This window comes from Natator depressus, chromosome 4 (assembly GCF_965152275.1).
Source record: "Natator depressus isolate rNatDep1 chromosome 4, rNatDep2.hap1, whole genome shotgun sequence".
In the NCBI taxonomy this organism is placed as follows: domain Eukaryota; kingdom Metazoa; phylum Chordata; order Testudines; family Cheloniidae; genus Natator; species Natator depressus.
The window spans coordinates 101,816,143-102,958,585 of record NC_134237.1 but is presented as its reverse complement, the minus strand read 5'-3'; the positions used below and the strand labels follow the sequence as shown (position 1 = coordinate 102,958,585).

General features: G+C 40.7%; 1 protein-coding gene across 7 annotated transcripts; it reads left to right on the top strand.

The window, feature by feature from the left end:
* The first annotated feature begins 325,688 nt into the window (after window positions 1–325,688).
* On the top strand, window positions 325,689–929,061 carry PCDH7 (protocadherin 7). Of its 7 annotated transcripts, none has more exons than XM_074951571.1 (4): window positions 325,689–330,796; window positions 495,363–495,471; window positions 552,724–552,780; window positions 928,919–929,061. In XM_074951571.1, exons 1-4 carry the CDS (start codon window positions 327,632–327,634, stop codon window positions 928,999–929,001), a joined length of 3,414 nt encoding a protein of 1,137 aa, XP_074807672.1. In that variant the 5' UTR covers window positions 325,689–327,631; the 3' UTR covers window positions 929,002–929,061. The 7 variants fall into 7 exon arrangements, with proteins under 7 accessions (XP_074807672.1, XP_074807674.1, XP_074807673.1 ...); XM_074951569.1 differs by lacking the exon at window positions 928,919–929,061 and adding an exon at window positions 707,470–711,741 and having other exon boundaries at window positions 325,691–330,796; XM_074951570.1 differs by lacking the exons at window positions 552,724–552,780; window positions 928,919–929,061 and adding an exon at window positions 707,470–711,741 and having other exon boundaries at window positions 325,692–330,796.
* Window positions 929,062–1,142,443: the final 213,382 nt, after the last annotated feature.

The window sequence follows — 1,142,443 nt, the reverse complement described above, 5'->3', positions numbered from 1 at the left end:
ATATGCATGCACAGGAAATGTAGTTGAGTAATTTTAATTAATAGTTAACTAAGTTTTGTATGAGTGTTAAATAGCCTGCCTGCCAAAACATGCTGTGCCCTATTAATTGCAACGGCATCACTGTGAACTTGTAACCCATTTGGCACTAACATGAATAGAATGTGATAGGCAGCTTGGAGGAGCTTAAAAATCATGAGATAATTACTGTTTTGCAATAGTTTCAATAAATGAATGGCAGTGCCATGTGCTTAGAGATACTTTGGTGATAGATTAGGACGGTTGATAGCCCCTTAGCTCAGCAATAAGAGTACTGGTGTAGAAATATTTTTTACAGGAAATAATATTACAGGATTTGTAGCATTAAATACATGCATAATATTCATCCAAGTAAAACTGCATGGTACACTGTACCATAAGTCACCTTCAGTAAGAGTCAATAATTTTTGCATAAAATACCAATATAAAAAATAAAATTTATGAAACCTATATGCTCAAGATGTAGTAAAACTATCTATAGGAAATGCAAGCATTTTTGAACCTGTTGGTTGCCATGGCAGCAAACAATTTGTATATTAGCTAGTATTTTAAGCATTTTGGTTTGCATTGTTCCAAGATATTTAGTGACAATCATTACTTCTTTTGAACAGTGAACTTTTTTCAGTCTTATTATATAACAATGTGTGATTTTTAATAAAAGGTTTTATAATCATTCCATCTTTCTTTCTTTCTTTCCTGCTTTTGTCTCTCCATGTATATATATGAGAGAGAGATGTTTTTTTCCGATAGAAGAAGCACTAAAATGTCAGTTATCTGCTTCCACTAACAGGCATTCCACTAATATTCAAGCTACTGTATCTAGGGAAAAAGGTAAGAAGAATAATAGTAATTAAGAAGCTGGATTTGTATATGTGCAAGATTATCTGATTTATAGGAAACCATCAAGAAAATATAAGTTTGGTTAAAGTCATCTCCATATAAGGTTGAGGGGGAGAAGACGCAAGGAGCCTGCTCAGAGATTGTCATGAAAAATTAATCCAGCACTTGAGTTCATGCTAGGGTACAAAGAAAAGGAGTACTTGTGGCACCTAACAAATTTATTTGAGCATAAGCTTTCGTGAGCTACAGCTCACTTCATCGGAGGCATTCAGTGGAAAATACAGTGGGGAGTTTTATATACACAGAGAACATGAAACAATGGGTGTTATCATACACACTGTAAGGAGAGTGATCACTTAAGATGAGCTAATACCAGCAGGAAAGCGGGGTGGGCGGGGGGGGGAGAAAACCTTTTGTAGTGATAATCAATGTGAGCAATTTCCAGCAGTTGACAAGAACGTCTGAGGAATAGGGCCGGGGGGGGGGGGGGAATAGTTTTACTTTGTGTAATGACCCATCCACTCCCAGTCTCTATTCAAGCCCAAGTGAGGAAGAAACTGATTGGAGCCATAACTCCAGTCTACTTTGCCCTGTTTGGTAGAGATTGCTCTGCATTGGGAGGGGAGAGGGATATCCTATCAAATGAAAGACACAATTTGATGCTATGTTATTTGCATATATTTATACAAATTCCTTTCTTATACTTTGTGATGTAAAACTTTATATCAGGTCAGAATACATATCCCACTAATATAAGGATGGCAGTGGTTAGTACCTATGATTTGGTTTCAACCGTGGGATCTGGCAGCCAATATAATTTTACATTGGCAGGAATGATTTGCTGCTGGTAGAGTCACCGTCGGAGACAGATCTTAGAGTTGAATGTTGTGTACACTTCCGTAGCCTCATTAATGTTCAGTTGAAAAGTAAATAGAAAGAACAGGTTGTTGTTTTTTTCTTCCTGGGGCTAAAACACAGATTCAGAAGTTCTTAGTATGAAAGGTACAGTTAGAAGCACCACAATTTTGCAGTACTAACCAGAAGTCTTATTCACATAAAAGGTCTATATGTGATGTATACAAACTCTGAATGAATCTCTACCATGGAGATTCACTGTATGTATCTTTAACAACAATGAGAAGTTATGTAAATACTTGATGATATGCCTGTATATAGTTGTATATTGTATAGCTTCCATTTAAAAAATATATTCTTATATATGCAGTAGTGGTTTCTTTGGAAGGCTTTATTACATGGGCAGGAGGTGTAATTAAAGTAAATCCTTCATTAATAAGAGTAATAATCACAATTTGCTACATTCCTAGGAAATGTGCATCACAAAAAGAAACTGGCATATGTAATTTTTCTCTTTTGCTTTGTTTTGGTAAACTGTTGTAGAGAAATAAATGACACTGGAAAGAGAAGTATAGCTGATATTTAACAAAACATGACAAGAAAAAACCTTGATCAAAAGAGCAATAAGCCTAAAAAAAAAGAAGTAAGTCACTATAATGAAGTGAGCTGTAGCTCACGAAAGCTTATGCTCAAATAAATTGGTTAGTCTCTAAGGTGCCACAAGTACTCCTTTTCTTTTTGCGAATACAGACTAACATGGCTGCTACTCTGAAACCTATAATTTAGTCGTTGCAAAGAGGAAGAAATTGTTCTGATAAAAACATAGGATGAACGTGCCGTTTTTTAAAAAGTAGAATAGTATAGGAAGCAGGAATATTAAAATTGAAACTTTTAGTTTTAAAAGATGCTGCTAGGGCTTTGGAAATCTAGTTATTTCTTTTTTTGAAAGTTTGATTTAAAAAAACAACAACAACTTTGTAGCCTCTGTTTTCCAAGTTACTGCAAGTTTTGGGTGCACAGAGAAAGCAGAACTAGGCCTTTGACTGTCATATTGTTACAGAAAACTTACCAAAACAGGTTAATTTGTTCCAATTCTTAAGGTGGCAGTCTGAATATGGACTTTCCACATTCGCATTGACTGGAGTCTTTAATATGTCTTTCTAGTGTATAACAAAATTCACACACTCTTTGCCCTGAGCATTTGACCCTTTCCTGCCACATCCTTCATTTTGCTGAGGCACCTTAGTATGGCATCTTTGGTTTTCCATCACCAACCCACTGTGCTCCACTCCTTGACAGAGAACACTAAACCCAGGATCATACTGTGACGGGTTCCCCCCGAGGTACCACCTGGAACTGGGGTAACACTGAGCCCCCCTGACCCACCGGCCTGGACTCCCTCTCACACCATGCTGCTGTGACAAGTTGCAAAGCTCTCCAAGCTTGCTTTTTCACCAGCATACACACACAGGTAGGGACACAACCAGCTGCAATACTTACAGGCTGCTGTAATCGTATCTGCATGGGGAGGCTATGGCTAAGGATCTGCCCAGAAGCTAAAGAGCACACCCCACTCCGGAGGGTAAACACAAAATTATACTGTCTTTCACTGCACAGAGATCTGTACAACGTAAGCTCATGAAATTTCCCCCCTCCCTCAATGTGGAGAGGAAATATACGACAGCTTTTTACCCCAAGTTATAACTCCCACACAATGGTTTGTGATAAAGCAAAAACAAATTTATTAACTACAAAGAATAGATTTTAAGCAATTATAAGGGATAGCAAACAGATCAAAGCAGGTTACCCAGCAAAGAAACAAAACACAATCTAAGCTTAATATACTAAAGAGATTGGATATGAGTACCAAATTTTCACCCTAAATGATGATTTAAGCCGGTTGCAGAGATTCGTAAAGGGCCAGCTGCACTTGCTTGCAGCTTAAAACCCCCAGGTATTCCTTTCACAGGCTAGAGATCCCCCTAGCCTGGGTCCAGCACTTCCCCCCAGTTCAGTCCTTGTTCCTCAGCTGTTTCCAAGCGTCTACTCTGGATGGGGAGTCAGTGAAGAACCAGGATGATGTCGCTCTCCTGACTTAAAGAGCTTTTGCATGTGGCAGGAACTCTTTATCTCCAAGCTTGGTTCCCATGCCTTTCAGTGGAAAAACACTCATATTCCAAGATGGAGTCCAGTACCAAGTGATCTGGTCACATGCCTCTGTAGTGTCATAGCAGCCATGACTTGGAGGCTGGTTGTAGCATCCTCAGGAAGGTGCTGCAGGAAGGCTCCCCGGTGAGAGATTAGCTTCTTCTAAGACCTATTGTTCTCCTCAAAGGTCCATTGACTTGAATGGGCCCTTCTCAGTCAGTCATTTAGCCAGAGAGTCTTTTGACTCATGCGCGTTGCCCAGGAATAACTACATGAAATACAGATTCACAGTCAATATTCCTAAGTTCAGATACAAAAATGATACATGCACACAAGTAGGATAATTTTATTCAGTAAATCATAACCTTTTCAATGATATCTTACATGACCTATCTTGCATAAAATACATCATAATTATGCCTTACTCATATCATAATAATATTACTATAAAGAACATGGGGTGTACTGTCACACATACCTGAAGTGTATATAATATATACATTGAATTATAATATGGTATATGGATATTAAACCTTTTGCTGGATATGAGGACAATTCCATGGATTAGGGTGTCTATATCATGACCTGATGAAGCAAAGAACTTAAGCATGTGCTTAAATCCCATTGATTTGGTCTTAAGCACATGCTTAAAGTCAAGAATATGCTTAAATACTTTGCAGAATTTGGGACTAAATTAGTCAACCTCAATATTTTGGCATTAGATTTATATTTCTTTGAGAAAAGGGAAAAATACAATTATATTTGTGCTTCCATACTATGTACAGTCCTCTTTAGCCCATCCCTTTTTGCTGAGGCAGGATCAACTATACCTAGACCATCCCTGAGAGGTGTTGGTCTAACCCATTCTTATGAACCTTCAGTGACAGAGATTTCACAACCTCCCTTGGTAACCTATTCCAGTATTTAACTATCCTTAAAATTATTTTTCTTAATATCTATCCTAAATCTCCCTTGTTTCAAAGGAAGACAATTACTTCTTGTCCTACTTACAGGGATGTGGAGAACAAGTGATCACTGTCATCCATCAAGCTCTATATTTTTATAGGCAAAAAGTCCTTGTCCTATGGACCTTAAAATCCAAATAATCATTAGGATACTATCACTGTAATCACAACCCATAGAGAAACAGCTAGTATCCCTCTTAATTACAAAATAGTGTTTATTCCAATCTAAAATATCCTTACAACAGAGAATTGTTATGCTCGAAGTCCAGCAGAGGTTTAGTAGTACTGAAGTTTGTTCCTTGCTAATCTTGGTATTCATCCAACATGCTGCCAATAAACAGTGGTACTAATGCTGTGCTACATAGACTGCAAAATTAGATGGTATTGTCTTCATAACTGTTGTCCAGCAATTACAATATATGACAACACTGTTAAATTAGTTAATTAATTTAGAAGATTGTGTCATTCCCTTTGATTCTCCACTAAATAGCCCCCTTGTTTATATTGGTCTTGTAAGAAGAGATGTAAAAATTGGCCTTTCTCTGAAAGGAACCAAATTGTTAAAAGTTACTGCTTTTTTTATTAATAGGAATAAACTTTAAGATTGCAAGAGTCTCTCCCCTGTGTTAGATAGAAAACATTTATCTAATTGCTATTCCCCCACCAAATACCTACCAAATGTCCCTGTCCCCATCTCTGCTGGTGAATGTTATATAAGCAGATAAAAGAAACACAGTTGGCCAAGACCAATAGCAACATCAAACAGGCACAGGAAATTGAAAACCTTGGCCATTTTTCTTTAGTTTGTATTCATCCTATTTTGGAAAGTCTGAAAAGTGGGTTTTCTTCTGTCAGAGAATTCACTAGAGCTCAATGCTCAGAACTAACCAAAATAGAAAGACAAAAGAAGAAGAAATAGCAAACCAAAAGACAGAAAAGAGTAAAGAGAAAAATACAGGCCAAATCTTAAGCATAAGGGATTCTTCCTGTAGATCCACAAATGGAACCCCAATGAAGTTTTGAAGCCTTTACTGAGGCTAGATTCATCACTGCTTTCAGGCAAGTCTAGCTATTGTATTGCAACCAAAGGTTGTGCATTTTTGTAAAGCTAAATAGGTAGCAAATTCAGCTGTGTATCCCCTGAACTAGAGGATATGCCAAATGCTACCCTAGGTTATACCTTTCCAATCCCACTGAAATGAACAGGCTCGTTCAGGGAAAATCCCTATTTCTTACTGAGGCCAAGCCACCTTTTTACAGTACTCCTGAATTTGCATGTGTGTAAAAGATCTGCAGCTGGAATGTCCAGCATTATGTAGCTAAGTAGTTCATTTTTTTCATCTATTTATCATATGTTATTTCATATCTAATCAATGTATGCTAAATAGATTTGCACTGTAGGATTATAGAAGTATAGGACTGATAACTATTTAGGAGTAATGAGTGTGTATTAGGAATTAGTAAAGCATGGCTGAAACACAAGGCCTTCAGGCTGAGACCTGTAAGATTTTAACTTAGCCAGACTAGCACATAGTCTTAAGAATACTTGACATGAGTGAGTGACCTAGGAATAATCCTATGCCACGAGGTCACAAGGTTACTGCATACGATGTTCAAATAGGTAAGGTTACGGAAAAAATGGATTGCAATAAACTGCAATGTATTGTCCAAAACCACGAGACACCTGATTGTAATACCTTTGAATGTCTGTTTGACTAAGAGGTACATGTCATGCATGAATGCTAATGAGAATAAGAGGAACTAAGAACAAGCTATGAAAAACAGGGCACCCCAAAATTCATGGGGTGTGGAAGTACTGATAAGGAAAAGAGGGTTAATACTCTCATGCATTATAAGGTGTTAGGTATAGTGAAGATTACAATACAAAAGGGGGCTCCCTGTCTGGGTAAAAGTAGGAAGAGCCAAGGAACAACACCACAGGAAATGCCAGCAGTAACCATCCCTCTAGTGATGATCGTCTATTGAGAGGTCCGTCAAACCCTAGAATATCATTGAGGTCCTGAGTATGACTACAGTTACAATTATTGCATATGTTTTTATAGGATTTCTATATGCATAGGTAATTGTAACTTTATTTATTGCATTAATAAAGCTGATAGTACAGATAAAACATTGCACTTGTGATTGTTTCTGTGGTCATTATCCTTTGACTTCATGTGTTCCTAAAGCCTCCAAATTTAAGAAAAGCACTAGAGACAATTTCATTCTGTTGAGCTTGAAACTGTAACAACTGGAGCCGAACCCAGGGTGGTGTAATACAACATCACTAAATTCACTTTAAATGAAATAAAAAGCTACAATTGCTGAGGATGGGTTAGGTGAGCTACAGATGTCAATTCAAAACTGCATATTCCAGTTTAAAATTTTGATTCATTTTAAATTGACATTCTGTCTTCAGAAGTCATCTAAGGGAAAATGTTGATACAAAATGCATTTTTGGAACATTTTATTCCTTGAAAAATGTCATTATTTTGACTTTTTGTCCCAATTTATGATAAAATAAAGATTCACCTCCAATTAAAATATTGTTAATAATAGATGCTGGACTGATGTTAGAGTAATTGTTTAGTGTTTCTGTTTTGAAAATTAAGATATTTTGCAAAGATGAATAAAATCACAATAATAAATATTAATAATAATAATGAATGAGTGATATTAACTTTTTAAAAGGCAGAAAATTCAGCAGGTAAAAATAAAGTAATATTTAAAAATCAGTGTAAGCTATTTAAAAAGAATATGGCTTCTGTTACTTTGTTCTAAACCAAAATTCTGTGGCAATTCAAATGGAAATATCAAATTTACAACCCCTTGAAAGTGTTGCAAAATGGGAACTCTAACAGACTTTTGCTGTAATGATATTATTTTATGGCACTATTAAATTTAGGGGAAAATTCTTTTATACACCCTGATTTTGAGAGTAACTTAAATTCTGTGTAAACATTTACTCTGGACTGAATTTGCATAGGAAATTGCAATCTAGGACAAAATTTTATATGTCAAAATGTGAAATATAAGCCTGCTGTACAATGATAAATGTTACTTTCAGGTTTTTGATGATATGGAGATTCACATATAATACATACAAAAAGAACAATCTTACTTTTCAAAAACTTTGAGAGTGAAATTCACACCACTCACATAAAACCAAAGGATACATTGACCATGCCTCACAGAACCTTATTCACTTTTGAGGCTACATTGGCAGTCCTCAGCAGTAGTGAGAGTGTGGGTGTATATCCTCTTTCTTAGTGGACTTTCCACCACTTGCCATTCTGTGTCCTAAATGGTATCAGTCAAAGCCAGGATAACCTTGAGGGGGGGGGGGAAGGGGTGGAATTAAGTGCTCTATATGCAGTAAATGCCAAGACATTGCCCTAAGAATTTGAGAGTGAGACTCTGACCAGAAAGGAACGGCCATACAGGGTCAGACCAAAGGTCCATCAATCCCAGTATCCTGTCATCTGACAGTGGCCAATGGCAGGTTCTCCAAAGGGAATGAACAGACAGGTTATCATCAACTGATCCATGCCCTATCACCCAATCCCAGTTTCTGGCAAACAGAGGCTAGGGACACCATTCCTGTCCATCCTGAGTAATGGTCTATCCATGGCTATCTTCCATGAATCTGTCTAGCTCCCTGTTGAACCCCGTTATAGTATTGGCCTTCACAACACCCTCTGGCAAGGAGTTCCAGAGGTTGAAAGTGTGTTGCATGAAAAAATACTTTCTTGTATTTGTTTTAAACCTGCTACCTATTGATTTCATTCAGTGGCCCCTTGTTCTTGTATTATGAGAAGGAGTAAATAACACTTCCTTATTTACTTTCTCTACACCACTCATGATTTTATAGACCTCTATCATAGCCCCCCTTAGTCGCCTCTTTTCCAAGCTGAAAAGTCCCGATCTTATTAATCTCTCCTCATACAGAAGCCGTTCCATACCCCTAATCATTTTTGTTTCCCTTTTCTGAACCTTTTCCAATTCCAATATATCTTTTTTGAGGTGGGGCGACCACATCTGAATGCAGTATTCAAGGTGTGGGCGTACCATGGATTTATATAGAGGCAATATGATATTTTCTGTCTTATTATCTATCCCTTTCTTGATGATTGCCAACATTCTGTTCACTTTTTTGACTGCCGCTGCACATTGAGTGGATGTTTTCAGAGAACAATCCACAATGACTCCAAGATCTCTTTCTTGGGTGATAACAGCTAATTTAGGCCCCATCATTGCATATGTGTAGTTAGGATTATGTTTTCCAATGTGCATTACTTTTCATTTATCAACATTAAATTTCATCTGCCATTTTGTTGCCCAGTCACCCAGTTTTGACAGATCCTTTTGTAGCTCTTCGCAGTCTGCCTGGGACTTAACTATTTTGAGTAGTTTTGTATCATCTGCAAATTTTGCCACCTCACTGTTTACCCCTTTCTCCAAATCATTTATGAATATGTTGAATAGCACTAATCCAAATACAGACCCCTGGGGGACACCACTATTTACCTCTCGCCATTCTGAAAACTGACCATTTATTCTTACCCTTTGTTTCCTATCTTTTAACCAGTTACTAATCCATGAGAGAACCTTCCCTCTTATCCCATGACTGCTTATTTTGCTTAAGAGCCTTTGCTGAGGGACCTTATCAAAGGCTTTCTGAAAATCTAAATACACCAAATCCATTGGATCTCCTTTGTCTGCATGCTTGTTGATTCCCTCAAAGAATTCTAATAGATTAGTGAGGCATGATTTCCTTTTACTAAAACTATGTTGACTATTTTCCAACAAATTATGTTCATCTATGTGTCTGACAATTTTGTGCTTTATGATAGTTTCAACCAATTTGCCATGTACTGAAGTGAGGCTTACTGGCCTGTAATTGCTAGGATCACCTCTGGAGCCCTTTTTAAAAATTGGTGTCACATTAGCTATCCTCCAGTCATTTGGTACAGAAGTTGATTTAAATGATAGGTTACAGATGACAGTTAGTAGTCCTGCAATTTCACATTTGAGTTCCTTCAGAACTCTTGGGTGAATACCATCAGGTCCTGGAGACTTATTACTGTTTAGTTTATCAATTTGTTCCAAAACCTCCTCTAATGACACCTCAATTTGGGACAGTTCCTCAGATCTGTCACCCAAAAAGAATGGCTCAGGTTTGGGAATCTCCCTCACATCCTCAACAGTGAAGACCAATGCAAAGAATTCATTTAGTGTCTCCGCAATGGCCTTATCATCTTTGAGTGCTCCTTTAGCATCTCGATCATCCAGTGGCCCCACTGGTTGTTTAGCAGGCTTTCTAACAGCCATCAACACTTCCCCCACACTACCTCTGTGGAACTACAGGAAGCATTCTCAGAACAGTCTTTGCACAGTAAGGGTCCCCACAATACAAGGTACTCCCTGCTGATGTAAGAAGAAGAGAGCCTTCTGTGCTGAGTATTCAGTTGCTAGATTAGGGCCAGATTCTCAGATGGTGTTGATCAGCATAGCTCCACTGAAGTCAGTGTAACGATACTAATTTACATCAGATAGTCTTAGGGTTAGAATCTATCATATTTTGCAATTAACACCGAATGATTAAAACCCCAGTTTCTGGTAGCAATAGGGAATAAACATTATCCAAGTGTTCCCTTTTGTGCCTAGTTATGAAATGTTTGCTCTGATAGCAGTGGATGTCCTTGCTTTTGTGGGTATAAAATGAAATCCTTTTCACATACTTTTCAGTTGAATCCAGGACACAATTCTGGTCTTCAAACCATGTGCTTCAGAACCAGGCACAACCTGAATGTTTCTTGGATGGGGTCACTTATGGAGGAAAAGTAAACTGAAGATTAGACTAGTCCCTTCTTGTTTTTATAATTTCTCATACACTGTGCAAACTAATGAAGAGTAGCTTGAAGGGGGAAAAATAAAACAAAACAAAAATCAGAAACTACAGAACAGCTAGAAGCAACACCTTAGTCACAGGAGGCTGTTCTCCTTTTTTCCTTACAAACAAAAAATCATCTTTCTGTAATTTCTGTCACTGTATCTTACTCAGTCCAGTCAGTGCCTCATATCTTTTCACGCTCACTGGTAATGTGTATTTGCATTTAGCAGCTCTACTTTTAGACTTCACAATACATGTAATTGAGATATTCCAGGATGCCCTTCCCTCCCACGGATCAGACCAGAACTTTAACACTAATTTTATTGCACAAGTTTAATCTCTTTTAGCATTTGCATGGTATGATAGTTTTAGGTTGTTTTAATTTTCTTTTGTTTGTTTTGGGTTTAAGGAACTTCATTTTGTCAGGAGTGTGCTTTTTTATGTACACAGTTCATAACATTTTATATGAACAGTTCTTTGCTAATTAATCTTATAATTAGATGTACTAGTCAGAAGTTCTAAAGAGAGTTCCATTCTCACCAAAGGTAACAGAATGTCCTGTAAAAAAAATTAATAATAATATCACCTAGCTCTGATCATCCATATCATATCATCTAACACCTAGCATTTTTCATACATAGATCTCAATGTGCTTTACAAAGGAGGTCAATAACATTACAAGGGGAGTGGGGGGGGGAGGGACTTGCACAAGGGACTTGCCCAGTAAAGCACTGGCAGAGCCCAGGTTTCCTGAATCCCTGTCCAGTGCCCTATCTGCTAGGCCAAATGCCTCTCCTAGGATGTGGTCTTAAGACATGTTCCCAAGTCTCTTGTCTTTCACATTAAAATTAAATTTAAAGAATAAATTGTCTCATACAGAAAAATTCACATCTGGATCTGTATTGAGATCCCAATTCCTCTAACATTCAGGATGTTTGGATCCAGAGTTTTGGTTTGGTGTCATTACAATCAAAAAGTGGAGATTCTCTACTGGAGGCTGTCATGAAAAGTGCATATTTTCTTAGAGAATAATCCTTTCCCTTGTCTAAAATGGTTATGTTTACTTTCTGGAGTAAACATGCAATATGCAAATCCTGCATATGCAAATCCTCTGATTTTTCATTAAAAAAGCTTGAATAAGCAAAGCACATTGCAAAAGATTTTACAATTTATTTGTTGCTATATTTATTGCCTGATCTTGTCATTCTGGGTCCAAAAAACGCCTATTGATTGCATGCAGGCTTTTGCCTCAAGAAAGGCTAAAAGATGGAATATGTAGCAGCATTGAATAAATTTGTAAAATGTTCCAGAACTGCCAATAAAACAGCTACAGTATGTGAGAATGAAAGACAATCAAAGGTAATGTGCAAGGATGAAGAAGTTATAAACATGCTAATAATTTAACTTGCTATATAGTATTACTCTCAATTACCCTTAGATCTGTACCTACTCTTCACATTTGTTAGCAGACATAAAAAACAAAATGGTGAAACTTTCTTTTTGTAATTTGTTTCCTCCACAATAACAAGAAGGGACCAAACTGGCAAAATATTCCTTCCTCTTTCCCTGTATGTGGCAGTAAGGCCTTCTAACCACTTGCAGTTACAGGATGCATCAGCGGGTGTTTATATTTGAGAGAAGGTGATAGCCTTCTTGAAGTCTACAGGCTAGATTCAGATCTCAGTTACACCATTGTGAAGCAATTGTAATTTCACTGAGCACTGAGGTCTGAATCTGGCCCCATGTCTTCACCCCTTATGTGGAAGCATCTGCACCAACACTGAGAGCCAGACATTTTTTCTTATTCTTCCCTGCCATAAGATAGTGGCAATCTCTCTTTCTTTCTCTGCTCCAATAAAAGCAGAAAAGAAATGGAAAATGATAATGCTCTCCAAATGTAATATTTGTTACTATTTTTAGGTGATCATTTCTGAATCATAAGGGGAGGAGCATAATGCAAGCCACTTATATGGGAATGACATGTCACTATAAATGGGATAACAAGCTCCACTATAAGCAGGGAAATATTCCGTTGAAATATACTTAAACAATTCAGAAATTTCACTTCTCCATAAGCAAATCTAATTCTAACTTTAAGACTGAGTGAGCTTTCATGTAGAGGGGAATTCCCAGTTAATTGAAATTCCTCCGATATGTTGCAGACATTTTGGATTTTGTTTCATTGTAAAGAAATAAGTTGTTCAGCCCACTAATTGCAGTTTAATAATGATCTTCATGGGTGTAGTGTATTTTTACTGTATTCTGGGTTCTAGTTGGTTTAAGCATTTCATTCTTGTGAGGTCATGTATATTGTTTCTTTAAATATGTATCAGGAAGCCACGCAGGAGGGAAGCTGGGGGAGAGAGAGAGAGAGAGGATTTTTTTTTTAAATATTGTTTTCTTCATTCTATGAATGTCTTTGTTCAATGTTAAAAGAAAGTGACTCTTTCTGTCATTCTTTTCTATTGCTATCTGATCATTTCAGCTGACTCCATAAGGCCATGTAGCTGAAGGAAAGGGTGCCTGAGGCTGATTAGTTTACCTACATGCACACTGCCCAGAGGGGAGACTTGCCCCAGGTTCCCCATCCTGGTCAGCCTTGAAAACTTGCCATCATTAAACGGGGCTTCCTCACTGGAGCATGGCCCCTTGTGAGTCTTCAGAGATGGTGAACTGAACTCTTAGACATAGCTTTTTAGTGCAAATACTCACATTTATGAATTCCAGATTTGCTCTCTACTAATATCTTCCAATGTTTGTTTAAAATTTGCTGTTTAAGTGAACATTTCTGCCAGCATAGAATTGCTAGACTATCAATGGAAAACTAGCATAAAAGGTTCTGAGTATGCTTGAAGCAAATGCATTTAAAAATTTGAGCTAATATTTGCAGAAAACCATTTTGCAGCATTTACTCAGCTCCACTATTTAATATGTGTGATTTTTATTTTTTAAATTTGTTTCTCCTTCCTTAACAGTTTATATGTTCTTATTAGAGGGCATGTTCTCTTGTGCTCAGTCCTTTCTTAAATGATAAATTAAGTGCCACGGTGAAGAGATGAAATAGATTCTTGATACCTCTTGATACCTGTGGGTACCTAACCATTTCCTGTTTTTGGCAAGTAACCTGAAAATTAAAATGAAATAACCAAGTCTATTCTTATCTGACTAGGCTGAACCAAACATTGTCTTACAAACTTCATCTTTCAGCACAACTGAAATTAAGTTACTTAAAAAAGGGAGCCTCAAGGGGAAAGATAAAATGACATCTATAAAGAGAGACATTTTCATTAATATCTAATGCCCAAGTCCATCCTAAGTAAAGAAGAGAGAATTATACGTAGACTGATTGGCCAGTGCACAAACACAGATGTAGGTATAAGCCACTTGGTATTAGATTTTGTTTTCACTTGCTAAAAGATATCAGAAAAAAATAGATATTGGTTCATTCTTCTTCAGCAGCAGAGGGTTAGAAGGTTTTCCCAGAGACAACACACTCAAAATGTGTGTGAGAGAGTAGCACGAATTCTCCTTATTACTTCCTGCACAGTGTTCTCCTTCAGGATTAGTTAGAGTGGCTAATCAATATGCTTGGAACTTGTCCGGGTTTATTTTTTAGAAAATAAGGTAGTGAAAACCCATCTAAACTAAGCAAGGACCTTGATTGTTTGCAGCATCACTGAGGCTGTCTTCTGTATACAACCTGATGAGTTGTCAACTGAGGTAGAGAACAACTCTTTTGCCAGAGCAGTGTAGAGCGAACGTCAATTTTTTTTTAGACTTTTTATCACACATTTATTATCCTCACAGATATAAATGTAGATTGGCACCATTCTCGAAGCAAGCTAATGCCTGGTCTATTTGCAAAAGTACCAAGCTATCCATGTGAGAATAACATACAGCTCTTTTCATTATTGTAATACAAAGTGTTTCACTGTGACTTTTATTGCTCCACTAGTTCCTTTTACCCTCTTGGATGTTTAAAGGCATTTACATTCTGTTTCATGGGCTGTGTTTGGTTTACACATAGGACTTCAGAAGAAGAAGTTGAAGCATGATTATGACATGTCCTATACAAGTTTATGAAAACATCCTTCATATAATCTGTGGATCTGATTCTGTGAGTGTCTGAAAGTTGTGGGCATCAGCACTTCAGAGGATCAAACCCTTTTTTTGCCTGAACTAGAAATATAGTTTCAATTCTGCCACTGCAATGTAGATCAAATAGTTTTTGCATACCCACATTCTTCAAAAATATCACTAATTCTGGAGTCTGTGGACAACCTCAAAATAGATTAGTCACTGTTGCAATGTCTGATTCTTGTAAAATTTGTTTTGAATTTTTTTTCCCCAAAATTGTTCTGTCAATTCATCAAGAGACAGGTTTAGACCTGCATTAGTGCGGATGACGTCCACCTGACAATTTAAGAGCATAATACTGCATTGTTTGAAGTAATTGGTGAAGACAACATACTGTGAACTTTTTCAGATTTTATTTATTTATTTATTTATTTTTATTAAAGCAAAAGAGGGAACACCCATCTTAACACTACAAGTGTTTTACAATGTCACTAGCAGCACAGCAAGTGATTTCAGCAGGGCAATGCTGATTTATACCAGCTGATCATTTGGACGGATATCTATAAACTGACCCACTTACCAACTGCTGTTTGAATCTTAACTTTTGCATTTCCTGAAATGTTGTGAATTGAATGGTGAAATTTTAGTACCTAGTTGATTAAAACATTTTTATAAATTAATTTCTTGGTCCCTTGAGAAATAAAAGGAAGGGGAAAAGATTTTAAAAAGGAAAAGAAAAATCTGGTATCATCTGGCTAGCAGAGTTTGCAAGACAGAGCTCATCAGTGGAGTTTGTAAGGAAAGCTGAGTGAATAGTTGATTTTTTAGGTTTAGGAGCCAAAGAAAAAAAAAATCCTTTACAAAAAAAAAGGAGGGGGGCAGATGGGAGGATTCAAATTGAACAGAAACCATTTTTTCCCAGTTGTTCTCACCAAAACCAAAAACTGTTTGTTTCAAGTCATCCAAAACACTTCATGTGTCCTGAAACAATTTTTTCTTCAGGTTTTATTTCCCTTTCTGATGGTTTTCATATGTTTTTACCTAAAAAAAAAAAAAGAAGGGGAAAAAAAAGCTAAATTCTGAAAAAAACCCACCATTTCAAAACAAAAAGTTGAAACATTTTGTTTTAAAATGATAAAAATGGAACATTTAGACTTATTTTTTCACCACTTTTTTTCAGCGGAAACTAGTAGTTGTATTCACCCTGAACTAACAAATAGTTTCAGTGCCCTGAAAAATGTTTGTTTGTTTGTTTGTTGGCAATTTTACTATTTGTGGTAAAATTTTACACTGCTCTACTTGTAAGGTCTTTTCTCAAGACTTACTCTGTTTGCAAAGCCTTTGTTTTAAGCTCTTTGGCTGAAGGATTTCACTGATCTCAATGAAAACAGTCTAGTCTAGTCTAGTCTATATAGGCTCTGGTACTTCCCTCATCACTATAGTATTGGAGTGTCTGCCAGTAGTGCATTATGTGATCTGACTAACATCTGTCATGTGTAGTTCATTTTCTTTGTCATCCCTCCATCTTGCATTTGACTTGATATGGCTTCCATGCCATCCTCCCTCCACTGAAACTCCACAAGTAGAATAAATTATTTTTAAACCATCCTAATCCTTTAGAATGCTTTAAATGACTCTGACAGGTTAAAGCAATTAACCTGCTCATGCCTTATAAGGCTACAGAACAATCCACTTCAACCTTTACAGCAGTTAGAATACGCTTCTTGAAGCTGATTGTTTGGGATTGCTTTAACCAGGTCACCTTGTGTGGATTGTGCCTCATCTATCTTTAAATGCACAACTAAAAGATAAACATTTTTTTCTACTTCACCTGATCTCTCTTGCATTTTGAAATGCTTATTACTGGTTATTTTAAACCATTTCCCCCACAAAGAAGTAACTGCTTTGCAACCTTAACTTTCCTGGTCATAGGCAAAAAGACAATAAAATAAATATAAAGCTTTTTTTGTTTTCTTCACATTTTCAGTGCTTTATATCATGACATCCCAATCTTTAATGTGTCATGTTATGTCATGGGCATGAAGTGGTACAGACAAGTCTAACTAAGTAACACTGTGACCTTAGAGAATGTGAGATGTGGTAAATTCAATAAAACCTGTCTCAGTATCACTAGCATCACTAGTTTGCTCGTAATTCAGACTGACAGGTGTTTGCTAACTGAAGCTGGGACAAAAATAAACAGTCAGATTTCCAAAACATCTCAGCATGCTGGCTGATGAGCACTTACAAAAAATGTTCATGTATTAGGCACCTAAATTGGACATGACCTCTTTTAAAAATCTGGTCCCATGCCCACCCTTTTTCCATTACCTGACATTGTCTGTACAACCTATCCATATGTATATCATTTTCTTCCCTGATAACAATGAAGATAAATGTGCACCATGTGGAAGAAGATAGAGCAGGGCATGGATTTGGAAAGGGAATAAATATAGGATTGGGGTAAACTATAATTTAGAGGATCAAGAGGCTTAATAAGTTTATGTACTATAATGTAAAATGATGGAAATTAATTTTATGTCTATTTAATTAAGCAAAAAGTTCTGACCCCTTGGAAAAACTCCTTATTCAGTCTCCTCTTCAAATCTGAATCTATAGTGCAGCAGTGCTGTTTGTTCTCTTTGAAAGTCACAGAGACTGGATAGTGGGTTTATTACAGAATGTCTTGACTGTTAGACTTATAGCAGTTCCTGTTCATTATCTTGATCACATTGTTTTATACAGTGACCCAAGAAATCTGATTTATTTTTTTCTGTTCAGTGACTAAAAAGAACTTAAGAAAACATCTGCTATGTCTAATAATTCTGTCTTATCAGACAATTCAATCTACAATGACTAATTTATCTTGAGATGGGACGAGGGTTTCTGGAGGAAGGGAGCCTAGATTATTTTTCCAAACAATGGGAATTCAGTGAAATTCAAGGCTTCATTAGTGCACTTTTCACTGCAAATGCAATCCTCTGTTTCTGGTGGTTAAACTAATATTTCAGACATGTAAATGTACTATTTTCCATTTTGTTGCACACTCTTTTATTCTTACTTGTGTCAGTGCTAGGCTGTTCCTTTATTCTTTCCCTTCTGTTTGCATATTTCTCTTCCTCATTCTTCTCCACTCTTGCTTTTTTCCCCCCTTCCCTTTGCTCCTACATAATATTTTCTCCCAAACTTGAGTTAATTATTTGGCTTGCCCTTACCACTCCCCCTGGGACTGATAAGAAGCATGACTTTCAGCAGGACTGATGGAGCAGCTGACAAAGCTGACACAGCAGGAGGAGCAAAAGCATTATCCAAAATTAAATTAACAGGCCTTTCTTAGCAACCTAATGTTAGCATTTTGCTGTGCAATTACTGGTAAGAGACTCAGGATCAATCCCTTGTTGCCAGGCAAGTAGAAACTATGGGAACTGCAAGGCCAGGATTTTCAGCCCATGGAGTAAGCAAGCAGGTACATTGTTTCTTTGTAGTTATTCCTCTGGATGGTAGAAAAGTTCGATTCATGAACTCCGGAGGGTGTTGTAATCTGCCTTCCTTGGCCGGATATATAGTCAGCACAAAATAGAACATGTGGAGGTTAGGGGGAGTTTAGAGAAAAGTGGAAGACCCAGGGGTAGAAGAAGAAGAAGAAGAAGAAGAAGAAGAAGAATTGTAAATGAATTTGACCAAATTTGCATGCAGTCCCATTGAAACCATTGCTGCTGTAGTTCTCCAAAGAATACAATGTATACATTTTCAAAGCGCTTTACAGCATTTACAAATTAACCCACACAATCCTTAATAATTGTGGAAATTTAGACACAAGGGGAAAGCTGCTAAGTGAAGGGCCAGCTTTATGAAGGTATTTAGGTGCCTAAAGATGTAGATAAGCTCCTACCTCCCATGGTTTCAATGACTAAGTCCCCTTTGTGAATCTAGCCCTATTCCTCTAGAGTTATGGGTACACCTCACTCACTTTATAAAATACAAAGGATTCCACTAACCTTCTTCTGGATAAAGATGATCAGAGAGAGTAAAATTAAATAAATGACAAAATACATTATTTGCGTTACAGTGGGTAATCCATCCATTAGAATAGTCTGACCTTCATTATAGCAACTCAATTTTTTAACTGGATTCTCAGATTAGAAGAGGAGCATATGTTGCTCATCCACCTATGACATTCGAATAGGAGTTGCCTTCACTCATTGAGAGATAGTTAATAATCATAACATATATGTAGTGCCTCTTGTCCAAAAAGAATCCAATTACTTTACAAGCACAGGAATAAATTATGACTTTAAACCGGGGTGGGCAAACTTTTTGGCCCGAGGGCCACATCGGGGTGTGGAACTGTATGGAGGGCTGGGTAGGGAAGGCTGTGCCCCACAAACAGCCTGCCCCCCACCCCCATCTGCCCCCTCCCACTTCCCGCCACGGCGTGGGAGGGGAACAGCGTGGGAGGGGCCGGGGGCGAGCCTCCCGGCCAGGATCTCAGGGGCCGGGCAGGAGGGTCCCGCGGGCCGTATGTGGCCTGCGGGCCATAGTTTGCCCACCTCTGCTTTAAGCCATAGAGCTCAGCAGGGGGCAGTGTGGAGGTACATTGCCTTGGCAGGAGCTTCTGGAGTCACTGTGGCTGAAGCAAGCTCAATGAAACTGGGAATGCCTAATAAATTCTACACCCTTTGAAAGGAGGCTTGAGTTAAATTACCTTCATTCACAGGGGGGATTGAACTATAATCTCATCTGCTTCCCACCTCTTCCCTCCATTACTTCAAGGAAGCAAGTGCCAACTGTGTCCAGTGCTATGCAGGTGCATAAAGGTGTGGAAATCATCTTGTTTATTCTCCCTGTTACTTCCCCTTGTGCATCCAATAGGGCCCTTAACAAAAGGATAATCAAACTATCTAGGGAACACTTCACTCACCAGTGAAATACAGCACCATCTGGTGTGAAATAGTGTGGAGCAACATTACACAACAATTTAGGGAAGGTAGCAAAGAAAATAATATCCCATTGTAACTATAAGGTGATGTAAATGAAAAGCTGGGAAATAGTAAGTAGCTATTCATCCATATATGGGTGACTTTTAAGCAGAATTTTTTGAGCATTTTTATACCCTTTTATTTGCTTTTTCTGAACTGGTGTATTGGCAAAGGTTTGCTTCTACGACTGTTCTCAAAAAGCAAATGAACTATTGGCCCAGCTCTCAGGATTACCCCTGTGAAAAATTGACATGGACATCAGAGTTAAAAACTCCTACTTTTGTGAAAAGTGCTGTGGGATTATAACACACTGCTGGGGATACCCAGAGTTGTGAGCCTCTGTGTTACCTCTCTGCCTTAGCAAAAGTTAGTTTTGCTGGTGATTAGTCTGTATCAGCTCCCTGCTACACCAGTCTGTGGTCCTCACCAGTAAACTTCTCAAGACTCCTGGCCAAACCTCCCCTAGCAAATAACGATCAGTAACCTGCAGGCCCTGAGCTCCTCCGAGATGTTTCTCTGCAATGCACAAGCCCCCACCACTGTGCATTCACAGAAGATATTAAGTTCACTGCTCCGTTAAAGAGTCAGTACATCACAGCTTTTTAATTTAATTGGGGTAAATACACCCTTCTCTTCTAACACAACATGGCTAATAAAATGCTAATAACAGTAAAACAAATTCATTAACAAAATAGCATAGATTAAGTGATACCATGTGAAAGAGATAAAAGCAGAGATTGTTACAAGCAAATAAAAGTGAAAACATGCATCTAAAAATCTAAAACTTTATCTATCAAGATACAGTCTTAGTCAAGATGGTTTCTTTTACCCTCAGCCTCCTTTCCAGCTTTTTACTGGCTAGCCAGGCCAGGCAATATCACAGAGGTCAAATCACTTGGTTTATTTGTCTCAAGGAGAAGGAAAAAGATGTAGTCTCTCTCTCTCTCTCTCTCTCTCTCTCTTCCTTATATTTCCAAAAGGATTTCTTTGTCTTACAAGCAAGGAAGACCTCCTAGGGATATAGTCTCCTGTGTGTAGGAGCCATGTTAATTCTCTGTCTCTCAGATTCAGGCTCAGGATAACCCTGCCAGTTTAGCTTAGGGTGACCATATTTCCCTATGCTGAATACGGGACATCTGTTAAAATTACTCATATTCAAGCGAGTTCAATGGCAATCAGTCAGAACTATGCAGTACAAAATTTCAAATTAACATCAAGTTGACTGAGCCCCTGTTAAAAAGAAATCCTGCATAACTGGATTCTTTTTATTTACCTTCTTATCTTTAAGGCTTTAGGGTTCACATGGGGAGGTGACACACACTCTCCCATACACCTCTCTCACACATGAGAGGTGACTGTCTGACCCCCTCCCCTCTCCCACCCCCCCCGCCTGGTGCTCTCCACCTCCCATGCTTCGCTGGGCTCTTGGGAGAGACCCGCCTCATCTGGTACCCGCACCTCGTGTTCCCAAGGCAACACTGGTTGGGGCGGGGGGAGCACGCAGAGTCACATGTTCCCATCCCCAGTTTTCTGCCAGGGTTCACACCAGAATATGACCAGCAGCAGCCTTTCAGCACTTTGCAGGAGAGACGGGATGGGAGCTGCTTCCAGCTTCGGGCAGGAGGGAGAAGGGATGACCTGGCCCACGTCTTTGCAGAACTCATCTCTTCCCACCTCCCCTGCTCCCTTGTGGCTGGAAGCAGCTTCTCTCTTCCTGCTTGCACAGTGTTGAAAGGCAGCTAACACCTCCAGGCTGCTGCTGACCATCGACATAACCCAGCCACCATCTGTCCCCCGACTACGGCGCAGGCAGGAAGGGGTTGAGCCCTAAGGATGCATTGTGCACCAGGGCCCAGAGAACCTGACCGCAGGGGCTTCGGTGAACCTGGCCAGAGAGATGGCTCAGCAGGGGAGGATGCCTAAGGGATGGAGCGGGTGAAGAGGGTGCTAAGCCACTGCCCAGGGGGCTGCCGTGGAGCCTGCAGGGTCGGGGCACAAACCGGCTAGAAAGCATTTTCTCCCCCAAACTCCACAGCTTAGCTGAGGGGTGGAGAGGCTTCCCCATGCCAGCGCCGTGTGGGGCTCTAGCACATGCAGGGCTTGGCGCCTCCTGGGCAGTGTCCTGGGCCATAGGGTGTTGGGCTTTCCTGGGGTGCTAGCCCAGCCAGAGGCAGTGAGGGAAGGAAGGAGTCTGCCACCCAGGCTGTTAGTGAGCTGAGCACTTCAACCAGGGGCTGGTTCTCTGCACAGCGCTGGGAGCAGGATGTGCCCCACCGAGGGAGGAGCAGCAGGGCTGGGGGTTGAGGGGATGAAGGGGCAAAGCAGAGAGAGGACTGTGAGAGGGGGAGCATATAAAGAGCCCATGAGTGAGCAGCAGAGGCAATATGTAACCGGCCGCCTACCCGCACTCACCAGCCCCCACACCTCACAGCCAGTGCCGTCTGGAAATGGGACAGGGGCTGAGGCTCTACTGGCCAAGAGCGAGCACGCAGCAGGGTCTGTGCTGACAGACTAGCAGTGGGAGCAGCCGTCCCCGCCTGCTGCAGCTTTGCTTTGCCACCAGCCTTGTACACCCACCCCCATTGTTGGACATTGGACCCCACCACTCATTGCTAGTGGGTGGGCAGAAGGCAAGCAGAGAACTGGCCAGCAGCAGGACCTGCCAGTACTGATGGGGGACAGACAGAATATATGGGACAAATTGCCCATTTTTACGAAAAAGTCAGGACACCTGCAGGAAGGCTTAAATACGGGAATGTCCCTTTAAAAACAGGATGTCTGGTCACCCTAGTTTAGCTTGACATTAGCCAAAAACAAAGCCATGTAAACTGAGGTAAACCCCCATTGCTTTGCTTAGGATAGACATGTTATCGTTACCTAGGCTAGATATCTGGTCTGGAACATGTTCTAGTAAAAGTATGCTGAGGGAATTCATAACTTCACATATAATGTTAGCACATGCATTTTACAAAGATATTATAATATTATAATATCTATCTATAATATTATAATATCTATCTATAATATTATAATAATCACTGTGTTTTAGCATTCATATGATACCTCACAAGGCATATTTTGTACAAATATTATGGCAGTAGTGAGTCAGGTATCAATACAGGGTTGCCTAGTGTCACAGGGATCTTTAATGAGTATAGGAAAGAATCATAGAATATCAGGGTTGGAAGGGACCTCAGGAAGTCACCTAGTCCAACCCCCTGCTCAAGGCAGGACCAATCCCCAACCAAATCATCCCAGCCAGGGCTTTGTCAAGCCTGACCTTAAAAACCTCCAAGGAAGAAGATTCCACCACCTCCCTAGGTAATCCATTCCAGTGCTTCACCACCCTCCTTGTGAAAAAGTTTTTCCTAATATCCAACCTAAACCGCCCCCACTGCAACTTGAGACCATTACTCCTTGTTCTGTCATCTGCTACCTCTGAGAACAGTCTAGATCCATCCTCTTTGGAATCCCCTTTCAGGTAGTTGAAAGCAGCTATCAAATCCCCCCTTATTCTTCTCTTCTACGGACTAAAAAATCCCAGTTCCCTCAGCCTCTCCTCATAAGTCATGTGTTCCAGTCCCCTAATCATTTTTGTTGCACTGCGCTGGACTCTTTGCAATCTTTCCACATCCTTCTTATAGTGTGGGGCCCAAAACTGGACACAGTACTCCAGATGAGGCCCCACCAATGCTGAATAGAGGTGAATGATCATGTCCCTGGATCTTCTGGCAATGCTCCTACTTATACAGTCCAAAATGCCGTTAGCTTTCTTGGCAACAAGGGCACAATGTTGACTCATATCCAGCTTCTTGTCCACTGTAACCCCTAGGTCCTTTTCCACAGAACTGCTGCCTAGCCACTCGTTGCCTAGTCTGTAGCAGTTCATGGGATTCTTCCATCTTAAGTGCAGGACTCTACACTTGTCCTTGTTGAGACTTTGTTTTTACTTCTTAGCCAGAATATGGCATTCCCAGCAGCACAGTGACCCATATCACTGTTCTGGGGAACCGGTTCAGAATTTGCTCACAAGCAAGAATTTCAACTTGCAGCATCTTGTCACTTCCACTTTTGTATTCTGGGTAGATTCAGATCTGGCCTGACCCTTCTTAGTTTGAGATCTGAGGTGATCACAGCTGGAGTTTGTAATCTGTTCTCCCTTTTTTGCATACGTATAGACACCATTAATATAATATCAATTTACGTGCACTCAGAAAGTGGAGAATAGACCCTTTCTATTTCATGCTCAAGTAATAATATTATGGATTGATTTCTCTGCTGAAACATTTATGGAGAAAATCCACATTACTTACTATTAATGAGCACCATTTTAGTTATTTGCTTTTGCAGGTTCTGATTAACGTCAAACAAATTGAATTACTGTGAAAATGGTTTTGCTTAAAACAAAATTAAGAATCCACACATAGTGTACAAATAGTGAAATTTCATTTCATTTCTTAACATTAATCTAACTGGTATGCTATCGTGAACTACTCAAGTGATAAGATTTTTCTCATATCTACCAGTGCCCACCAATTATACAGCTTGCTCGGTTTCCCGCAATTCTCTTGCATGCTCAATAAAAATTGATATGACTGAAAGTATATGAAATCACTACTAACACAGCTGAAAGGAAAAAAATGTTAATTTAACATATCCTTCAGCAGCCTGTCATAAGCAAATTAAAAAGAACCTTAATGTAAAGTTCTGTAGCGCAGCACTTGGCAAACATACTCTTCCAGCTTTAGATGAATCAACTCATGTAAGCCTTGAAGAATTCAGATATAAAAAAAATTATTCATATCAGAATGGTATAAAAGGTCCCTAGTGGCATGTGTTTCCTTGTTTCGGTTCAGTTCCTTGTGAAGTAAAGAATACGTTGTGAACTGAGTGTCATATTATGATCTGAAAGCAACCCTGTTTGAAGTGTCCAGAGCTATGTGCATGTATTTGGGGACAAAATTTGGCTGGTACTATGTATTTGGCTGTAGCAATTTGTATTCCAAAGAACCACTGTGGGCCAAATTCATTGATTTTTTGTTTTGTATGCAGACAATAAAAATACAAACAAAATCCTGTACCTTGACAGTTAGGACAAGGGCATGAGGTTGAAAGTCTTGTTCTTTGGGTGAGGGGCTTGTAGGCTCCCTCTTTCTACAACTCTTCCAGAGTTCTCTCTTCACTGCAGAGACATCCAGGGCTTGTGTTCACCAGGAAATTACATAGTGTCAGAACACAACCTTGAGGAGCCAGGATGCCAATTATGACTTTGCAGTTCAACATCCTGTCAACTGGCTGTGAGTAATCCTTACCAGGCCCATGTAATTTTCTAGAGAAGATAAGTCCCCAGTGACTCTTCCCTAACCCAGGGCCAGATTTGACCACTCTTCGACTGACTGATAGTGCTTTACTCTGGGAGCAGTCCAAGTAGGAAAGAAAGCTAAGCAAACAAAGAAATCCCTGGTCACATGTCACACTGCTGACTACACTACACAGGTGAATAGTAATCTCCAAGCAGATGGAAGTGATTTGACTAGCAACTAGAGAAAAGAATATTTTTTCAAATATTAGACTATCTCTATTATGCCCTGTACAATGGCTACTCTATGGTAGGGATCGGCAACCTTTGGCCCGTGGCCCGTCAGGGAAATCCGCTGGCAGGCCGGGATGGTTTACTTACCTGCAGCCTCGGCAGGTTTGGCAGATTGCAGCTCCTACCTGCGGCAGTTTGCCGTTCCAGGCCAATAGGGGCTGCGGGAAGCGGAAGCCAACACATCCCTCGGACCACGCCGCTTCCTGCAGCCCCCATTGGCCTGGAATGGTGAACCGCGGCCAGTGGGAGCTGCAATCGGCCCAACCTGCCAATGGTGCAGGTAAACAAACCATCCCGGCCCGCCAGCGTATTTCCCTGATGGGCCGCCTGCCAAAGGTTGCTGATCCCTGTAGTACTTCCTATTAAATATTCCTATTAAATATATATACAATATATACAATAAAATTAAATACAATCCTTTGAATTATGCAATTTTATCACGTCAGACGTGACCTGATATGGCACAAATCTGCAGAATGTCTGCAATAAAAAAAATTACTTCTTCAGATGACACACTCAGCATTGTCATTTGATTAGCAAATACTTCATGCTATTCTGTAGGAGATTACTTTTCCTTTAATTACCCATGGGTTCACTATTTGAGGTACCTCATTACTTTCACGTTTCTAACTGCATCAATCACTCCTATTACACCTTTTCAATTACAACGAAAATGATATAAAATTTAATTATTATATTACAAATTAGAATGTGAATATAACAATTAATCTTCTCCTAAGCCTTTACAACCAACTAGACAGATAATATGAGGGAATTTTTTCACTAAATAATTCCTTTTATTTATTAATTGCAACTTTTCCCCTCCTTTTGGGGGGTGAGTGGGAGTGGTGCAGGAAAAATTCTCTCTCTTTAATTTTCTAACTACAATATGCCTTCCTGAAACCTGATGTTGTGTATCCTCTTCTCACCATCACCTGGGAACTAGGCCTCAATTCCACATCTGGCAGGTTGGCAAAGATGCTGTTTGTGGACTTACCTTAGGAGACCTACATTTTCAGAACTGCTTAATGCTTTTGAATGCCTCAGTGTTTGGGTGCCCAACTCGACATATGATGAAGGTGCCTGCTTTTCAGAAGGTGGCTCCTCAGCACTTTCTGAAAATCCTCTTTAAGGATATCTCACATTGGTTTCCTGAAAATTGAGGCATCCTGAATCATTTTGAACATATAGGACAATGGTCATGATCCTTCCACTAACTCCATGTAGATGTAACCCTGCCCCTGGATGAGGCTCATTGACTTTAGTTGCAGGATTAAAGCCGAATGCCAGATTCTTCCTTTGCATGAACAGTCTTTACCACCTTCCACCTTCCTGTTCCTAATCCCCAGCACAAAACCATCTCACAATACGTTATGGAAACAATTATTAGTACAGTGCTCTGAAAAAACAGAAATTCAGAAATATTGTCTCCTTTTCTGGTTCATAATTTCCCCCCTTATACACTTATCTCACCCAGCGCTGGTGGAAAAATATAAGGGGTGAAATCCTGGTGACTTTGAAGTAAATGGCAAAATTCCCACTGACTTCAATGAGGCCAAGATTTTGTCCGAGATGTTTATCATGGCAAATATCACTGTTCTGATCAGTGTTAGGAAAACTGGTCTTTTCTTGCCACTAATCTTAAATAACATTTACATAACAACAAATTTCAGTTCTGTGAGTATATGGTTCATTCATATATGGTTATTTAATGTGTTAAACTGGAATACCTCCATATTTGCGTGCATAGACGTCTTCTCTCCTCCCTTCCCCCTCCTTTTTAACCACAGGACATTTTTGTTGCTTCTTCAATGTTGCTCTATAGTGGGTTTTTTAGTTGTTTTTTTTTTTGCCATCCCATACTTACTGCTACAATTCTTTTTTAGAAGTGTTTTTCCATAATCAAAGCTCAAATGTATAGTCTCAGTCCCAATAACTTTCTGACCCAGATTAAAGAAATAACAAAACAAGAAAGACAAAACGTGAGGCAGCTCAAGATATCTCTTGTGACAGACCCAGACCAGTGGGGTACAGGAGTCTGGTCCTATTGGGATCCAGGAAGTGGGCGGGTGGAGCCCGCCCACTGATAAAGGACCCCCCCTCAGCCTAAGGGGAGGATCCACAGGACCTGGAAACAAAATGATTCTGGGGGACAACAAATGAAATAACAGGGACAGGAGTGCAGTCAAAGGGTCAAACGAAGGGAACCTGATGGGGACACTGAGCAGAGAGCCCTGGACAGTGCCCACTGCTCCTCGAAGGCATCAAGGGAGTCAGTGGACGCCGCCCAGAGGAACTCTGCCCAGATGCGTGAATGGGCAGAGGATCAGAAATAGGCCCCACAGTCACAGGAGATCCCATTGGCCAATGTCCTCTCCCTGGTTTTATAGATGACCATTTTAGTCAGGGCTAGGAGGAGGTTGACCAGGAGGTCCAGTGACTTTATGGGGCCACGGATAGGGAGTGCATAGATAAGAAGGTGAGGGGAAAAGTGCAACCAAAAATGTAACAGGATGTCTAAGAGGAACCGGAATAGGGGCTGCAACCTGGCACACTCCAGGTAAACGTGCGCCAGGGTCTCCCTTATGCCACAGAAGGAGCAGGTGTCCGGGACGGGGGTAAACCACACCAAGTACACGCCCATGCTCACGGCCCTGTTATCCCCAACTTATATCCCCAGCGGGCCTTGAGACCAGGGTGGAATATAGGCTGGCCCACTGGGCTCCTCACGCTCCAGAGGTGGCAGGAGGTCCTGCCACTTTGTGTTGGGGCGGGATGAGAGGATGAGGAAGTGAAGGGTGTGGAGCACGAGCGTGTATAGATGTTTCCTTGGCATGGTCTGAAAATGAACTGGCTGCAAATCGTGCAGCCGGCTCACGGTGAAGGGGGAACCGGTCGGGTCCATGGGGCAGGGGCCTGATGAAAAGGTCCGGAGGGCCTGGGGTGGAGGGTGGGAAGGGCATGCCATCTTGCAGGACCTGGCCGAGGAAGGCCCAAGCAGCGGGTGGTAAAGTGGCCCTCACCTTCTGAAGTACGCGCCGGGGAGTACGAGGTCTGGAGAGCCCCATGCGCCAAGCGAGCTTCAGGGGATCCAGCCAGTCTCCCCGGTAGTATTCCAGGAGGTCTCCGACTCTGGTGGCTTCTGCCAGGACCAACCTCTGGCGCACCCGGGGGACTCTGCCATCTGCACATGGAGCTGGGGGTTGTGTAGCAGGGGCTCCGCAAGGAGATCTGCCCCCCTTGGTGGCTGCCACGGACCTGGTTGCTGAGAACAGTTTCCAGGTCTGGAAGAGGTCCTGGCAGAAGACTGGCAGCCCAGAGAGGTCTCGCGGAAGACCTCTCGGATGGACATAAAGGATCTTCCGGTCATATCAGAGCCCTCGGAAGGGGCACAGGAAGGCGTGCGCCAGTTCTCTCCACGCCGGACTACCTGCACTATAAAGGAACCTCTGTAGGGCCTGGAGGTGGAAGACATGGACCTGAGTGTGTAGGCACTTCAGGCCCTGCCCTCCCTCCTCCAGGGGGGCAGGTGGAGGACCTCTGCAGAGACCCAGTGCACTCCTGGCCAAAAGAACTCCAGAATCGCCATCCAGAGGTTGGCCAGGAAACCCGGGGCTAGAACCAGGGCTTTGAGCCAGTATCAGAGCATGGACAGGACTAGTTGATTAAGCACCAGTGCCCTCCCTCAAAGAGAGAGGCACTGGAATAGTCCTGTCCATTTCTGGAGCTGCTCTGTCACTCTGCCCTCTAAACCGTACCAGTTCTCCGGCGAAGACGGATGGGTGGCAGAAAGGAAAACGCCAAGATAGAGCAGTGGACCTGCACTCCACCAGGTGGCCTGAAGTGCGGGTGGGAGCTCGCTCACATGCCACCCATTCCCAACCACCAGGCCAGAGCTCTTCACCCAGTTGACCCGGGTGGAGGAGGCAGCAAAGTAGACGGCCTGGCAAGCCTCCACCCGCGCCAAGTAGTACGAGTGCTGCACCATGAGGAGCATATCATCGGTATACTCCGACAGGACCAGCCACAGCTCCAGCTCTCGTAGCACCAACCCAATCAACCTCCGACGGAGGAGACAGACGAAGGGCTCAGAGATGGATTGCCAGAGCATACAGCTGGTCTGAGAGGGGGCACCCTGCCATATTCCCCGCCCAAAGCTGACCGGCTCAGTCAGAGTCCAGTTGAGCCTGACTAGCACTCTGAAGAGGCATACAGCACCTGAAGAAAACCCACAAACGGGTCCTAAGCCTACCGCTCGCAGAGTGCCCAGGAGATACCCATGGTCCACCCTGTTGAACGCCTTCTCCTGATTCAGAGACAGGAGGGTGAATGACAGACTATCCCTACACCCAAGCTCCAAGAGGTCCCAGACCAGATACGGTTGCCAAGGATGGTGCAGCCCGAGACAGCGTAGGTCTGGTCTGGGTGGACCATGTCCGCCAGCATGGACCCTAGCCGCAGCGAGATGGCTTTCACTATGACTTTGTAGTCCGTGCTGAGGAGAGAGATGGGACACCAATTTCGTAAATCGCAGAGCTCCCCCTTCTTCGGCAATAAGGTGAGCATGGCTCACCTGTACGAAAGAGGGAGGACCCCACTCTGTAAAGACTTGGCCCAGACGGTGACTAGGTCTGGGCAGAGGACGTCCCAGAACACGCGGTAGAACTCCACGGTTCACCCGTCCATGCAAGGAGATTTATTGGTGGGCATGAGGTGGAGTGCTTCTGAGAACTCAGCCAGAGTGAGAGGGAGCTCTAGCCGGTCTTGGTCACCCACGCTGACTGTAGGGAGCTCGTCCCAGAGCACTCTGCAAGCGTTAGGATCGGTTGGATCTGGGGAGAAAAGGCTTGCGTAGAAGGCCCTAGCCCTCCCGCGCATCTCCACCGGATCTGTGAGGGGGGTGCCATCTTCTGCTAGAAGGCAGGTGATGTGCTTCTTGGCCCCCCTCCTTTTCTCCAGGGCATAGAAGAAGCAGGAGCTGTGATCCATCTCCTGAAGGAGACAGATGCGGGATCGAACAAAGGCACCCTGGGCCCAATAATCTTCGAGGGCCCGGAGCTCCTCCTGCTTCTCCCGGCATGCTCCGCAGAAGGGTGGATCCTTGGGGCTGGCAGCCAGACGCCTCTCCAGCTCTAAGACCTCCTGTTCCAACTACTCTATCACTGCATCCCTCCGTCGGCTGGCGCCCCGGGTGTAGTCACGGCAGAAGAGCCGGGCACGAACCTTCCCCAGGTCCCACCACCGCCACGCCGAGGGAAAGGCATGCCGCTGCCCTCGCCAGGCCACCCACAAATCCAAGAAGGATGCCATGGAGCCCACATCCTCCAACAAGCTGTTGCTGAAATGCCAATAGGCCGGCCCCGGCCTCTCAGCGCAGAGAGAGGCCGTCACGGTGGCTAGATGGTGATCCAAAAACAGGGCCATCCGGATGCTGGAGGAGTGGGCCCGTGAAAGGTGGAAGCGTGACAAGTAGATGCAGTCCAACTGGGAGTGACGTGACGAATAGGCCTCCACCTGGACAAAGGTGAACGTCGAGATGTCATCCAGGTGACGGTCGCGCCAGACGTCCACCAGGGAGTGATGTTAGACTATCTCCCGGAGGACATCCGTGGTGGCCGGGCACTGCTCAGTCCCCAAGCGGTCCCACTCCTCGAGGGTGGTGTTAAAGTCCCCACCCAGGACCAGGCATTCGTGAGGATCCAAGGTACCGAGGAAGGCAGATGCCTGCTGATAGAATCGCAGCCGCTCCAGGCCCGATGTTGGGGCATAGACGTTAACGAGGTTGACCATGAGCCCCTCCATATGGACCCGGACATGCAGCAGGCAGCCCAGCACAGCCTCGACTGCCCCCAGCACCTTGGATCATAGGTCGGGGGAGAACAGAGCAGCCACTCCAGCTGTAGAAACTGTGAGATGGCTAACGTAGACCCTGTCCCCCATTCCAGCTGTCAGCTTTCTTCGGTGGCCGGATCCATATGGGTCTCCTGCAGGAAAACTACAGAGTACCCCCCTCCCGAAGGAAGGAGAGCACCTGACACCTGCGGAGACCCATCCTACAGCCCCGGGTGTTCAATATTGCAAGGATGATGGGTGCCATTAGGAGGGCTGGGGGGATCCTCGCCGGCAGGGAAGCTCACGGTCCCCATTGGGCTGCGCAGCAAACCTTGACCTACCCCATAGGTAAGCAAGGAGTCACGGCAGCCACGGACCCACTGGTAGGCCTGCTTCCCAGTCTTTTCACCCTCCCCCATAAGGGCCCTCACGGCTTGGAGGATTTGATGAAAGTCCCCCCATCGCTGGAAAGCAAGCTGCACCTTGTTGCAGGAGTCACGGACATCTTCAAGAAACTCCCGCAGCTCTTCTCTCAGAGTATGGGTGGCTGGACTCCTGGCACAGCCCATGGCCCACTGAGATGGGCAGACATGGGGCGGACCTCCGACTTGGCGCCTGACAGGCTGGCGCCACATGGCCCGCCTCAGACCCCGGCTCAATGGGGGGCAGTGGAGGGAAGATAGCAGCTGCTAGTGGGTCAGGACAGGGAAACACTAAGGCCGCTCCCTGGGGATCATCCTCTGGGAAAGGGAATGAGATGGCCCCACGGGCAGCAATAGCATCACGGGAAGTGGAGGGGATGGGGATGGGGTCAGGATCAGGGGCAGGACAGGGGTCAGGAGTAGGGGCAGGGCAGGGGTCAGGAACAGGGTCAGGAAGAGGGACAGAGACGGGATCCTGGGCCCCAGTAGCCGGGCCACTGGGAGGTGGCCCCTCTCGGTCTGGCTCAGGGGTTTGCGGGGTGGGAAGGGGGTCCCCCATCCCCAGTGATGCCAGGCTCAGGCTCTATGGCGGGTGTGACAGTCACGGCATCAGGAGGTGGACGATCTTTGGTGGGGCCCCCGCCTAGGAAAGAGGTTGGTGGCCCCGCACCAATGAAGGATGCCCCTGGTGACTTGGGTCCTGGCTGTGAGGCACTGGCCATTGCCTCAGTAGGCTCGGCGGGCATCAGCGGTGTGCTACCTGTGGCCAGGCAGATAGAAGAATCCAGGGGACCTTTTGAGGTGGGAGTGGAAGTAGCGGTTAGGGGAAGGGAGCATGGGGAAAGGGGATCCCGGACTTTCCTGCACCGGAGGATCAGAATCCAGGGCCTAGTATCAACAGCTTCAGCAAGGGGGCCCAGTCAAGTCATCAAGGGCAGCTATCAAATGGCTCTACTGGTTACATTATAGAAGAATACCAAACCTGAAGGAGCAGACAGGCCATATCTGGCCAAGGAGAAGAGCTGGACCCAACTACATAATATCTGTCTGGAAGAGAGGAGCCACACCAACCAGAAGAGGACAGAGTAGAAGAAAGCAGACCAGACTAAATTTCCTCAGAGGAAGGGCATCAGGGCAGACACATGCAGAGAAAAGGCAACAGGTCAGAATCATCTAGACCAGTGGTTCCCAAACTTGTTCCTCCACTTGTGCAGGGAAAGCCCCTGGCGGGCCGGGCCAGTTTGTTTACCTACTGCATCTGCAGGTTCGGCCAATCGCGGCTCCCAGTGGCCGCAGTTCACTGCTCCAGGCCAATGGGAGCTGCTGGAAGTGGTGGCCAGTACATCCCTCGGCCCGCACCACTTCCAGCAGCTCCCATTGGCCTGGAGCAGCAAACCACGGCCACTGGGAGCTGCGATCAGCCGAACCTGTGGACGCAGCAGGTAAACAAACTGGCCCAACCCACCAGGGGCTTTCCCTGCATAAGCGGAGGAACAAGTTTGGGAACCACTGATCTAGACCTTACTAGATCTGCAAGGGTCATTCGCTACCTCACAGCCCAAGACTACGCTAGGAGGCAACTGTGAATGTTCACAAAAAGAAGGGATTTACTCTCGAGGATATTGGGGAGGTCACTCCCAGTGACCTTCTTTAGTAGTACTTTGGGACAGCGTGAACTTCATTCATAAAAGATAAAGCAAGTATAGGAGAAATGTGGTTTATCACACATTGGGCAGATTACAAATTTCTCTCCAAGTGCTTTATGAAATGTACTGTGTATGGCCCAGTATCTTCATAAGGATAGAAGATATCAAGCAGATAAGGTGATATAATAAATATTTTTATAGGAGTGACTATGCTAAGACCTATGTTAAATCTGACTTCACTGGGGTCAGGATTTCACCCATTATGATCATTTAGTCTGACCTCCTGCAGCTGTAGAATTTTACCAGTAAATTCAGGAATTTCTCGTTGAGTTAAAGCATCCATTAAAGCAAGAGCATGTCTTTGTGTATGAGATGTGAAATGTAAAGCTGAGGTCTGTTTTTCAAGGTATTGTCTTCTTTTTCCTGTTTTGCAACCTACTTATTTCCCCTCAAACAACTGAGCAAAATGGAAGCAGTTTGAACAAACTTCCTGGTACTGTCAGGTCTAGTATTTTCCAATTCATACAGTATCCTGAATATCAATAAGAAGGTACAGGGACATTATGGTTTCTGCTCCACCCTGGTATTACCAACTTAGCATTTTACATGCTCTGCAGCTCCTAGTGAACTCTGGGGTATACAGCCATTGTGCTAACATCCATTTTCAACTGTATGTTCCTGTGTTCATTTCATTCAAATTCTCTATTATATTATGGCTGCCAACTTAACAAATCAGTTCATATATTACCTGTATGGTTTTAGTAACTTTTTCTTCATTTGTACATTTATTTTTAAAGTAATTAGAATACAAATGAATATTTACTAGCACCAATATATTTCTAAGAACCTCTAATTAGCACAGGACAATTGTTTACTGCACACATTTCTATTTTCTACAAGGACTGTGAATTATCATGTGTCTATTGCTCATCTTTAGTGATCAGTTAATGTATTTATAATTGCTAGTAGTAGAATTTATAACATTAATCTTGAAACTTGAGATGGTCAGGAATGTGTTGACAAAAGCTTTTTTCATTGGAATGTGCTGATTTGCCAAAACCAAAACTTACTCTGGGAAGTGTCAGTTTTGACATGGTGTTCATTTTTGGGGTGGGGGGAGTAAAAAAAAAAAAAGCTTTGAAAATGTCATGAGACATTTTGATATTTTCTAAACATTTCCAATATTTTGAAAATGAACAACATGTTGAAACTGACATGTCCTGCAGGGAAGTTTTGGTGTTGCTGAATCAGCATTTTCCAATGGAAAAATGTTTGTCAAAAAATTCCTGACCACCTCGAGTTTCAAGATTAATATCATAAACTCTGTCTATTTTGACATTTTTGGAATAGAATGGTTCAATTTTCAGTTCAAAATTATTTTTTGTTTTAAAATTGTAGTAATTTTTTAGCTATTTTATTTTTTAAAAGTTGAAATTGAAATAAATGTTTCAAAATTATCAAAATGCAACATTTAGCTCAACATGCATTGAATATTATTTGTGGTTTTCTGTTCATGAAAATGAGCTCTTCAAAATTTTTGTGGGACAAGAAAACTTGTTTCCTGCACACTTCTACTTGCAACCTTAGTCAACAGGCTAATGTTTAATGCATGGATACTAGGTATCTTTTGCAATCCATACAGGGCCTTCCTAAAACCTTGGTCTTAATGTTAAAACATAGTGCTGAAAAAAAGAAGTTGTTTTATATGCCATCTTTATATGCCAATTATCTTCAGCCATTAGAAAACAATGTTCTGGAGAAGGATGCTCTTTTTTTTAGAATTTCTCTTTATTTTTTAATACAAGCTGTAAACTCATCTAGCACGCATATTTCATGTGTCTGACAAGAGAACAGCTTTTTTTTTCTTTGATTTTTTTTAAAGCTGTGAAATAGCCTGTTTTATTGATCCTCCAACTGATCTGACTCTTTAGAGAGCTTCTCACAGCCTTACATTTGTGTTCCTTAGGGATGTCAAGTGCTTTTATGATTTAATAATTTAAGACACTGATTATTAAAGGAATGTATTACAAACGGTAATATTTGAGTGGTTGTGTTCATGAGTAAAGGTATTGGGGTTTACTGACCATGACATGCAAGAAGTCTTTGAAAATGTTAGAGGCAGCAGACTGAGGTCCCCTATGATTTTTTGGAAGACCCCAGTGACTAGAAAATCCAACGCAATAGTGAACCTTACATACACTGAGAGAGCCTGTTCCTGTTCTGTGGCCCACTCCAGGTTCAGCTTTAGCTCATCAGACAGATTCATCAGGGCTTCAGAGGTTGTCTTTATGTCCACAACTCTGTGAGTTTGAGGAAGATCCTGTAGAACTCGTTCTTGGCAGTGTAGTATCACCATCATCATCTCCTCCTCTCTTTCTACCTTCAACATCTATGTCCAATCTGTTTGGTATTCTTTTAATCCATGTCTAATGGGCACTGTGGCACTTATGTGAGCTAATAAGTATCTGTGCGAGATAAGTCCATAAACGTCTGTAATGCTGACGGACCTCGGTGGGCGGAATCGAACCTGGGACCTCTGGAGCTTATTGCATGAGCCTCCGCTGCATGAGCTAAAAGCCAACTGCCTGTTAGTTAAGGCTGTAGAGTAAACTCATTAATCTCTAAAAAAAGAAAAGGAGTACTAGTGACACCTTAGAGACTAACCAATTTATTTGAGCATAAGCTTTCGTGAGCTACAGCTCACTTCATCGGATGCATTCAGTGGAAAATACAGTGAGGAGATTTGTATACACACAGAACATGAAAAAATGGGTGTTGTCATACACACTGTAAGGAGAGTGATGAGCTTAAGATGAGCTATTACCAGCAGGAGAGCCGGGGGAGAAACCTTTTGTAGTAATAATCAAGGTGGGCCATTTCCAGCAGTTAACAGGAACGTCTGAGGAACGGGGTGGGGGGGAGGGAATAAACATGGGGAAATAGTTTTACTTTGTGTAATGACACATCCATTCCCAGTCTCTATTCAAGCCTAAGTTAATTGTATCCAGTTTCCAAATTAATTCCAACTCAGCAGTCTCTCGTTGGAGTCTGTTTTTGAAGTCTTTTTGTTTTAATATTGCGACCTTTAGGTCTGAGATCGAGTGACCAGAGAGATTGAAGTGTTCTCCGACTGGTTTTTGAATGTTATAATTCTTGACATCTGATTTGTGTCCATTTATTCTTTTACATAGAGACTGTCCAGTTTGACCAATGTACATGGCAGAGGGGCATTGCTGGCACATGATGGCATATATCACATTGGTAGATGTGCAGGTGAACGAGCCTCTGATAGTGTGGCTGATGTGATTAGGCCCTATGATGGTGTCCCCTGAATAGCTATATGGACACAGTTGGCAACGGGCTTTGTTGCAAGGATAGGTTCCTGGGTTAGTGGTTCTGTTGTGTGGTTGCTGGTGAGTATTTGCTTCAGGTTGGGGGGCTGTCTGTAAGCAAGGACTGGCCTGTCTCCCAAGATCTGTGAGAGTGATGGGTCGTCCTTCAGATAGGTTGTAGATCCTTGATGATGCGTTGGAGAGGTTTTAGCTGGGGGCTGAAGGTGATGGCTAGTGGCGTTCTGTTATTTTCTTTGTTGGGCCTGTCCTGTAGTAGGTGACTTCTGGGTACTCTTCTGGCTCTGTCAATTTGTTCTTCACTTCAGCAGGTGGGTATTGTAGTTGTAAGAATGCCTGATAGAGATCTTGTAGGTGTTTGTCTCTGTCTGAGGGGTTGGAGCAAATTCGGTTGTATCGTAGAGCTTGGCTGTAGACGATGGATCGTGTGGTGTGATGTGGTCTGGGTGAAAGCTGGAGGCATGTAGGTAGGAACAGCGGTTAGTAGGTTTCCAGTATAGGGTGGTGTTTATGTGACCATTGCTTATTAGCACCGTAGTGTCCAGGAAGTGGATCTCTTGTGTGGACTGGTCCAGGCTGAGGTTGATGTTAGGATGGAAATTGTTGAAATCATGGTGGAATTCCTCAAGGGCTTCTTTTCCATGGGTCCAGATGATGAAGATGTCATCAATATAGCTGAAGTAGAGTAGGGGCATTAGGAGATGAGAGCTGAGGAAGCGTTGTTCTAAGTCAGCCATAAAAATGTTGGCATACTGTGGGGCCATGCAGGTACCCATAGCAGTGTCGCTGATTTGAAGGTATACATTGTCCCCAAATGTGAAATAGTTATGGGTGAGAACAAATCACTCTCCTTACAGTATGTATGATAACACCCATTTTTTCATGTTCTGTATGTATATAAATCTCCTCACTGTGTTTTCCACTGAATGCATCCGATGAAGAGAGCTGCAGCTCATGAAAGCTTATGCTCAAATAAATTGGTTAGTCTCTAAGTATCTCCTCCAGTACTCCTTTTCTTTTTGTGAATACAGACTAACATGGCTGCTACTCTGAAACCTGTCATTAATCTCTCTCTCTCTCTAAGTGGTCTCTGTGCCACTATATAGGACAGAACACCACACCCAGAAGGTGTGTGGATTACACTTGCACCAACTATTAGTTATTCCTAAAGCATGACCAGGGGAGCATCACCTATCTGAGAAAGTGGGAGGCCTGTTAAGCCTTCTGCAAATATAAGAGGCCCTTAATGACACTCTCTTCCCACCCTGTTTATTTCACACTTCAACCTGGATGTTATGAGCCCTTTGTATCCATTGACAGTCCATTTACGAAAGTATTCTGTGAAGCCTGAGGAATTAAAAAACTTACTTTTAGCTATTTAACTGCCAGTTTCTTCTTCACAAGCTTCTGCAAATTCTGGTCTATTAGTACAGCTTAGTTTCTGCATGCCATTGAATAAATACCATCAAATTGCCAGTGTGCAGATATGAAGGGAATACAAGATGATAGTAAGTCACTTTCCTGCACTGCGCAAATGAACAAAGTATTAATATGGTACAATAGTCTTAAACATAGTTACTTGTAAAACAAGAAACATCTCCATTGTGCATATAAATGGTGGTATTTAGAAACTATTTGTCATTTTGATACTATGGTGACGGAAGCCCTAGAAATGCCTCCGGTTAGCAGGTAGATTCCTGAACTTCATGTAGTGTATTTACAAGAAAAAATTGAAGAAAATAATTATAATTACAGATATTTAATTTATAGTCAACTTACAGTCAATGCCTGCTTAAGTTCAGGAGACAGGACAACAGCAGAGCATCAAATGATCATAGAAAAATGTGCACCATAAAATAGTTTTACTGTTACACTTCAACTATTATGCAGTCTTAGTGTAAATTAATCATTTCTGCAGAAATATCACTTAATAAAATTGTACATTTTTGCCTACAGTCATTTTCTTCACTGTCTGTATTTTCCTCTTTTTATCTCTTTTATGCGTAGTATCTCCTCCATTACTTAATATACAGTTATTTATTACCGCCAATTACGTATTTTTACAATATATATTTCATTAAAATGACTCTGTTGCCTGGCTCTCAAAGATCTCTCTGCCTCTTTGAGTGGTCAAAGTTTGCACTGTCCCATACTCCATTTACCAGCTGGCCAGCCTAGTTGAAATATTATTCCCCACATTACTATATACAAGAAGGGTTTACTTTGAGAAATGGCAATCATTGTAATATGGGATTGTCATAAACATACAGCTAAGGGTAGCATAAAATCCCTCCTTTGCCTGTAACGGGTTAAGAAGCTCAGATAGCCTGGTTGGTACCTGACCAAAAGGACCAATAAGGGAGAAGATACTTTCAAATCTGTGGGGGAAGGTTTTTGTTTTATGCTTCTTTTTTTTTGTTGTTGTTTCTCTCTGGGACAGCGAGGAACCAGGGCAAGGAAAATACATCTCCTAAAGCCATACCTGAACTAAGCATCTAAGATTACAAATTGTAATAGGAAGGGAATGCGTTAGATTATCATTTGTTTTAGCTTGTGAATTTTCCCTAGGCTAAGAGGGAGGTTTAGTCCTGTTTTTTTTTTTTTTTGTAACTTTAAAGTTTTGCCTAGAGGGCAATCTTCTGTGTTTTGAATCTGATTACCCTGTAAAATTACCTTCCATCCTGATTTTGCAGAGGTGCTTCTTTTACTTTTTCTTTATAATAAAGTTCTGCTTTTAAGAACCTGATTGGTTTTTAGTGTCCTAAAAACCCAAAGGGCTGATCTGTGCTCATCTTGTTTACTCTCAAGCCTCCCCAGGAAAGGGAGTGAAGGGACTGGGGGGGATATTTTGGGGAAACAGGAACTCCAAGTGGTCCTTTTCCTAAATCTTTGTCTAACGCACTTGGTGGTGCCAGCGATACCGTTCCAAGGACAAGGAAGAATTTGTGCCTTGGGGAAGTTTTTAACCTAAGCTAGTAGAGATAAGCTTAGGGGGTCTTTCATGGGGGTCCCCACTTCTGTACCCTAGAGATCAGAGTGGGGAGGGAACCCTGACAGGGATGTTGTGTAGTTCCTCTGACAAATAATAAATGGGTTAGGCAGCAACACATTTGCAGTAATCCTAGACTGATAGATATTCTTTCTTTCGATGGTGTATTAACACACATTGAGATGCTTGGTTGCTTAATAGAATTCTACTAAATATTCATGGAAGAGAAACAGAAGTCAGTCCTATGAAGTTTACATGTTCTATCCAGGAAATGGATAATGAAGGAATAAGAAATGTGGAGACTAATACAGGGAATCATCATTTCCACTATGAAAAGTAGTTTTTAAAGGTTACCATCCCGAAACCAAAAATATCAGCCTTCTCTTCTCCAAAGAGATTAACTGTACAGCTGTATGATCAGTAAAACTGGATAAATTATTCATCATAAATAATGTATTGATTAATTTTATTGTAGCATATATTTCTGTTCACAGGATGTCTGCAAGGAGATGGCAATTTTTTTTTTAAAAAAGTATTTGGTGCAAACTTATTTCAGTCAATGGACTGATTGTGAACTTTTTGCTCCAAGTGTTTGACATTCACAATTAGGAATTTATATTGGTAGGATGGCTCTTGCAATTGCTGACAGTCTGCATGACAGCCTGGTGTACGATCGTGAGTTTTGGAAGAATGCTATAAAAGTTGCCAACGCCAAATAGGGAAGTGGCAAGAAAGAGAAAGAAGAATTTAAACTCTGCAATTGGTCATCTAAATCATAGAGAATTGTTTCTGTTCTCTGATTGGCTGACTATAATTCTTATTAAGCAGGAGATGGGCTTAATTACACTTCTGGGAAGTTCTGATTCTCTCAAGAAGAGAGTGTTTGCAATGGAAAGGAACAGAAAGAGAGAAAGTGAAAGCCATTGTAGAGAGTTGCAAAAAAAGCAAATATCATTCTGGGATATATTAGCAGGAGTGTTGTAAGCAAGAGAGAAGAAGTAATTTTTCCACTCTACTCCATGCTGATTAGGCCTCAACTGGAATAGTTTGTCCAGCTCTGGGCACCACATTTCAAGAAAGATGTGGACAAAGGGAAGAACAATAAAAATGATTAAAGGTCTAGAAAATATGACCTATAAGGGAAGATTGAAAAAAATGGCTTTGTTTAGTCTTGAGAAGAGAAGGCTAAAGGGAGACATGATAAGTTTTCAAGTACATAAAAGGTTGTTACAAGGATGAGGGAGAAAAATTGTTCTCATCAACCACTGAGGATAGGACAAGAAGCAATGCGGTTGGTTTGACAAGGTGGACTAGGTCTGGAGGCACTCTGCTGGAGGCCTCATGGCCCTGTCACATCCCACCCAAGAAAAGGACAGTAGAGGGCCTCCAAACTGCCTAGAGTGGCTGTGTGGGAAGCAGCCAATCAGGGCCCAGCAGGCTAGTATAAGAAGAGCTGCAAGGCCAGAATGAGATAAGTTCCTTGCTAGACTTGCAAGAGAGTGGATGGTATGCCTGGCTGGCTGAGGGAGCTACAGGACCTCAGACAGAGCAGCACTGGCAGAGGTTGAGGGGAATGTGAAGGAACTCAGTGCTGACTGCAGGGACTCCACCAGGACAAGGCCCTGAGGTAAGGGTGAAGAATGTGCTGGAGCCACGGGGAAGTATCCCAGGGGATTGGAGCAGCAGTGTGGCTTAGATAAAGGGACATAACATGGCTGCTGTCTACAGGGTCCCTTGAACTTTTTGGGGCCCAGCTGAAGAGCTGGGGCTGGAAAGGCCCTGAGAGGGTGAAGGCATTGCATTCAGAGAGGGAGCCCTGGGGCACTGCTCTATACCAGAGCAGGGACAGCTTAAAAGAGACATTACAGAGGGCACTGAGAGAGGCTCCTGTTGAACTTGTATGCCACAAAGGGTTTCTTTACTTTTACCTCACAGACAGACTGTGTATGACTTGTCCAGATAGCTAAGTCAGTGAAGACCCACCACAAACACCCAGAGGAAGGGGGTGCTCATGAGAGGTGAGTGCACTCCATTACAGTTGGACGTTAGGAAAACCTTCTTAGCTGTCAGGGTGGTTAAGAATGGAATTAATTGCCAAGGGAGGTTGCGGATCCATCATTGCAGATTTTTATGAGCAGGTTAGGCAAACTCCTGTCAGGAATGGTCTAGATAATACTTAGTCCTGCCATGAGTGTAGGGTACTGGACTAGAAGACCTCTGGTGTCCCTTCTAGTCCTTTGATTGTAAAGACACTGGAGAAGTAGAAAGTGTGGACATAAACACAAAGAGCCATACTTTAAGCAACAACTAGAGAACCCCATAACCAGAAAGATCCTACCTTTATTAAGCTTCCCACTGCAACACATCCTGGTCCTCTCTTCTAACTTTAGAGGATCAGGAACTCTAACTACTCCATAGAGTTCACAGACACCTCAATTACCAAAAATACTGCCCAACCTGCATTTTGTCCAACTATGTGACCTTGTCTTCATTACACAAGCACTGACAAAGCACTGTGGGTCCAATTGCTGTAAGATCTAACAGGCACAGAAATGGTTTAAGAACTCTATGATGGCTCTATCTTACCTCAGTGTAGGGGTTCCATTAGCAGGTGGGGAATAAAGAGGGAGGAGTGAAGGTCAGGTTTGGAGAGGAGTATGGCTCAAACATACCATTCTATGACAATTCTCTGCTTCCCATAAGGGCCTACCAAAAGCCAAGCATAAGTTAGAACAGATTCAGGGCTTCTCTAACTTATTCCAGGAGCCATATAGTCCCCTGACTCCAAGAATACAGGGAGTACCAATGTGACTGAAAGTAAATTCTCCCCACACTCTACCCTCTCTTTTCTCTATTGCTGTTGTGACGACCCATCACTCTCAAAGATCTTGGGAGACAGGCCAGTCCTTGCTTACAGACAGCCCCCCAACCTGAAGCAAATACTCACCAGCAACCACACAACAGAACCACTAACCCAGGAACCTATATCCTTGCAACAAAGCCCGTTACCAACTGTGTCCACATATCTGTTCAGGGGACACCATCATAGGGCATAATCACATCAGCCACACTATCAGAGGCACATCTACCAATGGGATATATCTCATCATGTGCCAACAATGCCCCCCTGCCATGTACATTGGTCAAACTGGACAGTCTCTATGTAAAAGAATAAATGGACACAAATCAGACCTCAAGAATTATAACATTCAAAAACCGGTTGGAGAACACTTCAATCTCTTTGGTCACCCATTACAGACCTAAAAGTTGCAATTCTTCAACAAAAAAACTTCAAAAACAGACTCCAAGGAGAGACTGCTGAATTGGAATTAATTTGCAAACTGGATACAATTAACTTAGGCTTGAATAAAGACTGGGAGTGGATGGGTCATTACACAAAGTAAAACTATTTCCCCATGTTTATTTCCTCCCTCCCCCGCCACTGTTCCTCATACGTTCTTCTCTACTGCTGGAAATGGCCCACCTTGATTATCACTACAAAAGGTTTCTCCCCGCCCCGCCCCCCTGGCTCTCCTGCTGGTAATAGCTCACCTTAAGTGATCACTCTCATTACAGTGTGTCTGGTAACACCCATTGTTTCATGTTTTCTGTGTATATAAATCTCCCCACTGTATTTTCCACTGAATGCATCCGATGAAATGAGCTGTAACTCACAAAAGTTTATGCTCAGATACATTTGTTAGTCTCTAACGTGCCACAAGTACTCCTTTTCTTTATGCAAAAAAAGTGTCTTTAAATATGTGTTAACTAATGTGTTAATATCTGGCAGGAGTAGGGGATAATAACTAGCCTGCTTACCTGCTAGCTTACTCCTCAGCAGTCTAATGAGCACAGCTGGGCCCCAAAGAGCCACCCGATTGGCCAAACTGCCTGACTGGCTGAGGGAGATCAGCAGACCTGCTTTTAAGACCATGAGCATCAGGATATTAGCTGCTCAAAGCATTTTCCTGAGCCTGTGTTAGCTTCAGCAGCTGCCTTTCCTGACTCCAGATAACCTGGTTCTGATCCTGGTTTCTGACTCTGATTCTGACCACTCATGTCCCAGTCCATAACAAAATCCCAGTGTAGCCTAGGCAAGTTGTAGCTTTAATATTTGTTACCTTTCTGAGTAAACCCTACATGTTAAAACTATAACTTGCCTTGTCTGCGCTATGATTTTAACATCTGTTAGGTAGTGTCACACTGTCTGGAGTGCTTCACAACAGTGAGTGCCAGCCTTGGGGCAGACTGTCAAAAGAAGGGTTGACTCTTGAAACTGGTGGCAGGTTCTATAATTAGATTTCACCAACACAGTACCAAATGTGAACTCCTAAAGTACTACAATAATCTTATAGCGGAGTCACAGACAGCTGCCTTACACACTCCAGTTTATCTTGCCATCCAGGCAAGATGGACTATGTGCTAAATGGTCATTTACACCAAAAATCATAAAATATTCCAGGTTACACCCAATACCAAGAGACCAGTCACTCACCGAGGTTGAGTTGTATCCTTGATCCCACACCAAAGACAATGCTGGTAGCCAATTATATAGGAAACTAATTTTTATTAGCTAGGAAAAAATAAATGAGTTGCAGAGAAGTTAAAACAGGTAAAATATATGTCCAGATGAGTCACAGTCCATAATTCCAAATGATAGCAGAGATATAGTAATCTGCCAGTTTCCCAAAAGTATTTTAGTTCTACCCAGGGTAACTCTGGGGATCTCCATCTTCTCATTCAGTTATTCTGCCCCATTAGGATCCAAACAGTCCAGAGACAAAATTTCTCCTTGTGTCCATACTTACAGGTTCTTGTCCCCAGAAAACAAGATGACAGGGTCACCATGCACATGGGCTTTTTCTCTGATGATGGAGAGAGAGGAAAGCATCTCAAATCTTTGACCTGTGATCATCTCACACAATGACCACGTGCTTCAAATGCACAAGAATTAATACTTTCCTGTTAAAGTTCTTCATCTGCATTACACAAGGATTTTTTTCTCATTTGATGGGTTATTTAGTTACAGGGGTATGTTCAATGTGAATGTCTTCTATTACATTCTAACAAGATATAGATGCATTAAAACAATGCTTTCAGCATCCCATTAGTTTTTGTGACGTTTAAACACCAAATACGTTCTTATACATGTAACAATCACTTTAATCTATACTAATACACAAGTGAATTGGCCCGGGGCTTTGGCATGAGCTGGCATCTGGTCTGCCAGCACCACAGGTATCATATATTAAAAAGACATTTTTATTCCAAGTGTGGATATAGTCTCTGGGTATGTCTACACAGGAGTTTTTCACACGACAATTAATGTCAGTTATCTAGAGGTAGTTAACACCTTTGTAATATCTAGTCACAACACTCTCCAAACATCAGGAAAGTTATCTAGATTTTTTTAAAAAAAATATGGGGTAGCCATTCATTCATTCATTCATTCCCACAACAGCACATATAACACATAACAATTTAGTGTCCTGAGAGCTGTTATACTTCGGTCTAATTTCAGTTGTTGGATTTAGTGTGCAGGTGCTAGGTAGAGTCTGGTGGCCTGTCATATACAGGAGGTCAGACTAGATGATCTGGTGGTGCCTTCTGGCCTAAAGTTTATGACTTTATGACTCTATTGACCAAAATCTTTTGTCCAAGTTTTCAAACATTACTAGTAATTTTGGATGCCTCAGTTGTAGGAATTTTAGAAATTCCTACAACTGAGGCATCCCAAATTACATTACAACTGAGAAATTGTAGAAATGTGTGAATTTAATTTTTTGTTTACCATATGCAATGCTCTCCCCACTTTTATTTGCCTAATTACAGGTTTGGCCACATCATTCACTACAAATAGTTCACCCAGTTATAATAACGTTATAAATACTTATGTGCAATTAATCCTTTACTAAAACAGTCATTCAGCCAACATGCTGCACCACCAGTAAGCAATGAACATTATTCCTGAGGGAATTCTGTGCCATAAAATTAAAAATTCTGCCCACAATATTTTAAAATTCAGCATATATTATTTATCAAAATAACACAATATAATCATACCAGTTTCAATTATTTTGGTAATTTTTTTCAAAATACAGGTCAGAAAGTATGTCTGTAACAATACAGATGACAAAAAATATTCAGAAAGTGTTTTTTTACAAATAGATTCCTTACTAGACATATTAATACAGATCTTTGAATAATAATTCATTTAAACTACATTACAGAAATCTAGTTCCTGTATCCCTCAGAAGCAGTGCAAAGGCTTGGGAGAATCAGGGATAACAGAGGAGCTAAGGGAGAGGGAAGTAATTGCTGGGAAGGAGCCTGGAAGTGAACCTGGACAGTTTCTGGATGTGGGTGGGAGAAGTATGGAATAGTTTTGGCTATTTTTTGGCAGGGAGGAATTGTTCGGGAGCTTCCCCCATCCAAACATACAGACCCTGGCTGACCCCTCACCTCTCCCATTCAGTCAGTCATATCTGCCCCTGTCTCCATGTGTCTCTGAACCCCCATTCTCCATTCAGCCTAGCATAGCTGCCCCTGTTTCCATGTGGCTGTCCACCCCTACTCCCATTACATCTCTAGCTCAATGTTATCATCCCACTAGTTCTTGTGTCTCCACCCCAGTCTGTCCTTCGGAACTAGCCCTTCTGAACCCCAGTCGGTGTGACCTATGTGAAGCCCTGTGTGCCCTGCTCTTTTCATCCCCCTCCCCCCCATATCCTGTGCTTCCTCACCTGGCCCTGTGGGCAGGACACTGTGAGGAAGACAGCCTCTGCCTCCTCCCTCTCCATGGTTGGCTGCTCCAGTCGTGAGCCAGCAGCCTCCTCTTCCTCCTCTACCACATCATAGAATATCAGGGTTGGAAGGGACCCCAGAAGGTCATCTAGTCCAATCATCAGCCCCTGGTGGGTGAAATGTGTAATTGCAGATTACCTTTTGCCTCCCCATCAGAATCAATTAGTCTGTAGGGGGCAGTGAAAGAAGATCTGCAGGGGACATTAATTCTGCACTTGCACAATGGCACAGAATTTCCCCAGGAGTAGAACATGTTGTGCAACCCATATCATGAAGTGTCTGAATTTCATATGAGAGAGTCACACAGCAACTTTTTGTTCTTTGTGGCAGACCAAAATTAAAAGTAACAGGTAAGTCTCAAAACAAGGCATCAGTCGTAGGGGCAGTTTCTGAACTTTGCTCTTTGCTTAGCAAAGATCTATGTCTGACATATGTCATCTGTATGACTCACAAATTCCCCTTCGTTTGACACCTATCTTTTCTAAAACAAAGCTTGTATATTCACCATAAGTGTAGTTACTAACATCTACAGATGTGTCAGTAATGGCTCCATAGTTACAACTGCACTGAGTTTTGCACTTAAAATAGGATTAGAATCCCTCTGTTTCACACTTCAGTGGTTATATTTAGCCTGCAAATCTGGCACAGGAACTTTTTATAGGACAATTGCAATTTCTCTGTAAATATTTTAGTAACTTTTCCAGAGGAAATATTTTGAAATACTACCTTTCTGGTTTGCCTCATATTTCTTGGGATTCCTCAGTGGAAATATGCTCACTATCCTGCAGCTCTACGTGACATCTTGGTCCCATTGAAGATAATGACAAAACTTTGATTGCAATGGGGCCAGGATTTTATGCCTTAACTTTTCCACGAAAGGATGCTGCTAGTCCCTTAAAACACACACATATTCTACGTTTAAGGGAGCTGTGTATATGCAGATCTTATGTCAGGATCCTGCCTTTACTTTGCAGCTCGTAAACATATATTGGCTTTTTTAAGGTCAATATTAAGCTTATTGACCTGAGACTTTAATATTTACAGTATTTTGCCAGAATCAATACTTTGACCTTAAGGGTTAAAAAAAAGAAGAAGAAAAATCTTTGAGTCAACTAAAAAACATCATTTTGCTAACTTCTCAAGCTAGAGATCTTTAGGAGAGGCAGGTGTCAGGCACACTGTGGGTACAGTTACACAGCTCATTCTGCAGCTCCTGAAACTACTCGCTTTTCCTTTTATGAAATGTTATAGTGAAATAATATTACTTTTTAAATGCTGGGTATCACTTCCCACTGTCTCATGCTTGGGATCCCTTTCTTTAAAAACACTGACATTATTTGTGAGCGGCCTGGTTTTTTTTTCTTTTTTCTTTAAATTTCTGTTCTGCTGATTTACATGTAAAAGTGCTTCTTTTACTTTAGTCACTACTGCAAATCAGACTCTCCTCAGAGTAAGTGGAATTTTAGTTTTAGTATGTTAATCTAACATTTAAGCTAAATAATTTAAATTGCTTTTGATAGCACAGAGTGATGACTATGAGACATACTTGTCAATTTTCCTCTTATTGGCAGCACAGTTCTGGTTTTTAGGGTCATCCTTCTAAGTCTATTTGGAAAAAATGAAGAAACAATTATTTTAAATTCTGCCTAACAGATATCCTCTTGAATTGAGTTAGCAGTGGTCATTTACATGCTGTCCTGAGGTCAAACACAATGTATTAATGATGGATATTTCGCAAAAAGGCCAAGAAATCTGAGTAACTGTGACAACTACATTTATTATTAATCATATAATAGTAGCACTTAGGTATCAATGTGTAAAGATTAACTAACCCACAACACACCTTTCTGGTAGGTAAGAATTTATTTTTATTTATTTAATTAATTTGTTTAGGGTAAAGAGGTTATTTAGGTCTAAATTTTCAAAAGTATCCTCTGACTGGGTTTATTGATCTTGGGGTGCACAATTTTTAGACATCTTTACTCTAATTTTTAGAGGTCTTTGTAATGCTACTTAGAGTGATTCAAGCACATGAGTACAAACCTCAGGTCAGACTGTTGGGAATCAGGGCAAACCCCAAATTGGTTGCAAATTTGATTGCAAATTGGATGATCAAGGTGCTAAAGGAGCACTCAAGGACGATAAGGATATTGTGGAGAAACTAAATTAATTCTTTGCATCGGTCTTCACAGCTTAGGATGTGCGGGAGATTCCCAAACCTGAGCCATTCTTTTTAGGTGACAGATCTGAGGAACTGTCCCAGATTGAGGTATCATTAGAGGAGGTTTTGGAACAAATTGATAAATTAAACAGCAATAAGTCACCAGGACCAGATGGTATTCACCCAAGAGTTCTGAAGGAACTCAAATGTGAAATTGAAGAACTACTATCTGTAGTCTGTGACCTATCATTTAAATCAGCTTCTGTACCAGATGACTGAAGAATAGCTAATGTGACACCAATTTTTAAAAAGTGCTTCAGAGGTGATCCTGGAAGCCTGACTTCAGTAGCGGGTAAACTGGTTGAAACTATAATAAAGAATAATATTGTCAGACATATAGATGAACATAATTTGTTGAGGAAGAGTCAACATGGTTTTAGTGAAGGGAAATCATGCCTCACCAATCTACTAAAATTCTCTGAGGGGTGAAGAAGCATGTGGACCAAGGGGATCCAGTGGATATAGTGTACTTAGATTTTCAGAAAGCCTTTGACAAAGTTGCTCACCAAAGGCCCTTATGCAAAGTAAGCTGCCATGGGATAAGAGAGAAGGTGCTCTCATGGATTGGTAACTGGTTAAAAGATAGAAAACAAAGAGTAGGTATAAATGGTCAGTTTTCAGAATGGAGAGAGGTAAATAGTGGTGTCCCCCAGGGGTCTGTTCTGGGAGCAGTCCTATTCAACATATTCATAAATGATCAGAAACAAAGGTAAACAGTGAGGTGGCAAAAATTGCAGATGATAGAAAACTACTCAAGATAGTTAAGTCCCAGGCAGACTGTGAAGAGCTACAAAAGGATCTCTCAAAACTAGGTAACTGGGCAACAAAATGGCAGATGCAATTCAACGTTGATAAATGCAAAGTAATGCACATTGGAAACATAATCCCAACTATACATATAAAATGATGGGATCTAAATTAGCCGTTACCACTCAAAGTCATTGTGGATAGTTCTCTGACAACATCCAATCATTGGGCACCAGCAGTCAAAAATGCAAACAGAATGCTGGGAATAATTAAGAAAGGGATAGATAATAGGACAGAAAATATCATGTTGCCGCTATATAAATCCAAGGTAGGCCCCCATCTTGAATACAGTGTGCAAATGTGGTCGCCCCATCTCAAAAAAGATATATTGGAAAAGGTTCAGAAAAGGGCAACAAAAATTATTAGGGGTATGGAATGGCTTCCATATGAGGATAGATTAATAAGACTGGGACTTTTCAGCTTGGAAAAGAGATGGCAAAAGGGAGATATGATTGAGGTCTATAGAATCATTACTGGTGTAGAGAAAGTAGATAAGGAACTGTTGTTTGCTACTTCTCATAGCACAAGAACTAGGGCTCACCAAATGAAATTAATAGGCCATCCCTGACACCCACTGTGGGGAAGTTGGAAAAACCCCCACTCCACTGAACCCAATATGGTGGTGAGGGAAAAAATTCCTTCCCACCCCCTATAAAGGAGTGACTAGCGCAATGCCACAGCAGGTCCTAACCTATCTGAATATTAGCACTTTGAGGGGAGAGAGTGTGGGTGCTGCCTTGCCTACTGCATGGAGGAAGGGCTTCCAATGCTCGGGGTTGCCCTTTTAAAGCCTTCCGCCCTCACATTCCAGGGGGTGAGTCAGTGCCGCAAAGCTGACCACCACCCATCTTTTTGCAGCCATTTCCAAACTCCTTCTTGCCCCGCCCCCACCATAAAGCACTACTGCCTTCCTCCGGCAAGCCCTGACAATTCCCCCCACCCCACCGCTTTTGGTGTGGTGTGGTCATTTATTTCAAAAGGTGCAGAATCAGGTACTATAGTTGTGTTTAATGCCAAATATAAGCAAATACTAATTTGTCTCTGTGTTAAAAATACTTCCCATGTTTTAAAACACTTAAATTGTTGAAGCACTGCTCTCAATATCTTCAATTTAAAAAAAAACATTTCATCCAAGTTGCAAATGGCAACTTTTCTATTTGTGGAGCCAAAAGATCTTCTAACGTGAAAAGGGCTTCAAATGGTGCACTCTGTGGAGTTCTGAGAGCTTATTTACTCTGAATAAAAATGAAAAGGAAACAGAGAAGGAAGCTGTAACAATCCATGGTACATGTGCTGTTGCTGATCTACACAGTATTTCATAGGAAGAAGACGTTCACCAGTATGTAATATGAATTTTTCCTCTTTGAATTGTAAGAAGAAAAAAATGTGTTGCTCATTTTTACACCTTTATTTTTTCCCTATGGAAACCAGGGTCTTTTTGCCTTATACTCTTGTCTAAAGAATGATGTAATGTAATTCAGTAATAAAACTGACTGTGGTCAGAGAGACTAAGGAACAAAAAACCTTTCAAAATGCATGTGTTACTTTCTGTCCTACGTTCACTGAGGACAATGACAAAGCTCTCGTTGGTACAGGATCATTGCTTAACCAGCCACAGAGCTTTTAAGCATTTTCCTCCTTTCACTCTCCAAGTTGCCTTTGCTTTGCTTGTATCCATGCGTGTACTGAGGGCTAGAGTCTGCCACCTTTACTCATGTTGATTAATACCTTACATTGACTTTGGTGGGACTATGTGACGAGCATATACAACATGAACAAGGATGATAGATTCTGGCACTTGTTTTATTAGCTCTTCAGAGCAGGGTTTGTATCTTTTACTACTTCTGAGGGCATTCTGCACCAAAAAATTAAAAATTCTGCACACAATATTTTAAAATTCTGAAAATTTTATTTGTCAAATAAATGTGGAGGCTCCAGCATTGCATTGGGGAGCACAGACCACTGGTTAGACAGAGGTAGAAGTTGACTGTGCAGTTCCCCTGCAAGACACAGACTCAGTAGTGAGGTTGCAGCCAACCTTTACACAGCACAATGACCAGGCCTGATCCAGAAACACCCCAGGGCCCTGCCCCTCCGTGCCAGGTGCACCAGGTGTGGGCAGGCAGGCTCAGCAAGGCAGGATCCAAGTGTGGAGGGCCTTAGTGTGGGGGGATCCAGGTGTGGGTTGAGAGGGTTCTGTGTGGGCCAATCTGGGTGAGAGTGGCTCAGTGGGGGATCTGGGTGTGGGGGATCTGGATGCACGGGGATCTGGATGCAACAGTAATGGGATTCTGCAGGGGGGTCCAGGTGAAGGTAGTTGGGGCTCAGCGGGTGGGGAGGGGTCTGGGTGTGTGTGGGGATAGAGCTTGGCAGGGGAGTTGGGGGGCTCGGCAAGGGGTCCAGATGCTGGGGTAGTGGGGCTCAGTAGGGGGTGAGGATTCAGGTGTTGGAGCCACCATCTGGGTCATCCCCAGTCCTGCTCCCTGCCCCACATGCTTAATAATCTCATATCAGTAACTGATCATAATAAACAGGTCTCAGGGTTTCTCTTATGCTTATTTAGTCTTTGTTTTATGTTGCTCAGAAATGCATAAGAGCTGTGTGGAGCTATAAAATATTCCTGGGGGAATTCTGTGCCACTGCCCATGAGCAGAATACATGCCCCCCACAGATTTCTATGCTTCCCCAGAGAAAAATGATTTTCTGAAGGGGAAGCAAAGGGAAGCCACAAGAGCAGTCATCTGATCCTCCCCAGCAGTATGTTTCAGGTGCCCAGGGCAGTGGGCAGAGAGGTAAATCACTATGGAGCAAGGGGTGGGACTGGGGAAGACCCAGATGGTGGCTCCTACCCTGTGCCAGGCTCAGCTGCTAGTCCTGGCTGGGTTGGGGAGGATGGGACTTCCTCTTCCCCTGCATGGCATCCGGGGCCAGGTCAGACCCACCCCAAGGGGAGCATAAAAAAGATGGAGGAAAAAATCAAGCCCCCGAATTGATTTTCTTTGGTTTTTTAGCAAAAAAATAATATTTTTAACTAAAACAAATGTTTTCCATGACATAGTTTTTGCTACAGTCAAAAAGCACCCCCCCCACAAAAAAAACCCACCAAAAAATGTAAATAGAAAAAAATATCACAGATACTGGAAATATAGTGATTTTTTTCCCCTATTTACTTTTTTTTTTCTTGCTTGACTGCCTTGATATTTTTGCACGTAATGTCCCATGTGATATACAGTATTTATGTAATGGGAGTACAAAAACCTCAGGACAGTGGGATGTTTTGGTAAAAAAGCCACAATCTCAGTGCACACACTAAATCTGTTTCCCTGTCACTTGTAGGGTTTTTTCCCTCATATTTCCTTTTAAAAAGAAATTAACTTATTTGCTGTATGCTTTGGTGCTGAGTCTCTTCCTGCCCGTTAGCTTGGGTCAACAAAATATAAACAGCAGATTGCAATCTGTGCCAGAGCACTGAGAACAGAATTTGTTGAAATTTTTTGTCAACTTTTTTTCTAGAAAAATGGCTTTTCGACTGTAGCAAAAACTATGATAAAGAAGTGAAAAGAAGAAAAAGCAAAATTGCTAAAATCTAGAACTTTCGGGGGAGGGGTTAAACCAAAAATTGTTTCAGTTTTCATTTAGCCTGGAAAAGAAAGAAACAAGAGTTTTCATTTGAAACTTCCTTTTCATTTGAATTATTTTCTGGGAAATAGATATCATTTTTCAGAAATCTTTAACCAAGAACTGTCCTCTGTACATATTGCATATATCTCATTGTAAATCAAGCTTTTTAAAAATTATATTAAATATACAACATAGATTTCACCACAGTGTCTGGCTATCTATTCTCATTAAGATCTGTGTTTTCTAATGGTCCATGTTAAAGTCCATGTGTTAAAAATATGGCCACAGAAGGATGTCCATGTTTTGGAGAGCACTTTGCACGGTTATACTGAGGATGTTGTTCAAAGTCTCAGTCTGAGAAACATTTTGTTTAGATTCAAGGAGCAGTTGTCACACATACTCCCCTTCACTTTGCTTCATATACTCATGTGTCTAAACTGGATTATCATTCACTGTTCTTTGTCAACAGTATTTAACAATGAATCCTGTAAAGGTTTTATCAAGGATATATTTTAAAAACAAATGTAAATAAAGTAAAAAATTGAATTTGAATTGTTTTAAATTTTTGGAATCCTCTGATCCTTGTTACACTGATAAATGGCCGTCCACCTAAATTCTATTGGTTCATCAATCAACATCATATAATATACTGTACTAATATAATTGGGTGTGAGGTATAATAGTGATGTTTTGCAGCTCAAGGAAATCTTAAAATGATATGTTCAGTGAACACTATGATCTGAAGCAAATGCTCATTAAAAACCAAGTTGCATTTTACTCTGTTACTGCTGCCTCCTAGTACGGTATAATATAACTTTTTATTTCAGAATATTTGTTTCATATGTTTGCCACATTTGCCAGTTTTCTGACAGCTCACATGTGCAAATCTAAATCTGAATGTAATTTAATTAAACCCCAAAATCTCTTAATATAACATTAAATTTATGACATAACCAAAAATCAAATAATCATAAAACACATTTAAAATGTTCTCTATTGCCAGGCTATTCTTAAATCTGTTTTGTGTTTACAGCGATACAACATTAGTTCAATGTAGGTTTCTAAAAGGCTCTTTTTCCATTGACTGGCTGTGTAACAACAAGAACTCATACAGCACCTCAATTGCGATTCATCCCTGGGCAGTGGACTAGCACAAGGCCTGTGCAACTCTAGATCCCACTTAAGTCTCTGCATGGGGTGAATTTCACCCAATTGCTTAAACTAGTAATAATAATAATAATTACTACTTATATAGCATTGTATTTCTTCAAAACTCTGTGCACATGTTAACCATTCAAAAAGTAGCATTTTTGGGCCACAGAAAATTATCTAGATTGCCAGAAACTAGATAGATCCACATGAGGCCTGATCTAAAGCCCATTACAATAAATGGGTGTGTTTCCATTGACATCAATAGGCTATGGATCAGGCTCAGAGATATTGCTGAAAGCTTGGTCTTCAAACCTGATAGAAACATTTGACCACCCTGAACAGGGATGTAGCTGAATCTGTGGAGCCAGAAACACCCTTCCAGGCAAATCAGGGTGAAGGATTAGTTATCTGACACCCACCCTTTTCCATTATAGTCCAAAACCTGCATTCTTTATTCAGGCAAATCTCTCACTGAAGTCAAACCATGCAAAATGAACTGACAAAACAGTTATTGTCATTAAAATATTACAAAACATCACTAAGTTTCAACTAAAATCAAGATGTATTCCTTTCTTTGTGTTTATTCTCTCTCTCTCTCTCTATATATATATATATATTAGGCAGATCCCAAGAAGTGCTGAGCATCCACATCTCCTAGTAAAGTTAATAGGTGTTGCAGGTACTCAGCTTTAGAGCTGGCCAGGAAATTGTTTTACTTTCATATGTAAATTTTTGAGAAATCTAAAAGTTTTCCCATTTCATTTCAGGGGAAAAAAGTCAAAATCTCAAATTGCTGTGAACCACAAAATCTGGGGGAAAAAAATCAGTTTGGGTGAATATGAACATTTCATTTTGATTTCAAAATGTTTAATTTCTCTTTTGACCTTTTTACATTTATTTTTCTACTATAATTAACTTATATTTCATAACAAAAAGTCATTTGAAACCAGAAAAAAGGATTCTTTTTGTTTCAAAAATGTAAAAACAAAACATTTTGACAGTCTCAAAACTTTTTTTCTTTTAGTGGGAAAAAAAGTGCCAAAACAAAGCCTTTCCTGCAAAAAGGTTGGATGCTGCATTAAAACTGAAACTTTTCTGGCAGAAGAATGCTTTGTCAAAAATTTCCCAACCAGCCCTACTCAGTGTGCAGGTGGGATCAGGAAAATTACTTGCTTGTCTGCCTGCAGACAGAGTGAGTTAAGACTATTGCTTAGTAGTACTGTAAGTGTAGCCGATATGTGGGAATATGGGCCTGAACAAACTGAATAATACATGTCTTATTTTAGAGGGGCGTAAAATGTGCATAGAGACTTATGCAGTCCTCTGCAGTAGGATAATTTTCACCCTTTGCTAATCCCTAGTTTTAATCACCTGATTTGTCTCTGCTAATTTAGGGATATTTAAACAGGTGAATATCATCCTAAGAAATGGAAAAACAAAAAGACACACACAAAAAAGGCAAAACAAAGGAATCAGAAGATATCGTCATCACAAATTAAGCAGTTGCACTGTTGGGGAAGGGGAATGGGAATAAAAACTATAACTACCTATTCTAAACAAAGAATAGAGTGGCTATTTTTCACAAATAAATATCAGCTGATTTCTTTTTTCAGAATATTATATAGTCATTAAAGGTTAACTGGCTGAAAATGTTTCTCTTTAAAACAAGCCTTTTTTTAAAAAAGCTACAGCTTGATAAATGTCTGAGACCATGTTAAGTATATTCCCCTCCTACACCCTTTCTGCTACATATCGTAAAAAATGTAATGTATATATTTATCATTTTAGCAAAACGGATTTATAGGATGGCTGACAACTTGAAAACCAAACTTCAGACTGATGCAATTTAAAAAACAGCCAAGAAATAAATCTCTGAATGCAGTTTTTTTAATGGAAATTCAATCTGAACCTTAATTATGCCACTACAACCAGCTCTACTCTAACTGTGCCACTCCTTTAATTAAAATAACAGATGCAGGAATTTTTGTGAATGTTGAATTGTTTCTTATAATTGATTTTTAAGGGATTCTTTAAGATACCTTTTAACCTCTCCACCATCAAGCATGACCTTTACAATATGTTTACCTAGAATATCACAGTCACCTCTGGTGCTGACTACTGAAATGCCAGAGATAATGAGATATTGAGGTTACAGTACATAAAGACTTAATGCACTGAGTGGGAATATATTTACAGAAATACCAAACTAATGGAATAGTGAATCCATGGAGGAAAAATAGAATGTGACATGGTTTTTCACAAAGAGAGAAATTTATCAGAACAGGTTGTGGCCATTGTTTATTGCTATTAAAAACAGACAGATGGTTGCATTTTTTGTTGTTTACATGGTGAAAATAGGAAGAGATATGGCTGAAAAGATCTGTATTGTTATATTTTTTGAATCATAGGAGGAATATGCAAATACATCTATATTAGAAATAACAGAATTGATGCCCTCACTTTCAAAGAAGCTTAGTACTTAGATTCACTGATCGTCTAACTAAATGCTGAGTTATTTTTATATCTCATTCACAGTTCATGTTCACAAAAAGAATTCACTATATTTTATCATTGTTCCCAGTAAGATGCAATGGGCTAAGTGAACAGAATGAGAACCTCAAACAGCTACTCTATTCTGTTGTTCAGTCTTAAAATTCCCTTTCACCAAATTCTACAAAAGCATATCCTAATTTATGAATTCTAATTGACACTGCTCCATTTATTAATTTTTACCACTCAGTGATGAATTTTGGAAGAGACTGCACTCAGCATTATGTGATGTTCATTCCACACTCTAATAAACTCTTTGTGCTGACAAAGATTTTACCAGAAATATATTGAGCAGCATAGTTCCATTTTGTCAGTTAATGTAGACTTTGGCTCATTGTTCAAATTGAGTATTTGGCAAAATACAAGGAAATGGGAGAAATGCACAGTGCACACAGTACATAACTAAGAATAAAGGCATCACTCAAAATAAAAACAATAGGGACCTGTGCTAGCTTTGTTCAAGTTAGCATCTAAAAAAATAGCAGTGTGTCTGTGATGGTATGGGTGGCCACTTGGGCTAGCCATCTGGAGTACAATCCAACCCAATCTCATGGGTATATATTCACTCAGCTGGTCCGAGCCACAACCAGTGCTACTGTAGACATACTTCTATTTTTAGGTGCTAGCCTGGGCAGAGTTAGTGTGAGTATGTCTGAGAGCTGGGAATCATGCCTTCCAGCTCAAAAATACACATACTCTTTGTGGTTCCTGTGAGGGTTGCCGCCCTTTAGGATGCCACCCAATGTACTGGGATTTCACTGAGCCCCTCTGTTCTGCCAGTCTGGGCCACCTTTATCCTGTGTTGCTGAGCCAGGCTTTTAAGCCTCCTCAAACACACACACAGGCAGGGCCACACCCAGCTGCAGAAAGACACAGACACTGAGATCAAGAGTGATGTAGTGGCGGGAGTCTGCTATAGACCACCGGACCAGGGGGATGAGGTGGATGAGGCTTTCTTCCGGCAACTCGCAGAAGCTACTAGATCGCACGCCCTGGTTCTCATGGGTGACTTTAATTTTCCTGATATCTGCTGGGAGAGCAATACAGCGGTGCATAGATAATCCAGGAAGTTTTTGGAAAGCATAGGGGACAATTTCCTGGTGCAAGTGCTAGAGGAGCCAACTGGGGGGGGAGCTTTTCTTGACCTGCTGCTCACAAACTGGGAAGAATTAGTGGGGGAAGCAAAAGTGGATGGGAATCTGGGGGGCAGTGACCATGAGTTGGTCGAGTTCAGGATCCTGATGCAGGGAAGAAAGGTTCGCACCAGGATACGGACCCTGGACTTCAGGAAAGCAGACTTCGACTCCCTCAGGGAACTGATGGGCAGGATCCCCTGGGGGACTAACATGAAGGGGAAAGGAGTCCAGGAGAGCTGGCTGTATTTCAAGGAATCCCTGTTGAGGTTACAGGGACAAACCATCCCGATGAGTCGAAAGAATAGTAAATATGGCAGGCGACCAGCTTGGCTTAACGGTGAAATCCTAGAGGATCTTAAACATAAAAAAGAAGCTTACAAGAAGTGGAAGGTTGGACATATGACCAGGGATGAGTATAAAAATATTGCTCGGGCATGTAGGAATGAAATCAGGAGGGCCAAATCGCACCTGGAGCTGCAGCTAGCAAGAGATGTCAAGAGTAACAAGAAGGGTTTCTTCAGGTATGTTGGCAACAAGAAGAAAACCAAGGAAAGTGTGGGCCCCTTACTGAATGAGGGAGGCAACCTAGTGACAGAGGATGTGGAAAAAGCTAATGTACTCAATGCTTTTTTTGCCTCTGTCTTCACGAACAAGGTCAGCTCCCAGACTGCTGCGCTGGGCATCACAACATGGGGAGTAGATGGCCAGCCCTCAGTGGAGAAAGAGGTGGTTAGGGACTATTTAGAAAAGCTGGACGTGCACAAGTCCATGGGGCCGGACGAGTTGCATCCGAGAGTGCTAAAGGAATTGGCGGATGTGATTGCAGAGCCATTGGCCATTATCTTTGAAAACTCGTGGCGAACGGGGGAAGTCCCAGATGACTGGAAAAAGGCTAATGTAGTGCCAATCTTTAAAAAAGGGAAGAGGAGGATCCTGGGAACTACAGGCCAGTCAGCCTCACCTCAGTCCCCGGAAAAATCATGGAGCAGGTCCTCAAGGAATCAATCCTGGAGCACTTACACGAGAGGAAAGTGATCAGGAACAGTCAGCATGGATTCACCAAGGGTAGGTCATGCCTGACTAATCTAATCGCCTTCTATGATGAGATTACTGATTCTGTGGATGAAGGGAAAGCAGTGGATGTATTGTTTCTTGACTTTAGCAAAGCTTTTGACACGGTCTCCTACAGTACTCTTGTCAGCAAGTTAAAGAAGTATGGGCTGGATGAATGCACTATAAGGTGGGTAGAAAGTTGGCTAGATTGTCGGGCTCAACGGGTAGTGATCAATGGCTCCATGTCTAGTTGGCAGCCGGTGTCAAGTGGAGTGCCCCAGGGGTCGGTCCTGGGGCCGGTTTTGTTCAATATCTTCATAAATGATCTGGAGGATGGTGTGGATTGCACTCTCAGCAAATTTGCGGACGATACTAAACTGGGAGGAGTGGTAGATACGCTGGAGGGCAGGAATAGGATACAGAGGGACCTAGACAAATTGGAGGATTGGGCCAAAAGAAACCTGATGAGGTTCAATAAGGATAAGTGCAGGGTCCTGCACTTAGGACGGAAGAACCCAATGCACCGCTACAGACTAGGGACCGAATGGTTAGGCAGCAGTTCTGCGGAAAAGGACCTAGGGGTGACAGTGGACGAGAAGCTGGATATGAGTCAGCAGTGTGCCCTTGTTGCCAAGAAGGCCAATGGCATTTTGGGATGTATAAGTAGGGGCATAGCGAGCAGATCGAGGGACGTGATCGTTCCCCTCTATTCGACATTGGTGAGGCCTCATCTGGAGTACTGTGTCCAGTTTTGGGCCCCACACTACAAGAAGGATGTGGATAAATTGGAGAGAGTCCAGCGAAGGGCAACAAAAATGATTAGGGGTCTGGAACACATGACTTATGAGGAGAGGCTGGGGGAACTGGGAATGTTTAGTCTACGGAAGAGAAGAATGAGGGGGGATTTGATAGCTGCTTTCAACTACCTGAGAGGTGGTTCCAGAGACGATGGTTCTAGACTATTCTCAGTGGTAGAAGAGGACAGGACAAGGAGTAATGGTCTCAAGTTGCAGTGGGGGACGTTTAGGTTGGATATTAGGAAAAACTTTTTCACTAGGAGGGTGGTGAAACACTGGAATGCATTACCTAGGGAGGTGATAGAATCTCCTTCCTTGGAAGTTTTTAAGGTCAGGCTTGACAAAGCCCTGGCTGGGATGATTTGATTGGGGATTGGTCCTGCTTTGAGCAGGAGGGTGGACTAGATGACCTCCTGAGGTCCCTTCCAACCCTGATATTCTATGATTCTATGATTCTATCAGCTCTGGGAAGACTCATCTTAAGGGACTTGCCCCAGCACTCAGATGCCCACCTCCCTTGGAGTGCGGACCAAAAGGTATATTGTTTTGTGCTGTATAGAAAGATCTGCACAGTGCAAGCTCATAAAAATTTGCCCTCTCACTCAATGTGAAGAGAGAGATGCACAACTCCCCCCCCACACTCCGTCCCAGATATGAATTGCACAAACTGGGTTATGTTATAAACAAGCAATACGTTTATTAACTACAAAAGACAGATTTTAAGTATAAGGGATAGCAAACAGAACAAAGCAGATTTTTAAGCAAATAAAACAAAACACGCATACTAAGCTTGATTCACTAAAGAAACAGGTTACAAAATGTAATTTCTCACCCTAAATGTTGAATTAGGCAGGATGCAGAGTTTCTGTAGCTCAGAGTTCCAGTTATTTCTTCTCACAGACTGGACCCCTGTCTCAGTCTGGACTCAGCCCTGCCTTTCCTTTCAAGTTAGTTCCTTTGTCCCGTCAAGTTATTTCAGCAGTCCTTCTTGGGAGGCAATAGAGGAGAGTCCAGATCAACCCCCTCCCCAGCCTTAAAATGATTTACCTAAGGTGGGAATCCTTTGTTTGATCCCCATCCCCCTACAGTAGAAAAGCACCAGCAGTGTCCAAGGGATATTTTGCATCAGGTGTCATTATCACCTGACCTTGTAGTGTCACAGCTATGTTCCAGGACACCTCTCAGGAAGGAGAGAGATTAGTATCTTCAGAGTTCTACTGTCCTTCTTAAATGGATCATTCAGGAGGATTGCCTACTGTCTGGTGGGCACTCCCCCCGAGTACACACACAGTTGTAATTGTTACATAGCCAATATTCCTAACTTTAGATACAGAAATGATACGTGCATACAAATTGGATAATCACATTCAGTAAATCCTAGGCTTTCCAATAATATCTTACATGAGCCATTTTGCATAAACTATATTTTAGATATGCCATATTCATATCATAACCATATTTTATGATGAATATGGGGAGTAAGTTACAGTTCCCTTGTATTCTTAATGTTCTTAATGTCTTTGTATAAAGAGCAAAGATACAAAAATTACATTTTTTTAGAAAAAATAAGATGAAGAAGAAAAAAAATGCAAAACAGTGGTTCTGCATCCTTCAAGCCAAAGGATTGATCAGGGCTGGAATCAGCAGTAGTCTAAGTCTGTTATACTGAGACCAAAATAATATGCTTTTGTAGAATTTGGTGAAAGGGAGAGGCTGAGGCTGGGGGAGGTTTAGGTTGGATATTAGGAAAAACTTTTCACTAGGAGGGTGGTGAAACACTGGAATGCGTTACCTAGGGAGATGGTAGAATCTCCTTCCTTAGAAGTTTTTAAGGTCAGGCTTGACAAAGCCCTGGCTGGGATGATTTGATTGGGGATTGGTCCTGCTTTGAGCAGGGGGTTGGACTAAATGACCTCCTGAGGTCCCTTCCAACCCTGATATTCTATGATTCTATGAGGCTAACACAAAGAAATAAAGAACTGATGTTGCTTGAATGCCACCAAAGCCCAGGCCCATTCACTGCAATGCTTTGTTCTGCAATGATTCCAGACTACTTGCTACTGGCTTGGTGTGGTAAAAGTGTCCTACCATGGAGGACGGAATAAGGCTGACCTCCCCAGAAACCTTCTGCAAAGGCTTTTAGAGTACCTCCAGGAGAGCTTCATGGAGATGTCCCTGGAGGATTTCCGCCCCATCCCCAGATACGTTAACAGACTTTTCCAGTAGCTATACTGGCCACGAATGCATCCCAAGTCTTCAGGGCAAATTAATCATTAAACATGCTTGCTTTTAAATCCTGTATTATATTTACAAAGGTACACTCACCAGAGGGGCCTTCTCCGGCTTCATGGTCTGGGAGCCCGCTTTGGGAGGGTTGGGAGAGTATTGGCTCCAGGGTGATGAACGGTTCCTGGCTGCCGGGGAGAAGGGATTCTCAGCTTGCCTGCTGTGAACTATCCTCAACCTCCTCCTCCTCCTCCTCATCTTCCTTATCCACAAAATCCTCATTCCTGTTGCATGAGACTCCCCCCTTGCAGGTGTCCACGGACCGTGGTGGGGTAGTGGTAGGGGTGCTCCCTAGAATTTCATGCAGCTCATCATAGAAGTGGCATGTATGGGGCTCTGACCCGGAGTGACAGTTTGCATCCTTTTTTTTTTAGTAGGCTTGCCTCAGCTTCTTAACTTTCACATGGCACTGATGTGTGTCCCTGTTGTAGCCTCTATCCATCATGCCCTTGGAGATTTTGGCAAATACATTGGCATTTCATCTTTTGGAAAGAAGTTCTGCCTGCATGGATTCTTCTCCCCATACAGCGATCAGATCCAGTACCTCCCATTCAGTTCATGCTGGAGCTCTTTTGCGATTCTGGGACTCCATGGTCACCTGTGCTGATCAGCTCGCCACGCTGCCCAAACAGGTAATGAAATTCAAAAGTTCCTGGGGCTTTTCCTGTCTACCTGGCCAGTGCATCTGAGTTGAGAGTGCTGTCCAGAGCGGTCACAATGGAGCACTCTGGGATAGCTCCCGGAGCCCAATACTGTCGAATTGCATCCACACTACCCCAAAATCGACCCAGCGAGGTCACCGGGGAGGAGTACAGAAATCAATTTTAAGAGCCCTTTAAGTTGACAAAACAGGCTTAGTCGTGTGGACAGGTGCAGGGTTAAATCGACCTAATGCTGCTAAATTCGACCTAAACTCGTAGTGTAGACCAGGGCTAAGAGGCGTATGGCTTTTAGCTCATGCTCTACAGGCATGTACACTAAGCCTCAGAGGTCCCAGGTTTAATCCCACCTGCCACTGACTGGGGTCTGTCAGTGTTAAACAATCCCACTGTTGTTTTGAGCACAATAGCTTGAGCAGAGCTATCATATGTCTGTCTACCCATGCTGAGAAGCAGGCTCCCAGCTGCTGTGGAGACGTACCCTAAATTTCACAGGAGTCTCTATTTAGTCTGAGCTTTTTGTAGGGCTGTGCTGCTGAGGAGGGCTAGACAGCATGGCCCCTTGGGAGAGCCTATTTTTTTCCATGACCTCCAGCCACACCTCACTCCACTCATGTCCTAGTGCCTCCCCCCACAATGCCCTATTCCTCCATACCTGCTACAGTCTTGCTCCCCCCAGTGTCCCCTGACAGAGACTTGCTGCCAATATGACCTAATACTCTTCCCCATGCTACCCTACAACACTTCCTTGGACCCCTAGAAAAATCTCATTCAGAACTCTAACTCTGACCTGAGAACCATTTGTATAGCTTCCTAATAGATTTTTATTTCAAAAGATTGGCATGTGCTATTACTGCCTAATACCATTGCAGTAAACTGTGTGTGTGAGTCTGATTTTGAAAAATTGGATATGTGCATCCTGGATGACTGCTGTATGTTGCAAGTGAAAAGGAGTTTGTTGCTGAATTGAGCAATATGTGCGAGCATTTTGGGTATTATGAAAGACAGTTACCTTTTCCATAACTGATGTTCTTCGAGATGTGTTGCTCATGTCCATTCCATATCAGGTGTCTGTGCCCGCCACATGCACCAGTGCCGGAAGTTTTTCTCTCAGTGGTATCCATAGGGGACCAGCTCTGGTGCCACCCGGAGTGGTGCACACATGCCTCAGGATAAGGGGCGCTGTTTTTTGTTTTATGTTTGAAAGAACCATATTTGAACTATACAAGTGCGTACTGCATTGTGTTCCTCCTAGTCACTTTACCACATGTTGGATATAATTATCTTGGAGAGGCTGCAGTTTAGGGTGACAAATATTATACCAGATGAGAGGAATATAAATTATGAGAGAACGATAAGGGAATTGGGCTTATTCAAATTGGAAAAAGAAGAGACTTCAAGAAGGTCTATGGTGAAAGATGTTTTCCAGAATTAGTAACAGGAATTAATCAATAGGGATGTGATTTTTACACTGATGAATAGTTTGCAAGCTATGGGACATAATCTTAACATGATTTCTTAACCCTACTCCCAGCTAAATCAAAAGCAACACTACCACTGACTATTATGAAGTAGAAAACTCAGATTATAATAAATCACTAAGCTGGGTAAACTATCTATCTGTTCAGTGACATGCAAAAGCTAAAGGTGTAGCAACAGCTGACAGGAAAGAAAACAAAAAGATCTGTTCAAATATCAGACAGATCTAGTGAGGCTGGGAGATAGGCCAGAGAATAAAGCCAGAGTTGCAGGTCAAAAGCTGGAAATTAGGTAGGAAGCTGGGAGGAAGGACTAACACCAGTCAAAGGAATATTTGTATCATCATAAACAAATCTCCAAGGATCTCCTGCCTCATTAATCCCTCCTTCCTTTCCCATTGCTCTGACCTTGTCCAACATTCTTTAGCAAGAGCTCAACTCCTTTGCTTAGTTATTTTGGGCCTTATAAAGGTCTGCTCTGAACAAGGTCCTGTCCTAAACCTTGGTGAGAACATAGAAACTAGAGCTGGGTGAAATTTTTAGTACAAACTTTTTTGGGGTAAAAAATGCAGATTTAGTGAATCAGAAACCATGTTACAAATTTATGTCCATTTTGCCAAATCGTTTTGGTTAAAAAAACAAACTTTTCTAAATCAATATATTTTGTTTTGACAGTTCTGAATCATTTTTTTAGTGCAAAACTATTGTTTCAACATGTTCTTTCATTTCATTTAAAAACAATGATGATATTTAAAAGTGATCAAAATATAAATGAAATATTTCAAATTTAATAAAAAGAAATGTTTAATTTGACCATATCTAACTTTTTTAATTCACCAACCATTAAAAAAAGTATTCATTTTCAGTTTAACCTGAAACCATTTTTTTTATTTTTCAGAATTGCTAGTGACTCAAAAATTCCTTTATTCACATAACTCTGCTACAGACCAGGCTTAGCACCTGGCTGCACCTTCCTTTTTCTTCACCCTATTGGTTTCCTGCACCTTTTTGTGCACTTTCTTTGCAGGTAGATTTGCATGTGCGTTGTCGGGTTTTAATCATTTAAACTACTATTTAACCCATCAGCTTCCTCTGACCAGTAGGAACCAATGGGCCACCAGCATCATCCATCTATAAAGACAAAAAAAGCAGAGGAAAGAAAAATACAGAAACAAACCATACAAGGTGGTATTTACAGTCTTCCATTCATCTGCAATGGAAGGCTGCAATACTATATTTATGCCTCTGTGTCATGGTTTGTGAGGCTATAACTCATCTACCAGGCAATGGGGTAATTTTGCTTATGTTGAGGAGGAGAGAACATAAACCCTCCTTGACAGTACCTCAGGACCCCATCCCGAGCAGGTTTCTAGGATCAGATGTTCCCTCCTACATGTGCGCAAATGCACACGCACACACACACACACACAGACACCCCTTCCACCTTATGAGGCTTTCAGAACTTACATTGGTACTTTGACCCAACTTTGGCCTGCTTCAGACTCCCCAGCTGTCTTTCACCAGGTTGCCTCCTGTGCTTCTCTATGTTTCCATTGCAGCAAACTCTGACTGGCATTTCTGACTCTCCCAAGGACCTCTCTTCTCCATCATCAGAAATTACTTTTTTCTCTGCCCTTAATCTGTCCTCTACCTGCAAAACCCTCTTCAAAGTTTCCTTCACTCTTTCTATCCTCTCAAAACACTCTTTCACTCACCATCCTCCATTAATCTCTTCTACATTTATACAACGTCCTTTTCTCTACCCCCACCAAATCCTCCAATCCCTCCTATATTCCCTTCAAGCCACCTCACGCTCTCCTCCCTCCACACCAAGGCTCCAGACTCTGCTACTCTCCCTTAAAACTTTGTCTTGCAAATCAAGTTACAATGAGCCAGTAAGTTAATTTAATCATTCCCCAACCCAGCAAAAATAAACCAAAATCCCTCACCCATTCAAATCCAACTCAACTATCACCCAAAAAACACCTGAAGAACTAGATAGCTCTTGCTCTGTGTTCCAGACTTCAAGAATCTCACCCTCTGGTGGACCACATGTGGGGATGTAATTATTTTTGATCAAAGTAATGTAATTTAAAGTAATGTTTTAATTTAAAGAATTAGTCAATAGAAATCTTTTTTAAAATAATCTACAAATGAAAACACTAATGCATTTGCTATTAACAGCAGACCTTGGAGAGAGTTCATTTAATGCCAAAAGTTAATGACAATTTTGTTCTAAGAAATTGCTGTGGAGTGATGCCTTAAAACTAGCTTTGTAATCAGTCGGAACACATTTAAAAAGGATTTTATTTGCAAGGTTTAGTCATCAATCTTGCCTTAAATCTATAATCTCTGGTGGGTTGGTCACTTCGTCAGCCAAGAAGAGTAATTTCTACAACAGCTATTCACCCTTTGCCAAAGCGATGTAAACTGATTGATCTATCCCAGTTTACACCCTCAGGACAAAGTTGGTCTATTGGCCTCTATAATCCTGAATGACAGCATGGATTACATGATGCACAGCATCTAAATTCACTGGGATTTGCATTCTGGTGACTATGTTTTCAAACTTTTTACTAAATAATTATTATCCCTACCTACTGTAGGCATAGCACTTTACAGTAAAAAAGTCAATAGACATGGCACCTGTCCCGAGGAGTTTACAGTCTAAAGGCCCACTCCTCTCAGTGATACTACTAATGGCTCTAAATTCAATATAACTTCAATAAGAACTGATGAGAATAATGGGGGGTGGGTGGGGAGGAGAGAGAAAGGACCTGTATACAGGAGGGTAAGAGTTATGTTTAGCCATTACCATCATGTGATTAGAAAATGCCTTCCTGGATACACCTAGATTTTTAATAATTGATTGTATTTATTAAAAATATTTTATAAATATTGAAAGTGTTTCTTCATTATGCAATGGAATAAATCTATGTGAACTTATTACTTTGTATCATACCACAGCAATAGCATAGAACACTGAACATTTTTGGTTAGATCTGGAGTTTTTTAGCCCTGTACTAATGCAAGAGCTGTGGGCTGGCCTCATTAAAAACCTAAATTTAGCAGGAATCTATGTTATTGGTGATATAAGGATCAGTTCTTTTCCAATTCTTTATTAATAAAAATGTGGAAAGATCAGGCTAATGTGTGGTAAAATGGCTTTTCATTGATAGTTCAGCAACAGCTTTTAGCAAGTACGCATATTCCTATACAGCCTGATCCCAATGCAACGAAAGGCAATAAGACTCTTTCTGCTAATTTAATGGACTGTGGATCAGGCCCATCAGCATTAAGGGCCAGAGTTTTACAAGATACTTAGACACCTAAAGATGAATATAGCCACTGAGTGGGATTTTCAAAAACATATAGGTACCTAACTCCCATTTCCACTCGGCATATATATATATATATATATATATATATATATATATATATATATATATATATATGCCTCTTTATGCACTGAAATACCTTTAAAAAAATCTGTTTCTAAGGCCCACAGTTTTAAAAGGGTATACACAAAAAACCTGGTGAGCATGTGGAAGTTGGGGATATGCACACATCTTGCATCTAAACTGGGTTATTGTGAACATAATACAAACTGTGTCCAAGCTTTTAAGGTCAAATCCTACAGACTTTACTCAGACAAAAATTCCCTTTGAGTTGAATGGGGGATTTTTGCCTAAACACTGTAATTTAGGTTAATTTAAATTAATTTAATTTAAATTACTATACCTGAACTATACTATACCTGAACATGTAATATATGTGTAACCTGGCTTCTAAAGAAACATTCACAATAGATTATTGCTGGGGAATTTTTTTCTGGTCAGGAAACAGTTATATTTTTGGTAAAATGTGAAGTTTTCAAATTTTAAATTTTGCTCATTGTCATTTCTCTACTTGAACAGAAACACATTTTGCTCTGAATTTATTACAAATGCATAGCCTATTTGTTTTCAAGTTCATTTCCCCTGGGATAAAGTGGTAGTAAATGGATAATCCATGGCTTGATTTCACACAGTTGGGTATCCCAGCATGCAATGGGAATACAGCAAACGAAAGAATCGGAACATTTATAACAGAGCTCCCTGCAGACTCGTTATTGGCAGTGCCACAAACCATTACAAAACTACAGACCTGAAAGCTCAAAAGGCAAGCTGTGGGGAACAGAGTTTTCTGAAATATTCAACAACAATATATGGGTTAAATAGCTAGAAATTGCATTATACCTTACTATGAGTTGTGCTAATTTAGCTTCTTATGTAAAAGACCCATACCTGTATCTTTTTATTACAAATATCTTAGCTTATATGGATGTAGTAACATTGCATCTTTGAAAATGCACCTAGAAAGGTAAAATTGTGGGTGATATGATTTTCACCCTTTTAGGCTCTACACCTCTGTTTTGGAAGAAAGGAACTGAGAAATGAACAGCTATACAGCTTTATTACAGATCAGGATGTTGTAATTCAATAATGAGATCTAAATCGACAAAACAGCTCTATGTAGCTGTCAGTCTTGGTTGCATACTCTGCTTCAATTTTTGGAAATATTTATTCTAGCTGTGCTGCGTATAGAAATACCCAGAATACTTTTCCTGTTCATCTTTCTTTCATAGCCATCCCAGTGTCTGAAATCTCATAATAAACCAAAACATTTTATAATATCAAGGTTCTAAAATAGTTTTTATAATTTAAAGTTATGTATTCTGAAATTATATTTTCTCATTTTTAAAATAGACATGATTGTAATAAATTAAGACCTCACAAAAGTAGTTTTTGAATGTATCTATAAAATCTAAAGTCCAAAGCATCCCTTTAATCTGTGTATTTCCAAAGGGACAAAAGTTTTATATTTTTGCAAAATCAGAAGTGACCTATTGAAGAAAGTGATATTACTTACAAAAGATTTTATGTAAACTGACTTAAGAACTGCGAGTGGAAAAGTTGCTGGTTATGCTGTACATGACTTCATGACTTTTTCATTATCAGTTATGACATTTTAAAGACTCAAACAAATCTTCATTTCTTACTTGTGTACCTTACCATAAGAATATAAGAATGGACAAACTGCTCACACCAAAGGTCCATCTAGCTCAGTATCCTGTCTTCTAACAGTGGCCAATGCCAGGTGCCCCAGAGGGAATGAAACAAACAGGTAATCATCAAGTGATCCATCCCCTGTTGCCCATTCCCAGCTTCTGGCAAACAGAGGCTAAGGACACCATCCCTGCCCATCCTGACTAACAGCCATTGATGGACCTATCCTCCTTGAATTTATCTAGTGTTTTTTTTTAACCCTGGCCTTCACAACACCCTCTGGCAAAGAGTTCCACAGGTTGACTGTGTTGTGTGAAGAAATACTTCCTTTTGTTTGTTTTAAACCTGTTGCCTATTAATTTCACTTGGTGACCCCTAGTTGCGTAAAGAGAAGGAGTAAATATTTACTTTCTCCCTATTTACTTTCTCCACACCAGTCATGATTTTATAGACTTCTATGGTCTCCCCCCTTAGCCGTCTCTTTTCCAAGATGAAAAGTCCCAATCTTATTAATCTCTCCTCATATGGAAACTGTTCCATACCCCTCATCATTTTTGTTGCCCTTTTCTGAACCTTTTCCAATTCCAATCTATCTTTTTTGAGATGGGGTGACCAGATCTGCACACAGTATTCAAGATGTGGGCATACAATAGATTTATATAGAGGCAATATGATATTTTCTGTCCTATTATCTATCCCTTTCTTAATGTTTCCCAACATTCTGTTAGCTTTTTTGACTGCCGCTGCACATTGATTGGATGTTTTCAGAGAACCATACATGACACCAATATCTCTTTCTTGAGTGGTAACAACCAATTTAGACACTATCATTTTATATGTACAGTTGTGATTATGTTTTCCAATGTGCATTACTTTGCATTTATCAACATTGAATTTCATCTGCCATTTTGTTGCCCAGTCACCCAGTTTTGTGAGATCCCTTTGTAGCACTTTGTAGTCTGCTTTGGACTTAACTATCTTGAGTAGTTTTGTATCATCTGCAAATTTTGCCACCTCACTGTTTACCCCTTTTTCCTGATCATTTATGAATATGTTGAATAGCACTGGTACCAGTACAGACCCCTGGGATACACCATTTACCTCTCTGCCTTCTGAAAACTGACCATTTATTCTTACTCTTTGTTTCTGATCTTTTAACCAGTTACAGATCCATGAGAGGACCTTCCCTCTTATCCCATGACAGCTTACTTTTCTTAAGAGGCTTTGGTGGGCGACTTTGTCAAAGGCTTTCTGAAAAATTAAGTACACTATATCCACTGGATCACCCTTGTCCACATGCTAGTAGATTGGTGCAGCATGTTTTCCCTTTAAAAAAAATGTTGACTTTTGTCCAACTAATTATGTTCATCCATGTGTCTGACAATTTTGTTCTTTACTACAGTTTCAACCAGTTTGCCCAGTACTGAAATCAGGCTTACTGGCCTGTAATTGCCAGGATCACCTCTGGAGCACTTTTAAAAAATTGGTGTCACATTAGCTATCCTCCAGTCATTTGGTACAGAAGCTAATTTAAATGATAGATCACAGACTACAGATAGTAGTTCTTCAATTTCACATTTCAGTTCCTTCAGAACTCTTGGGTGAATACCATCTGGTCCAGGTGACTTATTACTGTTTAATTTATCAATTTGTTCCAAAACTTCCTCTAATGACACCTCAATCTGGTACAGTTCCTTATATTTGTCACCTAAAAAGAATGGCTCAGGTTTGGGAAACTTCATCACATCCTCAGCTGTGAAGACCAATGCAAAGAATTCATTTAGTTTCTTCACAATGGCCTTATCGTCCTTGAGTGCTCCTTTAGCATCTTGATCATCCAGTGGCCCCACTGGTTGTTTAGCAGGCATCCTGCTTCTACAGTACTTATATTTTATTTATTTATTTTTTACTATTACTTTTTGAATCTTTGGCTGGCTGTTCTTCAAATTCTTTGTTGGCCTTCCTAATGATGTTTTTACACTTCACTTGCCAGAGTTTATGCTCCTTTCTATTTTCGTCACTAGGATTTAACTTCCACTTTTTAAAGGGTGCCTTTTTGCCTGTCACTGCTTCTTTTACTTTTGTTGCTTAGCTATGGTTGCACTTTTTTGGTTCTCTTACTATGTTTTTTTAATTTTCGGTATACATTTAAGTTGAGCCTCTATTATGGTGTCTTTAAAAAGTTTCCACGCAGCTTGCAGGGATTTCACTTTGGGCATTGTGCCTTTTAATTTCTGTTTAACTAACTTCCTCATTTTTGTGTAGTTCTCCTTTCTGAAATGAAATGCTACCACGTTGGGCTGCTGTGGTATTTTTCCTGCCACAGGGATGTTAAATTTAGTTATATTATGTTGTTGTTATACATATTGTCATGTGACATTTAGCAGTTAGTGCATGTAGCTGTTTCTTGTTTTTAGGATCTGATCCTGCATTTTTTTTGCACACTGAGAACTTCCATTGACTTCAGTGGGAACTGCAGGCATGGTTAGCATGCAGAATCAGGGCCCTAAGTGTTCACTTTTAGGTACTGCTTTTAAATTCACAAGGATTAATTGTTCACCACCTGACTTGTTTGACTGGCACATCCATTTTTTAAATGTGAAATCCAGTTGAGTACATACCAAATAGTAATTGTAAAATAAATATTCTATACAATATTTTAATATATATTAAAATGCCTTTTATCTAGAGTAGTCTATAAACACACACACACTTTACCACCTTATATGAAAGGCATCTCTCAGTCTTTTTTATTTCATTATTTTATTTATTATGTATTCATCTTTTATTATTTATTTTCAAAGTATTCCCAAGTCTCAGTCAGTGACAGTATAGCCAAAGTTTCCATGGAAAATAGTAGTAGGAGGCAACATTTTGTGTTAGGGGTGTTGTAACAATTATTATAAAAATATCTAGCCTAAAATTCCCCCACCTACACTCCTGATAACTTTGGCATCTTCTAAAAATCACAAATTTACCTGAAGAAAATGACCCTCTTAATCTGCCCCCAATCAGATGGTCTATGATGGACACACCCTAGGGTCAGCTGATTGAGGCTTTATTAAAAGTGTTATGTGAGTTCCTGTGTCAAGGGACCTTCTTGGAGAACATTTTATTAGCAAACTGTTCTGTGTTATCTGAGTCAGCTCAAATTCAAGCATTTTTCCTAACTGTACACTATGGTGCTAATAAGCAATGGTCACATAAACACCACCCTCTACCGGAAACCTACTGACTGCTTTTCCTACCTACATGCCTCCAGCTTTCATCCAGACCACACCACATGATCCATTGTCTATAGACAAGCTCTACGATACAACCACATTTGCTCCAACTACTCAGACAGAGACAAACACCTACAAGATCTCTATCAAGCATTCTTACAACCACCTGCTGAAGTGAAGAAACAGCTTGACAGAGCCAGAAGAGTACCCAGAAGTCACCTACTACAGGACAGGCCCAACAAAGAAAATAACAGAACGCCACTAGCCATCACCTTCAGCCCCCAACTAAAACCTCTCCAATGCATCATCAAGGATCTACAACCTATCCTGAAGGACGACCCATCACTCTCACAGATCTTGGGAGACAGGCCAGTCCTTGCTTACAGACAGCCCCCCCCCAACCTGAAGCAAATACTCACCAGCAACCACACACCACACAACAGAACCACTAACCCAGGAACCTATCCTTGCAATAAAGCCTGTTGCCAACTGTGTCCACATATCTATTCAGGGGACACCATCATAGGGCCTAATCACATCAGCCACATTATCAGAGGCTCGTTCACCTGCACATCTACCAATGTGATATATGCCATCATGTGCCAGCAATGCCCCTCTGCTATGGACATTGGTCAAACTGGACTGTCTCTACGTAAAAGAATAAATGGACACAAATCAGACGTCAAGAATTATAACATTCAAAAACCAGTTGGAGAACACTTCAATCTCTTTGGTCACTCGATTACAGACCTAAAAGTTGCGATTCTTCAACAAAAAACTTCAAAACCAGACTCCAAGGAGAGACTGCTGAATTGGAATTAATTTGCAAACTGGACACAATTAACTTAGGCTTGAATAGAGACTGGGAGTGGATGGGTCATTACACAAAGTAAAACTATTTCCCCATGTTTAGTCCGTCCCCCCACTCCCCACTGTTCCTCAGACGTTCTTGTCAACTGCTGGAAATGGCCCACCTTGATTATCACTACAAAAGGTTTCCCCCACCCCCCGCTCTCCTGCTGTTAATAGCTCACCTTAAGTGATCACTCTTGTTACAGTGTGTATGGTAACACCCATTGTTTCATGTTCTCTATGTATATAAATCTCCCCACTGTATTTTCCACTGAATGCATCCGATGAAGTGAGCTGTAGCTCACGAAAGCTTATACTCAAATAAATTTGTTAGTCTCTAAGGTGCCACAAGTACTCCTTTTCTTTTCACAGTAGTATAGTAAAGGAAGAGAGAGAGAGCCATTTAGGCAATGTTCCACTTAGTGCTACAAGACTTAAGTGACTTAGGAACCTAAGTCTTATTTTAAAGTGCCCTAAGCACGGACATTCCTAAGTCTCATTGACTTTCAAAGAGATTTAGCCTCCTAAGTGTATAAGACACATTTGAAAATGAAACTTAGGAGCCTAAGTCAGGTGTTTTAATGCTGAGCAGACAAATACTTAGGGCTAGTCTACACTACCATGCTACATCAGCGTAGCTGCATTGATGCAGCTGCGCCACTGTAGCGCCTGGTGAAGATGCTCTATGCCAATGGGAGAGCACTCTCCTGTCAGCATAATTACTCAACCAGAGGTGGAAGCAGGACTATGTTGGCAGGAGAGCATTTCACATCAACTTAGCGCGGTGTGGATATCGCTTTAAGTTGATGTAGCTTGCGTAACTCAGAAGGGTGACTTTTTTACTCCCGAGTGACGTAAGGTACATCAACTTAAGCAACAGTGCAGACTTGCCCTTAATGTACCTTTAACAAGTCTAGACCTTAGGGTTTTATAGGTCAAAACCAACATCTTAAAATCTATCCTGAAACCAACAGGGCAGATCATAGAACACCATTTAAAAGCTTCAGTTTCTGGATGGATTTAAGATTTAGTCTGACGTAAAGTGCATTGCAGTAATACAATTTAGAAGTGATGAAGGCATGGATAGCAATAGCAATGTATGCATCCAAAAGAAAGGGTTACAACAAGTGATGAGCTGCCAAAATCTTAACAACCGGTTCCGTATAAAAAGTTCTTATTGAAGGGATGTGCCAAGAGGTGGGGGTGTAGTGGCAGGGAATAGATTGCACAGATGCAAAAGGGGATCATTGCAGGGGGTGCAGTGGCAGGAAGGGAAGTGGCACAAGGGAGAAGTGGGCAGGAGGGGGTTGTTGCAAGGGGCTGGCAGGCGGGGGTGTGTATGTACCTGGGGTTGTTGCAGGGGGGTGAAGGTGGCAGGGAGGGGTTTGCACAAGGGAGGAATGGGCAGGAGGGAGATGGCAGGCGGGTGTGTGTGTGTCCTGAGGTTGATGCAGGGGTGAAGGTGACCGTGGCTGGCTGGGGGGGGGTTGCCCGTTGGAGGTTGCCCAGAGGCAAAAGTGGCAGGACAGGGTGGGTTGTTGGGGCGGGGGGTGCACAGGGGAGAAGGTAGCTGGTCGGTGGATGTTGGAGGGGGTGGCACTGGCTGGGGGAGGGGTGCCCGGGTTGCTCCCACATACACCATTCCCCAGGCCAGGGACTGGACCTGCCCAACCACTGGCACTCCGTGGGCCCGTGCAGTTCCCCACGGCCCGGCTAGATACCTTGCAGGCAGAGTAGACACCCAGCTTCTCTGCCCAAAGAGCAGAGTGCAGCTGCTCCTTCTTCCCCGCGGCGTGGGCCGAGCCGGGCTCCTCGCCGCCCCCGGGCGGGCAGCCCCCACCGCACCCGAGCCGGGCTCCCCCCCCCCCGGGGCTCTCATGAGAGCCCCAGGGGCAGAGGGGAGCCTGGCTCGGCCCGTGGCACAGGGAAGAAGGCGCAGCTGATAGAGCTAGACCCTCCCCTTCCCACTCCACTGCCGGCTGCTCCTCTGGGGGGAGGGACTGGCCGCATAGTGTTATAGCTGTTATGGACCAGGATGAAGGCTGTCTTGTCTAGTAGTCAGAGCAGGAGTCAGATCTAGTGGGCAGAGCAGGTATCCAGGTTGGGAACAAAGCCAAGGTTCAGCACCAGAGTCATCTTCAATTGCCACAGTCAGGGGTCATGCCAGAGTCAGAACCAGGAATCAAAGCTGTGTCAGAGCCAAGGTCAGACACCAAATGCCAGAGCCAAGGGTCAAGCCAAAGTCAGGAGACAAGGGTTGGAGCCAGGACTGGTAACTGATCATTGGAGGTGAAGTGTAAGGGCAGAAACTGGAGGAGAGACACAAACCAAGCGTGGAGCAGGAGCATGGTGGAAACAGGAATGAAGGCATGGGCCATTGACAAGGTTAGGTGAAGGAGGCAGGCACATATAGAGTCCAACACAGGCATCACTCAAAATCACCTTGTTGCTTGGACAAACTTCCTGTGCCTCCCTCTAGCTTAAATAGTGGGGCTGGACCAACTGGTGGAGCTCAGCAATCCTCCAATCAGGGCTCCTGTGGTGGTGTGTTGGCTGAGGCTACAGTCCTACTGTCTTCTCAGCCCACCCCATTTCAGCAGACGTTGGGTGAAGGCCAGAATGCAGCAGCTTTCTGGGGTGGCCCAGCCCTGGGTTGAAGACCTGGGACATCACAGATGCCAAATAAAGGTACCTAAGTGATGAATTATGCAATGGAGAAGAGGGTCTCAGGGGATCCCAACACATAGTAAATACAGGCCCATCATTTTGGGTATCTAGGTCAAGGGTTTTGTTCTTTAAATGAGTACATAAAACGCCCAGAACCCAATACCATCACATGTGAAAATAAGTTAACCTATAAAACTTTGCATACAAGATTTTTATTGCAAGACTATTATCCTATCTTCAGGTTAAGGTGACCAGGTGCCCCAACACTACAAAATGTTTCAAATAATAACTCTACTATGTTAATTCCCCAATACCCATTAAAGCTTTTGTTTTCTTCAAATGCAGCCAAATCTCCTTCAGACTGTATCTCCCAGTAGTGATTCCTCTTAAAATTCAATAATACCTTTAAATGAGGGACAATGTCTCAGCATTTAAGGCCATAAGGAACCACCAGATCATCTACTTTGACTACCTGTATGTCACAAGCAACACCATCCAGCACCTGCAAACTAAACCCAACAACCAAAAATAGACCAAAGTATTACAGGCCACTACCCCTTCTCCCTCCACCCTGCCCCAATTTTTTCCCACTTAGTGTTTACAATAAAATAAAATAAAATAAATAAAGCATTACCCTAACTTGTGCTTCTTTTGAAAGCCAACTTCTAGATTAGGGTTTCACAAACAGGAAACAATAAGGATTTAACCTCCCACAAAGACAGAGCATTCCCTCTGTGATCATCAGGTTCCCTGGTTCAGTGTACAACTGAGCAACCTATAAACACTGCCACTAGCTTTCTGTGCTGAGGGGAGTAGGCTGCTTCCAGCACTGCCCTTCCTACCCTTCACTAGACTGGGAAGAGGAGGTGTGATGCGAGAGGCAGAACTGATCCACGTTTCACCTTCCTTTCTCTTTACAGGAACAGAAGGAGGCAGAGCTAGTCTTTCTCCCCTCAGCACAAAGAGCCAATGACAGCCATGTTTGCAGACTCTTCAGCTGCACTGAACTAGGAGGTCCTATCCATACTATGGGTGAGACTGCAGAACTGGGAACACAACCAGGACTAGTGGACAGGAATGATAAAGCTGGGTTCATGAGAAGGGGGCAGACTTGGAGCTGTAGGGAAAGCAGGAGAGGATTTATCTGGGGCAGGAGGAGTGAACTGGGAAGGGGGAATGAGGAGCGGAGCAAGAGATTAAGTGGGATGGGGAAGGAGATTTTTGGAGATGAGAAAACAGGAGACAGAAGCAGACACTGACAGGGGTCAGAAGCGAGTTAAGACATGGGGAAGGAGGGATAACATAATAGAAGGAAAGGAAAGGAAGGGAACAGTGGAGGTAGAGGGATGGAAAGGAATTCTGGGATATATGGAAAGAGAAAGAGACACAACACAACAGAAGGAAAGAAAAAGTGGTGTGGAAGAATGGAAAGTAAAAAGGGGTAGGCTGAAGGTACCAATAGATGTAGCAAATGAAACTTTTAAGAACTATATCACTGAGCTGAGTGTCAAAATATTGCAATGAAATAATGTAAATGTTAGTGTAAGTGCCCCCACACACACACATACAGAGTCCAGATTGTGGGGGATTTTCCTGCCACTGGTATAATTCATCCCTGCTTCCAGATACTGCCGTGCTAAATAGTCCTTCCAGAGCTGATGTTTATCCCTAGATCTTAGATTCTTCAGAAAAAGTGATTGATTTATTCATTTTGCCTTTGGAACAGACCAAACTGCACAAAAGAGACTAAAAACTAAACATGCAGGGAATACCTCTGAACCCCTTTACAAAAGATTTATTCCCTTTCTGTGTGGCCATTTCCACACAGTACCTTAAGTTCACCATCACCTTAGACTATATTTTAGGTTGGTCAAAAGATGTCATCTGGGTCATTGTGCAGCTGTCACAGAAATCCTATCAGAACTTGAATCTGCACACCAGCACCAGCAAAGACTGGAAGGGACAGGGATAAAAATGTATCCGTATTTGGCAGAGAGGCATCTTCCAAAATTTAGTAAGGGGTCCCCAGAATCAAGTAGTGTGGGCGCCACTGTTATAGAGGTCATTAAATGATGATTCAGGGGCCTCATTAGCTACATTTGAAAAGCCACTGACTTTGAATAACACAGTACTGTAAATTCCCATCTTTGATACTGAGTGAAATAGAAATATCCTTTTGATACTTTGTAGGTAACAGCCTGGCAATTTTCTTTACATACTGTGATTGCTTTATGGGAAGATAATGTCATTTGCATTACATTTTAGTGGGGATTTCATGTTATTATGTTAGTGTGCTTCATTTCACTAGCATCTGCGCTTCGGTAGTGCACAACTTGGTTGACTTGATTCACATGTTAAAATGTGAATGCAGCCTTTTCTTCTTCATTGTGCATTCTGCCCATGTAATGATCAAAATGATGAAATTCACAAAAGTCATACAGCAGCAATTCCAGATTAAAACATTGTCTTGTCTTTAAAGCCTTCGTCAAACTCCCTATCAGTCAATATGATCTGCTTTATTTTTATTTTATCAGTCAATCCATTATCAATATGATCTCCTATTCAAGTAGCACAATTATTTTAGGGATTATATTTGTCCAAACAACAGTCCTATATTACATGTCTTAATTCTGTTCCATTCCCATTTCTGGTATCTTCTTGCCTGTGTCATACTGAGCAGTTGACTTTTCAGCCTTCAGCTCAGTTATACTGCTCAGAGTAGCTTCCTCAGTTTGTGCTCCTTTAAATTCTTCTCATCTAACAGGAGGTGGTTGTGCTGTAAATATTACCTATACTTCCTCTCCCATTACTCTTTGGGTACCTGGGAAAGCAAAGTTTCAACCCGTCCTGGGTTTGCATGCAAGAGCTGTGACAGGGCTGGAATGCTCTTGTGAAACCCATCCCTCAGTATTCCCTGCTGTTCATGAAAGACAACCAGCACTGATGTTGGCTTTTCCAGGAAGATACCAGATGCTTGAATTTAAATATGCTGATTCTGATATCCTGTGACGTTTAGCTTTCCCAGAGATATAAAATACTCATTTTAGATAGTAAAGTGGAGGGTATAACACAGATGGTCCCTAAATGCCCTGTTTTAGTGCTAGGACATCTACTCCTGCATCAAGTGCAGAGGACAGATCACTTCTGCCTGTATTAGTGTATCTGACCTCATAGGCTATTAGTCACTATTTTTGCCCTTATCACTGATGCAATACTGTTTCTTTTGGCTGAAGCATCAAACTGGAACCCCAGGAGATTATTGTAAATGCCTGATACTTGTTGCAATCTGGTCAATTTCCAAGGCAAGGGAATCATCCACTCTTCGGTTTTGTGCACTAATTTTAGCATGGTCTCCAGGAAGCCCGGAAGAGCTCCCTCCACCACTCCACTATTATTAAACGAGGTCCCCTCATCTCATTTCAGTTTACCTGCACACATGACCTCTTCTCTCATTTTGTGTTCAATACCCACTGGCCAACAGAACATCTAAAGTTTTACATTGACTTCTAAGCCAAAGATTTAAAGTTCAGTTAAACTATATTGAACATTTCAGTATAACAATATTTATTTAGTATTCAATATTAATGCTGAGAAATATGATTTCGGTCTGTCAGAGCCAAAGACACGCATGTTTGGGGCACTGTATGCTTTGGTTCAAGTTGTTGTTATTATACATAGTGACTAATGGATACATAAAATCTCTCCTTACATGATTTTGCCCTGTGGAACTTAACTGTAACCTGGAGACACAATGACATAATTAAATATAGAATACTGAGGAAGTTGTTTTTAGATAGTGTCTTATTACGAGTAAAAGCTTCAGACAACTGTACTTGAGATACTATCTTATCTTGGACTATGAGATTGACTTAGGAAACCTGCAAGTAGTACCCATCTCAAGTGGCATTTAGAGCACTGAATTCTCCCAATGGGATTTTTGAGGTCAACATTCAAATCTAAGTGGACTATTTTCTCCTTGCTAAGAAGAATTCACCTTAATAAGAGTGAGACACAAATATCCAGGGAAGATTTGATCCCATAAATCATGTTTAACTTGAGCTAACTAGCTAATCATTATCCAATGTGTCTGTTTTTATAGCTATCACATCTGCATATGGCTGAACTGTTTTTTCCCTCTCTAAGTTGGTTTTATTATAGATGAAAAACTTTGCATCAGATTGAAAAATAGAGTATCTTAAGCATGGCTTGTAAATCTCAAATATTTCAAGAATCTCCCTTGAATCCTAAACTCCAAAGGAATCAGACATCTCAAGTTTTGGGGCTTATTTTTTATACAGTGAAAGGTAAAGATGAAAGCATTTGAAGGCACTGTTTTGTGTTGAGACCATGTCAAAGCTGTATAGATGCTTCTTGGCTTCAAGGGTCATCTAGAAAACAGGAGTGTCAATACATCCCTAGCACCATCTCCAAACACCACAATGCCTTCAAATATGCCTCCGTTAATGGAAATTAAAAAAAGATTTGTTTGTAGTTTGTAGGTTGTAGTTCAAATCCAGAGGAAATTTTTCAAATATATCAATTTTCCAGCTGTTGTACTTGAATGATATACTATTTTCTATTTGAAATGTTTTCATGTGTATCCTGAGTCCAAACAAGCAAGAAGATTTAAAATACGCTATAGTACATAGAAAAGTCCCAGAAGTCAACTTTGATATGGTATAAGCTTCTCAAAGTCCAATAGATAACTGGCTGTGAGCAGCTTAAGACCATTACCATATTCTTTAAAATAGTCTTACAGTTCTGGTTTTCACTACATATGAGTGCTCACAACTTTTATGGAGTTCGGTTTTTAATTGATTCTAATCTCCTGTGTGCAGTTAGTTATATTAGGACCCACTCCTGCAACAACTTATGCAAGTGTTTAACTTCAAGCATGTGACTTATTTCAATAACTTCAATGGAACTATTGAGGAGCTTCAAGTTAAGTACTTGCAACTTTGCAACCTTCGAGCCTTAGGCCAAGCTTTTAAAAGGTGTGTTCAGCATTTAAGTGCCTAACTGATGAAGGAGGCTAAATAACATTTTCAAAAGTGATTTAGGCACTCGGGAGCCTAAATCCTGATGAGATTTTGGCTCCTATGTGCCTAAATCACTTTTGAAAATTATATTTAGGCTCCTAAATGTTGCAATGCTGAGCATAGCAATGACTAATACCCTTAAAAATCCAGGTCTTAGTTCTAAAAACACTTCTAACTTTTTTGCTACATATAGCATCCATTTTTAAACTGCTTAAACTGAAAAGTGAATCTGAGTCAAACAGGGATCTGAATTTTAAAAAGGAATATGGATCTTGATGTTTTTTACATTTCTGTCAGTCTCAGTTCCAGACATCAGCTTCTCAGTCAAAATCTTCCTCCATTCTCCTCATGCATTCTAACATAAAATTGTAGGTGTCATTTATCATTTCAATCAACCACACAGACCCAAGGTATAACAATTAATTCTATATAATAGTGTACTTGTGTTTTGGATGTTGAGTGCTATAATTAGTGGGGGAAATGTTTACCTATTAGATCTGTTTGGATGTCTTGGATAATGACCAACTCAAATACAAAAGTTATATTAATACATATCCCATGAACACTCAGAGCAACCTTTGGTTAAACACTGCTTTTTGTAAGACAGAGTTTGGCACCCCCACTGATGTTCCATTACATCGGTTTGTTAGCTCAGTTATCAGAGTTCCAGCAGATTAACTGAATGATCAGCAGCAAAGGCAGTAATGCTAATCTAAGACAGTGATTTACAGGCACACTATTGACCACAGATAACAAAATCATACTACCACCAAATGCTCATAGCACAAGACTGGTAGCCTGTTTACTTTGGTATCCTGGATGAATGCCCAGGACAAACTATCTTAGCATGCAGAAACTATGCAAATAATACATAAATGTAATAATAATAATAATGTCAGAGCTGTCACTAGCTCATTAGGCTGGTTTCATGGTATTCCAGCTGCTTTCATAACTAGCTGAAATATTGCAAGATAGAATTATTGTTACACTATTTTCAGTATCTAAATGAAAAAAAATATATACCATATATTTGGGTTAGATTAGAGCACCTAACTGACACTAGTTAAGATAAGCATCCAAACACTTCAACAACGTTTTAAAAGAAAAAAAGGCTATATAACAATTACTTGAAATTGTCCTTGCACTTTGCTGTATTTTAAACAATGGGTCAAATCCATATCTTTCTTATGCAATTCCATACGGTATTAGCTAGAGGTCCCAACTTTGATTAGGGTCCCATGGTGCCAGATGCTGTACATACATATAGGAAGAGACCATTTTCTACAGTGATGCGTTTATATATAAAATTATTATTTGCAAATAGACTGGAATATTCTACCTTTTTGTTTTAAATGGTATTTGGCAATGGATTAGGATAATGAGAGAAGTCCTATACTGTGTTGCAATATTTGTGTATTTTTGATGGTTCTCTAATGTAAAAATGACCTTGCAACACATCTACTTATAATGCATCATTTCAGGGTTATGTAGGTTCCATATAATATAAATGTTTGTATGTCACACTGTATGACATAGGACATTAAACTTGGCAGTGTGTTCATAATGTGCTCAATGTGGTTTGAGATTATATGCAACATAGACTTTTTGCACAACATTAACATCCTTAAACCCATGCTAACAGTAGACTTCCTTTTGATTTGCGCCTGCACAGCAGACTTAGTAATAAATTGCCTAAGCTATTAATACGTTTTCATTGTACAACTGATCTGTAAAATTTAAGGAATGCAGGTAAGAAATTAAAACATGCATTAATCTGTGAACAAGCAGGTTTCCGATGCCATCACAATTAAAAATAGATGAATGAACAGTTTTGAAAAATGTCTAACTGTGCTGTTGAGGTGGCCACGCTTAATACAAATCTTTCAAATGGTTCTAGTGAGCTCAAAGAAATAAGCATACAATTAAACTTTCAGAAAGCCTTTCACAAAGTCCCTCACCAAAGGCTCTTAAGCAAAGTAAGCTGTCATGGGATAAGAGGAAAGGTCCTCTCATGGATTGGTAACTGGCTAAAAGATAGGAAACAAAGGGTAGGAATAAATCATCAGTTTTTAGAATGGAGAGAGGTAAATAGTGGTGTCCCCCCAGGGTCTGTACTGGGACCAATCCTATTCAACATATTTATAAATGATCTGGAAAAAGGGGTGTCATAAATATAAAGGGAAGGGTAACAACCTTCCTGTATAAAGTACTATAAAATCCCTCCTGGCCAAAGGCACAAAATCCTTTTACCTGTAAAGGTTTAAGAAGCTCAGGTAACCTGGCTGGCACCTGACCAAAAGGACCAATAAGGGCACAAGATACTTTCAAATCTGGGGGGAGTGGGGGAGGGAGGGTTTTAGTCTGTCTGTTCTGTGTGCTTGCTGGACACAGGTCAAGGAAGCAAGCAATCCAACTCCATTAGAATTAGTAAGTACTAGCAAGGGAATGTGTTAGCTTATTTTTGTTTGGGCTTGTGATTTTCTCTGTGCTGAGAGGAAGGTGTATTCCTGGTTTTCTTTTTGTAACTTTAAAGTTTGGCCCAGAGGGAAATCCTCTGTGTTTTTTAATCTGATTGCCCTGTAAGATTATCCTCCATTCTAATTTTACAGAGGTGCTTCTTTTATCTTTTTTCTTTATAATAAAGTTCTGTTTCTTTTAGAAACTGATAGGGTTTCTTTTAGTGTCCTAATAAACCCCAAGGTTGGTCTGTGCTCATCTTGTTTATTCTCAAGCCTCCACAGGAAAGGCGGTGTGGGGGCTTGGGGGATATTAGTGAGGAATAGGAACTCCAAGTGGTCCTTTCCCTGAGTTTGTCTAACTCACTTGGTGGTGGCAGCGTTACCTAATCCAAGGTACAAGGGAGAATTTGTGCCTTGGGGAGTTTTTAACCTAAGCTGGTAGACATAAGCTTAGGGGGTCTTTCATGCAGGACCCCACGTCTGTACCCTAGAGTTCAGAATGGAGAGGGAACCCTGACAAGGGGTAAACAGTGAGGTGACAAAATTTGCAGATGATACAAATCTACTCAAGATAGTTAAGTCCAAAGCAGATCGCAAAGAGTTACAAAGGGATCTCACAAAAATGTGTGACTGGGCAACAAAATGGCAGATGAAATTCAATGTTGATAAATGCAAAGTAATGCACATTGGAAAACATAATCCCATTATACATATAAAATGATGGGGTCTAAATAAGCTATTACCACTCAAGAGAGAGAGAGATCTTGGAGTCATTGTGAATAGTTCTCTGAAAACATCCACTCAATATGTGGTGGCAGTCAAAAAATCAAACAGAATGTTGGGAATCATTAAGAAAGGGATAGATAAGAAGACAGAAAATATCATATTGCCTCTATATCAGGCCTGGGTGGCCAACCTGTGGCTCCGGAGTCACATGAGGCTCTTCAGAAGTTAATATGTGGCTCCTTGTATAGGCACCGACTCTGGGGCTGAAGCTACAGGTGCCAACTTTCCAATGTGCTGGGGGGTGCTCACTGCTCACTAGCTCTGGCACAGATGCCGAAAGATGCATCCGATGAAGTGAGCTTTGGCTCAAGAAAGCTTATGCTCAAATAAATTTGTTAGTCCCTAAGGTGCCACAAGTACTCCTTTTCTTTCTGCAGATACAGACTAACACGGCTGCTACTCTGAAACCTGTCATTATACAAGGCACTGAATTTAGCCGTATAGAGTGGAAATCTATCAACTTCATGAAAAAACTCGTACAGATACAGACAGACATCATCTTCCTTTCCAAATGCAAACAGAGGGACATCATAACAAAAGGACTGAAGGTAAAAAAATCCATTACAATCTACATACCACACAGATTATGCTGACAGATTGTGCCACACACTCTCAGAGAAACTGCGGAACCACCTGATCAACATCCTCTACAACAAACAGGGAAAGATTAAGAATGAGCTCTCAAAACTGGATACTCCACAGCATGCATCAGGTGAAGTGAGCTGTAGCTCACGAAAACTTATGCTCAAATAAATTTGTTAGTCTCTAAGGTGCCACAGGTACTTCTTTTCTTTTTACTAGTACACTAGTAAGTGTGCTCAGAGCATGCCTAACACCTAATACCTGCCAGCCCCTGCAGCAGGAGAACTGGATGCAGGCCACCGATAGGTGGAGTGGCAAGACAACACTTGCATAAAGAGCGCTTTGGTGACACTCCAAAAAGTAGGGTGAGTGTCAGAGAAATATTGAGTATGAGCAGGAGTCAAAGACAGATGTTCTTGGGGAGACCGGAAAGACTTGGTAGAAGTAGAGAAAGTTAGTAGAGTAGCTGGTCAGGGATTGGGTTAGTGCAGCAGTGAGTTGGTTAGAGGGTGCCCATCACAGTGATGACAGAGAAGGTGTTGCCTGCCACTCTCAGATGTTTGGGAACTAGGCCACCTATGCCTTCCCCCTGTGTAGCCCCACCTTCCTCCTGGCAATCATCTGCAAGCCCACCTTCACCTGTGTCCACAGCAGCCACCACCTTTTTATAGCTTCCATCTCCCACAGCATTCACCTGCTCCCTGAGCTCTCCCCACTGCCTATTCCTTTCAGCGGGGGTAATTTTTGACAGCCAGATGCCTGTTAAATAGCTGGCATTGTCACTCATGTACAAATAGATGGTCTCAATTTCAACATCTGGAAATTTTGCCCTTCAGTGAGTATGCTGTGCCTCCCTTGTGAGCACCCCTCAAGTGATCCCTCACTTCTCAGATGTAGTACCTGCCATGGTGCTGGGGCACAGACCAAATGGCAGCCCTGGTGATAATTATGTACATTTCCAAAAATGGTGCTTCTTTGTGACCGTAAGAGAAATGGGTCTTGGAGCAGCCAGCATTCAATCCCCACTGGGGCTGTGCTTCCATGTAGGCACCTAAGTCCATCAAATTCAATTTAGTTGTGAATCACGAGTTCAGGGAAGCACCTGCTTGGGTCTGCCCAGCATGCCAAGTTAGGTACCTAACTCTGATGTCATGCTGCTCACCAGCACAGCCATGTGATTATCAGTGTGTTGCACAGCAACCCGCTGTTGGCACTTTTCCCTGAGTTCATGCTAAGGGGCCGGAGCCCGGCCGAGGGGTGTGTGGGACAGCTTGCAACTTTCAAAACAAAGCCGAGCTGCTTCCTTAGCTCCTGGATTTCTGGGAGTGATCTCTCTGAAATTGATCATTGGCTACCTATTTTCTTATCCCTGTCTGTGTGTGCCCATCTAGAGCTGTGTGGCTGATCCGTGAAGGACTGTTGCCATTCTGGCACAGACAGGATCTTTGTTGGGCTGCCACAGCATCTCTCTCTAAGACTTCTTTGGTTGTCCTATCTGTAGAACTAATGAGTGTGGCTGGTGGTGCCTGTACTTTGCCCTGTTCCTGGTGAGCTGTGTGAGTGGAGATGTGTTGGTGTGGGAGCATGGAGAGGGAGTGAAGGAGAGTCTAGTGCTGGAGGGGTACAAGGACAGAAGGGTGGTTGGGATGTGCTCTCTTATCTTCCTCAGCAGGGCTGCTATATTAGGTAGAGCTGTCAGTAAGTCAGCAAAAGTTGTTTATTGCTGACTTTTCTTCCTTACTGGGCTTCAGGTACCCTGGCAAACTTCTCCAGCACGAGGTCCTGGATGGTAATGATCAGCCCAATTAACAGAGCTCCTCTGTTTCTTCCCCTGTGAATGAGACTGCTCTTTTCCATAACTGGATTACCTCTGGGGACACTAGGCATTGGAATAAGTCTAGAGCATAAACCCAGGGCACCCTGTCTGCCATTAGATGCAAACCATTCCTGATACGGTTTGGAACATGACTTCTGGGTCTGTGCCCCATGCCTAAGGCCTGTCAATGTGTTGAGTCTGTGGAAGAGGGATGAGGCATTTGTGTGTGTTTGCTCTGTGTGTGTGTGTAGAATTGCAGCTCTTCTCCCCCATCCCATTCCCTTTGCAGGAGCCCTTCTTTCCCCCCCTGCCCCCGATGTGGGATCACATGTCCCCTCCACTGTCTTCTGGTGGTTTCTTCAACTTATCACCTGTTGTGGCTGTTGCCTGGATATGAAGAATCTGGAGCATGCTGTGCTGGCTGTGTCCAATTCAAAGTGGCATTGTGGGGAGAGTTCTGCGAGAGTTTGAGGGGAGATGGGTTGGAGTCTTGCCTTGTATCCTTCTTCTGTATTTCACTATGTAGTGCATGTGTCCTTGTGCTTTCAACATTAGCAGCTCGTTAGAGCTGATCTTGACCGAGGCAATTGTTTGCCTGGCTGCTTCAAAGCTGTCATGTGGGGGGGATTCCTCTAAGGAAATGTGATCTACATGAAAGTACTACAAGTTGGGTGCACAACTGGTTGAAAGACCGTACTCAAAGATTAGTTATCAATAGTTCGTTGTCAAAAATTGAGAGGGTGTACTTAGTGAGGTCCCACAGGGATCAGTCCTGGGTGCAGTACTATTCAATATTTTCATTAATGACTTGGATAATGGAGTATAAAGTTTACAGATGACACCAAGCTGGGAGGAGTTGCAAGTATTTTGGAGGACAGGATTAGAATTCAAATCAACCTTGATAAATTGGAGAATTGGTATGAATTGAACAAGATGAAAGATAAGTGCAAAGTACTTCAGTTGGGGAGGAAAAAGCAAATGCACAGCTACAAAATGGGGAATAACTGGTTAAGTAGTACTGCTGAAAAGGATCTGGGGGTTCTAGTGGATCACAAATTGAATGAGTCAAAAATGTGATGCAGTTGCAAAAAAGGCTAATATCACTGTGGAGTGTATTAACAGAGTTTTGAATGTAAGACATGGGAGATAATTGTCGCTCACTATTTGGCACTGCAGAGGCCTCAGCTGGAGTACTGATTCTGATTCTGTGTGCCATACTTTAGGAAAGATGTGGACAAATAGGAGAGAGTCCAGAGGAACAAAAATGATAAAATGTGTACAAAAACTGACCTAGAGGAAAGGTTAACAAAGCTGGTCATGTTTAGTCTTGAGAAAAGGAGACTGAGGGACAGTCTTCAGATAGGTTAAGGGCTGTTATAAAGAGGACTGTAATCAGTTGTTCTCCATGTCCATTGAAGGTAGGGCATGAAGAAATGTGCTTAATCTGCAGCATGGGAGATTTAGATTAGATATTGTGAAAATCTTTCTAAATATAAGGGTAGCAAACATCTGGAATAGGCTTCCAAGAGAGGTTGTGGAATCCCCATCTTTGGAGGTTTTTAAGAACAAGTTGGTTAAATGCTGACAGGAATAGTTCAGGTTTACTTGGTCATTTCTCAGCGCAGGGCACTGGACTAGCTGACTTCTCAAGGCTCCTTCCATCCCTACATTTCTTTGATCTTCTGGCTAGCTTAGGCACCTCTTTGCTCATCTTGCTGGCTTTTTTAAAAATCCTACTTCTAGGGGTCTAACACTCGTCATGCATTGTAGGTCAGGGTTGTGAATTCTGCTGTTCAAAAAGGCATCTAGCATTGTCATGACCAGCTCCTAAATATTGTAGTGCCTAAATCCCTCTTGTGAATCCCACCCACAGAGAAAGGCCCCAAGCACAATAGGTGCCCTGTAAGGGCATTTAGTAAATACAAATTGTACTGCAATTTGCAACTAAATTTCAGATAACATGATGATTTTTGTGATGCAGAGACACTGCTTTGAGAATTTTCCCCATTTGTATGTGTTTATACAATTTAAAACCAAATCTGTACACAAGAATATTAATAAAATATGAATAAAAGTGTGTACTCATAAGACAATTGCATATGCTGATGGTTAAGATATAATTATTGCTGTGTATAGCTTGTCAATTTATTCTTTATTGTAAATTTAACTACTGACAGTTATTAACCTACATTTATAACAGTGAGATGGAAAATACTTTTGCAACACTTTTACAGATAAATAAATAATCCCTTTAAAGACTAGACAGGTTATCACTGTGGTTTATGCAACAGTTACATCTACACCAAGCAACTGTTTATCTACTTCGGCAGTAGTAATGATAATCTGCTTGCAAACTCCTAGGAACAAATTGTAACGGTGCTAGTTTATTTTGATAGTGCTAACAAGTACTGTGCCATTCCCTTAAAAAAAAAGATTAACAACAAGAGCATCTTCAACTGTTTGTTGATAACTTAAAGTACAAGATGTATCTGAAATGACTGGCGATAAAAATTGCACATGCAAAGTAAATATATTTTATATATATATATATATATATGAAATCTTCAACCTAACAATTAAATTATTCTGAGACGTGGCAATTGTACCAGAAAATTTCATCAGCCAATTAGAAATGAGGGGCTGGGCAGCAGACAATTATGTTCTCACAAATCTTATCAAAATACAGATACACTGTGTTATTTAGTATTGACTATTCTTTATTTGTACTATGAAGTCCCACAATGCAGCAGGCACTGTCCAGACATATAGTAAGAAACAGCCTTTGTCCTTGAAACTAGCCAGATCACTCTCCCCAACACAATTTAAGCCATTAAATATTTTGTTCACTTTGAAACGCTGTCTTTAATCTTATCCATTCAAGTCCCAGAGCCAGTTTACATCAAAACTGAATCAAAACCTTTGTTTCTAAGTGCTTACATGATGACATTAAATCCATAAACCCTGTTCCAATTGAAGTCAGTGGAAGAACTCTCACTAGCTTCAATGGAAGCAAGGCAGCCTATATTTCAGATATTTTTTCTTCTCCTATATAACATACTTTTGTTCATTTTCTTCTCCAGAGCACCTGAGCACACCCAGTATAAACAACAGTGTTGTGTGGTTATGGGTAATATATTGGCAATGAACTGTTATGGATAATATATTCACAAACCTTACTTTGGAAACCTAAACATTTAGACAAGGTTTACTTTAACTAGAAAGCTACAAGTGGGAACAGAATTCCTCTCAGAATTCAGTGAGAAGCAATGGTATAGTAGACCAATGGAACAGACCACAGGATTCAGCCCCTGCCATTTTGACCAGGTTATGCGTTGGACTTGTATAAATGAGGGACAAATTTGCACTTTATCTGAGCATGATACACCAAGTAGTGTCAAAAGCAATTCCTTCACCATCGCTTTTCCCTGGAAAATAGCTCATCGGGAGAAGAAGGCACCATAGAGGTTTTCACCAAAATCAGGGCTCTGTTATGCTAGGCACTATGCAGGCACATAGAAGTCATAGTCCTCTCTGTAAAATTTAACAGGGATTAATTATTAACACTTTTCTATATTTTGATGAGGAAAAATTACCTAATTTGTTAAACTACAGATGATTTGTTTGTCATAGCAAGTGAGTTCATGAGAACTTGCAAATTTATCTTAAACAATTTAAACAAGATAAACAAAAGAAACTATTTTTCAATTCTCCTCATACAAGTCCACTCAGTCCTACTTCTTGTTCAGCCAATCGCTAAGACAAACAATTTTGTTTACATTTACAGAAGAAAATGCTGCCCGCTTCTTATTTACAATGTCATCTGAAAGTGAGAATAGGAATTCACATGCCACTGTTGCAACATTGCAAGGTATTTAAATGCCAGATATGCTAAACATTTGTATGCCCCTGCATGCTTCAACTTGTAGGCTCTAAAGTTTTACATTGTTTTGTTTAGAGTGCAGTTACGTACAAAAATAATAATAATTCTGCATTTGTAAATTGCATTTTTGTGATAAAGAGATTACACTACAATACTTGCATGAGAAGTATTGAAAAATACTGTTTCTTTTGTTTACCTGGTATACAGTGCAAGTATTTGTAATCATAATAATAATACAATGTGAGTACTGTACACTTTGTATTCTCTGTTGTAATTGAAATCAATATATCTGAAAATGTAGAAAAAATATCCAAAATATTTATAATAAATTTTAATTGGTATTCTATTATTGTTTAACCGTGCAATTAAAACTGCGATTAATAATTATTTTTTTAATCTCGTGATTATTTGTGATTATTTGTTTTAATAATTTGACAGTCCTAGTTCTCACAAAAAGTTTGGATTTTGACAAATCAGCATTTTCTAGGGGTGACCAGACAGCAAATGTGAAAAATTGGGACTGAGGGTAGGGGGTAATAGGAGCCTATATAAGAAAAAGACCCAAAAATCGGGACTGTCCCTATAAAATAGGGACATCGGGTCACCCTAGCATCTTCAGGCAAAAAAGGTATCCTTGAAAAAATTCCAGCTAATTCTACATGTCAGCATTAGCTTCACCATTATTTCAGCAGCTCCTGCTGTTAGGGTTGGCACTTTACACAAAGAAGAAATTTACCAGTTTACACCCCCATCCTTCAATCAGATGACAATGGATGGAAATCATGTGCCCAATCTGTTTACAGATTCATAGTTTCCAAAGCCAGAAGGGACAATTGTGATCATATAGTCTGACCTCCTATGTAACATGGGCCATAGAACTTCCTTCCAAAATAATTCCTAGATCATATCTTTAAGAAAAAAATCAATCTTTATTTAAAAATTTTCAGTGATGAAGAAAATTCACTGACACTTGATATTTTTTCCAATGGTTAATAATCCTCACTGTCAAAATTTACACCTTATTTCCAGTCTGAACTTGTCTGGCTTCAACTTACAGCCACTGGATCATGTTATATCTCTCTCTGCGAAATTGAAAAGCCCATTATTAAATATTTCTTCTCTGTTTAGATACTTATAAGAGTAACAAAATCACCCTTTAACCTGCTCTTTGTTAACCTAAATAGATTGATCTCCTTGAGTCTATCACTATAAGTCTATCACTATAAGAGTCTATCTTATCCTTTACTCATTCTTGTGGCTCTTCTTTGAACCCTCTCCAATTTATCAACTTCCTTCTCAAATGCTGGGGATAGTATTCCCCAGTGGGTGCACTAGTGCCAAATATAGAGGAAAAATAATCTCTGACCACCTGCGCAAGATTCCCCTGTTTATACATCCCAGGATTGCATTAGTTCTTTTGGCCACAGCATCACATTGGGAGCTCATATTCAGCTGAGGCCCGCACATTTTTCCGAGTCACTGCTCCCCAGGATAGATTTCTCCATCCTGTAATTATAGCCTCTTCGTTCCTAGGTGTATATATTTACATTTAGATCATATTAAAATGCATATTATTTGCTTGTGCCCAGTTTACAAAGAGATCCAGATCACTCTGAATCAGTGACCTGTCGTCTTCATTATTTACCGCTGCCCCAATTTTTGTGTCATCTGCAAATTTCATCAGTGCTGATTTTACCTTTTCTTCCAGGTCATTGAGAAAAATGTTTAATAGTGTAAGGCCAAGAACCGATCTCTGCCTGCCCGTTGACGGGTCCCCATTTACAATTACATTTTGAGACTCTCTTGGGAGCCAGTTTTTAATCCATTTAATGTGTGCCATGTTAATTTTATATTGTTGTAGTTTTTATTGTGGACAAATGGCTCTGATTGCAGGATTGCAGTCACAGTATGTATCTAAAGTTTTCCACACCAGTTCATCCAACCTATTGCTGAATCTTTAGGATGCTGTGGCTGGGTGGTCCCCCCGCCATGCCTTGAAGGGCTTAAAACAGCCCTGGGAGAGGGCTGAGAGGGAAAAATCTGGGCTGTTTGGGAAAACAGCCACAGCTGTAGCCTGTGTAATTAGGGCCCAGCTGACCCTTATAAGAGGGCAGTGGGCCAGAAGGTGGGACACTCTCTCTAGCTACATGGAGAGAGGAGGACCTGGCTGCCTGGGAAGCTGAGGAGGGTACTTAGGGCAGTGCTGGGGAAGGGCAGAGGGAGCTGGGGAGCTCCAGCCTAGCAGAACCCCAGGCTGCAGGGCAAGGTAAAGGCCCATAAAAGAGTACTAAGGCTGCAGAGGAGCAGCCCAGACCTAGACAGAGGCAGCTGGTCCAACCCCCCCTTCCCAATGATGAGGGTGGCACAGACTGCAGTCTGTCCCAGGGGGCAGGGTCTAGACAGTGACTGACAGTAGCCACTGAGGCAAGGGAGGGATAGGGGGTGTCAAAGTTCCTTCCCCACCCTGAACTCTAGGGTACAGATGTGGGGACCTGCATGAAAACCTCCTAAACTTACTTTTACCAGCTTAGGTTAAAACTTCCCCAAGGTACAAACTATTTTACCCTTTGCCCTTTGTCCACTGCCACCACCAAACTTTATCTGGGTTCCCAAGAAAATGTAGTTTGGAAACATCTTTCCCCCCAAAATCCTCCCAAACCTTGCACCCCACTTCCTGGGGAAGGTTTGGTAAAAATCCTCACCAATTTGCATAGGTGACCACAGACCCAAACCCTTGGATCTTGGAACAATGAAAAAGCATTCAGTTTTCTTACAAGAAGACTTTTAATAGAAGTAAAAAAGAATCACCTCTGTAAAATCAGGATGGTAAATACCTACCAGGGTAATTAGATTCAAAACATAGAGAATCCCTCTAGGCAAAACCTTAAGTTACAAAAAAGAGACACAGACAGGAATATTCATTCTATTCAGCACAGCTATTTTCCCAGCCATTTAAAGAAATCATAATCTAACACAGGGAGTTGCGGGTTCCCATGAGAGGGGAGACCCAGACTGAGGGGGTACTGCCAGGGGGCAGAACCCTAATCTAGAAGGGCACCAGGGTCCGGGAGGGGCACAGGGCCAGCAGCAGGTGAGACACCGACCGGCAGAGGGTGCTCCTGGCTGAAAAGAGCTGATTCCCTGGACAACCAGCAGGAGGTGCTGCAACGGTGAGTCCTTGCCCCGCGACAGATGCACTGGTGCAAAATCCTGATCTCCCTCAATTCGCATTGACGTCCTGATACTTTATAACATAATCCAGAATCCCCTCACTCCAACAGAGGTCTTGTGAATGAAATTAATGAGTAGAAAAAAGCATACCAGGAAGTGGGAGTGTGTGATGAACTTTAATAAAGCTAGGAACTAAAGCGATTCTTATAAAAAAGATAATTATTTATAACATTATATGCACTTAGACAATTTATTTAAATAGTTACTCTTAGTGCACCAATTTATGAACTATACCATTAAGACTCGTTTTTTATCTTAATTTTAGAAAATTATTTCATAATATGTATTGTAGCAAAAATGTTCCTTGCAAGATAATTATTGTAAAAATATCTATTTAGGATAATTTTGTTAGAGTAACAGTGTGTGTGAGAATAATAATGATTGGGGGGGGAGGAATCTTTTCTTTTCTAGAAAGTATTCCAAAGACTCTGAATAAATAAATAAAAATGAAACATTTCTATCAGGATTCTTACTAGCAACAGCTTAAATGAACCACTATTTTTGTTACTGTGAAAACAACTGTGTGAACAAAAAATATCGGTTATACTCTTAAGTGTAATTTACGTGGAGGGTACAATCAAGTAGAATCACAGAGTCAAAAGGTTAGAAGGGACCACAAGGGTCATCTAGTCTAACTCCCTGCCACGATGCAAGATTTGTTGTATACAAACCATCCAAGACAGATCCAGTCACCTTTTGAAAACCTCCAGTGAAGAAGCTTCTACAATCTCTCAAGGCAATCTGTTTCTTTGTCCTACTGTTCTTACAGTTAGGAAGCTTTTTCCTGAGATTTAATCTAAATCTGCTGTGCTGTAGTTTGATTCCATTACCTCTTGTCCTGCCCTCTTTGGCAAAAGAGAACAACTTTTCTCCATCTTTTTTATGGCAAAGTTTCAAGTATCTGAAGACCACTATCATATCCCCACTTAATCTCTTTTCCAAACTAAATAGACCCAATTCCTACAGCATTTGCTCATATGGCTTGCATTTCATCCTTCTGATCATCTGTGTTACCCGTCTCTGGATCCTTCCCACTTTCTCTACATCCTTTTTATACATTGTTGATCAAAATTGGACACGGTACTCCAGCTGAGGCCTAACCAGAGCTGAGTAGAGTGGTACTATCACCTCCCGTGACTTGCATGTTATGCCTCAGCTAATACAACCTAATATTTCATTTGCTGGTTTTGCAACAGCATCACATTGCTGACTCATGTTGAGGTTGCAACCTATCACCACTCCCAGATCCTTCTCAGCAGTGTTTCTGCCAGGCCAGTTTTCTCCCATTATGAATTTGTGCATTTGGTTTTTCTTCCTGAGTGTAGAAAGTATTGAAGAAATTTTGAAGTTAAAAACAGCAATCTAGCTAATCTTCCATGATAATGAGCCTCCATTTCATTCTTCTCCAGGTTACAAATGTGTTTACTGACCCAAGCCAAAAGAATTAAAAATCTGCAATAGATTTCTGATTTAGAAAGCATTATTTTAAAAAGGAGAAATATGTCATTTTGGATATTTGAGTTAATGGAAAAAATAATAATCCTTTTCTCACTTTCTCCTATTGACCTTATATCACTGCTCTAGACTAAGAAATTCAATAAAGTAATCTAGAGACTAATTTTTGATTTGTGTGAAAACCCAAAGTAATTATGATCACAAAGCTAATGTCAATCCCACTATTTGTAAGGAAAGCCATAATATAATACAGTCAAACTAATAGTGGTGGCATATCAGGAAAATTGTGTGTCTGTGCAGTGTTGTTTGCAGCTGGGACAGATATCCAATAGTCCTGGATACCATACCTAAAAGGAAAACTACATTGATACAGCAATATGTTTTCTATCAAAGACTCTCGTGTCCAAAATTAAAAATCACCATTTTCTGGGCTCTCTTCCTCACTAGCAACAGAGCTAAGTATATGTTTATATCAAACTTCAACCTGAGCCTGCTCTGGAGGTTTGGTAGATTCTTTGAACCTGGGTGAAAGATATTATCACAGCTGGAAAACCCATTAATGCCTTTCTCCAACAACCTAACTCAAGGCCCCATGATAAGCTTAATATCAGTCTTCAAGTGGATCTGGAGGCCTCCTTCTTTTCCCCTTTACTGCCTCCTTGTATAGGGTGGCTCTCTCTCTAGGGCTTTAGGCAATGGGAACTGCAGAGTTGGCTCTCAGGACAGGGCAGTGTGCGGAGATCCTTGCCTCCCCCCTAGGGGCTGCAGGGACATTCTGGTGCAGGCAAGGAGCCTGCCTTAGTCCTGCTGAGCCACTGGACTTTTAGCGGCCTAAAATCCCCCTGGTTGGCTTCAGTAGCCTCCAGGAGATAGACCCCAATTCTGGGAGGCTCCTGATGAAACCGGGATGGTTGGCAACCCTATCTGTGACAACAAGGCTCATTGGTTGGTTCACTTCTCAGTGCCAGCAAGTCTTTTTAGGCCTTACATCTCACTACACCTAACATATTGTTGTCATGATGTATAACCGAAAGGTGGCATATAATAAATCACTGGAAAATTAATAACTCATTGATTATGAGTGTTCTTGTGTGATGTATTCTGGTAGTTGTGTACAAAGAGTTATAAATATATGCTAGAATGATGTTCTTAAATGTGTTTGGCATGCAATGCATAAGCATACTATGCTTTCAATAAAGGAAAATATATTTGCATGTCTGACCAGACTGGTTGTCAGGTGGGGAAAATGAAGGTACATTTACATAAAAGATAACCAAAACCATCAAACGAATGGATCAGGGAGATAGCCTCTTAACTACAAGGACCAGGGAGTCTGAACTTCAAATGATAAGCAAGTGAATCAATTGTTTGTATACAATATTACAATATTATAAAAGTGTATAAATTAAGGTCTTTAAGGAAAGTCTGTGACGCACTGGTGATTAATATCACATTGTGAAATGTCTTCATTAACACTATATGAGGAATTATGGATAATCACTGATATTATTATTTAAAGTCTGTGACCAAAAACAAGTTTTACCTGCCTATGTCCAATGTAAATTAAACAGTGTGAGATCAAAACAATGGAAGCCCCATTTACCTACAAATCAGTAGGGTGAAGGGAGACTGCACCCCCAGGAAGCCTTCCTGCCTCTTGAAGCATGGTCAATGAACTTTGGAAAGACAGCATGATATCTCTCAAACTCTCAGGAGAGAGATTTGCCTGGGCTTATTTTCAAATACATTTGAAAGGTTTACTGGACTATAAAAAGAAAATAGAGGTGGCCCCTTGGCAGGACTGAAAGGGCTGGAGCTCTTGAAATCACAGAACTTCACAGTCTCTGGGAACTGAGTTTAGATGAGAAACCTGGTTAAGCACAGATTATGATGTTCTGAAATTAAATTTTAGTCTTAGAAATGTATTTTTACTTTTGTTTTCTTGTAAACTTTTCTACCTTTATTCCTTCTACTTGGTGTCCCTTAAAGCTATGACTTTTTGCTTTTTATTATACTTGTTTTACTTTCACTATAAAGAAATTCAGTGCCGTATTTGAAATAAGTTTGTCACACTCCATTTAAATGATCTGCAGTATATCATCTCTTTAAAGGAGAAATAAACTGAATAACTTCTGAGAGTGTACCAGGAGATGGTTGGACACTGCAAGAGATATCTCTGGGGAACTCAGGAGTTGGGATTCACTGATTGTTACCTGCAAGGTTTGGACTGGCAGAGGCCTGAAGAGTTTGCTGGCAAGGCAAACAAGCTGGTGTGTCAGGAAGTTGTTACACAGCATAGCGGTAGAAAAACTCTCACTTGCTGGGGCTGAGACAGGTAATGCGGTGACTCACAATTCCAGGAACCTCTGCAGATTGTCACATTGTCCAATGATTTTGGGAAAATACAGATGGGAGGTTGTTGGGGTCACTCTGCAAAAACTAACTGGGTAGTGGAAGCCAGTGTGTGATCTGCAAACTTGTAGGCTGGCTGTTGGTGGCAGGGCTGTGAGCAGAATAGCATCGAAGCGACAACAGAATAGCATCGAAGGCACCCAGAGTTGCAGTTGCGGCTGTGGTGACACAGCTCCTTATTGGTCTGGGTTGAACCCCTAAGCATCACAGAGGGGTAGCGTTTATGTATTGTTAATTTTGTCTTTTATTATCCAAATCCCTTTTCCAATTGTCACCTATCCTGAGTTCCCCACACCTAATAAAGCCCCAGTTATGGTTTTACTACTCTGGGAATTGTGATAGCTGCTTTATTTTATTGTGCTCCAACAATCCTGCGTATGAAAGTAGGTGTTGGATATTTTCCCAAGGGACAGGCCCTCTGTTTTCTCTGCATTAGGAGAAAGTATTCCAAAGACACTGGAATACAGACACCAGGAATGTACAGACGCCAGGAACCCTTATAAATGAACCCTTCAGGAGAATGTTGCAGCCATGCCTCAGGGCTGGGTTACATTTTATATGTATGTACGGAACTTAGCACACTGGGGCTTTGATCCCTGTAGGATTCATAAAGGTTTATGCGCTTGGCAACATTCAGGGCACACCCGGAGTGTTGTGTAGGAGTAGTGCACACACAGCTCCTTTCAAGGGCATCAACCTTGGAATCTCGCCAAGATGATATGAACCATGGGAAGCCTCCCAGGACTGGGCTCAAGGCCCGAGAGCAAAGAATGCGGTAGATAGAAATTGGTAAATAAGGATGTTAAACAAAGCCAATGTATTCCTTTTTATCTGTTGGAGAATGTAATGCGCGGGGGGAGAGAGAGAGAATAAAGGGGAAGGTGGAAAGCTGACAGGCAGAAGCCCATTAGCAGAGACCAGCCTGCTTGCTTGCTAAAAGCTGTGTTCTGTCTTGTCATTGAACCGCCACAACTGGCGCCCAAACGTGGGGCCCTCAGCACTCACCTCGCCCGGCAAGGGTTTCAGACGCGTCACTCATCCGCTTCGTGGATCCTGGTGAGTATTTTTCGTTGTGGTAAGTATGGGAAGCTCCCTCTCTGCTTTGCAAGTGCAACACCGCAATGAGCTACAGTATTTGCTGCGTAAGGCTCAGCATGACTGCCCCACTCGAGAACTCACTCTCCTGCTACAGGAGGTGAGTGCCCAATGCCCATGGTACCCTGAAGCCGGAACCCTTAAGCTAGCGGACTGGGAGCGGTTGGGCCAGACATTGCATGAAGAGCCTCGGGCGCCCGTACAGGCTTTACATGCCTGGCACCTCTGCCGCGATGCGATACATCGTGTCGCCCCGGACAGGCCCTCCCTCGCGAGGCTGGTGATCTCGCCACGCCCGTCCGCTCCTGCAGCCACCCCCACTCCTACCGATGCAACACGGTGTGTCACCTCAGAAAGACCCTCTCCCGCGCCAACAGAGGGGCTGCCGATCCCGCCACCCCCGTCCGCTCCTGCAACCATCCCTCCCCCTGCTTCGCCCCCAGTGCCTCTATTACCACTGCCTCCCTGGCCTTCCCCACCGGAGCCGGTGTGTGATCGCCCTCCGCCTGTGGGGCCCCATGCTCCGGGGCCCCCCAGGGGGTCGTCTGCGTCTGCTCAGAGGCTTTCGCTGGTGCAACAAATGGTTCACGCAGCGAAGACTCGCTCAGATCTTACAGCAGAGGAGCTGGCTGATCTGGTCTCAGTTTGTCCGATGACCTGGCAGGATGATGGCCAGGGCAACCAGGTTGCAGACTGGGTCAGTTTGCCTTACTTGGTGATCAGAGAGGTAAAGAAAGCGATTCGCGAGTTCGGCCTGACTAGCACGTATGTGCGTGGTCTCATTGAAGGGCTAGGTAGTGGGTACTCCCTGATCCCTGAAGATTGGAAGGCGCTGTTGCGCATGATGCTGACACCCAGTCAGTATGTTATTTGGCTTAGTGAGTATCGGCAGATGGCGGAACGCCAAGCCCAGGTATATAGAGAGCAAGGTGTCATTTATGAGCAGTTGGCAGGGGAGGGCCAGTTTGCTACTGTTCAGCTGCAGTCTCAACTCCCTCAGGCCGTCTTCCCCATTATTTCCACCTGCGCCCAGCATGCTTTCCGGAAGGTCCCGGATTCAGGCAAGCCTACCAAAAGCTTTGCCAGTATCCGTCAGGGTGCATCAGAGTCCTTTATGGATTTTACCAACAGATTGCAGGAGGCTATCCTCCGACAGGTGGATAACCCTGCGGCAGCTCAGGAGATCCTGTTAAAAATGGCGGTTGAAAATGCGAACGAGGATTGCCGCCGTGCTCTCCAGGCTGCACAAGCCTCTGGAATTCTAGAGCTGTCGGACATGCTGCGGGCGTGCCAAAACATCGGAACTCAAGCACATAAAGCTGGAGTTCTGGCTGCCGCCCTGCGGAAAAGCGGGAAGGAGGGGAAGCGTTGTTACCGCTGTGGTAAGGAGGGTCACTTTCAGTGGGAGTGCCGCTCATCGACGGCGCCCGCCCGCCCCTCAAAGAAGTGCCCCAAGTGTCGGAAGGGCTATCACTGGGCTAATCAGTGTCATAGCAGGTCGGGAAACCGCACGACGGGTCCCCCCCGAACCCAGGGCCAAACGGGGGTGTTTCCCACTCAGACAACTGTTCCTCTGCCTTACAATCCATAGATTCCATGAGGGCGGCGACTGCCGGAAGTGCAGGGCTTGATTTGATTATGCAGGAGGACGCTGATTTTCAGTTGCCAGGGGAGGTCTGCGCCATACCTACACAGGTGACGGGACCTCTCCCTGCCGGATTTGTGGGTCTGGTTCTCCCTCGCTCACACGCTGGGAAACAGGGTTTTTTTGTCATCCCAGGAGTCATCGATGCTGATTACACTGGTGTTATTAAGGTTCAGGTGTGGACCCATCTTCCGCAATCGCTCCCGCGTGGACGGTCAATTGCACAATTGATTTTAGTCCCCTATCAGGTGCCAGCCGCAGAGGATCGAACCCGGGGCGGGAACGGCTTTGGATCGACGCTGTCTCAGTCGCCGTCTCACAATACGTCCTCTCCACTTGTTGCTCTGACAATGTCGGTCTGCCCCTCAAAACCTCAGTTAACACTTTTCTTAAATAATGTTCCTTTTACAGGGTTGGTGGACACTGGAGCTGACGTTACGGTGATTCGTGATCCGGAGTGGCCAGTCGGTTGGCCAACAGTTCCTTCTAAAGAGTTGTGGGGGATCGGGGGTAGCAAACCCGGGTGCCAAAGTTTGTCTTGGGTCACGGTCTCTAAACCAGGAGGCTGTGCCCTTGCTACAATCCGCCCTTTTGTACTCCCTGTCCACCTCAATATTTGGGGCCGCGATTTACTTACAAAGCTGGACACCACCCTCGATATTAATATATAATGGCCCAAAATCCTCCCTCACCCACCTTGCCATCCGCATTACCATTGGTATGGCAATCCTTAGAGCCCATATGGATTGACCAGTGGCTCTAGGCTCCCTCTAGAAAAGCTGAAAGCGCTTCATTCACTTGTACAACAATATTTGCATGCACAGCGCTTGGAGAGCTTTACTAGTCCTTGGAATTAGCTGCTGTTATTTTGGCCTTTCAATTTTTTGCTGATTGTTCCTTTAATTTGATTGTGGACACGCATTATGTTTATCAGGTAATTGATCATTTACCCCTTGCCCTCATTACCCCTCAGGTCGATGCGGACCTTCTTCGCCTGTTTTTGTCCTTACAGTATTTCATCACCACTCGTAATTTCCCTTATTTTGTTGCTCATATTTGCAGTCATACCCCTCTGCTTGGGCTACTCATTGAAGGCAATGCGCGCGCCGATCGCGCGTTACGTGGTCAGGTAAATTCCCTTTTTTCTGACCCCATTGAAAGCCATTCCTTTTTTCATCAGTCTGCCTCTGTTTTGGCCCGACAGTTTCATATTCCTGCTGATCATGCACGTTCTATTGTTCATTCCTGCCCCCACTGTGCCGCTGCTGCCCCTACCTTTTTTTTATGCCGTTAACCCTAGAGGTACCGCAGCGAATCAGCTGTGGCAAATGGACGTCACTCACGTGCCACAATTCCACCCCTATTTGTTTTTACATGTTTTCATTGATACCTATTCAGGATTCCTTTGGGCAACCCCACAGCGTGGGGAAGCCACTCCCAAAGTTATTCACCATTTGCTAGCCTGTTTTGCTGTTATGGGTCACCCGAGCCAGAAAAAAATGGATAATGCCCCAGCCTATTGCTCCACAGCACTTTTCACCTTTTTTGCCCAATGGGACGTCCGTCTCAAACACGGGATCCCTTATAATTCCACAGGCCAAGCTATTGTTGAACGTGCAAATCGCATGCTAAAAATCTTGCTCGACAAACAATTAAAACAAGGGGAGCTGCGTCTCCGAATCTTAGGAGACATTCAGCAACAACTGCATATCCTTTTGTTTACTTTAAATAATTTAACGCTGAACGCAGATCAGCAGACCCCCACGGATCGGCATTTTCACAAATGGAAAGACCGCGTGTCTATTACCATCAGCTGCCCGATCCGCAATGGTTGGGCCCAGTGCCTTTAATTACTTGGGGTCGGGGATATGCTGCTGTGTTTCTCCCTACAGGACCGTTGTGGGTTCCAGCCCGGTCTGTGCGACCGGCACTGAAACAGCACGGCATGGCACCAGGGGCTGTCGAACCCCATACCGGAGTTTCAGCTAACCTTGGAGGAGAATGCAGTGCCTCCCGGGTTGACAACGACGGGACGGAAACGGAGGAGACGTAGCGTCCCAAGCCAGCTCCGTGACATGGGGAGCAGTAAAAGCATTGGTCGCCGCGGCTCAACGAAGACTGGCAGCAAACCAACAGCCAGAGACTCCTGAGACTTTGTTTGTGGCGATTCTCGCCCAAATTATTGCTAATTCTGTACTGATTGTATGCCTTTTGTGCCTGCTATTTCCTGGAGGGGTTGACTCGGAGCGCTTCCTCCGTTATGGGCCTGAATGACATATAACCTATGGGAAAGATTGGCTTCAATAGCAAATGTTACCCACTTTTGTTTATTTGATTTTGTAGCAGCTGAAGAATTGTTAGGTACATGCCTTATTTTAGTATGTCATCACCCTGAGGAAATTGGGAATGAGATGATGCTCGCCGCTTACTCGAACCTCTCTTCCCAGTTCTCTAACATGGCTAATTGGGGCCCGGCCAATTACACTTTACCTTCTTAAGCTTATTTTTTGCTGCTGCTGTGTACAATGTATTCCCTTTTTGTTAAGGCTTTGTCGAGACCCGCCCTGGCAGGCTCCACGAGTTATGACCTTGCCTGTCCGGGAGTTAATTGGCTTGCAAATGCAAATTGATGGCTACCATGAGATGGCCGAGCACAAATAAACAAAAAAGGAGGGGATGTAGGATTCATAAAGGTTTATGCGCTTGGCAACATTCAGGGCACACCCGGAGTGTTGTGTAGGAGTAGTGCACACACAGCTCCTTTCAAGGGCATCAACCTTGGAATCTCGCCAAGATGATATGAACCATGGGAAGCCTCCCAGGACTGGGCTCAAGGCCCGAGAGCAAGGAATGCGGTAGATAGAAATTGGTAAATAAGAATGTTAAACAAAGCCAATGTATTCCTTTTATCTGTTGGAGAATGTAATGCGCGGGGGGAGAGAGAGAGAATAAAGGGGAAGGTGGAAAGCTGACAGGCAGAAGCCCGTTAGCAGAGACCAGCCTGCTTGCTTGCTAAAAGCTGTGTTCTGTCTTGTCATTGAACCGCCACAGATCCCCAGTTGGGACCATTAGGTGCTACTATAAAACAAACAGTAAACACTAATAAATAGCACCTGCGTTCACTTCTGCCTCAGCTGTGGGTTGGTCCAGATAGTTCATTTCCTCTCCTAATTTAATTTTCCATTCTGAAGATTCAGTGTCTGCTACAGCACAACTTAGATATTCTTTTTTAAAATGCCCCTAACATTTTTACTAGTTGCTTCTGGCTCATTAGTCAAAGCTTTCTGGCCCTCCTTCTCCATTCAGTCCTGATTGCTGTAATCATAGTTTTATGGTTTTGCTTTTGTGATCCTCTGAATTAATAATTTCCCTGCTTTTCCCTGCTGTAGTAACAGTGTTCTGTAGACCAGTGAAAGAAATGTACTATCTAATTGATTTTTCCTAAAAGTTATTCTCCACAGTTTGCTTTTGTAGATTCTGTTTGCAGGTGCATTTCTAAGTCTAAAGCTCTCTTCCAGCTCTTTTCTCATTAGCTAACATTCATGATACCAAACAGTAGTTATAACGATATTCATAGATTCACACACACCGTTTTGTGCAACAAAGGCTGATACTCAAATGGAATCACCCTGCTCCTTATTGTCCTCCAAACATTTAAGGATTCAGTGTTTGAGTTAGGTTCTATTTTTGTGCTGTATGCTTTTCTCTTCCTTATTCAAGAGCTCTTGAGTTTACCTCGCATCCTCACTAGCCTTTTAAATATATCTGAATATTTTTACTTTACTTTCCAACCTGCTCAAACTCCTTTGGTGTAAATCAGAGATGCTGATGTGATTGAACCTAAGAACTGAAACATACAGCTTGGCTCAGGAAACAAAAGTTTAGGAGTCTGATCCTTCGAGATGCTGGATAATCCTGTGCAGTGCTGAGCACCCTCATTCCCAGTGAGTCAGTGGGAGATGAGAATGCTCCACATCAGAGGATGCTCAGTATCTTGCATCATCAGGCACAAAATGTAGCAAACAGAAACAATATATAGCTCTTTGCTGGCATGAGCATTCATACTTGTTTGGTTCCTGAAGATAGTGCTCATAATTCCAGGTCTTTATTGACTGGCTCATTTAGTCCCTCCAGTTTATAGTCTTGTTTTGATCAGTAGTGTGCATATTAAGGAGTGGCCCCTTGAGTCGGTAGGCACTATAGGAAATCATGCGCTCAGATAAAATAGGAAGATAGATCATTAAAGAATTGGGAAATATGGTCTTTCCCTCATTTCGGAGACCTCAAACACTTCCTTTAACAATATATTTGGAACAAACTAATTAAATCCAAATGTTCCTTCCTAGAATCCTGTGTATATAGCCCACCCTAACTCAGTCATGGTCTGATTGCATTAGCTGACCTTCTTTCTTTCCTTGCCCACTTTAAAATCATGCCGAGCCCAAGAGCCTCTCCCTTAGAAGGGGTTTGGGATACGGACTTTATAGGTTCTTATTTTTAATTTATTTTATTGGCCATTTCCAATGTTGGGTAGAGCTGATTTTCCAAAAGCTCAGTAAGATGAGACCCCCATTTAACTGAGCTAGACTCATTGTCATGATATTTCATGTCATGCTCCTGTTCTGCACACTCTCTGCTGACTATTTGAGGCCTCAGACATCAACCTGGATGTTATGAGTCTCAGGCCTCGTGGTGCGCAGCCACCAAATGCTTTTTCCATATTATTAGGTGGGAAGGGTATCCCAGTTAAATCCCAGCTATTTGGGAGGCAGCTCCAGGTTGGAAAAAAAAAAAAGTAAAATACTACCCAAGAAGGTTTAATGTCTTTACAATTTGGTCTAGTCTGCTTGCTCAGTCACTTGGCAGAGGCCAGCTACTACATGGAAAACTGAAAGTTGAGATTGTAAGCATCTAACACTGAGATCCTCTTTCTAAATGTCTCCTCAGTATACTGTCTCTGAAGCTTCATCTACATGAGAGTTAGGTGTTTTTATTATATTTCTTTATTTTTAAATCTAGTAAAAAAAATAAGACAAATTAAAAAATCCCACTTTTTCAGGTTTTTAAATGAAAAATTGAAAGTGGAAACCAAAAAATTTTCATTTTCCACAAATTTTGTTTTTGAAAACTATTTTTTTTCTGATAGGATCAGTTTTGGCTTCCATTCTTTTGTGCGAGGGGAAAAAATAAATTCATTTTGGTCATCTTAAAAAAAAAAGTATCAATTTATTCTACATTTCTATGATTCCATGATTTTTTTTGTAATCCTCCTTTAGCACATCATGAACAGCTTTCTACTTCCTGTCCTTCTTCCCAAACCAGCTGGACTTCTACATATTTTTGTACAGATACAAATTCAAACATCCTTCTCTAAGCGGGGCATGAAAAGTAAACTTCAGCAAGGTAAACATTCTGATTTCATGGGCCCCTTAATGGTCACGTGGGAGTATAACAGAAAGTTATCCTAATCCATCTGTGCCTTCACTCTCTGGGTATAACTTTAAATTTGTTAGTCTCTAAGATGCCACAAGTACTCTTTTTCTTTTTTTAAAATAAATGTTTTTTCTTCTCATTTCTCCCTCTTGTCAAATCTTCCTGCTGCTTCTTCAGGTGGGAAGAAGGGGAGGGGAAGAACTAAATTGGTTGGAGTGGCTTCCTGCTGTCTCTCCTGCTCCACTGCACAACTGCCTCAGGAAGGAGTCCTAGACCTGCTTATTATTGACTAGTTCTCCCTTAAGAGAATCAAAGCCCCACTGACCTATTCAGGCTTTCCTCTTATTTGTAAATACTAATCATCAATCAGTGAATAGAAATACTGTGACATAGGGGATAAACCATTTAATATAAAATTGAGACTATTGTACAATCACAACAATCCTTAAAGCAAAGTTTTGAGCATTCCATGGGCTCAAATACATCTACATGTAGCATTCATTGAATAAACATGAATGCACACACATTAAAATTTTATATTTGCACACATATACAAACACGTGTGCACACACATCCATTACAGTTACATACATATGTTACATATCTATGTCTATCTAGCTACATACCTACACACTCATATATACTATACAACTTGGTAGTTTCAAGGAAAAAATTTCTATTTCTTTTAATTGGTATCACTCACCCTGTTCTAATCTGTATGCCTCCCACTTTCAAATAGTTTCTTTTTCCTGATACTGACCTACTCTAAACATTGTTAAAAAAACCCATCAATATGGGACTCCTTGTGATGCACTGCATCCTGATTAGAAGTTATTGAGCCATTTCTTCAATAAGGCTGCTGTACTTTGCCTCCAAAATCCATTGACATTAACTCTGTATACCCCCCAATTTTAAACTTTAGATCTCAGATGCCATGTGTGCTGTGCTATGTCTGGCTACACTGCATTTAATACTGGCTGTCTCTTGATTAAATATAATCTGGTGAGCAGTAAATTTAAAGATGCGTTGTGCTGGCATGAATAGAAGTGAGCCAGGAACTGTGAGAAACAGCTATTTTAAAACATTGTCCAGAAGATGTTTTCTAGTAGCTGGTGCTGAATCCTCATGCATGTCTAGTCATATATACACTTGAGAACCGGGAGTAAACTGAGGGGGGGAAAATGCCCAGAATTGATATATCTCCTGCAAACTCTGCTTCTGGGCAGAACAAATTCACTAGAGATGAGAAACCTCAGACTTGATCATTGAGGCCAATTAAATGAATTACTGTAGAAGAACAGAAGATAATTCATGAGTGACATCTAATCTATTCTAATTTAATTGCACAAAAACTTAATGTGGGTAGTTTCAGTGTCTGTAGTGTAATTGTGTGATTTTATTTGGAGCAGCACCCTTTTTGGAAAGCTTTTCTGGGGACCTACAGTAATTTCTGAATTTGGTTGTGGGTGTGTAATCTATTGTTTTCCATTAGAAACCAAGTTATTAAAGAATTGTAATGAAAACCCCAATAGAGATAATTGCCATTTTGCCACATGTACATTTCTTAAAGGGATACAAAGGGTCCTTCTGACCTGCAGGCATAAATTATAACTTATTGTCAAGAGTAATTTTACCAGAAATAAATCTGTTAGTTTATGTCAGTTTAAAATGATATGTCACCAACGAGAGAGGCAAATGATTTAATTTCTTTTCACTGAAGTAACATATCTACCAAACCAGGTTTTAAAGAAAAAACAATGTGAACATTCTAAGATGGATACATAGTATTTAAAATGCAAGTACAGTCAGGTCATGAGGCTTATTATGTGGCAGACAGTGGCCTGGCTTGTGTACTTCAACAATGGGTCAAGGGGGTGTGAGGCACCACCTACCTTCCTTGCAGCAATTACCTGGATAGTGGGTATCAATGCAAGGAGGAGAGCAACTTCTGAGGTGTTCCTACCTTTCTCCCTGCATTCTGAAAGTGGGTGTGATGAGATGGGAAGTGGGCAAGGCCTCAACTCTCTTCAATGAGCCAGCTATCATACCTATGCCAATGCACTGGGGCAGGTATGCTGTACCAGATAGAGGCCTCACACAGGATACTTGCACCATGAAGCGGAGAGGATCTGCTGTTGAGGTTGCTCCTGGGGTAGTGCATTTCACTGCTCCTTGCTCACAGAAAGCCCCAATATTTTCCATCTTTCTTAAATCTCAGGCAGAGTGTCTTTCTAATACAGACTTCCTCTTTATGTTACGCTTAGACATACATTAATCCTGCCTGACAAGGAATATATAATTAATATCTCTCAGGTGAGTGTTGTCACTCAAGTCTCAGCCATTTTCTTTTGTATGACACTTAGCAAACCACTTAAAATGTCTAGAGTAATATCCTTTAAAATATTATTCAGAATTGTCTTACATCTTCTTCAAAGGGGTATATTCAAAATTGTTACAGCCAGATGGTATAATGATCTTTATGGATTATCACCATGTTTGTCTATAAAGCTAGCTGGAGACAGAAAGAAATTGCTTCCCTTGATTGTCCCCTGCATTTGAAAACTCACAGAGAGGACTTGAAATGATTTACCCAGTCTCTAACATTGTACCTTTCACCATGGCACCTGAGTTTCTCTGTGAGGTTCCCACTGCAGAGTTTCCTTTAAGAGAGTGGTCAAGGTTTACTCACCACCACGACCTCTCCCTTCTGTTGGAATGGGCAGGGGATAGGCTGTGAATCCACAGATTTCAAGGGAAAGTCCCATACGAATCAACCAAAAATGATACACTTTTTATAGATGTTTGGAACCATGCTACAGAAAATGACAGAGAATGATATTCCTGATATAGATTTCTATTGATGGATCAAACAACCTACAGAAAGAATATATACTGTCTTAGAATCTATACATTTATAGAGTAACCTTTATAGTATCCTGCTGATTTCATATTCATTACATTCTTTAGGGCTTTTCTATATGCGCAAAGGCCACAGCTGCCCACAGAGACTCCCTGTCTCCAGGATCCTCTGCCTTTTATTAGATACAGGGCAGAAAACATGCAACCTTAACCCTACTCAAAACACAGCAATATAATACCTCTTCACATCACCCATGTAACATTACCACAAACAGTTCAAACAATGTCTGTAACATGAAGATTAGTGATTGTAGGGTAGGAAGCACTGCCTCTTTCCTGCATCTCACCAATGATGGTAACAATACCCTTTAATTATTATAGCCACTCAGTGCTGCAGAACATCAAACCTAGAGTTACTAATTTTCAGGTTCCAAAAAAGAAGGCACTGACAGAGAGGGAGAGGCAGGGGAGAAGGAGAGCTGGAGAGGGAGGGTATAGTTTGGGGTGCTGGAGGAGGTACCCGAGATGGAGGTACTCACTGGAGGTGGTGGTCGGTGGGTGTCAGGGTGGTAGGGTGGCTGGCACAAGCCCAAGATGCAGCGACAGCTGTCAGAACCTCTTTGTGGGACCCCCTCCCCAGGGCTGGGAGCCAGGGCCTGGGTGCGCAGGATCTGGCAGCTGTGGCTTGCAGGAGAATGGACAAATCAGTTGTGGATGCAGCTGATGTGGGACCAATCAGGAAGTGGATAAATTGGGACTCTTTCTGAGCTGCACTTTGTTTGCTCTGCAAAAATCCCAGACATTTCCTGTTATTTGAAAAATACGTCTGGACAGAGAAAGGAAGATCAAAAAAGAGGCAATGCTGGGAAAACCTGGCTGTATGGTAACCTCAAACCTCCAAAGACCTAGTAGTGTGCTTCTCGCAGCCCCTCTCTTATTGGCTGTTTTCTGCGCAGCCTTCCTAGGGCTACATTAACCCCTTACAGGCCAGTCTGGGGCAGATGCCCCATCACAGGGAGGAAAAAGGCAAAAAACGTATTGCAGCAGGGGAAAGCTAAGGTCTATATTATTTGCATCTGGATTTTTTCAGCTTGTGTCACAACCTTCGTATTATTAAATTAGGGTTTTTTGTTTTTAAAACAACAGAAATTTAATCTAAAAATAAACACACCTTTCAAGAATGGTTATAAAATTGATGTTGTTCAAGCTGAGAGGACAGCATGGCTGCTTCCTGAGGCATTTTCATCTCCTGAGCAAGTAGGATTTTACAGCATACATAAAAATGTATCTATAAATTAGAAGAAATACAACTGTCAGAAACAACATCTTCTTATTCTATTTCTTTTTTTAAATAGAGTTTGGAGTCTTCCTTTCTGTCAGAACCAGCTAGTTCCATCCAGCTACATAAGTGGAGGGTGGGGAAAGTAGTTGGAAACGACTACGGGGAAAATAGAGAGACGGGAGACGAGCCTTTACTACATGATCCCCGGGGTCTTGCAGAAACCACAATACCCAGTATGGAATGGTTAAGATTCAGCCACTCTTCATAGCATGCTCTGTTCCTAACTAGATACATATCTGAGGGTATGTCTACACTTGCTGGTAGATTGGCACTGCTGCAATCGATGCAGCGAGTGTTGATTTAGCAGGTCTTGTGAAGACACACAAAATCGATGGAAAAGCACTCTCCCATCGATCTATGTACTCCACCTTCCCGAGAAGTGTAAAGGAAGTTGACGGGAGACACTCTCCCGTCAACACAGCGCAGTGTAGCCAACGCAGTAAGTGGATCTAACAACGTTGACTTCAGTTATGTTATTCATGTACCGATTTACCACGGTAGTTATTTACCACAGTAGTGTAGACCAGCCCTAAGTGTATATCTACATGAAAATTAATGCTGTTCACAGGAATATACGGCCTAACTCAACTCAAAAGAAATCAACAAAGATTTCAGTGGCAGTTGGATTAGAATTATAGACTCATAGAAATGTAAGGTTGGAAGGGACTCAAGATGTCATGAACTCTAGCCCCCTGCACTGAGGTAGGACCAAATAAACCTACACTATCAACAACGGGTATTAGACCAATGGTCCCCAAACTTTTGAGGGACCTCTGTGTGCACCCCCCACTAATTCCCCTCTGGAGCTGGGGCCAGGAGTGGGGATGCGGATCCGGGGTGGGGTGGGGGTGGGGATGCAGACAGAGGTAAGAGGGTCACAGTTGGGGCCGCAGCTGGGGTGGGTCTGTGGCAGGGAGCAGTGCCGCAGCCAGGGGCCGTGGCTGGGGGTGGGAGTGGAGTCACAGCCGGGCTGCAGTGGGGGCTGGCAGCTGGGCCCAAGCCAGGTGCGGCTCTGCTCTTGGCTTAGTCCCCACCTTTGTCCCTGGGCTGGGAACAGAGCCATGGCCAAGGCTGGGGGCTGGCGTGGGGCCAGAAGTGGAGCTGTACTGAGGCTGAGGCCGGGTCCAGGTGCAGGGCCAGAAGCTGGGGACGTAGCTGGGGGCAGGACCAGAGCAGAGCTGGGCGAGGGGAGAGACTGGGTGGTGCTCCCTTCCTGCCCCCTGTGAGGGGTGGCCTGGGCCGCGACGCACTCCCCCGAATGTTCCTGCTCGCCCCCCTAGGGTGCGTGCCCCACAGTTTGATAACCTCTGTGTTAGACCAACCTGTTCTTAAAAACCTTCCCTTGGAAGACTATTCCAGAGCCTAACTACCTTATATTTAGAAAACTTTTCTGAATATCTAACCTAAATATCCCTTGCTGCAGATTAAGCCCATTACTTCTTGTCCTACCTGCAATGGATATACAAAACAACTGATCACTGACCTCTTTATAACAGCCCTTATACATTTGAAGACTGTTATCAGGTGTCTCCAGCACAGTCTTCTTTTGGGCCTATAGTGCACAAACAAGGACAGAGGAGCCAGTAGATTAAAAGGAGTTTAAACAGCATGTGGAGAGGATCAGCAAGCAGGAGAGAAGCTGAATCCTTTCCCTGGGTATTACCAAGCGCTGTGTGGTTTGTATGCTACATCCTCTGCCACATTCTCCTTACAGTGACCTCTTGTTGGAAGCTGCATAATGGGAAGTGCATGAAGTTTCCTCTACCCCTCTCCTGTGTATGTTACTGACAGGAGTGAACTGTGGCCAGGAAATATACATTTTGGGAACTTACTAAATGTATTCCTTCAGTTATTTATGAAAAATAGTTAACATGCTGCTCAGTTCCTTGTATGCTGAATTTTAGCCTGACATGGATTTTTATGGCTGAGTAATACATTGCTGAAAATACAGGGCTATAGTAGAAATACTGACATAATCTTGACTTGAGCAACACAGACTTACCGTTATAGGTCATATTCTGATTCCCTGACCGTACGGTTGAAATAGCATTCATAAATATGAACCAATTTCCACTGAAGTCAATAGAGTTACTCCAGGAGAAAATTTGGCCCCATATTCTAGAGTGCAATTTTGCTAAAGACTAGTTGGATATAATGGTTGAAATTTCGTATTGACTTCAGTGGGGTCAGGATTTCACCCAATAGGCTCTTTCCATTTCTAATATTTTCTGTAGTATCTGGCTGGTGAATCTTGCTCATATGCTTAGGGTTTAGCTGATTGCCATATTTGGGGTCGGGAAGGAATTTTCCTCCAGGGCAGATTGGAAGAGGCCCTGGAGGTTTTTCTCCTTCCTCTGTAGCATGGGGCACAGGTCACTTGCTGGAAGATTCTCTGCTCCTTGAAGTCTTTAAACCATGATTTGAGGACTTCAATAGCTCAGACACAAGTGAGAGGTTTTTCACAGGAGTGGGTGGGTGAAATTCTGTGGCCTCCGTTGTGCAGGAGGTCAGACTAGATGATCATAATGGTCCCTTCTGGCCTTAGTATCTATGAATCTAATGTCTATGGTTCTCACTCTCCTGTGTCTCATTTCTATTGTCACTGATAGTACATGTATTTCTGTCTGCCTTGCTTCCAGTATATGTTCAAGAATGCCTATAACAATACAGTCAGATTCATGAGACTATTATTCCCTATTACTTCAGGTACTGCCCTGCATTTGGCTGAGACACTTACTGTATCCCATTCTAAATTAAAGTAATTAGAGAACTAAAGCCCTGGGAAGGGAGCCAGAACATGGGAATAGCAGAGATGCTTGTGATCAATAAATGAAGGCAAAGAATACACACCTCTTCTATTATGTAATGTGTACACAATTTTCACATGGATTTGCTTTTGTTTATTCAAGAGACAAAGAGCTGCTATTGTGTAGCAATGAGATAGCATTGTATGTCACGCTCTCATTATGTGATGTTCAATCTTTTCCTATCAAGTCAAGATGCCATCCTGTCAAACTCAATTACTCTCCCAGAGATTCCACCAGGTTACAGCCCTGACACATTACCATTTTTATTCATGGCTGATGTTCTGTGGAAACAGAAACACAATGAAAGAATTAGCCTATGATTGCAGAACATTGGTGTTACCAGCATTGGTGTCAGCCCAGCATTAAAACCTGATGTCTCTTCTTTGAGTAAAACAATAGCTAGACAAACATATATAGGAAGGAGAGGCAATTAAAATATTAAATGGGCGGGAGCTGAGGGAACTCTTCCCCAGAAGATTTTGAAATACCTGGGTCTGCAATTTCTGACATTTAAGAAGATTGTAAAGCATTTTACATGCACTCTGTAGATATTTAGCTACATATCAAGTCGACTGCTCCACTGAGTATTTTTAAGAATTGTTAATGAGAATAACATAACAATGACTATACTGGGCCAGACCAATGGTCCATCTATCACAGTATCCTGTCTTCTGACAGGGGCCATGCCTGATGCTAGAGAGTGAATATACAGAATACAGCAATTCTGAGTGATTCATCCCTTGTCATCTAGTCCCAGAATTGGCAGTTGGAGTTTAGGGACACCTGGAGCATGACGTTGTATCCCTGACCATCTTGGCTAATAGCCATTGATGAACCTATCCTCCATGAACTTCTTATTCTTTTTTTAATCCATTTATACTTTAGGCCTTCACAACATCCCAGGGCAACGAGTTCCAAGGGCTGACTGTGTGTTGTGTGAAGAAGTACTTCCTTTTGTTTGTTTTAAATCTGTTGCCTATTAATTTCATCATGTGACCCCTAGTTTTTGTATTACGTGACGGGGCAAATAACATTAACTTATGCACTTTCTACATATCATTCATGATTTTATGGACGTCAATCATATTCCTCCTGTGAGTGATCTCTTTTCTAGGCTGAACAGTCCCAGTCATTTTAATCTCTCCTGATATTGAAATTGTTCCATACCCCTCACCATTTTTGTTGCATTTCTCTGTGCCTTTTCCACTTCTAATAGATCTTTTTAGATGGGGTGACCAGAATTGCATGCAGTATTCAAAGTGTGGGCATATCATGGATTTAAAAAGTGACATTATGATATTTTCTGTTTTATTATCTATCCCTTTCCTAATGGTTCCTAATACTCTGGTAGCTTTTTGACTCCTGCTGCATATTGAGCAGGTATTTCCAGAGAACTATTCACAGTAACTTCAAGATATTTTTCTTGAGTGCAACAGTTAATTTATACCCCATCATTTTGTATGTAAAATTGGAATATTTTTTCCAATGTGCCCAGTTACAAAGGGATCTCATAAAACTGGGTAACTCTTTGCAGTTAGATCATTTGTGAGTATGTTGAACAGCACTGGTCTCAGTACAGATCCTTGTGGGACCCCTCTATTTGCTAAAGAGAAAACGGGACTCCATGTGGGGCTAGCCTGAGCACCCCCCCAGCCACTTGTCCTAGCCTCTCCCCCCAGCAGGTGGAGCTGGTCCGAGCCCCCATCCTCATGTGGAGCTGGCTCTGCACCAGGCTGGGGCTGGTGTTGCTGCTCGCCCCCCTACACATTCCTCCACACCACACTTTTTTGACAAAAGCGGGCATTTGTTCTGTTTGCTCTTGCCAACTGATAAAGTTGGCAAGAAAAACATGGGACAAATGCCAACTTTTCCAAAAGATTCAGGACAGCCGGGACAGGGGTTAAAAAAGGGACTGTCCCGGCCAAAACGGGACGTATGGTCACCCTATATTTGCCTCTCTCCATTGTAAAAACTGACCGTTTATTCGTACACTTTCCTATCTTTTATACAGTTACTGATCCACGAGAGGACCTTTCCTTTCGTGCCATGACTGCTTAGTTCACTTAAGAGTCTTTGGTGTGGGACCTTGTCGAAGTCCAAGTACACTGTATCGACTGGATCACCCTTGTTCATATGCTTGTTGGCACCCTCAAAGAATTCTAATAGATTGCTGAGGCATGATTTCCTTACAAAAAAAGCCATGTTGACTCTTCCCTATTTGTATTATATTTGCTTATTGATGTGTCTGCTAAATCTGTTCTTTACTATAGTTTCAACCAATGAGCCTGGTACTGAAATTAGGCATACTGGCCTGTAATTGCCAGGATGGCCTCTGGAGCCTTTTTAAAAAATTGGCTTACATTAACTACCCTCCATTCAACTGGTACAGAGGCTGAACTGAGCAATTTGTTACATACCATAGTTAGTAGTTCTGCAGTTTCCTACCTGAGTTCCTTCAGGACTCTTGGTGAATACTGTCTGGTCCTGGTGACTTATTGCTGTATAATTTATCAATTTGTTCCAAAACCTTATCTTCTGACACCTCAATCTAAGGCAGTTCCTAAAATTTGTCACCTAAAAGAATGGCTCGTGGGTAGGGATCACATTCACATCCTCTGCAGTGCAGATTGATACAAAGAATTGACTTAACTTCTCTGCAACAGCTTTGTCTTCCTTGAATTCTCCTTTAGCAACTTAATCATCCAGTGGCCCCACTGTCTGTTTGGCAGGCTTCCTGCTTCTGACTTACTTAAAAAAATGCTATTTACTTTTGTGTCTTTAGCTGTTTGCTCTTCAAGTTGTTTTTTGGCCTGCATTATTATACTTTTACACGTGACTTGCTAGAATTTATGCACCTTTCCATTTTTCTCAGTGGGATTTGAATTCCAATTTTTAAAGGATGCCTTTTTTTGCCTCTGTCTCCTTTGCTCTGCTTTTTAGCCATGGTGGCATTTTTTGTCCTCTTATTATTTCTTTTTATTTGGGGTATACATTTAGCTTGAGCCACTGTTATGGTGTTTTTAAATAGTATCCATGTATTTTGTAGGCATTTCACCCCTGTGACTGCTCCTTTTAATTTCCACTTAACTACCTTCCTCGCTTTTGTGTACGTCAACTTTTTGAAGCGAAATGCTATTATAGTGAGGTTTCTTTGCATTTTACCCCTTACAAGATATTAAATTGAATTGTATTATAGACTCATAGGCCTTAAGGAACCATCATGATCATGCAGTCTGACCTCCTGTACATTGCAGGACACAGAACATCACCCACCCACTCCTGTAATCATAGAATATCAGGGTTGGAAGGGACCTCAGGAGGTCATCTAGTCCAACCCCCTGCTCAAAGCAGGACCAAGCCCCAGTTTTTGCCCCAGATCCCTAAATGGCCCCCTCAAGGATTGAACTCATAACCCTAGGTTTAGCAGGCCAATGCTCGAACACTGAGCTATCCCTCCCCCCAACACTCTAACTTCTACCTGAGTTACTGAAGTCCTCAAATCTTGATTTAAAGATTTCAAGTTACAGAGAATCCACCATTTACACTAGCTTAAAGTGTACAAGTGACCCATGCCACATGCTACAGAGGAAGGGAAAAAAAACCCAGGGTCTCTGCCAATCTGACCGGGAGGAAAATTCCTTCCCAACTCCAAATATGTCAATCAGTTCGACCCTGAGCATGTCGGCAAGATCCACCAGGGAAAGAATTCTTTGTAATAACTCAGAACCTTCCCCACTCTAGTGTCCCATCTGCAGTTGTTGGAGATATTTAGTAACAGCAGTCACGGGTGGGTCATATGCCATTGTAGGCAATGTCATAATACCATCCCCTCCTAAATTTATCATTCTCAGCCTTACCATAAGTAAGTTCTTTTGCCCCCACTACTCCCTTTGGAAGGCTGTTCCAGGACTGTACTCCTGATAGAAACCTTTGTGTAATTTCAAGCTTAAACTTAGACATGGCCAGTTTATTTCCGTTTCTTCTTGTGCCAAAATTGGTCCTTAACTTAAATAATCCCTCTCCTTCCCTGGTGTTTATCCCTCTGATGTATTTATAGAAAGCAATCACATTTCCCTCATCCTTTGTTTTGTTAGACTAAACCAGCCAAGCTGCTTGAGTCTCCTTTCGTAAGGTAGAGTGTCCATACCTCTGATCATCCTAGTAACTTTTCTTTGCACCAGTTCCAGCTTGAATTCTTAAACATGGGAGACCGGAACTGCACACAGTATTCCAGATAAGGTCTCACCAGTGCCTTGTATAATGGTAATAATACTTCTCTATCACTACTGGAAATACCTTGCCTGATGTGTTTTAGGATTGTATTAACCTTTTTTACAGCCACATCACATTGGTGGCTCATAGTCATCCTGTCATCAACTAGTAGACCCAGACCTTTATCCTCCTCTGTCACTTCCAACTGATAAGTACTCAGCTTATAGCAAAATGTATAGTTAGTCCCTAAGTGCATGACCTTTCCCTTTGTACTTTTTCATCCCATTTTCTATTACTCCAGTTTTCAAGGTTGCTCTTATGGAGCAGTTCAGCTATATTCGTCTTCTGGATCTATATTCATCTTCTGTGCTCCACTTTGGTCTAAATCAAGAACTGCCTCTCCACTTGTGAGTTCCAGGACAAGATGCTCCAAGAAACAATCATGTTTGGTGTCTAGAAATTTCATCTCTGCATTCCTTTCTGAGTTGATATATACCCAGTCAATATGATTATAGTTGAAATCTTCCATTATTATTGTGTTTTCTGTCTTTGTTGCCTATCTAATCTCCTTCACAATCACCGTCACTATCCTGGGTGGGTGGTTAGTAGTATATTCCTACTGCTATACTTTTAATCATCAAGAATGGAGTTTCTATCCATAGATATTCTATGGTACAGTTTCATTCATTTAAGATTTTTACTTTATTTGACTCTATGCTTTCACATATAGTGTCCCTTTCCCACCAGTATGACCTACTCTGCCATTCCTATATATTTTGTGCCCTCCTATTACCAGGTCCCACTGATTATCCTCATTTCACCATATGTCTATAATGTCTATTATATCAATATTGTCTAGGGCTGTCAAGTGATTAAAAAATTAATCGTGATAAATTTCACTGCTAAACAATAATAGAATACTATTTATTTAAATATTTTTGGATGTTTTCTACATTTTCAAATACATTGATTTCATTTACAACACAGAACACTGATGCTGGTGACGGGTTCTATTCAATAACAATCCAAAGCAGTGCAGACTGATGCATTTTCATTATCTGAGTCAGATGCCACCAGCAGAAGGTTGATTTTCTTTCTTGGTGGTTTGGGTTCTGTCCTTTCCACGTTGGAATGTTGCTCTTTTAAGACTTCTGAAAGCATGCTCCACACCTTGTCCCTCTCAGATTTTGGAAGGCACTTCAGATTCTTAAACCTTTGGTCCAGTGCTGTAGCTATTTTTAGAAATCTCACATTGGTACCTTCTTTGCATTTTGCCAAACCTTCAGTGAAAGTGTTCTTAAAATTAACATGTGCTGGATCATCATCTGAGACTGCTATAGCATGAAATATATGGCATAATCAGGTAAAAAAGAGCAGGGAACATACAATTCTCCCCCAAGGAATTCAGTCACAAATTTAATTAACACATTATTTTTTTAACAAGCATCATCAGCATGGAAACATGTCCTCTGGAATGGTGGCTGAAGCATGAAGGGGCATATAAATGTTTAGCATATCTGGCACATAAATACCTTGTAATGCCAGCTACAAAAGTGCCATACAAATGCCTTTTCTCACTTTCAGGTGACATTGTAAATAAAAAGAAGGCAGCATTATCTCCTGTAAATGTAAACAAACTTGTTTGTCTTCGTGTTTGGCTGAACAAGAAGTAGGACTCAGTGGACTTGTAGGCGCTAAAGTTTTACATTGTTATGTTTTTGAGAGTAGTTATGTAACAAACAAAAAAAATCTACATTTGTAAGTTGCACTTTCATGACAAAGATTCTACTATAGTACTTATGAGGTAAATTTAAAAATTCTATTTCTTTTGTTTATCATTTTATAGTGCAAATATTTATAATCAAAATAATATACACTTTGATTTGAACACAGAATACAATATACGTGAAAATGTAGAAAAACATCCAAAATATTTAATAAATTTCCATTGGTATTCTATTGTTTAACAGTGTGATTAATCGCGATTAATTTTTTTAAATGTGATTAATTTTTTTTGAGTTAATCACGTGAGTTAACTGTGATTAATTGACAGCCCTAATATTCTCATTTAATGCCAGGCACTCTAGTTTGTCCATCTGAGTATAGGCACTTGTACATTTTGTCAATATTCAGTTGCTGACTTCATGTGTTATATTTAAATGGGATTCTCTTACATTTGACTGTTCTTCACTAGCTCCTATCTGTACTTAACCAACTTCTTACCTTTCCTCTTTACTAGGATATAGTTCCCCCTTTAATAAATTCACCCCTAAGTGATGTCTCCTTTTGAACTGTGTGTTCTTCTGTGCCTGTCAGCTTTCCCTCAGCCCTTAGTTAAAAAATTATCTAACAACCTTATAACTTGCCAATAAGCTATTATTATTAATTATTATTATTATTATTATATCACAGAGGTGGGCAAACTACGGCCCGTGGGCCACATGTGGCCCACAGGACCATCCTGCCCAGTTCCTGAGCTCCCAGCCAGGGAGGCTAGCCCCCGGGCCCTACCCCGCTGTCCACCCTCCCCCGCAGCCTTGCCGCCACACGGGCAGCACGGCTTGCACCTGCCCACCTCCCAGGCTTTCCAATAAACCTGTCCTGCCGCTCTGAGCAGCATGGTAAGAGGGCAGGGAGGGGGCTGGATAAGGGGCAGGAGGTCCCAGGGGGCAGTCAGGGGATATGGGGCAGTTGGATGGGGTGGAGGTTCGGGGTGGTGGTCAGGAGACAGGGAGCGGGGGGGTTGGGTAGGCGGTAGGGGAGTCCTGGTGGGGGGGAGGGGGCAGTGAACAGGGGAGGTTGGATGGGGGTGGGGTCCTGGTGGGACAATTAGGGACAAGGGTCCCGGAAGGGGGCGGTCAGGGAACAAGGAGTGGGGGGGGTTGGATGGGTCAGGGGTCCCGGGGGGTCCTGTCAGGGGACAGGGGTGTGGCTAGGGGTTGGGGCAGTCAGGGGACAGGGAGCAGGGGGGTTGGATAGGGGGTAGAGTCCTGGGGGGGCAGTTAGGGGTGGGGGTCCTGGGAGGGAGTGGTCAGGGGACAAGGAGCAGGGGGGGTTGGTCAGGGGTTCTGAGGGGGCGCAGTCAGGGGGTGGGAAGTGGGTGGATAGGGGCCAGGGGCCAGGCTGTTTGCGGAAGAACAGCCTTCCCTACCTGGCCCTCCATACCATTTTGCAACCCTAATGTGGCCCTCGGGCCAAAAAGTTTGCCCACCCCTGTTATATCACCTTAGCAGCCAGAAGCCAAAATTGTGTTCAATAGCTAGAATAAGCTTCAGGGTGGATATCAGTGATGTAATGCTGCAAAGGTAAAATGGTGCTAGTTAAATTAGATATATGCTACCTATGAAATAGCAAAAAGGATCCCATGTTCAGCTATTCATAAGTAGTATTAGGAATGAAAGTCATTCAGGCAAGCTGGATAGACTGCATAGACTGTCGGTCCTTCATCAGTTGAGACTGAGCCGATCACAACACGTCTTCCTATCTTTTCTCGCTCTGGCTATTCTTTGCCATGCTTGTCCATATCTCCTTGTTAGGAAATCATCCCACCTCTCTGGAGGCCAACTGCGTGGCCATTTCTGTTCTCACGGATACCACTCGGATATAGCTGCGGTCCATCTGTTGTCACTAAGTCAGGCCACATGTCCCACCCACCACATTTTGCTGAGCCTGCTTTCAACAACAACGTCTCGCACTCCAGACTGCTGCCTAATTATTTCACTGGGGATGTGATCGCGGAGCAAAATGCCCAAAAATGTTCGTTCCATCACCCTCTGTGTGACAGACAGTTGAAGTTCTTCAATCTTTGTCAGCGACCATGTTTCGCTGCCATATAAATCACTGGAAGCACGGTCGAGTTAAAAAAAGATTTGCACTAGTTGTTTTGCTGATCTTTCCTTGGAGGATGTCCTTGATGTCATTGAATGCGCACCATCCAGCTTTTTTTCCTGTGCAACAGTTCGCCTTTCTAATTGTGGCGCATGTTGACTTCCTGGCCCAAATAAACGTATTTGTCAACCTCTTGAATCTGCTCTCCTCCAAGAGTTATTTGGGTTCTTGGCAGAACATCTGATCTCATGTATTTCGTTTTCGATTGGTTCATTTTTAATCCGACTTGACTACTTTTCGCGTTCAGTTCTTTAAGGATCTCTCAAGCTGGGCTGTATTTTTGACTATCAGCACAATATCATCTGTGAACCTGAGATGGTTTAGCTGCTTGCCATTGATATTCATCCCGCCTTTCAAGGCTGCTCGTCAAAAAACCAATTCAAGACAGGCTGTGAATAGTTTTGGTGAAATTGTATCTCCTTGTTTCACACCATTTTCGATGGGGATTTGGAGGAGAGTATCAAACAGTGATATGTCCATGCTGCAGCCAGAGTTCGCCTCCTTTAGTAATATGATATATTTCGCGCTGACGCCCTGTTCTGAAAGAGCTTCAAGAATGGTGTTAGTCTCTACGCTGTTGAACACCTTCTCGTAGTCCATGAAGACAATGCACAAAGAGAACTTTTATTCCCTTGAACACTCTAGTAGTTGGTTAGAGTGAAGATGTGATCTATCATACTATAATTCCTTCGAAAGCCAGCCTGCTCTCTAGGTTGCTGTTCATCCAGATTTGGCAACAGTCAATTTGTTATTATTCTAGTGAACAACTTATATGTGAAAGCAGGCAGATCAGGCAATAGTTCTTTAGATTATCTCAATCGCCTTCCTTATGCGGCAAGATGGTATTGGACTGTGCACCGCTACAGACTAGGGACCGAATGGCTAGGCAGCAGTTCTGCGGAAAAGGACCTAGGGGTGACAGTGGACGAGAAGCTGGATATGAGTCAACAGTGTGCCCTTGTTGCCAAGAAGGCCAATGGCATTTTGGGATGTATAAGTAGGGGCATAGCGAGCAGATCAAGGGACGTGATCGTTCCCCTCTATTCGACAATGGTGAGGCCTCATCTGGAGTACTGTGTCCAGTTTTGGGCCCCACACTACAAGAAGGATGTGGATAAATTGGAGAGAGTCCAGCGAAGGGCAACAAAAATGATTAGGGGTCTAGAGCACATGACTTATGAGGAGAGGCTGAGGGAGCTGGGATTGTTTAGTCTGCAGAAGAGAAGAATGAGGGGGGATTTGATAGCTGCTTTCAACTACCTGAAAGGGGGTTCCAAAGAGGATGGCTCTAGACTGTTCTCAATGGTAGCAGATGACAGAACGAGGAGTAATGGTCTCAAGTTGCAATGGGGGAGGTTTAGATTGGATATTAGGAAAAACTTTTTCACTAAGAGGGTGGTGAAACACTGGAATGCGTTACCTAGGGAGGTGGTAGAATCTCCTTCCTTAGAGGTTTTTAAGGTCAGGCTTGACAAAGCCCTGGCTGGGATGATTTAACTGGGAATTGGTCCTGCTTCGAGCAGGGGGTTGGACTAGATGACCTTCTGGGGTCCCTTCCAACCCTGATATTCTATGATTCTATGATTCTATGACTCTTTCCAACTCGATTGGATAGACTGATAGAGTGCTAATACCTCACTGACTTACTATGAAAAATATTTAGACATATTTCCCTTTATGTTACCACCAATTCAGCATAGCACTTAATTTTGAATACTTGTGTCGCACACTTGTATTCAATGGGATTACTCAGATGCTTAAAGTTAACCAAATGCATATGTGTTATGTATTTCTTTCCCAAACTTTTATTATTCCTAAGAACATTTCCATGCTCTTTGTTTCTTAAGAAATCTGTTATTGCTGTTTATTGAAGCCAGCAAGGTAAGAGGATGTTGAAATAAAGTATGATAGAATTGTCTGATGAAAGCTTTTTTCTGAGTAGATAGGAAGAATCAGACATCACCAAGACCCTATTCTTAATGGCCATTGTCTTTCAAGCATGTGGTTCTGAACAGGTTAATAGTTAAGAATTGTTACAAGTGCTTTTACTAGCCAATTAGATTTTCTCTCATTTTTAAATGTTCAACTGTAGAAGAGAGTGGCTTAAAAGTGGGAAAAGGTAAGAATTAAATAATTTAATACTTTTGTATGCACTTGCAGAGGGTAGCCAAAATATTGCAACTTAGATGAATTTAGAATGCTCTAAGAAAGAAAAGGGAGTACTTGTGGCACCTTAGAGACTAACAAATTTATTTGCGCATAAGCTTTCGTGAGCTACAGCTCACTTCATCGGATGCTCTAGTGTTTTGATTGATTCTCTCTTTTTTGTAGTTTTATACTGGATAATGCTAATAATAAATATCACACTTATTTATAGGCACCCTGAACAGTCTCCATAACGATGTTTACACACCACCTTACATGAAATTAAATATTGTTGCGTGTGAAATAATTCCACCCAAAGGAAGATTTGTTAGAACTGTTTAAAGAACATGTTTTTTATTTAGTTCAGAAAACTATTTGCAAGCTAAAAGGAAGAGCACACATTGGTGTAAAAATTAGATTCTGTACATGTTGTTCTTATACTTTTGGACACATGGATCAATAGTCTCTCCTCCAATCTACCTTTTAGAAATGTAAGAATTACAATATAACAAATCATTTTCTGACAAGCAAATCATTATTGCATTATCCTCCCAGGAATATACCTTTATTATTTGTTTTTCTTTCTTTCTTGACAAGGAAATAGTAATAACCCATGGATGAACATAGCCATTTTATCCCATCAAGAACATGTCTGGAATATTTTCCTGACAGGAAAAATCTTTTTATTATTATTATAATTATTATTATTATCTGCACAGAAAATAGTGCTATCATTTCCCTCACAGGGAAACAATTACTTTGATAGGAACTTTTCATTTGTACTGTCCTAAAAAGAACTTCATTTTTACCTGGGTATAAAAATGTTTTAAATGAAAGTTGTTGGTTGTTTTTTTGTTTTTTTTTTAATTCCAGGTGCTGTTTCTTTGATTTACAGATGAAAATACAAAAGAAAATTAAGGGAATCAAAAAATGCAAATAAAAGCTACAGTAGATAAAATCAAGTATAAACTATAAAGTGATTGATAATCATAACAAACTGACCACTGGGCTTCCCATTGGGATATGTCTCAAAGAAAATTCCCCCACTTCCCCAAATCTCACAAAGTGCCTGCATATGTATTTAAATACATTGGTTATTGCCAGATTTCTTACTTGATTAGGGAGGAAGGTTAGAACAGTGTTTAGGAGCACTAGCCTGGGATCTAAGAGACCAAGCTTCAGTTCCCTGCTCTGCCATAGATTTCCCATGTGACCTTTGAAAATCATATAGGGCCAGATTTTTAAAGATGTAGATAGGCAACTAGTGGGATTCTCAGAAGCCACTGGATGCCAAACTCCCATTGAAACAGAAGTTAGGTGCCTCAATGCTTTTGAAAATTTCCTGGACATCTATCTGCATCTTTAGGTGCCTAAATACTTTTCAAAAATCTCATCCTTAGTCTGTGTCTCAGTTTCCCCATATGTATAATGGGATTGTCATAAATATAAAGGGAAGGGTAACAACCTTCCTGTATACAGTACTATAAAATCCCTCCTGGCCAGAGGCACAAAATCCTTTTACCTGTAAAGGGTTAAGAAGCTCAGGTAACCTGGCTGGCACCTGACCAAAAGAACCAATAAGGGGACAAGATACTTTCAAATCTAGGGTGCGGGGGTGGGTGGGGGAAGGTTTTGGTCTGTCTGTTCTGTGTGCTTGCCAGACACAGGTCAAGGAAGCAAGCAATCCAACTCCATTAGAATTAGTAAGTGCTAGCAAGGGAATGTGTTAGCTTCTTTCTGTTTTGGCTTGTGTTTTTCTCTCTGTGCTGAGAGAAAGGTGTATTCTTGGTTTTCTTTTCGTAACTTTAAAGTTTGGCCCAGAGGGAAATCCTCCGTGTTTTTGAATCTGATTGCCCTGTAAGATTATCTTCCATTCTAATTTTATAGAGGTGCTTCTTTTACCTTTTTTCTTTATAAAAATTTCTGTTTCTTTTAGAATCTGACTGGGGTTCTTTTTAGTGTCCTAAAAAAACCCAAGGTTGGTCTGTGCTCATCTTGTTTATTCTCAAGCCTCCACAGGAAAGCGGGTATGGAGGCTTGGGGGGATATTAGGGGGAGTAGGAACTCCAAGTGGTCCTTTCCCTGAGTTTGTCTAAATCACTTGGTGGTGGCAGCATTACCTAATCCAAGGTACAAGGGAGAATTTGTGCCTTGGGGAGTTTTTAACCTAAGCTGGTAGAAATAAGCTTAGGGGGTCTCTCATGCGGGTCCCCACATCTGTATCCTAGAGTTCAGAGTGGGGTGGGAACCCTGACAGGTATAATAGCACTACCCTATACCACATGGATGTTGTGAAGATAAATACATTAAAGATTGTGAGGTATTGAGATACTGTGGTCATGGGTGTAATACAAGTATTATACATAAAATTCACTGGTATCCTAGAAAGATAGTGACAAATTGGAAGCAGTTCAGAAAATTGTGATGGATGTTGTCAGAGCCATCATTGGTGCAGCTGCTAGAGTAGACAGGGCTCAGGAATTTTACTGTTGTGTCATGAAAATCTGCAGACCTCTGTCCACACTAGCTCTCATACTGTTGCTATCATGGTGCACTAGCTGGAACACAGGGAGTAATAATTTCCTAGTACACACAATGTCATAATGAACAAATGGCAATAAAAGCATGTACATCACAAATGTGTCTTTCCAGGGTAAGGAAAACAAGAGCAAGAATGCAGAATGGAGTGGAAATCTGGCAACCTCTCAGATCACTGAAAAAAAAATTCTGACAACAACATGTAGAAATGATGTTTTCCAGATCATAGGGAGGAAAATCTGAAGATGAAAAGTACAGCTACATGGATTGGCGAAAGTGCATCACGTTAACGCTATAATTTTTGGAACAGATACTAAACGTCATTAAGGACTTAAGCCAGTCTAACCACTGGAGATCAGAATGAGACCTAATATGGTGGCATATTATCCCACATTTGCTTACTGTAGGATTGTTACACATTCCTTTAAAGCAGAAATCAGTGGCCACTGTCAGAGACAGGATACTAGACCAGATTGACCTTTGAGTCTGAGTAAGCATGGAAATTCTTATGTTCCTATATTGAACATCCTTGAACATTACTGCATTGGATGCTAAAGTACTGAACTTATTCTGATACATATGAAGTATGTGTTACTCCAAAATAGAAAGTCAAGTTTTTGCTAGATGCAAAAATATAAGAAAAAGCACCAGGATTCACTGAGATTTTAAACAGTTTTAGACTGCAATTTCAAATAGGTCAAGGAAGCTAGATGCCCAATTTCCTTGGCCTGAAGCTGGTGAAAAGATGGTTTTCCCACAGAAAATTTTGATTAAAAAAAATCATGTTTGTCAACATTTTCACTGGAGAGTTTCACCTGTTTGTCAAAAAAAAAGCAATAAAACAAAAAACAAAACAAACAAAGGAACAAGATGTTTTGAAAATCCCAACCTTAAAGCTGCCATTTAAAGATTGTGGTTATATGGACCATGATTAAATGCTAAGAGGTGGTATAGTTTTGATACAAGGTTTACCTGGGTTAGAAAAAATGAATAGATAGAGCAGGTGTACAAAAACTCATGTAAAATCCAGTGCATTTAGTGGTGAAAGGCTACATTAATCTTGGCAAACACACATACCAAAATGAAGAGAGAGAAAGACATAGATAAAATCCACATTGAAAAGCAACTTTACATACCCAAAGTGTAGAAATTGTTCAGAAACTCTGGAGGAATATATACTAGTGCTCACATTTGGTCAGCAAGAGGTCATGGCTCTGCATTATATAATGACTGTAATCACTTTCTCAAGGGATGAAAATCTGACCCCCAAAGCCATGAATACTATTGATCAGCAGGTGACAAAACAATGTTTTTCATCAGAATGAGCTTTTTATTGACAAGGTCAATGTTAATGATGCTCAAAAAACAAAAACCCCAAGTAGATCATGCACACAAGTGAAACATTTGCTAGTTTCTTATTAGGGTCACAGATACTCAGATTGTTAGATTTAAACTTGATACTAGAGCTCAAGCAAGCACTGTACCAGATAAAATATTATGTACATTCAAATCTCATATTCCATTCCACTCTAACAAATATCTATCTGTGTATAGTGAACAGTGTAAAGTATGAGGTCCATGAAAACTGCAAAAAAAGATAGAGAGCATGATTAGGCTTGAATTTTATGTTGTGAGCACTCAGTTATGGGAAACATTTAAATATTGAACTTAAACTGCTACTATCTATAGCTACAAGTGAGACTAGACAACCTGATAATCATACAAAATATGGAAGTATCTTCAAGGCAGTTGGACAATGTCCAGGAAAATGTTCTTTTCTTCTTAAGCGAACAGTCACCCCCTTTTGTTAACACTCTCAGAAAGGTACCATTTTCGTTCCATGATTACTTGCAGCAGGAATTAGTTTCTAGTGTAGTACAGAAACCAATCTTCAGATTGGTACTGAACCAATTAGTTGGTATATTAAAGACTCATACATGAACATTCAAAATCTGACTGGATATCTGAAATATTAAACAGGCAATACAAAAATAATATTGCCCTTTAATATTCTTTGTAGTGAGTGGTTTAAATTCACCTCTGGTGGAACCCCATTAATTTTTTAATACACTACTCCACCAACCTGAACTGTTCCTTTGTAGAGGAATTACTTTTTTAAAAGTATGCTCCAATCAACTGAATCCTTATCGTATGATTAAAATAAAACATGGAATACTATGACCCTGTTTGCTTTCTTTATTTAAATGGGTCACAGCAATGTTTACTTTGTGCACAACCTCCCACTTCATGGTCTTGTCCTTTTTCTCCCATCCCTTCTGACCCCTCCTGTTTCCAACTTTCTGGTTTATCTTTTTTCTCCCTCTTGCCAGTCTGTTTCTTTCTCATCCAGAGGAGTCCTTATGGTTCTTAAGAAGCACAAGAGTAAATTTTACCATGACACTGACCTGCTTAGATACATTTCACTTTTCCATAGGTGTAACAGAATAGAAACAGTGAAATTTAAAGCTGGTCAGTTTCACTTTGAGGTCAGTGGTTCTGACGCAAACGGAGCACAAAATGGGCTCTGCTGGGACATCTTCTGATAGGGCAGCAGGAGTTGATGGGAGATAAGGGGAGGCATGGTGGGGAATAAGAAAAAAGTCCCTAATATGGAACTCTGCTGTATCAAGAGACACAGTTTGACATGCCTGCATGCCAGCCCTGGTGGCAGAGGCCCTTTCTGGACTTCAGAGATATTGTGGTGGTCCCCCACTCTCAGGAGGCTAAGGATTATGAAGAATGGCACTCTGAAGCTTATAAGTATTTTTCAGCCTCCTTCTCTCAGTATTAGTTCTGAATAAAAGCAAGGGTAGACCCTTCCTTCCTTCTACTGCACTAGTGTACTGACCACTTCAGACATGTAGAATTTGCTATCCCATAAGATACAGGTTGTCTGAACCTCACCCTGCCTCCCAGAAGACCATCCAAAACCATGCTCTGAAGTGTCCCTAGCCTCTCTTTGCCAGAAGCTGGGAATGGATCACTTGAGGATTACCTGTTCTGTTCATTTCCTCTGAAGCATCTGGCATTGGCCACTGTTGAAATACAGGAAACTGAACTAGATGGACCATTGGTCTGACCCAGTATGGCCGTTCTTATGTTCTTACACACTTTGTATATTTGTAGACACTGATTCAGAGGTTAATGGCATGAAAGGTTATACTGAGGCAGAGTAGTGCACAGTACAGTATGCCACTTTGGTAATATAAGATTGTCACCTTTTACTTTTACACGTGTGCATGTGCACGCACACACACACACACACACACACACACATAAAATACAAATCCCTTTATTGCTATCAATATTTTTTTACAGTTTAAGTCCTTGATATTTGGTTTTTCAGTTACAGAATATAGTAAAGACAAGATACAGGTGGCTAATTTCATCATAGGCGAAACAACTCGAAGGGAGAGAAAAAAATGAAACAAGGGAGCAGAGAATGCAAATGTGCTAGAATTTTTATTTTTAGTGAATATTACTGGTCAAATAATATAATTATAAATCTTTGAATAACTTAAAGAAATTTTGTGAAGAATAGTGCTGCAAGAATATGCTAAGAAGTGTGTTGAATAATGAATTAATTATGAACTCGTAGCCTCATGTGGTTAATTTCCAGCTTCCCTACCAGATACAGTATCACTGATTTGACTATACTGCAGTTTATTATAGAAGTTTTCCTTTATCCTTCCTAGGTGGTAGCTGCCAGAAGCATATATTTGTATATGTATGGATTATTTCTGTTTTCACATTCCAGACACCTATGGAGCTCCTTCCAATCAGACAGTACAAATGAAATGCTGGGCCTGTGGAGATTATTTACAAAGCTCAGTGGTCTCTCCACATGAAGACCCAAAGGAGGGTGCAGTATAGAGAAGAAAAATCTATGATGAGAGTCTCATTGAACAATTTTCCAAAAGATTCCTTCAAGCTGAAATTTGCTCTCCTCTTCCTTCCGTGCCTCAAGAGGAAAAAACAGAGGTTTAAGTGAATCTCTGTTCTTTCAGAGACCCTGCACCTCTGTAGTGGCCTCTGACTAACTGCAGTCATGCCCTCAGGTCCCTTCCTTTAAAGGAATTTCCCCTACTCACAAGGACTCCACAAGGAAATGTACACAACTTCCTGGTATTTATCCCTGTGTCTACCATCCTAAGACATAGAAGGTCTGAATTTCATAGGGTGAAGATAAAATCCTGCTTACTGACTTCAGTGACCCTACTTGCTTGTGCCTTGGAAGGAGGAGTATGCTATTAGTTTGGGAGTCATTTCTCGATCAGTCTATCAGAAATATGGCTTAGGGCAAAAGTGAAATAGATTAGAGTTTTTTGGCCTAGTGTATCTTTGTTTCTGTTACATACACAGACATATTAAAGCTCAGGAAAGGTCTGAAACAGGAATCTCAGAGGTAATGAAGGCTATGGTCCAGCATTCTTGTAGCTGACAGAGGAACAATGTATACCCAAACTCTCAAAAAGTCTTGTGTTGTATATAACAATTTGGAGTGTATTGTCTAAAATATTGACGACTGAAATACAAAATTAGAGCAGAACAAATTAGCAGCAACATTATTCAGTCAGTGGAAAGTTGTCCAGAAGAAACCACCAGAGCCTCTGAGATCAGTCAATTTAAGGATTTGTCAATGATCCTGAATATCATAAGGCAACATGGGGTAAGAGATTGAACAAATTATGCCCTATCAAGTCTGACAGCAGTAAAATAATTATGGATCATGATTGTGTTAGGTCATATGCTGCTTGATAGCACTGAGAGAAATTCCACAAACATGAGGATATTATTTATGGTTTCCCACGGGGGAAGGGGTCCACAGTGGAAACATCATAGAGATCAAATTGTAGGCCCCATATAACAATCAATTGACTGACAATCACAGGGTAGGTACACCCCCATCATGAGTTTGGGGTCACATGTGGTCAAAAGAAAGGGCAGAGGCAGTACCGCAGCAGGTTAGGACCCATGCTGATGGCCCGTACTATAAAACGGTATTATGGCCTAGTGGCCAGAGTCAATAGCGCAGCCCTGCTGCTCAGGGCAGCATGGCCCAATAGCCAGAGTCAATAAAGTCTCACTACTCTGTCAGATTGTGTGACCGATTGGCCCCTTGGGGAAGTGGGTGTGTGGAACCCAGGTTGTGGGGAGACTCAGACCATCCCTGCTCCTCTGAGCCCCAGCCCAGGGCCTTGGCGGTGGCAGGGTTAGTCACCACCAAGACAACGTTGATCCTCCTGAAACACACTGACTAGTTCCCTGGTTCACCCACCAGAGCAAAGGAAGTCCCCATGGCTGGTTCCTACACTGTCTTCACCAGCAATGGTCCACAGTTCCTGCAGGTCTCTGGGGTCCTCTGGCGGTGAAGCTCCTGACAGCATGGCCTCCTCTCTGGGTTCATCAGGCAGCCTGGAATCCATCGAGGGCTGCGTGCTTTGGCTCTGGGCCTGTAGCAGCTCTCTGAAGAGAGACTGTAGTTTGCATCCTCTCCTTTCAGCAGCCTGCCCAGACTGAGCTGGCTGCTTCCTTTTATATATTGCCTCCAGGCTGAGCATGCCCAGCAGAGGCAAAGGGGTGTGGCTTCCTCAGCATTCAATGCACAGCTAACCCCTGTGGGGAGAGGGCAGAGTAGGTACACTCCAGCACACCATCAAATGGTCAAAATGCATTTATGGCTAGTTTGGGAGGACTTCTGGCTTTTCAAAAGAAAATGTTTGTTATGTTTTCTAAGCTGAAAAATGTTTTTGTGCAAAAAATGTATTTGCTTTGGTTACACTACTCTGTCCCTTATTAATGGTTTAAGTTTAAGAGAACCGCTCAAAATTAAATTAAAAAATCCTCCAGTAGGGTCAACTGCTGGCTAAATCTTACCTTTATGGTCTCAAGAAAATCTCTATGAGGCTAATACATAAAATTATGCTCTTGATGAGCTTCTTAACTGTACAACCACATTTGATGCTGATCTCATGTGTGCTGCTGTTCACATTAATCTCTGGTATGTTGGACAAATGAGAAATCTAGCCTGAAGTAACGATACTGTACTGTGCCTGGACATGGGCCACAGCCCAATAACACTGGCAGTAGAGGCTAACTGCAGATTTGGACATGAAAATGAACAATGAGCTGGTTTGGATGAGGCTAAGGAAGTCCTTGATCCTGCAAACATTTACAAATGTACTTATCTTTAAACATACACTTAGTCCTACTAACTTTGATGGGACTATTTTGTCAGTGTTGCTTAACTAAAATCCTACACGATTCACTATAGGATAATGCCATGGTCAAGCTAGATCAAGGGCCCATTCCTACTGAACTTGACAAATATGAATAGTCCCACTGTAGTCAATTGAACTGCTTATATCCATACAATTAAGCATGTGCATAAGTGCTTTGCAGGATTGGAACCCAAATCATGTATGATGGAAGGTTGAGTGACTGCTTCTCTAGACAAAGGCCCTCACAGAATGGCTTCTGTTACTTGCGACCAGATGGAACAGGGGATAGACTGCAGAATTGCACCATCACCAGGAAAAGGCAGGTCTATGTGATTGGGGACTCATTACTGAGAAGAATAGACAGACCTGTAGCAAGAGCTGATCCAGAGAACAGAAGGGTGTGCTGTCTGCCGGGTGCTAAGATATGGGATGTGGACTTGAGGCTGAAGGGGATCCTAATGGGAACGGGAAAGAATCCACTGATTATCCTTCATGTGGGAAAAAATGATATGGTTAGATTCTCACTGGAATATATCAAGGGAGACTATGCCAGGCTGGGGAAGACGCTTAAGGAAATCAAGGCTCAGGTGATCTTCAGTGGGATTCTGCCTGTTCCGAGAGAAGGGCAACAAAGGTGTGACAAGATTATGATGCTCAACAGATGGATCAGGCACTGGTGCTATAAGGAGGGCTTTGGGATGTATGGCCACTGGGAAGCATTCATGGACAGAGGACTGTTCTCTTGGGATGGACTTCACCTGAGTAAGGAGGGAAATAGACTTCTAGGAGGGAGGATGGCACAACTGATCAAGAGAGCTTTAAACTAGGAATTTGGGGGAGATGGTTGGGAGATGTCCAGGTAATCTCCACTCCGGATTTTAACATTGAGAGGGAAGAAAACAAAGTAAGAGAGAATACAGTCATGGGTAGGAGAATGGACATAAGGAGGAAGGGTAGTGTACATACCAGTCTAATAGGTGATACCTGTGGTAGAATGTCTGTGCCTAATCAGGTAAAGAATGTGAGCGAAGCGAAACAGCAAAAATTAAGATGTTTGGACACCAATGCAAGGAGCCTAGGTAACAAAATGGAGGAACTAGAGCTACTGGTGCAGGAAGTGAAACCAGATATTATAGGGATAACAGAAACATGGTGCAATAGTAGTCATGACTGGAGTACGGATATTGAAGGGCATGTGCTGTTTAGGAAAGACAGAAATAAAGGCAAAGGTGGTAGAGCAGCACTGTATATCAATGATGAGGTGGACTGCAAAGAAATAAGAAGTGATGGAATGGATAAGACAGAGTCTGTCTGGGCAAAAATCACATTGGGGAAGAAAGCTACTCGAGCCTCCCCTGGGATAGTGCTTCGGGTGTGCTATAGACCGCTGGGATCTGATTTGGATATGGATAGAGACCTCTTTAATGTTTTTAAAGAAGTAAATACTCATGGGAATTGTGTGATCATGGGAGACTTTAACTTCCCAGGTATAGACTGGAGGACAAGTGCTAGTAATAATAATAGGGCTCAGGTTTTCCTGGATATGATAGCTGATGGATTCCTTCACCAAGTAGTTGCTGAACCGACAAGAGGGGATGGCATTTTAGATTTGGTTTTGGTGAGCAGTGAGGACCTCATAGAAGAAATGGTTGTAGGGGACAACCTTAGTTCGAGTGATCATGAGCTAATTCAGTTCAAACTAAATGGAAGAATAAAACAAAAATAGATCAGTGACTAGGGTTTTTTATTTCAAAAATGCAAACTTTAAAAAAAATTAAGGAAATTAGTTAGGGAAGTGGATTGGACTGAAAAACTTGTGGATCTAAAGGTGGAGGAGGCCTGGAATTACTTCAAGTCAAAGTTGCAGAAACTATCAGAAGCCTGCATCCCAAGAAAGGGGAAAAAATTCATAGGCAGGAGTTGTAGACCAAGCTGGATGAGCAAGCATCTCAGAGAGGTGATTAAGAAAAAGCAGAAAGCCTACAAGGAGTGGAAGATGGGAGGGATGAGCAAGGAAAGCTACCTTACTGAGGTGAGAACATGTAGGGATGAAGTGAGAAAGGTCAAAAGCCATGTAGAGTTGGACCTTGCAAAAGGAATTAAAAGCAATAGTAAAAGGTTCTATAGCCATATAAATAAGAAGAAAACAAAGAAAGAAGAAGTGGGACCGCTAAACACTGAGAATGGAGTGGAGGTTAAGGATAATCTAGGTATGACCCAATATCTAAACAAATACTTTGCCTCAGTCTTTAATGAGGCTAATGAGGAGATAAGAGATAAGGAGATCAGGGATAAGGGTAGGATGATAAATGGGAATGAGGATATGGAGGTAGATATTACTGCATCCGAGGTAGAAGCCAAACTCAAACAGCATAATGGGACTAAATTAGGGGGCCCGGATAATCTTCATCCAAGAATATTAAAGGAACTGGCACATGAAATTTCAAGCCCGTTAGCAAGAATTTTTAATGAATCTGTAAACTTCGGGGTTGTACCGTATGACTGGAGAATTGCTAACATAGTTCCTTTTTTTAAGAAAGGTAAAAAAAGTGATCCGGGTAATTCCAGGCCTGTTAGTTTGACATCTGTAGTATGCAAGGTCTTGGAAAAAATTTTGAAGGAGAAAGTAGTTAAAGACATTGAGGTCAATGGTAAAATGGAACAAAATACAACACAGTTTTACAAAAGGTAGATTGTGCCAAACCAACCTGATCTCCTTCTTTGAGAAAGTAACAGAATTTTTAGACAAAGGAAATGCAGTGGATCTAATTTACCTCGATTTCAGTAAGGCATTAGATACAGTTCCACATGGAGAATTATTAGCTAAATTAGAAAAGATGGGGATCAATATGAAAATTGAAAGGTGGATAAGGAATTGGTTAAAGGGGAGACTACAGCGGGTCACAGTGAAAGGCGAACTGTCAGGCTGGAAGGAGGTTACTGGTGGAGTTCCTCAAGGATCGGTTTGGGGACCAATCTTATTTAATCTTTTTATTACTGACCTTGGCACAAAAAGCGGGAATGTGTTAATAAAGTTTGCAGATGACACAAAGCTGGGAGGTATTGCCAATAGAGAGAAGGACCGGGATATCATACAGGAAAATCTGGATGATCTTGGCAACTGGAGTAATAGGATGAAATTTAATTTTGAGAAGTGCAAGGTCATGCATTTAGGGATTAATAACAAGAATTTTAGTTATAAGCTTGGGATGCATCACTGGGAAGTAACAGAGGAGGAGAAGGACCTCAGAGTGTTGGTTGATCACAGGATGACTATGAGCCGCCAATGTGATATGGCTGTGAAAAAAGCTAATGCGGTCTTGGGATGCATCAGGCGAGGTATTTCCAGTAGAGATAAGGAGATGTTAGTACTGTTACACAAGGCACTGGTGAGACCTCATCTGGAATATTGTGTGCAGTTCTGGTTTCCCATGTTTAAGAAGGATGAATTCAAACTGGAACTGGTACAGAGAAGGGCTACTAGGATGATCCGAGGAATGGAAAACCTGTCTTATGAAAGGAAACTAAAAGAGCTTGTCTTGTTTAGCCTAACCAAAAGAATGCTGAGAGGAGATATGATTGCTATCTATAAGTATATCAGAAGGATAAATACCGGAGAGGGAGAGGAATTATTTAAGTTCAGTACCAATGTGGACACAAGAACAAATGGATATAAACTGGCCATCAGGAAGTTTGGACTTGAGATTAGACGAAGGTTTCTAACCATCAGAGGAGTGAAGTTCTGGAACAGCCTTCCAAGGGAAGCAGTGGGGGCAAAATACATATCTGGCTTCAAGCCTGAGCTTGATAAGTTTATGGAGGAGATGATATGGTGGGATAGCTTAAATTTGGCAATTAATTGGTCTTCAACTATTAGTGGTAGATATGCCCAATGGCCTGTGATGGGATGTTAGATGGGGTGGGATGTGAGTTACTACAGAGAATTCTTTCCTGGGTGTCTGGCTGGTGAGTCTTGCCCACATCCTCAGGGTTTAGCTGACTGCCATATTTGGGATCGGGAAGGAATTTTCCTCCAAGACAGATTGGCAGAGGCCATGGGGGTTTTTCGCCTTCCTCTGCAGCGTGGGACACGGGTCACTTGCTGGAGAATTCTCTGCACCTTGAAGTCTTTAAACCACAATTTGAGGACTTCAATAGCTCAGACATAAGTTAGGGGTTTGTTACGGGAGTTGGTGGGTGAGATTCTGTGGCTTGCGTTGTGCAGGAGGTCAGACTAGATGATCATAATGGTCCCTTCTGACCTTAAAATCTATGATTCTATGATTTCAGTACACTCACTTGACTTGGGCCACTAATATTTTCCCAGGAAACAGCTAGAAAATAGATATTGCTCAAGCAAAACAAAACAAAAACCCCTTTCCCCTCATTTTGGCATATTTGCAAAACTGAGCAGATTTTTTATAAAATACCTGCAAAGTAAAACTGACTCATTTTGTACAGTTCTGAACTAGAAACAAGGCTTTTCAAAGCACCCAATGTGCTTGTGTTGGAAGATTTATTAGCATCTATTAAATATTTTCTTGATAACTCAGAGAGGAGAAAAAGGAAAGCAATTAGAAGTTAAAACATTTTTCTGAACTTGATGTAGATTTTCTCTTTAATGAATTACTTACTAACCTTCCTTAAACTGCAAAGCTGTTGTGTGCTTGTTGGCTATAGGAGCAGGGTCTCCTACAAACCACCAACATTGAGGTAAAAAGATGTGTCCTTTTTCCCAGTTTCCACCTTCTCAGTTTTAGGTTTAGTCACAATTGTTGCACAGCTAATTATGAAAAGAGAGGAAATGGAAAGAAAGAAGAATATCTAATTCTACGAAAAGGGCTAAGCTGGAGGGACTAACATCACTTTTTGCCCTTCATTATCAGTAATGCTGGTTGGATATTTTCTGTTGAAATGATTTTCAGAAGGAAAACAAACTTGCTGCATAATTAAAATTTTCCACAGGAAAACTGAATTTCTTCATCAGAATATTGTCTTATGGAAGTTGTAGTTCAGCTTCTCATTATCTCCTAGGGGCCTCTCTCACTGGAAAACTACATCTCCCATAATGCCATTTGGCTTTCCCTCTGACCAAGCTGTGTGGTGCATCATGGGATATATAGTCTGGCTCATTGGGGAATCATGCTCCTAAACTACAATCCAAGGAGGCAATGCAGCACAATGGGAAAATACAATTTAATGTTGATCTGATCTTAATATGGCTAAATGCATACATATACATCTACAAACAAAGAATGTAGATAGTACTTACATGATGGGGGATTCTATCCTGGTAAGCAGTGACTACGGAAAAAGTTGGAGGGTTGTGATGAATAATCAGGTGAACATCAGCTCCCATTGCAGTGCTGTAGCCAAAAGAGCTACTGTAATCCTGGGATCATAAACAGAGGACTCTCAAGTAGGAATAGAGAGGTTATTTTTCCTCTGCTTTTGGCACTGGTGCAACTGCTGCTGGAATACTGTATTCAGTTCTGGTGCCCACAGTTCAAGAAGGATATTGATAAATTGGAGAGTGTTCTAAGAGGAGCCACAAGAATGTGTAAGAGATTAGAAAACATTCCTTATAATGACAGACTCAAGCAGCTCAATCTATTTAGCTTAATGAAGAGCAGGTTAAAGGGTGACTTGATTTCAGTCTGTGAGTATCTCCAACTATTTAATAATGGGCTCTTCAGTCCAGCAAACAAGGTATAACGGGATCCAGTGATTTGAAGTTGAAGCTAGATAAATTCAAACTGGATAAATTTTTAACAGGTGTAAATTGTTAACAGTGAGAGTAATTAACCATTGGAAAAACTTAAAAGGGTTGTGGTTGTTTCTCCATCACTGACCATTTTAAAATGAATATTGGATGTTTTTCTAAAAAAAAATTGAGGTAGGAATTATTTTGGGGAAGTTCAATAGCCTGTATTACACAGGATGGCGTCAGACTAAATGGTCACAGCGGTCCCTTTTGGTCTGGGAATCTGTTAAAATAAATAGTTTGAGGCTAACTGAGCAAACTAAAACGAAACATTTAGATTTAGGGAATATAGGAAAAAAAATTTATCAAAATTGTTGAAACATTTCTGAATTTAAATTTTTCAGAATTTCCATTACATACAAAAAATGAAATTTCATCTTTTCAGCCAAATTTGGGATGAAAACTAATGTTGAAATGTCATCATATGCTCTGGTAGGAAATTCTGAATTTTGCTTAGCTTTAATGATCAGTTCTATTATTTTAAAAGTGACTCAAGGCCAGTTTTCAAACCAGATACAGGCTGCAAGTTTTTTTGTCTTGATACCTCCCATGGAAACCACAGGTTGCAACATGTGATGATTTACTTGATTAGAGTGACCCAACATGTAGATTTCATTATAGGAGAACCTTCTTCCCAGGATTTACAAGTTTACTATCAGGATGATTATGTGAAAGACACGGGGCTGCTCTGTATTAATTTATGAATGCATATTAATATATTACTACATCTTGGTAAATATTTACTATATACTATACTGGAATGCTTACTGTATGCATTGGAGGTTTAGTTTAATAGCCAAGCTGTTAGGAAACAAGCAGGAAGGCAACACAACAAATCCATATAAAACACCTCCTAGTAAACAGGTAAGGAAGTTAAGAAGTAACACCTGAGCTATTAGTTGTGAACATGCTACTTTCATGCTCCAGACAAAGTTACACAGCTGTCTTGACAAGGCTGGAAACAATCAGATTAAAAGACTGAACCAGTTAAAAAGTGACTTGGAAGCGGGGAGCAATTATCTGGGAGGATAATCTGCTGAGGAACAGACTGACGCAGAGAAATGCCTACTTGGAGCCCTGAAGAAGTAAAATCTTTCCTAAGCTTCCAGGGGGTGGTAAGTCTTAAGTAAGATTGATATACTGAAGAGAGAGGACCAGCTTGTATTGTCATCCTAGTCACCAAGTCATTGGTTGCATTAGTATAGGACAGTAATGTTATTCAAGTTCAACATTTGTAATCGAGGTTATCAATGCTTCCTTTTTGACCTAACAGCCAATATTTACAATACTTAATGAAAGCCACAGTCTTTAGATATGCAGTTATTTTCAAATTACTTCAAAGGTGCCCTTTTAACCTTTCTGTATACCCCTTTGTCAGAGTGATGGCCATTCATTCACATATAGTTCCATCCCCTGGGGATCCTTTGCTGTATTTGCCTTGAGCAAAGAGCTGTAAAACATTTCAACAAGAAGGAATCATCTGTATTTTAGAGAAGTGCAAACATTCAGCCACAATCTTGGGTACGTCTAAACTGTAGTAAGGAGGGGTGACTGCAGCATGAACAGGTATACCCAAGCAAGCTTTGATTAAACTAGCTTGCTAAAAATAGCAGAGAAGTCGTAGCAGCATGGGTGGTGCATGGGTCAGCAGCCTGAGTACATACCCATGGTCCTGGGTGAGCTTATACTCAGTCAACCAGCCCATGATGCTGCAGCTTCACTGCTATTTTTAGCGACCTAGCTGGATCACAGGTAGCTTGGGTATTCCTCCGTGTGCTGCAATCACACCTCCTGATTGCAGTTTAGGCATATCTATAGAGGCCACATAGGCCGGAGATGATGACAACAACAATAATATATAAACAATAGTTTTGGCAGCCCAGCCCTTCTGAATTTTGATCCCTCCTCCGTCAATGAATGAATTCCATACTTTACATTTAAATAATTTTGCAAATGTTAGTTGGGCCTCTCAACACCGGTGTGAAACAAAGGTATGTAGATTAGGCCTAGGATAGGACAGTTGGCTTTTAAACATAGTTCTGAAACAGTCTGCTGTGACCATTGGGCAAGTTTCTGAGCCGCAATGAAGAGAATGATATTTACCTGCTTCAAAGAGATGTGATCATTTAACCCAATAACGTTTGTGAAGTGCTGCTCAGTTGAAAAATATTGTTAAGATCACCTCTTGACAGAACCTGGGAATCTCTGACTCCCATCCTGCACTCACTTCTCTAAACCACGTGGTGTCAGAGGGATCCTTTCCCTTATCATCTGGGGCTGAAGCTTGCCATGCTTTGTCTCACCCTAGAAGTCCTTTTTTGTTTTGAAAGCTTAAGTGATCTTCAACCACTTCTGAGCTGCATTTTTCACCTTCTTTCTAACTGCTTGTTTTTCTATTCATGCAAAATGCTGAAAAATGGATTAACTTTAAATGTACAACCGTAGCATACATACGAGTGCTCAAGTGTGGTTTTGTCTCGTAAAGTACGGCGGTTTTCCCCAGGCACAGTAAATTCCCTCAAATTTAAAGCTGTGCACTAACAAAGTGCATACATTTCCAGCTAAGTTTGGTGCACAGTACATGGGCAAACCCAATTAAGGGCTTGTCCACACGGTAGGGTATTGCGCTCTATGGGGTGTGTGATTTCTAAGCGTACAAATGTGTTGCATATTAATTGGTCTGTGTGGACCCTGCAGGTGTGCTTTAATGTGGTGCTGTTTGAAACAGTACATTCTAAAGGGCAGTAGGGGATCTTTAGTTTGCACCATCAGGGTTTTCACAAACAAATGAATGTGCAACACATTAGTTCACTTTAGAAATCACACTCCTGTAGACTGCATTACCACATCGTGTAGAAAGACCCTTTGTGTGCAGTTTCTGCTGATGGTTAAGAAGTACCAGATGGATGATTCATGTGTCACTTCACACTCACTACCCAGCACATTTCCTTGGTCTTGCCTTCTCCAACAAGAATATATTTTAAAATAAACCAAACTTTAAATCCTAACAAAACAAGACACTCCACGGGACACGTCTCGCTCTGGGGAGAGGATGAGAGAACAAACAACAAATGACAGATAGTTAGTCACACTGCTTAAAGCACTAATGGAAGGATTTCAGATATTATGGTGTTGAGTACCTGTATAGACCTATACATAACAGAATAGGATCCAAGGATTAAAACCACCCTTGCTCCTCCCACATGCATTCCAGTGCCAATCATAGCTGAGCTAGATCACTGAATCTGGCTCCCAACCTTCTGATTCCTATACTATTGCTAATCCAGCAGACAACATGCCCTTCTGCACACCATCACCACCACGCAAGTCACTTAACTCTTTGGTACTTCATTTTCCCCTTATCTGTGAAATAAGGATGATGCCCATGTCTGTGACACGGGGGTACAGAGAGCAATCCTCTGAATGAGGCATACTTATTGACATAGGTGCAGGAACTAGGAGTGCTGGGGGTGCTGCTGCACCTCCTGGGTTGAAGTGCAGGGTTTACAGTTTGATTCAGTGACTCTCAGCACCTCCCCCCCCTCCCGAAATTGTTCCAACACCCACACCTATTGACTGCAATGAGAGTTACTCCTGCATAGTGCTTGCAATAATGGGCTCTTAATTAATGTTGGTAAAGTGCTTTGATATCCCTGGATGGTAGGTAAATCAAATAGGCTTACCATAGTAGGACAGGCATGTTCTTATTTATATTCTAAAATCCAACTGTGGTAAAATCCTTTTAGCCTGGCAGTATTCTCCTTAGATCAAACGGCTGGTTGTTCTGACAAGCTTCTATGGGCTCAACAACTTTCTGTAATTTCCATGTGCAAATTGTTAAGAAATATACTTAGTAGCCTGAAATTGTCTCTGCATGATTGGGAAGCAAAGGACCAACGAATTAATCTTTGCTTAGAGAGAACTCAGTCAAAAAAATACATTTCTGTAAGATGCTACAGATGGGGAAACTGAAGGCCATAAAGAGAAAAGAATGAACTGAAGTCAGATAATCTTGCTTTTTGCTGTTACTCTACTTGTTTTCTGAAAAGCCATTTTCAAATATTTCCAGGGGGAAAAGTGTTGATTTTTTTAAATGAAATGAATCTCATTATGTAATGAAAGATCCCTTGTGTTTTAGCTTATCTGATAAACTTTGTTTAAACACATGCATGTCATACTGAAGTAAACAAGTTTCAGAGAAAAATATACTAGTAACCTGATTTCTTTCCAATGACAGATAATCTGGCATAATACATGCAATTCATATTGATGTGCTGTATATTTCCAGCAAGAAAACAAAAACCACAAAAATTAATAAGCATATGGGGCCGAGCCAACTCCATTCAAGTCAGTGGGAATCTGCCCTTGACTGTAATGGGAGTTAGATTGGGCCCTCATTGACTTCTTTTAAAGTGTTTAGCACCATTTATTTGCCCCAAAAGGTAAATAATTACCTGAGGAGAGATTATCTCAATAGCTACCTTGAAGCGTTGTAAACATCGATATTTACTGAATATATAAGCATTGATACATTCTGGCTGTTTTTTCCTCAGAAACATCTCACAATCTCTTTGTGGCCATGAATTTCAAAACTATAGAAGTTTTTGGGTTTTTTGACAAATGTTGTAAGAAAGAAATTCAAATAGACATCCAAATAGTGCTATTTACCTCTAGAAGTTAACAGGAGCTCCTCAACACCTCAGGATTTAGATACCAAACTTTACATATTAGTGTTTGAAAACTTTGGCTTATGTGACTTGCCAAATACCACTGAGGGGGTCAGAGTCAAAGTTAGGATATGTCCCTTGTTCCCAGTCCTTTCTTTGGGCCACTATTTCTCAAGTTATTGAGCTGTTCTTCCTTGTGTACAGAGATCACTGCAACTGTTCAGAGGGGCTCTCTCAACCATGGGTGGGGAGTTTGCATTAACACTAGTATCATCAAAAGGAGCCTGAGAGGCATTCCTCCCTACATCTGTGATTTGATCCGTGACCTTCCAAAAAATCAAGCTACTTAGAGCTATCTGGTTGATTGCTTGGCTGGTTTTTGTTTGGTGGGTTTGTTGTTGTTGTTGTTTTTGTGGATTTTTTGGTTTTTTGTTTGTTTGTTTTTTTGGTGGGGGAGGGCTATAGGAGACTATGACTATTTTCTTATCTTCAGGAAAAATCACTGATAACCTTTCATCCCTAGTGATTGGTTTACATTAGTTTATGCTTTCCAGGCTATCCTCCCAAAGAAAATGGTTAGAAATTATTTTTAAATTAAAGCTAATATTCTCTTTTACATTTCTATGTCCCTCAAACTAGGTGACCCACAGAAATGGGCATCAGGGATCATAATAAGCTGATACTAGTATTAGGAGGCAGAAAAAGAATAGGAGAATGGTGGGGGGAAGGGAGGAACCACACCACATTAATAATCATTCAGCACGAATGGCAAACTCAGGAAATACACTTGGTAGATATGTGAAATATGGTGGTGCATAGGATGGGATTCTTAGCCTGACTTCATTTCAAAAACAAAACCCTGATATTAATGATGAGCTCAGTACAATGAAATGGACAGTGACATATGAGTTCATCCTTTACAAACACATTACCTACATACACATGGTTAACAGCTGTAATGAATGGTTGGTGAATGATAATGTGACATAGAATGGATACTAGTGGATGCCCACAGTGCACTTAACATAATGGTGTGTTGTGTCAAATATGTGATAGGAGTGAACATTTCATTTGAGACTGGGAGATAAAAGGTTATTGCTCAACAGCATGCATAAGCAATTTTACAAGGGGAGCCACTTAAATTCAAGCGTACTGTGGAAAGTGCCTTTAGTTTATATCAAAGTTGGATCCATTGTAAGTAAACCAGTGTGAAATTTCTTCAGGATTTTTTATTTAGCTTAAAATAAGGTTCAGGTTTTTTAATGCATGCATAGTTGTTCATCTTAGGTGTGTGTACACAGTTACCCCAAAAGCACATGAAAATTGAATATCATTGCACACAAAATTTTAATAAAACACATCTTTACATTTTTCTTTTGTAACTTAATTATATGATGTGAATACCAAACATCTTTAGCTAGTTCTTAGTAATGCATTTTTTTCTGAGTAGCCTGCCTTTATTTTCACAGTTCCCCATTATATATGTTTGGCCTTATGAAGAGTATAGTATAATTGCTGTAACTATGTTGCTCCTTGTCTACATCATATTTCAAGTGTTCAATCTGTGTCTCTCATGTTACCATAGAATACTATTCATTTATGGTTGATGTTTATTCCTCATCAGCTGAGACACAAAAGAAGAGCGACTTTGGATTGCAACCTGTGTGCACATGGAGACTCCCGTGTTTAAGTGGAAGATAGCTCAGGGAACCTACATCTCTATGGAGGGTCCTGGACACCCATTAAAAGTTTCAGCTTCCAGCAGGAGTAGAGATTACACTAGACAATCTGGGAGAGAAGAATGCATTAATGATCAGCCAATTAGTATTAATTATTCACATCTTGCAAAAAAAGAATACTCAGACATCTGTTCCATTTCAAAGAGGATTAAGTCATTTTCACATGTATTAACCAGCAGATTATTACAGAATAAAATGGGTCATCTATACTGCTATCCCTATTATTTGGCAAAGATGCTATCTGGTTTCTAGTTCTACATGTAGCAGGACAAGTCTTTTGAAATAACAAGTAAGGTTTCTTGCTTCTCAGGAGTATAATACAGATCAGAAGAGACAGAGACAGAAAAGGCCTAGTAAATCTTCTTATCCATCTCCCTACCAATACAGGACTGTTCCCTATTGCACATTTACTAGAGGTTTTTCCATTTTGATTTTAAATGTGGCAAGGGTGGCTTCTAACAGTGCCCTTGGGAATTATTTCATAGTCATATTTCACAAACTGGTTTTATCTGTTTCAGGTCCCTTAATTCTTCTTTAAATGTATAATAACCTTGTTTAACTCACAGCTTTTTCAGTGGAAGAAGGTAAGTAACCCTTTGACACTGGGTTTTTCACCATGCACTTAGTATGGATGTGCCACACAAGCTTCTAGATTGCCAGAGTTAATTATTTTATTGCAAAGACAACTGATCTCATTGGACATATCTGTTGTTTTAGACTACAGCTATTCCATCTGTATAATAAGTGGTTCCCTTCTTCCCTTGATTATGATTTCCCTGCCCTCACAAGTTAAGAACCTAGTTTTGAGCCCTTCTCTGCCTTATTTTTAAACCAAACTCTTCAGCAGCCATTTCCTGTTCAAGGGCCACTGCCTGGAATCACTTGTCATGAGATTCAGCTGATAGCCTGCTTCTTGTCATTTGGTTCTGAAGAACACATCTTCCATCTCTTCGCTCAAAATCTTTTAAAATGCTTTTCCAGGAAATTCATGATTAAAATCATTATTTTGAGGAGAAAACTGCTATTAAACATTCCTCAACCAACATACTGGTGAAAGGACTTCTACCATGCACTGTATAAGCTATATTAGTCTAATCAATATTTGTAGAATTAAAAAAAATACTTATCACTTTTCCAGATTCTAAAAAAAAATAAAAAAATAAAAAAAATGGTTGCTGAATTGGTGTCTCTTCTGGCTGTACAGAGAAAGCCAGTGTAAAAAACAAAAAACAGTCATCTATATTATGATTGTACTCTAAGGTGGAATTTTTAAAGGCACCTAAGGAATAGCGGTTTTTTTATTCCCTCTCTGTGAAACCCGTGGCCAGATTGCTCATCAACATTTCTATCACAGGCTACTTGTATCAATTTAATTATAACAGTAATAATACCAAGGATATTTTTTTTTGTCACATGAACGGTAACCGCTTCATGTTCCTAATGGTAAATACAGTACAATGTGGCATGAAAGCTGAGTTAAAATGACTGGTTTTAATCAATGAATAGCTTCCCAAGGGTGGAGAGGAAGGAAGGAAGAAAGAAAGAAAACATGATAAAGGAGGGTGAAAGTAACCAGGAGGGATTCCTCCAAATGGCACCAAGTGAGTCATACTTTTTTCTAAAACTTAAAAAAAAAAAGTCATAGTTCATATTTTTAGCTATTTTGGTCTCTTTTCCCCCTCCTCTATTTGACTATTACTATTGATGGAAGAGGTTCTTTCTTTCATTCTCACTAACCATCTTTGACATGCAATTGGCAGCTTTCTTTGTTCTCAGAAAAAGTTAGCCTTTTTTCCACAGATGAAAGATAGCACAATGCATTGGGGAAAGAAATGTAGACAGGATGCACTTCATTGATTCTTATGACAGAGCTCAACATGGCCCTCTCTACTTAACACAAAAGGCCAAATCATGAAAATTGTCTTAACCCAGCTTGTACATCTGAATATTTTTAACTATTTCAAACAAGTTTTCGGGTACAAATTTTTGCATGTTTCAAAACTGGTAAACACTAATCAGTAGACGGATATCTAACAAAATCTAGGCTTTGGGGTAGAAACTTGCATATCCCAGGTTATGTGCCCCAGAACTTACGTGCACAATTTTAATGTAACTATAGTTCCCTGGTGGCCAGAGATGGAGTCTGCTTTGGGGGAGACACCAGCCAAGAAAAGGAACATGCAGTAACACAGCAGGGAAACTCTCTTCCATCCCCGGGGCACCTGTGGTAAACCCCCAAAGTAACACACCCACACACACACAGAGGAATAGTAAAACAAATATAGGAAAGGGAAATATTTATTTACACATTAATGAATGGAGAAGAACAACAGGGGTAGAAGATAGTAAGAGCAGCAAAACAGGGTTACATACAACATGAGGGCCCATTGGCACCATAGTATAAAAGGATAGATGCCCAGCACTATGTCTGAACTCAGAGTTCATCCTGGGCAGAGATCCAATCCAGCAGTGAGTTTTAGGTGCTGCTGGTCATCTTCAGCACCACTAAACTTTCCCCTACAAGCTCTTCCAGTGCCCTCTTCTGTCACTCTCTGCAAACGCATTCAGAACCACCACCTCCCCACTTAACTAGCTAAACCTTCTCTCCTATTCCCAATGCAAAAACACAAGCTCTAGTATTCATGGGCCCATACTATTCTGGGTGATGGTGATACTGGGTCCAGCTCTGGTTTGGCCTTCTTAGATGATTCCTTCCTGGCACAGTGCTCCTCCTGGATCCCAACCTTGGACATCTCCAGGCATCTGCTCTGCCTCTCCCAGACTTCGGGCTTGTTCTCAAAGGCTTTGCTCACTGTAGGCCCTCTTCTCTGGAGCTACACACATGCCACTCTTGCTCTCTCCCTCCCCTTTACCTGGAACAACCAGCATTTCCTCTCTCTCTCGGGATGAGGTTTTAAAGGGGACATGCTCTCTAAACCCCTTTAGGGCATTACATGAAAAATTGGCTATTTGAAGCAGCCAGGTCAGAAAGGACCTAATGTGGCTTATTGATTTTCCTGCTTCTTAGTGGACTGCAATTCAATGTCCCTGAAACCACATGAAATTAAAGAATTATTTGTGTTAAGAAATTATTATTAATGTGTGTTACAGTAGCACCTACAGTCTCCACTTAAGTTCTGGGCCCCATTATGCTGGGTGCTGCACAAAGACATAGGAAGGGTGTGATGGGGTATACAAACCCCTGAGAACAAGGAAATAAGGAGCAGCTCTGGGCACAGGCAGTTTTACCCTGCTGCACCTGTAAAGCCTGTTCAAGTTTTAAAAGGGAAACAGAGCTGTCCAAAGGATGCAGACAGGAAGGGAGCAGACTTCTGCTGTGAGCTTGGGGAAGTATGAGCTAGGAGCTCTCATTGCCTGAGACCTAGAAACACAGAATTCTGACAGACTGCCAAGGAGAGCCTGGTGACTGATTGCAAAGGTCAGAAACTTGATTTTCCATTCTTTAATTTACCCTGTCAGGGGAAAGGGGACTTAGATAGGAAATGATCCAGGGAAGCAACTACTTAGCACCCCAAGGTGTGACTGGGAACTGTGACCTGTCTGGGGAAGGGACTGATGGGAAAGACCCCACAAGACAGAACTATATTTGAAAAAAAGTGACTACAGGGAGGGAGACAACCTGCCTGGCAACCAGGCAGCACTGATGGTGAATGTTTCCCTTTACAAAGAGACATTCCAGGATCTGAAGAGCTTACAATCTAAACAGACAAGAGATGGGAGAAAGGAAGTACTAATGTCCCCATTTTACAGACGAGGAACAGCTAGACTGACTTGCCCAAGATCATATAAAAAGTGAAGTAGATGTGGGAATTGAACTCCTACCTCTTGAGCCCTAGAGCACAGCTTTAGACACAAAACCATCCAGCTTGTCTCGTAAGTCTACCATCATTTACGTGGTCTAAAATATGATTCCATAGTTCTAAGGGAAAGAGAGTCATGTTGTTCACATTTCCTGTTTTATCTCATTTATGTTCGTAGTTTATTATGGGAACTTGGTGAAGTTATCTTGGAAGTGGTCAGATTGTTTCTTGGAGAGAGAAAGAAAAAAATTGAAAATGTATTATTTGGATCCTTGATTTTCTAGATTATATCTTTAAGATATCATTACTAGTTCTTCTAAGCACACTAGTACATGGTTATTAAAAAGGTGTTTCTTTTGTCATTTTGAGGACTTAAGTGACAGTTCATTCAGAGGTAGTTTGGAATAGTATTATCTAGAGCACATCATCCACCTCCCACATTCGAGCTAGTGAACAGGGGAATTTGAGAGGGAGTTTGTAAGAGGGAGTCTTAATATAATTGATATGGTTAGGAAAAGCTGCATCACCAGTGCCAACGCTGCTCCTGTCTCCTCTTCACCTGTATCCAGATAGAGAACCTGACCATGGATGCCTCTACCCAGATCCTGGTATGGATTTGCAGATACTGTGGCCTGCATTTCCCATTCTTAGAAAGCCAGGATCGGGGGCCCGTCCAGTGTGAAAGGTGTGTGCTAGTGGAATCTCTCGGGAAGCAGGTGGGAGAGCTATAGGAGGAGGTGGCTAGGCTAAGGAGCATTCATATAGCTTCCAAAGCTGAGGAAGTTATCTAGCTGGAGAGGACTGTTGTCATGCCACAGGGGGAGGATGATATGGCTCTGCCACAGGGAGGACACTGGTTGCTAGTTACTTCTGGCAGTGGGCAGTGCTCTACCCCTACTCCCAACACATCCACCAGAGTGATGAAGAACCGTTATGCTGTCCTGGCAACAAGCAATGAGGAATCACCCCCAAAGGTAGAGAAGGATAAGCCATGTACTCCCAAGGCTGGGAGGATCTCAGCCACAGTCCCAGGAGGAACCATACGGTGGTGGTGGTTGGTGACTCTTCTGAGGGGAATGGTGGCACCCATCTGTCAGTCTGACATGGCATCCCGGGAGGTATGCTGGCTACCAGGGGCCTGAATCCGAGACTTTATGGAGGAATTGTTGAGGGACATCCAGCCCTCTGAGTACTACCCCATGCTACTTATTCATGTGGGCAATAATGATACTGTAAGGTATTACCCTGAGCAGATAAGAAGTGACTACAGGGCTCTGGGAGTAAAGATGAAGGAGTTGGGGGCACAGGTAATGTTCTCTTCAATCCTTCCTGTCAAGGACCCAGACAGGGACAGATGCATCCTGGAGATGAATGCATGGTGTTGCCAGGAGAGCTTCAGCTTCCTTGACCATGGGATGCTGTTCTGTGAAGGAGGACTGCTAAGCAAAGATGGGGTCCACTGATCAAGTAAGGGGAAGAGCATATTTGGATACTGTGATAAATGAAGGGGGAGTAGCTCGCTTTTGTGGACACCCAGCCAGCCAGTAGCTATAAAATCCCTCTTAGTAGCTGTTCTCTAATTGTTCTACCTGTAAAGCATTAAAAAGTCTCACTGCTATGCATAGGTAAAAGGAAGTGAGTGGGCACCTGGCCAAAAGAGCCAATGGGAAGGCTAGAACTTTTTAAAATTGAAAAAAGACTCCCCTTTTGTCTGTCTGTTGTTGTTCTCCCAGTGAAAGGCAGACAGGGCAATAGCTATGCTGTAAGAAGCTTTGGGCGAGGTATGAAAAAATCATCAGTATCATACCAAGAAACTACTCATTTAATACCCCAGATATGTAAGTAGATCAGGAAATGTCTAGGAAGACGCAATTAGGTTTATCCTTTTTATTTCGTTATGGCTTGTAGATTCCTCTGTACTAACCCCAGGGTGCTTTTGTTTTGCTTGTAACCTTTAAGCTGGACTGCAGGAAAGGTATTCTTGGTACTTAATCCTTGTAGTTGCTCTTTTAAACTCTAGCAATAGCCTGAGTTCCCAGATGTATTTTCTTTCTTTTTTTTTATTAATAGAATTTACCTTTTTTAAGAACAAAATTGATTTTTTTTGTCATAAGAGTTTTGTGCATGTGTTTAATTAGCTGGTGGCAACACCTGATTTTTTCTTTCTCAGCTCTTCATGGAGTGGGGGAGGGGGGTGAAAGGGCTTGAGGGTACTTCACAGGAAGGCATTCCCAAGTGTACCTTTCTGGGCTCTCAAAGGGGTTCTGTACTTGGGTGGTGGCAGCATCTTCCAATCCAAGATCAGAGAAAAGCTGTAACCTTGGGAGTTTAATACAAGCCTGGAGTGGCCCGTATTAATTTTTAGAATCCTTGCAGGCCCCCACCTTCTCTACTCAAAGTGCCAGAGTGGAGAATTAGCCCTGACAGATACAGACTGCCTAACCTAGTGAAGAGGGCTTTAAACTGGGTTCAGCATGGGCAGGTGACAAAAGGCTACAGGTAAGTCCAAAACATGGAGACTTGGGAGAATGCTTGAAATCTAGTGGTGGGGATTGTGGGGGGAGCATGGGCCATTATAGCAGGGATAAGTGAGAGACAAAAGAGAACATAGAAGGGAAATAACCATTCCCAGAGAGTTGTTATCAGTGGTTCACAGTCATGCTGGAAGGGCATATCGAGTGGAGTCCCACAAGGATCAGTTTTGGGTCCAGTTCTGTTCAATATTTTCATCAATGATTTAGATAATGGCATAAAAAGTACACTAATAAAGTTTGTGGACAATATCATGCTGGGAGGGGTTGCAAGTGGTTTGGAGAATAGGATTAAAATTCCAAATGATCTGGACAAACTGGAGAAATGGTCTGAAGTAAATAAGATGAAATTCAATAAGGACAAATGCAAAGTACTCCACTTAGGAAGGAACAATCAGTTGCACACATACAAAATGAGAAATGACTGCCTAAGAAGGAGTACTGTGGAAAGGGATGTGGGGGTCATAGTGGATCACAAGCTAAATATGAGCTGGATGGCAGGAGAGAGATCACTAACAGTGTAACACTGTTGCAAAAAAAGGAAACATCATTCTGGGGTGTATTAGTGTTATAAGCAAGACATGAAACATAATACTTCTGCTCTACTCCATGCTGATTAGGCCTCACCTGGAGTATTGTGTCCCGTTCTGGGCATCACATTTCAAGAAAGATGTGGTCAAATTGGACAAAGTCCTGAGAAGAGCAACAAAAATTATTAAAGTTCTAGAAAACACGAGGGATGATTGAAAAATTTGGGTTTGTTTAATCTGGAGATGAGAAGACTGAGGGGGAACATGATAACAGTTTTCAAGTACATAAAAAGTTGTTACAAGGAGGAGGCAGAAAAATTGTTCTCCTGAACCTTTGAGGATAGAACAAGAAGCAATAGGTTTAAATTGCAGCAAGGGCGGTTTAGGTTGGACATTAGGAAAAACTTCCTCACTGTCAGGGTGCTTAAGCAGTGAAATAAATTGCCCAGGAAGGTTGTGGAATCTCCATCATTGGAGATTTTTAAGAGCAGGTTAGACAAACACCTTTCAGGGATGGTGTAGATAATATTTAGTCCTGGCATGAGTGCAGGAGACTGGACTAGATGACCTCTTGAGGTCCGTTCAGTCGTACGAGTCTATGATTCTCTGGACATGTCCTCATGATAAAGGAATTGGATAATACTGGAAGCAATGCATGAGTATGTATTTATTTGTTCTCTGTAAATGTGGACAGATAGTACCTGTCAAACATTCTAGGTACCCCTTAATACATAGAGTTGTCTAATCACCTTGGGTTCACAACTTTAAAATTGAATGGCACTTGCTTCTAATGTCCCTTCATCCATCCATCCCTCCCCCAAGTATTCAAATATATGACCATTTAAATTTACAACTACTGCTTGTTTTTGTTTTGTTTGTTAAAACCCACTGGTAATAGAAGATTAGAGAGCTAGTTAAATTCATGGGACGATCAGATGTCTATATATAAAGCAAAAAATGTAGTCAATTTACAATCAAGTTTGTTAGCAAATAATCCAAAGAGAAGAGGAATTACCTGGAGTCTTCTGTATTGAAAAAGAGTTCTTCATATTTTATTTCCAGCTGAGAACAACATACAGACACATGCCATGGTCGCTAATCTAATTTCACCAAAGGTACTGTGAAAACATCGTTAGTTACTTCAAAAGCCTCCTGTATACACCACATTTTGTTCTCTGGCAGGTAAATGAAGGGATTGATTTCTGTGAGACCAACCTCATTGCTGCTTATCACTAAGGTGGCCTTCTCAAAAGGTGTCAGTAAAATGATTTACAGACATCCTATGGTTCATTAAGCAGGTGTTATCTACAGAGATGTATTACCATCCTGCAGGACTTCAAAGTCATTGATGTCTTTGTACTGATCAGCCATTCAAGTATAAAGCTGGTCAGTAAGGTACCTCTTATTGGAGTTGGTGCAGGGGTAGTCTGAAAAGAAAGTGATCTGTAGATGAAGCCATTTTAACTGTGCAGCAACTAAGAACATAATTTTCAGAAGTCTACACTGATGCAAGTGGCCTGTTGTGTATTGCAGTAGGCTCCTTGCAGCTTTGGGAATGCAACACATTTTCGGAAGTGTTTAATTTGCTGAGCATTTTCCAAGTGGTTGGGGCTAGGTTAAAGGTCTAGGCACTCATTTGGCGAATTACAAAGCACTACAAGGTTCCCCACACACTTAGCCAAGTGCTGATAACTTCATACCAGTGGCCTGATTAAATTAGCAGATGTGAATTAATCCATTTGTGAATTCATGCCTAATAATATCTTAGCTGTCTACTTATCCCCTTTCTGCTTAGTGTTTAATAGTATTTCCAGTTTCTACATCTTCAGAATCTTCACTAGATAGCATCCATACTTAAAGAAGCTATATCAGCATCTTCCTAATCCATTGGTAAGAATTACTTTTTTCCCCAAAATAAATGTTAAATATGTGCCAAAGGTACCCTGCTCTCTGTTTCTGCTTTCTTCAATATTCTGGAACTGCTCCCATACTGGCACAGATTTTTGTCTGCATTCAGATATTTCAGTTTTGTTATCACAGGTCCTATCTAATGTAATCTCTGGTTTATTTCACTAGTTTTTCATCCTTCCCTGAGAACTGAATGCCTGTTCTGGTATCTGTGCCTCATTCTCCTTATGAAAACTATGGCAAAGAATGTATTGAAATTTATTTCTGCAATCTATACATTTTGTGTTTGATAAATCACCTTTGTCATTGCTTAAGGGTCCTTGTGGCTTTCTCTAACCTCATGTTCCCAACAAAATGTACTTGGAAAATGTCCAATTATATATCAAAATTTTTGTGTGGTCTTCATCTTACTCTATAACTTTTCTTTTCTTATCATTCACTTGCACTCCTGTGACATAGAGAAGTCAGAAAATATAGTTTAAATATTATCTGATATATTATACTTTGTTTGCACACTATATCCCTGTTTCTTTCCTCTGGTTAATGTTTGCATCTTATTCAGCCACAATGATTTGACTCCTCCCCGCTTTGCTTATTACAAGATGAAAAGGAGTGCTAGTGGCACCTTAGAGACTAACCAATTTATTTGAGCAGAAGCTTCCGTGAGCTACAGCTCACTTCATCGGATGCTGTAGCTCACGAAAGCTTATGCTCAAATAAATTGGTTAGTCCCTAAGGTGCCACTAGTACTCCTTTTCTTTTTGCGAATACAGACTAACATGGTTGCTACTCTGAAACCTGTCATTATTACAAGATGTTATGCATAACCATTATACATATGTGAAATTATTTCTGTAAATATTTTTCGCCTTCATTGCTTTATTCTCATTCAGTGTCACCAAATAATTTTCATATTCTCCCCGCACACCACCACCTCCTTTTGGCTTTCACTTTTTGGTTCAAATTCCAAGCTTAGGAGCTGATCATACAGTGACTGCAGTGAAGGAGAGCAGGACTTAATCCTCAGATAGAATACTGCCATTCCTCTTTAAATATTCTTGGTTTATGTCTCTCCAGGTAGTCCCTCAAAAATCATGTATTTTTAATTAAGAATGAGTGCTGCCTTACATTCTGTGGCATATAAGTTTGCATTTTGTGCATCTTGATACTAAATATGATCAGAATCCCCCTGCATAGGAAAGCAAAGCCTAAATTGCACATTCCCTGCTGCAGATATGTGCCATTCAGTCAAGAAAGCAATAGATTGGTGAGGTTGATGTAACATGAAAAAAATGGTATGTTCTTACAGAGAAGTTGGAAGAAATGCGATAACAGCTTCTCTAACTATATGCTCTCCCACTAGACTGGCAAGGTTTTGCACAGAGGAAATCAGTGAGCTCATGTTGGCAACATTTCCAGTCGCTCTTATGAGAGGTTTTCCATAGCCTTAATTATTCTCATCACCTATCTCTGAATCCTCTCAAAATCTGCTATAGCCTTTTTTGAGATGGGGTAACCAGAACTGAACATAGTATACTAGGTGAGAGCCATTGATTTAGATAATGACATGATATTTTCTTTATTATTTTCCATTCTGTTCCTTATGAACTGTAAAATTTTCTCTATTTTTTTGACCACTGGTGCACATTGAGCAAACCTCTTCATTCAGGTGTCCACAATGGTGCACAAGTCTTTTTCCTGAGATGATACAATTAATTTAGAAGCCAGTGAGATGCCTGAGAAGTTCCCATTATTTCCTCCAATATGCAATACTTTGAATTGCATCTGTTGTCATGTGTCTCATTCACCTAGTTTCATAAATCCTTCTGACATTCCTCACAATGCTGGGGGGGGGGGGTTTGGTTAATCTAAATAATTCTGTTTTCCAACATTACTGCTCCAGCCTTTTCCAGATGCCTAATAAACTATGATTAAACACTGGTCCTAAGACAGAACCTTGAGGCTCCCTGCTGCTAAACCTCTTGCCATGATGAGATTTGACCATTTATTCCTACTCTTTGTTTTCCGTCTTATCCCATGTCTGACAATACCTGCTTCTCATATTGTGATTACTTACTTTCTTCAGTAGCTTTTGTGAAGGGTTTTGCCAAAAACCTTTATAAAATCAAAATAAAGTATGTCAACTAGTTCTGTATTATCCACTATTTTATTGACACGGAGATAGTGCTGCTTCCTTTAATGGAGGCAATATGGGCAGTAAGAGCAAGGAAGCATATGGATTAGGTACACATAAACCGGCATCTACAGGATTGAGGCTGTTCTCACTTTCACATCCACAGCCTATACATCTCTTTTAGACTGTACCCTTACCATCTATACCACTATCTGCTCTGTTTTCTATATTGTGTAAAAGAGCTGCTTATATATGCTGTCAGCAAATGCTTGATGCATCATTTTTTTCTATTTAACGTGCTGCAGTTTAGGACAAAATAGCTGAAAACTCCATTTACTAGTATTTATGGACATAGTCGTGGCTGAAAGGCTGTCACACAGGGGTAATTCATAAAGACACCCATGTAAAAAGAAGGAAAATGGCTGAGAACTTAAAAATTGGATGGTAACTAACCATGAATCCTAGTGTTGATTGAACCTGGTGATATTCTCATCAAAAGGGACTCTCAGCCATGCCTGTAGCTGTATCCATCGCTGTATCCATCTGTATAGCTGTATCCATCCATCCATCCATCCATCATGATAACTCCACAGACATTCTCGGCTCCAGAAGGATGTTTAGGTTTGTTGTGTGGGTGATTGTGTTGATTTGTGTGTGGGTTGTGTTTGTTCTGGTAGAGTTGTATGGGTGGCGAATGAGGGGTATGTGCTGTGGTGAGGGTCTGTGTGTGTTTGGGTTATTGTTTGTGCTGGTTGTGTTTATGTGAGGGTGGTTGTGTTGATTTTGTGTCTTAGGGAGCTGTGCTGGAACATTTGTGTTGATTTGTGAGGGTGGCAATTGGATGCATCTGTGTAGCTGTTGGTCCAAATAGTCTACCATCTGTGTAGTCTCCCTCATATGCTCACTGAAATTGTTGCTGGCGTTAGCTGTATAGTAAGAGTGGTGATTGGTTGAGTTACTTGTCATATCACAATGATCTAGGACTCTTGGTGTGGTATAGATACATGCTTTACAGTAACTGTACATTCCACAAGTATAATCTAGAAAGTTAAAATGGTTGAGAACTTAAAAATTGGACAATAACAGATCATGAAATCCAGTGATGATTCAACCTGGTGATAATCTGAACAAAAAGAGCTCTCAAACATGCTTGTAGCTGCTTCCATCGCTTCACACTGACTTAGCAGACATTTTAGGATTCAGAGTGCCACCTGTGTGTAACATAACTGGGATCTTATTACATAAATATTGCTCCTTTCATACCCTACTACTTTCCATACCACCTTTAGTTTTTAAGAATAGAACTTCTACTCCACAAATAGTTGTGTTTTTCTTTTGTTTTTTGTTTTGTCTTAAGATCTCCTAACTTTGTTGAATCTAAATTTTCCTTTAAGGCTTGCAATATTTACCCATCCAATGATTTTTTTATCACATCCCATAAAGCTGAAATCTAGTGTGTGCATATATATTTGCAGTCTTTACTCCATTATCTTTTTTTATAAATCACTGCATCTGTGTCCGTGTTTCCTCTTGTTTCTCTCTGTGCCTTGATGTTAATTTCTTCACCACTCATCCGTTTCTATGGGTAACTTTTTTTCCTCAACTGACTTCTGTATAGACTGTCTATTTAAATATGACAACCCTTTTCACATGTCCATTAGTTCAAATAGAATGATTGATAAGTAATCCGTTTTCTGACTTGTTATTCAGCCTATACTACTTTATTACTAAATCTAGCATACATTACATGGTTAGCTATGTTACTATGATCAGGGATATTCTACTGGTGTTGTATTCATTGACCTGTCAAAGCTTGTGCTTTGGTTAAGTGCTTGAGAAACTAAGAATCTAGGGTTTGTGATCAAGTGGCAAATTTGTTTTCTAGTTATTTTTCAGTAAACAGATGGTAAAACTTCAAGGTACCTTATTGCAGTCTCTTAAGATTACTTTTCAGAGTACTACAAGGTTCTCTATCAGCTTTTTCTTACTTAATAGTTCTGTGAATGACCAGTCATATATTACTGTATTCAGATACCTATTCAATGACATATGCTACTACAGTTCATTGCAATAGAGAAATTAGTAAATATGACCCCATATTCAAATGCACATAGTATGTTTGAAACATATAATATGTGCTGAGATGATCTTAGAAAGACAGAGGTTTTGCTTCTAGGATAGTTTTAAACCTTATTACTGTATACAATCAAAATGTTGCCATGCTATGGTGTATTGCAATTTAGTGTTCCCTCATTTTAAGACTATTTATTATGAAGTTCCTCTGACATAGCTATTGGGGCGGTCAAACTTGCAAATCAGTTGATTGCATTTCAGCTGTTCTGTCACAACCTGGACATTATTGGAATATGTGAAAAACATGACCCTCAAAACATTCTTAACATTGTAATGTATTATTGGAGCTTAGGATGTAGTATGGGAAGAGTAAGATATTGATCCATATTAAACATTATTTACTGACCTTCCATCACTGATTAATCTACATAAACATTATGTTAAGAAATTATTCATGTTTAATGCACAAGAACTGAAAAGTCAGGAAATGCCAAAGTTAATGTTCCCCATGCAACCTTAACTCCGTTCCTTTATGCTTTATAATATAGTCTTTGATTACATGATCACATATGTTCTCAAATAATATCATTTAATTTCACAATATAATATTATATAATTTTTCCACAATCTTAGCTATAGAATGTGCAGAGGCTGGTAATATTGTTCATTCTTTTAGACTTGTGCGACTCTCATTGTCTTCATGGTCCAGTATATCTTTATCAATATACTGTTTTAATATGATACTAAAGTGAAGCTAGATGATACTCATAGCATGCCTATAGCTGGGGTGATACATAGGAGCACCCCCCAGTGAGAGTACCAAGATGCATTAAATCATACTAAAAGAGTGGTTATCAATGGTTCTCTGTCAAATTGGAAGGATGTATCTAGTGGGGTCCTGCAGGTGTCTGTCCTGGGTCTGGTAATATTTAATATTTTCTTTAATGATTTGGATAATGGAGTGGATAATATACGTATAAAATTTGCAGATGATACCAAGCTGGGAGGGGTTTCAAGCACATTGGAGACAGAATTAGAATTCAACTTGATTAATTGGAGAACTGATCCGAAATCTACAAGATGAAAGTCAATCAAGACAAGTGCAAATTACTACACTTATGAAGAAAAAATCAAATGAACAACTGCAAAATAGGGACTAAATGACTAGGTGGCAGTAGTGAAGAAAAGGATTTTAAGGTTATAGTGGATCACAAATTGCATATGAGTCAACGGAATGATGCAGTTGTGAAAAAGGTAATAACATTCTGGGGTATAGTAACAGGATTATCATGTGAGATTGTGACACTGTATCTCAAAGAGGCACCCTGGAACCCCTATATTCATATGATTATGGTGGTTTATAATGTACACATTAGGAAATAAATTATATAACAAAGAGTAAATATGTTTTCTTATATATGGCATGCCAGGGAACACAATGTGGAATGTGACTGCATGTCTGATTAAAATGACACAAGTGGCATAGAGAATCTATTAAAACACAGCTAAGAGAGCTTTTCTTTTGTCTCTAAATATAGTAACGTAACATGGTGGTGCAGCATCCAAAAATATTTGTCACCCTTTTGCATAGGGCTCATCTCTTTTGCCTACAATGAAAGGCTATAGCAAAATGAACTAACATAAAATACCTGCTGCTGTGTGAACTGAAACTGCTGATGGAAAAAAGGATAGAAAAATATTTTTGAAGCACAATTTTATCTACATTTTTCCCCTGTTGTTTCAATCACGACTGGAAGATTCTTCAGCAAAAAGAAAAAAACAAGAGATTTTCTTTGCAAACAAAAACAAACTCATTAGAAGACTTGGTGTTATACTTCTAAGCATATCCTGTTGTTAGGGTAACAAAAGTTCTAAAAATAATTTAAATAAAAGGACATCACTTTAAGAGCTGCTTCAAGTAGTCATAGCAACTGGATTCTTTTTTTAAAAAAAGTAACTGTGGGTAATAGAGCTTTTTCCTCCTGACCTAAAGCTTTCCAAAAATATTATTTTACTGTCTACTTTTATACAAAGTATATTTGTTTCTTTAAGATCAGATAAAGTCTAAATGAGGGATGTGCAAAACTATCCTAAACTGTTTTCTGACAAGAAACTTTACCTAGTGACCAGCTGAAGAGTAGAGCTGGGCGAAATTTTTCAGCCCAAAGTTTTTTCAATTTAAAAATAACGATTTGGGTTTTGAACAAAATATTTCATTAATTCATGTCAATTTCAGTTAATTGTTTTGGTTGAAGGAAAAAAAATAGAAATGTCAACAGTTCTTTTTGACAATGAAGCATTTTGATTTTTTGGAGCTAGATTCACAAGGTGACTTAGGTGCCATTCACAAAACTAAGGAGGAGAGGGTGTCAGCTGCCCCTTATGCCCAGTAGCCCATATTAGAGAAGCCCATATTAGAGACCTAGGTTCACATCCCCCATATCCCCAGGTGAGTGCTTTACCATTCAGTATAAGGGGAGGTCCTGCCTCTTTAGTTTTGTTAAGAGTGCCTGAGTCCCCTTATGAATCTAGCACTTCATTTCCTCTGCTTTTTAACAACCAAACTTCCCCCAAAACAACCAGTTATTGATGACCAAAAATGAAATAAAACATTGTATTTGACCCAAAACAAAAAAATCCAATTTTTGATTCACTAAAAATTCTGAAAAAAAATTGTTCTGGGTGGAAACAAAATGATTTTTTTCTTTTTCTTTTTTTGGAACCACCAGTAAACTTTAACTATCACTTATTAGCACAACTCTATTTAAGAATATTTCAGTGTTTATACTCCTTCCATCTGAATCAGAGAGGGTGTACACTCCTACTGAAGATTGTTACAAATACTGGCACTGAAAAGCACTTTCAATTAATTTAAGATTCACTGTAATGCATTATATAGCAATGCATATGTATTTTAAAGGGCAATTTTTTCAAACATTCATATCCATTATGTGTTTATCAGGTGGCATAGCTACAATTTGCTTCAGGGCCCAATTTTTGTTTACCAGAAGCTACCATAATTTCATTCCCTTTCCAGTGTTAAAAAGGATCTATTTCTAGCCTGAATAAGTTGAGGCTTACTGGACCTTAAAATGCAGTTGTGCTGTGAACAGTGACTTTGTAAAAACAGGACCTTCTTACAAAATAGGAGCCTGATTCACCACTCTGACACACTGCTTCTATGTTAGTGTGATTACAGTGTGGAAAAGCCGGCTCTAGATCTGTTCCCTGCACATATTTAGAAAGTTACCTGTTCACATTAATGAAAAAATTTATTCATTAATACTTTTAATTCCCGTTATTAGTGCAGGAGCCAACACAGCTAAGAGGGAATGAGCTGGATATTATTCCTTCTGGTACATTATTAACATAATTGTTAATTCATGGCCTGATGCAAAGACACTTTGGATATGTCTACACTGCAATTCAACACCCATGGTTGGCCTATGTCAGCTGAGTTGAGCTAAGGCTATGGGACTGTTTAATAGTGGTGTAGACATTTGGCCTCGGGCTGCATTCCAGGCTCTGGGACCCTCCACCCTCTCCCATGCTCCGAAAGCCTAAGTCAGTTGACATGGGCCAGCTTCCTGTATTTAACTGCAGTGTAGACATACTCACATTCACTTCAATAGACTTTGGATCAGGCCTTAAGTTCCATTCAGATACAGGTGTATCAACCCACTGAAGGCCATGAGGTTATGCAGATGTCAATGAGGGCATGATCTGAAGGTAATGGTGTTGTACCAACATAATCAAGGGCCTATTTTGGACTGTAAAATACTTATTACTGGGGAAGACCTATACAAAGGGAAGAATACATCTTGAGCCCATCTTGTGGGGCTGGCAGTTGTAAATATAGCACACTGAATATGGAAATGTATTGAGGGACATTAAACATGAACGTCACGAGGCCATTTTAATAGCAGCTGTTTAAAATTGGGACATATTCTAAATCCATCACTAGATTAGAACTGAATATTGCCCAACCTGAGCCAATGACAGTAGAATTCTGAGGGCTGAAAACCTTTGGAGCAAAGATGGAAACATTTTTATGGCAGGTTGATTTTTTTTATTTATATATAGGCATCTATTTTAAGGTCTAATGTTATAAAAAGTCAACGAGAGAACTGTATTAGCAGTGTGAAGGAATGAAGGAACTGATCTGTAAAGGAAGTGCTTAAGAAGTTGGAGGAAATGAGTGCTGTGCTTTCTCCTCCACTGTTAAAGAATGCATTTATATCAGACAGGCTAGAAAACTGAAACTGGCTGGCAGCCTACAGAAGCTCTATTGGCCTCTTGAAATCTGGGACTGTAGAAGTTATTCCCAGTTCTACCAGAGAGTGTCCATCACCCACTCCCTCCCTACACACACACCGTGGCTACTGAATGATGGATAAGACATTCCACGTCACTACCTTTTCAAGAAAAATCTACAACTTCAACCCTGACTGTGATGCTGTGGAAAATGACAGTGAACATGCTCAGAGAGTCTCTAATCTGAGGTAACAAATTCCCTAGGTGAAGGAATATCAGGCAGCTGGGAAAATAATGTAAAGATGACACAGTCTGGAAATATTGCACCTTCCTCATTGACAGCTCCATTCTGGATGTCAGCCACAGAACAACTCAGAAGTCATGGGACCTCTGGCTATCTATCTGTTGAGTAAACCAGCAGGGTCTCAAATAATTTTGTTTTCAAATCATTCCAAGACCATAGGGTGAGCCTTGTGTGCATCTCTTCCCCTTCCCAAAAAAGACAGATATCACAGTCCTTGACTGTAAAACTTCTACCTCTACTTATTTCATGCACATGCTTGTGGACAATATGTAAAATCAGGAATACTTAATAAAGGAGATAGGAAGTAGGCAGGTGAGGGGGGACTTGGCATCCATATAAAGACACAGTCTGTTACATAGGTCAGTTTGCTGAGACACCAAGATCTTCAACCTTCTGGGGCCTGTGTCGCTCTGAAATCTGCGGTTATTTTGTGCTGGATGGGATGCAGAATGAGCAAACAGAATACCGCCTAATGGAATGATTAAATGTTTAAACTGATATTTTAATTCACTCAATTGAAAGCATAAACAGCATGAGTTTGACTGAATCAGTTTAAAGAATTACACAGAAGCCAATGTACTTGTCAGCAAGGGTGAAAAATTCATGTATCACTGCCACACAGTTTGAATATTGTATCTCTCAATTAGATATAAAAACACACTTTTACTCTGTCACAAAAGGATAGCTCTTGAGTAGGAATAAAATATGGTCCAGCTTTTGAAACATTTGTAATTACTTAAAATTTAGGAATCCAGCAACCATTGTCAAATATTTAATAAACATGACAGCTTGATTAGTCATTATTTTTTTTTGTTTTCCATAAGCAAATCTAAGTAAAGAAACACCTAATAGATTAAGATTTAAATATGCTTTCAATAGGAAAAAAACCTCTTAGCATAATAGATTAATGGAAACACCTGCCTTTAAAGAAAAAATGTCACTTCCACATCTTGTGGAAGAATTCATAAAACACAATAAATTAGAAAGAACAGTAAACATTTAACTGCAGTTAGTTGTCTATAGAATACTTAAGAGACAACGAAATGAAAGCAAACGTATAAAAAACATCAAAGTAAAATCCTACTGCAAAATTGCTTTCACGCTGTTCTAAACATATTTGTTGTTTTGAAAAATAAAGTATAAATTAATATTAGGGGTAGCATTTGAAAAGTCCTTAGAATTGCCTAACTCTGCTTCCATTAAAGTTAATGTGAAAAATCAGGCTCCTTTAAGGTATCTCAAGTTGGGAGGCTTAAAATATAAAAAGTACAAAAATAAAGTTTATTATTGTAATGCATGCATCTACAGTGCTGTAAAGCCAAATTCACTGTTGGTGTAAATTAAGAAACTTCCATTGACTTCAGGAACTGGATCAGTTTACACTAGCTGAGAATTTTGCTTGCATTGACTTTAGAATCATAGAAGATTGGAATTGGAAGAGACCTCAGAAGATCATCTAGTCCAACCTCCTGCTCAAAACAGAACGAACCCCAACTAGGTTTTAGGTTTTATTGTAGTCAAGAAAATAAGTTACACTGATAATATAACTAAAATCAAACCATTTTCTACAGATGGTTTAATCCTGCTTTTAAACCTATGTTGTATCACTGATTCAGTTACATATAGTCAGAACTTTCATTTTTAAAACAGTATCCATCTTTAAAGTGAATGTACAGAAGTACAACTAAAAATAAATAAATAAATAAAACTAAGAACTAAATTCTTAGCTTTTGTCTTTTTTTACTTTGTACTCTTATTCACCAGGCTTTGTTCCAGTAGTCCAGCAAGTTTAGAAAAATAAAATGAAGAATATTAATTACCCTGACTGAGATTGTTTATATCTCATATGCAGCAATTTACAGCTTCACCTCAGGGTGATCTTGATGTTAATGTTGTAATAAGAATGTGTAGCCCTTGATCTCCCAAAAGGACTGAACTACTAAACATAATTTAATTAATTCAAAATAAAAACTAAAAATGACTGTACCTAAAACATGAGATGTTTGAAAGTAAAAGTAGGGAAACTAAAAATCCTGTCTTTCAAAGGATCTTGACATAAAAGGCATTTTTGAAACATGGTGGAGTGACATAAACCAATGGGATATTGTATTACTTGGGTATAATATGTAGGAAGGATACATTAGAGGCTAAGGGCTTGTCTTCACTACATGAATAACGTAGCTGGAGTCGATGTAGCTTAAGTCAACCTAACCCAGTTGTGACGTTGTGCTCCATATAATTTTATGAAAATATGCTAATGAGTGTGAATATAATGTAACTGGAATATTCTTCATGCCAAAGGTCTCTTGTAAGGTATCATTACAAAGCTTATAATCTACTGAGTGTGGTCATCCTATTTATATAAATGTATCATTCTTGTATATGAAACTAGGAATATGAAATATAACTCTGGGGTCCTATTGTAATTATGCAAAGTGTGGGCCATTAATGGTGGTTTGGAATCTTGATGGCTCCCATCAACTAGGACAATTGGTTGTATATGGCTCTGTTTACTTGCAAGCCTTCCTGTGAGTCAGGCCAGGAAGAATGAAGGCTTGGGGTCTCACAGAACATGTGACCATGTCACCAGATACTGGAATCCATCTTAAACCTGGTATAAGGGGGTAGAACAGAACAAAGCAGTCATGAGAAATCCCCTAGCTACCACCTGAGCTGGAACAAGGACTGTAACAAGAGAAAGGATTGGGCCCAGACTAGAAAGGAGTCTAGTCTGTGAAAGAAGCTTATTGGAACATCTCTGAGGGTGAGATTTTCCTGTATTCAATTTATTAAATATATTAGGCTTAGACTTGCATGTTTTGTTTTATTTTGCTTGGTAACTTACTTTGTTCTGTCTGTTATTACTTGGAACCACTTAAGTCCTACTTGTTACACTTAATAAAATCACTTTTGCTTATTAATTAACCCAGAGTAAGCAATTAATACCTGGGGGGACAAACAGCTGTGCATATCTCTCTATCAGTGTTATAGAGGCTTGAAAATTTATGAGTTTACCCTGTATAAGCTTTATACAGAGTAAAACAGATTTATTTGGGGTTTGGATGCCAAATTTGTAAACAGTCTGTGTATATATATATATATTTGGCAAAAGCATATAAGGCTAAAACTATACTCCAAAATTTAAGAAAAATGTTTCTTTTAAAACATTAAATAAGCGTTGTTTTCCTATATAAAGTCTAATGCTACAAGTTTTCTGCATGTTTTCTTTTCAACTTTTGATCTGCAGTTTTCTCATCATAAAGCAAGTAAAAAAGGGCACATAAGAATTAGCCTCAAGTAATTCTGAAGGACCTCAAGTTCTAATGCGCCAAATATCTTGGATCACGTGATACTATAAAGTGTATAATTGCACATAATGAAGCTGATGGAAATAATTTTTAGTTAGAATAAAGGTCATCATGGCACTGCAGATAGTAAAGGGGATTTTTTCCAGACCGATTAAGGTCCTTGAAGGATTAGTTGATCAAGCACTAATACCATTAAGTGCCCCAAAGTGGTTAGTTATCAAAATAATTTATATTTAGACATACTGTATATGGTGTCTAAAATATGTGCTGTTGCTGTTGCCCGATATTGAGTAGAATATCGTTTATCTGAGTCATCCATAATGTGAGGGCCCAATCCAGCCTAATCAGTCTCCATCTGCTGGCCAGTTAAAGCTCTCTATTTATATTATGTTGTATTCATGCCTGTAAGTGCTGATCCAGAGCTCTAGATGCAAAACAATTAATTATACATACACACAAAATCTCATGAGAGCAAAAAAGACCTCTAAACTTACTAAAATAAGACACTCTCCATAATCCTTCCCTTCATCACCAACCAAATTCTACCCTTATTTGAGTCTCCTGTGCTCCCTCAAAAGTCTGGGAAAATAAGCAAATCTTGCAGCATTCCCTGAAGGTCATCAATACTCTGCTGAACAATGACAGGAAGTAAGTTTCATTGCAAGAGACCCTCACTGGGAACATCCTGCCATTAGCACCTGCTAGTTTAAACCAAGAGCCTATAAACCTCCAGGGCCTAATTCTGATCACTGTTATGCCATTTTAAAACAAGAGTAACTCCAGTGAACTAAATGGAATTGTGTCAAATTTACAGTTATGGAACTGAGATCAGAATCTGGCTTGAACTCTTTAGCCAATGGAAGTCTCCGAGGTAATCCAACTCCAGATCTTGAGTGTCTTCTGTTCAGTGCTCTGCAATGAAAGAGTCTGCTCTGGAGTCTGAAGGGAAAATCTCCACTTTCCAGGCTAAATCTAAATTAGACACTTTAAACTCTTCTTAGCTTGTAAATTCTTCAGGGCAGGGACTGTTTTTTTCTTTGTATAAGAAAGGGACTGTTTGTATAACATCTCGCCCAATGGCATCAATCCTGATTGATGTTTTAGTACTGTGCATATATAAATATGCAAAGTTCTGATATTCCACAAGGATGCAGCATTTCATCTCCAGTGATATATAGTTATTTTTATTGGTCTAATCTCATGGCATTTTAGCTGCTAAATTCTGCCACTACTATAAAACTCTGATTTTAATTATTTACATACAGATATTTCTTTTTTGTTTGCTTGTTTCCATTTATGAAAGTGCATGAGTGCTAAAGGAAGCTATATGGATTTTAAAGATTTGTCTAATGGGCAAAGAAAAGAGCTATCAATACATTTTATGTACCAGTAAAGATGCTACTGAATTGTGGTATTCCACGCTTACAGTGATACAGTTCCACTGTACATTTCATTTCTCAGCTACCTCACCAAAATGAAGAAAAATGTTAGGAAAGAGCTTTTATTCATTGAAGTGCTAATGATTGTTTCTTGAAATTATTCTTCTGTAAGTTTTCACTTACTGTTGAAAATTTTCTGTACATTTGCAGAAGTTGTGCATGTGTTTCATTTTGCTGAATAATATCTATGCTGTGTATTATCTATTTATGATTTAAGAGGAAGTAAGGATAGGTCTCCTTCCCCATGGACTGCACCTTGATGTGGTAGGAAGGCTTCCATGCTGTCATAGTCCTGAGAGCTGTGTGGGCAGGAGTATAACTAGTAATGCCAGTCATGACACAGAAGTCGAAGGGTAGGAGCCAGGCCACAGGCAGTCCACCAGTCCTCCTGATAGGAAGTTGAGAGTGGGCTAATGACCCACCCCTGTAAGAAACAAAGATTTTACAGGAACCTACACTACTGTTCAGCTCAAGGCAGTGGTGAAGGTCCTATGTTCTCCGTGGAATAAGTCAGTCAAATCAAGGATAGGAGTAAAAATGTTTTTTAACATTATAATTGTCACTTTAGCTTCTGCTTAACTTTTATATGTCAAATCATGTCAGTTAAGTGACAGCTCCTTTCCCTCCCTTTTCCTACCTACTTTAGAGGTCTACTGACAAAGTTAATAAGTTTTGAACCCAGGTGGTCAATACACCTTTTACTTAAATGGTAATCTTCTAAACCAAACAGTCTCATAATAGAAGGTATTCCAATGCTCCCTGAATACAAAGTCTTTCTCCCTGCACCACCAGTCACTCTATCATTTGGTCTTCAGTGTCAATCTTCTTCACTTGTGGTTAGCATCAGAAGAACCTTTGAGAAGATCACTGGCTCTTCCCTTCTTAGTTATCTTCCAGATTCCTGGAAGTCTTTCACAGTCATATACAATCTTTCTTTTTGGTGTTATTTGTTCCCATGTAACATATAATCAGTGAAATCCAGCATTCTGTATTACATTTGGCACTTGTAGTTTATATTATTTCTTCTAGTATCTAGGAAGTACCATTCCATCCCATATTCATGATCAAGGCCATACTTGTTTTGTTTGGTTGTAGCTTCCTCCTTAAGGAATCACCTCACAGGATCATTTGCCTCTTTCTTTGAGGTGGCTCATTTTCATGCCATTCTTCTTGACCATAGGTCAGGTTTCTATCTGTCTTTTGCCTGTTCTCAGTGTGCTTCACCTCCCCTCCTTCTCAAGGGCAGTACATTTATTGTTGGAGACTCACTTGAAAGTCTTCATAAACATTTACTGTTTTCTCTTTTTACTGTTCCTAGTTGCCACATTTTCCCATCTCTTTCCTTGCTCTTTCATTACTGTTCTGTGTGCAATAGCTTGGATAGTTCCTTCCTTTATGCAACATCTGATTTTGCTTCCTTGATTTCTCTTGGGTATGAGTTTGTCACCATGTGGATTCCTGCTGTATAGAGACCCACTTGTCTTGCCCCTTTCTCATCTACACACTGCACCCTGCCATGGAAGCTGTGGAGATTGGCCACAGAGGCTCTGCAGAGCACATGGTAGAGTCCTCTTGCATGATATGAATACTGCTTTAGCCACCAACTCATCAAAATTCCTGTGAAGCTTTTAAAATACCTGTGACCTTTACACATGATACCCATCTAAGGTGTTTTAGAGTTCAGCCATATAGGAGTTTTGCCTGAGATCACAGGATCAGGTAATTGAATAAGATTAAGGTTTCTTGTTTGCTTAATACAGGTAGTTCTGAATTCCCACTGTTGTAAGAATAGACCAGCTATAATTTGGAAATCTCTTTGTGTAACATAAAGTAAATTTCAGTCTTGGATTTATCACTTCTCCACTCAATAAATATGGTGCTCACAGCAAACTTTACAACAGTTAAATAAAAGGTTTGTTCAATAACTTTGTACTTAGGATCTCCGTAGTTTCGTTAATTTGCAAGATTAGATATAGTTACACACAGTAAATGTATAAAGGAGAGAATTTAAACTCTCCTTCCTGATAGTCTTTCATCCCCCCAAGAACATATCTGAGACCCCATGTCATGCCATCTTTGGTTGAATTTTGCAGCCTGCATTGGAATGGTACCTTCTGGCCTTACTCTCACTACAGCTAAATTGCATGTCCTTCCTTAAATCCCCCCAAAACGTTGATTTCCCCAAATCTGATGTAGTGCTTAAAACAATATATTCCCTTTATAAATTTCCTTTCTTGGGCTTTTCCAGTTATCCTTAGAATTTATTCTTAATTAAAATTTAAAAAAATATCTTCCAGTCTACAATACTTATCTCTTAAGTGTACGGATTTCCTATATGAAGCAAGTACACAATATGCAAGAGACACTGCACTTCAGATAAGAGATCAATAATATAAACTAGAGAGGAAAATTCTGCCTCAAGTACAGAACAAACAAGTACAGCAATGGTAATAAAAAAACATGCTTACGAAAATAACCTGTGGTTTCAAATACCTGTAAGCATTAAAATTTCCCAGGAACTGGATTCACCAAACATATTTTTTCTTTTAATGTTTTTTTTTATTATTTTTAAAGACATAAATAGGTTATAAAAAGACCCTAAAATAAATGCATATGAATGTTAGTCACCAAATGTAAACACCTTTCCATTAAATTCACACAGGAAGAATTCACTGTAGGGGATGATTGTAGACAAGCTATCAAAGTGAGTTTTAGATTTCAATAAAATTCTGATAGCCTTAAAAAGTCAACACAACAACTTTCCATGGACTGACCACTGTTTTCATAGTTAAAAGAAGAAAATAAACATTTAATAAATCCTTGTGAGAAGAAAAATTGAAATAAACATGACAAAAACCAAATGGCAATGGCATTTTTCTTTATAAAATGCATAATTATGACTGCACTTAGTTGGGACAAACTGCATTATGCAGGATTCCAGCAGTTCTGTTATATGTACTTGTCCAAGTTCCATTCTCAGATCACAGTAGGGGAAATGTTTATAGATTTAACACTTAAACTATAGAGAAAGATTTTGTATGGGGAAGGAAGCATATTCTTTATAAGCTGTAGACATGCTCTTTGGTGATGAAGAATATTTTTCTAGCAAATAAAATATGCAATGGCGCTCATCAGAATAAACAAATATATCATTTGAATTTGTTTCTATTGCACCCATATTAGGACAAGAAGCAATGGGCTTAAATTGTAGCAAGGGAGGTTTAGGTTGGACATTAGGAAAAACTTCAGGGTGGTTAAGTACTGGAATAAATAGCCTAGGGAAGTTGTGGAAACGCCATCATTGGAGATTTTTAAAAGCAGGTTAGACAAACACCTGTCGGGGTGGTCTACATAATACTTAGTCCTGCCATGAGTGCAGGGGACTGGACTAGATAACCTCTTGAGGTCCCTTCCAGTCCTATGATTCTATATTGCCAAGGTTTAGAACTTAAATGATCTGATTGTTATGGGGCTTGATCCCGGGATGTGTGATCTAGATAGAAAATATATATGTACATATGTGCACGTATACATATGTGCATCCATCTGAAAATGCTGCCACTTATTTGTGACAACCTGCATAATACATTAATGACTTTACTATGTGCAAGTAATGCAGCTGTACCAAGCTCATGATGATAAAAGCCTTCTACTGCATCATAATATACTCTACATATGCCTCATAGATAACAAGAAACCCATTTTAAGCTTAATATAAAGAATTGTAACAGTTCTTAAAGGGACTATGTTTTGCATCCCTCCTCCTGTAAATCCAGACATGTTGGTTACCATGAGTCTAAATGTAGCTGACATCGCTCTTCTATACTAAACAATGTCATGATTTTAAAGTCCAAAATCTTACAGCCTTTCTGGGTCAGAAGTGAGTGCTGGGACCTATTGAGAAGCTGGCAATTTTCCATTTCCAGCCCTCTGATGACACAAGATAACTGACCTTAAAATCATAATAATTTTAGGTATAGACAAGATGTCTTTGATACAGGATATTCTAGACCTAGGGCACATTTTCATAGAAAAACACTGCATCTGAAAAAGTGCTTTTTTACCCACGAAAGCTTATGCCCAAATAAATCTGTTAGTCTTTAAGGTGCCACCGGACTCCTTGTTGTCTTCCTGTCATGTAAGCATCCAGGCAGCATATCTTCCTGGTGAACAAAAATATCCTCAGTGGTACACAAAACTAATGTGCTAGGGTGTATAGCTCACACCCAGGGGCTTGGGGAAACTGAAAAAAAAGTTGAATCTAGCCCCAAAGCCTGCATAAGAAGCTATCACCAGCAAGTGCTGATGACAGCAAGCCAGCATGATCAGAGGAGCTGCAAAGGGAGGCCTGTTCTGCATTCTTGCAGTGACTTGCTGCACAGAATCCTGCCGTGCACCAGGGTTTCTTTGACAGAGGATGCAGCTGGCAGTGGCTTTGCTCATCTCTGCTGGACTGGCAAGATCTGACCCATAATCTTGTTACGTTATTCATTGAAGGAACATATTCAGTACATGATGCTTTTTAAGGTGCTTTAATTATACTGATTTTTTTAAAGAATGTTTCTCTTCTAAATATTTGCAATTATATGATGCCCTTTATGATCCATAGAGAATTTGTTTGCTAAGCAGATAATCTTGCATTGTTATCATTTATTTCATATAAGAACTCCATGTATAAATACCACAGGAGATAGCTATTATCAGTTATAAGAGACCCTACTCAGGATGACATTGCTGATCAAAGCTACAGTATTAGCAGTGCTCTGCTGGCACAAGGGAACCCCCGCATTGAATATCAGCATGGCTATAGTCACAACACATATTCAGAAGGCTGGAAGTTAACATCACATACTGGCTGAGTATTTGATTAGGGATGTCACTGAGTCTCATGGGTTTCTAAGAGGTGCACCAATGCATTAAATCTTAGTCACTTCAACAGCCCTGGCATATGCAGAACAAACTCCTGCTAGCACTGAACAGGGTGCTGGCCTGGATAAACCCTTGAGGTACGAATGTAAGAATCTGATAAGAAAAATATATTCCATATAATTCTTTCTGTAATTTTCTTCCTTACACAGAGGAACTGCCCTTACTGAGGCCCAGAACAGATAAGGAAGAGAACCTAGTGGAAAGGAAAAGTCCAAAGAAGCAATTAATTCCTGGATGAAGCTTTCTTAATTTTCAGCAAGGGAGGAAGCATATTCTGTGCCTAAAGCATAAGAAAACTGAATTCTATTCCTCACTCAGCCATAGACTCCCTATGTGACCTTGATAGAGTTACTCAAGGATTCTGTGCCTCAATTTCCCCATATATAAAAGCAGTGATAATACATGCCTACATCTCAGGAGTGTTGCAAGGCTAAGTTAATTACTATTTGTATAACGTTTTGAAACATTCAGATGGGAAATATTATAGAAGTGCAATTTACTATTTCAAAATTACTATCTCAGATGCTATGTTATTATTAAAAGAACAAAAGTAAAAGTTAATGATGATTAATTAATTAATGGTCACCCCTCCATTTTCCACATAGCAAAGGAAATGCAGACAATGGACAAAATGCTTATTTAAGACTTTCAATATTCTGCTCTCCCTGCATGTGTGAAAATCTCCTATGCTGTCCTTTGTGGATAGTTTGTCCTTAATTTGGAAGGCCAGGTTGTCTGTAATGGAGAAACCATCACCTAGATGCAAGACTTCAGGGTAATTATGTACAGGCTAACAAAATTCCTGACAAATCTTAATGAACGGTCATCAACATACATGAAGGTATGAGATCCTTCTCATATGGGGTAACGTTTGGAGTTTATTGAAAAATGCAAAGGGCAAAAATATAATGAAATGCTTAAACACGCTGTGGCTCACACATTTTCTCACCAACCCCTCCAAGGCCTGATCCTGTTAGCAATAAGTGGTCTGATTCATCATTGCTCTGCAAAACAGAATGGTAGTATTTGAAACCCACTTTGCACTGTTGGAAATGGCTATACAAGGTGCAAGACAATGATAAATCAGGCCCAGAGTGAATGGGAGTTATTTATTTCAATGGGAGCAACACTGTGGTCATCATGACAACATTATAAGAAATGCACAGGAAATCAAACACTCCTATGTGAGTTATAGGACAGAGAGCCAATGGGATTACACAGATGTACCTCAGAGTTTTAGGCTAACAGCCAAATACAGCTATATCTATGCAGGTGTACATACCTGAGTACTGGAACATGCACAGCTTCCCATTCCTGCCCCTAGTATCCACATTATGCTGTGCTGGACACAGGTATAATGCTGTGTACAGGTGTGCACCCATATCGCTGCTGTTGTTATAAGATGTTAGTGCTTCCAGGTGGTATCCTGGGGTTTTGTACGGACAGGGAGACAGTCTAGGAATGACTTTGCTGCATGTTGTTGGTACTGTCCCCCATACATCTGCTGATGGCAGTTCCTGATCACGTTGACCCTCACTGTTATTACCTGCAAAAGTGGATGGGATGATGCACTGGTTCTGCTCCTGCTCTTTATTGCAGGACAAATGTTTGTTCAGTGGAGTAGGTGATCAGTGAGATGCTGGGCATAACTTTGGGTAGAACTTGGGCAGAACTTTGACACATCATAGCTGACCTTGAGATTCAATAGCAATTCATTCAGCTCAGATGGTACAGAGATGGTGAATGCCAGTATTGTCAAGGTATGTCCCTGGGTGGACCATTGCTTCTGGTGCAGGAGAACCAGCATGGTTTGGTGGGATCACAACATTTTGGAAACCTGGAATGACCACCCATGTCTTCAGAACTTCCAAATGAGGCAACCAACCTTCTTGGAGTTGCATGAGGAGTTTGTACCAAACCTCTAGTGCCAGAACATTCAATTCAGGGAAGCCAATCAGTTCAGAAGTGGATGGCTATTGCTCTATGGAAGCTAGCTGCATCAGACAGCTGTCTGGGCATTGCACACCACTGTGGGGTTAGAAAGGCTACTGTCAGCATCATGGTTGTGCAGGTTTGTGAGGCACTTAACACTGATCTACCCATGTGTGGCTACCACAGGAAAAGTTCCAGAAATAATAGCTAAATTTGAGAGGATGCAGTTGCCAAGCTGAGTGGGCCATCACTGGCTCCTACATCCCAATATTTTGCCCACCAAAAGGGGCAAGTGAGTATGTGAACCCAAAATGTTACTAATCCTTTGTTCTGAAAGGCTTGGTGGACCACAGAGGTAGATTCATGAACACAAATGTGGGAAACATTGGAAAGGTTCATGATGGTAGTGTGCTGAGGAGATCAGGATTGTACTTGAAGGCAACAGAAGGGACTTTATTCCCCAGAAAATGATATTGTTCTGTATAGTGGTCTTTACCAACTGGTATTTGGGGGGACCCCACCTAGCCACTCCCAGTTTGGCTCATGAAACTGTACCCAGATAACACTGACCCTCAAAAAAGGGAATTAAATTACAAGCTCTGTAACTGCAGAATGGTCGTGGAGTGGGCATTTGGCAATCTTATTGTTGCTACTTACACACTCATCTGGATATCAGTGTGCCAAACACTGTTTGCACAGTTGTCGCCTGCTGTGCACTTCATAGCATTTCTGAGTGTAATGGGAAGAGCTTCCATCCTAAATGGGCTCAGGACAAGTCTGGTTTACAAACTTTGATTGGGCAGTCAGATCCCACCCATGTGCACCTGGTCCTGGTTCCCAGCGGACAAGGGAAATAAGGGATGCCATATGTGCATACATCTTGGCATGGCACCAAGGCAGCAGATGATACCTGCCTGTGTTGAAGGACACCTTCACGTGCTGTACAGCTGCTGGAAATGCACATGAAGACACATCAGCCCCACAAATATATGCCACATAGCTTTGTGAGGGTTTTGTTAAACTGTTCATTGTCACCCATGCTAACCACACTTCACAGTTGTTATAGACCCCTCATCCCTACTATGGTTGAATATGATTCTGGTTCAGTAAGCTTCTCCATTAGGGAATGCTCCCAATCACTTTGGTGTGCCTGCTGCTCCATAAACCAGATCAATATCTCTTTCTGATGAAGAGACCACTGACCCCGTGACCTGAGAAATTCAAACTGCTCTGGGTTGGGTTTCTCCTGTCTATCCTTGTGAGCAGCTATTCCTGGGTCCTTCTCCATCTGCCCCTGATGTCTCTGGTGTGTTGCTAGCACGTTTTCCCTTTTGGGAGCTCAAGGTCCTGTCAGTTCAAAGGCAAGAGTAGCATTATATATTTTTTCCTGTGGAAGAAACATAACTTTGCTGAAGATGGCCACAATTTTGATACTTGTCAGCATTCTAGGAATGGGACTGTTTATCCTTGGTTCTCAGACAACTTTTGCAGCCCATGAAGAAGGAGCAGAGGCGACTAATAGTAAGATACATTAATTGATATTTTTAAACATTCAAAATGCAGTTTTCACGGTACCAAAAGGGAAAAGAAAAGTGGCTTTCCAGTCCTGTGTAGGAGATCTAGCAGAAACCTCTCTCTGGCATAGATTGCTGATGGTCACCCTTCTACATACGGCTGAATGGAGGAGTTTGATCAGTTATGAAGGTGGGCAAAACAGTTTTGCACTGCCACGCAACCTCAAGTCCCAGTGGGAGTTTCTGCTGCACTAGAAATTTGCTGAAATATGTTTAAAGGACTGGGAGGCACTTTGACTAGAAATTGACTACACCGTCATCTAGTACACAGAGTTTCTATAAAAATGGATATGTGAATCATGAACACCGCCCACGCAACCTGACCCCTGGTAGTACCAGAAAATCTTGCCCCTGTGCCTGCTTAACACCAGTGAAATGGACAGAAAAAGAAAAAAGCTGCAGCTTTTTTTTTCCCCCTGAAGATTCAGATCGGCACCACAAGCCCCCATCTGTCCATTGCAAAGGGACACTGCACCATGTTTATTGAACCACCAGACTGGATCTTCCCTATGAATTCCCCCCAGAATATGCAGCATGGCTCAGTAAAGGGAGCAGCCAGATACCAGGGTCAGAAATAATTTTGTAATCTTCCAAGGGAGAAAGGACTGATGTGATTAACTTTTTCTTACACAACCAAAATGGTCTACAACTCTGTTGTGTTCCCTTCCCCATTCCACACTTACTCACCCCCCTCCACCTGGAACATCCACCCCCATTCCTTGCAACTCTTGTTTGTAAGGGGACAGGAAGATTGGGAATAGGGGGCGTGAGAAGCACTGAAACTGTGTAATCTTCCATGGGACAACAGCCAGCTGTTACTAAGATTAGACAACCAACTATAAGTTTTTTACAACTGTCCCAACCCAACAGGGACCTTTCTAACCCACCCCATCCCCATCCCTAAATCCATGTGGTGCTGGGAGCATCACTGCCTAACTGCTGGCCAAGAAATGCACAGACACTGGGTCATAATGATTTTTTCATAAATAATTTGTTTCGAAGACATAGCTTTAGCCTTATGCAGAACAGTGTTTCATCAGAAATCAAATAGTTGATTTATAACATTGTCTTGCTTAGGAACCATTTCAGGGTGAAGTGGAGTCGGAGCTGGATGGAAGTAGGAAAGTTGGATGGGTTTGGTAAGGGGATGATGCATGAAAATGCTGTGACTTCAGCAATGCAGTTCAAACTCCCAGAGACATAGCAATGCATGGAATGTTATCCGGGGAGGAAAAGTCAGTGCACAGTACTTCAATCGATCTTAAAATTGAGAATTTAGCATGAGAGCGAAAGGGGATACTGGTGGGGAGTCCACTGTAACTTACTAGCCTCAGGTTCTGGTTTGTGCCACAGCGTGGGTTCTTCCTTGAGTTTGTTGGTGGAGCTTTCTCACCTTGTTCCTCCAAGCAGAGATACAGAAGCACATGCTCTTTGTCCTCGGGGTATCCCGTACCATTGCTTTGCCTCCTTGCCCTGGACCTTATCAGCATCCTAGTGGAAAACAAAGCTGCTAGAGTTAAGGACGGGCTTCTGAGCCAATTCAAGGCTCTGAGCTGGGAGTCCTTGACAGCAACTGGTCAAGCTCTTTGTAGAAGGGACAGTTACAAAAAAACTCTCCCAGAGAAACTATTGGAGCATTTTGCCTTCCTGTATAGAAGCCTCAAGTGCTTTGTGTGTTCCTGGCACTGGGTCGAAGTCCACCCAATCCTAGCCTGCTCCAGGATCCAGGAAATTTTCTGGTACAGATGAAAATTCCTGCTATTCCAGGTGAAGTTCTGGAGGACAGTATACCTTGATCAGCACCCTGGTGTGGTCATTGGGCCAGGTGGCTGCTTTTGGAGCAGGATTCAGGTTCACCTGTATTGATGTGTAAAGAATGCAGTAGAAAGTTGTTCTGATGTGGTCAGCACAGCTCACTATTACCAATGTAAACGAGGGGAAAGGAACATTTATAGATCAGGTATGTCCACACTGCAAAATGGGACCATGCCATAACCTAAGATGAGTATTTATCCATATCCCTCAAGTGTGCTAGCTTACTTGCCGTCTACTTGTCTTCAGACACTTGCTTCTGGGGTTTAAGTGTGAAAAATAGAAGTGTTATGGCACAAGAATGCCCACAGACACATTTATAGTCGCTAGTGTAGACGTATCCTAAGGAAAGTGTTAGAAGCTGGTACTCCTATATTATTTGCTTGTTACTGATTCTTAACTGAAGTGGACCATCCTCATTGATGTTTAAAATAATGAAGGGCCACATTGCAGAAATACTAATATGTATGCCACTCCAGCCATTTTTGCGGTATCTCTGTCTTAAAAACAAGGGTGATTTTCTGGACCCAGGGAAATCAATGACAAATATCCCCTTGACTTTAAGGGGACCAAGATTTTACCACTGATTTTTTTGGTTGGATTTTAAAATAATTCAAATAAGTATTTCCCTCCCCACCAACTCCAGCTCAAGAACAGTTTAAGGAACTTTGCCAAAACATTCTTTTAAAAAAATCTTCAAAAAATAACAAGTATGGAAAAATTTCAGACTCCAAAATCAATGTTTGAGAACACTATGAGCATATGAAAATTGGAGTTCCAGTTGAAATAATTCTGCAGACTTAACTACTGAGAATGCTACCATGAACCTGCTATAGTCTTAGCTATTTTATGCTTGTTTTTTGTCGGTCTGTTTCAAATCAGAGCTTATTTACCATTGCAAGCAACTCTGGTGGTGTGAAACAACCCCCACCTCATAACAGAATATCAGAAAAGAACACTGAATTCTTTTGGGAAATTTGCAAAATATATATTTAAAGCAAAAAGATATAGACGTGTGTGTATATATGTTACTTTACCCAATAGATTGCAACTCTGCCTCAGGTTTAAAAAAAAAGTACATGTATTACCTTCCATATAAGAATTGTTTTCTAGCTTCTGTCAGTTTCTTGTGACACAAATTTACCAAAGGCAAGAAATTCAAGATGATCACTGCACAGTTTCATCTTTTTTGCCTTTCCAGAAGTGTGAGGGTTAAGAATGGATTTTCACTTTTAAGGCTTTTGTCAGTTTGTGTCACAGCTTCTAACCATAGTTTGTTTTTTTCTGTTATTTAATTATTTGGAGGAAGGAGGTAACTCAGAAATTGTAGCTTCTCCTTGAAAGCATCACTCTTTCAATTCCTACCGAGCAATCACTGGGTAGCCATTTATTTTCTGAGTGCTACAGGTCAATTCTTAAGCCCCCAGAGTACTAAAGAAAAAATAAAAAGCACAGTTGGTTCTTGTACAGCAAAAATTGAACATTTTCTTTTTTGACAGCAAGGTTTTTAAATGGATCTAAAGTTTTTGGTGTTTCAGTATTAAACTGTTTGGGCCTGATTCTCAGGCTATGTCTACACTTAAAATGCTACAGCTGCAAAGCTACAGCACTGCAGTGTATACACTCACTTCAGCGAATGGACGGGTTCTCTCATTGCTGTAGTTAATTCACCTCCCCTAGAGGTAGTAACTAGTCAACGTAAAAATTCTTCCATTGACCTAGTGCTGTCCAGGCTGGGTCAGTATAACTACGACTCTCAGATGGGTGGATTTTTCACAACCCTGAGAGACATAGCTATTCTGATGTAAACGTGCAGGGTGGATCAACCTTAAGTTACACTAAGGTCCCTATGCTGTGCCGGCAGCCTATACAATATAAAAAGGATGGGGGGAGCTTTAAAATAGGAAGAAATGGCTTCCTAAGAATAATCCCTGCCAGCTGGTGTGAAATATCCTGCATCAGCCTTACTCCTAGCCCCCAGAGATAGCTCAAGGATGCGGCCAGAATGCACTACACTATAGATATTCTGTGTTTCCCATGTCCCTATGGGCCCTATGAAACAGAGCACAGGTTAGGGGAACACTGAGGCTGCTCTTACTTACATGAGGTTCTGGGTAGTCCAAAAGTTCCACAGTCCTAGAAGATAGGGAGCAAACAAGTGATTTAAAGCCACATTTGCTTTCTTCTCCGCACCCATGCCCCACACACCAGAATGGAGTAATTGAGAATCAGATCCTTGATATCTCATCTGAGGGGGGACAGTATTAGGACCTCCTCTTCACTCTTTCCTGGGTCCCTGGGGGTGGGAGGTGGGCAAGAATGTAGAGAGGAACCAACTAGAAACTCCAGCTGGCAGGAATAGGAGCAGCCAAATCAGGGACCTTTTCACCTTTGGATTTTCCAGTCAAAACTGCGAAAAGTTATCTGACTTTCTCTGCCCTTTGCTGATTGTGAGGGAGAGGTTGCAGCAGTCAGTTACTTCACCTTAGCTTCACTCCACACTTGCCCCTCCTTATTCTGTTCTCCCTTGCCCTGACTCTCTCTCTCCCCTCCCCTTACTTTGGAGGGGATCAGCTAAAGGGAAAAGAACATACCCACATACAAATAAAACCCCAAACAAACCATGGAACTATCTCACCATTTGCAGTCATCACATTCTTCATTCTGCTTGTATGTTCTACCCCTTCTCCCCTGCTGTGAGTGTTTTGTCTGTTTAGATAGCTCTTTGGGGCAGGGACGTTGTTTGCACAGTGCCTAGCACAATGGGGGTCCATTCTTGATTGGCCCTTAAGCACCACCATTAAGAAACATGATTAATAATGTAATTCTCCATTGTCTTGCATCTGGCTTAGTCATTTACTACTGTGCCAAGGGAATTAAAATGCTACCATTCTGATTTGATATTCTTTGATGCCCACTTGGGACAGGTGTGAATGCCTAACTCAGATGCAAGGCAGTGGTGACTCAGGCCAAGAGTCTCAAATGACATAGCTTTGCCATGTAGGATGAAGAGGAAGCTGAATTCTAGATTAATTTTAAAAAGTAGATAGTAAAGAGGATACCCCAAAAGGTTGCAGAAGGTTTTTAAATGATTATTTTCTTCAAGAACAAGACCCAGAATTGAAAGATCCAGCCCTAACAAACTCATTCATCCTCCTATTCTCTTTCTGTCTGCTTTGTATGAAAAAAACTTGGTACCACTGACCACTTATGCTATAAGACCTGCAGGAGACCAGTTTTTAAACAGAGGTGGAGAAGAATGCTCCTGAAGCCACTCTGCAAACCCAGAACATCCTTCTACCCCCTTTTCTGCAAGCTTAATTTGGACTATCCTGCCTTCCAGCTTCTCTGTTCCCCTCTCCTCCTCAGAGTATTGTAGTAGAATATATGAAAATAAAAAATTTACTTTAAAGGTGCAAGTTCTTATTCTTTTTCTTCTTCCAGTTCTCAATTCATATATTTTATTCTCTGCTAAGGTTGTATTTTCCCTTTATTTCACTCCTTCCATCTCTTACTTTTATTTTCCTCTCTCTCTCTCTCTCTCTCTCTCATTTTTGTGCTTCCCCATGTTATTCTTCCTCTGACCCTCTTCTGTCTAGTTATTTCAAACATGCCTATTAACATGGTTTCTAAGTTACAAAAATCTCAGTCTTTCTCCTCCTCTTTCCCCGATCATTTCTCTTTTTTCAGCCACGTGTGCATATGTTTCCCCCTCCTTTTCTGCCTTCTCCCACACCCTTTGCAGGTTGCGTACATTCTTCTTTTCTTTTCCCCAGTGCCTCTGTATATGTGTCGTTCCTTTCTTGTCACTCACCATTCATGTGATACTCTCTCTGCTCTCCCACCTCTCTTTGTCAGTCTGACCAGCACCTTTCACAAGACATCTTTTTTAAAAAAAATACACTTCAACATCACAATTCCTACCAGTTGCCATGGTTGCTGCCTGCAGCCTTAATAAACTTTTTAAAGTGTTTTGAAAAGTGCACTAAAAGGCTGTCCGGGGCAAGCTGCTAGCTGGAAGGATATTGTAAGATAGTGCAGTTGCTCACCAGGTGTTTCCCATAATATCTATCCAGCTGGCTGCCTGCCCTGCTACACAGGGGCCTCCAGAAGGGCACAGCAGTACCTGTTTCTGACAAATTTAACAGCATCCTAGGGGCATGCAGGCCCCAGGGAAGTATTTTACACAATTTCTTCAAGCCAGGGACTCCAATGTTTGGCAGAAAAACTACACAATAGCCAAACACAAGGATGTTGCGAGTGCAGAATCTTGCCATTTTTCTACAAAAATCTTGCAAAGTGAGTCACAATTTTCTCACATCCCTAGTACCACAGCAAAACATTACCACATCTGCAGGTACAGCACACCAGACACTTAAATATAAATCTGATGTTGCTTGCCTGAGTTAGGACCATTGGACCTCAACAATGGTCCTTAACAGACCCCAGCCAGCCTACAGAGTTCTAACTGGGATGCATGTCCATGGAGTAAGGCAAATATTTGGCTTAAAGTGTTCTGTGTTTAAACACAAAAGGAAGAGGTGTTCATATGTAATTTGGGCAATTTTGAAAATAAGTTCTGTTGAAAATAAGTGGGACTTACGCTTATAAGTCACTTAGCAACTTTTCAAAATCTCACTCTAAAACTAAAAGGAGAACTGACGTTGGCTGGCTTCTCTGTGCATTCTCACAGTTCTTGATTGCCTTTAGAGTAGAATTCATGACACAAGAGAGAACTTCTGAGGGTAAGACTTTTCATAGGTTCCAATTCAGGACTGTCCCACTCTATAAGCAGAACATATGACTGGCTGGAGCAGTAGAAGGCAACCTTTCAGTGCCTCCCTCCTACTGGCTGGTGGAGGCAGGAGTCTTGGTCCTGACTGGTTGTGAAGCTGGATGCTCCAGGAGTAAGGAACTCATGGATGGGCTAACCCACCAAAACCTGAAGTGCAAATTATTGAATGCTTACAACAAAGTGCTTGTAGATGGTATTTATAGTATAAAACAATTATCTGACTAGTTCTGAATAGCTAATAAACTCAAGAAAGTTACCAATTCAACTAGATTTAGGACTCAAAACCTTCAGTAAATTAATATCCTCCCCCTTTACTTTTCCTTCTCATAATGATTCCATTCTGAATCATATGTATGGCCAGAAAACCTTTTTGGTTTTTTTAGTGCTTATTTCCTTCACTGATTCTTTACGTCAGAGCCAGCATTAGCCCCCACTCCCCCAAGTATAAATGATTTCTGTCTACCATGCACTGGTCTAAGGTTTCTAAGGCGATGTAGAGAGAGAGATTATTTGTGAGGAGGATATAGTCTGAACTTAACACTGTTATTTATATGTACATGTAGGTTCTCTGTGACCTTCATCATGCAATGCATTGCACATAGGCAAAATCTTGCACCTGCCAGAATCCCCAAGAAATCATGTGGGGTTCATGTGACTGCAGGGGTTCACCTGTGCAAAATACCTTGCAAACCTGGTGCCTAAGTGTTCCCAAGCCACTGACTACAGAAAGTGGAGTACACCTATTTGCTCTTTTCTATCTTAACATCTTCTCAAGGGAAAAGGAACTAGAAACTTATATCAGAAAGGAAAAAAAGAAATCAAAAGCTGAGAATTTATATACATTCAGGGCCAGATCCTGCAACTGGACTGGGGCAGGTACAGCAGGGCCACCTGATTAGATATAGTTGCAGGATCAGGTTCCCCAAATTAAGATACCTGTAGCTGCCAGCCCAAAGGTGCCCAAATCCTGCCTCTGTGTGATGTATTATGACATCTTAATTTTATTTCCAAAAAGGTTTTTTTCCTGCTTGTTCTTGTGTGAGGGTCTCCTACTTTGTAGCTTCTGTAGAGCCAGGGCAAGCAGGGAGCCTGCCTTAGCCCCATTGCACCACCGATCGGACTTTTAACGGTATTCTGGTCGAAAACCGGATGCCTGGCAAATCCTGACCCTGAATAGCTCTCTCATCTGTGGCTGTTGAATAAAGCTTGGGTGTTGCTTTCATTCTGGCTGGTAACCTGCCAACTTTTCAGTGAGAATGCAGGCTAAACCATCCAAGTACTGGTAGGCCTCCAGTGCCTTCCCACAATTTCCCTCTTCATGCCCAGAAGGACAGACAGATTCTCCCACAATTCACTGTGAAAGAATCACAGAGCAGCTCAGCTTGCTGCAGTGCAAAGAACCAAGGGATCTGCCCACAGAAGTCCTAATGATGCACACACGTGAGTGCAGCACTAGTAAGCACACAGTACCCAGGGTATAACTATGCAGTGTGGCTGCTCACAAACCTGGGCTAAGCTAACCTGGCTGTCAGTCACCTATGTTAACCCTGCAGCAAAAACATACCCGTACTTATTCATTTATAAATATGAAACAATGTCTTAGAAACATCAGGACATGTACACTGTTAGTCTATGTGACCACCTATCCTTACCACTGTTATCCTTGTCCTCCCTCCCCCATTCTCCCTCCTGTTTTTTGCGCTCATCTAGTTTTATATTAGATTTTAATCTCTGTGGAGCAGGGACTGTGCCCTGGTCCTGACTGGAGACTCTGGGCACCACTGAAGCCCACTAGTCAGTGCATGTTACTCATGCCCCTCTGTGTCATAGAATCATAGAAGATTAGGGTTGGAAGAAACCTCAGGAGGTCATCTAGTCAAATGCCCTGCTCAAAGCAGGACCAATCTCCAACTAAATCATCCCAGCCAGGGCTTTGTCAAGCCTGACCTTAAAAACCTCTAAGGAAGGAGATTCCACCACCTCCCTAGATAACCTATTCCAGTGCTTCACCACCCTCTCAGTGAAAAAGTTTTTCCTAATATCCAACCTAAACCTCCCACGCTGCAACTTGAGACCATTACTCCTTGCTCTGTCCACAGACGATGGGAATCTTACAGCTCTGAGCTTCAGCTAAAGAGCTGGGCTTGAAAGTCTGGCTCTTCAGCTCAGGATTCAGAATGGCTTTTAACTCAGGAGGTCCCCAGTTCAATCCTTGGCATATTAACCAAAATGATGGTCATCATACTACCAGAATACAAATAGTAATAAGCTGCTATGGAGTGGTTGCAGATATCTGGTGATTCTCTTTCAGGGTGCAGGTAGATGCCTCTCACATTATGGGATTTCTCTCTCCCTGCTGTATGGATACTGCATGGATCCATTGAATGGATAGTGTATGGGAAAGAGAGAAGGAGGGAAAATGCATGTGAATAGGATGTTAAAAGACTGTCACATTTCCAAGGAGTAACCCAATTACTCAACCTTTCTAAGCATTTATTTTGTACCAAACTGTGAGAAAGGACACCACTGGCACAACTCTTCTAGTCCTGAGTACTGCAGTGTGAGGTAGAAAGATCATAAGCCAACAATCAGAGGAGTCCTCCTGACCTGACTGTTTTGTGTCACAGCATTACCCTAGGGGTTGCCAAAGATGGGGACAGGCATTGCACCTGTGCATAGAATGAGAAAAAAGCAATCTTTAATATGTATCAAACTCCTGAGTTAATTCTCTGATGGGCTCTGTGTTTATAATTCTTAAATATAAAATAAAAGAAGAAAGGACTCTTTCCTAAAACCAACAGAGCCAGAAATGCTTTACTGGCAGAATGTGCTACGAAGAATAATGATTGTATATATCAGCTTCCTTAAAAAACACATCTGAAACTGTTAGATTCTAAAATGATGAACAAATCAAAGAATAATGTTATAAATCATGCAGACTCAGCAACAAATTATGTCTAATAACCAATACCAAAATAATTATCCCACCCATATCATCAGGCAGAAGGGAGAAAATGTCTGTCAGTGTCAGAATATAGATTCTGTAACAATAGAGCTTATTGAGGTGATCTGTATGGGTACTTTTCATCTTCACTATGTTGCATAGTTTTATACTAATTATAGGCAGATTAACTTAAAACAAGTCAGTTAAAGTTTAATAAATTATTAATGATGGTTCTTTCAGGCAGTCTCTTTTGATAATCATCTTTTTCCACATTTCTATTTATTCAACCATTAAAACAATATATTTAATTTACTTTAATCTCTTTGCTTATTAATCTGCATGTCCTCACACCTAAACATTCATTTAATATTGACTCTATTTTATTCATTTCAGAAGAATTTTTGAGTAGATATTTTCAGGGAGTTGATAATATTGCTACAGTACATCTATTATAGATATAAATATATATAATTATAGTTTTCTCACACAGCAAATACTGTAAAGTTGAGAAGGGGGTTTCATACTAATTCCCCTTTTTCATACTAATTCCCCTTACTCAAATCAATTTTTTTTTTGTTTAAATATTTCAATGTTTGTTTTTAACCATAAGGTTGGGGAGGGAGCTAATGGGGAAGGAGGGAGGAGGGTGAGCTAAATCTGTGTAGCTATTTTGGAGTTACAGGAGGGTGATCTAAAAAAAAAAAGTCTTACTTTTTGTTTAAACTTCTTATAACTGAAAAATGGCAGAAGCCACAGTTATCAACATCAAACTAGGCATAGTTATAGGAAGGAAAGATGGATTTAGTATTTTTAAAGTAATAAAGATTTTTAAAATGTTTGCTGTGCATTGAATGAGATATGGTTCCTGTGCCGGAAAAAACACTACAAGCCATATGATCATGTAATTAAAGACTATGATAAGTGTATATGCACAAGGAGGCTGAATTAAGCTTGCACAGGCTTTAAGGCTGGCATTTCCTAACTTTTGATTTTTCAACCTGTATGTTAAAAGAATGTTACAGTTGCAAAGTCAAGCAATCAATAGTTAAAAAATAGTTCAGCCTAAATTCTGCACTGTGGTGTGCATACATTATATTATGGCAGCTTTTGTCTCAAAAGATGATGGTCTAAGTGCCAGAACAGTTCAGTTACCGCTTGTCCTGCTGCAGCATCAGAAGTGGCTAAAAGTCCAGTTCTCAAACAATAGTCCTTGCCATGGTTAATGCAGGTGAAAAGCACAGGGACAGAAGTTGAAGCCGCATACTACTAGCACTTGAGACCTGCTCCTCTTTCCTGCTTTGCTCTCTTCACTTTCCTGTCTCTCAACTACTTCTCTTCAGCCTCTTTGAACCCCTGGTCCAGCGAAGCCCTCCAGTTTGTGGTGTTGATATTGCAAGTTTTCAAGTCCCTCTTCCAAACATCCTTGAAGGTTGGTCCAGTAGCCTCAGAGCATCCACAAGTTCTCCATATAGGAGATATTTTGGAATGTGTCCATCGTCCATCCAGTGCAGGTGACCAAGCCAACAGAGACATTTGTGTTTGAGAAAGAGTGTTTAGACTTGGTAATTTCATTTTCTCAAGTACTTTGATCTCAAGGACTTTGTTTTCTCACTTTGGTTTTAGATTACAGTGAAGACAGCAGATGTGGAAGGTGTTTAGCTTTATCTCATGACTGCTGTAGGCAGTCCAGGTCTTGCCACAATACACCAGTGTGTTCAAAACACATGTCTGATAGACCTATATATTGGTGTTCAGTGTCAGTTTCCTGTTATCGCACACACACTTGGTCAGTTGGCCAAATGTGGTGGCTGCCTTTCCAGTGCAAGAATTAAGCTTATCATCCAGAGATACGTTAAATGCAGTTGTTCCTAAATAGCAGAACGTGCACACAACTGCACAAAATGAGGAAGCTAATAAAATGGACATTAAAAGGAACAGTCACAAGGGTGAAATGCCTGTGAGCTGCATGGAGACTATTTAAAAAAAACATACTAGAAACTCAAACCCTATTTACCCCAAATTAAAAAAAAACAAAAAACAGAAAGAATAACAATAATAGTAACCATAAAAATGCCACCATAGCTAAACAAAAGAGTAAAAGAGGCAGTTAGAGGCAAAAAGGCATTCTTTAAATCTGAAAGTCAAATCCCAGTGAGGAAAATAGAAGGAGCATAAATCCTGGCAAGTCTAGTGTAAAAGTATAATAAGGAAGACTAAGAAATAATTGAAGACCAACTAAATAAAGACACAGAAACTAACAGCAAAAAAATTAAAGCCATCAGAAGCAGGAAAAATGCCCGTTAGTGGGGCCACTGGACAACTGATGTGCTAAAGGATCACCAAGGGATGTTGCGAAGGCCAAAAGTATAACTGGGTTCAAAAAAGAATTAGGTAGGTTTATGGAAGATACATCCATCAATGGTTATAAGCCAAGATGGTCAGTGATGCAATCCCATATTCCACGTGTCCCTAAACCTCCAACTGTCTGAAGCTGGTTCTGGACAACAGGAGATGGATCACAGAAAATTGCCCGGTTCTGTTCATTCCCTCTGAAGCATCTGGCACTGGCCAGTATTGGAAAGACAGTATACTGGGCCAGATGGACCACTGGTCTGACCCAGTATGGCCATTCTTATGCCCAGATAAATTAACTGATCTATTTTATTGATGGTTTTTTTTCTTCTAATATGATGTCACTCCTCCTCACCTGGGTTTCAATGATTTTTTTTGTTTAATTATTTTTTTAGGTGTAATTGATTTTGAGCACTGTTTGGCCAGCTGTTTTTTGTTTGTTTGTTTGTTTGTTTGTTTGTTTGTTTTGCAAATCACTCAATTGCACAATATCATCAGCAAAGTGTAGGTCTTCTAGGCATTTGCCATCCAACCATGCTACCCCAGTGTTTGTATTGCTAATACACCTCTTCATTATCTATTCTACTGCAATGCCAAACAACAGCAGAGAGAGATTTCAGCCCTATTTCACACTAGTGTCCACACTAAATCACTCTGTTACCTGGTTGTTCACTCTTACAGTGCACTTTGCATCACTATACACAACCTTGATGATGTTGATAACTTTAGTTGTAATTCCATAATGCTGAAGAATGTTTAACAATGTATGCCTATGCAGTCTATCAAATGCATTTTGGAAAATCAACAAAATTGATAAAGGGAGCCTGCCATCCTATACATTCTTCTATGATGGCCCTTAGTGTGAATGTTTGATCTATATAGGATCTCTTGGCCTGAATTCAGACTGTTCTTTCCTAAGCTTTGCATCTACTGCCTCTTTAATCCCATGCAGTATCACACTGTGACAGGACCCCAGGGTACAACCTGGAACTGGGATACCACTGTGCCCCCTTAACTCTCCAGCCTGGGCTGTCTCTCATGATGCTTTGCTAGTGCCAAGCAGCAAATCCCTCCAGATGCTGTTATCACTCAGCCACCAGCATACAGAGACACACCCAGCTAAATTGCATAAATGCTCTCTAAGCCATTAATGAACTATACAGAGGGAGATGCAAGAAAATTCCCCCCAGCCCCCAGCCTTGCACCCCAGAAATATACCATCTAACTGCTCAAGATACTGCTAGCTCATTAATTAGTTCGCCACTTCGCCAAAGGATAGTGGGAATGCACCAGCCTTTGTAATCTGAGCAGATTCCCCAAGCACTTTAGACAAACTCCTTGGTAAGGATAAACCATTAAAATAAGTTTATTAACTACAGAAAGACAGATTTTAAGTGATTATAAGTGGTAGGCACAAAGGTCAGACAGAGTTACCTAAGAAATAAAAAACAAACACACATTCTAAATCCTAAATTTTACCAGACACAGTAAGATTTTAATCAAACAGCTTTTCTCACTCCACTGGATGTTGCAGGTAGCTTACAGTTCTTAATACACAGGCTGAATTCCTTCTCAGCCAGGAACCAATCTCCTCAATGCAAAGTCTTTGTCTTCCCAGGGTTCTTGTTGCCTTTGGAGTAGGTGGGAGAGGAGATAGGTGGCCTCATCATGCCACTGTGCCTTATTTTATACTCTCAATTCATGTGCCAGGAAAGTTACTATCCCAGATGTGTCCTGGTGGGCCTTGCTGAGCCATAGATTTGAGCAATCCTCATTGTGTGGAGCTTGAACAACTGTCTCTTACAGAATTGTAAATCTCTTGCTTACAATTTCTCTGCTGGTCAATGGCTCATGATGGTCACTTAAGGCCCATTTGGGTGCGATCACCTCCTTTGTTGCCACTGAAGAGCTAGCTGTGGGCATCTCCCAGACACACAACATATTTCAATGACAACCATATAGCAGAATATCATAATTCCATATACAATTATGATACACATATCTTGACAGAACAATGAGTTTCAGCAGATCATAATGATTCATCTGATACCTTTCAAGGCATGCCTTGTATGAAATATAACAACCACATACCAATGATGAATATGGGGACTACTGGGGGCTACTTTGAGGTAAAGTGTGTCATACTGACTACAGACTTTCCCAAAAACACAGAGCTGTGTGACTCATCTCCAATTGTTACTGTCAGTAAGATTACCCTTTTGGGGACTTTAATATATATATAAAATGTATATATCACAGAGGGATTACACCTTTTTTATGGCCTAACTATCACAACCTCTGGTTTGAAGAGAGGACATACTTTTTTCCCTGCCCATTTTATTTGTCCATTCATGGAGAATAATGGACCAGATTCTGTAGCAGACATTGCTAAGGGAGAGTTCCTTACAGTTTGTATAAATGGATGTAAGTGACATTTAACCATATCATATCCTCTACCATTGATCCAGTAGCTCCTAAATGTCCCTTCCATAGACATCACCTCTGTTGGTCACTTAAATGAAACATATGTTATTGATAACAAGAATATCTCCAGTTACAATAGTAAATGTTAAAAGAATAAACAAGAATTTTGTAGGGGCCCTCATGTTGAGCACTTAAGCCCACCTCTAAGAATTGAGTGATTTGGAGGAAATTTTCTCTGAGACAGGTTATCCCATAACTGTTCACTGAAGTGTGTCTTGCATTTTCCTGTGAGACATCTGGTACTGATGGAGAGTGAAAATTGCACTAAATGAACCACTGTGCTAATACAATACAACGTTTTCTATGTTCTTATGTGGGATAGCGGTTAAAGTGTCAGTTGCTGTTATCCTATTCTAAGACCAACAGATTGCAGCACAGAGAAATTTTGAACTTGGGTAGTACAGTTTTTGTGCAGGAGAAAAAGGGACTTCTTTGTCTCCACTGTTGAGGCTTTCCCTGTGGAACTGATCAACATAAAGGTTATCTGTGGTTAACTGGAATTATCAGGTTGTGGTCAATTGGAATTATTAGTGAACTCTCACTTTCAGTCCCTAGATTTGAATGTCCAGGGACAGGGCTGTTTCATTGGATGGCCTTAAACTCTGGAATTTACTTCCCCTTTTGGTCCAACAGTGCCTGAATTTACTGATCACTGGATCATGATGTGCACTCCCTCTGTTGACTTGAGGCTGCACGGTATGAAGTATTGATGGTGTGCTATATTTATGTCTACAGCTGGAGATTTGGGTCTCAGTTCATTAATATTTGACATTTGTAAACTATTTATGTATATTCCTCAATGAAATTGTGCACTTATGTCAAGAGGTGGTGAATTTTTAAAAAAACAAAAAAGAAATGCTAAACTAACATGAGTTTTTGCATTCAATACACTGCAAATCCACATTCTGCATTTAGTAGCAGTGTCAGCAGAGAGACAAAGAACTTTAGGGCACTGAAACTGAACTCATTCAATCTCAGAAACAGAAGTGATGTCACCTTGAGAGGAAGGCTAAGGAATCTTGCACTGCCTCAGTGCATATTGTACCTGTTTTGTTGGGAAAACAAAAGTCCTCACTCTTTCGGGCCAGCAGTTCAAGACTCTTTGGGCAGCATAGCCATCACATAACTAGTTCAATGTGCATTCATAAAGTAATTCTGGTGTCAAATGAAACATTGTTGCTTACATAAAAATCATGAATCTTTTTACACCTCAGGCACTTACAGTACTTCTATAACTCACTCAAACAAATAAAATAAGAAGCTGGAAAACCATAAAATGGGAATCTTGTGAGATAAAATGGATGAACCTGGCAATTAACGTTCACAAATCTGGAGGGTGGTGGGAAATCTGTTTCAATGTGGACCTAATCCAAAGCCTACTGAAGTCTATGGGAAGATTTTAATTGATTTCAGTGGGCTTTGGAGCACGCATCAGATGATCAAACTATATCTAAATTTAAAAAAAAAAGTTTCCCTATTCTACAGTCACATGAAAGATGCTTTCCATTTATTTTTTATTATAGTATATGATGTATTTATGTGATTTATTGATCTGATACTTTTGGTGTACACAATGTTGTGTAACAGGAGGAGTGTGCCAGACAAATAACAGGTCACTGCCCCAAGGAGCTTATAGTCTAAACATGCACAAGGAAAACACAAGCCATCAAAAAGTTGACATTTGCTAACTATTAACACCCGATCACCATGGATAACTCCTCTTCTAAGGAAAGGGAAAATTGTATTAACTATTGGTTGAGTCTTCACATTTTTAATGGCAGCCACTTTACAAAACAACATTGGCATTGGAAGGACACAAAAGTGTACGTGAGGAGTAGAGAGTGTCAAGCAATCAAATCTGTGTCGCGTTGTGACCACATGCATCAGCTCACAATGCCACTCACACAAATTTGGCCTATCTAACCATCCATTATGCCAGCAGGGAAAATGCTCTACCCGTTACACACACCCCACTCTGTCCTTACACCCCTTGTCTCTGAGCTTTCAATAGTCCTTACTCTGAAATCAGATAGTTTCATGCCACCTTCCATGGTGGCCAATAGGGGAACCCAGGCCCTCCCTCTACTCAGGATTCCAATCCCGAGACCCTGTAGAGAACAACTACAGTGTGCTTCCTCAGAGTCTTGTTGGCTGTTTCTCCTCATAACACTTCATACCTTAGCCTGTTTCTAGGCTTTCTTCCCAATCCTTTCCAACTCTGGCAGAAAGCAATGTCTCCAAGGAACAGGGCTGGATTAACAATCCTGTGGGCCCGGGGCTATTAGATTTTGTGGGGGCCCTGTATACAAGTCTTTTTCCTAATTAAAACAAAATGATCACAATGATGGCATCGAGACAATTAACACTATACTAAACTTGCCTTTGAATTAACATAAATCCATTCTGTGGTTACATTTCAGAACATGTAGAATATAGTTAAGTTAATTCAAAATAGCCTACTTCTTACCTTAGAACAGCTGTTTCTGTGAAGGAGTTTGGGTGCAGGAAGGGGCTCAAAGCTGGGACAGAGTGTTGGGGTGCAGGAGAGGGTGCAGGGTGCGGGCTTTGGGAGAGATTTTGGTGCAGGAGGGGATTCTGACCTGGGGCAGGGGTTGGGGTGCAGGAGTGGGTACTAGGTGTAGGATCTGGCGGGGAGGCGCTTACCACAGGTGGCTCCCAGCCAGTGGCGCGGCAGGGCTTCGGCAGGCTGACTGCATGCACGCCATAGCCCCACGCCGCTCCCGGAAGTGGCAGGCTGCTGGCACATCTCCGCACGCCCCTGGAGGGAAGGAGACAGCGTGTCTCTGTGTGCTGCCAGGAGTGGCATGGGGCTACGGCATGCAGGCAGCCTGCCTGAGTCCTGCTGCGCCGCTGGACTTTTAGTGGCCCAGAGATCGCGATCGATTGGCAGAGGCTCCAGGATTGACCAGTCAATCGCAATCTACAGGTTGGTGACCACTGATTGTATATGATTATGGATTTATTTCTGCAAGGCCCCCCTTAGCCTGAGGCCCTGGGCTGCAACCCCTAAAGCCCCTGCATTAATCCAGCCCTGCCAAGGAGGCCCAGTTCTTGCTCTTTAGTCAAGAGTCATCATAGGATATCACTCCACCTATGTGCCTTCTCAGGGTCTTGCCTGGCCTTTTGCCAGTGTGCCTCTCTTGGGAGATGATCCCAAGACCTAATCTTCCTCTCCCAACTGTCAAGGCTTCCAACCCTCCTTCTGTCCTGAAGCCCAGCTCCTCCCTGGCTGGGTCTCATTGATTAGCCTTATACACACACACTCAAACACACTACAGTTGCTACCACATGTCCTAATTGAGCTCTCCAGCTAACTTTAGCCCTACCAGCATCAGTGTCAGGTATTTAAACTCCATCACAGCATTTTATTTACTTTATATTAGTGTTATGCCCCTGTTGTATTGGATAACTTCTCTAATAGTTGACATTCTTTTAAAGTCCCTCAATGACAACATAGGTGTGAAAAATGTGACTATACTATTTCACTGGCTGGCAAAGGGATTGGTTTTAGTAATGTGAATATAAATATATATAACAACATATGTTTCAGACACAATACCTGTGAGATATAACTTTATAGATAGTCACACAAACAATTTTTGCTTTATCTAGAGTTTGATTTATTTGCTAGAAAAAATATGTCTTTCCAGCAATAAGATCAGTTCAATAGCACAATATAAAAAATAAAATTGGAGTAAAGTGTGTCTCAGGACACCATATTCATTCAAATTTAATTAAGATATATTCCTAGCCTGTGGTAACATAGGATTTGTTTGCGAGGAATGTAACTCATAAACAGCTGTATCAAAACTATCACATACAATGCATTTCAGTAATATACAGTGAGTTTGTTTTAAACAGTTGCAGAATATGTTAGAGGAATATTACTTTATATTGGTGGAATATCTCTTTTAGTGCTGTATCAATAGAAAGCCCTTCTGGTAATACTCTAAATGATTCACAGTACAGCATATTTATTGGTTGTAAAAGTATGTTCAAGGGATTAACTTTACGACCTTAATGGAACAATAATTTAGAGGCTGCTCAAGCCTGGGAAATAATTCATAGCTTGAGCCAGATTAAAGCAACAATTGATATTGAGAACCCCTGGTAAAATCCCAGAACAATTACTGATTGCAGATATCTGGAAGAGATCATGCCAATGTTTGTGGATACAAACATAAAACAATGGTTGTTTTCTTTTCTACATCTACTAAATGTACGAGTCCACAAAACCCTGTAGTGAGTTTAACTTTATTGAGTGCATAGTGAATATATAAACCTATATAACTTAGTTATAAATAACACTCAGTTTGTCATAGATACAGACGGCAAGATCCTTATCTGGTGTAAATATTTGTAGCACAATAGATTTCATTGGAGTTATTCTAATTTATGCCTGCTGGGGACCTGGCCCATTCCATATCTAATATTTATATTGTTTCTAACCTGTAGCTATCCCAAACTGTTTTCACTTAATATTGGTTTATTTTTACTGATGTGTTAGGATTTCTTTAGGGATAGATCTGATGTTCAAGATCATCCATGATTATTTGCTCTTGCATTTTAGCCTTCTGTAGTTAATATTAAAAGGATATGCAGGTACTTTCTAATGTTTCCTTTTTCTCTATTTTCAAATGAAAATGCATGAAAGATTAACATCTGATTAAAAGAACTGGGGAAGAGTGATTCAGTATTTAGGGATACATGTATATTCTAATCTCAGACATAAGGATTTAGATGGAAATAGTGTTACCACTCAGAGCTTCATGGCATAGAAAATGCACATGGAGAAAGTGTAACAAAACAGTAGAGTATTCAGATATAATGTGCATCTTTTAGATTAATCCACTGAGCCAAGGAGTCCCACCTTCTCCCCTCCATATGCCTACAGGAAGAGGAGGGAAAACGGGAAGGCAATCATTACGGGGACCTGAGGATTTTCTTTCTCCTGCTGGCCCAGAAAAAGTCTCCCTATTCCGAGTCTATGATGGGGTGGACATTAAATTAAAAAATGCTGGAAAATTTGGGGTCTTTGCAACTGCAGAGAACTAGCCATTCCTATAATGACAAAATAATTCACACACAACCCCCCATGAGGCTATTATAATACTAAGCAGTTTCATATATAGTAACTTTCATACAATCTTAGAAGTCAGAGGTGGAAAGGATCAGTTAGATCATCAAACCACCCCTCTGCCCAGGAAGAATTGTTCCTTGTGTTCTTAAACTGTATTTAAAGGGTGGGGAATCCCTGAAAAGATAGACAAATTAGACTGACCTGTCTATTCTGTTCTCCATCAAGGTACTTACACCGTTCTCATCACCACTGCATCTGACAGCTTCACAGTTTATTAATGAATGTATCCTCATAACACGCCTCTGTGTTAGAAAGCTGCTATTATCTCTGTTTTACAGATTGAAAATTGAGGCATGGAGAGATTAAGGTCTTGATCGTGCAAATGGATCCCTGCAGGTACACTCCAATTCATTGAAGTCACACAGCGTGTTGGCACAAAGGGCTGCCCTCCACGAGGCAGTTGTAGACTTAGTCCCTAACAATGGGATTTTCAAAAGCACCTAGGCACCTAACACCCACCGAAAGGTCATACAAGAAGTGTGTAGCAGAGCATGGAAGCAAACCCAGATCTCTGGGTATGTTTATACCAGGGCTGGATGATGTAATGTCCAGATCAAGCAGATATACTCACTTGTTCTGATCAAGCCACTGCACTAAAAATAGCAGTGGAGCAGCAGTGCAAGTGGTGGGATGGGCTAGCCACCTCGAGTACAAAGCTAGGAGCTCACACAGGATCATACTCAGGGTCAGCCAGCCTGCCTGCCGCTTGTGCTGCCACAGCTACACTTCAGTTTTTAGAACATTAGCTTGATCAGAGCTAGCACAGGTATGTCTCCTCAAATTGGTAATTACAGTGTCCAGCTCCAGTGTAGACAAACCCTGAGTCTTACTCCAGTGCCTTAAACACAAGATATTTCACTGCCAAGAAGGATTTACTGATATTAAGCCTATATTTTCTTTTTCTTAATTTCATTCTATTACTCTTTCTTATACTACCTTGTATTACACCAAATTATTCCTTTTCTTCCTTGATATTTACATCTTTCAAATATTTGTAACCCGTTACCTCATCCTGTCCTGAATCATTCTGAGACAAGCTATATATATTTAGCTCTATTAATCTTTCTTCGTAAATCAGTCGGTCCAACTCCTTGATCATTAGAACTCCCTCCAGTTTGTTAATATATTTCTTGTTGTGTGGTGTCCAACACTGAATGCAGTATTTCAGGTGCAGTCATGCGTGCATATGAAATACCGCATTTCAGTCATACCAGGGCATAACAAAAAAAGGACAGTTACCTCCCTGATTATTACCAAATTCTTTTGTGTCTTCCTGCCCCTTTGCACAGGCTATGTCACATATATGGAAGCTGGAAGGCCCCTCCAGGAGGGGGCTCTCCAGACAAGTGTATAGCTGGCTACAGTCCATCCCCATCCTACTAGGAGCCTATACAGGTTCCTGTACATGAAGTCCACATTAGAGGAGACCTCAGAACTACTTTCATCTACATCAGAGAATGAAACAGACAGCAGCATCACCATAGCTCATTGTCTTCCCTCTCAGTCCCTTTGCCAGGTTCAGCTCCAGAGCAAGGATGAATCAGGACCATGATGCCTTTGCACATACAGCCCAAAATGCCATGGACTTTTTGCAGCTCTTTCACACTGCAAATTCTTTCTCTTCAAAGCACTTTATAAACACTAACTAATTTATCTTAACGACATTTCTGTGAGATAGGTAAATACTAATATTTCCATGTAACAGACAAACTGAGGCAGAGAGGACAAAAGTCACAAAGGGAGTCAGTAGAAGAGTTTGGATTGACACTCCAGAGTTCCTGGCTCCAGGTCCTGCATGTAGACTTCTGAAGCACCTCTCTCTCTGATTTATTATGTAAAAAAAATGCAATAAAAATTGAATTACGATAAATACATAAATAACATGCTTTTATTTTCTGACACTAATTCACCACCTGTTGTAAAACAGAAAGAAAACCTTGATGCAATTGAATAAGTGCTGGGAAGCACTGATTTATTCAGTGGTATTAACAAGGTAATTCAAAAGTTAACGTATGTTATCGCTTTTAGCAGTAATACAAAGTATTAATCATGGTAAAGGCTCCTTCTGTTGCGTGAGCTGCACAAGGACACTAGGAAATGAACTCTTATCTGTCTGCTAAGCAGACTTAGAATATTCCGCAGACTCATGCTTTCTGCCTATATGTCTGCCTCAGCCTCAGCCCCCAGTCAGGCTAGGGAGTGTGATGGAGGTAGCAATTCCCTGCCTGAATTTCTACGTCTCTGAGACTGATGTAAAGAGAAAAATCTCCCTCTCTGAATTTTCTATCAAATATCCATGTGCATGGAGATGCCAGACACACCTGGACAGGTCAGGGAAATTAGGGGTTTGTGGAACTCAATTGGAGCTCCAATAGAGGAGAATCCTCCATCAAGTCCCACATACACCTGGTCAGAATTTTTTAACTTTTTCTTTTGCAAAATGTTTAATTAAAAAATGTTGTTATTTTTACTAGCTGATAAAGTGGTTAAGATATTTTTAAATTTAAAAATGTGCCCAAAACATTTTCATGAAAAAGTTTGAAAATTTTCCATGAACATTTTTTGACTAGCTCTAGCACATCTCTGCCTGTCTCTCTAATGTCCCCTCCTGGATGCCTTGTTTCCCGCTTAAATTTGAAATGAACAAAAATCAAAATCATAGTTTTTCCTCCTATCCCTTCTCCTCATTTCTCATGCTGCCACCTTTGAACACATCCCCATATTCTTTGTTACCCGATGACTACCTTTCACTGTTTTCTTTCCTTGGTCTTACATATCTAAACTGTGTTCAGATCTTGCTGCTTCTTCCTAGAAATTTCTATGACCTTTTCTATGTCTGTGCAGTCTGGATCCACCCCATGAGGTAGGAGGTTGAAATTTCTGCATCAGTGTGTCAAGATAAAGAGCACCCCCTGTGACGTTATTGACATGAACTGTGACCATATAGATCATTGTTGCAACCAGGGTCCCATGGTTGCACCAGGTCTTGTACAGAGGAGGTCAAGTGGGGTGTCTATGGAAAGGTTGTAGTTTGCTGATTATGATTATGCTGTCTGTATGTATGCATCATTTTTGTATTTGACGTTATGAATATTGGCTATGTACTTGTATCTCAATGTGTCAGATTCTCAGTAGCCTCAGTGAAGCATTTGGTCAGCTTCTTGAGAAAGGACTATTCTCAGTAAGTGCCCAATCAAGAAACACTTAACTGACAATGGACTTTGGGAGACGCCAATCCACATCTGAGCTTTCCTGGGAACGTTCAAACTAGCATGTAAACAATGGCATTGGCCTGCAAAAAGCTGAATCATTCATGGACATGTGACTTGCCTGGTGGCCACAAATTCCATCTTGTTGCTGTGACTTTGCACAGAAGAACAAAGGGGTTTCCACTCACAAGAGAGAGGATATAAAAGGCCCTGGAAGCCTCTCACTTTTGTCTTCAGCTGGCTCAGGAGATGGCCTCTCCAAAGAGATGCCTGAAAGAAACTGGAACAAAGAACAGTAACTACAGGGGTGTGAGTGATTGCTGGACCCAGACTAGGAAGGAGTCCAGTCTGTGAAAGAAGCTTATTGGAACATCTCTGGGGGTGAGATTTCATCTGTAATCAGTTTCTTAATGTATTAGGCTTAGACTTGAGTGTTTTGTTTCATTTTGCTTGGTAACTTACTTTGTTCTGTCGGTTATTACTTGGAACCACTTAAATCCTACTTGTTATACTTAATAAAGTCACTTTTGTTTATTAATTAACCCAGAGTAAGCAATTAATACCTGGGGGAGTACACAGCTGTGCATATCTCTATATCAGTGTTATAGACGGCAGACAATTTATGAGTTTACTCTGTATAAGCTTTATACAGAGTAAAACAGATTTATTTGGGGTTTGGACCCCATTGGGAACTGGGTAGCTAGGTGCTGGAGAAAAGAGCACTTCTTAAGCTGTTTTCAGTTAAGTCTGCAGCTTTGGGGCAGGTGGTTCAAACCGTGGGTCTGTGCTGGAGCAGACTGGTGTGTCTGGCTCAACAAGGCAGGGTTCTGGAGGCCCAAAATGGCAGAGAAAAATGTGGTCAGAGGTAGTCTCAGCACAACAGGTGGCAGTGCCAAAGGGGTCTCTCTGACCAAACCCGTCACACCTCCATATTCTGAATTATCTGTTAGATGTATCTGCCATTCCTAGTCTGGATATGGGGATCTGTGGAGTTTACTGTAAATTCATAATTGAGATTCAACATAGATGGATGTCTGGAGATGAACTACATCTGTGTCTATTTCAGAGAGATGACTGTTGCATTTATTGTTGTTGCTTTTTAATAGTTGCTGACTTTGCTGTTGTATCTCCTGCAACTAGAAATATGTTACAAAGACAGATAAGCTTTGGAACAATGGGAAATATGCTTTAAATATACGTCACTACTACTATGTTATTTCATATTACATTCTGTTGAGGAAAATAAAACATTAAAAATAGAGCCACTTCCTTCTCTCTCTGTACTGAGTCTGCTTCCAATTTGGATTTGTATCTGTTTAATGATAGTATGACAGAAAAGAATTTTCTGTGGACTCAGCGGAAATGCCTTACCCTTAGCTTGTATTACTTCTTTGCTACTATTTTACTAAAGCCCTGTGTTTCTTTATTTCCCACCTGGAATCAGCTGCAGTATGTGCATATACATCAAACACAATGACAAAGAGGTATTCTTGTTGGGCTAAAGAAAGACTAGGAATTTAAATTTGTCCTTGCTCTCAGATAAGTTTTTTTGGAAACAAATGTTATAAGTACAGTAGAAACCCAGAGTTATGAACATCTTGGGAATTAAGGTTGTTCGTTACTCTGAAATGTTCGTAACTCTGAAAAAAACTGTTATGGTTGTTCTTTCAAAAGTTTACATCTGAACTTTGACTTAATACTGCTTTGACACTTTACTATGCAGAAGAAAAATGCTGCTTTTAATGACCTTAATTTAAATGAAACAAGTACAGAAACAATTTCCTTACCTTGTCAAATCTTTTTTTTAAACTTTCCCTTTATGTTTAAGTAGTTTACATTTAACACAGTAGTGTACGGTATTTTTTTTTGTCTCTGCTGCTCCTGATTATGTACTTCCTGTTCCAAATGAGGTGTGTGGTTGACCGGTCAGTTCGTAACTCTGGTGTCCATAACTCTGAGGTTCTACTGCAATATTAGGACAGCAGGAATCTGTCACAGTATCCTTTTGTACTAAAACAGAAGCACCAATGTACTAAAAAAAAAAACCTGTTTGCAATTGCAAGGAATATGAAAAACAAAGAGAAATAGCAGTGAACATTAGCTACAGACCAATAGGGCTGCAAGACAGCAAGAATGCAAACATACCTGGATCAGCTTTACAAACCAAATACCCATGTGGGATTTTAATTTGGAAGATAATTACTGGTTAACAACTACAGACAAGTCTAATAAAATAGAATATTTGCATGCAAGTCAACATTTTGCTTTATGATATAGACAGAAGATTCTTAAGCCAGAATAGAAGCCATCCTTAATCTAAGGAAGAACTCATTGACAATATTCATGAATCTTGGAATTACTGACTACAAATTGATTCACAGAACACAGTAGCACAAGTGTACAGGTTTAATAGGGAGGAGGAGAGGAGAGACTCTAGAGATAGGAGATGATTTCCAGTAATAATAGAGAAGGTGGTAATAGAGAAGGGCCTTGCTAACTTGTCTGAGTCAGGTTGCTTGAATGGGAGAGACTATGCAAATTAGATTATATAATGTTATTAAGGAAGTAGCTAGCATATTAGTACGACAATGCTTGTGTTAAGTCTTTGAGCATACTCAGTGTGAACTAGATATTTTCAGACACTGACCAGACCTAGACTGAGCAATGTTCTCATGCAGCTAATAAAGAGCTGATTTTTCTTTTCTGCCAAATCCCAGACTTCTGAGGCATTACAAGTACCTTTCTCCTCTTCACCCTCTTAATCATGTGGAAATAAAATTGATAACCTCAGCAAAGGTGGTTTGCCTACACCAGCAAAAAGCTCTACAAATCAACCATGGGCTTTGCCTTTTCTCTTCCTGAAATATACCATATGCAGCTGATGCTAAAAGGACTTGGAAGTGCTACAAGCAGTTTCTTGGGTGTTCCAGACTCTTGTGATGGCACAACGATGGCACTCAGATGCCCTGATAATGTGTATATTATGAGAACCTGAGGAGTACATGCTAATTTTCCACACTGTTTCCCCACTCTTTTTTACACTGCATTTAGATTCCTTAATAACTGCACTTGCATTCCCTCCACGTATACACGAGAAAAATCTCAATACTCGTATCAGAGGGGTTAAAAATTAACTTCTTTTTGTCCTAATTTTGGAGAAATCCTACTCAGGTGGTCTAAAAGAACAACTCCTGCCAAGGCATACTGATAGGTATAACGAAAGCAACATTAAATTGAAGCAGGCTAGGGTATGGCGCATAGGCTGTTGAAATAATAGTACAGGGAGCATGATAATCAGCTGCAGATAAAGTAGCTCAAAGGGAAAGCACTGCATTAAGACTCCTGCAACTATGCAGCAAGGGGATGGGGTCAAATATATTGCCTTTTTAAAAAAAGTCATTTGGAGACAAAGCTGCTTCTGTAGTTTCACTTTAAGGTACTGTACTTAAATGGAAGCAAACAGGTAAAGGTTAAAGTGCTACAAAAATTGGAAAAGGGGAAAAGAAAATGGTGTCTCATCTTTTTCTCCTTCCCTCCCTTTCCTAATGTAAATTGTCTAATTGCATTGTAAGGTCTTCAGGTCAAGGACCTATGTCTGTAAAGCAGCTATCACACTTTCAGGAATCCTATGCGAATCCCGCACAAAAAGACGCTGTTAAAGGTTGCTAGACTGTATATCCCACCTACACAAACTGTAAAAATGAAATCTGGCCCCACTGAAGTTAATGGCAACTATTAGGACAATGGCAATTATCAGGATTTCACTCCAACTATGTAAGTCTTATTTAAATAAGGGATTTATTATATATTTTCCCTGCAGATGTTAGTATTTTTCCATAAAAGTTCATTTGTCCTCTCAAGAGTTTTGCATAATTTTGAGACTAAATTCAAACATGCTTTAAGTGCAACCTTAACTATTGACACTCTCATAATGATAATAAATGCAAACCTTTGTGTCATTAGTTTCAGCCCATCACTGACTGAGTGTGCCTCAACATTTCCATCTATACAATGGGGCTGATAAACTACCAGATATTGAACAGGCCAACTTCATTGTATTTCACTAGATCTGAGATTTCTCAACCTGGGGTATGAACCCTTCTCTGTGGTCCATAGTATGAAATATTTTTAGACCCATGCAATGATGAAGGGTGGGTATTGAGAAGGGAAGGAGAATCACAAGACGACATTTCTCTTGTGAACTAGTCCACATAGTGAAAAGACTGCAGAGTTCCTGCAGTCAATCGTTTTTCCACTGAGACTTGGAAATAACCATGGCCATTTGCCTGTGGTGTTTGATGACAGAACATTATCTTTTTCTGAGGCAGCTTGAAAACTTAAAATCTTAATACTTTATTTTCATCTCTTCATATCTGAATGCACTCTTTTTCAGCTTCACTGCACCAAACTCACAAGCTTCATTAGGATACAACCGCCTTCATACAAAACTTTTCTTCCTCACAGCCTTCTGTCAATTAAATTGCAAGCAAAGCAAAGGAGAATTAGATTGAATATGTGTTCAGCAGTCAAATGCTGTCTCCCGGATATATAAAGGATGAATTAAATCACTGAGATCTCATGAAATGGTAGCCTCTGTGCCAAGTAGAAGCAGATTTGTGGGCTTTGCAAGTGGGTTGATTTCTGGATGGAAGAGAAATGGTGAATTGGTGACAAAGCTCAGGGTTATTCCTAGTGTAATTTATTCACTTACAAGTTGTACAGAAGTACTGTTTATCTTCAATAAGTCTGCAAAAGTGCATACAGACAATTACATTTCTAGACACACCATTTAAAATACCACTTGGTCAAGCCCCATTATATAGAAAAATGTCTCTCCATTTCCCTTGTTTTTAATCTCTTTACTTTTAGCAAACTGCCTGTTCCTTTTTCCTATTTTTGCCTGGTGCTTGTCACTTTGGCCACATAGAGCATGTGTTCCAAAAATTAAGCATGAACTAATTCAGGCAGGCCTGAGCATTAACTCTCCTTTTGTGCAAGTACTATGCAATGCAAAAGACTCTTAGACAGGTTAGACTGCACTCAGTATCTACTACAGCTGATCCTTCTTTAAATCCCCATCCAGACAAATGAGACACACACCCCACCTCCCCAGAATTTCCTTAATAACTATCTGGATTCACAGATTCCAAGGCCAGAAAGGACCATTTTGATAATCTAGTCTGATCTCTTGGATAAGCACTGGCTATAGAATTTTCCCAAAATAATTGCTATAGCATATATTTTAGAAAAAACATCCAATCTTGATTTTTAAAATTGTCAGTGATGGAGAATTCACCATGACCGCTGCTAAAATGTCCAAGTAGTTAATTACCCTCACTGTCAAAAATTTATTACTTATTTGCAGTCTAAATTTATGTAGCTTCAGCTTCCTGCCACTAGATTTCTCTTCTAGATTGAAGATCCATTCTTAAATATTTGTTGCCCATGTACCCCTTAACCTGCTCTTTGATAAACTAAATAGATAAACTTAAAGGTTCACAATCATTATAAGGCAGGTTTACTAATCATCTGCTCATTCTTGTGGCTTTTCTCAAAATCCTCTCCAATTTAATAACATTGTTCTTGAATTGTGGACACCAGAACTGGACACACCATTCCAGCAGCAGTCATGCCAGTGCCAAAGAGGTAAAATAATCTTTCTACTCCTACTCAAGATTCCCCTATTTATGCATCCAAGGATCTCATTAGCCCTTTTGGCTACAGCATTATACTGTGTGCTCATGTGCAGCTTAATATCCACCATCCCCCCTGTCATAAATATAAAGGGAAGGGTAAACACCTTTAAAAACACCTACTGCTGTTGCAGACATTGGCCTGGGGTCCGGGTCCATCACCTCTGACTGGGTCCTGATAGAAGTTTCCGGAACAGAGCTAGACGTCACGGCTGGTTTAGTCTGGCTGCGGGTGACCATTCCCACCCTCTTGGCCCGCTTCACATGATTGGCCAAGTCTTCCCCCAACAGCATGGGGATGGGATAATCATCATAGACTGCAAAAGTCCATGTTCCTGAGCAGCCCTGGTACTGGACAGGCAACTTGGCTGTAGGCAAATTGAAAGAGTTGGACTTGAAAGGTTGAATCGTCACTTGGATCTCTGGGTTGATTAAATTGGGGTCCACTAAAGAAGCAAGGATAGCTGACACTTGTGCCCCGGTGTCCCTCCACGCGGTGACCTTCTTCCCACCCACACTCACAGTTTCCTTCCGCTCTAAGGGTATCTGGGAGGTATCTGGGCCTGAGGACCTCTGGTGTGACTCCAGTGCAATGAACTGTAATCTGTTGGGGTTCTTGGGGCAGTTGGCCTTTACATGCCCCAGCTCGTTACATTTAAAACATCGTCCAGCTGACGGGTCACTGGGGTGAGGTGGGTTGCTGGAGAACGGTGTGACGAGACGATAAGGTGGCTGGAGGGTTCCTTGGGGGGTAGGTGGGGCCTTGGGCGGCCACCGGTAATAGGGTGTGGTCTGAGGTTGTCCCTTCTGATATCCGCTCCAACTGCGACCAGATTTTTTCCTCTCTGCCACCTCCACCCATTTGGCTCCAATCTCCCCCGCCTCGATTACAGTTTTGGGTTTCCCATCTAGGATGTATCTTTCTATTTCCTCAGGAACCCCCTCTAAGAAATGTTCCATTTGCATTAGGAAGAGCAAATCTACTGGAGATTCAACACTTGCCCCTGATATCCAGGCATCCCAATGTTTCACAATGTGGTAGGCATGTCGAGTAAATGACACGTCTGGTTTCATAGAATCATAGAATCATAGAATATCAGGGTTGGAAGGGACCCCAGAAGGTCATCTAGTCCAACCCCCTGCTTGAAGCAGGACCAATTCCCAGTTAAATCATCCCAGCCAGGGCTTTGTCAAGCCTGACCTTAAAAACCTCTAAGGAAGGAGATTCTACCACCTCCCTAGGTAACGCATTCCAGTGTTTCACCACCCTCTTAGTGAAAAAGTTTTTCCTAATATCCAATCTAAACCTCCCCCATTGCAACTTGAGACCATTACTCCTCGTTCTGTCATCTGCTACCATTGAGAACAGTCTAGAGCCATCCTCTTTGGAACCCCCTTTCAGGTAGTTGAAAGCAGCTATCAAATCCCCCCTCATTCTTCTCTTCTGCAGACTAAACAATCCCAGCTCCCTCAGCCTCTCTTCATAAGTCATGTGCTCTAGACCCCTAATCATTTTTGTTGCCCTTCGCTGGACTCTCTCCAATTTATCCACATCCTTCTTGTAGTGTGGGGCCCAAAACTGGACACAGTACTCCAGATGAGGCCTCACCAGTGTCGAATAGAGGGGAACGATCACATCCCTCGATCTGCTCGCTATGCCCCTACTTATACATCCCAAAATGCCATTGGCCTTCTTGGCAACAAGGGCACACTGTTGACTCATATCCAGCTTCTCGTCCACTGTCACCCCTAGGTCCTTTTCCGCAGAACTGCTGCCTAGCCATTCGGTCCCTAGTCTGTAGCGGTGCATTGGATTCTTCCATCCTAAGTGCAGGACCCTGCACTTATCCTTATTGAACCTCATCAGATTTCTTTTGGCCCAATCCTCCAATTTGTCTAGGTCCTTCTGTATCCTATCCCTCCCCTCCAGCGTATCTACCACTCCTCCCAGTTTAGTATCATCTGCAAATTTGCTGAGAGTGCAATCCACACCATCCTCCAGATCATTTATGAAGATATTGAACAAAACTGGCCCCAGGACCGACCCCTGGGGCACTCCACTTGACACCGGCTGCCAACTAGACATGGAGCCATTGATCACTACCCGTTGAGCCCGACAATCTAGCCAGCTTTCTACCCACCTTATAGTGCATTCATCCAGCCCATACTTCCTTAACTTGCTGACAAGAATACTGTGGGAGACCGTGTCAAAAGCTTTGCTAAAGTCAAGAAACAATACATCCACTGCTTTCCCTTCATCCACAGAACCAGTAATCTCATCATAAAAGGCGATTAGATTAGTCAGGCATGACCTTCCCTTGGTGAATCCATGCTGACTGTTCCTGATCACTTTCCTCTCCTCTAAGTGCTTCAGAATTGATTCTTTGAGGACCTGCTCCATGATTTTTCCAGGGACTGAGGTGAGGCTGACTGGCCTGTAGTTCCCAGGATCCTCCTTCTTCCCTTTTTTAAAGATTGGCACTACATTAGCCTTTTTCCAGTCATCCGGGACTTCCCCCGTTCGCCACGAGTTTTCAAAGATAATGGCCAAGGGCTCTGCAATCACAGCCGCCAATTCCTTCAGCACTCTCGGATGTAACTCGTCCGGCCCCATGGACTTGTGCACGTCCAGCTTTTCTAAATAGTCCCTAACCACCTCTATCTCCACAGAGGGCTGGCCATCTCTTCCCCATTCTGTGATGCCCAGCGCAGCAGTCTGGGAGCTGACCTTGTTAGTGAAAACAGAGGCAAAAAAAGCATTGAGTACATTAGCTTTTTCCACATCCTCTGTCACTAGGTTGCCTCCCTCATTCAGTAAGGGGCCCACACTTTCCACCTTAGGGCTCTGAATCACTGACGGGAATGCTTGGGTGTTAGCCCCATTCTGACTCTTGCCTTGGTTTTAAACAGTTCATACTGGTTCATTTGTGCCTTACGCATTTCAGCCGCCACCTCAGCTAAGGGTCCACTGAGCTGCTGCCTCAGCTCTACCATGTATTGGTCTGTAGCGATGCTGTACCCAAGGCAGGCCCTTTCGAAGTTTTCTAAGAAGGCCTCGGTATCATGGCCTGCCTTGTAGGTGGGGAACTTTCTGGGATGGGAAGTGGTACCTGGAGAAGGATTGATAGGGTTTGTTGGTATATTCTGCTGAGCCCTTGCCTTCTCCATCTCCAGTTCATGCTTCCTCTCTTTTTCCTTCTCCTCCAGTTCTTTGTCCCTTGCTTCCATAGCTCTCTTGTGAGCAGCTGCTTGGCGTTGTTCTGCCTCTTTTGCTGCCTCCCTTTCTTTGTTCTTTGCCTCCATTTCTCTCCTGTGAGCAGCTTCTAGGGCTTTTTCAGCTTCTTTCACTGCCTCCAGTTTGGCTAACTCCAATTTGTGTTGTGTCTTGGTGTCTGTCATCTTTACCTCTCTGTTTTTAACTAACTTTACACCCGAGGGTTAGAAATAAAACAAACAAAACTTGGCTTGTAAAATTTTGCTGTGCTGTAATAGGATACCTATATTCTCTGATAGTGATTGTCAGCCTACAGCAAAATCAAAAAAACAAAAACAAAAACAAAAAACCTTAACAACTTTGTCTCCAGGCAAATAGGTAGAAAACCCCTCTAGTTGCTCTTAGGAAAAAAAACAACTTCAGGTCTGTGAAGACTTGTGAATTTCCCTACAGGAGGTTAACTACTTTGCCTTTAGGTAGAGAAAACTGCAATTCCCTTTTGTCTCTGCTCTGGCCCCAAAGCAAAGCAAAAAAAAAAAAAAAAAAAGCTTCCAACTATTGCCAGTTGGAGACCTGCTTTCTAGCAGCCCAAAGGATTTTAAAAGTTTCCTTTTAAAATCTGTTTTTCTGGTTCAAAAAATCTCAAATTGATCTCAAAAGGATTTCAAGTTAATCCCACCGCTCTGCCACCATGTCAAGGTTCCTTCCCCACTCTGAACTCTAGGGTACAGATGTGGGGACCTGCATGAAAACCTCCTAAGCTTACTTTTATCAGCTTAGGTTAAAACTTCCCCAAGGTACAAACTATTTTATCCTTTGCCCTTGGACTTCCACTGCCACCACCAAACATTTATCTGGGTTTATTGAGAAAATGTTGTTTGGAAACATGTTTCCCCACAAAATCCTCCCAACCCTTGCACCCCACTTCCTGGGGAAGGTTTGGTAAAAATCCTCACCAATTTGCCATCTGTGGCAAATAGGTGAGCACAGACCCAAACCCTTGGATCTTAGAACAATGAAAAAAACATTCATTTCTTGAAAAGAAACATTTTAATAGAAGAAAGAGTAAAAAGAATCACCTCTGTAAAATCAGGATGGTAAATACCTTACAGGGTAATTAGATTCAAAACATAGAGAATCCCTCTAGGCAAAACCTTAAGTTACAAAAAGACACACAGACAGGAATATTCATTCTATTCAGCACAACTTAATTTCTCAGCCATTTAAAGAAATCATAATCTAACGCATATCTAGCTAGATTACTTACTAAGTTCTAAGACTCCATTCCTGTTCTGTCCCTGGCAAAAGCATCACACAGACAGACACAGACCCTTTGTTTTTCTCCCTCCTCCCAGTTTTTGAAAGTATCTTGTCTCCTCATTGGTCATTTTGGTCAGGTGCCAGCGAGGTTACCTTTAGCTTAACTCTTTACAGGTGAAAGGATTTTTCCTCTGACCAGGAGGGATTTTAAAGGTGTTTACCCTTCCCTTTATATTTATGACACCCCCAAAATCTTTTTCAGCATCACTGCTTCCCAAGACAGAGGTCCCCATCGTGTCATGCTTACATTCTTTGTTCCCAGATGTGTACATTTACATTTAGCTGTATTAAAATGCATATTGCTTGTTTGTGCCCAGTTTGCCAAGTGATCCAGATTGCTCTGAATCAGTGACCTGTCCTTTTCATTATTTACTCTGCCCAATTTTTGTGTCATCTGCAAACTTTGTCAGTGACGATTTTATGTTTTCTTCCAAGTCACTGATCAAAAAAGTTATAGCATAGTGCCTTGAACCAATCCCTGCAGAACCAAACACACCTGCTCGATGATTCCCCGTTTACAGTTATGTTTTGAAACCTGTCAGTTAGATAGTTTTTAATCCATTTAATAATGTGCCATATTACCTTTGTACTGTTCTAGTATTTTTTTTAATCAAAATGTCAGGCAATACCAAGTCAAATACATTTCAGATGTCTAAGTATATTACATCAGTATTATTACCTTTATGAATCTTGTTGTAATGGAGCACTGTGACTGGGTGTATCTACCCCACACTGACCCAGCTGAGGTTAACTGTACATTATGCAAGAGGCCACACACCCCTCGGTCCTACTGGGCATGCACAACCTGGAGACAGGATATAAAAGGGAGTGGCCCAACTCAGTTTGGGCTGGTGGAGAAGGAGAGCAGATGCAAACTGCAGGCACCTGTCAGGGAGTTGCTGGTGTCACAGATCATAGAGGCCAAGCCAGTGGGATCTGCACCAGAACCCACACTGACCCTGGGAGATGAGAGTGAGCCAGAAGGCTGAAACCCCAGGAGAATTGACAGAACAGGAACCAAGAGTAGGAAGTGACCCAGGAACATCACTCTTAAAACAGGAAACCAAGCCAAACCATGGACTATCAGTTTCATAGGCCCTGAGTCAGAACCCAGTAGAAAAGGGTGGGCCTAGATCCCCCTACCCTGCCCTACAGCCACTGCAGAGTGTGGGCGCTGCTCAAGGACTCTGGCCATTAAGCCATGCTTCCTGAGAGCCTGGGCAACCCCCGGGACTCTGGCTGCTAAGCCAAATTGCCCTGAGAACAAGGGCAGTTCCAAGGACTCTGGCTGCTAGGACAGGCTGCCCTGATTTATAAACTAGGATAGCCACATCTTCTCTAGCTACTTAAGCTGTAACCCCTTATTTGTCACACATAACATGACACCCCATGATGAGATGCATCTACCCCATGACAGGCACTCCTCTCATGCTAACCATGGAAGGGTGAAGAGAAGCAAGGGAGGCCAGTTAGCCCTAAGCTGCACCTGGAGGGGAGGTAGGATAGAATGAGCTTTAACTGAAGATAAAGCTCACCTGGGCAGAAACAACCAGGGCTTCTATCAAGCCAGGGAGCTGGCAATAGAGAGACAGCTGCAGTGAGGAGGCTGCAGTCTCGCTGCCTGATACACCCGGGGGTGGGGGTGGGGGGAGGGAGTAGAAGCCTGTAATAGAAGTGTAGGAAGCAGTCCAGGGAAGGAGAAGAAAGGGCTAAGAGAACAGATCTGAACTGCTGGTTCGAGGGTCCCTGAATTGGAACCCAGTGGAGAGGGCAGACCTGGGCTCCCCTACAAGCCACTGTGGTAGCAGCATGGTCAGTGCAGTGAATATGGAGACTGCCTGAAACTGTGTGGAGAGAGACTCTTGTAAGACCCGGGAAGGGGAGGATGATTAGCACTTGGCTAGAGGGCTAAGCCATGAAGGAGAGGTACTACAGCTCGTGACCAGCAAGATGGGGGCTGCAGAACAAGTGACTGTGGCAAGGCTGAGTGACTGCTAGACAGTGGCAAGCTAATTCCCCAGATGAAGCATGAGGAAGCGCTGCTTCCATTACACTTATCTCATTTAGAAAAGCATGTTGATTGGCACTAATTATAATACCTTCCTTTAAATTCTTTATTAATCAATCACTCCATTACTTTGCCCAGGTCTAAGTCAGACTGATAGACCTGTAATTATTTGTGTCATCCCATTTCCCCTTTTTAAATATTGGCACAATGTTAGCAGTCTTCCAGTCTTCTGGAACTTCCCCAGTGTTTGGAGATTTTTTTGAAAAATCAGCATTAATGGTGCAGCAAGCTCCTCAACCAGGTCTTTAAAAACTCTTGGTTGAGAGTTATGAAGACCTGACAAATTTAAAATGTCTAACGTTTGTAGCTACTATAAAAGATCCTCCCAAAATATGAGTGGAATGGAAAGTGTGTTGTAGTCATGCTATTTCCCCCCTCCCAAAATACAGAACTGAAATATTTATTGAACACTTCTGCCTTTTCAGCATTATAATTGATAATGCTAACATTTCTATCTAGTAATGGACCAATACCATTGTTAGGATTCCTTTTCTTCATAATATACTTAAACTCCTTATTGTCCTTAATTCTGCTGGCCATAGATTTCTCCTTCTGTGTTCCTTTGCTTCTCTTATTAATTTCTACAGTTCCTATTTTACAACTTATTTTCATCATTATCAACTTCTCCTTTCTTCCATTTGTTATATACTGTTTTTATAACTGCCTTTATTGTCCCTCTATCCCAGGGTTTGGATTTTTTTTTAAGCCAGTACAGATTTCTTACTCAGTTGTGGGATTGAGGCATCTTGTAAAGTGTTTTTAAACAATTTCACATTTTTCTGATAAAATTCTTCTTTGCAACTGATTTGGCTCAAGTGTTTTCAGCTTTGTTAAACTGGCCCTTCTAAAGCACCAAGTATATTTATTACTGGTTTGGACTTAACTCTGTTTGCAGATGTGGTTGTTGTAACTATTTGGATGGGATTGTTCTGATTGTTGTCCTTCCATGCTTAACCCTTTCTAAGGAAATTTTAATATCAAGTATTTATAGCAATGCTGCATTAGTACCTTTTCCCTAACAATATGTAACCATCCTACAACTCCACTACTTCATTCTGCTCCCTTCGTCTTTGAAAGAAACATTTTTTTTATTATCTACAAAACCAATTGCCTTCATGAAATAGACACAATCAGGGAAAAGTGTTATCAAAATCATCATCCAGGCAAATCCCAAAGGGATGTGGCCTCCTTTCAGAATGACCACCACCAAAATTGATCTCTGACTAGGTCCTCAAGGTGCCGCCACTGGCAATTTTACTGCACCACTGAAGCTTTTGGTGTCCACGTGATTGCTGGCCATGTAGTAGCATTCCTTGGTAACCACACTTTGTAATTTGTTGGTTTTCCATTTTACTAATACCTCCCTACCAAAAAAGCTAACAAAACTGAAATAGTGCTGAATGAGGTGGTTGCTCGGTTCACCTTTGAATATCCTTTTTTCTCATTATGTCCTGCCACTTAATACGGAGGGGGGGAAATGACAAAAAATGCCCAAAAAATGAGAACTGAAAGCTACAATCTGGTGTTCTTCAGCCTTCCTCAGACCCAAATTTCACTTCTGTACAACAGATATTTTATACATCCACAGCTTTGTTTCAAGCTTGATGTCACAATGTCACTGCAGAGCCTTTGAAAGGCCTGAAGCATGGTAGCAACTTCTGCTATACAAGTGTCCACATATTTTAAGCATCTTTCAGCACTGTCTATGATGCTGCCCAAGTATTTGAGAGTTACCATAAGCTCAGTGCCCCATCTGGAGAGATTAACACTAAACTGTTTCTAATCTGGAGCTGGTGGCTGCTTGATGGATTTAGTTTTCACTGGCCTAATAACCTGACCAATGCATGCAGATTCTTTCCCGACCAGATTGGCCATTAGCTGCAGAAATTCACAACTTAGCCAACAAATAATGTCATCAACACATTAGAGCTCTCAAAGCAGATTAGTATTCAATTCAACATACCACCAACTGTCTTCACAAACTTCTCTATCAGTGCTGATATTGAACAATGTGACAGAACACAGCTGTGCCAAACTCCCATGGAGACAGGAAACCAGGCTCTGCATCTGCCATTGACTTAAACCTGGTTTTCTATTGCAGTATACGGCTCTTCTATCAATGACATTATCTTCCCAGAGACACTGAATCATTTCATCAGATCCTAAAAATGTGTGATGGACTGAATCAAATTATGATGGAAGTTTATAAGAAGGCTACACACAGCTAGTTACATTCAGACATCTTCTCAAAAAGATGTCTCAAGATAAAGATCTGGCCAACAGTGGGATGTCCAGGTCTAAAGCTGCACTGAGTATTTTGGCCTTTCCCATGAAGTGCATTGTTGAATTGAGATATTAACATGGAAGCAAAGACAACAGCATAACGTCTCTGTAGTTGCAACATTCAGCCTTATCACCCTTTTTGGACAGAGGTCCTTCTTTCAGTCATCACAGACAATATTAGTGTGCCAGATGGTCTGGAAAAGCCTGTGCAGTCAATCAGAAGGTCTGGTATTCCCAAACAAATACCTTTGAATTTGCAGGTACCCAATAATTTACAGGAAGAGTTCAGTTTTTTGGCTGAATCACTGCAGTGCAGAGAGAACAACAATAATCTCACCTGTCTTCAGCAGTTCAGGGGTAATGTTCACTGTTCCCTCTAAGCTGTGTGCGTGTGCATGCACACACAGACCCTAAACCCCGCGCACATGGCGAAACATCGCGCTCACCAAAACTGAAATGATACATCGGAGCCAGGCCGAAATATCATTTATGGGCGACTTTTGACATTGTTCGCCCGCCATTTATCAACACAGCCAGATTCTACGAGCTGGCAAGGGGTGGGAAAGGGAAAGGAGAGCAATGAATCATACCCCTCCCTGCCAGCATTTCGAACGTGGAACGTTGATCACATCGGGACGGTTGGGACCCACACATCTCCTTGTAGTCTGTTCATTTGGCTGTGTACAAACTCAAGTACGTACGAATAAGTCAAAATGCCTGGCCATAGTTGCTAAGGAACGGCAAAGATTTCCCAGAAATGAACAAAGGTAAGTGTTGTTTTCGTGACTGAAATCTTTCAAAGGCATTAGACTTCATACATTTACTCATGATGTTTTACCATTTTCCCATGGTTTTTTTGCAGCAGATGCATGGACGTGATCGGAGCTATGCACAAACTTCCGGTATCCTGATCTGAATGATCTCCCCTTTTCCCTTTTGTTGAGTCATGCTGTTAAGTGCATTGAAATAGTAGCCATATAATAAAAGTATTAATTTTAAATAAACCATCTGGTAAAAAAATCAATCCCAAAATGTCACTGTTTAGAGGTCTAAAGTGTAAAAGAACAGCTACTTCATTTAAATCTGGATGGCTGGATGAGACTATAGAGATGGTTACACCGAAGTCACATAGTGTAATGCTTGTTAAACTTCGTGAAATATTCACATATGATGAGCACAACGGAGTGCTTTGTGTATATTGTCGAGATGCCAGAGCTTAGGGAGAATTTTCAACAGGAAGAATGTGGAAGTTGGATTTCTTAAAGCGTCATCTGTCAAGTAAGTCTCATATAGATGGTGTAACAAGACTTAGAAACAAAAACCCTTCCTTACAGAGCGGATTGCTTAGCATGATTCTTGAAAGTCCAGCTGAAAAGCAGAGGAGGCAAATTAATCTTGAATGCAAGTGCTCAACCCCAGAAGAAATCAAGGTACTTATTGGCAGTGTGTTGTTGGCTGTTAAAATAAACAGCTCAGTGCTTTCTGTTCAGGATATTAATGACCATATGGAAAAGTATGTGCAGATACCAGCAAGCTGGAGAAGTAAAAATTATGCTTTTGAATTTCTTGAATTTCTGCGTTGTCCAAAAGGACCTCATGCATGAAATAGCATCAGCAATGTTTCATACTCTAGCTGTTGCTGAAAGGACTGATATATCTATTAACAGATACTTGATACTCTAATATAGATCCATAAATTTCTGCAGAATATAAAACTTCGTTTGGTGGACTATTACGATTGCAAGAATGTGATGCTGTTTCAATAGTGTCTGCAATCAAAGAGTTTTATAAAAAACACCAACTTGATCTAATGAAAGTGGTGATGTTCACATCTGATGGTGCCTCCGTGATGTTGGGCAAACTCAATGGCATGGCGGCTCAGATGAAACATGATATTCCACACTTAGTCCACCAACATTGCGTTGCACACCAGGAAGACTTGGGGATTTCCGATGCATGGAAAGAGGTCAAGCTGATAAGAGACATCGAAACCTTAATGAGAACTGTCTACACGGTGCTGTCGGTCATCCAGGAGAAAACCCAAATTTCAGAAAATAGTGGATGCTTCTGAATGTGAGTCAGTGGCTTTCAGGCCACTCAATGAAGTGCTCTGGTTATCTAGGCATTTTGCATTTCGAGCAATTATTTGCAACTACAATCCTCTTCTGGAATAGTTTGAGCAAGACAAAGATACTGATCCAGTTTCTAAATACTGCCACAAGAAGCTGAATACCATGGAATACCGAACAACATTAGAAGTTTTGAATGCTGTTTTGTAGGAGCTGGCTTCACTATCCACCCTGCTCCAGAAATGGAGCGTTACACCTCTTGAAGCAGTTAACCTTGCATGAGGTAAATTGAACAAGTTCAGAAGACAGTACCTTGGACATTCAGTCTAATGGAGTGACTTAGTTAAGGCTTTCTTAGATATGAGCTCTCAAGAAAATAATCAATCAGAGGGGTAGCCATGTTAGTCTGGATCTGTAAAAGCGGCAAAGAGTCCTGTGGCACCTTATAGACTAACAGACGTATTGGAGCATAAGCTTTTATGGGTGAATACCCACTTCGTCAGATGCATGTCAAGAAAATAATGAAATTGATACCAGTTCCATAATAACTTTCATAAACATCTTATGTGCACATTTGGCAGACAGGTTTCCAGAGGATGAAGTCCAGGAGTGGTCCTCTTTTGATTGTGCAGCAATAGTTAATTGTGACTTCAATTTTGGAATTCATCAGGTCAAATCCCTATTTTCAAAATACAAAGACTTTTTTGCTGAAGGGATTGTTATAGTCAGTCAGTACAATGACTTCAAGTTTTCAGTAGCTGAAAGAATCAAAAGCCAATTGGTTTTAAGTTTCCCGGATATGGTGACATTTGCTCACCAGAACGAACAGTTTCAGGATCTTGCAAAGTTGATGGATATTGAAGGAGCATTCCAAGCATCAAGTGCAGACTGTGAGTGTGGCTTTAGCTTAATGAACACTCTAAAAAGCAAACTACGGAATCGTTTACAAGTAGATCATTTGGACATGCTGATGTGTATTAAGAGTTAGCAGCTGGATGGAGGACTGATAGATCTGACAGAGTTTATATTGAACGGGCAAATGAAAAAGATTGCAGGGAAAAACAGTAAGGTTAGTTTAGCAGTCTTTGACATTTTGACCAATAAGGAAATTAAAATGCATTTGTAATTATATATCTTATTCTTGACTGATCATTTCTTGATATTTTTTAGGAAAATTTTAAATTTAAAACTCAAACTCTTGTTTTTCTTTTTTTAAACTTATGATGTCTCTATCTGAAAACCCATATAAATTGACATAATGGCATACTTATTAAATTGTCTTTATTATGTGTTTATCAAAATCTTTTCAGACATGCATATAGAATGAGAGGTGAAAGTGGACACCAATGGGCAGAAGCCTATGGACTGATAATGATCATGATTAATATGTGCTTGATATATGCTCATGATTGTCTATGAAAAAGATCATAAAGCGTAATGCTTAAAACTAACTTCTGCTTCATGAAGAATGGTTAAATTTCCTTTTTCTAAGTATTTAAAAATGACATTTATAAAATAACATGGTGTAAAACTATTATTATCGCAAATTGAAAATTAAATCTTTTAAAATGTATAAGCATTTTACTTGCTTGGGTGCATTTGCCTCATGGCACACAAATTTGAACTCTGCTTCAAAAATTTGCACAGAAGAAATTTTTTGTGCACACGGCCTGTCAAAAATTAAAGGGAACATTGGTAATGTTACAAACCTCTAGTGCCTTCCCAGGCTTCAGGTAATGGACTGTGATCCATATCTCTTCCTGGTTGAAGGAAGATGACTCTATTGGAACTTCCTTCCCCATCTCATTTGTAGAGGGAATGTGGATGGAGGACAAGTGAGAAATGTCTTGAAATGGTTTTCCTATTGATGCAACTGATCTTGCAGATTGTAGCTGATGCTGCCATTCCTATTCTTTACTAGACAATCTGGTGCCTCCTTCCCTCACAAACACTGCAAAAGCTAAAAAGAGGATGAAGTGCTTGTGCCAGGTGGCAACCTGTTCTAAATTGGCTGCTTGAGTCTACCACCAAGATTTCGTATCTATATTACCCAATGACTGGATGACGGTCCCAAAGTCAACCCCCTTCAGTCTTTGCTTTTGCTCTTGACAAAGGTGTCCTTGAAGATTCAGATCATCACCTGTTTTTTCCTCTTAGCTCCAACTGCAATGGGCATCTTCTCACTGATCCACAGATGATATTTGAGGGTCTGGGGCACCAGCACTGAATTTGCAGTAGTCGACACTGTTGACTTAAAACAATTCAATTCCTCATCAGAAGAGGGAGGAAATGAAACATCAGTTTATAATGTGTCAATAGGCTTAAGCAGTTCAGTAGACAAAGCTGCCAGATAGCTTCCTTGTAGTAAGAGCTTTTGGTTGCATTGGTCTAATTTTTGGCCCATTAACTCTCTGTTTGAAGCTAGAGATGTCCTTGAATCAGCAGAAGCTGATGATCAGTGTCAAGGTCACCACCTCTACGAACTTGAACTTCTATGGCTGTTGACCATGAATGATTGTTAATGAGGACATAATTAATAACTGTTCTAGTGAAACCATTTGGGCTGTACCAGGTCTGTTGGTGAATCTTCAGGTGACAGAATAGCATAGGGAGGACATTTGTCCAGCTGAAAGCCAGACAGTCCTAGTTTTGCGAAGCACTGTCCCTGTCCAGTAGGGACTTAGGGCTGGACATGAGTTGTCTGATGAAAATAAGAGGAGGAGACTGTGTATGCAGGAGAAGCCAGTGGAGGCGGAAGTGGGGGTGATGCTTGTGTGTGGAGAGGAGCAGGACAGGCGTGTCTTGTATTCTGGGAATGCACAATTGGTTACCTTAGAGCAAGTCAGCTATAATGATGTCATTGACAGCTGCACATTCCAGCCTGTTCCTGTTCTTCTGCCCAATACTAAACGTCAAGCATTTGTGCCCAGTTGTCATTATCTTTTTCTAAGTGGACATTAAACTCACCTCCAGGTTCAGTATGTTTGCACCGTCATGGTGATTTTACTGAAGCTGACCACCTGCAACAGTTTAGTCAATTGTCCTTGTAGCTGAAACAACCATGCGTTTCTCAGCCACTAAGGTGAAACCAACCAATAAAACCTTATAACAAGGCCATTCCACTGTCCTGATGGCAAATGTAAAATTTATTTTGGAACATTGAAATAGTGTCCACAAAAGCTAAAGCCATCCTCCTCATCAGGCAGTTGAAAAGACTGAACATTCATTTCTGTGCTTTGTTTGAAGTGAGCTAGCCAAGAAATGATGAAAAAGTTGGCGATCATATAGCTTTATTCTTATGGTCACCCCAAAGAGTTGCTCCAGCAATGAGTGGCCATTGAACTTTCACCCAGTGCCCAATGGGCATTGTATAGTTGGCTGGTGATAAATTAATGACTTATCAATGTCCAATTCTGTACTGGCTGTGGGCATCTTATCATAGTGCATGACTCCACCAACAGAAAAGCCAACGATGTGGCTGAAAATAGATTTACCAGCCACTGCATTCAAAGTTGTAATGAAACTCTAAAAAGACAAGTCATCATGATCTACTCTTTACCCTGCACATTAAAGAAAACTTGTATGAAAATATGGCTGAAAGAGTATTGAATAGACCTTGAGTAAGTCTTGTATTTTGAAATAGGTGAGTGAACAACTCATGGAATCATAGGCTTCATGGGCAACTCCTCAGATGGTGTAAACTGGCATAAATCCCACTCTTACAATAGAGCTATGCCAAATTGCACCAGATGAGGATATGACCCACGTGTGCATCTGTTTTTTTACATCTATTCTAGATATTTCCAGGATGCCCAACCCCATTGCATGGGAGTGTTATGTGCAGTAATTAAGGTTTACATAGGTGTCTGTAGTAGAATCTGAGGTGGATTTTATGACACCAGTGTTAATCAGTTTTTGCTTACTGTGGGCCTAATTCTGCCACCCCACCCCCTGGGCACAAGGAGCAGTACCCAAGTATGTAAGTAGTCCCACAATGTGAGTAACGGTTGCAAAATGTATATGTTGTCTATGTCTGTGTCTATGTTACTGCTGTAGTTCCCTCTCATCAGCTATTCCAATGTCTTTTGCAAAAGTCTTGCAGCATTCACTGAAAACAGTCTCAGGCAGAATAGCTGCACATTTTCTAAAAAACAGAATTGTCCCCAGTTGTACAATTGATAGCATTTTATCTAGTCCAGTTGGGAAATATATTGAATTGGCTACTAGACCTCATTGGCTGAATGGTAAGTCAAACATCCTGGGAGTTTCCCCTTTTTAATTTCCTTAATTCTAATTAGAACCCATTTTATTATGCTGAATAATTCCTCTCCCTCCTTGGTGTTTGTCTTAAAATATTTGTAGAATGTTATCATATATATCCTCTTCGCTGTTATTTAGCTAAGCTATGCATATGTAACTCATTTAATCTTTACACACAAGTGTACCAGCTACCTAACCATTTCTGCTGCTCTTCTCTGAATTCCTTTCAAATTGTTGTCCTCTTTATAGAAAAGAGGGGCCCAGAATGAAACAGTATTCCCAATGCAGTTGCAGCAGATCTATATATACTTGTCCTGTGATGCTCTTTGCGTAGCTTTTTTTGCTACCAAATCACATTGAAAACTGGAAAGCTGCCCTGGGTATAGGAAAGACCCAAGCATAGCCAGTGGGGGATGGGATCACCTGAGTTATGGCCCAACCACGTTTTGGCCAGGCCAAACTTGAATGGTGCTGTGATCCTGCACACCAAGTTTGGCCCAGCTGCCCTGCAGCCATGATGGAAGGGTGTCTATGACAGATTTGAGTCAGTGGGGGTGTTTTGGTTGGCTAGCTCCCAGTACTAAAAAGGGGGAAGGGTCGATGCGGAATCAGGACCCTGAGACTGACAATGACTCCCCCAGGAACAATGGGGAGAGGCCAGTGCTCCAGGTCAGCCTGAATGACAGGGCGAGCAGGCTAATCAGGGAGTCAGGAGGCCAGGGAGGTCCTGTCCTCCGTGTGAGCTGGAATTGCCTGGGTCAGACAGAGTGAGGCCGAGCTAAGAAGAAAGCAGGGGACCAAGCTAAGCTGGGGAGCAGAGCTGGGCCAGATCCAGAGGGACCAGAAAAGCAGCCCAGAGAGAGCAGACCCTGTCCTGGGAGCAGAGCTGCAGCTCCAAATCCAGAGGCACAGCCCAGAGAGAGCAGACTTGCCCTGGGAGCAGAGCTGCAGCAACCAGAGCCAGAGGGGCCAGAAAAGCAGCCCAGGAAGCAGGTCAGTGCTGGGAGCAGAGTCACAGAAGCAGCCTGCAGAGCAGATCTGTCCTGGGAACAGAGCTGTAGCAACCAGAGGCAGAGGGGCCAAAGAAACAGCCCAAGGAGCTGGAGGCAGAACAGCAGCAGCAGTGCTGAGACAGAGTGGTGCAGCTGGGGCTGGAGCAGTCCGGAGCTGGGTGCGGTGAGCAGCTGGGGAGAGGGGGACCCTGGGCAGAGCCCAGCACAGGAAGACGCCTCAGCCAAGAGGCTCTGCAGGCCAGGCTTGGATCATAATCCCGACAGGGCGGGGGCGACACTGGGAAGAAGGGTCCTACCACTTAGAGCCTGAGAGTGTGTGGCCACCACCAGAGCAAGTGTCCAACCCACAGCATCCCTGCAGCACAGCCAGGGCCTGAGAAGAAGGACTGGGACTTACAAGGAACAGACTGTGAATTGCCCTGACATTCCAGAGACACTGTTTGTGATGTTCCCTGCCAAGAGCGGGTTGATGTGTTTCCTTTAACCTTTCCCATTTTTCATTATTCTTTTTAAAATTAATTGTTGATTAAATAATTTGCATTCACTATAACTTGTATGTAATGGTCAGTGGGTCAGAAAAGTGCCCAGTGCAAAGAGAGTACCCCGGAGTGAGGACACTCTAGCCCCTGTCCTAGGTGACCACAGCAGGGTTGGGGGTCGAGCCCCCCCAAGAATCCTGGGCCCAGCCTTGTTGGGGTTACAAGGACTCTGCCAGACAGGAGAGTGGAAGGGGAGTCCTCAAGGGCAGGGAGGCCACTGGATAAAGGAAGTGGGAGCGAGGACTCAGATCCTTTCGCTAGCCCACTTCACCGGGGTAGTGCAGAAGCCAGGAAAGTTCCCCACAAGAGCGGGACTATTGCCCCGCTTACATTAAGCATAAGTAGCTAACCAAGTCATAAGCTATCACAAGATAGAATGCTGTAATAAAGAAAATGAATAAGTAACAATGAGATGCTGGTGTAGAGAAGCTTGGTATATTCTTAGTTAGAGACATCAGCAGATGTCTGACTACAAGGATGCCATGGTAACTAATTGGCATATATGCTAATAAACTGAGGTAAAACGATTAATAACCTATGGGAGAAAGGCAACCCAAGGGTGAGGAACTACAAATAAGGAAGAGGGGCTGAAACCTTTACTGAATATGCATTAGGCATAGTGGCATCAGCATAATACATTATAAAAGTTGTACCCAGCCTATGTGCTTTGAGAGGAAGAGATACAACTCTTCGGACAGGCCAGGATGATGATCACTGATGATGGTGGTGGGAATGATGAGGAAGATAACTAAAACTTCAGATTGTTTTGCAAGGGATGAGGTAAGTATATGGATGTTCCGTTCATTCTATGTTATCTTTGCCTGCCTTGCTGAGTTGGAGAGTTTAATGCATTTGCTAACTGTGTTAATGAAACAATTATAAATATATTTCATAAGTGTGAGTGTTGCAACCATGCTCACAGGGGCTCCTAACTGAACAGTAATTCTGATACTACTGGGCCTGATCTTGGGACAAAAACCTACCACACTTCAGAATGCTAACTTGGGGAAACTAAATCAGTATAAGTGGCAAAGAGTCCTGTGGCACCTTATAGACTAACAGAGGTATTGGAGCATAAGCTTTCGTGGGTGAATACCCACTTCGTCAGATGTGTGTAGTGGAAATACCCAGAGGCAGCTATAAATATGCAAGCAAGAATCAGACTAGGGATAACAAGGTTAGTTCAATCAGGGAGGATGAGGCCCTCTTCTAGCAGTTGAGGTGTGAACACCAAGGGAGGAGAAACTGCTTTTGTAGTTGGCTAGCCATTCACAGTCTTTGTTTAATCCTGAGCAGATGGTGTCAAATTTGCAAATGAACTGAAGCTCAGCAGTTTCTCGTTGAAGTCTGGTCCTGAACTTTTTTTGCTGCAGGGTGGCTACATTTAAATCTGCTATTGTGTGTCCAGCGAGGTTGAAGTGTTCTCCTACAGGTTTTTGTATATTGCCATTCCTAATATCTGATTTGTGTCCATTTATCCTTTTATGTAGGGACTGTCCAGTTTGGCCGATGTACATGGCAAAGGGGCATTGTTGGCACATGATGGCGTATATTACATTGGTGGACGTGCAGGTGAAAGAGCCAGTGATGGTGTGGCTGATCTGGTTAGGTCCTGTGATGGTGTCGCTGGTGTAGATATGTGGGCAGAGTTGGCATCGAGGTTTGTTGCATGGATTGGTTCCTGAGCTAGAGTTACTATGGTGCGGTGTATAGTTGCTGGTGAGAATATGCTTCAGGTTGGCAGGCTGTCTGTGGGGAAGGACTGGCCTGCCTCCCAAGGCCTGTGAAAGTGAGGGATTGTTGTCCAGGATGGGTTGTAGATCACTGATGATGCATTGGAGAGGTTTTAGCTGAGGACTGTATGTGATGGCCAGTGGAGTTCTGTTGGTTTCTTTCTTGGGCTTGTCTTGCAGCAGGAGGCTTTTGGGTACACATCTGGCTCTGTTGATCTGTTTCCTTATTTCCTTGTGTGGGTATCATAGTTTTGAGAATGCTTGGTGAAGATCTTGTAAGTGTTGGTCTCTGTCTGAGGGGTTGGAGCAAATGCGGTTGTACCTCAGCACTTGGCCGTAGACAATGGATTGTGTGGTGCGTCCAGGATGGAAGCTGGAGGCATGAAGATAGGCATAGCGGTTGGTGGGTTTTCGGTATAGGGTGGTGTTAACATGACCGTCACTTATTTGCACCATGGTGTCTAGGAAGTGGACCTCCCGTGTAGATTGGTCCAGGCTGAGGTTGATGGTGGGGTGGAAGCTGTTGAAATCGTGGTGGAATTCTTCCAGGGTTTCCTTCCCATGAGAAAGGAGACTCCAGAAAGTCCAGAGACTCCAGAAGGCAGGAGTAAATGCATCCAAAGCAGAGTTGTCCAGACATTCTAGTCAAAACTGTAGAAAGTTCTGACTTTCTCTGCCCTGTGCCAATTGTTTGCTCCAACCCTCTCTCTTCACCTCAGCCTCATTCCACATCTTACCCTCTTCTCTCCTGGCCCTGTCCTGTTCTCCCCAGTCCTTTTTCTTTCCATTTAGTTGATCTCCCAATAATCCCTCCCCAAACAAATGATTGTTGAACCAACATGTGGTTTGCCACCATCGCATGGTTCACTCTGCTTGTGTGTTAGACACCTTCTCCAATTCTGTGTCTGTTATGTCTACAGAGACAATATTGTCATTGTTTCCTGGTACTCCCCCATCTGTCTGTATCCATCTGTTACATTCTAAGGGTATGTCTACACTATGGAATAAGGTCGAATTTATAGAAGTCGGTTTTTTAGAAATCGGTTTTATATATTCGAGTGTGTGTGTCCCCACAGAAAATGCTCTAAGTGCATTAAGTGCATTAACTCGGCGGAGTGCTTCCACAGTACCGAGGCTAGAGTCGACTTCCGGAGCATTGCACTGTGGGTAGCTATCCCACAGTTCCCAAAGTCTCCGCTGCCCATTGGAATTCTGGGTTGAGATCCCAATGCCTGATGGGGCTAAAACATTGTCGCAGGTGGTTCTGGGTACATATCGTCAGGCCCCCCTTCCCTCCTTCCCTCCGTGAAAGCAAGGGCAGACAATTGTTTCACGCCTTTTTTCCTGAGTTACCTGTGCAGACGCCATACCACAGCAAGCATGGAGCCCGCTCAGGTAACCGTCACCGTATGTCTCCTGGGTGCTGGCAGACGCGGTACGGCATTGCTACACAGTAACAGCAACCCATTGCCTTCTGGCAGCGGACGGTGCAATACGACTGGTAGCCGTCATCGTCGTGTCCAAGGTGCTCCTGGCTACGTCGGCTGGGAGCACCTGGGCAGACATGGGCGCAGGGACTAAATTTGGAGTGACTTGACCAGGTCATTCTCTTTAGTCCTGCAGTCAGTCCTATTGAACCGTCTTATGGTGAGCAGGCAGGCAATACGGATTGCTAGCAGTCGTACTGTACCATCTTCTGCCGGGCAGGCAAGAGATGAGGATGGCTAGCAGTCGTATTGTACCATCTTCTGCCGGGGCAGGCAAGAGATGAGGATGGCTAGCAGTCGTATTGCACCATCTTCTGCCGAGCAGCCATGAGATGTGGATGGCATGCAGTCCTTCTGCAACATCTGCTGCCACCCAAAGATGTAAAAGATAGATGGAGTGGATCAAAACAAGAAATAGACCAGATTTGTTTTGTACTCATTTGCCTCCTCCCCTGTCTAGGGGACTCATTCCTCTAGGTCACACTGTAGTCACTCACAGAGAAGGTGCAGCGAGGTAAATCTAGCCATGTATCAATCAGAGGCCAGGCTAACCTCCTTGTTCCGATAAGAACAATAACTTAGGTGCACCATTTCTTATTGGAACCCTCCGTGAAGTCCTGCCTGAAATACTCCTTGATGTAAAGCCACCCCCTTTGTTGATTTTAGCTCCCTGAAGCCAACCCTGTAAGCCGTGTCGTCAGTCGGGCATCAGCCCTCCATCAGAGCAACGGCAGACAATCGTTCCGCACCTTTTTTCTGTGCGGACGCCATACCAAGGCAAGCATGGAGGCTGCTCAGCTCACTTTGGCAATTAGGAGCACATTAAACACCACACGCATTATCCAGCAGTATATGCAGCACCAGAACCTGGCAGAGCGATACCGGGCGAGGAGGCGACGTCAGCGCGGTCACGTGAGTGATCAGGACATGGACACAGATTTCTCTGAAAGCATGGGCCCTGCCAATGCATGCATCATGGTGCTAATGGGGCAGGTTCATGCTGTGGAATGCCGATTCTCGGCTCGGGAAACAAGCACAGACTGGTGGGACCGCATAGTGTTGCAGGTCTGGGACGATTCCCAGTGGCTGCGAAACTTTTGCATGCGTAAGGGCACCTTCATGGAACTTTGTGACTTGCTTTCCCCTGCCCTGAAGCGCATGAATACCAAGATGAGAGCAGCCCTCACAGTTGAGAAGCGAGTGGCGATAGCCCTGTGGAAGCTTGCAACGCCAGACAGCTACCGGTCAGTTGGGAATCAATTTGGAGTGGGCAAATCTACTGTTGGGGCTGCTGTGATGCAAGTAGCCCACGCAATCAAAGATCTGCTGATATCAAGGGTAGTGACCCTGGGAAATGTGCAGGTCATAGTGAATGGCTTTGCTGCAATGGGATTCCCTAACTGTGGTGGGGCCATAGACGGAACCCATATCCCTATCTTGGCACTGGAGCACCAAGCCGCCGAGTACATAAACCGCAAGGGGTACTTTTCAATAGTGCTGCAAGCACTGGTGGATCACAAGGGACGTTTCACCAACATCAACGTGGGATGGCCGGGAAAGGTACATGACTCTCGCATCTTCAGGAACTCTGGTCTGTTTCAAAAGCTGCAGGAAGGGACTTTATTCCCAGACCAGAAAATAACTGTTGGGGATGTTGAAATGCCTATATGTATCCTTGGGGACCCAGCCTACCCCTTAATGCCATGGCTCATGAAGCCGTACACAGGCAGCCTGGACAGTAGTCAGGAGCTGTTCAACTACAGGCTGAGCAAGTGCAGAATGGTGGTAGAATGTGCATTTGGACGTTTAAATGCGCGCTGGCGCAGTTTACTGACTCGCTCAGACCTCAGCGAAACCAATATTCCCACTGTTATTACTGCTTGCTGTGTGCTCCACAATATCTGTGAGAGTAAGGGGGAGACGTTTATGGCAGGGTGGGAGGTTGAGGCAAATCGCCTGGCTGCTGGTTACGTGCAGCCAGACACCAGGGCGGTCAGAAGAGCACAGGAGGGCGCAGTACGCATCAGATAAGCTTTGAAAACCAGTTTCATGACTGGCCAGGCTACGGTGTGAAAGTTCTGTTTGTTTCTCCTTGATGAAACCCCCCGCCCCTTGGTTCACTCTACTTCCCTGTAAGCTAACCACCCTCCCCTCCTCCCTTCGATCACCGCTTGCAGAGGCAATAAAGTCATTGTTGCTTCACATTCATGCATTCTTTATTCATTCATCACACAAATAGGGGGATGACTACCAAGGTAGCCCAGGAGGGGTGGTGGAGGAGGGAAGGAAAATGCCACACAGCACTTTAAAAGTTCACAACTTTAAAATTTATTGAATGCCAGCCTTCTTTTTTTGGGGCAATCCTCTGTGGCGGAGTGGCTGGTTGGCCGGTGGCCCCCCCACCGCGTTCTTGGGCGTCTGTGTGTGGAGGCTATGGAACTTGGGGAGGAGGGCGGTTGGTTACACAGGGGCTGTAGTGGCAGTCTGTGCTCCAGCTGCCTTTGCTGCAGCTCAACCATACACTGGAGCATACTGGTTTGGTCCTCCAGCAGCCTCAGCATTGAATCCTGCCTCCTCTCATCACGCTGCCACCACATTTGAGCTTCAGCCCTGTCTTCAGCCCACCACTTACTCTCTTCAGTCCGCCACCTCTCCTCCGGGTCATTTTATGCTTTCCTGCACTCTGACATTATTTGCCTCCACGCATTCGTCTGTGCTCTGTCAGTGTGGGAGGACAGCATGAGCTCGGAGAACATTTCATCTCGAGTGTGTTTTTTTTTCTTTCTAATCTTCACTAGCCTCTGGGAAGGAGAAGATCCTGTGATCATTGAAACACATGCAGCTGGTGGAGAAAAAAAAAAGGGACAGCGGTATTCAAAAAGACACATTTTATAAAACAGTGGCTACACTCTTTCAGGGTAAACCTTGCTGTTACCATTACATACATAGCACATGTGCTTTCATTACAAGGTCGCATTTTTCCTCCCCCCACCGCGTGGCTACCCCCTCAGCCCTCTCCCCTCCCCGTGGCTAACAGCGGGGAACATTTCTGTTTAGCCACAGGCAAACAGCCCAGCAGGAACGGGCTCCTCTGAGTGTCCCCTGAAGAAAAGCACTCTATTTCAACCAGGTGACCATGAATTATATCTCACTCTCCTGAGGATAACACAGAGAGATAAAGAACGGATGTTGTTTGAACGCCAGCAAACATACACTGCAATGCTTTGTTGTACAGTGATTCCCGAGTACATGTTACTGGCCTGGAGTGGTAAAGTGTCCTACCATGAAGGACGCAATAAGGCTGCCGTCCCTAGAAACCTTTTGCAAAGGCTTTGGGAGTACATCCAGGAGAGCGGTGAATGCCAGGGCAAAGTAATCCTTTCACATGCTTCCTTTTAAACCATATATAGTATTTTAAAAGGTACACTCACCAGAGGTCCCTTCTCCACCTGCCGGGTCCAGGAGGCAGCCTTGGGTGGGTTCAGGGGGTACTGGCTCCAGGTCCAGGGTGAGAAACAGTTCCTGGCTGTCAAGAAAACCGGTTTCTCCGCTTGCTTGCTGTGAGCTATCTACAACCTCATCATCATCATCATCATCTTCTTCGTCCCCAAAACCTGCTTCCATGTTGCCTCCATCTCCATTGAAGGAGTCAAACAACACGGCTAGGGTAGTGGTGGCTGAACCCCCTAAAATGGCATGCAGCTCATCATAGAAGCGGCATGTTTGGGGCTCTGACCCGGAGCGGCCATTCGCCTCTCTGGTTTTCTGGTAGGCTTGCCTCAGCTCCTTCAGTTTCACGCGGCACTGCTTCGGGTCCCTGTTATGGCCTCTGTCCTTCATGCCCTGGGAGATTTTGACGAAGGTTTTGGCATTTCGAAAACTGGAATGGAGTTCTGATAGCACGGATTCCTCTCCCTACACAGCGATCAGATCCCGTACCTCCCGTTCGGTCCATCCTGGAGCTCTTTTGAGATTCTGGGACTCCATCATGGTCACCTCTGCTGATGAGCTCTGCATGGTCACCTGCAGCTTGCCACGCTGGCCAAACAGGAAATGAGATTCAAAAGTTCGCGGTTCTTTTCCTGTCTACCTGGCCAGTGCATCTGAGTTGAGAGTGCTGTCCAGAGCGGTCACAATGGAGCACTCTGGGATAGCTCCCGGAGGCCAATACTGTCGAATTGTGTCCACAGTACCCCAAATTCGAGCTGGCAAGGCCGATTTAAGCGCTAATCCACTTGTCGGGGTGGAGTAAGGAAATCGATTCTAAGAGCCCTTTAAGTCGAAATAAAGGGTTTCATCGTGTGGACGGGTGCAGGTTTACATCGATTTAACGCTGCTAAATTAGACCTAAAGTCCTAGTGTAGACCAGGGCTATGTATAAAACACAAGATAAGTCATTTGGGACAAGGGTTGTCTGTTTATTCTGTGTTTGTACAGCATTAACACAAGGGGGTCCTTGTCCATGACTGGGACTTCTTAGCACCATGGTAATATAAATAAATAATATATCCCTGTGGCTCCTTTGCAAATCCCAGCTTCCATACAGATCACTGTACAGAGGATTTATATCTCCACCAAACTTATTTCTATTCTTCAGCACTACTGCAAAGAAACATCCATCACGTACTTCCAATATAAATATATTACATAGAGCTACAGGGGTGTCTTGTGCTATGAAATGAGTATCTCCTGCTCACAGATGACGGGTTTGTTGTTGTGGTGGGGTTTCTTTGTGAAAGTGAGAACAAGCATTCACATGGCACTGTTGTTTCCAGCGTCACAAGATATTTACATGCCAGATGTGCTAAAGATTCATATGTCCCTTCATGCTTCAACCACCATTCCAGATGACAAGTGTCCATGCTGATGACAAGTTGTCAAGGTTCCTTCCTCACTCTGAACTCTAGGGTACAGATGTGGGGACCTGGGTGATAGACCCCCTAATCTTATTCTTACCATCTTAAGTTAAAAACTTCCCCAAGGTACAAACTTTGCCTTGTCCTTGAACTGTTTGCTGCCACCACCAAGCATCTTACACAAAGACCAGGGAAAGAGCCCACTTGGAGACGTCTTCCCCCAAAATATCCCCCCAATCCCTACACTCCCTTTCCTGGAGAAGGCTTGATAAGAATCCTCACCAATTTGTACACGTTTACACAGACCCAAACCCTTGGATCTTAAGAACAATGAAAAATCAATCAGGATCTTAAAGGAAGAATTTTAATTAAAGAAAAGATAAAAGAATCACCTCTGTAAAATCAGGATGGTAAATACCTTGCAGGGAAATCAGATTCAAAACACAGAATCCCTCTAGCAAAACCTTAAGTTACAAAAAGACACAAAAACAGGAATATACATTCCATTCAGCACAGCTTATTTTACCAGCCATTAAACAAAAGGAAATCCAATGCATTTCTAGCTAGATTACTTACTAATTTAACAGAAGTTCTGAGGCTGCATTCCTGATCTGTTCCCAGCAAAAGCATCACACAGACAGACGAACCCTTTGTTTTCTCCCCCTCCAGATTTGAAAGTATTTTGTCTCCTCATTGATCATTTTGGTTAGGTGCCAGCTAGGTTACCTTAGCTTCTTAACCCTTTACGGGTGAAAGGGTTTTGTCTCTGGCCAGGAGGGATTTTATAGCACTGTATACAGAAAGGTGGTTACCCTTGCCTTTATATTTATGACACAAGTTCTGCTTGATAATGTTCCAAAGCAGTGCAGCCTGACGAATGTTCATGTTCATAATCTGAGTCAGATCCCACCAGCAGAAGGTTGATTTTCTTTTTTGGGGGTTCGGGTTCTGTAGTTTTAGTATCAGAGTGTTGCTTTTTTAAGACTTTTGAAAGCATGCTCCACATCTTGTCCGTCTCAGATTTTGGAAGGCACTTCAGATTCTTAAACCTTGGGTCGAGTACTGTAGCTATGTTTAGAAATCTCACATTGGTATCTTCTTTGCATTTTGTCAAATCTGCAGCGCAAGTGGTCTTAAAACTAACAATATGTGCAGGGTTATCATCCGAGACTGCTGTAACATGAAATATGGCAGAATGTGGGTAAAACAGAGAAGGAGACATACAATTCTTCCCCAAGGAGTTCAGTCACAAATTATTTAACACATTAATTTTTTAACGAGTGTCATCAGCATGATCTCTGGAATGGTGGCCGAAGCATGAAGGGGCATACGAAAGTTTAGCATATCTGGCATGTAAATACTTTGCAATGCCAGCTACAAAAGTGCCATGAGAACGCTTGTTCTCACTTTCAGGTCACATTGTAAATAAGGAGGGAGCAGCATATCTCCCATAAATTTAAACAAACTTTTTTCTCTTAGTGATTGGCTGAATAAGTAGGACTGAGTGGACTTGTCCCTCTAAAGTTTTAGATTGTTTTGTTTGAGTGCAGTTATGTAACAAAACAACCAACATCTACATTTATAAGTTGCGCTTTCACGAAAAAGATTGCACTACAGTACTTGTATGAGGTAAATTGAAAAATACTATTTCTTTTGGTTATCATTTTTACAGTGCAAATATTTGTAATAAAATATAAAGTGAACATTGTACACTTTGTATTCTGTGTTGTAATTGAAATAAATATACTTGAAAATGTAGAAAATAGCCAAAAATACTTAAATAGAACAATTATTGAAATTTATTAACAGAGTGATTAAAACTGCAATTAATTGCAATTATTTTTTTATTCTCAATCAATTTGAGTTAATCGCATGAATTAACTATGATTAAATCGACAGCCCTACTGTCTACATAGGTACGAACTGGCCTACGGTAGGTAACTATGCACTTGGACGGGATTCCATAAGGCTCTTATCTTTCCACTTCCCCCATGGCCAATCTTCTGTTTCTGCCAGCACTTAAGAGATAGCATACCAGTTTTATCAAAGTGAATACTTTTGAATGCATGTTACTTGCCTTATTGAGGGGGTCACTTACCACTTGATGACTGAGAGACTTTTGTAGTTGGGAGATGGTCAGGATGGAGTGGGTCGTTTGTCAATGAAGGACAGCAGAAAGGTTCGTGAGGATGGGCAGCTTGTCAGTGGGGAAAACTAGCAAATAGAGGGCTGGGAGTATCATAGCTCTTGTCCATGATGAGATTATTTGGCAGCTGGGAAAGAGAGTCTAGGACATTTGTCATAAGTGAAAGCTGGCTTAGAAGACTATTATTTTGTGTGTGTCATGTTTTTTGAGAGAAACCCTAATATGGGCTTTTGGAGAAGGACAATCATTTAGATAAGTGCAACCAATTGTAGTGACCCCTCCACCAATTCCTTCCTATTCTGTTCTGTTTATCCTTTTAAGGCTAATACATTCTCAGTCATAGCCAGCATCCCAACATATTAAGGCAGATTGTTCCACAACTAGCTCGGTCATCCTTTCATCCATTTACAGGATGTGGTCCCAGTGCAGGGCTCTTTGCCTTCAGCTTCTTCATGTGGTCCACCTTCTTTCTCTTCTGCATATCTTTTACCAGTGTGTCATTGCCATTTTTCATGCACAAACATGTATCCTCTTTGCTCACACAAGCCTCAGACTTGAATTAAATAGTATGTTTGCCATAAGTGAGTAGTGTCTGGTATGCTAACATCATCATGACTATCAGTGATTAAGGCTCATGCAAAGGTTCCTTATTTTCTTGGAGGAGGGGGAAAAAAGCAGCAGCACTTAAATAAAGGACTATTTGAAAAGGGCATGATTTGTATAATAATGTAAGTAGTCTCAAGTGGCTGATCTGATTGCAAGAAAGGTTATACAATAGTTCATCTGTTGCAATACAAACCTCTTCCTTTTTATATAGTCTACTACAAAAAAAAACACATCTAGTTTCTGATCAGCAATATCCTAGCTTTCACATTTAAAATAATGCAATTGTGCTAGTTCCTAAGGGTTCAGATTCCATCATGCTTAATAGGTTTTTTTTAAAAAATCTAGCTAACTAAAATCCTAAAGAACTGTTTTCTGAAAAGTTTGTGGTAGCTTTAGTCAAACAACTAAAGCTTGTTTATAGTTCAGCCTCCTGATAGCATTATTCTCAAAGGCTATTCAGTATGAATCAATACAGTATGGCAGAGGTTCTCAGCTAATGGGTATGACCCTGAAATTTTTGTGGGCTTGTGAGAGTGCTTACTGTCACCTTTTGGGATACTACTAAACTGCATTCTTAGATCTCTGTATGCTATTAGACTGTAAGTGGAAAGCCACTTGCAGGAGGTAATCACAGTACAAACTACCACAGGCTAGCCCAGCACCTTCATGGCACTGCAGAACTTTTCCCAACCTAACACTGTAACCTAAACACATTACACAGAGGAAACAGACACATGGAATTCCACCACCATCATAGCAGCGAGGAAGTGCTAGAAAGAGGAACTAGCCCCTCCAATTTAGGCAGAATGAAGAAAGATGAAGGACAGAAGAAACCTCTCCCTCCTAGCAGCAAGGAAGGACAGAGAGAGAGAGAGAGAGAGAGAGAGTGAATAGAGCTCCACTCCAAACAGGAGTCCTTTAAAGTGATTGAAACTACCACAGAAAGTCTTGGGACATCGTGTCAGAAGTAGAAATAAAAGTGACTAAATCTTGGTCAAGGGGGAAAAAGTGTTAAGAACTGATGTAAAGAGCTGCAGAAAAAGCCAGTTGGAGGTACAAGTTAGTAGTCCTTTAGAACACAGAAACTAAACTACACATTCCTAGGCAACATTTTCTGGCATCTTATCTATTAGCTAATTACATACAAACAGACAACAAAAGATCTGAGAACAACTGCAATACATAACTGTCATGGGGTCCTACCCCAGAGTGACCCCCAACTCATGAACAGAAGCAACCCATCAGTTTTGAGTTTCCTAGCTTCTTGGGCTTGGTCACCTGTGTTCCTAGTTCAGGCAACCATCCCAGCCCCCTTTCTGGAGCTAGGCTTGCACTTCAAATGGTCTCACCTTTATCAGGAATAACCAGCTCTCCTCCCTCAGATGTGAATTGTGAATTATCCAGCTGCAGGGCCTTAGCCAGATTCTCCCTCAGCTAGCCCCTCTTCCCAATGAATCCTCTTGATCACTGCATTCAGCTGACCAGCATTATAATGCTGATGTCTGCCTTGCTATGAGGGAAGAGGCAATATTTATGCTGGTCCCCCTCTCCCAGCTCATCCCCAATTGGTCCGGTGAGAGGAGATCCTTGCCCCTACCCTTTCTGCCAGGCTCCTGGCTCCAGAGCCTTAGAGCTATAGTGATTGGATTTTTCTCCCAAGCACCACTTATTCCCAGGACCACTTCCTCTCTGTCAATATCCTCTATATTATTGAAAGGGTGTATATAATCTTATATGATCTTTCAAAACATTAAAGAGTCATGCTGATCAGCGGGTTGGCTGATCACTAGGCACCAAGTATCCTTATGGGCAGACTACTGGAGTTGTGGGAGGATTTTAAACAAAAGTTTGATTTTGTTACCTGGTAGACATACTGTAGTCAGTGTGAGGTAGGTGGATTATTAACATGCTCAGTAGAAACAAGTGGCCAGATTCTGAACTCCATTACACTGGGTTAAATCCAAATTAAACTCACTAGCACCTAATAGAGTTACTCCGGTGTGACTGAGATTAGGTGGCCATATCTTTATCTGGTGTAAATCAATGGATCCAGTTTATACCATCTGAGGATCTGGCCTAGAGTACAGTCCAAAGAATTAGATTTAAGCCAGACCACAATAGTAGCAGCAAGAAGGTATATTCAGTCTATGCAGATATGTATTCAGTGCATTAGGCCTCTGTGTTCTTTGCTGTCATACTTATAGATTCATAGATTTCAAGGCCAGAAATCTGTGATCAAGTCTGACCTCCTTCATAACACAGGCTATAGAACTTCCCCACAATAATTCCTAGAGCAGATCTTTTAGAAAAACATCCGACCTTGATTTAAAAATTGTCAGTGGTGCCACATGCACCATGACCCTTGGTAAATTTATCTTTGGTAAATTATTCTACTTTTTAAAATTTTCATCTTATTACCATTCTAAATTTGTCTAGCTTACACTTCAAAAAATTGGATAGTATAAACTTTCTCTGCTAAATTGAAAAGTCCATTCTTAAATATTTGTTCTGCAGGTACTAACAGACTGAAATCAAGTCACCCCTTGACCTGCACTTTAAGATAAATAGATTAAACTCCTTGAATCTATCACTGTAAGGCAGGTTTTCTAATCCTTTAATCATTCTCATGATCTTCTCTGAACCCTCTCCAATTTGTCAACATCCTTCTTGAATTGTGGACACCAGCAATACAGCAGGGGTCACACTAGTGCCAAATACAGAGGGAAAATAACCTCTCTACGCTTCCTTGAAAAAAGAAAAGGAGTACTTGTGGCACCTTAGAGACTAACAAATTTATTTGAGCATAAGCTTTTGTGAGCTTCAGCTCACTTCATCGGATGCATGCAGTGGAAAATACAGTGGGGAGATCTTATATACACAGAGAACATGAAACAATGGGTGTTACCATACACACTGTAACGAGAGAGATCAGGTAAGGTGAGCTATTACCAGCAGGAGAGAAAAAAAACCTTTTGTAGTGATAATCAAGGTGGGCCATTTCCAGCAGCTAACAAGAATGTGCGAGGAACAGTGTGTGTGTGTGTGTGTGTGTGGCGAGGGGGGTAAATAAACATGGGGAAATAGTTTTACTTTGTGTAATGACACATCCACTCCCAGTCTTTATTCAAGCCTAAGTTAATGGTGTTCAGTTTGCAAATTAATTCCAATTCAGTAGTCTCTCGTTAGAGTCTGTTTTTGAAGTTTTTTGTTGAAGAATTGCCACTTTTAGGTCTGCAATCGAGTGACCAGAGAGATTGAAGTGTTCTCCGACTGGTTTTTGAATGTTATAATTCTTGACGTCTGATTTGTGTCCATTTATTCTTTTATGTAGAGACTGTCCAGTTTGGCCAATGTACATGGCAGAGGGACACTGCTGGCACATGATGGCATATATCATACTGGTAGATGTGCAGGTGAACGAGCCTCTGATAGTGTGGCTGATGTGATTAGGCCCTGTGATGGTGTCCCCTGAATAGATATGTGCCCACATGTCAAGACATCTAAGGTTCCACAAGTACTCCTTTTCTTTTTGCGGATACAGACTACCACGGCTGCTACTCTGAAACCTCCGCTTACTTGAAATTCTCCTATTTATGCATCCCAGGATTGCATTAGGTCTTTTGGCCAGAGCATCACATTAGGAGCTCATCTTCAGCTGATTCTCCAAATGTTTTTCAGAGTCACTGCTTAAAAGGATTTAGAGCCCCCACCCTGTCAGTATGGCCTGCATTCTTTGTTCCTAGATATATAGTTTTTTTTCATTTACGCATATTGTTTACTTGCACCCATCTTACCAAGTGACCCAGCTTGCTCTGTATTAGTGACCCTATCCTCTTCATCATTTATCATTACCCCAGTTTTAGGACCATCTGCAAACAACATCAGTGATGTTTTTGTGTTTTCTTCCAGGTTATTGAGAAAATTCTTAAATAACATAGGTTTAAGAACAGAATTCTGTGGGATCCCACTAGAAACACATGCACTCAGTGATGATTTCCCATTTACAATTACATTTTGAGACCTATCAGTTAGCCAGCTTTTAATCCATTTAATATGTGACATGTTAATTTTATATTGGTCTAGGCTTTTTTTAATCAAAATGTTGTGTGGTTCCAAATCAAACCCTTCACAGAAGTCTCAGTATATTAAATAAACACCATTACTTTTATCAACCAATCTTGTAATTTCAGCAAAAAGAGTTAAATTATATTAAATTACAGCAGGTTGTTCAGTTGCTTTTCCAAATGGTTATAACACATCCAGTGCCAGAAGTAAAGGGGGAAGGAACAGAATGAAGACAAAATAGTCACAGGTATTTTTAAATGATCTTCTGAAAAGCAAAATAAATTGTGGTTCACGCACTAAGTGATTCACTAGTAACTTGAGTACAGCGGTTTTTCATTCACTAGACTGCAAATCAGTGTCTGCAATTAAAAATATGTGATCTATGCTGAATAATTCCCTTTCATCCCCTAGTTCTTCAAACAGTGTTTTTCATGTTCATTGTTATACAAATGAAACAATATCCCTGCTGGCAAATTCTTTTATTTTCTAATCTTCTCTCTTGTTCTAACTTTTTTCTTTTAAATAACCAGGTATTTCTCAGGAATGTAAGTGGGGAAAAGCTTCATCTTTGACTGTGGGTATTGAAAGGGCTTCTGCCCAGTACAGGAAAGTGAGAAACAGATAATCAGCAAGGTATCAGTCTTCTGCTGATCAGCACAAGGAACGAGATTCTGCTACCCTCCCTTTTACTCCAAACCTTTTACTCAAAACATTGATGCAATAAGACCACACAAAGGGAGGGATTACTTAGCATGAGTAAGGGTGGAAGAACTGAGCCTTTAGTAAAGAGCCATCTCTTCCTAATGGTGAAATTTGCTCCCAGAGCAAAGCCTGAGTAACTGGATTTTGTTGTCTACAGCCAAGGTCTACGGTACAACTGCATTTGCTCCAACCCCTCAGACAGAGACAAACATCTACAAGATCTCTATCAAGCATTCTTACAACTACAATACCCACCTGCTGAAGTGAAGAAACAGATTGACAGAGCCAGAAGAGTACCCAGAAGTCACCTACTACAGGACAGGCCCAACAAAGAAAATAACAGAACGCCATTAGCCATCACCTTCAGCCCCCAACTAAAACTTCTCCAACGCATCATCAAGGATCTACAACCTATCCTGAAGGACAACCCATCACTCTCACAGATCTTGGGAGACAGGCCAGTCCTTGCTTACAGACAGCCCCCCAACCTGAAGCAAATACTCACCAGCAACCACACACCACACAACAGAACCACTAACCCAGGAACCTATCCTTGCAACAAAGCCTGTTGCCAACTGTGTCCACATATCTATTCAGGGGACACCATCATAGGGCCTAATCACATCAGCCACACTATCAGAGGCTCGTTCACCTGCACATCTACCAATGTGATATATGCCATCATGTGCCAGCAATGCCCCTCTTGTCACGTACATTGGTCAAACTGGACAGTGTCTATATAAAAGAATAAATGGACACAAATCAGACGTCAAGAATTATAACATTCAAAAACCAGTCGGAGAACACTTCAATCTCTCTGGTCACTCGATTGCAGACCTAAAAGTGGCAATACTTCAACAAAAAACTTCAAAAACAGACTCTAACGAGAGACTGCTGAATTGGAATTAATTTGCAAACTGGATACAATTAACTTAGGCTTGAATAAAGACTGGGAGTGGATTTGTCATTACACAAAGTAAAACTATTTCCCCTTGTTTATTCCCCCGCCCACCCCCCACTGTTCCTCAGATGTTCTTGTCAACTGCTGGAAATGGCCCACCTTGATTATCACTACAAAAGGTTCCCTACCTCCCTTTGCTGGTAATAGCTCACCTTAAGTGATCACTCTCATTACAGTGTGTATGGTAACACCCATTGTTTCATGTTCTCTATGTATATAAATCTCCCCACTGTATTTTCCACTGAATGCATCCGATGAAGTGAGCTGTAGCTCACGAAAGCTTATGCTCAAATAAATTTGTTAGTCTCTAAGGTGCCACAAGAACTCCTTTTCTTTTTGCGAATAAAGACTAACACGGCTGCTACTCTGAAACCTGGGTTTTGTGGGGCTACTCTGGGTTTTCATCAGACCATGAACCAACATGTGGTTTCAAGCTGTGGTCAAGGAGCTGGGCTGTATACTAGGCTGGAATAGCACCCACAATCCCTCTGTGACCCTATCCAGGAGTTTAGGGCCATTGGGTCTGCACAAGCAATGATGCAGTAGTCCCTCCCCTAATGGCCTCCTTTGATCCAGCCTTTTTAGGTCTAATTCACAGGACCCCTCTCTGGTATGGAAGTTGTACAGAGGCTTCTCTCCAGGTCTCTTCTGGTTATTCTGCTGCCTGCATGGAGAATTGATGATTAGCTTAATGATGCAGAGAACTTTGCAAGAGTTGAGAGAATCCTTCTAGTCTGACCTCCAGCATAACACAGGACATTGGATTTCAGTCAGTAATTCCTGTTCAAACAGAAGTTATGTATTTGAGGCAACAGCATATATTTTAGAAACACGGCCATCTTGATTAAAGGAGGATTCTCTGCTCCTTGAAGTCTTTAAACCACGATTTGAGGACTTCAATAGCTCAGACATAAGTGAGAGGTTTTTCGCAGGAGTGGGTGGGTGAGATTCTGTGGCCTGCATTGTCCAGGAGGTCAGACTAGATGATCATAATGGTCCCTTCTGACCTTAATATCTATGAATCTATGAAAAGACTTCAAGTGATGGAGAACACCATGTCTCTTGGTAAATTGTTCCAATGGTCAATTATAGCCACTGCAAAATATTTGCACCTTACTTCTATTTGGAATTTGTCTAACTTCAGCTTCCAGCTATTAGCTCTTGTTGTGCCTCTGTCCACTAGATTAGCAAACCCTATCTTCTCCCAGTTCTTCTTCTTAGTATGGCTGATGTAGATGTACAGCAGTAGTCACCAACTAGTTGATCACAATCTCTGGTGGCGCAGTGTGGCTGCTGCTAAGGCAGGCTCCTTGCCTGCCTCAGCCCTACACACCACTCCCAGAAGTGGCCAGTGCGGCTCAGCAGCCCCGGGGCTGAGGGGGGGATCTCCCTACGTGTGCTGCTCTTCCCTGCAAGCACCACCCCCACAGCTTCCATTGGCCGGGAATGGGGAGTTGTGGCCTATGGAAGCTGTGAGGGTGGTGCTTGCGGAGAGGGGCAGCATGTGGAGCCACATGCCCACCACTCCCCCGCAGGAGCTGCAGGGGTGCATTGTCCCCTTCTGGGAGCAGCGTGGGGCCGGGGTAGACAGGGAGCCAGCATTAGCAGCAGCCATGCTCTGCCACCAACCAGGAACCACCGGAGGTAAGTGCTGTCTGGCAGGAGGCCACACCCCAGCCCCTAGCCCTGAGCCCCCTCCTGGAGCCAGCACCCAATACCCCCTCCTGCACCCTGAACCCTCTCTTGCACCCCAAGCCCCAGCCCTGAGCCCCCGCTGGAAGCCAGCACCCAGTACCCTCTCCTCCACCCCAACACTCTGCCCCAGCCTGGAGCCCCCTCCTGCACCCAAACTGCCTCACAGAGGTTGCACCTCTCATCCCTCCTGCACCCCAAACCCCTGCCCGAGGCTCGGCCCAAAGCACTCTCCCACACTGCAAACCCCTCTGCCCGAGCCCAGAGACTGCACCCCATCCCGAACCCCAACCCCCTACCCCAGACCGGTAAAAGTGAGTGAGGGTGGAAGAAAGCAAGTGACGGGGGGGGGGGAAGGAGTGAGCAGGGTGGAGCTTTGGGGAAGGAGAAAGGCCTCGAGGAAGGGGCAGGGTAGACCCTGGGTTGTCCTTAAATTCAAAAAGTGATCTTGAGTGTAAAAAGATTGGAAACTACTGATGTACAACAAGAACTATAAAATTTTACATTTAGATGGTTAAGCCAGATTATTGAGTCAAGAGTAGCAGAGCGTACCACTGTGATACCTCCTTCATATTTGTGAATCGGGCATCGAGTCATTATGTGTTCCATGGTCTGTTCTGGGTGACCACAGTTGCATGCTGGAGAGCTTTTAATTTTCTATTTGTGCATCAAGTATCTACATCTGCCATAGTTTGTGTGGATGTGATTTAGGGTTGCCCATAAGCTTTGCAGAAGATCGAAGCCAGGGATCTTCCTCATCGGGGCTTTTACAAGGTGTTTGTGACTTCTTGTGAGCACCATTTGGCTTTTCAAGCTTCATCGTGGGTTGAAGTCACATTCTTGAAGTTTAAGAACGTGGGTCCAAAAGGGCTTGCATGACTTTAAGTGATACTGAGCTTTGTCATTGAGGTCCTGGTGGATGGGGAGGCATTCGTTTTCCTTGATTTGCTGGACTTCCTGGAGGGTTGCAACATCGCAGTGAATGGATAAGGGAATGATGTGAGACAGCATGGGCAGCCAGGGTGTTGGGATCCATGTGAGGGTTTAGTTGAACATAAACAAGTCAAGCGTGGCTACTTCTGGTCCATACCAGTGCACAGTACTCGGCTTTTGAGTCCACAAGGGCTATCACTGATGTCTGTAGCATTGATGCTGATGCTCCCCAGCTTGTGCCTGTCAATATATAGACTAAGTTGGCCATTGTGTTTGTCTTGGCAGCTACCTTCTTCAGGTGGAAGTGGAAGGTTAGCGTGTGGTCCAGCTTCACTCTAAGATAGCTCAGAGTGAGTTCATGTCGTACACTGTTGCCGCAGAAGATCACTTTCAGGGTCAGCATTCCTGTTATCAGGATGGAATGTAGTGACTGTTTTGTGGAGGTTTGTCTTGAGCCTCCATTTCCAGAAATATTCCTTCATGGGGATTAGGTTCCCATTCAAGGTGGACTCGATGTTGCTGAAGGTGGCTGCTTGTGTTGCCAGGGAAAAGTCATCTGCATATGCAAATTTGCACAACTTTATTGGTGGCATGTTGCTCGTGTAGACTTTAAAAAGTGTTGGTGCGAGTACTGAGCCTTGTTGCAATCCATTGTTGAGGAGCCAGGGCGAGCTGACTTTGTCAGCCAAATGGGCATGAAGCCATCTATTGCTTAGCATCATCCATAGCAGGCATAGTGTTTTGAAGAAAAGGATGATTCTTTCAAGCTTCATCATCAGGCCTTTAATCCAGACTATGTCAAAGGTAGGGTGACCAGACAGCAAGTGTGAAAAATCAGGACAGGGAGTGGGGGGTAATAGGTGACTATATAAGAAAAAGCCCCAAATATCGGGACTGTCACTATAAAATCAGGACATCTGGTCACCCTAGTCATAGGCCAATGACAAATCTACAAAGGCTGTGCTGGTCTTGGATTTCCTCTTGAACCCAGCCTCAGTGTGCACTGCAAGGGCCAAAATGTTGTCACAGCAACTGTGTTTAGGCCAAAATCCCACTTGTTCTTCGGCACTCAACGAGAGAGCTGATTCGCCGGAGGATGATACTTAAGAGTTTGTAGGTTGTACACAGGAGTGATAGCGGCCTATAGCTTCCTAGGTTGTCAGTCAGCTTGCCCAGTTTGAGTATGGCAATGACAATCACCTCCTGCCATGCTTTTCGAATGCATCCAGATTCCATGGTTTTGGTACAATTTCACCAGCCACTGGAGTCCCTTAGGGCATAGCTGATGAAGAAATTCTGGGGGGATTCCATCTCTACCAGCTACCTTTCCTTTCTTCATTATGGCTAAATCCTCCTTTACTTCATCAGTGCTGATGGCAGTGGGGTCTTGTCGGGGGACTGAGGTCATTGTCCAGTGTAATTGATGATGGATCTCTTGCTTGGGGTTTTTATCAAGTGGTCCTTTTGTGCTCTCCACCAATTTGATTAGAATACGCTGGTGAAAGAGGAAGAGATCAAACATGTACTTAAACTACACAAAGCAAAATTCAATTCTTTTTGTGAAATACCTTCTGGTTTTTGGCTTAGGCTCATAGCAGAAGTCTTTTATTTGTTGCAGCAAGAAATGAAAGGGAGTCTCAGTTCAATCTCTGATCAAACTCCAGTTACCACATATTTATATGAAAAAAAACTCATCTCACGGACATCAAAGATTTACCAGAGGACGAATGTTCAGTGAATCTGTCAATGTGGTTAAGGAAATTTGACTAGGGAGGCTCGAATATCAAAAGGTCCCTAATATTAACATAAACAGTTTGACAGGGCTTGTTTTTATATAAGAACGGTGAAAGATGAAAGTGCACAAAAAATATTTAGGTTTCAGAGTAACAGCCATGTTAGTCTGTATTCGCAAAAAGAAAAGGAGTACTTGTGGCACCTTAGAGACTAACCAATTTATTTGAGCATAAGCTTTCGTGAGCTACAGCCCACTTCATCGGATGCATACTGTGGAAACTGCCTCACAGTATGCATCCGATGAAGTGGGCTGTAGCTCACGAAAGCTTATGCTCAAATAAATTGGTTAGTCTCTAAGGTGCCACAAGTACTCCTTTTCTTTTTGCAAAAAATATTTGTAACTCTTGCTGGAATTTTTACCAGGGAAGCAAACAGTAGAAATCCCAAATACAATTCTGCTCTTCTTTACCCATGCAATCAATCTACTGAACAAGAATTTGTCTCCTTTGTATAGTGTTTCTCTTTTTGCTCACAGATCTGCAAAGCACTGAGGATACTGACAAGTGGTAATGATATGTAGGGCCAAATGCTGATGTACATATGTGACTGTATAAACCATCACTGGACGATGGGACTCTCTCTTGTTGAAGGCATTCCACTTTAATTACATAATTGAATAATTACATATTAATTGGGCCAAAGAAAGTGAGAATAACTTTATAGTCCAGTGGTTAGGGCACTTTCCTGAGAGGTGGGAAATCCCTGCTCAAATCCCTTTTCCTCATGAGGCAAGGGCAGAATTGAACTAGTGTCTCCCACATCCTAGGTGAATACCTTATCAGTGGGCTAAGTGTTATAAGGGAAGCTGCCTCCTGTTGCTGTTTTGTGTGGAGTTAGGTGCCTGCTGCCCTCCTTCCCACAAGAAACAACTTAGGTGCCTAAGCCATCTCACCCCAGCAGAGGTGTGCCCGGCTGTGTATCACAAGCAGAAATAGGCCCCACCTGCAGCCTGACTTAAGCACTAAACTCCATTGCAAGAGCAAGGCTTAGGACACTGCCTGTTTGTCAACATCCGCCATTGGCTAGCTTAGGCAACTGCCCACCTAAAATATGTCTACACAGCAATTAACCCCCCGCAGCTGGCCCAGGTCAGCTGACTCAGTCTCACAGGTCTCAGACTGCAGGGCTGTGAAATTCCTGGGTAAACATTCTGGCTCAGGCTTGAGCCTGAGCTCTGGGACCCACTGAGTGGGGAGGCCCAAACATCTGCATAGCAATTTTTAGCCCTGCAGCCCAAGCCACGCGAGCCAGAATCAGCTGAATTGGGCCAGCCATGGCCATGCTGCAAGTCTTTTATTCCAGCGTAGATGTACTCCTAGAGTGCTGACTTTTGTGGATCTTATTCACAGGCACCTATATCTCCCCATTCATTGCACAGGGAGCTTAAGTGTCTAACTCAGACTCCATGGATCCCATTATTGTTCCAGTGATTTTTTTAGGTGCCTAAAAGTTAGCCATTGCAATGTCTAAGTCCCTTTGTTGGTCTTCACCTGTGATCTTAACATACTAATTAGCTCCCTGCATGTCCTTGTCTACATTTAGGAGTCAGGACTATAGAAATGACAATGATTGTCAGCCACTAACTGCTGATTTGGGGCAATCTTCAAATGCATACAAGGCCTGGGACTACTGCATTGATCGTAATGGAGTCATTACAGATTTACACCAGTGTAACTGAAATCAGAATGGTCTCTTTCTTTGGAATTTGTACAAAGTTAAGGAATTACAGAATTAAAGTGTATATTATAGAAATCATTTTTATTTACTGGATTCTATTCAAGTAAGTGTGCATTATCATTATTTATTAAAAGGAGAAACTATCCAAAATTCTAGGCACACAGGCAATAATTTCAAAAACAAAAATTAAATTACTCACAACAGAAATGGATCCAGTACTTCCCCATTGGTCTTTGTCAACCAGGAATGACATTGATCCAAATTTCCCACAGGTAGTGGGACAGAGCCACCCCAAATATTTGTAGAACCTTTGTCAATGTCAGTGGACTAAAATGAACAAGGGAAGACCTAGAATTTGTCCTCTCAAGATTTCTTTCCACAACTAGGGGGATCTTATATTATGCTTATTATATAAGGTACTCTCATTTCCATATAATCTGGAATCTGTGAATCAGATTTTATTTGTGTTTAATAATCTATGTGACATGGACGGACCAGCCAACTTGTATATAATGCATAACCATTTAAGAGGCATTACAATTGTATCCAGACAACTCACTTGTATGTGAATTTCAAAGAGATGTACTAGATCAGCAATCATTAACCCATTCATTTGCAGTGATAGAAATCAAGGCTTGACGGTAAGTATATTTGTCTGTGTTTACATATATCCTGTTAGAAGTTTATCAATGTAACCAAATTAGCTTTTAGATGCTAAATGTTTTTCATGTCTTAATTGGACCTGTTTGCTAGATGGATCCAAGGGCTGGAATGCCTAAAGGAGACTGTGTTTGGCTTCTGGGTTAAACAGTGTGGTACTACAGAATCTCTTTTGTTACTAGCATGGTGAATCTAATTATAGAATAAATCACCAGTTTTGGAGATTGTCTGCCCTCTTACAATCTGCCCTGAGTGTGGCATTTTCCGTGTGGCCCATCCAGGCACCCAGTCACAATCTATATGGTACATTGCAGCCAGAAAGTGGACACCATATACTTCTTCTAAACATTACATTCCTTTTACTTGAGTATTGCTAACTTATTAAAATAATATCCAGTTCTTCAGTAGTCAGATAAGTAACAGAAACAATTTTCCTCCATCCAATATTAACGAATGGTAAAATAATACAAACTGCTACAGTTTGGTTGAAAAGTATTTTTAAATCCATGCCAAGGCAAACCACTAGAAGCAATTATTTTCTAGGTCTTATAAGCATCTGATTGCTTGCAGGCTCATATCTCCAGATGCCTGTAATTATCCATAATAATTTGTTAGTTAATTTGATTAATTCAGAAGGAGCTTCTGCTTCTCCTTGTATTAAATATATAATGGTATGGACCTCTATTACCTACCTGTCATAAATATAAAGGGAAGGGTAAACCCCTTTAAAATCCCTCCTGGCCAGAGGAAAAATCCTCTTACCTGTAAAGGGTTAAGAAGCTAAAGGTAACCTCGCTGGCACCTGACCAAAATGACCAATGAGGAGACAAGATACTTTCAAAAGCTGGGAGGAGGGAGAGAAACAAAGGGTCTGTGTCTGTCTGCATGCTGCTTTTGCCAGGGATAGACCAGGAATGGAGTCTTAGAACTTTTAGTAAGTAATCTAGCTAGGTATGTGTTAGATTATGATTTCTTTAAATGGCTGAGAAGAGTTGTGCTGAATAGAATGACTATTCTTGTCTGTGTGTCTTTTTTGTAACTTAAGGTTTTGCCTAGAGGGATTCTCTATGTTTTGAATCTAATTACCCTGTAAGGTATCTACCATCCTGATTTTACAGAGGTGATTCCTTTACTTCTATTAAAAGTCTTCTGGTAAGAAAACTGAATGCTTTTTCATTGTTCTAAGATCCAAGGGTTTGTGGTCACCTATGCGAATTGGTGAGGATTTTTACCAAACCTTCCCCAGGAAGTGGGGTGCAAGGGTTGGGAGGATTTTGGGGAGAAAGACGTGTCCAAACCACATTTCCCAGTAAACCCAGTTAAAGTTTGGTGGTGGCAGTGGAAATTCCAAGGGCAAAGGGTAAAATTAATTTGTACCTTGGGGAAGTTTTAACCTAAGCTGGTAAAAGTAAGCTTAGGAGGTTTTCATGCAGGTCCCCACCTCTGTACCCTAGAGTTCAGAGTGGGGAAGGAACCTTGACACTACCACATTGTACTAATTGCTAAATTTTATTTTATTTAACAGTGTAAAGACATTTGAAGGTTTAGTAAAGAGATTAACTCTCACAGTCCAAAGACAGAATAATTAGTCTTGCAAATTAACTTCCCCCCTCTCCCATGAGCAAAGAACCCTTATAATTTATGGTCAGTTTATATACAAAAGTTGACAGACTCTTCAACCCCAATCTGAGGATGTTTGTAGCAGCTAATACCATTTATCTGAATTTTAAATACAAAATGATTTCACTAACACCACAGAACCTATTAAACATTCCATTCAAAAACCATGATGTATGGGAGGTCCTGTTAGGAGTATAATTCATAGTGAGAAATATATACACACGATATATCACATGATGAAATTATATACATGATATAATTAAATACATATACATCATACTGAAATATTTATGGCTACAAACACATCAGTAGAAGGTGTTATAGATGCTGATATGCCAGGGTTATAAGCAACCTTAGAGACTTTGTAATAAGGGACTCTGTATATGTTATCTGTAAATGGTATCTTAATATAAAGTATTATCAAGAAATTACTGTAGACTTGTGGGAATCACAAATAGAGCTGGGTGGGAAAATTCTGATGAGAATTTGAATTCTTTCGTAAGAATCTGACAATTTGTCAAAATCTATACGTATGTCAGAAATTGTTTGACTTTGAAAACTTCTGACGGAACCGTGCCTACCAGGTTCCTGTCTCCCTTTGAAACTGCCAGGCAGGCAGCCTGGGACCCAGTGCTTCCCAGGCTTCCAGCCTCCCTATGTCCCTGTCAGCCATTAGGCTGGCCGCCATGGAGCTGGTGACCCTGGAGGCTGCACACATAAAGGGACATGATTGTTGTCAGTTTCACTGTTGCCCACCACTGAATAGCAGTGATTAAACTGTACAGACTCTTGTTAACTTGACAACTCCTTTAGGTTGACCACAGGATGACTATGAGCTGCCAATGTGATATGGCCATGAAAAAAGCTAATGCGGTCTTGAGATGCATCAGGCGAGGTATTTCCAGTAAAGATAAGGAGGTGTTAGTACCGTTAAACAAGGCACTGGTGAGACCTCACCTGGAATACTGCGTGCAGTTCTGGTATCCCATGTTTAAGAAGGATGAATTCAAACTTGAACAGGCACAGAGAAGGGCTACTAGGATGATCCGAGGAATGGAAAACCTGTCTTATGAAAGGAGACTCAAGGAGCTTGGCTTGTTTAGCCTAACCAAAAGAAGGTTGAGGGGAGATATGATTGCTCTCTATAAATATATCAGAGGGATAAATACCGGAGAGGGAGAGGAATTTTTTAAGCTCAGTACTAATGTGGACACGAGAACAAATGGATATAAACTGGCCATCGGGAAGTTTAGACTTGAAATTAGATGGAGGTTTCTAACCATCAGAGGAGTGAAGTTCTGGAGCAGCCTTCCAAGGGTAGCAGTGGGGGCAAAAGACTTATCTGGCTTCAAGATTAAACTCGATAAGTTTATGGAGGAGATGGTATGATGGGATAACATGATTCTGGCAATTAATTGATCTTTAACTATTCATGGTAAATAGGCCCAATGGCCTGTGATGGGATGTTAGATGGGGTGGGATCTGAGTTACTACAGAGAATTCTTTCCTGGGTATCTGGCTGGTGACTCTTGCGCACATGCTCAGGGTTCAGCTAATCACCATATTTGGGGTTGGGAAGGAGTTTTCCTCCAGGGCAGATTGGAAGAGGCCCTGGGGTTTTTTTGCCTTCCTCTGTAGCATGGGGCAAGGGTCACTTGCTGGAGGATTCTCTGCACCTTGAAGTCTTTAAATCATGATTTGAGGATTTCAATAGCCCAGACATAGGTGACAGATTTCTTGCAGGAGTGGGTGGGTGAGATTCTGTGGCCTGCATTGTGCAGGAGGTCAGACTAGATGATCATAATGGTCCCTTCTGACCTTAATATCTATGAGTCTATGAGGTCTCTTTGTAAACCCCAGCATTAATTATCTGTTAAATGTTGGCCCAGCTTTGCAGGGAGCTTCCCCACTTAGCTAGCTGTCTCCTAAATATCTCAGCTGAGGATGCATTGGATGGGGATAAAAGTCATCCAGTGATAAACTGATACCAGCAGAAAGAAGAGAGAAAATTTGCCTAGGTCTGGATAGAAAAGAGAGATGGTACCCGAGGAATTCATATAAAAATTTCAGTGTTTTGGAAATGTAGATAAATATTATCCTAATTTTACAGATGGGGGAATGGAGGCACAGAGAATAAGGCCATAATTCAGCAATGCACTTAAGTATGTGGTCAAACTTTACTGCTTTGCTAAAGCAGGGCCTAAATAACTTGTCCAAGACCAAAAAAAGAAATCATGAATAAAACTCAACAATTCTGATTCCGAGTTCTCTGCACTAAACACCTTGCCTTTCAAGGTTTCTCCAAGCTTATAGTATTAGCTCTATTGTGGTCTTTAAAGGATATGCATTTCTTCCCTGAAGAAATCACACCTGATTGCACTTTTTTCATTCATTACACAATTTATGCTGTTTCTGAAAACAAGTCTTAGCCACTGACGCTTTCAGTTCTTACCTTTGTAAACAACGCTGTGGTTGTAATGCATGTCAGAAGGTTCAAACCACTTCAGTACTCAAACTACTTTGGATAAAATGATCTAATAATTGAATGTCATCCAGGGCTATGATTTCTAAAGTGATTTGTAAAAATGATTTTTGATGAGGTAGGGGGTATTTAGAGAAACCAGATTCAGAAGGAATTTTTTCAGTTGAGATGTTAACAACTTAGATTTTAACCTGGCTTTTTCTGATCTCATGAATTCCATGTGTGAGTAATAAGCACATTTGTATTATCTGGAGGGATGGGGTGGGGAGGGCAATGGTTTCAAATGTTTGATGGTTAACATTTTCTAAAGACAGTGAAAATTATCATTTTAATTAATTTATTTTTGAATTTAAAGAAGATTTTATTTGCTAGGCTAAGAACTCTTTCTAAGCCTAAATGCTGATAATTTTTGCAAACAAAAAACAGATTTTATATGCCACCACATCTAGATTAACATGGTAGCAAACATGTTTCTAAACTAATCCTTCTTTACAGCAGGCAGTATAGTTCAATAGATAGGGCAGGGGCTTTATCACTGGCTTACTGGATGAGGATGGGCAAGTCACTTCACCTCTGTGTGCCTTGGTTCCTCCATCTGGAAAATGGGGGAGCTATTCAAGTGATTTTCCAAAAGTGAATGTCCTGTTAAATTAAAACAAAGACAAAAAAATTGAAAGCGGTCCAGCAGCTATACATTACTTTCTTCAAACAGATTTAATAATGTAGCAGTGAGCTTTGCTATGGAAAAATCTGCCTAGGTATGTAAATATGGCTGTCTTAACTGCTTTCATAAAGCATGCTGATTATTTTATGCATGACTTACAACCCTTATTTTACAATAATTGTTCTTCCTCTGAATCCTGTGCATCACTTTATATCTACAATGATGAAAACTACTACCAACACCAGTGATGAAATGCAATGCGTCTAATCATATAAAACTTTACCCATGTGATGACAATGACATGTAAACACATAAACATAGAAATAGTCCAGTAGGAACTAAGTTGCCAAGATATACATATAGCATATTCAAGTCAAGCAAAGTGGATCTGTGATAGTTTTCCTTTACTGGAGATGATTATCAGTTAAACAAAGAATTACCCAACACTCTGTTTAACTTCCAAGAGAGCCTTCTTTCAGAAACATTTGTGTTTCAAAGCCAAATTTCTGGCTGGCCCAGCAGTCTAAAGGCAATATAATATACTGGAAGGAAAGAAAGCTGCTATCTTGTTTGCTATCAAATTTGGAAGCAGAGTATAAGCTCTCTCTTGTTGGCAAACTGGTACTGGGAAAACTATAAAGTCACACCCTGGTGGAGAAGAGTGACTATTCTTGCTCTCCAGAAAACATTCTGATGGATGAAAGGACAGAAATTGAAATGTTCTGAAAGCTATCCAAATCCAAAACCAAATCCAGCCCTCCTCCTCTGTAGAGAGGATCCCAGCAATATGGTGCCTTTCAGAAGGGTAAAGCAAACAGAGGGGGTGGAGGGTGTTGTCCATCACTCTCTGAGAGGTGCCAAGAGAAATATCAACTGAGTGGAGGTGGCACAATATCCCTAGCCTAATCACCCAGACTAACTACTGTATTTTAGGTGACAGCAATAAGCTATGATGGAGTATGCATTAGGATGTTATGGGCATACACCGTTGTTGCACTGGGAGCATCAAGGCAGAACACCAACAGGTGACAATTCACTTCTCATGGCTTATTGTCATTGAATAATAATGCCTTAAAAATTACAATTTTCATTTCAATTACAAAAAAATACAAATTTATTTTTAGAGATCAGTTTTGTGGGGCCTATGACATATCCTTCCACTATGAAAAGTAATCCCTGAGTCAGGATCTTGACTGATATGCGAGGAGAACCAAACACTAGCCCAGAAGAGATGGTATATGACTAGGACTCCCCAGACATGTGCCCTGGGCCTGGACAAACACACAGTATATCGGAGAATAGGTATTTATAAAATTTTCCTCTTATGTTTTGAATATATTTCTCTGCTTACTTTTTTTTTTTTGAGCCCTTCTTCTCTTGTTTTAAGATTTCATTTACTATACAGACCCTATCCCATTGCTTCTCTAAATCGCAGCAGCCTGATTCCCCTTGTGATCCAGCAGGCAATTTCCTTTTATAAATACTAAATTTGGAATATTTAATGAGTTCCCTTGATTTGATAGATAAGTAGGTAGATAGATAGATATAAACATTAAAATTTGTTACTATAATGGAAGATTGTATCTCTCCTTTAAGAAGGTACCAGGGATGAACCTGGGCATAAAAGCTTTATTTCATTCCTAGGTAAAATGGGTTGAAACCATTGTTAAAAATTAAATTATAAACCACCTACATTAACTTGATATGAGAGGGACAAACCCACATGGCTCTGTAAAGTCATTCACCATAGGCTTTTAAGGTATTTAAGTGGTCATGACATGAGAGCTAAAGTACTGTAATGGATTCGAAACTGGCTAAGATAGAAAACCAAGAGTAGGAATAAATGATCAATTTTCAGCATGAGCAAAGGTTAACAGGGTGCCCCAAGGTTCTGCACTAGGATTGCACTAATGATTTTGAAAAGAAGGTGACGATCTAGGTAGCAATATTTGTCAATGGCACCAAATTATTTAGGTTAGTCAAGTCTAGAGAAAGTTGAGAAACTTCGGAGAAAACTAATAAAGGTCGGTGGCTAGTATGATGACATGAAATTCAGCATTGACAAATGCTGGGTTCTAATTTCATCAAGAAAAAAAAGAGGTAGCTATCACTGTGGATTGTTCCATGAAAATTTCTGCTCAGTGGGCAGTGGTGGTTAAACAAACAAAATTATAGTAGGATGCGTATATATATACACACATATATATGGCATGTCCTCACCTGAAATACTTCTGGTTACACCAGCTCAAAAAAAGATATCACAGAAAAAAAAGAGGCTCAATTTACTGACTAAGATTTGGATGGGTCTCTGTGAGAAACAGAGTTTAGAAGTCAGGAAGCTGGATTAGGCAGAATTAGGAAATGGAAGCTGATGATGGGTATTGACAAATCCACTGAGTTTTCATAGCATATGACAGACAAGGGTACATGTATGTTTTCTATTCAACTACAAGACTTTCAAAGTTGCCTGTGTCCAGTCTATGATGATGTGTTTAGTTTTGAATTTGTGGTGCCTGTAGTTGTTTAACTAAGGGCAGGGAAATAAAAATGAGAGTTGCCCGGTCAAGTTCAAAAAGTGCATGATTTTTAATTATTTTATCTGGAAAAATTAATAGCTATGAAAACCTAAAAAATAAATGTCAGAAAATATTGAAGAGTGAATATGTAAAATTTGGAGACTAAATTCAGCATAGTGTGAAATACGGGGATATTAATCTTGCTGTAAGTAAAAAGCTGAACACACATTAACTTTGCTGTAGTTGCTACTGATGCTCCCTTTTTAATATAAATACATATAACATAATACGTGTGTGTGTGTGTGTGTGTGTGTTTCAGTTATGAGTTTTGTGGCATGACATTCTCCTGCACTTTATCCTGTGAAGGTATTAGCCTACATGTGTCTGTTTATCTGCTCCAATTAATTGGCCATTTATAAGTGTGAGTGAAGTGAATTATTAATCGTATTGATTGCTCATTGGCTTTTTGATCTGGCTATTGTTCTTAAGTGGAAGCAATTAAACGACAGTCAGCTATACCCTTTCATGTTTTAAAGCTTCTGCTATTGCTAGCCATTGCTAGAGTCTATTAGTATAGTTCATCCAATGGGAGATATGCATTGTGCATTGTTAGGTTATCCTAAACAACACTATGGAAAATTGCATTAATGAAAATGCATGTATGGATGATAAAGAAAATCACTACAGACTTCAAATAGGACAGGTTAAAAAAAGTCTCTTTTATTAGTATATAAAGGAACATTGCACATGTTTTGCTCAGATCAAGAGTCTAAAAGTTTACATGAGGAAAAGTGTATCTCAACATGAGTAAATTGCAAAATTATATTTTTTGAGATTTTTAATTAGCAGTGAGCCTGTTGATCATTTGTCAAAATCCCCTGTTTCTGGAAGAGTACTCCACATTTGGGCCACTATCTCCTAGATCACTTCTCAATCATGGATCACACAGTATTCATCATCTGTGTCCTCGGCTCACTGCATTGACTCCCCATAGAATATAGGATCAAGATCATGGTCTAATTGACCATGGTCTATTTTCAATGTTTCTAATAACCTCCTTTCACTCCTCTGGCAAAATAGAATAGTCTCTAGCTAGTGTGAAATGCATTTGCATAGAAGAGAGAATATTTTCAAAGGCTGGTCCAAGATTGTGAAACTCACATACACAGAAACTAAGAACTACCTCAAATTTCATTACTTTCTCTTCCTAGTGCAAAGCTCACAACTTTAATTCATCCTTCACCAAAAAAAAAAAAAAAGCTCATAAAACATCATTTAAACTCCCTCTACATTTTCCCATGGAGGAAAGGAATGGAGAAGAAACCACATATGAGAGACGCTACTCACACTGCTTTATGCATCCCTGAAAGAATTCAGATAACATGGTGTGACAGTGCGCACTGACCTCTTGTGAGTGCCTCCTGTCAGGTAAGTGTGAGCCTGCATTCTCTTTCTCTCTTCACAGTGCCCCCTGTTCGCTGTTGCCCTCATCAGTGAATCTTCAGTGACTCAGGTCTCCGGCTAAGACAAACAAAAACTAAAATGGATGAACCCCTTCTGGGGTAATACAGTCCAAAAAATGGTTGGCCATTTCCAGGGTCTTCTGTCTCATCTGTGGGCTGGTTTAAATTCTAGTCCCTTTCTTGGACTTTTAGTGCTGAGTTTTATCCCCTTCTTTGGGGCTTAGGCCACTTCTCCAGTGGCCAGTGGAGGGGTCTTGGCCTGCCCACTACTCCAGGTCCCAACCCAGGGACCCTGTAGAGAGCGGACACATATTACTTCCTCTTCTTGGTTGTTGCTGCTATTCCATGGGCCACTTCACACTCAGTCCTATCACCTTTACCTTGACCTCAGAGCTGAAGTTCTCAAATCCTCTCCCTCCTTACTGCATGCAAGTACCTCCAGAATCTTCCTTCTGGTTCTCTTCTTGAGCACTTGTGACCAGCCACAAGCACTGATCCTTACTGCTCTGGTCCCAGCCAGAAACTGCTCATCTTAGCCCCTCGAGCTCCTTTTATCTGAGCCTACTGTGCAGTGATTGGTTGCTTCCCTCCAGTCTTTCTAGGCGGGACTGGAGAACCTACCCTCACTGCTCCTTTTCTGCGGGAGGGTGTGATAGGACCGCGAGGCCTCCCGCAGGGGGCCTCGAAGGGTGTGGTACATCCCATCACATATGGTGAAGAATGTGGTATAAGAATCTGAATAGAGCATTATTCACTAGAATGCTAGCCAGTTTCCCTTTGTGGCCTGCTGCATGTGTAAAGAACGTGATGTAGACAGAAACCTATCAGTGAGTGTAATGCCTGTAGAAGAAATATTTGTTCCAAACAATAAATAGCTGGCAACTTGGCTGGAAAGCAGGGCACCTTCTGTAACTGGACTATACCTAAGTCTTATTTTCATAAATTCATAGTTTCCAAGGCCAGAAGAGATCATTGTGATCATCTAATCTGCTATCCTGTACAACATGGGCATAGAAGTTCCCCAAAATAATTCCTAGAACACATTTAAAAAAAAATCCAATCTTGATTTAAAAATTGCCAGTGATGGAGAATCCACCATGACTCCTAGTAAATTGTTCCAATGGTTAATTACCCTTAGTGTTAAATATTTTCCATGTTAAAGAAAACCCTGTCCTTATGCTTTAGAATGATGCCACTGCATCTCACCTTCTGGGTCGATTCTTTTCAATTTCTTGTGAATGTGAATAAGCCAGTCTTACCAATGTATTTCCTTTTTTCCAAAGATTTAATTTACTAATATGTATTCAATTAGAAAGCTCTGCCCTTCTCTTGCTTTACATCAGTGGCAGTGTTAATGTTATCTTTATACTGAGTTCATTTTTTTTTTTCTTAAAAGGTATTGACATCCACTGTCTGACAGCACCTGGCTTAATCATGCAGTGCTGGTAATGATTTCCTTAGATACCATGTTAGATGTGTAGAGAGGGGAAAACCAAACCAGCTATCAGATTCTGATGAATGCAGGTTAGTGTAACATCTACCTTGTCTATTTTTTACTTGTTTCTGTATTCATGCATAACATTCTTCTGGTTCAAAAGTTACTCAAGCATACAAGTACAGTTCCAATAAGCTGAATCTTCTTTCTGCAGCTGATGTTGTGGCAAATTGTTCTCCTGTTGTTGCAGCCACTTACACAGGACTTTTCTTAGCTTTCTTAGAGTGACTAAAGTAGCCAGAGATTGTGCGCATCATTTCTACCGTTACAGTTCTCAGGTTAAGGTGCAGGATGTCAGTGATAATAAGCAAGTTTAAGCCATTTGCAGAGCATGATACCTATGCCCTCTTATAAAAAATGATATTATCTAACAGATCTTTCAATTTGTACAGCAGTTTCTTTGCTCTTGTTTCACTTTTACTTTGCTGTCGGCAATGAATTTTTAAGATACCTTTTTTTAATTCTCTTTTATAATAGGCAGCAACTAGAATTCAACTTGTACATGTACTAAACCCTATTCCCATCCATAGGAGAACTTTTGATAGACTTCAAGAACGCCAGACTCCGCAAAAGCACCCGTCTCTGTACCTGCAGGCTGCAGCAATATCAGTTCATATTTCACCTTCAGTACTGCGGAGACTAGTAGAAGTTTTGAGCAACGTAGAAGCAAAATTGGAAATTATGTTGCTATAGTGAATGATATTTGATATCTAGTTACACTAACAGCTTTTTATTAAATTGGTTAGTCTCTAAGGTGCCACAAGTACTCCTGTTCTTTTTGCGTATACAGACTAACACAGTTGCTACCCTGAAAGCTTTTTATTAGTCACACTGCATTTGTTTAGTTTTGTATTTTTCATTTGTTTTAATGATCTGCTCAAGGAAATAGGCAGAGTTAGAGTTAAAGGATAGGCAGAAAAGTAATTTAGATATGTCAGAGAAGTCAGTACTAAGAGCCAGTAACAGACACAGAGCAACACTAAGTACACTTGTGAAATATGTATTGGTATGGCAAGATTTGGGTGGATGAGACGCTTAGTACGTGGCCAGACAGGGTTTTTGGTCTGTGGTTCAAATCCAGCTCAGGCTGGTGATCAAACTCATTATTATCTGATGGTTTATATGAAAGGAGTGGGCTGTTTCTGTTGTGTAAAGCCTACGCTCAATCCAGTAGAATGCAATTGTAAGATTTCTAACTTTTCAATCATTGTTAGTATGATCATTAAGTTCTGTAAACTTTTGCAAACTTTGTAACTTTTAGTCATCGTTAGCATAGCCTTTTAAAGTTTGTAACTTTTGCAAGCTTTGTAACCTTTTCAGTTACCACTTGCATAACCTCCAAGCTTTGCAACATTCCATCACGCAGTCAGGGAGAGTGTGAACAAGGGAGGGTGTGTGGGAGATAAGGGAGTGTGAACAAGGGACAGGAGTGTATGTGGGACTGGGCAGAGAGGAACTGCAAGGAGAAAAGAGCCAGGAGCCAGGTGTGTCTGATGTAATCTGCCCTGAGAAGGCAATCCTGGGGTGCTGAAAAGAAGAACCTGGTATGCATGAAAAGAACAAGGTCTGGGAATGCTTCTTGGTGATGGACACAGAAGAAAAACTCAGTGTACGTGACAGGAGCCGCCCTGTTCCAATAAAAGGAAGAAAGCATGCTCACAAGCTTTCTTCTTCTTGACGTGCTCGCCGGCCCGGACGCATGACTGCAGGCAGACACACCAGATCTACTATGCTTTGGCTTCTCGGCTTTCTCTGCTGTCTCCGGTAACTCTCCGCCTGTATGAGTGTGTGGGTGCATGAGGGTATGAATGCGTTCAATGTGTGCGTGCATGAATAAGCTCCATCCCTTTTCTGTTTGGTCCAATAGCAGCATTTAATAAAACCAATATAAGTGTAACCCTGGGTTGGTTTGTAGTGAAATTGAGGTAACAGTTTCAGTCTTCTTCTTACTGGGCAGGTATCCACGCTACTAAAACCATTACCTCAGTTGGCACTAATAGACACTATTGGCACGCTGATCAATGAAGCCAAGGCCTGAATGAGCTTGGAGACTGAATTTCCTAGGGTTGACCATTCCAAGTTAGGGATAAACCATATAAGTGGGGGGGAAGTTAAGAAACTGAGAAAAATATTATATGATTCTGAACCATCTAGCTATGCATATTCCTACCCTGTTCTTATTGCTATAACTCTCATCCTCTCTCCTCCTTGTTCATTATACTCACTTTTTTGTCTTGTCTTGAATGAAATGATAAGCTATTCAGAGCCGGGACCTTTTCCAATGTCCTGACTGGGGCTTCTAGGCACTAATCCTATACAAATATTAACTAATAGGTATTTCTACATCAAACTAATCATAATAAATACTAAGAATAATGCTATTGCACTGCTTTGTAGACATTGTCCTTCAGTTTCAGATTGGCACCTCCCAAAAGTATCTTAAAAATCCTAACATGATCAGACAACAGCCTCATAGATAGAAAACACCAAAAGTGATGTAAAAAGACTAATAAGGTTCAGCGTATATAGTGACTACAAGAAGGAAATGAGGAGAAATATTGACTTTGTGTCAGGATATGTTGATGGTAACAGCTTGGTGATGCATCTGACACAGTTTTGGACTCTGAAGTCAAAGGCAAATACCAAAACAAAACCATAGTTGGCAAGAGTATTGATTTTGACACTTGACCATAATGGTCTCTTGTTGGAGAAGCAGAAAGGACAGTAACAAAATAGGCTTGGAAAGTGAATTGACCTCATCTCTATGGGTGGTTGCTTCCAGGCAGAGCTGAGGCACATTGCTTTCATTAATGTATCTGGTGCTTAACAAATATAGACAAAACTGTTCTCCCCCCACCCCCCACCCCCGAGTAAAAAAAATCTTTTTTCTATCTCTGTTTCCTTTTCTTCTACTCTGCAACACTAGATAAACAGAACATATATAAACCAGTGGTATGCCTTTACCTGGAATACTTGCTGGCATTCTGGTCATCCTGTGTAAAAGAAGGATATAGAAGAAACAGAGGGGGTTCATAAATGGGTGATAAGAATGGAGAGATATTGAAAGAACTGGGATTATGTACCCCAGAGAGGCAATAAATAATAGAGAACATGATAAGAGTATACAAAATAATTTATGGCATAAAAAAGGTTGGTCAGGAACTTCTGCTCACTATCTCTAATAATACAATATTAAAAGGACATTCAATACAATGGAAAGGTGGCAAATTTAATAATTAACCTGTGGAACTCATTGCCACAAGATATAGTTGCGGTCAAAGGTTTAATGCATTTTTTAAAATTGGACATTTATATGAATAACAAGACAACCCAGAATTATAATAGCAAGAGTGTTGGAAGGGAAATGAACCCTCATGCTTCAGGGCATAAACCAGCCTCTAATGAATAGGAATTAAGAAGATACTGTGATGTACTGGACCCCCCTTTTGGGGTGCCATCAGACGTCCTGGGGTCCCACTGAGTCCACCTGCCCAACCAGCCTGGGCTCCCCCTACTCCATGCTGCTGTGAAAAGCTCTCAAGCCCCTTTCCAGCACACACATAAGTAGGGACACACCCGCCTGTAGAATCACACAGAGTCTGCTATCAGCTCTGTGTGAGAGGACTCAGAGAGTGTAAACCCAAAATTATATTGTCTCGGGCCACATAGAGATCTATACAGCATAAGCTCATGAAAATCACTCCGTCTCTCAATGTGGACGAAAATATGCACAGCTTTTTGTTCCCCTCCCCCATTTATGAATTGCACAAACTGCATTTTGGAATAAACAAAGAACAAGTTTACTAACTACTAAAAGTAAATTTTAAGTGACTATAAGAGATACCAAACAGAACAAAGCAGATTACTACCCGATGTGAAAACCAATGCTCTATACTACTGCTGGAAACTGAATGAAGACTTCGGAGCCAAGAAATTTGACATACTGATTTTATTTCTCTGCTGCTAGTTAAGTCCCCTAGTAAGCAGGTTGGTGTAGGGAATGCTAAAGATCACAGCTGGATAGAAAGCTAAATTATGTTACCTTTTTACAACAAATTAATGAATGATTACATGGGGTTGCACAGTAACAAGTTATATACATGTTTACTCAAAATGGCAAAATGTGTCAGTTTCTGTCAATTCCAATGAGCAACTGTCAAAATGATTAAAATGAAATTAAAACCCTTAAGAATGATCATGTTTAAAAAATCCATTAAACTTTTCTTTGTTTTCCCACAGTATTTATTTACTATTTAGGCAGCACTTCCCTCTTTCCCTACTCCCTGTGCAAGGACCTGCTCTGATGGCTGGCCTGGATGGGCAGGAGCCAAAGGGCATAGGAAAGTAGTTGTCACCAAGCACTGGAGCAGCTAATAGCCCTTGTTCAGAGCACACAAAGGAGGGGAAAAGCTCTTTGCAGCAAACCTTAGTCACTCCACAAAGGCCAAGGACAATTTGTACTTAATCAACATATCTCACAAGGATGTTGTGAGGATTAAAATAGTGTTATCTTCATTCTATTCTACAGTGATTTAATGGAAGACTACAGAGCAGGTGAATAGCTGACAGAGCTGTGATCAGAGCTTGGTGATTCCTCCCTGCTTCCTGCTCAATGCACTGGGGAGTGCTGTGTTTCAATAGTTTTTTGTACAGTGCTCATCACTGTTGTATCAGAGCACATGTAGACTCAGCTCCCTCCTTATTTTAACAAAGATTTCCTCAACTGCTGCTGCCCATCATCTTCAGTATCAAGCAATGAAATCATAATGAATATGTGAAGGCACAGTCACTTCCAGGGCAACAAAGATGTCATAAACACTGAATTATTACAAGTGGGTGCCACCTATTATTAAGGTTGTCCTACACTTCCCATTATAAGACCTTATTTTCAGTTGCTTATAACTTTGCTAAACTTTAACTGATTGGGCTAAAATTTTCCATGATGGATATCTGTCTCAGCAATTTTTTTTTTTTATTTCAGCCAAAAAGCATCAGTCCTTTCAAGAAGGCTAGTGAAAAATACATTGGTATGATTATACTGAAAAAAAAAATTGTTGACCTTTTATTTTAGAAGCTGTAGCATCCCCAAGTTTTGGCAGATGGACTTGAAATTTGAGAGGAGGATGGCCGTTTTATCATAGATGGGCCTTCCTCTATTCCTGTGAAAATCTGCCCATATTTACCTAAGTTATAAGCCTTTGAAAAATTATAGTTTGCACATGCTCAGTACAGATTTTCTAGAAATCAGTTGCTAAAAACTTCATAGACTGAACAGGACTTTCCCTCTGATTGCACCTGTGGCTTCTGTTGGCCGGGCTCGAGCCACACACTGTAACTGAGGACAGGTAGCATGTCTATCCTGTGCTCTCAATGCTCCCTTATTAAGCCCAAGCAGCATGAAAGGGGAAACTACCTGATTCAACTGCAGAGGGGACAAGAGCTGGACCTAGGGGAGATGGGGAATAGATTGGGAAAGAAGAGTGGGGTAAGGAGTGGGAGACTGGGACTGGAGCCAATAGAGGACTGGACAGATTAAACAGGGAACGTAAGGAAGGGAGAGATTGGGGCAGGGCAGGGAATCCAGAAGGTAAGACTAGGATTAGCCAGTGAGACTGAAACTGGGACGAGAAGCTTGAGGAGTCAAGACTGGACTGGCAAGGGAGAAGAATGGGAGAGAGCCGAGAAGCCAGGGGAGGGGAAGAGACAGGAATGAGACAGGGACAGGTTAGAAGGATTGGGGCAGAGAGGTCAAGCTTGAGGGGAAAAAAGGAAGAAGAGTCTGTACTTTCTAGAGCACACATGCCTTCAGAGTCTGGAATGGAACCCAAGATTTCCGAGCATCACCATTCCTCTGCTTTCAGCAGTGTCTGTGAAGCCGACTGCCAAAGTACTCCATCCCCCTCTAGTGCTGGCCCACAAAGAGAATGACAACTTACTCCTGCTATAAGTTACTCCATTAGCTCAAGTGACATAGGTCTGTGTGGTGGATCTAAAGGTTCCAACCGTGCTGATGACCCATGTGAGTGTCAATATGATTACACATGATGGAATTCCTGGGATCTTTTCAATATGCTTTTTTTAAAAAATCAGGAAATTACAGACACATAATTACATTGAAAGACCATTATCAAGGTTGCAAAGTCAAGCATAATAGTATGTGACCAAGCAAAATAGTTTGTAATGATTATTTCATGATACATACACACAAGGGAGAGGAATTAAGGTTGCTTAGGCAACTTTACTGGCATTTCTTAACTTCTGAGTGCTTGATTTTGCAACCTTAGTAATGTTCTTTTAACATTGTTTGTTTGTTTTGTTTGTGTAACTGGAAAAGAAGCTTAGTTGTAAAGGAGAAAATTTCTATACAGATATAAAGTGCCTTCAGTGTTTAAAAATACTGTTGGAATAAAGAGAGCTAAAAAAAACTGCATATAAAAAAAGTTGCTTTACATTTAAATATTCTCTTTTTCAAAGTTTGCCTGAGTGGGAAAGTTCATCTTTTAGCATGAAAGCCATTAATATAATTAGCATTAACCTCTTAAAGGTTTTTTCAAGTTGTTTACAAATGTCAGAACTAATGCCATATTCTTACTTACGTAATGTCACTTTCCTGAAGCATCACTCTGGTTTAATTCTTTTCACTTTGGAGTTTTCTTCTTTCCAGAAGGTTATTAGAATTGTTCTTGCTGCATTAAACCCAGATCCTTGGCAATATTTAGGCACATATCTGCCTTTTTAGACACCTAAGCCCACCATTTAGGTGCCACTGACATTTTCAAAGCCTCCACACAGCTGTCACCTAACACAGTAGATCCTAAGTCCTCCAGATGCCCATGTTTGAACTGGTCAGCATTCACAAAGTTGCCTAGTACACCCCACAGCTAACAAGTCACTCAGAGCCCTAACGCAAGAGGAAGCCCCGGGGGCCCTGAAGTGAGATTCTCAAGCTAAGCAGGGAAATGCCTATATCATTAGCAATGCCTGATCCCTCAGCATGCTCTGACCACACCTGATGCCTACCACACCCCATAGCAGGCCACTGATAGGTGGGGGACGAGCACAGCACCCACACAAAAGACAGCTGGGAGCACATGGAAATGTAGAGCAAGAGAGAGGTGGGTTTGACTGACGTGGTGTAGCTCTCTAATTTCAGGAGAGTGTCCATGGCTAACGATCCTGAGTGGAGGGATGTTCCTATCTTTGGTCCGTCAGTCAGGTGCACATGGGCAGCCAGGTAGGTACCTGGGGCCCTCTCCTCCCCTCTCTCTACTCTTGTCCTCAGCATTTCACTCCTGGCTAGCTTAAGTGGGCATTCTCGGTTTGCTGGTTTCTGAGGATCACTTTCTAAGGGAGTTTCTTTCCCTAACTCTCTCTATGTGTTGGATGGGGAGTCTGGGTACTTAGTTCAGGGCTGAGGCCACCACTGGGTGGCAGGCCATGTCCGGGTTAAACATTGCAACACTGAGCAGAACAACACCTAAGTACCTTTTGAGGACCTGGGCTCTAGTATATCTGAATTAAATTCCTTAATTAAAATTAAATTAAATTTGATAACAAAATTCATTGCAATTGAAGACCTCAGTGCTTGTTGTGAAATAGAGGGATCAGAAGAAGCAAGGAGTTATTCACCCTGGGGGCTAGAGAAGATCGGGCTAAGTGCTCAGTATAAAAACCTATTGACTTAGAAGGGCTATCGCCGTCATAATATTGGATTTATTTCCACACAGCAACTGATAAACATTATATTATCAACGACCCTCTGCTCAACTTTTGTTCCTTCCCTTGCTTCTGCCCAAGTGTTTCTGGAGCATAGTACGGAGTTATTTATTAACAGTGCTCTCAGACACTGTGGCAAGGCAGCTCACAATAATGTGTTAAAATCTGGTAAGCACCAACATACTATTGTGTAAGAAGCAATGGACACATTTAATTTGGACGAGGCGTGATTGATTTACAAGACAAAAATGCCAACATCTTTGCAGATATATGCTCTCCCTTCTTTTGTAGTCAATGGGAAGGGTGAGTGAGAGAGCTAGAGAGGCAAAATCTGGCACTGTGTGGGTCAAATTCACAGCCAACATCTATGCCTCAATATACTAAAGGACAGATTCCTCCTCCCCCCCCACCCACACACCCCACAGACACCCGCTGCAAGAAGGTGAAAATTGCATCTCCCTGAACTAGTGCAGGCTGTTGCACCGGGGGGAGTCACTTTCAAGGCAAGATGCATTTCATTTAGGGGAGCGCAGCATTAATCTTCACCAGAAGTTCTACAGGAGCAGCCCGACTTGAGGCTGCAATGGTGATGCACTCATTCAGCATCTTTCTTGGCCTTGCCCTTTTCCCCAGCTTGTACTCACCCTGGTAGAGGGAAGATCACAGGTCTTTGGAGGCATTTTCTCCTTCCTCTGCTACGTGGGTCATGGGTCACTGGATATATCTCACCAATTCAGTTCCTTCCCTCTGCAACGGCCTAGGTGCACTTCAGACGTTCCTGTTCTCTGCCTGTGTCACCAATAGTTTAGCCTCCAAAGGGCTGTAATACTTTGGTCTAATTCTAGTTGCTGGCCTTTCGGGGTGGCTGAGTGGGGCTTGGTGGCATGTGGCTTGAAGGTCAGATTAGATGATCTGCTGGTCTCTTCTGTCCTTAAACTCTATGTTGTAACCTTGTACCTGCTGTTACCAGGGGCCCCCCTCCCTGCACAGGCCTGGAATGAATCTGGTCAGTGGTGAGCTGGAGCCGGTTCGCGCGAACCGGTTGTTAACTTTTGAAGTAGTTTTAGAACTGGTTGTTAACCCGCTTCCCTGCAGGGGGCGCTGAGGCTTTGATGGGCTCCAGCCTGGAAGTGATGTAATTCCTCCTCTGACTGCCGGGGGCGCTGCACTGCAGGAGCCATGTGGGCTGCCGCCTGGCTCTGGGCTCGAGCCGTGGTGCTGCTGCTGCTCCCCCCTGGCCCTGGGGCTCCTGTTGCTGCCTGGTGGGTCCCTGGCTGCTCTGCTGGGCCTGGGCTGTGTCCTGCTGCTCTCCCTGTGAATACCCACCACCCTGCCCGCAGCCAGCCCCTGTCTCCAGCCACCCCCGCACTCACTGCCCGCAGCCAGCCCCTGCCGCACCCCCTGCCCTGCCCGCAGCCAGCCCCTGTCTCCAGCCAGCCCCACACCTCCCTGCCCTGTCTCCAGCCAGCCCCGCACCTCCCTGCCCTGCCCGCAGCCAGCCCCGCACTCTCCTGTCTCTAGCCAACTCCGCACCCCTGCCCTGCCTCCAGCTAGCCCTGCCCCACACCCCTGTCTGCAGCTGGCCCCACGTCCACTGGTGCCCTGCAGCCTGGAGGGTCCCCGGCTGCTCTGCTGGGCCTGGGATGTGTCCTGCTGCTCTCCCCGTGAGTACCTACCACCCTGCCCACAGCCAGCCCCTGTCTCCAGCCACCCCCACACCCACTGTCCGCAGCCAGCCCCTGCCGCACCCCCTGCCCTGCCCGCAGCCAGCCCCTGTCTCCAGCCACCCCCTCACCCCCTGCCCACAGCCAGCCCCCATCTCCAGCCACCCCCGCACCCCCTGCCCGCAGCCAGCCCCTGCCACACCCCCTGCCCTGCCCGCAGCCAGCCCCTGTCTCCAGCCAGCCCCGCACCTCCCTGCCCTGTCTCCAGCCAGCCCCGCACCTCCCTGCCCTGCCCGCAGCCAGCCCCGCACTCTCCTGTCTCCAGCCAAGTCCGCACCCCCTGCCCTGCCTCCAGCTAGCCCTGCCCCACGCCCCTGCCTCCAGCTAGCCCTGCCCCACGCCCCTGTCTGCAGCTGGCCCCACGTCCACTGGTGCCCTGCAGTTCCCAGGGCAGTAACCCTGCACACCTCGCATACCTGCACACCTCACAATGAGGGGGGCAGGAACAGCTGGGACCCACACATGTGCACACCCTAGGGTGACCAGACAGCAAGCGTGAAAAATCAGGACAGGGGGTAGGGGGTAATAGGGGCCTATATACGAAAAAGACCCCAAAATCGGGACTGTCCCTATAAAATCGGGACATCTGGTCACCCTAGCACACCCCCAGGGAGTGGCAGGGACCTACACATGTGAAACGGAGCTCATTTCTAGTTCAGGCCCATCTTTTAAAAAAAGAGCTTTAGGCAGGGTTAACATATATCCATATTTTCCCGGACAGGTCAGGCTTTTTGGTTCTTAAATCGCTGTCTGGGAGGAATTTTTAAAATTTAAAAATTAAAAAATGTCCGGGAAAATACGGACATATGGTAACCCTGTTGGTACAAAAAATACATACTGGGGCACATCCCTTAAACCAGAACTTTTTATAGGGAACTGGTTGTTAAGATTTTGGCAGCTCATCACTGAATCTGGTCCTAAGTCTTTATGTGAAATGTTACCCATTATTGAATTTTTATCTTTGCTGATAATTATTTGTGTTCAATAATATTAACAAAAGAGAGATTTCTACATGCATTAAGAAAACACTGGCTTATTGTTAGCTGTAAACAGCAGGCCCGCTGACAGGGAGGGGCAAAAGGGGCAATTGCCCAGGGGGCCAGGCGATTTAAAAGGGCCTGGGGGCCCCAGCCTCTGCTGCTGCCGCAGTAGCAGCAGCGGCAGCCGGGAGCCTGAGCCCTTTTAAATCGCCCACGCACTACAGGGCTCCTAGGAATAGGCACAGGCGGGCCCCTTCTCACCCACAGTGCCTCCTGCCAGCGGTGGGCCCCACCAGTTCCCATTCCCCCCCAGTGCCCCCTGGCCGCCGCAGTCAGCTGTTTGGTGGTGTGCCGGAGGTGCTGGGGAGAGTGGGGAGTGCGAAGAGGTGGGGCAGGCCTGGGCGATGCATGGCCCAGATGCCGGGAATGGAAGGGGTGGGACCAGTCTCTTCCAGCCACTGAGACACTGCTCTGCAGTCCTGACCAACAGCCTGAGAGGGCCTGGCTGGGGAAGTGACTTCCGCTCCCTACCCCAGCTTGGGTGCCAGGGTCCCTGGCAGCCGAGCTGGTGAAGAGCACAAGCCACCTCCTCCCCATCCAGTCTCTGTCAGGCAGCTGCCAGGTAGGGCTGCAGAGCAGCAACCGGGAGGGGCCAGTGTTAAAAGAGGATCCCTCCTGCTCCCCGCCGGAGTTCCTGCCTGCCAGGGAGAGCAGCAAAATGTGCTCGGGTAGGGGGTCAGGTGCAGTGCGAGGACAAAGCTCCCCACCCCCCAGCAGGTAACATGGGGTGAGGAGAGCATGGTGGCCCTGGGCTGGGCACGGGTGGGGGGACACCTGATCTGCCTTTTAGATTGTTCCCTGCCCCCATGGGGAGGCACCAATTGTTTATGGGGCACCCTCGGGGAAGGGGGTGGAACAGGGGTGGGAAGAGGTGGGGTGGGGGTGGGACATTGGGGAAGGGGCCTAGGAGGGAGCAGGGGATTGAAACCCCCCCGGGAAATCTGGAAGTCAGCGCCTATGCTCCTAAGTGGGCACGAGATGGTACCAGTGGCAGCGAAGGCAGCCAGGCGGGCATGTGGAAGCCCTGGCTGTGCCAGAGGAGTGCGCCCAGCAGCACAGCCAGCAGCTGTCTGGGCACCAGCGGGGTCCCATTGACTGTTTTGCCCTGGATCCCGGAATTGCTGTCAGCAGATCTGGTAAACAGTGATGCAGTGAATCAGTGTGTTTCCAATATTTACCTGCTCATAGGTGAACAGTACCAAGGTCTTAAACATTTTTATCTGATTTAGGCTGCAGATGAAAATGAGGGTGTCCTGGCTGACTGTAGATGAGTTCAGCAACACTTACCCCCTCAGGTTAATAAATCTTGTCATTCAACTCAATAGACATCAATATATGCTTATTATAACCTTCTTAACTTTAAAGTATTTAAATCTGAACTGGAGTTGACAGGTGCTTTACGACAACATATATCAGAAAACGGAACCAAAACAGAAGAAAAAAGGGAAAATAAATAATTTTCTTGGCTGTAGGGTGTGTAATGGAAGTCATACAATATATGAACTGTATTTCATTAGAGTTCATGTCTGTGTAGGAGATCTGTGTGGTTAAGACACTGGACTTTATATCAGGAATTTGTGGATCTATTCCTGGCTCTGCCACAGACTTCCTTTGTGACCGTGGGAACTTCATAAAACCTTTTATGGGTCTGGATCAGTTCCTCTTCTACAGAATGTGAGGCTAAATGAATGTAAGGTTGGTGAGACTCTCAGATATTATAATAGGAAGACCAATAAATAAATATAAATACAAATCTGAGATGGCCCAAAACCGAGTCTCAAGACTTTAGGAAAGTTCCCATCTGAATCCAGAACCTGGGCCAAAATCACTTTCTTAACTGCTAACATTGCTCTTAGAAGCCATTAGTAGTTGTTGCCCTTCATTTGGGAGGTGTAATATAGTATGGCACACCCCAATCTATTTGTATATACTATAGAGCAACATTCACTTTACAAGGTGCTGCCCAGAAAGGATGTACCTTAGGACATTGCAATAGTAAAGGCATAAGCAGTTTTCTTGTGCTTTTCCCAAATTCATCCAAAGATGAGAGATTCAGTATTTTTGTAGTCTTCATACATTCAGTTTAATGTCTTCAGGTATGGAGGTGTCTGGTGCCTTATTATTTAGTATTATAGTCATTGTTGTTTATTATTGTAGTACAGTAGTACCCACAGACCCCAGTCAAGGTTATTCCCCCTTTAACTGGAACTGTACAAACCCACCCACTTATGTAAGCAGTCTAAGGTCCAGATACTGTTAGCTTCTCAGAGTGAATAAACCCTTGCCCCTATACTCAGCCCTGTGACAGATTACATAGAAGTCCACCTGTACAGAGCAGCTTTAGACTGGATTCTACATCAAGACAAGATGCAACAAGTAGTTGTAATAGTTAACTGGAGAGCATGCACACGGGGAAGAGCAAAGAGACAAGAGATAGGAACCCATGGCTACACTGATTAGTTTGTGACAGCAGGTTTTATGACAAAATAATATTTTGTCAAATATAAATAAACCAGAAATATTCATGACCTCAGTAATCCCTACTGGCCTCTTGCCTAACCTCTATCAGCTGGCAATTTGGCAATCACAATTAAATTGTCTTAATATTTTCATTAAGAACCCAGACTTAAGATGGAATTTTTACCTTTATGTTCTGTTTCTATCCTACTTTCAAACCTGTATTAGAGACTTCTGACTTATTTAAGATGAAGTATGTTGGTTTTTTGCAGTGCTTTCTTCGTCTAATTTCTGCCTGATTTCCCCTAAACAGCTCCTTCTTTGTCAATATTTATCAAATCCGTGGCAATCTATATTCTAATTGCAGTTTTTGGAAAGTTTGTGTTGCTCTATTTGCTAACATGACTCATGGATGCAGTACCCTTAAGTCTCAACCAGTTGTGCCATATGAAGAGAACCTTTACTGCCCACAACCTGCATAGATCCAAAAGTGGTCAAAAGAACAAAGAAAGGTGGGTTTGGAATATTTTTGTAGCCAAACTTCACATGTTATCAGGCCCTTATCTTGCAGATAAACATGTTCTTAACTTTACGCATGTGAATAGTCCTATTGACTTCAGTGAAACTACTCAAGTGAGTAAAGGTTAGTATATGTGGTGTGATATGCAGGATTGGGGCCTTTCTGTTTACCCTAGTGAAGTTGAAATCAGCTTTCTGGGCTTTAGGAGGTATGCATCTTGTTTCTGCTTGTGATCATTCTGCTTTTCTTCAGTCATTTATGAATTGTCATATCATTGTTTGACACAGGTAGTATAGGCATAGAGTTTAGGAAGATCCATATCTTCCTATTTAAAAGGAACTTGACACTTTGAGAAATCCTAGGTTACTCACTGTCTGTATAAAGTTTAGTTCATTTGAAGATAACATCAGGATCATCTAGAGGGTTCCTGGATGTTCATGCTGTTTTCATTTTCAGTTTATTCACCTTTCTACACAGAGTAAGAACTCTGCATGTTTCCATCAATCTATAGGTTTCCATGAAGCTTTCAAATAAGCAAATTATTCTTATGTGTTTCAGATGTTAAAATTAGTAACAAACTTTCATGCAGATATACTTCCTAATAACATTAATTTGCTATCATAAGTGTATAATGAGATACATCAACATGGTCATAACAATCCTAACTTTTCAAGCATGGAAAACAATTTGTAAGAAGATGTATCATTAACTAATTAATTTTACAGTTGGTAATGTGAATGTTATAGAAGCCTTTTAGTCGTACAGTATCAGAAAAATATTTTATAAAGGATAAAACAATATATAAATTGCATCTAATTATTTTAGTACAAGGTATATATCACTCTTGACTTTAAATGTATATATCTATAGACATATTAAGCCTGTACAAAGTGCACATCACTTTGTAGATTCCTGGATCCATTTTAAAAGAAAATTAAAAGCAATTTTTTTCAGGCTTTAGTAGTGCAATTAACTGATTACTAAGAGTGATTATTTATATATAAATGTGGGGTGGGTTTTTTCTTTTTTTTTAGTTTACCAGTTTGCCTTGAAAAGTAGTAAATTGCATAAATTAAGTTCTGTCTTGAAGTTGACCTAAACCACAAAAACAAGAAAATTCAGAGCTGAGTTTGAAACACCTTATTCCATTTCATTATGTTAGTTTATAATATAGTATAAAATATTTATTTCTATTTATGGGGTAAGCAAGGGTAGCCCTCAGGAAGCACTAGTACACATAGTTTGTATTCTCTGAATCTTTATTTTGTTTGGTTTTGGGGTTCTGATTGTTTTTTAAGGTTTAGCAATGATATGTCTTCATTGATATATTTTTTGCAATCCCAAGAAGTGAATTTCTTAGTGGAATACTTAGGAGCACAGCAAAATAATCAAAAGTTTTCTTATTTTAGACACTCAATTCTATTCACAGCCTGGGATTGCCAAAATAGGTTGCTTCATTCAGGAAGCTAATTGGATAACTCAAGTTCCCAAGGTTAAATTGAATAGACAACATTAAGGGTCTCATTCTGCAGGCAACAGGACTTTTTCTAAGTAAGGACTGAGTGAAGACTGCAGGACTGGACCATAAATCTGTTGGATCACAAAACTGATAAGTTCAGTACCAGCACAGACAGTGCACAGAAAAGAGTGGAGGCTGTGGAAAAGAAAAGCATGCTCTTTGGATAAGAAAGGTGCGCAAACCCAGGGATTCCTTTACAAAACTCAAGGAAAACAGCATAATTTAAAAAAGAACCTGAACAGATGGACAAGTAAAAAAATTGGGCTTTCAGTTAAGGGGCTCTGCAACTATATTTAATATAACTAATCAACTATTGAAATAGCCAGATTTTTATTTGTTTTTTAAATTATTTTACTATTTTTTTGAGTTCATACTTTGGAATATGTTACCAAGTTTAAATGAGGAGTGAAATTTATAGTTTCCTGACATTAAAGAGTCTCTAAAGGAATGGCTAGCACAGCCATAATTATAATGGTTCTAACATGCTCCACTGTCAAGTGTTAATTATTTTTATTCACACCTGGTTCACAACTGATTTTAAAAAACCCTATTAAGACCTACCTTTGAAGACCTTATTATTGACATGTTTGCAGCTGTTGTTGGTTTGTTTGTTTGTTTGTTTTCAAATTAGCACATTTTGTGTGAAAACCAAAAGGGGGGGGGAACAGCTGCCATGTCTGAGTGCCTTGTGTTCATCAAAACACCATCTAACTTTATTACCAAATGAAAGGAGAATTAAATTCAGCATTAACTCAGCACTACTTGGCTAGCTCAGTTATCTATCAGTAGCAAGATGCACGGCTAGATTGGAGAATTTTCAAATTCATAGAATCATAGAAGATTAGGGTTGGAAGAGACCTCAGGAGGTCATCTAGTCCAACCCCCTGCTCAAAGCAGGACCGACACCGAATTCAGAGTTCAAACTCAGCCTTTTCATGCTGGGTCAGCACATACCATGGGCAAACATCACATCACTTTACAGTGACTTCCCAGCCTGGCTCAGGAATAGTGTTTACAGATTTCATGGGGACCTGACTTCATTCTGCTTGCCTGGATGGATAGTCAACTCTACATTAGGTCCTTAAGTGTGGGAGCTGAGAATAGAATGAAAATAGGAGGCTCCCTAAGGCTTAGCGTGAGTTGTCTGGGGGAAAAAAAACACTATTGTATATCCCTCATATTGGTATACTAGCTTAATAGCTGATATGTACAATTGCCCCATTTCTACCTGAGCAGCTAGTCAAATTTTGGGATTCTGGGGAATGTTACAGCTAGAAATAGAAGTTGATGGAGTCAGATATAGTCTTTGTTTATTTGCAAGAAATGTACAAAGTCCTGCTTCTCTGAATGCAGGAGGAACCAAGAACAAAAGGAGCAATTTCTTAGCTTACAGACCCAGGCCTTTTTATCCAACACCGGTTGGCTAAAAGAGCTTCCTCTCTTGCCTTTCCCAGGGTCACACTGCACTCACAGACTGTTGCTTGACTTTCTTGCTTTCTGCCTCTCAGTCTCTCCCTGTTCTTGTCTGTTCTCAGTTTCTGCATGCTCTCCCACACACGCCACTCACGGTTTGTCACACTACCCAGTGGAACCTTCCGCCCTCATGGTGCTAGTTTCTGGATAGGATCTGATAGGCTTTGTTTTAGGCTATGTCTACACTACACACTTTTTAGCGACACAGCTGTGCCACTACAGCCATGCCGCTAAAAAGGTGCACAGTGTAGCAGCTGTTTGTCAGCAGGACAGAGCTCCGACAGACAAAAAACTTCCAAACCCAATGAGCAGCAGTAACTTTGTCGGCAGGAGAGCTCTCCAGCTGACAAAACGCTCTTCACACCGGCAGTTTTCATCAGCAAAACTTTTATCATTCGTGGTATATTTTTTTCACACCTGAATGACAAAAGTTTTGTCATCCAGTGTAGACAAAGCCTTAGGTGTGGCCCCTTAACTGTCTCTTACAACTATCTTAAATGAAGGTCCCATTCACACATCAGTATTAAACCCACAACAGGGTTTAATAAAAATATTATATGATTTCATACTAGCAGACTTTGCAATACAGACTATTAATTAGGTGGTCACTGCAACCCTGTGACCATAATTTGTGACCATTTGACCAATATTATGAACATCACTGTTGCTAGATAAAGTTAATATGCCAGCTTGGCACAAAGCTAGCATAAAGTTTGTGTAATCTTCTGTGATGACCGTGCGTGATCAGTAGTCATTCATATGTGTCCCGTGCTGTCACCCTGAGGTCTTTCTCTGGTAATAACAACTGTATTGTGGTTTAATCAGGAGCAAATTCATTGCACAGGGAGGGAGGTATATACGGTTACAATTGAAATAATTGCTGTATAAGTAATAACTAGGGCTGTCAATTAATCACAGTTAACTCACACTATTAACTCAAAAAAATTAATTGTGATTAATTGCAGTTTTAATTGCACTGTTAAACAATAGAATACCAATTGAAATTTATTAAATATTTTTGGATTTTTTTTACATTTTCAAATATATTGATTTCAAGTACAACACAGAATACAAAGTGTACAGTGTTCACTTAATATTATTTTTATTACAAATATTTGCACTGTAAAAATGATAAACAAGAGAAATAGTATTTTTTAATTTACCTCATACCTCATAATTTACCTTAATGCAATCTCTTTATTATGAAAGTGCAACTTACAAATGTAGATTTTTGTTACGTAACTGCACTCAGACACAAAAAAATGTAAAACTTTAGAGCCTACAAGTCCACTCAGTCCTACTTCTTGTTCAGCTAGTCGCTAAGACAAACAAGTTTGTTTACATTTATGGGAGATAATGTTGCTGGCTTCTCATTTACAATGTCACCTGAAAGTGAGAACAGGCATTTGCATGTCACTTTTGTAGCCAACATTGCAAGGTATTTACATGCCAGATATGCTAAACATTCTTATATCCCTCCATGCTTCGGCCACCATTCCAGAGATCATGCTTCCATGCTAAAGACACTCATTAAAAAAAATGCATTAATTACATTTTTGACTGAACTCCTAGGGGGGAGACTAGTATGTCTCCTGCTCTGTTTTTCTCGCATTCTGCCGTATATTTCATATTATAGCAGTCTCGGATGATGACCCAGCACATGTTGTTCATTTTAAAAACACTTTCACTGCAGATTTGACAAAATGCAAAGAAGGTATCAATGTGAGATTTCTAAGGATAGCTATAGTACTGGACCCAAGGTTTAAGAATGTGAAGTGCCTTCCAAAATATGAGTGGGATGAGGTGTGGAGCATGCGTTCAGAAGTCTTAAAAGAGTAACACTTTGATGTGGAAACTATAGAAACCGAACCACCAAAAAGAAAATCAACCTTCTTGTGGTGGCATCTGACTCAGATTATGAAAATGAATGTATTGTCCTGCAGTTCTTTGGATCGTTATTGAGCAGAACCCGTCATCAGCATGGATGCATGTCCTCTGGAATGGTGGTTGAAGCGTGAAGGGACATATGAATATTTAGTGTATCTGGCATGTAAATATCTTGAAACACTGGCTACAACAGTGCCATGCAAATGTCTGTTCTCACTTGCAGGTGGCATTGTAAACAAGAAGTGGGCAGCATTATCTCCTGGAAATGTAAAGAAACTTGTTTGTCTGAGCAACTGGCTGAACAAGAAGTAGGACCAAGTGGGCTCGTAGAGCAAATTCTTCCTGGGCCCATGGTGGGGAGGGTGGGGGTGAAGAAAGTGAGCTCCTCCCCTGCCATGGCCCTGACTATTATTGGGGGGAGGGTGTGCCCCTGCTTGCCCCCCTTGGCCCTGAGTGAATGAGATGGTAGATTATTTCTGTAGAGATATGTTGGTAGTAGATTATAATTTAGAGACTGTCTCTCATAAGGGACAATATTATGAACATAGGAGTTTGGAGATGTGCACTGAATGTGGGGGTTGGGAACACTGCACTGTTATGTGCAGCAGTTCACCAGAGATGCTCTCCAGTTTGTTTTATTGAAGTTTTATTTCTTTCTCATTCACTGGTTAGTTATTTCATGAACCCCAAGATCATTACATGGTGTCAGAAGTGCCGAATGAGAAGGAAAGTGCAGTTATTTTGAATTTAACTCCTCTGTTTGCAACTGAAAGCAGAGACAAAGGGAGGCCCCCCAGAGAAGCACATGGAACACCAGGCACAAAGGCTTTTCAGTGTATTTGGTGAGCACAATAGTAGCTTGACTAGCATAAAAATGGGCAGGGGGAGCCAGAAGTGGATGTGTTGCAACCTCCTTCCAGTCCGAAATTGTCAGGCAACATTACAGAGAACTGGAAAATATTCAGACAGAGATCTGAATTGTGTTTAGCAGCCACAGGGGCAGAGGAAAAAAATGACAAAATGAAATCCTCAATCTTTGTTGTTGGGGAGGAAACATTGGATATTTATAATAACTTTAAGTTTGAAGAAGGTGAAAGCATTAAGTAAAATATTGACTAAATTTGAGGAATGCCAAAAAGGAATGAAACCTTTGAGAGACACCATAGAGCAATATGTCACAGAATTAAGGAAACTCAATAAAGCCTGTGACATTGGTGAGCTGATGGAGTCTCTGGTCATAGATAGAATCATATGTGGCATTAAAGACAAAGTGTTAATAAAGAGACTGCTCTGTGAAGGAGACTTAACTTTAGAAAAAACCTCTCCAAAGATGCAAGGCAGAAGAAATTGTGAAAGTCCAAGGCAACCAAAGAGCTGAATTCACCAGAAGAGTTTATCCATGTAGTAAGTACAAAAGAACATTGCCAGAATAGGTCAAATCAAAGAGTGGGATCACTTGCGATGAAGACCACAGGTAGGGGGAAGACTGGGTACAGACAATCATGTGGAAGGTGTGGATCACAGCATGGCTACAAACAGTGGGTTGCCTTTGGGAAACTCTGTCATAAATGAGGGGAAAATAATCGTTTTGCAAAATGCTTCAGATCCCAAATTCAGAAAATCCAAGTGTTGGAAATCATTAAGAAAGGGATAGATAAAAAGATAGAAAATCCTCAATCTGTATAAGGAGAGATTAATAAGACTGAGACTTTTCAGTCTGGAAAAGAGATGACTAAGGGGGGATATGATTGAGGTCTATAATATCATGACTGGTGTAGAGAAAGTAAATAAGGAAATGCTATTTACTCCTTCTCATAACAAGAACTAGGGGTCACCAAATGAAATTAATAGTCAGCAGGTTTAAAACAAACAAAAGGAAGTATTTCTTCACACAATGCACAGTCAACCTGTGGAACTCTTTGCCAGAGGATGTTGTGAAGGCCAAGACTATAACAGGGTTCAAAAAAGAACTAGATAAGTTCATGGAGGATAGGTCCATCAATGGCTATTAGCCAGGATGGGCAGGGATGGTGTCCCTAGCCTCTCTTTGCCAGAAGCTGGGAATGAGTGACAGGAAATGGATTACTTGATGATTACCTGTTCTGTTCATTCCCTCTGGGGCACCTGGCATTGGCCACTGTCGGAAGACAGGATACTGGGCTTGATGGACCTTTGTTCTGACCCAGTATAGCTGTTCTTATGTTCTTATTCAGTTAAAGACAATCTGGTTGAGGAGTTTTTCATAGACGTAGACATACAATGATCTAGCAAGCCCGATGAGAGGGACTGAATACTGCCTATGACAGTGAATGGAACTGAAACTGAAACTGGACATAGGAGCGCAGGTTAATATTTTGTCTGAATAAGATTATGAGAGACTAAAAATAAGACCAAAACTGGGACCAACAAAAGTAAAAGTTACTGGTTATTCTGGAACAAATATAGCAGTGAAGGGGAGGTGCATTGCTAGCATTAGCCATGAAAACACCATGTACAGGCTCCTGTTCTTTGTAGTGCCAAAAGAGGTGACACCAATTTTAGGCTTTGCTGAATATGAGAAATTCAGTCTGGTAAAATGGGTGCTCTCACGACACGATCCTACTAAACCTGGATATGAGGCATCCTTTTGGGAATATCATGACCTGTCACACGGGTTGGGTTTCTTGCAGGATGAACATATAATCCAGATAACAAGTAGGTCCTCCAGTTATCCATCTATATAAGAAGGTGCTATTTGCACTCCATGATAAACTCAAGGATGAGCTTGCAAGGATGGCAGCAATGCAAGTAATACAAAAAATTGAGGAGCCAACAGAATGGGTGAGCTCTCTAGTTATCAGAAAAGTAGTGGCCAGCTATGCATATGCTTAGATCCCAGAGACTTCAACAAGGCTATAAAAAGAGAACATTTCAAACTACCAATCAGAAAAGAGATTATGACTCAGTTTGCAAATGCTCAATATTTCATTCAATTGGATACATCCTCCATTTTTAGCAGCTAAAATGAACTGTCAAAAGCTCAAAGCTATGTACATTTAATACCCCATTTGGAAGATACAGGTTCTTACACTTACCCTTCATCATAGCTTCAGCCCCAGAAGTGTACCACAAAACCATACATATGATCTATAAATATATCAATGGTTTTGACACCTCAATGGATGACATCATCATCTGGGACTCCACAAAAGAGGAGCATGATCATAGATGCAAGTCCTGGATGCAACTAGAGCTGCAAACCTCAAACTAACTAGGGAGAACTGTGTTTTAGGGGTTACAGAACTGACTTTTGTTGGGGACATTATTTCCAACAAAGATGTAAAACTGAAAGAGGAAGATTTCAGCCACTGAAATGATGCAGTCAAAGAAAGATGTTCAACGGTTCCTGGGAATAGTTAATTATCTTGGAAAATTCATACCTAATCTATCTACCAAAGCAGCAGCTTTGAGAACACTCCTAGAGAATAAAAATGAATGGCATTGGGGTGCAGAATGGGAGAAATCGTGGTAAGGTTTAAAACAACTGATACAAGAACCAGTGTTGAAGTTCTATGCACCAGGAAGACTTATTAAAATCTCAGCAGATGTTTCAGTCTGGGTTAGATGCAGTGATTTTTACATAAGCATGAAGCTTGTTGGCAACCAATGGCATTTACATCCAAATCACTGACTGAGGCAGAAACCAGATATGCACAGATTGAAAAGAAGCTTTTAGGAATATCGTTTGCCTATGAGAGATTCAATCAGTATATTTATGGACAGACAGGGGAAGTTAAAACAGACCACAAGCCCCGATAGCATTATTTAGCAAACCGTTAAATGACTGTACCTTAAAGATTCAAAGAATGATGCTAAAGGTGCAAAAGTATGATTTGTTTGTGACTTACATGCCTGGTAAACTCATGTGCACTGCAGATGCACTTTCCAGAGCAGTAGCTCCCACGAAACCAGAGAAGAAACAGAGATGCAAGCCTATGTAGATCTTACTGTGAAGTCAACAGGAAACTGCAACAAATAAGTGAAGAAACAGACAATGATGAATCGCTGGGAATCCTTAAAGAACTGATAATTAAAGGGTGGCCTAAAGAAATAAGCAGTTTATGTCCAAGTATAAGAGACCATTGGAACTGCAGATAAGAACTTACTGTGATAGATGGGGTGATTTTCAAGGACAGTAAGGTTGTAATTCCAATGAGCCTCCGAAAAGAAATGCTACAGAAGATCTACAAGGGTCATTTAGGAATTGAGTAGTGCAAACAACGAGCACAAGAGCTTGTGTATTGGCTGCAGATTTATCACGACATTACTAATGTGGTACGAAACTGCTTTTCATGCTTGAAATACAAGTCATGCCAACAGGCAGAGACACTGAGATCTCATCCAGTTCCACGAAAGCCTTATGAGAAAGTAGGCGCTGTCTTATTTACCTGGCAATCAAAGGATTAGTTAATAGTCACAAATTATTATGTTCTGCATCCCAAAATTTGCACACTGCACAGTACTAATAGCAAGTCACTGATAGCCGGCATGAAGGGAATCTTCTCCAAATGGAATTCCAGATGGACTCTTCAGCGATAATGGGCTGCAATTTTCCAGTGCAGATTTTAGGCAATTTGTCATAGATTGGGATTTTCATCACAAAACATCAAGTTCAAATTACCCTCAAATCAAATGGACTTGTGGAAAGGTCTATACAGACAGTAAAGAACCTCATGAAAGACTTTTTACAGCAGGGGTGATTTGTATAAAATGTTATTGGTTTACCAAGTACACCCCTGGAGAATGGGTTTTCTCCAGCTCAGCTATTAATGGGTTGAGAATTTAATGCATGTGTTATTAGATAGGTGTTAGCTGTTTTATGTATGTGTATATGAGTTAATTTGTTTTTCTTTTAAGAGGGAATTTGTAGAGATGCTCCCTCATAAGGGACATTATTATGAACATAGGAATTTGGAGATGTGCCCTGAAGGCAGGGATTGGGAACAGCACATGGCTGTGTGCAGCAATTCACCAGAGACACTCTCTCCAGTTTGTTTTATTGACATTTTATATTCATTTTATTCCATGTGACACTGCGCTTGGTTATGTCACCATAAATAACCTCCAAGAGGTGTCCCACAATGCTCATTGTGACTCTGGTCAACAGTTCGAACACCGCTACACAGGCATCTGCCCCTCCCCCCTTAAAGGACCAGGAATTTTTGAAATTTCACTTCCTGTTTGCTCACTGTGGAGCGCTCACATCCCATCTTCCTAGTGACCATGGCGGCTCTATGCAGCAAACACTCTTCCACTTTGAGCACACCAGAGTTATTGGATCTGCTGGGTCTGTGGGGAGAGAAGGCTGTGCAGTCCCAGCTCTGCTCCAGCTGTAGGAATTTCAGTACATACAATCATATTTCTCATGGCATGTTGGATAAGGGCTATGAACAAGACATGTGTCAGCACTTTGAGAAGATAAAGGAGCTGAGACAGGTGTACCAGAAGGTAAGGGTGTCACACCGTCGATCTGCTACTGTGCCGAAGACCTGCCACTTCTATAAGGAGCTGGATGCCATCCTCTGCGGCGACGCCCCCTCCACCAACAAACAACCCATGGATACTTCGGGGGGCTGGAGACAGTGGTCAGTGGATTCAACCCCAAGGATGAAGGAATGAGGAAGTGGAGTTGGAGGATGAGATGGGACAGGCGACCAGGTCATCCAGTACCGTGAGCCAGGACCTCTTGTCAACGCTGGAGGGTTCAAGCCAGCACTCCATCTCTGGCACACATGATGCAGGACTGGAGAGCTCTGGTAAGTGCTCATTTTGAGTTGGTGCCGCTTGGTTACATGAGGCAGGGCTGTCCTTTCCTTTGTTAGATGCTAGAAGTGAGTTAAGGAATAGAAACATACAAGACTAGCTGTGTTTGTATCTGCTTCATATTCCCCTGTGCAGCTATGCAGTGGGGCCCTGTGGAACCAAGTGTTAATGCATACTGAGATTTCACGGGAATCCTCCAGAGAGATCTTTAGGAAACTTTCCCATGCCAGTTGGCAATCATTTGTGCAGGGACCAAAGCGACACACAGGTGAGCAGCATAGGGACCCTGTCCTACCCCATTCCTCCACCACCATCCCCGGCTGAATTCACCATGTTTAGGGCATTTGTCGAGCTTTGTGCTTCACAAGAGACAATGAGAAAGAGGTGCATTTTACTATTATGATTTGATGCTGGAGTGCACTAACAATCATGCTTCTGTTTATTGTGTCTTGTGCTTCTGCAGATGTGGCCTTCAGGGGAACCCCCTTCACACCAGCAGAGCACCTCCACCAGATAAGGAAGTGACCGAGGAGGAGCAAGGAGGACATGTTTCTGGGGTGCTCCAATCCTCTGATGTGGCAGAACAAGAACACAGAGCATGGAGAGAGACAGTTAATGAAAATTTTAAAATAACTAGGCAGGAGAGGAAACAGGGTCAAGAGCGAATTTTAGTGGGCCAGGAGCAGATGATAAAAGTGATGGAGGAGCAACCAGATATGCTGAAGTCCCTAATCATGCTGCAGGCATAACACATGCATGTTCTCCTCCCGCCCTCTCCTCTGCAGCCCATACAGAACTGCTTGCCATGTCCCCTCAAACTTCTCCCACACCCCTCTAATAGCCCTGCTGCTGTGATAGCTGGCTGCTTGAAATCAACCACCGGTTGATCCGCCTCCACACGCTACCCCCTGGAGAATCTTTTCACCCTTAAACTCACAAATATTATGCAGTGCACAGCAGGCTGCTATGACCATGGGAATATTTTCCTCATTTAGGTCTAACATATCATAAAGGCAGCACCAGCGATCCTTTAGTCTGCCAAATGCACATACAATGGTCATTTTTCACCTGCTCAGCCTATTGTTGAAGTGCTCCTTGCTGCTGTCCAGGTTTTCTGTTTAAGGCTTCATTAGCCATGGGAGTAATGGTATGCTGGGACTCCCAGGATCACTATGGGCATTTCAACATCCCACACTGGAATCTTCTGGTCTGGAAAGAAAGTCACTGCTTGCAGCTTTCTGTACAGGCCAGTGTTCCTGAAGATGAATGTGTCATGCACCTTCTCGGACCACCCCAAGTTGATATCCTTGAAACGACCCTGGTGATCCACAAGTGACTGCAATACTCCCTTTTTATTGATTTATTTCATCGCAAGTCTTAACTCTGTAGTGTAGACACAGCTTAAGTCACAGATACAGACACATACCAGAAACACACACACACACACACACACACACACACACACATGCAGCAGTGAAACCTTCTCTCTCCCATTGCATTCCTCTGCATTATGTCATAGGAGCTGCTAATGCTTTGTGACAATGATACAAAATCACAGAAAGTCACATTCTTCCAATACTGAACAAAAAGCCTTATTAGAATAAGAAGAAAAATACTGTCTCTAATGCTACTCTGTCTCTCTCCTTCAATGCAGAGATTCTGCACACAATGTTCCCCAGCTCCTCCTGCCTGATTTCCTGCTACAGCTTTAAAGAAACTTACCTTTACAGGTAGCAACACAGAAGGGTAATTCTAGTAGCTAGCTCACCCTCAGGTGTTGTCTTTATACACTTCTTCTCCCCACTTTTCTAAGTAAATGAGTTGTTTGTAAATGTATTCTCCAAAGAAGACTTCCCAAGCACACTGCCACACTCGAAGGAGATCAGAGGTCTCTCTACCCCCTTGACCTCTCAAATTTTTTCTTTTGCATTCCCAGTCTCTCTCAGGATCAAGAATATGGAGGATGGGCACATAGCTCCTTTTTTTCTAACTGTACATGTTAGAACTTAATGTCAAAGGGTACCTACAAGATCACCCAAAGTTCTGTGATGTGGACAATGGTGGACAACTCCACTTCTCTAGTCCAATGAAACTTTCTACAACAAGGAAGTGTGTTTGTGTGGGAAAGCTTTCTATGGGACCAGACTAAGACTGGAACAAACTCCCGTAGAGTCTATGAACCATCACAAACCTCACCACTTTTCCTTACAAGTACAAGGCATACTTCTTCAAATAAACACAAACAAATGAAATCCCTATGCAATCTCATCCCAGGGAATAGGAAGATAGAAAGAAGGAACCACAAATGGCAGATGCTAATCACATAACATAATGCACTACTGGAAGGCACTCTGTTACCAATGAGTCTGAATGCAGCCACTCATGTGTTTAAAGTTATACATGTGCTTAATTACCTTGCTGAACCAAGACCATAATAAATTACTGTCTTTCACATCGACCTTTATAAAAATACTTTCAAAAGATGTACTACCAAATTAGAATTTCCTGCACTGAAAGCACATAGCTTTGATTGTTAAGCAGCAGTATTTCCTCCTTTTTGTTTTGCATTCAATGGTTATATGATTTCTAAAAGAGAGCTCATTTTTAAACGTCATGGCTTTTAACACAAGAATGATATTTGAAATCACCAAAGATTGCATAGGAAGCTAGAATGTCTACATTACAGTAAACATGTGTTTATTATTAAATAAAATAGAAAATAAATATTTTCTAATGCTGAAAACTTTATTCATGATATTAAACTACAAAATAAACCCAACCAAATCCTGTGTTTCTATTCTTCAGTCTAGATTGGGTTGCAGGCAAGAACAAAGAAATATAATCCAATTTCTAGGTATCATCAGGCTGTGAGCACCATGAGATTAAACATTTTTTGTGGTTCAAAATTGTACTGAGGTAGTGGGTTTTTTGTAAATGATTTTTTTTTTTGCTGTCTGTAGCCAAATGCCAGTAGCCCTGCACAGCATTAGAGCCAAGAAATGATGCACAGCTTGTATAATACTGTAAGTGCTATCTCTACTTCAGGATGTCCCTCCTGTGATATTTAAGTGCCAAAAAAAGATGATCTGCAAAGTGAAGACAAGTACATAAGAGTTCCTGAGTATCTGAGACTGCCAAGAAGACAAATTGTTTTTGTAGTAGGTGCCTAGGAAACCCATTAATACCACTTCCTCTTGGAAATCAAAATGAATGCAACATTAGAATGCAGTCTGCTTGTAAGGCAAGCCTATGGCAGACAATGGCATTGTTGGCAACTGAAGCACAGAGGAGTAAATTGTGTAAATCCCTCCTGGTTGTGAAGATAACTGATTCAGTATTATTAAAGAGAGCTGCATCCATGGCTGGATTAAGTTTTACAAATACATAGACACACATACAGGTACTTCAAAGTGCACAGCAAGAGTCCAATCCTGAGAGCATAGCACTTTTACCCACATTTTTAAAGGCAGGTATCTCAGTTATTGGCATTCACAATAGCAGGCAGAAGTAGTTGTCTCCATTATTGGCATTCAGGACAGTAGCTGAGAATCAAATATGTTACTTACATTTTCAAAACTTGTAGCTTTTTTTCTTGTGCAACATCCTTTCAAATGAATGGAATGTCAGGATGCAAAAAGTACATCCTGCTCCAATGGACAAATGCCTCAGCTTGATGTGTCTCATACAAGGATCAGCTGTGAAATGGTTAATGTGGAATGTAAAAACTTCATATTCCTCTTAGAATTTTATGCCATTTATTATTTTTTCTGTTTTGTTAAATGTTAATCACAACATTCGTGCATATTTAATAGTGATTAAGAACCAAACCCTGAAGTCTTTACTTAAATGTCTTTGGGAGTTTTGCCTGAATGAGGCCTGCACAAATCATCCCTTTTCTCTCTTATTTGTTTTGTCATAAGGAGCCCAGATTACTTTATATAAATTGCATTAGCATTGCTGTTGTTTCAGCTGGTCTGGCTGCAACTGAAAAAGGATTCTGTACAACCACTGTTTACATTCAGAAATTATCTTCACAGCCAGGAGGGTTAGACAGATTCTCCAGACAGGGTAGATTTTCCTAATGCCAAACTCCCTGTTCAAGTATCAGATCCTTCATTTTTTAATTTTAAATTGCAAGCTTATCCTCAAGCTGTGGTTGTTCACCACGGCTGAAAATCAGGCTGTTTACTTAGACACCCAAGTTTGAAATGTTTGGCGTTGCATTTGAGAGGTGGGGGACCAATAAAATCTGCAAAAAGACCCGGACTCCACAAAATTTGCAAATTTTTGACATACAGGGGTTGCTTTTGTCCCTACTTAGGATTTCTTCCATTGCTTCCATTTCTACTCCCTGCACTAATAATAATTTTCTCTTCTTTAGTGCCTAGGATCTCAAAGCATTTGAGAAACTTTAATGAGCTAAACCTGTGTAATGCCTGGGAGGAAGGTATGTGTGTGACATCCTGTAACCCATCCGTACCCCATCTTCACCACTTTTGTATGGTTATGATATATTTTGTATAAAGCATGCCTTGTGCGTATCAACTGAAAACATGTGATCTACTGAACATCATTGTCCTGTTAATATGTGTGTATCATCATTGTATATGGAGTTATGAGATTTTGCTATATATTTGTTACTGAAACATGTTGTGAGTCTGGGGAACACCCACAGGCTAGGTACTTAGAAATAACAAAATGACTGTAAAACAAAGGCTTTGCATTTTATCCCCGAAGACGCTTCAAACATCACATACACAGAAGGTGTGAGCAAGAAATTTACAATTCACCTGAAAGATGCTTCGAATCTCACGTACACCATAGATCGATTGTCTGCACACCAGCGAGAGAAAGGGGGTATTCCTCATGGAGAGGAGGAGGGTATAAAATGAGATACAATGGCTTCCTTATGACCTCTCTTCTCCCCAATTTCTACACGTCAGCAAGAGCATTTGGAAGACAAAAGGAACCATCATTGTACAGTGGGATGGGTGGTCCCAGGCTGAAAAGAGACAGCCTTTGTAATGTATTGCAGCTTATGGTGAGATGAGCTATTTTTCTTTTAGAAGCATTAGCCATGGTAAAGTTTAGGAATTGGATTGTGATTTTATCATTTTACTTCCTTTTGTAACTAATTCTGATTTCTATGCTTTTATCACTTATAATCACTTAAAATCTATCTTTCTCTAGTTAATAAACGTGGTTTAATATTTTACCTAAACCAGTGTGTTTTGACTGAAGTTTCTTGGAGAATCTCTATTCAGGCTAATAAAGGCTGTAGCATGATCATTTCCTTTGATGAAACGATGAACTAATTGATCAGTTTGCTCAAGGCCTCCTTGATTGGAGTAATGTAAAACACACATTTCTGGGATGCAAGGTTGTGCTGAAGGATTTGCAGGTGTTACCCTGCAGACAGTTCCTGAATAGCTGGGAGAGCATTCATGTAACTTTGCTGGGTGTTTCTATACTTGCTTATGGTTGTGTGAGCAAAACCTGGAAAGGCTGCTTTTCACTAGCAGAGCAGTGTAAGAGACACACTGGGCTGGAGAATTAAGGGGACACCACTGTTCCATAGTCCAGCTAGTACCCTGGTGGATGTCACAACGTGTACCTTCTCCATGTCACAGATGATAACATTGAAGCAGAGGCAATAACTGACTTGCCCAAAGTCACAGAGCAAATTTGTAGTACAGTAGGATAGAACCCAGACTCCTGATTCTCAGTCCTTTATTTTAACAACTAGATCAAGCATTACATAGTAAACCTTGGTGTGGCATAAATGATACCACAAATACACAAAAACAGTGCACTGTTGCTTTATACAGAATAGAATGTGCCTTTCCTGAGTGGTTTTCTGAGCCTTGAAGCAAAACACCATTTTCTTTTTGTTTCTAATGTGTAAATGTCTGAGAAGCCAGAGAGGAGGCTGTTGTAGTAGCTGAGAGAAGAAATAATCAGGGCTAAGACAAAGATCTTCATACTGGGGATGGATCACATGGTGTGTGCTAAGAGGGAGAAAGAGAAATTGGGTTTAAATTAAAATTACAGGACCCATCTTTGTCATCAACTATCCCACTACATCCCTGTTGAAATAAATAGAGTTACATATCTGTAAATTAGATTAGAATCCTTAAAATCACATCTTAGTGTTTGATCTCCAGACAGGGTTGGTAAAATCACCAGCCAGGATTTCACTCTTTTTTTATTATATTTTCTTGGACTAATATTTCTCTCAGTAAGTTCAGCAGAAGTAGCGTTACAGTAGAGGCTGAGAGAGGAACGTGAGAGAACCAGACACTAACTCCACCTTCAGGAAAAAAACACTGTACATCCTCCTCATCTAACTCCATTAAAAAGCAACCCATCATAAACACACAAAGGCAAACACAATATTCATAAAAATAAATCAGATATTTCCCAGTTCTTCACATCCTGGAAATGGGAAAATGTTCTAGGATGAATGATGCCAGTATAATAAAACATTTAGTAATGTTAATAACAACTTCTTTATTTTATGCCAATGGTAATTACAATTAACTGAAAACAAATAAACTTCCAAAAGTAAAATATTACATAATTTATTCTATCTCATTAAAAAGATTTTCTCAAGAAAAAAGACTCATACAAACAATTATTAGTGCAATGAATAGGTCTCAGTTTTAATTAAACAGTGATGATCCAGTAAAACTGGAAGATAATTGCATATCTTGATTAATATAGCACAATTAAATATAGTTAAGCTTATATGGAAGGGAAATATTTAATTGTGCATATCTCTAAGCATAAAACATTGCGCTTACTCATAGGATAACATATGTATTTTGTACCTGGACTGTACGCTACGTAAAAGTAGGCTATCTTTAGAAGTTTTAGTAATGTTTTAAAAAAAACTATTACAAAATTTAAATCATCAACAGAATGTACATGCATATTTCTAGGGTAGAAGTAAATATTATGATACTAACAATTACAGATAATGTTATTCTGCTAAGCTCTGAATTCAGGAATCTTTGTTTCCTGGTAATGACTGGTATCAGTTAAATAAAAGCAAGGCAAGGGATGACAATAGAAAACTTCCTAGTTCAGTTTTTCGTTTTTCAAAGATATGCAAAACAATTGTCATGTGCAGTTTTAAAACTGGACATGATTAGACACAATACATTTTGGGCCAGACTCTGCCACCTTTGCTTATGTTGAGTAGGATTTTACTCCACAAGTAGGCCCATTGACTTCAGCTAAACTACACATGGAAAAAGGTACTAATCAATGTGAGTAAAAATGGCAGAAACGATCTATCAATGTCATGCTCACTACCTAATATCTGAATGCCTTTTCCCATCCCAAGTACTTCACTGTACAGATTCCACACCCAATTTCCCCTGAATTTTCTATTTAGGGATTGATATAGATCCCTGGTGAGGACCTACAGAATAGATTTTTAAAGGCTCTCCCTATGAGCTCTTTTTTCCTTTTAACTACGATTAATAAAAGGAAATTAGTATAGAAAAATACATTAATGTTGTTGTAATGGTTTGACTTAAACCCAAGAAAGTAAGAAAATTCAGTGATAAGGCTTCCAATTAATCTTTAACTCATAACATAAAAGCATTGATCTCTAGCCTTTGCAACTCTGCAATTACTGAGGCACAGGGGAATGTGCTGTGGACAGAACTCAAGTCTTAATCCTAAATGTCTTTGGCTTTGTTGAGTTTATCAGAGCCTTACAATTTAACATAATTTCTGTATGTGTTATAAACATATGTGTTCTTGACCCACTTTGGAAAACAGCCACCAATGAAATACTGGTTGCATAAATAATTCAAGAGCTCTGTAAAAATTGCTTCTCAGGAGAACTGTTTTCTATTGAAGTTCACACCATTTGGTTTAGTTTCTCCATTACTTTTTACTTGTTTGTCTAAGCATTAGCTTTAGAACTTATTCCCATTATTTCATACTGAAAGTGTATAGTGTAATCCTGAAGAGCAAAATATATTTGTATTTATATATACGCTTTTAACCACGCCTACTTATAAAAATACCATAAGAACTGACTCTTTATACTCTGTACAAATAGTAAAGTAAATCCAATAACAACTGAACACAGGTAATCCCCCTCCAGAGTCGACAGAACTTTATGTGGGAACAAAAGTCCACACTAGAGGCTCCCTTTGCAGGATCAGAGCCTAATATAGTTTTATATGTGTACAGCTTAATTAGATTTTCTTTATGAACATGTAATATTAGAAAAATGCAAAGACTTTTTGAGACTGAAGCCTCATTTTACTACACTCTGTAAAAAACGTAGTGAGAGACAGTCCTTGTCTCTAAGAGTTTACAATCTAAATAGACATGACAAAGGGTCGGAGGTGAAAAAAGGAACACAATGGTGAAGTAAGTTGTCAGAGGTTGCATAACAGGCTAAGCAGACAATCAAACCTATGTCTCTTGGCACACTAGCCTATGCCCTAGACCACACTGCCTTTTATAGCCAGACGTTATTATCAAAGTTTATTTGATATATGTGAAATATTACCCCACCACCACAGAGAGAGAGAGAGAGAATGGGAGAGAGAGAGCTTTGGCTACTTGATGGCTAGTCTAGTATTTGCATACAGCATAAAGATTTTCTTCGTATGTAATCTGCTTCCAGTAGATTGAGGTTGAAAAGAGAACTCCACTCTGGAGTAAAGGTCCATGCTTGAGAAACCTCACAGACAGCTGCAGCGGCACAGGAGCCAGCAAACAGAGCTGTAAACATGGAAGTTGGAGTGGGAGTTTGCAAGGGGAGTTTGGGGGAAGACTAAGAGAGCCAGGCAGAGGAACAGACAGGCTAAGGAAGGGAGTGTGTGGTGGTCTGGCAGTGTTTTGGTGCTCGATGGGGGTTTGTTTTGCTGTGGGTGGGTGTTTTGGTTTGGTTTGTGTTTCCCAGACTAACAGGACTGAGGTGAGAAGGTTATGACAGATATAGAGGCAGCAGTGGTAGTGACCCAAATAGTGGAAGACACAATGAAGATGACTGGATGTAGAAGCTGCAGCATGTACATGATCCTGGAGCGGGTACCTGAAAAGAATTTTGTCTGCATGAAGTGCCACCTGATAGAGCTGATGGAAGAAAAGATCAGAGGATTGGAGATGCAGGTGGAAACTCTGGTCGAGCTTAGAAAGAAGTTCGAGCGGATGATGGAGCAAAGACATGAGGAGGCTGAAGGGAAAAGCTCAGACTTGCAGATGGAAGCAGGAACGAAGAACTCTGAGGGGAGACTGCTGGGTGAAGAAAGTGGACAGTGGAAGCATGTGACTAAGAGAACCAGGCAGAGGAAAAGATGGGCTAGTGAAGGAGAAATAGAGCTCAGGAACAAGTTTGCGGAATTGGGAAATGAAGAAGGGGCACAGCAAGTGGTCACTCAAGGTGAGACGGCAAAGAAGAAGAGAATAGCAGCTAGTCCTATAGGAAGAGGGCAAGAGTCAATGGAGATAACAACACCAAATATGAGCCCCAGGAGGATATGGGATGGGTTACAGAGGATTGCAAGGGACAATAGGAATCGAGAGGACTTGCAGCCAGAGGGAACAGGGGATAGACTGGAGAATCACACCATCACCAGGAAAAGGCAGGTCTACGTGTTTGGGGACTCCTTACTGAGTAGAATAGACAGGCCCGTAACAAGAGCTGATCCAGAGAATAGAAGGGTGTGCTGTCTGCCGGGTGCTAAGATATGGGATGTGGACCTGAGGCTGAAGAGGATCCTAACGGGAGCGGGAAAGAATCCATTGATCGTCCTTCATGTGCGAACAAATGATACGGCTAGATTCTCGCTAGAACATATCAAGGGAGACTATGCCAGGCTGGGGAAGACGCTTAAGGAAATCAAGGCTCAGGTGATCTTCAGTGAGATACTGCCTGTTCCTAGAGAAGGGCAACAAAGGTGTGACAAGATTATGATGCTCAACACATGGATTAGGCACTGGTGCTATAAGGAGGGCTTTGGGATGTATGGCCACTGGGAAACATTCATGGACAGAGGACTGTTCTCTCAGGGTGGACTTCACCTGAGTAAGGAGGGAAATAGACTTCTAGGATGGAGGATGGCACAACTGATCAAGAGAGCTTTAAACTAGGAATTTGGGGGAGATGGTTGGGAGATGTCCAGGTAATCTCCACGCCGGATTTTAACATTGAGAGGGAAGAAAACGAAGTAAGAGAGAATACAGTCATGGGTAGGAGAATGGACATAAGGAGGAAGGGTAGTGTACATACCAGTCTAATAGGTGATACCTGTGGTAGAATGTCTGTGCCAAATCAGGTAAAGAATGTGAGCGAAGTGAAACAGCAAAAATTAAGATGTTTGGACACCAATGCAAGGAGCCTAGGTAACAAAATGGAGGAACTAGAGCTACTGGTGCAGGAAGTGAAACCAGATATTATAGGGATAACAGAAACATGGTGCAATGGTAGTAATGGCTGGAGTACAGGTATTGAAAGGTATGTGCTATTTAAGAAAGAAAGAAAGAAAGAAAGAAAGAAAGAAAGAAAGAAAGAAAGAAAGAAAGAAAGAAAGAAAGAAAAGGTGATGGAGTAGCATTGTATATCAATGATGAGATATGATAGAGACCTCTTTAATGTTTTTAATGAAGTAAATACTAATAGGAATTGTATGATCACGGGAGACTTTAACTTCCCAGATATAGACCGGAGGACAAGTGCTAGTAATAATAATAGGGCTCAGATTTTCCTGGATGCGATAGCTGATGGATTCCTTCACCAAGTAGTTGCTGAACTGACAAGAGGGGATGTCATTTTAGATTTGGTTTTGGTGAGCAGTGAGGACCTCATAGAAGAAATGGTTGTAGAGGACAACCTTGGTTCGAGCAATCATGAGCTAATTCAGTTCAGAATAAATGGAAGGATAAACAAAAATAGATCTGTGACTAGGGTTTTTTATTTCAAAAGGGCTGATTTTCAAAAATTAAAGAAATTAGTTTGGGAAGTGGATTGGACTGAAGAACTTGTGGATCTAAAGGTGGAGGAGGCCGGGAATTACTTCAAGTCAAAGTTGCAGAAACTATCAGAAGCCTGCATCCCAAGAAAGGGGAAAAAATTCATAGGCAGGAGTTGTAGACCAAGCTGGATGAGCAAGCATCTCAGAGAGGTAATTAAGAAAAAGCAGAAAGCCTACAAGGAGTAGAAGATGGGAGGGATTAGCAAGGAAAGCTACCTTATTGAGGTGAGAACATATAGGGATAAAGTGAGAAAGGCCAAAAGCCATGTAGAGTTGGACCTTGCAAAGGGAATTAAAAGCAATAGTAAAAGGTTCTATAGCCATATAGTCATGCTCAGGGTTTAGCTGATCATCATATTTGGGGTCAGGAAGGAATTTTCCTCCAGGGCAGATTGGCAGAGGCCCTGGGGTTTTTTTGCCTTCCTCTGCAGCATGGGGCACGGGTCACTTGCTGGAGGATTCTCTGCACGTTGAAGTCTTTAAACCACGATTTGAGGGCTTCAGTAGCTCAGACATAGGTTAGGGGTTTGTTACAGGAGTGGGTGGGTGAGATTCTGTGGCCTGCGTTGTGCAGGAGGTCAGACTAGACGATCATAATGGTCCCTTCTGACCTTAAAGTCTATGATTCTATGATTGTGGCCTGAAAATAGACTGTCTCATTTACCTTTTCTTTTATGTGGATAGAAAAATAATTTTTTAGGAATTCACCTACTCCTTGTTTATAGCCTTTGGAGATCCCTGAAAGAAAAAAAAAAAGTGTTCTCCCCACTATGTCTGTCTAAGGGGATTAGGCTATGAGTAAGCCATCGTGATAGTACTATAGGGCCTTAGGACTCATGAGTTAAGGAGTGTCATTTCACATAACTTTGTAATGTTTCTATTGTATTTTGTAGGAATGCTACCTTCATTGCTATACAGATTTGTTTATTATGCCTTCAACTTGATATATAGATCTGATGCTCAATTTTCCAGGGCATTCCTGCAATGTTTGATTAATTAGAGCTCCTTATTTCAGCACCTCTTTCTAGAAGGTTCTAAAGCATACCCCAAAAGTACAAATATGCAGAGACAATACGTTTGAACTAAGTTACTAGGGTATAACATTCATTTGTCATAAGCTATAATTCACAAACACACACGCATACATGCACACACACCAATATAAATATAATTGTTCTAATTTTTCTAAAATATCTATCCTGAGATTTTGATTAGAAATGCACTTACCACTCAATGCCTGATTTATGTCACATGCCCTGTAAATAAATATACATGGAAAAAATGTAATAATTGCTAATTATATTATACATAATATTTATTCATAAAAGCCAGCTGTGCTTTTATGTCAGACAAATGCTATGTCTTTAAAATTCTACTCACACTTTTAGGATTACATGTATTCTTGGGAAATAAACCTTAAGCCCAAACTAGTTAACTGATTTTTCCTCTACAGAGATATAGCAATGCAAACAGAGTATACTGAAGTCATAAGGATAGCTAAGTGGGATTTCCAAAAGTACTCAGTGTTGGCCTAACTCTTCTCCCATTGAATCAATACCATTAAAGTCAATACCATGGACTTCAATAGGAGCCGAATTAGACCAATGCTGAGCATTTTTGAAATCCACTCTCTGTGTTTTGCTGCCTATTTGTGCAACAAAGGGTATAATCAGGCTGACACCTCAACATTTGTGTTAGATAAGAACATGATGCTTGATCTTTGGAACTAAATATTAGAAGTTCATCCTGTTCACTTAATAGAAAATCAGGTAAATAAGCCAGAAAGGGTAGATGGTGCAGAAAAATTTAAATTAAATATAAAAAATTTAAATGGTCAGGCATAAGGCTTTGCTATTAACCTTGATTTAATGAAGCTGTGCCTTGAGAAGGGCCTCTAACGTGTCAATTATTTCAATATTAGTTGAGTACATTTCATAAAAGAAGTTGCCCATTTTAGAGGGTTTTTTTCAGTGCTCAGTAGAATCCAAAATGTATTTGCCCCCCAAGCTATGGAAAATTATTACAGATGGGGCTCAATACTTTCCATTTTACAACCCTGTTTTCAATTGTTTATAACTTTTCCAAACTCTAACCATTTGGGCTGAAATTTCCCATGCTGGGTGTCAGCCTCAGGCTGAATTTTGTCAGAAAATTTCAGAAACATTGGTTCAGTTGTTTCCAGGAATGAGGTGAGGGAAAAAAACATGTTTTTCCCATGTTAAAAAATAATCTTTAGACCTTTTCTTTTAAATGCTTTTGATCCTCCTCCCATGGAACAGGGACCTAAAATTTGGCAGGGGCTGGCCTTTGTGTCAGGAAGGTGCCTTTTGCTGTCCCTGTGAAAATCTGCCCAAACGTGCCAAGTCAGGCAGGGATTCCACAGATAATAGGCTCCTGTTTAAGCAACCCCAATTCATCTCCAGAGCAGATCCATCCTGTGCACTGAAAGAAGCAGGGGTCCTGTGGAAGAAATAGTATGTGGTCATGCAACGAAGAACTGTATCATAATGCATACACACAAGTTGTCTAATTATGGTTTCATTGGAAATCTGAATTCTGGCATTGAGTGCTTGACTAATTATTGAGTGCTTGACTTTGCAACCTTATTAATGTTCTTACACCATTTTGTGTGTGTGTGCAATTTAAATATGGAGACAGGCCATATTAAGATACAGTATGATCAAGTGTTAATAATAAAAAATGCATTTTTTTCCATTTTTGGCATGCTCTATTATAAAGCAAATTTTGTAGTGAAATCATGCAGCTTTGTTATAAATTATGACATATGAGACATTCAATGTAAACCATCATAAACTAGTTGGCTCAAATTCATCTCCAACGTGTCTCCCTGGGTTTCAGAGGACATAAGAACATAAGAATGGCCATACTGGGTCAGACCAAAGGTTCATCTAGCCCAGTATGCTCTCTTCCAACAGTGACCAATGCCAGGTACCCCAGAGGGAATGAACAGAACAGGTAATCGTCAAGTGACCCATCCCCGGTTGCTCATTCCCAGCTTCTGGAAAACAGGAGTTAGGGACACCATCCCTGCCCATCCTGGCTAATAGCCATTGATCAACCTATCCTCCATGAACTTATCTAGTTCTTTTTTGAACCCTGTTATAGTCTTGGCTTTCACAACAACCTCTGGCAAAGAGTTCCACAGGTTGACTGTGTGTTGTATGAAGAAATACTTCCTTTTGTTTGTTTTAAACCTGCTGCCTATTAATTTCATTTGATGACCCCTACTTCTTGTGTTATGAGAAGGAGTAAATAACACTTCCTTATTTACTTTCTCCATACACATCATGATTGTATAGACATCAATCATATCCTCCATTAGTCATCTGTTTTCCAAGCTGAAAAGTCCCAGTCTTATAAATCTCTCCTCAGACGGAAGCTGTTCCATACCCCTAATAATTTTTGTTGCCCTTTTCTGAACCTTTTCAAATTCCAATATATCTTTTTTGAGATGGGGTGACCACATCTGCATGCAGTATTCAAGATGTGGGCATACCATGGATTCATATAGAGGCAATATGATATTTGATATGATATGATATTTTCTGGAGAATAACTACGGATGGTATCTGACCTTCCATGTTTAAATGAAAACTGTATAACTAACTCATTTAGGCCAAAAGTTGTTCTTGTACCCCCATGACATGAATTGGGGTGAAGCAGAGAATTAGAAGTTAAGTGATGGGATCCTGAGCCATGCTGCTTGTGCAGGGTAACATGGCTCAGATGTTTAGGGGAGCTCACTCTACAATGTCCCCTACTGCTGCTCGATAAAATACACATAGTGCACTGCCCCAACATTTGTTGAATGGTGGCAGCACGTGTGCAGGAGGGTCAATGGTCTTGCCAAGAGGTATATGTCCCCTCAACATTATGAAGTACATTAGTCAGGCATACAGCCTCATACTCAAGGGATAGCACTAAATCATGCCTAGTCCGGTTCTCGCAGAGGTGAATTGAAGAAGTTCTCTGCACCATCTTCTCCAGACAGGGCAGAATTTTGCTATTTGCTAATTCTGTCATCAGTGAGTGCCAACACTTTTGCCCTAGAGTTATATTCATCTTAAAGAAAAAATAGTGGCCATTGTGAATGCCATTTTAGCCCTGGTTTTGAGCTTCATGCCATTAAAAAGAGAGAGGTCTTGACTAATAAGAATTAGCAGTGCTGGTACCAGAATTCACTTAACCTGATGTTATCCCTTCAGTACCTGAGTAAGCAGAGTTACTAGCACTCTTACTTTAAACTGCAGTGACAAAACAGCTAAGGCTCTTGCCCAAGATAATGACCCCCCAAAAGATAACCTCACAGTAAAATCAGTGACATTTGTTTGCCTACTTTGCCAGTTGTAATGAAATATGCCATTATTACCTGATTTTAGATTATGAAGAATACTGTTTAAGTGATATTTACTTCTTTTGGAAAGGTTCTCAGTTACATAATGAGACAAACAAGATGTTTATCTTTTGTGGCTGCTGCAAACCTCCTGCACGCAACACATTCCCTTTTGTCTTTTTCAAAGTCAAATACTAAGGAAAATACTACTTTCTGACTCCATTAGAGTGTGAGCACATGATTCAACTTCCAAATCTGAAGCCATAAATACAGGGTTCATTTAGTATTAAGAAAGAAAGAAAGAAAGAAAGAAAGAAAGAAAGAAAGAAAGAAAGAAAGAAAGAAAGAAAGAAAGAAAGAAAGAAAGAAATTGCCTAGGGTTACCAACTCTGAAGCAGCGAAAAATAGGACAAATGTGAGATTCATCAAATGGAAATTGTTCACTGGGAAAAGAAATTAAGCTGGCTACTTTGAAGAAATAGCCATCCATCATAGGATCATGGGATCATTTTGATCCTGAAATGGGGAAAATGGGAAATATTCTGTTTAAATTGTTATTATAGTATTTTTCCATACTTGGAGAGCAACTACATACTGTACTTTAAGATAGAGCCAACTTTATTTTATACGAAGGCAACAAAAATATAAAGAACTAACATAAGGTCCATATGAGAAACTCACAATGTGTATGTGTCTCCTCTGAAGGCTGCATATGAACACAAAATGGCTGTTTCTTTCCATTTAAAGGTGCAGTCTAGAAGAAACACATCATAATATATATCAGTTACTTGCGCAATTACTGAAGGATATAGAATACAGAAGGAAAATTATGTTGCCTCCCTCCAAACAAAACCCTGACTTTTCGTTACACATAAGAAAAAGAATTGCTTAGGTGATCCCTTCCTTCCTCTGCTTCTCAGAGAACTGGTCATCAGAAATGTTGCAGCAATTTTCTGTTTGCAAGCTATATATTAGTGCTGTGTGAAATATTCACTGCTAAAGGGAAAGATTCAAAAATTTCCCCTTTTTACTTTCATGGAGCTCCAACATTAGAGTTAGTCAAAAATTTCTTTTGTCCACTGAAATTCACAGAAGAAGAATATATTTCATATACACATTCAGAATTTTCTTTTGACCTTAGAGAAGTTTTGAACATGGACATAGATTCCTTTTAGAAAACTACTTTTTCCTCTCCCAGATAAGAACTGATTTTGACTTTCAGGAAGGAAGACAGATTGCTGAACTAACTGGACAGAATGACAGATGTTATTCTTCAAAATCAGAAAACCCTCTGGGGAACCCTGGGATGAATTTTGCATAATTTCAGTTTTTTTTAAAGAAAACTAAGAAAAGAAACATGATATTAGCATTAAAGGCCTGATCCAAAGTCTGTTGAAGTCAATGAGATCAAGCCCTAAATCATGTTGAAAAGGAAATAAAAGAACAGAAGAAAATGAAAGAAAACAGAAAAATAAAGTTTAACAGTTGGTTGTAAAGATATTTGGGACCAAAAAACTAGCTCATTGGTGGAGAGGGGTTTGTTTCTATAAAACAAGGACAGTCAAATAATCCATTAGCATGAAAGAAGGAGAATAGGGATGAAAGAGAGAGTGAGGATGAAAGACAGAATGAAGGATTCTAGAATAGACCTGGGGAAAAACGGGAGAATTTCAATGCATATTGTAATAGCCATCTACTTGCTCACCTGCATATGACTCCCCTCTGTGCATACATATTTCCATGCTTTCACTTTGTTGCAGTATCTGGTCCTCTGTTTGATAAGGAAATACATTAGAGATCCAATTAAAAAGGGAGGCATATTCCTCTGTCATTCCTATACCATTGAGTCAGCAAAGAAAATGAATGAATGACAAAAGTGTCAGCAGTAAACCATATTTTATTAAATATTTCTACTTGACAGTAATTTAAATATGCACCTTTTTTAATAAAAACAAAACCTGCAGAGTTCTACTTTATCATGCAGTAAGTTCCAAACGTAATAGATAAATAAAATTTGTGTACTTGAGTTATATATAAATTTAAATTAAATATTATATATATATGTATTAGTGCTCCAAAGTGACCTACATGCTTTTGAAAATCTCACCTAATATTTTACTGTTGTTGTTAACAACAAATGTGAGGTTGAAAGTGTGTTTCACTGGAGTACAGCCAACTCTGACAATAGATATTACACTTTCTTTGAAAAAATTCTACTCCTGTTAAAAAAAATGCCAAATTTTAGCATGTCTGATAATGAAGAGCTACAGGATACAGCCAGTTCCCTGCTGCCATATAAACCTTCATCACCTTCCATCGCATGCCTCACTTATGCCCCTAAAATGTGTAAAAATGTACACAAAAGTCACAATAACAACTTACGAGGAGATTGATGGCTTGAAATGTAACCTGAGAATGGAAAATGGTTTTTTATCATCCCCCAGGGATAGATTGTAACCTTAAAATCAAGTTTGAGGCAGGGACAATGCTGCGCCAGGAGCAAGGCAGGAATCAGACTGACTTTGCCTGTGTGTCAACACTTCAGTTAAACACCTGTGGCTGGCCCATATCAGCTGATTCAGGCTCGAGCTGGGAGGCTGTAAGATTGTAGTGACTGTAGATGTTTGGGCTTGAGCCCAGGTTCTAGGACCGCACGAGAAGGGAGGGTACCAGAGCCCAGGCTCCAGCCTGAGCCCAAATGTTTACACTGCAATGTTACCACCCCACAGCCCAGGCTCCCCAAGCCTGAGTCAGCGGGTGTTTAACTGAACTATAGACATACCCTGAGTATCACAATCAGCTTCCTGCTTCCCTATTGCTCCCTTTTGCTAGTTCAGTTTACTTTACCCTCTGCTCTGGTGAACATGTTTGGTGGGAGGCAGAGCCAAGGCCCCCACCTTCCCCCTTCCTCCTTAAGGCTCTGGTGTTGTGGGCAGCCTGGTCCGAGGAGTAGGGGGATCCCTATATTCCCTTACCCATTGTATGGACACAAAGCCAGGCTCACTACTGAGCAGGAGCTAATTTGTTATTTTGACATTTGGGTATGTGACCCTGTCTTCCATATGCACAACAGTATCCATTATTACAAGATGACACAAATATGTATTTTTTTTTTGGAGGGGCGGGTGTTTGATATTATACTGGATTACCTGAGAATACCTGTCATTGATCACTAACAGACAGACTGGGGCTGAGGCTGTGTACCAGTACAGGGGGATAATGTCCCCGCAAGGCCTCTACTGACCTTAGGTCTGGGTCTGTAGTGATACGCTGGTGGTGCATGCCCTCTACTGTCCTCCCTTTCCCAAAACAGTGGGTAAGAGGGGTGGGGATGATAATGTTGGCTAGAAGCAAATTATTATGCTTCTTTGGTAAGTGAGGTGGCACACAATATGCTGTCCCATAGCCAGGGCTTATGGTAAAACCACAATTTAGCCCTAAATCATACTAAATACACAAAGGAGGGAAGAGTTAATATTATTGTTGCAATCTTAATTGAATGCTGAATGCTGAATGTTGAATACTTCACTTTGCAACCATAACATTATTTTAATGTTATATTTTGTATGAAATTTTCTGTTATTGTTTTAAAGAAAATTAAACCACAAATTCCATCAGGTACAACTGTTGGTAATCAATGGATCAGAAATCCTGTTTCTTCCCCTATTTACTTTTGCTCTTTGAATAAAAAGAGACAGGACTTCAAGTCCTGTGTCCCGCCCAATGCATATTTACTTATGGTATAAACTACACAGCCTTCCCTACACATCTTCACATTTTGTATAGAAATTGGAAACACTACTTATAAACACTCTCTGTAAACTTCCCTAACTTGTCCATGCATGTGCATTGCCTGTGGAACATTGACAAACAGATACTTGATCATAGTTAAAAAGACAATGTGCATATATAAAATATGTGTTTGGAACCTTTTTTTTTTTTTAACTTTCACAGATCACAATTAGTTCTTACGAAACCCCAGACACTATTTTGTTCAAAATATGTATATTTGGGGGAAATGCATTCTCTCTGTCTCTCTCTCTCTCTCTCTCTCTTCAGTTTTTAAAATGGCTGAACTAATTTTGTCAAACTTTTATTTAAAAAAAATCTCCTGGACTGAAAACAAATGTGCTCAGTTTCAACCTGAAAGGTAAAAAATTAAGAAAGCTTCAGAGTTAGCAACACTTTCTTTCTTTCTTTCTTTCTTTCTTTCTTTCTTTCTTTCTTTCTTTCTTTGTTAGAACAGAAACACCCAAGCAAACTTAACTCCTTAACTATAGGTGCCACAATGTGCCATCAAATTATTTTACTCTTTCACTGCCTCTAATTTTTCTCTTTCTTTTTTTTTAATATTTAGCTTTTTGCTTACTGAATCAATAGCCTCATATCTTTATATTTTTTCTAGCCACAGTGCTAGTTACTAATCAAAGATGATATTTGACTAACAATAGGATTTTGATTAGTGGTTAGTAAGAGTTACTCTATCAAAGTTCTGTTTTCACTTTCCAAAATACTGTTTTTCACGTACTTTTATGTTTGCTTGTATGCATGTAAGTAGCATACTGTACTTTGCAATCAAGAGAACAAAAGAAAATCAAAGAAATGCCCACCTTACTCAGTGTGGCTTTTTCAATTTTTATGTTACACATATCTCCCACTATGGTTCTGATTGATAGATTTTGAACCTAAGAGATTGACAGCATGTAGGATGTAATCAGTAGGAAGAAGAGTGGAGTGTTCAGCTTACAGAAGAGTGGCCTGCCTGCACAATAGCACTAGGAGTTGTCACAGCTGCCTGCCTGTTAGTGCACTTGAAGGAGAAAATGATAAACAGTGGCTGTGAAACAGATCCAAAAAAGTGATGTAAGTGCTGCCTTTTTAAAATTATGATTTGCAATGTGGGGTCCTGCCTTCAGGAGCTTGATTTCTTCGCTTTAATGTTGCATTAAATGCTAGTTTCTTACATGAGATGGGTGGGCAGATAGGGATGGAGACAACATTGTTATGGCTTCTGAGCAGGCAGGAAGTTCAGGCCCCAAGAGTGGATTTTTTCCTTGCTGGGAGAGAAACAAGTTAGAGCTAAATTGTTCTTGCTCAATTCCTAAGCAAGGGACGACATACACTTAAGCTGCTCTTGAATACACCAACAGCTTGCCTACACACACAGTGGAACTGAAAGACGCACGTATGTAAACCAATTGTATTTAAATTGAAATAGGACACTCTGATTCCCGGGTAAGGAGTGTCCATACTCAGACTTGCACCAAAATAACTAAAGATGTGCACTGCAACCAGTTTAGTTATTTCAATTCCTCTGTGTATAGATAAGCCCCAGAAAACAGATTGTGATTCAAGCCACATTTTGCTCCCCAGTATTCTCCCTTGCTCCATGTGAGGAAGTATTCTCTGCCAGCTCTGTACCTAAAGCCGATTATTTCTCCTGTTGCACCTGTTCAGCTGGAGAGAAAGCAAAAACTCCCTCCATTCCCTGCTCCTGTTTGTGTACCCTTTACCCGCCTGTGCGGGAGTAGGACTGACAGTCCCACAGACGCTGTTCTCTTTCCATTCTACTAATTGCAATACAGGCAGCAAGTACAGGAAGTAAAGGTGCACCTATCACCCCCTGACTTCCTGGCATGGATGCATAGGCAGGATCACAATCTGTCCCTTAATCAAGTGACACATTCTAATATAATGTAATTTATTTATAGACATATGTAGAGGCTTGAACAGGGATATCATCTTGAACAGAAGGCACCTACCCTAGTCCACAAATGAGGAATGCCACTTTCAGAACTCCAGCAACCATGTGTATCAAGACCTGCACTATATATCTGTAAGACCCGAGTGCCAAAGCCACACCTCCTATTCACACAGGTTTTGCTGCTTTCCAACGCAAAAGGAAGTGCATCTGAATTCAGATTATTAGTTATCATTTTTATTATTATATTTTATTTTTATCTTTACAACTCCCAAAAATGCCCCCAGGCACTTTACAGAATAAATAGGCTAAACCCCTATCCCAAAGAATTTACAATCTGATTTTAGATATGTTGTGGCAAGTCCAAATTAAAAAAAAAAACAGTAAATAAGGGTATGATACCAGGCTGCCAAAATAAGATTAAGGTTAGGCATGTGCATGGATCTCAGGAATTCAGGGGTAAACCTCTGCACTTAAAACAAGGCTCCAGTGTCTGCTTTGATAGCATATCAAGTTTGGAGTCACCATTTGTCGTCTATGGCTAAGTGAATTTATTATGGAGAGGTTGTTCAGTCCAGTCCCCAGCACCCATGACACAACTAAGTATTATCTAGAGTAGACCATCCTTGACAGGTGTGTTTGTTTAACCTACTCTTACAAATCTGCAATGATGGAGATTCCACAACCTCCTTAGGCAATTTATTCCAGTACTTAACTACCCTGGCAGTCAGAAAGTTTTTCCTAATGTCCAACCTAAACCTCCCTTGCTGCCCGTTTAAGCTCATTGCTTCTTGTCCAGTTGTCAGACGTTAACAAGAACAATTTTTCTCCCTCCTCCTCATAACAATCTTCTATGTACTTGAAAACTGCTATCATGTCACCTCTCAGTCTTCTCTTCTCCAGACTAAACAAACCCAATTTTTTCAATCTTCTTTCAAACTCATGTTTTCTAGACCTTTAATTATTTTTGTTGCTCTTCTCTGGACTTTCTCCAATTTGTCCACATCTTTCCTGAAATGTAGCACCCAAAAATGGACACAATACTCCAGTTGAGGCCTACTCAGCGTGGAGTAGATTGGAAGAATTACTTCTTGTGTCTTGCTTACAACACTCCTGCCAATACATTCCAGAACGATGTTTGCCTTTTTTTGCAACAGTATTACACTGTTCACTCATATTTATCTTGTGATCCACTATGACCCCAGATCCCTTTCCACAGTACTCCTTCCTAGGCAGTCATTTCCCATTTTGTTTGTGTGCAACTGATTGTTCCTTCCTAAGTGGAATACTTTGCATTTGTCCTTAATTAATTTCATCCTATAATGAGGATAAGTCTCTTCCTCATCTTATGGAGTGCACTCCAGTGCATTGGCATTACTATTGAAAGGCCTAACTTCTGTCAGGCTTCTTAGTATTGATACCTGAGTTGTATTAGAGACAATGTACTGTGTGATTGTAGTTGTCATGGTGGTTCTCTGGAGGAGAGGTGGATCTTGATATAGTAGTTCCCCTTTTAATGGGTTATTAGGCATGTAACGAGCTGAAGCAGATTCTTAGCAGTTGTTAAAATTCTACCCTCAAAATAAGGGGAGGATGGGAGAGTTGATAAGGTTGGAGAATCTCATGGAGTTCATGCTCATCCTTCTTCTCTGTGCACCTCCAGCACATAGGGTCAATCAGGGGCTGATGGGGTCACATGGTGTATTCATCACACTGTCTTCTTAAGTATGTTATGATTATACTTTGTCCATATGCAGCGTGGAGATGCTTATCTTTGACATGAAATTCTGTGTTAGTCAGTAGTATGAATCTGATATGATAGCAATATTGATATCACTTTTTAAAAGTATAGTTGATTTTAAACATTGACAGTTGAGCCATTCCATTATTATTATTATTTTATAAATGGCCAAGACAGGTTACTTCACATTATGAACTAAGGGCAAATTTCTGCTCTCTGGATTTCAACTCTGTTATTGGCCACTGACAGGAGATCCATGTATGAAGTTTGTGTGGGAACTCCTTGTTAAAATATTTGCACTGCATCATTACTGCCAATTCCCTCATACAGTCTCAACAAGTTTGTCTGCTGTCAATAAATCTTGAGCAATCTGGAGCACGTAGAAAAATCCCAGAAGGCACTGTGTTCTTCTGATTCTAGAAAAACCTTTGATTGCATGAAATTTAAAGTTTACAAGACCTGCTAAATTGCCCCATCTGCACTAAGAACTGACCTCAGTGAATTGTTGCTGAACTGGTGTTGGAACCAGTTTAGCTGCCAGTGTACACAGGACAATTCAACAAATTTATTGAAAATGTGAATTCTACCACAAAACCAATCACCCTTGCTATAATGGTGTCAAAAAACATGTTCTCCTGTCTTCCCTAGCAGCTATACGCTGATTCAGGAGGACCAGTTGCTGACAATTGTTGTCAGTAACAGGACAATTTCCAAGCAAAGATAGGATTTCAGATGGATTTTGTGGGATATTAGAGAAGATAAATACTGGTGTGATGATTTATTTTTTCCACATTGCTTTGCCCATTCAATTTGAAACAGCTGAGTTCCAAATGTCTGATAAATGTTGGTTGTAATGACAATATGTACAGACTTGTAAAGTTGAACTATAGTGTGACTGTTGGATGCTGCTATATTACCAATGTTACTCAGCACTACAGGCAACATTGGTAGATTCTCAGCTACAAGCGAAATAGGTTCTGTGTTTCAACAAACTCCTTATCTGCTATTGCAGCTCACATCTCTAAAACTTCCTTCCTTGTCAGGAAGTTCTTTCGAATGGTTTTGAAATCACTGACTTTGTTCAATGGGGTGTTATCAGTTCCTTTCCAATCCTGTCACAGAAAGTGCCTGGAGAATAGACTAATTTCCTACTTATCTGACTACTGTTTTTTACAAAGACTCTGAACTGTAATCTATTTTGTGGCTAATCCTTTAGTTTAAGTCCCTATTTATGGGCATAGTCAATGAGATAGAAGTAGCAAAATAGCAATCTAACCCCCTCACACCATAGAGGGACAGAGGAAGAGAAATTGCCAGAGCGTGCAGATTTCATCTACATTCTCTTTGATACTGAGATTCTTCTGGCACTGTTATTAGGGGTTTGTCAGCATTTTCATCTGAAACTTTGATTTTTCAAGACTTTTTTTATTGCACAGGCTGGTGACAAAGCTTTTGACTTCAATGGGAAGTTGATCCCTATTTCCTGCGTCAGTCTGGCAGATTTAAAAAATCTCTTGCCTCTGCCTTTGTGCCACCTATCTTCACTGTAATGAAATGCCATGAGTCAAAACACAGCTCATGTCTGTCTACGAGAATTCAGTATGAAACTGTGCTAGCAGCCCCAACAGCCACTGCAATGTGCAATGTAGAGGAGATGGGTTAGCCCAAACCTCTGAGCTACAGCTTTTGGGTTTTGAAACATTGTTTCAACATCTGCTTGCCTTGGTTTTATTCATACTTTCCTACCGTGGTAAAGAACTTGGAGATCCTTGGAATAAAGGCACTTTATAAAGGTTAGATTGAGACTTGGGTGACATACCCGTGCAGGGGAGAAAGGGTGAGTAAGAACCAAACTACCAACACCACACATTGATAAAACAGTGAGCAGGAGTAAGTAGATGCTACACACCCTCTGACTCTCTTCCCAGAGCAGATTGGTGGGGAGGAGTGGAGAATGGATAGGGCCTTGGTTACAACCCTGTTCACTGTCCAGCATGGCTGAGCCAGTGCAAGAGTGGGATGGAGGGTTGCAATCTGCTGCTGGCATAGGCCAGTAAGAAATTTCTATCTCCTTTAAAGCAAAGTATAAACAGAGTATTGACTGAGGCTTCCTAGAGCCACAATTCATTCCCCGGGATGCTGCTGGTGTGCAGGAGCTTCTCACCTTCCTTTACTAGGGATGTGTCTGAGAGAGACAATGTACAGTAGAACCTCAAAGTTATGAACACCAGAGTTACGAACTGACCGGTCAACCACACATTTGGAACCAGAAGTATGCAATCAGGCAGCAGAGACCAAAAAAAAAAAAAAAAAAGAACTAATACTGTACAGTATTTTGTTAAAGATAAACTACGAAGCAAATGAAGGGAAAGTTTAAAAAAAAAGATTTGACAAAGTAAGGAAATTGTTTCTGTGCCTGTTTCATTTAAATTAAGATGGTTAAGAGCAGCATTTTTCTTCTGCATAGTAAAGTTGCAAAGCTGTATTAAGTCAACGTTCAGTTGTAAACTTTTGAAAGAACTACCATAACTTTTTGTTAAGAGGTACGAACATTTCAGAGTTAGGAACAAACTCCATTCTCAAGGTGTTCATAATTCTGCGGTTCTACTGTAGACCTAAATGAGCAGTTATTTATGTTTTTGAAATGACACTGTTTCTCTATACTAAAATTTATATAGAATGAATATAAATGCTTCAGAGTATTTTTTGAATCAATAACAAGTTGTTTTTAATTATTAAAACATTTCCCTGCAATGCTGAATTGCCAGATGCAAGCAAAATTGAACATGAACAAAAGGGGTAATTTACCAGACTTGTTTCACTGTCTGAATGAAAAGATGCAAAAAGTAAACAGTGTGTGTGTGTGTGTGTGTGTGTGTGTGTGTGTATATATATATGTCTTAATCTAAAGAATCCTTAGTAACACAGGTAAGGATTATCTCTAAATGTGATTTTTATCTTTAGGGCCCCTTTTCATTTGCATCTTAATGTGTTTCCACTTTGCAATAATACATAAAACAGCTGTTGAAAGGTTTAATTTATTTTATATATCTTAATTCTAAGGATTTTTTGTTTCTACAATTTGTATGTATATTTTATAGTCCAAATTTTCAAATCTGGGTCTCTAAAGTTAGGCTCCTACATTTATATGTAGGCATCTAAACAAAAATGGCCTGATTTTCAGAAGGTCTGAGCACTGTATGCTTATTGCATGCAAAGATAAACCTTTTATTTTTTTTAAGATAATGCAGAAAGAGAAACTGGCCGTTCCCTGTCTTCCTAGTGGAGAAGTAAATGGTTGATGGCAACCAACAGTAGAGAATCTTTAAAAGATACGGTTGCATGTCTATCCCATTAACAAGTTAAGAGTAGAGGTAATGGTGAAGACATTTTTAAATTGTAACAATCCATTGGAAAACATGTAGTTGGACACTGATCAAATCTTGCAAGCAACAAGATGGATTTAGTAATTCTTTAAAATTTCATATTTATAGCATAATCCTTCAGTGCAAGCAACTTAAAATCCTTGCCAAATCGTTCTTTTAGCAACTGAATAGACTATGAAAAAGGTGTCTCATTAATACAGAATGTATGGTTCTCAGCATTTATTTTTCACTATGACAAAAGTACCAAAGTAAAAGAAGATCCCCAAGTAATACATGGTAGTCTGTGATACAGAAATAGGCAAAGTGGTGAAATATGTGTGTGCCAGATGGCTATGTTTGTCAAGTACCCATGAGAGTGTCAGAATTCCATTCTTCATTTCACTCTTTATTACATGATGGAGAGGCACCAAAACAGAATACATGGGAACTTGGTACCTTACTGAAGAAATCTGAAGGTTCATATGATATTAACTATCAAAGCTGCTCCAATAATACTATGAAGAATATAGTGTAAAAAGATAAACAGAGAAGCCCTTCTAGAATATTTAATATTTCAAATCAAGTTCTTCAAAGACAAGAGCCAATGTTCCTTCTGTTATACTACAAAAATGCTTTCTTCTGTATAAGAAAAAGAGAGACAGAATTCATAATGGCATGTTTACCAATTCCTACTACAAGCCTTGCTTTTTTCCCAGTAGCACTAGTTAATTTCTACAAAGCTAATATATCAAATGCTGTTTCTTACAAGGTAGTTATGATTCAGACCACAGAAGATGAATACCCATGCCAATCAGCTGCTATTTTCTGTTAGTTTTGATGGAGATAAACTTTCTGAGGAGACTTTTGGAAAAGGTGGTGGTGACTGGACAAAACAAGAAACAAGCTAGAGGTTTTGGCAAAAGTATGGGAAAAGACAACCTCAAAAAGGTATGTTGCAAATTATCAGATGTGTAATCACAAAGTCAACACTGAGGTTCTTGCTTGATCAGAGGACACACAAATAGGCTTTGAAAACAATACCCACCTCTCTGAAGAACAAGCTTCAGTAGAAGAGGGTCTCCTGGTGTTATATTTGATTTTCTCTGTAGTAACAGAGAAACATTTCAAAATGGAAAAATCAAAACTATACTGAACCTAAAGGGCTGAACAAATATTTGAGAAGTGATAGATTTTGCCACTCAGATTGTCTTCAGTAAAACACAAGGTATATGACAGGGTTGGACGAGGGGGGAAAGGCTGTGTGTGAGAGAGAGGTCAGGGGTGGCAGTGGAGATTTTGTGCATCCACATGAAGTGGTAGAAATTTGAAGTTTGGCAGGGACCTAGTTCCTTGTTCATAGATGTGTTTTTTGATGGATCTGTGAAAAATGGCTCTGAACAAGTTATAAAAGGTTGAGAGCTGACGATTGCGCATATACATGGCTTTTTTTCACATAACACACTAAAGATTCGCCAGTGTTCTATTGGCAATGCAAATGCTACCTATGTAAGAGGAGTAGAAATTTCCTTTTAAGCTGTCACCATTCTATTGCAGTTGCACTGCACGCCTAAGCAAGTGGAATGGAATTTAATTTTTAATTTGTAGGTGCCTGTGAAATATGATCTGATGTGTGTGGAATGAAGGGGCTGCAAAGGAACTTTGCTTCGTTTCATATAATATACAAAGTTTCTTATGGAATGAGGCAAAGTAGTAGAGGGAACGAAGCTGTAGCACGCCTGCCTTATTCATTCCAGAAGTTGAACTGTGTGTAATAAACAAAGCACTTGTTCACAGGAGCCTTCTCATTTAATCTAGGGTTTATGTACTGCACAGTGTACAAAGCATAAGGTCACAAACTTAGCAATAAGAATAAATATATTGAACAGCTGTCTCATTCACTGAGCACTGTCTCTCGGAGTTAAGAATGTGCATTGAATTAGCAGGCATCCTGTGGAAGAAATAGTATGTAATCATTTAATTAAATACTGTATCAAAAGGCAAACACACAAGGGGCTGAATCAAAATTGTGGGGGCATTTCTTGACCTATGAGTGGTTCACTTGGAAACCTTAATGTTATTTTAATGTTGTGGGATTTTTAAATTGTTTGGGGTTTTTTTTAAATGGACACCATCAGACTTTCTGCCAATAGAAATGAAAATCCTGATACCTATCTGAACTGGAGACTCTTATTTTTATAACAAGTATTGTATATTTCATAAGGATAAGGTGGCATTACAGAAAACAGCATTATTTATGTCCAAGGTCCAAGAATTAGGTTTCCTTTCATTTTACCAATATCCCTCACATAAAAAGGAAATAACTTGAAACTAGTCAGATGTCTAGAGAGCTGCCAAAATTTACCTCAAAGGAACCAAAAATCAGCACCATTATTCATCTCTCTTCATCCATGCTGTAGGGAAAGAAAGCCTATATGATCTAGAGAGCAAAGCAGATCAGGAGACACATATAAATCAAGAGAAGTTGCTCCACCTCATGGGAATAAAACCTGCTCTACTAGGGTAACAGCATCTTTATGCTGTGCTTGACATGAAGGGCATGTGAGTTGGATAAAGAAAAATATCAGGCAACATGTTTGACAACCACTATAAGCTGGACATATTGCCTTCTTTGGGTAGAAAAGTTCTCTGAACTCTCTTAGAAGGCTGAAAGCTAACTCCTTCCCTCTCTCCCCCATCTATTTTAATAGTATTTAAATAAATAGTTTTATTTTCTCCATGGAGTTACTGTAATCCTCACTGCTAGTATTATCCCTTTTGTGATGATTTGCAGACATGTTTTGGAAAGAGAAAACTTATCTGTGCTTGTTAATTTCTTTTCTTGGAGAAAGCATTGTCCACTAATTTACCCCACCTGGAGAATTAGTTTTGGGTCATTGGATGTTTCATATAAAAAATTGCTAACTATATTCAGGTTAGACTTTCTGATTCAGTTATGTTTACCAATACATACTAACCTACAGTACTAATGAATTACATCTCAGAGAAAAGTGAAAGTTCTGGGGAAAGCTATCAATTTCTAATAACACAAATGCAGGTAAATTGAGAACTGGACATTTCCAAACCTTGACATAAAAATGGTTTGTTTCCAGGTACTAAGTATTTAAGTGTATTAAATAGTGACGGTGTGTCTGCATTAAGATGTACTCATGAAGCACCGTTAATAGTGAAGTAGGTTTTGAAAGGGTTAATGTAGTAACCCTCTATGCCAAAACATTTTCACTTGTTTCAGTTATTCTGTGTTGTTCATTGTCATTATGATTTCCAAGTATGGTTTGTGTATGGTGTGTGTATATTCAGATAAATGACTTTTCTTGACTTTGTCTGAAATACATGGAGTAATATTAATGGATGCTACATATGTATCTAAGTTGGTAGAAAAAAGTATGATATATGGTATTTAAGAAATGGCATGTGATTATGTAATTAAAGAAGGTGTCCAAATGCATCCACATGAGTGTCAGAGTTAAGGTTGTGCATAAATTTTAGTGTTTGTGGCATTTTAGTATTTAGCCTTGCAGCTTTAACATTGCATGAATGTAGATCTTTTGCATTTAATATTCTAGAGTTTTCTTAATGAAAAAAGAGGGATGAGAGTGGGAAGGGACATAAACCTCCAAAGAAGTCCTCATGGTTTTGAATTTCTGGTTTGTACCCAGGATGCTGCATAACAGTGTGGGGAGTGGAATTTTTGTACAATGACACCAGCACAAGTCGCTGCTCTTCAGAAGCGCCTTAAGGCTTTGTGACTATGGCTGGGCACAATTTTTTAGCCAAAACTTTTTTCAGCCAAAAATGCAGATTTGGGTTGACCAAAATATTTTGTAAATTTGGGTTGAAACCAAACCAAAACAACAAATTCTGAAAAAAAATGAAAACATTTCATTTGAACAATTTTGAAATGAAATATTTTGACTTTTTATTCAAAATGATTTTTTTCTTTGAACTTCATTTCAATTTTATATTTTTTTAAAGATTAAAAACATTCAAACAAAACAAAACTGGAGTACTGTGTCCAGTTTTGGGCCCCACACAACAAAAAGAATGTGGAAAAATTGGAAAGAGTCCAGCGGAAGGCAACAAAAATGATTAGGGGGGTGGAGCACAGGATTTATGAGGAGAAGCTGAGGGAACTGGGATTATTTAGTCTGCAGAAGAGAAGAATGAGGGGGGATTTGAGAGCTGCTTTCAACTACCTGAAAGGGGGTTCCAAAGAGGATGGAGCTAGACTGTTCTCCATGGTAGCAGATGACAGAACAAGGAGTAATGGTCAGTCTCAAGTTGCAGTGGGGGAGGTTTAGGTTGGATATTAGGAAAAACTTTTTCACAAGGAGGGTGGTGAAGCACTGGAATGGGTTACCTAGGGAGGTGGTGGAATCAGGGGGAGGGATAGCTCAGTGGTTTGAGCTATTGGCCTGCTAAACCCAGGGTTGTGAGTTCAATCCTTGAGGGGGCCATTTAAGGATCTGGGGCAAAAATTGGGGACTGGTCCTGCTTTGAGCAGCAGGTTGGACTAGATGAGCTCCTGAGGTCCCTTCCAACCATGATATTCTATGAATCTCCTTCCTTAGAGATTTTTAAGGTCAGGCTTGACAAAGCCCTGGCTGGGATGATTTAGTTGGGGATTGGTCCTGCTTTGAGCAGGGGGTTGGACTAGATGACTTCCTGAGATCTCTTCCAGCCCTAATCTTCTATGATTCTATGATTTTATTCCAGGTTGAACTAAAATTTATTGTGATCAAAAATTAATTAATTAATTTATGCATTTATCTTACTTTTTCAGTTTACTGAATCATTTCCATTCCAGGTCAACCCCAAACTATTTTTGTTAATGTTTTGGTTCAGCCACTGATCCAAAAAATCAGTTATTCACATAGCTCTATTTGTGATATCTTCACACAGCCGATGCAGCTTCAGTTTTTGAGGTCTGATCTGAAAAATCCACACAGTGATATCAGTGTCTACAGTGATATCAGTGTTTCCATCTTGATGAAGGTATGAGCCAACTCTGCCTTGATTTGAATCACTGGCTCAGGGAAAGTAAACATTTCCACTATGTTTAGATTAGTAAACCATTCCCTCCAGGAGAGCCTGAAAGCTCCATTCCTGCTGTGAGTACCTTCTCTTTCAATTTCCTTTGAAATCAGCTTCTCCCTCTATAGAAAATATGCAGCTGAATATTCCTCCCTGTTAAATAAGAATGGTGAAGAGCAAATAATTATTAAGATCAGTTAGTGGAAGAACTGGGAATAAAATTTAAAGACTCTAGACTTCAAGCCTATTTCGGGTTCCCTGAGGCTAAGGGAAGAATTATGGAAAACAAGGTTTCTTCTACCAGGCACCCACTATAATAATTACACAAGAAGGTTCCTTTCAGGAATATTTATGATAATACTATTTCTTTGTTTGGCAATGCCAAGATAGAAGCATCTTTTTTTAAAAAAAATGGAAGAAATAAGAAACTAATTTATATTTTATGCATCTTACAGTCTAGATCCATATAAAAAATTAACTATGTTTACTGTACCATCTGGTTGATTTGAAGGGGGGAGCGGAATTACTGAAACTAAGAAATCCAGTGAGATAACCTGTCTCAAAAACTAGCACAAGTACTTTCTGAATTACTTGTGTTGACACTCTAATGATGAGATTTGAAAGAAGCTCTCTTGTGATCAGAAAACTGATTTTTTTTTAATATCAATTTATCAGTGGGAAGTGTATGAGGTTTGCTATATTCTGTATTCAATACAATCTTTCCCAACAAAAATTGTTACAACTTTAGTGCATCAGGAATAAAAAGAAAAAGAAAGTGACAGAGGAGACTCTTGCCAAAGCAGCAGCTGCTTCTGATCATTCATACTTAGCACACAAAGCTATTCACCTTCAAGAGATTTTGGCTCAACCTAGAAAACATTATAAAGCATTAGATACAGAAGCAGTTTAGTGACTGTGTCATATTTTATATTTTCTTCCTTCTTTTTTATTATCAGAGATATTTATATTAATATGTAAACCATGTGGCCTGAAGCTATAAAGGGTAAGGAGCTCACCATCTGTTGATGAACAGGGGAAAGAATGAATCAGAATTCCAGAGGGAAAGGATCTTTCTGCCACTAACTACTGTTGAACAGGAGTAAGAGTGACCAAAAGTTTGCTAAGCTGATTACCTAGAATGCCAGATAAACAGCTCTATAGGGATGGAACTCTCAACTACCACCTACTGGAGAACAGGGGGAAATATTACTACAGAGAGTTTTCGTTTGCATAAGTTTTCCACTCAGAAAGCCACCAAGTGACACTTTTGGGGCTCAACAGAACTGTACATGATCTCCAAATTGGTGAGGTAATGGAACTGAACTAAGAGAGAAGAGAGAGAAAAAGAACGGTTACCCTGTGCCAAAGACTCTGCTTGAGAGTTCTATATATTACTGATTCTTCTTCACTAAAAACTTTATGAAGGGATTATGCAGAGGAGATGACACAAGGGAAGCTTTGTGGTGAGAGGGCAGCAGCTCTGTTAGGTGTTGGAGCCTCAGGACCAGGCCAAGCAGCCCTTTCCCTACAGGCTGGAGGCAGGCCTGCTTGAGCACACTTCAAGACTCTGGGACTATGCTGTCCACTGACACCACACTCTGAGTGGGGTTAGTGGAGGGGATGGGGAATAACGTAAAGGGACATTTCCGTGTCAGATGGTCACACAGTTGGTGGGGAGCTAAGTTTAAGGACTTTTGCCAAAAAACACTTTAGGGTGCGGAGTTACTTATTATTTGTATAAGCATATTCCTGATTTCTTTTGGTGACGTTTATCCCAAGTTGATGCTGTGTTCCTTTGCCCCTAATGAAGATTTCCCTCCATGTTATACACAGACTCATTGCTTATGAGTGGGTAAATATTGTCTGTTTAGGGCACCCAGGGAAGATATTTACTTTTTATTTGGTCAGGGCTCAATCTGGTGGTGTTTGTTGGTTTTAAGAGGAGCTCCTAGACACTTGAACCCTAGCCCTTGCTGCTACCACCAACACCTATCAGAAGGGTTATAAATACAAACTCTTGGTACCCAAAATAAACTCACATACAAAATCCCCATTAAAATTAAGCTATTCACTTTCCTTCAGCTCTTTTTCCAATGGTTTTTTTCTCTCCCCATGCCCTTTTCATTTCAGGTCTATCAAGCTCAATGTTATCAGAGCTACTTATTCTTGTTCTGGCTCAGGGTGGCAACACTAAATAGCTTGGATTTGTTAAGAGTAGTGCAGTGAATCCATACATCTCCTTTTGGTTTTTAATGAAGTCTAATTGGGGGGTTGTTTTGCATTTCCCAGATGGACAGAACCATCATTCTCACAGGATCCATCTGAAAGTTCTCTTCTGTTAAAATATATTTTAAAATTACTCTATTATATTCAATATGCTCTGCCCGTTTTAAGCGCATAGTTGAAACTGAACTGAGAGGTAGCTTACGTGGTGTTAGACCTACTTTCTTTGGGGAAGGGAAATGAAAGGTGCTGCAGGGGATGAACGCAGCATTCTGGGGTGGAGTTGGGAGAACCAGGTGCAATGCTGCAGCTGTGATGCCTGTTGCTCCTATATTGCATGCGTGTGCAGTGAAACAGTGCAAGCTCCAGGAAGATGATCTCACAATAATACTGCCAATGCCTGTGGAGTGTCAACAACATTTTTGTGTGTGGACATGTGTGTCAGTCCTCAGCTGCAGTCAAAATACACTTAGCTTAACTGGGTGGAGAGGCTCAAAGGAAGATTCATGTCACCTTTGCAGATCAGTGATCCTGGAGCTGGCAGGGTACCATCCTGACCACCATCATCATTTAGGACACCCTCAAGGATGCGGCAAATTATATCCAACAGCCAGGGATAGCTGGAGCAGAGTGGTATTCTGGCTGTAGCCCCTTTCTCTCAGCTATACACCTACCCCGGGGGCTCTGAAGGCAGTTCTGGGCCACCCAGCTCCTCAGAGGAGTTCTTGGGAATCTAGATCCACTAGGTTACTAGGTTTCTTGTGTTACCAAGCAGCATAAAGCAGATGGAATGGTGGGCCAAGTACCTGGTTCAAAGATTCACTGCAGGCATTGAAACCTACAATGACTTTTATTTCTAGTGTAAATAGTCTACTGCTGTATTCCTCTTCTACTCCAATATCCACCCTCTACCGTATTCCTCTTCTCCTACTCCAATACCCACCCTCTAGCAGTCTCTTTCACTGTGTTGTACCTTTTGCCTCCTCCCCTTTGTTTCAGTCTCTTCCATTTTTTTGTTTGAGCCCCCCACCCTTCTTTTTGTGTGTGTGGGGGCTGTCTTTGAGGATCCTCATTTCATTCCTCTCCCACTTCTACATCCCACAACACTGTAACCCTCCCACTGATTGAGAATGGCTGGATCTGGCTCCTTTCATAGATTGTCAATTACTAGTAGTGCAGTTGGCCAGAAGGGGTGTCTAGAGAGCAATGCTTCCCCTCACTGGGTAAGCGTACCCCACATAGCTCCTAGCCTCTGCTTGTTCAGGGAATGAGTGACTGAACCAAGTGGTGCAGTTTCACCTCCTTTTGTCACTCTTCTTTTTCCTCCTGCTGTTTTGCTTCCTCCTACTCCCCCAGGATTGTATCTGTGCTGCTATTTCTGAGCATAGCCCTTCCCAGATCCTAGTAGGAGCAGCTACCGATTGAAACTGATGCAATTCTTGTCGATCTCATTATAACCCCTTGTTGGGAAAGTGCTAGGTGGTATAAGCCAGACACATATGTGTTGCTTTGGCAGCGACAGTGTCTGGTGAGAATTTAAATACCACCACAGTACTCTCCCATCAGCAGTGGAGGATTGTACTGTGTATTTCCCCAGGAACAGCAGCAGAGTGAAATTGCTGAACAACCAGTTGCTTTCTGCTCTTACTGATGCTGGCAGAGCACTAAGAGTGGGAGCTGAGGTGTAATTCTCCAAGAGAAGTATTAATAAGACAACGTGAGGGTAGGTAATGAGGAAAATATGAGATTTAAACCCCGTTATAAACTGCACTGTCTTTAAATAGAATATTCTTCAAGTCTACTGTGAGACACCAGAGGGTTTTAAAGTCTTGCAACCATACTCATTAACCACATTAAAGTGAAAGAAGGTCTCATGATTTTATAACACATTTTTAACATTTATAACCAGTTGGCTCTAGAATGCCTTTAAAATAGTATTCAGGTTTTTTTCTAAAGACTGGAGGAGTCTACTTAGAGACAGAAAAGAGGGAACAAGGCCTTCTCAAGAGGGAGCAGGATATCATAATCCAGCCAGCTTCTTGCCTTATTATAAATGTACAGCAAATCTGAAAGGTTGGCATCTCCCACATCTTCATTTAAAATGGAAATGTGTCCTGTTTTAGGCATCTATGCTTTTTCATTGTACAAACATCTCAATTCTTGGTAAACCAACTGTGAGAGCAGGGTGTTTTTAGAGACTGTAGTTTTCAGTCAACAACTGGAATCTGAGCATTTTACAAGGGGGTCAAGAGTAGCAATTGAAAAGCTTTTTTTCCTCAGAAAGAAGAAAGGATTGCTTTAAAGCAGTGTTTTGTGACTGGTTAGTTCCAGGTCTAATCTAGAACTCAGAGTTTTTCTAGTCAGCAACTCAGATGTCACAGAGAACCCAAGTTATGATTTTGATGGGACTACCTGCATGATCAGTAAGCACTACTCACACGAGAAAAGGTTTGCAGGTTCAGAACTTTACCTTTCAATTTGCCTGAAGAAAACTAAAAATGCTTGAACTCTTGAGTGGGCTCAAAATGGAGGGTAGAAGCAGACTACTCCTTCTTCCTAGTTAAAAACAAAGCTGTTTTTATTGAGTTATTGAGCATATATTAAAAGTATATATTCTTGTCAGATTCCAGTTGCTGAATGACTAAAAACTGGAGAGCTCTAAAAGAAGACAATGAAGGAAGGTAAATGTATAGTCTAGACTCAGCTACCCAGTTCCCACATTTGCAGTACCCATGCATCATCCCTCACCCTACTAAACAATCCTTAACAGCAAACCCTGCAGCAAACTCTAGTATCCTACTATTTAATATCTCCCACACAGCACTCCCTCAACCTTCCATTTAGCATCTCTCCACCTTCAGCATTGCTCACCCCTCAACATGGAGTACATTCTCACCAGCACCACCCAGGTCCCCATGACATAGTATACCAAATCCAGCTGTTGCTACCCACCACCCTCCATCCATCAGCACCACAGCGTTGTTTCTTGCTGTTACCACATCCAGCAAAGGATTGTTGGGTGCAGCCAAAAGAACAATGAGAGTGGAGTCAAGGCCAGAACAATAGTTCGTTTTGGGAGATTGAAAATCCCTAGGCAGGAGTAAAAAGTGCAATAGCTCTTCCATTCCAGTGTTCTCAGTGTTCCTCTCCCACTCTTGTCTTTGTGCCTTTCTCTATACAGTACCCTTTGCTTGAAATTCACTTCATGCCACACCACCATCCTGTCATCTTCCCACTCCCTCCTCCAAATCACACTTCTTCTGTGAAGCCTATAAACCCTAGGCATACCCTTTAAGAAACTGTATTGCACATTTAGTAAAAGGTGTATAAAACACCAAAACCCTTGGGAACTTCTACCACCTGTATGTCACCTACTAAAGCTTATTGGATTTACCTTCATCCTCTATTTTGCCCTCCTCCAGCCCTTGTATCCACAATTGCATCTCAGTTTAGATTGTATACCCTTTAGGGCAGGGATCCTGTCTTTCATCTGTCTGTTAAGCACTATGGACTGTAAGCTACATAAATAATTACAAACACAAAAATACATTAAAAGATGCCCAGTCATCCTTAATTTTGGTATTTCTTTTGAGTGATTGACTTTTCAATAATAATGTTCTTTTAACATAGTTTTATGTGGAAGTACCTAGGGTTTGCTTTTTTTTAAACATACTGAAAAAACAGTAATTCTATCATGTGTCATCATATCGATATCCATGTTTGTCATCAACAGTGCTGGAAACTTTAGATCAACCACACAGATCTCTGCTACTTGAACTAATGGCATACCTGATAGCAATAGTGGGTCATCATCCAAATGAAGAGCAACACTTCTCCAGTGGGTTTCACAGATGTTTGCTGATGGACGAGAAATGGTGAAATTCAGGAATTTTTGGTTTAATTCCAGACTGTGGAGGTCAGTGAGCTCTAGTGGGCAGAGTCTTCTGTCCGTTCCTCCCACCATAACCTCTTCTGCCCTTCCCTTCCAAACTGTCCTTATCCCAGTCACCCTTCCCCTGACTTCTGGTCCCAGAACTATTCTTAAATCCTACCTGGTCCCAGTCACCACCTCACAGGTTTCTCATCCCAGTTTCTCATGCCCAGTAAGTCCTAGTCTCTCACCACATTCCCATTTCCTATTTCCATGCTCAGCCATTCCCAGTTTCCCCCCTCCTGGCTTCAATATATCTCTTTCCCCCTCCATAGCCTCCAGGCACCTCCCCTCCCCTGTTTCCCTCCCTCCACTGGCTTTCAGTTCCAACCTCCCTCACTGGGCTCCTTGTCCAGTCTCAGTTTTCCTCTTCCCCAGCTACTTCACCCTTTATCCAAATCACTCCCAGTTCTTTCCCTGCACACTGGCTCCTCAAGTCTTTCCCCCGACCGCTGGTTCTCAGTCAGTCTCCTTGCCCAGGCAGTTTCAATCTCCCCACAGGCTCCTCATCCAACCTCAGTCTCCCGCCACATGTGACTTTTAATCCCCTCTGGTGCCCAGTTTCCAGTCTCCTTGTCCAACCCACAATTCCCAGTTCCAGTTTCCCTATCCCCCACATCCAGCCTCTGTCCTAGTCTCAGCCCACAAACTCCTTGTCCCAACCTACTCTTCCCATTTCCTCCTCCTCGCAGATCTGTCTTTTGTCCCCTCTTCATTCAAATCAGGAAATTAGGCAGCTTCCTCCTCTGTTCTGCCTGGGCCCAGCTGAGGGAGGGAATAGGGGAGTGTCACTGAGTGTATAGGAGAGACAGGCTCTCTGCTCACAGTTTAAGTCCCTGGACCCAACCCTACCTGCAACATATCAGAACTACACTTGCAGAGAAAGTCCTTATCAGCCCCAGAATGGGCTGACCCACTGTGGATAGAATCTTTGGGGACTATAGCTGCTAAAATCTGAGACTTCTCTACAGAGCATGTGTAAACTGAGATTTTTCAAAGACTTATAAATTGGTCACATTTGGATGAATTTTCAAGACACGCCCTTTTATGCTAAATAATTGAGAATGGAACCTCCTTCTCTCACTCAATCATGTCTTGGTTCTTCTCTTGCCTTAGCATGAAAACCTTTGCATCCAGCCTCATCCTTTCTGCTAGTGACTCCTCCCTCCTTGTTTTAGTTGATCTTTGACATTCTGGATAATTCTTTCCTCCTGAAATGCCACAGCTATGCATCTTTCTCTTCTCCCTTCCCTTCTCATAGAATATCAGGGTTGGAAGGGACCTCAGGAGGTCATCTAGTCTAACCCCCTGCTCAAAGCAGGACCAATCTCCAATTTTTGCCCCAGATCCCTAAATGGCCCCCTCAATGATTCAACTCACACCCCTGGGTTTAGCAGGCCAATGCTCAAACCACTGAGCAATCCCTCCCCCCCCACCGCCCGCATAAACAGGTTCTATCTCAACCTATCTAATTATTGACATTCTTTAGAGGTATCACTTCCCTTTTACCAAGACCCCTCTTCTTTTGATCCTGAAGTTGCCCTGTGTCTACCTACCATCTCTCTCTCACTCCTTCTCTGCTTGTGAAGCACTTAGTTGTGAAAGTAATGGATACTGCATACAGTAGGTAGATACTCTCAGCGAATATACATCTTGGGTCTTAGTCAATGGACAATGACGCTACCAGGGCAATGGGTTGGCTTTATAAAGGCATGCTTTAAGCAAATAAATGCCATCCCTATGGAAAAATCATAAAGTAATGTTTATACTCCAAATGATTTAATTTTATTTAGTTTTATTAAAATTAACTTCATTTATTGTTTTCACGCTTGTGATTGTGATTGTCCTGCAAGCTTTGTCCATCGTTCACTCACTGTGGACCTGATGCAAAGCCCTTTGAAGTCAATGGAAAGACTCCCACTGACTTGCATAGACTTTGAATCAGACCCCAAATCCTTATGTATCAACTAGCTGCTACGATCTTCCTATTTTATTACATTGCATTTCTCCTTTCTTCATGATCTTACAAGGCAAAGAAAGGTGTATGCCTTTGGTTGCTCTGTGTGTTCTTGAATGCACATAGATTGCAGTTATGTCCTGCCTAGTCCTGGACGATTTTTAATTTGTTGAAGAGCAGCTCACAGAATGAACATACAGGAACAGATGTCAGCCTTATATCAGAAGAAGAAAAATGTGTAAACTTATCAGTAAGTATCTCTCTTCCTCTGGATATACTGCAGGTCATAAACACTATGTACCGTACTTATTACTGTTAAAGTGCGTTATAAATGTAACTGAGTCCCAGAAAATTTGGAAATAAGTTAACAGAGAGTTAAACCGGACATTTTAAAGTGTGTGCACCTGTGCAGGGGAAAGAGGGGACTCATTCAAGGATTTTTTTTTGTACATTTACAATCCACCCAGCATAAGGGGCAATGTATAACTCCCGCATGGGCCCACCCTCTTGGCTCTGACCCATAATGATCCCCCACTTGGAGTTTTGGTAGCAGGGGGAACACCTCCCAGAGTTGCAGGGTGGGGGCAGCCTTGGGCCTCCTTCTTTTCCAAGAGCAGTAGCGGTGACCCTGTCACCCTCATGGAGAGGCAAAAGTGGCAGTCAGGGGCCCCCAGTACTTACCTCAGTAGCCAGAGTGTATCTATTTGGATGAGTCTGCTGCACTTTTTGCTTGACATACACAGAATCCTATTTCAGGGTCCTATTGGAAGGGCCCCTCACTACTTCTGGGTGTAGTTTATACCCCACTGAGATAAACGGGGAAGTTCACCCCTCAGAGCTATTGTATCTTTTGTCTGCAGACTTGGGCAGATGTTGCTGCATCATTTACACCGAGATCATTTTTTCAAACTTTTCTTCTTAACCACAGTGGCTAGAAATTTACTTCATTTCAAATTAAAACTGAGGTTCTGATCAAATCACTTGACTCCAGAAACTTTGGGTCCCAGGCAGAGGTCTATAGTGCTTTATGCTTTAATCAGGCCTTGAATAGGAGCAGAACCAAGGTCCCTCCCACTCCCTGCCTCTCATACCTATCCTTGCGTACCTGTTAATAGTCAGTGCCATCAGGTGAGTTGCCCTTGCTTGCCCTATTGTATGCAGTCACATTCTGATCGGGTCAAATACAGGAGTAGGGTCAGGACCTTACTCTCCCTTACTCCACTGCATGGCTAAATAAGGGTTGTGACAATCTAGTCCTTAATGGTTCTAATATTGGAGTTTCCATATGAACAGTGAAGCAGAATATAGGGTTATAAGACACATAGTAAAATAGTTTTGATCACTGAAGAGCGCAGCCAAGCAGGCTGTCTAAGAAGCAATTAACAATTTGGCCTTACTTTAACTTTTTTCTCTTGTTGTCACATTTGCTTTCTTAATTTACAACAAGAAATGTATGTTTATATTTCCCTTATTTCAGCAGGAGAGCAATAATTACTTTTGACAGGTGAACTACAAATATTTTTGTAAAGAGAAAGCAAAGGGAGACCCCTAAAGTTCCCAAATAAGTAAGGGAAAATAGGTGTAGGCCTAAAAATAGCATATTAAGAGCACAGCCAATAACACATATTGACGAGACCATTCACAGGAGACTGGAGCTCCAGAAAACATAGTCTATAAACTGGTTGCTGTAACAGCATTAGAATTTTAAAATCAACCCCCCTCCCCCCTCTCTCTGCAGAGATGCTATCTTTTTTATATATATATTCTTTCCTTCTATCCAACAGGCAACAGACACAGTGGATTCAGGCAGACATGCCAAATCTTTTGCTGCCATCCTGAATGATGTTGATCATAAATTAAGCACTGCACGGGATGCAACAGGACATCAGACAAGAAGTTTTATGATATGCTAGTCTAATTTGAAACAAACAAAACAAAAACTTTAACTCACAGCAAAACTATTTTTAGCCTCTCAAAAAGACAGTAAAATTATGGAATACAAAGTCGACAGCCTTGGACAAACATGAGGCTGAGAAGCCTTGCAGCGGGAGTGGAGACAAATGATCTTACAGTGTTTGTGTTTGATTCTGGATGTAAGAGATAGCTGGTAGAAATGTCACTTGAGAATAACTTTATTGCAATAAGACCGGAACAATCATAGTAATTTCTGCTGTTGCCCCTCAGGTTTCTTGGTGCAGGACTTTCCTTTGTGTACAGAGCTCTTCTGAACCCCAATTTGCTCTGAACCTTCCTTGGACTGACCCTCCTTGCACTGTTGGCCTTTCCAACCGGTCATCAATTAAAGAGGAAAAGTCTCCTAGATGCTTCCTCACTAAATTCTCCATCCTGCTCCCTATTTTTTTTCTTTCTGAGGCAGCTTGTTCTGCCCCCATTCACTCTTCTACATCCTAGACTGGCACTGCTAGTCTTCCAGATGGGAACCACAAGGAACAACTGCGCTCTAAAATTTTCTTCCATGCTAAGAAATGTTAGTGGTTCTAGTGGAATTCTCCATTTAAGGATAGGGAATATTTCTCAAATCAGTAAAAACTTAAAAAATGTATTAAAAAATTCAATGGTGACCATTATATAACTTTTTTTTAATGGAATAAAGATCTCCAAAGAGAGCTCTTAAAGAGAACCCACTCTATATTAAGGAAGCATACCAGTGGAAGACAGTGTGGGCTAGTGGACAGAACAGTGGAGTGACACTCAGGAGATCTGGGTTTTATTCCCTGCATTGCCTCTGGCTTTCTGGGTGACCTTGGGCAAGTCACTTCACATCTCTCTTTCTCAAGGGGATAATGATACTTACCTCCTTTGTAAAATGCTTTGAGATCTGCTGATGAAAAGTGATGTCTAATTTCTAGGTATTACTATAATTACTAATTTACAAGAAGATTCATGCCAAAAATTAGGATCTGAATTCCCAGTATAACCATCATCTTAATACTTTGAGACATTAGTGATATGGTCACAGGCAGAAAACTTCAAAATATTGCCTGGAAAACAAACAAACAAACAAAAAACAGTTCCTCTTTCCTTCAAACAAACTCTCCTTGCCTTGCTCACCCCAAGAAGTCCCAATGAAGTTAATGGGTAGGGCCCTACCAAATTCATGGCCATGAAAAATGTGTCATGGACCATGAAATCTGGTCTCTCCTCATGAAATCTGATCTTTAGTGTGCTTTTACCCTATACTATACAGATTTCACAGGGGAGACCAGCGTTTCTCAAACTGGGGGTCCTGCCCAAAAGGGAGTTTCAGGGAGGTCACAAGATTATATTAGGGATGTCATGGTATTGTCTTCTGCGCTGCCTTCAGAGCTCGGCAGCTGGAGACAGGGGACTGTTGGTGGGGAGCCCAGCTCTGAAAGTAGCGTCCCACCAGCAGCACCACAGAAGTAAGGATCACATCCTTACTCCTGCACTGCCAGTGGCGGTGGCTCTGCCTTCAGAGCTAGACTCCCGGCCACCAGCCACTGCTTTCTAGCTGCCCAGCTCTGAAGGCAGCGCTGCCGCAAGCAGCAGCACAAAAGTAAGGGTACCAGTACCGCAACCCCCCGCCCCCACAATAACTTTGTGACCCTCCCCCCCACGCACACAACTGCTTTTTGGGTCAGGACCCCTACAATTACAACACCATGACATTTCAGATTTAAATAGCTGAAATCATGAAATTTACTAATTTTAAAATCCTATGACCTTGAAATTGACCAAAATGGACCATGAATTTGGTAGGGCCCTATTAATGGGACTACATATATGGGTAAATCAAGCAATATTTTGCCCATAATATACCTTTTGTATTTGGCATCATTTTTTGGGAAACATGGAATCCTAAACTCAAGACTCAATGAGAAAGTAAAATAAGTGAATTGATTTTTAAACATTTGAAAATGCATTTGTAGTTGATATGTTTGCACCTATAGTATGTTACAATTTGTGATCTTACACAACTATTTGTTTTGTCATTTACAAAAGCTTTGTTAGATAATCCTGGATTCTCAGACAGCAGGGGAAAATCATCAGAGTGTATCTGACTTTAAAAAGATTCACTGAGTGCTCAGCTGTTGTTTTACTCAAATATTCTTTAGGATGCTGATGCACATTTCTATCACCTACTTAAAAAAAAAATCCAAATGTTGAATAGTGCTAGTACACTGAATGGTTTCTAGTTCTTGTGAAAATCCACATTCTAAAACAATGTACAATGTAAAGCATAATATATCTACTTACAAATAAGGAAACTCCTTTGACTGCTATAAATGCCATGCAAATCATTATAACATGAACAAGTAATTTTAAAACTTTAATATTCATTTCTTACTGATAAGATCACCATCATAGCAACATTTGACAGATTATACCATCAAAGGACCTACATTATCTAAGTTCTTTCCCAAAACGAAAGCAACACTATGAAGTATTCCTATGGTAATGGTATTAGCATATATGCAAACTGTCCCCATTTATTATTTTTATGAAATATTTATCTTTTTTTCATTCTGTTTCTCCAAAATTATATTTTAGTCTCCGGTATTTTATTTAAATCCTACCCTGTTTATCTCTTTGATATGTCCTTATGATTTATTTCATATGTAGAGTACTAATAATTCTGAAATCTCTTCCAGTTTTGACATGGAGATACTTATAGGTTTGTATCAGTCTAATTTGTCCTCTTCAATGCCGTTTTCCTATAACTTATTTTGGATTTCCAGGAATGGAAATGTAGTTTAATTAAAAATAAGAATATAAAATAATGGGCCAAATTCAGCCTTTGCAACTCCAGTGAAGTCAATAGGTTGCATATGAAGTGTAAACCAAGGCAAAATCTGGCCCACTATGTAAACCCATTTACAGTTAAAAAAAAACAACCAAACAAAAAAAAAAACCCACCTTTTAGTAATGGCCTTGAGATTTTAAAGAAAATCTACCTGTATCTCTTGCAGCTTAGCTAAACAAATTAGACTTCTTCTTTTTTCAAATAATAGGCAAATTTCACTGCCTCTCTATGGATGACATTTTAAAACCAATACTATATGGAAAGATTTTTATTTAGGAAATTATCTTCAGGCTAAATCATTGTGATTTGTAAAGAATAATAATAATAACCGTCAAAATCTTGCTAAACACAAATAGACTGGGAAACCACTTTTTGCTAAATGTTATTCTAAATCTCAAAGCAATCTCTATAAATCTGAAATTCAGAAAGGGCAATGGGATGACCCCTGGATGAAAACCATTTTTTATTCCTTTTAATGAGACAAGTTCAAATTTTGTCCTCGGGATGTAAAGTTTTAATTAAACACTTACACAGTTTAACTACAGCTATCAATTCCCTGCTGCAAACAGCCAACTATTATTGTTCTATCTAGTAATATTTTTTTAGTTCTAGTCTTTCCAGCATATAAGAAACAATGATAGAGAATTGTCTGATTTAAACAAGCTGCTTTATGTTTGGCTAGTGCCCAATTAAATAACCAGGAAAGCAAGCAATTATGAGCTGTTTAAAAGGAAATCTGTGGTTTCCTTATTTAAATTCTTAAGTTTTACTGTCCATCACAAAGGCTATTATTGCAATTAATAATTTAATCACTTCAGTCTATTATATGTTACTATACTGCAAACATGGTTTCAAGGCTGTGAAAGACACTGGCAAGTGTCAGCACTTGTTCCAACCCAACCCAACTATGTCCTAGTATATTCACTTTCACAAACTAAGGAAGCTTTGGAAGGGGGAGAGGGTGTTGCAGGAAGAGAGGTGGGAGATCAGGACACAAAGGCAAAAAATCAGCGAGACACTTTTAAAAGATGAAAGGTCAACACAGATTTGGTGCTGTCGTGGTGTCATTTCATCTCTTTGTCCCTTGGTGGAGTTCTTGAGTCAGTTTCTCCTTTCCCATCAAACTGCTTTACCTGCTTTATATTTTTTCCCTAGAATTGGCTATCATGTTTACTGTATTTAACCTTTCCCTTATATTATTGTGAATATGCCACCTCCTTTCAGTGAAAACCCACCTAAGATTCTGCCTTCAGGATCTACTTTGTTTTCCGGGCACTGGACCCCCTCCTCCCCCTTTTAAAATTTTTGGTCACTCTTTTCTTCGAGACTGGACTCCATTGCGGATCCTAAATGCTATTTTCCAGTGTGAGACACCGACATTCCCGAACCGCAAAAAAAAAACAAATTGTGCTGGGGGGAGGAGGAGGAGGAGTATAGCCAACTCCAGCGGAGAGTTAGTAGGTACGAAAGATGAAATCGGGCTCCGCCGAGAAATTGAAATAAGCTAACGATTCATTATATTTGCATATTTACCAAAGGACTTTAACTATTCTAATCAACAGATACAATTACAAAATCTGTAAACTACCGAAGAGGGAACCCTAGAGCTGCAGGGGAGAGGAGAGAAAAGCCCGGTGATGGCTTTAAAAGGATTTCCCGTGCATAATAAAGGCTAGAAATGCCAGATGGACGTCCCCACACACAAGCTGCCATCTCGCCAGTATGATCCGATGTTCCCTTTAAAGACACAAGCTCTCATTTTAGTGCTTTAGTGGGAATCTAGTGCTTCTTTTAGTGTTGGTCGCCAGCATCTTGGGCTATTTTATTAATTGCAGCCCATGACACGTGCGATCCTACTTCCCCAGACGCAACCTCCGAATGTGTCGCGGCGGGGACTCCCTCGCTCACCAGTCTTGGCCAAAGGGGCAAACCTCCACCGTCTGCCCTAGCCGGACTTGGTCCCGCTGAGAGTGAAGCGGTGGGGCCCGAACACCCCGAGCTGGGGTACGAGGCAGGGAGCGGAAGCAAGGGGCTCCGATTTCCCTCTTCCCCCAGGCAAACGGGCAGTACACACAACCTGGACCCGACTTCCTTCCCCTCCCCCCCGTAGCCAGGGCACGAGGCCCAAAGGCAGCGCTGCCCATCCACCATGCAGAGCACGTCAGATCCATTTCCCACGCCGGCCGCCCGCGTAGGAGAGAGAAGGGGAGGGGGGCCGTTACCTCTGCTCCGAAAGAGGAACCAGTCCGCTGTGAAGGACGTTGCGCTCCCGAGCAGGCAGGCTTTGCACACTCGGAAACATTGCACGTGCAGGGGGAGGAGAGAGAGAGGCTGCATGGGGGAATAAGGCACGTTGTGTGTGCGTGTCTCTGTGTGTGCATAGGGCAGGCTGCACCGGGCAAGAGAAAGAACCCGCTTATTCGTTTGAAACCCAGGCTTCCCCGCAAACCAGACCGCGGGAGCAGTGTGCCCGTGAGACAGGGGAGCTCTGAAGACACGATCACGATGCGGCGGGGGGGGGGGGGGGGAGTTGTGCTGTGCAAATGTTTCCACACACAAGGAAGCCGAGTAAAGTTTATGGCGGGGAGGTTAAAAGGTTTTTCGCCTCACCCCTCCCACAAGGGAACGCATTAAGTTTTCCGGCTGCGTTTAAAAGCAGGGAGGGAGGCAGCGGCGGATGGAAATATGTAGCATGTGCCGGGACCAGGGCAATGCAGCGTGCCGCCGGTATTCCGATTGGGACGGCGGGATTAGTGTGGACACGATTCCTCCTCCCGGACAGCGAGGGGGAATTTCGAGACAGTCAAGTTGCTTGGCAAATATAATGGGGATTTCGTATTAATCCCACTTAACCCTATGCGAAGATGCCGAGCTCCTGGAGCCCCCTCCCGCAGCCCGGACTGCGGCGGTGAGCACTGAGCCTGCGCCAAGCTGGGCTTTCTAGCTGATGCTGCAGATATCAAGCTGAGCGGCTCCCGGCTTCAGCACAGCGGGAGGAGGAGTCCCAGAGCTGGGCCAGCCAGTGAGAGACGCAGGAGCTGTAGCGTCCACCTACACAGGAAAACGACTCCTCTCTAGCCCTGGCACGGCAGGGAGTGGGGAACACTCAGGCACTCATTCCCCAGCTCACACTCCGCAGATACACATACTGTCCCTGTGTGTGCCTACAGTTCGCACAGGCAAGAGGTGGAAACCTCGCTTTCTCCTCCCCACATGAAATAGACAGCAAGCTAGATTCACTGTGATCATTGGTCTGAATCATCTGAGCACATCCGGCTGCTTTAGCTCAAATGTGCCATCGGCATAAAGAAAGACGTTTGGACATATTTGTCTGCATGTTTTTCTTTAAAAATAAAAACCGCTGGGGCTTGTTCTGAACGTCTGTGCAAGTGAGTGACTGGGAAAGCGGGATTCCCCACTGTCTGCCCCATGCCTTCGTGCCCTGGTCCGTTCTCTCCCACCAGCCTGAGTCTCTCTCGCTGCTCGATTGCATGCGAATGGAAGGGACAAGTCTGAGAGTCAGACATCAACCAAAAGAGCAGAGGCATGCACATGCCATGGGCCATTAAGTGGCACAAAGTCAAAAGAAGGAGAAAGTGAACTAGGGACGCAAAAATAAGCAAAGTTGTGTCGAGGTCTTTCACATTAAAGTTTATTTCTTACCTACCCTGGTAGGTGACACTACGTTTTAGCAATCACTGAAGCAGCAAGTCCCTATTCGGAAATACATCTATTACTTCTTACATGTGTTTATTTACCTAACCCTCCCCCACCCTTCGCACACACATTCTCTCTTTCTCTGAGGGTCCAATTTTCCCAAGAAACACACAGATGCCGTTGAAAATGGGCATTCAAATCACTGAAAGACGCACAATAAAGACAAAACCCCCAGCACTGGGGAACAGTCCAGCGAAAGCCTGAGCTCTCTCATGCACTCCCCTTTCCTCCCTGGAGTTTGATCCTGTTACCGTCACTGCAGCTCATCATCTGTCTCAGAGAAGCACCAGCGGACAGAAAAGGTGGGAATCTATGCAAAATGAGTTGTTTGACCAACATGATGCCACAAAATGCCGTCACCAGCGCACCCAGGGGCTCTAAAATAAAAGGAAGAACAACAATGTGCTTAACAATAATTGATCACTGAAGAGTCACAAGGTGGTGGTGGCGGCTTGAGGGGGGAGGAAATCACAGGAGACCATGGGTTAGAGAGAGCAACAGCAGCAGCGCTGTGGTGTGTACCAAGGATGGGCTTGAAGACTGGGCTGGTGTTTTGCGATCAGCAGCTATCCCACTTGCAGCTGCAGAGGGTAAGGCTGGGCTTTCTGGAGTGCAGCGCTTGGCTCGTCCTCCCTCCCTCCCTCTTTCGGCGTGTGTAGCGCAGGCGGCTCTGCTGCTGCAGCGTCAGGGAAGAGCCGCCGAGAGAGGCTCCAGCAGCTCTCACCACTTTGGGCAAACTTGCTGGTTTACTGCTTTTTTTCCGAGCGGGAAGCGGCGCCTCACTCGCCGTTCAACATTTTAAAGCAGAAGCCGCTTTGCTGCGAAAGCGCCTGAACCACACTTCTCTGAAAGGCACAAGATTTCACCCGCCGAGGCGGTGGGGTTCAGAGAAGACAATTGACTGGTATCGTTTTCTTTGCAAAGAGGACTGCATTTTTATAAATCGCACCGCGGCTCTCCTCCCCGCCCCTTTGCCATTCCGCTTATATGGATGTAATTCAGAATCTGTTAATTCACGTGGGGGATCCAGTTACATCTCGTTCCGCTCCGGGTATATTAACGAGAGAGCAAAGCAATAATCGCCTTTGGACACATAGCCTTGTTGCTAACCTTTGAACTGAAAGGATCAAGTTCAGCTCTGGTTACCTGCATTGGGACGGAAAGGAAGAGAGAGAGAGAGAGAGAGAGAGACTGACTGCAATCTCATTTGTGAATCGCTCTCACAGTGCTGCAGATCCAGATTGCTATAACACATGCAGTGCAAATGCAGGTAAGGCACACACACAAACTGCGGATGCAAAAACAAACTTGGGACTCTTGTGTGTGTGTGTGTATGTGCATTGCTCCAGCTTTGGAAATTTTGGGCAAACGGCTTCTGCAGTTTTTGTAGCGTTGCTTTGTGACTAATGACCTTGCGCAGAGTTGTTAAAAAAAAATCCTCTACGGAGAAAGAACTGAACATTTTAGGCGATCTGTGAAGATGGATTTGGGTGCTTTTCTGCTAACCGAAGGGGATTTTCTGTGGACTGCTCTGTGATACAGGGGGTTCTCGCCTACCCACTGTACAGCTACCGATATTATTGGGGATTTTTTTTATTTTGATCAGTTATTTAATTGTATTTTTTGCCCATTGCTAAGAGGATTGGGAGTTTTCCGGACACAACTCCTTTGAATAAGGCGATTCACATTTTTTTCCCTGTGCGTGCAGAGTGGGGAAAGAAAAGAGCTAATGCCTTAGTCGTAAACGGCTGAGAGAGACAGAGGGAGAAGAGTGTGAATTGTACTTAACTCTAGGAGCAAAGAAGGCGACCTGGGGAGGGGGGGCTTCGAATACCGCCGTGCTGCTCCTGCTTTTATTACAAACCTTGCAAAGTGATTACAGTAAAACCAGAGAGGAGGAGCAGGAAAATCCCGTCCTATCTGTTGAGATGAATCTTTAAAAAGCAAAATACACTGTCCCATCAACTGTAAGCATATTGCAACTGGAAGGAAGGGAGGAGAGGAGCCAACACTAGGGTTTTGATCACCGATTGCACCAGTTATGAGGCAATAAGTTTCCCGGAAGAGAAGGATTTTATAATTGATCATCCGCACGCTGAGCATTTCTGTTGGCTTGTCGGGGGAGTTGGTGGGAGAGAGGAGGGGGTTTTTGGTGAGAAGAAGATGAGGAAGATGCGGACTCTCTTTGGCTTTGTGCATTGCTGCTGCTGCTGCTTCTTGCTCCTGCTGCCTCCGCCGCTCTGGGTCAGCCTGGCCGCGGCCAAGCAGCTGCTGAGGTACCGGCTGGCCGAGGAAGGACCTGCCGACATCCGCATAGGCAACGTGGCTTCGGATCTGGGCATCGTGACTGGCTCTGGAGAGGTGACATTCAGCCTGGAGTCGGGCTCCGACTACCTGAAGATCGATAACATGACCGGGGAGCTGAGCACCACAGAGCGGCGCATAGACCGCGAGAAGCTGCCGCAGTGCCAGATGATCTTCGATGAGAACGAGTGCTTCCTGGACTTCGAGGTCTCGGTGATCGGCCCTTCGCAGAGCTGGGTGGACCTCTTCGAGGGCCGGGTCATCATCCTGGACATCAACGACAACACCCCCACCTTCCCCTCGCCCGTCCTCACCCTTACCGTGGAGGAGAACCGGCCCGTAGGGACCCTGTATCTCCTCCCCACCGCCACCGACAGAGACTTCGGCCGCAACGGCATCGAGCGCTACGAGCTGCTGCAAGAGCCCGGCGGGGACGGGGGCAGACGCGGAGGAGGGGGGTCGGCTTCTGCCGCTGAGAGCGCCCTCTACCCCGGCGGCAGTAAGAGGAGGCAGGAGCCGGACGGGGCGGCCCGCAGCAGCGTGTTCGAGCTGCAGGTGGCCGACACCCCTGACGGGGAGAAGCAGCCGCAGCTGATTGTCAAAGGGGCGCTGGACCGAGAGCAGAGGGACTCCTATGAACTGAGCCTGAGGGTGCGGGACGGCGGCGACCCGGCCCGCTCCTCCCAGGCCATCCTAAGGGTGCTGATCACCGACGTGAACGACAACAGCCCCCGCTTTGAGAAGAGCGTCTACGAGGCGGACCTGGCGGAGAACAGCAGCCCCGGGACCCCCATCCTGCAGCTGCGGGCCGCCGACCTGGACGTGGGGGTGAACGGGCAGATCGAGTACGTCTTCGGGGCGGCCACCGAGTCGGTGCGGCGCCTGCTGCGTCTGGACGAGACCTCGGGCTGGCTCAGCGTCTTGCACCGCATCGACCGGGAGGAGGTGAACCAGCTCCGCTTCACCGTCATGGCCCGGGACCGGGGCCAGCCGCCCAAGACCGACAAGGCCACGGTGGTGCTGAACATCCGCGACGAGAACGACAACGTGCCCACCATTGACATCCGCAAGATCGGCCGCATCCCGCTGCGGGACGGGGTGGCCAGCGTGGCCGAGGACGTGCTGGTGGACACCCCCATCGCCCTGGTGCAGGTGTCCGACCGCGACCAGGGCGAGAACGGCGTGGTGACCTGCACGGTGGTAGGGGACGTGCCCTTCCAGCTCAAGCCGGCCAGCGAGGGCGAGGGGGAGCCCCAGAACAAGCGCAAGTACTTCCTGCACACCTCGGCCCCGCTCGACTACGAGGCCGTCCGTGAATACAACGTGGTGATCGTGGCCGTGGACTCGGGCAGCCCCAGCCTGTCCAGCAACAACTCGCTGTTGGTGCGGGTGGCGGACACCAACGACAACCCGCCGGTGTTCGGCCAGGCCGTGCTGGAGGTCTCCTTCCCGGAGAACAACTCGCCCGGGGAGAGGGTGGCCACGGTGGCGGCCACGGACGCGGACAGCGGCAAGAACGCCGAGATCTTCTACTCGCTGGAGCCCTCGCCCCTCTCCTCGGAGGCGCCCGGCGGCATCTTCAGCATCGACCCGGACACCGGGGACGTGCTGGTGCAGGCGGTGCTGGACCGCGAGCAGCGCGACACCTACGAGTTCCAGGTGACGGCCCGGGACAAGGGGGCGCCGGCCCTGCAGGGCTCCACCACGGTGGTGGTGCGGGTGGCCGACCGCAACGACAACGAGCCGCGCTTCATGCAGGACGTGTTCACCTTCTACGTGAAGGAGAACCTGCAGCCCAACAGCCCCGTGGGCATGGTGACCGTGATGGACTCCGACCGGGGCCGCAACGCCGAGCTCAGCCTCTCCATCCAGCCCGGGGAGCAGGACCAGGCCGCCGGCATCTTCTCCATCGAGAACGACACCGGCACCATCTACTCCACCGTCTCCTTCGACCGGGAGCAGCAGACCAGCTACACCTTCAAGGTCAAGGCGCTGGACGGAGGGGAGCCGCCCCGCTCGGCCACCGCCACAGTCAATCTTTTCGTGATGGACGAGAACGACAACCCGCCCGCCGTCACTTTCCCCAGCAACAGCTCCTACACCGTGCTGCCCCCCTCCAGCAACCTGCGCACCGTGGTGGCCACCGTGCTGGCCACCGACGCGGACACGGGCCTCAACGCCGACCTCAACTTCAGCATCGTCGGGGGCAACCCCTTCAAGCTCTTCGAGATCGACCCGGCCAGCGGCGTGGTGTCCTTGGTAGGCAAGCTGGCCCCCAAGCACTACGGCCTGCACCGCCTGGTGGTGCAGGTGAACGACAGCGGCCAGCCGCCCCAGTCCACCACCGCCTTGCTCCACGTCTTCGTCAACGAGAGCCTCTCCAACGCCACCGTGGTGGAGAGCCAGGTGGCCCGCAGCCTGCACACGCCCCTGGCCCAGGACATCGCCGGCGACCCCAGCTACGAGCTGAGCAAGCAGCGGCTCAGCATCGTCATCGGGGTGGTGGCCGGCATCATGACGGTGATCCTGCTCATCCTGGTGGTGGTCATGGCCCGGTACTGCCGTTCCAAGGGCAAGCACGGCTACGAGGCGGGCAAGAAAGACCACGAGGACTTTTTCACCCCGCAGCAGCACGACAAGGCCAAGAAGCCCAAGAAGGACAAGAAAGGCAAGAAGGGCAAGCAGCCTCTCTACAGCAGCATCGTCACCGTGGAGGCCTCCAAGCCCAACGGGCAGCGCTACGACAGCGTCAACGAGAAGCTCTCCGACAGCCCCAGCATGGGCCGATACCGCTCGGTCAACGGCGGCCCGGGCAGCCCGGACCTGGCCAGGCATTACAAATCCAGCTCGCCGCTCCCCACTGTCCAGCTTCACCCGCAGTCCCCCACCGCTGGGAAAAAGCACCAGGCCGTGCAGGAACTGCCCCCGGCCAATACTTTTGTAGGGGCAGGAGACAACATCTCCATTGGATCGGATCACTGCTCCGAGTACAGCTGTCAGGCCAGCAGCAAGTACAGCAAGCAGGTAAGGGTGCTGGGGTCACCCCCTAATTACTTCCAACCGCGCTTCCACACAGCCAGCCCTCCCGACCCCCAGCAAGTAAGTGAGGGAGTTGGGGACCCTCCCAGTTACACACACACAGAGGCAGCCCACTAGCCAGCACCAAGTGTTGTAAGCTAGCGAGAGAGTCAGGGGATCCTCTTGGTACTCTCCCCTACTCCTCCCTGCAGGCAGCCAGCGTAGCCAGCTCCAAGTACAGCTGGTAAGTAAGGAAACCAAAGACACCCCATACCCTCCCTCACCCCATACAGCCTGCCAGCTAACTGGCAGTAAGTAATGAGCAGATAGAGGAGTCGGGGACTCGCCACTAACATTACTCCTCCTCCTCCCATGCCTCACAAACACAGGAGGCAGCCTGTAGCAAATACAGATTATGAGAGTGAGGGCAGAGGGCCCCCTCCCTCCAAACCAGCAATCGAGTAAATCCCTAGAAGGGAACCTGAGACGTCCTTATCAGCCCCCAGCGCACACATCCAGCCAGCAACAAGCACAACGTGGGAGCTGCAGACATTCTCCCCGTCACCACACCGCCTTCAAGCCACAGATAACCAGCCAGTAGTAAGCACAACAAGCAGTTAAGGGAAACGGAGACATCCCCATTACCCACTGCCACCAACCACCACACTCCACACATACTCAGCCAGCCACCAGAGTCCCTTTGAAACAGGCAGCCTTCAGTGTCTTTCTTTCAGAGGGAGGTGCATCCACTAGACAACAAGGTTCCATTGAGAGAGAGAGAATTCTTTCCTGCCACCCAGGCAGCAGGGTCCTACTGAGAGAGGGAGCTGTCCTCTGACTTCATTCACACCCTCTATGGCTTTGTGTGTATATGTATATGAATTTGCAGCCAAGATGTTAAAAGGTTGGGGGATCTAATTACGGGTCATTCATTAAGATTCAGATCTCTCTATAATATATGTGCCTGATTGTGATCGCGCTTATATATTTTTCTTTATACCACTAATATCATTGATTTCAGAAGATTGACTCTTGATAAGTGCAAGTGAGCTAAGAATTAGCTCCTACTTCTATAATATTTTAACTGGTTTGGAGGATATTATACTAAATTCATAAGGCCCCAGTTGTGCCACCCTCACACTGAGTGGTATGTGAATGTCAGTAGCAGTGGTACTGACTTCTGTGGTATCCCCAACTCAGTAAAATATTTCTGAACTTAAGGGTGATACAAGGGACTGATTCTGATCTTAGTTACATTGATGTGAATCAGTCATTGAAGTCAATGGAGTTCTGCCAGTATAAAAGAAAGATACCAGGGTAAGTCACAGCGCCAAATTGGTGTGACATAGTGGAGAATCAGGCCATTATTACAATTCAAACCTATATTTTTATTTTGTAAAGCATATGTTTAATTTTGAACTGAGATCATTTTCCTTGACTTACTTTGTTGGGAGCTTATATGCTGACAAAAATGTTTTGCAGTTGGTACTGTCATGGGGGGAGATCTGCATAAGATGAACATTATGAAAGTTTTCGCAGCTACTATGCACATTATGCAAGATACTATAGATAAATGAATGCAGATTTATGCAAATATGGTGCCAAGTCTGGAGCATGGAAAATCTGAAAAATTTGACAAAAAATGCTTTCTTTCCCACATATTAACATGCAGATATGGTACACAACTACATTTTTATACTTTGAGATGTCTGTTAGTATACTGAAATTGACTTTTATAATATGCAACCAGTATTTGCATTCTGCATGGTGGAATAAAATATTGTAAGTAGAAGTGAATTTCATGAGCCATTCATTCTTTCAGCTGAGCTACAAAACTGGTGTGATTGATGTAGTATTAGCTAATATTTGTGTCTGTGTGTTGTTTTACTAGTCATACTAATGTCTTACAGAACATTTGACATAGTCGTTTCTTGGAAAAACATTTCATTAACTTTCTCCCACGGAGACTATTATAAATTTACCTTTTAAAATATTGCCTATATAAAATGTACAATACTAAAAAAGTTCACAAGCTTCCATCCACTAAGGTTTATTAAAAACATATTAGATTATGCCGTTTTAGTGATCATTGTGCCAACACATGAGGTATAATCCATGCTAATCAGATACTAAATCTTTCTTGATGCCAGAATTCATCTCAAAATATGATTTAAAGACTGTCAAAAGTACAAGTTGTTTTTGGTGAAAAAATGGCTTGTGTGTTAAATGTAGGAATTGGTAAGAGATTAGACTATACAAATGACTACTTGTGCTGATAAGTGCTTTCTTTGAGGTTACTGTGCAAAAATATATTGATTGTATCTTGTTTATTAAATTATTTAGAATATTTTCCCAGGAAATATTTTTGATGTACAATACATTACGAGATGTCCTTGGAGAAGAAAATAGATTACTACACTTTGATTGTTCCATGTAAAAGTGGAAGGAACACATCAAGAAAGCCTCTTAATTTATCTACTTTAAAACAGCTCCCCTCCTCCCACCCCCAGTTTCTCGGTTAATGTCTGACAGCTTTTTGTGATAGTAGTTTGGTTATAAAGCTCCATATAATTGAGTAATGTATGGCTGATATTTTAATGTGTTAAGATAGAAATTTAAAATATACTAAAAGTTTGACATTACTTAATATTTTGGTTTAATATCTTTATAAGTATTGTAACTGAAGTTTTCTTTGGACAAAATAAATAGCTTATCGAAATGGTCAGCATACACACACACAAAAACATGCATATAAATTAAAGACAGGACACAGGGTATTGACTCAGAGGACAGTAAGAATAATGTTAAATAAAAGCTTACAGGATAGATTTTTTTTGGCAGACCTGTTCTGTTACAGCCATCCTCTGGGCACTTGCTAACTTGCTGCTGAGTGACATTTATGTGCTCTTGTGCTTTTATTTTTTTAAAGTTTTATTTTAACATAATAGTGAGCATATCAGGTGGAAGTTTATATAAATAACCTGCACTTTTCATATCTCAAACGTTACCATTTGAGCACTGACTGACTCACCAGAGTAGGTATTCATATTCTTGAACACTTAAACCAGGTGGTATTCATGCTCAGTATCTTGTTTAGAAGGCAAGGTGACACATTTAGAAATAAACTACTATCAAATAGTATTAATTTTATCATAGTTTAATTGCACACACAAGGTAAAACAAGTGGAACGTTAGCATGCATATTACAGCAAGAGTTTAGCTGAAACTTGCATGTCTTTCCTCATTTACTCATTGACAGTTGCCTTTATTCCATGGAGAGATTAGAAAGTGCATAAAGTTTTAAAGACAAGTAAATAGACAAACCAGCAAGTGCCGGTCCTGAAGTAGATGAGGGTGATATCCATTATCCATTAATGTAATTAGACTTGGTAATTGATACATCTTCATACCCACAATATTGTTGTCAGGGGAAAGGTCTCCATTTACAGGACCAAATGGTGTGCTCAAGTGAGTACACAGGTAATGCTTTTCCATTCTGATTTTGTGTTGTACTTTTTTTTCTTTAAGGCAACATATATTTAATTTTAGAGTTTAGTACCTCATATTTAGTTCTTCGGGGCATTTTGTTTGGTGCAGTACCATATGAAACACTATGAACAGAAAAAATAACAACAACAAAAACACGTCTTGGCATAAGTATTAAAAATAATAGATTTTCTAACTAAATTTTGTATTGGATACACTACTTTTAATAAAGTTTATTTAGATATTATAGCATTATGACACATATCACATTTAACCTTCACTTTGCAACAAATCTCTATATCCCCCCCCCTCCCCGAATTACCTTGAAGGAGCCTCTTTCAAGGCTGTTCTTGTCTTATTAATGTGAAGATTCTGTCAGAAATAGTATATTATTTTAGACCCTGAGTTAGCAGTCCATCCCTATTCAGCAAAGCACTTATCCACATGCTTAACTTTAAGCAAATGCGTAAGTCCCATTATCTTCAGTGGGATTTAAACATTTGCCTAAAATTAAGCATATGCATAAATGCTTTGCTGAACAGGCATGGATTTAGGCAAGTGCTTTGCTCAATTGGGGCTTGATGACCTCGTCTTCAAGGTGCTAACCACTACCTGTGAGGTGGTGAACACCCTTAACTTCCAGCAAAGGCAATAGAAGTTAAGGAAGTTCAGCACATCACAGAAGCAATCAGCAGCTTGGAGGAGATTGGCTCCCTAATCATAATGGTAAACCAGAAGTAATAATTGTCTGATATGCAGTATCTCTTGTAAATTAATCTTTGTAAGTTATATTCCACTTTGCTTTATAATGCAAAATAATAGAGAAACACATGAAAAGACATTTGGGCAGATTTCATCCACTGAAACTTTTAGGCATGCATGTGAGATTTTCATGTTAACCTCTGCTAGAGGCTCCTTAAAGGGTTTTCTTTCTTTCTTTTTTTTTTTTTTTTTTTTTTTTTGTGGTCTGTTGATGTCCACTGGTTTCTCTTTTGCTTGCTATACAAACACGATGTTTGAAAAATGAAATCTTTAAAATATTCTGGATGCCTTTTTCAAAGAAATATATGTCACCTTCAGTGTGATTAGAAAGAGCTATGTAAGAATCTGTGAATGTCATTATCTCTTTCCTTGAGATACATTGTTGCCTATCCAATTCTATAATCCTTTATGAATTATCCTCATGCTTTTGCTATTTGGAAAATGTGCTGCTTAGTGAAGAAAACTGTTATCACACCTAAGTGTGGTGACAGGCCTATCCAGTCACATCTCGATAACAATACAATTTGTAGAAATTAATTTTTAAAAAATCTTCTTAGTACGCTATTCAGTTAATTGGTTTACCCAGGTATTGTACATTAACAGTCTCTTGGATTGTGGAAACATTGTATATGGCTGCTTATCATATATGTGAGTTGTAACTATAAATTAAAAGTATCCATTCTGCCATCAGTATGCACATGTAACTCCCGTTGATGTTAATGAGAGGTTATGCCTGGTGCATCAAGGAGCAGTCAATCTTAAATGTAAAAATTAACCAGCCAAGCAAACATCCGCTTTCTTCATGATAATGTATGTAAGGCAGTTTATAAGAATTACAGACTAATCCCCGAGAGTAAAGTTGGTCATGACTTGTGCCTTGACTAATTTTCTTGAGTCTAATCAATGTTTTAAAAAAATCTTACTTTAGCACTAGCTCATTGTAGCAAAGAAGTGTGGAGCTTTGTGATGAGGTGTAACATTTTAACATTTAACATGGATGCAGTTTGGAGAGAAGTTTCCAAAAGCATAAGTAAACGTTCTATCTTCAGTTTGCAAAACAGTAAATATTCTACAGTTGGTTTTAGAAATGTTCCATATTTGTCACTTAGTAACAAATCATTTTGAAAACAGGGACTAATTAAACATGGTGATACATTTTGAAGTTTTTATTAGCTCTGCTTAACACAATGTGTTCAATTAACAAGTAAAGGCTTTATTTTCCTGTTCAGTGAAACCCTCATGTCCTATGTGCAAACAGCTAACTTGCTACTACAATCATCCCCCTCATTCCAAAGGGATGGAATCTGGGTAGAGGAGGAGTGTCATGCTTTGAAGGACTAAAGAATGCCTACTGTTGAGGACAGGCGGGAAAGCAGGCATCTTCAAAGGGATAGGGTGTGATTTACTAACTTTGACAGCTCCCTGACTGTATGTATGGATATTTGTCTAGACCAGTAAGACGTTCAGCAATTTGATTATTGCTGCATCAGTCTTTGTATCATGACCCACTGATACAAACATATTCTCAGAACTTTTATTTCCTTTTTCTTCCTGAGCACATTAAAATACTCCGAAAAATTAAATATCTGAATTAATGAAATATATATATACTAAGTGTGGAATGATTGGGTTGGAGAATATTGGTCCTTATACACCTGTGATACTGAAGCATATGTGTATATATATATGTGCTTCTTCATTTCTGCCTGCTTAGATACCTTGTGCCCCAATATTTATTGCGGTTTGACTTATTTTTGCAGACTAACTTCTGCCCTGAAATGACAGGCAAATTTAATTGTAAATTTCATGTGTGGAAGTTTTAGAATGTTTGTGCAGTTAACTTTTCAGTGTGTTGCCCTTAAATAGAAAACTTGGCCATGATTAGGTTTTGCAGTAAAACATAATAATAAATCATCAGACTTCAGAGTTCAAATCTTGTTGGTATTTTTCTTGTTAGCTAATTACCTAAATCCTTTAGAAGCACTCTAAATTCTTTACTATAATTAGTTTAAACATGCCATGTTATTTTCTTTTCCTTTTGGGAATACTTAAAGTACATCTTTGTTACACATATTTGAGAAATACAGTTCAGCATCTTACAGCCAGGCTTCTAAAGCATGTTTTCAGCATTTCTGTTTATAGTAAGTGTTAAGGAACTGTTAAAGCTATAAAATGAATTCCCTGTATTCATTCATAGGATTGGTAAAATATATTGCATATAAATTACAACACAAGCTTCTCCATATCTTTTTACTGTTTCATACTCTAACAAAGGAATATGTATGTCATATGTCTGGGAGATGTGCTCAGTATTCTTTTTATTTGGCTTGATTTCTTTTATCTAAGAGAGAGATTCTGTTGTCCCTAATTCTATCACATTTTGGACATTTCTAGTGTTACTCTAAATGTTGTATTCTGCAAATATTTTGAAATGACATTATTAAACTCAATCTTAATTATCACCTGCATTAATGAATTAATATCTAAAAGGAAACAAAGATTTACATTGCATAAATCTCTTTTGAACCAAAAGATAGTAAGAGAAAAATTCCAACTTTTACACAGAATGTAAGTGACAGCTTAATATTTATTTACCATGCCATGCAAGGTGACTTGCAAAAGTAAATTACCCAATCCATATAACTTTACCAATATGTGCTGAATGCCCCTAAAAACCAGTATAAGAAGGGCATTCAGAGTGTTATTATGCAAAAATATCATTATATTTTCTCTTTCAGATTGATCCCACAATGCCCATTCCTATCTTGCTTTGTTAACTTCCACTCTGACTTGATGCCTTAACATGTAGTATGTTGGTATGTCACATATACCACAGAACCAGTCTTGGGGTTTGTTACTATTTTGTATGATTTTTGAAATTTGCAAAATTATTTAAAACCAAATACCATCATATGTAAATTAACAGTCTGTGTCATGCAAGAGGTCAGATAAAATTATCATAATAGGCCCTTCTGACCTTAAAAATCTGAATACAAAAGAAATTTGGAAAAAACATTCTACATATGAAAAAAAAATCCACAATACTTATTTACACATCTGCACTGTGCTGGGGCAGCTGCAGGGACCAGTGTGTTTCTGAGGTCGCTATTGTATCAGTGTGATAGCATATCAGATTGGAGGGGAATCAACTGAGAGTGGTGGGGATGGATATTATGAGAATTGCATGACTGAAAGAAAATAAAGTAAGCTTTAAAGTATTTTATGTTCTTGGTTCCTTTCTCAGCCTGGGGGAAATTCAGCAAATACTGATAACATAATTTTGTAATTTACTTTTGTAGGCGACTTACAAGTATCAAAAATCCCAAACCACATTCAGTACCAAAGCACCAGTTCAGCAGGCTACTTAAACATGTCCCTAACTTTAAGTATGTGAGTAGTCCCAAGTACTTTACTGAATCAGGGACCAAATTCTTTCTTGTATTATACCAGTGCAAGTTCAGTGAAGCTGACTGATTGCCACAGTCGTATTTGAGAGTAGAGTTTGTCCCACACTTTTCAGGAAATAGGAGACATAATTTAATATAAAATGTGAACACTGAATAACCAGATTTCAGAGTAACAGCTGTGTTAGTCTGTATTCGCAAAAAGAAAAGGAGTACTTGTGGCACCTTAGAGACTAACCAATTTATTTGAGCATAAGCTTTCATGAGCTACAGCTCACTTCATCGGATGCTGTAGCTCACGAAAGCTTATGCTCAAATAAATTGGTTAGTCTCTAAGGTGCCACAAGTACTCCTTTTGAATAACCAGAGTTGCTTAAAAAGTGCAGTATTTTTTCCGTAAGGGGGGAAAAACCAACCAACAAACTAACTATCAAACAAACAAAACACTTTGAACCAGTAAAATCTTATGGATTCATGACATTGGCTATGCAAGCTTGTTTGAACAGAACAGTGCTTTTCAGTCAGATTCAGAACAGAGAGGTTTAAAAAATGATCTGATTTCTTTTTCATTGTTTTCTTCCTTTAAACCAGTCATTTCTCCACTCAGAAACTTGTTCTACTGCCATCCCTACATTAGCTTGTACAGATACTGTTGTAGCATAACTTCCAATGCATACTTTTATTATTCTCACAAAGGATCACAAATAGTACACTAATTATTATCTTATAAATGACAATTAGGAGCTCAAAACAAGCATTTTATACTCCCCCCCTCCCCCCCCCCCAAATCTTAGCTTGGTCTATCCTAACATTGGCAAGCATAATCTATTATGTAGCAAGATTTTATTTTATTGGCTCATATTCAACAGCTCAAAAAGAAATACCTCAAAAACCTCACCTTTTATATTATTAATGGTTTAGAACCTTGACTGTGTTGTTCAATATTACTTGCCTGAGTATAGTGAGCAGGATTTGGCCCTATAACAAATGCAAAATGCAGAACCATTGTTGTAACCATATTCCCAGAGTTATGTCTCTTGGATATAAGGTTCAAGAGAGTATAACTCCATTCTTAAGTAAGTTCTTGATCATACTAATTGACAGTGCTTGGCTATGTACGCTCAGACATCTTTGTTCAATCTACTGGGCAGTCCGTTGTGCATATTTGATCATGCAATGGTGTGCTATCCCCTAGTGTGCATGCAAATAAGACAGATTTGACCTAAAATGCTTGCCTACTTTTGAAATTAAAACTTTGCCACCCAGTTGAGGTCATGCATGTTGATTGAGCAAATCTGGCCTAGGCAAATCTATGTAATTTACTAAGTTTAAAACTCTAATTCTGTATGCCAAGTTTAACCCACAACAAATGTTCTCATTGGAATGTATGTCTCCTAAAATGAAGATTAAAAAGAAAAATGGAAACATGACTAATGAAGTAATAGCAGGTGGTAATATAATAGACATTTAATTTAATTGGGTTTTTTTCAGTGTTTTCACTACAATAGTGTAAGTTAATATTTTATTATTTTTACCTCCCCCAACTTTATTTTTTGCTGCTTTTAACATGCATTTGGCTTGATTCTCTAGAGTGTTACTCCAGTTTTATGCTAGTGCAATTCCATTACTTTCAGTGACATTACATGGACATAAAATTTGAATAATACAGTGGTGAATAAAGCTCCTGATCTCCCTCCAGGTGCACTAAATAGGTTGTAGTGACATTGTGTGTGTGTGTGTGTGTACTTCATTATATAAAAAAGGGAGATTTTAGTTGATGTGAAAACAAAATCACTGATACTTTATGAATATATAATTATGTTACAGTTGCCTTGTGAGTTTACCGAAAAGCAGTAATTGATTCCTTTGAAAGAAAAGTTATTTTTTCTCCAAGTAATTTTGTGAATCCTTGTTCAGTGGGAATAATTGTACTGGAAATTGCAAGACCTCTATTTAATTACGGGTCACTACATGCTCAACCAGTGACCCTCCATTCTGATCTTGGGATATAACTGTTTTACAGATTTAGAAAACCCATTCATAAGACTGATTTGAATATGTACTTGCAATTTCATTCTGCTGCCTGCCATGTAAGGGACTGAATCTGTCACCTTTACTCACATTGAGTAATATTTTACTTCACAAGTAGTTCTACTGAAATAAACTAGATTATTCATAGAGCAGGTAATGCTTATTGTATATAAATAGGATGACAAAACTGGGTCCTAAATTAAGCAACATCCATTTTCCCTATGGCTTTGAACTATCAGTAAATTCTTTCAGAAATTATAAAACATACTGTGCATCTTGTAAGTTAACAATTAATATACATTTACAAAATGGAATTTTAATCTAGAATATCTAAAGAAATATACAGATAAGAGTGCAAAATAAGGTAAATAGCTAGGCATATAACAACATATTTTAGCAGAATATGTGTTGATTTACTGTATGGATTCTTTCGACAGAGACAAAGGGGATGATTCTGATCTCACATACATCAATAACTAACTTGAACAGATGTAAAACAAGTAGAATTGAGATCAGAACCATGCCTAGTTATTCTTCTTTATGCTTATTGGCCTTTTATGAGAGCTATGAGGGATCCTACTCACATTTAAGTTAACAACAAAACTCAATGACTGATGAGAGCAGGATCACTGCTATGAAACACCAGAATATACTCTTGCTACTCTCTTGACTTCAGGGGAGTTGTTAGCATATAAAGCTGTAGTTACACAGTGGTATATCAGGTCCCAAATTTGTAATTTGTTTGCATTTTTGTAAACAGAAAAGAGTATATTATTTGAGTGGCTTTATGATATATGTTTGTCCTTTACTATATTGAATTTAGAAAAAGATGACTTGGAGGAACTCATATGTAGTCTACTAATGAGGAAAACAAATAAAAAGATTAACTGTCTTTGCAAAACTGGGATCATTCTAAATATATATTTATTAAATATGATTTAAAAGTATGCTTTTTTTTAGCACTAGTTTGTGTTCTGTGTGGAGGAGAAGATAAAGAGCAATATGAAATTCCCTGCATGTAAAACAGATTGAACAGATTTACTTAGCCTGCTTATTCAGAGTATTGCAAAATAGATTTTGACTTGTGTGGTATTCAACAGGGAGTGGGTTTTGCTATATTCCGTTGGCTGTGCAGATTTAGCTGAATATACTGGTAATTCATCTTGAACATTCTAACACTGAAATTCAGGGTGCTTCCATAGAAATCTAGTGTGCTGAATTTAGAGTGGGTGTTTTTACTTGTTCTTCATTAAGTATAGAAAGTGACTGAACTCTTCAAGTTAAATGGTAACCTCCCTGGAGAATTAATGTTACATAAATATAAAAGGGCTAGTTAAAGCTTCCCTCTATCAAATGTTTCTAAAAGGCTTTATGTATTTATAAGACTTCATGATCTACTATTGATGCAAATTACTAAGGATAAAAGAAAATCCATCTGTTATCAAAGAAAAAAAAATAAATGAAATAAGTCCAAGGATTTGAAAGACTTAGCATTAAGAACTAGGAATTCATACTTTGCGATGGGTTTATAGTAATTGACAGAAGAAAAGACTTCTTTTTAGCATTCATAATTTTTTTTTCAACTAAGGGAAAATGACTTTGCTATAAAAGCATCTCTTGTAACGTATCCTGTTTCATTTTATAATTTTGTATGCGCTACTAAAAAAATCTCAATTAAAATATGACCTAACACCACTTCATGTAGAGTTTGGACTTATTAGTTTTGTTATTACTACCCTTACATCTAATCAAATTGTCCATAGCTAAATAAGTAGCATTTCATCAAGAGACACTGGTTTCCAATCTACTAGGATTCAGATTACTAGCATGAGAATGTATCTAAAGCTAGTGTCTTCAATCTCCAACTAATTGTGCACTGATAATGGTATTGCCCACAGGCAGTTCTTTTTTGCTGTCTTGATAAATGATAGATTTTTCTGTGAGTTAATGTTAAAATCAGATGGAGACATATAATAGTGCAGTTACTACTCTTAACCTTTCTTCTTTGCTCATTTGAAATGTGCACCATTTGGAGAGATCTATGCATTTAATTTCCTTAAGAATAATCTCAGGAAAAATAATAATAATTTCAAAAAGAATCCTACTCACAGTAAAATAGAGTTAGTTTTATAGAAAACTGGTATTGTTGAAAAATCTGACATGTACGCAGAGTCCCCTGCCAAGATTTCTGGGAACAGAAGTGGGTAGCCAACAGATGAGCTCAAATTGAACCATAAAGCTTTGCATGCTGTTAGCCTATAGTGGCACATATTTGTTACTGTTACCCTATTTCTTCCTTCCTTTTCCCTCCTACTAGTTGTCAGTCACTTGTTGAGTTTTGTCTTAGGCTGTATTATAAACTGTACAGGGCAGGGACTATATATAACATTTTTACTCATGAATATCAAATCACTTTACGAAAGCGGGTTTGTGTAAGTCCTAGCACAAAGGTCATAATAACAGTAATCTGCAAAATGAGGAAAATTTTCATGTTTTAAAAATTATTAGTGCATTTGTATTATCGTACTACCTTGGATCCCTTGTCATGGACCAGGACCCCATTGTGCTAGGTGCTGTACCAACACAGAACATGTTAGATATGAATGTTAGATATGAGAGAAGCTTTTAAAGAAGGGAATGAATAAAGGTTAAAAAGAATAGTGGGGAAGCCACTGTTTTGGGCATTGAAAGAAGGCTTTGTTATGATCCATGTAATTTTGTTCCAGCACAATGATTCCAACAGTTTGAAATCTATTCTTCACCTTACTGGTTACATGTGAACAGCTCTTCGCTTTTGCACTAAAGCAAGTGGGAATTGTTCACTGTCACAAACAATAAATAACAAGAGTACCCAATCTGCACAGCATGGAAGTGATAAAAACACATGCTTATGCGTGCTTGAGATTTCACAGCTATTAATTTTGAACTTTTTGATTGCAGTTCTGTTTTACAAGAATAGATGCTGTTAGGGCTGCAGTACACCGTGACAGTGAGAAATTATGACAACATGCATTTATCATTATGAACCTGATCTATTCTGTCTGAGCTGATAAGACAGTGTCCGTAGAGCCAAAATCATAAAATGTTTCTCACCTTTATTTCATGTTTAACTCTTTTTAATACTAATAGTTGTTAAAATAGCACTGGCTAATATTAAGTACTAATTTATTCTTAGGAGAATTACTTTGTACATGATGAACATGTATAACTCATCAGTGTTAATGGAAGCTGTATGTGTACATTGAGGGCCCCCAAGTATAAGTGTATTGTATGCTACTGCTATACAACTTGTTCTCTCATTCACATATTCACAGAATAGACTCTGTCTCCTGGTTAAAATCCCTCATAATGCATTTTTGGGAAGAAAAAATCATGGACCTAAAAGGACTGTGTTCAAGCTGAAAAAAGTGTTACATTGTAACTTTAGTAAAAGACACCTTAAAATTTTGAACAGTACAATACATGAAGTCTCTAAAAAGTGTAATTTCCAAATACAGAGGTATTTTTAAAATGTTGTGGCTAATTTTATTTTCCAGTCTGTAACATGCAGTATTTACTTCACAATATAGAGCATGAATTTAGCAACCCAATTTTTATTTTTTGGACCCATTGTGGACAACGCTATTAAATATGGGTAAGGCTGTGATTATTTCATGGAGGAAACGGAAATCACAGATTCTGTGACATTCCGTAACCTCTGTAACTTCCACAGCGGCTGTGTGGTTGACTTCAGGGTCACCCAATCAGCTGGCCCCAAGCAGTGGACCTGGGGGCATCTCTGGGGGCTGCCCCAGAGCCAGCTGTACTTGCAGCTGGCTCCAGGGACCGCACAAGGAGCGGCCAGTGTGGCTGGTCCCGTGGACTGCCCAAACAGCAGTCCTGGGGGGCGGCCCCAGGGAGCATCTGAGCAGTGGTCCCGGGGGCTCCCCGGGGCCAGCCGCACCAGCCACTGCTCATGCGGCTCCAGGTAGCTGGCTCTGGGGACCACCGGAACAGTGGCTGGTGTGGGTGGCTCCAAGGAGTGCCAAAGCAGCGGTCCTGGGGGTACCCTGGGGATCGCCGGAGCAGCAGCGGTCCGAGTGCAGCTAGAGCAGCAGTCACGGGGCAGCTGGAGCCGCAGTGCCGGGGTGCCTGGAGGCCGTCTGGAGAGAGATCCCGGGAGCAGCGGCCGGGGGGCACTTAACCACCAGTACTGGAGCAGTGGGGGGCCCAGAAGTAGAGATTTAGTCAGGGATATTTTTGGTAAAATATTTGGTAAAATATTCATGGCCATGAATTTTTATTTATTGCATGTGACCTGTCCATGACTTTTACCAAAAACACCCATGACTAAATCTTAGCCTTAAATATGAGTAATTCCTGAAGCTTTCCCTGTACTGTGAAACATCAGGAATCTGAATTCTGATCATATATGGTATTTTCATACAGGGTGTGATAACACAGTCTTTACACAGACAAAACTGCCAGTGACTTCAATAAGAAATTATCCAGAGTAAAGATACATTCTGCCTCCTCCAAAACCCCTATCAAGCTGGGGTGTTTTTTTCAGCGTGCCCAGAATGTCATCAAATTCAAGAGTCCTAGAGACCTCACAGACAACACTCTCCCAGCAGTTCCCTGTCTTTATAATGAGGGCGATTCACCTGGAGCTCCTCTGCTCTAGATGATCATAATGGTCCCTTCTGACCTTTATATCAATGTATCTATGTATCTATGCTCCTGTGGCAGCATGGTACCTGGAGAAAGGTAATCCCTCAAATAGGCCATCCTAAAGCCATTTAAGGCCTTAAATGGCCAACACCTTAAACCCTACCCAGAGGCCAATAGAAACACAGTGCAGATCCTGGAGTGCTGGTTTCACATACTCCCAGTGAGATATCCTGCTCGACATGTAAGCTGCTGTGCTCTGCATCAGTTTCAGTTTCTGAATGGTTTTAAGGTGTAGCCTGTAGAACATATTGCAATAGTCTTATCTTGAGGTTAAAAAGGAACAATGTCATAGAAAAAGAGAAGTCCAAGTTATATTAGTCACATTTTTGTTCTTAATAGTTTTTTTCTATGGTAGAAAAGTGCAGATATTTATTTTCTCTTCCAGAGGAAAAGTCTAGCATTTTAGGAAGAATTTTCTTAGAGATAAAAAGGAGAGTCGTTAGAGAGAGAGTTCAGGTCCCACCCTCCTCCCCCGCCAAGAATTTTGCTACAAACTCCAAAGGAAAGGTGTGTTTGCTTTTTTTTTTTTTTAAATCATTCTAACATTGTAGTTTTTGTCCAGGTCTTTTATTAAACATTTGGAGAAAATATTTTTGGGAGGTGGGGGGACTTAGGAGAAAATGATTTTTCTTTACCTTCCTTTTCTTCAAAAGCAATACATACTAAACATGCTGGGGGATATAGATAGGAAATTTGCATCTTTTTGTGCTTTCATGATTGCCTGAATTTTTGTAAGCTTATATATGGAAAGATTTTGAAAGAATTCTAACACAAGGCATAGACTAGCAACTAGTATGAAGAAATGAAGACAATATAACATAAAGAAAACTGAAGATGGAAACAATTGTATCCAAAGATTTTTCTCATTCTCAGTTTCTTTATTTAAACACAAAGATTCTGATGAAATAAATCCATCTGGTGAGCCTTAAAATAATCATTGTATGTTGCTTTTATGGAAAGCTGTTTCAAGAACCAGATAAATTGAACATTGCTATAAGGTTTGTGTTTGGAGGGAGATATTTTTCTAGTGATGCAGTAGAACAGAGATCAAAAGCATTGTACTCATATATAGGGGAATCTTGACCTCTTGTGGCATTTCCAATGTACCCTTGGATTCTTCAGTAACTATGTATGTCAGTTCCAGGTCTTCATGGCCTGAATTTTTGGTCTTTCTTTCCCCAGTGACATCCTGAAGGTTTTTACACTTTAACTCCAGACTTCATTCTTCCCACCAAACAGGTTTAGTTTTCACACTGTCTCACTGGGAGGCAGATGTCAGTGAGCAGCAAGCAACCAAGCGATAAGAAAATTTTGAACACTGAACGTTTTTCAAGCTTCATTCTCTCTGCTGGATTATGGAAAATGTTGGAAGCTCAGCAGTACTGGACTCATTTTTTTTAACCTGAGGCTTCTTTGAAACACTAGGCATTTGAAGCTTCATGAGCAAAAGATAAGACAGGGAGAGCAAAAAAATGCTTCAGCTGCAGAGTTTCCCTAATATGTAGCACTGCAATGTCCTTATTGTCTTTCTTCCCTTTTGGACCTTGATTTCCTATAGAGGAATCCATCCTTTGTCATAATAATGGCAGAAAGATTCTCAAATTCAAGCTGATTCTGTGACTGTGGATCCACATCAGGAGTTAAAATGAGAATCAATCTAGCACGCACCTGGGTCTGACCTAACTTGTTGAAAGTAAACAATAGAAATGTCAGTATTATGACTAATCCTCTGGTTTTCATGAACCTTTTTCTTCCAAAAAAGGCTCAAGCATTTCAGACATAAATGAAATAGTACCCCTCTCCTCTACCTAGCCATAATGCAAGAGCAAGGTATCCTTTTTTGTGAGAGGCTTAGGCAGAGAGTTTCTGTATAATTGGCAGTAAAGGGGAAAAATGAGGCAAAGAAGACCTCTGCATGCTCTTTCTAAGGAAAGCAAAATATCTCTTTATGCATTAATGACCCCCAGCTCTATTTAGACTCAGGTTTCTGGCATAATTTTAAAGAGAGGAAGGGAAGGTAGAAGATATTTAGGATATAGTAGGAGCTCAAATAGGAAGTATTTAGAAAGTTAATTTCTTGGGAAGTCCTATATAAATGTCTGGCATATCTCATTGGCTTCAATAGAGTTGTAGATGTACATCATATTACAAGACTTGTGTGACAGTTTTATTTTTTTTAGTATAGACTTACTTGATGCCAAGTTGAAGGTATAAGGAGGATTTTGAGGATAAGGAATATATGAAAGAAGGAGAGAATGCACAGTAGAATCATCAGCCTTAAGAGTTTAACAGGAAACAAAAGAAGTACTAGCTGATATATTGAACACAGCTGGTCAAACAACTGAGAGAACCTGTGTCTTTCCCATAGTTCAGTTCAAGCTGCTGTGATGTAATACTATTGTGCCTGTTCCTGCATTCTGCATACCTTTTGCAAGATCATTTGAACCAATTCCCAAAATATGGTTGCTCTAATATGGTGTTGGAAAGGAATTAATTAACATTATTGTTGAAACCACATTAAACTGTTAAAATATATTCTGATTTGTGTTGAGCATGGACAAACCACATGGGAAAGGGAGCATGGTCCAGTGATTAGGGTGCTAGCCTAGGGTTTAGAAGATCTACATTCAAGTCCCTTCTCCAGCAATCCCCAGTTTGACCTTGGGAAAATTACCTAGCCTCTCTGTAAAACAAGGATAACGGTACTTCCATATCTCATGAGGGTGTTGTGATGTTCTCCAGTACTACAGTGATGTAGTACTCTCTGAGTACCTAAGATAGACAAATATTCCTTTGTCTTCATTATATTTCAAGGAAAGTTAAATAGCTTAAAGTAGTCTCATTTGGAAGCAAACTGAAAATAAATTGGAGTTAATGGAAGTCTGCCTTGCCCTAGTCTGTTTCATAGAATCATAGAATACTAGGGTTGGAAGGGACCTCAGGAGGTCATCTAGTCCAACCCCCTGCTCAAAGCAGGACTGATCCCCAATTAAATCAGCCCAGCCAGGGCTTTGTCAAACCTGACCTTAAAAAACTTCTAAGGAAGGAGATTCCACCACCTCCCTAGGTAACGCATTCCAGTGTTTCACCACCCTCCTAGTGAAAAAGTTTTTCCTAATATCCAACCTAAACCTCCCCCACTGCAACTTGAGACCATTAGTCCTTGTTCTGTCATCTGCTACCACTGAGAACAGTCTAGATCCATCCTCTTTGGAACCCCCTTTGAGGTAGTTGAAAGCAGCTCTCAACCCCCCCCTCATTCTTCTCTTCTGCAGACTAAACAATCCCAGTTCCCTCAGCCCCTCCTCATAAGTCATGTGTTCCAGTCCCCTAATCATTTTTGTTGCCCTCCGCTGGACTCTTTCCAATTTTTCCACATCCTTCTTGGAGTGTGGGACCCAAAACTGGACACAGTACTCCAGATGAGGCCTCACCAATGTCAAATGGAGGGGAACGATTACGTCCCTCGATCTGCTGGCAATGCCCCTATTTATACATTCCCAAATGCCATTGGCCTTCTTGGCAACAAGGGCACACTGTTGACTCATATCCAGCTTCTCGTCCACTGTAACCCCTAGGTCGTTTTCTGCAGAACTGCTGCCTAGCCATTCGGTCCCTAGTCTGTAGCGGTGCATGGGATTCTTCAGTCCTAAGTGCAGGACTCTGCACTTGTCTTTGTTGAACCTCATCAGATTTCTTTTGGCTCAATCTTCTAATTTGTCTAGGGCCCTCTGTATCCTATCCCTACCCTCCAGCGTATCTACCTCTCCTCCCAGTTTAGTGTTTCCTAAGAACACTGAAGAGAAATGTGATATTAAAATATTACAGCTCCATAATGGTGCCTTGTATATGGTAGATCACCCAGCCAGAACAAAAAGCATCTCTGTGTGGTCCAAAACAAATATATTTTCTGTCAATAAAAGGTTTATGACAAAAAGATATAGACATAGTGGCTACATTTTCCAACATTGTAGCCTACAGAATTTATTTGCAGCCTGAAAATACTAACTGGCATGTCTGCAACATGAATAATAATCAAAAACATTTAAGTACTAGTGACTAAATGACATGTGAGTTTGTGATTTCAGTAGGTGTTAGGTAGAACATCTTCCTATCTCTTATAACTGAAGAAAAAGCAGCTTCCAAGAACAAGAAGGGGAAAGCCAGCACCACACTCGTTAAACCACATAGGGCTAGGTTGCCACAAACCTTTACTACACTGCTCAATATTGCTCAGATTGTGACACTGGCTGCAGTAAGGTGACCATGTGCTTGCCCAGTATACTCTGTTAAAAGCAAGTGAGTGAAGAAGGGAGTGGCTTGTGGGAGGAACACTAGTTTATTCCATCTCTTTACCAGCCAGGGTAAGTGAGTGGATGTACAGGAAGAGTAAACTGCTCCATGAAAGGGGATGAAGTAATTTACTCCCTCCCCAGAGCTGGGAGGAGCAGCAGAGCAATTGGGATTCTCTATTCATTCTCTTCAGTGCTTTTGGGAGATGGGTAGCTGTGCACTTCCCCCTACCCAGGATAGGTTGTAAAATTACAGTTTAGCAAACTGAAATTTGAGAGACTTTAACCAGATAATGAGTTCTGTTTTATTCCAGATTTATGTTAGCGACTTTGATGAAGTCAATTTATATTTAATATAAATAAATAAACAAATATCATTTAACATGTTTACACTGGCGTAAATGAAGTCAGAAGTGTTACTGAGATTTACAGCAGCATAAGTTTCGTTTTCAAGGGTTCCATACAAGGTTCCTTTAAAATATTTTGTTAAGCCATGGGACTGTTGAAAGATCCTATATATGAATTTTGGGTTGGTTATCATGGTAAAAATGAGATACATAAAACAGATTTAAAAAGGTATTTAGGCACTTAAAGATTCAGATAGGCATGTGTGGGATTTTGAGACGTGCCTGGGATTTGAATGGGAGTTGACCTAGGCGCTTCTAAAAATCCCACTGGGTGCCCATCTCCATCCTTAGGCACCTAAATATCTTTAAAAATCTACATTTTTAATATGCAGCATAATCTACATTTCATAACCAAAAGCTTCTTTTTCATTTTCTTGTCTACTAAAGTAGGTACTAACTGATGAGTGTTAGAATAGGAGTTTTCTTTATAGTATTTCTGTTTATTATCATGGGTCGATAGTGCAACAATGGTTAAGTTTGTACTAGAATTTTCATTTTAACACGTGTGGAAAATGTCTATACAAAATTCTGTGGCTTCTGTCCCATGGGACCAGCTGGGCTCAGCTCTTTGCTCCAGGCATTGGGATATCTGGGGTGGCTGAGCTGCTCCAGTTTGGCTTGGCCCCCTGATGGGGGGACTGGGCAGGCCAAATTCATGTGAATGGTGGTGTGACCTGGTGCAGGGGGGTTGCAGCACCACTCACTCAAATTTGGTCTGGCCAGCCCCGTCATCGTGATGAAATGGAGGCTGGGCCAAACTTGAGTGGTGTGGCAAGCCCGTGCACCGTGTCTCAACTCCCAGAACAGGGAGCTGAGCCCAGTCACCTCATGGGATTGGAACTGCAGAAACTGCCATTACTGGGTGATTGTAGGAGAGGCTCTGGCATGCCCCCATAAGACTTCCCACCACCCCAAAGGGCAGGATCCAATCTCCTTCTGTCCCTTATGAAGGAGTGTCTCCAAATCACAATCTTTCATAAACATCTTGCCTCTTAAAGAAAAATGAATTACTCTTAAATACATGTATAAACTGTTAACAAGTGTTTAGTAACACACACATTAAATTTGCATCTAGTACATTTCCCTAAACCCAGTGTGTCACTACCTAGAGAGGAGAGGTTACCAGAACATCACTTTCAATTGAGCCTTTACCACTGACTTTCCTCAAATATCCCTTCTCCAGGAAGTTTAGCAAGTCTCTATCAGTCTTTTAGGACATTTAATCTCCCACTCTGATCTTCTCGGTATCAGCCTTTCATTAGAGTCTGAGCTGTTCTCTTGTTCCTTGACAGTTTCTCCTTTGTGCATTGATGATAAAGAATCAGTCAGATGTGAAATGCCATAGTCCACCTCAGTTGTCAATGTTTTGGAACTTTCTGGGATTACTTGTAGATTCCTTCGATTATGTTGAAATGTGTTCCCCTGGTTTGTCTGAACTACATAAGACCTTGGATGCAGCTGTTCTTTAATGGTACCCCTTTGGTCCCAATTATTAGAGGTTGATTCATCAGGCACACTCTATAACGTGGGTTAAGAGATGGGAGATCACAGGCCCTTTTGTTAAAATAATATTTCTGTTTCTGATTTTCTTTCATCTTCCATATGGTTCCATTGTGAAAAGATTTCTATAGGTTATCAGTAATTGGTAAATTAGATCTGATCCTCCTTCCCATTAACAGTTGAGCTAGAGAAAAGCCATTCTCCATGGGTGTACTTCAGTAAACCAATAAAGGTTTATACAAATCACCCCCACTATCAAAAGTCTTTTTCATAAAGTTTCTTTACTGACCATATAGATCTTTCCACATTTCCATTTGATTGGGGGTAATTTGGACTTTGTTTTGTGATGAAAATCCCAATCTATGGCTAATTGCCTAAAATCTGCATTGGAAAAACACAGCCCATTATCTCTAAAGACTTAATCTGGAATTTCATGTCTGGAGATTACCTTCATGCTGGATATCAGTGACTTACTGTCAGTACTATGCAGTATGCAAATTTCTGGATACAGAATATAATAATCTGGGACTCTTAAATAATCCTTTGATTGCCAGGTAAATAAATCAGTACCTACCTTCTCATAAGGTCTTTGTGGAACTGGATTAGGTCTCCGTGGCTCTGCCTGTTGGCATGGCTTGAATTTCAAGCATGAAAAGCTGTTTCCTACCACATTAGCAATGTCTTGATTGATCTGCGGCAAATACAGCACCTCTCGTGCTCGTCGTTTGCAATTCTCAATTCCTAAATGACCCTCATGGATCTTCTGTAGCATTTTTTTTTGGCGGCTCATTGGAATTGCAACCTTACTGCACTTGAAAATTGCCCCATCGATCACAGTAAGTTCATGTCTCCAGTTCCAATTGTCTTATACTTGGACAGCACCTGCTTATTTCTTCAGGCCACCTTTTAATTATCAGTTCTTTAAGGATTCCCAGTGATTCATCTTTCTCCATTTCCTCTCTTATTTGTTCCAGTTTCCTGTTAGTTATTGGAGTTGTCTTTACAATCAGATGTACATAGACTTGCATTTCTGTCTTTAAAGTCTTCTCTGGTTCCATGGGAGCTACTGCTCTGGAAAGTTCATCTGCAGTGAACATGAATTTTCTGGGTGTGTACGTCACAACCAAATCATACTTTTACAGCTTTAGCATCATTCTGAGAATCCTTAAGGTGCAGTCATTTAGCGGTTTGCTACATAACGTTATTTGGGGCTTGTGGTCCATTTCAGCTTCCATTGTCTTTCCATAAATATACTGATTGAATCTCTCACAGGCAAAGAACATTCCTAAAAGCTCCTTCTTGATCTGTGCATATCTGGTTTCTGCCTCAGTCAGTAATTTGGATGCATATGCCACTGGTTGCCAACAATCTTCATGCTTCTGTGAAATCACTACATCTAACCCAGATTGTGAAGCATTTGCTGAAATTTTAATAGGCCTTCCTGATGCATAAAACTTCAACACTGGCTCTTGTATCAATTGTTGTTTTAAACCTTCCCATGATTCTTCTTGTTCTGCACCACACTACTTAATGCTAAGATTTTGTCATGGTAATTTTTTAGTAAAAGTCACAGACAAGTCATGGATAATAAACAAAAATGCATGGAAGCCCATGACCTGTCCCTGACTTTTACTAAAAATAACTGTGACAAAATGGGGTATGTGGGGAGGTCCAGCACCCACTGCCGCTGCGGCTCTGAGGTCGCCCAGGCACCTCTGGTGGCTCAGAGATCCAGGGTCCTCCCACCACCCATGGCGTCTGAAAATACTGGGGTCCCCACCACCACCTGCAGTATCTGGGAACTGCAGGGTCTCCCTGCTGCCTGTGGCACCTCAGAGCTGTGGGGGGCCTAGCTGGGGCTGGCGGCTGGGAGCTGAAGGGGGCCAGCACAGCTCACGGCTGCTGAGAGCTCCACAGTCCCCCCACCACCCGCAGTGGCTGGAAGCTCCGGAGCTGGTGTCTGGGAGCTGCTAGGGCCCCACCACCTGTGGCAGCTGAGAGCTCTGGGGCCTCACTTGGTGACGGCTCCAGACCCGCTGCCTCTGGGCTGAAGTTGAAAATGTCACTGAGGTCTCTGGAAGTCATGACACCTTTCTACATGGATGGATAACTGGAGGGACCTGCTTGTATATACAGATTGTATGTTTACCCTGCAAGCAACCTAACCCTGGAAAAAGGTCATGTTATTCCAAAAAGAGTGCCTTAAAGCGAGGTTCAGTATGATATTGTAGTGAGAGCACCCGTTTTACCAGGTTTAGTTTCTCACATGCAGCTAGGCCTAGAATTGGAATTACCTCCTTTGGCTCTAAAATAGACAGGAGCCTGTACATGGTGTTTTTATGATTGATGCTAGCAATGTATCTCCCCTTCATTGGTATATTTGTTCCAGAATAACTAGTAACCTTTATTTTTGTTGGTCCCAGTTTTGATTTTCTTTTCGGTCTCTCGTAATCTTGTTCAGGCAGAATATTAACCTGAGCTCCTGTGTCCAGTTTCAGTGGCATAATTGTTCTTTTCGCTGTCATAGGCAGTATCCAGTCCTTCTCATCAGGCTTGGTAGATCCCAATAAGTCTGTGACAAACTCCTAAACCATGTTGTCTTTAACTGAATGCACTTGCATTTTCTGTATTTGGGATCTGCAGCAGTTTGCAAAATGATTCTTTCGCCCATATTTATGATAGAGTTTTCCAAAGGCAACACATTGTTTGGGGCCATGCTGTGATCCACACCTTCCACGTGACTGTCTGTACCCAGTCTTCCCCCAGCATTGTTTTTTGTAGCGAGTGGTTCCACTTTTTGATGTGATCTGTTCTGGCAAAACAACAACAACAGCGACTGTACTTAGTACATGAATAACCCCTTCTGGTTAATTCAGCTCTTTGCTGGCTTCTGTTTTCATGGTTTCTGTTGCCCTGCATATTTGGAGAGCTTTTTCTAAAGTTAAATCTCTTTCACAAAGCACTCTCTCACTTAATACATTATCTTTAATGCCTCAAAAGGTTCTCTGCCAGCTCACGGAAGTCACAGGTTTTACTGAGTTTCCTTAATTCTGTGACAAATTGTTCAATGGTTTCATCAGTTTTTTGCATGCATGTAAAAAAAATATGTCTCTCAAAGGTCTCATTCATTTTTGGCATGCAGTGTTACTCAAATGTAGTTAATATTTTATTTAACTTTATGCTTTCACCTTCTTCAAACTTAAAGTAGTTATAAATATCCAATGCTTACTCACCAACAATATGCAAAAAAGATTGATGATTTCATTTTATCATTTTTCTTCTCTGCCCCTATAGCTGCTAAATATAATTCAAATATCTGTCTGAATATTTTCCAGTTCTCTGCAACATTGCCTGACAAATGCAGGCTGGAAGGAGGTTGCAACACATCCATTTTTGGCATCACTCCCTCCTCTCCCCCGATAAGCTAGTCAAGCTACTATTGTGCTCACCAAACATGCAAAAGCCTCTGTGCCTGGTGCTTCTCTGGTGCCTCTCTTTGTCTCTGCTTTCAGTTGCAAACACAGGAGTTAACTTCAAAATCACTGCAATTTCCTTCTCATTTAGCCCTTCTGACTCGATGTAATAATCTTGGGGTCCATTAAATAACAAACCAGTGAATGAGAAAGGAATAAAACTTTAATAAAACAAATTGGAAAGCTTTTGCGGTGACCGGTTGCACACATCCATGTGGTGTTCCCAGCCCAGGCCTCCAGGGCACATCTCCAAATTTCCACTCTCACAACATTATACCTTACGAAGGAGCATCTCCAAATCACAATCTTTCATAAACATATCTCTACAATATCCATGCTTCTAAATTCAGTGAGTGGAATTGTTTAGATGGCATACAGATGTCAAAAGAAACCTATAAATGGTCTTTACCCTATTTCTGTGGGAAGTAATATGAAGTGAAAAGTTGTCTGTGTGTAACTGACTCTGTTGTGTGGTAGCACAATATAACTTTTGTTATGATTCCAGCAGATCTCTATATATTTTGTGACTTTTTAAGGACTGCTTCCTGTGTTGAAGTTTCACCACCTTTAAAAATAAATTAGTTTGTTTGAGAAAATATTAAGTTAACTGAAACCACAAATCTAGTTAATCACAATATTCAAAGCTTTCATTTGGGAAATGAAACGTATAAAATAATAGTTTTTTACATCAAATTTTTATTCTTTTGGAAAGCTTTCTGTTAAAATCAGAATCAGGTCCAGTCTCTCGATTGGTGAGTAACCACCAAGTCTTTTGGGATGGCAGAAATCAAGGGGTGGATCAGGAGTTCCAACCAGAGGAAATGAGCAGCACGCATAAGTGGATTTTTCATGAGAGTGGAAATACATTGGGCATATTTGCAATGTGAATGAATATGGGGGGCTGCCTCAATGGGAACAAAGAGGCATGTCAGGAGTTTTCAAGGAAGGGGTTCAGGACCCTTTTAATAAAGCCTCATTGGAGCCTTTAGATCTATTGTGAGTGCTGATGGGTTTCGATAAAGGAAGTGTGGGAGCTGATTGGAAGTTAGGGCAGTGTGGGAGAGCAGAGTACAGCTGCATGAAAAATGAGATTCCAGGAGGGTCCCTACAGGGCAACTAGTAGCATATGGAGTTTCTACAGTTCCAACAGTCCTTGCAAGGGTGCTAGACAGATCTTCTTCTTCAACACTTAGCCAGTCAGCCATAGCGATCGTTCGCCATTTGGTCCATTCCTGTGCAACCACGAAGGCTTGACAGCCTGACAGTCCAACATTGGAACAGACTTGATGAACCCATGTAATGGGGGTCTGCCTCTGGGCCACCTCCACCCCATGGTTGGTGGTATTTTATCCCAGATGTTACAAGCCACCCAGAAAATGGCATTCGCTGGAATGTCTTGTAGCATCCTTGCAACATGTCCGAAAAGTGTAATGCGCCACCTGCAGACAATGGCCCCGGTAGTCTGTAGATCCAAATGACCATAAACATCTGCATTACAGATGAAGTCATTCCACAGAGGCACAAAGCATCTGTAAGGGGAATGGCTGAATGGCATAGAGCCAGTCAGTAACCCTACACCTTCTTAGCCTATGGGCTGGCTTAACTGATGAGGCCCGGGAAAAAGCAGTTCAACTGGACTAGTTCCCAGAGAAAGTTAGAGTAGCCTCATACTGCTCTAATCTACACCTGGCTGCCTGTTACCGCAAGGTTCATTTTGGTTGCTGTGGGTCACTGAAGCATAGCTGTTGCTGTAACAAACTGGGGCCTGGACACATGCAGACACAAGATCAGAAGAATTTAAAGGTGGTTAAAAGCCACTTTGCCCCTCCCCCGGTCCTGTTCTGTGTTCATTTTGGACAAGGTAGAAAATCTGGGTCTAAATATTTTTATCTCCCATTTAGCAAAATCTTTAAAACAAATGAACTGAGTTCATCTGTAAACTAGTTGATATAGATTCTTTAGTCTACCTCAAATAAAAGGCTGATGTTGCACCTCCTTATGGCCATGTCTGGAGATTAGCTCTCAACCACCCTGACACATTCTCCTTTGATTGCTCACCCCTTTTCATCCTCTTCCCTCCCCTGGTCTCTCTCTCTCTCTGGACTAGATTGTTCTGTCTTTGTGACTCCAGGTGCTCCCTCTTTGTGGCTTGGTCCTCTGGCCACATCACTATAGCTTTCCTGGGGTGACAAAGTCCTTCTGGACAAACTGTCTAAGTCAGTCTTCTGCTCCACCACCCAGACCGTGCCTCTTCCCCAGTAGCTGGTAGGGAAAACTAGTCCTGCCCACTATTCCAGGTTCCATCCCGGAGACCCTATTTCTTTCAAACATGGTCTGCTTGCCTGTCGCTATCGATCTGGGCTTTTTCTTATGTTTCTTCATTATCTTCTGGCCCAATCCTGGGTGGAACCTCCTTTGTTCCCTGTGGCTACTTCACCCTGTCTTGGGTTCTTGCCAGAGTCTGTATTCCAAGGCAGGATCTCTGGGCTTAGTCTTCCCTAGGCCTCCTCCTTGTTTGCCTCCATCTTCCTTTCTAAGGAGTGACTGCAGAGCTCCTTCCTGCAGCCTCTTTTTACTTTCCCTCTATGCCTATCTCAGCTCCTCCCTCAGCTGGGCTTCATCAGCCATTAGGCCTTATCAGTCCTGACTCTCCTTCAGGCGCAGCCTATCACACGGTTAATTGGCTCTTTTTTTCTACTTAGGCCGCATGTGGGGTAGATACCTCTGCACAATAGTATCCTGTGCATATATTGCAACAGTGCATTATTTTCACTCACGTGTTTTCAAACTTTGCAAAGCTTATATTTTTCATGAAGGACTACGACATGTCAAATGTGAAAGCTTTGAAGAAAACAGTCTTTAAGCTTCCTTTAAATTAAAAAAAACAAACCCCAAACAAAAACAAAATAAGAACAAAACCCAAAACTTTGTAAATTGAGAATAAGCATGAGAAATTTAAACCCAAGAAGTATTTTAGAGGGAAAAGTGTGTAGTTGAAAAGTGGTGCAAGTACCTTCTCAACTATAGCTCTTAGTATGACTATCACTGGTACAATCATATTACATTACATTAGCATTATATTACATTAGCATGTTCAGAAACTGTTTAATAATACAGCTGTGAAAGTAAAACTTGCTTGGTTTCATAATTCCAGAGAAAGGATATCCAAATTTTTCCTGTAATTTTGTAAAGAAATTTGGGAAGGATGGGTGTGTGCGCATGCATATGTGCACACAGGCATGCTTTTTAAAACTCGAGGCCCATAAACTCGTGTTCCCCACATATATATTTTGGTTGACCCAAGGTGTGTTTGTGGCCAATGGAAATTTTTCCAGATGTGTAATCTGCCAGGGGAATACAAATTCTGTAATTCTGTGCATAATGTTCATTGTGACAACTGTGTAGTGATTTTTTCATTGGTTACTGGTAGCGTAATCTCAATACAATACATTAAAATAATTCATTACATTACTAGCAGCTATTGAGAGATGACATTCTTTGATGTTGCTTCCTTGATTTAAATTTTTGGAGAGCGGAACTTTGCTGACCTACATAAGGAGAGTTTTCAATGTAAGCTATGTAACTATATTAGCCATTTCATTCACCTATTGTGAAAAGATTGGAAGAATCTCACAGCTTTACCTACTTTATTTAGGTATCACTCTGTTGGCTATCACAAGTGATCAGTATTCATGTGATATACTCAGGAGTATCCCATTCTTCTCCAGGAATCTCAGCAGACAGAGCCCAGTAGCAGAGAATAGCAAATACAGTATCTGTGATAAGGCATTACAAATGTCAGCAGAGTCTCCTTGTAAGTTATCTCATCCCCAGAGGATGTGAGACAAGTTAGTATATTACTGGTTGCATCTCCAGCATTTATCATCTGATGAGACCTACTCGAGGATAATATTCTTTATGTATTCTGTGTGGTGTTCTATAATACAGTGTCTATTTAGAATTTTATTCTGATACTATCTAGGTAGAAGAGAACTATACATTTTCTTAATGTTTATTTCAAGTATCCTAAATCAGTGAGATCTGAAACTGTTTCCATTTTTTCTGAAATTTCTGTTCCTATAGATTAGAGCCATGTCCTTAATCTATTTATAGGATTATGAAAAATTATGTTTGTTTTAATAAAAATAAGAGAATATGCATATATTTGATACAAAAACATATGTAAATGTATGTGAAGTATATGTAAATGAGGAGTATAGACTGTATGCAAATTAGGTATGGTCCTTCGGCTACTGGCAAGTATGTAGCAAATGCAACCTTTATTGCTGCGAAGTTTGGGCATCCATTTCATTTACTGGAGGAAAGGAAATTAATTATTTTTCATTGTGTGTTTGCTTATAATGTTCTTTTTTTAAATGGAGATTTATACTGCTTTTTTTAGGCAAAAAGACATTTTGGTAGATATTTAAATTAATTTATTCACCTAACGTAAGAAGGCCCATACTGAGTCAGACCAATGGTCTGTCTAGCTCTGTTTCCTGTCTTCCTATAGTCACCAGTACCAGATGTTTCAGGGGAAATGAACAGAACAGGGTAATTAGCGAGTGATCAGTCCCCTGTTGTCCACTCCCAGCTTCTGGCAGATGGAAGTATAGGGATACCCAGAGCATGTGGTTGTGCTCCTGACCATCTTGTCTAATAGACATTGATGGACCTGTCCTCCATGAATGTATCTATTTTTTTTTCTGAACCCAGTTATACATTTGGCCTTCACAACCTCCCATGGCAAGGGGACATAAGTTGACTGTGCACCATGTGAAGAAATACTTCCTTTTGTTTCCTTTAAATGTGCTGCCCATTAATTTCATAATAACTTTGGATATACATACACGAACTTGGTAATCTGTGAAAAGAGTTTATTTTAGAGATTACTTCCTCATTTAGGACTTGATTCAGGTGGATGCATAAACATACACTTAACCTGAAGCCCATTGACTACAGGACTAATCACATGCTTAAAATTAGGGATATGCTAAGTATCTTACTAAATTGAGGCCTAAATTTTGTAGTGTGTAATTCAGAAAATAGTGACTGCAATATGTAAAAAAAAAAAATTCTAAAAATAAGCCCCACAAGTCCTTATCTATAGTTTTAAGTCTGTTGGAGTCCATTCTGAATGTTGTTAATGTATTAAAGAACTTATTTTAAAAAGGAGAAAGATTTAAGGCCGCATGCAAAAATGTGCATGTACACACATAACTTATTTCTATATAGAATTAATGTAACTGCGCATGCACATTAGGTATCTGCATGTTCAGATGGTTGTTTTCATGCACAAATATCTGATTTGTGCACACATTTGTGGTAATCATTTTTGCAAATTAGGCATGCAGTTGTGTGCATACTATTGCATGTGGCCCAAGGCTTCTGCTCATTTAAATTTCAGGCCTCAAATATTAAAATAAAACGGAAACCACCATGCCAACTTGGTATACTGTAGGAACAGTTATTTTTATCTGAAGTGAGGTTGACTTTCTGACACTCTAAGAACTAAAAAAATCTGGTTGTATTTAAAATCTTTCTAATACAAGTTCTTCATGCTCTTTGCTATACTTCTCTGATAACCGTGTGTCATAAATATAAAGGGAAGGGTAACCACCTTTCTGTATACAGAACTATAAATTCCCTCCTGGCCAGAGGCAAAACCCTTTCACCTGTAAAGGGTTAAGAAGCTAAGGTATCCTAGCTGGCACCTGACCCAAAATGACCAATGAGAGGACAAGATACTTTCAAATCTGGAGGGGGTGGGGGAACAAAGGGTCTGTCTGTCTGTGTGTTGCTTTTGCCGGGAACAGATCAGGAATGCAGCCTTACAACTCCTGTAAAGTTAGTAAGTAATCTAGCTAGAAATACGTTAGATCTCCTTTTGTTTAATGGCTGATAAAATAAGATGTGCTGGATGGAATGTATATTCCTGGTTTTGTGTCTTTTTGTAACTTAAGGTTTTGCCTAGAGGGATTCTCTATGTTTTGAATCTGATTACCCTGTAAGGTATTTGCCATCCTGATTTTACAGAGGTGATTCTTTTACCTTTTCTTTAATTAAAATTCTTCCTTTAAGATCCTGATTGATTTTTCATTGTTCTTAAGATCCAAGGGTTTGGGTCTGTGTAAACGTGTACAAATTGGTGAGGATTCTTATCAAGCCTTCTCCAGGAAAGGGAGTGTAGGGCTTGGGGGGATATTTTGGGGGAAGACGTCTCCAAGTGGGCTCTTTCCCTGGTCTTTGTGTAAGATGCTTGGTGGTGGCAGCATACAGTTCAAGGACAAGGCAAAGTTTGTACCTTGGGGAAGTTTTTAACCTAAGCTGGTAAGAATAAGCTTAGGGGGTCTTTCATGCAGGTCCCAACATCTGTACCCTAGAATTCAGAGTGGGGAAGGAACCTTGACACCGTGCTACGCCATCAAGGATTTTCCCCTATTACTGCTACACAAATATTAAACAAAATCTCATGGGAAGAATAATTCCCAGAGCATTTCTGCTAAACGTTTGAAAGCACTTTTATGGGGATAGTATGAATAGAATTATGGGCTCAAATTCTACTCTCAGTTACACATATGTAAACTTCATTTCAGCATGTTACCCTAGGTGTATGGCTACATAAACTGAAGCAGTAGTTGCACCATTATGTCTTCACCATATATCGCTTCAGACTTGTAATTCAAATATATTTTGATTTAACTCTGAAACTTAAACTCCTTACAATAGTTGTTGGAAATACCTTGGCTCAGAATGATCATGGGTTCCACAATTACCTAAAGCCACCACTCAATAAAGTATTGATAGCTAGCTATCAGCAGGCATAGAGTATGTTGGGTGAACCTCAAAAAATTCTGGCATTGTACAATTCTGAAAGACCGTTGTTCACTCCTTGAGGCAAGGATTGCAATTTCCTATTGCTATAAGCTACTAAAAATGTATTAGGGCTAACAGTGAGAACTCTGGAAAGGCTTTTGTTAACCTCTTGATGCTAGGGATCCTCATTAAAATGTGCTAATGCAGATATGGAAGCTCTGGAGGTAAGTATCAAGGGATAAAATACCACAACTGTGAACATTACAGTTTGGTGAATTCTTAAATGCTGAAGGAGCGGAAAGTACTGCACATTTTTTAAGTGCAAAAAAGCATCTAAAACACCATTCTCACATGCATGGATAATTCTCAGATGGTTGAAGGAATATTATTGCAATTTTCTAAAAAAAAAAATCTTGTGGGACAAGGTCAAGTATGAGAAGTTTTAGCACCAAAACAAAAGTATCTGAGAATTTAATAAGAAGTAGATATTTAGAAAGGAAGTGCCATTTCAGCCTTAACTATAACTTACTAAACTCATATATATATATATGACTCAGTGAAACTACTGTAGCACGTTATTCCCAGGCCTATGTTACTGAAATTCAAATTCTCCTGGTAACAATCAGTCCTTATTATCAATTTAAATGGTTAGGTTTGATCAAAACATCTGGTAATGCTTGAAAAAATGCATCAGGTTTGAGTTACTATTAGCCTATAACATAGTTCATTTGAATATGTCCTGAAATGCGTTTAGCTTCCTACAAGACAGGGTGCTGAACAGATAAGTCATCTATCAAATGGCTTGAAGATGGCTGTCATATTGCAACTGCAGTAGAGATGTGAGCAGAAATGCATCACTTCATTCTTTTTTCTGTGTGGAAAATATGATGTATTGATTAATTTCAAAGTGTTTGGGATCTGAGGTGTTTTGTGCTTGTAAAAGTTATGAATTAAAGGCCATAAAATATAAGCTTTTAATATGAATGAAATTCTCATACAGTGTAGGAACTATTAGTCTGAAACAATAAATCTTGTCAAGCTCAGGGTACTCTTGTGGCTGTAAAAAATGAAGGTCACACGATAATACTGTCCTGGGAAGTGTGTAAGACATTTAAAAAGATTGATTGTAATGAGTACTGCTCCTAAATATCTCTTCAGGAATCCTAATGTTTTTGAGGTTTTCAGTCTTAACCATTTTGTCTTTAATTACAGTAGTTTATTTTTGCCACCTGATTATTTCATTAATCTATTTGGAAGGTTGTTTCCAATTAGATTGGTTTGCTAGGTGGATTATCATTTTTTCCCTTAATTATTAAGTTTATATTTTTGGAAACTAATGTTAATGGCAATACTTAATAATTATACAGGACTTCGCAGCTTCAAAGCAGGGTAAAAAAAATTGGACCAAATTAAGTGTTATGGCTGCTTTGAATCACAGGAGCAGCGCAAAGCATCCATAGTGTACCGGCGAGTCTGCCTCAGAAACGAATAGAGGGCCTAATCTTATCCTCAGTGAAGTCATTGGGCATTTTATCATTGAGTTTATAGGCAGTGGGATCAACCCATAATTAACAATTCAGCATGAGCTTGGAGAAAGTTGTCTATGGCAGCATCCACCTAATCAGGACCATAAAAGATGAACCAGATGGTTCCTTTTTGTAATGATCACTATATTAACCTCCAGTGCATTTCTCTTTTCAGTTTGCTCAACTAGTGCTGATAGCTGCTACAGCATCGGATAATATCATATACAAGCAAATAGTTGTTTCTGAAATTATATCAAATCTCTTTTGGGGTGACTCTTTTGTAACAGAATTCTTGGAAGATTCTGAAAGAGATGAGGTTGGTCAGAGAAACATATAGCAATGATATAAAATGTATCTAGAAGACAAACAGAAACATTTTGTACCTTATTTGGAACAGCCAGTATGATGATACCTTAAAATGTCAACATGCTCTCTGCATCCTTGAAAGAGTCTACTCTAGAGTCAGGCAGCTAGATCATTTGTGAATATTTGACCTTACAGAGAATGGACTATTCAGTCATCCTAGAATGAGAACTGTTTTAGCCCTTGTGTACGCAATGGTCTAATTTGAGGAACCTGAAGCGTCTATCATTACTTGCCATTTTAAACCGCAGCTTCTAGTTCACAGCACTAATGCTATATTGTGTTTTATGGTAGATATTTCTAGATGTCTTTAATCTTAGGAATTATGCTCTTCTCTAGAAAAATATGTTGTAACATTAAACATTGGTGTCATACCAAAGGGCCATTTTTTGTGTGGTTCTGATCATTGAAGCATTGAAGTTTGTTCTATGTCTTTGTGGCTAGCACTGCCTGTGTGATACCCACTGTTGGGAGTCAACACAAACTCCTTTTGGGTTGCTGGAAATATTATAAAGCTAATAATCTCATCATACTTCTTGGATAATAGATGTAGAGTTCCATGCTCTTTTGCATCTCCTTCATGATTTATTATGGACAGTAGTTAAGGTTGTGAGCCAAATCAGTTGGCTGTAGATTGTATTGGTGGCAGTAGCTCATGGAATAGACAGGGGGGAATGGAGATATCTGGTGAAAGAATAGTGAAAGCCAAAGGATGCCCAATTGGTCTGGCTTTCTCTGTGTTATAATCACTACCTTGGGGAGATATGTAACCTCATGGCAGACATGCTTGTTAGAATTGATGACTTAAGGTAAAAACCAACACTAGGATATCAACGGCCCTTTCAAAATAACAATACTAATAATGATATTATTAATAATAATATTAATAATAATTAATAAAAGGATACAAATGGTACTGATCTTTAAGAGCTGAGTGGTGAACCTTTTCATCATACATTGATTACTTATGTTCTGGTTATATGGTACAACAGTATCTTTAGCTTTCCCTATTATTCTTTCCCATTCAGAGTGTTTTCACCTTTATTTAAGTCTCTAACTGACAGTAATACAACTATTGTTAAAAAAATCTCTTTAAATGAATTGATCTGCATACAGATAATGGCTATTAACCAAAGCAAACTAGGTTAGTGAAGCAATTAAATAAAAAAGAGAGCAGACTGGGTTGTGTGGATGGCAACTTTGGTGAGTTGCCCAACTAAAATACTGTCTGGGGTCCTAAGTGTGTACATGGACAGCTAGCTCCCCTTTATAGCCTCCTGTCTGTTATAGATGAAGCATGCCCATTAATCTGCAACTCCCCTAGACTTCTGCTGCTGTCAGGAAGGGAGAAGGAAAAAGGTTTCACTACTCTGTCTTTCCACCAGCCTTATTGGAGCCTACCGATAACCCCAGTGTCTGCCTGCCTGCCTTTGCTGCTGTTCAAGCAGGGAATGGCAGCATAGCAGAATATAACTTCTGATATGATTTCAGCAATGCTATTTGTAGCAACAGAGGCACTGGATCGGTGTCTGCAACACTGCATTATACATTCAGACCCCAGTCCAGCAAACCCTTACACATGTGATTGACTCTAAAACTTCAGTGGAGCTATGCAGATGTTTGAAGTGAAGCATATATATATATATATATATATATTTTTTTTTTTTTTCAGGAATGAGGCCTTAATTCAAATTTACATTTGAAAAGTAATCTTTACAGCCTCATTGGCTAGAAGTGTAAGTTTTCATTTTGCTTTTTAAGTAAGTACTTAACATCTGGAGAAATTGATGGCTTAGTCTTCCAAACTCACCACGAAAAGCATCCAACTAAATGTTGTTGCGTGGGTGGGTGGATTTTTCAAGTCCTGTGTATAAGATTTACAAAACAGCTTTATTTTTACAAATAAAACCCAAACATATAAATATTACATTTCTGTACCTTCTTTGTTATTTCCTTAGGATAAATACAGCCAGTAATATTATAACTCTTTTACTTTTTTCTAGTTCATTATCTGCTGAAATAACATAGCTGTGATTTGGTCAAGAAAACATGAAAATATCTGCTTTGTTTCTTCAGGGGAAATGCTTACAATTTTCTGAATAATGGTCATTTATAAAAGTTATTTACTCTTTTCGCCTTGCTACGTGATATGACTGCTTATATTGATTGTTTTTATTTTTATTCCACTTGATTGCACAAAGCCCCCTGCTTTTATTATAATGGAATATTTGTAAATCAATGGAGGCTGTTAAATTAAAATGACTTACCCGCAGAGGACATTCAAAGTCCAAAGAAAATATAATTTTGCAGGGGAAAAACCTTAGTCTTTGGCTTATTGCTATCATAGTACTGATATCATGTACTATGACCTGTTCGAGGGTCATAGTAAAAGCCACTTTGCTCTGGAAATATAAGTCAAACTGAAATTAGAAGTCACAAAAGAATGAAATAATAAAATAAAATAATAATAACAACAATAAATTATAATAAATAATAATAAATAAGAATGATATCTACAAAATAAGCTTTGTTCTGCCTAATAATTAAGAGCTTGATTTTCAGGGGAGCCAGATACTGACAACTCCCATTTAAATTGATGAAAACAGTGGCTGTTCAATGTCTCTGAAGATGTGGCCCTAAGGGTCAGTCCTGGTCCATAGTCACTGCCTGAGCAAGCGGATTGTGGAGAAAGGGCTGTGTGGGCTTCAGAGAATAAATACTTCCTTCCATGGCTGCCGTAGCCCTCACAGCTATTGTGCAACCCCTGTATATAGGGGAGTTTGGCCACTGGATCCGCACAGACAGAAATACTGCCTGAGGAATGTATTTCAAAGTGCCCGAGGGATAATTTGTTATAGCAATCTAATGAAAAGCAGGGATGAGATCCTAGAATTATTCCACAGTCATTGGATTTTGGGATCAATTTCATGTTAATCCTGTGATGCCAAAATCCTTCCTTTCTATTGGTTGAAGAAGGAGTTCAGTGTGCTGGAGCGGCTTCTTAATATGCCAGTGTTGTTGCTTGGGGAGGAGAAGAAGGTGAGTGCAGATTCCTGGCCACAGCCCAGCTGTCTGTCAAAGTTCCAGAGCATGTTCCTTTTCACTGCTGTTTGCTCTCTTCACACTTGTTAGTTCATTTCCCCAAAATCATAAAACAAGCAATGGTAAAATCTTGGGATCTGGTGATTTAAATATACTTGGGGATCCCTGGCTGGCATTCCCTAGTTGGAGATGATTGACTCAATATTTGTAATGACACACTTGAAGGCTTTTTTAAAAACGTACACAGCAAAAGCTGTTTTTCTCCAGACACTTGAATTCGCCATATAAAGCAGAAAAACTGCTCCAAAATGCCTGTTATGTAGATAAATTTTATTTATAAAGTAAAAGCTTGAAATGAAAACAAGACGTACTTTGTGCTGAAATCCAGAACATCGTGCCTAGCCTAAGTAACCAAATAGGCAGAATAACTTCTATAGCAGGGGTGGCCAGCCTGAGCCTGAGAAGGAGCCAGAATTTACCAATGTACATTGCCAAAGAGCCACAGTAATACATCAGCAGCCCCCCATCAGTTCCCCGCTGCTCCATCCCCCAGTGCCTCCCGCCCTCCAGCAGCCCCGCCAGTCAGTGCCTGCCACAATCAGCTGTTTCGCGTGTGCAGGAGTCCTGCAGGGGTGGGGGAGGGAAGTGAGTGCGTGGCAGGCTTTGGGGAAGGGGCAGGGGCCTTGGGGGAAGGAGTGGAGTGGGGACAGAGCCGGAGGCAGAGCAGAGGGTTGAGCAGTGAGCACCCCCTGGCACACTGGAAAGTTAACGTCTGCAGCTCCAGCCCCAGAGTCAGTGTCTATGCAAGGAGCCACATATTAACCTCTAAAAAGCCGCATGCGGCTCCAGAGCCACAGGTTGGCCAACCCTGTTGTATAGGCTTCTAGCCAGCCTCATTCCCCACATTGATGATGGGGGTGATGAAGGATCTTCAAAGAGCCAGCTCCTCTGCTCCTACCTTTGCCTCCTCTCTGGTCATGCTTCTCTGCTCACCACCAGCTGCTCATGGTACTCCCACAGAATTGAGTTCCATGCCTTGTGGGAGATACACATCCCTTGCATGGATCTCTACATCCAGATCCCTCACTAGCTGCAGATAGAGGAGACTGCATTTGTCCATGTTTGAATAAACATGATAAGTCAAATCCTATGGTCTGTACTTAGTTCCTTCTGATTTAACTGGGAAATTAGACCACAGGATTTGACTCAGTGCTAGGTCTGATGCATTGATGGATGGACTTGGGGAAGCTTGGGTGCAACTGAATCATAACGTCCACTCCACAACCCCTTCCCTCTCAAGATTCTTCCAAAATTCTAGTTTTCAACACCTGAAATTCAACGCTCTCTGAATCAGCAAATACATCTTTGAGATCTGATAAAATATAGGAGAAAAATAGTGTTATTCATCTGGCTAGAGTGCAAATGTGAGTGAATGTGGAGGCCTGGGAATAAGAAAATGGAGGGAGGATCAGTCTACCTTGGGTGAGGGGATTTGATGTCAGCATATTTTTAAGTCCAGGGTTTACAAGGTGTACAAGATCCAGTCCATACATTGCATTTTTTTTCAGGCGGTTATTTTCTTGGATTTTCTGAATTTGTAGAACCAAATCCAAAAGTGACTTATGAAATCTAAACCTAAGGGAATAAACTGGTGTAGCACAGAGTTTCTTCCTCTCTCAGTATACTCACTCTGCCTTTTTTAGATACAGACTCACACCCACTTAACATCCCTTTATACATCAAGATCACTTCTGAATTTGGCTGATTGAGTCTAAGGGAGTGGAAGTTGGTGTAATACACACTGATAACCTGGAAGAAAGAAGCATATCAGGAAAAACAGTAAGGTATAAGATGGTGTAAGTGAAGATAGGCCAGCCCTTAATTAAACTTACTTACACCTCTTGTTGGCTTCTTGGTGTGTAAGTACCCCTCAGTTAAATTCTCATAAAAGAATTAACACCCAGTTACGAATGTGTAACATACATCATCTTGAATTCAACCTTTAATATTTCTGTGTCATTCAGATCATATAAAAACAATAATAATCTGATGGGTTCTAGTTTTACTTATAACTGTTTGACCAGATGTAGTTTTAAATTCATATTGCTGTACAAGCCAGAAACTGTTGTGTTTTAATTTGTCTCAATTTGGAATTTTTAAAAGAGTATCTTATATCCAAACTTAAAATTATTCAGGGCTCTCCAAAGTCTTTAATCTTTAAAATCCAGGATTCTTTCCCTAAATAAATGAGAGCTCCATAAAAAATTCTAAATGCTTTTATAGTAGAGGCCTTGTTGAAGAGTTCAAAGAATCCCATGGGTGTTTAAGGAAATTATCCTTTTACAGTCTTCAGTCTGTTTAATTAGAACCTCTTTGTTCATGTTTTGTGAGAAAGTCTCTCTGTCATCTTAGGGTTAAACCATTAATGAAAAGGGTATGTTAATTAAACAACTTGTATATTTCTAATTGGCAAAAAATATCCTAACTCTCCTGATACTTACAACAGAGCAGAGCGACGTCTGCTAAGAGACACCAGTGGATTGGAAAGAGACGTCATAGAAAATATGAGAGTGTCCTGGGGAAATAGCAGTAATGAAAATCTTGTGTACTGAATGTTGCAAAGAGGGTAAACGACGTGGATATCCACATTCTCAAGAGCCCTGACATTATTTACACAAAGCAAGAGTGATATCAGAGTTACAACTGAAGTCCAATATTTGGAAACTATGACACAAACAGCAAGAAACTGGCTGTGATGCTTGAAATTTTCAGTTTGCATTGCAGCATGTGGAAACAATACCTATCTCTCCTCCTCTTTTCCTTCCTTCTTGTTTGCTGTGGCGAAAAATTGAAAGAAAAACAGACCTGGACTATGAAAAAAGCTTCTGAGATACGATGCACTGATTCACACAGTAAAGTGACAACATTACATCTGTTGTACCAGTTTTCTTCATTGACAACTTCTTTAATGCATTAATAGAAGGCCTGCTGATTATCCACTCAATTTAGGTAATGATACATGAGTGTAAAGCTGAAGTTTCATTATGATATTGTGCTGCAAGATGTGCTAGCATTGAAAATTCTGTTATCTTGATGAACTTCTGTGAAACCCAGTTATCATATTACTTAGTATAGTAGGAGTCTAAAGGAAAGAAAAATAATTACAAAATTCTACGTGTCCCCATAATGTTGTAGAAAAAAAAAGAACATAATGTTAACTTTACACGTGCTTTTTTAAAATCTTTCAGTGTTTATTATGAAATATCAAAATTAACCTGTTTCTTTACTGAAATATTAAAGTGCCCATTTAGGAAGTCCCTTTTATAAATACTTAAAATTATCCTGAAAAGTCACCTTTCTTCTATATAATTTTGCTATTTATTAGCAGATGTCATAGTAAACTAATACAGTTTTGATATTCAGTTTGGTTATTACTTCTTTATAAATGTTAGTCCACTTCATTCAATTGCCATTGAAATAAATAACATACAGTATAATTTCATATACATTTGTTACAGGTGCTCAGCACCTCCCAGGATTTGGCTTCTGTATACTTATACACTGCTACAGGCTGGGGACCAACTGGCTAAGCAGCAGTTCTGCAGAAAAGGACCTGGGGATTACAGTGAATGAGAAGCTGGATATAAGTCAGCAGTGTGCCCATGTTGCCAAGAAGGCCAACGACATATTGGGCTGTATTAGTAGGAGCATTGCCAGCAGTTTGAGGGAAGTGATTATTCCCCTCTATTCAGCACTGGTGAGGCCACACCTGGAGTTCTGTGTCCAGTTTTGGTCCCCCCACTACGGAAGGGATGCAGACAGATTGGAGAGAGTCCAGCAGAGGGCAACAAAAATGATTAAGGGGCTGGGGCACAAGACTTACAAGGAGAGGCTGAGGGAACTGGGGTTATTTAGTCTGCAGAAGAGAAGCGTGAGGGGGGTATTTGATAGCAGCCTTCAACTACCTGAAGGGGGGTTCCAAAGAGGATGGAGCTAGGCTGTTCTCAGTGGTAGCAGATGACAGAACAAGAAGCAATGGTCTCAAGTTGCAGCGGGGGAAATCTAGGTTGGATATTAGGAAACACTATTTCACTAGGAGGGTGGTGAAGCACTGGAATGGGTTACCTAAAGAGGTGGTGGAATCTCCATCCTTATAGTTTTTTAAGGCCCGGCTTGACAAAGCCTTGGCTGGGATGATTTAGTTGGTGTTGGTCCTGCTTTGAGCAGGGGATTGGACTAGATGACCTCCTGAGGTCTCTTCCAACCCTAATATTCTATGATTCTATGATTTCTCTTGCCAGGTCACATGATAAAATGTCATTTTTTTTTCTTCTAGCACAGCTAGCTAGATACTTTGCTATGCTTTGCTATATTGCTAAAAGTATATTTTTTATTATTAATTGAGAATAAATTAAACTGATCTAGGATAATATCCTTTAAATGTGATCTTTTACATAATAGACTTCTTTGGTTTGGCATTTTAGGTTTTATGTCCCAGACCTGCTATTAACTTGTTAGCTGGATACATTTTGATAACAACTTGGGATATCTTTAGTTTACAAGTTTCTTGCCCAGTTTCAGTAAATTCTGTCTTCAAATGAGTGCCAACTTGCATGTAATCTAGCTATTAGTAATTCCCAAAGTACTAGCCATGTGCTTGTAAGAGTCTGCAGTAAGTGTCTGAACAGCATTGTTTAGCCTTAGGGGTTATACTAGGTACCTAATCCTGCCTCTTTACTAACATGAGTAGTTCCACTGACTTTAATGTCACTAACTGTGTGAGTAAGGTGAACAACATTTTGACAAATCAGTATTAAGATACAAGGGGGGGAAAGAATCTAAAAATACATGATATTACCAGAAAATGGGGCTAAGCAATCAGGGCTGAATTAAGTCTCTTACAAAGCCAAACTGGGCTGTGGAGAGAGAAAGGCACATTATGCTTCCTGGAAATGTCAGGGTGGGGAGTGTGGTCGGCTTATGGACTTGCTACGCTTTAGAAAAGAGATAGTCAGAGCCCCTATGCTGGTATATAAGAAGTGCTAAATCCAATAGTGATGCACTTCCCTATATGTGTTTCAATATCATTGACAATCTCAGGAATCAGGTTGGTTCATTAATATCCAGCCATTGGTGGCTGGTTGGTTCTGCGACAGAGAACACAAAATACTGTGAAGGTCCATTAACTGAACAATGTGAGATACACTAGACGTTCTGAGGAGAAGGAAGGGAAGAAATTAGTTTCTTACTTGAAATTTTTGTTTCTCATAGTAGGTTTCTCTGTTCTTGCCTTGGCTTCTGGTCATCTGCTAAAGTAAATTGTTTGGATGCAAATACTGTGTGCAGTGAGAGGATGCTTGGGCTTTTGGCAAAACCATAGGAGAAAAATTAGCTGACTCAAATGAACATCTATATTTTTCTTGGACACACAATCACAGGGAGACCTGAAAGCTGTCTGGTTTGGGAAAATGTGCAAATGCTCATGGCTGGAAAGAACTCTGGGTTTGCTGACTCCTTGCAGAGGTAATAGTTCAGGGAAAGGTGAGCTTGGGGAACATAATGAAGAGAGACACCTCAGACATGGGCTTGAAGGGGAATTGTTCCACTGTCCATCTGACTGCAGGCCTTTCCTGGGCAACTGCTTTAAGTTACTGAGAAATATATGGATGCAAAAATTGATTGGTGTTTGAAGCCTTAGATGTTACACCTTTGAGAGCTGAGGGTTGAGGGCTGAACTTTCCGGAAACTAAGATTTAAACCTTAATGAAAACCATCTAATAAGAATTACAGGATATGGGGATATGGTCTGGTGACAGCACCAAGAAAAACAAGTTTTCCAAATACCTTTTGTTTGAACAAGTAATCAATACTCTTCTTGATTTCAGGAGAAACTTCACTAAATCATGATAATACCCATGCTAAGGTAGATTTGTCCTCTCAGGTTCCAGGTTTCTTCTGTCTTGTGTTTGGGAAATATTTCAAAGCACCCATACACTAAAATAGGTCAAAAGAGTGATGATTTTGTCAAGCATTGGGGAAAATTACTACTGTTGTATCAGAAAAGTGAATAGCTACCTCCTAAATCCTTTAGAATATGTTGCAGCATTGTTTCATTGGGGTCTGAGGCAGGGCTGGATTTCTAAATAGGCACAGTAGGCATGTGCCTCGGGGCACTGGCATTCTAGGGGTGCCTTAAATTTAAAAGCGGGTTACAAGTTTCATTTTTTATGGAAACACGAATTTCAGCTGTATGCGGGGGGTGGGAGGAGAATGCGGGGAGGTGGGGCTGAAGATGCTGTGCCTAGGGGCACGTAAGGTATAAATCCTGCCCTGGTCTGAGGATGCGTCAGAGTTTTTTCTTGGAATTCCTAAATAGCAAAATGATATCACAGGTTGCCTGGATGAGGTTACCTTTGGAAGGTTCAGTGTTCAGGTTTTGGGGCAATATGTTTCTTTGTGCTAGAGTAATTTGTTTGCTTGTTTGTTTAGTTTACTTTTGTATTTATAGATTCCTTCTTGGAGGAAGAATTGGCTTTTTTGAGGTGCTTTTGTGATGGATGAATGGATGGATGGATGGATGGGCTTGCGGGGGAGGAGCTATCAAAGGAAGTTACTGCGAGAATCCTGGCCCGGGGTAGCCTAGAGGTCGTGGGTGTGTAGCTGCATGTGGTAGGCAGTGGACCTAGTGGTCAGTATCTAGATACTCTAATGATTGGTGCTTTATAAATACCTAAAATATATAGAGTTGGAACCCAGTGTGAACACTTCTGAGGTGTCCTTCTTGCTGTCCTCATGTGAAATAGTGTCTGAACAACTTTGACCTTTATTTTGGTTCCTGTGCTGCATTGAATGTAATTTGAATGAAATCTTTTATTTGTCTAAGGCTATTTCCTGCTTAGTAAGAAACTTGAAATTGATTTTAACTTGACACTTTTCTTCTCTTAAGTAATATAAAATCTTTGTCTAATAAATATATACAAAGGCTTTGTGGGCCATCAGAGTACCATGACATTCCAGTGTATTGATTTTGCAGTGTTAAAAGGTGACGGATTTGGTGTTAACGGGCCATCAGAGAATTGGGATTCAAATTGTACGCCATAAGCTGAACTGAGTTTCCTGTAACATGACAGCCTTTCAAAAGCAGTGGAAGTAATTGTCGCCTTATGTAATTCCTTGTGTGCAAACTTGGAAGATTAATTTAAACAAGTTTCTGTGTAATCAGGCACAAAAATAAAAAAAAAGTAGAATGGTTAGAAAAGTATTAGGAAATCTATGAAAACAATTTATATTGACCCGAAACAAGTACATTTGAAAAATTGCTTTAAAACTGTTGTTTGTACACACTCTCAACATATTTTAATTTTCTTCTTAAAGATGATCCATCATTTCTATTATCCATTAACAGCTAGGATAATATACATTTATTTTATCTGAAAAATATAGCTAGTGTTGTGGTAAGAGCTCCTGACTTTTGGACAACGTAGTTCACTTTAACATACTGGGATTTCTTTATTTTTTTTCTTAGTTTTTGCTCCTTTTCATTCTTACTGTGTTTTTTGAGTTATGATACATGCAGTACAGCATGGCCAAAGGTCTACGAGTGTAATGCTGTAGCAATTTTTGTTACCCTACAAACCATCATATGTTGACAAATAAAGTATAATAACAACCACAGACGTGGACTAGAGAGAAGAACTACTGGTCATATTTCATTGTACTCTTTTTCCATTGAACTGTTATTTTTCAGTTGAATGACCTTATAGTGGATGCACTGAAAATAACATTTTCATTATATGATTGTTATGTAGAAAAAATCAAGGAGCTAAGTCCAACTGTATCTTTGGAAACTAATCATAGGGGTACTAGATTTGTGGACTTATAACCAATCTATCATAGTCAGCTTTTAATTTATTTTTGAACGTTCTTGCTATTTTGTGTGCTGGAATAAGAGTCTGACCTGTAAAGGAGTATAGAAAGCATTTTATAATATATGTTTGCTCTGTTTTATAACAACATAAGTATTTTGCTTAAGCAGATTTGCTAGGAAGTGACAGCTCTGAAAAATTGGACACACTGGTTGCTGGAAGCATTTCAGTTCTAGGCAATCTAAATAGTGCAGAAGGGGAAAATGAAATATCACTGTATTTTAAAGATGACAGTTTTGTCAAAGATTTCTTTCCACTCTTTGGCTTAAAACAAATGGAGTAAATCAAGTGTATCTATTTAAAATGCGTGTGCATTCATTGAAGAAAGCACCACCTTTTAGATGCTTTTCTGCAGAGAACATCAATGATAAAGTTGACTTAATAAATGTAAAACAGAGTGTGAAGAATATAATTCTCACAGTTTAATTACTAGTTCAAAACAGTTTCTGATCATAACAAGATTTCATAGAACATAGGTATATCTTGAGGACCTAAGTAAAGTCTGGAGAGATTAGACTACAGCTCACTATATTATTTTGCACACACCTATATAGCTGCTTAGAAATTAGGATTTTTTGTCTAATAAATGTTCAATTAAATTTCCATAACCTAGAAATAACTACATGATATTAATGAACAAAAACAGGAACGTACTTCATTTTTTTATGCTGGGATTTCTATGCCAGGATCTAGCCAGGACCTCCTTCCATTTAGCAATGTGAGAAGATCAGGATAGTTATGACTCCATGACACCTGTTCATGGCCCTCTAAGGGATTGAAATCCCCTTGAGTAGATCAGTATATTTTTCTAGAGTATATTGTGTATGCCATGTTCATATCTAGATAATTGTTATTCTGTGACTTGGCCTGCTTTGCACAGGCTGCAGTTTTCCTCTCTCTGGTAGCAATAGGCAGGGGGAAGGCAGCCAGCCAAATTGAAATACATCCATATGTCTCAGTGGCTCTTCTTATTTCACTCTTTCTCAGCTCCACAGCCTCACAGTAGTATAGAAGTGTGAAGGTGATGTGTAAGGCCCACTTGTATCCATCATCTTGAATTTTACCATGCAGCATGGATTCAGGATCAAAAGCCTTAGAAAAGCCTAACCTTAAAAAGAAAAAAAAATAACACATTATTCATCCTGCAACATCTATCTTCCCTCTTTTACTGCAGGCAGTTTTTGCTCACACTGCAATTCTTGCCATTCTGACCATCAAAAGGGGGCAGCAGTGGCCTTAGCTGCTCTTGAAATAATGTCTGTCATGCCTGCTGCAGACCCCAGCCTTTTCTGATAGAAGGAAAATGGGTAATTGCCATAGTAAATGTGGATTCAGATAGGGGAGAGGCCAATGGAAGTGTCCATCTTTCTGCCCTCTTCCTTGCAGTACTTGCCTGAATAAATCAATCCTACTTGGCAGCAGAGTCAAAGCCAAGAGTTCTTCATTCTCCCCACCCTAAACAGATCACTAAAATATAGTCAAGGATACTCTCATTGCCTTCCTCCTGTTTCCAGAGATTTGTTTGCTCATCTTAAACCCAGTAAGTCGGAGTAAAAATTCCAGAGCCTTGACTTTTTAAAGTCCTTCTCATTTTTGTCTATACGTCTAGACTCTCAGATTTGTCTTCGGAAGAAGAAGAGGTTTCCTCAAAGTCTGAGATTGAGATCTGTCCCTTGGATCCAGCCAGGAGTGTCCCTCAGGAAAACTGGATGTATCTGTTCAGAAATGTTTTTCTGCTATGTATCTTGCAGGCTCTTAGGAAAAGGGAGAATACAAAGGTCTTCCTCAGTTCCTAGGATTTGGGAACTAAGAGAGATGCTGTTGTAGGGCGTGCCTGTCCTGTAGTGCTCCCTGATGAGCACTATAGGCACTCCTGCCTCAGTTTCCCTTTTCTTAGGGCCCTTGAAGAACTCTACATGGTCAGTATAGCTGTTGACAAAATTCCCATGCTGGCTTCTACTTTTTAAATACAAATAAACTGTAACTTAAGTCTCTCTCCTTGGGTTCAGGGGTTACACAGCTCAACTCCTTTGGGCCTGCAGTTCTCAGTCCTGGCCTCCCAGGCCTGCAGTATCTCCCCTTAACTCTAGGGTTATACAGCCTTCCTCCTTAGGGCTTGTGGTTCTCAATTCTAGTTCTCAATTCTTGTGGTTCTCAATTCCTCTCCCTTAGGAGAGTTTCTTTCTGTGAGCACTCGCTTCAAATGACACTTGATGGTATTTTATCATGCCCAGGTGCTTGTTATCCAATTAACTGCCTAGATGGGCTGCTTAAATTAGGTGGCCATGGGTAGCCTTAGCTCAGACTCACCTTAAATGGGCCAGCAACCCAATCCAATGACAGAAGCCATCCTGTCCATCCCACATTGTTGAAAATAATGAAACAGCCTGTACCTTGCCTGATGCCAAACTGGCTTCCGGTAACTGCACAACAGCTATGCAAGCTTTCAGAGGAATTTTTTGAGAAATGGCTTAATTGCCCTAAAGAGGATTCTGTTATGTCTGACTCTGAAAAAAAACGGACTTGGAACTCCATTCTAAAAACAACCAGTGGTCTTCCAAATGGGAAGAGTGAAAGCTACACTAGCAGAACTGTGTATGGTCTTCGTTACATGTCTTTGCCAAGCATAGAGTTTGTGTTTTTCCTTGTCAGTTTGTGCTACCTGCAGATAATGGGTTGTTTAGAGCAGAAGCAGTGGTATAACAGAGCCCTCCTTTTATGGTGAAGGTTCTCAAGTCCTTTTATTTAATTGAGGAATATCTAGCTATCATTCAGATTGAAAATGATGTGCTGATCATGCAGGAATGGAAATTCTTACATGTTGTTTCTTTTTTCAGTATTCCAATTTGTAATGACCCACTCTCGGAAAACTCAATTCGGAATTGTTAGTTCAGATTTTCAGTAAGTTTGCTCCAACTGATTAGTTGGATTTGGAGGGGAGGGGATATTTATTTATTTGTTTATTCCTTTTGCCAGTTGTTGCACTAGGTCACAAAGTTAAACCTCTAAAACTGGCATGTTGGTGTTTCCAGAATAAATACAAGGTCTGCATTGGCTCTGGAAAAATCTATAGATCCTTGATGATGCGTTGGAGGTGGGTATTGTAGTTGTAAGAATGCTTGATAGAGATCAGCTGCTGACTGCCAGGAAATTGCAGACAGAGACAAACACCTACAAGATCTCTATCAAGCGTTCTTACAACTACAATACCCACCTGCTGAAGTGAAGAAACAGATTGACAGAGCCAGAAGAGTACCCAGAGGTCACTTACTACAGGACGGGCCCAACAAAGAAAATAACAGAATGCCACTAGCCATCACCTTCAGCCCCCAACTAAAACCTCTCCAACGCATCATCAAGGATCTACAACCTATCCTGAAGGACGATCCATCACTCTCACTGATCTTGGGAGACAGGCCAGTCCTTGCTTACAGACAGCCCCCCCAACCTGAAGCAAATCCTCACCAGCAACTACACACCACACAACAGAACCACTAACCCAGGAACCTATCCTTGCAACAAAGCCCATTGCCAACTGTGTCCACATATCTATTCAGGGGACACCATCATAGGGCCTAATCACATCAGCCACACTATCAGAGGCTCGTTCACCTGCACATCTACCAATGTGATATATGCCATCATGTGCCAGCAATGCCCCTCTGCCATGTACATTGGTCAAACTGGACAGTCTCTACGTAAAAAAATAAATGGACACAAATCAGATGTCAAGAATTATAACATTCATAAACCAGTCGGAGAACACTTCAGTCTCTTTGGTCACTTGATTACAGACCTAAAAGTTGCAATTCTTCAACAAAAAAGCTTCAAAAACAGACTCCAATGAGAGACTGCTGAATTGGAATTAATTTGCAAACTGGATACAATTAACTTAGGCTTGAATAAAGACTGGAATGGATGGGTCATTACACAAAGTAAAACTATTTCCCCATGTTTATTCTCCCACCCCTCCACCCCCCACTGTTCCTCAGACTTCTTGTCAACTGCTGGAAATGGCCCACCTTGATTATCACTGCAAAAGGTCCCCCCCCCCCCCCCGCTCTGCTGCTGGTAATAGCTCACCTTAAGTGATCACTCTGGTTACAGTGTGTATGGTAACACCCATTGTTTCATGTTCTCTATGTATATAAATCTCCCCACTGTATTTTCCACTGAATGCATCCGATGAAGTGAGCTGTAGCTCATGAAAGCTTATGCTCAAATAAATTTGTTAGTCTCTAAGGTGCCACAAGTACTCCTTTTCTTTTTGCAAATACGGACTAACATGGCTGCTACTCTGAAACCATACATATAAGGAGTTACCTCCAGGCACTTAACTCTCCTATACATTTAAAATTGGTTACTGATTCCAAAAGAAACATTATGCTATTCCGTCAGAAAGAAAGATGCTTTTCTTTCATGTGTCAATTGAGATTGTAAACTTAAGTCATCATTCCCCTGCAGCAAATCTGCACGTAATTTAACTTTTTATGAAGGTGATGAGTATCTTAGGTGAGATGCTAAGCGCCTAAAATATGTATCATATAATGTGTTAGATGTTTGGTCATAATTTTACACATACCATAACTGTTAGCAAACATCATTATTTAATCACATCAGGGTTAATCTAAATGGATGTCCAAGAAACCAAACATGAATTCATTAACTATACTTGTTTTCCTTTCTTTCTTGTTTTTTATTTATCCTGGATCATAAAATTTGCTCTGTTTCCATTAACAAAAAAGTGAGTAGAGAACAAAATGCCAATTATTTGCAGCACATAAAATCTGTGTGATAATTTGACAGACTTTAATAAAGCCAATATTTAAGTGTGCTTATAAGACAAACAGTATCCAGTAACCTTTTATTTGTTAAGAAACACCATATCACTTATTGATTAAGAACTTCAAAACCTGCAACTTATTTTAAAGCACAAGATCTAAAGTTTCTTTGAACAATGAGACATATATTCAAAATCCCTTTTGTATTGAACATAATTTTCAAGAAAATTATTAGGTGTAAAATGTAAGGGTCAAACTGGTTTGCATTGCTAATACAATAATTTCTCTGTTAAACCTCCTGGATATTACTTCACAAATATATAGCAAGGATATAAGGAACAAAACATGCATTGGGAAAGTTAATTAATTCATTCTCACAACACCTGTGTGTGAGAGGCAAATTTAAGGATACTCACTCAGATGATTACACTGAGTCACAGAGAAATTATGACTTCCTTATAATAATTCCTTTGACTGCAAATCAGTGGTAGATTTAGGAGGAACTTAAAAGCCTTGATCCAGTTCCTTGGTCTATACACTAGACTGCACTGATCTTTAAGAAAACATCATTTCTTGAATCTTTAGTTACTTATGACCATATTGTTCTTGATCTATGCACACAGTGAGAATCTGCTTATGTCAGGGGACACATATAGCTGTTAATTCTTGCACATCCTTTAAAAATTGGCATTTCCATTTGTGAGACAGATATCCATTCAATGCATTGCTGTGTCTCCTATGCCCATGAAGTGAGAGGTACTGCTTTATAGTATATGGAAAACAACAGCTGTATCATCCTTGTTCTGGCATGTCACACTAGCCTATTTGCAAATAAATTTACAGAACATTTAGTTCCATGAATATGTCTTTCTCACAAAATCACTTCTCTAGCAATCTCTGGTGACCTTGAGTATGTTGATGTAGATTGTAGTGAGCAAAAAAATTAATTGACAGACAACATTCCTTGGAGTTTTAAGTTATCCAGTTAGTAATAAGTTCCATGAAAAATGACAGAAAACATGTTTTGGCAGTTCCAATGCCTTTTAAAAATACAGTTGCATTCCCAAATATATACGTTTCAGTTCCATCTTAGTTTTTGCACGCTTTAGATTTGGAAATTTTGTCTTGTTTCAGGTTCTTTTGTTTCAATCTTACTTAGGGATAAACACTGGCTTGATAAACCACTGCTATGCTAGTGGGATATTAGGAGTGGCATAGAACAATTGGCATTGCCTCCAGAGGATACAGACAGGCAGGACATGGGGGAACATACTCCCTTTAACAGCATATAGTGAATATTCACCCAGCAGTGACCCTGGTGGGCTGGTGTGAAAAGGTTGGGGGACTGTGGTCACCTTTCATACCCTTGGGTGGAACTGTAATTCTCCCATTGTACTTCCAGAGTATGAGAGGTAGGATTTTGCATTCCTTGGAATCTGCTACAGCAGGTATGACAAGGGGGAATGTCTTCTTTCACCGTTCCCTTGTACATCCACACAAGAGAAGCCAAAAATATGGTCTGATTATCCTACTTAGATCACTCTCTTATTTCTTGTGGTATTGGCTTTTGTCACCTGCAGGTAGTTCAAACAATTAGTTGCTTTCGCTGTACCTAGAGGCATCTTAGTTCTATATGTTGTTTACAGAGAAGCACAAACCTCTCAGTATGGATGATTACAGTTTCAGAGGCATATAAGCCCTTGGTGCTTGTTGTTCATTTCCTCTTGTTCCTGTCAGGCATTTTATGTCTCTGGGATATGAATGCTGGCCAGTATTGTTACAGTTTCCAACAAAGACCATAGGATTGGAGTCTGAAGAATGTAAGGAAGATGTGTTAATTTTGTAGCATTTTTCATTCTTATTATATTCTTTCTGAGACAGGATTAATGTTTGTACCATTTTCTACTGCAGTTTTTGTCACCAGGGAGAGGTGACAGAATATTAATGTACATATTATGTAAGCATAAATATAGCAGTGAGCTCTATTTTCACCTTTCCAATAGAGCAGGGGTTCCCAAACTTGGTTCGTGGCTTGTTCAGGGTAAGCCCTGGTGGGCCGCTAGACGCTTTGTTTACCTGAGCATCCACAGGTACGGCCATGCTCAGCTCCCAGTGGCCGCGGTTCACGTTCCCGGCCAATGGCAGATGCAGGAAGTGGTGGCCTGGCCTGCCCTGCTTCCTGCAGCTCCCATTGTCCAAGAACGGTGAACCACGGCCACTGGGAGCTGCGAGCAGCCGTACCTGCAGATGCTCAGGTAAATAAAATGTCTCATGGCCCGCCAGGGCTCACCCTGAACAAGCCACGGACCAAGTTTGGGAACCCCTGCAATAGAGTCTAGTTTGGTTAGTGTGTTATTCTACTCTGACTTGCCTTTGAGAAATTATAACAAGATAAATTGTTTACAATAAATCAATGTATATAAAATGAAAACAGAGAACAATGCTATGATAATTCTCTCTTGTCATTCAGAGAGCTTTTGTAATTGATCCTTATTACATTTTAAAGTTTGTGATGTTTACATACTTTATAAATGTTTCAGTTTGCCTTCTGTGTTTTCAAATTACAGATTCCATCTCCACTTCCACCCCCCACACCCATGCTGGAGGCAACTTTCTAAGTGAGAATACTTTTTAAAGTTGTTAATTACAACCTAAGGTTAATGAGTGTATTTACCTTATAATCTGGAATGTTCTCTTAATCAACTAACAGCTTGAACGTCTAGGGCTAAGTAATCGGTTACTGATTTTCATGTAGAGTAATTAGGGATTCTGTTTGTTTGTTTGTTGGGTATTTTTGATTGTTTTGTTTATGTCTTCCTCTAGTATTATTATAAAAAACTGGTTTCTGTAGGCATGCTTAATTTTTTTATTACAAAATTTTGACCTGTAATGTTAGTGGGCCAGATGCCTGGTTTTCCATTGGAAAGTGTGATCAAAAAGAGGATCTCACAATCCAGTAACCTGGTCAGATCTACAGACTGGACATCCAAAGTCAAGTTACTGGGTGAGGGGGAGGTGGGGAGGTGCCAGGTCATCACCTGCACCAGCTCCTTCTCAGCCAGGGTCGCCTCCTATCTGCGTCAGGTGGCTGCAGCTCATAGCCCCAGCTCCACAGGTGAGTCTCTCCTGACCTGGGGGGAGGGGGTAAAGGGAAAAGCAATGAACGATTCGGGGAGAGGGGAATAGGAGTGAATGGGGACGGGGCCTTGGGGAAGGGGTGGGCTTCCAGGATGGGGCGGGGCAGGGGCAGCGCCTCAGGGAAGAGGCAAGGCAGGGGTGGGGCCTTTGGGAAGAAGTGGGGCAGGGTCTCAGAGGGGGAAGAGGTGGGATCGGAGAGGTTCTGGCACTCTTCCTGGAGTGTCCAGGTTTTAAATACAAAATTGGCAACCCTAAATGGCTTGTTTCATTAGCCCATGAGGATGACACAGTTCACTTCTGAGCAATGTCACTCAGGTTTGAGCCACTCTCTTTAGGATAAATCCACAGCATGAAGAATGTATCCTGTTTCACTACACACTATTGCAAAGTGTGACTCAAGGTGAATGACAGCAGACAGTGCGCCCGATCCTGTGAGATGCTGAGTGCCTCCTCAGAGGTGCTAAGCATTTGAAACTTGTGTAGAGTTCGTAGAGTGTGGAAGGTGCTCAGAACCTTCCGTTGGACATTTGGAATTAGACCTAGTGTGATCAGGAAGTGAATAATAAAGGAGAGCATGAACAGGGAGTGAATGATATTTAACAGAAAAACCTGAGGAGTACTTGTGGCACCTTAGAGACGAACAAATTTATTTGGGCACAAGCTTTCGTGGGCTAAAACCCACTTCATTGGATGCATGCAGTGGAAAATACAGTAGGAAGATATATATACACAGAGAACATGAAAAAATGGGTGTTGCCATTTTTTCATGTTCTCTGTGTACATATATCTTCCTACTCTATTTTCCACTGCATGTATCCGATGAAGTGCGGTTTAGCCCACGAAAGCTTGTGCCCAAATAAATTTGTTCGTCTCTAAGGTGCCACAAGTACTCCTTGGTTGTTTTTTTTGCTGATACAGACTAACACAGCTACCACTCTGAATGATATTTAAATATCCCTTTCAAGGAATATTAACCTTTCCATTTTTATGCTTTCATTTTAAGTTGGAATCTTTAGAGATAATAAACTTGATTACCTTTCACTTAACCAGTGTAAATCAGGAATAACGACATCAATTGACCAGATACTCTGTGGTGTAAATCAGCATTGAGTATAAAATGCTGATTTAAACCAGCTGGGAGTACAGCCCATTGGATTTAAACAAGTTTAAATGAGAGGTCACTCAAACCCAACTAATGTCGAAGCGCCATACCATACTTACAGTATCTCACTCTTTTGTATTTTTCTTAAAAAACAACATTTATTTATTTATTTAAGGTGTTTTAACAAGTTTACAAATCTTTGACATGTAAATATCTGAAACAAAACATTCATTACAACAGTTAGTTTTTGTTTAAAAAGACATTATACAGGAGTGCAGTCATCAGATCTTTCTGTATAACAGGGTGTTACCGTATAGCAAAGTGAGCATCATTACAACACCTATAATAAGTCATTTCTAGTGATTTTATTAAATTGAGTGAAATCTCTATAGACACATATTTAGCTGATCAGGCATGTCTATCAAAGAGTAATATTAAAAATCTAAGTGTTTTTAAATCTATTTGACATCATCAGTAAGAGTATGAATATATTTTATTATATAAAACTGGGTGGTGGCAGTCCAGCAGCCGGAGCTCCTCCACACGGGGTTGAAACATCAATTTCCCATATTCCTGTGTGTGTGCCGGTGGTTTGGTGAATCCGGAGAGCTAGATGCTTGGATAAACTGTATATATCACCATTTTTCATATCCTGTTTGCTGTTACTGTTGTAAACTCCATATGTAGTTGCATGCATTGCAGAATTTTATAAGCAAGCTTGCAGCATTTTGTGGCATATGACAGAACATACATCACAAACTACATTTTTGTCTGATTCTTGCTTTAGTGATCAACAATGAGCATGCCATGACTTCAGCTTCACTTAGCGCCACCACCCTGCATACTACAAAATTGTGTAGTTCTTTTTTCTATTTTAAATGATATTTATTATGTTAAAAGAAAAAAGAAAAGGAGTACTTGTGGCACCTTAGAGACTAACCAGTTTATTTGAGCATGAGCTTTCGTGAGCTACAGCTCACTTCATCGGATGCATAGCCACAATATGCTATGCATCCGATGAAGTGAGCTGTAGCTCACGAAAGCTCATGCTCAAATAAACTGGTTAGTCTCTAAGGTGCCACAAGTACTCCTTTTCTTTTTTCTTTTTACGAATACAGACTAACACGGCTGTTACTCTGAAACCATTTATTATGTTAATAACCATTTTTGATAGTGCTTGAGCACCCCAATCAGGGGGCAGAGCCACATTGTACTAGGTGCTGAGCAAGCAAATTACACAAAGACAAACTGTCCCAAATTACTCACAAGGAATTATTTAGATAATATACAACTGGTGAATAAAGTAACACAGGCAGGGTAGGTAGGCAGAGAGGACAAGGTAACAGTAAAGAGATGTGTGCTTGCATAAATTAATAGTTCCATGGATTGTAAAGTAGTCATGTGTGGTTGCCAGCTATCTATAATCTATTTCTGTTAAATTGTGTTCTGTTACATATTCTGTTATGAAACAATTACATGAAATAGACCTATACTTCTAACATATTCAAAGTGGTAGAAATGCTCACATGCCAATGGCAACCCACATTCCTGACAGACAGAGCTGCAAGGGTCTTGTTCTCACACTGAGCAGTCACTCTAGTGGTTGCTTTGCATGCATCTGTCTGGTTGTAGACAGAGCTGATTGAACCTTGGGCACTCTTTGCTGTTCTTGATATATGTGCCCACCCACACTGAGAAATGTGGAAGATGGGAAGATAGTAGTGTTCACTTCTCAGAAACCATAAGAGAGGGAGACTCCCTATGCCACTGTGAGCAGAGGAGAGAGAGGAAGTGCACTGCTTTCCCCACTTCCGTGAAGGAGGAGAAGAGAGAGAGAGAGAGAGAATGGAGTTTCCTACCTTTCCTAGCAGTCATTAGAGGGATTGGAGGGGAGAGGTTGAGCTCTCCACTAATGCTTTGTGCCTGGAACCTTTTGAAGGTCCCCTGAGGACCCATATTTACTCTCATTATTTATTTCATGGGTTTAGCTAGTGGATTTATGGTACAAAAAATAAGCCCTGCTTTTATTTTTATCTTGCACTGAATTATAGTTTGATGACTTTTTTAAAATTGAAGAACATCATTAACATAAAACACATCTGTCGCAGATGAATAACACTCTGCATGTGCAAGACTGGAATCAGTTCATTTTTATGGATCTCCAGTTCTCCAGAGAATCTTACAAATGCACATGACACTCAATTTTGTGTTTGCATCTTGTAGTTAACTGAAAGGTGCTTAAAATCACGAGTAGGCAGAGAGATCCCTGCTGACGACACATTGGAGGAGACTAAAATGTTTTGCTCATTCCAGCAGATACAAGAAATATCTTGTGCTCAATAAATAAACTACATTTATTCCATATGAATACGTACATAGCTGATGGGTAAGGATGAAGCTTCCAACTTCTGGGGAAAACCATGCCCTTTTGATATATCTTGATTCCACTGTTTTGGAAAGTCCTGTACTTTTGCCCATGGATGATACCTCTGACATGGGGGAAACAGCACAAAGAAACATGCTTGATAACTGGACTAATGGCAGTGAAGAGTCTTACTGAGACATTGTAAATATATTGCTGCTGAAACCAAGGCAGAATGTTTTGTATGCTTGTCCCAGATGGCTTCCTATGAGAAGATCACATTTAGATTGGGGAACAGATGTTACTTATTTGAGGACATTTGGCAGCTTTTTATGGATTATCGTCATAAAGCAAATGTTGCTTCTTAGACATACTTGATATTGTTGTCTTGTACTTGTGTAAATTAGGACTAATCTTGCATTATGTGATGGATCCGGAAGAGTTCCACAATCCATCAACCTGCTGGAGAATAAGGAACAAGCAGTGATGGGTGCAAATGAGCAAATAATGGTAATTAATAAAGTAAACAAACATTCATAAAATTACCTTATAAAACCTAACTGCCCTTTTTGTGTAACCATCTTGTACATGGCAGCATTGCAGGATTAGTATTTTCATGAACATGCATTGTTCTTGAATAATATTTTAAGAGCTGTTCTTGAACGATGTATCGGAAAGCTGCTTTCTTTTAGCATTAGGCATGAATGTATTTTTACTGCATCATTTATCTCATCAACATATTGATCACAGCACTTCAAAAAAACCATTAATGCTTCATTTTCTTTATGTCCATCCTGTAGTATAATAGTGATACTTAATAGCCAGCACTTTCACAGTCCTTTACATGTTCACAGCATTGTACAAGCAGTATCCCAGGATATTGCTGTTTTTCAGACTTTGTCTTGTACAGTTGCTTTTTTTTTTCTGTAAGAGTCCCTTTCTAGATTTTGCTAATCTAAGACAACTGGTATTATTAAGTCCGTCATTTGGGAAGAGAAAGCTGTGTTTGTCACTGATACTTGGAAGATTCGTATTGTTTCTTGTTCTATGACGAAGCATTTTCAATGACAACAACAACTAAGGATATGAAGGAATACAGATTTTAGTATATTTCTCCTATCATACACCATAAAACCAACCTAATACTGGACTTTTTGCACTTGATTTAAATTGCCAATGTATTGGTAAATAGTATACAAATTGTTATAACTGTTTTCACTGTGATATAGTTATCTTATGAAATATGCTTGGACCTAATGGAGAGAAGAGGATTCTCTCTGCTCAGGTATAAAATCCATGCTGTAGGGTTAGGTTAGCTAAGCCCTGCTCACATCCCGGTAAGCAGACATATATTTTTGTATTTTTTGTAGGTGGATACAGTGCAGACTACGCAGCCCCCTGGCCACATTGAGGAATCGTGTAAAATGAATGTATGTGCTCGTAAGTGAAACATTTATAAATAAAGCTCCAACTTTAATGTATGTTGGATCATAAAACATGTAAAACCTGCTTACTGTCATATTAAGAAATCGATTCCCAGGGGGCAGGGTGACTGCAGAACAAAGAAGATGTGCAAAGCAAAGTTCTTTTTTAAAAATAAGAATGAAAAACCCAAGAACTTTAGAATTATTCAAAACAGATAAACAAACATTGTGCAAACAAGAGATTGAAATTACCTCTTGGATGTATTTGGGAAGGCACTGAGCTGATTCAAGATTCCAAAACAGAAAAAAAGAAGGGATGTGAGAAAGGTTTTGTAAGCTGAAATCATCATCCATCGAGGAACAGGATCAAATACCTTCTTACTTAGGAGTATGAAATGGAGGACACAACCTTTTCCCCTTCAATCTGTGTTTGAGAGGACAGAAATTTTGAAACTGAATTTGATCAGATTATTGCTTCAGTTAATAACTGGGAGAGGAGTGTGGATGGGGTTGAATTTTCAATGCTTGACATAAGCAATCAGTTATATGTAGAAAAAATAACTTGAGCATGTGCTAGATGAACAAAGAACATGGAAACAATACCTCAGAATTGAATTCCTGGAAAACCAGACACAATCTCATCATTTAGAAACCTTGAGCTACTTGAGGAGGTGAGAAGACTCAGACTCCTTGGATTTTGCTGAAAAAATGACTTCATGAGGCATTTAAAGTAGATATGCAGAAGAAACCAAAATGTGTTAAATGGTCCTATCACAGAACTCAGAAATCAGCCATCAACCATCAACCTGCATATTGAAATTTTGTACTTTAATTGATAAACATAGACTAATCCAAATGGATAAGAAACTCTTAATATTTGATATGAAAGACTTCTCCTTGATTTGAATAACTGTACAAAGAAAGGCTTTTCATTTTGATTAAATAAAAACTGCATGATAGGGAGATCCCCTTTGCATTTCTAGTCCCTATTACGATAAATATATCAAATAAAAACAAAGGCTATATTTTTTGGTACCCAAGAGATTCAAAAAAATATTGGGACACCACCAAGTTAGCACATTGGTTTATGTCTTTTACAGGGTGAAGAGGCTGACTACTCTGTCCCTAAATAATATTTCATTCATATAACCCATCTTCATCATAAATAACAGAAAACAGGGATATTTAAGTATTAATGAATGTTTCAAAATGTTTGCTTAGCTGTAAGGTGTAACTTGGACTTTTTCGAATTTCTGGTCTAAATCTGGTGCAGTTGTATGCGGAAATGATATTGTATTCAATAATAAATGGTACATATAGTCTATCTCTTGCTTTCACAATATGCCTTTTCTGATATTGGAGTACAGAGCTAAAGATCACATTTTCCCTTTTGATTGCTATGCATTTAGCTCCAAATTATATCACCCTTCGTGTTTATCTTTTGGGAACTTGTGGTCTGCCTCTTTCTCCACTTGTAGTCAATTTCAAGTCTTAGAATTAATGATTTGGGAGAGGTTTTGGCCTCTTTATTGTATTAAGAATATATCATCAAACTTCAAAGTCTGTACACTTCTACTGTATTGATTATTTTCTGTGAGCAAAATCAATAGGCAAAATTAAAATTAAAAAAATCAATTTCTTCATTTTTGTTTTGCTTCATATTTTTATATACCTATTTTGTTTATTTAACCTTGAAGGGTTTTTTGTGAACTCATTGATATGGAAACACAACAAAAGCTTCAAGTAATGCTGAATAAAACATACTGATGCAAATAAGTGAAATACAAAGGGAAATACATAGTTCTTTTAGCTGGGAAGAGGAAAGATAAATGCTGAACACCTGTTACCAGATTCTGATTTCTGATACAACACTGTAAGTCTGGCATAACTCGGATGATCCCACTGGAATTATGCTGGATTTACACCACTACATCTGAGATCAAAATTTGGTCTTTGGTGTTTAATGTTCTTCTGTTTTTCTAGTCTTAATTTTTTGCTCAGGAACAATTACCAGCAGAGGAGTTCTGAAGAAATATTGCACAACTACTGTAATTTTCAGATTCACAGTGTTTAGCAGCCAAGTGCCTCACAAGGAATAAAACCACTTTTATTGTTGCCTCCTGCTACCGCTCCAATGGGGAAAGGTCAGCAAAACAGTGGGAGGCCAAATGAAGGAAGATCTTTTCCCTGTAAGACATCAACTTGCAAGACTGTGAATTTCAGAATTACAAGTGATATAGCTTTTTTACAACTGCTCCTTTCCTTCTTGCCTCCTACTGCTGCTTCATTGTTGGATAATGTCTTTTTCCTGTCAGAATGAGCAAGCAAGAGCTTATTTGTGACAAGCGAAATTCCACTTTCTACCTAGTATTGTTGCAGATAGAGGAAAAAAGAGCCTGGTTCATACCTATCTCATTTTCTAGCTTTTGAGGGTTTCAGTTAGGGCTTTTAAAGCCAAATCCAACCTGCCTTGTACACATGAGTAATCCAGTTAATGCCAGTGGGACTACTTGTATGATTAAAGTGAACAGGGTGTAGCTATACATACCGTTTTATTTGTATATTTATTTTCCCCTCAGACCATACCACTGAGGAAACATAAGTGTCACTAACAGGTTGCCACAGAAGTTGGGATACACCATTGCTACAGACATTCGAAAGTAGGTTAGATAAGCCATTAGTGGGAATGATGTAGGAAGTTGTGTTTGTTGGGGAAGTCAGGTTGGGTAGCAAAAGATTTCTTTCATGTCCCTACTAGCTATCATTCTATGGACCTTATTCTGCCCTCAGTCCACAGAGACAATCCCATTGATGCCAATGGCAATTCTGTCTGTGAATCAAGAAAATAATATGGCCTTAAGTGTAATAGTCACTTTGCCAAGCCATTCATCAAACCTAAACTAAAGAGTAAAATGAGACAGAATACCACCAACTAGACTGCATTCTAGCCTAGGAATGAACAACATAATTTAATACAAAAAATATTTTTGTGAAAGTCAATTAAATATCTGAAAAGCTCCTATTGAGATGTATCTGGTTTATTAAAAAGCCTCTGTACCAAACCCTATTGCAAGCTCCATTGTAGGAAGGAGGAAGGCACATAAGCATAGAGGCTTGGTTCAGCCACTCATCACTTACCATGCTTCAACCCAGCACTGATTTTACTTTGGGAATTGTATGGTGCACTATGTTTTGCTGAGCTAGTAAAGAATAGCTTTTCAATCTCTCATGCAGGAGCTACATTTATGCAAGATATACATGTTATGCCTACTTATGAGCTCAACATTATCTCTCTTCTCTAGAGGAGAATAACTTGAACCTATTGTACCATGACACTGACATTATATTTGACTTTTGCATTTAGGGAACATTTTCATTACATGAATAACTATTTCTAGTTTCTACACAATTCTAAATGTTAAAGGGTAACTTGCAAATATGAAAAGTCCCTAAAAATTACCACATTAATAGTATAGTACTGTATGTGATGGGTGCCCCAAATTACCCTATGCCAAACTATCAACATGCCTACACAATTTCATTGTTTAAAATTAAGCCATTTATTTCAGTTAGAACAGGTCAGAAAATATCTGAAATAACAATCAAATTACGTCATACATTGGTTTATGATTCCAGCATTGGGTTTTCCTTCGATCTGCAGCTCCCAGAGTCAGAACAAGACCTATCAATCATAGGAAAGACATTTGGCTACCAGTTTACCTCCTAGCAATTTCAGCTCATGCTTTTTGGACCTTTGCATTCTTGAGCTGCCAAACACAAGGAGATAGTTAAGTTTTCAGATTTGGCTCAACATTCCTTTCCCTTAAGCATTTTCTTCCCCTATCTGAGTACTCTTCTATGTTTAAAACACCCTCAATTTAACCTAATAACACCATGATGAATGCCAAGTTTTAGCCAGCTAAAATTGAAATAAAAAGGGTGAAAAAAAAGTTTTATGAAATTCATGCCATTAATTTTTTACCTTTAACCTCAAAAAATAAAAATATATGATGTTGGAATACAGACCCTGCATGTTTGTTTTGTATTCTACTATTAATAATAACCAGTTACCATATAACTTTTTCATTTTTCAAAGTGCTTTAAAATATCCACTGTTTAATCCTCACAACAACTATTTGATACAGGCAAGTATTTCAGATGGCGAAAATGAGACAGAGGTGTTAAGTATCTTTCTAAAGTTAGAGAGGAAATCAATGTCAGATCTGAAATTAGTAGTTCCTGGGCACCACTCTTGTACACAGGCCACGTCTCTTTCTTGCTGATAAAGCACAACATACTGGTAGTTACTAAAGGCCAAGGACACAACTGTTAATGAAATATAGCAATTCAAACTGAAAAAATTACCAGGCACCAGTATAAACTGTGTTTTATGATAAAGCTGGATGTGCCCTAGATGTAGATATGTTGCAACCTGAAACTGCAACCTCCAACCCCGAAACTATATTTATTGGGGAACATGTTTTCTTGAAAGAGGCTTGGTTCCTGTGCACAGCAGTAAGCTCCACCTGCGTATCATTTCTTCCCACCACCATTCTTATCAGATAAGTGATAAGTACTCCACACTTTTCACGTCCTCACCCTCGTGTCCTGCCCCGACACAAAGTGGCAGGACCTCTTGCCACCTCTGGAGAGTTAGGAGCCCTGGTAGGCCAGCCTATATTCCACCTGGTCCTGAGGCCTGCCAGGGACGTAAGCTAGCGGCTCCTTCACAGAACCGTGAGCACGGGCATGTACTTGGCGCGGTTCACTCCACTTCCAGACACCTGCCCCTTCTGCGGCATGAGGGAGACGGTGGCGCACGTTTATCTAAAGTGCGCCAGGTTGCAGCCCCTATTGCGGCTCCTCCTACATATATTATTATGGTTTTGGTTGCACTTTTCCCCTCACCTTCTTTTCTATTTACTCCCTATCCATGGCCCCACAAAGTCGCGGGACCTCCTTGTCAACCTCCTCCTAGCCCTGGCCAAAATGGCCATCTACAAAACCAGGGAGAGGAGGTTGGCCGACGGGGTTTCCTGCAGCTGTGGGGCCTATTTCTGCTCCTCAGTCCGTTCACACATCCGGGCCGAGTTCCTGTGGGAAGCATCCGCTGGCTCCCTTGATGCCTTCAAGGAGCAGTGGGCGCTGTCCGGGGTTCTCTGCTCGGTGTCCCTGTCCAGTTCCCTTCATTTAGCCCTGTGACCTCACTCCCGTTCCTGTTATCTCCTTAGTTGTCCCACACAATTATTTAGTATCCCAGACCTGTGGATCCTCCCCTTAGGCTGCGGGGAGGTCCTTTAGCAGTGGGCGGGCTTCTGCCCACCCACTTCCTGGATCCCAACAGGACCATTCTTATCACATATGTTCCCAAACCCATGCAAATGTTTGAGGGAAGGAGGTCATGGCAATCAGCTTTCACTGTAAGGAACTATATTCTATCTAGTTGCAATGTGAACAACAAATACCTCAGACTTAGTAGTCCATGTGCATCATAGAAGGAACATATTCTGAATTGAGCAGTAGCCCTTTAAAAACGTTAACTAGAAGGTAACCCTCCCTGTCATTCACCCTTCAGATTCTCCTGGAACAAATGAGCAAGGATCAGTAAGAATAACCTCTAGATCATGAATCATGTGGACATGATGTATCTTGACTTTAGCAAAGCTTTTGATACGGTCTCCCACAGTATTCTTGCCAGCAAGTTGAAAAAGTATGAATTGGATGAATGGACTATAAGGTGGATAGAAAGCTGGCTAGATTGTCAGGCTCAGCGGGTAGTGATCAATGGCTCAATGTCTAGTTGGCAACTGGTATCAAGTGGAGTACCCCAGGGGTCAGTCCTGGGGCCAGTTTTGTTCAACATCTTTATTAATGTTGATGATGGAATGGACTGCACCCTCAGCAAGTTCACAGATGACACTAAGATGGGGCGAGAGGTAGATTTGCTGGATGATAAGGATAGGGTCCAGAGTGACCTAGACATATTGGAGGCTTGGGCCAAAAGAAATCTGATGAGGTTAAACAAGGACAAGTGCAGAGTCCCCCTGTTAGAGAAGGGATGTGGACAAATTGGAGAGAGTCCAACGGAGGGCAACAAAAATGATTAGGGGTCTGGGGCACATGACTTACGAGGAGAGGCTGAGGGAACTGGGCTTGTTTAGTCTGCAGAAGAGTGAGGGGGCATTTGATAGCAGCCTTCAACTACCTGAAGGGGGATTCCAAAGAAGATGGAGCTCGGCTGTTCTCAGTGGTGGCAGATGACAGAACAAGGAGTAATGGTCTCAAGTTGCAGTGTGGAAGGTCTAGGTTGGATATTAGGAAACACTATTTCACTAGGAAGGTGGTGAAGGACTGGAATGGGTTACCTAGGGAGGTGGTGGAATCTCCATCCTTAGGAGGTTTTTAAGGGGGGCTTGACAAAGCCCTGGCTGGGATGATTTAGTTGGTGTCAGTCCTGCTTTGAGCAGGGTGTTGGACTAGATGACCTCCTGAGGTGTCTTCCAACCCTAATCTTCCATGATTCTATGTTAACATAGAAATGAAGTCCATTTTCAAGTCAACCTTTGGGGGGTGCATTAGAACAACTCAGGGTTTCAACAAGGAAACAGGAGTAGCCATGGATCATATTGGTAACCTCTTTTAAGGCCTGCCGGCACTTTAACTAGAAAGTAACATGAGTGTACGTGATGTTGCCGCCATCCTGTTGGTGCAATCCATTCAGGGGAGATAGAAAGGCAATCTGGTCACCATGGTCAAGTTTCCACTCAAGTTGATATTGGAGAAGCAGGCAATGAAAGAAGGACAGGCCAGGTGCAAACAACCTTTTTAGACTTCCTGGCACCTTTCCTTAGGTTACAGCAACATCACTCGCTGTGGAGGGGAGATTTTCATTTTACTGTATGAGCTATGTACTTGAAGTAAGAGGCGAATAGGAACTATAGAAATGCAGCTGAAATAATGTAATTCATCTATGAATATATGTTTCATCCAGCCAAAGTGGTCTTAAAGGATCACTTGATCAACACACAAATTAATTGACTTCCTCAAATGATTTGTATATCAAATAACATTGTAGGAACTATTTTACACAAAGGATTACTCTCAAACCATGCGGAAATGAAAGCAAACAAAAACAATAGCAAAACTAAGAGAGGCACTATCTTTTGTGCTTTAATGCCATAGAAAAATGTATTTACAAAAAAGGCTTACCAAGAAAATCCAGCATTTTAGTGGGAACATTAGTAGAGAAAGCCGAACATTTGAAATGTGTATGTGAGAAAATGTTTTGTATTTCATTTCATTGAAATAAAACTTATGTCATATAATCCATTTTATTTGGTTTAATCCTTCATTCACATGTTTCCCAATGTGCTGTGTTTATGTTCAGGAAGGTGGCAAGATGTGAAATTGGCTTATGGAACAAAAAATACTTTATTTAATTTGAAACTGTATGAGAGCAAAAATTAACGCAAATAATTTACTTCATGGATATTGAATGGACAAATTAAGGCTAGATTTTTATTTTAGGCACAGCTGTGAGCAGGGGGTGTTACACCCTCGGAGTAGCCCTGCAGGCTTTGTGAGTCAGAGATACACCTCTGCATCATGATTTCCCCCCTGCTTTTTCTTCTGGCTCCTAAAGGGGTAGTAATTTACTGTTGCATAGGCCCAAGAGTGGTGGGGAGTGGTACAGGCCAAAGAGTATAGGGTGTGGCCCCACCCTGTCTGCCCACTCCCCAGCCATCTGCTCTGGAGAATGAGTAAATGGGCGAGTAACTGCACTTAGTCATATATGCCTTCGGACTCAAGATCTGGGTAGACCACATAAAGAGTAATACCATTGTGCAGTCCTGTCATCTGAGCCACAGTCTGACCATTCCTTTTATTAGTGATTGAACCTAAAATTAAAAAGAAAAGTTCCTGTTGAAAATTTAACATCATCTAACATGGTTTATGTTGTTCGACTTGAAATATCTCACTTAATTAACTTGGAGCCACTAATGAATATCAAGAGATAAAGCATGTTCTCATTTTACTAGCATCAAAATGTGAAGACGTATAGTCTTGTGTTTACAGACACAGGGTTGGGAATCAGGAGATCTGGATTCTATTCCTGGCTCTGCCACCAATACCCACAGTGATCTTGTGCAAGTCCTCTCTTTGTGCTACAGTTTTCCCATCTGTAAAACGGAGAATAACAACACTTCCCCATTGTGAGTGTCAATCCATTACTTTTTGTGAGGGCAATGGTAATGAGGGCCATGAAAATGCCTATATATAAATAAAATAATAATATAGATTTTTTTATATCCACTGCAATGGCTTCATTTAAACTGAGGGAGATTATTGAGTCGAGTCTCACTGGCTTTCAGAGCAGGTCCTAGTTTGCTTAACATCTATAAACTGCTTCCTGGCCTAATTATTTGAAGGAATAATAGTTTGTCGTTATGTAGATGGTATAGTGATGTATATATCCTTCAGCGCACTTTCATCCAAGGCTATTGTACTGTTAAAATGCTATATTGAAGACAAATAGTTATAGATTGCCCACTTTTTTCCAACAATTTATTATTAGTGAAGAATCTGAAAGTTAAACTTTTTGGCTCGTCTCAAAGATGGTAGGTTTATTTATTTATATCTGAGTTTTTAGAGCATGCGAAAGGTGATGGAATTGACAGCACTACAGGCTGAAGTCTTCCTGCAAATGGAGAAAAAGTTCAGTAGGGAAGTAATTAATTTCTTCTTATTATTGAAGTGTTGATTATACACTCAGTGCTGTATGAGCCACAGATAAACACAGTCTCTGCCCTGAGAAGTGACATTCTAAAAGACAGACATGCCACACTAGGGGATCCAGAGGAGGGTGTTTAATTAGAATTAAAACATAATTCTATCTTACTTTCTTCTCTTCTGAAATGTTGGTTGGCGAAGACATTTGGCTCATGTGTGTTATCGTTTGCAGGGATTGTGGAAGAAATGGGTCTTAGTATCTATTAGAATAAGCAGAGTGAGATGTTTGGTGCATTGGGGTTGGGAGATCATTCCAAGTACAGGTGGAATAAAGATAGAAAGCCTCAAGATGGGAGTGGGAAAAAGACACAAATAATGTGGTGAAGAGTGCCCATGATACTCAACACCATGGTATCTCGTGCCTTGCTGTGCGTCAAATCAAAAATTACTGTTGTTGGTTTCTTAGAGGATGGAGATTGCATGATAAGATCTAAGGTAAGGAATTTAGGAGTTGGATTCAATTCATTGTCTGAAATATATTGTCTATGCATCTGATTCAGGACCTGACCCTGCAAAGATTTGCACCTATGATTATCTGTACACATTAGAATAATACTATTGAAGTCATAGTTAAGCATGTGTATCTGTCTTTGCAGGATTGAGGCCATAGACTGTAAACTTGTTGGAACAAGTTTTATGGTGTTAAGCACGTTGATAACTGTCACTAAATAATGAATAATATACAAAGAATAAAAAAAATCAAGGTTCAATATCAACAACAGCTACATTATTAAAGAAGCAGGTTTTCACTTAAGGAACATAGTATGGTTTCAGAATATGGCATTAGATTTTAACTACACTGAATTTTTAACATCATGATGTTTTATGTCATGTGTGGAGTACTGCAATGCAGTCTTCCTTTGTTTGCCTTGTTTGAATCATTCTCACTGATAACCGCACAGATTTTGACTCTGTTGAAAACATGTGATCATAGTATGATGATTTTTGTCAAATTTGCACTGTTTCTCAACATTGCAGGTTTTAGGTGAAATGGCTCCTGAGTGCTCATGAGACTGAATTTTTGGCTATAATTATAACATCAGGATGAAGGATTGCTTTCCATACATATGGCTTAAAACTGCAGGAAGTCAGGCATTAATGTCAAGGCCCCTCTTTTATGGAATTCTGTACCTTAAGTTATCAAAGAAGGTGATAAATTAGCAAGGTTTAAAATAAGACTGAAAACTTTTGAAATGCATTGAGTGTAATAATTGTCTAAAGCTCCTTTAGTTATTTCTGATCTCTGCTATATAAGTATCGATAGTTAGATTTCAATGTTAGTACTTACCTCAGTAAAATAAATTGTACTCTTGGCATCTTCAGTTAACCTATGCTTTCTTTAATTATGTAATGTAAAATATTGTGGTTTAGTATATAGAGCAGGAGAATGGGAATCTGGAATCCTGTGTTACCTTTCTAATGATGATATTGAATTGCTGTGTGATCTGGGACAAGTCACCTGAGCTTTTTGTGCCTCAATTAATCCAGCTATAAAATTGATATAAAATATTTTCTTACCTCACAAGTCATTGTGAGGATTAATTAAACAGGAACAATTCATGCTTCTTTCGAGGTCAGTCGAAGTTTTTCTATTCAAGATTAGGCCCTTAATATATGCAAAGCTCTTAGACATTATTGTTCTAAAAATATGGAGTGCTTTTGCATTTCAGAGTTCAATAATCTGGATCTAAAGCTACAGCACAATAAATTCAGCTCTGTCTTTTTCTAAATAATAAGTTCTGATTTGTCATTTATTAGAAAGAAGGGAAATGGCACAGCATGGCTGAAAAAATGGTAACAACTTCAGTTTTGTCTTACACGTCAGAAACATGGTAAAACCCCCTTGTTGCTGATTCATGTACTGAGTTCAATCCTATTGAATCTCCAGCAGAGTCTATATTGGACCATGCCAGAAAGTGATTAAAATAGCAACTGCAGTGTGCATAGGATATACGTTTAGTGTGGGATTTTCAAAGAATGCTCAGCATTGGCCTAATTCTGAGTTGGGCCAATGCTGGACACTTTTGAAAATACCATCCTTAAGTACAAGTACCATGTAGCAGATATTCAGATGACCATCTATGTCCTCTGATAACCACTGTCTAATTAGTGCAAGTGTGAATTCAGGCAGCAGGTGGGGAGGTCCTGGACATCTGTATCATCTCTCTTGCCTGTGCCGCAGAGACTGTACAGCTGCCATGGTGGCTTCCCTGCCTGCCATATCCAGGCAAGAAATTGCAATTGGAATTCTAGTCCCAGGAAGAGACATCAGTGACTGGCACCTGATCCTGAATTCCCCACTCACTGCATGTATTTTATTTTTCTGTATATCAGCAGACTTTTTAATGCGCATGCACCTAAAAACTCAATGTATGCTTTCAAAATTTCATTGCACCTGTACGTATTACTTCATTTTATTTTAGGCTTAAAACTTATTCCAAACTTTAGGCTATCAGAAAATGTATTGAATAATGATTGTTTTTTTAAAAAGAAAAACAACAGAAAAATCAATTTATCACTGCATCTTTCATAAGAAATCTTTTTATATTCAATTTTAAAATGCAATAAATTCTGTTGAAGAAATTTGGAATTGGTAAAACTGGGAGGCTGCCAATCAGCTTTCCCTCATCTATGATCTTACTCAAATTAGTACTGGCGATATTATAAGTAGCTCTAGCCCTTCCATAATCTAATAGGAGGAAAAAATGTTGTCCATATGGTAACCTGGAGGAGCAGTCTTCAATTATTTCTAGGCCAAGATCAATTATATAGCTGAGGTTTACCTATAGCCTCAGTCATGAATTGTTTTAATATAAGGATAATATCTGTTTAAATCCACATTGTCTGAGGCCATCTGTTGACTTCGTAAATCCAAAACCGCAGTTCTTGAGCTGGGCCAGCCTCCCATTCAGCCGTGTACACCTTGACCTACCTGGAGTTTAGAACATTTGAAACTTGTAATCATGAGGCAATGGTTTGGAGCATTATGGGTTAGAATAGGAGGTGTTATGGATTAGGGCCTGATCCAAAGCTCATTAAGTAAATAGAATGGCTCCCCATTAATTTCTGTTGCTTTGGATCAGTCTGGTAAAGTCTTAGTCTGGTAAACTAATTAGTAATGTAGCTGACACTATGTAAATATTAGATAGGGGCATATTTAAAAAGAGGGTAAACACTGTTCTACTTCTTTTCGGGAAGATGCTATAGACCCATTCTTTCATGTATTGACATGAAACTATTAGGAGACAAACAGTATATTCTGCATTTTTGATTGAATTTCAGGTTTTCACTAATTAAAAATGCACCTAATTTCTAGGAGACTGAAATGAAAAGTGTAATCATATTAAAAGGAAAATTCATTTAAATCTTTGGAGAGCTCAAATCAATGTCCGAAGCCATCAGTGTGATAAAAAAAAAAACCAACCAAACCTGCTACTGTTCCTGAATGAGCCATGAGGAGTAATATGCCTTAGGGTACTCATAATTTTGAATCCACTTTGTGGCTATTGATATGTCACTATATTATGCTGTCAAGGGACTACTGTAGCTCCTGAAAAAGGAATGTACTTTTTGTTGCAACAAAAAAAGCAAGTTACTCAGTAGATCTAATGACAGGAATGCAGATCTTCTAATAGCTTATTGCCAGGGCCAACTGTTGGGTCCTCTGTAACACAGAATTCCAATCAGTCTGTGTGCAGTCTTCTTTATTACAAAGAGAGGATGACATCAGTTGTCAGAAACTGCTATCTGCCAGCATGTTGAATGTACTTTTCTATAGCTGTATTAAAAAAGTAATGACAATAGTCATGAAAATATTGTCCTATAAAAGACATAAAACCTCCTCATATTACCTTTCTTCTTTGTAGCGTGCTAGGAGTTGAAAACAACATGAAAAAGTGAAATGCTTTAAACTATTTTGTTAATGTCAGTAGGTTTCCCAAAGATATCTCTATATCTCACTTAAAATGGTTGATTTGACTATTTTTATTATTGTATAGCAATTGCATTACTTTTCTTAGGACAATATATTTGATTTGGATAACATAATGGACTTCCAAAGGACTTTCAGAAACACCATTATTTTTTGCTCATTTTGTATTAAATAAGTACTAGCTTGTATGTGGGGGTTAATGTATGCATACCATTTGGAACTTACTTAGTGTCATTATGTAATTCACAGATGTTTTATTATTCATAGTACTGTGCATTCATAGTTTTCTGTTCACTGTTGTGCAAAAGCTAATGAGGGAGAGTCTGTGTAAGTCTTTTGCTGGTCTTTTACCCTGGTCAAACTCTTATTCAGTTAATTCAAGCTGCAAACAGTGGGATATGGTAAACTTTACTGGTTATTTCACTGTTTGACAGATGGAGTAGAAAGAAAATAAATATACATATTTTGATAATTTTATATTTATGTTCCATAGCTATAAATTACAGTTTTGTAGGATAAAAAGCCAAGAGCCAGACTTTCCACTGAATTTCACCTTGTGTAGTAATTTGCCCCTGTGTGAAGTGGGTGTATAACACCATCAGATCAAAATGGTATTTTTTTTTACTCCCACTTTGCACAGGTTGAAATGACGGTAGTGGAGAATCAAGCTCCAAGAATTAGAACTTAACTGAGTTATAGTGAGAGTTCCTTATATGTCCTATTTTTGGTTTTAAGACTGATGAGAGAAATTTTATGCATCCAGTTTACTGAGTCTGCCCATATTAATTTCAGCAACAGATCAGTTCTGGAGCATCATTCTGGAAGAAAGAGGAAAATAATGTTTGAGGCTGTAAATCGATTTATCACTTTCTATTAATATAAGAAATATGGGATCTTAGTAATGTTGTAATTCCACTGAGAGAATCATAAGGAGCAAAGCTAGAGTGATGTGTTAATGTCACCAGAACACTGAGATGGAATTGCATATATATGTATATAGATATATAGATAGATACAAACTGAAGTTATTAACACAAGATTATTAAAACTCTTGCCCTCTTCATACTTTGCTTTCTTGCCTTTCTGTCTCTTCTCTCCCCTCCCCCATTTCATTCTTCACCCGGTATGTTTCTTGTCACCTCACCACCACTCTGGCATTGTCTTTTGAATTTTGGAATCATGCATATTCCAATATTTAACTTCTATTACTTTCTTATCTGTTGCCACTTTCTTATATGCTATTTTATACTACTTTGTTATTATGGCACCAAGTACTATACAATAATAAGGATATTAACACTCACTTTAAAAATAAAAGTGTATAATAAACTTTAGTGTCCAACACCTTAGAGATTTTGGGTTTGCAACAGACCCTGGACAGTGAGTTCAGTGAATCACAGTTTAGTCTTTGGTCCCCCTTTTGCTCCAGGAGGGGAAGTAATTTGCACCGGACCTTTGTGTGGTGCAGATTAATTCTCTCTCTATATTTGGCCATCTGTGCTGGCTTATGTCTTGGGGCTCCTGGATTGAAGTCTCTGCCCACTCACCATTCCTGACCTGCAATGGAGGGTGAGTTGGAGTCCCATAGAGGCTGTGGTCCCATGCCAGGCTGAGACCTTTGATGATGTAGCCCATGCAGGGGAGTGTCTCATACCCCTTAATTAATTTGGTTCAAACATGAACAAAAGATGGCCATAACAGTCTTTTAAACATAATACTTTTTCCACAGGAGATTTGTAGAAGTATGTTTTTCAGTTAATCACATTCATATTGCCATTATGTTAATTGATATGTTGTTTTAGTAACTGTACAAATCACTTTCAATTGAATCTTAATCTTTCTATGAGATACCTGTGGGAGAGTGACAGAAAGCCTAGGAAAGACTGACACTACTGTGAATTCTGTCACATTTCTGGAAACTGAGATATCCATCAAATTGAAGAAGAGGAAGGGTTAGCAGCCTATAGAACAGGTAGGTGTGCAGCCTTCCAGTTCTGGTGGGTTCACAGGAAAAGGAGCCTCTGGTTCCAGGGAGGAGCTTTTCTGCCACTCAGGACTCCTCATAACGCCAGCTAAAGCTGTGTTTTCATTGACAGCTCCCCATCAGTTGCACGGAAGCAGCTGTAGTGTGGACCCAAAAGAAGTTAACACTTCTGACAAGCAACATTAAACTCTGGATTACTCAGAAATCAGCAGGGTCAGCTGGGAATGATAGAGTAATGTGGACAACTCCTCCCCCCTTTCCTCAAAATTTCCTAGAACACCAAACTCATGGAGCTTCAGCAGGGTCCCAAACACTAGGGAATGATACCCCTTCTGAGGTCACATAGAGCTCTGCCAGATCAGGGTTCCCTCTGCTCACAGAATAGCGACTTCTTTCTAAGGATGTTCTGTGCATTTATATAGATATAAAATCACAAGTGCTGAGTGAGTCACAATGCATAGTGAGTTTAGGGAATCACAGTCTTTCGTTCCCTCTTTGCTCCTGGTCTTTGTCTGGTACAGATTAATTACCCCTCTGTACTCGGTCATCTGTGCTCCCTGGTGTGCTGGGGTTTACTACAGTGAAGTCTTGCCTACTTGTCATCCCTGATGAGGATACATATGTGTGTATATGCACACACACATATTTGTGTGTGTGCTCAAACATGTACTCAGGGCCAGATCAGTATATCAGAATGGAGCTAGAGTTCCAAAGAGCAAGTGGGTGGGCCACCAGGGGCCATATTCTGCATGGGGCACAACACTTTTTCATGGATGGCCCTTGCTCGCCATGGATCCCAGGGGATCTGCAGGATGTAGGGGCGGGCTTTCTAACCTTTACTACAGGAACTTAAACCCTGCCCTCCCAACAGAATGCTGCAGGGTAGTCTCTTCATGGTAATCTTCATGGATATTTCTTCACAAAGCTTTCCCTCCAGCGGTCTGTTGAGCAGGGGATCATGATTTAGCTCATGATTGTCTTATTTGTTTTGGGGTGACAGGAGCTTTGGGTTGCTTGTTCCCTTTTTTTTTTTTTTCCATTTATGTAACAAAGATACACTGTGAAGGAATTTTAAGTTTTGGAGGGGTCCTTGTCAAGGTAAGCAATGTCAGCTACATTTCCATCTGTCTTATGTAGTACAGTCAGTGATATTTTTGGTGACATCATTGCTCGAGGATTGTGTGTTTGGTGAGTTCAGATACATGTATAAAGGATCCTATATGACCTGCACAATTGGCATCACTAAAGTCATTACTGAAAAAAATTGTCCTAATCCATTGGCTACATTTTGCCTGACAGAGAGGTTGAGGGGGTAGGTAAGTCATAAATACATATTAGTGGTAGGGTGACCTGATAGCAAGTGTGAAAAATCAGGATGGGGTGAGGGGTAATAGGCACCTATATAAGAAAAAGGCCCAAATATCGGGACTGTCCCTATAAAATTGGGACATCTGGTCAGCCTAATTAGTGGATATGAAACCACAAAATCCTAATTTTCTAGTAAGAAAATGCCCTTGTCCAAATTAAATTGTGGCCTTTCTATGTATAACAAGGTGGGAGTGCAATTAAACATCCCATACAAGCTCTCGTTACAAATCTTCTAAAAATAGAAAAACCATCATATGATATCAGTCAAGCTTCACATGAATTCATTATTGGCTAAATATGTCAAGCTACCTTTGTGCTTACAAATCATCATTCATTCCATGGTGGCAATTTATGAAAAATTTTACACCAGTAATATATTCAATTAAGAGAACTCCTTGGAAGAAATTCTCCATGTGTATTAATATACTGCCAACCACAGAACAGTCTTGATTATCCACATGTCATGGGGACATTGAATGAGTGTGGATGATCAAGCTTTTGCATAGTCAAAGGTATTTCCAGTGTAATGAATAGCTATGGGGGCTATGCCCCAGTTTTGGTAACAGGGAGACTGGGTATAATTGCAGTTTAGCTATGTACAACATATAGTTTAGATGTGCAGGGGGTCACACTGTCTTGTGTGTGAAAAATGGGAGGATGGTGTTTAACAGTCCTACCTCTAGATTTAAGGAGCAATGCATCATATTTGTTTGGTTTTTATTACAAATTGAGATTACAAAATGGGACCAAGAGATGGCTGGGAAAAAGGCATTTTCCCCTAATGGGCCCCTGCACTTTCCCAGCTGTTAGTCCACTCTGGCTCTGTCGCTAGGGGGAAACTGGTTGACACTCTGTTACTGTTACTCAGCCAGAAATGCACCATCCTATCCCCAGGCAAGAACATCAGAAGAAGCTTGTCCATCTATGATGACCACACTGCCATCTACAGCATTGGTGGCACAGTTATATATTAGGCCTCTAATTCTGTGCTCATGCAAGCAGCAGATTCAGGATTTGGCCCCAAATGAATAAAAAAGAAGAAATAGGACGGGAAGATAGACTCTATACAGTGCCCACAAGATAAATACTTAAAGCAAAATAGCTTTGGCTTGGCTTTCTGTAAAATACAAATGTAAAAGCAGCAATCTGTCTTTCTCCAGCTCCTCCTTTACCAGACTGAGAGTGAAAACCTTGTTCTTGCTTCTTAATTAATGTATCCTCTCCTATTGTAGACGATTAATGTGTGACAGCTATCTCGTTTTGAGTTCTTGCTTTCCCCTCATGTAGACAGCATCCAGAGGCAGGAACATAAGAGAAAGAAAAGGTGGAGGTATTGGAAAGATGCCACAGAACTTGAGACAGGGCTGCTCACTCTGAAATTGAAAAAGGAAGTATGAAGAAAAAAGTAGAGGTAAATTATAGGCTAAGAGTTCTGTGAGAAGGGGCATTTCAGGCATTACACAAATGGAGTCAGGTAGCGGGAAGTCTAAGTGACATCAGTAAGAGCCCAAAATAATTGTGCCAGTGAAACCACGGATACTAACAGGAATTGGTTGAGATTAAACTGAAAATGCAGCCTGTAAAGTCAAGACTCTACTTACATTTAAGTTCCTAAAAGGAACTTGGAAAGTGTCTTTTTCTGGCCGAAAACAATCACTACAAGATGCAAACTGCTTAGAAGCTAAGCTTCCTAAAGCACAAACGATCTTTTGAAATTTGTGTTTTACACTTCACCTAAGAAGCATGTCACTATTTCGCTTTTGTGTAACACCATCTCTAATATGTGTTAAATTAAAAATAGAGGCTAATAGAGGCCCTGGAAGGAAGACAAGTCTATAATTCACTTGAGCTCTGCTGCTGATATAAGCTGTAAGAGTATCACTCTGTTGTGTTTCTGAAATCACTGGAGTCATCTATTGTAGTTTTAAAACATTAACAGCTGATGATGATGCTTGAGTGGAATAATTACTAGGTGCTGACATTTAAGTATCATATTTATTTAGATATTACAAGGGAATGTCATCAGTTTTAAGAATGTTTATTGTTTTGTTTCCCCAGCAGTGTCAATGTGTTAATCTAATATATATATATATATATATATAGTAGAACGCTCCCTCCCCAACCAAAAATTCACAATTCTGAAAACCTGCTGAAGTTTGAATTGTGTTTCCTCTATATCTTACATATAATATGGGTCATTCTCTCAGTAATAATGTGGATTTTCGCCCTGTGAAATAGCATGGAATGTCCTTCTGAAGCATGTTTGCCAAGCCACCTCCCTCTCCTTATTTAAGCTCCTTCTGGAAGGTCAGTCCTGCCGCAGGACTTCTGGGAAGGGAGTTTGATCACCTCCAGGATGACTGAGATACAGTGTGATCGTTTTGTCCGTTTTTAAAAATAAAAATCTCTTCCTGACCCTCACTTCTTGTCATAATTTATGGCCAAATTCACTGCCAGTATAAATGGGTAGAGCTCCATAGAATTCACTTGTTTACATCAGCAGAGAATTTGGCCCTTCATTGTTAAAGACCTTTTGGCCATGGGATGTGTCTATTTCCTTCTTTGAAGTGCCTAGCACACTTTTAGGTGTTCAGATGATAGTAATAACTGTATAATTTGAGTTGTGGCTGATTTTTTTCTGTTGAACATTGCCTGGTGCGGTACCGGATGAGAAAAATTGCAAATTGAAGCCAATGGTTTACAACACTGGAGACAGTGTTTGGCTAAAATCAGAGATGTGATAGGCATATATTTTTATTACTAAGGCTATTAAGTTTATCACAGGGGTAACTATAGTAATGGATTTACAGTTTTGCTTTGGGACACACACACACACACACACACACACACCCTCTTTTGCTTTATATTTCTTTTGGGATCCATACTAGAGCTGGTCAGGAATTTTTTGTCAAAACACTTTCTCATTGGAAAATGCCAGTTTGTCAAAACCAGAATGAAATTTCCAGTCCAAATGAGATAGAAACTCTCTTCCAGAAGAGCCAATATCTCTTGGTTATTACAGTCACTTGATGTAGGAGATAGAGTCCAAGCCCCTACTCTGGACTTGACTCTCAGGTACCCCCATCCCAGGTGAGTGCCCTAACCACTCTACTATAGAACCAGTATTATGTTGTCTCTCAGTCTCTCCTGTTAGAGCTGCTCCATCTTGTATAAATAATTAAATATTCATTGGGCCAGGAAAAGAGGATGTCTCTTCTGCGCAATGGGCACTTATTGGGGATATAGGAAACTCAGGGTCAAGTCTGAATCAAGAAGGCCAGGAATTTACCTCTTAGGTGAATGCCTTGACCACCAGGCTATTGGCTGTTCTGGGATGGTTCTCCATGAAGAATTAGGAAAGGTCTCAGTTTGGTTCCAATGAAGAACAAAAACAAATTTTGATTTTTTTTTTGCCAAACAGAATTCTTGTTTTCTGGCCAGCCCTATCCACACAACTCTTGCAGCAGTTCTGAAGAGATTCTGTCACAACTCTTCATTCCACAGTGAATGTAAGCGGGGGAGATGGTGTCCCTTCAGCATGTCCCATACACAGGGGTGTGGGAGGCCAGCGGTAACAGACGAAGAGGAACTTGTTCCCCAGGCAAGTTAGGTCTAGGAAGGGAAATGTAGGAAAAACATTGGAGGACTCACAAATGTTGATATCACCTTCCTTTTGTCAATACTGGCCATAATTCAGATATGTTTTTTTCACCCCCAAAATTTGCTATGACAAAATAACTGCCCTAAGTATTATGAATCATTTGTGTTTTGAGACTCAAAGGAATTTACATTTGTAGTTTGGTGTAAAAAATTGATGTACACTTTAAAAGAAATGGTAAATAGAACATCCTCACAGTTCTTATGATGAAACATTCCTTGTTCACTACCTACATGACAGTTCTGGCAATGTTATAAATCTTTCTAACCTTCTCATCCCAAATTAGCTATACTTGTGAGGATATTTGTTAAGGGTATCTTAAGCATAATAGAAAACAACGATGCTAAGCAATAAAACAAATATGACAAGTACCAGTTTTTAACTACATGGATTTGAAAGGATTTATACTGTATATCAAAGGGCACCCTTTCTGTGCCTGTTTGCTGTTCAAGACAGTCACCTCTGACTTCCTTAGGATGCCAGAATTGCTCAGCTTTGCTTCAGCGCTCTTAGATCCTAGAAATGTACACAGCACTACTCTGGAATAGTTACGAAATACAGAAGTTTAGCCGTGTTGATACCTATAGGTGCACAAAATGTTTGGCAATTGGACCAGTGCAGGAATCTAGTGATACAGAGGAGTATCAATCTCATTCTTTTTCTTCTGGACCAGCAGGAAATGCTGTGGAGATAACATAAAGCTTCTAGAAATGTGGGGTGTACAGTGCTTTGTGTAGTTCTTTAGTGACCCCTATAATGACACATGAAAACAGTGGTTCCGATTGATCTGGAGAGACCCCTAGTTAGCCCCTCCCCTCATTGTTCTGATGTTAGGCTTTAAAGAAAAAGGAGATGGGGGGGGAGGGGTATTTGTTTTGTTTTTGTCTTTGTTTTTAAAGAAGTATGAGGACAGTAAAGGGAATTGAGAGTTTGGGGTGGGGGAACACTCCTGCCCCATTGAAGAAAAAAAAAGTTTAGTAACGGAAGTATATTATTGTGAAAATGAGGAATTGGTTTCTGATTTCTTAGATAGTCATTATGTGCTTATGTAAAAGGGAAAACAAATTCATTAACAGCTCAAGTGATGGTGAAATGGAGCGAGCACGGTCCCACTGTCTTTTCACAGATTAGTCCACTTGCAGGTTTTGGTTTATTGCTTTGCTGTTCAGGCCTTGTTTGAATTTTAAAATCCATCCATCTTCAAAAGAAAGGGTAGAATTTAAACAGGCATTTAGAGAAGCTTGGGCTAGTCTCCCTTCCACTGTTGATTGGCATGGTGAGGGGCAAAGAAGCAGAAAACTAGTTCAAAGGGCGTGTAACTCCTGGGCCAGGGGAAGCGGAGCTTTTGCAGTATGCTCCCCCTAAGTCTACAGAAGCCCCTCTGTGTGAACACTTCATAACTGAGGCTCCATGTGCCCGAGGGAAAGGTACACTGCCAGGGAGCAGCCTTTCTACACAGCATGCTACCCTAGCAACCTGACAGAGTTCCAGAACAAGTCTGTGTGGGAGTCAATGCTGATCTTTGCAGCATTAACTCTTTTTAAAGAGGGAATTGTGTGCAGCTACTGTGGGGCAGCTAATGCAGCATGGCTCCCGAGTGAGATACATAGGAAAAGTACCAGATTTTACCCTATCTCCTTATATGCTACACGTTTGCAAGGCTGCGCTCCTGTTCCATCTACATAGATTCAAACCCCCCTGCCTTTGGGAAGAATGGAACAGCAGTACCACAAGTTTATATTAATTATATTAATTAATTGTGCCTTTGGCCTGTCAGTCATCTTTCACGTCAGTGGTATGTAGGCTCTGAATACGTGTTTTTTCACAGGTGCACAGGATATACCCTTTGCTCATGAATTTTCCCAATTACCATGTTACCCCCTTCCCCCTGAAATGTCCATGTTTAAGCATATTTAGATATTGGTCATCATGGCCCGAAAAGTTTCGTGTTTCTTATCTTGTGCATCTGCGAATCTCAGTCAGGATTTCACTTGTGCTACCCAGTTATGCAGGGCCAGAGTGCAGGGGAGAGTGTACAAGGAGCCCATCCTGGTGTGTCCTGCACAAGGATCTGGCACAGTTGCTGAGAGCAGGCTCTGTTGCTTCAGTGCATCCCAGTGGGGATGAGTAGGGGTGATGAAGAGCAGAACTATGGCCCTAGTCCATCAGTAGCCCTGTTACACTAAATGTGTAGGAGGGGAGAAAGGAGGAAAGGGGTAGGCTACACCATTCTAAAGGAGGATTGGTACAGCCTGTGCAGTCTTTCAGCACACTGAGCCACTTCGGGAGGTATTCATGGCACAATTTCTGCCTGAGGTCCCCAGGGGAGTAGCATGGCTCCATGCACATCACAATTTGGCCCTTTGTAGTAAATTGCTAGTTAATTAGGACATTTTCAGGAAGGACTCAAAGATAAAGATGTCTTGGAAATAAATAATGTGTTGCCTCGGAACTATTTCATTATGTCAAAAAACACTCTGTGATAACTTTATTAATTAATGGAGAAAAGGCAGCTGGTATATGGCACATACAGTGTTTGTATACAATCCTGATAAAATAAATCTGCAAATTCCTCATATTAATCATCAATTACATTAATAGAATAAAGAAAACAATGAAATGAGATTCTCGACTAAACCATTTTTTAGAGGAATAAGCTTCACATATCTTAAAAGGGAAAAATTGCATTGAGTTAAGATTCTGGCTTTTGTACCTATTTAACATGGATTTGGTGGGAAGAAAAGTTGAGGGCATCTCATGAATCCGATGAAGTGAGCTTGTAGCTCACAAAAGCTTATGCTCAAATAAATTTGTTAGTCTCTAAGGTGCCACAAGTACTCCTTTTCTTTCAGTGAAAGGTGTTATCTTTCCCTCTGTTGGCATGTAAAGCCTGAGAATTTTATCAATGGATCCCAATCAGAACCCTTCTGAATTCTTTCCTTAGCTTTACCAAGGGCTAATTCTTAAAGGAAAATATTTGGCTATTTTCCATTTGGCTCTTGTCCTCTGTTAAGTTTTCTAAACTGTTTCTGCATAAATTAAGCTTGTTTACAGTTCAACACCCTTCCTCCTTCTTTCTTCGTTATATATTGAGCAATTATCTGTTACTACATAGCAAAGGGAAACTCAACAGTGAAAAGGGATAGCATCAGCTGAATTGGGGGTAAACTGGGGGTGCAATCAGAATTTTCCAGTGGAAGAGTGTAACAGTTATGGCAATTTCCTGCAATGTCTTTGGGAGATCTTACTGTGTTAATTTTATGTATTGTTGGGGGCCAGGTGTTGTATATAATTCCATCAGGGAGGAATTAAGAACAGTGGGGAAGTGATTAGACAAATTTACAAAGCTTGTAACACCTCTAGAGAGCTACCTGGAGAAAGGTGTGGAAATACTGTTTCATACTGGATTCTTCAGAGACCAACAGAGAAAGAAAGGAATTTTTGTTAAATAACCTGAGTTAAAACTGACTAAGGCTCTTCTTTCTGATTTAGCCAATGGACTGGACCTTCTGTCCATGGTGGGGTTGGGTGGGGGCAATACTTAGGGAAGGATTGGAAGGACTGACACCTTCCATAGCCTAAGGTTGGAATTGAGATGACCTCTGGTAAGCTTTTCAGCATGCTTGTAGGTTCTTTTATTGATTACAGTATGTTTCCTCTGGAATGCTTTCACCTTAAGAATAAATGTGCTTCCTTAGCAAGGGCTGTATGTTAACTCATAACTGTGGATAACTATTTAGCCTCTGGAGAGAAAGAAAAGTACAGAACCCTGGCTGTTTAGGCTGTCTGGTATGCTGGGAATATCACAGTGTAGGCAGGAAACAGTGCAGCCTGGAAAAAAGCTGGTCATGAGGAAGAGAGACACTCAGTAGGTCTCTCCCAACAGCAATGATAGCTAAGGAGCCAGGTGGGTGCAATTTCCTTGAACTGTGACTGGGACCCCAGAGTTCTCCCTCCCCTACCCATTGAAAAGCTCTCTCCCCTGCACTCCCCCCCTGCACCCAGGGCTCTTCCCCCTGCACCCAGCTCCACGCATACTCCCTTCCCGCTTCTCCAGCCCCAGCCCTGTGCTCTTCCCCCCACATTGCCCTGCACCCACCCTTGAGCTGTTCCCCCTGGACGTAGCCCTGCAGTCTCCTTGCTCCACCCCTAGTCTGAACTCTTACCCAGAAGAGTACCATCTCCACCAGTGGCCAGGCAGTTCTGAGAGCCCCAGACCCCATCCTCCTTCTGTGTCTTTGCTTTCTCAGGAAGCATCAAAAGCCTGGATCTAATCCCCTCACCCTCCTGGGTGTTGGGGGTTCCTGGTGCCAAGGGGTGCTGAATGGACTACAAAGGTGGGGGGAGCAGGTGCACCAGGTTGTGAGAGGGGCAATTAGACCAAATATAGAATCATAGAACTTGAAGGGACCTTGAGAGGTCATCTAGTCCAGTCAGCTGCACTCGGAACAGGTCTGAGTATTGTCTAGACCATCCCTGAGGTGTGTTTGTCTAACCTGCTCTTAAAAATCTCCAACGATGGAGATTTCACAACTTCCATTGGCAATTTATTCCAGTGCTTAACCACCCTGACAGGAAGTTTTTCCTAACGTCCAAATTAAAACGCCCTTGCTGAAGTTTTATGCCCATTGCTTTTTGGCTAATCCTCAGAGGTTAAGAAGAACAATTTTTCTTCCTCCTCCTTGTAACAACCTTTTATGGACTTGGAAAATGTTGTCATGTACCCCCTCCATCTTCCCTTCTCCAGACTAAACAAACCCATTTTTTTCAGTCTTCCCTCATAGGTCACGTTTTCTACACCTTTAATCAATTTTGCTGCTCTTCTTTGGATTTTATCCAATTTGTCCATATCTTTTCTGAAATGTGGCAACCAGAACTGGACACAATACTCCAGTTGAGGCCTAATCAGCATGGAGTAGAGCCTTGCTTCTGTAACCTTTCTGCCCGTCAGAGTTGGCAGCAACAAGGGCCAGGTTCACTATCTAGGGGTTCCATTCCAATAACACAATGCAAAACCGGCTCGAGCCCCCACCCAGTGACCTGGGACAAATATATACCACCCCCACTGGGCGCCTCCAAGAGGCAATACTTCCCCTCTCGCAAGCACAGAGTCTGAGTGTAGCAAAAAGCCTTTTAATAACAGAGAGAAACAATGTGGCATTATGTTGGGGAAACACCACCAACAGGATTCATAACAGAACCCATGAGCAAAAACCCACCCCAAGCAAATGGGGGCATCCCTTTCCCTTTGGTTCTTGAGTCCAGCAACTCCAAATCACCCAAAGTCCCAAAAGTCCAATGACCCAAAAGTCTCTGTCCCTGGTCAGGGCAGCCCCAGAGTTCGAAAGTTTATCTGCAGAGCTTTACTTCCCAACCTGGGTGGAGATGGGGGGGGGGGAGAGAGGTAGGGGGCATCTTACATGATCTGAAGCTGAACGCCCTGCAGCTCCATAGGCCTTCGCTTCGCTTCGCTCCGCTCCACTCCACTCCACCAGCTGCCCCACGAACTGCTTCGTTCGGCTCCGCTCCGCGGCCCACAAGCAGCTCCCGCCGTCCCATGAACTGCTCCACCAGCCGGTCCACGAACTGCTCCGCTCTGCGTCCCACAAGCAGCTCCCGTCGTCCCACGAACTGCTCCACCAGCCAGTCCATGAACTGCTCCGCGTCCCACAAGCAGCTCCCGCCATCCTATGAACTGCTCCACCAGCCTGTCCACAAGGCACACCAGCCGTCCCACAAACTGCTCCACAATATATCTTCAGGCTCCCCCACTACTTAACACAACACTCAGTGATTTCAGCTCTTAGTCAGTTCAGCTCTTTGGTGAATTCAGCTTGTAGTAGGGGAGCCTCAGTGCTGATGCACCATTAGCCCAAAGTGAGCTTAGCAGCCTTTAACTAGACTCCTAACAGAATCAAAATTAGTTCTGATATTCCACAGTGAAGAGAAGAGGAAGTGCAATTAGCATGTAAGGCCCTCACCAGGGGGCCTATGCCACCAAGTATTAATACCTGTTCCCAGCCTTTCTCAATTCACAGAGTTTTGGAACCCATGACCCTTGCCTAGCGAGTGCTACTTAGTTGATGGCGAGTCCCTCCATCATAACAAAAGGCCAAGTACAGTTCCAAGCATAGTTCCCATAATCAGGGTAATAACAATTTATTCTTCCTGCCCCAATAACAGAGACACTGGGGAGCCCACAGCAGCCAAAGTGACCATTTGGGCAGCTATGGCCTCATTCTAGGCGGGGTGGGTGTGCCTATGCAAACGAGATGGCCCCTTAAGTTCTTTTCCACAACTTGTCACACCTCACCACCAGGTGTCAGGGTGGACCTCATCCTGACTCTGCTTACACTTCTCATGCCTTGCTTACAATATTCCTGTTTATACATCCCAGAATGATGTTTGCTTTTTTTTTTTTGCAACAGTATTACACTGTTGACTCATATTTAGCTTGTGATCCACTATGACCCCTAGATCCCTTTCCGCAGTACTTATTCCTAGGCAGTCATTTCCCATTTTGTATGTGTGCAATTGATTATTCCTTCCTAAGTGGAGTACTTTGCATTTGTCCTTATTGAATTTCATCCTATTTACTTCAGACCATTTCTCCAGTTTGTCCCAATCATTTTGAATTTTAGTCCTGTCCTCCAAAAGCACTTGCAACCCCTCCCAGCTGGTATAATCCACAAACTTTGTAAGCATACTCTCTATGCCATTATCTAAATCGTAGATGAAGATATTGAACAGAACCAGACCAAGAATGAGTGAGTGGCATCGTGATCTTGTGCACTGGGTCACAGTGCATCTCAGGTTTGACCCCGCTTCCCCTCTGTTATGACAGAGGGGCAGCCAAACCAAACTTCTAGCTATGATCAGGGACCAAGGGGAATGGGGGCAGGGCCCCCACCCATATTGCACCCCCAGCTAACACTAAGGAGCACATTTTGAGGGACCTTAGCATCGGTGTGCAGGGGTGATGGGATACACATGACTCCTTCCTGTCTTGTGCATCTGCACAAAAGCCCCCTCAAATAACAGTCCTTGTGCTCCCTCTACTGTGGGTGTATAGGGCTGCTTATTCCTAGTTGGAAGAGGTTTGGGAAGAAAGGAGCAGTCTGCAATTTTATATTATTAATTATTTTAATGCAGTTGGAGGTGCTGTTTTATGAAAGGTATACTGAAATTAAATTGGTATTGCTTTGTCTCCATCTCTATCTGTCTCCTATGGTGGTAGGATTCATAAAAGTATGTAACAGATTTTTACTATAGCAGCAGACCCCCAAGCAGACCCCCCAAGTTGACTTCTAATATTTCCCAGGGGTGCTCAACTCCAGGCCAAGCCACCACTCCACCCCTTCCCCCAAGGCTCCACCCCTGCCCCACTTCTTCCCATTCCTGCTCCACCCCTGCCCCTCCTCTTCCCCGCCTCTTTCTGCCCCCTCGCCTTAGTGTGTCCTGCCCCTTCTCCTTCTCAGTGCCTCCTACACACTGCTGAACAGCTGTTCAGTGGCATGCAGGAGGCACTGGGAGGGAGGGGGAGGAGTTGATCTGCAACATGACTCGTGGACTCCCTGTGGTACCCTCATGGACCCCCAGAGGGTCTGCGGACCCCAGTTTGGGAACCACTGTACTATATTACTTTTCAGTCCAAAACGGATTTAGATGGGACATTTGTGTGATACCATAAATATCATCATGTGAAAGGAAGCCCCTCCGCTGTGAGAGCACTGCTACATGTATTTTTACATTTGTTCATGTCTGTTCATACCTATGTTTCAGAGCAGAAAACTGAAGCAGGGAAAGGGATAAAGGGACAGAGTTCAAGACCATTTTCTGTGGCAAAGGGTACTAGTACAATTTATCAGGAATATATGGTTATGGTGTGGTATGCCCACCGTACTATTAGGAAGGCAAGCCAATAGCAAAAAAAAATCAATATCTCGAAATGGAGTCAGGGTGACTGAGCCAAAATACAAATCGTATATGTTAGTAAAGGAGTTAGTAAATAGGCTGGTTGGTTGTAATCTTGACTGAGTTTTTTACTGGGTGCAGACTTTTTGCAGGGTGTGGAAGAAAAAATAGGATAGCAAATATAGATTTAGAATAATACCCTTATTTTATCTATAGCAGGGTTGTGTGGAGCACAGGACAAAAAAAAAAAAAAAAAAAAAAAGCCCATAAGAGAACCGGTTTGCAATTACAGTCACAGCAGCCAAGAACTAACAGAAGTTTGACAATGCATATTTGACCATCATGAGAGATTCAGAAATGTGTTTTTGGCAGATTCTTGACAGGCATTTACAGCAAACCTGTCACTTTTCCTGTAAAACTATAGCAGTGTTTATGACTCAATATCAGAGAGACTTTCCTTGACATCTGACATCTCTGTTCTCTTTTCTCATGCTTATTTCAGTCCAACTCATACCATCCATGTGGCCCATCTTACATACACTGGAAAGCAGAGAAGCAAAAGCCTTGTAGCAAGAGATCTGAGATTTTGCAGTCAATCTGAATTGTAATATATTGTGACCTACAGAGACTGCACTGTTGTGTATGTTTCAGTTAGTAGCACTCCTCTCTGTGGTTTGGAAGGTCGATTTTTTTTTTATACCAAGCTGCGTAATGATGACACTGTAGTGCAGAACTGTAGGTGTGTTGCCCCATGAGAAGTGCAGCAGTTCATTACATGGTGACCTGTTACACTGAGAACCCTTCTAGTTTATTCCCGTTTAGGTGGAAGCCAAGGGTCCCATGTCACTTTTCAAGAAGATTTATGATTAATCCTGGTACCTTAACAATATTCCCTCTCTTAAAACACATGCTTGTGCCCAGGGCTAGCTATGTTGAACACCCATTTATTAAGTGTCATATATAATTCTGCCATCCACTGTTACAAGTAGCTAATTCATTGCTTTGCACTGTACTTTAGGATATTTTGAGTGTTAAGAGGCTATTTAAAACAATTTTGTATTGTACTGTATTCTATTTTTCAATTGTTACCAGCTTATTTCGATTGGGGCAAGGGAAGGTGGACTAAAGGTCCAATTACACACCTCAGAGATGGGTAGTATTTCCACTGATATCAAAAAGTAAGCCAATCCCTCTCCAAGGTTCCTAGCACACAGGGGGAGTGCACACACAGCACCATCTCTGTGGATAGTGCTGCCTGCTTTCCTGAGTTTGACCAGATACACAAGCCACTGCTAAGGGGAGGCAGGCCCATGCTGCACTTGTACTCCAGGAGACCCACAGAGGGAGTAGTCCCTACGCTCCCTTATTTTTACTCATTGTGGAGAGGGCAGAGGGGGAAGTTTCTTGCGCTTTGTAATTATTTCTATACAAACTCCATGCAAGGACCAGTACTCTCCCTCCTTGCTGGTGAGCGATGGTAAAAAAATAAAGAGTTTTAAGCCATTTAGGGGCAAGAATAAGGCTAATTATTTGGCTTCGCCAGAGGCTGAGTTGATCTAAAAGTTTGCTGAAAAAAGACCTGAATAATTAAATTTTAACAATTAAGAAATTGAACTTACTTTTATTCACAATAATAGATATTACACGCAAGTGGGCCGATATTTCCCATGTAACTTGAGGCCTGATTTGTAGCCTCCCATTGCCTTCAGTGGGCTCTGAATCAGACCCTGAATGTGCAGGAATAACATTAAAGATTGGGTTCTTTGGCTTTGATCCAGTAAACCACTTAATCCTGCATTTAACTTTAAGCATTTGAGTAATCCCATTGACTTCAGTGGAACTGTTCACTTGCTTAAATTCAGCACATTCTTAACTACTGGTGCCTTACTTATTTTTATAAACTGCTGAATTACAGGGAAATGAATTATCTTATTTCTTAAACTGAGTAAACATGCACATATTAAATTCTCTAATTGTCATAAATTTAATCAAAATTTTAATTAGAAAACAAAAATGTAATGAAACAGCAAAGTTAATAAATACAGCACAAATGGTGAAGACTAATTGTAATATTGTGAAAATAAAATGCTGTTTTATATTGAATAATCTTTTCTCCACTGTACATAACTTAAATAAACACTGGGATAGGTGTGGAATGATTAGTTTTTGTTTATCCTCTGGGTTTAACACATTAAAATGTAAATTCCTTTAGAATAGTCTTTAGTCTATAAAAAGAAGCTGATTTTTTGCAGTAAGTTGCAGAATGAAAGTTTGACCAGAATCAAAAAGGAAGAGTGTAAAATGCTTCCTGTTTAAGTAAGGATATACATTTGAACATGATTTTGAGGATTTGGAATTGTAATAACAGACATGCAGATTTTACAAAAGAGACATAAACTACAGTGTTAATGGGGTAGTGACGCAGATCTCAGTTCCAAGGAAAACATGAGCCATTGAAATTTGCAAGAAGATTAAGCAAGAAGAATTAATACTTAATTTAACATGTACTGAAAAGCTTCTTGCTTCATCAAGTCTACATTAATTTTCCTGCAGCTTTGCTTTCCTACATATCCTGAGAAAAGATCTTCCATCCACACGGATTCCTACCACCTCCTCATTTAATCAGTCTCCTTTAGTTCATTTTACCCTTCATTGCATTTGTGTGTGTGTGAAATACAGTGGTAGCTTCATCTACTCTGCCCCTTCTGCTCTGAAAATAATGGTGCTTCTGCTTTTTCGCACCTACCATCCTCTGCCTGATCAAGAAACTCTCCTTTTCTACATTAGATTTTCATTTGAAATCAGACAGTTTGCAATTGTTTACGTTCATCACAAGTAGAGCTGGCTTCTCTTTTAGTTTTATGAGCTTAGAAACCATTGTGAAAATGAGTCATGGCTATTTTCAATATTTGAGGGATTTTTTTTTAAATTAAGTATATATATATATATATAAGCAATAGAGCATTTGTATTTGCATTCATACATATGGCTGAGCACGTATGTGTGGGTCTGTGCATGTGTATACATCTAGAGGTCATCTTTTAGTAACGTTATTGTTAAAGTTGTTAAGCATTTTAAGTAATGATGACACATTCTCATGACTTTCCATTCTTGGTTTCTGTCCAAAGATTTTTTTTCAAGTTGGAGAAAAAATTCCTTCAGCTGTTTTTATGTTTTGTGACAGTGGGGGGAAAAATATGTGGTATTTTTAGTTTTTTTCAGCAGAAATTTGAATGAAAAGCTAATAGAACTCACTTGATTTTCTTTTTTTTTAAGGAAAGTGTTGTTTTTAATGCTTACTTTTGGAAACACTTTTACTTGATTTGCATGTAAATAGGAAGCTCTATTTTCCGCAAAATGTTCACCTAGAAGAAATCCTCAAATACATGACCCTTAGTGAAATCTGGCTAATTTTAGAGTTTAGATTTTGAACAGGAGCATATTATATATCCTTCTTTGGCTCATAAGGCATTTGTGTGTCATTAAGAGCAAAATTCACCCCTGTGAAGAGGGCTCACCAAAGGGCTATGCACCGTTTGAGTTCCATTTAAGCCCTTAAAATATGAATTATTTGTTATTTAAGGTCAATTTCACCATAATGAAGTGTTTTATGATATCCAGAAACATAGAAAGTTGTTTTATTAGAGTATAAGAACCAGTAATAAATTGACTCTATGCCGTATATAAAGGAGAACATCATAGAATGTTACATTTATATTGAGGCTGTGATTTTGCCACCTCTAACTCCCTTAAGATTCTTCCTACTCATCCTCAGCTTTTGATGAAATTCTACATACTTAATAAGATGTTCACACACCTATCTCCCTTCTCCACAAACAGGACCACAGCTACCAATGATTTGTGGCTGGCAGAAAGGGAGGGAGAGGAAGTCTATAGTATTTTGTGGGAAAGTCACTTTTTAAATAAGGCTTTTTTTGTTTAATACTCATGTTTATTCCTCTAAATGGTTAGTTCATGCTGAATCTGCACACAATCAACTTGATGGATATGTAGACCAAACCCTGAAAATTCAACAAGGCAGCATAAAACTGAAAGCACCATGATTTTAGTGTCCTTGGCTTACGCTCCCCACTCAGCCCTCTAAATAAGATGCAGAGAAAGAGTCAGGGAAGTATGTTAAATGTGAATAATAATTGAGTGAATAAATGGAGATGAGTGAAGCTGGAGTTTGTTGTGCTGATATATTTCCTATCACAGAAGCTTAAGTGTGGAATTTTCTAAAGTCCCCAGCTGAACTGCAGTTGACATCAGTGGGGGTTTTACCATTGATTTCATTGAGGGATGAGTTACATGAATGCTTTTGAAAATCATCTGTTAAGAACTTATTAAAATCAGATTTTGTCATATGAGGGAAGACGTGATCATGAACAAGGAGCAATGGCTGTATTTCCTTTTCATGTCTTATGCTTACACCAGGAAAGTCAATGAGACTTTATCAATTGACTTCAATGGGCATAGGATATGGACCCATTACAATATGAGTGTGGCACATCTGTCTTGAGAGAGTTGTTGGACAACTCATTATGTAAAGATGAGATTGTGATCGGGTAAGCTATCCCGTGTTGAAGACATATTTTTCTAGATTTCTGATTCTTCTGAAGGAAACAGTGATGTTCTACTTAACTGTGCAAACAGATGTTATTCAACAATCAGGATGAGATCCTTGGATTTATTGCAGATAAAACAGAAAACCAACATTTTCTCTATCAGCAAAGTCCAGAAAATAAAAGGGAATGGTCAAATCCTTATTTTTTTTCATACCTTAATATAACCCATATGAATATGAGTGTATTGTCTTAGCACTGTCCACAATATTTAAAACAGGAAATAATAAATATCTGTATGCTTGCTGCTGAAAGAAAGCACATCTGTGCCTAGCAGAGAAATTGTTTAAAAACAAAAGGCGATTCTGAGATGTCATACTACTCCTAAAAGCTGCCATGGTCAATGAGACATTTATTTATCTGTTCCACACATGTGGAGTATGTAAGTTACACTAAGTAAGTTAGTGAAGGGGATTTAGGAGCTTACACTCCCAACTTTATAAAACATTCTAAAGAATTGTTCACATATCAGCTACTTTCTTATGCGTGTTGGTTCTTCACACCTTGACTATTATTGTTATCCTTCAGTGTTACATCATGGGGATTTTTTTTACACAAATAGCCTTCACAGCATATGCATAAAAAAGGAGAAAGCAACTGTCTAAAATTTAAACCCATTAGTCACTAATATATGCTGACCATGAATTGGTTTGAGTAGTCAGGAGTTCTGTTAAGCTCTCTGCAGAGATCCTTCATTTTAGGTGCTCAAATGCACTTGTTCTCCTTTGACTTTCCTTAAAATTCTCAGAATGCCTAAAAGTGCTGTCTTCTGGAAGACACTGATTGTCATGTCTTCTACTCCTCACATGCTTTTGAGATGCTCATTCAAACCTTTAAGGATTGCTCCAACTGCTCCAATGAACAAAGGCAACATCATTGTTCTAGTTTTTCATAATTGTTCCACTTCATGAGTTCTTCATACTTTGCCATTCTCTCTTCTTGTTTCTTTTTTATGTTTCTGTCTGCTGGCAATATTAATCAATATGGTCTTGCTTGTCTTCTTTTCTGCAATGATTATGTCAGGCCTGTTGGCCTGCACTCTCTGATCTGTGACAATTGCCAGAGTCCTTATAATCTTGACCTCTTCATTCTCTAGGGTGCTTTCAGTTAGGTGATTGTAATACTGCCTGGATTGTCTGAATCCGTACTTGTCACAGAGACTCCAGTGGAGACGCTTGGTGACCTCATTGTGTCTGTTCATATATTCTCCCCCAGTCAGGCTCGTGCAGGTGCTCAACACATGCCCCACCATCTCTCCCTTTTTGGAACACATTGCTTTTCAGAACTGCAGTTCGAGGTGCAGATCTGTCTGTCAATTTTGAATAATAATTAAAATTTAAGGACTGCTCTTTTGCACTTACAATGAGGAGGCATCCCTCTACAAGCCATGGGTTATGAATAGGTTCGGTCTCTCTCTACCGCTGTCAGTGCAATGATTTCTGTGTAAAGCTTTAGCATCTATCTTTATTATTGTACTTTCTCCTTTTATTCTTTCTGGGGCTGGGATACATTGCTTGGCCATCATTTGTTATTGTAGCCAGATGGACTTTTACTCTGGCTGACTCTTCATATATTTGATGTTATGTTCTTCACTGTCAGTTGCATCCTCCACAGATAGCAAACCTTTCCCTCCATCGCATTGTTTGATGTACGTCCTGTCCATGTCTTGGTTGATATTCATTCCTTTATCCATCATCAGGAGTTTCTTATTGGATATCATTTTTTCCTTCTCCTCTTGGTTCTACGTGATCACTCCAGCAGCAAACTGTTCTACTGGTATCGGCCACATATTAATGGCTTGGATAAAATTCTCTGAGTTGAGTTTTGTCTTTAGAGAAGTTCTTCCTCTGTCATATTCTTTCCTCACTTCTTTAACTTTCTTAGGTTGTACTCTGACAGTTCAGGGGCTTTGCTGAGAGTATTTTGGATAGTACCTATGTTAACTTGTATGCCATCTGAGTGTTCCAGTTTGCCCCCTTTACAGAGGTGCTTGCATATTTAGCAAAGCCAAACAATAGCTTTATATCTTTAGCAAAGCTTTTGATATGGAGTCACACAGTGTTCTTGCCAGCAAGTTAAAAAAGTATGGATTGGATGAATGGACTATAAGGTGGATAGAAAGCTGGCTAGATCGTAAGGGTCAATGGGTAGTGATCAACGGCTCGATGTCTAGTTGGCAGCCGGTATCAAGCGGAGTGCCCCAGGGGTCTGTCCCAGGGCCAGTTTTGTTCAACATCTTCATTAACGCAGATGACACTAAGCTGGGGGTGGGGGGATGCGGTTGGGGTAGATATGCTGGAGGGTAGGGATAGGGTCCAGAGTGACCTAGACAAATGAGAGGATTGGGCTAAAATAAATTTGATGAAGTTCAACAAGGACAAGTGCAGAGTCCTGCACTTAAGACGGAAGAATCCCACGCACTGCTACAGGCTAGGGACTGACTGGCAAAGAGACAATCTGCAGAAAAGGACCTGGGGAATACAGTGGATGAGAAGCTGGATATGAGTCAGCAGTGTGTCCTTTTTGCCAAGAAGCCTAATGGCATATTGGTCTACATTAGCAGGACCATTGCCAGCAGATCGAGGGAAGTGATTATTCTCCTCTATTCAGCACTGGTGAGGCCACATCTGGAGTTTTGCATCCAGTTTTGGGCCCCCCACTACAGAAAGGTTGTGGACAAATTGGAGAGAGTCCAGCAGAGGGCAACAAAAATAATTAGGGGGCTGGGGCACATGACTTATGAGGAGAGACTGAGGGAACTGGGCATATTTAGTCTGCAGAAGAGAAGAATGAGGGGGTATTTGATAGTAGGCTTCAACTATCTGAGGGCGGGGTTCCAAAGAAGATAGAGCTAGGCTCTTCTCAGCGGTAGCAGATGACAGAACAAGAAGCAATGGTCTCAAGTTGCAGTGGGGGAGGTCTAGGTTGTATATTAGGAAAAACTATTTCACTAGGAGGGTGGTGAAGAACTAGAATGGGTTACCTAGAGAGGTGGTGGAATCTTCATTCTTAGAGGTTTTTAAGGCCCAGCTTGACAAAGCCCCGTCTGGGATGATTTAGCTGGGGTTGGTCCTGCTTTAAGCAGGATGTTGGACTAGATGACCTCCTGAGGTCTCTTCCAACCCTAATCTTCTATGATTCTGTGATCTTCACCAAACTTTTCTACATGTATGATAGGGTTCACTCACCACTGTGGTGCCTCCTGCTAGCTGTACCAGGGATTAGCTCTGCTACCAGTGTGCCCTCTTCTGATGGTGTCTCGCTGCCATCACTTCTGTGCCAGGACCCACATCACTCTCAGAACCGTGGTGTCCTCTTCATGACACAACCCTCCAACCATGTCACGCTCTGTTCTTCCCCCTTCTGGAATAGTGCACCTGGATTCCCGGTGCACTATTCTGGGTCGTGGCCCAGGGACCCTGTAGATGTCCACCACATGCTCCGTCCCCTCTGACACTTCAGTTCATTTCTCTCAGCCACTTCCCCGTGGCCCCCAGCACCCTCTTCACCCTTGCCTCAGGGCCTCAGTCTGTGAATCCTTGCAGCCAACCCAGAGCCATCTTTAGCTCCTCCCCACCCCACCCCACCCCAGTCGCTGGTCTGTCCAGGGTGCTAGAGCTCCTTTCTTCTGCTAGGAGCCTGATCTTCCCTTGAGCTCCAGGCAGCTTCTGAAGCTGCTCTGCCCTGCAGCCCTTCTTATATGGGCCAGCCCTGCCCTGATGAGCTGCTCCTCGCAGCCCTTCTCTAATTGGCTGCCTCCTGCACAGTCTCCCTCGGGCCCTCTTAACCCCTTATGAGCCAGTGTGGGGCAGTCACCTCATCCAAACATGTCTTCAATTTTTGTTGTTACCCATTTCCAACCTGAGCTGGCTTTCCCAATCTGCCTGGAGAGTTTGTAGTTGCTGTTCCTACAGGGATTTCATCTCAGCCTGCCTCTCTGAGTCCTTTCTGGGAAACCTCCAGTTCTTGTTTTAGATCATGTTTAGGTCATTCTTTAAATTCCGCTGGCCATTTTAACTTGTGCAAGTACCTCCCTATTTGTCCCATCATGGTTCAACAGGGATACCAACTGACAGTTTCTCTCCTTGGAAATTGGGTCCCACTTGTGATACCAATGTTGCCCCTTTTTGACCCAATAATCTAGTGAAAGTTTGGGGGATGTTCCAGCTAGAGGTGGAAATTGATGGAATCTATTGTTTTCTTTTGATGCAGTTGAGTTTAATTACAAGGAATGTACAAAGTCCTGTGTCTCTGAACCAAAAATCACAAGGAACGGTTTTTTAGTGTACAGCCCCAAAGCCCTTCATTTAACACCAAACCCAAAAGCTCTCTCTATATATAGCTTTTTCCAGTCACACCGTGCTCACAGGCTCCTCTTTCTTGCCTCTCCTTGGCTTCGTCTACACTGCACTTTCGTCAGTAAAACTTTTGTCGTTCAGGGATGTGAAAAAAACACACACCCCTATCGACAAAAGTTTTACTGCCAGTGTGGACAGCGCTTTGTCGGTGGGAGAGCTCTCCTGCCAACAAAGCTACTGCCTCGCTCCTGCCAACAAAAAACGGCTACACTGCACACATTTTAGTGGCATGGCTGTAGCTGCATAACTGTGTCACTAAAATGTGCTTGGTGTAGACATAGCCCTTCTCTCTCTTGCTCGTCTTGCAAGTTCTCAGTTGCTGTGTGTTCTCTTTTCCTCCCCCTCCACACTCCCCTACCCAAAAACCATACTTAGCCAAAAGCTCATGGGTGGGTTCATGCAGTTCTTTTGTCTTAGGTGGGGACTTTTTCTTATAGCTGTGTTAATGAAAGGTGAGTTTACACCTATCAGTCTCAGTTTTAACTCAACCCATAATAAGGTTTCACTCACCTCCAATTATTAATTAATAATAATAATAATAAATTATTATTATTATTATTATTACACCAAATTATAGACCAGTGCCCCATTATGCTAAGCACTATGCAAAATAGCATCTTGTGGATGTGTATCCCAACATTTGATCTGGAAAAAGAAAGATCAGGCAGGTGAATTATGTAACATAAAGATTCTTACCATGTTATAGGTGATTTCATGGCTTAGTAAAGTAAGGTAACCAAAACAATAATAAACAAAACAAAAGACAATGAAAAGGCTGTTAGTTTAGTTTCTTCTATGGTGCCTCTCTTGTAAAGCATGTCCAAAAGAGATTTTATAAATGTGAGACCATTTCTGGTAGTGGACATTGTTCTTTGGATGGACTGAAATAAAGGTTAATTATTCTCAAAATGAATAGGAGAATCTTATCTATTTGGTTTAGATAATTCTAACAGTTAATCATGGTGAAGGCAAGTTTGTAAAAGGTAGGTAGCTGCTATTTGGTTTGTCATATAGAAACTAAAACAAAATATGAATGAACAAAAGTAAATGATCTTTCCAAGTATTGTGAAATTCCATAACTTGAAGTAGCTGTAATTCAATTACTTAAAGAAGCCAGTTGAAAATTCTTTATTTTTGTCATATCTTTTAACCCATTACCTTAAAGAGTGGTTTGAGACAGGCAGGTTAATAAAAATGACTATTTAAATTCATGCTAAATCCCACAGTCTCTGTCTTTCACCCTAGCCATTGTACACTTCTTCTCTGGGAGCGGATTGTCTAGCCATACAGGGCTTAACAAGTGAAGTTGTTAATAAACCTTAAGTTACAGTAACTAACCCTAACCCTAATTCTTGTTAACACTTTATCGCAACAACTGAAACTAGGGGTTTGATGGTGGCATCTTCTTGCAGAGAAGTAATTCAGTTCGGGGGCAAAGACTGAACTGATGTATTCTTGCTTGGACTTTGGCTCACTGCTAGTCTTTTAGGATGGCAATAACCTGAATAATATATGCTATATTTGAAGAATTTGTCTTTAATAATCATTTTTGCATCATATTTGAATGTTGCATCTTCACAGTTTTGCTGAATGGTCAGGGAAAATAAAAATGATTAATTTAATATTTACATGTTTTTACCCATCAAAAGACATATATATGATTTTCCCAGACTGATCATTCTTTTCTAGAGCTGCGTTGGGTGGCATGCTAAGTGACATATAAAGCCAATCAAAATGTGGGATCAAGGCTTTGTGCTGTATTGTATAATTAAACAATTTTATATGCCAATGTTTTGTAACAGTATTTGGGAAGATAGACAATACAAAGTGATTCATAACATAATCTCTAAACTTTATTGTCTTTAGATGAAAAGAAAACAACCTCGGCTAGTAAAATAATGTGTAGCAAAATTCTCCCACTCAGGTCCATGCACCAAAACTTGGTTCTGTAATTCTGCCCTTTTTATATGAGCAGAAGTTCCCATGTGTGAGGAGAACATGCCAGTCAAGGTATGTAATACAGATTTGAGTGGCGAATGTTGCCAAATGCCATTTGTTACTAGTGCTTTTATAAAGACTGTTAAATTAAATGTATTAGTTGAAGTAGTAACTCAGCAGTATATTTTTGGATTCTCTTGGGGCTCTGATGATGTTGGGGTGGAGTATATGATTAATTAAGCGTAGATGACTTTGTGGCTTATGATAGCTTCAGAATGTTAGAGGAAATTGAAATAGGCAAAATAAAAATAGAATTCTTTGACATTTTTTAAACTAAGGACTAGTTAAATGATTCATCTTCAAATTGTATGTCCCTGCCATTAAGTGAATGAGGGTGTTATGTTGTCATTGTTCCATGTATAATTAGGTTAATGTTAGTTACAAAATCTTTTGCTTTGGTTAACATTGATCATTTAATTTTCAACACATAAAAATTCCCTCTAACTAGTTACATAACTAGAAAAAGTTAGTTGTACAATACATTGTTTCAAAAATTCTGTACTATTAAGTAGTTTTTAAACCACCTTGAATAATGTATTATGTGGCATGAAAAAGCAGATGCACAACTATTCTTAACTAACTCTTAACTATGACCTATGTGATTATTTAGTCATATGCTGTTCTGAAAAATAATCCCTTGTTTGGTCTTACAGCCCTTGGTCAAAATCATTTCTGTTCTTTCATGTACATATTGAGGTGAGCAGCTCTTGTATGCAGCTCTTCAGCAACTGTGAGTGAAACGTGATTTTACAGGAATGCAGGAGAGATTCTCTTCCTGTGAAATCAAAAGTGAAGTTTTTACATTTTAGCTGTCTTGAAGGACTGTTTCCAGTTCTCTCTCATCCTTCTGATTGTACTATGCATTTAATGTAGTTGTACTGACAATATACAGTATGACAATATATTCTTTACAAAAGTCTTCATTGTGCCCTGCTCTGCCTGGTTGTGCAGTAGTGGAATGGGGCTAAGGGTGTGAGGATGCTTTTCCCGTATTGCATCTTTCCATGGAAGCTGGATATTGGTGCCTGGTTAATACACAGACTTTGTACCAGTGAACCTATTTTGGTTAGGGATGTTATTATTATTTTTTTTTTTTTACTGATATAGTTATAGTAATACAAACTCTAGTGTGGCTTCAGTTATACTAGTCTGAAGGGAGCCTTATACCACTATAATTTATTCCCCATCCCATGTGCGTATACACTATACTGGTATAGCACTTGAATACCAGTATAACTAGACCACCACTATGAGGTTAGACTGCTTTTACTATCCTGGCATAGTGAAAGAGATACAACTTTTGTGTGTAGACAAGGCCAGAGTCTTTATGCTCAAGGAACAGGAAAACCTTAATCTATGTAGCACCCTGCTTCTCCTCCACTCCAGCCAGCCGAGGCAGCCCTGAGCAAGGGCTAGAGAGGATGCTGCACCCCTAGGAAGTTGGTTTAGCAGCTTCATTCCCCCAGGAACATTCATTGGAGCAGTGGACCTTTTCCCCACTCCCAAGTCAGGTGTGTGGCTGAAGAGCTACAATTGAACCCATGACACCCAGTTTCTCAGAGACTGGTTTAAAATCGTTATCAACCATCATTAACTTCATTAAAGGGTTAATAACATGGTAGCCGTTCTCTTCATTACAATCTGCCAATTTGTATTTCTTTTGTGGGGGGGTGTTGAAAACGTAAAAGTAAAAAGCCACGAACATTTATTAAAAAATAACAAGAATGAGTGAAAAGCGGAGTCTCCAGGGTGAGCTGTTCATGTCAGCTGCATCACGGGATGTGTAGTTGTGTGTTTATATAACCCCTTTTCTTTCTAAAAGAAGCCCACAGCACTTTCAGGATTATGGCCCAAATAATCCTCGGACTAGCACAATCAGCACAGTACAAAATGATGGGTGCAAACGTGTGTGGAGTTCTCATGTCATTCTCCTCTTTCTGGATGAAATGTAAACTGGTGCTGAGAGTCTGCACAAGACCTATACACAACTTAAATCAAACTTAAGCCCCAGGGACTTGTTTTTAACTTTTTAACGGGGATGAATTTCACTCTACATCAGGTGCGTGCACCGGGGGTGGGGCAAACAGGGCCCCCCCCCGCAATCTCCATATGTTCCTGACGCCCGGGAGGGAGGAAGCATCAGGATGGCTTGCTGCCCGGATGAGCTTCTCTGCCCCCACCCCTACAGCTGCAGTTTGCTGCTTCTCCTTCCCTTCTGCTGGAGTTCCAGGTATTGCCTTTGCCTCCAGCCCCTGACTCATCTCAGAGGACGTCTGCAAAGCAGGCAGCAGCACTGGGACTCCAGCAGCAGGGAAGGAGAAGCAGCAGGCTGCAGCTGTAGGGGTGTGTCCTCTGCTCTCTACACAGACTTCCCATGGACTATCGAATCAAGCTCAAAGTTTCATTTCTTATCTTCAAAGTGCTCCATGGCCTGGGCCCAGAAACATAATTGACAGCTACACTCCTCTGGCACAATGGAATGCTCTACATTAAGAGTACAGATTGTTTGTGCAGGAGACAGAACTTTTTCTGGGGATTGTCCAAGGCTGTGGAATGAACTCCCGGAGGAACTAAGGACTCCAAGTGTAAGGCACGTTTCTGATCTGCATTTTCTAATATAATCACAGAACAAGAGAGGTGTGTATGTGTGAGTATATGTCTGTTACAGGACCAAAATAAGACACTCCACTGCACAAGCTTCCCCCCTGGGGAGAGGATGAGAGAACAAACAGCACATGATAGATGTGTGTAGTCACGTGCCTTAACACACTGCTGAAGGGCACTCAGATACTACTGTGATGAGCATGGTATAAAAACCTATATAGAATAGAATAGAATAGAATAGAACTGCTTATTAGCATAGCACAGGCATACTAAGAAGATTTCGGATTCCCAGTGTTCCTGGACAGACTCCCAGTTTTAGAAAGAGACAAGTTGACCCTTACTTTGCAAGTGGTAGCAGAAGCCTTTAAGCATAGTGTGGAAGATTAATTCTCAGTAAAAGCATCTGGATGCTTTTCATGCCTTGTAGTCATCTTGATGTGCAGTGCTTTGTATTTCACTTGTGGACTCTATCATATACTGAAGTTAAAAAACCCACAAACCTGCTGCCATCAGCATAAGACAAGCAGTGCCTCACTGGAAATTGGTTTCAAGCTGAAAATTAATACAATGACTGGTAGGGCTACAGCATGTGGTATGTACAGAGAATTAAAAAGGGGAAATTGTTCTTTCTACTGAGCAAGCTTCTTGGCATATTTTTATTCATGCATTTGATAACTCTGTTACCCTTGCTGTGTTCTGCCTCTAAAGCTTTTCCAGCTATAATATGCATGTACTCTGTTTTTTCTTTCATTGTGAAGACTCTGTCCTTCGGTATCTTTCATAGTTTGACATGCAGCAGTAATGGCTCTATTAGCTGCACTGTAGCTGCTGAGCTTGCTGTTTTCAGTGAGGATGTCGTCACTAGTGCCTTTCTGAAGTTTCCTAATTAGCATGTGCCCTTTACTGATTTTGCAGGAGCCTTCACCTAGAATTAAACATTTTCTACTAGACCTGTCCTTACTCTGTGCAAAACGATTACAGTCAGTTTTGCCACCCACTTGCTGATAGCCAAATGCCACTGAGATTGCAATAAAATTGCCCCAAGTCTAAATATGATACTAGCTTGGTGCAATGAGTGTTTGATAATAGAAGATGTTGGAATAACTATCTTTCAATACTCAGAAACTGATGAAGATCTCTTGAAAAAAACTATGGGTATTTACTATACTGATCATATCAACTGTGCTGTAATGGTCATAATAACCATAATAGTGGTAAATATAAAGCATTTAAAGTACCTGATTGCACCATTGTTAATATCATATACAGCATCATTGTTCTTTAGAAATTACAAAAATAATGTAATAGAAGAGGAGTAAATGATCTCAAATTCTTTATATTTAATTGTGCATATAATATTTTTTTGTATTTCAATTAATTGTCCTTGAATTTTTCCTAATGTAACTGCTTCTCTGTCCTTAAATATTATCAGATGCAAAACAAATATGCTAAATGTGGTAATAGGTGCCCACTTTTTAAAGCAGAACCTCCATGGTAGGTTTTCATTGTGATAATGATGTGGCTAAAGTAAATGTTTTCTTTCTTTTTGTGAGTAACTTCCCTTCCCCTCATCCACGTCCCATCCAGTCCAACATTCATAGAATCATAGAATATCAGGGTTGGAAGGGACCTCAGGAGGTCATCTAGTCCAACCCCCTGCTCAAAGCAGGACTAACTCCAACTAAATCATCCCAGCCAGGGCTTTGTCAAACCTGACCTTAAAAACCTCTAAGAAAGCAGATTCCACCACCTCCCTAGGTAACTTATTCCAGTGCTTCACCACCCTCCTAGTGAAAAAGTTTTTCCTAATATCCAACCTAAACCTCCCCTGCTGCAACTTCAGACCATTACTCCTGCTTCTGTCATCTGGTACCACTGAGAACAGCCTAGCTCCGTCCTCTTTGGAACCCCCTTTGAGGTAGTTGAAAGCAGCTCTCAAATCCCCCCTCATTCTTCTCTTCTGCAGACTAAACAATCCCAGTTCCCTCAGCCCCTCCTCATATGTCATGTGCTCCATCCCCCTAATCATTTTTGTTGCCCTCCGCTGGACTCTTTCCAATTTTTCCACATGCTTCTTGTAGTGTGGGGCCCAAAACTGGACACAGTACTCCAGATGAGGCCTCACCAATGTCGAATAGAGGGGAACGATCACGTCCCTCGATCTGCTGGCAATGCCCCTACATATACATCCCAAAATGCCATTGGCCTTCTTGGCAACAAGGGTACACTGTTGACTCATATCCAGCTTCTCGTCCACTGTAACCCCTAGGTCCTTTTCTGCAGAACTGCTGCCTAGCCATTTGGTCCCTAAACTTTAGCGATGCATGAGATTCTTGGAAACAAGCAGGGAGAACTGGAGATCCTGGTGATGTCAAGGAACTATGACGTGATTGGAATAACAGAGACTTGGTGGGATAACTCACATGACTGGAGTACAGTCATGGATGGTTATAAACTGTTCAGGAAGGACAGGCAGGGCAGAAAATGTGGGGGAGTAGCACTGTATGTAAGGGAGCAGTATGGCTGCTCAGAGCTCCGGTACGAAACTGTGGAAAAACCTGAGTGTCTCTGGATTAAGTTTAGAAGTGTGTGCAACAAGAGTGATGTAGTGGTGGGAGTCTGCTATAGACCACCGGACCAGGGGGATGAGGTGGATGAGGCTTTCTTCCGGCAACTCACGGAAGCTACTACATCGCATGCCCTGATTCTCATGGGTGACTTTAATTTTCCTGATATCTGCTGGGAGAGCAATACAGCGGTGCATAGACAATCCAGGAAGTTTTTGGAAAGCGTAGGGGACAGTTTCCTGGCACAAGTGCTAGGGGAGCCAACTAGGGGGGGCGCTTTTCTTGACCTGCTGCTCACAAACCGGGTAGAATTAGTGGGGGAAGCAAAAGTGGATGGGAATCTGGGAGGCAGTGACCATGAGTTGGTTGAGTTCAGGATCCTGACGCAGGGAAGAAAGGTAAGCAGCAGGATACGGACCCTGGACTTCAGGAAAGCAGACTTCGACTCCCTCAGGGAACGGATGGGCAGGATCCCCTGGGGGACTAACATGAAGGGGAAGGGAGTCCAGGAGAGCTGGCTGTATTTCAAGGAATCCCTGTTGAGGTTACAGGGACAAACCATCCCGATGAGTCGAAAGAATAGTAAATATGGCAGGCGACCAGCTTGGCTTAATGGTGAAATCCTAGCGGCTCTTAAACATAAAAAAGAAGCTTACAAGAAGTGGAAGGTTGGACATATGACCAGGGAAGAGTATAAAAATATTGCTCGGGCATGTAGGAAAGATATCAGGAGGGCCAAATCGCACCTGGAGCTGCAGCTAGCAAGAGATGTCAAGAGTAACAAGAAGGGTTTCTTCAGGTATGTTGGCAACAAGAAGAAAACCAAGGAAAGTGTGGGCCCCTTACTGAATGAGGGAGGCAACCTAGTGACAGAGGATGTGGAAAAAGCTAATGTACTCAATGCTTTTTTTGCCTCTGTTTTCACTAACAAGGTCAGCTTCCAGACTGCTGCGCTGGGCATCACAGAATGGGGAAGAGATGGCCAGCCCTCTGTGGAGATAGAGGTGGTTAGGGACTATTTAGAAAAGCTGGACGTGCACAAGTCCATGGGGCCGGACGAGTTGCATCCGAGAGTGCTGAAGGAATTGGCGGCTGTGATTGCAGAGCCCTTGGCCATTATCTTTGAAAACTCGTGGCGAACAGGGGAAGTCCCGGATGACTGGAAAAAGGCTAATGTAGTGCCAATCTTTAAAAAAGGGAAGAAGGAGGATCCTGGGAACTACAGGCCAGTCAGCCTCACCTCAGTCCCTGGAAAAATCATGGAGCAGGTCCTCAAGGAATCAATCCTGAAGCACTTAGACGAGAGTAAAGTGATCAGGAACAGTCAGCATGGATTCACCAAGGGAAGGTCATGCCTGACTAATCTAATCGCCTTTTATGATGAGATTACTGGTTCTGTGGATGAAGGGAAAGCAGTGGATGTATTGTTTCTTGACTTTAGCAAAGCTTTTGACACGGTCTCCCACAGTATTCTTGTCAGCAAGTTAAGGAAGTATGGGCTGGATGAATGCACTATAAGGTGGGTAGAAAGCTGGCTAGATTGTCGGGCTCAACGGGTAGTGATCAATGGCTCCATGTCCAGTTGGCAGCCGGTGTCAAGTGGAGTGCCCCAGGGGTTGGTCCTGGGGCCGGTTTTGTTCAATATCTTCATAAATGATCTGGAGGATGGTGTGGATTGCACTCTCAGCAAATTTGCGGATGATACTAAACTGGGAGGAGTGGTAGATACGCTGGAGGGGAGGGATAGGATACAGAAGGACCTAGACAAATTGGAGGATTGGGCCAAAAGAAATCTGATGAGGTTCAATAAGGATAAGTGCAGGGTCCTACACTTAGGATGGAAGAATCCAATGCACCGCTACAGACTAGGGACCGAATGGCTAGGCAGCAGTTCTGCGGAAAAGGACCTAGGGGTGACAGTGGACGAGAAGCTGGATATGAGTCAGCAGTGTGCCCTTGTTGCCAAGAAGGCCAATGGCATTTTGGGATGTATAAGTAGGGGCATAGCGAGCAGATCGAGGCCTCATCTGGAGTACTGTGTCCAGTTTTGGGCCCCACACTACAAGAAGGATGTGGATAAATTGGAGAGAGTCCAGCGAAGGGCAACAAAAATGATTAGGGGTCTAGAGCACATGACTTATGAGGAGAGGCTGAGGGAGCTGGGATTGTTTAGTCTGCAGAAGAGAAGAATGAGGGGGGATTTGATAGCTGCTTTCAACTACCTGAAAGGGGATTCCAAAGAGGATGGCTCTAGACTGTTCTCAATGGTAGCAGATGACAGAACGAGGAGTAATGGTCTCAAGTTGCAATGGGGGAGGTTTAGATTGGATATTAGGAAAAACTTTTTCACTAAGAGGGTGGTGAAACACTGGAATGCGTTACCTAGGGAGGTGGTAGAATCTCCTTCCTTAGAGGTTTTTAAGGTCAGGCTTGACAAAGCCCTGGCTGGGATGATTTAACTGGGAATTGGTCCTGCTTCGAGCAGGGGGTTGGACTAGATGACCTTCTGGGGTCCCTTCCAACCCTGATATTCTATGATTCTATGATTCTATGATTCTTCCATCCTAAGTGCAGGACTCTGCACTTGTCCTTGTTGAACCTCATCAGATTTCTTTTGGCCCAATCCTCTAATTTGTCTAGGTCCCTCTGTATCCTATCCCTCCCTTCCAGTGTATCTACCACTCCTCCCAGTTTTGTGTCATCTGCAAACTTGATAAGGGTGCAATCCATGCCATCCTCCAGATCATTTATGAAGATATTGAACAAAACCGGCCCCAGGACTGACCATTGGGGCACTCCACTTGATACCGGCTGCCAACTAGCCATGGAGCCATTGATCACTACCCGTTGAGCCTGATCATCTAGCCAGCTTTCTGTCCACCTTATAGTCCATTCATTCATCCCATACTTCTTTAAATTGCTGGCAAGAATACTGTGGGAGACCATATCAAAAGCTTTGCTAAGGTCAAGGAATAACACATCCACTGCTTTCCCCTCATCCACAGAGCCAGTTATCTCATCATAGAAGGCAATTAGGTTAGTCAGGCATGACTTGCCCTTGGTGAATCCATGCTGACTGTTCCTGATCACTTTCCTTTCCTCCAAGTGCTTCTGAATTGAATCCTTGATGACTTGAGGATATTCAAAGGCTTCACACTACATTACCTTTCATCCTGCCAGTAAGAGCCAGATGTAGCTTTCAGCAGGGTAGCGTAGACTCTTCAGCCTTAACCTACTGTGTTTTCCCTCACATACAAAACTTTCTTTTCTTAGTGCTACAAATTTACTCTGAACACATCTTTATATGCAAACTTTGCATTTTCAGGTATCATCCGTCCCTGTACAATGCCCTGAGCACTCGCATATGTTTCTCATGACTTCGCTTCCTGGTTCTGCCACTGACCCCTGTGTGACCCTGGACAAGTCATTTCCCCTCCCACACTTTGCCTTGTCTATTTAGAGTATAAGTTCTTCAGAGAAGGAGGCTCTATCTGTTATGTAAGGCCAGCACAATGGGGCTCTGATCTGGATTGGAGCCTCTAGGCAATGATACAATACAAATAATAATAATAGTAAGATGCACACCACAAATGGGTGTACTGTAACAGCAAATGCATAACCTCTGTGTGCCTGGGACACATTAAACCACCCAGAAACAGGATATCAGCTAGTACTCCTAGGCTATCTGAATGGTGATAGGAATATAGGCATTATCTTGCTTCTGGGTGGAAGGCTGTACCTGAATGATAGTCAAGCCCTCTGTCTCAGTATAGACTTCAAAAACCTGCTGCCTGTTTTACAAAGCTGATACATTTTTCCTTTATGGAACACGTTAGTGTGCCCGACCCAGAGCTCATGCTAGTGTAAATCAGGACTAACCCTGTTTAAGTCAAATAAGTGCAACTGAGATCAGACTCGGGCCTCTTATTTCTACTGAATGGCACTTTACAGATGTAAGAAGAAAAATACCTTGCCATGAAGAATTTACTGTATAAGCATATCAGCACAATTGCTAATCTATAGTTTGTAAAACTCTTTACATTGCTGAGCCTCCGGGGATGCCTTCCTCTAGCTTTCGGCTGTTATTTTTTTCATGATTTGCACATGCATGCAGCATGCAGCAGCACAAGAAAAGATAGATCACTGTCACATTAAAATTTGCCTGCCTGCTTCATAAAAAATATATGCCTCATTTACATGGAATTGTCAGTTACAAAAAAAACCAACAAAGAACCCAACTCTTTTGTGGGGCATCTATCCTTCTATCCCACCGCAGTATATGCAAGGTGCATGAAACAAAGAAGGGTGTCAGGTTGGATGAATTCCCATAAATTATTGACAGACAGGCTGAAAGTATTTTAAGTCGTTATGCTGAAAATCTCTGGAATACTTGAGACGTTTTTCTTACCTTCATGTAGCTTTTTTCTCAGCCATTTCTTCCTAAAAATGCAAGAAGTACTAGTTCAAACATTGACAGAATCATAATAGGGAATTAATGGGATGTGATTTCTATCAATCCCTCAAAGGACTATTGGGTAGCCAATTTTACTTATGTGAAGCACACAACTTACCGTTATATATTTTTTTCTTTTGGATTTGGGCTGGCTGGCAAACCTTATGATTGCTTTAATTTTCTTGCAGGTTGGCTTGTGTTCTTCCAGTTGAAACTGAAGAACCCTTTAGTCTTTTATATCCCTTTTAAAATGGAATATAAATGTCACATTCTCTCCCAAATGCTCCTATCTGTAATAGATGCAGAAGCCCCAATAAAATGCTGCTTTTTAAGGGCAAGATTCTGAGTCCTTTAGGCATATTGGCTAGCTATTGAAATCACGTTGAAGACAATGGGGCTGTCACTCTACATGAGAAACTGGGTTGAAAGATCAGGTCCTTAGGCTTTAGTATCTGATCCAGTGCTTATTGAAGTCAGTGGAAAGATTCTTGCTGATTTCAGTGAATGTTGCATCAAGCCTTTAGTGTGATATGATTGTTTTTGAACTAACAGAGCAGCACAAGTATTCATGAGGATCTTTATGAACTGCATTTTACCAAATAAATTCCTTCATTCAGAAGTCCATATAAGCTCCCCAAACCCTCAGAATGGGGCCAGGAGTCACCCAGTCAAGGGATTGGTGAACAATCATTTCCTCCTCCTCATTAATGTATAATACTGTAAGTCTGCATTAACGACTATTTTAATAGGCAGTAACTGGCAACTTTAAGTATTTCCAAGTTTTTCAATATGTTTTTTTTTCACTCTTGCATTAAAATCTAAATTGCTGATTTTTGCTGTTTGTTTAGGTGATTGCTTACGTAAATATACAACCACTTTTCATGTACAGTGAAATGAGTGTAAGAGCTAGATAAAAATCCAAAACATTAGACTTGTTTATGCCAAGCAGACAGTACTCATTCATGAATACTCTGGCATGTGGGCAGGATTTAGAAGATTACTTATTTAGAAGATTATTACAAATAATATGTGTGTTTGTATGTATTTACATATTTTTGCTTAGTTTTTCCTTGTCCCCAGTTCTTCCTGTCACTCTGTGTGACTGCCAGAACACAGTACCTGTCGCCTCTCGAGTTGGTTAATGGTGGTGTCAGCCCACTCATTTGATTGACCACAGTTGGCACAGTAAGAAAGGGTCTTCACTAGAGATGAAATGTTTGACTTCTTAGTTTATACCCCTAATCAAAGAAACAAAGAAACACTAGTCCTGAAGTCTGTTCAGACTCCCAAAGCAAAGCTTTCTTGGAGATGCAAAAAAAAAAAATGGTGGTTATGAGAGCTCTTCTATTCAGGACTTTCACTCAGTCATTTTGCAGCAGTTCTCTAGCTGTCTCCTGTACTGGCAGTAAAAAAAAAAGAAAGTAGACATTAATGTAGAGTAAAATATTTTTAAATAACATTTACGTTGCCATTTAAAATTACATCTCTGCTTATTATACCTCCTGTTTTTCCTTTAAAATACAGCCAAAAATGAAAAAGTGCATATGATGTATTGGAGTGTGTGCTTCTTTATAGCTTGCATGCTTTATGATCTGACAGTTGCTCCATTGACTTTACATTATTTATTGAATAGCAAAGTAAACAGGTTAATAAATCATTTTAGTACATCCACCCAATCAGAATTCATCCTGGCTATGGGTGTGAGGATCTCCTTTTTATTAAAAAAACCCAACAACAACCCAAAAACCTATGTACAGAGTGCCTCATGCATAAAAAAATAATTGGAGGAAAATGTGTTCAATGTCATTTAAAAAAATAAACAAATGAAAACAAAACTGCAAATGATTTATAATACACCAATAGCTTTTGTGTCTGTTGGCTGTTAAAGAAGTTTATCTCACATGTCTGCTACATGGGATTGAGTATACTAAGAATTATATTAAATTATTCCTGCCCTGGAGAAGCTTTATCCTTGTACATTTATTTGATTCTTTAGTGTTGCTGTATTCTGTTGAACAGCAGCCACATACCAATCTCGTAGATTTGCATCCACAAAGATTTTCATCCCCAACAAAATGTGCATGCAAATATTAGCATTTAGAATGAATATCTTCAGTTTTGGTGTCTAAGACTGGGCAGGGCACTTAACAATATATTTAGAGACCTAAATAAAATTGTCTGATTTTCAGAGATGCTGATCACCCACATCTCCCACTGTATTGCATAGGAGCTGTGGGGGTTAAGGAGTTGGAAAATCAGATAATGTATTTAGGTGCATTGACTTTAATGGCATGATGAATAAGCTCCTAAAACTAAGAAAAATATTTTAAAAAGTTGTCTGCTATTTAAGTAAAATGTTAAAAAAATTCTATGGATGTCAGAATGGGATTGGGTAGATTGCAAAAAGAAAAAGCAAATTTTTTTTCATTTGGATAAAAATGATAGAAATTAGTGCTCTGTTTCTCTATTTCTCTGGGAGAACACAAAAAGTTTGGTCCAAATCCTGGTGTTACATACAGTAAAAGTCAAAGAGGTTGCACTGTACGATTACCGTCATGATTTGGTCCATTTTGTGCTTGAGTGTGCACGGGATGATGAATGAATGCAAGGTCCTTCACAGTTCTCCCTTTCCCTGTTGGGCTGCTCTTGCCTTTTACCACATAGCTTCCGGCATCCTCTGCCACACCAGTTTTATCCACCTATTTGTTAGCTTTTCTTGCAACATCTCCATGGATTCTTCTGCACTGTCCAGTGCAAGGAATGTCCTACATAAACTCCTTCAAATCCTTTCCTAAGACCTATATCTGCTGCACTCACTATGACATGTCAACCAACAAATGAAGGCTTGAGGGACAGGAACTGTGACTACATTTATATTTGTAGAGTACCTAGCACAATGAGGTACCAATCAAGATATAGGCTTCTGAGCATTGCTGTAATATTAAATAATAATAGTCAGGGATCCTAGAAAGCCATTTGCCTTGGAAAAATGAGGAAAAACACCGAATTTACATTTTTACAGAGACTCTTTAGTTTTTACATTTTGTGAAAAATAAGAACATACATGGGAAAACCCCAATTATCCAATCTAATTGGGGCTGGGGCCAGTTTGGATAATCAAAAATTTGGATAATCAGGAGAACAGGCGGGGCTCCTGCTGTCAGCCCCGGGTGGCTTTGCTCGGGCTGCCAGCTTAAAAATTGTAAATATATCAGTACAACATTGTGTTCAACTGATACTTATATATATATTGTGGCTAGGGAAACTAAAGTTCAGTCTTTCATTTTGATTGTGGAAAAATGTGGATTAAGTATGTGATTATCTTTGCAAATCAGATACTCATACTTCTGAGTGATGTACATGGTGTTCACAGTTATTTGTGAGTGCAGAAAGAGAAGGCCAGATGGTAAAAATATAGCCTGTAGAGTCCATAGAGTAGAAGTCTGATTCTGCTTTCATTCACTCTGATAAAAGGCCCCAATCCTGCAAATGCTTATGTGTGTGCTTAATTTTGTGCAGGTGGGAATTCATTAAACTCAATGGGAGTATTCACCTATACGTGGCTAGCATGTGTGCAGCACTGGGACCTAAGTAAGGAATAACTCAGCTGAATTGCACTAGTGTAAAACTGAAGTGAGAATAGAGTCAAGCTCTAAAGATTTAATTCTGAACTAAAATATGTGGTTGTGCCTCACTGTGAATCTTGAAAAATATGTTATTTCACTTATGTTATTTGGAATGTTAACATTTTGGTGCCATTATTTTATAATGGCTTTTCCTACCTCAAAACATGATAAACAAAAAGACATTTTATTAATTGAATTTTGTAGTTACCTAAACTCTGCAATGATGCATGTTCTTAATCACAGAAGATGGGATTTCCCTCTCTACACGATAAATTCACGCAATAAAAAAAATGCAATAGCATATATACAGTATACAATCAGCACAATTGTATACATTAACACACTAAGGTGTGGGTCATAAATTGGCCACTTACTTGATATTAAATTTTAAGAATAACATATATTTCTATCCACTTTGTAATTGACACAAATAACAAATAATGTTCAGTGGTATTCAAAAATCCATATTCTTATAATATTTTCTCCATATAATGCACATTCTACACCCAGTAGTACTCTTCAGCATCATGTTATAGGAAGGAAAATGCAGAGGGAAGGAAACACTAATTGTGCTGAGCTATTAATACAAGAAATACCAGTGTATAAGTGGACATAATTATCAGGTCTTTTCCATTATACAGCTTGTTCAGTAGCAATGTAACAGCTTGACGGCTACACTGTGTCTATGGGTGACAGTATTGACACTAGTACAAACAAGCATACAATACATGAGAAAGCAAAGAAGAAAAGATAATTTATTCATATAGTCTTGTAGCTTCGATTTTAAAGTTGTTGTATACCTGCAAAGAATATCATTTTAATAGGTCTCATTTTGCCTAGAAGGAAATAATAATAAATAAGATGCAGAAGGCAAAGATTAAAACCAAAGGATAAATTATCACAGCAATTGTGAATTGTCATTTCTGCTCGCAGCTCCACATTTCATTTTTTGCTAGAATATTGTTTTCATTGTGAAGGCAGCCATATTGCTTTGTAAATCTGCTGATTCATAAATAAAAGGACTTATTTCAACTGACTATTATTTCAACTGTTCAACTGCTCTGTACCTTAATATGTTGAACTACCTGAAGGGCCAAATTTTGCTCTTAATTACACTGGTATAAATGCAATGTCATTCTATTGATTCTAGAGAAGGATTTGGCCCTAAGCTAACAATTTACAAAAGTTAGCACTATAAATGGAGTGACTTCATATGTGATGACTATTCAGATGCTGGCTAGCTTCCTGTTGCCTCAGTGTATGCAAACATATCAGTTTATATTCTCTTCTGTGCGCATAGCTCCTATTGGTGTATGTTAGTACAACTTATGAATATTGAAAGGAGAACTTACCTCTATGTACCTGTGGACTTTTTTGCAGTAACACCTTGCATAATTTATAGACTCTGAAAATGTTCATTTTTTTTTCTGCTATGTAAGTTGGAATTTGAATGGAAATTTGATAGGATCTGACTGGAAAGTTTCAAATATTAATGTCCAAAGGGATTTGAACCTTCTTTCTGCAGGTTGCAAGGATGCAGTAAATCACTTTGTTGTAACATGCTCACATCATCTCAAGATTGTATTATCTGCTTCCTTAAACCACCAGTGTTATAGTCAAACTGATTAATATGACCCCTTTTTATTGTTGTGTCTTTGAATAACCATCAAAAGGGCTGTGTTTTACTTCAGTAGCTGAGCTTAGTGTTTCTTGGAGCTGATTGTACCTGACATGCTCTAGGCACACTGAGTTCATCTGCGTAAGCACACTAGGACATACTTGGCTCCTTGACATACATATAAAACCTTTAAACAATAGAAAACCAGTTTTCAGTTTAATCTGTATCACAGAGAGACAGACAGATCGAATGCATTGGAAATGTTGATAATGAATCTGCGGTGCTCTCACAAGAGAATGGACAATTGTGTGGTATGTAAAGAAGAGCAGAAAGCAAAGACTATAAAAAGAAAACAAAAATGCCAGCAGGAACTTTACATTCATCTTGATGAGGTGGATTTAAAAATAATTGAAATGCTGTTGTTACTGGTGGCCACCTGCAATGTAAAGTAATGCCCTTATGGCTTCCTACCAAGGTCATTGGAAGCGCTGCTGGCCTGTCTGGTTTGACATCAGATTATATCAAGAAGAGACAGGCATGCAGAGCTGGAGAAAGCAATTAATGTAAGATAGTTTATCATCAGTGGAAGGTTTTTAAGATTGACATTGAGTATATTTAAACAGGAGGGAGGAGTAGCTGGTTAACTTTTTAAAATACATGCTTTAATTATTCCATATGATCTTTAAGCATTTCATTCTTTAAAAGCTTTGGGAGTGTTGTAAACAAATATATTTAACATTTTTTAAACTTGAATAGTTGAATGGGCTAATAAAGAAGAGGATAAAGCAGAAAATAATTGGTAAAGACTGTGTCATAAGACTTCTTTCACAACATTTGTTTAGATTTTGTAAATAATTATTTAGAAAGTTTTCTCTTTTATTTTGCTTAATTACATACTTGAGTTCCTTTTTCTTAAAAAAAAATCTACAAATTGTAAGGTATTTCCAAAACACAGACCTTTTTTTCCAAATAGGTTTTAGTGTACGTGACTTCTACCTATGACTTGATTCACTCAAAATTCTCCTCCTTGGCCATTAGGCTCTTGGAATTGGCAGCAACTTAGTCCAATGCAGAGTTGACTGTAAGGCATTACAGAGAAAATGTAAAATTATTTCACTTTCATCTGCCCATATCTCCAATATATATGATACATACCAAAGGGCACCCATGGCGTGTTCTGAGTAACCTAGACATACATTTAAAACTCAGTGTCAGACTCCCAAAAACTTGCATCCATGTCCCGCCTGGAAATTTGCAGTCTCTTTTATGTATCATCTCTGAATTTGACCAGTTGAGTAAATGAATCCAAGGGAGGGTAAATTGGCTTAAATAAACAAAACTTTATTTAATTTCTCCATTAAGAAAAATAAAATGTAGTCAGAACAGAGGAATGCGGCAAGAAATGGAAAAAAAAAACAGAAGAATTTCAGTTAAAATAAGTCACATCCTACTACCTTAACTGACAACTTCTTATACTTTCTAGTTCCCAAAGAAGTAGGTTATAACAGCTTAGACTCCCTGGGGCAGATCCTCAGCTGCTATAAATTGGTGTAGCTTGATTTCAGCTGAGCTTTACCAATTTACACCAGCTGAGAATGTGAGTTTAAATTCTTCGCAGTTACTTGAAAATAATTCAGTGCATCATCAATATCTTTCTGTTAGAAATCAAAAGAGAAAGAGTTAAAATAAAAAGATTAGAATCTCATTAAAAAACGCAGGGTTTCCAAATAAAGAATTATTGTAAATGGTCTTTCACAGCTGGCTCCTTTTCTTGGACCTACTGGGTGACTTCCTCCTGAGATGTATTGAGAAGCTCTAGAAATTGCAGCTTTTTCCCAATTCAGTCCTACCTAGTTGCAGAAGTATGGGGCGAGGGGGCAACTAACCCAATATTAAAATACGGTAAAAATTCTGGGCCTAATTCTGACACCCTTCTTCATGTTTACTCATGAGATATGAGCAGTGCCTTACTTCATAAGAAATCCTATTGGTTTCATTGGGGAATGACTAGTTGAAAAGTAACAGTCTGCAGCTCAGGTGATAGCAGATTTTTGACATATCAAAGATCAATAAGAGACTAAAAATAAATGGAAAATCTAGGAACAAACATTTCACTTATTTATTTAGATTTTGGTTTGAAAGAAAAACATACCAAGGAGCATCCATGGCGTGTTCTGAGTAACCTAGACATACATTTAAAACTCAGTGTCAGAGTCACAAGCCATAAAACTGCAAAAAGCAGTTCTCCTCCCTCCCAGCCTGCCACACCCTAGTTGTGTGACCTGTGCATCTTAAAACCTCCAGCACATTTTCCCATGAGGCAGAAAGATTACCCTTTACTGGCTCAGCCTGCCACTAGTTCAGACTCAAACAGATGGGCTCTGGGGCAGATTAGGGCTATTTCAGACTTGGCAGAGGAGCGCATTCCAGAGGAAAGCTCTCTCACAGAAAATGCTTTGCCAGCAGCCCCCACTCTTTCGAAGTAGAGTAATCAAATTTGAGGGTGTCTGCTGGTCTCAACTGTGGCAATATGAATTTTCTAGACAAATGCTGACCACAGCTCATCAGCATGTTGCAAAAAGGTGTCTTCTGTATCACTGACTCAAGACATTGGTTTGTTAGGTACCTAGAAAAATGGGCTCATCCTTTGATAATGACCCAACCAGCTGCTTTTTGATGAAAACTAATGAATTGTTCTTTTTTTTGGCTCTGTATTATTTCATATTAATTCCATGTGTTATAATGTTGAGCAGAAGTTAATGATTAATTGATTGTAACAATAAACAGTTTTACAGTTGTATTATTCACAAGAATACCATTGAGTCTGTTGATTAGCTGCATGCTTTCCAATTGTTTTCTCTACCCATTCTGCAATCTATATTCAATGGAAATTTGTCCTAATTCAGGCCCAGCAACTGTCAAATATTTACTATGTTTGCTAATTAAATCCAATATTGTTTGACAAATTGAGACTCAGATCCTGCACAGACTTACATAGGAGATTAATACTGTGCATTTGTACATAGCCATCCTGAACTCAGTCAGCTGCTCGCAGTGTAGAAAGTTTAGCATGTGTGTAAGTCTTTGCAGGATTGAGGCCTAAATCTATACCTATCTTCTTTTGACCTGATGTGTGCACAGGCTTATGTGTCTGACACTGGTAATTTGGGGAAAGTAATTGTAAAACCTTAGTGGAGTCCAATAGATATAGATATCTAGATACACATACACATACACAGACACACACACACACACACATATTACACTTTTGGGTATCTCTGCAGTCCCATAATCATCAAAACAAACCATAAAACAGCAGCATCAGATTGCCAAAATAATAAAGTTAGAAAGCCTGGAAGTGCCATCACACTAAAAGCCATCCCATATCTTGGTCCACACACAACCAACTGTTATTTGTAATGCCAAAAGGTTTGACTAGAAAGCTTAAACTCTTTAGCTCTTTTTAAAGATATAGTTATTGTATTTCTGCCTTGCACATACTGAATTAAGAATTATAAAATAGATTTTGAGTTCAAAGGAGTAAAATGCCAATAATTTTGCTATTGCATGCTTTAAAGCCGTAGGCTCACATTGTTGAAAATGGTGCTTTGTACTTAGCTTAAAAAAAAAATCATTGATGGAGTGGTAATGTACTGCAAATTGTTGAGAAACAATCATTCTCAATGGTATTGTAACCCATGCCTGCTTAGTATGGCACTCTGTCCCCCTCTAGTGTCAGCTAGACCAGCTAAAGCAGTGTCCCCAAACTTTTTACCTAGTTCCCTCCCTCTACCCCTTCCACACCACCCACCAGCCGGGGATGGGAGCAGGGCTGTGGCTCCTGCATGGATCCTTACAAGGAGGTCAAGGCTGGGGCCATAGCTGAGGATGGGCACTGAGCCCTGGGCATGGGGTTAGCAGTCAGGAACAGAGCTCCGGGCATGGGACCAGCAGCGGAGACCCTGGGCGTGGGGTCAGGAGAAGAGCCCTGGGTGCAGGGCCAGCAGCTGGGGCCGGGAGCAGAGCCCCGGGTGCAGGGCTGGCAGCCAGGATCCCATGTGCGGGTTCAGGGGTGGAGTCCCGGCGCAGGGCTGGCAGCCTGGTCCAGCAGCTGGGACTGGGGCTGGGGCTGGGACAGGAGCAGAGCTGCGTGGCGCTCCCTCTCTGCCCCCCACAGGGCCTGACTTGGGCCCCAGCTGGTCCTCCCTGAATGGTCCTCCGTATCCCTCTAGGGGGCATACCTCACAGATTGTGGACCTCTGAGCTAGAGATTGATGAGTCTGCTGTTGCATTAGCTAAGAGAGAGGTGTTTTTAGCTCATGCAGTAGAAGCTCATGCATTAAGCTCCAGAGATCCCAGGTTTGATACTAGCTGCCTACGAGTGGGGACTCATCCGGCATATCACCTGGGAAGTTTCTGAAGCTTAAGATGCACTTCCTCAGCTAGAGGAAGTATGTAATCCATGCCTGTTGTTTTGGCACTTTGTCCCCCTCTAGTAGCAGCCAGACCAATAGGGATTGATGAGTCTGCTGCAGCCTTGGCTAAGAGAGCTGTGTATTTTAATTCATGCAGTAGAAGTTCATGCATTAAGTTCGAGAGGTTCTAGGTTTGATCCCAGCTGACGAAGACTGCGGTCTATCGGAGTTACACTATCACAGTACAAAACTTAAAACAGAACCCAATGTGAGAATTTTTATTAAATGTAGAACTAGAGTTCAGATAATGAAATGAACTGTCTGATATTCTCCTGACAGTAGGTGGAAATAAAGGAAGCAAGCTCGGGACAAATCATGCCAGGGCTGGTGGAGTGAAAGGTTGGAGAAACACTGGCTGGTACACCTTATGTTACAGGAACCCTGCAGAACCGGTAGTGATTATTCATGGCATGCCTAAGTGCTGCACTGTGCAGTCCACTTCACTCTCCCTCTGAGCAGGAGCATAGTTCACATGCACACAGTTAGTGCTTCTTGTTCACTGCAGTATGTGCGCTAGCTATCTGGACAGCTGCATATACCTCCTGAAATGCAGATCATGGGTGAGATTCTCAGCTGGTGTAAATTGGCATAGTTCTATTAAAGTCAATGAAAGTGCCCTGATTAACACCAGTTGAAAATCTAGCTCTGTATTTCTTAACACAGGATTTTAGGGCCAGCACATTACCTTGTCCTTTTTCCTAGAGTATCCTAAGTGCTGTGGAGATATCCTGTCCTGCTGTTTGTTTGGGGAGGAGTGGTTTCCTATGGCCCTACCTTCCCACTCACCCTCAGTACATTAGAAAGCAGGATTTCTCTCATACAATATCCATTAGCCTGTTGGTGCACTCTCTTGTACAAGTCTGGAATTTTTAAAGATGGATATGAGAATTAGATGCTCAGATCTCATTGAAATTCAACTCTCTTCTTCTTTGAAATTCCCAGCTCAAATTCCACTGGCTTCAGTGGAAAAGAAATTGACCCAGTGTCACAGGGTCAGACAATGAAATGTATTCATCTTATCCTCTTCTTTTTTTCCCCTCCCCCTGTTTGATCGTGGCAGTAAATTTGTAGTTTACTGCTATTATCTTTATATCAGATCCACTTGTGTGGTTGATCATATTCTCTCTCTTATGTAATTTATTTGAGGAATCTTTTTTATTTCCTTCCGCACGTCCCTTTTCTTACACTTCTGTTATGGAGTCCATAAACGCTGCAAGCAAAAATTCTAAGAGAAAGTGCTTCTACTTCACTAGAAAATGTTTCCTCTACACCTCAATGATTCCTCTATGATTCCTCAAAGATTCCTCTACACCTCATATTGACCTGGACTGGGAATTAAATTGTGGTGGCTCTCAAGTTATGCCTATTAGCCTAAAATCTACCCACTGTATGAGCATAACTAGACGTTTGTCCTAAAACCATCCACAACTAAATAATTTTGACATATATGGCCATATTTTCATAAAGGAAATCAGGGATCTATATGCATTTTGTAAGCTAACTTTTGTGTGGGCAATTACCACCGCTGGTAATTTGTGCATTGAATAAATATAGTATATCCATTAATTCAGGCAACTTTACAAATGCAGGCGTGCCATTGGGTATGCAGAAATGTTCATGGAACTCAAGTATCACTGTATGAAAATTAAATTGTATCCATTAAGCTTCACAGTTAACCACACTTTAAAAAATAGGCATAGTTCACACCTTTCTTACAGAATTGTTGCGGTCTGTGTGCCTACTCAGTTATAAGAAAAGCAGAATAAGAAGCATCTCTATACTTGAAACATAATTAAAAATCAATAATAAATCCTGCAGAAACTGCTGCAGGTACTAGAAAAATGCTGGTACAATTTCATTTCAGTCCCTGACAAAAATCTCTGGAATAGCAGAATCTTTCTGCTTCCTTCACAACACAACAGGATGTACTTGAGGAAATCTGTACAGGTGGCAAAGAAGGAAAAGAAACCAACCCTGTCACAAAGGAGTTCTTTTGTTTACAAAAAAAGGAGTAGAATTGTAAAAAGAGATCCAGTAGATCTAATACTGATTCTGTATTCTCTTCCTTTAAAAGATCGAAAATGTCTAAGCTCTTGTACATATATATCAAGAAGGCTCTATGGCATGATATAGCCATTTGTCCTTGAATTCAGATTCTTAAACAAGGGCGTGTGAGACATTTGTTATCTGGAAAGGAAGCAGAGCCATTTGACTTCCAGGTCCTAGAAGTCATCATGCTGATAAACAAGATGCAGCTCAGAACTGCATTGCAATCGTGAGAATGCTGAAGCAGAACGCACTATATACAATGATTACTCTGAATGATTTTTTTTTAACTGGATGTGAGGTTGGAAGATAGACAAGCTTGTTTTTCTTTAAGAATAATTTATGTCTGCTCAGTCCTCTGGGAATTCTGGAAGAACGTATTTTTAATACAATCAGCATCAGCACAGAACATAACATTTAGTCATGCAGCCAAAGAAAGTATATCAGCATGCTTATAGTCCATGAACAAGAAGTCCAAGGCTAGCAATTATCAGTCTGTGTGGTGACCCCCAAAAGGTTCCCTATTGGGCAAAAGGGTCGGTGGTTGCAAGTTTACTCTCATTGTTGTTCTCAGTCTTCTGCTAATGTGGATTTGCCTGGTCACATCCAGTTTTTCTCAAATAGAAGAAGTGCATGATAAACCATTATGCTGATTGCCACAGCTTCTCCTTTGAAATTCCTTAGGATGTAGCAGTTCATTTGAAACACATCAGAAATGACCACACATGATTCTAATGTGCATCTGAGGCAGATTAACTGAAATGAAAAAATCATGTCCAAAACAATTTACCTTTCCATTCAGGGAAAACTTTTCTTTGGGTAGTTCTGTAGAGGGAAACAGAAACAAAAGTGACCCTTGTATAGGACCCAATTTTTTAAAATATTTTTTCTTCCTGTTCCTTTTTTTTTTTTTTTGGTTAAGAAATAAAGGTTTTAAGGGCTCCCATCCAGCTTCTTCCATACATGTGAGGGAACTCCCTGCTCCCACCTCTGTGCACCCAGAATTCCTTCCTGCCTGGTTGTGACAATGTCTCCACCACAACTCCAGGGTATGGTGAACGATGTGTGTTTGCAGATAGTCCCTAGATGTGATCAGGTGTAAGTAGCAGGGGACCAATATCTATTTGGCCATGTGTGGCCTTTGCCTGACCCATACATTGGGATCAGTGTATGCAAAGTGATGTGCTGATCTGACTTCCTGTTTGAACACAAGCTATATCTTGAATTACTTGAAAAATATGTTTTGGACCAATGGTGTCAGAGATTTAGAGGCCACAGTTTCAGCTGGCTCTGTGTAGCAAGCTGATATGCTTCTTGATGTTGAAGATAAAGTCAGTGTTGGTTGTAATAATGACCTCCTCCAAAATCTAAACACTGTACATACTAATTTTACTTGCATTCAGCATCTAATTTAGTCTCATCTCTGCATCTACTTGTTATCTTTTCTTTTTTTCTCCTTTTCCTAAGTAAGTAAATCCATTTATTCGTGTTTGAATATTGGTCACATCACAGCAGAATATTCAGAGGCCTTCACGATTCATAGCTAACTTTGAATATTTAGCAGCTGATCTTCCAGTGATTGGCCGCACACCATCCATCCATCTTCTTGCTGGTTGTCTGTTACTGTCATGACCCTCTACCATTCTTTCCATAATAACTTTCTCAAGGTTATTTCCTATGCCTAATGTGACTGAAGTACATATGTTTGCATCTGTTGATTTCCAACCTCATGGTCTGCTTTGCTCCAATAATATTTCTAATGTAGGCATTTGTCCTTTTTTTTCATTGAGGAGATACACAAGAGTCTTGGCCAGCACCACATTTCCAAAGATTCAGTTTTGTTCTTGTCAGCTGCATTAACTTTCCACAATTTACATCTATAAATCACTATAGAAAATATTAGGCTTTGCACATGTTGAGATGCCACAATTTACCACATTTCCTTAAGGCTGGCCATAGTTCAGCGAGCCATATCTAGTTTTCTTCTGATTTCTTTGGAATAGCTTCCTTGGTTGGATTTATATGATCCCAGATAATTAAATTAATCTACTGCCTCTACAGCTTATGCATTAATCATGATGCCCACTTTCATCCTGTTTTTGTTAGTCATGTCAATGTACATGCATTTAACTTTAGTTGCATTAAGGAATAATCCATATTCCTCACTAACTGTTTTTATTGTTTTTACAAACATGGTGACAAGGGTGATCCAGTGGATATAGTGTATTTTTTTTCAGAAAGCCTTTGAGAAGGTCACTCATCAAAGGCTCTTAAGCAAAGTAAACAGTCATGAGATAAGAGGGAAGGTCCTCTCATGGATCACTAACTGGATAAAAGACAGGAAACAAAGGGTAGGAATGAATGATCAGTTTTCATAAGAGGTAAACAGTGGTCTTCCCCAGGGATCTGTACTGGGACTAGTGCTGGTCCACATATTCATAAATAATCTGCAAAAGGGGGTAAACCGTTAGGTGGCAAAATTTGCAGATGATACAAAATTACTCAAGATAGTTCAATCTAAAGCAGACTGCGAAGAGTTAGAAAGGGATCTCACAAAACTGGGTGATGGAGCAACAAAATGGCAGATGAAATTCACTGTTGATAAATACAAGTAATTACTTTGGAAAACATAATCCCAACTATACATATAAAGTGACGGGATCTAAATTAGCTGTTACCACTCAGAAGGAGATCTTGGAGTCATTGTGGATAGTTCTTTGAAAACACCAACCCAATGTGTAGTGGCAGTCAAAAAAAACCCCAAACCCCCCCTTCTCCTGTGACTGTTAGGAACTATTAAGAAAGCAGGGCCGGCTTCAGGCACCAGGTTTCCAAGCAGGTGCTTGGGGCGGCATTCAGAGTGGGGCGGCAGTCCGTGTCCCGCGGTGGCAATTTGGCTTGTCTTGTAATAAATTATGCATGTATGTTAAAAGAGGCTTGGGGACAAAATACCCCTTTTCTCACCCTGTGCAGTGGAAAACCACTCACTGTTACCTACTGCTGTTTGCACCATGGTCTGTTGGTGGTGGCAGAAACCTGTGATTAGGTCAATGAGATGCTTCAGAATCCCTATATCAGCTAGTGTTCTCCAAAGATGGTTGTGTCAGATATAATCAAACCATTTTGAGTAGTCAATAAAGCACATGATGCACACTGCGTTTTTTCAATGATGTGAAAGATATTCACAATTTGGTCATGTATGCTTTGGCTCTCTCTGATCAGGTAAAAGTTTCTGTTAAGAAAAATCTAAGAAAAATCTTTCATGTAGATGTGTTCTGGCAAAAGGAAAAAACCTCCGTTCTCACCATCTCTCCTGGGAGGAAGAAGAAGGATAACCCAGTCACTCTTTCTTCCTTCCCCCAGTGAAGAAGCAACTAACACACTATACATCATGTTGTGGTAGGTCTACCATATCCCTTACTACATCATATTTAGGGCTTCTGCTTTTGAGTTTGAATTGATAACACAGATAAAACAATCCCAATAAAAATCATAAAATAAAATAAAATTAGTGTTTATCCAATAAACACTAGAAATGGTTACCTGTAACTAAGGGCTTCTCTATGTGGAGTAGTAATACAGACTGGAAGCAGAGGTGAAAGTAAGCCGGTACGCCCCAGTACAGCGTACTGGTAACAGACAGTGCGCCGTACCAGGACCGGCTTTCTGAGAGGGCAATTTAAAACCCTGGGGGGGCTGCGGCAGGGATTTAAAGGGCCCCGGAACTCCAGCCGCTGCTACCCCCCGGGGCCCTTTAAATCCCAGCCTGAGCCCTGCTGCCCGAGCCCTGGGGTAGCGGCAGCGGGGCTCCGGAGGGGATTTAAAGGGCCAAGGCGGTAGCGGCTGCTGGAGCCCCAAGCCCTTTAAATCCCCGCTTGAGCCCTGCTGCCCGAGCCTTTGGGTAGGGGTGGGGGGGCTCTTGCAGGGATTTAAAGAGCCTCGGAGCTCCAGCTACCACTACTGCCCTGGCCCTTTAAATCGCCACCAGAGCCCTACTGCCAAAACCCTGGGGTAGTGGAGGTGGGGCCCCGACGGGCATTTAAAGGGCCGGGGCGGTAGTGGCGCCTGGAGGCCCGGGGCCCTTTAAATCCCCGATGGAGCCCCACCGCCGCTACCCCAGGGCTCAGGGAGCAGGGCTCAGGCAGGGATTTAAAGGGCTCGGGGCTCCAGCGGCTGCTACCACAGAGGAGCCCCAGGCCCTTTAAAGCTCTGCCAGAGCCCAGAGCCCCGAGGTAGCAGTGGCAGCCGGAAGCCCCCAGGGCTCCTCAGTGATTTAAAGGGCCCGGGGCTCCATTGCGGTTGTGGCAGCTGGAGCCCTGGGCCTTTAAATCGCCCCCAAGCCCAGGGCTCCCAGCCGCCTCTGCAGCTGGTAGCTCAGTGGTGATTTAAAGGGCCCCGGGCTCCCAGCCACCACTACCGCCGCTGGAGCCCTGGCCCTTTAAATCAAGATTTAAAGGGTCCGGGGATTTAAGACCCTGCCTCTTCCGGTTGAGGCTACACCCCCTGCTCAGGACTCCGGCGTACCAGTAAGTCATCTAACTTACTTTCACCCCTGACTGGAGGGGTATGATTCTAGAGCACGCTAATGTGTTTCATATTAATTGGCCCATGTTGACTCTAGTGTGATTTAATATAGTGTTACATTAAAGTGCACTAGGGAACATTAAGAAGAGATTACTCATTACAGTATATACTACTGTATTGAATAATGTATATAATATACATTACTCATTACAGCATATACGAAGAGAAAGCCGTGAAAACCACGGGTTTTGGACATGGACATCTGTCAAGGTTCCTTTCCCACTCTGAACTCTAGGGTACAGATGTGGGGACCTGCATGAAAAATCCACTAAGCTTATTTTTACCAGCTTAGGTTAAAACTTTCCCAAGGTGCAAACTATTTTACCTTTTGTCCCTGGACTTTATTGCTGCCACTACCAAGCATCTAACAAATATATAACCGGGAAAGAGCCCACTTGGAAACATCTTTCCCCCCAAAATCTCCCCAAGCCCTACACCCCCTTTCCTGGGGAAGGCTTGATAAAAATCCTCACCAATTTGCATAGGTGAACACAGACCCAAACCCTTAAAAGAAGAATTTTAATTGAAGAAAAAGTAAAAGAATCACCTCTGTAATCAGGATGGTAAATACCTTATAGGGTAATCAGATTCAAAACATAGAGAATCCCTCTAGGCAAAACCTTAAGTTACAAAAAGACACAAAAACAGGAATATACATTCCATTCAGCACAACTTATTTTATCAGCCATTTAAACAAAACAGAATCTAACGCATATCTAACTAGATTGCTTATTAACCCTTTACAGGAGTTCTGACCTGCATTCCTGCTCTGGTCCTGGCAAAAAAAACACACAGACAGAGAGAACCCTTTGTTTCCTCCACCCCCCCTCCAGCTTTTAAAGTATCTTGTCTCCTCATTGGTCATTTTGGTCAGGTGCCAGTGAGGTTATCTTTAGCTCCTTAACCTTTTTCAGGTGAAAGGGTTTTTCCTTTGGCCAGGACGGATTTAAAGGTGGTTAGCCTTCCCTTTGTATTTATGACAACATCAGACTCAAAATTTGCTAAAAATAACCCCCACAAAACAAAGTCTTTAATCATATTGTTGGAGCTGGCTTTATTCAACTAACCTGCTTGAAGGATTGTTTGGGAAAACCTTATTCCATATTCAACTCATATATACAGAGAACAGGGTTGCCATTTTCTAGTTCTTTCTATGTGTTACAGTCCTCTTTTTAAAGTTATTAACAATAGTTTTGTTTGTTTGTTGGATAATATATGGCAATGTTTGAGTTGTCAGACCTTTCCTTGTCTTTTTGTAGAGTAATAAAATAACCTTCCTTGTCTTAGCTCCTGTATGATTCTGATTCACTAATTGGACCAAACACAGACCCAGCTTTCCAAAATATATTTTTTCTTCTTACATATCCCCCAGAGACAGTGTAGGATCTCCCCACTGAGTTGGAACATAGTTAGCATTTCTTGAAACCAAGGAAATTTTCCATCTCCCTTGCTAATGTTCTGTCTAGGCCTCAACCCAAAGAAATCTTCAGCAACATATACTGGGCCTGATTATTCTGTTACACTAGCTTTGTGCAGTGTAACTCCATTGAAAACAAAAGCAAGACGATTATATGAAATAATAAACATATGCCTTATTCTGAGACAGAATATTCAAGTCTTAATCAGGAGCTATAAATGATAAAGTCTTAAAATGCAAATAAAAAAGGTTTGCTTATTGTTAATTGCTAGTGTAGGTGTTCAGTCAAATGCTAAGATTAATAACTAATGCAATTTAGTTACTCATTTACATATTAATTTGATCAGAAGTAACCTTTCCAGGCAGTTATTACTGTGATCAATATTACAGAGATGTTCATGCTCACACAACATTCCTTTCAAATTCCAAACTTCCTGTGTTCATAATGAACGGTATAAACAGATATTGATGTTTATAGATTAATATATTCGGTGTTTATAGATTCATATATTCATTAAGAAATGAGTAATAGATGTTATAAGTATATTACACATATGAGTAGTATGTGGCATATGATTGACACATCAGGTGTATAAATGGTTTATGCTTATTACCTATTGACCTGTTGGACTCTGTAACAATCAATTAACCATTTATTAAACCAGCTATTAATAATTTATTATCCCTAGTAACTATTTATAAATAGATTCTTAATTTAAAGTGGGACTATATAATTAAATATTTGACAGTACTTTCACCCTTAATTCCAGTAATGTAACATATTCTTTTAGAATTTAATACCATATCAAGTTCATATAATGTCTCAGTTGCCTCTCACATGGGAGCTTTCTGACATCCATACTAGAGATAGGGTTGAGGAGAACCAGAATTCTGTCTTCAAGTAACTTCATAGACACATGACTTCTTAGGTTTCAGTTGTGCCATTCAAGTGCTGCCTTGCATTAACAGTGACATGGAGCCTCATTCTTTCAAGAGGAATTTGGGAAGAGATTGTGTTTCATGGATGCATGATCCTCCGCAGCTGCACCATCTGTTTCTTAACTTATTAGGTTGATGAGATTGTCTGGCCCAATCTATGAATCAGTATAAAGAGTTATCAGAGCCAGGGGTCCACTTTCATGTTTCTGCTTCCCACCCCACGAGCCGTACATTGCTGAAATCTCCTGAGCATTTCATGGTGGTTCTGTCCCCCACGTGGGCTAAAAGATTGGGGGAGAGGTAGGCTGCTGGGACCTGTTATGCCCAGGTGGATCCTGTGTGGTCTTCTGGTGAACCTTGAACTCCACCCGCTGTTTCCTGCTACGTATGTTGCTCCTTTGAGGAACTCCCAGGAGGGGGGCCATCTTCATGGTTCTTTTCATGGTCTGAACAATGTATGCTAATATCCAGGACTCAGGAAATTTGCCTTCTTGCAACAAACTCAGTTGAAAACTTGTGTGCTATGTTATAGACAAATACTCTGCTTTGCGTAACAAAAAAGTAGTGGATTTTTTAATGAAATCTAAAGACCATACATAGCTCAACTTTTTACTAGAGAGGTGAAATGGATTGTGGAAGAGAAATGTGAAAAATGAGATATATTTTTCCTGAAATTTCAAAATTTGATTTTTTTTACCAGCTGAGTGTGAGTCAGGTATGGATGATTTAGTTTGGAGACTGTCATGAAAACAATCACAAGAATCCTCTATTTTTGTAGAGTTGCGCTAGTAACAAGGTGACAGAAGTGGGGACTGGGGCAGTGGTGAGTTAGGGGTTGTGAAGTTTTTAGTGCTTTACTATGAGGGTAGTAAGAGGTATATAAAGGGGGAAAATAATGAGAAAAGTAGTTGGCTCTATTTGGAAAAGGTTTTATTAACACATTTGACAAATTTGTTCATACTTGTCATTCTTATGGTTATGTTGATTTTCTCCTTATTTTTACATGTTCATAGTCATAAACTCCTCCAGTATTTAAAGAATTGTGCTACCTTATCTTCTTTTGCCTTGTAATTTCTCCTCAGTTGGCACAAGAAGAGTACAGAAAACAAATCAAAGTAAACAAAAGGAAAGAGTCTATTACAACTTGGTCAAAGTACAAGCAGTAGCTTTCAGTATAGTTGGAAATAAATGCTTTAGTTCAGGTCTTTCTTTTCAGAGCTATGTTAAGACATGTCTAAAAGCTGAGTGCATAAACCAGCAGCAGCATTCAAGACAGTGGAGACAAGGTCTGTCAGCAGTTCCATTTATAACCCACCTCTGTCCCTCCACACCCTTTTAAAAGCATTTTTAGTTGATTTTTGGATATTTTATCAGCAACAGCATATCCCTGGTTACACAGAACATAAAAATAAAATTAAAACTTAATATGGTAGGTGATAAGTGAACAGTCCTTTGAACTTTACAGAATAGTGCCTTTACTCATAAGGTTTTAATAAGAGTCTTCTTAAACAGCTCTACATTTACAAAGCATCAGAGGCTTGGCAACTGTATGGAAAACTTTATTCAGGGTTAAAACATTTCAGCTGAAACTGTGCATTTAATAACATCGTTATATATGCCTTGAGGTTTCTTTCTTTTCCTCTTTTTCAACCATAGAGAGTTCAATCCTCCTGGGTGAAACTGAGGATGAGCTGTCTGAGGATTGGTGTAGTTTAGAGCAGCCCCGGGGATGTTATAAACTGTGCTGAGCTGTTTATAGCCTTTACTGAGCCATCTTCCAACCAGGATTTCCTGATGTGCATTGAAGCTTTGGCCACCAGCCCTAGCTCTAGAAAACATTTCCAGCCTGCCCCTATGCCATGGGCTGGGAGGAGGGCAGTAGAGATTCTGCAGTGCAAAAGGGCTGGAGCTAGGATCAGGAATGAGCCCATGAAGTTTTAAGGGAGGGGGAAAATGATTACATTAAGAAAAAGACATAAAGATGAATATTTATTCTGATAGAGATCAACATTGAGAGGTGTTGAAAATGCTCAATTCCTGTTGAGCTGGATTCTGGTCTTGCTTTCACTGGTGTAATTCAGGAGTAATTATTAAAGTGGATGAAGTTACACTGATGTAAAAATAATGTAAATTAGATCAAGATCATGTCCCCACATCATCAATAGGACATAGTTTTAAAATATGAATTTGGCAAGCTAATAGTCTACAATATGATTGGATTGCTTTTAGTATCTTTCATGAAAAAATAATGGCAATACTAATTTGGTGTTTAGAAAACTTACTGATCTTCTTTAGTCTTGTTGATGTGGGTTGTCACTGCACTAGGTATTTGAAGCTGGTTATGATAATATTCAGATTTGCAGAAATTATAGATAATTTAAATTAGATGGCAATAAACTGAACACATATAACTGGTTTACCACTGAGAAGTCTATTATTTCCGATAGTCACAAACTTAGTTTTCCTTGGAGGTAACACTGAAGTACCCATTATTCATAAACAGCTGACATTATAACAATTGCCATAAACCTGAGTTGGAATGTGGAGCAGTAACCTTGTTAACTAAAGAGGTAATAAAAAATATCACTTGCAGGTGAAATATGTATTTTATATAGATCACTTCTTGGTATTTAATGTTGCTTTTCTCATTGCAATAAAAATGCTAAAAAATGGTATTTCTGTCTGAAAAAGGACTGTGGTAGTCTGCATTTTTATTTGGACTTTCATGCCATTTATATTTTTTTAAATGCTACTGATAATATACCAAGTGTTTTCTGCTAATACATATCAGAATCCTTGGAGTTTCAATGAAGCTGCATGTTGGTTTTTTTAGCAGTACTTGAGAAATCAGAGATGAAGGTAAATGTTTACACAGGAAGCATTTGCATAAAACGGGTGAGAAAGTAATCATTCCACATGTGGGGAGGAATTTCAAAGGATTAGCAGCCTCCAAATGGCGAGGGGCATATATCTTCCATCATCACTGTTTCATCTAATCAGCTCCAATTCTGACATATTTCTGAGAGTATTTGAAGTACCAAACTTACTGTGAGTACAGCAGATGCAGAGTATATAGAAACAGTGTCATGCGAGAAGAACTGAGGTGACCAGTTTGATCAGTGTTACTGCTGAGAGCGAGAACAACACAGAACGGCAAAGACTCTGCTTGTAGCCAAGACATTTGACTCAGTATCAAGTATTTTTTCCTGCTCCCAATTAAAAACAAAAAACAACCAACCAACCACAAATCCACAATAACAACAAGAACTAACAAATCTTTGGTAATTCAGCCAGATTGCAAGAGTACACCTACATTTTTCTAATGTTGAATCCTATGGGTTTTAAAATCAGATTGTCATATTTCTAAATTTACAGTCCTTAACTTTTTTAATAGATATTGGATAAATGCTTTTTTTAGAAGCATAGGTTTTAACAGTCAATAATGTTGAGTTTTATTTTATTTCAATCGAGGAAAATGTCCTTCTTTCTTTGATATTCTTTGTGGGCCGATCCTTCAAGGATACACTGAGAACCCCCTATGATGTCCTAAATGTCTTTTTCTTCCAGAGATTATTTTTATTTTAACTTACATGGAGCCATATATATGCATGGCATTTTACTAAACAAATACAGACAGAGGGCGAAATCCTGGAGCTGTTGAAGTCAATGGCAAGTCTCCTTTTGTCTTCAGCAGCTCCAGGATTTCACCAAGAGTTCCTGCGCCAAAGATCTTATAATCAAAGGCTCGATCATGCATTGAGATCCATGCAGGTGGACAGACTGCTGTGCCCTCCTGGAACCCTGTAGACTTCAGTCCAGCTCTGCGGGAGTGTAGCAGTGCACTGTGTAAATCACAATGCAGGATCGGAGTCAGAGTTAAGACAAGAATAACAGGAGAAGACAACAGAAGACGGAAGTGGGGGGTAAGAGCAATGATATCATCACAGGATTGCTCGAGAGATTGATACAGGCATTCTGTGTCCAATGTAGATCTGGTTGGGAATTTTTTGACAAAACTAGTTTTGTCATAAAATGCTGATTGGTCAAAAATGAAACTATGGAAATGGGTCGATTTCAATGACTGTCTCAATTAAAAAAGTTTGTGAAAGCAAAAGATTCAAAGTTGTAAGAATGTCCTGTTTTGACATTTTAGAATCAAGAAGTTTCACTTTTTTAAATAACTTTTTGTTTAGAAACTTTTTATTTATTCTATTTTTTAAATTAAAAATTCAAACTCAAAACAAAGTATTTCAAAATTATTAAACAAAGCATCTTGATTGACCCAATCTCTCTTTTTTTTCAGATTAATTGTTTGTAAAAGTTTTAGGATAAGAAAGTATTTTGATATCTCAAAAATTGTCATGGGACAAGAAAACTATTTCCGTCCCAATTGTTGTTCAATAAAATTTGAGGACATATAACACCTTAAAGGAGGCATTCAGTCTCAGCACCCATGAGATCCTACTGACAGGTCTATGGAGAAAAACATCAGAATCAAACCATCTTTCATAAAAATAATCAAAACACATGCAGTTTCCTGAAAAGCCTGTTTTTCCCCTTGCATCTTTGAGGAAATAGATTCCTCAGAGACTAGATTAATCACATTTAAAAGCAACTATAAATTTAAATCAAACATTTAACTTTGCTCTAATTGACATTTCAAGGTAAAGGGAAATGTGATAATTGTAAATAACAATCCCATGTAGATTTTTGCAGGGTCTATTTTCATGTTATATTCTTACAGAATTGTGCAAAGTAGTAGATTGTATTTAAAATGTGCCGACATTAATAAAGACCCTGATATACTGAACTGAAATTTACACCTGCCTTCAACTTATAATAAAGGATTTAATAATGGTAAATGTCCACAAATCACTCAGCCACTTTGGCCTCTCCATATGTGCTGATGAAGTATTTTGCTTAGCTGCCTGTGCATATGCAGCAGTATTGCAGGGTAATGGAAACTCGAATTTAATCAACTTGTCTTGGTATAACTACCACATAAATCAAAGTATATTGTTCAGATAATGCTTTCTAAAGGTTTTTGATTTGTCATGGTCAGAGCAAAACCCCCAGCCTGGTTCATTTCCTCATGTATCCCTTCGTTTACTCTCATTATTTTTACAGTTGCCTTTTGTCCATTTCCTCTAGCCCAAAGTGCAGAGAGCAGTGTGACTAACATTTTTTTCTGGCCGGTGCATAGTGCTTCTATTTCTAAACAACAATACCTTTCTCCCGGAAGAGTGAGCACTTTCACGCTCCAGTATCCTTAATCATCAGTGGAATGAGCCCTTCCTGGATGTTGATTCATTTGTAACCTACAGCTACCACATCACTGTGTAGGCACCAAATGGGACTATATATTAATACACTTTTAATTGTTTTTAATCCTCTAAATAGGATGAGCTTTAGCTCCATAGTATTTGGATTATGTTGGTAGACTTGGGTATGCATCAAAGTGAGCTGCAGTGATAGGAGATCTTTAGAGCTAATCCTGCTGCTTTTCTAGTTAAAAACTAGGGAAAGGGTAATTTATTATTCACCCATTCATCCTGAATAAGTCAGAAGCAAGAAACTTCAGAATCTTTCATTTGAGACTATGAAGACAGTGAGGAGATTAAATCTACCCTGAGCTGTAATCATCTGGACAGCCCCTGCCACCAGCAGAATATCAGATCTGTCAGATTTATTAGTGTTAGGGACAAAGGCCGGATAATCACCATTTGAAAACAGTGACAAGTAATTTTGTTTAAATGTGGAGTAAAAAATGTATACAGTTTTAAAATACTTTTGTGTGTGTGCATTTATTCCTTTAGTTCCCATGTTTCAAAACTGTAAATTATTATTATAAGTATAATTATTTAATGAATGTTCCCATCTAGATTTGACATTTTTTTATTTTTTTGTTATTATTATCAGTCATACTGGCACTTATATCATGGTAATGGGAACACTAGATAGATATTTTCATTATTTTAAAATCGTTTTAATTTTTTTCAATCTAAAATAGCCCTTTGTAATTTTGAAACTGATATTTGTTTTCTTATTAAAATAGGGTTTCTTCTCTAATGTGTGTCCCCTGGTTTTGTCATTGTGCTAGCTGGTTGCTAATGAGTGTTAACATACTAGCTTGACTAGCAACTACTTCTTAATACAAAAACAAAAAGTCACTGAAGGAAACAACAGCAGTGCACACAATCAATTAAGTAGACTTTGCAAGTAAGTATGTGGAAAAAAATATATATAGATCAATTTTTGATCTTAACAACTGTGACAACATTCCAATTCAAGTACCAGAAATTATATTGGTCTGAGGATCAAGACTTGCAGTTTTAATTCTTTGGTCAGTGCCAAAATACACTTGCTGGTTCAAGGGATCGGTAACTGTTTTAATGTCTGAGAGCTTAAGAGCCATCAGGGATATAAGCAGATTACCATTATGTATAAAATTGATTTCGAATCCTGATGTTTCATGAAATGTCATTACATCTCATTATTCTGATTACCTTCAGACCCTTTCCCTTCATTTCTATGTTGAGTGGATTTTAGTGGCTATTTTGAGAGCTGCTATAATTGTATACCACCTGAGAACTTAGAACTGGAGCGATCAAGTGGTATGAGAAGAGAGGATTCCTATAATAATGCTGACATGGAGTGGGAAAGAATGAGTAAGACCACAATCAGAATAACTTGATTTCAGAACAGTTGTGTCACCAAATGTATCACTTTTTTAGTATCTTTTGATAATGAGTATTTGAAACACATGTTAATCATTTCAGAAAACACAAAAAAGTGACTATTTGTACCACCACTGTGACTTGTGCCTGCAGTTGACAAACTGTTAAGTATCCCATGCTGCTGATTTAATCATTCTTGTTTCCATTAGGTAAAGTAGAGAAAATATTGGACTTGAACTTGGTTGGGGGGAGGGTGAAGAGTCTAGTATTTTATGAATTTTAATTGTGCCATTTCAGCCCTTTTCTGAACATGAAAAGAGAAACTGCTTATGATTTGAGCAGGTGTAGAGAACTCAACAACCTTTCCTAAGTGAGGGAACCCTGGTGAAGATAAAAATATCCACTTCTTAAACGTTTGTGAACTGACTGAAGTTTTGCATTGCTAATACTCAATGGCACAGCAAAAACCTGAGGGGGGAAATGGTTCATTAATGAACACCCCCATTTTAAGCCTTTATATTTCATATCCTGCCAGAACTTAGAAACATAAAAAAATGGATAATTTGCACAAATATTTTTGGGAGAAGAAATTTTTTCTAAGTGCTAATCCTGCATTAGTGACCAAAGAGAAACATTATTGGTCCCTGCTTTAATTTAAGAAAAATGTTTGGCATGTAGCATTAAGGATGTGGTAAATGCCCAGAGGCAATATTACTAAATGAATACTAGTAGTTCAATCTTGACTGTCCCTCAGGTCATAGAGTTGCATGGGAAAGATGCAACTCTATTGAAGAACAAAATTGGCTGGGTCTTAGTCTAATTGAATCTTGGGATTCTTCTTTAATCCGGCCCCCGATGTGCAATACAAAACAAGAAATACTGAACATTAGCAGTGTTGCAGCTTCTTTTTAAATTGATTAAGCTCAGTAGGGTGTGTGATTATTTCTTAATAATCATGCGCCTAAGGTGCATGATGAGTCACAGGGTGAAGCCAAATATTTTCAGACATGCTAATCATGCAGTTGTGTATAAAACAGGTGCTAAGATACCAAGGAGACTCTTATTGAAATTATTACATAAGTAATTAAAACACCCCCACAAAAACTCTGCTGTTTGTTAATCTTTAAAACTTTATTAGACTCAAGGTGACATTCCAAACTGTAGTCTAATACCTGAGCAGATGTCATGTCAAAATAAGTGGTTTTGATTTATTCCTATATTAAAGCCATTATAAAATCCTTCTTAAAAAATAAAATTAAGCAATTTCAATTTTTCACATCTCAATCAGTGGAGAACAGATGTGGTGTTGAGTTAAAAGTGGTTGAAATTTTTCCAACAGAATATTTTTCTGGAATCAAAATGTGTTGTGGAAATGTGTCAGTGTTGATTAAATTTTCTTTTGAAAAACCAAACTGGACCATTTTAATTATTATTGGAAGGATTTTTTCATTTTGAAATACCTTTTTCATTTCATTTTTTAATAGATTCTTTTTAAAGTTGAAATTGCAATGAAAATTTGGATTTTGTTTAAATAGAATGTTCTGATTGACCCAAAATGAAAACAAAACAAAATAAAACAAAAAATGCAGAGGAAATTTCAATATATTTTCTTTACCTTTGATTCAGAATTAAATCAAATTTTGAGTTTTGCCCAGCTCTACTGTTGAATCAACATGTAGCTTGCAGAATAGAAAGAATGAGGTTAATACTATAGGCTGAAATAAGAAAACAGGAGTGGAGGTGATATTTCTGCAAAGTCTCTTCTCTCTCATTGACAAAATAAACTTTTCCTGTCACCGTTTATTTTAATAGTCCAATGGCATGCCCTTTTAACAGTGTTTTCCTTAAGCCTGTAAACAGATACTGTCACTTTGAATATTATAAATTGACTAATTTCAAAACATCAGTTTTATAAAGTGTTTTTCTGCTCCGCTGCAGAAGTTAAGACAGATATCATGGGTTGGTCCATGAGTAACATCAATAAACATGCTGGGGCTTCAGGCTGTCAAGAGACATTTGGGGCCCCAGGACATCATGTTTTCTGAAACCTCTCCCTCGTCCATTTCACTTTATTTACACAGACATTGCAGATGTTTTGGGGAGGTCCCACGCTCAGGCCCCAGGTCCAGTCCCCCCCTTCCTTTTCCTGCCCTCTCATCAGCCCATACCCCTGCTCTTCTTTTCTGTGCAAAAGCCTTCTGCTGCTGTTCACTTTCAGCATTGCTGCAGCTGTCACTGATAAACATCCTGGTGCAGGCCAGAGGAAAAAGCATGCCAGAGAGCACCCACACAGAGTAATGCAAGAAAATGATGTCCTCATTGTAGTACATGAAGTAGAAAATACAACTATCAACTAAACAGTGAAACTGAGTATATATAAATTTCTCTATAAAGAAATGAAAATTCAGTGCTGTTTTATTTACCAGTCTCAAGCGACAAATACAGCTAGGGGAAATAGTTCCAAATATATGCATAAAAACAGTTTAAATAGAGTTTTTATTTCTTACTCCATATTCTCCAGCTATACTTACTTTGATGGTGAAGTACCTCTTATTCAGTGCTTGTACAGAGTACATTAGTAAATGCACCAATTTTTCAGTGCCCTCCGTCCCTCCCCACAAGCTCCCTCCGGGACCCCACACAGAGGCTTTCTCACACATATACAGATGTTTTCTGGTATCTGAATTTTAAAATGTACGTTCAAGATTGCAGGGAATTGCATTGGCTGACGTTAATAATTAACCATGCCCCCTAAATCCCTACGAGGCACTCGCTTGTTCACTTAACAGAGGTGCCTCGCCCCCTGGAAGCACCAATTGCTGTACTTACTTACTCAGTGCTCACTACTTCACTCAGTGAAGTACACTGCTCCTATTTCTCTCTTTCTCAGATGCTGGAGAATGTGTCACTGCAGACTAAGGCCATAGAGCTATGAGAGGTTTACGTCCAATTTACAATGGCTTTAAGAGACAGCCAGCTCTGATTGGAAAGAGCATGTACTGCTACGAGCTTGCTACTGAACTGAATTGTAGGAATTTCCACCTCAGCTTTTTATTAAAATCCAGAGCTTAGAATCAGATTGAAGCACAGGCATACTTATGGACCAATCAACCCCCAGCCACTGCCCAATTTGGGATAGTTTCAAAAGTGATTAAGAACTTGTAAAAGCGATAGAGAAGCACACACAGAGACTGACAACCACAGAGAGCTTTACTTTGACAGTATCTCCGTTTCGTCAGTGGGAGTTGAGCACGTGCAGCACCTCATCTTGCAAGACTGGGCCATATCTAACTCTCTGGGCTAAAATGTGCCTGTTGGGTACAACTCAGAGTCAGAAGTGGTCCCATTTACCTATGAGGCTGGCTCTGTGGAAGAAGATCAGTGAATTAAGGATGTGGATGGAACCAGAACCTTGCCTGCGCCCCACTCCTTTGGAACACCATATAACGCCCTTGGAAGTAGGAGTGGAACAGTCCCTAAGCATCTTTTAGTCCCTATAAGGGCCACACAAAGAGGTGTGGAGAGACATCTTTTGTCTTCCCCTCCTACACTGCATACACATAGAATCATAGAATCATAGAATATAAGGGTTGGAAGGGACCTCAGGAGGTCATCTAGTCCAACCCCCTGCTCAAAGCAGGACCGATCCCCAATTAAATCATCCCAGCCAGGGCTTTGTCAAGCCTGACCTTAAAAACCTCTAAAGAAGAAGATTCCACCACCTCCCTAGGTAACGCATTCCAGTGTTTCACCACCCTCCTAGTGAAAAAGTTTTTCCTAATATCCAACCTAAACCTCCCCCACTGCAACTTGAGACCATTGCTCCTTGTTCTGTCATCTGCTACCACTGAGAACAGTCTAGTGTTGGGACCACGTAGAACATGTCTAACAAGATAGCCTCTAATCCCTTCCAAGAGAGACTATGTTTATGCAGCAGATGAAGAACCTTTTCTAGATTAAGCTCCGGATTTTGATCTCATTGTCACCAATTTCACACTGCTGTAGCTGGGAAATCAATGAAGTTACTCCTGATTTACACCAGTGTGAGATCAGAATCAGTCCCTAGGTAGACTCTGGTACTATGTTCTGTTTCTGACAGCATCCTGAAACTGCAGCCACAAAGGGATAACTTTGTTTGTTTGTTTTTTACTATAATTAATGGTGCCTCCAACAGAGCAGGAAAAGCAACGTTCTTTAGCTTTCTAAGGAAGCCCACAATCAGCGGTGAAGCTAACCTAGTGATGGCAGTGCAACATGATGTCCTCTTATGGTGCATGAATTAAACTGAATTGTAGCATCCCATGTCATTATAAAAGATCCATATAATGCCTAAAGCTGCTGTTAACTAGCTCTTAAGTTAGTTACAAAGATCAAATCTCAGTAATATATGGTACTTTATTCATTTATTCTGCAAAGTATACTTTTGTGGCAAAGGAAATTACAAATTATAGTGTGCCCTTCAAAAACATCAGGTATTGCCCAGTGTGTCAATATGCAAAGAACATATCTGGTTTATTTACTGCAGCACAGCTAGGCTTTAAAAATGGCTACATCCTGAAACACTGGACAGTAAACATGCTGCAGGGCATAAACCTTAGAATCATAGAATCATAGAATATCAGGGTTGGAAGGGACCTCAGGAGGTCATCTAGTCCAACACCCTGCTCAAAGCAGGACCAATCCCCAACTAAATCACCCCAAGACCTTAAGAAAGATGTGTCCATGCTGCCTATTTAAATGATAGCAAAAAAAAATACTATCTGTTTACAAGGTAATAACTGTATGCCAGCAAAATGGGATCTGGTTTTCACTGAGTTATCAGGGAGCACCCTCAAGTTATTGGGTAAAATACTCAGTGAATTTTCAGCCTAGGTCCCATACAAATGCTCAGTGGTTTGAGCATTGGCCTGCTAAACCCAGGGTTGTGAGTTCAATCCTTGAGGAGGCCATTTAGGGATCTGGGGCAAAAATTGGGGATTGGTCCTGCTTTGAGCAGGGGGTTGGACTAGATGACCTTCTGAGGTCCCTTCCAACCCTGATATTCTATGATTCTATGACTATAAATGGGACATAGGCCCCCAAGTCAGGTAGGCTCATTGAAACGTGCTAACATTTTCAAAATGATAATGGGTATCTTCTCATTCTTACACTCTGATTGGCTCCTGGGAATCTGTCTTCTGTGATTGCTTATTGTCTTCAGAACTCCCCATCATTCTGATGACAACAATCAATGTCTGAACTGCAAGCAACCTGCCCACCTAACCCCAGTTTTCTCTTCTCACAATACCTCTCCTTTCCTCTTGAGGAAAAGTAATCTCTCCCTCCCCTATCAAATGTAATTCATTTAAAAAAATGATATGTAATACCTGTGCTCAGGTGGAAGTTAAAGGCCCAGGATTGGGCCAAACATTGAGATGGCCATGTGGACAGATAGATGGGGTTTTCTGAGAGCAGAGCAGAGGCATAATCATATTCACTGTATGATTTTTGAGAAATAGGAGTACAGTCATTATTCAAAGTATATGTCCTCAACCAACAGCAGTACAGAGATCTGCATAAGTGAAAAATTAGTATACCCTTATGGGATAGTAACTACAGCAACCATTTGCTTTGACTAAGAGGATTCAAAATGAATATAATGCATGGAGCTTTGCATGTTTGCGCTTTTCTCTTGAGCATGTTTAGATGTATGTATACAAAGACATTCTTGGGTATTTTAAAATACATTGTGTATCTGCTGTCTGCAGAATCAACTGTTTGGTTACTAAAGTAACCTCGTTTATCACATCACTGGCAATGTTTTGTAAATATCTTGGATTTGGCATATTTATTAAGCATCCTCTAGAAAGACAAACAATATAATAAACATAAACAAAAGCCATAAACAGATGAGTGCTTGCTACGGGCTTGAGCTCTGATTTTTAGTTGCTATGCTCCCTTACCACAACTTCCCCAGGGAAAGAATATTGGCTTCACATTAACCTGGTCTTATTACTGTCCCCAATGAGTCATGTTTCCTCTCCCTATCAATTACAGAGAGATAAGGGAGCAATATCTGCTTTACAGAGAGTGCAGCCACCCTCTGTATCCCAGCTGTGCTTATTTTACTTTCCAGCCCAGGTTTCCTCAGCCCATGACACTCATTTGTCCATCCATTGGTCTAGATTTTTCAGTATAATTTTCTTTAAAATTGTTTTTAAATTTGTATTAATTATATATTAGTAGTTGTTGTGGGAGGTAGTGCAAAGGTGCCCAACTCCCACTGACTTGCAATAGAAGTTGGATGCCTAATTTCCCTTTGTGCTTTTAAAAATCTTTCCCCATTAACTCTCATTACATGGCTTTAGAAACAATGTTCTACCTGACTTTCAAATTAAGAATTTCATTGCCCCTCAGAGCTGGCAGGAATACTTTTTGACAGTAGTAAGAAAATGAAAACTCCAAAATTATTATATTACAGTTGATCTCACCATGGTTATGAATATTCTCTACTAAAATGAGAGGCAGGTTCTCATCTGCACAGCAGGCTAATTTGTGGAATTCCACAAGATTCTGTCTTGTTGCCCCTCTTATTCTATGTGAGATGGTCAGGAATAAAACTACAAAAGTCAATAAAAGGGTGATACCTAGTTATAGCTCTCCTTTTCATCAAATCTGGGTGATAAAGCTCTCCCTGTGGATGATGGAGAGAATGGAATGACCTAGATTCAAATTGGTAAAGTTAAATTTCAGTTTTGATCAAATGGAGGAGGTGTTTGTTGTCGGAGGATGCATTTCAGTGTGCTGTGGTTCCAGCTGTTGATTCGACAGCTGGTTCACTGTCTGTGGTCCTTACCAGATTTACCTCTGCCCCTTCATTCACAGGGCTAGACTTTCCTTCCTTTATTTTCATCAGGCCAACAATTTGCATTCTTAATTCCCAAACTCAGATCTCACCACATTCTGAAGACATTTGTTTGTTACTTCTAGTCTAAAATATTGTAGTGGGCTGTACTGGGCTACTGTTGGAAATCACAGAATGTGATTTACCTCCTTCTTTTAAGATGGATATTTTTAGATTATACCCATGCTCTGTAGTTTGCACTGGATGCCAGTTCACTTCCAGATACAATTTAAGATCTTGATTATTATCTGTAACATTCTAAAGGGTTATGTTAGAGACTACTTGCTCCAACTACTAAAATCGTAGTTGGAAACCTTGGAGAGACTTTGGCTGTTATTTCCTGGAGCTGAACTCATGGGAGCCATGCATATGATATCTTCAGAAGTAAAATCTTAGCTCTAGAATGTGCCTTTGAGTTCAAGCAGAGCCCGAATAGTGCCAATTGTAGAGTGTGATGGAAGTCAAATATGGTTTTGTAATCCCCTTGGCAGCTGGTGCCCTATTTGGTTGTCCCTCTAGGTCCAGTTTTTTTCAATTAATTGAATTCAATGAAGTAGATAACGGCAGAGAGTATTTTCCTAAAGTAAGAGGAAAAAACAATCTGTTATCATTTTCATTATGTAAATGATACCCAGATGTTATGGTGATAGGCCCTTTGTAAGTAGATGTAATAATAATAGCAATCAGAGCAAGGGACTGAGATTTAGAACTCCTGGGGTCTTTAGAACTCCCAGCTGCATCATTGACTTGCTGTTTGATATGGAGCAGATCACCTTACCCTTTTTGAACTTGAGCAAGTCATCATGCCTTATTGTATTCCTCTGTAAAATGGATGTAAAAATACTATCTTATCTAAGGAGATTGTGGTTTGGCTTAGTTCATTTGTGTTTGTAAAGCATTTTGAGATCCTCTGATAAAAGAACTATGTATCAGAGCAAACTCTTATTATTAGGAAATAATTGACCTTGCTTTGGCTAAATGGCCTTTCCTTCAATATGTGTAAGCTTCTAATATGGACTATTTCCTGATAAAACCCACAAAACGTCATTTGCTTTAGTCCAAAAAACCCCCAACAAAATAAACTGAGTCCAATGTTATTGTTACAGATCCTAATTTTAGCAAAAGGGTTTCTTGACTTTTTTTAAATAAAAATTTTGACCATTTGCAGAACATATTCTTGACTACGCAGATGTAATGGGGCAAGAGCATACAAAAGCTGAAGAACACCAAACCTCACTTAGTTTTGTCCTTGATGTAACAAGCTGACAAATCTGTCTATCTATGGAGAGATGGACACCAGCTTTGTAAATTCTGCCACTCCCCTATCAGCTGACCCAAAAGCTAGTATGTCAGCTACACAGAGAGATGCTTATATGCTAGGGTAAGGCTTCATGTATAGGACAAGGGCTATAGAAAGAGGGAGAAGGAAAGCAGAAACAACAGTAAAGGAGAAAAGGAAATTTTATGTGTATGACAATTTAGGAAAACCTACAAAAAACAGTTCCATCAGGTCTATCCAAATTCATATATGGACAGTATATATGGCCCACTATGTTTCAACCTACTCCTGTCAAAATCAAATAATAAAATCCTAGTCTCTCAATGATATATTTGTATAACTCCTAGAGCCTGGATGATATATAAAAATGTGAAATTTAAGACAAATGTAAATACTGTGTAATAATATATTTAGAAATTATAATAATGTTACCACAATATATAGATGTGTCTATCTCAGAGATCGGCAACCTGCAGCACACATGCCAAAGGCAGCACACAAGCCGATTTTTACCGGCACGCTGCTGCCAGCCAGGGTGAACGGAACCCCAGGCCGGCAGCGGGCTGAGCGGGGCTGGCGGCCGGGACCCCGGCTGGCAGGAGCCGGTGGACGGAACCCCAGACCGGCCCTGCCTGGGTCTGGGGTTCTGTCCGGCAGTGTAGTGTATTAACTTTCTCCCTGTACGAATGGGCTACTTGCAGAGCACCAGGACTGGCAGCCCTAAGTAGTACACCGTAAGTAGCACATTTCTACAGGGAGAAATTTAATACACTACACCAGGGTAGGGAAGGCTGTGGCTCCCCAAACAGTCGGCCCACTTCCCGCCCCCTGACTGCCCCCCTCATAACCCCGACCCATCCAACCCCCCCCTTCTCCTTGTCTCCTGACTGCCCCCTTCCAGGACCCCCCAACCCTATCCACCCCCCCCCCCCCGGAACCCCACCCCCCATCCAAGCCCCCCTGCTCCCTGTCCCCTGACTGCCCCGACCCCTATCCACACCTCCGACTTCTGACAGGCCCCCTGGGACTCCCACCCCTCTTCCCCGTCCCCTTCCCATGCTGCTCAGAGCATCAGGACTGGCAGCTGTAAGTAGTACGCCGTAAGTAGCACATTCCTATAGGGAGCAATTTAATACACTATTCCTGTCCCCGCTCAGCCCGCTGACGGTCTGGAGTCCTTAAAATATGTTCTCTCACCCCTTATAAAAAATTACACTACAATTAGCTTAAAAACTTGAAAACTTAAAAACTTTGTATATTACAGTAATGGTTAAAAATGTATAATGTTAATAAATACATAGGTTTGATGAAACAAAGTAGTTGTACTTATGTGCCTGTGCTTAATTTGTGTTTTTGATGATTTACCTCCTAAAAAAATCTTGCATGTCTCACACCCCCAGAAAGGGCATTTCGCACCAGCCGGGGGTGCGTGCGCCCCAGGTTAAGAACCACTGCACTAAACTGATAAGATTTGCATTTTAATTTAATTGTAAATTAAGCTTCTTAAACATTCTAAAAACCTTGTTTACTTTACATACAACAGTTTAGTTACATAATATAGACTTATAGAGAAAGACCTTCTAAAACATTAAAATGTACTACTGGCATGCAAAACCTTAAATTAGAGTGAATAAATGAAGACTCGGCACAACACTTCTGAAAGGTTGCCGACCCCTGGTCTATCTGTATGTAGACATGCACTCTAAAATGAAGATAAGGGAGATAAATTCATTGACTGGAAAGATATAAAGCATTCAGAACTAGGGAAGCCAATAGTTAGGGATGAGGGAGAATTTGTGTTCTTATTAAATTAATTACTGCTAACATGTGTTAAAGAGCAGGGGATGGAAACTTAACTGTATATGGGCTGAACTGGATCTTATTAAGTGTATTGTCTATCAGGAGTAGTTATCTGGACTCGGAAAAATGTAAACAAATAGAGTGGGATTTTCAAAAGAACTTAAATCCCATTGACTTTCCATGTGTCTTGTCCTCCTAACTCTCTCAGGTGCTTTTTGAAAATCCCACCCGTCATCTCTACCTGCTCTGATGTTGATAGATATACATCGGGGCCAACTTTACATAACACTGTTCATGCTTAGTGCTATTTCAGGTAATGAAATGACTCTGAATCCATTATGCTTTTGAAAACCAGAATGAGGCATTGTGCCATGTAAGGTCAAAATGTTGATCTTTGGTCTGGATGGAATAATATGCAGAAATAGAAACCATGTTTATATGTCATGTGACAGGGTCGGGCCAGATGGCTACAGGAGAGTAATAGAAGGCAGATATATTAGCCCCAGGTTAAGTAGGTCCCTTTTCCCTGGGTAGGGTAACAGGGAAGGTTCCAGAACAATCAGGAACCTTCTGGAGACAATTAAGACAGACAGGCTGATTAGAACACCTGCAGCCAATCAAGAAGCTGTTAGAATCAATTAAGACAGGCTAATGAGGGCACCTGGGTTTAAAAAGGAGCTCACTTCAGTTTGTGGTGTGCGTGTGAGGAGCTGGGAGCAAGAGGCACTAGGAGCTGAGAGTGAGAATGCGGACTGTTAGAGGACTGAGAAGTACAAGCATTATCAGACACCAGGAAGAAGGTCCTATGGTGAGAATAAAGAAGGTGTTGGGAGGAGGCCATGGGGAAGTAGCCCAGGGAGTTGTAGCTATTGCACAGCTGTTCCAGGAGGCACTCTAGACAGCTGCATTCCACAGGGTCCTGGGCTGGAACCTGGAGTAGAGGGCAGGCCCGGGTTCCCCCCAAACCTCTCAACTCCTGGTCAGAGACAGGAGGAGTTGACCTGGCCTGTGGGTTCAGAAAAACGGCCAAGCTGAGGGCTGCCGTGAAGCTCCAAGGCGAGCAAATCTGCCAATAAGCGCAAGACCCACCAAGGTAGAGGAGGAACTTTGTCACACCAGGTTCATAAGAAACTCCTCCAAAAATCCTAGAGATCAGTCAAGGTATAATTATCCTTGGGATGCACACACATCCACCAGAAATTTCATCTGAATCAAGCATAGTCTCAGAATTTGGCCTTTACTATGCAAGTTTAGACAAACTCTACTTGTAATGTCACAGTGATATGCCCCTCACCTTCAGTTCTTATTTGTGATGTGTTGTTGGCATAGTCTTCCATATGGCAAACAGTGAAAAGATTATTTCAGTGGTGATATGCAATATTGCAGAGATTATGTCAGTGTTGATTTTACATATTTATTGTACTGTTGTTGGCCAGATGTTTACATATGTTCTTGCTCCAACTTTCAAGAAGATAAATAGCAAATGAGAATCATGGAAATCAGTAATATTCCTTTAGTCTTGGGCTTTGAGGCTCATTGCAGGCTACACCAATTACTTGAGTGATTTAAAATACTAGAACATTGACCTTCTGGAGCATCTTCCACCTGAGCATCTCAAAGTTGTTTGCAAACAGTAATAAATTCAGCTGTACCATACCGTAGCAAGGTAAAAAAAAGTATTATCCCAATTTTGAATATGCAGAAATTGAGACACAGATAATCCAGACTTGCCCAAGGCAACACAATAAATTTATGCTGAGCCAGAAATACAAGCCAGATCTTTCAAACCACAGTTTTTTCTTTAAACCTTCCACCTTCCTATCAGGACAATACAATACTAAGGGATAGAATACTTTACATGCACTTTACAATACTCTACTTTCAATTATTTGTCAACTCAAATCTGAGTTATGTACCTTCTTCATCTAGTACATGTTTCAGAATAATTTAAAAAATTAGTAAAGATTCTGCTTCTTTGAATGGATGAAGTAAAGAATTCAATAAAATGTCTGTATCTGTAAACCTAGTCACTCACAGTTATGAATTAAGACTGAGAGATATATGCAGAGTACATAACAGTTCATAATGTACAGTATGTACCATAGTTTTACATATCAATAACCAAGGAGCATGCTATGAGTAAAGATATGTTAATATGTTAACATAAAATATAACAAATATTGGATAAAACCAGCATTACTTAACCAATATGAAGGTAACAGGATAAAGTCATTGAACTTTAGTTGGACAATTCACCCATATCTATTTAAAAGTAACTCTAATTGTTGAACCCTTTTTGTTTACTTTAAAGTCCTTGAATTTTTGATATCTTGCAAAGAAAATTCTGTTTGCAGAAGCCTCTTTTCCCACATCTGCACAGATTTTCTTCTTCATTTGTCCTGAACTGAAAAGAGAGAGAGAGAGAGACATCTTTTCCCACCAATTCTCTTGCTTATATTCAAGAATTTGGACACAGCTCAAATGTAAATATTTATCCTGTGAAAGTAACAGACACAAAACTGATTCAGTGCTAAATAATTTTTCTGGCCAGATGGCATAATGGCATCAAAGAAAGCAGTGAAATGGGAAACCTATATATAATTCTGGACTTTGCAATATGGGGTGGCTGATGGTGATATTGATACTTCTTTATTTTCAGAGGGCATTGACCAGAAATTTCTCTCGGAAAGGCTGCTAAGACACACGCTATCTTATCCAACAACATCCAATATTCTCTGCGACCATCAAAATGCTGTTCCCCATTATTGTAGCCTGGTATCAGAGGGAAAAAACATCTTGGTCTAAGTAGGGTAAGAACAGAAGCTCAGAATCAGACCGCAGGGCTACACTAATTGATACCAGCTGAGAATTTGGCCTGTAATCTGTAACCTTATTTACTTAAAATATTTTTTTCAAAAAGTAACACTATATCTGTGAAAGTTACAATTGTGATAAGAGTGAGGCGTCAGACATCCATCTGTCTGAAGGGAAAGGACAGGTATATTATAGGAGTAAGCATGTGCTATTCCCATCCTTATATTCTCCCCAAAAGTTAACATACTTAGAGTAGGATCAAAGCCCCCCCTTTCCTGGGGCTCATTTTTTTTTAACAAAACAGCAACATAGGCTTCAGCCCAAGTCTTCTCCCCAGGCTTTGACTGTTCCTAGGGCCTTTCCCTGTGAGAAGTGCTCAGCCCCAGACATAAGATTCCTCTGCCCATAGGACCATTCTTATTTCCCTTCTATCTGCGTTGAAGATGAAAGAGATACACCTGTCATGGTGAATCAGCAGGAATCAATATGTCACAGTGGGACTCCAACACCTGCTAACAGGGTAGATCACCAGAGGATCCCAGCTCCCTGACACACTGAGCAGTAATATCCTTCTCTAATAGTTCTGTAGCTGTTATTTTATTTTTTCAAGATTGAGTCATCCTGTAACAGATTTCAACAGCCTAAATTGTAACCCCATGAAAACAAGGATTTAGGATGAAAATTATGACACATCTTATATCTGTGTAAATAGCACCACTCAAATATTATTATTTTTTTGTATTGCTGTAATGCCTAGGAGCCCCAGGCATGGACCAGGATTGTGCTTTGCACTGAACACAGAACTAAAAGCCCCAAAGAGTTTACAGTATGTCTTTTGATACTTTATGTACATCAAAAATTAAAGTAAATCCAGTAGAAGCTCTTCCATTAGAAATAATAAAGGAAAGATCTGTTTGATTCTCAACTTTTAATTAGCATTGGTGAGTGGGGCAAAAGTATGTTACATGGTCTTATATTTCTTAACAGTAGTGCAGATGCAGATTTATTATCACATGGATAGTTTTAAAGTCTAATAACTTACTACATCAAAATTCTTTGGCGCTTGATTATAAGCATGAGTAGTTACTCTTGAGGGACCTCTGTGCCAGAAAGTTAAAAATTCTGTGCCAAAAATTAAATTTTCTGCTCAAAATATTTTAAAATTCTGCAAAATTATGGAAATTTTATTCGTGAATAAATAAACGAGGAGGCTCCATCATGGCAGTGTGGAGCACAGCTCACTGGCTGCATGGAGGTTGGAGATCACCCTGCAGCTCCCCCTCAGCCAGGGTATGGACTCAGTGGTGAGGCTGCACCCAACTCTAACATAGAGGAAGGGGTGGGCCTTCCCCAGAAACACCCTGGAGCCCTGCCCCTCTGTGCCAGGTGCACCAGGTGTGGGCAGGCAGACTCAGCCCAGAAGGATCCAAGTGTAGAGGGACTTAGTGTGGGGGATCCAGGTGTGGGATAAGAGGGTTCTGTGTGGGGCAGTCTGGGTGTGGGCAACTCACTGGGGAATCTGGATGCACAGGGAGCTCATTGGGGGGCTCTAGGGTCAGGGGCAATGGGAGTCTGCAGGGGGGGGTCCAGGTGAAGATGGTTGAGGCTGAGCAAGAGGGCTCTATATAGGGGGAAATAGTGCTTACGGGGGGTCTGGGTGGAGGGCTTAGTGGGGAGAGTCCAGGAGCTGAGGGAGTGGGGGGTGGAGGTTTGGGAGCAGGGGGCTCATTGGAATGGTCCAGATGAAGGGTGGTGGGGTGTTGGAGTGGGCGTTTGATGGGCCTGCTGCTGCTGAGGGGACCCCACATGCCAGGATCCCACTAGTTCCCAATTCCCCTTTGCTCTTTTCTTCCCCATTCCCTCCCACTTCCTCTCCCCACTATCTCCTTCCCTATCCCCATCTCACTTCCCCTATCCTCTCCCCTCATTTCTATATTCCCCTCCCCTGCCCTATCCTACTCCTTTTCCCCCATTTCCTTCCCCCACCCTGCCTTGGCCTACCCATCCCTTCCCTTTGCTTCCCCATCATTTTCTGTGAGGAAGTAAAGAAATCTGCAGGGGAACATGAATTCTGTGTACATGCAGTGTCGCAGAATTCCCCCAGGAGTGATTAGTGAGTCCACTGAATCACACTCAGAGCATTAATCCTCTAAACATTTTAAATGAATGTTTGAAATAGTGCATTAAAAGGATGGAATCACTTGTCAGTGCTGACTACTATGCATCACATATCAATCACTGTATACTTCTGTAGACCTGTGTTTTTTTCCAGGAAATTCCTCAGGCTTCAGGTTTTCTTTTCCCTGTGACCTTGAAATTTACCCATCTGATCTGTTGCTATAGAACTGAGGAATGTGTATTAAAGTTTATGGACGTGTCTGAAAAGTTTCTCAAATGTGTTCATGAGCAAAGTTGATAATGTGTTTATGGTCAAATGTCTACAAACATTTGATTGACAGTGATGGTTGCTGAATGCTTTATGATCATGAAAATATAGTCTTTGATTAACAATAATGTGAATTCATCCTTCAACAGACACATAACGCCAACTGAATCATAAATCATTCACTATCTATGGTATTCATTTGAGGCATGCAATCAAAACCAAGCTATATTAAGCTTAGAATATTTTTTGCTACTACCTTATTTTCAGAATGTTTCAAAGAGATTAAAGGAACATGAGCTGTGGCCAATGAATAGCCACTTATTCTTGGCAACCAAATTACAGCTACCTTTCTTACAAGACAGTTCCTGAGAAGTCACCATAAATACTGGTCATCATTTATCTATGTGTGTAAAGGGTCTATTTTCCCATCCTTGTGCAGGAACTTTTGCATCAGACTGTAATTAACATCAATGAGATGTGATCCATAAATCTTTCAGTCATCAATAGGAGAACAAACCCCTACATATAGTTCAACATTGTCAGCAGCAGCATTGCTATATATTGGTGGGTATTTAATATTAAAGTTTTCCTTTTTAAACCGTATTCATTGTATGATGATGTTTATATTGCATGTGCTGTCATATTTCTCGTTTGATCCGGGGTAATTTTTCATTCTTATCAATTTTAGAGTATTTCAATTATCCTCATTAGTGTGGTCATCAGCATTAACCTTCTACTTGTGGAAAAAATCCTACCAGGTTTTGATTTGGAAGACTTTCGTCTTCCAGAGTAATTTTAGATCATCCTACTTATTCCCCATAAACGATTCCTGGCTGTTTAAACACCAAAATACATGCACACTGACATTCTTTTTTCTTTATAATTTGCCTTTAGATACATATCTTCATTAATTAAACGTTCATGCCAAATTTTTAGGGACAGATTTTCAGAAAGGTGGCCTCCCTTTCTGAAAATACATGACATGAAGTGAGAGATGCAAGTGCTCTCTGATTTGAACAGTAAAAATGAAGGTGAAGCTGCCCCTACTAAAAATAGAAGCTCATGTTGGGCCTTAGGGCTTTACACATTAGAGGGTTGCAAAGCCCACTCTGTTTATTTTTTTTATCTAGTTAACAGCCTGCCTAAGAAGTCCAGTTTATATTATGGCAAGGTTGAAGCATGATAAGGTTGAAACATTAATGGGCAAACATACAGGAATGCTTTTAGTATAAAATATAATCAGATGAAACTTTACCTTTATACGCTATTATCATTAGCCTCTGGTAAACTGAAAATGTGATGCTATTCTGTTACTTTGTGAAATCCTCCAACTCAGTTAGAAATTTACAAGTTAAGGATTTCAGCCAGTCAGACTCACATAGATTTTGATCAACAATCCTGAAATCATTATTGACACAGTATGTCTCCTGTCAGTCATATTCTGTCTTTGTTGTACAGGCTACTTCCTTAAGCAATTATTCGTCTTTTAACCCAGTTCTGAAATAAGGGTTTGCTTTCTTAGCAGCCCTCAAACAGTTATTCAGCTAAGTGATTCCCCTCAAAGTGACATCAGTGGAAAGTGCAAGAAAAACAGAACTTTGAAATCTTCATGAGAAGAGGGGAAAAAACAACATGAAGTCACCAGGACTTATGAGTGACCAGCACCTTGGAAAATGAGGCCACATTTGCCTAAATATGAAGTTAGGTCTCTAATTTAGGTGCTCATATTTGAAAAAAAAAATGGTTTTAATTGTTTATAGATTTGGAAAGTATATGGAATTGGCCTCTTTTGAGATTTTAAAATTGTCCATCAAAAATATATGTTGCCTTGTACACTCATTCACCATGAACATTCTCCCATAAAGACACTGTAATTTATAATAATAATAAGTTTACAATTTCTTTTAAGGGCTTTTCCTCATTGTAAAGTAATGTGAGAGATCAAGTTATGAAAACAAAAATTACACTTTTTTGGGGGGTGTCTTTTTCTCCAAAGGATTGTCTGTCTACATATGGATCCTGAGAAGCCAGTGTCTAGACTCGGAACCGAATCCATGATTTTTTCTACAACTACTCCTCAATCATGTCCTCCTTTAAGTGCCTCCTCAAAACACATTTCTTCCAATAAAGCTATACTTCCTAGTTCTCGGGGAAATGTTCCCTACCCCTATTTTTAAGAAATAAAATTATGGAACATTACATAAGCTATATTTTTATGTTCATTCATGCTTTTTCATGACCATAATGATCATGATTATTATCATAATACCTTATGTTTCAGAAGAAAATGAAAACAAGCCATAACTTGCTAATGTTTAGGACTGTACATGAAGACATTTTTGTTTGTTCCTGACATGTTCTGAAGCCTGAGATATGACTACCTTTACTATTTTAGCTCAGATAGCTACAGATGTTATCAATGCTCATAAAATGATCTGTCTCCTTTTAAAAAAAACCTGTTTAACTTGATATATTTAATATTTGCATATTCGAGAAACATTTTTATAATTAAAAGTAAACAAACAGGGAAGACTAGATGATTCTGAAAACTAGTAGTGGCATACTGAGCCTTTCACCTCTTGTTCCCCAGCCTAGGTTGATAGCAAAAAATTATCACTCCTATTTGAGGATTGTTCATGCAATTGTTTGGTATTGCTAGACCACAAGAGAGTAGAATCTATTTATCTGTCTATCTAACTATATATCTGTATACCTGCTTCAACAGATCTTGCTCTACAGACTGTGTAAACACTGAGGCCCAGATTTTTGAAGGTATTTAGGCATTGCACAATGCATTAGGAGCCTAATCTAATTTTCACATGGGATTTAGGCACTTGGGTCTCTAAGTTCTATAGACTGTTGATAGAGTTTAGACTCCTTAGTGTCTAGAGCTCTTTTGAAAATGAGATTTAGGCTCCTAAATCAGTTACGTATTGCAACACTGAGCACAGCAGTGCTTAAATACCTTAACAAATCTGGGCCTGACTGTACCTGTCTTTTATTGAGAATAATTACTAAAAACAAAACAAACAAAAACGTCAGTGTAGAAAGTGAAATCAAGCACAAGGTGAAACTCAAGAATCAAACAGATCAGCTTTGTTGCAATGTACATATCAATAATTCAAATCTTTATTGATGCTTTATTTTTTTCCCAGTTCATCTAATGTATCTTATATTGAACACTGTGATCTAATGGCAAGAGTATTCAAAATGTCTCATCTAATCTCAGCAGCAAGAATGTTTTTCATTACTGAGAAGATGAGGTGCCCCATAGGTCATTATTTCTTGCCCTCGATAACGTGTTTAATAATTTAATTGCAAGTTTTTGTTGTTGTGGGAATTTTTTGGGGGGTGGACTGTGTGTGGGGGGGGGTGTTTTTCTCTTTTCTTTTCTTTTCTTTTCTTTTCTTTTCTTTTCTTTTCTTTTCTGTGATAACTGAGAGCTAGTAAAATAGTTATATTTCAGGTAACTTTTTGGCAGAAATGTGTGTCTATGAGTATTTGGTTTACACTTCAGCTGTACACTTTTGGCAATGCTAAGGTTCGATCCTGTAAAGAGCTCATGCAAATTTACACTCTCCAGAGACCTATTGCTTTCAGTGGGACTCTGTACAGATGTAAGGGTATGCATTGATGGATCACTTTGCAGAATCAGAGCCTAAATGTGTACTGTGAACTAATGCTACACAAAATATAAAAGAAGTATGTTTTAAATATTGTTGAATGTATGCCAAATTCTATCTGCTGGGTGGTGTTCTATAACACTACTCAGAGCAATCTCGTATTTTCTATAGAAAAATGACCAAATAATGGTCAGGTAGCTCCACTGAGTTCATTGTACTTAACTAATTGCTATATTCCCACACCCTATTCTAAAGAGAAGCTGTGTGTGTCTCCTTATGTTATTTAGAGCCTCAGAGGTACACCAGATCCCTGTGGTCCACTGTGTCAGCCAGGGATCACCAAAAAAGCAAAAACACTCCATCCACACCACCTTTCCCCCATGAATTGGCTGTGATTGATGGTGATGGCATTGAGCCAGATGTGCCAGATCCAATCCACTTGGGGATTCCTCTTCACAAAGGGAATCCCAGCAAGGCACTTAGGCCAGACCTAACTCTGTTGTTTACCTCCAGGATGGCGCACGTCTTACTTATCAGGGCTTCTCTGTCTCTGAGACCTGAAACCCTTTATCCCATAAAACACTCTCCTACAACTGTCTGTGACTGCTTTTAATGCTAACTACTAGCATATGGTTATGGTGATGATGAGGAATGAGTGACTTAGCATGACGCTTCAGCAGTATTTTTAATAAATTCATATTTTCTGTAGAATGGTGGACTATAATTCAGAATATTTGTTTATGCAGCTTTTCATTACAATATTTTTAAGATAAAAGAGATACAACCCTGCATTCAGGAGTACATGTGACTTAATTTGGAGTTACTGCTCTGAGGCCCGATTCTTCTGCCAGTACTCATCTTGAGTCATGGTCAGGAATTTTAATTTCAAATCTATTTTCTGCTTACAATGTCTTTTGTCCACTACATACCTTGTGGCTTTAGTTTCCTTCTGACCAGTTTTTATAGACCAACCTCTCTATTAGTGTATGCCAGCTCCCTCCCAGTCTTTCAGAAAACTCTTTAAAATCCTTATAGATGTAGGTGGGTTTCAGCTATAATGATTATTTAGCATACTGCCTGTTTGTTAGTGTACTAACTGTGTTGAATCCATGGTGCCTTTTGGCGATAGATTCTTGGGGTCAGGGAACTCTGCCACTTGTTTAGTTCATTTCAACTGACATCCAGTGCTGTTTCATTATATAAAACTTAATAATTGAAAACACAGGAAAAATATTCTTATGGCCAAATGGAAGAGAACAAAATTGTTCTTGTGCTATCAGAATTCACATTTCCAGGCTTTTACAAGTGTATAATATAAACGGTTTATATTATACACTTGTATATATGTGTTTTGAGAGGATATAATCTGCACAAAATTAAGCACACGATACAAGCATTAAACCATTTTCACAGGCAGGTAATTTATATATATATAGTTTCTCAAACATCATTACTATGCAAAAAATAAAAACAAAAAAAAACACTTTTTGCTCGACACTTTGAGCTTCTAAATGGCTGAACAGCCTCTGCACAAGCCAAGAAGGCTACACTCAGATGACACACTAACACTAACAAAACAGTTCCTGTGGTCTGGGGAGCACAAAGATTGATCACCCCTACAAACTATCTTGGAAAACAGGACTCCGAAAAGTGGGGGGAAGTGGACAGGGACATGGTTTTGCCCCCAGTTCCACACTGTAGAGTAAGACGGGCACACTGGGATATGCAAGCTACTGCATCTTAATGATTGCACAAAGAACAGCATTAGGAGATATTGTGCTTAGCTGAGACAAAATGTGTGTAGTGACTACATACTTGCAGCTGTGGTTTAAAAGCCACAATCTAGCTTACTGTATTTAGTCCAGATTTACCTCCTTCTTGGGATTTGGCTTTATTGGTAATTAATAACAATAAAAACATAAATGTCAATCTACTGATAAGTCTTTCCCTAACCTTTCCCTTCAGAGATCCTTTCTGTAGTAGACATGAGGGGTGAGAGCTTCACCCTTGCTCCAGCCCTTTTACACTTGTTAAAAGAGCCAGAGGATCATAAAGAGACACTAAAACCCCATGTCTGGCTAGGGGAGGGTTGCACTATGGAAAACAGTCATAAAACCATCTTCTTAGGTCTCTTCACAAGCCCTGGTGTAGGGGGCATGCTGGGGACAGGACTAAGGGGTGGGAATGGCTTGTCAGGGGCAGGATACTACACGGTACAGAATAACAGCACATAGGGCAGTCAGAGGAGTGGCTTCCATAACTTAAACAGGCCATCCGGGCTGCTCCTTTTAGAGGCGCAGCTGAGAATCCCACCTTGTTCCTTCAGCTGAAAGATCCACTCCCATGTGCTTTATTCCCAAGGTGGAGTTAACAAGCCACTTCTGCCAAAATGAATCAGTAGCAATAAATCAGCATCTCACTCCAGGATGACAGGGTGAGTCAACTTAAAAAAAGAGCTTTGCCACTTTGTTACATACGTCTTATCAGAATTTATTTTGGGTTGGTTTTTTTCCCAGCTTCCATGCATAAACCTTAACACATGATTTTCTTTTTGTTTTAGCAAGAACTAATTTATGTTGCTGTTAAAGTGATGCTGTGGGAAGTTACTAATCCAGAGTATGCAGAGTAGGTTTTCCTGTCTCAACAGTGAGTTCAATTAAAATAAATATGGATGTAGAGTGGAAAATTGGATGAAGTAGTATAAATTAGCAGAGGGGAACATATCCATAGAAAATGCCAATGTCATGCAAAATCATTAAGGGCAGAATTATTGAGTATGATATGATTAGGACAAACCAACTAGCCAAGTTGTGTCTGTCCGCCCGATGCAGTGGGCTGCATTATGACGACATGGAGGTTAAAAGGGTGTATCTTGCTCCACACTGCCATGTGACATTCTCCAGCTCCTACCAGGTGTGGACCAGGAGGGGGCATGTCCCTACTGCCACCCTTCCCACCACTCCCCTTTGAGGTTTCTAGCATTGCTGTCATTTACTGATGCTTTCTTGTACCTTGTATTTGCTGAATGCAGAAAACAGAATTCTGTGGGACAGGGGGCTACATGTATACAAAGGAGATGTGAGAGCTATTTCTTTCTTTCAGCCGTTTCCCACCTGCTTCCACACTCTTGCACAAGCAACTAGAATTTGTCTGCATGGAGGAGCTAAAATAGTAGCTATGGCAGAACTGGTGCATATGATTTATTCATAGCCACACAATGGAGTGGAAAAGCACAAGGCCCAAGACTTTGAAAGGATTTTTGTTATGAAGAATCAGAAAAGGCTACTAAGGATTGGTTAACACACAGTGAGGGGGAAAGTCCTATTATGGATTGAAAACTGGTAAGGAGTTAAAGCAGGACTAAATGGCCAAAGGTCATCATGGAAAGAGGTCAAGACTAATAAATGGATTAGTACTAGGATCAGTGCTTAATATAGTTATTAAATTATATAATTGATCACGGATGGATGTGAAGTAGAATTTTTTTCCCCAAGAACACATAATGTAGGCTACACTGTTAGAGATAGGAACTCCAGAAGACCTAGAAACTTATAGCCATTTAGAGAAGACAACGGTTGCATACAAGTGCAAGGTAATTCACACTGAAAAGAACAGTTTGAACTACACATATGCACTGATGGTTTCTCAACTAGTTGTAACCGCTCAGGAAAAATGATGTAGGCATAACTGAGGAAAGTTCAAAAATAAAGTTTTCGTCTCTACGAAAAAGTGAGTAATCTAGAAAATATTTTAGTACCACTTATATAAATTAATGCATCTCCATCACCTGGGATGCTACATTTAAGAAAGACAGGAAAGAAACAAACAAAATGTTCAGATGAATTCAATGAAAATTATTGGAAGGATGTGTGGGGAGTGGGGGTGGATTCTGTACAAGGATCTGAAGAAAATACTAGATTCGGTGAAACTGCACTTCCCTACACAAAAACCTTAGCATCATCTGGAAAGGAAAAGAGAACTATGATAAAGGTGCATGATATAAAAATGTTAAAAAAAATGATATAAAAACAGTTGGGAAGACCAATGGATTACTACTCATGTTCCCTTTCCATTAGACTTGAATAAGAGCACACTCCAGGTGCCTGGTTCTTGTAACAGCCCAAATGGTGAGACACTGAAACAACAATCTGACAGTAAATGTATTTCTGGAAGCAGGCAAAAAGAACACGAACAGTCATTTCAACCACCTCCACCACAGCTCCTCATATAGCTGTAATTGCTGTAATGGAATATCTCATATGCCCTCTGCTTCTTTGTATGCCTCTTTTCTGCTGCCGCTATCATAGGACTATCACAAAACAAGAAGATGCTTGAGCTGAAGGCAGATCTACTTAACATTCATCTTGTGGTTCTTTTTCTGCTCCCCAACTTCCCTCATGCATCTCTTGCTTTTCTGGCCAGCTGTCAGAACTTTTTAAAAGTGTTTGTCTCTCATCTGTTCCTGGAGACCACCCTCCTGGCTAAATCTAGGCATGTCTGGCAGCTGAGAGTCCTATCTTTGCTCACTCAGCATGCTCTCTGTTTCCCAGTTCCACTCCTGGCTCCAACTCAATCTCTGCATCTCACTACAAAGCTGGGGAAATTGAGGGGGTGCCGTAAGCAGAGAGCATATTTAGTGGTTAGGTGATAGTGATGCCAAATGGCAGCAATAAGCCCCCTACTCCATCTGTAATTGGTTGCAGGAGTGAGGGAAAAGAAAGTTGTAAGGCCTAAGAAAAGAGAGAGGGAGAGAGAGAAAAAAGGGCTAAACATGTCAGATAATGGGAAAGAGAAAGGTGATTTTCAGGAACGTGTGTGGGGCAAAACGAGGGGGAATCAGGAGAGAAGGAGGACTTTGAGGTTAGACAACATGGATGGGGACCCTGCTGGCTAGGATGGCTGCAGAGTGGATGGTTTGGATTCCTTTCTGGTGATATTTCAGCAAAGTGAAAGCTCACTAACCTATTCTCCACTAATCCTCAACCTTGTAATTCTCATAAAATACCGGCCATGGCTACACCATATGAGCACAGATTTAATAGCAGGGACTGTAGTGAGTTGCTGGATTACTAAGACTTCTTCTTCTTCTTTTTTTTTTACAAAATATACTACAGTATGTTTACTAGTACATTATGAAGTATGAACATAAATAATTAAAATGGAATTGCCCTTGTCAACATCAACGAACAAATGTCCCAGCTTTTCTTTTATTGTGCTTATTCACTTAGGAGCAGTCCAGCCACCAGAGTCTGAACTGCAGGGCCATATAGACAAGCCTTGAGTTTCTTTCTGATATAGGGTCTTTATAGGGTCTTTATTGCCATTTTATTCAACCATTGTATGCAATCTTCATTTGTTAATGATTGTAGCTAATAATCAAGGACTTTATTCTTGTCAAAGTATTTCTCTGCTCTCTTTTTCTGTTGTAGTACTTCTCTAAGGTGTTACAGGCTTCTCACTGAAAAAATAATGTCTGTTTAATTTTCCAGTTGTACATTAAACACAATAGGAATTTAGAATGATAGAAATGTGTGACTGTAAGGGGAAACAAAGAGTTGTGTGGGTTGAATGCATTCACGGAGAAGAGTAATTGTGCATTAATATTTTGTTTGTTAGTCTTTTAACAAGCTGCTAGCAATTAAGAATGAATACAAAGAAAAATATAATTGCATGTTTTGTCAAAAATCCAATGCTTAAAGAAACACCTTGAATTTGCGTGATTAGTTGATATTACTGTTTTTCCACTCTGCAGATCTGTCCCATACACATATCAATGCCATTATATTTATCTCACTATCATTTGACATTATTGACTCTCTGTGACTAGTGGTGATTGTCTCCTAATATCTTCATCTAGCTTTAGAGCATCATGTTCAAATATCTGTGGTTGGATAAACACCAACAGCAGTGGAAGTAATGAAGATAAGTAAAACACCAACAAAAGTGAGCAATAATCATTTTAGTACGGTGATGGTAGTGGCTGCTGTTGTCACTGAATTTAAGTGATACTAAATTTCAGTGTCAGTATCACTGTGGTTGTCTGAATTCCTACCCTTCCTTGTTAGGTCTTATGGAAAAGCAGGGAGAGTAAGAGTTGCTGGGATGTCAACAAGTGCATGAGTGTAGTTCTGATGCTGCAGACTTCATGGACCTGATTCTTGACTGCCACATACCTTGGGCCCAAATGTATTTGTGTAAATAAGGAGTAATGCAGGTGTAAAACTGGTGTAAGTTAGGGAATAATCAGAGCTCTTGTGTAGTCTAATACACCTGGGCAAAATGGGCTAGATCCTGGGTTGCATCCTAATTGTGCTTGGGGAATCTTGAGGAGTGTGAGCAAAGGTGCCTTAACCTATTCAGTGCCCCTCCTCCCAATCTTGGGTTTGTCCAGCCACCAAATTGGTCCACAAGGTAAAGTTGAGAAGTGATTTTATTTGACGAAGTTCCTCCAGAAACCAGACAGGCTTCCAATAGTCAGGCTTCCAATAGCCTGCCAGCCACATTATCTATGTCTATCATAAATATATATGAAGATTGTTCCCTGGCTTACACCAGTTTTACACCAGAGTTACTCCTTATTTACACAAATACATTCAGTCCCAAGATTATATATATATATATATATATATATATATATATATATATATAGTATAGGCAAAGCTCTGTCCTTGTCTCCGTGGGTCCCTGGAGGATTTCACTAGCTTCAGAGGCTCACTGTGACCCTCCACGTAACACTTCTCTCTCTAGAGACAAGGGTTTCAGCCAATCCCTGATTGGCTTCAGGTGTCCCAATCAACCTAGCATTCTTTCTGCCTTCTGGAAAGTTCTTAATTGGCCCCCGGTGTCTTGATTGACCTGGAGCAGCTGCCATTTAACTTATCCTGGTAGCAGGGATTTGTTTCACCTGGAGCTAATATAACCATCTCCCACTATTTTTCTATAGCCATATGGCCTTGCCCGTCACTATATATATATATATATATATATATATATATATATATATATATATATATATATATATATATATATATCTCCCTCCCCCAAATCCTGGTGTACAGTTGCAGTTGAGAGATAGGTTCTGTAACAGCAAAGAGTTGGCAATTAATTTCTGAATTACCTGGATCTCAATTAAATATAGAAAGGACTCATTCATCCACCCTTCCATTACAGTACAGGTACACCTGAAGAGGAACTTGAATCACATTGGAGTAAAAAAAGTTAGTAATAATTGATTCACAATGCTAGCAGAATCACTGGGCATTGGAAATGGTACAGCTAAAACATAAAAGCCCTTAATGATATGTTGCCATGATTGCCAAGCATTTGGAGACTCTTGTGTCAATTTGCCTGTGTAATCTCATTATGAATGTATCAGGAGCAATGCCATAGTTAAGGATATATTTATTTTTCTCCAGGTTTAAATCCCCTAGGTAGGCTTTGTAATAAAAATTGGTAATCGAAATTTTACTGCTGACATCTATGACAAAGTTTTAGTTTTTGTCCTTTCTGTGATATTTCAACTAGTGTCTGCTTTCCACCCCTCCCTCCCCCCCACCACCAGTCATTTTAATTTACAAATGGCTGTGTTTTAAAACTTCAAAGTTTAGGTAGATCTAGATCTAAGCAAGGACTCATGCTTAAATTAATGTATATGAATTGAAGTTATGAGCTTTATTTGTCATAAATATCCATATCTGCTCCACTGCAGCTGATGCATAAAAACTGTTCTTCAAGGATGCGTCAGTGTGGATGCCACAGTTGGAGCTGGCACTGGTGCCCCAATAGAAGATTGAGGCTAAAAGGAAGGGCCGAGAGGAAGTCAAACATGGCTCCTAGCGTAGAGAGGCACCACCCCACAGAGAGAAAAAATATCACTTCTCCAGGGATAGGAGTCTAAGTCCTTTGCCAAGAGAGTAGTGCTAGGTAAATAGACACAACCAGCATTGACACCAGTGAAGGCACCTGAACTGACCATGGTGCTGATTACAAGACCAAAATATGCTCTCACAGAACCACTGAGATCCTCTTTGGGGACATAATCTGTACCAATGGAACATTAGGCTGGAATCACATAAAGACATCCTTCCTTGGCAGTGCCATTTAGAGAATATTACACTTCACCACTTGTCCTACTCCACTGTCACTGGACTACTCCTTCCCAGGGTCAAACAGAGATGCCTTACTGTTACCATCTGAATGTGATCCTAGAGATCCCTCTTGCATGGTGTCACTACAAAGGATGCAGGAATAGCACTGGGCTGACCAGTCGCAACCTGGTCATTACCTGCATATTCTGGCACCCTGCCCATAGTGGGGGCTACTGGAACCGTCATTTCAAAAGTCCTGCAGATCCCTCTCCTTTACATTCTATGATTCTATGAATGTGTAAAGTGAATTTTCATGTCAGTAATATCATTAATTAAATATGTTTACTGAAAGGGTCATAATATATGTAAGTCAACATACATTCCTGGTCATTTCCAGTACTTTTAAAAAAAATATGGACACCCTACAGTTTTGTGTTTTGCATAAAGGTGAACTATATCTGCAGTCTTAATTCCAAGTGCCCCCAGTTAATGAAAGTCAGGTTTTTTTCGAAGTATGTAAAGATGTAATACTTTGGTTTTCTTAGGATTAGTAGTGTCCTGATCCAGTAGTATATAGACTATACTATTCCAGTTATATGGTGCTTGGCATCATGTTGTGGATTATTGTAAGGGTCATGGTGAACAGCATATATATGTCCAGAATTTTCTATTTTTAATGTGTACTGAATTAATCAACATCAGTGCTCCTTAATTGTTCTGATAGCAAACATATTGCCATAAATGTCTGTTTCTTTTTATCGGGGAAGTACAGGCCATGATCTTACTCCATGTGGCAAGATACATGGAACATTTTTAATACATTTGACTGTGAAGATCTGATTCTTAGAAGTCCTGCAATATAGAGTTCAGAATTCTAATGTCTGCATTGTCTCTAAATGTGTAATAAATGCTACAAAATACCAATTAACTTGCACATCGTTCTTGGAGAAAGGATTTTGCTGGAATTATATCGCACTCATTTAAATTCATTGGAATGGGCTAAATGGGCTGTACTGAACTGAATATTATGTGTGTTAATTTTGTGTCAGATAATTCCTACTCAGACTAGCACTAGAGAAAAATGGCAACATTAAAACCTGAATGTGTTTTAAAATGTTAATTTTTAATAATTCAAAAAAAGTTCCATCATATTTTTAAATGTAGAGAATAAACAGTAATAACCATACTCAGGGCTTTCAACCTTTTCCATACCACATTCCTCTTTTTCATCTCCCTTAGGATTTCCTTTCTGTCTGTCGTGACCCAGCTGGGAACTTTATTCCTTTAACAGTATGGGAAGGGCAGGGAGGTCTCAAATCCCTGATATCTATTCACATCTTCTAGGTGGAGAATGCCTCACACCTCATTAAAGGCATCACTCCACAAGACCCCAAAACCAATAAGCAATAATTTAAATGAAAAAAGAGATTTCCCTTTTTTTGTTTTTTGGGGTTTTTTTTTAGTAACAATCGGATTATTCTGGATCTTGTGATAGGGCAAAATCAGCATGGGTAGGATTTCATTGGCACAAGGTGACCCCAAAGAAGTGGTGCTAACTGGAAAAGGAGGATGCGCTGATTCATCATACCTCTGAGTAGGCCTCCCCTTTTTAAAGCAGAACCTCTAGGAGTGGATGGCAATGCAAACATTTGGGATTGAATACCCAATGTGGGAATTGCAAAGAAGTTGCCTCAAACTGGTATTTCAGTGACTTCTTCTGCCTAGTGGTAAACAGAAAAAGTGTGTGTGGCAAGGAGTTTGGGGGAGGGGGGCAAAAATCACAAAGCACACATCTTCCACCACTTTCTTGATTTACCATAACCTTATTCATACTCTCCAGTTATCGATGGTCAGAGCTGCGGATGAGTGGTTCCTGGGATGGTGGAACCTGGGATGAGGGGCATGCTCTTTGCGTTTTAGGGCCAGACCCTGCAAGGTGCTGAGCATCTCTGTGAGGTTCAGAACACCACCAACTTCAGCTAATTTGTAATTGTATTTAGCACCTTGTAGGAAGAATCAGACCTTTAGGGTATTTCTACACTGCAGAGGAGAGCATACTTCCTGGACGAGTAGACAGATGCACTCTAGCTAGCGTGCTAAATATAGCAGTGTAGCTGGGGGTAGCATGGGCAGTGGCTCAGGCTAACTGCATGAGTACATACCATGGGCATCTGGGGCAAGGTTGTACTCATTCATTAGACCAAGCTGCAGCCTTGTGCTATCCCTGGCTACACTGCCATTTTTAGCATGCTAGCTACAGCAGAGCTAGCATACGTCTGTTTACTCATGTTGGGAAGCATGCTCCCACCTGCAGTGCAGATGTATCCTAATTTGTTATGGGCCCTGATCTGATCACCCAGTCTCTCTTGCAGATAACTCCTGGTTTGATAGATTATATCCATTTTGCAGAACAGCATCTAAGTCTGAATCCAGATATATATATTTGTGGGGAGGGGTATGTAGTTAGGTCAAAATGTAGGCACATTTTTCTGCATAGTGCCATAATTTATTATTATTTGTATTGTGGTAGCACCTAATAGCTTTAGACTTGGACCAGGACCCCACTGTAATAGGCACTGTACAAACACAAAACAAAAAGATGATCCCTGCACCAAACACCTTCTAGTCTAAATAATGAGCTGAGAAGACATCTAAGGGGATTCATAAAACAGTGGTGCAGTCAGTGGGAATTTAGCTAATACATGCTACCATCGCTCCTTGAACCCTACTTTAGACAAAGCCTTTAACAGAACAGTAAGACCTATCCTCACACCTCTGTATGCTAATCATCATGCACAAAATAAAGGGCCAGTTTATCAGCTGGTGCAAATCAGCAAAGCTCCATGTCAATCAACTAAAATGAATGGAGTTGCACCAGTTTACATCATCTGGAGTTCTCCCCACCCTTTGCAGTTTTCTGTACTTGTATATATTTGTCTTGTTTGTACTTGTTAGTGTATTGTCTTTTATATGTTTTACTGTTTACTGTGGGGGTGAATATGAGTTATCCCTGCTTGCCTGGTATCTCACGTTATAGGACGTTTTCACTGCAGCATGTTACAATACACATTTTTCAAGGCAGGATGTAACCATAAGACATGCATATTTATATATTATCTCAACCAGGAAGCAGAATGCATTCCTCTTGCCAAAAAACAGATGCTTTATGTACACATGCTGTTTTGACGAAAAACAAAGCTTCTTCCCTTCCTATCTTAAAGGTTGGGGTATTTTTTACAATACTATTTACTGTAGTTTCAGGCATTCACTTTTATAGCATATTTTGCCAAATGAACATGAGGTTAAGGGGAGCGTTGGCTAGGACAGACACACTGCACCTCAGCAACACAGCTGTCGGCAAGATAACGGAATGTCTTCCTTTTTCTATGTTCATGTACTATGGACGCTACACTGAGCAGAGTTTTATCACTTATTTCAGCAGGAACAGGATTGCAACCTTTTTCTTCATTTGGGGAGTTAGGTAGGGGAAATATATTTCTCTTCAATCTTCCTCTGGTAAGTTTTCTGTATGAACTGATGGATTTAGCCAATGTGAGGTTAATGCTGTGATCTGTGACTCAGACTGTAGAGCTCTCGAGTCATTGATCACACCAAATTGCTCACAGCTATTCTGTACCTTTAGTAGTGCAGTGTGTCACATACCACCGCTCTTCACCAGGATTGGAATTTGGAATGCCTCTTCTCCCCATCCACCCGGCGGAAGCTCATTCAATGTCTCTCTGTGGGGGTTGCACTCAGCCCAGATTACATTTACTCACCTTGTGGAGGTTCTACATATTCTACTCTAAAAAGCTGCTATTTTGCTGCACTCCTGCTAAGGCAGAAGGAAAGTCGCAGTACAAAAGAAATGTGCTGTGCAGCACTGGTTCAGGTGCTCTCCACTGCATTGCTCAGTTGCTCCTGCCATCCTCTCTAAACATAATACCTCACCTGAGTAAGTGTAGTGTTGTTGTTATAAATGAAAATATAAAACCAGCTCAAGGGGGAAGGAGAAAAGTTAAGAAGTATCAGGTTACAGAATATGTAAACACTGAGTGACTTCCTACTTTTCAGTTCAGTGTGTCAGCCCTGCTCCAAAGCTAGAAATAAGAGGAGTTGAGTTATTTAAAAATAACTGCAGTGGAATCATCTTATAACTAAGTTACTTTTCCTGCCACAGAGCAACCTCAGCATAAGCACAGGTTCACTATTACCCGATTTTCAATTTGTGCCTTGCAAAGCATTGAAAAACTCAAGCCTTTCATTTTAATTGATTACGAATGGAATTTCACTGTATGCAGGCTCCAAAGTACTATTAGGAGGCCAGTTCATTGAACCCCAAACCTGTGCCCAGGACCCAGCCCGAGTAGTGATGCTGGGCACTGGGTAGATAAATTGGGGGTGGGAGGAAAGGAATCCTTCTTATAGGCCTTGGAGCAACTGTGGCGGCTATGCCATAAAGGCTTCTACAGGGCTTTACATGCCTCATCCCTTACTTTACATAGGGACAGTTCAAATAGTTGTAGTTTCTCTGGCTCTGCTTCTTTTTGTCCACCCAGGACTCTGTGCTGCAAAGAGGGTGTGCAACAAATGCAACCGGCTGCCAGGGGTCCCTCTGTAGCAGTAGGGGAGGGGCAGGATTTGTCCCTCTAAGCATAATGCTGTGTATTAAAATGAAAGAATATTGAAATTATTAGAGCTCAGAATACACTGACAGCTTTTACTTACACATCATAGTTTAACCTTATTTAAAAGAGGTCTTGATGTTTTAATTGTTTAGCTGGGAGCATCATTTTTTGTTGACACTCTCTTTTTGCTTTTCATTTCCCCTTAGAGCCATAGGAAGTTGGTCAGTTGTGTATAAAACTTAAATAGGTAAATAGACTTATTTTAAGTACATTCTGCATTTTGTGTTTCTTATTCTGAAAACCTTTATAACTGGCACAAACCTTTTCCTCCTACCCCCCTTTTAATACAACTGAGTTGTTTTCTGGGCAGTAGTATATCACCAGTTTGGAATGTTTTAGGAGATTTTAACATTCTTTATGAAATAATATGCCCATATTTTCCAAAACAAAAATAGCTCATCTTCAATGTAATAAAATCAGGCAACCAGTCACCTTACATGGTCACAAAGTGAAGAAATGAATATAGCAACCATGTCAGAACAGTGGAAATAGCCGGTGAGTTCTGTCAACGAGAAAAGCGATCTTTACTTATCCGTAACTTTCCATATAGTTCACACTTGTGTTTGAGAGTATTCTTAAATTATCTGAAAAAAGTCATGGTAGAGAAAAATGGCAGATTATCAAGAAGACATATCTGTGTTTGGCATCCATTTAAAATTCTTTAAAGTCCAAAGGAGTGAGAAAATGCACTGAGTAGAAGTGGCTCTCTTCAGTACTAAAGATAACATGATAGCTAGTTACTCAGCTCTAAAACTATAAGGACAAAGGACTTTACCATTACTTAAATACAAGGTATATGTGAGCATATGCCTACATGAGTAAATTGTTAATAGCAAATAACATAATATGTAATTTGACATGTGACATGGAATACAAATGATCCAAACATCTCACCGTTCAGAATATTAAGGGCCTTATTCTACCCTACTGTTTTAAAAGACCTGGGAAGGGCTCTAAAATTCCTGTGAGGTTCAATGAGATGATTTTCTGCAGAATGCTCCATTTAAGGAGGAGGGGCTTCTGGTCTTGTGGTGTGGCAAGGGATATAACCATCTAAATCCACCTTGCTGAGGTTCCTCAGGGGAAAAGAAGCTTAGGGCCCGGGTCCCTGTACAGAGGCTCTAACCCTCTCTATTGTTGTCTGTCCCCTTCTCCCACTTTAGTATCATTGGCTGTCCACGTCTTTTGTGGTTTATTTGCTCCATTTTGCACTGTTTACACTTTTCTCTCTTCGCATAGTGGACGTACTGTACAGCCATGAGTAAAACTGACATACCGGCATTCTATAGCAACAAATATAAGCAAACTTTAAAAGTTTGAAGATTTACCATGACAATACCACAGGTCTGTTAACCTCAAATTTTTCTTATATTAACAGCAACAATCACGTTTATAATTGGTGCTGATTTACTTGTTCCAGGAGTTGTTGTTTATTAGTTTATATCCATAATGCTACCTAGTTACCAACCTATTGAACATTAGCACTTAAATATTGCATTATACCTTCAAAGCATGCCTCAGTCAAACAAAGGGACCCATCTTTAAACCTATAGAGTCTCATTCATCTCTTTGCAGGATTGTAGCTTTTGTTAGTATTCATGTTTGCACTGTGCTTTGAAAATCCAAAGTGATAATGTCAATATGATTGTTAAGATGACAGCAAGGTGAAATTATATATATATATATATATATATATATATATATATATATATATATAATTATATATAATTAATATAAATTAATAAATAAACTGTTTTTTTAGGGCTGCAGCAAAACCTATAACACTAGAAAACTAGACTATATTTTAATCTCTAATCTATTTGCACATGGCACTCTTATTAGTGTATATTAGTAACAGTAATTATATTGCTAATATACACTAATAAACAAGAGTGTCATGTGCAAATAGATTAAAGATTAAAATATAGTCTAGTTTTCTAGTGTTATAGGTTTTGTTGCAGCCTAAAAATACAGTTTATTAATAGTAAATTAAATGTATTATTATTGTTTGTTATTACTGATACAATATTTCAAAAACCTAATATCTATTAACTTTCATTAAAATGAACTGAAATGTGTAGTATGTTTCAATGGGAGGTAGACACCTAGCTTTTTTTTTTTTAATCCCCAGTCTACGTTTAAGTGTCTTCTAAATGTTGAGAGTAGAACTCACCCACTTCTTGGTATACTCTTGAATGTCAGAATTCAATAGGTAAACTTTTACAGTGACAATTATTTCTTCTGTAATATCTGACATTTTGAATGAACACAAATCCATAATAGTCAACATTTGAATGGTCCCAGTGGAAGCATCTGGTTTCAGCTGTGCCAGTGGTACTTTAAAGGCTTTATAAAGTCAGCTGGCAGCACACCCAATCTCCAGGCATTAAATTTTATGGCAAAAGAGCTAAGAGAAACTGAACATTTCTGTTTCTGTTATCTTTCTTACGTGGATGGGCTTCCAAAACCACAGACAATGATTTTAAAAAGGTCTATGTGTGTGTTAGTGTTACCAGCTGCCACAACATAATTCAAATTTGAGCATTTATCTTGTAAATCTTGTATAGTTTCTCTCTTACCTGATATAGGTTTTTTGAAACAGATTTATTGCCAGACTGCATGAAGGTACTTGATAGTGTTGCAAACTGAAAAATCCATGACATTCCTGGTGCAATGTCAAAGACTACAAATTGTTTATTTTAAATTAGGCAAAACTTCAAAGTTTTATGTTCAGTTAGTCAACATTAAGATATTAGTATGTTTTAAGTCATGTTTTGAGAATCACTTGTTCAAAGACCTAACTTTTCAGTGACATTCAGAATCTTTTCTCTTGCAGCCATTTCGTAGAGTGACGTTTTCTGTTGTGAGTCAGCCTCAGGACCCACATCAAGGGTCATTGCAGAGTTGCTATGACAGCGGTCTGGAGGAGTCAGAAACACCAAGCAGTAAGAGTTCATCAGGGCCAAGACTGGGTGCCCTTCCACTCCCAGAGGACAACTACGAAAGGACTACGCCGGATGGCAGTGTTGGTGAGGCAGAGCATATGGAAAATGGTAGGGGCAAACACGACATTCACACACATAATCACACTAGTGAGCCCTAATAAGTAGACATGTGGAAAGGTCAGTCCAAAATAATAAAATAAAATAGCTTAAATTATAACTATTTTATTTTAAATGGTAACATTTGTTAAAATGCAGCTATACAAAATAATGGAACATAACCATACAAATAAAATCAGCAGCATTTTTTTACATTATTTTAAAATTACATTGCTGAAACAGTTAAATAATTTAAAAAATATCAGTGCAGGGGCTGGGTTCAGGAAATTAAATTGCATACACAATTTTTTTTTTAACAAAAGGAACTGATAAGGGACTGTTCTCTTTTCTACTTCCATTTTTTTTATTTATCATACAATCATTGCTTATGACATTTTCCTGAAATTGAATTTGTGCAGCATCAGCATAAAGAAAATAGGAATTAAAAATCTCCTTCTAGAGTCCTCCCTTTCCCCCAATATTATGTAACACGTTTTCAAAACAATATTGAGGTTTCTACTCCATGTTGAATTATTTAGAAAAGGAAAGCACTGTTTTATTTTTTGCTCCACGGTATATTGAGGAAAATACTTTTAGAATATATCATTTAAATTAAGGATTTTTTAGAAATATGGGGATGGGGTGGGGAATGCATCCTGATTTGCAGTATGAGTAATTCTTCAGCAATTACAAAATTATGGTAATTAAATACTTAATAGTTTGCAATTTTCTTTTGTGTCTATAATTAGAAAATAGTGGACTTTAAAATACTTTTTATAATAGATCTTAAATAAAAGTTACTGTTCCACACTTATTGACCCTTATTTAAAGCTCTGTGAAGTCAATGTACATTGACTTCGGTGAGCTTTGAGTGATACCCTTAAACTATATAGTAGATTACTTCATGTCAAAGACTACCGCATGTCAAAGAGTACATAGTGCTGACGTGTGAAATGAGGAGTTTGCTAATCAAGTTTGTATAGTAGTGTATGTGAGTGTCATCAGCTCCTCAAACCCAGTATAGATTTGGTTTGGCTTTGTGCATGACTTTAGCTTCTTTCAAAGGCTTAGATCAGCAATTAAAAACTGTTCTTGTTTTATTCCTAAAATAGACATATTGACCCAATAAAAATAGATCATTCTCTGTGGTCAGGAAATTGACATGTCTAATGTATATGAGGAAGAAAGACTGCAGCAGTCTGCATTTGCTGAAGGTCTGCATTTCAGCAATGCATGACTATTTCAAGTCATACAGATTAATGGACCCCCCCAGTGGAAATAATAATAATCATAAGTTCAGTTATCATTTGCCCATTTATAGATGTGTGTGTATTAAAATTTCTTTTTAGAAGGTAGAAAAAATGAAAGCTTTTGGGAGCCTGCTTCCTAAATTGTTATTTATTTGTATTTTTGTTAATTTAAGGGTGAAATTTAGTGCTTAGGAAAATGAGGCTAAAGCACTGGCTATATCCAGGTAGATACAGTGCAATGAAGGCAAGTATTTTTGAGATTTAATTGAATAAGTTCACAGTTCTTCAGAAACTGTCTGAGTCACAATATGTATAAAGCAATATATAAACGCAGAATCTTGGATGAACTGTAGGACTATGATTTATCCTAACTTTTGATGTACTCTTCAGTAGATAATGAAAGTGATTTTATCCAAATTTATTCTCAGAAATTCCAACATACAGTGGACTCTAGTTTGCTTAAATTTTGGAAATTGTGGGGCAACTGCCATTATAGTGCATTAATTATTAAACTTTAAAATGAAATTAGGCTATTTTTTGGACGTGGAAAGTAACTTTCTTTGTTAGGATTACATACTTACCCTTTGAAATTAGACAGATTTCAGAATAAGTAGAAGCACAACCAGATCAAACTACTAAATTTATTTATTATGTCATGAACACCTCCAAAACAAGAGTAGCATGATAAAGTCTCAAATGGTATAATGCAAGGATTACAGACAGTAAGGGAGATTTTGTGTCATATTCACAAAATCTTGAACTGAACCCCGTGAAAAGTGGGTGACATTGCAATGAAAATTATACTCTACTGACTTTTGAATTCTGCTGCCACTTTTAAAAACAGGATTTAGACAGTGGCATGTCATCTGCCTCCAGTAATTTTTGTTAGCATTAATCAATAGGTGATGACAGAACAAGATGCAATGCACTTTTGGTCGTCTATAAATGTAGCATTTGACATTTGAGTGAGTGCTTTCTCTGATCCAAATTTTAAGATGACTTGTCTAGCTACACAGAACAATTGTATTGCTCAAATTCTGGTAATTTAATCTTTAATATTAATGGATCATTCTGACATAAATACAATTGGAATTGAAACCTGTCAGGTATTCATGTGTCATATTTAACTGGAATCTCGGTAACCTGCAGTGTTTTGGTTGGTTAGGTTTTAATCAGGATTTGTATTGGATTTTCATTTGGATTTTCCATGGAAACAGCACTTTGAAAGCTATCTTAGTTTTTAATTGTTATTACTTCAAATATTTACCATTTAATTTCAACCGTTGCGAAGCAATGCAGTTATAAATAATTACTTTGGATTTACTTTCATTTTAAAGTTTGAGAAGATAATTTTCAGTGCAGTAATGTAAAACCTTCTGATACCTTTGATACAGTCTCTGTGCAAGATAGCAACACTAATGAAAATAAGGAACCTTTCATGTTTCAGCAAGTGGAAGAAGGCTGAATCTACTGCAGCCAGAGTAAATATCGGTAATGAAATGCAACTTCCCAAATTTGTGGGTTAGATGTCTCTTTCTACTTTTTCGGGTTAGCATAAAACAGAGAATTGAAACACTAGCGCAAGTGGGTTGGTTTTCTTTATAATCAACTGCACAGTATATTACCAGCCTACATGAATGTCAGATGTAGATTGAGTTTTGTTTGCATTATTAGATGTGGTGTCAGCTGTGCCGACTGGGGTGGGGTGGAAGAAAAGTTAGCAGACTAGCTATGAAAATGCAGTATGAAAAGATTTGCTAATTCATAAGATCTGGAGAACCAGAAATAACTTCTGAGTCTTTTCCCCCTGCCCTTGCAGCTTTCTTTACAAGGAAACCCTACTCATTTGTGCAATCTTGTCCAACAAACATCAATTGTTTCTCTAATGTGGTCATTAAAAAGACATTCTTTTAACAGAAATTGCACACCGCTTTTCTCAAGAGGACATATTATTTTTCTTTCCAACACGATTTTTATATTGTGACTATAGGCATTGCCATACTGGATCAGACTCCTGGTCTATCAAGCACAGTATTTTGGTTCTGACAGTGACCAGTAGGTACCAGATACTTCATAGGCATGTGCAAGAAACCACATAATAGAAAATTGTGGAATAACTTTCTCTCCGGACCTCTATTAGGCCTGGTTTACATTAGAAAATAAGATTAGTTTAAGTACATCAGTCAGGGGTGTGTAAAATCCTCACCCCTGAGCAGTGTAGTTAAGATGACCTAACTCCCTGTGTTAGGTAAGTGTTAGGTAAATGGAAGATTTTTTCTGTCAACCTAGGCACCACTTCTCGGGGAGGTGTATTACCTATGCTGATGGGAGAAACACCCCCCCCCCCTCGCATTGTTTTCTGTAGTGTCTACACTTAAGTGAAGACAAGCCCTTAGGTAGTTGTCTGCTTATGCCCTGAATCATGAAGGTTTATATTTTCTAAAAGATTATTCATCCTATCTCATTTCATTACAACTGTTGTCACTGTGCATACATGCAATTTTATGAATTCTACAAAATTATTGGCCTCAGTGATCTCTTGTGGCAGTGTGTTCCACAAGTTAATTATCAGTTGTGTAAAAACTATTCATTTTTATCAATTTTATGTTTGTTTTCTTTAAACCACACTGAATATCCCATTGTTCCTGTATTATGAGAGAGAGTAAATAAAGGTGCTCAATTTACCTTTTCTATCCTTATTTTTATACCTTTATCATGTGGCCTCATATTTATATCTTCTCTGAACTACATTCACAGCCTTTCCAATCTTTCCTCATAGATAAAGTCTTGTTGTGCATCTAATAACTTTTGTTGCCTGTCTCTGAACTTTAATATCTGCTTGATGTTTTCTGAGATGGGGGTGACCAGAACTGAACACAGTATTCCAGGTGAGGGCATCACAATATTTTCAGTGTTATTTTCTATCCCATTTTTTACATATGCTGTCATTAGGGCAATACTTTTCATTGACATGTCTGTAATGATGACCATGTCTTTTTCCATGGGGCTAATTTAGAACCCGACAGTGTGTATGATTAGTTCAAATAAATCCTTCTGATGTGCACAACCCTGCTTTTGTAAACAAAACATTTCATCTTTCATCTTGTTGTCTAGTAAAATAGCTTTGGTAGGCCCATGTGAAGTTTCTCACAGTCCTCTCTAGTCACAATTAAACAAAATAATTTATATTTATATAAAATTATAATTTGCTTTTATATATATATATATATATATATATATATATATATATATATATATATATATATATTAGCACCTTTCATCCAAGGACAAGGAAGCAAAGTATAACCATTCTTTAAGTCTCACAATGAGCTTTTCAGAGGATAGCTGTGGCCCACTGGGTTGAACATAGGACTGGGAGTTAAGAGACTTAAGTTCTGTTTCTGTCTCTACCACTGACTTAGTCTAGTCACTCAAACTCCTTGTGTCTCATTGCCAAATCTGTAAAGGTTGGAGAATAGAGATCAGCTGCCTTTATAAAGGGCTTGGATATCTATAGTTGAAAATAAAATAAATTATTTATATATCCATCATTTTAAAGAAGGGGGAAACCAAAGCAAAGGGAGTTTAAGTGACTAGCCTAGGGTTCACAGGAAGTGAGTGGTAGAGCATGGAGTAGAACTCAGAACTCCTGACCCTCATTGCTCTTTTATAGTCACTAGATAATTTCCTCCCTCCTAAAAGACAGCAGTAGTTAAATGATACTCCAATCAACAGAAGAATAGCTAAAGGACAAGAAAGAAAAATGGTATCGTCCAGTTCGAGCAATATGATTTGATTACTGCATTATTTTACCTATGGTGGTTTCAACTGTTCTTAGGTATCAAACTGGTTGTGCAAAATTAGAGATCCATGCTAACAGAGCAAGAAAGGTTAGTTGTGTATAAGGTGAGCAGCCTTTTTTTCCCCATATGAAGTGTTAGGAGATTTCAGGTTATTAGAAAATAAATACCAAGCGCAATCCAGCTTTGCAAAAAGAAAAGGAGGACTAGTGGCACCTTAGAGACTAAACCAATTTATTTGAGCATAAGCTTTCATGAATAAATTGGTTAGTCTCTGAGGTGCCACTAGTCCTCCTTTTCTTTTTGCGAATACAGACTAACGCGGCTGCTACTCTAAATCCAGCTTTGTTCATTTAGGGCTCAGTCTGCCATACTTTCTTTTGTAAAGCATTAGTCAGCTTCATGGAGTAGGGTAATAAATATGAGTAGAGGTAGGAGAATGTAGCCACACACCGTTTTACATTATTCAGAGGATATTAGTGTAAAATTGTTTTTTAGGAACATTAACCCATTGCAGGCCCAAAGTTAAGTATCTTTTATACAAACATTACCAAGCAGAAACTCATGGGGTTGTTCCTAAGAGTTACTGTACATTTTTGCACTCTTCTTCCCAGACTACTAACATATTTAAAAAAAAACAGCCAACTAACAAAACAAACAAAAACCCTGCATGAATGATCATGTTGACATTTCATTTAATTGCTTCTGAAAAATGCGGCATGCTGTTATTCACACAGATGAACTCCTGACCCAGGTGATCCTAGCATCCTGCCACAAGTGATATTTTGGATCGCAGTTACACTTTCTATGATGGAATATGCCTAGAGACAGTTAATTTTGAGAATGAGCTATTCTGAGACTTGTAAAAAGACAGCCAACTATCTGAGCGAAAGAGAAGATGATAGTTCAGTTCACATTATAGAATACATAAAAGCCTTTGGTGAAAAGGTCTCAAAGCAGCACCAGCCCCTGCCAGAATAACAGATGCAAAACCTGCAGATGTATCTCCACCTCTATAATGATCAATACCCCCCACAACCCACCTTTCAAGATATATGCGCCCTGCACATGCCTATCACAACACGTGGTGTACCTCATCCAGTGCATTATATGCCCAGATAACAACTGTGTGAGTGAAACCAGACAATCACTATGATTTCGAATGAATTCACACAGAATAAACACTGACAAAGACAAAAACACTGAACACTTTTCACAAAATGATCACTCCATATCTAACCCCTCAGTCCTCATCCTCAAAGGAAACCTGCACAACACCTTCAAAAGATGAGGCTGGGAGCTTAAATTCATAACTTTGCTAGACACAAAAAATCATGGTTTACAGTTTATTATAACCTACTATAATCCACACTGTTTTGTCCTATGACTGCAGTGGTGTTAATGGGCCACTTTGAATGCCCCCTTAGAATATGTGCAAAAAGAAAAGGAGTACTTGTGGCACCTTAGAGACTAACCAATTTATTTGAGCATGAGCTTTCGTGAGCTACAGCTCAAATTGGTTAGTCTCTAAGGTGCCACAAGTACTCCTTTTCTTTTTGCGAATACAGACTAACACGGCTGTTACTCTGAAACCTTAGAATATGTGTTAACTACTTATGCCAAACTATCTGTTCCACCTTGTAATTAGCTGTGACACTCCAAGTACCTTCCCCAGATCTGAAGAAGAGCTCTGCATAGCTAAGCTTGTGTCTTTCACCAACAGCAGCTGGACCATTACAATATATTAGCTCACTCACCTTGTCTCTCCATTATACTAATGACATCCTACTCCCAATGGGTCTATTTGGGAGTAGATTTTTTGCTCTGTTTTCTCCTTTTCTTATTTAAAAAAAACATCTTTGGAATTTTTCCCCTATACACCTGATTCTTCTGTGAGTTTCTCCACTGTATACCAGATAGTGATATATCACATTCTATTCAGCCAACAGATAATACTTCATATATATGCACGGTAGCACTTTTTACATTCAAAGCTATGTAGTGTTTGCTGTTAAATAGTTTTTGTTAGTATTTTGCACCAGAAATTAGGCAGGTGTATCTTGCTTGCTTGGTGCTAATAGCTCTTGTTCAGGGATATTACAGGATAATAGTTTATTCTATATACAATATTGTATTAGTAGAGAAACATGTCAACAAGATAAGATGGTTTTATTTTTATAAATAAATAGTGCTATGTGTTTTCATTGTACTTTATATACCTAGAATAAGATATAGGACCAAATGCAGTCTTGCAGTGTGTGGTGATCACTCTCATTAAACCCACTCTGGGGTGCTGGAACAATTTATATAGTGTGGGTGCTGAAAGCCACTGAACCAAATGGTAAACACTGTATATGATGGAAACCACTTCAAGCCAGGGGGTGCATCAGTATCCCCACGACCCCTAGTTCCAGCACCTATGAACGTGCCAGGAGTGGACTGTACATGGCTTTTGACCTGTGGAATAGTTATTTTTTTAGTTATTCTTCTTTGAGTCTCCAGAAACAGAAATATCGCTTGTGCACTGACCATTGGTAGAATGTACTTCTGAGTGGCAAAATACCATGTGAAGTGCTTTCGGATCAGTCATGGTTTTGGGTTCTCATAGAGTGCATGATTGGGTCTGCTCTTATAAAAAAATAGATCAGTCTTACTGAATTTGAAATCCACATTCATACCTATAGCTTTGTTTTAATTGGAGATAACACTGCTCTCTTTTTGGTACTTTCTGTCTATTTCTGTTCCGTTTTATTTACATTAGCTCCCTTATGTGCCTCACAAAGGAGCAGAACATTTGGCCTTTCCTTTTAAATTTAAATTATGAAAAAAAAAACAATTCTCTCCTTTCCCTGTAAGCCCCCTACTTTCTCAAAAAGAAAAATATTTACAGCAATCACTGTACTGCGCTCATAAAAGTCAGTACTATTAATGTCAAGTAATTTTTAACTCCTGGTTCACTACTCTTTAGCCTTCTTTTTATCTTTTGAAGACAAAAGACAGCCCTTTTGCAGCAGAGCTTCATATTATTACTGCATCCATTGCAGGAAAAAGACAGAACAAAGCTATGTATCCCTTGTGTATTCCCATAATCTGTGTTAGAAAGAAGTGTGTGTGTGTGTGTGTGTGTGTGTGTGTGTGTGATCATCAACTATGAGATCTAGAGAGAGCTTCTAAAATACCACTTATTTAGAATAATTTAAAATCTTTTGTCCTGCATAAAAGAGACAATAATTTATATAATCTGCATTATCCATGACTATCAAATCAGTTTACAGAGGTAACTATTAATAGTCCAAATTGAGAGATGTGGAAACTCAGTCACCAAAAGATTAAGTGACTTGTCCAGCATCATACAGTAAGTTGGTGGTTGAGTGAAAAATTGACACCAAAGTGAAATCCTGGCCCTATTGAAGTCAATGAGAGTTTTGCCATTGACTTCACAAGGACTAGGATTTCACCAAATATCCCCTGAGTCCCAGTGCACTGCACCAACAGCTAGTCCATGGTGCCTCTGACTAATGCAGATTGCATAATTCCCTTTGATGTTATTCTGAGCTCTGAACATGGATTGAAGGCAGAACATGCTCCTAAATTTCCAGACTGAAGGGAGAAGGAACTTTTTTGTCTGAAGAATAATTAACAAGCCTTGCATATAGTCCAGGTTTCCTCCAGTGAAGAGTCTAATGCAGGCAGTAAACAGAAATGTATTTTCCCTCAATTCATTGCACTCCATTCAGCATTGTCTATTTTATTGAGTCTTCCTCAGTTGTTTGAGTATTTGTATTTGATGACTGTTTTTGCAGTTTCCTGGACAACATTAGGTCTTTCAGCTCTTTCTAATCTACAAATATAATGAAGTTCCAAAATAAATCCTTTGCACTGGGCAAATCTTCTCCATTTCAGTCACAAATGAGTTTTGTTCTCCCCTGCTGGCTACCAATTCCCATTTTTACTTTTTCCACTGCAGCCTGTACACCCCCTCTGCCATCTGAAATACTTAATTAGTTTTATCTCTTGCATATAGGTACAATGGCTTTGTTTTGGGGTAAATTATCAGCAGGATTTTTCTTTTTCCTCATGGAACAAAGGTAGATAAAAGTAATAGAAGAAACCATAATTTGTTTGTGTGGGTTCATTTGGTGATTATAAAGTACGATACATTGTACTGCACAGGGAAAAAAAAAATCAGAGTACATTTTCAAAAAGATGCACCTGTTGAAAGCCCCAAATTGACAATTGCATGCCTAACTGGTCAAGTAATTGAACCTGCATGTACTTTAACATTTCCAACAGATTGTGTTTAAGTGCATACAACTATTACACACATAAATTAGAACCCCAAAACTATTAAGTATTATTACAGAAGTAGGCAGTTCTGGAAATATGCCCATCTATTTTTATAATCATTATTATTACTACTATTTGCAATTATCTCTAATCAAGATTAAGGCTCCTGTTTAGTTGGTGTGTACAAATATACAAGGAGATGTAATTATTGACCTGAATTATTTACATGCAAATACATGGTTTCAGAGTAACAGCCGTGTTAGTCTGTATTCGCAAAAAGAAAAGGAGTACTTGTGGCACCTTAGAGACTAACCAATTTATTTGAGCATGAGCTTTCGTGAGCTACGGGTGGGAGGAGGTATTATTTCATGGTCTCTGTGTATATAATGTCTTCTGCAGTTTCCACAGTATGCATCCGATGAAGTGAGCTGTAGCTCACGAAAGCTCATGCTCAAATAAATTGGTTAGTCTCTAAGGTGCCACAAGTACTCCTGTTCTTTATGCAAATACATGTTCACCTTAATTAGATGTTGTATTTGTTTGTTTTGTTTTTTTGCAAAGTGCTTTGTTTTTAACTGTTTGTTCTTAGTTTCCTTCAAATAAATTTACTGTTTTTTTAAAAGGAAGTACTATGTATTAAAGTTTTACAAAATTACAAAACAGTCACGAAAAACAACTGCTGTGACAAAATACATAAAACATACAAGAAAACAACAAGGCCCAATCTTGCATTTCTTTCTCATTCCAAACTTCCGCTGCAGTTATTGAGAATGGTAACCGTGAAACAAAGGCAGCATCAGACTTATTATGTGCAAAAAAAGAAGCAGAAGTTCCACTGCAGAACAATGCAACTCCGGCTTACCAAAAAATATAATTATAATAAACAACTTCTTTCCTTTTTTGATTCACTAACAAATACTTATTCCAGTACAAACACATTGTTCTCTGAGAAAGAGAGGTACTCAGATTCAAATTATAGTGTACAATCCACAAAATTTGAAAAGACTACCAAAAATGCCCACATAAATCCCAACAAACTTGTATGTTTTCATCATATATACGGAAAGAAATGAGAAAAGAAAAGACATTATTATTGTGCTAACGAGTTATACATAGCCACATGGGTTTAATTTTTTACTCTTACTGAGGAACAAGTCTGAGGGATGTTTCACAAACAAGATACAATTAATGTATAAAGAGCTGTCTTTTATGGACAGATATCTTGCTAATTTTTTTTTTTTTTACAGGTAATTAACATGTTGCTGTCAATATTAAACATAGGGTTTTTTTATTGCTTCTAATTTTACTTTTGGTGCCTGTCATGATTACAAGGTGGGTTGCACGTTAGATCCTTTTTAGGCCTTCTCGAGTGCCCTCAAGTGACTGGTTTTGCTATCTTCACTCCTCTCTGAGTGGAACCAGATGGCCCTACCGTTCAGATTGGGTCTCTGGGCTACAGCACCCCTGCTTACCAACTGTGATAACATAACAGCTCCAGCTGTGTTTGGCACTTATATGCTTTTTTCCTAGGGTGACCAGATGTCCCGATTTTATAGGGACAGTCCTGATATGTGGGGCTTTGTTGTATATAAGTGCCAAATACCCCCCATCTCCTGTCCCAATTTTTCACCCTTGCTATCTGGTCACCCTACCTTTTCCTGTGACCAGTGGCTGAATAAAGTGGCTCAAAAACAATGAATTCAAAATAAAGTATTATTATTCACTCAAAGGTACATAGCATTCAGAGAAGTGAGTTAAACAGCAATAGGCCTACATGCTTGTGTCTTACTTAAACATTATTCTTTCCTTTCACCCTTTTCCCCTCAGCTCAGACATCCTTATAACTGGCCTGGGAGATACAGATATCCCCCACAGCATACAGGGACTCATCTCCGGCCACCGCTGCCCACTCAGTCCTCTTTCCTCTCTAGGCAGGGGTCTTTAGTGCTTTAATGTTTTGGTGTCCCTTTGATCCTGGACTTGGACTGGGAAAAATAAACATGCTAGCCTGGCTGGAAATCAGGAGGTAAGTATTTTTCAATTAATAGCTCCCCCTTTATTCCCTTTAGGATCCTTGGTGTTCTCTCTGAAGGTACCTTATATCATAGAATCATAGAATATCAGGGTTGGAAGGGACCCCAGAAGGTCATCTAGTCCAACCCCCTGCTCGAAGCAGGACCAATTCCCAGTTAAATCATCCCAGCCAGGGCTTTGTCAAGCCTGACCTTAAAAACCTCTAAGGAAGGAGATTCTACCACCTCCCTAGGTAACGCATTCCAGTGTTTCACCACCCTCTTAGTGAAAAAGTTTTTCCTAATATCCAATCTAAACCTCCCCCATTGCAACTTGAGACCATTAGTCCTCGTTCTGTCATCTGCTACCATTGAGAACAGTCTAGAGCCATCCTCTTTGGAACCCCCTTTCAGGTAGTTGAAAGCAGCTATCAAATCCCCCCTCATTCTTCTCTTCTGCAGACTAAACAATCCCAGCTCCCTCAGCCTCTCTTCATAAGTCATGTGCTCTAGACCCCTAATCATTTTTGTTGCCCTTCGCTGGACTCTCTCCAATTTATCCACATCCTTCTTGTAGTGTGGGGCCCAAAACTGGACACAGTACTCCAGATGAGGCCTCACCAGTGTCGAATAGAGGGGAACGATCACATCCCTCGATCTGCTCGCTATGCCCCTACTTATACATCCCAAAATGCCATTGGCCTTCTTGGCAACAAAGGCACACTGTTGACTCATATCCAGCTTCTCGTCCACTGTCACCCCTAGGTCCTTTTCCGCAGAACTGCTGCCTAGCCATTCGGTCCCTAGTCTGTAGCGGTGCATTGGATTCTTCCATCCTAAGTGCAGGACCCTGCACTTATCCTTATTGAACCTCATCAGATTTCTTTTGGCCCAATCCTCCAATTTGTCTAGGTCCTTCTGTATCCTATCCCTCCCCTCCAGCGTATCTACCACTCCTCCCAGTTTAGTATCATCTGCAAATTTGCTGAGAGTGCAATCCACACCATCCTCCAGATCATTTATGAAGATATTGAACAAAACCGGCCCCAGGACCGACCTCACATGACTGTATTATATTATTGTATTATATCTGTCATTGTTTCATTTACTGTTTGTTTCCCCCAACAGCCTCCTTGATTTAACTCCATACAGTCAGGCAGGATCATTCTCCATAGTGTTAAAGGCCAGTTTTCCATGAGAAAAGGCAAGACTGAGTTTATAGAAAGAAATTTGCATATTAATGAGTTATTGAGGTTGATCAGTGTGCAGTGATGAACACATCTTTCTCTTGTGACTTCTGTAACTCTGTTTATATTTTGAAATAACGAAGATGAAATATTTTGTATCTGTCTAATGTATCTGTCTGCTTATATGGACCACTTCACTCTAAGAGTACATTTACCCTGCCATAAAAACACCAGGGCAGTGAGTCTCAGAGCCCCGATCAACTGACTCAGAGTCACAGGGCTTACACTACAAACAGCAGTCTAGACATACCTGCTCAGAATGGAGCCCAGGCTCTGAGACCCACCTCTGTCACGGGGTTTCAGAGCTCAGGCTCCAGCCCAAGCAGGAATGTTTACACTGTTATTTTTAGCCCTGTCCTGTGAGCTGTCAGTAACCCAGGCTCTGAGACTTGCTGCTGTGGTTCTTTTTTTGCAGTGAAGGTGTACCCTAACTATCTGAATACATGTCTACAATTAAAATAAGTAATAAAAACAATTCCCCTCTCTTTCTTCACCACCTATGGATGTAAAACCTTGAAGAATTATATTTTTTTAGGCATTTTGTGGCTGTGGTAGGTATGCAACAATCACCTATATACACTGCACAAGACTTGCACAAGACCTGTACTAGATTCCATAAGTTTGCTAGGAATTATACTAAATATCTGAGAGTAGGATCAAGTCCCCAGTAGGTGAAGTTTAAATGAAAATACACAAAAAAGGTCAACGTAGTTTAATGAAAATAAATTTTTAAAAATGGATTGTAGGCCAAACCCGTTAGTCCTTCTCTGTGTTCAGTTCTCAGCAAAATTAAAGGCTGTTCTTTGGAAAGACAAAAATACTATGTGAAAGATTATTCTTATATTCCAATAGTACAACAATATGCCTTCAGAAGTCAAATTCTATTACAAAATAAACAGTTATACCTCATTCAACTTAGAACATGTTATTAGAATTAAATTTGTATCAATAAGTGAATTAATTCATCTTCTAAAAGAGCTGGTCATTCCTAAATGGATTCTTAGAGTTATGAAAAACCCACTGAGAGTTCTCAGTGAACACCAGAAATTAGGCACTTAGATACATAATGTAAGTCTATGCCCTTTATCCCATGGAAAATAATTGAAACTAGGTCATATCACTGAATATGTGGCAAAACAAACAAAGAAACAGAAGAAGAAGAAGTAGAAGACCACAAAGAAGAAAAATGTGAAGCCAGTGGAGGAGGAGCTATACTTAAGGAGTTACCTTATTTTAATAGTTGCCTGATCCCTCAAAACTAAACAAACGTACCCAAACTGGTTTTCCCAACTTGCTTGTTTTAACCTGTTTTTTAGCTATATCTAAGGAACAAATCAACCCTAAAGAGCCCTGCAGGGGCACTTGTTCTTTTACTGAGCAATCTGTTCTATTTCATCAGCAAGGGAAGTGAAATCAAAGTGAATCATATCTCAACTTTCATGTAAACAAGCCATAAGACAAGCTTGTATTGAAGCTTTTTTTTTTTCCCTGTGGGGTAATGGCTGATTTGTTTTCTTGATCAAACGATTCTCCTTTCATTTTTTTTAGATTTGTAACAGTGATATAAAGACGAATGGTGTCCATGGAGAAAACCTGGTAGAGCCACTTTTTTACATTGAGTCTCCAGAAAGCAAAAGTACACAGTATTTTTATAGTGCTGTATTATTCAGGAATGTCTTTAAAATGCTCCAGCTGCTCTGTGGTTTGTTGTATGACAGAGGGTTAATTGGTTTCACAATTAGGGGTATTTTCCCCTTCCATGAGTGCATATTGCTTCTTTGAAAGGGAGACTATTTCCCTTTTTGTCAGAGTGAAATGACATTTATATGCTCCTGCAACGTTAATGTAATGTTTGCATGTGGAGTTTAACAGCACAAGCTTGCTTTAAGATGGGATGGCAATGAGATCTGATGTAATTTTCCGACTCACTGCTGTTAGCTAACAGCACACCTGATCCTTCTGTTCCCTTATCATGCAGATTATTTTATTAAGCTACTTAAAAATAACATTTCTGGTATATCATATGAAATATTAATTTTATTTGTATAGTTGCTTTTAAATCTTCTTGCTGGTGGACCCCTACCATATCTGCTGCATTCCATCATTTGTGATGGGGTTCCTTTTATGTTCTCATGTTCTGATATACTTGGTACATGTGACAGCTCTGGAAATTTATTTTGCTGGTGTCACTGATAGGCATCTTTCATGCGGGAGCATGAGGTAGTGGGGAAGAGATTAATAATATAACTGATTTATTTTGGGGTGGCAGGATGGAAAATGGACACGCAGAAGTTTTTTTGTGCATAAGTGTTGTAAGAAGGTGAGCAATAAAAGGCTCCAAGTATTACTTTTTTATGGTGGTGACTAAATTCATGCTTAAGATGCTGTACTTGGTGCAATTTTAAAAGTATGGTCACTGAGAGTTTTTAATAGCATGATTGCAGAAATAACATAAGGACTTGTAAAGCAAGTATAAGAAGGAAACTATTGCCTCTCTCAAGGGCAGGATTGTGACCAACCCATTTGGCAGTCAGCTAGACCGCCCTTTTACTCACCTTCATGAACTACCCACATTGTGGGTCACAGTGTTGAGTGGGAAAGGAGCCTCAGTGGGGTCCTGATTTCTCCCCATCAGTCCTGTGTGTAGGTAGGTGGGGAGTGAGCAGGCAGAGGAGGAGGATGGGCTGAGCTTTGGTTCCACCAGCACAAAGCACTGGCCAGTACAGCTTAGCTGGCATGGAGAAGATGCTAGGTATAGGCCAGATTATTTTTTATCCTGAAACAAGAGGGAAACTAGGAGGGGCACTGGGACTCTACAACTTTGACATTACATGCCAACCCTTATGCAGGACAGACTGAAAAAATACAGTCTATCTTGCAGCTAGGACATGGCCTGTTCTCAGTTCTTTATGTAGCTATCACCACAAAAAAAAAAAAAAAAAAAAAAGAAAAGGTCCAGATTCTTTCTTGTGCCAGGATACCCTGTGTGTGTGTTTTGGGAGACAGTGGGTGAGGGCACATTATGCCTTTCCCCGGATCAGGTGTGTAAAGGGAGAAAGCAAAATGGGTTTTCATCGCCCCCTTTTGCCTATTCACAATTCCAGACCTTGCACTAAGAGAACTAAAGGACAGCATAAAGGAGCAGGAATGGGACTGGGCCATGGCTAAGCTCAGTGGGAAGCAAAGTGGGTTGGGAGTAAAGGGGAGCAAATACTAGATCTTTATAAAGGGCAATGTACAGGACTCCAGATTCCATTCTGGAACTGTGTGCCATGCCATCCACAGTGAGGGCTATTCCTTAAAGGCAGAGCTTACTTGCCAGAAGCAGAGATATAGAAACCTTTCATACAGCCAGCTCTAAGCACCCAGTTATAAATGGGAGAATACAATAAAACTCATGTTGCCTCATAGGTGCTTATAATCCGAAAGTTTCTAGATAAATGTTATGTTATTGGACTGTCTCAACAAATGTGCTAAAACTATTTTTTAACCCTGGCATAGACAGTTTATCTCTAGCCAGTGTTTTTGTTTTTCCTGCTATTTTCTAACAGGGATTTTGGAATATGCTTTGTTATAGAGGATCTATATAAGTGACCTGTACTGGCAAGATTTATTTATTACAGTGAAGATACATTTTAAGAAAATTGAATTGATCGAAGGTCATTACTTTGCACTGGCTGCTGAGCAGTCTGTGTAAAATAAGTTAGTGATCTGACAGCAGTATCTACTGTACCGGTGCTTACATTACCAATGGTGCTAACTAGCATCCTGGTTGAAAGTGTTATCAAAGAGGCCAAGGAATGAGGACCTGGTTCAAAGTCCATTAAGCCCTGAATGGGCATGTTGACTGAGAGAGTCACTCCAGGGAGGTTTAAGGCACTTTAACAGGGCAAAAACTTGCATTTCTGCTACCCATGCTGTTTAATCTGTGGATAGAGGAATTATATCTCCTTCAATCTGGCACTGTTCTTTGCTAAAAAACATTAGAATGTTCATGTTGCATTGAATATGAATACCAAATGAAACAAGCTTTACTAAGAGAATCACAGTAATAAAAAGTGGAAAAGACCTATTAGATCATATTCTGGCTTTTTTCATAGAAAGATTGTTGCCTATAAGTATATTTTCTACTGTTTTCACCAGTGTAGTTTTAAGCATTTCAAGATCTACTACTTCAGATCTCCTCACAGAGTCATTGGGTATGTCTACACTGCAATTAGATGTCTGTGGCTGTCCCATGCCAGGCTTGCTGCACTAAGGCTAAGGGGCTGTTTAATGCGGTATAGAGGTTCCAGCTCAGGCTGCAGCCCAAGCTGTGGGACCCTCCCACCTTGCAGGGTCTTAGAGTCCAGGTTCCAGCCCAAGTCAGAACATCTACACTACAATTAAACAGTTCCTTAGCCAAAGCCCCATGCCCCTGAATCAGCTGGCATGGGCTAGCCATGGGCTTTTAATTGCAGTGTAGACATACTCAAACTCATAGACTTTAAGGCCAGAAGGAACCATCATGATCATCTAGTCTGTCCTCTTGAACCTTGTAGGATGCAGAACCTCACTACCCACTCCTGTAATAAACCCATAATCTCTGCCTGTGTTGCTGTAGTCCTCCAATCATGATTTAAAGACTTCAATTACAAAGAATCCACCATTTACTCTAGTTTAAATCTGCAAGTGACCCATGGCCTATGCTGCAGAGGAAGGTAAATATCTCCCTGGTCTCTGCCAATCTGACCTAGTGAAAAATTCCTTCCCGACCCCAAATATAGTGATTGGTTGTACCCTTAGCATTTGGGCAAGACTGACCACCCAGACACCTGGGAAGTAATTCTCTGTAGTAACTCAGAGCCCTGCCCATCTAATGTCCAATCTCTGGCTGTTGGGGATATTTGGTACTAGCAGTCACAGATGGTCCACTTGCCATTGTAGGCAGTCTCATAGAATCATAGAATATCAGGGTTGGAAGGGACCTCATATCATCCCCTCCATAAGCTTATCAAACCCAGTTAGGTTATTTTGGCCTCCACTGCTTCCCTTAGAAGGCTGTTCTAGAACTTCACTCCTCTGATGACTAAAAACCTTAATGTAATTTCAAGCCTAATCTTGCTGATGAACAGTTTATATCCATTTGTTGTTGTGTCAACATTGGCACTTAATTTAAATAACCCCACCCTGGTATTTATCCCTCTGATTTATTTCTAGAGAGCAAGCATATCTCCCCTCAACCCTCATTTAGTTAAGCTAAACAAGCCAAGTTCCTTGAGCCTCCTCTTGTAAGGTAGGTTTTCCATTCCTCTGATTATCCTAGTAGCCCTTCTCAGCACCTGTTCCAGTTTGAATTAATCTTTCCTAAACATGGAAGAACAGAATTGCACATGGTATTCCAGATGAGGTCTCACCAGTGCCTTCCCTATCTCTAATGAAGATACCTCACCTAATGTATCCTAGGATTGCATTAATCTTTTTCACAGCAGCATCACATTCGCAGCTTATAGTCACCCTGTGATTGACCAATAGCAGGTCTTTCCCCGCCTCTCTCACTTCCAACTAATAAAGCCCCAGTTTATAGCAAAAAATTATTGTTGTTAGTCCCTAAGTGCATGACCTTGCTCTTTAAACTATTAAATTTCATCCGATTTTTATTACTCCAATTTTCAAGGTCATCTAGATCTTCTTGTTAGATATTCCAGTCCTCAACCGTCCTGACAATAACTCCCAGCTTTGTGTCATCAACAAAATTTATTAGCACACTCCCACTTCTTGTGCCAAAGTCATTAATTAAAATGTTAAATAAGATTGGTCCCAAGTCCAATCCCTGAGGAAGTCCATTAGTAACCTCCCTCTAAGCCTGACTGTTCAGTGTGATCTGCTGTAGTCTCCCCTTTAACCATTTCCTTATCCACCTTTCAATTCTCATATTAATCCCCACCTTTTCCTAGTTAGCTAATAATGTCCTATGTGGAACTGTATCAAATGCCTTACTGAAATCCATTGTTTCATACAGTGTTGTTGTAGCTGTGTCAGTGCCAGGATATTAGAGAGACAACACCTGTGGTTCTGTCCTGAAGAGCTCTGTGTGACTCGAAAACATCTCCCTCTCACCAATATAAGTTGGTCCAATAGAAGTTATTACCTCACCCACCTTGTGTTGTTGAAATCCAGATATATTAGATCTACTATATTTCCTTTGTCTAAAAAAGGAGTTATTTTATCAAAGAAACAGACCAACTTAGTCTGGCACGATCTACCTTTTTTAAAACCATGTTGTATTATCCCAATTAACCTTTACCTGTATGTCCTTAACTACTTTCTCTTTCAAAATTTATTCCAAGACCTTGCATACAAATGAGGTCAAACTAACAGTCCTGTAGTTTCTCAGAACACTTCCCCCCACCCCTTCTTAAAAATAGGTACTTTATTAGCAATTTGCCAGTCATAGGATATGACCCTCGAGTTTATGGATTCATTAAAAATCCTTGTTATTGGGCTTGCAGTTTTATGGGCCAGTTCTTTAATACTCTTGGATAGAGATTATCTAGGACCCCTAATTTGGTCCCATTAAACTGTTTGCTTTTGACTTCCCCTTCAGGTGTCTACTTCCATATCCTCATTTCCATTAGCCAATCTGCCACTAAGCTCCTCGATACATTTAGTGAAAACTGAGGGAAAGTATTTGTTTAGATGTTGGGCCATGCCTAGACTATCCTTAATCTCCACCCCATCCTCAGTGCTTAACTGTCCCACTTTCTTTCTTTCTTTCTTTCTATTCATATGACTATAGAACCTTTTATGGTTGGTTTACTGTTGGTCCAACTCTGCTTGGCTTTTAGCAGTTCTCACTTTTCCCCCTTGCTTTGAAAAAATGCCGGCAATTTTCCCCCCTTGCTTTGAATGCTGGCTTCACGTAGATTCTGCAAGTAATTTCTAGCCTTCTGTATGTTCAGATCCTTGAATTTTTCAGTCCAGTCCACTTCCCTTACTGAAACCCCTTAATTATTTTTTTAAGTTTTCCCTTTTGAAATCAAGGATCCTGTAAATCAAGTTCTGTAGCATACCCCAACCACTACCCCAGTGGAGCCTCTGTTTCTTTCTTCACCAAAGTGATTTTGACCCAAACAGATTCTGTTTTATCCATTCCATCACTTCTAATTTCTTTACAGGCTACCCTATCATTAATGTACAATGCTATTCCACCACATTTAAACTTTTATTTCGGTCTTTCCTGAACAGCACATACCCTTCAATACCTGGACTCCAGTCGTGACCATTATTCCACCATGTTTCTGTTATCCTTATAAAATCTGGTTTCACTTCCTGCACCGGTAGTTCCAGTTACTCCATTTTGTTACCCACGCTCTCTGCATGGGTGTACAGATATCTTAGCTGTTTCTGTTTGACTTCACCCAGATTCCTTGATCGATTGGGTACAATCTTCTATTGCCTACTTGTCACTAACTTTCCTCTTGCGATCCATTCTCCTACTCTCTGTTCCTTTCTGTTTTACTTTCCTCCTGCTTAGACTCAGAATATTAGAATCAGGCACGGAGATTACATGAGCATTTCTCGACCATCCCCCTCAAATTCCTAGCTTAAAGCTCTTTTAATCAGTGTCTATTTAATCAAGACTATTTCCCTCCCTACTCAGGTGGAGTCCTTCTCACGAGAACAGACCTCTGTCCGTTAATGCCTCCTAGTCATCGAACATCCCCAGAAGCCCCCTTATAGCACAACTGCCTGAGCCATCTCTTGATCATCATAATCTTGTCTTGCCTTCACTCTCCTCCTCTGTGGGCAGGTAGACCTGCCTCTTCCTGGTGTTGATTTTGCAGCCTTCTTCCTTCTGTTCTTTCTGGCTGTAAGTCCTTTTGTCTTTTGTTCTACCTTGCAAACTTATGGAAGTCCTCCTCTATTCTCCTGGTGGTCTGAAGTCTGGCTATTTCCATTGACTCTTCCCTTCATCTTGTAGGACTAGCTACTCTTCTTTTCCTTGCCCTCCCACCTTCTGTTACTGCCTGCTGCAGCCCTTCTTCATTTTCCAACTCAGCTGTATTTCTCCTTCACTAACTGGTCTTTTTCTCTGCCTGGTTCTCATAGTCACATGCTTCCACTGGGCACTTTCCTCATCCAGCAGTCTACCCTACTCCAGTCAAGCTTACATCTATGAGTCTTGAGTTTTCCCTTCAGCATTCTCTTGCATTGCCTCCATCATCTGCTTGAATTACCTTCGAAATTCAACCATAATTTCTACCCGTATCTACAAACCTTAGATCTTCTCTTTCATCAGCTCTATCAGGCAGCACTTCATACAAATGGAGCTCTTTCTGGGTACTCACTCAAGGATAATATACATCCTGCAGCTTCCATATCCAGTCATCTTCACTGTCTCTTGCATTTCTTGGGTCACTACTACTGCTGTCTGTGTAGATTTCATAGCCTGCCCTCCTAAGCTCCTGTTAAGGGGACACACACACACACGCACAAAAAACAAAATACCACACACTCCCTCCCCCAAATTTCCTTTACTCAAACTCTCCTGTGTTCAGCCCTGTTTGCTGGCTCCATTTTTCCTTTGGGGAACAGTGTTGCCATATGGAAAACATTGATATTTTATAGCAGTTGAGCTTGGGGGTGTTTGCATGCTGCTCCTGAAAATGAATAAAATTGTCCTCTACCAAGGTAGCATTGCAGCATGAAACCAAACGAAGAAAAGAAAGAAAAGGAAAACATTTTTTTTCTCTTTCTCCTTGTAGATAAGCTCTTAGTACTGCAATATAGTCACTATTTTTCTGTCCTCGATTTGAAGTTAGATGTCCTTTGATAGCTTCATAGTTGCTGTTTAATCATGCAGACAACTCAGTGTTACATAGTGCAGGGCATTTCCACCTACCTTGACTAAGTGTTCTATCGTGCATAGACCATTTCTTCCCCAGAAATAAGAGCATGAGAATGGAAATATTAATTTTAAGTTAAAAAAATAAAAAGAAATGAGGATTCTGTATGAAAAGAAGCTCTTCAGTAGGAACAAGATGGAGAATTGCAGAAATAGAATAAAATCATGTCTTAATTTAAAATGGTCAGCAAACAATTAATCAATGATTTATCATCAACTTTGGTTGCCAAATACGAATCTTTATAAGAAACACTGACCGGGGGGGGGGGGGGGGGGCATCATGTTGACACAGCTAAAAATACGTCACTTCCACCTTAAAGTCCAGCTTCTGTAACTTTAAAATGTGTCCATTTTTCAATATTTAGTTTGATTAAGAAAACATTAGAAATCAAATAGAGATTATCTCGATCTACAATTCTTTACAAAGTGGATTACTTGGCATTGTCCTGAGGGAAATGATTGAGGACAGTTCTTTTTGAAAAGAGGAAAGTACATACAGTAACTCCTCGCTTAACATAGTTATGTTCCTGAAAAGTGCGACTTTAAGTGAAATGATGTTAAACGAATCCAATTTCCCCACAAGAATTAATGTAAATAGGGGGGGTTAGGTTCCAGGGATATTTTTTTCACCAGACAAAAGACTTGTATACACACACACACACACACACACACACAGAGTATAAGTTTTAAATAAACAATTTAATACTGTACACAGCAATGATGATTGTGAAGCTTGGTTGAGGTGGTGGAGTCACAGGGTAGGATATTGCCTTACTGCTAAATGATGAACTAGCACTGGGCTGAGCCCTCAAGGGATTAACACATTGTTGTTAATGTAGCCTCACACTCTGCAAGGCAGCACAAATGGAGGGAGGGGAGACTGCATGGCAGACAGAGACACACACCCTGTGTGTGAGAGAGAGATGTGCATTGCCCCTTTAAGTATGCTGACCCACTCGATGTACATTGCCTTTTTAAGTAGCTCAGCAAGTTGAGATAGCAGCTGCTGCCAGCAAGCTTTCTCGGCCTGAGCCCTGTCATGTCCCCACCCCTGCTCTATGGAGATGGGATAAGTGGGGGGCAGGAACAGAGGGGAGGGGGACACCCTGACATTAGCCCCCCTCTTCTCCCCACCCTGCACAGCAAACAGGTGGCTCGGGGAGCAGCTCCAAGGCAGAGGGACGGAGTAGCACATGGCAGTGGGGGAAGGGACAGCTGAACTGCGGGCAATTGATAGCCTGCTGGGTGGCTGCCGCACATAGCGTGACCAGATGTCCCGATTTTATAGGAACAGTCCCGATTTTTGGGTCTTTTTCTTATATAGGCTCCTATAACCCCCTATCCCATCCCGATTTTTCACACTTGCTGTCTGGTCACCCTAGCTGCACAGGGAATTTAGAGGAGCGGGGAGCTGACGGGGGCTGCTGGCCCACCCTGGCTCCAAGCCCCCACCAGCTAGCTCTAAAGGGCTGCTCTTCCTGCAAGCAGTGGACAAAGCAGGCGGCTGCCAAACAATGTTATAAAGGAGCACTGCGCAACTTTAAACAAGCATGTTCCCTAATCGATCAGCAACGAAACAACGTTAACTGGGACGACTTTAAGTGAGGAGTTACTGTATATTGGACCAAACCCCACCGGCAGAGTTCTATTGAGAACTTCATTGAGACTACTTACTCATTAGATCAAGCAGGGTTGTGTCCTTGCTAAGCCACAATTTTGCCAGGAGATCCCTTTTCTTCTAACAAGTTTTAGGTTAGCACTTGTGTAACAAATTTACAAAAAGCTTCAGGCTACTCCCTGAGATCAGCAGCCTAATGGATAAAACAATCTCCTGCCCTCTGCTGAGTTAACCCTGCCCTGGACCCCCATGAGGCACAGTGATTTTCAAGATACTCTGAATAAGCATGTGGATTTCAGAGCACTTAATAAAACTTGCTGTTAAACAGTAAGCTAGTCTCAACCTTAACTGTCATGATGCTATTACCCCATTCAAATACAGGTCATTTTGCTGGATGGTCTGATTGCTTAAGGGATGTAATTGTACTTTTTGTTATGCAAGAAGAAATAGCTAAGGCTGTGATTAAGACAATGGTGATTCATTCTTCCAGGTGTTTTCACTCCCCCCGCCCCAAGCTTTCAGACAGAAATGGCAGTCTGTTCTGTTAGAGTACTGGGTGTGATTTTAAAATCAAGAAGAAGGACCTCATATAATGTATTAGTTAAGATGCATCAAAGTGCTCCTGAAAACTAGCCTTCCATTTCAGTTTGGGTTTTAATTAGTCTAAAAATCCCAGGTCTGCTGCAGGCATTTCAGAAATGTATATTAACCAACACAGCTGCAGGGTTTTTTTAAATTATTATTTTAATTGTTTCATAAAATAAAAGAAACTACTAAAGATAATTATATGACAACAGTATAATTACCAATGTGAAAATGACTTAAACAATGAAACTTTATGGCATTAATTATAATAAATGAGAATCTTTAGCTGAAGAAAAGAACATTTTATATTTATACTGGGATTGTAGCTAATATTTTTTTCCCTACAATAATGTTTTAAAGTGTCATAAATCTAGCATTTTAAATTATTTACATGCTACATCCAATTAAAGGTTAAGTTCAGCCAGCAAAAAGTAATCAGTTTACAACAGAAAAAAATCATGTTTAATTAATTGCTTCATTATGCAAACTTTTTTTTTTAAGACAGTGACTTTCAGCAGTTTTAAATAAGTGAGTATTTTCATGGTAATATATCAAAAAATAGTTTTCACTCTCTGATGACTTTTGTGTCACATTGAATTAAATGGGCCAAATTTGGTTCTCCTTTACATGAGTACACTCTAGGCCCTGGACTTACAAACACTTGCAATACATGCTTAACTTTATATTGATTTCAGTGTAACTGTTCACAGTACTATAATTAAGCATGTGGGTAAGTGCAGGTATGAGGCCTAATAAAGAAAGTGGGGTTGCACATGTGTAACTGAAAGCAAAATTTGGTCTTAAATGTATATTTTTACCTGAAAATATTGGCTCTTGGGATTTTGCTGTCCCCATATAGATCATCCAGGTTGATATTCTGCTTTTGGCATGGGCCAGCTCCTCACTCTTTATTTCTGGTCAAAAATGAAGAACATTTTTTGTCAAGATTGAATTTTTTGAAAAAGTCTGGCTACTATGTAAGCTGATCATAAACTAGCAACAATTCCTTGTGAAAAACTTCAGGCAAAATTTGCAATATTTTTTGACCAATTCAACGCTGCAAATATGGTTGCCAACCCTCCAGGATTGTCTGGGAGTCTACCGAAATTGGCATCGATCTCCTGGTGACCATTGAAAGTGATCCAGGAGGTTTTAATGGGTACAGTACAATTAATGACATTACATCATGTTGGGGGAAAAAAATCTCCCGGAATAGCTTCAGTCACAGTTGACAACCCCAGCTGCAAAACAAGACATGCAGAAATAAAATAAAATAAATAAATACATCTCTCCAACAAAAAGAAAAGGAGTACTTGTGGCACCTTAGAGACTAACCAATTTATTTGAGCATAAGCTTTCGTGAGCTACAGCTCACTTCATCGGATGCATTCAGTTTTTCCACTGAATGCATCCGATGAAGTGAGCTGTAGCTCACGAAAGCTTATGCTCAAATAAATTGGTTAGTCTCTAAGGTGCCACAAGTACTCCTTTTCTTTTTGTGAATACAGACTAACACGGTTGCTACTCTGAAATCTCTCCAAAAGTGCATTCTGTACATTGAGCAGAGAAAATATTCCTTCCTGTTGCACTTGGGATTTGGGGTTTGTTTGATTTTTAGCCCAATGAAAGAAGGTTTTATAGTCAACATTTGCTCACATGACATTAAAGGAAATTACTTGGCTTGAAGCGTAATAAATGGCAAAATATTCAGGTATTCAATCTCATGATAATGTATTGTACAGCTTATTAGCCTGGCAAGGATACAAAAAACAGAGCTGCAACATCACTCTGTACAATAAATAGTTATATATCAGAGGTAACTGGGTTGTAATAATACGACAAAAAATATTTACTATATGAAATATGTAAAAAAAATCCTAGATTGTCCTACTTTGTATAGAACATATAAAAAGTAAAGCCTCAAACCTGTAACTAATGAGAATGGTGGTGGCTTTAGTTGGTTATGCTCATTATTCTCTTAATAAGTACAGAAATCAGAACTACTGCATTAGAAGCAGAAAGAACCTATTAGGTCATCTCGTCCATTCCTGTGCTATTGGGGGATGGTTCCCAATTGTATAATAACTGTCCACTAAGTAACACATGTTCATTTTTCTGCTTTTACAAGTCTCATGTTTGTGTTGTTAAACTATAGGGCCGCTTATATTCGCAAATTATAGGGCTATTTATCCTATTGATTTACAGATTATTGCCTGTATAAATCTTTTCTCTCATCCCTCCATCCTCCCCCAAAAGAAGTGAGAATTCTTCCCATATGTTTTAGCTTTTGGGTCGCCTATTAAATTTCTATTTGGAGTTTCTAGGGGCTATTTAAACTCCCATTCTTATTTTTTGTAGACATGTATGTTTTATGACTGAATTTTGCCCTTACTGAGAAAAGGCAGAAGGAGATTCAAATACTACTGAAGTATTTTAAACCCAAAACTGGACCTGCAACTGCTCCCTACTTTAATTATGAGCTGCATCCAAGCCCCCTATGAAATCTAGATCCAAATTTAATAGACTGAGCTGATCTCTGTGTTAATATTCATAGGCCAGGTTTTCAGAATCAGTGTAGCTCTAGTGGAGTAAAAGTTTTGGTAACATTAAATATTCATACTTTTAAAATTAGTAAACTTATCTTCAACTTAGCTTTTTTTTTTTTAATATCTTAATCAGAGCTGCAAAACAAAGATTTTAGCGCCAATCTGAGTTACACTAACCCAAACATGACCTGAGTTTGAGATAGTCAAGCCAGTGCAGTCCTTCCTCTTTCCCAAACTCAGTGTGATCCAAAACATTGTTTCAAAGTAGTCTGAAATCAAGACTTCTCAAAACTCTGAAAGCCACACCATCACAAACCAACCCTTTTTAAAAGTGAAGTTGTCCATAGCATACATAAATCTATCCTGAACTATTGGATGTACATGATTTATATGTGTACATTTATAGAACAAGTGTAAATAATTTATATCGAACAGGTAGAAAGTTAAAAAATCCAAATAGAACATATGTTTTCCAAATCTAGAAGTAACAATCTTTTGAGTTAACAATGTAGAAATAACTAATAATGACTTAAGTCAGAAGAACATTACTTCCACCCTTTGGAATTGAGATTTCTAACTGAATCAGCAAGCAACACTCTTCTGTGGTTCGTGTAAAGCAGCACTAGCTGTAAATCTTTGTAATTACAAAAACAGAAAGTGAACAGGAAAAAGAGTCTTTAATCAGTATTTAATTTCTAAGGTTTTATCATATTTTACGTATTTATTTTGTTACAATTAAGTGCCATTCCTGCAACAAGTGTTGTCATCACAAAACAACCATTACAATGATCACTAGCTGACACTGAAAGTCTCTGCAGAGTGACAAATACAGGAATAGACAGGATAACCCTTGAGGTTGTACATCCAAAACAAAGTGTAGGCCTAATAGCCATAATGATGGGTCAGAGTGCATAGTCTTTCATTGAATCTAGTTCTGCTTTTTCTTGACGGTATGGTGGTGGTAGTGTTGTCTACTGATTTTCCCTTTACATATTTTTTTTCCTTCATTTCCAGCAGTTGCCACCTACGCACTTGATGCCACCATTCCTGGGGTCTGGTTTATTAATAAAGTAATTCCAAAATAACACTGTATGATCCCTCACAGGCCAAGCCTGGGCATGGTGGGTGCTGCTGCTGGTTCTCGTGCCCTCAGAATCTATCCTAAACCTTGGGCCCTATCAGAAAGTTACTCTCACCTCTCTTACATTCAATATGGAGTCTAATAATCCATAATTGTCCCAAAGAGTCATAAGTAGTTAACCTGAAGCCCTCTGCAGGGTTCCAGCACCTATTAATAGGGAAAGAAAATGAGAGAATCCTGCTGCTATCTTATATCTCCTCATCCCTTGCTTTTGTCCTGAATAATGGATGAAAAAATCCCTTTCCCTTCATAGACAGGTGTGTGCTGGGGAGGGGCGGAAGCAGTGTCTCTCAGAGTAACTTAGGTAGCTTTTCCCTCTACTTCCTTAAGACCAAGCACACCACCCAGCTCCCAAGCATATTTAATCATGACGAGTCCAGGAGCAAGTTTCACACTGTTGCTCCTGAACCAGGGCTTCCTGCACAAAACAAATTGTACTGTTAGCGCAACCCAAGGCCTTATTCAAAAATGACAACAAGCAGGGTGATGCTTCACACTAGAAAGAATGAAAATTAATATTTAGCAAATTGCCTTGTAAAGATACACATGACTTTTCAACATACATGGATAATGCAGCCTGTATATTTGGTCTATTACCTGAATATTTATATCTTACCCTTTTTAGAGTTTCTCATTGTATTAATTAATTATTAATTATTATTATTATTGTCATTCATAGTGGTATTAATAAAAGCGGTTATCACAGTCCAGGGCAACTGCACCTGGGTTTCCTGTATGTGGTACCTCAAGGGCATGCAATAAGCTCCTGGCCACTCAGCCATCTTCTCTCTTGGGCAGAGACCCATGTCTCTCTCCCTCCTGATCAGGGTTTTTACAGGCTGCACCATGCCCTGTCTACACTTAGATATTCCCAACAAGCCAGGCTGCCTAAACAGGCCAGCACCTGTGCTTTGCTTCCTCTCTGAAGGATGGGAATGGCTGTAATTGCCAGCAGTTACAAGTTATCACACAGTTTTTTCTAGCAAGTGCATTTATCCTTAAGATGAAAGCATAACAGATAAAATATATTAAAAACAATAAAAACCTACACACATACTAAACAGCTTCCCAGAGATCACCCCAACTGCAACTTCAGGCTCTGGTAAGTGTCAGTCCTTCAAAACCCATAACTGGGTTTTCCCCATGGTTACAATTTCATAACTGTCTCATATTCACAACCAGAACAACCATGAATTGTTCAGTCTTTCCTTTATACAACTTGGGCCTTTGATGTCCAGTGACCAAGAAAGGTAATAAGCAGATAAAGAACCTCTCCTCAGGGCATAGCTTCAAAAGGCTGGGTTTCTGCATTACTAGAGGTGAGGAATTTGCATTAACTTCTCCCTAGGTATTTCCCAGGAAATCCACTTCACATATATTGCCCCAAAAGTCCATTTTTGTATGGCATAATTTTCAATATAGTCCATTGATCGTCCAGGCCTTATCTCACATTTCTTCCCTTAGAGAGGTTACATATAATCCCAGATCACAGTAATACATACCGTTTGCATTTCATACTATTGACACCCAAAGATATTTCGACTTAATTCAATGAGGTTTTTGAAGGATATTGCAGGAAACTGCCAAATCTGTCTCAGTACTTTTATGTGAAAGAGAGTCAAATGAAAAAATATACATTTAGCAACAAGGAATACAGGCCATAGCTACAGAATAGGGGACTGTATCCTGGAAGAGAGTGAATGCAAAAGATTTAGGGCTCATACTGGACAAGCAACTCAACATGAGTTCTCAGTGCATTGCTGTGACAAAAAGGACTAATGGGATCATTGGATGTATAAACTGTGGAATAGTGAGGAGGAACAGGGAGGTGATTTTACCCCAGTATGTGTCATTGGTGGGACTGATAGATATTAGAATACAAAAAGAAAAGGAGTACTTGAGGCACCTTACCAATTTATTTGAGCATAACTCCGATGAAGTGAGCTGTAGCTCACGAAAGCTTATGCTCAAATAAATTGGTTAGTCTCTAAGGTGCCACAAGTCCTCCTTTTCTTTTTGTGAATACAGACTAACACGGCTGTTACTCTGAAACCTGATATCAGAATACTTCATCCAGTTCACCCCCTCCTTTTTTTGACCACCTCTAGCCATTAACTTAATTGAGTATGTGAGGCTTTATCACCTCATGTGAAGATGGAAGAGGTGGTCTCATCACCTGATCCTTTTAATTGGAATGAAGAGTACTCCATTTCTGGTTCTCAACACAAGAGGAGATAGACATATTTTAGATCTTTGAAGCAAATGTTTTGTGGAACAGTAACTTTAATGTTTGAATGGCTCTTTTCTGATATTCTGTCAGATTGACAGCGTAACCTTTGATTTATCTGTTCCCAATTAAATGGTTAAAATAAAGAATAAAACCAAAATGAATTATTTAAGGTTCGAGCCTCCAGGGCAAATACAGATATTTTAATTTAGCGGAGCACTGTGAATGACATAATGAATAATAAAAATTAAAGACTTTAGTTAATGTAAAATAGTTAGTTAAGCAAACAGCCATTACACTATGACCTTACACCACACTGATACTCACATTCAAAGATGAAATGATACATTTAAGGATGATCAGTCCCTAAATGAGGAGAATGGGTATAATCTTTTCTCTAACACAGTGGTTTTAATCTTTTTTCATTTGCAGACCCCTAAAAATTTTTGAATGGAGTTGCGGACTCCTTTGGAAATCTTAAACATAGTATGTGGACCCCCCATGGGTCCACGGACCACAGATTGAAAACCACTATTCTATGGTAATGACAACCTTTCATGGACCCCTTAGACATAATCTGTGGACCCCCAGACATCCAGAGACCACTGGTTGAAACCCACTGCTGTAACAGTACCTTGGCGGTGGATGGGCGCGCCTAATCTAAAATTAATATGCTGCCTTTTTATAATCAATTACAATAATGTTCCTTCATTAATTAACATTAAATCCACCTTTTTACCATAATTTAAACATTTCTACTTTCTTATTGACTATTTAACATGAAGCATCATCTTAATTAATATCTGTGTAAATGCCATACCAATAACTATCAATACAAGTAGCATTTTCCAAAACATTAACGTTTTGTCTAAAATACTTGTAAAAACCTGTTAGGACAAAAACATGTTTACAGCACAACCTGGGGTTATGTCCTAATTTATCTTAAACTTGCCTCTGCATTATCTCATTTCACTTTATTCATGTTTTACCAGGCCCTGCTTGACTATCATCAAACCTATTTTTAAGAAATAGATTTTTGGGCCTACTTACATTTCAGCATTTCTTTGTAAACATAAAAACATCATTTCTGTAGGCTACAACAGTATCCTGGGTGAGCTCCACTCCCAAAGATTTATACAAAATTACCCATTTCTCTGCTTCCAAATGGAACACGATCACTCAAAGTCATATCACACACATGCAATTTTAATTTGGCAATCACTGCATTTTCTGTTTTGTTTGGCAAATGTAAAAATTCAAGATGCTTTGAAAAGAAGTCTACCAAGAATAGACTGAATATATACTAAAGTTTAGAAAAAATGCAGCTACTCTCTTGGGTCTTGTAGCTAAATAATCTGGTTGGGATAGATTATGGTTCCCAACCAGATTATTGTTTATGATAATAAATAATCTGTTTATGATCCCAACCAGATTATTGTTTATTGATTATGGTTGGGATAGATTATGGTTCTTTCTGATTATTTGAATGATATATTTGATACATCTCCTGCTTTCTAGTATGTTGCTTTATATCTTGGCCATGCTGTCCCACTACATTAAAGCTCAAATTTTCAAAGGTGGACTGAGATTTGGGATTCTTCAGTAGGTGCATAAACTTTCTATCCTTAGGGCATAATTTATGAAGGTGCAGAACATCCACACACCATTCCTTTCACTTGGGTTTGTGAAAATTATCAATTTTGAAATTCAGACACTAGCTTTCAAAAGATAAGCACCAAAAAAAGGAAGGAAACAAAGAAAGAAAAAAGAAAAGAAAAGAAATAAGGTGGGCTCAGGTTATAGCCCACTTTTGGAAATGTATCCCCTTCTGGTTCATCCTTTTCCTCCCTCTTGAATGCCCTGATATAATACAAATACACATTTCACCACACCTTGACTGTCCTATCACCTATCCTTAACATTCCTTATTGTGAGGAGAGTGTGTCTGTAACAAGCCCATTACGGCTGCTCCTTTGGGGTTGGCTTGTATACTTCTACATTGTTTCTTGGTAGGTATAAACTCTGTAGAGCTTGCATTTCAGTTTCATTTAATATGCCCTCTCCTACAGCCTGTGAAGCAAATCTCTGCAAATCCTGAGGTGGCCTCAGTGGCATAAAGAACCTTCTCATCAATGAATTAATAATTTTGTTCTCTTGGGTGTTGTGCTACCTCTCTACAGAAAATGTCTGCAGGTACCATGTCTCTAACAGTCATATGTTTAACTGAGTTTTCTAAATTTTCTTGTGTAGCTAGGTTAATTTATACTATTGTGTTTTGTTGGAATGATGTATCGTATATTCTGCATGAACCATTCAAGGACTAGGCACAATTTGGCCCATAGTAAATACAAAATGTCTTTTTTTAAATTCTGGTTATGCTCTTAATAATCAATGATATCACTGTCTTTTAACACAAAGCAATGTTGGCTGCAGTGAATCAGGATTTTAGTGAATCAATTCCTAATGGATTATGTCAAAAGATTGTCCAGTTAGTTATACAAGTTCCCTCTGAGTGAAGTTTATTGTTGGAGGCACTCACCAATGTTTGGAAGTTGAGTAATTTCCACGGAGATCGTATCAGTTTTGTTGGGTTTCCACTGATAAAAACAATAAGACAATGCCCAGGTTGCTGTTGCCAGTAATTATTCCTACTGAGAGACCTCTTCTTTAAAAGTATAATTTCTTCTTTTTCCTATTTAGTATATATAATTATTACTGAAAAATTAAAGATAACGAAAAAGCTGGTTATTTTACTAAAGATACTAATCTAGTGGAAGTCTCAGAGTTCAGCATTATACTGTGGCTCTTAAGTAACAATAATAAATAAATAAATAAATAAATAAAACCCTTCTGCTGATGTAAGAATAAATCAGATTGATGCTATTCAGAGTGACTCACCATTTCCTCTGGCTTCATGCCTAAATCTAGTCACTCAAGACTAAGACATCTGAGTATAGAACATCATGCCAGATGTTGACTAAGCTTATCTTGTAAGGCTAGAAGTCATTAGAGAGTTCATATCCCTAGTTAAATTAGCCAAGTTCTATTTTCTTTTTCTTCTACAATCTTTTAGTACCTACAGTTGATGGAGTGTATGTGTCTAACCGTTTTCTAATTAACAATATATAGACTTCATAAGGTACATATTGTTATTTTTACCCCTCATATCACATAAATTTGCTTAATTTGTTTGATAAATAGTGCTAGACATTTCTCTCATAAATCAAGCAAATATGCTTATATCAGTGTGTACTCTTATGTTAAAATTTATAAAATGTATCAGATACGAGGGGGTGAAAATAGAAAAAGAAGAAATTACACAAATTAAGAATCTATACTTATTCTTATTTCTATTATTATTTTTTTAAATCCTAGAAAAATTGGACACACAAGTTAAAGTTAAGGCAGCTTTAACTTGTACGACCTGCACTTCCTCAGCAGGTCACCCGAGGTCTCATTGACCTTGGCAGCATTACAGCCGTCATATTTTTACATGGATGAACTGTTTTTGAACAATTTCTCCAGCGTATTAGGCACAACATGCTTTTCTTCAACATCAGACATGCATGTCTTTTCTTTCTGTCTAGTTGCTTCTTCAGCAAATGTACTTATTTTGGCTTTTGCAATGAATTTCCAATTTTCCATTAATGTTTGAATTGCCTGTATATTATCTCAGGGTAATGATGAAGTACAAGATCATGCTCTGCACTTTTCTAATTGTTGTAGTTTTTTAAACCATCTCATTCAAGACTTTAGTCTAACAGGGTTATTGGTAGTGTACTCTACTGCAGTAACCATGTTGATTTTGAAGGATTGAATTTCATTATTCACAACTCTGAGTAAAAACAAAACAAACAATCCTCCCCCCTCAACCCTACAGTGTTTCCTCTTGGTCTCTCTCCCTAATGACAATTGGAAGGGACAATTCAGGGAAAGCATCTTTTAGGCATCCAAAGTGGCAACATTGAATTCTTACCATCATTTTCCCCCTACCTTTTATAATCACAGAATTTATGTTCCACATTAAAGGACTAATTTGCCATGCTTTCATACAGTGCACACACATCTAAACATGGCCTGTGTGAGGGCCAGACAAAAATGCAAGGACTGCTCCATCCTAATTCCCCAGGGGATGCCTAGTGCCCCAAAGGGGGTGGGAATTGGAGGACAGGCAGGCCATGTCTCTGGATCCTCTTTCATTGGTCTGCATAGATCTCTGTTTTTGTACAAAGCTGCACCTCATAAAGGGGTGTAACAGTGGTCTCACTACTTCGCCCATTAGGTCAAGATGCTTTATTCATACCAGTGCTCCTCCTGGGACAAGGTGACTCTGTTCTGCTCCAAATTCAGGGTGGATTCTCCAATGTGAAGTCCAGACTATAGTTACAGGGCATTAAAAGAGAAAAATCAAAAAAAGAGTGAGAAAATCCTATCAACATTGTCTAAACAAAGCACTGTTATTGTGCTTTATTACATAGACAATATTAAGTCTTGGCAACAACTTTCCAAGTGTACATAAAGTTCATAGACTTTGTAAAATTCCATACAGAAGCCTATTTACTGGAACACAAGGAGTTAGTAAATTCTAACTCTTCATCTAATCCATCAGTTTGTTCCACATATGCCAATAAAACCTCTTTTGAAGATTAAAACAACACAAAACGTTCAGAGTTGCAGCCAATAAAACATATTGTTTATCCTCCCAAGTTGTTAAAAATTTGGCAGGGAAAAATTGCTGAACCACTACCAAATTTTGCAAATCCTTCCTTAAGAAGTCTGACTGTCTATCTCCTAGCCTTATTTCCCTAACCACACCATTAACACTTGGTGACCTGAAAAAACTAAACTTTTCTGTGTGTTTTAAAAATCTGTTTCAAGCCCTAGAATTATCATTTACAAATACTGATGGTAATAATAAACAAAACAAAACACCACCCAACAAAAAAAATCCCAGAAAGCATGAATAAACCAGTCTATTTTCTGATCCCTCTTGCACTGGTAGTTTCCAGATGCCTTGCTATGGGTTAGAAACAAGGTGTCAGATGTCGCATTTAAATGCTCTTCTTGTGAAATAGGCAGAGTGATAATTCATTTATCTTCTTCACCTTCTTTCAACCTAACACACTAGAGTTGGAGGACCTAGATTTATTTTCCAGAACATCCAGCTCCAATGCGTTACATTATCTTGAATGACTGTTTTTTCCCCATGTAACAGGGTGGGCCTGTAATGGCATTGGCCTAGCCCTCCTATTCCAGTTGCACCCTAATTTGGTGTAATGAGGAGGGCAGGGCTGGCCCCAGGGCTTATAAAATGAGAGCGCTCAAGGCAAGAGTGATTTCAGAGTTAAGAGAGAAAATTCAAAACCAAGAACCCAGTGAGATTGCTCATCAGAGCAGAGCTGAGTGGAGAGCTTCAGGGAAGGGAAAGACCCCGAAGGAGGAAGCAGTGAGAGTTGCCTAGTAAGTAGTGGAGTCAAATCAGGCTAATGAAAGTAGAAGGCAGTTGGGTGATCACCTGCAAACCTACCCAGACCAGAGATCCATGGCCAGAGAGGGCCAAAGGATGAAAACAGTAGAGGGAGATGCCGTTTGGTTCTCTGTGCTAGAAAGCTAAAGCTGGAGGGTCAGAGAGGGCTGGGGAATGATGGAAGGGTGAACCTGCTGTTGTCTCTGGGTAGGAGCTAGAACCAGACCTGAGGAGGAAAGAGGATGGAAAAGCACCCCAGTGAGAGAGGCTGGGGTGAGGAGTGATGAGAGATGCCAGAGCCTTCCTGAAGAGCTGGAGTGTAGCAAGATCTGCAAGAGCTGTGCTGGAGTGCTGGCGCATGGTGAACAACGCTGGAGCTGTATCTGGTGTTGAAGGAATTTTGGGAACTGAAAGAGTGAATGTACTTTTTGGACTGTGTTGGGGAACAATGGATTATGGTCATGGGATTTTTGTTATGACTTTAGTGCATAGGATTTTTGTAATAAATTAACCCTTCCAGGACTACTTGTATGTGAAGAACTTGCATGGAATTACCAGGGTCTCTGGAAGAAAAGGGAAACCGAGGCAGACACACCAGGCATGCTGTGTCCCGCCACAGGAGTGTTCCACCATATCACATATGATAGAGAAAGGGGAGGGTAATTGGCCTCTGAGGAGAAGGGAAGTCTGAGTGCCTGAAAGAGGGAAATTGAGGCAGGGAGATGACTGCAGGGCCACCCCGAGGGGCATGTTGGAAGTGGTCACGCTGACATCCTGCAACTCTACAAATCAGTTTTAGCATGATTTTGTACTTTAAAGAGGCTTGTATGACCAATCTCAACTAATGCAGAGTTTAAACTAAATAGCATAGATACATGAATGAGTTAGAGTCTTAGGTTTCAAAAGGTAATATAGGCTTCTATAATTAGCAAGCTCTATTTGTCCTTTAAGGCTAACCCAGGCTAAGCAGCTGGGGGGTGTCTTCATTATGCCTAGATACACCTTGCCTCCAGAGTCCAAGCAGCACAGAGATCCGTAATTCCTTTGGTTTGGGGTTATCATCTTCCTCCTGCCAGTGGGGGAGTTCCCTACGGAAGTCCTGTCTCTAAATACCCCCTTCTGGGATCAATATCTCCAGTGGGTTGGGTGAAACTCACTATCTGAGAGGACTTCAGCACAGCTATAATTTTATTATAGCTAAGCAGTGCCAGTGCATCTGAAAAGGATTATTTTGTTTGTTTGTTTTTTACTCTAGAATAGTGTGCAATGTGCATATTTCACAGAGAAGCTCTCATAGGAGTTGGAGATGAGAGGCCAGTGCATATTGATTATCCAGTAGTCAAGTCCTTCATACACTGAGAGTGTGGAGGAAAAACATGATATTCCTGGATAACTTTTAAAAAAGTCCAAATAGTATGCTAATATCTACAGAGCACAAAGAAAGCAAATAAACATCTTGAATGTGCTTTTAGATTTACTGACACTAAAATGGGAGAAAAATATTCTATCATTTCTTTTTTCATTACTCTGTTAGTTGTAATGGTTAATATTTTAAAAAAACCATATCTGCGTGCAATCAATCTATAAAAGTGGATTTTCTGAAACCTCTGCACTCTGGAAACTACTGCTTAGAAACTTACAATCTGATATTAAAGATGTCAGATTTCCCTGTCCAGAACTGGAGACTTTATACAAATAGAAATATCAGATCATAGGACTGAACTTGAAGAAATGCTGTTTAAAAAAAAAGGTAAAACATAGCACAAGATCAGTATAAATCCTTCAGACTGATAGGTACAGCATAACACTGAATTTTGTAATCCAGGTGATGTAGGGACAAATCATTTTAGAGCAATGGTTAATCCTTCAGAACAGAGAAATTAATTTTACAATCACATTGCAAAAAAAAAAAAAATCAGAGGCACGCAAGATGAAATATCATCTGATTTCACAAAGGAATACTTAGAATATTTTTCAGAACCCTTCTGGTTTTGAAGCTGTACAATATGTACTATATTATTAAACAATTAAATTAATCATTCCAAACACAGAACAAGACAAACTAACATTTTAAGCAATTCTTTTTTTTCCCTAAAGAGAGATTACTTCATTTTGTGGAATAGTCACTTGCAAATGTAATGTATAAGCAATTAAAAAAAAAAATCTGCAAAGATTTTCAGTGGCAGCCAATAGCTGTTAAACAAACAAACAAACAAACATCAATTAGGTGGTGTAGGGTAAAAAGAAAGATGTTAAAAAATATTTTGTCTGAATTTGGCTCTTCCTCTTCATTTCAGCAACCCATACATTTTAGCATTGCAGAAATCACAGCTTTTTATTTTTTTTTAAGTAATTTAGGGAGAGATTTTTCTAAGTCACAAAGAGGAATTACTTACCCATCTCTCACTGAATTTTTTAAAGTACTTAGACGCCTAACTCCTATTTATTTCAGTGGGAATTAGGCACCTAATACCTTTAGCAATCTGGTCCTGTTTGCCCTAAGTATCTCCTTCCAAAGTGCCATATTGCAACACCCTACCTCTCACTGAGTAGCAGTTAAGGTCCAGATCCACAAAGGGATTAGGCACCTAAAGCCTAATTTTAGACATCACTGTGATCCATAAAATCCTGCTCAGCTGCTGCCTAACTCTGTCAGCTCTTAAACTCACTTGGTGCCTACATTTCTGTTATAAAAGTCCCCTAGTTGATTAACTTCCTGCCTCTGAAAAGGAGCACTGCTGCCCTTAGGTAGGTGACTGGGTGCCTATCTCATACTCTGAGCCTCACTGCAATCTACAAACCAGGGGAAGATCTGTTAGCCATGCTTTGAGTATGCCCAACTCTGCACAAAATGACCTGTGGGAAAGGAAAAGGGGCTTCCCTTCAGCCTAGTGGTTAGGGTACCTGAGATGAGAGAGACCCTGGTTTAGCTCAGCCCTCTTCCTGATGAGGAGAAGAGATTTGAACATGGATTTCACATCTTTCTACTGACGATCTTAACCACTAGAGTATGGATTAGTCTGATAGGGAGCTCTTGTTGAATGCCTTCCACTTAATTAAATAATTACATCTTCAATTAGGCCTGACACAGACTAAGAATCACTTTATAGTACAGTGGTTAGGGCATGCACCTAAGAAGTAGGAAACAAAAGTTCAAATCCCCTCTCCTCATCAGTTAGAGAGGGGGAATTTAACCAGGGACTTATGCATCTCAGCTGAGTAGTCTAATCACTGTGATAACTGTTCTTAGAGAGGGTGCCTCCCCACACCTTGTATGGTCTTAGGTAGCTACCTAACACGTTCTTTCAAAAAATGGTTTAGTACCTAAACTGCCTGACTCCAGCAGCAGGGTTCCCAGCTGTGGACCCGAAGCAGAGAGAAGCACCTTTCTACAGCCCAGACTTAGGCACTGAACTCTGTCAGAGGGGCAAGGCTTAGGACACAATCTTAGCCCTATAAGCTAGTTTAGGCAGCAAACTGCCTACCATGCTGGCTTGTGTGGACACCATTCTCAGGTTGCCTATCTCTTCCCATTCATTGTATAGGGAGCATAGGTACCTAACTCAGACTTTGTGCATCCCATTGTTGATCCAGGGACTTTGTTGGCACATAAAAGTTAGGTATGGTGATGCTCAGCATTGCACTACTTAAGTCTCTTTGCAGATCCAGGCCTTACTCTATAAGTGGCTATGATTAAACACAGATAAAGATACCCAGCTCATGCTAAAGGATTATAAGGAGCACTAATTATTTCGTAACCTTTAAAAATATTATTTTTTATTTGACAGGGTTCTTCTTAAATACAGTAATGTTTCATTAATATTCCACAATATGTATTTAATATCTTTCCACCAGAAATTTAAAATAATTGAAAAATATTTAGAACAATTAAATAATCCACCTAAAATACTTTCAGCAGTGGCTGAAAGGCCATCAAATTCAGGAAACTACAAAATGGTGTTTTGGTATATTCCTAACCGTATAAGACTTTGTGGAAGTTCCCTGACCCCCTACTCTTTGAATCTCCACAAAAATAAATGTGCTTTGAAATCTTGTCTCTATATTTAACATATGATAAGAGCTCACCAGCCTGTTTCTTTTTATTGTAAAGTGTCCTCATTAGCTGTTTAAACAATGTCAAGAACTGTTCACTTGTCCTTTACAATGCCTACTCTTACTCATCGAGCTCAGGAGCAATTTTTGTAATGTCAGAAAGAGATAAAGCAAGAAACAGGAGCATTGTTTAATTCTGCTTTAACATGACACTTAAAAATCTTAAGTTTAAACTTTAAATCCTCTTCAAAATTCTAGAGGCTTCAATAATGTCTACAATTTTGAACAACCAAAATTGTGCACTCAGGTATTTCCATTTAAAAAACAAGTCAAATTACATCCACAAATGACATTTTAACAAAAAAAAAGTCAATAATCTCCACTTTGTTAGTGATGTGACTGCCATTCCATTGTTTATTGTTTCCAGCAGACCCAAGTTGTGTTCTGTACAGAAACCCTTTTACTCATCTGGCACACTGATTGCTGTTTACGTGTTTAGTTTGTAATGTGAAAGTCAGGAGAGGAAAAAGAAGGACTTTCATTAGTAACTCTATCATCCTTATCTTCTTCAGTCACATCACCTGCTGATTTTTCAGTAATGTGGATTGAAGCTCAGATGAGAGGCTCTTCTTCACTGTCTACTCCTAGCTCCTCACAAACTGTTAAAGCATCATCAGCTGCAGCATATTAAGCAGCAGGTGGTGCATCAGCTTTGCACTGAAGAAAATCATCTGGTTGCTGCAATGCAGATTCTTCATCATCAGAAGGAATTTTCACAGATGTCAGCATTGCTTACTGAAAACCCACACATAGTTAATGAATCACGTTTCAATTGTCAGGGCCTCTACTACATTGCAATTTGCTTCTGTCCATTGATGCTGTCCAGCATCAATCAGGTTATGTTTTACCAGAAGAGTTGTTCTATTAACAGTGTCCATATTGACTACCAGTAAGGTCAATAGACTTTGAGAAAGAAATATTTTAAGTAGGGCTGTCAATTAATTGCAGTTAACTCATGCAATTAAAACACAAAATTGTGATTAATTGCACTGTTAAACAATAGAATACTAAATGAAATTTGTTAAATATTTTCAGATGTTTTTCTACATTTTCAAATATATTGATTTCTATTACAACACAGAATAAAGTGTACAGTGCTCACTTTGTATTTTTTTTATTACAAATATTTGAACTGTAAAAATGACAATAGTATTTTTCAATTAACCTGTACAAGCACTGTAGTGCAATCTCTTTATCATGAAAGTTGAACTTACAAATATAGAATTAGGTACAAAAAAATAACTGAACTGAAAAATAAAACTATGTAAAACTTTAGAGCCTACAAGTCCACTCAGTCCTACTTCAGCCAATCGCGCAGACAAACAAACTTGATTACAATGTGCAGGAGATAATGCTGCCTGTTTCTTATTTACAATGTCACCTGAAAGTGAGAACATGCATTTGCATAGCACTGTTGTAGCCAGCGTTGCAAGATATTTATGTGCCAGATGCACTAAAGATTCATATGTTCCTTCATCTTCAACCACCATTCCATGCCGATTCCATTCAACCACATGCATCCATGCTGATGATGGGTTCTGCTCAATAATGATCCAAAGCAGAGTGGACCGATGTATGTTCCTTTTCATCATCTGAGTCAGATGCCACAAGCAGATGGTTGATTTTCTTTTTTGGTGGTTCAGGTTCTGTAGTTTCCGCATCTGCATGTTGCTCTTTTAGCACTTCTGAAAGCATGCTCCGCACCTCGTCCCTCTCAGATTTTGAAAGGCACTTCTGCTTCTTAAACCTTGGGTTGAGTGCTGTAGCTAGTTTCAGAAATCTCACATCGGTATCTTCTTTGCGTTTTGTCAAATCTGCTATGAAAGTGTTCTTAAAACAAACATGTGCTGAGTCATCATCCAAGACTGCTATAACATGAAATAAATGGCAGAATGCAGGTAAAACAGAGCCGAAGACATACAGTTCTCCCCCCAAGGACTTCAGTCACAAATTTAATTAACACATTATTTTTTAACAAGCATCATCAGCATGGAAACATGGCCTCTGGAATGGTGGCCGAAGCATGAAGGGGCATACGAATGTGTAGCAGATCTGGCACATAAATACCTTGTAATGCCGGCTACAAAAGTGCCATACAAATGCCTGTTCTCACTTTTAGGAATAAATAAATAAGAAACAGGCAGCATTATCTCCTGCACATTGTAATCAAGTTTGTTTGTCTGCGCGATTGGCTGAAGTAGGACTGAGTGGACTTGTAGGCGCTAAAGTTTTACATAGTTTTATTTTTCAATTCAGTTATTTTTGTACCTAATTCTATATTTGTAAGTTCAACTTTCATGATAAAGAGATTGCACTACAGTGCTTGTATAGGTTAATTGAAAAATACTATTTCTTTTGGTTTTTACAGTGCAAATATTTGTAATAAAAATAAATATGTCAGCACTATACACATTGTATTCTGTGTTGTAATTTAAATCAATATATTTGAAAATGTAGAAAACATCAAAAATATTTAAATAAGTGGTATTCCATTATTGTTTAACTATGCAATTAATCGTGATTAATTTTTTTAATCACTTGATAGCCCTAATTTTAATTATCTTTATTATCTCAGCATCCATTGGTTAAAAATAAGAAAAACAGCTTACTGGCAGCTTCTCCGGTTTCACATTTGAAGAAGATACATCGGCATGAGTGGAGAACTGTCATAAGCAGGTTCACATACTTTGTGTAGCGTAATTAATGATTTAGCCAAATTAAAGTTTCCTCCAATTTTTTAACATGCCATTCTAACTTTCTTACTGTATTTTCACATAAGTAGTACATTTTGAATTACTGTAGAAAACTCAACATTTCATGACCAACAGCTTTCCCTACTGCCCAGTCTTACTACACATCCTTTGATCAAGTTTCTATTCTTGGCTTTGTTTTTGTCTCTCAAAAACAAGTTTTGGCTACAGAGTCCTGTAACATCATATTCCATATGTTCTTAGGCTGATATCCAAACAGAATCAGGAAGTCTTTCCTTTCAATAGATGATGGTCTCTTCAAACATATTTTGAGCCTCACTTGACAGTTTTGGTAGGATAGTATGGTATGATTTTCAAGAGAACTCAACATTGACCTTAGTCTGCTCCTGTTGAGGGCAGTGTGAGTTTTTACCATTAATTTCACTGGGGAGAAGTGTTAGGCCAAGAATGAGTGTTTCTGAAAAGCTCGCATATACCTCTTCACCCAGTTATCAGTCTTGATGACTGAAAACATGACTGGGAAATCTGAGGAATTCTGATAATAATCAGGAATAATGGGAGGAAATTTAGAAAAGGATAATTCAGGGTAACTCAGGGCCAGCCTTATGAGTGGGTGATGTGAGCAACAGCCTACGGTGCTGTGGTTGCAGGGGGCACCATGCTCAAGATGCTGCAGAAGAGCCGTGCCCACCCAGAAGGGGGAGATAAAGGGAACTGCAGGATGAGAGCCAGGTGCTCACACACATCCCCTCTCTGCAGTCCCAGCAGCATGATACCTGCAGTACTTAAAGGAAGTTACCCAGGGTGCCATTGTCCATAAGGCTGTCCCTGGGATAACTACTGATGAGATTTCTTCACCACTCAACCTATCCAGAGCACCTCATCCAGTTCTCTGGAATCCAAGAAACCAGTTCAACTCTGGACTCATTACTGAGGTTTCTTTAGAACATAAGAACAGCCATAGTGGGTCAGACCAAAGGTCCATCTAGCCCAATATCATGTCTTCAGACAGTGGCCAATGCCAGGTGCCCAAGAGGGAATGAACAGAAGAGGTAATTGTCAAGTGATCCATCCCCTGTTGCTCATTCCCAGCTTCTGGCAAACAGATGCTAGGGACACCATCCCTGCCCATACTGGCTAATAGGCACTGATGGACCATTCCTCCATTATCTTATCTAGTTCTTTTTTGAACCCTGTTAAACTATACTTGAGTTGATCAGACTTAGGCGTAGGGTGTGCATACAGGGTATACCAGACATCCAATGTACATAATCATGAATCAGCTTATATACACATTTACACTTAATATTATTGGTTAATATATCATGGTTGGTCTATTTTCTGTAACCCATCCCAGTTCAGATTATGAAAATGTCCACAAACTGCAAAAGTATGCTAGTAAGCAAGCTTATCATACATTACTCTTCTATTTCTTTATCTATTAACTGTTATTTTCAAGTTTACTTGTGAGTTTAGGCGTTGTCCATTATTAACCTCTTTTTCCCTACTTCTGTTTTCTTTTATGCAAGGCCTATTGCTACCAGGACATTTTTCTTATTAGTGAAAATACATGAAATAGTTTTCTGACAGAAGAGGTGGAAGCTTCATAGTTTGTCATATTTCAGTCTAGACTTGACAAAACACTACTGAGTGTGTATACAGTAAGGCACAATTTTCTACTGATAGGGAGATGGATTATTATACTTTAGTAATAGGTCCTTACCACAGCTATGTTATGATATTTTGAATACTACAGGATAATATTCTTCATATGAATATTTAAAACCTACAAAGCAAGCCAACTTTTAAGTTTCTAGCTACAGTTGCTTATGTTGCTAGAACACTACATATGAGGGAAGAATCTTGGTTTTTTTCCCCCATATCTGAAGGTCTAGCTTTAAAAAATAAATCATATTTGTGCTGAACACACAAGTAAAAGCTGCAGGTTTGTCACCTAGACACCTAGGTTTCTCCTGCTGGGCACATACACTATGCCTCACTCTAGGTGTCCAGACACCTAAGCCTCAGCAGGATCCTCAAACCAGGTAGAAATATGTATTTTCTTGCCTATCTGGCATATGGGGCCTGATTTGGCTGCTGGATAAGGGCCCATATGAAATCTGGCCAAAGGAGGAGATAGTGGTGGTGACTCCCTTACAACTTTTAGCCCATGGTCAAAGCACTCACCTGAGATGTGTGAGATCCAGATTCAGTCCCCTGATATGTCTGATAGGGAGAAAGGATCTTCTGAGAGGTGGGACATGCATATTCAAATCCTAACCACTTAAACAGTTATTGAGCCAGAGAGAGAAAGAATGAATGATTCTACAGGATGGTGTCATGGCACTCATCCGGGAGGTAGAAAACCCAGGGTCCCCTCCCCACTTCTCCACTGATTATTTAAGTATTTATTACATCAGAATTTCTTCTTACTCTAATTATTACCATATTAAGCATAATTTTCAAGTTAAGCATTGGATTTCTTGTTTTATGGAAATGGCAGATGTTCAGTTTTCCTTTAATCTGAACACCAATCCTTCCCTCAGTTACATGAACTTTTGGGACATTAAATCTTGATCACAGAACTCCTTGTTGCTAATGGATCTGCCAGCTGACTAGCTGTATTTTTGGTAATTTGATTACTTCTAAGATAAGTCATAGACTCTTATGGGTTTATTCTTAATATACACAGTTCTTCATTAAAGAAAAGAAGCCATATATGAAAATTAAATGTCTATATTCTGCTATATAAAAAAAAAATCAAGTATGGAATTTGAGCTGACCTTCCCATTAACCTTTAGCTGGAATAAAACAGAGCTAAAAGTGATCAGCATAATATACAACTAGTTTCAAATATCTGTATAACTTAATCTTAAATTTACTGTAATATGCAAAAAAGCTCAAAAATGTTAATACAGATTCCCTCTAATATTGTTCATTGACTTCAAATGGGTGTTCAGTTCCTCTGAAGATCAGACTGCTTTCCCAGGTGAATGAGTATGGATTTAGATGTTTAACTTTAGAAAAACAACCTCTAAAATGTTGGCCCTGAAAAACCAATTCTGATAATAAGGAAAGGCCAAAGTCAAAAAACCTGAGCTAGCATTCATCTGCTAATCACAACCACCTGTTCTAACACCCAGTAAAAGCTCAGTCCCTGGGAGAATTCCTTCCATTAATCACACTGCATTATCTGGCCATCTGTTATAACTGCTAGAAAAGCAGCAGTCCCTTTGGTGGCCATTATTAACAGATTTTGCACTTTATATTTTACTTGCTGAAATGTTCCACACACCCCTTATCCTCAAAAAAAGCAGGAAAATAAGTCCTAATAAACCAACAGTTATTCTGAGATTACTGGTTTGCTTGACTAGAACATGCCAGGTGGGTGTTTGCTACATGGGGGGGAACCCTAATTTTTTCTTCAATTTTGACTAGTGTTTCCAAACTTAGTAAAGAGAATGGGGTTGATTCATGCCCACTGGGAGAGAAGGGTGAAAACTGTGCATATAGGCTATATTTCTGCTGGTTCAACTTCCCGACAAAGTGTTCAGTCAATATATCCCCCCACGTGGCTTGACAGTACCCCATTGTGCTTGGGAAGGATCAATTATTTTGTGTCTGCCTGGATGTTTGCAAACTCAAAGAAAGTGGAGGTTAGAGGTAACTTGCTGTCAAGGTTCCTTCCCCACTCTGAACTCTAGGGTACAGATGTGGGGACGTGCATGTAAGACCCCCTTAGCTTAGTCTTACCAGCTTAGGTTAAAAACTTCCTCAAGGTACAAACTTTGCCTTGTCCTTGAACTCTATCCTGCCACCACCAAGCATGTTAAACAAAGAACGGGGAAAGAGCCCATTTGGAGATGTCTTCCCCCCAAGCCCTACACCCCCTTTCTTGGGGAAGGATTGATAAAAATCCTCACCAATTTGCATAGGTGAACACAGACCCAAACCCTTGGATCTTAAGAACAATGAAAAAAGCAATGAGGATCTTAAAAGAAGAATTTTAATTAAAGAAAAAGTAAAAGAATCACCTCTGTAAAATCAGGATGGTAAATACCTTACAGGGTAATCAGATTCAAAACATTAGGGGAAGAAAAAAGTTATTTAATTGTGCTATGTGTTTTGTCTGTCTAATGGATTTTCACTCCCAGCCCACCCTAAATTAAGCAACTGGGATTTGGTATGTGCTGAAAAATGAATCATCAGTGGCACGCATACAGCTGTACTGTAGTTCTCTTACACACACTAGTCTGTATTTGCCAGCTGGACAGTCAGCAGATAGACTTTGGGGCAGACCACCCACAATGGTTGCACAGATTGAGAGAATCCAGTAATATGCTAGTCCTTTTTTTATAATACAACTGTTCACTCTCATCTTTTGAACTCTGAGATTGAGAAACAAATCAGGAATGTTTTACACAGTAATTATTTTTAAAATGTACATTCTTAACAGTGGATGTGTTAGCCAGGATTCTTCAGTATCTCATAGTATCTTTGCAACAACACTGAATATGGGAAACTCAGGTGGAGAAATGCTTGGTTTTGTTTTAGCGCATCATAACTGACTTCTAATTTTATTACTAATATAAATACAGAGAGGCACATTACATCTGATTTTAGTTACAACACTTGAGGTAACTTGACTTATTTCAGTAATGACTTGGAGTAATGTCCATAACTGAGATGAGAATCCAGCTCACTGTATTTGTCTGGTCTCCTCCCACTAAACTTATTATAAAGCCCAAGCAGTAACAATTATAAACAATTTGCACTTAAGTAATTCCTTTCCTTCTATTTGGAGATCACATAGCACTTTATAAATTTCAATGAGTTGAGCCCCACGTCACCACTGTATGAGGTAGGTATCATTTTCCCCTTTCACAGTATGATCAAATTGAGGCAGAGAATGATTATGTGACTGACCAAATTGTATACATATTATTTTTTTTCACATGCTCATGTTGATTAGTATCTTTAATCCATGAGTACGTATTTATTTGGGGGTAAACAATAGATTGGTTGAGCTCTGCATGCCCTGGCAATTATTTATTCTGTACTGCTGAAAGCAGTGGAACTAGTAGTATGTTACTCAACACGAACAAGAGTGACAGAATAGAAACTCGGAAACTTTGACCTCTTCCAAAGCCTACTGAAGTCAATGGAAAGACACCCAACATCTTCAGTGGGCTTTGGATCAGGCTCTTATTGATAGGAAAGGAGCTTTTAAAGTCATCTAGTCCATCTCCTTGCTGGGAAATATTATAGTCTCCATTTTATTGTCTTAGTTTTGACCCCAGTGTTTTTATTTTCATTGTTCCATGCTAAATAATTCTTGTCCTTCCTTGGTATTCACATCCTTTAAATATTGGTACACAGTTATACTGTGTCCCTTTAGCCATCATCTAGCCTAGTTATATATGTTTAGTTCTTTTAAACCCTTGCTATAAATCATTCCTTCTGAAATAATTTTTGGTGCTCTTGCCTGCACTCCCTCTACAGACATTTGTCTATGTCTTTGTGCTAGTGAGAGTCACAAGTGAATGCACTGTTCCTGATTGCAAATTCATCAGTCAGATAAAGAAGGACTAGTCTCACCTTGCTCTGTGACATGTTACCTTTGTGTATCCACCCCCAAATCACACTGACCTTTTTTTTCCTGCCATAATGCATTGCAAATTCATACCTAATTTGCTCCCCATTGTTACCCCGGGTGTTTTATGGCATTATTTCTTTCCAGATATTTTCTTTCTATTGAATATCTTTCTTTGATTTTTTTCCCCTCGGATTATTAGTGTGCATTTTTTCAAGCTGAATCTTATTTTGCTATTTCCTGCCCATATGTCTAATCTTTCTAAGTCCCTAAGTCCCTCCTGTCCTCATTGGCCCTCTCAGCACCTCTCAATTTAATATAATTTGTGATTGCTATTAATATGCAGTCTTCTGCTTTGTTCAGATCTTATACAAAGATATTAAGAACTGACCTAACACTAGTTCTTGTAGCACTCCACTAGACACTTCACTTTAACTCAAAACTGGACAGGTAACAATATCCTCTTTGTACAATGGCTCCACATTTGGATAAGGAGGAGATATAGAGAGGTGCCTGTATCATGTTCCTGTCATTTTGGAAATTTTCAAAAAAGGTCACTTACTGGTTTATTAAAGAAAGACTCATTATTGGAACTACTAAACCTAAATCAAATGTCACCTCAGGAAACATCATTAAAGGTCATTTGTGCTGATAATTTTTTCGTAAATTCCAGACTGTACCTTGTAGTTGTTTTAAATCAGGGATGAAGAATATTCTAAATCCAAGCAGAGATTTGTTATAATACATGCTAAAAAATCTTTGTTTATAAATAAGTTTTCTATGTACTTTTTCTGGAAGTCAGTGGATAATTCCATACAACTGTGCCAAATGCCAGATATTTAGAAATCAGCAAATTAACCTCATCATACCATCTACCGCTCAGTAATTGATTACTTGTGGTGAAGAGCAGTACTGTCCAATCTATTTCACTCTATTCTTTTTGAACACTGTCTAACACGTGACCATGGGTACAGTTCAAATTCAAACAGCCACATTAATCAGAGAATGTTGAGATGACGCCTTCTTTCAATTGTTGGGTTAGTGATGGTCAGTTGTTAGGTTAATGCTGAGTGGTGTTGGTGGCCTGTGCTATAATGGAGGTCAGACTAGATGATCTCATTATCCCATCTAGCCTTAAACTGACTCTTGATTAAATAAAATAATTCATATAAACACTTTGTACAGGATTATGGCCAAATCCTATAAACTCTTACTCATTCAAACAGGTCCTGTGCCAGGACACCATTGTGCCAGGTACTCTATTTCTCTTATTCCTAATTTACATACTAACCCAACAACTGAAATGAGACCCAAGTGTTACAACCCACAGGAGATTAGGCTATTATGTGCCACAGGCAGAGACTAGAAGGGACCAAGGTGCACCAAATGCCCAAGGCCCCTACAATGGAAGGGAAATGATAATGTGAAAGAGACCCAGATAATCATGGCAAGTGAGCTGCACTCACATGCTCTAGAGGAAGGTGATCATCCCACAAGGTCACTGCCAAGCCTACCTGGGGGGAAATTCCTTCCTGACCCCATATATAGTGATCTGCTAAAATTCAGTAAGAAGGTAAAAACTGGATGGCAGACAGTATAGTGAGTCATTGTTAAGCAGAAGGCTGTGGACATTATCGTTCTATGAATATTCTAGTAAGGCCAGATGTGGAATCCAAGTAGCTGAATGGCTATTTTTAAATCTTTTGTCAAATAAGAAAATACAAGAATGATTATATCAAGTCCGTCAGTATTACAAGTTTCAATAGTGGAAAATGTAGCAATGAGGTTGCATACCACAGGGTTTTGTTGATCTGAATTCAAGCTGAAGATCTGATAGTGGCAGACCCAAACATTCATAAATCATGCCATGATTCTTCTGTCAGACTTTGAAACCTTATACAATTTACATATGAACGGCAATAAATAAAGATGTGATATAGCATTTCAGCAGCTGATTGATGAGGTCACACCACACATCTTTGCAACAAAGTCTTTTTTATACGAAATACATGGTAGCAAGCTAGGGTATGCTATTTCTATCACATAGGAATGCACAACTCTTTTATATCACAATGATTCGTTTTCATCTTCAGCATTATTCCACAGAATTCTTGTCAGCAAGTTAAGGAAGTATGGGCTAGATGAATGCACTATAAGGTGGGTAGAAAGCTGGCTAGATTGTCGGGCTCAACGGGTAGTGATAAATGGCTCCATGTCTAGTTGGCAGCCGGTGTCAAGTGGAGTGCCCCAGGGGTCGGTCCTGGGGCCGGTTTTGTTCAATATCTTCATAAATGATCTGGAGGATGGTGTGGATTGCACTCTCAGCAAATTTGCAGATGATACTAAACTGGGAGGAGTGGTAGATACGCTGGAGGGGAGGGATAGGATACAGAAGGACCTAGACAAATTGGAGGATTGGGCCAAAAGAAACCTGATGAGGTTCAATAAGGATAAGTGCAGGGTCCTACACTTAGGATGGAAGAATCCAATGCACCGCTACAGACTAGGGACCGAATGGCTAGGCAGCAGTTCTGCGGAAAAGGACCTAGGGGTGACAGTGGACGAGAAGCTGGATATGAGTCAACAGTGTGCCCTTGTTGCCAAGAAGGCCAATGGCATTTTGGGATGTATAAGTAGGGGCATAGCGAGCAGATCGAGGGACGTGATCGTTCCCCTCTATTCGACACTGGTGAGGCCTCATCTGGAGTACTGTGTCCAGTTTTGGGCCCCACACTACAAGAAGGATGTGGATAAATTGGAGAGAGTCCAGCGAAGGGCAACAAAAATGATTAGGGGTCTAGAGCACATGACTTATGAAGAGAGGCTGAGGGAGCTGGGATTGTTTAGTCTGCAGAAGAGAAGAATGAGGGGGGATTTGATAGCTGCTTTCAACTACCTGAAAGGGGGTTCCAAAGAGGATGGCTCTAGACTGTTCTCAATGGTAGCAGATGACAGAACGAGGAGTAATGGTCTCAAGTTGCAATGGGGGAGGTTTAGATTGGATATTAGGAAAAACTTTTTCACTAAGAGGGTGGTGAAACACTGGAATGCGTTACCTAGGGAGGTGGTAGAATCTCCTTCCTTAGAGGTTTTTAAGGTCAGGCTTGACAAAGCCCTGGCTGGGATGATTTAACTGGGAATTGGTCCTGCTTCGAGCAGGGGGTTGGACTAGATGACCTTCTGGGGTCCCTTCCAACCCTGATATTCTATGATTCTATGATTAGCCAACCAAACCTATAGCAGTGCATTTTTGCTCAGAGATGGGATAACATTAGGTCTTAGAGGAAGTGAAGCCAGCCCAATAAGTATAGCAGGTTAAACAGCTAACATAGAACAAAGAATATAGTTTCATTAATCTATTGAAAATTATGCAAAGGAGTTTCCTCTACATCATTCCACAAAAGTGGGATTCCTTAGATTATAATCCATTTTCTACTGAAGTACTTCGTTCCAGAGTATACATTAAACTTGCTATGTTTGCAAAACATAGCACTGGCAGAAGACAGTTAATCCTACTTTCAGAAGTAGGATAAAGTCAAAAGAATTGACACTCCAATTTCTAAAAAGCAGATTTTCTATGGAATGGAATGTTAAAGGTTTTACCTGATATAATACAGGGATCAGCATATAACAATGACATCAAACTTTTCCAAAAGGTAAATATCAAAGCAGTTTTACAATTGTTAAATAACACTGAAGATCCTGTATAGGAAAGAAAACATGAGATTTGTCCATGAGGAGGGGTTTTTTAGGGTAATTGGCTCATGTAGGTAAGTCTTTGAAAAATACCAATGTTACCTTCATTATCAGATCTGTAAAGGACATTGCATAACAATCAGCACTGGCAACACCACATTATTTCCCTTTCCCCAAAGCCTACACAGCTGATTGGTATTTTGCCAGCCACTGAAAATGCTTCATTCCTGCAGGGAAGAAGCAGGATTCTGCAAAGTGACTGGAACACATTCTGGTCTCCTGCTGCTAAGGGGTCCGTCAACAGTCTTAAGACATGGGTAATTCAGAACAAGCATTAGTGAGACACTTACCAGAGTCATTTCTGTGGTGTAGTAGACTGTGGGTTAGGGGGTTACTAGCCAGTGTTTGACTATTATTGATTTACATGACTAGGGCCAAGTAAGCATATGTGGCACTTAGAACAATGTGGAAATAGCAGGTGAGAGTTTATAGGGACTGAATAAAGTTTTGATCTAAAGTTCCCTCAAATTATTTATTACAGTATTTTTAAAATTATTATTCATACTTAAACACACACAATATTTCTCAATCCTAATGAAACCAGGAAAAGGATTCCATATTCACATGGATGTAATGTCTGTTGCATATGTATATTAAAGACTAGATTTATAAAGGTATTTAGATGCCTATAGATATGGATAGGTTACTAACTGCTTTTGAAAAGTGCCCTAAGCACATAACTTACTGCGTGCCTTGGAAGTTTTGAAAATTCCCCTAGGTGCCAATCTCTATCTTTAAGAGCCTAAAAACCCTTAAAAATCTGGACCTAAACCCATCAAGAGGGAGAACTTTCCCAGACTCCTTATAAGTCACATTTCCAACTACCCATTTTGTCATAAATAACCGCCCCCTCTCACGCACATATTTCCTAATTAGTTGTGCAGGTAAGGCTATGCAACACTGATATCAGCTTGTGATGTTCTAGGGAAATGAAATCAATTGTATCTATAAAAGTGTGCTCTGTTGCTGTGTTAGGCAACTACCCTTCTTGAATCCACACTATGTCATTAATAGACCTGTTTCATGCACCCTAGAGACTAGTATTTGATTCTTAGTTTTACAGTGGAATACCAATAGCTTTGTGTATGTGTGTGTTCGCGCTTTCTGCAAGTGCCCAGATGCAGGGATTCCAATAGAAAAAAGGTCTCTTCTATTTAGGAGTAACATCACATGTAAGGAATTCAGGTAGCCTTGAGCAAGAGTAATGATATTACGTGTTAAAAGTTTGGTTTTCACTAGACAATAATGTGTGTGTGTGTGTGTGTGTATTTTTTTTAATACTGATATGAAAGAGAGTTATGGCAAGGTAATATTGAAACACATCTGAAAGTATTCATTTTCTTTGATCAGCCAATGATATTTAATTGTTTAACATTCTGAATGTTCTGAACCTGTATTGCCATAACATCTTCTTATATCATGCAAATTGGATTTGGCCATGTCTAGTATTTAATTTAATATTCTTAAGAACTTAATTTCTGAAAAAGAGTCAACGTTACATTTAACGTGTGTGTGTATGTGTGTGTATATATACACACTCAGAGCTAGAACAGGTGTAGCCTTTTTGTTTCTGAAGACTGAAGTTCAAACATGTCTGATTAACGCTGATAAACAATTGAATATATAGCATTTATATCAGCATTTGCATTTTCAAAATGCTATATAAATGTTCGTGTTTTCCCACGTGAAGTGAGTTTGGGTATAAATATTTCTCGGTGGACACATCTCCTCTTCTACCCACCATGCAATTTGACACCAACTCCTGCTAACAACCATGCAGTTTGACATAATTTGCAGTCTTTGCTCAGGAGAGGTACCAGTATAGACCATGACTTTTGTGTAGATCAGGACAGAGTAATATTAACAGAATTCTATTGGATTTTACAGTGTACTTTCCCTTGATGTAGCCAGTGTTGTCTCATTTTCATGAATATTTAAAATCCCCAAATTAGCTCTAAATATGTAAAAAGAAGTGCCTAAAATATATTTTGGAAAACACTCCTAGTAACCCTTCATATTACCTCTAGAGCAAATTACCAGTGAATTTTAGTTCAAAAGTTAATGCAGCCTAAATTGTGTTCAAACTAGAGATGGTTGAAATGCTTTTTTATTTTAAAATAGTCTATTCTTTAAACAATATCTTTAATTTCTTTAGAAAATTTCCAGATTTTGAAAATAAATAAATAAGGTGGTGGTTCTTGAAAATTCTTTTTTTGTTTGTTTTGTTTTTCAGTTTTTATTAAAAGAATTTTGGATTTGTTTTTATCTTTTTCATTTCTTTTTAACTTTCTTTTCATAGAAATACTTATTTTCTAACCGGTTCCAAGTCATACTATTACCAGTTAATATACACTAGTTGTTCTTCTTCCCTCCCCAGATATGTAGCAGTGCATATAGTGAAAGACATGACTGAACCCTCAAATGCCTATATTTTGACATAAGCTGCATTTATTTAATTGCTACTAATATTTCTAGCTTTATTCCCAGTTCTTAAGAACAAAAGGTTAAAATATCTTAATGCTACAATGCATGGAAGACTTACACATTTAGAGAGGATTTTTGCAGTCTATATACACAATTAAGTAGGTCAATAGTTCGTATACTATATGCTTACACTCTTTTATTTATTATTTTGTTGAACGTTATATTTGACAGCTCATAACCTCCAGTAACTGTAGATGATTTTGTTTATAAATATAAATGATCTAATAAAATCAAGTAGTTGTAATCAGTATGCATTCCATGTGGAACTATAACAAAACTGACATTTTGAAATATTTAATTGTGTATTCAAAAGTGCTAGTGGATATGCCATAGCTTGAATAAAATCCTGAAACCAATTAATGTGGTTTCATTTATCAAACATGGTAGAGCTGTTATAAATACTACTAATAACATCATAACAATATATTTCCATTTGTCTGTAGATACAAAATGCTGCAGTGTTACATTATAGCCCTGAAGTACAAAAAATGCTTCTTTAGGCTTGATTCAACAAAAATGTAGCCATTTTCCATGCTCTGGAAGCTGCCAGGAAGCTGCAAAAGCCCCCAAAATACTTATCTTTACATAGTCTACCAAAGAAAATAAACGTACTCTTAGCTGATATTCCTAGTGTATCTTTTTTTCTTCTTGAAACTGACCTTTCATAACATTGAAATGGAGGGTAAAGTCAGGCATTGATGCTAAAGTTCTAAAATATATAAAATGTAGACTTTTGGTAGTGTTTTATTTTTGTTACTAGAAAGCACAAAAAGACAGTGGGCCAAATTCTGCTCTCATTTATAGCAGTTTAAGGGCCCAGTTAAACACTCATCAAAGTCAGTGGAAAGGCTACCACTGACTTCTTTAGGCAGGTCCTAAATCTGGGATAATTCCACTGATCTGAATGCTTTGGCCAAGAACCTCTAGTACATTTTAGAATTTCACATAGTTATATGTTTGCTGCAATATTTTAATTGCTGCATCCTGAAATCATAGACCCTTTTTAGTCACTTAAGGCCTGATTGTGCCTCCCTAACACTGCATAGGTCCTTACTACACAAATAGACTCAGTGATTTCAGGGGAATTATTTGTATTGCAAGATATTGTTCAAATGAGAAAAGGTTTTAGGATCTGTCCCTCTATTACTATGCATTGTAAAGGGGGAATCCAGTTTTATCATTTGCCTCTCGGGACATATGCAATACAAAATATCCCAACATTTTCAAAGCAGCCTCTAATTTTGATGTCCTACATTAGTGGAGGCCTCAAATTTTGGCCAATTTAAGGCTCCCTGGATCTGACTTTCAGAAGTGCTAAACACTCCCACTTCCAGCTGAAGTCAATGGTGACTGAGAGATTTTTTATTTTTTTATTTAAAAAAAAAAAAATCAGGCCAAGCTGTCTCAAGCTGGCCAAAAATTTAGGCCCTAAAAATCAAAGGCCTCAAAATGTTGACTTCTAAATGGGTAGGGCTATGATGGTACCATTCTAAAACTCTTAATCATTGCCAATTTACTTTAAATCCATACCATGTGGGAAAAGAACATTTAAAGTAATCCTTCCTGGTGGATGAAAATGGGAAGTCAGATAGAAGTATGTAATAAGACTTGTGAACAAAATATGGATATAAAAAGGTGAGATTATATCAACCACTGTGTATTGTTCAAAACCATACAGCATTCAGACCGCTTACAATGACACCATAGATAATAAAAGTATATATTTACTTTCTATAATGTTTCAGCTTCAGGTAATATTCAACACTCAAGTCTGAACTAGATTGAAACTGTGTTCCCAGTGAAAGGGAAACCTAACATTTTCCATATGCACTGTCATATTCCATCCCTTTTCCAATATTCATGTTTCATTAACATTCAGTATTGGATGAACCTAGGCCTGAGTTTAAAAAAATTAACAAAAATAAAATATTTCTAATTTGTTTCAATATTTGCTATCTATTTAATATTTTATGAGCTAGGCCATCTTGTTTTTTTTTTTAAAAAAAAAGCAAATTCAAAGAGGCAGATAATAAACCAAAAATCTTGACGATTTGTTTTAATATTTGATATAGAATTGTCATGAAGGGTTACTTACTTGCTGACATGGGGAGTTGGGAATTTGCAACACTAACAACTAGTGCAGCTTTGATGATTACACTACTAGAATTTAGTGTTGGGAAATCCTACCCTTGTTGCCAGGAGTTTAAGATAACAGATGAGACTGGGAATGGAAGAACTCAGTTTATCCAAAGGCTATCTACTGCAGAGGTAGTGTTAATGCATGCATATCTGTGATACCCATGAACTAATTCAGTCAATTCACAGCCTTTCCCGGGAAAACTTTTTTCAGGAAGTTACACTGATACTTTTCTTGAAAAAACAATTGCTGTTGTTGTGTTTTTGTGTTTTGTGTTTTTGTTTTTTTAATGATGATTTTACTGGACAGTTTTAGATTTTTTCCTATTTTTTTAAACTTAACCTCTCATACTTCAGATTTGCTAACATACTGTATGACTAGCAAATATATTTTATAGTAGATAGGAGACAAGATTATTGCAAATAACAATATATATTGTTTTATGAAGTCCTTTTATTAAATGCTTAGAGACATAATGACTCCTATGGAAATCAAGCATGCATCTATTACAAAAACTTGAACATGGGTGCTGTTTCAGTAAATTTGTTTGAAGTACTGAATCACAAACTTTTGACATCTCACTAAATCAGAATGTTATACTAGTATTTGGCAGCGGATTGAGTGTTTGATAGTCACTAATGAAATATTTACTCCCTTTTCTTCATCCCTGTAGACTTTTTCTTATCATGGTTGAATTTTCACTTTATTAACATGTAGTCCAGAAGAGGTCAATTTATTATTACTGCAGCTATGACTAAGGAATATCTATCACTTATAGCAGTGGCTCTCAACCTTTCCAGACTACTGTACCCCTTTCAGGAGTCTGATTTGTCTTATGTACCCCAAGTGTAACCTCCTTTAAAAACTACTTGCTTACAAAATCAGATATAAAAATAAAGTGTCAGCACACTATTACTGAAAATTTACTTACTTTCTCATTTTCCCATATAATTATAAAACAAATCAATTGGAATACAAATATTGTACAGTACTTACATTTCAGTTTATAGAATATAAAGCAGTATAAACAAGTCATTGTCTGAAATTTTAGTTTTTACTGACTTTGCTAGTGCTTTTTATGTAGCCTGTTGTAAAACATGGCAAATATCTAGATGAGTTGATGTACCCCCTGGATGACCTCTGTGTAACCCCAGGAGTATCCGTACCCCTGGTTGAGAACCACTGACTTATAGTATAGTATACCTTCAGCAGTGCATGTCCTTGGTCTGAATTATACAGAAATATTATATGTTTGTAATATGCCTGTAAATGTGAATGCTAACTAAATTTTACAGGTGCTGCTACCAGACTTGCCAACTCTCCTGATTTTATCACGAGTCTCACAGTATTTGGTGTGTGCACCTTTTGTGGTTTTTTTTCTTTTTAGTTGGCTTTTCAGTTCATTGTCAAGATTGTTGGCATTAAATGTGCACAGGAACAACACTATGATGCACAAAGCCTGAATTAAGGTCCTAAACTCCTTATACAATTAATGGGGGGAGATATTGCATGAGAATGGGATCCACAAAAGCCAGGGGAGCTGCCTATGCTAGCCAATGGGAGACACCAGCCAGAGGGGTGTGTGCTAAGCCCCAAACCTATCTCAGGCTGTGGAGTGGTGTGATCAATTAATGGAAACCCACTACTTGGAGTTAGGTGCCTACCTTGCTCCCCACAAAAGGGGCATAGTGGGGAGGAGGTGGTGGTGTTGCCCATTTTATAATGTTTAGCCCAGCGGTCATAGCACTCACCTGGGATGTTGGAGACCCAGGTTCAACTCCCCCCTCTCTACTAGAGAGAGAGAAGGAAGTTCCCCTGTTCAAATCCTAACTCTCAGGAGAGCATGTGTTAATCTCTGAGATATTCTGACGAGAGGCTCCCTCAATCTTCTATTGAAGCTGTTTCACTATGGATTAATAATGCAAGTGAGATTGGAGCAAGGGGGGAACCACATCCTGGATTCCCACCTGCCAGTTGGGTGCCCGAACCACTGGGATACAGAGTCATGAGTTCTCTCTCACACCCAGTGATGGTGCCACTGTAGATTGTCATTGGGCTGGGCTGGGCTGATTCTGTAGTCCAGTGGTTAGGGCACCCATGGGGGGCGGGAGGGTAAGGGGTCTCCATTCTCCCCCTTTGGAGGACAGGGAGGGAATTGAACATGGGTCTCCTATATCTGAGGTGAGTGCTCTCTAACCCCCGAGAAAAAAGTGACAAGGTGGGCACCACCATCTCCTCCTCCTCCATCTGAATTTTGAATGAGAACCAATCCAGGTAGTGGCCTCTGAGCAAACCTACTGGGTCAGGGTCTGTACACAAGGTGAGTGGCCAAATGCCTAAGTTCCCCTAGTTCATGAATTGCTCTGGGGCTTAAGCAGGATATATCCAAATACCTAGAGAAAAGCAGCAGTATGCAAGCCCCAAGGATTTAAATTAAGCATGTCGGAACTATTACAGTGGAAAGTTAGCCACTGAATGAGTTTAGGCACCTACAGGATTTGGTGGTAGCCAGGCAGGAATTTCGTGAATCACAGTATGTTATGCATGGGGACATAGGCACCTGGGTCTGGAGTTTTTCTTTGTGGCTCATACCCTTAGCCAAAAGGAGCATGATCAGTGATAGTTAGCACAGCTTCATAAACCTATTATGCCATAAAAGTATAAGTGCATTCTTCGCCAGTGACTGGTTGGCGGACAAAATCAATGTAGTGATTTTAATTTATCTAGACTTTAGTAACATTTCAGCCAGACCTGCACGGAAACAACCTAGAAATTAGAAAGAAGTTGGCTGCTTAAGAATTCTGCACTGTGGATACCAAATTAGCTGATGTGCTGTAAGTAAAGAATAATTATAATTTGGCTTTGGATGTGAGTTAACAGGTCAGACTCTTATATTAATAAGTTTCTGATCATTATATCAGATGTTCTGTAATTCAAATAAAGAGTAAAGAAAACAGTGATGGGAAAAATCTGTTTTCCTATAAAGTCTTCAGTTAAAACAGGAAAAAAAAAAAAGGAAATATCTGTTCAGGGAGGGGGAATGGATAGTATATATCTATAGCAGAAGCTTCTTAAATATGATAGACAGCTGTACTAGCCAAGGAATTCTCCTCTAGGGCCCCAGTATCCATTGCTGCAGACTGTTTCCCAAGCTCTAGTAACCAAGCATGAAAGGAAAGAGAAAGATGCTGAGTCTTCTTTTTCAGCGTCTCTCCTCCCCTGGGTAACAACCTTCCTAGATAGAAATGAACTTTCCAGTGTACATGCCAGCCCCTTTTTTTGTACATTTTTGGGGCTCTCCAGAAGGCACAAAAAAGATGAGTGCCATCACTATCTGCAGCTGGCATTAAGAAAGGAAAAGAAATTAAAGTGATTTAAAAACAGCTTGGAACTAAAAACTTTAAACATTCAGCATCATAGCTTCAGAGCAATCTGCTATGCTTGTATGCTTTGCAGACAAAAGGCTGAATTAAAGCTTTGTTGCTTAAGAAAAGGAATTGGTAACTGTCTCCCAATTCAGCTTTTGAAGTAAAATAAAATGTCAAAGCTACCCAAACTTTTTCTGGAGAGCAATTGAGTGCCAGGGCTGATCTGAAGGAGTAAGACAGCTTCTATTAGGTATTTCATCACTAGAAGAGTTTTAGAAACCAAAATCAAATATGATAACCCTATATCATCCTCTGCCAGGCTGGCAACCAAGATATACAGGTGCCTGGGTTACTTTTAAGTTTTATTTTTGCCTAAACAATTACATTGACATTGAATGTACAACTGTTCCCTGAAAATGACAGTAAAAAATTCCATTGTGAGCTTGAAAATTTACTGTCAATGATTCCCATATTGAATAGCCTCAGTTTATACTTAGATTTTTTTATTATTATTATTCCTAACTGCCTGGCCTAAAAACTTAGTCTGGACTCTTTTGTTCCTGTGCATTATCACCAGTAATAAAGGTTCTACAGGATGAATTATATGCACCCAATGGTTTGAAACTATGTCCTTGCTAACACATGTTCAACATCAGTGAGTGGGGTTACCCAGGTGTAACTGATTGCAATACATAGTTCTGTTGATAATGCTTAAATAAAGCACATAATTCAGCTAATTCTCTTACCTGTGCTTGCCCTGTAGGGCTAATAGGAGTAAATAGTAATGAAACCCTACCTGACAAAAATAAGTTATGTCTTCACTGCAAAGTTAAACTTGGATGATTGGCACCTGGGTTAGCCTAGCCCAGGTATGAGCATTTCCACAGCAAAGTCTTAGTCATGTTACCCCGTCCTTACTCTTTTTGCATTTGCCTGTGTGGGCGGGGCGGGGAACATCCCGTGGTTCTTTGAGCTGACACACCTGAGGATTCTTTCCCAGTGAATTGTCAATTGCATGGGAAGTTGTCGTCCTCCAGGGAGAATTGTGAAAAGGTCATTAGAGGACTACCAGCAGTATTTCCTTGAATTCTGTCTGCAAAGTGGGTATGTTCCAGCCCAAGTGAAGGCAGCACCCAAACTCTAGATGAATAAACCAGCCTGGATTTAAAGCATCTTCAGACCTGGGCAAGGGGTTTTTCTTTGGAGGGGTGGGTGGGAATAGAGCTAAAACCTGGGCAAGTACCCAGGTTAACTCTGCAGTGAAGACATACCTAAAGTGAATTAGACACTATGGGTATGTGTACACTGTATTTAAAACCTGTGGCTGGCTTGTGCCAGCTGATTCAGGCTAAGGGGCTGTTTAATTCCCATGTAGACATTTTGGGCTCAGGCTGCAGCTTGAGCTCTGGACACTCCTACCTGGCAGGGTCCCAGAGCCTGGACCACAGCCCCAACCCAAATGTTTACACCACAGTTAAACAGCCCCTTAGCCCAAGCTCCATGGGCCTTAGTCAGCTGGCATGGGCCAGCCAATGTTTTTTAAGTGCAGTGTAGACATACCCTCAGATCCTGGATACACAGACGTAGCAGATCTGTTGAATAAAATGGCATCATTTTAATTTAATCGCTTTTCAGAGTAGAGCTGAGTTTTAAAATATATTAAAGCAACAGAAAATCTCAGCTGAAGGAGGAGTATGGCTAAATCTGGTGAAAGGGCCATGAGGGGAAAAAAGAAGCAGTTTTAAACTGTCCCCCGAATTGCTCAGAACTGCCCTTTCAGCAGTAGTGTATGGATCTGAAGCCTCTTGTAATCTTCACTTTCTATTATAAAAAATTAAGGTCTTTTTTGTAGTAGTAGGGAAAAAAAGTAGACCTCCTTAAACACTTCAGTTTCTCCTATCACTGCATAAGACAAGAGTGTATGTCTGAGAGAAGAGGTAGGGGGCACATCAGGACCGGCGCTAGGCATCAGCAAAGCAAGCACTTGCTTGGGGTGGCATATTTCCAGGGGCTGCATTCCGGCCAGCCTTTTTTTGGGGGGGAGGGCAGTTGCGTTCTCAGAGCTGCGCCACTTAGACGGGGTGAGGATGCCGTGCCCCCTGCTGCAGCAGGAAGGGGAAGCCCCAGCCCCGGGATGCTGAGCTGCCAGGGCCCAGCCGCTACCTGGGGAGGAGAGGGCTAGTCCTTCCGGGGCTGCGCTGCCTTGTGCCACCCCTTATATTGGGGCTTCTCTGCGTGGCCGGGGGCTGGGGAGGGGGTAAAGCCCCTGCAGGTGCCGGGAGAAGGTGACATCACTCGCTCCACTTCCAGCGCCACCTGCGACCCCCAGCCCCACCTGAGCTTGGGGCGGCAAAAAACCTAGAGCCAGCCCTGCATATAATAAAATAAGCTGAGACAAAACACAGATGCTGTCCAAGTGCAGCAGTGTTTAATTAAATAAGAAAGTTTAATTTCTTATGTGAACTGTACCGTCTGCTTTGTATGGGCAGATTGCAGGGGTTATTACAGTGGCATCTCTTCACCTGTTCTGGTGCTTACCAGGTGTGTTTTTGCACATGAAAGTAGGCAGTCAACAGGGAAAGTATGCACACGCTTTTGCTGGAGATAGTGGTTAGAATCATAGAATCATAGAATATCAGGGTTGGAAGGGACCTCAGGAGGTCATCTAGTCCAACCCCCTGCTCAAAGCAGGACCAATCCCCAATTAAATCATCCCAGCCAGGGCTTTGTCAAGCCTGACCTTAAAAACTTCCAAGGAAGGAGATTCTACCACCTCCCTAGGTAACGCATTCCAGTGTTTCACCACCCTCCTAGTGAAAAAGTTTTTCCTAATATCCAACCTAAACCTCCCCCACTGCAACTTGAGACCATTACTCCTTGTCCTGTCCTCTTCTACCACTGAGAATAGTCGAGAACCATCCTCTCTGGAACCACCTCTCAGGTAGTTGAAAGCAGCTATCAAATCCCTTCTCATTCTTCTCTTCTGCAGACTAAACAATCCCAGTTCCCTCAGCCCCTCCTCATATGTCATGTGCTCCATCCCCCTAATCATTTTTGTTGCCCTCCGCTGGACTCTCTCCAATTTATCCACATCCTTCTTGTAGTATGGGGCCCAAAACTGGACACAGTACTCCAGATGAGGCCTCCCCAATGTCGAATAGAGGGGAACGATTACGTCCCTCGATCTGCTCGCTATGCCCCTACTTATACATCCCAAAATGCCATTGGCCGTCTTGGCAACAAGGGCACACTGCTGACTCATATCCAGCTTCTCATCCACTGTCACTCCTAGGTCCTTTTCCGCAGAACTGCTGCCTAGCCATTCGGTCCCTAGTCTGTAGCGGTGCATTGGGTTCTTCCGTCCTAAGTGCAGGACCCTGCACTTATACTTATTGAACCTCATCAGATTTCTTTTGGCCCAATTCTCCAATTTGTCTAGGTCCCTCTGTATCCTATCCCTCCCCTCCAGCGTATCTACCACTCCTCCTAGTTTAGTATCATCTGCAAATTTGCTGAGGGTGCAATCCACACCATCCTCCAGATCATTTATGAAGATATTGAACAAAACCGGCCCCAGGACCGACCCCTGGGGCACTCCACTTGACATTGGCTGCCAACTAGACATGGAGCCATTGATCACTACCCATTGAGCCCGACAATCTAGCCAACTTTCTACCCACCTTATAGTGCATTCATCCAGCCCATACTTCTTTAACTTGCTGACAAGAATACTGTGGGAGACCGTGTCAAAAGCTTTGCTAAAGTCAAGAAACAATACATCCACTGCTTTCCCTTCACCCACAGAACCAGTAATCTCATCATAGAAGGCGATTAGATTAGTCAGGCATGACCTTCCCTTGGTGAATCCATGCTGACTGTTCCTGATCATTCTTTGACTTTCTTCAACCTTTAGTGTGATACTTTTTGTCAACTAAGATGGGTTATTTCCAGAAAGTTGGAAAACTGTGTCTGTAAATATAACTCTCAGCTGAATAATGCAATTCACTTGCTTTCACTTTTTATAACTGTATATTTAGATGTAGAATAATCTTAATATTGAAAGATGTTTTAAAAATATAAATTACTTGTCAATAAGATGAAGATATTTAAACACTATGTTTATACATGGAACTTGTCTATATCGTATCGTTTACATGATTGCCTATATTTTTACAATGAAAATGACTTAACCAGAGCTGGGAAAACAGTTCAATTATTGTATACTCATGGACATAACTATATGGGCTATTAATTGCTGGAGAGGCCCAAAGTAATCATATTTGTGATCCCTAAATACACTGACATAAATGCTGGCATAGTATTTATCTGATTTATGCACATTTATACAATTATAATCAGCTTCATTTTTAAAGTGTTTGATTTATCTTTTCTTCTCTGTAATATTTTATGGGAATGCTTTAGAGATTATTGCCAGATAAAACCAGATAAAATAAAATTTTTGTTTTTGTTGATACAGACTAACACGGCTACCCCCCTGGTACCTTAGTGAATTGTTCTTTCATTATTACATTTCTAACTGCTGTTATCACAGAAAATGATGTGGCAACATCAGCACACAGCACACCTTACCTCACTGGGCAAGCTGCAGTTACGCCTTGTATGATCCACTATACAATAGGCACACGTGAACAATTCTGGCTCCTAGAAGGGAACCACAAAGTGCAATAGTTTATGACCGAAGCTTAGCTTCTACTATTCCGATAGAATTGACTCTGTATTAAAGAACATATTGGGTTTTTTTTTGCCATTTTATGGATAAACTCCAAACAGAATAAGGATTTGGTCCATAAACAAACTTGTATGATATTACTATGCACAGTATAGGTTTTCAAACGATAATACTTGCTCATTTCTGTAAAAAAAATCCTGCTTTGACTCAGAGTTTAAGGTGTTATAAATAGAAGCTTAAAATGGTTATTACATCTTAAAATACAATATCATTATAAATATTTTGCTGCTTATTTATCAACTGTGACAATTAATGCAGATAATACTAATTAAAGCTAGATGTAGGCAGTGACTTTGTTTTCTCGTTGTTAGAGAGAATTGATTCTTTTGAAGAACTAATACAGTAAGGTAAGAAATTAATGATATTGATGCATTTTAAAGCATCTAATTTAAATTGCAATTCCAAGTACAATTGTGATAGTACTGAATGTTATGGGAAAAGACTCTCCTGAAGAACTAACGCAGTGCACAAAACCCTAAAGACAAACATTGTTGCCATTTTATAATTCCTTTTGAAATAATTTGTCTATAAAATTTCAGCTACGGAGTCTGATACTCCTCCTATTGATGTCAATAGCAAAACTCCCATTGGCTTCAATAAGGAATGATCAAAACCACAGGCAAGAATTCTCCCCTTTGGTCTACACTCTTGATATCCTATTCACAGAGTAGGTTTTTGTAGTATTATGTACTTGTTTACCGCATGGAACTCCCATTGACTCAATACAAGTTCTGTGCAGTGAATAAGTGCAATATTTGTGATAGAGACCCACATTGCAGATTATAGATCAGAAGTGTGGATTAGAGAGGAGAAATTAGTTTTCCTTATATATCTTATTAGGAGAAAATTTCACAAATTTGAATTGTATATTGCATTATGTGTCTGCATCTGGCATGATGTCTTAAATACATCAGTGTTTTCATAATTCTATTTGGATTAGATTAGATAATTGAGAAGTGACTATAGATTTCTTGAGTTATTAAGGAAGCCACCTAGATTCTCCTGCTAACATGAAACTAAATAACTCCTCAATAACAACCAGTACTTTAAAATTTTAATTGTATATATAAAAGGGATGATGATGGAACATACATAGCACACTAAGCAATCTTATAAATATTTTTTGTAACCCTCCTCCACCTCCTTTAACCCTATGTACTGTTTGCTGTCATTCATTGTATTATGTTCAAATTTAGATCGTAAACTCTTCAGGGAAGGGATCATGCCTTTTTTATGTACTGGAAAGTGCACTTTGGGTGCTATATGAACCATTAACACTGTCTTGGATGCTTTAGAATCTTGTTTTCTTTCTATTGGAATTGGATGTTGAAATAGAAATGCCATTGATAGAGAAAAAGACAGGTTAGAAAGTATTAATGAGTTATGAGTGTGCTTCCTTTTTCTTGCTATCAGACACTACTTCTCAAGAACAGAACTTATTACAGTAATAAATATTTCCTTTAGCTGTGAGAGATTCCCCTCCATGCTGCTTAAAATTGAACAGTGGTGGTTTGCTTACACTCAGAGAGGGTTCAATTTTCATTGTACCCTTTAACGTGACTGATGTTATGGGGCAGTTATGAAAGTGTAAATGTGATGTGCTCAAGGATCAGATCAGGGAATAGGTCATTTTTCTGGTTACTCTTGAAGCTTTAATTCTAACAAAGCTACACATGTGATTTGATGATGTCAAACTGTATGTCATAAAAATACTTTCATTAAGAATACGGAGTCAGCTACACATGCAAGCCTGAGAGGGAGAAGTTGGTGTTGATTTGGGAATACCATTTCATCATGCTGATGTGCTTAACAAAGTAAACCCACAGAGAATTGTGTATATGTGATGGGTTGTGTTTCTATGGCAAGCCATTTTGTATGTCTGTGATATTTCCAAATTCGGTATACGCTGTCTGTGAAACAGCTGGGGAATGGAGTAAACAACTACGAACTGGGAACGTGCCTGGACAAGGACCCCTTTAACACCATGTGTACTAAACTGCTCCCTGGGAACAACAGACTAACTTAAAAGCTTGATAGTAAAGTCATTAAACTGATGGCTAAGGATGCCAGCTTCAAGAAGGTGAAATAGCGCTTATGGCACCTAGAGCAATGTGGGAAGAATGCTAAATCTCCCCCTCAATACTTAAGCAACTTGGCCTATGAGTCACCTAAAAGCAGAGCCAGTCTCTATGCTGCAGGCTGGTTGCTAGATAAGGGAACTCAGACACATTATCTGGAGGTAGAGCAAGACCAGACAGGTTAGTTGAGGGGGTGAAACAGTCTTGGTTGAACTGAACACTTTATGATTTATTATGTCTATATAAACTTTATCAGGCGCAGTAGAGAACTTCAAATCTGTGTGCTGAGATGTGTGCGAGCTTTAGACTGTGCCTAAAGTTTTGTGATTTACATTCATTTTACTGATTATCTCGTTTCTCTTTTGAACACACTTCTTTTTATTTAAGATAATTTGGAATTATTAAATAATTGCAGTATAATAGCTATGAGATGTGGGGGAAAATGTAAACAATTCTTGGACTTCATCCTGGGTTTTCAGTCTCACACTCAGACCAGAGGATCTTATCTAACAAGGTGCTGTCATCATTCTTGCTGCAGTCAGACAGAAACACAGAAAAGCCTAACTAAAAAGGAGGAAACCCAGGCTGTGAGAGAACAGGTGACAGAAATATCTTTATAAAAGTGGTTGCTGATATTATGGGAACACATGAGACTGAGAGGGAGATCATAGAAATTGGCATCTAATGTCTTTCTCTTCACCTTGACTTCTGATGTCATATTGTTATTCACAAAGCTATCAGTTACTGAGAACCCAACTAAAATGTTGCATGCTCTGACATACAGGGGAGTCAACATCCCACATTGAGCCAGACTAGGATACGGATCTGGATGTCTCATTCTGGAGTGCAGTCCATACCAGTGAGGTGTTGACACCACCAGCCCGGCAACCCTGAGCGTCTTATAGTGCTTTGCTGTTGTAGCTCCCAACCAGGGCTGCTCACCTAGATTGTGTCTGTGCTCTGGCTACAGCCCTGGCTCAGCAACGCTGACCTCAGCAACCGGTCAGTCACTCCAGTCACCATATGGCTTCCACCAGCCTTGGTGACTGCTCACAGGGTGACCCTGACATGCTCCTAGTCCTGAATTTTCCCAAAACATGTGTTCTGCATGCCCAGCGCTGTCCTGGCCAGTTCAGATATTAGGTCTGTTGCCCCTGTAAAGGGTCCGTATTCAACAGTTTGCTACTTTAACTGGAGTTACCAAACAGTTCAGTTTAAATGAAACACTGGATTAGTTTAGATTAAAAATAAAACAAGTTTCTCTCTGGAGAGAGGTTTTAAGCAAGTACAAGTATAAGGTATTAAAGTCAGAAATAGTTACAAGAGAAATGCTTTCTAGCAACTAAAACTCAACAGGCTAGACTTGATTCAAAATAAAATCCTTCCCACAGGTTTCCAGCAACATGGCTGACCAAATTCTCATGTCAGGCTCTTCCCCCAAATCAAAGGACGAGAAAGAGAGACACACACACAGACCTCACAACCTTGGGATTTTCTTCCCTGATTGTTTTTTTGTTTTTATTTTTTTTAAATAGTCCAGTTAACTTTTGAAATGAATTCTTTTGTGGGTTACCCCAAAGCAAAGTTTTCTTCAAACAGTATAGGAAGCAACATGGAGTCTATGGCGAAGGAATCGCCATGATCTTCTCACCTGTGTTTGCTGAAATGCAAACTTGCTTTGTCTCCTGCCATCTCCTTTCCCTGCTGTCCTGAGGACCCTCTTTACTACCTGTACGTAAAATGAGGTAAACACACTTCTTTATTCAGGATACTTGTGCTTGGGCAGAGCTACATGGTTTTGAACCTGTGCTAAGAACATCATACGGGGGATTTCATACATTTACATATAATGTTGCTACATACATTTCACAATGATATTATTGATCAGCAAGCTATTAGTTTTCAAATGATCTCTCACAAGGCATATTCTGTACAAAGATTATTACAATAGTGTGTAAGGTATGAATACAGGGATATATCTGGTCACAATGGAATTTTCTGGAGTGTGAGCATTTGAAACTGTTTGGTGGTAAGGTGCTCCCAGAGCCCACCACAGCTAGAATCTGAACCCTGAATTAATCTACATGTCATCTGCCCATAATGTGCCAATCACGGTAGTATCTAGACATGATATACAACACAAAGGCTAATATTTTTATATCGAAATATATAATCTCCACCCCTCCAGAGATGTTGGTGGGCCATTCAGCAGTCATGGTTATTCTTAAACAAGAAAAGGTACACGTGACATGAGTGCTATTTAATACTCTTCACTTTACTCCTCCATCTCTAGAAAGGCTGAACAAATATTTTATAAGCCATCTGGCCTTTTATTTGAAAGGAGGCGTGCTACAGTAGTAACACTTACACAGGCCATTAGGCCCATAAACGGGATTCAAAGATGCAAAGGATTTCCATTTCTGTCAAACGATCCCTTTAGCAATCAGTGCTTCTCTTAGCAGGAATTGATACATAAACTAATTGTTCCTGGCGTATTCTCCAGTTGCTGTGGAGATCTAAAGGTATATTTGTGTCTAGGATGTCAATTTTGTCTAGAAAGTCATCTCAAAATACTTTGATGTATGCATTCCTCCAATCAGTGAAGCAGTCTTCTGTTTGTAACATTGCATTTCCTATATATATATGTATTTAAATTCCAACTTTTTTCATTCTTCTTGAGGTCTATTATAATCCAAATAGTACTTGTTGAGTTAGTCTCTCTTTGATCCACAGTAGACTTATTCATACTGAAACAATTTTAAAATCTCATCTAGGTTTTTGCTTTTGTTTACTAGATTTGGATAAACATTTGAATACACAAAAACAAGTCCGCTTTTGACTTCATTGATTTCGTTGAGATGACAATAGTCTCCTGACATACCAGAAAAAGAGCACAAAAACTTGTTCTTGTGTGTAATAAAATTATGCAGGGGCAAATGCAGTCTTGTTCTTATGATGACTAGCTTTGAGTAGCTTGAGTTTTAATTTCCTTCAGTGTATTGGCTCTTCCAGCAATCTGAAGCTTTTCTTTTGATACGTTATTTATGGAGTTAACTGTCTGGCAGACTCTCCCATCAATGGAATTTAGCTTGTGGTGACAGTGATCTGAACACCTGCTCCGGTAAAGCATAAGCACTAGAGTTTTCCCTTTAGGTAACTTCCTTTCCCTATGGGGCAAGCTTTCCAGAAAGGGACCATTACCCTATTTCAGCTAACCAGAGAAATTTTAGTTATTGTGGTGGAAATTATAATATAATTACAATAAGACCAAACCTTGTTATCTGGACCTTGTAGCAGTGTATTTGAAGTATGCTGAGCCAACTTAAATGGAATAATTTAGACTGCAATGCTAAGAAGATGTGGTGTTTTTTTGTGCCTGAACTTTAGATATAAGCAGCTTTCAATTCATGAGCATTATGTTGCTGGTACAGTGTATTTCTATATAGCTCTAGATAAAACAAAGTTTAGATTAGAGATATTGTTTGCTATGGGCTCAGTTGTGCCTTAAAGACAAAAGCCTGCATTGGGTTGGTGGTGTTACTTCCACCAGTGGAATCTGCAGGTAGCCTGTGACTGAGACAGACCTGATGCCTCCTGAAGCTGTAGGGGAGGGCACTTAATGTGTTTCCTTTTAGCCAGGGCACGACTTCCTCCCTGCTCCCTTTGAGGTGACTAGTGGTATTAATCAGAGGCAGTCCTTGCACTTAAGGGAGCTGAAGAACTATGATTGTGTTCAGATATGCAATTTCATGTAGTACCTTTGGGGTCTGTTGCATTAAATCTATGAATGGTTTTATTTATGATTGGGTTCTACTCCATGGGGAAGGGTTACCACAGCTAATGGGTTACCTCTGGGAAGCTTTTTAGCATATGAATAATATTTTTGTTTTTATATTTTTTTCTGTAGTGCTTTAACTTTTTAAGAATAAATGTGCTTGCTGAGCAGGAACTGTGTGGTAACTTCACTGCTGGCAATACACTGTCCATAGCCCTCATAGAGAAAGCCAAGCACAGGTGTTGGCCTTTAGGCAGATTAGCTTGCTGGGGATATCAGTGTAAAGCAGGGCACTGTGCAGCTTTAAACCCTCCAGTCAGAAGGGAGTGGGACAATGATCCTTGCCCAGAGACAGGTGATGGCAGGAGACTTGAGGTCTGACAGCAAACTCCTGTAGTGGACCATGGTGGAGGTACAGGTGCAATTACCCTGAAAGTATGACGATGCCTACAGAAACCTGCACGATTATGTAACCCACACACCTCATGGGCGTGCTGCTCTCTCCCCCTCTAGTGGCACTGAGACCACTTAGCGATTAATGAGTCTGCTACAGCCTTAGCTAAGAGCCATAAAGCTTTTAGCTCATACAGTAGAGGCTCATGCATTTAGCTCCACAGGTCCCAGGTTTGATCCTGCCGAGCTGTCAGTGTTAACAATTGCAGCTCCTTGTGCCCTTTCTCACTGTCAGTCCTCCACAGCACCAGACACAATCTGGCCCTATCAGTATTTTAAGGCACAATGAACTGCTTAATGATAAGACACAATGTGCCAGATTGTCAGCTGATGAAATTTGGTGTCTCATCATTTGACTTCAGTAATGCTATTCAGATTTATACCAGTTGAGAATCTGGCTCTCTGTATTTCTAAAAATCCTTAAAACCAGACTAGCTGGTTGGTAGAAAGGTGAAGCCCTGAGTAGTTTTGGAGAGACATTCCTTTTGCTATCCCAATATTAGTTTGCAAAGATATCATTAAACCTATTGGTTCATAAGCAGCCTCTCTCTTTTCTATCCCAAATATTAATGGATGAAACTTGAGCATAACTAACTATATTCATTTATACTTTTTTTGTCTATATTAAATAATAAAATGATGCTGTAAATGAGCATTCACTATATTTAGATTTGATATAGCTTATGGGAAACTGCCATCAGTTGTGATTACTTAACTTTTTATTTCCAACCCATCTCCCCCATCCCTCATCTTTCTACAGCACCAGTCATCTTGGTATCTAAGCTGTGTACAGTTCAGTAATTTTAGTTTAACTCCTCAATCCTTCCAAAATTCACTTGGTGTCCTAGGCTGATCTGAACAATATCATTTAATCTCATAACTCCTGACAGGGGATTGGCAGTAAACTCTAGCAGTTGTGCAAACTCTGATGGTCGGAGCAATACAACTATGTATTACAGTGGGTGGTTCTTGGGTTTTCCAGCTATGTTATGTGGCGCAGGGAAGGGCTGGACATAAACACAAACAGTCAGCAAAGAGATTGTGGGAGGTAGCAGAAGGAGAAGTTATTAAAGCAGAATACAGAAACTCTGCATAGGAGTGAGGATAAAAAAAAGTGCATTAGCTGACTGAATTCTTTAAAACAAAATAAAACCCTAAGATGTTTACACAGTCCTGTGTTTAAAGTTTCATTTCTGTTTTTGTAGCTTTTTAGAGTTTTTCCTTTTTGCTGTTTTCCCCTCTCTTCCATGCTGTGTATTTAAAGCATTTTTGTTATGCTCTGAATTTATTATACAACACATTGGCAGCATGATTCCTTTGGGAAGCACAGATACAATCACAGTGTATTTTATAAGCACTTTTCAAACTGGTGAGCTTTTCAAATGGCCAGGAGTGGATGAGAGCCCAGAAAATGCTGAACATTTACACCAATTTTAGCCCTTCTTAGTATATTGGGGGGACGGGGCAGTGCACATGTTTCTAGAAAACAAGTAAAAATTTGTGTTAGAATATTGTTGTATTCTCCTTGTTCCCTACTTTCCCTGTCACTCCACACTTTTTGCTCTGACTCTATGGCACTGTTACACTGTGTCTGACCTTGTTTCCGATCATGTTACTCTCTGCCATAATTCTCAGTAAATAAACTGGCACTTGTTTACTAATCTTACCTCCACACTCTGCAGAGCTGCTGCATCCTGATCAATTCAGTTTTGCACAGTCCACTGCAGCTAATGCCACTAAAAAAAAATTGCTTTATTTTTTAAATTCCTCCTAGTTGATGTCTCGTCTCTTACAATTTCAAATTCTTCTCCTGACTTTTTTTCCCCTCTTGTCTCTGAGTTCTTAACTTTATTCAGTCTTGATTCTGACTGAGTTTATTGCTTCAATGTGCTTCTGTCATACAGATAATATCCTGTACTGGTGAACACATTGCCATCTCATTAGCTTGTGTCACACCCTGCAGCCCTCTTGCATTTATTCAGAAAGCCTACTAACTGTATTAATCAATTAATAATCAAGTGATTGCTAGAAATGATAAAACAAAGTAACAACAAAAATAAATTACATAGTCATGTCTATTTTAAGCATATATTAGAACAAAACAAATTATGTAGTTACTACAAAAATATGTAATTATAAATTGAAGGAAAAGCAGTATCCTATTTGGTGTACCTTTCTTTGATTATTCAAGGGATTCCCAGAGTATAAAAGTTTGATTTTTCAGAAAGTTGCAGCTTAAGGTCAATTCATAATTTGTGTGCATAGACACAGCAGTAAGAGCATACAAACTGGCCATTTGTTTGTACTCGTAAATGTTTGTGTGTTCAATTGTTGTAATTATTTGTGTAAATGTATTCAGAGTTGGGCCTTGATGTTATGAAAATGAGACCCAAAATAACCAAATTGTGTTAATAAATGGAAAAGTTATGTAATCCTGCCTGATCTAGTTCGATTGCCATATACTGAAGAATCCTGGAGCAATTCACAAATGTTTCCCATTTCATAGCACAGGTCTTTTTTCTCTGTCATCTTTCTCAAAGTACATTTTATATCTATATACTAGATGTAAATGCATATGTGTGTAACACATATGGTGGTAATATTCATGGTAAAAATGCATTTATCCTACTCCTTGACCTGCTTCACCTGCATTCTGATCAATAATTCATCTATACTGGGACCGACTAATGCTCCAAACTGCATCTAATAGCTGCCAATAAAAATTAAAAAAAAACAACAAAACGCAAATCCTGAGGATTGCCTCTGCATATTACTGTGTATTTCATGGCAACGGAGAATTGAAACCAAAGACTTTAAACAAAGACCTGGATAAACTGGTTCCACCCAGACACCTGGAACTGTGGATGGCTGGTACTAGACATCAAAAGGCAGCTACTACTAATTGTTAATGGGCTATCTTTTCCTCATTGGACAATTTCCTGATGCGTAAAGGGTGTCCCTGCTCCCAGACCCCTATTTTGTGTGTGTGAGAGAAAATAACCATATTTGGGAAAATGGGATGTGCTGAGCTTGGTTGATGGGAAATAATAAATAGGTCTAGGAGAGAGGCTAAAGATCAATCTGGATGCAGTGGTGAGAGGCTTTCACTCTGATGAGGTAGGTCAGAGACCGGACTTGCTTTTTAGAAATATAAGATTTTCCTTTGTTCTCTGTTACTAAGCTAAGGCAAAGCAAAAACCAAACTTTGCCAAGTATTAGATTAGGTATGGTGTGGGAGCCATTCATTTTATTTTGATACGGTTCCCTCTATACTTTTTAGTAAATACTGTTGCATGACTGTTTCACACACACTGCCTCTAAAAAAACCAAAATCCTGCAGTGAAAAGGAATGATACAGAGAGCAAAAAGTGTTTCTGGAGCCTACTCCCACCACATGTCAACACACACACACACACACACACACACACACACACACACAGCCTCAGACAAAAGGGCATGGGTAGAGGTTTTCTCTCCCAGTGATGTGTGTTGCAAAGGACAATGGCTGGTGCACATAAGGGGAGAAGTTGAATAACTTAAGGAAAAGACATGAGTATGAGGGGGTGAAAGTGATCATTTCCCCATGGCTCTGGGACACACATGCCAGAGAAATGAACTTCAGGAACCTTTACAAAAGCAGTGCTTCTTGGGAGGCCTCATGAGCGCTCCCTCATAGATATGATTATCTGTTGCTAATATTAGAAAAGGACAGTGCTGTCCCTTTTCATAGCTGTTACTATTGGGACCTTCTCTCCAGGCCCAGGTTGCATGTTTGTTTATTTTGGAACCCATATCTCTTCATTTGCTGTGGTTTAGTCTAGGTCATTTTCAGACATATTTTATGGAACATAAATTCCAGGACTGGCTTGAATTTCAGGTCTACAATGGCTGATCCAGATCTTAAACCCCAGAGAAAAAGCCTGGGTATAAATGATGTGTGGCATATCTCTACACTTCCTGGTATCAGATCCACACAACTGCTGTTTGATGTGTCTCAGGAAAAGCAAGTGGTGGATTAGTGTTAGATATTCCGAGACTTTACATTTCAAACCCAAATGGACAGGTATGTATGGCCTTCCTCCTCATGTAGTCCCTGTGAACCACAACTGCAGATCCACTGTCAAGTCAGGCTCAGTCTCCTGAAAGGAGAGGAGATCTTCAAAGCCTCCCAAATCAGGGAAACAGAAGGTCTCAGAGCTCCAATTACTAACAGTTCCAACTATGCTGGACTTCAATCTGTTACTGGATCAGAAACCTTTTCTTATTGAGACAACGCTAGTGAATTAATCTTTTTCTCCCTAAAGTGATAATGGCCTGGCAATATTCATCCCAGTACTATTGGTAGATTTGAGGTCCCATATAATGTACCATCAGAGTTAGGCAGGCGGTTCCTTCTCCCCTTCCCTTCCAATGAAGAGATGGTAACATCCCTTTGCAATGAGATACAAAACTTGTTTGTGGTCATGGCAGATCACAAAACATTAAATGTATTTATATTTTTTCTCCTCTTATTCAGACTAGTTGTAAGACAACCTGGCTTTACAAGCAAAATGAAAAATATTACTAATAAATACTTTTAAAAGTATCTAAAGCATTTCCAAAATAGATTTTCTATAAAAGTAGTGTCATAAATAGAATATATGACATATAAAGGTGTCATTGACACTCATTTGGGTTGACCTGCATAACTCACTTCTGGCTTCATGACTAGCAAATAATGCAGCCTTCCCAAACTTGAAATGGAGGAATTAAGAGAAATGTCACAAATCTTGGGGGAAGGTAGAGAACATTTCCGAAAGTGCCTCCTATTGAACTCAAGTGTTTTTTTTTTCTATAGAATTTTTGAACCACTTTGTAGAATTTAACAGAGATTTTTTTTTGCTTGTTCAAGCTATGTAGGCATGGACTTATGTGTTTAAAGTTAAATGTGCTTAAGTGCTATGCTGAATAAGGGGTGGTTTAAACAGTCTATAAAAATATACTCCATTAAATTCTATAAATTTTTGAATAATTGCGATATCACTCTATCAGTTCCAACCACATTAAATTCTGTAAGGCTCTCTATAAGAAAAACTGCAGGAGTGAGGAAGGAGCCTTTGGGGAGGGAAAGGAAGCAGAATCACACCTGAAAAAAATGTTCTGAGAGTTCAGGCATTATATCCCAACTTAAGGTCACTTTTTCAGCCATGAAACAGGTCATGATGATGGAACAATGAGTCAATTCAAATGACAGTTTTCCATTACGAAGCTCAACTGCAGAGTTGTGTGTGTATACAGATGCATAGCGAGACAAAATATTCAGCGTAAGAAATTAATCAAGAAGGCATTAGGAGAAATGTGCTATGTTTCTGAAAGGCAGTACCATACTTAACTGGCATTCTTTGATTCAAACCTTTTAAACTTGCACTTTATTTAGAACATTGGTAGCTAATTTTACCACTGGTACTGTATTCTTCTGATAACAGGATCATTGGCATTCTTGTAAATGACAAGAAAAATACTTTGGCAAGAAACTGTGTGGTACATAACCTTTCTGCTAAGTGCAGCTGATTATCTTTTCCCCCTTCTCATTAAGAACTCAGTAATAACATTTAGGACCCACCTGCATTGGGGGGGATGATGCAGAGAAATGAGGGAGCTGCAGTTCTGACTGAAGTTCTGCACAGATCTTGTTCAGAACATTATCTCTAAGGCAGGCTCCTTAATGGCTGTTCCCATCCCATGATGCACTGTGCCACTTAATTAGGGAGAACCTGGCCCTAAATTAATTAGATATCTCCATAGCTACCCACGTGTTGAATGAGTAAGAATAAAATCGTCTGGACAATGTTTCAATTGATGGGACACCTTGCAGAATATATTACTCACTCATCATGTGTAAAGGTAGTAAAAGGTGGCCTGTTTTAAATAGGAAGGCCTGAATAAAGAATTTAGCTCCTGGGGAGTGGGGAATTGGTGTGCTGGTTTTTGGCAGCAAGTGTCTGAAACACACAGAAAACAATGACATGTAACTTACTGTTTTCTCTTTCATCTGTTTCCCAGTAACTATCCACATCTCACTGCTGCGTATCCAACTCTGAGTACATTTCCCAGGCCTGAAGAAGAGCTCTGTGTCAGCTCAAAAGCTTGTCTTCCTCACCAACAGAAGTTGGTCCAATAAAATATATTACCTCACCTACCCACATCCCAGAAGAATCACAGTTAGTCATAAAAGTTAGATCAAGAATATGGGAACTAAGGTTAACATGCTGTTCTCTAATGGATATAGTTCTTAGTTTGGTCCGCTTTGCTGACTGCTGAAGAACGCAAGAGATCAGGGGTAAAGGCCAGTTCTCCTATCACTTACATTGGTGAAATTAGTGATGTTTTTCCTCAGTGTGAGACTTGTATGAGTAGAGAATTGAACCCCGGTATCCATTTAACTGAAAAAAGGGCCATACCCTCATTCGCATTGCTGTATATCCAGAGTACCACCTTTTTATCACTGTGGAGTTTCTCCAGATAGGATTGCCTGCACTTCTTACATTGGAGCATAAGTGTCCATAGGGTTGTGTGGCGGCAGAGAGGACTCTTGCCATATAGTACTTATCAGTTTGCTTGCAATGCATTTTGTACTATCCTCCTTTCAAGCTAACGACAATTACAGTAAAGCAATGAGACTAAAGCATGATTATTGTTACTAGAAGGGCCTGCTTTGAGGGTGTGTGTGTATTGATTTCATTTTCTGGGCATTTTATTACTGCTCTGGGAGAAAATATTAAATGTACGCACATACTGACTTAAGTAATGCCTTGCACAAATCGCAGATGTTGACCATGTGCGTTAGAAATGCCAAGAGTGGAATTTTAGACTGCAAGCCATCCAGAGGACTTTCCAAGGTTGAAGTTAAGAGTATATGGGGAAATTTCATCTTCCATCCCTTCTACTTTGCTAAGTTCCACTATGTTGTAGGGCATGGCACTTGTGATGAAGAATGTGTTCTTTGTATTCCCCAGTTATACCCTAGAAACATATATTACTTCACACAAGTGGATTTCAGACCTTGTATGGTCCTTAAAAGATCAAACAAAATTCCTCAGCAAAAATTGATACTCAGCAAAGGTATTGAGCACCTTTTGTGAAGTATTCAGCACTTTTATCTCTAGTTTCATCTTAATGGGAATTACTCATTTCATGAAAGGTGCATAGAATGTTTATCTCACTGTAATAGGTCCTTAAATCTCATCTGCATAAAGCAGAATGTTTTAGTTCAGATCCCCATCTGTTGAAAATCAGTGGTTATCTATTAACATCAAGTTCTGTGTTTTATAGAATTGTATGAATCATAAAAAATAGGATTTTTAAATCGTATCTCCTTCTGAGCCTTAAAATGTCAGTGTCTCAGTCCTTTTCCCTTGCCACTTTTGGGCCCTAGTTTAAGAGACTAGCCATGGTTGGACTGCTTTCATGTCTCAGTAACTGTTGAAGTCAATAGGGTTTTCAGAATTGTTAGTGAGATCAGAATTTAGCCTAGCTGTGCACAGGTGAAAAGAAAACTCAAAGTATTAAAGCACAAAAATTGGAACCTAGCAAATACCTTCCCGCCTCCCCCTGAAAGATATCTGCAGCCCGTGTATATTTTTCTATAAGTAAGTAAATCAATTACTTCATGTTTTAAAGTATGTTGTTGTTTCTGAAGCTAGAATATAGCAGAATAATTTGTTTTAACCCAATAAGCTTTGAGTAGAAAAGAGGAGCTCTAAAAGAAGCATTGCTTAAAAATGTTTCTGGAAGCATTATTTAATAATATTTCTTCTGCTACTAAGCTCTTTGGAGCAGAAACCTTGCCACCTTTGGTGTTTGTAAAGTGGGCACAACTGGAAAACAATATTAATGAAATGCAGTAGTATTTCTTATTTGAATTACAGTTGTACTTACAGGCTGCAGGAGTTCAGGGCCCAAGTGTGCAAGGGACTGGAAAAATATACAGTAAAAGACATTCTCTGAATTAAACAGATTTCAATCTAAGTCATCCGTGTTCACAATGATTATTGCATTACTCTGTGATGTTAATGGTAGTAAGGTGTCATTCAGTGGGAGTAAGAGGATCAAAATCTGGTCCCCAAAAACCCCTGTGGCTAAGAAACTAAAGAAAATTAAACTTTATCTGGAAATTTCTTAACTACATGTAGAAATCTGTAAAATATGGAATGTATAATATATATGGAATGTTATACATTCCAAGTGTGTGTGTGTGTGTGTGAGTATAAAAATATATTTATTCCATACATGTACACTCTTTTAGCGATATATAAAATGTCTGTAGATGCTATATTCACATTGGAAGGATCACAAATAGGAAAAAAAATGCCATACTTCTTTTTTCTTTCTTGGGAAAGCGCCTCCCTTAGCATAATGAACAATTTTATATTCATTCTATATGTGGGTGTTAATATGTTTCTGTATACGTATGTGATTACTCCGATGTGCAACTGGTAAATTATAATTGTACTGAACACAATCTTTTATAAATAATAGCTCTAACCTCATGCCCCATCTCTTGTCATCAGCAAATTGGAATGCATAAACTCTATAAAACTACCATTTGCTTTATCACGCAAATGAGTAAAGCTTAGCTGTTCTGGATTCTGGTCTGCACATTGTGATCAGACAGTGCACAGGACAGTTGTTGTGCAATATCCCCCCAACAAAAAACTTTGTTTAAAAACTCAATTGCACTTACCACAACCGTAAAAAAATCAGCTAATCATTGAAGTCTGCACCCAACCCTTGTAGTAATTATTTCCCTTCTCTATATTATCTGGCACACACTATGTGCACAAGATATAACGTGTCTCCTCCCTCCACCATCACGTTCAGCTATAAGGTGATATATATATATATATATATCACCATCAACATAAACATGGATATGTGTAATATTAGAAATCAGATGTATATTATAGCTTAAATTTGGAATGTGGTAAGTAGGGGGACCTGGTAGGGACTGAGGATGTGATTGTAAGAAGTACGAGGAGAGGAACTGTGAGGGGAGCAAGAGGGAGAAAAGGGGTAGTGTTTGGTGGAAAGAGAAGTGTGGAAAGTCTTGGGGGCAGGAACTGTTGTGGGGAGCTGGGAAATTGTGTAGGGGTATAAGAGGCATAATCGGGGAACTCCTGGTCATTGATGTGAGGGGTTATGACCAGGAAGAGGGTGCTGGTTAACAGAGCCTGGAATTGTAGTGTTGGTCTGGAATGGGTGGGAGAGCCCAGTGGTTCTGCAACACATCAGTGCTTGGGAGACCCTCCCAGTATTGGAGCCTCTGTTCCCTGACACATCAGCTCTGCAAGAAAACTTGATGTGCTGCTCCCTTGGTGAAGAGACACTTGGTTCACCTGGTGCTGCTCCTTGAAACTGCAGGGAGCCAAAGCTACTGTGCTGCAGGTGCTTTGCATATCCATCGACCCCTTCTGACCTAGCTCGCTGTATAAAAGTCTCTGCTTTTCTCCAGCCCTTTCCCACATACACATAATTGCTCAACCCCTTTGCTCTCCAAGTCCCATTCACTTGGTCTGTCCCTCAATATCTGCTCATGCCCGATAAGCCTCCCAGATCCATATATCTTCCCCACAGCATACTTCCAACTGCCCTGTTGCCCTGTCTGCATAATTGGCTCCCATGTTTTATGTTCAGATCAAAACTGCTGAGTCTTGGAAACTGGCTGCAGTGCTGGAAAATGGAAGTAGTTGTTGAACAGTGCTACTTTTTTAAAGCTAATATTGGCATATTTTAAAATGGAATCAGGAATAAGTGAAACAAATCTCGTGGGTTTTTTTTGTTTTGTTTGGTTTGGTTTTTTATTTTCAAATGTGGCTAACATCTGAGGAGTTAGCAGAATGGGTGTAAAGTTTGGAGATTGGGTTCCCTAACAAAACAGCCACTCTACTCGCAAAGGAGGTATGAAAGCAACTGAGCATAATTTCAAAAGGGAGCAGCATTTCCACTGCAAAAAAAAAAAAAGTAAATATTTGTTTTAAAAATCATATAGAAAATTCAGTTGCTGTATGAAATTTGGAGACTATATTCAACCATTATATTGTGAAACAAGGGGATTTTAGGGCCTGATCCAACTCCCATGGAGTCTTTCCATAGCCTTTAATCATTATATTGAGATTTTTACTCTCAGATCCTTAACTATTGGGCAGCTAATGATGTCATCATGTTAGCTGCTTTAAGTCTATTTCAAGTACACAAGTGCAGGTGTTTTTTTTTTAAAAACAAAAACAAAAACAAAAAACAAAAAAACCCATATGATTTAGAAGTCTTATTGTCACATATTTTTGTCAGGTAGATCTATTAACATGTAAACATAGAATCTTATCCTACTTCATATGTTCCAACTGCTATAAATATATGCAGAATTATAGTAGGAACGTAGTCTTCTGATGAGGCAATAGACAAAATATCATGTGTGCTATTTATTGTTTCCATTATAAACATCTGAGTATTTTTTCAGTGCAAGAAACATTCTTGTTTAGTAGTGTCTGAATAGAATCAAATCCAATCCTGACATAAGCAAGTTAAATGGTCATTAAAAAGTAAAATTGACCCTTAACCAATATAGAACACTTTCCATCTTCAAAGCATTGTTCAAGCATTAATGATAGTTGATAATCCTCGTTACTTATGTGGTAAGGTTGTGTGGACGATGGAAATTCTATTGTGCAAAGGATTTTTAGATTCCTATATTTGGCTTTATTCCAAATGATCATAAATGATCTGGAGGATGGTGTGGATTGCACTCTCAGCAAATTTGCGGATGATACTAAACTGGGAGGAGTGGTAGATACACTGGAGGGGAGGGATAGGATACAGAAAGACCTAGACAAATTGGAGGATTGGGCCAAAAGAAATCTGATGAGGTTCAATAAGGATAAGTGCAGGGTCCTACACTTAGGATGGAAGAATCCAATGCACCGCTACAGACTAGGGACCGAATGGCTAGGCAGCAGTTCTGCGAAAAAGGACCTAGGGGTGACAGTGGACGAGAAGCTGGATATGAGTCAGCAGTGTGCCCTTGTTGCCAAGAAGGCCAATGGCATTTTGGGATGTATAAGTAGGGGCATAGCGAGCAGATCGAGGGACGTGATTGTTCCCCTCTATTCGACATTGGTGAGGCCTCATCTGGAGTACTGTGTCCAGTTTTGGGCCCCACACTACAAGAAGGATGTGGATAAATTGGAGAGAGTCCAGCAAAGGGCAACAAAAATGATTAGGGGTCTAGAGCACATGACTTATGAAGAGAGGCTGAGGGAGCTGGGATTGTTTAGTCTGCAGAAGAGAAGAATGAGGGGGGATTTGATAGCTGCTTTCAACTACCTGAAAGGGGGTTCCAAAGAGGATGGCTCTAGACTGTTCTCAATGGTAGCAGATGACAGAACGAGGAGTAATGGTCTCAAGTTGCAATGTGGGAGGTTTAGATTGGATATTAGGAAAAACTTTTTCACTAGGAGGGTGGTGAAACACTGGAATGCGTTACCTAGGGAGGTGGTAGAATCTCCTTCCTTAGAGGTTTTTAAGGTCAGGCTTGACAAAGCCCTGGCTGGGATGATTTAACTGGGAATTGGTCCTGCTTCGAGCAGGGGGTTGGACTAGATGACCTTCTGGGGTCCCTTCCAACCCTGATATTCTATGATTCTATGAAATCAGAGTGAAAACCAAATTTTTTTTAAGTCACTGCAAAGGAAAATTCTGATTGTTTTTTTAATTTATTTAGGGTTGTTTGAAATACATCATTTAGACAAAATGTGCTTCAGTTTTTATTTTTTACTTTTTGTACATTAGAACATAAAATTACAAAAACAAAAAACTGCTAATTTCAAAACAAAAATATTGAAATGTTTCATTCCAACAACGTCTGAACAGGACAGGAGTTTGTAATAAATTCCAGTGAAATCATTCCAATCTGCCAAAGCATTTCTATTTCAATGAAACCACATTCTGATGGAATATGGTTTCATTAAAGTTTCTCCAGCCAGCTCTATTACATTGAGGGTGTTTCAAATTATTATTCGTAGTAATAATAAGTATTGTTAATGTTATTAAATACTTAGCACTTATAAAGAGTTTTACAAATGTGTCTGTGTTTTATTCTGTAAAACAGGTGACTTGCTCAAGTTTGCACAGTGATGCAGTGGCAGAGGTGAATTGGAACCCATTACACTGTAGTGTAAAAAGATGCATGTGCCAGAATATGTAAGAAGTGTAATGTTGCTCTTATAAAAGAATGCCTTGATAATTTTTGGAGACATGTTCATGTCAAAAATAGTGTGTGTAAGAGTGTCGGCCTGGCTTCATCAAGGGGACTACTCATGCTTAAAATTAGGTGCATGTTTAAGGATCTTGCTGAATCCTGGCTGCTACGTCATTCTTATTATACTTAAGGAAGGATCCAAACCCTATTGAATTCAATTACATGGAGCAACTCCAACTGGCTTCAGGGAGCTTTCAATCAGAACATTTACCGTTTTCCATCAAATGGTCTCAAGCACGTAAACAAGGAATTAAATCTCACAGCTCTCTGTGAAGTAGGGAAGTATTACCCTCATTTTAAGAAGGGAAACCCGAGCCCATACTTTTCAAACTTGTTTCCCTAAAGTAAGTGGCCTGTGTTATCTGTGGTGCTGGATATTTCGGTTTCAGGGTTAGCTGCACTTTTACCCCACCTCCATCCCCTTTTTGGCATCCTTTCAGAGCACCCATTTGGGGATTCAGGCTCACAGCTGTCACCTCTCTTCGGCAGAGACCCAGATCTCTCTCCTTCTACACCAGGGGTTCAGGCCTGCAGTCCTTGTGCACCTCACTGTGATTTCCCCAGCAGGTCTGTTCTGGGTCCATCACTCCTAGGAAGTATTGCTGATACCGATATGAGAAACCACAAATAAAAGTAACGACTTGCAAAGACTATCCCCCTCACCCCCTGTTGTTAAACTGGTATAAGTGTCACTAATATAAGGATTACAGTTAAACTGTGGGGGCCTTTTAGTAAAATCATTATGTTGTTAACATTTAACCGTTTACTGAAAAAGAATGCAAAGTATAATTTCTTTGTCTTCAAATGAATGGAAACAAATTGGGAACATTATTTATGCTGCTTTAGTCAAGTGAGCTGGAGATATTTCAGCACAGTAACCATAATATTTCAGGTTAATCTGCTGGATATAAACTCTCACTTTTAGCACAAAAGATCCAGCCCAGGACCATTCTTAGACAAAAAACAACTCTTGTTTTTGTTGATTTGAGATTTATTTTTTTTAACATAAATCAAAGCCCTTTTGTTAAGACACCATCTCTTTCAGAGAGGAAGTGTGTGGTGATGCAGAATTCTGTTAGTCAGTAGGAGGGATGGTTAAAAGAGAAGAAAACAGGTTTAGGCTTAGTTCCTGGATGTTAAGACTTCTGACCACATTAGTAGGGTGATCAGATAGCAAATGTAAAAAATCGGGGCAAGGAGTGGGGAATAATAGGTGCCTATATAAGAAAAAGCCCCCAAAATTGGGACTGTCCCTGTAAAATCGTGACATCTGGTTACCCTACACATTAGGCACTGGGAGTAAGCCACATGTACCATAGTAGATGTATAGCAATTTTGTAAAGTCTTCTGAATTATGTGATGAATGGTGGTGGATAAGCCAGAAAATTATTTGCTTACAGATTTTTTTTTCTTTTAAACAGTCCATTATATAATGCATCATTGTACTTTGCTTTTCTTTCCTTACAGTCTGGGATAGATACAATAGAAGTCTGGGATAGATACAATAGAATAGATAGAAGTTGCCAAAATACTCCATTTCAAAACAATATGACTAGTTTTTTTCACACTAACTTTTTTCCAAATCTCTTCATAACTGTATTTAATTATTCTGTAATAATACCTAGGGGGTTACATAAATAAAGCTATACACCATACAAATAAAGGGGAAGTTTCTGCCCCAGAGAGCTTGCAGTGTATGTTTATGTATGACACAATGATGCAGACAAAGTGAATAGGAAAATATTGGGAGGACAAGGAATAAAATAAATCATACCGGCCCTGATTCAACAATGTACTTGGGCACATGTGTAAGTTTAAATATAAGAATATTCCTATTGGCTTTTGTAAACTTATATACTACTCATAAGCACCTTACTAGGGCTACAGTTACTTATATTATTTACTCTGTTACTTATATTTTTTTTGAAAATGCATTCCTTAAGGATTGCTTGTTTGGGCATGTTGCTTTATTTGTTGATTATGAGTAGTTAAGGAGGAGCAGTTGTGTTCTGTTGGAGAAATCACATGGCTTTCTTAACATTCCATTAAATTGTCGTGGGTGCTGTTCTCTCCTTTCTGCTGATCTGCCTCTGTGACTTGAACTTTGCTCCTAGAGCCTGTGGGACAGAGCAGTAGTCAGAAGAATGACGCGCTGAATGGTACTCCGCTCTAGGTCCTGCCCGTGTGCTTCTAACTGAATGGGGAGTGGTGATCAAAGGGACAGCAGGAATGGGTCCTAGATGAAGCTCACTCAGCAGTACTCCAGCTCCACAGAAAGTCCTGTTTAACTGCTGGACTGTCTCAGATGGTGCAGTGCAGCAATAATTCATGCAGTGCCAAGTGAATTTGACTGATAGCTTTTTACCACAAAGGGGTGACTTTATTTGTTTTACTAATATCATGAAACAAAGTTTTGTGTCTGACTGATGGAAAAAACACTAATACAGTTTAAAAATTAAAAATTGCAGCCTGGATTTACGTAACTTATGAATCAGAAAGCTAATTTTACAAAAAATCTGAAGCAGTATCTATGATCTGAGCCTGTTCAACAATTATTTCAAAAATAACTATTTTCCCTGAACAAAATATTTGCCACTGCAGATCTGATGGCTCAGTTGTACGAAGCATTCACCTTTGTATTTTAGGGCCATATGCTGCTGCCCTTACTAGAAGAAAATTTCTAATGATTTCAATGAGAGTTTTGTTCCTATAAGTACAGTAAAACTTGGCTTTTAGATTTAGACGTCTAACATTTTGCAGCTGATTCTGCAAATTGTAGTTCATTATACACAAAAATGTGTTCATCATGCAGAGACAGGTATTTTAAAGAAAAAATAAACAAAAACTTATTCCATAACAACATTAATCTTATCAAAGATTATTTTAGTTTGCTTAGATTTCATTTCTGTGTCATCTGATATCAGAAACCTAATCCAGCTCAGATAGAATTTCACCAGAGAAAAATATACTTATATTGTTCAGGATACATTCAGTCGCATATAGGATGATTTAAAACCTTATACAAACTCTTTGTAAAAGCTGACAGTGGGTTTGCACATCCATGACATCTAGCTGTATCACCTCAATAGCAGCAACGCCTCAGATTCTACAAAATTGTACTGGAGGACTAGCTTTAGCCAGCTTTGTGATCTGCTGAGGCATAAACACTTTGCATAGCAAATTAGTATTGGTAGTTCAGTGAACACATTGTCATCCAAAGGAAGTTGTCTAATACAGTGTAAATATTTTGTGCTCTTTCCATAGCTCAGATATTCGTTACTACTGAACTAAGCATGACTTAATATCTCTATACATTGTTGATATGTATGAAAAATAGGATTTTTCACAGGGTCTTTGTAGTTGATGTTCAACATGTTTGGCAGCTGTATTTTGGCCAAGTGGTATCCCGACAATTGAGAAGTCTTAGTATCACTGCACCTTTAATATGTATATATTGTAAATCTATTTCATGCCAGCTGCCACAGGCTCCTTGTGATTTATTGTAAAGAGATCTGTTACATTTTTATACAGTATCTTGCACAGATGTATGTACACAGATAAACATATGGTCTCCTAAGCATATACAGTCCTTGCTTTCCAAAAGGAAACATCATTGTCTTCATTCCATATTTCCTGTTACTGCTCAAATACTAACCTGTAACTGCAATAGCTGACTAAGGAGAATCATAAAGGCTTGAGAATGACTACAACAGTTTTGATCTCATTTTAAAATAATAATTCTAAAATTACTGTTGAAGAATGTCATTCCTCAGTATTGCTTCTATGTGACTGTGAGGCTCTCTTGCTGTTTTGATGCGGCTTTGAATTGTTTGTGCAATGTTACTGTGTATAAAGGACCTTGAAGCAGCATCTAATCAGTAACATCACAACACCCCTTTTTATTTTGTACTTATCACAATAATTACAAAGCACAGTGACTTTGGAATTGCTGCTGATGTTCTTAAGGCATTCCCCCCCCCCCCCCCAGTCATTCTCCTTGCTCCTCAGAGCAGAATTGAAGAGCAGTGTTACAGGGAAGCTCCTTGAAGCAGCAAAGTTGAAGCATAGCTTACAATCAGACTGAAATGTTGCACTGTAATGTAGTGGTACATAGGTTAGCAACCTTTGCTTTAGGAATGGGCAGTACAATTCTGGCTACTCTTTTAACTGGGCATAGGGTGATCAGATGTCCAGTTTTTATAGGGACAGGCCCAATATTTGGGGCTTTTTTTTATATAGACTCCTATTACCCCCCACCCTCTGTCCCAATTTTTCACACTTGCTGTCTGGTCACCCTAACTGGGCAATATATCTAATTGTTGGAAACACTGACAGTGTCTTTGAGTAGAGCAAGCCTGGATGTTTTTCCCACAGCATGATCTGTGTCACAACCAGGAAAACATGGGGATTGATTTCCACAGGCTAATCATCACTTGAGATTCAAAAATTCTCAACTTGAGTATAAATTTGGTATCCCATTAGCATTTCTGAACTCATGCAGGAGATGGGTGAGAATATATAATATGGTCCCTGAAGCCCAAACATTAAGGGCTCCATTACCCCTTGTGACGGGGCAAGGCCAGATGGCTATAGAAAAGTAGTGGGAGATAGATATATTAGCTCCAGGCTAAACAAATCTCTGGTACCAGGATAAGTTAAATGGAAGCTGCTCCAGGTCAATTAAGACACCTGGGACCAATTAAGAACTTTCCAGAAGGCAGGGAGAACGCTAGGTTGATTGGGACACCTGAAGCCAATCGGGGGCTTGCTGAAACTAGTTAAAAGCCTCCCAGTTAGTCAGGTGGGGGTGGATATCAGGAGCTGAGGAAGGAAGTTGCCCTGTTGGAGAGGCTGAGTAGTACACACCATATCAGGCACAAGGAAGGAGGCCCTGAGGTAAGGGTGAAGTGGAGCTTGAGGACGTGGGGGGCTGCTAGTGGGGAAGTAGCCCAGGGAATTGTACGTGTCCTGTTTCTAAAAGGTCAGCTATCATAGCTGATACTATTAGGGTCCCTGGGATGGAGCCCGGAGTAAAGGGCAGGCCCAGGCTCTCCCCTTTTGCTCCCCGCCCCCCCCCCCGATTAATCACTGAGACTGGGAGACAACAGAGACTGTACGAGGGAGGCTAGCTTCTCCTCACTGGCTTATGATCAAAATGGATCAGTAGACTGTGACCCTTGTCTCTAGAGAGGAAATGTTACGTGGAGGGTCACAGTGAGCCTCTGAGGCCAGCAAAATCCACCAGGCAACGAGGGACCCACGGAGACGAGGACAGAGCTTTGTCACAACTGGTGTGAAAAGTGGGGTCTCGTTCACAGCGTGGCGGAAGAAAGAGGTTTAAAAAAAAAAGTGCACTGGGGTTTTGGATTTTTTTTGTTTTGTTTTGTTTGTTTTGCTTTGTACCACAATGGAGGAGGTGGTAAGAGCTCTGGTACTAGCCACGGCAGCCCAGCAGGAGGCCACCCGGATTCAGGCAACAGGAGTCTATGCCACTACAGCAGGAAACCAATCAATTATTGATGATCCAGGTGACCCAAGACCGTGCCCTCTTGAGAGAGGTGGTGGACCAGCTGAAGATCCTCACCACCCAGGCCCGGGGGTCCAATGGGACGCGAACCCTGAGGGCGACTGGTTGTCTGCCAAAGCTGATGTCAGGAGATGACATAGAGGCATATGTCCTCTCATTCGGAAGGACTGCTCAGCGTGAGGTGTGGGCCCAGGAGCAGTGGGCCAGCATTCTCACCCCTTTTTTGTGTGGAGAGGCCCAGAAGGTCTCCTTTGACTTGTCTGCCACAGCTGCCACTGACTATACCCATCTGAAGGCAGAGATCCTAGCACGATCAGGGGAAACAGCAGTAGTAAGGGCCCAGAGGTTCCATGAGTGGAAATACCAGGAGAACAAACCCCCGAGGTCCCAGCTATTCAACCTCATACACCTCGCGCAGAAGTGGTTACAGCCCGAGGTGTGCAGCCTGGAGGAGATTTTGGAGACCCTGGTCATGGACCGTTACATGCAGGGACTGCCACCAGATCTCCACAAATGGGTAGGCCAGAATGATCCGTCCACATACGACGAGATGTTCATGCTGGTAGAAAGACGGATGACAGCCAGGGAACTGACCCCACTACCCAACGAAGGCCCCTTTCGAAGCAAGCACCCAACCCCAACCCTGGAAGGTTGAGCCGCAAAACCCCCAGGGAGTCCTAGGTGGAAGAAGGGGGAGGGGGCAAAAACCAGTGGGGACCCCAGAAGGAAGGGATTGGCCTGAGTGGGGGGAACCCTGGGACTAAGCCCCCTAATCCCTGGGATAGGGGAGTGATTAAAAGCAATTATAGATATTATGCATGTGGGGAGTGGGGACACATAGCAGCACAATGTCCCAGCACCAAGGAGCCTATGCAATGTAACTTGGGGGATTGGGAGGTCCCATGCTCCCTTATCTACCTCGCGGGGGTCGCATTAGTCCCGCATAATTACACCAGCCCAGTGAGGATAAATGGAGAAGAGACTACATTGCTGGTGGATTCTGGGAGTGCTATCACCCTCATACCGAGTAAGCTGGTAAAAAGTAGTCAGCTGCTACAAGCCAAATGCTTAGCAGTGACGCGCGTGCATGGGGCCGTGAGCCATTACCCCACCATCCCGGTGGAGATAGAGGTTCAGAGGAACTCCATTGAGGTGACCATGGGTGTAGTTCCTAAACTCCCATATCCTGTCATCATTGGGAGGGACTATCCAGGGTTTGATAATTTCTCCCCCGGAGAGGCTGGAGGGAGGTGGGGACCCTGAGGACAGCAACTCGTCACCGTGGGAATGTCAACCCCCGATGTTCACTGAGATTTCTCAGGATCTGTTCTCAGCCCCCCAAAAGACCCTGAAGACAAAAAAAGAGGAAAACCGTGAAGGCCTTGGGAACCCGGATCCTGACCCAGGGCCAGAAGACCTCCCTAGTAGGCAGATGGACGCGAGCAGCCAACAGAGAAACTTCCACCACAGAAGGTGAGCCAGAGGCTGCCCCCAGCCATGACGGCGGTGAGCCATTGGAAGAAGCAGAAGCCAGCCCCTGGGAGCTTGGATAGGTTAGTCCCAGGAGAGAGACTTTCGGGTGAGACCAAGCGGAGGACCCCAGATATGATAATGCCAGGAAAAAAGGTGGCCGAGATGGATGGGATACCCATGGATGGGACGGTCCGGAGTCCCGGATCTTACTTTATAGTGAAGAAAGATCTCGTGTACCGCGTGGTGCAAATGCAGGAGCAAGAGATACAACTTCTGGTGCCACGAAAACATCAAAAAGCCACATTGAGTCTCGCCCACAGTCACCTGTTTGGAGGAGGTAGAGATAGGGGTAGAGAAAACCCAGGCACGGATCTTGGGGAGATTCTTCTGGCCAGGAGTACATGAAGATGTCCAATGATACTGCACCTCTTGTCCAGAGTGTCAGTTACATAGCCCTTGACCACACTTGCGGGATCCTTTGATACCTCTTCCAATAATAGAGGTTCCTTTTGAGCGGATAGCCATGGATCTGGTAGGGCCCCTAGAGAAGACAGCTCAGGGCCACCAACATGTGCTTGTTGTACTGGACTATGCAACCCAGTACCCGGAAGCTGTTCCCCTACGCAACACAGCTTCCAAGACAATAGTTAAGGAGCTAGTACAGATCTTTGCCTGGGTTGGGCTACCCAAGGAGATATTGATTGATCAAGGGACACCTTTTGTGTCCAAGTTGATGAAAGATCTCTGTTCTTTGCTCCATGTACAAGCCCTACGGACCTCTGTATACCACCCACAAACAGATGGCCTTGTGGAAAGTTTCAATAGGACCCTCAAGGCCATGATCAGGAAAGTGGTGAGCCGGGTTGGTAAAGATTGGGATACCCTATTGCCTTACCTCATGTTCACCACCTGGGAGATTTCGCAGGCCTCCATGGGTTTCTCTCCATTCGAACTACAATATGGGTGCCACCCCCGGGGCATATTGGATATAGCCAGAGAAGCCTGGGAAGCGGAGCCAAATCCTGGAAGGAACATAGTTGAGCATGTACTGCAGATGAGGGATCAGATAACCCTAGTTACGCCCATTGTATGGGAACACTTGGAGAGAGCACAGGAGACCCAACAAACCCATTATAACCACGAAGCGAAGCTTCGACGGTTCCAACCAGGGGATCGGGTTCTGGTACTGGTGCCCACAGCAGCCCAGTGGCAGGGACCCTACGAAGTAATTGAAGCCATGGGAGAGGTGAATTATAAGGTGTGGCAGCCGGAAATGGAAGCAAATTTACCACATCAAGATTCTAAAAACTTGGCACGATCGAGAGGCATGCTTAGTCACACAGGAGACCCTTCCCCAGGAGGATAACTTACACGAGCAAGTGAGATATCATCCGACTTGACACCGATCCAAAAGATCGAGGCAGCCGACATGATTAATCGCAACCGAGATGTGTTCTTTACAAAACTGAGACCTATCACCATATCCGCATGATCCCCAGAGCCAAGGTAACATTGAGACCCTACCGAATCCCAGCAGCCAAAAGAGAAGAAATCAAGGCCGAAGTAAAAAAAATGTTAGAATTAGGGGTTATTGAAGAATCTTACAGTCAGTGGTCCAGTCCAATTGTTCTAGTGCCAAAACCTGACAGTACCAAGAGATTCTGTAATGACTTTCGCCGACTGAATGAAATATCCCAGTTTGCTGCATACCCCATACCACGCATCAACAAACTGGTTGACTGACTGGGTAGTGCCCGATTCTTGACTACACTGAATCTGACAAAAGGGTACTGGCAGATTCCTCTGACCAAAGAAGCTAAAGAAAAGACGGCGTTCTCCACCCTGGACGGGCTATTCCAGTACACTGTCCTCCCTTTTGGGCTACATGGGGCCCCAGCCACATTCCAGGGCCTCATGGATAAGCTGCTGTGCCCCCATACTAGTTATGCAGCCGCATACCTAGATGATGCCATCATCCATATGCCAGACTGGGGAACCCACTTGGAGAAAGTTGTGCGCACCTTAAGGCGGGCTGGCCTCACTGCTAATCCTGCTAAATGCGTCATAGGGCTAGCAGAGGCTAGGTACCTGAGATATATTGTGGGAAGGGGCACAGTGAAGCCCCAAATGAATAAGCTAGAGGCAATTCAAAACTGGCCCCGGCCGACCCAAAAGGAGCAGGTACGCATGTTCCTAGGTGTGGTAGGCTACTACCGACTTTTTATTCCCCACTTCGCCACTAGAGCAAGTCCCCTAACAGACCTGGTGAAGGCCCGAGGGCCAAACATGGTAAAGTGGACCGACGCAGCAGAGGGGGCATTCACAGACCTTCAGACGGCCCTCTGTAATGACCCTGTACTTATAGCGTTGGACTTTAACAAGGAATTTATTTTACAAATAGACACTTCTGAGGTGGGGATGGGGGCAGTTCTGTCGCACATGGTGGGAGAAGAGGAACACCCAATCCTCTACCTAAGCAGAAAGCTTCTCCCAAGAGAACAGAAATACGCAGTAGTCGAGAGAGAATGCCTTGTTGTGAAATGGGCTATGGAGACACTGTGTTATTACCTCTTAGGCCGGCGGTTTACTCTTGTGACGGACTATGCGCCCTTCCAGTGGATGCAGCGGAATAAGGAAAAGAATGCAAGGGTCACCAGGTGGTTCTTATACTTCCAACCATTCCAGTTCAGCATACGGCACAGGGCAGGATGCCACCATAGCAACGCTGATGGTCTGTCACGAGCATACTGCCTGGCGTCCCAAGTTGGCCAACTCTATGGTGTTGAGCAGAGGCGGGGGATATGTGAAAGAGCAAGGCCAGATGGCTATAGAAAAGTAGTGGGAGATAGATATATTAGCTCTGGGCTAAACATATCCTTGGTACCAGGATAAGTTAAATGGCAGCTGCTACAGGTCAATTAAGACACCTGGGGCCAATTAAGAACTTTCCAGAAGGCAGGGAGAACGCTAGGTTGACTGGGACACTTGAAGCCAATCGGGGGCTGGCTGAAACTAGTTAAAAGCCTCCCAGTTAGTCAGGTGGGGGCGGATGTTAAGAACTGTGGGAGGAAGTTGCGCGGTTGGAGAGACCGAGCAGTACACACCATATCAGACACAAGGAAGGAGGCCCTGAGGTAAGGGTGAAGTGGAGCTTGAGGACATGGGGGCTGCTGTGGGGAAGTAGCCCAGTGAATTGTACGTATCCTGTTTCTAAAAGGTCAGCTACCATAGCTGATACTATTAGGGTCCCTGAGCTGGAGCCCGGAGTAGAGGGCGGGCTCGGGCTCCTCCCTTTGCCCCCCTCTGATTAATCACTGAGACTGGGAGACAACAGAGACTGTACAAGGGAGGCTAGCTTCTCCTCACCTCCTCACTGGCTTATGATGAAAATGGCTCAGTAGACTGTGACCCTTGTCTCTAGAGGGAGAAGTGTTACGTGGAGGGTCACAGTGAGCCTCTGAGGCTAGCGAAATCCACCAGGAGACGTGGGACCCACGGAGACAGAGACAGAGCTTTGTCACACCCTTTAATATGTGTGACTCTGTTTTTCAAACCCAGGGTGCGATGGACATTTGCTTCAGAGTGGAAAATAAGAATACAAATTTTGTCTTTGTGAAACAAAGACTTAAAATTTAAGAAAAAATGTCCCGGAATTAAAAAAAAAAAGAGAGAGAGAGAGAGAGAGAGAGAGAGAGAGAATATGGTGGAATAATAGGGGTAGGAGGTAGTCTTACCATCATTCATGTGCATGGATCTGTCCTGCCATTGTGTGTGTGTGCACGCGCGCGCAGACCTTGCAAATGTCATCTGACCCTTTGTCACCTCCAGATTAGACTATTGCAGTATGCTTTCTACTTAGCTGCTAGGCTGTCTGTGTCCTGCCATAGTGTCACACCTGAGATCAGCAGGGCAGCTGAGCTTTAACCCCATTCATATAAGAGAGAAAGGTAGCTGGTGTGATGTTCTCCATGACAATCCCAGAGCTTTGAAACTCACTCCCTACCTTGGTGCAAAATAGTCCTGCTCTAGCAACCTTCAGGACATGCTAAAAGAAACCTAGGCTGTCCTGAATTGGAGGAGATAGACTGAGAGGACTGTGGTGGGAGATCATAAAAATCAGTTATATGGTTTTTTCCCTGGGGATAAGGTTTATATTAATTGTTGGATTAAGGGAGTTTCCTGGTGGTCTATTTGGTATTTCTAAAAGGTATTAAGGAGCACCTACAACAATGGACAGGTTCTCCTTTTCATGGACGTATGAAATGTTGAACGTGTCCTTGTTGTTCAAAGCAGTAATGCTGTCGCAGAATATTCATTTATACTTAAAATTGTCATTTCTAATTTAATCAGAATATTCCCCTCCCTCCAGCTCTTGTACTCTGGTGATGCCAAAATATGAAAAACTGCTGTTTGGAAATAATAATATTCCTAAAACACACATTTTTCCTAAAATGTGCATGTGTGTGCAAATTTATTTAGATCTAAAGATAGTGGTGTTGAAATTGTTTTTGCCTTTTTGCACATTTGTATGTACCCAGATGCTTCACAAAACAATAAACAGGAAAACAGAAACTTTAAACTGGCAATGATAAAAATAGCTAGTATAAATGCATGAGGAGAAAAGTTAAATTTTAGGATAGTCATCATGCATATTCACATTATGTAGCAAACATTACTTCATTAATGTTTCTGAGAATTGCTGTTTTTCAGATGATCTCCTAAACAATTGTAATACAAAATGCAGGTAAATGTCAAATGAACTGATTTCACATATGTTGCACTACTGTTACATTTCTATCCAGAGTTCAGGGAATTTAATTCTCACCGGAAAACAATGCCAGTGGCAGACACTGTGAGCCAAATTAATCTCTGGTGTAAGTCTTTTGATGTCAGTGGAGTTAAATCAGAAATAGAGTCGGCCCTATGCCTTGAAGGTGTTTGTTAATGAAATATATTTTGGGGGTAGCTTTGTTTGCACAGTAAAAAGGAAGGAAAAAGTGTTTACATGTTAATCCTTCTGGAACCATTATATATGTGCCTTGCAGTTAGATAGAAAACATTAGTTATTTCTTCCTAGACTAGTACTTTGAAGATACTTAAATATGAAAAAAATACTGATGTTGAGCAAGTTAGTATTCAGATTACATCAAAATTTGATAATTGTAGTGATTGTAAGTATCCATGAATATTCCATGATAGCATTATTGCTTTGAACAACAAAGGTGCATTCATAACTGTGTGCTGTAGCCAGTACTGATTAGCCATTCAACTTCACCTGGATACACTCTCTGTTTGCAGCAGCTTTTTATTCATGTGTCCTTGCAGGATTGGTTGAAATCTTTCAGTTTTGTCTTTGTTGCATGAAGAAAATAACTCTCCAACTATATTTACTGTATATAACCAAATTATGCTTTTGATAACATGAATTTTCAAATGAGATCCTGTGGTATCTGTTCTGTAAAACTACAATAGGTATTGAATTAAAAGCAATTTAAGTGCTAAAATATATTGTGCACTTATTCAATTTTTATCATGTGTGAATGTGCTAACAAATTGACAGTGAATTTTTTTCAGTAAGACGATATAAAAGTATGATGTGTCAGTTTCACACTTACAGAAGAAACAGACGCTAACATAACCACTAGAAGTCTACTTTTGTGTTGCAAATTAATCTGGCTAGGGAAAGTTTGATGGAATTCATTCTTTGACATCACAATGCGATATTGTTATAAAAAGCAAAGCTTTTTCTGAAGAGAGGGTATTAAATATGTTTATAAAATTGCAGAAATTTAGGGCTGGAGGGGACCTTGAGAGGTCATCTCGTCCAGTCCCCTGCACTTAGGCAGGGCCAAGTATATGTAAACCATCCCTGACAGTTTGTCTAATCTGTTCTTACAAACCTCCAATGATGGGGATTCCACAATCTCCTGTGAAAACTTATTCCAGTGCTTAACTATACTTGTAGTTTGAAATCTTTTTTCCTAATATCTAACCTAAATCTTCCTTGCTGCAGATTAAGCTGATTACTACTTGATTTACCTTCAGTAGGAAAAGAGAATAATTTATAAGGTCCTTTGTCTGAAGGCTGTTACTGGTTCCCTCTTCAGTCATCTTTTCTCAGAACTAAGCATAAGGTTTTTTCGTTTTATTTGGTTTTTTTTTAACCTTTCCTAATAGGTAATGTTTTCTAGATCTTTAAAATCTATGCTCTGTACTCTCTCCAATTTATCCATATCTTTTTTTGAAGTGTGCTGCCCCAGATTTGACACACTACTGCAGCTCACCAGAGCCGAGTAAAATGAAACAATTATCTCCTGTGTCTACATACACCATACCCCAGAATATTAACGTTTTTTGCAACTGCATTATGGTGACTCTCATTCAAATTGTGAGCAATTATAACCCCCAGATTCTTTTCAGAAGTACTACTGCCTAGAAACTTATTTCCCATTTTATAGTTGTGTATTTGATTTTTCCTGCCTACGTGTAATTCTTTGCACCTGTCTTTACTGAATATCATTTTGCTGATTTCAGACCAGTTCTCCAATTTCTCAAGGACATTTTGAATGCTAATCCTATCTCCCAAGGTGCTTGCAACCCCTCCCAGCTCAGTGTTGTCTGCAAATTTTATAAGCATACTCTCCACTTCATTATCCAAGACATTAGTGAAAATATTGAATAGTATGGGACACAAGACAGACACCTGCAGTACCCCACTGAATACATCTCCCTCCTGCTCTCCCCCCCCCCAACACACACACACACCCAGTTTGACAGCAAACCATTGATAACTGCTTTTTGAGTATGGTCTATCAAGCAGTTGTGCACCCCACCTGATAGTAATTTAATCTAGATCACATTTCTTTAGCTTCATTAAGAGAATGGTATGTGAGACTGTCAACAGCCTTACTTAAATCCAGATCTATCACATCTACAGTTTCTCCCCATCCACTACACCAGCAACCCTGTCAATGAAGGAATTTAGGTTATATGTGAAAGCCTTGTATAGTGTAGGCAGGAAGCACATAGTGCTGGAAGTGGCGCGGGATGAGGGATGTGCTCGCCTCCCTTCCCGAAGCTCCCATTGGCCTGGAGCAGTGAACCGCTGCCACTGGAAGCCGTGATCGGCCGAACCTGCAGACGCGGCAGGTAAACAAACCAGCCCGGCCCGCCAGGGGCTTTCCCCGCACAAGCGGCGGAACAAGTTTGATCTAGTAAATAGACTCGTTCTATTGTCTAGAGGATAAAAAGTAGCAATGTTATGTGTGTTCATGTATTTTGTGAAATAAGGTGCATTCCAGGACTTAACTATAGGAGGACAATAGGCAGGTCAGGCTAATTCATGTCTTCGGAAATTCATCCTTTTAACCATTCCAGTTTCTTCTGCAATCCTTTTCCTGTTATTTTTGAGTTTTGTTTCCTGAAATGTGTTGAAAACCTCTTGCATAATTTAATTACGTCAAACAATGCTGTTAAGGGACTATTAGTAGATCAATACTTACAAAAGAGAATATAAAATAAGAGCAGCCAACTGTCAGGGGCAAGATTGTTATTTTTACAATCTATCTTAGCCATGGAGCAGCATGTAGTGGTGCTGCTCTGGAAACAGACCATGAAGTAGGATTCAAAGTCATGACCTGCCTCCCACATCCCCCCTGCTCTTTGGGAGCATACCTTGGGCCAGCCCTAGGCCTAGGACAGTGTACATAAGAACAGCCAGACTGGGTCAGACCAGAGGTCTATCTAGCCCAGTATCCTGTCTTCCGACAGCGGCCAATACCAGGTGCCCCAGAAGGAATGAACAGAACAGACAATCATCAAGTGATCCATCCCCTGTCTCTCGTTCCCAGCTTCTGGCAAATAGAAGCTAGGGGCACCATCCCTGCCCATCTTGGCTAATATCCTATCCTGCATGAATTTATGTAGTTCTTGTTTGAACCCTGTTATAGTCTTGGCCTTCACGAATTTCTGCTGTGCCAGTGAAGTTACACTGGCTGGTGTGTTGGAAGAGATCTGTTCCCTGTCCTTTCCTAACCATCTGCATGGGAGATGTTGAGGCTGCACTCCCTTCTGTGCTTCAACCTATATACAGTAAAAGCTGTTTTATCCGTCAGTTCACCAACTGGAAGGTCCTATAAACTGGCATTTCTCATGTTCATTGAAAGTTGGTTTATAGTCCAGATGGCACAGGGCCGGCAGGGGGATGGGGCCCAGGAGGGTCTGTGGAGTGCGGGCTCTGGGAGGGAGTTTGGATGTGGGAGGGGGCTCAGGACAGCAGGTTGGGGCACAGGAGAGGGTGTGGGTGTCACAGTCTAGCCCTCTAATGTAAGTGAAATATACAAGAGAGAAGATGATTTAAACCTATCCTATTTGAAAACAATAATGCTAGAATACCTTTTAAACAGAGTGGTTTGGAAAGATACTGGATTTTCTATCATTTTGATTTTTATATTTTTTAACATCTACCTTGAAACATAATTATACGTAAGTACTATTATTTAACTCGCCTACCCAAAAATCCATACTGATAAGGTACAAATGTATTTGATATGTGGTAAGGGAAACACTTAATTCCTGCCATTTCTTTTAAACCGCATGTACAGTACAAAGCAGTGGGGGTTAGTGAAAAATAGCAAGGCACTCATTAAAATATGGAATTCCAGAAGCAGAAGGTAAATATTCCATAAGTAGGATCAACACCATCAGGTATCGAACAAGATTTAGTTATTCTGAAAAAAATACTGTGTAATTTATTCTGTACTACTTTGCAGTAAAAGGCATTTTATCATTTGAGTTTTGTACGCTAGTTTTACTGCAGAGAAATGGAATACTGTTTATTCTAGCATGGCATGAAACAGTGGGAAGCTGAACAGATGTACAGAAAATTGAGCAAATTCCTATGTCACCTGCATTACTGTCCCTGTGGTTGGATCTGAAGCTTGAACAGCCTCTTGTAGATTTAATTTACTTTGAAAGCTGCTTCTTCCCAGAACAGCTAATTAGAGAGGATGACAGAAGCTTGGTTCTTTGTCACAGGTGCTGCTGCTTTCCATAAGTAGTTTAATGGAATGCATCCTTTCTTTTATCACTGCATGTGACTAAGATCTGATGTAACAACATTAGACCACCTTGTTTTTTAAACAAGTACTATAAAAGATAACAAGTGGTGTTTATATAGCACAACCTTTCAGCCAGAAGGATCCCAAAGTACTTCTCGTACTACACAAACGCACTTCCAGCTGTGGATTAGATATTGCCCTCTGATGTATTCATGTGCCATGGGGGCAGGAGACAGCAAGCTAGCCGGTGTATCACAATCAGCAGGATATGATGTGGAGAATATAGCATAAGCAAAACTGCCGAGGGAGTTTTAAATGAGTGGAATGTAAATTACCCACTGGAAGTTTTTCAGAACACAAGGTTTTAAGAAACTTGGTCTTCTGGAAAGTGTTCTTACATTTTTCATGCCCACAACTGGTCAGCATCATGGTTTTACACCACATGAGGAATATGAAACCTACAGCAGCATTCTACGACTGCTAGAAACATGTTGGGGCACTTGCTCAGTCATCACTCCGTGAGAAGAGTGCCGCTTACTGACTCACTAGCACCACTTCATGAAACACATAGTCTTTCTTTGGACGTCTTCCACTATGGGGCTAAGCAAGCCATACTTGGTTCTTAATGTATAAGATCAGACAGGATTACAGCTCAAAGTTCTGTAACTGCAGGCATCCAGTAGGAAACCACAGGGGAAAAAAAAACCCAAAATGTTTCTTGAGTTATATAACTTCCTCCCATTCGACGTGGCTAGCACATTAAAAAGAACAATTGAAAAATATCTGTGAACATTTCACTTTATTCCAGTTACTTACGGCTTAGCATCAGTAATTTAGAAGCTAATTTGATTAGTAATGAACTTTATCTGTTGCTAAAAGAGACAACAAACAGTATTATAATACTACTAATAGTTCCAGTGCCTCAAACGCAGGGGCTGAATGGTGCTTATCTCTGACATTATTTAGACTGATGAATATTAAATATCTATTGATCTTAGAGCGATGGAACACAAGATCTAATAGGTTAAAATTCAGTGCCATGCAGCTAAGGACTAACAGATGTTAAAGGTGTTTGGGTGTTGAACTTTTCTTCATATGAAGTGTAATGGGTAGTCAGGATGCAAATAGTATGCATGTTAAATGAAATTGCTGTTGTAGGTGGGTTTGGGGTAGCATGCAAATAGGAGGTATAGGAAACACCCCCTTTTTTCTGTGCACCTAATTGCAGGGCTGAACACGATCAGAACTGCACAACTTCTTAATGGCAAATCTGACAGATTATTTAAATAGATGAAGTATGAATTCCCTTTGTTGTAGAATTACATGCAGATATTTCCCCCCAGAAAACTAAAGCTTCTTGTAGTAGGTTTCCTGCTGGTGTTGATCTCACCTTTGTGACTAAGTGTGTATTAAATTTTTAGCTACTGCTGCTGTAATTTCACACTTTAATGACTTCCTTGCTACTGTACTTTTTAATAACCACCACTGCTGTGTATATGCAATTTAACAGGAGTACCTAGCTCCAGGTACTAAGGGTCAAGCTACAGTTTACTAGTATATACTATATATACATATTTTTAAATGTTTGGGAATATTGGGTTTAAAAATATTGTTTATAAGTGTGGGTCAGATTCACACTTAACTTCATGTTAGGCACTTAAGGCCCACAACTGAGCATCACTGGCATTCACAAAACCCATACTCAATGGTTGCCCAACTCTGGAGGTGCTTAAATTTCCTAGTGCCTAAATTTTTGCTGTGAAGGTCCAAAAGGCTCCTAAGTTTCTTCCAGTGGCCATGTGCACTGCTGCCTCAGGCAGGTGCTCAGATGTCTATCTCTTGCCTAAGAACCAGCAGGAGTCTAAAACTAGGCGTTCTACCTCCTATCTCACCTGAGGGGTCCAAAACAGTTGATGTGTGTGAGTCGAGCAGAATGAGGACCTCCCTTATAACCTTTAGCCCAGTAGCTCTCACCTGGAATGGGTAGACCCCAGTTCAATTTCCCCTGCTGCCTTCTGAGAAGGGATTTTTCCCCTCTGAGGTGAGACCGATGTGGGTTTTCCTCAATCTCTCTTGTTGAAGCTGTTCCACTATGTATAAATAATTAAATATATAGTGGATGAGTGAGAGAGACTGACTCTACAGTCCAGTAGTAATAAGGGAGCTGCTTCTCCTCCTCCTGGGTTTTGTGAATCCCAGTCTTAGGTGCCTAACTCCCTCCATGCATTGTATAGGGAGCCTCCAAACCTGACAAAGCTTTTGACATGGTCTCCCATAGTATTCTTGCCAGCAAGTTAAAGAAGTATGGGCTGGATGAATGCACTATAAGGTGGATAGAAAACTGGCTAGATCATCAGGCTCAATGTGTAGTGATCAATGGCTCCATGTCTAGTTGGCAGCCGGTATCAAGCGGAGTGCCCCAAGGATCGGTCCTGGGGCTGGTTTTGTTCAATATCTTCATTAATGATCTGGAGGATGGCGTGGATTGCACCCTCAGCAAGTTTGCAGATGACACTAAACTGGGAGGAGAGGTACATACACTGGAAGGTAGAGATAGGATACAGAGGACCCTAGACAAATTAGAGGATTGGGCCAAAAAGAAATCTGATGAGGTTCAACAAGGACAAGTGCAGAGTCGTGCACTTAGGATGGAAGAATCCCATGAACTGCTACAGATTAAGGACCAGATGGCTAGGCAGCAGTTCTGCAGAAAAGGACGTAGGGGTTACAGTGGATGAGAAGCTGGATATGAGTCAACAGTGTGCCCTTGTTGCCAAAAAGGCCAGTGACATTTTGGGCTGTATAAGTAGGGGCATTGCCAGCAGATCGAGGGACGTGATCGTTCCCCTCTATTCGACATTGGTGAGGCCTCATCTGGAGTACTGTGTCCAGTTTTGGGCCCCACACTACAAGAAGGAGGTGAAAAAATTGGAAAGCGTCCAGCAGAGGGCAACAAAAATGATTAGGGGACTGGAACACATGACTTATGAGGAGAGGCTGAGGGAACTGGGATTGTTTAGTCTGCAGAAGAGAAGAATGAGGGGGGATTTGATAGCTGCTTTCAACTACCTGAAAGGAGGTTCCAAAGAGGATGGATCTAGCCTCTTCTCAGTGGTAGCGGATGACAGAACAAGGAGTAATGGTCTCAAGTTGCAGTGGGGGAGGTTTAGGTTGGATATTAGGAAAAACTTTTTCACTAGGAGGGTGGTGAAACACTGGAATGCGTTACCTAGGGAGGTGGTGGAATCTCCTTCCTTTGATGTTTTTAAGGCCAGGCTTGATAAAGCCGTGGCTGGGATGATTTAGTTGGGGATTGGTCCTGCTTTGAGCAGGGGGTTGGACTAGATGACCTTCTGAGGTTCCTTCCAACCTGGTTATTCTATGATTCTATGACTCAGGCTTTCTGAATTCCACTGTGTGGTTAGGTCAGGTGTAGTAACACTGACCATTGCAATGCCCTAAGTCCCCTTTGTGAACCTAGCCCTACATATCAAGTAATACTGTAATACTAACTGTATCACAGCAGAGTTGTCACACAGTATGACACACCCTTCTCTTTAATGTAAATCCTGTAATTATCTAAGTATTCCTTGCAGCCACCACTCCTGTGGCTCAGATTCAGCCCTTAACTTTCCCTTCTTCTCAATAACAATGCTTTTTTTTTTTAAGCGAAGGAAAAATTGCAGTGACATTAAAATGAATGTGGAACAGTTTGTCATCTTCTTGAAAACAACTATTATCCTCCAGTAGCATTAAAGACAAAAGAACCCCACAAGGATTAGAACTCTGATCTGACCACTGTGTCCCTTTCAAAGGTCTGTGTTGTGTAACTCCTGTCCTCTTCTCTGATGTGGTCTTCTTTTGCACCATCCCCATAAAGCCACCAATCCTCTGCTAATTATGCCACACTTGATGATAACTTTCTTTTCTTTTCACAAGTCTCTTCATATCTTCTTTCAAGTGGCCCTTTATGCTTGGAACATTCTTCTATAAACTGTATGACAAGCACCTACCTTTGCAATATTCAAATTTACCCTAAAAATTAATTTCTGCTTTGCCACCTTTTCTCCTCTTTAGTTCTCATAGATAACACAACACCTGCAGCAGTAAAATCAAAACTTAATGGAATCAGTAAGACATGTACATACTTTTCTGCGTATTTGTATCACCTTGTTATTGCCACCCTTGTCTGTCTTTTTTGTCTATTTCTGAACTTCACTTATTGTCTCTTACTGAATATATATTATAAACTCTTCATGGCAGGAATGATGGCCAAATTTTCAAAAGTAATTAGTAATTTTTGGGTGCACAACTCTAAAAATCAAGCCCTTTTGAAGATGTCTTGAGTGTGGATGCTCAGCACTTTTTGAAAATGAGGCCTTCTTTAGTTGTGTCAAGTTGAACATCCAAAAACTGAGGCAGAATCACTGGTCACTTTGAAAAATATTAAGGCCTGATCTAAACTAGAACTCAGGTCAACATAACCAGGGCACTTAGAGGTGAAAAATCCACACTCCTGAGAATCGTAGCTAGGATAATCTAACCCGCACTGTAGATACAGCCAAGCTGGTGGAAGAATGTTTCTCCACTCCTAGAGGTGGAGTTTCTCTGGCAACAGAAAAACCCCTTCAGTCACTGTAGTCTGCATCTATACAGCTTGGCAATGGTGTGGTAGATATGCCTCTTTAGTGCCAGCAGTGTAGACATGATTTCAGTCTAAATCCTTACTTTTTTTTGACATTCGGAATTCTTAAAACAAACAAAAAGGTACTTGCTGCATTTCTTACACAGCATGTGAGAATACATGGGATTGTCATAGTGGTTGTCATTTTTCTTAAAAACAGTGGATGTTCAAAATACAATAGGACCATATCCTTGTCCCCGTAGTTCAATATAATCCTACAATTTATAATATGCAGGCAGACTTCAGTGGGCCTCCATAGGGCTTCCATTTTTCTCTTGTACTGAGCAGAGTTTGGAGTTTGTGCATGGAATTCCCACCCACTCACTTGGGAGTGCCCCTTGCAGTCCTGAGGTGTGTAGAAGGAGGGGTTGTATGTTGCAATGGAGAACTTTCTTCTGGTTTGTTTTTTCCATTTCTTTTGAGTAAATTTTAATTAAAATATGCAGCTTAATTCAAGAATCCAGCTCTAGTTTCTTACACAGGCTTCTCTGGCTCAGGGGCCTATTCAGCAAAAAAAATTCTGACTTCAATATTGCATGAGGCCATGGGAAATCAGTTTTTCAGGGTTTTCTCAGTGTAGAAACCAGATTAATTTTTTTGGCTGACTTGGTTGTAAGAATGCTAAATATCTGTTCAAAAGGACACGGCCTAAATTTTCAAAAGTAACTAATGTCTTTGGGTGCCCAACTAAAGGAACCCAACATTCAGGAAGCACTGAGGACCTGCCCTTTAAAAATCAGACTGCTTTTAAGATATTTCAATTTGAGCACTTCCAAAAATGAAAATTTAATGATGCCTTCTGAAAATATAGGTCTCTGCAGGACCATTCACCCTCTTCCCCCATCCCCACCCCCAAATCCTTGATATGATAGCGCTGGGGACTCTCTGCCCCCAGCCATTTTCAAAGGTGTAGTCTAGGACTGCATTATTAGCAGGTGTGAGGAGTCCCCTCTGTGCTGGTCAGCACCTTCTTGAGAGGGGTCCCAGGGGCAACCATGGGCAGGGGAGTCCTGTCAATTCAGGGCTATTAGAAAGTCCTGTGTTACGGAGCTTGGGAAGTTCACAGGGCCCTGGATCCCATGCTGTGCAACAGAGACTCCATAGGGATTTGCAGGCAGTATAGATCTTCCAAGTTACTTGATGTCCAGGGGGAAAACTCCTTACTGATTTGCAGGACAAATCCTTGCACATCCATTTTGTCAAAAGCCTGTGCTTGCAAAATGTGGACCTGAAATTCTCCACCAGTGGAGCTCTGCCTCTAGTAGTAATATTGAAGATTGTAGACAGAGCTGTTTCTTGTTTTGTATGTACAGCATTTAGCACAATGGAGCCCTACTCTTGGCTTGGGCCTCTAGGTGCTACTTTAATACAAATAATACTAACCTCTACAGTGGTAAGATTAGTGATGCTTATACCTTCCTCATGAGCAGGATTTAAAAAAAGGATTGGAGTTAGTGTTTCAGTATTATTTTTCTTCACTCAGACTTCTCTGACTTGGAGCAATTTAAGGAGCATGCTCCTTGTTTAGCATGTCGAAATCCAGTCACTACTAATTACTGTGGTTGCAATTTCCAACCTGACAAGTGAAAATCAAACCACAGTCTCTTGAGTGCTGTAGGCTGTACAACAAGCCCTTATTGTGGAGAATCCAAAGGCGCACAGAGAGAGAATATTATGTCAGTTAAAGCAACTATTAACTTGGAAATAAGTAAGTTTTAAACATGGATAAAAGCCCCAAAATATGTCACCACTTTAGCTCACGTTCACTTGGTGTACTATAAGTAGCCCCCACCCCCAAAAAAGACCAAATAATCTGTTCGTGTTTTTGTGTCTTTTCTGTGTGATCAGTATGCTCAGTCATGTTTAAGAAACAGACACATCAAGCTTAAATTTTATGATATTTTAAAAGTTATGATGTAGCCTTATATGACTTGTCACTTTTAACTAAAATATGTTTGAACACGAATAAACAAATATCTAGTAACCCACCCACCCCCCAAAAAAGGCAGAGCAACTGCCCTTCCATTCATGGAATAGGGATTGTATGTGTGTGTGTGTGTGTGTGTGTGTGTGTGTGAGAAAGAGAGAGAGAGTTGTGGCTCAACAGGGGGACAAAAAGAAACAATGGGAATGGGAAAATTAATCAAAAAGGTAATCGTGCATCCAGGCTGTGTTCCCTCTGCAGTCAGACTCTAGTTTTCCTGATCAACAGAGCAACACATACATATGGGGCACTGATGATCCAATCAGCTGTGTAGGCCTCTGCATTCTGAATTCTTGAGGAGTCTTGCAGCTTTTGCTTTTTAAAGGAAGTGCAGGTTATTTTCCTTGTTTCTTTTCTTTTCTCTCTCTTGTCTCTAGATGATGATGTGAGACAGGAGATGGAGACTGCTTGTAATGTCTGTTCTTGTTAATCAGAAGGTGATTAATTAAAATAACAGCTGTCTACTTTTGACATTACAAAGCTGACTACACCCATACTAAGATAAAAGGATCTATTCTTCTCTTGGCATGAGGACGCTACTATTAATGTTAATAGAAGTTATGCACATGTCAGGGGGTGAATAGATTCCCCCTCTCCTAAAGCATTCCTGATAAATAGCAACAGCAGACAATATGCCCACATTTCAATGGGGGGAAAACCAGTGCAGCTTTGTCTGTGTTTTGGGAGACTGGGGGAGACAGCCCTCATTCCTTTTAGCGGGGGTTGGAGACTTCTCACTTTGCATGATGGCTGTGCCTATGATAGGGGGAGAGAGAAAAATATACCTGGATATTCGTGTGCATACTAAAATCCAGGTTCTGGTCTCATTTACTCTAGTGTAACTCGAGACTAACTCCATTGATTTTACTGGCATAACTCTGAAGTTACAATGGTGTAATTGAGAACAGAACTTTATATCTTGATCACTTTAGTAGTTGCAAATTAATGAACTATTCCGGGAAGTGGACTCTCAGTGACATACTGAGATTAAAGACCTTTTTTCAAATATGAAAATTTGCTGCTGTAATTGGACAGTTACTATTACTGTATTGTATGTGAAATGACAACTAAAGACATTCCTCAGAACATTTTATAGAAACTGTTTTCATCACTAATTCCTGAAAAAACTTTTATGCATTAGGATAGAACTTAGATTAGTGCATTGAAAAGAGCAATGACCTGTTAAACTCTGGTATGTGTGCCCTTCACTCATCCTTCAAAAGTAGCCAGCCACCACCACAATCTGTCCTTTACCCTCTTGACAATAAAATTTGTTTCCCGTTCCAATCTGACTTTCTCCTTTTGGTAAACTGTACTGATACGGGCAAGGATTGCTCAGGGTTCCTAATAACACGGTTGCCTTTTATCTTCTGTCTCTTCATCCTCTTTTATCTTAGATGCATATTTCTGGCATTGTTGTTGTTAGTTAATTGCAGGTTATGTAGTACTCTTAGTATGTGACTACGCTGAAAATGGTGATTGTACAATTGCATAGGGGGTTTATGACCTATTAGTGAGCTGCTATTTTTTGCTTTTGGGTCAAAGTAAGTCAGCTAGTTGTCTTGGCCAAGTGTAACACAAGAGAGTTTGCATATTAATTATGGTGTTGAGGACATACTGCAAATGATGCTCTCTTGATTAGGCTACTGGCATATTGTGCCAGATTTTCAAAGGTGTTTAGGGACTGAAGGATGCAGATAAGCACTTAAGTGCTTTCAGAAACTTCACTAGGTGCTTATTTCTCATAGATATCAATGGGAGTTCAGTGACTGGGCAATTTTGAAGGAAAAAATTCCTAAAACTCCCATTCAAATCAATGGTGGTTAAGCATCTAAGTACTTCTGAAAATCTCACTGGGTGCCTATTTGCATCCTTAGGCTCTTCAATACCTTTAGAAATCTGGCCCACTATCTGTACCATTGTGTTGGTAGGATGAAGGTAAAAGCTTTTTAGAATCTTTGGATATGCTTACCAGTGTCCACAGGGTTAATACTCTAACTTGAAGATAATCAAATCTCTGGATTTCCAGCCTTTTGTAATGGTGCAGTATGAAACTTAAATTGAAGAAGGAAAAGTGCATACACATTGATGAAGTACTTGGGCTGCTAGGTCTCTTCTTATTCAATAAAATACCATGAGGCAGTGAGCTTCCTCTCTAGACAGGTTTCTCCTTTTCTGGAGATGATAAAATGGGTAACCTTGAATTATGAAGTCATTTTGTGTATTTTTGCAGTTTGTGGTCACTAATAAAATTAATTCTCAGTGTAAAAAAGACAAACATATTATAGTACTAATCTATAGGAGGCAGTGGAATCTTGGGGATCAGGCAGTGGACTCGGAGTCAGGAGACTTCAGATTTCTTCCTGGGTGTGCTGTGTGATCTTAGGTAAGTCCCTTCACCTTTTCATGCCTGTGTTTTCCTATTTCCTTTTGACTGGCTCTCATTGTGTGTGCTAGGGATTGTACAATCTGACCTCAGTCTTGTTTAGGGTGAGTACGTGCTATCATAGTATAAATCAGTAATCAGAAATATATGTTAAGTTCTCTATGCCTTTGGATATAATTATTTGCCCATGTGCCAAGGTCAATGTGCAACTGACTCAAATATTTCCTACCCCCAAGCCTTTATAAATTGTTTCCATAATCATCACTACCCACCTTTTCAACACTTACTTCATAAAATAACTTTGATTACAAAGACCAAAGAAAGCCTTTCAGTGTTTTATGAGAGAGATTAAAATCTCTTTGAATGTTTGCCGACTGTTGCAGTACAAAGGTAGCAAATATTCTAATACCTGGAAAACTGAATCCATACTTAATTTTGCCACTTGAGTACATGAGCTGTATTGGAAAAAAGGCATGAAAAACGGTGAACTTCTGAAATACTAAACAATTGTCTTCATTTTGTTACAGATATTTCTGCAAGAATTTAAAATTAGTTTCCCTTTTCAAATAAACTCCTGAACGTAAGATTATTAATACCCGCTGTAAAACAGAGTATCCCCGCCAGCATTGTTTGTTGTAAATAAAATACCTTTCAATAAAATTCAGTTTTTCACTATAGATAATAGAAACAATTGCAAATATTTGAAAAATCCTGGATTTGTATATAGTGGAGGGGAATTTCGTGCTACCATAATATAGCATAACTTTTTTCTGATCTCTGGTGCTTCCTGTCGAGAGATGCCAACACAGCTTTAATGTTATTTAGCATTCATTGGAAATGATGAGATGTTCATAAAAGAATTAATCTTCATTTGGACCTTTTGTTACAAATTCCTTTACACAGATCTGTTAACAGCTTTCATTGCTGCTTTATATCTACAATCTTAACAGATCTACACAAGTAGAGTGACTATCCTCTTACATGTACATACAGATACACTGAGTGACTCCATCTAAGAACAGTTGCACAATTCCAAAACTCACTGGAACATGCACACAGTAGTAATATTCACTTGGCACGCCTGTCTCTTTATCTAATCCTTGCTCCTCCAGCAGTAGAGTCGATTCATTGTCATCACACCCTAGTGTGAGATTGACAGCTTCAAGACCCATGTGCAAAACACTGTAATGTTAGCTTCTATTTGCAGCACTATTGGGTTGCTTAGCTCTTTTTTCCTGTCTAGTTTCTTGGGGGCCCTTTTTTTCAGATTCTATTGCTTTCCGTATCTTTGGGGCTGGTGTAAGTTCAGCCTGTTGCACGGGTAACTTGTCACCTTTTGGATGATGTTTCCTTTTGACTCACATAAGATAGTGAGGAAAATGTGCTTTTTGTTATATACTTCAGAGTAAAATGCAAAACATATGTGTTTTCTTCAGGTATGCTCAGTGTGTGGGTGCGGGTGTGGGTGTGGGCACATGCTCCTCTCCATGCACTGCCCTCTGAGATTTCTTAAAATGATACAGGTGTTATGCTCCAATTGTGATAACATAAACATGCCTCCTACAAATATATTTACTCTTTTTTTAGCATCCACAAATTCACATAATTTCTAGGAAACTGGGGCCCTAAATCAGGAAAGATTACCACACTATAGTTCACCTTAGTTAAGATAAAAAATTCCTAATGAATGTAACTAATAGCACTCACTATTTTACAATAAAGGATTTATGACTAGTCCTCAGGCTTGATGCCAGTAAGAATATTTCCATGCCAGTACACTAAGAGTCTAATTTGCTGTGATTATCAGGGAATTACTTTGTCAGACTTCATGTTCGCTTATGCAAGGACAGACCTGTTAATTCCAACTCATTTACTTTATGTGGAATGAAAGGTGAATTCAACAAAAGTGGTCAGAAGCCTCAAGCTTTTCATAGTAACAGTTGATGTTGGTTGTACATACTGTATGCTCAGAAGGGTAAAGCACCACATCTACACTTTAAAAAATGTCAGAGTGCTTAATACATCAAGCAAAGGCATTACTGCACTTTGGCAAAGGAAATGCATGTAGCCAAGTGCACGCTGAGCTCCTCAGCCAAAGGCCATAGCAAAACCATTAAATCAGAAGGTTGTCTTAACAAAGTATCTTCTACGTACGTCAATGCAAGAGGACAGAGTATTTCCTGAGAATTTTGAAGACGTTGGTACAGAGAAAAGACAACTGAATGCATGATGTAAGATTCAGAACAAAGCCATGGGTTTATAGAAGAAAGAAAACATGACTAAATTAAAAGGGGACAGTTCAAATATCTGCTAAGTTTAGAATTCTGGATGTCAGTAGATGAATTCCAGCTGAAGCAATGATGGGTTATTAGTAAGTGATATTGGAATTTTAAATATTGATCTATCTAGCCCATTTCTTTTTTAAATGAGATTGTCTAACATCCATGTCCAGTATAATCTAACTATTCAATTTCCTGTATTCTATACCTCATCTTTTTCAAACCATCCTGTTTTTAAAACATGCAGTCTTCTGAACCAAGTAGAAAAGTCAAATTACAATTATATCCTGCTGAAGCCTCTATAACCATGTACATTAAATCAACACAACTATTTATATGATGCAGAATATTTTTATGGTCTTCAACTTTAATTAGCACTCCACCATGGGAACAATTTTTTCTTCAAGTACTTGAGACAAATAGAATTCAAATTCATCCCTTTTTTAAAGTTAGATTCCAGTGTTTACTAGAAGCTCAGTAAACAGCAATATCCTCTATGTTCACTGGAGATTTAACACCAGACTACAGTTTACAAATAGGGATCCATGTTTTAAGATTAATTCTTACCCCCAGTTTACTAATCAAGTAGGCACTGGGTTTTAACAAGCAAATCTAAGAAGGGAACCTTACCAGAATTTCTGAAGTTTATACTTATATTTTAATGTGATTTTTAAAAAAAATAAGGAAATTTAACACCCCCTGCGATACCACCACATATCTTAATATGTAGTAATTTACTTCTATTCTTCTGTCATATTGCATTCTCCTGTCCAGAAATGCAAAATGAAGATCATGTACATATAAGCAGGATCTCTGGTTTCTGCGTGAGCTTGTCATATGCAGGTATTGATCTGAGGATGAAGTCCGGATCAGAGTAGAACTGCTCCTTGCTTTCTTCTGTGCTGGTCAGTGTAGGCACATAAGCACTGATGACTGTGACTTGCTGTAAAGGATTCAGGTGAATTGGCATTTCACGAGCCATTCATTCAGGCCAACAGGGATGTCAGAAAGTTCTTTCAGGAAAGCTGTTCTAATTTCAAATCCAACTCCATGGATACTGTCTTCATCCTCTACTTTTCCTTTCCAAAATAAAGTGTAGTTGCCTCCTTGATGGAACCCTCTCCTGTGAGTCTAGTCTTACTCAGTGCTGCAATATCAATAATATTGTAGCAGGTGAGTTCTCTGGAGACAAGAGTTGTTCTTCTCTCAGGCCTTTGTGCATCGCCTCCATACATAAGGGTGCGGACATTCCATGCTCCTAGAAGGAGTCTCTTCTTTGTTTTTTCAACTGCTGTATGATGATCTGGGAGCCACGGTAGTCTGGCCAGATGTTATGGTTCAGGCAATGCTTAGGGCACCTTTTCTAGCCCCCTCTCTTAGAAAAGAGTGAGCAGTGCTATCCTGAAAAGGGCTGCTGAGTTGCCTCATATGCTGCCAAACTTCTCCACTGACCCAGTGATGGAACTGAACAGCCACTAATCTCAAGGCCACCTGTGTGGAGGATTGTGGCTAGGACAGCCAGTAGTCATCTCCACCTGTCACTTTACCACACCCCCATCGCTGCAGGACTTGGATTAATGATGTTATGGATGATGAGATTTGATAAAATGTTAATGGGATAAGATTTGTGAAAAAACTTGCATGGGAAACTATTGAGTGAGAAAATTGCACAGGGGCAGTCCCACTCTCTCTTGGCAATAGAAGCCTGATTCCAGCGGCATGAAGGATCATTATATCTGGGGACTTCCTTAGCTATAGTGGGTGACCAAGACATCTTCAGTGCCTTGTTATGCTCTCAGCAGCACACTGCTGAACCGCCTTCATGGCTTTTGAATCACAAATTGATTTCCTCCACCCACTCTGCCGCAATAGTCTTTGCATGCTAGGGAAAGGCAATTTCCCTATCTCACTGAGGGTAAAAGACTCATCAGCTACCCCCACCTGGTTTAGCCCACTTGTTGACGTGTTTTACTGGGGTGTGGCCACTGTCACATGCAAACAGCTATTTAGAGCTACAGGTGAGAGCTGGGTGTAGGTGGGGACCAAAGGGAACTATTCCCTAAGGAGCATGACGTGTTCCTCCAACAGAGGTACTACCTCTCCCTAAATCCCTCCATACACATGTAGAGAGCCAATATAACATGGGAAATATGAGACCTCGTACTAAAGACAGTAGGGTTGTGCTACAAATATTTGAAGGGTGTAAACACTAAGGATGGACAGGAATTGCGTATATAGGAGAGTACAGACGTACTATGTGAGTATATCTTCTAAAAATGGGATGAAATTAATATGGAGAAAATTTAGTCAAGTGAATCACATAACTTCTTACTGAGACAGAAGTGGAGGAAGAACAGAGTAGACAGCACAGGAGTGAAAGTTCCTATGATGGAAAACAGTGACAAAAAAAGAGGGTTTTTTGAAAAGGTATCTGAAGGAGAAAAGTGAAGATTCCTAGCACAGAGGAAGAGGGATGCAGGGAGAAGCACAAAACAGGTACATGGGCAAAGAGGAAGGAGGAGTCAAAAGCAGCAGCTGGTAAGAGGAAGGGTGCAGGAAGTTTGAGGGGTGAAAGGTGGTGAGATGAGTCATAGCCAAGGGAATTGTTGGGCAGGGTTTTAAAGGTAATGAAAAGTGTGATTTTATTTTTTTAGATGGAAAGAGATGAACTAGTGAAAGGATTTGTGAAGAGGTGAGTGAATGATGGGTAAGAGGCTAGCACTGGATGTTAGAATCATAGAATATCAGCCCTGCTCAAAGCAGGACCGATCCCCGACTAAATGTTGTAGTGTTAACTTGACAAACTTATATAAAAATGTGACCATGAACCCAGTCAGTTACTTTATAGCTTGAATTTCTTGATATTGTGAAAAAGCCATGTTGTATAACAAGCTCTTGTACTGAATCAATACCCTATAATATTGCATGAATAGCATAAAGAAATTCTGAACAAGTGAAGACTAGTAGCACTGAGTATCTAAAGATATTTAAAAACAAAAAAACACCCACAACCTGGTAAAACACAAAGATGTGCTTAAAATTAAAAGAAACATGTTTGTTCCCAATATATTGCACACAGTTCAGAATAATTTCCTCTGTAATGGTGTCAAGGACGATGACTGTATAGATTGTTTGATTTGTAGTGGCCACTTACGTAAATTAATGTTTTAATTAAATGTAGACAATTTTCTTTCAAAATATATGCAAAAAGATTTTTTTTCCCACTCTTTCCCTTTTGTTCTTCTGTTAATCTTGCACTTCACAACCTTTTACTGCAGCACTGGGCAATCACATGCGGCCCGTCCGGGTAATCTGCTGAAGGGCTGCCAGACAGTTTGTTTACCTTTGCATAGCTGCCCGCAACTCTCAGTTCCCAGCCAATTGGAGCTGCGGGAAGGGGTGCGGGACACAGGGACATACTGGCTGCAGCTGCCATTGGCCAGGAACAGAGAACCACGGCCACTGGGAGCTGCGGGTGGCCATGCAAAGGTAAACAAACTGTCTGGCAGCCCACCAGAGGATTACCCTGATAGACTGCATGCGGGCTGCAGGTTGCCCACCACTGCTTTACTGGCTTTAACAACACTTTCTTTTTTTTTTTTTTGTTAGTCAGTCATCTTTACTCAATAGCCTATTACGTTAATTAGCTTTTACCATTAGGTAGCAGAATGGTGAGGTATACTTAATCCTAGCACTTGTATATCACATTGACATTAGAAAGAACAGCTTTGTAATATGTAGATAACTTTTTTTTTTTTACATTTTCCCCTTTACAGGGTGTCTTTCACTTGTAATAGAAATACAGGTGAGCACCAAACATTGTAATACTACACTTTTTAAAATTTCTATGGTAAATATCCTGCGATAACAATTGGTTTAACAGACACAAGACTAGTCAGTTTAATTTCTATTGTTTAGCTACTGTGATATAAATGATCAGATTACGTAGGAAATTGAGTGCATACTCATTGGCTGCATCTATGTTCCGTGAATACTGTTATTCATCTATCTGTGAGCCAATCAGATAGTATAGGCAACTCTTTGCTTGCTGATTGGATTATCAGAGAGTAAATTACTTTAGCAACAACAACAACAGTACATTCTTGATGTATGATTTGGGTGTTTTATAGGTCCCTGATTAAAAAATGTTCATATCTTGTTTCCAGAGACTCTTCATGTTTATCTCAGTGGAAATTATTGTCTATTCATTGCTGCCTTATATTAGCATTTAAACCAGAACATGTCTGAACAAAGAGAACCCAATTTTGTTTTTAGTCTCAGGACTTCATATAAAAGATCTGTCTTCCTTAGCAGATAGTATTCCCATGACATTAGGACTTACTTGAATTTAGTTCACTTAGATTTAGGAGTCATAGTCTATTATAGTCTCTATAATTTACTAGAATAAACACATGTATTAGATTTGGGTAATACTTCTATTGTGTTATTGATTTAGTCTATTTTGTTATCTTCAATTTCAGATTAGAGATTATGATTTGAATGCAATTACATCTGTTCTGGGTTCTCCTTCTGTATCTCATATTCTATGTTCTAGTCCCTAACGTCTTGTAAATTGTTTTTGCCTTTTTCCTGTTTATTAGATGTCATCTATATTGTGTCAGTCTTTTACCTTCAGATGTTTCAATTATATAGGAACAAGCTGCATTTGCCATGCGCTTTGCTGTAGCTGGTTTCCATTTGCCATCTCAGCTATGTGCAGTCACCTATTTTTAACTTCAAAAGTACTTTTGCTGATTTGTCATAATGTAGCTTTCGATTTTATCCGCCTGCTTTTACTTGATCCCTGGCTGCTACCTGTGTAGCATTAGCCGCTGTTTTGGACCACAGTGACTTGGTTTTCAGTTGCTTGTTTTATTAGTACTTACAATGGTGAGCTACATTCTATTACTGTAGGAGTATATCTGTGTTCTTTTGATTCTGAAATATAGAACATCTCTCCCATTTCCTTCCTTCTGTTTCCCCTTTAAGCGGTTTGTACTCCTGGTTTGTTTTACTAAATCATTTGCTTGCAGGTTGATACAGTATATTTCAATTCCCACTCTCATGCAAACCTTAGGGATTCTTTTAAGTTAAAATCCTCCCATCTGATCCATGTTTTGGATCAGAGATAAGAAGTTGAATTGACTACTTATCTCCGTTGCAGCAGGAAAATGTAGCTTCTCAAGATGCTTCCATAGTAGAAATAAAGAACTCTACAGTCCTCATATCATCTGTGTATACTACAGGAAGGTGCCTCTCCAATAGAAGAGCTTATTGTAGTGTCCTTCAGCACAAAAAAAAATGGATTAAACTATCTTGAAATCTGTTGACATGAAGACAGAAATTCTGTCCCAATTGATAAGTTAACTAACAATAAGTAGCTGTCTCTTCAGATGCAGCTATGTAGATACATATAAATCCACTAATGTACAGCTCCCCAGACATATCCCCAGAATATTTTACAATAATAACCAAAATACACCTCATCTTAAAATAAAGTTACTGCCAGTTTTTGCACCCTAGGGTAGTGTATCTCTTTATTTTAAATGACTGAAATTACGTAACCATTTAATGTTAATTCCGCCACATATCTGGTAAATGTTACATATCAGTGTAATAAATGGTATGGTGATGTTTGCATACATTACATTAACCAGGTTGTACCTTTATCACAGTTATCAGTGACATGGGACTACCATAAACTGTGTGTAATTATCCTTTCACTTTACTCATGTGCATGTTAATATCACATGCAACCTATCCATTACCTTTTCATGCTACAACACACTTGAGACATTTTAGGGGTTCTTAGGTTTGTACTCGCGTGGTATAGCCTGGTTGGTATTTCAAGAGTGCAACTGCATGTTTACACAATTTGCTTTGAAATTGAACATCTTGGCAACATCTACCATGACTTCAGCTGAGGAGTTATGGCACACAACGTTTGGCATCGCCATATGATCTAGACCATATCTGGAAAATAATTTTGGGGCTAAGTTGTCATGGAACAATCTGTTCAATTCAATTAAGAGCTGTCACCCTAATCCTCCAGGACAAATATAAATAATCTTAAGAAAATATTAGCTTCGAGATGTCAGTTTGTTTGTGAGTGAGAGGGCAACTAAGGGGCACACGCTCAGCTGATGTCAACTGTCATGACTCTGTTGAAGCTAATGGAACTATGACAGTTTGCACCAGCTGAAGATATGCTCCTAAAGGAAGACTTCTTTGTACGCAAGCCAGAGTAAAGCACCCTCAGAACCAAGAATGTGTGTAAATTGAGCTCCGGGTGTGGGACTAGTTAGAGGTTAATTGCAAACCATGTACGTAGAGGGTAGCTAAGGACACACTCTTTAATCTGAAGAGAAGGCAAAGGAGGCCTCAAATCTGCTGCCCTGCTCACGTACAAGGAGCTGCAGACAGCTGTGCGATTCGTCTTTAGATGCCCCAGATCAGGAAAGTCTTGATCTTAAAATGTATGGTGTATTATCTGATCTGGTCTCTCATCCTGAAATATGGTATATGCCCTGCTTTGGTGGTCTGGATTTTTATGTTGGGACACATTACACTGTTGTTCTTGATATTAATAAGTCTTATGCTATTTCTATATTCCAATTTCTATTCCATGTAAACAAGTCTGTTCACAGAATTTGACATGGTTCATCTGGTATTTCTTTGTCAGTTTCTGGCTTAGTCTCATCTAGTTTGTGATTCCTCCCTTTAAGATTTTTAACTAGCATGTGTATTTCCTCATACATTTTTAACATTTGGTGTCTGTGGGATTTTCATGAATGTTCATTACATGTTCTCCTAGTTCCAGATTTACAGTTTTTTAGTTGTGGTCTTGGCTCTGAATGTACATTTATGCTTTCTAAAGTTCACACTGTTTTGTGTGTCTGTAGTACACACGTTTTCCTTTCATATTATAGGTCCACTTTAGGCAGAAATTACTTTTCCCTCATGGAAGCCTGTGGACATTTCTGTCATGCATTAAAACAGTCTTCTGAAATAACATTTTTCATATAGTCTTTGAAATCAGAGATGGAATGATCTGTTCTTAAGTAAATTAGGGACTTGATCTTGTGTAGCTTAGAGATCTCCTGTGGAGTGTTGAGTACACAGAGCTCCAGCTGAACTCAGATGAGTTGCTCATAACTTCATAATATCAGCTGTCAAGTCTTTCCTTCTTCTTTTGCAGTATTTTCCCTATAGTACTTTTTCTACTCCTTTGTCCAGTCCAGTTGTATATGTCCCAAACAGTGGTCTTCCACAGATGTTTTAGTCAGCTTTCCTGCATTCTGTGTCTGCTTTCAGCTTTGCTATGTTTATCATTGCATCTAGATTCACAAGGCAGGAATTACGTGACTAAACCATATTGCAATACAATAAATATTTCTTTTTTAATTGTGTATCAGTAATATCTCTAAAATACTGTACCATGGCATGCATGCAGGACTTCTTAATACCACAGGACTGCACCTACATGAAATTAGAAGCATTTTCTAGCAGCTCATACTACCTGGCTCAGTTTTGGATTCTGACTAGAGCTTATTCAATTCTACTATGGACAGAAATGTTTCAGTACTTGTTTTTATTTACCTGCTCTGGGTTATGATCTCTTTTTCAATGGAGCTTGCTGTATAATTTACTAGTCAGAGTTTTCAAAGGTTGTTTTTCACTGTCTGCTGCCCTGCACAGGAGAGCTATATTGTGCTCATGTAACAATCATGGTCTTGTCTTATCAATTATTTGTCCCTCTAGAATTTTATTATGAACTGTGCCCTCTGAAAGATGTTCATGCTTGGAGGCTTTAGAGATTAATAGCTAGTTTGTTACAAACTGATCAACTATTTAATCAGCATTTTGTCTGGAGGTGCTCAACGGAAATGACTTTTTCGAGAGGGGACAGGGGAGAGTGGAGGAGAGCAATAATACTCAACCAACTTGATTTAAAAAAAAAACTTAACAAATCAATTAACTTTTCTAACATCAGATGGAAATGAACCTATAAACCAAAGCCAGTGCTCAGAATTCAGGCAGTGCAAATCTATGCAAACCAGATTTAAAAAAAAAATACTCAACGAAGCTCTAAATTAAGACCTCTTCATATAGTAGCTTGTTGCTCATCAGTAGGCAGCAAAATAGCATGTCTTCATACTACTTAAATGTCTTATCAGGTGGCATAACAATCTGTTTTGATTACTATCCGTTTTGTTGTATTTGCATGTATGTTATGCAACTTTCAGTGTAATTTGCATGAAAGTCATCTTCAATAGAAGAGACAAATGAGTAACGTTTAGAATTCTAAAGTAGCAAATTTGGGTTTATCAAATTTTAGTTAATATTTTTTGCCACCAGTGGCAGGTAAACATTATGAATGTGATCTACGAATTAGTTAGTTACAATTTGTTTGACCGTAGAACATTCCAAACATTGCTAAAGGGGGCACTTAAGTGTCCTCGGTTTTTAGTCTACAATAATACGGGGCAGGCAAAAGATTCATCAGTGACTAATGGAAATTTGAGTTCTTACTTGTGAGATGCATCATGATTGAGTGACAGTATGATGATGCAGAGGCCAAATGCTGAGAATAATTTGTTCTGATCTTTTCAAGGTGTCATCCCAGATCTTACTCCTCAAATATGCACTATTTTTTCCTCCCACTACATTCATTGCAGTTTGCCTGTCTGCTAAGGGTTACAATATAATGAGTAGTTTCTAATAACCAACAGAGAATGCTTCTTTGGAATACATAGACTACATCTGTACATGGGCCACGTCTACACTTGAAGGTGGGAGTGTGAATATCAGCTTGAGTAGAAATATGCTAGTGCACTAAGAATAGTCCAGTAGCTGCGGTAGCATGAGGTCTTGGTGGGTGTGTACTTGGGGCATCTAGCCTGTTATTAGTGCTATAGCTTGATGAGAGCTAGCATGAGTATTTCTACATGAGTTGAGAATCAGACCCCAGCTCCAGGACTGGGACCCATCCTAGTCTAGACAAGGCCAAAGTCATTTGGCTTTCACCACTGCCACCTTCTCCTTTCCTCATATCCTGCTTTTGAGACAAAGGAAGAAAAGAAAACTTTGTCAACATTTAATGAAGGGAAGGAAATGAAAATTGAACTTTGAAGACAGCAGAGGGGAGGTAGCACTGAAACACAGTACTGATTTAACTACAAAATAAATTATACATATTGTTATAAATTGTTCACATTCCTCATGTAGCTCTTGTGATTGAGACCATTCATTATATTAAAACTGTGAGCCTGGTTCTCCACTTACTTACCCCAGTTTTAGACCAATGTGCCTGCACTGACTTTCATAGTCACTCTTAATGTTCACCACTGTAAGTGAGATGGGAATCAGGCCTTGGGTCTGCAAATTTGGTTTTCTAAAGTGAAGTTTATGAGTAAACTCAAGACCATGGAGGGAATAAAAATTTATGACTACATAAATTTGTAATATCTCAGTTTTAAATTGAAGTAGTTAAAACAAAGTCATCATGCTGCAGTCTAATAAAGCCAAAGGCACAGAGGTTATTGCATTCTTAGAAGTGTGATCCCAAATCAAGCAGTTCTTTTAGAAAGGTGTCTCTCCCCCCATTCACTAGAAAAGATAACTGTATAAAATAAACCTTAGAGATTCTACTATCATCTTCTGTGAAGATCCTTTTAATAGTGATTGTAATAAATCCAATTATTAATCTACAGTTTTGTTTATTCGGGCCTCATCTGCTCACTGTCTCTTATTCTGTGTTTTGTGTAACACCAGAACAATTGGACACTATCCAGATTGGAGATGGATGTTCCCATAACACGGATAATAATAACTAAATAAATGTTGCTGTTGCCTTCAGTGGCAAAAGGATTGTCCAAAATATTTTCATACATCTTGTCCGTTTTCTTTTTGCCATAAATATAGAAACTAGCAAAATACTAATAACTAAAAGATGAGAGCCGAACTTTGCTGGCGCTCTCGAAAGCCTGTCCCTTAGTGCTGAATCAACAATTGCTTTTTATAAATGTAGTCCTCCTATTATGAGCTTCACTGCCAATGAAAATCAATAAAAACAATTTCCATCGACATTCATGATTTTGTCTTCACACTGGTGTCCCATTATTTTCTGGAGCTGTTCTATGAAAATGCTAAAGGACCAGGCAATATAGGATTTTATTTGCCCTCTGGCTAAATATATGACACCTAATTTCTTTTCCATTTTAAATGTCTTTGATGTCCGGCTTTGAGTGCATACTATATAGGAAACACTCGTATTCAGTCTTTTATGCTAAAGATTTCAGGACACCAACAGCTGGTGCTGATCATTGTAGCATAGATATAAGGCTATTGAGCTCTGGGTCAGAGGAGCCAAAAATGAGGTTAAATCAGGGCCCACATGCTTCCTAGGCTTTTAGAGTTCATTTGTGTGCCTTTCTGAAGGGAGACAGATGTACCATTATGAGAGAAAAAAGAGGCGGCAGCCTGTATTAGATGCAGTCATTTGCTAGCCTGCACAACAGAAAAGCATATTGAAAAACATTTATTGGAGGTGAACCCATAAAACACCATCAAGGTGTTTTCCATAATTGTAAAACTCATTTTCTTTATTATTATTCATTATAAATCTTTGGAAGTCTGATGCTGAAATCTGTTACTGATGATTTTTGCCTCACGTCATGTGCACGCTTCAGTTATCATGGTGGTTTCCCCCTGTTCTTCCCCAACCAAGGTACTAGACTTAATGAATTCAAAGAATGTAATAGAAAAGTCAGCAGTGGAATACTTTGGGGGCAGCAGAAAAGGGAATTAACTGTTTTTTTTTTTGCAATAAAATAAAATGATAGCTCACATGTTGAGTCTACCAACTGGAGTCTCTCTTTTAAAGCAGTCAGTATGTCAGAGAAACTAGAAACTTGACTTTTGCCACTTTCTGTAATCTTAGGCTTGTACAGTAAGCATGCTGTATATTGGTCATAAATGTTAGTTCTGCATACCAGATTCAAGCTACTGTGTTCTGTGGTTAGTCATCATACCATCCAGAAGAGCTGTCTTATGAAGCAGGATATACAGCACCTTAGTGATATACTTGGGGTGAGGGTCAGGGAAGAGTTAGAACTAGACAGATGTTGACGAGAATGTGATGGAATGTACCGTCAGCTTGGGAGAAGAATTCATTCATTGAGCTCACTCAGTCACATGAAACACCTCTTGCTGAGCAGCTGTGTTTGCTCTAACTTGCAGGATTGCTCAATAAGGAAGATTGAACAGCAAAAGAACGGACATTGTATACAGAGATTTAGAGAATGTATTGGGCCAAATTTTGTGATATTTCCTGTAGAGAACAGGAAATTTAAAACATAGCAACATTTGGTCTTATTAAAGTCGTTATAGAAACTTTGTTATCTGGGAGTTAGTCTTGTAATAAAACTCAGGTAACTGCCTAAAGCTCATACCATATCTGGATATTATGAAAAGTGGTATAACTTTAAAAAAATATTCTATATAATACAGATGATTTTCCTGTTAATTCATTCAATTTTTAGAAAGATACAAATCAGCCTTCTTTTCCCTTCTTTTTTCCAAGAAAATATTGCAATATTAATTACCAAAGGTTTCAAAACTTTACTTTAACTTGCCGAGTTCTCTTTTGAATAGTTGGAAAGAAGTGAAAAGTAAATATTAAGGAGCAGCCACCAGATACTCCCTATGTAAGATTGCAGCTAATTTTTTTTCTTTAAAACGTGTGTGTGTGTGTGTCTGCGCCAGTGTGTGCATACATGCACATAGTGTTTTAATTCAGCATATCTTTAAAAAGAATAAACTATGAGTTATATTGTATCTGGTAAGTGAAAATAATTCCTGCAGATTACAGGGGACACACTTTCTAGTGTTGGCAGAAGTACTAATTTACAGAGGTTCCATCCTCTGGTGCCAGGGTGGATAAAAATCAATTATTTTTAAAAAAAATCTTTTTTTTTTAAATCTGATTTTTTTGATAAAATGCGTTTTGAGAAAAAAAAACCTATCTTTAGATACATTACAGCTCAAAGGTATCACCTCATAGAATAGGGATTATAAATTATAATTCTATAGTATGAGACAATATATTTATGTAATGTTTAAGAAACGTTTTGTAAATGAGTTCCAATAGTTCATGGATTAGGGACCCAATTTTATGGGGTTCCACAGGCTTCTTTATAGATTATTTAGGTTAATCTTTCTATCTACTGAATGGGACTCAGTGCTCAGTCTAGAGGACACCATCAGACATGCTTAGTTTTGCAGTTCTCAAACTGTGGATTGTGTCTCCAGAGGTAACATGCTTGTTAACAGCAAAAATGTTTTTAAATAAATTAATATATAGAGGTGAGAAATAACAGACCTCAACTCTATGGTCCCTCCGCAAATTTGAGTACACAGAGTCAATCCCTTATCTCTCTCTAAAAGTGCAAAGTTTCAAAAAGTTCAGTGAATAGAAGATCGTTGGGGGCAGAATAGATCTGGACAAGGAGAAGAAGTCTGGCGATAAATGTGAGAAGCGAGGGACATGTGCTTCTTTTGTTAAAATATTATATGTTTGCCGTTTGAAGAAAAATATCGAGACTCATAATGTTGTTGTTTTAGTTAAATAAAACAATTAAAATGTCTGTCTGGTGGTGGTCTCCTCCTAAAACAGCATGGCAAGAAAATCCTCCAAATGTTAATGATAGTTCACCTCCCAATGACTTCAGAAATATCTGCTTCAATTACCTTTGGCAAATGAAATAACCAAACAATCATTCATTTTTTGATATAGCTGTAAAACTAATCTGAAAGTTTTCAGAATAAATCACTGTTTAAAAATGTATAGTGTGTACCTTCTAAAAATGAAACCTACATCTATCTGAGTTGTGAAGAATATGTATTAAGGTTATGACAACCAACAAGAATGCACTTTTATGTAGAAAACCATGAGTAAATAGAGTCTTCCTGACAAGTGATTTGAATCAAATCCACCCTGTCTGGTGCTGTGCAGTGAGAACAGTAAGTCACAAGCAGATTTCATTGACACCTTAGTGGGAAACATTACACAGGCTATGAAAATTTTCAAGATTTCTATGGGGATTCTTTACAGTAAAGTCATCTTTTTCTTGACAGTTATATCAAATGTGTAATAGAAGCGTAAGCCTACAAGAGGAGAAATGAAGCTGCTATTGAGGGTAGTGCTATTTGATATAAGAAAAGAATGCTGAAATATAGCTCCAAGGTGGAAGGGAAGAGGGCTACATGATTATCATAAACTAATATTCCTGGCGACAACTGCTCCAGGATGTTTCTTTTCCTGCCATATTATACATGATGATTCTTTTATTTCTCAACCAGATCTGGGAAAGCCACATGAATGGAGGAGGGGTAGTTCCTTAGTGAGGTTTGGGAATGGGGCTGTCATGAATCTGCCTGTGGTAGTGCCCCTTTTTGGCTATATGGGAAGTGTAAGTACATGAGTCCAATTACCCCATCATTCTAGCAGCTCTTCATGGGTGTCTTTTCAGCAGGCCACTGTTCAGCTCTCAGCCCAAGGCCTTTCAACTGTCTCGACCCCCTCAGGGTCCCAGATCCAACCATAAAATAGCCCACAATCAGCAAATGGGGTTAAACAAAAGAAAGGTAAAGAAAAACTTGTAGGCAGCTCCCACCAGGATATGCGTCTCTCTTATGTCAGAGGAGCCTTGAGAGTATCTCTGTCCCCTTCAGTGCCCCTCCTCCCCAGGATTCCAGTGCCAGTCTGAGTCCCTTTTTCCCCTTCAGCTCCAGGGTTCTGCACCCACCTGGGAGGGCAGGAGTTCTATAGGCTGTCAGTCTTCTCCTGAGGGCTGGAGAAGCTCAACAGTCTGTTCCCTTCCCAGGATTTCCCTCATGTGCATGGGGTTCCTCCTTTTAACTCCTTTAGTCCTGGCATAAGTTGCAGATGCAGTGGGGTGGATCTCCAATCCAAAGAAGTTCCTTAACCCCTTCCATGTTAGTGTTGGGTTAATGAGCCCCATGACAGGCTGGGTGGGCCAACAGGGTTGTGCTGGGAGCAGGATCAGAGGAATCTGCCTCTACGTCAGTGATCTCAAACTCAAATCACCATGAGGGCCACATGAGGACTAGTACGTTGGCCCAAGGGCCACATCACTGAAAACTTTTCATATGATGATACAAAAGTATAGTCAAAAATGGGAAAAAATGAAGAGCAATATAGTATGCTGTTAAAAGTCCCCCCAACCCCATGATATTTCTCTCTAATTCACCTTCCCTTTCCCTCCCTCCTAGTGTTAAAGGAAAAGGGCTTTTCCCAGTGACTGGCTGCTGCTGCTTTCCCAGCTCCCTTCTCCCCCAGCGTTTCACACTGTGCATGAGATCAATGGGGACAGATTTCACTGGGGGGTGTGTTTGTCCCTCTCTTGAGGGAGGGGAGATTTGAAGAGTGGCAAAGGGGCTGGCTTAGGGTTGGTGTAAGTTGGGTTATAGCTTGAGGGGAGGATTGGGGATGCAGGAAGAGCAGGGTCAATGGCTTAGTTGGTAACGAGGAGCTGCAAGGTTGTTTGTCAAGCTTGGGCAGTTTGACTCAGGTAAATTTCAGAGAACTGTGGAAACGGCCCATTGAAATGTACACAGCAGACATCCCCATCCCCAGAGCGAGAGTGACTGTAAACACTGCCTTAAACAGCAGCTCTGAGAGCCCGCCCACCTGCCTGCCTGCCCCCCTCCCCAGAGCATGTGTGTGGGAGCTGGCAGGAGCAGTGCCTGAGGTGTGTTATGTTTTGCTGATCCAGCTAACAACATCTTCCCTGCCCTGCCTCTCTCACAGCTTTCCCGCCCCTATTCCAACCCCTTCCCCAAATTCCTGCCCCAGTCCCGCCTCTTCTCCACCTCCTCCCCCTCCCATGAGCATGCCACTCCTCCCCACTCCGTCCTGGAAAGTCCTAAGAGCAGCCAAACAGCTGTTTGGCAGCAGGAAGCACTGGGAGGTAGGTGGAGGAGTGGGGACATGGCACACTGCGGGAGGGAGGAAAGGGGGGGGAATCGGTGCCTATGGCAGGCTGCAGGAAATAGCTCCATGGGCTGCATGTTTGAGACCCCTGCTCTATGTGAATCTCCCATTCTTTCCCTCTCTTTTCTCCTGATATGGGGAAGAGCCTGCTCAGCAGGAGAGTCAACTTCTGTTGTCGGGCTGAAGTGACTTCAATAGAACTGCTTTGCTTCCGCTGTGCAGCAAATGGTAGAGAATACCTCCCCATTTCCCCCCTCTGGAGATTCCCAATGTCCCGGCAATATGGCACCAAAACATTGTAATGTACTTGGGTCACCTTCTGCCCCATAGTCTATTAGTGCAGGAGCAAGTAGAAACAGGCGATTGATGACATTCTGAACCCATACCATCTGCTATGCACGTGGTCACACTTGTGAATTTATTACTGCAGTGATAAAGGGCCAACTTCCAGAAGGCAAGAGGTAGTAGAAAAGAAAATGAAAGAACAATGATCTGAGGGGATCCCAGCTGCACAGAGGAATCCCTCCTCATTGTTCCTTGCCTCCCACATTTCAGCCATGACAGCATAGTAGGATTACTAATTTTGTTGTTTTCTCAGTGCCTGAAACTGTGCTCTGTAGCTGTTGGGGAGTTACAGACTGAGGCAGCACTAAGTCTGTCCTATTGCTTTTACCTACATATGTATTTGAGCAGATGGGAGAGGTCAAAATGCTTAAACTTGCTCTTCCCTTTTCCCCTAATTCTGTTACTTTTCCTACACTCTCATTGAGATGTGCAGATACATGCACAGAGTAAGACTGAAGGCTTTGCAAAGGAAGTGAGGGCAGCATTCTGCTTAGCCATATTCCCGTTCACAGGGACCCACCAAAGTTTGTTTTTTTTTTGTTTTGTTTTTATGAATTTGCTCCTCTCTTCATTGCACAACATGGTGGAGAAAACAGATCTTTGTTGTTTTTACTCCACCCAAGCAATCCTCAGGGGTCTGGATCTGCTGCTTATCTCAGAATAATGCAAAGCAGCCAGAGCAGGAGCCAAGATCTGACTGACTTTATCCAACAGAGTGTAAATGACTACACAAAAATGCAAGGCTGTGTAAGATAGGGACTGCAAGAAGCTGTAACTGTCTATTACACAGAACTCCCTCCAGCTGTGCAGTTGTTTGTTCCTTGTTGCTACACGTAGCACTTACCGTATTTATAGACTTCATTGTTTCTTAAACTTTTTTATGGTTTGCCTGCTATATTTAATTGTGAAATTAACACAATATTTTTAAAACATAAGGGAACTAATATGTGCATAGTTCCGATGCAACATGAAAAACATGGTGCTTAAGCATAAATAACGTATTGAAAATAAATAATTTACTGAACAAATCCAGCTTGTCTCCTAGATAAAGTATGAGGAGAGCGAAATATTAAGGGCAGAATTTTCAGAAGGGCCTAGCATATATGCTCAGGGCTAGATTTTCAGAAGAGCTTAACTTCAATAGAGACACCAAAATAAGTAGCTAATATGTATGTTGGGTACTGAGCTCTTTAGAAAATCTGTCCATAAGTGTCCCAATGGAAACTGCAGTGTGCTGAGCACTTCTGAAGTGGCCCCATAGGTGTAATCTGCATCTTTGAATGACAGGCTTGTAAATTGTGTGTGTATTTAAAGCTTCTACATGTGGGAAGGTCAGAGAGGAGAGTTATGATTAGAGCTGGCTGGAAAATGGTATTTTCCATGAAAATTTTTGAAAAATGATTTTTTGTTTAAAAATATCATTTTCAAAACCCAGAAAGCTTTCTCTTTTAAGATGGAGAATTTTGAAAGAAACACAAATGCACTGCAAAATGTTTTGTTTGGAAAACAGATTAAAAAAGAAAAGCAGAAACTAGCTGTTGTGATAAGGGATACCTCATGTGGCAAGCTCTTCTAAAATTTGCTTTCTGTTGCTCATGTCTATATTAGTTTATAAATCTGTATCTTTTGCTAATTTCATATGATGCATTTTATTAAAGCAATGGTTTAGCAACCCCCTGCCTTTTACTGTTTGCTTGCCTTTGTATTTCTGCTACCTGATTAATAGACAAAGTCCAATCTGTATTGGTTGATGTTCAGCTTTAGCTCATAAGGTTCCAGGTTCTTTGTCAAACAACAAAAATCAGATAATATGGAAAGCAGGGTTCAAAAATATGTAAGGGGTGATGCTTATGTGGTATATGATTTCTGATAATACAAATAATGAATTAGATGCTAGGTAAATGATGTAGCCACTATCATGGCAGCATCTGGAGACCTCAAGTGCATCCATCCTCCGGCAAGAGGATGAATGGAGCAGTCCGTGAGTGGTGCTGTGGTTATTTAGTTGGTGGCTTTCTTCCCTCTGACGTCCCCCTGTGATTTTAGACAATACCAGGCATTGGAGTTGCAGTCTTTCATATGAGAATCCTGAGGACTTTGGGTCATTAAGGACCCTGACACCTGGTTCACCACTGTGTTGTTTGACTCTACCACTAACTTCAAAGTAGAAAATTGATGTTAATGGCACAAGCATAAAAATAAAGTATTACAGTGGTGAATCAGGCCCCTGGTTACACTTTATGCAAAATAAGAGTGTTAGTTTCAGCATCTTGATCTAATTCTAATTGGGCTAATTCTACTTTCCCTGTACAATTTCTGTTGGATATTTCAGGTAAATGGCATATTTAATTGTGTATTCTACAATACTTTTCACTCTTGTGTAGATGGTTGTGCTTCACTGGAGAGGAAATCTATATATAAATCCTGTCTATAGTGCAGAATGGGAAACCGCATTTGTGCACAAGAGTACATGTGTCCAGTGAAGGCAACAATCCATCTTTGCAGGCCAGGGTGTTGAAAATGGGGTTGGCATATTGTGTTGCAGGTCACTGTTTTTTCAGCAGAAGAATCATGCTTTCTACTGTTGCTGTTGCTTGCTGTTGATGGCAGTCTCTAAATTCACCAGACTGTACGTCAGCCATGCCTTTCATCCAAATAAGAATATCTTTGCAGTTTTGCAAACCACCTTTTGTGAGGCAGACGTAGTTGCCAGCTCACCTTGTGCTTGAAGTCAGGATGCTGGCTGCACACCTACTCTATGCGCAATGTCACTTGCATTCAGAATATTTGCTTCTTTTTTCTGTCTGACATGTCTGTGCAAAGGTGGGAGTTATCTTATGATTTGTAAAGCACTCTAAGTTCCTTCAGGCTGAAAAGTGCTATGTACTTATGAGCTAGATTCAAAAAGCATGTGAGTACTTACTGTACAGAAAATGTGCAAAATCTGAACCCAAACAAACATTAAACTACTTTGAAGTATGGTTACAAAATAGACTAAAAAAAAGGAAAGGTTGCTATGCCTTTTGCAAAAAAAAAAAAAAAAAATAGGGTGGGGGGGTCTTTTACTATACCCTCTAAAACAAACATATATTTGGTTAAAACATAGCCTATGCATGTACTGACTGAATGAGCTACAACTACATCAAAGGTCCAGTCTGACTCTCTGATTCTAGGTATTCTTTAGTATTAATTTAGCTGGTTGGGTGAGTAATTGTTCTGTCACACTAACCAAATCAGTTACCAATGTAATATTTCAGCTGTTTCATTAAAGCGAAATGACCTTAAGTATTTAAACGGACACCTAGCAATTAATGCTTTTCAAACAAGTTGTGGAATGTTCATCGCGTTCATTGATCTGGCAAGATCCAATACCCAGGGTGCCTTTCTGTGTAAATTAGGAGTCAATGCAGAATGTTCTGGTCCATTAATAGAAAGGAATTGTTTGAGTTTCACACTGATGTTTTCAATGGCATTGTCCTTGATGTGGTTAAAGCATGTGTACACACATTTGCCACAGTATAATTTGCAAGGTATTTTATTGTGTTGGCTTGTTGTTATACATTCCTGATTCGTGGTTTAGCTCTTCATTTTTGTTATTTTTGTTTATATATTCTAGAGAACCATCAGTAATAGCTAAGGTATGTTAAAGCATTTCTGTTATTGGCTGGAAAATATTGTAATAATGTATCAGTATACTAATTAAAATGTCACAATATTTAAGCTAGTTGATACCAGGGAATGACAATTTTGGGAAAAATATACAAATATGTGTTTTTCATCTGTGTCCTGAATTCAAAGGTCCTGTAGGTGTTACTCAATAAGCAAAGAAAGAGGCATCAAACAGTATTCCTTCCATATGATTGCAAACTTGACTTAAAAGAAACCTAAACAAAGGAAATTATCTAACGTTTATCTGAGTCTCTGTTAAATACTACAGCTGTCTCCTAGTCTGCCTTTCCTCTTTGAAAGAGAACCCTACTTCTATTGAAGCAAGAGAGCAGAAGCCTTTCTTGCCCTTATTTGATTTTAGAGACTTGCTCTGTCAGGTTGATAAATGGACTTTGACAGAAGCAAAGGTAATTCAAAGCCCGTTCCCAGGTAGAATGGTTTTAAACAAATTCCCACAGAACCCTCTTCCTCCATACCCCCTATTTCCTGCTGGAAAAAATACAGAAAATGTTTAGCATTAATCCAGTCTGTGTCAGTTATTCAGCCAACGTTGGAGACGCACTCAGCTCTCTGTGGAATTGTATTTTAATGATATGAACTAGGTCTAAGTGTTTTTGTTGGTTACTAACAAGATGATATATTGATTATCTGAAATGAAATTTGCATAGGTGTGAAGGAAAATCAATTATTCAGTATGATGAGATGAATTTTATAGCACAAAGTACTATACAGTATTTGTAAATAAGCACTGATCGGTTATAAGACTCGCACTGTGCACATCCTTGACAACACGATTCCATAACTGCATAGAGCCAGAGAAAACAGCTCAGAGATTTCAAGAGTCTGAGTAAATCATGCTCCTTTATGCTCTGCAATTGACAGTCTACAATCAGTGTATTAGGAATTAAAGAATATGATAGACCTCCAGGGTTAATTCAATTTATTGTCATTGTCACACTTATTAGTTCATCGTGAGGTCATAGTTAGTCCATTTGTATGTGTGCATCGTTTCCTGTTACCCTTCCTAGTTCTAAGACTCTGTGTCAGTTACATTTCCAATAGCAGGTAATTTTTTTAAATTGCATTTCATGCTTATGAACATTCCCACTTATCAGACAGTCTTTACAGTTCAAAACCAAACAACATTAATGAGGTAATAATCAACAACTGTTAATTTTGAAAACATCAGTGCAGAGTTAGGTATGCTTAGTATTATGACTTCTTTTATGTTAGCTCAATAGAAATAAAAAACAACTTTTTCTAAACTTCTCTGGTATTTATTGCCTAATTTACTCTTCCTGTCATAATCAGCAAAGTCTTTTTGCTTTAACTGGGAGTCTTTTCTGTACATAGATGTTTTATTCTTAAAACAATAAGTTTTTTTTAATTTTATGTTTAGGGCCCAATTGTACTTACTGAAGTCAGTGGCGAAACTCCTGTATACTTAAATGGGAGCGGGATTAAATATATTAAATAAATATAGAAATTAGACTTTGGACATAAGCCTCTTTGCATTCTCCTTCTGAGAGAGTTATATCTAAAGTCTATTTTATATATTTAAAGATTGCAATTCCTAAAATGTTTGCTGTGAATAGATTTTGAACTCTTAAATATTTGTTTTGACAGCACTGGTATTTGATGCCGACAATGAGTGATTTATGGTCTGACAGAAATAATACGTATCAGAAATGTTAAGAAGGAGGAAGTTGGATTTGCTTTTATGAATCTATGCAATTAAAAATTTTGTTAGCTTTCTTGTATATAGAACTCTGATACTATGGTGAAAAGGACCGCATAAGTGCATAGATAAACTATATTAGATTAGGTAGGTGCAAGTGTTTACCATAAATATAGCCCAGTTGTCCTGACATTAATCCCAGGACAAATCATTAGAATAACTACAGTAGAACTTCAGTCTTACGAAAAACCAGAGTTACAATCAACCACACACCTCATTTGGAACCAGAAGTATGCAATCAGGTAGCAGAGATCCAACCCCTCACCCTTCCCCCACACAAATACTGTACAGTAAACTACTGTGTTAAACGTAAACTACAAAAAAAATAAAGGGAAAGTTTTTTTTTTTAAATAAGGAAACTTTCCTTGCTTGTTTCATTTAAATTAAGATGGTTAAAAGCAGCATTTTTCTTCTGCAGAGTAAAGTTTCAAAGCTGCATTAAGTCAATTTTCAGTTGTAAACTTTTGAAAGGTCATAACATTTTGTTCAGAGTTGCAAACATTTCAGAGTTATGAACAATCTCCATTCCCATGGAGCGCATAACTCTGGGGTTCTGCTGTACCTAGGAACATGGTGAAATCTCCATCAGTTGAAGACTTTAAATCAATACTATGCCACAGCTCAAACAGAAGTTATGGTCTTGATGCAGAGATTAGTGACTGAGGTTCTTTGGTTTGTGTTACACAGGAAGTCACATTACATTATCATTATGGTCCCTTATGGACTTAAAATCTGTGAATTTGGAGGTAACTGCAAAAAGATAGCTACATAGTTTTGTGAGGTAGGCAAGCACTTGAAAAACCAGAGATCCTGGCTCTGCAGGAAAAGAATGGTCAAGCTTACTTTAAAACTCCCTTCCACTTTCTCTTGTCCACTAGCATCCAGCATCCAACTTCTAACATCCCACTCTTCATTATTCCCTTTCCTGGAATGGTACTTATACTGTATGTCTCAATGTGTCTGATTTCCACACACCCCCTTCCATCTGCCCCCATACACATTGTCTTTGCTGGTGCTGCATTGCATAGAAGAGTACTTACTGGGAGGGATCAGATGTGGTGTGCAGGAGGAGGGCAGCCACCATTCCGATGCCATATATGGGAGAAGCATCAAATCCTCCAGGCTCCCAAGAATTGCAATATAAGATCTCCAGTGAATCCAGTTCGAGGCATGGGGTATACCCTCAATCTCCTCACCATATTCTTTATTGGGGAGGCTTGGAAAATAACCCTTATTTTTGTTAATTGCAGATGTTTGGAGTAGAGCTGGGAATAGAGTTAGGAACTGTAGACACCCATATCTTCTTTAGACAATACTATGGTTTTAAAATTCTTCTCTGTCTGACTAAAAGTCAGGAAACTAAGGAAGAACACACATACAGTATCAAACATTTCACATAGCTTGATCACAGCTACCACTGTCTGTGGAATATGCCCTATATTATTTTATGATTTTGCCCCTGGAAGTCAATAGGTTAGTCTCTGACTAATTGATGACTGTGTCTTATGTCTGGATTTTTGAGAGTTCTTGGTCTTAAATATTAGGAAAGGGAAAATATTTATCATGTTGATTAGAAGCGTGGTAAGACTTGTAAACATTTTATATTCCATTAACTTTTCATAAGGCGTGTATATATATATATATATATATAATAAAATTTGGAGGTCATGGTGGATAATCAGCTGAACATGAGCTCCCACTGTGACACTGCAGTCAAAAAAGCAAATGCAATCCTGGGATGCATAAACAGGGGAATCTCGAGTAAGAGTAGAGAAATTTTTACCTCTATATTCTGTATCCATATGGCCACTTTTGGAACACTGTGTCCAGTTTTGGTGCCCACAGTTCAATTTATCAACAGCCTTCTTGGAAAGGGCTCACAGAAGAGCCACAAGAATGATTAAAGGATTACAAAGCATGCATTATAGGGATAGAGTCAAAGAGCTCAATCTTTTGTAGCTTAAAAAAGAGAGGGTAAAAAGGTGACTTGATTACAATCTGAGTATCTACATGAAGGAACAGATATTTAATAATGGGCTCTTCAGTCTAGCAGAAAAAGCCATAACAGTATCCAATGGCGGAAGTGGAAACTAGACAAATTTAGACTGGAAACGAGGCACAGATTTTTAACGGTGAAAGTAATTACCCATCAGAACAATATACCAAGGGTCATGATGGATTCTCCATCACTGACTATTTTTAAATCAAGATTGGATTCTGTTCTAAAAGATATGTTCTAGGAATTTTTTTTTTGTACTTTCTATGTCTTATGTTAAACAGGAGGTCAGATTAGATGTTCACAATGGTCCCTTCTGGCCGTGGAATCTTTGAATAGACATAGTGAAGGGTGGCAGAACCATTTCTTTGGAACATGACAGCACACAACTCAAAGTTGCAGAGCAAAGGATGTTAATTTGTAGACTGTTGTTCAGAATTTATTTTATCTCTTATCAAACTCATTTCAATTTACTACTGTTAATCTTGCTTTCCAAAGCAATCTATATTTTCTGATGTCTCAGAAGAAATAATTATGTAAGCAGGTAAAGAATTTGTGAATCACATTATTCATAGTATCATTTCCTTTATTGACTCTTTTTTTTTAATTCCCTAAAATAAGTAAACAAATGGTAACATATGGATTCTTGCTTCATCTAGCAAGACTTAGATTTTGTATCGAGGATTCAGTTTTTAATCATTTCATATACCATTGGAATTTGATCGGATTTCCATTGTTGTACAATGAATAAAAATGCACTAGAAAAAAAAGAGGAAAATATGTTTTTTCTTCTAGTGCATTTTTATGCATTGCACACCATTTATATATATATATATATATATATAAAAGTAAAATCCTACACACTTGTTGGCTGTAATTGGATGGTTGATTCATTTTCTAAATGATCAAAAATTAACTATAAAAATTATGGGGTAATTGCAAAGGAAGACAAGGAATAAACAATTGTCTCCCAGAAATATACAGTCTGCAAGGGAAATGCAAAATGAATAGTCATCCTCTTCAAGCAGTTTTTGTTGTGATTCAGTTGTGAAAGTAAACAATCTGTATGTAAGTATAGGGACTTGCTATTGATCTTGTTCTTGTCAAGAGACGCTTTTTCACACTTAGGAGTATTTACTTCTCTCCCTCGGAGTTTGATGTGCTTTTATTGAGAAGAATGGTAAAGTCAATCCTGGTCTTTCTGATTCTGCTAAATATTTGTATTTCAATACTAAGTTTAAGAAAGAAGCCCTTACTGCCATAAAATATTTTATTTTTGAAGGGAATGAATTAGCCTTTCGATTCTTCTGTGGTGCAATATGCCATAACATCAGTTGAAAGTAGGAGTTGATGGGGATTTCAAGAGTATTACAACAGAGTATTTTCCTTGTAATAATGGAATTGTAACTAGCTTTTGAATCTTGCTATGATGTAGGGTCTATGATATTCAGACTTTAATATCACTTTGTTTTGTTAATGACAATTAGTATTTTACTAGTGACTCTGTGCTTTCCTAGACAAAGTTGACCGTGTGTAACCTTTGAAGAAGGGACTTATTGACTGTGGTCTTCCATACCCATAGAATCTATATCCATACGTAACTTAGCAGTATTAAGAGGTTAGGAAACAAAGCAGTAGAAGCAACAAAAAGTACATTCTACGTCCGTTAATAAATGTAGGGTCGCCTTGAGAGCCAAGAGCTTGCAAGAGGAGGAGAATGCCTTTCATGCCTGAGTGCTGTGGAGAGGGGAGAGGCTGTGTACCTTTGTAAACATCATAATGCTGCCTAAGTTCTAGAGGAAGTGCCTTGGGCAGTGTCACTTGCTACATCTGTGTTATAGGTATTGTGTGACTGGTTGGTGTATGGAGAGGAGACCCCCTTCTGTTGAATACAGTGCCAGTTGCAGTGCTGGCTACACCCACCCCCCCCCCCCATCTATATTCCTGGAGCGAAGGCAGCAGCATTATGGTTGACTCATGTGCAGGTGTCACTTCATCCTTTCCCCCCATCCTCAATGCACCAGCCCAGAGCAACCATAATGGAGCTGGTAGACTCTAGAGCTAATGGTAAGCATCTAATGATTGATAAGCACCTACTTTCATTTGTGTGGGGAGCTAATTATTGTATTAGTAATTATTCCATAATTTTGTCAACGGCAACATTATCTAGTCTTTATTCATTTTTTATTTATCTCTACTTCACATGCACTTCAAAATAAATTTACCACATTGTTTGCAGAAACTAAGTGTAACAAGGAAACAAATAGCATTCATTTGTATTTTTACCTCAGGAACTTTTGTCTTAGTAATAACTTGTAACCTGAGATGTCGCCAAACTTCCATATTTTAAGATGTAAACATTTATCCGAAACTATTCTTTTTGTACATGGACACCTCTGTTTTTTGTAATTGTGGTCTGTTACATGCTCTGCTAGCATTGGATGTGCTATTTTTTCAATTAGAAAAGCATCAGTGATAAAGCATAATAAGAGCAGCTGGAAGCTGAAGTCAGTTAAGTTCAAGCTGGAAATAAGATGCACTTTTAAATAGTGAAAATAATTAGCAACATACGTCCTTTTGGCAATGGTACTTAAAGGCTATCACTATCACTTAAAGGCTTCAGCCTTTAAATCAAGATTCAATATTTTTTTCTGACAGATATGCTCTAGTTCAGCCATAAGTTATTGAGAATCAGTGGGTGAAATTCCCTCATCTATTTTATGCAGGAAGTCGGACTAGATGATCTTTTAGCCTTAAGATCTATGTATCTCTGAAGATTGTGAACCATTGTTTATTCATAGTTATCATTGTTTTACCCTCATAATACTATTTCATTATTAAGGAAACCTTTTTCCCTTCATAGAGTCAGTGTAAAATACATTATAAGTAAGGAAACTTCACTGCCTCTCATTCTGAAATTTACAAAAAAGCCATTTGTTAATGATTCAGTAAATGGGAGTGTGTGCATTCTCTGTCCAGTTAAAAACAGATATAGGCTGACTTAATTCAACATACTCTTCTCATTTGCAAAGTTTTCTTCTTAGTGACTGTTCCCTTTTTCATTACCTTTCTCTTGTTGATAAGGCATGGAATTCCCTCTTTTAGCATCAGTCTTTATTTTTACCACATGCAGCCAGTATGAAACTACAAAAAAAGAACAGGAGTACTTGTGGCACCTTAGAGACTAACAAATTTATTAGAGCATAAGCTTTCATGGGCTACAGCCCACTTCATCGGATGCACAGAATGGAACATATAGTAAGAAGATATATACACATACACAGAGAAGGTAGAAGTTGCCATACAAACTGTAAGAGGCTAATTAATTAAGATGAGCTATTATCAGCTGGAGAAAAAACTTTTGTAGTGATAATCAAGATGGCCCATTTAGACAGTTGACAAGAAGGTGTGAGGATTCAATCTAAGTATCCTCACGCCTTCTTGTCAACTGTCTAAATGGGCCATCTTGAGTATCACTATAAACGTTTTTTTTTTCTCCTGCTGATAATAGCTCATCTTAATTAATTAGTCTCTTACAGTTTGTATGGCAACTTCCACCTTCTGTGTGTGTGTGTGTGTGTGTGTGTGTATATGTGTAAAATATATAAATCTTACTATATGTTCCATTCTGTGCATCCGATGAAGTGGGCTGTAGCCCACGAAAGCTTATGCTCTAATACATTTGTTAGTCTCTAAGGTGCCACAAGTACTCCTGTTCCTTTTGCGGATACAGACTAACGCTGCTGCTACTTTGAAACCTATGAAACTACAGTGAGCTCTAGAAGACGTCTTGTACTGTCCAGACATCTGCAATTTATTTCAGCTAGAGAAGTGCAAACTTCTTTGTATCAAATCAGAATTAAACACTTGTCTAAAACTCAACACAAACTTGAAAATTACCAAAAGTGCATTTTCTTTTTCTCTTTCTGTTATTTCCACACCCCTCATAACTTCCTGACTTCCCTTGCAACCAAAAATGAAAACAGTAGAAACGACATAAGAAAAGTCTCAGAGTAACAGCCGTGTTGAGCTTATGCTCAAATAAATTGGTTAGTCTCTAAGGTGCCACAAGTACTCCTTTTCTTTTAACATAAGAAAAATGGTTCTTAGAGTATTTCTTTTCCAACCGAAACCCATTAGTACTGGAAAGCACCTGCATGATTGCATTATTCATATGAACTTTGATTTATATGTGACGTCTCATTCCTCCCCCTTGAAAAAACCTGCTCCTGCAATCCTGACACAGGCAAAACTTCTACTGAAGCCAGTTTACCAAACTGCACTGAATGTTTTCCATACATCTAAAAGGGAATTGCTTGCCTTAATCTCCAGTTTCCCGGAGAGTAGATTTGGTCTAAAATGGCGCTCTCTTCCAATTATTGAATTCACTACTCATTTTCATTCACACTTTATAATCTATAGATTTGTGTCAGCCTTCTACTATTTCTTATATTCATGCTTTTCCATTAGTGCACATGACATGGACATAACTCTTCTCTATAAACTATTTTACTCTAGCTCTGTTTCCCTGCGATCCCAATACAAGAGAGTGACCTTATGCAGTAAATATATGTATATCTAAGTGTGAATATGTTTGCACAGAAGAGCTATGTATCTGAATGCATTTGGTTTCTCTTTAAATATATAGCTCTATACAGTTTATCTGTTTCCTCTCTGTATCTCACAGCATATTCTCACCTCTCTATCTCACTCTCACCATTTCAATTTTCTGTCTAGTATTTGCATCCTGTTTGTAAAAGTGATTCACTGTCCCCTCACGATAACTTACAGTTTACTCATGCAGAGATTTAAATTAGAGGCACTGTAAAATGTTCTAACAAATATATAGGCAATTACTAGATGTGTGTGTTAATTATGCAATAACCCCAAAGTAGATTTGAAGGAATAAACAAGGTGAAAAAACAAATTCTCTGTGTCAAAGGATAAAAAATATTCAGTATGGAGTTCCTGTCTGAGCCTATTTTGCCTGCTTTTTGGTTGTTTAGACCAGTATGTTGAAGACCTTGTCTGCATAGGGATTAGAATGTCTACTGTACTGTTATTAATGACAGGTTTCAGAGTAGCAACCGTGTTATTCTGTATCCACAAAAAGAAAAGGAGGACTTGTGGCACCTTAGAGACTAATTTCCACTGAATGCATCTGATGAAGTGAGCTAAAGCTCATGAAAGCTTATGCTCAAATAAAGTTGTTAGTCTCTAGGGTGCCACAAGTACTCCTTTTCTTTTTGTACTGTTATTAGTACCTAGAAGGGGAATAAGCATAAAGCATATCAGTGTTCTGATAGCTTGAGATCTCCTTGTTGTACAGTTGTTAACATCACTGTTGTAGATTCCCTTGATATGTGTTTAAATTACAGTAATTAACCTTGTGTCCAGGATATCAGATTTTAACTTCTTGTGGGGAAAATTGTTCCCCAAAAGGGATTATTTTTATACTTTGTTTAATTGGCTTTTGTAGCTTCTCAGTATAGGGAAGGGGAACAGATGAATGGGGAGTGTATCATGCTTTTGAAAATAGGGGAAAAAATTAACCCTGAAAATACCTTTTTATTTTTTTTTCAAAAGGTAACAGTAACTCTCTGCTCTCCCTGGTGTCAGATTGATAAAAGGTTGGATCTGTGTTGTAAATTACGTTGTGTTCATATTTGGCATTTCTAAAATACAGATATTGTTAGTAATGAGTCAACAATTTTACCTGAGGAAGGAACAAAGAAGGGCTTTAAAATAAATTGGTTAGTCTCTAAGGTGCCACAAGTACTCCTTTTCTTTTTGCGAATACAGACTAACACGGCTGCTACTCTGAAACCTGGCTTTAGAATGTGGCTCAGTACTAAGTGACTACATTTTGCACTCTCAAAGACCTTTTAAATCCTCAGCTGAAAAGGACTAATGAAGTTGGAGTAAAATAATTGTCAGTTTTACAGATGGGGAAACTGAGGTAATGATCAATGATGTACCCAACTGAAGTTCATGCAGAAAGTCAATGACAGTCAGCAATTGAGCCTGGGTGTTTTGACTCTTCGTTCACTGCTATACGACACAGGAATTATACAGGGTACTTTTCAATATGATGGAGAGAAATTAGACTTATATATTCAGCTATTACTCTCCCTGCCCTAAATCACAGTATCCTGAGAGGAATTAGTGCAATGAACCATTTAGGATGAGGTTTTTCAAAGCCACCGAAGGGATTGGGATGTCCAATTCCCATTAAAATTAACAGGGATTCGGCATCCATATCCCCTAGGTGGCTTTGAAAATCTCAGCCTTGAATGAAACCACCTTTTATCTGCAGAATTAATCTATCCACTTTGTTAACACTTAGTTGGGAAAAGCTGCAGCTGCTCCTAAAAATCAGACATGATATATCTATAAATTCTATATATGGTGGTGACAAATGTCATCTATGGTATGCAAAATGTGATATAATGAACAAAGTCAATAAGAAAATAAATACATCTCTCCCTTTCACTCTTTTGTTGTTGAAATAACTTGCACCAGGAAGGTAAGACTGGAATCAGTTTGGGGAAGTGTCAGTGAACCTAGTGAACTTCAGCCACTTTAGAGAGATTGTCATTTATTGTGTTAAAAGCTGCAGTTGTATGCTAAACAACTAATTTACAAGGGTAAAGAAGTGTTGGAGGGGATTAGGGTGTCATTAACACAAATAGGAACAGGCTCCACAGAGCCATAACCCTGGAACAAGTTCAAATCTCTCCTAATAATGAATGTACATGAATGATGATATTGTCTGTGCAGGCAAAATGGCCATGAAACATACATGAAAAGGGCAGGCTGGAAACAAACAGACCTTCATATCTATGAATCTATGAAATTTTGAAATATATGGCAACAAATATTTCAGAAAATGAAAGCGTGCTACCAAAACTGAAAAGGTTTATGAAATAACAGAAATAATGTAATCATGAGCTTAAGAACCAACAGAGAATTTTGAATGATAGGGATTTACTGGCATTTCTGAAGCAGCCAGCCATGACTCCTTCCCTTCCCCGCCCCTCCTAGTGCACAGTGTTTTAAAGTCAGTAGATAGACTGCCTGTGACCTACAACATGATCTCCACTTCCCCAATCCCACACTACACAGCAGACATTGGGGGGCCTTTCTGCAGAGTGAGGATGGTGTGGGGGCATAGCATATTATTTTCTCATAAAATGACTCTGCAAACTTTATACTGAATAGAACTGTGAAATAAAAACTATTGATGGATAACAGCTAACTGGTCATACAGAAGGCTCTTTCGTACTACAGTGATGATCACAGTATAAATGTTTCAGACAAGTAGATAGGTCTAGTCCCTCCCTCAACTTGTGCAATAATGTTCCCTACGATGTAATGACTAGCATTCTTCCAAGTTCTGCTGAAAATGTTCCAATCAACCCCCCCCCCCAACCCTTTAGGTGGTTATTCCACTGTCTAGGAGATCTTAGGAAAAATATTCCATCAGTAATACTGTATTAGTACTACACAGTGCAGTGGATTAAAACCTACAGAAATTCATGACATAACTATAGCTAACTGTAATAAGCCAATATGTTTCTTCCAAAAAATAAGTACTGGAATCCTTTAGCAAATATAAACCATTTATTATTTTAAATAGTACAACAGCATAATTTCACGGACTAAGAAAGTGTTAGGAATCTGGCATGAAATGTTAATGTAAAAATATGAACTCATGATTATATACGAAGTTTCTATATCTTTGACAGTCTCCAAAATTAGTTACACAACCATAATTTTCTAGTTTGACACATTCCTGATACAGTATAAATTTCATTGAAATCTATTGCTTATATTTACTGAAAAAGTATAGATATAAAGAGGTGTTCTTTAACTTGTCCACTTTTTAAAATTTTGCCCTGTGTAATATGGTCTAATACAGGGGTGGCCAACCTGTGGCTCCAGAGCCACATGTGGCTCTTCAGAAGTTAATATGCGGCTCCTTGTATAGGCACCGACTCCGGGGCTAGAGCTATAGGCACCAACTTTCCAATGTGCCGGGGGGTGCTCACTGCTCTGCCACAGGCCTTACCCCAACTCCACCCCTTCCCTGAGCCTGCCGTGCCCTCACTCCTCCCTCCCCCCCCCCCAAGCCTCCTGCACACCATGGAACAGCTGTTCGGGAGGTGCAGGGAGGGAGGGGGAAGTGCTGATTGGCGCGGCTGCTGGTGGGTGGGAGACACTGGGAGTGGGTGGTGGGAGCTGCTGGGGGGCTGCTGACTTATTACTGTGGCTCTTTGGCAATGTACATTGGTAAATTCTGGCTCCTTCTCAGGCTCAGGTTGGTCATCCCTGGTCTAATGCATGCTATTATGTGTGACTTTACAACATGGTATCATTTAAGGGCCTGATCCTGAAGAGTACCTTAACTCATGAGATCTTTGGAATAATTTATAAAGGTTCATGCTAGATTCTCCATCCCTGACAAATTTTAAATCAAGATTGGATGTTGTTGTAAAACAGTGGTGGGCAACCTGCGGCCTGTCAGGGTAATCTGGTGGCAGGCCTCAAGACAGTTTGTTTACATTAACAGTCCTCAGGCATGGTTTCCCACAGCTCCCAGTGGCCGTGATTCACCATTCCCGGCCAATGGGAGCCACAGGAAGCGGTGCAGGCCCCAGGGACGTGCTGGCCACCACTTCCCACAGCTTCCATTGGCCAGGAACGGTCAACTGCAGCCACTGGGAGCTGCAGGCAGCTGTGCCTTCAGATGGTCAATGTAAATAACCTGTCTCATGGCCCGCCAGCAGATTACCATGACAGACCACAGGTTGCCCACCACTGTTCCAAAATATAAATTCTGGGAATTATTTTGAGGAAGTTCTATCACCTGTGTCTTACAGGAGGTCAGACTAGATTATCACAACGGTCCCTTCTTGCCTTGGAATCTATGAATGTGTTAGTGGGAGCTGATTATGGGCAACACCTTGAAGGATCATATGGTTGTATAGTACATAGTTAAGGTGCAGTATATTCTACCATATTAATGTAGTCATAGAGGCTGCTGACATGATTTATTACTACTATATTACTGTAAAATATTACATTTTAGAATGAATGAATTGTGCCAAATAAATAACTAGTCCGTGATACGAGGATTTACAGTGCCAGATCCTCTTCTGCAAGGGGATTAGTGGCAGTGGCATAAAACCTGCCTTAAAAGGAATATTGGAAAATCCTTGGGTAAAACAGAGATGTCATAGCAACTCTTTCGTTACCCTTCTCCTTGCAGCTGGTGCTAGGAGAATGGTGGGAGGATATGATGTAGTACAAAGGTAGTTTGTTTGTCTCCTGCTGAGCTACTTCAAGCTATGTAATGGCTTGTTGAATGAGACTGAAAAAATTAATTATATAATATACACTTTTACATGAAGCCTATCGACTTATTCATCACTGCTGTCCGGATCTGCAGAAGGGAAGAAAAAGCTTCCACAGTCTGTCTGGTTTGGAGGATTAAAAGTTCTGTTGGTACAAATGCCTGTTCTGTGACATACAGAAGTGCAAGTGTTCGGGTGTTTTCTGGTGAGGAGCCCACATGTGTTAGTTCTATAAAAGTTCTCCATTTTACCACTGCTTCATAGTGTTATTGGTTATTAAATAATTAATAGGTTTATGCCTTCATCTCTGAAAGATCCAGCAACTGTGCATAGCCTTCAGACCTTGTTCTGAGCTTCAGCATTTGCAAGAGGTGAGAGAGAACACAAGAAAGAATATCCATTTGATCAACATTCACTTGCTGGCTAGGAGGGGACTGACAGAGAGAAAGATTAAATGCTCAGATATGCTCCGAGAAACCAAAGTAAGTGTACAGCCAAGACTACCATCTGTTGAATATGAAATGCCTAGATCAAGACATTACAGATACACTTCCCCAAACAGCAGGGACAGTCTTTCTGGAAACAGAATTGCAACAGAGTAGAGAAGCACTAAGGCAGAGAGAAGTGAAAGTCTTTTTTCATTGAATTGTAGAGAACAAGTGTATTTATCGGTATTCTGGACCTTTATGACTATATTGTTTATACACTGCAGGACCTGAATAGGACTTTGTAAGCAGGCTGTGAATTACTCTTAGATTTTATAAAACTAAATAAGCCTCAACATCTTGAATGATTTTTCATTCCCTATTCAGGACCCAATCCTGAGCTGGACTCTATATAGCTTGAGCAAAGGCAAATGTGGCTTTTCACCATCTTTACGCCCCCAGCCTCAGAGATTGTTTCATTTCTATTTGATTCCACATTGTTCTTAAACTAGAGGATATTTGTTTGGTATAGAGACACCACAGCCACATTATCTTTCTTCAGGCAGCTCCCTAAGCTGTACAGCAGGAAATAAAGTGGTATGGGAGCTAATACAAGGACCTTTACCACCTACATGGGAAGAATCAGCAGTTGGGATAGCAGTACAACTGCTTTGCAATGCCAGAAGCGGCTAAGGATCTGCCCCTCACTTTGGCCCTTTGGAATAGGGTCTACTGCCACTTACTGCCTCAGAAGCTCCCCTTTATGACTGTGGGAGGGGACCTGCCATGTCCTGCTACTGTTTTTTGTTCCCTTCTTCGGGCTTCTTATACTCCACACGGTCAAAATAAAATTTAAATATTACCCACCTGGGGTCCAGTTTATTCAGTTCTTAGGTCCCCTGGCCTTCCAACCCCAAACTCCAGTTCAATGTCTTTCTCCTGATGATCCAGAATTTCACAAAGCCTTTGTTCAAAACAGAACACAAGCTCACACAGTCCTCAGCTGAGCACAGCCCTTCCTCCCTGAGTGTATGTCTTTCTGCCTCCAAACATCTCCCGCCTGAAGTTTGTCCTCCTATACAGGCTTTACCACTGGTGCTTTCTCTGCTGCTGACTCGGGAGCCTTTTTAGTCTTCCAGGCATATTCACTGATCCCTGGACTACTCCCTTTCCCGCAGCATCCTGGATCATCAGATTCCTCTCAGGTAAAGCTCATTCTGTAATCAGGGTTGGGTAGTCCCAACCTTCCAGGCATTAAGGGGTGAGCCACACTGTTACATCCCTATCTAGGAAAGAACTTAAGCACATAAGTTCTTAAGGGGGGAGGGATAGCTCAATGGTTTGAGCATTGACCTGCTAAACCCAGGGTTGTGAGTTCAATCCTTAAGGGGGCCATTTAGGGATCTGGGGCAAGAATTCAGGATTGGTCCTGCTTTGAGCAGGGGGTTGGACTACATGACCTCCTGAGGTCCCTTCCAACCCTGATATTCTTTGATAAGGAGGAAGAACTTAATCAGAAAAATGTGAATGGTAATTGGGAACTTGTTTAAGAAAATTTTACGAGATGCCAAAAAAGCCATAATTAAGGAAGCGAAGTCTGCCTCAAAGACCAGCTTAGTTTAGAGTGAAAGTAAAGACTGGTATTTTTTAAAAAGTGAAAGAAAGGGGAAATTAATAGTAATGAATATAAATCAGAAGCTAGGAACTGTAGAAAATTGATACAGGAAATAGAGAACCAAATAAATCTATAGTCCATAGAGTTAAGGACAATAAAAAGGAGGGGTTTCGTTTTGTTTGTTTTGGGGTTTTTTGGTTTTTTTTAAGTATAATAGGAACCAAATGTATCCTAACTCTATGGTATTGGTCCATTACTAGCTGGAAATGGAACACTTATCAATAACAATGCAGAAAAGGCAGAAATGTTCAATAAATATTTCTGTTTTGTATTTGAGGAAAAAACAGATGTTGTAGTCATATTATATGAAACCATTTTTTCAATTCCTTTCGTATCTCAGGAGGATGTTAAATAGAGCTATTAAAGTTAGATGTTTTGAACCAAGCAGGTTCAAATAAGTTGCATTCAAGAGCTATAAAAGAACTGGCTGAGGGGCTCACTGGACCAGTAAGGTGTTGTGGTGGTGTTTTTTCAATTAGTCTAGGAACATTGGGGAAATTTCAAAAAAAAGTGGAGAAAACTAATGTTGTGCCAACACTTAAAAAGTGTAAACAGGGTGACCTAGGTAATCATAGGCCTGTCAGCCTGACTCCCATTCCGGGCAAGATAATGGAGTGTCTGATATGGGACTCAATTAATAAAGAGTTAGGGGAGGATAATATAATTAATGCCAATCAACATGGGGTTATGGAAAATTGATTCTTTCAGACTGACTTGATATCTGTTTCTGATGAGATTAAAAGTTTGGTTGATTAAGGTAATAGTGTTGATGTAAAGTAGTTAGACTTCTATAAGGCACTTGACTTGGTACTGCATGACATTTTGATTAAAGAACTAGAAAGATATAAAATTAACATGGCACACATTAAAAGCTAGCTAGACTAAAAACTGATAGGACTACAAATGTAATTTTAAATGGGGAATCCTCATCAAACAGGTGGGTTTCTAGTGGGGTCCTGCAGGGATCTGTTCTTGGCCCTATGCTGTTTAACACTTTTAATTACCTAGAAGAAGACATAAAATCACCATTGATAAAGTTTACAAATGTTGCAAAAATTGTGGGAGTAGTAAATAATGAAGAAGACAGGTCACCAATAGCGTGTATTGGATTGCTTTGCAAGCTGAGCGCAAACAATATGCATTTTAATACAGCTAAATAAATATAAATTTATACATATATAAATCTCGGAATGAAGAATATAGGCCACACTTATAGGTTAAGAACATAAGAATGGCCATACTGGGTCAGACAAAGGTCCATCAAGCCCAGTATCCTGTCTTCCAACAGTGGCCAATGCCAGGTGCCCCAGAGGGAGTGAACAGAACAAGTAGTCATCAAGTGATCCATCCCCTGTCGCCCATTCTCAGCTTCTGGCAAACAGAGGCTGGGGACACCATCCCTGCCCATCCTGGCTAATAGCCATTGATGGACCTATCCTCCATTAACTTATCTAGTTCATTTTGAACCCTGTTATAGTCTTGGCCTTCACAACATCCTCTGGCAAGGAGTTCCACAGGTTGACTGTGCGTTGTGTGAAAAAATACTTCTTTTTGTTTGTTTTAAACCTGCAGCCTATTAATTTCATTGGGTCACCCCTAGTTCTTGTGTTAGGAGAAGGAGTAAATAACACTTCCTTATTTACTTTCACCACACCAGTCATGATTTTATAGACCTCTATCATATCCCCCTTTAGTCGTCTCTTTTCCAAACTGGAAAGTCCTAGTCTTATTAATCTCTCCTTATATGGAAGCCGTTCCATACCCCTAATCATTTTTGCTGCCCTTTTCGGAACCTTTTCCAATTCCAATTCCAATATATCTTTTTGTGAGATGGAGCGACCACATCTGCATGCAGTATTCAAGATGTGGGTGTACCATCGATTTATATAGAGGCAACATACTTTCAGTCATCTTATCTATCCCTTTCTTAATGAGTCCCAACATTGTTAGCTTTTTTGACTGCCTCTGTGTTGTATCAACCAGGGAAGGTACTAACAAGCTTCAACAGGACTTTATTTTCAATATGGAAACCTCTTTACCAAGCTGCTGCTGCACCCTCAGTAGCTCTCTCCCAGCCTCTCAATTCCTCCCCATTCCTTCCTGTTTCCTGTCCTTTCAGACTCCCAACAGCCAGTGCTCCCAATCCTAACAATTACAAGCAACATCTAAATACCACATTCCCTCCTCTGTTAAGAAACTCTCCCAATTAAAATAAACATTATTGTTCTAACCACAGAAACAAAACACTATATTGTTGGCAGAAATATTACACTGAAAACACTGTAGATACTACATAACATAGTCTCTAGTCCAGACAGGTGGTCATCTGGGTCTGACAGGCCGTCTCTCAAGCCCTGGTTCCAGTGCAATGCCGTGTTGATACTACGGTGAAGTCATCCAATGCAGACTGGGTGTCGGCATAATCTCCTCTTGGTGCATAGGCAGGTGCAAGATAAGAAGCATTCCGTACCCGCCCATCAGAAAGTCGATAGGTGTAAGGTCCCTTCTTCTCTATGATTTTAAGAGGAGCTGTGAATTTATGGTCCCCTTTGCGTAAAATTCCAGGTTTTCGTATTCTAATGAAGGAACCACACTTGAACTTTGGTTTCTTAGCACCCTGCCGCTTGTCTGTGAAAGCCTTAGACTTTGCTTGGTTCTGTTCAACTGTTTTTCTCACATCATCCTCCTTTGGCGCATCAGGTCATGCCTTTAACGGTCCAGCAATGTTCAGTTTAATATTCATCTGTTTCCAATGCGGTAACTCTGCGGGTGAGCTTTGCATTGTGGCATGTCGTGTAGCCCGGTATGCTTGTGAGAAATCAGTAGTGAAGGGTATCCACAATCGCCCTTCCAGTTTAGCGGTTTGCAAACTCTCTTTCAAACCTCGTTAAACCATTTGATTTCCCCATTGGCTTGAGAGTAATATAGGGATGACCTTCTGTGTCAAATGTTCCTCTGTGTTAGAAAAGTTTCAAACTCCAGGGAAGTAAATTGACTACCATTATCTGAAACCAGTTCTTTGGAGTTACCTTCCCTGCTAAAAACTGAAGAGAGGAACTTAATTGCTGTATCAGAAGAGATTTGCGATGTAAACGCTACCTCAGGCCATTTACTGAAATAGTTTATTAAAGTGATGGCATAACGGCAGTCAGTTGGAGCAGTATCAAAGGGTCCTACAATGTCAGTCTCCACTTTTTCCCATGCAAATTTAGGAAGAGGAACAGGCTGTAATGGAGGTGTACATGTCACTGCTGTCTTACCATGCATTTGGCAAGTGACACAGGATTTTATGAGTGCTTCAGTTTGAGAGTCCATCCCTGGCCACCAATACAGATCCTGTAGTCATTGTTTGGTTCAGACAATTCCTTGATGAGTATTGTGTGCCAGGTGTATGAGTTTTCACTGTAGTTCTTCTGGCACCTCGTAGCACACAGCCATTGAACAAAGAAAGTTCATCCCGAACTCTAAAATAAGGCAGCAAAACTGGATCAAGGTTTTTAGGGTGACTGGGCCATCTCTTTGTCAGAAATTCCCATAGTTTTTGTTGAATTGGACACTCTGAACAAGCAGCTTGAAATTGTTCTCTTGTAACTGCAGTGAGAGTGCTTGTAATAAGCGCAACCACTACATCCTCATCCTCCGGTGGACCATCTGGTGAAGGCAAAGGCAGGCAAGAAAAACAATCAGCGACTACATTTTGGTTTCTAGGCTTATATTCCAGTTCATAATTGAAAGAGAGTAGTCTTGCAGACCATCGAGCAATATGGTATCCTGCTCTTCCCAGTCCTTTCGTGGTGAGCAACATCGTCAAAGGGCTGTGGTCTGTGCGCAACTTGAATGTGCGGCCCCACAGGTAAGTTCTCCATTTTTCAGTAGCCCAGACACAAGCAAGTGCTTCTTTTTCGACTGTAAAATATTTTTTCTCAGCATTACTTAGTGTCCTTGAAGTAAATGCAACAGTCCTCTCTGTGTTGTCCTCATGCAGTTGTGTGAGGACAGCCCCAAGTCCATAATCAGAAACATCAGTAGTTACAATAGTGGGCAATGCAGGACTGAATAGTGCAAACACTGGACTATGTACAATCAAGTCTTTCACCATTTCAAAACTAGCTTGTGCATCCACTGTCCACACTAAGGTTGAACTTCTCTGTAGTAATTCCCATAACGGTTCAATGACAGAAGCATAATTGGGAATGAATTTTGCATACCAGGATGTAAGACCCAAGAAGGAACGTAAGGTTTGCAAATCTGTTGGAGAAGGAGCATTTGAAATTGCCAGGATATGATCTGGATCATGTTTAAGTCCAGGCTGTGAAATTGTGTGCCCCAGAAAGGAGAGTTCAGTTTGTCTAAATTTGCATTTGGACCTATTGAGCTTGAGGCCTGCTTTGCTGATGCAGTTTAGTACAGACTGCAGGTTATTGTCATGCTTCTCAGAAGTATTTCCAAACATGATAATAGCATCCAGATAGCACTGAACTCCATGTTGATTCTTCAGAATCAATGACATCATATTTTGAAACGCATTTGGGGCAGATGCGATACCGTATGGAACATGTTTAAAATGAAATAGTCCCTCATGTGTAATAAATGCTGTGAGGTCTCTGCTATCTTCATGCAACATAACCTGGTGGTATGCGCTCTGCAAATCAAGAGTAGAAAACATCTTTGCTCCACAGAGTTCTGCAAATGCTTCTTCTATGTGAGGAAGACGATGGCTGTCAATCACAATAGCTTTATTTGGCTCCCTTAAGTCCACACAAAGACGAATGCCTCCACCCTTCTTCTGCATCACTACTATAGGTGAAACCCATTCCGAGGAGTCGATCTCTTCAATAATGTTGTCAAGGTTGCTTACCCACTCTGAACTCTAGTGTACAGATGTGGGGACCTGCATGAAAAATCCCCTAAGCTTATTTTTACCAGCTTAGGTTAAAACTTCCCCAAGGTACAAACTATTTTACCTTTTGTCCCTGGAATTTTTGCTGCCACCACCAAGTGTCTAACAAATATATAACCGGGAAAGAGCCCACTTGGAAACGTCTTTCCCCCCAAAATCCCCCCAAGCACTACACCCCCTTTCCTGGGGAAGGCTTGATAAAAATCCTCACCAATTTGCATAGGTGATCACAGACCCAAACCCTTGGATCTTAAGAACAATGAAAAAGCAATCAGGTTCTTAAAAGAAGAATTTTAATTGAAGAAAAAGTAAAACAATCACCTCGTAAAATCAGGATGGTAAATACCTTACAGGGTAATCAGATTCAAAACATAGAGAATCCCTCTAGGTAAAACCTTAAGTTACAAAAAGACAAAAAACCAGGAATGTACATTCCATTCAGCACAACTTATTTTATCAGCCATTTAAACATAACAGAATCTAACGCATATCTAACTAGGTTGCTTACTGACTTTTTACAGGAGTTCTGACCTGCATTCGTGCTCTGGTCCTGGCAAAAGCAACAGACAGACAGAGAGAACACTTTGTTCCCCCTCCCCTCCAGCTTTTAAAGTATCTTGTCTCCTCATTGGTCATTTTGGTCAGGTGCCAGCGAGGTTGTTTTAGCTTCTTAACCCTTTACAGGTGAAAGGGTTTTTCCTCTGGCCAGGAGGGATTTAAAGGTGTTTACCCTTCCCTTTATATTTATGACAAATGTCCTTTTGAACAAGTTTTCTAAGTTCCTCTGAAACAGCTTCCCTGACTGAAAATGATAAGCGCTGTAACTCCTGTCGTACAGGCATCACATTATTCCGCATTTTAATTTGTGCAGAAACCCATAAGCACAGCTGAGTTTCTCCTCAACCTGGTGTTGTGTCCAAGCTGAAACTGGTGTGTGTACCGCAAGAGTGCTTTGCTGAGGAAAATCAATTCATCCATCAACTACCCTGAGATTTAAAGCAGCCAATAAATCTCTGCCGAGGATAGGAGTGCCTTTGTGGACAATGTAGAACTTTGCAGTTACACAGCAATCACCAAAAGTAACTATTACTGGCAGGCAGCTGTGTACTGGAATATGGTTTTTCAAATAGCACACCAAGTGAAGTTCGGGTTCAGTAAGAGGCACATCTTTAAAGTAATTCAGATAGATGGAATCAGGTAGTATAGATACTGCTGAGCCAGTGTCCAGCATTAGCTGAATAGAGTGTGGTTTGCCTGAGGGTATGGCAGAAACGTTTACAGTGCACTTTATCTGTTCTGGAATATGTACAGTAGTGATTTTGTCCACGCTCAGCACAGTAACATCTGGTATTGTAACTGCATGCACCTGTTGATTGAACTTTTACCAGACATCCTGTGTAGCTTGCAAGGTGTTGTGGGGAATCCACAACAAAAGCATGCTTTTACTGTATTTTGAATTTGCTGATTTGGTGGCTTTTCATCAGTTTTCCTCTTGCAATTGTGTGTCTGCAGTGGTAGTGAACTTTTCTGCAAAGGAGTCACAGCCTGGACTGTGCCTCCTGTATCCATGTTCATTATTTTGGCTTCAGCTGTAGCTGACTCAATCTGAGTAGCAATGATTATTGCTTTTTCTAGTGTAAGTTGTGGTTCTAGAAGTACGTGTTCTCTTACATAAATCACGGTTGTTTTCTCAATAGCTGGTCTCTAATAATCTCATCTGCCATATTCCCAAAGTCACAAATTACAATCAGACTCCTAAGGGAAGCAATATACTGCATTATAGTTTCCCCTGGTTTCTGCTCACGCTGGTGAAATCTGTAACGATTAGCTACTACATTCACTTTTGGCACAAAAACATTCTTTAATGCAGTGAGTGCAGTCTCATATTTATCATCTGCAAGGGGAAAAGTGTAAAATATACGCTTCCCTTCTGCTCCAAGGCAGTGGATTAGCAGAGCACACTTTCTTACTTCAGAAATCTCTGTAGCACTGATTGCAAGCAGATAAGTCTCAAACATATGGATCCAGGTAGTAAAAGCAATTGGAGGCTCACCTGGGCTTTGCAGAAAGGGTGCAGGTGGGTTCAGAGGCAGAAGATCCATCCTCGTCACCAAAATGTTGCATCAACCAGGGAAGGTACTAACAAGCTTCAACAGGACTTTGTTTTCAAAGTGGAAACCTCTTACCAAGCTGCTGCTGCACCATCAGTAGCTCTCTCTCAGCCTCTCAACTCCTCCCCGCTCCTTCCTGTTTCCTGTCCTTTCAGGCTCCCAACAGCCAGTACTCCCAATTCTAAAAATTACAAGCAACATCTAAACACCACACTCTGGACATTGAGTGGATGTTTTCAGAGAACATGACTCCACAATGACTCCACGATCTCTTTCTTGAGTGTTAGAAGCTAATTTAGACCCCATTATTTTATATGTATAGTTGGGATTATAGAGTAACAGCCGTGTTAGTCTGTATTCGCAAAAAGAAAAGGAGTACTTGTGGCACCTTAGAGACTAACCAATTTATTTGAGCATGAGCTTTCGTGAGCTACAGCTCACTTACGCGGATGCATACTATGGAAACTGCAGAAGACATTATATACACAGAGACCATGAAACAATACCTCCTCCCACCCCACTCTCCTGCTGGTAATAGCTTATCTAAAGTGATCATCAAGTTGGGCCATTTCCAGCACAAATCCAGGTTTTCTCACCCTCCGCCCCCCCCACACAAACTCACTCTCCTGCTGGTAATAGCCCATCCAAAGTGACCACTCTCTTCACAATGTGTATGATAATCAAGGTGGGCCATTTCCTGCACAAATCCAGGTTCTCTCACCCCCTCACCCCCCTCCAAAAACCACACACACAAACTCACTCTCCTGCTGGTAATAGCCTATCCAAAGTGACCACTCTCCTTACAACGTGCATGAAAATCAAGGTGGGCCATTTCCAGCACAAATCCAGGTTTTCTCACCCCCCCCCGCCCCCATACACACACAAACTCACTCTCCTGCTGGTAATAGCTCATCCAAAGTGACCACTCTCCCTACAATGTGCATGATAATCAAGGTGGGCCATTTCCAGCACAAATCCAGGTTTTCTCACCCCCCCACACACACACAAACTCACTCTCCTGCTGGCAATAGCTCATCCAAACTGACCACTCTCCCCACAATGTGCATGACAATCAAGGTGGGCCATTTCCAGCATAAATCCAAGTTTAACCAGAACGTCTGAGGGGGGGGTAGGAAAAAACAAGGGGAAATAGGCTACCTTGCATAATGACTTAGCCACTCCCAGTCTCTATTTAAGCCTAAATTAATAGTATCCAATTTGCAAATGAATTCCAATTCAGCAGTTTCTCGCTGGAGTCTGGATTTGAAGTTTTTTTGTTGTAAGATAGCGACCTTCATGTCTGTGATTGCGTGAACAGAGAGATTGAAGTGTTCTCCGACTGGTTTATGAATGTTATAATTCTTGACATCTGATTTGTGTCCATTTATTCTTTTACGTAGAGACTGTCCAGTTTGACCAATGTACATGGCAGAGGGGCATTGCTGGCACATGATGGCATATATCACATTGGTAGATGTGCAGGTGAACGAGCCTCTGATAGTGTGGCTGATGTTATTAGGCCCTGTGATGGTGTCCCCTGAATAGATATGTGGGCACAGTTGGCAACGGGCTTTGTTGCAAGGATAGGTTCCTGGGTTAGTGGTTCTGTTGTGTGGTAGGTGGTTGTTGGTGAGTATTTGCTTCAGGTTGGGGGTCTGTCTGTAGGCAAGGACTGGCGTGTCTCCCAAGATTTGTGAGAGTGTTGGGTCATCCTTCAGGATAGGTTGTAGATCCTTAATAATGCGTTGGAGGGGTTTTAGTTGGGGGCTGAAGGTGACGGCTTGTGGCGTTCTGTTATTTTCTTTGTTAGGCCTGTCCTGTAGTAGGTGACTTCTGGGAATTCTTCTGGCTCTATCAATCTGTTTCTTCACTTCCGCAGGTGGGTATTGTAGTTGTAAGAATGCTTGATAGAGATCTTGTAGGTGTTTGTCTCTGTCTGAGGGGTTGGAGCAAATGCGGTTGTATCGCAGAGCTTGGCTGTAGACGATGGATCGTGTGGTGTGGTCAGGGTGAAAGCTGGAGGCATGTAGGTAGGAATAGCGGTCAGTAGGTTTCCGGTATAGGGTGGTGTTTATGTGACCATTGTTTATTAGCACTGTAGTGTCCAGGAAGTGGATCTCTTGTGTGGACTGGACCAGGCTGAGGTTGATGGTGGGATGGAAATTGTTGAAATCATGGTGGAATTCCTCAAGGGCTTCTTTTCCATGGGTCCAGATGATGAAGATGTCATCAATATAGCGCAAGTAGAGTAGGGGCGTTAGGGGACGAGAGCTGAGGAAGCGTTGTTCTAAATCAGCCATAAAAATGTTGGCATACTGTGGGGCCATGGGGGTACCCATAGCAGTGCTGCTGATCTGAAGGTATACATTGTCCCCAAATGTAAAATAGTTATGGGTAAGGACAAAGTCACAAAGTTCAGCCACCAGGTTAGCCGTGACATTATCGGGGATAGTGTTCTTGAAGGCTTGTAGTCCATCTTTGTGTGGAATGTTGGTGTAGAGGGCTTCTACATCCATAGTGGCCAGGATGGTGTTATCAGGAAGATCACCGATGGATTGTAGTTTCCTCAGGAAGTCAGTGGTGTCTCGAAGGTAGCTGGGAGTGCTGGTAGCGTAGGGCCTGAGGAGGGAGTCTACATAGCCAGACAATCCTGCTGTCAGGATGCCAATGCCTGAGATGATGGGGCACCCAGGATTTCCAGGTTTATGGATCTTGGGTAGTAGATAGAATATCCCAGGTCGGGGTTCCAGGGGTGTGTCTGTGCGGATTTGATCTTGTGCTTTTTCAGGAAGTTTCTTGAGCAAATGCTGTAGTTGCTTTTGGTAACTCTCAGTGGGATCAGAGGGTAATGGCTTGTAGAAAGTGGTGTTGGAGAGCTGCCGAGCAGCCTCTTGTTCATATTCCGACCTATTCATGATGACAACAGCACCTCCTTTGTCAGCCTTTTTGATTATGATGTCAGAGTTGTTTCTGAGGCTGTGGATGGCATTGTGTTCCGCACGGCTGAGGTTATGGGGCAAGTGATGCTGCTTTTCCACTATTACCAGCAGGAGAGTGAGTTTGTGTGTGTGTGGGGGGGGGGGTTGGGAAAAAAAAGGGGGGGGGGTGAGAAAACCTGTATTTGTGCTGGAAATGGCCCACCTTGATTTTCATGCACGTTGTAAGGAGAGTGGTCACTTTGGATGGGCTATTACCAGCAGGAGAGTGAGTTTGTGTGGAGGGGGGCGGAGGGTGGGAAAACCTGGATTTATGCTGGAAATGGCCCAACTTGATGATCACTTTAGATAAGCTATTACCAGCAGGAGAGTGGGGTGGGAGGAGGTATTGTTTCATGGTCTCTGTGTATATAATGTCTTCTGCAGTTTCCACAGTATGCATCCGATGAAGTGAGCTGTAGCTCACGAAAGCTCATGCTCAAATAAATTGGTTAGTCTCTAAGGTGCCACAAGTACTCCTTTTCTAGTTGGGATTATGTTTTCCAATGTGCATTACTTTGAATTTATCAACATTGAATTTCATCTGCCATTTTGTTGCCAATCACCCAGTTATGAGACATCCTTTTGTAGCTCTTTGCAGTCTGCCTGGGACTTAAATATCTTGAGTAGTTTTGTTTCATCTGCAAATTTTGCCACCTAACTGTTTACCCCTTTTTCCAGATCATTTATGAATATGATGAATAGTACTGGTCCCAGTACAGACTCCTGGGGGACACCACTATTTACCTCTCTCCATTCTGAAAACTGACCATTTATTCCTACCCTTCGGTAATTGGTTAAAAGATAAGAAACAGTCTATGAGAGAACCTTCCCTCTTATCCCATGACTGCTTACTTTGCTTAAGAGCATTTGAGGGACCTTGTCAAAGGACTTCTGAAAATCTAAATACACTACATCCACTGGATCCCTCTTGTCCACATGCTTGTTGATGCCCTCAAAGAATTCTAGTAGATCGATGAGGCATGATTTCCCTTTACAAAAACCATGTTGACTATTCCTCAACAAATTATGTTAATCTATGTCTGACAATTTTGTTCTTTACTATAGTTTCAACCTGTTTGCCTGGTACTGAAGTGAGGCTTACTGACCTGTAATTGCCAGGGTCACCTCTGGAGCCCTTTTTAAAAATTGGCATCACATTAGCTATCCTCCAGTCATTTGGTACAGAAGCTGATTTAAATGATAGGTTACAGGTGACAGTTAGTAGTTCTGCAATTTCACATTTGAGTTCCTTCAGAACCCTTGGGTGAATACCATCTGGTCCTGGTGACTTATTACTGTTTAGTTTATCAGTTTGTTCCAAAACCTCCTCTAAAGACACCTCAATCTGGGACAGTTCCTCAGATTTGTCACCTCAGGTTTGGGAATCACCCTCACATCCTTAACCATGAAGACCAACACAAAGAATTCATTTGGTTTCTCCGCAATGACCTTATCATCCTTGAATGCTCCTTCAGCATCTCAATTGCCCAGTGGCCCCACTGGTTGTTTAGCAGTCTTCCTGCTTCTGATGTACTTAAAAAGATTTTTGCTATTACTTTTTGAGTCTTTGGCTAGCTGTTCTTCAAATTCTTTTTTGGCCTTCCTAATTATGTTTTTACTCTTCATTTGCCAGAGTTTATGCTCCTTTCTATTTTCTTCATTAGGATTTAACTTCCACTTTTTAAATGATGCCTTTTTGCCTCTCACTGCTTCTTTTATTTTGTTGTTGAGCCACGGTGGCTCTTTCTTGGTTCTCTTACTATGCTTTTTTTAATTTTTGGTATACATTTAAGTTGAGCCTCTATTGTGGTGTCTTTAAAAAGTTTCCATGCAGCTTGCAGGGATTTTACTTTTGGTGCTGTACCTTTTCATTTCTGTTTAACTAACCTCCTCATTTTTGTGTATTTCTGAAATTAAATGCTGCAGTGTTGGGCCGCTGTGGTGTTTTCCCCACCAAAGGAATGTTAAATTTAATTATATTATGGTCACTATTACCAGCCGGTCCAGCTATGTTCACCTTTTGGACCTGATCCTCTCCTCCACTTAGGACCAAATCAAGAATTGCCTCGCCTCTTGTGGGTCCCAGGACTAGCTGCTTCCAGAAGCAGTCATTTAAGGTGTCAATAAACTTTATCTCTGCATCTCTTTCTGAGGTGGTATGTACCCAGTTAATATGGGGATAATTTAAATCCTCTATTATTGAGTTTTTTATTTTAATAGCCTCTCTAATCTCCCTGAGCATTTCACAGTCACTATCATCATCCTGGTCAAGTGGTCTGTAATATATCCCTGCAATATTCTTATTATTCAAGCATGGGGGGTTTATCCTGTGAAGATTTGGGGGTAGTGGTGGATAATCAGCTGAGCATGAGCTCTTGGTACAACTTGTGGTCAAAAGACCTAGTGTGATTCCTGGATACATAAACAGGGGTATTTAGTTATTTTACCTGTGTATTTGGCACTGGTGCAACTGCTGCTGGAATTCTGTGTCCGGTTCTTGAATTGTGGACACCAGAAAGATGTTGATAAATTGGAAAGGGTTCAGAGAAGAGTCACAAGAATGATTTAAAGACTAGAAAACCTGCTTTATAGTGATATTTTGAGCTCTTCCAGTCTATTTTGCTTCACAAAGAGAAAAGGGGCGACTTGATTGCTATCTATAAGTACCTACATGGTGAATACATATTTGATACTGGGCCCTTCAGAAAGGTATAACATGATCCAATGGTTTGAAATTTAAAGCTAGACAAATTCTAACTGGAAATAATGTGTAAATTAACAGTGCGGTTAATTAACAATTTGAACTATATACCAAGGATCATAGTGGAGTCTCCATCACTGGCAACCTGTAAATCAAGATTTGATTTTTTTTTCCTGAAAGATCTGCTCTAGAAATTATTTTGGAGGAAGTTTTATGGCCTGTGTTATACAGAAAATCAGACTAAATGGTCCTTTTTGGTGCTGGCATCTATTATTCACTTTTAAGCATGAGTAGTCCCATTGACATCAGTAGGATCAGCATGTGCTTTTTCTGACCAAGACCTATTTTTCCTTATTCGATTAGGAATTGATAGTGAATTAAAGGGACGCTCTCTCAATTAAATTTGGTCCAAAATATATTTTTTTGTAAAAACAAGCTTCTGCAAAACCAATAGAAATGCCCCCCCACACACACACACACATGTTCTTATATTCTGGTGAATGCAGTTAGTTTTTAAAAACTAAATGTTGCCTGAAATTTTTGAAACTGTGAAAATGAAATGGCTCAGAAACAAAAGTGAAACTGACTGCAGTGATTTTCATTTTCCAAGATGAGAGAAATCAGTAGTGCCAGATCCAGGCATATTACCAAGCTAAGGTGTTAATAACATCGGTAAAGAAATGTGTGTGTTTACAATGTATACTTTTTGTTCTTACCATGCCTGACAATAAAGCTGGGTTTAAAAAAACCCCAAACAAACAAAAAACAGGAATGGATGAGTTAGGTTCTGCACTTCAGATATTCCTATGAAGTATTTTTCATTTAATTGCAGTGCTGCATCTGAAGGGAATCAAGGACTGTTTTCCCACTTCCTCTTACCTAGCAAGTTTCCTCTTCTGCTGTTGGTCTTCACCCCCTTAACTCTCTGCTATTTTTGTAGTTTTCTAAAGTTTTCTTATTTGCTACTTGTGACGGGGCAGAGTGGCCCCGCACTGGTACTGCAGGGGTTAACCCTTTCTTCCTGGCAGAGGAAGCCCCGCCCTGGAAGTCCAGCTGGGCATGCTGCTACTGGACAATAGGTATAAAAGCCTGCAAAGGTGCTCACTCTGGGCTGACCACTGGAGGAGAAGGAGGCACACTGCCAGCTCCTGGGGAGGGACAGCCAACGCTCCCGGATCCAGGGGCGAGCACAGGGAAACCGGCAATTGGGCCACACTGCAATGCCCTTACAGGACAGGCGTGGGAACGTAAGAGTGGCGAGGCCCCAACACCGCATCCACCCCTCCCACAAAGGGGCGCTGCAGTGCCGGACCCGTCACAACTGGTGGAGAATGCGGGTAGTGATTAGGGCCTGACATAAGGACCCAGATGCTCAAGATGGAACCAGAAAAGCTGCTGAAGTGGCTGCTGGACAACCAGCAGCAACAGGCTGCGCCGCAGCAGCAGCAACAAACACAGTTGCTTCAACAACTAGCAGCCCAACAGCAACTGCAGGCGGAATGGCAGCAGGAGCAACAGCAGCACCTGATTAGGAGCTGACCTCCCAACAGCAAACCAGCCAGGAGTGATTATTCCAAGAGATGACCACGCTGTTAGGACACGCACCAAGTCCTTCCTCAGGTGCTGCTGGGGGCGGGGCCGGGGAGGGCCTCGGCGGGCTACTGGTGCACTTGACCAAAATGGGGCCCGGAGACGACCCCAGGCCTTTCTCATGATGTTCAAGAGGTTTGCCACCACCGTCCAGTGGCCCCATACACATTGGGCCACTATACTAGCCCCCTATCTGACGGGCCCCGTGCAGGCCATTTATCGTAACCTTGACCCGCAGGAGGTGCTGGACTATTCCAAGGTCAAGGCGGCCATCTTAGACCAGACTGGTATCAGCCCCGAGACCTACCGCCAGCGACTCCACCAAGAACGATACGCGCCAGAGGCTAGAACACGAGTTGTGGCCCAACAAATCCATGACCTCTTCTGGGGGTGGCTCTAGCCAGAACGCCGGATGAGTCTTCAGGTTGCCGAGAAGGTGGCTCTGGAGCAGTTCCTGAAGACCCTCCCTACCGGGGGGAAGGAGTGGGTGCAGCGGCACCACTCGAAGACCCTCGCGGAGGCAACCTCACTAATGGAGGATTACCTGGCCGCAGAGGGAGAGCAGAAGGCTGGCTCGAAAGGGGGATCCCAGGTGAACGGAACCCAGCCCCAGGAAGGGGGGCCTGCAAGGCGGAGGGGGTGAGCACCCGGTCATAGGCCCAAACCCTCAGGGACCCCACCGACCTGTGCTGCAAGGGATCCCCCAGGGCAGACCCCTATGCGGAGCCAAGATGACTCACCGATAAGACAGTATCCCCCAGGACACCCCACCCAGAGAAGGAAAACGGGAGCAGTGTTATGAGTGCGGACAGGGAATGACCGTACATGGATTGTAATTATGGACAGGTTTGGGCCGCCGGTCAACGGGCCGAGAGGTAGTAACTGGGTAAGATCCTCGTTCCAGTGAGAGTGGATGGGACCCCGACCATAGCCTTGGTAGACTCCGGATGTAGCCAGTCAGTCATCCGGGCGGGGCTAGTAGAACCCACTGGCCCCGCCGGGGCCCCCATATGCCTGTAGTGTATCCATGGGAATGTGAAGCCCTATTCCACCAACTGGATGCAGCTCGGGATGGCGCAACAGGGAGGGCAGTGCCTGGTTGGAGTGGCTCCAAAGCTAGCTTACCCGGTGATTCTGGGCCGTGACTGGCCAGGCTTTGCTGAACTCCTGAAAAAATGGGGTAACCAACCGGTGCAGCCAAGAGGGGGGTTGGCCAAAAGGCCGGGGTTACTAGGCCAAGCTACACCAGACACCCCCTTGGAGGGGCCCAAGCTAGACGAAGGAGGCCAAGCCCTGGCTGAGAAACGGGTGAGGGAGAGTCAGGGATGGCTGGATATCGATGCTGATTTCCGAGAAGCACAAAAGGGGGACACCACCTTCAGCCAGGCCTGGGAGCAAGCAATGGGTGCCCCGGGGGAGGAAGACCCGCCCAGACACCAGCAGCAAGGCTCCCACTTTGAGATCCATAACTACCTACTCTATCGGGTGGTCCAGGAACTCCGGACAAAGGAAGAACTGCGCCAATTGTTGGTCCCGAGGCAGTTCCGGTGGAACTTGCTCCACTTGGGTCACTCCGTAACTTGGGCTGGGCATCTGGGGAGTGAGAAAACACTACAATGTGTGGCCCAGAAGTTCTTCTGGCTGGGCATTCCTCAAGAGGTGTGGGAGTACTGCGCCTCTTGTCCCGAGTGCCAGAAGGCCAGCCCGAAGGGGGTACCGAAAGCCCCCCTTGTGCCCATGCCGGTGATGGTAACATCTTTCAAGCAGATTTTTCTGGACTTGGTGGGACCCTTGGAAAAGAGCAGCTCAGGCCACAAGTACATCCTGAGTTGTGGTTGACTATGCAACCCGGTACCAAGAGGTGGTACCATTACGGTCCACCATGGCCCCGATCATTGCCAGCAAGCTCCTACAGATCTTCACTCGGGTTGGCCTGCTGCGGGAGATACTGACAGATCAAGGGACTAACGTGACCTCTAGATTGATGGCGGAATTATGCTGTCTGTTGAATATCCATGCGCTGAAGACCTCCGTATACCACCTATAGACGGATGGGTTGGTAGAGAGATTTAATGGCACTCTGAAAGCCATGCTGAGAAAGTTTGTGGACGACGATCCCTGGCACTGGGATAAGCTACTCCCAGCACTCCTCTTTGCCATGAGAGAGGTACCACAGGTGTCCACAGGGTTCTCCCCTTTCGAACTCCTCTACTGGAGGAGACCCCAGGGAATTTTAGATCTCCTGAAAGAAACGTGGGAAGAGCAGGAGACGTGGGTCAGAGGATCCGTTCAATATATTCTCCAACTACGGGAACTGCTACACATGTTGGGAACCTGGGCACGAGAGAACCTGGTGAAAGCCCAACATAACCAGGGGGCTCAGTATAACAAAGGAGCCAAGATGAGAAGTTTTGAGCCAGGAGACCACGTCCTCTTATTGCTACCTTCCTCGGAATCCAAGCTGTTGGCAAAGTGGCAAGACCCCTTCGAGGTAACCAGATGAATAGGGCCTGTCAACTATGAAATTCGGCTGTCGGGACGAAGGAGGGATACTCAGGTCTACCATGTGAACCTCCTCATGGCCTGGAAAGACTGCAAAGGCCTGATGATTGCCCCGTACCCGCCAGAATCCGAGTTGGGGCCATTGGCCGGGTAACCCACGGAACCAGGGGCGGCAGCCATAGGCCCAGAGTTCGACCCGCCACAGCAGGAGTATGTACAACAGTTGATATCCAACTTCCCCACAGTCCTGTCAACCTAGCCAGGGAAGACCAGGTTGACTAGCCACTATATCGCCACCATTTCCGGCCACAAAGTGAGGGAGAGCTACCTCCCGCTCCTCAAGAAGATGTGGGAGACCGTGTGAAAGGAGTTCGAGATGATGTTGGCCCTAGGAGTGGTCGTAGAGTCGAGAGGCGAATGGCAGAGCCCAATAGTACTAGTCCCCAAGCCGGATGGGGCAGTCAGGTTCTGCATTCACTTTCGCAGGGTAAACACAATCTCTCGTTTTGATGCCTATCCTATGCCCCGGGTGGATGAGTTGCTGGAATGATTGGGTAAGGCAGAATTCATCTCCACCCTAGACCTGACGAAGGGTTACTGGCAGATCCCTCTGACACCCACCTCCAGAGAAAAGACAGCTTTTCCTGCTCCATTCTGCCTCTTCCAATTCACAACCCTTTTGGGTTACACGGGGCCGCAGCCACCTTCCAGCGGCTCATGAATCAAGTGCTGAGCCCCCACAGTTCGTACACCACGGCATATATCAATGACATCGTGATTTACAGTTCCAGCTGGAGGAACATCTCCAACACCTCGCAGACATGCTGCGCACCCTGGGCATGGCGGGTCTCAACGCAAACCCGGCCAAATGCCACTTGGGCCAACAAGAAGTGATCTACCTAGGCTATACACTGGGCCAGAGGAGACTCCGCCCTTTGGTAGATAAGGTAGAGGCCTTGAAAAGCTACCCCACGCCCACCACAAAAAGACAAGTTCGGCCGTTCTTAGGGCTGGCCAGATACTACCGACGGTTTGTACCTAATTTTGGCACGCTCACAGCCCCCCTCACAGACCTGACGAGAAGCTCCCAGCTGAAGAAGGTCCAGTGGTCGAAAGCCTGTGAGGAGGCCTTCGACACCCTACACAAACGGTTGACCCGGGAGCCTATACTGAGACATCCTGACTTCTCAAAGAACTTTGTTCTTCACACCGATGCCTCCGAGGTAGGGCTGGGAGCCGTGTTGTCCCAGAAGGAGGGGGGAGAGGAGCACCCCATCTTGTATCTAAGCTGTAAGCTGTTTTCCCGAGAAACCTGGTATTCCACCATAGAGCGGGAGGTCCTTGTGGTCAAATGGGCAGTTGAGGCACTGAGGTACCACCTGTTAGGGAACACCTTCTCCTTGATGGCAGATCACGTACCCCTTAGATGGATTAACAGCATGAAGGAAGCGAATACACAGATCATGCGGTGGTATCTATCTCTCCAACCCTATTCCTTCCATGTGTCACACCGGCCGGGGAAGGCCCATGGGAATGCAGACTTCTTTTCCCACGTCAGGGAAGGGGAGGGGGAAGAAAAGTCCCAGGAACCACCAGCCCCAGCCACGGTTTTAAGGAGGGAGATGTGTGATGGGGCAGAGTGTCCCCCGCACTGGTACCACAGGGCATGGTACCACTGGTACCACCAGAAGCTGGGCATGCTGCAACTGGAGAATAGGTATAAAAGCCTGCAAAGGTGCTCAGTCTGGGCTGACCACCGGAGGAGAAGGAGGCACACCACCAGCTCCTGAGGAGGGTCAGCCAATGCTCCTGGATCCAGGGGCCAGCCAAGCCAGGACGCACCCAGTGTCCCAGATGGCAGTCTCGGCAGGAGGGGATGGACCGGAGGGACCCCTCCCCCCTGGAGTGGAGAAGACGACATTGAGGGTAGGAAGTGACCCAGGGGAACTTTAGAGACAAGCAGCGTTAAAGCTGCACTGACGCTTGGTGTGTTGCTGGCAGATCCCCGCCGAGGCAACACACCAAGCGCGAGGAGAAACCCCACTAATAGGAGAGCCCTGGGTCGGGACCCGGTGGAGAGGGCGGGCCTGGGTCCCCCTACCCTTCCGACCATTGGGCTACACTTCCCCGCCTGAGCGGGGTGAGCTATATGGACTCTGGCCGTTGGACCACACTGCCCTGATACTCGGGGCGAGTTATATGGACTCTGGCCGTTGGGCCACAATGTTCTGATACTCTGGGTTAGTTACATGGACTCTGGCTGTTGGGCCACACTGCCCTGATACTCGGGGCGAGTTATATGGACTCTGGCCATTGGGCCATGCCGCCCTGATACTTGGGGGCGCAACACATGGACTCAGACAGTTAGGTCCCGCTACCCGACCAACGGGCGAGCACGGGGAAACCGGCCATTGGGCCACATCAGAATGCCCTTACAGGACGGGTATGAGAATGTAAGAGTGGTGAGGCCCCGACACACCATCCACCCCTGCCACAAAGGGGTGCTGCAGTGCCGGACCTGTCACGCTACTGAATAGCTTCTTTCTGTGGTGTCTGCTAGTACCTGTACTGTAGAATCACCCTCTTTGTTTTGTTTCAAGTGATTGATAGCTGGAGATGCTGCTTGCAGTGCTGCCAATTCTGGAGAATAGAAGATGAGTGTAGTAGAAGTTGCTGGAGCAGAAACTGCAGAAAGATTCTATTTTTAAACAATAGCACTTTAGAAAATTAGACAGAAATCTGGGGAACGAATAATTTATCCCCATATCTTTGTGGGTTATGTTTGTTGTAAGAAATATGTTCCATTGTAGTCAGTTCTGCTGCTTGATACAGGTAAAGATCAGGGGAGGCCAAAAGGCAACAGTTTTTATATTTGGGGTGCTCCATAAATTACATAACCTATCTTCTGGTGATTCCCCCCCCCCAAGACTTTGGTAAAGGATTTAAAGAATGCATCTGTTAAAGGAGCAGAACAAGGGGGAGAGGGGTGCCTATGACTGGGAGCCAACCCACTTGCTTTATAGCCCACCCTAACCCTCATTCGAGGGGAGGTGGGATGACAAGGTCCCACCTGCAGGTTGGCTGGGGACCAAGATGGCAAAGGCAGGGCAGTGGCTGACAGAAGCCCTGAGGTAGATATTGAAATGATCATGAGTTACCTGACCTGTACACTTTTTTTAACCTACTAGGTACTCCCGGAAATCTAATAATAAAGTTGTGGCCTATTTAAACCATATCCAGCGTCTCTGGTCCTCCTTCCAATATAGCCAATTAATGCAAAGTTCTCCAAATTCTGTAATAGCAGCATTGTTTAACCATTCTCTGCAGGGACTATTTCTAGGGGCAAAACAAGAAAGCCAGTGAGGCTCTGCCTACACTGCAGCAGTGAGCAGACCAGGTAGACAGACTCTCAGCAGCGGGGCTGGAGCTAGCAAACTAAAAACAGCAATGTGGATATTGCAGCTTGGGCTGCTTTTGAGGCTGTCAAGCAAGTGCAAGTCTGGCTATGGGAGCTAGGAGACTTACTTCCAGCTGCAGCATAGACCTACCCTGAGTGCCAATTGTAGTTGTGGTGTTTGTGATGCAAATATTTAATTTTGTTCCCTCTGAAGACAAAGAAAAATAATTCATTTCACATAGGTCATCAAGTGGCCATCTAGGAGTGTGCTTTGTGGAGAAGTGTGCAACTCTCTTAAGACTTGCAAAAAGCAAAATTTATCTGCTATATTTTTAGTGAATCAGCCACTTACTAAGAATTTTGAAACATACTGGATAATGTGACCTGAAGGGGCATAAATTATGGTGTTTGTATTTTGAGGTTAGTGTTTTTTTTGTTTTTGTTTGTTTGGGGTTTGGGGTTTTTTTTACATGTATACTCTCTTAAGTGATACACTGTTCTTCTTTGTAAAGTGAACTGAAGTTTGTTTGCAGTTTATTCCAGGTCTTTTGTCATGGAAAATTAGTCAGAAACATCCACGACTGCTACTTGTTTACATTTGTTAATGAATTCCAATAATCCATCGCCCTTCTGTGTTTGAAAAGCTGACTTTACAATAGCATTCATTTTACTTTATTAACCAGGAAGTGAACGACTTACATATATAATTAGAATAATTTCCCTTACCTGGGACTTTTTTCATATTTTAAGACACACAATCCAGTCCAGGATTAAACGTAATGCTGACTGTCATGAATACGAGGACACTAGAGTAGTTACAGCTGGAGCAGAAATTGTACTAAGATGCATTTTTAAACAATAGTTTTAAGTATAGTAAGCTAGATGGAAATGTGGGGAGGGGATATTTAGGGCCTCTGAAATCCATGAGTACTTAGCTTAAGCGCTACCACTGGTCATAGTTGCAGGATTATCCTCTGGGCATGAGAATCAGGCTGTCAGTTTACAACCTATGCTTCTTTGGAGAAATCCTCAACTGGCATAAATTAATGAAACTCTTGTCAACTTTAATGGAGCTAGGTCAATTTATACTAGCTGAGAATTGGGCTCCTTGTGCCAAAAAGGGTTCCCGATCACTTCTTTGACACTACTGTACTTAAGTGTAATTTTCCTGTAAAAGACTCTTCTGATCTTATTTATGACAGCGGAAAGCTACAGTTACTCAGTGAATTCAGTGGGGCTGGAATTTATACTTGTGTAACTGAGATCTGGCCCTAAATGATGTCTTTTTATTCAAAAATATATATTAAAACCTATTATAATGTATTTTGATTCATCATTGCATTTCATTATACATTCTATTCTGTAATACAATTTAGGGCAAAATGAGCAAATTCTGTTTTGCAAGAAGAAAAGACGTTATTCCCTTGAGTGGTGCTTAACTGGTAGGTCAAATTACTTCTGATATCACAAATATCTGAGTATGACACAACTGACTCAAAGTTTTGTATATTTCACAACATCATAACTGCACTGCTTCTTCCCCCTTCCTAAAAAATCCTTTAAGGTATTTATATGGCCAGGTCAGTGCAATGTGCAGTCTGGCAGAAGACCTAGGTTTAGGAATGATTACTCAACTCCAACCCTCAGGTCAGTCTCTATAAGGTACACAGCCCTTAACAACCTGGAAACAGGGTCCAGGAAATCTTTCTACATTTTAATCTATGAGGAAAAAATAACTCTGCTTAGGATACAACATATTGTACCGTAGTAGTATGTCTATTAATTAGTTGTATAACCCTGGTACTGAGAAAATTATAAAACAATCTCTAGTTCTCATCTTCCATTTTGGCATGCATTGTTCAGTTACTGACAGAGCATCAATAATTGAAATAAACTCAATATAAAAGGATCAAACTTTCACTCTGTGAATGACTTGAAAATGCTAACAATATGGGGAATAGCTCAACAGGAGGAGACTAATAAGAGTCAGTGGGCCATAGCATTCCATCCACACTTTTTAGTGCAGAAGGGAGCCCAACATAACATAAGATCCTAAGGATCACTGCATACCCCCTCCTCATGCTTTAGAAGCTCCTTATTTGCATTGTATTAGGGCACTAGAGGATGGGGAAAATGGAGTGTCAGGTGTTGAGGTAGTGCTACAGGATGGGCATCTATGCATTAGGATTGCACTCGCAACTCTTTGACATGTTCTGGCTGTGCACCAGGGGACAGGGGTGGACAAAAGAAGGGTACAACACACAACAAAGGAGCATATTTCCTGAGACAGTAGCAGACAGTCGACCCTTCTGTACTGAGACCCCAAGATTTCTGGGGCATCAGAACATATGGAGGGCCATGTGTCCTGCACCCCACACAAATTTCAGGAAAGCAATGGACTTAATTTACTTTTTCCTTCCACTTGTTTTACGATGGTGCTACCCTGTTGATAGCACTGTAGCTTCTCTTAGCTGGGCTAAGCTCCCAAGCCTCTTCCAGTCAAGCACACAGGCAGGGCCACACCTAGCTGCACAGAGAGCCACTCTGGAAAGTTTCAGCCTTAGGGGCTTGCCCCAACACTCTGGTGCCCACTCCGTTTAAGGGGTACAAAACCAAAGGTTTTATGTCGTTTGCCCCCTCCCTCAGTGTGGAGGGAAATATGCACAACTCCTTCCCCTCTCCTCCAGTTAGAAATTACGTACACTGGGTTATATTATAAACAAGAAATAAGTTTAACAACTACAAAAGGTGAATTTTAACTGAATATAAGGGATAACAGACAGAACAAAGCAGATTACTGAGCAAATAAAGCAAAATATGCAAGTTAATCTCAATACACTTAAGAAACAGGTTACACAATATAATTTCATACCCTAAATGTTGTTTTAGGCAGGTTGCAAAGTTTTTGTGATTCAGAGTTCCAGTTATGTTTGTTTTCAGACTGGATCCCTGTCTCAGTCTGATCTCTCTCTCCCCCCCACCCCCGCCTTCCCTTCAGGTGGCTTTAGCAGTCTTTCTTCTTGGGCAGACAGGCCATGGAGAGCAGGAATCCCATTTGCCTTCCTCCCAACCCTTAAAGAGGATTTCATAAGACAGGAATACTTTGTTTCCCAAACTTGACCCTGCTTCTCTTCCAATGGAAAGTTACAAGAAGTCCCAGGTAATGTTTAGTATCAGGAGACAAGACCACCTGGCCTAGTAGTGTCGCAGTCACATCCCCAGATGCCTCTCAGGAGGGAGAAAGATGAGTATCTTCATGGTTTTGTTGTTCCTTCCTGATGACTAATCAAATTTGATGGCCTGTCATCTGACGGGTGTCTTCCTAATACACACCCAGTTGTAATGGTTACTTAGTCCATATTCCTAACTTCGGATACAGAAATGATACATGTATACAAATTGGATAATCACATTCAGTAAATTATAACTATCTTAAGACCCATCTTGCATAAAGTACATCTCAGTTATGTCATATCCATATCATAAGCATATTTCCATAAAGAATATGGAATGCAACGTCACAGGCACCAACACAAGTGAGAGGAGAGTCAGGCTCTAATGGGTCAGACCTTTATGTAAAACAGCATAGATCTATTGCAGTCCATGGAGCTACACCAATTTACACCAGCTTCAGATCTGACTATTAATTTAAACATGTGCAGTTTCCTATGTATGTTATCCCCTCCCTTGGGTAAGGAGTTCATCTGGATCAATGTTAATCATTTATTTCATTTTTGTGCATTGTTCTAGGGTGTCTGTTTCCTCTAGAATCTGTCTGGACATGGCCTCATTACATTATGTCACTGAGGCCTGCAGGCATTCATCTTAAGCCTGCAGATGGGTTGTGACCCACTAGCAGAAGTATTCTGTACCAGCCTCAGAAACAGTTACAAGTAAACAAATGCATAAAAAAATAAATTGAGAATGCATAATGCACTGCTTAGCTTATTTTCAATATGTTTTTTTCTTTCAATTTTGCATTCCAAGTAGCCTATATTGGGAGGAGTGTGCAGAAGTGATTCTTAATTCATTGTTTGAATGCTGGCTGGTACCCTTGGCTTAACTAGCAGATGTTACTACAGCCTCCCGAGCTCATACTGGAGAGAAGGGACTAAAAAGTCATGTGAATACAAGACTAAAACAGGATTTAAAAAATTAAACCATGAGCATGAAAAAGTTAATTATCATTTAGAATAATCTGATATTCTGTTTGGGTCTCTGTATAAACATTATTTTTCAGAATCTTATTAAATTTTGATCGTCTTCCCCATTTTATGAGAACTGCAAAACAGAAATCAATATTAAGCTTTTCTGTATATGGAATAGATTTTTTTTATTTTAATTATTCTGGGCCCCATTCATTCATTCCCAGAAGTATTTTACGAAGTTTATTGGTGCCTGTAAGAGATGTTCAAGGTGTTTGTTTGTTTGTTTGTTTGTTTTTTTAAATAAAATGTATTTAGTTTTGGTTTGTTTTTTGTCTCTCCACTCTGCCCCTCTAGGAGGAGCAATAAAAATCTCAGTTGCATGGCCTCCCCTAGACAAACAGAGACATTAGAACAAGGTATAGGTTTTCTACACACAATACCCAGTTCACAACAGAGAATATCTATATTCAGTAGTTTGTTCCATAGGAGCCATGGTACATAACATTCTGTCAAATAAATCACTCTTCTAGTACAAGGAGATTGCTCTTGGTAAAGTTAATTGTTTAGTACATCAGCCTCAAGATTTGTCATCTTAAGACAGAACCACAATAAATCTGTTAAAATAGTGATATAATATTTTGATATATTGAAGGAAATGAGGGGGAAAACTATGGGATTTCCCAGGTGGTTTAAGTAAAATGTTCTACTAATGTTTGCACACAAGCTTGAAATTCTTGATAGCAGTATCCTTTGGGGCTGCCTACGCATCTTTCCTATCCCCTCAGTGTCCTGCACCAGAAGCTATTTCTGAGCTCTATAGGCAGCAAGCAGGCAGATAATGGTGTCCATTGCAATGCTCATGATACCCTTTCCAGGAAACTTTTTTTTAATCGCTTTTAACTTTTTTTTTATTTAAATTACTGTTAGGCAAGATTTGACAAGTTGTTGTCTCCATGGAGTTTTTCCCACATCGAGGTGGATTTCACTCCTTTGTCTTGAGGAAGGCAGAAGTCAAGGCTAGCTTTTAGCTATGTCCTTCCTCTGATGGCATCATGTGATGGACAAGTACAATTGTGCCTATTCAGGCTGCAACCCAAACTGCAGCTCTGTGTTCTGCATCTTCTCCAGGTTGGGAGGGCCATCTCTAGCACTGTGTATTGTTCATCAGTCTACGTCTCATATGGACCCCAGCATATCATCACCATGTTGATCACTTGATGATTATCTGTTCTGTACATTCCCTTTGAAGCACCTGGCATTGGCCACTGTCAGATGAGAGGATACTGGGCCAGATGGACCTTTGGTCTCACCCAGTATGGCCATTCTTATGTTCTTATCTTTGAACTAAGCCTGCTTCACTCCCCGGTTCCAAGTATCTGGGGAATTTCATTTTGAGGTCTCTCTGTCCATTGAGTCTAGGCTCAACATATAGTTTCTGAAGCTTCTCCTCCCTAGACTCAATGCCTAGGGACTCCACAATGTTAAAGCATAAGGCAGATTCTTAACTTGAAGGGTGGCTTAGAATGACCTAAAGTTGTTTGACTGTTTAGTCTCGCCCCCAGAAGTCTGGCACTGAAGATAAGAAGGAGTAGGCTTCACTATCAAATGGCTCATCATCCACATAGCAGAGGTCTCAGGGCAGAACTGAGGTGCCTTTGAGTAATTCTGCTCTCTGGTACCACAATTCTTCATCAAAGCTGAGGACAGAGAAGCAGAGCCATAAATTCTATCCTACCCAAGACTGTGCCTAGCATGATGGTATCAAAGCTTCAGTGTTGTCTATTGTAGTCTATCTAGTTTCTTATACTGCACCTATTACCACAGTATTTGATTCCTAGGCATACTTTTAAACAGCAGTGCTTCAGACTTTCAGTGTGGGGGAACACAATTCAGGACTCCTGTTAGTCAGGTGAGACTGTTCAAGTCTGTATCCTCAGTGTATAACAGGTGCTTACTCATCACCTAAAGTGGCACCTTGAAGGGAAAAACAGTCCATGCCATAGTAACAGTGATTCTTCAAGATGACTGCTGATCTGAAGCTACACTCACCTTCCTTCCCCTCTATTTCAGATCCTATTTTATGCTCTTGGTTTACTAGAGGAAACCCAGTGGCAGCTGGAAAGCTGAGTCCCCTTATGTATCTCCAGGAAGGTAGGGGGCATGAGGTGACTATTGGGGCTGCACATATATCCCACCTGACACTGCTATTAGGGTTGCCAGGTATCTGTTTTTTGACTGGAACACCCAGTCAAAAAGGGACCCAGCCCAGTCAGTGGTGCTGACCAAAGTCCAGTCTTCAGGACAGCAGGACTAAGGCAGGCTCCCTGCCTGCCCTGGCTCTGTGAGGCTCCCAGGAAGCAGCTGGCACATCCGGCTCCTAAGCGCAGGGGCGGCCATGGGGGTTCCTCATGCTGCCTCCGCTCCAAACGTTGGCTCCGCAGCTCCCATTGGTTGGGAACCACGGCATCCGTGGAGCCAGGATTTCGCTCAAAGTAAAAGAAGCTCCAAGTCCCAAAGACATTACTATCTATAATCAATAAACAAATAAGTTTTAAAAGCCAAATTTAGGAACAAATTCTCTTTATCAACACAAAATATGAGCCCTGTGCACCTGAATGAATTTTATTCCAGTATATCCTGGTGCTCAGACAAAGCACAATTGTTGTAAAGAATGCGTATGAGAGCTGAGCCACAAAATCAAGACATCTTCGTTTCCCCAGGGTACATTTGCTTTCTGTGTTCTTATTCTCTGAGATGGTGATAGGGACATATGTACAGTCCTATAATTATCATTATATTCAACAACTGCGGAGCACAGCATACTAATGTTTCTACGTTTTGATGTTAAGGATAGAAATTATTATTACTAAAAGCTTAAAAAATAGAGCAATCTGTGCCTTTTCTTCAATTACTAATGCATCTGCTTGGCTGAATTGGACTGCTTTGTCTTAATGGGAGCTTGAACCTACATGTGTCTGCAAAAATAAAATAAATAAAATTTGCCTTCCCTTTTTGAGATGCACAGTGCAGCATTCTTAATTCCCAAAGATATCACTAAGCCATCAAAAAGGCTATTCCCTTTTTTTAAACCATGAAGGTATTTAAATGTTTCAAGCAAAAGCTTTTGTAACCATTAAAACTTGCACCTTCTTAAGCTAGAGGAAGAAAGGAAAGGTGAGTGAAAGGGTCTGAAATGAAAAATGGCAGAAGGGGAAGGTTATTTTTCAGGTAGGGGTTAGGTAGGTTTCACTACTACTCGCTTGATTAGTAAACAGACAGTAGTGATATTTTTATTCTTGTCTCCCTCTCCAGTTCAGAAAGTTTTGTGGGAGAGGGGAATCTGCAGCCATACTTCATTTCCTTCACTATCTGATCATCCATAAAAAGGTGGGGAGAGGAATTGTAAGAGCAAGTCCTTAGAGAAAGTGGAGTGCTTCACTAAACCTGGGTTCTAGCTGTAATGAGAGAAAAGTGACAAGATCTCTCCAGAGATTTTCAGTGAAGTAGGAGATGTAGAGACAGTGATGCTTATGGTAAAGATACAGCCAGACTTAAAAAATCAATAAAAACATATCAACTGTAGGCTGCCCTAGCCTTTACTTTGTCCCATTCCTGGCCATTGTTGTCAAGGGACTGGATAGGAAAAGTAGAGTATGGGACTAATAGCAGTGTGTGTTTTGACATATGCTTGCTTGGCATCTGCTATTCAGAATGTGGAGGTTGAGGACACTAGTTTGTTACATAGCTGCCACAAAGTCCTTAAACAGAGATACCAGAGGAAGCTGCTTTATCCAATAGGGAAGAACAGCAGGTCAGGTAAATGATTAAAGGCTTTGAAAGCTTACAGCTAGTGGAGAAGAGCTGAGAATCATAGGTGTTCTTTATTTCTAGGATGTGCAATTGCACAGCTAAGCAGCAGGCAAAGAGGTGGTCAGAAAGGGTGACACACAGGCAAAGTCAGCCTGATCATCAAGGTCAAAATTTTCTAACCTGCAAACCTCACATATTCAATTTAATGTTTCACAATAAAAAAAGGTTTCAACCTGAAGAAGATAGTTGTGGCTCAATACTGAAGGATGAATTATCAAAGGAGCAAAGAGAAGCCACAAGATGAATTAGTCCCCAAATAATTTGGGAGACAAGGTAAACAAAACACCTGCAGGACTGAAAAGCACCTATGTCTATTTGATGACTGGGGAATGAGTTACTTTTGCTACATGAAGTTTTTAGGAGTAATGCATTCTTTTTGTGATATGTAGTTTAAGATGAACTAAAGGCTACACTGCAGTCCACTAGCTAGCAAAATCCTGCATTAAATCCTCTTCAGTTCCTTTTAAAGGCATCTGTAGAACTGAACAGTAAACTAGATAAAAATCCTATCATGGACCTCGATATCATAGTTGGGAAAACAATGCATTCCAGAGCTTGGCCACTGGATCCTGCCCTTACAAAACATAGCCTATAAATGGTCAGTCAGAGATGCTGGCTTTAATGCTGAAATGCATTAAGTATAAGTCAAAAGAGAGTAAGATCAATACCACCAGTAGCAGAAGAATGCAGTGCCATGTTGGGATCAGAATTAAAGTCAAGTGTCAATTTGCCTTGTAATTGTGTTGCTGTTTTGAAAAGACAAAGATGGAAGTTTGTACAGTAGCTGCATAGTTGGGTAAATCAGATCACTGAGGAGTAGTGTGATTTCAAATATGCACTAATGTGCTGCACCTTAATTTGTCTACATAGACCCTACTGATGCACACTAAAGGCTTCCGAGTGTGCTTTTGCATAGTGCTAACAGTAAGGACACTGTAGTGAACACCAGCACAGTCTGCATGGACCAATTAATGCACAGCACATTTGTGCACATTACAGATCACACCCCTGTAGTCTGCATTACTTCACCATTACTTCACCATTACTTCCAGTTTCAGCTGGAGGGATGCATGTATAACAAAAGAACAAGTATGTGTTGTTTTCTGAGGCTTTTTGTTTTAGGACATTACAGTGACTTGTCAACCTAGAGTACTCAACATTCATAGGGCAGTTGGATGGCGTGTTCTCCTGGATTATATATTTGGATCAGCAATATTAACATGTTTTCTTCGAAAGGTTGTATAGTGATTACACTAAGTTTGACAGTATAGTAAAGACGCTAAATCTAATCTTTATAAGTCAATGTAACCAGGATCTAATAACTCTGGTATGGTAAATAAAAATAATAAAGTGCCTGTGTAAGAACACTGAGGCTTTGGCAGAGACAATAAGTTATGTAGATTTCAGCCAAAGCTACTGCAATAAAGCCCCTCTGTTAAGCAGCCTCACTGTTCTTCCCTTTTTTTTTTATGATTGGAGTTCAATTTTTCCCACTCCATGTAGTGCAGGATTCAAGTTGCACAACACAAAAACTATTTTGAGGTATTATGGATGTAGTGGGGTGGGAAAGGAGGGTTTGTCCATCTACTCAGAAATCTACAGTTCCCTAAGCATGCTATACATTTTCACTTCTCTTAGTCGGGGTGCACTGGAGTGTATCTAAATTTGTCAGTCATCTCATTAGATTTCAGTAGCTTTTCTTGTACTATGTTTTGTGTCTTGCAATCAACAAAGAACTAAAATATAGTATTAGAAAAATTAAAATGATTTAAAAGTCCTTTAGAAATAAAGCCTGATCCCGCTAGAGTTTGAGGCCCTTTGAGTCCCACTGAAGGACAGCAGTCCACACAAACTAATATGAAGTTGACAGTGCTTTAAAAATGTCAAAGGACACTTCACTAAGTAAGCTGGGGTAGGGCAGAGGGAGTCAGTTTGAGACAACTGGTCCACTTCCCCCAGCCACTGGAGAGTAATGTCAGCGGGAATTGACGGTTCTCAGTGCCTCCCAGGAGGCCTCAGGTCTTTGCAGTGTTATGAGGTGCTAGGGTAATAAAAATCATTGCTTGCACTGAACAGAGTAAGGAAGGAATGGGCTTGCCTGTATTGATAACTCTCATCCCCCTTTCTAGGTGCTGTCTGCTATACCATCTTTTGCCAGGAACTATTTTTATCTTAGAACTTACCACGTATCTGTCATGTCAGATAGTTTTTTTAAAAAAAATTGGGGAACCTGCTTTGCATTGCATCACTAGGTCATTTTGGTCATAGAGTAGACTTGAAGGATTTCCCTAGTGTAAGGGAGATCCTATGGTAATACTGATATTTGTAGGGGCTCTTAAACCACACCCCAGTAGCTGCTTCTGTGTGAACATGGCTATGACATGCCTAACTAAGTCCACCCTTGACTGCTGTTGAATTATCTAGGGGCTGTTAGCAGCCAGTGTATTTTTTTTTAAATCAGTTAGGCAGCAGTTATGCCTGGGGACCAGCTCTGTACTCAGTAACCCCAGGACTGGGGGAGTGCAAAGGTGAGTTTCATGCCAACTTTGCCCCACTTGGGGCTTATAGCATATGCTACTCAGCCATGTCCAAAGGTCTGACCCTTTATCTCTCTTCTCTCATGCAAATTACTCATTATACACTGGATAAAGTAGTAGATAATAGTGGCTCAGGCATAATTTAACTTGAATATTGAAAGCTCTTAATTAGGGCCATCATAATGGACAGTTACAGAAAATAATAACCCTGGGGTAATGGGAAAATTTCTAATGTGGATTAAAATCTTGTAAAATGGTGTTTGAAAAAACAAATAAATAAATAAAAGGAAAGAAAAAATAGGGAAATGTTTTTCAAAAGGGAGTGACTCATTCATAAAAACTATGACTTTTACAATATACAGTTGAAGCGGGAGGGATGGGGTGATGCTGATGAAGTTTGCTGCTGATCCTAAATTGTTTCCATTATTAAAATCTCCAGATGAATTTAATTGCATTGTGGATGGGTGGCTAGAGGAACAGTGGGAAGTACTTTACTATGATGAGCTTTTGCCCTCTCTTATTCTATTCATGTTAAGTATATTTTGTCAGAAGCTAGACCTGTTAGAATTAATTTGATTGATGGTCTTAGAATTATGGAAGGCATAACAAAACATTATCTGTCTCCTTTCACTTTGTCCCAATATATGAAAACCAAGATGACACCTGAAAAAAAAAAGTATTATGTAGAAGATATATTTGTAACTACTTGTAACTATATTTGTCTAACTGTGGAATTCAACTGCTACTGAAGTTGGATTTTTATACAGGTTGGGTAATTTCAAAAATATTCTAAATGTCAACAGTGGGCCAAATTCTATTCCCGCTGAAAACAGTGGTTAAACTCCCATTGACTTCAGTTGGAATAGGGTCCTTTCCAATACTTTTAACTGTGCTAGCTAGGAAAATAAATCATGATGATCTTGAAAGATACAAGAGGACTGAGGAAAGGTGCTTTTGTACTCTACATAAGGTATGAGACATTGAGAGAGGATGGGTGCTTATTTTGTAAAATGAACACAAGGGAATCCCAGCCTGTTGCCTTTTTATTGAGCTATGCAGTTCCTAAGGGTCACAGGAGAGAGACAATCTTTCCTGTATATCTCCAGATTATGGAATTTAGATATGATATATTACCAACTTTTTGCAATCCAGCAGACCTTTGAAATCATACAGTGGCCAGATTCTGCCACCTTTACTCACACTTTCCTTACTTCTCTTATTCCACAAGTAGTCCCACTGCAGATGACAGAATCTGATCCTTTTGTGCCCTATCTGTTTTCTGTTCTTATGCTGAGTTAACATTTTCTCCAATACAACTGATACATTGCTTTCATTTCTATGTAGGTATTCATACAAGTGAGGATTGCTACAGTTACACAGTTAAGAGGTCTACTCCAAAGAAATGCTAAGATTGCAACCACAATCTTAAATCTGCCCTTTGGGCATGTGCACTATGGGTATAATTTTCAAAACCACCGAAGTTAGTCAGAAGTCTAAGTCCCATCAAAAGTAATTTTTGTTTTCTTGAAGTTTCTAGACAAAAGTGTTGGTTTTTTCCTTTGTGTTCTCTATATTTACAAGAACAAATCAATCATTACAATGTACATGCATGTAGTAATTTGAACATCAGTAGTCAAACTACTTGGTATGTTTGGTGAAAAAATGAGAACTATAAATCTGAATTCAGAGCTAGGATAACAAACACTCATCCACTGAAGCAATGAAGCTGTGCTTACTTCCACCAAGTCCGAATATGGCCTTCAGTCAGTAAAGAAAGATAATACAAATTAGTTTTGGTCAAATAAATGTCCTTTTCCTTTCCTGTTTATGTAGCTACTGCATGTAAGACTTTTCCCCTTAATTCCATGACAGGTAGAAAGGGGATATAACTTCCAGATGGAATGTTTGTTTCAACCCTGATTGATAGGCACAGCTTCTTACAGGAATATTTGCATCAGTAAAATTAATTTTACTCACTATACCTGTGCTGGCAGTAATGAATTATAGTTTTAAGTCACAAATACATATACAAATGGCTACAGATGAGAGAAGGGAAAAAATGCATGCTCTGGTCTTCCCCAGATGTTTCAGTGTTCACTATCAGGTAGCACTAATTCCTTTCTGCATGCGTAATTCTCATTTGTATGAAAATCCAGAAAGAAATGAAAGTACTGTATTAGCTGTATTGGAGAAAATGTTAAGTCAATTATACTACTGCAAGATTTATAAGAACTAAAGCGAGTTTAAATTTGAATTGTCAAAGGAAATTTTACATGCATTAACCACTCAGTAAAATCCATCATATGTATTTAATTATGTACTGAGTTTTGAACCACCATCTCCAAAGCAGCGTAAAAAAAGAGTTTTCTTAAACTACTGTTCATAGGCATTGCTGTAAATTATACATGTAAAATACTCTGTTTTAAAGTTAAGGTCTCTCAAAAAAACTCTACTGTCCATATACTTTTATTCCTCTCCTGGCAACGCATAATGTAGTAAGATAAACTTTCCCCTGTTAATGTTCAGCTAGATGTGTGTTGCCAGTCATTTAAGGAAATGTTTGATATTTAAAAGTGTTTAATAGATGCAGAAAAATATAATTTTGATTCTAAAAATTAGATAAATCAGAAATGCGGTTTTTTAACCCTCTTTTTGCAAGGAAAAACAAATATGGTCTGATTTTAATAACCTGAATATTAAACAACAATTAGTGTGAAGCAAGGAGAGTCTTATTAATGCTTCATAAGTATTATCTGTCAATCTAATGAATAACATTTGTTCTTAAATATACTTTTCATTTGTCTTCAGCTGCTTCTGTTTGCATACATACTCCCTTGATGGTTCCAGGAAATCTTTCTGGTCTCTAAAAATAATCTGCAACATAAATGAAACTCAGCCAGCATGATAGATTCCTTTGTGTGCATGTATCTGATATGTCCCTCTTTGTGCAGGTCTTATCCCACTGCTCTATGTAATGTGAATTCTTGTGAGAAGGCAGGGTACTGCAGTGTATGTGGATTCTGCTGTTTAGAGTCCTGTTCTCCTCCAATTGACATCATGGCAAAACTCCCATTCAGTTGAAAGGGGAGCTAGATCATGTCCTTGCAGACTGGGCATCACTGTATGTTTCAAATTAATACTCTGCCTGCTCTGAGAAGTGGAACAGAAAAGCAGAGTAGCGAGACAGCCACAAAGTAAAACTGACAGACTAACTGTAGGCCTCCCAACGTTGATAGCAGTCCTTTAGACATTTTGAGAGTAGTTGATTAAGGTTCAGACAGTGAAACAGTAAATTAATGTTGATTTGGGCCACCCAAATCATAGCCAGGTACAATGCAAACTCATCCACAACAGGTAGACCCAAACAGCTCACTTTCTGAACAAGCTGTTTTGTTTGCCTGGATTTTGTAGGGTAGAAATACTCAAGTAAACTTAGCTGTCCATTATGATAACTTTTTGTGTATGGGTTCACTGGGGATTAAGCTAAGGAAATTATGTCCAGTTGTATATTTGGGTTTTTTTCCCTGTGTTCTCTGAGGATTAAATTAAGAGAAGACAGGCTTGCTTTTTCTACTAAAGGCAAATGATGTATTATTAAACTGTTATGGTGCCCAGTCCTTCTCGTTGCTGATCTCATTTATCATCCCAATGTTCCTTTACAGGAAAACATTACTATCTGTGTATAAAAATACATTACTGTGCATTCTGTCTTTGCAAAGCATTTTAAACAGCTACTTATTATGATTTAATTTGCAGGACTTCTGTGCCTAATAAGCTTTCTGTTTAAAATCCAAGCTCTGAGCTTTCTAAGAGCTACGTGGTCTACATGTTAACTCTTTGAAAATAGCATCTGAATAACAGGCAGAGACACACATTAGGAGCTGCCAGAATTGTGTTTGTTGTGGCTGCCCCGTTAGCTGATGCTTGAACAGCTTGAAGTAGAAGCGTATTGATCGATTAGTGCCAGCTCAAACAAGAACTATGCCAACCTGAAGGGGAGTTAAGGATGAATGCAGAAATGGGCTGTAAGAAGTGTGCATTTGTGGTGATGGAAGGGCAGGACAAAGCCATTTAATATGCAGTCATGAAATAAATGTTTGGTTGTGATGAATTTAGTTCACAAAGACAGTAGCAGGTTGTTAGTTTCAGGGTATGACAGTCAGATTACAGTACTCTGCTTTACATTATTTTATGGATCTTATACAAAGTTGTTGCTGTGTAAAATAGATTGTTTTCATGCATGGATTTGTAAAACATGGCATGTTTATAAAATGTTGATAAGATTAAAATATGAACGTTTCTTTTGCATATGTTTTTCCCCCCACAGAGCTAAAAATAGTGATGATGTATTGTGAATGCATAAGGCCAAATTCATCCCTGTTGTAAACTCTGTTGCTTTAAGTGGAGTTAGAGCAGTAGCTGTACTGAATGTGGACTACAGCTTCCAACATCCTTTATGTATGCGGAGAAAATCACTCTAATTAGGAAGAATGTGTAGATTCCAACTGTGGAGAACTTTTAATGGCATTTGTCTCCATAGTGCATTGTTGTGTTGGGAAACTACATGTCTCTTTCTTTTTTTTTTCATTCTGTCTTTCTTTGCCTCTAAAGGAAAACAACCAGTTACTTTTTACTCAGAGCACTTGAATTTAATCAAGCATTATTAAGTAGAGAAGGCAAAATGTTCTGTTGTTTAGAGCAGGAAAAAGAATTAAACAAGGAAATTGGCCAAAAAAAAAAGTTTGGATCTTTTGATGCAATATCCTTGAATCTGTTTGTAGTATCTACTAACATTACTTGAGTAGCATGCCTTTCATAACTAAACATCGGTAGTAAACAAATAATGACATGAATGTAGAAATGGTATAATGTGGCTTGTAGGCTAAGTGGTTATAGATCTCATATTTGTATTTTTTTTCCACATAAAGTAGCAGGAAAAAAGTATTATAGAAATATATGATGAAAGGTCCATTAGCTGGCATACAAACTGTTATAGCAGCATTTCAGAGTAACAGAATAACAGAGTTAACAGAGTAACATCGGATGCATCCAATGAAGTGAGCTGTAGCTCACGAAAGCTTATGCTCAAATAAATTGGTTAGTCTCTAAGGTGCCATAAGTACTCCTTTTCTTTTTGTTATAGCAGCATTGTTCAGATAAGAAGGGGGAAATGGCATATCATGACACGGGAAAGTTAGTTTTTATAATTAGAAGAATTTTTAAAAACAAACACACACAACCAACAACCAGTAAGAAGCAATCTCCTGAATGCCTTTGATGGTGTGGAGGGAAAATGTTAATTTTCTGCCTCAGAGAGAATATCAGTCCTATTGATAAGAGATGCCAACAGAAGATTCCGCAGGGTCAAGTGCTATTGAATTGCCCAACTCTGATTGTTTCCTAACTTCACCTACATTCTTCAAGTCTTTGAAAGTATTTGAATGTCCTAAGCAGTATTAGACCAATTTGTAAACCCTTCCGCTTGGTTAATGCAGTGTGGTACTGTGGCAAAATTGGAATTTTCTGTAATATTTATATGAATCCTAGGCATGCCTCTGTACATTGCATTGCTACCCAGGGGGTGCCAAAGTGTTAACACTGCTCCTGGAGCCACACAAGAGGCATAAAGAGTGTGTGTGTGTGTGTGTGTGTGTGTGTGTGTGTGACCTCGCTGTCTGGGAGGAATGAATAAAGTCATTTAAAGAACTGGCTCAAATCAACAGAGTCCAGCAAGATAGAGAGATGCCCCAATGACTGAAAATCAACATGTAACAACAGGAAACTCTATCAGGAACATCTTGGGAACTGAGGTGGGGAACAAGATGTCAGGTGACTGGAAGAAAGGGGCTTTTTGGAGGGACTCAGACTGGGAGAGACAAGTAGTACAGTACAGACCCGTTTACGCACAAAACCGCTTAACGCGTGATAGCGCCATGCCTCCCAGTGCTACCTGTTTAACATGCGAGACTCGTTAACACACAGTACAGGAACTTGCTATGTAGCGCTACAGATTTGCTCACTAACTCACTGACCTAGAAATCGACAGGAAGTGCGGAGCGGAAACGTGTTGTATGTCTTTACCGATATTGATAAAGAGATATCACGCGCGCTTAATCATTGTCACGCTAGAGAGATATATAATATATAGTAATATGTATACTACATTAGAAAATTTTAACCATAGGCCTAATATAATGGCAGAGGGCAAGCATCAGTGTTCCTACACTGTAGAAGAAAAGCTAGCTGCAATAGATCGAGTAAATAGCAGAGAAACCCAGGCCAAAGTTTCAAAAGATATTGGGATTGCCGAATCTACTCTCTGAGGATGGCTAAAAAATGAATCTAAACTGAATGGCTTTGTACAAAATATCGATTCTGCCGCAGGGCTTAAGCGAAAACTTGTGTGCTATTCAGCAAAACCCACAATAGACAAAGCCATGCGCACGTGGTTTGCTCAGGAAAGGCTGAAAGGAATGCCGCTAAGTGGGCCAATTCTTCAAGCCCAAGTGACAAAATTTGGAAATTTAATGGGGGACGAATCATTCCAAGCCAGCAAGGTATTTATAAGTCATTTAAAAAAGCGTCATGGCATAGTGCAAGTATCGATTTCTGGAGAAAGCCGATCAGTCAATGAATCGGCTGCGAACACGTTTCCCGCCAAGTTAAAATCTATTTTACAAAATGAAGAGTACCACGAAGAACAACTTTATAACTGTGATGAAACAGCTTTATTTGCAAAACTGCTACCTGATAAGACTTTAGCCTTTAATTACGAGATGCAGAAAACAGATGGATTTAAAAAGATAAAAGATCCTGTGACTCTTTTTTTTTGTAGTAATAAGATGGGCAGCCATAAGCTTGCCCCTCTTCTCGTTGGCCACTTCCATAACCTTCGCTGCTTTAATCACCTCAATAGAGCCAAACTGCCAGTAATATACGCCAACAGCAAAAATGCTTGGACGACGAGACACATTTTTGATGACTGGTTCCACAACAGCTTTGTTCCAGCTCTTCGTAAGCATCTGCGGTCGAAGAAACTCGAAGCCAAAGCACTTTTGGTACTTGACAATTGTCCAGCCCATCCTCCAGCCGAATCACTGGTATTGAGCAATGGAGAAATTCAAATGCTATACCTACCATTCAACACAACATCAAAAATTCAACCTTTAGACCAGGGTATTATTCAGAATTTTAAAAACAATTATCGATGGGAGCTGATTTCGGCGATCGTATCATGCACGTCTTCAAGCATTTCTGAATTCCTGAAACAGTTAAACATGAAGGGAGGAGGGGATAGCTCAGTGGTTTAAGCATTGGTTTGAGCATTGGCCTGCTAAGCCCAAGGTTGTGAGTTCAATCCTTGAGGAGGGCATTGAGGGATCTGGGGCAAAAATTGGGGATTGGTCCTGCTTTGAGTAGGGGGTTGGACTAGATGACCTCCTGAGGTCCCTTCCAACCGTGATATGCTATGATTCTATGAAGGAAATTATTTATTTAGTTAAAAAAGCTTGGGACGGAGTAAAACAAAAGTCCATTGAAAACTGCTGGATGAAAGCTCTTGGTGATGCCTTTTCTGTCAAAGACGGCTCAGACTCGGAAAACTCCAGCAGTGGCACTGATTCTGAGCCAGACTTTGAAGGATTTGTAGAAGAAGACATCCTACAAACGTGCAAAAGAGGATAAAGGTAAACTTCTCTTTCATATGATAAAAGATTTTAGTTTGGATACGTTGCCAGAAATCATTACCGAGTGGCGGGAGATGGATGAAGATTGCCCGACTTCAGAATTTCTGTCCGAGGAAGAAATATTAATGGGCTACGAGGCTACGTCAGACCGCAAAAGTGATGGTGAGGATGTCGTTGAAAAGGTCAAAATTTTGCCCACAGAAGCACTTAGTGCTGTAGAAACTGTTGTAAGATTTATGGAGGAGCAAAATGCAGAAAATATTGAAATCATTCATCTGCGGCGAATGACAGACTTCATAAGAGAGAAAAAAATGCGATCCAGAAAGAGCAGAAAATAACGGCTTTTTTTTCTACGTGAATCAGATACTTTTTTCAGCATGGCCCTCTTAACCCGCGGTCCGTTAACATGCGGTCGTGACGGCTTGACTTCCGACGTCCGCACATAAACGGGTCTGTACTGTAGTTGTCTGGCAGTAATCTAGCTTGGCTGGATTCACTGCAGGGAGCCATGGAAAGAAACAGGGATCGCTAGTGCTGAAGACCTAGTTTGAGTCTTGGAGGTCACACGCCTGCCCCTATGGAACTGTGTGGTCCTTGGGACCTGGCACACTAAAGGGGTCCCTCTCAGGAGACTGGTTACAGGCTGGGGCATAGACTAGACTCTGTGACTCCGTGACAGGGGCAGTGCAGTCCGTTCTGTTTCAGCTATGGTTACTGTTTTGGAAGGATAGAAACATGTTCCAGAAATGGTAAAATAGAGAAATTGTATTACTTGTATATAGGGAATGTAGATGACATTTACAAAATATATATTGGGCTTGCCTATAAAAGGTGTTAGTAACTTCTCATAGACAAGTTTTCAGTTGGCCGTAGTATCATAGTATAGCAGAGGTGTGCCCCAAACTGCAGTAGAGAACATACAAAAATTCTCTGGTTTATGTTGCTGATGTCAAAAGAAGTCTGACCTGGGTTTCCTTTTGATCCTTTACCCAAAATGTAACTTTTAAATCAAAATTGATAACACTTTCAAAAACACTTATGTGACTTCGATTTTTCCTGAAGTGTAAGATCCAATGGGCTTAGGCTCTGAAAGTCACTTAGAAGCTTTCAAAAATTTTTACCCAATAATATTAAAAAGAAAAGCTCATTAAAATGCTATAAAGTAAAATTTGTCATGAAATACCTTACTCTCCCAACTTGCCACACGTAGTGTTAATTATTATCACAATTAATTATTTTACAGCACTTGAAAGTGTGCTATACTATATATAAACCATAAAAAGATGCAATTCTGTCTCTAGAAGAATATACAGTCTACTGATTAAATGTGATATGAATGAGGGTATCAAATAGTAAGAGAGCAGGATAGAGACACACAACACAAAGGTTACTTGGCTTACATGTGCACTTAGTGGTAAAGTTCATTTTAATGTGTAAAAATAAAGGATAAAAGGAAATAAAAATTTTATGTTTGCTGATTTAACTGCAAAGCTCATGGAAGAAGTGAGTTTTCAGGAGGGATTTAAATAGGGTTAGGTGAGTGGTTTGATAGAATGGAATAGGAAAGGCATTGGATGTTTAGGGTCATCAAATTTAAAAGTGGGATGAGTGTGTGAGAGACAAACAATGGCATTGTTGGGGGACAGGACAAGGTGTGGACAACAAAGTAAGAGGCAGGGTAGACCAAATAGGGAGAGGTTAAAGTTTATGTGAAGCCTAGACAAATTCCATATTTATATTGGATACAGGGGAGCTGTCCTCTTCTAACACTGTTATTGTAAAGCAAGATTTTGTTAATTGTCAGATCAGGGTTTTCTAGTGCTTTGATGTTTTGGGGTTTTTGGCTATTGGGGATACTAAGCACAGGATTTATGATAGTCAGCACAGTTAGTGGCTGCTATTTCTGGGACAGATGGGCTAGGCAAAATACTTGACCTTACTCACAAGTCTCTAAATGCCCCTGGGTACGTTAGTTTCACTGAGTTGGCCTTGTCCCAATTCCCTATAAGAGGACAAAATTAACAGTGAGCTGTTAGTAATTAACTCAACAAGAAATAGCTGTGGATTAAAGTAGAGGACTAACGGATATAAGCAATGAGACAGAATTTCTTTTCACAATACATAGCTGGAATGTGGATCGAAGGTAGAGGTAGTGTCTAGAGCAAGTAGCATCAATCCATTCAAAAAGGAATTGGTCCTATTTCAGAATTCAAATGGGGTCCATTCCCTAGAGAGATTGCAGGAGTATGATTGTGCTTCACTGTACGTAACCCTGGTACAATAAGAAAAAGATCTGTTAATAGTTAGTTATTGAACCCATTTTCAAAACCACTTAATATTGTCCCCAGATGGCATGACATATTTGTTGTATTTCTGCTGAACCGCTTTTCATTTATTTAATTAAATACTGACATTATAATGAATTAGAGCAAATAAATGAATTAGTGAAAGTTCTGGATGCTTAAATATGCATTCTGAAGGATATTACTAAACTAATGCCTCAAAAATTTGAAGAGTTAAAGCATGTTATGATGCTTTTCAGTGTAATTTCTGTCTCGTGACTGAGCAGACTGATCTGAAATATAAAACTAAAATCAACCTATCCAGACTGCTTCTAATTGTCTTGTAACTCATGTTCAATCATGCTGGTTAGTGAGACATTGATTAGTGTTGAGACAAGTGATGAGCAGAATAAGAGGGGCACAATAGTGAAAGGAGTAGCAGAATAGGCATGTTGCATCTGTATCAATCATGTTGGGGACTCATTCAGATTACCTTTTGGAGACTAGCAACAAATTCGCGGGATTGGTACATCAAAGAAAAGAGTTGGTCAATAAAATGGCTAGCATTTTGTGTTACTTGTATTTATAAGTGACTGACAGCCCTTATTTGCTTATAGCTATCACATCTTGGAAACCTATGGAAGGGTTTCATTTGTGCAATTATGGAAACTAGTGGACTTGAAATGCAGTTAGAAACAAAATGGAGAGCCTTGCTGTTCAAGCTGACAGATCTGTAATCAATTATCATCTCACATTTACTTTCAAAGACTTTATTAAAGTGTACTGAATATTTTGACAGAGAATTAGAAGGCTCTGGACATCATACTATTAATCTGGTGAGAACAAGGTGATAATGAGTGAAGCTTTAATCATTTAAGGAGCAAGGATATTTATTAATACTGTATTTTTTTCAACTATATTTTTAAATCTTTCTTTATTGAAATGGTGTGGCAAAGATGTCACACCAATATCTTTAGGTTCCCATCTCAGATATTTATTTACATTTTCAGCTCAATATTTAGTAAGTGCTTTTGAATTTAATGTGTCATCAACAGAAAATCACTGCCCTTCACTTTAAGCAGGAGGAGGGAGGTTTGTCTGGCTGGCCAGGAGAAGAGGGAAATGCTTTCTGGCTTGCAGGGAGGAGGGGAGATGTAAAACTGCTGGAAAAGCAGTCAGCATGGTGGATGACTCACCACCTAGGAATGAGGGGTTTAAAAAGGTTAGTCTGGGCCTGGCCCCTCCCCTCATTCACTCGAAACAGGCATGAAACCTTGTGTTTTAAAGGGAGGATCATTTCCCCAGGGGGTTGCCACTTGTGTCATAAAGCAGCTGTAGACCCTGCCATGCCCCAAGGAAAACCGGGCATTTTGGCCTGAGCAGTGGTTTGGTTTTGACTGACACCAAACTAAGTGGCTGTGGGTAGTAATAGTGAGAGCCCTGGGCACATGGTAATAAGGGATCTAAAATATTTGGATATTAAAACTCTCATCACAGCATTTGAGGATGTGTTTGTGTGAGAAATAGTCAGATTTGAACACAGAGCTCTTTGCCCTAATCCTAGTGTGCCCTAATCCTAGTGTGCCCTAATCCTATGTGAGTTATTTTGCCATCTAATCTCCATATTCAGGAGTGTAACTGCTGTAAGTAAATTACCCTGAAACACCATATCCTGTGTCTATGCAACTGCTTTCTCTCACAACAAGGAAATAACCCTTACCCTCTTGCTGACTGTGCACAAGTTAGGACATTTTAATTGTACCTCTTGCTTTGATGTTACAATCCCAGTTTTAAAAATAAACTAGGTCAGGGTTAGGGTTAGGATTTTTATTATAATAGAGACTTAATAACGGGAACTGTCATAAATATTCTGTTGCCTGAAATGCGCTTGTACAGGTATAAGAGTATGAACGTTAAAAGTTCTGCCTGCCATTATTATGCCTAGTAGAGTTTAAGAAAAATACACTTTGATTTTGAGAAGAAGTTAAGTATTTATAGTACTAAATCACCATGACTATTCATACATAAATAAGCAGGTCTGAAAATGTCAGATATTCTCTGAATCTGTTATCTCAGTATCTAAATATTTGCACAGAAGTGTCTCTCTACTTTGGGTGTGCAGTATGAAGTCTGCTTCACCCACACTTGCCCCGTATTTTTCAGGCTCTATGTATTTTTGCCTGTGCCAGCAGACTGACAACTCAAAGAACATTTTGGTTATGAGTCAGGCATTAGAAATGTGCCCTGTATTCCAACAGACATATCTTCCTCAAAGTTCAAACTGTAGTTTAAAAATGAATAGAAATGAGTTCTGTTTTACCAATAAAAGATTAATGTTTTCCTACCAAATTTAAGATTGCGACAGCTCAGTCCTCTGCAATTGCTAATAGAGAGCAATGCAGTTTTCATGACTTTCATAAAGAGCTGCATTTTGAAATAGGTATTTTTTACCTTTAGCAATGCTTTATACATGGCTGCTACACACTGTGGGGTCTCAATCCAAGATGTCTTCTAAAACATATGAAGCAGAGCCCTTTGATGTTTATAGGGTTTAAAATAAATTGTTCAATTCTCTCTAGAATTGCTTCCTGTCGAGACGATCCTCATAATTAAAAGAGCAACTAGAATAGAATTGAAATGCAGGTATTCTGATGAACTGGATTGTTTTGAAATAAACTGACCTATAGTTATTACCAATACTTTCCTTTCTAACCAGGATTTGCATAACTACATAGAATTAGCTCATCCATATTCCTTTTTTGAAAACAGAGAATATTTAGTATGAAGGGGGTAATTATACTATTTGGGATAATAGTCAGGTTTACTGTCTCGGATAGCTATTGAGAATATTTCATTATAATTGCTTAGATCCTGTTTAGGGTAAAGCAAATTTCCTTTTAAACTTGTGTTAATGCTTTCTGTTGTTTTTTTAATAAGTAGGCATAATTTTATAAGCATGAATGCCTCATTTATGTTTATTTTAACCTTCTGTTGTTGTCTTTTAAAAAAATATGTAAAAAGTTTAACTAATAATATCCAAGTTGGACAGAAGGAATATGTTCAGAGAGGAAGAGCTTGCGATCTGTAGTGTAGGACTGAAAGTGACTATTTTGTTTTAATATACTCTTACTGTTTTGGAGAAGGCAACTATTGAAGCTCAATAGTGGTTACTGAAGTAAAACTATATATATAGTGAATTCCCACTGCACCTTTATTTTCTATGAGGGCCCACATATGATTTATATATGTTCCTGTATTTAGTTAATCCCTGTCCACATGCAGGTAGGCACATAACTTGCAACTTACATTTTAAATAGGATGTATGTTTTGCAATCTGATATTTGTGGGAAAGAGAAAGGAACCCAAATGCCTGATCCAGTTGGCATTGATTTCATATTTATTGGCATATTTATTTCACCAGTTTCACATAAGTTGATAGGCATTTTATATCTGTAACATTGCTCCATGGTTAAGGTGGCAACTGATTATAAGCTTCATTGTATCAGCTTTCAAAACTGAGTGGTTAGGCTTGTAGGCAAGGTCTGATGAACTTCCTTTGGTTCATCAGAATGGGAGTCAATGGTGGTGAACTACAGAGGAGGTTCACCAGATAGTTCTTCCCCTGTGGCACTTTCCCTATCTCCACTCCTCAGATAGCTTCAGCTCTTGGAGTACCACTCTTCTTGCTCTGTCCAGTTTCACTTGTCTCTGGTGTGAGTACCACTACTTTCAGTCTGCATTCCCTGACATTCTAATATTTGCTTTTTTGTCTTTTGACTGTATCCTGGTAAAGCACATGTTGGGGAGTGAGTCAAATATGGCAACAGACTTAGCTCCAGTTTTAACACAGATTTTTGTCTGGTGAATATCTGTCATAGTGTTGAAAATTGTGACCCCATGTACGTGAATGTTGTTGATCCATCACTTTGTCCAGGGAGTTTAGAATTTGAGATTTATAAAGCTTCATCTCCCTTGTCCATGGTAAAACTAAAACTAAAATAAATTAAATAAAAAAAAATCCAAGAGACTCAATCCTGTATTCTTTACGTACTCCAAGTTCCCAGTTGAAGACATTGGGCCCAATTCTGATCTCACATACACCAGCTGTAGTGTGTGAAACCCCCCATTGGCTTTACTGATGTTACTTCTGATTTCTACATCGTTATATTGGTGAGATACAAATCAGACCTCAGTGAATGCGTAAATAATGCAATATCAGACCGTGGTGTGCTTTTTCGTAATGTAAATGAAGTTTGTGCTTTTTCATAATGTAAATAAAGTTTGAACTGACTAGACTTCTAAACCTTGAGTACTAATGAGTTAGTGATTCTTATCAAAGCTGTGCCTTAGGTATGTATTTACTCTCCCAGAAAAGACAGATTAGGTCAGCCCTGCACCAGTGACAAAGTCTCTCAGACCTTTATAAATAAATTCATTGCTGAATTCTCTGATTATAGTTGGTCCATGGAGCTGAAGCCTTAAAAATTACAAAATGCATTTAAAAAGCTGCTTTATCCACAGAATCAAAGCAGAGGTTCCTGCAGTTAAATTCTTATAAAATAAGAGAGAAATTAATCTAGAACATCTATCAACGGAGAAAAATGATACTTAATTTTTGTAATGTCAACAAGCAATGTGTTTTTTTTCAAAAACCTGAATTCTATATAAATCTTAATACAAATTATCAACCTTACATAATTTAAAAATGTGAGTGGAGAATGATTATAATAGTTCTATCTACAGGATAGGGTTCCTAAGTAGTTTGAGACAGCTATTTTGTTGTTCTAACAGAAGATGTAATCATTATCCTAAAAAGAGTTTCAAATATAGAAAGGGTATTTTTTCTATTGAGTTTTGAACAGATGGCAATGTAAAATACATTAAATCCAAGGAATCATTGTCAGTGACAGACCAAAAATCCTTTTAATCTGTTGAAACTTAATTGGTGCGTGTGTCTCCAATGACTTTTATATTTAAGTGTTTTTAGGACATGGCATCAGTCATAAAAGTGAAGAAGTCTTGTTTCATTAATCTGTCTTTGGACATAGTATCCAGTGTTTTATAAGAGAAGCAATCATACCCATTCCAGGAAATGATCTCAGTGTAGAGTTATAAATTTACTTATGGATTTAAATAATTTTAAAGATCAGAGTTGAGCAAATTTTTATTATCATTTGACAGTTATTTGGCTGGTAGTTGCACTCTGCTAATGTTATCTGCAGGTAGATCGTGGATGTGCACTCAGTACAACAAATCCAGGGGCTAAAACATTCGTATTACGTATTATATTATATTAAAAAGTGCTGAAATATGTCAAAGATGTGATAGCAGAGTTTATCTGGGGATCATTGACATCAGAAAGAAATGCGTAGCAAACCAGAGTAAAATTCACCCTATTAAGTCTGATCCCTTAAAGGAAAATAAAGAAGATCTATCTTTCATAGACTTTACTTGAAGCATGAAAATTGTTAAAGGGCATCCTAATTTAGCCAGTTCACAAAGCTATCTGTGATGGCAGGAAAAGATTCTTCCTTGAAATGGATGCTTCATTCTCTTTCTCCCAGTAGCTATTCAGAGTCTTTTTTTCTATTTATATTCATTATTGTTGCTGTAAGAACAGTGCTGTTTTTCATTACTTCATTGGCATGAGATGTGCTGATTCAGCTTTACTGTCAGTTCTGACCTCTTTCTCTCCCTCCCCCATTTTCAATGACTAAAAACAGTGGTAAACAGAAAAAGGAATCATCATGACATGCTTATGCAGCAGCACAAAATAAGTTTAATAACACTCAAGGCACACAAAGTTGTGGTGCATGGTATAAATTTGGTAGGGGACTGCATGAGATCATTTTGTTTTTTATGACACTACCATGCAGCCACTGAGTTTTCACATACCACAAGTGTAAGTAAGGGATTTAAGAGTAAACAGAAATAATCCAATGAAAAATAAAGATTCTCAAGACACCATATGAAACATTACTCTGAAGAGCAGAACCAAATGAATTTTACATCAATAGTGACATGATCAATTTAGTGTTTCCGAATTGTAAAAGTTTTGTTGATATATGAAGCTTTCCCCTACCCCCACATAAATACATAGATATTTTCTAGGTTTCTGATATTTTGCATTACTAAGCAGCCTTTCAAAAGTGTATACATGATCCGTAAATACTTTTTGTCTGCATCTCCTGTGTGGCATTGGTCTGATGCTAATTGTGAGCTGTGATCTCAAGATAGGAAAATGAAGTATCTAATTATATTCATTATACTATAGTACCAAATAATTTTGTAAAAATGCATTTAATTTTTCAAATGGTTTGCTTTTTAAATATTCATACTGAAGATCAAAAGTATTTTTAAAGCATCTCATTGGGAGTCACTTGATTTAATTGGACTGGGAAAGCAGCTAGAATTACAAATTCCACCAACCCAAATCCAATCATCTGTCATCCACTACTATGGATTGTGATTTGATTCAACCTCAGACTAAACAGATGAGTGATGAGATGGTTTGTCTCAGTCTGATTTAGCAGATTGTTCTCTGAGGTGATTTGCTTACAAGGGGGCACTTAGTATGTTTGACAACTCTCACCGCTACTTCTTACTGTACATTGGTTCTGATACCTCTGAGGACTGTGACCTATTTGTTAGAGGCAGTTAAGAGAATTGTAAAAGAACTTCAAAACAACACGTTCCTGGAATATCAAATGGGTGAAGCGGTTGATAGTTGGACATAGTCTTTTGTCTCTAGGTCACTGCTTCAACTCTGAAATAGGTTGGTACAGACTATTCAGTGGTTTATAGGAAATATATTGATCACTGTCCGATGTTTAATATACAACTGTCTATAGTCACGAGAATTACTACCCCAACTGACACCCTTAAAGACTCTCTCTTGAAGGAGAAACAGAGACTGAAACAATGACTGCAGGAATTGAATTATCCTTTCCTTCCTCAATATGATCATTTTTAGAAGAGCTCATTTTGAGGTCTGTGAGGCTGGCCAGACAGAAGAGTGATTCCTGTTTTAAAATGTGTTTGCTGTGAGATGGGAGTTTTGTGATGAGTGGATGAACAGAGATGAGTGACTAACAGATGAGGTTTTAAATTGTTGGATTAAATTAAAGATTATGTCCCCTTTGAAATTATGTGCAATATAGTGGAATTTAAAATGTGTATCATGCAATTTGAAAGTATGCTAATTGAGAGCGTTCATTAACAGGGAACTAGATAGCAAGTTAAAGGTAGCTTGGACTCACTTGTGGGCAAAATACCGACAAACCTAATTATATGGGCTAAAATCTAATTATTTTCACAGAGTGTCCAGGGGTGAAAGTAAGTCTAGGGACTTACCGTTATGGGGCTGGGCTGGGGCTGGCTCTGGCCCCCGGAAGGGGCAGGGCCTTGGGCGGAAGGGGCGGGGCTGGGGGAGGTCAGAGCCAGCCCCAGTCCACCCTATACCGGCAAGTACCTCCTTTCCCCTCCCCGGGGTAACAGCATCAGCCGGGGGCTCTGGCAGCAGTTTAAAGGGCCCTGGGTGGTAGCGACAGAAGGAGCCCTGGGCCCTTTAAATCATCCCTGGAGCCCCACCGCTGCTTCCCCAGGGCTCTGGCAGCAGGGCTCCGGGAATGGGGCTCCAGCCGCCACTACCGCTCCAGGCCCTTGAAATCATCCACGGAGCCTGCCGGAGCCCTGGGGAAGCAGCAGCAGGGCTCGGAGACGATTTAAAGGGCCCAGGGCTTGGCCGCCACTACCGCCCCAGGCCCTTTAAATCGCCGCCCCAGCCCCGCCGCCGCTACCCAAGGGCTCCTGCAGCGGGGCTCTGGCAGCAGTTTAAAGCACCGGGGGCTCTAGCCGCTGCTGGGAGCCACAGGCCCTTTAACTTGCACCTGGGGAAGCCGATCCACCCTGGTACGGCGCACCGGCTTTTGCCGATACTCTGTACCGGGGCGTACCGGCTTACTTTCACCTCTGGGTGTGACTCAAATTGGAGGCAGTACTACCAATGAATCAGTATATTTTATCTGCTTCCATTAAAGATACTGAAGTTATGAGATTTGTCATACAATCAAGGAGGGAGTGAAATGAAAATAGGAAAAGAAAGGATCCAAAAATGTTTCTGTTGAGACAGATTGTAAGCCCCCTGTATAAAAGATTATTAAAGATGGCTAGAGACATTGAGAATCCAAAATTATATCCTGAATGGTAATTAGATTTGTGTACATAAATCATGCCCCAATATACACAACTGGGACCAAGTTCATGTAAAATAAAATAAAAAAGTCCCTATGCCCTTTATGCTAAGTATTTTAGGTTTTTTCTTCTTTCAATAAATGGGGGGATATTTAATATGTTTTCTCTATTTCCCTTTTAAAAAAAACTGTTTTAATCTACATTAATAATGTTTTATTTTCCCAATAATTAGTGGTGTCAGGTTCAAAGCAAACCAAAGCCTGTCATACCAACACACTTCTGTCTGTCCCAGTCACAATCTCTTTCTTCCCCTCTTTTGCTTCATTATGTCCCTATTCATGACTTAAATGTGACCTCTTAGCCTTAATTCTTTGGATCTCCTAGTTCAGATATAGGCTCTTAGAGGAGCAGCTGGCTTTCTTTTAGCATGGCTGAACATGGTAGCTGAGCTATGGTAGACCAAGCATGTTGAGATCCTGTGGGTTTACAGATTTGGCATAATCAAGAGGAGAATTTAATTTCTGCTGTTATACTTAAAACAAGGCACTAATATATTTATTTCCCCTTAACACCTACAACTTAAACATGTTAATGTACAATACTTCATTCTTTTATGCTATCCTAGTAGATATGGTTACTTCTTTTCCATCTACTGTCAAGTATTTGTTCTTCCAGTGCAAAGGGAGCCATTTTGAAAATTTATCCATTTTAAAATATTTCATGAACTGCACTGGAATCAGATTGACACATAAATTAGTACTGGCAAGAGATTACTCGACCTTAAAATGAAAGGGAATATGCAAGACATGAGCCAATAACTTATTCTTGGGAATGGAGAGCAATGGTCACTAAAGTAGACTATAAAGCAGTCCAATGTGTGCATGCTACACTTCTTGAGAAATCAGGGAAAGTCACCAATTGAAGCAGAATGGATTCCTCTGTGTGTGTGTGTGTGTGTGTGTGTGTGTGTGTGTTTTTTCAGTGACCCATAAAGTAGAGGACTTATGCCACCACGCTTCTGCAAAGTTCAAGATAAAACACGTAAATTATTAACTTTTACATATTTATTAGTCTACATATAAGACAGAGGGGAGGTGCTAACATTTGTGGGTTTTTTTTTCATTTTGATGATTTTGATCAGTCCCAACTCTATTTTTCCTTTTTGTGCGGGAATATCTTTCTCACTGGTAGCTGTAGGTCTGGAAGGGGCGTTGAGAGGTTTTATTCTGCACTAAGGCAGGACCAAGTATACCGAGATCATTCCTGATAGGTGTTTGGAGGTTTTTAAGAAAAGGTTGGACCATGACAGGGATGCCACAACCTCTGCTGGAAGCCTATTCAGTGATTAGCTAGCCTTATAGTTAGAAAGTTTTCCCTAAAATCTAACCTAAACCTTCGTTGTTGCAGATTGAGCTGATTACTTCTTGTTCTATCTTCAGTTCTATCTTCTATGGGGTACAATTTATCACTGTCTGTTTTATAATAGCCCTTAACATATTTGGAAACGGTTACCAGATTTCCCTCCCCGACCCAGTTTTCTTTTTTCAAGATTAAACTTGCCCAGTTTTTTTAACCCTTCCTCATAAATCAGGTTTTGTAAACCTTTTATCATTTTTGTGGCTGTCCTCTCTAATTTGTCCACATATTTCCAAAGTGTGGTGCCCCAAACTGGACACAATATTTCATCTGAGGCCTCACCAGTCCTAAATAGAGTGGGACAACTCCTTCCATTGTCTTCTCTGTGACACTCCTGTTAATATACCGAGAATGACATTAACCTTTTTCTGTTGAAAGAAGGTAAGAAACCTCCAAAACCCTTATAGGTGTCCACTCTACTTAGAGATGGGGGACGGCCCACAGCTTAGGATGTTAGCCAGAGACTTGGGTTCTATTCCCATCTCTGCCACAGACTTCTAATATGCCTTTGGCAAGTTCCCCATCTTTACAATGAGGATAATAGCACTTTCCCCACTTCACAGGGTATTAGGAGGATAAATACATGAAAGGTTGTGAGGCATTCAGATTCTGTAGCAATTGGCACCATGTAAGTACCACAGCTAGACCCCATCAGAGTCCCACACTGCCCCTTAGGATGGGCCTTACAGTCACCAAAAGCCTCAGCCAGCTTTTTGTTTTTGTATTTGGTTTTTTTTTTTCTGCCTGCCTTCTGTTTTTGTCTCAACAGATTAATCTATCTGCCCTATATTTTGAACCCAGCTCCTCTGACATTGTATCTTTTCCTTTTTCCTGTTCTGTAACAATTTGATACTCTTCCTCTTATATTTAGCAGGTGGCAGTATCCCTCTGAGCCATTTTTATGGATATGCTACAGCCTGTCTACTGAACATGAGTAAGGGGAATTAGTGTCGTGCTTAATACTTAATTACTAATGGACTATAACCCAGATGAATCTGCCATGAGTCTGTAACCATGCTGAGCTGATGTTTGTAATTAATCCACATGCTGTAATCTGTACACACAGCTGAAAATCAATACAAAGCTAATGACAAAAAACCCTTTCAATGGAGTATAAATCAAAGGAAGAGATTCATTATCTTTCTTTATTTGACTTTCCCATTTTGTGAGGTGTGAAGATTTTTCCACATATTTACTACAAAAAAAATCTGTCACCTTAGTAATAAAATAAAATTCTTAAATAATAAAACTACTGAGAGGCTCAAAAACCTTTCATGGATCTCTGTACTTTGGGACAGTAAATTTGGGGCTAGATTCCACCTTTGGGAGAAAGAGGCATGATAGAGGAGATGCAGTAGTGCTGAGCTTCGGCTTAAATCCTCAGGAGGAATTCTGGCTATTCAGCAGAATTCCTTTTGGGGCCTCCAGGGGGTGCATGCCAGAGTAAAGGCTCTGCCACACTTGGAGATAATGAACTTGCCTGCACCTCATCACTTCTTTTCCCATTTCAAGCAGTTACATATAGGGCACTAGCAGGGAGCAGGACCTGCACTCCACAGTCATATTGTGGTTTATCCCTTCATGAAGGCAAATGAGAAAAGGGTCATCTTTGTGTCCTTCCCTTTGTGCACCCACAGAAGGGTCAACCTTTAATAATCTATCTGGAGCCTTAGTTTTATCACCACACAAAACTTAATCACTGTTGGCCCAAACTTTGCCTACCAAAAGCCCTCTGTAATTTAAATGGCATATATAGCATTCTTCTCTTTCTGTCCAAACAAGTTGCTATCTACTACTAAGTATGTGTTGCATTCCATTTCTTTTGAAATTCTTTGATGGTATTCTTATAATTATTATTTATTAGTTATCAGCTTCTGACTAAGTTGTATAGAAAGGCAAGGTGGATGAGGTAATATTTTTTTTTTTTGGACCAACTTCTGTTGGAGAGAGAGAGAGAGACAGACAAGCTTTCAAGCTACACAGAGCTCTTCAGGTACCTTTCCCAGACTGGAAGAAGAGCCCTGTGTAGCTCAAGAGCTTGTGTCTCTCACCTAAAGAAGTTGGTCCAATGAGATATTACTTCACCCACCTTGTAGCCATGAAGGCTACAACATGGCATATATAAATTGTATAGCCGTATGGTGTAGCACTGAGAATGGGAATATTTCCATTTATGTGTCAGTTTCATGACTTGTTTGTTATTTATCTTGTCTGTTATGCTTAATAGTGATCAGTAACGTCTTTTTTATGTAATGTAATCAAATTCCTTTCGGACAGGCTTTTGTTAAATAATTACATTAAAACACTGTCAAGCTTGAGAAATTGCTTTTTTGTAGTACTTATCTTGATAGTATGTGCATAAGACAAGAGGCATTCTCTTTTACTGACTGCATGGATAATGTATGGCTAGTATTCTTTTTCAGTTTACCATATACCAGTGCTCTACCTAAAACCTGACCATAATTTTGAATATGTCTGATCATACTAAATCCCTATATACATTTTTGAGACACACAGGTATATCATGGGCAGATCATTAGACCTCTCTCTTACTGGACAGGATTTCACACAATTAAATGAAGCTTCTTAATATGGCATAAAGGCTAAATGAATCCCTTAGGTCATTGCTAGTTTTCATTCTGCAAGGCAACTTTTTCTTGACAGTTACTTACAAAGACAAGTAGTCTCAAGATATTTGTTTTCCCCTTCAAATTCTCATGCTGAGCCCTGCATTATTTAGAGGATCATTCGTTTGCAGAGCATGGAGAGGTTTCTTAACCCCCAATCCACCCCCATTTGAAGGTAATTTTAATACACATTAACAGGGATTCAGCACACTTTTTGTGCAAGTTTTGGACTAAACTATGTCTTGCAACAAAAATAAAATAAAAATTTGAAATCTACAGACACAGTCCAACCAAGAGATGAGTTAGAAATACTTCTGTTGGGAAATAATGGCTACTATTTTTTAATATGTCTGTTGTATAATATTTCTTAGTTCTCTCACACAAGAATAGCCTAGGATCTAAATAGTCCAGCAATAGGGAAATGAGTTGCTGTGCAATGTAAAATTATTTCAAATGTTTTACTTTTAGCGAGGAAGTGGTCATGAACAGATAAGCAGTTCGATGAATGTCAGCTAGTAAGGGTAGAAACCATCTTCAGAAGATGTCACATGCTGAAAGATGTAGAAGAAAGAATACAGTATTCTCCCTCAAAGCCAATCTGTAATATTTTTAAATGATTTGACAATGATCTGTCGTTTTACTGTTCTAATCCTTATCCATCATCATACAAGTATCAGGTCTATTATGAAAGGTCACACACATTATTTTATTCTTCATTGTAAAATCTACCTAAACACTGAATTTTACATTCCTTGAAACTAGAATTTAAAGTCTACATAAAGTATTTGTTATAGCATTTAAGCATAGGTTAAACTTACAACATAGTTAGCATACAACTTTGTTGCTCAAACTATCTCCCTATATACACAACTGTCTCACATAGTAAATGCTTTAAAAATATTTTTAAATCTATATTTCCACCTTTAATCTACCTGCCAGTAGAGGCTGCATAAACCAAACAAGATACACAGGGGGCCTAATTCTGTGAAGTGCTGAGCATCTCCAAGCAAGAATCGAGGATGCTCAGCACCTTCCACGATTTGGCCTTTAATCTCTAAATGGAAATGCTGGCTTTGTTATCATACACTATGTCTACTGGCTCTATCTATAGAGCATCACTGAGAGAAATTCCAAGAGAAAAGTTGCTTTCGTATGCAAAGAGCTTCAGAATAGCTGGCAGAACAAACAGGGTGTGGGATTTTTGTGCATGTGCACACATGCCCATGCCAAGAATGTTTTTTCCCTCCCAAGGTGCTGCACTAGCAAAGAAAATTTTAAAGCATTAGTCTGAAGATATTAAATGAACAGGGAGCATGTCCTGTAGTTGGGACAAGGTAACAATATCTGCTGGTCACTCTCTATTCCCTTCAATTTGCTGAAGTCCCATCATTTTGATATGATGATCAATGAAATGATGTTGACTGTTGAGCCCTGATTGAGACTTTTCTTAAGCTTGCTTCAGGAAGGATGACATTCTAATTGCACCAATGAATTGTTTCAGCCCAGACTTTAAGCACAGACACATTTTACTGAATAATCTAAATGTATGTAATTTGACACAGTGACAGATTAATACTTAAGCATTAGACCAGCAGAACAATTAGACAGCTAAAACGTGTCCTACATCTTAATGTCTATATGACTTCAGGAACTCATGTTAAGTCCTACTTTTCAGAAAGATCTGTCGCCACTTTAGTGATAGAAATAAATTAGACTATCAAAGGATTTAACTGGATTGCAAATGGATTTAACAATTACACTTAATTCTAGAAAATTAAAATCTAGGGAATTACTTTAAATTCTAGATGCTGTATTAAACTGAGCGTATTTAGTCCATTGTTATCACTGATGTTAGTACTTTTTAGTCTTAAACTCATTTTAAATTTGTGTTAAAAGGAATGAAATACCAAAGTCTGAGCTACAGTGGAAATATTTAAGAAAAAACATTTTAAAATACATGATATTGCTCTTTCATATTACTTAATCAGCATTATAAATTGGTGTTTATGTAGAATTAGGTTTCAGCTATGCAGAATACTGTATACAAGTCGTATTAGGTTGTCTGCTGACCACAGATGTTTAGTTTGGCCTCAATAGTGCAGAAAGGGCCCTTTGTACCCTTTTAAACAATAAATGTACTGTGCTAATATAAATAATATTTGTCATTCTCCCTGGGGAACTATGTATGCAATAGTAAGGGGCTAGTAAGAACACTAATTTAGAAAACACACATTTTCTGTATTCATTCCCTAATTAGATGAACACAAGATGATACATAACTTGCTAGGAGACAACTGTATCTGAATTTTTTAAAAAATTGCTAAAGCCATGATTTTATTACTTTGGTAATGATTCTTTGGTTTACCTGCCCAAAGGCAGGTAGATGGCTACTTAGTCTAGTCTAGCTAATTAATTAAACTAAGAAGGAAATACCTCTAAATCTAGATGAATGAAGACTCTGATACTTCCTGTAATACAGAGAAAGCTTTGCTAAGATGCCAAATAAATAAAACTAGAACAAATGTATATTAAAAAGTACATATATTAAGGATTCTCCACTCTGTAACACCAGCGGTACACCCATGTAACTTTATGGACTTCAGTAGCATTACTCCTGATTTGGAATAAGTGAGAGCAAAATCAGGTCTTAGTTGATAGATAAGGCTGTTAAGTGGAGTGGAGTTGATGGAACTCAGCTAGAGGGTACTATAAATTATTAAGTTACCATGCTGGGCCCTGAGGACATTTTGCTTAACATTACTGGCCTTTTGTTTCTGTTGTTTCTCTATTTATTTATTTGATTAACTCATGTCTTAAACGTTGGATACAAGGGGTTTTTAAACTGCATTTGTACTGGACTCTTTTTAGTGCAATGTTTGGTAGGACAGAATTTTAATCTAAATGTTATTCTAAAATGTTCTTTTAAAATTATTAAATAAGTGATCAGTAAAATAATCAGTAAAGTAGCTAAATCTTTCTAACACTATTTTCTTGAAAAGGAGGCTTTACTAATTTGCAGTAACATACACAGTCAGCCAAATCAGATCAATTCTCACTGGCTGTTATCTGAAAGTAGTTTTATTGCAGGCCCAAATTATCATTTGCCCATAAAAGGACTCTTTTATGCGCCCCTGCCACATGAGAAAGGAGAGGGAATCAGCCTTGCAGAAACCCTTGGAAGGTGCATCATGGGGCAAGGTCTGTGCTGGGGTAGTAAGTAGAGACTGGTTGGGCTAAAAGAAGGCAAGGCTGGGAGGGCACAAACATTGTCATAAGTGAGCAAGGTGGAAATGACCCAGAAAAGATTACAAACAGTAATCTTATTCTTTTCTGCAGAGAGAGCACCTATCCCCCAAAGGCCTTGGGTGCAACCATAAATAAGGGGAGATTTCCTTCCCAGAGTCTCCATCTCCAGCTTCCTTCCCAGATATGACTGCAAAGGCTAGGTCCACTATGTTTATTATTTTAGTAAAATATAGGTATGACCAGTTGCCCCCCGCACCTCCCCCCCCCGTCCAGGGTGCCACCTGATGTACTGGGGTACCACTGAGCCCGCCTGTTCCGCCAGCCTGAGCTCCCTCACCCTGTCCAGCTAAGCCAGGCCTTCTCTAGCACACACACAGGTAGGAACACACACAGTTGCAGAAAGACACAGACACTGAAATCAGTTCTGCATGGGAAGGCTTTCACCTAAGGAATTGCCCAGCGCAAAAGTACTCGCCCTCTGGAGAGTAAACCCAAAATTGTATTGTCTTGAGCTGCTAAGAGAACTGTACAGAGAACTGTACAGCATACGCTAATTGAAATTCATCCCCTCCCTCAATATGGAGAGAGAGAGACAAAATTTTTTGCCCCTCTCCCCCACCCCCACCCCAATTATGAATTACACAAACTGGGTTTAAAACGAAAACAAGTTTATTAAATACAAGAGGCACATCTTAAGTGATTAAGCCAACAGGTCAAAGCAGATTACCTTAGTAAATAAATAAAAACCATAAACTGATTTTAACACACTAGATAGGTAGGATATAAATTAGCAAATTCTCACCCTGAGTGATAAACAGGCTGGCAGACTCTTAAGGCACAAGTTGCCTTGGCTTTCCCAGGTTTTCAGACACAGGCTAAAGATCGTTTTAGCCTGGCACCATCACTTTCCACAGTTCAGTCCTTGCCCCTTAGGTGTTTCCAGGTATGTTGTGGCAGGGAGAGTGAGGACACCCCATGATGTCATTGTCCCCCTTTTATATCGTCTTTCCACTTGCTGCAAAGCTCTCTTGCTGAGACCTGGGTCAAACAGTTCCCGCTGTGTAGTGCTAGCCCTGAGAGGTTTCTATTGTACACAGTTCCTAGGGTAATCCTTGTGCTTGCGTGCATTTCCTCAATAAGCTATTAACATGGTTTGGCCTTTTTATTGTTGTACCTGAAAGGCTGCTTGTGGATGCTTTCAACCTCACAACATGTTTCAGTAACACATACGTAGCCAAACCTCATAACTTCACATACGACAATAACACATACAATCCAATGAGATATTGATGTCTAGCAGATCAAGATTTTTAGAATGATACCTCACAAGACATACTTTGTACAAAACATATCCTAATTACATGACAGTGGTGAATATTGGGGTGTCAGGGTGTCACAATAGGCATTACTGTGTTGTAGCAGACCCACAATGTAGTTACCGGTACGAGACACTTTTCCCTAAAGTGCAAGAATCCTTGACTGGTCAGTACGGGAAAGTGTCTTCCTAACCCCTTGTAGTTAATGATTGGTTTATACTTAGAAGCATGACCATTTATGTAACTGTGATATTCTCATCCATATAAACATACAGAGTGAGATTTTTTTCAAAAGTACATAAGAGAACTGGGTGTATAATTGCCATTGACTTTTAGTGAAAGATGGGTACCTAATTCCCTCAGAGGATTTTGAAAATCCCATTTTTGAATCCTTTTTTGAATCCTGCTAACCTCTGGAACTCAGTGATACCTTGTGGCAATGAGTTTCCCAGGTTAATTATGCATTGGGTAAGAAATACTTTTCATCACTTTTAAGCGGGTTGCTTTTGATTATGTGTTCCTTTCATCTTGTATTACAAGAAGGAAATAATTTGCTATCTGATATTTTATATCCTTCTCTCATACCTCCTTCCTAAACTACACAGTCTTAATCATTTCGATCTTTCTTCACATATAAGCCATGCCATGCTCTGAATCATTTCATTAATTTATTTATTAAACACTTAAAAGGACCTTGGGATTTGGCACAATATGTATGAAGTTATTTTAGTCCAAAAGCAATTAATGCATATTATTACTGTGGAGCAGTTTGCATGTCTCAAACAGAAGATTTGTGTTTGACTTTATTCAGCAAGACTGCTTTAGAGATGGCATGCGCTATCCCTAGAGAACACGATAATGCCACATTCAGAATGACAGCAGTCCAAGCCTTGGGGCAGTAAATGCTTCTTGAGATATGTTCAATTGCTGTTTAACTGTGTTTAGCCTAAGGTGCAGAGAAAGAAGTCGCTGATGCTTTCAAAAGTGTTTAAGTATTTTAATGGTGTCTTGGCATGTCAGAAAATGCCACAGTACTGACTGGGGTGCAGCTCACTGAATTGCTGCATTTAAGAGGTAGGGATTTCCAAGGCAGTAGTGCTGTGGCTACCATATATGTAGTTTGATCAGTTTTCTTAAATGTATTAGTATAGCGTGCATGATCTCAGTTACATTCTGCATTGTTTTTTCTCTAATAATATACGGTAGTTGATTCTTATTTCACAGTTTATACACCAGACTTTAATATGAAAACTATGTACATGGCTCTTGTTTAATTACACAAGCTTGGCACTCTCACATTTATGATTATAATATGCATCTCAGGTTGCAATATATTTATGCAAGGAGGGCAAGGAACACATGTTGCAGGAAAGGGACAAAAATATATATTTTGAGCCAAGCTCAAACTCGGCATGCTGTCAATGAGAGAGCAAGGAAGAAATTGGCTATTCTTTTTATGGCTTTCTGTAAACACTACAAGGACATAATTTATAGGACCTTGGCAGCTGGAACTACAGAGTGGTGTAAGAGGATGTGCTCACGCAGGGGAGGCAGCATAATCTGCTTGCTCATCTTCTGATATGCCCTTACATGGCAATGGCAACTGCTCATAACTCCACATGTACATGATTCCTGCTTTAGATATTATGGACTTAATGGTGTTATTTAGGCAAGTCCTGTGTTGCAACTAGTGCAGAGCCAAATTCTCTCGGAAGAGCTCTGGGGCAAGAATTGTGCCTCAAGGAGCAGTCTTTCCCCCCAGTATCCCAATGCACAGTGGGTATGCGCAAGCTGTACCGTACCTTTTGTGCAGATGTGGGGGTAAGAAGGCAATTACTCCGTCCATTGTGGGGTAATTTTACACCTCCAGGAGCAGGTGTAACTAGTGCATGTGAACCCTCGTGTACAGGGACTGTGACTGTCCCAGCCTTTTTGTGTGGTGTGTAAGAGAAGGGAGGTCTCCAAACATGTGCGTGAGCAAAGAATAATCTGGATTTATCTGGGGGGAAAACCGGACTGTGACTCAGAAGACCTGGGTTCTATTCCTACCTCTGTGCTGGCCTACTTGGTGACCTTGAACACATCATTTTGTCTGCCTTTATGCCTCTGTTTACCCATCTGGAAAATGGGGATAATGAAATTGACTTCCTTTGTAATGTGCTCTGTGATCGACTGATGAAAAGAGCTTCAAGAGCTAGGATTATTAATCTGGTGCTGTCTGTGAACACAGAGCTACCTAGGAAGTAATTGTGTGGGAATGGTATATCTATAGGAATGTCCACAATCTGAGTAGGTGCACATATTAATGGTACTTTTGCAGTGTGCATATCTGTGTCTTTAAAAAGAGGGTGGTATTACAGTGTGAGCTAGTTGATTTGTAGTGTGTGGGGGGTTTATGCCACTTTTTGTTGTTGCTTGCCAGAGTTTACTGCTCCATTCATGTTAACCTCCTATAAAAAACCAGAACAAAACAAAAACCAAAAAGTACTGCATCTTTTGTTTTTATCTTAATGTGAATCACACTTTCTCTCTGAAGTGTTAGGTGCCTTGGTTTCCTGATAAATAAGCAATCCTTCTAGCCCTAAAGCAACAGCCATCCACAATCTCATAAACATACACATGCATATAAATAAGTTCCCTTTATTTGCATACTCCTATACAAGGGAATCATGGAAAACACAAGACAGATATTTTAAAAAAACCTCATAAATTCAACAAAATTTTTAAAAAGTAATCAATAATTACATACATGATTATTATGCATATTGCTTTAGGGAGCACATCAGATCCCTTACCTAATTTAGACTCTCAAAATCAGTGTACCCCATACTTTTTAAACCCTCCCTTTAATGAAAATAACACTAATTCTGCCCCCCTTAACACCTCAATATGTTGTTATATGTGCATCATATGTGGCATCTCCCTCCCCCAATGGTCCTATGCACCCCTTCCCCCACCTGCACACAGAGAAACTGTGGTGTAGCTCTCCACAATGTGATATTTCATCTTTTTGCATATGCTTTGCTGAGTTGCACCATTGTTTCTATTAGCATTTAATGTATTATCATTAACAACTGAGTTATCACCTGTTGAAATGAAGGGGACCGTTCACAGCTCGAAGCTATTGTTTTAGGCTCTTGGAAAACTCAAGCAAATGACATTGTACATCATCTACACTGGCTTCCTGTTTCTAACGTTTTCTTTACAATCATGACAGCTAGAGACCTTCCCCTCTCACAACCACCCTCTACCTCCCCCCCCCCAAAGTGAGACTGCAAAACAATTGAGAGGCCTGTTTGTGCATGCCTGGCTAGTCCTACACACCCGAAACCCCTTAAATGGCACACCTTACATTTTGGAAAACACTCCTGTAAAAGTATCAACAGCAGGTCATACAAAAAGGTAATATTTTAAAAATACAAAGTACAGTTAGTGGGGAAAATGCAAACTATAGGAAAGATACATACTCCTGTTTCCTCTCCATAGTGCTGGGGACCAGGGTGATCCTAAGAGGCTGGGGAAGAGAACCTGAATTTTTTATATTTTGTGTCATAGGCAAGGAGATAAGAGACAAAGAACAGCCAAGTGGGCTAGAAACTGAGCCCCAGGGTTATATATGTCCTGCACAATGCCTCAATCTTTTAACTTCTTTGGATGTATTAGCTGCATCAGCAGATGCATGAGTTGGATAATCAATCTCCTTTTTTCAGTGCAGTTGTCGCTAGGTTGGAAAATAATAAGTAACAACTTGCTGCAGTTTAGACTTGGGCACTAAGGCTTCATGTTGTTAGAAGTGGAATATTTGACATTTTCTGGTCTCTTGCATACCCAGGTACTCACTCACCTATATTTCCAATCTCCCTAAAGCAGAAAGAATAAGTGCTAGTATTATTTTAGTTGTAACCTGGTAATTGTTACAACATGTGCTAGGTGCTTTGCAAACATTGCCCTAAAGAAGTTAGTTTCAGTCCAAGATTTTAAAATGTGGCTACTAAATTTAGGCACTCAAGTAAGTGATCTGGCTGTCTAAAACTGCAAAATTTCCAGAAGCTTCCACTGAAGTTAATGGAAACTGCTGAGTGCTCAAGAATTTTTTGAAATTTGCCTGCTTCTTTAGATGCCTAAACCTGGACACAGGAGCCTAACTTTAAGCATCTGGCTTTAAAAATTCAATGCTGAGAAGACAAGTGATATGTAAAGGTGATAGACTATCTGCAGTGCATGGGAGGATAGAGAAACTGTTTTTTTTATTTTTTAAAAAAGTGAGATTAAAATGAGTAGTATATGCACAAAATAAAAACTATAAAAATAATAATAAATAAGAAAATCCATACAAGGAGGAATACTGTCCCACAAGGATCATTCTCTTACTCATTAGCACAGTGATTTTTTTTTTTTTAATCATTGACATTTTAAAACATCTGATTGAGTCAAAGGATATTTCTGTAGTGCAAAAAAGGACCCGCAGCAGCAAGTCTTGGGGCCTGGCTCAGCTGATTCAGGCTCATGCTACGGGGCTAAAAATAACTAAGTAGATGTTCAGGTTTGGGTTGGAGCCTAGACTTTGTGGGAAGAGGATGTCTGAGCCTGGGCTCCAGCCTTAGCCCAAACGTCTACACAGCTAGTTTCGTTCCATAGTACAAGGCCGAGTTAATTGACACCAGCTCTGAGATTCACTGCTGCAGGTTTGGGTTTTTTTGGGAAGGGGGGTGGTTCAGTGTTAGACATACCTATGGAGTTTTAAGATATGGGACTATGATAGAAATCTGGTTTAGTCTTTCTTGATATTTATCTTCCAACTATGATGACAAATACTGCAATATGTCTTATCTGATTAGGCTTGTCAGTTAGCAGTGTGTAGTCTCCATTGAAGGGTTTAATTTTAAAATGAATTCTTTATTTAAAACATGTCTTGTGGCTGCAGATGTGTTTGGATGTGGATTATGCTGCAGACAAAAAGCAACTTTTATTTAAATGTAAAAAGTAGAAATTAGTCTCATCTGGGCGCTAGCAGCTCTTGATTATGAAGAGATAAAAATATAAGATCACTGCATTTCAATCTGGACCTGAAATCAGTAGGAATAGTATTAATTACTTGGTAGGTGAAATAATTTTATGTGGTGGGTTATATGGAATATAAGATTAATGAACTTCATAACGAAGAAAAATATTCCTGAAATGCAGCATAATGTTGGACACCTTTTGATATGTCACATTACAGCAGCTAAATAAACAAGGCTCAATTTCAACAAAGCACTTAAACAACTTTAAACACATAACTAATCCTATTTAGCAAGGGTGGGATTTTGAAAAGCACTCAGAACTGTCCTAGCTCTACTCCCATTGAAGCCTGCAGTTCTTCTGAAAATTCCACCCCAAGGTACTCAAGCACATGCTTAACTTTTAACGTGTCGTTCCAGCCAATGGGTGTACTTGTCTGCTTAAAATTTAAGCACATGTTTGAATGCATTGCTGGTGAGGAGGCAATTGGAGGACAACCACAGTGTCCTTATGCTACTTGAAAGAAGAGCTAGTCAAAAGGATGACTTTCAAATTACTGTATTATTATATCTCACTGTAACTTTCTGGATTTAGTAGCAAATATCATGGTTTCAGAATGAAGAAATTGAAAACAAACTTTGCATTTGCCTGAAAGGGAGGAAGGAGTGCCAAATGGAGTGCCAAACAAAATGGAAAATCCTTGAAGTGCCTTATCCAATGTCTACTTATGTTGGCAGACTCTTTGTGACTTCAGTGGGCATTGGATCAGGCCCTGTCTGATATATTAAGGATAAAACAATAACCTAAAATATGGCAGTTTACTCCGGGGTAAATGCTGCGCCATTGTGCATGTGCATAATGAATGAGCCATGCATATTTTAATTTTTTTGCACAGAAAAAAGCTTCTGCTGGAAAGTTTGTTGCAGTTCCACCTTTTACCCACCAGAGGGCGATAGGGAAGAGAGAGAGCACCTGCCTCTTTCCCAGTGCCCATCGGGCCAAGTCAGGAAATGGGCTATGGGGAGATAGTGTGGGGATGCTGGGGAGTCAGACAGGAACTCATTAGAGCTACTGGGGCAGGGGCTGAATGGGAGTGGAGGCACAGGGCCATGGGGGAGGGAGGTGCAGGGCCACATAGGAAGAGGAGTTGGCTGAGTTGGGGCACAGAGACACATGGGGACAGGGGAAGAATTTTCAATGTTTTGGCTCAAAATTCCCCAAGAGTAAGTAGTTGATTCAAAGTATTTGAAACTATGCTTTTACTTATTTATACTGCCATCTTACATGTAAACAGATCAAATACTGCCATTCAGTAGATATTTAAAACTATTGTAATAGTAATTCAAATAATATGATTATTTTGAATGGTCATTGATTTTATAATTCATTTTTAAACAATCAGAGACTTTATTAGGAGAAAAGAGAGGTAGGAATAAGTTTTGCCTTGTTCTAAATAAAAAAAAAAGATGATTTGCCTGCTTAAAAATCAGTATCATTTGGGCCTCAGTAATAAATTATTATCCTTGCTTCTTACCTTTAGGGAGTGTGAGAGTAATTCTACGCTAACCATGATGAACAGTGCAGTTTTCCTGTTATAGTCTCTGCATTCTGTGTACAACTCCCAGGCCACAGTAGTTTAAGAATTGATAGGCTGACAAATGACAATATTTCTGTTATCCATCACCAAAGAAGAAAACTGTGAGAGTCATAGCTGAGCCTAAATTGAAAAGTCTTTGAAAAGCAAAAATAAAAAAATAACCCTAACTCATTGTCAAGTACACATGAGTAACCAGGATTGACCAGTCTAGGATCCATTCCTGTTCTTATTGAAGTCACTGGGATATTGAAACGTTAAACAGTATACAACATTAGTTTAATTAGAGAATCCTCTACAGTGTAAAATATTCATGAACTGAATATATAGTGTGTCCCATGAAAATCTTGACACTTATGGCTAGATTCACAAAGGGACTTAAGTGTTTGCAATGTCTAACTTTTAGGCATTGAGAAAATCACTGGGAATCACAAACCTTAAATGTTCAGGCTTTCTATACACTGAGAGGAGGGAGATAGGTGCCTAAGAATGGGATTCACAAAAGCCAGCATGCTAGGCAGCTCCCTGCCTCAGCTAGTCACTGGGAGATGTCGAGGAGAAGAGTGTGTTCTCAGCACTAACCCACTCAGGAGTTCAGTGCCTAAATCCAGGCTGGAGGGAAGTGCCTATTGATGTTTCAGATTCTCAGTGATGGTTTAATGAGGAAAACCACCATCACCCTTTATAACCTTTAGCTTAGTGGTTAGGATAATCACTTGGGATATGGGAGACCACAGGTTCAAATTCCCCCTTTGCCTGAGTGGGAGAGAGGATTTGAACAGGGGTATGTTTTTCCATCTCTCAGATAAGTACTCTTAACTACTGAGTTATGGGATATTCTGATGTGGAGCTCTCAATCTCGCCTCTTATAGCTTTATGTAAATACTTAGTCGTTGGGACAGAGAGAACAAGAGAGAGCACATGCATGAGAGTGACTCTAACGTAGTGATTACAGCACTCATCCAGGATGTGGGTAACCTAAGATCCAGTCCCCCTGCTCCAAGGACTCTAATTATTTATACAATGTGGAACTGCTGCAGCAGGAGAGACTCAGATCTACATCAGAATACCCTATAACTAGGTTTGGAAAAATTAGATTTTTATCAGTAAATCCAGGTAAACATCCATTTCATCATACCAGTACAAACCAACAACAATATTTCTATCAATAATTGAAATTTGCAGCTGGGCAAAATTAAAAAAAATGCTGCTGGAGAATTTATTAGAGTTAGATTTAAGGATATTTACTTTGTATATTTTGACCTACTTTGACAATTTGTGTGTTAGTGATAATAAAACTGCAATTTTTTGAATCAACATCTACTCTCATTAAATAGTCCGACCCTCTCCTATTGACTGACTCCCACATAATTTCCTGAAGCTGAACATTTAAATTGATAAAAATCTAAAAAAAAAGCTGTAAAATAAATACCAATATTATCTGTCTAAAAATAACAATCAAATTCTGTCAAGCTAATGTATAGCCCTGTGGTAAGGACACTCACCTGAGTTAGGAGACTCCTGTTCAACTCTCTTATTAGGTATAAGGGGGATGTGAACCAGGGATCTCCCACATTCCAGGTGAATATCCAAACCACTGGGTTAAAGGTTATATGGGAGGTTTCTCCTCCTGAGCTATTTTGGGTGAAATTAGGTGGCCTCTGAGCCCACCTACAAGATCAAGCCCCACAGGCAAGTTAGGAGAGGAGGAACTCCTCTCTTTCCCCAGTTTGTGAATCACACAGGGGTGTAGGTGGGAGATTGGTATCCAGATGCCTAACATAAGGCAGCAATGTGCATGTTCATAGGCAGGTAAATAGGCACCTAAGGAAGTTTTACTGCAAAAACATAGGTACCATGTGAGTTTGGCACTTACAGGATCCAGGGGCAGTTGAGTGGAGGTTTTGTGAATACATGTGGTACCAAAATCTCTCTGTAAATCTAGCCCTTAGTGCTCTATGATAGTTAGTTGTAAGATGGTACAGTCTTTTCACTATTCCTCATAGGGAATTCCACAAGAAATCTTCCTCAGGTAAGCATCATGGTGGGATAACCATGAAGTGTGGGATTTCCAAAAGCACTGAGTGTTGGCGTAACTCTGCTTCCATTGAAATTGTGGACTGAGTAGGATTTTTTCCATTGATTGATGAATGAAGATTTAAGACAACACTAAGCATCTGTGAAAATCCCATACCAAAATCTTACCCACTGCGAATCTTTTCATAATGGAAAAATGGTTAGTTATGATAGAATTGAAAGTTAATTTATGTAGGGTTCTTTCTGAGTCATTAAACTGCAAAGTAATAAATATTTCCCAGTGGGATTTGATAGCAATCAAAAAGATCATAGGGCAAAAAATGTTAAGAAAGTGAAATAGTTTCAAATGACTTGCATTTTACTCTATTAAATTGTATAATAATATTTAGATAAAAACTGTGTAAAACCTACCTATTGACATAAGGCCAGATTTTGTCACTCTTCCTCATGCTGAGTAGTACCTTACTTGAATTAGACTAGTAGTAGATTGCTCACAGAGTAAAGTACTGCTCAGTGTAAACCGGGGTATCAGAATTTGGCCCAATTTTTGGAAGTGTGTGTGTGTATATATATATATATATATAATATAAAAAATAACATACTTTTCCTAATTTCAGTTGCAATTATGTAAATATCAAAATAATTTAACAACACCTGCCTCTAACGGGCTGCAGTACTGAGCCCTGTCTGAACCAAAAGCCCAGTTGATTTCAGTGAGTGGCCTATGTGTATAATAGCTGAAAGATTTTTGCTTCAGAGGTCAGGAACTACAGCACTCCACACAGCACATCGTAGTCACAAAACATTTTCCTTCAGCCAACACTTCAGCAGTCAGGTTCCTACATGAACACGCACAACACCTTTGACTGTACATATTAGACTGAAAAAGGGGGGTTGCATGCACTTATCCATTACTGGTTTTAATTTGCTTTTTTCATGTCCATGTACTTACAGCTTGGGCCCTGATCTTCAAAGGTATTTAGGCACCTAAAAGTATTTGAGGATCTGGGCCCTAGACGCCAGTCCTGAGAAGATTTATGCACATGCTTAACTTTATATCTACAGAACCCTGGTGATGACAACAGGACTTCTTGCACACAGCATATGCATAAGTGTTCGGAGGATCAGGGCCTTAGATTCTGTTAATAAGATACTGAAATGTGTTTTACAAAGAATCCAAAAGAAAGGTTTTTTGTTTAAATCAGTTAAAGAAAGTGGGCAGCACAAAATTAGGCATCTGGCTGATTATGACCGTGTGAGTATCCAGTCAAGTTAAGATTCACAAGCTAACTGGTCCCAAAAGTTGATAAAATTATGCCTAAAATAATATCATATGTCAAGAAGTGCCTTTGTGCCCACACTTCTCAGTAATTTGTGCTGCCAATGTCTGGTAGAATTGCATACCTTGGTGTTGCATATGTATTATTAAAGTTAACATGAGGTTCAGTGATTTTTAACTTTAAAGATTTTGCTAATGCAAAAACTTTAAAAAATATTTTGTTTTAAAAGTTCATTAATCACATTGAGGAAGGGAAGACATTTTCAGTACATTTTTAAAAAGGAAATTCTCTTCTGTTTTCAGACTCGAGGCCTCTACCAGATGTAGCCCTGACGGGGAAGTGTACTCGAGAGTGTGATGAATATGGCCACTCGGACTCCTGCTGGATGCCAGTTCGCACTTCGCCTGAAAGGAAGCAGAAGAGCCAGCCAAAACTCTCCACCTTCATGCCCGTTGATGAACGAGGCAGTCAGGAAAAGCTGGCCAATGGAGAAGCCTCCCTCATGGGTGATCGCAACAGAAACCTCCTGAACAAAAAGTTGACCTCATCCTATGAGACCTTCAACGCAGCTAGCTTCAGCAAAAATGAGGAAGCCAATCCAGAGGATATCCCCCTTACACAGACAGGGGAATACAAGCCATCTCCTGTCAATACTCTAACTAGAAGAGAAGTTTACCTGTAGGTTATAAAGAAGCCACAACAAGGCTCATTCATGCATAAGAAGGAAAAGGGGCAAAAAAATCTTAAAATCAAAACAGTTTAGCACGAAAAAAGGAAAAAAGAAAAAAAGAAAAAAAAAAAGAGGGGGCCACCAAAGAGACAAAAGCTTTGCCTGCCACTTCTGCCTCCATATCAGGCGTTTAATTATATAGTCTGCCTGACTATACTGTACAATGTAGAAACCATTGTTGTCCTTGCATGTCTAATCCCTCTCACTGATTTTTATTTTCTTAAATTTATGGTTGCAAATTGCTTTCATGGTAACAAGCCTGATTAAAAGAACACAACACACTGTTGTTACCCCTCTGCTGAAGCACGATTTAAGCCACTCTGATTTTGTTTGATTGTCATCTGGCTTGTTAAGGATAACAGGTCAGGGAAAATATACTCCAAGCATATCATCTGAACATTGCTGATCCCCAACAGGGATGTTCCTTCAGAAACCGTACAAATATAGAGGTAAATATAAAGGGATAACCATTAATAGGCACTTTGTGAAGATCACAGCTTTAATATTCTCACCTAAGGCTTGAAGCAAGAGAATTATACTGAGCCTGAGACTGCAGTCCAAAAGGTGGCATATTTCCCTATGAATCATGAACTCTGGGTTCTGTTTTCTCCATAGAATGAACTCTCTATCGGCTTACTTCAGCGTAACAAAATTAATGTCATATGTACCGTAGCATTCTAATGATAAACTGTTAAACTCATGTTATTTTGGACAAGACATATATCTAGTTGGGATGATCATAGTAACTAAAAAGGCCAAAGATCATGCACTATGGATCAGGGGAATTGCTAAGTATTTGGTCTTGGCTTAGAAATCCAGTGTACCCACAAACCATATGCATGCACACATAAATACACATTCAGTTACATTTTGCACAGCAGCACAGTCCACAAGCCCCGATGACCTACTACTGCTTCAATGGATTTTAGTAGAATGCCCAAAAGAACTGCTAAGATGTTTGCTGATAATGTTATAACATACAGCATCTGCTGTATGATATGATACTGCCAGTTCCAGGAATATTTTCCAAAAGATTACATTTAAAAAAGAAAATCAGAGGTGTTGATGTCACCCAGAACACTTTTCGGGGAGGGTGGATGGGGGGGAAAGTGGTGTGATGCGGTGACAAGAGTATATTGCAAGTCAAGTAAAAAATTTTCTTTTCACAGTGCAAGGTATGCTTGCTAAATCTTTTGTCATCAGTGTTGCAGATTACCAATTGTGTTTGTCAAAGGTATGATGCAGGTTTTCTTGAAACACAAGTGCATTAAAACAGTCCTGTGCAATATGAAAAAATGTCAAGACTCAACACACTTAAGGAGGGTGACAAACGGTCGGATTGACTTGAGCATTGATACAATACTTTACACGGTAGCTTGAGAGAAGTCACAAGGAATCCAAACTAATCATGATAGCAAAGAGCTATGGCCAGTGACAATTCTCACAGTGTGTACTACTTAAAGGGAATAGGAAACAAAACAGGTTTTTGTGCAATAAAAGCAACAAAATGTGCAGAACTTGAGCTAGTTGCTTCGTAGCTGATGATGTAGTAATAATTGAATACTGAACTCAGACATTCAGATGAAAATGACAATCAGTCAACACGGTGGGGACAGTTTGAGAAGGGTGCAAACATTCAAATCCCTGGGTGTTTAACCTGGCATTAAGGCATGGTTAGATGGCTGTCTAGTAGACTGTAGTCACAATGTAGCTTTGGGTAGTTTCTTCCTTTTGAAGAATTAAATAGAGAATATAACATTAAACAGCCTGAAATATAGGTTAGTAAATCAGTACAAGTCATCACAACATTTACTTTTCAAATTCTCTTCTCTATATAGAGGGGTGCCCTTTTTGGCCATTGCATTCCCCTCTTAAGTTTAGTTGTCATTTTGAGGCTAGTTTGTGTGTAGAAGTTATGATGAATGGACACATGTTATGAAGAAAAACATATTAAAACAAAGATTAATAATTGAACTTTTTTACATTTAATTATTTAAATTATGGAGAGATGCAAATTAGTACTTTATTATGAGACTGTAAAGAGCAGTGACTGCATTGTATAATCTGTAAGTACCCTGTTAAGGAAAAAAAAAGATTCTGAAGATGCTTATGTAATGTATACACAGTTTTATTGCACGCTTCAACAGAATACAAAATTGCATAACAGATGTTCAACATTTTTTTTTTTCTTTAATAGGAACTTTTTATTTAATACTACAGTTGAAAACCACTAGATGACTTGTTTCCGTATATCTTTAAACCCTTTTTCTAAAAAGCTAATAATACAGGTCATACAAGACCTTCAGATTAAATGGATCAGCAGTCACTCACCTGTTTTTGCACCACATAAGGCAGTCATGCCATTGTCATTTACTTGTGAGCAACTCCTTAGAACTAAAATGGGTGTGGAAAGAATAATTAAAAAAAAATCAGTGTACTTTAAATATTCACAGTAAATCTAGTAGAACTACCCATCATAACATGTCAATTACTATTATGACCTGGCATGACACAGAAATACATTTTGTGTTTGTAGTTTTTTTCATTTGAAATAGGTTAATCTGGTGCCACTCCATATAGAGAGTGCTTTTGTAAAAATAAACACATAAAACAAAATGAAGTAAAAAAAAAAATTAGATCGAACGCAAAATATGCAACTGTGCCTTTTATACCTGTTGTTATAGTAGAAAGGTGATTGGGTTTGGGCACTGAGGGGTAATGGGCTATTCCAAACTTTTTTGAACCTGTATATTGATCCCTGTTTATTTTCTGATAAATTATAAATAATATATTTAAAAAAATGCCTTCTGCCAAACTCAGATATTGGACCAGTCTTAAGTATCTTTGATTATGAAAACCAGATTGTAGCTTAGCTATGCACTGCTTTTTTGTTTTCCTTCCAATCTACTGCCTGGAAGGCTACAGTATAGATTACAATAGATAAATACCATATAGTTATTTAGCAGGGTGTCATAAGTTCATTTTGCCAGGAAAATTGATGATTTAGTGTCTCTTAATTGCTTTTAGCTGCCATTCCATTTTGGTTGTACAGTATAAAAAATGTCCTTTTTTTCCTTCCATGGGAAACTCAAATGAACTTTGCATGTATTTTACATTAGGACACATTTATAGATTGATGCATAACTATATAACTTTATATGTATTAGAGAAGTCTGTAGCTTCAGTCTAAAATCTAATGTTCCTTCTGAACCTCCAGATCTACTATATTATTCAATATGGTTTCTGACTGGCCTGCTGCCTGAGTTTCAGAAAAAAACCAAGGTAGACATTATTTTTATGTGAGGAAGAACTAAAATGGGATCGAAGATGCTTGGCTGAAAGGCTACCCTAGGAAATTGTCAAGTAGGAAATGTAGAGCAAGGCCAAATGAATCTGCCATAAATATTGCTGTTGCTAAAAGGCTTTTAAAGAACTTGAACAACAAAGCAGTTTATGTTATTATCAGTTATAAATATACAGTGTTTCCTTAAGAAATGAAAGACAACAGTAGAGGACAACAGTAGAAATGAGTGTAGTCCAGCAACTAAACTGAGTTGCTGCCCGAAGAGCATAACACATGGAAGAAGGCATCATTTTCCAGCTACCTGGGGTACACTTTCAAACAACTTTTTCCTAAATTTTAAAGCACTTGCATTCAGTGTGGTACGATCTGTTTGTAATATTAATCATTGACTATTGTTCTGCAACTTGGATGTTGATAGTGAAGCAGAGAACAATTGATCATTGTTTATTATGAGTCACTATGCACGCACCTATGCTAAACATGGCAAAATGTATTAAATGCTAGTCCACCTCTATTTATGAAATATTTTACATAATTTAATTTGCCTTTGTACAGTTTTATGTAAATAAATTGCTTGTCATTTTTGTCTCTGCAAATTAAAAATATAACATGTTCAAATGGTTGCCTATTTGCTAGCGTACTTTCTCTGACAGGCTCTTTCATTTTGGTAGGAAGATAGTGAACAAATTCACAGGCTAGTCTGAGCAGAACATTCCGATTTATTTCATGCATGATAAAAAAAAAAGAAAAGAAAAGAAAAAGAAGAATGCTGCTCTGGTAACTGGCCACTTCAGCTGGCAACGTAACTGTGGCATTACTTTTCTCTGTAGTGCAGTACACTGCGGATTAGTGACATTCCACACTTCAAGTTCTGACTACTTCGTGGTGTGTTTTAACTGGAGAAATAAAGTACTTGTAATAGCAGAACTTCTTTCCCCTTAACGTTGAAAGTGACCTGCCTTTTAAAAGCATTTAGAAAATACTTACATTAAAGTGGAAAAAAAAATCTAAGTAAAAGTACAGCTGTGTTTATTCACACAGTAAAACAGCAATTTCCTCTTTGGGAGTCAAAAGAGGGGCCTAGTTCTCTTTGTTAAAAAGTTCAGTTGCATTAACAATTGGCACGAAACGTCTGATCAGAAAGGATGCAGTGCCGGCGCTAACCCAAGGTTTTGCAGAGCAGTATGCAATAGCACATGCAGCTCCTTCCCACGTCTGAACCAGGTCCTTCCATCTACGCATACTCACTTAGGATCACAAACAACTCATCCTCAAGAAGGAAGAGCAGAAATGTGAGAAGAATCTGATCTTGTAGCTACCAGGATCAAACAGTCTGTGGTTAAAACAAAGGTATACTGGTAGGTCCCAACTCCTCCTCTCCCCCATTTTATTTTTGACCAATGCAACTCCCAACTATTTAACTAAAAAGTGCACTTATGTACCTGACTGAGAGGTGAATTAGTCCCCTACTATTTTTCCTCTTTTTGTTTTTCTGCCTTTGATCCTACCATACAGAAACATTGTGATTTTTTTAAAACAATGTGCTGACATTTTCCTATAAATATAATATTGCAAGGGAAAGCTTGCAAAATGTTTCTGTGGAGTTCCACCGAGCAATACAAAAAAAGTCAGATGAATCCCATTACCTTAGCTGCCGAATAGGCTTTGAGATTTTTTTAAGTCTAAATTGAATAGCACTCATAATGTTTATGGCTCATGTTGTGATTATCGACCTCTGAGATGGTACTTTCCCTAACCTTGCTTTATCTCTTCAAGTGCATATGTCAAGGAGATGTCTACCTTTTAGCAGAGATCTAAAATGTGTGTGTTTGTGAAAAGGTTTCAAACCTTAAGCTGATCCTAAGGTTCTTTCACAGCTAGTCATAACCCCCTCCAGAGGCATCATTTTAATGAGTAGCTTCAATCAGTCCTTCATGTTTACTTTATACTAATTCTATACACAAGGCATGACCTTATGTTTGTTTATTTTGTCTTTTATTTTCACTCTTCTCTAAAACTTGCTTACAAACTGCATCTAGGAAGGTGATTAAAGCAAGATAAAATACATTTCCTGATCTGCAAGGAATGGTAAGAGATGAGAATGTAAAATAGAGAAAGCTAACAATTTATGCTCTCCTTTAACCCTGGCTTCATTTCTCCCTCTTGCTTTGCAGTAAAATGTAAATCTTGCGCAGTGACTGAATTGAATATGAGTGACCTAGGCAGAAGTAATTTTATGTCCTTACACAGCTTTCTGTGGGAGTGTGTAGAAGATGCTTAATAGTTCATAAATGTGCAAGCTTGTACTGATCGATGAATCAACACCAAAATTATACCAAAGGCATGAAGATTTAGTTTGTCTAGTGAAACACACTATGATCTCAGACAGACTGCTCGTAAAATGGGAGGAGGGAAGGTCCACTTGATACGGGGGGTAGGGGGCGATTGCTTGCAATGGTATGGTAATATGTATCATATAACAGGAAAATTGGTAAAGCAAGATGTTCAGTACTTGTGCACACAGATAGGGAAAAAAGTTTGAGGCTGAGCCAGTAATGCGGAAGGAGTATGCAATCATGGGTTACAACTGGAAGAAATGTGTGGATCATCATGGATACCTTAGTATCTCAAATGTATTTAAAAACCTTGCAACAAAATTGAGAGGCCTGTGCTATAAACGACTTATTTACTATAGACCTCCCTAATTACCAGTAGAAAAGACCTTTCTAAACAGGCTCCAAGGAATGGGAAAGAAGTGGAAGTGTCTTTATTCTATCTTTGGTTGCTCTCATCAGAGAGGCAGCCACAGGCTAATATAGCCCCCACAGTGCAAATTGTAGCAACTTAGTGCTGCTGTAACTTGCACTGCCTGCAACAGTGACCTGGCAGCCAAAGGTTTCCAGAGCACAAGCAAATCCAGTGCTGTTCTCCTGACCCTGGAATATCCTGTATAATAGGGAATGACCCACAGCAGGTGCCATAAAGCCCCTATGCGAGGGAAGTTCTCAAAAGGCCATTTAACCCAGCTTTCCAGAAGGGACAGAGCAGGGCCAAAGGTCTGGTCCAATATTAGATTGGGGGGGTGTTTGTGTGTGTACACGCGTGCTTCCTTCTCTGCCTTTTCCTTTCCTTCATTGATTTTCACATCATAGATTTTTATTTTATAATTTTTCTTCCTTCCTTTTCTGGTTTTCCCCCAGATTTTGTATTCCTACAGTGTATGTTTTCTCTTTCATTCTTTTTTCCACTCTTTTTGCTTTTTCTGTGTCTGTTATTTCAGACTCTCTCCTCTTAGTCTTTCTGTGTTCATGACCCTCCCCACGAACGTCACCACTCTTCCTTTTCCACCTCCTCAGACATCCCTATCACTTACCCCATCATGTAACCCATTTTTCTAGTGCTCATCTATACACTCTGAAGAGTTACACTGTGTCCACCTGACTGACACACACACACACACACACACACACACACACACACACACACACACACAGAGTGTCTCCAAGACAATTAAATGTATTCTCTCCCCCCCCTCCCCCAGCAATCACAAACTGCCCCTCTATTCCAGCCCCATCCATATTTCTTCCTCTGACCGAGAAAAATGCTAGTGGTCAGAAGTCCTCTACTTGATCTGTTGTTCTTTTTTTGTGTTTTGTTTTTTAATCAATTGTTTAATTTTTGCAGCTCACTTAAATCTGGGAAGCTGCGCAATCTTTCTGTTTGAAGCTGTCCTAAATATGGAGCCAATGTTATGCTGTGTGTTTGAAAGTGGAACAACAGCTAATTTTGCAGAGATGACCTCTCTGAACCTTCGACCTGCTCTTGAAATAACCCGGTCCTTTCCCAGCATCAGGAAGGCTGGGAGGAACCAATGGCCAAGCTAAGGTGGTACTTTCATACAAATTATCAGAAATGTTCTACAGATTTTAAGTGATTTGGTCAGAGTGAAATAATTGTTGCACAGAGGAGAGAAAATAAGAGGCAGAGGCATGGGAGGAAAGACATCTTTTAAAATGAGATTTTGAAAGGATGGTGAGTCAGTGACATGCAGAGATACACAATGGCTCTTTCAGATGGCCAAAGACACTGAGGAAGCCCCCACCCCACCATCTCTGCAGTGGTAAGATTGCGTTAAGTAGAAAGAGAAGGTGTGTGAGGCTAGATGAGTGGAAACAGCAGTGCCAGGTGACCAGAGATTATATTTGTCAGGTGTATTGGATCGAGTCTGTGGAGAGTTAAAAAACCAAGCAAGACACTGCTCAGTGGTACTATAAACAGATGCTTGCGCAAAGACCGTGTTCATGGTGCGCTGAAGACACAGGAAGGATGAATAAGTGGAGAGCTATGTAGACTGTACAAAAACAGCTTCAGTCTCAATCCAGCCTCATTCTTCATTTCTCTTACTAATTCACTCCTATAAATAGCTGGAATGAATGTAAGAACATTTTAAACACCAGTTGACTTTTTTTTTTCCCCACTTGACATCTGCTTTGCTTTCTCCCACCTCATTCTGAAGCAGACATGAGCACCAGAACATTAGGTGATTTCATATTCTTTTCCTGTCTGACCTTTGAGTATCTGGCAGGCAGCATGTTCCTATCCTTATTTTTAAGGAGCATTAAATCATGTGAGAAGCCCTCAACCACTGCTGTAAAGGTGAATCTGAATACTAAAGGGACACTTACAGGTGGGAAAACAAAGCTGATAAATTCAGGATATTTTTATTCAAAATCACTGTCTGATAAAGAACAGACCACATGCTTGCAACCCTCTAATAGCAAAACAGTGTATGTTGCCTCTCTAATTCCTGCCCAAGTAAAGGTAAGTATAGGAACATCTTGGGTTATTGTAAAGTTGATGCACAGCCCGTAAATACGAAAAAGAAATAATCAAGTCCAGCTTAACCTGCCTGCCCACACTTTTTACCTAACACTTTTATGTGACATATGTGCCTTCCATCACTGAAAGTGTCCTTTTAATGTGAAGTAACTTGATTATTCTTATATTTAACCCCCATTTTATGGCTAATTAGGGCTCCCATGATGCACTGTAGCAGCTCAGCCAGAGAGGAGGCTGTAGGACAGCATGGGAGATGTAGTCTGGCCAAGGAGCCTCACTCACAGGAGAGAATAAGGGAACGAGGTACCCAAATTACAACCCTCATGAGTCACCATAGCAGCTCAAGCAGATACAGATTAATGGCAAACTGACAGAAAATGAAATGTCTTGATTTGGTTCAACAAACTGGAATGTTTTGATTCAGGCTGACTGACCCAAAACTAAATGATTGGCTTAGATTGTTGGGATTGGAAAACATTTTTTTTAAAACGCAGTGTAATCAACATTTCCATGTGGAAAACTCCAGTTTTGTGGAAGTCACATTTTTTGTTTAAAAATCTTTTCAGTGGAGAATTCCCAACCAGCTGCAGTTGTGCTCTGAAGGGCTAGAATTCATGAAGAGCCAATGAGATTTCTACATCCTGGAATGATGGGGTTATGAGCACTGTATCACTAAACTCATTCAGGTTCCAGCATCATCAATAGGACAAGCCAATATCCCTGGTACCTCCTAGTGAGTGTAAAGATGCGGGATGAGAATAGCTGCAGGAGAGGTAGAAAAACTGAGCTGAAAAAAATGGCAGCTCAGAAAACTGGAGTAGTGAGCAAACCTCCATGTACTTTGTCTTAATTCTGTATTATTTCAAGTTGCTCTTTGTTTGAACTTGAACAGAAAAGGAAGGTGGGAGAAGTGATCTGATTAACACAGTAGGAAATCAAAATGTAGTCAGATGGCACTTTTCATGCAGTGAGGTTTCTCAGCTTTGTGGCTAGAGTCTCTGCAGCTATGTTGGGTGTCTTGCTCTTGATAATCCTGTATTTAAAAATCAGCCAGACTGTGTAAGCATTTTAATTAGAACTTCACTTTGCATTCCCTGTGAATAAGCAATATTTTTTTCTTGGAAGAAAAATGTTTTTGCTTCAGAGAAAGCAATTTCTTATTAACAGGATTTAAATTTGGAAGAGATTAGAATCTTTCCGATTAATCTGCATTGCACACTGGTCAGATGCACATGCTCAAACTATTTTTCTTTTAAAATCTGTTGTTTTAAGATCTACTGCCAAATGGCTAATGTTACATGGCTAATGTTAATGTTAATGTTAATGGACAAACTTTTTAGTGCCCAAGTCTGCTTTAATGTATAGGACCCAAGTATAAATCAGGCGCAAACCACTGAAGTTGTTGGCATTATGCCAGTGTACAACAGAGCAGAGAAGCAAGTACCATGATGTTTGTCAGGACACATGATGACAAAGTCAGGGAAATGCAAAGCTAAAGCTGATATCTCATTTTTAACTTGTCGTGGTATGCCAAGGTACTGTATTGTAGTACATTAGGAATACTGGGCCAGTTGCTTAGCTCCTGAATATCAGCATATTCTAGCTCTATCGATGTTAATTGCGGGCAGAGGCTCTGGTGAGCTACTCCAGCTGATGATCTGCTTATATAAACATGCTCTACTACCCAGACCTATTTAACCTGATGAGTTAAAGGACACAGGATCACCTTCTGTTCTCAGTCTAAATCCATCTTTACCCCCAACACCCTCACCCACTCTCCTGTCTTGATCCACATGCATTTTGCAGGAATATAGGAGCTGGATCACTTTGAAAAGGTGCAGGTTACTGTGTAAGGTGTAAGGTGCAAGGCAGCGAAGACTCAGGCCCAAGGACTTAAATGATTAAAAGACATCAAAATCAAATAGATTCCAAAGAAAACAGAGCACTGACTTTGGCCACCTTACTGGTCTTGGAGTCACAGGCTGTTTCTTGGAAATACAGTTGATTTCTCTGCTGAATTTTAGTTTAAAGATGAAGGGAAAGGCTTTTTCCTGTCAAGCCCTGAAGTCAGTCTGATTCTTGTTCTAAATCCCTCATGCTATCATTGATAATGTCACTAAGTGCCCATTCCTGTCCCCAGTTAAGTCAATGGGAGTTCTGACATTAACTGCAATATGGAGAGGAGCAGTCCCTCTCCCCTTCATTCAAACAGCAGGGGGCACTGCATTTGCTGCAGGGCTATCACTGTTAGTTATGCAGGACAATCACAGGCTTGGTTACTCAGGTCTTCAGAGGTAACTTGATCGCATCTCAGGAACTGCCCAACTGCTGGGGAGGCTGCAGTCCTTTCACTACATCCCTTTGTGGGGTGCAACTCACTCTCATTCTCAGCCCCTCCCCGCCATGAGGGACTGAAGCCATAGCCTTGTCTCCTTCAGTCCATGCAATGTGGTGAGGTTCCACCCCCTTGCTCCATACTATGTACCTGTATAAGGAACAAGAACCATCTGGCCCTAAAGGAGGTCCTGACTATCTGTGTTTTATTAATAATTTGTTCATCTATTTGTACCAATCTGTGACACAAAAAAACACCTTGATATTAGCCTTTTAGAAAAAAAGGGCGGTTCAAGTGAGAAATCTTAAAACATTTAAAAATCCACACTAAGGCAGCAGCTCTGCTTCCAGCATGATACAGCACAGTGTTACACATACTGTAGAACTTAGAGACCAAATTCTGCTCTGTTATACCCTTGTAACCCCAACTGGTTTGCACAGGGCTAACTTGGAACAGAATGTCTTCCATTTTGTTCATTTTGCACAGAAGGAGAAGAGGCCACTTTGCTCTGAAACTAGACTGACTTGAGATCCTCAGAGGATCCACTGAAATCCAGCCTTATTTTCACTGTCTTCATGTATTAACATAAGAACGGCCATACTGGGTCAGATGAAAGGTCTATCTAGCCCAGTATCCTGTCTTCTGACAGTGGCCAATGCCAGGTGCCCCACAGGGAATGAACAAAACAGGTAATCATCAAATGACCCATCCCCTGTCGCCCATTCCCATTCTGGCAAACAGAGGCGACAGACACCATCCCTGCTAATAGCCATTAATGGACCCATCCTCCATGAACTTATCTAGTTATTTTTTGAACCCTGTTATAGTCTTGGCCTTCACAACATCCCCTGGCAAGGAGTTCCACAGGTTGATGGAGTAAAAAAAATACTTCCTTTTGTTTGTTTTAAACCTGCTGCCTATTAATTTCATTGGGTGACCCCTAGTTCTTGTGTTATAAGAAGGAGTAAATAGCACTTCCTTATTTTCTCCACATGATTTTATAGACCACTATCATATCCCCTGCTTAGTTGTCTCTTTTTCAAGATGAAAAGTCCCCGTCTTATTTATCTCTCTTCATACAGAAGCCGTTCCATACCCCTAATCATTTTTGTTTCCCTTTTCCAGTTCCAATATATCTGTTTTGAGATGTGGCGACCACATCTGCATGCAGTATTCAAGATGTGGGCGTACCATGGATTTATACAGAGATGATGATATTTTCTGTCTTCTTATCGATCCCTTTCTTAATAATTCCCAACATTGTTAGCTTTTTGGACTGCCTCTGCACATTGAGTGTATGTTTTCAGAGAACTATCCACAATGACTCCAAGATCTCATTCGTCAGTGGTAACAGACACCATCATTTTATATGTATAGTTAAATTATGGTTTCCAATGTGCATTACTTTGCATTTATCAACATTGAATTTCAGCTGCCATTTTGTTGCCCAGTCACCCAGTTTTGTTAGACACTTTTGTAGCTCTTCGCAGTCTGCCTGGGACTTAATGATCTTGAGTAGTTTTGTATCATCTGCAAATTTTGCCACCTCACTGTTTACCCCTTTTTCCAGATCATTTATGAATATGTTGAATAGGACTGGTCCCAGTACAGTCTCCTTAGGCAGTGGTGCTATAAGGAGGGCCTTGGGATGTATGGCCACTGGGAGGCATTCATGAACAGAGGACAGTTCTCTCGGGATGGACTTCATCTGAGTAGGGAAGGAAATAGACTTCTAGGATGGAGGCTGGCACAACTGATTAAGAGAGTTTTAAACTAGGAATTTGGGGGAGATGGTTGGGAGATGCCCAGGTAATCTCCACGCCGGATTTTACCACTGAGAGCGAAGAAAACAAAGTAAGAAAGGATACAGCCGTGGGTAGGAGAATGTATATAAGGAGGAAGGGCAGTGTGGATACCAGTCTAATAGGTTATACTGGCTGTAGAATGACCGTGCCTAATAAGGTACAGAATGTGAGCGAGGCCAAACAGCAAAAATTAAGATGTTTGTACACCAATGCGAGGAGCCTAGGTAACAAAATGGAGGAACTAGAGCTACTGGTGCAGGAAGTGAAACCAGATATTATAGGGATAACAGAAACATGGTGGAATAGTAGTCATGACTGGACTACAGGTATTGAAGGGTATGTGCTTTTTAGGAAAGACCGAAATAAAGGTAAAGGTGGTGGAGTAGCATTGTATATCAGTGAGGTAGAATGTAAAGAAATAAGAAGCAATGGAATGGATAAGACAGAATCCGTCTGGGCAAAAATTACATTGGGGAAGAAAACTATTAGAGCCTCCCCGGGATAGTGCTTGGAGTGTGCTCTAGACCGCCAGGATCTAATTTGGATATGGATAGAGCCCTTTGTAATGTTTTTAATAAAGTAAATACTAATGGAAACTGCATGATCATGGGAGACTTTAACTTCCCAGATATAGACTGGAGGATGAGTGCTAGTAATAATAATAGGGCTCAGATTTTCCTAGATGCGATAGCTGATGGATTCCTTCATCAAGTAGTTGCTGAACCGACTAGAGGGGATGCCATTTTAGATTTGGTTTCGGTGAGTAGTGAGGACTTCATAGAAGAAATGGTTGTAGGTGATAATCTTGGTTCAAGTGATCATGGGCTAATTCAGTTCAAACTGAACGGAAGGATTAACAAAAATAAATCTGCAGCTAGGGTTTTTGATTTCAAAAGGGCTGACTTTCAAAAATTAAGGAAATTAGTTAGGGAAGTGGATTGGACTGAAGAATTTATGGGATTACTTTAAATCAAAGCTGCAGAAGCTATCATAGAATCATAGAATATGATTCTATGAATCATAGAATATCAGGGTTGGAAGGGACCTCAGGAGGTCATCTAGTCCAACCCCCTGCTCAAAGCAGGACCAATCCCCAACTACATCATCCCAGCCAGGGCTTTGTCAAGCCTGACCTTAAAAATATCTAAGGAAGGAGATTCCACCACCTCCCTAGGTAACACATTCCAGTGTTTCACCACCCTCCTAGTGAAAAAGTTTTTTCCTAATATCCAACCTAAACCTCCCCCAATGCAACTTGAGACCATTACTCCTTGTTCTGTCATCAGCTACAGCTGAGAACAGTCTAGAGCCATCCTCTTTGGAACCCCCTTTCAGGTAGTTGAAAGCAGCTACCAAATCCTGCCTCATTCTTCTCTTCCTCAGACTAAACAATCCCAGTTCCCTCAGCCTCTCCTCATAAGTCATGTGTTCCAGTCCCCTAATCATTTTTGTTGCCCTCCGCTGGACTCTTTCCAATTTTTCCACATCCTTCTTGTAGTGTGGGGCCCAAAACTGGACACAGTACTCCAGATGAGGCCTCACCAATGTCGAATAGAGGGGAACGATCACGTCCCTCGATCTGCTGGCAATGCCCCTACCTATACATCCCAAAATGCCATTGGCCTTCTTGGCAACAAGGGCACACTGTTGACTCATATCCAGCTTCTTGTCCACTGTAACCCCTAGGTCCTTTTCTGCAGAACTGCTGCCAAGCCATTCGGTCCCTAGTCTGTAGCGGTGCATGGGATTCTTCTGTCCTAAGTGCAGGACTCTGCACTTGTCCTTGTTGAATCTCATCAGATTTCTTTTGGCCCAATCCTCTAATTTGTCTAGGTCCTCTGTATCCTATCCCTACCCTCCAGCGTATCTACCTCTCCTCCCAGTTTAGTGTCATCTGCACTATCGGAAGCCTGCATCCGAAGAAAGGGGAAAAAATTCATAGGTAGGAGTTGTAGACCAAGCTGGATGAGCAAGCATCTCAGAGAGGTGATTAAGAAAAAGCAGAATGCATACAGGGAGTGGAAGATGGGAGGGATCAGCAAGGAAAGCTACCTTATTGAGGTCAGAACATGTAGGGATAAAGTGAGACAGGCTAAAAGTCAAGTAGAGTTGGACCTTGCAAAGGGAATTAAAACCAATAGTAAAAGGTTCTATAGCCATATAAATAAGAAGAAAACAAAGAAAGAAGAAGTGGGACCTCTAAACACTGAGTATGGAGTGGAGGTTAAGGATGATCTAGGCATGGCCCAGTATCTAAACAAATACTTTGCCTCAGTTTTTAATAAGGCTAAAGAGGATCTTAGGGATAATGGTAGCATGGCAAATGGGAATGAGGATATCTGAGGTAGAAGCGAAACTCAAACAGCTTAATGAGACTAAATTGGGGGGCCCAGATAATCTTCATCCAAGAATATTAAAGGAATTGGCACCCGAAATTGCAAGCCCATTAGCAAGAATTTTTAATGAATCTGTAAACTCTCAGGAGTTGTACCGTATGATTGGAGAATTGCTAACATAGTTCCTATTTTTAAGAAAGGGAAAAAAAGTGATCCGGGTAACTACAGGCCTGTTAGTTTGACATCTGTAGTATGCAAGGTCTTGGAAAAAATTTTGAAGGAGAAAGTAGTTAAGGACATTGAAGTCAATGGTAAATGGGACAAAATACAACATGATTTTACAAAAGGTAGATCGTGCCAAACCAACCTGATCTCCTTCTTTGAGAAAGTAACAGATTTTTTAGACAAAGGAAATGCAGTGGATCTAATTTACCTTGATTTCAGTAAGGCGTTTGATACTGTGCCACATGGGGAATTATTAGTTATATTGGAAAAGATGGGAATCAATATGAACATTGAAAGGTGGATAAGGAATTGGTTAAAGGGGAGACTACAATGGGTCCTACTGAAAAGTGAACTGTCAGGCTGGAGGGAGGTTACCAGTGGAGTTCCTCAAGGATCAGTTTTGGGACCAATCTTATTTAATCTTTTTATTACTGACCTCAGCACAAAAAGTGGGAGTGTGCTAATAAAGTTTGTGGATGATACAAAGCTGGGAGGTATTGCCAATTTAGAGAAGGACTGGGATATCATACAGCAGGATCTGGATGACCTTGTAAACTGGAGTAATAGTAATATGATGAAATTTAATAGTGAGAAATGCAAGGTTATGCATTTAGGGATTAATAACTAGAATTTTAGTTATAAGCTGGGGACACATCAATTAGGAGTAATGGAGGAGGAGAAGGACCTTGGAGTATTGGTTGATCACAGGATGAATATGAGCCGCCAATGTGATATGGCTGTGAAAAAAGCTAATGCGGTCTTGGGATGCATCAGGAGAGGTATTTCCTTTAGGGATAAGGAGGTTTTAGTACCGTTATACAAGGCACTGGTGAGACCTCACCTGGAATACTGTGTGCACTTCTGGTCTTCCATGTTTAAGAAGGATGAATTCAAACTTGAACAGGTTCAGAGAAGGGCTATTAGGATGATCCGAGGAATGGAAAACTTGTCTTATGAAAGGAGACTCAAGGAGCTTGGCTTGTTTAGCCTAACTAAAAGAAGGTTGAGGGGAGCTATGATTGCTCTCTATAAATATATCAGAGGGATAACTGGAGAGGAAGAAGAATTATTTAAGCTCAGTACCAATGTGGACACAAGAACAAATGGATATAAACTGGCCACCAGGAAGTTTAGACTTGAAATTAGATGAAGGTTTCTAACCATCAGAGGAGTGAAGTTTTGGAATAGCCTTCCAAGGGAAGCAGTGAGGGCAAAAGCTCTATCTGGCTTTAAGATTAAACTCGATAAGTTTATGGAGAAGATGATGGGATAACATGATTTTGGTAATTAACTGATCTTTAAATATTCATGGTAAATAGGCCTAATGGCCTGTGATGGGATGTTAGATGGGGTGGGATCTGAGTTACCCAGGAAAGAATTTTCTGTAGTATCTGGCTGGTGAATCTTGCCCATATGCTCAGGGTTTAGCTGATTGCCATATTTGGGGTCAGGAAGGAATTTTCCTCCAGGGCAGATTGGAAGAGGCCCTGGAGGTTTTTCGCCTTCCTCTGTAGCATGGGGCATGGGTCACTTGCTGGAGGATTCTCTGTTCCTTGAAGTCTTTAAACCATGATTTGAGGACTTCAATAGCTCAGACATAGGTGAGGTTTTTCGCAGGAGTGGGTGGGTGAGATTCTGTGGCCTGTGTTGTGCAGGAGATCAGACTAGATGATCATAATGGTCCCTTTTGACCTTAGTATCTATGAATCTATGACACCACTATTTACCTCTCTCCATTCTGAAAACTGACCATTTATTCCTACTGTTTCCTTTTAACCAATTACCAATCCATGAGAGGACCTTCCATCTTATCCCATGACTGCTTACTTTGCTTAAGAACCTTTGGTGAGGGACCTTGACAAAAGCTTTCTGAAAATCTACGTACATTATATCCATTGGCTCCCCCTTGAGCACATGCTTGTTGACACCATTAAAGAATTCTAGTATTTGGTGAGGCATGATTGCCCTTTACAAAAATCATGTTGACTTTTCCCCAACAATTGTGTTCATCTATGTGTCTGACAATTTTGTTCTTTACTAGAGTTTCAACCAATTTGCCAGTTATTGAAGTCAGGCTTGCCAGCCTTTAATTGCTAGGATTACCTCTGGAGCTTTTAAAAAAAAATTGGCATCACATTAGCTATCCTCCAGTCATTAAATGATAGGTTACAAACTACAGTTAGTAGTTCTGCAATTTCACATTTGAGTTCCTTCAGAACTCTTGGGTGAGTAGCATCTGGTCCTGGTGACTTATTACTGTTTAGTTTATCAGTTTGTTCCAAAGCCTCCTCTAATGACACCTCAATCCGGGACAGTTCCTCAGGTTTGTCACCTAAAAAGAATGGCTCGGGTTTGGGAATCTCCCTCACATCTTCAGTTGTGAAGACTGATGCAAAGAATTCATTTAGCTTCTCCACAATGGCCTGATCATCCTTGAGTGCTCCTTTAGCATCTCAATTGTCCGGTGGCCCCACTGATTGTTTAGCAGGCTTCCTTCTTCTGATGTACTTAAAACGATTTTTGCTATTACTTTTTGAGTCTTTGGCTAGCTGTTCTTCGAATTCTTTTTTGGCCTTCCTAATTATGTTTTTACTCTTCATTTGCCAGAGTTTATGCTCCTTTCTATTTTCCTCACTAGGATTTAACTTCCACTTTTTAAAGGATGCCTTTTTTGCCCCTCAGTGCTTCTTTTACTGTATTGTTGAGCCATGGTTGCACTTTTTTGGTTCTCTTACTAAGTATTTTAATTTGGGGTATTTGTTTATGTTGAGCCTCTATTATGGTGTCTTTAAAAAGTTTCCATGCAGCTTGTGGGGATTTTACTTTTTGCACTGTACCTTCTAATTTCTATTTAACTCATTGTTGTGTAGTTCCCCTTTCTGGAATTAAATACTATAGTGTTGGGCGGCTGCGGTTTTCCCCACCACAGGGATGTTAAATTTAATTTTATTTTGGTCACTATTACCAAGCGATCCAGCTAGAGTGGGCTTTTTTAAGCCCTGGTCTTCCTGAGTAGCCCAGCCCCCTGGTTAAGGGTTGATGGGTGCTAAGGGATCAAAGTCTTGTTAAGAAGCTTTCAGCTTTACTATTTATCAATATGCAGTGTTCAGGCACTACTGGATGTTACCAAGAGATGCCTCATCCCAGTGGACTGAGAGAAGCAATTTTCCTTTGACAAATGTTGACAGTATCCTCTCTTGAACTTTTCCAGGACCTTCCTTGTTTTTGCTTACTGGCTTTAAAGTCACTGCAGAGCTAGTTATCCTCTTGCTCTGAGCAGCACTTAAAAAGTGCTTCCTAGGGAGAAGAAACAACAGCAGTCTGTGTTGGAGTAACACTGGGTGGGCTGGAGACACACATGGCACCAATAACTCTATAGCCTTTTTTCCCCTTCCTTGTAAAGAGATAAAAATACACAGCAACCCATCAGCAGAAGTGGTATCAATTTACTTCAAAGAAGGAAAATACTGGCCCTGAGTAATCATAAGTGCTCACAGTAGCTATTTCATTAAAACATGCTGTTTATGGATATTTGAAAGTGTTGATTTGTAACCAAGCAGAATGCAATGAGTCTTATGAAGATAACTTGGCCACATACCCCCATACTCAACTTGTACAAGTCAGCATAGCTCTGTTGAAGTCAGTGGAGTGATATGGGTTTGCATCAACTGAGGATTTGACCGACAGTGTTCAGATGCTTTTTTGCATTACTGACAACTGCAACTAAATTCCTATTTAAGAACTGTAGCAAACAGTTGGTTTGTTAGTAGATTTTATTTTTTAAAGAAGAGGATGTTCTCCCTGTTATTATTCTTGAAAATGGATTTCTTGGCGCGCATCCCTTTTTCCTAATGTTTTCAGTACACACAGTCTTAAATGTGTGCCAGTAGCATGTGCTGTCACAACATTATCAGAAAGGCTGCTATGCTCTCTCAGGTAAATGACAGAGTTTTAAACATTATGTGAACATATATATTAAACCCTTTATACTCACAGCATCAGACCTTCAGCTGATATAAATTGGCACAGCTCCACTGAAGTCAGTTTACACCAGCTGAGGTTCTGGCCCATATTATGTTTTATAATCAAGGTGGAGACATGAGGCATTTTCCAGCATTGGCCCCAAAACCAGAGGTTTGGTTTTTTACATATGTTGTGCGCCTACAGCTCCCACTGAAATCCCTCCCCGAGGAGCCAGCGCACAGGGCATTTTTCACCATTAGAACAATGCAGCTTTCTCTCCAGCTTCTGCAGAGTGCAACCAACCCACTCCCCCCCAGCCTGGCTGATGTCTGGCAGGGCCAAACCCTGCCTCTGCCTTTCTCCTCCCCATTCCTTTTGCAGCACAGAGGGAGCAATCCCTGCTCTCTGCCCGGTGTAAGATCTGCAACTATAGCAGGTGCTTCCCCTGCTCTGCACCTGAGCCAGAACTCATTAACAATCTAGACCTAAATTAAACAGATAGAATACAAGCAATTAAGGACCAAGCATAGCTGTAATTGGAAGAGAGATCAGCAATTGAAATCTAAGTGAAAGGTGCCATATCAGACACTAAGGGATGCTGGGCAGTATTTCCATATGCAGGTGCCTAACATTAAACACCTAAAACTATATTTCAGTATACAATTAAAAGTGATCTAGCCTTTAGAAGTGCTGAACATCAACAGCTCAGATTATAGTTAGTGGGCCCTGCAGAGGTTCAACACCTCTGAAAATCTGATTTTTCAAATGCAATTTGCAAAGGAAGGGAGAACTTGTGGGCATGCAGAAACACAGCCTGCATTTTCACTCACCTATGGGTAACTGCATGTTCAAAATGAGTAATTAAGCATGCAAATGGGAAATTAGGCATGCACACCAAATAAGCAGGTTCTTCGCACTATGACAATAGTGGTTACCTATAGGGAATATGGATTCTTGGCACCAGTTCTTTCATGGGGCCCTTGAAGCACTGTAAAGTGGCAGTCAGCTATCATCTTTAATTGTATCCTTCACATAGGCACTACATATAAGCCTTCTGGCCTGCTGTGGTGGGATTGCTGATCTTTGCGTCCCACTGTCGTTTTGTTGTCACTCATTTTCATGTAGCTTCTGATCAGCATATTCTGTGGCAGGTTTTATAGTCTGCTGTGGCTGATATCTTTGGCCTTCATGGAGTCTCACTGTTGTCCATTAAATGATCTGTAAACCATTTTATGGACACTCTAACTCAGAGAAATTTCAACAATCCAAATTGTCTTGTAATTGCTATCACATCATTGCAACATTGTCATTTATAATTTCATTCAAGAAAGGTTGCTTTCCAGACTGCCCTGGATTTTCTTTCTAAGGTCAATTCGCTGTTTCTCATGAATTAAGAAATAGTGCTACCATCCATCTAGCCAAATACTAGCAATTTTACTTAATTTTATTTTGTAAATTTTCTTATTCAGTAACATATCAGTATGTGATTATACATTCTAGGAGTCAGCTGAGCTCCAGCCTCTAATTTGCATCTCCCCTTGACCAATTTGTATTCTCACTTGTCATGAAATCTGTGACTTGGAGGTGAACTTTCATAGACCATTGTTCATGTTGCCAAATCATAAGCACACCTCCATCTCCATTACCATGTTATTCATCCAGTTTTTTGGAGACAGCCATTGTTCTATGCCTTCCTGCAGTCCACCAGTAGGAGTGCAATGACAGATGAAACAAGGCAAGATGAACAGAGCAGGGGCATTGCCATGAAGTCAGTAAGCACCAGACTCTCCAATAAAGAGAAGACACACATTCCCTAGCTTTTAGTTTAATATAGAATTCATCTGAATCTGCGCAGTCTGGCCTTTCTGATCCAGCATTACAGCTACTATTAGCAATAAAGTGGTCATTAGTCATTGGCCTTTATGAAGATCAGTTGATTTCTGGTGTGCTACAGCATGGGGAGATAGTTTAAAGATAATTTTATTTGACCCCGGGCAAAAGTACATTGCTCCACTTAAACTTTCTTTGACAAAACAGGAATGGTATTTTTGTTGAGGAAAGGATGTTACAATCTGTTTTTCTGTAGGGTGAGGCAAATATAGAATCCCCATATTACATCAAATACTTGTCCTAAATATATGCAGTACATTGAAATATAAGACAGTCTAAGAGTTATATAACTGGCCACATTTCTGTAACATGATCTGCCCAAGGAGTTTATAATAAAAAATTGGGGCACAGGAGATGAAATTAAACATGCTGTATTTTTGCTGACAAAACCTGCATATTTATTTTTAAAATCTCAGTCAATTTATGAAGAAGAAAGAATGCAAGTTACAGTAAGGTTGCTTAGAGACTAAATTTTCTTATGTGTAATTGGTAATTCATTCACTTTTGCTCAGATTTATCTATATAACACATGGCAACCCCTGCATAAATGGACACACATGCATCTCTCTCATATGAAACATGTTACCTCCCTGTTCCACACCCATGTCATCACAGGACATGGATAATAATACACCATGGGCCAGATCCCAGCTACTGTTCTGCTCACAGTACAAAGGGGGCAGAAAATGCCCAGATTGTCCCAGCTGGGAAGCTCATCAATGTGGGCATAAAGCTAACATAGATCGCTTCTGGGCAACCCACCACCTACCTTTGGGAGCTGATAACAGGTGATGCAATTCAGAGCAGCTCTTGGGATGTACTGATCTCCAGTGGGTCTGGAGCTGGTTAAACTAGCTCCAGAATTACAGAGCTGAAACTGGCTGCTTTTCACCTGCACTCTGAAGAGACTAGAAATAGCAAAATATCTTGATTTATGCCTAAAAATTATTCATAATTTATGTGAGTTTATAACTGCAAAATATTGTAGATGGGTTTAGAGGAACTTTATCTATCAATTAAATATATTGGGATGAAACATGTAGTCCATACATAGGGCCCTACCAAATTCACAGTCCATTTTGGTCAATTTCAAGATTATTGTAGTGGGGGTTGCTGTACTGCTACCCTTATTTCTGCTCTGCCTTCAGAACTGGGCAGCTGGAGAGCAGTGGCTGCTGGCTGGGAGCCCAGCTCTGGAGGCAGAGGATGGTATGGTATAGTATTGTCACCCTTACTTCTGCACTGCTGCCTGCAGAGCTGGGCCCTCAGTCAGCAGCCACTACTCTAAGGCCACTCAGATCTGAAGGCAGGAGAGCAAAAGTAAGGATGGATGACATGATATGGTATTTCCACCCTTTCTTCTGCACTGCTGCTGGCAGGGTGCTGCCTTCAGAGCTGGGCACCCAGCCAACAGCCACCATTTTCTGGTCACCCAGTTCTGAAGGCAAAGTAAGGGTGGCAATATCGCGACCCCCCTAAAATTACTTGACGACCCCCCTGCAACTCCCTTTTGGGTCAGGAACCCAATTGGAGAAATGCTGATCTCCCCCCATGAAATCTGGTCTGTTGTGTGCTTTTACCCTATACTATACAGATTTCATGGGGGGAGACCAAATTTCCTGGTCTGTGATGCATTTTTCATGGACGTGAATTTGGTAGGGCTCTGTCCATACGTACCATCCTAATCCACTAGGAAATAACCAGTAGGCTATCTTTTGTGTTTTAGGCACTTGACTTCTTCACAGAGGGAAAGGATTGTACATGGTATCAGTCAGTTCACCATGATCTGATATTTCACAATATTTGTAGCGAATGGTTATGGGTTGTTTGGTTTCTACTCCATTATTCATGATAATTGTAAGTATAGTGATTCCTGTTGGAGGATGACAGAGTATTATCAGATATACAATATGTATGTTTTAAAGGCCTTTTGCAAAATGAGAAAGTGTGTAGGAATGAAAACACAATCACTTCACTATGAAATATTGGCATAGATGGAGTATTCAGAATTAACATTGTGAGGTAAATTCAGACATTTTATGCCTCCAAAGAACAGAGCTCAGGAACAAAGTGAAATCATGACCACAAAAATACTCATTGATCAAAGCTGCTGGAGGAACATGTCCAGAATCCACACTACACCCAGTATTGTTATGTCCATGTCCCATAATCTGTGACATGTTCTACCACAACTAAGCAGGCATCATAAGACATAATGCACGGACAGCGAGGACAAAATAGGTTATTACTTAGTGCCAAGACACACAGTCAGATAAAATTATACACTATTTTCTGCTTTCTCAGACACTATTAGATAAATGTTCATTTGCATAAAATTATAGTAATCCTTTCCCTGACAACACATACAGAAAAAAAAAGTCAGATATCTGAGGTCATATGTGGAATTCTCAGTATTTCTGCTTATTATAAAGTGTAAAGATGTGGATGAGTTGCCACAGTTCTACACTTTTCAATGTCATTGATCAAATATAAAGTTCTTAGTGAGTTTCTAAGCTCTTAAGAGATGAAAGCTAACTAGTGAGCATGGAAGATCATGGAACATGATTGCAACCATTGTTCAAGATATTCAGATTTAACAACAACTAGCTCTGATATAAAATTTGGTGGTAAATGTGTGGAACCTCAAATTATAAACTTCTATCAAAGTGTGTCCTCACTCTAGAGGAAGGATGATTCAGTGATTAGGGAGCTAGCTGGAGGCTTGGGGAACCTGGGTTCAACTCTATATTTGGCCACAGACTATGTGGGCAAACTTGGGTGAGTCACTTCAAAAAATGACTTGAAATCTAGGTGCTTAGGCACTTTTGAAAATCTTACTATGTGTGTCTATAGGCACTTAAGTTCCTTTAAAAAAATCTGCCCAAGAGGCCTCTATGCCTCAGCTTCACATCTGTAAATGGGGATAATAGCATTGCCCTCCCCCTCAAAGGTGTTGTGAGGATAAATAAATTGAAGATTGTGAGGCACTCAGATACTATTGTAATGGGGATCAGACAATACCTACATAGATAGTCGATAGAAAGTGATGAACACATAAGACAAGATTGTATGTAACCCTGGAGAGGCACATGGGTGGAAATGGAGCAGATGCAGGATGCTTCCTCTCCCCCATATATTGCTTGATCAGGAGTCTAGCTGCACTCACAGTAACTGTGCATTTACAGCTTCTTGAGCATGCCTGACAGGCTGTAAGACACCTCAAGAGATGTAATATCAGCCACATGTCTTCCAGCATGACTGAGAATTCATACAGCACAAGGCCAGAAGGGACCACTGTGGTCATCTGCTCTGACCTCCCGTATAACACAGACCATAGAATTTACCCAAAATAATTCCTAGAGCACATCTTTTAGAACAACATGATTTCAAAATGGTCAGTGATGGAGAATAGTTGTTTACTTTCCCTGTTAAAAAGTTACAGCACTGTTTTTTTCATTGATCCCACTGGGGCAGGGTTACTTCCACTGTAGGGAAGTAGTTTAAAAACACAACTGTGTGCCTACATAAAGAACATACAAGTTTAGGTTATTTTTTCAAAGTCCTGGTCAATACCACCCCTAAGGGTGACTGAGAAAAAGGCTTAACCTGGGAAAACTTGAAGAGCAAATCTGAGAATGCCAGACATAGGGCCACACTCTCAGCTGGCGTAGACAGGCTCAGCTGTATTAGTTGAAGTGGAGCTCTGTGGCTTTACGTGAGCTGAAAATCTGACTCAATTTATTCTTTCTGAATTTCACTCCTGTACCTGATTGATCCTTCAGGGCTGCCATACACATCACTCTTGATCTCAAAGTCAGCCAAAAACAGTGTTAAAATTGCATTTGCTTCTTGAATTTTCCTTTACCACACACAAACTGTCTTGAAAATAGGCTAGGGCTGATTTTCAGGTGGTTCAAGAAGGAGCCTTCGTGCCTCTCATGCTCGAAGGTCAGATTAAAGAAAGAATTCAGCCTATCTCCCAGCTTTTGACAGCTAAAGCACAACACTGCATACATATCTCAAATCTTATCTCATTGGAGGGCTGCAGGAAAAAGGAAGATTCAAAATAACCATGTCTGGCTACTGAACCACCAAAAGAGCAGAGCCAGGTAGATCTTTTTATGCTTGTAAAGACCACAATTAGAAATTGCAAAACTAATGTAAGGGCAGGCAAAATATTTTCAAGTGAGGTACGATGAAGATGATTGCTTCAGTGATTCCAAGATGTAGACACATTTCTAAATTAAACCAGAGAGCTGCTGTGTTTGGTTTGTGTTGTTATTATAATTATTTATCATGGTAATGCCCAGAGGCACCCATCAGGCTCACAGTGTGTTAAACACTGTACAAAGAGACAGTTGTGTACTATGAATAGGCACGGAAGGATTAAATTTTTAACGGCAAGCGTTGCTTTCACCATGCACACACAAACAGACAAAAAATATTTCCCACAATAATAAACAGAGGACTCTCACGTAGGAGTAAAGATTTTTTTTTTCTGTATTTGACACTGGTGTGACTGCTGCTGGAATAGTGTGTCTAGTTCTGGTGCCCACAACTCAAGAAGGATGTTGATAATTGGAGAGGGTTCAGAGAAGAGCCATGTCAATGATTAAAAGATTAGAAAACCTGCTTATAGTGACAGACTCAAGGCACTCAACCTATTTTGTTTCACAAAGAGAAGGATAAGGAGTGACTTGGTTACAGTCTATAACAGCGGTGGCCAACCTGTGGCTCTTCAGAAGTTAATATGTGGCTTCTTGTATAGGCTCCGACTCCTGGGCAGGAGCTAAAGGCACCAACTTCAATGTGCTGAAGGGTGCTCACTGCTCAACCCCTGGCTCTCCCACAGGCCCTGCCCGCACTCCACCCCTTCCCACCCCCTCCCCTGAGCCTGCCATGCCCTTGCTCCTCCCCCTATCCCCCCAGAGCCTTCTGCACCCCACAAAACAGCTGATTGGGAGGTGCGGGGAGGGAGAGGGAGGTGCTGATCGGCGGGGCTGCCAGTGGGCAGGAGGCACTGGGAGCTGGGGCGGGGGGAACTGATGAGGGGCTGCTGACGTATTACTGTGGCTCTTTGGCAATGTACATTGGTAAATGCTGGCTCCTTCTTAGGTTCAGGTTGGCCACCCCTGGTCTATAAGTATCTACATGGGGAACAAAATATGTAAGAATGGGCTCTTCAATCTAGCAAAGAAAGCAAAATCAGTGGCTGGAAGATGCAGCTAGACAAATTCAGACTGGAAATATTTTTGATAGTGATGGTAATTAACCATGGATTGTGGTGGATTCTCCATCACTGACAATTTTTAACTCAAGATTGGATATTTTCCTAAAAGATATGGTCTAGGAATTATTTTGGGGAACTTCTATGGCCTGTGTCATAAGGAGGTCAAACTGAATAATCACAAAGGTCCCTTCTGACCTTGGAATCTATGACTGTTGTCTGACCCCCACCGTCTGCATAATTTACCAGCACTGTGAATGTTAAAATGAATAAAAATACTTAAAACCCATAATTATGTGCAATTATGAAACTTTGAATTGAGGAAAAATGCTTAAAATAAACACTGAGGTGATCCATCAAAATTTGTACATATAAATTTTGCCAAGCCAAAAACTCTGAGGGAAAGGAGGTTGAGGAGTGTTGCACAGAGGATTAGATGCCTAACCTTAATGCCTGTTAAAGATGCAGATACATGCCTCGTGACATTTTAAAAAGTGTGTAGGCCCCTACCTCCCATTGATTCTAAATATGGCTACAGTGGGTTTGGTTTTTTTATTAGTATTAATTATTTTATGATATTAACTGAATGCTGCAGATGCCCACATTGTTATATTAAAGGCATCATAATTTTGAATTCCAGGGAACTAAATTGACATGGGAACAAGTGGACTTTGTTTTTATTTTAAGGCAGCTACAACAAAATTTTGAAGCTGGTTTATACCCAGTTTAGCTTCATTGATATCAACAAGGTTTTGTAAGATGAATGAGTGAGTCCAAAATTTGACCCATAGTATATTTTCAGCAGATACTTAAATAATGTACTCGTAGAAGATACTAACCAATGACAGCTGAAGACAGAAACTAATATTTGTATGTGTTACTAGTTAAGTGAGCAGCATTTTTAGTATGAATAAGAGGCACCCCCTCACAGTTCAGTAAACTGAAGGTTGTATGGAATGAAATTATTAATTACTAAAACTGAAAAGTCATTTCTGAGATTAGCCAATCCAGTCTCCCCTCAGTTGAGTGGGGGTGGCATAAAGCCAAGACTAGCTCACTGAGAACTGGCTGGTGGCGACACCCTGTCCCTGTCTCTGACCTCAAGGAACCTTTTGCTCAAGTGGCCAAAAGCATCTCTATATTCACATCCTACACAATATTGTAATAATCTTTGTACAAAATATGCTTTGTGAGATATCATCTGAAAACTAATAACTCACTGGTCAATAATATCACAGTTAATATATATGTAGCAACATTATATGTAAAGTTATTAAATCTCCCTCTCTGGTGTTCTTAGAACACGTTCAAAACCCACACAGCCCTGCCCAGTCAGAAATATCCTGAATGAAAAAATGTTTACCTCAGTTTACATATAAGTAGTAAACAGGGTCCTCGAGCCAGCAGGAAGAAGATATGGCAGGAAACAAAGCAAATTTGCATTTCAGCAAATACAGGTGAGAAGAAAGAACTGGAGCTTCCATCACCATCAGACTCCATGTTGCCTTCTTTACTGTTTGAATAAATTTTGCTTAGAGGGGTAATCCTCAGAAGACTCCACTTCAAAGGTTACTGGACTATAAAAAAGGGTACATGATTTGCCCAGAATTATGCAGCAAGTTAGTAACAGAGATGAGGATAGATAGGATTCTTCACTCACAATTCTCTACTCTAATCAGTAGATAGCACTCCCATTCTAATCTACCTAAGGTCAGTTCTTTATTTATTCATGACCAAAATTCATTACTATATGACAGCTGTTCAGTGATCTATGGAAGTTAGTTGATAGTTTCCATCCAGTTCCTAGCCTACAGAAATCTATATCACAAAATTGTTACCACTGGCATAGAAAATAACTTGGTTAGCTTCAGCTCAACAGAAAGGTTCTTACTTTCATAGGGTATGTCTATTCTGCAATAAGAGAGCCCAAGCCCAAACATCCACACTGAAATTTTATAGCCCTGGCGCCTGAGTCCTGTGAGCTCAAGTTAGTTGACCCAGGCCACTCGGGGGTGTTAAATTGCAGTGTAGAAATACCCATAGGTTTAAGGCAGAAGGGACCATTAGATCATCTAGCCCAGTGGTTCTCAATCAGGGGTACATGTACAAATTCAGACTGGAAATAAGGTGTAATTTTTTAACTGGGAGAGTAATTAACCACTGGAACAACTTACCAGGGGTCATGGTGGATTTTCTGTCACTGGCAATTTTTAAATCAAGATTGGATGTTGTACTAAAAGCTATGCTGTAGAAATTATCTTGGGGAAGTTCTATGGCCTGTGTCATACAGGAGGTCTGACTACATGATCACACTTGTTCCTTCTGCCCTTGGAATCTATGGTTGGATGGGCAGTACCTTCTTACACCCTTAAAGAAGACTCCAGGGCATATTAGCAATGGGCAGCATGCGAAAACTGGTTTTCTTATCTGTCATACTGATCTATGAATAACTATACAGCTTCCTTCCCCAGGATGGTAAGACGGCATTGAAATGACACACTTAAAAAAACCTTATGGTTACTTAGCACATATGAGCTCCTATGAAAACATCTTGCATATTTAGACTTTTTTGAATAATAATCCTCATGCAATCTTGTGTTCCTAAGGAGCATATACATTAACTGCTTTTTAGAGGTTGAAACCTCTAACACTTCATTTTCAAAGTAACTAAAAGAGATTAATCCATATCATTAATTTACCAAACCGTACTTTATAGAGTGAAATGATGCAGTAGATGTTGACAAGTACCCACATGCATAAACATATTTTCCTTTAAAAACTTACACAATTTTTAAAATGACCCAATATTTTATATATCTATATCTATATATGGATAAAATAAATTTGGATAATTGTGGGATAACTTGCATGCCAAATTTTTGCTTCAAGCAACTACCAGGATCAACTTCCAAACCCTTAAGCATAAAGGTTTATGGAAAGTGCTGACACAGCTGAATATGTGGTTATAATAAAATCAATATTTATTTATGTGCTCTAACTATGTGGCAGAGACGGAGTCAATTGAAGTGGATAGCATACCACTGTTTATTAAAGGCTTGGGATGTTATTGTTTTTTAAATAGTGAATTAGAAATTCTCCAGAAAAATAATCTCTTGTATCATCAAATAAGACACCTTTAATTCTCTAGAAAACAGTTGTCCAAAGCCAGGAAACAAGGACATATGGATTATTATGTATTTCTGGAAATAGCAATGGCATTAAACTCACACATTTAGATGCCACTGACCCTCAGAAAGGAAGACTCAGATTTAAAGCTTAACAGTTGATGGCAATAACTGTAGCTTTCCTATATCAACACCCAGTCAGTAAAGGATGGTCTCATTCATGGGACTGGGTTTATGGAGATTTGGGCTCAATTCACACTTTTGTCATAGACATTCATGGGATCGACAGCAAGTCCCTTAATCCCTTTGTGCTCAGTTTTCCCATATAAATATCAAATTTTCATATTTTACATATAGACAAAGAGCTTGGTGAAATTTTTCAGACTAATTTTTTCCCCCAGAATTGCTGATTTGGGTCAACTAAAACATTTCATGAATTCATGTCAAATTTGCTGATCTACTTCAGCTAAATAAAAAAAAAAAAGGGGGGGGGGAATTTCCAAGAAAGTCAAAAAACATTTAAACTCAAAATGCATTTTTATTTCAAGTTTATCCTTGATTTTTGTTTAGAAAAGATTAAATACATGGAAACAAAATGAAATGTTTTATTTCAGGTCCAAAAAAATGTTTCATTCAATTTGAATGTTTGTTGAAAAAAATCAAAACCTTTATGTTATGGGTGGACATGAAACAAAGTTTATTTTCAATTATTTGGTTCAGCCACCACAAAAATATATAAAAAAAAATTTTAAAAAATTACTTATTGGCCCAGCTCAAATGAATAGATAATACAAAGAGGCAGGTAGTAACTTAAGTGACAAGAAAGAAGCTCTTGCCCAGGGCCTGCCTCCTAGAGGTCTCCCAAGCTGCAAATTTTTGCTAACAACTTGTGCCGACCCATTCATCAGTGAGTTCTACATCGAGTGCATAGATATTAGTTTCCCACTGTTGGAAAAAGCCCCCTCTATTTGTGGGCTTGGGATCTACCTCACTGGAGGAATTTATACCCCTGCATCCAAGTACATCTAAATTGGGAGAGAGCCATTCAAAAAGATCAAACCCAAAATACTTTACTTCTTGAAGAAGTGGCAACTTCTCCCCTTTGCTCTCAGCATCATGGACTTCTACCTGCCTACTGGCTCAGATCAGTAAATAGGCTGCAGAAACCACAGAATCATAGTAATGTATGCTTGGAAAGGACCTCAAGAGGTCATCTAGTCCATCCACACCCTCCCCACACACACACACACTGCAGCAGGACCATGTACACCTAGACCATTTCTGACAAGTGTTTCTCTAACCTGTTTTTGAAAACCTCCAGTGATTGGAATTCCACAACCTCCCTGGGAACCCTATTCCAATTCTTAATTACCCTTATAGTTATGTAAGCAGAGTCAGGATGAGTTCCACCCTGACATGTGGTAGTGAGGTGTGGCAAGTTGTGGAAAAGAACTTCAGGGGCTGATCTCATTTGCATAGGCACACCCACCCCACCTAGAATGAGGCCATAGCTGCCCAAATGGTCACTTTGGCTGCTGTGGGATCCCCAGTGTCTCTGTTATTGGGGCAGGAAGAATAAATTGTTATTACCCTGATTATGGGAATCAAGGACAGTGGAACTGCACTTGGCCTTTTGTTATGATGGAGGGACTCGCCATCAACTAAGTAGCACTCGCTACGCAAGGGACATGGGTTCCAAAACTCTGAATTGAGAGAGGTTGGGGACAGGTATTAATACCTGGTGGCATGGGCCCCCATGTTGAGGGCCTTATGTGCTAATTGCACTTCTGCCTCTCTCCACTGTGGAATATCAGAGCTAATTTTGATTCTATTAGGAGTCTAGTTACAGGCTGCTGAGCTGAATTCCCTTTGGGCTAATGGTGCACCAGCACTGAGGCTCCCCTACTACAAGCTGAAATCACAAAAGAGCTAAACTTACTAAGAGCTGAAATCACTGAGTGTTGTGTTAAATAGTGGGGGAGCCTGAAGATATATGGTGGAGCAGTTTGCGGGACACAGAGCCGAGCGGCTGGTGGAGCAGAGCAGTTTGTGGGACGGCGAGCAGAGTGGCTGGTGGAGCCGAGCAGTTTGTTGGATGCCTAGAGCAGCCCATGGGGTGGCTGGCAGAGCGAAGCCCCATGGAGAGATGGGGCCATCAGCTTTGGATCACGTAAGGTGCCCCTTACTCCCCCCCTTCTCCACCCAGGTTGGGAGGTAAAAATCTGCAGATAAACTTTTGAACTCTGGGGCTGCCCTGACCAGGGACAGAGACTTTTGGGTCATTGGACTTTTGGGACTTTGGGTGATTTGGGTTGCTGGACTCAAGAACCAAAGGGAAAGGACAAGTCCCAATTTGCTTGGGGTGGGATTTTTGCTCATGGGTTGCGTTATGAATCCTATTGGTGGTGTTTCCTCAACATAATGCCACATTGTTTCTCTCTGTTATTAAAAGGCTTTTTGCTACATTCAGACTATGTGCTTGCGAGAGGGGAAGTATTGCCTCTTGGAGGCGTCCAGCGGGGGTGGTATATATTTGTCCCAGGTCACTAGGTGGGGGCTCGAGCCGGTTTTGCATTGTGTTATTGGAATGGAACCCCTAGATACTGAACCTGGCCCTTGTTGCTGCCAATTCTGACAGGCAGAAGGGTTACAGTTAGAAAGTTTTTTCTAACATCTAACCTAAATCTCCCTTACTGCTGTTTGACCTGGTTACTTTGTGTCCTACCTTCAGGGGACATGGGGAGCAATTGATCACCATCCTCTTCACAAGCATTGACTTTCTGATTTCCCCAAGGGTGCGTGAACCCCACTCTGCCCCAGGCCCCGTCCTCAAATCACCACTTCCCCCAAGGCTCCACCCCCACCCCTTCCACCCCTTCCTCCAAGGCCCCCTTCCTCCCCACCTCTTCCCATCCCCACTCTGCCCTGGCCCGCCTCTTTCCACCCCGGCCCACCTCTTCCTGTCCAGTTCTGCTCCTCCCCCAAGTGTGCCCCACCCTCATTCCATCTCTTCCTGCCCCCGCTCCTCCCTCTCCCCTCCAGTGCCTCCTGCTGCTCAACAGCTGATCAGTGGTGGGCTGGAGGCACTGGGGGAGTAGGAGGGAGGAGCTGATTGGCAGGGCCCACCAGAGGGTGCAGAGCACCCACTATTTTTTTTCCCTGGGTGCTCCAGCCCTGGAGCACCGACAGAGCTGGCGCCTATGATCCTCTTCATAACAGCCCTTAACACAGTGGTCTCCAACCTTTTTTATGCACGAGATCACTTTTTGAAATTAAGATCAACTCAGGATCTACCCCACCCCTTCCCCGAGGCCCCGCTCCACTCACTCCATTCCCTCCTCCCTCCGTCGTTCGCTGTCCCCAGCCTCAGTCACTTTCACCAGGCTGGGGTAGGGGTGTGGGAGGGGATGCAGGCTCTGGGCTGGGGCCAAGGGATTCAAAGTGTGGGAGGGGGCTCCAGGCTGAGCCTGGGGCAGAGGGTTGGGGTGCAGGAGTGTGAGGTGCAAGCTCTGGGAGGGAGTTTGGGTGCAGGGGTCATATGGTCACACTGCACTTAATCTCATAGGATCCACTGGGAATTTCATGAGTTTTACTTTTTATTAGTGTAATTTGTGGTTTATAGATCCAAAATCCTTAAGGGAGTGTCAGAAATCAGTGTAACATTCTCAACTGTGGGGTGTGCATTGACTGAGCCTGGGGAAGGGGAGTGGGGTGCAAGCTCTGGGAGGGGGTTTGGGTGCAGAAGGGGGCTCCTGGCTGGGGCAGCGGTGTGAGGTGCAGGCTCTGGCCGGGAGGTGTTTACCACAGGTGGCTGCCAGTCGGCAGTGCAGCAGTGCTCAGGCAGGCTGACTGCCCTGGCCCCACGCCACTCCTGGAAGCATCCGGCTGCAGTCTCTGGGGGGTGGGAAGGGGGACGGTGCTGAAGGCAGGGGCAGCGTGCAGCTTGTGTAGTCGCGGCAGAGCACTGAGAGAGAGCTCTCCCAGCGCTCTAAAAAAACCCACCTCCCCAAGGGGTGTAGCTACTAGCACCGGGAGCACTTTTTCACACCCCTGAGCAAGAAAGTTGATGCACTGTAAAGGGCCAGTGTAGACAAGCCCTAACTCATTTTGCACCTTAGCCTTTCTGATTTTGTCCCTACATGCTTCTGCTATTCTTTTATATTCATCCTTAGAAATTTGTCCATATTTCTACTTTGAGTAGGATTTATTTTTGATTTTCAGGTCATTAAACAGCTCCTCATGGAGCCATATTGGTTTCTTACTACTCTTCCTATTTTTCCTTTGCATGAGGATTGTTTGCTGTTGTGCCTTAAATAGTGTCTCTTTGAAAACTGCCCACTCTCCTTTATTCCATTTCCCTTAGATTTTCTTCCCATGGAACCTTACCTACTTCTCCAAGTTTGTTAAAGTATGCTTTTATTGAAATTATATCAGGGAAAAATTAATTTGTAAATAAAACAGTCATAAAAATCAGTTTATTTTATTGTGTCTTTACTTTTAGGCTGCTGTATTATGTTGTGTATGCCATTTCTGTCTGTGTTAGAGTTTTTAAGGTTTCACTTGATTTAGCCAAGAATTTAAAACATGGTTTCCTGAGCTCATAACCCCAAGGTGGGGCATGAGGATAGGAAGGGGAGGAGAAGGGGGCTGTCATGGAGTTGTGGCCAAAAATCTCTTCTTTAAAAATAACTTGGGGAATTATGAAGAATATGGAGAGATAGGGTTCAGCTGCCAGGAGCCTACAAAAGGGAGAGACAGAAGGTTGACATCAGAGACCTCTGAGGAGAGAAATGGGGGCACAGTGGCCATAGATCTGTGAAGGAGGTATGTAAGAAACTTCTGGTTTTTGTCTTATTTTGAATATACCTCTAAGGATTCTGGGATACAGAGTTATGGTAGGAAGGAATAGGTAATTTTGGTGTTTATGAAAGATGTTGACAGATCTTTGCTTATTTAGAGGTGTTGTACGTTATGGAGATATGTGAACCATAGATCAAACTGGAAAGAGAAAAAAGTAGTAATATTCTTTCAGTCTTCACCCACAAACCAAACTTCAATCACAAGCCAGGCTACTTCCACATGGAATGCCAAAATGAGAGGCCATTCACAGGAGATAAAAATATGATAAAGGACACTCTGCTGGGGAACACAAAGCTCCTTGGGCTTTGCTCCCACTTAGTGGCACTCAGATACTGTGTTGGATGTTGTTAGGCCCTTTGGATTTGGTTCCAATTAAAGGAAACGTTATTTTCCAGTGTGCTGCCCACTGGTAACTCCAGAAAAAAAAAATGTTACTGATTATAGATTGTGCAGATCTTCATAAAAAGACCAATCCTCTCTTTTCTAACATCCTTTAAATCAAGAGTGAAACAAACAACAGGGCTGAGTTATCACCATTGGATATCTAAGTGAACATCTCACTGAGATCAGTGGGGCTGTGCACACCTCTCAGAGCTCTTTTTCCAGGCTCTCTGAAAACTCAGGTGGATCTCACTGCATTCTTTTCAGTTGTTTTACAACTGAAACGATTAGAAATTAGATTTTGAGCCCATGTAGCAGCCTGAGAGAGATAGAATTTCCTCTCGCCCATCATATACCAAACAATTTCAGCCCTGGTGTACACATAAATAGCACATGGAAAGAGAAGTCAATTTGTTAAAAAATAACATCTCTTGTAAATGGATATTCAGCCATGATGATATATGGTCAGTCACTTCTGCTTCATTTAACCCAATGTAAATTTGAAGTTGCTCCACTTTTAATTATTATGGATTTTCACCATTTTAATATAGGGGCAAGATTTTCAAAGATGCCTAAGGAACAGATTTTTATAAGATATATAGGCCCTGAAAGGGTCATATAGGTGCACTGAAAAATCTCACTAGGCACTGTGAGTCCATCTGCATCTTTGGGGGTCCAAAATATTTTTGAAAATCTAACCCTAAGTAACTTAGGAGCTAAGGTCCCACTGAGGTCAGAATCTAACTTTTTGCTATTGAACTGAAATAATTAAGAAATATCCTCCATGTCATGACTGAAGTATGTCTAAACAGAAATAAGAAGGGCTTTAGCTTAGGCTACTTCCTTTAATATAACCAAAGAGTGATGAGGATAAATGCAGATGAAACAATACTTTAATTATACAGACCTTCCAGGGTAAAATAAAGCTTTTTTTCTTAAAGCCAAAAAAAAAAAAGTTACTGTTGTGACAAAGTTCCTCCTCTGCCTTGGTGGGTCCTGTGTTTATTGGCAGATTTGCTTGCCTCAGAGGTTCATGGCAGCCCTCAGTCTCGCTACTTTCGTGGCTCAAATCTGCTGTTCACTCAGTTAGCCTCATCACTGGCCAACACGGAGAAAAGAAGAAGAACAATCCCCGCAGCCTCTGCTGATCCACCTAGTGGATCGGCGAACAGGCCAAAGACCTTCCCCTCTGGTGGAACCCACAGTCCAATTCAACTCCTCCAGTATCAAGTAGGGAGTTGGGGGGGGGGATGAAAGGATGGAGGGGAACCCGGGCCCGCCCTCTACTCTGGGTTCCAGTTCTCTACAGTGGCTCCTGTAACAGCTGCGTGACAGCTACAACTCGCTGGGCTACTTCCCCATGGCGTCCTCCCAACACCTTCTTTATTCTCACCACAGGACCTTCCTCCTTATGTCTGATAATGCTTGTACTTCTCAGTCTTCCAGTATACGCCTTTTCACTCTCAGCTTCTTGTGCCTCTTGCTCCCAGCTCCTCGCACGCACACCACAAACTGAAGGGAGCTTCTTTTTAAACCGAGGTGCCCTGATTAGCCTGCCTTAATTGATTCTAGCAGCTTCTTGATTGGCTGTAGGTGTTCTAATCAGCCTGTCTCCCTTAATTGTTTCCAGAAAGTTCCTGATTGTTCTGGAACCTTCCCTGTTACCTTACCCAGGGGAAAGGGACCTACTTAACCTGGGGCTAATATTTCAGCCTTCTATTACTCTCCTGTACGGGGTTCTCTGCTCGGTGTCCCCGTCCGGTTCCCTTTGTTTGACCCTTTGACCACACTCCTGTCCCTATTATTTCATTAGTTGTCCCCCGTATTTATTTGGTGTCCAGGTCCTGTGGATCTCCCTCTTAGGCTGGGGGGGATCCTTTAGCAGTGGGTAGGCTTTGCCCACCCACTTCCCGGATCCCAATAGGATCACTCTCCAGTAGCTACCTCGACCGGGTCCTGCACGAGGGCATTCCCCGTCCACCCTCCACCCCAGGCCCTCCAGACCTTCTTATCGGGCCCCTGCCCCGTGGACCCAACCGACCCCCCCGCCCCTTCACCGTGACCCGGCTGCACAATCTGCAGTCGGTCTGCTTCCAGACTGCGCCAAGGAAACATCTATACACACTCATGCTCCACACCCTTCACGTCCTCACCCTCGCATCCCTCCCTGATGCAAAATGATGGGAACTCCTGCCACCTCTGGAGGGAGAGGAGCCCCGGTGGGCCAGCCTATACTCCACCCTGGTCCCAAGGCCCGCCGGGGATATCAGTTGGTGGCTCCTTCATGGGGCCGCGAGCACGGGCGTGTACTTGGTGCGGTTCACCCCTATCCCAGACACCTGCCCCTTTTGCGGCTTGAGGGAAACCCTGGCACACATATACTTGGAGTGTGCCAGGCTGCACCCCCTATTCCGGCTCCTCATGAATATTTTGTTACATTTTTGGTTGCACTTTCCCCCTCACCTCATTATCTATACACTCCCTATCCATGGCCCCACAAAGTCACGGGACCTCCTGGTCAACCTCCTCCTGGCCCTGGCTAAAGTGGCCATCTATAAAACCAGGGTTGGGATGTTGGCCGATGGAGTCTCCTGTGACTGTGGGGCCTATTTCCGATCCTCCGTCCATTCACGTATCCGGGCAGAGTTCCTCTGGATGACGTCCACTGACTCCCTTGATGCCTTTGAGGAACAGTGGGCACTGTCTGGGGTTCTCTGCTCGGTGTCCCTGTCTGGTTTCCTTCATTTGACCCTTTGACCACACTCCTGTTCCTGTTATTTCATTAGTTGTCTCCAGTATTTATTTGGCTTCCAGGTCCAGTGGATCCCCATCTTAGGCTTGGGGGGATCCTTTAGCAGTGGGCAGACTTCACCCTCCCACTTTCCAGATCCCAATAGGATTACTCTCCTGTAGCCACCTGGCCTGACCCTGTCACACTGTCATGAAAAAAAACATAATTAATTGAAGTGTTGAAGATCTGCTTAACGTTTCTTGGCAATTGTGCTTCCATAGTCTAATGCCGTTAAATAGTGTATTTGAATACCATAGTCATGTGAAGTTTACTCAGCTGCTTTTAGTTGTGCCAGGGTGGTGAAACAGAAGGGCAGGCTGCAAGCAACACAGCAATTGACAGGAGTCTGTACCACCAAAGCATCTCAGCAGGTTTTGCTGGCATAAGACATATTGTGTATGAAAGTGTTGGTTCTTGAAACAGCAGATTCAAGAGCACAATCAATAGTACAAAAAAAGTTGGAAAAATGCAGTCAAAGTTATCTTGCAATTCAGCATTTTGCAGACAAGTACTCAGGGAAGTAGGTTTTCAACTTTAACATGTTTACCAAACATCATCAAGCCCTTCAGAAAATCCTGCTTGCTCCAGGGCTGCAGCTTGCTGTTAGTTACAAGAACTGTAACATTTTGCCCATGGTAAAAAGTGACTTGGTCTAATTATTATTGATTTTGTTATTACTACATTGCCTCCAAAATCATTAACATTTGATGGGGGGGGGGGGGGAATTGTGCAGTGATTTTTAAAAGCTCAGTCACAATGACATTTCTTAAACACAGAAAAAATGTTCAATTTCTTCACCTTAACACCAGAGACTAAATCCATTGTTTTTTTCCCTTTTCTGCTTTTGTTGCTAAAGATAGGTTACAATAAAGCTACTTCATCGCCAAATTCAGGATGAAAGGTAAATCATTTGTTACAGCGTTGAGACAATTTCCTTGCAGTTCTCTTAATCATTACTGTTTTGTTAAAAAGCTCCTCAAGCTAAGAATGTTGTGAGAAGGAGTGTGTTATTACTAAGACCTGTTATCCATCTGTTGTCTCAGAGAAAGCTTGTATAACATCAGGGAATTATTTGCAAAGATCTTTGTACAGCTCACCTTTACATTCCTGTAGTTTCCTTTTCAAATTAAAACATTCCTGCATAAAAACACCTCAAAATCTAATGTAATATTAAGTGAAATTTGTGAATTATGCTTGTGCACGAACAAGTTTGACGATCCTAGAAGCTGTGGGTAAAATTTTCAAAAGTACACAGGACCTCGGAGCCTACAGTCCATTTTCAACTTGAGACTAGATTTTTAGAGGTATCAGAGTTAGGCCCCACAAACGGCCTCGCTGCATCTTTAGGTATCTGTGGGTATGTCTACACAGCAAAAAAGAAGACCCATGGCATCAAGTATCTGAGCCCAGGTTAACTGACTTGGGCTTGTGCTGCGAAGCTAAAAATAGCATTGTAGATGTTTGGTCTTGGGCTGTAGCCCAGGCTCTGAAACCCAGCAAGGAGGGAGGGTTTCAGAGCCCAGCCCCCAATCCAAGCCCAAATGTTTACCTTGCTACTTTTAGCCCCTCTGGGCCAGCTCCATGAGTCCACATCAGTTGACTTGGGCTCAGAGGCTTGCTGTTGTGGTGTTTGTTTGCTTGCTGTGTAGCTATACCATGAACACTTTTAAAAATGTGGCCCTTTGGTTTCTATGTGCATAAATTATTTTTGAAAATTAGACTTAGGAACCTAAGTCACTTAGGTGCTTTTTAAAAATGTTACCTCATGTGATTTGGTATCCATAGAACAGCACACACAGTGGTAATGCAAACTTTCTGCAGTAGCCTACCAATGTGACAATATCCTGGAAGGACTGCCTCAGAGTGAGAATGTACTGTCCTGTTGGAGTTTTAAAATTCCACCTGGTCTGCAGGGGATTTCCTGCCCTCCAGGGTGAATTACATTAATTTAATGGGCTTCTGTTAAAGAAAAGACATTCCTTTCCTGCAGGGCAGATCCAGGATGTCTTTTCAGCTCCCAGCCCCATTCAGTCTTTAGCTTCTCTGTGGAGATTGCCTACAAGGGTGACAATTACTGCTAATTGTGGTGGTGTTCATTGTTCTGGGGACACCTGGTCCATTGGGAACTGAACTGAATTAATCAGACAGCCAGCAGATGGTAACGGATAGTTAAAACTCTTTGACTCTTTTGGCTCAGGTTCTATTTGAAATGGTGACCTAGAGGTGACAAAAACTTAATTATATTGAGATCCTCATGTGTGAATATAAAATACCACAGAACATCTAAGCTTTGAAACTTGAATGTTATGTTTTGGGTAAGATGCCAAGTAAACCAACTATAGAAAGGGTGTTTTACATTTGCTTGGCAGCTGTCCACATTGTAAATGGAATTGTTTAAATATTTCTGCATTAGCAAATAAATATGAGCAGCTCTCCAATTCAGTGCAGTTAAATTTTTCTTTTCCATGCCAAACTTTAAATATGTCCTTGGGGATTTTCTGTTGTTCATTTTCCTTTCATTTACTTGGTTTAATGTCAGTTGCCAAGCTCCCACTAAAATGCTTTGGCTCTGACCTTTGGTCCTGTTGAACTGTGCAAAGGATGAGTCAAAAGTGGCAGCTGGGGAAGATTGAGCCTTCAATATAGGTGAGAACAGCTTTGGGAGAAGGGGTGCATTAAATTATGCTGGCTGGCTAATACTTGAAGGGCTTCCATAAAAATGATGGGGAAAAGTTGTTCTCTCTTGTCACAGAGGGCAGGACCAGAGGCAATGGGTTCAAACTACAGCATAGCAGATTTAGGTTAAATATCAGCAAAACTTCCTAACTGTAAGAATATTAGGACAATGAAACAGACTGCCTTGGGAGGTTGTGCTTTCATGGGAGGTTTTCAAAAGGAGGCTGGAGAGCTATGTGTGTGGTTCAGACACAACAAATCATGTATATTGGCAGTGGGTTAGACTAGATGACCCTTGCTGTCTCTTCTAACTCTGATTCTATGAAAGCCCTCTGTTTAATTCACAGCCGTCTCCAGTCAGCTGTCTGTGAGCTACTCAGCAGCCCAGAATAGCTGTTGTGCAAAGCACTGTGCCCCAGATCCTCAAAAAGTATTTAGGTGCCTAACTCCCATTGATGTCAGTGGGAGTTAGGCCCCTAAATACCTTTGAGGTGCAGGGCCTTTTCATCAGCAGCATGAACACTTTACCCCGGTCTCACCCTAATCTGTCCATTTACTAGGAGAGCAAGAAGTGGTGCCACACAGGACTGGCCCTGTGAATCTTGCTTCACTTCTTTGAGATTCATAAAGGTAAAGCTTTATGATCAACAAAACACAAATTGTCAACATCACATGTCAAAATGTACAAAGTAAATATCCTTTAAATCCAACTCTAAGAAATTCTCAAGCAGCATGTCTCTTATTTTGCCTAATCTGTAAATTTCAGTTACAACCAATGGATTTTTTTCCAATCACTTTGTGTGTTTACAGTGAAATCAACATTTACGAATAAAAATCTAATCCTTCCAAGCCTCTCTGAAAGGGCTGGAGCAGGGGACAGAATTTGGCTGTCAAAATTTTGTCAAGTTTGTCTTAGGTTTCCAGACACAAAAAAAGATAAAGTATTGATCAGAATTGTATGACAACAAAAACTTACTTCATACTGACATCACCAAAGTTTGCCCTGCATCAGCCTTCAGTTTTAATACAAAGGTCTGTTTTCAGAGACTACAGGTCCCAGGCTGCAATATTCTGTCTTGCTCCATTGGCCATTGCATGTCTAATCCCATAATCTCTCTGGCTACAGTCAGTTCAGTGGCACACTGATTTATTTTTAATTCTTAAAAGTTCATCAGTATATCTGGGAAAATACAGAGTGGTTAAAAGAACACTAGAATTAGTTAGTATATGGTAATTAAAACTTGAAGAATGGACTCAGCCTATATCCTATTCACACTGTCAGACAAACACCTAACACCTAAGGTAGGCCTTACATTGTCCCAGAAGGTCCACAACTGAAAGAATAGATTGGAACCCCAGTATCAAATGCAGGTGAAGTGAGGCACCTCAGGTCATCAAAAAAGGAGGAGACAGAATAGATGATAGTTAGCAAGATTGTCAAATAGCAAACAAAGTTTTCTTGAGTGAGGACCAAAATAACTCATTTGAGGGATACTAGTATCCTTGGGAAGGCATCAAAATTGTCTAAGGACCCCGTACCTTTTTGTTCAGTTTTACTGAGAATGGTGGAGCCATTACTCAGTGCCTCACCTTGCACATCTTGAATCAACCCAGAAATAGACTCTAGTTTGTTCAGATCTGGTGCATCTTTTGGACTCCTGAATTTCCTACAGGGGCAAAGTTTGGGATTGCCAATATTGCTTGTTCTTGTCCTCTTCAGAGTAAAAAGGCTTTTCCAAACCTTCCTCCTCTAAGCCATGCTGCATTGTTTGGCTGTTACTCTTGGACACTATTGATGGCGAATCTGTGTCACTGACCTTACCAGGAAATTTAACATTGAATGTCATCCCAGAGGACATCATTTAGAAGTTCTCTCTGACACTTGCTGTCACTGTCACACTAACTATGAGGTAGTGATGATAAATTCTTAGAACTAATCAATGTTTAAATATCCTCCAGATACGTTGTACTGAAGGTTGCAAAGAAGGTTAGCATTTAAGAAAGACAATTAGTACGAAAGCATGTGTGTAATATACAAGAAAATAGCTGTAAAAAATGAGTTATAATGTTTCAGGTTTTACAATTAAAAAAAAAAAAAAGACTGGGCCTAACTTAAGGTACCTATATTTGAAAAGCTTGGCTCATATTATTTGTTTTTATGTTAAAAGAGGGAAAGTATCTAAGCTTAACAGGAACATCACTGGGAGTTTTGCATGGATAAAGAATGTAGGACTGTGGCTTGTTTGAGAACCAGCTTCTTTGACTTCCTGCAATAACTATTTTCCTCACCGGTGCTATGTGTGTTGCTAAGACTCCTGGGGGCAATTTCCATTGTTCTTTGTGCACAATATGCTGAGCCTTTCTATGATTCTTTCCCAGTGAATTGTGGGACAATATAGCTGTGCTTCTTGACATATGGGGTTGTGACAGTCTATACCATTATGATCACCACTTTTACAAGACTATGATACATTTTGTATCCTGTATGTCTTGTGAGGTATCATTTGAGACATCCTAATCTGCTGAACATTATTGTCCTGGTAAAATATTTGTATCAATATTGTTTGTAAAGTAACAAGATTCTCCTATATAACATTGTTATAACATGCTGCAAGGTTAAGAAAAGCAAGCCAAATTGTGTTTTCAGAGACAAAGATAAACCAGGTATTAAAGAGCTATCACCGGCTTAAGCAGCCATCATGGGTGGCATGTATAACAGCCTGCTCTGGCACAGCTGCCACCACTGGTTGCGGGTTTGGCGGGGGGAATTTTTGATTATTATGCGCCATGCAGGTTCTTGGGAAGCTGAGGAGGCAGTATCTGCTATTCAGCTTCCTGGGTTCATCAGTAATCTCCTGGGAGTCCCCAGAACCTGCATGGCACATATCAAAAGCTCTTCTTCTGGAAGAGAGAAGAGCTTTCCCAATGGGGTGGCTGGAGGGCTGGGGAGAAGAGGTATGACTGGGAGTGGGGGCCTCTGTCTGGACTCTTCTGGCCAGGACTCCTCTGGCCATGGAGGGGATGGGGGGCTGAGGGCTTCAGCTGGCCAGGCTGGGACTACTCCGGATGTTAGGGGAGTGTCATGGATCCAGCTACAGGGACAGCAGGTGGAGTGGATCCCCCATTCTCCAGCAATGGGAAGCTATGAATAAGAAATTTACATTCCATCACAGGGACGGTTCAGACCTCATGTCCACTAGAGAGCACTTGTCGCCTGCTGGGGATAATCCTCAAAGAGGGGGAGAGTGGCATAAGAATGAGAGATAGTGGCCTCCAAATGACGTCTCTCTCTCTCTCTCTCCCCATATCTGCTCAGAGCAGCTACAACTCTTGAAAGACAAAGAAATTATTATTAAACTGTAGGGAGGAGTGGTCCTGGCTAGAAGGCTTTTCAGCCAGTACAGACTGCTGTAAATATATTGTGAGACAAAACCCTTTTGCCTTTAAGTTCACTTAGCTTTTTAAGATAGTATTAGCTTGCATTTTACTCTTATTTCTTTTGTAACCAATTCTGATCTCTATGCATCATTACTTGTAATCACTGAAAATCTATCTTTCTATAGTTAATAAACTTATTTATTGCTTTATCTAACCAGTGTGTTTAGATTAAAGTGTGTGGGAAACTCCATTTGGGATAACAAAGCTGGTGCATATAAAGTCTGTCATTTCATCATAGTCCACTAGTGTACGGAGCAGTACAAGACACACATTTCTGGGGGACAAGGATGGGACTAGGAATCTGCTAATGTTCTTCTGCAGTGTAATTTATGAGTGTCTAGCTATTAGCACTCAATACTGTGCAGCTGGGAGCAAGTTACATGCTGGGGCTGTATGTAAACTGGCCAGAGTGGCTGTGCACCAGTAAAGCAATGTAAAAGGCATCCCAGGTTGGAGAACTGAGGAGACACGGCTATTCAGCAATGCAGATTGTACGCTGGGTAATGTCACAGGGAGATGTGTGGAAGGCACTAGAAGTCTGTCAGCATTCTAGTGATTCACCATACATTCTCACTGCAAAGTGAGTGGGTTACTTACCTGGGTGTAAGCAGCACCCGGTTTTTAGCCCACAGCCCGAGATAAGCCAGCTAGTTCAGGCTGAAAGCAACAAACTCAGGTCAGAGGATTTTGAGCGTGCACAGGAGTAGGGCTTGAAGTAAACAACAGCTGAGTAAAAGCCCTCGAGTTAAGACATTCCCTTAGTAGACTTTACCTTCAGCCAAAGAGCCAGTGTGCTGAACGGAGTCAAAAAGAGCCACACACTCCATGGGCAAGATTCTCTAGCTGCGATACAGCCCCTTTGCTAACCACTGAGATTACACAAAGGGGTTATAATCTGGCTGCTAATGACCAAGAGACATTGGCACATGGGAATCTTCTGCTGGCACATCTGTGCCTTGTGCCTCAGTCCCTTGCCTCCTCCGTGTACAGGTGTTTTGTGTGGTTATTTTTAAAGAAGGAAACAATTGTGTATATCAAAATAAAGAGAAAGTACACATCTACCACATGTGTGTGTGAGAGAGAGAAACTTAAACTGAACTTGACAAATACAAAAATTACAGGTTTCAGAGTAACAGCCGTGTTAGTCTGTATTCATAAAAAGAAAAAAGAAAAGGAGTACTTGTGGCACCTTAGAGACTAACCAGTTTATTTGAGCATGAGCTTTCGTGAGCTACAGCTCACTTCATCGGATGCATAGCCTGTAGCTCACGAAAGCTCATGCTCAAATAAACTGGTTAGTCTCTAAGGTGCCACAAGTACTCCTTTTCTTTTTTCTTTTTACAAAAATTACAGGATTTTTCAAATGGGAGTTACAAATTATATATCTGTATCATGTTACCAGCCAATGCAACAAGACATTTTGTCATCCAACCCCAAGTTAAGGAGCCTCAGTCAGCAGTTCTGGTTAATTGTGGGCAATGAATTGTGCTCATAAGAGTGTGCAATAATTATATTATCTCTGGGTGTTGATCAAGTTGCAGCATTTTAGCACTGGATGGTGTGTGTGTCTTTCATTGTGTTTCCATTAAACAGAATCCAAACACTGAAACATTTAAATATAATCAAATCGAGTTTATCTATGACAGTCCCACCTGAATACCATTTCTGATGTACATCTGCCACATGCAAAATTAAAAGATAAGTAACATGATTACAATCAGATTAGCGAACCGAGGCAAGGAAATGAGATTGCAGAGTTCTATGAGTGAAAAACTGCACACCCTAGTGAGACCACTTTACATCACATTAGTCTAAAATGAGTTTTCAATCTACATATAAGATAGCAAGTGACTAGAAATTCCAACTCTTGCAACTGTACTATGAGAGTCAAGAGGCTTCTCCTTTTTGTTACAGACTATGAAAGAATTATTTCCTGTCAGAACTTTTCACCTGGTACTCAGTACTAAATGAATGACTCACTGAGATTGATCTGTTGTTCACATCAGAAGAATTAGTTTTTTTAATGAGTAGAATTAAAGTGGGGAAGAAACCCAAGAAGAGACACTATTTTGCTTTCATTAGCAATTGTGAGATTGGCCAAGGGATAAATTCAAGAGAATTATAGCCAGGTATACATGCCATACATTTAATCAAAAAATTACCTGGATGGGGGCCAAGTGGCATTAACAATGAATGCATTAGCTAGAGCTGGTTTCAGATTGAGAACATTTCAGGAGCCAGAAGAGTAGGCTAGGCTCTCCCTCTTGGGCAAGAGGTTGATGTGAACTTCAGAGGATTTGGTTTCTTAGCAAGAATACAAATAGGCAGAGCTGGGCCTACCTTCAAATTTTATTGGAAACCGTTCACACATCACTAAAATTAACCCTGCACTTTTAGAGATCCCAATTCAAATCTGACTTATGTCCTATGTAAAATGATTCTGGTAGTCTTCAACATCTATTTATCCATTCACTGAAATGCCACACCACTTGGCACAATTTTATATGAAACAAGTCTCTGCTCATGTCAGCAGTGAAAAATGCTAGAAACGACTTAGAGGGAAACACCTTATGAAATGCCATCGTGTACTACAGGATATTGGGTGCAATTGTTATGAGCCCCATTCACTTTTCCACAATAAAAACAAAACAAATAATTAGCAAATACAAAAAAAGCCCACAATATTTTAGCTAAAAATGCATGTAGACATTTGAGGGCAACTCCTGCTAATGCAGATAGCCAGAATTAGACTAACAACCTGGCAAAGTAATTGCTGGGAGTTTCAAGCTGCAGCTCAACTCATCAGAATTCAGTTGTATTATGGAATGTCAGTAGATTAATACCAAGCTTAATGGGAAGCAATCATGAGCTTTCACCTTGTCTTCAAAAATAGGCAAATTCTCTCCTGAATTTTCACATATCACATCTCATTTCCAGCTAGATTTTTTTTAAATGAGTTTTAATGGTGTTTCAAAAAATGGTATTTCACTCTCCTTACAATGTGTGTGATAACCTTGATTGTGATCACTTTAGATAAGCTACTACCAACAGGAGAGTGGGTTTGTTGGGGAGGTTGGGGAGAAAACCTGGATTTGTGCTGGAAATGGCCCACCTTGATTATCATACACATTGTAAAGAGAGTGATCACTTTAGATAAGCTATTACCAGCAGGAGAGTGGGGAGGGGGGTGAGAAAACCTTTTGTAGTGATAAACACCCATTTTTTCATGGTTTGTGTGTATAAAAACATATTCCGTATTTTCCACAGTATGCATCCGATGAAGTGAGCTGTAGCTCACGAAAGCTTATGCTCAAATAAATTGGTTAGTCTCTAAGGTGCCACAAGTACTCCTTTTCTTTTTGTTAATATAAACAGTTTATGATGAGTTTACATACTCCATACTAAGATGTCATCAGTTCTTTCTTATTTTTTTCTCTCCTTCTCTGTTCACTCCTAGCAAGTTATATGATAAAAATGGACAAAGTTATTAGAATGGAGGCCTTGAAACCCTTGAGAGAACTGAAGATATCAGATGGCCACCATTATAACTTTACACTGTTTTGTCTTATTACTTTCTTGTCTTCTCTGGTTCAAGGGATCATTAATTCTGGCTTGAAACAGAAATTCTGTGCTCACCATCTCTCTGTAGTTAGCAAGCAACTTATTACTTACTGAGGAGTCTATTTACCCTTGATTTTTTGGATAAATCCAAGGTAAAATGCTTTTGTGTAAAAATGCCATGCAGGTGTTTTTTTTAAACCCACTCTTTCAAATGAAAGAAATATTTTTTATTATCTTCACCTACCTAGCCTCTTTTTATATTTGTTCTCAGATTATTACTCACTGGGGTATAGTATAGCCAGCAGCTTTTACCTTTTTTTTTTTTTTTTTTTTAAACTTCACATGCAAGAAGAGAAATCTACATCAAAACATGTGCCTGTTTCTTTTAGATATGTCATTGTTCAGACCTCCATATCCATTAAGGTTGCAGATCTATAATCTCAGTTCTATGAGAGTGGGAAAAAGAGAAGGCCCGCAAAGAGTGTAGTCCTTGTAAACATCAAGGAAAAGTGAATGCGAAATCTGATAGCTGTTAAGCTAGAAGACTGGCTACATCTCTTCAAAGATTACTTTTATGTAGACCTGATCAAGTTAGAACAAACTATATGGCCTTACATCTTTATTTATATAGATTTTCTAAGTAAATCTCCCAACTATTCAAGTATTACTTTAAGTTTTTGGCAGAGAGCATATAGAAACATGTCTGGGCCTCTAAGAATCAGTACAGTCCCAGGACAGCTTCAAAGCAGACTTGGGTAACATGAATCTGCAAAAGAGAGCTCTTATCTCATGACTGAAGATTTATATGATACCTATTTTAAAAATCAGTGTCTCTCAAGTACTGTGGAACAGGTTTACATGCTTGATATCAGAATACTCTGGGTACCTCATTCTATAGTGTTGGAAGGCCAGACTTTTTACATCACTTCACAGTGGCAGGAAAAGAACAGTGACTGGAAAAAAATACACATAACAAAAGGAACCTATTGTGGACCCATGTACAGGACTAAAGCCTAACTTCAGGGTCATGTTAATTTATTGCTAGAAAAATACAACTTTTATGTTTAAAGATAAGATCACAAAAAAAAAAAAAAAACTAGCAGGCTAGTCCCAGACTCCTATTACCTTTGTATCCCAGCAGATTTGTATATTTAGAGACTGGTGTGATTCTGTGTGTAGCCCACAATGGAGTACAATACAATTATCTTTTTACCATCCTACATCATAACTTAGACATACAAAGGCAGTCATTCGTATGCTAAAATGAACAGCAAGTATTTACATGAAATCATAAGAGGTTGTGGTTAAGAAGGAAGTTAGGACAGTTTTAGAGGTCTGAGTTCATGAAAACTTAAACCTTCAAAATGTGGAAGGGATACAAAAGTGGAAAGGCCAGCTGAGAAGGGAGGGGTGAGGAAAATGAGGTAACATGGAGGAAGGCTCTCACAGTTTTGAACACTAGGAGTACATCTTTTAACATGACTTGGAGAACCCAGGGCTAACTTCCTAGATAGTGCACTACATGATAAGGGCACATGTCTTTTCAGTGTAATAGCATTTTATTCTGAACTCCTTAGAGTCTATACAGCAGAGATTTAGGGCAAGTCTTATAGATCTCCTGCCAAGTCTGATGACTCTCTGTACTGTAAGTTACTGTGTGTAAGGATTTATGATATTCCAGGTTGCATTGTTAGACAAATTATTAATGATAAAGTATTGTTTCTTATAATAATCATATTAAGGCATGTTCAGTCGGAGTCAGGGCTAAGACAAGAAACCTCTCCTATAGGAGTATGAATGCATTCTTGGGGCAGCATTGGCTAGAAATCCCTTAAACATGCAAAATTTGAATTTGGAGACACAGGGACCTAGCGGAAAGACACTGCAGCTGCTTCTTTGGAACTTGATGTACAAAGATTGGAGGGTTAGACAGGGGAGGGAATGGGACCCTGCTACCTGTTGAGGTATTGCCTGGAGCCTGTTTAGGAGACCTGCATGGAAGGTTTAAGGAGATTGATAGAGGATCTGAAGGAGGGATAGCTGTGGAATGGTGCGAATCTATGAGATTAAGGGCACTAAAAGAAAGGGCAAATACGATCATGCTGAGCAGTAGAAAGAAAAGAAGGTAGGTGAGCAGAAGGTATCAGGGAAAACACAGTGAAGGAAGAGAAATCTGGCATCAAATGTTTGATTAAGATCTTCAGTTTAGCAAACAAACAAACATTTTAGTACTTATCCTAAGCAAATGTTAGGGGGCTTATTCCTTCACCCACTTACTTCCCTGGTTCTTCTCGCATGAACAGAGAGCAACAATACCCAAAGTCCAAAGGTGCAAACAATTCGATGTTTATTGGGGTGAACTTCCAGCAAGCATGATTCCAGTTTCCTTCCTTAGTATCCTCCTTCCCAGCTCTGACACCATAGAGCCTTATACCTGTGTCCCTGTTCCCATTTCTCCCTTTAGCCAAACAGGATTCCAGTTTCCTTACTCCCATTCCCTGTTCCCATTTCCCCCTTTAGCAAAACATGGTTCCAATTTCCTTACCCTCATTCCCTGTTCCCATTTCCCCCTTTACACACACCCACCCCCTCCCACCAAGGCCCCCCTCACTTCCTCATTGACTATAGATTATATAGTAAAACTTCAGTTCTGCTTAGCTATACCTTAACCAATCATTTTCCTGAAATTTAACTAACCAATCCTAACATATTGTAACATGATTATGTAACCAATTATATCCCACCACCTTAATTAGTTTACACCCAGCAAAATTAATTATACAGCAGACAGGAACAATCACAGAACCAGACAGAGATTATACAGACAAACAATAGCAAAGTAGGAACTATAATGACAAAACAATACAGAAGTGAGGATTTCACATCCCAGTATTGATAAGTGAGTTCTTGCCAGACAGGATGCTGTTTCCTTTTTAGGCTGTTTCCATTTTCTAGGCACTTCCCTTTCTCTGGAGGTGATAGGCATTATCAGGACAGGATTGTATTCCTAACAGCCCAATAGCACCTTCTTTCAATGTGACTAGTTTGGAATGTGAGGATGTGACCTGTCGCTTCCTAGCTTATGGCTGCCTCTGCTGCTTAGCCAAAGGCCTTAGCCTAAGCACAGGGCCTCAGACTGTCACAGTAAGAGAAGGCCCTTACACCAGCAGACCACCAGCAGTGATTTTGATTCTTTCTTTTATACTTCTAGAACTAGCCAAGTGATAAGAATACACCTAAATTCTTAAAGTACAGGCCTTTACAGACAGGCCTGAATATCTATATCCTAACAGCAAATGGAACCAAATTTCTGAATCTTTTGCATTTCACATAAAGCTACCCTTGAGGGTTTTTTTAATCCTGTTTTTTTAAATCCCTTTTAATAGGAATCACATTAGACTTTAGTTGAAAAGGTATCTTTTGAAGAAATTTTACTAGAAGGCTTCCATTTAGAGCACTCAGGAATGTATCTATAATATGTAAAATGGAAAACAGCATAAAAAAGTGTCCATTCCCTTGGTGAGGGTTACTAAATAGTTTAATAGGGTTACTGAATAGGTCAGCATGACTGGTCAGGGGAGCCAAAGTCAGGTGAAGAAAACCAATTCAGCATTTGGAGTTCATGTAAGCAAACATAACAGGGATGCTAATAGCCAGAGTTTATTAAATTAAAGTTCTTTACAGGCAGGGTTCCTCAGAATTAATCAATAGGGCTTCCTGCAGCCAAATTTCAAGTAAAAGATTAGAAGGGATTCTCACAGCCAGGATTCATTCAAAGACATGGAGAGGGGCTTCTTCCAATCAGCCCTTTCCCTCCTCTTACAGAGTATATAACTCTTTGATCACATTCAATATATTTAGAGAATTTCTGACTCTTATTCTCTTTACAGACCCTTTGGATTCATTAACTCACTTCACCTAACCCCAGTCTCATGTCCCACTTCTGTCTTATAGCAGAGCTCACTGGCAAGCTCCCCTGGCTGTTCTAGAGATAGATGCACCAGAAACAATTGTTGAAAGGGTTGAAAAACTGCTTCTTTAAACCTCACGCCATTATGCCACATGACCAATTTATATGTGGAGAGGATACTCTTTTATTAGACCTACTCCCTTGTTTTATCTTTCTCAATATTGCGCACTCAGTATCCTTTTTTTTTTCCTGACTAGGAGATTGCTAGGATGATGTCAACAGAACTACTCACATGCTTAAAGCTGAGCACTTGCTTAAGAGCTTTGCTGAACTGGCCTCTAAGATATTTACCCACCACTATACAAATTCTATGACAGAGCCAGGAATTGAGCCTAGGTCTCCTGAATCCTAATCCAATGCCTTTAGTCTCTGACATTCTACTCCCACTCAAAACCAAGCTCCCTTTCATCACAGACTCCTCTCTGCTTACTCTGTCAGAGCCCCACTTTGCCTGGAGCCTCTTTCAGGCCATAATGAGTCTTCTTTTTAGAACTCCATTGATTCCAGTCTATTTTCACAGATTTTAAGGCCAGAAGGAGCCATTATAATCATCTTGTCACACCTTCTGCCAAACACAGACCATGGAACTTCACCCAGTAGTTTGTGCATCAAACCCATAATTTTATGGTTGAGCTTCGCCCCCGCTCTGCCAGACAGACAACTAGTCTTGATGTAAAAACTTCAGGTAATAGAAACTGATGGCATGAGATGGGGATTACCTTGAGACCACCATTTTCTAGTTTGTTTTACATAAACTAACTAATTATCTGAATGGCTCCAGGAAGATTAGCAGATAGTCAGAAAATGAGAATGTCAGGGGATTGTGTGAATTTAAAATAATCCTAATTTCAAATACTTAAGGTCTGGATAACCAGAAGGAAAATGTCTTCACGTTATAGTTTAAATGTGCTTTTAAATTTTAATTAAATTTTCAAAGAAGAGGTTTTCACTTATGGATTTTTTTGGTGGAGGAGGGGAGGAGGAGGAGAGATGATATTTTGATTTAATTTTTTCCTCACACGCTCAAGGGAAGGTTTGGCAGTGGAGTCAATGGATCAGTCCTCAGCATGTTCCTCTCATAATTTAGGTCCTAATTCCAATTCCTCTGTGTAGCACCTGGCTCCACAAGTAGCTCCACTGAAGTCAGCGGGACTACGCATGGTCGATGGTGCTAGTCATCATGAATAGGTGATAATCATCTGGATCTTAAACTGCTGATGTTAGATTTACTGGAAGAAATTGCTTTTCCTTGTTGAACAGTGCGAAGTAAAACTGCACAGCACGTATTTTTTTCTTAACCTAGTCGTATGCTTTTTTAAACCCAGTTGCAACACAAGAGACAACATAAACCTCACTGGTTCTGCATTGTGTGTTCAATTTCTTATGACTGCATGGGAAGAATGATGGAATTAAAGACACTGTAAACTCTCCAACCAGAATTCAGAGCTGATTAATCCTGTTGTAAATGTAATGAGCTAAAATGATATTACTGCTTCCTGCATTCATACTTGATTTATTTTACTGTACATTCATGAGGTTAGCAAAATGAAGACACTCTTCTCAAGTAGCAGCAGTGGGGAAAACTGCCTCAATTTTCTTATCAGAAGAATTCTTGTTTTGGTATAGCCCTGCTAGCTGGAAACAGACAAGGTGTGCACTCTGCTGTGGCATGGACGCAATGACTGTCACAAATCCTGAAACCACATCTAGTCTCTTTTTCTCTGCCCCCTGTTGTTGATGAGGCAAATTCTGTTCTCAGTTTTTCTGGTGCAGTCCCAATGATTGCAGTGAGGGTTGCATATGCGTAAGTGTGAGCAAAACTTGCTATATATGTTATACTGGTATTGTTTCCCCAAGCCCTGCTGGACTGGCTAGTAGATAGGCTCGTATACTTTTTATTTTTACTTTGCCAAATGTACATTTACTGAAGGTAACAGAATCTGTGTATGCTCATATAGATACCGTTTCATTCTTTCAACTAGACTGAGCAAAACTACTCAGTGAATTCTCAAAGGAAGCCATGTAATATATAAAATATCCCTGGAGGGACGAAATAAATGCTATTTAAGATATTGAATTGTTGGAATAAAGCCAGTGATGCAATTGTTGTTGAGTTTCATTTTTAAATGAATCATCAGATCTTGAGTTAATCTCTGGCTTGGGGCTCAAGGAGTCTGTTTGTTGTAGTATCCTGAACCCATGGGGGGAAAAGTCATTTTTAAACAGTAGCATTCTTTATCCCCTTAGAAATATTAGACAGGCTTTCTCCAACTGCATGTGTTTCAAGATGTGGTGTCAGAGCTTGTACCAATGATTAACCTAGAAAGAGGAGTCAATTCTGTAATTCTATTCCCTGTTTTTTGCTTGAGGAAGCAGACATTTATTTGGCCTGACTGTATCATGAAAAATGAGAGGGTGAACAACATAAAAAACTACTGCTTAGCTTAACATTGCTAAGGAAAATGGTCCCTATAACTAATTTAAAGAAATTATGTTTGGGAAAAGGAAAGCCCAGCTCTAAAAAGAATTTATTAAAAAACATTTGGAACGTATGTTTCAATCCTTGAGAATGCTTAATTCTGTGTTGGTGTCTTTTCCATTCTGTCCAGTTGCTGTTCTGCAGTAATGCTTTGTCTTTATTTATGTGCCTACCTATTGTCTTTTAAGTCAAGCAATAGCTGCAAATCAAATAGCATCTTCTCATTCCCTGTCACATATATAGCCAGCTCCTCAATCACTAGACTAAACAGATCTGGCTTCACCAAAGTTGTTGTCAGCAATATCCTGCCTTCTGTGCCAATAAATTTACCCATTAGTGATGCAGATAATAGAATTGGTCTTTTGCTCTTCCTCCCCCGCCCCCCCACCCAACTCTATTTTTAAGGCAACAGACTGTATCAACAGACACTTACATAGAGTTAGGCTTACCGTGGAAAGAAATCAGTCTAATCCATTTGCTTTATACATGTTGCAAGGGAATGAAAAATAAATTTGCATCATTATTGTGAGAAAGGGCAAGGAAAAAGCACAACGGCGAAGAACACAAATTTCCTACAAGGAAATGACTTGGTGTTATTTCTAAAATTACTCATTTCTCCCACAAAATATAATAAAGGCCTGCTAACTAACTAAGGGGAGACTGTGGATACGTGATTTTAAAGGCCAAGATGGGAGACAGCTCTAGGGTAGATTTCCATGGTTTCAAGTAAAATGAGTTCTGCTTTTGTTAGCCAGTAGAGGTAAAGGGGGTACCTTTGCCTGGTGAATTTAACTACTAATTACCTGCCCTCAAAGTGCAAAATTTTAGCATGTGTTGCGTGGTGGTGCTGGAGCAGCACAGGGATCCCCTTTTCTTCACACACAATACTTGCAGAGGCACAAAGCGACAAGGAACATCATGCCACTTTCAGTGCTATAACAGGGTCCAGTTAATGAACTGAGCCTCAAAGCCTACTGTTGTTCATCCTGCTTGGGGAGTGGCCAAGTCACTAGCTCCTCTGTTAGCAGCATGCACAGAGAGAACACACTTATTTATTTATTGCCTTTTAGAGTGGCAGTAAAGAGAACTTTTCCAGTTCCACTCCACCTCTTGGGCCCCTAAGCCCGTGGTTTTCAAACCATCGGTTGTGACCCAGAACTGGGTCACGGAATGGAAGGGACTGGGTCGCGGTGGCTCTGGTCAGCACTGCTGACTGGGCTGTTAGAAGTCCCATTGGCAATGCTGCCCAGGTAAGGCAGGCTAGTCCCTATCTGTTCTGGCCCTGGAAGCGGCCAGCAGCAGGTCCGGCTCCTAGGTGGGAGGGTGTGGGGGGGCATGGGGCTCCATGCACTGCCCCCACCCCAAGCACCGGTTCCGCACTCCCACTGGCCAGTTCCCAGCTTGGGGGGGGGGGCAGTGCCTGCGGGCGAGAGCCACGCGGAGCCGCTTGCGCGCCTCTGCCTAGGAGCCAGACCTGCTGCTGGCCACTTCTGGGGCGCAGTGTGGTCCACAGTGCCTGGACAGGCGGGAAGTCTGCCTCTGCACCCCGGCTGCACCACTGACTGGGAGCCACCGGAGGTAAGCCAAAGCCCCAATCCTCTTCCGCAGCCCTGAGTCCCCCCCAAACCTAGAGCCCCTACCTGTACTCTAAACCCCTTATCCCTGGCCCCACCCCAGAGCCTGCAGCCCCAGCCCAGAGCCTGCAGCCCCCTGCCCCAGGCCTGAGCCTTCCCCAAACCGAGCGCCCCCTCCTTTACCCCCAACCCCTCATTCCTGTCCCGACCCCAGAGCCTGCACCCCCAACCCAGAGCGCTGACCCCCTCCTGCACCCCAATCCCCTGACCCAGCCCAGAGCCCCCTCCCTCATCCTGAATGCCTCATTCCCGGCCTCACCCCCAAACCCCTCACCCCTACACCCTGACCCTCTGCCCCAGCCCTGAGCGCCTCCCACATCCCAAACCCCTCATCCTCAGCTCCGTTGGGTAGGAGGCATCAAAGATTTTTTCAACTGGGTCACCAGAATAAAAGTTTGAAAACCACTACCCTAAGCTATCTTTCATTGACTCCAATTGCTATGTGCCCCCTGCCACTGTTACTTACATTCATGAAGCCAGAAATTTGTCTATAGGATGACACCAAACCAAAACTTTCTTTCCTTTTCCTATTTCCCATGCCCACCTCCAATTACAAAAGGAACAAAACCAAAACACCTCCAAAACAAATCTACCCATTTAGGTACATACACAGCTCCTGATACCATAGTATCTGAACACATCACAGTCTGACATATTGACCCTCACAAAACCCCTGTGGAGGATTATTATTATCCCCATTTTACAGATGGGACACCAGGGCACAGAGAGAAAAGGTGATTTGCTCAAGGTCACAAAGAAAGCCTATGGCAGAACAAAGAACCGAACCCACGTCTCTGAAGTCAAAAGTTAATGCTCTAACCTTGGACCATTCTTCCTTTCATGTGACAATTCTTTACTGTACTCATTTACATGTATTTTTTTTATCTAGGGCTGTCAATTAACCACAGTTAGCTCATGCAATTAAGTCAAAATATTAATCACAATAAAAAAAATGAATTGTGGTTAATCACAGTTTTAAATTGCACTGTTAAACAATAGAATACCAATTGAAATTTATTAAATATTTTGGATATTTTTCAACGTTTTCAAATATATTGATTTCAGTTACAACACAGAATACAAAGTGTACAGTGCTCACTTTATGCTATTTTTGATTACAAATATTTACACTGTAAAAATGATGAACAAAAATAGTATTTTTTGATTCACCTCAGACAAATACTGTAGTGTAATCTCTTTATTGTGAAAGTGCAACCTACAAATGTAGATTTGCTTTGTTACATAACTGCACTCAAAAACAAAACAATGTAAAACTTTGGAGCCTACAAGTCCTCTCACTTCTACTTCTTGTTCAGCCAACTGTTAGGACAAACAAGTTTGTTTATATATAAGGGAGATAATGCTGCCCGCTTCTTATTTACAATATCACCTGAAAGTGAGAACACGCATTTGCGTGGCACTTTTGTAGCCAGCATTGCATGGTATTTACATGCTAGATACATTAAACCTTCATATACCTCTTCATGTTTCGGTCAGCATTCCCGAGGACATGCTTCCGTGCTGATGACACTTGTTAAAAAAATGTGTTAATTAAATTTATGACTAAACTTATTGAGGGAGAATTGTATGTCTGTTTTATCTGCATTCTACCATATATTTCATGTTATAGAAGTCTTGGATGATGACCCAGCACATGTTGTTGGTTTTGAGAACGTTTTCACTGCAGAGCTGACAAAACACAAAGAAGATACTAATGTGAGATTTATAAAGATAGCTACAGCACTCGACCCAAAGTTTAAGAATCTGAAGTGCCTTCCAAAAATCTGAGAGGGAGGAAGTGTGGAGCATGCTTTCAGAAGCCTTAAAAGAGCAACACTCCAAAATGGAAACTACAGAACCTGAACCACCAAAAAAGAAAATCAACCTTCTGCTGCTGGCATCTGACTCAGATGATGAAAATGAACATGCATCGGTCCACACTGCTTTGGATAGGTATCGAGCAGAACCCATAATCACCATGAAGGCATGTCCTCTGGAATGGTGGTGGAAGCTTGAAGGGACATATGAAACTTTAGTACATCTGGCACATAAATATCTTGTGACGCGGGCTACAACAGTGACATTGTAAATAAGAAGCAGGCAGCATTCCTCATGCAAATGTAAACAAACTTGATTGTCTGAGCAATTAACTGAACAAGAAGTAGGACTGAGTGAACTTGTAAGCTCTAAAGTTTTACATTGTTTTATTTTTGAATGCTGGGTTTTTTTGTACATAATTCTACATTTGTAAGTTTCACTTTCACAATAAAGAGATTGCACTACAGTACTTGCATTAGATTAATTGAAAAATACTATTTCTTTTGTTTTTATACTGCAAATATTTGTAATAAAAATAAATATAAAGTGAGCACTGTGCACTTTGTATTCTGTGTTGTAATTGAAATCAATACATTTGAAAATGAAGGAAACATCCAAAATATTTAAATACATGGTATTCTATTATTGTTTAACAGTGCGATTAATTGTGATTAATTTTTTTAATCTCTTGACAGCCCTATTTTTATCACCATGCCCTTTTCCTTGTGTCTTTAGATTTTAAGATGTCCAGGGCAGGTACTTTTCTCTGTGGTTGTATAGCAGCCAGCACAGTGATGGCCCAATCCTGATTTGAACTTGTGGGCACTACCATAATAATAAATAAGTAAATAATTATAATAATCAAATAATTCTACAAGGTGTTTTAACTAGTATTTTGTGTGTGTTACCTGTCTTTTTAAATTAATGCATTTCACCATTATCACTACTGATGCTAAACCCAGTACAGTCTCATTGGGTCAACTGGGAAAGGTAAGCACTAAAGTGAGCACCTAGGACATCAGAGATGTAATGTGAACTCTATATTGTCTGTTAGTGCTACCAGGTCCTGCAACAAGATCCAGGATGTGGAATCCTTATGATCAGGCACAGCAAGTATTTTTTTTAAGGGACATGCAATAAGGAAGGGTACTGGACTTTTTAGGAGTAGTAGAGATAGGATATGAGTCAAGAACATGTGTAAATGAAAATTATGAACTAACTAGAGCCAGAGAGGAGAAGGGAAAAAAAACCCAAAAACCTACAGAAGAAAAGTTAGCTCTATGGACACTGATAGACAAGGATCTAAAACAGAGGTCTGCATTTCCAGCAACCCCAGTTCCAGCACCAGTGTTTATTGGATAGGCTTCCAGATAGGCCATCGCACACGCACACACAGATGACCCACTCTCCAATCTGTAAAAGCTGCAGCCAGTGCTATGACTCAGGAAACTCATTTTCTGAGTGCAGAGAAAAGTTAAACAAGTTCAAAGTCCCAACAAAGGGCCCTAAGCTACAGGGCCCAGAAAACAAGGAAGGAGACGGGGGGGAAAAAAAAGAGGAGAAACTATGTTGTAACAAGTTATCACGCACATGCAGCAGCAGCACAAGTTATGACAGACCTGTTCCTTACCAGGTTTCCACATGCACGGTTGCTAAAATAAGTAACAGTGACTGAATAAATTAAATAGAAGGCTAATTAATGCAATAAACCCATGCAAAAGAATATAGTGAAACCACTCCCACCCACCCACGTGGAAATAAATCATTTGTATTTGAAAGGCAGCCAAATGCATCAAGCAAGATCACTGAAACACTACACATAAAAGCTCATGGCTAAACGTGAAGCATTCAAAAGTTAGGAAATAGCAGAAAAAAGTTAACTGCACAACTTTAATTCAGTCTCCTTGTGCATATGCATAATGATACAGTCTAATTACATGGCCACATAGTATTTTTTCCCACAGGACACCTCTCTCTTTCGGTACACAGGTTGGATGCTGCTCAGTGGACACAGCTTTTCAGTGTTTCCTCTTAAACCTTGTAATTCAGTATGTAGCCCATGCCAGATCCACAGCACAGACTTTTATCCTTGGTTAAGACTTGAGCTAAAGGAGCAACTGAGAGCAGTAGTAGGCTGTAGTCCTCTACTCAGACCAATCACTATAGGGCAATGGTCCCCAAACTCCTCCCTAGGGGGACATGGAGAAATGTTGTGGGGGGCCCTGGCCAGCCCCCGTGGGGAGCGGGCTCCATGCAGCCCCGCCTTGCCCCCAGTCCTGCCCCCCAGCCACAGGTTGAGCCCTGGCCTCAGCCACTGGCTTCAAGCCCCACTCCCAGCTGGGACTCTGCTCCCAGCCACGGTCCCCAGCTATCAGCCCCGACTGTGGGCCCGCTCCCACTTGCAGCCCTTGGCTCCTGGCCCTGACTGCAGTCCCACTCCCAGCCAAGGCCTCAGCTCCAGTGCCAGCCTCACTCCCGACCGCAGCCCCCATCCCCGACTGTGGCCCCACTTCCAGCCCAGCTCCCAGCCATCACTCCTTGGGGGGCATGGACCACATAAGGGGGGGATGGACAAAGAAGTTTGGGGACCGCTGTTATAGGGGGACAAAACACACATTACTAGTGGGTTACACAACTGTTAGCTAGAGAAGCAGTAGAACGTTGGGAACCAGGATTTCTGGTTCTGGAAGGGGTGTATGGTCTGGAGTTTAGGCCAGCAGGTACAGACAGAATAGCCAACTATATGGCTTTGGGACATAGATTCCAAAAACTATATATAGGTTTGGGACATTGATTCCAAAAGGAAACAGCTCGTAAATGAGACTTGGATCTGCCATATTGGAGACTTGGGTTCCATTCAGACCTACCAGTGAGACATTGAGCAACTTCTCAGTTACCTTGTCTGAAAAATGGGGGAGGAAGGGTGCATATTTTCCTGACTCTTAGGATTTGTGTTTGAAACATTGTTCAATAATAAGGGTTGTGGAAAGCACTTTTTTTTTTTACACCAGTCAGTGGAAGAGGTGTTGCCTGGTGCAGTATGCTGTCCCCTAGGCTAAACTGTATTTTGATGGATGAAAACAACTAAGCTGGTCGGCACAGACAGCTCATTGTGGCTTGGCAACATTCCCACTGCAATTAGAATGATCAGAAAATTAAGGAACAAGGGTAGGAAAAATTCCACTGGTATGTAAAAGTGGCACTTTTCTGGGATTTATAACATTACCAAATCTCAACAGATTTTCACTGGGAGAGGAAAAACACACCTGTATGACCTCAGGATGATCTCCTTGACAAACTTCAATATCCTACCCAAACCACTGAAGCCCTACAGCTATTCAAAAACATTAACTCTGGGAAAACTACTTATGTTTCCATAATATTATTCTCAGAAATGGCTGAACTATTTGTGCTCAAACTTTCAAAAAAAAAAATCATCCTGATGCATGGAGCAAGCATAGACAATTTCAGCCTGAATGGTTAAAGTCACTGTAGACATGACCGTGCATGCCCACCAGCTCGAGGGACTTGGACAAATGGAGAGAGAAAGAGAGAAGAAATTGGCCAGCTATCTCTATGGTTCCCCTAAACTCCCAATAAGGTAAAAAATAATGACGACGCATTGCATGTTCTGTAAAGTGAACTGATAGCTTACCTTGTCCTCTTGAGTACTATAATTTGTGCCTTGTGCAGAGCTGATTACTTAAATTAATAAAAAAATATTATTACTTTGGGCAGAGACCTCATGATTTCAACCATCTACTCACAGTATCAACCACGTATCTAAGGTCACACAATGTAGCACATATCGGTGACTCAAGCTGATGTGACAAGGTGCTACTTGAGGTGAAAACTAAACTTCTCTCCAAAAATGTGGTGACTATAAAATTAGGGCTTGAAAAAAGAACGTATCAGTCACAATTAATAAATGGCTCTCAGTCACGTCCAATGGCAGTGCCCTGACCTGCAGGGCTCTATTCGTCACAAATAACTTCAGGATGCCTGCTTCCTGTGCCACTGCACAGCGGGCAGGCAGGGAAGGTGACACTTCTACTTAGTGAGGGATGAAGTCTTTTGAGACATCATTAACTGTTCACTAAGAAGAAGCCACAATAGTCAATTCCCTGCAATGGGGAGTTAAAAAGGGTCTTTTAAGCAATAATAATTCTACAATGAAAGAGGGGAGGTAGTGCCAGTGTACAGACTTCTGGACAACATAATTGGTAGATATGGATTGTTTTCAGTCTTCATTATCCACAAATATAAGTGGAGTGACTTTTCATTCATCTTTTCTTTCAGTCTGTGGGACAATATCTGACACAGTTATTTGAATTTATTATTAGCTATGTGGGAAGGAATATAACAAGAAGCACACACCTTCCTTGTCCATTCTTTTAGGGTTGGGTTTTTTTGGTAACATAGACAGGGCCTTATAAACAAGTTTATCCATAATCAGTTTTAATGAGTTTAGACATGGTGCCTTAACTCAGTGTAATTCAGTGTGGATGAGACCCTATCTTACCTTGGGTTATCCCTGAGATGTGTAGCTGTATTTCTTCATGCACAGGAATGGTTCCATAGGCCAATGGGCTGCTTTGAAATGATTATTTGTATAATTTCTTTAGGAAATATGGTCTTGTTGTTAAGGCATTAGTCGGAGACTGCAGAGATCTGGATATAATTATTAGCTCAGCCACAGTCTTCTTGTGTGACCTAGAACAAATCATTGAATTTCTCTGTGCCTCTGATCCTTCTGTATGAAATGGGGGGTGGGTTTTTCATCTCTTTTACCTGTCCTTACATCCTTTGAAAATACACCAGTCTTTTATGACCTTGCTCTCCTAAACTTCCAGTTCAACTTCAGCTGTCCTCAAATTCCTGTGTCACTGTGACACTGGCAGACCATTTGACAGCTCCTGCCAAAGGCCCTCACTAAACACTGACAAATGCATAGCTGGAAAACAGTCTGCACCCCTCCGCACCCCCCCCCCCCCCCCGTGTGTTAGTATTGTTAAAATAGATGCTAGGTTTACAAAAATGTGCTTAGTGTTTAGATATCATGAAATGCTTGTAGGATGCTGCATGTAGTAATTTCACTTATAACATCTGTATCCCATGGTATAAAGTTATACTGAGCATTCACATTGCAAACCCCTGTAACTATGTAACTCAACGAACAGGAGAGAACCATTAATAATGTAAAGTGCTACACACAAGAAGGCCCATTGAAACCAAATGAACCATGAAAAGGAGGCGAGTGCAAACACTCATCCATCACTTTGAACCCTGGCGGAAGGGAATAAAAATCCCTACCAGAAGGAACTGTATCATGATGTGGCTTCAAATTTGGAGAGGGCAATATATCTAAGCATAAGCAAGGGATCCCCAAGTTTGCTGTGATGTGCAAGCTTGTATAGTCCTCTAGAGCTAACCCAAATTCTATTACCTTTTGGAACCTAAGATTGTAACTCATTTGTGTGTGTGTATGTATGTTTACCTGCTTCAGCCTTGTATATAATGCATCCCTTTTTCCTAGTTAATACATTTGAGTTAGTTTATTATAGGATTGGCTGCAAGCACTGTCTTTGGTGTGGGGTCTGAGGTGTAATTGACTTGGAGTAAGTGACTGGTCCTTGGGGACTGGAAGTAACATGAATATTGTTCTAGTTTTTGATGTAAGGGGCCATCTATCACAAAGGCAAGTTTGCCTGCGTAGCAAGACAGACTGGAGTATGCAAGGGTACTGTCTGTGACTCCATGGTTAGGCTGATATAGTGCTTGAGGAGTTCACACTTGTTTCTTGGTTTGGAAATCTAAGTATAGAACTCACCACCAATTTGGAGTTTGTGCCCTGCTTCTTGACAGTCTGCCCTGAGGCTAGCAGTCACCCTCATGAGCTACTTCAGAGAACTGGACAGTAATATTCCTCCCAGTCCAGGTAGCAGGACCCTAAAGAGCCCATTTCTCATATAGCTCACAGAGTATAGGGAAAGGAGTTCCTTCTTATGGCCTCTGCTCTGTCCCCCAGCAGTCTCATCCCTCTCTTCAGGATGTTGTGATCCCATTCCTTAGGTGGTCTTCTTTCAGTCTGCTGCAGGGCAATGCTCAACCACACTCTTTTGCCTGGGCTGCAGCCTCTTAGCCCAGCAGTTGCTGGTACCAATTAACTGCAGCTGGGGAGAATTCTATTCTGCCTCTTAAGGGCTGTGGCAGAATGGGGTTTCTACGCTCTAACAGATTGGGAAATTAACACTTTCCTATCTCAGTGTTAGTGTTGATGGGATACATTAATCAGTTTTAGATGTCGTGAGATGCCCTGTAGAGGGGGCAGACACCTCTTAAGAGCCTTAGAAGTGAAGAATGTGTAAAACCAATTATGCAGAGCAAAGCATAGAAGAGCAGAACAAAACCTGTAATTCCAGCTATTAGCAGTAGTAATAAAAGCCTGTCCATCCTGTGTCTTAGAGGGACTTACAAATCAGCTAAAACAGTTTATAGGCCAGTCAGCCTTTCTCAATTGCCTAATAATTGAACAGAAGCAAGATGCCTGCTGAGTACTTACATGTTGTTTCTGCCAGAAAGGGAGCTAGATCATATAAATCTTGGACAAACTCAGTGCTACAAAGAAGGCTTTTGCAAGGAGACAGTATACATGAAGAGTCATAGGTAGAGTTAATGCTCTTTCCTCTTTAATAGCTAAGTAGAGAAAATAACGTTTCCATAATAAATATTCAGTCTACACCCCATGCTCAGAGACCTACTAATTTCCTACTCTCCATAGACCCAAACCCACACTGCATACATAGACCCACTTGTATGCCACCTTCCTCATATAATCCCACACCCTCGACCCACATACATGTGCCAAAGACTCACCTTCAAGTCCCCCTATTCGCCTCCACATACACACAAGAGTCTCAGAGTAACATACGAAGCAAGCTGTAATCCTTACTCACAACACTTCCCTTAGAAAGATCTCATTTGAGTAATTTCATAGTCACCAGGGGTAGCTTTTGTTTGTGACATACCCTGTGGAGCAGTAAGCATTGGTGGTCACAGTCCCTGGGGAGAGATCAAAAGCTATCAAGAAGCAATGAACTCCTGCTGAAGTTATTATTGTTCAGACTAGAATGGTACTTTTATGTCCAGCTAGAGGAAGGAATGAGAGAGTAGACAGTGATTTAAACCATTGTTTCTGTGAAAGTGGTAGCACCATGTCTAGAGGTGAAGCAGAAAGGGCTTTTCTGTTCAGTAGCTAGCAGCATCTATCTTACAACAAAGTGAAGTCACAATTTGCAAATTTATGGTATTACCAGAGGGGTTTCCCTATAATAATGCAGCATGTTTCTTGATGCTATCAATAAGACTGCCATTTAGTGGGTTTAACTTGAAACAAAATCTAATCTTTCAAATAACTAAAATGGGAAACATCAGCAACAAAAAAACCACATCCCTTTTCAAATTATTGCAAATGTTGGTAAGTTAAGTGGGTCACTTCTAGTTCAATCAACTTGCCTTTGTAAGTTAATGGGGTAGAATTCAGTTTATTTATATCACTAGCCATTGTTAAAGGGTATTTTCGTGGCCCTGGTAAAAATGTCCATGTCTTTTCTTCGCATGGATACCTACTAGGGTTGCCAACTTTCTATTCGCACAAAACCGAACACCCTTGCCCCACCTCCTGCCCCTCCCCTCCTTTGAGGTCCCGCCTCCTTCTCCGAGCTTCCACCCCCCCTGCTCACTCCATCCCCCCTCCCTTGTCGCTTGCTTTCCCCACCCTCACTCACTTGCTTATTTTCACCAGGCTGGGGCCAGGGTTTGGGGTGGGGAGGGTTCCAGCTGGGAGTGCAGGCTCTGGTATGGGGCTGGGGATGAGCAATTTGGGGTGGAGGAGGGGACTCTGGGCTGGGGTTGAGGGGTTCGGCGTGCAGGAGGGGGCTCTGGGCTGGAGAAGGGGGTTGGGGTACAGTGGGGGTGAGGGCTCTGGCTGGGGGTGCAGGAGGGTGCCCTGGGCTGGGATTGAGGGGTTCAGAGGGCGGGAGGGAGATCAGGGCTGGGACATGGGGCTGGGGCACAGGAGGGGGTCAGGAGTGCAGGCTCTGGGTGGCACTTACCTCAGGCAGCTCCCAGAAGCAGCGGCATATCCTCCCTCCTGCTCCTATGCAGAGGCACAGCCAGGTGGCTCTATGCACTGCCCCATCTGCAGGCACCACCCCCGCACTCTCTTTAGCTGTGGTTCCCTGCCAATGGGAGCTGCAAAACTGGTGCTTGGGGCGGGGCAGTGTACAGAGCCCCCTGGGCTGCCCCTTCATGTAGGAGCCAGAGGATGAACATGACACTGCTTCTGGGAGCTGCATAGAGCCACAGCATGCAGGGATCCAGGCTTGTCCTGCTGTGCTGCTGATCAGACTTTTAGCAGCCAGGTCAGTGGTGCTGACGGGAGCTGCCAGAGTCTCTTTTTGATCGGGCATTCCAGCTGAAAACTAGACATCTGGCAACCCTAATACCTACTGGAAGAAAGAAGCTTTATTCTCCCCTGCATTTGCCTGAGAGCATGAATTTTTCTGTGGTATGTCTTCACGACAAAGTTAACCTGAACTCGTATTCAGGTGTTGCTCCTAATCCCATTCTCTCCTCACACAAAATCCACTCACCCTAGTTTAGTGGAGCTTTCCACCTGGGCTAGCTGACTTATGTAGGGCTGTAGGTTAAAGCCCCAGTGCTGCTTTCACTCAAGCTGGTAACCTGTCCGCTTTGCAGTGAGAATGCAGGACAAATCACTAGAGTGCGAATAGCCTCCAGTGTCTTCCCACAAGTCCCCCCAGGTGCCCAGAAGCACAGACACATTGTCCCACAATTCACTGGGTGAGAATAGTAGAGCCTACTGAAGCACAAAGAACAATGGGATAGGCCCCCAGAAGTTCTAGCAACAGACATAGGCCAGTGCATCACCAGTGAGAACACATACCGTACAACAGATCTTAGCTTAAGCAGGGTTAATTTCAAATGGAGTTAAACGAGGGCTAAATTTGGCATGTAATATATTCTCTCTAACAAGTACATAAGTACTTGTCCAGGGATGGTGACATACATTGCTATTTAATATTTGTACGTTATTCATATTAGGCTGTCCTAGTATTCATGAACTATTTGGAATATTTGAATTAAAAGTCCAAGAACCTTATAATAAAGATAAAATATAAGTCACAATGGGTAGGGGAGTCAGGGTTGCAGCAACAACACAATAGTAGGAAGATGGGAGAACTAAGATTTGTTTCTTTCCCCTCTTTTTTTAAATTTGTGTTCTTCATGAGACAGCTGTATCGGGAATGGCAGAGACACAGGGAAGGCAAAGCACAGCAACAGCAAATGGGAAAAAGTAGAGGGTGGGTGGCAATGTTCTAACTAGCTGAGTAGGGGAGAGGGAGCTGAGAGCTAGATCAATCTGAAACATTTTTACTGAATCATGAACCCATTTCAGCTGGGAACCTGGGTGAGGTTCAGTATGTTTTGTGATCCTGAGGTGAGTGACTTTGCTCACTGTATACATTAAGTTATGCCAGTAGAACACCCTTCCTAAAGTTAGCTGGTCAGCCTTCATCTGTTTCCCCCAAACAATCACCCCCTTTGCCCAAGAAGCTCTATGGACCCCACTTATCACTGCATGTTCAGGGCAACACTAGGAAGATAAAATGTGTTGCCTTTCTCGTCTAATCACCATCTTATCCAAGCAAAGAATATATACTTCAGACAGAATGTGCTAGCTACTGGAAGAGAGAAGAGCAGAATACTATATGAAGACCCCTGTGGATCTAGATATGCTGATCTAGTTTATGTGAGAAGTTCTTAGATATTATAGTGTTGGGCCCTGTAGAAATCCCTAAGGTAGGGAATGAGGATCTAGCCACTGGGCCCTATCCCTCCTAGATTCATTAATCCCTACCTGATTTTTTTTTTTTTTTGAGGGGGAAGGTGCCTACTAGACACGTCTCTCATCAACCACCTTTGATGTGTCACCAGGCAGTGCCATCTGCAACTCATTTCTACTGGCCCCTACACAGGACAGAGAGTGAGAAAAGATCTCCTTCTACAGCTACACTAAGCCTCATAAGCATATGCTGAATACATAAGCACCATAAAGCCTAGTGTGGTACCCACGAGGCCCCAGAATTCTAAGCAACGGAATGTTAGAAAATCTTGTGTGTTTCCAGTTCCATAATTACCTCACTAGACCTTATGAGGTAGAAGAGAGCATATCCTGATCTATTCTGCTGCACTCTCAGCATTAGAAATACATAGTATTGTTCAAGTGGATTCTACCTTGTGTGTTTCTTGTGCTAGGAACTGGAATTGTAAGACTCAGAGTAAAATGATCAGAAGTGCCTATGACTCGGGAGCAGAAGTCACCGCTTTTTAAAAAATCCCTAGTCTTCTGTAGGAAGCATTGACAAGAGAGCAGCAAAGGGTTTCAAGCCTGAAACCGAAAATACTGAATAATAAATGCCCATGGCTGCACGTCATATTGCAGAGACAAAATCCAGCCATTGAATAATTTCATCAGTGACAGGAAGTTCCCTCTGACTCCTAGTGTGCTTTTGGTGCAAGCGCTCTTGAATATTCAGGACAAAATAGCTTTCTGTTGGTATTTAGAAATATGTGCCTTGCTGATTAGGGCCAGTGCTCATGCATTCTGTTCTGTTATACTATGCACCCTCCTTAGCAGTGGTTGTAACACATTTATAATTTTTTGCTTGCCATAGAGCATTTTCAAAATTAAAAATAAATCAAATTATATCTTCAAAATGGAGTCAGTTCTTCCATTACTTCAATGATATTGCTCAGAATTTGGCCCAATGAGAAATCCTCCTCTCACAAGTTCAGTCACGTGTTGATTGTGTTGTGCAGTCTGAATACAGAGCGAATGACACTAAACCCTTCTCAAACAATAGTGTTGTGTGGGTAAAAATCAAAGTAGCATCTGTCTCTAAATCTTATGGCATAGATCACATCACTGTGTTGTTTCATTGTAGGTGTAGGAAAATATCTTTACTTATCACAATAAAGTCAATATCATAATAAGCTAAGTGTTTACAACTGTCATATATTTACACAGAACAAGGGTACAAAATTTATTGCTCAGTAGCTACTATTAATGATATGTAATAGCCAGTCTTTATGCTAGTATTTTTTAAACATTGGAACCATGTTAATATCCTGTTTTCATAATTTCCATACAGCATAAACTAAGTGCTATTCATTTGTGCAGAAGCAAATGGTAATTGGGTACCACAAGAAATAAATCCTCCTACTATTTCTAATTACTGATTTTCCTGTAGGTTTTACCTACACCTGATGCTGTTTAATTAGAAACCTTCAAAACCTATAGATAATATTGACCAGATCAGTATGAGCTCAGAACAAAAAAGGGCTGAAATAAGCCAGGGCCTAGACTGCTGTAAATTGTGGGGCAAGAGGAGTTTAGCAGACTGTTGCCTGCCATTTGGCTCAGCCGCTGGGAGGTCTAATTAGGAGAACACACAAATGTTGTGCATTGCTTATGCTTACGGCTAAGTCTGAGTGAACTGGCAACCAGAGATTAGAATAACCTTATGTGAGATCACTTGCAAAAGTTCAACAATTTATAAAACCATGTTAAAAAAACCACAAAACTTGCCTCTGTGGGGCCATAAAATTCAAATGACTTTGAATGCTGAAACCCATGGGAATCACTGCTGTAACTACATCATGATCTTGTTTGGAATGGTACTGACAGAGTTACTCTGCCTATACTCAAAAAGAAAAGGAGTACTTGTGGCACCTTAGAGACTAACCAATTTATTTGAGCATAAGCTTTTGTGAGCTACAGCTCACTTCATCGGATGCATAAAAATGGAAAATGAAGTGAGGATGTTTTTATACACACAGATCATGAAAAAATGGGTGTTTATCACTTCAAAAGGTTTTCTCTTCCCCCACCCCACTCTCCTGCTGGTAATAGCTTATCTAAAGTGATCACTCTCCTTACAATGTGTATGATAATCAAGGTGGGCCATTTCCAGCACAAATCCAGGGTTTAACAAGAACATCTGAGGACCAGGGGTGGGGCGGGGACAGAGGGACACCAGAGAGAATCGCATGACCAGAGAGATTTTCATCCCACCATCAACCTCAGCCTGGACCGGTCCACACAAGAGATCCACTTCCTGGACACTACGGTGCTAATAAGCGATGGTCACATAAACACCACCCTATACGGGAAACCTACTGACCGCTATTCCTACCTACATGCCTCCAGCTTTCACCCAGACCACACCACATAGTCCATTGTCTACAGCCAAGCTCGACGATACAACCGCATTTGCTCCAACCCCTCAGACAGAGACAAACACCTACAAGATCTCTATCAAGCATTCTTACATCTACAATAACCACCTGCTGAAGTGAAGAAACAGATTGACAGAGCCAGAAGAGTACCCAGAAGTCACCTACCACAGGACAGGCCAAACAAAGAAAATAACAGAACGCCACTAGCCGTCACCTTCAGCCCCCAACTAAAACCTCTCCAACGCATTATCAAGGATCTACAACCTATCCTGAAGGACGACCCATCACTCTCACAAATCTTGGGAGACAGGCCAGTCCTTGCCTACAGACAGCCCCCCAACTGAAGCAAATACTCACCAGCAACCACATACCACACAACAGAACCACTAACCCAGGAACCTATCCTTGCAACAAAGCCCGTTGCCAACTGTGCCCACATATCTATTCAGGGGACACCATCACAGGGCCTAATAACGTTAGCCACACTATCAGAGGCTCGTTCACCTGCACATCCACCAATGTGATCTATGCCATCATGTGCCAGCAATGCCCCTCTGCCATGTACATTGGTCAAACCGGACAATCTCTATGTAAAAGAATAAATGGACACAAATCAGATGTCAAGAATTATAACATTCATAAACCAGTCGGAGAACACTTCAATCTCTCTGGTCACTCGATTTCTGATCTCAAAGTGACTATCCTTCAACAAAAAAACTTCGAAAACAGACTCCAGCGAGAGACTGCTGAATTGGAATTCATTTGCAAATTGGATACAATTAACTTAGGCTTGCATAGAGACTGGGAGCAGCTAAGTCATTATGCAAGGTAACCTATTTCCCCTTGTTTTTCCTACCCCCCCCCAACCCCCCGTTCCTCAGACGTTCTTTTTAAACCCTGGATTTGTGCTGGAAATGGCCCACCTTGATTATCATACACATTGTAAGGAGAGTGATCACTTTAGATAAGCTATTACCAGCAGGAGAGTGGGGTGGGGGAAGAGAAAACCTTTTGAAGTGATAAACACCCATTTTTTCATAATCTGTGTGTATTAAAACGTCCTCATTGTATTTTCCACTGAATGCATCCGATGAAGTGAGCTGTAGCTCACGAAAGCTTATGCTCAAATAAATTGGTTAGTCTCTAAGGTGCCACAAGTACTCCTTTTCTTTTTGCGAATACAAACTAAAATGGCTGCTACTCTGAAATCTGCCTATACTATACCTTGAACTTCGTTAGCAGCAATTATGCAACCATGATGGAAAATTACTTTCAATCATGGTTCTGTAATTGCTGCTCGCTAAAGCAATTTTTGCTTTTGCAAGAACTAAGTCAGCTCATACTAGGCCACAGTATACTGCCCTAAAATGTACCTAGCCACCAAGACAGTCTATGTCACAGTTTCTATACATGATTTTTTATTATGTTAGACCTCAATATTAAACATCTAACAACCATGCTTCGAAGTAACAATGGGGGCTACAACTATAAATCAGAGAGAGGGAAATAGTAGCATGTAATTGCATAAAGTGATATTCAATGCAAAAATTATGCTCACAAAAATACAACTCGCAACTGATATAACTGAAATATATTTTGAAATATTTGATTTTTTTAAGCATCGCAAAAGCACTTCAGCGTTCATTTTTGCTCTCAATAAATTAGTTTTCTATTATTTTAATGAGCTGGATCTTGCGCTATTTAAAGCGAATCTGGTCCTAAAGAAAGCAAACATTTTTATTAAGTTATAATTTAAGGTTGCTGAATGCAGGGTTGCAATCCAAAATAAGATGTGCCACTGAACACAGCCTTCATTCTGCTTTTTAGGTAGGAAGACAGATGGCAGCAAATAATACCTGCTGTGTTCTGTACTCCACACTGGCTACCCATTCACTTCTAGGTGACTAGTTACTATCTGTAAAATCCTAAGTGACAAGTTATCTCAGAACCTGCCTATGCTGCTTTATGACATCTAAGCTTAGAATGAATGCTTCAGCTATCTGCCTCCTGGGATACGGAATTTCTCAGTAGTTTGCCATTAGAACTCCATCCTGCCTGATATACATCCAGGCCCAAATGTTTTCACTAGACCTGGCTGAAAAGCAGAAAATATCCTTGCAGGTTTTTTTTTTTTTTAATGTGTACTCTTGTTTGTCAGCTTGATTTGTTACCTTTAGAATGAGAAGCAAGACATCTCTTTGTTCAGTCTTTTTTGCTAACTATAGGCATTTGAATCCCCTGACAATTAGCCTACTGACAGCTGTGCACCCACTCCGTTCCTCTCAGGGAAACGGGTTTGGTTGATTGCTGCACAGAGTCACACAATACATGCTCCTTATTTTGAGAAGGTTATTGTTTTCATTGAATCATAGAAATGTAGCTGTGCCTGGAGACCACAATGAGGAAAACCTTACAAATACCTGAATAATGCTAGATATTTAATTGGTTTCATTTCACTGTACAACAGTCTTAGGCAGCAAAAGCCTTTATGAATCTGCAATGGAAAAAAAAACAAGTAGAATGCATAAGTGATTTACATTTGCATTCTTAGAGATTTTCCATCTACTGTTTTCATGTTGTAGAATTTTTCATTATTTATTCCTGGCCTCACATGTTCTCCACTTTTTAATTCTCCATTATCTTTAATGAAGCTCTCTTGAGGTTTGTGAATTAACAGAATGTTAAAAATAGTTTGCTTACCAGACAGGTGTTTGCAATTTTTCACAATTCTATGTTTAACTCCAGTGTGTTCTCACCCCTCCCAAAAATATAAGAAATGTAGATATTTGTGCATGAGATATTTGTGCAACCTTGGAAATACATCATTCCACTGAAAACGCATTTCAGTTGACTGATCTGTTACTCCATTTGCATGTATGCAACTTTAACAAACCTGCGTCATCTCTTTTAATGAAGCAGGACTAATCGCTAATAAGAGCTTGTTGTGCCTTGGCCCAAGTGGTTTGTCAATATTTGCGGCCTTGCAGGTTTGTTTCGGTTAGGATAAGGAATTAGGGATATGAGTCATGTATATTCTTGGTGTAATCTTATTTATTTACTAAAAATTTACAAAGTCCAGTTTCCCTGGACACAGTAGAAATAAACAGCTTCCTTACTCAAAAATCCACAAGTTTAACACTCCAGCAGACTCTGTCTCTCTGCTTCTACTCAGGGTCACACCCACACCACCTTTTGCTGGTTTTTGTTTTCCAGCACACACAGCCTATAACCAATACCCTAGCCGCTGCACTTGCCACCAGGAAAATCCCTCTTAGCCTCCCTGGGCTAGCTCTTGCCTGCCATCTGGTCTGTTTCCTGGGGCAGTCACCAGTATCATGTGCATTAGTTTAAACTTGTATAAAGGGGCTTGTTTGCTCTTTTTGTTGAGCCTTTTTGGGTATGCCAAACTTTCTCCATTGACTTTAGTGAGCTCAGTGATTTTCTTTGAGCTTCTGGCAGCCATTAGCCACCTTTCAGCATAACACTATTATAAGAGACCAAGGATCCTATGTATATGGCTTTTTCAGAGGAGCCCAGCTCCCATGAATGTCTTCAGTTAAAATGTCTAACTTTTGGTAGCCATATTTGAAAATTTTGACTGAAGCTTGTCTTCAGATTCCAAATGCATAACAGGGCTCCACAATTCAACAGACATATCTGATGACAATTTTCATGAGGGACACTGATAGAACAGACAGGGCCAAAATTCATCACCGGTTTAAGTCAACGGAGAGAAACTCAGCTCATACTTTTTAAATACAAACACACAGAGAGAAGTAAATATTTACCCAGTTCTGTTTTAGAAGGTCATCAGATGCCATCTGATTTAGTGCAAAGTAGTCATGCCCTCTGGAGCTTGGAATACTTAGCAGACTAATTTTTATTTTTCAATTTCATTTCTTTAATTAATCTATGGACTGTTTGGCAGACTGTGTTCCATTCATCTGTGCTAGTTTCTCTCCCTAGGTCACGCTACTATTTTTGCTATAATTTATCCAATATTCTGGTTCAGTCATCATGCAAGACTGAATGAAACCTTGAGAATGTTCTGGTGCCCCTGCCCCAAATCTATATCAGTTCTGCTGCTGAATCTCCTCATTATCCCTCCTACCTAATCTTGTCTCACTGAGTACTTTCCCTTAAACTGGATATGAGGAAATCAAATTAAACCTCAATGATTATAAAAAAGGACATGTATCTATATAAACATTGCACAGGATGTTGAATGTAAAAGTGCAATGGTAAATAATCTTCTAAATGAAACTGCAGCAGGGTGGCTTTCATGTGAGCTAGAGAGCCTGGAGGTAAACCAATCCTGATTACAAGTCGAGCCCTTCCTGAGGGGGAATCCGGTATTTCAGATATAAAGACATTAGGAAACTGTAGGTAATCAGGATTAGAGAGAAGTAGCTGAGATTGTCAGAGGTAGAAGGCCTTGCAACAAACTAGGCAAGAGATTGTGTGGTGCTAGAACTGTTAAAAATGTTTGTTTTGGACAAGCTTTGTTGCTAGATTTGTGAAGAATGAATTAAAATGTAACCCTTCTGCCAGGCCAAGTTGATAGCAGCAAGGGCCGGGTTCAGTACACAGGGGTTCCCTCTCATCAAAGCAAATACAAAACTGGCTCGAGCCCCCACCCAGTGACCTGGGAAAATCTTACACACCCCCTGGGCGCCTCGAAGAGGCAATACTTCCCCTCTCGCAAGCACGGAGTCTCGGTGTAGTAGAGAATCTTTAATAACATGAGGTAAACGACATCAGCATTAAATTGGGAAAACACCACAACTAGTGTTCATTAACCAAACCATGAGCAAAGACCCACCCCAGAAAATTGGGCCACATCCTTTCCCTCGGGTTCTTGAGTCCCAGAACCCAAATGTTTCTTGAGTCCAGCAATCCTCAAATCACCCAAAATCCAAAAGGTCCAGCCCCAGAGTTCAAAAGTTCATCTGCAGAGTGTTACTCCCCAGTCTGGCTAAAATGTGCCTGTGTGTGGGGGAAAGAGGTAAGGGGTACCTTACGTGTCCTGAAGCTGACTGCCCCACAGGGCTCTGCTCTGCTACGCTGTCTCACGAACGGCTCCGCTCCACCACGACCGGCTCCACTCTGCACAGCTCGCCGTCTCACGAACAGCTCTGCTCAGCTTGCCGTCTCACGAACGGCTCCGCTCCACCACGACCGGCTCCGCTCGGCACAGCTCGCTGTCTCACGAACAGCTCGGCTCAGCTCGCCGTCTCACGAACACACCGCTGTCTCACGAACGGCTCCGCTCCACCACGACCGGCTCCCTCTGCACAGCTCGCCGTCTCACGAACAGCTCGGCTCAGCTCGCCGTCTCACGATCACACCGCTGTCTCACGAACGGCTCCACTCTGCACAGCTCGCCGTCCCACGAACAGCTCTGCTCAGCTCGGCGTCTCGCGAACACACCGCTGTCCCACGAACAGCTCTGCTCAGCTAGCCGTCTCGCGAACGGCTCCGCTCTGCACAGCTCGCCGTCTCACGAACAGCACCACTGCACTCTAGATCTTCCGGCTCCCCACTACTTGACACAGTGCTCAGTGATTTCAGCTCTTAGTGATTTCAGCTCTCAGTGATTTCAGCTCATAGTAGTGGGGGCCTTAGTGCTGGTGCACCATAAGGCCAAAGTGAATGCAGCACAGTACCTGTAGCAAGACTCTTAATAGACCCAACATTAGCTCTGACATTCCACAGTGGAGAGAGACAGAGGTGCAATTGGTGCTTCAGGCCCTCACAAAGGGGCCCACACCACCAGGTACTAATACCTGTCTCAAGTCTCTCTCCCTTCACAGAGTTTTGGAACCCATGTCCCTTGCCTAGCGAGTGCTACTCAGTTGATGGTGAGTCCCTCCATCATAACAAAAGGCCAAGTACAGTTCCAAGCACAGTTCCCATAATCAGGGTAATAACAATTTACTCTTCCCGCCCCAATAACAAAGACACTGGGGATCCCACAACCGCCAAAGTGACCATTTGGGCAGTTATGGCCTCATTCTAGGTGGGGTGGGTGTGCCTATGCAAATTGAGATCAGCCTCTGAAGTTCTTTTCCACTACTTGCCACACCTCACCACCAGATGTCAGGGTGGAGCCCATCCTGACTCTGCTTACATCCTCCCCCCAGCCGAGAATTTGGCGTCCCGACAAATCATACTCCCTTTATACCAACTCATTGGTTTCCTCCAAAGGGCCTCAGGAAGCCCACTTTGGCTTCCACAATCCTGTGTGCTAAATGTATTGGCTCCTCACTAGTCACCCCAGGTGCATCATAAGTCAACCGTTTTACTGGTCTTATCACCCTGTCTCGTCTATTGAGACTCTCTGTTGCCGAGGTAGGGGGAACATCCTCTTGATTGACGGATGGAGAGGCTTCCTTTGAGGGTCCCTTGGCTACTGGCGTAGGCCCCTGCACTCCTAGTTCTAACGCGGGAGGGTCCAAGGTGCCCAGGACATCCTCTACCTGTGTGTCTCCACTGGCCAATAACCTGTGTGTGTCATCACACGGGGGTCTCATCAGCGGCACAGGGGTGTCAGCAATGGGCCTAAATAATTCCGCCATGGGGTTTAGGGCGGAAGAGGGAAAACTCTCGTTTGGTTCAGCTGATCGAGACTGAAATCTTGTCTCCATCCCAGGATACACCAGGGTTGTGTCTTCCTCCTCAGACTCACTCTCAGATGTGCAGAATAGGGGTAAGTTAGCTGCACGGGGCCCGCTGTCTGTGTTGGATGGCGGCTTTGGTCTAGCCCCTCTGTTCTGCCCGGCTGCCCTGTCATGGCCCGTCTCATAAGGGATGCTTACCAATTCCCCCACAGGGAGCAAAAGGTTTCTATGCACCGTCTTTATTTGCCCTGGACCGTCTTCAGGTTTGATCTTGTAGACTGGCAGATCTCCCAGCTTTTCCATCACCAGGTAAGGTATTGCCTTCCATCTGTCAGCTATCTTGTGTTTGCCAGCAATACCCAAATTTCGCAGCAGGACTCTGTCCCCCGGCTGGAGCTCCTGCGAACGCACTCTAGCATCATATCGATGTTTGTTGCGGTCTGCGTTTTTCCGAGCTGCAGCGGTAGCTAAGCGATAAGCATCCCGCAGCTTTTCTCTTAGTTGGGATACATATTGCTGGTGAGTTTCATAGCTATCTCCATCCTCTGATACACCAAAGCACAAGTCTATGGGTAATCTTGGTTCTCGCCCAAACATCAACAGATATGGGGTGACTCCCGTAGCATCGTTCTTTGTGGCATTGTAGGCATGCACCAGAAATGCGACATGCTGGCTCCAGGTTGCCTTCTGCTCTGGTCGCAAAGTTCCCAACATATCTAATAGGGTTCGGTTGAACCTCTCTGGCTGAGGATCACCTTGGGGGTGATAAGGCGTTGTCCTAGACTTTTTAATTCCTGCTATCTTCAGCACCTCCTTCAGAAGGTGACTCTCAAAATCCCGCCCCTGATCAGAGTGTATCCGAGCCGGGAATCCATAGACTGAGAAATATTTGTCCCACAATACTCGAGCGACGGTGGTGGCCCTCTGATCACGTGTGGGATATGCCTGTGCATACCGTGTAAAATGGTCAGTCACTACTAGAATGTTCCCAACATTCCTCTTGTCTACCTCTACAGACAAGAAATCAATGCATACCAATTCCAAAGGTTTGTTGCTGGTGATGTTCTTGAGATATGCAGCCCTCGTGGGCAGAGTTTTCCTTTGAACACATCGAGCGCAAGTCTCACATTTCCTGCGAACATCTTCAGCCATTCGGGGCCAATAGAACCTACTACGAATAAGTTCCAGGGTCCTCTCCATCCCTAAATGCCCAAAGTCATCATGCAGGGCCCTCATGGCCAGGGCTCTGTACTTTTTTGGCAGCACTAGTTGTGCTCGTTGTTTTTGTAAAGAGTCGGTGGTCATTTGGTGTAGCACTCCCTGAATCAGTTGTAGTTTGGTCCATTCTCTCAATAGTAGTTTACCCTCTGGGTTAGGTGGGACAACCGCAGCTGGGCTTCGCCCCTCCCTTTTGGCAAGTAGTGTATCACGAATGTCAATATCTTGCCGCTGGGCTTCTTGCCAGTCAGCCGCATTGAGCATGGGCAAAGGAGATTGGTCCAATGCAATATAGTTCACTGAAGCAGAAGGCATGCATTCAGGGGGCAGGCCCAAAGCTTCTGCAACACATCCTTGAAGGCTCTCACGGCCCTCTGGCTCTCGGCGACTCACACTGCAAATAGCTCTCACTCCATCTGTGGGTATCACAGCAACTTCTGGAGCCTGCGGACGCCTGGACAATGCATCTGCATCTACATTGCTTCTCCCTGATCGGTACTCAATGCTGAACTCATAGCTAGCCAAGGCGGCCACCCATCTCTGCCCTGTAGCATCCAGCTTAGCACTTGTTAACACATAAGTCAGTGGATTGTTGTCTGTCCACACCTGGAACTGAGCACCATACAAGTAGTCTCGAAATTTCTCAGTGACGGCCCATTTCAGGGCCAAAAATTCCAGCTTGTGGGTGGGATAGCGAGTTTCACTATCAGACAATCCTCGGCTGGCAAAAGCTACAGGTTTACGTTTGCCTTCCACTTCCTGGTACAGGACTGCTCCCAGACCCTCCAAACTGGCATCAGTATGCAGGATAAATGGTTTGCTTGGGTCAGCAAAAACTAGGACTGGAGCATGAGTTAGACAAATAATGATTTCTCGAAAAGCCCTTTCACATCTCTCATCCCACCGTGGCCCAAATGGTTCAAATGGGCCATAGTGTCTCTGCACGGGGGGCTTTGGGGACCTCCCCTTATTCTTGGACTTAGATTTGTTCTTGCTGGACTGATGTCCCCTGGTAAGATCATTCAGAGGCTTTACAATTGTAGCATAGTTTTTCACAAATCTGCGGTAGTAGCCACTAAATCCGAGAAAGGTCTTGAGTTCTCTGTAGTTACTTGGACGTGGCCATGTAGTGAGTGCTTCTATTTTATCAGGATCAGTACTCACACCCTCTTGGGACACGATGTGACCCACATACTTCACTGAGGTTCTGCAGAACTGGCATTTGTCAATTGAAAGCTTCAGACCATAATCCTCCAACCTATCAAGCACTTTAAGAAGTCTTTCTTCATGCTCCTCTAAGGTTCTTCCAAACACAATCAGGTCATCCAAATAAACTAACACTTGCAGTAAATTCATGTCTCCCACAACTCTCTCCATGAGACGTTGAAAGGTGGCAGGTACTCCAGAAATCCCTTGGGGCATGCGTTCGAACTGATAAAACCCTAATGGGCAGATGAAGGCTGTCTTCTCCTTATCTTCTTCTCCCAGAGGGATCTGGTAGTACCCACTTCGAAGATCCAACACAGAGAACCACTGGCTTCCCAGCAAACAGTCTAAGGCATCTTGCACTCGAGGCATAGTGTACTGGTCGACCACAGTACGGCTGTTTAGGGTGCGGTAGTCAATACACATCCGGATTTTCCCATTCTTTTTACGGACTACCACAATGGGTGAGGCGTATGGGCTGCGGGACTCTGTAATGATGCCATTCGCAGCCAGCTCCTGAAGATGATGTCGCACATCTTCCATCTCAGAGAGTGCAATCTTCCTAGATCTCTCCCTGAAAGGTCGAGAGTCATGTAGTCTGATATTGTGTTCTACTCCTTTTGCACATCCCACATCCCACTCATGCAGTGAGAACACCTTGGATCTTTCACAAAGTTTCTTCCTCAGGCGATCTTTCCACTCCTCGGACACTGGTGAATCTCCAAAGTCAAACTTTGCTGGGTCTATCGTTGGAACTTGAGTTTCCCACTGGGGGGTTACAATTGACTCAGGCTCAAAGAGGTCTGCTATCTTTTGTTCTTGCTTCACAAAAATATCACGACTCGTTTCATTAGCAATCAGTATAGTCACCTCTTCCTGGGCTTCAGCAGGTAGGGTTATGACTCCACTAAGAACCAGCACTCCTTCAGGGAGCCCTCCCTCGGTCGGCTGCTCTACCACTGCTAATGTTCTCTTACTGCCTTTCAGGCAGGTACTCATGACAATCACCTCCTTTTCTGTCATTGCAGGCACCACTAAGGGGATCGGGCCTGCGTACCTCAGTGCTCCCACCGGCAAATCAGGCATCACTCTTTTTGCGTCCTCAATTTTTCTGTAGGCTGCGGCACAATGTGTGTGTATCACCAAGGTATTCAGGTATTGGTCCCCTGCTCGTTGTCTGCAGTAATCTGCAAGTACCTTAAAGAGGCTGGAGTTGGTCCCTATTAGCACGGACACATCAGAGACACCTTTAGGGTCGGGGCATATTAAAGCTGCAGTGTCCACCTCCTGTCTTACCCCAGCGATCTCTTCTGGGAATTCCAGGTGTACAATGACATACCCCTGATATGGGTATTCATCCATGCTGAGACCACATAGGCCAAGCCCTGTCAAGGGCTGTATAGGCAGATGCATAAGTATCTGCTGGTAGAAAGACTGGAATATGATAGTCACTTGGGATCCCGTGTCAAGCACTGCTCTACATTCTGTCCCTTCAACCTTTACAGTGACCTCTGCTCGAGGTCCTATCAATCCTGGGGGGATTCGGGTGGCATGGTTCTTCGCAGGGGAGCCTCCAAACCCTGCAGGCCTAGGCGGCTCCCTTCCCAGGCCCTGGGGCCGTTTCCCGACTTTCCCCAGGTGGTCCTCAGCTTTTGGTATACTAGCGGGGGATTCTCTGCATTCTGACACCTGGCAGCAATGTGCCCATCCTGGCCACACCGGTAGCAGAAGAAGGATTGCCCTTTCCCGTGTTGCCGGGGTGGCGCAGAGGTTCTAAATGTAGTCTTCTGGACCGTGGTAACGGGGGGTTCCTTGTACCTTGAAGTCTTTGCTGAATCGATAGTATTCTCTAGTTCAGCCACTTTCTGTGTCAGGACCTGCACTCGTTGGGTAAGTTCCTCTTGAGGATTCACCATCAGCGCCTTGGGTGTTCGTATGGATGTTGTGGCAGTTGCCTGGGGTGGCTGAACCTCCCAAACCTCACCAGCTGCCTGCCTCTCTTCCTCCTCTCGGACCTCTTTTATCAGTCGAGAGTAACCTGGTGGATTGTCTTGGCGCTCCCTTAATCGAAGGTGGAGAAGGATTGGGTTCTGATATTGAATTCCTCTCACAATCTGAGCCAATCTAGTCCGGTCCATTTGCTCAACCGCTACTGCTCCCCTCATGATGGCTCTCTGTAATAATTTCTCCAACCTCTGTATATAGGCAGAAACTTTCTCTCCCTTTTGTTGCCTGGCATTGAGGAACTTGCAATAAACATCCTCTGAGCCCTCGGTTCTCCCAAAGGCATGATCAAGGGCCTCTAGGCAGTCCTTTACCTTGACCCCAGGGTTACTGAGCTTCAGGGTGCGAATCACATCTAGGGCTGGCCCCCTGAGGCACTCTACTAGTCGCCTTCTCTTTTCAGCATCAGGTACTGCCCACTCCTGCAGCATTTCAGTGGTGTGTTCCAGCCAGGGTTCAAATGCTTCCTCCCCAGGTATTGGGGTGGGACCCCCAGAAAACAACCTTAGTTTACGATAGGGGTTTGCCTCAGGGTGGGGTGGCACAACCTTCTCTAATGCTTGCCCCAAAGCCTTCACCCACTCATCAGGTGATGGAGCAGCCTCCCGGGGTGGGACTCCTGGGTCAAGGCCCAACAGACCCGGCATATCAGCCAGGGTCTTCCCCTCTTTCCCCAAAAAGGCTGACATTTTCTTTAAAAACTCCACGTCAGAGGCAGGGGCTGGTGAGGGCTGGCTCCCAGTAGTTATTACCTTCCACTCACCATCTTCCACTGCTATCGTGCCTGGAACCTGTAGAGGGTCCACAGCCGACGGCAGCTCACACAGTACCGCAAAATCTCCGTCCTCCCTCACAAACATGCGCCCACGCATTTTACACTTACTCAGGTACTCAGTGGATGCCCTTAAGGTAGGCTCTATCGAGCCTTCATCGAACGCCTCCGGCACCCCGGTCACCAGGACACAGTTCCTAGGGTTAATATTCATCCCCCTGCACCAATCCTCTAGCAAATGTAGAGCCATTATACAAACTGTAATTTCTTTCCCAAATATAACAGATCAATACAACAACAACCAGATGCTGGGTTTTCCCAATTTAATGACTCACCTAAGATGTGCTTGCGAGGGGTACTGACCCAGTCTTATCCCGGACGAGCCCCCAAAAATGTAACCCTTCTGCCAGGCCAAGTTGATAGCAGCAAGGGCCGGGTTCAGTACACAGGGGTTCCCTCTCATCAAAGCAAATACAAAACTGGCTCGAGCCCCCACCCAGTGACCTGGGAAAATCTTACACACCCCCTGGGCGCCTCGAAGAGGCAATACTTCCCCTCTCGCAAGCACGGAGTCTCGGTGTAGTAGAGAATCTTTAATAACATGAGGTAAACGACATCAGCATTAAATTGGGAAAACACCACAACTAGTGTTCATTAACCAAACCATGAGCAAAGACCCACCCCAGAAAATTGGGCCACATCCTTTCCCTCGGGTTCTTGAGTCCCAGAACCCAAATGTTTCTTGAGTCCAGCAATCCTCAAATCACCCAAAATCCAAAAGGTCCAGCCCCAGAGTTCAAAAGTTCATCTGCAGAGTGTTACTCCCCAGTCTGGCTAAAATGTGCCTGTGTGTGGGGGAAAGAGGTAAGGGGTACCTTACGTGTCCTGAAGCTGACTGCCCCACAGGGCTCTGCTCTGCTACGCTGTCTCACGAACGGCTCCGCTCCACCACGACCGGCTCCACTCTGCACAGCTCGCCGTCTCACGAACAGCTCTGCTCAGCTTGCCGTCTCACGACCGGCTCCGCTCGGCACAGCTCGCTGTCTCACGAACAGCTCGGCTCAGCTCGCCGTCTCACGAACACACCGCTGTCTCACGAACGGCTCCGCTCCACCACGACCGGCTCCCTCTGCACAGCTCGCCGTCTCACGAACAGCTCGGCTCAGCTCGCCGTCTCACGATCACACCGCTGTCTCACGAACGGCTCCACTCTGCACAGCTCGCCGTCCCACGAACAGCTCTGCTCAGCTCGGCGTCTCGCGAACACACCGCTGTCCCACGAACAGCTCTGCTCAGCTAGCCGTCTCGCGAACGGCTCCGCTCTGCACAGCTCGCCGTCTCACGAACAGCACCACTGCACTCTAGATCTTCCGGCTCCCCACTACTTGACACAGTGCTCAGTGATTTCAGCTCTCAGTGATTTCAGCTCATAGTAGTGGGGGCCTTAGTGCTGGTGCACCATAAGGCCAAAGTGAATGCAGTACAGTACCTGTAGCAAGACTCTTAATAGACCCAACATTAGCTCTGACATTCCACAGTGGAGAGAGACAGAGGTGCAATTGGTGCTTCAGGCCCTCACAAAGGGGCCCACACCACCAGGTACTAATACCTGTCTCAAGTCTCTCTCCCTTCACAGAGTTTTGGAACCCATGTCCCTTGCCTAGCGAGTGCTACTCAGTTGATGGTGAGTCCCTCCATCATAACAAAAGGCCAAGTACAGTTCCAAGCACAGTTCCCATAATCAGGGTAATAACAATTTACTCTTCCCGCCCCAATAACAAAGACACTGGGGATCCCACAACCGCCAAAGTGACCATTTGGGCAGTTATGGCCTCATTCTAGGTGGGGTGGGTGTGCCTATGCAAATTGAGATCAGCCTCTGAAGTTCTTTTCCACTACTTGCCACACCTCACCACCAGATGTCAGGGTGGAGCCCATCCTGACTCTGCTTACAAAAGGATTTGGGGCTCAGAAGGTGGCTGGAATTTTTGTGAGCTCCCTGGTGAAGGGGAAAAGGAGGTGGGTGGTGGCTATGGTATGACAATGTGTATATTTGGCAGGATCTCTGAACCCCCTCTAGCTAAGAAGTCAAATAATCCCACAGAGACCAACCCTAAAAGGCTGATGATGGAAGAGTTTATTTGTCTATTAATGGAGCAGCAACAGAAAACTCAGATCTCCTCCTGCAACTATTGCAAAATTAACAGACACAACAGGAAATATAGTTTATCTCCCAACAACAGTGGCAGGAGATGCTATATCGGCAACAGGAGAAGTTGTTACAACACTTGAGCAAACAGGCCTCAGAAACTCAGGGTGGTGGGTAGGAGAAGGCAGGGAGATTGGACAAGGTAGACCTGACCCAGTACTAGTGAAGTTTGGCCTGGGGCACAACGTAGAAGTATTTCTCTGTACTTCTGAGTGGCTTGCGCAGGTTACTGGTTGCAAAGAATCTACCTAGACCACCAGACTGTACCACTTTTAACAGGAGAGGCCCAAGATGCATACAGAGCCCTGAGTGATACCCAGTCAAGCTCATATCCTGATCTAAAAGTGGCCATCTTAGATCTGCTGGGGCTTACAGTGAGGGTACCAACAGACATTTTGGACAGAGTTGTTCTTGCAAGGAGCATAGCCCTGTGCAGTAGTTGGCAACTATGGGACTGGTGGCTGAGCCTGGACATGGATTCTTTAACACCAGCAGTGGACTTACTTGTGTTAGAGAAGCTCCTGCACAATCTACCTGGGGGGACACGATCCTGGATAAAATGGTTTTGATACTCAAGGGTGGCAGAGGCCAATTTTGAGGCAAAGGGGCTGGAACAATGGGCCAGATCTGGTGTGTCTGCTATTAAAAGGAAGCCAGTACCTAGGATACTGTGAGGATAGGGAAATCAACAGAGCAAAAAGGTAGGTGCTAACCTGAACTATCATGCCTTGGATGAGCGACCACTAAAAATCTTATTTTCACTAAGGGGCAAAGTTTCCTGGTGCAGGGGGGATGGTAGAAAGGCCACACTAGTGAGCTTTTGCTGCAGAAAAGCAGAGAACATCCAAAGAAAATGTCCCTTCAGCAGCGTGAATTTGTGGGTTGCTATTTTAGCCAGGAGGGGTGGTTGGGGTCCCTTCCAGAGAGGCTATCTATATTGGGAGGGGACATGACCCCGGAGCTCTGTTTTTATTGTGGGAGAAGAGGACTAAGCAGGACTCTGGCCCTCTTATGGACTGGTCTTGTGAGGGGTAGAAACCATGAGTCAAGGACAGAAGAAAGGGTTGCATCAGGAGTGGGATGTAATCCACAGAGCAGTTCAGAGAATACTGGCATAATACTCAATTTGCTAGCAAGTATTGGTGAATTCCTATGTATCAGGAAAGGGACTGGAAGAGGGACAGGAAGAGGTTCTGGCCTACTCCATAGAGGAGGGAGAAACTTTGGGCCTACCTAGCACCCTAAATCAGTGAAACAAAGGAAGCTAAGGATGCTGGATTTACTCCAAATGGAAGGAACTCTTGGGGTGCAGGTGCTCATTTGGGAGATAGGGGAAACATAATCAGAGCCCACAAGGGAGGAAGTAGGAACCCAGCTGTTTGGATTTCAGACAATGCCCAGTGGGGTGATTGTGGGCACCCAAATGATGACCCCTGAGATGGCAAGGGAAGCATGGATAGCCCAAGCTCCTCCTCAGGGTACATGGGAGCAGCTAATGGATTAATACCAGGCACCTCTTGAAGAGCAAGATTGCTTGCATGTGATTGGTTAGTGAACTTGAGGGGAGCTGGAAACTCTGTAGACCCAGACTGTGCTTTCATGGGGCTGGTGACATAAGTAAAAGGGGTGGGAAAGGCAGGGTGAGATGGAGAAAACACATTTTTCTGTTAGAACTTGCCCTGGGGTGTGCATGGTTCTAAGGGGTGGGGATGGGGTATAATGTAATAAGGAGTCTTATCCCTGGGCTGGAGAGTAGGGTGACCCCCATCCCTTATTTCAAGATGTATTGAGGCATATGAATATTGGTAAGTACCATTTAAAACATTAAAATAAAGCTTATAGTTATTGCATTTTCTATCTGAGGGCAGTAGAAAGGTACACTCGAGAGAAAAATACATGCTATGGAAAAGGAAATGTCCCTTAAAATAAAACATTGTTCCTTATTTTTTGTGTGTGGCTTTCCCCTGCTTATTTCCATCCACCAAAGGTGTTCACCCTGCTGGACAGTGTCAGGGTAAGCCAGCACTGATTGCAAGATGAGGGGAATCAGGGGAATCAGGTATTTCAGATATAAAAGCAGGAAGGCCCAGGAGAATGGGGTTGAGAGAAGTAGCTGGAACTGCCAAAGGCAGGTGATCTGTCAGCAAGATCTCTGTTGAGCTTGGAACCGATGAAAGACTTTGTGCTTGTTTTAGGACTTTTTTGAGTTCTGTTTTGGACTAGCTCTGTTGCTAATTTGCTGAAGAATGAATTAGAAGATTTTGGGCTGAGAAAGGAACTGGAACTTTTGGGGGCTCTTAAAGGGGCCTGGGTGAATTGGGAAAATAGAGGCCGATCATCATCACGGTACTACAGAGACCTAAACTCAGGTTCCAGACACTTGTGGTAATTAAAGTTCCATGGTCTTTTTCATAAGAATAGGGTTATTAACTAGACATGAATGAATCCTGCACAGTTCAAATTGTGCAAGTGACACAATTGTCCTGTAAGGTCTATCAACAGGGGTTGGCACCTAAGGAATTGAAACAGATTAATCAGGAGATCTGGGCTGTGCAGCATTCAGATGTCTTAGAACCCCACTCCCACACCTAACACACACACACACCATGTCTTTCAGAAAATCTCTTCCAACTTTACCTGAGATGTCTTGGGGGAGGATGTTGGGTTGCCCACCTTTCCTCTTCCTGAGCCACATTGGCCACTCAGTAGGTATTTAGAAGGCCGGTAGGAAGGTGCTTCAGAGGATTTCCCCCGTTGTAGCCCCATTTTGGAACACAGATGCCATATTTTCACTTTCACTTCATCAACAATTTAATAAACCATTCATTTGCAAAAATGAAAAAATTGATCATGTATGAATGTTAATTTTATATTGGCCTCTCATTCCCCCTCCCTGTCTCTTTAACGTAAACCTTTGCCCAGGTCTTTTGGTCTTCTCACTCCATTTCAGTTGCCCCAACCGCCATCCCTCCCATTGTAGTATAGGGATGCTCCAGGTCTGACCCATCTTCTGTTTTGAAAGTCAGGGAAGATTTTTTTCCCACCGAGGCCAAACTTGGCAGAGGTCTATTAGATTTTTTTCACCTTCCTTACAGGTTGGTTGGCACAGTTAGGTTAAATAGGAGTAGAACTTAGGAGATAATGTTAGTAATTGGTAAGAATGGTTAGTTCATTGGCATTTGCAGCTAATGTACGCTATGGAAAAAAAAGGCCAAAGGGTCATCTCCCAGAATTAAGAGAGACCTGGGATTCACTGGTGGTCCTTGTGTCTCTGGGAAAAAGGAAAACTTGAAGCCGTCACAGTCTGAGATTTGTTTTTTGTTTTTTTTTTGGTGGGGGCGGGGGGAAGAAGTGATGGTTATGGAGGGAGGGTGAAAGGATTTGTTAGAGTGAGATGAATCCTATGGATAGAGTTAAGAGAGTCTATCCTGAGTTATGCGTTGTGGTGGGAGCCCTGTAGCACACCTGCACTGGATCCACTTAAATGCCTGGTACACACAAGCTGGGGGACACAGGGAAGAAAACTTAGTAACCCTCCACAAAGTTAATAAAATTGTGGCCTGCTGCTTATATCTATCACTTTATCTGTCCTTATGCAGCTGCATGTCCTGATCAAGTAGAATGTAAAAATAGAGGAAGAAAGAAAAAGTCCGAAGACATGCTGACTATCAACATTTCTCAGTCATTTACTTTTTCAGACCCCATCCCTGCTCTGTCAATTGTCCTTCCAGATGTTGCTTTGTAAAGTGGCTAGTACCTTTTGGAGACTATATAAATTAGGGTTGTCAAACAATTTAAAAAATAATTGCAATTAATTGTAAGATTTAAAGAAGTCTTGATTAATCACAGTTTTAATCACACTTTTAAACAATTATAGCATACCAATTCAAATTTATTATAAATATTTTTGGATGTTTTTTCTACATTTTCAAATATTTTGATTTTAATCACAACAAGTCCACTCATTATGGGTAGGAAATCTTCTAAATGAAACCATTAACTGGAATCTGCTAGATCTCAAGACTGGAGTAAGCTCCTTAAGATACAGAAAGCAACTGAGCTAAATCTGACTTCCAAGCCCAAGTGAGCTTCGGAGTTATGCAATATTCCCAGGCTGAAAGGAGCTCCTATGCAATATTAAGTTCCCAGTCTGGAATAAACCTTGATCACGGAAGCAGGTCTCAGCCTAGATTGCATTCCAAACCAAGTCAGAGCCTTAGAGTTAAAGCAGACACCTATCAAATAAAATTCCAAATTAGGCTGAGCCCCTTAGGGCTACAACAGACTTCATAGTTTCTGAGCCAATCCTCTAGTATGTTCTGGCCAATCGGTGCCCTTCACCTGCCTGAGAATGGATCCTCACAGCTATAAAGCCTCTCCCATGTCTACAATAGTTAGTGTACTTAAATCCCTGTTATTCAGAATCAGGTCAAGTGACACAAGGAAAGAAGAATAGGAGTACTTGTGGCACCTTAGAGACTAACCAATTTATTTGAGCGTAAGCTTTTGTGAGCTGCAGCTCACTTCATCGGATGCATACTGTGGAAAATACAGAAGATGTTTTTATACACAGACCATGAAAAAATGGTTCTCTCCCCCCACCCCACTCTCCTGCTGGTAATAGCTTATCTAAAGTGATCACTCTCCTTACAATGTGTATGATAACCAAGGTGGGCCATTTCCAGCACAAATCCAGGGTTTAACAAGAACGTCTGAGGAAAGAAGAAAAACCCTAAAAAACACATCCAGTCACTGGCCTCTACTTTCCCATTTCTTCTTAGAAATTAGAGGGCTTTGATGCAAACAACGTATTTTGTTCATTTAACTCTTTTGTAAATCAGCACCCTGAGACTCAGTACTTTCTGTGCTGGACAACTCTGTCACAATTCTGTAGGGCAAAAACCTGAGCCATAATGTCTGCCAGATTTATTGGGTAGAAAAAGCATCTAATCAATTTCTATTGTGGATGTAGTTTTCCCAGTTTTGGGTCTAATCCTGTGAAGTGTCAAATGTCTTTTGAGACGTGCTGAGCACCCACAGCTTCAATAGAAACCAAAGTATTTTTTCCTCCAAGATGTTTGGCAGCACTGCCTTGTAAACAAAATAGAAGGCAGGTGCAAATGATGGGGACTAACAAAAGCTTTGGAACATGCAGTGAAGGAGTGGTTGTGTTAAAATACCCAAATAAAGGGAGAATGAGAGTCGATCATCCAAAAGGGCAGTAATATTGGAGGTTGGATTAAAGATATTGAAGAGTAAAAGAACTTGACTTCAGTGACAGTACTCAGTTCTTGGGGTGAGGTGGTAAATACAGTATAGTTATTTTATTATTTTAAATGGTCATTGGAGATTAAAACCACAACAAATTTAACCTGTATTAAAACTGTTGTAATGCAATGGGTAAATTCTCCAAGTGATGAATATTTTACTTTAAATCTACCTCAGTTGCCAATAAATACGTTAAAAGAGCAGTAACATCAGAAGACTTTTTTGTAGACCCTGTAAAAATGCAATGTTTTGTGCTGTCTCTACTGTCATTGGAGTAGCTGTAAGATAGCAACTGACACTATTCCCAGAGCTGATATGAACCAATGGCAGTGCTGTATAAATAATGGTGTCTTGGCACAATGAAGACATAGCTAACTTAGTGCAGATGCAATTGAAGAGAAAATAACCATGTACATTTCAGCTGCGTTCCAAAATAAAACAAAACACCACCATTAAATATTGGAAAGAATGGATAATAAAGTTATATAAATTCAAGATACCTTTATAGAATCATAGAATATCCAGGTTGGAAGGGACCTTAGGAGGTCATCTAGTCCAACCCCCTGCTCAAAGCAGGACCAATCCCCTACTAAATCATCCCAGCTAGGGCTTTGTCAAGCCTGACCTTAAAAACCTCTAAGAAAGGAGATTCCACCACCTCCCTAGGTAACCCATTCCAGTGCTTCACCACCCTCCTAGTGAAAAAGTTTTTCCTAATATCCAACCTAAACCTCCCCCACTGCAACTTGAGACCATTACTCCTTGTTTTGTCATCTGCTACCACTGAGAACAGTCTAGATCCATCCTCTTTGGAACCCCCTTTCAGGTAGTTGAAAGCAGTTATCAAATGCCCCCTCATTCTTCTCTTCTGGAGACTAAATAATCCCACTTCCTCAGCCTCTCCTAATAAGTCACGTGTTCCAGTCCCCTAATCATTTTTGTTGCCCTCCACTGGACTCTTTCCAATTTTTCCACATCCTTCTTGTAGTGTGGGGCCCAAAACTGGACACAGTACTCCAGATGAGGCCACATCAATGCCAAATAGAGGGGAACAATCACGTCCCTCGATCTGCTGGCAACGGTCCTACTTATACAGCTCCAAATGCCATTAGTCTTCTTGGCAAGGTCACACTGTTGACTCAAATCCAGCTTCTTGTCCATTGTAACCCCTAGGTCCTTTTCTGCAGAACTGCTGCCTAGCCATTCAGTCCCTAGTCTGTAGCAGTGCATGGGATTCTTCCGTCCTAAGTGCAGGACTCTACACTTGTCCTTGTTGAACCTCATCAGATTTCTTTTGGCCCAATCCTCTGATTTGTCTAGGTCCCTCTTCATCCTATCCCTATCCTCCAGCGTATCTACCACTCCTCCCAGTTTAGTGTTATCTGCAAACTTGCTGAGGGTGCAATCCAGGCCATCTTTCAGATCATTAATGAAGATATTGAACAAAACCGGACCCAGGATCGACCCTTGGGGCACTCCACTTGATACTGGCTGCCAATTAGACATGGAGCCATTTATCACTACCTATTGAGCCCGATGATCTAGCCAGCTTTCTATCCACCTAATAGTCCATTCATCCAGCCCAGACTTCTTTAAGTTGCTGGCAAGAATGCTGTGGGAGACCGTATTAAAAGCTTTGCTAAAGTCAAGGAATAACATGTCCACTGCTTTTCCCTCATCCACAGAGCCAGTTATCTCATCATAGAAGGCAATTAGGTTAGTCAGGCATGACTTGCCCTTGGTGAATCCATGCTGACTGTTCCTGATCACTTTCTTCTCCTCTAAGTCCTTCAAAATTAATTCCTTGAGGATCTGCTCCATGATTTTTCCAGGGACTGAGGTGAGACTGACTGGCCTGTAGTTCCCAGGATCCTCCTTCTTCCCTTTTTTAAAGATGGGCTCTATATTAGCCTTTTTCCAGACATCCGGGATATCCCCAGATCACCATTGGTTTTCAAAGATAATGGCCAATGGCTCTGCAATCACATCCGCCAACTCCTTTAGCACCCTTGGATGCAGCGCATCCACTCCCATGGACTTGTGCTCATCCAGATTGTATAAATAGTTCCGAACCACTTCTTTCTCCACAGAGGGCTGGTCGCCTCCTCCCCATGCTGTGCTGCTCAGTGCAGTAGTCTGGGAGCTGACCTTGTTCGTGAAGACAGAGGCAAAAAAAGCATTTAGTACATTAGCTTTTTCCACATCCTCTGTCACTAGGTTGCCTCCCTCATTCAGTAAGGGGCCCACACTTTCCTTGACCTTCTTCTTGTTGCTAACATACCTTTATGCTATGGGGTAACTTATCAGAAGGGCACCGTGTCTGTTGCAGATTTAAGTTACACCTACAAATCTTGCACCTACATTTTTGCAGCTCTATTTTCACTGCAGTCACAAATCAGAGAGATGCAAAAGGAATTAGATTAGTACCATCAGTTTATCCATGGACAGATTCTGCTCAGAATTACACTAGTGCATAACTGAGTTCCTCCAAATACATATACTTGTGCAAATTAAGGCAGAAGCTAGTGCTTAGGAGGTAAAATTACACCTGAAAACAGGGAGGGAAAATGTAAAATATCTTGCAGTTAAAATAAAAATAATTGAAGCAAAGCAATAAATACTGTACGGATCTAGGCACACCCACAAGCAGTTGTAGAACTGCACGAAGTAACATAGGCTACACCATAAAAGCTTTTCTGCTTCCAGCACAACGTTCCATGGAGAAACAACCAGGTTTCTCTAACCAACCTTTTCATTGTGTGGCAAATTGCCGACACTACTTTGATGGGTCTCGCGTTTTCTCTTCTTGGGGAGGGTTCAGGGCACCGTTTCTCACCCCTGAACTGGGGTATTAACTGCCCCACTAGTGTCCTAGAGGAGGGGAGTGGAGAGGGAGGGACCCAGGCCCACCCTCTACTCCAGGTCCCAGTCCAGGGGCCTTAGGGATAGCAGTAAACTATTAAAGACTATTAAAGTAGCCCAGGGGAAGGAACTAGCGGTTCCTTCCCCTGGGCTACTTCCCTCTCCTGCCCTTCAGCTTGTGGGGCTTCCTGCCCTCCCTCTGCACAAACCAGGTGTCCCTTTACCTAGGGTCTTGGTCTTCTTAGCCCACTGCAGCACTTCTCCAGACTCTCCTCTGCTTCCCTCCGAACTGCTCTCTGCTCCAACACCAATCCACTCTGCTTCAACTCCTCCAAACTGCTCTCTGCTCCAACACCAATCCACTCTGCTTTAACTCCTCCAAACTGCTCTCTGCTCCAACACCAATCCACTCTGCTTCAACTCCTCCAAACTGCTCTCTGCTCCAACACCAATCCACTCTGCTTCAGTTGCTTTAATTAATCTATAGCAAACTTTCTTCCCTCTTCAGGGAATAAGGCTCCCTTCTAACACTCTCCTGCTGCCCTCTGGCCATGCTATATCACAATTGATTCATCCCCCACAGGAGTTGCTGTTCATGCACCACTTTTGGAAATTAGAGGCCTATAAGCATGCTAATATCCCCATCCATTAATACCATTCTTCTCCCTGGAAAGAGAAACACATATCAAATTAAATTTTATGTATCATTGCCAAATATTATACATCAATTAAATAATAAGGAACAAAGTATTTTTTTAATATCTCACAAAACACAATTGAAATCCAGGATCAGAAATGCAAAATATTTGTTATTTCTTACTCTAGAGTTCAGTGTTAAACTTTCAGTGTTCACTTCCAAAACAACTCTCCCAGGATGCATTACATTGCAAAAATCATGAACTGAAAAGTTGCTTGCAGTCTATTTCTGTAGCTTTGTATGTAACACTTTCATTTGTCACTTTGGAACCATTGTTATATACATTGTTTCCAAATCCCAGGAGCAGCATAATATACCGAACAATACCATACAGACTTTCACAGGGTTAGTATGATCCCAATCATCACAGCTGAAAGTTTCCTTCATGTTTTCTCCTGGTAACCCTTAGTTTTCAGTTTTCCCAAGACTCTCCGAAGAACAAAACACACAGAAAATGATTAATTTACAGTGGTGTAAAATCAGAAGTAAATCCACTTCTGAAACCAGAACAAAACTGGTATAGCAAAATTAGTTCCCCAATTTAAAGCACAATACAGCTACAATACTTTTAATTTACTGTAGTTATTTAGCACGTCATACAGTATTATTACTCTGCATCAAAATGTATTAGTCATTTATTTTTTTAAATGTTTTCTCTCATTTGCCAATGGCTTCACTGAAGACATTTTGGATTTACACTGGTGTAACTAAGAGCAGACTTTGCCCCTTCATTCTCCCCACAGTTGTAGTCTCTCCGATATAGCAATACACTACATCCATTTGTGTGTCAAATGGCAGTATAAATACTTTATGGATACTGCTTCCCTACATCTCACACGAGGATAAAAACCATAAATGCTTGGAAGGTGCTTAGATTTTATTGAGCTGGAGACCACAGAAGTACCTGAATAAACAGGCAAATTCTTCCTAAGGTCTCACTGTAGTGGTGCAGCTATGCCAAACACCACAATTTGACTGTATATTTTGAGAGTCAGACTGTGGCCAGGCTCTATGTTGATGTATGACTCTGAGTGGACCCAGGAAGCCCATCCTGCCCAACCCCTACTTGTGCTTCCTGTGCTGGACCCAACCACAGTTGCAATTTTTGTTCTTCTAATAGCACTTACCCCCAGGAGAATGACTTCCCAGTGAGGAGGAGATGATTGTGTCATGGAGCCTCCTCCCTCACAACCACCAATAAAGCTGGCCTGCTTCAGAGGGAAGCATAGCATTGCCTCGAAGGGGACATTTCTCCTTGCACACAAGACCACCCACAGGGCAGAACTTTGGCTTATTGTCAGAACTGCAGTTTATATATGCTGTCCAGGAGCAGAAGAATAAAAGTGGATGTGGATAGAAATCAGATCAGTTCAGGAGTTGCCAAGAAAATGAATCTATAGACCTAGAACTAGCATTTCTGGTCCCAAACAACAAACTCAACCCTTTGTTTCAGAAATTCTAACCAAATATTATCAAAACTATTTTTCCAGGACTGAAAAATTCAGTTGAATTTGTTTTTCCATTTTATGAGCCCCCAGACAAATATTTTCCACAGTATGCATCCGATGAAGTGAGCTGCAGCTGACGAAAGCTTATGCTCAAATACATTGGTTAGTCTCTAAGGTGCCACAAGTACTCCTTTTCTTTTTGCGAATACAGACTAACACGGCTGTTACTCTGAAACCTGTCATTATGAGACAGCCTAATTTAAAGGCCCAAGCTTTTTGGATAAACATCAGAAAAGAATTTAAACTGTTGGATCCTTTCCCAAACTATATCATTTGAGTTTTAGCAATCACTAATTGTAATCATGAAACTGAATAGAACAGAACACATGATACTTCCCTGACTCAATAAGTGAATGAAGTGTGCTACCATTCTATGTTAGGAAAACCTTTATACAAGTGGATGCAGTTAATTGTCAATGGTTTTTGGCTAAAGTGATCCCAAACAGCAAAGAACCCAATCCTCTGAGATACTCACGCTTATCATCTCACCGGAGAAGGCCCTAGAGGGTGAAAATCATATTGCCAGCAAGGTTGGAAATCATTACTTCACTTGATTAAGAATAATACTGGGTCTGACACCTTATCACATACTCTGCTGTTCTGCGATTCATTTCCTTGCGCCACCTGGGAGCATTTTAACTGCAGCCAGAGCAGCAGTCAGTTTGAATTTTAAGGAATATATTAAAAGGACTATAAAAGGGGCATCTTTTATTCTCATCATACTTTCTGGCTGTTTATAGGAACTAGAGTTGTGTGAAAGCAGGGAGTTCTTTTGCAAAATTTTGCTGTTCCATCACAGATTATTTTGAACCCCTAAAATGTTCCTAAATTGTGAATGTTTGGGAGTCTTTTCTTTTACATTAAAAAAAAAAAACACCTTGGGAGAAATGCAAATGCAAAAGTCCACTCTTGCTCAAAATATCAGTCTATGAAAGGCCAAATTTACTGCTCAAGCCTCTTCATTGCAGAGCAAATCCTCTCCTCAGTGACTTGCCTGGGTGGCTGGGAGGGGCACTGCACAGAGTCAGAGTCAAGCACTACCATATCCAGCTAAGGACTGTGATATGTAGGTGAAGCACATTGCTCATCCCTTGTGCAGTCCCTGGCAACCCTAGCTTCTCTTTTCACGTAGTGTAAATGCACCACTGTGCTTCCAGGAAAGACTCTGCAACTATGAATGTAGGGGCAGGATTTGTCCCTATGTAAAAAAAGCCTCTAATGGCACGAGAGATGAAAACTTTATCTCCCTGCAGGTGACTTCTCTCTATACAAAAGTATCCTGTTAATATGCAATAGATGAGGCTTAGTTCAATTCTCAAATAATGAGGTGGAAAAAAATCAGTTCCCAGACTGTACAAGTGGTGGGAATAAATGGGGCAAGTCGTGTCAGGGAATGCCTCAACAAATAGACAGACACTGATGTCACAATTCAAAGGAACAAATTCTTAGGGATCTGTTTCCTCTTTTTAAAATAGTATACAAATACCTGAGCTCCTGAGCAACCAGGATAGACTTCGACTCTAAAACTGAGTTACTTCTTAGTTGAGAGAGGAAAAAAAGTGGGTATGAACTATTTCCTAGTCTTTTGCTTGTTTTATTACAACATCCACATAGTTCCTCTTAGCATGAATAAGGACAGCTAAAAAAAAATGCAACATTAACAATAATACGGAATTAACACTCCTTTCAGAAAAACAAGCAAAAATGTCCACCAGCTTTCTCCAGCCCATTTTAATATTCCCTGTGTTTCTTAATTCCTCCCTGAACAGATTGAACTATTGTTGCTAGAAGATGTGCCTGGCTTGTCAGTCAAAATCACTACCCTACCAGACAGCTGGCATGTGTCATTTACACAGCCTCCCTGAGCTTACAGTCAGTATGTCTGTGCGTGTTGGGAAAGCATGTTGTCCTCTTTCATCCATTCTTCTCTCCCAAAGGAATCCCAATAAAATTCAGTGAACATGTCTATTAAATAAAACGCCTCAAGTGTCCTTTGATGGTTTGTCATCCTGTTAGTGAGCTAATGGTTGGGCCAGATGTTAAGCTGTGGTGAAAGGGCACATGGTGCAAGCTGAGAGGTGGGGCAGGAGTGAGTGGTGCATTAGTGTCAGAAAGCTCAACTTTGTAATTTCTTGATGCTGGGATACTGTTCAGGGCTGATTACTTTGAAAGGGCCAAAATAGCATCTAGCGAGCAGTCCAATATAAAGGCATCCCAGCTGCCCTTTCTTTTTCTCTGGCCATGCCTACTATACTGCCAGCATAGAAGAGGTGGCAGAGGAATCTTTGAAATGGTTCTACACCATAATAGGATCTCCATATACTGGGATGATCCTGTTGGATCCAGATTTGCTAACTTTCTCACAAGAACACTTCACATCACTCTGTCAGTGCACCAGAAACCGTGGTCCTGAATATGTATCTGATGAAACCGTTAGCCTCTCCTGTGAGTTCCCTGTCAAATGTGTTTTTGCAATCCTGTTATTGATTGCCTAATTGTACCACTTTTGCTACACTATTAATAGGCTTGGAAGGATTTTTTAATTGGTAAATGTCAGCAAATGTCAATTTCACTAAACCAACAGAAATATTTCCATTGATAACAGAAATTTACAAATAAGCAAAGTAAGAAAAATGATGCTCAAGAAATTAGTAGAATTTGATTTAAGGACATTTATGTTGTATATTTTGATATGTGATGTTGACAATTTGTGATTTGATCGTTATACAGTTTAACTTTTCGAATCTTTAAGTCTATTGTCATTAAATAATTATTGTCTGATTCCCCCAGAATTTCTTGCAACTGTGAATATTTAAACAGATAAAGATGGAAAAAATGCTTAAAACCCATAATTTTGAACAACAGTGAAAATTTAAATTGATAAAAACCTAAAAACATGCTTACAAATAAACATTGATGTTATCTGTCAAAATATAAAGAAATAAAAATTGAATTCTGACAAATCTAAGTATAAAATTAGTGGACTGCTTAATCGCAGATATCAGAGAACATGAGTTTGTAGGAGTTTCAGTTACAGAACTATAGAATGTCTAACATAATGGAAAGACACAAAAAAGATAGTTTTTTCGATCAAAGTGGCTTTTGATGATCCTGATGATCACATGAGCTAGGTTCAGCCAATAAAAAGAAGAAAATTATGATTTCATCCATAATCAAACTCAGCCTACATAGCCTGAAATTAAAAATGCAGTATAAGAAGTTGCACCGATTTTTTCAGTGACATTCAGGTAGTACCCCAAAATGGAATGTAAACAGACGAAAGTCTCATACAAAGAAACACTGCATTTCCAAAGAAGTGCTGCAAATATGAAATAGCATGTCTGAACATTTCAAATTTTAAACTGGAAGTCTTGCAGAGCTAAAATAGGGCCCAGTTAGATATTTCAGTGTAAAGCTGTGTAATTCTGTTTTTTTTCTTAAATCCGTATTGTGCACATACTGGTTTGTTACGTAGGGTTGCTTGTGAGTGTTGGGTTTCTGACACTGCAGGGCTTTATGAAAGAAATGAGTTCTAAAGTGTAACACTACAGACCCTGGTCATTGGCAGGTGGGATTGAACCTGGGATCTCTGGAGCTAAATACATGAGCCTCTATTGCATGAGCTAAAAGCCATATGACTGTTAGCTAAAGCTATAGCAGACTCATTAATCTCTAAGTGGTCTCAGTGCCACTAGTGGGGAAGGGGGCACCACACCCAGGAGGTGTGTGGGTTACATACTTCCCCTAACCAAGGAAACACATCCCAAGCTTTAGAGACTTCCCAGTTGAAGTCCCTGATGAGCCCCCACTTGTAATGCTGACAGATGCTGGTTGTTGGTGGGTGGGATTGAACTGGGGACCTCTGGGGCTAAATGCACGAGCCTCTACCGCAGTGGTTCACAACATGCAGCCCACAGGCTGCTTGTGGCCCAGTCAGCACAAAGCTGCTGCCCATGTAATAGCCTCAGGGCCACACAGTTAGTATTGGATGCAGCCCACAGTGGTAAATAGGTTGAGAACCACTGCTCTACTGCAAGAGCTAAAAGCCATATGGTTGTTAGCTAAGGCTGTAGCAGATTTATTAATCTCTAATTGGTATCGGTGCCACTAGAGGGGACAGAGCACTGCACCCAGGTGGTATGTGGGTTACAAAAGTATTTAACAAAAACAAGGAGGAGTCCTTGTGGCACATTAGAGACTAACAAATTTATTTGGGCATAAGTTTTCGTGGGCTAAAACCCACTTCATCAGATGCATGGAGTGGAAAATACAGTAGGCAGGTATAAATACACAGCATATGAAAAGATGGGAGTTGCCTTACCAAGTGGGGGGTCAGTGCTAACAAGCCAATTCAATTAGGGTGGAAGTGGCCTGTTCTCTACAGTTGACAAGAAGGGGTGAATACCAAGGGAGGGAAAAATCACTTTTGTAGTGCTAATGAGGTCAATGCAATCAAGGTGGCCCATTTCTAACAGTTGACAAGAAGGTGTGAGAATCAGCAGAGGGAAATTAGTTGTTGTAGTGACCCATCCACTCCCAGTCTTTATTCAGGCCTCATTTGATGGTGTCCAGTTTGCAAATTAATTCCAGTTTTGCAGTTTCTCATTGGAGTCTGGTTTTGAAGTTTTTTTTGTTGAAGAATTGCCACTTTTAAGTCTATTATTGAGTGTCCAGAGAGACTGAAGTGTTCTCCTACTGGTTTTTGAATGTTATAATTCTTGATGTCTGATTTGTGTCTATTTATTCTTTTGCATAGAGACTGTCCGGTTTGGTGGCAGATGGGCATTGCTAGCACATGATGGCATATATCACACCGGTAGATGTGCAGGTGAATGAGCCCCCAGCATTCGATTTAATATGGCTTTATGTGTAGTGGATGTAGCTTGACTTGTTTTGTTTCTTTGCAGCATACAAAGAAACAGTGAAAGAGTTAGTGCAAAGGAGGAAGAGACCCACAACTCCACTCCAACTATCACTCTAGACCTTTTGAAGAACCCAGAAGAGCAGAACAGTATCAAATTCTTCACTGAAGTGATACTGAATGAGAACAGAGAGTTAAATATAAATGGAGATTATTTGTTTATTTTTCAATGGCCAGAAGACCAGTGTACTGGCTGATTAAAATAAGAGTGAAAAGAGAAGGTGTGCATGCTCGACATTTGCGCTGTTTGAACCCAGTACACTGAGAACTTTGTCCAAGAATGTTCAACCATTTGAAAATATGACCCCTATGATGTTGCCAACATCTGTGCTAGCAGCGCAGGTTAAAGATGTACAGAAGCTGCTTATGCAGTTAATCTAAAATGTCCATGATTTCAGGAGTGTTTTGGAAAATATATTTGTGTGAACCTCTTGCTCCTCTTTTTCCATTTCCTTCATCATGCTGGGACATATGATCTCCTTTCATGTGCCTGGCAAGTTTCCACAGATACTCATGTGACTACGACTTCTGAATTAATAATGGTATTGCTGTCAGTTGGTAACGACAACAGAGGCTAATTGCTCTATGTGGTTTCACACTTTCAGAATGCATGACATCAGCTACATTCACTGATCTATGGCACTACTTGATATTACTTACCACAAACCCTGTATAACAAGTGAATGCTTATAATTTGGGAGCTAATAAATAGATCTAGTAAAATGCTGTTCATATAATAGCAATTAAAGTCACTGTGTGGATAATAAAGATGTTGACAAACAAGTAGAGTTTTTAATGAAGCACTTGACTTGTGCTTTTATTCTAGAGGTGGGATTTTCAAAAGTGCTTTGTATTGGCCAACTCTGCTCCTACTGAAGCCAATGGTGAAATTTCCACCCTTAGCTTCAGTGGGAGCAGAGTTCGGCCAATACTAACCACTTTTGAAAACCCCACCTCTAGAATAAGCATTAGTCAAGTCCTTCATTAAAAACTCTACTTGTTTGTCAACATCACTAAGATGAGTCCACTCTTTTAGATAATCATCTGTTAACTAGGCATTATTATGGTTAAACAAGACATCTGAAACACTTATTTTTCTACAGGTTTCAGAGTAACAGCCGGGTTAGTCTGTATTCGCAAAAGAAAAGGAGTACTTGTGGCACCTTAGAGACTAACCAATTTATTTGAGCATGAGCTTTCGTGAGCTACAGCTCACTTCATCGGATGCATACTGTGGAAACTGCAGAAGACATTATATACACAGAGACCATGAAACAATACCTCCTCCCACCCCACTCTCCTGCTGGTAATAGCTTATCTAAAGTGATCATCAAGTTGGGCCATTTCCAGCACAAATCCAGGTTTTCTCACCTTCCGCCCCCCCCCCCCACAAAAACTCACTCTCCTGCTGGTAATAGCCCATCCAAAGTGACCACTCTCTTCACAATGTGTATGATAATCAAGGTGGGCCATTTCCAGCACAAATCCAGGTTCTCTCACCCCCTCCAAAAACCACACACACAAACTCACTCTCCTGCTGGTAATAGCCTATCCAAAGTGACCACTCTCCTTACAACGTGCATGAAAATCAAGGTGGGCCATTTCCAGCACAAATACAGGTTTTCTCACCCCCCCCTTTTTTCCAACCCCCCCCCCCATACACACACAAACTCACTCTCCTGCTGGTAATAGCTCATCCAAAGTGACCACTCTCCCCACAATGTGCATGACAATCAAGGTGGGCCATTTCCAGCATAAATCCAAGTTTAACCAGAACGTCTGAGGGGGGGTAGGAAAAAACAAGGGGAAATAGGCTACCTTGCATAATGACTTAGCCACTCCCAGTCTCTATTTAAGCCTAAATTAATAGTATCCAATTTGCAAATAGAAAAGGAGTACCTGTGGCACCTTAGAGACTAATCAATTTATTTGAGCATGAGCTTTCGTGAGCTACATGCATCCGATGAAGTGAGCTGTAGCTCATGAAAGCTCATGCTCAAATAAATTGGTTAGTCTCTAAGGTGCCACAAGTACTCCTTTTCTTTTTGCGAATACAGACTAACACGGCTGTTACTCTGAAACCTGTCAATTTGCAAATGAATTCCAATTCAGCAGTTTCTCGCTGGAGTCTGGATTTGAAGTTTTTTTGTTGTAAGATAGCGACCTTCATGTCTGTGATTGCGTGACCAGAGAGATAGAAGTGTTCTCCGACTGGTTTATGAATGTTATAATTCTTGACATCTGACTTGTGTCCATTTATTCTTTTACGTAGAGACTGTCCAGTTTGACCAATGTACATGGCAGAGGGGCATTGCTGGCACATGATGGCATATATCACATTGGTGGATGTGCAGGTGAACGAGCCTCTGATAGTGTGGCTGATGTTATTAGGCCCTATGATGGTGTCCCCTGAATAGATATGTGGGCACAGTTGGCAACGGGCTTTGTTGCAAGGATAGGTTCCTGGGTTAGTGGTTCTGTTGTGTGGTATGTGGTTGTTGGTGAGTATTTGCTTCAGGTTGGGGTCTGTCTGTAGGCAAGGACTGGCCTGTCTCCCAAGATTTGTGAGAGTGTTGGGTCATCCTTCAGGATAGGTTGTAGATCCTTAATAATGCGTTGGAGGGGTTTTAATTGGGGGCTGAAGGTGACGGCTAGTGGCGTTCTGCTATTTTCTTTGTTAGGCCTGTCCTGTAGTAGGTGACTTCTGGGAACTCTTCTGGCTCTATCAATCTGTTTCTTCACTTCCGCAGGTGGGTACTGTAGTTGTAAGAATGCTTGATAGAGATCTTGTAGGTGTTTGTCTCTGTCTGAGGGGTTGGAGCAAATGCGGTTGTATCGCAGAGCTTGGCTGTAGACGATGGATCGTGTGGTGTGGTCAGGGTGAAAGCTGGAGGCATGTAGGTAGGAATAGCGGTCAGTAGGTTTCCGGCATAGGGTGGTGTTTATGTGACCATTGTTTACAAGAGATCCACTTCCTGGACACGACAGTGCTAATAAACAATGGGTTATTGTGCAGTTTCCACAGTATGCATCCGATGAAGTGAGCTGTAGCTCACGAAAGCTCATGCTCAAATAAATTGGTTAGTCTCTAAGGTGCCACAAATACTCCTTTTCTTTTTATTTTTCTACCTTTGCATTTAGCTATTCTATTTACTCCTGGGGGGAATTCTGTGTCAAAAATTAATAATTATGCATACAATATTTTAAAATTCTGCATATTTTTGTCAAAATAACACAATATAATCAGTTATTTTGGTAATTTATTTCCAAATACCTGTCAGCTAGTATGTCTGCAACAATACAGGCAACAAAAAAGATTTCTGCCAGGAGTAGAGAGTTAACATGACAACCCAGTTCCTGTTTCTCTGTTCTGCTTTTGTTTGGAGCCTCCTTCGAAATGTGTCACAGGTGCCAGCTGGGCACACTTTGGGGGAAAACTCTGCTCCTCTGTTTTTTTAGTCAATTCTTGTTTTTTCTCATTGTCCCCATAGGGTTACCATATAGAGGTTCCCACATAGAGGAAGGAGGGGAAGAGGGAGCTGGAGGGAGAGGTACAGTTGCGGGTGCTGGCAGGGGTAGTTGGGGTGCTGGAAGGATGTGTGTACTGGGAGGGAGTATTTGGGGGGTGCCAGAGTGGTGTGTGTGTGTGTGTGTGTGTGTGTGTGTGTGGGTGGGTTTTGGAGGAGGTATTTGGAGGGTGCTATAGGAGTCTGTGTGTACAGGGAGAGGGTACTGGGGGAGTGCTGGAGGGGGCTGCGTGGGCCCCCTCAGCCCATACACCTTCCCTCTGCCCCCCAGAGCCCAGCTGTGGGGCCAGATACCTGCCCCCCACAGCCCAGGCATCCAGAAGAAGAAACAGCCTAATGCTGGATCCCAGGCTTGTATAGCGTTTCCTGCATGCCGCCTCCTTCCTTCAGGGCATGTTGGGAACTACAGCTGCAAGGAACCCTCAATCTCCCCCTACCCCTGGCAGCGTCCTCTGTTTGTGAGCTGAGGAGCCAGGCTCTGTGGTGTCCAGCAGCCCCTGGTATCGGCCAGCAGCTCTGCAGCACCAACTCTACAGGGAAAAATGAAATTATGTGCAGAACATTAATTATATACAAATTCTGCATTGCACAGTGGTGCAGAATTCCCTCAGAAGTATATTCCTCACTATAGAACTTCAAAATAGAGACTCATTTTTTATTCTTCACTATTCAGTATGTATAGTACATACGCTTAAGTGACTGATCAATCCAAATACCAAGATATTTGAAAGATAAAACTGTCCAGAGGATAGAGCTATTAAACACGTAATGTTTAACTCTGGGTCTACTGCCAGAATTTCTATTTTATGATTAACCTGAAAATGAAAGTCTGTTTTTCGTAATGGCAGCTTATTTATTGTGCATTGCTGAAGTACCAGCATGTATGGTACCCTTCAAGATTTCAGGGTAATGCTGGTGCAAAACTGTGCGCTGATCCTATGGCCATCAAGAAAGTAATGTCATTATTGTGTATTCCATCAGGATGCAATTTAATTAAAAACAACAACAATAAAAATGTTACAGCTGAAGGTAACATTAGAAAGTGATAGCCAACAGTGCTGTCTATGAAGCCATTGTGGACATGTAAGGCATTGTTGCATAAGAAGATCTCTCTGAGCATGTGCACCTAAATATTCATTCACCAGTGGCATGCATTCAAGCATGAATCAGGAACAGAAAGCTTATAATCTTTGTAGCAGTCAACAGGCAGCAAGTGGACATCCAGATGCTTTAACATCTATGCTTTGCTAATGACAGCAAGGGGAAGTCTATGTGCAAAGATTAAAGTAAGGGGAATGTGGGGAGGAGACCAGCTTTCCTTTCTCTGCTAAAAGCAAAGGGAGAGCATCTTCTTCTCTCATTGGTTTGGCCGAGCAGCATTCCCACTCAGATCCCTCTCTTCCTTAGCTGGTCCTGTGAGAGAACAGAATCATAGAAGATTAGGGTTGGAAGAGACCTCAGGAGGTAATCTAGTCCAACTCCCTGGTCAAAGCAGGACCAAACCCAAGTAAATCATCCCAGCCAGGGCTTTATCAAGCTGGGCCTTAAAAACCTCTAAGGATGGAGATTCCACCACCTCCCTAGGTAACCCATTTCAGTGCTTCACCACCCTCCTAGTGAAATAGTGTTTCCTAATATCCAACCTAGACCTTCCCCACTGCAACTTGAGACCATTGCTCCTTGTTCTGTCATCTGCCACCACTGAGAACAGCCGAGCTCCATCCTCTTTGGAACTCCCCTTCAGGTAGTTGAAGGCTGCTATCAAATCCCCCCTCACACTTCTCTTCTGCAGACTAAATAATCCCAGTTCCCTCAGCCTCTCCTTATAAATTATGTGCCCCAGCGCCCTAATCATTTTCATTGCCCTCTGCTGGATTCTCTCGAGTTTGTCCATATCCTTTCTGTAGTGGGGGCACCAAAACTGGACACAATACTCCAGATGTGGCCTCACCAGAGCCAAATAGAGGTGAAACAATCACTTCCCTCCATCTGCTGGTAATGCTCCTACTAATCCAGCCCAATATTCCATTAGCCTTCTTGGCAAAAAGGTCACACTGTTGACTCATATCCAGCTTCTCGTCCACTGTAATCCCCAGGTCCTTTTCTGCAGAACTGCCACTTAGCCAGTCAGTCCCCAGCCTGTAGAGTGCATGGAATTCTTCCATCCTAAGTGCAGGACTCTACACTTGTCCTTGTTGAAACTCAGATTTCTTTTGGCCCAATCCTCCAATTTGTCTAGGTCACTCTGAACCCTATCCCTACCCTCCAGCGTATCTACCTCTCCCTGCAGCTTAGTGTCAACTGTGAACTTGCTGAGGGTGCAATCCGTCCCATCATCTAGATCAGTGGTTCCCAAACTTTTCCACCACTGGTGCAGGAAAAGCCCCTGGCAGGCCAGGCCAGTTTGTTTACCTGCCACGTCCACAGGTTCGGCTGAGGTTCGCTGCTCCAGGCCAATGGGAGCTGTGGGAAGCGGCGTGGGCTGAGGGACATACTGGCCGCTGGTTCCAGCAGCTCAAATTGGCCTGGAGCAGCAAACTGCAGCCACTGGGAGCCACGATTGGCTGAACCTGCGGACACAGCCAGTAAACAAACCGGCCTGCCCCGCCAGGGGCTTTCCCTGCACAAACGGCGGAACAAGTCTGGGAAACACTGGTCTAGATCATTAATGAAGATGTTGAACAAAACAGTCCCCAGGACAGACCCCTGGGGCACTCCTTTTGATACTGGCTGCCAACTAGACATTGAGCCATTGATCACTACCCGTTGAGGCTGACAATCTAACCAGCTTTCTATCCACCTTATAGTCCATTCATACAGTCCATACTTTAACTTGCTGGCAAGAATACTGTAGGAGACCATATCAAGAGCTTTGCTAAAGTCAAGATATATCACGTCCGCTGCTTTCCCCCATATCCACAGAGCCAGTTATCTCATCATAGAAGGTAATCAGGTTGGTCAGGCATGACTTGCCCTTGGTGAATCCATGTTGACTGTTCCTGATCACCTTCCTCTCCTCCAAGTGCTTCAAAATGGATTCCTTGAAGACCTGCTCCATGATTTTTCCAGGGACTGAGGTGAGGCTGACTGGTCTGAAGTTCCCCGGCTTCTCCTTCTTCCCTTTTTTAAAGATGGGCACTATATTTGACTTTTTCTGGGACCTTCCCCAGTTGCCATGAGTTTTCAAAGATAATGGCCAATGGCTCTGCAATCACATCTACCAACTCCTTTAGCACCCTCTGATGCAGCGCATCCAGTCCCATGGACTTGTGCTCATCCAGCTTGTCTAAATAGTCCCAAAACACTTCTTTCTCCACAGAGGGCTAGTCACCTCCTCCCCATGCTGTGCTGCCCAGTGGAGTAGTCTGGGAGTTGACCTTGTCTGTGAAGACTGAGACAAAAAAAGCATTGAGTACTTCAGCTTTTTCCACATCATCTGCACGAGGTTGCCTCCCCTATTCAGTAAGGGTCCCATACTTTTCCAGACCACCTTCTTGTTGCTAACATACCTGTAGAAATCTGTAGCTTCCCCTCCTGTCTGAGTCTACTTTAATCTCTGCCCCCCTCACCCACCGCAGTGGCAAACTATGCTAGCTACTCCCTCAATGACTAGGAACAAATGCTCTGCTTTTAGCCTGCATATAAAAATGTGCAAAGAAACACAGGATTTTCAAATACCATACCATGGCAAAATGTACATCACACACATCCTCTTAATGTTTCTTACCACATACCTGCCATACTGTCGGGCCACTCTGAAATGTCAAACCCAACCAGTGTTTTCTATAAATAGATCTGTTATGCCCACCTATCCGTTGAAATGGCATCATTTCTTTGCTGTGATAGGGCTCCTTCAGCAGGACATTTGAAGAATTAATGTTCTTTTATAGCCAAGCTCTACGATACAACCACATTTGCTCCAACCCCTCAGACAGAGACAAACACCTACAAGATCTCTATCAAGTGTTCTTACAACTACAATACCCACCTGCGGAAGTGAAGAAACAGATTGACAGAGCCAGAAGAGTACCCAGAAGTCACCTACTACAGGACAGGCCTAACAAAGAAAATAACAGAACGCCACTAGCCGTCACCTTCAGCCCCCAACTAAAACCTCTCCAACACATTATCAAGGATCTACAACCTATCATGAAGGACGACCCATCACTCTCACAAATCTTGGGAGACAGGCCAGTCCTTGCTTACAGTCAGCCCCCCAACCTGAAGCAAATGCTCACCAGCAACGACACACCACACGACCGAATCACTAACCCAGGAACCTATCCTTGCAACAAAGCCCGTTGCCAACTCTGTCCACATATCTATTCAGGGGACACCATCATAGGGCCTCATCACATCAGCCACACGATCAGAGGCTCGTTCACCTGCACATCTACCAATGTGATATATGCCATCATGTGCCAGCAATGCTCCTCTGCCATGTACATTGGTCAAACTGGACAGTCTCTATGTAAAAGACTAAATGGACACAAATCAGACGTCAAGAATTATAACATTCAAAAACCAGTCGGAGAACACTTCAATCTCTTTGGTCACTCGATTACAGTGGCAATTCTTCAACAAAAAAACTTCAAAAAAAGAGACTCCAAGGAGAGACTGCTGAATTGGAATTAATTTGCAAATTGGATACAATTAACTTAGGCTTGAATAAAGACTGGGAGTGGATGGGTCAATACACAAAGTAAAATTATTTCCCCATATTTATTCCCCGCCCCCCCCCGCTGTTCCTCAGAAGTACTTGTCAACTGCTGGAAATGGCCCACCTTGATTATCACTACAAGAGGTTTTTTTCCCCCCACTCTCCTGCTGGTAATAGCTCACCTTACCTGATCACTCTCATTACAGTGTGTATGGTAACACCCATTGTTTCATGTTCTCTGTGTATATAAATCTCCCCACTGTGTTATCCACTGAATGCATCTGATGAAGTGAGCTGTAGCTCACGAAAGCTTATGCTCAAATAAATTTGTTAGTCTCTAAGGTGCCACAAGTCCTCCTTTTCTTTTTGTGGATACAGACTAACAGGGCTGCTACTCTGAAACCTATTTAAATATGAGAAGATCCTGCTTCTCTATCCATTACCATGCCTAATACTAATTAGCACTTATGGAAAGTATGTGAGAGGCATGTATTAGGGTTGAAGTCATACACAACAAGGCATTATTCAGAACCTGGGCATTCTGTCAAGATGAAAAATGCTATATAAACGTGTGTTATTTATTTGAATTATTGTATGTGATATTTGCATCATAATCCTCTGTTATAATTTATCTAAAAATGTAAAAGCTAAGGCACCAGAACTGATCAGTGAGTAGGAAAAGAACACAGACAACCAAACTACACACCAGAAATAGCATTTTATATTTTTATACAGTACAGTAGAACCTCAGATTTATGAACACCAGAGTAACGAACTGACAGGTCAAACACACACCTCATTTGGAACTGGAAGTGCACAGTCAGGCAGCAGCAGAGACAAAATTAAATAAATGAATAAAAAGCAAATATAGTACAGTTCTGTGCTAAATGTAAACTATTAAGAAAATAAAGGGAAAGCAACATTTTTCTTCTGCACAGTAAAGTTTCAAAGCTGTATTAAGTCAACGTTCAGTTGTAAAATTTTGAAAGGACAACCATAATGTTTTGTTCAGAGCTATGAACATTACAGAGGTCCTACTGAAAATGAGCTGAATTTTAATTGATAAATAAACATACATCCTCATTCTACTATTGGCTATTTTTCAAAACTCATGTAATGTAACATGTTAGATTGCAGTTTGCAGTGTTGTTGTAGCCTTGTTGATCCATGGGGATATTAGAGAAACCAGGTGAGTGAGATAATGTCTTTTATTGGAACAACTTCTGTTGGTGTAAGAGATCAGCTTTTGAGCTGAGCAGAACTCTTCTTCAAGTCTGAGATATTACTTTACCCACCTTGTCCCTCTAATGTTTGATTGTAATTACAGTCACAGTGAGAGAGAGAGAGAGAGAGAGAGAGAGAGAATCACCTATAGAAACATTCCAGTGGCTAATAAGATTCAATGTCGTGTTCTTCTGTTCTGTCAGACAAAAGACCATAACTGGTAATCTTGTATTCCATCCATAGTTGTAGAAGGAAATATTCAAAGTGATTTGCTAATTAATTTAGTTATACAATATATAGCTTCAGTGACATCTGTAACTGAAGTAATATATAGGGACCTAAAAGACAAGACTGAGTGAAATCACAACACAATTGCCCCACATTTCCACACCCAAGCCAGTCACGTAACCCCCCTCCCCAAAATAATAAAAAAAAAAAAAAAATCAGGACACACAATCCAGAACACAAACACCATAAGGCTCTTCAGGCCATACATGTGTGATCCCCAGTGCTGCTGCAGGGATGCAGGGGGATCTGATGGAGTCCTGTGCCTATGAAGTTCTGGCCTCTTGAGGTAATAAGCGGGAAGGGAGGTTTGGCTAGCTTATTCCTCCTTGCATTTTGGTGTTGTAAGCAGCCTCTGTCTGGTGTTGTAAGCAGCCTTCTTGTAGCCAAGAAGGCCAATGGCATTTTGGGATGTATAAGTAGGGGCATTGCCAACAGATCAAGGGACGTGATTGTTCCCCTCTATTTGACATTGGTGAGGCCTCATCTGGAGTACTGTGTCCAGTTTTGGGCCCCATACTACAAGAAGGATATGGAAAAATTGGAAAGAGTCCAGCGGAGGGCAACAAAAATGATTAGGGGACTGGAACACTTACGAGGAGAGGCTGAGGGAACTGGGATTGTTTAGTCTACAGAAGAGAAGAATGAGGGGGGGATTTGATAGCTGCTTTCAACTACCTGAAAGGTGGTTCCAAAGAGGATGGATCTAGACTATTCTCAGTGGTAGCAGATGACAGGACAAGGAGTAATGGTCTCAAGTTGCAGTGGGGGAGATTTAGGTTGGATATTAGGAAAAACTTTTTCACTAGGAGGGTGGTGAAGCACTGGGATAGGTTACCTAGGGAGGTGGTGGAATCTCCTTCTTTAGAAGTTTGTAAGGTCAGGCTTGACAAAGCCCTGGCTGGGATGATTTAATTGGGGATTGGTCCTGCTTTGAGCAGGGGGTTGGACTAGATGACCTCCTGAGGTCCCTTCCAACCCTGATATTCTATGATTCTATGTCATTGCTTCTGCTGATTCTTTCCTTCATGGAAGATGATAGGTCCTTTTTAAAAGGCCACTCCTCCTCGGTAAAATTGTCTGGAGGACTATATCCAATAGATACTTTTAGTAAGGGAAAGGGGTGACTGCTGAGGCTGTGTGCCCCCAAAGTCCTGGCTGTGCTATGGAAAAGGGCAGCCAGGATGTTAGTGAGCAGCAGCATATCATCATCCTTTCTTCCCTCTCTCTTCTCATGTTATCAATCTGGGAAGCAGATGCTTTAATGAATTTGTGAATCAGGGCTTGTTATCATCATAAGAGGGAGAAAGCATTTGGTACCTGAAATAGGGTATGCTGCAGGACATCAAACACTTCTTTAATCATTCAAAGGTGATTTAAGGTTAACTTTCCAGAGTACTGATTTTGTTGCAACACATTAAATTAAATTACTAACCATTCAGCATAGTGACTACGGTAGACCATGAATCAGTAACAACTTTGTGGCTTTGTAAAGTAATAACTAGGAAGAAAATAAAGGTTCCTAACACAAGGATGCGATTGGCCCATCAGTTTTTATAACAGTGGGAAATGTACATTTACAAAGTAGTTTGAAGTCAACAGAGAAAGTCTTAGGAGCATTCACAATCTCCACAACAATTTGAAAGGAATAATCTTTTTTGTTCTTGGGTCTTAGCTCCTTAGTGTGAGACCTGCTGGATTTCCCCTAGACCTCAAAGATTTTTGGCCTTGAGTCACAGGCTGGTATTTCCCCTATAAATCCTCAAAATCAAGGAAGTGAATTGTTGAGCCTCAACATCATACATTTACTCAACCAATCACACAACTATCTCCCTACACATCACTGGCACTCCATCCCAGCATACACAGAGGCACAGTCTGGTGTCAGGGACGTGCCTTTTGCTGTCTGTGTGAAAATATGCCCAAAGTTGGACAAGTTACATCTGAAAAATCTCAGTTTGCATATGCACATTCGACTCCTTATTAGAATTTGGCACCTAAATCCTCTGAAGATAGTAACTCTACTAAACATTTTCAGCCCCCTCACAGCTCACGGTGCTAACTAGGCTGTGCATGTGCCGTTCTCACAGTGTGACTAAGCATGCTCTATCCCAGGGAGGAAGGGCATGAGCAGGACTTTGCCTGAAATTTCTGTTCTTGGCTGCTGCAAGCTGCTGTGGCACCAGGCCCAGAAACTGGCAGAAGTGGGGTGACCCTCCCTCTCTCTCTCATGCTCTCAGGGCTCCCCCTGGTGGTGTCCATGCAAGTGAGGGCGGGGGTGGGGTGGGGGGGAAAGCAAGCTGCATTGCAGAATGGGCAAACTGAGAACGGTTGGGCTTGGGTGTTGGGAAAACAACTGGGAGCTGACTTGTGTATGTGTGTAAAGGAGAAACTGGAAGTGCACAAGCAAACTGGAGAGGGGCCTGGCAGTGCATAAGGACCTGGCAGTGCATAAGGTCAATCATGGGGATGGACTGTGACTAACTGAGCAAAGAGACTGGGACTGAAATGAGGAACCCAGGTTGGATGGGCACTTGGACAAAGAGCCTGGAGGGAGGGGGGCATGAAGACTGGGACTGGCTGGATGAGGAGACAGGGATGGGCATAAGCTACTAGGGTTGGGGGAAGACTGGGATGAGGATCTGAGGAAAAGACAGGATTTAAATTGGGACAGGAACAGACTAAAGGGGACAGGGGCAGAAGGGTCTGTGACCATTACAGAACATTCCCTTCCAAGATTTCTAAGTCTCAGCATTCATCTGCTGTCAGCAAATTTCTGTGAAACCAACTCAGGTGTTTTGTCTCATTCCCCTCTAGTGACTAGTCCACATAGAAATAGTAGATTGTCAGCCTGTCAGTTATTCTGTTATCTTAAGTGGTAGAAGTCTGTGCTGTGGATTTAAATGTCCAGACCTTCTGATGACTCGTGGGGGACAATATTATATCACATGCTGGAATTATTCATTATTATTAATTATTAATTATTAGTTACTACTATTTTTCTTTCCTTCAGCTTGTCAAAAAACCTTGGAATGAGAAGGGGTCCTTTGAGGAAAAAATGTGATTATGTAATTAAAGGCTGAATGTATATATGCAAGCAAGCTGCATGGACAGCCTACATTCTGTCATTTATTAACTTCTGAGTGCTTGATTTTGCAACTTTAATATTCTTTTAATGTAGTGTTTGGTGTGTAATTTAATGTATATTGAAAAGTTGTGGAGTGCAGGAGGGGCAGGGTGGGTTTTTAAGCCAGTCTTTTAGGCCATGTTGCTCAGCTCTGGTTTATTACTTACTGTTTGTCCAAGTTACAAAGGTTTTTCTAGATCTCCTTGCCCATTCCCTATTCATACACTAATGTCTAAACCACCTAAAATGTAAGTGGTACTATATCTATACTTATTATAGGAACATGTTCGCCAATTTGAACATTCAAAGTAAATCTTCTCCCCTACACTATGCAAGGTTAAAAGAAAATATGCAAGCCCTGACATATGACAAGGTTTATTGTTAAAGGCATTAAGCAGTGTCTTGACAATAACTATAATTAATGTTGCCATTGCTTTGACCTGCCTAAACACTGAACAATACTACTGCCACTCTGTGACTACCTTAGGCCGGTGAGCATCTGATGATACATGATATCTTTTGGCAGCCAAGTTAATTGTAACATAGCTGAGTGCATTTCTTTAGAGGGAAAATATTTTAAAAAAAATAATGGGAGAAGGAATTGTAATGAAAGCTGTCAGAATAATTCCAAATATCACTAACAAGCATATCTAATACCTCAGAAATGTTAACTTTTCTTGAATTTTTCCCCATTACTGTGTGTTCTTATCACTTTTCTTGCAGATTATCTGAGACATTTGCAGCCAGTAGATGAACATTTACACATACTGCTACTCCTTCTGAGCTGTACAATGACAAAGGCCATACCATTTCTCAAAAGGTTCACAGGAGTTAAAGGCTGAGATTTTTAGATGCTTAGGGAATGTGGATACCAAACTCTCATTAATCTGGATGGGAACTGGACAGTCAAATCTCTTAGGTAGCATCGAGAATCTTTAGCTAAAGTGGTGGTTTCAACTCTATGTAACAAAATGCTGACATTGACATTGTAAATGTATTTCTTACACTGAAACATTAGCAGATGGATGGGTGAGGTGTGTACAAAGCAATTATACCTAGTTAGCAGTAATGAATGCCACTGTTACACTCCATTTTTTCAGGGTACTCTGTCACATTTTGACTGAGGAGGTTGAGATTTAGAAAACATACATCACACATAAGTACCATACATCATAGAGGTGTGTATCTACATGCTGATGAGCACCGAATGAAGAGAGATTGCCTCCTTATCATTGAATGTATCACAGTTAAATAGATACAGCACTTGAAGAAATATAAACTATTGTCTGTGTGGTTTTCATAAACAAAAGCTCTGCCTACAGCTTCAAGGATATAAAGTGAAAAGTCCCCTGAGGCAGATGGACAGTCTCTCTGTCTCTGTAATAATTAAGAAAAGAAGCTGTAGAAAGCTATACACAACCTTTATTAACATATTTTTGTTTGCATTTTGGTGACCATTTGGCCTTCCTTCTGCAATACTCAGTCTGTAATTCACAGTGGAACAATGAAAGGTAAGACAATCTGACAAATAAATTTACCTATTTATTTCTCAAAAGGTTAAAAATGCTTTTTGCTATGGTTCTTTTCAAAACAGTTCTGAAATAAGACCCTCAGACTCTCAAATTCCTTCCCAAAAGTTTATCCTCAAATGGAATTAGCCTGATTCTCCACTATCTTGCACCTTCTGTAGTCACTCAGACCTGTGCAATGTGGATGTGCCTTTCTGGTTGGCTAACATTGTATACCAACTTTGCACAGTTGTAAATGACTGCCCTAGCTGCAAGGCATTCGAGAATCAGGATCATTATTTTCAAGTTTCCCTCCTAGGATATTTGTTGCTCAAGACACACTTGAAAATGCCAGCATTCCTTATTGCATGGCCATTCACAGAACAAAGAGTCACTACACATTTTTCTGATCCAAGCAGTTTGCTACCATAGGCAACTGCCTGATAAGCCTGGATGCAAGAGCTAACAGTGACTTTTGTCTTTTCTTCCTTTGACAGAGGAATTGTAGGGAAATAGCATGACCCCATGCAAGTTGTGTTCCAAATTATTTATAATATATATAATAGACACATTCTAGTTTTAAATGTCCCAATGTCAGGGCTTCCCCAAGGGTTTTTTTGGGATATTGTACCATAACAGACTTCACTGTCAGGAAGTTTTTCCAGATATTCAGCCTATATCTCTTTATTTAAAATTTCATCAAATTACTCCTAGTACTATCTTCAAAAATCACTCATTTTTTGTTTAAATTATCAAATATTTGTAGACATATGTCCGTCATTTAATCTCTGTGCAGCCATAATAAATATTCTAGATAAAAACAACATTCAAATTAAATTAAAGTAGAGTTCACATCAGTAACTTAAGGGTAAAATTATTACAGGGATGTTACAATTATCCCCAAATTAGATTCATAGGCCTGGAAGTTGAAAATTAAAATTAAATTTAAAAGAAATCCAAATATGTACTCTAACTATAAGGATAGTTAAGCTCCAGAACAGGTTACCAAAGGAAGTTGTAGAATCCCTGTCACTGGTGGTTTTCAAGAATGGGTCAGACCAACACTTTTTAGGGATGATTCAAATATTCCTGTCCTGCCTCAGTGCAGGAGGATGGAGTAGATGACCTCTCAAGGTCCCTTCCAGCCCTAGGTTTTTTATGATTACATGTTAGAATATGCAAATGCAGAATTAAGGCATCCAAACAACCTTAACTCTGTCATGAATTGATGCCAATTAATAAATATGGAATTCTATGAGTGCATAACAGTATTTATAGTCCCCAACTGGTTTCTTTTCCATTGGGAACAGTAAGAGGTAGTGACTATTTTGACTTGGATCACCTTAACAACGGAGGACACCTGTGGCCTCAGTCTTATTGAAAACAATTGGAGACAGCAACCATTTTTAAAATGGCATTTTTTAATGGAATGCTTAATAGAAGAACATTATGGCCCAGTTCCTCAAAGGGAATTTGCTGAGTGCAATGTTAACTTTAGGTGCCTAGCCACCCATTGGAATTCGCAAAGTCTGAGTTAGGCACCTAGGCTTTCTATACAATGCATGGGGAGATATTTGTGCCTGAGAATGGGGTCCACAAAGACCAGCCACTAAGCAAGGAGCTGTCTAGGACAGCCAAGAGCAGGTGCCAGTGAGAAAGGGGTGTCCCTAAGTCCCACTGCTCTCCTGGAGTCAGCCACCTAAGTTATTTCTTGCAAGAATGGCAGCAGAGACTGCTTAATCACACAAAATGGCTAGGGAGGTGACCTCCCTTATAACCTTTAGCCTAGTTGTTAGAGCAGTCACCCAGAATGAGAAGAAGGGATTTGAACAGGGGTTTCCCATCTTTCATGTGAGTGTCCTAACCACTAGACTATGAGGTATTCTAATGTGGAGTGCCCTCAATCTCTCCTGTTGAAACCACTCCAAATAGTATAAATAAATATGCAGTGGACCAGATAGATTGAGAATAATTTTATAGTTTAGTGGTTAGGACACTCTCCTGAGTGAAGACAATTCAGTTTCAATAAAATTCTTCTAGAGACCTGGCTGGTTTCCTTCCAGCTCACTTGTCTATCTCCTTGGCAGCCCATTTGGCAGACTACTGAGGGGCCCAGGCTCCTAGCTGCTCCTCAGCCCGTCTGGTAGGCTGACGAGGAGCTGAGAGTCTGGGAGTCAGGGCTCCCAGATTCATGACTTCTCACAAGTTTGGACTCCTGAGACTTCCAGGTTCCTTGGCAGTCCACTTTGGGTCTGATGGCAAGCCTGTAGCCTGAAAACCCTGAGAGTCCCAGCTCCCAATCTCTCAGGCTTTTGGGTTAGGGCACCCAGCTGAGCTTGGTGGAGAATGATAATTCTATTTCATGGAGAATTTGATATTTTTTTAAATTGTGCAGAATCAGAACCAAACCAAATTTTGAAATTTTGGAATCTACCATGAAATGGGATTGCCAGTTTCCGCCCAGCTCTATTTTTTTTCTTTACTTAACAAGAAGAAATCATATAGAAAGTCAATATAGAAAATTGTTGAAAAACTTTATTTCCTGTTTGGATTGCTCAGATACTGCAGTACTAGATCCCAGTATAAGGACTAGATGGATGGGTGGATAGAGTATGAGCAGGGTTAAGTAGCTGATAATAATAGCACAGAATGAGTATATAGGCCCTCTCAAAGGTCAACAAGGACTTAAATATGCATGAATGATCCATGCAGTAAATTACATTTGGCAATAGCTTTTCTAATTTTCCTTTTAGAACCTCTTTTAGCATAATTGGCGAGAATAGTAATTCTTCCCCCCCAGTACATCTACACCACGGTCTCAAAACACTACTATTATTACAGCTAAAAAATAATTTCTATCAACTGTCAGTAGTAGCAGAATTTACTGTATATCTTCTTTCAATCCTTCAGTCTCTAAAGAGCAAAACCAGTACACACTTCTCCCATCTTCAGCAAGCCATTGGATCTGCTGAGCATAAATAAATACAGAGAGCTTTCCCAGCATAATATGAAGCTAGCGTTCATCCTAGCTACTGCATAAAAGGCTTCATCAGGCTCCACATAGGAAGGTTCAAACTGTACACACACTGCAGATCAATACAAGAAATATGACTCTTACTTGAACCATGTACTCTCCGAAGCACAATAGCAGTTGCAGCACTTGAATTAAATGAAAATGTACATTAGCTGCCAACAGTTGCAACCACTTTCAAACTTCTACTCATGAGAGGAGGGGGAAAAGTCATAACAATGCTAAGCTTACCGGCCTAAGCTTCAGTGGTGAAATCTGTTCTACTGGAGTTAATGGCAAAACTACCGTTGATTTTAGGGGGGCAAGATTTCACTACAGATTTTGAATATGGTCACTGGCTCTTGAAGATAATGGGGACTGCATTAGGTTTTGGGGAAGAATCCTGGCCTGGTCTAAAAAGATGAAAAACCCCACCTGCTAAAGGAATGATACAGGAGAAATTACATAATGGGAAGGTTGAGGGAGAGGTGGTTGAAAACTGGCAGAATTAGAAATTCTGGAATTGTTTCCATTTTTCAGGTTTTGAAATGGATAAATATTTCATTTTTGTGATTTTTCCATGCCATTTTTAGTTATTGTTTTTCTTAAAATTCTAATCAAAACAATTTTCAAAACAATAAAGTAATTACTCTTTTATCAAAATTATCTTACTGAAAACTGGCCTTTTGGCAAACAAAACATTTCTGAAATGATTGTGATAAAATACATTTTTACAATTTCAATTACAAATGTTGCAGAACACTGTGCAAAAAAATCCAAAAAATATCAATAATGTCAACAGGTTTTAATGTAAAGTTTTGTTTTTGAAAAAGGCCTTTTTTTGTGAAAAAGCAAAACAAAAGCAAAACACTTTTTGCATGAAAAATTTCATACAGCTCTATTGAGTTTTCCTCCACCTTACCTCTCTCTTAAAAGCCCATAGGACAAGGAGATCCGGTCCTTATCTGCACTGGCATGGAAAAGAAGAATCTCGAAGTTGCTCCAGATTTATGTTTTCTGTACTACATCCCTGGGCAATGACCTGAGTCACACTGAATCCTGTAATAGAAATAAATTTCATCTCATAAATATTTTAGATAATTATTTATTTTCATAGAGAGAATGAATACCGAAAGACAACTTGGTTCATTTCCACCTTAATTTGCATTGGTTTATCCTCTAAAATTGTTGGGTTTTTAATATTTGTATCTGCAGAGGCTTCTCAAGACAATCTGCTACCCCAGGCAAAACTTTAGCGTGCCCCGCCCCCCACACTTAAGAACAGAGATTCTCAACTAGAGGACGCCTCCTGCCATCAGATTTTCTGAGGGGTCCTGGTGAGCCTTCTGATCGTTTGGTGCCTATGATAGAAGTGGGGGAGCCAAGCGCCAGGTTTCAGCACCATTTACTTAGTTTTTGCCTACTTGCCCCTCCACTGTGATGGGGAAGCGACCAGGCCAAATTTGAGCGAGTGCTGCTGCAACATGGAACATTAGATTGAAGCACTGCTCAGGTTTGGCCCCATCACCCCAGGCAGAATTCGCTACTCTAGGGAGCTGCCTAATCTGACTGTAGCTAAAGCAATTGCTATATATAGGCTACAGTTCAGTGTCCCCTGTGAATGGTTTTGTATCACAAGGGTGCTGGTTTTTTTGATTAACAGACTATAGTATGACACTGAAAAGGGACTCATCCTAAAAATAATCCATAAATAGAAAAGGAGGGGGATTTTTGTCTTGACTGGTGCAGAAAGGGGGGAGTGGGGGTTCAGAGTTGGTTGCTGCATAATACTTTTCTAAAATTAAAATTATTCTTAGCGTTTGATCTTCTAACATGAGGCTGCTCATTAGAGACACCAGTACTATCATTCAGTTCATTCCTGGTTTAAAAGTTGTGACTTACTTCTGTCATCAATATTGAAATAAAAAAAATTGTACAGGAAATAATCAAACTGAATAACTCAAAGCTGGATAAAATTGGTAATTTTTTTGAAGCGACTGAAAAGTAGTAAGACCTTAATTTGTTATGGCGGGTGGGAGCGCAACCCATGTAGGGACAATTGTAGAAGGGGTGAGAAAAGGTAAACAATTTCTGCAACGCTTGATCATTTTGGGGAGAGCAATCACATCAGGCCAATAAGGTTGCATGTAGTATGAGAGAAAGCAAAATTTGTCCACTATTTTCCTTTGTAGTTATAGGGTTGATTTTATATTTAGGTAGGTTTATTTTCATATGTTTCTGAATGGTTAAAACAATTAACCCATGGCCGGGATTCATTTTAAAGCTGGTTTTATTTTGCACAACTCAAGAGAGCTATTGGCCTGATTCACCTAAGTAATCTGAATGTAACCTTGCTGCCTATTCCATGCAAAACTTTAACAAGCAGAATCTCAGCATTCAACCTGAATAACTCTAATTTATATTTCTTGTGCCAAGTTCCTCTCCCTCACTTCAGTGGAGTTATTCTCACTTCCAGGGCTCAATTTAGCACTTTGTGCTTCTAGGGTGCAATTTTCCCAGTTCAATAGGCCTCTGCAAGATCCTACGCATCACTTAATCCACAGGTCAACCCTTAAATCAGCATTGAAGTAGGATGTAAGGGGTGCACAATGCATTGTGCAGTCCACCTGCAATAGGTCATATGGGTGGTACAGTAAAGGCAAACAGGAACATGTTCATTTTGAATACCATGAATTTATTCCAAAGTAAGTAAAATTCTGTGGAATGGTAGTTTTCTATGAGAAACCATTGATGTGTGAACTATGGAAACAGGAATACACATGACAAATACATGAATAAACTAGATCTTTTCTTTGCTGATACCCACCAATGATTTTTTATTTTTTTGTACCAATGCAGAATATGTAGTATATAGTTATATATAGCATCTTTCATACAAAAAACATTTCACAATGCTTTATTAATAGCTAATTGCATATGGCAAAGGGAGGGCTTGATTAGAGATGCACACATGCAGTAAGAGGGGAAAATGATGCTGTGCTCAGACCATTTTAATAATTGGCCGCAGTGAGATAGGATTGTAGCATAGGAACATATGCCCCTCTCCCCCAACATACAAGTACTCCTGGGATAGCTGATCTCCTGATTTTCTAGACTTTTGCGTCTGTGCTACAGCAGTGACTGCTGTTAATGAATTAAATGTATATATTTCTAAACAAGCTTTTATTTGGTGTTTTGATTGTGATGTGTCATTGGGAAAAAAAAACAATGTAAAAACAAGCAGACATTCCTACAATCAAATAAGAGAAAAGTTGTGGAGTAAGTATTCTGCAAACAAAGAACCTGACCTGCTTTCATGGTAGTCAGTGCCCATATTGACCTCCATGGGAGCAGGGCTGTAATAATTTCACAAACATCTCCTAAGAAGGCTTGACACTGCCCAGAATATTTACAAGGAATATCAGGCAATAAATAAGGAGTTGCCACAGCAGCATAAAAAATTACTGTGTCTTTAACTTTATTGTAAATTATCTGACAATGTGAACTTAATAAGCATATTCAGTTTTCAAATCTTCATTACTATGTTGCAGTCCCAGCAGGTTTCTGTCATAGAAATTTTGAAGACTCATTTGCAAGTAAAATATCAGCAAATAAGGAAGCTATAAGTAGATTTAAGAAGGCCAACTGTGTATATGTTGATAAAAGCAGCAGTCAAATTTTTCATTTCCAGGCACTGCATGACACAAAGTTGGACCACTGAGAAGAATGCTTTATGCTGCCATTTCTGGTTTGGAAGACTTTTCCCTCCATATGATCAAAAAGGCAGCATGAAACTACTTTCAGCTAATTGTCAGCTGAGAGAGCTTCTTGTGATTTCTGGGGCCTGATTTTCTTCTCTATTATAACAGTATAAAAAAGCTAACTTCACTGAAGGCAACGGAGTCACACTGGTGTGGCAAGGGGATCCAGCCCATCAGTTCAGTTACACTTTCTTGATACAGGATAATAATAGCTGCAGCAGCCAACCAAACTCACAGGATCAAACCCAGTTGTTTACATCTTAAAATATGTGAAAGGGGAGGACAAATTGTGAACTACCACCAACTTAGAACCATGCTCTTGTAGGTAGGACCAACAGCAGAGTGGATATAAGAAAGGAAATGGTCAGAACAAAGATGTGATGCTGAGATTGGCAGGAAAGAAACTCATGGAGTCTTGTCCTTCTGTTTGGCACTACCCTGCCTCTCCTTGGGTCTCCTGGTAACTACCCTTTCTTTGTAGCATTGGCACATTAATCACCTGTACCTCTCACCATATGCATACAGAGAAAGGACTCCAACTTTACAATCATCTCTCTTAGTTCTGTGGGAAAGGGTTTCATCACAACATCTGTAGGAATCAAAGGTGGAAGAAGCAATTGGGCAGGCATAGCATTATCACAGAGCCACCTTTGATGTCTATGCAGCCCCTCAACAACTCTCTTGTGTAAGATTTGGCATTTTAGCTCCCCTCTGTGCTCATACCATGGTATGGTATTACCACCCTTACTTCTGTGCTGCTGCTGGCGGGGCGCTGCCTTCAGAGCTGGGTGCCCAGCCAACAGCCGCCACTCTCCAGCCACCCAGCTCTGAAGGCAGTGCAGAAGTAAGGGTGGCAATACCGTGGCCCCCCCATAATAATCTTGTAACCCCCCTGCAACTCCCTTTTGGGTCAGAACCCCCAATTTGAGAAATGCTGGTCTCCCCTGTGAAATCTGTATAGTGTAAAGTAAAAGCATACAAAAGGCCAGATTTCATGGTGGAAGACCAGATTTCACATTCTGTGATGCATATTTCTTGGCCGTGAATTTGATAGGGCTCTAATTACAGCCATGGTTTCAGCTGCAATAGAATTTCTTCCTATAGTTTCAGTTTTGCATTCTTCCCCTCATCTTTGTATTTCATTTAATATTTTATGTCTCCCTTTCTTTAACTGGGCCCCTCAAATGAAGGCAATTACATGAAGAAAAGCAATATCTGGGTAATTTTAAGGTTAAGATGACTGTAGTGAAGGGGTAGGAGCCTTGGGACTGGTATAACCACTAATGCCCCCCGCCACGCTTCCCAAGATGAATCCTGTTCTGGCAAGCCAGGGGATCCAGTCTAAAGCACAGTCAAAGCACAAAGCAAACAAACTTGAAATAAAAAGGTATATAAATATTTGATGATGTATCAGTGATAGTAACCTTTCATGATACTTAGAACTACACTACGTAAAACTTCATGGCTGTGATTCTTCTGGGACAAATTCTGCTCCAAGTCAAAAGGAGAGGCACTTCCATGTCCAAATGCAGAATTTGGCCTTTGATGTTCACTCTTCCCTATATGCCACACACATCATAATAATCTTCAAAAACTTTTATCTATTTGTTTTTTTAGAGTAATTTAGCACAAGTCACTAACGATAGGTTTCTTCTTAAGCTATGTTCTTGCAAGGCTCATAAAATGGTATTTGTTGCATATGATCTGCATGGAGGAAACAGATTTTTTTCTTCATTTTTATTGTGTACTTGTTAATCCATTCAAAAGGTATTATGCTAATTATAACAATGTGCTTCACGTTCAGCATCTGAATTGCTCATTTTCAAGTTTTTTTTTCTCCAAATTGTAATCTGTTAATTACTTGTTTAATGGAGTGTGTAATTACCTACTTTAAGTTAGGAAACTGTTTCCATTTCAAAGTGAGAAACCCATTCTCGGAATGAAAGTATGTAAATGCATTCCTTCCACATACAGTATATAGCTTTAGCTTCCCTAATGGCTTCAGTTGGGTATGAAAATAAATTGTTTCCTACCCTTTCTCTATAACTATAGTGTTCTAGTAGATTGGCTCATTACACAGGGAAGAACTATTTATTAGAAAACCTGTGAAGAGGGGTCTATAGTCAGAGAGAACACCTTTTTAATTAGAGCTAGGTAAGAAATGCTTTTCCTGCAGCATGAGAATTTGAGGTTTCTAACATATTTTCTCATATCAGATTGGGACTGAAAGGTGAAATCTCATAAATTAGCATGAACTGAAAATCTGGAAAAAATTATGATTTGTTGAATCAAAACATTTTGTTTTGCTAATTTTTATTTTATGGTTAGTACCAGACATGCCAAACCTGGGAAAAAAAACGCAGAAATTGGGCTTGTTTTTGCCTTAATTGGCTTGTGAGTTGCTTGTTGGCTAGTTTATGGCTTGTACCTTGTTTCTTTTTTTTTTGATCAGCTCGAGGCAAGCAGGGGCAAGAGGCAAGCAGGGGTGAGGGGGGAAGAGAGTCAGGGGTGCACAGCAGGCCCACCACAATCCCAGAATGCATGCCAGGGGGAGCTAGTCACGAACAGTGTTGGGGTTTGTCAAGGTTCCTTCCCCACTCTGAACTCTAGGGTACAGATGTGGGGACCTGCATGAAAACCTCCTAAGCTTACTTTTACCAGCTTAGGTTAAAACTTCCCCAAGGTACAAATTAATTTTACCCTTTGCCCTTGGAATTTCCACTGCCACCACCAAACTTTAACTGGGTTTACTGGGAAACGTAGTTTGGACACATCTTTCCCCCCAAAATCCTCCCAACCCTTGCACCCCACTTCCTGGGGAAGGTTTGGTAAAAATCCTCACCAATTTGCATAGGTGACCACAGACCCAAACCCTTGGATCTTAGAACAATGAAAAGCATTCAGTTGTCTTACAAGAAGACTTTTAATTGAAGTAAAGGAATCACCTCTGTAAAATCAGGATGGTAGATACCTTACAGGGTAATTAGATTCAAAACATAGAGAATCCCTCTTGGAGAAACCTTAAGTTACAAAAAAGACACACAGACAAAAATAGTCATTCTATTCAGCACAGCTCTTTTCTCAGCCATTTAAAGAAATCATAATCTAACGCATATCTAGCTAGATTACTTACTAAAAGTTCTAAGACTCCATTCCTGTTCTGTCCCCAGCAAAAGCAGCATACAGACAGACACAGACCCTTTGTTCTTTTACCTCCTCCCAGCTTTTGAAAATATCTTGTCTCCTCATTGGTCATTTTGGTCAGGTGCCAGCAAGGTTACCTTTAGCTTCTTAACCCTTTACGGGTGAGAGGATTTTTCCTCTGGCCAGGAGGGATTTTAAAGGGGTTTACCCTTCCCTTTATATTTATGACAGGGTTCCTAGGGATTGGCTTGTTTTGGTCTTGTTTTGAAATGGGACTAGCTTGATTTTTGGCTTATTGTGAAAGTCGGGGTGCTTATTTACCACGTGAAAGTTGGCAACTATGACTAGTATTCATTAACTTAAATTTTGAAACAGTCACTTCGAAAGGCAAAGCAGATTTTTTTTGTTTTGAAAATGTTGAAATGGGACATTGAAAATTTTGAAACTTTTTTTTCCCTCCCCTCACCCGTCCCAAAATTGGCACTTTATCAAAACTGATCCCTTCCCGCAACTGGTTTCAGTTTCAATGGATCAGTGTTTTCATGGAAAAATTACTGACCAGATCTACTTTTTAATTTCAGCATTTTCCTTCATTTGTTATGCCCCTAGGGGTTGATCATTCATCCAAACAAAGGGCACACAGTGTCTCTGTTGCCATTGCGTGGGGTTTCTACTGCCTGTAAATTGGAGGGCGAGCTTTATTTCCCAGCAGGATAAACATGATATTCACTGACAGGAGCATCTGAGGGCAGGTACTGAATTAGTACTTATCTGGCCAGGGTCCTTTTCCAGCTCACACCACCCACTTTTCAGACTGCATTGCCCCTGGCAGCCATTTTACTCCCCTGCATATCTGAGGTTGCTGCTGCTTGTGCTGTCACAACTTGGTCTCCAGGCAGAGTTTCCACCTCCAGACCTCTGCCCTGCAAAACAGTATTTTGAATTAATCTTTTTAATCTACAATTTTAATTGTAATTCTTGTTCTTCTTCACCTCTTTTCACCCCATCTCTGATCATTCAAAGACTTATAATAGAATCATAGAAGAATAGGTTTAGAAGAGACATCAGGAGGTCATCTAGTCCAACCCCCTGCTCAAAGGAGGACAAACCCTAATTAAATCATCCCAGACAGGGTTTTATCAAGCCGGGCCTTAAAAACCTCTAAGGATGGAGATTCCACCACCTCCCTAGGTAACCCATTCCAGTGCTTCACCACCCTCCTAGTGAAATAGTTTTTCCTAATATCCAACCTAAACCTCCCCCACTGCAACTTGAGACCATTGTTCCTTGTTCTGTCTTATGTGCGTGCCTACCTTTACATTCTGTAGGTAGTCCCATAATGAAGTCAGTGGGTGAAATCTTGGCCTTATTGAAGTTAACAGAAAAACTCCCACAGACTTCAGTGGAGTCCAGATTCACCCAATGTGACTACTCAGAGATTGTTATCTTAAATATGTGCTTAAGTGTCTCTTTGCTTGCTGCACCCCTCATCCTCTGGCTTGCGTCTAAAATTAGAGTGTAAGTGCCTCAGGGAAAGGAATTTGTGTTTCAGTTATTCTGTAAAATTTCTAGCAAAATAAATAGTAACACAGAAAATCCTGGAGTGTTTGTGTTGCAGTATCTGTTAGAGTAGAGATAGCCTTATAAAAGGCAAAAGAGCAATAACACGGGGTTGCAGAATTCCTTTGAGAAAGCAAGATAGCCTAAGATATCATCCCAGACATGGACGTTGCAGCCAGTAAGGAATAAACAATTATATGGTTAGAGTCCAGGTTCTCTGAAAAATATTCAGAGTGGTAGCCGTGTTAGTCTGTATCAGCAAAAAGAACGAGGAGTACTTGTGGCACCTTAGAGACTAACAAATTTATTTGGGCATAAGCTTTCGTAGGCTAAACCCCACTTCATTGGATACATGCAGTGAAAAATACAGTAGGAAGATATATATATACACAGAGAACATGAAAAAATGGGTTTGCCATACCAACTCTAACGAGACTCATCAATTAAGGTGGGCTATTATCAGCAAGAGAAAAAAAACTTTTGTAGTGATAACCAGGATGGCCCATTTCAAACAGTTGACAAGAAGGTGTGAGTAACAGTAGGGGAAAAATTACCATGGGGAAATGGTTTTTAGTTTGTGTAATGACTCATCCACTCCCAGTCTTTATTCAAGCCAAATTTAATGGTGTCCAGTTTGCAAATTAATTCCAGTTCTGCAGTTTCTCGTTGGAATCTTATGCCCTAATAAATTTGTTAGTCTCTAAGGTGCCACAAGTACTCCTCATTCTTTTTGCTGAAAAATATTATACAACTTTAAATATTTTAACTCTTGATTTCATATTATTTTTATTCTTTTGCACCCCCTTATAAACTCCTATATTGCAAGCCTTAGTAGTAAAATCTTTTTGATTGTTTCACCACGTTTTTGTGCTATCAAGTACTTCAACAGTTGAGGGAAAGTCTGATTTATGTAGATATTTGTCACCTGAATATTTTAATCTGTTAATTGTATGGCAGTCAATCACTTCTTGTGCTCTTTTGTTTCATTTTGTGCTCCAAGGTAGTTTTCTTTGTGATTCTCTTTCCCTTCTTTAAAAGCTATTATTTTTAATCCTTTATTAACCTCAGTGTCATGTTTCTCCCACACTGTAACAAGATATTTTGAGAGAAACAGCTCAAAGTTTACTGTGAAAGGCTGTTTCCTGCATTTACATAGAATCATCAAAGTGGATACAGAGTTTGACAGCTGGAATGTGGCTGAATCTATTTGTTTTGCTTTGTTGCCAGTGCTACAAAAATATCTTTAAAAAAGCACCACCAGCTTAATGAACAAGCCTTTCACCTCTGGAGGCCTAGATCCAAATCCTGTTAAGGTCACAAATGAGTGAGTTTTGGTGGTCTCTTTCTAAATCTGAGTGAATATCTGTCCACATCACTGAGCCCTGCACATGATTTAGCATGATTGGCAGTTCTGTCCAAAAGGGTCTAATACTTGGACAGCATGAGTGTTGCAGATCAGGCTGAAGGTGCATTGAAGGTATGTGGTAGTTTGCACAAGGCTTATTTGGATTCCACTTAGCTCTATTAAATCAAAGACATATGAGCAACCAAAGAGTAACTTTTTTGCTATAGGTGACCATCACAGTCACACAAAAATTAAGAAGAAGGAAAAGTATTCTGAAAGAGTAATTGGATAGAAGGCTAATATTAAAGAGTGTAACTTCCATTTAATGTCTGCACATTTGACTGAATCCTAGGTCTGTTTATAGGAATTTGTACATATATTTCTTCAACCATACATATCCATCAGCCAAAGTTCAAATGTGGGAGGAAACTCAACATTAAAAACAAATGCCCCAATTTGCTTGAGGTGGGTTTTTTGCTCATGGGTTTAAAAAAACAAAAGGACAATGGTAATAATGTGTGAATACAGGAAAGTTAGCATGATGTGGATCAAATTCTTTACCATTTTCAATAACCTCACTTTTAGGATTCAGCATTTGTGAGCATCTCTGCTAATGGTGGAAATTGAGAAGTTAGAATTTATGGGGCACAAGCCTGCAACCCCTTGTTCACACTAGCTATCCTTATGCATATGAGTAGTCTCAGAAGCATGAGCAAGGGGTTGCAGGATCATGCTGATAGTATAAACAACAATGAGATTGCATGTTCTTATTGATTACCCCTTGGCTCCCAAAGTACTTATGTTAAATTAATTCCATAAAAGTTCCATATTGATGTAAGCAGAGTCAGGATGAGCTCCACCCTGACATCTGGTGGTGAAGTGTGGCAAGTTGTGGAAAAGAACTTCAGGGGCTGATCTCATTTGCATAGGCATACCCACCCCGCCTAGAATGAGGCCATAGCTGCCCAAATGGTCACTTCGGCTGCACAGATCCCCAGTGTCTCTGTTATTGGGGCAGGAAGAATAAATTGTTATTACCCTGATTATGGGAACTGTGCTTGGAACTGTACTTGGCCTTTTGTTATGATGGAGGGACTCACCATCAACTAAGTAGCACTTGCTAGGCAAGGGTCATGGGTTCCAAAACTCTGTGAATTGAGAGAGACTGGGGACAAGTATTAATACTTACTGGTATGGGCCCCTTGGTGAGGGCCTTACATGCTAATTGTACTTCCTCTTCTCTCCACTGTGGAATATCAGAGCTAATTTTGATTCCATTAGGAATCTAGTTACAGGATGCTGAGTTCACTTTGGGCTCATGGTGCACCAGCACTGAGGCTCCCCTACTACAAGCTGAATTCACCTAAGAGCTGAAATCACTGAGCGTTGTGTTAAGTAGTGGGAGAGCCTGAAGATATATTGTGGAGCAGTTTGCAGGACGGCTGGAATGCCCTGTGGACAGGCTGGTGGAGCAGTTCATAGGACGGTGGGAGCTACTTGTGGGATGCAGAGCAGTTCGTGGGACGACGGGAGTTGCTTGTGGGATGCGGAGCGGAGCAGTTTGTGGACTGGCTGGTGGAGCAGTTCGTGGGATGGTGGGAGCTGCTTGTGGGCTGCGGAGCAGAGCCGAGCGAAGCAGTTCGTGGGGCGGCTGGTGGAGTGGAGCGGAGCGGAGCGAAGCGAAGGCCTATGGAGCTGCGGGGCGGTCAGCTTCAGATCATGTAAGGTGCCCCTTACCTCTCCCCCACCCCCACCCCCCCATCTCCACCCAGGTTGGGAGGTAAAGCTCTGCAGATAAACTTTCAAACTCTGGGGCTGCCCTGACCAGGGACAGAGACTTTTGGGTCATTGGACTTTTGGGACTTTGGGTGATTTGGGGTTGCTGGACTCAAGAACCAAAGGGAAAGGGCATGCCCCAATTTGCTTGAGGTGGGTTTTTTGTTCATGGGTTGTATTATGAATCCTGTTGGTGGTGTTTCCCCAACATAGTGCCACATTATTTCTCTCTGTTATTAAAAGGCTTTTTGCTACACTCAGACTCTGTGCTTGCGAGAGGGGAAGTATTGCCTCTTGGAGGCGCCCAGCGGGGGTGGTATATATTTGTCCCAGGTCACTGGGTGGGGGCTTGAGCCAGTTTGCATTGTGTTATTGGAATGGATCCCCTAGATATTGAATCCGGCCCTTGTTGCTGCCAACTCTGACGGGCAGAAGGGTTACATTAAAAAAGAAAAAAAAGTTTCCTTTTGTGATTAAAAATATACAATCAGGACAGTTACCAGCCCTCAGAATTAAATAAATAATGTTCAGAGGTAGAAAATGGTGATCCTGGAAACATCTTTGTGTATTTTTCTTCCTATTTTTCCACTTGAAAAAAATCACGGGGTCTTTGGGGATTTCATTCTTTTGTTCCCCTTCACAGAAATGGATGTTATCCTAAATAACCAGGCATGCAATTTGATAAAAGCAGTACATCAGTATAGCTATATTTAAAACAACTCCTGTTTAAGACCCAAATTCTGTATCATCCTTTTCTTTCCTTCTCCCCTCTCTTTCCCCCACGAAGACAAATATTTGACCTAACTGGAATCTTCTAAATAGTTTTCATCTGATAACAATAGAATTCTGGTTATTATTTAAACATAGAGGGCTAGATTCTGCCATATTTTCATGAAATGCTATCAATACACACTGTACAAGAGAGGTTTCAGAGTAGCAGCCGTGTTAGTCTGTGTCCGCAAAAAGAAAAAGAGGACTTGTGGCACCTTAGAGACTAACAAATTTATTTGAGCATAAGCTCACGCATAAGCATGTAGCTCATGAAAGCTTATGCTCAAATAAATTTGTTAGTTTCTAATGTGCCACAAATCCTCCTTTTCTTTGTACAAGACAGGCAGTGAATGAGACTCAGGAACACTGCACCCAAGACCAATTCACAACCCTCTCCGTACACAATTCCAAAGTGTGTATGGAATGAGGCAGGGGCCCGTGGAAAGAATAGTAGTATGTGACTATGTAATAAAAGACTGTATAAAATAATACATATGCACAAGTAGGGCAGAATTAAGGTTGTGCAGGCAACCTTAACTGTATCATTTCTAATTGTCCATTTTATGCAGTTTTTGCATGGACTATTTTCAAAGGTATTTAGATGCCTAAGGAGGCTGATAGGTGCTTACTTGGATTTACAAAAATAACTGTGTGAGTTAGACATCTAACGCTCATTGACTTTCAGAATTTTGTATGGACATACTGCATCAGTCAACTGTGGTAATTATGGCTTCTGAAGAAAAGGCAGGGAGGGACAGAACATGTAGAGACATTCCTGCAAACATAGTTATAATACCATAAGCCACAATTCAACAAATCACTTAAAACACATGCCTAGTTTTAAACACATGACAAGTCCTATTGTGCTCAAGTGCTTTGCTAAATCAGGGACACATATTCTGTTCACATACATACAATGAGTCAGGCAGGGGCAGAAGGGGCCAGAATGTAGGCACCGTGGGTCAGTCTCCAAAAGTGGCAAGGAGATCTGTGCTAGGTACTTCCTCAACAAGATCTCTCATTCAATTAGGGAAGAAGATGAAATGACAAGGCACTGGAAGCTGTGAAGGCAGGAGTTTCTAAGTGGGTAAAGAGAATGGCTCAAATGCAAGCCAACTCCTATTGTTTTTGTGCTCGGTTTGTTCAGCATGACAGACACCGACGAGCTCTGGGTAAGGCGGAGTGTTTTGGGGCAATTGCCCCACTCCTGGATAGAAGGGGTTAAAAGCAGCCCTGTAGAGAAGTGGGGATAGAAGATAGAAGGGGATGGCTGATTGGGGAAGCAGTCTCAGGGGGGAACTACAGGACCTGTTGGATGGCCTGCCAGCCAACCAGTCCTCCAGCTCCAGAAAGTGTTCGTCTCTCCTAGCCTATCCTCTCTTACAGAGCTGGGTCCTCACATATATCTTCCAGCTGGGAATCAAAGCCAATCATTAGCTGCTGCTTAGCTGAATCAGCTGGTTTGCAATACCTGCCTGTTAGGCTTCTCCTTAGCTGCTCTCTGGATCCACAGGCCCTGAAAGGGACAGATTGCCCTCCTACAGCTTCTGAAGTGGTTAACAGAGGCACCTTCTGCTCTTCTTCCAGTACTATTACTGGTTCTGCTATCATTAATTATAACACATCTGAACTACAGCTGGTCAAAAAATCAGAATTTCTATCCTGCAGGAAATTCTGATATTACTAAATATATTTTCATCCTGAATTGGGACAAAATGTTGAAATAATGAAGTTTTTCAACGAACTCCTAAACACATACACATGTTAATTAATACACTTTCTTTTTGACATTTGTGATTGTAACAAAACATTTTTACATTGCTCAATTGAAATGTTTTGTTTCAGGTTCGTTCAATATTAATATGTTCCTGCAAGCTGCCACAGTGCCTCATGAGAGCTGCATTTCTGGTGCCTTATGTTCCTCACCTGAACTACATCTTGCATGATGCACCATGGTCACATTACATTCTTAATGCACCTCATCAGTTCAACCAAAGGGGAGACTGCAGTGCATCATGGGAGATACAGTCCAGCCAGGAAGGCTAGTCCACAAAGAAGAATAGGGCATTGATATTGTTAATGGAAACTTTTTTTTTTTTTTGCAACATTTTTTTTTAATCCTGGAAATTTTTAATTTTGTGACAAATTATTTTCCCTCAAAAAACTGAGATTTCCTGACAAACTCGAATCTGAACCTGAAGCTTTGTCTTGAATCTGATCTGTAGCCTAAACCAAATCTCGATCCAGATCCTGACCCATTTCTTAGCCAATTTCTAAGTAAACCTGTACTTTCCCTTATGTTGCAAATCTCTCAATATTTAGAATAACGTGAGCAATGATCACTCTAAAATGAGCATTCCTTTGCTTTGCATATTACTTAAGCCCAGTAACTTCACTTCCTAAAAGAGCTGGCACATTATTGAAAATATAATGCAGTAAAATTAGCAGCCACGCATGGTTTTAAAAACGCAAGGACCCTTGGGGCTGCCAAGGTTTTCATAAACGTATGGATTTTGTATGCTCTGACATGCAATCTGAGCAATTCCTTGAACTTTTGCTGCCTCAGTAAATCATTTATTGAAGCATCTTTGTTATAAAATTCCTTAAAACTTCATAAAATATATTTACCATGAAATACTATGCAACTATCAGCAGTCTTTAAACTCACATATTCTCTGATTTACAATGAAGTGTTGCATGGCTCCATAACAGCCAGCATTAAACTAAAAGAGTTAATAGGAGATCCCAGAATGTGAAAGGTTTAGAAACAGTTTACCAACATGATATATCATGTTCTCCAGTGCTGAACACCTCTTCCCTTTATTTTTATATCATGACTGATGACCCTCAAAGGGCTCAGAAGCTTGGTTTGGATAAGTACTCAAGTCTGAACATTTCACATTTGAACTATTTTAAATGTATTATAAAATATCTATTACTTTTCACTAGAAATTTAGAATAAAATCCTCATTTTTTAAAAAAAATATGCCCCTGCTGTTTTTTCTCAATGTAAAAACTAAGCTAGGAATTTTTTTTTATTTATTTACAGAAGTATTTCTGGTAGAAAATTCAGTTTCTGATTTTTCATCGAAAAATGAACAAAATTCAACCAGAATGAACATTTCTCTAAAAAAAATTCAGTTTGGCAAAAGCCATTTTTCATCCAAAAAAATTAATGAAAATATGTTGACCAGCTTTGCCCCAAACATCATCTTTCACAATTTTTCACTGGTGCCTTGGCATGTAGATAGCATTACTCTGGTATTCACAATATTCTCTAAACTTCTTTAGACTTAATATAGGGAATACTTGAAGAATACCATGTAAATGTTATTTAATTACAAAGGCCTTTCCAATGTTTTTAGGGACCACCATTGTAATCTCATACACTTTCAAAACATGTTTGGAAATATTGTGAGAAATCTCATGTGATTTCTGGCATTTCCTACTTCTTGCAAAGTGGGAAATAAGCTGGTCCTGCATTAGTGAAGCCATGGAAGTTTTATTATTGAATCCACCAGAGAAAGGTGGTACACAAGACTGTTCTCAGTGTTTTGCTATCTGGTTCCACCTGCAGGCTTGGTGGGGTTCCAAAATAAGACATCATAATGTAGGGGGCAAACTTTAACACACACATGCAAAAGAGAGTTTGGGAGTAGAATATTTTGCTTAAGGGAGTAAGCATCTCTGCAGTAGTACTTTGATCTACTCTTAGAGGTCTCATCACAGCACCACTAGGGTCCTACATTACTTTCACCAGCCTCGCAGGAGCATAGCAACTAGAAGGCAGAGATTACAGCAGCTGCATGAAGCTCTAAGAATATTCTGCCTGGAATAGTTTCTGATATGCACTTCAGTGGAAAAGTCTTTTCCCGCCTGTACTTTATCATTTAAATTTTTTTTTAGATATTTATTTTTTTCTTTCCCCTTCCTGGGAATAGAACTAGACACCAGAGTACATTATGGTTAGAGGATGTCCTGCTCTGGAGGAAGAGAAGAGCAGGATGCTGGCAAGCTAGTTTGAGTCTTCCCAGGGACAACAGGATGCTGGTATATGGGGGTTTCCCTTGCTGGGGAAAAGAGGAGATCAAGAGCAGGGTGTCATGGTGTAATAATAGGGCCTACAAATTTATTCTAATTGTGAGTTCACCATACATAAAAAGGTAGACAAAAAACCCCTAAATTAGTCCAAACAAAAAGGCCTGCTGATATAATATAAGAACTGTGTTAAAATCACGCTTGGTAAACCAAAAAAGTGTGGAACCAAAAATCAGTAAACCAAAATTGGTGTGTCAAAAACTAGGCCTAGTTGGTAAACAAAATAATGAGAAGATGGGCTATTCCACCCACCATTCCTTTTGTGGGGAAAATGAAAGACTTTGGGGGGAAAAAATTGGCTACTGGAGCAAGCTTCACCATGATGGCTGCCACCCTCACCACCTCCTGGGACCCTGGGAATTTGTCATCCTGATCCTGAGAATATCCTGAGAAGATTGGGCCAGAGAGAGGGACCCAGATGATGTCATTGCCTCTTATTAGCTCCAGATGAATCCCAACCACTACCGGGGATGAATGGGGTCAGACTTTAATAATAGCAGCAACAACTCCTACTCCTACCCATCTCAAATAACTTCTTTTCTCCAAAAGGACAGTTATTACCATCTTTAATACCATCTAAAAAACCTGTCAGTCAAAGGGGTTTTTCCTTCTAAAAACTCTCTCCAGATAAAGGGAAAAGGAACATGGGATATTAAAATGAAAGCCTTATTTAATACTTTACATTCTAATGCTTTAACTGTTTCTCCTTTTTTACGGTGTCTTTAATACACCATTATAAGTTTTAATTGTGTGTTTGCCATGGTACTCAGCAGGCTGAGATCTCTGTATACTAACCCCAAACCTTGGTTAATACTTTTTAATGTTGGACAAGGACTGGGTCATGTTATCTCCTTTGACCCATGTATTCCATCTAAATCAATACAACAGCAGTCAGAGGGACATGTGAGATGTGCAGAACTGGTTCAGTGATAGTGAGGCTACATAAATGGTAGGCACTGCTATGATCATAGCAGTAAGAGAGAGACTTATGGTACCACTCTCATAATAAAGGACCAATGAAGCTGTACCATTTTATAGCCACTGAGCCTCTGACCCACAGGTTTAATTTATCCAGTCTGGTTTGCTCATCCCTAAGGATGTGTTACTGCTAATTTGAATAAATTACAGTGGTAGACTTCATAGACCAGGGTAGTAACTGGTACAGAAGACTATTAAAAAGTCAAAGACTAGGGGACAGATCAAAATCTGATCAAGGCCAACGGGAGCTTTGTTATTGTCTTCAATGAGAGCAGCATCAGGTCCAAATTATCTTTAACAGCAGTGCAAAGAAAGTGGGGACAAAATAATTGAAAGCATTTACATAGGATTTCAGTGAAGAGGGATGAAATAAAATTATATTTAAACAAATTCTCACTTGCCCTTTACTGAAATTAAAATGTAATTTTTTGATTGATCACTCACCATTGTTTTTGAATCTTCCTTTTTGTTTTAAACATGTTACATTTGTATATTTTTGTACAACGGGATGTGTTCCATTATGCAATGGATTTTTGAAATTCTATCTGTCATACTATGTATTGTCTTCTCTTTTTGTTGTAAATGATAATTTTTTTCTCATTATATATTACTGCTTCATTCTTTTGTTTTATACATACACACATAATTGACTTTCAGTGAGGGAAAATACAAAATGAGTTTATGAAGTAAGCTGCCCCCCAATTCATTTGTACCTTTGGACAGAAGAAAAGGGCACTCGTGCTTACACAGAAGCAAGATGCTATACAGTTTGCCTATTGCCCGAGTTGTAGTAGGGAGTTGTAAGGATAATTGGTAACTTTTTTTTTAAATAACACCTAAATGACTTAGGAGCCTAAATCCCACTAAAAGTCAATGAGACTTAGGCTTCTAAGTTATTTAGGATTTTTTACCTAGTGTTCAAAATTCAGTTTTGGGATAGATAACAACCCACAATTCCAGAACTCAGTGGTTCAGTTGTTAGAGGTCAGAAGGTTTAGCATTCCTTGGGATAGAAAAGAAGGCAAGACTTGGTTGTTCTCTCTTACTGTGTTTCAGCCTAAATAGGGTCTGCTCCTGCAAAGAGCATAGTATAGTATCTGTGTAGTGCCCTGTTGAATTAGTTGGGTTTCCCCTCAGTTACTGAAGTCTACCTATACAGTACTTATTGAAGGATAAAGGCCTGAGACTTTGGGTCAGGTATTATATAATATTATGTGTATAAAATACATGACACTAAAGGTCCCAGATCCTGACGGAGGCCTTTGGTGCTCCAAATTAAAAATGCATACATAGAACAACTAATATAAAGATGATTCTTTGTTTTAGCTGCTCAATATAGAGAAGCCCCTGTAGTCTCTCTACCTCTCTAGCTCCTTCATGAATTAATCACAGCCTCCACTATCTAATCTCAGCACATAGCCTAGTTTAAATAATCATGGAAGGGATTTCTCACTACACCACAGTGGGACAGGACAAATACCTTCTTTGGATTTGATTCATACACAGACCCATTAGTGGTTCAAAAATGTGGGTAACAGGTGATATTTACAATATTTTAGTTCAAATACAAGATTTTGGGCTTGCTGAAGGAATCAATGCGTGAAATTCTAAGGTTTATGTTATATGATGGGGGAAGTCAAACTAGATGAGCACAATATTTCCTTCTGACCTTCAAATTTGTGAGAGATGTTGACCATGGCATGACATATCCAATCTTTTAAGTCTTGCGACTAGCATCTCAACATTCCAAAACAGAGAACCAGCCAGGCAGGTGTAATGAAAGTCTGATTATTGACTCTTGTGGCTACCATTTTGTCGGAAGTCCTCCATTTTTGTTCTTTTTAAAAATGTACACACTTCTATTTGTTTGTGTTAGAGAAGGGAAGGTCTAAGAAGTGTTCCTTGCACTTGAAGCAGCATGGGGTGAGGTTTGTGATGGTCTTTACTTCCTGGGAGGCTTTGTTCCATAGTCTTGGACTGGCCCTCAGGAAAGTGCTGTCTCCTGCACAGATTAACTTAACCTGTATGATGGTAAGTTCCATTTTGTCTGAGAAGTAGAGTAGTTGATCATAGTTTTCATCCAGGGTTTTAGGTGATAAATCAGTTTTGCTGGGTCCAGGCCATTGAGCACTTTGAATAGAATGATGGAGTTCTTGAACTTCATTCAATATTCTATTGGAAACCAGAGTACAGAATGAAGGACAGGTTTTATGTGTTTACAATAGACCATATTACTGAGAACATGTGTTGCAGCATTCTGCACTTGTTGGAGTTTCCTGGGAGCTGATGACTTAATGCCCAGATATATTGCATTGCTGTAGTCTGGAAGGGAGGTTACAATGACATGTATAAACCCAGGCCAGGTCATTGTTCACTAGGATGTGATAGTCTTCTAGCCAAATTGAGATGGTAGAAAGTGGCATAATCTACATAGCTTATTCATCCTGTATACATGTCAAGGAAGCAGACATGATGAACAATTAAGAACTGCATCACCATGGAACGGTAGCCATTTCTTGGATTTGATGGAGATGAAGGTAGCAGGGCAAGTAAGGGGAACAGGAGTTCCATCTGTAGCTCCAGCATTGTTTGAGAAATCCACAGTTCAGAAGCCTCCATGAACTCTGACAGTACTTGCATTTCCATTCACCTGTACCACTCAGTCATTTTTGGAGTTGACAAGATAATTGGATAGGCGCATTATACAAAGGATAGTGTGAGCAACATTAAAAGAAAAATCATCATTATTGTTATCAGCTATTACTTTTTTGGGGGGGGTTGTATCCCTAGTATGCTAAAAGCTTTATAAACAGGCATGAAACATAATTCTTACCCCAGGAAGTTTATAATCTAAATAGAAAATATACGAACAAAAAATGGGATGGCTTACCTGACTGAAAAATTAAATTGAATGCATACCTGGCTCTTTCCACATTGTTGTATTTTGTATTATACTTTAATAACAGTGTGGTGTCTGTTTGGTTTGGCTTTGATTTTTGATTCAGAGTCATCTGATTAGTTAATATTTTTTATGTGGAGGGAGTTTAAAGTCTGGGATTACTTGAACAATCATACTTCATCAAAAATAGTTCCTGTGAGTGCCAGGTATGTTGGAGTTAACATAACACATAGTTTAATGACTAATATATGTAGTGTGGAATGCTTTGCCTCAAGAGTATGTTACAGCAGCTCTCCAGAAGAAACCTTATGGCCACAAACTGATCTGTGATTTCCACCACTCCTGCTATCCTTAGGCTGCCTGACAAATGAAGAGAATTAGTCTTGGCTGCTGCTCAGCTCATTGAGGATGTTATGGCCAGAGAATCTTCTGAGAAATAAAGTGGATCTCACCGCCTTTTTTGGATGATCTTTGTATCAACCCATTGACTCAGTTTGTGGAGTCTTACAGAGATTATAATTCAAGTCTTGGAGCCATTCCAGGATCCAGTCCATGAAACTAGCTCTAGCCAGGCCTACATTTTTGTGGTGAGCCCCTTGCCTGAACTGAGGGACTTTCTAAGAGTAAATTGTGGAATGAAGGTGTCAGAATAAAGCCTTTGGAATCTATAGCAGACAAATCCAACCATTCTAAAACAAAGCAGGGAAATACAGTTGCCTGTGTTGCTGGGCCCTCATTTAAGATACCTCATTTCTGAGACACACCATGCTGCTGTGAAGGCTGCCACACTGAAGCTAGCAGAAGAAAAACCATGAACAGAAAAATCAAGAACTGCAGAGTGTAGAATAAAACGTGGGGGTGAGGCAGAGAATTTTATAAAAGTTAGAGTACACTGGCAGTTGCTACAATGATTCTCTGACTCTGGTGAATCACAATACCATGAAGAGGAAGCTTTCCCTGTATGTATCAGAGCCATCTGTGCTCCAAAAAGTTCATGGGTAGACTGGTGAAAACAAAATGTAATCAGATTTCCATGTCTTTCTCCTTCTATGATGCCTTTCCTGGGAGCTCTGTCCAGCTGTATACTGGCTGAGTGGCTGATCATGAATATATTGCTATTCTGGTCACAGGTGCAAAACTTTGTCCTCTATCAAGCAAATCCTGCCCCACTCCCTGTATAGCCATATATGGTCCTGGACTTATTCTATGATTACATGGATCTAGTGGACTATCTCATCCTAAAGGCATTATCAGGGTGAAGGCCACTGAAGTCCTCAGTCTGTAATAACAGCCATAGCATATCATTGCTGCCATTATAGTCATTGAGGATATGTCTACACTGCAATAAAAGACCTGTGATGCTAAGTCTCAGAGCCCAGTTCAGTTGAAATCAGGAAGCCCAAATCACACCTGGAGTTGCAGCTAGCAAGTGATGTTAAGAGTAACAGGAAGGGTTTCTTCAGGTATGTTAGCAACAAGAAGAAAGTCAAGGAAAGTGTGGGCCCCTTAATGAATGAGGGAAGCAACCTAGTGACAGAGGATGTGGAAAAAGCGAATGTACTCAATGCTTTTTTTGCCTCTGTCTTCACGAACAAGGTCAGCTCCCAGACTGCTGCACTGGGCAGCACAGCATCAGGAGGAGGTGGCCAGCCCTCTGTGGAGAAAGAAGTGGTTCAGGACTATTTAGAAAAGCTGGACGAGCACAAGTCCATGGGGCCGGATGGGTTGCATCTGAGAGTGCTAAAGGAGTTGGCGGATGTGATTGCAGAGCCATTGGCCATTATCTTTGAAAACTCATGGCGATCGGGGGAAGTCCCTGACGACTGGAAAAAGGCTAATGTAGAGCCCATCTTTTAAAAAGGGAAGAAGGAGGATCCTGGGAACTACAGGCCAGTCAGCCTCACCTCAGTCCCTGGAAAAACCATGGAGCATGTCCTCAAGGAATCAATTCTGAAGCACTTAGAGGAGAGGAAAGTGATCAGGAACAGTCAGCATGGATTCACCAAGGGCAAATCATGCCTGACTAATCTAATTGCTTTCTATGACGAGATAACTGGCTCTGGATGAGAGGAAAGCAGTGGATGTGTTGTTCCTTGACTTTAGCAAAACTTTTGACACTGTCTCCCACACTATTCTTGCCAGCAAGTTAAAGAAGTATGGGCTGGATGAATGGACTATAAGGTGGATAGAAAGTTGGCTAGATTGTCGGGATCAACGGATAGTGATCAATGGCTCCATGTCTAGTTGGCAGCCGGTATCAAGTGGAGTGCCCCAAGGGTCAGTCCTCGGGCCGTTTTTGTTCAATATCTTCATAAATATCTGGAAGATGGCGTGGATTGCACCCTCAGCAAGTTTGCAGATGACCCTAAACTGGGAGGAGAGGTAGATACGCTGGAGGGTAGGGATAGGATACAGAGGGCCCTAGACAAATTAGAGGATTGGGCCAAAAAGAAATCTGATGAGGTTCAACAAGGACAAGTGCAGAGTCCTGCACTTAGGACGGAAGAATCCTATGCACCGCTACAGACTAGGGACTGAATGGCTAGGCAGCAGTTCTGCAGAAAAGGACCTAGGGGTTACAGTGGACAAGAAGCTGGATATGAGTCAACAGTGTACCCTTGTTGCCAAGAAGACCAATGGCATTTTGGGATGTATATGTAGGGGCATTGCCAGCAGATCGAGGGACGTGATTGTTCCCCTCTATTCAACATTGGTGAGGCCTCATCTGGAGTACTGTGTCCAGTTTTGGGCCCCACACTACAAGAAGGATGTGGAAAAATTGGAAAGAGTCCAGCGGAGGGCAACAAAAATGATTAGGTGACTGGAACCCATGACTTATGAGGAGAGGCTGAGGGAACTGGGATTGTTTAGTCTGCAGAAGAGAAGAATGAGGGGGGATTTGATAGCTGCTTTCAACTACCTGAAAGGGGGTTCCAAAGAGGATGGATCTAGACTGTTCTCAGTGGTAGCTGATGACAGAACAAGGAGTAATGGTCTCAAGTTGCAGTGGGGGAGGTTTAGGTTGGATATTAGGAAAAACTGTTTCACTAGGAGGGTGGTGAAACACTGGAATGTGTTACCTAGGGAGGTGGTGGAATCTCCTTCCTTAGAAGTTTTTAAGGTCAGGCTTGACAAAGCCCTGGCTGGGATGATTTAGTTGGGGATTGGTCCTGCTTTGGGCAAGGGGTTAGACTAGATGACCTCCTGAGGTCCCTTCCAACCCTGATATTCTATGATTCTATGACTTGGGTTTGTGGGGTTCAGGCTGCGGTGCTAAAAATAGCAATGTAGACATAGGGTTTGGACTGGAGCCTAGGCTTTGAGACCTGGAGAGCAGGTTCAGTCTCATAGCCCAGGCTCCGGCCTGAACGTCTGCACTGATATTTTTAGCACTGCAGTCCAAGCCCCACAAGCACAAGTCAACTGACCTGAGCTCTGAGACTTGGTGCCCTTGTGTTTTTTTTTTTTTTTTTTTTTTTAAGTGTAGACAAATGGGATTCCTCACCTGATTCCCTTGCAGTTAACCTGTACTCAGGCTTGGTGAGGGGAACAGGATTTGTACCTCAGTATCTAAGAGCATTTAGTATGGCATGCTAAATTCCTTACATAGCAGTGCCATTGACTAAAGGGGAGATTTTCAAAGGCACCAAATCGGAGTTAAGTACCAACTCCCATTGTCCTTCAATCTTTGAAAAGCTCCCCTTGAGACTGTAAAGTGCTACTCTGTAGTTTAACTGTATTATTTTTTAAAACACTGCTGGGATATGTGAAACTCTTAATTTGTAATTTTCAAAGTATGTGCATTGTGTTTTATAATCCAGCTTTGTAACTAGAATCCATGAAATGTCAGCAATGCTGGTAATTCTTTAAAAAAAAAATGGATTCAAAAGGTCCCTACATATTCTTTAATTACTTTTGCAACAAAACATCGGTGCTCAAACACACCATCAGTGGCACATCACTTGTAAAGACCAGTAATCCGATGGAAACATGATGCTTCAAAAGAAACATCTCCATGTTCTCTGCAGTGGGATGCAGCAGCAGAAGGGTTCTTTGCTGAGTATCTGGTGATCAAGGCATAAAACTAGAGTTTTTTAGACCAGTGTGAAATAATTTGTGCACTGGAATTCATATCTCTGGAGACCAGCTCAATATTCTTTGGCTGCTAGTTGTTATTGATGGCCATTTTCTCTGTCAGGTTTGCTCTCAGAAACTGCCTTTAAAGAAAGATGTATTTGGTAAAGAGAGATGGGTTTGCAGTACACAGGGAAGTGAGATCTACTTTCTTGTTCTTTGTTTCTTTCCAAGCTCAGACTTTCTACTTTCCTAATTCACCTTGGCTTATAGAACTCATTGATGTTGGCTTTCAAACTGTGTTTTTGGTTTCGCTTGTGTAATGAAAAGTGCGCCAGAGGAATGAGTGTGCATTGTGTTTGTGGAATCAGATTTTATATTTTTTTTTAAAATTCTATTTGGCAATGCAAGTCATTGCTTTAGATTAAGAATGTGTTTGTTAGCAGCTATGTTTCTGAACATTGTGCTGTACAAAAATGACCTTTCTATCATAGAGTGGGACAGTCAACAAGTTTAAACTTAAAATTAATTGTAAAAGATGTTTACTCAAACATGGGCCAGATCTTCAGCTGGTGTAAAGTCCCACTGAAAGCCCGTGGAACTTTGACCATATCTGTACTGGGAACACTGGCAAAGCATTCTTAGCATGGCTGCACTTATATGGGCAAAGCTCCACTTTTTATTGTATAGTTTGTTCCACCTCTGCTCCAAGCAAAACAAGCTATATTTATAAAAATGCAGTTTCGCTGTTTCCACTGGGGCATTTCTGTCACAGCTATGTCCGTCAGGGATCACACCTCTGACCAACATAGCTATCCCAGCAGAAGTCTTTATTGTAGATGTGGCCTTAGGCTCCTAAGTCACTTAGGTGCAGATGCTCAGAAGTATTTAGGTGTTGAATTCCCATGGAAATCAATGGGAGTTGGGTGCCTAAATTTTTTTGAGGATCCAGGCCTTAGGCAGTTTTGAAAATATTACCCAAGAACTCACACAAGTTACTGCAGACTCATTAACTTGGGTCAGTTTGCCCTGTGGGCTCATGGGAAAGAACCTTCACAGATTCTTCATATATTTGGTCACTAGCCTCATTCAGCTGACCTATTCCCCACCTGCAGATCTGGGTCTTGTAAGATTGCAGGAAAGTGAGGAATAGGATTTGAAGCTTCCTCCCTGCACTTTCTTGTCACTCTTAGCTCAAAAATGTGGAGTTCAGACTTCCACTCATAGAAATTGAAAGGAACCTGGGATCCTAAGTTTCAGTTTCCTCTTCTGTAAATTGTGGATCATAATTCTTATGTAAAGGACATGGGATTTAGTGAATATTTGTAGATCACTTTAAATTCCTTGGATGGCAGGCAGTATACAAGTGCAAAGTATTATTTTATCACATTACTATCAAAAAATGTTATACTATTTAATATAGAAGTCACCATTAGCTTCCCTTTATACAATATGAAGAGAAATACTTTTTTTCCCCATCTCACTGGATAAAGGGGAAGGTTTGTTTTTCCCAACTGTTTTTTCAACTTAAACATTCCCCTGCACTGTGAACCCAAACTACGATGACAATATTCCATAGTGTAACAACCAGAAAGAGGTACTGCTGAAACCAGTAATCTAACCATAAGACAAAGTGAAACTGAGAATCCTGTGTTCTCTGTGTAGGATGAGAGAGATTCAGAAACTAAATAAACAGCATAAATGATGAAAAATTTATCAGACTTTAAAAATTCTTTCAATTGCAATCTGATATGATTATAACCTAGTCACAGTGAACACAAAGAACTTAATATGGTTTTGATTAGTATTTCTGCTCACTGTAATCTGCTTATGTCTCTATTCCTTTTGCTATATCTTTCTGTTACCTGCTTCATTTTTGTGCACTTTCCTCTTTCTGTTTACTCAAGGATTGCTGCCCCTTCTCACTCTGCATACTGTTATTTCTCAGTCTTAAAGCAGTTTGTGCTTTTCTTAGGGAGGACACTATCTAAAAATAAATTGTATTTTGACTCTGAAATGCTGACATGTATGTTGCGAATAGAGGTTATTATACGGTCAGACAATGCATCTTAGTTATTTGCTACCTTGGATCTAGGGTCTGTACACATGTTTCAGGGGTCTATATCTGACTGTCGGAACACAGATCAGAAAAGGAAGTTGTGTTTACAAGGTAAATTTTTAAAATAGCACCTCTCAGGGGTAAAAATGAATGAACAATACACCATTTAACAAAATAATAGAAGACAACGTAACTAAACGAAACTTAACAAAACTATATAGCTGGAATTTTCCCATCAAGCATTTCTGTCAAAATTTGATTTACTTTATTGAATACATACCTGGGAGGAGAACCCACAAAACAAGGGCACAGCAAATACTGTTTGCTCAGTCTTGGATTGAGTTCTTTGGGTTGGGGAAAGAATGGTAGATATTTTTGAATCTAATGGGGCATTTCTTGATCCTTTGTATTTAAGGAAGAGAAGATCATTGAAAACTGAATTGAAGTGGTGTTACTTTGGTATGAAGAGGGGGCTTAAAGGACTGAGCAGAGCTTTGGCAGCGAAACAGCAATTGGCGCTCTCTTCAAGAGAAACACAGATATACATTCTAGTTGGAGAGATTGATAGAGTTTTGAAAATGATGTGCTCCTGCACATCAAGAGTTATAGGTATCACTTTGCTTGTTCTGTCTCAAATCACTGTTCAAAACTGTACATAATTGTAATAAGTTACCTATGATACAGTACAGTGTCAACTCAGTCATTTCTTTCCCAACAAGATGCTAAGTCACTAGGGAGAGATGAGCATGACAGGCAGGGTGCGTTGGGGGTCTAGCTTGATATTCTCTAAGAAAAGAATCTGCTCTAACAAGGCCTTCCTCTTAGGCCCATGTTTTTAAAGGTATTTAGATATTGCTCCACTCAGTGTTGCAAGGCCTAAGGGCCAGAATTTTAAAGGTACTTAAGCATTGCTGTGCTCAGCATTGCAAATGGTAACAGATTTAGGATCCCAAATCTCATTATCAAAAGGAATTTAGGAGTCTGAACTCTATTGACTATTGATGGATTTAGGCTCCTAAATCCCTTTTGAAAATGAGATTTTGGCTCCTAAGTCAGTTAGGTATTGCAATAATGAGCAGAGCCAGACCTAAATACCTTTAAAAAAACTGGTACAGATGCATATAAACTGAGTAAAAAGATTGAGTGGTTTGTTGTTTTTTTTTTAATTCAATCCAAAAATCTTCTTGACTTCTTGGAAGCTATGTCAGTACCGCTGATCAGAAGCTGGTGCATCTGTCAGAAAAATTGGTTAGAAGTCCCTTCTTGTTTGTGAGACAGCCGCCAGAATCCTGAAAATTAATTGCACTGATGTGGAAAAGCTTCTTATACACATTCTAGAATGTGTATAAACAACTTTTCATTTGTGAGATGGTATGAATGAACTAATTTTCCATCTTTCAGAATTGAAGGAAAGAAGTACCATATGTCATTAAGTAGTCAAGTAGTTAGATGTCTTTTCCTTTACACACTATTGGTTCTTTTTGTCGCATCATTAGCTCAGTTTATTTTGTTTGCACACTTTTCTATCTATTTTCCTTCACTCATTTCTCTTCAGGCTATATACAAACTCTAAATCTGAAAGTTCTATTTCCAGATGTCCCAAGCACAGTACCGGAAGAATGGAAGGTGAAATCAAGTGCTGACTTGCCAGTGTGTTAATGACAGACTAGTTTCAGCAATATTCTAAGGCGATTTGACAGACTGAGCAGAGCAGCTTGTCATTAACAAATTTCTACACACCTGTTGTGATTATTCTTTTCCATCTGCAAAGAACAGCACTATGATTTCAGTCTGAACTACCTTTATTTTATATCAAGAGCACCACAAAATACGAATGAACAAAGTAGAGCCTCCATGAGAGAGCACAGTTTGTGTGTCTCCTCTTCTCTAAGGCTGTATCTAAATGGCAGCTGCCACAGAAATAGGGAGGGAGAGTTTCTCTCCATTAAAAAGGTGCAGTTCACTGAAAACAAGTCATATAACATACATCCTGCACACACCACACCTGGGTTTTCAAACTGTCTTGATTCTGTGAGCATGTAACTAGATCTTAGTATCTGTTCTTTGAAAGGAGTGTGCTTTTGTGGTGGGGAAGGATATTAGCAAGATGATGATGATTTAATTGATACAAAGATAAAAGAACAATTTCAATGAGCTAAAGAAATGCCTTGCAAATATATGTGCAACTTTGTTTTGGAAATTAATAATGTCCCATTGTTTCTACTTAAAAAAAGAAAATAATTAGATTAGTTCTCTCTCATCTAGGTTCACAAGCACAAACTATTGGCTTCAGTGATTTAACAGGGCCTTGTTCATTCACATTTCACCGATCTGCATACCCTGTCATTCCCACCTACAAATAAAGGTCATTTCTCCAAACTTCTTAGCCAAAATTTACAGGACCATAATGTAGGCAAGTTTAATATTATCAATACTATTTCATTTTACAAACCACCCTAGAGAATATAAATATCCCACCAAATAAATAAAACTACTTATAAAGTAAATGTACAGGACATGTTGTGATCAATTATCCCTGCTATTTTTATTGTTCATTTTCTTTGGCTTCAATCAGACTCCAGTGCAAGTCCATAGGAGTTTTACCATTTATTTCAATTTGAGTTCAATTGAGTCCTCACCCTCTATGCACAAACATCCACCATTTGCAATGGGTTTACAAGTCATTAGTGTGAATTAATAAGGTTCTGTAGTATTGCAACAGAAGTAATGAATTTATGCCTTGGAGTATGCAGTTTATTGAGTAACCTTTCCCATCCTTTCTGTATCTCACATACTAACCAGTGTTTTTCTTTCTGTATTTTCTTTATTTTATCATTTGAATAACCTTGATATATACATAGAAATCATTATAATTGTGACTGACCACCTTAATGTAATTAGACATTGAGTTTTAATCAATTATATTAGGCTTGGCCTATTCTTTTTCCCTGGAAAAAGAACCAAACACTCTTATGTAAACTACTGTGCAAGATATATTTCCACCACTTGCCACATGAACAACAAAAACAATGACTATTGTTGCTCAACCTAAACATAATTTGGTGTCTTATATTTACTATACTAAACAATGTGGAATTCGTCAAAGGAGGGTGTAATTTGACCAGGACACTGAGGGATACTGGATCATGATTCAAAGGTTTCAGAGTAGCAGCCATGTTGAAGTGAGCTGTAGCTCACGAAAGCTTATGCTCAAATAAATTTGTTAGTCTCTAAGGTCCCACAAGTACTCCTTTTCTTTTTCAGGATCATCATTCATTTTCTAGTCCTCAGAGTACAGCAGGTCAACGAGCTATGCCTCTGTCTGCTGCTTATTTTTCCCCATCTGTTTTTGCTATTCCTTTCCCCAAAAGACTAAAAGACTTTTCTCTGTGCTTTCCCCTTCTAGAAACTTGCTTTCATTGCTTTGGGCACTTTACTGGCAATTCTCTACTGTCAAAGATTCTACAGACACTGACAATATGGTGGCAGAGTCATGGAAACTGAACCTGTATCTTCCCCTGTGTGGTCCCTTAAGGTTTCAGGCCCCCAGCCATTACCTCTGGTGGTTAGACACCTGCATCTCTCTCCCTACTAACTAGGGGTTTTAAGATTGCATAGCCCCTTGCCCTACACTCTGATATCCCCAGCAAGCCAATCTGCCTAAAGGCCAGTATCTGAGCTTTTCTTTTTCGGTGTGGGCTATGAACAGTGTATTGTCAGAAGTTACAATTTACCACACAGCTCTTTGTACACAAGAATGTTTATTCTTAAGGTAAAAGTATTATACAGAAAACAATTTAAAAAAATTAAAAAGATTTACACGCACTAAACATAGTCACCCATCAGCCTTATGGGACCCTAGTAGGCCAAAGTCTTTCCAAACCTTCCACAATGGTTAGGGACCCTGTAGCGGGGTCGTATTGGAAAACCTGGGAGGTGGGCGGGCACAAGCCCGCCCACTGCTAAAGGCCCCTCCCCCAGCCTAGCGGGAGGGACTACTGGACCCAGGGACCAACTGATTGCAGGGGACAATGAATGAAAAACAGGGGTCAGAGTGAAGGTCATAGGTTCAAAACGAGGATACGGGATGGGGACACCGAGCAGAGAACCCCGGACAGCGCCCACTGCTCCTCCAAGCTGTCAAGAGAGCCAGCGAACACTGCCCAGTGGAACTCTGCCCGGATGCGTGAAACTAGAGAGGAACAGAAATAGGTCCCAGAGCTGCAGAGCACCCCCTCGTCCAACATCCTCCTCCTGGTGTTTTAAATGGAAACTTTGGCCAGGGCCAGGAGGAGGTTGACAAGGAGGTCTTGCGACTTCGTGGAGCCATGGATAGGGTGTGCAAAGAGGAACAGGTGCAGGGAGAAGTGCAGCCAGAACCTCAACAAGAGGTTCTGGAGGAGCCAGAATAGGGGCTGCAACCTGGCGAATTCAAGATAGGCGTGTGCCAGGTTCTCCGTCATGCCACAAAAGGGGCAGGCCTCGGGTATAGGGGTGAACCGCACCAGGTGCATGCCTGTGCTTATGGCTCCGTGAAGGAGCCGCCAACCAATGTCCCCGGTTGGCCGTGGGACCAAGGTGGAATAAAGGCTTGCCCACTGGGGCTCCTCACCCTCTTTAGGTAGAAGATAGTCCCACCATTTGGTGTTGAGGCGGGACGCGAGAGTGAGGAAGTGCAGTGTTTGGAGCACGAGCGTGTACAGATGGTTTCTGGGCATGATTTGAAACCGGATCAGCTGCAGGGTGTGCAGCCGGCTCAGTGTGTGGGAGCGGGGAGGACGTGAGGGGCTCGCGGAACAGGGGCCGAAGAAAAATGTCCGGAGGACCAGCGTTGAGAGGTAGGTAGGGAGCGCCCTCTCGCAGGGCTCGCCGCAGGAAAACGAGAGAATCAGGTGACAAGGCAGCCTCCACCTCCTGGAGTACGCGCCTAGGGGTCGGAAGGGTGGAAAGCCCCATGCGTCGACTGAGCACGCGGGGTGCCACCCAGTTCCCCCCTGTCGTAGTCCAGGAGGTCTCCGACTCTGGTGGTTTCTGCCAGGACCAACCTCCGATGCACCGAGGGAGACTCCGCCACCTGCACGCATAGATTGAGGTTGTGTAGCAGGGGCTCTACAAGGAGGTCCGCCCCCTCAGTGGCCACAAAGGACCTGGTCACCAAAAAAAGCTTCCAGGTCCGGAGGAGGTCCTCATAGAAGACTGGCAGCTCAGAGAGGTCTTGCGGAAGACCTCTCGGATGGAGAAAAAAGAGCTGCCAGTCCTATCGGAACTCTCAGAGGCGGCGGAGGAAGGCGTGCACCAACGTGCTCCACACCGGACTACCTGCACCGTAAAGGAGCCTCTGCAGGGCCTGGAGGCAGAAGACATGGACCTGGCTGTGCAGGCAAACCAGGCCTTGTCCTCCCTCCTCCAGGGAAAGACTCAGGACCCCTGCAGAGACCCAGTGCAGCCCTGGCCAGAAGAACTCCAGAGACATCTTCTGGAACCTGGCCAGGATCCTCGGGGCCGGGCTGAGGGTGTTGAGCATGGACAGGACTAGCTGGTTCAACACCAGTGCCCTCCCTTGCAGGGAGAGACACCGGAACTGTCCTGTCCATCTCCGCAGCCGTTCACCCATCCTAGCCTCCAAATCCTGCCAGTTCTCCGGCAGAGAAGGACGCATGGTGGATAGATAAACGCCAAGATAGAGCAGCAGACCCGCTCTCCACAGGATGGCTTGAAGTGCGGGTGGGAGGGAGCTTGCCTGCCACCCGTCCCCAACCACCAGGCCAGAGCTGTTGACCTGGGGGGAGAAAGCCACCGAGTAAATGGCCTGGCAGGCCTCCACCCGCACAAAGTTGTCCGGGTCCTGGACCAGGAGGAGCACGTAGTTGGCGTACGCCGACAGGACCAGCCACAGCTCCGGCTCCCAAAGCACCAACCCCGTGAACCTCCTGTGCCGCGCTTCCCCTAGACGAGCACCCAGCCCTCTGAGGTGGAAGTGGAGGGCCGGTCAGCAGGGGCAGGGCCAGGGGGCAAGGGCGATCATTCCAGGGCTCGGGGCGGCAAGGGTGGGACACCTTAATCCTTCCCCACACACACACTCACTGTTTTTAGTTCCTGGAGGAGCTGAAAGTAACATCTCTCAGTGGAACTGCATAGAATCCCTCACCCACAGTGACTCAAACTTAATGCAATATGGTCCACAAAAACATAGCATGCAATTGCAAAATCTGTCATACTTGCCATTAGATTTAACATAGACCCAGCTACAGCAAAATAGCAAGAGTAACTCTTTTCTACTCCCCTTTGGGAGACTATTAGGTCTTTTCTTGGTCTTGCAGCCCACAAGAAACCAGTGGAATTGGGTGAGGAGTGTCCCTGCCTGACAGCACCACTAAAGTGAGAAGATGGAAGAGCAGCTATCTAGCACCTCATGAAGTCACTTGCCTGTTCTGAATGATGTCATTGGGGGATTGGTGGGCTGGGACAGGCTTCATGAAAGCGACCTTCCCTTAGAGGTTTGAATTTATGAATTCAAATCTCTAAATGTACATTAAGGAGTTAGCTCAGAGCCAACTCCTTGCAATCAGAACTGTAGAGTTTATTAATTACACTGAATCCATCAGTGTCTGAACAGTTCTGCTCCCTTCTTATACCACAAGCCTTTCAGCACCTCTTCTGAACACAGGAAAATATCAATGGAATGTGTTTATAAAATTGCAGTTCAGTTCACAACTGCATGCAGAGGGCAGGTTGGAATCAACCAGGGCATCCAGTAATGGATGGTTATTTCAGGCATGAGGCTGAGTCTCCAGACTGTTCGCAGAGTCACTCCACACCATATGAATCATAGATTCATAGATTTTAAGGTCAGAAGGGACCATTATGATCATCTAGTCTGACCTCCTGTACAACGCAGGCCACAGAATCTCACCCACCCACTCCTGTAACAAACCCCTAACTTATGTCTGAGCTATTGAAGTCCTCAAATTGTGGTTTAAAGACTTCAAGGTGCAGAGCATCCTCCAGCAAGTGACCCATGCCCCACGCTGCCGAGGAAGGCGAAAAACCCCCAGGGCCTCTGCCAATCTGTCCTGGAGGAAAATTCCTTCCCGACCCCAAATATGGCAGTCAGCTAAACCCTGAGCATGTGGGCAAGACTCACCAGCCAGACACCCAGGAAAGAATTCTCTGTAGTAACTCACATCCCACCCCATCTAACATCCCATCACAGGCCATTGGGCATATCTATCTCTAATAGTCGAAGATCAATTAATTGCCAAAATTAGGCTATCCCATCATATCATCTCCTCCATATACTTATCAAGCTCAGTCTTGAAGCCAGATATGTCTTTTGCTCCCACTGCTTCCCTTGGAAGGCTGTTCCAGAACTTCACTCCTCTGATGTTTAGAAACCTTCATCTAATTTCAAGTTTAAACTTCCCGATGGCCAGTTTATATCCATTTGTTCTTGTGTCCACATTGATACTGAGCTTAAATAATTCTTCTCCCTCCGTGGTATTTATCCCTCTGATATATTTATATATCTATCTATATATATATTTATAGATAGCAATCATATCTCCTCTCAGCCTTCTTTTGGTTAGGCTAAACAAGCCAAACTGTTTGAGTCTCCTTTCATAATACAGGTTTTCCATTCCTTGGATCATCCTAGTAGCCCTTCTCTGTACCAGTTCCAGTTTGAATTCATCCTTCTTAAACATGGGAAACCAGAACTGCACACAATATTCCAGATGAGGTCTCACCAGTGCCTTATGTAACAGTAATAACATCTCCTTATCTCTACTGGAAATACCTCGCCTGATGCATCCCAAGACCGCATTAGCTTTTTTCACAGCCATATCACATTTGCGGCTCATAGTCATCCTGTGATCAACCAACACTCTGAGGTCCTTCTCCTCCTCTGTTACTTCCCAGTGATGCATCCCAAGCTTATAACTAAAATTCTTGTTATTAATCTCTAAATGCATGACCTTGGACTTCTCACTATTAAATTTCATCCTATTACTATTACTCCAGTTTACAAGGTCATCCAGATCTTCCTGTATGATATCCCATCCTTCTCTGTATTGGCAATACCTCCCAGCTTTGTGTCATCTGCAAACTTTATTAACACATTCCCGCTTTTTGTGCCAAGGTCAGTAATAAAAAGATTAAATAAGACTGGTCCCCAAACCAATCCTTGAGGAACTCCACTAGTAACCTCCTTCCAGCCTGACAGTTCGCCTTTCATTGTGACCCACTGTAGTCTCCCCTTTAACCAGTTCCTTATCCACCTTTCAATTTTCATATTGATCCCCATCTTTTCCAATTTAGCTAATAATTCTCAATGTGGAACTGTATCAAATGCCTTATTGAAATTGAGGTAAATTAGATCCACTGTGCTCCCTTTGTCTAAAAAATCTGTTACCTTCTCAAAGAAGGAGATCAGGTTGGTTTGACACGATCTACCTTTTGTAAAGCCATGTTGTATTTTGTCCCAATTACCATTGACCTCAATGTCCTTAACTACTTTCTCCTTCAAATTTTTTTCCAAGACCTTGCATACTACAGATGTCAAACTAACAGGCCTGTAGTTACCCGGATCACTTTTTTTACCTTTCTTAAAAAAAGGAACTGTGTTAGCAATTCTCCAGTCATATGGTACAACCCCTGAGTTTACAGACTGATTAAAAAATCTTGCTAACAGGCTTGCAATTTCATGTGCCAGTTCCTTTAATATTCTTAGATGAAGATTATCCGGGCCCCCCAATTTAGTCCCATTAAGCTATTCAACTTTGGCTTCTACCTTGGATGTGGTAATATATACCTCCATATCCTCATTCCCATTGGTCGTCCTACCATTATCCCTAAGATCCTCATTATTTTCATTAAAGACTGAGGAAAAGTATTTGTTTAGACATTGGGCCATGCCTAGATTATCCTTAACCTCCACTCCATCCTCAGTGTTTAGCGGTCCCACTTCTTCTTTCTTGTTTTCTTCTTATTTATATAGCTATAGAACCTTTTACTATTGCTTTTAATTCCCTTTGCAATGTCCAACTCTACATAGCTTTTGGCCTTTCTCACTTTATCCCTACATGTTCTGACCTCAGTAAGGTAGCTTTCCTTGCGCATCCCTCCCATCTTCCACTCCTTGTAGGCTTTCTGCTTTTTCTTAATCACCTCTCTGAGATGCTTGCTCATCCAGCTTGATCTACAACTCCTGCCTATGACTTTTCCCCCCCTTTCTTGGGATGCAGGCTTCTGATAGTTTCTGCAACTTTGACTTGAAGTAATTCCAGGCCTCCTCCACCTTTAGATCCACAAGTTTTTCAGTCCAATCCACTTCCCTAACTAATTTCCTTAATTTTTTTAAGTTAACCTTTTTGAAATCAAAAACCCTAGTCACAGATCTATTTTTGTTTATCCTTCCATTTAGTTTGAACTGAATTAGCTCATGAACCAAGGTTGTCCCCTACAACCATTTCTTCTATGAGGTCCTCACTGCTCACCAAAACCAAATCGAAAATGCCATCCCCTCTTGTTGGTTCAGCAACTATTTGGTGAAGGAATCCATCAGCTATCATATCCAGGAAAACCTGAGCCCTTTTATTATTACTAGCACTTGTCCTCCAGTCTATATCTGGGAAGTTAAAGTCTCCCATGATCACACAATTCCAATTAGTATTTACTTCATTAAAAACATTAAAGAGGTCTCTATCTATATCCAAATCGGATCCCAGCAGTCTATAGCACACCCCAAGAACTATCCCAGGGGAGGCTCTAGTAGCTTTCTTCTCCAATGTGATTTTTGCCCTGACAGACTCTGTCTTATCCATTCCATCACTTCTTATTTCTTTACAGTCTACCTCATCATTGATACACAATGCTACTCCACCACCTTTGCCTTTATTTCTGTCTTTCCTAAACAGCATAAGACCTGCAGCCTGGGAAGTTGCCAGGCTGGAGCTCCCTAGCTCCTCTTGCCTTTCCCCAGCACTACTCTACCTCAGGAACCCTTCTTTCCCAGGCAGCCAGGTCTTTCTCTCTCCAGAGCTAGAGAGAGACTGCTCCAGCTCCTGGCCCCAAGCCTCCTACAACTTCCCCAATCAGCCTAGCTTGGCTGCTTTTAACCCCTGTTCTCCAGGAGTGGGGCAGCCACCCTACTACACTAACAGAATACACTATAAAATTGAATCCTAACATAAAAGGGAATGTCAGAAATTTCAAGATACTCATGCTTGAAAATTATTTCCTTTTCATTCATTGATGTGGAAAATAAACTTGGCAAGGACATTCTAATTCCAGTTTTAATCCCCATTTATTCCATCATAAGTACACACAGCCCTTTTGTCAGATGTCAATAGCAGTAAGAAGGGTCAGCATTGGTGATATTTAGGGAAACCTCTTAATTCAAATAAAATGCTGGGTTTGAGGCCCATCTAACATTTATCCACTGCCAGGTTTTAGGAATTAAAAAATTAAACACTGTGAGATACCTTTATAAGTATTTTTTCCCTACTCACAAAGCACTTGGGTGTACTTGGCAATACAAAACACAAATGCCTTTTATTTGGGAAACAAGATGAATAGCTATTTACATAGTAAAATAAAAATAGCAGAACCAGGAAGTGGGTATGGCCATCTCCATAGTCTCATTTGCTATTTATTGCCCATTTATTAGGGTCCTAGAAATCTTTTATTTACAACACTGTCCTCACCCACTTCTAGAATCATAGAAATGTAGTATTGGAAGGGACCTTCTACTCTAGTCTCCTGAGGCAGGACTAAGTGTTATCTAGAGTCTAGACCATCCTTGACTGGTGTTTGTCTAACCTGTTCTTAAACACCTTCAGTGATGGAGATTCCATAACCTCCCTAGGTAACTTGTTCCAGTGCTTAATTATCTGATTCATGAACCCAATTATATTCAGTGATGACCAATTGTCCTCAGGAGGTGGCTTTGTTCAGCCTATCTTTTCTAGCCCAGTGAAATCCACACCACTAGATTATGTTGCAACGTGATGCTGCCAGGTCAGATCCTAATTAAGCCTTGGTTTGATTAAATCAGCTCTACAAAGTCTGATAGTGCCAGGTTTAGAGTTACAAAGTCATCTCCCTAGCTCTGCTACAGTATGGTCATGATTTTCTAAAGTCAGCAGCATCAGAATCCATAACGATGAAAGGAAACCTACAGCAAGATCTTCATATAGAGTACTGCTTCTCTCATTTATTTTGGGCTCACTATCAAATCCAAACCCACCACTCATCAGCAAAGCTTTCTCTAAGGTATATCTTTCCTAGTTTATAATTTCATACATGTTGTTCCATGAACAGTTTGATATCCTTCCTAAAAACAAAATAAGCTATGAAAACAAACAACCTCCCCCTCCAAATACTGCATGGAACTGCTGGAAGGTAAAATCACAATGTATGCAAATTAAACCTCACAGTTAGCATGCTTTCTCCTTTTTCATATCTTGCATTTGAATGCAGTGAAAAATTAAAATGAAATACCGGTTAGTTACTTTCACATGTGCACAAAGAAATAGGAAGACTGCATGCGGCAACTGCTAGAAAATGTGGCAAATTATTGCTTGGCATGTCTAGTGTCGGAAACTGTATCTTTAAGTTGTTTATCTTCCCAGACAAGAAGTCAAGGGGAGAGGTGCTGCAGAAGCCTTGGTTCTTTTATGCAAAGGCAACTGGGGAACTTCATCACTGAATATAGAAGATTCCTTACAAGGACTTTGGGCCTGAGTGATTACTGAACACTACAGCATGGAGGGAAAATAATTTCATTACATGAGAAACTCACTGACCAATAGAACATAAATAGACTCATGCCCCTGGGGACAGCTACAGCTTGTAGAAAGTCCTGTTTTGACAAGGCATCTGTATTAGATTTAAAAAGAGTTACTGCAATCTATCCCATTACACAACAGGTCCAGAAGAAAATACACTGAAAGGGCTACATTGCTAATTAGTTCTGTTAGATACTGTGGATGCTGATATATAAGCTCTTTCATGGTATTTGCCTTTTATATGTGTGTGGAAAATGGCTTCCAGAAATATTTTCAGAGTGAATAATAGCTTTTAAAGTAGATAAAAACTGTCCAAGAGGGTACAACTACAATCAGGGACATAAGTGGACCATTCAACAGGACACAGATAATCATTAGACAATCATTCCCTGAAGCAATGTACAGTAAACAGTGTATAAGATTCATGGCTTGAACACAGCAAGGATTCACTTTTGTTCTATGAGACAGGTTGCCAAGAAGTCTGCCACCACCAAAAAGGGTTATTTAGCATTGAAGTCATCCATAAACTCCATAATAGCTCTCTCACAGAGCTGAAAGATACTGCAAACCTTCCAACTGAATATAATGATGATGAACCCATTGACAGGATGACATTCACTCCAGCAGCAAGCAATAATAGATGGATAGATGAGTCAGACAGATTTCTTCAGCTGACAACAGGCAAAATATGAAGTTGTAATCACTGTTTTGGAACAGACTCCCTAATTTGACACAGATGCAGAGAGGTTTCCATGCTGCTTTCCATGGGACTTTGTTGTCACATTGGCATCTCTGTGTGTAAAACATGCTGTCATGCTCAAAACCTCTATTGCTAACTGTTGACAGGACTTCACTTATTTGCAAGTCATTTTTGAACAGGAGAGACAATGCAGAAACCACATTTTCAGTTCCATCTTGAAGTGAAGTGTCAAATTCAATGAGCATTGAGCAGTCAGTTTTGGGAGCCTGAAGAAGACAAACCAATCAGAAGAAACAGCAGTCCTTCTGATCCTGACTAATAGAGAGAGAATATTTGCCCACGTGCTATTTAGTTTTCTTAGACATTATTACAACTCAATATCAGGGACAAAGACTGACATTCCTTATATAATTAAAGAATAGTTATAGTCCAGATATATTGGAATTGGAAAAGGTTCAGAAAAGGGCAACAAAAATGATTAGGGGTATGGAATGGCTTCTGTATGAGGAGAGATTAATAAGACTGGGACTTTTCAGCTTGGAAAAGAGATGGCTAAGGGGAGATGATATGATTGAGGTCTATAAAATCATGACTGGTATAGAGAAAGTAGATAAGGACGTGTTGTTTGCTACTTCTCATACCACAAGAACTAGGGGTCACCAAATGAAATTAATAGGCAGCAGGTTTAAAACAAACAAAAGGAAGTATTTCTTCATACAATGCATAGTCAACCTGTGGAACTCCTTGCCGGAGAATGTTGTGAAAGCCAAGACCATAACAGGGTACAAAAAAGAACTAGATACATTCATGGAGGATAGGTCTATCAATGGCTATTAGCAAGGATGGGCAGGAATGGTGTCCCTAGCCTCTCTTTGCCAGAAGCTGGGAATGAGTGACAGAGGATGGATCACTTGATGATTATCTCTTCTGTTCATTCCCTCTGGGGCACCTGGCACTGGCCATAGTCAGAATACAGGATATTGGACTAGACGGACCTTTGGTCTGACACAGTAGGGCCATTCTTATGTCAGAAATGTGTCTATAAAACAAGTCCCTTGTTACTACACATAAAAGTTTCCCTAAGGAATGTAGCTTCTGAGTCATATCTGCTTTACTAAGGAGGAAAAAAGTTTCATTACTGCCACCATGGCAGAGCCAATATGCAGTAGGTGTAGAAAAGCACAGTAGCTGCACAGTAGCTATATCCCGTTCATCCTTATCTCTTGACAACTGTAATAGTCAGCAGTTCTTCTTTCAGAATCTTAATACAGTACCTGCTGATTTTTAGGTGTTGGGATCGAGGCTGATGATCAGGACTTGGATACCAAGGAAAAATATGATTTTTAAAAAAACCCAAACAGAGCAATAAGAGTAGAGGTTGAGTATTATAAACTAAATTCTGTAAATATTCTTCATAGTTTTAAATGAATTCATTTTGACAATGTTTGTATCTCTTTAATGTTCACTTTCGCCAAACATGCTTGCAAATGAGGTTAGGGGCAGCAATATTCACTGAAGCAGTGAATTTTAAATGAAGGTTGCAGGGTAGTCATGGAAGGCAAATTCTGAATTTGTGATCACTGTAAACACACCACAAACCTCATTCTAAGATCCTTAGTGAGTCAGAAACAAACACACACCGTGACACTCGTGTGTTCAGTCAGAGCTTGAATTTTGAATACTAAATACTCAGAATAGCTCATAAAGCATTGTTCTTTTCAGAAATGAAGGCTCCAGGCCTGCAATTGTATCGGCAGAGTGTAGAAACCCATTGAAATAAATAGGGCTATGTGAGTACACAAGAGTCTGCCTGTGTGCTCTTGTTCTTGTCTGCACTCAGACACTAAGCAGTCCTAGGACTGGCTAGTACTTGGGACTAGAGATACCTGAGAATCTTAGGCGACATGGGAGTCTACACTTATGTGTTCAGAGGCAGGATTGGGACCTAACTGCTGAATTGTTTAGAATGATGAATACATATTAAAAACATCTGTTTGCTGAGGAGTTGTTACCAGAAAAAGAATGAAATTAATCAAATATATAATTATGTATAAATTATTCACTCAGTTGTAGATATGATGGATTTTCTGATATTATTGAGATATTCAAAAATAAAATAAAATGAAATAAAATGTTGTTTTTACTTGTTACAAATGAATCTGATATGAACAGCATTAATTCAGAATAAATGTAAGTATCTCTTCCGCATATTAAGGTAAAGTGACTTTGGAGTATTTTCAATGGTACGGTAGAGACTGACACATTATAAGTGAACTGCTGATATGGAGATGCAAGGGCCAGGGACAATCTGTCTCTACAGCATGAAGAGGTACATTTTTCTACCTGACCTCTAATTAAAATTATACAAAACTGTGTAGTACATTTTTGCACTTGCACTTTTCAGGTGCAAATACCTGCTACTGATTCCTAATACTCCATGCACATATTAAGGAATCTATCATTTGGTTCCAATAGGTCAGGTATAAATGGCATAACAGTTGTGTGTACACAGGTGATGGATTGTTTAAATGGTTAGATGGTGTACTGGAGACACAAATAGGTGCACACCCAATTTGACAAATGTACAAGGCCAAGAACTGAAGCTCCCGCCCTAAATATCCACAAAAAGGACTGTGGAAAATAAGTGGGATTGCAATTAAGGAAAATATGTTGAAAAAATGTGGTCACAAGGGTGAAAAAAGCAACTTCTTGGAATCTTGCTGAAGAAAATGAGAGAGTAGTTATTCGGAGAGAAAGGAAGAAGGATTTTTTTTTTAACCGGGGTGAAATAAATTTTAAATGAGATGGGGGAAGAGCCTACAGAGATGGAATAATTGATGACTGGTGATGAAAAGTAGAGAGGTTGAAGGGGTCTGAGGAGTTCTGTTTGTTCATGGAGGAGATGAAGTCAGTGATTATTTCAATGGAATAAAAGAGAGGAGGAAAGAGGTAAAAAATGCCCCACCTCAGAATGATCAAAGGAAAAAAATAGGTACTTGGTCCAAAACAGCAATGAAGGCATGTCTGTTTTTTAAACTTCAAGAGGATGAACATAGCAAATTTCTCACAGCGTTAAGTGAGGAAGATAGAGAAGCCTTAAGGAAGATGGATGGATTAAAGTGGAATCAAAAGACTGGAACAGATACTTTGTCACTTTGTCTAAATGAGATGAATATTAATAGTCTGCATATGGTTCACAAAATTAAAACAAAGATGAGTATACAATTGTACTAAAGTGTACATCGTATCTCATGTAACAATGTGTTGCTTAATACCTAAGCCATGGTCATTATTCTATCTTTGTTACCTTTAAGGGGTTTGTCAACTATGGGCCAAATTATGGGCGATGGAAGGACTGCAAGGGTGGGGTGGCTAAACCCTCCTCCCCCATGGCCCGAACCTCCCGGACCTCCCCACCCCAGTCTCACCTTTTCAGAGCCCCTGCCACCGCAGGACCTCCTCCCAGAGCCCCTCTCCCCCCGTCCCACCCTACTGGAGCCCCTGTCCCTCTCACCAGCCCCACCCTGCCAGAGCCTCTGCACTCCCTCTCCCTCGCCTTCTCTTACTCTCCCTCCTGACCAGCCCAAAGCTCTCAGGTGATGGATCCTTCCTGCTTCCCAGACCTGGCGGGTCCCCAGCACAGATAGGAATTTCCACTGCAATTTTGGTAGCCAATAGATGAGGGACCACCTGCCAGCATGTGTGGCTCAATGCATAGGAGGACCCAGGTGCTGGCCAACTGGGCCAGGTCAAAGTACGCTCACTCCCAGCTAGGTTTTAAGGGGTGTAGCAGAATGGCTCATTAAGTTCAGGAACCTTTTTAGAATCGGGGGGGGGGGGGGGGGAGAGGCCAAAGTGGCGGAGTAATTAATACTTAAATATCCCACAGAGAGCACATATGTTCCTTTTGTTAAAAAGCGGGGAGGCATGGCCCCCTGACCACTCCAGTTCCAGCACTGGTGGGCCAAATTCACTTGTATACTCCAGCTGCTTTGAGCTGCAGATGCAAAGCAGCTGTAACATAGCAGGGAGGCCCATATTTTTTTCACTGCAATTATTGAATCGGGAATTCTTGATTGGCAGTTTTTTAGACATGTGAATGAAAGCTTTCAAAATAAAGTCACGCTGAACCTAATTATGAACTGCTTGGAATCAGAAGTCTGGGTTCTGATCTGAAACAATAGAATCCTACCTTTCCACAACAGTTCACGACATAGCACCTGGGTGTCTTGAGCTGCAATCAAAATACAGTGTCAGAGTGATAAATTGCTGTAGAGATTACAAAATGTTTACCAATAATGATGCAGTTGCTCCAGCAATTTAGAAGTTACTGCAACCGTAAATGAGCTCATATTTTTGGATTATAACAAAATTATTTATAACTAAAAAAAGTTGTGATTCTCACTCTTTTGATTCAGTGCTTTGAATTGCACCTTCTTGTACATATCCATTAGAAGTCTTATTATGGAAAGAACAAACAGGCATCTGGGGAAAGGTGTGTGGGGAGGACAGAGGGCAGAATTACAGAGTACTCTTATTTTGAAGGAACTCTAACAGTAAGGTGGAAGGGAAGGTTTTTTTTTTTTTTTTTCAAATAGTATGGAACACTGCACAAATGGAAGAGAAATAAAAAGGGCAACAACACTCACTGATATTTTACTGAAGAACATGAAGGAATTTTCATTTAGTGGGACAAATTCAGATCAGGGTATCCATTGCCTCCAGTGGAGTTGCACCCAAACAGAATTTGGCCTGAAGTAATTGATGTAGAACCAATGGTGACAAAATTTTTAAGGCCCCTGACTCCCATTAACAGGAGCCCAATTGTCATTTATGCCCCTGAAAATCTCTCCCAGTGACATATTACGGAACGTAGGAAGAAACCTGGAGATGAAATTAGCACAGGTGAGTTTCTTGAGATCCTTCCTGTTTCAAATGGCAGTACAGTAAGGAGAAGACTAATAGAATCATAGAATCATAGAATATCAGGGTTGGAAGGGACCTCAGGAGGTCATCTAGTCCAACCCCCTGCTCAAAGCAGGATCAATCCCCAATCAAATCATCCCAGCCAGGGCTTTGTCAAGCCTGACTTAAAAACTTCCAAGGAAGGAGATTCTACCACCTCCCTAGGTAACGCATTCCAGTGTTGCACCACCCTCCTAGTGAAAAAGTTTTTCCTAATATCCAACCTAAACCTCCCCCACTGCAACTTGAGACCATTACTCCTTGTCCTGTCCTCTTCTACCACTGAGAATAGTCTAGAACCATCCTCTCTGGAACCACCTCTCAGGTAGTTGAAAGCAGCTATCAAATCCCCCCTCATTCTTCTCTTCTGCAGACTAAACAATCCCAGTTCCCTCAGCCTCTCCTCATAAGTCATGTGTTCCAGACTCCTAATCATTTTTGTTGCCCTTCGCTGGACTCTCTCCAATTTATCCACGTCCTTCTTGTAGTGTGGGGCCCAAAACTGGACACAGTACTCCAGATGAGGCCTCACCAATGTCGAATAGAGGGGAAGGATCACGTCCCTCGATCTGCTCGCTATGCCCCTACTTATACATCCCAAAATGCCATTGGCCTTCTTGGCAACAAGGGCACACTGCTGACTCATATCCAGCTTCTCGTCCACTGTAACCCCTAGGTCCTTTTCCTGCTGCCTAGCCATTCGGTCCCTAGTCTGTAGCTGTGCATTGGGTTCTTCCGTCCTAAGTGCAGGACCCTGCACTTATCCTTATTGAACCTCATCAGGTTTCTTTTGGCCCAATCCTCCAATTTGTCTAGGTCCCTCTGTATCCTATCCCTGCCCTCCAGCGTATCTACCACTCCTCCCAGTTTAGTATCATCCGCAAATTTGCTGAGAGTGCAATCCACACCATCCTCCAGATCATTTATGAAGATATTGAACAAAACCGGCCCCAGGACCGACCCCGGGGGCACTCCACTTGATACCGGCTGCCAACTAGACATGGAGCCATTGATCACTACCCATTGAGCCCGACAATCTAGCCAACTTTCTACCCACCTTATAGTGCATTCATCCAGCCCACACTTCTTTAACTTGCTGACAAGAATACTGTGGGAGACCGTGTCAAAAGCTTTGCTAAAGTCAAGGAACAATACATCCACTGCTTTCCCTTCATCCACAGAATCAGTAATCTCATCATAGAAGGCAATTAGATTAGTCAGGCATGACCTACCCTTGGTGAATCCATGCGGACTGTTCCTGATCACTTTCCTCTCGTGTAAGTGCTTCAGGATTGATTCCTTGAGGACATGATTTTTCCGGGGACTGAGGTGAGGCTGACTGGCCTGTAGTTCCCAGGATCCTCCTTCTTCCCTTTTTTAAAGATTGGCACTACATTAGCCTTTTCCCAGTCATCTGGGACTTCCCCCGTTCGCCATGAGTTTTCAAAGATAATGGCCAATGGCTCTGCAATCACATTCGCCAATTCCTTTAGCACTCTCGGATGCAACTCGTCCGGCCCCATGGACTTGTGCACGTCCAGCTTTTCTAAATAGTCCCTAACCACCTCTTTCTCCACAGAGGGCTGGCCATCTACTCCCCATGTTGTGATGCCCAGCGCAGCAGTCTGGGAGCTGTCCTTGTTAGTGAAGACAGAGGCAAAAAAAGCATTGAGCACATTAGCTTTTTCCACATCCTCTGTCACTAGGTTGCCTCCCTCATTCAGTAAGGGGCCCACACTTTCCTTGGCTTTCTTCTTGTTGCCAACATACCTGAAGAAACCCTTCTTGTTACTCTTGACATCTCTTGCTAGCTGCAGCTCCAGGTGCGATTTGGCCCTCCTGATTTCATTCCTACATGCCCGAGCAATATTTTTATACTCTTCCCTGGTCATATGTCCAACCTTCCACTTCTTGTAAGCTTCTTTTTTATGTTTAAGATCCGCTAGGATTTCACCGTTAAGCCAATCTGGTCGCCTGCCATATTTACTATTCTTTCGACTCATCGGGATGGTTTGTCCCTGTAACCTCAACAGGGATTCCTTGAAATACAGCCAGCTCTCCTGGACTCCTTTCCCCTTCATGTTAGTCCCCCAGGGGATCCTACCCATCCGTTCCCTGAGGGAGTCAAAGTCTGCTTTCCTGAAGTCCAGGGTCCGTATCCTGCTGCTTACCTTTCTTCCCTGTGTCAGGATCCTGAACTCAACCAACTCATGGTCACTGCCTCCCAGATTCCCGTCCACTTTTGCTTCCCCCACTAATTCTTCCCTGTTTGTGAGCAGCAGGTCAAGAAAAGCTCCCCCCCTAGTTGGCTCGTCTAGCACTTGCACCAGGAAATTGTCCCCTACGCTTTCCAAAATCTTCCTGGATTGTCTATGCACCGCTGTATTGCTCTCCCAGCAAATATCAGGAAAATTAAAGTCACCCATGAGAACCAGGGCGTGCGATCTAGTAGCTTCTGCGAGTTGCCGGAAGAAAGCCTCAGCCACCTCATCCCCCTGGTCCGGTGGTCTATAGCAGACTCCCACCACTACATCACTCTTGTTGCTCACACTTCTAAACTTAATCCAGAGACACTCAGGTTTTTCTGCAGTTTCGTACCGGAGCTCTGAGCAGTCATACTGCTCCCTTACATACAGTGCTACTCCCCCACCTTTTCTGCCCTGCCTGTCCTTCCTGAACAGTTTATAACCATCCATGACAGTACTCCAGTCATGTGAGTTATCCCACCAAGTCTCTGTTATTCCAATCACGTCATAATTCCTTGACATCACCAGGACCTCCAGTTCTCCCTGCTTGTTTCCAAGGCTTTGTGCATTCGTATATAAGCACTTGAGAGAACCTGCTGATCGCCCCTCATTCTCAGTATGAGGCAGGAGCCCTCCCCTCACAGACGTTCCTGCCTGTGTTTCCTCCCGGTATCCCGCTTTCCCACTTACCTCAAGGCTTTGGTCTCCTTCCCCCGGTGAACCTAGTTTAAAGCCCTCCTCACTAGGTTAGCCAGCCTGCTCGCAAAGATGCTCTTCCCTCTCTTCGTAAGATGGAGCCCGTCTCTGCCCAGCACTCTTCCTTCATGGAACACCATCCCATGGTCAAAGAATCCAAAGCCTTCTCTCCAACACCACCTGTGTAGCCATTCGTTGACTTCCACGATTCGACGGTCCCTGCCCTGGCCTTTTCCTTCCACGGGGAGGATGGACGAGAACACCACTTGCGCCTCCAACTCCTTTATCCTTCTTCCCAGAGCCACGTAGTCCGCAGTGATCCGCTCAAGGTCATTCTTGGCAGTATCATTGGTGCCCACGTGGAGAAGCAGGAAGGGGTAGCGATCCGAGGGCTTGATGAGTCTCGGCAGTCTCTCCGTCACATCACGAATCTTAGCCCCTGGCAAGCAGCAGACTTCTCGGTTTTCCCGGTCAGGGCGGCAGATAGATGACTCAGTCCCCCGGAGGAGAGAGTCCCCGACCACCACCACCCGCCTCCTTCTCTTGGGAGTGGTGGTCGTGGAACCCCCCATCTCAGGACAGTGCATCTCATGCCTTCCAACCAGCGGAGTCTCCTTCTGCTCCCTTTCCTCAGACGTATCATCTGGTCCACTCTCCGCATTAGTACCTGTGGAGAGAACATGAAAGCGGTTAGTTACCTGTGTCCGCGTTGCTGAAACCCGGACATTCCCCCTTCTTCTTCTGGAGGTCACATGTTGCCAAGCCTCTTCACTGGCCATAATACATATGCTAATATGATATAAAAGAGAAGGTCTGAATTCTTGACATGTTACAGTGTTTCCAACTGTCATGCTTTGCTTGCGAGTCTCTTTTTTTTTCTTATGGCCCCAGCAACTGAAATTAAGAGATTGCAAAAGAATCACAGCTTTCATTTTTTTAAAAACAGTAAGTTTCTAGCTTTAACGTTAGGGAAAAAAGCTTGAAAACAAGAAGTGAGCCCACCCTAATGGCTTAGTAACCAGAAGACAAATAAAAAAAGAACCTAACATTTATTGCTTATTTTTAAAAAAGTCTCATGATCTTTAAATTAATCTTATGATTTTGGGAAGGCCTGACTCATGATATTTGAATGCCTAGCACTGGCAATACCACATTAAAATTAGTTCTGATGAGTGGAGACCATTAGGATTACATACTACTTTGCTCAAGTAGATGGGTTACAAATTTGCTAGATTCAAAACCAGTAGGGATTGTTAAATAGGAATTAAAATAGTAGGAAAGACCATTTGTTTTCAAGGTGGAGACTGAGATCCATAAGGGGGCTGTAATTGGGTCCAAGGAGTTGCAATTGCAACTTCTTGCCCTCCCATTTGTTTATACCTTCAGTGACAAGACTTATTTTTTAAAAAGAAAACTATTTATTCTTGAAAATCTAATCTTTCCTAGGAGCTTCCTGCACGCCAAGTCCTCACAGTCCCCAGCTAAAGCTGAACTCCCAACACATCAGCACACACTGCTCTGAGTGCCTCCACCCAATTCGTAAAGATCTGCTCTCATTTCTCAAAATAAACAATTTATATAAGTATTAACAAAACCATACAAACAATACAAATGCAACAGAAAGTAAATATTCAACCTAGATTCAAACTTACTACAGCTGTCAATTAATCACAGTTAACTCAAATGATTAACTAAAAAAAATTAATCACAATTAAAAAAATAATTGTGATTAATCGCTGTTTTAATCTCACTGTTAAACAATAGAACACCAATTGAAATTTATTAAATATTTTGGATGTTTTTCTACATTTTCATATGTATTGTATTCTGTCTTGTAATTGAAACCAAAGTGTATATTATTTTATTACAAATATTTGCACTGTAAAAATGATAAACAAAAGAAATAGTATTTTTCATTTCACCTCATACAAGTACTCTAATGCAATCTCTTTATCGTAAGAGTGTAACCTACAAATGTAGATTTTTTTGGTTCTATAACTGCACTCAAAAACAAAACAATGTAAAACTTCAGAGCCTACACATCCGATCAGTCCTACTTCTTGTTCAGCCAATCGCTAAGACAAACAAGTTTGTGTTAATTTTCAGGAGATAATACTGCCGTCTTCTTATTTACAATGTCCCAGAAAGTGAGAACAGGTATGTGCATGGCACTTTTGTAGCTGGCATTGCATGGTATTCATGTGCCACATATGCTAAACATTTGTATATCCCTTCATGCTTCGGCCACCATTGCAGAGGACATGCTTCCATGCGGATGATGCTCATTCAAAAAAATAATGCATTAACTACATTTGGACCTGAACTTCTTGGGGGAGAATTGTATGTCTCCTGCTCTGTTTTACCTGCATTCTGCCATATATTTCATGTTATAGCAGTCTCAGATGATGACCCAGCACGCTTTCACAGCAGATTTGACAAAATGCAAAGAAGGTACCAATGTGAAATTTCTAAAGATAGCTACAGCACTCAACGCAAGGTTTAAGAATCTGATGTGAATTCCAAAATCTGAGAGAGACAAGGTGTGGAGCATGCTTTCAGAAGTCGTAAAATTGCAACACTCCAATGTGGAAACTACAGAACCCGAACCAACAAAAAAGAAAATCAACCTATGCTGGTGGCATCTGACTCAGATTATGCAAATGAACATATGTCAGTCTGCACTGCTTTGGATTGTTATCAAGCAGAACCCATCATCAGCATGGACACATGTCCCCTGAAATGGTGGTTGAAACATGAAGGGACATATGAATCTTTAGTGCATCTGACATGTACATATCTTGTGATGCCGGCTACAATAGTGCCATGCGAACGCCTGTTCTCACTTTCAGATGACATTGTAAACAAGAAGTGGGCAGCATTATCTCCTGAAAATGTAAACAAACTTGTTTGTCTGAGCGATTGGCTGAACTAGAAGTAGGACTGAGTGGACTTGCAGGCTCTAAAATTTTAGAGTGTTTTATTTTTGAATGCAGATTTTTTTAGTAAATAATTCTACATTTATAAGTTCAACTTTCATGATAAAGAAATTGCACTGCAGTACTGATATAAGGTAAATTGAAAAATACTATATATTTTGTTTTTTTATAATGCAAATACTTGCAATCAAAAATAAATATAAAGTGAGCACTGTACACTTTGTATTATGTGTTGTAACTGAAATCAATATATTTGAAAATGTAGAAATCATCAACAATATTTAAATAAATCTAATATTGTTTAACAGTGTGATTAATCATGATTTATTTTTTTAATCATGCGATTAATTGTGATAATTTTTTTTAAACGCTTGACAGCCCTAAAAATTATTACTACATATAAACCATATGAACCAGTTTCAAAAAGTATCAGTTCTTGGGTCCTCACAGTTTCTTTATGGGAAGTGGAACATGTGGTCTGTTGTAATATGGGGTCAGAGTACGCAAAAGGATGAGAATCACGGAGAAGAAGAAGAAGAATATTATTTCCTTTTAGCTGAAAACATTGAATTGAAAGGAATGGTGGTAGTGAGAGGGGAAGTATTGAAAAAGGGTGAGGAATCCATGCTAAAATTGCAAAAGTATGGGAAATAAACCAGATGAGCTACTGACCACTGCACATCCTCACATGAAGAAGGACAGAATTTCAACCTTGTGTTCAGGACAGCATCCTGGAAAGGAACTTGCTATGATGCCACGTGGCACAGTGTAACTCCAGGGGGGCATGGTCTTCTGAAAAGATGGGTAGAACCAGGTTCTCTACTGGCTGTTGCATATTTTGCACTGAGGGTGTGGCTGCCAACCCAGGGCCACCCTGCATTGCTTCAGCAAGATTCTAACTCTCTTGGCACCTTTGCACTTCCCGCCAGCAAAGGAAGGATTTTGCTTCATATAAATTTGGAGCCCTTGAAAATGAAGTGACGTGCTGATTTTCAAAACGTAACAGTGTAAACAATATAACACAAATCAATAATACCAAAAATGCAGCAAGAAATATTTTATATAACAATGTTTAGCTGTAGGCGTTGTGTATTTATATGCCTATAGGGTTCCTTATTTATGTTTGCAATGAACAATTCTATCATTCTGGTCTGATTTGGATAAGTGTGGAGTCACTTACTTAAATTCACTTTTTCCTGTAGGTGTGTACGCTATCAGAGTCCACTGGATAAAAGCTTTGCTATTCAATAAAAATAACATCTAAGAAATTGAAAGCATTTTACTCCTGAGGCACAAGTTAACTGAGGAAAATGTGGACAGATAACAGACTGTTCTAAAAAACGGAGGAGAAAATAGTAATTTTGTATTTCCTATGTGTAGCTATCTTTGCTCAAAAATAGGCCCATTTAATTAAAAAGATCTCCATGTTGGGAGGGAGAAGGTATTTGACTGATGAGAAGTTCATGAAAACAGTCCTGAGGATGGGGTTGATGGTCTGTTGCACTGGGATTTACAGTTGTTCCATGTAGCAGAGAACAAGGCATGACAATGGAAGAAGGCAATGAAAGTTGAAGTGAGGATGGCATTGCTGATGGAACAAAAGAAAGCAATAAGAAATATGGCCCATGAGATAGGTGAGAGGAAGGTGTAAAAGTCATTGGGAGGATGGTGTGGATTGCACCCTCAGCAAGTTTGCAGATGACACTAAACTGGGAGGAGTGGTAGATATGCTGGAAAGTAGAGATAGGATACAGAGGGACCTAAACAAATTAAAGGATTGGGCCACAAGAAATCTGATGAGGTTCAACAAGGACAAGTGCAGAGTCCTGCACTTAGGACGGAAGAATCCCATGCACTGCTACAGACCAGGGACCAAGCGGCTAGGCAGCAGTTCTGCAGAAAAAGACCTAGGGGTTACAGTGGATGAAAAGCTGGATATGAGTCAACAGTGTGCTCTTGTTGCCAAGAAGGCCAACGACATTTTGGTCTGTATAAGTATGAGCATTCGAGGGACGTGATCATTCCCCTCTGTTAGGCATTGATGAGGCCTCATCTGGAGTACTATGTCCAGTTTTGGGCCCCACACTACAAGAAGGATATGGAAAAATTGGAAAGAGTCCAGTGGAGGGCAACAAAAATGATTAGGGGGCTGGAGCACATGATTTATGAGGAGAGGCTGAGGGAACTGGGATTATTTAGTCTGCAGAAGAGAAGAATGAGGGGGGATTTGATAGCTGCTTTCAACTACCTGAAAGGGGGTTCCAAAGAGGATGGCTCTAGACTGTTCTCAGTGGTAGCTGATGACAGAACAAGGAGTAATGGTCTCAAGTTGCAGAGGGGGAGGTTTAGGTTGGATATTAGGAAAAACTTTTTCACTAGGAGGGTGGTGAAGCACGGGAATGGGTTACCTAAGGAAGTGGTGGAATCTCCTTTCTTAGAGGTTTTTAAGGCCCAGCTTGACAAAGCCCTGGCTGGGATGATTTAGTTGGGGATTGGTCCTGCTTTGAGCAGGGGGTTGGACTAGATGACCTCCTGAGGTCCCTTCCAACCCTGATATGCTATGATTCTATGACTGAGACAAGGTAAAGAAGTTCAGTATGACAGGTAGCAGTATGCCAGTAAGAATTCTGAAGAGTTAATAATATGGTCTGATTGACAGACAAGGAGGATAGCTATAATGGTTGTATTTTGAACAGCTGGAGAGGATGGAGAAGGGAATCAGGGAATCAGTGAGATGGGTTGCAGTAATCATAACAGAAGATAGGTAGGGTTCAGAGAAAGTCTGTGTATGTTTGGATACAAACTAAGGGCTAGATTTTCCATATGGTGTTGAGGAAGAATTGGCAAGAGTTGGAGACAACCTGGATAGGAGTAAAAGTCTCTGATAGTTTTCTAAGATTTTAACTTTTCTCCTGTGTAGTACTTATAATATAGAAAAACCTATTTTGGACTAGAAAATTCTGTCACACGGGAAGTCGTTTTGTTGCTTTTGTTCAAAACTATTTTCTCGAATACACCCAATTATTTAAAAATCTGGAAATAATTTTACAACAATCTCCCCATCTTCCCACCCCTCCATAGTTGGATCTGGTACTGAGCACAATTTGGGCAACCCTTAGATTTAGGTGCCATAAATTTAAAAACACTTCTCTGATTTTTTTTTCCAAGCCTTTCTGTATAATTCTACCTTGAAGTGAGATGTAACATGTAAAATTTCAGGAGAATATGTTTTCTGAAGCGAGGATTTGGTGTATATGCCAGAGAGAGAGAGAGAGAGAGAGAGAGAGAGAGAGAGCACACAAACAACCTTTAACCTCATATATTATGTCAATTGACTCAGTGTGCTCTGACATTTTACAACAGTTAAAGATCTTCCCTAAAGTGGTTAGAGTGCTCAGTAATACATGGCATCATGACAGGCCCCTTTGTAAATCCATGGCAAAACTCTACAGATTTCAATGGGAGTGGAAGCAAACACTATATTAGCTCTTAAATATCACAAACCTGACAGCAGGTGATAAATTAAAAAAAAAAAAAGATTCAGATGGTTTTGAGAGAGAGTGTTAGATTACAATTGTTCCCATTTACAATTTGGACAATGCACATAGCATTACAAACACAACAGAAAGAACAAAGCTTCACAAGTACTATATTTCACTTCAACGAATTTAAAAGTCTTTTAACAGTTCCATTATTCTCTCAGCGTGACCAAGCCCTATAAAAGTGTTTGATTTTAGTGAACATAATGAGAATGTTGTTAAAAAACCCAGCTATAATAAGTGGTCTACTTTACACCAGGTCACAAAGGTCTTTTGTTACTAAACAAACCTCACTGGTGTCATCCATTAATACAATTAGACAAAGTGCACTCTCCAATTTCAGATATCTATTTACTTTAAGGCACTTTCTGCCTTACTTAATCAAATTTAACTTGGGAATTTTTTTCCCAGCTACATAATCAACATGTAAATTAAATTGTGAGAGGATTTTAAAAAAAGATAATTATTTCATCCATTAATTTTTCTGTATGATCTAACTCAAGCAATGCTTAATTAAAAAAGAAAAAAACTCAACATAATATACATATTTCACAATTGTTTTTTCTCTCTCTCTTTTTCCTGAGTGTTGCTTTCATTAACATTATAATGACAACCCAGAAAATTGTTTTTTTTTTTATTTTAAAAAAAGGGCTTATATTTATTATGGGATGCCAGTATTTTAACAGGAAAAGATGATTTGATGCAGATCTTTTAGTGCTGCTAATGCTTTGCATTATATGCTTCATTAATTGTATGTGCTATGTAGCTTACATTTAAGCGTACACAATTACGTCAAGCTCATTTACTTAGCAATATGCACTGACATACTGAAGAGCTGTTATTTGTCTAATCTAAAATCTTCAGACCATTTAGTACACTGTTTAGCGCTGGATTTATACACAACCCCAGCAGCTACTGTATAGGAGATTAAAGCAGGAAAAATGAGAACTCGTATGGTATTTCATCAAGGAAGTTCAAGAACAGTTCATCTGTAGTTTAGTCCACGAACTGTTGAAGGGTAGTGATGAACACAAGACATGAGCTATTGATCTAACAGCCACACAGTCTCTTTGGGATAGTTGTGAGCAACTTTATTTACAAATATTAAAAAATGCCCTTTGCAACCCTTTGACCATATAATGTATGTTCCAAAATATGGGTATTTTTAAAGGGAAATCCTGACAGTTTTCTGCCTCACTCATTGAAAATAGTATAATTCAGTTCACTATGATTTTATGCCAGATTCTGCTATGGACTCACTATGCAAACTTGGGCAAGTCATTGAGATTGTTTTTTGTCTCCATTTCAATTATGGCTATAGTAGTCTGTTTACCTATCATAGAGCTGTGAGACTAAATTCATATTTGAGAAAAAAATGGCCTGAGAACTTTGGAAGAAAGATACAATGTCCAGTTAGTGCAATATGTATTGTTCGTATCAAGTATCGTAATTATAATTTTTTTTAAAATTGTGTTTTGTGGAATCAGCTTGAAAATGCCTATTTATGCGTTACATTACAGCCAGATGTTAAAAATACTGTGGTGTTTAAATGGGTTACTGTAATAATTTCTTCATTTACTGCACTTTGAATGGAGTCGCTTCTTGTTGAAAATAAATAAATAAAGCAGTGCATGTGGAATCCCACTGACTTCAACAAGTGGTCATGAAGGTGTATGGGGTCAGTCCCTGTAGTGCACTAATACATCTATCCCTTAGCAATGGAGGAGGGTAAATATAATTGGGTATTGCTCATTTCTCTATTTTTAAAACATTATTAAAGTGACTTTTTTTGTCTACAATCAGATAGTTCAATGTATATGGAGTAATAGATAAATGCACAAAGAGTCTGATATGTATTCTTCCCAGTGTATATTGGTTCTGAACCATGTCCACGATGCAAATTTGAGCCGATGGCTTTAAAAATGATTACACAGTAAGGGCACACAGCACAGGTGCCAGCTTCCAACTTTCCCTGGCAGTGCTCAACCCCTGCTCAACCCCAGGTCCTACCCTGACTTCACCCCTTTCCCCAACCCCCCTCCACTCCTTTCCCCAAACCACCACCCCCGCCCTGCCTCTTCCCACCCACTTCTGTCGCCTCCCTCCCAGCACCTCCTACACGCCTCAGAATAGCTGATCCGCAGTGGGTGGGAGACGCTGGGAGAGAAGGGAAGGAGTTAATCGGCGGGGCTGCCGGTGGGCGGGAGGCACTGGGGGGTAGGCGGAGCTTGGATGCCAGTGGGTGCTAAGCACCCACTAATTTTTTTCTGTGGGTGCTCCAGCCCTGAAGCACCCACAGAGTCGGCGCCTATGGCAAACAGTACATCTGTAGTGGGGGCTAGTCATAGAATCCAGATCCCAACTCCTATTCCTGCACCTTAAATATAAGAGCATCTCTCCCCCCTTAGGACCTAACCTCAAAGCTCATTGACATTAGAGAAGAATGTCTAGAAAGTTAGGATGCACAAACTGTTATAGCTAGTGCAACAGTGATACCTATAGATGAGGTTGGCTTGCACTTTCTATTATAATCCTCTCTTTTCAAAAAAAGAACAGGAGTACTTGTGGCACCTTAGAGACTAACAAATTTATTAGAGCATAAGCTTTCATGGGCTACAGCCCACTTCATTGGATGCATAGAATGGAACATATAGTAAGAAGATAGATAAATATATATATACATACAGATAAGTTGGAAGTTGCCGGACAAACTGTGAGAGGCTAATTAGTTAAGATGAGCTATTATCAGCAGGAGAAAAATTTTTTTTTGTAGTGATAATCAAGATGGCCCATTTAGACAGTTGACAAGAAGGTGTGAGGATACTTAACTTAGGGAAATAGATTCAATATGTGTAATGACCCAGCCACTCCCAGTCTTTATTCAAACCCAAGTTAATGGTATCTAGTTTGCATATTAATTCAAGCTCAGCAGTTTCTTGTTGGAGTCTGTTTTTGATGCTTTTCTGTTGCAAAATTGCCACCCTTAAATCTTTTACTGAGTGGCCAGAGAGGCTGAAGTGTTCTCCAACCGGTTTTTGAATGTTATGATTCCTGATGTCAGATTTGTGTCCATATATTCTTTTGCGTAGAGACTGTCCGGTTTGTCCAATGCACATGGCAGAGGGGCATTGCTGGCACATGATGGCATATATCACATTGGTAGATGTGCAGGTGAATGAGCCCCTGATGGTGTGGCTAATGTAATTAGGTCCTATGATGGTATCACTTGAATAAATATGTGGACAGAGTTAGCATCGGGCTTTGTCGCAAGGATAGGTTCCTGGGTTAGTGTTTTTGTTGTGTGGTGTGTGGTTGCTGAAGAGTATTTGCTGCAGGTTGGGGGGCTGTCTGTAAGCAAGGACTGGTCTGTCTCCCAAGATCTGTGGGAGTGAGGAATCATTTTTCAGGATAGGTTGTAAATCTTTGATGATGCACTGGAGAGGTTTTAGTTGGGGGCTGAAGGTGACAGCTAGTGGCGTTCTGTCCCTAAGTTAAGTATTCTCACACCTTCTTGTCAATTGTCTAAATGGACCATCTTGATTATCACTACAAAAGTTTTTTTCTCCTGCTGATAATAGCTCATCTTAACTAATTAGCCTCTCACAGTTTGTATGGCAACTTCCAATTTATCTGTATGTGCATATATATATTTTCTTACCATATGTTCCATTCTATGCATCTGATGAAGTGGGCTGTAGCCCATGAAAGCTTATGCTCTAATAAATTTGTTAGTCTCTAAGGTGCCACAAGTACTCCTGTTCTTTTTGCAGATACAGACTACACGGTTGAAACCTCTCTTTTCAGTTGTTTGGAACTTTAAAAAAACTGTAATCTTTTTGTCTGACATGTTCCATGCTTGTTTCCTTCCTCAGGTTGGATGGCAAAGTCAAATACTCAAAAGTCAGGGAATACCAGAATTAGGGGGATTGCCCACAATATTGAATACTGTCCCCTCATGTGCATGCATTATAAATTAGTCTTTAAATATTTAATGCTGATAAAATTTGCAGATGATACAAGATTGGCAGAGTGGTAAATAATGATGAAGAGAAATCAGTCACACAGAGCAATCAAGATCACATGGTAAGCTGGGCCCATCCAAACAAAATGTATTTGCTCAATGCAAAGTTATATATCTAGGAACAAACAATGCCGGCCATACCTACAGAATGGGGCAACTGTACCCTGGAAAACAGTGACATTGAAAACTATGTAGATGTCATAGTGGACAAACAACTGAATGTGAGCTCTAAGTGTGATGCTGCGGAAAAAGGGATTGATGTGATTCTTGGATGTATAAACAGGAGAGAAGTGAGTGGGTATCAGGAAGTGATTTTATTCTGTATACTTAAATAGTACATCCCATTCTGGAGACCATATTTTAAAAAGGATGTCAAAAAATGGAAAGAGTGCAGCGTATAGTCACAAAAATGAATCAAGGGCTGGAAAAAAATGTCTGATTCCAGGTTTATATTCCAAAATTTTGCTGGACAGCAAAATCTCCAGTGTGCTTCTGATGGCATAGCTGACATTGTCAAGGAGGTGGTGTTACTACACTGACCAAAAAACTCCTATTGGCATAGTCAGCATCTTCACTAAGGGCTCTGCTCGTACAGCTATACTTGTACAGCTGTGTAGGCAAAACCCAGGTAGTGTAGACTATCCCTACAGGGAAGTTAAGGAGCTCAAACTGTTTAGCTTATCAAAAAAAAAAGTGGTGTCTTGTTTACATTGTGTAAGTACCTTGAGGGGGAGAAAATAGCAGATACTACCGGGGGAGGGGGGGGGGAGAAAATAGCAGATACTTTAACTCGAACCAGTGGCTAGAAGTTAGAACCAGACAAATTCAGATTAGAAAGAAGGTACTCATTTTTAACAGTGTGAGTGAGAAAATCATTGGGAAAAACTATTAAGGGAAGAGGGAGATTCCCCATCTCTTTATATCAAGACTGGATATCTTTTTGACAGATATGCTTTTGGCAAAAACAGGTTATTGGGCTCAGTAAGAGTACCTTGGTGAAATTTTATGTCCTGTGTTATACTGGAGGTCAGATTACAAAAATCTAATTGTTCATTTTGGCCCTAAAATCTAGAAATAATCACGTGCTATTTTTTCATCTCGATCCCTGCCTCATTTACTGCGCAGAATGGATGTCAAATGAGGCTGTCATGTGAAGTTATCTGATCTCACAAAAAGATTTTAAAAAATCTTGCTACATTTGGCTTATTCCTAACAGGAAGCAGAAAAATGGCCCCTTTTGATTTTTAAATCCAGTTTGCAACCAAAACCAAAGAGATGGCATAGATTTAGGGATCTCAATCCCAAACCATCCATGCCTGACATATGAAGGTGTTTGGACCTGAGGTTTTAATTTTGGACAATCTGTAATACATCCTGTATTTTTTCATTAACATTTTCCCTCCGACTCTGGTTTTTTATTCACTCTTTTTTTTTTTGCACATGGTTTCCACTCTCCATTCTATTTTTCACACTATTCTTTCCTTGGCTCTTTTTTCTTTGTCCACTCTCTGTCCCTTTTTCACAGTTTCTTGTAAGCAGAAATGCTCTATTATATTCAAGAGGGTTTGAAATTCAGCCGGACAAATTCACCCAACCTAATGAATATATTTGCATGATGACTTACTATGAATTACTTTTTCAATTAATCAACTGAGACAGACATCAAAACATGTTTATGGCAGGCAATTATTAGTTGACCCTCATCGGTTATGGATTAAAGCATGATTGAATTAGCCCTGTGCTTGAAAGAGGGCATTCTCACCCCTTATGGTTGTTTCATCTGCCTTCCATCCAACCAATTTTTTTCCCAGTGGCATTGTTGCTGTGTTCAGCCTTAATCCATTTCTGTCCCCTAATAGTAATGACTATGTTAAAAGTGTAAAACAAATCTAAGTAACTACTACTACATTCTTTGAGAACACTCCTCAGAACTAGAGATGTGATAAGCATTGCAGGTGTTTGGTATCTGAATCCAAGTTAAATAATTGCCTTTAAATATGAAAAGAAGGCAACATTTTCTGGAATTCATGAAAATAGGACATATCTGCAAACAACCTGGCAAGGTACTAGATGACATTTCTGATCTGCAGAAAGGCAGTTGTAAAGCAACCAACAACATCTAATGATAAGGTTGTTTTGAAGTAAAAAGTTTAGAAATGGCAAGTTTGGGCATTTAAAAAATAAAGTTTCTTAAAGAAGCAAATGTAAGCAGAAAATTTCATGTCCCAGAAAAAAGGTGAAATTTCATACCAGTACTGAAGTACTGCAATTTTCTTTTCTATTTGTTCATCATTTATCCCCATAAATATTCATTTCCTTCTGAAACAACACTCATGGCTGGGAAACAACATGAAGAAGTCTTTGTTTGCAATTGTGGTTAATTGAGTAAGTCTACAAGTGCTTTGGTAGATGCAGGCGACATTAATCAATGAGTCATTTGTACAGCAGGATCCTATACAGTGCACTCACTGCCCCTTTCATTACAAGTGCTTTATTTTCAAAGATATCATGCTGGGGCCATGGTGTTAACACATAGGGTTAAACAGTGACCTTTTTCAGGAGCAAAGGAGCAGAATAAAAAAAAAAGCTTTTGTGTTATTTTTCCAAAGAAAAACACGTTACATAGCAGAGAAAATAGGCAGATTTTCTAATGATAAATGTAAGTTCAGACTTCATGGATAATTCATAAAGTGTCTTTTGCCACAATTGTTATTTTTTGGGTATTTAGCCTTAATGAAAAGCATCTTCAATATTTATTAATGCTGAATGGGAAAAATAATGGTCTGGCTGCACTTCTTAACTGAATGAGGCCTGTTATGCTTTAGATTTACAAGAATATTTGTGTAACAGTGGAAAATTTAAAACTAATTGTATAACTGTGTTGGTTTTTCATAAAGAAAAAAAACAACCTAATTGCTCCATAAGAACAGAATAACAGACCTAACTCCCCAGTGAGCAGACATTTTTTGTGCATTTTTTGTCCTTTCAGGAGGTGATTGTTCCACCTGGTCTAAAACCTGGCCCAATAGCCTTCTATAGAGTCACTCCTTCCTGGGGTTTGACCTTATTACAAACAAATGATCAATATGACAAAAACAAGTCATCTCCCTTGGTATGGTTGCTTGGGTTCCTACCTCAGAGCTGCTTACTTAAATTATTTCTCTGAGTCAATCCACAAATCTCTCACATCTCTTTTTTATTATCCTCATTTGGAATCCCTCCCCTTTCGCCACTCCACATCAGACTTGATATTACCCGCAGATGTTATGGGGTAGTCTGGTTTCAGTCCCTATCTTCAGGGCAGACCATTCTCAAAAGCAAACTGGAGAAATGTAGTCAAGATGAAAATGATTTAATGTGGGTGCATAACTGGTTGAAAGAAGTACTTGTTAGGAAGTAGAATTGCATAGAAAAAGCTCTGAGGGCTGTAGTGGATCAAAAATTCAGAATGAGCCAACAATATGATGCAGTTGCAAAAAAGGGAAATATCATTCTGGTCTGTACTAACAGGAGTGTTGTATGTAAAATGGAGGAGGTAATTGTTCCATTCTACTTTGCACTGGTGAGGCCTCCACTGGAGTACTGTGTCCAGTTCCAAGGTGTGGACAAAAGGCATAGATTAATTAGAGAGAGTCCAGAGGAGAGCAACAAAATTGATAAAAGGTTTAGAAAACGTGACCTACAAGGAAAGGTTAAAAAACTAGGTATGTTTAGTCTTGAGAAAAGCAAAACTGAGGAGGATCTGATAACAATCTTCAAATATATTAAGGCCTGCTATAAAGGGTATGGGAATCAATTGTTCTCCAGGACCAATGAAGATACGGTGAGAAACAATGAGCTTAAAGTCAGTAAATGAGATTTAGGTTAGATTTAGGATATTATATAAATATCCTAAATGACTATAAGGTGGATCGAAAGCTGGCTAGATCATTGGGCTCAATGGGTAGTGATGAATGGCTCCATGTCTAGTTGGCAGCAGGTATCAAGCAGAGTGCACCAAGGGTTGGTCCTGGGGCTGGTTTTGTTCAATATCTTCATTAATGATCTGGAGGATGGCGTGTATTGCACCCTCAGCAAGTTTGCAGATGACACTAAAGTGGGAGGAGTTGTAGATACACTGGAGGGTAGGGATAGGATACCTAGACAAATTAGAGGATTGGGCCAAAAGAAATCTGATGTGATTCAACAAGGACAAGTGCAGAGTCCTGCACTTAGGATGGAAGAATCCCATACACTGCTACAGACTAGGGACCGAGTGGATAGGCAGCAGTACTGCAGAAAAGGACCTAGGGGTTACAGTGGATGAAAAGCTGGATATGAGTCAACAGTGTGCCCTTGTTGCCAAGATGGCTAATGGCATTTTGGGCTGCATTAGTAGGAGCATTGCCAGCAGATCGAGGGACGTGATCATTCCCCTCTATTCGGCATTGGTGAGGCCTCATCTGGAGTACTGTGTCCAGTTTTGGGCCCCACACTACAAGAAGGATGTGGAAAAATTGGAAAGAGTCCAGCGGAGGGCAACAAAAATGATTAGGGGGCTGGAGCACATGATTTATGAGGAGAGGCTGAGGGAACTGGGATTATTTAGTCTGCGGAAGAGAAGAATGAGGGGGGGATCTGATAGCTGCTTTCAACTACCTTAAAGGGGGTTCCAAAGAGGATGAATCTAAACTGTTCTCAGTGGTATCAGATGAAAGAACAAGGAGTAGTGGTCTCAAGTTGCAGTGGGGGAGGTCTAGGTTGGATACTAGGAAAAACTTTTTCACTAGGAGGGTGGTGAAGCGCTGCATGGGTTACCTGAGGAGGTGGTGGAATCTCCTTTCTTAGAGGTTTTTAAGGTCAGGCTTGACAAAACCCTGGCTGGGATGATTTAGTTGGGGATTGATCCTGCTTTGAGCAGGGGGTTGGACTAGATGACCTCCTGATGTCCCTTCCAACCCTGATATTCTATGATTCTATGAATGCCTGTATGAGATTGGGAATATCCTGCCCTGTTTCTCCAGGGATCCTCTTCATTTTGTTCATGCCTTCCCTACAGGAATACACCCTAAACAACTGTTTTGCCACCTGCCCTAGGATTAGAAATGTATTTGCCAACCCTGCCACATTGATACCCAATGTGCCCCATCCCAGTAGGATGTGCCATATGGCCACCTGATCCTCTCGAGTTAAACCCTCCAGCTCCATGCTCACTTGCACAAGCCACAGCACAAGCTGATCCCAGTCATCCTGGGGTATTTTCCCCAGCTGGTTCAACAAAGCCTTATGGTACTTTAAGGGAAAGGGGCGAATCTCCACCTGTACTACTATTGGTGGGGCTTGGCCCTGTCCTCAACCACCTTTAGGGTCTACTATGCCCACCCCCTGAAGCTCCTGCTTGTCTTGCAGGAATTGTAACTGTGGATCGCTGACCTGCAACGTCTACTGGTTGTGAATTCAATATAGTCTCAGGGTAAGGGGGAGGGGATACTTCTTTAAATGCCATCGGTGGGACAGATGGTTCAGGGCCCCCTCGCCCACCACTCTCATACATAATTGCTTACATAGCGACAATCCATTCTCTAAATCTGACATTCTCCCCTCCAGTTCATTCCTCTCTTTCTGAATTCCTTACAGGACTTTTCTGCCCATGCAGTGTCCCATGTCTTTAAATCTGGCACCTCTGCTGCAAGTACAGATTTTTCTCTTAGAATTCTTTGCTGATCCACTATCTCCTCCAGAGACTTAATATGCTGGAGGAGCTCAACCTCCCGGTTTACCAGTGCACTATCCTAGTGCATAATCTTGGTAACACCATCACTTTTTTTTTAATATTCCTTTCCCTTGGAGTCCCCTAACACCTTGCCCACCTCCTTCTCAATCTCGTTCCAGGTCGACCCCTGTACCTGGTATGGGCTCTGATTCCTCCATATCTACCCATTTAAAAAATCCGTTACCCCAGCTTGTGAGAACCTGCAACTCCCTTCATGAGAGCCTGCCATACCCACATCAAACAGCTGCATGGACTGTTAACGGGGGACTTACCTGGCTGCTACTGTATTACTTACCCACCCAGCGAAATGTATCCGAGTTACGGCACCAAGATGTTGGCCGGGGTCCAGCTCCCTCCTCCCTTTTACTTCCCAGACACAGTTTGCCAGAAAATAACAGTCCAGAGTACAGTTTGCAGGCAATTTGGTGGGTTTATTGGGGCTAAACAAGCAAGCATATTCTGAAGCCCTTCACACCAGCTGGGCTATTTTATATGGTGATAGAGTATTCCTCTTCCCCTCCCACAACTACAGTTCTATACGCTGATATAACTTCCTTCTTCTCCTCCTAACCCCTAGCTTTGCACACCAACGGAGCTTCCTCTTCTGCCTCCTCTTCTTGGCAAACTTAATTATACTTGTAGTGCCCTCCCCTGGTACCACCCCTTCCAATATATGGTCATGTTCCGTTCTAGGGGTCCTGAGTCTGGAGTCGATAACTCTTTTATACCTGATGGGAGGGGTAAGGAGCGGCGTTTCTTTTGATCATGGTTACTTTTTTTGCAGACTCTGAGTCTTCTCCTTACACCCTCCCCTCTCCTCCAGCTACTTGGTAACCATTGCAACCCCTTGCTCGATTAGCCGCTTATCTTCAAGGCTACCAACTCTGAGGAAGGAGTGTGGGTACAGCCTTGTGCTTTCACTTATATTCTTTTACTTGCTTATTTAGCCTGTTTAAACTAAAAGCAAGGCCAGACGCAAGATTATTATTGTTTTGTTTTACCCTATTTACTTCACATTCTTCACTTCACATGGATTCACTTCACAATCCATGGGGCAGAGCTAGTCACTGTGGAATATAGGGTGTTAGGGTATCCTTGAATGTGGCAACAAATGTTGTACAATACTTTGACTTTTTCTGCCTCAAAATTCTAAGTAAGAGTTCAGACAATGGAGTTCTGATAGTATTGCTTATAATATGGTAGAACCTAAGAGTCCCTCTCATAGACATGGACCCCATTTTGCTATGCACAGAACAAAGGGTGTACAATCTAAATGTAAGGGAAAAGGCAACAGGTGGATACACACAGATGGGGGAGCACAAGGGAAATATGAGACAATATTGGACAGTATGAGAAGCAACAACTTCAGAACACCAGCTGCCTGACTACTGTCAATTTTTGTATGCTTTGTGGCAAATGGGAGTTTTAAAGTTTTCTTTCATGTTTCATAGGTATGATTATTCAGTGTGATCCTTAATTCACTTTTCAGCCAAGCCCATTTGCTGTGAAGAATAAGCTCACAGGGCAGGCAGTCTGTGACCTTTTCAGGACTTGTTCAGAGTTTATAGCTCTGGCATACAATTGGCGGCTGCTTTATAAAGGATGGTGATTGAGCCTTATATCCCTTGGTTTTGCAACTTATGTCACAGGGTTCATATCATGTGAATGCAGCCATTTTGAGTTAATTTATTTATAAAGTATCTAATGTCACATCCTGTCATGAGCCTGGTGGCATTTATTTATTCTGAAAGGCAGGGGTGCATATATTAATTATTGGCTCCCTCCATTCCCCAAGCATCGTGTTTTGTGTGAATATTTCAGTTTTGAGGATAATGTGACTTGAAATTCCATGCCTCGCTTTTGCTGTCCACCCTCCCAGCCCCGACCCTTACATAAGATGACAAATATGTAGTCTTCTCTTGCTGTAAGATGCCTGGCTTATCATATTTACTTCTTCGTCACTACAAATATTGAAATTCCACTTGGCACATACTGAGGTTATGAAAGGTTAAAATAAACATGCATATTTGCATCATAGTATATAAGGCTCATAAGAAGACATTTCTTTTATTGTGCCATGTAAAATTCCAGAAACAATTATGGATAATAACCGAATGTCACTAATTGCTTGACGATATTGAGGCTCAGAGGCAGAAGTGGAAGAGAGACTGCTCCCCACTCAGTGCCTAAGTGGAAACAAAACAGACAAGGAACCCCTGAGTGTATCAAGAGGATCAGCAATCCCTGGGAGGTTCATCCCTGATGATAAAGTCATTGAAGAGGCAGATTCATCTAGCAGTATCACTCACTCATTAACTCCCACTGGTCTAGTGTGCTGAGAGTCCTGCCAATGTATTTAGTATGGCCAACATTATATGGGCTGAAGAGGCCTTTGATTAGCCGGGAGTTGAGGTATGCTGAGATTGATTGATGAATTGATTGATTGGCTTCTGGCATTTGAGAGGATATTTGTACCTTCAGAATCTTGTTTGCAAATATTTCAAAGTAAATATTAGTGATACTTTAATGCAAGGAAGGACTGTCTAATTAATAAAGTAGTTCCTACAAGCTCTGCGGCAGATTAGGGCTTGTCAGAGTGTCTACAATAGTTTAAGCAATACAGTCCAAAACTCTATTATGCTTCTAGAATATCCCAAGTCTATTAGTATATTTAGAATGGCTAGTTAGTCCCACAGTAAGGTCCTTAATATTTAAAATATTTTTAGTGTCTCATTCATTTTTAGTGTCTCACTCATACTACCCCTGTATTCAGATCTTTAGCTACATGATGTGGCTGTGTAGAACGGTATAGAGAAGGAGCCTTATCCTTTTCTGCACTCTGCATAAGAGAAAACAGGTGTACTGCAGCTCTGTGTGAACATGCCAAAGGTGTTACTTTTCATTATTTTGTTGACTGCACGATTATTTGTTACTTTTGCAGCAGTGAGATTGTATTTACCCATTACTTTGCACAAATGATGAAGTTCTAGCCAAACACTTCAGCAGACATGAGCAGCACCAGTGGATTGGAAAAGCAGCTTAAAAACTGGCAAAATATTCACAGTGCCTGGAGAAAATCCAACACCAGGGTGATGACCTACCCAAATTTGCAAAATTTTAACCTTGGCAAAATGACTCAAACCACCCTCCCTCATCCAAAATTACAGCAAAGATATTTGAACAATTTGTCAGCCTTTATTTGTACTGAAAAGTGAAAAGTCATCTACTCCAGTGAATTTTTCTCCTTAATGAAGTTTTTATATCAATATTATTATAGTAGCACCTAGATGCACCAACTGAGATCAGGGCTTCCATGTACGATAAACAGCTGACATATAATCGGAGACAGTCCGTGCCCCAGAGAGCTTAGGGCCAGATTTTTAAAGGCATTTAGGCACCTAAAGATATAGATAGGTGCTACATGGAATTTTCTGAAGTACTTCAGGGCCTGAGTCCCATTGAAATCAATCAGAGTTAGGCATCTAGGGACTTTTGAAAATCCCGCTAGAGATCTATCCGCATTTTCAGGCACCTAAAAACCTTTAAAAATCTGTCCCTTACAGTCTAAATATTTATTTCGTTCCACATCTTTCTATTTGAATGTAAACTCTGAAATTGTCCTTAGTCCACATATATGAGTTAATCTTCACCATGATATATAATGCACTTAAGTGACATCATTCCCTTGTGACACTAGCTAAAAAGCAAGCAAGCTAACTGTTTGGATTCTATCTGGGTAGAAATGGGGTATGTATCTTTTAATTCCTGTCTAAAATGGTTCAGGGCAACCAATGGTCCATTTAAAACAAACAAAATCCTCATGCAGTTCTTTTCTTGATAGCTGTGGAAATTATAGTCTTCCATTAACCCACAGAGCAGGTACACACAGAAACAATGACACTTCTCTATATTCCTCATCACATGTATTCACCCTGTTCTGGAGAAACAGCATCAATTTGTTAGTTTCTTTGTGCTTTTTTTTTAAATTTAAAACAATCAGTTATCCAAGGCTTTAGGCTGGCTACTGTGAGAGGACAGTCAGTCTCCATAGTTCACTCAGTATTTTAGCATCTGATGAGAGACTGCCAACAAAAGTACAATTAGCATCATTTTTTTGCCACGGATACTTGTCCTTTAAGAGCTGCATTCAAACCAACAATTTATTGCACATAGTGCTCTAAACACAGGTGCACTGTATCCAATAATAGATATCCCATTATATAATTTCTATGCTCATAACTAATGTGTAGTTACACTTCTTATGCAGCAAGTAAACTGGTGTTCATCTCATAATATTATATCATATCAATGTGTTGCTAACATTAATTCTTTTTTAAATAAATGCTAGTAATATTACTTCTCAGTAACCAGCAGCAGCTTGCAGGTCACTGCAGACATCACAAAGAAGTTGATCTGAAGTGAAACTGGAACAGTTAAGCTGATACCAAATAAGCTACATTGCTCTCTGGCATTTTAACAGGCTAGAAAAAAGAACTATTATTTTCCTCCTTGTGGAATAAACAGAATACATAATAAGCATGTGTAACACTGTGTGGAATCGATTTAACTTGAGAACAAAGACATTTATAACTCGCTTGTGATGCTGGCTTCAGCTGAATTATGAGGTGTTCCCATTACTTTTGGAATGTGTTTGATACTCTACAAGTGACCATTCACCCTAATGTGTGTGTGCATCAAGCCCTGGTGCTTATCAAATGAAATGCCACTGATTTAGACTATAGGCTAACATGTCAGAAACACTTATTTACCCTTAAAGAGTCAAAGATTGATAACTAGTTTAGTGTACCCATGGCAAGGCCTTTATTAGATATAGTAGTAAAAGAGTAGTAGGAAATTACATATGGATATTAATATAAATAACATTTTGTGCTTGACTTTCAGTTGAGGAATTCAGGATCTCAGCACTTTGCATACTCTCTTTAACAAAGCCCTTAGGCACATGATTAATTTTAGGCACATTAGCACATCCTTTGACTTTCATGGAACGACTTACATGCTTAAAGTTAAGCACACACTTAAATGGTTTTCTGAATAAAGATGGATTTACTCGTGTGCTTAAGGTTAGCATACTTAGGTATGAATTGTACAGCCTGAAAATTCAGTTAAAATGGACAATTTGGTATAGCTTTGTGCACCCAAATATTACATATGGTGCTTAAGCACCTATCACCCATTTCATAGAATTTTCAAATAACTGAATAAAACATTCATTTAGAAGATTTGGGGGACACAATATAATCATTATTCTTGAGAACAGAGCCCTTTTCCCCTGATTCAGACCACTACTGAAACGGATTAAAAGCAATACAACCTTACAAGTTAAGAGCAAAAGCACAGTTTCTTAGCTGGTGTAAGTGGGCACAGTTCCATTGACTCAGTAGAGTTATGTCCATTTATGCCACCTGAATTCTGGCTCAAAGAAGTGCTCTTAATTTTAATGCCTTGTGCCCTTTTTGTGTTTTGCCAGTAGTTTAGTTATGTTTGTTTTTACAATTTATGATAGAACTTTGCATAGTGCCAATTTTTATTTTTTGTGTAAACCTGAGTAAATAAATAAGTAAATATCTGCTTCCTAAATATTCAAAACAAATGATGTAAGTATACAAGACACTATTTACATGTCACATTTAGTAGCTTCAAGGACGCAGACTAGTTAGAAATCATATGCTATATACTTTCCTCTGATGGAGGGAAATGTTTCATTAAAGAACAAAACAGAAGCCAAGGCCTCTCTGCAGGGAGACATAGGGCATGGTGTGAATTTACAGTGTACTCACATGATGCTTACTAACTCACCAAGCGGGCCCTGCTACTATGTATTAAATTTCAGGGCACACTAAGGAGTTTTGAGTGTGTAATAAAGGGCCCCCATGGTGAGTTAATGTGTGATATGCTAGTGCACTGTAGAGCCATGGGTTGCTGTCTACCAAATTGCCATGTAGACAAGCCTCCGAAAAAACTTTTATTGGACATATTGCATTACTAGAATATTTAAAATGTTCTTTATCTCCTCCCACATATACACTCCCGATGACCTCCATTTTAGACTCAGAATATCTTGCTTTGAGTCTTTAATTCAAACTTGGTTTTGATTTGCAGAAACACAAAAATGTGTTCTGTTTTCATTTTGTTTTCCCACTTAGCCAAGTAGTTCATAAATGATTTTTTTTTCAAACTCGGAAAAACACATTTGTTCCTCGGCTGGGACATTCCACGCAGTCCTTTGCAGCTGAGATATAAAACCTTTGAAAAATGTGAGGTTATTTCTGTAAGTGCTGACACAATCTTAACAGTAATGGCCTGAAGGCACCTCTACAATAGTTCAGATACACCAATATATTAAAGCCTTCTTTCTTATTTTACTTTTGTATGTTCTGAACAGGGTTTTTTTTTCAAACTTTACATTGCTTCCATAAATTGTCCTTTCATGTACTCTATTACTAAGAAATACCTAGGCAAATGCTATTTGTCTCAGATCTCTCACACTTTCATACAGTCAAAAGGTGTGAGTCACACTTTGATTTCAATAGAATCTCATCAGCAGCAGTGCACTGAAAACAATTTCCATAGGACTCTCTCCTTCTTGTCACTTTTCTATTTATGGCAGTTACCAATAATGTGACACAAACATAATTTTTTCTCTACAGCTGACAAAGACAGACTACTCCACAAGCAGCTAATATTCAAAGACTACGGGGAGAGGAAGAGGGAGAACTAAGGTAACACACTGAAAAGTTTTCATCCAACTGTTTGAAAAGCAAAACCGATAGAGCTAGGATGAATGCTATGCTAAACTTTAGCTTTGTGATACTGATGTGTACTTATTATACTGAACTTTTTAATAGAAATGAAAGTAAGTAGAAGCCATGATTATATCAGTGTAAATAAGAAGCAATATCATAATTATGGGCTTTGTGTCACAGAAATTACATTTCTACAGCTGCCAACCATGCAGTTTAATCCTAAAACAGGAGACTATTCAAAAATCCACTTTAAAGGAAACTACAGTTCTTGGAAAATTGGGTGCTTCAGTGTGAGGGACAATGTAGAGTTGAAATGAGGTCTAAAACAATTTTAATAGGCAAAGAGACCTGTGGTCATGTGGTTAGAGAGGCAAGAGACCAAAAGTGTGGAGAGAGTCTGGCATGTTCCTTTTCTGGATGATAAACCCAAACCTATGCCGCCCCCCCTTACTCTTTTATAAAGGTATACTTCATTTCCCCATAACCACCTTTTTTGATAGATTATATCTTCAGGACAGATATTCCATATACTTCAAATGATGAGACCTATTGGAACAATTAATATCTCTCCAAACAGAAGCAAGTTTTTAGTATGATTGGCATGTAAGTAGGTAGGTATATATATGGTTATTCAATGGGTTCATTTGTATTTCTTATTATATATATATATGGCATGTACAGTTAGGGGATGGAAAACTTCAAGACAATTATCCCATGATATAAAGAACCCTGCAATTATTAATAGCCACAAAAAGTATATACATTTTTTCCCACATGGAAAAAGTTGTGCTGGGGCGGGGGAAGAAAAAGAAACTCAGAGATTGAATTGTGGTATAATGCCTATATAAGCACCAACAGTCTACCTATCTGAGGTACATATGTGGAACTCATCATTGTAATATTTAAGGTTATGAGATGCTCTGATACATTTATCCCCACAACACCCCTGAGAGGCAGAGAAGTACTAGTATCCCATGTTACAGATGGGAAACTGAGGCATGGAGAGGCTAAGTGACTTACCCTAGGTCACACCCGAAGTCTGTAACAGATAAGGGTAATTTGAACTGACCTCTCCCAAGTCATAGGTTAGTGCCCGAACCATGGGCCCATCCTTCCTTTCTGCCAATATTTGATACTGTTTCATATTATGATGATCTTTCTGCAGCTGAGGTTTCACTTTATGATCTAGATAACAACTCCATTTGGTTGGTACCTCTATCTATATCTAAATTTCTGTTTGGTTGGGTTCTATGGCTCTTACAGCTGCCATGTTACTTTGTGAGTAGGCAAAATCCTACAGATGGATACATTCCCGAAAACAAAAAGCTACGCCAATTTCTTTCTAAGAAAGTTGAAATGGGAGTCTGTGTAAAGCTTTGGAGCCTACTGATAAAGGAAAAAGACCACTGCTGCTCTGAATGGATCTGAATTTTATTAGATAGTAAGCTCTTCCAGACTGGCACCATGCCTATCTCTAGCCTATGGATTCTGACCCTGTTCAGGCCTCTAGACACTACTGAATTATATATAAAAATAATGAACTAGGGTCTCTTGGGACAACTAAGTCTAGGAAGAAGATATGTACTGGACTTTATAATGAACCATAAAAAAACAAAAGTCAAATGCTAGGAAGTTCAGGATGTGACTTTGGCTCTATATGATCAAAGGTCATTGTCCATTTGCACTAAGGCAAGGTCCATATGCCCTGCGTAGGGTCAAAGTTGCACCCAACCCTTCCGAGGGATCACCTTCTTTATTGGATTGTAGGCTTCTAACCAACACATGCCCAATGAAATTTATGTCCAACACTTACCATTCTGGTGAACTTCAAACAGGTAGCCATTTATTACTCAGTGGTATAAGAAGACATGGACCATCCATGTGGCTCTTTATTTTAAATGGGAAAGGCACCAGTTTTATATCAGGCCTTCGAATGAACCATCAAAGCTGCTGTCCTGGACCTGTAGGGGAGCTCAGAAGAGACACAACGATAGAGGATCTGAAGTAAGAACTATTCCCTATGGGGGCAGATGTGCACACCTTCATACAGCATTTGATGAATTAGGCAACTCATTGGTTCAATCATGAGCCAAGGACAATGCGAAAACTGAACAGTACTGCCTGAGAGGGTACAGACTTGGGTGTACCAGCACTAATCATCCATACTGGCAGAGTTTGTGCAAGAGACCTGATTCCTTGAATAATCAGCTTAAAAATACCATGCCACAGTTGCAGCCAAGGACCTATTATATGAAAAAGTAAAGGGGCTTAGAGATTCCAAAAGGGAAGTTGAAAAGGACAAGACTGCTAGCCCAAGTCATATCTGGGGTTTCCACCCTTCCAGCAGTCGATGTTTCATGTGTTCAATAAATGCACATAAAGAAGGTGTGTCCCTATAGGGAGTGTGACTATAAGGAGGGATTTTGATTTTTATCATCCACAGGTTAGGTAGTTTGTAGAGGTTGGGTACCTAGTAGATTCAAGATGTGCTCAATTGTTAGTGTGATGTGGTTTAGTAAGTTCTGGTGTTATTCAAACCTTTTCATTGAATCACAGAATATCAGGGTTGGAAGGGACCTCAGAAGGTCATCTAGTCCAACCCCCTGCTGAAAGCAGGACCAATCCCCAACTAAATCATCCCAGCCAGGGCTTTGTCAAGCCTGACCTTAAAAACCTCTAAGGAAGGAGATTCCACCACCTCCCTAGGTAACGCATTCCAGTGTTTCACCACCCTCCTAGTGAAAAAGTTTTTCCTAATATCCAACCTAGACCTTCCCCACTGCAACTTGAGACCATTACTCCTTGTTCTATCATCTGGTATGTGATACAGCATGGCCAGAGGGCAGCAGGAGAGTGTTAGAAGGGAGCCTTATTCCTTGTAGAGGGAAAAAGTTTGCTACAGATTAATTAAAACACCTGAAGCCAATTAAAGCACCTGAAGCCAATTAGAGCACCTGAAGCCAGTCACCTGATAACCCCCCCTGCTCCAATCAGACAAGGGAAGGAATTGAAGCAGAGTGGATTGGTGTTGGGGGTCGGACAGCTTTCCTAAGCTGGGTGCATAAAAGCTTGGCAGAAGGGCACCCTAAGTTTAAAAAAGCACTAAAAAATTTTAAAAAATTATGTTGGTGGCCAAAAATAGCAGCTAATTTAAAGTCAGACTAGAAGCAGTGCTTAGATTGTGCTAGGGACAATCCACCTCAAAAAATTTAAAAACGTTTAATAAAACAAGCCCCACAAAAACCTCAAAAAAGTGATCTTCTTCTCAGGAATGAGGTACAATAAATAGTTGCCAGGATGCTAGTCGTTTTGTTTTTGCCTTTGTGTCACTTTATATCATGGAACTGATATCTTCATTTCTTCTTTTAGAGCAAGTTGCTAAGCTCTCTGGCCTAGATCCAACAAAATACTTAAGCATGGGATTTCAATAGCAATACTCATGGGCTTAAAGTTAAGCATGTGCTTAACTGATTTACTGGATGGGGCCATAGTGCTTACAGGATCAAGCCACTATACATTGCTTTCAAAGGCTCTGATTGCAAGCTTAACTTTATGGATGTGAATAGTCCCATTGATTTCAATGAGACTGCTCAGGTGCTTAAAGCTAAGCACATACTCCAAGGACTTTGTCAGATTTGGGCTCATGTTTTCAGCGTTTTATGACATTTAAGGCACATATTGCAATTCAACCTGTCTTTTTAGCAATAAAAGAAAAGGAGGCACTTTGGTTCTTGCTTTTCACGAATGGTTCATTGTTCATTTACTTATTTTGGCACATAAAATCTATGGGTGTGAACTAAGAGTCAGAGGGTGGATTTCCTGCTGGAGAAATAGCTGGTAGATTGAAAATACTTTAACAAAGTGACACGCTTGGGATCAGGAGAGACAGTGTATGTGAATGAAACTGTGCCTGGATGCTTGGAAGGAGAGATGTTACTGTGAAGGGAAAAAAAGATTGGACCTTGGCCCCTGCACCCTGGTGAAATAGACTAACTTTTTGGTGTGTACATAATGGATGGGCTTGAAGACAGGCAACCAAGTAGCTATGTACATGCAGTGTGTAGGACTGGATACAGCAAGGAATGTCCTCAGGCTCTTTCCTGACTTAATGGAGTCCCAGTTGTGAGATATTTTAATGGCTTTTGGTTGCAGTGTCTTATCAATAAAGAGAATCTGAAGGTGTTTCTTTGTTGCAATTGCATTTTTCAGGCAATCTGCGATCGTAGGGATGCTTTTTCATTTTCCCCTTTTTTTATAAATATACATTACTGTTTTGTTTACATGCAGTGCTAAGACTGCAGTATTATAAGCGTTGCCAAAGTGCTAACTCTATGAAGCGCTCCTGTGTGTCAGAATCATTATTCTGTGTAGGTAATGCACATTTAAACTGTAATCACTATTACTTGCTAAGAACAGGTACAGCTATTAAGAGTGTTTCAGAACACAATAACTTTCAACACATTCAAGCAATAACATAGTTTATAGCAGTATTTACAAGATTTTTAACACTCATGACTCCATTTCTTCCTTTAAATAAAAGACTCTATCTGTTTTTATACCTTGCTTGTAATCCTGGCATGAGGCACCTTCTTATTAGGAGGCCCCACTGTTCAGCTGCAGCTGAAGAATCCATGGTGTAGGACGTGTGTGTGCATGCTTGCGCATGAAAAGGGAGCTTTAAACCATTTTTATGCCCCCTCACTCCTGATCCACAGCTTAGTGCTGTAATTTACTCTGCCTGCTATTGACACCAAAGGGACATTGCACCAGTTTGAGATTGCCAGGACAAAGTCATGCCTGAACCACATTTCCTTTTCTTTGGCCACATTTTCTGTTCTGGGTGCAAGGAATAAGGTTCGTATCACTATGACAACACAGTGCTATCAGGTAACCACCTCTTCTCCTCAGCAGCTGTTATCCTCCCCAGGATGGGACATGCCATCTTTAGAGTTGATTTATGCACTCAGAGAAACACAGATAAGCCCTAAATCTACTCCAAACACATGACCTGAATATATTAACCACTGCCATAGCTCACTTATTCCTGTAGTCAGATCACTTTGCTCTGTGATTGCTCAGTGTTCTAACTATGCAGGATGAGACCTGACATATTCAATTATATGAGAGACTTTTAAAGAGAAGTTGTGATTGAGGATTCAGTAGGTGGCCCCTGAGCCAATACAACAGCATGGTGTCAGGAGAACAGTACTGTTGGAAGTGCTGCCTTTTGTATAACTGTAGTGTTCTGGCCACATGTGGCCATTAAAGTTCTTATCACACTTTTTGCAAGAGTAGGAGAATTAGCAGCAGCATTGCATTATTCTGGCTAAATTCTAATTGAGTGATTATACTCTGCCTCCCTACATTCCCCCTTCTGTTTCAACCGGATACAAATTCTTTACTTTTTGGCCTTGTGGGATGTGATTAAATTGCAGATGTTCCATACAAAAGAGGCAACTGCATTATATTGGTGGGTAAAGTGATCTTTATAATGAGATAAAGAATTTTATAGAGTACCTCTGAAACCCTGGATAAAAAGCACTCTGGTCTCTTTTTTTTTTTTTAAATATGGATTTATGTGGCTATTTAAGACAATCCTGTAAATGCCTATCATGATTATTCTTTTAAAATATGAATTAAATGATTTAATAGTCCAGTATGACAAAATGCACATGAAAGGATAGCTTCAAGTCTAGTGTTTGTGTTATTCACAGAATTTGTATTATTCATACTGGGACCACCAGATCATCCAGTCTGACTTCCTGTATATCATAGTCCACCAACAACCACCCAGCACCTGCACCCTAAATCTAACCACCAAGATAAGTCCAAAAAGTATTATAGCCCAGAATTTCTGGTAGAATTTCTTAGATTTTTTTCTGTAGTTGAAACAAGAGAGATTTAATATCTGTATACCTTTCATTTAGTGCTAATGAAAAGTGACTGATTAACAGTCATGGCAAATGAGGTTATATTTATTCACAGAACAGACACACTATGCACAGTGGCAGCTTTCTCTCACATTGCCTTACCAATATGCCTGATCCCTACTTGGAGGATACACCCGTATGGATGACTCTTATATTTCAATCTACGTGTCAATTCGACCTTTGGTAAATCTACCAATGCAGCTAATAAAGGTACAAATTAATGTAATTTCTGGTGTAACTGCTTATCTAACAATTGCACAATACAATTAAGACTATTTTAATAAACACACACAATCAGTGAGATATATAGCAAAAACTGCTTATTAGGAAAAGAGGATGTATTCAAAATAATCTAATCTGGGGAGATCATCTTAATGAAGTGACTGGTTTCATAGTGCTGGAGTTTTAGTATTACAAGAAGTTCAAATACAAACAGAAGAGGTAACAAAGTGCTTATAAGGAAAAATCAAAAAAACTCAAAGTTATTGAAAAGTGAGGTTTGAAAATCTAATGATACCAAAGTTATTATATTAAGGTTTAAGGTTTCTACATCATTCTGAATTCTGGTTTTTGCATGCATTCCAAAGATCTTTCATTACACAATATATATGGTGCCATATTCTCAGCGGGTGTAAATCAGTGTGCCTCCTGGATATCAATAGATTTGTGCCAATTTACACCAAATAAGGATCTGACCCATAGATTTCAATAATATAAACATAGAGGCAGACCAAGCCATGTTGGCCTCCACTTTATTTCTGTTTTCAAGTAGTCAAGAACATTTTCCTACGTCCCTTAGAGTATTCAATTATGCCTATAATGCAATAAGTTATTTGATTCCCAACATATTTTGAATTCATTCAGTTTCATTGCTGACTGAAAAAACAGACTGTCAAACTTTTTAGACCTTTTTAAGTTCTGGGAAAGGGATGAATAGGGGAGAGGAAGTAATTTTGGAGACTGAGAAGTAGGGGACAAGGACAAGGGAGGAAAATATGGGGAGATGAACACTGGGAGAGAGATAGTTACAAAGGGAGAATTGAAATGAAACAATTGGAACAAAATCATGCTTCATATGAACAGGGTGGGATGAGACCTAGTGTGAGACATAGCAACCCAAATAATATTTTTTTAAGAAGTTAAAAGCAACTGAAAGTAAGGGACTGATATAAAAGAAACATCTTGATGTTAACTCTAACATTGCTACTACAAGACTATAATCAATTACTTGGCAACACCATTTATGGTAGATTACATACACACATATCTGACAAAAATAAATTCCTGGTTGTTAGGAAGGTTGTGTAGTTGAGACACTAGACTGGGTGTCAGGAGATCTGGGTTTAATTCCCAGGTGTACATCAAACTTCCTGTGTGAATTTGGGCAAGTCACTTAGGGTCTGCTTTTCAGATGTGGTGAGCACTTACAGACCCCATTGTCTTCAGCTGGAGTTATCTGTGTTCAGCACTTAGAAAAATCAGGGGTGAACTCCTGGCCCCACTGAAGTCAATGGCAAAACTCCCACTGATTACTTGTCATGAAGGATACTTTACTAGGGAAATACAGGCAAGTGAGTAGTATAAACTTAAAATCTACCGGGTTTGGCTGAGCCTTTAAGGCACAGCCTGTTTTGGGAGGTGGTGCAAAGGGAACACTGCCCCAGTGGGAACATGGTGTGTATGGAGTTTCTGGCAGCCACAATGCTACCCATCACTGTGAGGTGCACAGGAAGACTATGGCCAATATGCTCATCTGTTTCAAGAATAAGTACGCTCTTCTTGCACATCCCATTCCCTGACATCTTTGGAGAGGCTAAAACTGTGGTGGATGACAGCCTCTCAGACACACACACACACACACACACATATACATCCCGGCATTCACAGAGAGCAGGGACTCTGATTATACCCAGCACCTCTATCACTAACTATGTAGAAGTGAGTGAGTGAGAGAGAGAGAGGTACTGTACTCTCATTCTCCTGAGAGGCTACAGGGGAATGTTTCTTTCCTTCCGGTTGAACCAAACATGCTAAATAGTATGGACCATATGATAAGAGAAATTTATCCTCACTTGTTATGCTTAATATCTTCATAAATCTTCCATTGTGGATTAGCTCTCATTACTGAGTGAGAGAGATAACAATATATTGCTTGGGGAGATTTTAAGAGAATTTCTTTGCTACTCCATCTAATTTAGAATGCCTTTATGCTAGGAGCAGTATGTAAGCAAATCCCTTCTGTTACACTAAGTGTTCTAAGTGCAGTACACGATAAAACTGGTAAAATAATCAAACCATAAATTTAAAAAGGCAACAGCTCCCGACAGTGGTCTCTAAGGGAAGGTATCAAACTTTTGGGTCTGCATGCTCCTGGCAACCAGAGCCAGGAGGAATCATCATTTGAAGAGTTTTTCTTACTAGTGCTTTCACCCCTATTTCAGCAAATGGGCAGACCCTCCATGAGACACTGGTGGATATTCCAAAGGTGGCTTCTGACCTACCAATGGACGACAATGATGCAGGCTTGCTGACACTGCTTATGACTCTTGGTGTAGCCACTGATGCAACTTATGTAGACCACAAGCATAGAGTGGTGGGATCACATTGTCATGCACCCAGAAGAACTTTCACATGAAGAAAGATACATTTCTGGAGCTTTGTGAGCAGCTTACTCCAACCCTCCAGTGCCACTACACATGCATGAGATGGCCACACCAGTACAGAAGTGGGTTGCTATAACAATCTGGAAACTGGCTGCACCAGACAATTATAGGTCCATTGCTAATAAGTTCATCATTGGAAAGTCAACCATGGCTAAAATGGTTCTGGGAGCAATCAGTTGTGTGATTTACCATAGGCGGTGGCCATAAACAATATCCCTGAAGTAACTGCCAGTTTTAAGAGAATGGGGTTTCCAACCCTCACTGGGGCCATTGATAGGACTCATGAGTCCTTAGTTTTCCCTCATCGAGGACCACATGAGTACACAAACTGCAATTTTATATACTTTACTCTGATACATGCCCTTGTGGACCACACTGATTTTATGCCAACATGGGCTGCACAGGAAAAGTTGCTGGAATTCAGAACCATCACAGAGGTTGAAATATCAGAGCTTGAACATCCTAAAAGCAGACATCAGACAACATTTCAGTGCTTCACAACAGATTCAGTGCATTCCCATGCAAAAGAGCTTTGTGGAATCTCAAAGCCAAAAAATGATAATTTGTGAAACTGAGCTTCAATATATACTGAGAGGAATGTTTCAGCTCCCAGAAGCACCTTGGACAAATCTCAGTTAATCACAGTGAGAAGACAACCCAGACAATGGTAAGGTACAATTTACATCTTTTAAAAAAATGGCAGAGCACCTCGGCTTTTTGGAAAGTGGGGAGAAGAGAGCACTTATGGTGACAGAGCAGCATATCTCTGAGCGGAGTGGACTGGTGACCTGCAGAAGGGGGCCTGGGAAATCTGACTGCCTATCTGGACTTCCTACTAAGGGAAAATTTTGCAGCTATCAGAGCCAGGATTGGCTCAAAATTCATGGGAGCAAGGGTGTGGCAAGGAGAACAGGATGCTATGTTAGCATCCACATGGATGACTGCATCCCTATGGCTTTCAGAGCATCCTATGTCAGGAGCATCTACCCATAGACTATATGCAAACACACGATAATATAGACTCTCAAAGAACTAAACAGTCATCCTCCCCTATCCTGGGGTGTTTCTGGACTGCAAACAACCAGCTGGACATATTCTGGACTCTAATTTTGTCACCCATGGACTATATTTAATTTTCTACATACCCTGGATAGTGTTCTGTTTGCAGGTGGATCATTATGTTGTAGTGTGCCTGACTTGTATAGCATGGCATATGAAAAGGGAAGGCAATATAAGGTTGTTACTTTAAACACCCTAGCAAATCTTTCAGAATGTGAGAGTTTCTAGTAAATTTTTTGAATTTAAGTGCTTATTTCACTGTTTGTGCTTCCCAGTCTCCATTTTGAATTCCACATTGTTGTGGTGGTGGGCAATGCCAGGATGCTGGCATACAATCTGCCATTAGCGAATACACACTCCTACCCATGGTACAATAAATTTTGCATTGCATAATAAATCAGAAATCGCTCCCATCTCTGTATTAATAACAAAAATGAAGCTAGAAACTTACCAGGCTCATGGGTTACTTCTGCCTCTTGTATTTCTGATGCTGGTTTTGTGGTGGGCAGCTCCTCCAGGCGAAGCATCAAAAAAGCTCCTTTGAGTAGGGATCCAGAATGTGCTGCAGCTGCTCCGGCAGCAAAGCCTCCTCAGGGTCCAGTCTGAATACAAGAATCACTTCAGCAGCCTCATCCAGTGCTTGTTGTCTTCCTTCCACTCCTATACAGGATTCAGAGGTAGGAAGGTCACCATCCCTGATGATGAGGCTATCATGAAGGGCTATTGGCTCAGTGCCCTGTGCAAGTTATATGCCTCGTAAAAGGGGCAGGCTGATCATGAGTTCCCATAGGTGTGGTTCTCCTCCCTTGCTTTCCAGTCATCAATTGTGAGCAGCTTAATTCATTCCCTGCACTGGTCAGTGGCCTGGTGAATCCCCCAATGCTGTCAGCTTCCTCACTATTGGCTGGTATGCATGGTCAGTCCTAATACTCTTGCTAAAATCATACAGTTAAATCTGGCTGTGCTCCTGTGATCAGCGAGCAGTCCACTTGGCAAAGGACTTTTTCATGTCAGTGACCATTACAAATGAATGAGAAGGTTCACTTTCTCGGGTGTCCATCAGCCAGTTTTAGGATAAAAAGGAGAAATAACACTGTTCCATGGGATTGTGGGATAGCATCGGTGGACTCAGGTCCTCAGTCTTGTGATACCTGGGCCCATGCTCAGTTTGCAAAACAATGGAGTTTGGGCCTGAGCCCCTGTGGGACTCAGGTTTGAAGCCTCCACCCCCATCGGGTCCAAGGGCCTGGGCTCAGATTAGTCAGAATTGTGTGTAGATCCTGTCAGCATAATTACTCCACCTCTGTGAGAGGTGGAAACAATGTTGGCAGAAAAGCATCATCCACCGACATAGCACCAGTATGGACAGCACTTAGGTCGCTGTAACTTGCATTGCTCATGGGGGTGTCTTTTTCATACCCCTGAGTGACGTAAGTTAGATTGACTTAAGCAGCAGTGTAGAGCTGCCCTCAGATACTCTGGTGTGGTAACTTTATATTTTAGAGGTGTCCACCATATGTTCAAAATTGGCTCTTCAAGTGTTAATACAATGGGCCAGCTTCTTTACTTGTGTACCTCACAGCTAGGCACAGAGAGTGCAAAATGGTTATAAATGTGCCCACATCAGAATGGTAGTATTTTACATCTTCTTTGAGCTTATTTTATCTATAAGCAGATGCTTGGTATCCTTATAACTGACCCCCATTACTATGGGAGCTTTCATGATTGTGCCAAAATTACAAGACTGGGTTTTTAACCTGAGATCTGTCAAACAAATTGAATTGTTTAATATATTTTTGACTCTCTGGATCTTTAAAAAGTAAATCTACCTTACACCTTTAATATTCTAGGAGTACAATGTGCCTCACATTTTGTAATAATTGTTTTATACATTTCTTGTCTTCCTGTAAAGGTCTTATTGACATCAAGTGCATCTGAACCTGTGCATCTGAACCTCTCTGTTCTAATAGCTGGAAGATAAAGATCAAACTTCTGTCTAAAACTTCTCTAGTTACAGTCAATATTTCTTTCACATTTAAGTTCCATGGAGAGCTTGATTTTGTTCCCAATTTCAATGCACTGCTCACTTTGAACCTCCTAGCTAAGGCAAAGGAAACAAGGATTGTCCATTAACCACTGTATAGGAGATTATGCCCATCATGAGGGAGTCCCCAGCTGACAGAGCTGGCAGAGTCCCGTACTCACCAGCACAATATGTTCTGGCAATTCCTGGTTGGCAAAAGGTCCAGGCTGCTCTAACCTGCGCCTGGGGCCTGGCAAAGAATCAGGGAGCATAACCAGTTGCATGACAGTGGCAGCTTTATGCAACAGAGACTCTGGTGCTATTATCCACAGTTCATTTCTGATACTATGTATGTATAAGGATGGAGAAGCTCATGGGAGTTTGCAAATTTCTCAAAAAAAATTAGGTTTGCAAAACTAGTTGAGTTTTGACTGTAGTTGACACATTTCCTGTAGTTTATATTCATTTTCATAAGTGAGATTCAGTTAAAGGACAAACATTTTTCCAACTCTGGGTAAGTCTATGCTTTAAAGGAAGTGTGCGTGTGTGTGTGGCGGGGGGGGGGGGGGGTGATAGATCATGGCCTCTTAAATGTGGCTTCTTTAATACTGTTGTCACTTTTTGCTGACACCATTCTGACATCAGTGTTGCTCCTTTGTTGAGCTATAGCCAGTGGCCAAGGTCTTACAGGGCACTTCCCAGTGGAGGAGAAATTTGTGATGTAAGGTGCTTTATTTCAACATCCACACCAGTTCTGGATCAGAGGTGGTCACACCGCATGCTGGGCAATCCTTTCTTCCAGGAATCTCAGCCCAACACCAATGTCTACTTTCCAAAACACAACTCTGCCTCAAAAATTGATTCTGAGCTGAGAACAAAGTAGAAACCAAATTCTCCAGCTGCTTGCACAGCTACCTCACTCCTGAAGCTGCCTCTACCCTTGTATAACCCTGCAAACCCCACAACATTCATAATTCCCAAGTGTCAAAACTTGCTTGTGCCTGCAGGAGGACTTGGAAGACTGTTATCAGTACCACCTGTTGTCGTGGGCATCACCAAAATACATAATGTACATAATGGGTTTGTTTGTTTTTAACTGGGTGTTCTCTCTAGCTCTCTGGTCCTATTCTATTGGTTCCTCTGTATTTGGTTTTCTTTCTACTCCCTCTGGGAGGAGGTCCTCAACTATAGACTGTCCTCCCACCCCCGCCACCTCTTGGTTTATCCTCATTTTTCAGATGGGGATCTCAGGAACCAAAACATTTAGTGACTTGCCCAAGACCACATAAATCTGTAATGGAGCCAAGAATTGAACTCATACCCTGAATCCCAACCCAGTGCTTTAACCCAATGAGACAATCTTTTATCTCAAATTGTAAATTTTGCATGAGATCATAGCTGTTTCAGTTTTGCACCCCTCCCCTGCCCAAATAGTGGAAATCATTGAAGATGTAGGCTATGCTACTTGTGGAGACAATTACTATTGTAATCCTTGCCTTTTGTCAGTGTGTTCTGCATATACTTTCAAAGGAAAGGAAATATAAACATGGAGAGAAAAGAAGTAATGGAATCATTTCTGTGAAACTTTTGAGAGCTTCCAATAGGAGCAATAGTACAATTTTTCACCTTTGGCAGATTTCTGTACAGATACGCACGGAATTGATTATCTTGCATTTGCATGCATACTCATACGCAACCCCTACTGCTGCGGAAAGAAAAACAAAAGGAATTTCTCTTACACGTGGAGGATGGAACTTCTCAAGACAAACTCTGTAAATGAGGAATCAAAACATTTCACATTTATCACTGTATATAATATACTCTGATACTGATAAGAAGGAATTTTTGTTCTAAACTGCCTGCAAGGCATTTTTAATAATTGAAACATTAATTGCTGTTCTGAAATTTCATATTCAACTGTGATGATTGTTTTAAAAAAAGCAAATTTAAAAAGGAGAGTATATCTTGGATTCTTCTAGCTGAGCAAATTAAGTGAGATTTAGAAACAAAATTTTGACCAAGATTAGGTTCATATGCTCTATGGGATTCACACAATTCATGGACCACTCATAATATAGTAGGACACAAAAATACATTGTGTTACTGTAATACAAATAAGTACATAGAACTGGTCAGAACATTTTTCAGTAAATGCATTTTGGTCAGAATGGGTTTTTGTTTTTGTCACAGCTGAAATGTTTCAAGGAGATGGGTGGATTTTGGTAGAAAAAAAGAGCTGAATCAAAGCCTGACCTTTTCAATCTGAAATCAGATGTTTACAGATAATTCTGTTTTGTGAAAGTGTTTGAAACTTTTGGTTTTGTTCTAGTGGAATAAAAACAAATTTTGAATCCTTGAAAGTTGTTGAGAAACAATTGTCATTCTCTGGCCAGCTCTATAAATAGATCAATATCTATCAGGTAAGAGGGCATATACTTACCTAAAACAAGGTGCTGAAGTGAGGGAGGCGTGCATGCACTGAACTCTATTACAAAAATCCAGGTAATAATGATCAAGACCTCAGTTCAGGATAGACTCAAGATGTGCTTAAATCTATCTCTATTCAGGACTGCACTCACGCATGTGCTTAACTTTACATCAGCTTAAGTCATATTGATGTTTCTGGTTGGGGTCCAAGTGCACAAAATGGATATGAGCAAACAATAGAATGGGAACAGAAGAAAAAAATCCATACACTGAAATTAGCTACATGAAGACAGAAGTAAATGAGATGCATCAAAAGAAGGAAGAAGAGTATGCACGAAAAGAAGGGCAACGTTAATGTCATCATTAAATATATCATCATATATAGTGTCTGATACAATTAACATATTGCATGACTTTTATATACTGAACTTGGTCCCAGGATTTTAGACAGACAAGATGGTTGAGGTAATATCTTTTACTGGTCTGACTTCGGTTGGTGAGAAGGACAAGCGTTCAAGCCATACAGAATTCTTCTTCACCAACAGAAATTAGTCCAATAAAAGATATTACCTCAACCACCTTGTCTAAAATCCTAGGACCGACATGGCTACACTTACACTGCATGATGTTGTCAGTCATAATGACAACAAAAGAAACATAGTGTACAGGTCTGTAGTGGATAGGAATTGGATAATATCGCTTTAATTAGTTTCCAAATCCTCTAGTGGTCCTCACTGTCATGGATGTTTCAGAAGCATCCAGAACTCTTAACACATCAGCAAGGCAATATATAGATTTTTGTACTGTATATAGTAAGTTAGGCCGTGTGGTTCCTTCATATTAAATTTGCTATGTAAAGTATAAAAGACACAAGGGACAAGTTTTCTTCACATGCAAGCATTGCATTTGCACATACAAAGAACCACAGAACACGCTTACCTGTTTGCATGCACAAAAGCTTGTTTACTCATATGTAAATACAAGACTTGCATACACAGGTGAACAGGCCATTCTGAATATTTACCCCCACAATGGTGGAGAGTAGTTGAAAGAATTTAAGAATTTTATGTTTGGATTCCACTAGTTATATCAATATTTGCATAGCCCACTAAAGTAATGGGATAGGGAGAGTTCAAGGTGATGTTTAGGGCACCCTTTACCCTTCATAATATTGGGAAAAAGTGTTGCCAACTCTCATGATTTTTTTTTAAACCAGTGACATGATTTTGGCTGGAGCAGGAGCTGATTATGTGAGAAGCTCCAGCCTTCTAGTGAATCTTAGCCCTGTGACAGGCTGCCTGCCTCACTTTCCCATTTCCTGGGGCAGAATAATCAGTCAGAGCTGCTACAGGAAAAACTCCTGCCCTCCCCATAGCAACCTAAAAACATACTCACAGGAGGGAAGGGGAGGGGAGGAGGGAATTAAAGAGCCCAGCAGTTTAAGGTAACTCTTCTCACTCCTCCACCTTCCCCTCCTGTGAGCACCAGGGAAAGGAAGATGCCTCTGTTCTTCCCCTCTCCATCCTTGCAGCATCTGGCTTAGGCAGGGGTGTGTGAAGAGCTTCCCCCATAGCTTAAAAAGTAGAGAAGGGACCCCCATTGTAGCTCTCCCAGGCCCAGGAGAGGGGCATGAAGCAATTTAGCAGGAACGGCCAAACTGATAGGTAGGGGTTGAATTTACAGGGTTGGTGGCTAGGTGGGGTCAGAATTAATTGATAGAGAGATGTGGGGGTGAGAGCTTCTTCACCAAAATGAAAAAAAAAAATCACCTCAATAAATTCAGGAGACTGAGCAACACTAATTGTCACACATTCTGGGGATGGGCAGGGAAGTTTAAAAGAAATCAAGAGAGACCATAAACTTCAATATTGTCATTTTTTTTTTAAAAAATGAAACATCTTTTTGGCTAGACTCATATTTTGGATCTCTTGAGGTTGCCAACATTGCCTAAACATACCTAGATAGATACAATTCTTTTGGAAAAGGTAGATCTTTGTTTAGATACTGAAATGTTTAATGCAACATTTTATATTTTTGTTTTACTTAAGTGGTGCATTAAAATGGCACCTCTGATGAATGAAAACGAGAAGAGAATCTGTCATGGAATTTTTAGAAATACATATACTTACTGTACCATCCAGTTCTCCAATGATATTCATTTGTTAGTCATTCGCCAATCACTTTTATTGCCAACACATTTAAAATAAATGGAGGAATAAATGGGAATTGCTTGAAATGCTAATACTACAGATGAGGCTATCAAGATAAAATGTTAATCTTATCTTCTATTGTTTTATAGGGTGCTTTTATAATCCCTGATTCAGGACAGCACTTAAGCATGTGCTTAACTGAATAGGGATGTTTTCCTTAATCAGGGCCAGAAGCTGGATTTTTCTGAGAAATACAATCAGTGAAGTAAATTAATCTGGATTTTTATTTTCAGATGAAAAAGTGAGTTCACAGCACCAATTGTTATTTTAAAAGCCCATTCCCCCCTATTTTTAATTACAGGAGAAAATGTGCATTCACACTGTGAACCTCTTGCATATTTCACCCTCCTATACCTTGAAGCTGGTCAAAATCAGCCTCTTAAAACTGTTTTTTGTTTGTTTTGTTTTGTGTGTGTGTGTGTGTGTGTGTGTGTAAAACGAGTCTTTTGTCAAGATGATTGTATAAACACTGTTTCAACATGGGTCAAATTTTGCAGGCGTATTTTGAGCTGCATAATGGCAACTCAGAATTCCAGCTATTGCTAAACAGACGTTTGTGCTGCAGCAATGTGTAATGTGTTCGATAGATAAGAGAATCAGTGGCACTGAAGCCCTTTTCAGTTTGGGAGTCCTTGAGTCCTTTAGTCTCTATCAACCTCCCAATGGAAGAAAGTGTTCAGGTCAGGATCAAGTAAAGGCCGTTTAGCCATTTCCTGTTCAGTACTTCAATCCCTCTCAATGCGGTCTGTTTTCATGAAAATTGTCAGTGCTTTGCCTCTGTTACCTTGGCTAGTAGGCTAGTCTAAATTTATAATTTGGTTAGAGAAGTCTTTGCTGATCTCTCTTCTGATTTTTCTTTATATATATATATATATTTATGATTACTACCTTTTAGTTTATCTGTGTTAAACAAATGTAGTTACTTAAGATGCAGTTACACTAAAACAGCTGACTTTTGCCATATAGAAGTATGAAGAAGCATCATAACATATATTTTTTGGCTTGCTATACAGCAATGGATCCAAACGCTAAGCTTATTTTGAAATGAAATCATTGCCCTTATGTTATGAATATTAATGCATTGTGAGATAACACATCTACTTTCTTTTTCACCTTTGGTAGTCTCTGTATAACATTCAACTCATCTGAGCTTTATGTCTCAGGCAGGTTTCCCCCCACCCCAAAAATAAAATCACCTATTCTGCTTTGCTGTGTACCTGTTGATTGATATATAACATAATTCATTGGATCAGAGAATGGTATAAGAATCTAACTTCCACAGGCTTATCTGCAGTTTTTCAGATGTGGATAATAGCATGTATATCTTGGCTTTTTAAGTTACTCCTCCATTTGGTATGCTAGTAAAGAACCATCATAACTCTGTGGTCCCGCCCAAGGAACCATTTAGTTTAGTTTATTTAGGTTATTAAAGCTAATATATGGGTAAGTCTCAGAACTAGAAGGCTTAGAGCTCATCTCCATGAACAATTAGTTCATGGGAAGCTGAGGTGTAAATCTACCCTGAACTATTTACTTTAATAAAAAAGCATAAGGTATAATTTAATAGTATGCTGCAAACAGTAAACAACAAAATACAGTCCCCACAATTCCTTTCCTAATGACTGCCAGGCTCCCATAGAAGCACTTATATAGTGTGACTTTTCCCACCCAATGTCTAATAAATCAGTACTCTTGTATATAAATTTTAGGAGCCTGATCATCCTCTCTAACATCTTTAGTGACCACACTGCTCTGGTATATATGGCTGCCCACCAGGCAGGACCCACTGTTGCCTCAAATGCTGGATGATTTTCAGGTGGAAGACTTTTCCCTCAGCAGGGAGCTACAAATGGTCACTCTCTGGGCTTCATTCTGCTTCCATTGAAGTCAATAGAAATGTTGCCACTGCTGTCAGTGTTTGCAGGATCAATCTGTCTGCTGCTACTGGTTCACAGGGAACTAGGGAAGAGACATGCCCCATACGTCTTTCTAAGTGGCTGCCAGGGAATTTGTATAGTGTAGACCAGCTCCAGGCAGGGAAAGGGCATCCTAGCAGTTCCTGTTGCCAGCCCTTCTTATGACCCTCGTAAACCCTGCCCCCAACCCTCTGGGTGGTCGCAACCCCCACATTGAGAAATACTATTGCATAGCATCTCTTTAAACATTGCTAATGCTTTGCTATTGTCCTGCTCCTAAGACATGAGTTTGGAGTTGAATTTGTTGGGGTTTAATTCATTGCTTTAGGTATACTGAATTCCAACTTACTAAGTAAGCATGAGAAACTGGCATTTAGACTCAGTACCTCCAACAGTTTCAGAATGACAAATTATTATGTATTTCCAACCAATTACTCCATGTGAGAACAATATTATCCAATTATCAAACATATATGCTTGTTCCTTGATTTTCTCAAAAGCACTCAAGTGTGACAGCTGTGATACAGACGGACAAGTTCAGTGGCCTAATTAGCAACTGATAAAGAAAAGAAAATATTGTTGAGGGCCCTCTTGACTGCAAGCTCATAAATTGAAAGTTGTAAAGATCCACTTTTGTCTCTACTAAAATATTTGTTTATTTCCAGAAAAATTCAACAGTATAACACAAGTTAATTGAGTAGGCACTTTAAAATTTCAGCAAGCTTCTTGCGAGAGTTGGCAAAAATTCGGAGTATAATAAATATTTGATGCTTTTGAATTTGATAGTATTTGCTATCCTATCGTTTGTAATAAAAATGTAAAGAGTCCATCTGAGGTGGTAATGATAGCCAGAGCCAGTGGAAAAATGAAAACAAATGTTCTAACTGGATAAAAAGTCAGGGAATGTTCTAATATTTTGTAGAATATGCTTGACATTGTGTCCTTTTTTCAGGACCACTGAGGAAGGGTTTGACACACATCATATCATTAAGTCTTCCGCAAACTGTTACATAGCTTTTATTTTTAATGTACTGTATTACTAGCTGTTGGGCAAACCTAAAATTGTAAAAGTGCTGGAAGAATTCTGCTGTGAATTTTGCTCTGATTACACAGAACTGAACAGTACATCACTGTTATGAAAACTTTAAAGACACTGATTAGTGAAATAATATCTGCTGAATTTAAGGTCCACTGGCTGCCCCTTGTTCCAGCTGGTAGTCATGATATCTCCAATATTTCTGCTGGGAAGTCCTCAGAACGATATGCCATAATGCCTATGATGCCCTGTCCAACTGACTTAAAACCATAGAGTAGCCAGCATGAAAAAATGGGTGTTTACCACTACAAAAGGAGAGTGATCACTTTAGATAAGCTATTACCAGCAGGAGAGTGGGGTGGGGGGAGAGAAAACCTTTTGTAGTGGTAAACACCCATTTTTTCATGCTTTGTGTGTATAAAAAGATCTTCTATACTTTCCACAGTATGCATCCGATGAAGTGAGCTGTAGCTCACGAAAGCTTATGCTCAAATAAATTGGTTAGTCTCTAAGGTGCCACAAGTACTCCTTTTCTTTTTGCGAATACAGACTAACATGGCTGTTACTCTGAAACTATTCTGGAACATCTCCAATTACCAAGAAGAAAGACAATAGCATTTCCCTCAAAGCTTAGATGCCAGTTGGATTGAATTTTCTCCTGTAAGAGGTCCCTTGCCATTTGACCCCACTTTCAACTGCTTAGCTGGCATCCCACCAAATCATTCAGCTGAGCTCCCCATCTAGCCAGGCCTGGTTATCGAAGATAAACATGTTGAATACAATGTCTGAAAAATGAATCCCATTGGGACAGAGCAATCCAGTATAATTACAAGTAATACCAGCCTACACCAGGGTCTCACCAATGAAATCCAGGGAACATGTTTCCATCTCATGATTTATTTTTTTCCAGAGCTTATTCTGGGTAAGTTGGCTCCCTTATACACCTGTTGTGATAACATATCTGACTAGACAGCAGAGGGAACTGAGACTATAAGCCTATTCAGGCTTTTTTTTAAAAAAATTGGACTCACTAACAAAGTCATTTCCACTGAAATATATGATAATCACACCAGATGACACAAAGCACTACCAGTACCAGGGACATAAATTGGTCCCATCCTATATTACAAAAGCTGCACCACCTAAAATGTGTACATACAAAACATGGGTAGTGTATAAACAAGTGCCTATTCTGCATGCCCAATTACTCATTTTGGTTTCCATGCACAAATCAGACACCAGTTTTGAAATTATGGCCTTTACTGTATATAGGAAAAGAAAACACTTGAAGAGCAGAAAGAAATGGAAGGGAGGATAAAAGGAAGTTATGGGTAGTTCTGATCTTCTAATAAAACAAGTTTTATTTAATGTGAGTGAATGAGATGCTTGTGACAAACAATGATTATCTGTGTCAAAATATATGTATGTGGAAGGTACAGCTACAGGGAAACCTGTGTCAGCCCTGGCACCTGGGGACACACTGAACCACAAATAAGTGAATCTGAAAAAAAGAGCAAGTCTCAAATTGTGAAATTGTTGCTTGAAGACAGCAGTTAGCCAGCAAGAGAGCATCCAATTCTTTTTCCTATGGGGCAAAAGAAAATAAAAACCTTTGTTCTCTCTGCTTGGAAACAGCCCTGATAATATAGAGGACAGGCAAAGAAGAAGAAAGAACAGAAATAGATCATCTGTGTCTTTCTACTATTGCCAATTAACTGGAGTAGATTAATAGCTTGGGCTGGGCTAAAACATTGGCCAGGCTATGGATTTTTGTTTTTAAGTGCAGCACAGTCTAGTATAAAGCAGCCTGTGCATTTCATTTTCAGGATGATGTGTTATAGTGATGTAGTAAGTCAGCTTCTAAGAGGCTTTCTGCATTAGTGGACATCACTGATCTTGCTCAGTATGAAAGTCAGAGATGGCCTTCTTTCATAAATAGATACATCGGGTGCATTGATTTTAATTCTGCATTGGTCACAGAGCTGTTGTCAAAACCCTTAACAATGTACCTTGAATAAGAGGAATATGTTCTGTGCTTTTTGAACCACCATTAAGTTACATGCACCTGAGTTCCTGCTGCCAAAAAATAGCAAATAGCTAACGATGGTCAATCTAAGAATACCATGATAATTATTGAATCAAAGATGCATTCTCTTTGTTGAGCTGTCAGAACGTTCTGGGAGAACTCCCTTTTGAAGTAAATATTTCACAAGGATGGCAATAAGTATAAGTAGTTTGAGTACAGTGCAATGGTGTTTAAATACAGGAGAAAGAAAAAAGTGTTAATAGGATAAGTACCAGAAAGGATTAACTATAGCTAAATAGCAGAGAGGATTAGCTATTATCCTGTCTATACAGACACCTAAGTTTCATATGGCCAAGTAGATAGGATGCACAAAGTCAGCACTGCAAGAATAGGGTTTTATTATTATTTCCAAGCCTGTATTGAAATCAGGTTTACTTAAGCACATAGTTAAACAGTTCACATAACCCATAAACTCTAACCTGGATAATCTATAAGAAAATTTTAAATTCTTACACCATTTTTTAGGAAATGCTTAGATAAATAATTGTTTCCAAAACACAGGTTTAATATATGCAGTTAAAATGGAGGTCTATAGAAAAAAAAATCAATCCTACCACCCATATATACCTGCTGCAATGTGCCAGCCTGAGTCACTAGACACTTAGGTGGTTGAAGAGATTTTGCTTCCTTTAATTGTGGGTTGAAGCAGGTAGTGTATCCTGCTATCAACAAATTCTACATTACAGCATAGACACTGCCAGATCAGATATCTAATACAGGCTCCAGTTACCAAAAATGGTCTGTATCAGAGACTTCAGGAGTATATATAAGAAACATAAGGGACAATTTTGCAACAAGCTTCAAATATAAGAAGTTTCTTCCTAAATCAAAAGAATTAAAGGTGGTTCAAGCTTTCATCATCACACTTTAGATAGAATAAGAATGTATGCAGGTACGTTATATGCCGTACAATTTTTTTACCCTATCTTCTTATAGCCCCAACCCTCCCATCATCTTAGTAGTTCAGTTCCTTCCAAATATATAAAAAATATCAATAAATTTTTTTCTTCTTCCCAGGCTCTAGGAAAACAGCTTGAATACTTGAGAGTTTTTGTTGTTTGTGTTTATATTATATTTATATTATATTTGTGTATATATACTTTATATATTAGGGCACTAGAATGCAGACCTCTCAAACTCCAGGCAATTCCCTGCCATACCAGAATTCCTGTTTTCCCTTGGACAAGTCACTTAGTTTCTCTAGGCCTCAATTCTCCATTTATAAATTAGGAATAACAGTACTTTCCTACATAAGTGTTGTATGTATAAATACATTAAAGGTGTTCAGATACTAGGGCAATGGGGACAAAATATGTGCCTTAGATAATATTTGAGTAAGTGTATTGTGTGAACAATGTATTGAGAGGACACTAAGACAAAGTGAGTTTTACATTTACTTCTGAAAGTGGTTAGTACTCTGGTTATTCTTATCTCTTGTGGGAGTGAGTTCCATGATCTAGGTGTCCATTCTTTCACAGGTCTTTGTCTTTCATTCAGTCTTTCCCCATATAGGCTTAGAGTTTCATTGTTCCAATACAATATAGCTACTGGCAGAAGTCAGTCACAGAAGAGACAGCAATCTTCCAGGCTACTACTGCCAATCCTTCCTTAGGCTTTGCGTATCAGGTTAGAGACCTTGAACATATCTCTATATTCAGTGAGGAGCCAGTGCAGAGAGTAGAGCGGTGATAAATTCATAACAACCTGAATGTCTAAAAAAGCAGACAGGCTGCTGTGTTTCATGTTAGACCCTCACTGGTGAGTTTGGCTTTATTCCTGGATATCACGGGTCAGATCCTCACCTGCTGTGAATTTGACATAGCTTCATAGGCTTCAGAGGAGCAAGCAGATTTACTCCAACAGAAGATCTGACCCAATGAGTGGCAATAATTAAGCCTATTGTGAACATCATGTACTTGAAGATCTTTTACAAGTGCATACTCATACCATTTCAGAATCTGAACTTGGCAGATCTTATAATCTAAGGCGGGTTAGGCCTAGGCACATACTTTGGGTTGAACCAAAAATTTTCAAAGTTTTCTGTGAATCAAAAAGTTAGTTTGAACAAAAACGGAACATCATTTGACCCCAAACAACACAATTTAGATTTCAAGCATTTTGTTTTTTACTTTTCTAAAAATAAAATTAAAGAACATTTCAAGATAAGAAGTAATTTTGAATAAAACAAATTGAAATGTTTCATTCTGAAAATATCAAGACAAAAATGTCTCATTTTTCCATATTTTTGTAGTTTTCCTCCTTTGACCAAAAGCATTGAGGTGAATGACATACATTTGCTAAATGTTTCAGTTTCACCAAATCTGCATTTTTCATGGAAAAAAAGTTTGTGTTTGAAAAATTAACCTAGCTCTAATCAATAGGTCATCCTTGTCCATCTTGTTGGTACTGAACCAATGTTTTTTGCAAAATTATAGGGGACACTGCACTGTTAGAATTGTCATTTAGATGACAAACATGCTGAAGTCCTGGGCACTTGGAGCCATAGTACTTTTTGTAAGAGAAGGTATATTAGCCCAGGTGTCCTGACCAAACTGCAATTTGGAAATTGACTATCTACATCTTCCATGCAATTTAAATGAGACAATATCCCTTCTTACTTCATCCCCTAAAATGTTGTGTAGTATTGGTGTGGACTCTGGAGAACGCTGCAGGCTGTGCAGTTCCCTTGAGCACAGAAGGATGTGGATCTGGATGTGGACACCTTTTGTGAACATGATCTCAAAATTTCAAAATGTTTCCACCAGCTCTAATTCTAAAATATAGATTCGGAGTAAGTCTGGGAGTGCTTAAATCACAGACTGGAAACCAAGAAATTTGGGTTCTAGAGCTGAGATTATTCACAATGAATAATTTATTCAATTAATTTCATCTTCTTTCTGTTCATGAATTGAGTTGTGATTTTTGTGAATTTATTATTCAAAGTTATGTGACAAATAATTATAGTGATTAACTAGAGCTTTCACAAAAGAAGCTAATTTCAAATATTTCAAACTCTGCAAGGTACTGGTCAGTTTTGTTCCTGGTTCAATCAGTAATAAAATTTTCAATATAAATATTAAGTATTGAGTTTTCTTTTCATAAATACTTGCTAATGAACACTGAGGTGGGATATTCAAAAGCATTCAGGATTGGTCTAATTCTGCTCCCAAGAAAGTCAATGGAAGTTGACCTCAATGGGAGCAGGATGGCCAATGCTGACAGCAATTGAAAATCCTTAAAAATTCTCTGCTTCTCTAAGCATTTAACTGGCATAGTCACAGAAAATGAAAGCGCCAAACATAACTGACTGTGATTTGATTTTTTTTTAAATATGAGGCATTTACTCAGTTCTACTGAGTTCTATTCCTGACTCACATTTTCTTACTGTGGGCCATTAGGCAAATAACTCCCTACACATTTGTTTCCTTACCTGTAAATGAAGATATGTTCCTCCACACAGGTGTTTTGGTAGGTTTCACTATTCTAAAGCACTTGATTCTCACTAAGTGTATATTACATAACACAACATTAAATACCAAAATTAAAAATATTGTGGTTCTGTAGTGTATAATAAATTCAAATAATCTCAGAGTCCGCCCCGTGTATCCCTATATAGGATATATTTTAGGTTAGTGGTGTCCCACCTTTTCAGCCCCAGTGTCAAAAGCAATATTTCAAAATGGGAAGGGGCCATAACTGGGATGGTAGAAGCAGTTTAAGCAGTTTAAACTTTGGTAATTCCTCTCCACCCCCCTTCATAGTTTCTTGAGAATCTGAACTGGGAGTCTAAATGCAGCTCCTAGCACATGTCCACAACCCAACTTTTAGGTTCAAAGCTACTTTTTCAGCACACCCATCTGGGATTGGGGTAAAGTGTAAAGTGGTGGATTCCTTGTTTGAGTCCTGCTTTTAGTGCTCCATTCATCTGAAACACATCTCTGCTTCCTTCAACCCATACCCTTTGGAACCACTCTTCTACAGCCTGGACCCTGTTTCCTTCTCCAGGAGCCTCTTCAATCAGCCCTCCATTCTTCTACACCCAATGCTACCAGGAATGTGCCCTGACCTCCAGATCTCTTGGTCCTTCCTCTGGCTTCATCCCAGGCTCCACAACTTCTAAAATTCCCTCCCTTCTGCACCCTTTCCCCCCAATCTATCCCTTCTCCCAAATCAAAGTTCCCCTTCCCCAAACCAATTCAAAACAATTTCTGAGGCTTCAGAATGCTCCTAAAATCAATTACAACACAGAGCAACCCACATTTAAAACCAATTTTTGCTGCAGCTTCATCCCTGTCTTTATGGTACCTCTGCTACCCTTCTCAGAGCTCTCATTTTGGAAGGCCCTACCTCCTCCTGCACCAGCTGCTTGCATGTCCTCCACCTCCCATCTCCTTTTGTGAAGAATACACAAAACCTCATCCATTTAAGGTACTTGTATAGTCCTCCACTACATTTGTACCTGAGCTCCTCGTAGTCATTGAGGTATTTATCACAACAATGCACCTGTGGGGTAGGGAACTGCTATTATCCTCATTATACATGAAGAGCTGAGACATTGAGATTAAGAGACAGGTTTTTAGAGGTATTTAGGCACCTAGAGACAGATGAGTGACTCATGGGACTTTCAAAAGCACCTAACTCCCATAGATTTCAAATCTGGCTGAATGACTCGCTCAAGGTCACAAGAAGTTTGTGGCAGACCAGGGAAGTGAACCTGGGTTTCTTGAGTTCTAGGCTATTGCAGTAACTTCTGAACAGGCCTCCCTCATTGCTTTACCTTCAGAGACAATATTTAGGCATATTTTTATTCCATTGCTTATTAATATAATTGTTTACACAATAAATGTGTATAAAACTATTAAATGAGGTGTTTGGGGGGGATTAACTTGCGTAAGTGTTTTAAAATGGATTTTTGAAATATAAATTTGGGGCATGCATTTATAGGAAGCAAGGTTAGTGCAAATGATCAGCTTTGTTCAATGAAATTTTGAAAGCCCAAATGGCACAAAAACATCAATTCTTGCACATTCTTTTAATTTTTGGTTGTATTTTCAGCTAGTTTTCATATTTCAACATATTCTGCATACCACAGAGACTTTAATAAGATACAGATTCACCATTATGACAGAGATTTAATAATATATAACAGGATACAAAATACTGTTCTTATCACACCAACTCCATTTTAACCTTATCAGGAAAAGTCAGATCAAGACAACTATTCAATGATTTGAAACACATGTAGCATACAATCGAAATACAAATTTCCTTTCAGTGACCTAGATGAATAGTACAAGGATCAGTATCTTGAGTTAGAAGTAGCAGCATTAAAGCAGTGGAAATAATATCCCATTGACTTCAAAGGAGTAGGAACTATAATATTATGTTTCTGTTCCGATATTTCATAGCAAAAAGTTCATACTGAAGTGTATAACATTTATTGACAGTGTGGCTCTTTGAAAGACACTGGGACCACTTCGCTGTTTCCATTACAGTGTGCAAGGAGAACAGAAGTGATACCAGAAAAAAAAATCTGATTCTGAGACCAGGATATGCCATTTACTTCAAAAACACTACTCTCAAATTCTCTGCCATAGTTCCGTGGACAAAAAGCACTTACGCATGAGGCAAGTTGAACTCAGGTTGAGGACATTTAGCAAGCTCAGCACAGAGACGATGGAATGTGTGAGGCTGTCACCCTTTCCTTAACTACTTGTGGCCTATCGAGTCATACCGTCCATATGATGTGCAACCCGAGAGCCCAATCTTACATTCAAAGATGCCAGTCACTTTTCTGTCTCAGTTACCTGGACAATAGGAGGTGGGGACAGGGAAGCAGTGTTGGTGTTATTTCTTTTTGCCTTTTTCCACTTGCAAAGTGTCCACACATAGACTGACTTCCTTGAATTTATTTGTTATAGATAATTTGTCACTAGGTAATTTTTCATAAGGAGCAAGTTGCAAACATTTGACAGTCAAAATTCTACATTTGAGTTGTGATTATTAGTTTTGATGGAAACTTGCTCTTTGATTGGTTTCTGATGCAAATACTCATTTATGATTCAAAAATTACTTTGAGTATTCTGCAGTATTCACTATAATTGAGTTTCTGTGAATTCTTAGTATACTTTGTTAGAATACAAACGTGAAAAGCAGATGAGGCAAAACAGTCCATTAACACATTCACTGTGATTCACAGGAATATTTGAGAAATGTTGTGCAATATTTGGTCATTTTTCAGAGAGCCTTCACTGTGAACATGACTGGTGTCTTTTTTGTCATTTATAGCTGTGAATTAAGAGATCTGATCTGCATGGCTCACAATGTGCTTGTCACTGCATTCCATATATTACAGACCTCTCTGATATTATTGGCAGTTATTGAAAATATTAGCTATTTTCCCTTTTTTTGCTGCAACTACAGTGTAAGGAAGCTAAATTGTTTAACATTTGTGCTGGCTTGGATATGTTCTTATCTGATTTTATCTGTATGAATAGTTAAGGTTAACTTCCCTGAACAATCCAGTGAATGGCTTTGCAACCTACTGTTTGCACATTGCCTGTGAAAACCTTCTCACATAACCACATCTGTGAGGTCTGTGCTCTCCTGACATCACACTGTATGAATCTCGGAGGAATTCTTTCATCATCTTGTCTATACTGTAGACAGCACCGAAGCAGTATGACCCAGCTTCTCATTGTTCCATTCCAAACTGAATGGAGGAAAGGTATGATTGAGTGCTCCCTTCTGAATGTTGCCAATTTAGACATGGTTTTCAGAGGAGTTTAAGACTTGGTTCTTTCTTTAAACTTATTTGGAAAGTGGCACATCTTATTAATAACTATGCTGGCTCTCCCCAAGTCAGCATCTGGAAAGGAATTCAACTGCTGTAAGACTAAATTTATGCCTGTGCCTGCAAGCAGCCCAGGGTAGAGAACATGAAGGGAAACCTTGAGGGCTGCCTTAACTTGCACACCTTCTGGAATGACCCTTGAGGGCTGTTGTAGTACAGCAGAATAGCCAGAGTATAGATGTACCTTGTCCATTCCCCAAATTCCCATGGAACGCCTTCAACAAAGAGTTCTAAAAGGGTTTACACTGAGCTGGCCATGCTGGCTCCTCATGTATGCAAAGGGACCACAGGGCAATTTAACTTTCAGGGACTGGTGTCAAAATACCAGGGTAAGGCATTTGAAAGTTAATCATTTTCTTCTTCCTCAAGTGGTCCTGTCAGAGAAGCAAGGACTTCTCATTCTTCCCCTGTGTACATCCCCCCTTGAGGACCCACATTAAAACCAAATACTTTTGTTTGGGGCTCTTTTCACAAGCCATAATGCCCCTTTTCATTTGACAGAGCCAAGAGATGAAAGACAACCTCTGGACCTAGAGGTGACTGAACCCCAGTGAGCAAGAGACCAGAAACAGGATTCTATACCCTCTCCCACCTATACATGACAGTACCAAGCCCTGCTGCTAATTATCCAGGATAGCAACCTGAACAAGACTGAACATTTTTTGTGTTTTCCCATTTTGCTGGATAGTTGCTTATGAACTCACCTTATAGGCTACCTGAGCCAATCAGTTACAGCAGTGTAAATCTTGAGGAATTCTGTTGACTTCATTAGTATGAATCTGGAGCTAGTCCACAATGTAACTGAGATCTGAATCTGGCCCTTTGTGTGCACCTACAGAAATTATTCTAAATATAAGTTGTCTGTCTAAGCTGAATTTGATATTTGAAGGGTGAGATAGCATCTCTCCACCATTCTAAAACAACTGCTCCTTTACAGCTTTAGCAATGCCTAGAGAAGAACAGTCTGATCTTCCCCTTCATCTTAAGGAGGTGTCATTACTCTCTTTTAAAGAGATTTTTCACTCAAACTTAAGTTTGTACTGTATCTCATTCTCAGTTGGCTAGAGGTTAATGCTGACTTAAATGCTTTAAAATGATATGCTCTCATTCTAATGCTTATGGGGAAAACTACAGTGTAATCACAGTCTCTTTTATATCTTTCCTTGTGGCAATGAAGTTTTCATTTTTAAAGTAACTGGTAATGCAGACCTTCGTGGGAAGTGTGCTCCATATTGTGCCCGTTTATGTAGCACATTTAAGGCTAGGTTCTGCTATTCGTTGTATGGGTAGCAACCTTTGTTGCCCACTGTTTTGCTATTATGGCCTACTGAGACTTAGCAGCAGATCACGCTAATGGGGAATTGCAACAAGTGGAGCCAGCCAGAATACCTTCTGGGGAGTGCCTGCTTGGCTGGCAGTGCTACCAACCTGGCAGAGGGTGTGGCATCCTCCACACTCAGTCAATTCTGCTGGTCTTTGTAGTTCTGGGAATGAAACTGTAGTTCCACCTTCACCTCCTGCATCTTGTGGAGGCTAGTGCTGTTGATAGAGTTCACTATGCATAATTCCTGCTCTCTCCACACTGAGTCATAGCTGGGCCTTACAGAGAAGGCAAAGTCCCTCCCTCTTTCCTCCTCCTCCCCCCTCTCCACATACATACAGCTGTGTAAGGCCAGCCACACTCTAGCCCCTGGTTTCATGTATGCTTTTGAGGACTTCACATTCCAATCCAAAGCCATTTAATATTAAAGCATTTTGTTTGGGTGTCTTTCCATCCTTCTCTCATCACTGTGGTATGTCAACTAGCAGTATTTAGGAGTTTGAAGACAAATTAGAAAAAATAATAGCTGAATGTTTTTAGAGAGCAGTTAGGTCCACTGAAACTGCATGGTTTAATTGGAGAGGGACGATTCCAGTCCTGTCTGGTTTCATGAAATTTTACACTCCGGATCTCCCCTGCAGGATATCTAACTACAAACATTACATCATTAATACAAAGTCTTACTGGCAGATCAGGTGCTCTGACATTGTTGCTATCTGCTAGTAGCCTTATAGGCATTAAGCCTTTCATAGATGGTGCTGCATTGGTGCAATTATATTTAGAGCCATTTATTCATCCATGATTGACTAGAGTTTACCTACAGAGAATTTGACAGAGGACTGGGTTACGTAGGCTATTTCCCTACAACTGTACTTAGCAGTGTACAATGTTGCCCCAACATCTAATTTTTCACTTTTGAGATAATACTGACTTCAATGTTCAATGCTATTTTGACATGCAGTCGTGAAGACTAAATGTGTTTTCTGTAGCTACTGATATGCTTAGCCCCAACAGACTACAAATCATTTAGCTGCTTGTACTTTGTTTTTGTTTTGTACTTTATTATTCTAGGCTTTGGTTGTACATGCCAATCAGATATTGTCTTGGGACACTTTGAAAAGGCTTTCATACTCCTCTGGGTACCATGACCAGAGAGAGAGAGGCTGGTCTTTCTGTTTCAAGATAAAATATGTGAGGTTTGATTTTTTTTGATATGATGGTTTTCCCAGTCACAGGCACTGGTTGTTTGTTTCCCCCATCCACCGTTCTTTTCTGATTATTTATTTCCCTGCCTATACCTTTTGTTATTCATCTACTACAATACGTCTATTCCCTTTTCTTGTGGCTAAGATGTGATCATCAGTTTGTTCTGTATTAAATCACCCTTATTGAATGAAATGTAAAATACTTTTCCAACTTTAAAAATTAATATTTCTCTTGCATAATTTCCATTTGATGGGATATACTGACTGATAGACAGCTGTCATCCCAATATCTCAGACTAACTTTGCAAAATATTAAAAAATACTCATCTTCTGAAACATAGAATCTTTTAAAATATTCATTCAGCCACATGTGATGAATCCTTTTAAATATTAAGGGCTACATTCTATCCTCAAATGAATACACGTTTCTCACACATACATCTGAGGGTAAAATCTGGCTCATAAACAGGTAATTCCCACTACCTTCCACAGTTCTGTTATTCAAGAGAATTAAAAGGAATGGTACCAGACAACATTCATAAGGTGTCTTGGGGGCAATGGGTGGGATTTCTGACTTCAAAAAGGAAGAGTGTTGTGGGGGGGCGTATGCAGCTCTAATTGCTCTTTGAGAGGCTGGTATAAGGGCTATAGTATAGGTGGAAGTTATTTAAAAATATGCTACACTAGCAGTTCCATACATACCTGGAGAGGGATGGAATGTTACCATGATATGTGAACGTTTATTCTGCTCATTGAATGAGCATATTTACTCAGACCCATATGCTATTTTATCATTTGGACCTGTATTTGGTGTTCCAAACTCCCTTGCAGGACATTTTATCTTGTGATACAATGTTTTTTGCAATTTCAGACCCAATGCAGCTTCATTGGCTTCACTGTTAATGTCCCAGTTCCATTGTCCACCAGAGTGTGGATATAACTTCAATCTGCTAAAAGATCCAGATGCTAACTATTAAAAAGGGGTACAGAATTTAAGATTTTTCCATGAACAAAACACAGATTATGTCTCCTTTCTCATGACTTTTTGGAAGGCATATAAAGGAAACTGATACTACGTACTTCATAGGCTATGCCCCTAAAGCACCTCCTAGGATACAAATGTGCACTTACTCTGTCTCCCACACTGGCTTTGGTAGCCAATATTACCACAGAATACTCTGCTGCAGATACATGTCCCTCCAGAAACAAGTCTTAGGAGCAGTTTCCTCCTCTTTCTGGTGTTTTTCAGTAGTCCAAATGGAAAGGGCAACAATTTGTCAGTCTCATTGTCCCCCGCTCAGTTTGACTTCACCCCATGACACTTGTAAGGCTAGGGAGAAATAGTCATTGAGCAAGGGATGGGTTGCTAATGCCTTTCTACTATGAGTGTACCAAGCTCAAAGAGAAAAGAAACAAAGTGAAGAAGGTCCCTTTACTTACCTAGAGAGTCCAGGCAGCAGATTATCCTTCAGCAGCTTTCTTAGCCAGCCATCTCCACACTCTGGCTTTTAGAATCTCTGTTCTGTAACTCTGCTTTGCTCTATGTGCTATTTCTCACTATGCTTGGATCCTCCCTTACAAAGAACCACCCCTCTTTAGATGGCCCACACATCATACATACACCCACTTTGAGCTGATTGCCACCAAAGGAGCTCATTAAACCCTTCCTGGCTGGGATGGAATCTTGTCTCATCACAAATACATATTACTAGTCTTTGTGTTAAATTGTTTAAAGGAAAGCGAGGAAGTAATTGTGGAATTAAAGGCAAAGCTCAAAACCTATTTACTGATATGACCCCCCAGGGAGCAGATAACAAAAGCAAAATTGGCCTTCAATTATTTAACAAAAAGCCAAATACTGCATGTTTGTTTTAGATAGTGTCAGTAATATTATGAACAGAGGAAGCAGATGGAAAACTACAGTACTTGCTGTTAAATTTGTTTCTTAATAATCCCTTAAGACAATCCACAATAGGAAAGTCTTGAAGGTGGATTTGTCTGTCTAAATAATTGGATATTTCAGTTCTGTGATTTTTATTTTGCCTCAATAGTTCTATCTATTGCACCTCCTGAAGCAGTAAATCATGTAACTTTCATAATTCCCCTTCCCATCCATTGAGAATTTAGACAGGAATATTTAGAAACACCCATCTCATTTGAGCAGATCAATGGATCTCTTAAAAGCTTGGATTCTAGTAAATCATCAGGGAAAGATATTTTTCCCTCCCTGTTTTATAAATTATTTGGTTTTCAAACTTGTTCTGTTTTTCAGAAGTCTCCTCCCCACCATGGTGAAGATAAAGTTTCTTAACACTTAATGAAATCAGTACTTTGTTTAATGTGCCTAAGAGACCATGATCTGAGACCTATCTCATTGATTAACTTGGAATTGAAGATTTTTCCAAAAATACTGATCTGATAGCTTACAAAAAACCCAATTCCACAGTTGATTCATTTCTGTCAGTCCAATATTGTGACTGGAAAGTCCGCAAGTAAACTATACTAGGGCAATATTCAGCTGACTACATATTAAGCAGTGTTTATCAGAGGATGCACATTATAACTCCGCTCCATAGTGTAGATTGGCTTCCAATTGGTTTCTAGATAAAGTTTTTTGGTCCAACCTACCTTAGTGACTACCACTTCCCCTAGGTAATGCCATAAGTATAAATTCTCAAGCTAATAGCCCTCTTGTTTAAATGAGAAGGGAAGGTGAGGAGTTCTCCATACTGGAACATATTGTTATATGGGTCATGGAAGCTGGTGGGCATGTGGAGAAATTGGAGAGAGTCCAGCGAAGGGCAACAAAAATGATTAGGGGTCTGGAACACATGGCTTATGAGGAGAGGCTGAGGGAACTGGGATTGTTTAGTCTATGGAAGAGAAGAATGAGGGGGGATTTGATAGCTGCTTTTAACTACCTGAAAGGTGGATCCAAAGAGGATGGATCTAGACTATTCTCAGTGATAGCAGATGACAGGACAAGGAGTAATGGTCTCAAGTTGCAGTGGGGGAGGTTTAGGTTGGATATTAGGAAAAACTTTTTCACTAGGAGGGTGGTGAAACACTGGAATGCGTTACCTAGGAAGGTGGTGGAATCCCCTTCCTTAGAAGTTTTTAAGGTCAGGCTTGACAAAGCCCTGGCTGGGATGATTTAGTTGGGATTGGTCCTGCTCTGGGCAGGAGGTTGGATTAGATGGCCTCCAGAGGTCCCTTCCAACTCTGTTATTCTATGATTCTATGATTCCTCTAGGATAAATGTAAGAAGCAGTAAAGCTCCTTTTGAAATAAGTCAGCTGAAACAATAGCAGCCAACACGCAAAATGCAGGCCACATGCAATGTTGGTCAGGAGCTGAGCTAAATGGGTGGAAGCATTACACGGGGAGCTAAATGCAAACACAGATTACTGGGTATATTTTGGTGGAGTTGTGAGTGTTTATGTCTGTGTCTGTAGCCAGAAACAACACAGAAGAAGACCAAGATGGCAAGGACAGTCAGAGAAGCACTTGTATAGTGACCCTGGAAGAAAGCTAAGAGAGAGATCTTTTTGTGTGAAGTGCTGGAAGAAAAAAAGAGGCTTTGAATACTGAGCAATACAATTGTCTCCCGTTGTTGATTCCTATGGTGTTCAGGGAAACAGGACTTTGTATAGAATACAGGGAAAATCTGAAAGATTGAAGCACAAAATGAGGCATGCCTAGCAAGGAACATAAAAGGCAATAAGAAGAGGTTCTATAAGTATATTTAGCCCTGGTCTACACTAGGAGTTTAGGTCGAATTTAGCAGCGTTAAATCGATTTAACCCTGCACCTGTCCACATGACGAAGCCCTTTTTTTCTACTTAAAGGGCTCTTAAAATCGATTTCCTTATTCCACCCCCGACAAGGGGATTAGTTCGGAAATCAGCCTTGCTGAGTCGAATTTGGGGTACTGTGGATGCAATGGTATTGACCTCCGGGAGCTATCCCAGAGTGCTCCATTGTGACCGCTCTGCACAGCACTCTCAACTCAGATGCACTGGCCAGGAAGACAGGAAAAGGCCCGCAAACTTTTGAATTTCAATTTCCTGCTTGGCCAGCGTGGCAAGCTGCAGGTGAGTGCAGAGCTCATCAGCAGAGGTAACCATGATGGAGTCCCAGAATCGCAAAAGAGCTCCAGCATGGACCGAACGGGAGGTACGGGATCTGATCACTGTATGGGGAGAGAAATCCGTGCCATCAGAACTCCGTTCCAGTTTTTGAAATGCCAAAACATTTGTCAAAATCTTCCAGGGTATGAAGGACAGAGGCCATAACAGGGACCTGAAGCAGTGCCGCATGAAACTTAAGGAGCTGAGGCAAGCCTACCAGAAAACCAGAGAGGCAAACGGCCACTCTGGGGCAGAGCCCCAAACATGCCACTTCTATGATGAGCTGCATGCCATTTTAGGGGGTTCAGCCACCACAGCCGTGTTGTTTGACTACTGGCATTCAAACAACATCCGTTCTTTATCTCTCTGTGTTATCCTCAGGAGAGTGGTATCATTCATGGTCACCTGGTTGAAATAGGGTGCTTTTCTTAAGGGGACATTCAGAAGTGCCAATTCCTGCTGGGCTGTTTGCCTGCGGCTGAACAGAAATGTTCCCCGCTGTTAGCCACGGGGAGGGGAGAAGGGTGAGGGGCTAGCCACGTGGTGGCAAAATGCGACCTTGGAATGAAAGCACATGTGTTATATATGTAATGTTAACAGCAAGGTTTACCGTGAAAGAGTGTACCCATTGTTCTATAAAATGTGTCTTTTTAAATACCACTGTCCCTTTTTTTTCCTCCACCAGCTGCATATGTTTCAAGGATCACAAGATCTTCTCCTTTCCAGAGGCTAGTGAAGATTAGAAGGAGAAAAAAAACGCACTCGTGATGAAATGTTCTCTGAGCTCATGCTGTCCTCCCACACTGACAGAGCACAGACGAATGCGTGGAGGCAGACAATGTCAGAGTGCAGGAAAGCACAAAATGACCAGGAGGAAAGGTGGCGGGCTGAAGAGAGGGCTGAAAATGAAAGGTGGCGGCAGCGTGATGAGAGGAGGCAGGATTCAATGCTGAGGCTGCTGGAGGATCAAACTAATATGCTTCAGCTGCAGGAAAGACAGCAGGAGCACAGACCGCCGCTACAGCCCCTGTATAACCAACTGCCCTCCTCCCCAAGTTCCATAGCCTCCTCACCCAGACGCCCAAGAACGCGGTGGGGGGGCCTCCGGCCACCCGGCCACTCCACCCCAGAGGGTTGCCCAAGCAACAGAAGGCTGGCATTCAATAAGTTTTAAAGTTTTAAACTTTTAAAGTGCTGTGTGGCCTTGTCCTTCCCTCCTCAACCGCCCCTCCCAGTGCTTCTCTCCTCCACCACCCCTCCCGGGCTATCTTGGCAGTTATCCCCCTATTTGTGTGATGAATTAATAAAGAATGCATGAATGTGAAGCAACAATTACTTTATTGCCTCTGCAAGCGGTGATCGAAGGGAAGAGGGGAGGGTGGTTAGCTTACAGGGAAGTAGAGTGAACCAAGGGGCGGGGGGTTTCATCAAAGAGAAACAAACAGAACTTTCACACCGTAGCCTGGCCAGTCATGAAACTGGTTTTCAAAGCTTATCTGATGCGCATCGCTCCCTCCTGTGCTCTTCTTACCACCCTGGTGTCTGGCTGCGCGTAACCAGCGGCCAGGCAATTTGCCTCAACCTCCCACCACGCCATAAACGTCTCCCCCTTACTATCACAGATATTGTGGAGCGCACAGCAAGCAGTAATAACAGTGGGAATATTGGTTTCGCTGAGGTCTAACCGACTCAGTAAACTGCTCCAGTGCGCTTTTAAACGTCCAAATGCACATTCTACCACCATTCTGCACTTGCTCAGCCTGTAGTTGAACAGCTCCTGACTACTGTCCAGGCTGCCTGTGTACGGCTTCATGAGCCATGGCATTAAGGGGTAGGCTGGGTCCCCAAGGATAATTATAGGCATTTCAACATCCCCAACGGTTATTTTCTGGTCTGGGAATAAAGTCCCTTCCTGCAGCTTTTGAAACAGACCAGAGTTCCTGAAGATGCGAGCGTCATGTACCTTTCCCAGCCATCCTACGTTGATGTTGGTGAAACGTCCCTTGTGATCCACCAGTGCTTGCAGCACTATTGAAAAGTACCCCTTGCGGTTTATGTACTCACCGGCTTGGTGCTCCGGTGCCAAGATAGGGATATGGGTTCCGTCTATGGCCCCACCACAGTTAGGGAATCCCATTGCAGCAAAGCCATCCACTATGACCTGCACATTTCCCATGGTCACTACCCTTGATATCAGCAGATCTTTGATTGCGTTGCCTACTTGCATCACAGCAGCGCCCACAGTAGATTTGCCCACTCCAAATTGATTCCCAACTGACCAGTAGCTGTCTGGCATTGCAAGCTTCCACAGGGTTATTGCCATTCACTTCTCAACTGTGAGGGCTGCTCTCATCTTGCTCTCATGCGCTTCAGGGCAGGGGAAAGCAAGTCACAAAGTTCCATGAAAGTGCCCTTACACATGCGAAAGTTTCGCAGCTACTGGGAATCGTCCCAGACCTGCAACACTATGCGGTCCCACCAGTCTGTGCTTGTTTCCCGGGCCCAGAATTGGCGTTCCACGGCATGAACTTGCCCCATTAACACCATGATGCCCACATTGCGAGGGCCCGTGCTTTGAGAGAAGTCTGTGTCCATGTCCTCCTCACTCTCGTCACCGAGTTGACATCGCCTACGCGCCCGGTTTCGCTTTGCCAGGTTCTGGTGCTGAGTATACTGCTGGATAATGCGTGTGGTGTTTAATGTGCTCCTAATTGCCAAAGTGATCTGAGCGGGCTCCATGTTTGCCATGGTATAGCATCTGCACAGAAAAAAGGCGCGGGACGATTGTCTGCCATTGCTCTGATGGAGGGAGGGGCGACCGACGACATGGCTTACAGGGTTGGCTTACAGGGAATTAAAATCAACAAAGGGGGTGGCTTTACATCAAGGAGAAACAAAAACAACTGTCACACAGAATGGCCCCCTCAAGGATTGAACTCAAAACCCTGGGTTTAGCAGGCCAATGCTCAACCCACTAAGCTATCCCTCCCTCTGGTATTTCAGGCAGGACTTCATGGAGGGAGGGAAGGAGGGGGGAGCAAATGAATACAAAACAAATCCGGTCTATTTCTTGTTTTGATCCACTCCATCTATCTTTTACATCTTCGGCTGGCAGCAGACAGTGCAGAAGGACTGCAAGCCATCCACATCTCCTGGCTGCTCGGCAGAAGATGGTACAATAGGACTGCTAGCCATCCACATCTCCTGCCTGCTCACGATAAGATGGTACAATAGGACTGCCTATAGGACTAAATAGAATGACCTGGTCGAGTCCCTCCTAATTTAGTCCCTGCACCCATATCTGCCCAGGAGCTCCTGACTGACCTTACTGAGGTGGCCAGGAGCACCTCGGACATGATGAGGATGGTTTTCAGGCCTATTGTACCATCTTCTGCCACAAGGCAATGGGTTGCTGCTGCTGTGTAGCAATGCAGTACCGCATCTGCCAGCACCCAGGAGACAAACGGTGACAGTGAGCTGAGCGGGCTCCATGCTTGCTGTGGTATGGCGTCTGCACAGGTAACTCAGGAAAAAAGGCACAAAATGATTGTCTGGTGTTGCTTTCACAGAGGGAGGGAGGGGGGGAGGGCCTGATGACATGTACCCAGAACCACCCGCGACAATGTTTTTTGCCCCATCAGGCATTGGGATCTCAACCCAGAATTCCAATGGGCAGTGGAGACTGTGGGATAGCTACCCACAGTGCAACACTCCAGAAGTCGATGCTAGTCTCAGTACTGTGGAAGCACTCTGCCGAGTTAATGCACTTAGAGCATTTTGTGTGGGGACACACACAATCGACTATATAAAAACGATTTCTAAAAAACTGACTTCTATAAATTCGACCTAATTTTGTAGTGTAGGAAGAGCAAGAGAAAATACAAAGGAAAGTATAGGTTTATACTTAGCAGGGGAGGAGAGTTAATAACAGACATCAAGAAGGCTGAAGTGTTCAATGCCTATTTTACTTCTGTCTTCACTGAAAGGTTAATGGTGACCAGACACTTAACACAATTAATATTAACAACAAAGAAAACAGGCCAAAATAGGGAAAGAACAAGCTAAAGAATATTTAGATAAGTTAGATGTATTCAAGTCAACAAGGCCTGATGAACTTAAGGAACTGTGTGAAACAATCATGGAACCATTAGCAATTATCTTTTGGAACTCCTGGAGGACAGGCAAGGTCTCAGAGGAATGAAGAAGGGCACACATGGTAAATATATTTAAAAGGGGGAACAAAGAGGACTTAGGGAATTATGAACCAGTCAGTCAACTTGGTTACCTGGAAAGATAACGGAAACAATTATTAAAAAATCAGTTTGTAAGCATCTAGAGGATAACAGAATTATAAGTAATAGTCAACAAGAAAAAAATCATGCCAAAACAACTTACATTCCTTCTTTGTCAGGGTTACTGGCCTAGTGGCTAGGAGGGAAGCTGTAGATATGATATATCTTGATTTTTGTAAGGTTTTTTTGATACCGTTTCACATGACATTCTCATAAGCAAAATAGGGAAATGTGGTCTAGATAAAATTACTAGGACATGGGTGTAACACTGCTTGAAAAACCATACTCAGGACATAGTTATCAATATTCACTATCAAACTTGAAGGACATATCTCTTGGAACCCCACAGAGGTCTGTCTTAGATCTGGTATTTTTCAATATTTTCATTAAGGACTTGGATATTGGAGTGGAGTTGTCATAAATATAAAGGGAATGCTAACCACCTTTAAATCCCTCCTGGCCAGAGGAAAAAACCCTTTCACCTGTAAAGGGTTAAGAAGCTAAAGATAACCTTGCTGGCACCTGACCAAAATGACCAATGAGGAGACAAGATAGTTTCAAAGCTGGAGGGGGGGGGGGGAACAAAGGGTTCTCTCTGTCTGTGTGTTGCCTTTGCCGGGACCAGAGCAGGAATGCAGGTCAGAACTCCTGTAAAGGGTTAATAAGCAATCTAGTTAGATATGCGGTAGATTCTGTTTTGTTTAAATGGCTGATAAAATAAGTTGTGCTGAATGGAATGTATATTCCTGTTTTTGTGTCTTTTTGTAACTTAAGGTTTTGCCCAGAGGGATTCTCTATGTTTTGAATCTGATTATCCTGTAAGGTATTTACCATCCTGATTTTACAGAGGTGATTCTTTTACTTTTTCTTCAATTAAAATTCTTCTTTTAAGAACCTGATTACTTTTTCATTGTTCTTAAGATCCAAGGGTTTGGGTCTGTGTTCACCTGTGCAAATTGGTGAGGATTTTTATCAAGCCTTCCCCAGGAAAGGGGGTGTAGGGCTTGGGGGGATTTTGGGAGGAAAGACATTTCCAAGTGGGCTGTTTCCCTGTTATATATTTGTTAGACGCTTGGTGGTGGCAGCAATAAAGTCCAGGGACAAAAGGTAAAATAGTTTGTACCTTAAGGAAGTTTTAACCTAAGCTGGTAAAAATAAGCTTAGGGGGGTTTTCATGCAGGTCCCCTCATCTGTACCCTAGAGTTCAGAGTGGGGAAGGAACCTTGACAGGAGTGTATGCTTACAGAATTTGCAGATGACACTGTGGCACTCTGTATCTCAAATCAACACCTTGGAACATCCTTAGTCGCCACTGTCATATAATTATGATATGTTTCATACAAGGTATGTCTTGTGAGGTATCATTTTAAAAGTCTTGTTTTGTTGAACATTAATATCCTGTTGGATACTATGTGCTACCATTGGATGTTAATTTATGAAGTTTGGTTGAAATGCTTGGGAAATCTCAAATCAGTTTACAAAGGCTAGTGTGTGTCCTCTCCCCATCGAGGGAGAGGTGGACTGGGTAATGAACTTACACTGGTCAGAAGCCTGACCAGTGCAGGATAGTTCTGGGGTGCAAGGCTGGGGAGCTGGGGGGAATTGGCTGGAGACGCTCTGTGGTTGGGAGAGGCTGGGAGATGCATTTATGTAACTCAGTTGGGTATATCCCTGTCTGTGGATGTCTGCGTAAGTGCAGTACCTGCCAGAGATTTGTAGCTTGGCAACAGCATCACAGAGTGAGAGGGACACCCCAGGTTGGTGGGTCAGAGGGCTCAGCAGTCTCGCAGTCTAGGTTAAAATGTAGTGTAATAGAAAACTGCTTTTGTGTATGATTTAACCTATACTTGTGTTAAATTTGCAAAAAAAATAATTTTATGCTATTCTGTGAAAGGTGTAAGTAAAGTAGGCGAAATCATAACACTTGACTCTGAAATTTAAAATGAAGTATTAAACTGAGGATACCAAGAGATACCCTAATCAGTGTACTTTCATAAGATAAACCGAGACAAGATTACCTACCGTGAGCCATTTCCATTTGCAAAGGCCTAATACAAGAATGGACAATTACTATAAAATTGGCTCCTGCTTAAGTTTTGCCATTTCAGGATCAAGAAAAGTAATTTAATTTCATGCAGTATTGATTTTGTAATTGGATATTTAGAACCTAATGATTTATTGTTTCCATTTTAATTGTGATTTTGATTTCATCATTGTATTGTTTGTTTCTAATTAGCTAAGTGATATGCTTATTTAGATCTATATTTGCTTGCTTACTCTTATAATAAAATCTGTCAAAATATACAGAGCTGGTTTATGTTATCAAAATTGCATCAGGGTCACAAAACTCTTCCTTAAAGACACAGGTGAATACATACAGTATTTTAGAGCCCTTTTTATCTTTCCTTGAATTAATACCTATGTCCCTTACACAATATTTTACCCCATTGGCTAACTGAATTCTACTTAATGATGTTCAGGGCACACTGGAAGGGCCTTCCATGAAGAAGTGAGTTGAGTAGTTTCCAAAGGGGAGACAAGTCTCTTATTAATGGAGGGTTATACGACTATTGTTCCAATATATATTTATAAAAGCACCTACTAAAATCGTATAAGTACTTTGAGTTTGTAATATTAGCATGAGAAAGAAAAAGAAAGAAAGACTAGACATTATGCGGAGCATAAGAAGCTCAGGCTGCTGTGTCATCTTCATTTCTCAGGACACAGTTTGTCCAGACAAAAGATAAATTAGGATATTTAATTTAAGGGTAGAGCTTTCTGTGTTTGTTTTGGGTCCTTTTTCCATATAGAAGATTAGACATCTATAATCTAATCTCTCTGAAGCAATCTCTCTGTAACTGATGAGCATTCCTTTTTCTTTTTTGTCACATCAGGATTGGCCTCTCTTTCATACGCAATCCTTTGAACCACTGTCTGTGACAGTTCAAAGTCCTCAATCCTATCTGGGTGAGTAACAAAAATGAATCGTCAAGTGAAGCTTGTAGCAATGATTTGGTACTGGCAGGTTGTAAATTTGTGAGAATGCAGCAACTCAGAGGAAAGCAAAATAAGAGATATAAATAAACACCAAGAACCCTTGATCGGAGAAGGTCATATAGGAAAACCAAAGTATAGGAGCTATGTTCATAGAGAAAAATCAACAAATCAGAATTAACCAGAGGATGGACAGAGTTTTATCAGAAAATGCTGATTCATAGAACCTAAAATATTTCACAGAAACATCTTGGGTTCAACAAACTTTTGGTAAATCAAAAGCGGGGTTTAATCACACCACTGCTGACTTGTTATGGAACAATATAAATATTAATTGAAAATATAAAAATACAATAAATAAGACTAAATAAATTTCAACATCAACTTTTGAGTTTTTTCAAGATGAAAAGCGTCTAAACATTTTTTTTTTGAGGGGGGAAGGGATTTTTGTTTCCTGAAAAGTTTCAAAATTATTTAATTTTGTTCCATTTTGGAACATAACCAAATTTCAAAATGTCAGAATTTCCTCACAAAACAAAAATTTGTGTTTCAACCAGTTCCAGTAATAAGACTAATGATATGGATCCTGCTCTCATCCTTGAACTTTTTCCAGGAGTTAACATTGTTTGGTCAGACATCCCTCAGCACAGGGTCTAGTCTGGAGCCATGAGCCTCTCTTTTCCCCCCCCCAGGGTGGGCAGGGCAAGGAAATATGCAAACAGGGAGGTAGCTAAATTCCTTGGGACCACAGAAGGGGCAGTAATTTCACATCCTGGCATAGTATATGGAGGAGCAGAGTCGTTTTGGGAGGATGGGGTTCATCTGTCTGACGTAGGTGCTATCATGTTCTTAACTGAAATAAAAGATGGCATTAGGAAATGTCTGGGAACCCAACTGGGTGAGGGGAGGAGGCAGCCAAGAGAATTGCTGGCACCTACTTGTGGCGGATGTCCAGTGCAAGTACTCCATAGGAAAGGTATACAGTGACCGGATAAATGGCTTGAAAAAGGGGTGTTCATTAAAGGAACGAAAGGGGTGGGGAGGGGCGGTTGGGGACTCCTATGATTGGTACAGCAGGGAGCCAACCCCCCATTCTTATAGCCCACCTTATCTCTCCTACGAGGTGGGGTGGATGATAAGGTCCCAGCAATGGATTTCCTGGATGGAAAAATTGGGAGAGCTGGTAAAAGTCCCCTGGGTAATTACAGAATAAACATGGGGTTACCTACATTATACACTTTTATCTGGCAGGTAGTCCCAGACATCTAATAATAAAGTTGCAGCCTGATTAAACCCACATCAAATGTCTCCTGCCCTTCCTTCGGCATAGCTGGACAACAAAGTAATAAACAACAAACAAAACAATACAAAACAAAAATAACAAACTATGTAGAACTGTCAATGCCTGACACAGTAATGTGAAAATGAATTTATGATTTTACTAAGGTTTTTTGCGGTTTGGTGAAGCTTTTTAAAATTTAAAATTCAACTGCATCTTTAAACTGTCTTTCTTTCAACGATACCTTGAAAGATTGGAAGATTTCTATGCTTGTGAATTTTTAAATCCATCAACAGCCCACTTGTGATCAGAAGAATAATTGCACAGAAGCCCTCCTTCCCCGGTCACTCTTCTGTTCTCCAATATATTTTGTAAATTATTTGATATTTTGTCCCAGGCTGAACTTGAATGAATAGGCCCAGATATAAAAAGCCAGTTTGTCTTCTGCTAGGGCAGATGCCAAAGGGAGCCTATATCCTCTAGATTTTGTTTAGCTGTCCTGTATCTTCTTTGTGCGATGTATGATAGAGGTTACAGACTGCAGCTGTCAAACAACTCAGTGGTAAATATCTTGAGTACCCGTAGGTTTCATTTTTGCTAGGCTGCACGTTGAAAAAAGCTTGATTTTTATTTTTAAAAAAATCCCAGCATCTGGAATATTTTTTCACTGAATTGATCCCTTTTATGTTCTCATCCTTCTTCTGTTGTAGAAAGACTTGCCTCCACTTTTCAATAAATAAATTTACTGCAGACAACTTTCTCTCAGACACAGTTGATTTCACAGATGATCATAAAATGGCCAGGAGAGGCTGGAGTAATGGAAAATATGACTGCCTGACAGAACACTATTGCTGTACTTGTTCATAAATAATAGTATATGATTAAAATGCTGTGGAGGAGATGACCACCATTACATTCAACTAGCAGAGAGCGAGTGTTACCAGAACTCATCTATATCTTTCATCTCTCATTTCTCAGATATGTCCTCTGTTTCTATACCTCCTTGGTTTCTCCGATACTTTCATTTCAGCTACACATTATAAACATTCCATGCTTTTCAAATGAAAGCACTCACCTTTTGTATTTTTTTAAAAAAAATCAATATAGTGATATTATAGAAGAAGCTTTATGTTAGAAAAATCAAGAGAAGCCTTGTAGTGAGCTGAAATAAAGAATAAATGTCCATTAACCCTTTGAGACAAGTATATGGCAAGTTGATTGCATGTCTGAACTTCACTTTGGAATAGTCACTGCTCACTGAAAGAAGCAATAGGTTGGTATTAAATTATTAGATCTGATGTTTGCAAAACTATCAACTCACAACATGAGACATTCAGTTTAATTAATATTAGACAACTCAAGTGGTGACTTTTGGTATATCCTTAATAGTTAAGAAGTAATTTTGTTCAGCACTTTAAAACTCAGCATTTACCCATACTGAGCGAGCATTTATTTGGGCTTGTATGAATTCACACAGTACAAATGTGTACACAGAACATCCATTGAACTATATGAATAACTAATAAATTAAATATAACAACTGTGTAATGTATTCATGCTTATCTTCAGTTTGTTTCCTGTTTATTTGGAATTTTTAGCAACACTAACATCTGTTATGTTAGTTTTGTATAAAGGGAATAAATGGGACAGTCAAGAAAATGCAGCACTTGGGTTCTCACCATTTACTTCCTCCTCTGAACTTGTTTAGTGTGCATTCTTGTGAAAACCATGCACTGCTTTGAGTTAAATTTTAAATAAACCTGTCCATAGATGTATGACCACCCTGCTGCTCGAGACACCTGATTCTGTGCTCAGTGAAAGTCAGTTAACTTAATTAACTTCAATCAGCGAATGAATGATCTTTAAAAGCTATATTTTGTGAATGTGAGCAAATTAATTCAATGACATTGTGACTAATATCAAAACTAATCATATCATAGTTGGAAAATATGTTCTTCACAACATTGAACTTCAGAGGTTAAGGAAAACAAGGTAAAAAAAGAAAACAAATCAGATCCAGCTACGTCTTTGAAAAAATTGTTTGAAAACCAAAACAAAGCTGAAAAGTTATATCCGTCACATCAAATGCTGACGACAGGTTTGGATATGCACAGAACAGACAGTCCATGGCCCACCTAGTCTGCAGATTTTCTAATATTTGTGTGGAAGTCCTGCAGATCTCCTTGAAGAACATTTGGCTCATCAGCCATATTTCCTGGGCTTGATCTGCCATAGTCTTCAGTTCACCCCGGTCAAACCTATTCCACACTCAGGTTTTTGAAGGCACGGAGTGAAAGTTCCTGCAAATGAAAGCTGACATCTAAAGCAATTTGTTTATTCAGGAGAGCGCCTTGTTTTTTTCCAAGAGGATAATGCTGTGGAAAGTAGCTCTCCAAACTCCATCTTTAGCCCTAAGCTTCCAAAAGCCATGCATGCTTGGCTATACAGAGTGAAATGTTGGATTTTTACTGGGTTGGAAGAATAATAGAGTATGACTTTAATTCCTCTTTTTCTGACAGGGTTTGGTCTAAAGGAATACATATTCCACTCCTTCCATTCTCTTCAGGATATATCAGAAGAAATACTTTAAAACAATATAATATCTGTATTGCATGAATCCAAAGTGTTCTTTCAAATAATAAATATTGATTGTATTTTTTAACACCTAACCCGCACGTTAATGCAGTTTTATGGTTGCACAGCTAAAACTCACAACCTTAAAACTGCCTCCTTATACACATTTATCTACTATTGTTTCAAAACTGCTTTTGCTTATGCAAAAGTTAATGACTTCCAAATTTTTATTTAGTTAAAAAACAAAAACAAAAAAAACAAAAAAAAACCCCTTCAGACTTACAGGTAATATGTAAGAGAAAAGAAATATACAGTTATATCCAATGATACATTTGCACTTTGACCAAAATTATATTGTCTGTTGAAGAGAGATGGACTATTAGACTTTGACAGAAACATATTCACTAAAAGGGAGTTGAAGAGAAGGGAGTTGAAGAGAAGGTGTTTTTGGAGACTAGATCTGAGGAAAGTCTGAAAGTGCATCTGAAGTGTGTATATGTGTGCAGGATGCAAAGAGACATGTTTAGCTACTTCAATTTAGCTGTGCATAAGAAGAATGTCTGTGTTTCATTTCCCAGTAAATCACTCTCATTCACTGTGCATTGTATCTTTTAACAGCTTTCCAATAGTGAAAAAAAGTAATAGTACACATACAAAGGTGAGGAGAAAATAGTCCCTTAAGGCTAAACTGTTCTGATCCCAATGCCAATTGCACTATAGCGATAGACACTTTTCACCTAGCAGCATAGATGATGAACTTGATTATATAACCAGTTTTAAAAGAGGCCATTTTGCAGTTACTGGGTGGCTTATCACAGATTTTTTTTTTTAAATGCTCCACTTTTAATGACAGGTTTCAGAGTAACAGCCGTGTTAGTCTGTATTCGCAAAAAGAAAAGGAGTACTTGTGGCACCTTGGAGACTAACCAATTTATTTGAGCATAAGCTTTCGTGAGCTACAGTTCACTTCATCGGATGCATACTGTGGAAACTGCCTTTTAATGCTGACCATTCAGTACATGTAATGCAAAGGAGCTGTCCTTTCAGGCCTGTTAGCTGGGGTACCTGGGGACGGCTTTTTAAAAATAAAAATAACTAAGGAATGTTCCTCTTTCAATAGTGCAGCTATACGACTCATTGCATAAGGATGTCTAGAGTGAAGTCCACTTAAAATTTGCCTAAACTGTGTGAGATTTTGTGTCCTGCAGGGTGATTTCTATTGAATTCCATTTAACTCCTGAAAGAGAAGCTCCCTTCCTGCAGGACAGATGGGATAGACATTTAAATGGGATAGACAGTACATTGTCCTAACAAAAAAAAAACCTTCCTGTCTAAGTCATAATTGGCACAGCAGCTATTTCAGGATTCTGCAAAAAAAATATGTACCTTGTCAATATGCAATATGTAAAGATGGTGGCCAAGTTAGCCACATACGTTAGCCATGAAGAAGTATGGTGGTCCAAATAAATAAAGATAGAAACTATGTGCAATGTCTGAATTTACCAGTTATCCTATAGAATAGGTGGTGTCCACCAGCTGAAATAGTCTGTTTTTTTATGCCTCTTGGAAAGAGGAAATTAGTGTATATGCTTTACTGGCCTGGTCCTGCTTCATTGAAGTCATGACTGCACAGGATCAAGCTCATTTGGTATTATAGCTAAATTGCTCGATTTAAAAAAGAGAGGCATTTTAGGATCAAAATTCTGATTTTTTAATAAAAGTTTTACAAAATTTAAGCTGAAGAAAAAATACTAAACAGGTTTCAAGTTTCATAATTTAGCCAATGCTCTGTAAAGTTCTAAAGTCAAACTTTGTACTATTGAGAATTAGAAAGTGACTATATATTGATCATAAACAAAAGTGATATTCAGCAGTCTGTTTTCATTAACCAAGCTGAATCTATTCAGCCTAATCAAATCTAACCAATGCATTATACAGTGCTCCTCAACGTGGTATCTGATGCAAAGAGTTAACTAGCAATTTAAGTAGTAAAATGTAAATTATATTTTTTAATTATTCATAATAATCTAAGGAGTTAATAGTAAGAGGTATGACATTTTTCATTTAAAAAGAGTTTTATGGCAATGGAATTCATTTTTATCATTAGGCTTTATTGTCTTCACAATTATTCCAGTGCTTCAAAATAAGGCTTTTAATTTCTAATCTAAATCAGCTCAGAACTTAAATAGACCTGAAACTAAACCTCTTTAATGGTACAGATCAGTCTGAATAAATACCCTTGTCTGTATCTGAGGCATAATGTGCTTTACCCACAACAATCTGAACTAATTGTGCAGACAAATTAATCATGAAACTTTATCAGGTTTGGACGGCTTTGCTAATCTGGCTACCATGTTGGTATCTCATGCTCTGTAGACCTTCCTTAGTATCAGATATACATCTATGCTGTAGGGAAGCCTTGGGATGCATGAAGTTTGAAACAGTTGTAGGCTTAAACTCAAGTCTTGCTGAGATCTCGCGGTGGAAATATTAACGACTATTTGAGAGCCAGAGTGAGGAAGGAAGAATAAGAATCACTTGACCTAGACCAGGGTGATCGTTCAGAGCGTTGCTTTTACAGTATGTAATGAGGAGGAAATCAGAGTTAGTGTGGATGAAAAGGAAAATATAGGTCTAGTATTTGGCCCATTAATCTGGTGATTTGGGAAGTGTTATACAAAGAGGCTGAAGTGTAAGAAAGAATCAGACCTTATTTGTGTATTCAACCAGCCACCAGTGCTCCAGGCAATGCGGTAAGGGGGAAGGGAGCGGGAGGATTGGATAGAGGGCAGGGGAGTTTGGGGTGGTGGTGGTTGGGGGTGGGGCTGTGGATTGGGGTCGGGGCAGTCAGAGGGCAGGGAACAGGGGGGTTGAATGGGGGAAGGAGTCCGGGGGGGCAGTCAGGAAGGAGTGGGGGGTTGGATGGGGCGGCAGGGGGCAGTCAGGGGCAGGGGTTCCGGAGGCAGTCAGGGAGAAGGGGTGGTTGGATGGGGCAGGGGTCCTGGGGGGGCAGTCAGGTATGAGAGGAGGGGTTGGATGGAGTGGCGGAGGGTACTCAGGGGTGGGGGTTCTGGGAGCGGTCAGGGGACAGGGAGCGGGGGGGGGTGTTGGATGGGGCAGGAGTCCCAGGGGGAGGGCGTCAAGGGGTGAGAAGCAGGGGGAGGTATAGCGGGCGGGGGCTGGGCCACACCTAACCAGACCTCCATACAATTTCCAAAACCCGATGCGGCCCTCAGGCCAAAAAGTTTGCCCGCCCCTGGTCTAAGGAATCCACTGGAGGCCAGTGATCCTACTCGGACATCCAGGCAATGTGGCTCCAACAGAACATTGCCAGGGAATGCCACTTAGGTGGTTATGGCAGGAATTTCTCCCTTTTCAGTTGGGCTTCATGCAGGGATGTGGGCAGAAAATGCGTAATTCCTCAATGTCCTGATCTAGGCCCACACTCTTCATCCCTATCTTATCGGTTGTAAGGAACAGATTCTGGATGCTCCAGACATGCTATAGGGTCCCATGAAGGTGGAACATAGTGCAAAGGAGGCAGGAGATTCTTCCCATTTTCAATGGGACTAGGTGGAGAACATTCCATGGTTCCTATCTATGTCCTGATTGGGCGGGAAGAGAAGAGTCATTTGTTGACTTTTCAATTAATTCCTTCCTGGATAAAAAAAGCTTTTAACCTGATTTCCCAGACCATTTTCACATTTCTACCGTGTTTTGTTGTATAGCATTGTAGAAATACCAATCACCATATCCGATTATTAGGTCAAAGTCCAAACAAATATTGACTGCTTCTTCTTTATGCACCGTTTTGCTAATACTCCCAAAAATTGTAATAGATTGAAGGCATGATTTTCCTCTGTAAATGTTAATATTATTGAAGTAATTATAATTGGACAATAATGTAAAGTATCATAAATTCAGAAACGAAGATGAAATTTTAGCAGGTGCTAAATTAATGTGCAAAGTTATTGAGGGCAGCATGTGGTATCTGAACTTACATGCTTATCACTGACAATGTTAAATCAATTTGATTTAAATTATGAATGCTGGTTTGTGCCTTCATATTTGTAGTCTCTTTAATGCAAGTTTCTGATAAAGCTTTGATTCATGTCAGTTGTTTTGTGTCTATTATTTCTGTCAGTATTTCTAACACAGATTTTATAGGTCTTCATTGGATTTCATGAGACTTGTTTTTCAAAAAAAACAAACCATGATCATGTGATTAGTATATGTAGATTTCAGAGTAGCAGCCGTGTTAGTCTGCATTCGCAAAAAGAAAAAGGAGTACTTTTGGCACCTTAGAGACTAACCAATTTATTTGAGCATAAGCTTTCGTGAGCTACAGCTCACTTCATCGGATGCATGCATGAAGTGAGCTGTAGCTCACGAAAGCTTATGGTCCAATAAATTGGTTGGTTTCTAAGGTGCCACAAGTACTCCTTTTCTTTTTGAGTATATGTAGAGGCATGCAAAAGCTTCCTGAGGGGAAGGTATGGAGAAAAACTGGAGATGAAGTCCTGTCCTGAGAGATTTGCCATTGACATCCTTAGGTCCAGGATTTCATCATCATATTACATAATTTAGAATGGGAGCAAGTAAAAGGCTTATGATATAGATAAATAAAATGAATAGTGTGGGAAAACTCAATAGACAACTTGTATTTTCCCCGTCCTAGCACCCCTCAAAGGGCTTGCACTACCATGTGATCCCCTAACAAAATAGGCTGTGGTTTAAAGCTACAAAATAGCTCTTAACAAGCCTGATTAAAAGACTAATCCATCCCCTACTACTGACATAATATTGTTTAATCACAGCAAATTGAATTAACAGTCATGCTGTTTTAATATTTATTCAGGATGTTAACATTTTTTGGTTTGCGTGTCTGGCTGTGTCTTTTAAACATGTGGACAAGAAACTCATTCATAATGATGTTGAAATATGACGACTGCCCGTGGTTCCTTTTGTACTTCTGCTTCTGGAGGTGAAAAATCCTGAAGGGTATATACAACCCTCTTTGTGTTCTTTCTTCCTTATTTCTTAGTCCCTGAACAATAACTATTTTTTCCCAGTAAGTTTACTTTGAACATGCTGTGGGCTTTTATCTTCAGGTATGTCTCAAGGATAACCAAACTCAGTTCTTGTTAAATATCCAAAATTATTTATACAAATTCCCTAACTCTGGCACTTTGCTCAAGGGATATATGGTTAATGATTTATACCAAATAAGTTGCGGACCCAGAAAACTGGATTAATTTCCAACTCTTATTGTATGAACAGAATTTTAAAGAGGGCTCCCTTCAACCTTAAGGTTTTTAGTGAAGTTTTGCATGTATAAACACTTACTTGTGCAAATATTCAAATTCAATTTATGCATTTATTCTTTTGTACATCTACAGAGCCTATAAACTAATCTTTAAGTACATTTTAAAATGGTATATAACCAGTGATCAACATTCACAAGTGGAAAAGATGTGAAGGCCCTTGTAAACTCATTTAAATCCACCCAGAAAACATAACCCTACCCTCTCACTCCATCGCCTCCCAAAAAGACTAAGTAAACAGAAGAGATCTGTAGTTTGCCCAAAAGGTGAACAGATTCTGAGTGATATTCTGGTTGCATTGAAATCAATGACAAAATTCGCATTGATTTCATTGGAGCCAGGTTTTTACATTCTGGTGCTAGCAGGCAAGGATAGAAATATATTCCAGAGTCAAAGGCCAAGAATTCCCAGTCTACATCTCCTAATATAAAAATGCAGGGTCTTCAAGTAATGCATCCTAATTGATCTCAGTAGATGGGTTGAAACACTGATCTTGCTAAAAGCAATATAAAATCCATTGACTACCTTGGTTTAATTATTAGGCATTAAGAGAGAATGTTTTTAGGTACTTAGGACCCAAACCATAACAGAAGTTCTAAATCAAAACTACTGCACCTGGAAATAAAAGCCATTGCTGACTATGGAGCAGTCATGTGTGAGACTCCCTGTACAGATGCATTCTGTGCTAATCGAAGGAAATGGGAAAATGGGTTCTACACTAAATGAATTTCTCAAGCAGTCTTGAAATGTAGCCCCTCTCAGAGCACTTTATGGTAATCAAAGTCAAAGATCATGTGTCAAGCTCTGGTTCAGAAAGAAATTGTTAGTCTTGTGCTACCTGTAAATAAAAACAATGCAGTGATGGGTATGGTCACATAGAGGTATCAGAGGATCCTAAATAGTGACTGAGCCATAAACATCAGGAACAGACCATCAGAAGAAGGATCATATACCCCCTCTGCCTCCTATTGTTTCCCCTAAACAAAATTTATTAGTTATGATATCTGTCTTCTCAGTAAGCAAGTACAGATCCCATTTGCAGGTATAAATTCCATTTTACTTGCTAATGACTACATACTAAATGCTGGGCATCAATTTAGAAGTAGTTTGTGGGTTTTTTTGGCCCGGGATAACTATATGATTCATACATTTTGGGCTCAAGGAAGAAACTTAACCCTTCATCCCTTATTCAAGCAGTTCAGGCCCCTCACTCCTATGATATTTATGCCAGTGTTGTCATCCACGGAAGCAGTCCTGTGCCATGCTTTCCCTTTGCTTTGCCTTCCAGCTTCTGTCGGGGTCATCAGACCCATGTAATTCCATTCAGGATCTTCTGGAAATAGCTGGCTAGCCTACACACCTATCCGGATGTTTTGTGGGGATAGGACAGATGTAGTGTTGAGGCCATGGATCATATATATACACCTGGCTTACAAGCTGAAGCACCATTTCATAGTCTATAGCCATTTTGATATTAGTAACAGAAGGAATAAGTTAACCATTTCTCACTCACTGTTTGGAAAGTTGCACTGTGACTTCACATGGCTTTGAGATACATTTAAAGTTGGTGGTTCACTAGAGGCCACCAACTCTCAAACATCTTGAGGAAAGTTTTGGTCAGGAGGGGGTATGAATGGCTGTGGCGGGGTGGGGGGAAGGGGGGGAAACCAGGTCATAAATTCAGTGGGGCCTCCACAGATGAACAGGGCCTCACAAAACCTATGGCAAGCCCTGCCCTTGTTGCTCCCACTGGGAACTCTTTGGGCAGAAAAAGGGGAGTGTGCCTCTTGTCCCGTAAGTGATTTCTCACCCTGCGGGGTGAATTCTATCGACTTTCTGTAATAAGGACATTACCTTATGTAGAACAAGTGGAATGTGGACTCTTAAGGCTCCAGGACTGTTGGTCTCCTAACTGGTTCTTAGCTACTGACAGCAATAGTTATAGCAGCATCTGCTTGCTATGTGTTTGCACTGTGCCTAGAACAATGGGGCTCTGATCCCTGATCAGAGCCCCTAGATGCCACATATATAAATATACACAGATATAAATAATAATTACGGCTGCTAATATATGCTGCCTAGCATATTGTATATATCAAATTAATAACATGCATTATCCACACCATATTATACACACACACACACACACACACACACATTAGTATGCATGAAGCACAAATATTGTAGCAGTGTAGTTGGCCTATATCATAATCCTGTTCACTTATGCCAAGCATCCCATAACGCTTTGCATTTGGTGAAAGTAAGCATTTGGCATAAGCAGATAGGAAACTTGTCAAAATCAAGACATATTTGTTCTAGGTCTTCGTACAAGCTAGGGAAATACCGTCACAGACCAATATTGGAATGTTAGCATCCAAAACAAAGATAAGGAAGGAACAGAGGAAGTTAGGGACAAACTGGCAGGTTGGATTTTAATGATGTGTAAAGAAATGTGTAACTTGTAAAATCATCATATAAATAATACCAGCTGAAGTGTGTAACTTCGGGGAACACACGTACAAAAGGCGACTGTAACATCACTGCACTAGATGGCTTCTCAGACTAGTAACATATAGAGCTTTTTCCCTGTACTATATTAATAAACCTGGTTGACATTGGTTATTTGGTCTCTTGTCTATATTTCATAACAAACCAAAGTGTGGTCAAGCAATTGACTATACAATTTAGCAACAATACCAATAATGCCAAATCATCATGAATAGCCTAACTTTTTTTTGGGGGGGGGGGGACTCTAAGATGTATAGAAGTTCAAATATGCTCCTATATATGCTCATCAGGAAATTAATTTTTTAAGTTTGTCTATTTTTATTATTTTCTTTCTTTACCTCTGAAATAATAAATCTTGTCATGCCCTGTCCAGCTAGGAGATGGACTTTCTCCCTGCATTTTGCAAAACATGTCAAACTTCTCAAATACCTCCCTTGTGGAAGAGAGTTTTCTGAAGAGAAACTAATCTTTTATTCAATATTTAATTATTCTTGATGCTCAAATAAAAGAGTTTCTGCAAGTCAGGTACTGTACAATTTATACCTCACGCGCAGATGAAAAGGCCTTAGTAAATGTCATTTGTTTCCTCAGTCTTTGTTGACGTAAGCTGAAAAAATGTGCTACTCCATTGAGGCTTCATTTTTCAGCATGATTGCTTCCCTGAGCAGGGGGTTGGACTAGATGACTTCCTGAGGTCCCTTCCAACCTTGATAGTCTATGATTCTACCAGTAGCAAGCAGCCGATATTAAATATAATCAAATGATCTTAAAAATATAGACAAAAATCTGACCAAGATAAAGAGTATTATTGCCTGCAAAAAAGTTTACATTAAATGTCCTTAAGAACCCATTTAATCCTTCCCCTTCTATTGAACTCTAATTCTTTTTTGGAATTAATTAATCATTTCATTTGTTATTATGTCTCCCAAAATAATCATTCAGTCAAATCATGCTTTTTGTGGCTCTTAAGGTATTTTCAGTGGATCAGAACAACAAAAAATAAACAATGAAGTGAAACAGTTAGGAGTAGCCCTTCCCTTTTCCCATCCAATTCCTATTTATTTCTTCATTTACAGCATCAACTATATCTCGCTCGTGTTTTTTGAACTCCACCATAAGGAATGCCCTGACTAAGGGATGGCCATAAGGTGCAATAACCACAGAAGGGGCCTGTCAAAACTCCATTGAAATCAAAGGGGACCTTGATTATTGGAACTGGTGAGCAAGTGAATTTTTTTGTCTGATCAAAAATTGGGATTCTCGGGGGGAGGGGGGAGAGGAGAAGGGAAAGACATGATACCAAATTGGGGAAAAACCTTCTCTTTTTTTAAATGAAATGAAGTTAACGTATTCAGGCAAAACTTTTTTGTTTTGTTTTTTGTAAATTTGAAACATTGTTTTGATTTTGATGTACTTTTTTAATAATGTAAACTTCAAAACAAAACATCAGTTCAAAATGAAAAATCAATACTTTTCATTCTGAAATTGTTGGAACGGAATATTTTGACACTTGAAATTTCCCATTTTTTCTTCTAAATGAAAATTTACCCAACTGACACAATTTTTCAGAAAATTTTAGTTTCTCGGATATATCTTTGTCAACAATTTTTTTCAGCTAGCTGTGATCACTACTGTCTTCAAAGCTACATAAGTCCCTAAGTGTGATTTATAAAATGCTGATTACAGGCAGTCATTAGGTACATCCATAAAAATGTAATAGTTTGAAAAAATAAATTCAGCTATTGCTACCCTTTGCATCTGATGACAAAAGTTTAAATTGAAGTATTACAAAAGAAAATGACTAGTTATACTCTCCAGTGAATGGTAATAGTGATAAATGAAATAAGATCTGACAGGTTAAATTTAATCAGTATGTCTCTGTTTTGTCCTAATAGAAGAAAATCATCCTAGGTTGAGTACTTAATTTACTATCAGCAGTAAGAGTGGGGTAATGAAAGCAGAAGTCGCTCACTAGTTGGGTGTAGAGGGTCTGGCAATTAGGGCTGCAGATAACAATTCAAATTAGATTTGAGTGGCTGTAGGCCTTGCTAATTTAGTCAAGTATAAACTTGGAAAGCACTGTAACCTCACATAACGGGTTCAGCGCTGAATATATTAGATACTCAATTGTATTTTTTCCTCTGTTCTTTTCTGGCACATGTGGCATTCTGTACTTTATTGTGAATATGAAGTACCTGCTGTGCTATGCAGTGAGGAAATACAATGTTAAGGTGTTTGTGTGTGTGTTGGGTGGGGGGTGGAGGATGGGGTTGGGGAAGAGGGAGAGAGAGAAAATAAATACCTGTCTTCCCTCTTTTTGTTGACCTAGTTTGGTTTCTAGTAGAACTCATGATTGCCATTCTGATGAAAGTCACAATTTCCTCAAGTTATTGTAGGCAAAAATGGTTACACTGCCTACAGTTAAGGTACCCACTTTAAGCCACTTCCCATCATAAGACCCTGGTTTCAGTTGCTCATCACTTTGTACCAGGAACCTTAATTTGGTTATTTTATAACTTTTGGATGCCTGATTTTATAATCTCAATGTTCTTTTAACTTAATTTTTTGTATGTAGTTACTAATATTGTGAGAGCACCCTGATCTGGGTCAGAAATTGTTTTGGGGGGTATTGTACAACAAAGCTAGATACTGTCCCTGCCAAGAAGGGAAGAGGCTGGGGGGGACGGGGGGGTGGAATCTTGATCCTTGGACATCTGAGTGTGAAAAATATCATTTTTGTGGATGTTTCAGAAATTATTGTCCAGATGTCATCATGGGGAACTAGGAGGGCCGGCCCACAACATTTTGGCATCTGAGGCGGGGAGCTCAAATGACACCCCCATCCCTCCTCGCTTGGACCAAAACTTTGAAAGGTCTCAGTTCTGCCTTCTTCCTGTTCTACTTCTCTCATGGTACTGCTCTGCTACCTTCCCCAATAAAGGAGAACTAACAACTTAAAATGCCTTGTTCAAAAATTTTAAGTAACACTTAACTTTCAAACGCCTGAACAGCAAATGTAACTTTTCTTGTCTGCATAGTAAACACTGGCATTTTTATCCATTTGAATAATCAAAGGGGTGCTTTTCGTGCCTTCTTGGTTGCAAAGATTTGAACTGCTTCCTGAAGGTCCACAGTCTGGGCCAGCTCATGCTCTGTTGAGATGGTTGCAAGGCCAACCAGCCTCTCCCGTGTCATTGTGGAGCTTAGATGTGTTTTTATTAACTTCATCTTGGAGAAATCAAGCCTGTGTCTCGTAATCAAAATGTCGTCTTCTTTGGTGACTGTTGTATTCTTGAATGGTTGGGAAAATAGCTTCAGTGTGAAGTTCCTCTGCCAACTTCTGTGCACTCTTCAGAATGTTTTGAAATCCCTCATCTGACCGGTAAGACTGTAGGTATGACTTTGCTTTGTCCAGTTGTTCCATTGCTCCACATATATCAAGGTCAACACCTTGGACTCTCTTGCTTACAACATTTATTTCAAACAGTATGTCATGCCACAACACTAAGTCACACAGAAATTTGAAGTTATGTTTGCTTCTGGTGATTCCATTTCCCTCTGCCACTGTTCTCCCACAAACAATTCCTATCATAGCATTATCCTCCATAATGGTAACTATGGCATCATCTATCTTCCCAATTTGGTGTTTGATAGGCTTTATTGCCTCCACTCGACTTTCCCATCGTGTGGCACTCACTGGTTTCAGTGTCAGAGAGGATGTTCCCAGATGTTGCTTCAAAATTTGCCATCGATGAGTTGATGCAGAGAAAAATACATAGATGCTTTGAATTACATTAAAAAATTCAGCAGCCTCACTAGAAACTGATGCTGCATCACTGACCACCAAGTTCAATGAATGAGAATGGCATGGAACAAAAAAAGCTCGAGCGTTTAACTCTCAGATCCGTGTCTGAACTCCTCTGTTCTTTCCTCTCATGTTAGCACCATTATCGTAGCCCTGACATCTCATGTCAGCTATCACAATTCCCGTATCTTCCAGCTTTTTAAGAAGCACATTTGTCATACTCCTGTAGTATCATCAATGCCAATAAATTCTAGAAAATTCTCTCTGACAGTCACCATTGCGGGGACATTTTCACTAGGTTCTGTTGTTGTTACAAAATGCACCATTAAAGTCATTTGTTACGTATGGCTGATGTCCGGTGTGCAGTCCAGAACAACAGAGTAATATCTTGCTGACTTCAGATCTGCCACAATCTTCTGTTTGACTTTTGTTGCCAGTAACTGTATGATCTCATTTTGAATTGTTTTTCCAAGGTAGTCGTGCGTGTACATTTCTTGGGTGGTGACTCTTCTTAGATGCTCCTGGAGTACAGCATCAAACTCAGCCATCAGCTCCACAATTTTAAGGAAGTTTCCATTGTTTGGCACATACAGCTGATCTGAAGTGCCACGCAGTGCTAGGTTTTGGGTAGCAAGCATTCTCACAATGGCAGTGAGCCTTTTCAGAACATTTTGTCAGTAAAGAGACTCTGATGCAATCTTCTCTTGATGCTGATCATCTATGGTGGCCTTTAACCTTAGTCTCATCTCAAGCTCTTTCCACTTACGGAATGCTCTCTGGTGATTTGCTGCCTTCTCATGGCATGCCAGATTTCTAGCCAGATTTTTCCAGTCCTTTGTTTCTGTAGAACCCAATGTGGCTGGAACATTAGACTGGAAGAGTTTGCAACAAAAACAATACGTAGCATTCTGGGGTTTTGAATATATAAGCCATGGCCTCTCCACTTTGTCACCATTGGGGATTTCATGCCAGTAATGTGTTGGATGGGAACTTCTATTTTCATTGTCTTTGGGGAACATGATGTTTTTCACTTGCTGTGGCCCGTGCAGTACAAGGAAGTCCCTCAGGCTACTGCTCAAGTGGGTCCACAGTCCTGGATCATCAAGATTTAAGGAACTAAACTCAGCAGCAGCTGTTTCCTGTGCCTTCTCTGATCTGCACTTGTCTTCAGGAATGTGCATGGTTACGTCCATTTGAGATGGAGATATGGATGCTGCAGTAGCTGCCAGGTAACCTGCACTCTGACTAACTGGAAGATCAGGCATCTCCTGACCAGTCACATCCTCACTGAGGCCAGAAAGCTCACCGTGAACATTTGTGTCTATGTATCTCAGGAGAGCTCCTTCCTGCTTAGATGGAAAAGCTTCCTTTGCTTTCTTTCTTTTTCTGAATGCTGCCCCAGAGGGGCATTTTCTTCTTTCACTCATGATTGCTATTCTGTGCCAGCTATAGTGACTCTCAACACTCACTTGAATGGGACAAATAAGCCAGCTGGTAGCAGGGCCTGAGTGAGGGACGATATCAGTGTCTTAAGGACCTAACTGGCTCCTGCTATTTCAGTCGACTGCCTGTTCTCCTCAAGTGGGTTCAGGGAAGCAGCGGGAAACAGGAAGTTCCCCGAGAAGCTAGTGTTAATCAGCCCAGGCTCCTCCTCCTCCTCTCTCTCCCTGCAGCTCCTGCTGCTTTCTGTTATTCCCTCTCACCTTTTCTCCTGCCTGCCTGTTATGTCTCTTGTGCCCTCCTTCCTTCAGCCAAGCACTCCACCATCTCTGTGCATCTCGAGCAGAGAGAATACATATGCACCAGCGCAGACACAATTTTCTACACTCTGGGTCCTAGTGGTGCCCCCTCACAGTCTGGCACCTGAGGTGGCCACCTCAGTTCACCTCATGGTAAGGCCACCCCTGGGAACTAGGAGTCAGGACCCTTTGGTTTTGCTCTCAGCTCTGCCAGTGACTTGTGTGACCTTGGGCAAGTCACTTAACTTCTTGATACCACAGTTTACCCATGTGGGAAGCGAATATAATCATATTTCCCCACACCATATGTGGAGATAGTGCAGTAAAAAACTATAATGAAACATACTGTAAAACAAGATATTTAAATAGTCTTAAGTGTCATCATTTTAAAAGCGTGCTCTACACAGAGGCTGACAGATTGCAACAGAAAATATTAGAGGTGGCTGGAAAGCAAAAATTCCATGCTGAGATTTGTTTTTTTCCCCATTCCAAATGGGAATGAAAAGTTTACATTTCTAAATTTCCCACAAAACAAAAATTCTGATAAGGGATTATCAAAATGTTTTGTTTCAATGTTTATTTTTTTGATTTCATGGAATCATAGAAATGTAAGGCTGGAAGGGACCTCAAGAGGTCATCTTGTCCAACCACTGATGTGATGGGATTCTTTCCATTATCAGTGGGTGATGATCAGGCACTAGATTATCATGAATGAGACTGGTAAATTGAAATTCTGAGGCTAAGAGGGAAGAAAGGAGCAAAGTTGTTACAAGTATTTCTCCCAAAAGCAGGGGGATCATCTTTGGGTCTTTGATTTTTGCCCAATAATTCTACAGATTTGCTTCTGAAAGATGCCATGCTACAAATAATCCAACACTGGAGTGAGGTCTGATACTATGAAGTGCGGGTCATGTTGTTTGAACAGTGAGTGTGTATACATTTCTCTGTAATCCTTAGGTCTGAAAAGCTAAAATTTGTCATCTCCAGTGGAAAATGCAGTGTTGTCAGGAGCCTGAGCTATCTTCATGTTAGGTGGTCTTAGAATGTGTTTGTAGCTTAATTATACAAGAGCATAGGATATCCTGAGACTATTGACTAGGGCATATTTGACATGTAATTTAGCTCATTAGAATGTTTTTTAACTAAGTTTTGGGTAGTGTACAAGTATATATATATATCTATATGAAGTCTCTACAAATATTTTTCTCTTTCCTTCAGTATACCCATCTGTCAATTTGTGGGATTATTTCATAATGTTGTTGTTTTAAAACAGAAGCATAAATAGTGCATAAGTAACAGAATACATAGATAAATAATAAATAGAAATAATGCATAATAGAAGCATAAATGTTATTATTTAAATAGAAGCATAAATTAACACTTTTTTCATGAAGAACAAGTGACCTTTCTCTAACACTCAGGTTCAACCTATTTAACATAGATTTTGGTTAAATTTCAGCAAAATACTTCAAACAGTTCTGAATTATTTGTGTAAAGTTAAGAAACTTACAATACGGTCAAAAATGTGCAATCATAACACAAAATACCTTAATATTTTTGCTCCACTCTTGGCTTATATAGATCTTTTAATTGTTTTTATAAATCTCAGTGAATCTAAGAAAAAGCCAAATTTGAAGAAAGTTGATTCAGCCATTTTAAAATTACAAGTAATTAAGTATTTTCACATATGTACATATGGCCCAGAGATTTTTGCAATGAATCCCAGACAATTTATGCAGTGTTCTGCCATTAAAATAATCCACATGAAAAAAGTCAGTTATAACTTTATGTTCCCCTTTAAATCAGTCCTATCGGATTGCTGGATAGTAAAGGTTACAGTTTTGGCTCACATATTAAAATGACAAGTATTATGGGCAGAATTGTATGTGGCGCTCAGCAGCTCACAGGGTCCGACCTGAATAATTAAAAAAAAAAAAACTTTACGAAATCAGAAAGAACACAAATCCAGCTGTTGATCTCTTGTCAGTTAGTTAGACCTCTCTGTTTAGGAATGTTAGGTCTGGCTGAGTGGGTACAAAGTGTTAACCACTAAAATGGCACTTACACTGCTGGGTATCAGAAACTGCAGTGACCAGTATTGATTCACATATACTAAGAATATCATCTCTGCAGGAAGAGATGGATTTACATCAGTTTTTGCTGGTGGAGTCTATCTATAGAGCTTAGTTTCCCTCAACCCCCTCTCTTAGCTCACTGTTAGAGAGCTTATTCCTTCACTCTCCCACTTCTCTGGTCCTTCTCACATGAACAGAGAGCAACAATACCCGAAGTCCAAAAGTGCAAACAATTCAGTGTTTATTGGGGTGACCTCCCAGCAAGCTTAAATCCAAGTTCCTTTTTCCTTATTTTCGAATCCCAACTTACTGCATGTTTGCCCATAATTTATATAGTAATATTCTCAGCTATACTTTAACTAATTATTTTACTGAAATTTACCTAACCAATCCTAACATATTGTAACATGATTAGCTAACCAATTATATCCCACCACCTTAATTAGTTTACACCCAGCAAAATTAATTATACAGCAGACAGAAACAATCACAGAACCAGACAGAGACCATGCAAATAAACAATAGCAAAGTGGGAACTATAATGACAAAACAATACAGAAGTGAGGATTTCACAACTACCTCTATAGAGACATAAGGGTTTCCCAGCTGTGTCTATTGATAAGTGAGTTCTTACCAGACAGAAAACTATCAAACTAAATTTCCTTTTACATCTTCTAGGCTCTTCCCTTTCTCTGGAGGTGATAGATCTGATCACCTTCCTAACAGCCCCAAATTAACTAGTTTGGAGTGTGAGGATGTGACCGTACACTTCTCAGCTTATGGCTGTCTCTGCTGCTTAGCCAAAGGCATTGGCCTAAGAACAGGGCCTCAAACTGTCACAGTGAGAGCAGGCCCTTACACAGATTCTTTCTTGTATACCTCTATTACTAGCTAAATGATAAACATATACCTAAATTCTTAAAGTATAGGCCTTTACAGGCAGGCCTGAATATCTGTATCCTAACACTCACATTAGAGCTTCTGGGCTTATTTCTAAAAGGTGGCAGATTTAGAAAAGCCATTTTAAATCAGATGTGTTATTCTTTCTGATACGGAGTTAAAACACTTTATAAGCCGCATTAGATAATTTGACATTGCTGCTGGCTAGTGTTTAAAATCAACTATGGCATAATTAAACAAATGCAAAATGTATTCATTCTACTGATTGAAGTGAATGAAATATATTATGTTCAATTGCACTAGGAATATGGTGGCTAGAGGAGCTTATAGATATTGTTGAACATTTTGGCACCATTACTTTGGTGAGAGCTACATTATTTTATGAAAGAAGTCATGCACAATGAACTCCATGTACACTGTGGAAGTCAATATTTTAGAAACAAATGGCTTGCCCACAGACTCAGACACGTTTGAAACATGATTTTTTGCAAGTTACATACCTCATTTCCTTCTTTTAAGAGTCCTTTTGTTGGAGCAGCAGGAGTTGATTAAACTTTACTGCTGCATTTTAAATTGAAAAATGTTTATTTCCTCAGCAGGCATGATTCCATTTACATGTACTTACCATGTTACCATTCCTAATGGTTAAAAAAAAAAAGTTTTTCCTTTTTAGAAGTAATTTTGCTGTGTTATGGAGATAACACACCTACAGATTTTATTCATACACTGTATTAATCAAATATCTGAAGGAAAGAGTAATAAATGCATTGAAAAAAGCCTGCATTTACAAATGCACCTTGGAAATTGTTCATAAGAGCCAGGAAATGCATACCTAAATATATGCTAATCAGTTTTCTGATTAGCAGGTAGTACTTTTCAAATGTAATGTGGGTTTTTGTGGGTATAACAAATGTGCAGCTTTTTTTTGCAGTCAATCCCATTGCAACCTCTGTTTTAAGTGTGGCTGTGTATGTTAAGCTGTCATATATATAAAGGGAAGGGTAAACCGCTTTAAAATCCCTCCTGGCCAGAGGAAAAATCCTCTCACCTGTAAAGGGTTAAGAAGCTAAAGATAACCTCGCTGTCACCTGACCAAAATGACCAATGAGGAGACAAGATACTTTCAAAAGCTGGGAGGAGGGAGAGAAACAAAGGGTCTCTTTCTGTCAGTATGCTGCTTTTGCTGGGGATAGACCAGGAATGGAGTCTTAGAACTTTTAGTAAGTAATCTAGCTAGATATGTGTTAGATTATGATTTCTTTAAATGGCTGAGAAAAGAATTGTGCTGAATAGAATGCCTGTTTCTGTCTGTGTCTTTTTTGTAACTTAAGGTTTTGCCTAGAGGGATTCTCTATGTTTTGAATCTAATTACCCTGTAAGGTATCTACCATCCTGATTTTACAGGGGTGATTCCTTTTCTTCTATTTACTTCTATTTCTATTAAAAGTCTTCTTGTAAGAAAACTGAATGCTTTTTCATTGTTCTCAGATCCAAGGGTTTGGGTCTGTGGTCACCTATGCAAATTGGTGAGGATTTTTACCAAACCTTTCCCAGGAAGTGGGGTGCAAGGGTTGGGAGGATTTTGGGGGGAAAGACGTGTCCAAACTACGTTTCCCAGTAAACCCAGTTAGTTTGGTGGTGGCAGTGGATATTCCAAGGACAAAGGATAAAATTAATTTAAAACTTGGGGAAGTTTTAACCTAAGCTGGTAAAAATAAGCTTAGGAGGTTTTCATGCAGGTCCCCACATCTGTACCCTAGAGTTCAGAGAGGGGGAAGAACCTTGACATAAGCCTATATAAATAGCCAGTGTGTTTGACTCAATGGCAACCTCTGTCATCAGTCTTCCTATGGTAGAGGTCTCCATGCATATGTTATATCAATTACCTTGCAGGCAGTACGAAGACACAAAGACGGTTTGAAGACTCGTGAAAATGTAACCCAAAGTAAGGTTTGAGCAGGTAAGATTCACATGCAGAAGTAGTCCTAGTCCAAACACAGAATGTGTAATTCACATGTAATTCAATGATACTATGTAGTTGCAAGAAGCCTCATATTAGTAAAACATAATGAAAATATGCAACAATGGTATTATATTGATTCCTGTTATTTACAGGATTCACTTTATAGACAAGATGAACTAAAATTAACTTCAGAGTAAATATGGTCTTCTACCCACAAGATTTTGTAGGCTTTTCTGGCGTACTACAATGTTGTGTTGTACCAGGCACCTCTGCCCTGTGAAATGTAGTATCATCCATCAGCTCTTTAATGACATTTATTTTCAGTTTTTAAAATATATGTTATTTAAGATGCATTTTGTTTAAAACTAGTATTATAGGTAGAAATTTTCAACTGAAAACAGACTGACTTCATGGCTTGCCTGTATCTTGTCATTCCTAGGAAGTCCCAGCCTGTTGGCCCACAAATTACTCCTGGGTGAATTGTACACCACTGCACATGTGCAGAATTTATGTCCCCTGCAGATTTTCTTTGCTTCCCCGCAGAAAAATGAAATTCTAATGGGGAAGCAAAGGGATGCCATAAGAGCAGTCATGCAACCCACCCCACCAGTATGTTTCAGGTGCCCAGGCAACCAGTAGAGAGGTAAATCACTGTGGGGTGCAGGTGGGACTGGGGAAGACCCTACTGGTGGCTCCTCCCCTGCGCCAGGCTCAGCTGCTAGTCCCAGGTGGGCTGGGGAGGACAGGACTTCCTTTCCCCCTGGATGGCATCTGGGGCTGTGTCAGACCCACCACCAGATTTCTCTCCCGGCAGTCGGAAACACTGCAAACTCCCTCCACCTAACCCCCCACGTTTCCTGCACTGATCGCTCCTCAGCTGCAGGGGGAGGGATGACTGTATAGGGAGCTGGTCCCCCATCCATCCAGCCCCCATGAATCCAAACCCCCTCATACCCAGACACTCCCACCAAGCCTCACCCCAACCAGATGCACCTGGATCCCCCGCCCTGCTGAGCCCCACTACCCCAGCATCTGGACCCCCCCACTGAGCAACCCACACCCAGACCCCCTTCTGAGCTCTATCCCTTGCACACCCAGACACCCCCTGCTCCGCCCCAACCACCTTCACCTGGACCCCCCCCCCTGCAGAGTCCCATAACCATTGCACCCAGAACCCTCCAACAAGCCCCTGTGCATCCAGTTCCCCCCTGGAACCAGATCCCCCACTGAGTCACCCGTACCCAGATTTCCCCACACAGAGCCCTCTCAATCCACATCTGGATCCCCCACACGAAGCCCCTTGGATCCTGCTTTGCTAAGCCTGCCTGCCCACACCTGGTGCACCTGGCACAGAGGGGCAGGGACCTGGGGTATTTCTGGGACAGGCCCGGTCCTTGCTCTGCATCAGGGTTGGGTGCAGCCTCACCGTTGAGTCCATGTCCCAGGGGGAGCTGCACAGTGATCTCCCACCTCTGTGCAGCCAGTGGCCTGCGTCCCCAATGACATGCTGGAGGCTCCACATTTATTTAACAAATAAAATTTGCAGAATTTTAAAGTATTGTGCACAGAATTTTTATTTTTTTGGCACAGAATGCCCTCAGGAGTAACAAATGCCCACACAAAACAAAAGAAAGGAATTGAACCCCATATATTTCTTTCAAGCTGGTTAGGTTAGTAATTTTACAGTAGTGTAAAGTTATATCATTCCATTTTTACTATAGATTGAAAATCTTACCCTTAGATGTATAAATAACTGATAATATGCACCCCTATTCATAACTATGTGTATTATTCAGCTCCTAATAAATTCAAAGACACCTAAGTGTCTTAGAAACTTAAGTCTCATCAAAAGTAAATGGCAGTTAGGCAATTTGAAAACCCCAAACAAAACCCCCATAGTAATTAGTGATTCTGGATTCCTCAGTTTTTAGGTGCACTGATGATACTCCTGACAGAAGAGTGATTTTTAGTGTGCAGATACTCAGCACTTTCTGAAAATTGGGTATGGTTTAAATTTTGCACCCACCAATTATGCATCCAACTAGTCACTTCAGAAAATTTAAGTCAAGGACATAAGCCTTCTTGTGTGAAATACAGGGAACTCCAGACAAGTCACAACAATCTAACAATGTCTAAAAGTGCAAAGCAGTACTATTTAGTAGTTTAGGAAAGGAAACAATGAATCTGAACCCCATATCCACAAGATGGAAATTAGGCTGACAGAATATAACTAAGATGGCATATGGCCACAGCACTGGAATTAATACCCCTTTTCTGCTGCAAAATCCCACAGCACCATTAATGTTCTTATGAAGTCAGGGACCTCAGTTTTGGATCTCATGTGCAAGGTGGCATAACCAATTATAGAGTGACTCATGGCATCACACTGAGTTACTGATTAATTAATTACAGACCCAGAAGACAGTTCCTGCACAAGTATGTGGTTTGCTTGAAGCTCTGTCACAAAGCATAACAGTCCCAGATCACTCCCTAATGGCTCACCAGGTCCATAGTTTTTACTGAAACCTGGTCATCTGATCACACTCCTGCTCGTGTCAAGACCCTTTCAGTGTTATAATATCTTACCTCATCAATCCAACCTTTGGCCACCACTGGAACAGTCCTTCAGCCACTAGGGTCTCTGATTCACCGCTTCTTCATGCTGGCCTCCTTATCCCCTCTCCCAGGCCTTTGCCCCATAGAGACTAATTAACCTTAATCCTGACCTTTTCCTTCCAAATCCCACTGCACAGGAATGTTTGGTTTCCATATCTTTTCTTTAGTCCTGCCCTTTTTTCAGGTCCCACTAATCAGGGGAATTTACTTCCCCTACAGTCTAACTACCTTCAATCTCTCAAGGCTGGTCATCCAGAGAACTTCCTTTTCTATATGCCTCCAACTATCTTTGTTCCTGGCTTCTTTCTTTCAGTACCATTTTCCCTTTTCAAGCTCTAGCACTTTGTCTTCCTAACTTCATTCTCCACAGATGATAGGCATCAAATAGGCAAAAACCTTTCAGCTGATACTTATGCCCCAATTACTATTCAGATCTCTCTTATTAGCCCTAGCTCACACTAATTCCACCATCTCTGAGAGATAATCTGTGGCACCTAAAAGGGATCATGCCACTCCAGAACACCCTCCCTTCCAAATATAAAAGAGGCCCCTGCTCTTCTTAGCTGGTGAGATCCGTTGAGATCACAATCTGAGATGGGTTGACTGTGAGGGAGGCTTTCTAAACCCCAATTTAAAATACATATCCATAGTAAATTCAGGAGCAATGCAAATTTTCTGAAGGATCACAGGCTGCCACAGTTTTGGAGAACTTTGAACAAGTTAATAACTAGGTTTTATTGATGCCAACTCAACTTCAAGAAAATGGTAATATTTTATTATATGAAATGTCAAAAAACTCTGAAAATCAGGTATTATAAATAGCAAAGGTTTCAGTAACTCAGGATTGTAGTCAATCTACAGCAAATGCTGTCCTTTGCTGGGTTTTTGAATTATATAGTATTTGGCACAACCATAATATATCTGAACTTTAGATATGGCTATGGATGCTAATCACAGTTACAAGGAAAGTGCACAGTCCTTAATTTTGCTGAGGCTAAAACAAGATGTCTAGGTAGGAGGCATTCACTATTTTAGATGATTATTTATATGTGGTGTTTAGGACCTGAGTTCTATAGACACTTGAAGTTCCAATCATAGTTAAGTAAATAGATGATGATGCTATTTAAAGCTCTTTTTATAGTCTGTTCTTTAGGCAAATGAAAATAATAAAGAAAATAGTCTCTAAGGTGTCCTGTTATTTTGTTAAATTACAGACTCCATAAAAGTAAACCACAATATTGGCAGGATTGCATGTGACTAGCATTTGAAGGGTTCATGCAAAGTAGGGTCTGGTATCTCTACATATGGCAAATAACAACAAACACATATAGTCTCTTCCCCTGGGGTTCAATAAATTGATCAATTGACAAAAATATGTTTAGTCACTCTTTTTGAAGCACAACAAAACAGATTTAACAAGATTTCTGCTGTTGCTAAACAGGCTGAATGTATTTAAGCCAAATGGCAAGAAATATAGATGAATACGTAATAATCCACAATTAGAGTGTAACATCTTTCATTGCAAAGGATCCCAAGCTTCTTATTAATGCTTCACATTCACTACTGAAACGTAGCCATCTCAAACATGCCGTGCGGCAAGCCAAAAAGACAGTTGGTACACACCATACTTGACAACTGTTGAATATGTGTAGTCTTGAATATGAGTCTTGAAATTACTCTTGTCTTGCAGGGTATTTCTTGTCCTCCACAGTCTTCTTCTTTGTATGGCTGATGTAGATGTAGAGCAACAATTATAATTGTACATTCCAGTGGTTAAGCCAGACAATTGTGTTGGGAGTACCAGAGTGAATGGTTGTGATGCCTCCTTCATATTTGTGAATCGGGCATTGAGCTGTTATATGCTCCATGGTCTGTTCTGGGTGATGAGTCACACACTGGACAGTCTTTAACTTTCCATTTGTGCAGCAAGTATCCACTTCTGCCATGATTTGTGTGGATGTGGTTAAGGGATGCCCATGAGCATCACAGGAGACCAAAGCCAGGGCATGGACAAGGATCCTCCATCCCTGCCTACCCCGGGTCACTGTTTGAATTTCCTCTATGTCTTTTAGTCCCATAAACTTTAGCTCTCTGAGTAATGTTCAGAGGAGGGATTCTTTCAGGGCTCCTTTTGTGTGTTCCTCCCGCTGCCAAATGGCATGCCTGGCATGACAGATGCTCTGGCTTCATTCATAACACAAGTCCCAGATATTTCCATTTTTTTTTTTGAATAATTCTGGAGATAACAAATTGTTGAACTTTCTGAATTTATAAGAAATGCTGAGATTAGTCATTCTATTTAATACTTAGTATTTTCCTGAGGCACTTGCTTCTGAAGACACAGTGATTTCTGTCTATATTTATAAGTGAACTTTTGGGAGAGACTCATCCTTAGGGATGACAAGTTCAATTATGGAGATTAAATACTGAAGATTCAGATGGTTTGGACAAGAATCTGAATTTATTCAAATTGGACCTCTGCAAGTTTCACACCCTTCACTATAGCTGCTGGCTTTTCCTGTTGCCCCTGGGTTGGCTATCCTTTTTCTAGTTTGGATGCTATTTGAATAATTACAGGCTTGAGCTAAAGAAAAAAAAATGGAAGAGTACGTTTGGTATTGTATGTTGTTCTACAGCAGCCTTTTCCTGGTCTTTTTCAGCAATTACTGGCACTACTCCTGATCTGACTGCCTCCAGCTGGCAGCCCAGTGCCAAATGTAGATGTTGAATAGCAGCATATTTTGCATGTGCTAGAGCTACATTTTGCCAGTGAAGGACTTTGGCTTCTATCTGTTCTTGCTTGGATGATTCTGTTGCTGCCACTTCCATGTGATACACATTTATGCCTTTTGTATTGGACTGTTAAAATTCTCTGCTGATGGACAGCCCTAAAATCTATCATTATATGCTGGAGACATCTGGAAATATCCCTGTTCACCTGTCTTGTTTAATGCCATGGTCCCTTTTCACCTTTCTCTTCTTTTACTTTGCAATATTTTATTATATGAGAAAGTATAATATATTCAAACACCATAAAAAGGTAACTTTGCTTTTTTTCTTCTTTGGGGGAAAAAGTCACTGATTCCTTACAGTAAACTGCATGTCCAGATAATATTTATATGTCATATTTCAATTCCACTTCCTACCAGGTGTATTGAAAGGGGTAATTTCCCAATCAGAAGATCCTTGTTCCTCAACTGCGTCATGTCTAGTTCCTCCTGCTGCAAGGGATACCACTTGAAATCATAATAATTATTTGGTGACCTTACAATTGCAAACTGTGGCACAGTGATTTCTTGTTTCATGACTGGGGCTCCTAGGAACTTCTACCGTCCAAACAATAATATAATTGGAGAGGAAGATAATGTCACAAGCTGAGAATTAAGACTTAAAGTCATAAATAAGTATGAGGGACAAACCCTAAGAATCAATAATGTTTTTAAGTAACTATCTCAAGTAATAAATAACAGTGGAAGGATGTCCAACAACAAATAATACACATAGTGTTCTTCAAAGTTCTGTGTAAACAAGCAGGACACACACACCCACACACCCCCTCTCCCCCTGCCCCCCCCCCCGCTCCCACTGATTTCAGAGTTGGGCCCAAAACAAAATCCTGATTCCATCCACCTTGGACTACTTTAGAGTTATAGAGTTTAAGGCAGGAAGGTACTTCCAGATCATATAGCCTGAGCGTCTCTATTTCACAGGCCACTAGCTACTACCTAGCCTCCCCCCCACATCAAGCCCAGCAACCAAAATTAGACCAAAGGAGACCAAACTATTGTGTGCCACAGACAGAGAACAGGAAGGACTGAGGTTCATCAATGCCTGAAGCCTTTGCAATGGCAGGCATTCCAGATGATCCTAGCCAGTGACTTATGGCCCATGATGCAGAGGATGGAGAAAAAAAATCCAAGGTCCCTGCAAATCTGACCAGGGAAAAATGTCTTCCCAACTTTGAATATCACAAAAAGTTAGATCCTGAGTATGTGAGCAAGGCCCACCATACAACCACCTGAGAGAGAGAATTCTCAGCACCACCTCAGAGCACTGGCTTACCTTATCCAGTGCCTCACCTCCAGTTGTGGCCATTTCTGATGTTTCACAGGAAAGAGTCAAAACCCCCAGAGCACATCGGGGAAAAAAAATATTCCCTTCCTGGCCCCTGCAGGTGACCGCCTGAAACCTTAAAGCATGAGATTTTAGGAAAGTAATACATGAACTGAAAGGGTCCACCAGAACTACTGAACCTAGCCCCACACCACAGCAGGGAACCCAGTCATATAATCTCACTCATAAACTCTGCGTGTGTGTGACTTGAATTCCCATCATGATGTGTATCTGAATTTTGTAAACATCTGTCACTTTTATAATGTGTTAAATTAAAACCAGGTTTAAAATATCTACTAATCTGGGGTGATTGAAATCCGATCCAAACTTCACAATTTGAGTCCAACTTTCACAATCATAAAACCTCATACACAACTTAACCAAACATATAAACTAGAAACCATGGACTTCTTAGACCTACTCTTTCTCTTACACCTACTTTATATTACATAAAGAATAAAGGCCACAGGATGGTAAATCCCAAAGCTATTGTTTTTGCTATTTGGGGGAATGTTAATATGCTATTTTTCCCTAATCCTAAATCTATCCAATCCAACCTAACCTTACACGGATCTCTGTACAGGCAAAGGAGTCCAAAAGGCATTTCTATTTCCCATAACTTTTTTTTTTTAAAAAGAATTGTCTATAGTTTGGTAAATAAATCTGTTTATTCTCTGTGAATTTTAGCCAGTATGTCATCTGGAACAGCTGAATTGTATACTATATTTTCTTCATTCCAAGTATTTTATTTGCTTTTCATAAATAGTTATATTGAAAAAAAATCCTTCCTTCCCGAATTATCTTAATATCTATGATCTCATTCCCTCTCTACTACAGAAACATGAAGCATGTTGTCAGAGCTATATTTATATTCCTTGGAATTTTTGCAATATATTTTAAGTTATCGATTACTTCAAAAGATAACTGAGACAAGAATGTTGCTACATGGAAACTCCAGAAATACCCATTTTTGTTAGAGACGGGTTAAAAGTGAATTCTGTAAATGTTGTTTGTAGATCACCCACAGAATAGGCACACATGAGATGAAATCTTTATTAATAAGATACAAATATTAGCTCTTGACCTGTCATGTTGAATGCCAGTTCTGGATTTTAGCATTACCCTATTCCCTTCCCTTTTCAAGGACTGTGCCATCCTAACTTCCTCTTGAAAGTTATGTATGTGTGATGGACAATATGGTAAATATCATGTGGATTCCATTGAATATGATTAGGAACTGCACACGTGTGTATAAGAAGCCCGGGGAGGAAACAGTGCCAGCACCATTTCAAAACTTTTAAAATGTTGAAATATCGATTGAGGGCTTCTGTCAAATGGAGAAAGACCCCATATTTTTGAATTAAACCAGAAGAAAGTTTGCCAGCTTTGCCAGCTGAGTACTTGCACCTGGCTGACAAGCTGCTGATGCAGATAGCAGTTAATGCAGCATTTGGCCACATTATCCATTGGCTACAACAAAACTACTTTAAAGGGGGCATCAAGCTAATAATATAATAAACCAGAGAAAAGGTCCAAAGGCACAGAGAAATACATTTGCATAAAAGGTCCACCTTTGTGCAGCTTTCCATTGGTGGAACCAACAAAAATAGTCCTGAATGGCTCTACTGCATGGCAGATTTCTTTTGAATAACTTGACCAGATACAGGGGCACAATTTTGTAACTCTACCTTTAGACAGCTTGTGGACTCTGCTTAGTGAGCTAACAAGAGCTACTTGTGATCAGGAAGGCCTTTAAAATATGTTTGATGCACAATTGCTTGGTTAAATTATTACAAAAAAGTGAGAAACAGCAGAGTTCCTGGCTTTGCTACATTTCCATTCTAATATTAAACTTCTCATGCTTGTGTGTGTGTGTGTGTGTGTGTGTGTGTGTGTATATATATATATATATATATATATATAATGTATATATACACACACACACACACATATGTCAGGAAAGATACTGCAAGACTTAAAAGGTCTCTTGTGGAGCACTGACAATTTCTCTGCTTGTCAGAATACAAGACAAATGAAAAGAAAACAGAGACATGTTAGATATTGTTATAAAATGCAAAATGCTAATCTTTCATTTTTTAAGACGCAAAGTACAAATGCTCAAGAGGAGCATATGATGTCGTAAACTGATGCATCATCAATTTAATGCACTGCAGCGCGTAATACCATAGTATGCACTAATTAGAAAATGTACTATACTCCTATTTCTTATGTAACTCTGGTCCCTTGCTACTACTACCACTGCCTCAGCCAAAATTTCTAATGTGACGAAGAAAGTACTATCTGCAGCAGAACTGAAAGTCAATAGTCCATACTTTATTTTTAAATGGGTAACCATCACAGACTCATATCATTCTTTGTGCAGGAAAATATCGTTTAATGATCTATATCAAGCTTATTTACATAGCAATAGTGAGACTAAATCTAATCTATGAGAAAACAGTGTGGAGTCCACTAGAAATACAACTATGATGGAAGAATTTGCGCCCATGGTCAATTACCAAATTAGTTGGGATAAAAGTGAAATTTATTACTCTCAAGGACTGGTTCAAGTACACCATTGATTGAATGGCAGCTTCAATGTATCCAAAGAACTATGAAAGACCTAGATTTTCTGTTGAATAATGGAGTGGAAATCTAAAGAAGTAACAGCTAACTAGTTAGTTAAATAAAGTTAAATATATCAACACAATAACCTACAATCAGTTTTGTTTAATTGAGTGCAAGTTATCAATACGGTAGTTGCTTCTCAAATAAAGTATTTGTTTAATACATTGTCTTTTCATGATTTCCATGAAGTTACCCTTGTTTTTAAGTGGTGCAATTACGAGCAGAATTTGGCCCCCTGACTCCAGTGCATACGATTAGGATTCTACAATGATAAATCAGTGTCCTTATGTTCAGAGGGGCTAAGCAACCACAGCTTCCACTGAAATCAATATTCACCAATGTTTATCAACACTGGAGTCAATAGAATCTATGGGTGCTCAGAACCTCAGAAAATCAGGCATTTATTTTGGTGTCTAAAAGTGGATTTACAATGGGAGAACAGAGCACAGTTTATCCCTGAACTAGTTTGGCATTATTGCCTAAGCCATTAGACCCCAGTGCTTAATTTTTTCCAATTTTCAATTCCAATTTCAATCCAGTACTACATGTATCTGATTGTCCCAGTTCTCTGAGACCATCGATTTGGCATTGATCTATCACCTTCCTTCAGTCATACTACTGAGTAAACTGAATACAATGTGTGGGGTTTGGGAAACTGTACTTATATGCTATGAGATTTTGCTGGACACTGCAGCAGTATTGTTTTCCCTCCTCCTTTTTCTTATTCAATTTTTGTCTCCCAGGCAGACACAAAGGATGTACTAACACATATAATGACAGGTTTCAGAGTAGCAGCCATGTTAGTCTGTATCTGCAAAAAGAGAAGAAGTACTTGTGGCACCTTAGAGACTAACAAATTTATTAGACCATAAGCTTTCGTGAGCTACAGCTCACTTCATGCGTGCATCCGATGAAGTGAGCTGTAGCTTATGAAAGCTTATGGTCAAATAAATTTGTTAGTCTCTAAGGTGCCACAAGTACTCCTTTTCTTTTTGCTAACACATAGTGTCTGTTGTCTGATAACTGGTTCACATGTCAGATGTGAAATGAATTGTCTTTTACACATAATTCCCCATCTCAACAAATAAGAATGCCACTAAATTAAGTTCCAGCTCTGCATTCAATAGAAGAGCCAAGGGGTGCATATCTTTTTTCAGGTTCGTAAGTATATATATCCTACCTTTTCAACTTTGGAAGCTGAGACTGAGAGAGGTTAATTGACTTGGCTGTTGGCCACCATAATATTGTAAGTGTGGAGCTGGGAATCAGGAGGCCCTACCTCTGATAATGACTTGCATCTGACCTTGAGTTTGTTATTTAACCACTTGCAGATTGGATCCTCTGAGTGGTATTGTGGGGATAGTTGTATAATGTTTGAAAAATGTTGAATACCATTCAAAATATTGTTAAGGATGGTGAGTGGCTGAGCGGGATGTAGAATGTAGGAGTCCCTAGCTTCTAACCCTGTACTCTTTCCTTTAGATCATAAGGGGTCCAGTCAATTTCTCCTGGCTGCACTATAGATATTACAGTAGTCTTTAAAAAATCATAGCAGCTTTAATTCACACTAAAATACTGCAGAATTTCCCAAATTTCTAAACTTCTACAGCTTGAAGTCAATGAAAAAAACCCAGCAAATTATATTGCATTTGCATAAAAATCACAACTACAGAATGGATTCCCTTAAATTATTTATTTTTTTCTTAGATCTCAATAGGATCTACTAAGTTGAAGAAAAAAATTTGGGTCATTTTTGATTTATGCACGACTGCAATTCTTAATCAGAATGTACTTCAGAAATTTTTTCTCCCCCTCAAAAATGTCAGATTATATTTTTCTCAGCCTTTCAAAAACACACAAACAAACAAAAAAAATCAAATCTAGGCTGAGACCAAGAAGATGTTAGAATTAGTATAATTTTTTTCTGAACTTTATGAACAGCTTAAAAAGATTTATTTTCATGAAAAAACCAACCTTGAGAATAACAGATTTCAAATGTGCTCAGCACCCAGCAGCTCCCATTGGTCCATAGTTTCCAATTATAATGATACCTAACTTAATAAAAATGAAATGTAAAACCTTTTTTTAAAAAAAATCTTCTACTATAACTGAACCTTTCCATATTTCTCCTGCGTACTTGTCAAGACAGAATAATGCTGAAACCCTGTAACTCTGTATGACACAAGTCTTTCAGAAGTAAGATAAAATCACTCATGGCCATCCCAGATCCCATGGAATTTTTCTAAAGATGAAAGATGGAAATTGTGGCCTCATAGAAGTCAATGGGAGTTTGGGAATTGATATAAATGGAGCCAGGATTTCACCCTAGGTATGCTAACCTCCAAATTCCAATTTAGCTCAGGCAATTGCCTAATACTTATCTAGTTTCCTCCTGTAGATAAGCTATTCTTCACTACCGGTCTTAACCCACTACATAATATTGTAGATTGTGAAACATTTACCAGGTTTCAGTGCTGAGCTGGCTGCATTTCATTTGTGGATGAAGTGGTCCCTGTGCATACTGCTGTTTATACAGTAGTTCTGAAAGCCCTCGGGACACTTCGGGATGAAAGGTGCTATGAAAAAAGCAAGATTGTTATTGTTCTCATTGCCTACTTAGGCCAGTCAGTGAAACCTGATTGAAAAGAGCTTTGATAAATATAAACGGAAGAAAATCCTATACTATGAATTTATCAGTTTAGTTAAAGAAAGGGATATATGACAAAGCTAAGCAGATAATAGCTTTCCATTGTAAATGTTATGCCTGTTCTATGATTCTGAACTAATGTCACATCCTTGTAATACTTGAAGTTGACAAGCATACAAAGCCAGGTCTTCGCAGCATTACATTAAGCTCAGTTGCAGCCTTCTAATCTCTAATCAAAAAATGATTACATGGAAAACATATGGGCTGATACATATTTCAAGACCCAGTGTGTGCTATTTTCTCCTTAATAGAAGGCTGAAATGCCTGTACATCACGGGAAAAGCCGACCCTGACATGTACAATTAATATTTACAGTTTTTTGAATAGGTCCCCTGTGGAGCCTGTTAGGAAGCCTACTCTCCACATGGCAGCAGGTTTTCTTTTGAGAGGACACATGCTTGGGGCACTGATGAGCCTACTCCCCACGTAGAGCAGGATTGGTTGAGCACATTTAATTCTTCCTTCTCACAGGGAATGGCTCAAGTGACTGATGATAAGGGCCAGGTCTCTGAGAAGAAGTTGTCGGCCAAGCATCAGAAAGGAGACAGCCAACAATTAATCTATATTATCTTGAAAGTTCTGCCCTCTACAGTCAGTGCCGGGTGGTCAAGAGGTGTTCCAGGCCTTGAACGGGGTGTGGTATATTCTACACTGGAAATTCATGATGTCTGCAAATTTTCCAGGCAGCAAAAGCAGTCCTTTCTTTCTAGCATGTATTTTAGAGTCTCTATGGATGATTTTTCTCTCTTACACCAAGGTAAATCAGAAGTAGAGCCACTGAGGTTAATGGAATTACACTGAAATCATTATTTCAGACTATCTAATACGCATCATCTAGTGTACAAAAAATCAGTGTGATGTAAGACCACTGTGTAGACCAGCTCTAAGGGATAGTATAACTGGCTGTGACAGAGTGCTGAGAACCAGCAATTGAACCAGCACTTTGGTCACTCTTCATCCAATTAGTTCCCTGAGAGGGGGCCTAATTGAGGGAAGGAATGGCTAATTACTTGGTAGCCTGCACTGGGGAGAGCTAAGGAAGAAATTCACCTATTAACTGTAAGAGTAGAAAAGTAGTACAGGAAGGAAGAGCAAGGGGTAGGACAGGACTCACAGGAGTGAGTGAGTGTGTCAGTGAGTCAGTCAAGCAGAGCCAAGGTGCAGGGAGATCTCTGAAAAGAGAGATCTTTTCTGTTTCTTATAATTGTATGACACAGTTAATAGAATTGCTGCACAGGACTGTAAGAGGTGGTGGTTGATAAAAACACAAATAAAGTACACAGTAGTAGTTACAAACTGGAGGTATCAAAGTCATTCATAAGAGAGGATAGGAACAATAAACTCGTGGTTTAAGCATAGGAGATAAAAAAATTGAATTATCGTTAGCCAATTAATCCAATTATGATGGTTATTTATCTTTGATTGTTTTGCCATGTAATTGCTATAATGCAAAGGAAGCAATTCTTAAATTTCAGTCTGTGAGTAAAATAAGGTACAGATTAACCAAAGGTACAACTATCAAGGATTACTAATCTGAAATCTGAATCTTTCCCACTGGAGAGAAATCGGAATTTGAGAATCTGTTCTGGAACAAAATATAATTATCAGTAATTTTATTGCTTGACTAAATAATATTAAAATATAGGAATATGGAAAGTGTCATACTAGACCATATTAACAGACAATCTAAGACTGTATTCTCTTACTTAATTGTGCACTATCCACACAAAAATATATGACCCACACACATACATTCATAGGCGGTGCTTATAGTGCTGCCTATTAAATTTGCCTGACACTTCCGTCTTGCGTAACTTTGTGAAACTTTAACCGTTTGGGTTGAATTTTTCCAAGCTGGGTGTTTGCCTCCACCTGTTTTTGGTTGCATTATTTATTTATTTATTTTAGGCAAAATGGTTCAGCTGTTTCTGTGAACAAGGCTAGGGGAAAATATATTGTTTTATCCATATTTAAAAATAAATTCTGGAGACCTTTTCTGTGAGAGGTTCGAGCACCCATATGCTTTGGAGCATAGACTTGAAATTTCGGAGGGAGGTCAGTCTTATTTAGCATTGTGCTTTTTGCCATCCCTGAGAAAAATCCACTGAAATTTGGCCAAGTTATAAGCCTTTAAAAATCAGTTTTCACATTTTCAGTAGAGATTTGCTCAAGTTTAACACCTAAAATTTCTGAAGATTCCACGTGCACTTAGCATGCTTAAGGTTCTCAACACTCCTAGTGCTGACTGGACTGTCCATGTGCCTGTGCAACCTTGATTTAGCCCCTTTGTGCAAATGCATTATTGGACAGTCAGTAAGACTCAGGATGTTCTACATTGTACTGTGGGATGAACTGCCCCCTGGTTAGCCTGAAGACTAGGAGAAGACTGGAAAGCCACTCCCTGCCCTCAGCTGTGCCAAGTGCTGGTGTGGTATAATTGATTTATCAGTAATATCAAGACTAAAGGAAACAGGTGAAGATGTTAGGGGGCTTATTCCTTCACCCACCTACTTCCCTGGTTCTTCTCGCATGAACAGAGAGCAACAATACCCGAAGTCCAAAGGTGCAAACAATTCGATGTTTATTGGGATGAACTTCCAGCAAGCATGATTCCAGTTTCCTTCCTTAGTATCCTCCTTCCCAGCTCTGACACCACAGAGCCTTACACCTGTGTCCCTGTTCCCATTTCTCCCTTTAATCAAACAGGATTCCAGTTTCCTTACTCCCATTCCCTGTTCCCATTTCCCCCTTTAGCCAAACATGGTTCCAATTTCCTTACCCTCATTCCCTGTTCCCATTTCCCCCTTTAGCAAAACATGGTTCCAATTTCTCCACCCCCCCCCCCCACACACACACCAAGGCCCACTCACTTCCTCATTGACTACAGATTATATAGTAAAACTTCAGTTCTGCTTAGCTATACCTTAACCAATCATTTTCCTGAAATTTAACTAACCAATCCTAACATATTGTAACATGATTATGTAACCAATTATATCCCACCACCTTAATTAGTTTACACCCAGCAAAATTAATTATACAGCAGACAGGAACAATCACAGAACCAGACAGAGATTATACAGACAAACAATAGCAAAGTAGGAACTATAATGACAAAACAATACAGAAGTGAGGATTTCACATCCCAGTATTGATAAGTGAGTTCTTGCCAGACAGGATGCTGTTTCCTTTTTACATTTTCTAGGCACTTCCCTTTCTCTGGAGGTGATAGGCATTATCAGGACAGGATTGTATTCCTAACAGCCCAATAGCACCTTCTTTCAATGTGACTAGTTTGGAATGTGAGGATGTGACCTGTCGCTTCCTAGCTTATGGCTGCCTCTGCTGCTTAGCCAAAGGCCTTAGCCTAAGCACAGGGCCTCAGACTGTCACAGTAAGAGAAGGCCCTTACACCAGCAGACAGTGATTTTGATTCTTTCTTTTATACTTCTAGAACTAGCCAAGTGATAAGAATACCCCTAAATTCTTAAAGTACAGGCCTTTACAGACAGGCCTGAATATCTATATCCTAACACTCCACCCCTTTTTTTCTTTTTCTTTTGGGATCCTCCTGCCCAGGTATCCCTGGAAAAGCATAGGACATATGGCGACACATTTCCTGATGGGGCCAGGCATCAAGGTGGAAGGTGTCGATGCTCCATCTGTCCCACTGCCCCTTGTGTAGTACAGTGCCCTGCACCTTCTCTCGTACGGGCATACCACACCTATTCCAATTAGTGTTCCAGACTTCCCATTAGAGTGGGCCTGAGAAGGTTGGGTCCGGGTTGTCTAGTACACTGCAGGGTTTGGAGGGGTTACTACATTACTTATAGGTTATCTCCCTATGCAACGTAACACAAGTACAGTTAACAATACAAAATCCACAGCAACACTGAGTCCTGACCACTGCAGTATGGTCCAACATTCGAGACACCCCCAAAACACTGCCTCTCCTCCTTCGACAGGGTCACGATCTGATGTGTCCAGTTGCTGGCAGTTGCAACAAGCTGCCCCTGGAGCTTTTGCTTGCTTTTGTCCATATCATAAGTCCATTTAATGTTCACAGAGAAATGGGACATTGTCCAAACCAGCTTGACCACTTGGTGTGGAATCAGGCAGTATGCCCTGCTTTGATTATTCACAGCAATAAGATTCACAGATCCATTTGTGCACCAAAGTCCAGATAGCAGCATGTAAATGTGTGTAGTTTGGTTATGGGCTGGTGTAATTGTGCCCCCAATAATATGTACATTCCCAGCAAAACCCCTTATACACAGTACACCCAATTGTCCACCCCTTGCATAGGCTCCTCTATAGTCACAGGAGAGGGGCACATCCAAACATCTTCTGTTGATTTAAACTATTTTACACACCCCTCCATTGATTCCCAGTGAGCTCCTACCCTTCTCATTAGTTCCATAGGGCTTTTCCAGGTACCACGGTAGCTATTACACAGATGCTTGCCTCCTAGGTGAGCATTTTGCATTCCCATACACATCTTCCCCCCCAAGGTCAGCCTTTTGAAGCCATCCCCCACCCACATCATGAGATTTTCTGTTCATTAAAACACAGCAATGCTAGCAACAAGACAAACACCACAGACACACACAAAACATAGATCCATGGTATTCTGAGTTATTCTTCCGCTGGCGCCAGCTTGCTTGTAGAGTGTCTGAAAAACAAAAGAAACAGTTTCCACCCCCCTGGTGGGGACAGATTATTGCTTAATAATAATACCACTTTCTTTTACAAATTTCCTTGCTAATTGCAGGAAAAACAGAAGAATTACCTCCAGGCTGTCCTTATTTTGTTCTATAGTCAGGCTAGTGAATTACCCCACTCACTGGTCATTTATGAAATTCATGAGGTGGTGTACCTCAGTTTCCCCTCTTGTACAACAGACCAAGTTTCCAATAGTTTCTCTGCTGTACCAAGCTTTAAGTTTATTCTCAGGTAATAGCTGAGACACAGCTTCAGATTCTAGCACTGTACACACACACACACACATACACACCCCTTAAGGTTAACCTGTCCCCCTTATTTTCAGGCTTGACTTGTTTTTTTCACCTCCCTTTCCTGGAGGGCCTTAATCTGAGTCTTCTAGTAGCCTGTTTGCTGACCAGATGTATTCATTATTTGCAGCTCCTTTGTGCCCATCAGCTAGGTAATTTGCATTTACACACAGAGGCTTACTAGCTTGCTTTTGGATCCAAAGCTGTTAGCAGTTTAGAGAGTGTCTTAAAAGGGAAACATTCCACTTCCACTAGAGTTCTGATTACTTTCCACTTTCATCTCCTGCTCCAAAACACACAGATCTGAAAAAGAAAGCACAACCTATTGTGGCTCCTTTTGGAGCCCTATTAGGATTTTAATGAAGTACCATGTTTTATTTGCATTTCTTTTACCCCTTCTCCAATATACACCGCACACGTCCTGGGAAAATGCAAATTCCTTCCATATAGTTTAACCTCCATAACATCATATTAGCCAAATTAATTTTACACAAGGTGTAACTGCCTCCCCCATGCCCACAGAGTTTTCATGCACACCCACCAAAGCAACAATCTGATCTCCCAGAGCCACCCCAAGGCTCAGTGTTCCCTTCATTCCTCCCCTTTTCCTTTTACCACACAAAATTCTCTTTTGCCTAACATCCCTTGCACTGTGATTACTCTTTTACACAACTGTACCCCGATTACCCTGCCATCTTGTACAACTAGACACAACCAGGGGCAGCCAAGTTAAGTTCCAATAGAAACCCCTTCCATCCTTTAGTGATTTTGATTACATTACCCAAAAGTCAAATAATTTTGATCAGATTCTCTCTCTGCCTGCTGCCTGCAGCAGTCCCCTACAGACCATTTCTGTGGGAAAAGGGCCCATTTTCCCTCAGAACAGCTGTAAAGGCTTCTGTGGACAGAAGCATAGTGGTGGTAGTAGCCACTCGACCTGACCCCCTTGGATAATTTAATTACCAAGCTTCCATCCAATGTGACTGCACAGAGTTGCACATACAGTTACATTTATATAACTGGGTTTTATCATTAAACAAAAACTTCCTTCTTGACATCTCACGTAAGTATCCAAAGTACCCTCCATTAAAACTTCAGAAAAACAAAAGAGTGTGGAAAGGCAGGTTGCACTTTGAAACTTTTTTTTTTCTTTCTCTCCACTCCTCCAGGACCAAGTCCCAGCTCCAATCTCTAAAGGTGGTCTGTTAACTCTGCTTTTGACTATAAACCCTTTTGTGCCAAATCATCTTTCACTATCCCTAACTAATTTACAACCCTTCAGCAGCCCTTGCTGAAGCAGCACCAAACTTGAAAGATTACTGGCAACTCCCCATAATGCTGCCCTTACTTCAAACCTCTCACAAGCAGACTGAAGTGCCTCCTTTCCCTGGAAGGCATTCAGTCCCCATGGGCAGGGACCTTCTTCCACTACCCATATACCAAGGAGGGTGGGCTCCTCAGCCACCCCCCATACCTCTGGGTCCCCTAACACTTCCTCCATTTCCTTTTTAATCTCATCCCAGGTTGACCCCTGCACCTGGTATGGGTCCTGGTTCTTCCTTATCCATTTATCCAAAAAATCCTTTACCTTGGCTTGCCAGAACCCGCAACTACCATCACGAGAGTTCGCGATACCCCCTCCAAGCAGCTGCGCGGACTGTTGGGGAGGGGGACTTACAGGCTGCCACTCACCTATCCAATGCGATGCATCCGAGTCACGGCACCAAGATGTTAGGGGGCTTATTCCTTCACCCACCTACTTCCCTGGTTCTTCTCGCATGAACAGAGAGCAACAATACCCGAAGTCCAAAGGTGCAAACAATTCGATGTTTATTGGGGTGAACTTCCAGCAAGCATGATTCCAGTTTCCTTCCTTAGTATCCTCCTTCCCAGCTCTGACACCACAGAGCCTTACACCTGTGTCCCTGTTCCCATTTCTCCCTTTAATCAAACAGGATTCCAGTTTCCTTACTCCCATTCCCTGTTCCCATTTCCCCCTTTAGCCAAACATGGTTCCAATTTCCTTACCCTCATTCCCTGTTCCCATTTCCCCCTTTAGCAAAACATGGTTCCAATTTCTCCACCCCCCCCCCCCACACACACACCAAGGCCCACTCACTTCCTCATTGACTACAGATTATATAGTAAAACTTCAGTTCTGCTTAGCTATACCTTAACCAATCATTTTCCTGAAATTTAACTAACCAATCCTAACATATTGTAACATGATTATGTAACCAATTATATCCCACCACCTTAATTAGTTTACACCCAGCAAAATTAATTATACAGCAGACAGGAACAATCACAGAACCAGACAGAGATTATACAGACAAACAATAGCAAAGTAGGAACTATAATGACAAAACAATACAGAAGTGAGGATTTCACATCCCAGTATTGATAAGTGAGTTCTTGCCAGACAGGATGCTGTTTCCTTTTTACATTTTCTAGGCACTTCCCTTTCTCTGGAGGTGATAGGCATTATCAGGACAGGATTGTATTCCTAACAGCCCAATAGCACCTTCTTTCAATGTGACTAGTTTGGAATGTGAGGATGTGACCTGTCGCTTCCTAGCTTATGGCTGCCTCTGCTGCTTAGCCAAAGGCCTTAGCCTAAGCACAGGGCCTCAGACTGTCACAGTAAGAGAAGGCCCTTACACCAGCAGACAGTGATTTTGATTCTTTCTTTTATACTTCTAGAACTAGCCAAGTGATAAGAATACCCCTAAATTCTTAAAGTACAGGCCTTTACAGACAGGCCTGAATATCTATATCCTAACAGAAGATAGGCAGTATTAGCATTCGCAGACATTAATTCATTTCAGGAATTGGCAAGCAGTAGTATTACAATTAGACAGTAAGAGTGTCATGAGGTTTAAGGCAATTTGTAGAAGTCATGATGATTCATACGGGGTTGTGGGCGCACTTTACCATCTCTCCAAAACAGCAGAAAACTACAGAAAGAAATCCTTCTGTGCCCTTTTAGAGCACTTAGCAAGCATACTTAAGTATAGTTTATCATTTCTGTAAATAATAGATAGTCCGATAGAAAGAGGAAATAATATAATAAGTGTGTGCAATTCATCTGTGAACACAATCAGTTTAATAACAGTTGTAAGAATCATGTACATCACCAGCAGTGCATTCTTTTTTTTTTTTTTTCAAATGTCTGGGTTAGCTGCAATATTTACAACACTTTCTCCAGACAGGCATGATTGCTAGGTAAGTTCCACTGGGGAACTTAATATTTCCTTTGCTCTTCACCTTTCTATTGACAAGTGTGAATAATGAAGACTGAAGTCAAATTAAGAGTTCTTTTTTTTCCCTATTGGTGACAGCAGAAAACCTCTTACCTTGTGTCTAATAAGTCTCATTATGTTTTTTCTTTTCTTCACGTACAAACCACAGCATCCCAAGTAAGCAGGCAGTGGCACACATTACCTAGTTGGAATACTGCAGTTAATATTCTGCTATTTTGGATAGTTTGTCGAGGAGAAGATGACTATTGTAAGATTCCCTGGAGACCTGTGGAAGAGGGAGAAAGGTGCTGCTAATTATAAAAGGCCAGATTCTCTAATAATTTAAATTGGTGCAGCTTCAATGACTTCAGTGGAGCTTTGCCAGTTTCCCACAGAAGAGAATTTGGCCTAAAAAATAAAAGCTCTACATAGGAGTAGAATTTAAATAATCGATGCATAAGCAGGACCCCTTATGTCCCTTTATGCATAAATTTTGGTTTTGGAAAACTCACCATGTTCACTTTTCTTTAGTAAATAGAATCAGCAAAATCATAATGCATCCAGCTTGTTTTTTAAGGTAGAGCGTAAGAGACTTGTTGGGTGTCATGTATTATCAAAAAGTATACACATATATATGAGATGTTTCTTAAGCAATTTAGTTTTATTTATATTTCCCTTTATTTTAGATTAAAGTCACCCCTTTGTAGAGATCCAGCCAGGTTCCTCATAACAGGATGTCCATGGGACTTCACTGTTATGTTGGCTTTCTGCTCAGGGATGATATTAATATAAATAACAGAACTTTTCTTTTATATAGCAGTGCACCTTTCACCTAAGGATCTCAGAACAGTTAAAGAATGTAATGAATTAACTCCAACACCCATGGTCTAAGCACTAATCCACAATCCCTCTTACATATGTGATTTTTGCAGATTTCCTTTCAAGCCCTCTGAACAAGATTCTGGTCTTAGTCTTTACCAGACCTGCTAAATCGACCACCGATGCATCGATCATCGCTTGTCAATCCCCGGGTTAAGTGTAGACAAGCCCTCAGTCTTGCTTCTGGCATACCCTCCATGCCATGATATGTGAGAGGGGATACTTAGAAGGCAGCCTGACAGTGTCTGAACTGGGGGTATTCAGAACATGGGCTTTCTGGGCCCCTTTACACCAGTGTTTGGAACAGACTGAAATATATGCAAAATGTCCTTAATGTAGTCAAGGAGTCATAGTTTAAGGCCAGAAGAGACCACCAGATCATCTAGTCTGACCACCTCTATTTCAGAAGCCACACCAAACCTCACCCAGTTACCTCTGCACTGAGCCCACTAACCTGGGTTAGGTTAAAGTATTACCGGCCTCTGGAGACTAAAATCTTGGTGTCACAGGCAGAGAAATGGAGGGGCTGAGGTGCACCAATGCCTCTGGTCCCAGTAATGGCAGAAAATTGATTTGGTGACATATACTCAAATTAACTTTGCAAGCAACTCATGCCTCAAGCTACAGAGGAAGGCAAAAAAGAAAAACAAAAAAACATGGTCTCTGATAATCTGACCTGGGAGAAAATTCCTTCCTGACTTTGAAAATGATGATTGGAAAACACGGTGAATATGCTTGCTTTCTATACTGTTCCTGTGTCCCTATTTGTTACATAAATCCCAAAGTACCATATGTGCGTCCTTAGTAGAAATTTCACATTTATCCTTGCAAATGAAACATGAAATTTAGCAGATTTTTTTTCAGAATCCCAAAATCCCAAAATATTCTACATCAGTGGTGTTAGCAGTAACTGAATGTCAGGATCTCACGAAATTGCTTCAGATACTCATACACAGATGGATTGTGCAACTCAGTGAATATCCCTGCAGCATGGAAAAACAGAAAGAGATCATTATTACCAGTCACCTTGTTTGTTCTGATAGCACATGTTACTGGATCAATTATATTGTTGGCAGGGCTCTGCATTACAGAAACTTGCAGTGGAACTGAAGTGGATGATCAGAATAATTACTGTAACTGCTTAGGAATGGATAGGGAAAACATTTTTAAAAAGAATGTCTGAGGAAAGAGTTATAGTTGCATGTAAAAATGAAAAGGAGAAAAAGGAACAAATTAACAAATGTGGGCAGAAAAAATGGGTGGGAAAAAATAGGGAAATGAAAGAGTGGAGACAGACACCGATCAAGATGGGGAAAAAACAGAAGCAAAGAAGAGCGAGCAAAGGCAAGAGAAATGAAAGGTGGGAGAAATGGGAAAAGAATGGGAAATGGAATAGAATGGCTGAAGGGAACCACAACAACAAAATCTAGAAAGATGGAACTTTAGGGCCTGAACAGTGTTTTTTTTCTTATGTGTGTTACCCTCCTTTTGGAACTCGCTTATAACTGTATGATGTGCAAATAGGAAAGGGGCACCTCACACGCTTTGGACGGTTCCAAAGTTTCCTGATGCTACTGGTAGGTGCCTGACTCCTCCTTCTAGTGTGCTAAAGAATAAAGCTACTTGGAGGTGCCTCCAGTGAGACAAGGGGTTAGCCACACTTAGGCAGTGGCTACCACACTTGAACTCACAAATAATTCAAACTCACAAATGCAAACAAATCAAAAACAATAATAAGAACCATTACGTAATGATTTGATTAAAGAGAAATAAAAAATCAGGACAAATATTAAATGATTAAAATTATTAGAGATATCAATGCTGGTTTTTAACTATTAAACAGAGAATAATTCTAGGATATTGATGTACAATTTAGGTCTTGTTCTGTGCATTTTTGTTTGTTCATTTTTGTGAATTAATGAACAGATTTGCATCAAAATGTAATCTACAAGTTAATCCAAAAATGAACCCAGGAGGAAACAGGTCGGTGACATTAGAGGAAGTGAGACTTACAGTAAACAGTTACAAAATGATAAAGTACATGGTCATGACAATATTTCATCATTGCTAATGAGTAGAGGCCCAAATTTAATTCACTGACTTCACAGAATTGTCTTTCAAGTTTGGGAAACTAGTTACATTCCAAAAAGTTTGGAAAAGGGACTACATCATCCAGAAAAAGAGTGAAATTAAAAGATTAATCTTTAGAGGATCTTCAGTATGTGGGTGATATTGCCTTATTTGGAAATACTATAGATCAGTTACAGCTAATTCTGGGAGAGCTCTGAAAAACTACAGACTCTATCAGACTTAAGATCAATGGTGAAAAAAAAACAAAGCTATGTATGCTTATTATACAATGGAAAAGAATGACCTGCCAAAGTTACTTGTATATGGCAATGACACTGAATGGGTGAATTTCATCTATGTGGGTAGTCAGTTGACTGCAGGAGGTTTTATATCCGAAAAAGTAACATGTCTTATTAGTCTTGCATCTATGGGATTTAAGCATCTTCAAAGGCCTCTGTTTGGGTGGCAGGATGTCTGTGTGACACCTAAGATATCAGCGTTCAATGTGACAACTCTGTTATGTGGAGCAAAACATGGCAGTTAAAAACAGAGGAGGAGAGGAAAGTAAACAGTTTTCAGTGTCAAAAGTTCTGGCATATTCTTAACATCTGTTGGTTTGATTTTGTCACAAATGAGGAAATACTTAGATGATCCCAGCAAGTTTTAGTCTTGCACCAGTGGAGAACAAGATGACTGCTATGGTGGGGTCATATCCAATGTGCAGAAGAAAGTACATTTTACATAAGGCTTATAGAGTGAAGGTCGAAAGAAGTAGAGCATGAGGCTGACCATGAATGAGGTAGGAAGATGCAGTTCTGATGGATTTAAGAAATCAAAATTCTCCTGTACTGATTCTTGTTGGAGCAAGAATGACCTATATGAAACTTTCAAACCTTCAAACCATTCAAAATGGAAACCCCTTCTATGCACCAGAATGGCTACATCATAGCGATGTGAATCTGCTGCTGGCTTATTGCCATGCTGTCATTTGTAGAACTGGCCAGAATTTTTTTCCTCATGGAAAATTTTGACTTTTTATCAACAACCCAAAATGTCAAATGTTTTTAGCCAAAAGGTGCAAACTGAAAACTTTTCAGTTCTTCAATTTTCAGATTATTATCAAAAAAAGTTAAAATTTCAATGTAAAGCAGAAACTTTATGTGATAGGTTTTATTTGATAAAAAAACAAATTTTCTGTCAAAACTCTTTTGACAAAAAAGAAATTTCTACCATTTCTGGTCAGGGTGTCTGCTGATAGAATCAAAGTATGTGTGTGCATAGCTAGTTAATGCTGCTATGACCTTCATGAAGTTAAACCCATTTTTAGGCAGACTTAATTCTGAGTAGACAAAACTGCTTAGAGCTGTTGGCTCCTATCCCATTTCTTGGCCTCTTCTCCTGTGTCAGTCAGAAGTTGTAGTTGCAAGCTGCCATATATGGAAGCATGAACACCCCATATTGTTGCCCTTTCTTTATGTTTTGCATTCTTGCCATGCCAGATTTTTAATAGTATTTCTGTGCACCAAGTTGCATAATGTATCCACCCAGACTCAGAAAGGTACTTTAAGCAGATGTGTAACATTAAGCATATGAGTAGTTTCATATAGCTCATTGGCTCACTGGCTTTCTGAATTGAGACTATGGACTTTTATAATTTCTCTCTCAATCTCCTAGAAAAGGCTGATTGTTTTCTCCTTGTTTGGTTGGGGTTTATTGGTTCCTTATGATCTGTGGCTTTTTTCCTAGTGACATGTGGTGGTGGTTTGTAAAATCACACAACATAGTTCAATCTGTTTTTCTGCAAATTCTTTCCCTGGAACTTTGTTACCATTTATTGTTGCTGTGTGGAGCAGAAACACGGCCAAATTTACCTAAATTACAGCACATTAGCTAATGGTCACAGAAATTTGTCATAAATTTCAAACTGAATGATTTTTCTGGCACTACAAATGATATTCTTGTCCCTTTGGTGTTCTGGTCTATGTTAGGCTCCCATAAATCAGTCGTGTAAGAATGACTGAAGAACATAAAGAGAAGTTAACTGAACACTGAACCATGCCAAAAATTCCTGCAAGAGTCTAAGCCTTCAAAAAGTAAACACTTTTTATTTTAAAAAGAAGAGAGCTCCCTATCTCGCTTTCATTTTTGGTTGCTTTCCTGGGACTGTCTGGTATAATAATCCTGTTGAGTTACAACATCTAGTGTGTATTCAATCTGTAAAGTGCTTCCCAACTGTCTCTAATTTTCAGCCAAGTCAATGATTTTGAAATAGACATTCTTAATTTTTTCTACTGAATGTGGCTATTCTTCCACAAGAACGTGGACAAGTACAATTTGAAGCGATACATTTTAAAATATAAACTGTTCTGCTATTTACTTATTTAAGATTTTTAGTACAAGCATTTTTGGAAATTATATGTTGTGTGTTTTTTTAAGGTCACTGGAAGGAGAGTGACAGCAATTTATAGGGCAATTTGAGCTGGGAAAGTTCTGAAATTCAATCCTCCTATGAGGGTCAGTCAAAAATTAGAGCTACCAGGGAATTTAAGTGGTGCAATAGGTCTTATCCTTAGGGTGATCAGACGTCCCGTTTTTAAAAGCATCGTCCTGTATTTAAGCCCTCCTGCAGGTGTCCCGACTTTTTCTTAAAAACAGGCAAATTTTCCCATATTTTCTGTCTCCCCCTCATCAGTACTGACAGATCCAGCTGCTCGACAGATCCTTGCTTGCCAGCCACACATCGGCCTCTTGCCAGCCACCATCAGTGGTCAGTGGGTGTGCAAAGCTGGTGGGGGGGTGAAGATGCAGCGCGCGGGGCTGGCCGCTCCCCCTGCTGATCCGTCAGTGCAGATCCTGCTGCGTGCTGCCTCTCAGCCAGCAGGGTCCCGCCCCCCATCCCCTTTCCGGCGGGTGCTGGCTGCACACTGTGAGCTGCAGCGGCTGGTGTGGGCAGGTTCCAGGCAGTGGCAAGTTACATGTCGGCTCTGCTGCCCACCCATCTGCCCTTTACGTGCTCCCCCTCTCACTGTCCTCTCCTTGCTTTGCCCCTTCACCACCACCCCGAGCTCCGCTGCTCCTCCATACTGGCCCGGTGGAGCACGTCCCACTCCCTGTGCTGTGCAGAGAGCCAGCCCCTGGTCGGAGCGCTCAGCTCACGAACAGCCTGGCCAACCGGCTCCTTCCTTCCCCCACTGCCTCTCGCTGGGCCCGTTCTCCAGGAAAGCCCAAGACCCTCCAGCCCAAGGCACTGGCCAGGAGGAGGCGAGCCCTGCATGTGCCAAAGCTACGCATAACGCTGGCATAGGGAAGCCTCTCTGCCCCTCAGCTAAACTCTGGAGTGGTGGGGTGGGGAGAAGTGATTTCCAGCCTGTTCACACCCCGGCCTTTCAGGCTCCACAGCAGCCCCCCAGGTAGGGCCTTAGTACCCTCTTCACCTGCCTCCGCGCCCTGGGTCCTGGCCCTAGGGAGCGCGGGGCTGCTCCGTCCCCTAGGTATCCTCCCCTGTTGAGCCATCTCTCTGGCCAGGTTCTCTGAAGCCCCTGCAGTCAGGTTCCCTGGGCCCTGGTGCACAATGCATCCTTAGAGCTTAACCCCTTCCTGCCTGTGCTGTAGCCGAGGGACAGGAGGCAGCTGGATTACGTCAGGTGGCCAGCAGCAGCCTGGAGGTGTTAGCTGCCTTTTGACACTGCATGGGCAGGAAGGGACAAACTGTTTCCAGACACCGGGGGAGGAGGGAGAGCAGGGAGGAGAGATGAGCTCTGCAAAACCATGGGCCAGGTCATACCTTAACACACACACACACACACCCCCGCCGGCCTCCCTTGCAGGTGGAAGCAGCTCCCATCCCCTCCCTCCCGCACAGTGCCGAAAGGCTGCTGCTGGCCATGTTCTGGTGTGAACCCTAGCATAAATCTGGGGGGGGAGGATGTGATCCTATGTGCCCCCCCCCTCATTTTGCTTCGGGAAGATGTAGCACCAGGTACCAGGAGAGGTGGGTCTGTCCCTGGGGCCCAGCCAGGCATGGAGGGCGGAGAGTGCCCTGCACGGATGGTCGGGTCAGTCAGTCACCCTCCGTGTGTGAGAGAGGTGTACGGGAGTGTGTGTGTGTATCACCTCTCCCCATGTGAATCCTAAAGCCTTAAAGATAAGACAGTAAATAAAAAGTATCCAACTACACAGTATTTCTTTTTAACAGGGCTCAGTCAACTTGATGTTAATTTGAATGTTTGTACTGCATAGTTCTGACTGATTGCCATTGAACTCGCTTGAATATGAGTAATTTTAACTGGTGTCCTGTGTTCAGCATAGGGAAATATGGTTACCCTACTTATCCTGGCCCTCTGTCCAGAGGCAAATTTCACCAAGAAAAACTGTAATGGTAAGACCTCAGTACTGATGTAAAATATTAATATGATTATATATTTTTTTAGTTTATTGTAAACTTTTGTGCCTTTTTAAATATAAATATATAGTTATACGAATGTCATAGCAAAAATGTTTAAAAATATAACAATATATATTATGTCTGGTTATGTGGCAAAAATATTAAAGCTAATCAAATAAATTTGAACAGGTTTCTACCTTTGTCTCCCAAGCAAAAGCAAGTTTCATAAAACACTAGTAGTGTTATACAAACCTGCATTTAAACTTTATTTTGCTGTAATTTTTATACAATTTTCCTTTGTGCTACATTTAAATATATGTCTGCTACAAAGTTTGTGCTTTCTATAAAATATTTAACAGTTAACTGCAATAACAAAAAAAGTAACTCCAAAAGATCAGGTAAAAATTCTGTAGCTGGCACTCTTGCTAAAAAGAGAACTCAAGCAGGGGAGCACTGGACTTTCTTGCATAAGACTGTGAATGCTTCTGTTAGCAGTTAGCCTTATGTATTATTATGTATTTCTTATGAAGAACTAGTAATGCACATGGTAAAGGAATAAAAATGGCTTTCTTTATGCAAAAACTGCAAAAGCATCCAAAATAGGTACATTTGTATGTAACTAAACAATTGGGACATTCAGAAAAAAAGCAAACATATATTTTAACAAAGTAAATATGTAAATAGAAAAACATGTCATGCTTCTGTCATGTGCTGTACTGAAGCATAACTTGTATAATAAATTACTTTGTCTGTATTATATTTTAAATCTGTGTATAAATTCAGGTTGCTGAAAACAAGAGAAATGTGGGGAAATTTCTCATGTTAACCAACTAAGCAGTTTAAGGGTGCATCACACAGAGTGGAAACACTAGAATATGTCAGAGCACAGTGAAGAAACCCCCTGGGCATTTGAAGGAAAAAAGATAAATCTACAAGTAACAGAATAGTCAACTACATTTAAATATGCAATTGCCTATAGAGACATTATAAAGATCACGAGACTGGTCAGGTTTAACACTATTTAAACTGTACATTATTAAGCCAAGTGAGTTTATGCATATACCTGTTGTTTTAAATCTCTCTCATTGGAATATGGCTGCATTTGTTTATTGCGTAAAAACAAATGTATCATTCTTGTATAGTTCTTTGTTAATTGATATAATAGCATTGTATCAGGAACATTTACAAGACCCAATACCTGGGGAAGAGAATATTTCACAGTCTGATATCTTTCAAACTGTGCAACTTCAAATTTTTGATGGAAATATTCGTTCCATTTCATGACTATTTGGACCGAAATATTCATGTGGAACAGGGCAGATATGGAAAATATAAAAAGGCATGTTAATTATTTTGAGCATCAGGTAGCGAAAACAATTTCTAAACCCATAATTCATGGCATTGAGGGTCTGGGTACTGAGAAACAGTATATGTATAATGTGCTAAGCTGTTTAACCAAACACAAGTAAAAATTAATGAACTGATTACAGAAAACAATAAGAAAATGAGGGGAAATTGTGTAGGTAGCAAAATTATTTGCACCACTTATGGGAATTATGTATTAACTGCCATAATTATTTAATTAGGGAATACCTGGATCTGCCTCAGCTACTGATGTATCACTCAGCAACGCAAACCTGGAGGGCATCACATTCAGCTTGTTGTTCCATTAAGTTACATGTGTAGATGTCATGTTTTTGCCATCTTGACTCCAGGGGGTGGCCACACCACTCTGGACCACTATAATGAGACTAAAGCGAGCTGATTGGTCTCCTGTCCTCTGAAACTCACCAAATGGCAATGTCCAGCAGTAAGGGTGAGTTGTAATATGGATGCACAGTACTGTGTAGTAACTAATTATTTTTTTAAAAAATTATGTATGGAAACTTCATATGTAATGTCTCTACTCCAGATGTCTCTTTTATTCCTCATGTATGCAGCACTGTGAGTCTTACTATAATAATGCCTATTCCATTTTTCAAAATGAATCCAAGATTCAAAGTAAGCCTTTGCTCCAGGATAAAGTTTAAAAATACAAACCAGTTTTTAACACACACATTGATTGAAAAACATTACTAGATCACTCACATTAGCAATGACATGCATAGCAGAAGAAGCCCTGAATGATCGTACCCAGAATGGTAATCTTGAAATATTAATATCCTATTTTGAATAGAAGTTATATTTAAAGCTTTGATTATGTTATAGGGTGTATTAATTTTAATTGTATTAGTCTTATACTGCCACTTACACAGTTTGCTAAAACAGTATAGATCTCACATGACTTCTCTGACCTCTGCTTCATATATACATTTAGCAAAGGTGTTGAGGTGATATAGCAATTATGGCACTAAGCAGGGGACTGTTAGTCAAGACGTATATGTCATACATACCGGACCCTATATTATTATGTATTACACACACCATGTTAATATGTACTACGCATTATACATATATGGGGAAGATATGCTAGCTGACTTTGTATTATGCTCTTCCTAGAAGCCTGTTCACTTATGTCAAGATATATAGGTCACAATACTCTACAATGGAACACTTCAGAATTGTCACAAGTGAAAATAAAACCTGTCAGAGATAAGATGCATTTGTTCTTTGTCCTGGTACAGGTTCAGAAGTACCTCCTCAGTGCATTGGGTCTTGGAATATGGTATCCAAAACAAAATGACACATAAAAACAAAGTAAAAATCTGATTGGTGGATTTAAATGTTGGGTGCGGTATAGCATGTTCTCTAATTTTCAAACAATCATAATATAAAAATAGTTAGTTTGAATGCATAATTGGTAGCACTCCTGTGTAAGGTGAACTGAATGCTGTGAGTACTGTTTTCTAGGGTTGGTAATGTATTTACTTTCCCCTTTATTTATTATACTGGTTTGTCTTTAGACAATAAATTGGCTAGGTTTGGTTATTTGGTCTCTTGAACGCTTTTAATATGGAAGCACAAGTGTAGTCAAGCAATTGGCTATACTTTACGCAAAATTCTTTTTCTGTGGACTGGTCAGCTCTTCCTTCCTCTTTCTTCTATTTCTTTTTCTGTACAGTTGGTGGGAAAGCTTCACAGAAACCCATATAGGGAAATCTAGCTAGAGTATATGCAAAAACCAAGGGCTCAAAGTGAGAATGTGATTATATATATATTTAAAGAAACAAGGCCTTATGGGATCCACATCTGGAGCCATAGGGTCTGCTCTCCCCGGATACATTAGTTGGGTAAAAGGAGTGGTGAGTGTTGATATTAAGGTGGTCAGTTGAGGAACATAGAAAAGAAGTATTTTAGTTTGGTTATTTATTGCTGGGTTTTGTATGGTCTGCTACTGAGATAACGATCAGTCTTTTCATCCACTCAGCATCTTATAGAACGCAATTTGCTTAAAGTAAATGAATTACACTGTATTGTGGATTTATGTAACATTAACAAACAGCTGAACTCAGTAAATGACTGTCATATCGTAAATTCTTAGTCACCTTGTTTACTCAGCCTGATTTTTTGCAGGGACTTCCAAGATTATACACTTCTGCTACACATTAGGAACCTGCATTAGCATGAACAGGTGATTTCAATATGCAACAGAATCTGTGTTTCAAACACTGCCTCTTGCTTCACTTGGGCTAGAAATATATCTGTGTTTAGTATGCATAATCTTTTAGGTAACTTGGCTCCTTGAGATGCACTATATACTCATAACATGATTAAAATACAAGAACTTTTTTGTGGTCATTGTCTCATCATCTCTGATATAATATGTTTCTGCTAAAGAGTTTCATATTTAACTGTTCAGCAAGTCACAATATAGAAGTATAAAACGGTATGAAATAAACTGCTGCTATCTCAAAAAATAAAATTTTCATTCTCAGCCAACTATTAAGCTGATAGAAATGTATCAGAATTTTAAAAAATAAATGTTTGAAATTTAGAGATTTTCAATTTTGAAAATAAATGTGTGTGGGGGGGAGGCACTGATTTTGAAAAAAAATGGTCGACTTCCTCTTGCCTTTTTTTTTTAAACCAGCTTTAGTAAATGCCCAATATAAAGGAGTCAGGACAATGTGAATATTGTTTTTCCTCTCATTCTTTTAGTTCAGAGAGCTGTTGTAGCTAAACCGAGTCAGCATTCAGAATGTATGTCTACTTCATGAAATGGTGCCAATACATGTGAGATGAAAGCAGGAGATTTTCAAGTAAATGGATGGAAAGCCTGACAAGTATGCTTTCAGCTAAAAGATCCCCCCCCCCCCCCAAAAAAAAATGCACTGTAAGTAAGGCTTGGCAAGAAACCTTAGGGCAAAATTGGGTACTTTTTAGAGCATAGATTTTTGAAGAAAAAGCAAAACCAATGGAGACTTGCTTTCCTTTGTTCCTTTAGATGTGGTGATTCAAACTGTGCTGCAATTTGATTTCTACTTACATGGCTAATGCTACCTACAACCACTTAGTTCAATGGAAGCATTTGATTCCCTCAACCTAGTGTCTGTGTTCATACCCCATGTACTTGGCTGGATTTTAAGTGGCTGTTGCCATTATAAAGTATGGCTGACTGTAGCAATAACCATCACAAAGTTCAAGCAGAGTGCTCAAGAGAATGGCAAAGGGAAAGACCTAAACCCTTAAAAAATCTTTTGATTTCTTGATATGCATATACAATTCCACAAAGGAAGCTGTATACTGCTCTGCAACTCCAAAAGGGCATTCCAATGGAAAATCATATCTACTTTAATATCAGTAAAAAGAAAAGGAGTACTTGTGGCACCTTAGACACTAACCAATTTATTTGAGCATGAGCTTTCGTGAGCTACAGCTCACTTCACACATGGGGCATATCTGGAAAATATCACTAACAGAAGAAAGTCTTATTCGCATAAGGTGACCAGATGTCCCGATTTTATAGGAACAGTCCTGATATTTGGGGCTTTCTCTTATATAGGCACCTATTAGCCCCACCCCGTCCCTATTTTTCACACTTGCTATCTGGTCACCCTATACTCACACAGGTAGTTCTGTTGAAGTCAATAACAAGTGTGGCAGAGCTCTGAAAGTCCTCTGTGAGATGAGTGCAAGAAGCTTAAACCTCCTTCTCTCAGGGGAAAGAGAGATATTGGTAGGATTTGTACAACGCCAGGATGACAGGAAAGGGACATGATCTTAGCAACTGTGCTTTCCACTGACTGGAAATGAGGGATAAGGGTTTGTGACATGATTTCTGTAAAATGCACCTCTCTTTAGTCCTAACATTTTCATTATGCTCAGAAGTATGGTACTTCATGGTTGTATATTGTTGTGTGCATAGGGCCCAATCATACAAGGCATCAGGCACAAGCAGGGCCGGCTCCAGAGTTTTTGCCACCCCAAGTGGCAAAAAAAAAACAAAACAAAGAACCTTGCCACCAAACACAGAGGCAGAGTGATGGCAACTGAAGAAGAGTCGCATCCGCGCCGCCGAATTGCCGCCGAAGGCGAAACGTGCTGTGACGGAGCGGCCGCCGAATTCCCACCGCCGCCGAGGGCGGATTGCCACCCCAGAGCCCGACCTCCTGCTGCCCCTTTACATTTGCCGCCCCAGGCAGCTGCTTGGTTCACTGGTGCCTGGAGCTGGCCCTGGGCACAAGACATCCTTACCCATGTGGAATGTTCCATCAATTAAGGATTTCTCACATGAGAGAGATCAACACATTTTAAACTTATAGATTTATTTGTTTTCTGAACATCCTAGCTGTTCAATAGGTCTTTCCCTAAATAGTCCAGGGTGTCTTTTCTGAGGATTTAGTCCAACAAGTTTGTTTAATTTTTAATCCTTTTAAACTTTAGTTTTTGGCTTACCATAAACAATCAATATGTATTTGGTAATGTAACTGAGAAAATATAAAGGAAAATTAGTTTAACACTAAAAATTGTTCACATTTGGTTGCTATTGTTCTTAACTTCACAACAGGGTTCTTCAAAAATGGGATAATTTTTGAGAAAAAAAGTATCACAAAGAATTTGTTCAGGTTCACTGGAAAACATCAAAAATTAGATTTTTTTATCAGCTCTATAATCAGACAATTATTTTGATGGAATTCCATGTACAGTTTTCTAAATTTGTTTGGGATAACTGTAGACCCTGTGGACTCTAGCTCAGCAAAGATGAAATTTCCCACTGCCCATCGGAGAAGAAGACAACCTATTCTCCACTCAGATCCTGCTTATGTCCCTCAAAATAGAGCCAAACTGCTTATTTATTTTGAAATTACACTGTTGAGCAGGCAATCTGGATTTATAGCTTAGTGAATACAGAAGTATGGTACATAGAGCATAGACTTGACTCTTGAGTGAACTGAGCTATTCCTTTGTCTGCACTAGCATTCATTGTTACTATATCTGCTGCAATTAAAAATACTGAATGTCTTCAAAAAAACATATCTTCTTCATAAGGCTTATTTTAAAAATCCTTTTCATACTTACTGTCTGTTTCCTCTGCAGGGAGAGACAGGATATAATGACCACGAGATGATTTAGAAACAAGAAATATGAAAACATGTCTACATGGTTTCTCTTATTAATTCAGTTAGTCAAAATAATAATCAAATATGCAAAAGGTAATAAAACTATATATTAAAGACAACATTTTCCTTTGGAACTGCCAGAATTCATCTCTATAGCTTTAACAATCTGTTGCACTGTTGCTTAAGCAAAGTCTTCTTTTTCTTTTTGGTCTTGCTAACTTTTCCAATAAAGAGTCTTTTACAGAGTTTTCTCTTGAAGTTGTTTCTTTCAGTTCTCATTATTCTGTCTTTGCAGCTGTTTATGCTGCAACCCTTAGTTAGGGTACTTACTATGACTCATTGATGCAGTACTTGGAAAATTCAGTGGGTAAAATTTTGTCCCACTGAAGTCAGTGGGAGATTTGCCATCGATTTCAATGAGGCCAGGATTGCATCGGCTGACTTCAACTAAGCGTGACTGTGAGATGTTTAGATTCACTTGAACCTCAGACTTTAAAGGGATTTTGCCTGAGTGAGAACTGAGAAAACTGACAAATTGGTAAGGACCATAAACATAGGACAATATTTATTTTTTATCTCTGCTTAAGTACATTTAAAATGGAAAGTTCTTCTGCACATATGAGATTAATAGATTCATAGATACTAGGGTCAGAAGGGACCATTATGATCATCTAGTCTGACCTCCTGCACAACTCAGGCCACAGAATCTCACCCACCCACTCCTGCGAAAAACCTCACCTATGTCTGAGCTATTGAAGTCCTCAAATCGTGGTTTTAAGACTTCAAGGAACAGAGAATCCTCCAGCAAGTGACCTATGCCCCATGCGACAGAAGAAGGTGAAAAACCTCCAGGGCCTCTTCCAATCTGCCCTGGAGGAAAATTCCTTCCTGACCCCAAATATGGCGATCAGCTAAACCTTGAGCATATGGGCAAGATTCACCTGCCAGATACTACAGAAAATTCTTTCCTGGGTAACTCAGATCCCACCCCATCTAACATCCCATCACAGGCCATTAGGCCTATTTACCATGAATATTTAAAGATCAATTAATTACCAAAATCATGTTATCCCATCATACCAGCTCCTCCATAAACTTATTGAGTTTAATCTTAAAGCCAGATAGATCTTTTGCCCCCACTGCTTCCCTTGGAAGGCTATTCCAAAACTTCACTCCTCTGATGGTTAGAAACCTTCGTCTAATTTCAAGTCTAAACTTCCTGGTGGCCAGTTTATATCCATTTGTTCTTGTGTCCACATTGGTACTGAGCTTAAATAATTCCTCTCCCTCTCCGGTATTTATCCCTCTGATATATTTATATATATCAGCTCCCAGACTACTGCACTGGGCAGCACAGCATGGGGAGGAGGTGGCCAGCTCTCTGTGGAGAAAGAAGTGGTTCGGGACTATTTAGAAAAACTGGACGTGCACAAGTCCATGGGGCCGGATGTGTTGCATCCGAGAGTGCTAAAGGAATTGGCGGATGTGATTGCAAAGCCATTGGCCATTATCTTTGAAAACTCATGGCAATCGGGGGAAGTCCCGGAAAATTGGAAAAAGGCTAATGTAATGCCCATCTTTAAAAAAGGGAAGAAGGATGATTCTGGGAACTACAGGCCGGTCAGCCTCACCTCAGTCCCCAGAAAAATCATGGAGCATGTCCTCAAGGAATCAATTCTGAAGCACTTAGACGAGAGGAAAGTGATCAGGAACAGTCAGCATGGATTCACCAAGGGAAAGTCATGCCTGACTAATCTAATTGCCTTCTATGATGAGATAACTGGTTCTGTGGATGGAAGGGAAAGCAGTGGACGTGTTATTCCTCGACTTTAGCAAAGCTTTTGATATGGTCTCCCACAGTATTCTTGTCAGCAAGTTAAAGAAGTATGGGATGGATGGATGCACTACAAGGTGGGTAGAAAGTTGGCTAGATTGTCGGGCTCAACGGGTAGTGATCAATGGCTCTATGTCTAGTTGGCAGCTGATATCTAGCGGAGTGCCCCAAGGGTTGGTCCTGGGGCCAGTTTTGTTCAATATCTTCATTAATGATCTGGAGGATGGCGTGGATTGCACCCTCAGCAAGTTTGCGGATGACACTAAACTGGGAGGAGTGGTAGATATGCTGGAGGGTAGGGATAGGATACAGAAGGACCTAGACAAATTGGAGGATTGGGCCAAAAGAAATCTGATGAGGTTCAACAAGGACAAGTGCAGAGTCCTGCACTTATGATGGAAGAATCCCATGCACCGCTTACAGACTAGGGACTGAATGGCTAGGCAGCAGTTCTGCAGAGAAGGACCTAGGGGTTACAGTGGACGAGAAGCTGGATATGAGTCGGCAGTGTGCCCTTGTTGCCAAGAAGGCCAATGGCATTTTGGGGTGTATAAGTAGGGGCATTGCCAGCAGATCGAGGGACGTGATCGTTCCCCTCTATTCAACATTGGTGAGGCCTCATCTGGAGTACTGTGTCCAGTTTTGGGCCCCACACTACAAGAAGGATGTGGAGAAATTGGAGAGAGTCCAGCGAAGGGCAACAAAAATGATTAGGGGACCGGAACACATGAGTTATGAGGAGCGGCTGAGGGAACTCGGATTGTTTAGTCTACGGAAGAGAAGAATGAGGGGGGATTTGATAGCTGCTTTCAACTATCCAAAGGGGGGTTCCAAAGAGGATGGATCTAGACTGTTCTCAGTGATAGCAGATGACAGGACAAGGAGTAATGGTCTCAAGTTGCAGTGGGGGAGGTTTAGGTTGGATATTAGGAAAAACTTTTTCACTAAGAGGGTGGTGAAACACTGGAATGCGTTACCAAGGGAGGTGGTGGAATCCCCTTCCTTAGAAGTTTTTAAGGTCAGGCTTGACAAAGCCCTGGCTGGGATGATTTAGTTGTGATTGGTCCTGCTCTGGGCAGGGGGTTGGACTAGATGGCCTCCAGAGGTCCCTTCCGACTCTGTGATTCTATGATTCTATATCTCCCCTCAACCTTCTTTTAGTTAGGCTAAACAAGCCAAGCTCCTTGAGTCTCCTTTCATAAGACAAGTTTTCCATTCCTCGGATCATCCTAGTAGCCCTTCTCTGTACCTGTTCCAGTTTGAATTCATCCTTCTTAAACATGGGAGACCAGAACTGCACACAGTATTCCAGGTGAGGTCTCACCAGTGCCTTGTATAACGGTACTAAAACCTCCTTATCCCTATTGGAAATACCTCTCCTGATGCATCCCAAGACCACATTCGCTTTTTTCACAGCCATATCACATTGGCAGCTCATAGTCATCCTATGATCAACCAATACTCCAAGGTCCTTCTCCTCCTCCGTTACTTCTAATTGATGCGTCCCCAGCTTATAACTAAAATTCTTGTTATTAATCCCTAAATGCATAACCTTACACTTCTCACTATTAAATTTCATCATATTACTATTACTCCAGTTTACAAGGTCATCCAGATCCTCCTGTATGATATCTCGGTCCTTCTCTAAATTGGCAATACCTCCCAGCTTTGTATCATCTGCAAACTTTATTAGCACACTCCCACTTTTTGTGCCGAGGTCAGTAATAAAAAGATTAAATAATATTGGTCCCAAAACTGATCCTTGAGGAACTCCACTGGTAACCTCCCTCCAGCCTGACAGTTCACCTTTCAGTAGGACCCGTTGTAGTCTCCCCTTTTACCAGTTCCTTATCCACCTTTCAATGTTCATATTGATCCCCATCTTTTCCAATTTAACTAATAATTCCCCATGTGGCACAGTATCAAACGCCTTACTGAAATCTAGGTAAATTAGATCCACTGTGCTCCCTTTGTCTAAAAAATCTGTTACTTTCTCAAAGAAGGAGATCAGGTTGGTTTGGCACGATCTACCTTTTGCAAAACCATGTTGTATTTTGTCTCATTTACCATTGACCTCAATGTCCTTAACTACTTTCTCCTTCAAAAAATTTTCCAAGACCTTGCATACTACAGATGTCAAACTAACAGGCCTGTAGTTACCTGGATCACTTTTTTCCCCTTTCTTAAAAATAGGAACTATGTTAGCCATTCTCCAATCATACGGTACAACTCCTGCGTTTACAGATTCATTAAAAATTCTTGCTAATGGGCTTGCAATTTCGGGTGCCAATTCTTTTAATATTCTTGGATGAACATTATCTGGGCCCCCCGATTTAGTCCCATTAAGCTGTTTGAGTTTCGCTTCTACCTCAGATATGGTAATATCTACCTCCATATCCTCATTCCCATTTGTCATGCTACCATTATCCCTAAGATCCTCTTTAGCCTTATTAAAGACTGAGGCAAAGTATTTGTTTAGATACTGGACCATGCCTAGATTATCCTTAAGCTCCACTCCATCCTCAGTGTTTAGTGGTCCCACTTCTTCTTTCTTTGTTTTCTTCTTACTTATATGGATATAGAACCTTTTACTATTGGTTTTAATTCCCTTTGCAAGGTCCAACTCTACTTGACTTTTAGCCTGTCTCACTTTATCCCTACATGTTCTGACCTCAATAAGGTACATTTCCTTGCTGATCCCTCCCATCTTCCACTCCCTGTATGCTTTCTGCTTTTTCTTAATCACCTCTCTGAGATGCTTGCTCATCCAGCTTGGTCTACAACTCCTGCCTATGAATTTTTTCCCCTTTCTTGGGATGCAGGCTTCCGATAGCTTCTGCAGCTTTGATTTAAAGTAATCCCAGGCCTCCTCTACCTTTAGATCCATAAATTCTTCAGTCCAATCCACTTCCCTAACTAATTTCCTTAATTTTTGAAAGTCAGCCCTCTTGAAATCAAAAACCCTAGTTGCAGATTTATTTTTGTTAATCCTTCCGTTCAGTTTGAACTGAATTAGCTCATGATCACTTGAACCAAGATTATCCCCTACAACCAATTCTTCCATGAGGTCCTCACTACTCACCAAAACCAAATCTAAAATGGCATCCCCTCTAGTCGGTTCAGCAACTACTTGATGAAGGAATCCATCAGCTATCGCATCTAGGAAAATCTGAGCCCTATTATTATTACTAGCACTCGTCCTCCAGTCTATATCTGGGAAGTTAAAGTCTCCCATGATCATGCAGTTTCCATTAGTATTTACTTTATTAAAAACATTAAAAAGGGCTCTATCTATATCCAAATTAGATCCCAGCAGTCTATAGCACACCCCAAGCACTATCCTAGGGGAGGCTCTAATAGTTTTCTTCCCCAATGTAATTTTTGCCCAGACGGACTCTGTGTTATCCATTCCATCGCTTCTTATTTCTTTACATTCTGCCTCATCATTGATATACAATGCTACTCCACCACCTTTACCTTTGTTTCGGTCTTTCCTAAACAGCACATACCCTTCAATATCTGTAGTCCAGTCATGACTACTATTCCACCATGTTTCTGTTATCCCTATAATATCTGGTTTCCCTTCCTGCACCAGTAGCTCTAGTTCCTCCATTTTGTTACCTATGTTACCAAACCTATCACACTGGTGTAGAAACATCTTTATTTTTGCTATTTGGCCTCTTTCACATTCTGTACCCTTTTAGGCACGGTCATTCTACAGCCAGTATAACCTATTAGACTGGTATCCACACTGCCTTTCCTCCTTATATACTTTCTCCTACCCACGGCTGTATCCTTTCTTACTTCGTTTTCTTCCCTCTCAATGCTAAAATCTGGTGTGGAGATTACCTGGACATCTCCCAACCATCTCCCCCAAATTCCTAGTTTAAAGATCTCTTAAGCAGTTGTGCCAGCCTCCATCCTATTTCCTTCCCTACTCAGATGAAGTCCATCCCAAGAGAACTGTCCTCTGTCCATGAATGCCTCCCAGTGGCCATACATCCCAAAGCCCTCCTTATAGCACCACTGCCTAAGCCATCTGTTGATAGTCATAATCTTGTCACACCTTTGTTGCCCTTCTCTAGGAACAGGCAGAATCCCACTAAAGATTACCTGAGCCTCGATTTCCTTAAGCGTCTTCCCCAGCCTAGCACAGTCTCCCTTAATACTTTCCAGCGAGAATCTAGCCATATCATTTGTTCCCACATGAAGGATAATTAGGGGATTCTTTCCTGCTCCCTTTAGGATCCTTTTCAACCTCAGGTCTACATCCCGTATCTTAGCACCTGGAAGAGGTACACCACAAACTAAAATAATACTGATTTGTGACATGAGGGTGAAAATAAGTCACTTCTTTTTGATCCAGTCATATTGCAGGGAATTATAACTGCACACTGATATTTGTAAAGCACTATGCAACTATATGGAAATAACCCAAAACAGCACAACCGCTAGAGTATGAAATAAGTAACTATAAAAGCTTAGTTCTAATGAACTTGAAATGATATATAAATGATATACTGTCCGTCCATACACTTGTCAAATCTACTCGAAGTATACTAAAAGTACACTACTTTTTCATAAGTGTTCTCAGGCATGAAATAGAATCATAGATATTTAAGAACATTGCTTTCTAACAAATTTATTTCAGAATATGCACATAATTAGAGTTGAAGCTCTGTATAATAGTCTAGATTATATCATTATATGCCAACCACTACACAGTAAACAAGATGTGCCATCTCAGTGTGAATCCTATTTCAACATTTTGCACACAGGTACACACACACAAAGAAGGAATATTTGAAAGTGAGTGAGGCATTTTTTTTTGGCAGACATCAAGGGTCAGATACTGATAGGATCATGTTGATATTCATTTCTGTGCTTGATTAGCTTGATTAAAACAATAGAATTTTGGAAACAATTAGAACTGTTACACTGCATCTTAGATAAGATGCTGCATTTGTCTTGTGCTGGTGATGTGAACTTATCAAGACTTCAATGTATTTTTTTTTTCTGAAGCGGTGCTACACAACAGATGGGATGTCTAACATCCTTTTCTATTTAAAACATGCAAGTTCTAATCAACAAGAGGGTTTAGAATGTTAAACCAGCCAGCCATAAGAAATGTGTCACACAGTTTGCTGTCATCCTAATTAATTAGATAGCATTATTTGTTGTCCCCAATGCACTCAGATGAGCTCAATGCCTGATAATAGCTTCATTCTTTTCAGGGTTTTTTTTTAAATTTTATTCACTTTGATTTGAGATAGAATACTGTGGGAGGAGTGGGGTGGTGGGGGGGAACTACTACTACATAGGGTTATCCACAAATACGTTATACTTGTGGCTTATAAATATGACTGAACATGTGTCCTCCTATTAAAGTCATTTTAATTTTAAATTTTCCAGGCTAATGTTTCATGAGTAATTACTATTTCAGCAATTATCTTGCACTTTCCCAAGACTTTTCTGGACATGTTTTGTGATACAGTTCCTGCCCTTGCAGTCTCTAAAAGGGTTCAGCAAAAATTATTTGAGCTTCATTTATAGTCTAGGACAAATGCTATGCAGCTACCTGTAAGGGTTAACATGATACAACAATTCTTCAAATCAATGTTAAGTAAAAATGTTAATGGGTTGTTGTCGCTCAGGGAAGCATAATTAATAGCTCTTTGTGCACTTAATACTCCAACTTACACCGCGCAAGATGGACAAGATGTGTGCAAGATAAAATAGCAAGAAATCTTCAGCTGACAGAGAGAGGGTTAGCTCCATGACATTTGATCTTCTCATGGAGACTGGGGAGAAAGCTGAAGATGACAGCAAAGAACCATGCATACAAGGGCTTGGAGTTAACTGATTATAATGGAACAAATGAAAAAAATCTGTCTATAATACATGAAGGAAAGATTCAGTTTGAATATGTGGTAGAAGTTCTGTTACTATTCCTAATTCAGCCAAGTATCTAAGCACATATATAAGTCCCATTGAAGTCAATGAGATTTAGCCAAGTATTTAAAGCTTAAATGTTTTGCTGAATAGGGCTGAACTGGGACCATTGTGAGGTGCTGTTTCATCTTCTCCAAGGTACTATTGAGCAGTCTCATCTTCCCTTGACTTCCGTAGAAGTTGTCCTTAGGAGAAGCACTTGGCACTTTTCAGATTGCCTGTGACCACCAGAAACTGAAAATCCTGGTTCTGGTTAGAGGTCAAGTTAGAAAGAATACTACAACTGCTTTCTAAAAGGACTGGACTTGATGGGGAATTTGTGATATCTGTGACAAAGGGGGAATTTTTCTGTATTATTTGTTAAGAATCCTTATTTTAGGTGCCCAAATGCCACTTTTTGGCTCCACTGTGATTCCCAATACCTCCTGCCAAGCCCTGTAGGCACTTAAAGTCACTGAACAACTAATTTTCATGGATAAATTTCCCTAAGTGCCTAAGTTTTCAGTGGTAAAGTGACCTCAGTGCCTCAACTTCCATCTGTGGGCATGGGTACAGCTATCTCACTCCAGGTGTGCAGATGCCTATCTCATGCCTCAGGCCCAGGGTGATGCTCAAAGCCCCTGGGATAGGCATGCACAAACCTATCATGTCTACAGGGCTGAATCTGGTAGGCATGCTCAGACCATGCTTAGTACCAGATGCCACCCTCCTCCCCAGCCCAGGGGCCAGAATACAGAGCACTGATGGTGCATGGCTCTATAGGCCATGCATACTAACAATGTGGGAGCCACAGAGAAGTGTAGGGAGAATGAGAGAGGGGTGTCCAGCCTGAGCAAATGAGCATAGATGTGAGTAGCAGAATGTAGACATCAGCATAGGGATCAGATTAGTGAAGCACATGATTAGTTCGTGGGGCATCTAGTGGGTGACAGGGTAGAGGTTTGGGGTAAACAGACAGGAAAGGGGAACCACCGATAGCCAGGGCAGGGAAGGAGTCAGGACCAGGGTAGGTAATGGGGAGGGACACCTGTGAATGGAAAAGGATGGGGGAGAAGGAGCAGCTGCTGGGCAGGCTACTCTTTGTGTACTTAATTCTCCAACTAATACTGCATGGGATGGGGTGGCTGGAGAACAGGAATATACACCAATGATAAAAAACAGGTTATTTATGCTACAGTACCTTCTCTGCCAGCAGCACCAAGAGAATGAATGAAGGCAGAGGCACCCCAACCTGAGCTCCAGGCCTAGGGCAGCTGGCCACATGTCCCAGTCAAACCTACAGACTCTGCCACAATTTCATGGGCTTTTCATGGTGGACATGTATGCAGCACTACTGCCTGGATCCAGACACACTACTGTACATATATGAGGTGCTACACAATGATCTCACTACTGCACATGAAGTAGCCATGCACTCTCCAGCCCCACATGAGGGTATTTAGTCTTAATATCCATTGACATCAATTGTAGAAACCTATATACCTTTGAGAATCTGACACCCAGCCACAGCTGGTTTTCTTTCTGAGCATCACTTTGTAAGCATCTCCCTGCCCCATGCATTGTATAGGGGCCTACAAGGCTGCCCCACACTTTGAACATCTTGGCGTTTTTCCTGTATTTTTTTTATCTGCCTAATGGTCTCAAGCATTCTGACCATGATTTACATCTTGGTTTTCCTGTTCAATTTTATGTTGCTGCTTGACTGAATGCACAGAGTTAAATCAAAAAGAGGCTGTAATTGGGGATTGTTAAAGTAACCAGAAAGGGTAAAACAATGACACAGATTAGACAGCCTCTCAGGTACCCACTTGAAGGGACTTAAGACAACAGTGGCTGGGTCATCAAGGGGAGGGGGAACCTATGTGGCTGGCACCATTCAAATAGGATGTTTTTCTCTTCCCAAGGCTAAGGCTGACATCAAAAGACCATGGAGGGTTAAAAAAGTGCCCCAGCAGAAAGGGAGTGGAGAAGTGGGCAGCTCAGTTGGAAGCTGACAGAGACAAAGTCAGCATGCAGGAGGCTGACATACAGAGTGACTTGAGAGCCAGGGTTTGCAGCAAGCAAGCTGTAACTTGGAGTCATGTCTATTTAAGGGCCCGAGGGAAAGGTCAAGCATAGGTAAGACAATATGCGCATCAGTCTTTGTTATTTATAAATCTATTTCTATCAGCTCTGTGTACAATTTGGGCAAAATAAATCATACTTTGTTTTGGAGAAACTGCTTCTATGTCACTGTATACTGTTATTAAGGAGAATTCTGTCAGGGTCCAAAGCCCAGCTGGATCTGCTAGGTATCAAGGACGGTGGACGGTACCCAGGAAGGTGTAGCCTGAAGATGCAGCTGAAGAGTGATTGGATTGCAGGATCCCATCCCAAATTGAAATAGAAGAGCAGGCCTGTAACTCGAAAGGGCTGCACTCGGGGGACTGGAGAAGGGTGTCATATGGGGTAGCCTATCCAGGGACTGGAGTGGCTCACGACCATGAATGCCAGCCTCAGGGCAGACTGGCAAGAACCAGGGCAGAAACCCCAAACTGGTGGTATGTTCTATAATTAGATTTCACCAACCCAGTAACAAGTGTGAGCTCCTAAAGCACTATAACAGTCTAACCATAGAGTCACAGACAGTCCCCTTGGGCATTCCAGTCTACCTTACCATTCAGGCAGACTGGACTCATTGATAGATGGTTGCTATACACCAAAGATCACAAAATATTCTGGTTGCTCCCAGTCCCAAGAGACAAGTCACTTACCCCACGTCAATTTGTACTTTAGATCTCACACCAAAGAGAATGCTGGTAGCCAATCCTATAGTCGTTGAGCTGGAGCTGGTTCGCACTGGTTCGCTAGAACCAGTTGTTAAATTTAGAAGCCCTTTTAGAACCTGTTGTTCCGCTAAATTTAACAGGCCAAAAGTGGCACCTTAGGCGCTGACTCCATGGGTGCTCCAGCACTCTGCTTCTCTGCACCCCCCCTCCCCCCGGCTTCCCGCGAATCAGCTGTTCGCACGGGAAGGCGGGGCGGGCTGAGAAGCAGGCAGCGGCTTCACACTCAGGCCCAGGGAGGCGGAGGTGAGCCGGGGTGGGGGGGGGGGCGTGAGGAGGGCCGCCTGCACCACAGCAGGTAACCCCAGAGGGGCGCGCAGGGGAACCGCTCTCCGCCCCAGCTCACCTCTGCCACCCTCGGCCTGAGTGGGAAGCCGCCACCTGCTTCTCAGCCCTCCCTGGCTTCCTGCCAAACAGCTGATTCCCTGGAAGTGGTGGGGGGGCTCAGAGAAGCAGAGCTCCCCCCCAGCTATGCTCCCCTGCCTCTAGGAGCCAGAGGGACCTGCTGGATGCTTCCTGGGACCACTTCGCCCCCTGGCAGGTCCCTCTGGCTCTTAGGGGTGGGGTAGGCACCCACTACAGTGGCCCACAAGACCCTCCTGCCCAGTTGTGGGGGCAGTCAGGGGACAGGGGAGGGGGTGGATGGGGCAGGGGTTCTGGGGGGGGAGGCGTCAAGGGATCCCTCGTGGAGTGAGGAGGGAACTGGTTGTTAAGATTTTGGCAGCTCATCACTGCCTATAGTAAACTATCTAATGATTTATTAGCTAAGAAAAGAAATGAGAGCATTATTACAAGGTTAAAGCCAGCAAACATAAATATACATAAATGAGTTACAATCTATGGTTTCAAAAGGTGACAGAGTTGTAGCAATCTGTCAGCTCTGAATGTCTTTTAGGGCTGTCATAAATATAAAGGGAAGGGTAACCACCTTTCTGTATACAGAACTATAAAATCCCGCCTGGCCAGAGGCAAAACCCTTTCACCTATAAAGGGTTAAGAAGCTAGGATAACCTCGCTGGCACCTGACCAAAATGACCAATGAGGAGACAAGTTACTTTCAAGGCTGGAGGGGGTGAAACAAAGGGTCTGTCTGTCTGTGTGATGCTTTTGCTGGGAACAGATCAGGAATGCTCTTCAGAACTTCTGTTAAATTAGTAAGTAATCTAGCTAGAAATGCGTTAGATTTTCTTTTGTTTAAATGGCTGGTAAAATAAGCTGTGCTGAATGGAATGTATATTCCTGTTTTTGTGTCTTTTTGTAACGTAAGGTTTAGCCTAGAGGGATTCTCTATGTTTTGAATCTGATTACCCTGTAAGGTATTTACCATCCTGATTTTACAGAGGTGATTCTTTTAATTTTTCTTTAATTAAAATTCTTCTTTTAAGATCCTGCTTGTTTTTTCATTGTTCTTAAGATCCAAGGGTTTGGGTCGGTGTTCACCTATGCAAATTGGTGAGGATTTTTATCAAGCCTTCCCCAGGAAAGGGCGTTTAGGGCTTGGGGGGATATTTTGGGGGGAAGATGTCTCCAAGTGGGCTCTTTCCCTGTTCTTTGTTTAACACGCTTGGTGGTGGCAGCATAGGAGTCAAGGACAAGGCAAAGTTTGTACCTTGAGGAAGTTTTTAACCTCGGCTGGTAAGAATAAGCTTAGGGGGGTTTTCATGCAGGTCCCTACATCTGTACCCTAGAGTTCAGAGTGGGGAAGGAACCTTGACAAGGGCTAATGCAGTTTGACCTTGGGGGATATCTGCTTTTGTTTTGTAGCTCTGGCCTTGTGAGAGTCCAAACAGCAAAAAATATTTTAAAAATAGCTGATAAAATGTATTTCCTTCTTCGAGAACTCAAGCGGATGGACCAAGTCCTTTTGCATGTAGCCTCTTCATGGATGTAAGGGGACAACTAAAGCCTTTGTATTGTGATGTCCCACCAAGGCCCATTTAATTCTGATAGACCTTCGTGATGGGCAGATGATTCCTCCTGACTGGGTTCACAGTTTCAGAGCGAACATTTTTGCAGGTACAAAGCAAGAACTTAAATATTACCTTATAGCACGTGATAAAGAAATTATAAGCAAGATTAATGGGTGCAGCAATTTACAAGCATTTCATGAGTTCTAAACACTAAACATTGTTGTAAATCCAATACCCATCTGAATCATACTAACACAGAGATTAAACAGACTGGTTTCCAGCTATGCATTTGTGTTTGGCTGAGGCCAAAAGCCTTGGCAAGAACTGGTACCTGGTCTGTGAGGGTCACAGGGACCACGTCAATATCAAACACTAACACTTTATTCCTATTGATTTACAGCTTTCATTGTAATTATTTTAACATACATACATACTGAGGAGAAATTGAGAGAGCAATCCCTCAGGATACACCATACCCAGACTTAAAGGCATTCTCTTTCAATGTAGGAGACTCAAGTTCAGATTTCTTCTCTATATTGGGCAGGGGAGGGGGACTGAACCTAAGTCCTCCACACTCTAGCTACATACACATTGTGAAGAGAGTGGTCACTTTAGATGGGCTATTACCAGCAGGAGAGTGAGTTCTTGTGGGGGTGGGGGGGCGGAGGGTGAGAAAACCTGGATTTGTGATGGAAATGGCCCAACTTGATGATCACTTTAGATAAGCTATTACCAGCAGGAGAGTGGGGTGGGAGGAGGTATTGTTTCATGGTCTCTGTGTGTATATAATGTCTTCTGCAGTTTCCACAGTATGCATCCGATGAAGTGAGCTGTAGCTCACGAAAGCTCATGCTCAAATAAATTGGTTAGTCTCTAAGGTGCCACAAGTACTCCTTTTCTTTTTGCGAATACAGACTAACATGGCTGTTACTCTGAAACCTGCCCTAATCATGGGATTGAAAGTTATAAAGGGGGCACCATTACCATCTTCTCCCCCCACTTTTGTAAGAAAGGGCTTAGGAACCTAATGTAGGAGAGATTCATGGCTGTGAAGATAGGCACTTGCCTCTGAGCTGGACTTAGGCTGCTAGCTCCCTTTGAGGGATGGGGCTTAGACCACATCTCTCTCAGCAGTATTTCCTACTGGCTTGTTTATATGGCTTTTGTGGATCTTATTCTTAAGGGCTTATCTCTCCCCATGCGCGGTATAGGGAGACTTTGCACCTATGTTAGGGCTGTGGGATTCCACTGGGTGGCAAGGTGCCTAAAAGATACACCGTGTATGCTTTGGCTCACTTGCATTGCTCCAGTGATGCAAAGCAGATATAGACATATTTTAAATAGCCAGATTTAAATAGCTGCACTGTAATCTGAAACCTGATGTGACAGGGTGCTGGGCAAAGGGTTGCAGATTCAGCCCTCTGTCATACCCGCTCCTTGTTAGGGGAACAAATTAGAGCAGGCTGGAGCTAACCTGGCCTTAACTGGGAGGCAGAAACAGCTGCTACCTAATTAGCATAGAGCTGCATAAAAGCCTCAGGTGAAGGCAGCCAGGGGAGAGCAAGAGCAAAGGAAAAAGGCAGGGAATAGAAGGAGGGAGGTAACTCTCCCATCCCTCCCTGCAGATGGTGAAGGGTTACTTGTACATGGTGAAACAGTGGTGGGAACAAGCCTGAGAATAAAGAGCACCAGTGGTTACAAAACCCAGAGTCTCAGAGTGACTTTGTGAGCCTAGCAGAGGCAGAAGCCATGGGGGCCCTGCCACACACTGCTACACCTGAGTATACTGGTGAATCTGGCCCTTTAGTTTAAAAGGAATATAAATATTTGAATTTTTAAGAAGAGATATCTACTCAAATGGTTTTGGAAGGAAGATTTAGTACATGTGGAAAAAATATCAAAATTTTCTCTTTAACGGTTTATAACCTTAGAGAAAAGAGATTAAGGTTCTAATTAAAGGAATATGCAGAGAACAGTTGAAATAATCAAAGTCTTGAATCTTCAGTTCCTAGAGAGGCACTAGAGATGTTTTGAGGTGGATGTTATTAAAGGCAGAGTGATCTTTTTGAGTCATGGGGTTTCTCTCCTAGGACCATGTCTTACTGTTGTCTTTTTACACAACAAATGTAAAGCCAAAGGGGTTACATATTATTAAAATATGTAGTGCTTTCTAAACAATATATTTTTGTATTAAATCATAACTGAATCTTCTTTTGGATTCATTTCAGGTTTGCTGCTAAAATCCTCAGCAACACTTATTAAGAAGCAATTTCCCTTAAAACACCACTTTCTTTCAGTCCCTGGAGTGATCACTAATATCAGGTTTCACTCTATGGTCATTGATCCCTAAATGCTACTGAGAGAAGGTTCAAAAGTGTAAATTATTCTTGCTAGGATTAGCCATAATTTATGCTCAGTAATTTGGCTTCCATCTGCCTATGCTAGAGAGCAGCATAGGAAGAAGTTTTCTATTTCCTAAATCTGCTGATTTGTGGCCAAAATACCTCTCTTCTGAAAAAATAGGGAAACTTGTAAATGTGACTATCCACATTTTATCCAAATCTTTGTTTTCAAGAAGTATATATGTATGTGTGTGTGTGTGTGCGTGCGCATACACGTGCAATTGAAGAAATCCTCCCCCTAGGCAATGGAGCAGCAGCCCTCTGGCTCTTCATTTCTTGACAGGTGAGGTCAGTATCATGGCAAAGCAACTAGCCTTGCCCTCTCTCTTTACCATGGCCTGCTCCCAAGTGATGTGCAAAGGAATGTGTCAAGTGTTTTTTCATCCTTCAGTGGATCAGCAGAATCATTGTACTGACAAGTAAAAGTATATCTGTCTAATTATTTGCTGGTCCAGGATTATTTTGAGAAGGCATTGACTCTTCTTTGAGGCAAATATGTTTCTATGTTTGCTAGAGATATATTTAGGCAGATAGAGGATTTCAGTAGTTCTTACACCAATTCTTCCATTCTTACTTTATTAATGTACAGTTTCATAAAGCACCAGAAGAAAGTAGGAGAGTTAGGTTCCTGTATCTAAGAGAGAATATCAGTTATGACATCTATAAATAAGACTATATCCCAAAATAATAAAAAATAAGGAACTTGTAATCCTTTTTCTTTTCTTTTCTTTTCTTTCCTTTTCTTACAACTTTTTCTAATTGCTACTGCAAAGAAGAAGAATCACTCTGTGAGGGGAAAATCCTGACTCTCACCCCACATACTGGGGACTTGAAAAGCCCTGAATGCAATGGACCAATATTCTTCCGAGCAGGGCAAAGTGAGGAATGTATTATGGGGAGCCACTGCATGAGATCTGCACCCCCATGGAGCTGTGTTCTGTGAGGGATCTTTTCATCCCTGGATAAATCTGGGGAGGTTTATACTCAACTGAGTACATGAGTATATGGATACAGCAGCAAGCAGCTTCCATGCAGGACAGTGAAGCCACAACAGAGGGGCACCTTCATTTAAGAAAAAGCTCCTTCCCTTCAAATATCAGATATGGAAGGGGCAGAAATACAGGTTTTAGATGTCAGAGTGGTGGCTGTGTTAGTCTGTATCAGCAAAAAAACCGAGGAGTGCTTGTGGCACCTTAGAGACTACCAAATGTATTTGGGCATAAGCTTTGGTGGGCTAAAACCCACTTCATCGGATGCGTGCAGTGAAAAATACAGTAGGAAGATATATATACACATAGAACATGAAAAAATGGGTGTTGCCATACCAACTGTAATGAGACTAATCAATGAAGGTGGGCTATTATCAGCAGAAGGAAAAAAAACTTTTGTAGTGATAATCAGGATGGCCCATTTCAAACAGTTGACAAGAAGGTGTGAGTAACAGTAGGCGAAAAATTAGCATGGGGAAATAGTTTTTACTTTGTGTAATGACTCATCTACTCCCAGTCTTTATTCAAGCCTAATTTAATGGTTTCCAGTTTGCAAAATTGTAATCTGTCAGGTCTGATTTATCTATTTGTGGTTTATATGGCTCTAGTTAGCACCATTCCCATTTCCTGCCTTTTTGCCCTCTCTCCACCTACCTAGTAGGATTATAAGTAACAGGAATGTAGTTCCCACTTTACTCCAATGCTTGCAGCTGAGATGTTGAGAAGCCATGGAGGATCTTAGTCCCACTTAATGTTCCTGAGCAGTAACATAGGGCCATGCCGTAATCTGGCCCTTAGCTACTGAACAGATTTTAGACTGCATTTTATGGCAGAGCAGAAGAAATCATGGCCAAATCTATTTAAGGACTGAGTCAACTTGAGTATCTGTCTGTACAACTTATGAATTCTGTCTGATATTGTGAAAGTGTATTATGAAATTGCTCTACTTCTGAATGCTTCTGAGAATGTGAATTCCAGCTCCGCTGGCATGGATTGTATCAGGTCCTCCTAGCACTGATACAGCAGGTGGTGCTTAGGAATGAAGAACCCTATTCAGGGGTAAATACCGGGAAACAATGGGTGAGCTCATACTGTGGAAATCCAGTTTTAGTTTATCCCTTTGAAGGGCGAGGTGAGGTGGGGTGGTAGAAGCAGTGGAAATGTATAGGCAAATGAAGGAAGCCAAATGACCAGGAGTGTTTTAAATAAGGAAACACAGGAACAGAGAGCTAAAGAGGAAGAAAAAGTGTGGCACAGGAGAGAGAGGGGTCACAAAATCTGGGGAACGGACCCCAGGAGGGAGAGACCACCCATCATGTAAGAGCCTGCTTGAGACCGGGGACACCTTGCCAGCCTTCCTTCTATCCTGCACAACAATGGTCCCCAAGGATTCCCCAGGGAAGGGCGAGGGAAATGCATGTAGTGTTTATTGTTTTCTGTATGATCTATACTTCTTGTGCTTTATACAATAAAGTATAAAAAGAGAAAATGCCTTCAACTCCAGGCAAAGTGTGTGGGATGCTACCGGTTGCTTCCAGAGGGCATTAAATTCTAAACCAGAACTTTCATATCTTTGGGGAATTGTTCTGGGAGGGGGTATGTTTAAGCATGGAGAGTCTGAAGGGTCAGCCCTGTGCCCAGAGGGAATAGGCAACTAGGCATTGGGTTATGGCTCTCAAGAGGGAATGTTAAACTGCAGGTCTATACTAAATGCATAGGAACACCAAGACTGGGACAGTGGCTAGACTTTGTTCAGGCTCTGTTGCTTAAAACAGCTTGGGATCAAAGGACAAAGGTTTGGATTCCCCACACAGACTCCCAGTGGGTGATTGGAAAGGAGTGGCTGAATCTGTGACAACTTGTCCCACATCATGTTGTCCTAGTGAGAAGAAAAAAAATACACTCTCTATACTGAAGAAATAGCTTCAGGGCTCTTTGACCCCAAACAGTTGACCCCTTTGATGCCCCTTGCTTCAGTCAAGCAGATAGGGGTTTACCACAGCAAACATATAAATTTTGTATTGAATTTCTGAATTTATAGAGGTTGCATAATGTTATCTATATGATCAAATATGTATCAAATAATTTCCTTAGCACATGTTCTTACTGAGTCAAGTTAGGCAATTTTTGAATTATCCTGCTTTGTAAGAGACATGTACATTTCCCCTTATATCCCTTTGGTGTCTGATCTTACGTCGGATTTGTTGTAGGCCATAGATTTTTCTGGTGATTCAAGAGCCACTGTTTTTGGTAAAAGTAAAAATGCAATAACTGAGTCACTTGATTTGAACCCACATCTCCTGAAGTTAAAGACTAGTAAGAGTTCTAGCTCAATTTTGCAGATTCAAGAAGTTCTAAATTGTGTGTACTTATGTGAACCAAACCTCTGAACCTTTTGACGTTTATCCATCAATATTATAGATCAGAATAGCTCATTAAGAGCCATTCCAGTCTTGGGTAAATAATATTCTTTTTAAAAATTGTATAACAATGTATTTAACTGAACTGGGGTATTTGGGTTTACAGGGGGATATATGTGAAATTTAAGATCATGCCAATCATGTTTTCCTATATATTATATACCTGTTAAGTTTTTTAAAAAAACAAATTAATTTCAAGCCTTCTCTATTTTACTAATATTAAAGTGTTATATGTGATAAAAAGAATTGCCAGCTTACATGTTTTTAATATTTATAAGTTTGTCAGTGCTGCTTCTCTAGTCTTCCCCACTCCCATTTTAGTAGAATCAGTTTGTCTTTTGTTTGACAGCTGTCTGAATAATTTCATTATATTTGTTATTTGCTTAAACAAAATAAGGATAAAATGCTTAGGTAATTTAAAATGCTCTTGGCAGGTTTCAAAGAAGTGTGAAATATCAAGAATTTCTGAAATTCAGTATTGATTTATGCTTTTTATGTTACCTTGTTAACTGATTTTTCCCAGATATGTTAAAAATATATTTTTATTATTTGGATGGAATTTTGAATGCTGCTGTATAATGTTAAAAACCTGCTGAAACTTCTAGGGCAATGTGGAAAAGTATTGTCTTTAGAGACAATTCTGATTCTGCTTATAACAATATAGTGTATAATTTCTGCATTTCTCCCTCACCAGTGATGTTTGCATGGAAAAAGGAGCTTCATTTTTTTCCCCAAGAGCTGAGTCCTGGTTCCACAAGCTCATTGTACATCTGAAAATTTAAAACAATGTATTCATTAGCCGAGCTTCTAGAAGCCCGTGTGCTAAAATGTTGATCCACTTGTATGCTTATATCCTCCCAAAAGGAGTTTCTAATGGACCCTGCCCTTAATGGCTGTTGGCCTACAGAAATTGTACGCCTAATCTTGCTCCATAGATTTCAACTCTTGTGGGATGAAATGGCAATGCTTGAAGAAAAGATTCTTGGAGTGGAAGGCCTAGTACATACATTACAGAGCATCAGAGAGGCTGAGAAGTTCTTGGACAACCAGATTCAGGAAGCACCGCCATCCAGATTCAGGGAAGAAAGTAACAGGTCACCACAGAAACAGAGACAGAAGCAATCAGAGTAGATCTGGCATTTCATAACCAATACAAGCAAAAGGATGAGGTGGCATTCCACACAGCTTCAGCCTGTGATTACCAGACAGAAGAGGACCATGAGGAATTCCACACAGCTAGAAGTTTCCAATCATTACCTGCAGCTCCTCTTGGAAACTACAGAAGAGTCAGAGGTGTATGAGACACATATATGGATGACTGCTCAGCCCAACCCACAAGAAAAATCAAGAGTGCCCCAAAGGAAATCACCAATCGTCAAAGGAAGACAGAAAATCCTTGTTGTGGGTTTTATACTAAAAAGAATGGAAAGAACATTCTGCAAGGGAGAGGCAGGGAACAGGATGGTATGATGTCCTCTCAGACCCAAGACATAAGATGTGACTGACTCTAATATTGGATAGGCTTTTGAAGTTAGAGGGCAAGAATACTGCATGTCAGCACTAACAAAACTGCCTTGTAGGATACCTTACACATTATAGATGACTTCATAGAATTTGTAAGGGTGATGAAGGAGAAGAATGTTCAAGTGATCTTCTTGGAGGTCCTTCCTGACCCGTGAGTGAAGGAACACAGAAGGCAGAAGATTTTGAAAAGAACCACTAGCTAAGAAAGTAATGAAAAGTAGATAGGTTTAATTTTTGTGGAACATTGGTCCACCTTTTATGGTGAGAGGAGGCTGCAAAGTTTGGATGGCCTCTGTCTCAGTAGAATCAGTCTTCTGGGGGACAGGCCAGCTAGAGTAGTCAGGAGGGCAGTAAAAAGGGATGGGTGAGAAGAGGGAACAAATAATCACTCATTTAGCATAAAATCAAGATGCTGGAAACAAAATGAATCAAGACATCAAAGGACGTGAAGAGAAGAAATTCTTTAATTTCCTATATCCATGCAAGAGGAATTGAAATTGCTCATATACGAGTATATGTTGTTGGCGTCACTGAAACCCGATAAGAAGATTCAAATGACTGGAATATTAAAGTCAATCATTATAATCTGTTGAGGAAAGAGAGAGTGGGCAAAAGGGGAGGGGGAGTGGCACTTTAGGTCATCTGTGGCAGTAATTCTCAAAGCCGGTCCACTGCTTGTTCAGGGAAAAGCCCCTGGCGGGCTGGGCCAGTTTGTTTACCTGCCATGTCCGCAGGTTCGGCGGATTGCGGTTCCCCCTGGCCACGGTTCACGGCTCCAGGCCAATGGGGGCTGCGGGAAGGGCAGCCAGCACAACCCTCCGCCCGCGCCGCTTCCCACAGCTCCCATTGGCCTGGAGCGGCGAACCGCGGCCAGTGGGAGCCACGATTGGCCAAACCTGCGGATGCGGCAGGTAAACAAACTGGCCTGGCCCGCCAGGGGCTTTCCCTGAACAAGCAGTGGACCAGCTTTGAGAACCACTGATCTATGACATTACCTGTTTGAGTCACACAACTCAGAAGCATGTGATCTTGAATACATATGGATTAATATTCTACCATATAAAGCAGAAGATCAGATATTAGTTAAGGTCTGCTACAAGCCACCACACTAGAGAACAGGATGACTAAACCTTTCTATAATGTGTAGGGGAAAAAGCTGTGTTATCATGGGGCACTTCAGTCTCAGGGACATTTGCTGGGTCTCATACTGCCAGTATGAAAACACCTTTGGAATTTCAAAAAAGTATAGCTGGCAATTTTCTAACTCAAAAAGTGTTGCATTCAGCCAGCGGGAATTCTACATAATCTGATCTTGACTGAAAGAGATGTTGAAATGAGAATTAAAAGTCAGGGGTAGTTTAGGTACAAGTGATCATGATGATTGGATTATATTTGTTATGTGCAAACAGAAAAGTCTAAAGCAGTAATGTATATACTTTGCTTTAAAAGGGCCAGTGACACATAGCTGAATACAGGTGTGAAAAATTAATTTGGAGAAAGAATTTAAACAGAAAAATGTGACTGATAATTGGGAGATGTTTAAGAATATTTTACTAGATTCCTCCAAAACCTATCACAACTGAGAAAAGAGACCAAACTGGTTAAACAACCAACCTGGTTTAGAAGAGAAGTACAAGAAGCTATAGAAATAAATAATATATATATATAACAAGTGGAAGAAAGGGGAAGCTGATAGTCAATATAAATCAGAAGCTAGGAATTGTAAAATATGAACAGGTGAAGCAAAAGAACATGTGGAGAAACCTATGGCCACCAGAATTAAGGACAATCCAAAGGAATTTTTCAAGAGTATTAGAAATAAAACAAATCCTAACAATGGAATTGTTCCATTACTAGAATAAAATGGTTGAATTGTCAACGATAATGCTGGTAATGCAGAAGTGTTCAATAAATATTTCTGTTCTATATTTGGGAAAAAGCAGATGTAGTGATATCATACAATGGCGTTGGAATAGAAAACAATCATCAGTAACTGTGGAGGATGTTAAACAGCAGCTACTAAAGTTACTGCTATGTGGAGAAAGCAAAGAATTCTTTCACTAGCCTTGCCTCCAAGAATTCTTTCACAATGACCCATAACTACCACATCCCCACTGATAGCCATAAGAAAAAAGAATCATCTGACTGGGCACCCCATAGTGAATGAAACCACACACTTGAACATTACATTGACTTCTTCAGGAAAAAAAAATTGAATGACATCCTTAACAAATATCTCACCCACCACAATCTCTTCACCACTGAAAGGACAGCTATACGGTATCTGCAATTCAGACACCACCAGAGAGTGATCAAGTCAACAGACAAAGGGGGTGCATTGTAGTTTTCAACTGTGGTGTCTACATCCTATATTTTTAGGTGATTATAAGTTTGGTTGATAAAGGTAGTAGTGTCAATGTAATATACTTAGTCTTCTGTAAGACACTTGAAATGTTACTGCACCATATTTTTATTAAGAAATTAGAATACAAAATCAACATGGCACATATTAATGGATTAAAAAGAGGCTGTTAGGTCTCAAAATGTAGTTGTAATTGGAGAATCAGCAAGCTGGTGTATTTCTAGAGGGGTCCCATGGGGATTTGTCAATGACTTGGGAGAAAACAGAACAATTACTGATAAAGTTTGCAGGTGACCTCTGCTTGTGATTCACAGCCAGGAATCCTGTCCTGCTGTCATGCACCTAAGCTGTTTCATGCAAAACAATGACACCACCACATATCAGCTGGTGAGGGGGGAGGAGGATGAAGATGCCTTCCTTGAAAACCATAAAATCATCACTGATAAAATTTTCAGAGAACACAAAAATTAAGGAGGTGGTAAATAATAAGACAGGACACTGATGCAGAAAGATCTAGATCACTTGGTAAACTAGGTGCAAGAAAACAATATGCATTTTAATACAGTTAAATGTAAATGTATGCATCTAGGAACAAAGAATGTAGGGCATATTTACCAGATGGGTGACTCAATCCTGGGAAGCAGTGACTCTGAAAAAGTTTTGGGAGTCATGTTTAGCTGATTATCCACCCTGAGCCCACAATGCGGTTTGTGACTACAGTGAGTAGTGTGATCGTTGGATGTATAAACCAGGAATATTGAGTAAGAGTAAGGAGGTTATATGACCTCCATACTTGGCATTGGTGCAACTGCTTCTGGAATCCTGCACCTAGTTCTGATATCTAGTATTCAAGAAGGATATTGATAAATTGGAGGGAGTTCAGGAAAGAGTCACAAAATGATTAAATGATTGGGAAACAGGCATTATAGTGATAGACTCAAATACCTCAATTTGTTTCCCTTAACATAGTTAAGGGGTGACTTGATTACAATCTATACGTATGTATGTGGGCAATAGAAATTTGCTAACAGAGGGCTCTTCAATCTAACAAATGTATTATGGGATCCGATGCCTGTAATTTGAAGCTAGACAAATTCAGACTAGAAAAAGGCAATTTTTTTTTTAATACTGAGGGTAATTAACCATTTTATAACTTACCAAGTGTTGTAGTGGATCCTCCATCATTAGAAAAGTTAAAATTGAGATTGGATGATTTTTTAAATTTGTCAAGGCCAGATTGTGGACAGCCAGACCTAGTGGTCAGAGTGAGAGTCCACAGTCAGGAGTCAAGAGTCAGCTGAGTCAGGATATCAGGAGATCAGAACCACTAGTTGGTAACCAGAATCAGGGTGGGTCAGGAAACCAGAGGGTTTAAGGCAGGAGACAAACCAGAGATCAGAACTACAAGTCAGAGGACAGGACACCAGGAAATCAATCTGCAGAAACAGGTGGTGGATCCCAGTTATTCAGACAGCTTCCTGTTGCTGGCTTAAGTATTGCCAATGAGCCAATTGGCTGCTCTGGGACTCCACCAATGGGATGTCAGGGGAGGAGCCTCAAACTGGGGCTGGGCTTCATGAGTCCTGGATCAGCTTCTGTCAGCAGTCTACCAATTGGAGGCTCAAAGTGTGGCTGCTCCTTAGACCTGGGTTTGAGGCCCATAGGTTGTGACAATTATATATATATATATATATATATATATATACATATATACACACACTGTAGTTCAAATAAATTAATTCAGGGAAGCCCTATGGCCTGTGCTATACAGAAGGTCAGACGATGATAGGATGATAGATGATAAGAATGGTCCCTTCTGGCTTTATAATTTATGAATCTCTGTGTGCAAACTTAGCTACGCAAGTAATTATTACTTAATAATTATTATTATGATGGTAGCACCTACGAACTTTAGTTAAGGTAGGCACTGAACAGAGAAGATAGAAAGAATACAGTCCCTGCCTAAGAAAGTTTGCCACCTAGGGTAACAATTTAATGCCAATTGAAGTCAATGCAAGGGTGCCCATTAGAGTCATAGAAAGGTGCTCTGTGATTTCAGATGGTATTGGATCACAGGCTCCATGTTAGACAGGATACAGCAGATGGAGAATACATACAAGTGAAAGAATGGGTAACAGTAAAACAAAGAAAATTTAGCACAAAAACAGAAGTGTTGTCTTGCTCAGGTCTTAAGTAGTAGCTGAGGAATGCTGGAACACATTCTCCAGTCTGCAACCACCCCTTTAATCCAGTCACATACTTCATACAGCCTGCTGGCTATATGGTAAATTGCCTTATGAAAATCACATTAGGTCACTCGCAATAATATTAATAAGTGACTTTTCATTTTGGATTGGACTTTTTTTCATTTTCTTGCCTTGTTTTATGTGATGTTACAAAAAATGGATAGTCTGCATCAGAAGAGTATAGTATATTTTTAAATGGCAACTTTTATTATTGATACCATTTTATTATTGGTATTATTGTATTATTTATATTATCATTAACGTTAACATTTAGAGATCCCTAACATCCCCTGAGGCCGTAGCAGAATTGAATGGTATGAGATAGATTAGAATGTAAAAGGTGTTGCCATTTTTCAGCTATTGCTATTTTTCCTTCCTAAATGGGATGATAAATCCATAGTTTACTTTGGAACTCGAACTCTCTAGTGACATCCTACGTTGAAGCTGTAACAGTGTTTGGACAGTTGCCTGGAATTTCGGAAATGGAACTGATGCTGCTTGCTCAGTTTCTTTGCACTACTATTGTATCCAAATCCGAGAGCTTGGACCTCTACTGAGACTCTAACCAGATGTTAGATAGCAGGAAATAATGTTATGAGCAAAATCTCATACTGTGAATGCCAGGATCAAGTAGAAATTTTTTAAAATGATTTGTGCATTGTTTCAGCTGTTGGGCATTAGCTGCATAGTGTATTCAGATCACTGTGACCTGTAACTTTCCTGATGGTGGTAGGACATCATGCTTTAGCATATTTGGTTTGATTAAAACATTGTTCTTTTCTCTCAACATTAACAGCAAACTATATCTTGTGTAGGTTGTGTGCTGGAGAATATACCTTTGCTACAGTAGGTGTTTTATTAAGGTAAATTGCAGCAATTATAACAGATTGCTTATGGTAAGCAAAAGTACTTTAGTTGATCAGACTGCATGATTCTGAACGTGCAGTAGAATTCTGTTAGTAAATTAATAGGTTTATATAAATTATTGCAGTCAGCTTTGATTAGGGTACAAAGAATATAACAAAGAATGAAAATATTATTAGTGTTACTATTTTATTACTATTAATTTCATTCAGATTCTGCCCACAATGTGCTAGATTCTGCAAAAGCAGAAGACAGGGTCTTTGTCCCAAATAATCAAAACACAGAGAAGCAGACAAAGGAAGGAGATACAAAGTTGTCAAGACAATGATTAGTCAATTTTTAATCATACAATAGTTTGATATATTATATATAATGTGTACATACTAAATGTGGTTTATTTAATTAGAGATATTGACTATCCCAAATCATTCCTTAATCTCATCATTATTAGTCACCAATTATTTTTTCTTTGTAGAAATAACAAATCACTGGAATTTACCAAGGATTCTGGTGGTTTCTTCATGACTGGAAATGTTTAGCCAAAGACTGGATGCTTTTCTAAAAGATATTCGTGCCCCAGCTCAAGCACAGGCATTGGACTTAAAAAAAGGATTTAAAACAGAGATGTCATATGGTGTGTATGTAATGGGGTTCCTAGGGTGCAACCTGGACAGTGGGACCACAAAGCTTTTTTGACCCACCAACCTGGGGTATCCCTCTCATTCTGTGATGCTGTGACAAGCTACAAACCTTAGCAGGTACTGCACTTACACAGACCTCCACAAGCAGGTACACCACCCAACTGAATTACATGAATGCTTCTCCTAGTGACTCATAAGCCAACAGTAGAGAGGTTCCAGACAATTCCCCCCAGCTCCCCAGCCTTCCACCCCAGAGCTCTACCATCTTGCGTTGGTAAGAAGCCTGACCAGTGTATGTTCATTACCCAGTCCACCCCTCCCTTGATATGGAGAGGACATGCACTAGCCTTTGTAAAGTGAACTGAGATTTCCCAAGCGCTTCAACCAAAACACACTGTTTTAGGTAAAATATAAAAGAAATGTATTAACTACAGAAAGATAGATTTTAAGTTATTATAAGTAAGGCTACGTTTTGGTCATGGGTATTTTTAGTAAAAGTCATGGACAGGTCATGGGCAATAAACAAAAATTCATGGTCCGTGAAATGTCCATGACTTCTACCCCGACTAAATCTTGGAGGGGTGGCCCAGGGCACCCCGGGTGCTGGGGGGAAGCAGTGACTTCAGGCAGAGGCAGCATGCAGAGCTGCCTGGCTATGCCTCCTCCCAAGAGCTGAGGGTTGTCACTGCTTAAGGGGAGCCCCCCAGGGTAAGTGCTGCCCAGAGCCTTTACTCCCTCCTACTCAGGCAGCCCCCGGGCCAGCCATATTGACTTCTGCAGAAGTCACGAAGGTCCTGGAAAGTCATGGAATCCATGACTTCCGTGACCTCCGTGGCAAACTCGCAGCCTTAATTATTAGCATAGAGATCAAAGTTGGTTACTTAAGAAATAAAGGGAAATTCACAGTCTGAATTCTGTAAACTAAACAGGATTTGACTCGAGCAGTGTCTCACCATGATCACAGGTCAGAGATCTCAAAATACAGGATGGAACTCTCCTCCAGCTCAGGTCTCTCTCCCCAGTTCAAAGTCTTTGTCCTTCAGATGTGCTTCCAGATGTTCAGTTGTGGGGGAGTGATGCCAAGTCATGATGTTACTTCCCCTTCTTTTATAATTTCTTCCAGCTTGCTGGAAAGATCTATGCCTGTGATGTGGGGGGGTCAAGCATTCTCCACTACCTCTGTGCAGTCTGTGAGAATTCTTCGGGGATGGTCTTTAGGAGTGTGGATTCCCTTTAATTGTCATCAGCACATCTGACTACTCCACTGTTGTACCTGAAAGGCTCTTTGTGGGTTTTCGCAACCTCACAACATATTTCAGTAACATACACATAGCAAAACTTCATAACTTCACATACAATGATAGCACATACAACCCAACAGGATATTAATATTCAACAGATTAAGACTTTCAAAATGATACCTCACAAGGCATACTTTGTACAAAACATATCATAATTATGTGACAGTAGTGAATATGGGGTTCCGGGGTGTTGCTCTGAAGTACAGAGTACCACGGTGTATTACTCAGGAGATCAGACTAGATGATCTCAATGGTCCCTTCTGGCCTTTATATATATATATATATGAAAGGTAGAAGTGAATCTTCAGGAGGGACTGGGGTGCGGCGACCTGGGACAGTGTTCTTTTGGATCATCTCACAAAAGAGCACTCCCTGTGTAAGGAAAGGAAGCACATTGAAATCTGTGGATGAAGTGACAAACAGTGCATTTTTGGTGGAGTGTAAGTTATTGGTGAGGAGAGGCAACCCAAAACCACACAAATGAAGGGCAGAGCAAAGCAGGGCCTCAAAGGCAAGGACAAGGAGCTCCACCATTGTTAGGTAGAGGAGGAGAAACAGCCAGGTCAAAAATGTCAAAGAGAAGGCTCATGACACGTTCAGGTTCACAGGTAAAGAAAATGATCTTAGTAGCAACCTCTCCCACCCTCCAATCCATTGCAAAATGCAATATGTACTTTAAGGGAGACCAGACAGGAGGAGGTTGTAGCATGTTCTAATTTTTCTATATTATTAAGTTGACACTGAAGACCAAATTCTGTCCTCTTTGCCCTGCAACATGGAAGTGAGTGAGAGCAGAATAGGCATGAGGAGTTGCAAAGATCATTATAAAATCATTAGAAGTTTAATTAAAAACAGAGGTTATATGATTTGACAATAAATGCTTAGCTAGTGATACAGTACATTAGATGCTGCATAATTAAGCAATACCCACACTGTTGCAAGCAGTACTGCAACATAACTGCTACGAGGTGAGCCAACCCAAGCTGAAGTGGGAGCATATAACTGAAGCCTGGGTCAATTACTCTTCCATTGATGCCTGAAAGGATAGATATCATCTTGGTTTTAATACAGTGGAATACCATTATTTACACTTTTTTTTTCTTTTTTTATGAACTACATTTACAGAAAGTATGTGAACAACTTTAGAATCTTTGATTTTATCCTATTTACTTAGCTAAATATTTTCCATTTTAAATGCACCTATTTCTGCTGATTCTGCGTAAACTATAGATCTTCAGATACAAGAATTAATAAGAAAGCCTAAAGACCAGATGCTTATACCCTAGGAATGGTTCCACTGAAATCAAAGCTACTTCTCAGTATGAGTAAGGATATCAGATTCTGACTCTAAATAAACAGAAAAGGTGAAGTCTGTGGCCCATTAAAATCCATGGTGAAATTCCCATCAACTTCAGTGGGGCCAGGATTTTGCCCACGATCTTTGCACTTGACCATAACACAACAAACAATTAACTCTGACACTGTCACATCCAAACAAATTCCAGAGTTTAGGGTTTCTTCATATAAAGGTTTGCAAACAACCCTCCGACATTCAGATCTAAGAATCTTAGCATGAGAACGTCAATGTTGGTAACTGTAGACAAGTACTACCCCAGGACACTCCCTCATGGCCTGGAATGGTCTTTCAGGTACCCTGACTTAGTTTCCCTCAGTTCTCAAAATAATTCATTAACATCCCGAGTCTTTAAAACAGGGGTGGGCAAATTTTTTGGCCAGAGGGCCACATCGGGGTTGCGAAATGGCATGGAAGGCCGGTAGGGAAGGCTGTGCCTCCCCAAACAGCCTGGACTCTGCCGCTATCCACCCCTTCCCACCTCCCACCACCGACTGCCCCCCCTCAGAACCTCTGACCCATTCAACCCCCACTGCTCCTTGTCCCCTGACCACCCCCTCCCAGGACCCCCTGCCCCAACCACACCCCCGGGACCCCATACCCTATCCAACCCCCACTGCTCCCTGTCCCCTGACTGCCCTGACCCCTATCCACACCCTCGCCCCCTGACAGGCCCCCTGGTACTCCCACACCTATCCAACCTCCCCTGCTCCCTGTCCCCTAACTGCCCCCCAGGAACCCCATCCCTAACTGCCCCCCCCAGGACCCCACCCCCATCCAATCCTCCCTGCTCCCTATCCTCCCCGACCCCCCAGGACCCCACCCCCATCCAACCCCCCGTTCCCTGTCTCCTGACTGCCCCCCCTGAACCTCCACCCCATCCAACCACCTCCTGTCCCCTGACTGCCCCCCGGGGCCTCCTGCCCCTTATCCAACACCCCCTCCCCCTTACCCTTACCTTTACCCATACCCTTACTATGCTGCTAAGAGTGGCAGGACAGGCTTATTTGAAAGCCAGGGAGGTGGGCAGGCGCATGCTGCCCATGCGGTGGCATTGCTGCGGGGGAGGGGGGACAATGGGGGAGGGCCCGGGGGTGAGCCTCCCTGGCCGGGAGCTCAGGGACCAGGCAGGACAGTCCCGCAGGCCGGATATGGCCCGCGGGCCACAGTTTGCCCACCCCTGCTTTAAAACAATATTCCCCCTCTCTTAAGATCTAATATATTCAGATCAACCAGCACTTCCTTTTAGGATTCAGGGTTTCACAACCCTCCCTTTTGTGGGCTGTGGATGTTCTTCTCATTTTGTCTTCTCAGTCTGCAGACTCTCTCCCCAAATTCAGGGTCTTTGCAGTCCTTCTTTTTGGGTCCTGTGTGATTCTTAGCCTAAAGACACCCCGTCAAGTTCAGGAATTCCCAAATCCTCCTGCTTGTGGCAGTAAGCTTCAGATCCCTGCCTGCAAACTCTCCCTTTAAGTCTCGCGTTTCACAGCTCTCCTTCTAGGGACTGTCCTAGCTGAGTTTCAGCTCTCTTGATCCTCTTTAGGTGGGTCTACTAACCCCAAAAATCTGTTTGTGCTGGCTGAAAGAAAGGGGAGCCACGTCCTGCCCACTTTAAAAGCCTCCTGGGACCAGTCCATTAAAGGAACAATAGTCTGGAATGACCCTATTCCTTCCATCTCCCAGATGCTACCCATTCCTTTCTCCCCCTGACTGCTTCATACACTTTCCTGGACTCCTGGGATGGGGTAACTGGCCTTGTCTGGCTTGCAATAACCAGAGAGAAAGAGGAGGTGTCTCAGGCAGAGAGGACCCAGACTACAGGAAGCATGCTGTCACTTCCTGTGTCATGTTCTAATGGCTACATAGGTTTCTCCTTTTAAAAACACCTCAACACTGTCCCGCAGAGATGGACAGTTCTGTCATGTGCTCATTGTTTTTCTAAAAAGGTAGCAGCTCCTAGAAATGAATTCTGGCTATCTGAAAACAGTTATGTTTGCTAAGTGCTCTTAGTTTATATTAGTACTAAAAATTACACATACTATAAGCTGTTTGGTTTGCAGATTTTTAATTAGCACATTTTGTATATTGTATTGTAACATCACACTTTCATTTCATGCCCATAGTTTCAGTAGTGAATTTATTTAAGTATCTGATCACACCTCCTCTTATTTTCAACTCAGATCACTGTCTTTGTGGCTACAGGAAAACAGTGATATGTTTATTTAATGTAGAGATAATTTTCTTTCAATGTGTGGCCACTCTAATGTGTGGCACATTAAAAAAATGCATGTGTTTATTTAAGTAGATCACATACGTCTACAAGAACATTAGAATGTGCGATTTAGCGATCACACATTCAGATAAACACAACTCTGATTTTGTTTGTTCTCTTGTCTCTCTCCTTTCTTGTATTTTGTAAAAGACCCCAAGGAAATATTTGTGTTCTTCAGTTGCTTTGTGTATGTTTTTTCAATCATTATGGTAACACTTGAAATATTTTTTTACTATTGAAGCCATTATTTTATATTGTTAAGCACCATGAGGTGTTCTGCCAAAGGCTCTATAGAAAGACAGAAAGGAAACCAAAGTGGAAAAAAAGAAGAAACAAAATGCAGTGCTGCCTTGGAAAATATCAGGTCAAAATTTATCTTACATCTTGATTTACTTGAAGTTAGACATACAAGATCAATAGTGTGCCATTAAAAATACAGCTGTGCTATGCTGAGTCAGCTGAAAATAGCTTGGATTTCTTTGTTTTTTATCAAACATACTTAATTGTAGAATATGGGTACATTCAGTGATCCATGAAGGGTAATATCTATCCATAAAAGTGATGTGCTGGGTCTAACCTGTAGAGACATCTACAAGTTACCAGGAATGTTCCAAATTGGACTAAATTGTCTAATTCATTCCAAAAGTAATACGGTCAGCTTTTATCTGCAGGTCAATGGATGGATATTTAAGTGTGCTTAGAGGCTATTTTAGTTTTCTACTGATGTCTTCCAGACAGAATCTTAACATTTGAAAATCTTTTAGGGCCAAATTTTTCCAAGATATTTAGGCACCTAAAGATGCTAATAGGCACCTGATGTGATTTTCAAAAGTACATAGGTGCCCAACTCCTAATTGCCTTTGGAAATCTGGACCTTAATGTTTCAATAATATTTCAAAAATAAATTATTATTTTTTAAATAATTGTCAAGGCAAGTAATCAAAAGTCCATGGTCTGTGGATATACCTGCCTTAAAGGTATTCAAATGTCCATGTTTCATTCCATATCTGATTTGACTCCTCATTATCACCTGTAAAACACCATGCCTCTGTGTAGCAATGGATCAGCAGGATTCGAGGTATCCTAAACAAGAGTGCCACACATTCTATAACATGACACAACCAGCTGATAAATCTGATGTAATCTCCATTATGAACTCATTCAGGAGTATGATACTTTTAATAAGCCAACCTATGTCATTTAGGTACTCTGCCTTATGGGACGCATTGTGTGAAATCCGGACCCCATTGAAGTCAATGATAAAACTCCAACTGACTTCAGTGGATTTTACTATGTATCCTCTCCTGAGCTATCCAGTATGCAAAGGGACAGTGCAGGCTGACTCATGCTTCAAGTTCTATGTCCCCATCTTCTCCCATCCCCATGTGGTGCAGTGTGTGACTCTGGAGGCACCCTGAGGGAACAGGCCTTGAGTTCTCTCTAGCACAGGACTTCAAATGCTCCTGGTCACTGAATGGGGCAAGCAGGGGGGCGGAGGATGAGATTAGCCTCTAGTGCCCTCCTACACACCTGTATAAGTATGATTGACAATCTGGCCCTATGCTATGTGCCACCCATAAAAAAAAATAAAATGCATGGAAGTTCATCTGTTTAATTCTCTGCCTAGCTGCTGGATCCAGGAACCTGGGCACTGGACAAATGTTCAATGTGGGTGGAAAAATCCTTCACTAAGCTTCAGAACCACTCCATGACAGCTACTCCAGCTGATGACTGCAGTAAACTCCACAGTCTCATGTAACCTCCTTTCTTCTGAAGGAGGAAAAGATGGTTGAAAAGAAAATGAAAGGATCTACTCAATGGAGGATCCCTAATTCCACTGCAACCCTTCTCATGGACTCCCCATGGCACATCCACATAGAGACGAACTTCATACTACTCAGGGAGGTTGAACCTCCTTGTGTGCCTCCTGGAAAGCTGACTCTGCTTGTGCAGACAAATCTGCAGAACACGCTGTGTGTGTCAGAAGCATTCTAGGAGGGAAAAGGGCATGATTAGAACATTGCTGTTGTCTGGTGATCCCCAGTTCCTGAAATGGCTCCTCAGAGGCTGTTGCAGTTAGTGTTAATTAGAGGAGCTCTGAGGTTTCTCTAATTTGCTATGGAGGCTGAAATGGTCCATGGCTGCCCTTATGATTAGGACTGTTATATGTGGATAATGGCCACATTTCCCTCTCCCACTCCCTGGGTTCTGTGTGGTGAGGAGTTTGACCTGGGCTGAAGATTTAGCCCCATTTCTTTTTCCAACTCTTCTTTTCTAAAAATCCCTGTAGACTTTTGAGGCACATCAAAGTTAGTGGCTTGAACACAGTTTAGGATCTATCATCCGTTGGAAGAAAGACTTAAGTAAAAAGATGGGATATGTAACAAAGAAGGTATTGCCATTTTAAAAGTACAACTTTAAAGTACACACAGCAAAGTTATGAAAAACAAACTCTTCACTTTGTGCTTTAATTTCTTTTATCTGGCTGACAATTTCCATAATCTTGGGACTGCGTTGAATATACTGTACTATATTCATCCTTGGTGTAACTCCAGTGAAGTCAACTTGAGCTGAATTAGAATTCTGTATGCTCAATTAAATATAAAGGAACAAATAGTATTTAGAATTGTTTGCTCATTTTGTTTTCATGTTGTTCCCATACGCTATTTCTGGGATGTATAAATAGGAATATCATTAGTGCCTCCCTCAGAAATCAAAGACATTTTTAGACATTTGTTTTACTTCTCTTCTCTCAAGCACCTACAAATGTGCATTTTACAATATACATTATTTTTTTCTGTAAGTTAAAATCCTCATGGGAAAAGGACACTTTCTTCCATTGCCTGCATATTTATATTTTTATTTCTCTTCCAAGTACCTAGAGATAGGATTAAACTAAAAAAAAAAAGAATGAAAAACTGCATTCATCTAGAGGTACTGTGCAATCTAAATAAGCGCTGAGAAATTAAAATAAATTGTGATGGATGGCAGTAGTCTTGGTCTAAATCACTCTGAAAACTAATTTAATTACACAAATGTTTTACACCATTGTATTTTACATTTTGAAACAGATGCAGTAATCTGCCAATTACTTCAGTGAACACGGAGGAGAAAGTAGGACCAAATCTGGACTGCACTTTGAAAAACAGACCTCTGCCTTCAAGCTGAAAGCAAAGTAGACAGTTTTGCCCCCATCCACCATTTTTTCAACTAATCATATGCTAATTGACTCAGTAAGGAATGTGCTGGCTGTCTAACTCATTTAGAGCAATCTCTCCAGAACTGTCTGTAAGACTACAATGGTCTTTCCAAGACAAACAAATTGTTGCTAAGTCAATATGTCTGTTAAATATGGCCTTGTTGATGACATAAATGTGTCATTTTTTCTTATTTTGCTCTTTACAGACAGACACTTTTAAATGACCGTGAAATGAAATTGATTTTAAAAGTCCTAAGAATGGTGAATTAGTTTTCAGGAAGCAATTCTTATTTTTGGCACTGATTGTATTTGACTTTACAAAGAGCTGAAACCACTCAGTGAATTGATAATGAGGAAATGTTTACTTATTCCAAACATGAGGTACAGATTCAGTCTATGTTTTATTTGCAGCATACAACCCTTTTTCTTTTCAGTTTCCCTGTTAACTCCTCAGCTCCAAGTCACACAGAACTTTTCAAATGATAGAACTGATGGTGGCATGATTAGAAAATCCCTGTGATGACTTTAATATTTTGTGAAGACTTCGGAGTCAGGAAAAGAGAAACAGTATTTTTATTAAAGGGATAATGTGTGCTGGAAATGCTGGCAGCTTTTTTTAAAAAAATAGTTAAATGCAGTTTCAGGTAATAAACTGTTCCTCACTTCCCCATCATTTTTTCTGGCTTTCCATGCACCTTTCCCTATTTTTTGAAAATGTTTTTTTTCCTCTTTCTGTGGATATGGAAAAGCCACACACAAACAGCAGGGGAAACTAAGTGTTTATGCATAGGGACAGGAAAGTTGACTATGCACAAAGTTTTGTCAAATGCACAAAGTATGTGACGGATTCCCCATGGGGTGCCACCTGGAACTGGGGTTCCACTGAGCCCTTTGACCCACCAGCCTCAGCTCCCTCTCACACTGTGCTGCTGTGATAAGCTGTAGATCGCTCCCAGTCCTACACTCCTGCAAGCATTTGCACTGGCATGGACACACCCTGCTGCAGTTACAGGTAGGCTCACCAACCACTGCATGAACCAACAATAGAGAGGCTACAACCAAGATATCCCCAGCTTCCTAGCCTAGGATCCCAGAGCTGTACTGCCCTGCCCTGTTTGAAATTCCCACCAGTATGAATTTATTACCCAGTTGACCCCTCCCTCAACGTGGAGAGGAATATGCAACAAACTTGTGTTAACCAAGCTGAGATTTTTCTGCAGACACTTCACTCAAAGGTACACTAGGTTAGATGAAGCAAAAACAAGTTTATTAACTACAAAAAGATAGATTTTAATTGATTATAAGTGATAGAAAACTGATCAAAACACATTACCTAGTAAATAAACAAAACCACAAACTAAGCCTAAAATACTAGAAAGATTGGATTGAATTAGCAATTTCTCACCCTGACTGATGATACAAGCAGGCTTGCAGATTCTCAAAGCACAAGCTGCACTTGTTTTGCACCCCACCCCAGTTCCAAGTCTTTTTCTTTCAGAGCTTCTCCCAGGTGTTGAGTTGTGGGGAAGTGAAGAGCAACTGATGATGTTACTCCCTGCCTTATATAGCTTTAGAATATGGCAGGATCCCTTTGTTTCAAGCTCAGTTCCCAAAACAGTTTGTGGAAAAATACAGGTACCCAAAATGGAGTCCAAAGTCATGTGGTCTGGTCATCTGCCCTTGCAGAATCATGGCATCCCTTACTTACAGGCTGGCCCAAACATCCACAGGAAGGCTAAGCTATTTCACAGCCCATTGTCTTTGTTGATGAGCCATTAGCACAGTCTGGCTTCTTCGTTATTGTATCTGAAAAGCTGGCTGTGGGTGTTTTCCAGAGTAAGCCCATTTGAAATACAGTTCAATAGTCAATATTTATAACTTCAGATAAAAAAAATGATATATGCATACAAATAAGAAAATAATATTCAGCAAATCATGTTTCCAATGACACCTTACATGACCCATTTTTTACATAATGAATCATAATTATGCCATAATCATATCATAATAATATTATCATGACAAATTTGGGGTGTAGTGTCACAATATATATTGAAAAAATGGATGAGTTAATTTTCAGTGGTGCTGAGCATCTTCCTCTCCTATTGATTTTAGTAGGTTTTGTGTTGCTATAGAAGTTAAAAAGTAAATTAATTAAAAATGTGATTTTTAAAGTTACTGGCATCCATTTAACTCCATGACCACATATCCCATTCTGAATTTGCTCCTGTCTTCTGGAAACAACTAACATGCCCAGACGTTTAGCACAGGTGTTAGCCTGGTTGTAGATATACTGGTATTATATAATATAATTTATATAGTCACTCCCATACTATTAATTTGATATCCATCTTTAAAATGCCAATGCTTATCCCTGGACTCATAGAGTGATTAACCTTGAAGGATCATTTCATTTAATGCCCTGAGACCCAGACTTAATTAGGCTATAATTCCCAACCCATCGGATGATGCCAGGAATCTGTCAATCATATCAATAGCAGATGGACTTCTACTGTAACTTGCAGATTTTTTGGAAGAAATTATTATAAGTAGAACCACCTTGTAAGTAAGTTAGGATAAAGCATTAAAAAAAAAAACCCTAAGATCAATGGCCTCAATCCAGAAAGAGACTTGAACATTGCAACGCTGAGTGTTGCGATTCCTAAAAAATCACAGGAATATCACTGTGATCCAAAAAGCCTGAATTAAGTGTCTATGCTCCTGACACAGTGCATGGAGAGAGATAGGCAACTTAGAATGTGATCCACAAAACCAGCTTTCTGGGTGTGAGATGCCTAAGCTAGTCCATGGAAGATGCTGATGCCAAGTGTGTGAGCTAAGCCCCTCCTCTGTCATGGACTAAATCTAGGCTGGAGGAAGGCATCTATTTCTGCTTACTGATCCAGAAATGGGAACCTGCTGCTTGGAGTCAGGCAATGTTGAAGTCTAATGGGTGGAAATAAGAGGTGCCTGTCTGCTCCATACAAAACATCCGGAGATGGAGATGGCACTGTCTAAGTTGTTTCTGGTGGGAATGAGTTAGGTGCCTGCCTTCCTCGAGACAAAATGTCTGGGGGTGTGGGTGTCTACTTTATAACTTTTATCCCAGTGATTAAAGCACTCACCTGGGCTGTGAGAGACCCAGATTCAGTTCCACTCTGCCTGAGGGGGGAAAAAGGATTTGAACTTGGGTCTCCCACTTTTCAGGAGTGTGTGCTAACCACTGACCTATAGAATATTCTGAGTAGGGGCTATTTGATGGCTTGTCTTCACTACGGGAAGATCAACACTGCTGCAATCAATGCAGCAGTGGTCGATTTAGCGGGTCTAGTGAAGACCCACTAAATTGATGGCAGAGCACTCTTCAATCAACCCCGGTACTCCACCTCTCTGAGAAGCATAAGAGAAGTCGACCGGAGAGCGTCTCCCATCAACGCAGAGCAGTGAAAACTCCGGCATAAGACTACCTAAGCTATGTCGACTCCAGCTACGTTATTCACATAGCTGGAGTAAAGTAACTTAGGTCGACTAACTCCCATAGTGTAGACAACGCCTCAGTCTCTCCTGTTGAAGGTTTTCCACTGTGGCTAAATTCTTAAATGTCAATGGGTCAATAAGAGGGAATGACACCATATCCCAGGGGTTAATTTCTACAACATAATATGGCTACTTTATAATCCACATACATTATCTTCACAACTATGCATAAACAAAACAAATTAAATCTAACCAGGTCAGTCCCCACAGAAACACAGTGAGAAACAAGTAACTCAGTTCCCAAAAGATTAGGTTGAGTTCATCTGAGTCTCAGTTACAGTCTTTGATCACCAAAATCTGTACAGTCTGCTGAGTCAAAAACACTGCAACAATATCTTCTCTACTTTTGCTTTTCCACCTGGAATCCATGCAGACTCTTCCTCCTCCACTCCTGAAATCACTCAGTTAGCTAGTCAGCTAACTAAATAACTAACCATTCTGTTTAAGTACATACCTTAAAAAAACCCCACCCTGCTGCAAAATGCTTCGAGTTAGGGAAGTTGAGTCCTGTGGCTCAACTTCTCCCAACCCACACAGGACACGTGGGCTTTGTTAGGCAGCTACCTTGACTACTTGCCCTCATGAAGTGTGAGTCCAGCCACAGGGAGCCTATTGAGCATACCCAAAAATATTAGGCCCAATTTCAGAAACTTCTGAGTGTGGAGTGCTAACTGCATCTGCCTAGCAATAATGAACCAGACACAACTCATTTCTACTCCCTGCCTTCTCTTTAGCTCTCTTAAAGACATATCTCCCTATTAGGCACATGGGTTATACAATATCTAAATGACGTGGTCTGGTGGTATCAAATAACCTCCCTCCCCTTCATGATTTAATAATATTATTTTGTTATGCCATAACTTTGTTAGCGTAAGTAGAAGGTATTCTACTGGAGGTATATAAACAGGAGCACAATGACAGAGGGGCAGTGGGGCCAACTTCCTCACCCACCTAGGCTTGTGATCAGACTATGGAGGGGCAGCCAGGCCAAATTTAAGTGAGCAGCATTGTGACCCTATGTGCCAGGCTGCAACACCACTTTCTCAAATTTGCTCCCCCGCATTCCAGTCATGATGGGTGACAAGTAATTCTTCCACTCTAATCTGCATGGATAAATCCTCAACTGGAGTATTATCTCCAGTTCTGGGTGCCACATTTCAGGAAAGATGTGGACAAATTGGGGAAAGTCCAGAGAAGAGCACCGAAAGTTATTTAAGATCTAGAAAACATGACATATGAGGAAAAGTTGAAAAAAAATGGGTTTGTTTTGTCTGGAGAAGAGAATACTGGGAAGGGGGGAGGACATGATAACAGTTTTCAAGTACATAAAATGTTCTTACAAGGACAAGGGTGAAAAATTGTTCTCCTCAACCTCTGAGGATATGACAAGAAGCAATGGGCTGAAATTGCAGCAAGGCCGGTTTATGTTGGACATTAAGAAAAACTTCCTGATTGTCAGTGTGTTTTAGCACCGGAACAAATTTCCTGAGGGAGCGTGTGGATTTTCAGTCATTGGAGGTTTTTAAGAACAGGTTAAACAAACACTTATCAGGCATGGTCTAGTTATTATGTAGTCCTTTCTTGAGTGCAGGGGACTGGACTAGATGACCTACTGAGGTCCCTTCCAGCCCTACACATTTATGATTCTATGGAGAGGGATTGTCGGAGATGGTAATACAGAGATAGAGTTGGCTGATAACCAAAAATTTCTTTTTTGCAAAACATTTAACATTTTCAACTTGATTTTTTTTTCATTTTGAAGCTTTCAGAATGGATACATAGTTTTGAAAATATTATCAAAATGGAATTGTTTGTTTACTAAAATCCAAGTCTTAGGTAAATACATCATTTCAATAACCACATTAGTAATGTTTTCAATACATTTTAAAAAAAACTTGAACAAAGAACGTTTTTATGTGAAAACCTAAAGATTGTGACAATGTCAACAATTTCACAAAAAAATCCTTTGGTAAAAAAGCCAGTTTTCAATTTTTCAATTAAATGTGCAAAAAATATTGAACATCTCACAGATTGGTAACTGAGACAGGAACCATTGGAACAGAACATGGGACTGCGGGAAAAATTGTAACAAACGATTTAACAATACACTCTATAAAGTATCTTTGCACGGTTTCAATTTGCATTTGTTCATGGTACTGTATCAAAATTAACTTCTGGTCACAATCGACACCAGATTCCTTTGCATTCTAGTTAGAATGGGAATCCAAGTCTCACCCACCATATCTGGATTGATACTTCTATAACTTTTACCTGCCTCTCAAACCCATCTAGCTAACCTATTACTTGGTATTAATTTAAAATTCATTTTGTGTTATGCTTATTTTGCATTTCATATTAACCTTCCTTCAAATTATTATCCTATTGTATAATGATTAGATATGATTTATAAATGGGTGAAGAAAGCGAGTGCACAACAAAAGAGCTCAGGAAGTATTGGCGTGGCCAGGAGAATCACATACTATGTCTCTTCAGCAATGAGAACTTCATGTTCTATGGCAATAACAATATTTCTGCTATGAAGTATACTGCCCTTTGGAGCATTCTTTGTCTTTTATATGATTTTTGCCATGCCACAATCAGCAAAAAAAAAAAAAATCTTTTTAAAATGGGAAGATGTGCAGAGTTGGGAGCATTCCTTTGTTTTCACTTGGTGAATGACAATGGTCAACTCCAAAATCTTGATAATTACTATTTTATAAATAGCTTTTCTTAATTATTTACAGCATTCCTACATTTTTAATGCCCTTGGAATGTGAAATAATGTGGAATGCTGCAAATACCAGGGTAATGATGTCCCAAACATTACAGTGATTGTCAGTTTTTAAATTGTTATCACCTGCGTGCATGCTTAAATCAGAGATTGTCAAAGGAAAATGTCATACTAGTTGAAAAGGCGGCTCAGAGCAACTATCAGCAGGAATGTAATGACAAGACAAAGTCAGAGGTAACTTTTCAAGTCTCTAGTCCTCTGTTCTGTGACAATGGTTTTGATTTTTGAGTTGTTTGTTTTTAAATGAGAATAATATAATTATTTCCCTTGGACATCATGGTGAACTATATTATTATTAGTTGCACTTTCATAATAACATCCACCAAATGATCTCAACTAGAGCTGGGTGACTAACTGAATTTTTTGGTTCCCTGGTAGTCCCATGTATTTTAAAAAAAATGGTTCTGATTGTTGTCATAGGAGCAGGGACGTGAACTTCTCATATCCTAGGTGAGAGTCCTAACCATTGGTCTATAGAGTGACTCTCATGCCCACCCACTGGTTCAGTCACTATTCAAGTACTTTATACCCAGTGGAACAGCTTCAACAAGCAAGACTGAGACAGCCCCATAGAGGAAGAGCCCATAGTCCAGTAATTAGGATATTTGTTGAGGAACTGGGAGATCTGTGTTTAAGCCTCGTTGGAAGCTGGAGGGTGTAAGGAGTCCTGCTTATCACCCGCAAGTATTATTGGCATTGCCATTGGCTTTCTATTCCCCCTCCTGCTTAGGTAATCAGGGAGTGGCCAAAAACTTCGCTCTGCCCATTGCCCCGCCCCCACCCCTCAGCCCCAAGCACCCTGAGCCAAACATCTGAGCTGTCACAGAAAGGGATGTAGACTGTGTCAGCAAAGGGAGCTGTACTGATTGCCCCTTCCCTGAGAAAGGGGGAAGCATGGATCAGATTGTAACAGACTGTAAAGTTATAAGCCAGCCCTTCATGAGCAGGAATGATAAATGGAATGTTATTTTTTCCTCTTTTGCTTGTGTATGTGTCTTTTAAGTGTTGTGCTAAGTTTTGAGTATCTGGTTGTTGTTGGGTTTTTTGTTTGTTTGTTTGTTTTGCTGTTGCCCCTAGCACATGGAAGACTCTTTTAAGAAAATATATATTTCAGATTTTTCTTTAAATAGACTCCGGAGTTTGTGGATATTATTGTGCTTACTTTTTCCCCGTAGAGCCAAAGGCCTAAAGTCAGCATGGGAGACACCCCGCTTCCTGGGCTAGCAGGAACAGGGAGCAACACAGAACACACCATCCCTGGAGGAGTGATGCATCTTACTCTCCATGACCCCTTCTGGAGTGGAGCTGACATGTTCTGGGGGCAGCCGTGTCCACTTCTCCCTTTTGATGGGAGGTTTGCTGTAATTTACTGCAGGATTTATGAATGAGGAGAGAATAAAATGGTATTGGGGGTTGGCAGAATCCTCAGAATTTGGAATCCAATTTTTGACAGTCTTATAGGTACATGAGTTTTCATAGTAACTACTTAGCAAATATAAAGCTTCCAAACTAGAAACAATTTAAGCAACCTCATATATGAAGGGAAAAAACTACTTATCTCATTTACACATGCACTATTGCAAACTGACCTATAACACTGAAAGATACAGGGGGCAACATATATCAGCTACATACCTACTGGAATCTATGCAACTATTGTCTGTGATCAGGAAAATAATATAACTTAAAAATGCCCTTAAAATAGACATCAGACACTGCTATTGACAATTGTTCTACTTATGGGAACTGAATTCTGTTCATTAAATAGTTTATCTGATCATGTAAAAAAATAATCCTCTGCTGTTCACAGAGTACTTTATTGTGCTGCATTTTACACCCCTGAGAAAAAACTGTTTGTTTTTTCTCTTTCCTTAAACACACTGCATGCTGCTCACACAGTTCTTAAAATTTAAACGTGAATTCCGCAGACTGTGGAGTGTTGTAAAGTATTAACACTTAAACCCACTGCTAATCCCTGAAGAGTACAGTTTATTTATTCCTCTATATCTGTACACTATCTTAGGCACAAAGAACTGTAAAACTGAGCAAGTGGCTGGCTCGGAGGATATAAATATGAAGTGTGCTAAGTAATTATAGGGCTGCTACTCATGTCAATATAGTTAAGGTTGTTTCAGCTGTGGCACTTCTATTACAAGCAACACTTTCCTATAGCTGATGGAGTGATTGTAAACATTTTGCTTAGAGATGAAAATTGGCATATAAGGTCTGAGCTGGGAAGACAGTAATATTTATTTAAAAAGACAACAAAACCAGATTTTCAAAACAGTTTGTCCATTTTTGAAGGAAAGGGAATGAAAAGAGAGATTTACACTGGAGCACTTTCCCCCCAATCCTACGCCTTCCCATAACTCAAAAGCAGCATCATTTTCAATGAAATGCAATGAACCACAAATGGAAATTTGAAAGCTTTTACTGCATATTGTACATCAGGACTTCCTGTTATGATCTTCATTTTTTTAAAGAACAAGTTAAAGCATCCACATTATTAAAATCTAAAATAGGCTATGACTAATGTCATTCAAATATAGAATTTTTTTTTGCAATTAACAGAGACTTTCTTTATAGAAACCGTAACTCACATTTTAATTCCTCCCCCCTTTTTTGCTGTCTGCTATTGATATACATGTATACCTTGAGATTTGACAAAGGAACAAGAAGCACTATACAGATTTTTTTAATATATCATTTGTTTCAGTGTCACCATTTTTATCTGCTACTGATGAGGGATAACACTACTATGCAGAAATATGCAACTCCATGCAATAGCAATGGAGTAGGAGCCCAATAACTTGCAGTGATTTTCCTGCCGTTGTCCCATTGAGAGTTCACAGTATAATGCTGACAACATTCAAATCTAATGCCAGAAGCAGTACTGACAAGCTTTAAAATGCATCCTGAAATAAATGTTGAGAATGTTGATTTATACATTATACAATACCCATGTGTCAGGGGTGAGCAAACTACTGCCCGCGGGCCACATCCGACCCATGGGATTGTCCTGCCCAGCCCCTGAGCTCCCAGCCAGGGAGGCTCACCCCTGGGCCCTCCCCCTCTTTCCCCCAGCTCAGCTTGCATCCACCCACCTCCCAGGCTTTCAAATAAGCCTGTCCTGCCACTCTGAGTGGCATAGTAAGGGTAAGGGTAAGGGGTGGGCTGGGGTTGAATAAGGGGCAGAAGGCCCCGGGGGCAGTCAGGAGACAGGGTGTGGTTGGATAGGGCGGAGGTTCGGGGGGGAGGTCAGGGGACAGGGAACAAGGGGGGGTTGGATGGGGGTGGGGATGGGGTCTCGGGGGGTCAGAGGGGACAGGGAGCAGGGGGGGTTGGGGTCCTGGGGGGGCAGTTAGGGATGGGGTCCCAGGGTGCAGTCAGGGGACAGGGAGCGGGGGGGGGGGGCTGGATGGGTCAGGGATACTGAGGGGGGCAGTCGGGGGCAGGAAGTGGGAGGGGGCAGATAGAGGGCGGGGTCCAGGCTGTTTGGGGAGGCACAGCCTTCCCTACCCGGCCCTCCATACCTTTTCGCAACCCTGATGTGGCCGTCGGGCCAAAAAGTTTTCCCACCCCTGCCGTATGTAAATTAACATATTGGTAGCGTATATAAATCAATGCTCCTGACATTTATTTCATAATGCATTTTAAAGCCTTTCAACTCTGCTTATTGTCTTTTTTTTACCTTACTCAAATGAGCAAATCTCGAAAGAGAATTGATTTTCTTTTGTGCAAAACAAATGCCTATCTAATTATAAAAGAAAGCCTATGTTAACTCTTCAGTTGCCTTCGACACACAATATACACATACCATACACACCAGCTCTCGTATGGCCCTGAATTTATACTCACCCTGTTTCTGCTGTGCTGAAAATAATGGATCAACCTTTAAAAACATCCATCTGGCTTTCACAAAGTACACAGATGTGCAGTGTAGGAAAGGAGTACACTTGCTAGAATAAACAAATTCTATGAAAATATCATTTGCAACATATCTGGTTAATAAATGATTTTTTTTTGGATATCTATAAAGTTACCTTTCTCATCACCCTGGCGCAAGCCAAATATAAGATACAAATGTATCATTTGGCAAGAACTTTACATTTTGTAACTTTTTCAATGAAAGTACTGTAGGAGGAATTAATTCTATTGAACCGATTGATCTAAGAATTTAGAAGAACTGTGCTTACTTTTGGAAGGGATTGATATTTTAATTCCAGTTTAATTTCTATTAGAGGTGAGCTAGAGATGATGTTAAGATCATCATTAGGAGTAGGCTGTGGTTTGGTCAATTTCTCTGCCAAGGGGGAGGGACACAAAACAGGCTGTGACACACACCCACAAACCAAATGGATACCAAGGGACAAATGGGAGGTAAGATCCAACTGTAGAGATGTTTTGTTGATATAATGTTTGGATCTTACTGCAGGAGTATGTATGTGTTAAATAGAAGAAATTGTTTTATAACGGGCTGCTGTGTTCATGTGCAGAGATCTAATTAATCTACAGAAATCTTCCTGACAGTGGAAAATCAGTACACAGAATACAGCAAATAGGCCAATGATCAACATATAATAGTGTTTCATGACAAGCCCTCTCTTTCAAGTACAACATGTTACAGATCCGTGGAAAAAGGAACTCCGTATAAGTTGCAACAGTAAATAATAATTTTTGAATAATTTATGTTGAGTTTTGTGAAGTACAAGGAGAAAGGGGCTTAAACTTAACTTAACAAGGAGAAGGGCACAGAGGCTTTGGGGCAGAAATTAGTTAAGAGCATAAGTGACAAGCCTTGTGGTGATAGCAACAAAAGCAACTATACGTATTTTTAAAAAGCAGTTAAGTCCAAAGTATTAAGAAATAATTCTTTTAAAAGTGTTAAGGCTAGCGCTGGGCCAAAAATGTCCTTTTTTCATCAAAAAGTTTTGTTGTTTTCCAGATAGCTCTAGTTCCCATTCTAGATAGTGCTTTAAGTTCCTTCCCTTTCAAAGTCACACAAACTAAAAAAAGGAAAAGGAACTGTGGGGAATAATACTGCTGTGGCAAGTTAGCAAGAAGAGCTGCATCTTAAAGAATTATTGCCACAAGTTTGGCAATGCAGTGGCTACTTGCACAGGGAAAAGAATCCAGCTGTAGACTTGGAGAGTAGCCCACATCACAGAAATACATGGCTAGTTCAAGTGCCAAAGTAAAGCAGACTACTCTGTGTTAAATATTGAGTCCAGGCTACAATACTCTAAAGGCTACATTAACAAGGTGTTGAAACATTGAATGTTGGAATGCCTAACTTTTAGGTGGGAGAACACATAATTTGTGAAGCTCATTGAGTTTTAAATGTGAGTTAGGTGCCAAGCAGCTCCATGGTGCCAAGACATAGGAGGCTGTGTGCACGCCCACCAGCAGAAATTTAGGCACCAAGGGGACGTAACTGATGGAAACAAAGGTGCCTAGGGACTTTAGGCACCTACAGGATTAGGTGGCAGCTAAGTGGGGGATGGAGAGAGGTTATGAATGCCATTGTGCCTAAATGTTGGGTGCCTAAGTCCCCCTTGTGAATCTAGCCCTAAGGGATAGGTGAGGTGTGGCTAAACCCAAAGAGATTTAATACAACAACCTAATCAAACTACCTACTTTTTGGGCCTTTCAAGAAGCTGATTTATATCCTCCACTTTCTGAAAACCAGGCATTTTTTACCAATTAACATACAGTCATTAACATCCCCTGACTGAACCCCTTATTCTTAATTAGGCTAGCTGTTGGACTGCAAGCAACTCAAGCCTCTAGTGATTGCTACTTTCTATAATTCTGGCAGCACTTGTAGGGGTGTCTGGCTGCACTGGCTAGGATCTGTGTAGGATGCATCCACCCAATCACAGTTATCTGATTTACTGTAATTGTAATTTCTTTTGATCATAAATGATTGTAAAAGACATCAATACAAATTTACAATGTAGTGTGCCTGAAAAAGTGGTGTATCTTGTGAGGCAAACTTTGAGGGTCAGATTCTGAACTCAGAAGTTATTAAATATTTTTAAGAAGTGACCTGAAATGGAGAAAATAAATTGGGTCTGTGCCCTTTTTTGGCTTCTTTATGATGCATAAAGATGGCCTGATATTTGTAAATGCATTTTTTCTCCTTATTTTTATCTTTTAAAAATATCAGGATTGTGAAATCTGATTTTGCTGAAGGATGCATCGGGTATGAGAAATTTGTATTGGGAGCTTTCTCTGGTTTTTATTGAAGAGGAAGGTGAACTGAATCCTTGCCAGAGAGCTTTTTGTCCACAGGTATTTGAGTAGAACAGGTTTCGAGAAACGCAGAGAAAACCCAAAATTTTAAGAAGTCACAGTAAAAACCACTTTGCTTCTCAATTCATCAGGTAGCACTTCTGTGATACATCTAATGTCACAGTTGTCCTACATCTCCAGCCAACCACAGTATTCCAAGGAGTTCTGAATTTCTAATGAACAAATAATACATGAATGAAAAACAACAGAAACAAACTAAACTTTCCACAACTTCTTCATATAGCCTGAAGAAGTAAGCAAGGGTTTATACTTTTGTTTGCTTTCAGAGTAGCAGCCATGTTAGTCTGTATTCGCAAAAAGAAAAGGAGTACTTGTGGCACCTTAGAGACTAACAAATTTATTTGAGCATAAGCTTTCGTGCGCTACAGCTCACTTCATCGGATGCATTCAGCTCACAAAAGCTTATGCTCAAATAAATTTGTTAGTCTCTAAGGTGCCACAAGCACTCCTTTACTTTTGTTTGCATATCACCTTTAAAACCCTGATTCTGCAAATCCTTATACTTTTAGCCAGGTGAATAGGTCCATTGATTTCAGTAGGCCTAACTCACGTGCTTAAAGTTCCACATGTTCTTCAATGGTTTACTGTATCAAGGTCCAAGGGAACATCCTCACCTGAGATATGTTTACTCCATCTGACATGTATCTCAATTAAGGCTTTGTACTTCCTTATCTTTCATTGTTTTATGCAATCCAATTGCTCACACAGTAATCAGAGAAATTACTTGAAAAATCTATTAAAGATTCTGCTTCATTTCCACCACTGCAGAGTTGTTTCCTGTGGAGTAGTCCTCAGGACAGATTCTACATTATTGGAGACTAAAAACAAAACTCTAGTACAATTGTTTAGTATCAGCCTTTTAAAGCCTCAGTTATTCAAAAATCATTTTTTTAAAGTTCTTTTAAAAAAAAATGTGGGGGGGACCAGAGACCGCACTCCAATAATTTATGGTACAACCAATCCAGATGTTTTTAGCTAGTGGGCACTTCATTTAGCATAATGACTTCAGTACATTTGCATATTATTTTGTACATTTTTAATTTCCAATGACTGTGCTTAAACCTGTTTGCATTTGTGAGTTCCCAATGCAGCACGGCACAAGACTTAGTGGTAGTTGAGCAACAATAAATTATTTGTTGTCGTAGGCAACAGGAATGTTTTCCAAACATTGTTAGCCTGATGAGATCATCGAACTTTTGATAGCCTGATGACATGTTGTCCTTCTGATTGTTGTCATGGAGAGAGCAAAAATATTTTGATTGGTTGGCACATTATGGGTAGGAGTATGGAACTGTTTCTGGTGTTACTTATTAAAATGGAAGTGATAACTAGAGGGGTAATCTCTTCTGAAATGATCTTTGGGGGAAGGGGTAATCCTTCAGCTCAATGGAAAGCAAGTCTCTGTTTTGAATATTTTCATGGGTGCTATATATTCCATATAAAATCTTTGAGCATTACCAGTCACATGGTACCTCATAATATCAATGCTTATGCACAATAGTGCATATTAGGTTCTAAATGAAGTTCAGAGTGAAAACACAGGGCCTCATTCTTCAAGTCACTACTCAAATAAGTAGTCACCATAGTTTACTTTGGTTTACTTGCTGAATGGAGACAACTTACATGAGTAAAAATTTGAAGAATTAGGTGCATAGAGTCGGGGGGAGGGATAGCTCAGTGGTTTGAGCATTGGCCTGCTAAACCCAGAGTTGTGAGTTCAATCGTTGAGGGGGCCATTAAGGGATCTGGGGCAAAAATTTGGGAATTGGTCCTGCTTTGAGCAGGGAGTTGGACTAGATGACCTCCTGAGGTCCCTTCCAACCTCGATATTCTATGATTCAATCAAATTCAAAGGGATTGTGTCTAAGTGCAACTAAACTTAAATATTAATATTTTAAGGTTTCTCACACTGGCTTCTGAATTCAGAATGACCTTCTTACTCATTTCATTATCTGAAGAAATTATAACTATCAGCTTCATAATTTAACTTACTGAATTTCTTAGAGCCCATATATTTAAGGGTCTGAAAAAGACCACTTAAGTCAGTGGTGCGCAACCTTCAGCCTGCGGGCCGCACACGGCCTGTCAGGGTAATCCACTGGCAGGCCATGAGACTGTGTTTACATTGACTGTCTGCAGGCACGGCCACCCACAGCTCCGAGTGGCCATATTTTGCCATTCCCAGCCAACAGGAGCTGCGGGAACCGACGGCCAGCACGTCCCTGCAGCCCGTGCCACTTCCCACAGCTACCATTGACCAGGAATGGAGAACCGCAGCCACTGGGAGATGCGAGCAGCTGTGCCTGTGGAAGGTCAATGTAAACACTGTCTTGCGGCCCTCCGGTGGATTACCCCGATGGGCCGCATGCGGCCCACAGACTGCAAGTTGCCCACCACTGACTTAACTCATCCATTCTGAAACCATAAGAGAGTGAGAGTTCCTGCCCAAAATACCCAATAGTCTGGTAGTCGGAGCACTCAGCTAGATTGTGTGTGACCGAGGTTCAAATTGCTGTGCTGAACCAGAGAGAGTAAAGTTTTAACCTAAGTCTTCACATCCTACCTGAATGCCTTAACCACTGGGACACCGTCACTCTCATTTTTTATGAAAAATTTTCAAAAGTCTTGTTTTTTTTTCACCATGCAGAACAAGAAAAAAATGAAGTTGTGAAAATGTTTGCAGAATGAGGAAATGTTTACTGCCCAGCTCTACCCCCTACATCATTCCCACTGTTTCCTCAGCTAGCCTATTTTGGAATATTTGCAGTGATAGGAGTTTGACCTATGGTACTCCACTTATCAGTCTTTCCTATTAAATTATTATTGGGTCAGAGTAGTCTTTCCTTGGTTAAGGTTAATCCTGACTTGCCATTATAAATCTGACTTTGACCTTCTCTTTAAAATCCATCAACAAAAATATCTCAGGTTTAAAATTGATAGCGTGACTGTGGTTCCAAGGCAGGGAGAATTGATGGGATTAGGCCAAGGGTCTCCTAAAATATGACATGCTTAAAATAGAGGCGTTCAATAAAATCCAAAAAGTTTTCTAGATTGTCTTGCTATTTTATAGCAAAAAAACTGAAACAAAGGTGAGAACATTCAGTTTATTGGGCACATCTAGTTAGAATCTAGTGTACCAGACCTAACTTTAGTTGATAGAATTCTCATTTTAAAATATATTACTATTTTAATTGGTAATGTCACAATGGCTTGTTGTCTCCACTGAGTTTAAAATATGCCACCAAATGCCTGCTAGAAATCTAAGCTTTCATTTAAAACAAAAAATCTCTAGCTCTTTTCCTTGCAGATATAAATAAAATGTAAACTGTTCACTAGGGAGGCATGTAAAAACAAAAAGGAGAGTTTTTCAGCCAAAACTGATGTTAATCAGACAAGCCTTTCATAAATTAGAACATATAAGGTTTGTCATGGGATCAGGCACTTACAGAGATGTTTGTGCTTCTCCTGTGATCTGTGTGAAAGGCAAACCCTTCCTGTGTTTCTTAGGAAACCAGAAAGGCATAGGGAGTTTTCGTCCCGCCACATGTTTTCTCTCCAGTTACATGTTAGGATTATTTAAAAATCTCATGAAATTCCCAGAAAAAAAGTTTGTTAAATTGAAGTTCATGTTGAGAGAATATCTCAATAATTTATACATAAATATTTACAAGATCATTGTAGCTAGCAAACAAATAGGGAAAAGCCACGAAATTTGAAGTTTACTTAAATTGTACAAGAAACCAAGCAATGAGAGGCTGTCTTATCTTCTTCTAGGAATGCATTTTATTCTTTTAAAATGTTCATTTACTGTTGCTACCGAATACAATTTCAAGAGTTCCACCTCTCCAAAGTTCTTAACTTTGACTAAGAATGCATGGTGAGGGTGTGCTTAGTATCTAACATGTGACAAGAGTTCAACAAATATTAGAGAATGAAGAAGGGGTACTATGTAAATAAAATGATGGGTTATACATCCTCCATTCATGCATAAATGGACTATACTTCTGAATCCCTGTCCAAAAGTTACACTTCTGACTTGCCTTCTTTTTGCTTGTTGCAGTGTTTCTCAGACCTTCCACTGAAGCTTCTGGTTCTAGCTACTGTTAATCACAGGATATTAGACTTGATGAACCACTGACCAATATGGCTATACCAACATGTCAATTTTCTGATCATGTTTGGATAATATGGGGTTAAGTGTATCTTGGAGAACACCTCAGGAGGATCTATTTTGACAGAATGTGATGTAAAGTTTTTCAGAACAAGGGTCAAGCTCTGCTGGAATGTGCTTTGATATAAGGAAGTGGACTTATCCCTCTCTTGCCATTTCCCACCTCCTATGGGAAGTCTAGTGATAGTAACAGTGACTATTCCCTGAGTGTAGGTGAGAAGCTTTGCATTGTCCATTGTGTACAATCAAGATCTTCTTTAGTAATCGTACACATACTTGTGACAGATCGGAGCAACCTATCTCATGCCACTGCCGTATGGCCTTCCCATGCCCACTTGTGAATGCCATCTGTTATTCCATAGCTCTGCACATCCATGGCTCAGCATCTGTCTAGAGATGAATGTTTTCACCAGCCACAATTAATAGGAACTCCCTGTGTTATGAGCATAGAAATTGTGGGAAAAGAAGTGTCACATATTCCAGAATGGAAGATGTGACAGATGTTGACTTGAAATGAGCAAGATAATATAAATCCACAAAATGTCCGGTTTCTCCACACTTTGCATTTTCCCTGGGCTCAGCTGTCACAAGAATAAATAATTATAGATACAAAAATTCATGATACAAAACAACAACAAAAGCCCATTGTGAAAGCGTCTATGAGTTACAGTACATTTTAAACTCTGATTCTGAAGTCAGACTTTTCTAATTCTGAATGCCTTTCTCCTGCTAATCACAATACATGTGGTAATAATCTGTCCAGACTCTGACATGGCTGTACTACCTTAGGAGCAACCTGGGCAAGTAACTTGGACTCAGAGGCATGATTCCCACCCTACTCCCCTGTTATTCCAGTGAGGTAGTGATCTGCTAAGGCCCCATACCAGTAGCCATTTACTACCCTTTGAGCTGGTACATTAATGGTAATGGAGCGAGGCCTCTACCCATTCCCTCCCCACCCACCCAAATACCTGAACAGGAGGCTTACTGGATGATCAACAGGCAGACCATGAGGAACTTAAGGGAAAATCTTTCTTCATTTTACAGATCTGCATGGTCTCCAGGCCAAGGCCACAATCTGGTGCATAATTACCACAGATAACATAGGTTGTGTTTGTCACTTAGGCTTAGGAAGCGACAGAGAGGAATAATACACATGCTAAATTTAGAAATAAAAATACAATGCTGATGCATTATAATTGTCCATTATTTACCATTATTTGTATAGACACAAGATCTTTACATAAAGGAGTGCATAATCATTACTCCTCCATCTCTTCCCGAGACTGACTCTCTTTCTTACAACAGAGATGTCATGAGGCTTCAGTGGGAGTTCTAGGAGGCATTCTCCTCTATTTATCTATCTAGATTCTCATGAGGCTCTTTAATACTATAGCATCTAAACAGCCCACAGGTATTTAAAATGACAGACATCTTTTTCTCTCTCTTCCTTTCCAGCTTGTAGGATAAATAGCTTGATTATTTGAGAAGAGGGTGGGGTGTGTGAAGGGGAGGGGAAAGGAAGGAACATGAGTGTTGAAGTTTCTGTGGGAGAGCTAAGTTTAAAGAAATGAGTTTTGAAATTATTTTCTTTCACTTGCACCACTTAGTGGGAATTATTTTGACATTCATAATTTGGAGAACGTTCAGAGAAGAGCTGTGAGAATGATCAAAGGATTAAAAAACTTGCCTTATATTGGCATACTCAAGGAGCTCAATCTATTTAGCTTAACAAAGAGAAGGTTGAGAGGTTAATTACTGTCTGTAAATATCTACATGGGGTACAAAAAATTAATAATGGACTCTTCAGTGTAACAAATCTAACATGATCCAATGTTGGAAGCTGAAGATAGACAAATTCAGACTGGAAATAAGGTGTACATTTAAAAAGATGACAGTAATTGGTACAACTGACCAAGGATTGTGGTGGATTTTCCATCACTGACAATTTTTAAATCACTGTTGGATAATTTTCTAAAAAAATCTGCTCTAGGCGTTACTTTGGGGACGTTCTATGGCCTGTGTAATACAAGAGGTAACACTAGATGATCACAATGATCCTGTCATGCCTTTGAATCTATGAATCTGTGAATCACTGCTTGCTGGTTCAAAAGTGTCAAAAGTGTGGGGGTGTAAGGCCTTGCCCCACCTTGTCTCTACTCTCCCCCTTTTAGGGAAGGTAGATCTGCTATCAGCACTGCCTCCTTGCAATCGAGGAAGGGCAAGCAGTGAAACTGCGGCTGGGCTGTGCATGGAGGTGTAATGTTTGGGAAAAGTGCTCCCTTCTGACATTCCTATCCTTGCACACTGGTTCCCTGAGCGGCCTGCTACCCTCTGGCCCTGAATAGAAAATAGGCACACAAGAAATCAGGGGGAAAATGCAATGAAATAATGTTACTGCACAAGTAATTCTCTCTCTATCTCTAATGGTATAATGGTTAGTTCTTATGCTGGCAGTTGGACAACATGGAGGCCACCAAACATGCTATGTTTGGTCATTGATTCATAGAAATGTAGGACTAGAATGCACCTCTGTAGATCATCTGGTCCATTCCCCTGCACTCAAGGCAGGGCTATGTAATAATTAGACCATTCCTGACAAGTGTTTGTTTGTCTAACCTGTTCTTAAAACCTCCAGTAATGGAGATTCCACAGCCTCCCCAGGCAATTTGTTCCAGTGCTTAACCACCCTGACAGTTAAGTTTTTCCTAGTGTCCAACATAAACCTTCCTTGCTGCAATTTAAACCCCTTGCTTTTTGTCCTATCCTCAGAGGTTAAAGAGAACAATTTTTCACTCTCCTCCTTCTCATGATCTGCCCTGAGCCGAATCTGGTGTGTTATAGCATAGAATGCCTGTGTGGGGCAGGTTTCTGTTAATGCCATCCAGCCATCATATTTTAGGTCTTCCAGTGGGTCTTTTCCATCCTGATTTCATTGGGTCAAAGTCAAAGGTGATCATAGAATCATAGATTATCAGGGTTGGAAGGGACCTCAGGAGGTCATCTAGTCCAACCCCCTGCTCAAAGCAGGACCAATCCCCAACTAAATCATCCCAGCCAGGGCTTTGTCAAGCCTGACCTTAAAAACCTCAAAGGAAGGAGATTCCACCACCTCCCTAGATAATGCATTCCAGTGCTTCCCCACCCTCCTAGTGAAAAAGTTTTTCCTAATATCCAACCTAAACCTCCCCCCACTGCAACTTGAGACCATTGCTCCTTGAGACCATTGCTCCATCTGCTACCACTGAGAACAGTCTAGATCCATCCTCTTTGGAACCCCCTTTCAGGTAGTTGAAAGCAGCTATCAAATCCCCCCTCATTCTTCTCTTCCCCAGACTAAACAATCCTAGTTCCCTCAACCACTCCCCATAAAATACGTCTGGGGAAGTTGGTAGGGATTCAGAGCAGATGACCTTACCACTTTAAAGAGTGCTGAGACACCGTCTGGGGTGCGTGGGGGGGCCTAATAAGGAAACAGATCTCTTGTCTTGAATTTGTACCATTTAATGTTTCAGAAAGATCATTCAAAGATGCTTCATCTGAATAGAGGCCAACTTATTTTCAGTCTTGACAGTGAGGGGCCATGTTTCAGTCCTATAGGTCAGAATACTGACAGCTGAAGCATTATTTAGCCTCAGCTTCATCTCTCTACTTATCAGGGTGTTCTGTTTGAGAAAGATTTCTTAATGAGGCACCCCATTACTGACAATGCTTTTGTGGTGCAGGGTTCATGTTCTTTCTTGATGCTGCCCATATTATCAACAGCAGAGCTGAGGTAGATAACATCACTGACAATCACTATCACCAGCTAAGATGTTAGAGCCTATGGGTTGATCGATGAGATGGTGCTGAGTTCCTCCTGGGAGGTCATGAAAGTGTTCAACTCCCATTTATTTCACCATCCTCCAGGAAACACACAGCGCGTCACGGCCCTGGGGGGAGAGTGTGATTAAAAACTCAGCCCCCCTTTTTTGATACATCACACTTTGTTTCCTGAGGAAAGCCCCAGAGGTCTTCATAGCTGTACCCATTTACAAACTGTGTTTCTGGTGAGAACAACTGTCTAGAAATGGAAGCAGACAAAGGAGCCCAAAAATTCGGTAAGGAAACTGAATAGTAGTGTTTGGTGACTAATATGGAATCATATTTCATTCTTCAAAATGACAGAAAATTTCCCTCAGTGATTGATGCTCTTTTGTATCTTGGTGTATATAATAAGTACAGTAAGTGCTGGCTTGAAATTTCATTGTAATAACCTACAATCTCATTGCCCAAATTCAAAGCAGATTTCTATAAATCTTGTACAATAATGTTCATTTTACAGATGCTATTGTGATACGGAGACTAATTGGTTTTGCAGCTTTTTTAGCCAATTAAGTAAATAAGAGAAGTATATTGCCCAGTAAAATGCATGGGAAAATACATGTATTAACTTTTATAAAGAAACAATGAAGATTTTTAGCATTTAAAATATTTTGAAATCAAAGCTGAAGTATTTTGAATAAAGATGCTTCAGGGCTTTGAGTTTAACCATATAGTTAAATATAAGTAAAAACTTAAAGTGTTTCTTCCTGCAGTTTTGCTAACACTCTTCCCTTCTGCTCCTCCCTGTTCCCTGCCCACGGATCACACCTTATCCCAAGTTCTCTTGTCATGGTCTGGGGCAGTGATTTTCCCATATGTAGTCCAGCTTGTGATATTGAGACTCAAAGTTCATCAGCCACATGCATTTGGTCAGTTGCTACACAGCTGGTATGAGGGCATGGATTAGGTGAATGGTTTGATATAGTCAGCATACTTAGGGCATAGGTCGGAGCTTCCTCATCTACTGCACCTCATTATCCTTGTGGGAAAAGGCAGGATGAGATCTTGATGTTGGAAGAAATGGGATACATTTTCTGTTTCTTTAAATCTGTAGCGGAAAACCAGATATGAGGAGGGCTGATGTAGATTCACTGCAGAAGATTTACAGTGAAGAAGAGACAAAGAGGCTTTAGGGATAATACTGTTTTCCTTATTCTAATAAACTTCCTCTTCAGTGTTAGATGAAAGCGGAAAGAGGAAACAAATAGTAGGTTAATTAAATTCACAGATGAGATTATACGAAACTGAGAAAATTTACAAACACCACTGAAGATAGCAATACAAAGGAATACATAGAGATTAGAAGCATTAGCAGAAAAAAAGTGAGTTTAATTTTGGAAAACTGCAAGCTAAAACATCTGGGGAAAAATAATCCATACCATAGATGCACAGTGGGATGGAGAAGCCTGGAGAACAGTACTACTGAAAACACACTTTAGAACACATTGAGTTTGAAATGCATTTTTGCAGAAAAAAAGGCCAGTGAAATGCCAAAATGCATATACAGAGGTATCATTTTAAATAATAAGGTTTTGATAGTTCCTCTCTATACATTTCTAATAAGATGGCATAAAATGCATTATATGCAGTTCTGGGCAATTCCTGACCAGAAATTTACTCATAAAATCGAAACAATTAAGTGACAAGTAATAAAAATGGCTTGTGACTGTGATGAGAAAATAAATAGTTAGAGAAGTTATACATCTAACCTGATCCCCTGCATATTCAATTAATTTTTGTTGGCCATGATGCTTGAATGTGAGGGTTTATCATGGTATGAACAGCAGTCCAGACTCCAAACAACTAGTAACAAGATTTTATTGAAATGTATATTAAATGTTTGCTGTTATGCTGGAGTAAGGATTTTGCTTTGTTCAATGATTAGAGATCATCCACAGAGGTTTTGTGTCAACAGGCCAATAAACAGTGGTAGTCAAACCTTGATACACAGCAGTAATATGAGATGTATTTATGGTTACCTAGAAGAGTGATTCTCAACATTTCCTACTATGATCCCATGTTACAAATGGAAAAAAAAAGTTTTGGACTCCTCCCTCAAAGGGAAGTGGTCATGACTCCCCTACACTTGCTCATAGGCAAGGGTCCACCCCCAGATTGAGAACCAAGGACCTAGAATGATAAAGATGCACAAGAGCCACTGATGCCAAAGGAAAACTTCTCATTCACTTCAATAGCATCAGTTGTGCACCAGAAAAATACAAAATAATTCCCTTTTGTGTGCATGTTTGACAAGCGTGTTATAAAACTGTGTAAATACACATATTTTGTAATGCAATGGCTCTTTTTTATACATATAACCCTAAAGTGTTATGATCAAAAATCAATCAAACTGTTTTTCACCAAATCTTCCCATAAAAGCTAATTCTTTATATGGATGCTTAGTTACTTTAGTTAGTTACAACAAACTCCATTGTATGCTAAGGCACAATAACTATAAATAAATTACAACATGTTTGTTGGTAGCACATTTTTTGAATTAAAATAGTAACATGAGTAAGCTGCCCCTACCTCACATCTAGCATTGTGATGTAGCAAATACACAGCCTGAAATCTTGGATGTGAATCAGCACAAGTATGGGAAAAAATACTTCTTGTACATATAAAATAGGGAACACATCTGCTTCCCAACCATATCAAATTCCGTGAGAGAAAGCACTTCTAAAAAAACTAATAGACACACCGTGCATGTTAAGACTTATATTTAGTGACACCTGCAATTGTTCTGCTTTCAATATTCTACAGCCTCAATTCTCTGCGGGCACAACTCCTTTGAAGCCCGGAAAGTTACAGTGGTAGTGAATTTGGGCCTATCAGTTTAATTAGCCTAAAATTAAGCTTATAGCAGATTAAAAAAAAAAAAAAGAAAGACCCAGAAATGTGGATCAGTTCTCCATAAAACATGCCTTCTTCCTATGTGCTCATAGAATTTGTGATGACCTTTTTTTAAAATAATAACCAGTTGGTACCTTTAAACCTTTTTCATTAATAAATAAATAAATAAAACCACTTTTTGTTGCTGTTTTAAAGTCTGGCAGCAGGTGGTTGGGTAGGTTATTTGGTTGTATTCCAACTCAAAATGACAGAAGCATTGCAATGCTGGAATTATTATATGGCATCTTCTTTCGTACTAGCTGCATCAATAACACAGACAATGCAATGATTTCAATGCGTTACAACTCCTCCTGTGATTGAACAAATCAAAGTAGACTGGAATACTAGACTTACAGTGCGTGAGTCATGGACTTTAAATACCCAATTACCAAATGCTGTTTTGATGGGATTTTTTATTCTGGAAAGTCAGAAATTTAGGGATTATGTTCCAAGGGGGAAAAAAAAAGACAGCATAAGAAGTCAACATTAGAATTCAATTTAAATACAAAAATGGGACTTCTCAGATCACTACCAGAGTCTGCATTCATACCGTACAGTACTTCCATTCCTATTTCATAAAATGTTCCTTACCAAACTGCAAGTACAGTCCCTTGAAAAAGAAAAAAATAATGAACAGAATTGAAGGTTGTGCCCATAAACTGAAGTGGCACACATCCAAAATAGGCAGTATTATCAGCTGGTAATTTAGATCTCATACCATTGAATATTAGAGTATCTGACTAGAGACTGGAGCCATGGATATTGTCGAAGACTTCTATGTTTTTTCCTCATATGAAAAATACATGTATTTATCTATTTTTGAATTGTCATGCATAGGCGGTCATACTTACCACATATCATGAGATATATAACATCACCTGATTTTGAATGAACATGGAGGAATTTTTTTTATTCACTGAAGAAAGCTTTTTGGCCCAAATGAATATATGACAATAAATATCTGTTTGTTCACAATATGCTCTCAGTAACATGTATTCTTCCCCCTGAATCCATGCTGAACTCTTGTGCCAGCATTGTGCTAATAGCCACTGTGCTGCTGGAAGTGCCATATTTCACATTAGACACAATAAAACCAGCATGATCTTTAGAGCACCCATGACATTTGGTAAGAATAGTAATGTAACCTTGATTTGGTGCCAAATTCCCATTCAGGAAATCAGATGGTTTCTATGCAAATTCCCAAGCATTTTCTACCATCCTTTACTTGAACACCCTATGGATGGTAGGTAATGCCCTTTATCTCTCTACTGCTGTGGGGTTGGACAGCCAAACCTCCTGAGGACTGAGTCCACTGCTCTTGAAGACAAGAAAGATAAGGTTAGAAGGTACTGGGGACTTAGGTTGAAGTGAGGCAACTGGAGTTTTATGAAGTATCCTGGGAAATGAAAGGGAGGTTTTCCAGGACATGGGGTTCTATAGAATCCCAAATTCAAAAGAAATATGCAGGCATTTGTTTGGTATCAACACTTGTGAGTACATCCTGTAGTTTCTAGTTTGAGTAGCCCAAAGAACCAAACCCTATGGACTTTGTTGCTTATACCTTTATATTATGAGATTAAATGTTGTAAAGGGAAAAATACACCTCTTAAATTACTATGACAAAGATCATTACTCTTTATTGTTTTCTCAAAATGTGCTCAAAGCTAATACATCTATTAAAGATTTTATATGTTCAGGTCTTACATTAGCTTTCTCCCCTGAAAACCCCCCAGCAACAGCTATGTTTTCTGCCACTTAAAATAATACCTATTTTCTGCTGAACAAAAGTGGATAATTCTCAGTTATACTGATATAGAGCTGTACTGGTTCAGAATAGGTGTAGCCAACTGGGATTAGAGTAATCCCAGATCAAACACTGGAACTTGGCATATGCAAGCCATATTGTGTGAACAATATCACAATAATTGTGAAAAGCAGGTGTGAAAAGTAAAAATAGCAACTTGTTGTGACACCTTTAAATATAATAGAATTATTATTTTACTCAATTGAAAGGAAGGAGTTACCACAGGAATTCTGTATCATATTAACAAAGCACTTAGCAATGTTTCACCACTCACATTTGACTGGTTAAATATTCCAAAAGCACCTAATTATGGGAAGCAATACAACAGGCAGAACGCTCTGTAGTGGTGGGTGAATTGCTTAGGAAGAAATACAGTGATCTGAAATGTTATTGAAAGGCTGAGATGAACCCAACCTAAAACTGTGACATTCAAATATATATAGTGGACTTCGTTGTTGTTTTTTTTAAACCCTTTTTTTCCCATGCCTTTAAATTTCCTTGTGTTGTCTGGAACCAAATTACAGTGAGAAAAGTTCACTTATCACTATTGCATCCAAACTTTCAGAAATGCTCCAAATGTTGATTGCTTTAATTTTTGTGTGAATTGGGGCACTCTAATTTTGTAGGAGCTTTTGAAAACGTAGAAGCTAATGTAAAAATATGTATATTGTATTGCAAATGCATTCTAATCCCTTAATTCAATTATTTTGTTTTTCAAATTTAACATATACTGGGCCTGATCAACACTTCAAAAAGAGCTGCCCACAACAGGCTAGTAAGGGGGAGGAGATTTCCATGAGCTTCCTTGCCTTTAAGGGATTTCCTCCATTATTATTGCAATTAGGACAAAAGGCTTTGCTGCCTTTTCAGAACAGGCCACAGGTCTGTCTCACTAGCTTCACAAATACAAGGGGATCTGCAAGAAAGAAGGCCAACCATGTGAATGTCCTGTAAATCCTCTAGTAGAGTTCTCACCCACATCATTCTCCAGCAGTGTGACTACATGCTGTACAGAGGGTGACCTGGAAAGTACTATAGCTTCTTGTTGCTTTATATTTCTACACTATTCTCCTTGTGTCTATCGAGCTATGGCCCATGAACCACTTAAATCTCATTTAAGTCCTCCCAGTAAGACTTAAATGGAACTAGAGCAGTACATAGGCCTTGTGTTGTCATTGAACGACATTCAACACATGTACCTTCTGGCTCCTCCGTTCCCTAGCCACAACTCACTTGTCCCAACCACTGCTAGTTGCTTCCCACTATGATGCTGCCTCTACTTCAGATACATGTGAGAGTTGGGAAAATTCATGTACAGAGAGGTCCCCACAGCATATAAATTTATAAATATATAAATTTATATTTATATATATAAAATGCTACTTAAGCCCATGACTATACTTATTGATTTAGATAGTTCCTCCTCACACATACAGCGTCAAGGCTTGTCCTTCTTAGCTAATGAGATTGTTACCTGGAGCCCCAACAGTTATTTTGATTTGGTCCTGTGTACATGCTAGTCCAGTGGTTCTCAAACTTTTGTTTTGGTGACCCCTTTCACACAGCTCTCCTGTGAGTGTGACTTCCCCATATAAATTAAAAACACATTTTTTTAATATTTAACACTATTGTAAATGCTGGAGGCAAAGAGGGGTTTTGGGGTAGAGGCTGACAACTCACGACCCCTTACATAATAACCTTGTGACTCTCTGAGGGGTCACAATACCCAGTTTGAGAACCCCTGTGTTAGTCATATCCTTTCATGTATCGACCTCACCTGTCAATAGTGGTAATGTCCATTTTTTATGATATAGTAAAAAGTCAACAGACTGAGACTACAAAAACAATTTAACATAGGCTAGTGAATACTTATGGTAATAATGTTGCTTGTTTCTTAATTAAATATTGTCACTAACTATGAACAGTCAGGAAAATGTATGGAGTTCCCGATACTTATATAAAGTGAAATTAATGGACAAGGACGTGACATTAATTAATTATATTACCTTTATTTACAGAGTGTATAGTTCCTTCACTTTGAGCAGAGATGGATACCTATTAAAGAGTGAAAACAGCACAGCTTGAGTCTACATACCCAAATCTGAGCAAAGTTTTTCTTAGGACAAATTGTCTGCTTAGCCATCATATTGACACTGACAGATTCAGAAATTCTGTCTCTTCTCTATTCCAACAAGCTCTGAGTTTAAGTTACTGACCTTGTCATGCTTGAGTTTAACTTTCTTTTCCTGTTTATATTTACTTGTTAACACAACTGCATATGTGTTATTCCCCTTCTTCTCGCCTGCTGTTTGTCATCTCATATGTCTTTAGACTGTGAGCTCTGCTGGGCCAGGATCATGTTTATTTATGTTTGGAAAGTACTTAGCATACTGTGGGCTCTACAGGACTGTACAAATAAATATAATGAAGATGCTCCTAACAGAGTTAATAAGCATGTAGGCTTAGAAGCAAAATCATCTCCCTGAGCTCTTGTTGGTCCTGAATGCTATCTTATACATTAGAGGTTTATTTTATCATTGATAAAGGATTCCCCCTCTTAAAGAACAACTCATTTACTATAGCTCCCATAATTTTGCAAGAAAAGACATCTTCTTAAATGACTAAGGTAAAATTGTATTGTCCACATACTACTTTGTGTTGTTAAAAAAATTGTGGCCCTTTTCTTTGAGGAACCCTATGGCTCCAATGCTTTGGTGCAGGGCCCTGAAATTTGGCAGATAGGAGGGGGTGGCCTTTGTGTCAGTAATGTACCTTTTACTTCACGAAACTATGTTGCAGTTTGGCGAAGTTATAAGCCTTTAAAAAATGTCCTGTGACCATTTGCACATGATGAGCAGAGAGTTGCCAGAGCTTTGCAGTTAAATTTCCTGAAGAGTCTGTCTGCATTGGGCATGTCCCAGCCTCAGGTTGAGCAGGACATTCCCTGCAATTGCAACTCTGGGCTCCTGTGGGTTGGTTTTGGGCTGGGCACTTGACTGTAAGAAGGCTTTCTCTCCTATGTTCTCAATGATCTCCCTGCTGGGCCCAGGAAGCATGGAAGATGAAGTTAACTGATTTCAATGCAGAAGTGGACAAGAGCCAATACTGGGGGCATGGGAAAGTAAATTGATTGGGACACGGTGCCTGGGCAGGAGAGCAGTACTGGAGACTGGGAAGGGAAGAGAAGGAGAGGAAAACTTGGACTGTTTGTTAGTGTAGGATGGGATGGAAGATTGGGACTGGCTGGACAATGAAACTAGAGCTGGAGGCAGAAACTATTGGGAGACAAGGGGGGAGACTGGGACTGGTTGAGCTGGGAGAATGGGTCTGGAAACTTGGGGAGACATTGGCTGGCTGGATAAGGGGAGTGGGATTGGGAGCCAGGAGAGCAGAAACTGAGATGGGACAAGAAGATTAGGGAATTGGACTGGTACTGGCAGCCAGCAGGGACAGGAGGGACAACAGAAGGTGAGGAGGTCTGAGACAGAACTGATGACCTACCAGATAGGGGAAACTGGCAGAGATAGGCATTCAGAGGTGTGAAACTAGGACTTGTTGGGCAAGGAGACTGGGACTGGGATAAGAAGCCTAAGGAATGGAGACTGTGGCTGGCTAAATTAGGATATAATGGGACTGTCACAAAGTTCCAGAGGTGAGAAAGAGACAAAACTAGGATGGGAAGAGGATGGAGGTGATGTGATGTGAAGGGTCAAGGTTAGTGGTAATGAACAGAAGAGTCTATGTCCACTTCAGAATACTCCCCTCCAGAGCTTGGAATGGAACCAAAAATTCCTGAGTCTCACCATTCCTCTGCTGTTAGCAAATATCTATGAAAACCACTGCAAAAGTTTGTGCATCATTCCCTGCTAGTGTTGGGCTACATCAAGGATAACAACTTACCACTGCTATCAGTTACCTGGGGTGGCAGAGGTCTATACACTGTTGATGACCTTTGATGGAATTTGTTTTTTTTTTCTATTTGCTTTTTTAATAGGAAATTACATGTCCAAAAAATTAAGTTATATTTTTGTTCCCTTTAGTACAGAGTTGGCCTCAGAATAGCAATAGCTGATATGTCTGACATATCAATATGCTTTAGATTTCTGAAGAGACTTTAAGTCAGTAGGGCTGAAATTTAGGCATAGCTGTGAATGAGAGGTGGTGCAGAGTTCCAGAGGCACACGCAATACTGGAACTCCAGGGAGTACAGGGACAGCACACATACTGTGGTAAATCTGGGATGGTGCAGCAAGCTCCCCATTCAGTTGTCAGTCAGCTTTAATGGCCAGTGCAAAGGAGTGGTGTACAACCATTACCCACCTCCTCCTTTGGTTTGATATGTGACCTGAGTGGACAAATGAAGGGAGTTCATCAAAGAGCAAGGGCTGAAACTATCCTTGGCTTCAGAGTAACAGCCGTGTTAGTCTGTATTCGCAAAAAGAAAAGGAGTACTTGTGGCACCTTAGAGACTAACCAATTTATTTGAGCATAAGCTTTCGTGAGCTACAGCTCACTTCATCGGATGCATACTGTGGAAACTGCAGAAGACATTATATACACAGAGACCATGAAACAATACCTCTTCCCATCCCACTCTCCTGCTGGTAATAGTTTTTACCAGCAGGAGAGTGGGATGGGAGGAGGTTTTGTTTCATGGTCTCTGTGTATATAATGTCTTCTGCAGTTTCCACAGTGTGCATCCGATGAAGTGAGCTGTAGCTCACGAAAGCTTATGCTCAAATAAATTGGTTAGTCTCTAAGGTGCCACAAGTACTCCTTTTCTTTTTATCCTTGGCTTCTTTCCCAGGGTGAACAAGGGGTAAAACAGGTGCCCACTCCTTTATGCACCTGTACACATGTGGTATAGATGAAATCACTGTTTCAACTGGTTGAAAAAACATGCTCAAAGAGTAGTTATCAATGATTCCACTGTCATACCGGGAGGACGTATCTAATGGAGTTCTGATATTATTCAATATTTCAGTTAATGACTTGGATACTGGACTAGAGAATATGCTTATACAATTGTGGGTGACACCTAACTGTGAGGAGTTACTAGAACTTTGGAGGATAGGATTAGAATTCAAAATGAGCTTGACAAATTGGAAAATTGGTCTGAAATCAACAAGATGAAATACCATAAAGACAAGTGTTATTGTAGCCATGTTGGTCCCAGGATACTGGAGAGACAAGGTGTGTGAGGTAACATCTTTTATTTGACCAACTTCTGTTAGTGAGAGAGACGTGTTTCCAAAGAGCTGACGAAGAGCTCTGGGTAACCTTGAAAGCTCATCTTTCTCACCAAGTTGGTGCAATAAAAGATACTACCTCACCCACCTTGCCTCTCTAATTGCAAAGTGTACCACTTAAGGAAAAATCAGATGCATAAATACAAAATAACAGACTAGGTCGTAATACTGTGGATACGGGTCTGAACATTAGAGTGGATCACAGTTTGAATATGAGCCAACAGTGTAATGCAGTTGCAAAAAAAGCTAATATCATTCAGCAGTGTATTAACAGGAATGTCCTATGTAAGAAACAAGTGGTACTTGTTGCCCTCTATGCAGCACTGGTGAGCCTCAGCTGGAGTATTGAGTACAGTTTGGGGCCCCACACTTTATTAAAAATGCAGAGAAATTGGAGAGGGTCCAAAGGAGAGCAACAAAAATGATAAAAGTTTTAGAAAACATGACCAGTAAGGAAAGGTTGAAAAAACTGGGCATGGTTAATCTTGAGAAAAGACTGAGGTGGGGGACATGAGAGCAGTCTTTAAATAGGTTAGGGTCTATTATAAAGAGGATGGCAATCAGTTGTTCTCCATGTCCACTGGAGGTAGGACAAGAAATAATCAGCTTAATCTTCAGCAGGTTAGATATTAGAAAAAACTGTCTAACTATAAGGATAGTTAAATACTTGAATAAATTACCAAGGGTGTTTATGACATCCCTGTCATTAGAGATTTTTAAGAACTGCTTAGGCAAACACATGTCAGGGATGATCTAGTTATACATGTTCTTACTTCATAGCAGGGGAATGGACTAGATCAGGGCAAACTTTTTGGGCTGAGGGCCACATCCGGGTGGGGAAATTGTATGCAGGGCTGGGGCAGGGGGTTGGGGTGCGGGATGGAGTGTGGGGTGTGGGAGGGGGTGCAGTGTGCAGTGTGCAGGAACGGGCTCAGGGCAAGGGATTGGGGCAGAGGAGGGGTGCGGAGTGTATGAGGGGGCTCAGGGAAGGAGGTTGGGGTGCAGGAGGGGTGCAGAGTACAGAAGGGGCTCAGGGCAGGGGTGCAGGATGGGTGCAGGGTGAAGCAGGGAACTCAGGGCAGGGGGTTGGAGTGCACGGGGCTGCAGGGTGCAGCAGGGAACTCAGGGCAGGGGGTTGGAGTGCACGGGGCTGCAGAGTGCAGCAGGGGGCTCAGGGCAGGGAGTTGGGGTGCAGGAGGGGTGCGAGGTGCAGGCAGGGGGCTTAGGGCAGGGAGCTGGGGGGCAGGGTGCAGGAGGGGTTCGGGCTCCGGCCCGGTGCCACTTACCTAAAGCAGCTCCGGGGTGGCAGCGGCACACACCGGTGCCAGGGCAGGCTCCCTGCGTGCCTGCCCTGACCCCACGCCGCGCCGCTCCAGGAACCAACCGGCACTACGTCCCTGCGTGGCCCCTGCGGGAGCGGGGGCTACAGGGCTCCACGCGCTGCCCTTGCCGCGCCTTCAGGTACCTCCCCCAAAGCTCCCATTGGCCGTGGTTTCCCATTCCAGCCAATGGGAGCTGGGGGGGGGCGGTGCCTGGAGGCAAGGGCAACGAACGGAGACCTCTGCCCCCTTCCCCCCTCCGCCCCTGGCTGGAGGGACGTGCAGAACCATGGGATGCAGTCCCGCGGGCTGGATCCAAAGCCCTGACGGGCCGGATGCGGCCCACGGGCCGTAGTTTGCCCACCCTTGGACCAGATCAAGGTCTCCTGTAATCATACATTTCTATGGTTCTATAATTATGGGAGGAAGTGGAATCAAATTTTCACCCACTAATGTGTTCACCCTTTCCTGGAGTAAAATTTAAAGAGTAACAATAATGTGCTTAATAAATTCTGATAACCAGTGTCTTACTGTGTAAACACTATGTGTGCAGGATCTAATCACATTGCTCTCTTAGTCTAAACCATGCTATAATAACGACTCATTGATAAGATAAGAGTTTGGAGTTCCTTTTAATAGGATTGAGATTGCTTGGTTAATTCACCAATTTCTAATACAATTTTTTCACATTAGGTTTGTTAGAAGGTAGTTAAAATATATAGTTAATATTGAAAGTTCTAATGAATTTTACCAAACTGTTTTGTCCACTGTTAAGCATAAGGCTCCCGACTGAGGCCTTCATCACTGAAAATGAGAGGGACATTAAAGTTGTCCTGATTTTACCCCTAAATGCTCACACTCCCTTTCTCACACTTTTTCTTTGTAGCATCGAAAGAGAGAGCAAGTGTGAGCAGAGAGAGAGAGGGCACTTCAGAGTAAAATCAGGCTAACAAATCAGCTGTATATATGCTATTTTATAATGATTAAAATTAGGTACAGACTGAGGTCTTATGGCAAAAGAAAAATAGCAATCCATGTGTAATGGAAATAAATGAGAAAAACATCACATCATCTTCTAGTCCATGCGTGAATCCTGCCATGAATTCTGTGCACACCTCTGTACTCATGTGAAGCCCCATTGACTTCAATGAGGATCCATACAGGCATAGGGATTTCTGCAACACAGTGCTCATTGTAAGGTCAGGCCCTACACATTACCTTAATATCCCATCCTCTTCCCACAGGCACAATACCGGTAACATCATTAACAGGTTTACTACTACTTTGGTTCAGTGGAGGATACCACTACAACATGAGAGGCCACCCATAGTTTGTGCCAAAAAGAGTGGCATTGGCCATTTCTGAGCTGCCCAAGGGCTGCATCCAATTTTTCATAAAATTGAGCAGGTTTCAACTGTTTAATCTTTAATCAGTAGATATATTTACAGGTCTCAGCATGAAGTACTTGTTCTTTATCCTAACTTGATGATTAGCTTAAACTGAGGTATTGCACTGTGGAATTGACTATATGAGACTCATTTCACTGTAAAATATGAGAATAACTGTGGGCTATGGTGTTGAATGTCCTGGGCTACATTTGGCCCATGTTTCATATTTTGACCACCCCAGTAGTACAACCCACACATGAAATATAAAGTTAAAAGATCAACTTGAGAGGAATGAGCTCAGTGTTTGTCTTTATTGTTATTACAATGTATTGTTAATATCACTCAAAATGTTGCTAATGACTAAAATGAAAATAAGGTTTTCTCAAAAGGGGGAGAGGTGGCAGGGAATATTTGGGAGCTCAGCATGTTGGAAAATCAGGCCATTTATTTAAATGTCTAACCATTTATTTATAAGCCTAACTTTAACACATGTTTTTAAAAAATGGTGGCCTATGTTCTGTTTCTCTTTTTTTGAACATTTTGGTTTCCTTTGTTAACATTTCTAGAAAGGCAGGACAAGGCTTTAGATTTCCTTAGAACTGGACACATTTTAACTTGAAGAGATTTTATCTAACAGGACAGTGGGAAGGAATAATCATTAGCTGTTAGTGATATTCACATAACGCATTATCTACTAGATTAATTATTACACATCAGAACAGATCTGTGTGAAACTCTGGGAGCAAAACAGGAAACCATGAAAAGCCTGACCACTTTTGTATTTAATTACAAACTTTGAATTCAGACCATCTTTGCTAAATGTTTAACTAAGGTTCACAAATCATAGAATCATAGAATATCAGGGTTGGAAGGGACCCCAGAAGGTCATCTAGTCCAACCCCCTGCTCGAAGCAGGACCAATTCCCAGTTAAATCATCCCAGCCAGGGCTTTGTCAAGCCTGACCTTAAAAACCTCTAAGGAAGGAGGTTCTACCACCTCCCTAGGTAACGCATTCCAGTGTTTCACCACCCTCTTAGTGAAAAAGTTTTTCCTAATATCCAATCTAAACCTCCCCCATTGCAACTTGAGACCATTACTCCTCGTTCTGTCATCTGCTACCATTGAGAACAGTCTAGAGCCATCCTCTTTGGAACCCCCTTTCAGGTAGTTGAAAGCAGCTATCAAATCCCCCCTCATTCTTCTCTTCTGCAGACTAAACAATCCCAGCTCCCTCAGCCTCTCCTCATAAGTCATGTGCTCTAGACCTCTAATCATTTTTGTTGCCCTTCGCTGGACTCTCTCCAATTTATCCACATCCTTCTTGTAGCGTGGGGCCCAAAACTGGACACAGTACTCCAGATGAGGCCTCAGCAGTGTCGAATAGAGGGGAACGATCACGTCCCTCGATCTGCTCGCTATGCCCCTACTTATACATCCCAAAATGTCATTGGCCTTCTTGGCAACAAGGGCACACTGCTGACTCATATCCAGCTTCTCGTCCACTGTCACCCCTAGGTCCTTTTCCGCAGAACTGCTGCCTAGCCATTCGGTCCCTAGTCTGTAGCGGTGCATTGGATTCTTCCATCCTAAGTGTAGGACCCTGCACTTATCCTTATTGAACCTCATCAGATTTCTTTTGGCCCAATCCTCCAATTTGTCTAGGTCCTTCTGTATCCTATCCCTCCCCTCCAGCGTATCTACCACTCCTCCCAGTTTAGTATCATCTGCAAATTTGCTGAGAGTGCAATCCACACCATCCTCCAGATCATTTATGAAGATATTGAACAAAACCGGCCCCAGGACTGACCCCTGGGGCACTCCACTTGACACCGGCTGCCAACTAGACATGGAGCCATTGATCACTACCCGTTGAGCCCGACAATCTAGCCAGCTTTTTACCCACCTTATAGTGCATTCATCCAGCCCATACTTCCTTAACTTGCTGACAAGAATACTGTGGGAGACCGTGTCAAAAGCTTTGCTAAAGTCAAGAAACAATACATCCACTGCTTTCCCTTCATCCACAGAACCAGTAATCTCATCATAAAAGGCGATTAGATTAGTCAGGCATGACCTTCCCTTGGTGAATCCATGCTGACTGTTCCTGATCACTTTCCTCTCATGTAAGTGCTTCAGGATTGATTCTTTGAGGACCTGCTCCATGATTTTTCCAGGTACTGAGGTGAGGCTGACTGGCCTGTAGTTCCCAGGATCCTCCTTCTTCCCTTTTTTAAAGATTGGCACTACATTAGCCTTTTTCCAGTCATCCGGGACTTCCCCCGTTCGCCACGAGTTTTCAAAGATAATGGCCAAGGGCTCTGCAATCACAGCCGCCAATTCCTTCAGCACTCTCGGATGCAACTCGTCCGGCCCCATGGACTTGTGCACGTCCAGCTTTTCTAAATAGTCCCTAACCACCTCTATCTCCACAGAGGGCTGGCCATCTCTTCCTCATTTTGTGATGCCCAGCGCAGCAGTCTGGGAGCTGACCTTGTTAGTGAAAACAGAGGCAAAAAAAGCATTGAGTACATTAGCTTTTTCCACATCCTCTGTCACTAGGTTGCCTCCCTCCTTCAGTAAGGGGCCCACACTTTCCTTGGCTTTCTTCTTGTTGCCAACATACCTGAAGAAACCCTTCTTGTTACTCTTGACATCTCTTGCTAGCTGCAGCTCCAGGTGCGATTTGGCCCTCCTGATATCTTTCCTACATGCCCGAGCAATATTTTTATACTCTTCCCTGGTCATATGTCCAACCTTCCACTTCTTGTAAGCTTCTTTTTTATGTTTAAGATCCGCTAGGATTTCACCATTAAGGCAAGCTGGTCGCCTGCCATGTTTACTATTCTTTCGACTCATCGGGATGGTTTGTCCCTGTAACCTCAACAGGGATTCCTTGAAATACAGCCAGCTCTCCTGGACTCCCTTCCCCTTCATGTTAGTCCCCCAGGGGATCCTGGCCATCTGTTCCCTGAGGGAGTCGAAGTCTGCTTTCCTGAAGTCCAGGGTCCGTATCCTGCTGCTTACCTTTCTTCCCTGCGTCAGGATCCTGAACTCAACCAACTCATGGTCACTGCCTCCCAGATTCCCATCCACTTTTGCTTCCCCCACTAATTCTACCCGGTTTGTGAGCAGCAGGTCAAGAAAAGCGCCCCCCCTACTTGGCTCCCCTAGCACTTGCGCCAGGAAATTGTCCCCTACGCTTTCCAAAAACTTCCTGGATTGTCTATGCACCGCTGTATTGCTCTCCCAGCAGATATCAGGAAAATTAAAGTCACCCATGAGAATCAGGGCATGCGATGTAGTAGCTTCCGTGAGTTGCCGGAAGAAAGCCTCATCCACCTCATCCCCCTGGTCCGGTGGTCTATGGCAGACTCCCACCACTACATCACTCTTGTTGCGCACACTTCTAAACTTAATCCAGAGACACTCAGGTTTTTCCACAGTTTCGTACCGGAGCTCTGAGCAGTTATACTGCTCCCTTACATACAGTGCTACTCCCCCACCTTTTCTGCCCTGCCTGTCCTTCCTGAACAGTTTATAACCATCCATGACTGTATTCCAGTCATGTGAGTTATCCCACCAAGTCTCTGATTATTGGCCCAAATTTCAAGCGAGGTTAGTCCAGTTTTGAAAATGATTGCACACACAAAGCTATGGAAATTGTGGCCAGTGGTGTAGACCATACAGCAGTCACAGGGGGCTGACATAACTTAGACAGAATCCCTCTTGAACTTGGGCTGCTCTGGGGCTGGAAAGGCCTCTGGAATAAATTAGATGGGTCTCCAGGGGCAGGGACTTGTCCAGTTCCAGAGCAGCCCAGCTTGAAGAGGAAGCAAAGTGGCTTAAAGCCATTTTAGCTCCCTTCCCCTTGGGGTGCAAATTCTATCCTGTGTCCTTGGGAGGCACATCATAGAATCCCCCCAATATATAAATCACAGAACAAGAGTGCAAAAACTGATACTTATCAGTAAACATAGGGATTACACATAAAACACAGAAAGATAGAGAGGTATGGTATTGCCAACTTCTAAATATTTCATAAATTGATTCAGACCCCATGAGATTTAAAACAAGAAAACATTTTTCATTCTTTGTATTGGTCTTCTAATTTTTGAGACTTTAGGTTGCTTTTGGGTCATGTTTTCAAGCTTTTTTTATGCAGTCATGAGGACTAGATACATATATTGAGAGACTCATGACAAAGTCATAAGAGATGGTGACACAGCAGATGCCTAAAATGTTTTGTGTTGATACATTGGTAAAACTCATAATGGAGTCTAATGCTAGTCAAGTTGTATCATGCCAATAGCAAGCAACCTGCTGTTTTATATTCCAGTATCTGAATTCTGAAAAGCTGTGCTCAGCTTTTAAGAAACATTTGCTAAAAACATGCATTATCAACAAGGTTTACGCCAAAACATTTGTGTATAGAGGTATCCACATATGCATGGTTGCCAGACATTTTCTTGTGACTATACTTACTTACTTTAACTACACTTACTTTAACTGTAATAACAGAGCGTGTGGGGTTTATTTATAGTGTGATTGTTAAAATGCTAATGAAATATAAACAGCAAATAACTATAAACATTTTCATACAGAAAGTGAGCTATGTAGGTGAAATATACATTATTTCAATTTAGTAACCAAAATGTCCATTTGTTGTCATAAATAAGGTTAAATAAGCCAGTTTCATGATTTTAGCACTCCTTAGAATTGTTGCTTTAAAAATTCTTGATTCGTTGTTGAAATATACTATGCATTAATCTAGCACATAACAGTTGCAATATAAGTTTCAATGGGCCAGGTCTCCAGATAGTGTAAAACAACATTGCTCCACTGGTTTTAATGGGTGAAATGTAACCCTATATAGAAAGCATAAAGCTTATGTCTAAGTCCCATTTAAATTATATCTACGTCCCATTTAAGCTCAGAAAATAGCATTACACAGATCTTGTGCTGGCTATCTGCACTGGAGTGGCTTTCACCCAATTTAAATAATTATATGTCCACATTCAGTGTGAATATTATCCATCTACAGGTTAAACAATCATTTTATTTTAAATTCCCAAAGGAAAGGAATCATTTCATGTAGTATTTAATTTATTGTGCATAGGATTAATTTCAAGTGTGAATTTCACTATAAAACAGCTAGTATGCCTTACATCGTAAGAAATGACTGAGTAGCATCAAATGAACTAAAATACATCATGTACGTTTTAATATTAACCAAGGTATGCACTAAGTATAATAGTCTGATATTTTGTCATATTGGACAGTTAGTAGCTTTAGCCTGTTCTCAGTATTGTAGGCATGCTCTTTGGGCAGAATATTTAAATGATTCCAATCCATTTTCTTAAATTATACATCCCTGAGTTTGCACACACAATGGCGCATGCTCTTGTTTTGCATGAGCAAAACCTTTCGATCTGAGTGCACAAGCTAAACCTTCCCATGCAAAGTAGTAAGACCTCTATCTGCCTTGCAAATGAAAATACAGTTTGTGTAGTCAGATATTCTGTTCTGTGTGTGAAAAACTAGCAGTGCCATGTGAGAGGCTATTTTTGAAAATTTGGCCCTTTCTGCCTTTCATTTGAAATCTGGTCTTGCTTACCATGCCTTGTTTGATTTATTATGCCCTCATCCTTCAAATTAATCTAGCTTTCAAAACAAGTAAACAGGTGTCTTTGGGTTTCTCCTACTGATTTATGTTTACAATGTCACTATTATTGCCAGAGACAAAAGATGTTCACCTCAAGGCTCTAGTGATCTTCCAGCTTCTTAAATTACTGGTACACTGATAATGCTATTAATTGTGTTTTAAAACTTTGGAACAATAGATGATCAGTTATAGAAATATATGCTTGCTTATACTAAACCTGATGAGTTTCCTGGAAAGTTCTCAGTCTCATTAAACTTTTGTGCTATTAAAAGAGCTACCTGGAAAAAAAATATTTAGAACATCATGGCAAAGAAGAGGCTGAGTAGGTGTATTTGTTTAAAAATACAAAATGTTGCTATTGGTAACAGAGGTTTTCTTAGAAGTACATTTGCTCTAGTCATTCAGATCTAGTAGTTATAAAATGCATTATATGGCTTGTAGAAGTAGTCACTTAATTTTTTTAAATAGGTTTCCTGTTACCAGATTCAATTACCATAAACTTGCAAAAGTTTTTAATGTTTTTTACTAACTCATCTTAGAGCAATAACATAACAATCAAATGCTGATGAGTTGGTGCAGGAAAATCTCTTTCAAGTGAGGCAATCTAACTTTATCCATCATTGCTTGCATTTTCATTACTAATTACTTTAAACTTTAGGTGAAAATAACACCATACAGTATGCAAATAATTTCCTTATCTGTTTATTTCTAAGAAAATGTGGAGCTTTCATCGAATTAGGCGAATACTTCAGAACCAAATTGTCCTCGCAATTTACTTAATATTTGGCCATTCATGGCTGAGTTTAAAAAAGACAGCATGTCTTTGGCTATGCCAAAAGAAGGACAGGAGACATTTGACATGAGTTTAATCAGGCTGCAACTTTATTATTAGATGTTTGGGACTATCCAGCAGATAACAGTGTACAGTGCAGGTAAACCCATGTTTATTCAGTAATTACCCGGGATGCTCCCCCTCTTTTTCCATCCAGAAAATCCACTGCTGGGACCTTACCATACCCGGGTAGGGGGCTTCCACCAGGTCCCCCTCTTTTTCCCTCTAGGTCCCTCCAACAAATCTATTACCAGGATCTTACCATCCCCCCATCCCGTAGGCGTGTTAATGTGGGCTATAAGAATGTGGGGGGTTGGCTCCCTGCCGCACCAATCATAGGAGTCCCCAACCGCCCCCCATTCATTCTTTTAATGAACACTTCTTTTTAAGTCCTTTCCCAAGCCATTTATCCTGTCATTGTATACCTTTCCTATGGGATACCTGCACTGGACATCCATGACAAGGAGGTGCCAGCAATTACCTTGGCTGTCTCCTCCCCTCACCCAGACATCTCCTAATGCCATCTTTTATATCCGTTAAAAACATGACAGCACCTAAGTCGGACAGATGAACCCCATCCTCCAAAAACAACTCTGCTGCCCCATATATTAAGCCAGGATGTGAAATTACTGCCCCTCCTATGGTCCCAAGAATTTGGCCACCTCCCTGTTCACATACTTTCTTGCCTTGTCCACTCAGGTTGGGGGGCTCATGGCTCCCCATCAGAGCCTGCGCTGAAGCATGTCTGACCAAACAATGCTAACTCCTGGAAAAAGTTCAAGGATCAGCCCCAAGTCCCTCCTTCCTCTGAGCATTAGTTCAACCCCTTTAAGCATTCCCAAATTGTTTCCTCCAAGATGCACCATAATTATATCTGGTGGCTGCTGACAGGTCCGCATAGCATACAGCAGCGGTTTTAGTTGATTCCATAACATGACCCTCCTTGTATGCCAGCTGAATACTGCTTCACCACCAAAGCCCAGCTGCAAACCCTCAGGCAACCTGGATGCATGCCTATGTGCCCAAAATACAATACTATGCAAGCAGATCCACACCACTGTCTGCATGGCCGGTGGCCCAATATCTGTAATGAGATTACAACAAATTAATGCTGCCCTGAACCTCAACCACCTCCTGTAGCCTCTGCCCAAAACAGACTCAAATACCCCTGCAATTGGGAACCTTTTTCTGTTGTTGATTTAACTCATGCCTGCCCTCGGTGTCTCCCTCCTTTCCTGCAATCACCTGAAAAGAATGTCCTAGACCTGGGTGAACCATCACACCTTGTATGGCCTGCAAAGCTGTGGAAACAATTCTAAACCCATGGAAATTTGCCCCCATTTGCTTTATTAAGGTACTTGCAAATGAGCAACCTTAACACCTCCCTCTGAACTAGAAATGGTGACCTTGCCAGCATATGGGTGGCACTTTAGTTAACCCCTATATTGGTTTCCCCTAAAACCCTTCCCTTACCACTGTGGCATGAACACTCTGCATGTGCCCCAAAATGTAATCTGCAAACATGCCCACCCTGTTGGATGTATACCTGTAAAAAGGAAGGCTTTAGGCACCAAGCTTCTCCTTTTAAATCCTGCATTCCCAGGGGATGAGTCAGCAACTGTGCTGACCTCTTTTTGCAGCAGTTTTCGTCGCCCCCGCCCTGCCACCAGCCATAAAGAACCATTCCTGTCACCTAGCCAGCCAGCCAGCCAAACACCCCCTGCCCCCGCATAAAGGTGCAGGGCGGTCATTTACAGATGTAATTGATACCAGCAAAATTTGCACCACATTTTTACAACTTGTAATTGAATTGCAGGTATGAATCTTGGTCCTGGCACCTCTAGCAACCTGATTTCAGGTGTAATTTATTTTGCAGGGGCAAAAATCCAATTGCAAATTGCAGACTTTTTTAAGTTTACAATTTTAAATGTAATGGGTCAGATCTTCCAGAATGGCCCAATAGCACAGAGTACCGGTATGGGGGTATTTTGCAAGTCTCCTGTACACATTCCTGATCGTCCTATTCTCCTCTGCACCACACTAAAACAGCCCTAGGGATGTTCCAATTTATGCCAGACTGCAACAGCCACTAAGGGTCAAAAACATAGGTGAACATAGCACAATGGCGTCCTGGCCACAACAGCACCATGGAGGATGAGTTGCATAAAACACCGAACTCCACTCTATTTCTCCAGATACTTCCCCAACCATTTGAAGATAGTTTTATGGCCAGACTGTACCATCATTGAAGGGCAAAATGTTCAACCCAATAGTGCCACATGTTTATAATAATGAATCTTTGATAGAGGGCTATATACTGATGTATATAACATGGTTAAAATATAGGAATTACCATACTGGATCAGGCCATTTGTTCATATAGGCCAGTCTTTTGTGTCCAACAGTGATCGCCATCAGATGCTTCAAAAGAAAGTCTAAAACCCTAATAATACATATTTTCTCAATAATGTTTCTGGGGATAATGTCTTCCTAACCATGGCAGATGATTATTTTATATGTTGAAAAATGCATTAAGCAGGGCATGAGTAAATTTAAGATTCTTAAATGAGTGCAAATGATTCTTACATAAACGTTCACTTGTTTAACTCGAAAGAGAATTTAAATACCTCTTATTCCTGTAAATGTTTAGAAACATACATGTGTGTGATATTCATTGTCCATTCTTGTGTAATCATTTAGGGATAGACCTCACTCATATCCCTGAACACTTACTTACACAAATAGTAGTTTTCACTTGGATGCTGTAGTAGTTGCAATGTAGGTGTCATGAAAACCAAGCCCTCTATATTTCCTTGATAGAAAAAAATAAGTAAATAAGGGGCTTGATTTTTCTTAGACCAGTGTAATTGAGGAGTAACTCTAGTGAGGACAATGGAACTACACCGGTATAACAGTTATGGTACATTTAGGGTTCTTTGTTTCTGAATATCCTGCTTGCTTTAAGAAAAAGCTGTCTGAAAACTTTAGTGAAAAAACAATGTGGTGCATTTTCTCTCTCTGAGAAATCCTGATTCCCCCCTGCACAAAACCCATATAAGTGGGCTTTGTCCAGAGTTATCTCTACAAGGATCAGGGGCAATGGAGTCCTTACCACAGGCTACGGAGTATATGAATATCTGTTGCCCCTCAGCCCCTCTGTGTGAGGGTATGGCCAGTTGGTCCATAAAGTTGCAAGCCCACCTTTGTGTTGGCTTTAGATACTATGATGATGGACATGGCATAAGAACCTACACTGATTATATAGAGGGACAGATCATCTCTTGGGGAAGTTGTGCTACATTTTGGTTCTGGCATTCCTAGTCAAGGAGTGAACAAGTTATGTGGATTAGGGTGAATACTTAGCTATTTAATATAACTTTTTAATCATTGCCAAGTACTCAGTGAGGTTAGGCTGCCCCTTTTATTTGTTTTTCTCTGGTTCTTTTAAATTTTCTGATTCTTTTGAAGAGAGTTAATGTGACAAACCAGATATTGCCTGAGATTTTTCTGCATGTGTTCACATTTCTTCTGATCGCTCTGACGCTGCTGTGAGGATTGCAAAACTGAAAACTAGAACAAAGAGAAAAGAGGACATGTAGAAGTGGCATGGGAAAACATACTTACTGGTATGTCTGAGCTTTGTATCTGGCACTCTTCGTATCTGGTTTAAACTAGGGCTGTCAAGCAATTAATCACATGATTTAAAAATTAATCCCGATCAGTGTTCCCTCTAATTTTTCCCACCCATGTGCGGAATTAATTTTGTTATGTACATCAATATGGAGGTGATGTGTGACACATCACCTTCATAATGGTGCACATAACAAACATCATGTGGTGTGGGGTAGGGTCAAGGAATTCCTGTGGTGGGGGCTCAGGACTGCGGCAGAGGGTTGGCGTGCAGGGGTGTGAGGACTCCAGCTGGTGGTGCGGGGCTCTGAGTTGGGGCCAGGGATGAGGGGCTCAGGGCTGGGGCAGAGGGTTGGGTGCAGCGGATGAGGGCTCTGGCTGGGGGTGTGGGCTCTGGGGTGGGGCTGAAGAGCTCAGCGCTGGGGCAGAGGGTTGGGTGCAGGGGGGAGCAGGGAGAGCCACCCAGGCCATGCCTGGGTCTGGGTCATTCTGCGCTGCCCTGGACCCGGCTTGGGCTGGGCCACTCCAGGGTCAGGCTGCTCCACATCGGACACGCCTGGGCCTGATCCGGCTGTGGCTGGGTCCATGCTGCTCCGGCCGTGCCTAGGGCTGCACCTGGGCCCAATCTGGCCAAGGCTGGGTCCTGCCCACTCTGGCTGCAGCAGATGCAGGACACAGGGTGAGTTGGGGCTGCGGGGGAAGGCGCTCCTCCCCCCCGCCCCAGCCACTGCAGGTCCCCAGCTGGGTTCCCTAAATGCCTGCACAGTACTAAATAGGCTGCTGCACAGCTGCACAGCTTACAGGGAACCTGCAAGTCCACTCAGTCCTACTTCTTGTTCAGCCAATCGCTCAGACAAACAAGTTTGTTTATTTTTCCGGGAGATAATGCTGCCTGCTTCTTGTTTACAATGTTACCTGAAGGTGAGAACTGGCATTCTCATGGCACTGTGGTAGCCGGCATTGCAAGATATTTACTTGCCAGATTTGCTAAAGATTCATGCGTCTCTTTATGCTTCAACCACCGTTCCAGGGACATGCATCCATGCTGATGATGGTTTCTGCTTGATAACAATCCAAAGCAGTGTAGACTGACACATGTTCATTTTCATTATCTGATTCAGATGCCACCAGCAGAAGGTTGATTTTCTTTTTTGGTGGTTCGGGTTCTGTAGTTTCTGCATTGGAAACCATGGCTACATTACTATTTACACTCATCCTAGCTCGATCAGAGCTAGTAAGAGTCTGTGCACATGAGCTGAGAATCACATACTTAGCTCTAATGTAAACTTAGCCTTAATGACCTTGGTTTATTATTTTCATTATGTTCCATCCCTGAATTAATTTTCTTTGCTGGAGTTTAAGGCTAGCCAGGCCATGTTGTCCACATTCTTTCAACAAGATGGTAATGTCTATGTCATTAAGCACTATTTGGGATTATTGATACTAAAAAAAGCTATGTATTAAGCCCGACACTGAGCAGTTTAAGGGAAAAATTCTTTATGAGAATTAGAAGAGTGATAGGAGTAAAAAAAACAGCAAATGTCATTTCAAGGAAGTATGCTTTGGCTACCTTCTTAGAGCCATAGGTCCTGACCACAGATGATAGTGAATGCATCCTGAGTGAGCCTCTTTCAATTTAAATTAGAGTTTCAGGCACTAAGCACCTGTCAACAGGCACTCAGCATCTTGCAGGATTGGGCACATAGAACCAAATGCTGACATCAATTTCAGTTGTGTAAATTTTAAGTAACCCACCCAAAGTTAATTGGATTATTCCAGATTTAAGACCAGATTTTGACCCATACTTTACACTTATTTTTTCAGGGTTCAGTTAGGCAAACCTTTCACTAAGTAAGTGATCCTTATTTCATAAACAGTCCCATTGACTTCAGGATGGCTGCTGACCCGAATAAGAGCTTGCAGGATCCAGTCCTTTACGTTAGGCTGGATGATGCTATGGAATATGCTACAAGGAACAATCCTGAACTGTGCGGATGATGAACTCCCCTATCTCTAACATCTAAGGTAGAATTATTATATCTTATAATATATGTGCACGTTTGTCATTTTCAGTGGAAAATTGTGTGAGCACCTTCTATGCCTCAGCAAATTTGGACTAAAGAAAGGGTTGACTAAATTGATACTGATGTTTTATATCTAGATGAGTTAAAACAGAAATGCCTTTAATTACATATTTTATCTGCTAAAATGCTTCTGTGGTTTGAATTAGAAAAAGGATCTTTAGAAGAATCAGAACTCACTCTCCCACATGGGGCAAATTAGCACACAGAAATATTCTTTTTGAAAACCGCACACAGAAACCAGATTTTACATGTAGATACAACAAACAGGACATTTTGTATTTCATAAGGGATTCAAGAAGTCAGACACTCAGGAAATATATAGTAGTTTCAATGGTAAAAATTGCAAAGTCCGTAGACTTCTTAACAGCAGATTTATTTCAACCAAAATAATTTACAGAAATTTTTCTGAGGAAAATGTCTACTAGAAATACATCAAATTTCAAGCGGCAAAGAGTCCTGTGGCACCTTATAGACTAACAGATATATTGGAGCATTACGTATTTCAAGTAGCTATACTGTCTGACTGTAATAGCAAGGCATGTGTTTTATTAAATATTAAACATTTTCTATTTATCCTTAGACATGAGACCAACTGGAAATCTGACTCAGTCTCAAAATTAAAAGAAATCATTAAAGGAAACAAAAAAGATATGTAGATAAATAGATAAATACAGATATCTATATATTGATATGTTTGCATTGCAGATGCTCCTAGAATCCCCAGTCATGGACCACAACACCATTGTGCTAGGTATGGTACAAAACAAAGAACAAAGAGATGGTCCCATATACTTCTCTATCATCCCACTTTGAGCTGACATGCACTGAGGAACAGACCCAACATTACAGTGCAGTTGAGACTTCCCCTCTCTGAATGCAGTGTGGCTGTTACTAGTGACCATTGCATACCTCAGATTGTGCTCAAGTGTCTCCATTCATATCAGCCTTCCCTTACTTCTCACCTCCTGGGAAGTTACGTGATGAATATTGGTGCTTCTTCACTGCAACAGCAGCTTTTTAATAGCCACAACTCTCTTTTTCCAATTTTTTACTGGTGCCACCACAACAATGCACTAGAGCTGACTGTTCTGCTCTTGTTCACGCTCTGATTGCCTGTATTTTGCTAACACCAAGACCTTTTTAGTTTGCTAATTTCCTGGGGATAAAGGTAATAGTGATGTGTCAGTTGGTTGTACAAAATAAAGCTCGCTAGAGGGATAAGTCCTCTAAGAACATTGCAGCTGTGTTTAAGGGATCTGAGTTCCTTTTTTATTAACTATACCATTGTTTAACCTCGTTTCAGAGAAACAGCCATGTTAGTCTGTATTCGCAAAAAGAAAAGGAGGACTTGTGGCACCTTAGAGACTAACCAATTTATTTGAGCATAAGCTTTCATGAGCTACAGCTCACTTCATCGGATGCATACTGTTAACCTCTAATTCAAATGCTCTATCACTTATACCCAAATGAATGTGTCATTTTGTGGGATGAGATCTGGGAAATGTTAAGACCTAATAAGATTGTCTTCAATGTTTTGCTTGTTCTATGGCTGCCTCACAGTAATTTTTTTAAATTGTTTGCTGAAGGTCAGCTGTATTCCCTCATATAGAAATACGATTTCGAGTAGGCACCAGCTCCTACTATACACTGAATGCAGGAGTCATTTACAGCAACTCTATAAGGTGAATCTATGTTTTACAATGGATCTAAGGGTCACTGTATAGAAATAACTGTAACTGAAAGAGATGCCAATGCCATACCACTGCATTGGAAGACTGGCCTTTCTTTAATTGTGCAGCTAAATCCTTTTGCACTCTGTTGAATATTTACTCTTTTGCACTTTTGTGATGATCAGTAGCCAGTTTACAAGCTTCCTTTATTTGAATAAGTATTTCGTAATCTATCGTGTTCAATGCTCTAGGACTTGCATTTCCCATGACAGTATTAATCTGCATGTTTATCTTTCACTTCTTTTTTTGGCTGTCCCTTCTCCTCAATCCAGTCTGGAGATGTAATTTCTTCTTTTAGACATACTTTTCTCTGTTCTATAGATTCCATTCTCCTGCATGGCTGGATTTATCCCGTTTATATAAAACTTAATGCTAGCTGGTTAACTCCTTGAATGAGCTCAAAGAGTTCTGCACATTTTCTATTCATATATGCTTTTATGGGGTATGTGTAGTGGGGTGCTGTTTTCTTTTTTTGTTTTTTTCTTGAAAGATATCTCACTCATGCACACACCATTAAAAGAATCACTATACTTGTCAGTTTGGGGAACAAAGTAAATATTGTCTGACAGCTCTTTTTCTTTTTAGATGCAGCCAATCTGCTTCTCTGCCACATTGGTGCTGTACTTCCACTTCATTCTATTGTACACAGATTTTACAGCATTTGCTTCGTATAAATAACCAGACAATGCCACATTTACACTGCACTGCCCCAAACTATGCAGTCAAAAATGTCATTGTTTTAATCTCCTTTTCATTAGGCTCCAGGCTCAACTTTGTTTTCCAAACCTGAGATCAGTTCATGTCTTTTATAGACTCTTTCAAAAACAATAGCAATTCCTCCCCTTCTTTCTGAATTAACCTACTATATGTAGCATATAATCACTTTACGCTGTCTCATTTTGTCTGGAAGACAAACCACTGCCCTTTCGGATTACTGAAATCTCAAACTCCTATCATTATTCTCCTTGGGTGTCAATGGCTTTTGGGTAAGATGGCTGTCACAGTGCCTTCCACGTGGTTTGAATCCCTGTTTGAGCTGCAATGGAAGCTATGGGCACTCCCACTATGCAGTGAAAGGGGTCTCCCCATTGTAGGGTGACCAGATAGCAGCTGTGAAAAAATGGGTGGGGTAATAGACGCCTATATAAGAAAAAATACCAAAAAAATGTCCCCTATAAAAATGGAACATTTGGTCACCCAACCCACTGGCTTTGTAAGGACCTGAGAAAGGTCAGTGAAGGGGCAATGGGATTCTAATATCCCAGACATGTGATGTAGTGGGGCTGCACCTGCAGCCATATGAATTTTCAATGTTCTGTAGCTTCTTTTTCACCTTGTCCCATCAATCAGAGTCAGTGGTTCTTGTTTTTCATCTCTCCAAGTAAGTGTTCTTGTCAAGTACATCTTCCAAGCTGACACCAACCTTCTTCATGTCCTTCTTCTGCATCTTGAATCACCTTTTTCTAGGTCATCCTCATGTTCTTTGTCCCATGACTACTAGCTCTTGTGCTCTCTGACCAACATTTCCCACATCTTGCCACAACAGACAACCCTCCCATCTCAGCTGATACTCCCTCAACTTTTCTATAATGATGGTTATCTGCATAATGGCTCATAATATTTCACTTCCTAGCATATCATCCAATGTACACTTGAGCATCCTAATTTCAGCTGTGCGAAGTAGATGTTATTCTCTCTTCCTGATTGGTCAGCATTCTGATGCATACATCATGGCTGGCCTAATCAAGATCCTATACATTTTGATGTTTAGTTTACTTGGCATATTCTTATCACAGAGAATTCACACCAACTCCCTTCATTTACTCCCTTCTTTTCCCATGTGCTGCTTGAGGTAAATTTAGCTTCACCTACCCATTTTTCTCACGTAAAAACTGATTAGTCTGGCTTTACTTATAATGGGTTGGAACTTGTGATGGGGTGGGGGGGGGGAACCCGTCCAGTGCAGGGTGAGTTCACTCCATCCTTTGAGCTGCCCTCCGTCTCTAGGCAGTAGGACCTAAAGGCTAAAGCCTGATCTGCCTGGCTGTAAGGCCTAGCAGCCAGAGTCTATATAATCCCCCTGATCCACAGGGCAGTAGGGCCTCATGGCCCAAGTCAATGGGGTAGCCCTTCTCCGCAGGGCAGCGAGGTCTAATGGCCAGAGTCCATAGAATTACTCTGGTTCAGAGGGCAGCAAGGCCTGGTAGCCAGTATCAGTGGAGCTCCTCTGGGCTTGCAGGGCAGTGAGACCTAGTGGCCAGAGTCAATTGGGATACCTCGGATTCACAGGGCAGTAAGGCTTAGTGGCCAGAGTCAATCGAGTTGCTCTCTGGGGTGGGGCTCTACGGACTACTGGACAGTTGGGGTGTGTGGGCCACCACCCAAGGGGTGGTGGTCAGGGTATGGGGACCTGGGCCCTCCCTGCTTTACCAGGTCCTAGCCCAGGGCCCTGTCAATGGCGAGTATGTCTGCCACTGAGTCAGCAGGGATCTGTCTGCAACATGCTGACTATTGTTGGGACAGTGGCTAGTTTCTCCCAGGGCTACTTACTACTGTGATACTCGCGGGGCTGATCTGTGCATCTTCAGGGTCTCTGGGTTCCTTGTCAGTTGCAACTTCCTGTAGCTCAGACCTCCCTACGGTGTCCACAGGTAGCTGGATGTCTGCTTGGGTCTTGGTGCCTCTGACTTTCGCAGTCCGGGGCTCCAGCTGCTCCCAGTTGGGAGCCAGCAAAGAGTGTCCTTCCTCTTCTGTGGTCAGCCCAGACTGAGCTGGACTTCTCCCTCTTATATTTATACACCCAAAGCATGCACAGTAGGGACGTGGGGGCATGGCTTCCTCCGCCCACAGTGAGGAGTTTACCCTTCCTCATCTAGTGCGGGATGAGTTCCACCTGTCACAGAGCTATTGTTTCTAACTCTACTTTTAGCCTGTCTCTTCCATTCATGGCAACTCTTTCTTTTTTCTAGCACAGACATCATGGTATTTTTCACATTCATTCCACTTTTTTCCCCCCTTGTACAGTATTTGATTCTTATAGTCTCTGTCTTGCAATTACACTGTTGATTTTCATGTTGCAGTCTCCTTTTGTTCCCTTTTCTGAGGACTCTGAGCCTGGTCACAATGTATCTGGGGATGATCAAGAACTAAATCTCCCCTTTGCTTCACTACAGCTCCCTTTTCTGCTGCCTCACCTTTGTGGGATGAAATAAGGCATGAAATGCTCCTTTGATAAATCTCTTCTATTCTCCTGAGTACCTCTACTCTTTTTCCTACTTCTCTCATCTGGCACATGAATTTTTTCACTGTTGAACATATAGCACTTCTAAATTTGTTCCTGGATGGGCAGATGTTATTAATTAGATCTGGATAAAATAATGCAAAACCTTATCCATGCATATTAGTTAGAATTTAAATATGAATGAGGAGCCTCATTTGACCTTACCCTGATGATAGAATGGCCATGTAAGTACCTTGGTAACTCAGAGTACCTCATAATCTTTTTAATTACAGCTGGTTGAAAAATGGTGGGTTTGTTCACAAAAATTACAACTCATCAGTGAAAAAACAAAACCCAAAATGTTAGGCTGAAAACTAAAACTTTTTAAATAGGTAATACCACTAGATTGCTCTTGGGAGCTGTAGTTGAGTGTCTCCTAAACCCATTCTCATTATGGATCAGAGTCTGAATCAAAATGTTTGGTTTTCTCTGAAAACCTGGAAACATTTGTGGTTTTTTGGTGGGATTTTTTTTTTTGGAAAAAATAATCTCTTTTCTTTGTGAAAAAAAGCAAAAGCAATTTGTGAAAAAGTTTATTTGAAAATCCAATTTTTCATAACAAATCAGTTTTGACTGAAAATTTTTGATATTTCTAGTTTCCCAACTTCCCTGTGAAGCAGGGAAGTACTTGTCATCAAGCATATACTAGGTACCATTGGCCAGCCAGAATGACCATGGTTGGTGGTGTTGCATCAGATATTGTGGAGTGAAGTTACTGTATCTGGTTAAATCCATGAATCTCTGAGGCGGCCCAGTGGGTCACACCTGGTCGGGTGAGGGTGTTACTCTCTTCTTGGGTCAATGGAAAATCTGAGAGTATAGTGTGCTGGGTATTTTTGTTCAGCTGGGTGACATGGCTGAAGAGCATGCAGTGCAGCTTCTGAATATAATGAGCAACTAAAAGAAAGCCAGAACTTTGTGAATTGTGACCTTTTACACAAAGTCAAACCACTTTATGTTCATGATTTGGCACTGATAGTGCATGAATGTTACTAGTTGCTCCAAATCTACCTGGATCCAGGTTTCTAACACATACAGCAGGGCATGGGTATATTAGATCCTGAACTTTGTCTCAGCAGAAAGATGTTTATCCACCCATAAGCGAGACATAGACTTCATGCAGGAGATTGTGTGACCTATTTGATGAAAAATGCCCAGTTTGCTGTGACCACTTGAACTCTGCTGTCAGCCCAGGTAGATGAACTAATCAATGCTGTCCACACCTGCGTTGCAAGTTCTGGACCTTGGTCTTCTGTCATCAGATATTCACCCCCACTGGGTGGGTGGCATCCTGGAGACCTTGGAGGATGGGGCTAAAATTCTCTGATTTCTCCACAAGCAAAGTGATGCCATCAGTGTAGTCTTGGTCAGTAAACACTTCTTGACCAACCTTGATTCCGATGTGTTGAACAGAAAGTGCTAACACCCAATGGATAACTTGCCAGAATGGTGCTGGGACAATAATGCATCCCTGTTGCACACATGATGTGGCACAGAAACATGGTAAAGGCCCTGTACCAATGCACATTCTTACACTGGTACCAATATGAAAGTTGCCCCTTCATTTCACTCTGCCTTCTTGGGACTGGGCAGACATAAAGGGGTTTTATTTTTGGGAACACCATTTCAGGCACTCTTCTGCCAGATGCCATTGATTCTTGTGGGTCTGGATGACAGTTATGAAGATTTAGCTCCTTTTTCTGCCCTATGTGGTCCATGCACCCACAGATGTGGATCATCCACCTTCACCACCATTGAGAAATGTGGCCCTCCTCCACTGGGTCCATCGTTGGCCTTCACTGGTTATCCTGAGCTGGGACCTTACCAGGTACAAGAGACAGGGGTCAGTTGGACCTGAGGCTCATGTGGGCAGGGATGACCACACCCTAAAGTAGAGCAGCTTACATTACTACCTGCAGGGAAGTACTATTATCCTCATTTTACAGATGGGAACTAAGGTACAGAGAGGCTAAGTGACTTGCCAAAGCTTACACAAGAAGTCTGTGGCAGAGCAGGGAATTGAACCTAGGTTTTTCATGTCTGAAGCATCCTTCCTCCTTCCTGCAATTTACTGAATATCAATACAGGTGTGTCTTTGGCCTTTAATCTATTTACCAAAATGTTGTATTTTATTTCTGCAATATACTGGTCATGGTTGCCCTGCAATTGTTTTCACTTTCTGTGAACATTCCTGTTCAAATTTTAAGCTTTCATGCTTAAATGATCACAGAATGAAAATTTTAAATACAACATTAATAGACATTTGGGTCATTTAGTACTGGGGCACAATTCATACAAGTGACACCTTCTGGTTGCAGTACACTGCCATCTCAGTACAGGAGCTAGCAATTCCACTAATAAAGTGTTGTTTTGGAAGGATTACACAATCTTGACTAATATATTAATATTACAGCACAGGCAATATATTTGGTACATTTGAGAATACACGACTGGAGTCTCAGAAATATGCTAACCAAAATACAACCAACAGTCAAGAAGAGAAACATCCTGCAAGCATACAGTGACAGAGAAAGGATGGAAATATTATGTACTCCTCATTCCTTCCCATGAATACCCTGTTATCCTAACATCTTTATAAGTCAGTTCAACACATGAAAATATTTCGGTACCCTATTTAACAACTCTTATCTATATTTCAAAATTTCTCTTCACATGATTGGTCACCTGCATTATGTGGTTTCATTCTGTAAACCATTTGTAGGAACATAATTTTATGGGTGGCAGGGTCGACCTTGGAAGGAAAAGACTAGCTTCAGGTTTGACTGCATGGCAAGCTATTGTAACCAATCATCAGCGTTTTTCTACTTAAAAATGTTTTACCATGTGTCAAGATTTCTTCCCCACTCTGAACTGTAGGGTACAGATGTGGGGATCTGCATGAAAACCCCCCTAAGCTTATTTTTACCAGCTTAGGTTAAAACTTCCCCAAGGTACAAACTATTTTACCTTTTGTCCCTGGACTTTATTGCTGCCACCACCAAGCGTCTAAAAAATATATAACAGGGAAAGAGCCCACTTGGAAACGTCTTTTTCCCCCAAATCCCCCCAAGCCCTACACCCCCTTTCCTGGGGAAGGCTTGATAAAATCCTAACCAATTTGCATAGGTGAACACAGACCCAAACCCTTGGATCTTAAGAACAATGAAAAAGCAATCAGGTTCTTAAAAGAAGAATTTTAATTAAAGAAAAAGTAAAAGAATCACCTCTGTAAAATCAGGATGGTAAATACCTTTCAGGATAATCAGATTCAAAACATAGAGAATCCCTCTAGGCTAAACCTTAAGTTACAAAAAGACACAAAAACAGGAATATACATTCCTTTCAGTACAGCTTATTTTATCAGCCATTTAAACAAAACAGAATGTAACGCATATCTAACTAGATTGCTTACTGACTTTTTACAGGAGTTCTGACCTGCATTCCTGCTCTGGTCCCGGCAAAAACAACACACAGACAGAGAGAACCCTTTGTTCCCCCCTGCCCCCCAGCTTTGAAAGTATCTTGTGTCCTCATTGGTCCTTTTGGTCAGGTGCCAGCAAGGTTGTCTTAGCTTCTTAACCCTTTACAGGTGAAAGGGTTTTTCATCTGGCCAGGAGGGTTTTAAAGATGTTTACCCTTCCCTTTATATTTATGACACCATGGATGCACTTAACCTTTTTTTGTTTGGGTTTATTCTACTGTGGGGATTCAGAAGAATCCTGGGTGAACCAGAGAAGAAATAGCACTGAAATAGCACTCTAACACATTCAAGTTGGTTTCTCTGAAAAAGCCCAACCATACCATTTGGTATGCACAAACTTTTTCACTAGAAATAAAATACACCTGTCATGATTAGTGCATGAAGTTCATGTAAATGAAACTTATGCCCATTTTAAGGTGCCTTTAAATTGACAAAGCAGTGTAAAGTGGCCTTAGTATATAAGAGAATCAGGCCTCTTATTTTATCAAATATGCAAATAAAAAATGTGCACAAAGGTTGTGTAAAATACTACCATTCTGATTTGGCAGCATTTTATATTTACTTTTCAGTCATTTTGCACTGATGTGAGTAGCTACACAAGTTGCAAGGCAACTATGGATTGGACCCAATATGTCTAAACAACTTTAGCTGAAGCTTTTAAAAAACTTCCATATGCTGTCCTTAGAAGTCTTTTAAGCAAGTTTAAATCCGTATTCCCCAGTCCTTTATGCACTACACTTGAAAGATGGATTGATTTGTATTATGAAGTCTGTAGGAAAGCAATATTGCAATTTTCTTCCTTTCTTATTCTCAAATATATAAAATCCATTTTGTACCAGTCTTCTTTTCCCCATGTGCAGTATGAATAATAAAGCATTACAAGAAGTAAATCTATTCCCCCCCCATTTTATATAATCTGTTCCCATCTCAGTTCATGGTTAGAGTTATACTAGACTTCAAAAACAGCCATATTTTTGTGATGGAAATGACTCACAAATAAAAAACCAAAATAAAGTAAACTAGGTCAGCAGGGGTAAGAGTTGTGTTCTCTTCTGAATTAGGCTTCCAGGTCACCTGGTTATATTCTCAAAGGCCTCATCTTCTTCATAAATAAACAAAAGGCAACAGTGGAATTCATTATCAGTATTCAAATCCATATCATTACAAATATTTGATGATGTCTTTAACTACTGTTTTATGAAGGAACTTGGGAAAACAATCCTGTATTTGTGATTGCTTTTACCAATTCTGGGTATCCCCGCATTCCTGTTGAGGTGCAGTAGCACAACAGCAAATACCCTACCTATTACACTTTTTTTGTAATTTGTAGGCTCCAGAAACCACAATGAGGAATCCATCTTCTGAACTACCTACACTGTGCCTTAAAGCCTCTGTGACTTCTTGCCATACTTTGCATTTTGGTATCGTTCAGGTATATTCACACGTGGTGGTGGTAACAGTTACAACATATTTGCATATCTGGTACAGGAGCTGTATTATGCCTATGGCGGATATTTAATTTTGCATTATTTTTAATGGTAATTAATGTGACATGTTGAAAAAGAAGTTCACTGTGAAATCCCGAGAACAATCAAGTGACAAACACTTGTAAGCAACAATAAAAGAGAGACAAATATAGAGTTTAGATCCCAAAATTGATGGATCTTGTGTTTGTTAATTTGTTAATTTTGGCCAAGGACATCAGAGTAATGCTGTATTAATATGGAAAGCTCCATCCCATCTTTCATGTCCATTCAAAGCAAGCTGGACATTCATTTCAGAACCATTTCCTTTCTCTTCATCGCTAAGGATGGGGTTGGGGTGGTGGATGACTAGTGATGTTTGTGGCTCCTGTCCTTCTAGTTCAATTTACTCAGAATGTCCCTCTCTGCCTGATGTGCATAGGTCAGATAGCTTGGGAATGCTCCTGACTCTGACGTCTTGGTCACTTGATTTTGGATCCAGGCGGAATAAGTGTAGCATCAACTGAATATGCAGATCTTCCCACATGTATGGTCCTCAATTGCAGCTCAAGAGCAATGCGTGTTGAAAAACTGGCATAACTTGCAACTTAGTTACTCATCACCTACAGTTTAAGAAAAATCATCATATTACCTACTGCTATCACAATAGCATGAGTTTAGAGGTTGGTGAAAATTTAGTAAATTAGCTGATGCACCAACAATCAGCAAGAACCCTGAAATGGGCCTCACAACATCAAAGGAAGGGTCAGCCATTTGTGCAGTATATGTATTTTTTTTTGTTTGGAAATGTGATTTTTTTCATACTATCTGTAACTAATATTACAAAAAAATAGTTTAAGCAGAGACAGATTCTCTGCTTCCTAAAGCACATCAGTCCTGTTATGACATCTAACATCCTGTCATCCAACACTGCCACTGAAAGCACCAACTGATTCTGACTGCGCTGAAAGGTTAAATGGGTTTGCAAATGAGACGGGTGTTGTTGAAGCTAGCAGAGTTACCACCTTTGACATCATCCTCACTAACACAGCTTTGTGTACTTTTCTTCCACAGTGTCTGCTGACAATGACATTAGCAGTGGAATACCTGGGCCCCTGCTAAGGGTTTGTTTTTGAATGACAAGAGTCCCACAAAAGAGACAGTTAAGATTTCAGCTGATATGAGAAAGTCACAATAATTCTCTTGGATCTTTCTCTAGAATTAATGCTCTCAATGGAAACCCGTTTGTAATAATTGCTATAATAATAAAAGTAGTGATACTATTTATTTCCATAGCTCCCTTCAACCAAGCTTCTCAAAATGCTCTACACACATTAATCAGGTCCTATAAGGTAAATAAAGGATATACAGCAGTGTGTGTGTCCATGGCTGAAGGCTACTGCATTAGAATTGGGAAAAAAATCAGAGAAAGGCAAAAAAAATGACCAGAGTTATGGACAAGCTTCCATATGAGGAGAGTTTAAAAAGACTGGGACTGTTCAGCTTAAAAAAGAGATGACTAAGGGGGGGATAGGATAGAGGTCTACAAAATCATGAATGTTGTGGAGAAGATGAATAAGGAGGTTTTATTTACTCGTTCATATAACACAAGAACCAATGAAAGTAATAGGCAGCAGGTTTTAAAAAAAAGCATAACAAAATACATCTTCATACAATTGCAAGTTGGCTATGTTAAAAGCTTTGATAAATTCCAGTTTGCGCCTGCTCAGTAGAGTTTGGCAGCTAAATTCTATGAAGAGTCTGTCTGTACTGACCATCCTCCATTCCAATACTGTAGGGGTTAAGCAGGACTTTCGCTGCAATTGCTGCAGGCAGAGGGCAACAGAACTGAGAGAAGGGAAACTATCTCTCATATGCTCTTAATGCTTCCCCTTCTGGTGCTCAGGCAACATAAAGAGGAAGCAACCTCAGCTGAGTGCAAAGGGAACAAGAATTGAGTTGGATGGGAGTGGTAGAGGGAACAGACTGGGACAAAGATACTATGAGTTGGGAGAAGAGTGTGACTTGGGAGTAGGCGTAAAGAAGACTGAGACTGACTGGAAAAAGAAACAATTTTTTCACAGGAGCCCGGGTTTGTGGAAGTGAAGGAGACTTGGATTAGGGTTGTTTAGTGACGGAGACTATTTTCTGTAGGACTTTTGCTTCACTTAGTAAATGAAGCAAGGGATTGCAGAAAGACAAAGGTTTCATGGTTAAGACTGCTCTAGAGAACTGGATTCTATCCTGGCCTATGTCAGAATTCCATGTGATGTTGGGCAAGTCACTTAAACCAAACTTTTTACGACTGGTCACTAATTCTGTGATGAGCACCACAGGAAAGCCCATGAGGAAATGAATATTTTTTTTTTCCTCAGAGCAGGGTTTCAATAGTTCACCTTAGGTAAGGCCAGGGGCAACAAACTGAAAAATGAGGAGGAAACAAAGGCAACCTTAATTCTGATATATTCTGACTTTTGAGTTCTTGCTTTTTCAACCTTAATAATGTTCTTTTAACATAGTTCTTCATTCATATAACACATATAACATAGTTCAATTACTTTTGGGTACAAAACAGTAAAGCTATAAAACACTTTAAAACAGAAAGTAAAGATTGTATCCAATTGAAACAGCAGGGTGAATTTATATCCATTTCTTTTTCTTTCATGGAAAATGCTAATCCTCTGGACAGTCCTTAAATGTGCAGATATTTGTTCTAACTGGAGTTTATTGTCTTTGAATGGGCATATCATGATCTCAGGGGCAGTGTAGGAACCTGGATAGAAAAGAATAGAACAGATGCACAATAATGAAAACATAGCATTGTACAATTTACTATTGGGAAGCAGAGATGAAGAGGGGGAGTTGTGCTTTAAATAATAAACATGCATGCCAACAATCACACTTGGATTGTATGGTTATCACTGTTCCTTGGATTTGTTTATCTCCTGACATGGTAAAGCAACTCCAAAGCACTATTGAAAATTGTGTGATCAGAAACAATATCATAATCTCAAGATCCAGTTTTTTTAAAAACGGAAAATAAGATTTTTAAAGTTATCTTTCTTACGGTGTGTGCACTTAAAAAAGCTCACTCCAGTTTTAGAGATATTACAAGTTTCAGAAATAATCCATACAGTGAAAATGGAGAATATCACTAGAATTGATGATATCTCTAGATCCAGAATGAACTTTTTATGTTCCTCCCCAGTACATGAACTTACACACTAATAGAATATAGCACTGCAAATATATACATATATTGCTGCTAATCAGAGTAGTGTGGGCCTGCTTATAATTAACCCACACCCACACATTGAAAAGTATGGCTGCAGTCAATAATTTTGACCAACACAGTTTTGAGGATCAATTTGGATGAGCACCTAAAACGTTTATTGTTTAATATTTTCATTGAAACTAAATCAATTATTGGGTCTTTGCAGTTTTCTATTTTTCACAAGATTTCCTGTGGTATTTTGGCATTTCTACTTCTGGACAAAATCAAGAAGAACATTAAGTTATCCAAATTTGTTTGAATGTCCTCAGAAGTTTAAGGGGGAAAATTTTGGATTAATTCTTAGTGTTGCCTCAAAAACTGACTCCAGTCAGAGACCAGGTGAGAAAGCAAACTTTCCTGCTATACATAGAGCTCCCTCTACCTAAAACCTTGCATAACTAACCTAGCAATATTACTGCAAGTCTTCCCAAGGCTAAACATTTGCTCAACCCCTAAGGAAAAATAACATGTGTAACAGCACCACCTCGCGACACCTGTAAAATATTATTTTATCTAAACAAATTTATCTGTCACTAGCATTATACATCCCAGTTGGGATTATATTTTCCAATATGCATTACTTTGCATGTTTCAACATTAAATTTCACCTGCCATTTTGTTAGCTGTTTTGTGAGATCCCCTTGTAACTCTTCACAGTCTGCTTGGCACTTAGCTATCTTTAGTAGTTTTGTATCATTTGCAAATTTTGCCACCTCCCTGTTTGCCCCGTTTCTCCAAATCATTTATGAATATGTGGAACAGTATTGGTCCCAGTACAGACCCCTGCATGACAGCACTATTTACCTCTCTCCATACTGAAAACTGACCATTTATTCCTACCAACTTTTTTTCACTGTACAGCTGTGATTTTGATGGATTCCATTTATTTTCACTATCCTTCCCACAGACTGATTGTTCAGCAGCAGGGCTTTTAAAAAAAATCAAAGCAGATTTGACATGGCTGACCTGTCACACAGACATTTGCAGGCTCAATTTGCAGTATAGGACAAAGATTAAATATTCTCAGGAAAGAGAAAGAAGCTTGGGAAAGTGTTCCCGTGGAAATATTTTGTGATTTTATATTAAAATTAGGAGCTTTGTGAACAACACATGAATAAAACCTGATTTATTGTATTTTTTAATCTTTGGAATGACATCACTGGATTCTGAAATTGTGCCCAGTAAAAAGATCCTGCATTGAGTTCAAAACATATCAGAAATAGATTTTCCTGCAGCTGACCAGGAACCTCCGGGTTTGCACCTTTGCTCGGTAAACAACTAATTTCCATTGTCCCTTTGGATTTTATTTCAGTTTGTATCTCTTCAAAGCTCCCCTTCCCCCAAAGGGAGTGCCTTCACTACATTAGAACTCATTTTCATCCCCAAGAGACTTAGGCTCGAACCATACTTGAACACACCTTCAACACTAGAAGATGTTACTCTTTGTCTACTACCTCTGACTCTCTGGTCCCAAGGCAACTTTTTCAGAATATGCTGCATATATGTGTTAGGAGAGGAGTGGTTGGGTGGTTTGGATGTTCCTAAACATATATATTTGAGTATGAAGTACATGTGATATTGTATATTCATTTTCATCTCCAAGGTAGCTGAAATACCTGGAACAGTAAATATAATATAAATAAAAGTTGCAGACCAGTAGAGCAACAGATATGTAAATTATCGCTGACGTATTGAATAATCAAATGGAGAACGTTAGTGGGATTCTTCATTTTTAATACCAGTTAAATACTTTTATTGAGACAAACACAGTGGTTTTGCTCCTTGAACAGTTTCCTGGGCTGAAACAACTAAGTCATGCCTTCTCAAAAAATGGTCTAAAAGTTGCTTAGTTCGCAAACCATCTAAAACTTTTTGAATATCCTGAATGATTCATGAAACTCAAATATCTCAGAGTTATACATGCCACAGAGACTTATACTAAAATTCCTACTGCTGACAAAACTGGGAAAAAGACAAAACACTTTGTTGTTGTTGGTTTTGCCTTAAAATTTTCACAGAAACTGAAGGCAGTCCTCACAGGCAAAGAGAGAGAAAAAAGTAAAAGGCCCTGGCATTTGTTTTCTCTGTGTAATAATTTTTCCTTGCTTGGGACGATATGAACATTCTTTTTTGCTTTTGCTGGGAGTTTTTTGGTTGTTGTTGTTCCAAGGGTAGAAATGTACCATTTTCATTACACAAAGCTATGTTTACAGACAGATGGTTTGTCCTGGATCAAACTTGCAAATGCACATGAAAAGATGCTTGTCAGGTCCCCTTACCTCAGAAAATTATCTCAAAGGGTATAACTGTGAACCCTTTAATTCCATTAATGGGGAGTTACTCTCAGAAGTAGTCCAACTGAGGTCAATAGGACTTGCACTATAAGGTGATGCTAAGCATCAAAATAACAAGGGATCACTTCTGCCAGTTTTATCACCCTATAATAAAGACAGAGCTGTTGTCGTCTTTATCATTCTAATGGGCCTTCTCTATGGTGTAACAGTGACTCTGGGTTTTATTACTTAACTGATAACCAGAAAACTCAAATATGAGTTTCCACATACTGACATCTGAGGTTCTATTCTTCTAATACAACACAGACAAGTTTTGAGCTTACCCAGCTTTTTGAAAGGACTTACTGTAGATTCCACTACAGTATTTCAAAGCTTGCACAGCTCTGATCAATATCTTGTTCCATTCTCTCAGGGGTCCTTAAGTTTTTCTTGCCTTACTGAGACAACAAGAATGATAAATGTCAGTTGGGGATGACTTTGGGACTGCAACACTTTTTATTTGATCCATCTTCCCACTCACAGTAATTCTCAGTTCTTCAAGCTTCAGATACTTCAAACTAGAGTTCTTTAATAGGCTCTCTCTCTCTCTTTTTTAATCTGATCTTTTTTCACTGTTCTTCCCCCATCCCCAGCCTAGTTATGCGGAAGAAAGATGTCAAAAAGCTGCTTCAATGGTGTTTAATTAGAATGGAAGGAAGAAATTGGTGTTCTTAATGGAATCAATAGGATAGAAGCAAATATAACAAATTCAGTATCTTTAGCTGGAAAAATTAGAATGGTCTATTAGCTTAAAAAAACCTAAACCTCATTATTTTTTGGAACAAATGAGTGGTGTGATCAGAAATATGATCAATTTTTTTCTAAAAGAAAGTAGAAGCAAAGACTGTCACTTTACCTACTGTACCATGACATATTGCAAAAGATCTGGATTGTCAATCACATGGACTGAAAACAATAACATGATTGTTGTTTCTTTTTTTAAAAAAATATATAAATTCTAAACTTCTATATTTCTAAGTATCTTTACATTATGCTCATTTTTCTTATTAGAATAATAAAACAAGAATAGGATTCCAGTTCTCAGTCCAGTTTAGAATTAGTGATAGGTGAACATTAAAAGGTTCAGAGTTTCATTTCAAGTAAGTTTAGATGTTTGAACAAACTCCCAGCGCTTTTGTTAGCTGGCTCCAATATATGGGACACATGCTGAAGAACTCGGTTATCCTAGTGTTAATCCAGAGCTACCCTGGTGTAATTCAGATGAGATTCTGTCTTTTTATATATATATAGGTAGAGTATGCAAGATATAACATTATGGCATGACAAAAAAGAATTAAGTGTACCAAGGTGAAATTTCAGGGCATTATGATGTTATTGTTTTATTGGACAGAGGGTTAATAGCCCAGGGGAAAAGTCGGGCCTTGAGACAGCATGTGAAAAGAATACGGTTTTTAATTCTGTACAAAGCAACAGGGAAGGCATTCAAATGAGTGGAAGGAACATGGAAGATTAAGATTAAGGTTAAACTGAGAGAAGTGAGAGGGAGAGAAACTCAGTGGAGGATCTTACAGACACAATGCAGAATGGAGAGATTGTAGTGGATTCAAAAACTGACAGAAAGCCAATTAAGTTTTTTGAACATGGCAGTGGCAAGGGTGTCCAAAAGCTGAGTATCGCTTGCCCATCACACATTCTACCTACCCTTCTGCGGGTGCCCACCCCATCCCCAGAACAAGTAATGGCCAAACAGATTCCAGTCCCTTTTTTTCCCTGGAGTAGACTGTGGCCCTGTGACACAATTCAGGGTGCAAACAGGTGAGCCTGCACTCTGATCAGCTGGATGGTCTAAGGAACCAATTATCCCATCAGTCCAAGACTGATAAAGAGTCAGGAAGGAAGTGCCAAGAGGGGCCAGGGTGGGACCAGGACCAGGGACTAGCTGAGCTTAGTAACAGAGGCATCAAGGGAAGAAGACCTCTGCTCCCCTCAGGTGATGGGGAGAAGGCCAGAGGTGTTGCTGGCACTGCAAATAGATGGTTGCATGGGGATTGCTGTAGAAATGGTAGAGGGAACTTAAAATAAAAGAATATGGGGAAGGCACAACCACTGCTGTTTCTGTGAGGAGCAGGCAGGTGAGGAGATACACCCAATGACAGGCCCAAAGCAGGCAAAGAGAATGTAAAAGAGACTGGGGCCATAGCTCCACACTATCTAGTAAGATTGGCTCTTGGGAAGTAAACTACACTCTACAAAATGGTGTAGCAGATGAAATTGAGCAGAATTCCACAAAAGTGTGTAGCAGTACACTTGCAGGCTGTGCATGCTTTGGAACCCTGGGCAACATTCTACCCCCATAAGGCAAGAAGCTTCCAGGGTCTCCCTTAAAGACACAGCAGCTGTGTGCTATCTGCATGGCACCATCGAGGCATTAAAAATGATCTTTCATGGCACTCTCTTAAATTTTCTAGAGCAGTGTTTAAACTTCTTTCTGCTTCTTATATCCTTACATTTGCACTTCTTTTTCCCTATGCAAAGAGTGATTTCAGATGGGATTTTCAAAAGTACCTGTCATAAATATAAAGAGAAGGGTAAACCCCTTTAAAATCCCTCCTGGCCAGAGGAAATCTCCTCTCACCTGTAAAGGGTTAAGAAGCTAAAGGTAACCTCGCTGGCACCTGACCAAAATGACCAATGAGGAGACAAGATACTTTCAAAAGCTGGGAGGAGGGAGAGAAACAAAGGGGTATGTGTGTCTGTCTATATTCTATCTTTGCTGGGGATAGACCAGGAATGAAGCCTTAGAACTTTTAGTAAGTAATCTAGCTAGGTACGTGTTAGATTATGATTTCTTTAAATGGCTGAGAAAAGAATTGTGCTGAATAGAATAACTATTTCTGTCTGTGTATCTTTTTTGTAACTTAAGGTTTTTGCCTAGAGGGGTTCTCTATGTTTTGAATCTAATTACCCTGTAAGGTATCTACCATCCTGATTTTACAGGGGGGATTTTTTTTTTATTTCTATTTACTTCTATTTCTATTAAAAGTCTTTTTGTAAGAAAACTGAATGCTTTTTCATTGTTCTCAGATCCAAGGGTTTGGGTCTGTGGTCACCTATGCAAATTGGTGAGGCTTTTTATCCAACATTTCCCAGGAAAGGGGGGTGCAAGTGTTGGGAGGATTGTTCATTGTTCTTAAGATCCAAGGGTCTGGGTCTGTAGTCACCTAGGCAAATTGGTGAGGCTTTTTACCAAACCTTGTCCAGGAAGTGGGGTGCAAGGTTTTGGGAAGTATTTTGGGGGGAAAGATGTGTCCAAACAGCTCTTCCCCAGTAACCAGTATTTGTTTGGTGGTGGTAGCGTCCAATCCAAGGACAAAGGGTGGAATATTTTGTACCTTGGGGAAGTTTTGACCTAAGCTGGTAAAGATAAGCTTAGGAGGTTTTTCATGCAGGTCCCCACATCTGTACCCTAGAGGTCAGAGTGGGGGAGGAACCTTGACAGTACCCAAGAGAATTAGGTGCAAAATTCACACTTGCAACAGGAACTGGGCACCTAACTGATTTGGTGCCTTCTGGAAATCTCACATGAAATGCAGGTCTAAGATCAGACTTACTTGTACTGAAGTTCATGCCTTTTAAATCTTAGTGTAATGTAATGGAAGTGTAATGTAATGGTAATACAATTAGCTTATGTTTTCTTACTCTGAACTCAATTTATCTGGCCTTTTATTTCTAATGGAAGACAAAAAATTGTTCTTGTATTGACCGTAACAGATACACATCTAACAATCTGGGCAAAACTGAGTCTATATCATCAATGTTAGAATTACATGCTAGCTAATTTTTTTTTTTCCTGAGAAGGCACCAGGAAGTCTGTTGACATGCATGCTGCTAATTTCATTATATTTAGAAGCCTCGTATCATCTTTGCCATTTAATAAAGGCTCCAGAAATCAGGGCTGACAAGAAATTAGAATTGGATTTCTTTGAGTTTCAGTAACATATTGTCTATAATCAATAGTGCAAATGTTTAGTATTTGCAGAAGTGTCCAGCTTTATTATTTTATGGGTAAGAAAATTGTAATTAAATATTAGAAATATTGATAATTGCACCAAGAATTGTTTTTTATTCAAAATGTGTGTCATTTAATTTTTCTGAGTAAATACATACGATTGTAGTGGACAATTTCTAGTTAGCCTCCCTACTGCAGAACTCTGCAAAAGAAACAATAAAGCTGTCTTGTGAAGGGTAGAGAGAGAAGGTGTCTGAAAAATGCTTTTGTCTTAGAACACGCACCCGTACCTACCCCAAGACTATAATCACAAGGAGATCTTGGTAAAAGTCAATGGATATACAGCCATGAAAGAAAATGTAAATACAGTGTTTCAATAAGTGTGCATAACTTTATGGACTATTCTGCTATTATCTTGATAGAATAGATACTGTACAAGTATGGGAAAGCAAAATACTTTTTTTTAATATATATAATAGTATAACAAACTAGACTGAGTCCTAAATGTGCAAATTTTTGACTAGGTTCTCAATACTCTTCTCCTTGCATTTCTGGCTTCACTTCCAGATAAAACAACTTGATCACCCTCTCTTCTGTATAGCATACTGTACAATTCAAGTCTTCCTTTTCATCCTGAGTCTAGTAAGTGAATGTCAGCCGGTGGATTCTCTAGGAAGCCTTCGGGAGATTTATTTTTTTAAACTGTGTGACAGACCCAGACCAGGAGGGTACAGGAGTCTGGTAGAAGGCAAATATACTGGCCAGTGGCTGAATAGTTTTCTGTTCCCTGAGTGACCAGAGCAGGGGCTGCGCTAGAGTAACCAGGAACCTGCTAGAACCAGTTAAGACAGGCAAGCTAATTAAGACACCTGGAGCCAATTAAGAACATACTAGAATCAATTATGGCAGGCAGACTAATCAGGACATCGGGTTTAAAAAGGACCTCCCATCAGTTAGTGGGGGGCATGCAAGGAGCAGGGAATGAGAAAGCGTGTTGCTGGAGGACTGAGGAGTACAAGCGTGATCAGGCTTCAGGAGAAAGATCCTGTGGTGAGGATAAAGAAGTGCTAAGGGGAGGCCATAGGGAAGTAGCCCAGGGAGTTGTAGCTGTAGATGTCACGCAGCTGTTACAGGAGACATAGACAGCAGCAATCCACAGGGCCCTGGGTTGGAACCTGGTGTAGAGGGTGGGCCCGGGTTCCCCCCATTCCCCCAACTCCTGATCAGACACAGGAGGAGTTGACCGGGTCTGTGAGCAACACCAGAAGGGAAGGTCTAATTTGGAAAGGGATCTGGCCTGTCCCCGACCCACTACGTGGGACAACAGAGACTGGAGATTGTTCTCCATTTTCCCCATGCTGGCCAGTGATGAGGTTAGCTGAGTGTACAGCAGGTTTGAGCCTCTAGCAGAAGCAGCTAAACTGAGGGCTGCCGTGAACCTCTGAGGTGAGCAAATCTGCCAAAAAGTGCAGGATCCACCAAGGTAGAAGAGGAACTTTGTCACAACTGACATTTGTCCCACAGTAAACAATGAACTGCAGCTTGATTTTTATATATATATATCTATTAGACCTGGTTAATATTGTTTTGCCAGTTGATAGCCATATTATGATTGCTGAATTGCTGGCATAGTAAGAAAAAGTAAAGATGTAGAACTAATAAAGTACAAGTATTATTTTGAACCTTGCTCAGTTTTAAATTTTTAAAACACTAAGTTATTAGAATACCTGTGGCTGTAGCCTATGACATTTGACAGGATGTTTAATGTTATTATTTGGAAGCTATTTAGAAATTTGACTGAAAGAACTTTAAGTCTTTCTATCTACCCATAAAAAGTAAAAAAAAAATCATCTATTAGTAACCTCTTAAAACACATATTTTCTTCTTGAAAACAGCAGGCTAATGAAGTGTAAGATGCAGTGTTCAAATCCTCATGAAAACTAAAAATAAATGCAGTCAATTAAGGAGCCTGTGCAACTAACTCTTCATGTATTAAAGCTGAATATGGAAGATAACTGTAATATAAGGTTATTCCCCAGGGAGTAAAACACAATAGCATGCCACTTCAAATGAAGAGCTGCAAAGTCAGAAAATAAATAGAAAACAGGGATTTTTAATAACAGGCAGAGTTATGTTTGCTTTCCCTACTGTTGCAGAATAATGCAGAGCAAGTATTTATAATTTCAAATTCAAGAGCAATTGATTTTTTTTCAAGATGTCATTTGCAATATTCTCTTAGGGCTCTTCTCAGCCCCAATTAAAATTTTGTAATAAAATCACTGTGTCTGAGGAGACTGGGTAAAATATGTCTCTCATTCTAGCTGACCATTTTCTTCTTCTGACCTTGAGAGAACAATAAATGCTAGTGAGATACTGTTAGTTCCTTGAGTTTCTGCAATATACACAAGGAGACAACCATAACAAATTCACCTGTTGACATCTGTGGTCTGACAGACCTGACTTACATAAGGGACATTCAAAATTTGAACTGTTTGGAAATTAATAACATACATATATATATATATAAAATAAATGGCAACCTGCCATTAATACACTTCTCTAACTAAGGATTCTCCCGTGCCATTTAAACAAGTGACAAGCATTGTGGTGCTGAATGGTATAATCCCCAGAATTCCTCCAGAAACTAACTGGGCATGCATATGAAGGACACCTGCAGACTATACCCTGTCATGGGTTGCAGAAACTTGTTTGCATCCCCAACCTGCTCCACCGTTCAGTGGATTGGGACTGGGCTGTGGTCTTGGGCCTTTCTTGTCCCTCCTTACCATGTCTTGCATCCAGGGAGCACACAGAGGGAGCAGTCCCTTCACTTCAGAGAACAAAGGAAATATAACTGTACGCAACTTCTCTGCAGGGTTGCAAGTGTGACAGCCGCCAATATGGCCATCATTTCAGGGATGGAACTGGGAACCACCAGAGATAAAAACATGAGTTTCTACAACATGAGATAAAGATTTATATCCTCTGTAGATTGGGTATGTAACACACACTGACCAGTGGATGATACAGGACTGGGTGGGACATATTTTTAATGTAAAGTAATCATTAAATGTGGGGTGCGTCTCTAAGACCTAATTTACCAACCCCCCTCAAAATTGTTACGCTTTTTAGTCTGGCCCTCTACACAGTGGTGTGTTCATGGTGTGGAGGAACTGGCTACATCAGGTGGGGAGTGATGCAATGAATATTGTTTGGTAGGCTCACTCAAAATTGCAAGTCCGTTTCTGTTTGTTAAAATGGTCAGACTTCAGCTGACTTGAGATTTGAGCTGTCTGCTGCTCATTAAGCCAATGGATGCACTAGGGCTGTTCCTGCCATTGTTGCAGCCACAACAGTGCTGCAATGGGATAGCCCCTCCTTTCTTTTCCATCAGCACCACAAGCCATGCAAAAGGGACATGCACACCCTACTGATGACACTCCAGAAGCACATGAAGAGGAAAGGAAGCAAGGCCAAAGTGCCAACTGACTGAGGGATAGGCCAGGAAATGCTGCAGCCCACCTGTCTCGCAACCAGTGCTTGCCTGGGGTTTCAACAGCCAGTGCTGGGAGGAAGCCTTTCCAACCTGCACTCCACCACCAACACCTATCCTCTGCATTTATCCCATTCTCTGTAATATTTACAGAGATTAATTGAACTGCTGAGCTATACATTGAATCATTAAGCAAAAAAACTCACCTTGATTAATCATATGTGCGCACAGATTATACCCATTGCCTGCTTCTGGCCACAGCAAACCTGTAATTTTAAATGAAAGATGGTATGAAAATATACAATTCTGTTCTGGATGCAAAAGTTTCAAAATCAAGTGTATTTGGATCTGACTCAAGTCCTGGCCCATTTCTATTTGAAACAAAAATATTTGGTCATATGGCAGATTACTTTACTCCCTGGCACTGCATTGTCATTCCTGATTTAATAAAGGAACTCTCAAAGAATGTTTTGATCTTAAAAACTTATTTTACTGGTTCCCTTAAACAAGCTAAAACAAAACTAGTGGCAAGTAAGAACACAGAATCTATGAGTTAGCCAAGTCAGATATTTTTAACTGGCACACCTCTAACTTCCAGATGAAGTCTCTTAAGCTAAAATCTAGGTCTCTCTATATATATTTCATGAACCTTTTGCCCAGTCTGGAATGTAATAAATCATTCATTTACTTTGAACTTCCTGTGAAAATGGTGTTATGTTGTAGTCCTTGTCTACAAAATGGTACTTCTTTACCATTAACAGAGAGCTGAGGTGAACAGCATTATTTACGGGCTAAATTTGGGTTATTATTTGTTTGTTTATTTATTTAAGACCTGTGCAGCTTTGAACATATAACCCAAGGAAAAAAAGCTTGATTCTATTGAATAAAGTAGGCAATGTCTAATTCCACCATGACAGCAACAAACATGATTTCCTCTTGCATGCCATATAAAGCAACACAAGTCTCAAGTTTCCATAATTCAAGTCTAGAGGGTTTCTGGTAGATACCTTGAGCAATGTACAAGGCTCAATGAACACTGTATTTTTGTAGGTTTAGGCTCAGAGATGAAAAAGGGGTGGTGTTGCAGTAAGCCTGGGAAGAATGCAAGGAATAGGTGCCAAGAAGAGGAATGAAGGTAGGTATATAATCCAAGAAAGTTATGTGGAATATTCATACCGATCAAAGCATTTTTCTACATGTACAGTAACACACATCGTAACACAGCAGTTCAATTTAACATATAAAAAATAAGGAATGGATTAACCATGAAATGACCATTTGTTATGAAAGCATGCTCATGATATCATGAATATCTTTCCAGTGCAATTTCTTTCAGTACAAAAAATGTGCCCAGAAGAAGCAAGAAGCTGGGGGGGAGGGGGGGAGAAAAAGAAAAAAAAAGCAGAAAACATTCAGAAAGGAAAGGAAAAGAGCTTGCAAAATACAGAAGTGAAAACAAACTGTGTGAAACCAAGCACAGAATTATACCTTAAGGGTTACAACTCCTCACCCAGAATTCTGTCTGAGTCTGCTAGTGAGCTCACCTTGTTGTAAGAACTTGCACACCCTTTATTTGGATGTAGTGTGCGATCTCCCTTGCACCTAGGCAGCTGGACTGAGGGAAATGGAAATGGGGGTAATTAATGCCTATTTCGATCCCTTTTGGGGAGGTAGTACCTCCACCAGCATTCACATGGAGAAGTGGCTCTCTTTCCCATCCACATGTGGCTGACGCTTGAGGAAGGGCATTACGGCTAAGTAGGCTCCTTGCATGCTTTCCCAGTCCACTCGTATGCACCCATGCAGGTTCAGACATAATCTGGCCCATAATCCTTTGGAAGGATATCTGAGGCCTGGTCTACAGTAGAAAATTAGGTCAGTTTAACTATGTTGGCCAGGGGGTTGAAAAATTCACACCCCTGAGCGATGTAGATAGGCTGTCCGAAGTCCCCATGTAGGTCAATAGAAGAATTCTTCCATCAACCTAGCTAGGTGGTTTATCTATGCTGATGGAAGAACACCTCTTGTTGGCGTAGATAGTTTCTACAGTGAATCACTGAACAGCGGCACAGCTGCAGCTGTGCCACTGTAGCATTTTATGTGTAGTCAAGCCCTGAAACTGGAAAAAGAGGCAGGAGGAAGTGACACATTATAGATCAGTTAATATGACTTTGCACTTGCTTATTGTTAACTGTTCCATGTTCGGTGTAATCTGTATTGTAGAAATGTATAAAAGACCTATGTGAACAAAGCCCAAATTGGAAAAACACCAGGTGAAAAATTGAAAGGAAGAAGTATAGAAGGACTTCCCAGTGCCCTGGAACGTGGTAACTTCAGCCCTTTACCAATTCTGTCTTGTCTGTTTTTGTTGTCTGCCATAAATGTGTGTTCAGATGCAATAAGTGACAATAATTTTGTCCGATTTTATATAAATACAGGCAAAAATTGAATAAGGCCAAATTGGGTGGATTTGTGATTCAGTTTCCACATTTAAACCCCAGCAAGTATGATAATTGTTACAGCAGAATGTCAACTGAAGTCCTAGGTGGCTACACATTTGTTAAAATACTGAAGGGAACCACTCTGGGAAAAAATGGGAAAAAGAGTTTTAGCTTAAATATCTCAATAGGAAAATTTAATTGATCACTAAAATTTTGTGAGGATACTACAGACAACTGCACGTCATTTCTGTTAGCCGTTAACAAATTTCACATTAAAGAATAATCCCTATACTCTTGGAATAAAGGTAAATTCATAGCCTAAATACTGCCTAATGGACAAGAAGCAAACAATAGCTATAACCAGAATGGTTTAAAGGAAAAATGAACCCACAGAAGAGGAACCATGGGAATCGGTGACAAGGTCTTATCTTTTTAATCCTTTTACACAGTAAGTGGTTTGGTTGGGTGACAATCCCAAAAGCAAAGCTTTTTTTCTTTTTACAATTTTGCAGATGGTGCTAACTCGGTGGGCCCAGTAAATTATGAGGAACAATGCAATTAGACACTGAGAGAGTTAGATCTTTTAAATACTTGGAGTAACAGATGGCAAATGCAATTCAATGCAAATAAATGCAGAATAATGATTCTCATAGCAAGGCGTGAGAAGATGGAATATTTGTTAAATGGAAAGAAATACTGCATACTGACCAGGAAAGTGGTTTGGGAGTTGTGGTATAAAAATCCCTAAAGCTTCAAGCCTGATGTTCAGCTGTAACAAAGAAAGCAAACAGGATGCTGGGTCACAATGTCAGAATAGAATATAAACCCAATGTGTTATTATTGTTACTGTGTAACGCCAAGTAGGTATTACACACAGTACTACATCAGAGGTAAGGATTAGCATTTGTGGCCTTGACTCACCCCGTTGAGCCTAAGTACTGGAGGATCCTCAGAACTCTGGGGTTATATTCCATACCCTACATCATAAGTGTCAAGTCTCCCACATCTGGCTGCCATCATGTCACAGCTTGCTGCTTTGGGGAAATAATCTTCTGAATCTTGATCCTGCAAGGAAATGTGATCCTGCAAGATGTGGGCTTGCAGATCAAGCATTGCAGAGTACCTTATTTATGTACCTTATTTAAGCACTTTCTCTAACCTCATTGTGCTGCATTATTGTAAAATCAGGAGGTGCTGCACAGACACACAATCGTTAGAATGGCTGGCTGCAGGCTGAGCCGTGAGCCTCGTAAGGGATGTAAGCAGCATGTTCATACTTAAAAGTGTTCAGTGAGAGGGGAAAACTGGGGGAGCTGGAGGGAACGGTGGAAAGAATAAGAAAGAGGAAACTGTGATGAGAACCACAGAAATAAGGCAAATGATAGAGAAAGAAGTGCAGAGGCAGAACAGTACAGAATTTTATGGATTGCAATTTAAAAGGGAGCAAAAGCATCATTAAACAGTGGGATGAATCTGCTAAGCAGGAAATTAACAACTGTTCACATCAGCCCCTTCCCTGGTGATTGTTGACCCTAAAAGGCAGAAAAGCAGAGCCAGTCCCCCCTTCCAGAGAGTACTGGAAGGGTGTAGATACTCTTTGAAAAGATTCAGCCCCAATAAGTGACCTCTCCTTGTATTTGGGAAGGCAATGATGTAGCAGAACAGATGTGAATTGCATGGTGAGCAGGGAAGTAGGAGCTGAAGGGCTGCTGGAGGGTCTGCGTAGTGTGCAGGGGACAAAGCAAAGAAGCAGGCTCCAGGGAATCTGAGAAATCACATGCACTGCAAGAAGCAAACCAAGGGAGAAGAAGCTTCATGTGTAGCAGACTGTGAATGGCAGACATTACAGCTGGATACAGGTCCATGAAGAATTTATGGGAGGCAGCAGAGATGGCAGCTGAGGCTGAGTAGAAAGGGGCTTGAAGGGAAGTCTCAGAGACACAGAGCTAGCACTCAGCCCAGGATCCTAAAGGGACAGGAGCCTGAATATGGCTATTGCAGCCAGGGTACCCTAGACACTGGACATTAGCCTAGGAAGTGGTCATTGTGCTCTGACAGGGTGTTGGATCCAAGAGAATGGGCTACTGTCCTTGTAACAGAAGACCATCTTCAATTAGGGATGGGAAATGGGGAGTGGTTTGTAGCCAAACTACATCTATAGTGAAGCAGCTGGAAGAGTGTAAGAAACACTAGCAGGAACAGTGTGACAAACACTGCCACAACAGCAGGAGAACAACTGAAACACACAATGGACTTGTCCTGGCCAGGAAAGCATGCTACCAAATTGCTTCTAATGAGAAACAAACTGAACAGGGCACCCAAGCCAGAATGTGGTTCATTTGTAAACAGAGACTTATAAAAAGAAAATAAAGGAGAATTCCATTTTTTATCTAGAGTTTTAAAACTTCAACAATTACCTTGGCCTGATGATGCCTCCCATGCAACAATTGTTGAACAGCCATCTGTGAGGTCATGTGTTCTCTTTCTTTAAATTGGTAACAGGATGGCAGGTAGGAACAGGCTTGGGACAGTTTTAAAGATCTGCAGTGAAGCAGAGGGAGAGAGAAAAGCAATAGCTTTTACAGTAATGGTGTTTGCCTCATTCAGATAAAGTTCTTTATTCAGTGTAAAAAGTAAATGACTTTCTATGATGCTTTACCATAGCCATATCACATGGTTTCAGAAGCTGACCTGTTTTGAACCAGCATCAATAACAGATAAAGAATATGCTCCAGTTCAGTCATGCACAAACCTTTTAGTATGATAAGCCATAGAATAGCCTGCCTGGATATGCTCTTAACCAGGTTCTGAACCACAATGAAATTTAATGCAGAAAGCATTGGAGTACAGGTCAGCTCATTAAATTATGCAACAGGAAGTGAAGCTGTAAATGCTTGTACAGTATATCATTTAGCTTTGCTGAGGATGAAGATAACAATAACTCTGACACTATTCTTAAAAAAACTTGATGAACATTTCATTGTAAACAGGAATGTTACACACAAATATTTGTGCATTCACCAAAAAGGATAAAGGCTTTGATAAAGTGTTGAAGCCTTTATTTGGGTTCAGTGTTGAGACTCAAAACATTGTAAATTTTGATATGAGTAAGAGAAAATACATAAGAGCTTGTCTAATCAAGAGCAATGTGCATGTGGGTCTGAGCTAGTGAAAAGGTAAGTGACTTAACAAGGAATTAGTGAATGCACAGTGCATGAAATATGAAAGAAAAAATCCCCATGCAGAAAAAATAAGTACCATTAAAATGCCTCTTAATGGCACTGATTTCCCTGGCTAGAAATGTGGCATGTATGGCAAGAAAGAACACAGGAAAGATAAATTCTGTCAAACTAGCAGAAACGTAAGAAATGGAAGGGGAAAAAAGGAATAATGTGAGCATATCTTGAAGCACAGGAACAAGGAAGATAGCCTAAGGAAGGGTGAGACATGCCTTGTACCTAGCATCTCCATTCAAAGACAGCATTCATGAACAATTTGGGACTCTGTATCTCAATATTTGAAATACTGTTTATTAAATTTAAAATTGATTCAGATCCAGAAATGACTGATTTGTAAAGGAGAGGAGAGGAGATCTAGCTGTAAGTTGGAGCAGCCCAGAAAAATAGGAATGGGAAATTTTCTCATGGAAATAGAAAAATTGTCTGGGACAATTCAAAGTCCATATGAGCTACTAAGAGAAGGGGTATGTGTACAATTTTTTTGTCAGTAATGTGGCCACTGCATATAGCCTTCTAGACAGTGCCATAGCCATTGAATTGTGTCTTGTGAAATTCAGAGAAGAAGTTGGGACCATGCGGGTGAAAGGGGTCTGGTTAAAGGACATCCAGTGGAGATTCGGGGTGGGGGGGGCGTCATACCCAAAGTGTTACAAAAGACTGTCTGTGAATTCTTATCATTGTTATATAAGACATGTTGCACTGTTGCATGTTGAGTTGCTTGGTAGCTTGATAAGAAAACCGGTGATTTTTCTTTCAGGTCAACTTTTTGCAACAAGTAATTCAGAATTATATACAAATGTTTTATTTCATCATGGACCTGAGGATAATAAATGGAAGAAAGTCTGTGTCTGTTATTATTTTGTTTCAGAAATTCTTCAAACTCAATGGATGTAAACTGAAATCCACCCTTTGTGACTAGTTCAGTCAGCTTTCCATCACCTCTGAAAATTGTTAACAGGACCTTCATTACTGTTGAAGCATTCTGTCAAATAAAGTCTACTTTGGCCATTTACTGGGATAATCAATATTAGTATTGCCAACCCCAAATGTTCAAAAAAATGAGTCAGACTCCCCCAAAACCCATGACAGTGTCTTCAAAATCATGAGATTATTTAAATTTAATACATGTTGGGATCTTTTTATATGCCTTCTGGTTTTTGAGCCTTTAAACTTCATCTTTCCAAGGTTTTCTCCATAAGCTTGAAGGACAGACACTATTTTCTAAAATGAAAGCTGACATTTTTACATAATCACATCTCTGGTAGTTGGGACATTAGGAGAAACACCAAATATCATGAAACTTTTGATAAAATGACAAGAGTCGGCAACACTAGCATAGCCTGTTTATGCTGTTTCAAAATGTCCTGTTGTATCAATGCAAAATTGTTTAAGGAGGTAAAGAGAGAGTCTTTAGTATATAATAGATAACATTTGCCAATAGTTACCATAACTGAGAGATAGTTGTTTCATCCCTAATCAGAGAATAGGAAACAATTGTGCTAAGTTTATAGTAGCTGTGGATATTTTAATGGTGAACATTGTATATGAATGGCATACAAACTGATGGGATACAGTTAAAAACACTGGAAAGTAAACTCTGCTATCAACACTGGGAATTACAGCACCTTGTCAAAATGAAAAGAAAAACAGCATTTCATTATCACAAGGCTTTTATTCTTTATGTTTTTCAGTGTAATTGAAGCACTTTGTTTCTATGTATGCTATTAATATACAAATGCTATTTAGGCTACCCGAAAGCTTGAGTGTTCATAATAAGGTTGACATTAAGGTTATGGAAAGTTTTGTAGAGGAAAACCAGAAGATATGCAGAATACTTATAGGATTTGTATTCACTGCTGGATTTACTCAAGGATGTAAGATGCTGAAAGAAACCTAGGAAGGATAGTGAACAGCAAATTAGATATGAGTTTGTAATGTGATATTCAGCATACGGGGCTCAGAGCTGGTGATAGGCATAAGAAGACTAAAAAATTGCTTAGGGCTCTGAGCAGCTCAAGGGGGCCCCCTCTTAATTATTAGTTTGTGTTGTGATGGTGGCGGGGAAATATTTCTTCTTAGGGCCTCCAGTGGGCTATCACCTGCACTACAGGGGCCATAAAAACCCCTGAATCTGAATAGGGAAGAATTTGACAAGCTCTGTTGTAAAAGCATAAGCAGTCATATACTGCCTATCCACAAGTCCTGGGTCAGTGGAGATGTGGGCAGAGCTGGGTGTAGAAGGGGAATTTCCATAGCACTATGTGTTAAGGTGGTGTCAGCTGGGTCCCACCTCCTGCTGGCCTTATACATAAAGCAGCAGTGACACCTAAGTCCCACCTCCTGCTGGCCACAAGAATACAGTAGTAGTGGCTCCTGGCTCCCACCCATGCTGTTTTCAGAGATAAAGAGGAAGTGCAGAACAGCCTATAATCAGGCCTACTTTATGCCAGCAAATGTACATGCCATTAAAGCATCTGAGAACCTGAAGAAAACATGGATAAAAGGGAAAGCCACATTTGACCTTTGTTCCCCTGGGCTGTGTATTCTGTGGCCAGAACCTCTCAGTTAGGGAAGTTAAAGTTCAACTTTCTACAACATTGTGGAGACCACAGTTAGCATACTGTATTCAGAATTGAATAGACTGGAAATGATTTAGAAATGAGCAACCAAAATGATTGATTAATGAACTGGGGGCATTAAAATATGAGAAAAAATTAGAAGTACTATATATATGCATACTTTGTCCAAACAACATATAAGAGAAGTTCTGAGAATCATGCATAAGTATCCAAAGCATGTAAATACCAAAAAGAAAGTAAGAGACAGTTAAAACGGCATCCTTCAAAAATGGGAATTCAGATTTTACGGAGGAAAATAGAAAGGACCATAAACCCTGTCAAGTGTAAAAGTATAATTAGGCAGGCCAAAAAAGAATATGAAGAGCAAGTAGCAAAAAACCCCAAAACAGCAATTTTTTTAAGTACGTCAGAAGCAGGAAACTTACCAAACAGTGAGGCCACTGGACAGCCAAGATGCTAAGGGAAGACAAGGCTATTGTGAAGAAGCTAAATGAACTCTTTGTGTCAGTCTTCATTACAGAGGATTTGAGGGAGATTCCCACACGTGAGCCATTCTTTTTCGGTGACAATCTGAGGAACTGCCCCAGACTCAGCAGTAGAGAAGGTTTTGGAACAAATTGGTAAATTAAACAGCAATAATTCACCAAGACCAGATGTTATTTACCCAAGAGTTCTGAAGGAATTCATATATGAAATTGCAGAACTACTAACTGTGATATGTAACACATTACTTAAATCAGCCTTTCTACCAGATAAATGGAGGATAGCACAGATTTTTTAAAAGGGCCTAGAGGTGATCCTGGCAATTACTGGCCAGTAAGCTTAACTTCAGAACCATGCAAATTGGTTGAAATTATAGTAAAACAGAACTATCAGACACATAGATGCACATGATTTGTTTGGGAAGAGTCAACAGGGCTTCTGTAAAAGGAAATCATGTCTCACCAGTCAGTTAGAATTATCTGAGGGTGTCAGAAAGCATTTGGACGAGGGTGATCCAATGGATATAGGGTGCTTGGTCTTTCAGAAAACTTTGACAAGGTCCCATATCATAGGCCCTTAAGCAAAGACAGCAGCAATGGGATAAGAGGGAAGGTCCCCTCATGGATCAGTAACTGGTTAAAAGTTAGGAAACAAAGACTAGAAATAAAAGGGTTATGTTAAGGGTAAATAGCATGGTCTCCCAAGAATCTTTACAGGGACCTCTGCAGTTCAACATATTTATAAATGATCTAGAAAAGGGATAGAACAGTGAAGCGGCAAAGTTTTCAGACAATACTTAATTACTCAAGATAGTTAAGTCCAAAACTAACTGAAGAATTAGAAAAGGATCTCACTAAACTGGGTGACTGGGCAACAAAACGACACCATGAAGTTCAATGTTGCTAAGTGCAAAGTAATGCACACTGGAAAAAAATCCCAACTATATATATAAAACGACGGGTTTTAAATTAGCTGTTACCACTCAACAAAGTAATTTTGGAGTCATCCTGGATAGTTCTTTGAAAACATATATTCAGTGTGCACAGCAGTCAAAAAACCTACGTGAATGTTAGGAACCATTTGGAAAGGGGTAGATAATAATACAGAAAATATCATAATGCCTCTCTATATATCCATTGTACTCCCACACCTTAAATATAATGTGCAGTTATGGTCGCCCCTATCTCCAAAAAGATATATTAGAGTTGGAAGAAATAGAGAAGGGCAATGAAAATTATTACGGATATGGAACAGCTTCCATAAGAGGAGAGATTAAAATTTACTGGGACTGTTCAGCTTAGAAAAGAGATGAATAAAGAGTGATATGATAGAGGTCTATAAAATTGTGACTGATGTGGAAAAAGTGAATAGGAAAGTGTTATTTACCACTTCGCATACCACAAGAACCAAGGGTCACCCAACAAAATTAATAGGCAGCAGATTTAAAACAAACGTAAAGAAGTACTTCTTCGCACAACCACAGTCAACCTGTGGAACTCATTGCCAGGGGATATTGTGAACCCCAAAAGTATAACTGGGTAAAACAAAATAGATAAGTTCATGAAAGGTCCATCAATGGCAATTAGCCAAGATGGTCAGGGACAAAACTCCATGCTCTAGCTGTCCCTAACTATCTGAAGCTGGGAGTGGATGATAGGGAATAGATCACCTGATAATTGCCCTGTTCTGTTCATTTCTTCTGAAGAGTCTGGCACAGGCCACTGTTGGAAGATAGGATACTGAGCTAGATGGACCATTGGACTGACCCCCAATGGCCATTCTGATGTTCTCAAAGATGCATCAATATTTAAAGTGATTCAAGGAGGTATAACTAGCAGTAATGTGATGAACTTGAATAAAAGAAAATTTAGACTCAGTAGCAGGAAAACAATACAGAGAGTGAGATCTATTTGATTGTAATATAACCCCCTAGGGTTGTTTAAAAGTGGAGGGGACAAAGCACTTGAGAATTTACAGTAGAAACAATAGGGTGATAGACTTTATATTTGGATAGGTCTTTTCATATTCATATGGTTCTCTGATGAAAGAGGTATGTGGATTCCTTACTTTTGATTAAAGACTTATCAATGAAATATGTGAGGTAGAAGCTCTCATTTCAGGGATTGCCCTTAGGTGGTGTTTGGTAAGAATTTGTTTTCTTCACGGACCTCTAGCTGAATGATGGATTGTGTAAGAATATATTTTCTGATTATCATCCAAGATAGAATTTGCTATAGTTTTCAGCCAAGGCAAGGGTATTTCATTTTGATTTATTATCATGAAAAAATAAACATTTTCTGATTACCTCTGCTTTTCTGTATGTTCCTCTGATGTAAATTAAAATATGCATAACAAAAGAATCATAACTGGAAAAAATATTTTAATTAAAATGTTAAAAGTTTAGCCTTGGAACTGTAAAGAAAATCTATTTTCCTGTTAGACAGCAAATGTCACACACAAACAAACACAATCACACATGCACTAAGAGATCCTATTTTTAGGATCCTTTAGGTTCACATCTTTTCCAGTTATGATTCCTTTGTTATGTAGATTTTAATTTGCTTCAGAGGAACACACAAAACTGTTAATCAGGAAATGTATATATATATTTTGTTAATCAATCCAAATGAAATACCCTTGTCATAGCTGGAAACTGTAGAAGTAAATTCTATCTTCGGTAGTTATCTGAAAAGGCAGCTTGAAAATGAAATACCCTGATGACTATAGACTGAAATTCCTTAGTGGATATTATAAAAAATTGAAAGAAATAATTTGGCAAAAACTAAAATGGAAAGTTTAGGGATTGTCATTGTGCCTGATATTTGCATTTCGGAATACTTAGTATAGAGGGAAATAATTTTATAACATGCATTCTATGTTTTACTGGACTGCTTGTGTCTATCCAAGTTAGAGTAACCAGGTATGAATGATTTTCAGTGATTGATTATATCAGTATCTGCATCAAACTTTTCAGGAAAAGGACTGTCTCTGCTTTTTCTAATCATGTTATCCATCCACTGCAATGTAACTGAGATGGATGGCAGAGGAAGACTGGGTCTGGAGGCTGCAGTGGGGATTGGGTGGGGAGAAGGAAACTGAAACTGGGAGTTGGAGGAGAAACTGGGACTGGATGGGCAAGGAGACTGTAGTTGGGAACCAGTAGGGCAGCAGTAAGGAAGTGAGATCTGATGAGGAGCCAGAGTATGGGGGAGAAATGGTACTGGCTTGGCAAAAAGACTGAGAAAAGAAGGTGAAGAGGAGGACACTGAGATTGGATGGGGAGCCCAGGGAGGGAAACTAGGACTGGAAATCAGTAGATAGAGGGAATATGGGTGTGGAGGGTGAAGGCATGCATAATATGAGGAGTCAGGAGGGGGCAATTGGAACTGGATGAACAAGGAGCCTAGGATTGGCATGGGAAGACAAGGACAACATAAGCGAGGAAACTGCCACGAGAAGCCTGAGGAATAGAAACTGTGACTTGCTAAATGAGGAGAATTAAATTGGAATGGGGAATGGGGTAGGGGAGAACAGACAGGTCTGAAACAGAAACAGGCTGGAGGGGAAGGAGCAGAAGGGCTCAGATTTGGGGTAAATGGACAGAAAAGTCTGTAGCCACTCAAGAACACTCCCTTGCAGAGTCTGGAATGGAACCCAAGATTCTTGACTCTCACCATTCCTCTTCTGACAGAAAATATCTGTGAAATCCTTTGACAATGTGTCCCATTCCCCTCTAGTCCTGATCCACAAAGAGGATTACCACCTCCTATTGCTAATATTTGCTTCATAAGTTCAAATGACAGAGGTCTGCATGTGGATCTAAAGGATGCAACCCTGCTGATCAACCATGTGAATTTCAATATGATACCTCATTATTGAATGATTTTTTTCTGTTTGTTTTCAGTTTGCTTTTTTATAAACCTAGTACAATCTCCTTTGTACGGGGAGATTTTGGTGGACCAGTAACATATCTGGACCACTACCGATAACTGGAATATCGATTATCATGCTTATGGCCAAAAGCAGCTAAATCAGTAGATCTTAACAGGCCTCCGCAACAACCTTAGCATATGTAAGCAAGAAACCAGGAGGGAAGGGAGTTAAGAGGGGAGCCAACCCTATGTCCTTCTTGATAAGATCTCTGCTGAGATTGTTGAGATATGTGTTTTAGAAAACAGGAAGCTTATCTATAGCTGTCCTTTGGGATGTGTTTGTCAGGATCCTGAAACATACGGGCCCTGAAAAAAACCAAAGCTGTCTAACTAATGGTTTGAAGAAACTTCTTGCTTAACCTTTGAAATTGTTTGCTTAACAATTTTTTTTATTGACATGTTATTGTTACAGTAACCCAAATAAATAAGGGGAGGAAGTATGAGGTAGGTGCACTCTTCAGGGACACTTCATGGACACAGTTTAAGGTTCCCAATGGCAGCTGAAATATGGGCCAATTGGATTGCTGTCATTATACCACTCAAAGGCTGCTCCCGACTTCAGTAATTATTGATTTTTGGGATGTTTTAGTAACCAGTTGCAGACGTGTGTAAGTGCTTGAGACTAAAATAAAGTGCACGCCTAAGAGAAAACACTCTCGTATTGTACTATTTATGCAAGCCACCTATCGGTTGGATGGCCATATCTCCATTGATTTATTTCCTGCCACCGCCTCACCAAGAGTAATAGCTACCAAGAGCTTTGGGTTTTAAGAACTATGGTAACAGCTTATGCATATGCATTATGGTATAGTCTTCAATTAAATAATCACATACTTTTCTTCCATAGTACCACAGCCACATTCAGTGGACTGAATGGATGGTACTCATTTAGTGAGAAGCTATTCAATATTTTGTTTTCTTCTCATTGTTCAATGTGTTAATTATTAATTTTCTCCTGAGCTTTTCTACAGCACTCATAACTATAGTATGTGAATGTTTCACAAACATTAGTTAATTTATTTTACAACAGATTTGAGAAATGATGAGGTATTATGGTCACAAAGACAAATAAAGGTCTAAAGTAATCGTTAATTTTGGGTGCCAAATTAGAAAAAAACTTAGAACCTGATTTTCCAGAGACTGTAGTGTTATATAGCTCTTTATATATTCAAGCACAGGTCCCATGGATTTCAGTGCAGTGAATGTTCAGCATTTCTGCAAATTAGATTACCTGGTCTCAAGTCAAGAAAACAGAAAATGAGGAACACATAATCAGTAACAAGATGTGAAAATTTTGATTTCAGCAACTTGTCCAGCATCACATAGGAACTCTGTGGCAGAGGCAATGATAGAATCAAATTCCCCAGGGCAGCATTCAGATACCAGAGACATTCCCAAGACTCCATTTTGGATTCCTGGCTTTTATTTTGGATGAGCAAGAGTCTTTTCACAATTGGATGGAAGCTGTAGGTCACATAGCACTAAAAATATAATTGGTGGGAAAACCAAAGTAGGGCAAAGGTTAGCAGATCATAAATCTGAGGTAAACAACAATTGACAGATAACGGAAATAACGGTCAAATGGAATGACTGACGTATAACTGCCAGTGAAGTAGGGTATAAAAAAGCAGCAGCAGCTGACAGCGGAGAGGTTGAGAATGCAGCTGAGCAGAGCTGAGAAGGCCAAGGGTGAGAAGAAGAAGCAAGCAGAAGAAGAGGAGTATGCAGCAGAGGAGCGAGAAAGGAAACAAGGGAAGATACTGTGCTGTCAGCTGAGTAACTCTATCAGACAAAGGAATAGTTAGTTATAGTTACAGCATAGCTAGTATAGATATATGGGGGAGGGGGTAAATACAGATATATGTATGTGTGTTGATTATGAGAGGGTTATAATGAACTTAATGAACATCTAAAAATTGCTGTCAGCTAACTGTGAATGACTGATCACCATAAGCAGGGAGCAACCACTTAGTATCATTTCAAACTATTAGGCAATGTTGTTTGAGGTGTTCTTTAACTTGTTATAAGGGATTTGTGTTTAAATTGTTATTGTGTCAAGGAATTGTTATTAGTATCAATAAAGGGTGCCTTGTTTTGGAACACTGCTTGTGTCAATCATTTATCAGAAGGCTGTATCCATGTCCTCCAGGTATTTCCTTAGCCACCCTGGAGACCCATACCTAAAGAGAAGAGATTGGTTAATACATGGTCTGTTTTGAAGGAATCCTTAATAAGCCTGAGAGGGAGCAATAGATGAGCAAATCTGTGGGTACCCTAAATCTGTAACAATTCAACTGCCTTAACATTGAGACCATCCTTTCTCTTCTTGCAAACCCCTGTCTCATTCCCTACTACATGTGGGAGTATTTCAGGGCTGCCCGCTGTCTGGCCAGCTGTATATCATTGCCGTTGAGCCCACTATAAGGGGATGGCAGAGTTGATGCTTCGAGAGACAGAATGCAGGTAGTCCTATCAGTGTATGCAGACAATGTGCTCCTCATGATCCAGGACCAAAGAGACCTGGCATGGGTGGTTCTTGTCAAGCTATCAATTCAGCAGCCTTCTCTACCCAGGTCAACTAGGTCAAAAGCTTTGGCGAGATGGTCAGGGATGGGTGGCAGGTGAGCCCCCTCCCACCCCTTCTCTTTGCCATCTAGTGGGGTGTGGGTCCTCTTCTGTAGCTGGGTGTGTACCTTTCTGCCACTGATCCCTCCCCACTCTAGAACTGGATTGATCTAGAGGCCAGGGTGACTGACCAGTTGCAGAGATAAACAGGGCCACTCTGGCGCCTTTCCTTTTTTGGGAGGGTGCCAGTGCTTAACCATCTAGTACTGTCCATGCTCTGGCAGCAGTTCAACACCTTGTGCCTCTCCCCAGGGACTGTGGCCAGCCTCCAGAATAAGATCCTGGACTTTACTGGCTGGGGATGTACTGGGACTCTGGGAATTTCCTGAGCTTACTCCTGGGAGGGTGGACAAAGCCTGGTCTGCATCCATAGCCAGGTCCATGTGTTCTGCCTTAAAGCCCTGCAGGGACTTCTTTATAGTACAGTTAGTCTGGCATGGAGCTTGCTGGGTACTCCTTCCTCTGCCATCTCCAAGGGCTCGAATATGATAGGCAGCTCTTTTATCTGTAGCAAAGAGGTTTGTCCTAAGACCTATCTGAGCTGTGCAGGGAACCCTAACTCTGTCATTTCCTAATTTTTAAGTTTTTGACATTGCAACCATAATAATGTTTCTTAATGTAGGGTGTGTGTGTGTGTGAGAGAGAGAGAGAGAGAGAGAGAGAATTGTCTATTGCCATATATATGGTCTTGGAAAGTCAAGTGCAGAGATTGGTCACTACAGTACACAGGGTACAGAACACTAGATATAATCCTGAATGCATTTTTAAAAATTCTGTTTGATGCATTTTTGTATGATCGACATAGGTATATTTTTATTGCATATCATAATTATCATTGTGTGTAATGAAATTGATATAGCTTTTGGAATTTCATCTTTTAGCTGTTATTTCTATGACAATTCCCTCACAATAGAAACCTCTAAGGCAAATCAACATTGAGTAGGTAATTCATATTACAACAAAATTACATTAGAACTTTATTTTCCTACATTTATTTGCCATTATCACAGCATCAGTTCAATCAGTTACTTAATTAAATTCGTACTTAGTCTCAATTACTAACAAAGAATTGTCAATTTCATGTATGATAATGAATTAAATTGTATTGTCATTGTGGAGTAACCTGATATTAATGTCATTCAGCTGCAAAAATTAATATTAGTGTCCATGTTTGACAGAGGTGACTAGCTGGTTGCTTATTTTCCTGCTATAATGAAAATAAAATAAGGGCATGTTTTCCTACTGATGGTTTTAAATAGTGGCATTTGAGCAGAAAGTGAATGGTGAGGTAAGAAGAGAAAGATACTCATAAAAAGTAAGACCTCTATATTACACATAAGTGCACAGGGAGTAGAGCTGGGCATGTTTCATCCTAAACTTGTTTCACCAAAAATAGTGATTTGGATCAACCCAAATATTCTGAGAATTTCTGTCAAATTCATCAAATGTTTATGGTTGGGAAAAAAAACCCTTTAAAAAATCTGAAAAATGGAAACATAAAAATTATTTTCATCAGAAGGGGGAAAATATTAAATATATATCTACATAATATACAACATATTCATTTTATAGGCCTCATATACTTTCCTAAGGCATGAGTATTTCACTTGGCAGGAGTTTCTGAAAGGACATTGCCTGCTTCTTTCAAAGACTAAAAAAGTCTTGAAGAATTAGCAGCAGCACCCTGTTGTGTGCTTCTAAGTATAGCAGTAAGTGGCAAACTAATGAACAGTATGCCTTATTGATATAAGCCTTAGCTCTGGTCTACACTACAGGGTTAGGTCAATTCAGCCTCATTATGTCGTTTTAAAAATGAATGCGTCTACACAACCAACCCCCTTCCATTGACCTAAAAGGCTCTTAAAATTGACTTCTGTACTCCTCCCCTGCAAGGGGAGTAGCACTAAAATCAACCTTGCTGGGTCGAATTTGGGGTAGTGCAGACACAATTCGATGGTATTGGCCTCGGGAGCTATCCCAGAGTGCTCCAATGTGACCGCTCTGAACAGCACTTTGAACTCCGGTGCACTAGCCAGGTACACAGAAAAGGCTCCAGGAAATTTTGAATTTCATTTCCTGTTTGGTCAGCGTGGCGAGCTCAGCAGCACAGGTGACCATGCAGTCCCCCCAGAATGAGCTCCATCATGGACCGAAAGGGAGACACTGGCTCTGATTGTTGTGTGGGGAGAAGAACTTGTGCAGGCCAAACTCCGATCACAAAGAAGAAATGCTAATATATATGCCAAAATTGCACAGGGCATGGTGGAGAAAGGCTACAACAGGGACACACAGCACTGCCACATGAAAGTTAAAGAGCTCAGGCAAGCCTACCAAAAGACAAAGGAGGCAAATGGTCACTCCGGGTCAGAACCCCATACATGCCACTTCTATGATCAGCTGCATGGCATTCTAAGGGGGGACCCTACCACTACCCCACCACTGTCCGTGTACACCTGCAAGGGGGGAGTCTCAAGCAACAGGGAGGAGGATTTTGTGGATGAGGAAGAGGAGGAGGAGGAGGAGGTGGAGGGGAAGAATGCGCAGCAGGCAAGTAGTGAATCCATTCCCCCCGGCAGCCAGGACCTTTTCATCACCCTGGAGCCAATACCCTCCCAAGGCAGGATCCCCGACCCTGAAGGCGGAGAAGGAACCTCTGGTGAGTGCACATTTGTAACTACACTACAGGGTTTAAAAGCAATAGTGTTTAATGTTTGATTTGCTCTGAAGAATTGGGTTGCATTCATGGCCAGTACAGCTACTGGAAAAGTCTGTTAATGTGTCTGGGGAGCGGGAATCCTCCAGGGACATCTCCATGAAGCTCTCCTGAAGGTACTCTGAAAGCCTTTGCAGAAGGTTTCTGGGGAGGGCTGCCTTATTTTGTCCTCCATGGTAGGACACTTTACCACTCCAAGCCAGTAGCAAGTAGTCTGGAATCATTGCAGCACAAAGCATGGCAGCGAATGGTCCTGGGTTTTGGTCGCATTCAAGCAACATTAGGTCTATATCTTTCTGTATTAGCCTCAGGAGAGTGATATCTTTCATGGTCACCTGGTTGAAATAGGTCAATTTTTGTAAGGGGAACAGTAAAAGGACCCCGTTCATGCTGGGTTGTTTGCACTTAGCTAAAAGGGATCATCCCGGAGAATAGTCATGCGGCCGGGGGAGGGGTGAAGGGATCATCCCAGAGAATAGCCACGCGATGGGGTGGCAGGAGGTGTGTGCTGCACATCCACCTGAAAACCACAGCCCCTCCTTTTAAATGTGAAACCCAACCAGCATTGCTTGCTATGGGAAAGGAGGGCGCTGCAATTTGAAACCATTCCCACATGTTATGAAGGCATAAGAAGCCAACCTTGCGTACCCTTTGGCTTACCATAGCTACCTGGAAACCAAATTCTGTTGCCCAGGTGTGTGTGATGTGTCACCATACCGGCAGGAGCTCAATATAAAAGGCAAAATGCTACCTTGTATCTAAAGCACATGTGCTGTCTGCCGTGAATTGCTTGATTCACTGTGAAAGAGTCTCCCTTTTGTTCTCAGAAATGTCTCATCTTAAATTTTACTCTCCCTTTTTGTCCCCCATGCAGGTGCAAATGTTTCTGTGCTCCCCCATCATCTCCGTTATCACAGATTAGAAGGCGAAAGAAATGCACTTGTGATGCCATGTTTTCCAAGCTCATGCAGTCCTCCCGCACTGATAGGGCACAGCTTAATGTATGGAGGCATTCAGTGGCAGAGGCTAGGAAAACATTAAGTGACCGCGATGAGCAGAGCTGTGAGCAATACTGAGGCTAATGGGGGAGCAAACAGACATGATGAGGCATCTGGTGGAGCTCCAGGAAAGCCAACGAGAGCACAGATCCCTGCTTCATCCATTGTATAACCGCCTGCCCTCCTCCCCAAGTTCCATATCGTCCTCACCCAGATGCCCAAGAATGTGGGTGAGGGCGGGAGGCTCTGGGCACCCAGCCACTCCACTCCAGAGGATGGCCCAAGCAACAGAAGGCTGTCATTCAAACAGTTTTGATTTCTGGTGTGGCTACAATAAGGCTTCCCTCCTCCCCTACCCCATCCCACCCGGGCTACCTTGTCAGTTCTCACTTTTTTTAAAATGAATATAGAAAGAATGCATGGTTTCAAAACAATAGTTACTTTATTTCCTTTGCCAGCTGTGATCGAAGAGGGGAGGGTGGTTGGCTTACAGAGAATTAAAGTCAATAAGGGGAGCAGGTTTGCAGCAAGAACAAACACACACAACTGTCACACCGTAGCCTGGCCAGTCATGACACTGGTTTTCAAAGCCTCTCTGATGCGCAGCGCACCTTGCTGTGCTCTTCTAATCGCCCTGGTGTCTGGCTGCTCAAAATCGGATGACAGGCGATTCGCCTCAACCTCCCACTCTGTCATAAACGTCTCCCCCTTACTCTCACAGATATTATGGAGCACACAGCAAGCAGCAATAACAATGGGAATGTTGGTTGCACTGAGGTCTAACCTAGTTAGCAAACAGCACCAGCGAGTTTTTAAATGTCCAAAGGCACATTCTACTACCATTCTGCACTTGCTCAGCCTATAGTTGAACTGCTCCTTACGATTGTCCAGGCTGCCTGTGTATGGCTTCATGAGCCATGGGAGCAAATTGTAGGCTGGTCCCCAAGGATAACTATTGACATTTCAACATTCCCAATGGTAATTTTCTGGTCTGGGAAGTAAGTCCCTTCTTGCAGCTGCTCGAACAGCCCAGAGTTCCTAAAGATGCGAGCTTCATGCACCTTTCCGGGCCATCCCACATCGATGTCAGTGAAATGTCCCTTGTGAGCCACCAGTGCTTGCAGCATCATTGAGAAGTACCCCTTGTGGTTTATGTACTGGTTGGCAAGGTGGTCCAGTACCAATATAGGGATATGCATTCCGTCTGTTGCCCCACCGCAGTTAGGGAACCCCATTGCAGCAAATCCATCCACTATGACCTGCACATTTCCCAGAGTCACTACCCTTGATAACAGAACGTCAGTGATTGCATTGGCTACTTGGATCACAGCAGTCCCCACAGTAGATTTGCCCACTCCAAATTGATTCCCGACTGACCGGTAGCAGTCAGGCCTTGCAAGCTTCCACAGGGCTATCACCACTCACTTCTCAACTGTCAGTGCAGGTCTCATCTTGGTATTCCTGCACTTCAGGGCAGGGGAAAGCAACTCGCAAAGTTCCAGGAAAGTGGCCTTACGCGTGCGAAAGTTTCGCAGTCACTGTGAATCATCCCATACCTGCAAGACTATGTGGTCCCACCAGTCTGTTCTTGTTTGTCGGGCCCAGAATCGGCATTCCACTGTATCAACCAGCCCCACTGCCACCAAGATGTCCCAATTGCCACATCCCGTGCTTTCAGGAACGTCTGTGTCCATGTCCTCCTCACAATCGTCCTCGTGCTGGTGTCTCTTAGTCAGGTTCCACACATACTGCAGGATAATGTGCGAGGTGTTTACAATGCTGGACACAGACGTTCCTGAAAGCACAGGATGTGGCAATTGGGACATCATGGCGGCAGTGGGGCTGGTTGATACAGTGGAATGCCGATTCTGGGCCCGGCAAACAAGCATAGACTGGTGGGACCGCTCAGTTCACTGCTGCTCCATGCTTGCTGTGCTATGGCGTCTGCACGGGTAACCCAAAAAAAAAGGCGTGAAATGATTGCCTGCCATTGCTTTCATAGGGGGAGGGAGGAAGAGGGGGAGGGGAGACTGATGACATGTACCCAAAACCACCCATGACAATGTTTTTGCTCCATCAGGCATTGGGAGCTTAATCCAGAATTCCAACAGGCAATGGAGACTGCAGGAACTGTGGGATAGCTACCCACAGTGCACCGCTCTGTGGGTCGATGCTAGCCACGGTATTGAGGACACTCTGCTGACTTAATGCTCTTAGTGGGGACATGCACTATCAACTGTAAAAAATCGATTTCTAAAGATCGACTACTATAAAATCGACCTAATTTCGAAGTGTAAACATAACCCTTAGTGGCAGTGTACTATGTGTAATACTTCTCTAATATGTTTTTTAGGAGAAAATAGTAGATTTGGTCATACTCTACAGAGTAGGGAAAAACAAGGAAAGTGATTTCCTCTGTGATATTTTACTCTGTCTCTATTGACTATGCACATAGGGCCATAATAGCATTTAACTAAAGATCCTCTGATAAAAGAAAGAGCCCCATAAATTCTAAAGCAGAGATATGCCAGCAGCAGAACACCTGCTGCAGACTTCTTTGAATGGATAACTGTAAAAGACTCACTGCTTGTAGGTAATAACCCACAGGCAATGAGTGCTCAAAAATAGCTTTTGAATTTGATAACTTTGTACAAGACCTGATGCAACGTGATGTGTGCACTACAATGTGTCATCAATTTAAAGAAATGCTGTGAGGTGGGTTTTTTTATGTATGCAATTATGTATTTCCCATAATAACACAGTATATTTACCCAGCTACTTGCATTTTAAACAAACATTAGGCACCTCAGGTGATAAATGACTGTGGCTTTAAAGACCACATAATAATTTACAGATGCCTCAACTCAATGACATTATGAGAGTGGATTGGTAGAGACAGTATGCACATGAGAATACTTTTTGTATTATATTATGGAATTATTTTAGTTCTCAGATGATCACAATATATTTCCTGATTTATTGAATCGTATGATATGGACAATGAGAGGTTTCCTCAGGAAAGATGACTTATGATGTCAGCTCTGAATCTTTCCATTTCACAGAAACTATTTTCAAATACAGCTCCAGGGCCGGCCCACAACATTTTGGCACCTGAGGCGGGGAGCTTAAATGACTCCCCCATACCCGCTTGCTTGGGCCAAAATTTTAAAAGGTCTCAGTTCTGCCTTCTTCCTGTTCTACTTCTCTTATGGTACTGCTCTGCTACCTACCCCAATAAAGGAGAACTAACAACTTAAAATGACTTGTTCAAAAAATTTAAGTAACACTTATCTTTGAAATGCCTGTACAGCAAATGTAACTTTGTCTGCATAGTAAACACTGGCATATTTATCTGTTTGAATAATCAAAGTGGTGCTTTCCGTGCCTTCTTGGTTGCAAAGATTTGAACTGCTTCCTGAAGGTCCACAGTCTTGGACAGCTCATGCTCTGTTGAGATGGTTGCAAGGGCGACTAGTCCCTCCTGTGTCATTGTGGAGCGTAGATGTGTTTTTATTAACTTCAGCTTGGAGAAGCTGCGTTCTCCACTGGCAACTGTTACAGGAAGTGTTAGAAGTATACGCAAAGCAACAAAAGAATTTGAAAGAGGGTGATCATCTTATTTGCGCACATATATTCCAGAACAGCCTTTGGAGTTGTTCCTGATTAAATGTATCTTGAAAGGGCTTTCAGTTCATCACCTAAATCACTTGCATCAATATCGCACATGTCATCATGTGTCACTGTCTCTAGTACCCTGCATTGCTGGTGTAGGTCTTCTTCAGGTATAGTGAGGAGTTTTGGAATATCATACAACATCCCAAATATACTGCTGTGTTCCTTGAGCTGCATGAAACTTTCCTCAACTGACTGTATTGCACAATCTAGCACCTGGTTAAAGAATTCAACTTTGAATTGTTGTTTGGGGTCTCTTATGGGATTATCCCATGCCTCATAATCAAAATATCTTCTTCTTCGGTGACTCTTGTATTCTTGAATGGGTGGGAAAATAGCTTCAGTGTAAAGTTCCTCTGCCAACTTCTGTGCACTCTTCAGAATGTTTTGAAATCCCTCATCTGACTGGTGAGATGGTAAGACTTTGCTTTGTTCAGTTGTTCCATTGCTCCACATATATCAAGGTCAACACCTTGGAGTCTCTTGCTTACAACATTTATTTCAAACAGTATGTCATGCCACAACACTAAGTCACTCAGAAATTTGAAGTTATGTTTGCTTCTGGTGATTCCATTTCCCTCTGCCACTGTTCTCCCACAAACAATTCCTATCATAGCATTATCCTCCATAATGGCAACTATGGTATCATCTATCTTCCCAATTTGGTGTTTGATAGGCTTTATTGCCTCCACTCGACTTTCCCATCGTGTGGCACTCAGTGGTTTCAGTGTCAGAGAGGATGTTCCTAGATGTTGCTTCAAAATTTGCCATTCATGAGTTGATGCAGAGAAAAATACATAGATGCTTTGAATTACATTAAAAAATACAGCAGCCTCACTAGACGCTGATGCTGCATCACTAACCACCAAGTTCAATGAATGAGAACTGCATGGGACAAAAACAGCTCAAGGATTTAACTCTCGGATCCGTGTCTGCACTCCTCTGTTCTTTCCTCTCATGTTGGCACCATTATCATAGCCCTGACATCTCATGTCAGCTATTACAATTCCCGTATCTTCCAGCTTTTTAAGAAGCACATTCGTCATACCAGCTCCTATAATATCATCAATGCCAATAAATTCTAGAAAATTCTCTGACAGTCACCATTGCAGGGACATTTTCACTAGGTTCTGTTGTTGTTGCAAAATGCACCGTTAAAGTCATTTGTTCTGTATGGCTGATGTCAGACGTGCAGTCCAGAACAACAGAGTAATATCTTGCTGACTTCAGATCTGCCACAATCTTCTGTTTGACTTTTGTTGCCAGTAACTGTATGATCTCATTTTGAATTGTTTTTCCAAGGTAGTCGTGTGTGTACATTTCTTGGGTGGTGACTCTTCTTAGGTGCTCCTGGAATACAGCATCAAACTCAGCCATCAGCTCCACAGTTTTAAGGATGTTTCCATTGTTTGGCACATACAGCTGATCTGAAGTGCCACGCAGCGCTAGGTTTTGCGTAGCAAGCATTCTTACCATGGCAATGAGCCTTTTCAGAACATTTTGCCAGTAAAGAGACTCTGATGCAATCTTCTCTTGATGCTGATCATCTATGGTGGCCTTTAACCATAATCTCATCTCAAGCTCTTTTCACCTATGGAATGCTCTCTGGTGATTTGCTGCCTTCTCATGGCATGCCAGATTTCTAGCCGGATTTTTCCAGTCCTTTGTTTCTGTAGAACCCAATGTGGCTGGAACATTAGACTGGTAGAGTTTACAACAAAAACAGTATGCAGCATTCTGAGGTTTTGAGTACACAAGCCATGGCCTCTCCACTTTGTCACCATTGGGGATTTCATGCCAGTAACATGTTGGATGGAAACTTCTATTTTCATTGTCTTTGGGGAACGTGAAGTTTTTCACTTGCTGTGGCCCATGCAGTACAGGGAAGTCCCTCAGGCTACTGCTCAACTGGGTCCACAGTCCTGGATCATCTAGACTTAAGAAACTAAACTCAGCAACATCTTTTTCTTCCACTTTCACCGTACTCTGATCTGCGCTTGTCTTCAGGAATGTGCATGGTTAAATCCATTTGAGATGGAGATATGGATGTTGCAGTAGCTGCCAGGTCACCTGCACTCTGACTAACTGGAAGATCAGGCATCTCCTCACCACTCAGATCCTCACTGGGGCTGGAAGGCTCACTGTGAACATTTGTGTCTATGTATCTCAGGAGAGCTCCTTCCTGCTTAGATAGAAAAGTTTCCTTTGCTTTCTTTCTTTTTCTGAATGCTGCCCCAGAGGGGAGTTTTCTTCTTTCACTCATGACTGCTGTTCTGTGCCAGGTATAGTGGCTCTCAACACTCAATTGAAGGGGACAAATAAGTAGGCTGGTAGCAGGGCCTGAGTGAGGGAAGATATCAGCGTCTTAAGGGCCTAACTGTCTCCTACTACTTCAGTTGACTGCCTGTTCTCCTCAAGTGGGTTCAGGGAAGTGGCAGGAAACAGGAAGTTCCCTGAGAAGCTGGTGTTAATCAGCCCAGGCTCCTGGGGATGTTAGAGAGGTACATAAGAGGCTCCTCCTCCTCTCTCTTCCTGCAGCTCCTGCTGCTTTCTGTTATTCCCTCTCACCTTTTCTCCTGCCTGCCTGTTATATCTCTTGTGCCCTCCTTCCTCCAGCACAGCACTCCATCTCTATGCATCTAGAGCAGAGAGAATACATATGCACCAGCAGCAGACAGAATTTTCTACAATCTGGGTCCTAGTGGCCTCCCCGCCCCCACAGTCTGGCACCTAAGGCAGCCGCCTCAGTTCGCCTCATAGTAAGGCCAGCCCAATGCAGCTCACTCTTGTATCTCAATGTGAAAGACATTCTCTGCAATGTAATATATATATTCACTGTGTCAGCATATTTAGTGAGGTTTTTCAATTTTTGCCTTGCAAAGTATGTCATGTGCTTAAGATGTTCCTGTTCCCAATTAACCTGGCCATATCAATCATCTCCAATATATTTATACACACATAAACTTGCACACACTTCTTTTAAGAAAAAAATAGGAAAGGACTGATGAACAGAAAGGCCAAAGCAATGTGCCAGAGAGGGTATTGGATTTCTTTGCTAAAGAGATATAACTGATAGAGTAAGAGAATCAAATAAATACATATGAAATAGATTACAAGCAACTGAATTATGGGACTATATTCAATTGAGAGGTTCTAATGACGTAAACCGTGACAGTAAAACCAGATTGCTTTACACATTCCCTGGAATCCCAAATTGGAATTATAGCCTCATAATATAATATTTTGCAGTTTGTTACATAACATTTCTCTGTCTAACTCTTGGATCCATGACCTGCAAAGTTCAATCTCTCTTTCAGCTCACACTTCTAACATCACCCCTCTCTTCTTCCCAGATATTTATATTCCATTCACTTTTACTCATGCTGCTCTTCCTCTCTCCTATGCTAGCTCCTCCTGTTCCTTTGCTCTCTGCACTTCTTTTTCATCATTTTCTCTCTCCCTTCTCTCTGCTGAAGCTTTCTTCTCCTCCTTGATCACTTCCAGTGGTTGTCTCTCAAGTGGGCCTCTTCATCACTAAATTGGCTTTCATTTGACAGCTTGGCACTTCCTCTGGAAGTGGTGGAACAGGCCCTTTCTCCTGCCCCAATAGCATCTCCAAATGCTCCAGAATGGCTTTGTGTCATTGTTTGAGTGGCTATTGATGCAACTTTTCCAAAGATCTCCAATGGGTACATTTCATAGTCTATGTGAGGGATGTCCCATCTGTGAATTGTAAATCATATGGACAGTGTTGTTGTAGTCATGTCAGTCCTAGGACATTAGAGAGACAAGGGGGGTAATATCTTTTATTGGACCAATTTATGCTGGTGAGCAGGACAAGCTTTCAAGCTTACACAGAGCTCTTCTCCAGATCTGGGAAAAGTACATAGTCATCGACTGAGATGACTACATTAATGAGGCAACTGAAAGCTCTCTGACACAACCTACTATACAGAACTCAAAGAAAACCTCATACCACAAATGACCCAAAAAATTAAGGATATAATCAAATCCTTCCCCAAACAACTCCAAGAGAAGCTCTACAAATTCATCCCCACCAAGAATCCACCCCAGCAACCTTTTACATGCTTCCCAAGATACACAAACAAGGGAATCTAGGCAGACCCATCACATCTGGCCCTGGCACTCTTACTGAAGGAATATTGGGACTCATAGAAATCATCCTCAAACCCCTCACCATACAAAAGACCAGCTTCCTCCAGGACAGAAATGACTTCCTCCATGAACTCCACAACATTAACAACCTCCCACAAATCACCATCCTTGCCACAATGGCTGTCACTTCCCTATATGCTAACATCCCTCACAATGACAGCATAGCTGCCTACCTCAAATATTTACAAGATAATGGACAACCTTGAGATGTACACCCCAAACACGTGGCCAAACTCATCCAATTCATCCTTACTCATAATAAATTTACATTCAATAACAAACACTTTGTCCAAACCATGGGAGCAGCCATGAATTTCTGGACAAATCACCATGAAATCAATGATATAACTGAGATATATCAATGATATTTTCATCCTCTGGATGGACAATTTCAACTCCCATATAGATTTCCACCGCAACTTCAACAACCACTACCCATCCATTAAACTCTCTCTGGAACACTCCGACACTAACATCAACTTCCTGGACACTACAATCAGCTTCAACAATGAAACCCTATAGACAACTATATACAAGAAACCCACTTATCGCCATATCTGCCTTCATAAAGCCAGTAACCACCCCAAATATGCCAAAAATTCTGTTATTTATAGCCTGGCACTTAGATACCACAGAATATTCCCTGAGGAGAAACTCCAGGATATACATTTTAACACATGCCAAACTGTCTTCACCAAACAAGGACACTCCACCACAAAAGTAGATAGTCTCATGAACAGGTCACCCAAATATCCCAAGAGAACCTGCTTCAATATGAAAATGAAACTGCCTCCGACCACATACCCCAGATGTCCCCCACAACACCATATTGGAACCCATACAGGGTATCATCAAACATCCACAAATATGCTCATCCTGAAATAAATATTTGCCTAACCCCCGTTTTTGGCCTTCAAACAACCTCCCCAACCTCTCCAAGCTCATCATCAGAAGCAAGCTCCCCACAGACCTAAGACTCACAAACTCAAAATGGCACCAGACCCTTCCAGAACAACAGATGCAAAACCTGCAGACATATCTCCACTGCTACAATGATCAACACTCCCTAACACACCTTTAAAGATCCATTGGTCCTACACATACCTATCACAACATGTGGTGTACATCATCCAATGCACCAAATTCCCCAATAGCAACTAAGTGTGTGAAATCAGACAATTACTACTTTCTCCAAAGAACTCATACAGAAAAATGATAAAAAACAAAACTACCATATTACCTGTAGGTGGACACTTTTCACAGAACCATCACTTTACATCTGACCTATCAACCCTCATTCTCAAAGGAAACCTGCACAACACTTTCAAAATAGGAGCCTGGGAACTTAAATTCATAACTTTGCAAGACTCTAAAAATCATTGACTGAATAGAGGCACTGGATTTATTGCTTATGTGGCAAATTGCCAGTACAATTATGATGGGTCCCATGCTTCCTCTTCTTTGGGGGGGGGGGTTTCAGGGCACAGTTTCCTACCCCTGAACTAGGGTATTTACTATCCCACTAGTAACCCAGAGAAGGGTAGTGGAGAGGGAGGAACCCAGGCCAGCCCTCTACTCCAGGTCCCAGCACAGGGGCCCTAGGGATAGTGGTAAACCACTTGAACTAGTCCTTCCTTCCCCTGGGCTACTTCCCTTTCCTGATCTTCAGCTTGTGGGGCTTCCTGCCCTCTCTCTCTCTGCACAAGCCACGTGTCTCTTTACCTAGGGTCTTGGTCTTCTAGCCAGCCATGGCACTTCTCCAAACTCTCCTCTACTTCAACTCCTTCAAACTGCTCTCTAGTCCAACTCCAAACCACTCTGCTCGAACTACTTCCCCAGGCTGATTGAAGCAGGGGGGTTTTATCAGGTGACTAGCATCAGGTGCTCTAATTGGCTTCAGGTGCTTTTAATTAATCTGTAGAAACCTTTCTTCCTTCTACAGGGAATAAGGCTTCTCCTCATCCTGCCATTTACATATCTCTCTATATCACTGTCATGCTGCCTTCTGGCCAGGCTGTATCACACTTATTACAACAACCTATAACACACTAACAACCCTGCCCCTCCCCCGCCCCAAACCCTCTTTCTTCCCCTCCCTTCATTTTCTCCCTATGATAGGAGTGGTATTAATGGGTCACTTCACCTTGAATGGTCCCTTGAAATATATGTTAACTACTTACGCTAAACAATCTGTTCCACCTTGTTTAGCTGTGGCACTCTCAGTGCATTTCCCAAACCTGAAGAAGAGCTCTGTGTGAACTCAAGATCGTCTCTCTCACCAACAGAAGTTGGGCCAATAAAATACATTACTTCACCCACCAACTGTAAATCATGTCAGTCACAGGTATGATGATGGCACTCAAGAATTTTTTCATGGACTGAGGCATGCCCACTTCTTCAATCAATCAATTGAATATACATTGATTTCACACAGTAAAATACCAGCTTTTCATATAAGGGTAGCACTTCTATTCCGCACACTATGGCTTATTCCTTCCTTCTGCATAAAAAGTAGTGACTGAAAAGCTATGCTAAAGAGTCATAACATTCTTGAAAAGATTTTTTTTTTTGCACAGTGGAATTTTAAAAATCACCTAAGTGTTTTAGTGCACAAGCCCCATTGAAAATTAATTGGGCCTCTGGTTCCAAGCCACTTAGGTTCTTATGAAAATCCCACTTGGGCCTATTGTTGATACTGTAGAGACACCTAGATTCCATAATGGGTACATTGTTAGCTAATTAATTAGCCAGTTAGATCTGTGAACAATACTATAGAGCAGGGATCGGCAACGTTTAGCTTGCGGCCCGCCAGGGTAAGCCCCCTGCCCGGCCGGGCCGGTTTGTTTACCTGCTGTGTCCGCAGGTTTGGCCAATTGCGGCTCCCACTGGCCGCGATTCGCTGCTCCAGGCCAATGGGGACTGTGGGAAGTGGCGTGGACTGAGGGATGTGCTGGCCACTGCTTCCCGCAGCTCCTGTTGGCCTGGAGCAGCGGACCATGGCCAGTGGAAGCCGCGATCGGCTGAACCTGTGGACACGGCAGGTAAACAAACTGGCTCGGCCCACCAGGGGGCTTACCCTCGTGGGCCGTGTGCCAAACATTGCCGATTCCTGCTATAAAGCTTGCTTAAGGCTACACTTTTTTGAGACCGGAGCATTGAGAAAGATCCACAGCAGGCATAAACTGGCAGAGTGTAAATATGTCAATTTACTCTAACTGAGCATCTGGCCTGATATCTCCCAGACCATACTTTTATGGAACATAGTCCACCACCGTTGCTCTGCCTTAATTGTTTTCTATAGTAGTATTGATATGAAGTATCCAAAGAATCCTTTAGCCTTTTTCCTGGGAGAAATATTATTTAAAATCTGAGCATGTCCTCCCACTTGAGGAAGAATACCAAAAGACTTTTCAGGCATAAAGATACATTGCTGAAGACTATAATGTAAATGACAGACAGTATTAAGGTATTAAAGCCTGTTTTATGGGTTTCATAAATATTCAGGGGTACTGATGACTTGATAGATTTGGATCAGTGGGGGAATATTGCAAGTGCGACCCAATTAAACTTACAGAATTTGATGTTCAGAGTCACAGGACCTAAGGGGCAAAGTATCTTAGAGAATGAAGCAAACTAATAACTTGTCTTTTCCCTTTTTCTTCTTTTCAGGTGTCAGAGGAGCAGAAGGAATGTTAGAAGAACTGGGAGCTGATTGTTAGTGACATAGTAAAGATTAGCATAATCAATTTAATTAGAGTAAGTTTAAAGGACAGCATTGAAAATCATTGTTTACAAAAAAGATGTATTATGTGTCATATCACAATTCTGTCTGCATAGTTAATAATCTGTACAAAAAAATCTTAAATGCCAATTTCATTTTGCTGGTTGGTTCTAATTTGTTAGTTCTGTATGCTTTGCGTAGTGACAATTATTTTACCAGATAAGTATTTTGGCTGTTAATGTGAATTTTAATATTTGGGGATGTGGCATTCTTCCTGTGTGTTTCTTAGTTAAATCCTAGTATTGCTGTGGTTTATCCTACACATTGTCCAAAGTTTCCTCCTGCTGCTGGATGGACTTTGGAGAAAACATGCTTATAACTGGTTGTACAATTGAACGAGTGGGAGGGTTCATTCGGCTGGAGGTCCAGGAGTTCAAAACTGGGACAATTTCCACAGAAACTTCAACACAGCAATCTCTTTCCATATGGTTCATTTCAATCATGTCCACTTATAGAACCCTGCCAAATTAGCTACTTTCAGGAACCTCATATCCGCTCTCTATTTGGCTTTTCAATGTGATGACCCTCTGCTGAGCAGTTGTTGTAGACACTAATCTTCCCCAACAGCTCTACTTTTCCCATGTTGCAAGAATTACTGTTTCCTATTCTTGGCTAGTGAGAATCCATATTTCTAGTCTATTCAGCAGCAACAAAGGCAATTAATATTGCCAAAAAATTCAACAAGGCAGACTTAGCTTTGAAATTTTCTTGCAGATTGTGTATTTTAGTAGTTACAGTAATAGCAAGATACCTCTTCCAATATCTTGAACATATTGCAAAAGGAAGATGGTGTAAACTACTCTGAAATAAAGCATCCATTACTCAGTATAGGGAAAATGATTAATTAAAAAGCACAAATGGGAATTAAATGCTCCACTGACACTGATTTCCAAAGGTAGTAGGGTGACAAACTCCCCTTTGTGTCTTTGAAAATCTCCCTGCCCTCTGAAGAGTCATAGATGCACGGCATGTTAAGAACTGAATACTGCAAGGTCAAGCATTCTCCCTATACACTCAATTTATGTATATATTTTGAGAACTAAATCTAAAGTGAAAGAATCAAATACAGAAACAAAAACAGCAGTTTACTTCTGTAAGGTGATAAAGTGGATATTACTGAAAGTTAGATAAAGAATAGCTGTGGAGAGGACAAGGTCAAATGAACTATGCAGATTTAATGACAAACCCCTCCAGTGTCAGCAGAATCAAAGGACTTTTTTTTTTTTTAATTTGTGAGAGTGAACACAGTCAAAATGTCAAAATCTTTGTTCCTGGAAATCAAGAGCAATTGCTTTTCAAATTGTCTAGCAATGTTGGGCTACAATTTTGAATGCTTTCTAAGCCAGGGGTTGTTAATATAATCAACAAATGAGACTGCCTCATGCAAATGCAGGCAAGCACATGGAATTAGACAGGGCTGGCATATTTAAATAGAGTTCAACTTTTGACACATATAAATATTGTGGAACTGCATAAAAAATAGATGGTGAGCACAAGAAATACTCACATGTTTACTATTTTCCACAGAAAATTCTGTGGGCAAGTTAATAATTTGAGGGAACATTAAAATAATAATATGCATAATTAATTCAAATGATAATATCAGGGATAGAATACAGTTTATTTTATGGTACCAGTGTCTCCATTCCAGGCACTTTTCCACAAAAGAGTTCAAAACCATTAATGTGAACTGCAAATAAAGAGTTCAATTATGGCCACTAAGAACCTGAGTCTCTGGAGAGGAAGAAATGTCACTTCACTTCTCCCAAGCACTGATGCCTTTATAAGACGTAATATCTCCAGACACACTATGAGAATGAGCTGGACAGTTGCTACTGTGGAAAATGGGTAGTTAATGCTTTCTCCAGGGTAGCTCTGCCAATGCACAGGATGAGATGGATCATAGCAGGTCCCTTGCTCGGTTATAGCTAAGGCTACGATTCAGTCAAGGGTATTCTTAGTAAAAGTCATGGACAGGGCATGGGCAATAAACAAAATGTCATGGCCAGTGACCTGTCCATGAGTTGTTCTAAAAATATCTGTGACTAAATCTTGGGTGGGAGGTGTGGGGGATCGTCGGGGTGCTACTGCTAGAGGGGGATGTTTGGGTAGGCCAGTACTGGGTGGGCACCCAGGGGCGCCCAGGGCCAGCAGGACCAGCTGCCAGGGGCCAGTGGACTGCAGCTGTGAACCATGACTGCTCTGGCCAGCCGCTGGGGGACTGCTGCTGGGGCCAGTGGACTGTGGCTGCTCCGGCCACCCCAGGAATGCTTCTGGGAGCTGCCCAAGCAGTGGCTGGTGTGGCTGTCCCTGGGGCAACCTGAGTCGCTGTCCCCATAGCCAGCTGCTGGGCAGCCCTGGGGTCAGCAACACTGGCTGCTGCAGAAGTCACAAAGGTCTCAGAAAGTCACGGAATCCATTACTTCTGTGACCTCTGTGACAGACATGAAGCCCAAGTTATGGCTCCTTTGGGGTTAGCTAGTACTGCTGGCTGTACTAGCTGCCTGCTTCAGCAGTGAGATCCTCATCTCAGATTCCTGAGTTATGTCTGTTTCCTATATGGGTGTGCTAGGAGTTGGATGGGTTTTCTATGCATTCTAGCTCATCTATTCAAGGCCAGCAAGAACCAGACTCAAAACTTAGAAGATAAAATAGGTACATGTGTAACAGAAAATCATCTCACTCAGTGATTCATTTTAAAAGAAAGAATCATATGGAGTGAGTTATTTTTTGCACATAATTATAAAAAAACTATGGCCTCAAGGTCTATAGAGCAAGAAGCTCTCTGTCACTATCTGTTGGCGAAAAGCAGAAAGTACAGCCTTAGAGAAAAAATTATTTGCATAATCTTTCTATCCAGAATTCCTTGAGTGATATTTTCAGAGCCATCTTTTCTGTACATAAACTCAGAACTGGTCAGATAGTGAAATTGAGAAGTGGGGGATGGATGGAGCAAGAACTCTGCTCAAGGGTCCTGTATGCTAATGACTCCTCTCCACAGAAAATCCTGCACTGTTAAGAGATCTTTACAATGAGAGATGACACAGAGTGAGGACTTTACTATAGTAGATGACACAGATGTGGCACTTTGCTGAAGCCCCAGAGAAGAACAGCAGAGATGAGTGAATTCTGGTGAAGCCCCTTTTATCCAGCCAATAAATGAAGTTGAAATCACTACGTTGGGTTAGATGGAGGATCCTCAGTCCCTAGGGACTCGGACAAGCTTGCTTGAATGTGTCTGGGAACTCTGGGGCTACACTACCCCCTGACATTTAATTGTGAGTGGGGTTTAGTAGATGGGGAAAGGGAGAGTGGTGAGGTAAGGAGACATTTGCCCCTTGGATGTTCACACCAGCAGATGGGAAACTCAGTTAATTGTCCACTGCCAAAGTTATTGTGAGAAAGTATGTTACTTATTGTTAAAAACATAAGAGCGGCCATACAGGATCAGACCAATTGTCTATCTAGCCAAATATCCTGTCTTCTGACAGTGGCCAGTGCCAGGTGCTTCAGATGGAATGAACAGAACTGGGCAATTATTGAGTGATCCATCCCCTGCTGCATGGGTGGCATGTGAACTGCGGGCTAAGGGAGGCCCAGCCCAGACCCTTCTGCCTGAGGCCCCGCCCCTTCTGTGTTCCCCTGCCAGAGCCCAGTACCCCCCACCACAGCTGCTGACCCCTGCCCCAAGCCCCAGGCTAGCTCCCCAGGTGTGGCTGAAGCCCCCAGAGTCCCAGAGAACCAGGAGGGCAGGCACTGAGGCTGCAGCTTCCGCAGTCCTGGAGCACCAGGAGGGTGGGCAGCATGGTCACATTTCCCCCAGTCCCAGAGCAATGGAAGAGCGGGCTGCACGGCAGCAGCCCTGGAGCACCGGTAGGGAGGGCAGCATGGTCACAGCCCCGCCCAGCCCCGGAGCGCCAGAAGGGTGTGTGGCATGGCTCGAACTGGGGCCACCCCACAGGGAGACTGGAGCCGCAGTGAACAGGAAGTGTGTGGGGGAGGTCTAGGAGTGGAGCGTGGGCCTACCTGTTTGGGGAGGCACAGCCTCTCCCAGCCTTTGATACCCACTGCCCATGCCCTGCCGTCCATTCCCAGTTTCTGGAAGTCAGAGGTTAGGAACACCCTGACCATGTTGGCTAATACACATTAATGGACCTATCCTCCATGAACTTATCTAATTTTTTTTAAACCCAGTTATACTTTTGGCCTTCACCACATCCCCTGGAAACAAGTTCCATAAGCTGATTTTGCATTCTGTGAAGTATTTCCTTTTGTTTGTTTTAAATCTGCTGCCAATTAATTTCATTGGGTGACCCCGGGTTCTTGTGTTATATAAAGAAGTAGATAACACTTCCTTATTCACTTTCCATACCATTCATGATTTTATAGACCTCTACTATACCTCTTTCAGTCATCTATTTTCCAAGCTGTCCCAGTGTTTTTAATTTCTCCTCAGATGGAAGCTGCTACATACCCTTAATAATGTTGTTGCCCTTTTCTAATTCTACTATATATTTTTATTGATGGGAACAACCAGAACTGCATACAGTGTTCAAGGTGTGGGCATACCATGGATTTATATAGTGTTCTTATAATTTCTTTCTTATTATCTGCAGCTTTCCTAATGATTCCTAACATTGTTAGCTTTTTTGACTGCCATTGCACATTGAGTGGATATTTTCAGAGAACAATCCACAATGACTCCAAGATCTCTTTCTTGAGTGTGAACAGCTAATTTAGATCCCATCATTTTGTATGTATATTTGGGATTATGTTTCCCAAGGTGCATTACTTTGCATTTATCAACACTGAATTTCATCTGCCATTTTGTTGCCCAGTCACCCAGTATTGTGATGTCCCTTTGTAACTCTTTGCAGTCTGCTTTGGACGTAACTATTTTGAATAATTTTATATCATCTGCAAATTTTGCCACCTCATTGTTTACTCATTTTTACAGATCATTTCTGAATATGCTGAACAGCACTGGTCCCAGTACAGATATCCAGGGGTCACCACTATTTACTGCTCTCCATTCTGAAAACTGAACATTTATTCCTACCCTTTGTTTTCAATCTTTTGATAAATTGCTGATCCAGGAAAGGAGCTTCTCTCTTATCCCATTGGGTTACTTTGGTTAAGATCATTTGGTGACGGACCCTCTCATAGGCTTTCTGACAGTCCAAGTACACTATATCCACTGGATCAAACTCATCCACATGTTTGCTGATGCCCTCAGAGAATTTTCATAGATTCGTGACACATAATTTCCCTTTAAATTCATTTAGATATATTGTTGCTATGTTTCCCAAGTTGGTGCTGTGATCCTTTTTCTGTCCAGTAAAGTTTTCCTTCTTTCATACAGACTCAGTGGTTGTGAATGGGAAGTAGTGTTATTAAAGACACCCAGGGAAGATATTTTATGATTCCAGAAATTCTGGGTGATGGCTCAAGCTGATGGTGTTTCTTAAGTTTAAGAGGGACACCTATCTATTTGAAACTGGCCCTTGTTGCTGCTGACTGCACTTGGTGGTAGGGTTATGTAAATAAAAGCAGGAAAACCTCTTCTTACTCACTTTCAACTATTAAGATGCTTCTAGAGGTTAGTATTATGAGGAGAAAGGAGGAAGATTCCTTACAATTCAGTTCTACGAAATCAAATGTCAGGACCCATAAAATAGCTGTTCCCTCATGGTACTCCAAGAGGACCAATATTTAAAAAACAACATGACAACAAACCATTTTGACATTTAAAAACATCAGAGTTATATGAGGTATCCTTTACCTTTAATTAGAATTGTCCCAAAATGGCAGCAACAACAACAACAACCACCAAAACTGTAAATATTTCCTCAGAAAATTGAATTGTGGAAAATTCTCATCAACACCACCTGTAAAGGTAAAGATGACAGAAGCCATAACATTTTAGTAACATGTTAACACTATGACACTGTCATTTATTTTCCTAAGGAAAATCAAGTAATTTGCTAGTGAGTGCAGGCCCTGAAAAGAAAGATGTCCAGTGTCCTTCACTCCCATGGATTTCCATGGAAGCTGAAGGCACTCTGCACCTCACAGAATCAGGCCTCACTTGCTTTCCTCTTTCCATGTAATGGAAATAGCACACCTATGACTTTTAGTAAGCCTTGCTACTTTTCTATATGTTCTAGACACTACTGCTTTTAGCCATATGGAGCTTTGGCTCTACCCCAATCAACCTGTTTCATCACATATCAACCATTACCCACCCCTCTTGTCTTCACCGCACCCCCTCACGTCAGCTACCTTCCCCAAATAAAACCTCCTCTCTCTGCCTCCAAGCACCCCACCCCTCCTGAGTTCTTTATTCCTCCTATACATTCAGTGGGAAATTTACTGTCTAGAGCTACTTGGGTGGAATGAAATTCATTCTCCTCCCTTATATTCAAGGGAGGATGTTGCAGGACCTGGCTGACACTGTGAACTGTTGATACAGGGGTGGAGACGAGTCTTTGTTTCACACCTACACCTAGTCCCAGAGGAAGGGGAGTTGTCAGGTGATTTACTGCCCCATAGAAGGGATAAGATGAAGCGTGCAGAGGTGCTGGCAGACAGATTAGGCTACCAGTGTCCTCTGTTTCCCTGAAAATTGGCTGGCTAACCAAATGCTTGCTGCCATCTCTTCAAAGCACTGAGTTCTCAAACAGTATCCGAGGGAAACTACATTTGACTGCATATTTTATATGTCCCTTCAGGACCAACTGTTTGAAACCAACAAAACTCACCTAGGGAATTGTTAAGATTCGTTTAACCTGGTACAAAGCATATCACAAAGATGGGCTTGTCTTGGGCTTGTGAGTTCTGACTGGGCCTGCTCTATCCAGGTCTATTCTCATAGATTTCACACCCCATCTCCAGTAGCCCTGGGCTCCTATCTATTGAAGGATGCTGTCTTCTTTCTTTTCTGCTATCTACTCAGCATCACTATATGCTGGTACCTTCTCTTCTACCTCCCTGCCCACCACCCCCAAATATTGGGTGAATACAGAAACCAGATAGGCTACTGGCATCATAAAGCTAAAGTAATGGAAGAAAACAGCATTGCTGCCATTCAATAGTCTCCACCCACAGCTGCCTTACACTACCCATTATATAGACCATTTATCTGGGCCCGGTGCGGAATCCAGGAATTGATCCCAGATGCCTAGACTCTTATGCAGGAGTTTATTAATTGAATAATGGACTAATGGATATAATGGAATAATTCTTCAAGCTATCATGACTTTTAGGTGCTAGTATATTCATGCAAGACAGGCATATGCAATACTTTCAAAATCTAGCCCAGAATGACTTGCTCACAAACGTTTGAAAATACTGCCTACTGTTTTCATCTCATACAGTGGTACGTAACATTAGGTTACTGAAAAGATCAGCTAGAAAACAACTGTTGTATAACAAGCAGGTCTTGCCTTGATTCTGAAAATTAAGTTTAATTGAAAGGCTTGAGATTAAGACAATCCAGAGAATCAATTACTAAAAAATGGAGTCCACTGACAATGTAAAAGAATAAAGAAGCAGAGAGAGAGTAGCTCTTGTCTTTGTGGCTGCAGTACAGCCCTATTCACTTCTGTACACCTTTCAGTGAATTTTGCACTGCTCATTGCAACACAAATGGCTAATTTGTTTGAAACTCAGTTATTTCTAACGTCTTTCCTAAGTACAAGGAACTATAAAAGAAAGGACAAAAAGAATAAAATATCCATTTTTGTCATGTAAAGCACAGGGGGAAAGAGAAATGAGGATTTAGGAGAATGCTTTGCAATAGATTTAAATAATGTTAAACATTAGCACTGCTTTGTGGGAGTAAGAACCATAAAGCTTTTGGCCAAAAGGCATTGTAATATAATGACACTGGGCTATGTTTTCAGAGCATGATGTTTTAGGAGAACTATAGTATTCAGATGAAATTGGGGAAGATAAAATATTCAGAACAATACACAGCATTTTTTCTGTTTGTTTTTTTTTTCTTAACTCTGAAGTAGCTCTGATGATGTCTGGCTCCTTTGTACTGTTATCTGTGGTCATGCATTTTCACCTGTCCAAAGAAGAATTCCCAATCTTCCAAATACTGTGTATTTAAAAAAGTCCTGCTCTTACTAAAATGGATTGTTTGGCACCAATACTGAGCCAACTCCATGATTTAAGTGTCAATATGCAGGGAAGCTATTCCATATGATGCTAGCTCCCCTAAGATGTAAAATTTCATAATCAGTGCTGCAGGATACAGGCAATGAGGTTGTGTGCTCTCTCTGCAGTCACAGAGCCTCAATCTTTACAAGGGGAGATATTAATTAAAACAATTTTCACAGTGATTTTCCATATGCTTCTTACTTTCAGTGACAACATACATTTATTAAGTTATATTTCAGTATTAAATTAAAGCCCCAAAGATGTTGAGTCCCAAGTCATATACTTTTTGGCATGATTCCTCTTTAAAATCACTTTCCCCAACAGAAGGTCATAGTACTGTACAACCTGCTGTAAAACTAACTTGTTCTCCTGAGCAGTGAAAGGAAAATTAGGTTTCTTCTTTTCATTTCAATTGTTCCTGAATCACAGACAAGGAATTAATCCTGCTGTTTCAGGAATTTATATCAGAAATCCTAGCAAGAATATTTAGCTGCTGAATAGACAGTAACTATAGCAGAATGATCACCAGTAGGACCAATAAAAATCTCAGTAGTGGCATGCTATTCCTCCCAAAAAGCATGTGAAAGCCATATCACTATGAAACACCCAAAGTGCTCTGTGCTAATTATTGTACCTGAACATTCTGTTTGTCTTGTTACTAACATTAGTACATCAGTCGGTACTAGACTTTAACTACTTATTGAGAGATAGAGGCATCAGTATAACAAATAACCTTAAGACCTTAATGCAAGGTCTTTCATTTCTAACACCGTTTGTTACTGGTCTCTAAACACAGATGCATTGACTTCCTTGAACCAGTTAGAATCAAAGGCTATGAAACAGCTATTTCAAAGTGTACTGAGCTAGGTGTCAACAGTCGCTGATAAAATGATATCTACAAAGAAAATATGCTTGCATTACATCAAATAATATTTTACCAGGTGCTATTTTCAGGAAACGGTAGAGTTCTAAATCACAACAAAACCAAATTTCAAAATATTGAAATCATCCACAAAATGGAATAACCTTTCTCTGCCAATTATAATGACTAACCACTGGAACAAACTAACAAGTGAAGTAGTGGATTCTCCATCTCTTGATGTCTTCAAATCAAGACTGGATGCCTTCCTGGAAGACATAATTTAGCCAAACAGGGTATGCTTTACTCACTTTATGTGGCTGAATATAGGGGTAACTGGGTGAAATATAATGGGATATATGTGAGGTCAGACTGGATGATTTAACATGATTACTCCTGGCCTTAAACTCTATGCATGAATCTATGAATCTTTATTTATTTGTGTAATTTCTACCCCCTATTAATAGTGAAATTAATCTCTAAATATGATTCCAATGGAAGTCAATGCAGTGCTGCCTTTGAGTCTACAGGCAGTCTGAAATAATGGGCTAAATTCTCTGCTGATGTAAGTTTATGAAGCTCCATTGATGCAAAGAGAGTCTCGCCATTTACATAAGTAAAGAATCTGACTCAATACTTCTAAGAAAACTGTGAAACCAATGGTGGTTAACTGAAGGCTAACTATATCGAATGGTATTTAATGCGGTATTTAGCAGTAAGGGTGGAATGAAATCAATGAATGATCCCCATGACTATGCCAACAGGGTAGAGTGGAAAGAATTGATACCAGGGCACCATTGACATAGGCTGACAGGAGTAGCAGGACAACTACGAGTGTGAAGGGGTAAAAAAAGATTGAGAGAGAGAGAGAGAGAGAGAGAAGAAACAACAAGATATGTAACTGATGTCCCCGCATGTTTGCCTGTCAAAGGTTTATATTGTTTTTCAAGTGTTGTCTTAGACAAGCTCTAAGCAGTTTGGGCCAGGGACCATATATTTCTAAATATTTAGATAATGCCTGGCAATGGAGTCCAGATCCTGAGATGGTCTCTGTGAACTACCATAATACAAATAATAATAAAGAATAATATTTTTTTATGGAAAAAGTGACAGGATTTAGTGACAGTCTCGAGGTGGGAAGAGAAAGAGAGAGGAATTAAATATGTTGAGGTTATGCATTTGGGAAAAAGGATGACTTCTGATTTATCAATAGTGATGGAAAACCCAGGATTTAAGCAGGAAAGATGAGGGACCAAGTTAATCCATGTCTAGCTAATGCCTAAAGGTACTTATATGATGTCCATTATCACTGTTTCTGAGCTCCTCACAATCTTTAATGGATTTATTCATGGAATAAGAAGGTTCAATTCTAATAAAGTTGAGAGCTAAAACAGAATTCCCCCCAAAAAGATTTCAATGTTCATCATGTTATGTTTGAACTGGTAGTGGGACCTACAGGATGATATGTTTGAGAGACCAAAATGCAAGCCTAAATGGAGCGCTAAGCTCAGTGGTGAAAAAGTAGATGATGTGTAGGGGCGGTTTAGTGATGAGATACTGTATTTGAAATAGATAGTCACAATCTATAGTTGCATTAAAACAGTAAGGAAGGGAAGGCATGCTTTATATTATGCTTTTCTGGGTATAAAAATAGAATTTTTGTGAATGCTGATTACCCAATCCTTCTTGAAAGCTGATGAATTCTTATCTCAAAAACTGAAACCAACCTCTTTTCAAATAGGGTTTTTGTTTTGTTTTGTTTTGTTTTTTTTGTGTGTGTTGAGATAGACTATTTAGATTGATGATTATTTGGATACATGGAACACTGGTTTGAGTTTGAGCTCATTGTAAAGCCTGTTTCTCCCAGGAAACATTATTGATTCATTTCAGCTTTTTTTTAAAAAAATGTTTTGCGCTTGCCGAAGGGTGATTTGCTTGCATTGTTTACAGACTGGAAGTAAAATTGAACAGTAGGCAATTTGATTATTTTTACTTTTCAATAATATTTAGGTCATTTCCAGACCTGCTATTTTGTTAAAACCAAAGATTTTTGATAATACAAAAAGCTGAAAATTGGTTTTGACTGCTAAATCTGAAGTATGCCAAACCACATGGAGCTGGTCATGAAATGTCTAGTTTGCAGATACTTGTACAATTTGAAATGAGACCACATCCACTGGTTCATTTAGGTGCCCTTTATGTTGAGTTTGCTAGTGCCATTCTCAAAAATATACAATGGAATATGACATCATATTTTTACTTTGTTATGTCCAAAAACAATGGCAAAGCCATACTTTATATTTATCTACTACTGTAATAGACTTGGTTCTTTGCCAGCATCCTAAAAGGAAGATAAATGGGTGAGACTTACTCTTCAGTGAACTTTGAACAAGAACAGAGAATACATAGTCTGTTATTACTAGAAACAAAAGAAATAAACAAACATTAACTACTTTCTTGTTATTTCAGTATACATAGTACAATTTAATGGACATAAATATTTGCCTTTTTCAGAAATGTCAAAAGCATATCCCAGGGCTGGCCAAAAAACAACATTTCTGTTTCTTGACAATTCAAGGTTTTGTTTTTGTTCCAATGGACAATGCAATAGAGACCTTTTTAATTGTTTGTGAAATGAGGAGAAGGAGTGAGAGAGAGACTGACTCTATAGCAGTGGTGGGCAACCTGCGGCCCGCAGGCCGCACGTGGCCCATCAGGATAATCCCCTGGCAGGCCGCAAGTCAGTTTGTTTACATTGACCATCCACAGGCACAGCTGCCCGCAGCTCCCAGTGGCCACGGTTCGCCATTCCTGGCCAATGGGAGCTGCAGAAAGTGGCAGCCAGCACATCCCTGCAGCCCATGCGGCTTCCCAGAGCTCCCATTGGCTGGGAACGGAAAATGGCAGCCACTGGAAGCTGACAGTAGCCATGCCTGTGGATGGTCAATGTAAACAAACTGTCTTGCGGCCCGCCAGTAGATTGCCATGACATGCCACAGGTTGCTAACCACTGCTCTATAGCCTAGTGGTTAAGGCATTAGCCTGGGATGTGGGAGATCTCTTTCTCTCCTCCCAATGAAAATTTAATTGAAACCTACCTGGTTCTACAAAACATTTCCATTTTGATGAAACACTGTATTCCATCAGAGAACTGTTTAATCAGAAATGCTCCAACCAGATCTACGTATCAAGTAGATTAAAAGCAGTGGTTTTGGATCAATTCTCTTTAAGCCTTGATTTTCCACAGCACATAACTTCCTCCTCTTACTTTCTACTATTTTATAGAAAATGGAGATTTTGCATTCTTCAAAGGGAGTCTCACAGCGCCTTTCTTTACTTTGGCTTGCTGCAGCTGTCACTTTAGTTCCAACAGAGTCATAAATATTGGAAAGCAGAACTTCTCTCATCTCCTGAAGAAAACAAACATTGAAAATCTAAATGAAGTTTTATAGGTTTCTCAAGAAAGATCAGTGGGGAAGAAAGCTGAATTTGGAGACATGGTTTCTGGCATGGCTATTAACTTGTCCCCAACTTTTCTCTGTGTCTTTGGGTATATTACTAAGAGCCAAATTTTCAGAAAGTTGCATATACAATTGCACATATATTTGCATACCTAATAAGCACATGTATCTGCTATAAGTGCACATGAAACAGTGGCAGATGCATATGTAAATGACCAGTTATGTTGTGATAATCTGTACCCCAAAGCAACACTCTGGCACGCGCACACACAAACACACACACATTTACCATGGTGATTATGATATGTTTTGTGAAAAGTATGACTTGTAAGGTATAATTTTAAAAAGTTTTAATCTGTTGAATATTAACATCCTGTTGAATTGTATGTGCTATCATTGTATGTGGAATTATGAAGTGTTGCTATATATATATATATGTTACTGAAATATGTTGTGAAGTTGGTAACACCCACAACCAGCCTTTCAGGTACAACAATAGGGAAGCCAGACACTGATGATGGCCCATTAAAGGGAATACACACTTACAAGGACTACCCCATGATCTGTATACAATGGAGACCTCTCAGAGACAGCAGGTAGACAATGGAGACTGCTTGACTCACGTCATAGCAAAAGATCTTTCTAGCAAGCTGGAGGAACCTATAAAGAAGGGGAGTGACATCATCATTTGGCCTCATTCCCCTCACAACTCAATACCTGGAAACACATCTCGAGGACAAAGACTGTGCGAGAAGGAACACTGCTTGATTCAAATCCTGTCTAGTTTACAGAATTCAGATTGCTATTCTACTTTTATTTCTTAGGTGACCAACTCTCATCTGCATGCCTATAACTTATAATCATTTAAAATCTATCTTTCTGTAGTTAATAAATATGTTTTATATTTGAATTAAAATAGTGTGTTTTGTTTAAAGTGCTTGTAAATCTGATCAGGAACAAGAGATGGTGCATCTCCTCTCCACATTGAGGGAGGGGGGACTGGTAACAAACTTACACTGATCAGCCTTCTGACCAGGGCAACACAGTTCATCTCTGGGTCCTAGGCTGGTGAGCTGTAGGGAATTGGCTGGAGCCTCTCTATTGTTAGTTCATGAGTGGCTAGGCAAAGCATTCATGTAACTCAGCTGGGTGTGTCCCTGCCTGTGGATGGCTGTCTAAGTGCAGTACCTGGAGAGGTTTGCAGTGTGTCACAGTGTTAGGCTCTGATAGAGGCCTCCCTATGGGATAGGGGACCAGGCAGATACCGGACACAGTGTTGGTATATAATACTCTAAATATTTTTATTGATTACAATATAAACCCCACACCCTCCACATTCACACTCCTTTCATACTACACCAGAGTTTGAAGATCCAAAGGAAATCCTGATGGCCAGTCGAAATTCAGTCCGATCACAAGTGGTGAGAGCCCCACATTACACACCTCTTCTTTTTCAGGGCTCTGTGTTGGTATCTGACTCTGACTTCAGCAACATTTTTATAGATCAGTCTGTCATGTCATCAGTTCTTTGTCTGTTTATTAAGCCTTTCTTCCATAACTCCAGGAGAGCAGTTCTGGGCAGGCCGCCATAATCCAAGACATTCTATTTCCTCTTATGGACATGACAAATTTTGTTTTGCACAGACAATTCTTGACTGCTCATAAGCTTAAATCCTTGCTGTCAAGGCTTATTCCCCACTCTGGCACTTTGAGTGCAGAAGGTGAGGGCCCGTAAGGATTCTAAAAATTAATACTGGCCACTTCAGGCTTGTATTAAACTCCCAAAGTTACAGCTTTTCTCTGACCTTGGATGGGTGGATGCTGCCACCAACCAAGTGCAAACTCCTTTGAGGACTCTGGAACGAGCACCTGGGAATTCCTTCCTGTGGGGTACCCTCAAGCCTTTTCACACACCCCTCCAGGGAAGAGCTGAGAAAGAAAACAAAGGAAATCAGCTGTTTACCAGCTAATTAAACAACATTGCACAAACCTCTTAGGACACAAAAATCCAATCCTGTTCTTAAAAAAGTTAAATTTTATTAAAAACTAAAAGAAAGAAAATATATCTGGAAACTCAAGCTATTGCTATATTTAAAAAACAAACAAACAAACAAACAAACAAACAAACAAACAAAAAAAACATTTACATGGATTAAGCATCAAGAATAACGTTCTTGAAGTCCAGTTTAAAGGTTATAAGCAAAACAAAAGCAATTGGGGTTAGCACAGAGGAGTCCACAAGCCATAAAGATATAAAAAGAGATAAACCTAATTGCATCTTCCTAGACATTCCCTGATCTACTTACATATCCGGGATTTCAAATGAGTGGTATCTAGGTATGATACTGATGATTTTTCATACCTGGCCTAAAGCTTCTTACAGCATAACTACAGCCATCTGCCTCTCCCTGAGAACAACAACAGACAGACAAAAGGGGAATCTTGTTTCAATTTTAAAAAGTTCTAGCCTTCCCATTGGCTCTTTTGGCCAGGTGCCCACTCACTTCCTTTTACCTATGCATCACAGTGGGACTTTTAACCCTTTACAGGTAAAGTAAGTAGAGAACAGCTACTAACTGGGATTTTATATCTAACTGGCTTGCTGGGTCCATAAAAGGGAGCTACCCCCCCCCCACCTTCATTTATCACACTTGCTTCAGTTGCCAGCACACAACTCACATACTCATGTCACGCATACAGCATTTATACTAGGCCCATATGGCTTATAATGTATTACAGCGTATACTACTATATATCCCAACAACAGCATCACAGTGTGCTGTTGTTGGGATATATAATAGTATATGCTGTAATACTATAGGTTGGTATGTCAGAGGGCTCAGCAGTACCCCAGTGCTAGGTTGCACCCCGAGGAACCTGTCACATATGTGATCTACATGCACAGTTACTTCAGGTAATATCAGTAAGTGCATGTAAAAATTACCCTATAAAAGTTTCCCTATTGATTTTCAAAAGAATGAAACCATGCTGTAGAATTCCATACCAGGACTATAATTTTCTATTGAATTCTATAGTGTGATAAAAAACCACATACAAACAACTATGGAACAGTTATGATTTTCTATTAAATTCCATAGGAATTTTCTACAAGTATAGGCATTCGAGTCTGCAAACAGTGTTTTGACAATTCTGCCCTTATTCATTTTGCCTCTGTTTCTTACATACGTAGCTTGAGATGTGTTGAGGATCAACTAATGAATGCATGAGCTGAAATGTATTAAGGGGTAGGAAAATGAAAAGCATTATATAATTGCTAAATATTATTACTACTTGAATAATTGTCTCGGTCCTCACATAGTACTCTGCCCACTTCTACAAGACTTCATGGCTTTATGTGACTGGAAAAAAACATTATTTTTTTTTAAGTTGCAAAGTTAATTCATCTCAGAAACGGATTAGCAACAGCACATTACTTTAGCAATGGCACCAAAGCTGATGAAGGGCAGCCATGTCAATGTCCCCAGCTGGGATTATGGCTTTTTAAAAACATATTACATCCACATAAATGTTGTTTTGGCTGCCTGCATTGAGGACCATCTGTTTGGATGGCTAGATGCCCACTTACATGTTGGTAGGACCCCTGCCACTAGGCAGAGGTGCCAGGTAACAATGGGTTTAAGATGGGCAGGCCTGCAGAATGCTACATAGGGCATCTGTTCTATAGGAACAGTGGAGGGAAGTCCATCTTCTGTGACAGCCCCCCACAGAGGCACAACATGCCTGCTTGCACTTAGTGACACCTGTTCGTAGTTGCATGCCAAAAAAAGAACAAGAAGAAAGTGTTCAAAAAAGAATCATTCTTAAACAATGAGAAAAGTAAAACTGTTTACAGGCATGTCTGGCTGGCAAAAATAAAATAGGGGTTGCGCTGCCGTGGTCATTTGGGAAACCCGTGCAGACCATATGGGATGTCAAAATGAGAATGCTGCCCACAGGTGTTTTTTCGACTAGCAATCCCACGGAAGGCTGTCTAACTGGGCAATGAACAGAACTACAAAGAGTAAATCCGACACAGCTATAGCCACAACTTCTGCATTTTACAATAGAAATAGGCAACACATTTCTGATCCCCAACTGAGTTGTAGCAGTTTCTTGAACATTATGGACCATATATTAGAAAATAAGCAAAAACTACATGAACCTTCTGTTATATTGGCATAACCTTGCTAGATTGGTAAATATTATTCTACTGAATGCATGACCAAACTAATTCAGTGTTTACAAATGCTTCAAACTGAAATAGCAGTGTAAAATCTACATGAATAACAGATATGCATTTACGTTGTTTCACAGTCCTGTACATATTAAATGAACAGGGAAATTTCAACATGCATGTGCAAAACTGATTTTCAAATCTTCTATCATTTAAAATACTTTGTAAGTTAGCCTGTAGCTGTCATCAGAAACAAGTCATTTCAGAAATGTCAGTGTGATACAGGAGGGTCAAAGAGGAGTGGGAGAGTGCTAGATAGATAAGCTCAAGGCTAATTAAGGTGTGGTTCCCTGTAGACTAGGGAAGATGGTTTATTGGGGCACCTGCAGTCAATTAAGGCCCTGTTTGGAACCTAATAAAACCCCCTGTGTCAGGCAGACAGAGGAGGAGGACGGACGGACGGACGGACGGACGGACGGACGGACGGACGGACGGACGGACGGACGGACGGACGGACGGACGGACGGACGGACGGACTGGAGCTTGGAGGTGTGTTGAGAGAGTTGGAAGACCTGAGAATTGGAGTAAGGGAGACCCTGCCCACCGGGACAGGGAGACTCCCTTCCCCCCAGCTTTGAAGAACCGAGGG

What these genes read in the sequence shown, in the direction of transcription:
- PCDH7 (XM_074951567.1), top strand. Translation starts at nt 327,632, where the DNA reads ATGAGGAAGATGCGGACTCTCTTTGGCTTTGTGCATTGCTGCTGCTGC. An exon ending in GCAGCAAGTACAGCAAGCAG is followed by an intron (nt 330,797 to 495,362) that starts GTAAGGGTGCTG and finishes TTTCTCTTGCAG; the next exon opens with CCATTTCGTAGAGTGACGTT. An exon ending in GGCAGAGCATATGGAAAATG is followed by an intron (nt 495,580 to 707,469) that starts GTAGGGGCAAAC and finishes TTCTGTTTTCAG; the next exon opens with ACTCGAGGCCTCTACCAGAT.